Source organism: Lithobates pipiens, unplaced genomic scaffold (assembly GCF_037356315.1).
Source record: "Lithobates pipiens isolate NorthernLeopardFrog02 unplaced genomic scaffold, aLitPip1_a1.2 Scaffold_28, whole genome shotgun sequence".
Lineage (NCBI taxonomy): Eukaryota > Metazoa > Chordata > Amphibia > Anura > Ranidae > Lithobates > Lithobates pipiens.
The window spans coordinates 95,212,521-96,356,252 of record NW_027507789.1 but is presented as its reverse complement, the minus strand read 5'-3'; the positions used below and the strand labels follow the sequence as shown (position 1 = coordinate 96,356,252).

General features: G+C 44.9%; 1 protein-coding gene and 1 pseudogene across 3 annotated transcripts; both read left to right on the top strand.

Moving 5' to 3' along the window:
* Positions 1-343,279: 343,279 nt before the first annotated feature.
* Positions 343,280-1,037,340, top strand: FBXL20 (F-box and leucine rich repeat protein 20). 3 transcript variants are annotated; one of them, XM_077459476.1, is made up of 16 exons: positions 343,280-343,677; positions 500,399-500,482; positions 520,393-520,454; positions 520,738-520,792; positions 537,531-537,605; positions 537,722-537,816; positions 537,898-537,966; positions 549,644-549,739; positions 559,754-559,880; positions 738,664-738,738; positions 752,021-752,154; positions 752,614-752,674; positions 802,482-802,526; positions 855,730-855,786; positions 887,064-887,276; positions 1,036,162-1,037,340. In XM_077459476.1, exons 3-16 carry the CDS (start codon positions 520,393-520,395, stop codon positions 1,036,267-1,036,269), a joined length of 1,272 nt encoding a protein of 423 aa, XP_077315602.1. In that variant the 5' UTR covers positions 343,280-343,677; positions 500,399-500,482; the 3' UTR covers positions 1,036,270-1,037,340. The 3 variants fall into 3 exon arrangements, with proteins under 3 accessions (XP_077315602.1, XP_077315600.1, XP_077315601.1); XM_077459474.1 differs by lacking the exon at positions 500,399-500,482; XM_077459475.1 differs by lacking the exon at positions 500,399-500,482 and having other exon boundaries at positions 343,282-343,677; positions 752,024-752,154.
* LOC143936455 (5S ribosomal RNA) lies at positions 504,658-504,776 on the top strand (annotated as a pseudogene).
* Positions 1,037,341-1,143,732: the final 106,392 nt, after the last annotated feature.

Genomic DNA, 1,143,732 nt, shown 5'->3' with positions numbered 1-1,143,732 from the left:
ATCTGAAGTAAATCAGGCAATAAAAGAAACTACAGGAGGGAAAAGTCCGGGCTCGGGTGGCTACACAATAGAATATCTAAAGAAATTTGGAGAAATACTGTCACCAAGGTTATGTGCGTATTTTAATGGCCTAGGTATAAACTATGGGCTGAGTAAGGAAGCCTCGCTAGTGACTATTACTACAATATAGAAAGAGGGGAAATAGGGCTCAATATGCTCAAATTATAGACCAATCTCATTGTTAAATACTGACATAAAATTGTTCGCAAAAATATTAGCTACTAGAATTAAAAAATGTGTCCCGAACCTGGTCCACCCAGACCAGGAGGGGTTTGTGGGAGGATGGGAGGGAAGGGATAATGGATTGAGGACATTATTGCTTCTCCAGAAAACTCAAGAGTGTAGAATCCCCAGTCTGCTCTTATCGATAGATGCAGAAAAAGCTTTCGATCTAGTAGACTGGGGATTCATGATGGACACACTGGAGGGAATGGGATTTGGTCCCCGAATCTTGAGTTGGATAAAAACACTCTGACCGTCCAATGGCAGCAGTAAGGGTAAACGGTAATATGTCTGCCCCATTTAGGATGTACAATAGGACTAGACAGGGATGTCCACTATCACCCATATTGTTTGTATTGACATTGGAACCACTTTTGGAGACAGTGAGGAAAAACCCTGATATAGAGGTCGGGGAAGAGAAACATAAGGTAGCCGCATTTGCGGACGATGTCCTGTTTTATGTGACGAAACCTCGAATCTCTATGCCAAATTTGGTAAAGACGATCGAGCAGTATGGAGAATTATCAAATTTTAAAATAAATTCAAAGAAAACAGAGGTGTTAAATGTCAATATGAGCAATAAAGAACAGAATATTAAGGGTGAATTTCCCTTCCTGTGGAAGAAGGAAATTAAATATATTGGTATAAAACTGGTAGCCTCATTAGGGAAAATTTATGAGGTAAATTATATCCCCCTTTTGGACGAAGTAAAAAATCATGAAACCTCTGTCCTGGATGGGTCGGGTAAATGCCCTAAAAATGATCATACAACCAAAAATACTATACAAGCTACAGATGCTACCGGTATATATCCCTCCAATCTATTTTAATATCATTAAATCCTTAATAACAAGCTTATCTGGAAAAATAAGAAACCTAGAATAGCCTTAAAGGTATTACAACTGGAAAAAGAGAGGGGAGGTTTAAAAGTACCAGATTTTAAGAAATACTATGAATCTACAGTGTTAACACGGGTGGTGGAATGGACAAAACTAGATAATGAAAAGAGATGGGTGGCAATAGAACACAGTTTAGCAGAGACACGATTAGGAAGGGAAATCTGGATACCGCCAAAATATAGATCACTAGGACCAACAACACTTGCACTTAAAAAAAAACGTATTTAGAATATGGGATGGAATTCATAAACATAATAAATGGAAATACAATTCCCCATTAATGGCTTTAAAAGAAAATAATTTATTTCCACCGGGGAAGAGCACTATGGGAGGGCACTGGATTAAAAGAGAAGACACTCAATTGAGACACATAATGAAAGCGGGAAAAATAAACTCTTTAGAAACACTACAAAAAAGGGAAGGAGTACATGGATATAGATGGATGGCGGTATCTCCAGCTCAGACATTTTGTCTCATCGTTGCTGCAAACCGTTGAGAAGGGGAGAAGACCTAAATGCTCTAGAACGGATTTGCGAAGGGAAAACAATAAGGGTAAACATCTCGCAGATGTATAAGATGCTGAGAGGAATGGATGAGATGGAGGTACCCATCTATATAAAAAAATGGGAAGAAGAATTAGGACCACGAGGGGAGAAACAGAATATAGAAAAAATTCTGCACCTAATACACGGGACGTCCAAAAACCTTAGTACAATAGAAATGAATTATAAAAGTCTAGTTAGGTGGTATAGGACACCAGATACGATGAGGAGATATCAAGATCAATCCGGGAATTGCTGGAGGGAGTGTGGACAACAGGGGAACACGGCACACATTTGGTGGGAATGCCCAAAAATTAGAAAGTTCTGGAGAGAAATATTAGATTTGATAAAAATAATAACAGGAATTCAGATACCAGAAAACCCTTGGACATGTCTCTTCCACGGTACAGATACCCCAATCCAAAAGTATAAAGAGGTTCTCATAGGTTATTTAATAAATGCGGCAAAGAGTTTGATCCCAAAACACTGGAAACGGGTAGAAGCACCAAAATTGAGGGAATGGTTAGAAAGAGTAGAAGATTTTTATAGAATGGAGGGATGGGAAGAAGATGAGGAGAGTGGGAAAAAGAAATCCCGAAGGAAATGGGAAACAATGGAATTGTTTAAATTAAGGAAGAAATATAGAGAGGTAGTAGGGCTGTAGGAGGGGGGGGGGAGGAGAGGGATGAGTGGGGAGGAAGGGAGGGGGGAAATAAAGGAATCAGGTTGGGGAATTGAACAAGGAGAAAGAAGTATTATATTTTTATTAGCCTGGAGGGGATAGGGGAAGACAGGGTGGGGTAAAGGGGATCCCCCCCCCCCCCGATTGCCCGGATACGGGTACCTAAGGCCTTAAGGCTTACGATGTTGCTCCCTGTATACCATGTTCGATTATGTGAATTTTATATTTTGTGTAAAAAAATAAAAATATTAAATAAAGAATATAAAAAAAGAACAATAATATCTACATTCCCATTGTATCCATTTGTTTGAGAAAGTCTGTCTCTGTGACACCAGAATGCTATGAGTCTTATAGAAACATTTTATTTTATATCAAACGCAACACATTCTGCCCTTGATTTTACTCTGACTACACACAGAAAATCACTTCATCACTAAGAAAACTCATTCTAGCCATTAATTTTCCTTGAATGCAACACTTCCCATATTTCTGTCATTAAGAAGGTGTTTCAGTCATTAACTGTTCATTAGAAAGTCCATTCTAAAGTTTTTTAGAAACAAGTCCAGGCTTGTAATACATCAAATGCCTTGCTCTCCACAGCTCTTGCGATCTTCCGTCATTCTTTCCATCCTGTAACCACTTTTCTCTGGTCTTCCTATGGATCATATCGAAGACAGCCTGTGGAGTGGAAAACAAAGCGGATTATCTGTTCCTTCTAATGTTACATAAACAGTAGATCCAGGCCATTCAGCTATTATCTCTCCTCTAAATGGCTTCTCACCTGGATATCTGACTAACACCTGCCTGTACCCACTTCTGACCCTCCCAAAGAACATCAATAGGGAGGAGAGGAAATATACTGATATTTCCCAGAAGATCACTACAGTTTATTTTGGAAGGTTTGATGTTATGTAGCCTCACTTTCCACTCTTGCTGAGAAGTATCCACTAACCAGAGTCCCAGCCACTGCCTTGAAGCTCATCTGCCAATGCAAATATAACTTCAAACCTTCTTGCCAGATTCCCTCTCATTCCTAGATAGGCTTCAGCTTCAGATATGTCATGGGAAGCAGTAACTTGGTATCTGTTTACCCCTGTTCTTTCAGGAACCTTACATAAATACTGAACTCTGCATTCCAGCTGTGGAATCTGTGTTCCATCCCCTACCATCCTCTCATATGGTGTGCTTTTAGTATTGGCCTAGAATTTAACAACATGACTGCCTGTGCGAGGACCCGATCCCACCCCCTTAGTGTATGTGTGAATGTAAGTTTGCGTATCTGGTCCTTCAATAGCCCGTTGTGTCTTTCAATCAATCCAGCTGCCTGTGGATGGTATGGGATGTGACACAACCAGTACACTCCAGAATCTTTGGCCCACGGCTGTACTGTTGATCCGGTGAAGTGTGAGCCTATATCACTTTGGACATGTTTGGGACAACCATAAGCAAGGACAAGTTTCTGGAGCAGTTGAAGCGTTGCGGCTTGATCTGCATGTTTGCAAGGGTAAACAAGCATAAGTCCTGAATAGGTCTCCACTGCAGTACAACAATATCTCAGTCCATTGTTTCCCCAGGGCAGGGGACCGATGAAGTCAATCTGCCAGATCTCTGCAGGCCTCTCGCCCCTCTTAATTGACCCGGTGGAGTACTTTTGCAATGGCCATTGTCGCACTTCTCCACACACTGTACAGTTCCCTATTACAGTCTTTATCATGTCCATGGATATAGGCAATCCTCTCTGCTGTGCCCATTCATATGTTGCTTTCTGTCCCAAATGTCCAGATTGCTTGTGGGCCCACTTGGCCAAGTTCATCAAGACAGGATCTATTGGCACAACTGCCTTCACTTTCATCTGCAACTCTGCAAAGTCTGGGACTAAGGGCACATGTGCATCAACATGCCCCACTTTTATGGTGCGGGAGTGAGCTTCCTTCCAGATGTAGTCCCAGACTTCCTTGCCTCCCCACACCACCTTTCCATGAATCATCCATTCATTGGACTTCCACGTGGGCATCCAAGTTGTCAGTCCTTTAAAAACCGCCCAGCTGTCAGTTTAGATAGTGACATGGGAAGAAGGATCCTCCTGAAGAGTCATTACTACAGCTTTCAACTCTGCATACTGACTCGACCCTCCAATTCCGGTCTCCTGCAGGACTGTGTCTGTACTTGGGTTGTAGGCTGCTGCTGTACATTTACGTCCAGACAAGGCGACTATGGCTGAACCATCAGTAAACCGTGATGACTGCTTCATGTCTTCTGACAGAGACTCAAAGGGTGGAGCCTCTTGAATGGGGGATGACTGCAGCACAGGAATTTCTTCTTCTGGCCGGGTGCTGGTAAAAGTAACCAGCCCTGCCAACTGTTTTGAAATATCTCTAACATCCCCAGCTGCAATACCCCCTCTTTCTTGAAGGTACCACTTAAATTGCATCAGTGTCTGATTCTGGGCTACAGCTGCCCTAGTGGTCAGTCCATTATCTCTCACCCAGCCTGCTATTGGCAATGCAGTATGGATGGTGACTGTGTCCTTTACTGTAATGGTCTCTACATGTTGAAGTGCTGTGTAGGCCCCAAACAGGTACTTCTCTAGGAGCGTATATCTCTTCTGTGCCCCTGTCAGTTGTTTGGACCAAAATCCAATGGGTATTGCTTGCAGTCCTTTTTTTTAATTTGGCTGCCATAGACTCCAAGATATGGTACCATTCTGCTCCATTACATCCAGCTGAAATGGTACTCCTTGTCTCATGGGTCCTAATCCCTGATGCTGCAAAATAGCTTCTTTAGCAGCCAGGAATGCAGTCCCCTGCTCTGAACCCCATGAGAACTCAGTCTTTTTTTTCTGGTGACATTATATATAGGCCTCAGAATCAGTCCAAGATGCGGGAATGAATGATCTCCAGAACCCCACAACTCCAATAAACTTCTGTGCCTCCTTTTTGGTAGTAGGGGGTGACAGTGCCTGGATAGTTTGCATAACTGTCTCTGGAATTTTCCTCTGCAGCCCAGTCCACATCATTCCCAGGAATTTCACTTCTGTGGCAATTCCTTGGACTTTCTCTGTTGATAGCCCACCCTCTGTTCTCCAAGTGCTCTATCAACAAGTGGAGTACTTCAGTTACATCTTCTTTTGTTCCAGAGATCATGATGTCATCAATGTAGTGAAACGCAGCGACTTTCAAATTCAGGGTACTTAAATCTTGGGCAATCAGTCCATGACAAATTGTTGGAGAATGAAGATAGTCTTGCAGAATGACAGTGAATGTGTACTGGCCGCCATCCCACACCATAGCAAATTGGTCTTGACGCTCTGGGTCTATTAAAATCGAAAAGAAAGCATTATTCAGGTCTATCACAGCATGATATTCTCCTGCATCTTTAGCAATTTTCTCAACAATTGAGATCATATCTGGTACAGCTGACTTCAATGGAGGTGCCACTTTGTTTAGACCTCTGTAATCCATAGTCATTCTATATGTTCCATCAGGTTTCTTTACTGGGAACACCAGAGACGAGAAAAGACTTAAAGCAGGTCTAAGGATCCCTTCTTTCAACAGTTCTTGAATAGTCTCGCCAATTTCTTTGTGGCCTCCAGGAAGTCTGTACTGCTTGAGACAGATTGGCTTCTCTGGTGGAGGAATGTAGACAGGGGTCCATTTCGCATTACCTCTGACCACAGCCATGTGAATGTACCTCTTTCAGTCTGAATTGAAGTATATCCATCCCAAGAATATTTTCGGGGTAACTCGGATACCAAAACATTTGTCATAAATCCTGATCCCTTGCCAATAGCCAATTTCACCCGTATCGTAACTGCTGGTGTAGTTTGCCCTCCCAAACCTTCTACATAAATCAATTCTCCTTTATGATGAGAAGGATTGCCTTGCAAAAGTGTAACTGCAGCTCCACTATCAACTAAAGCCATTACATGTGTAGGAGAAGATGACTTCCCCCACCATACAGTGACAGGTGCATATGGGCGTCAGTCTCTTGCTGTCACTGCCCTCAAGGCTATTAAAGGAGACTCAACTTACATTCATAAAGTATAAGGAACCTCCCAATCCCCTTTTCTGATTCTCTCTAACTCCTCCCCAGGATAAAGGGATTTGGGTTTGTGTTCATGTTCAGTTTTGGGAATTGGTTTGGGGCTAACAGGAGGGGTCTATTCTGTTTCCTCTAAGTCTAGGCTGATGTTATCTTCACTAGGAGTAGTGTTTCTAACCCTGACAGTTTTCCCTACTAAATGTTTCCACCTCTTCAGCATTTCTGCAGTAGAAATGCCATCTCATCTTTAGGTACTCCTGCCTTTAATACTGTAATAGGTCCACTCACATTTCTTTCCTAGAAATAACTAGCCTGCTTTTCTCTTCACCTCCTGTCTTCTCTACCCCATTCCCTTTCTTCTCTGTTCTTTTCTGCTTGTATTCTTCCTGTCTGGCCTTGATCTTATCTACTGCCCTGACAGGTTTTGTTTTAGTCTCCTCTAGCTCCCCAACTGGCTTAAAAGTGTAGTGGCTTCATGATTCTTGCTGTTTAATCCCAGGCCTCCCAACAAGGACAATAATGGAGCCCTGAGATTAAATGATGCAGACTTCATCAGCTTAGAGAGCAGAGCAGACGTAAAGGGTTCCATATCTGGACCCATCCATTCTGGAAACATATTTAATCTGGTTATACAAGCCATCTCACATAACCTGGAAATACCCTCTGCTATTGATCCCCAGGTGTAAGTATTTTCCAGGTCAGTAGGACTAGCATATACTCAGACTATTCTATCTCTCACAAGGTCTAACAGTGAAAAATTCACACTAAACTATCTGGCTTTTCGCATTGCCTGACGCAATTGTGGTTTGTATTGTTTTGCCAGCTCATGAAGTTCAGTTTGTGTAAACTCCCGTACTTCTTCAAATTCAACATCTCTGGGATTGCGATAATGCACCCCCCCCCCCCCCCATCTGCCATATCCTCTCTATCATGTTGCCGTTTCCTATGCTTAGTAATGAGAGATCTGGCATATTTTTTCTTTCGCATTAGCAGATCATCATGTGAAATATCAAACTCTATCTCATCATCCTCACTATCATTTGAGGAGAGCACATCCTCAATCCCTATTTTGGGATGTGACAATGACACATACCCTGGCTTTACTAACAGGTTTACTGCCCTTCCTTTTCCTTAAGGCATTAATTGATTTGGTCATGAGGGCTACACACCGCTCTTGCAAATCATCAGCCCGACTAGCAGTTGAACGTACATACTCTGAAGCAACTGCTAGCTGGTCTTTTAATACCTTAACTTCTGCCTCTGCCTTCTCCCTTCTAAATGATTCGGTGTAAATAGCATGAAGAAAATACCAGCCCACTGTGGACACTGTCCTCTTCTCTTTTTTACTTAAATCCAACCCCTTAAGGCTAAAATCTACAAAATGATCTGAGACTTTATCATCCCAAGTCATCTTCAAGGGAGAAGAATACTTCACAAATTCTTTAGCAAGAGGCTCCCACTCATTGTCTCTGGCCTTGATAGGTAAGCTGCACACTTCCTTCTGGTCACCAGAACCCTCTGCAGCCTTGCTTTTCCTAAACAGCTTACGCAGCATTTTACTTAGCACAAGCTACACACTACAGAAAAACAGGTCTGCTTCAATTGAACTATAGCACAGATTGCGGACGAGCCCCCAACTGTTTTTCCTGCGTCTATCTTGCAAGGTTACTCTGTGTTATAACAAGGAAGCTGAGACTTCTGCAGTGTGTAAATGTGCTTTTACTATACAAAGATGCTGTTTATACAAAACTATTACAATCTTAGGAATACAATACAAGACTGACAGAAATCTGTAACAAGCAAAATGCCTAGCAAATGAACAGCTTATGGTCTATAACTACAAATACATTTAAATGTTACTTATCTTTTGTTACTGTATGTTCGTGATCTCCATTGGCAATGTTTCTTCTGGAGGTCAGGCACTTGGTCTTGTATCGTGAGTGGCTTCTGATCTTCAATGCATGATGATGTTTGTCTCAGTCTCTACTCCCCCTTTTATTTGTACAAGTTTGTTGACAAAAGTTAATGGTTACCCACTTGTTTCCATAAGAACCGACTAACAGTCATTCTTTCAGTTTGAGGGACCCTCTCTTACTTGCTTACTGTAGCTATAGAGACAATAGACTGTTCTCAAACTGCTAAAGAAATAAAACCATGATATCTACATTCCCATTGTATCCAACAACATTTGTTTGTATCCAACAACAAAGTCTGTCTCTGTGACACCAGAATGTTACGAGCATTATAGAAAAATTACATTTTATATCAAACGCAACACAGTGGAGTGTTATGTCTATGAGCTCAATGCTCTTTTTATTACCACTTCAGACCAGGGAAGTATCTCCCAGTTCCTGCTTGCAGAGAGTCACGTGGAACTCTGATCTTCTGTACCCTGAGACCTAAATTGCCTAAACCAGTTCACACTTCTTCTAGAATCCATCTCATCTTCAGACTTTTCTTTATTTGTCCTTTCTGCTAATGCATTTACAGTTATGCAAATCACCCGTTTTTCAGCTGACTCTGACCATAAAGGCCACAAGCTCGCTCCTGCAACTTCCCCTGAGGATTCTTTGTCATTGAATGAATGAATGAAATACTTGTATAGCGCACAATGCGAACTGAATCGCCTCTAGGCGCTGTGGCGAGCTTTGATCATCTGCTAAAAGAGTAAGGTCTTGAGTTTTTTCCTAAAAGCCAGGTGATTTTCTTCCAGGCGGATGTTGATTGGTAGAGCATTCCATAGCCGAGGCCCTTGGACAGCGAATCTCCGATCACCCTTGGATTTATACCGGGCTTTGGGCACGAGGAGGAGGTTTTTGTTGGCTGATCGAAGACTGCGGTTTGGTGTGTAATGATTTATTTTCTCCATTAGGTATTGCGGATCTTCTCTATGCACGCATTTGTGGGTGAGGCACAGGGTCTTGAACGTGATCCGATTTTTTACGGTTAGCCAATGTAAGCTCCTCAGTGAAGGAGAGATGGATTTCAAAAAGAACCAAAAACACTGCGCTATTCGAATGTGTAACCAGTATACAAACAGCAGCTAACACAACATCTAGGTGTACAAATGTGACATAATAAATTTTTGTGAAAAACGTGTAGCGCTTATTTGTTTTTACTACATTACAATGTGACCAATGTAATCAATACATGTGTTAGACTGTGCACAAAACACATAAAAAAAATATATAAACATTTAAACACTCAATTGCTGTATATGTAAAGCTAGAATGTCCAAGTAAATATATATGAAAAAAAATATGTCCACAAAAGTGGAAAAACAGCATGAAAACAGATGAAGAGTTCTCCAGATTTTCCAAGGTTACTGTGTGTGACACGATGAAGTGAAAAAACAGTCCTACACCTTCTCCAAAGGATAATCACACAATCACCGCGTGAACCCTCCACCACATAAAATGGGGGCTTACCAGATTTAATGGATCCTACTCAAAATTATATTTGGAGGATCGTATGTGCTTGTAGGTATACATAGGCTATTTTTGGAGTGTTGTCTTTTTCTGGAAGGCTTTCAAGTGTAGCTATTTTCTCTGCGGTATGTCTCCATCCACATAGATCATCATAGGTAATGGGATAGGTAAAAAGGAAGAAAGCAGGGACCACAATAGTGTAACTCCGTTTTTCGTTTCAAATAATTTAATTGAAAATTATCAAACTCACGTGTACAAAGAACATAAGCGCTTTTTCAGTAAAATCTCAGGCTGCAGTGAAGTCCCGACGCGTTTCGTCTTAAGCAGACATCATCTGGGGTACAACTTCAAGGCAGCCCTCCAGTTTATATAGCTAGACCCCCAATCAGGACAAGATTTCCTCCATCAGTGTCACCACACATCACTTCCGGTATCCAACATGGCCGCCGGCGTGCGTTCCACGCCTCTTTTTAGTAATGTGAAGGTTCTAGTCAAATAGCTGTTACATCCCATACTCTTATATATATTAGACGAATGACTTCCGTATGTTTAAACGAACGTCCTAATGCCAATAACGTCCAAATAGAACGCAGGCATAAACATTGAAAAGTTCAGCCGATCTTTTAACCTTAGCGGAAGTAAAAGTAAAATGAACGTGACCCCCCCGCGTATCTCACGAACGGGAGTGGTCAGCCTGGAACGCACCAACTTTATCCACATCCCGGCGCCATAACGTCACTTCCGTGTCCCCGTACTCAAAAAATAGACGTATAAAAGAACGCCATCTCTAGGGTAATGTACAGATCGGTACAAGAACGAATCTTTTATATATATTAAATAAGAAAAGTATAGAATATGTACTCTCAGCTGAGGGATATATCTAGTAGAAAAAGCATTGGTAAAAAATAAGTAAAAAAATAAAAAATATAGACAACATTAAACATTCGGACGCTGCATCAAAATAGGAACGCAGTGCCTATAATCGCATATTAACTTGTGTAGCCACATTTCACAGGAAAAATAAATAGAGAAGGCAAATTTCGAAAAGATATTATTTCCAGAAATTTTACCCAAAAAAGTAGTTAAAATCTACCTAAGGGTATTAACTGAAAAATGAATGGAAAAATGTGACCAGATCCACTCAAATAGGCGATTATTACATCGTAACACTCTTACATGGACGATGGCTTACGCATAAAAAGGGAATTTTTATTCTAATTTTAAAAAGTTGAAAATATAAAAACTTATAAAAATCAAATGTAGTCATGAGTTTTAAGGTATATATATATATATATGCTCAGATGTAGCGCTCTATTAATATAGTGGCCCAATCAAAAGGAGACCGGAAGTAATATGTGTCGACACATTAGGTGGACCAAACCCGAGTCGCCTTTAACCATCTACAAGTACACAAAAAGTACATTTTCCCCACATATTTCTACCATATATACCCAAAAAATGGAGGGGATAAGTTGAATAAAGTAAAAATATAGATAAGAGAGATGGACAGACCTCAGTTATCATCGATAAATGCATCTATATTGCACACCAAGTCCGAACCAAACGGGGAGTGGGACCCAACACCCTACATCAACCATTATCGATGAATGCATTGATGTCCCACTCCACGTTTAGACCAAACGGGGAGTAAGACTTGATAGTGTATATCCAATACGTCTCTAACTTGGATACACCCCTGGTCATGGCACCCCCCCTCCAGGGTGGCGTATACCTATCAATGATCAAAAACTCTGTTCCTGTAGGGTCACTGTTGTGACACTGCTTATAGTGTCTAGGGACAGTGTGTTTTGAATCTTTACTCTTGATAAGGGATATATGTTCGCCTACCCTGATTGCAAATGTCCTGATCGTCCTCCCTACATATTGCTTGCCACATGGGCAGGTGATTAGATATACCACATACTTGGTGTCACAAGTGCAAAAAGGCTTAATACTATGTGTCTTATTAGTGATTGTAGAGGTAAATTCAGTGGCCTTACGTCTCCCTAAGGTATTGTATCTACATACACTGCACTTTTTACAGGGGTAGAAACCCATCATATTGTGGAAAAAGGATGGACGATTGGGTGGATCTAAGATATTGGGGGCTATACTCTTCTGTAGGGATGGAACCCCCCTGAAAAGTATCTTAGCTTGTTCGGGTAGCTTGGGGCCCAACACAGAATCGTTTTTTAGTATACTCCAATGTTTGTTTATAATAGACTTGATCTGTCTATGCTGTGATGAAAACGTTGTTATCATAGACCATCTGTAGGTATCATCAGGTACATTTTGTGTTTTCTCAACAATGAGGTCCTCTCTATTGGTTTCCGCAACCTTGCATATTTCCCTATCCAAAATAGCTCTATCGTACCCCTTATCTTCAAATTTCTGCCTAAGATTTTTGGCTTGTATTTTGAATGTCTCTAGATCTGTACAATTCCTCCGGAGACGTAGAAACTGGCTCCGTGGAACGGAATTAAGCCACGCTCTGTGGTGGCAGCTATCTAGGGGAATGAAGCTGTTCCGATCTGTTTCTTTGAAATGTGTTTTGAACACAAATTTATTATTTAATATTTCAATTTCTAGATCCAAGAAGTTAATCTTAGAGGTGCTCATTTCTAGTGATAATGAAATACCCCTATCATTGTGGTTCAAAGTACCAAAAAATTCTCTTAGCGATTCAGGTGTGCCATTCCATAGGAGGAGGATGTCGTCTATATATCTTGCCCATAAAGCCAACGAAGGGTTATGATGGGCATAGACGACATCCTCCTCCCACTTTGCCATAAATAAATTGGCAAGACGGGGGGCAAATTTGGCCCCCATTGCTACACCTCTCTGCTGTGAATAGTAATTCCCATTAAACCAAAAATAATTATGCTCGGTTGCAAACTCAAGCAGTTCAATGAGATAGTCGCGTTGGAATGGCGCTAGAGAATCTTCTTGATCCAAAAAATAGCGGACAGCTTCTATACCCCTTCTATGTGGAATGCAAGTATATAAAGAAGCCACATCTGCTGTGGCAATAATGCATTCATCCTGGGGAGTTATATTTGCCAGTCTCCTAATTGTCGCTCCTGTATCCTTAAGATACGAGGGAGTTTTTTTCACTAAAGGTTGCAGGTAGAAATCTATATATCGACCTATACGTGAGGTGATAGAATTGATACCACTCACTATAGGCCTGCCGGGAGGGTTAATCGCATCTTTATGAATCTTTGGTAGATAATATATAGTGGGAATTCTTGGAGCAATAGGGATCAAAAACGATTTTTCTTTCTTATTCAGAATTTTCGAGTCGTATCCTTTCTCGACAAGGCTCTTAAGTTGTCTTTTGTAAAGACTTGTGGGATTGTTAGGGAGTAATTTATATGTCCCCGGTTCTTCTAGTATCCTGCACATTTCGGCTTTATACTGTTCCTTGTCCAGGATAACAATCCCACCCCCTTTGTCAGCAGGACGCACGACGACCTCCTTTTGTTCACACAAAGAGTTAAAACCAGCCTGTGAGAGGGTGGACCTATTCACATGCTTAATAGGAAGTTTCTCTAGGTCACCAAGTACAAGATCCTTAAAAAAATTCAATATCTCATTGAACTGCTTGAGTTTGCAACCGAGCATAATTATTTTTGGTTTAATGGGAATTACTATTCACAGCAGAGAGGTGTAGCAATGGGGGCCAAATTTGCCCCCAGTCTTGCCAATTTATTTATGGCAAAGTGGGAGGAGGATGTCGTCTATGCCCATCATAACCCTTCGTTGGCTTTATGGGCAAGATATATAGACGACATCCTCCTCCTATGGAATGGCACACCTGAATCGCTAAGAGAATTTTTTGGTACTTTGAACCACAATGATAGGGGTATTTCATTATCACTAGAAATGAGCACCTCTAAGATTAACTTCTTGGATCTAGAAATTGAAATATTAAATAATAAATTTGTGTTCAAAACACATTTCAAAGAAACAGATCGGAACAGCTTCATTCCCCTAGATAGCTGCCACCACAGAGCGTGGCTTAATTCCGTTCCACGGAGCCAGTTTCTACGTCTCCGGAGGAATTGTACAGATCTAGAGACATTCAAAATACAAGCCAAAAATCTTAGGCAGAAATTTGAAGATAAGGGGTACGATAGAGCTATTTTGGATAGGGAAATATGCAAGGTTGCGGAAACCAATAGAGAGGACCTCATTGTTGAGAAAACACAAAATGTACCTGATGATACCTACAGATGGTCTATGATAACAACGTTTTCATCACAGCATAGACAGATCAAGTCTATTATAAACAAACATTGGAGTATACTAAAAAACGATTCTGTGTTGGGCCCCAAGCTACCCGAACAAGCTAAGATACTTTTCAGGGGGGTTCCATCCCTACAGAAGAGTATAGCCCCCAATATCTTAGATCCACCCAATCGTCCATCCTTTTTCCACAATATGACGGGTTTCTACCCCTGTAAAAAGTGCAGTGTATGTAGATACAATACCTTAGGGAGACGTAAGGCCACTGAATTTACCTCTACAATCACTAATAAGACACATAGTATTAAGCCTTTTTGCACTTGTGACACCAAGTATGTGGTATATCTAATCACCTGCCCATGTGGCAAGCAATATGTAGGGAGGACGATTAGGACATTTGCAATCAGGGTAGGCGAACATATATCCCTTATCAAGAGTAAAGATTCAAAACACACTGTCCCTAGACACTATAAGCAGTGTCACAACAGTGACCCTACAGGAACAGAGTTTTTGATCATTGATAGGTATACGCCACCCTGGAGGGGGGGTGCCATGACCAGGGGTGTATCCAAGTTAGAGACGTATTGGATATACACTATCAAGTCTTACTCCCCGTTTGGTCTAAACGTGGAGTGGGACATCAATGCATTCATCGATAATGGTTGATGTAGGGTGTTGGGTCCCACTCCCCGTTTGGTTCGGACTTGGTGTGCAATATAGATGCATTTATCGATGATAACTGAGGTCTGTCCATCTCTCTTATCTATATTTTTACTTTATTCAACTTATCCCCTCCATTTTTTGGGTATATATGGTAGAAATATGTGGGGAAAATGTACTTTTTGTGTACTTGTAGATGGTTAAAGGCGACTCGGGTTTGGTCCACCTAATGTGTCGACACATATTACTTCCGGTCTCCTTTTGATTGGGCCACTATATTAATAGAGCGCTACATCTGAGCATATATATATATATATATACCTTAAAACTCATGACTACATTTGATTTTTATAAGTTTTTATATTTTCAATTTTTTAAAATTAGAATAAAAATTCCCTTTTTATGCGTAAGCCATCGTCCATGTAAGAGTGTTACGATGTAATAATCGCCTATTTGAGTGGATCTGGTCACATTTTTCCATTCATTTTTCAGTTAATACCCTTAGGTAGATTTTAACTACTTTTTTGGGTAAAATTTCTGGAAATAATATCTTTTCGAAATTTGCCTTCTCTATTTATTTTTCCTGTGAAATGTGGCTACACAAGTTAATATGCGATTATAGGCACTGCGTTCCTATTTTGATGCAGCGTCCGAATGTTTAATGTTGTCTATATTTTTTATTTTTTTACTTATTTTTTACCAATGCTTTTTCTACTAGATATATCCCTCAGCTGAGAGTACATATTCTATACTTTTCTTATTTAATATATATAAAAGATTCGTTCTTGTACCGATCTGTACATTACCCTAGAGATGGCGTTCTTTTATACGTCTATTTTTTGAGTACGGGGACACGGAAGTGACGTTATGGCGCCGGGATGTGGATAAAGTTGGTGCGTTCCAGGCTGACCACTCCCGTTCGTGAGATACGCGGGGGGGTCACGTTCATTTTACTTTTACTTCCGCTAAGGTTAAAAGATCGGCTGAACTTTTCAATGTTTATGCCTGCGTTCTATTTGGACGTTATTGGCATTAAGACGTTCGTTTAAACATACGGAAGTCATTCGTCTAATATATATAAGAGTATGGGATGTAACAGCTATTTGACTAGAACCTTCACATTACTAAAAAGAGGCGTGGAACGCACGCCGGCGGCCATGTTGGATACCGGAAGTGATGTGTGGTGACACTGATGGAGGAAATCTTGTCCTGATTGGGGGTCTAGCTATATAAACTGGAGGGCTGCCTTGAAGTTGTACCCCAGATGATGTCTGCTTAAGACGAAACGCGTCGGTACTTCACTGCAGCCTGAGATTTTACTGAAAAAGCGCTTATGTTCTTTGTACACGTGAGTTTGATAATTTTCAATTAAATTATTTGAAACGAAAAACGGAGTTACACTATTGTGGTCCCTGCTTTCTTCCTTTTTACCTATCCCATTACCTATGATGATCTATGTGGATGGAGACATACGGCAGAGAAAATAGCTACACTTGAAAGCCTTCCAGAAAAAGACAACACTCCAAAAATAGCCTATGTATACCTACAAGCACATACGATCCTCCAAATATAATTTTGAGTAGGATCCATTAAATCTGGTAAGCCCCCATTTTATGTGGTGGAGGGTTCACGCGGTGATTGTGTGATTATCCTTTGGAGAAGGTGTAGGACTGTTTTTTCACTTCATCGTGTCACACACAGTAACCTTGGAAAATCTGGAGAACTCTTCATCTGTTTTCATGCTGTTTTTCCACTTTTGTGGACATATTTTTTTTTCATATATATTTACTTGGACATTCTAGCTTTACATATACAGCAATTGAGTGTTTAAATGTTTATATATTTTTTTTATGTGTTTTGTGCACAGTCTAACACATGTATTGATTACATTGGTCACATTGTAATGTAGTAAAAACAAATAAGCACTACACGTTTTTCACAAAATTTTTTTAAGGAGAGATGGATTCCCAAGGTTTTTTTCCTGTTATCAGCCTTGCCGCCGTGTTTTGGATCAGTTGTAATCGCGCAAGTTGATATTGTGGTAATCCTATGTAAAACGAGTTTGCGTAGTCCAGTCGTGAATTAATGATTGTTCCAACTACCACTGCTTTGTCATTCTTTGGGATAAAAGGGATGAGTCTGCGAAGCATGCGCAGCAGATGGTGAGATCGACTGACTACAGATCCTATTTGCGCATCCATTGACATTTGTGCGTCTAAAATAACCCCGGGACTTTTCGCTTTGGTCTTTGGGGAGATAGTCTGCCCAAAGACGGTTGGTGGAGACCAGGAGGTTTTGGTTGCAGGCTTATGATTTGGGTGTAAGATAAGAATCTCTGTCTTTGATTCGTTCAGCTGGAGGGAGTTGGTGGTCATCCAGTCCTCTATTGATTTGAGGCAGTTTTCAAGTTGTTGTTGGTGATCTTTTTTTCCATTGATCCGGAAATAAAGTTGCGTGTCGTCAGCGTAAGAGTGGAAGCAGAGATCTGAGCATCTGATGATTTGAAGGAGTGGGCGAATGTAAATGTTGAAGAGAACGGGTGACAACGGAGAGCCTTGAGGGACTCCGCAGGTGACTGCCCGAGTTTCGGAGAGGAATTTTCCTAGTTTCACTGTCTGTGACCGATTTCCTAGGAAGGACGCGAACCATTGGAGATCTATGTCTTGGACTCCGGCTACTTCTGTGAGGCGGAAGAGTAGAGTATTGTGATCTACTGTATCAAACGCTGCACTTAGGTCTAGCAGTACGAGGAGACACGGCTCTCCGTCATCTGCTGCTTCGAGGGCGTCATCCCAAATCTTGAGGAGAGCTGTTTCTGTTCCATGACTCGGGCGGAAGCCTGATTGCAGCGGGTCCAAGAGTTTGTGAGTATCCAGGTGAAGTTGTAGCTGATGTACTACAGCTTTCTCCATGATCTTAGAAATGGTGTTGAGGCTTGTAATTGGCCTACAGTTGTTTGGATCCTGAGGGTCCAGGTTTGGTTTCTTGAGTAGAGGTTTGACGATGCCTTGTTTGAGGATGCTGGGAACAATCCCTTCGTGGAATGATCGGTTTATGAGGTGGGTTATGGTTGGAGCCACGATGTCGGAGCATTCTTTCAGTAGTTTTGTGGGGATGATGTCAATAGGTGAGGTACTGTCACGCAGTTTATTAATGATGTTTTTTGCGGTGTCTACGGTAATTGGGGATAGTGAAAATTTCGGTGGTTGCGGTATGTTGGTGCAGACATCCTCTTTATGTATTTGCTGGCTGAGGTTGGATGTTTTCTTCTGACAAATTGTTTCCCTGATGGTTTTGACTTTATCGATGAAAAAATCCGACAGTTTGTCACAGTAATCCTGGGATTCGCTTTCTGGGGGTTCTAGGCACACCGGATTCATTGATTGATTAACCAGTTTAAACAGTTCCCGTGGTTGGTTTGCAGCCGTTGAGATTGTATATGAGAAGTGGTCCTTTTTGGCATTAAAGATTTCTTTCCCATAATTCTCTGTGAGACCTTTGTAGTTAAATAGGTTTTCCTCGGTGGGATTTCTTCTCCATGTTCTTTCCGCTCTTCTGCGTTCTTGGCTGCTGAAACTCTGATTCTGAGATACTCCAGTCTCTACTGGACAACCTTTTATCTGAGGAGGTGCATCTGCCATTATGACCAAATTAAGAGACCATTTTGGCTCTTATTGATGCTCTTATTGATGCAGTGCACACCACTATGAAACATGAAATCAGCCTGTTGCTTCTACCAGTGCTACTTCCTGTTTTGGGTCCCTTAGAACTCCTAAGACTGCAAAGACCTTACCAAGCACATCCTTTGTTCCATGTCATACTCTACGGAGACAAGATGTTTGTTCCCCCAAGCACCAAACCTTCTAGCTATTGAAAAGGACTTTGTTAAAAAGTGATCTTCCCTGCTGGGGTTCGGCATTGTCCCATCTTAACAAAACGATTGCCATACCAGTGGAGGATGCATAACTTTAGCCACGTTTCTACCTAGGTATTTTTTTGTTTTTAATACATGTTAAAATCTGAATTTGTTCCTAGAAATTACATTATGCTTTGAAATAGCGCCACTTCAGCACAATTTCAAGGCCGCAGATCAGTGCAATTTTATTTCGGCTTGCAACTTCATTTACCAGAAGTCAATGCACGTCACAATGAAATTGCAGAAAAGTAGTGCAGGAACCTTTTTTTTCAAAGTTGCTGAGACTTAAGTCGCAACAATTTGAACAGTTCCATTGCCACAAATGGTGTGAGACTTATGTGATTTTGAACTGTCAAATTGCATGACTCACATTGGTGTGTACCAGGGCTAAATCCTAAGCAATTATATATTTTCTGAACGTGGAGGCCCTGTAGAAAAAAAATGTTGCAGTTGCAATTTTTTGTGCAGTACAATATTTACGCAACTGTTTATGAAACACATATTTTCAGGACAAAATACATTAAAATGAATTTTAATGCAACAAACAAAATACCCCTTTTTTTTTGTAAAATATAAAAGATGAGTTATGTCAAGTAAATAGATACTACACATGTCAAATCACAGAAAAACAGTACCCAGAATTGGCAACGGATTTGCATCTACCTCTGCAATTGATTAAGTTCTCTCTTTCTGTCTTTTGGAAGAAACTGACAACTGATGCTAGCCTTTTGAGCCGGGAAGGAGTCTTGAGCACCCTGTTGGTTCTAGGGACTTGGACCTGTTCATCAGAGAAATCAGATTTTTTGATCAACATCCTGGATCTTCAGGCAGTTTGGCTGTCTCTGGCATTGGGTCATCCTGCTGGAGGGTTATCCGATACAGAATCAGTTGGACAGTGCCAGGAAGGATCCAGACGTCTCACCATGGCAAGAGAGGTAGATTCTATCCTGGGCAGAACTTCAGGTTCCAACCTTGTCCATTGTTTTCTTTTCAGGTGTAGACAATTGGCAGGCAGACTTTTTTATTCTTCAATTTCTGAGTCTGCAGAAGTGGTCCCTACCCCTTGAGAGGTTTCTGGATGTTGCAGATGGACATGGGCCTCCAGGTTAAACTACATTGGGGAAGTTTGTCTCCAGGTAAAGGGATCTTCTAGCAAAAGCAGTGGCTGCTCTGGTGGTTACATTAAATTATTTCACCTTGCTTTTCATCTCTTTCCTTTATCAACATATTTCTTTCACTCTCCCAATTGAAGCCACCTATGAAACCATCTTGCAAGCAGTTATCATAAACGACATTAATCGCAGCATAAAGATAAAAGTGGCAATACTCCCTCATCACAGAGTTATTATATGGGTTGCACATAAGCAATTCTGTCATCAATGGTAGTAAATAAAATCTACACTAGGTAAGCCTATAGTAAGACTTACCTGTAGATACTGTAAATATCTCCTAAACGGTGCAAGTTCTTTTCAGGTGTAGACAATTGGCAGGCAGACTTTTTTATTCTTCAATTTCTGAGTCTGCAGAAGTGGTCCCTACCCCTTGAGAGGTTTCTGGATGTTGCAGATGGACATGGGCCTCCAGGTTAAACTACATTGGGGAAGTTTGTCTCCAGGTAAAGGGATCTTCTAGCAAAAGCAGTGGCTGCTCTGGTGGTTACATTAAATTATTTCACCTTGCTTTTCATCTCTTTCCTTTATCAACATATTTCTTTCACTCTCCCAATTGAAGCCACCTATGAAACCATCTTGCAAGCAGTTATCATAAACGACATTAATCGCAGCATAAAGATAAAAGTGGCAATACTCCCTCATCACAGAGTTATTATATGGGTTGCACATAAGCAATTCTGTCATCAATGGTAGTAAATAAAATCTACACTAGGTAAGCCTATAGTAAGACTTACCTGTAGATACTGTAAATATCTCCTAAACTTGCACCGTTTAGGAGATATTTACTATATATGCCATCATGCAGTCAGGGCTGGCTTAGCCCTTCCTTCTCTGGGCTGGCTGCTCAGCTGTCGGCTAATTACCAGCTCTCTTCTCTCTCCACAGTTACCAGCTGTTCCTGATCATGCTCGTCTGACCTGCCTACTTAAAGCTGTCCAGCTCACTTCACTCTGCCTTCGCCTTGGTCACATCACAAGAAACCATCTCCTGTGGTTCTGTTTAAAGACTGGCTTTCTGACATCCTTTCTGGCTCCTTATCCTGCTTGCTGTTGCTCTACTTGGATCCCTGACTCCTGGCTTGGCTGATTACTCGATCTGGTTATTGAACTCTGGCCTGGCTGACTACTCGCTCCGGTTACTGGACTCTGGCTATGCTTTGACTATGCTTTTTCTATTTACCTTTTTATTTTTATTTAATAAACAAGTGTGATTTAATTGTACTTCTGTCTTGGTCTGATTCATGGTTTCTGACAGTAGGCGAAGGCCATGAATTCAGAAGATACAGTCAATCTACTTGTTGGTAATATTTTTTCCAGATTGGATGAGCAAGATCACCGCATGGATCAGTTTGCCATGGCGTTACAAATGCTCCTGAGTCACACGGCTCACCTGGAATCCCCCATGGTGGATGTTCCGGTACAGCCTCGCAGGCCGTCCCCGCTGCTGCGCCAGTCTCTATGCAGGCACCCACCTCGAGTATTACCTCTATAAGAGGTCTGTCTGGTTCCGCTCCTCTTCCCCAGCGATTTGGGGGTGATCCAGTTCAATGCAGAGGGTTTCTCAATCAGGTTGAGATATACTTTGAGATGCTGCCCTAGGCGTTTGCCACGGAAAGAAGCAAAGTAGGTTTTGTGATATCTTTGCTTTCAGAGAGAGCCTTGGCCTGGGCTAACACTCTATGGGAGATGCAAAAACCTGTTGTCTTGAGTTACCCTCAGTTTGTGACCTCCTTTAAAAGGGTTTTTGATGTTCCCGCACGCTCCGCTTCTGCTGCCAAGTGCCTTATGTCCAACAAACAGAGTACGAGAACTGTTGCCGACTACGCCATTGAATTCCGTACTCTGGCAGCAGAGGTTGCTTGGAACAATGAGGCCCTCGTGGCTGCTTTTTCTCATGGTCTCTCGGATTCCATCAAGGATGAGATAGCAGCCTGAGATATACCCACTGAGTTGGAGAGCTTGATCTCGTTTTCATTGACTCCAGACTCGGAGAAAGACTTTCTCTTAAGGAGCGTTTGCGGAAGCTTGTACGTTTGCCTCCGAGCTTTGTAGTCCCACCCATGCCTCCCTCACATCCCATGCCTCCTGGTACCAAGTCGGTCAGTGAAGATGAACCCATGCACCTGGGCTTCACGCGTCTCACTGCAGATGAGAGAGCCTTTAGGAGGAGGGGAGAGATTGTGCCTTTATTGTGGCCAGGCAGGTCACTTTTTGAAGTCTTGTCCTACCCGTCCAGGGAACGCCCGAACCTTGAGGTCCTGTCATGGACAGACTATGGACAGACCTTAGGTGGCGTTGTTTTGTCCCCAGTTCTCCAGAAGGATACGCCCCTGGTTTCGGTCACCCTTTCTTGGGCTGAGTCGTCCATCAAGATACAGGCTGTAATCGACTCTGGGGCTGCAGGCCTGTTTATTGATGCTGCATTTGTTTTGCGGCACTCGATTCCGCTGCAGCTGCGTGACACTCCACTTGCCATTGAGGCTCTTAGCGGGAGACCTTTACAGCCTGCCCATGTGACTCATGAGATGGTTCCATTGTCCATGGCTGTAGGGGCTCTTCACCATGAGATAATCCAATTCCAAGTTATTTCCTCGCCCAGGTTTCCGCTGGTTATTGGTTATCCTTGGTTACAGAGGCACAAGCCCTCTTTTGATTGGCTCCGTGTGCTGAGGTTCTCTCCTGGTCACCACAATGCAGTGAGACATGCTTTAGATAAAGGAGAAAAAGGAGAGAAAGGGGCGCCTCTGGGTGCAGATTTTTTTAAAAGGTTTTATTTTCAGTGTAAAAAACATAAAATTTTGCACTCACATTTAGTAGGCAAAAAGTAAGCATTAAACACCAGGGGTCATCTGGTATATCTGATTTTTGGGACGTCAGCCAGTGGTCCGGTCCACATCTGTCATCTCATCGCGTTGTTCCTGTTCCTCTCACATGCTGTCCACTGCAGGTGTTTTGTATGAAGCAGCCGGCTTGTGGTGGACACGAGATGTGCGGTCTTCAAAACGAGGCTTGGGAGGCAGAGACGACCAGGGCGCGGGGCTGTGACGTCAGCGGGTATGCGACGCGTTTCTTGAGCGTGCGGGTCGAGATTGTCGGACGACCGCGCTCTTTCATCAGGCAGAATCAGAAAAAAATGCAGGGGACTCAGGATATAAATAGGGGCAGGCTAAGGGCAGTGGGCGGGGCTGGAGGCGGACTAGGAGCAAGTGAAGGGGCATGGCTACGATCGAGTATGAGAAGGAAAACAATGAGTAATGAGGGAAGAGGGAAGTGGGATGAGTAATGAGGGGAGAGGGAAGTGGGAGAGAGAGGGAGCTGGAGCGGCTTAGTATAAGGAGGAAGTCAACGTCTATGGTGAAATCTTATGTACATATCGGTAAAGATATCTATGGGATAAAATCCTATTTGGAAAAAATCAAAGAATGGATGGAAGAATGAGTAAACAAAGGGGGATGGAAGGAAGATAAAAATTATATATCAAAAATGGGTAAAAAGGCTTAAAAAACTTAGAAAGGAAGGTAAAAGAGAGGAGCATACATGGAGTGTGTAGATATAATTATATTGGAGATTGGACGTGCAGGACATATGTGTTATAAGGGAATAAAAATAAAAATAGTGTATGTGTATAGACACATATACACATACACGTGTAGATACGTACGCTTATCAGTGTTTTAATGTAATTAATAATGTTATTCTAAGCGTATTGTATACAATAAAATGAGAATTAAAAAACAGAAGTATAATCAGGAAAGCACACATATATGCCTACATGGACACATGTGTGTATGTGTGTGAGCACATACATGAGTGTGGGGCGCGGAGATAGGAAAAAAAGGGGTACGAGGGAGTGGATTACGAGGGGGGGGAGGGGAGGAAATAAAAATGGGGGGGAGGGGGAAAGGGAAAAAAAAGGGAAAGGGAGAGGGAGGGGGGCCTGGGGAGAGGGGGGGGCGGCAAAAAGAGGGGGGGGTGGACGGGGGGGGGAGTATTACACAAATACAAAATCATAATAATTTTCTAAAAGAAATGCATGGGTACATATGCAAGCCAATATCAGTGCATGATTCTTTGCAAGGAGAAGAGAGAGTATAATCGCTTGAGAGATGCAGTAACGGTGGAAACAATATGTATACTAATATATTTTCCATAAATATCGGTAGCTAGAGCAAGCGGATAGATTGAGAGGATATCTATATAGATGGAAGGATATTTTTTGTGGAATCATGTTGTATGATAGAGACCGCACTATGGACAAGGGGTGTCTGGTATGGGGCAGTTTGAGCTCTACAACAGATAACGGGTTGGTTATATCAGAGGATGGTGGCAATTTCGATACACTCGTTGATTCCCCCTGGGGAGAGTGCGTCGAGAGTGTAGATCCAGAAGGTTTCGCGGGAGCATAATTTTTTAAACCTTTCCGCTGAAGGGAGATGGTTGGGGATCTGCTCAATAACCCAGACCTTGAGACCTGATGTGGACCCCTTATGACAGAGGGCGAAGTGTCTGGGCACGCTATGGGGGTCTGTGCCTCCTTCTATTAGTCTACGATGCTCACCGAAACGTTGTCTGAGAGTCCTAATGGTTCTCCCTACATATATGAGACCACAGGGACAACTCAGACCATATATTACGAAATCGGATGAGCAGTTGTAAAATTCTTTTAGTTCATAGGTTTTGCCTTTGGTGGTAAATTCTTTTTGTCCGTGTTTGACAAATTTGCATGTTTTGCAAAGTGCTTTGTGGCATTGATACATCCCAGTTAGAGGTATCAGTTGGAGGGTTTTGGGAAAAATGGATTGAGTTTTTAATTTGCTGGGTGCGATTTTGTTCCTCAAGTTTGGGGCCCTGCGGTAAGTGACAGATGGTCGGGCTGGGAGTTCAGTTTTTAGGTGGGGGTCCTGCTGTAGGATATTCCAGTGTTTTTTTTAAATTCTTTCCATAGTTTTATGTTCATTGTGAAAAGTGGTGATGAATCTACTAGAGAAATTCTGTGGGGAGCGGTCTGTTTTTGTTGCAGTTTGAAAGCGTTTTCTATAAGGGGTGCAGGATAGTTTTTTTTCTTTAAATTTAGTTTTCAAGGTGTTACTGGATTCGATATAGTCGATTTGTTTGGTGCAGTTTTGCCTTAGGCGCCAAAATTGTCCCTTTGGGATGTTTTTAATCCATTTTGGATAGTGACAGCTATTAAAGTGAAGGTAGGAGTTGCCCGCGGTTGGTTTTGTATAATTTTTTGAGATAATAGCATGACCTTCGTGTCCCAGTTCTAGGTCTAAGAATGCTATGGTCTCGCAGTTGGTATTAGACGTGAAGGATAGGCCATAGGGGTTATTGTTACAATGTTGAACAAAGGGGGGGATTAAGTCAGCTGCTCCATCCCAGATGAGGATAAGGTCGTCTATGTATCTACCGAAAAAGATTATGTTTTCTGAAAAAGGATTATTTTTGTAGATGTAGTGGGACTCCCAGAAGCCCATCGCAAGGTTCGCATATGAGGGCGCAAAATTGGCACCCATAGCTGTACCTTGGATCTGTTGGTAAAAGTCACCGTTGAAGGTAAAATAATTATGTGTCAAACAAAAATTAACGGCCTTTAGCACAAAGTCCGCTTGCCTCATATTCATTAGGGGGTCATTGATTAAGGAGTTTTCAATCGCTTTTAGGCCAAAGTCATGTGGGATGGAGGTATATAGTGAACTGACATCCAGGGAGAGCCAGGTATATGACGTTTCCCATCTGTGAGGGGCCAGGAGTTCTAGGAGGTGACGACCATCGCAGATATAGGATTGCAGTTGTGTCACCAAGGGCTGTAGGAATTGATCAATGTATAAACTGAAGCCTGTGGTGACACTATCCATAGCAGCCACAATTGGTCGGCCAGGAGGGTGGTGGAGATTTTTGTGTACTTTGGGTAGATGGTAGAAGTAGGGGATTTGGTAGAAATTTTTTTGTAGGATCCCTTCTTGGAGGGCAAATTTGGTTAAAGCCTCGGCTTCATTTGCAAAAATATTGGTTGGGTCATAGGTCAGTTTTTTGTAGGTAGAATCATCAGCAAGGAGGCGGAGAGACTCCGCCACATAGTCGGATCGGTCTAGGAGGACTATTCCGCCCCCTTTGTCGGCAGGCTTGATTACTAGGTCTTCTTTATGTATTAGCTTGTTTAAGGCTAAAATTTCTGAGCGGGTTAGATTGTTTTTATATTTTTGATTTTTTGGGGATTTTGAAGTGGTGGTACATAGTTTGATTATGTCCGCATAGACTACTCGATAAAAACTTTCAATGTATGGGCCTTTAGAATGAGTGGGAAAAAATATTGATTTAGGTTTCAGTGATGTATGGATAATGGGGGGGGGATGAGATAAGATGTTGGGTGAGTAATTGTGACGTCATTTCATCGTCATTAGAGATTTCTAGAGTGTCGATGTCGATAAAAGATGAGTTGGAGATGGATCCTGTATGGTCATGGAGTGGGGATGTGATCAGTGGGGCGGGTAGTTCTTTAGTCTCTTTTGAGTTTTTTTCTTGTTTTATGTGGAAGTGTCTTTTTAGAGTTAACGTACGTGCGTAATTGTTCAGATCTTTAAAGATGGTGAAAGGGTTGGGTCTATTTATAGGTGCGAAATTTAAGCCCCGACTGAGTAATGAGATATCAGCGGGTGATGGGTTGTATGAGGATAGATTAAAGATTTTTACAGTTTTTGGTGTTTTAATATGTTTGCGTAAGTTGGTCTTTCGTCCTCCTCTACAGCCTCTTCTGTGAGTTTTCTTTTTCTGGGGTTTGGGGTGTAGATTCTACCTACAAAAAACTGACCTATGACCCAACCAATATTTTTGCAAATGAAGCCGAGGCTTTAACCAAATTTGCCCTCCAAGAAGGGATCCTTACAAAAACAGAAGCCGCCTTCCTACAAAAAAATTTCTACCAAATCCCCTACTTCTACCATCTACCCAAAGTACACAAAAATCTCCACCACCCTCCTGGCCGACCAATTGTGGCTGCTATGGATAGTGTCACCACAGGCTTCAGTTTATACATTGATCAATTCCTACAGCCCTTGGTGACACAACTGCAATCCTATATCCGCGATGGTCGTCACCTCCTAGAACTCCTGGCCCCTTACAGATGGGAAACGTCATATACCTGGCTCTCCCTGGATGTCAGTTCACTATATACCTCCATCCCACATGACTTTGGCCTAAAAGCGATTGAAAACTCCTTAATCAATGACCCCCTAATGAATATGAGGCAAGCGGACTTTGTGCTAAAGGCCGTTAATTTTTGTTTGACACATAATTATTTAACCTTCAACGGTGACTTTTACCAACAGATCCAAGGTACAGCTATGGGTGCCAATTTTGCGCCCTCATATGCGAACCTTGCGATGGGCTTCTGGGAGTCCCACTACATCTACAAAAATAATCCTTTTTCAGAAAACATAATCTTTTTCGGTAGATACATAGACGACCTTATCCTCATCTGGGATGGAGCAGCTGACTTAATCCCCCCCTTTGTTCAACATTGTAACAATAACCCCTATGGCCTATCCTTCACGTCTAATACCAACTGCGAGACCATAGCATTCTTAGACCTAGAACTGGGACACAAAGGTCATGCTATTATCTCAAAAAATTATACAAAACCAACCGCGGGCAACTCCTACCTTCACTTTAATAGCTGTCACTATCCAAAATGGATTAAAAACATCCCAAAGGGACAATTTTGGCGCCTAAGGCAAAACTGCACCAAACAAATCGACTATATCGAATCCAGTAACACCTTGAAAACTAAATTTAAAGAAAAAAACTATCCTGCACCCCTTATAGAAAACGCTTTCAAACAGTGTCTTTCAGAAAAAACTGCAACAAAAACAGACCGCTCCCCACAGAATTTCTCTAGTAGATTCATCACCACTTTTCACAATGAACATAAAACTATGGAAAGAATTTTAAAAAAACACTGAAATATCCTACAGCAGGACCCCCACCTAAAAACTGAACTCCTAGCCCGACCATCTGTCACTTACCGCAGGGCCCCAAACTTGAGGAACAAAATCGCACCCAGCTAATTAAAAACTCAATCCATTTTTCCCAAAACCCTCCAACTGATACCTCTAACTGGGATGTATCAATGCCACAAAGCACTTTGCAAAACATGCAAATTTGTCAAACACGGACAAAAAGAATTTACCACCAAAGGCAAAACCTATGAACTAAAAGAATTTTACAACTGCTCATCCGATTTCGTAATATATGGTCTGAGTTGTCCCTGTGGTCTCATATATGTAGGGAGAACCATTAGGACTCTCAGACAACGTTTCGGTGAGCATCGTAGACTAATAGGAGGCACAGACCCCCATAGCGTGCCCAGACACTTCGCCCTCTGTCATAAGGGGTCCACATCAGGTCTCAAGGTCTGGGTTATTGAGCAGATCCCCAACCATCTCCCTTCAGCGGAAAGGTTTAAAAAATTATGCTCCCGCGAAACCTTCTGGATCTACACTCTCGACGCACTCTCCCCAGGGGGAATCAACGAGTGTATCGAAATTGCCACCATCCTCTGATATAACCAACCCGTTATCATCTGTTGTAGAGCTCAAACTGCCCCATACCAGACACCCCTTGTCCATAGTGCGGTCTCTATCATACAACATGATTCCACAAAAAATATCCTTCCATCTATATAGATATCCTCTCAATCTATCCGCTTGCTCTAGCTACCGATATTTATGGAAAATATATTAGTATACATATTGTTTCCACCGTTACTGCATCTCTCAAGCGATTATACTCTCTCTTCTCCTTGCAAAGAATCATGCACTGATATTGGCTTGTATATGTACCCATGCATTTCTTTTAGAAAATTATTGTTATGATTTTGTATTTGTGTAATACTCCCCCCCCCCCCGTCCACCCCCCCCTCTTTTTGCCGCCCCCCCCTCTCCCCAGGCCCTCCCCTCCCTCTCCCTTTCCCTTTTTTTCCCCCCTTTTTTTCCCTTTCCCCCTCCCCCCCCATTTTTATTTCCTCCCCTCCCCCCCCCTCGTAATCCACTCCCTCGTACCCCTTTTTTTCCTATCTCCGCGCCCCACACTCATGTATGTGCTCACACACATACACACATGTGTCCATGTAGGCATATATGTGTGCTTTCCTGATTATACTTCTGTTTTTTAATTCTCATTTTATTGTATACAATACGCTTAGAATAACATTATTAATTACATTAAAACACTGATAAGCGTACGTATCTACACGTGTATGTGTATATGTGTCTATACACATACACTATTTTTATTTTTATTCCCTTATAACACATATGTCCTGCACGTCCAATCTCCAATATAATTATATCTACACACTCCATGTATGCTCCTCTCTTTTACCTTCCTTTCTAAGTTTTTTAAGCCTTTTTACCCATTTTTAATATATAATTTTTATCTTCCTTCCATCCCCCTTTGTTTACTCATTCTTCCATCCATTCTTTGATTTTTTCCAAATAGGATTTTATCCCATAGATATCTTTACCGATATGTACATAAGATTTCACCATAGACGTTGACTTCCTCCTTATACTAAGCCGCTCCAGCTCCCTCTCTCTCCCACTTCCCTCTCCCCTCATTACTCATCCCACTTCCCTCTCCCCTCATTACTCATTGTTTTCCTTCTCATACTCGATCGTAGCCATGCCCCTTCACTTGCTCCTAGTCCGCCTCCAGCCCCGCCCACTGCCCTTAGCCTGCCCCTATTTATATCCTGAGTCCCCTGCATTTTTTTCTGATTCTGCCTTATGAAAGAGCGCGGTCGTCCGACAATCTCGACCCGCACGCTCAAGAAACGCGTTGCATACCCGCTGACGTCACAGCCCCGCGCCCTGGTCGTCTCTGCCTCCCAAGCCTCGCTTTGAAGACCGCACATCTCGTGTCCACCACAAGCCGGCTGCTTCATACAAAACACCTGCAGTGGACAGCATGTGAGAGGAACAGGAACAACGCGATGAGATGACAGATGTGGACCGGACCACTGGCTGACGTCCCAAAAATCAGATATACCAGATGACCCCTGGTGTTTAATGCTTACTTTTTGCCTACTAAATGTGAGTGCAAAATTTTATGTTTTTTACACTGAAAATAAAACCTTTTAAAAAAAATCTGCACCCAGAGGCGCCCCTTTCTCTCCTTTTTCTCCTTTATCTACAGCAATCCAGGAGCTCAAGTTTCAGCTCTTTTAAGGTGGCAGCCCTGCATGCGGATCCATCCCCCCCTCCCCATCCTTTTTCCCCTCCCCCTCTCCATGAACTAAAGAACATTTATTCCCTCCTTTTTTTGGTCTGGACAAAGTAGTGCATTCCCTGCACTCACCATATGTAACCTTATAGACTCCTTTTTTTCAAGTGGGAACCTAATATCTTTGATTTGCGCCAAATACTTGTCTTATGTCAGTGAGACATGCTTCCTGAAGGTATCCAAGGTCCTGTGAACCTCTTCACTCCTTCACAATGGTTTACTGTAGTCACGTTCAAGTTTCTACATGTTTTGCCATATGGCTTCTTCAGGAAATAATGTGAAGATTCTTTGAATATCAAGACCTATGCTTCAACAGCTTTAATTGTGCAATGAAAACACAGAGAAAAATACTCATTAATACATCAAATATCAAAAAGTTTGTTTACATCTTATATACATATATGAGTGCATTGATAAGAAAGGCAAGAAACATTCCCTAAAACAAAAACCAAAGGACCCTACCTAATGTTGTGAGTCTATTGGCCAACACAAAATTGATTTAAGGTGAAAGAATGGAATCCAACAAGCTACCACAAAAACTGCCCAGACACTCAAGAAAAATAATGATGTCTCACAGGGATGGAGACAGCTGATATCCTTATTGCAACACGAGACCACTTGCAGGCTGCATCCTTTTTGTAAACCTGAATGCAGACACAATCAACAGATACACATTGAAATGCCATAAGGAACATATGAATTACATCTCTTTATGACATTTAGAGAAGTGGGATGTGGACAAACCTGGAGCATAGGAGAACTCATCACTTAACATATGTCACTCCTCCCTGTCATGGTTTTGCAATAGTTTGCTTACCTGTTTCCATGTGTTCATCTTTAGAGGCCAGCCGACCCTCACCTGACTGCTTTTGTAATCCATCCTCTGGCATGACTCCACCCTAGCTCCTATCAGAGAGCGCTATATTAACCTGTGCACTGCAGGCCAGCCCTGCTGATCAACCATTGTGTATTCCTTTGTGTGTTAGCTTCCTGTTACCGTGTGCTCTGCTGTTGTTCCGTTACCGACTTTGGCGTGTCCTTGACTATCCCTGTTTGCCTGTGATCCTGACCTTTTGCGTGTCCCTGACTATTCCTGTCTGCTGGTGGCCCCGACCTTGGCTTTTCCCGCACCATCCCTATCCTGTTGCCTACTGTGGGTGTGAGCTGGGGGTCGCGACCTGGATCCAGTTGCAGCCAAGTCCATCCTCACCACTAGAGGCGCTGGTGAACACCTGCTGGCTCTTAGACTCCACGCCCCAGGGAATCTTACGCTCTAACCCCTTTTTTTTTGTTCATGAATAAACCTTAACATCTTGATCAATGTACTGGATCACGCGCCTTCCATCTCTTTCTTACACTTGACTCACGAATGATGCCAGATCACCCGTATGGAGGGGTGAATAGTAGTAGTATATTGTCAACTAGTCTGATATAAATAGCCTGCCAATAAACATGTATATATTTTATATTAATACTTCATAACACATCATAAAATGACACACTTATTCAGACCAGGATATATTAGAGTGAGAACTCACTTGGATAGAGTTATCTGGAAGTTTACTAATGTTTTACTGGAAGCCTCTGGTTCAAAGGGAAACAGGAATTACATTGTAAGAAATTTATTTTGGTTATAGAGGAACTTGACTTCTTCCTTTTTTGCTCTATTCATATACTCACCTGCCCAGCAAATTCAGCATTGTCCTAATGCTCTTGCAGCCTCCTAGGTCATTTGAAGGGGTTATTCCACCCGGGCTGAGGGAGCAGGAATATGTCCTTGTCTCCTAGGTGAAAATGGGGATAGCCATGTTAAAAAAAAAAAAATTGTATCTAAAAATAATTATTGGAATTTTTTAACTTGTGACGGGCAAAAGTTTGCAGGGAAAAAAGGCACATTTTGGAGTATCAGTTTGCTTTAAAGCTAAGGTTAAACTAAATGTTTCTTACCTAAAGCTTGAGTGAACTAATTTACCTGTAATGAAGTATGTCCCATATTGTGCAAGCTGCTGGATCCTTTAGAAATATTCAGTGCAATAATGATGGCACCTCTTCTTGCTGATGAAATTTTAGCAGAGGGAGTTTATAGCTCTGAGTCTTTTGCAAGCTGCAGAGAGAGAGCTTTTGAAGAAGCCCATCCTCTCCTCCCCTTTCATCAATTGAGAAAAGTCTGTGAATTGGTTTCACTGCATGTAACTTGATCTATGAATGGGAAGAGTCTGAATGAGGAGTTTCTCTCCCCCATTCACCAATCGTGTTACATGCAGTGTCATCAATGCAAAGGCTTTCCTCAATGGCAGAAGGAGGGGGTGACTGTCCAGCATGAGCTGCTATTGATTTCAGTCCATGGACCCGAAACTTTTAACTCCCTCAGCAGCGGAAATTCAGTACCAGAAATAAGATCTGTCATCACTGCACAGATTTCTGTACAATCCAGCAGCCAGCACGGGAGAGGACATATTTCATTACAAGGAAGTTTAAGTTAAGCTTTAACAGAAAATTTAATTGTGGTGCAAAAAATTCTAATGCACTATCCACATAAGTTAGCCTCTGCCACCTAGATAAATGTGAAGATATACTTATATAGCATAGGTAGTTTATGAAATGTTCATAAGAAGTTCAAAAAAATCCCGTAGGAAGAGTGTGGGACTTAACCACTAGCAGACATGCCACTGTCATTGTACTGCAGCAGGTTGGCTCTCCTGGGCAAAGCAACATATGTGTATGCCAGCCCCTTAAATTGACTTAGGCACGAGCCGCATGGTGTAGGAGCTGATGCACGTGCCCAGCGGCCGTGATGTCCACTGGGTAACCGCGAAAGCTCCTGAGAGAGACTGGGGGATCTGTCAATGTAAACGGACAGATCCCCCATTTTGTCAGGGATAGTAGAGAGATCTGCTGTTTTTAGCGAATAGATACAGGGATGTCTCACTACACTGCCCCCCCAGTTAGAAACGCCTCCCTAGTACACACTTAACCCCTTGATCGCCCCCAGTGTTAATCCCTTCCCTGCCAGTGACATTTATACAGTAACCAGTGGCTATTTTTAGCTCTGATCACTGTATAAATATCAATGGTCCCAAAATGTGCCAAAAGTGTCCGGTTTGTCCAGAGCAATGTCGCAGATCACCATCATTACTGGTGAAAATAATAATAATAAAAATGCCATAAATCTGTCCCCTATTTTGTAGACACTATAACTTTTGTGCAACCAATCAATATACGCTGCTTGCATTTGTTTTTGTTTTTTTAACCAAAAATATGTAGAAGAATACATAATGGCCTAAAGCAGGGATATGCAATTAGCGAACCTCCAGCTGTTGCAGAAATACAATTCCCATGAGGCATAGCAAGACTCTTAGAGCCACAAGCATGACAGGCAGAGGCATGGTGGTACTTGTAGTTTAGCAACAGCTGGAGGTCCGCTAATTGCATATCCCTGGCCTAAAATGATGTATAAAGCGAAAATTGAATATTCACCTTTCCGTTATTTTTCTTTCCTGGTGCCTACCAATGGTTGGTACCAACCCACAGGACCACGTAACTCTCTAAAAAAGTTACTCTCCCCTTAGGTATTCTTGTAACTAGTCTTCAGAACCTTAAGGATTATTGAAGGGAGGGTGTATGCTGCCATGGATAGGCACCAGGAAAGGAAAATTATGGAAAGGTGAGTATTCAATTTTCCGTTTTGCTGGTGCCTCCATGACAGCATACCAATGGTAAATAACTTGCTTACAGTGAGGGTATTGCAATAATAAAGTTTAATGAGTTTACAGAACTGATTGCTCTAAGGTCCTTTTCCCAATGTCTCGGGACTTGAGGACTGCTGGATCTAGGCTATAGTGCGACATGAACATGACATGTCATGTTCATGTCGCACTATAGACACGACAGGACACGTGACTGGGGACAAAGAGAAGGCTAACTTATTAAATACTTTCTTCAGCTCTGTGTATACAAAGGAGCATGGGGGAGCTCATGTCCATAATGGGGGTGGTACTGACGCAGCCCCAAATCCACAATGGCTCAAAAGTGATATGGTCCAGAAATATTTGAAAAGAATAAAGGTGGATAAAGCACCTGGACCTGATGGCATCCACCCACAGATCCTAAAAGAATTGAGCTCTGTAATTTCAAAGCCATTGTATCTAATTTTTAGGGACTCATTAATGACAGGAATAGTACCACTGGATTGGCGCAGGGCCAATGTGGTGCCTAGATTTAAAAAGGGAACAAAGTCTTTACCAAGTAACTATAGACCCGTTAGTTTAACTTCTATAGTTGTGAAGATACCGGAGGGATTAATAAAAGACCACATAGACGAGTTCTTGCAGGAAAAAAATATTTTAAGCAACCGACAGCATGGATTCATGAAAGACAGAATTGTCAGACAAACCTGATTTCTTTTTATGATTTGGTAAATAAAACCTTGGACAGAGGGGTGGCGGTGGACGTGATATACTTGGATTTTGCAAAAGCGTTCGTTACAGTTCCACACACACGGCTCATGTGTAAGGTAAAGTCTACAGGTTTGGAAATGTCAGTTTGTAAATGGATAGAAAACTGGCTAAAAGACAGAATTCACAAAGTAGTGGTTAATGATTCTTACTCTGAATGGTCTAAGGTTATCAGTGGTGTACCCCGAGGTTCAGTGTTGGGACCCTTACTTTTTAATATCTTTATAAATGATATTGGGTCTGGGATCAAAAGTAACATTTCCGTCTTTGCAGATAACACCAAGCTATGCAGTGGAATAGCGTCCTTACAGGATGTCTCCAATTTACAAGCCGACCTCAATCCTCTGTCTAATTGGGCGACTATGTGGCAGATGAGGTTTAATGTTGAGAAATGTAAAGTTATGCACTTGGGGGCTAAGAATATGCATGCATCATACATGCTAGGGGGAGTACAACTGGGGGAATCCATAGTGGAGAAGGATCTGGGTGTTTTGGTAGATCATAAGCTCAATAATAGCATGCAATGCCAAGCTGCGGTTTCCAAAGCGAGCAAAGTCCTTTCCTGTATTAAGAGAGGTATGTACTCCAGAGAGAGAGATAGATATCATTTTGCCCCTGTTCAAATCATTAGTAAGACCTCATCTGGAATATGCAGTTCAGTTTTGGGCACCGGTTCTCAAAAAGGATATCGGGGAACTGGAGAAAGTGCAGAGAAGGGCAACCAAACTGATAAGAGGCATGGAGGAACTCAGCTATGATAAGAGATTAAGGGGGGATATGATCAACATGTACAAATATATAAGGGGTCCATATAGGGAACTTGGTGTCGAGTTATTCACTTTACAGTCAACAATGGGGGCACTCTTTACGTCTAGCGGAAAAGAGATTTCATCTCCAAATACGGAAAGGTTTCTTCACAGTTAGAGCTGTGAAAATGTGGAATAGACTCCCTGCAGAGGTGGTTATGGCCAGCTCAGTGGATTGCTTTAAGAAAGGCCTGGATTATTTCCTAAGTATACATAATATAACTGGGTACTAACATTTATAGGTAAAGTTGATCCGGGGAAAATCCGATTGCCTCTCGGGGGATCAGGAAGGAATTTTTTCCCCTGCTTTAGCAAATTGGATCATGCTCTGCTGTTTTTTTTTTGCCTTCCTCTGGATCAACTGTGGGTATAGAATTGGGTATATGGGCTGGTATGATATATATTTTATTTTTTTGTGGTTGAACTGGATGGACTTGTGTCTTTTTTCAACCTGACTAACTATGTAACTATGAAGGTGTTGAAGGATGAGCCGCCCTGCAAATTGTCTCAGGGGAGACCCGAGCCAAAGCTGCCCAAGAAGAGGCCATTCCCTGCGTTGAGTGAGCATTCACTGCATTTGGCACTGGGAAACCGCTAGCCCGATACGCCTTCTGGATTAGTCTTACGATCCAGCTGACCAAGGTCGTCTTGGAGGCCGCCATTCCTTTGCACCCTTGGGAATAACAAATAGAACTTGTTCTTGCAGAATTGTTAGCTCCAAATAACGCCTCAGTGACCTGGCCACATCCAATTCGTGTAGCTTTGAGGATGTTGGATCTTCTCCGAAGGCCGGGAGAACCCATTCTTGATTGACATGGTAGACTGAGGGTACCTTAGGGACAAACTGGTGAATAGGCTGCAGGACTACCCTGTCTGGGAAAAAGGTGACGTAGGGTTCCTATGCTCCTAGAGCTTGAATTTCCGACACTCTACTCCCTGATGTGATGGCGATCAGGTAGTTTTCCAGGTAATATCTTCCAATGCACAATCTTAAATGGGTGCAAAGGGGGTGTGGCTAAGGCGTTGAGGACAACTGTCAAATCCCATTTGGGATATAGAGTTTTCCTGGGACTGCTTTCAGGAAATTGTCTACAAGGGTATTTAGTGCCCAGCGTGTGTCCATTAAAGCTGATAAGGCTGAAACCTGAACCTTCAGCGTGTAAAGACCTAAGCCTAAATCCAGGCCCGACTGTAGAAAGAGTAAAATATTATGGACTCCAGGATCCAGTGGATTTAAATGGCTGGATTCTGCCAGCTGAGAGAACTTTCTCCATACCCTGTAGTAGGTGGCATTGGTAGATGATTTCCTTGCTTGTAAAATTTTTTGGATTACTTGATGCAAGCACCCTAAGTCGCCCAGTCTTTTCTGCACAACTTCCAGGCCTTCAAGTCCAGGATCTCTGGATGCGGGTGAAAGAAGTCGCCTTGAGATAGGAGGTTGTCCGTGTGGGGAAGCGGAAGTGGGTTGCACAGAGCCATTTTGACTAAGAGCGGAAACCAAGGTCTCGGCCAGTATAGGATGACTGTCAGGATAGTGACTTTCTGTCAGACGCTGGAAGAATCTCAGTATCTGAGGAATCGGCGGAAATGCATACCCCTTTTAGAAGTTCCAGGACTGTATTAGGGCATCCACTCCTTTCGCATTGAGCGGGAAGTGAAAAGATCTATCTGGGGAGTACTCCACTGTTGGCATGTCCAGCGGAAAACTTGTGGATCTATGTACCGTTCTATGTTGCTGCTGAAAGATCTAGAAAGGCGATCAGCTAGCTGATTCTTGAGGCTGGGATGTAAGCGCCCTGAAGATCGATCAAATTGTTCTCGGCCTAAGATGTAATTGGGGCTACCTCGCTTGCTAGGGACCTGCTGTTTGTCCCCCCTTGGTTTTGAACATGGGCCACTGTCGCTCTGTTGTCCATCTGGAACAGTATGGACTTGCCTCTGAGAAGAGGAGCCAGATGTAGAATTGCCATCCATGCTGCCCTTAGCCCTAGAATGTTGGAAATCATGCCTTCCGCATTGAATCGCCATCTCCCTTGCACTGGTTTTTGTAGTGTGCCCCCCATCCTAGTTCACTTGCGTCCGATGTAAAGACGGACCATGAGATGGGACCCAGGAAATGGTGAACTAGAAGGTTGGATGGTCTTGTCCACCACCAGAGGCTGTATTTCATTGCACAGGTGATAACTATTATTTGACCCAGGTGGTTCATTCTCCATTGTGCCAGAAACCCCGCCTGGAAATCTCGTAGATGCCACCTGGCTTACTTCGCCGTCGGTATGCAAGATGAAAGGGACCCTAGGAGGCTTAGACAGTCTGATGCTGGCATGGAACGGCTCCCTAATGCCTGCTTCACCTTCTGTATCAATATCTGGGTCTTCTCTAGTGGGAGTGACACAGCCTTCTCCGGGGTGTTGAATAAAGCTCCCAGATATGTCATCTTTTGTGTAGGTGTCAATTTACTTTTTGAGTAGTTGATAATCCACCCAAATCGGGTCAAAGTGTTCAGAACTAGCTGCACCTGTGCCTCCAGCGTCCCTCTGTGCTGTGATAGTATTAGTATGCTGTCCAAGTAGTGCAGGACCCTGACCCCCTTCTCCCGGAGGGGGGCCAGGATGGCTACTAAAACCTTGGTAGAGGTTCTGGGGGCTGATGAAATTTCAAAGGGGAGACATTGGAACTGAAGGTGCAGATCACCTACTTTGAACCGGGGAAAAGGCTGGAAATGATGGTGGATGGGGATGTGAAGGTACACATCTTGGAGATCTATAGAGACCATCCAATCCCCTGGCTGTACTGACAGAATTACTGTGTTCAGGGATTCCATTTTGAAGTTCTCTACCTGAATGGTACAGTGCCTTGCGAAAGTATTCGACCCCCTTGAACTTTTCAACCTCTTGCCACATTTCAGGCTTCAAACATAAAGATATAACATTTTTATTTTTTGTGAAGAATCACCAACAAGTGGGACACAATTGTGAAGTGGAACGAAATCTATTGGATTTTTGAAACTTTTTTAACTAATAAAAAAATGAAAAGTGGGGCGTGCAAAATTATTCGGCCCCCTTGCGTTAATACTTTGTAGAGCCACCTTTTGCTGCGATTACAGCTGCAAGTCGCTTGGGGTATGTCTCTATCAGTTTTGCACATCGAGAGACTGAAATTCTTGCCCATTCTTCCTTGCAAAACAGCTCGAGCTCAGTGAGGTTGGATGGAGAGCGTTTGTGAACAGCAGTTTTCAGCTCTTTCCACAGATTCTCGATTGGATTCAGGTCTGGACTTTGACTTGGCCATTCTAACACCTGGATACGTTTATTTGTGAACCATTCCTTTGTAGATTTTGCTGTATGTTTGGGATCATTGTCTTGTTGGAAGATAAATCTCCGTCCCAGTTTCAGGTCTTTTGCAGACTCCAACAGGTTTTCATCCAGAATGGTCCTGTATTTGGCTGCATCCATCTTCCCCCTCAATTTTAACCATCTTCCCTGTCCCTGCTGAAGAAAAGCAGGCCCAAACCATGATGCTGCCACCACCATGTTTAACAGTGGGGATGGTGTGTTGAGGGTGATGAGCTGTGTTGCTTTTACGCCAAACATATCGTTTTGCATTGTGGGCAAAAAGTTCGATTTTGGTTTCATCTGACCAGAGCACCTTCTTCCACATGTTTGGTGTGTCTCCCAGGTGGCTTGTGGCAAACTTTAGACGAGACTTTTTATGGATATCTTTGAGAAATGGCGTTCTTCTTGCCACTCTTCCATAAAGGCCAGATTTGTGCAGTGTACGACTGATTGTTGTCCTATGGACAGACTCTCCCACCTCAGCTGTAGTTCTCTGCAGTTCATCCAGAGTGATCATGTGCCTCTTGGCTGCATCTCTGATCAGTCTTCTCCTTGTCTGAGCTGAAAGTTTAGAGGGACGGCCAGGTCTTGGTAGATTTGCAGTGGTCTGATACTCCCATTTCAAAATGATCGCTTGCACAGTGCTCCTTGGGATGTTTAAAGCTTGGGAAATCTTTTTGTATCCAAATCCGGCTTTAAACTTCTCCACAACAGTATTACTGTCAGACTGGCACTTACCGAACCGGTGAGTCCGCTTGGGCAGAGGGTGGTCTCCCGTACGTGTCCGACTTACAACCCCTGATAGAGCAGACAGGTGGCTGAGAATGCGGAGTGGTAAGAGAGCCTGTGGTATGGCTCCAGGAGCAGGAACTTGCAGCAAACTTACAGCAGCAGGTGCGTAGGTAGGACACAGGCAAACTGGGTACGGAGCAGAGCAGGCAGGTCCGGGTGCAGGCAGGGTATGGCAACAGGCGGGCAGCAGAGGCACAGAAGGAGCAGGCAAAAGAGAGGTCAAACAGGCCAAGGTCAGGTGCAGGCAGAGGTGTCTAAGGAGAGCCGGGTCGTCAGGAGATCTGCAAACAGGAACACAGGATACGGACAACGGGACAGGAACCGAGAAGCTGTTGATCAGGCAGCACCTGAATGATCTCAGCATCAGGCCTAAATAGGCCGATTGGCGCCAAGCACCGCGCACGCGCGCGCGCACCCGGACGCCAGCAGACACACCAGCGGCACCCGAAGTGCCCACAACAGCGCACACCGGCGCGCGCTGACGCGCACCGGTGCCAGCAGGGGCACGCGAGGGCACACACCGACGCGCACCAGCGCCCACAGGAGCGCGCAACACCGCGCGCATAGGAACACGCACCCCAGCACGCACCGCAGGACATCGGCGCACACCAACACGGGCAGCACCGCGACCATCCAGGTAACGACCCTGACAATTACGAACCTGCCTGGTGTGTTCCTTGGTCTTCATGATGCTTTCTCTGCTTTCAACAGAACCCTGAGACTATCACAGAGCAGGTGTATTTATACAGAGACTTGATTACACACAGGTGGATTCTATTTATCACCATCAGTCATTTAGGACAACATTGGATCATTCAGAGATCCTCGCTGAACTTCTGGAATGAGTTTGCTGCACTGAAAGTAAAGGGGCCGAATAATTTTGCACGCACCACTTTTCAGTTTTTTTATTTGCTAAAAAAGTTTAAAATATCCAATAGATTTCGTTCCACTTCACAATTGTGTCCCACTTGTTGGTGATTCTTCACAAAAAATTAAAATTTTTATATCTTTATGTTTGAAGCCTGAAATGTGGCAAAAGGTTGAAAAGTTCAAGGGGGCCGAATACTTTCGCAAGGCACTGTAACTGTTTAGCCTCTTTAGGTCCAATATGGGCCTCCAACCTCCTGATTTCTTGGGGATGAAAAAGATTTTGGAATAGAACCCCAAGTGTTTCTCCGAGTCTGGTACGGGCAGAACTGCCCGTTGGTAAAGAAGTATTTGAATATACTGAATCAAAACTTGCTTCTTCTCCTCGGAGATCGGATTTTTGGTGGGTTGGAAGGAAAAGGGCAGAGGACAGCTTTTGAATTTCCAAAAATGCCCTCAAAGGACCATGGAGATTGCCCATAGATCCACGCAATTTTCCACCCAAACCTGGGCAAAAGACCGGAGTCCTGCTCCTACTGGACCGTTTGGGTGGGTAAGGAGTCAAAAAGACTTCTGGTTCTCAACCGCTGATGTTGAGGCCTTAGGTTTTCCCAGCTTAAGAAAAGTGACTTGTGAGCCCTTCCAGCCTCTTCTGTACTCCTTATGGGGCAATATGTTCTGGCATCCCTTGATCTTTGTTGGTTGACTGGGCGCAAAGCAAATTTCCTTCTCCTATTTCTATCCTGGGGAATCGGACACTCTTACCACCTGTGACTTTGGTAATGGCTGTATCCATTTTTTCGCCAAACAGGGCCTTTCCATTGTATGGGATGCGACACCAGGACTATTTTGAAGATGGGTCAGCTGACCATGGCTTTAGCCATAACACCCTTCTGGCTGTGATGGAGTATAGTATGGCCCTGGAGGAACACCTCAGAATATCGATGGCTGCTTCTGCCATAAAATCAGAGGCTAGCTTCAGCTCATCCAGTGCTTTGATGATTTCATCTGAACCTATTCCTCGCCTGAGAGCTATCTCGATATTATCCGACCATACTCTGGTTGCTCTGGAGACTGAAGACAGAGCCACTGCTGGTTTGCAGGCTCCCCCTGTTGCCTGATAAACTTTAAGATCTGAGTCTATCCTGCAATCCAGGACATCCCTAAAGGAGACTGCGTCTTCTAAAGGCAACATTGTATTCCTGGCTAATCTCATGACTGACGCGTCCACCGTCGGAACGGAATCAAAGAGCTGAGCATCTGCGTCTGCCAGCAGGTAAAGTTTGAGAAATCGATTGTAGCCACTCATCCGTAACTACTTCCTTAATTACGTCCATCAAAGGGAAGTTTGAAACTTTCTTTGTCAGTTGAGGGAAATATTTTTTTTTTTTTTTTGGACGGAGGTTCCGAAGAGTTCTCTTTGGCTGTAATCGATTCGTCCTCGGAATTAGCCTTTGAACTGGGCCACAAAAAAATGCATCCCCACCACTCTCTCCTGCGTAGGCGGAACTGACTGATCTTGGCATAGGGCTAATTCCCGGATGGAATCTTTTATCACATTTTTAATTGAGTCTCTGGATCCCTGCTTGCCCGCCGTGGCTTCAGGAGACATTGACTACATTCCAATTTTCCCGGGAGGGCTTGCTTCCCACAGACCCAACAGGCCTTCTTCCCTGGATGTGTCGACCTGCCCTGGGAGTCCTGCCCGCTTGAGGTATGTTGGGGTGACCTCCGACTGCTGCAGGAAGCATTAACAGAAGATGAATGTGAATAACCAGAACTTCTATGACCTCTTGATCCATCGGCAGAATATCTGTGGGAAGATCTGCGAGATAACTCGGTGCGGGCTGTGGAAATAAATGGAACAAAGGAATATTTCCACATGCCCCAAGAAAGCTCTTTTGAATTTAGAAACGTACCTACTCGTTGCATCCCTTACTTACCTAGTGGTATGTTGAGGATCTTTTTTTTTTTTCTTATGCAGCATTGTAACACCAGAGACAGCTAGGGATTGGGGGGTAAGGCAATAAAATTATTAATTATATATATATATATATATATATATATATATGCACATATAAGTATGTGTGTGTGTGATTGATATATATATATATATAATATAAAATATTTAAAACCTCTACCTTGGCTAGGCTCCATAATAGGGAGGTAGGTAGATGGTGGAGAAGACACCTGGGGATGTCTTCCCTCTGACAGCCTGGTTTGAAATTAACCTATACGCTATTTAAAAAGGTCATCTCGGTCACGGTGTACCAAGATGGCTGCCGCTTAGCCTCAGAAGGCTATTGCACATGCGCCTTGACATTCCTCCGTGACCCGCCCCCGAGGTGATGAAGCTGTGCTCAGAGGCGCACGAGAAGCGTCCGCACACACAGAAGGGGGGGCGGCATGCCGGAGCAGGTAGAGACTGAGTCAGGCTGCTGGCGGTTCCAGGAAGTAATCCATGGAATAGGGGGGCGGCATACCAGCGTGACTGGAAGCGGAATCAGGCATTTCGCCAATGGAGGCTCCAAACAGGTACCCTTGGGATAGTCAGCCAAAGTCACAGAGGAGACTGGAATGCTCCTGGATCTCTCCACGGGCCCCAAAGAGATCCCCAGAAAAATAGGCTACCATACTTTTATGGCACGTTTAGCAGCCCAAATGATGGGACTCCATACTGCAGGAGAGCATGAACCTGCAATGGTCACCCCATATGTCGGTGAGGTAGCGCTGGACTGTGATCTTACAGGGATGAGGACAGGAAAAAGAATACCTGAGGGGGGAGTATATTTTTTTTTACAGCTTTACATGGTCCTGTGGGTTGGTTGAGGGCGGAGCCACCAACCATTGGTATGCTGCCATGGAGGCATCAGGAAATTAGTTAAAAAAACTAAATTGTGGATATTTATTATAGCAAATAGTAAAAAAAAATGTTTTTCAAAATTGTTGCTCTTTTTTTGTTTATAGGGCAAAAAATAAAAACCACAGAGGTAATCAAATAACACCAAAAGAAAGCTCTATTTGTGGGAAAAAAAGTACATAAATTTTGTTTGGGTACAGCATTGTATAACTACTCAATTGTCAGTTAAAGTGATGCAGTGCTGTATAGCAAAAAAATGGGCTGGTCAGTAAGGGGGCAAATCCTTCTGAGGCTGAAGTGGTTAAGTAGGCAGCTCCATCTGAAACTGGAATGGATCCCTAAAATTCCAAAAAGCAACACAATGGGGAGCCAGCTAAGTGCAGCATAGGTTTATTAGGATTAAAAAGTCAAATGCAAACTCACAGAAGTATAAAATCAATGAGCTTATCTGCATCCATGCCACACTGGATGGAAGCTGTCCACCGGAAGAGCCACTTTTTGCCAGCAAACAGCGTGTATTCAGTAAGGAAACCAGATCCATTGTTTGAGGAAGTAAGGAGAACCACTGTGGAACACAGGACAGGATGTGACGTCACACCCACCTAGGTTGGGCTGGTTGCTATGATGATACATTTTAAAACTCCTATTGGATCCTTTCTCAAATCATTGAAAATCGTAGACAGCCAATCACAAAACACTCAGCAATAAAGAGCTAGGGCAAAGATGGAGAGAGAGTAAAGGAAAAGACCAACACAAAACCACATCTGCATATAATGAACTACTAAGCCGAGCAGACTGATGCCACTCATAACAGAAAAAAGGAGACTATACCAAAACTAATGAAGAAGATCTAACGAATACATATAGATACACATGTATATTTAAAAAATTCACTTATAAAAGAAATGCATACATGCATAAAGTATCAAAAGGTGTGTACTAATGCACTAACAAAGCAATCTGTGCTGACTATGAAGTATTTTAAAATAAATAAAAATAGATAAAGTGCTAAATGGAAATAAAAAGAAGCTACATTTCTAAAGTGTTACCAACGCCCATAAATACTGTGTATATAAAGTGAAGTAGCGCTAGTTAAACCAATATAGTAAACGGGTGAATAAATAACTGACCGAATATCAACAGGGGATATACATATCCATAAATAGTGGTAAGTTATATTCAAAAAATTATTAATGATATTTCCACAACACGTAATCTAAATTAATGATGCAATAAACCTAATGTAAAAGAGAAATTTTTTTTTGAATAAAGTGCAATATTGGTCAAATATAATCCAAAGAATATGAGCAATCCAAAAATAATATATATATATATATATATATATATATGTGTGTAATATGAATAATTTAATAAAGCAGCAGTAAAATAGTGAACTAATGCTCTAAAAATACACTATAAAGTGCAGTGCCTTGTGCAAAAATCGGCATATCATCCAAAAACGAGGATCATATGGATCAAATTGATAAAATAGATAGAAACCAGAGTTCTGTCTTCAAATAGCCCTGCAACAATGTCACTCTTTTCCAATAAAAACAAATGGGAATGAGGGGGAAAAGAGCTAATAGTATGAATACATGGATAATATGCACATACAGAGCATCTGAAAAGTATTCACAGCACTTCACTTTGTCCACATTTTGTTATGTTACAGCCTTATTCCAAAATTGATAAAATTCATTATTTTCCTCAAAATTCTACAAACAGTACCCCATAAGGACAATGTGAAAGAAGTTCATTAATAATCTATGCAAATGTATTAAAAATAAAAATCACATGTACATAAGTATTCACAGCCTTTGCCATGACACCCAAAATTGAGCTCAGGCACATCCTGTTTTCACTGATCATCCTTAATTTTTATACAACATGACTGGCATCCACCTGTGGTAAATTAATTTGATTGGACATAATTTGGAAAAGCACACATTTGTTGGATTGAATTGAAGCACAGATCTGGGGAAGTGTACAGAAAAGTTTCTCCTGCATTGATGGTCCCGATAACACAGTGGCCTCCGTCATCTGCAAATGGAAGATGTTTGGAATCACTGGGACTCTTCCTAGAGCAGGCCACCTAGTCAAACTGAGCAATTGGGGGAGAAGGGCCTTAGTCAGGGAGGTTACCAAGAACCGGATGGTCATTCTGACATAGCTCCAGCCTTTCTCTGTGGAGAGAGGAGAACATTCCAGAAGAACAACCATCTCTGCAGCACTCCACTAATCAGCCCTGTATGGTAAAATGGCTAGATGAAAGCTACTCTTCAATAAAAGCTACATAACAGCCCACCTGGAGTTTGCCAAAAGGCATCTGAAGGACTTTCAGACCATGAGAAACAAAATTCTCTCATCTGATGAAACAAAGATTGAATTTTTTGTCCTGAATGGCATGTGTCATGGCAGGCACCACTCATCACCTGGCCAATACCATCCCTACAGTGAAGCATGGAGGTGGCAGGATCATGTTGTGGGGATGTTTTTCAGTGGCAGGAACTGGGGGACTAATCAAGATAGAGGGAAAGATGAATGCAGCAATGTACAGAGACATGCTTGATAAAAACCTGCTCCAGAGCACTCTGGACCTCAGACTGGGGCGTAGGTCCATCTTCCAACAGGACAACGACCCTAAGTACACAGCCAAGATAACAAAGAAGTGGCTATGGGACAACTCTGTGAATGTCCTTGAGTGGCCCAGCCAAAACCCAGACTTGAACCTGATTGAACATCTCTGGAGAGATCTGAAAATGGCTGTGCACTGACGCTCCCTATCCAACCTAATGGAGCTTGAGAGATTCTGTAAAAAATAGGATAAACTTCCCAAAAATAGGTGTTCCACGCTTGTAGCATCATACACAAAAAGATTTGAGGCTGTAATTAGTGCCAAAAGTGCTTCAAGAAAGTATTTAGCAAAGACTGTGAATACTTATGCACATGTGATTTTTTTATAAATTCACAAAGATTTCAAACAAACTTCTTTCACGTCGTCATTATGGGGTGTTTGTATAATTTTGAGGAAAATAAAGAATTTAATCCATTGTGGAATAAGGCTGTAACATAACAAAATGTGGAAAAAGTGAAGCACTATGAATACTTTCCAGATGCACTGTATAAAGAAAATGCATACATAGAAAATATATGGGCTCAATTAGTTCCACAGCAACATTATATGTCTTGGAAACACAGAATAAAATGCTATGCCCCATTAGGTTTGAATGCGGATGTAAATGCATTCATTGATATCTGAAAAACATAAATTAGGAGATACTTTTTTCCTGTGTTTGAATGATTTCCTTAATTATTATTGGTGTGAACTTTTTGTTAGTGATTGGGACACCTCCATTGTGACAGTTATTTTGCCACGTTGGGGCTTAATATTTATACAATCATTCATTTACTATTAGGCATTTGACAATCCACCTATAATTAAACAAAAATTTGGAGTAAAAAAAAAAAATGGGGGTCAGTATGTCGGTAGTTAAATAGCCTTGGGCATCTGTTTTTTGCCCTATTTTTTCCTATACCCACTCCTACAGGTTCATTACCTCAGTTTATTATTTTATTTTATAATACTTTTTCGTTCGTTAGACAGAAGAGAACCTTAGAAGAGAAAAAAAGTGTTGGAAATATTTTCCCACTAGAGGCAGTTTAGTCTATATCTGCCACATATATATACATTATTAGTATATTATTATTTTTTTTTTTCCAAAATAAATTTTATTGAAGAAAAGTTCAACATAGCAGGATTACAGAATCAACATGCAGTCGTTTTGATATCATATAATAAGTGAACAATAAACAATGGTTGTTATGAGGGAATAACGAAAACCCAAGGAATAAAAATAAGACATACAGTATCTGCTAAACATCTAGTCAACACCTAGGTTCTCATGTGCACACAGTATAGGATCCAGATGGTGGGCAGATGTCAGGTATGGTAAAATGCGTGAAATCGAGTCAACCTTATAATAGGTACTACTCGGTACCGTAGCTCATTGATCTATCTTGTTGTTCAGTTATTCAGGGGAGAATCTGAGAGAGAGGACAACAGTACGGGTGTCTGCATGATGATTTGGAGTGTGCATTTGCCACTTGGGTGATCCAATTTGGGCACCCGAGCTGCAACCGGCAACAAAACTAGGTTTGGTATGATGGGGAGAGACAGGGGAATGCAGAGACAGGGTGGAAGGTAGGGGGAGGTTTCGGGGGTGGGAGGCGGGGCTAGGTAGGGCGGGCCAAAGGGGGTTGAGGGGACAGTGGTTTTCTCCTCGGTCTCTGCTAAATGGTGGATGGTTTAAGTGTTCCATTGCTCTATGGTGGTGGGGGTTAGGTAAGTCAAACACCTGGCGACAGGGAAGTCCCACCTTAGAGGGATAGCATTGACATGTGGGCTCCCAAACTCATCCCTTGGGGCGAGGTGGGAGGCCGGAGTCACCCAACAAGCGCACCCTGAGAGGGAGGGTGTAGGGTATTGTACTCAGTTGATTTTTATCATACTAGAATAGAACGTGTGCATAGGTTAGATCATCAATGTTCGATATCTATCAGTTGTTCTAAAGTGCATCCAGCAGGCCCATGTTTTAGAAAATTTTGCTGGGGTATCTCGAGCAATGAAAATAAGTTCTTCCATGTCAGCTATTTGGTTAACTTGTTTAAACCATTCTGGAATGGTTGGTACTTGAGGCGAGCCCCAGTGTCTAGGGATACATAATTTGGTAGCATTGAGTAAAGGTAGGATCAGGGTCTTGCGATACTGGTGAGCTGATATATTTGAGTGATGGAAAAGACATTTTGCTGGGGTGTGGTCTAAAGTGTATATAGATATCGATTCTGTGAGCTCCCGTACTTGGGACCAGAAGGGTTGGATTGCCGGGCATGACCACATAATGTGTAGCAACGTGCCCGGACTGTCATTACACCTCCAACATTTGTTTGGATAGGAGGAGTTATATTTTTTTAGAATTGCTGGGGTTTTGTACCAACGTGTGATTGTTTTGTAGTTATTTTCCTGAATGGAGACGTTTAAGGAGCCTTTGTGAGCAATCGTGAATATACGTTCCCATTGGTCATCTGATAGGTCTATTTGTGTTTCTCGCTCCCATGACTTGGGTGCTTTCCCTTCCTTAGGAGAGATATCTTCAAATAGCATGGTGTATATTTTGGAGATCAAATGTTGTTGGGGGCTGGATTGGGAGCATAGACGTTCAAATGGGGTTAATGGTCGTGTGATGGAGGAGTCGCGGTTGATCCCTTGTAGGAAGTGGCGGATTTGAAAGTAGGTCCATAGTGGGAGGGGATTTTCGGTATGGGAGGGTACCAGCGCAAGGCGATCTAAGAGAGAACCATTTTGGAAAAATTGGTGTGCAAGTACTTCTGGAAGTTGCCAGTGCTGTGATAGGAACTGTGCAGACATACCAGGAGGGAAGGCCGGATTAAGTCTTATAGGAGTTAAGGGTCCTGGAGCAGAGGAGATGTGCAAGTTTTTACAAGTTTCCTTAAAGGAGCAGAGCGTTGGGTCAATGAGAGGATGTTACTTTAGTGTGGGGGGGGATGTGTTCACGCGACAGCCAAGGAGCTGATCGTAGTGGATAGGGGGACAGTGATTTCTCTAATCTGACCCAATCTTTACTACGGCTGTGAAGAGTCCAGTCAACTATTCTAGCGAGATGGCAGGCCCAATAATATTTTTGAGGTCTGGGAGTCCTATGCCCCCTTTTGGTTTCGGCCACGTAAGGATGTCATATGCGATTCTCGGAGGTTTGTGTTTCCACAGAAATCTTGTAGAAAGCCTTTTGAACGATAGAAAAAAGGATGAAGGGAGTTTTATGGGGACAGTTTGAAGGATATATAAGATACGGGGAAGAATATTCATTTTCAGGATAGCTGCACGACCAAACCAGGAGAATTGTGGTTTGTTCCAACGTTTGAGATCCTCAGCTATAGTCTTGAGAATGGGTAGGTAGTTTTTGGCGAAGAGATCTGAAAGGTTTGTTGTAAGGTAGATTCCTAGATATTTGATCGCATCATGTAGCCATTGGAAGGGGAAGTTAGTTTCGCATTGCGTGACCAACTCCTGTGGAATGGTCACATTAAGGGCGTGGGATTTGGAGAGGTTGATTTTGAAGTTAGAGAGATGCTGGAAGAGTTTAAAATCTTTTAGTAAGTTTGGGATTGAGATATGGGGCTCGCTAAGGGAGAGTAAAATGTCATCAGCAAACGCTGTCAACTTATAAGTGTGCTTTGCTATGGGTATTCCTTTGACGTTCTTATTGTTTCTGGGGCAGTTCAAGAGTGGTTCCAGGGTTAGCACAAAAAGGATAGGGGAGAGTGGGCATCCTTGTCTAGTCCCATTGGTTATGGAGAAGGCGTCCGACAGATGGCCATTAACCCGGACCCTAGCCAATGGTGTTGTGTATAGGGACATTATTGAGTTAAACATTCGGTCTTGGATACCTATGCGTTTCAAAACTGCTCCCATGTAGTCCCAGGCCAGTCTGTCGAACGCCTTCTCCGCGTCCAATGACAGGAAGAACCCTTTGTGTTTGTTGGTGGTCATCCAGTGATGTAAATTAATGGCTTTAATAGTATTGTCCCGTGCTTCTCGCCCCGGAATGAAACCTACTTGGTCTTTGCCTATAAGGGATGGTAGGAGGGGAAGCAAGCGGTTGGCAAGGATTTTAGCATAAATTTTTAGGTCTATGCTTAGTAGAGAAATTGGCCTATAGTTAGTCACTAGTGTTGTGTCTTTACCTTCTTTTGGAATGACAGTATTGTAAGCCTCGAGAAGTCTGTGGAAAGGGGGAGTGGAGGAAGCGAGAGAGTTAAAGGCCTTGAGGAAAGGGTCAGTTAGTACCGTTGTGAAGGTTTTAAAGTAGGCGGCTGTGAACCCGTCTGGGCCAGGACTTTTCCCTGTTTTTAGCTGGTTAATGGCCGTTTTTAGTTCGTCTTCCGAGATGGGGTTTTCTAGTTGGCGTGCATCTTCCTCATCTATGGGTTTCGGACAATGATCTTTTAAAAAGTTTTTGATAAGGGAGTGTCGAGTGTGATCTGTATTGTCGACCTCCGACTGCTGAAGGTTATAAAGATTGGAATAATATGTCTCAAATTGGGAAGCTATTTCTGGTGCTGGGACTCTGGGTCTACCTTGGGGGTCGTTGATCGTATGAATATTGGTCTGAGTTTTGCTGGCTTGTATGGCTTTAGCTAGGTATTTACCGCTTTTGTTCCCAAATTCATAGAATAATTTATGTTGTAACACAAACTTACGTTTTGTTTTGTGGGATAGCTCCTCCCGTAGGAGTTCTCTGGCTTGTATAAGATCCTGGTATGTCTGTTGGGCGTGGGTTTGTTTATGCGCCAGTTCTAGGGTTTTAATTTTTTGGATCAAGTCTGCGATCTTGGCTTGATGGGCTTTTTTCCTTGAGGTTTTTAAAGCTATAAATTTGCCTCTCAGAGTGCATTTGTGAGCCTCCCATTGTGTTAGCGGAGCGGTTACTCCATTAGCATTGTCTAGGAAAAAGTCGTGTATGGTTTTCCTAACGTCCTCGATATCCGCTTCTGAGGTCAGAAGGGCGGAGTCTAAGCGCCAGATCTTTGTGAAGGTGTTCTGGTCTGGAAAGGTCAATGTCATAGTGATTGGGTGATGGTCAGAAAGCAACATTGGTTCATTGGTTAAAAATAAGTATCTGCCTTCCTTGTCTATTAGCGAGTCGATATGTTCCCAGTTCAGATTTTTGGAGATCAAAATTGAGACTCCTTTTGTTTTTTCTTGCGAGTTGGTGGAATAGTATGAAGTTGGAAACATATGGTTTGTGAGCTTGGGGATCTTGTCCGTACGGAAATGTGTTTCCTGTAGGAAGATTATGTTGGCTTTTAGTTTTTACATCAGAGAGAGAACCTGGCTACGTTTCTCTGGGATGTTGAGCCCTTTTGCATTCAGGGACGAAACTTTCAGTGTGGTGTGTCTAGAGATAGGCCTTGTATGTGCCATGTCATGTAAGAAATAAAGCTTTGCGAAAGCGGGGGGAGCTGAGGTAGCCGTCTACTCTTTCACTTAACTGTGGTTGTGGATGGGTTGTGGGAGTATGGATAGCCCGAAGGGCTAGGCTGCGGACTGGTTGTTAGGGTGGCAGAGACCGAGGAGACAAGCGAGAGGTTGGGGAGGGGATCTGTGGGGGTGGCAAGGAGGTGAGGACAGATGGGGACAGTAGATGGGAGGGAGGAAAAAAAAAGGGGGGGGGAAGGGTACTGTTGAGAGTGGGGGAAGGAAGTTATCCGGAAATAAGGAAGGGTGTCTGGACCCTCCTTATGAAATTTCACTTGATCCGGTAGGGGTCAACGGGAAGCTTGGGCTCCCGTTGTGTGGAGAAGCAGAAGGCGCCCGTGTGCAATGAACGGATGGGAAAGTGAAGTCCTCTGGCCTTCAAAGGTATGTGTTAGGTGTGTGAGCCCTTAGGATGTGAGACTGTGTGTGCAAGCTATAGTTTGACAATGGGGAGTTTGGTGGCAGGGTGGTAGGAATTAATACAACATAGAATAGCATGTGTTCAACTGGGTACTAGGAAGTATCCGAAGGGGACATCCTCCAAATTGTGAGAGTGAGCGTCCGACATGGAGGGATAACTTGGGTTAGTTCCATCATAGGAACAGAAGTACTTTTTCTATAAGGGTACCTACGTTACTTCGTGTAGACCCTTAGCAACCGAAACTTCTACCAGAATGTAGTATTCAAACTTGGCAAGATGGTATCTCTGACGTGTGCGGCCGAGTCTCCAATGATTAGGGATGTGTATCCAAGAGACGGTTATGAGCATATCCCGTGTTGGCTCACCTGGCTACATGCTTGCTGGAAAATCGGGAAGGTATAAAGCTAATGGTAGGCAGGGTGTAGAGGTCAGCCGCACACAGCAGAGATCCACCTAGATTTTTCTGCGAAGTTTCTAAAGACAAATCAGGAAATCATCAAACAATTATAACAATTAGACAATATTAACTATGCAAACGTTGGTCTTATATGCTAAAGTGTTAAAATGCGTCAATCACTAACATAACTGGATAACCATAAACAGTGTGTGATAACACTACCTCTCAGGATTCCTGGCATGGCTTGAGAATTTGTCTCAGCCACAGGCCGTCGTTGATCCCATTAAGGGCCTTTGTGTTTAATGGGGGGGGGTGACCTCACACAGAAGAAGCTACCATGGGGGCAGGGTATCTTCATGGAGTAACCAAGTCAGCAATATACTTGTCCCGGTTACACCATGTATTGTTGGCTGCTTGCTTCAATTTAAGAAGAGGTTGGGGGTCAAAAGGTGTTTCCAGGGATACCCTTTCAGTAGGGGGGGAGTTGCTTGTGAAGGCATAGCGTAAGGGGGGAATTGAAGCCGAATAGTTTTGTAATTCGTGTGAAGTCACCTCCCCAGAAAGGGGCTTCGATCACTCAGTGTCTAATGCTCATGACAAGTGTTATGGTAGACACCTGTGGAATGATACCAGATGGTTTAGGGGATCAAACAGAGTTCTTAGAGATTGGTTGACATGGTGGACCCGCTAATGCCAGCGTGACAAAGTTCATCTCAGTGGTAAGAAAATTGTCATGTAGAGATTGTCACTCGTTACTTCCATGGTGAGTGCTTAGGTATCTTAGCGGGTGTCTTTGTCTCGGGTGGATGCTGTATGTTGATGAGAGGAGAGGATTAACACTTAGAAGTGAGCAGGTCAGGCGGTTTGCGTGTAAAGTAGTAGTTGAGTACAGCGCGCTGGGGCAACATTGGACTGGTCACTTGGGACATGAGTCAGGTCATTGCAAAATGCCGATATTTGCTTGTAAGCAGCTTCATGGAGATATTTCTGGGAAATGAGTTAACTGGTGGGCTATTCGCAAAATGTCAGATTGGAGGGTCCTGGGTAAGATAAGAGAGAGTAGCAGATCAAACTCTACTCTGATCCTCCGTGGCGGGGTCTTCTGTGCACAGGGGATGCTGTGGGGCTATTTGCAGTATTCCTGGGTCCCGCGGATGTGTTGGTTCTGGGCGAGTTGGATCTGCGTCTGCGGATGTGGAACTCATCTCGGACTGGTATGGCATCTGTTGAGGCTGACCTCCTGAGAGGAGGCGATCGGAGGGGCCTGTACCAGTCAGGTAGTTCAATGAGGGGTATGTGCAATGTCTCGCAGAATGCAGTGAGATCCTCAGGTTGGCCTTGCGCCGAGGCCGAGAGGCAGAAGGGGAACCTCCAGCGGTATTGGATCCCGTTTGTACGTAGTAGGTCAAGGAGGGGGCGTAGGTCCCTTCTGTTTTGAAGAGTGACGGGCGATAAGTCCTGAAAGATTTTTATATCAGTGCCTTGGTATAATAGGTTGCGACGATCCCGGGACCTACGCAAGATTTCCTCTTTCAGCTTAAAATTGACTAGGCAGCACACTACATCTCTGGGAGGGTCAGTGTCTCTTCCCCTGGGTCTGAGAGCCCTGTGGAGACGTTCAAATTCAATAGGGGATTCGGGGGGTCTGCCTAAAAGATAGTTGAACACAGCTATAGTGGCCTGGGCAATTTGGGTGTTGTCGATCGTTTCTGGCATGCCTCTTACCCGTAGATTGTGTGTCGTCGACCACGATTGTCCAGGTCCTCCATGTATCTGTGTAAGTCTCTGATCTGTGTATTGTTCATTTGGGAGGAAGCTTGGAGCTGGTGAATGGCACTTTCATTCCTCCTTGTTGTTTCTTCCATGTCATCCATGCGTGCAGCCATGGACTGGATGTCCCTTCTGAGGTCCGTGATGGCTGATGCTAAGGAGGCTTTAATGTCCTCTGCCACTGACCTTAGGTCCCTCATGTTCAGGGGCTGATCAGGAGCCTCGTTTGGTGTAGGGGAGATCGCCTGGTGTCTCCCTGAGGGGCTGTGGCTGGAGGCTCGTGCTGAGGAGGAGTAGGCCCGAGATGAAGCCGGGGCCTCGCATGGCTGCGTCCGGAACAGTTCCGGAATGCTGCGGTTCGCTTGTGCGTCGGGTCCCCTCGGGGATCGGGACCGGGACGGGGATGTGTTCCCCTTATGTTTGCCCATGTCAGCGGGGGCGGATGGCTCGTTTTAGCTGCTTGTTTTTCCCTCTGAAGGCCGGAGCTCCGGGATCAGGCATCCATTGCAGTCCGGCTCCAAACCACGCCCCCATTAGTATATTATTTTATATTTATAAAAAATTATCCAATACTTTGGCGTTTGCCAGCTTATGGTCCCTATCTCCTCTTTTTGTTTTTTGTACATCTTTGTTTGCACATTATTCGGTGCATTATATAAGTGGGCATTGTGTATTAAATACTGGCCCTTATTGCAATGTAGGTTTGACTTTTAGTTTGGGTTCTAGATTTTAGTCTTGTTTATTCATTGCCATCAATATTATGTATTCCCATCATTTATATTAGATTTCTTCTATATAATGTATATTTGACATTTTTTTGTTCTCATCCTTTAGATACTAACCATAGGGGTTACATTTGTCCTGTTTTTTTAATTTTTTTATCTTATATTTTTAACCAGTTTTCAGCATGGCAGATCTGACTTTGGTCGGTCCTCCATGTAAACAACTAGGTGTTCCCATTCACGATTCAGATTGAGGCTTGGTTCATCTGGTTGTGTATTTAAACACGATGCGTCAATGTGTTGCCTGTGCCCCAAGACAACGTCATATGTGACGAAATGCGCGTCAGGAGGATTTGACTGCTGACATCATCTCGTCTGTGCTTCTGAGCGAATGGGCGTTTGCAAGCCAGCCGGCTACCTTTTGCTATTTTTATCTGCATAAACATTGTAAGTGTGTTTTTTAATTTCTATTAAATGTTACCAATCTGATTCACACTACGGGGAGCCCCCCTTTTTTTCTAATTTTGGGTGACATCTGAGCGTTATCCGTGAACTTTGCACGATCAAGCCAATCCGACAATCCGCTGCATATCTCTCCTCTGCCACATTGACCATCTTGGAGTTGCCGCCACAGAATCCCCCAGATAAAGGCCATGGCTGGGTATATAGCCGCAAGCTCAATTAGCTTGCCTTCTGGTAAGCGTGCAATTAATTTTGTGTTTGTTGGATCACACATTATTTTCAAGATTATAATCATTCACTCATTTATGCACATTTGTGTGATTTATGGACTATATGTAATTCACCTGATTTGCATTGCACTTTATTTTCTTTCATTCGATTTTTGTAATCACATTTACTGGTTATTATACATCAGCACGGCTTTTTTTCTTTTTATTATACGCAGGAGATGTGGTTTTGTGTTATAATCTTTGATCGCCTCTATGGCCTTGAAGGACCAAAGAGACGTCATGATGCCACTTCTGTCCCAGGGTGAAAGTAAACTTTTTTTTTTTCTTTTTTTTTTTCTTTTTTTTAAAAAGAAAAATACCAAAACTTTTTTGGGGGATCTTTTGCTTTAAAGAAGAGATTTCTGGTCTTTTTGGCCCCAGATCTCTCCATAAAGAGGACCTGACATCCTTTTTTCTATAACAAGGGATGTTTACATTCCTTGTAATATGATTAAAAATAATTTAAGGGATGTAAAAATAAGAAAAGAAAAATGAAAGCTCCCCATCCCTCCTTGCTCGCGTGCAGAAGCGAATGCATATGTAAGTCTCACACACACATATGTAAACAGTGTTTGCACCACATATGTGAGGTATCGCTGGGAACATTAGAGCGAGAGCAATAATTCTAGCGCTAGTCCTCCTCTGTAACTCAAAACGGGTAACCTGCAAAGGCATTTAAAGTGTTGCCTTTGAAGATTTTTAAGTACCATAGTTTGTCGTCATTCAACGAGCGTGCACAATTTTAAAGCATGACTTGTTGGGTATGTATTTACTCGATGTAACGTCATCTTTCATATTATGCAAATTGGTGTATATATTGTGTTTTGTTTTTAATTTATTCAAATGTATTTTTGTTTGAAAACTGCTGTGCAAATATTGTGTGACATGCAAAATTACAACGATCGTCATCTTATTCCCTAGGATAAATAATTTTCTAGCAAACAATACTGATTTAAACTTGGAAACAAAAAGTGCCAGAAAAGGCTTGGTCTTCAAGTGATTAAGCTTTATGTATAGATGCTGTAATTGGAATCTAGGCTGCTCAAAGTGCTCTATAGAATATGAACACTAAGGTCTACAGTTCTCATAAACTCCTATCCAATCATGGGTGTCCGTTAGTATATGTGTATATGTCACGTAGGTATATTTGTTCTGTTGAATCCAACCCCCTATCTACATTTTCCCAACAGGGGGCACTTATTGTATTGTCTTACACTGCAATCAATTGCCACACAAGACATAAGTTCCCAGTGTGGATGTAGGCTTGCTGTACGTGCTAGTCATTCTCACTGAACATGCATGATATTGCTTTTCTTTTCTTACATCAGGGGGCACAGAGCCATAGTAATAACTATGTGGGTTATATTGGCTTATCAGGTGCTGGACAGTGGCACGCCCCTTAAGGAGTGAACTTTCCCCATATAACTCCTCCCATTACTGGGAGTCCTCCATTTTTTTTGCCAGTGTCTAAGGTGTTGGGCACGTGTAAGGATGTGTTGTACTGAGCTCCACGTGCAGTAATCCTTTGAAAGCCAGCCACCCTGACCAGATCCGTTCTGATGTCTCCATAATGGACTACACCACAGCACAGTGGTGTAGTGGTTAGCACTCTCACCTAGCAGTAAGAAGGGTCGCTGGTTCAAATCCCAACCAGGACACTACCTGCCTGGAGTTTGCATGTTCTCCCTGTGCCTGCGTGGGTTTCTTCCGGGTACTCCGGTTTCCTCCCACAATCCAAAGACATGCAGGTAGGTTAATTGGCTTCTGTCCAAAATTGGCCCTAGTATATGAATGGGGACCTTGGATTGTGGGCTCCTTGAGGGTAGGGACCAACATGAGTGTGCAGTGTACAGGGATGGGGACGGTTGTGGACACTCACTCAGGTTGAACTGGATGGACTGGTGTCTTTATTCAACCTAACTATGAAACTATGACTAAATGAATGGTACCTGGGCCTCGTCATCCGAAGACACAAGGTTTTGCTTGCAAATTCTTTTAAGGCTGGGCCCTGGGATCCAGTACTTTTTGGTAGTAAAGCCAATACAAGTTTACTGGCAGGGTCTTCTCGCAGGTCCAAGATTGCGGGATTACCTGAGTGTACCCCTGTTCCTGAAGGTTTCCTTTCAAGGTCTCGGAGCCTACCGTGAAGGGCGAGGATTGTTTTTTTTTATCTCTGATAAACCCTGCTGCGAGGAAAGATATTTTCTCAGCAATATCTCCTTCCATGTATTTTGTTGTCAGGCCATGTCTGTGTCACCACTGGAGGCTGTATTGAGCACTCACCATTCTGATGCTGGAAACAGCAGAAGCTCCACTATCCTCTCCGTTCAAGCCAGCTCAGACCCTCAGGTATGAAGGGGGGTTCTGATCACTTCCTGGGCCCCCAGATTGGCGTTTTTTGATCCTTTTAATGCCAGCCAGCTGCCTCTTTTTCTTAATAAAAAAAATTTGGGCAGGTCGCGGCCGTTCGTCAGGTGGAGGATTTACCCTCCAGGCGCTGCCCCTCCATTATGCCGGCGCTCACACTTCCCTGTTGAAAAAGGGGGCGTGGCTAAACTGCGTCAGACACCGGCCACACGTGGAGGAAGTAATTTAAGCTATACAGGAAAAGCTGCAGTCTGGCGTTGGAGGCACAGAGCAGAGTGGTTGCTGATCAGGTTTGGTGACACAGGCACCCCCCTTTTGTTGACAACATTGTACTGTATAGCTAGGACTAATAGAAGCTTTTGAATTGTAATATAGCCTAGCAAGTGTAACATTCTTTTGCTGGTACTGCCTCTGCTTTATACTGTAAGCTATGAGTGACCAGGGGACCAGGAACTCGTCTTAGGGGTTAATGGTATACAACAAACTAAAAATCCTTCCAAAAGAATGTCTTCCTCCCCTGAGAGGTAAAAAGAAAAATACAGCCAGTTAGATGAGCCGTCAAGAGTAGAACACTTCTGTGTATTTCATACAAACAGGTTTTTTCTTCTACAATTTAAAAGATTATTGCTATGATGTCTCTCCATAGTAGGACTAAACATAGCAGATTCCCATCTAGTCCTCAGGGCCCTTTTGTTGAGGTGCAGGAGGCTGGGGATCAGGTAGATCTTCCCAAATATTGGAAGATGCTTATTTTTCCTTTTCGGAGGATCCTCACAGGGAGGGAGTAGCTTCACAAGTCAGGTGTTTGTCTGCTCCCTTACTTACCTCAAGAGCCTGTGCTGCAGGCAAAAGGGTTATCTACCTCTAATAGGGTTCATTTGAACCTCCCCACCTGTGTCAGGTCACCTTGAGGCGAGGTGACAGATGCACACCGTAGGGATCTGGAGTGCACCGCAAGGTTGTGGAACCTATGGCTGACTGCTGCAGACGGGGGACAGATCCCACTGGGGTTAGAGCATAAGATTCCCTGGGGCGCGTAGTCTAAGAGCCAGCAGGTGTTCCCCATCGCCTCTAGTGGTGAGGATGGACTTGGCTGCAACTGGCTCCAGGTCGCAACCCCCAGGGTCCCCCAGCTCACACCCACAGTAGGCAACAGGAGAATAGGGAAAGTGAGGGACAAAGCCAAGGTCGGGGCCACAAGCAGACTTGAATAGTCAGGGACACGCCAAAAGGTCAGGAAAACAGGAATAGTCAAAGACACGCCAAAATCGTTAACGGAAAACAACAGAAGAGCACACGGCAGGTAACAGGAAGCTAACACACAAAGGTTGATCAGCAGGGCTGGCCTACAGTGCACAGGTTAATATAGAGCTCCCTGATAGGAGCTAGGGTGGAGCCATGCCAGAGGATGGATTACAAAAGCAGACAGGTGAGGGTCGGCTGGACTCTAGATGAATACATGGGAACAGGTAAGCAGACAAACTATTGCATAACCATGACAGTACCCTCCCTCTTACGATGCCTCCCCCTCCCCCGCCTGGGTCCAGGCTTAAAGGGAAACTCCAGATGGAACCTCCTCAACAGACTAGGAGCAAAGACCTCAGATGCAGTGATCCAAGACCTCTCCTCAGGGCCAAACCCTTTCCAATGTATGAGGTACTGAAGAATGCCTTTATGGAGCCGGGAATCCAAAACTTGACTAACCTCGTATTTTATATTATCCTCAGAGACTGGAACCGAGGTAGGGAGAGGACTTGAGGACTAAAGGCTTCTTAGGAATGGGTAAGGGCATGAGAAGATCAGGAGCCTCAGCAGGGTCCCCCACACCCTTAAAGATGAGCTGGGTATCCATAACAGGACCACCAGACTGGGCAGAGGTCAGTGGATCCCTGAGGTCAGGTTGGTTAGAAGGTGACATGTCACAAGAGTCAAGCTGGATAGCTGCAACACAAACAGAATGCAGAGAACCCTGAGAAACAGATTGAAAACCCCTCCTGGCCAAATGAGGTATTCTATCCAAAGGATGGATTGAGCCTCTTAAACGAGTTTGAACGGACATAGTAGCAGTAGGGTGAGGCCAGGTCACAGAAGGTCCTGAACAAGAAGCAGGAAGCTCATTGGGCATGGGCTGGACTGGCATAACTGGTGCAGAGGCCGACTGAATAGTATTGTCAGGTGTAGCGACCATCTCAATCACATCACAAGGCATAGCAACTGTGGAATTTGCAGACAAGTTACCCTGGCTGTGCGTCCAAGGGATATTAGGGACAGGCAAAGGTAAATGGTTATGCGAACTGGAGTGAATGATCGACTCAGGTTCATAGGTGGGCCCCTCATCCAGAGTACCACATGAACTAGAGAGTGCATCAGTCCGACTATTGCAGGACGCATCCCAGAGATGGCTATATACAGCGGGAAGAGCAGAAGATACTGGGATGGTGGTAACAGGAAGTTCCTCCTTTGGGGTACCCTTGAGTAGGCAGGAAGAGGATCAGGAGGAACCCCAAGCCAGGATCTGTCCAGCAGACCAGTCAACGTGTGGAGAATGGAGCTGTAACCAAGGAAGACCTAATATGATAGGAGATGAAGCCTTAGGTAAGACAAGGAAGGATATCCACTCCTGGTGGAGTATCCCTACTGACATCTTAACAGGAAGAGTCTGGAAGCGGATAGGGCCCGCTGGGAGAACCGTGCCATCAATCGCCAAGACCACCAATGGCGTTGTAAGGGGCAAAAGGGTAAGTCTCATGGAGGATGCAGTTTCCCAATCCATGAAATTGGCAGCGGCTCCGGAATCCAGATGTGCTGAGACCGAACGAGAGGAAGCACCGACATGAAGCAACACAGAAAGAAGAAGACAAGAAGGTGAAGGTGATATTTCAGGGTCTAATACTCCACCTTCCAGATGTATTAGCCCTGAGCATTTTTCCGGACGAAGAGAACAAGTGTCACGGAAATGACCTTTGGCCCAGAGTTCTGCACCTAGCACGTTCTTCGGGAGATAACTTAGTCCAGCCCGACTGCATAGGTTCCTCGGTAGGCAGGGGGTGCTCCTCGGATCGAAGAGAAGGGACTGGGGGCTCAGGCTGCCTAAAGAACGGGGAGCGCTGGTGTCTTTTTTTTCCAGGGCCCTCTCCTGAAAGCGAATATCGATCTGGTTACACAAGGTGATGACACTGTCCAGATCAGCAGGAAGGGATCTTCCTGCTAATTCATCCTTCACTCTATCAGAGAGGCCATGTAAAAAGGTTTCAACTAGGGCCTCATTATTCCAGCTCAATTCAGCTGTGAGGATACGGAACTGAAGAGCATACTGTCCCACAGACGCGGACTCTTGACCGAGACGTAAAAGAGCGCTAGCCGCTGAGGAGACACGACTCGGTTCCTCGAAGATATTCCGAAAAAGTTTTAAGATATCAGACAGGCTAGAAACCACTGGATCATTCAGTTCCCACAGAGGGGCAGCCCAAGCCAGCGCCTCGCCGGACAGGAGGGATATGATATATGCTACTTTTGCCCGATCAGACAGGAAGTTTTGGGGCTGAAGCTCAAAATGAATTGTGCACTGGCTAAAGAACCCCCTGCAAGCCTTGGAGTCGCCAGAGAAACGGGACAGAGCTGGCAGTAATAATGCATGCGTGGATGCGACTGGTGCGATAGGTGCAGCTGCTGGCTGTACTTGAGGCTGCAGGTTCGGGGTTCCCAAGGAAGCCTGTAGCTGCTCGAAGTGGGAAGCCAGATCTTGAAGGAATCGCATCACCTGGGTCTGATGCGATTCTTGGGTCTCAAGTCTGCAAACTAAGCCCTGCAACAGATCGACTGTAGAAAGCGGCACGTCAGCGGGGTCCATGGCTGATCAAACAGTCAGGTCACCTTGAGGCGAGGTGACAGATGCACACCGTAGGGATCTGGAGTGCACCGCAAGGTTGTGGACCCTATGGCTGACTGCTGCAGACGGGGGACAGATCCCACTGGGGTTAGAGCGTAAGATTCCCTGGGGCGCGGATTCTAAGAGCCAGCAGGTGTTCACCAGTGCCTCTAGTGGTGAGGATAAACTTGGCTGCAACTGGCTCCAGGTCGCGACCCCCAGGGTCCCCCAGCTCACACCCACAGTAGGCAACAGGAGGATAGGGAAAGTGAGGGACAAAGCCAAGGTCGGGGCAACAAGCAGACAGGAATAGTCAGGGACACGCCAAAAGGTCAGGATCACAGGCAAACAGGGATAGTCAAAGCCACGCCAAAGTCAGTAATGGAAAACAACAGAAGAGCACACGGCAGGTAACAGGAAGCTAACACACAAAGGTTGATCAGCAGGGCTGGCCTGCAGTGCACAGGTTAATATAGAGCTCCCTGATAGGAGCTAGGGTGGAGCCAAGCCAGAGGATGGATTACAAAAGCAGACAGGTGAGGGTCTGCTGGTCTCTAGATGAACACATGGGAACAGGTAAGCAGACAAACTATTGCATAACCATGACAACCTGGGGATGTTTTTCCTATTCATGCATAGCTATGTATTCTGAATGGGAAGATTTCTATGAAAGATTTCAGCTATTAATGCTGCAATCACCTCAGTGAGCAGAGTCTCACATGTCCAGTGGATAATGCACTGATGTTAAAGGATCCAGCAAGTTTAGGTTGGATTTTCCTTTTAAAGACAAGATATCTGTCACAGTACTACTTACAGTGAGCCCGCGGGTGACATGGGATCCCCCAGGGCGTGGAATCTAAGAGCCAGCCAGTGTTCTGCCAGGGACCCCATATTAAGGGTTTGGGCTTAGCTGCGTGCTGACCCCAGGTCACGACCCCTGGGTTCACCCTGCTAGCTATGGAAGTACCAGAAGACACTGTTAGACAAGGATGGATGGATGAAGCAAAGGAGAGCCGAATAGTGAGCCAAGGTCAGGGCGGGCTGCAGACATCGTTCACGAGAGGTCAGGTAAAACAGGTTACAGGAAGGGAGCTCAGAAACAAATGTTGCTCAAGCAATCAGTAGCTGGTTTGAAAGGGAATTAAATAGAGAAGCACATGAGGGGCTGGACAGGAATTAGCAGGAAGGAAACATATTAGGCAACAGGTGATGGGCGGCGACACCATAGCTGCAGAGTGCACAGAGCTGAACTCCAGCTAGTGGAACAACAGATGCCAGCCGACCTACAGCAGTAAAGGGGAGACACAGATCAGCTCCGCAGCTGATCTGTGAGGCCGCGTACACACGCGCGGACTGTTCGCCCAACTTTGTCCGTCCAACAGTTTCGGCAAACAGTCCGCTCAAAATTAGCATGGAGGGACATGGCCACACACGACGAACGAACAGTTTGCTGAAACCGTGCGCGATGACGTGAACGGCACGTACGACGGGACGAAAAATACGACGTCCTATACACTGCATTATAACTTTCGGCGTGAAAATCCTTTCTGAGCATGCGCGGAACTTAGTTTGACGAACAAGCCTACACACGGGCGGACTGTTCGCTGAAACAAGGTTTCAGCGGACAGTTTTACGGAATTTCCGAAAAACCTTGTTCGTCAAACTGTCCGCTGAAACTGTCCGCTGAAAGCCCACACACGAGTGGACTGTCCGCCCAAACACTGTTCAGCGGACAAAGTTGGGCGAACAGTCCGCGCGTGTGTACGCGGCCTGACAATGTATTTTGCAGTTCTGGCTGCAGTTGGAGTAGCTCAGTCCATTAACCCTTTAACGTCTGCTCCACTATTTTGGTGGAGCACATTTTGAGTCACGTCAATGCATTGGAAAGTGTGGACTCCAAGGGGTTAGGGAACATGTGTGAGATACCTGAAAATTCTGCCTGATCAGCAGGCCCGGCAAGGGGCTGGTGTATTTGACGCACTGTGTCTCACAGATGCTATGAGGGACTCGATCGTTTAAGCCCTATGGCTTATACTTGGACTAATGCATTTTTTGCAGTATTTTTGAAATATTGATCAGCCGAAGCACCAGGTAAATACCCTTAGCCAGTCTGTGTCCCTTCCTGGGGTACGGCTATTTAGAGTGAATAAATACATCCAAAAGGGGTAAAGCGCTCTTTACCAGTAAAAGGAGGTTCAAATAGTTCTCCTTTAATCGTGCATCCTCTCCTATGCCTTAGTTCCAGGGGCAGCATCAGGATCTTGGGGGCAAAAAGCCCATAAAGCAGAATGCTAAGGCCTTCTCAGGAAGGAGCACTCCCACTCGTTTGGGTGAGGGGAAAGATCCTGCAATTCGGGTCCTGTTGGGGTGCTGCTTGTGGGGTCCTTGGGGCTGCTGCTGTGGCAATCTTTATGTAAGAGTGTCCGTCTCCTCAAAGCATGCTCCTAAGGTTCCAGAGAAGAAGAAAAAAAAAGAAAGAGAAAAGGAAAAAAGAGAAGTCTATCTTTCTGGCCTCTGGATCAGCTGTTATCCCAGTCGGTGATATCAGAGATTCCCTTAGTGGGACAGGGTTTTTTTTTAGAGCAAACCTTTTAAGGTCTCAGAGCCAAACAAAGAGGTAAGACCCATTCTAGATCTTGGAGATCTGAATCGGCAGTTGAACATCCGATCCTTTCATAATTCGATAGGCTGTGTCCATCCTGCAAGTAGAGGCGTTGCATATCTCCATGTTCCAAAGTTTCCCGCTTACCAGAAATTTCTGCGGTTTGAAATATAAGATTATTTTTTCAATCATGTCAGTGCCATCCGGCTTAGCCACAGCACTATGAGTGTTCTGAAAGATTCTGGCACCTCCTTTAGCCAGTTTAAGGGCTCAAGGCATAACGGTCCTAGCCTATTAAAAGGATCTACTTTTAATAGATCATTCAGTCTCAGGTCTAAAAACAGAGTCTGATCTCAGCTGTAGATATCTGAAATCTCTAGGTTGGATTCTCAGCCTAGGAAGATTCTCCTTAAAACCATCAAGGAGGTTACTTGGAGTCTGGTTATAGATACCATACAGAAGAAGGTATTCTTACCCCAGACGTGAATCAGTTCCATTGGAGGACTAATTAAACTTATCAGGATAAAGGAAAATTACTTCATTCGGCTGCAGGAGATTTTTATAGGAAATGGTGACCTCTTTCAGGGCTGTGCCTTACGCGCAGTTTTATTCAAAGACTGCTTCAAAACACCATCCTGCTGGTCTGGAATAAAGAGGATTCAGGCCTTGTTTGTTTCCAATACGCTTGGCTCCCAACATAGTTCAGAGCCTAAATCGGTGGTTGTTATCCAACAGGAGGGAAAATCTTTATCCTGCAAGGTGTTAACAACAGATGCCAGCCTTCTAGGCTGGGGAGCAGCCCTGAAAGAAGATTCTGTCCAGGGGAGATGGTCCCGGTTAGAGGACCTTGCCTATCAACTTTGTTGGAAGTTTCAGGCAGTACATCTGGCCATAGAATCTTGGTGGTCAGATTACGGGACTGTCCTGACAGAATTCAGTCTGACAGAGCCACAGCGGTGGCTTACATTGATCACCAGGGGAAGCATGAGAAGTCATGCAGCCCAAAAAAGAGGTGAATAAATGTGACAGAACCGATCCCACACTCCGATTGAGTGCTTCCGTCAGTATATCCCACTTCCTCCAATCTGGCTATCAGAGAGATATATTCTCATAGCTGCATTGAATACAAGTCTAGCTGAAAATAGCTTGTAGAATCTTGAATCCTTTATTGGACAGAATACAGACTTTTATACACATTTTACACAAGGGGGTAGATAACGAGGTAGGGCTGCTCATGGATACCCCCCCCCCCTCCCCTATAGCAACAACTTAAAATACAATTACACAATTAACATGTTAATTACCCCAGCACTTAAGGCAGCCTAGGTGACCAGACAGTCCATCTCCGGAGGTCAGTGTAATCAGCTCTTTCAAGGATTGTGTATTCAGAATTAACAACCTAAAAATAGTCTATGCATATATCCTGGGAGATACTGTGGATAAATATTACTTACATTTTAAGTAATCCAAGATATATTTTCTCACTCACCCTGTACCAGGATGGCACAGGGTGACTTAGACATAAGAGTTGTGTGGGGAGCTGAAACATGGGTTTCCCAATCTTTTCAAGGGATTCTGGTTTCCATGTGCCCTCCCGTCACAATAATGTTCTAGCTTTGGCAGAACGCAACACTCCTTGCCTATCGGCAATTTTAATGTTTCAGGCGTCCTAATTAAGACGCCAACAATTATTTCCAGGAGAATAATCTCTTCACCCTGACATCTTCCTAGCAATATGTCAGATGGGGTACTCCTTACATGGACCTATTCACGTCCAGATTCATCAATAAGGTCGACAACTTTGTCAAACAAGGGGTCCACTAGCAGGCGGAACAGACGCGTTAGTCTTCCAGGGGATCAGTTTTCACTGATCTATGCATTTCCTCCAGCTCTGCTACTTCCGCGCCTTATCCGCAGGATTAAACAGGAACAGAAGGAGGTGATTCTGGTGGCCCCAGCCGGGTCCCAATAGATCTTAAAGAGGGCAGTAGAAGTCCTTTGGACTCTGCCATTATAGCCAGACCTTCTTGCACAAGGTCCGATATTTCATCCTACTTTACAGACAAGAAGTTTAACAGGTTTGACTGTATAAAAGATCGTGGGTCATCTCCCTCAGTAGTGTCTACTTTGACTAATGCCAGGAAGCCGGCTTCCAGAATCGCTTACTATAGAATCTGGAAAGCATATGTTTCTTGGTATGGATCCAGGGGTTGGCACCCCAGGAAGTATGTCAATAGGCAGGATTCCTGCATATGGGATCTGAAATTAAGTTGGCCTTGACTTTTATCAAGAGCCAGATCCAGGCCGTGTTGATGTCTTTTCCTATGGCCTCTTGCTTCCCACTCTTGGTACATAGCTTATTCAGGGGGTAAAACGGTTTATCCCCCTATCAACAATATGTAGAGGTAAACATACTTATCAATTCCAAGCAATAATACAGAAGTCAATGAGTGTGAAACTCATGGGTGCAGGATAATCCATATGGACAGAATGAACATTCAGAGTCAAAATTATGGAATGCCACTAAAATAAAGAGCCAATAGAGTACAAGATACAAGTACTAGCTCAGTTAATTCAGAAGTCTGAATACAGACCACGGTTTCCACTTAGCTTCAAACACTGGAACAGAGTTGTGTAGAGTGTGATAGATTTTCTCCGTATGCATCATTAGGTCATTTCGTGACAAAATCTGATCAAATGGTAGGGAGGGAGATTTCCAATTGAGTGCTATAGACCATTGCATGGTTAAACAGATTGAATGGATTAGACGTCTCAAGTGCTTGGGGGTATCTGGTGGAGACTCAAATAACAATGAGAGAGATGCCTTCGTATTTATAGTGTAACTGGCCAACTTGTTAATTAGATCAAAAAGTAACTGCCATATAGGTTGGATACGGTCGCACTCCCAGAATGTGTCTGAAAGAGCCTGGGCGGGGGCAACCCCTAAAACAGTTGGGAGATACCTGAGGGAAGAGTTTATGCAACAGTAGGGGTGTATAATACCATCTGGTGATTCGTTTAACGGCTGTTTCTCTAATTGATAAGGCTTTCGAGCATTGGCACATATTACTCCAGGTTTTGTCCCAGTCAATTGTGTCGCAATCCAGTTCCAGCTCATGTTCCCATTTGGATCTATAATTCAGCCCCTCCTTCTCCCCCGCTGATTCCCACGTCTTATAGAGTCCTGAAATCAGTCCTTTTTGTCTGGGAGCGGTGTGGCAAATGTCTTCAAAGTACATTGGAGGGAGGGAGTAAGGGCCAGAAAAATGTTGCAAAAAAAAATGACGGATTTGTAAATGGTGAAAGAATTCGACGTTGGGAATCTGGAATCTAGATTGTAACTCCTGAAAGGTGGCAAATTGTGTGTTAATCAGGAAATCTTTCAGGGCAACTAGACGAAGCTCAATCCAAATGCGGAACACAGCTTGGGGATTATGAGATGATGTGAATCTAGGGTCCCCCAAATATGAGGCGCCCCTGGGTGTCTGAGAAACCAGGCCGTATTTGTTTCCATATATGTGCCAAAGACGCAAGCCATCCGAGACAATAGAATTTTTATGGATTTGAGAACATTTAGTTGGGTTAGGGGACCACATAATACCCGGCAGAAATAGGGGAATATAGATTCCTGTTCAAATTGAACCCATGGTACCCTAGAGCTTCTGATGTTCCATTGAGCTTGTTGTGGGAATCTACTAGCCACATAGTAGAGCCAGATTTGCGGGACACCCAGTCCCCCATTCTTCGAGGAGCGATACAGAACATCCCTGGCAAATCTGGGGGGCTTGTCCTGCCATATAAACCTATTAAGGTACGATTGGACATCATTAAGGTACAATTTGGAAACTTTAATTGGGAGAGACCGGAAGATATACAAGAGGTGAGGAAGAATAACCATTTTAAGAGCTGTTATGCGACCCATGAAGGAGATGTGTAAGTTTGACCATAGTTTCAGGGTTTTCTTTAGTTTTACAATTAGTGGTGGGTAATTGGCTGAGAATAGCTTTTTATAATTATTTGCTAGAACTATTCCTAAGTAGGAGAGATGGGTGTCAGACCAATGGAAGGGGAATGTCTGTTTAAGATGGGAGAGTTCTGCCGAAGGAATGCCTATGGGGAGGGCCGCGGATTTGGATAGGTTGATGGATAGTCCCGAAACTCTAGCAAATTCAGTGTGTTAAATAAATTGGGGAGGGAGATTAGTGGGTTGGTCAGGAACATTAAGACGTCATCAGCATACATGCAGAATTTGTTGGTTAGGGGTTCTTTCGTGTATCCGGAAATATTGGGGTTATTCAAGATAGTTATGGCGAGGGGTTCGAGGGCTAAGGCGAACATAAACGGGGATAAGGGACACCCCTGCCTAGTGCCCCTACCTATATTAAAAAATTCCAAACAGCAGCTTGGGATTTTGATTCTAGTTTTAGGGTTTCTATAGAGAGTATGAAAGGAGTGCAAGAACTCTCCCTGGAACCCCAGTCTTTGTAGGGCATTGGTAAGATAGGTCCATGAGACGCTATCGAATGCCTTCTGAATATCAAGGCTAAGTAAGAGGAGGCTACGTGAATATTCGTTAGCATCTTGAATAATGTTCGTCCCTAACCGAATATTATCTGTGATCAACCTGTGGGGAATGAAGCCGGATTGGAATGGGGAGATAAGGGAAGGAATTAATTTGGCTAGTCTATCTGCAAGAATCCTACTAAAAAATTTAAGTCGTTATTCATGACTGAGATAGGCCTGTAATTCTGTGGGAGGGCATGATTTTTGTCAGGTTTAGGAATTAGGGACATGTTTGCCAATAACATTTCCTCAGGAAAGCTTGCACCTTGCATCACCCAATTAAAAAGATAGGTAAGTCTAGGGGCTAAAGAGGATGCAAATTTTTTGTAATAAATAGCGGCAAACCCATCAGGGCCAGGGGCTGAACCTCGCTTAAGTGTTTTAATTACATTTAGGACTTCAGATGTGGAAACGGGGGAATTAAGTAGTTCTATTTGTGATAAAGATAAGGTGGGCAGTGGAACAGCATCCAGCCAGGAATTAATTTCTGGGACGTTCACGTTTACATTAGGGGCCAATAAGGAAGCATAGAATTTTTCGAAGATGTCTAAGACTTCTTTCGGGTGGGACGTAAGGAGACCCTCTCTAGTGTTCAATTTATATACATGAGTTGGGCGTAAAGTGTGTTTCAGTTTGCGTGCGAACTTGGACGAAGCCGTGCTATCGAACAGTTTATGCTGTGCCTTTGCACATCTAAGAGCTTTTTCTACTTTATTAGTCAATAGGGAGTCTAATTCTAGGCGTCTACGATTAATCTCCAATCTAGTGGATTCTAAATCTAAAGAGGCTGTATTCTTATATAAATAATCTATTTCCTGTGTTAGGACGAGAATCCTCCCATTTATCAATTTGTTACGAATGGTGGATTCTGCTATCAATTTACCCCTAAGAACTGCTTTATGGGCGACCCAAATCGTTGAGGGCAGAACATCTGGCTGGGCGTTAATAGAAAAATACTCCTCTATCGCTTCCTCTATCTTGGAGACCATATCCACATTGGTCAGGAGAGGCTCATTAAGTCTCCAAGAGTGTGATGTGGGGGCTAATTTAATGAAAGTGGTGGTGAATGAGGTGGCGTGATGGTCTGACCAAACGCAAGGATGAATGTTTCCTTGAGTCGAGTTTGCTAATATAGGTGAGACAAAAATGTAATCTAACCTGGCAGAGCTATTATGGGGGTGGGAATAAAAGGTAAATTCTCTAATCCCTATATTGTGGGCACGCCAGGCGTCCGAGAGTTGGTGTTCTAGCAAACCATGGGTAAGGGACCTAGGGGAGGCCCTAGACATGGGAGTGTGGGAGGAGCGATCGAGTGTGGCGTTCGCAACCAAGTTAAAATCCCCACCTACAATTAAGTGAGGGGAATGTGGCCAGTTTATAAAAAAAGATTTAAAAAGGGTAGCTGGGGCATCGTTTGGTGCATATATACTAGCAATTGTCAATTCCCTGTTATGTATCATCCCCTTAATAATGACATACCTACTATCAACATCTCTATAAACACATTTCACCTCCATAGGGAAGGAGGAATGCAGGAAAATGGCGGCACCCCTAGCTTTAGAGTTATAAAGGGAGTAAAATGCCTGAGGGAAGTTTCTATGAAAAAATTTAGAGTGAGAGTTGTGCGTAAAGTGCGTTTCTTGAATAAGAATTTTAGCATCTATTTGTTTATAGAAATCAGTATAGTTAAATCCCTTAACGTTATGGGACACACATGTGATCACCATGAGTGTTAACTAAGTAAGGGATCATCCGAAGTGCCTCACAACTCAAGTAAGGAAAGAGGCATATAATCTGAAAGGGGCAGGGCCTAGGTAAAACAGACGGGGGCCGCCATTAACCCATACGAGGAGACGTACAGACACATCTCAATCCGAAAACAAATTGGCATATTAGGATAACCATAATAGTACTGGAAGCATTGAGGTAGATTGGTAAATGCTAGTCTCCAAAAGGGAGGAAGGGGAGAGAAAATAAAATAAAATTGAAAAGAGAAAAAAACAAGAAATAACTTGTATATTGGGGGGTCAAGTAATCAGGAAAAAGGATAAAAAAAAAGGGAAAACGTCCATTCCCTGAGAACTTGAAGAAAAAAAAGAAAGTTTTTCCGAGACACCTAGGTCTCAATCCCAGCTCTACACTGCAACAATAAATGTCAAAATACCAAGTTATTGTATTCTGCTGGGGGGGGGGCATGTCACGGCACCAAGGGACATAAGCCAAGCGTGGGGTGGCCACGAGGGAACCAAGTTATATGGGGAACATACATACCCACTCCAAGGATCAAAGAGGGAGAAAAGCCAAGGGAGGGTATTATAAAGTAAGTATACTCAGCGAGGGCTTCCTCCGTTGTGCTTGCCGATCCCATAACGAATCCTTCTCTGTGTTCCGTTGCTCCCACTGGGCTCGGTGATGGCTGCACATGTGCCTTCTTAAGGCGGTCATCCCTAGGTGAGTGTTGGGCTTACCGCGACTAATGCGTTGACTGCAAAGATTGCAGATGGCAACGATATTGTCAGCAGCGGACACGTTAAAAAAAGTCCACACTGCGGAGCCATGTGTCGGTGTCCTGGGAGCACCAGATGTGACCGTACATGGTCGATGACTCGCTCCTGATACATTAGCAGTCTGCTTTGTCCCTCCTGTGCAATGTAAGTTATTCCTACTTCTCCTCCCTATATGCTGGTCCATATCTCCCTCTGAACTCCCCTCCTCTTCCTCTCTTGTGGGCACCCACGTTACATCACTATAAGTAGAGATCTCGGAGTAGGCAGCAACACCGGGGACCAACCTCCACCTTGTGCTGATCTGGGTACTGTCGTCAGACTGCCGAGTGGCAGTTGTTGCTGCCTCCTCTTCCTGATCCAATGCCAAGAGTGGCTGCGCATCAGAAATGTCTTGACATGGATCGGAAAATAATTCCTGTGACTCAAGCGGAAGGTATGTGGATGAGGAGGGTGCAGAAGAGTAAGGCTGAGTGAGCCACTCAACCAAGTCTGGTGCGTCCTTTAAAGTAATTGAACGCACCTTCTGCAACTTCCCACTTTGGCTCAAGCCTGTTGCTCCTGCCCTACCCCTACAACCCCTGCGGAAGGGCCTGCCTCTTCCTCTGCCTGTCATTTTTTGAATGACCCTGTGACAAAACTCTCAGTCCCTATACTGATAAAGGACTGCTGCAGTATAGGGCAGCAGTCAGCAGTAGTGCACCTCGACCCTATATATTGTGGACCTATACCAGTCCTTAAGGTATAGCAGACTGTACCTCACTTAACCCTATGTACTGTAGTACCCTATACCTTACCAGTCCTTATAAGGACCTTTGTGGAACTAGTAGGTTGTGAATGATTAGCAGACTGTACCTCAGTCCCTATACTGATAAAGGACTACTGCAGCAGTCAAGTATAATATTCTTTCTATATTTGGAAGAAAGAATATTATACGTGTACAAGCCTATTACCATACCAGTCCTGAAAAGAACCTTTGTGGACCTAATAGTAACAGCTACTGATTAAACTGACTGTCCCTCACTGCCACACACAGCTTCCTGCCTGTCCCTATTTAAACTGACAAAACACAGGCGGCTGGAACAATAACTTGAATAGCACTCAAAACTATATCCTGTATTACTTTACCATACCAGTCCTGAAAAGGACTTTTGTGGACCTAATAGTAACAGCTGATGATTAAACTGACTGTCCCTGCTGCACACAGCGTCCTGTCCCTCTCTCTACACTGACAAAAGACAGGCTGCTGCAACAATCCCTAGCACAGCAGTGCCTCAAACCTATATCCTGAACTACACCTAACACCTATACCAGTCCTGAAAAGAACTTTTGTGGACCTAATAGCTAACGATTTGTGTCACTGCAGTCTCTCCCTGCTCCACACAGCAACCTCTCCCTATAGTGACATACGAAAGAATGTAAAATGGCCGCCGGATCGGGTCTATTTATAAGTTAGGGGGAATGTCCAAGTGTCCATGTGCTGTAATGTCTCAATTGGCTGTCCTGTACCCCATGATGGATGTGTCATCATAGGTCAAAGTTCTTTTACACAGTAAACACGCAAGTCCGCCGGGCGAACGGCGGCAATAGTCCGCCGATCGGACAGACGGCGAGCAGCCGAAATTCGCAGCGAAATGACCGCCGGGCAAACCGTTCGGCCATCCCTAGTTGTGTATCTTCTAGAATGTCCTTGCCACATTCAGTATGTGGGAAGAACAAAAAGAGAACTTTGTAAAAGATTAAGAGAGCATGTTCAAATAATTAACCACTTGAGATCCGCGCTATAGCCAAATGACGGCTACAGCGCGGATCTCCTTTTCCGGGACTACGTCTATTGACGTAGTCCCGTGTACGAGCGGCCTGCGCGCCCCCTGAGTCCATGAGACTCGCCTGATCACCGATCCGTGCAAGGGGTCGATCCCGACCCCTTATCACATGATCAGCTGTCAGCCAATGACAGCTGATCAGGTGACATAACGGAGCCGGTAATCGGCTAGTATTCCTCCTCGCGCTGACAGGAGAAAAAAAAAAGCCGATCACCGGCGGCCGTGATCCGGACATCAGTCCCGATCACGGCCAGCAATGCAAGCGCCCACCTGCCCCCTGCCAGTGCCTATTTGCCCCCTGCAGTGCCACCCTAATAAAAAGTAAGTGCCCCCCGTCAGTGCCACCCAGCAGTGCCCATAGTGCCACCCAGCAGTGCCCACAGTGCCCACAATCTGCCTCAAAGGTGCTGCACCCCAGTGCCGCCCATCAGTGCCCAGCAGTCCCATCTATCAGTGGTACCTATCAGTGCCCATCCATGCCACCCATCCGTGCCATCTTATCTGTACCCATCTTTGCCCATCAGTGCCGCCTTATCTGTGCCCATCGGTGCCGCCTTATCTGTGCCTATTAGTGCCACCTTAACTATGCCTGTCAGTGCCCACCAGTGCAGCCTATCAGTGCCCACCAATGCAGCCTATCAGTGCCCACCAATGCAGCCCATCAGTGCCCACCAATGCAGCCCATCAGTGCCGCCTAATCAGCGCACTTCAATGAAGGAGAAAAATGACCCGTTTGCAAAATTGTATAACAAACTATTAAAACATGATTTATTTATTTTATTTTTTTGCATCTTTTTTTGTTTGTTTAGCAAAAAATAAAACTCCGAGCTGTAACTAAATACCACCAAAAGAAAGCTCTATTTGTGGGAAAAAAATTATAAAAATTTCATTTGGATACAGTGTTGTATGCCCGCGCAATTGTCATTCAAAGTGCATCAGCGCTGAAAGCTGAAAATTGGTCTGGGACTGAGGGGGGTTTAAGTGCCCAGTAAGCAAGTGGTTAAAAAGGGTTTTGATAAACATAGCCTATCGAGACATTATGCGAAGTTCCATAAAAAAGACCCCTCATCTTTACTAATTTGTGGGATTCAAAAATATAAAGCCCCATTGGAGAGGTTATAATAAAGTTATTAAGATTAATCAAGCTGAATCCCGATGGATCCATGAATTATGCACCTTGAAACCTTTTGGACACAACGTTGACTTTGATCTTAACTGTTTTATTTCTAATTATTGATTCATGATTTTTGAGTATTTTATTAATATTAGTTTTTTAAATTTTATATAAAAAAAAAAATGTTTTATATATTTTTCTATAGATAATATTGGGGTTTGATGTCCCCTGGGTTTTCGTCTTCCCGTGATTTATTTGTCCAGTCAAAATCAACGTTATAACCAGCTATGAAATAGCTAAAATATTATTATGGTATTGTCGCATTTGTTCTATACTATTGCTATGGATCTGAATGACTAGATGAATACAGTTAGCGTTGCTTATATAAAATGATGCAGTATGTTTTTCAACCACTAGATGGCAGCGGCGCTGAAATTATGTATTTAGAATGGTGTTTTACATTTATTTATGTGGAGAAAGTTTTAATAATTACTTTGTGTTTTTTTGCAATAGTATAAGTAAATATATAAGTAGTTTTTATATGTTCATACTTTTAAGCTGTATTAGGAACCGATTAGTATAAATGTATGGGGCGGTTGTTGTTCTGAGTTGCTATAGCAGCACCGCCCGCTCTACTTAAACTTCATCAACACCTGACTCCTTGACCCTTTGAAAAAGTCACGTGTCTGTGACGCAACGTGTCAGGGAGGAGCCAGGTGTCACGATCGTCACTTCCGGTCGCGGCCGAGACCGGAAGTTCCATTGTTTACAAGCGCGAGATTTGGATTTTAATGTGAGTGGATATTTTATGTTATTTTAATAAATGGTACATTTCTACACATGAGTCCCCTTTCTTTTCCCCATGATCGTTGGTATTGGAATATTTATGTGAGGCTGAACGAATCACCTAAAAGGAGCCAAATCAGCAATTTCCTCTACAAGTGTGCTTGACCCTGAGGGGTCTTATATTGAGGTGAGAGGCTGGGGGAAACGGGGGGTGCACTGGTGGAGCACTGAAGGTGGACTGTCTCCCTTATATTTTTTGTGAAGCATGTCTGCATCTGTGACAACACTACATGACTATTAGACACATTACCACATTTGGATATTGAGCTACTGAATAGCACTGGGACATTTGTTTGAACACTTGTATTCATATATGGACTCTTTCTTTATATATTTTTTAGTTTTTTTCTTTTTTAGATATTTTTTATTGTGATTCAGTCACACATCGTTTTGTGATATTTGCACATTTTATATTATTTGGATACATCACTCTGGATATATGTTATTTTGCACCTTTTAGATTAGAGGTCGACCGATATGGGTTTTTCTCTGGCCGATGCCGATATTTAGAAATCATGGCAGCCGATGGCCGATATATGATGCCGATTTTTTTGGGCCGATATGTTAGGCCGATTTTTTTTTATTTTTTTCCCCCCCTTCATCTCATAAAACCTAACAGACACCTTTCCCACTGGGGGCGTTTTTTTAGGCGCTTTTGGGCTAAAAATAGCGCCTGTAAAGTGCCTGCAAAACGGCTCCCCTGCAGTCTGTGTGAAAGACAGAGTGCTTTCACACTGAGGCGATGCAAGCAGCACGTTTGGAGTGGTGTATACCGCTTCTCCACCACTCCTGCCCATTGATATTAATGGGCACCACTGCCCAAGCGCATGCAATGCGATTTGGCAGCGGTGCTTCACGGGCGCATTTAACCTCTTCTTCGGACGCTAGCTAGGATTATATGCGCCCCACTAGCAGCCGAATAGCACCGCTAAAATGATGGTAAAGCACTGCTAAAACTAGCAACATTTTACCATCAATGTCTGCCCGCTCCAGTGTGCAAGCAGCCTATAAAATAAAAACAAGTACTCAAAACTTTTGGATGAAAAAAAAATGGACTAACTTTACTGTTTTAGTTTTTTTTTTTTTTTTTAAATCATTTAGTGTATTTTTTTCCCCCCCCAAAAAAATGCATTTGAAAGACCTCTGCGCAAATACTGTGTGACAAAAAATGTTGCAACAACCGCTATTTTATTCCCTAGGATCTCTGCTAAAAAAATATATATAATTTTTGGGGGGTCTAAGTGATTTTCTGGCAGAAAATACAGGACTTTTACTTGTAAGCAACAAGTGTCAGAAAAGATTTAGTCTTTAAATGGTTAAACTGAGAACTCTACACACTGAGATGATTTCATTCATTCAAGTGTAAACATTGTATCTTTCTGTTCTTTTCTTGGCAGACTGCCCAGAGAGGAGGAAAGACGTTTCTATGACGACTCAGGCAACTTGCACTGACTTCTATTATATAAGTCATTTCCAAGTCCCGCTGTTCTAAATCTGGCTTTTTATCAGCTCATCAGCTTTATCGCCGATGCCGATTAATTAAAAAATGGCAAATATCGGCCGATATATTGGCCGGCCGATATATCGGTCGACCTCTATTTTAGATATTATACACAATTGTGTTTTGCATGTGTATGGAAGCACAGTGTTTTTCTATATTTGCACATTTATGTACGTATTGATTATAGCTACTTATCTATGTCACTTAATAGGTGTTTTCTGTTGAAGAGGGGTATACAAAATTCCTCAACCGGTTTTGCGGCGAACTGCTTCTTCAGGAGGATAGTCTATAGAATAAATAATAGGATTTTTATATACAGCTTACCTGTAAAATCCTTTTCTTGAGAGTACATCACGGGACACAGTAGCTTCATTACATAGTGGGTTATATAGGCACCTCTGGTGATTGGACACTGGTTAACCCCCAATTAAGGAGAATTCCTCCCCTATATAACCCCTCCCATATGGGAGGCACCTCAGTTTTGTAGCAAAGCAATAAGAAACCGCGTAAAACCCAGGAAGGGCGGGAGCCTTGTGTCCCGTGATGTACTCTCAAGAAAAAGATTTTACAGGTAAGCTGTATATAAAAATCCTATTTTCTTGATCATACATCATGGGACACAGGAGCTTCATTACATAGTGGGATGTCCCAAAGCAATGCTCAGTTTGAGGGGAGGGAGACACAGATCAGAATCATAGACTGCCATGGACCAGAGGATCTAAACTGCAGCCTGCAGTACACTGCGCCCAAAGGCTATATCCTCTTGCCCTCTGACATCCACCTGATAAAATCTGGTGAATGTGTGGACTGATGACCAAGTTGCAGCCTTACAGGTCTGAGCCAGGGAGGCCTGGTGATGCACTGCCCAAGAAGCACTTACAGTCCTCGTTGAGTGCGCTTTCACTTGAAAAGGAGGACTCTTCCCCTTTACACTATAGGCCTGAAAAATAACCTGTCTAATCCATCTTGAGAGAGTGGATTTTGATGCCGCCTGGCCCTTCCTAGGGCCTTCCAGCAAAATAAATAAGCAATCAGTTTTTCTTATCTGAGCCGTTGCCTGAAGATAGATACTGATTGCCCTTACCACATCCAAAGTGTGCAAAGATTCTTCTGCGGACTGTGGATCCGGAAAAAGGATGGTAGAATTACATCTTGATTCAAATGGAATCCTGAAACCACCTTGGGCAGAAAGGACCTATTAGGACGCATTACTACCCGGTCCTTATGAATAATTAGATAAGGTTCCTTACTGGAGAGAGCTGCTAGTTCTGACACTCTTCTAGCCGAGGATATGGCTATCAAGAAAACCATTTTTTTAGTCAAAAGAACTAATGAAGCCTGGGGTTTGACTGGCGGCGTTAACCGCATAGCCCCTTGGATGAAAGCCCGCACAAGGGAATGTGATGCAAGTGGCTTCTGGAAAAACACTGACAAGGCCGAAATCTGCACCTTAATAGTGCTTACGGCCAAATTCATTTCCAGGCCTGACTGGAGGAAAGCCAAGATCCTGCTAATGACATACTTTCTAGGATGCCATCCCCTTGGTTCACACCAGGAAACATATGCCTTCCAGATTTTGTAGTAAATAAGCCTGGAGGCCGGCTTTCTGGCACCTACCAGAGTAGAAAGGACTGGCTCCGAAAGCCCACGATCTCTAAGAATGTGGGTCTCAGCAGCCAAACCGTTAAACTTAGACCGTGTAAAGCAGGATGGTAAATTGGACCCTGCAAGAGTAGATCTGGCCGGAGAGGAAGGATCCACGACCTGCCTACTGCCAACTTCAAGATCTCTGCGTACCAAGGGTCGCCTGGGCCAAGCCGGGGCTACCAAAAGACCCGACTTTGTTTCCCTGTTGACTCTTCCTAGGAACCGTGACAGAAGCGGGAATGGTGGGAAGGCATAAATAAGCATCTGACCCCTGAGCAAGTACATCTCTTGTCCTTGACACAAATTTGTCCAATTTTCTGTTGAATCTGGATGCAAACAGATCTACGTCTGGAGTGCCCCATTTGTGCATATGATCCGAAATACATCGGGGTGTAGAGCCCATTCTCCTGGGCATAACTGTTGGCGGCTTAGAAAGTCTGCTTGCCAATTTTCCACTCCTGGAATGAAGACTGTAGAAAGGCATAGAACATGCCTTTCTGCCCAAGCAAGTATGCGATTCACCTCTCTTTGTGCAACCAGACTCCTGGTGCCACCCTGGTGATTGATATAGGCCACAGCTGTGGCATTGTCGGACTGAACTCAAACAGGGAGACCCCGTAGTCTGTAAGACCAGTTTATGAGAGCCATATAAACTGCCCGGATCTCCAAAACATTTATGGGCAATAGCTTCTCGATCGCAGACCATTTCCCCTGCGAGCATGACTCCCCCAACACTGCTCCCCAGCCTGTCAGGCTGGCATCTGTAGTTATAATCTTCCATGGAAGTGGAAGAAAAGTTTTGCCTTTCAGCAGATTCTTGGTCTGTAACCACAAAACGAGACTCCTGCGTGTCCCTGGGGATAGACACATGGGAAGGTCCAAGGCCTGGGGCTTCCTGTTCCAAGCCGCAAGGATGCATCTTTGCAAAGGCCTTGAGTGAAACTGGGCGAATGGAACGGCCTCGAAGGAGGCAACCATTTTCCCTAACAGTCTCATACACAACCGAATGGGGGAAGATCTTCTGCCCAGAATTAGGCGCACCAGATCCCCTATAGCCATGGCCTTGGGCCTTGGTAGAAACACCCCGCCCTAAGCGGTGTCGATGACCATGCCCAGATACTCCAACCTGGTAGCAGGCTGTAGGGACGACTTTTCTAGGTTTATAATCCAACCTAGGGGTTCCAGGTGTTCTAACGTTCTGGTAACACTGTGGTTCAAGAGCGCTACTGTTTTCTCTATGAGAAGTAAATCGTCTAGATAAGCCATCACGGTTATACCCTGAGCTCTTAGGTTTGCCAAGAGAGGGTCTAGAATCTTTGTGAAGACCTGAGGAGCCGTAGTGAGACCGAATGGCAAGGCCACAAATTGAAAATGGCGCTGATCTACCGCGAACCTTAGATAATTTTGGTGTGCGGAAAAAATTGGCACATGAAGATATGCATCCTTGATATCTATGGATGCCATAAACTCTCCCCCTTGCAGGGAGGAGACCACAGAACGTATTGACTGCATTCGGAAAGACCGGATGCTCAAAAACTGGTTCAGATCCAGGATAGGTCTGACACCTCCATTTGGCTTTGGAACGGTGAAGAGATTTGAGTAAAAGCCTGAACCCTGTTCTTTTGGGTCCACTTCTACTATCACCCCCTGGGATAGTAAGTGATCTAAGGCCAGAAGTAGCGGTTTTTGCTTTACTGGATCCTTGGGGATCCTTGACCTTAGGAAGCAAGAAGGTGGAATCTCCTGAAACTCTAGCTTGTAGCCCAGAGATACCAAGGAGGTTACCCACTTGTCGCGGATCTCTTCCCGCCAGGCTTCTGCAAACTGCACAAGGAAGCTTTTGGGCTCTGCTTGGCAGGCTTTCGCCCCCCAAGTCGTTTTCTGCCCCTGGGCATGGCCTTGGGCCTTTCCTGTAGAGGGAGATTGGGAAGGCCGTCGCCACTGCTTAGAGCTTGATGCTCTGGGAGAAAGAGAACGCCTAAATGATGGACGTTTGCTCTTTTTGATTGGAAGGAGAGTAGATTTACCCCCTGTAATCTTTTGAACGAATTTATCTAATTCCTTCCCAAATAAGCGTTCCCCCTTAAACGGGAACCCAATCAAATACTTCTTACATGATAGCTCAGCTGCCCAATTTTTTAGCCATAGGGCTCTTCGCATGTGTACCAACAGGAGGGACAAACGAGGTGCTCGTTGGACCGAATCCAAAATCGCATCAATCATAAAACACAGAATTTGAGGAATTTCTGCATAATTCTCCACTTCCTCACTGGGAAGAAGGCCAAGCATCTGCTTAACCTGTTTCTTGAGGAACTGACACAACCCCACAGTTGCGACTGTAGGCTGCACTACAGCGCCAGCCATGGAAAAGGAGGCTTTCAATAACGTTTCCAGCTTCTTATCAGTTGGATCCTTAAATACATGAGCATTATCCAAAGGACAGGTCAGGTTTCTATTCACACAAGAAACAGCCGCATCGACGGATGGGACCCCCATTTCTTGGTGAAACTTTCCTCCAGAGGATAAAGCATAGAAAACCTTTTAGGAGGAGCAAACAGTTTTTCGGGATGTCCCCAATCCTCATACAACAATTTATCCATTAAGGGATGAATTGGAAAGGAAAAGGCAGTCTGTGGGATTTTCCTGACCCCCAGGGAAGAAACAGAGGATGTAGCGGCCTCAGCAGCGGGCATTCTGAATGTGGTACGCACCAACTCAGTATAATATTGAACCTGTTTTCTGAGTGCCTGGGAGGAGGGACTCTCTCCTCTTCCTCTGACTCATCCGACTGCTCTTGACCCCTATCCCATGATAGGGATCTCTCCTCATTGTCAGAGGTGTCATCTGAAAGAGGAATCTCAGTAGAAGGAGGGGGATCTACCCCTTTTTCTGCTATCTTTTAGGGAAGCTGAAATAAAATTCATGATTCTCCCTTCAAAACCCTCCAATGTAGCCTTAAGGGACATACACTGGGGCTGAAACATTAGGAGAGGCTGCAAAACCTGACAGGGGCACTGACTCATCCTGTGAGGCTGGCTTCAGTCTTGCAGGGGGGGTGGTAAACTACAGGCATTTTTAGGACCCCTAGACCTAAGCGGTAATTTACCAGTGCCCTTGTTACCTCTCCCTGAGACCCTCTTACGAGGAGACATAGTCCTAAGCTACAAAGCAGAGGTACTAGTACAAAAGTGCAATCACTGTTGTGCTTAAAGTCTCACAATAAATATATATGCTTAAACTGCACAACCTGATGCTGAGTAGGTGTCTTAGGCTTGCCTGGATCCAATCCCTTAGGATGCTTACTGCCCACAGCTCCTGTGTCTTCCACTTACAGCCCCCTGGCGCTCTGAGCTTTTTAAAATTGCCGCTTTGGCGCCTGCGCAGCAAAGCGCTGTGCACACCGACATGCACGGCCCGCAACCACACCCCCTCCTTCCATTAGTATGGGAGCACGCACGCACGAGGACCACCGGTCGTCCAAGAGGGGAGAGCATCACCCACGGAGCCGCGCGGGACCCCCTAGACTACGTGGGACCCCTCTCTTACCTCTACTGTGGCAGAGTCTGCAGCGGAGACGTGAGCCATCGGAAAAAAACAGGCTTCACTGAGCGTGTGTATCTGAAAGGCATGTAAGTATGCATCAGGCTGCTCTTACTCCCTCTAGTGGTGGAAACTAGGTAAGACATACAACTACTCACATGAAGAAATCCATAATATATGATTTATATAGGATTAACTTCTCTTACCTGTCCTCACCGCAGTTATTGCTGAAAACAGACAGATTCCAGCCTTCACCCATCACGGCGGGCAGAGTTGTGCCAACCTTCAGGATTTTTTGGGTTCCTTCTCAGAGGAACCTCCTACCTGGACCTTGTAAAAGACTCTGCCAGAAACTTTTGTGCCACTAAGTAAATAGTACACCAAGTCTTGTTTTCCCAGAGCCCAGTCTTCCAATAGGAGAGGACTTACAGGCAAAACCTAGTTTCTTCGGATGACGAGGCCCGGGTACCATACCATCTTGGGAGTCAAAATATCGGCCCAAGATATGGATCCGGTTATCATAGCCCTTAGACCCCCGCAGGGACCTGCACAGAGCTTTCTTCATAGCACATGTTTTACGTGACCAACCACCTTAGACACTGGCGAAAAAACTGAGGTGCCTCCCATATGGGAGGGGTTATATAGGGGAGGAATTCTCCTTAATTGGGGGTTAACCAGTGTCCAATCACCAGAGGTGCCTATATAACCCACTATGTAATGAAGCTCCTGTGTCCCGTGATGTATGATCAAGAAAATATCTTTAAGCAAAACATAATCGACAAAGCAGACATATGTGAAAGAAAAAATAACAATTTTTTTTTATATATTCAAAATTAAACTAAGGAGGCAGGCTCACTTACACGGACGGAAGCAGCAGACGAAAGGACCCATCAAATTCCCCCCGTGGCGGATACAGGGGATTGTACCTAATAGTAGGGATGAGCCGAACACCCCCCGGTTCAGTTCGCACCAGAACTTTCGAACGGACTGAAAATTCGTATGAACTTAAGAACCCCAGTGAAGTCTATGGGACTCCACGTTCTAAATAAAAAGTGCTCATTTTAATGGCTAATATGCAAGATATTGTCCTAAAAAGAGTTTGGGGACCCGGCTCCTGCCCCAGGGGACATGGATCAATGCCAAATTTCTTTTTAAAAACTGCGTTTTTTTTCGGGAGCACTGATTCTAATGACGATTAAAGTGAAAAAAATGAAATGTTCCTTTAAATATCGTGCCGGGGGGGGGGGGGGGGGTGTCTATAGTATGCCTGTGAAGTGGCACATGTTTCCCGTGTTTAGAACAGTCCCTGCACAAAATGACATTTAATGGAAAAAAAAGTCATTTAAAACTGCTTGCGGTTTTAATGTAATGTCTGGTTCTGGCAATACGGATGAAAATCATTCAGAAAAAAATGGCATGGGTAGCCCCCCCTGCCCATTACCAGCCCCTTTGGGTCTTGTACGGATATTAAGGGGAACCCCGTACCCAAATTAAAAAAAGGAAAGGCGTGGGGCCCCTAGGCCCTATATACTCAGAACAGGAGTATACAGGTGGTGCAAACAAGACAGGGACTGTGTAGGTTTGTTGTGTTACAAGTAGAATCTGTTTGTAATTTTGAACTGGTACATTTTTAAAGTGTAGCTCCAGTCAAAAAAGCTATTTTTAAGCTTTACATGCTTTACATGTAATTACATGCCATTGTTGAACAGTGGTAGAAAAATTGGGCCTTTGGTGGTTGTGGTGGTGGTGGTAGTGCCACAACACTATAAGTCCTCACAGTTCCTCTCGGTGGGCGCAGGAACGGGCCCTGCTGTGAAATATATCAAGAATTGTAATTAAATGCCCCTGTTAAACAGGGGCTGAAAAATTGGGCCTTAGGCACTGGTGCTGGTGCCACAACACTGCAACCTCTCCCAGATACTCTAGTTGGAGTGCAGGAATGAGCCCTGCTGCAAAGCATTGTATCAAAAATTATAATTGCATGTCCTTGTTAAACAGGGGCTGAAAAATTGGGCCTTAGCCACTGTCACTGTCAGGGCTGGCTTAGCCCTTCCTTCTCTGGGCTGACTGCTCAGCTGTTTTCTAATTGACAGCTCTCATCTCTCTCCACAGTTACCAGCTGTTCCTGATCATGCTCGTCTGACCTGCCTACTTAAAGCTGTCAAGCTCACTTCACCTCTTCCTTTGCCTTGGTCTCATCACAAGAAACCATCTCCTGCGGTTCTGTTTAAAGACTGGCTTGCTGACATCCCTTCTGGCTCCTTATCCTGCTTGATGTTGCTCTACTTGGATCCCTGACTTCTGGCCTGGCTGATTACCCGATCTGGTTATTGAACTCTGGCCTGGCTGACTACTCTATCTGGTTACTGTACTCTGGCTATGCTTTGACTACGGTCTGATTCATGGTTTCTGACAGTCACCCAGAACCAAAAAATGTTCTATCAAGCTATCAGCAGGATCATTGAGGAGGAAGAGGATAGTCAGTCAACATAACAGGACAGTCACTCAGCAGCAGCATAGGCAGTCTTAAAGAGATGTGACATTTAAAAAAAAAAAAAAAAGTTACATCAGCTTCAAGCGCTTGGTAGCTGGTGGTGATCTAAGACTGATTCATCTTTATGAAGGTGCGATGGGTGGGACAGCAGGAACACTGTCTGGATAAAGCAGGCCTTGAGAGGCAAGGAAGTCCTCCTCTTCCTGCCTCTGTTCTTCCTCAAGTGCCCTGTCCATTATTCCACGCAGCTTATACTCCAACAGGTGGACACCATCCTCGTGGCCTCCTCAAATGGTGACAGGACAGTGCATGCATCCCTGAACATGCCCCACTGGCGTGGTGAAAGAAAGCCGAGCTCCCTTGACCCTGTCCTGGTGCCATAGTCGCACAGGTACTTATTGATGGCCCTCTGCTGTGTGTGCAGGCGCTGCAGCATGGCCAACGTTGAGTTTCACCTAGTGGGCATGTCACATATAAGGCGGTTCTTGGGCAGGTTCAACTCCTTTTCGAGGTCAGCCAGCCAAGCACTGGCATTAAATGATCGGCGGAAATGCACACAGACTTTCCTGGCCTGCCTCAGGACATCCTGTAAGCCCAGGTACCTGCCCAAGAACCACTGCACCACCAGGTTAACGATGTGAGCCACACAGGGCACATGAGTCAGTTGAACCTTTCAGAGGGCAGAGAGGAGGTTGGTGACATTGTCGCAATCCACCATTCCTGGCTTAAGCTGGCGTGGCGTCAACCACCTCTCGGCCTGCCCCTGCAGAGCTGCCAAAATAACTGCCCCAGTGTGGCTCCTGTCCCCCAAACAAACCAGCGCAAGCACGGCATGGCATCTTTTTGCCTGCGTACTTGCGTAGCCCCTTGAACGCCTATGGAGCACCGCTGGTTCTAAAAGACAAAGCACTGGAAGAGGCCATGGAGGAAGAAGAAGAGGAGGGGGTGGAGGAGAGAGGTGTGTCACAACCAGTAGTAGCATTTTGGAGACATGGTGGCGGAACAACCTCCAACACTACTGCACCTTGTCCTACATCCTTCCCAGCTGCCAGAAGAGTGACCCAATGGGCCGTGAAGGATAGGTAACGTCCCTGTCCATGCCTGCTGGACCATGAGTCAGCGGTAATATGCACCTTACCGTTGACCGCCCTGTCCAGCGAGACATGGACATTGCCTTCCACATGCCGTTAGAGAGCTGGAATCTCCTTTAGTGAGAAAAAATGGCGTTTGGGGACCTGCCACTGAGGAACCGCACATTGCACAAACTCATGGAAGGGGACCGAGTCTACCAACTGAAAAGGTAGCAGTTGAAGTTCTAGCAATTTAGCCAAGCTAGCATCCAACCACTGGGCATGTGGATGGCTGGGATTGAACTTCTTTCAGTAGTCCAGCAGCTGGGGCAGGGAAATTTGACTGGTACAATCAGATGTCGGTGTACTGCTAGCAGAGTGCCCGCAAGTACTTGGTTGTGACACACCTAATTCTACACCTTCATTCCTCTCAGTGCAGGTTTCAGAGAGGACTGAAGGTCTAGTGGGGTTGGGGATCCCAGCTGATGAGGCACAAGGAGAGGTCAGATTTGTTCTTTGGTGTGGGTCTTTAAGGTACACTTGCCAACGAGCTGCATGGCAGGTCAACATATGTCTGGTCAAGCATGTGGCGCCCAAGCGGTTGATTTTTTTGGCTACGCGAGATACGCTTGAGACATATGTTGCAGATAGCAGCGGTGCGATCTGATGCATTAATCTCAAAAAAGGCCCACACCAAAGAACTTTTGGAATAACGTGCAGAGGGAGCGCCCTGCACAGGCGGAGCTCTGCGGTGTGATTCAGTCAGTGTGCTGCCCCCTAAGCTGGCCTCCGGAGGGCATCCTGCCTCGTTGAAGATGTGCCTCCTCCTCTCTCCTATCAGGCACCCACGTGCAGTCAGTGACCTCATCATCCCCTCCCTCTTCATCACTGGAGCAAACCTGGCAGTATGCTGCAGCTGATGGAAAATGACTGCCAGATTACTGTCCTTCTTGAGCATCCCCTCTCTTTGCGCTCACTCTACTGCCTTCCTGTAGCTGGGTATCATCATCAGAGCCTTCAAAACGCTGGGCATCCTCCTGGAGCATGTACCCAACACTGTGGTCAAACAGTTCGGGGGAACTCCTCAGGAGGACATGGTGGGTCTAGGGAAGGAGTGACTGATGACATTGAGATGAGGGAAGAGGACGCGTTGGCAGCTTCTTTGCTAGTACCCTGAGCCTGGGTGAGAGAGGATGAGGAGGATCAGGAGGGCTTGGTCATCCACTCATCCACCAAGTCTTCGGCATGATGCGGCTCAACACGTCCAGCTGCCGAAAATAAGAACAAGCGTGTCCCATGGCCATGTGCTGATGACGATGCACCACATCCACTACCAGCACTGTTGCCTCTAGACACAGAGCCTGCTTGCCCTCTTTTATTGGCTCGTGACTGTCTGCCTCTCCTTGTTGGCTTCCAGACATAGTAATGGCCTGCAGGGAGATGGGAAAACCAGCAATTGGGTAGCTTTAGGTGCACATTGAGCAGATGACACAGTACACCGAATGTAATTACTGAAGCTGCCTAACTGTGTTACAGAAACAGAACAACACCAGCAATAAGGGGTATCTTCAGGTGTATACTGTGCTGGAGGCAGACAACACCCACTTTAACTGCTGCAGATGCCTGTATTACAGAACACCAGTAATAAAGGGTAGCTTCAGGTGTATATTGTGCTGGAGGCACACAATACCCACTTTAACTGTTGCAGATGCCTGTATTACAGAACACCAGTTATAAAGGGTAGCTTCAGGTGCATACTGTGCTGGAGGCACACAACACCCACTTTAACAGTGCTACGTTTTCAAGCCACAAAGACACTGTCCCTTCCTATCCCACTCTTTCCCTGACCGCCTCAACACACTACACAAGGCCGCCGCGGTGGCAGCCTTATATAGTGTGGGGCATGTACAAAACCCCCCTGAGCTATAATTGGCCACAGGCATCCTGCCTGTGGCCAATTATGGCTCTCCTCAATGCCGGCGCTGTGATTGGCCAAGCATGTGGGGTCACAGTGCATGCTTGGCCAATCATGAGCCAGCAATGCACTGTGATGGCGCAGTGCATTGTGGCCCGTGAGCGCTACACGAATATGCCACAAAAGGCCCACAGAGTTCTGGCTTCACCGAACGGGTGAACAGCCGGTGTTTGAGTCGAACATGCGCTCGACTCGAACACTGAGCTCATCCCTACCTAATAGACTCTAAATAGAAGATAATGATGGAATTAGGGATTGTATTATAAAAAGGTTCAGAACACACACAGGTGTGACCGGGTGTCGAGGAAACCAAATGTTTGATGGTGTAAGGAGAAAAAGTGAAAAAAAGGGGGAAGCAAAAGCTAAGAGAAGAAAAAAGAATACATAAAGGATAAAAAGATGACAGGGATGAGGGAGCTAGGGCAAAAAGAGGGAGTGAGAAAGGGGAGGTGGGAAAAAGGGGGGAATGAGGGGAGGAAGAGAAAGGAGGGAAGAACAGAAGGGGGGAGAAGGGAAGGAAAGAGGGGGGAAAAGAAGAAAAGAGGGGGACGGGTGGACCCCTATGGAAAAAAGGGGGGAGGGGGGGATTAGGGAGGAAAGGAGGGGAGAAGAGGGGAGGGGAAAGGTCGGGGAGTGTAGCAAATAAAACATAGGGGAAAAAGTGAGGAGAGGTGTGATGGAAGGAAGAATGAGGAGAAATGAGAGAAAATGAAGTAAATAAACCCATAATCACCACCTGATCTATACTCCGCTGATAAAACACTCACCAAGCTACTTCAGCTGGCCAACAAATTTGCATGGGATGGGTGTAACAAGGACGGTATGGATAAACCAGGGTATTTTATGAGTAGCTCTCAAACAGTAATAATAGTGCAGGGTCAAAAAAAAGGGGGGGGGGGGGGTTGAGAAAAAGAGGGCGAGCTGGTCTCCCTAAGGCCGCGTACACACGCGGGGACTGTTCGCTCAACTTTGTCCGCTGAACAGTGTTTCAGCGGACAGTCCGCTCGTGTGTGGGCTTCAGCGGACAGTTTCAGCGAACAGTCTGCTGAACAAAGTTTTTCGGAATTTCCGAAAAACTGTCCGCTGAAACTTTGTTTCAGCGAACAGTCCCCTCGTGTGTAGGCTTGTTCGTCAAACTAAGTTCCGCGCATGCTCAGAAAGGATTTACACGCCGAAGGTTGCATTGCAGTGTATAGGACGTCGTTTTCTAGTCCCGTCGTACGTGCCGTTCACGTCATCGCGCACGGTTTCAGCGGACTGTTCGTTCATCGTGTGTGGGCAAGTCCGTCCATGCTAAGTTTGAGCGAACTGTCCGCTGAAACTGTTTGACAAACAAAGTTGAGCGAACAGTCCCCGCGTGTGTACGCGGCCTTACAACAAGATGAAAATAAATAATACAATTAAATACAAACCTAAACACAAAAAGTTGGACTAATCTTTTTACCTGAATAAAGTGACAATTTTTGTTATGGCATTTTTAGGAAAAGAAAGGACAAAAATCACAGAACAACTAAAAATTGTTATATAATGTGTAACAATACAAAGAATACGGGAACCAAGACAAGGGGGTTAAAGAAAAGGGGAGGTGAACAACTCACAATTTAGCAATTTTATCTCATGATTGTACAAGAAGGGTTTGTACGAAATCATTTCATTGAGGCCTGGGGGAAGAGTGGCATTGAGCCGCTCAATCCACAGGGTCTTCCTCTGTAAGATTGTTCAGTCCCAGTCACCCCCCCTAGGGTTCGGATGTACCACCTCCAGAACTAGGAATTGGACAGCAGAGGTATTGTATCGATGGTAGAGTCCTATATGTCGATGTAGTATAGTAGTACGGTAGTGAGTTTTTCACTCCCAGAGTAGCAGATGTGGTCACCAATCCTTTGCCTAAGTTAACGGAGAATGGTCTTCCCAACATAGAAAGCCTTACATCTACATACCATCAGGTAAATGACCCCCCTAGTGCCACAGTCTGCAAAAGTGCATGGGGTGAAGATTTCATCATTAGGCAACGTAAATCGTTTCCCCTCAAGGACCTAAGGGCAGCGGGGACAACCACCGCATCTAAAAGTCCCATTGGGTCCCATTCTTGAGGGGTTTGCAGGTGTATAATGGCTGAAAGTCAATCGATCTCGCAGGGAACATGCCCTACGAAATACAAGTTCAGTGACAGGTCGCACATGTTTGCTCAAAATATGGTGTTCAGTAGGGATGAGTCGAACACCCCCCGGTTCGGTTTGCACCAGAACCTGCGAATGGACTGAAAATTTGTGCGAACTTTAGAACCCCATTAAAGTCTATGGGACTCGAACGTTCGAAATCAAAAGTGCTAATTTTAACCACTTCAATACCGGGCACTTAAACACCTTCCTGCCCAGACCAATTTTGAGCTTTCAGCGCTGTCGCACTTTGAATGACAATTGCGCGGTCATGCTACACTGTACCCAAATGAAATTTTTATCATTTTTTTCCCACAAATAGAGCTTTCTTTTGGTGGTATTTGATCACCTCTGCGGTTTTTATTTTTTGCTAAACAAATAAAAAAATACCGAAAATTTTGAAAAAAAAATGTTTTTTTTGTTTCAGTTTCAAAACGTTGCAAATAAGTAAGTTTTCTCCTTCACTGATGGGCACTGATGGGGTTACACTGATGGGCAATGATAAGGCGGCACTGATGGGCACCGATGAGGTGGCACCAATGAAGTGGCACTGATGAGGTGGCATTAATGGACACCAATATGTGGCACTGATGGGCGACACGGATGGGCACTGATAGGTGGCACAAATTGGCATGGATTGGCATGGATAGGTGGCACAGGTGGGCATGGGTTAGGCGGCACAGGTGGGCATGGGTAGGCGGCACAGGTGGGCATGGGTAGGCGGCACAGGTGGGCATGGGTAGGTGGCACAGGTGGGCATGTGTAGGTGGCACAGGTGGGCATGGGTAGGTGGCACAGGTGGGCATGGGTAGGCACTGATAGGCGGCACAGATGGTAACTGATAGGCGGCATTGTATTATAATATATTGTACTAATGGATGCCAATCAGTGCCAATCAATAATGCATGCCAATCAGTGATGCCCATTGTGGGCACTGATTGGCATCCATTATGGGCACTGATTGGCATCCATTGTGGCACTGGCTGGAATCCCTGGTGGTCTAGGGTGGCATACCTTGTCCTTGGCATCCCTGGTGGTCTGGTGGCGTCCCTGGTGGTCCAGTGTGGGCATCCTCAGGGGGGCTGTGCTGATAATCGATCAGCACAGACCCCCCCTGTCAGAGGAGCAGCCGATCGGCTCTCCTCTACTCGCGTCTGACCACCGATCACCGGCTTTTCCTATTTACACTGTGATCAGCCGTGATTGGACACGGCTGATCACATGGTAAAGAGTCTCCGTCGGAGACTCTTTACCGAGATCGTAGTTGCCGGGTGTCAGACTGACACCCCGCAACAACGATCGCCGCGATGCGCGCCCCCGGGGGCGCGCAGCGGCTCATAATCCTGATCACGTCATATGACGTCCGGTCAGGATTATGAAACCACTTTGCCGCCGTCTATTTGCTATAGGGCGGGCGGCAAGTGGTTAAAGGCTAATATGCAAGTTATTGTACTAAAAAGGGTTTGGGGACCCAGCGCTTTTTTTTTTTTAAAGTGACGTTTTTTCGGGAGCAGTGATTTTAATGATTCTTAAAGTGAAAAAAGTAAAATATTCCTTTAAATGTCGTGCCTGGGGGGTGTCTATAGTATGCCTGTAAAGTGGCACGTGTTTCCTGTGTTTAGAACAGTCCCTGCACAAAATGACATTTCTAACGGAAAAAAAAGTCAAGAAAGAAAAATGGCATGGGTAGCCCCCCTGCCTATTACCAGCCCCTTTGGGTCTTGTACGGATATTAAGGGGAACCCCGTACCCAAATTAAAAAAAGGAAAGGCGTGGGGCCCCCAAGCCCTATATACTCTGAACAGCAGTATACAGGCGGTGCAAACAAGACAGGGACTGTGTAGGTTTGTTGTGTTAAGTAGAATGTGTTTGTAATTTTGAACGGGAAACATTTTTAAAGTGTAGCTCCAGTCAAAAAATCTATTTTTAAGCCCTTTGGAAAACATAGGGAAGGGTTATCACCCCAGTATAATATTTTTTGTCGTCCATCTTTTTTCATCTCACTTCCTGTTGTCTCCTTCCATTTGCAAGTAGGAGACATTTGTAAGTTGGATGTTTGAGGCTGAAAAATTGGGCCTCAGGCACTGGTGCCACAACACTGCAACACCTCAAAGAAACTCTAGTTGGAGAGCAGGAATGAGCCCTGCTGCAAAGTATTGCATCAAAATTTTTAATTACACACCCCTGTTAAACAGGCACTGAAAAATTGGGCCTTAGGCACTGGTGCTGGTGCCACAACACTGCAACCTCTCACAGCTACTCTAGTTGGAGCGCAGGAATGAGCCCTGCTGCAAATTATTGCGTCAAAAAACTGTAATTACACACCCCTGTTAAACAGGGGCTTAAAAATTGGGCCTTAGGCACTGGTGCTTGTTCCACAACACTGCAACGACTCACAAATATTGTAGTTGAGCGCAGCAATGAACCCTTCTGCAAAATATTGCATCAGAAATTGTAATTACACGCCCCTGTTAAACAGGGACTTAGAAATTGGGCCTAAGGCACTGGTGCCACGACACTGCAACCCCTCACAGATACTCTAGTTTGAGTGCAGGAATGAGCCCTGTTGCAAAGTATTGCATCAAAAATTTTAATTACATGCCCCTGTTAAACAGGGGCTGAAAAATTGGGCCTTAACTACTGATGGGGGCGCCCAGAACCAAAAATGTTCTTCCAAGCTATCAGCAGGATCATTGAGGAGGAAGAGGCTAGTCAGTCAGCATAAAAGGATATTCACTCAGCATCAGCATAGGCAGTCTTGAAGGGATGTGACATTTAAAAAAAAATGATTCGGTTATATCAGCTTCAGGTGCTTGGTAGCTGGTGGTGATCCAAGACTGATTCATCTTTATGAAGGTCAGTCAATCAACCGAGTCAGTGGACAGGCGCATTCTGTGATCGGTTACAAAGCCTCCAGCAGCACTGAATGTGCGTTGCGAAAGAACGCTGGATGCAGGACAGGCCAGTAGCTCAATTGCATACTGTGCAAGCTCTGGCCAGTGATCCATCCTCAAGACCCAGTTACCCAGAGTATTTTCAGTGGGAAAAATTGTCTGAACGCATTGATCGGACGGCCACCTTCTCCAACTCTCCTTCTGTGACTGACTGAAGCCTCAGCAACACGTTGTCCAGGACCAGGAACTTGTAACCTCCCAGTCTCTGGGAACGCGTTGCACAGACCTTTCTGCAAGGCCTCCCGGAGAGGTCTCATCCTCTGCTCCTTCTGTGATAGCAAGATAAGGTCTGCAACCTTACCCTTGTACTGCGGATCAAGGAGAGTTGCCAGCAAGTAATGATCCCTCTCCTTGATCCGAAGAATAGGAGGATCCTTCCGCAGGCTTTGCGGGATCAGGGAAGCCATGCAGAGTAGGTTAGCTGAGGCATTCGTTCCAGAGTCCTCTGGGTCACTAAGGACGACATGATCCACAGCCAGCCATGTACAAGTCCACGGGTTTCTTGGGACTGTAAATCATCCCTACTACTACAGTACATCCAACTTACTGCAGCTGCCTGCCTGTTGTATAGGATCTGAAGAACACAAGCAATTGGGGTAGCTTCAGGTGTACACTGTGCAGGGGGCACAATACACCGACTGTAACTGCTGCAGCTGCCTGTGTTATAGGACCAGAACAACACCAGCAATTGGGGTAGCTTGGAGCGCCCACCAAGCGTAACTGTGAGGGCTTACAGTGTTCTAGTACCACCAACACCTGAGGCCAAAATGTCTGCAGAGTATATAGGGCAGGCCCCTACTTTCAAACATCTGACTTACAAACGACTCCTACTTACGAAGGGAGACAACAGGAAGTGAGTGGAAATCTACCCCTAGAAAGGGAAATTCTCTACTGTAAGTGTTAATATGGGAAAAAGGTGTCTCCTCCACTGATGCTTTATCATCAATCCTTGTTTCCCTAAAAAAAAAAAAAATTCAAAATCCAATTGTCATTGGGACAGAAAGTGAGGTGAAATCTTCTAAATAGGGGGCACCGACTGCAAAACAAATGTTACAGGGGTGATGATAACCCTTCCCTATGTTTTATAAAAAGCTTAAAAATAGATTTTATTGGCTGGAGCTACACTTACAAAATTTACCTGTTCCAAATTACAAACAGATTCAATTTAAGAACACACCTACAGTCCCTGTCTTTCTTGGGACCGCCTGTATACTGCTGTTCAGATTATATAGGGCCTGGGGGCCCCGCGCCTTTTCTTTTTTTAATTTGGGTGCGGGGTTCCCCTTATAATCTATACAAGACCCAAAGGACCTGGTAATGGGCTGAGGGGTTACCCATGCCGTTTTTCTTAATAATTTTCATCCATATTGCCGGGACCCGACATGACATTACAGCCGCAAGCAGTTTTAAATTACTTTTATTCCTTTAGAAATGTCATTTTGTGCAGGGACTGCTATAAACACTGGAAACACACATGCCACTTTACAGGCATACTGTAGATACCCCCCAGGTACGATATTTAAAGGAATATTTCACTTTTAATTTTTCACTTTATGGATCATTAAAATCACTGCTCCTGAAAAAACTGCAGTTTTTAAAACTTTTTGTTTGCATTGATACATGTCCCCTGGAGCAGGACCCGGGTCCCCAAACCCTTTTTAGGACAATAACTTGCATCATAGCCTTTAAAATTCGCACTTTTGATTTCTCACGTTCGAATCCCATAGACTTTAACGGTGTTCGAGGGTTTATGCAAACTTTCGGTCTGTTTGCATGTTCTGGATGTGAACCGAGCCGGGGGGTGTTTGGCTCATCCCTATTGATAAGCTAGCACAAATTGATAAAGAAGAGGAGGAATTGGTAGCTTTGATGGCTGAATTTAAGAAGAAAAAACTGATTTGTGCCAAAGTGTACAGCAAAAAGTGACCAGCTCTGAGACCTGAGTTGAAAGTCTTGGAACAAGATGTACGAAAGCAGAAAGAACTGATGAGCTCTCTAAAGGAGAATAGTGGAGTATTTAAGGAGAAATATAGAGAGTGGAGAGTGACCCAATCAGTGATGAGATGCAGGTACTCACAATGTCAGCAGAGAGTGAGAAAATGGGCCCAGAGAATGAGCCCAGCTCTTCAACACCTCAGGCATCTGCTAAACCCTCAGTGGCGGAGGCCTCTGTCTCCCTCTCTCTGCTGCAGCAATATGGAACATCTGACCAGGAGGTTGAGGGAGGTACTGGCCTGCTGGATCTTTTCACTGAGCTGGATTCCCCTCTGGATGTGGATTCCTGGGATGATGATGAGAAGATGGATACTGCTCCTTGACTTGTGGAAGAAAGACCTTTTGAGAGAGCAAGATTCACCATGGAGTTTGGAACAAATGGGGGGAGATCTCATCCCATTGTTAGCCATGACATTGCAGAGGTAACAACACAGCAAGCAGGTACAGTGTGTGTGCAGATGTCAGGACTGGGCCCAGCCCTTCCTTCTCTGAGCTGGCAGCTCAGCTGTCAGCTAATTGCCAGCTCCTATCTCTCCACACTGACTCACCTGTTGATGATCCTGCTCGTCAGTCCTGCCTACTTAAGCCATCCTGTCTCAGATGATCTCTGCCTTCACCTTAGTCACATCTCTAGAGACGCTCTCCAGTGTTCCTGTTAAAGACGTGCTTGGCTGACACCCCTTCTGGCTCCAGATCCTGCTTTGGTTCTACTACGCTCATCTCTGGCTCCCTGACGTTTGGCTTGTTTGACCATCCATTCCAGTTCCTGAACTTTACTCTGTTTACCTTTTTTTTATTATTAAACAAGTGTGATCTAGCTTTACTTCGGTCTCAGTCTGATTCATAAATAAATTGGAAGCTTGGTCCCCAGCCAAGCTTCCCAAAGGGACAGGGGCAATTGGACTATCTTGGTACAATATAGGAAAATAGATTAAAATGTATACACAGGTATAAATGGAGTTCATTGATAAAAAAAAAAGTATTGATACAAAATGAATGACACACACTTCTGCTGCGTACACATGACCGGACTTTCCGGCAGAAAAGGTCCGACAGTCTTCCCTACGGAGTTCTGAAGGACTTCCGACCAAACGGACGTGCCCACACATGAATAGAACAAATTCTGTTCATTTTGAACATGATGACGTACAACAGGACTAGAAAAGAAAGTTCAATATCCAGTAGCCAATAGCTGCCCTTGCGTCGTATTTGGTCCGTCGGACCATCACACAGACGAACAGCTTTCCTGATAGAAATTGATTCCGTCAGACAGATTTGCAACATGTTCTATTTCTAGGGCTGTCTGAATTTAAGAAAAAAGTCAGATGAAGCCCACACACGATCAGAATATCCGACGGAATAATTCCGTCAGACCTTTTCTGATGGAAAGTCTGGTCGTGTGTACGCTGCATAAATGGTTAAATACAAGTTGAAAGCATGATAACAATCCATATATATCGCCAAAATAGTAATCCCCAAACAGGGGAGATCACAGTGGGATCGTTTTTTTTTTTAAACTTTATTTCTTTATTAAGATATTTATTTTGTTTACAAAATACATCAAAATTGAACATCCCCTCAGTCCCCCCCTCCCTTCACCTTATCAGATAAAAAATATAAAAAAGGATGATTCATATCTTGGGTGAGCTAAGAGGGGATTGGTATCATGAGGGCCATCCTAGCTGATGTTCCATGTAATCTAGATTACCACTCTATCAATCTTCCCTCCCATCCCCATTCTCGCACACTTCCACCCTCTTCATTTGCCCTCTTACTTTAATCCTTATTGGGTCACTTTTCATCGTTAAAATATTTATTTTTCACACTATTATTATTCACATATCAATCCCTCTGGCTTCCCACCAAGGTTTCCACATCTTGTCATATTTCTTTAAAGTCCCTTGTTTTATATTTAACAATTACCACATTCATGCTATTTATCCATTCTCTACCGGACAGAGGCGACACCGACAACCATCTTAGGGCAATCAATTTCCATGCCTGAAATAGGCATCTCAGGACCGCCGTCTGGCTGCTTCCCGGGTTTCCAACTCCCTCAACTAATTCCAGGAGACAATACTTCGCCTCCATCCTGGTGGAGGTTCCAAACACCCGATCAATGGTTCCTGTCACCTCCGTCCAGTAGCGGATCAACTACGGGCATCTCCAGAGCATATGAATCATGTCTCCCTCCATGTACCCGCGCCGGGGGCAGCTTGCATCCGGCCGTCGGCCAAATTGAAAAAGTTTATGAGGAGTATAATAGGTTCTATATAATAAGAACAGATGTGACGTCCTCTGAGAGGGAGAGAGTGATACCAACGGAGCCGGTTCAAGAATTCAATTCCATTGTATTTCGGAGACATCTTTTTCCCACTTCCTCTTGTACATAGGGGTCTCTATCCCTCCCATTCTCCCCTTGTTTATATGTGGGTATATTTTCAAAATTAAACCTTTTACTGTTTGTGCATTAATTATTTTTTGAAGAACTGGGATTGCGCTCCATTCTAAGGTCCTCCCTCTAAACTGCTCCTCCAGTGCGTGCCTGACCTGCAAATACTTATAGAAGGATTTATTTGGTAGTGCAAAATAATCTCTCAGTTCCTGAAAGGTTTTCCGGGCACCATCTTGGTATAGCTGAGCGATTAAATTTTATTCCACCTCTCTCCCATTCTCATACTGTCCCCATCTTCTGCAGTTCTCCCAATTTACTATTCTTCCATAAGGGGGGTATACTCATTAAATCCTCTGTATTTTAATATGGCCTTCGCTGTGTCCCACACTCTCGTCATTAAGCTCAAAGTAGGGAGTCCTAATGGGAAGGATCCTGCCTCCAGAGCTTCCACTATTGAATCATGTGGTGTATTTTGTAGGAGCATTTTTCTCCCTGCCTCTCCCCCTTCTAAATTACACCCCCCCATATACTGGAGTTGTGACGCAAGGAAGTAGCTAAAGGGGTGTGGGAGTGAACACCATATCTATCTTTTGAAACCACATTTTATGTAACCAAATTGGGGAGTTATGCAGTACATAGAGAAGCTGCGGCATCCATATAATTTTGAGTAAATTACAGCGACCTGCCACAGATAATGGCAGGCGTTTCCACGCTTTTGTCTTCCTCCTAAATTTATTCAGTAACGGAATTATATTATCTGCAGTGTACTGTTGAGGGTCTCTGGATACATCTATTCCTAGGTATTTAACTTTACTTACTACTTGGATCTCGGTCACCTCCTCAGGCAAGGGGCCTCCCAGAGGATCTACTGGCAGATGGCTAGATTTTTCCCAATTTATCTTAAGTCCGGAAATTTGGCCAAATTTGTTAATAATGTCCATAGCTTTCTGAAGGGAATCCTGTGTATCGCCAAGGCATAACAGTAGGTCATCTGCGTATAATGCCACTTTTTCTTCCAAGTCTCCCCTTCTAAGACCCTTCACCTGAGCAGAAGACCACAGGGCAATGGCCAGAGGTTCAATTGCAATGGCAAAGAGGCTGGGTGACAAGGGACACCCTTGTCTTGTCCCCCTCCCCAGTCTAAATTTATCGGACTTTTCATTATTCACCTTTACTCTGGCTTCTGGTGCCCTATAAAGCATTTTTACCCATTTCATGAAACCCAGTCCAAATTGGGCTGTCTCCATAACTCTCCAGAGATACTGCCACTCAAGACTAAGACAAAGGCCTTGGCGGAATCTAAAGACAAAATAGCCCTCTCTCCATTCTCGTCCGTAGGGACCTGAAGATTCAAGTATACCCTCCTTATATTTGTGCTAGTAGTTCTTCCGGGTATAAAACCTGATTGATCAGGGTGAATGAGTTTCAGTATAACCTTGTTCACCCTAGCCGCCAGGACCTTTGCCAGTATTTTTATGTCAGTGTTTAATAAAGCGATAGGCCTATATGAGGCAGGATCAAGTGGGTCTTTACCTTCCTTGTGTATGGTGATTATGGTAGATTCCATCATAGATGAGGGGAGCTCTCCCCTCATTAATGACCAATTCAATACCCTCAACAGCTCATGAAGCTATACCTTCCCATACTGCCGATATATCTCGGTTGGGAGTCCGTCTGGGCCCGGGGATTTCTGTTGCGCCATCTCAATAGTGACCCTTTGTATTTCCTCTATCGTTATAGGTCTATCTAACTCAGTTCTATCTGTTTCATCAAGACAGGGGAAATTCAGATCCCTGAAAAAGCTGTCCATTTCATCCCCCATTTCCTCCTGTTGTGATCTATACAAGTCCTCATAATATTCTTTACACTTGCTCACTATTTCTGGAGTATATGAGGATACCCTTCCATCTCCTATAGTTATCGTGGATATAACGGATGGGGGGGGAGTTCACCCTGACTAATTGTGCCAGCATACGTCCCGCACTTTCCCCCTCTCCAAAGGCAAATTGTTTCTGGAAGAGATGTTTATTCTCTATTTTTCTAAGAGTCATTAATCGAGAATTTTGTTGTTCCTCTATCCATTTCCTAAGTCTATCCGGTGTTGGGTCATTGATATACTGTTCCTCTGCTGTAGTTACCCTCTCCCCTATTAGTCTCTCCCAGTCCTTAGTCTGTTTTTAAATTTTTGAGATTTGTTGGATCATTATGCCTCTTAGGAAAGCCTTAAGAGTGTCCCACACTATTCCTTCTGAGGCGGTACCTCTATTCAAATCGAGAAACTCCCCCATTGATGCCAATATCTCGTTCGGATCCTCCATCAGTTCAATCCAAAATGGGTTTATCCTCCACTCCCCAGGATGGTTACACTCGCCCAGCTCTAGTGATATTGTCACTGGGGAATGGTCCGACAGACCCCTTGGTCTGTAGTTCACATTCTTTATGATAGACATAATTTCGTCATTTCCCAGCACTAGGTCGATCCTGGAGAGTGTCGAATGTGTCCTGGAGAAGCACGAGTATTGTCGGCCTCCGGGTTCCGTATTCTCCAGATGTCCCACAATCCTGTCTCCCCTAAAAAATCAGGGAGCCGGCTATCCGTGACACCACCCGTTGGGTTCCCCCCGGGGACACTATCTAGTCTCCGGTCCATTACCATATTGAAGTCCCCCGTTACTATCACAGGCACTCTCTGCTTATCCACAACAAACTCAGCAAGCTCACAAAGGATTGAAACGTTAAAGGGTGGAGGGAGGTACACATTTGCCAATACACAGACTCTGTTCTCAATCTTACAAAATTAAAAAATGAATCTCCCATATTCATCCACCTTAGCCTGCATACAAGAGAAAGCCACCCCTGATCTAACAAATATACTCACTCCCCTAGAATAGGAGGTGTGTACTGAATGGAACTGTGTGCTGTAGTTCCTCCATCTCAATTGGGGAATAGAGATTTTAGTAAGATGTGTCTCCTGCAAACAAAGGATAGCCACCTCGTATGTCTTTGCAATCAGGACTGCTGCTTTTTTCTCTGTATCTCCCATTCCCCGGACATTCAATGAGCAAAAAATCAATTTTTTAACCTGGGTGCGCATAACCAAGTTTAATTTTTTAGTGAATCTAACCAGTGCCTTTTCAAATGTATATGGTTTTCTCGTATCATTTTTTGTGACTCCATAGTGTCTCTTCTCATACCTGTGATTTAAATCAAACAAACTTTCGTGCCAGACCCACCACTCATTCCATCCCATACATCCGTACCTCCTCTCATGCCTATAATTGTGTTCACACAGTCTTTTGTACCAAGCAACCCACTTGTTCCATCTCATACACCCATGCACACCATTCACCTGCCCACTGGGCCTATTTTGGGGCTTCCTAATGTGACCTTTACCTTCATCTATCAATTTAAGTGTTATCAACTTTAAACTTGTGTTCTCACACTCTTCCCTCCCTATCCCACCCCCCCTCAGAAAACCATACGACCCACATTTAATAAAATAAACAAACAAGACAAGACAAATGTAACAAAACAGACAACACAAATAGAGAGAACTCTTCGCTCCACCCGTTAGAAACATGGGGTGGTATGCTCGTTGTTCCCTCCCCCTTTCCACCACCAACACCCTCCTCTCTCCCTAAATTATTCAACAGTGTAGTGGTTTGTGTCTTAAACAATATCATATTGCTAATAAAAGTCCAGAGCAATATAGTCAGATTGGTCTACAGTCTCCCACTATAGGTTACTATCCAGTTCTCCACTCCCTCCGGGGTATCGAAAAACACAGCCCCCCCCCCCCCCCCCCCGGGGTGTTTATACGAAGTCTTGCCGGGTATAGCAGTGCATAGTTCAATTTTAATCGTTGCAATTTGCGTTTGACTTTTCCAAACTTAGCCCTTCTTTTTTTGCAGATCAGGTGAGAAATTTGGTTACATAGAGATCCTATTGCCATTGTGAAGAATATTACCCATTTCTCTGGCTTTATTTAATATAGTTACTTTATCTTTATAGTAAAGCAGTTTTACCAATAAGGGTCTAGGAGGGGCTCCTGATTGGGGTGGTCTAGAGGGGGTCCTATGAACTCTTTCCAGCGCAAAAAAGGGTGAGAAGGACTGTTCTCCAAATAAGTCTTTAAACCATTTTTCCAAAAATGTAGTGGGATCTGTACCCTCACTACATTCTGGGAGCCCCACTATCCTCAAGTTCTTCCTTTGCATCCTGTTCTCCATTTCATCGATCTTTATCTGGTAGTTAGCCATTTATTGCCTTATAGTCCTCATCTCCCGTTTAAGAGGGTTCATGTCATCCTCTAATAGGCTGACCCTCCCCTCAAGGGCGGTAGTCCTTTCGCATAATTTTTGCATGTCGTGCCTAACGAGGGACATGTCTTCCTGAATAGTTTAAAGCTGGGTAGACATTTCATTTATGGAAGTTTTACAAGAGTTAATTGCGTTCAGTACTTCCCTCAATGATGGTTCTGCTTCCCCCAAAGCCACCATTTTAATTGGTGACAATGACCACTTTTGAGCATCCTCCATCCTCTCCCCCAAAGGGTTTCCTGCAGGGGGATGCACTGCCTTCAGAGGAGTTACCTGTCCATGTCCCTGACTCTTTCTTGTGATGGGAGCACAGTCTGTGGTTTGGACAACATGCTAAATTCTCGACTGTTGTTTTTAGGGGATCTCTGCTCAGAAAGTTGACCTTGTGCGTGCGTAAATTTCCCCAGTTTAGCTGCTGCTGCCTGGCTTACTTTTGTGGTGTGCTGCGATGGCATAATAGCATATAGTCGGGTGGTTTAATTCCCGAAAAATATTTATCTCAATCCCCCTTTTTCCCCTCCTCCGCTGTCCCCTAAAGCCTGCCACCTAAATAACGTAATACGCTGGACCAGTAGACAAGAAAAAAAAAAGATTTCCAAGGTGGAGAGGGGAGAAAAGCAATCCACCGCAGTTCAAGAGGATTACTCTTCACAGTCCACTGTACACTAAAAGAACAGACTGGATCAGGTTTTGGTGCTATATATTGTTAGCTTATCATCCTTAAAGCTACCAACTGCATCCACTTGTCTTCCACTTTGGCTCAGATCCAATTTGCATGGCTGATAAGCAGGAGATAGTGGTAATGAAAAAAACAAAAACAAAAAACAGGCTTTTGCCTCTCATCCAGTGCTGCAGGGGTTAATCCTCCAAGCCTCTGCTCTCTGCATACATTTAAACTGCAGTTAGATCTGTCCCATCATCCAGCTCCTTATCACACACTGTTTCTTGGGGATATCACACTCAATAATAAAGGTTTGTTCCCTTAATGTGTCAGCAGATCAGCACTGTTAGCATATCAATGATAAACACAGTCCAGGCTGACAGTGTGCAAGAGAAAAAAATGAAAAAAAGTCAAAGAAAGCAGCAGAGTGGGGGAGGGAAAAAAAATAGATTTTTCACCTGCATCCAGCGCACACGGGATGATCCTCAGAGACACGGATCACTGCTCTTGGCCCTTTATCTGGCATACACGCTGTGACTGCTGGAACTAGATTCCTAGTAGTACTCTGACCTGCAAGGGAGGAAGGCATCTCTCATCATCAGCACAGCTTGTCCAGGCTAGTGGGATTGTGTTGGAGAGAGGAGCATTTAGGAGATATTTTTAGCACAGCCTGATGCCTCTTACACATCCCCTGCTGGCTTCCATATCCCCATCAGCCTCTCAGGTGTGTGGGGCAGAGGGAGGAAGAGCCGTCCTCTCACATCCACCTCCGGTCATGCCCCATCATCCAAAACCTCTCCAGCCTGTGAGACCACAGTGGGATAGTGGGATCACGGATTGCATCTCTACTAGTTTTGCAGACGGATGCCGCTTCAGGAGAATATGTGTAATTTGACAATATATTGAACTACAATGATAACATTTGATACCAGGAACTCAATAACAATAAAGCAAATTATTATAGATATGGAGGGGAAACAGAGCAGAGCTGCTTACCTGAGACCTGGTGTGTACAGGACAAGGGGCATCACCAAAAGGGTCCCCCGCGGCGACTAGGGGGGGATTAGTGAAACACTGTACTAGTATCTAAGCAGTTGGAATGAGGCAGGGGCTATAGGTGAATTATATACTTAAAAAAGGCAACTGGGGGTGCAAGATGGTGCATGGAGTGAGTATGCTGAGTAAGGTGAGGCAAGTGTACTAGGGGGTAAAATGAGTGAGGGACTATGATGGGAATGGGGCAAAGGGAGAAAAGGAGTGTGATAGGTGTGCTGGGGGATGAAGCAGGCGAGGGACTGTGATGGGAATGGGGCAGAGGAAGCAGGGAAGGTATGGGAAGAAGAGTTCATATGAAGGACAAAGGGAATTGCCCCTGTCCCTTTGGGAGGCTTGCCTGGGGACCAAGCTTCCAATTTATTTATCTCTAAGTTTCTGGATGATGGTACAACTCTTTACTTATTTTCCATCTCTTTTATTAATATAGAGGGTCCCCATATGTCTCAGTCTGATTCATGGTTTCTGACAGCAGGATGGTGATGTGAGCCTTATTAATGACAATAAGGCTGAGGGTTGTATTACTATGGGCAGTCAGCCAAGACCCATAGACAATGTACAGCATGCAATACGATCTTATTTATCTGCTGAAAACAAGACTTCAGATTTAAATGGCATTGGTGAGAGTGTTGGGAATAACTGTCAGTTTGTCCCAGTCTGTGCTGCCCCAGTCTGTGTGTTTGCCTAGTGTGTCAGTGTCTTCCCAGTCTGTATGTAAGGTAACAGTTGCCGAAAATGTGTCCAATCCTTCTGTGTCTATGTCTGCCAAACATGCAGAGGCAGCACGAGGTGCTGAGGCAAGTGGGTCAAGTGCGGTACCAGTCCCCCTCCCCCCACGCTGCAGGGTTTCTATTGAGGATCATGGGGTGCGGAGAAGTGAGGAAAATGGTGAAGACACTGGCCTAGTGGTATATAAGGAAATGGAGAATGGGGGGTGTGAAGGGGAGGGTAGGAGTGGGGAAGCTGCTGATTCTGGTTTGTCCCAGGATGATATGGAGTGGATGGAGGAAAAAAAGGAGGAGGGGCAAAAGAAAGAAAAAAAGGGGTTCAGTTACCTTAAAATATACATCTGACAAAGGAGGAGTGTAGACATGGTCCCTCCTTTTGGTCTCTTGCGGCCGAGCATTACAGTGGGGTTGCGGTCCTTTTTTTCTGTTATGGTAATGTGACAGCGGGTAATTGAGGTCCCCAGACGAAATGCAACAGGAAATGCCTCTTTACAAAGATAAAGCCTTTTCATTTTACGGCCCAGCAGGTTATCTTTGGAGGTGATTTCAACACCATTACTAGGTCTAAAGACAGGAGAGGTTTCAGAGATAAGCTGGACTATGACAGCTTTTTTCTCAATGTGATTGTTAGGGAAGCAGGTCTTATAGATCTGGACATTAAGCGCTGCCCAGACAGCACGGGGTTCCACTTTTCAGCGAGGTAGTAGTCAGAGTAGGATAGATAGTATTTTTTTAAAGGGAAGCACCTGTGTGTCAGGCAGTGACATTTTCTGATCACTGTAGTCTATCTGTGACTCTTAATGCCTCAGACATGCTACCTGGGGGGCGGGGTTTATCTGGAAATTGAATTAAGCCATCCTAGATGATGAACGAGTGAGTAAGACAATCCTTTGAAGATTTTTTCAAGCTCAGGTAACTATCCTAGACTTTTGCAACAGTAAGTCAGAATGGTGGAAGCTTGTAAAACAGTGGACTGTTAGGCTTTTCAAGGCCATAGGAAGAAAGAAGCAGCAAGATAAGTATATCACCTACCAGCATTTGCGGGGGAAACTTTACCGCCTTGTTTCGAATGGAGGAGATTCTGGGGCTATCTATGAGGTGAAGCTGTTCCTTAGGAGACATCATATAACCAGCATGCCTCTTAGGTTCAGAGAGGGATTATGGGAAATACCATTCGCCTGACCCTTACCAGAACTGTAAACAGAGCGTAGCAGTTAAGACGGTCAATGGCCTGAAGCACAGTACGGGCTCTTTGATGAAGTCTAGGTCAGGGATCCTGGAGGTTGTCAGGTCATACTATGCCAATCTCCTGGGAGGAAGGAACCTTGATTGGGCAAGGATGTTGGGTTTTTTGGACTCTACACCAGGTCTGGAAAGTAATGTTCCTTTGATGAATTTCACAGATGAAATCACTGCAGATGAAGGAATCCAGGCTATTGATAAACTAGCCATCAAGAAAACGCCAGGGCCAGATGGTTTGACAGCCGAATGTTATACATGTTTTAAGACGATCCTGGCTCCCTACCTTGCGGAGGTTTTTAAAGGCTGCTTGTATGAGGGTTCTCACCCTCCCTCCATGAGGCAATCTTCAGTGATCCTTCTGTCAGATGGTAAAGATCCTTCAATCATTGGGAATTGGTGCCCCATTAGTCTTCTTAATGTTGATATAAAGATACTGGCAAAGATTTTTTTCTGGTTTGTTATCCCACCACCAGCACTGCTTGGTCCAGGGTAGAAGCACTTTCTCAGCAGTGTTGGCTGTCCGGGAGGCCTTGGGTCATGTAGGGCTGCTGGTTGGGGTACATTTTTGCTGACATTGGATCAGGCTAAGGCATTGATCGGGTTAATCAAGAGTAATTATGGCTCCTTCTTGGCAAATATGGCCTGGAGGGGGGTTTCATTGATTGGCTCAAGATTTTGTACAAATGAGTTGAAAGCTTAATGGTTTGGTGGGGCAATCCTTTGTGGTCGGCTCGGGTGTGCATCAGGGGTGTCCATTGAGTCTTCTACTATATGTATTTGCAATCGACCCCTTCATTAGAAGTCTAGCGAGTGCACCATTGTGTGGGGTACCTTTGGGCATCGCTGTTGAGCCTCCTGAAGGTTGTGGCCTATGCTGATGATGTTTCTGTTTTTTTCTTTGGGACAGGGGAAGCGCATAAGGTGGTCTCCATGATAAGGCAGTATACAGAAGCATCAGGTTCAAAGGTCAACCATGACAAGTGTGAAGCATTCTGGATGGGCATGGAAGGTGAGAGCTTTGTTCTCCTGGATGACTTCCCGGAGCCCCAACAAAAAATTAGAGTTCTAGGCATTGAATTTGGCCCAGGTGACTATGGTCATGCAAATTGGGTGAACAGGCTGGAGAATGCCGATGCCAAGGTGGCAAGCTGGAAAGGTTGGCGGCTTTCCTTGAGGGAAAAGGTTGGCCTGATCAAGACTTACCTGATTCTGATTTTTCTGTATGTCAGTTTTTTTGCATTTTGCCAGTTTCTCTCTATACCAGGGTCTATAGTTGTTTCTTCCAGCTGTTATCTTTTTATTTTTTTTCAAATATAAGTTTTATTTATGCAAACTGTGCCCAATACGGGCGTGTACAAAACAATAGGCACACAATTTTTAGAAACAAAGGCCAAAGACTTGCAAGTATAAGATCCTCTGTTAGTGAGTAGGGTGAATATTACCAGCCTACATCTCTTCTGTGTTTTGCTTCCCTCTCCCTCTAGCTTTTCATCTCCCTGGGCGAGGTCCCAGCGTCCGGGGCTCAAGGTCAACAAGAATGGTATGGAACAACATATAGGGAAAGAGAAGAAAAAGAAAAAAAAGGGGGGGTGGAGCGGGATGGGGGGAGGGGGGTTCTGGTTGATTCAGGACAGCCCCCAACTTTATCCCCCGTTCTTCAGGTTATTAATTACCCTACAATGTTCTAAGCGATACACCTTCAGAGGTGAGGATGAACTGTTGCCAGAGAGCCCATGTTTTTTTGATTTTTTCTTGTTGTTACCTCCCATGGAGGTGTTTGGTTTTTCCAGTAGAGTGGGACGCAGGCTCTGGCCGCGTTTACTAGATGACACACAATACATTTTTTATACTTTTTGGTGGACATTGTGTTTACATGCAATAGGAAGAAGGCCGGATCATCAGGGACCTTGTAATCCGTAAACTTTTGGGTAATGGTCCTAACTGTTGTCCAGAAGTAGGCTAACTTTCGAACATGACCAAAATACATGCAGCAGTGTGCCCTGTTCCATCCGGCATCTCCAGCAAAGTGCTGAAGTGGTCGGATAGTAAGTCTGTAAGGCTTGAGGGGTTAGATACCACCTTGTCAGGAGTTTGTAGTTGGTTTCTTGTACTTTCGTACAGATGGAGGATATTAGGGCAAACGTGACAATACGTTGAGTCTGGTTTGAAATTCAAGTCCCTCGCCCACTTTTTCAGGAAGGCCAGGTGTGTGTCATCTGCCGGAGTGATTAGGAGGTTATACATTGTGGACAACGGAAGTCAAGGGTTTATCAAACTGCTGTGGGGATGGCAGAGAGTGGAGGAAGTGTCTGAGTTGAACGGCAGTCCAAAAGGACAGCTTAAAGGGGCCCACCTGACTGCTCAGTGTCTCTATTGAAAGCCCAGAGTTATCCACTCAGAAGTGTCGTGCCTGTGTGCGATTTATTTTAGTCATAGTGATTACAACTTGGGGGTCGATCCTGGGGGAAAACCGTGGGTTCCCTATAATGGGGTATAGCGGGGAGTTGGGTGCGGACAGCACCCTTTGGGAATAAGCCTGTCACGTACCTGGTGATGGAGCCTGATATGCAGCGGACGACCTTTCTTACAACTCTGACTTGGAGCCCCTGATGGAGCTGACAGGAAGCACCGAGATGCAGAGTCACACGAATGCCTGGTGGGATCGCTGAACCTGAAGCTGGCTCGGAGCACTCAGCCGGGCTGTAGAGGTGTCTGTAGGAATCCCAGAGCAGTGGTAGGCAGGTAGCTGGAACAAGTAGACAACCGGTCCCCACAGGCATGAGTGCAGATGCAGCAGAAGGGATGGTGGCACCCTCAAGGCTGAAGAGAAGGCAAGTACAGGCAGGCCGGGTCATACACAACGGGCACGTCAGGAACAGGAGCTGAAGCAGAATCAGATTACAGGCCGGGTCGTCAACAGGCTGGCAGCGGAGTGGCAGAAAAAGCAGGCAGGTGTGGAGTGGGGGACAAGCCGGGGTCGGATGCAGGCAGGAAACAGGAATGTCAGGAAGCAAGCCGGGTCACAACAGGAAAAGAAGGCAGGTAAGTAATTGCAGGTTACACAGGGAATGCTGTAGAGCAGACAGCACTGAGTCTGGAAACTGGCTGAGTTTAAATAGCCTGTTTGGGAGGCAAAAGCTGTCACATGGTGCATGCGCACCAATGGCATCCTGACAGGGGCAGAGGTAACAGGTCACCTTCTTCTGCAGCCATCTTGGGTGCTGGCATGCCCTACCTGACATGAAGAGGTAACAGGTCGTCTTCTTCGGCAGCCATCTTGGGTGCTGGCATGCCCTTCCTGACAAAGCCTGTGATCCCACCCGGAGTGTTGTCCCTATCAGAGGGTGCCTCTTCATGGTGGTGGGAAGGTGTGCATAGCATCAGACCGCCCCTTGTAAGGGCACTTGCACTCGGGCTTGTTGTAGCTGAGTCCACCGCTTCTAATCACAGTGTCTACACCAGTCTATAATTCTACCAAGGTGTACAGCTTGGCAATACTTCTTCACATCTGGAACAGCTAAGCCTCCATTAGTTTTAGGTAGGGAAAGCAAGGCTCGGGCTAGTCTCGGTTTTTTATTTACCCAGATAAAGCCAGTGAACTGACCATGCACTTGTTTAACCACTTGCTTACTGGGCACTTAAACCCCCCTCAGTCCCAGACCAATTTTCAGCTTTCAGCGCTGATGCACTTTGAATGACAATTGCGCGGGCATACAACACTGTACCCAAATTAATTTTTTATCATTTTTTTCCCACAAATAGAGCTTTCTTTTGGTGGTATTTAGTTACAGCTCGGAGTTTTATTTTTTGCTAAACAAACAAAAAAAGATGCAAAAAAAAAATCATGTTTTAATAGTTTGTTATAAAATTTTGCAAACAGGTAATTTTTCTCCTTCATTGAAGTGCGCTGATTAGGCGGCACTGATGGGCTGCACTGGTGGGCACTGATGGGCTGCATTGGTGGGCACTGATAGGCTGCACTGGTGGGCACTGATAGGCATAGTTAAGGCGGCACTAATAGGCACAGATAAGGCGGCACCGATGGGCACAGATAAGGCGGCACTGATGGGCAAAGATGGGCACAGATAAGATGGCACGGATGGGTGGCACGGATGGGTGGCACGGATGGGCACTGATAGGTACCACTGATAGATGGGACTGATGGGCACTGATAGGTGGCTCTGATAGGTGAGACTGCTGGGCACTGATGGGCGGCACTGCTGGGCACTGGTCGATGACACTGATAGGCACGGATATGTGGCACTGGGGTGCAGCACTTTTGAGGCAGATTGTGGGCACTGTGGGTGGCACTGCTGGGTGGCACTGTGGGCACTGCTGGGTGGCACTGACAGGGGGCACTTACTTTTAATAAGTGTGGCACTGCAGGGGGCAGGTGGGCACTGGCAGGGGGCAGGTGGGCGCTAGCAGGGCTGGCCGTGATCGGGACTGATGTCCCAATCACGGCCACTGGTGATCGGCTTTTTTTTTCCGCGCGAGGAGGAATAATAGCCGATTACCGGCTCCGTTATATCACATGATCAGCTGTCATTGGCTGACAGCTGATCACGTGATAAGGGGTCGGGATCGGCCCCTTGCACGGATCGTGATCAGGCGAGTCTCATGGACTCGCCGATCACAGAGCGCGCGCGCCCCTCAGGGGGCGCGCAGACCGCTCGTACACGGGACTACGTCTATTGACGTCGTCCCGGAAAAGGAGATCCGCGCTGTAGCCGTCATTTGGCTATAGCGCGGATCTCAAGTGGTTAAAGAACGATGTAGGGATCGGCACTGGGAGTGCTTGCAATAAATATAGAAATTTGGGCAGGATGCACATCTTAATGAGGTTACATCTGCCGAACCAGGAGTGGAGACCTTTATTCCATGACTCCAATAGGGTTCGGGTTCATGCCAGTAAGGGGGGAACGTTAAGTTTAAAAGTCTGGTTTAAGTTTGCCAGAACGGAGGTCCCCAAGTATGTCAGGGCTGTGGTTGACCATTTGAAATTGAAACTGGTTTGGAGTGTCTGCATGACTCTCTGCAGGAGCGCTACACCCATGGCCTCCGACTTAGTATAGTTAATTTTAAGATTAGATATCTGCCTGTATTCCACAAACTCCCGGAGGAGGTTCAGCAGGGACACGGCCGGGTTGACGAGGGAAAACAACATGTCGTCCGCATATGCATAGACCTTGTATTGAGCATCACCAGCTACCAGGCCTCGGATGTCTGTATTGTTCCTAATTTTACATAAGAAAGGCTCTAGGGAAAGGGCAAAGAGTAGGGGGGATAATGGGCAGCCCTGTCTGGTTCCATTTTTAATTAGGAGGGGGTCTGATAGGATCCCATTGACTTTAACTTGCGCCATGGGGTAGTGTATATTTGGGAAATCCACCTGATCATTTTTTCTCCCAATCCTATATGTCTGTGGACAGCAAATAGGTATTCCCAATTAACCCTATCGAAGGCTTTTTCTGCGTCAGTGTTCAAAAAGACCAAGGGTGTGTGGGTTTGATTTGCGATATGAATTAGGTTCAGCACTTTAATCGTGCTATCTCTAGCTTCTTTTTCGTCAGGATGAAGCCCACCTGATCCAGGTGAACCAGGGCCTGCAGGTGACGGGCCAGTAGAGTCGCCAAGATTTTAGTGAACAAATTAAGATCCGTGTTTAACAACGAGATGGGTCTATAGCTACTGCAGGCTAAGGGGTCCTTGCCTTCCTTAAGGATGACCGTAATGTGCACCTGCAAGGAATCCCCAGCGAAAGAGGCCATGTTCCCTATGTCATTAAAGAAGGACACCATGTGAGGGCCAAGGGATGGAAGCAGCGCCTTATAGTAATGAAGGGTAAAGCCATACGGCCCAGGTGCCTTCCCAGGTTTAGCTGAATTGAGCACCAGTGCCAACTCTTCTGGGGTAATCGGGGCCTCTAGTTCAGCTATGCTGTCAGGGGATAGTGTCGGGATCTGACTGGAGGATAGATATATCTCCAACAGGGGCTGGGCACCCTGTGAGTTTGGCAGGTTGTAAAGGGTTGTATAATAATCCTTAAATGCATCCGCTATGTGGCGTGGGAGGCTAACCTTTACATTTGCTCTTGTCTTATAGTCTGCATCTTAAGATCCCTGACTGCCCTTGCCAGGATACGCCCGCATTTATTCCCTGATTCATAGGCTACGAGCTGGCATTTTTGCAACACTTCCTTAGCTCTATAGCCTAGGAGGTCGTTAATCTAGCTTCAGAGGAATGAGAGCTCAGCCTCCCCCAGTGAGTCAGGGGAAGATTTGTGTTGCGACTGAAGCTTGGCCAGGTTTCTCTTTTTATGCGTGAGCCATGTTTTATAAGAATCCCCCTGATAACCACCTTGTGTGCTTCCCACACCACCCCTGGAGAGGAGTCAGCTGTTGTGTTATTCTGAAAGTAAAAGGATAGCTCTCTATTCACTTCCTCCAGTATCTCCGGCCTCTGCAGTAGACTTTCATTAAGACACCAAAAACGTGTCTTCTGGGATGGGTTAGTGAACAGTGCGTAGGTTAAAGTGATAGGAGAGTGGTCCGACCATATCCTCTGGCCTATAGTGGATTATAGTCTTTTTCTATCTGATGTTTGTGAAGTACAATCTTGGTAACATGTTGGCAGGGAGACTGCCTGGGTGGGTTGGTATTTTTCAGTCCTGGTTTAGGCCCTTTCTGCGAGACTGGGGAAATGGTGGGCCAGTGAAAAGCCTGAGGGTCAAGCATGATAAGCTCCCAGCTTGTTGCCCCGTGTTTGAAAATGCTTTGGCAGTGGCAAGTAACAGCAGGAGAAGTCAGATCTCTTCCAAGGAAACTTCTTGAGAAGCAGATCACAAGCTTTGCTTTTTGCGAGCCATGGCTTTAAGGGATTGCCCAAGCTTGGTTTTGGGGGTGAGTTTGCAATTCATTAATTTGGAGAGAATCCAAATGAAGTTTAGGGATCAGGCTTGGCTTGCTTTTCATGGAAAACTATATGTGAAGGGCAACTTGAAATTTCTTTCCATGAGTGATGGGGGCTTCCCGATAGTGTAGTATGGAGGAGTGGTGGAGTCCATGGATCGCTTTATACTTCAGTGCCCATTTAATATAGAGGTGTACAAGAGGGTGGGGAGGGCTCTGAGTATACTCTTTCTCCCCCATATGAGTTATGCAGAGTGGGTGTATAGGGCATTCCAGACTCGTCGGGATAATGATTTGAAAACACTTTTTTTAGTTAGTCTAGTAGCCGTTATTTCACGTAGAGTGCACGGTGTCAGGTGTCCTTACGGAGTAAGATCCTCCCTGTCGAAGTGGTGATGCAGGACATTCTGGGTGAGCTTGGGAAGATTCTGGGTCTTGAGAAAGACAAGTGGCAGCATGAGGCCTGGATAAGGGCGTGGAGGAATATCTGACTCTGTAGCTGCTGCCTGTTGATCTCTGGGTGTGCGGCTTTTCTTTGTATTCTTGTTTCACTCCCCTAGATTTTCAGATCAAATATATTTTTGATAAAAGGCTACATGCATGGTGACGGTCATGTTCCTTAGTCTGGCTCTCTCTTAGGGATAATGTTGTGTGCAATTTGGTTTTCACCATTTATTATGTTCTTGTTTTTTTGTTTTGTATAGTCGTATTCAATTATTTTGTAAATAATGAGCACAGAAGCCAGCAGGTGTAGAGACCTAGGAACTCATCACAGGGATGGTGGGAACACCTCATAATGGACATAGCATGTTTCCAGACCCATAAACTCAGAGCAGGGATGGTGGGAACCCCTCATAATGCGCACAGCAGGTATACAGACCCAGGAACTCAGTGCAGGCACGATGGGGACCCCTCATAATGGGCACAGCAGCCAGCATGTGTACAGACCTGGGAACTCAGCACAGGAATAGGCACAGTGAGGCTGCATTGATGGGCACAATGAGCCTGCATTTGTTGGGCACAGTGAGCCTGTATTTGTTGGGCACAGTGAGGCTTCAATTGATGGGCACAGTGAGGCTGTAATTGACGGGCACAATGAGCCTTCATTTTATGGGCACAATAATGCTGCAATTGATGGGCACAGAGAAACTGCATTTGAAGGGCACAGTGAAGCTGCATTTTATGGGCACATTGAGGCTGCATTAAGATGGGCACAGTGAGGCTGCATTAAGATGGGCACAGTGAGGCTGCATTAGGATGGGCATAGTGAGGCTGCAATTGATGGGCACCGTTAGGCTGTATTTGATGTTTACTGATTTAAAAAAAAAAAAATCACTGATTCATGGTACATTTTATTGTATTGCATAGTTACCTTTAACATAGTATTCTTTATCTTTAACAGTTGACTTTAACATTAACATTTTAAATATATAATCTAGCTGTAATGTACATAATCACCTGATAAATAGCTATTTACAGTCCTACATTACTAAGGGTTGAATTTTTCAGTTTGTTTGTGCCCCCCAAAAAATTTTAAGCAACAGCCGCCACTGTTGCACTCTGTGTTACTTTATATTGACCTCTGTTTGGTACCTTTGCCCTGAACACTGGATGACTTTGTCCCACCATTTGTCTGTAGCTCATCTCTAATAGGATGACGCGAAAACTCACAGCTAAATTCACCCACGAATAGCTAATAACAAAACATTGCACACATAGTTGTTTGTCTCCTTTTTAAATCATAATGATAACAGAAATCACCCAAATGGCCTTTGGAATGTTTGGCTTTGGTACAGACACAAAAGGTGACATACACACGGAAAATGGCAGATAAATGGCAATTTCCCATATCTTGGGTTTTTACAAATTGTAATTAGAAAAAAATTTGAAGAAAATACACACAACCCTCCATAAATACTATCCTATACCCACAGTTGATCCCACAGCTGATCCAACGGAAGACAAAAAAAACCCCAATAAAGCATGATCCAATTTGCTCCAGCGGGGGGAAAAACAAATCTTTTCTGATCCCTAGATCAACTTTACCTATCAATATTAGTACCCAGTTATATTTTGTGCACTGAGGAAAGAATCCAGGCTTTTCTTAGACAATTCACAAGCAGCCACTGCAGTTTTACTGCGGCAAAATGGCACGGCTTAGCGAATCAACATTATGTTACGTCTGGCGCGCGTGCATCCTAGGCGGCTGTGATGATTGGATGCATTGTAGAACCGATTGGTCTCCAGACCCAGGCCAATGGTTTCTGGCCTGGACCTGCTGATCAGTCCTTGAAGTGGAATCAAACGGTATTTCTATATACCTGACAAGACCAGCTAGGTATAATCACGGCAAATACCACACTCACAGGACCCTCTCAGTACTGAGGAGATAGCTTCTTGATGAACACAAAAGAGATGACTGCAAAGTCTAAATGTTCAAAGCTATCTGATTTAATTCTGGGCGGGTATATAATTTATATACTTTATTATCAACCAATCATTGCATAGAACATGAGAGTGATTTAATACAGGGGTGTACATTTCATATCATTACATATCATCAATACTTAAATGCCCAACCCCTTAAACATGGCTGACAATAGCAGCCATAGTAACCATGCCATCTGCTTCCATCACTCATAGTCATGCCTTTGGTGTTGCCCTTTACACAGGATAATATTCCAGATAACTCTTACCACAAAAGCTTTATATAGAAAGATGCTGCTGTAAGCTATATTTTTTTCATATGTGTGCTTTATAGAAAAACCTGCTACACATGCTGAAAAACAGAACTAGAGATTTATATGATTCTGTAGCTGCACAAAATGGAGTCACTTCTGTTCTGTCATATTACTACAGTCCTGACAAATGAAATCCTCCCCTGCCTGTTTAAGTGTAAACACAGACCGGGGAAGGGATGTCAGAGATAACATCTAACTGTGAGTTGCACCAACACTACACTAACACCAGTACACATAGGCACATATTTCACCCAACGGTTGCCCCCCCCCGGTTAACCCTTTCACCCCCTGTCACTGTGTCACCCAGTGCAGTGTTCATATTTTTCTTTGATCACTGTACTGGTGTCATTAGTGACACTAATCAGCATTAGAGTAATTAGTAGTAGGCCCATATAGGTCTAGGGACCCCCCTAATAAAGGTTTAACCCTCTGATCACTCCCTGTCACCAGTGATCACTGTATTAGTGTCATGGGTGATGCTGGTTAGTTAGATTTTTTTATAGCGTCAGAGCACCTGCCGTATATTACTCAATAAAGGTTTAACCCTTTGATCACCCGGTGGGTGACATCAGTTAGGTTTTAGCATCAGTCAGGGTCTGCGCCCCCCAGGCAGCTTCAGATTAGTGCCAGTAGCGCTAGACATGTGCAGAGTAAAATATTTTGTTTTATAATTTCGTTTTCGACCGAAAAATTTATTTATTTAGTTACTCCCTAAATTCGTTTTTAATTATTTAGTTTTTCGTTCAAAAATTGCATTCGTCCAAAAATCCACATGAATTACGATCGAATCTGTCTTTGAAGGCTTATGGTGTCTGTCGAATGTATAAAGAAGATTCGACAGAGCTAGTATATAGCATACTTAGTGTGAACTTTAGAACCCTATTAAAATCTATGGGACTCCAACGTTCAAAATCTAAAGTGCTCATTTTAAAGGCTAATATGCAAGTTACTGTCCTAAAAAGTGTTTGGGGACCCGGGTCCTGCCCCAGGGGACATGTATCAATGCAAAAAAAAGTTTTAAAAACGTCCGTTTTTTTCGGGAGCAGTGATTTTAATAATGATTAAAGTGAAACAATAAAAGTATAATATTCCTTTAAATTTCATACCTGGGGGGTGTCTATAGTATGCCTGTGAAGGGGCGCATGTTTCCCGTGCTTAGTACTGTCCCTGCACAAAGTGTCATTTATGCAGGAAAAAAAGTCCTTTAAAATCACTCGCAGCTATTATGAATTGTCGTCATTGAAAGTCATTGATAAAAATAAATAAATAAATAAAAAAGCGTGGGGGTCCCCCAAATTCAATTACCAGGCCCTTCAGGTCTGGTATGGATATTAAGGGGAACCCTGCGTCAAATTTAAAAAAAAATTGACATAGGGTTCCCCCTAAATATCCATACCAGACCCTTTATCCGAGCACGAAACCTGGCAGGCCGAAGGAAAAGAGGGGGGGGGGGCGAGAGAGCGACCCCCTCCCTCCTGAACCGTACCAGGCCACATGCCCTCAACATTGGGAGGATGCTTTGGGGGTCTGTGACCCCTCAAAGCACCTTGTCCCCATGTTGATGAGGACAAGGGCCTCATCCCCACAACCCTGGCCGGTGGTTGTGGGGGTCTGTGGGCAGGGGGCTTATAAGAATCTGGAAGCCCCCTTTAACAAGGGGAGCCCCAGACCCCCCCCCCCCCCCCTGTTTGAAATGGTAAGGGAGTACAAAAGTACCCCTGCCATTTCACAAAGAAAGTGTAAAAAATAGTTAAATAAGACAAACACACTTTTGTGGTAATCCACTCTTGCTATCCAGCGAAGGATGTCCAGCGGTGGCTGATCTGATCCAGCGCAACGAATCCATCCATCTTCTGTCTCCACGGAGGAGACACTGCGGGGATCCCGGTGGCCTGATGTTTGTTATATGCGGAGGGCGGGGCCATCCGTCACCTGACCCCGCCCCCATCTGACGCAAGGGGAAACCCGGGCTTCCCCAGTGACATATGGGTGACCCCGCCCCCTCTGATGTAACGGAAACCTGCCTGTGTTACATCAGAGGGGGGCGGGGTCACCCATATGTCACGGGGAAGCCTGGGTTTCCCCTTAAGTCAGAGGGGGCGGGGTCAGGTGACGGGTGGCCCCGCCCTCCGCATATAACAAACGCCAGGCCACCAGGATCCCCGCAGTGTCTCCTTCGTGGAGACAGAAGATGGATGGATTCGCTGCGCTGGATCAGATCAGCCACCGCTGGACATCCGTCGCTGGATAGCAAGAGTGGATTACCACCGCTGGAATCTTTTTCTTATTTTATTTTTATTTTTAATAAAGGAATTTTTCAAAAGTGTGTTTGTCTTATTTAACTGTTTTTTACACTTTCTTTGTGAAATGGTAGGGGTACTTTTGTACCCCCTTACCATTTTAAACAGGGGGGGCGGGATCTGGAGGTCCCCTTGTTAAAGGGGGCTTCCAGATTCTGATATGCCCCCCGCCCGCAGACCCCCACAACCACCGGCCAGGGTTGTGTGGATGAGGCCCTTGTCCTCATCAACATGGGGACAAGGTGCTTTGAGGGGTCACAGACCCCCAAAGCATCCTCCCAATGTTGAGGGCATGTGGCCTGGTACGGTTCAGGAGGGAGGGGGGTCGCTCTCTCGTCCCCCCCTCTTTTCCTGCAGCCTGCCAGGTTGCGTGCTCGGAAAAAGGGTCTGGTATGAATATTTAGGGGGAACCCCACGTCAATTTTTTTTTTATTTGACGCAGGGTTCCCCTTAATATCCATACCACACCTGAAGGGCCTGGTAATTTAATTTGGGGGACCCCCACACTTTTTTTTTATTTTTATCATTGACTTTCAATGAGTGTTCTCTGTATTACGAAGCCGACAATTCATAATAGCTGCGAGTGATTTTAAAGGACTTTTTTTCCTGCATAAATGACACTTTGTTCAGGGACAGTTCTAAGCACCAGAAACATGCGCCCCTTCACAGAAATACTATAGACACCCCCCAGGTACGAAATTTAAAGGAATATTACACTTTTATTGTTTCACTTTGATCATTATTAAAATCACTGCTCCCAAAAAAACGGCAGTTTTTAAAACTTTTTTCTTGATCATACATCACGGAACACAGGAGCTTCATTACCTCTGGTGATTGGACACTGGTTAACCCTCAATTAAGGAGAATTCCTCCCCTATATAACCCCTCCCATATGGGAGGCACCTCAGTTTTTTCGCCAGGGTCTGTGGTGTGAATAGAAACCTGACCTGTCCTTTGGATAATGCTCAGGTATTTAAGGATCCAACTGATAAGAAGCTGGAAACCTTATTGAAAGTCTCCTTTTCCATGACTGGCGCAGTAGTGCAACCTACAGTCGCAGCCGTGGGGTTGTGTCAGTTCCTCAAGGAACAAGTTAAGCAGATGCTTGGCCTCCTTCCCAGTGAGGAAGTGGAGAACTATGCAGAAATACCTCAAATTCTGTGTTTCATGATTGATGCGATTTTGGATTCTGTCCAACAAGCATCTCGTTTGTCTCTCCTTTTGGTACACAAATGCGAAGGGCCCTATGGCTAAAAAATTGGGCAGCTGAGCTATTATGCAAGAAGCATTTGATTGGGTTCCAGTTTAATGGGGAACGTTTATTTGGAGAAGAATTAGACAAGTTCGTCCAAAGAATTTCAGGGAGTAAATCTACTCTCCTTCCAATCAAAAGGAGCAAACGTCCATCATTTAGGCGTTCTCTCTCTCCCGGAGCATCAAGCTCTAAGCAGTGGCGACTGCCTTCCCAACCTCCCTCTACAGGAAAGGCTCAAGGCCGGGCCCAGGGGCAGAAAAAGACTTGGGGGCAAAAGCCTGCCAAGCAGAGCCCAAAAGCTTCCTTGTGAAGGGGCGCCCCCGCTCGGCCGAGTGGGGGGAAGGCTCCTGCAGTTTGCAGAAGCCTGGCGGGAAGAGATCCGGGACAAGTGGGTAGTCTCCTCTGTATATCTGGGCTACAAGCTAGAGTTTTAGGAGATTCCACCTTCTCGCTTTCTAAGGTCAAGGATCCCCAGGGATCCAGTAAAGCAAAGACCGCTATTCCTGGCCTTAGATCACTTACTATCCCAGGGGGTGATAGTGGAAGTGGACCCAAAAGAACAGGGTTCAGGCTTTTACTCAAATCTCTTCACCGTCCCAAAGCCAAATGGAGGTGTCAGACCTATCCTGGATCTGAAGGATCTAAACCGTTTTTTTACGCATCCGGTCCTTCCGAATGCAGTCAATAAGCGCTGTGGTCTCCTCCCTGCAAGGGGGAGAGTTTATGGCATCAATAGATATCAAGGATGCATATCTTCATGTGCCAATATTTTCCGCACACCAAAAGTATCTAAGGTTCGCGGTAGAGCGGCGCCATTTTCAATTTGTGGCTTTACCGTTCGGGCTCGCTACGGCTCCTCGAGTCTTCACAAAGATTCTAGACCCTCTCTTGGCAAACCTAAGAGCTCAGGGTATAGCCGTCATGGCTTATCTAGACGATTTGCTTCTCGTAGTGAAAACAGTAGCGCTCCTGAACCACAGTGTTACCAGAACACTAGACTGGAACGCCTAGGTTGGATTATAAACCTAGAAAAATCGTCCCTACAGCCTGCTACCAGGCTGGAGTACCTGGGTATGGTCATCGACACCGCTCAAGGCGGGGTGTTTCTACTTAGGCCAAAAGCCTTGGCTTTTGGGGGTCTGGTGCGCCTAATTTTGGGCAGAAGATCTTCCCCCATTCGGTTGTGCATGAGACTGTTAGGGAAAATGGTCACCTCCTTCGAGGCCGTTTCATTCGCCCAGTTCCACTCAAGGCCTCTGCAAAGATGCATCCTTGCGGCGTGGAACAGGAAGCCCCAGGCCTTGGATCTTCCTATGTGTCTGTCCTCAGGGACACGCAAGAGTCTTGTTTGGTGGTTACAAAATGAGAATTTGCTGAAAGGCAAAACTTTTCTTCCTCTTCCATGGAAGATTATTACGACAGATGCCAGCCTGACAGGCTGGGGAGCAGTGTTGGAGGAGACATGCTCGCAGGGGAAATGGTCTGCGATCGAGAAGCTATTGCCCATAAATGTCTTGGAGATCTGGGCAGTTTATATGGCTCTCATAAAGTGGTCTTACAGACTACGGGGTCTCCCTGTTCGGGTTCAGTCCGACAATGCCACAGCAGTGGCCTATACTTATATGCATACTTGCCTGGGCAGAAAGGCATGTTCCATCCCTTTCTGCAGTCTTCATTCCAGGAGTGGAAAATTGGCAGGCAGATTTTCTGAGCCACCAGCAGTTGTGCCCAGGAGAATGGGCTCTGCACTCCGTCGTGTTTAAGAACATATGTCGCTGGTGTGGTACTCCAGACGTAGATCTGTTTGCGTCCAGATTCAACAGAAAGCTGGACAAATTTGTGTCAAGGACAAGAGATGTTCTTGCTCAGGGGTCGGATGCTCTGACAGTTCCCTGGGATCAGTACAATCTAATTTATGCCTTCCCCCCGAGCCCGCTTCTGTCACGGTTCCTGGGAAGAATCAAGAGGGAAACAAAGTCTGTGTTTTTGGCCCAGGCGACCTTGGTATGCAGAGATCATGAAGTTGGCAGTAGGCAGGCCATGGATCCTTCCTCTCCGGCCAGATCTGCTCTCACAGGGTCCAATTTACCATCCTGCTTTACACAGTCTGAATTTGACGGTTTGGCTGCTGAGACCCACATTCTGAGGGATCGTGGGCTTTCGGGGCCAGTCCTTTCTACTCTGGTCAATGCCAGAAAGCCGGCCTCCAGGCTTATTTACTACAAAATCTGGAAGGCATATGTTTCCTTGTGTGAACTCAGGGAATGGCATCCTAGAAAGTATGTCATTAGCAGGATCTTGGCCTTCCTCCAGTCGGGCCTAGAAATGAATTTGGCCGTAAGCACTATCCAAGGTGCAGATTTCAGCCTTGTCAGTGTTTTTTCAGAAGCCACTTGCATCACATTCCCTGGTGCGGGCTTTCATCCAGGGGGCCATGCAGATAAGACCGCCAGTCAAACCTCTGGTATGCCCATGAGATCTGAATTTTGTTCTCTCAGCTTTGCAGGGGCAACCATTTGAACCTTTTGCATCTGGCTTCATTAGTTCTTTTTGACAAAAAATTGGTTTTCTTGGTAGCCATTTCCTCGGCTAGGAGAGTGTCTGAGCTAGCAGCAAAGAGCCGTATCCAATTATTCATAAGGACCGGATGGTAATGCGTCCCAACAGGTCCTTTCTGCCTAAGGTGGTTTCGGGATTCCATTTGAATCAAGATGTAATCCTACCATCCTTTTTCCGGATCCACAGTCCGCAGAAGAAGAATCTTTGCACACTTTAGATGTGGTAAGGGCAATCAGTATCTATCTTCAGGCAACTGCTCAGATAAGAAAGACTGATTCCTTATTTATTCTGCCGGAAGGCCCTAGGAAGGGCCAAGCGGCATCAAGATCCTCTCTCTCAAGGTGGATTAGACAGGTTATTTCTCAGGCCTATAGTGTAAAGGGGAAGAGTCCTCCTTTTCAAGTAAAAGCGCACTCAACCAGGGCTCTAGGTGCTTCTTGGGCAGTGCATTACCAGGCCTCCCTGGCTCAGATCTGTAAGGTTGCAACTTGATCATCAGTCCACACATTCACCAGATTCTATCGGGTGGATGTCAGAGGGCAAGAGGATATCGCCTTTGGGCGCAGTGTACTGCAGGCTGCAGTTTAGATCCTCCGGTCCATGGCTGTCTATATTTCTGATCTGTGTCTCCCTCCCCTCAAACTGAGCATTGCTTTGGGAGATCCCACTATGTAATGAAGCTCCTGTGTCCCATGATGTATGATCAAGAAAATAGGATTTTTATATACAGCTTACCTGTAAAATCCTTTTCTTGAGAAGTACATCACGGGACACAGGGCTCCCGCCCCTCTTGGGTTTTACGTGGTTTCTTATTGCTTTGTTACAAAACTGAGGTGCCTCCCATATGGGAGGGGTTATATAGGGGAGGAATTCTCCTTAATTGAGGGTTAACCAGTGTCCAATCACCAGAGGTGCCTATATAACCCACTATGTAATGAAGCTCCTGTTTCCCGTGATGTACTTTTCAAGAAAAGGATTTTACAGGTAAGCTGTATATAAAAATCCTATTTTTTGCATTGATACATGTCCCCTGGGGCAGGACACAGGTTCCCAAACACTTTTTAGGACAGTAACTTGCAGAATCTTTTCTCTCTGTCAAATCTTTTTTCTCTGTCGAATATTTTCTCTATATAATCTTGGACTAATAGAGGTAAGGTTAGGCACATTCGACCACAGGTTCTATAGACACAGATTGTTATTCAAAAAGGGGGGGAATTTTGGGACTTTAAATGAAGCAAAACATAATGCTTCCATCCCGATAATCGATAAAAATTGAAGGGGGGTTGGGACTTTAACCACTTCAATACAGGGCACTTAAACACCTTCCTGCCCAGACCAATTTTGAGCTTTCAGCGCTGTCGCACTTTGAATGACAATTGCGCGGTCATGCTACACTGTACCCAAATGAAATTTTTATCATTTTTTTCCCACAAATAGAGCTTTCTTTTGGTGGTATTTGATCACCTCTGCGGTTTTTATTTTTTGTGCTACAAATAAAAAAATACCGAAAATTTTGAAAAAAAAAATGTTTTTTTTTGTTTCAGTTTCAAAACTTTGTAAATAAGTACGTTTTCTCCTTCACGGATGGGCACTGATGGGGCTACACTGATGGGCACTGATAAGGCGGCACTGATGGGCACCAATGAAGTGGCACTGATGAGGTGGCATTGATGGACACTGATAGGCGGCACTGATAGGCGGCACTGATAGGCGACACGGATGGACACTGATAGATGGCACAAATTGGCACTGATAGCTGGCACGGATTGGCATGGATGGGCGACACAGATGGGCATGGGTAGGCGGCACAGATGGGCATTGGTAGGCGGCACAGATGGGCATGGGTGGGCACTGATAGGCGGCACAGGTGGGCACTGATAGGTGGCACAGGTGGGCACTCATTAGCGGCACAGGTGGGCACTCATTAGCAGCACAGGTGGGCACTCATTAGCAACACAGGTGTTATACTGTACTAATGGATGCCAATCAGTGCCAAACAATAATGCATGCCAATCAGTGATGCCCATTGTGGGCACTGATTGCCATCCATTATGGGCACTGATTGGCATCCATTGTGCCTGACTGGCATCCCTGGTGGTCTAGGGAGGATTACCTCTGCTGGGCATCCCTGGTGGTCTGGTGGCGTCCCTGGTGGTCCAGTGTGGGCATCCTCGGGGGGGCTGTGCTGATAATCGATCAGCACAGACCCCCCCCTGTCAGAGGAGCAGCCGATCGGCTCTCCTCTACTCGCGTCTGACAGACGCGAGTGAGGAAAAGCCGATCACCGGCTCTTCCCATTTACACTGTGATCAGCCGTGATTGGACACGGCTGATCACGTGGTAAAGAGTCTCCGTCGGAGACTCTTTACCGAGATCGTAGTTGCCGAGTGTCAGACTGACACCCCGCAACAACGATCGCCGCGATGCGCGCCCCCGGGGGCGCGCAGCGGCTCATAATCCTGATCATGTCATATGACGTCCGGTTAGGATTATGAAACCACTTTGCCGCCGTCTATTTGTAATAGGGCGGGCGGCAAGTGGTTAAATGAAGCAATTGTATAGAAAAAATGAACAATAAATAAGTAATATGTGGGTACACGTGCCAGTCTTGGGTCTGTCGCTGTGGCATTTCAGTGCCATAGCATTTATATCCTTTTTCCCATTTTTTTATTTTTTATTCCCATTATTATTATTTTTATTTATTTCATTTTTTCTTATTAAATCAGTCTCTCCTTTTTATATATTTATTTATTTGACATTGATCATGCGCCATTTTGACTGTATTATTCTACTTATGTCTATGCTTTATGTGCATTATGTATATATATATATATGAAATAAATTTATACTCTTTATGATTGTAGATGAATGTCATCAATTAAATATTTAAATATTACTTATTTATTGTTCATTTTTTCTATACAATTGCTTCATTTAAAGTCCCAACCCCCCTTCAATTTTTACAGATTGTTATTGTCAGAGTCACGTCAAATCTCCTATTCTATATCGAACTGTTGTAAAAACAAAAATGAAAATAAAGCATTTATTTATGTCGGATCTTTCATTTTTCGGATTCTGTGCTTTTGTTATCGTTTGTCAAAACGAAAATACCTGAAATTCGGACGAAAATGCATTCGGACGAAAACGAATGCATATGTCTAAGTAGCGCTAACACCCACCCATGCACCATACACCTCCCTTAGAAGTAAAGTGTCTAAATGGATTAATATCTGATCTGATCAGAACTATATTAGCATCCCCAGCAGTTTAGGGTTCCCAAGAATGCAGCGTTAGCGAGATCAGCCCAGATACCTGCAAGCACCTGCGTTTAGTCCCTCCACCCAGCCCACCCAAGTGCATTATCAATCGATCACTATCACTTACAAAAACACAACACATATAACTGCAGCATTCGCAGAATCAGGCCTGATCCCTGCAAACATTTTTTTGGTAGCGTTTGAAGCAGTCACTGACAGTCAGGAGCTCTTTTTCCTATGAGTCTCACTACTGTAACAGTAAATTTAGAGACCAAAATGTCAGGTCAAAGGTACAGTAGTGAAGAGGCCTACACATTTCTGAGCATGCCAGATAGTGAAGAGGAAGTCACCCATCTGTCAGAATCAGGCTCAGAATACGAACCCTTAGACAGCAGTGGTACCCTGACAGATAGCTCTGATGACAAAGTAGTGGTCCCTGCCAAGGTCAGGCATACCCAACACCTTTCTACTGCTGTCGTTGAGGTGCAAGAACCGCAGGACTCTCGTGTGGAGCAGAGAGCCAGTACTAGTGCCACTCATCCTTCTGGTGAACTGGCAAGCACCAGCAGCCTAGTACATCCTGGTCATACGTCCAGCACTGCAGTGTCATGTGGTGAGGTGGCTAGCACAAGTAGAGTCCCGCAGCCACCAAGAAGACAAAGACAGGCCTGTCGAGCTCATAGTGCCTATCCTGCTGCATTTGCCAATACAATTTGGGAGCCCACCACTTCTGCAGCACCCGTACTTCCCCCATTGACTGGCCAACCCAGAATTCAGGTGAAAAGAGTTTATTTTATGTCACTTGATTTTTATTCGCTGTTTTTCACCGAAGATCTCTATAGATCTATTGTGGACCAAAGCAATTTATATGCTGGTCAATTCATCACCACTAATCCCCAGTTGACCCTTGCCAGAGATTGGAAACCTATCATGGTTTCCGAATTTAAGACCTTTCTGGGCCTATCCCTCCTCATGGGCATCATTAAAAAAAGAGTGAGTTGCGGTTCCTGGATTTCAAAGACAATGAACTCTGTCGTCCTCGGGGTGACCCTGAATACGATTGGCTCTACGAAATAAACCACTTCAACCTGCAGTTTGCAGCCTTGTTTACTACAGATCGAGTTGTCTGCGTTAATGAGTCCCTGATTACGTTTTCTGGCCGCTTGTCATTCAAACAGTATCTTGCCTGCAAGCATGCCAGTTATGGGGTCAAGATGTATAAGCTCCGTGACAGGGCCACAGGCTATACATATAGTTTTATGGTTTACAAGGGATGATATAGTTACGTAGAGCTGGAGAATTGCCAGACTACAAGCCTGCTTGAAGTGTAATAATTTGCTCGCTATGAAGTGGAGGGATAATAAGAATGTTTTCATTCTGTCCTCCCTTCACGCAGACACGACGGTCCAAATTCCTACAGCGACTGGTGTTGTGGAGAAACTCAAATATAACCTTAATATGGGAGGGGTGAACCTCAACGACCAGTTGTTGGCACCGTACCTAATTGCCCATAAGGCCAGACACTGGTATAAAAAAGGGTACTTATTCCAATTGGCTCTGCTGAATGCTTATGTGCTATACAAAGCTTCAGGACGAACTGGATGCTTCATTAAATTCCAGGAAGAATTCATCACAGCCCTCCTGTTTCCAGACGGTGATGTGGCCCAACTTCCCAATCCAAATACAGTGAACCGGCTGCATGGGAGGCATTTCCCGCATGTCCTCCCTGGTAACCCTACCCAAAGAAATCCCCAAAGAAGATGTTGTGTCTGTAGAAAGCACAGATATAGGCGTGACACCCGCTTTTATTGTCCCTCCTTTCCTGACCAACTTGGTCTTTGCATTGATGACTGTTTAGAACGCTAGTGAAGTATTAGCGTAGGGTACAGCATTGCACAGTCCTAGGCACAGAGACCCTAATCTGGAACGTTTACAGTTTATATAAAAGTGCAAAAAATAAAGAACACACAAAAACACAAAAAAAAGCCAAAAATAGTTGTGGGTTTATTTTTCTTCTCTCTCCTGTTCCCTCTCTCTTACGTTCACTCTCTGTTGTCTGCTCTATTGTTCCCCCTGTATTGTTCTATATCTATTGTTCTCTCTCTTTTGTTACTGTATTTTAGAACTGTAATGTTTTTTTTACTATGTTTTATTGTATTTTCTTTGCAGGTATGGTATGTCTTAGCCCTTGAACACATGGTCGGATATTCCGATGGAAAATGTCTGATCGGACCATGTTGTCGGATAATCCTACAGTGTGTGAGCTCCATCGGACTGTTTTCGTCGGAATATCCGACAGACCAAGTTTAAGAGCTTGGCTATAAAACTTTCCGACAACATGATCCGATCACGTCAGTTCCGATCGTGTGTAGCCTAGTCATGCTCACAATAAAATTCTGAGACGGAAGTGCTCGGTCAGGTAAAACTACTGCTCGTAATCGATATAGCACATTCGTCACACTGCAATGTTAAAAATTCTTTAATGCAACGCATTCTCTTTTTCTTTACAATGCTACAAGAATGAAGTAGTTTTGCTGCTCATATTCACACACACTTCTCCCAAACTTATTTAAATATTCTTTTTACTCATTTCATGAATACAATATTTTAATCTGTCACATCTCCCCAATCATTTTTTTATTTATTTTTGTTTTAAAATTTGGTGGTTGGTTTTTTTAATCAACATCTCCTTTTTTGACAGTTTGCTCATCTTTGCAGTTTTTTGTTGTGTTTTGTGTGTCAACTTACCACAACACCATTATTATATTTTTATTTTCTTGTTATCTTTTTTAATCTAAAATTTGTAACAAAACACTGCGCTATTCTTATCAAAAAGTAAATAGAAACCACACAAAAGAGCTGCTAACACATCACCGGGGTATCAAGTGTAAGGTAAACAATATTATAAAAAAGTGTAGCGCTTCTCACAGCTTCAACTAACAAATCTCATTGATCTTACTTATAAGTGTAAAGTTATAGTGAAAGAATCCCACTATAAAGTAGTGCTCATAATATATACATTTTTACATAAATTATATATATAGGTGACTCAAAAAAGGCAGTTTTCTAAAATGTCCAAGTAACAAAGTAAAAGAAGAAAAAACAAAGAAACAACAAAGTCCCAAAAAACAAAGTCCTTTGTGTGTGATGTCTTTGTATAATCCACAAGCGTGTAGGAAATATATTACACCTCCTTTCAAAGATTCATGCATTAATCTTGTGAAGTTCCCATCACCAGGCGAATTGAAGGCTTACTGGAGTTATTGGATCCTCACAAATTTACATTTGGGGGATCATACAAGCTTTTGCAACTATATGCAGATCCTCACAGCAGCAGTTAACCAGGGGGACTTTAACCAGTTGCCGACCGCCGCACGCCGATGTACGTCGGTAGAATGGCACGGGCAGGCATAAGGACATACATGTACGTCCCTTGCCTCCCGCGGGTCGGGGGCCCGATCGGGCCCCCGCCCGGTGCCTGCGGCGGTCGGTTTTCGTCCGGGAGCGATCCGGGACGAGGGGGCGGCCATTCATTCATGGCCACCCCCTCGCGATCGCTCCCGACGAATAGAAATCCCCGGTGACATCACTTCCTCTCCTGTAATGTAAACACAGGAGAGGAAGTGATGTATTCTCTCCTCCGTGTCGGTATTTTTCGTTCCGACACGGAGGAGAGCGGATCAGTGAGTTGCACCAACACTCTACACACACAGTAGAACATGCCAGGCACACTCACACCCCCCCTTTACCCCCGATCACGCCCCCAATTACCCCTGCCCCCCAGTCACAGTGACACCAATGTCATTTTTTTTTTTTTTTTTGCATTGGTGTCATTTGTGACTGTAATAACTGTTAGGGCAGTTAGAGTTAGCCCCCTTTAGTTCTAATGTACCCCCCTAACCCCCCCAATAAAGGTTTAACCCCGTGATCACCCCCCGTCGCCAGTGTCACTAAGGCTGGGTTCACATTGCAGCGGTTTATGAGAACGAATGTGATTCGCACCGCACTGCAGTGCAAATCACATCCGATCTCTGTGCGATTCGAGTTCAGCCATTCGCCGCACCCGCCACACCCGCCGCACCCGCCGCAAATTCGCACGGGACCCTTTTTTTGGCCCGCAGCAGAATCGGATCGCATGGGTGTTCACACCATGCGATCCGAGTTTGCAGATCGCACTGCGATATGCGAACTGATCTGGGGGTGTCAGTAACATTTCACTGACACTCCCAGCAGTTCGCATAGGGCAGTGTGAACTGCCGCCGGGAGGCATGCGATGCGGGAACCCGCCGCGGATTCGCGGCGTTTCCGCATCGCTCCAGTGTGAACCCAGCCTAATAAGCGATCATTTTTCTGATCGCCGTATTAGTGTCACAGGTGACGCTAGTTAGGCAGGTAGGTATTTAGGTTCGCCGCAGCTTTTTATAGTGCCAGGGACCCCCATATACTACCGCATAAAGCCCCCTGATTGCCCCCTAGTTAACCCTTTCACCAGTGATCACCATATAACTGTTACAGGTGACGCTGGTTGGTTAGTTATTTTTTTATAGTTTCAGGGCACCCGCCATTTATTACCTAATAAAGGTTTAACCCCCTGATCACCCGGCGGGTGTCATTTGTGACTAATAACTGTTAGGGCAGTTAGGGTTAGCCCCCTTTAGTTCTAAGGTACCCCCCTAACCCCCCCAATAAAGGTTTAACCCCGTGATCACCCCCCGTCGCCAGTGTCACTAAGGCTGGGTTCACATTGCAGCGGTTTATGAGAACGGATGTGATTCGCACCGCACTGCAGTGCAAATCACATCCGATCTCTGTGCGATTCGAGTTCAGCCATTCGCCGCACCCGCCACACCCGCCGCAAATTCGCACGGGACCCTTTTTTTGGCCCGCAGCAGAATCGGATCGCATGGGTGTTCACACCATGCGATCCGAGTTTGCAGATCGCACTGCGATATGCGAACTGATCTGGGGGTGTCAGTAACATTTCACTGACACTCCCAGCAGTTCGCATAGGGCAGTGTGAACTGCCGCCGGGAGGCATGCGATGCGGGAACCCGCCGCGCATTCGTGGGGTTCCCGCATCGCTCCAGTGTGAACCCAGCCTAATAAGCGATCGTTTTTCTGATCGCTGTATTAGTGTCACAGGTGACGCTAGTTAGGCAGGTAGGTATTTAGGTTCGCTGCAGCTTTTTATAGCGCCAGGGACCCCCATATACTACCGCATAAAGCCCCCTAATTGCCCCCTAGTTAACCCTTTCACCAGTGATCACCATATAACTGTTACAGGTGACGCTGGTTGGTTAGTTATTTTTTTATAGTTTCAGGGCACCCGCCATTTATTACCTAGTCTCACTAGTGTACCCCTAAATTTAGGGGTGTCTACTTTCCAAAATGGGGTCATTTGGGGGGGGTTTGTGCCATCTTGGCATTTTATGGCCTTCAAAACTGTAACGCTCTTAGAAAGCCTGAAGGCGGTGCTTGGTTTTCGGGGCCCCGTACGCGGCTAGGCTCCCAAAAAGTCCCACATATGTGGTATCCCCGTACTCAGGAGAAGCAGCAGAATTTATTTTGGGGTGTCATTTCACATATGCCCATGGCATGCGTGAGCAATATATCATTTAGTGACAACTTTGTGAAAAAAAAAAAAAAAAAGTTTGTCATTTTCCCGCAACTTGTGGCAAAATATAAAATATTCCATGGACTCAACATGCCTCTCAGCAAATAGCTTGGGGTGTCTACTTTCTAAAATGGGGTCATTTGTGGGGGTTTTGTGCCATCTTGGCATTTTATGGCCTTCAAAACTGTAATAGGTAGTGAGAAGTGAACTCAAAAATTTACGCCCTTAGAAAGCCTGAAGGCGGTGCTTGGTTTTCGGGGCCCCGTACGCGGCTAGGCTCCCAAAAAGTCCCACATATGTGGTATCCCCGTACTCAGGAGAAGCAGCAGAATTTATTTTGGGGTGTCATTTCACATATGCCCATGGCATGCATGAGCAATATATCATTTAGTGACAACTTTGTTAAAAAAAAAAAAGAAAAAAAAAAGTTTGTAATTTTCCCGCAACTTGTGGCAAAATATAAAATATTCCATGAACTCAACATGCCTCTCAGCAAATAGCTTGGGGTGTCTACTTTCTAAAATGGGGTCATTTGTGGGGGTTTTGTGCCATCTTGGCATTTTATGGCCTTCAAAACTGTAATAGGTAGTGAGAAGTGAACTCAAAAATTTACGCCCTTAGAAAGCCTGAAGGCGGTGCTTGGTTTTCGGGGCCCCGTACGCGGCTAGGCTCCCAAAAAGTCCCACATATGTGGTATCCCCGTACTCAGGAGAAGCAGCAGAATTTATTTTGGGGTGTCATTTCACATACGCCCATAGCATGTGTGAGCAATATATCATTTAGTGACAACTTTGTGTAAAAAAAAAAAAAAAATTTTTTTTTTTGTCATTATTCAATCGCTTGAGGCAAAAAAATAAAATATTCAATGGGCTCAACATGCCTCTTATCAGTTTCCTTAGGGGGTCTACTTTCCAAAATGGGGTCATTTGGGGGGGGTTTGTACTGCCCTGCCATTTTAGCACCTCAAGAAATGAGATAGGCAGTCGTAAACTAAAAGCTGCGTAAATTCCAGAAAACGTACCTTAGTTTGTAGATGTGACAACTTTTGCGCAAACCAATAAATATACAATTATTGACTTTTTTTTACCAAAGACATGTGGCTGAATACATTTTGGCCTAAATGTATGACTAAAATTGAGTTTATTGGATTTTTCTAATAACAAAAAGTAGAAAATATCATTTTTTTTCAAAATGTGCGGTCTTTTTACGTTTATATCGCAAAAAATAAAAATCGCAGAGGCAATCAAATACCATCAAAAGAAAGCTCTATTTGTGGGAAGAAAAGGACGCAAATTTTGTTTGGGTACAACATTGCATGACCGAGCAATTACCAGTTAAAGCAGCGCAGTGCCAAAGTGTAAAAAGACCTCTGGTCATTTACCAGCAAAATGGTCCGGTCTGAAAGTGGTTAAATGTAGGCGATCTCTTCATATGTTGAAAGGTATTTTAACTCCAACCAGATATACCCATAGGCAGTTTAAGAACATACGGAAAAGAAGCAGGGACCAAACATAGCGTAATTCCGTTTTTATAGAAACAAATAAAAGATAAAAGTACAAAACTCACATGTGTACAGTGCTTTGTGCGCTTAACAGGATAAAACACAATTGCAGAGACTCTGCTGCAATTGTGTTTTATCCTGTTAAGCGCACAAACCACTGTACACATGTGAGTTTTGTACTTTTATCTTTTATTTGTTTCTATAAAAACGGAATTACGCTATGTTTGGTCCCTGCTTCTTTTCCGTATGTTCTTAAACTGCCTATGGGTATATCTGGTTGGAGTTAAAATACCTTTCAACATATGAAGAGATCGCCTACATTTAAAGTCCCCCTGGTTAACTGCTGCTGTGAGGATCTGCATATAGTTGCAAAAGCTTGTATGATCCCCCAAATGTAAATTTGTGAGGATCTAATAACTCCGGTAAGCCTTCAATTCGCCTGGTGATGGGAACTTCACAAGATTAATGCATGAATCTTTGAAAGGAGGTGTAATATATTTCCTACACGCTTGTGGATTATACAAAGACATCACACACAAAGGACTTTGTTTTTTGGGACTTTGTTGTTTCTTTGTTTTTTCTTCTTTTACTTTGTTACTTGGACATTTTAGAAAACTATCTTTTTTAATCTAGAGGAGGTTGTTTGGTGTTGGTGCCCCTTGTTATTCATTTGACTTTGTATTTTTGAAATGTACCTGTCTACTCACAAATAAACTGTCCTTTTTGAAGTAAAACACATACGCAAGTATTTCTTCAACCAAAAAAAACCTTTATTTAGGTGTCGGTAACAAATAAAGAGGGAGGCAGCGCTGGAGAAACTGGGGAGATTACCGAAGCCTTTGGCCCCCCAGGGCACACATCAACTATTTAAATGCAAAAAATGGTGGCCTGAGGAGTACATGTCTGAGGGAGAGCAGTCTGGTCCTGAAGTCCAAAAAACCCGGAACAGCAGCAGATGACATCTATGTTCCCAGGCTGTGGTCCTACAAGAGGCTGCATCTTCTGTCAGACCAGACTGAACCCAGGTTATCACTCTCTGGTCTTACTTCCACACTTCCTTCCAGGCTGTGGCAGCGGTGCTGGAGGTGTGGCAGAAGGAGGAGGATGAGGAGGAGGGGCATGGTCCGAATCACACAAGTGTGTTGCTTGTGAGATTTGGCCCAACAACCCCGTGTTGAGGGTGTGTATGATGAATTCCTCACACAAGATGTGTTGCCCCTCCTCCATTTGCTGGAGTTTGCAGGCAGCCAAGGCTGCAAACGCCTCTTGATAGGTGGGGTGGCTTTGAGGGCCGCTAAAGCCTCCCCGATGAGCTTCAGGGCCAACTCCTCCACATTCCCCCCCTTTTCTGGCCCTTTTGTGTGGAAGGCAGAGGGGAGGGACTTGGGATTCAATCAGGCTCCTACGCCTGCCCACCGCTTGGCTGCGGCTTACCCCTGCCTCCTCCTGGCTGCCACGTTCCACATCCACCTCCTGGCTGCTGCATTCCACACCCTCCTCCTGGCTGATGTCTTCCTGTGTATGAAAAAGGGACATAGTTTTAGTTTTTGGTTCATCAAACACACACACAATTTTCAGCTCAAGACTGTTCGTTAACAAATACAAAAGACTATTATTCTGAGCCCAGCATTTTTCATTCTTGGCCCAAAGGTTTTGGCCACTACTGTCTATTGATATGCAAAACACTTTATAAAATCAGAAATGAGTGAGAAAAAAAATCAAGTTAACATCATTAATTTTTACTCCCAAAATATGTAGAACAATACTATACCTGGCTCAAGCTGGGCTCCTCCAGTTCTTCTTGAGTTGAAGGCCCAGGTTGGACATCGGAAGACTCAGTAGGGGTGGAATGTAGTGTAGAAGGACGTGTGGAAGGAAGAGTAGAGAGGGATTCCCTGACATCAGCCTGGTTTGACAGAAAATGCAGCCTGTCATAATACCACAGTCTGGGGACATAAACATCATCTGCTGCAGCTCCAGTTTGCATGGACTGCAGCACCTTCTTGCGCTCCCTCAGATATGTACTCTTGAGACCACCAATTTTCACTCTTAAATAGTTGATGTCTGCCCTGGGGACCACCGGCTTCACAAACTCAACCAGTTTCTCCATTGCTGCCTGCCTCTTTAATTTGTTACTGTAGTGTGGATGCGTAGCATGCCACAGACAGGGCAGCTCCCTGTACTTATCGATGAACAGAGGGAGGAAACTATGGTCGTTAAACCCATCCATATTCTCTGCAAGACACAACACAAGACAAACCCTAATGTCAGGCTAAACTCGACTAAATCTTGTCCCAATACAGGCCTCAATCTAGAAGCAGTAAAGACTAGTGATGTACAAAGTTAAAAATTGTACCTTCGTTGCACGATCGGCGTGTCAGCTTCTCCCTCTGTTCACAGATCGTATGTACGACACACGCGCATTGCATTTTATATACAGTGTGCATGCGTGAAACTCCTCCCGCCCCTGACGTTCTTTCTAGACTGTTCCCCGCCCCTTCTCTTTCGGCGCAGTGGGGAGAGCACATGGCGGAGACACAGCAGGTGCGCAATAATAATTCCACTTACGAGGAGGAGGGCGAGGAAAGCCTGGAGCCAGAAACGTCCCGATCCTGGGGGAGAAGATTTAAGGCCTCAAATATGTATTTTGGAGAGATGTTGGAGATGGTGGACATAATGAAGAGGAACGACTATGATGGGAAGTATGGACCTTACCCAAACCTAAATATCAGAAAGGCTAAGATCATGACTAAAGGTCTTCAGAAGAATTTTGGGGTACGACGATCCAAGGATCAACTGAGAAAACGCTGGTCAGACCTGAAACTGAGGGAGCACGATCAGTACAGAAGGATCAAGCGAGTTCTTCAAAAAAGTAAGTAGTTGTCGTGTGTTCATATTATTATTATTGCTTGCATACTGCTCTATGTGCTTTGATTTAATGTTGTACAGTTTAAAATGGCCACTTTCATGGTCATGGGTTCAATCGTTCATAATAAACATTGTTCGTTAGCCCATTCCAAAACGATGTTTTGCCAACTTGCACTTGACTACATTTGTTCACACTACAGGTAAGTATCCCAGCTTTAGAAAGTGTCAAATATAATGTTTTCACCTTTGAACTCTGCCAAAAAACACAATTGTACGAAACTTCCAAGCAATGTTTCATATTCCTATTTCTGCCCTCTGTATGCTAAGTATTCCTTTTTTACTTTCTCATAGGGGAGAGAAGACTCGGGACGTCTGAGGACACCAGGGACCCCACAACTGCCAAAGAAGGGGAAATTCCAACACCAGAAGCAGAGGAGGAGGAGGAATAAGAGATTGTTGAAATTGGCAAAATTGTCACCACAACAGGTGAGTGTCGGAGACCACAGCTTCAGGTAAGCTAAGCAATGTATGTCTGCATATTTATAATGGTGTTTTTTTTTGTTTTTTTTAGGTGATGTGCAAGAAGAATCGCATTTTACCAGTGAAAGTCCCCAGATCGCCATTGGGGAGATAATGGGGTGCAATCGCGATTTAGAGAATATACAGAAAAACATCAATGATGTTCAACAAAAAATGAAGACCATCATTGATGTTTTGGGGAGAGTCTGAAACACCCCAAACTAGCTAGCATCGTTTTTAAATGTTCAAAAACACTTTTAAATTTTTCGAAAAGCCAAATTTGGAAGATGCACACAATGTGTCAACATGTACTATCTCCCATCATGGGGGATCAATGTACATGTTTTGTGGGTGCAACCACTCCCTTGCTACTAACGTGGCTGAGATGAAGGGGTTGCACCCCCAAAACACGTACATTGATACCACATGATGGGAGATAGCACATGTTGACATTAGGCATGGGATCAGGAGGAAAATGGCCACTTTATGATTCTCAATTTGTGTGCATCTTCCAAATTTGGCTTTTCCAGGGTTGACACCCCATCCAATGAAGGCAATATCAGCACAGTTTGTACATACTCATGTGTGATATTGTCCTCACTTTTCAAAGTTGAACTTTGTAAGTTCCTGTGTTCTGTATGTTATGCTTTGATGCATGCCTGTTTACACAAAAATGCCAAGTTATAAAAATGTTACCCAAAATAATGTTATATACACCAAATATGTTGGTTTGTTTTAAAACCCTTTTCTAAGCGCACATGTGAATGTGCTTTGAGTAAAAAGTGAAATTATCAACAATGTGTGACTTCCTTTTTGAATGCGCAAAAGCAGTATTTGGAGTAAAGTTGTTGTTTTCTGTGGCAATGGGTGGTATTTACTAGAGGCAACTCCACTTTGCACTCCAAGTGCAGTTTCAGGTGCATTTTTGCAGTGCACTTGTAATGCATAGTGGATTTACCTTTAGTAAATAACACCCACAGTGATGTTTAAAATTCCCCAATCATGCCATTTTCATGACCCCACATATTTCTGCCATGGTGCTGAAAATTTGCAATATTTTTGTCAGTAATGCACTACATACATTATCAACAAAAACAGCAGACCCACAACATAATATAAGATTATCTGAAGAAGAGACTGTCACCTCATCTTGCTCAGAACTTGGGTTTGCACTGTTGTAGAAAAAGGCCCAAAAAAACACAAAAAAACCTAGGAGACACCTAAAACAAAGCCAAGCGGTAAATGAAAACAAAGATTATTGCAGTTTCAAAGAAAAATGTATTTAAGAAATGCCTCTCAGACATTGTCTGGCATATCAGTGGCCCCCCTACCCACAAAGTACTCCATGTATTGGTTTCTGACCTCACGGGCACTTTGGGGGGGAAAGCCAGGACGAGCAGCTTCAAGGGCCGTGAGGTTGACATTTTCCGGCAAGTCTGCATCAGGGCAAACTGAGGCCACATAGTTTGCTGAATGTTTTTTTCAAAAAATTGTGCAGAACGCAGCTGGCAAGCACAATGTGATTTTGTTTATATTCCACCATGTGGATTGGCATTAAAAATAGGCGGAAGTGGCTGGCTGTCAAGAAGGTCAGCCCAGTCATCCGACTGCTCCTGAAGGTTCGGGCTGCAAAGCCCCTGTTGTGAGTATCTGTCGGCGCAGGTGGGTGCGCGCTAACGCAGGTGGACGCACACGGGTGCGCGCTAACGTAGGCGGGCGCACACGGGTGCGCAGATGTCTTGATGGGCGCACGCGGGTGCACGTTAACGCTGATGGGCGCACGCGGGTGCGCGTTGACGCAGATGGGCGCACGCGGGTGCGCGCTGGTGTTGAGCGCACACGGGAGCGCGCTGTAGCACGCCGTGACGGCTCTTGGCGCCAAAGGGGTTACTTAAAGGGACCTGTTACCTTGCCTTCTTGCTGTCCGGTCTACAGCGTTCCTGTCGTGATCCCTTTGCTCCTGCTTGATACTTATTACTCCTGTGACCCGGCTTACCCTGACGACTACTTGTTTTCTGCCTGCCCACGACCCCGGCTTGTCTGACGATTCTTCTGCCTGCTAATTCGGTACCTATCTGCCTGCCTGTTCCTGACCCGGCTTTTCCACGACCTCGTCCAGTCTGCCGTCCCTCCACGGTGCCAGTCTTCCAGTATCCTGCCATACCTGCTTGCGGGTCTGCTGTGAGAAGCCGTACTACAGAACACCTTCCCCACTGCTTCAGCGTGTGCATCTTCCACTGCTCTCACCTCCTGCTGGTCGCTGTTCCTGCTGCATCTGCTCCTCTCCAGTACCCGGAGCTTGACACCTGTGTCCTGCTTGGCACTTGTGCCCCTTCCGCGCTCTTGAACCTCTGTCTCCTCTACCAGGAGTTCCGTGGGCTCAACCACCAGGTACGTGACAGTACCGGACAGCCATGTCCGAGCCCACGTCGGGAGCCTCCCCGATGGATGAACTCTGCCGCCACCTTGCTGGTCTCACTCAGGCTGTGAAGAACCTACAAGAAGGGTACAACCGTCTGGAGGGTCAAGTTCAAGCTCTGTCGGCATCTTCACCTCCTTCATCAGGTCCAGCTCCCACTCCGTCCGTGGTAATGATGCCACCCGAACCAAGGGTCCCCACGCCTGAGAGGTTCTCAGGGGATCGAAGCAAATTCAGGGCTTTCCGTAATGCCTGCAGTTTATTCTTTGCCCTGCAACCTCTGACTTTTTTGCTTGAATCCACTAAGGTGGGGTTCGTCATTTCCCTGTTACTGGGGGAACCACAGTCTTGGGCCCACCGTCTTCTTGAACAGAAGCATGCTTCTCTTGACAACTTGGACTCCTTCTTCCAGGCGATGTCCCAGCTTTATGAGGACCCTCAATTGACAGCTACCGCGGAGGCGGCCTTGCACTCCTTACAGCAGGGCCGCAGACCTGTAGAGGACTATGTAACTGAGTTCAGGCGGTGGAGTTCCGATACCAACTGTAACGACGCCGCCCTGCGCTACCAATTTCGTGCAGGACTCTCTGAAAACTTGAAGGACGAGCTGGCCCGAGTGGGTATCCCAGAGACTTTAGAAGCTCTCATTAACCTCTCCATACAGATCGACAGGAGGTTAAGAGAACGGAGATCAGAACGCTCTGCCGGTCCTTACCGTCCAGTTTGGATGCTTCCACGAGTCTCCAGCTACCCTCAGCCAGCTTCTTCTGCTCCGGTGTCTTCTTCCTCCGATTCTTCCGAACCCATGCAACTTGGTCTCCTGCGGCCCTCTCTCACATCAGAAGAACGTCTGCGTAGGAGGACTAATAATCTGTGCATGTACTGCGGGGAACCCGGACACTATGTAAGGACCTGCCCAGCCAAGCTCCATAAGTGCCAAGCCGCTACTACTGTTCCTGTATCCACCTTACCTGATTACGCTTCTCATCTGGCTGTTTCCGCTCTCTTACAGCTTCCAGGAAGGAGTATCCGGGCCACCGCAATTATTGATTCTAGAGCTTGCAGTGGCTTCATGGACTTGACCTTTGCCATCAGAAATCACGTTCCCCTGCGACCTCGGGCGAAGGGACTCTCAGTGCACTTGGCCGACGGATCTGTTCTTAAGTCCGGGCCAGTTACACAGGAAACAAGACCCCTGTTGACCACCATCTCTGAGAATCATCAAGAACTTTTATGCTTGGACATTATTGATTCTCCCTTATTCCCAATCATCCTTGGCATGCCCTGGCTGAAGGCCCATAACCCTCAGGTGGACTGGCGCACCGGGAAGATTAACTTCTCCTCTTCCTATTGTAACCAGCACTGCTTAATTAAGTCCACCGATACTTCCCCTTCTTTGTTGTGCCTGGAAGCTGACAAGGAGATTCACCAATCTGTCCCTGAGGCCTATCACGAGTTTCTGGTTTTCAACAAGAAAGGTGCCGAAACTCTCCCGCCACATAGGCCTTACGATTGTCCGATCAAGCTCCTTCCTGGAGCCGAAATTCCCTTCGGAAGGATCTTTCCTCTAACTGAGCTGGAGTTGGGCACCTTGAAGACGTATATTGATGAGAACTTGGAAAGGGGGTTTAACCGACCTTCTACCTCCCTTGCGGGAGCCGGAATCTTTTTTGTGGAGAAGAAAGACCACTCGCTGCGCCCCTGTGTTGATTATTGGGAACTGAATAAAATAACTATCAAGAACCGGTACCCTCTACCTCTGGTACCCGAACTGTTCCAGAGACTAGGGACGACGGCGGTATTTACTAAGCTGGATCTTTGCGGGGCCTATAACTTGGTTCGCATCCGAAGCGGCGATGAGTGGAAGACTGCCTTTCGCACCCGGTTCGGGCATTTCGAGTACCTGGTCATGCCCTTTGGACTATGCAATGCACCTGCTACATTCCAGCACTTCGTGAATGACATCTTCAGGGACTATCTTGACCTGTTTGTTATAATTTACCTTGATGACATCTTTATCTTTTCCCCTTCTCTGTCCGTGCACCGTGAGCACGTCAAAAAGGTGTTAACCAGACTACGTTGTCATGGCCTGTATGCAAAACCAGAGAAATGTGTGTTTGAGCAGCAGAGTATTCAGTTTCTGGGCTTGATCATCTCTGTGGAAGGCATTCAAATGGACTCACAGAAAGTTTCCACCATTCTGGACTGGCCTGCTCCCTCCGATAAGAAGGGCGTTCAGCGTTTCGTGGGCTTCGCCAACTTTTACCGGAAATTCATCAGGGGGTTCTCTACCATCATCTCCCCCATTACAAAGCTCACGAAGCAGGGCTGTCGTTTCCACTGGACTTCCGAAGCTCAGGAAGCTTTTGTGGCCCTCAAGAAGCTGTTCACCTCGGCATCAATCCTGAAGCACCTTGACCCGGCTCTGCATTACATCTTAGAGGTCGACGCTTCTGAAATTGTGGTTGGGGCTGTTCTTTCACAGAGGCAAGGTTCCAAGGCCCTTCTGCATCTGGTGGCGTTCTTCTCCCATAAGCTTTCGGAAGCTGAAAGGAACTATGATGTGGGAGATCGGGAACTGTTGGCCATCAAATCGGCACTCGAGGAATGGAGGTACCTTCTGGAGGGAGCAGCACACCCCATCCTCATTTTTACTGATCACAAGAATCTCGAGTATCTGAAGGTTGCTAAGAGGCTAAAACCACGTCAGGCCAGGTGGGCACTCTTTTTTACTCGATTTTCTTTTCACATAACCTACAGACCTGGGTCGAAGAACACCAAGCCGGATGCCCTCTCGAGGATGTTTTGCGGATCTGAGGCCTCTTCTCCCCCGGATACCATCCTATCTTCCGGGAACTTCCTTTTACTTCAGGAAAACCTGCTGGATCAAATCAAACGGGCCTTACTCCATGTCTCTCCTCCTCCTCGTGTCACTCTGCAGGCAAGAGACACTCTTTTGTGGCATCTGGACAAGATCTTTGTACCCCAGGGGGTACGGGTAGCTGTTCTCAGTGCCTGCCATGACCATAAGTTGTCCGGTCATTTCGGGGTGCTCAAATCACTTGAACTCCTTCAGCGGACCTTTTGGTGGCCACAACTGGCGAAGGACTGCAAGAACTATGTGGAATCCTGCACGGTCTGCTCGAGGAACAAGGGCAGCAGATCCAAGGTCTGGGGTCTGCTGAAACCTCTGCCTGTCCCTGAAAGACCATGGAGGATGATTTCCATGGATTTTATTGTTGAGCTGCCTCTTTCTGAAGACCATTCTACCATCTTCGTAGTTGTGGACAGGCTCTCGAAGATGGCGCACTTCCTTCCCATGAAAGGTACCCCCTCCGCTGCTGAGACTGCTAAAGTATTTGTTAGAGAAATTGTGAAGCTTCATGGGATTCCTGTGGACATTGTCTCTGATCGGGGGGTACAGTTTACTTCAATTTCCTGGAGGGCGTTATGTGGTTCCCTGGAGATCAACCTTTCCTTTTCCTCTGCTTATCATCCGCAGACTAATGGCCAGATGGAAAGAACAAATCAAACTCTGGAACAGTACTTACGTTGCTTCTCATCTTTCTCTCAAGATGATTGGGTCTCCCTCTTACCTCTCACTGAGTTTGCCTACAACAATTCTGTCCACTCTGCCACCAAGCAAACCCCTTTCTTTGTGAATTACGGATTTCACCCCCTGTTTCTAACAAATAATCTTCCGGAATGCTCGGTACCTGCCGCTCAGGAAATTTTGACCTTCTTCAGCGCCAACAACAAGCTTCTTCAGGAAACAATGTCCAGAGCTCAGGAGTATTATAAACGGATCTTTGATAGAAAGAGGAGAGGGGAACTTAGCCTGGAGCCTGGGGATCGAGTTTGGCTGTCAACCCTGAATTTAAAACTGGCATGTCCCTCCAGGAAACTGGGTCCAAAGTTCATTGGTCCTTTTCCGGTTAAGAGGAAGATCAACAGTGTGGCATACGAGTTGCAACTACCAGAGTCTTTCCGAATCCACCCGGTCTTCCATGTGGCTCTTCTCAAACCCGCTGTCCCGGATCCCTTCGTTGGCAGAGACGTTGGTCCACCTGAACCTGTCCCGATCGACGGAGAAGTCGAATTTGAAGTAGAGTCGATTCTGGACTGCAGGAGGAGATGGGGACAGGTTCAGTACCTGGTGAAATGGAAGGGATACGGTCCAGAAGATAATTCTTGGGAGCCGGAAAATAACATTCATGCTGAAAGGCTGGTTCTGGCCTTCAAGAGAGCGCACCCAGCTAAGCTGGCCCAGTTGTCCGCTGCTGACAATAGCATTGCCATCTGCAATCTTTGCAGTCAACGCATTAGTCGCGGTAAGCCCAACACTCACCTAGGGACGACCGCCTTAAGAAGGCACATGAGCAGCCATCACCGAGCCCAGTGGGAGCAACGGAACACACAAAGCCACACTCCAGGCTCTCACCATCCAGCCTCGTCTACTACTTCTCCTCTCTCCTCACAATTGTCCTCCACTCCACCTTCCATCATGCCAAGCTCACGTTTTTCTGCAAAAAGGCAGGCTTCCGTGGGCCTAATGTCCGAGCGTAAAAAAATGATGACGCCGGATTACCCTCTTGCCCAACGGTTGACGGCTGGCTTGTCAGAACTGATAGCCCGCCAACTACTGCCATATAAACTGGTGGACTCAGAGGCCTTTCGAAAATTGGTGGCCATTGGAACACCATAATGGAAGGTCCCAGGAAGGAAGTATTTCTCAGAGAAGGGCATCCCAGAGCTATATGGCCATGTTCAGCGGCAAGTGAATGTATCTCTGGCACACAGTGTCGGTGCCAAGATACATCTGACCACAGACACGTGGTCTAACAAACACGGGCAGGGAAGGTTTATCACTTTTACTGCCCACTGAGTGAACCTTTCAGCTTTGCGTTCACAGGCAGATCAGTGGCTAACACCGCTCAATTTTACAATTGGTAAAGTGGTGTGTGACAACGGTGCCAATCTGCTTATCGCATTGAAACAGGGCAAAATGACGCATGTGCCATGTATGGCACACATCTTAAACTTGGTCGTGCAGCGATTCGTTGTCAAATACCCTGGGATCTAGGAAAATCTCGGCCCATTTCAGAAGATCTTACACGGCCATGGCTCGCCTTGCTGACATTCAGCAGCGACACAATCTGCCGGTCAGACGTCTTATTTGCGATTGCCCGACGCGATGGAACTCAACCTTCTATACGCTTGATAGGCTGCTCCAGCAGAAACGAGAAACGTGCAGTTAACGTCTACCTGTATAAACTCTGCGGCAGAACAGGTTCTGGGGAGCTGGGGTTTTTTTCACCGCGCCAGTGGCTGCTCATGCGTGACGCATGCAGACTTCTGCGCCCATTTGAGGAGATCACCAAAATGGTCAGTCGCAGCCATGGCGCCATCAGTGACATGGTACCTTATGCCTTTGTGGTAGTACGGAATCTGCAATCCTGGGACGGGGTTTTGGGAACATCCAGAAGTCTGGCTGGATGATTGCACAGGTGGGTCCTGGGTTTAAAACAGAGCCAAGACCATGGTTCTGGGCTCCACCCTCCCGAGGAGTCCAGGCGAGTAAGGGAGAAGTGTGCATGTCTGCACAGGTCGGTCTGTCAGAGCAGACAGAGGGTCCAAGCTTGTGGGCTGAAAAAGAAGCTAGTAAAGAGTGCTGAGGTAATGGGTGTACAGGAACTCTGTTAAAGAGCCAAGAGGGCTGCAGCAGAAGTCTGAGCAGCATTGCTGCTAAAGAGAGCCAGGTGGCTTGGTATTTTTGGTTCTACGTACATTATTGCTGTGGAAAGCTGAAACCCCTGTGTGGGCAACTATTTTGTTATCGGACTTTTCTTTCTTTAATAAAAGTGGGCCTACAAGCCCTTAAAACAGCATATCTGGCGTGGACTCAGCTCACTGGTAAGCTCTACCTTTAAGCTAAAATAACCCCCAAATATTACAAGTGGTGTTCGAATGCGGGCAAAAGACGGTGGAATCCGGGTCCTTGCTCTACAGTAAGTTCAAGTCAGGAACTATTGGCTGTGTGTGGAAGTGCAGCCAGGCAAAAGGCATTGCGTGTTGCAGGTGGTGTACCTGTGAATGAAAAGTCCGTTTTTTTTTTTCTTGCTATGAACTGTGTTTGTGTGCATGAGACAGCACAATCAGTGTGTGCAATGTGCAGGTGAGGAAAGCTTGCATGAAGAGAAAAGCAACCTGCTTTAAAAGAGACAATTTCATTTTCCTGGACTGTTTAAAGTTGTTCTGGAGTCTCTAAGTATGGGGCGGTCAAAGCTCCTAAAAGAGGCAAGGTTTGCTGAAATGAGAGACAGAGCTCTGTGGTTGGAGGGGTTGTTACCACCCGAACGAGCCCCATACATACCTGATCAGAGTGTATCAAGGAGAAAAAGGGCTGGGGTTGTCCCTAGCAACACTGGTGCAATGAGTGCACAGGTGACTGCTGTTATGGAGAGTCCACCAGCATTTGAATCTGCAGTGGATTGGTGCAAATGGCATTTAGCAGCACTGAACCAAGCTACAGAGGAAAGGAAGCCAACCCTCAGTGCAAGGGGAAAGCCGCTGGATGTCCATAACTGGAAGAGGGCTGTTGTTGCCCCTGGCAAAGCTGATGCAGTTAAAACCGCTATTGTGAAAGATGTGAATGTGTCACAGCATGAGACGGGATCCAGCAGAGAGGAGCCCATGCTATATGCAAGGAGAGAGGCTGATCAAAGGCTGAGGATGAGAGTGGTTGCCCATAGCAACGCAAAGGAAGCCAGTCGGGCTGTCTCTGTACCATGGGCTATGTCTAATAAGGATCGTGGAAAGTGGCTTAAGGAGGAGCCAATTTATCATGTTGGAGAGAGCCAGCAAAGTTCTGCTGGGAGAGTGCGGTCTCCCATGGCAACCGGAGTGAAATTTATGCCTGAAAGGAGCTGCAGTAGAGGTTTGGTTCAGCGTCCCCACAAAGAGGCCTGTGCATTCCGGCCAGCTGGGAATCACCAGGAGAGAATCGCTTTGGGAAAAAATCGTCCAGTACCATGCCTGGAATGTGGCCAGCTGGGGCATGGCATGTTTTCTTGCCCTAGGTTGTGGAATACGGCTGGAGATAATGTTGCTGAGAAAATTTTGTCTGTAGGCCCAGATTCCGGTGAAAATATGTTTGCAGTCACCCCTAGCAACAAGAAGTTTCCTGTTGTGCCTGCAGGGGGTGCTAAACGGTGGGAGATGCCTGCTGTAGTTTCATCCCATGGCCCCCAGGAGGAGTTGGCCAGTAAAAGTGCAGCAGAGGACTGGTGCATAAGACGACGTACTCAAATGAAGATGGTGACCCCAACTACTGCGGTGCGTAAGACTGTCTTTAATGAAATGATGGCTGGAACTGCTGATTTCATGTATAAAAGGACTGGTTACGAGACTGTCCATGATGATGTGAGAGTGACCCCAGTTAGTGGGGCCACTGAATGTGCACTTGAGAATGACTTTTCCCTATATAGTGGGAATGCAAGGGTTAAAATCCAAATAGAACCTGTGTTGATGACTAAAAGTGTTGTGTCTAATGACTATCAGGCTCAAGTTGACCATGGGCTAGGACAGCCTACAAATGCGAAAAATGCTATAAGTGTTACTGTTAATGAAAAGTTTAATGCTGTTGGGAAAACTTTTGCTCTGAAAGAACCTGGGGTTATCAAAAATGGGCCGTTGCCTGTAGCAACTGGTGGTAAGACAGCACAGTTGTCCACAGGAATCTCCAGGGAACTTCATGTGTTGGAGTCAGAGGTTGCCCTGGACAACTGCGATGTCACTCTGGTGGGACAGAATGGAACTGTACTGTGTAATGGTAATGTGTTGGTGCAAGCTGCTAGTACTAAAAATGTGCAGGTAAATGGTGGATTAACACAACCTGTGAAAAATGCAAAGGTGTGTGAGGCTTATGAAATGCAAGCTGAGAAAGGTGGTGAATATGGTGTATTGCAACCTGTGCTACCACCGTCTGACATGATTTACAATGACTGGTGTAATGAGTCTGCAACTAAGCCAGTCTGTTCTTATGTGTCTCCTTGGGCAGATGGATTGGTGCTGAGGAGTACCGCAGAAGGGAGCGCACATACAACAGATTGGGATGGTTGGAGCAAAAATCTTATCTCCCTGATAGATAAGGCTTTTATGCACAAAGATAAGGTGGACACGTTTCTGCTGGGCCAGCAGGAGGGGATGCAGAACAGCTTGTACCTGAGGGCGCGGTGGCTGCTGCAGGAGTTAACCCTTGTGAGCAGGATGAACCAAATAAGGGCACAGCAGAGACATTGTCCGTGACCCACAAAACTGAGGTTGGCATGGAGTGTCAACGTGACGTCACTGGTAATGTTCTGGAGCAGTTCACTGATGCTGAGCCTGAGAAGTTGGGTATGAGTCCAGCAATTGGCAGCGCTCTGGTGGAGCACCAGGCTGTGTTTACCTCCAGCTGCGAGGAGGTTCCGTTAACCATCGCAACTTTTCAAGTCTCAGCAAGTGAGTCTCTCTGCATCCCCAGTGTCATGAAAATCCCCAGGAAGGACTTGGGTCTGAAGTCAAGGGCCTGGTTATTAACCAAAGCATTAAAAGAGATGCTTGAACTTTGGGATGTACAGCCAATCTATACTAGTGTGTCTCCTCCACAGTCTGATGGGCTGGTACTGCGCAGTACCACTAGTTGGAGCACTGTATGGCAGGCTGTACAGAGCAAAGCAAAACAGGACAGGAATGGTTTATTCCTAAATCTGCTACTTTTGTTAAAAGTTGCCGCAAAGTATGCTGCTAGATTAGATCCAGAAGAAATATTTGAGACAGACGTTGGAGAAGTTGAAAATAAGCCTAAATTGCCTGTGGTTACACCTCCTAACAGCCAGATGGGAAGCATTTCTGCTGCTATGGTCCAGTGTGGTGCTGGTCAGTTGTCGGTGAAGGGCGTGTATACTGCACCAGTAGAAAAACCACATGAGGTGGAAGGGCCAGGTGTGGACCTGAAAGCAGCAGAGATCCTGACCAGGGCTCAAACAAAGGTGGTTAAAGAGACTGGGGTCCCCAGTCCAGTGCTTGGTTTAGGTGACAAACCTAATAAGGTCCCCGGGACAGGGGAATGGGCAAGGAGCGTGGTAAAAATTGTAAGTGGATCAGACGAGAGCTGGCCTGTTCCGGTGGATAAAAATACAGATGGCATCAGAACGGGTCAAGTGGTAGGACAGCTGCCTGCAGAGTGGGTGAACCCAGGGGAGGTGGTGTCCTGTGAGGTTCCTGTGGGTGATGGCGGTCCTCTGGTATGTGTGCCCTCTGCAGACTCTGCCCTAGCAAATTTTGAAAAAAAAGGAATTGGTGACATGTGCAACATTGAGAGGTCTAATGTTGGTTTGAATATGTCTGTCAATGATGAACCAAATAATGTGTTAATGATACATGATAATGTGGTGCCCAAAGGTACAGGTAAACCTGGTAATCAATTAGTGACTGCTGAGTCAGGTACCAGAAATAAGAGGTGGGTTTCCGTTCTAAACACTATAGAAATAGGCCCCCTACAGTCTCAGAACAGTACTGCTGAGAGAGTTTTGGGGAAACCTGGGAACCTGAAGCGTGGAGGCAGAAGGGTTGGTAGAAAGACCAACGGGAACCCATTAGGATTTCAGGAGAGGAAGTGCTTATGGAAATTCACTCGGAAGAAAAGTTGGGAAGGTCGCATCAAAGCTCATAGCAGAGTGACAGTAAGGCTTAGAGGGAGACACCAAAGGAGGCATTGGGTGGAGTTCCCCGTTAGGAGAAGCGAGGTTGGACAGGAGGGTACTTCTATCTGGCACAGAGGTGCCAAAAGTAACTTGGGTGTTCCGCCCTCTGGGTCGAAACAAAGGGGGGGGATATGTGGTAGTACGGAATCTCCAATCCTGGGACCGGGTTTTGGGAACAGCCAGAAGTCTGGCTGGATGATTGCACAGGTGGGTCCTGGGTTTAAAACAGAGCCAAGACCATGGTTCTGGGCTCCACCCTCCCGAGGAGTCCAGGCGAGTAAGGGAGAAGTGTGCATGTCTGCACAGGTCGGTCTGTCAGAGCAGACAGAGGGTCCAAGCTTGTGGGCTGAAAAAGAAGCTAGTAAAGAGTGCTGAGGTACTGGGTGTACAGGAACTCTGTTAAAGAGCCAAGAGGGCTGCAGCAGAAGTCTGAGCAGCATTGCTGCTAAAGAGAGCCAGGTGGCTTGGTATTTTTGGTTCTACGTACATTATTGCTGTGGAAAGCTGAAACCCCTGTGTGGGCAACTATTTTGTTATCGGACTTTTCTTTCTTTAATAAAAGTGGGCCTACAAGCCCTTAAAACGGCATATCTGGCGTGGACTCAGCTCACTGGTAAGCTCTACCTTTAAGCTAAAATAACCCCCAAATATTACACCTTCTTTATGGTGCATTGCATCGTGTCATTGATCAAGCTGTGGAGGAGCAGGATCGGGAAGATCAGGAAGTCGCAATGCTGGATGAATTCCCAGGGGGGCTACTCTATCTGAGACAAGTGAACAACAGGAGTCTGAAGAGGAGTCAGAGGAGGATGGTGCCGGGGTGGATGAGGAGGAGCAAGAAGAGCATGCTTTAAACCTTTCTGGGATCCCTGTTGTTGTGCGTGGATGGGGAGAGGAGAATGAAGAGGACGACATTATCCTGGATGATGAGCAGGAGCCAGGCCACCACACCGCTTCCAGTTTAGTGCAAATGGGGGCTTTATGCTCCAGTGTTTTAATAGGGACCCCCGTATAAAAAGCATAAGGGTCAAGGACCAGTACTGGGTGGCAACGTACTTAGACCCCCGGTACAAACACAAAATGGCGGAAATGTTACCGCCGTCACAGAGGGCTGTCAGAATGGAGCACTTCCAGGCCTTGCTTCGAGAAATGCTGCATTCTGCTTTTGCGTGTGCTGGCAGAGGAGCAATTCCCATTTCCAGAGAAGGAGTTGTGGATACCATTCCAACAGTGCCTGCAAGAAGAGGCCGGTTTGAAGATGTGTTGGTGACTTCGGATATGAGGTCATTCTTTCAGCCGACCCATCGACAGGTGTCATCCGGATCCAGCATCAGGGAACGCCTAGAACGTCAGGTGTCCGACTACATTGGGTTAACGGCTGATGTGGACGCTCTGAGGAGTGATGAACCCCTGGACTACTGGGTGGGCAGGCTTGACCTCTGGCCAGAGCTTGCCCAATTTGCAATCAAACTGTTGGCTTGCCCCTCGTCCAGTGTCCTGTCCGAAAGGACGTTCAGCGCAGCAGGGGGGATCGTGACCGATAAGCGCACTCGCCTAGCTCACGACCGTGTTAACTACCTCACATTTCTAAAAATGAATGAGGCATGGATCTCGGAGGAATTCAACACATGTGACCAGTAGACCATGTATATGTCTATAAACAATTTTTTTAATCGAACACACAGACCTTTCTTCATTTGGCTCACTTCCTTGTCCAAAAAAAGCACACCGTACTATATACCCGTACCCTCCTGTTTGAAGAGGTTGAGTGGTGTCATATTTCTACTGGGGCTGCTTATTATGAGGGGCTCCCACCATCCCTGTGCTGTGCTGACTTCCTCCTGGGGCTGTACCTCTGCTGTGCATATTATGAGGGGCTCCCACCATCCCTGTGCTATGCTCATTATGGGGGGCTCCCACCATCCCTGTGCTGTGCTGACTTCCTCCTGGGGCTGTACCTCTGCTGTGCATATTATGAGGGGCTCCCACCATCCCTGTGCTATGCTCATTATGAGGGGCTCCCACCATCCCTGTGCTGTGCTGACTTCCTCCTGGGGCTGTACCTCTGCTGTGCATATTATGAGGGGCTCCCACCATCCCTGTGCTATGCTCATTATGAGGGGCTCCCACCATCCCTGTGCTGTGCTGACTTCCTCCTGGGGCTGCTTATTATGAGGGGCTCCCACCAACCCTGTGCTATGCTGACATCCTCCTGGGGCTGCTTATTATGAGGGGCTCCCACCATCCCTGTGCTGTGCTGACTTCCTCCTGGGGCTGTACCTCTGCTGTGCATATTATGAAGGGCTCCCACCATCCCTGTGCTATGCTCATTATGAGGGGCTCCCACCATCCCTGTGCTGTGCTGACTTCCTCCTGGGGCTGTACCTCTGCTGTGCATATTATGAGGGGCTCCCACCATCCCTGTGCTGTGCTGACTTCCTCCCGGGGCTGTACCTCTGTTGTGCATATTATGAGGGGCTCCCACCATCCCTGTGCTATGCTCATTATGAGGGGCTCCCACCATCCCTGTGCTGTGCTGACTTCCTCCTGGGGCTGCTTATTATGAGGGGCTCCCACCATCCCTGTGCTATGCTGACATCCTCCTGGGGCTGCTTATTATGAGGGGCTCCCACCATCCCTGTGCTGTGCTGACTTCCTCCTGGGGCTGTACCTCTGCTGTGCATATTATGAGGGGCTCCCACCATCCCTGTGCTATGCTCATTATGAGGGGCTCCCACCATCCCTTTGCTGTGCTGACTTCCTCCTGGGGCTGTACCTCTGCTGTGCATATTATGAGGGGCTCCCACCATCCCTGTGCTGTGCTGACTTCCTCCTGGGACTGTACCTCTGCTGTGCATATTATGAGGGGCTCCCACCATCCCTGTGCTATGCTCATTATGAGGGGCTCCCACCATCCCTGTGCTGTGCTGACTTCCTCCTGGGGCTGCTTATTATGAGGGGCTCCCACCATCCCTGTGCTATGCTGACATCCTCCTGGGGCTGCTTATTATGAGGGGCTCCCACCATCCCTGTGCTGCGCTGACTTCCTCCTGGGGCTGTACCTCTGCTGTGCATATTATGAGGGGCTCCCACCATCCCTGTGCTATGCTCATTATGAGGGGCTCCCACCATCCCTGTGCTATGCTCATTATGAGGGGCTCCCACCATCTCTGTGCTATGCTGACTTCCTCCTGGGGCTGCTTACGGTGCTGGTGTCAGTGCTGTATATCACGATGCTGGTGTCAGTGCTTTATGTCACGCTGCTGATGTCAGTGCTCTCTATTACGGTGCTGGTGTCAGATCACTCTATCACGGTGCAGGTGTCATTGCTGTATGTCACGCTGCTGATGTCAGTGCTCTCTATCACGGTGCTGGTGTCAGATCACTCTATCACGGTGCTGGTGTCAGTGCTTTATGTCACGCTGCTGATGTCAGTGCTCTCTATCACGGTGCTGGTGTCAGATGACTCTTTCACGGTGCAGATGTCATTGCTGTATGTCACGCTGCTGGTGATCATCTCCTGCACCCTCTTCTTTGCCTACCCTGACCTTCCCTCTCCTCCATTGCCTTCATGCGCTCCACAGTCCTGAATTGTCACAACAATTTCACATATAAAAAAAGAATGCTTGTAGTTGTCGATCCCAGATTCACCTCATACATGTGTTATGTCATTGGCCATGTGGTGGGACTATGTTTGCACAGCTAGTAATTATTTTGTGGTTGCAAATTTGACCTGTAGGTTTGCAAAGTTCGCCTCCCATTGAAGTCAATGGGGCCCGCCGCGAACGTTACGGTTCACGACCTATCGGCCGCGTTCCCAGTCCGCGTTCGCGAAACGTCATGTCGGAAGTTCGTCCATCACTATTGTTAACCATCATTTGCTTAGCAGGTACGCCATTCAGCTGCAGCACTGATTTATTCATCTTGACAGCACCAGCATTTGATCCCACGATATGAAAATCAGCGACTCCAGCATTATAGGGAGTGATTTCACCACCATATTTAAAAAAAAAAAATGGTGCATGTATGCCCATCATTAGAAGTGGGTGGATGAAGGGGGTATTCCAATGGTGGGCATACCCACCGATCAATCTCTCTTTTTTCGTTCAGCCCACAGGCTGCATGAGAAAAAGAACATTACAATATATGCCAAACAAGGACCAACAACGTACTGGTATGTTGTTAGACTTTGAGTGGTTATACAATAATGATGCCTGCAGATTTGCAGGTTTAGGTATTATCTTGCTATCATTCTTTTCAGCCAGCGGTCAGCTTTCATGTAAAGGCAATCCTAGCAGCTAATTAGCCTCTAGACTGCTTTTACAAGCAATGGGAGGGAACATTCGCCCCCACCATCTTCCATGGATTTCTTGGGCTCTCCTGTCCCAACAGGGAACCCGAGAATGAAGCTGGTGGTTCGGCCAGCTGACCATGGAGCTGATCGGAGACTAGAATAGCCCCAATCATCTCTATGGCCTAAGAAACCAGAAGCTACAAGCATTTCATGATGTAGGTCAGATCGAGGGCAGTCATTTTAGCAGTAGACCTCCTCTGTAAATTTAAAATGGTACCTGTAAAGGTTTTTAAAGGCTTTTAACCACTTCAGCCCCGGACCAATAAACACCTTAAGGACCAGAGGTCTTTTTCCAATTTCGCACTGCACTGCTTTAACTGGTAATTGCGCGGTCATGCAATATTGCACCCAAACGGAATTTGCGTCCTTTTCTTCCCACAAATAGAGCTTTCTTTTGATGGTATTTGATTGCCTCTGCGATTTTTATTTTTTGCGATATAAATGGAAAAAGAGCAAAAATTTGGGAAAAAAAATATATTTTCTTCTTTTTGTTGTAAGAAAAATCGAATAAACTAAATTTTAGTCATACATTGAGGGCAAAATTTATTCAGCCACATGTCTTTAGTAAAAAAAAATGTCAATAAGCGTATATTTTTTGGTTTGCGCAAAAGTTATAGCGTCTACAAACTAGAGTACATTTTCTGGAATTTACACAGCTTTTAATTTATGACTGCCTATCTCATTTCTTGAGGTGCTAAAATGGCAGGGCAGTACAAACCCCCCCCCAAATTACCCCATTTTGGAAAGTAGACACCCCAAGGAAATTGCTGATGGGTATGTTGAGCCCATTGAATATTTATTTTTTTTGTCCTAAGGGATTGAATAATGACAAAAAAAAAAATATTTTACAAAACGTTGTCACTAAATGATATATTGCTCACACATGCCATAGTTATATGTGGAATTGCACCCCAAAATATATTCCGCTACTTCTCCCGAGTACGGGGATACCACATGTGTGGGACTTTTTGGGAGTCTAGTCGCGCACGGCACCCCGAAAACCAATCACCACCTTCAGGATTTCTAAGGGTGCAAATTTTTGATTTCACACTCCTCACATCCTATCACAGTTTTGAAGGCCATAAAATGCCAAAATAGCACAAAACCCTCCAAAATGACCCCATTTTGGAAAGTAGACACCCCAAGCTATTTACTGAGAGGCATGTTGAGTCCATGGAATATTTTATATTTTGCCACAAGTTGCGGGAATATTACAAACTTTTTTTTTTTTGCACAAAGTTGTCACTAAATGATATATTGCTCACACATGCTATGGGCATATGTGAAATGACACCCCAAAATACATTCTGCTGCTTCTCCTGAGTACAGAGATACCACATGTGTGGGACTTTTTGGGAGCCTAGCCGCGTACAGGACCCCGAAATCCAAGCACCGCCTTCAGGATTTCTAAGGGCATACATTTTTTATTTTACTCCTCACTACCTATCAATACCTATCACAGTTTTGAAGGCCATAAAATGCCAAGATGGCACAAAACCCCCCCAAATTACCCCATTTTGGAAAGTAGACACCCCAAGCTATTTGCTGAGGGCCATGTTGAGACCATTGAATATTTTTTTTTTTGTCCCAAGGGATTGAATAATGACAAAAAATAAAAAATAAATTTTTTTTTACAAAAAGTTGTCACTAAATGATATATTGCTCACACATGCCATGGTTATATGTGGAATTGCACCCCAAAATATATTCCGCTACTTCTCCCGAGTATGGGGATACCACATGTGTGGGACTTTTTGGGAGTCTAGTCACGCACAGCACCCCGAAAACCAATCACCACCTTCAGGATTTCTAAGGGTGCAAATTTTTGATTTCACACTCCTCACATCCTATCACAGTTTTGAAGGCCATAAAATGCCAAAATAGCACAAAACCCTCCAAAATGACCCCATTTTGGAAAGTAGACACCCCAAGCTATTTACTGAGAGGCATGTTGAGTCCATGGAATATTTTATATTTTGCCACAAGTTGCGGGAATATTACAAACTTTTTTTTTTTTGCACAAAGTTGTCACTAAATGATATATTGCTCACACATGCTATGGGCAGAAGTCAAATTACACCCCAAAATAAATTCTGCTGCTTCTCCCGAGTACGGGGATACCACATGTGGGGGACTTTTTGGGAGCCTAGCCACGTACGGGACCCCGAAAACCAAGCACTGCCTTCCGGATTTAAATATAAAATGCTAACAAAAAAACTGTTAGCGATGGCAGGGATCAGGCCTGACTCTGTGATCGCTGCAGTTATGTGTTTAGTGTTTTGTAAGTGACAGTGATCGATCGATACTGCACTTGGGTGGGCTGGGCGGAGGGGCAAAACGCAGGTGCTAGCAGGTATCTGGGCTGATCCCGCTAACAATGCGTTTTTTTGGAACCCTAAACTGCTGGGGACGCTAGTATAGATCTGATCAGATCAGATATTGATCTGTTCAGATTCTATACCACTACGGGAGGTTTATGCTTTGCGTGTGGGTGTTAGCGGTACTGGCACTAACCTAGCGCTGCCTGGGGTGACGCAGACCCTGACCCTAAAACCTAATTGATATCACCCGCCGGGTGATCAGGGGGTTAAACCTTTATTGGGTAATAAATGGTGGGTGCCCTGATGCTATAAAAAACAAACTAACCAGAGTCACCCGTAACACTTATACGGTGATCAGTGGTGAAAGGGTTAACTAGGGGCAATCAGGGGGTTCAAATTTTTATTAGGTAGTATATGGGGGTCCCTGGCGCTATATAAAAACCGGACGGGGAACCTAAATAACTAACTGGCTAACCAGCGTCACCAGTGACACTTATACTGTGATCGCTGGTGAAAGGGTTAACTAGGGGGAATCAGGGGGTTAAAACCATTATCAGGTAGTATATGGGGGTACCTAACGCTATAAAAACCTGGCGGTGAACCTAAAAAAATAACTAGCTACCTAACGACACTAGCGACACTAATGCAGCGATCAGAAAAATGATCGCTTAGTGACACTGGCAAAACGGGGTGAAAGGGTTAACTAGCGGCAATCAGGGGGTTAAAACCATTATTGGGTAGAATATCGGGGTACCTAGCGCTATAAAAACCTGGCGGTGAACCTAAAAAAATAACTAGCTACCTAGCGACAGTAGCGACACTAATGCAGCGATCAGAAAAATGATCGCTTAGTGACAGTAGCAAAAGGGGGTGAAAGGGTTAACTAGCGGCAATCAGGGGGTTAAAACCATTATTGGGTAGTATATCGGGGTACCTAGCGCTATAAAAACCTGGCGGTGAACCTAAAAAAATAACTAGCTACCTAGCGACACTAGCGACACTAATGCAGCGATCAGAAAAATTATCGCTTAGTGACACTGGCAAAAGGGGGTGAAAGGGTTAACTAGCGGCAATCAGGGGGTTAAAACCATTATTGAGTAGTATATCGGGGTACCTAGCGCTATAAAAACCTGGCGGTGAACCTAAACAAATAACTAGCTACCTAGCGACACTAGCGACACTGATGCAGCGATCAGAAAAATGATCGCTTAGTGACACTGGCAAAAGGGGGTGAAAGGGTTAACTCTAGGGGCAATCAGGGGGTTAAATCTTTATTGGGGGGTGATAGGGGCTACCCTGGACCTAACACTAACTGCCCTGACAGTTTTTACTGTCACAACTGACACTGAATACAGTGATCTGTAAAGAAATGATCAATGCAATCAGTGACACTGTGACTGGGGGGGGCGGGGGGGGGGTTTGTGTGCCTGTGTGTACCTACATGTCAGTGTAGTGTTGGTGCACACTTACTATTAGTCTTCTCCTCGTAGTCCGGTCAAAAAGACCGCCCCAAGGAGAATGACATCACTTCCTCCTTCCTGTGTAAACAATACACAGTGGGAGGAAGTTCGTCATTGGCCAGGAGCGATCCAGAGGGGGTGGCCAGAAACCAACAGCCATCCCCTCATCACGGATCGCTGCTGGAGGGAAACGGACCGCCGTATCCAGCGGGAGGGGGTCCGATCGGACCCCCCACCCGCTGGAAGGCAGGCACGTACATCTACGTGCTTGTGCCTGCCTGTGCCATTGTGATGATGTATAATGGCAATACGGCGGTCCTTAAAGCGGGAGTCCACCGGGACTCCGCGTTTTTTTTTTTTTTTTTTTAAAAGCCAGCAGCTACAAATACTGCAGCTGCTGACTTTTAAATAGTGACACTTACCTGTCCAGCGCGCCCGCGATGTCGGCACCCGAAGCCGATCGCTCGCTCGGCTGCCGGGTCCCGCCGCCATCTTGGGTATGGGAATCAGGAAATGGAGCCTTTCGGCTTCATTTCCCGGTTCCCTACTGCGCATGCGCGAGCCGCGCGGCGCAATCCGGACGGTCCCCGCTGCCTCTGGGAGCTGTGTGTTTCCCAGCAGGCAGCGGGGCACTTGCTGAAGGGGGCGGGCGCTTGCGGAACGGGGGCGTAACGTACGCCCGTTCCGCAGAGAGCTAGCCCGGAAGTGGGTGCAGTTACCTGGATTATCCAGGTAACTGCACCCCCCTCCCCCCTGAAAGGTGCCGATTGTGGCGCCGGAGGGGGGGGGGATTCCGATGAGTGGAGGTCCATTTTAGGGTGGACCTCCGCTTTAAGTGGTTAAAAAAGTATGCAGTTTGTCACCGCTGCACATTTTTGTGCAATTTTCAAGCATGTTGTGTTTGATATCCATGTACTTGGCATAAGATCATCCTTTTTATTTCATCAAACATTTGGGCAATATAGTGTGTTTTAGTGCATTAAAATTTACAAAAGGGTTTTTTTTTAAATGCGTTTGAAAGATCGCTGCGCAAATACTGTGAGGGAAAAAAAAGTTGCAACACCCACAATTTTAATCTGTAGGGCCTTTGCTATAATAACTTATATAATGTTTGGGGGTTCAAAGTAATTGTCTATCAAAAAAAAAATTTTTTTTCATGTAAACAAAAAGTGACACAAAGGGCTTTGTCTTCAAGTGGTTAGAAGAGTGGGTGATGTGTGTTCTTCTAAATGTATTGCATACAATGCCAGGACAGTTGAACCCCCCCACCCCCAAATGACTCCTTTCTGGAAAGTAGACACCCCAAGCTATTTGCTGATAGGCATGTTGAGTCCATGGAATATTTTATATTTTGCGACACCTTTCCAAAATTGGGTCATGGGGGGGGGGGGGGGGTTTGTGCTATCTTGACATTTTATCGCCTTCGAAACTGTGAAAGGTAGTGAGGAGTGAAAGCAAACATTTACGCCCTTAGAAATCCTGAAGGCAGTGCTTGATTTTCGGGGTACTGTGCGCAGCTAGGCTCACACATGAGGTATCCCCATCCCCATAGAAGAAGCAGCAGAATGTATTTTGGGGTGTAATTCCACATATAACCATGGCACTTGTAAGAAATATATCATTTAGTGACAACTTTGTGTAATTGTTTTTTGATTTTTCAATCACTTGTGACAAAAAAAATAAAAAATTCAATGGGCTCAACACACCTCTCAGCAATTTCTTTGGGTTGTCTACTTTCCAAAATGGGTTCATTTGGGGGGGGGGGGGGGGGTTGTACTGCCCTGCCATTTTAGCACCTCAAGAAATTAGATATGCAGTCATAAATTAAAAGCTGCGTAAATTCCAGAAAATGTACCCTAGTTTGTAGACGCTATAACTTTAGCACAAACCAATAAATATACGCTTATTGACATTTTTTTTTTTTTTTTTTAATTACATTTTGGCCTAAATGCATGACTAAAATTGAGTTTATTGGATTTTTTTTATAACAAAAAGTAGAAAATATAATTTTTTTCGAAATTTTTGGTCTTTTTCCGTTTATATCGCAAGAAATAAAAATCGCAGAGGCAATGAAATACCTTCAAAAGAAAGCTGTATTTGTGGTTGTTTGGTTACAGCATTGCATGACCGCGCAATTACTAGTTAAAGCAGCTCAGTACCAAATTGTAAAAAGTGCTCTGGTGATTGAGCAGCCAAATCCTCTGGGGCCAAAGTGGTTAAAACAAACTACTGAGCTGGCAATAACCAGCTCTTGAGGTAGCCTATTCCACATTTCCACAGCTCTTACTATAAAGAAGCCTTTCTATATTTGGAGATTAAAGCTGAACTCAAGCTTTTCATACAATTTATATAGTTCGCTTGGGACAGCTTGGCCCTAACTAACACGAGGCCGCTGGATTTTCAGTATAAACTATATGAAGCTGAGGTTATATAAAGGGTACACAGCATTATGTTTTGGGTTGGAGCCGAGACTTACTGTCGTATATCTGGAACACAGTAGAGTCTATCTGATTTTACGCTCAATGTCAAGAACGGTGCCATTACTGGTTTCACCTGCTGGTGGCACTGTTACGCTCAGTACCAAAGGGTGTAATTCTGGTGGCCACCAACCGGTGTCTCCCTGCCAAGATTACCAACCAGCTAGCAAGCACACCTGTTAGAGTCTGCTGGACTATATAAGCCCGCCCATAACCAAGGCTCAAATGCTTCAGAATTCCATCTGTTAGCCTTGGCCCTGCTTTTGTCCTGGATTCCTTTTCATGTACCCTGTCATTGAGACCTTGTTCCCTGTACCTACTTCTGTTCCTTTTTTGCTTTTGTCCCTGCCTGGGTTATTTTTTATTATTTTTTCAATTTAAAAGAAGTTATTAAGCCAATAAACAGATACAGTAGGAAACAAGGGTTACATCAAATCACAGTATGCAGCAACATATCCAACAGGTAAACAGTACATCTGAACTTTTCTTCAAAAGGAAGAAGAAATAAATTTGTCACCTGAGCAGCATATCCGTTACAAGAACGTCTTCAAGACGTAATCCAGGCTTATGCACTAACACATTGAAATCGTGCCATTAAAACTAAGTGTACATAAGGTAGGTAAAAAGAGATGAAGAAAAGAATAAAGGGAGAAAAGAAAAAGCGGGTATGAACAAAGGTGGAGAAGAGTAAGAGAGAGCAAGGTGACAACGGAGAGCAGTCCCCTCTCAACGGAGGGGGTCTGTCGGCTCCTCCCCACCGGGGCCCCGGAAGGGAGGGGGAACCGGAGAGCTACATTCCTCCTAATATGAGTGCATCACAATCACCCCTTAGTGAGTCTAGAAAAAGCGTCTGAGTACCTGAAAAGCACCCACGGAGACCAGGTTGTGTGAAATTTGTCAGCCGTTTCAGTGGCAATAGCGAGCGTCTCTTCCATAGTATAAATAAGGTTAACCAGACCTAACCATTCTTTCACTGTCGGTACTAGCTGGGATTTACAATATTTGGGGATCAGTGATTTTGCCGCCATTAGAAGGTGTTTGGTCAGGGACCTTTTATATCGCCCCAGTGAGAGGTCAGAGATGTGAAGTAAGCAACAGGCCGGAGAGAGAATCATCTTGGTTTCTGTCATCTGTCTAACTAGCCCCAACACTTGATCCCAATAGCTAGATATCTTGGGGCAGTTCCACCAGATATGTAGCATATCCCCCTTAGCCTCACCGCATCTTCAACACAAGTCCGAGGACAGTGGGTACCATCTCTTCACTTTATCCGGAGTGGCATACCAATGTGAGAGAATCTTATAGGAATTCTCCTGCATTCTAGTGCTAATAGAGCACTTATGCGCTATTATACAAGCGTTTTGCCATTGCATGTCCGTAAACTGTGTTTGGAGAGCCGACTCCCATTGAACCCTGAATCTAGGTGCTTCCTGGTTCTCGAGTTCGTGTAAAAATGCGTATAAGACGGAGGTGGTTCTCGCCACCGGTTCGCCCTTGTGATATAAGGTTTCGAAGGTGGTGAGATCCCTTAACATAGTCTGCTTCCTTGTAGGCGTCAGTATGTAATGGCAAGCTTGTCTATAGCTCCAGAAAGATAGCGTTCAGAGTGAGATGTCATCCCGTAAGTCGGTGTACGAATGAGCCTGACCTGCCGATATAAAGTGGGAGGCGAGAATGGGTGAGGAATCCGCAAGTTAGAAGGATCCAGACTCTAGACCCGGAGGAAAGTCTGGGTTTTGGGTCAGAGGGGACATAGGGCCTGGTACCGTCGCTATCCGATGTGAGGCAGCAATTTTATGAAAAACTTTCACAGTGGCCCTGATCAGGGGGTGTTGTGAAAAACCTACTGGACATTTGTTCCAAGGTATCCAAGGTGAGAATTTAAGAGGTGTTAGCGAAAAACTTTCCTCCAGGGAGACCCAATCCTTTCTGTTACCGTGACAGTGCCAATCGATATTGCGCGCAAGGTGCGTTGCATAATAGTAGAATTTAAAATTGGGGAACCCCAGTCCTCCCTCTGTCTTAGGGTGCATTAGAATGCGTAAACTGATACGGGGTTTCTTATCGGCCCATAGAAATTTCCGCAGAATAGATTGTAGGTGTTTAAAAAAATTAGCTGGTAGTTCAACGGGCAAAGTGTGAAGAAGATACAATACTCTGGGTAGTGTCACCATTTTAATGATGGCTGCCCTGCCAAACCAGGAAAAGTGCTTGAGGGACCACTTGGTCAAATCCAGTTCTAGCCGGCGTAACAAGGGTACAAAATTTTTGCCGTATATGGCGGGGAGCTGGGGGGTGAGCTGAATCCCCAGGTAAGTCAATGAATCGGTAACCCAAGCTATTCTGTTGGGCCAAATGAAGCGTGGCTGGGGGCAGCGAAAGGTTCATCGCCTCTGATTTGGTGTAATTAATTTTAAGATTTGATATGTAACCGAAGATAGAAAAGGCCTTAAGTAAATTGGGGATTGAGGTGTGGGGCTGCACCAGGAAGAACAATAAATCACCTGCATATGCAGCTACTTTGTGGGTTTTCGGGCCAATCTGGAAGCCTTCAATGGAGGGGGTGTTGTTGATGGTGCGAATAAAGGGCTCTAGAGATAAAATAAATAGGAGAGGGGACAAAGGACACCCTTGTCTCCTGCCGTTGTGAATAATCACCCGTTCCGACAAGGTACCGTTAATTTTGAGTTGGGCGGTAGGATTCCGATAAAGGGAGGAGATCCAGGAGAACATGTGGGGTCTCAGGCCAATGTGGCTACAGGTATGGAACAAATAGTCCCAGGCAACCCTGTCGAAGGCCTTCTCCGCGTCCGTAGACAGGAGAAGGCCCTCGATGCCGGCGGTGCGACAATGGTGTATTAGATTTAAGGCCTTGGTCACATTGTCCCTGGATTCCCTCCCTGGCATGAACCCCACCTGTTCAGCACCTATCAATTGTGGTAAAAAGACCCGCAGACGATTCGCCACTATCTTCGACATAATTTTCAGATCTAAATTTAAAAGAGAAATGGGGTGGTAGCTAGAGCATGCCGTGGGATCTTTCCCCGGCTTAGGGAGTACTGTAATGTGAGCGCCCAAAAAAGTGTCTGGTCGGTTACGTGGTTCCTTGAGAAAATTAAAAACCTTCAAAAGAGGGTCTTCTAGAAGACTAGAAAAGACTTTGTAGTAGTGGGCCGTGAGCCCATCCGGGCCGGGGCTCTTTCCCGTTTTAAGGTCCTTGACCACTGCCGAGAGCTCCTCGGTTGATATAGGGAGTTCTAATGATTCTGCATCTTCTGGAGAAAGCGTCGGCATACCACTCTGTGTATAATAGTCTCTTATAATGTGGCTCCTATCCCCCTGTTGTCCCTCCGGGGTATGTTGGGGAGGAACGCTATAGAGGCGAGAGTAAAACTTGTGGAAGCTCTCTGCTATTTTGTCAGTTCGGTTTGTCAGAGTGCCGTCTGTTGTCTTAATAGCTAAAATGTTATTGGCTAAGGAGGCATCTTTCAAAGCCCTGGCCAGCAGTTTCCCCCCCTTGTCGCCCTTTTCATAGTAAATTCTCTTTTTTAAGAAGAGGGTGCGTTTGCTCTTTGTCTCTAACCGATCTCTGAGCTCCTGGCGTGTTTGTAAGAGTTCCTGTACCTGTAGGGAGTCTAAAGTCGCATTGTGTCTGGATTCAAGGAGCGCTACTTTATCAGTTAGCATTTTAAGCTGTTGGGCGGCTAGCTTTTTACGGGCTGCCCGGCTCAAATGAACTCCCCCCGCATAACACATTTATGGGCTTCCCAAATAGTTAAGGGATAGGTCTTCGGAAGCATTGTCAACGAAATAGTGTCTAAAGGCATCAGTCAATTTGGGAAGTAGTTCTGGGTCCGTCAGCAAAGCCGAATTCAACCTCCACAAGCATGTCTTGGGTCTGTCCCCTGGATGGTCAAGGGAAAGGGAAATGGGTGCATGATCCGAGAGGGTTTGTATGCCTATCCAGGCTGCCTTCAAACTCTGCAGATCTCTTTGAGTGACAAAAATTTAATCAATACGTGAGTATTTGTCATGGGGTGCTGAATAGCAGGTAAAATCTCTGCCAAGGGGGTTTAACGTGCGCCATGAGTCTATTAAGGTTAAGGAGTGCAAGAGATTTTTGATGTATTTCAGAGTGCTATAGGCTATGCTTGATCTGCCGGAGGAGGTATCCTGGGCCGGGTCGAGGGGGAGATTAAAGACACCTCCCAGCAGGATACAGCCTGTGGCAAAACCCTTTAGCTCTTCAATCAGGTGTCTGCAAAAAGATTTGTGTGCACTATTAGGAAAATAGACATTAGCTAACATCAGCGGGATGTTGCCCCATGTCCCCTTGACAAATAAGTATCTGCCTTCCGGGTCTGCTAGTTGGGTCCTACCTTATTCAGTTCCCTGAGAACCGAGGTATGCTTCTCTGGAATATTCAAACCACGGACACTGTGTGAGACCAATGTTGGTCTAAGGCCCAACGATGCGCAAGCCATAAGGTCCCGTGAGCCCGCTCTCCGCGATCACCCACTCTGTAGAAAAGAAAGAGAGAGAAGAATGGAAAAGAGAAAGGGCAGAGCCCCAAAGAAAAGTAAAAAGAAAAGAAGGCTAGAGACAGAAGAGAGAGAAGGAAAACCCCCTGCAGGGGGAATATCACAAAGTAGCAAGATTCGGCCTGCGCACACTGAGGTTGCAGGCAAAAAAATGTGCGGACAATACACAGGGTGTCACAGATAACACCCTGCTGACCGCTTGTGGGGTACGTGGGAGGAACTCCACAGGGGGAATGTATATTCAGAACAAATAGAACAAATAATTCACTGAAGAAAACTGAAATTTGAGGCAACAATATAACAGGTATTTAAGCAACCAATACGGAGACTCGGTGCCCTACGTTGCATTGACCAAGTGTGCGAAGTAAACTTCGGCAAAAAGCAAAAAATAAATAAAAAAGGGGGGGGGGAGGGGTGGCAAGGCAACCAATGTCATGGGCTAATAAAATCCAGCATCGTGTTGGCAGCTTGATCCAAAAAGGGCTCTACTAGGACCAATGTCTTCGAGCCAGGCACATAAGTAACAGGGGGACAACAAGTGTCTTCCCCCCCAGGGCAAGAGTACATAACAGTTGTTCAGCCCCATGAGGAAGCACTATCCAGGGGGGAGGGGGGGGGGTAGGTAGGAAGAAACGGTTTTCAGGGTGGGGACCCCCAAGCCATTGCAGAGATGTACAAAAAGGGTCAACATTTTCCACTATACAGTCAGCTTATCTTTCAGGTGCGGTCGCGGTTCCTGGAATGCCTGGAGGATTGAGGTGCGTGAGATCCCTCCATGGTGGAGCGCTGCCCGACTTTGCTCTTCTTCTGCGGCGGTTTACCCGGTGAGGACAAAGGGGTGCCAGGGGGGCTGAGCTCGGGTTGGGGGAGCTTGAACTCAACATACCATTCCAGTAAGTCCACACAAGGGATGTTAAGACCAGCACAAAAATCCGGAAGATCTTCTGGCAACCGCAGCAAAAACGGTCTCCCATCCAGTGTGGCTTGTAGCGCAAAGGGAAAGCACCATTTATAAACGATGCCTTTCTCTCTAAGTGCTTCCAGTAACGGTCGCAATGCCCTTCTATTTTGTAAGGTTATGGGAGACAAATCTTGAAACAGCGAGATCTCCGCATCGTTAAACATAATCTGGTCGTTTTTCCTGGCCTGGCTTAGGATTTCCTCCTTCAACTGAAAGCTCTGGAGGCAGCAAATAACATCCCGGGGAGGTACTGAGTCCAGTGGCCTAGCTCTCAATGCCCTGTGTGCTCTTACAAAGTCAATGGGAGAGTCTACAGGGTTCTCCAGCAAATTGTTAAAAACTGACCGCAAAGCTGAGGTGATCTGATCAGGGCTCACAGTCTCCGGAATCCCCCTCACCCTGATATTACACCTCCTCCCTCTATTATCGAGGTCTTCCAAGTGCCTATTAATATTGATTAAATGCACCGTGTGTGAGGTAGCTGTGGCCTCCAGTCTGCGTACATTCCTGTCCCTCTTGCTCTATGCCCTCTCTAAGGTGGATATCTTCTCAGTCAGAGATAGTAAGTCAGCCTTAAGGTCAGTGATTGCTAAGAAAAGCGTGTTCTTAATGTCCGATGCAATCAATGTCATATCCCCCAGCGTGAGCTGATGATTGGGGTTCCCCAGCCCGCTTACCGGGTCCTCGGCCGTAGATAGGGAGCCGTCGCTGAGTTCGTCTTCCTCGCCTCGTGACAGCGCCATCTTGGAGGGGGTGCTGCCGCTCGCTTGGGCCTGTGAGGGGAAGATGTCCTGGATGCTACGAGTGTGAGGGGTCCCGGACTGACGGCGTGCTCTCGGCCCGGTGTTGTGGCGGGCTGATTTGTGCATGATGCGCCGTGAAATCAGCTGAAGTGAGAGCTATTGGGCTGCGGGTCTCCTGGAGCTCCTGTCTCAAGCGGCCATTCCCGCCACGCGCCAAGCCACGCCCCCCCCTGCCTGGGTTATTTATGTTTGTTTCATGTGCTTATGAACATATAATTATTAGTTAGTTAGGTGTTTTGGGGTTTTGTGTGTCTTGGACTTATTACTTGTTTATGGTTTGCTGTTTGGCTTGCACGTGTGTCTTTATCTTAAATAAACATTTTTTTCACTTACTCGTTTGTTCCTAATTCCTTAGTGCAGCCCAGCGATCTGATCACCTGTATTGGATGTCTGTGTATGACATCCCTGACAGAATTCTGAAGCCATACACTCAGATTGGTTGCACCTGGGAATTGGGTCTGACCACTTGCTAATTACTAAAGATGCATTTTGAAGATATTGTATATATTTTTTTTTTCAAATAACGGTTTCTTTATTTTCAGTATCGGCATAGGAAAATAAGCAGTACAGAAGCATAGTAGCAGGGGTGGAATTACAAAACATAGCAGGGTCAGGAATAAGCACGCTACCTGTGATGACGGGTCACGGGCGCATACAACAAGGCATAAGTATGTGGTCGGCCGAGCATGGGGAGTCAGGAAACACATACAGTCAACTCCCCGCTCCCAAACCCGAGAGGCCCGGTAAGTTCTGCCATAAGGCCTATGCAACGCACTTAAAGCATAGCAGCAAGAGTCCGCCGCATAAACAATCAAAGTTAGCAGAAAAAGGATAGAAAAGAGATAAGAAAGAAAAAAACAGTGGTCCGTGTCGTCACACCAAACTCGGTACGCCCCTAATCCTCCAGCAGCCGCCATCTCCTCCAAACCAAATCACATTCCTCCAGCCTGTCCCGTATTCTGGCAGTCATTTTCTCCATGAGTTTATTCCTTTATTCTAGAGTAAAGGGCTTCCATAGTCGGGGCCATTTGGCTTTTCCAATTAAGGGCTATCAGGCAACGGGCTGCCGTGAGAATATGTCTTAAAAGCTTCCGGGACGGTTTAGCTATTTTGACTCGGGACAGGCCAAGTAGGAAGAACCTGGGTTCAAACGGGACGGGCACCTCCAGCAAACGGACAAGGAGCTGTTGGGTCAAGGTCCAGAAAGGGGATATCGAAGGGCAGGTCCAGTATATATGGAACAGGGTACCTCTATCTTTTAAGCAGCGCCAACAACGATCAGAGGTGGAAGGATAGATTTTGTGCAGTACCTCTGGGGTCTGATACCAATGAAAGAGTATTTTATAGGCATTTTCCTTGTAAAGAGTGCAAAGAGAGGATTTGGCTGCCTGTCGCCACACCCCCTGCCAATCCTCAAGTGAGAGCTCCTCGCCCAGGTCCCTCTCCCATTTCAACAATTATTTGTGCTTGCCCCTCGTCTGGGAGTGGTGTGAGCTGAGAATGCGGTAGAGGCCCGAAATTAACCCCCTGCGACTCCGTCCGTCCAATATAATCATCTCAAATGGGGAGGGTGGGGAGAATTGAAGTCTCGGGGCTATGGATTGTGCAAAGTGTCTTATTTGGAGGTAACTGTAGAACGTCTGTCGAGGGAGGTCATGTTTGGCCTGGAGCTCCGAGAAAGAAAGCAGTCTCCTCGATCTGGGGTCTACCAGGTGTCCCAGGCGAAACAGGCCTCGAAGTTTGCCCAGGGCCAGGACATCTGGTGGGTCAGGCTGTCTGGGAGCATGGGGTTGCAAAGGAACGAGGTCACCAGGGATGACTCTGAATGTAGCTTGCATTGACGGGACAGCTTCTGCCAAAGCTGACGGAGGTGAGCCATCGAGCCCAACAACCGGCTCGATTCAATCGCTACATTCGCCCCCCCCAGAGCATACTGTTGTACTGGTGCTAACCATATTTTTTCTATCTCCGACCACTTGTTATATGACCGTTGTGGGAACCATGAGACTATTGCCCGGAGCTGTGTCGCCTGGTAGTACCGAACCAAGTCAGGGAACGCCAAACCGCCGTCCGAGCGCAGGGCAGTCAAAACCGTGCCAGGAACCCGATGTTGTTTGAAGTTCCACACAAATTTTAACAAGTCTTTCTGGAGCGTACGAAGGTGTGCGTAGGGGATCGGGACAGGCAGTGTCTGAAATAGATAGAGGAGTTTGGGGAGGATTACCATTTTAATGGATGTGATCCGCCCCGTAAGAGATATATGGTGTGCCTTCCATTTATGGATAAGTCCCCTGATCTCCCTATAAAGGGGGGGGGGGAAGTTGGCCTGGTATAGGGTGTGGAAGAAAGGGGTAAGGTGAACCCCTAGGTATTTAAGAGAGGAGGTCTCCCAAGGGTAAGGGAAGGCCGAACGCAGATAGGCCCCTTCAGCTAGGGGCATATTGAGTGGGAGGGCTGCGGACTTGGATGTGTTGATTTTGTAGCCCGAGATCGCCCCGTATTGATTAAGTTCTGCGTGTAAGTTGGGCAGGGAGGTCCTGGGCTGGGTCAGGGTGAGGATGACGTAGTCTGCGAAAAGCGATATTTTAAATTCCCTGCCCCGAACCGGGATACCCCGAATATCTAAGTTTCTTCTAATGGCCTCCGCCAGGGGCTCAACACAGAGTGCAAACAGCAGAGGAGAAAGCGGACAGCCCTGGCGGGTGCCATTAGTGATAAAGTCGGGGATGTTGCATATGAGGTCTTAACTCGAGAGGTGGGGGTGGTGTAAAGGTGTCGTATAGCGTGTAGGAAGGGACCCCAAAAGCCCATGTGGGTAAGCGTTGCCGTCATGAAGGGCCAGCTCAGGCGATCAAACGCCTTCTCCGCGTCCAGACTCAGAGCCAGTCTTGTTCGCTACGTCAATGAGGTCAATGACTTTCCTGGTGTTGTCACCTGCTTGTCTGAGAGGAACAAAGCCTACCTGGTCCTTATGGACCAGGGCAGGAAGGATTGCGTTGAGGCGGTTTGCCAGGATTTTTGTAAAAATCTTTAGGTCTGAGTTCAATAGGGCGATAGGCCTATAACTGGCGCAGGAGGTCGGGTCCTTGTCCGGTTTTGGAATAAGGGATATGAAGGAAGCCAGCATCTCCATCGGAACAGGGGTCTGTGCGAGGAAGGAATTGAACAGTTTGGTCATGTATGGGCTCAAGATGGGTAGGAAAGTCTTATAGTACTCATACGGGAAGCAATCTGGACCCGGAGATTTGTGGGCTGGGAGCGCCTTTACAGCTGCTACTAGTTTCTCATCGGTGATGGGGGCGTTGAAAACCTGGAGGTCCGCGTCCCTCACTTGGGGCAGTGTCATGTCAGCTAGGTAATCGGCGATGCGGTCAGCTAAGTGAGGGGTTGGTGGGTTATGGGGTATGTCCCGCTTGTTATACAGGTCCGTGAAAGTCTGCAAATGTATCTGCGATATCCTGTGGGTGAGACAGAATGTCTCCCCTACCGTTTTTAATTTGGGAGGGCGTGGAGGCTTGAGTGCGATCGGCCAGCTTCCTGGCCAGTAGGGTCTGCACTTTGTTGCCCTTATCATAGTAGAGCTGTCGTAAGAGAGCCGAACCGAGCGCGAGATCGTGTAGAGTTAATCTCGCCTGCACTATTTTCTTAACCAGTGACAGTGAGGGAGACCCCCGAAGCTTAGCCTCAAGGGTCTTCATCCGCCCCTCAGCCATCCACCTAGCGGCCTGTGTATTTCTCTTCAGAGCCGAAGAGAGAGCAAGGCAGCGACCCCGGATGACCGCCTTATGGGCCGCCCAAAGGGTGGGGCGGGTAATGTCAGGAGTATAATTTTCGGCAAAGTTCAATCGGAGCGTGGATTCCAGCTCCGTGGTGGCTGGGGGGTGCTGCAGGAGATAAGTGTTAAATTGCCAGTTGCATAGCTTGCGAAGGGGGGCTCCAATGTTTAGCATCAGGGTGATCGGGGCGTGGTCGGACCAATAGATGGGTAATATGTGTGCTGCCCGGACGGCCCGTAGTGTGTGGCTGTTCACAAAGAAGTGATCAATACGGGAGTGGGTGCGGTGTGGGGCCGAGTAGAAGGTGTATTGACGGTCCCGTGGGTGTAAAGTGCGCCAGGCGTCAAAGAGAGCGCGTCTTCTGGTGAGCTGGCAGAACAGCTTCGAGTCCCTCAGGACTCTGGTTTGAGATGCCTGAGGGTTCACCACCAGGCGATCGTGTGTAGCAGATGGAAGAAGATTGAAGTCCCCCCCTATCACCAGAAGCTCGGAGGGCGACCTAAAGAGGCGAGAGAGAACGCCAGACAGAAATCGATGCTGGTGGGCATTCGGGGCATAGAGGGCGCATAGAGTCACCGCCTGCGCCTGCCAGATACCGCGAATGATGACATAATAGCCCTTTGGATCTAGGTACGTCGATGTGCACGTAAAGGGGGAGCCCTTTCTAACGAGTATAGCCACCCCCGCCCTCTTGCGCGAGCCAAAGGCTTGGTAAGCTAGGGGGAAATGTCTTGAGGCAAATTTAAAGGAGTCCCCTCGATTAAAATGTGTTTCTTGGACCATCACTATATCCGCCCCGGATCGCCTAAATTCTTGAAGTGCAAGATGACGTTTTTTGTTGGAGTTTAGGCCATGTACATTTAACGATAATATCTTAGCCATGATCAAGGGGATGGTCGGGGTTGGTCATACTTAGCTTCCGCCGCTGGAGGGACATGTGCCCTGGGGGGAGAGACGACCGCCGGGAGAGGACTGACAAACGATCAGACCACTGGCAGAGGCCCGCACAGGGGGCGGGGTAGAGAAGGAGTCTAGAAAAGAAAAAGAGAGTGAAAACATAAGCAAGGTACAAAACCAATATTAACTGCAACATGTGTCAGGTCCAGGTGTCCTATAGGGACACTGAACCTCAGGGGTTCCTGTAGGTCTCCTGATCTGGGCGTCTCCAGACCCCCAAAAAAAACAGGTAGGGGGAGAAGGCCAGGCCAGGTAGACACCAATAGTTTGTAAAGTTCAAAGGAACCAATAAGTGGGGGGGGGGGGTCTGTAACTCGGGAGTCGATCAGTCCTCCGACTCTACCTAAGCCAGCCCTGGGTGAAAAAACTATTCTAGGAAAACAAAAACAAAAAAACAAGAAAAAAAAAGGGAAATCTTGCCATCGGGGGAAGGGGGGGGTGAACAAACCCCAAGTAAAACAAAATGAGTGAGAACTCAAACAAATGGCAGGAAGGTCCGCTGATGGGGCGATCCATGTCACTTGTGTTTAGGTGATTTGCGGTCCGGCTCCGGACCTCTGTGCCGTTTAGCTGAGGGAACTTTCTGCCAGATCACCGGCGGAGGCGGTGGAGAAGCAATCAGATCCCATTCAGGGAGCTTGGGGACCGATAAGCCCAGAGTGTCGCAGAAGGAGGCCAGGTCCTCCGGGTATCGAAGGGAAGCCGACTTCCCTTGGTTTCTAGCCGTAAGGCAGAAGGGGAAACCCCATCAATAGAAAATGTTCTTGGCCTGCAAGGCTTGAAGAAGGGGCAGCAGCAGCCGCCGTTTTTGAAGGGTTATCCAGGAGACATCTGGGTAAACCTGGATCGGAGCGTTGTCAAACATGAGGTTGCGAATGGAGCGGGACTTACGCATGATGTCTTCCTTGAGGGGGGAAAGAATGGATCCTACAGATAACATCTCTCGGTTTGGAGGCAGGACCTTTGGGACGGAGGGCTCGATGGGCTCTGTCCATCTCAATGGGCTTGGCGGGGTCTTCCCCCAGCATTCCGTTAAACAGTACTTGCAAAGAGGTCTGCAGGTCCTCGGGTCCCTCGGTCTCGGGGAGGCCGCGAACGCGGATGTTGTTTCTCCGGCCTCTATTATCGAGATCTTCCACATGGCGCTGCATGTCTCGTAGGAGGAGTCGATGGTCCGAGTTCTCTACCTGAGTGCGGTGTACAGCCAGCTTAGTCTCCTGGATCTCCTCCTCCACCATCTCGACTCGTTCAGCCAGGTGTTTAAGGCCGGCGTGCAGGGACTGGATTTCAGCGCGACAGGTTGCTTTCACGTCCGCTACGAGTTGTTTCAAGTCATCTTTGGTAGGAATGGCAGTCAGATAGGAGTGCCAGGGGGGATATCCACCCTCGTGATGCCCCATGGGAGACTGGGGCGGCGGTGAGTATTGAGGAGAGCCTCCTCGCCGCATCCCCTCCGCCAGAGAAGGGGGTCCGGGCGGCGGGGGGTGCAAGTGGGCCGACCATGAGGTGGCATGGGGGGAGTCCGATGAGGGGTCCGGATGGGCATCCCGTGAGTGCAGGGAGTGGGGACGGACCACCTGGGCATAAGTGAGAAGGCTGGCTGCTTGGTCTCTGGACAGACTGGCATCCCTGGGTCGGTGCTGCCGCTGGGCCTTGGGGGGAGCAGGGGACTGCCTCGTGTAGAGCCCCCCCTCAGCCAGGGGGGACGCTGCATCTGCCGCACAACAGGGGGGGTCCTCCGTAGTTCCCGGTGTGAAGGGGGAGGGAGACCCAGCCACGGCCGGGTCTGAGGCCGTCCGCAGTAGACGGGGGAAGGCCTCAAAGCATGGAGTGAGGGATGGGGGGAGCTGCTGGTCTGCGGCCCCTGCAGAGTGGAGGATGGGGTGGAGGAGGGAGATCTGTCACTCACCCCTGGCGTCGCTCCGGTGCAAGATGACTCTTGCGGGAACCAGCTACCGTCCCGGGGCTCCGTCCAGCTGTGCACGGGTGGTGAAGTAAGGTGCCTGTGCTGTAACTCCACATCCGCCTGCGCCATCGCGGCCTACGCCGGGCCGCAGCCTATCCTCCAGTTCAGCCCGGACGCACCGGGACTTATCAGGGGAGTGCGTGGAGAGGTGCGAACCATCCATGTCCCGGGGGAGGACCGCGGAGTACAGAGGCAATAGCTCCGGGCAGGAGTCATGCTGTTGCTGTGGCGGAGGCGAGGCCAAAGCCCGCCGCAGCGTGGCCGGGTCAGCCGGCGCCATCTTGCGGCCTTCGCCAGACGATCCTCCTGGCGGACGAAGGAAGGACGTCGGAGAGGCAGAGGAGCCCGGGGGCGGTTGAGGACCTGGTGGCCCGTGATCTCCCCATCAAGATAAGTGAAATGCCCCCAATGTAGGCCGATATAGCGCTGGGCTGGAGGAGAGCTCTCACTCGCAGCGTCCTTCCAGCTCGGCTTCCGGTCACGCCCCCCAGAAGATATTGTATATTTATCGCTCCTGATAACAGATGACAGAGATTTTTGTTATCAGACATTAAGTGAACGCACTAAGGAGCAGTTTTTAGAACACATACCTCTAGCTCATGTTTAGGGGCGGCACAGTGGTGTAGTGGTTAGCACTCTCACATAGCAGTAAAAAGGGTCGCTGGTTCAAAACCGAACCATGACGCTACCTGCCTGGAGTTTGCATGTTCTCTCTGTGCCTGCGTGGGTTTCCTCCAGGTACTCCAGTTTCCTCCCACACTCCAAAGACATGTTGGTAGGTTAATTGGCTTCTGTCCAAAATTGGCCCTAGTATATGAACCTTGGATTGTGGGCTCCTTGAGAGTAGGGACCAATGTGAGTGTGCAATGTACAGGGATAGGGACAATTGTAGACTCTCACTCAGGTTGAACTGGATGGACTGGTGTCTTTATTCAACCTTACTATGTATGTTTATATTGATCAAGGCAGTTTTCTGTTTGAGGATGGGTAACCATTGATTCAGATCTGTGCTGAGTTGGTCCTGTCTGATGCCTCTAGGGTAGGTGATGACTATACACTGCCTTTTAGTGCAGCTCAGGTAGAGTCTTTGGTTTGGCTATTGGAAGATGACTCAGCCTTTTTCTTTGAGCAATACTCAGCTTGTACTCAGCAGGTGCTTCCAGAATGTATTCATTCAGTGCAGTCTGTGGACGAGCAGTGTGCAAACCTGATTTTGTGTAATTATTATTACAGGCCTGGTCAAGTTTGTTGTACTCAGCCTCTGTCAGCTCCCAACTACCCATTTCTGTGGCTAGATACCAGCCTGCTGGAGTGTCTTCCTTTCCTTTACCCCCAACAACCGCAGTTGCCGCCCAATACACCCTGTTACCAATGAAGTACCAGTTCCCTGTTTCCTCTTGCTGCACCTACCCTGCCTTTAACCCTTCTGCTTCTTCTTGGCTGCCTGCATCAGCTCCACTAAATCTCCCTTCAAAAATGTCTCCCTCTGTTTTACCATCCTTACGCTCTTTGCTTTTACCAGCTGCATCCACTACCTACAGGCCTGTATCCACATCTTCAGTGGCTAAAACCAAAAAGAAGCAGAAGTTTTTCCCAACCCATTCCATTCTACCAGTATCCAATCCTGCCTCCACACCAGACTCCTTAAGGAGGGGAAACTGTCAGGAACGGTGTCATTACTGGTTTCACCTGCTGGTGGCACTGTTATGCTCAAGACCAGAGGGTGTAATTTTGGTAACCAACAGTGGGTGTCTCCCTGCCATGATTAGCAATAGGGACGAGCTTTCTGTTCGGGTTGAACATGAGTTCGACTCAAACATTGGCTGTTTGCCCGTTCGAAAACCAAACTTTATGGGCCGTTCAAGCCAAATTTGAGTGGCGCGTAGCGGTCCATAATGCACTGCAGAAGCGCAGTGCATTGCTGTATGATGATTGGCCAGAGCATGCACCTGCATGCTTTGGCCAATCACAGCTCCCTCAGCTAAGGGTGCATTTTGCCAATCATGGCTCAGGGAGACTGTTATACCTGTACTGCCACTTTAAGGCTGGCTCCACCCAGGAGTGATGACAAGGGTTAAGGGGCATAGTAGCCATCTTAGAGCACATGTAAGCAGCAGAATAAGATGTACTCTCCTGAGATGCATGTTGCAGTGTACAGTGAGTACTGAAATAAACATCCATTGTTCCAGACCAGAGTCTTGTGTCTCTCACAACTCAGAGGATATAACAGAGACTAACACCATGCCCACACTATATAAGGCTGACTGCACGTCGGCCTCATGTAGTGTGTGATTGGTGGCATGGACGGAGAGAGAGTGTAATTTATATTGAGTAGGCAGGCAGATTATTCAGTTAGCTGCAGTGCATTTCATATACATATACAGTGAGCCTAATATATATATATATATATATATATATATATAATAGAAAGTCTCAGAGATGTGACCAAAGGCGAAGGCAGAGATGAAGTGAAATGGATGGCTTTAAGTAGGCAGGACTGATGAGCAGATCATCAACAGCTGAGTCACTGTGGAGAGAAAGCTGGCAATTAGCCAACAGCTGAGCGGCCAGCTCAGAGAAGGAAGAGCTGAGCCCAGCCCTGACAGTACCCCCTCCTCAATGACCCCTCCCCCTTGCAGGACCACCGGGCTTGAGGGTTAAACATCTATGGAAATCACGGAAGAGGACAGGGGCATGTACATCTGAGGATGAGATCCAAGAGTGTTCCTCCGGACCATACCCCTTCCAATGCACCAGGTACTGTATGTGCCCACAGAACCTACTGGAGTCAATAATGGATTGTACTTCATACTCCTCATGGTTCTCAACCTGTATAGGGTGAGGACGTGGCACTGAGCTGGTAAAGCGGTGGCAGACCCAAGGTTTCAATAAGGAGACATGAAAGACATTAGAAATGCGCATACTAGAAGGAAGGTCCAACACGTAAGCCACTGGGTTAATCCTACGAAGCATACAGAAAGGCCCAATAAAACGAGGTGCGAACTTCAAAGAAGGAACACGAAGTAGGAGGTTTTGAGACGACAGCCAGACTCTGTCCCCAACCTAGTAGGAAGGCACAGACAGGCGCCTGTGGTCAGCATGGAGTCTGTACCTGTCGTTGGCATGTTTCAAAGCCTCTTGGACTTGTGCCCAAGTGGAACAAAGACCACGGAGATGCTCCTCTAACACAGGAATACTCTGTGGAGGCAGGCAACACGGAAGGTTGGAAACCATAGTTCACCATAAAAGGGGACAAACAGGAACCTGAATTCAAGGTACTATTGTGAGCAAACTCCACCCACGGTAAGAGGTCTGACCATTTGTTATGATGGTCAGAAATATAGCAACGTAGGAATTGCTCCAAGAACTGATTGGCCCGTTCTGCAGCCCCATTAGGTCTCCAGAGCAAAAATAGAAGCTAGTTCCTTAGAAGTAGGCAACTTCTTGAGTGGAATACAATGCAACATTTTCGAGAACTGGTCAACCACTATAAGGATATCTGTGTTGCCCCGGGAGTTGGGTACCTCCACAATGAAATCCATAGACAGGTGGGTCCAGGGCCTCTCTCCATTAGGTATGGGTTGTAGGAAGCCCACTGGAAGAAGTCGCGGAGTCTTGCTCTGAGCACACACGGAAAAGGCAGCTACGAAGGTGGTTACATCAGCACGTGTAAAGGAAAAAGGGGTGGAACTTTATATGAGGCATAGGACAGTTATGTCACAATTGCCTCCATCCCTGTCAAAATGAAACAAGAGAAGAAGTTGGGACTTTGCATGAAGCATGCAGATTTGGAAGCAAAAAATTAGCTGTATAGGTCTGATAATGTTTAATTTATTAAATATTACACAGTGAAATACATCAAAAGCAGTGGTATATATTGCATCTTCCATCATGATTAATTGATTCATACATTGGCATATTGCACATTGACGATGATATTCAAGTAAATTAGGTAAAACAGTATATACAGAATATGTTACAAAACTGCATGATTATAGATTTTATGGCATCTGAAGCTCGACGCGTTTCATGGCTAACTTGACACTCATCAGGAGCTTATGTAAATTTGATGTCTATAAAACAAAAGTATTATATCAGACAATGATTAAGTCTTGTATATAAAAAGTAAAAATAAAGATAGATAGATTTGCTTGAATCAACCACCCATACTCACAGGTGAGGCAATGGAAAGGGCTTGGCAGTGGTTGAGTGGGCAGCCGGGGACCCGATCTGGCACGGGAGCTGAGGTGGAAAAGCAGGCAAGCAAGCCCCCTGCTAAAACAGTGAAAAATGATAATCAGTGAAAAATAAGAAAAAATATGAAAAGAAAAAAAAAATTGGAAAAATATATGATGACAAAGTGATAGGAATCTGTGATGGTGAGACTGTGTTGGAAACAATGGGAATGCTCCAACGTAGTGAGCACTAACATTGAAGGTGGGAGAAAAAAGGGGAGAGAAAGAGAAAGAAAAAAAAAATGGAAAAATAAAAGGAAGGGAAAAGAGAAAGATAAAGAAAAGGAAACAGAAAATGTGTGACAGTGAATCCATGTTGGAAGCAATGGGAATGCTCCAACCTAGTGAATCGTTTAGAAGTGAGAGAACTCAAATGTGTAATAGTGAAATTGTGTTGCTAACAATAAGGATGTTCCAACCTAGTGAACACTATCATTGAAAGTAAATAAAACTGTGAAACACAAGGATGTGAAAGAAAAAATGTGGAAATTAATATGTGATAAATGTGTACCTGAATGTGGAAAGTGCACTGCACTTACTGCATGAGGTTTCCAATCTGCAGCCCCTGTGTATGTGTGTTAGTAGCTGTGCTACGAACAAATGCTTGCCTCGCTGCAGCTGCATGTGGCCGCCAATGTCACACTGGCGAATATAAAGGAGGAGGAGGCGACACCCTTCAGGCATCAGGCGAGTGGCGCCACACTACTCTCCCTTGTGTCAAACGCCCGATGAATTCACGGCGCCCACGTGATGACGTCGATGCAAAGTGGGGCGACCCCCCCCCCCCCCCCCCCGAGGTCTGACATTCCGCCAACCAAATCCGTCGGAATTTAGTCCGGAAGTGGTCCGGAAGTGGTGTTGCATACACACGGTCTGACTAAGTTGTCGGAATTTCCAGTTGCCAAGAACGCAGTGACGTAAGCCGCGTACGACGGGACTAGAAAAGGTAAGTTCAGCACCACGTACGGCACCCTTTTGGGCTCCTTCTGCTGATCTTGTGTTTATCGTGTGTTAGTAGAAGTTTGGTGAGAGATGATTCGCGCTTTTCAGATTTGTGCTTCAGTTCGATACTGCTCTTCAGTTTGTGCTTGTCGGTGCGTATCTGCTTATCGGTGCGTGTAGTCAGTAAGCATTTGTTGCTCATTGAGGACTATATCTTGGTATAGTACGCTTTGATTTGCATTGCTTATTGTCTGCTCGTTTCTGCTTTTCAGGTCGTTCTTTCAGGCATTGCTGTTTATCTGTGCTTTCTGTTGTCCGTTCTAACCAGCCGACTGTTTTAAGCTATGTTTTGTGTACATACTCGTTGTGGAATTTGTGCTGTGCAGGGGCTTGGTGTTTGGCTTTTAGCTTTGACACAAGCCCGGTCCATGAACAGGGCGAGGAGGAGTTTGTGGACAAAGAATTGGTTGCGCCAGTGTGACCAGTTCTCGCACATGCCTTTGCTCCATGAGATCCGGGAGAATAATCCTGATAAATTTAGGAATTATCTCCGGATGACGGACCCCGTTTTTCACCGTCTGCTGGCTTTGCTGTCCCCTTATATGAGCAGGCAGGATACCTGCATGCGGCAAACCATCACCCCGGAGCAGAGGCTCATCGCCACGTTGCGCTACTTGGCGACAGGGAGAAGCCTTCAGGACCTGAAGTTCTCGACAGGCATCTCCCCCCAGGCTCTGGGAATCATTATTCCAGAGACCTGTTCTGCTATCATTCAGGTCCTGCAGAAGGACTATATGAAGGTAAGTTTTCTCCGTTAACATCACATTCTATGTATTTAATGTTTGCTAATGTGTTGTATTTCTTTCCTCATTCCCTAATTACCATGATTGCAATATGCTCTAATTGATATGCTGTGCCCCTTTGTCCTCATGCATGCTGGAAGCTTTTCAAGTTCCTTTTTGGTCCTTCATGCATATTTGCCTTCACTAACTTCCCCAGCATGCTCTTCCGGACCCATGAATCTATAGTCTAGTCACTTAGCAATGTATTTTGTCAGCTCCATAGTATTGCTTTCCCCTAAACACCCCCTAAAATGTGTACAAATGTTACGTGTGTGCTTAAATTCATGCAGAGTGCCAGATTATTATTTTTTGGTTGGGCCAAACTCATTAGGAACCCCCCTCCCCCAACTGCTAGGTCAGCTGATAGCAATCCTCTATCTGCTGACTTTGCCAAACCCAATACCCACTATACCTACCTTTTTCCTGGTCAGATTTATGGACGAATTCACCAAAGCATGTAGTGCAATACTTTCAAATGCTACAGTTTCAAGTATTTTTTCTCCTATTATTATCTTGATAGGTAATAGCAGAATGTCAAAATGTGCTTTCATTTGTTCCTTTTTTTGTATTATGACACTTCTTACCTGTCCGGTGGGCTGCCAATAGTATAAATAAGGAGGGGCTGGCCAAAGTATCGCACATTATTTCTGCATTCAGCTCTCAATGAAGTGGAGAGGGTTACCTGTCCAAAACATCCCCCCCCCTAATTTTTTGCAAGGGCCCATCAGATGGGGGGTGATCACTTTGATAAGGGGACCTTATACTTTAGGCTTTAAATACTCATTTCCCAAAATGTTATACTGATATTGTCCAAAAATGTTTGTGTCTAATCTGCTTGCAATGTTGATGTGCAAAATGACAAATTTTTATTTCTTGTTTGACACCACAGTTTCCTTCAACGCCACAGGAATGGCAGACTGTGGTTTCCCACTTTGCCAGCCATTGGGACTTTCCCAATTGTGGAGGTGCAATTGATGGGAAACACATCCGCATCATCTGACCCCCCAACTCGGGGTCGTACTATTATAATTACAAGGGTTTTAATAGTATCGTGATGTTGGTGGTGGTGTCAGAGACCTATGACTTCCTTTATGTGGACGTGGGGCAAAATGGCTGGATGTCAGATAGTGGAGTGTTCGCACGGACGGAATTCTACTGGCGTCTCCAGAGTGGCAGTCTGGGCTTGCCACCCCTAGAGGAGAATGTAGAAGAACTCTCGTTTTCGTCGTGGATGAGGCGTTTGCTCTGGCAAACCACCTGATGCGGCCTTTCCGGATGAGGACCCTCACCCCGGATCAGAGGATTTTTAATTTCCGGCTGGCCAGAGCCAGAAGAGTCATGCAGAACACTTTTGGAATACTGGCCAGCTGGTTCTGCCTATTTTTGATGCCAATCCACATGGCGGAATATAAACTAAATCACATTGTGCTTGCCTGCTGTGTTCTGCACAATTTTTTGAAAAAACATTCCTCAAACTATGTGGTCTCAGTTGGCCCAGATGCAGACTTGCCAGAAAATGACAACCTCATGGCCCTTGAAGCTGCTCGTCCTGGCTTGTCCCCCCCCCCCCCCCCCCCAAGAGCCTGCAAGGTCAGAAACCAATACATGGAGTACTTTGTGGGTAGGGGGGCCATTGATATGCCAGACAATGTCTGAGAGGCATTTTTTAAATACATTTTTATTTGAAACTCCAATAATCATTGATTTCATTTACTGCTTGGCTTTGTTTTAGGTGTCTCATAGGTATCTATGCTGTTTTTTTGTGCCTTTTTTTAACAACAGTGCAAACCCAAGTTCTGAGCAAGATGAGGTGACAGTCTCTTCTTCAGATAATCTTATTATGTTGTGGGTCTGCTACACACACACCTTGTTTTTGTTGACAATGTATGTAGTGCATTACTCACAAAAATATTGCTAATTTTCAGCACCATGGCAGAAATATGTGGGGTCATGAAAATGGTGTGATTGGGGACATTTAAACATCACTGTGGGTGTTATTTACTAAAGGCACCTCCATTATGGACTACAAGTGCACTGTAAAAGTGCACCTGAAACTGCACTTGGAGTGCAAAGTGGATTTGCCTTTAGTAAATACCACAGAAAACAACAACTTTACTCCAAATCCTGCTTTTGCGCATTGAAAAAGGAAGCCACACATTGTTGTTAATTTCACTTTTTACTCAAAGCACATTCACATGTGCGTTTAGAAAAGGGTTTTACAACAAACCAACATATTGGGTGTATAGAAAACATTATTTTGGGTAACATTATTATAACTTGGCGTTTTTGTGTAAACAGGCATGTATCAAAGCATAACATACAGTACACAGGAACTTACAAAGTTCAACTTTGAAAAGTGAAGACAATATGAGACATGAGTATGTACAAACTGTGCTGATATTGCCTTCATCGGATGGGGTGTCACCCCTGGAAAAGCCAAATTTGGAAGATGAACACACATTGAGAATACAAAAGTGGCCATTTTCCTCCTGATCTCATGCCTAATGTCAACATGTGCTATCTCCCATCATGGGGTATCAATGTACATGTTTTGGGGGTGCAACCCCTTCCTCTCAGCCACTTTCATAGCAAGGAAGGGGTTGCACCCACAAAACACGTACATTGATCCCCCATGATGGGAGATAGTACATGTTGACACACTGTGTGCATCTTCCAAATTTCGCTTTTTGAAAAATATAAAAAAATATGCTAGCTAGTTTGGGGTGTTTCAGACTCTCCCCAAAACATCAATGATGTTCTTCATTTTCTGTTGAACATCATTGATGTTTTTCTGTATATTTTCTAAATCGCGATTGCACCTCATTATCTCCCCAATGAGGATCTGGGCACTTTCACTGGTAAAATGTGATCCTTCTTCCACATCACCTAAAAAAATAAAAATAAACACACCATGTATTATAAATATGCAGACATACATTGATTAGCTTACCTGAAGCTGTGGTCTCCGACACTCACCTGTTGTTAGTGACAATTTGTCCAACTTCAACAATCTCTCCTTCATCCTCCTCTGCTTCTGGTGTTGGAATTTCCCCTTCTTTGGGAGGTGTGGGGTCCCTGGTGTCCTCAGACATCCCGAGTCTTCTCTCCCCTATAAGAATGTAAAAAAGGAATACTTAGCACACAGAAGGCAGAAATAGGAATATGAAACATTGCTTGGAAGTGTCGTACAATTGTGTTTTTTGGCCGAGTTCAAAGGTGAGAACATTATTTTAGACACTTTCTAAAGCTGGAATACTTACCTGCAGTGTGAAGAAATGTAGTGAAGTGTAAGGTGGGAGCAGTATGCAAGCAATAATAATAATATAAACACACAACAACTACTTACTTTTTTGAAGAACTCGCTTGATCCTTCTGTACTGATCGTGCTCCCTCAGTTTCAGGTCTGACCAGCGTTTTCTTTTTTTTTTTTCTCCATAAAGATTTTATTATATTTAAAAAAACACATAACAATTATCATTGTTGAACAAATGAAGCTGGTCAATAAGCAGGGTATACAGGCTAATAATACACAGGATACATCCTATGAACAACACATTCAATGCACAAAACCGGCACCACATTCATAAGATCATAAAACATAGCGTGTGGAGGGAGGATCTTTAATCAATATCCCCCCCCTCCCCAGGCAGCAATACCCAGTCCACAAGAGGAGTGACCAGCGTTTTCTTAGTTGATCCTTGGATCGTCGTACCCCAAAATTCTTCTGAAGACTCTTCACAACTTTAGTTATGATCTTGGCCTTTCTGATATTTGGGTTTGGGTAAGGTCCATACTTCCCATCATAGTCGTTCCTCTTCAATATGTCCACCATCTCCAACATCTGTCCAAAAGACATATTTGAGGCCTTAAATCTTCTCCCCCGGGATCGGGACGTTTCAGGCTCCGGGCTTTCCTCGCCATCCTCCTCGTTAGTGGAACTATGATTGCGCAACTGCGTTGTCTCTACCATGTGCTCTCCCCACTGCGCTGAAAGAGAAGGGGCAGGGAATAGTCTAGAAAGAACGTCAGGGGCAGGCAGAGTTTCACGCATGCACACTGTATATAAAACGCAACACGCGTGTGTCGTAGGTACGATCTGTGAACAGAGGGAGAAGCTGATGCGCCGATCGTGCAAACAAAGGTACAATTTTTTACTTGGTACATCACTAGCCTATAATGCTTCTAGATTGAGGCCTGCATTGGGACAAGATTTAGTCGAGTTTAGCCTGACATTAGGGTTTGTCTTGTGTTGTGTCTTGCAGAGATTATGGATGGGTTTAATGACCACAGTTTCCTCCCTCTGTTCATCGATAAGTACAGGGAGCTGCCCTGCCTGTGGCAATCTACGCATCCACATTACAGTAACAAACTAAAGAGGCAGGCAGCGATGGAGAAACAGGTTGAGTTTGTGAAGCCGGTGGTCCCCAGGGCAAACAGCAACTATTTAAGAACAAAAATTGGTGGCCTCAGGAGTAAATATCTGAGGGAGCGGAAGAAGGTGCTGGAGTCCATGCAAACTGGAGCTGCAGCAGATGATGTTTATGTCCCCAGGCTGTGGTATTACGAGAGTATGCAGTTTCTGTCAGACCAGGCTGAGGTCAGGGAATCCCTCTCTACCCTTCCTTCCACGCGTCCTTCTATGCTACATTCCACACCTGCTGAGTCTTCCGACGCCAAACCTGGGCCTTCCAACTCAAGAAGAACTGGAGGAGCCCAGCTTGAGCCAGGTATAGTATTGTTTTACATATTTTGGGAGTAAAAATGAATGATGTTAACTTGATTTTTCCTCTCTAATTGCTGATTTTAGAAAGTGTTTCACATCTCAATAGACAGTAGTGGCCAAAACCTTTGGGCCAAGAATGAAAAATGCTGGGCTCAGAATGATAGTCTTTTGTATTGGTTAACAATTTGCAACAGTCTTGAGCTGAAAATTGTGTGTGTGTTTGATGAACCAAAAACTAAAACTATGTCCTTTTTTCATACACAGGAAGACATGTGCCAGGAGGAGGGTGTGGAATGCAGCAGCCAGGAGGTGGCTGTGGAAAGTGGCAGCCAGGAGGAGGCAGGGGTAAGCCGCAGCCAAGCGGTGGGCGGGCGGAGGAGCCTGACTGAATCACAGGTCCCTCCCGCTTCCTTCCACGCAAAAGGGCCAGAAAGGGGGGGAATGTGGAGGAGTCGGCTCTGAAGCTGATCGGGGAGGCTTCAGCGGCCCTCAAAGCCACCCCCACCTATCAAGAGGCCTTTGCCGCCTTGGCTGCCTGCAAACTCCAGCAAATGGAGGAGGGGCAACAGATCTTGTGTGAGGAACAAGGGGCTGTTGGGCCAAATCACACAAGAAACACAATTGTGTGATTTGGCCCATGCCCCTCCTCCTCCTTCTGCCACACCTCCAGCACCACAGCCACAGCCTGGAAGGAAGCATAGAAGGAAGACCAGAGTGCGATAACCTGGGTTCAGTCTGGTATGACAGAAGATGCAGCCTCTTGCTGTTCCAGGTTTCTTAGACTTCAGGACCAGACTGCTGTCCCTCAGACATGTACTCCTCAGGCCACCAATTTTTGCGTTTAAATAGTTGATGTGTGCCCTGGGGGCCAAAGGCTTCACTAATCTCCCCAGTTTCTCCAGCGCTGCCTCCCTCTTTATTTGTTACTGACACCTAAATAAAGGTTTTTTTTGGTTGAAGAAATTCTTGCGTATGTGTTTTACTTCAAAAAGGACAGTTTATTTGTGAGTAGGCAGGTACATTTCAAAAATACAAAGTCAAATTAATAACAAGGGGCACCAATACCATACAACCTCCTGTAGATTAAAAGAGAAAACAATAAATTAAAAAGATAATAATGGTGTTGTGGTAAGTTGACACACAAAACACACCCAAAAAATGCAAAGTTGAGCAAACTGTCAAAAAAGGAGATGGTGATTAAAAAAAAAACACAAAAAAAAAAAAAATGATTGGGGAGATGTGACCAATTAAAATATTGTATTGCTGAAATGAGTAAAAAGAATAAAGAAATACGTTTTGGAGAAGTGTGTGTGAATATGAGCATCAAAACAACTTCATTCTTGTAGCATTGTAAAGAAAAAGAGAATGCGCTGCATGAAAGAATTTTTAACATTGCAGCGTGACGAATGTGCTATATTGATTGCGAGCGGTAGTTTTACCTGAGCAAGCGCTTCCGTCTCAGAATTTTATTGTGAGCATGCGTGGCACCTTGTCCGTGGGACTAGGCTACACACGATCGTAACTGACATGATCGGATCATGTTGTCGGAAAATTTTATAGCCTAGCTGTAAAACTTGGAAACAGTCCGATGGAGCGCACACACTGTCGGATTATCTGACAACACGGTCCTATCGGACATTGTCCATCGGAATATCCGACCATGTGTACAAGGGCTAAGGGCCAAGATCTTGGTTAAAATTGTCAAGTCCATATTAAGTAAAGCTATAGGCCGGTATGAAGCACATTGCTTTCGTTCCTCTCCAGGTTTCAATAGCTGAACCATGTATGCTTCTAACAGAGTCGGGCAAGGTGTTGTGTTCGTGACAATATTCCAGGAGTAAATTTAATCTAGGTGCCACTATTTCTACATTTGCCTTGTAGAAGTCTGCTGGGAGGCCGTCAGGACCCGGTGCTTTATTTGGGGGGAAAGTAAAGATTGCCTTCTCAATTTCAATTACTCTCGTGATTTTGGCGATTAAAGTGTACATGTCAGTTTCAGAGAGTTTAGGTATAGGTAGGTCATTTAGGAGAGATTCTAGAGCTGATAGGTCATAGGGGGGATGGGGGAGTATTAGGTAGAGTAGTATTGGACGAAAGTGTGCATGATGGGTCCTGGTTCGTCAAGTAAGTTCCCTCCCGTGTCCTTAATGACTGGGATGCATGTGAGTGAATAATAGTCAGTCACCAACATGGCCAAAAGCTTGCCATTCTTGTCTCCTTCGTCAAAGGTTGTGTCAGGGCTGGCTTAGCCCTTCCTCCTCTTAAACCGCCGTCCACAGTGTTCCCGGGAACGGTAGACTATCCAACGATCGTTCAATCAGGTAGGCTGCGTGATTACGCCCTCAAGTGTTTCAGTCATCACTTTCGTCAGGACGTCGGTGTAAGGTTAGACCATACCGATCAGATTATGAGTTTGAATCTTATGCATTATTCAAGATGTTTACTTTGTGAGTGCGCAATTTTACGAGTGTTTTTAATATAAATAAATCTTTGGATATGAACGGAATTACGCTATGTAGTTTCTCCATTCCTTTATATGTGCAAAACACCTTCTGGGAAAGTGACTATTATACAGCCGATGAGATATATCCGATGCCCCGTTATACGTGAGAGTTAATGATACGATCGGTCTTCCGGTGATATTAGATATGCTTGTAACCAGGTTTTTCTGGTAAGTGCATAACCTACAGGGATTTGCACAGGAGGTGTGGTGGTGGACTACTGTGAATTTGAAGGATCTGCTAGCAACATTTGCCACTTTTTTATTTACAGCACTTTATATTAACAGGATTTGTGCTGAATTTGAACTATTATTGAAACATTAATGGACTTTTTTTGTTTCTGGCATATGTGATATTATTTACGTTTTCAGTTTGAAATTGATTATATATTATAAGGTTTCTTACTGGGTGCAGTTTGATATTCTGTATTACATTTTAAATTTAAACTTATAGAGTGAAGCTCAAGTTTTAAAAATAATAAAGCGCTGCTAGGGTCTTAGTGCGGTTCACCATCGGTGACTGTCTTGGGCTCCATTTTATAGGTTTCTTGATTAATATAGCAGCAGCTACAATCTTTGTTTTACTGTGAGCGCTGAGGGAGTTGGATTTTTAGTTCTCTAATATCCTGCTCATACTTCTTTTCAATGAGGCCCTCGTGGCTGCCTTTTCTCATGGTCTCTCGGATTCCATCAAGGATGAGATAGCAGCCCGAGATATACCCACTGAGCTGGAGAGCTTGATCTCGTTTGCCAGCCTCCTGTACGTTTGCCTCCGAGCTTTGTAGTCCCACCCATGCCTCCCTCACCTCCCATGCCTCCTGGTACTGAGTTGGTCAGTGAAGATGAACCCATGCACCTGGGCTTCACACATCTCTCTGCGGATGAGAGAGCCTTTAGGAGGGAGAGATTGTGCCTTTATTGTGGCCAGGCAGGTCACTTTTTGAAGTCTTGTCCTACTCGTCCAGGGAACGCCCCAACATTGAGGTCCTGTCATGGACAGACCTTAGGTGGCGTTGTTTCATCCCCAGTTATCCAGAAGGATAAGCCCCTGGTTTTGGTCACCCTTTCTTGGGCTGAGTCGTCCATTGAGATACAGGCTCTAATCGACTCTGGGGCTGCAGGCCTGTTCATTGATGCTGCATTTGTTTCACAGCACTAGATTCCACTGCAGCTGCGTGACACTCCACTTGCCATTCAGGCTCTTGACGGGAGACCTTTACAGCCTGCCCATGTGACTCATGAGACGGTTCCGTTGTCCATTGGTGTAGGGGCTCTTCACCATGAGATAATCAAATTCCAAGTTATTTCCTCACCCAGATTTCCGCTGGTTATTGGTTATCCTTGGTTACAGAGGCACAACCCCTCTTTTGATTGTCTCCATGCTGAGGTTCTCTCCTGGTCACCACAATACAGTGAGACATGCTTCCTGAAGGTATCAAAGGTCCTGTGCACCGCTTCACTCCCCTCCCTGCCGGAGGAGTACCGTGATTTTGGCGATGTCTTTGATAAAGGTCAAGCCGGTAGTTTGCCTCCACACCGGCCTTATGATTGTGCAATTGACCTTCAACCTGGTGCCATACCTCCTCGTGGCCGGGTTTACCCTTTGTCTGTTTTTGAGGATAAGGCCATGGAGGAGTATGTTGCTGACGCACTTTCTCGAGGTTTCATCCAAAAATCCTCGTCTCCTGCTGGTGCTGGTTTCTTTGTGAAAAAGAAGAGCGGTGAACTGAGACCTTGTATAGATTATAGGGGTCTCAATCGTGTCACGATTAAGAATGCCTACCCGATTTCATTGATTACAGAGTTATTTGACCGCCTCAAGGGAGCAACGGTTTTCACGAAGCTTGACCTGAGAGGGGCATACAATCTTGTGCGCATTAAGGAGGGTGACGAGTGGAAGACTGTGTTTAATACCAGAACAGACCATTATGAATACCTAGTAATGCCTTTTGGCCTTTGTAATGCCCCGGCAGTTTTCCAGGAATTTATTAACGATGTCCTCCAAGATTTGTTGCAATTGTGTGTGGTGGTTTATCTCGATGATATCCTCATATTTTCCAAGTCCCTGGAGAGCCACCACACAGATGTCTGTCATGTACTTCAGAAACTAAGAGAGAACAATCTCTATTGTAAACTGGAGAAGTGCGAGTTCCATCGTGAACAGGTTCCATTCCTGGGCTATGTCATTTCCACTGCTGGTTTTTCAATGGACCCAGAAAAACTTTCGGCAGTCCTACAGTGGCCTCGACCCGTGGATTTACGTCCTCTGCAGCGTTTCCTGGGCTTTGCCAACTACTATCGGTAGTTAATTCGTAACTTCTCGTCTCTGGTCAAGCCTCTGACTGATATGACCAGAAAGGACGGTAACCCACAGAGTTGGTCTCCGGAGTCCATTAAGGCCTTTGAGACTCACAAGGCTGCCTTTTTTTCTGCTCCTGTGTTGGCACATCCTGATCCTACGGTGCCTTTTATCCTAGAAGTTGATGCTTCTGAGACTGGAGTTGGCGCCCTTCTGTCTCAACATCCTAACTCTGAGAGCGCTATGCATCCGTGTGGCTACTTTTCCAAGAAATTGTCACCTGCTGAGTGCAATTATGAGATTGGTGACAGAGAGCTGTTGGCGATCATTTTAGCCCTGAAAGAATGGAGACATCTCCTTGAAGGTACCACTGTGCCCGTTATTATTCTTACTGACCATAAGAATCTTACATTCTTGTCTGAGGCTAAGCGACTCTCTCCCAGAAGGGCGCAATGGGCTCTTTTCTTGTCGAGCTTTAATTCTCATTCTTCGTGAGGATAAAAAGCAGGCACCCACAATACTTCCTGTCTACAAGGGGTCCAAAGAGCCACCTCCACCAGTGAGATCAACAAGGCAAATGTGCAGGCGTTCTGAATGAACCGTCACAGGAACCGCACCAGACTTGTCCTTAATGCGAGCTCCCAAGCATGAAGCGATGATAACGTTGATCATATAAAAAACAGAGAGGCACTCGCATAGTGTAAAAAAAAACTTATTTTAATGAATAACAAAATAAAACTCAGTGCACTCACATGTATATAGAAGAAACAAGACGTATAGTAAAAACGAGCCGGCCGGCTCTCGTTTGCCGCCCGCACTTCCTGGTCTGGCGTAGAATGTGGTGACGTCAGCACTCCGTACCTCCCTATGTGTTTCGTCACAAGGTGGACGTGTTCACGGGAAGCGGGACGGCGTCCTGACACACCGCTTATATAACCAAACAAAAATACCAAGCCTCGATCTGAGCTCCACAGTGCCTGCAAATCCGCCATATTGCATAAGGGAAAAAGGGGAAGAGACTGCGCAACTCCCACAATAAGTAAAACCAGGAGACATTCATATGCCAATGACTGGCTGACAAATCCGCCATACTATATGGGGGAAAGGGAAAGAAAATGCACAACTCCCGCAATAAGCAAGAGCTGGAGATAATGATATCGCAACCAGGGATATATATTATTTACAGTCCCAACTTGTGGTCCTTTGTTGGTAAATATGTATTTTTTCATCGCTGTGATTTGATTGGTGTTACCTGCAAGGGAGAGCTATTATCCTTTCGTGATTATTTTGCTACTATAATATTATGGTATTGCCAGTCATCGGCATATCAATATCTCCAGCTCTTGCTTATTGCGGAAGTTGGGCATTTTCTCTCCCTTTCCCCCATATAGTATGGCGGATTTGTCAGCCATTCAGTCATTGGCATATGAATGTCTCCTGGTTTTACTTATTGTGGGAGTTGTGCAGTCTCTTCCCCTTTTTCCCTCATGCAATATGGCAGATTTGCAAGCACTGTGGAGCTCAGATCGAGGCTTGGTATTTTTGTTTGGTTATATAAGGGGTGTTTAAGGACGCTGTCCCGCATCCCGTGAACATGTCCGCCTTGTGACGAAACGCGTAGGGAGGTACGGCGTGCTGACGTCACCGCGTTCTACGCCAGACCCAGAAGTGTGGGCGGCAAACGAGAGCCGACCGGCTCCTTTTTACTATACGTCTTGTTTGTTCGATATACAGTGGTGTGAAAAAGTGTTTGCACCTCTAAGGATAAAAAGCAGGCACCCACAATACTTCATGTCTACAAGGGGTCCAAAGAGCCACCTCCAACAGTGAAAAAAGCCCCCTTACCAGAGTTTGAGATCTCAGCATCAGTGAGATCAACAAGGCAAATGTGCAGGAGTTCTGGATGAACCGTCACAGGAACCACACCAGACTTGTCCTTAATGCGAGCCCCCAAGCATGAAGCGATGGTAACGTTGATCATATAAAAAACAGAGAGGCACTCGCATAGCGTAAAAAAAAACGTATTTTAATGAATAACAAAATAAAACTCAGTGCACTCACATGTACAGTGGTGTGAAAAAGTGTTTGCCCCCTTCCTCATTTCCTGTTCCTTTGCATGTTTGTCACACTTAAGTGTTTCGGAACATCAAACCAATTTAAACAATAGTCAAGGACAACACAAGTAAACACAAAATGCAATTTGTAAATGAAGGTGTTTATTATTAAAGGTGAAAAAAAATCCAAACCATCATGGCCCTGTGTGAAAAAGTGATTGCCCCCTTGTTAAAACATACTATAACTGTGGTTGTCCACACCTGAGTTCAATTTCTCTAGCCACACCCAGGCCTGATTATTGCCACACCTGTTCACAATCAAGGCATCACTTAAATAGGAGCTGCTTGATACAGTAAGGTCCACCAGAAGATCCTTAAAAGCTACACATCATGCCGAGACCCAAAGAAATTCAGGAACAATTGAGAAAGAAAGTAATTGAGATCTATCAGTCTGGAAAGGGTTATAAAGCCATTTCCAAAGCTTTGGGAATCCAGCGAACCACAGTGAGAGCCATTATCCACAAATGGCGAAGACATGGAACAGTGGTGAACTTTCCCAGGAGTGGCCGGCCGCCCAAAATTACCCCAAGAGCGCAGCGACAACTCATCCAAGAGGTCCCAAAAGACCCCACAACAACGTCTAAGGAACTGCAGGCCTCACTTGCCTCAGTTAAGGTCAGCGTTCATGCCTCCACCATCAGGAAAAGACTGGGCAAAAATGGCCTGCATGGCAGAGTTCCAAGGAGAAAACCACTGCTGAGCAAAAAGAACATCAAAGCTCGTCTTAATTTCTCCACAACACATCTTGATGATCCCCAAGACTTTTGGGACAACATTCTGTGGACCGATGAGACAAAAGTGGAACTCTTTGGAAGGTGTGTGTCCAAGTATATCTGGCGTAGAAGGAACACTGCATTTCATAAAAAGAACATTATACCAACAGTAAAATATGGTGGTGGTAGTGTGATGGTCTGGGGCTGTTTTGCTGCTTCAGGACCTGGAAGACTTGCCGTGATAAAAGGAACTATGAATTCTGCTGTCTACCAAGAGATCCTGAAGGAGAATGTCCGACCATCTGTTCGTGTACTTAAGCTGAAACGAACTTGGGTTCTGCAGCAGGACAATGATCCTAAACACACCAGCAAGTCCACCACCGAATGGCTGAAGAAAAGCAAAATGAAGACTTTTGAGTGGCCTAGCCAAAGTCCTGACCTGAATCCTATTGAGATGTTGTGGTATGACCTTAAAAAGGCCGTTCATGCTCGAAAACCCTCTAATGTAACTGAATTAGGACAATTCTGCAAAGATGAGTGGGCCAAAATTCCTCCAGGACGCTGTAAAAGCCTCATTGCACGTTATCGCAAACGCTTGGTTGTAGTTGTTGCTGCTAAGGGTGGCCCAACCAGTTATTAGGTTTAGGGGGCAATCACTTTTTCACACAGGGCCATGATGGTTTGGATTTTTTTTCACCTTTAATAATAAACCTTAATTTACAAATTGCATTTTGTGTTTACTTGTGTTGTCCTTGACTATTGTTTAAATTGGTTTGATGTTCCGAAACACTTAAGTGTGACAAACATGCAAAGGAACAGGCAATGAGGAAGGGGGCAAACACTTTTTCACACCACTGTACATGTGAGTGCACTGAGTTTTATTTTGTTATTCATTAAAATAAGGTTTTTTTTTACACTATGCGAGTGCCTCTCTGTTTTTTATTTGATCAACGTTACCATCGCTTCATGCTTGGGGGCTCGCATTAAGGACAAGTCTGGTGCGGTTCCTGTGACGGTTCATCCAGAACTCCTGCACATTTGCCTTGTTGATCTCACTGATGCTGAGATCTCAAACTCTGGTAAGGGGGCTTTTTTCACTGGTGGAGGTGGCTCTTTGGACCCCTTGTAGACATGAAGTATTGTGGGTGCCTGCTTTTTATCCTCACTTTGATCGAATTATCACCATCTGCTGACTGTTCTTTTTTTTTGGGACTTTAATTGACTTTATATATATATATATATATATATATATATATATATATATATATATATATATATATATATATATATATATATATATATATTTTCCATTTTCATCGTACACTTATTGGATTTGTTTTGTATTTTTTTCTTTATGTATTCTTACACATGAGGGATATATACACCCTGTGATATTCACCGTTTTTATTATTTGCTTTGGGGGACTCTGGCTAGGGTCCTCAAATGTGATCTGATACTGTTGTTTATTTTTGACCTGATACTGCTGTTTATTTTTGATTTTCACCTATTTATTTAGGACACCATTCACTTAAATATATTTTTAATATTTCAATTTGCATTATTTAGTATTTGTTCACAATTTTCTTGGGGTTGTAGACCCTTCAATATATGTGACATTTGAGCCTTTTTATTAGAGTCGAGGTCATTGGTTTTAGTTTTTTTTGTTTTTTTAGCGCAGCTCACCTATACATTTTAGTTTGCTATATCGGAGTATTACGATTGGAGTTGCTGCTTGTAGGGATAATTATTTTCTTGAAATAGCGCGGTTTACTTCTTGTACATAGTCTCATTCTTACCCGGTACTAAAAATGTAAGGGCTGATGCCTTGTCACGACAATTTTCCTCCACTTCCAAGTTGGAGTCGGTTCTGGTTCCTATGATTCCTCCTGATCGTATCTTAGCTACGGTTCGCACCAGTCTTACTTCTCCTTTGGGTGAAAAAATTCTTGCTGCTCAGGTCCATGCTCCTCCTGATCAACCTTGTGACTGCTGCTTTGTCCCAGAGAGTCTCCATACTGCAGTGCTCCAGACTTATCATTCTCCCAAGGCAGCTGGCCATCCTGGGAAGAATCAACTCATTTGGGCCATCTCCCAACAATTCTGGTAGCCTAGTCTATGGGCTGATGTTACGGCTTTCGTAGCTGCCTGTCCCATGTGTGCTCGGAGTAAGACTCCACGGCACCTTCCAGTGGGCCTCCTACAACCCATACCCAATGGAGAGAGGCCCTGGACTCACCTGTCTATGGATTTCATTGTGGAATTGCCCAACTCCCAAGGCAACACTGTTATCCTTATGGTGGTTGACTGGTTCTCAAAGATGTGTCATTGTATTCCACTTAAGAAGTTGCCCACCTCTAAGGAACTGGCTTCCATTTTTGCTCGGGAGATCTTTCGCTTACATGGGCTACCCAAGGTGATTGTCTCGGACAGGGGCAGTCAGTTTTTCTTCCGGTTCTGGCACCTTCTGTGCACAGTTGGGAATCCAGCTTGCGTTCTCTTCTGCATATCACCCGCAGTCTAATGGGGCCGCAGAACAAGCCAATCAGTCCTTGGAGCAATTCCTACGTTGCTATATTTCTGACCATCATAACAACTGGTCTGACCTATTACCTTGGGCAGAGTTTGCTCACAACAGTGCCTTGAATTCTGCCTCCCGATTGTCTCCATTTATGGCGAATTATGGTTTCCAACCTTCCATGTTGCCTGACTTGTTTGTTCCGCGGAGTATTCCTGCGTTAGAGGAGTATCTCCGTGTTCTTCGTTCCACTTGGGTACAAGTCCAGGAGGCTTTGTGTCATGTTAATGATAGGTACAGACTCCATGCTGACCGCAGACGCCTGCCTGCGCCTTCCTACCAGGTTGGGGACAGGGTCTGGCTGTCATCTTGCAACCTCCGGCTTTGTGTTCCCTCACTGAAGTTTGCACCTCGGTTTATTGGGCCTTTCCGTATCCTTCGCAGGATTAACCCAGTAGCTTACGCGTTGGAACTTCCTCCTAGTATGCGCATCTCAAATGTGTTTCATGTCTCCTTATTTAAACCGTTGGTCTGTAACCAATTTACTACCTCGGTGCCACGTCCTCACCCTATTCAAGTTGAGAACCATGAGGAGTATGAGGTACAATCCATTGTTGACTCCCATACGTTCCGTGGGTGCATACAGTACCTGGTGCATTGGAAGGGGTACGGCCTGGAGGAACGCTCCACGGTTTCTTCCTCTGATGTACATGCCCCTGTCCTCCTCCTGCGAGTTCCATAGATGGTTTCCCCTCAAGCCCGGTGTCCCTCCGAGGTAGAGGGGTCATTGGGGGGGTACTGTCAGGGCTGGCTTAGCCCTTCCTCCTCTGGGCTGGCCGCTCAGCTGCCAGCTCTCTTCTCTCTCCACATTTACCAGCTGTTCCCGATGATGCTTGTCTGACCTGCCTATTTAATGCCTTCCAGCTCATTTGTCCATTGCCTTCACGCTGGTCACATCACAAGGAACCATCTCCTGCTGTTTGTTTCATGACTGGCTTGCTGACATCCCTCCTGGCTTCTTCTCTCCTTGGATCCCTGACTTCTGGACTGGCTGATTACCCGATCTGGTTAATGAACTTTGGACTGGCTGACTACCCGATCTGGCTACTGGACTCTGGCTATGCTTGACTATGCTTTTTTCTATTTACCTTTTTATTTTTATTATTAATAAACAAGTGTGATTTGATTGTACTTCTACCCCGCAAGGTATGAGACATCCCTAACATAGGGTAGTAATACGTTTTTCCTGAATGCCAAATCAATTCTGGCTGAGCATTTGTGCGCCGTCAAGACATGTGAATAACCTCTATCTGCTGGATGCTTCCATCTCCAGAGTTCCGTGAGGTTTGCCACCGATCCCCAACCATTAAGTTCCATAGACCCTCCCCTAGCCGGGTTGGAGGTGTCCAAGGCCACATCCAAGACGGCATTGAAATCCCCCAACAGAACCAGCGGTAAGGGGGCATATGGTGCAAGCTTAACCAATAAGTCAAACAACATCTTAGCCTGAAATGGGGGGCACATAAACATTTACCTTTACTATACTTTTATAACATATATCCATAACTACCACCACATATCTGCCGCCTGGATGAGCGAGTGAAATATTTGTATAGCACACAACACGAACTGAATCGCCTCAAGGCTCAGAAAACACTTGTTGGATCGAGCATGGTATGGACCTACTTATCAAAATAGAGACTCCTCTGGCAAACATGGAGTATGTGGAATGTAAAGCTTTTTGGATCCATGGTTTGCGTAGCGAGAGGACCCTGCTGCCATCCAGGTGTGTTTCTTGTAGGAAAATTAGATGTTTGTGGTTTAGGCTCCTAACATTCCAAGATATAATACTGACATCATCCGCCATCGTTGTTGACATATTCATAAATTATACAACTTTGGATTAATGACGCCCCTTGTGTCTTCCGACCAGAGACTGCATTCCTCCAAAACACAGTTCCTGTATCATGCAGCAAAACCTTGGTCAATATTTGGTGTGGTCAAGGACACCTTTTACAGAATAGCTTACCCGCTGAAAGGACATAGAGCATAATTGCTAGGAAAAAATAAATTGTACATGTATCCCCATGTCGAGATGTGGCTCTTACCAAACCCACCCTCGCCTTTATACCAACATTAACCCCAACAAGTCCGGTATATAGCTTTTTCCCTAAACTGAAAAACAAAAAAACTTTTACGCCGAATTCTTGCCACAGTGATCTGAAGTTCAGCAGTTTTTTGGTCTTAACCTCAGCATCTCCACACGCTCCCAACAAAAGATTGAAATCATATACTATACTGCAGGGGTCAAAAATGTAAAGTAGGACAGGGAGAAAGGTGCCATGGTGCATATGGGTCGAATGACAGCATTCATGTAATTGAAGGGAATAATCTCACGGCCATTGACATCAGAAAAATAACCATCAAAAAAAAAGTGAAAATGGGAAAAAAGAAACCAAAAAAAGAAAAAAAGTGGCTGGACAGCTGTAATACCACCTCCTCGAGCGTACTCAAGGCTCCATGCCAGGTCCCATAAATCAAAGTCCCCGATTAACAAGAAGTTCTGGGGGACAAAAACCTCAAACAGGTAGTTCTGGGGGACAGAAGCCTCGAATAGGAAATTCTGGGGGACAGAAACCTCAACCTTTAGCAGAGGATGTTGGAGCAGGGGTATCCATATCAGTGTTTGAGATCAGGACTCAACATACCAGTTCAGCATCTGCAGTAATGTCATCAACGGGGGCCTCAGAATTCCCTATCCATCCATTCGCTGGATTCCTCTGGGTGCTCAAAGAATTTCACTGCTCCCTTGTATTGAACTCTGAGTTTGCTCGGGTACAACATGCTATATTTGACTTCTTTTTCTTTCAGGCGTCGTCTTACCTCTGTGAAAGATCTTCTTTTCTGCCGCGTGGCTGCAGAAAAATCCGTAAACAGCATGATCCTTGTGTTGTTATGGCGTAGCTCCTGTAGTTTCCTGGTTTGGGCCAGAATTATGTCCCTGTCCCAAAAGTTCAGGAAACGTACTAGAAAAGGACGAGGGAAAGCTCCTGGGGGCCTGTTACCAGTGGGGACCCTGTTGAAAACGCCTGCTTGAAAACGTATGTGGAAGGCATATCTGGCATGGACAGCAATTGCTTAAATAGGCCTTCAACAAATTGAGCAGGCTTGTCACCTTCAGCCCCCTCAGGGAGCCCCACCACCCTGATGTTGTTTCGCCTCTGTCTGTCCTCAGCATCTATGGCTCTAAGTTGCAGGGTCCTCACCTGGTCCCTGAGCTCTGCAAGCTGTGCACCATGGTCATGAGACATGTCCTCTATGTCTGACACCCGTGACTCCACTGTAGCCAGGCGGCCTCGGATCTTGTCTAGATCATGCTGGATCAGATTGCATTCTAAGGAGAGGTGATCTATCTGCCCCATAAGTTCCGCTTTGCTAGCGCTAATGGCCTCCAGGTTCGGCCTTGTTATGGCATCTGTGTCCACAGCTGGAGGCTGCTTGTGGACCTGCCTTTCCTCCTCCATCACTTTAGCCTGCGCCATCTTAGCATTTGTTGCCTGCTTGGCGCGCTGGGGCAGCGGTGGTGAAGAAGCCAAGATGGCGTGGGCAGAGGCTGGCGCCGTGTCTCTAGCAGCGCGAGTTTGCCGCTGGTCCGTATGCACCCTAGCAGCCTTATTGTCGACCGATGAAGGCATCGCTGGCTTCAGCTCACCTTCTCCCGTGCAGTGTTTTTTTCCCCGGAGGGCAAAAATGTTCCAATAGGTACGGATTGTGATCCGGAACTGTGGGCGAGAGCGGCTGCCTCGATCACATCTGGCCGGAAGTCCTAAGAAATATACAAATTTAGGAAGATATATCATCTTTCGCAAGTTCACCTTGCCCACTGGGGCTAGTGGCAGTGTTTTCCACATTTGGCATCTCATACCGAGCTGCACTAAAAGGGGGGAGAGGTTATCACCTATATACACCTGAGGGGAGTTTTTTACAATTACTCCCAAGTATTTAAACTCATCCACCCAATGGAGTGGCGTGAGGGAGATGTCCGCATCGGCCAGATACAGTAGGGTGTCATCTGCATACAGGGAGATTTTCTCCTGTAGTACTCCTACCCGTATTCCCTCAACCCTCTGGTCCTGGTGTATTAAGATTGCCAAAGGTTCAATTGCCAGGTCAAAGAGCCCTGGGGACAAGGGGCATCCCTGCCTGGTACCCCTATGTAGGCTGAAGGGGAGGGGGAACAACAGGCCGTTCACTCTGACCCGGGCAGTAGGATTCTTGTAAAGAAGTTGGGCCGAGGAAATAAACCTGGGTCCAAATCCAAAACGCTCCAGGACCTCCCATAGATAGAGCCACTCGACCAAGTCGAATGCCTTCTTGGCGTCCAGCGTGGCAACTATGCCTGCATTCCCCTCCTCTGCCAGATCAATGTGGGTAAATAGCCTAAGGATATTTATATCCATGCCCCTGTTCCACATGAATTCTGACTGATCCTGGTGGACCAAGGCCGTGATCACCCTGTTCAATCTAGTCGCCAAAATTTTGGCCAGTAATTTGGCATCCACATCAATCAAAGAGATTGGGCTGTAGGACTTGCAATGTTCAGGGTCCTTCCCCGGTTTGGGAATGACCACTATCACTGCCTCTGACATAGAGTTTGGCTGGGCCCCGTCCCTCAGCGATGTCAGGAGCATAGAATGAAACTTGGGGGCTAATTCCTCAGCGTACATCTTATAAAATTCAGTGGGGAAACCATCCAGACCCAGTGTTTTCCCTGCCTGGAGTGAGGATATGGCCTGCTGGATCTCTTTAAGCGTAATGGAAGAGTCAAGTTGGGCTCTGAATGTATCGGTCAAGACAGGGAAGTCAGCGTCTGAGAGGTATATGTGGAGGTCTTCCATTGAGTAGTACACTCGCGTGCAATAAAGTTCAGAGTAGTAGGACGTGAAGCCCTCGCTGATCGCCCTTGAGGAGGTCTGTCTGACCACAGCTCCGTCAACCAGTGAGGGCAAACTCATGGAGCTCGACTGCTCCCTGGCCAGCCATGCCAGTAGCTTGCCTCCTCTCTCGTCTCCTCAAAAATTCTCTGGGACTGCTGAAGAATCTTCATTTTGGTGAGTGAAGTGCGGAGTAGCATAACCTCCCTGGTGCTGTCCTGAAGCCTAGTGTAAAGCTCTGGGTCCCCTGTCTGGACATATTGCTGCTCCAGGGAGACAGCCCTATTCTCTGCCCCAAGTAGATCTGCCTTCAGTTGCCTGCGGACTCCACCTATAAGTGTCTGATAGTGACCCCTGGAGGACGCCTTAAAGGCATCCCAAACCACCACCAGCGGGGCCGACCCAGGGTTAAGTGTCCAATAAGTATTCATTTGTAGGCGAAACCCAGAATCCACACCAGGGTCTGAGATCCAAAATCTCAACAGTCTCCACAGCCTGTCTGCAGGGGATCCCTCTAGGGACAACCTGAGGAGGAGTGGAGCATGATCAGATATTCCCCTTGGGAGAATAGAGATCACTTGTACCCTGGATAATAAAGGCCTCCCCACGTACATCAAATCAATAAGCGAGAGAGCCCCGTGGGTGGCCAAGTGGCAGGTAAAGGATCTATCTGAAGAGTTTCTCCATCTCCGTCAACCCATAGGTTTCCGCCCAGACTGAAAGGTCTGAGGTGGATCCCCCGGCTGAGTTAAGGCTTCAGTGTCAAATTAAAATCGCCCATAAGTAGCCGGTTATATGTACCGTAATTCGCAAGGAGGGGGCCCAACTTATGGAGCAGTCTGACCGAGGCAGGGGGGGAAATATAAACACCAACAATCACTATCTCTAGATTCTCCACCATAGCATGCATTCAGTGGTGTAACTAGAACCTTCAGGGCCCGATGTAAGAAACCATGAAGGGAGGTCGGGGCGTGACCGGATGGAGAAGGAGGAAGGTGCACATCTGTGAGTGAGTGGGTGTCTCGCTTCGCGCTCCCCTCCACGCTGCTAATGTACTGCAACGAGCGGCGTCTCTCCTCGATGACCCGCCGACCCTCCCTGCTGTTAACAGGTCGGACGATGGACACGGAGAGTGGCGCCCAGCTGAGCGGATGAACAGACATCCCCCCCGCTTACCCCCACGTCATGCAGCAGTGAAGGCGCTCCGTAGGAATTTCGATGGAGGCAGGCTCCCTCTCTGATTACCACTGAAACTTTGGATTGGGCTCTGGAGAACGAGACCAATGAGGGGAGGTGGAGACTACACTTCAGCTACGTGCAGCAGGGGAGTGATATAACGGGAGATATCATTCAGGCAAACGCAAGGAACTGGTGAGAGTAAATACTGCCATGTTATGTGATCTCTGATTAAGATACTGTATACAGGAGAAGGAAGACGGATCATTTTTTATTAACCACCACTGTGTGTAAACCTGCCTGTCTGTTGTTTCCTCACTGCCTTAAATCCTGAAAGAACTTTTCTGCTGTTGAGAATACTGAGAACTGTAAAATCTTTTTTTTTTTTTGGAAGAGACTCTTTTAAAGTGCCTGTTTTTACATTTAAATGTTGCGGTTGGAACAGGGGATACCGAGGTCTCGGCATAGCCCAGAATTTGCAGTATAAAGCATAAAACTGTGTAGTATGTGCCTTTTCACCCTGTGGCCCCCCTTCTCTCCCGCTCCCTGGTGAGAGAGCCTGCCATCAATCTCTTTCGCGTAAATCTCCTCTGGAGGAACCTGTTTTTATGCCTTAAACACTCAAATTTAAGAACGCCCTGCTTATAAAAGGATTGGGAAACGAAAATCCCTTCCTCAATAGGAATTTAACCTGCTTTGAACTGGTAGCCTGTATAGGTTATCTTCATTGGCTGGAGCTGGAACTGTTTTTGATTCCTTTGGGAACTTCAGAAGTTATGGTATAACTCGTACAGAGTGCAACTTTGTGTTGTGGGTGCTTTCCTACCCCTAGGACCCTTTTTTTCTTTCCCGCCCTAGGGTGAGAGAGAAATTAAACATACATATATTTTTTGAGGATACTATTTTGGAGTAAAACAAAGTCACCATGCCATCGCACCGAGCGACTAAAGCCAGTCAAGCAGCTGCAGCCGCAAAATTAGAAAAGTATGCCCATAATCCGGGTCAGGGGCCTAACCTGTCTCCCCCAAAGGGTCCGCAACAAGGACAGCAACCCCAAGTTAATAGGTTATCAGGTATCAAAGGCATCAGGAAAAGCCATGGGTCAAGCCAGTCTCAAATGGCTTTGGAGGAAAAGGAGGGAAGAGCTGACTCTGAGGGTCAAGCCAGGGATGTGAGTTTGGAGGGGGCAACTGGCTTACTGGAGGAGGGTCTGCAGGGAGGACTTGAACCAGAACCGGAGCCAACACTAAGGGAGGTTCTGATGGCAGTTAACCTCTGTAGAGAATCCCCGGGAGGAATGAGCACCCAACTCATCTCTATTCAGGAGGAATTATCGCATACTAGACAGGATATTCAAAAGATCCAGGATAGGACTACAGCCCTGGATAAGGGAATTCAGGTTAATGCAAGAACAGCTAATAAAACAGAATAACAAACTAGATGAAATGGAGAACAGGATGAGGAGGAAGAATATTCGGATAATAGGCCTGCCAGAAAATTGTGAAGGTTCAGATTCCATAGCCTTCCTGGAGAAATGGCTCAGGGATACGTTTGGTCAGGACACTTTTTCCTCATTGTTCTCTATTGAAAGGGCACATAGAGTCCCCTCAAGACCCCCACAGATGGGTGCCCCTCCAAGACCATTCCTGGCTAAGTTATTGTTTTTTAAGGATAAAGAGATTATTACCCGCAAAGCTAGGGAGAGGGGTAAGATCATATATAATGGTTCGCGTGTGTCGATCTTCCCGGACTACTCTCCTGACCTTCAAAGAAGGAGGGCTAAATTTGGGGAAGTTAAAAGGAAGCTCCGCCAAATGGACATGGCGTATGCGTTATTATACCCAGCAAGACTACGGATAAATGCCCCTGAAGGGACTATAATTTTTGACAATCCTGGAGGGGTGGAGGAGTGGTTGGAGTCCCACCTCCGGAGACCTTAGTAGTGATTGACTTTTTTTCTTTTTCTTTTTTTTTTTTTGTCTCAGGGATGGGGGGGGAGGAGTGTGGGCTTAAATGTAATCTTCTTTGGGTGTAGGTGGTCTTGTTTGGGAAAAGGGGAGAGGAAAGGGGAGGGAGAGCTGAGGGAGGTGAGGGTCACGCATTTCATCCCTCTGGTTGGAGGGGGTGGCGGGGCACTCACCTCCTTTGTCAGTTGTATGGGGTGATATTCTTGTTCGGAGATTTTTGGGGGGAGGGGAGGGGCGGGGTGGGAGGTTGGGTAGGTAATAAGGTTTAAGTAAAAAAATGTGGAGTGATTCACAGGCAAGGTGTGTATGGGAAGGTCACACAAGAAGGCCCCAGGTGATGCCCAAAGAGGCAATGGGAGAAGTGTGTGAGAAAGGAGAATGGTATGGGTGGAGAGAAAGAAGTTTATGGTGTTTAAAGTTTGACTGGCAGGTGGGAGAAGTGTGGAAGAGGTTTTTCTTTGTGAGAAGAGCACTATAGAGAGCACAATTATTTATAATAAAACAAAGGGTAAAAATGTATTACTTAAAAGAGAATAATAAAGGAGGGTCACGAGGATATGCACTTACAAGGAAACAATGGTTGAAAGCTTATCATATTAAAGGGAATAACAAAGATGAGTTATACACACTAGTCTTTAGGTATTGGCACTATAATTAGTAATGAGTGATCGCACTGTATTAGAGAGGGGAGGTCTTATCTTATACTCTTGGAATGTTAGAGGGATGGGGGACCTGAAGAAGAGGATGGCAGTCAAGCTATCAGCTAGGTCTCACGGAGTAATGCTTCTCTTTCTCCAGGAGACACATTTTACAAAAACCACCACTACACAGTTGGGGTGGGGGGAATACCATATCCAATACCACTCATGCCACACCTCCTTCTCTAGGGGGGTTAGTATTTTTAATAAAAGGGGGGTTTCATTCAACTGCCTCCAGGTGAAGATCGATGAACAAGGAAGGTATATCTTTTTATATGGTCAATGTTTATATACCACCACCATCCACTATGGATATTCTATATGACTTGGTTGAATTTGTGTTGGATAAACCGGAAGTCCCACTGATATTAATGGGTGATTTCAATATGGTCATGGACAAAATATTGGATAGATTCCCTAATGGGAGGGCTCAGCAAAGGGGTATAAGTGAGAGTCGCTTGTCACAGTTCTTGGGAGAAATGGGTTTGAAGGGTCTCTGGAGACTCCAGAATCCAAAATCTCGAACCTTCTTGTGTCTTTCCACCACATATTCAACTCTGTCAAGGATAAATATGATTATGGGGAACGATGAGGCGGTAGATCTAATAAAAAAAATAAGCTATATGCCAAGAAGCCTATCGCACCACTCAGCAATAAAGAGCTTCTTGGATATAGGAGAGAGAAGTCAGCGGACAGGGTGGAGATTCAGCCCTACTTGGCTGGAGCTTATGAGGGAACCAAAGGAAGTAATGAGCTCACTTAAAGAATTCATAAATTTGAACACAGGCTCAGCTCTGACAGGGATGGTATGGGATGCATTAAAGGCCTATCTCCGAGGTCTTTTAATACAACAGATGTCTAAAATCAAAAAACAGTTTGGGGAAAGGGAAGAGAATGCTGCAAGGAATGTGGTAAATCTAGAAATTCAGTATATTAAAAATCCAACACTAGATAACCAGGGAAAATGGATAAAAGCACAGCAGGAATATCGCCACACAATGCTGGAGAAGGCCGAAAATAAATGCTTATTCCAAAAACAACTAGTATTTGGGGAAGGGGAAAGGGTGGGTCGGATGCTAGCACACCTGGTGAAAACAAACTCTGCTCCGTCCATGGTACCAAGGATTAGTATGGCAGAAGGTAGGATATCCACTAATAAATCAGATATTTTAGAGAGATTTAGAGCATATTATGAAGATCTATATCAATCTAACCAGGCCGAGATGAGGGAGGAAATGGATATATTCTTCAGCCCGCTGGCTATTCCCCACCTTTCGAAAGAAGATGGGGATATGCTAGACGGTCCGATAACGATCGAAGAGATTCGGCGTATAGTACAAGAAATGGCAAGCCAGAAAGCCCCAGGCCCAGATGGCCTTCCGGTGGAGGTCTATCGTCACTTTGGTGAGGTATTAATTCCTGAGCTCCTAAAAGTCCTTAATTGGGCAATAGAAGCAGGAGAACTACCTCCCTCAATGAGAGAATCAAATATAATAGTGTTGCCAAAGGAAAACAAGGACCCCCTTTCCCCCTCATCATATAGACCTATCTCCCTGTTGAATCTGGATGTAAAGATCCTAGCTAAGGTCTTGGCAAATAGATTGAACGGAGTGATAGGGAAAATTATCCACCCCGATCAATCAGGATTCATTCCTGGGAGATCCACAAGTACAAATATAAGACGAGTTTTTTTGAACCTCCAGATACCAGTGGATGGAGATGGCCAGAGAGCTGTTTTATCTCTAGACGCCGCTAAAGCCTTTGATTCACTAGAGTGGAGTTATCTGTGGAGAGTTTTGAGAGAATATAAGGTGGGCCCGGTATTCATAAAATGGGTTAAAATGTTGTATAGATGTCCGGAAGCAAGGATTAGAGTTAACAACGAGAGCTCGGCTGGGATCCGATTGAAGAGAGGCACGAGGCAGGGGTGTCCCCTGTCTCCCCTCTTGTTCGCTATGGCGATCGAGCCTTTGGCTATATCCCTGATATCAAATATGAGGATAAAAGGTTTTAGGAGAGGGGAGGAAGAAGAAAAAGTAGTATTATTTGCAGACGATCTCCTTTTGCTTCTTGGAGATGTTCAGCATTCAATAGGGGAAGTGATGTATAGAATTACCAATTTTGGACATCTCGCGGGCCTAAAAATAAACTGGGATAAATCTTGTATATTGCCTATAGATCCATTAGATAGCCCCCTACCATGTGAAGCTGTACATATTCAGATAGTGAGTAAGATGAAATATCTGGGTATCTGCATCTCTAAAGACCCTAAGCAATATGTGATAAACAATTTGGTTCCACTGTTATCCAAATTTAAACAAAAAATCAAGATATGGAAGAAACTACCACTTTCAGTAGCGGGTCGATGTAACCTTATCAAAATGATTCTTTTGCCGCAACTTCTTTATGTATTACACAACTCTCCAGTATGGATATATAAGGACTGGTTTTATAAGATAGACTCCATTTTTAGAGAACTGATGTGGAAGGGGGGACGAGCACGCATTGGGTTAAAGACTCTGCAACTTCCAAGTAATGGGGGGGGGGGGGTTGATCTCCCACACCCGTTTAATTATTTCATAGCAGCTCAGCTACAACACTTGGCAGGAGAGGAAGTGGGGAGAGGGGGGTGGAAAAAGGGATCTCCTCTCGAACAATTCCTCGGAAGGTCACTAGTAGTAGCATTAGAGGCAGGGGCATTCATACGGGATGTCCCTACCCTAGGATTAATGATAAAGGTGTGGGAGACAACTAAAAGAATACTGGGTTATGGGGGGTTTACGGAATACTCCCCCTTATGGGCAAATAATAAGTTGGAAGAGGTTTTAAAAATAGGACAAGTAAGGGAATGGGAAAGAAGGGGTATACACTTTTTTCATCAGATTTATCGGAACGGGAGAATGAAACAATTCCAAGAGTTAAAGAACCAGTTTCTAATTCCGAAAAAGTCCTTTTTTAGATACCTGCAGATCAGGCATGCTCTGAATAAACAGTTCCAGGGGACAGTAATAGTATGGAGTGAGATACCTGTAATAGAGGACATTCTGCGAGCGAAATCAGGGAAAGGTTTAATATCTAAAGTATATGGGGAGCTGTGTAAGAAATCCCAGGAAAGAAAACAGGGTAAAAAAAACAGGAAAAATGGGAGTCCGATGTGGGCGACATCTCGGAAGATCAATGGGAGAGGATCCTTGAGGTAGCACCATGGGTGTCCATTTCTCCATCTCAAAAGTTCTCACATCTACTTTTATTGTACAGAGCGTATTATACCCCTAAAAGGTTGGCTCAATTTGGTAGAAGGAGTGATGCAGCATGTCCTAGATGTGGAGGGACAGAAGGAGACATGATTCACATGTTTTGGAGATGTCCCAAGCTACATCGGTACTGGAGGGAGGTTGTGACGATAGTTAGTAGGGTTTTGGAGATGGCAGTAGAAATGGAACCGATGGGTTGTGTATTGGGATGGATCAGGGGAAGTAGTGACCCTAAGGATAGTAATCTAGCTAAAGTAAGATGTCTCTTTCAGGCTAGAAAACTCATAGCTCAGAAATGGCAATCTGCCACACCCCCCACAAGCAGAGAGTGGGTGCAAAATATGAATAGGGTTATCCTTAAAGAGAGAGTGGCATATACGAGACAAGGGAGTATTAAAAAATTTGATAAGATATGGAAGGAATGGTATGTAAAAATGATGAAGGAAGATACCTCTTAGTAAGAAGGAAGTATGATGAAAGGGAGTGTATGAGTGGGGAGGGTGATGAATGTAGGAAGGGAAGGATGGGGGAGAGATTTGTAAACAGGCATTGTGTTATTATTGTTATTGTTTTTTATTGGAAGGCTGTATGAGTTGTTTTGAATTGAAAAAGAAATTAATAAAGATATAAAGTATAAAAAAAAAGAAACCATGAAGGACCCCCCTGAACCCCAGCCAGGGCCTTTCCCTCCGAGTCCGGCAGTGGAACTCCAGGGCGTGGTCACAGGTATGACCTTTGTGAGCCCTGTAGTTCCACCACTGGTATCAGTAGTTTTTTTTTATTTTTAGGTGCCCCATTGAGGGACTGTCCCTACGCAGGATGGGGAAGTTACTGCCCCCAGGTGAGAAGGGGTCCCTGTCCCTACATGAGAAGGGGCCCTTGTCCCCAGGAGGAGATGGAGGGGGTAAGTAATGGTGTGTGGGGGATGAGGTCCTCTCACTCACCATGACCAAGCTGTAGGCCGCACACTCATCCATGTTTTTTTTTATATATTCTTTATTGTTAATTTTCATCTTTATACATATCAAATTTATAAAAGCATTAATACAATTTATTAAGAGGTCTTCTTTCACCGCCTCTTCCTACACATTACAATCCAATTCAATAACCCTCTCCTTTCCCTCTTACCCCCCTCCCTCAGCCCGGAGGCAAACAAAAACCAAACCAAAACCAAAAAAAAGGAAGGGGCAGGTATGCCCCTCTATCTCCCCCTTCTCATTTGCCTCCCTCTCTGTCCCCTTATCCCTCGACAATCCCCCCTCTCCAAGAATGTCAGCCATTGTTGCCATGTCCCATGATATTTCCCTTCTGTGTCTTGTAGTTTGTGTATCGACTCTTCCATTAACCTAATTTGCTCCACCCTCTTCACCCACTCCAATATTGTTGGAACCTGTGTAGTTTTCCAATAGCATGGGATCAGCGCTTTGGCTGCATTCAACAAGTGCAACAAGTTTATATTGCATTACTCCTTTCTCTGTATCATGGAATAGACACACCCATGGGCATTTTCTAATCCTCTTTCCTGTCACCAAAAATATAATTTCTATTATTTTATCCCAAAAAAGGGGTTATTTTAGGGCAATTCCACCATAGATGTTTTAGGGAACCCTGTTCTGTACATTCCCTTCAACAAGTTGCTTGCTCTTCCCCTCCGAACCTCTGCATTCTTTGGGGCGTCATATACCACCTTGATATTAATTTGTAAGACATTTCAATCGTTCGAGAATCTCTTGGGATTGAGTGCGTCATTTTAAGTATTTTCATCCTGTGCTCTTCATTCCTTAGTGATCCTAATTCCCCTTCCCATTTCCCCAAATATGCCGGTAGCTCCAAATCTGCCTCCCATCTTAATATTTTATACATTTTCACTAGACATTGTACATCCTTAAGCAATTTCTCTAATGGTCGTAACCGTGACATTCCTCGTAAAGGCTGTGGCAGCCCTTGTGTAAAGTGTAATAGTTGAACGTGTCTCCATCTGTCTAACGGTTTGTGCCCCTACTCTTGTGTAATTTCCCTATACGTGTATAACCTATTCCCTTTAATCACCTCCCCTAATGTTATTTCCTCTCTCTTTGCCCATCTACTAAAATATAGCCGCTCCTCCTTCCCTGGCAAAAAATAATTTTTGTCCAACAGGGACATTAATGGGGAATTGTGAGTCCAATTATGTGCCTTATTAATTTTATCCCATATTTTTTGTGTATGTCTTGTTAAAGTGCTCGTGCCTACTCCTAAATTCCGCCAATGAGGTGGTATCCATATCATTTTTGTTAATTCCGTCCCACTCAATCTAATTTCTAACTCCACCCAACTCTTCTCTTTCTGATTATGTGACCAGTCCGCTGCTCTAGATATTACTATTGCTTCATAATATTTTTTTAAATCTGGTAATGCCACTCCTCCCCGTTCTTTTTCCTTCACTAGGACATTGTATGCAATGTGCGGCCTTTTCGGGGCCCATATAAATGACACAACCAGGGATTTTAATTTCCTAAAAAAACTCGCCGGTATCGGAACAGGTATCATTTGAAATGTGTAAATTACGATTGGCAGTATGAACATTTTTATTACATTTATTTTACCCATCCATGATAATGCTTTGTACCTCATACTTTTCATTTGCCCTTTAATTTTGTTTAAGAGGGGTATATAATTTGCTTCATACAGATTAGACCTTTGTGCCGTTAATTTTATCCCCAGGTAACTCAACTCTCCTCTACACCACTTGAAGGGAAGGCTTGCGGAAAGAGCTCTCTGATCTATTTCTGGTCAATTCAAATTTAGAATTTCTGTCTTCGTCAGATTTATTTTAAAATTTGATAATCTTCTGTATTGTTCTAATTCTTTAAGGACTGACGGGATCGATGTTCTGGGGTTTGCTATATATAACAGTACATTATCTGCAAATGCAGATACCTTATATTCTATCCCTCCCACCCGGATTTCCCGAAGATCCTGATTCCTTCGGATCGCTACTAAGAGGGGTTCCAGGATAACCACAAACAGAATCGGCGATAGAGGGCATCCCTGTCTCGTCCCGTTGAACAAGTCAAGGGGACGACACAGGTACCAATTCAATCCTGGTGGTCGGCTGAGTATATAACGCTTTAATCCATCTCATCATTCTCTCACCCAGCCCCATATATTTTAGGGTCTCATTTATAAACTCCCAGTCTACTCTATCAAAGGCCTTCTCGGCGTCTACTGATAAAAGGACTGTGGTGGTCTTCCTTCTAATTGCCTCCTGGATCAGAATGATAGACTTCAAGGAGTTGTCCCTCCCCTCCCGTCCCTGCACAAATCCCACCTGATCGGTGTGTACCCATCCCGGGAGGAGTGTTTTCAATCTATCGGCTATTATTTTTGCATAGATTTTTATGTCCGTATTTAATAGTGATATCGGCCGGTAACTCTCCAGGGCTGCAGGATCTTTACCCTCCAAGATCAAAGCAATGTGGGCAAGAAGCGCCTCTTCACGAAAGCCCTGCCCCTCTCCAACTGCATTGAAATATTCACAGAGTTTTGGTGCTAAAAGACTCTGGAATCTCTTATAATATAGGATGGAGTATCCGTCCGGACCAGGACTTCCACCCAGGCCCTTAATTGCTCTCTCTACTTCCCTTACTGAGATAGGGGTCTCTAAAGCCTCCATCTCCTCACTCGCACCTTTTGGGAAGTCCAGGTTCGTAAGATAGTCCCATATAGCTACCTTCCTTTTCCCCTCTTCACCCCCTCTTACTCCTATATTATACAGAGCACTATAATAAGTATGGAAGTTCTCTGCAATATCTGGAGTGGCGAACTTCATCTCGCCTCTTTTGTCCCTAATTTTTGGTATAAAAGTCCTATTTTTCTGTTCCTTTACTCTTCTCGCCAGCCACTTCCCTGACCTGTTCCCCCACTGGTATCTCTCCTTATTTATTTTATGGAAAGCTGTTCTCCTTTCTTGTTCCAGGAACTCTTCCAACTCCCTTTTTTTTTTTTTGTAATTCCTGACTCTCCTGAAGCCCCCTAGGTCTAGTTTTTGGTCTAACTCCTCGATCTCACTATATAATTGAACTTTCCTTTTCTCCCTTTCCTTCTTTTTCCCTGCTTCAATCCCGATCAAACTCCCTCTAATGACTGCCTTGTGTGTCTCCCATATGGTAGCCCTAGAGATTTCCTCTGTGTCATTGAGCTCAAAGAAGTCCCTCAATTTCTGTTCAATTTTACTACTTACATCCTGTTCTTGAATAAGTGAGTCATTCAACCTCCAGGTTCTTCCTATCCCCTTATAACCCTGAATTTCTAATTGAGTTATTATAGGGGCATGATCTGACAGAATGATAGGTTTAGTTTCCCCTTTTTTCAAGTTAGCCACTAATTGATGTTCTATCAAAATACAGTATAGTCGAGTCTTGCAAAGGTTTTATGGACTGCCGAGAAGTATAGTCCCGTTCTTTTTGATGACTAATCCTCCATGAATCTTGTAACTGGGCGCTGGTCAATGCTTTATTTACTAATCTATATCTCTGTTCCGACACTCGTGCGCCTCCCCCCGAGGTATCCATCTTAGGATCAAGGCACCAATTCAGGTCTCCTGCTATAACCACTTTACCTGCTCTAAACTCCTCCAATTTTTTTAGAACTTTCCTTAAGAATTTATCTGGATTTCTATTTGGTGCATACACGTTTACTATAGTACATTGCATCTCCCCCAATTTCCCTTTTATAAATAAATATCTACCCTCTGGGTCAGCCAGACGTTCCTCAATTTCAAACCTTGATAGTCTGTCGAAACCAATGGCTACTCCTCTTGAGTGAGCAGATGGTGTGTCCCCATAGAACCAAAGTGAAAATTGAGCTGATGTCAATTTTATCCCTGAATTGTTGGTAATATATGTCTCTTGCAGGCATATTACATTTCCCCCATAAATTGAAAAAAAAAAAACACCAGAACCCCCCCTTTCCCTCCCCCCCAAAAGGACCCCAATACTCCCACCCACTCCTCCCCCATCCATCCCCCTCTCCGCAACGTTGCCCCTAAAAAGGTTGTTCAGAGACCCCCCCTTACTTCGTTGTTCATATGGACTGGACACTTATCTCGTTGGTGTCTGTTCATCCCCATATTTACCCCAGGGGCTCACACCGGTAAACCTCCAAAGACCCCCTCCCACTCACCCCCCTCCCCCGCCCCTCCCCCACGCGCCCCTTCACGCCCTCGGCTCCCTCCACTCTCCTCTCACTCTTACTTTCTAATACTATCTTTTAACTACCACCCCTTCGTTAAACTCCACTCCTCTCCCCCTTGTCCATCTTCACTTCCTTTGTATAGGCCTTACTTCCTTTACTTCTTCTTCCCACCCTGGTAATTGGGGGGGGGGGGGGGATATATCTAGCCTTTCACAGAACCCTCTCAAATCCTCAGGAAATTGCAGGACTGCAGAGCGTCCATCTTTTTTTCCTTTCAGGCAGGCTGGGAAGCCCCATTGATAGGATATTCCTGATGCAGCCATCTGTTGAGTTAGGGGTTTTAATAATCTCCTTCTCATTAACGTTTCTGATGTTAGGTCAGAGAACACCTGCAGCTCTGCGCCCTCAAAGGACAGACCTGGTAGTGTCCTCAACTTCCCCATTATTTGCCCTTTCTCTTCTGCATAGTGGAACCTCGCTATTACGTCTCTTGGAGACTCCTCCCCTGCTGTCATCCACCTAGTAATCCTGTGCACTCTGTCTATCTTTAGGGTTTCAGTGGGGTCTCTTTCTAGCAATGGGTTAAAAAGCTGCTGCACTATGCTACCTAGTTCCCCACTACTATATTTCTCTGGAAGCCCTTTGATTCAGACATTCTTCCTTCTGCCCCGGTTCTCTTGGTCCTCTAATCTATACTGGAGATTTCTATTCGTTCTCTGCAGGGTTAAAACTTGTTCTGTTATCTCATCCAACCTTGAATCCTGTTTGTCTAATCTATCCTCTATCTCCTCTACCTTCTCTAGGACCAAACCTATATCTGCCCTTACTACTGCTATCTCAGCTTTTAGGGACTCCTCCATTTTGGCGAACATCTCCGCCGGCATCTCCTTTATTGTAAGGGCTTCTACTTCCTGGGTATATAAATTGCACACTTCCTTCCCTTCTAATGTCCTCTTCTACTTCTTTTTCCTCTTCCCTTTCCTGCTGAGCTCTAGTACTAATCTGCGGGGGATTGCCGCCATCTTTCGGTCCCCCCGCCTTTACCCCATTTACTTTCCCACCTTTACTTTCTTCTAGTGTCCTCTGCTTATTTACCCCTGATCTTCGTACAGTTCCCGACTTAGGGCTACATTGTCCCTCTTCTATTGTGCTGGTATTACTTGCCATATACCGCTGGATACCTCCTGGGCTGGGCACCGGCGATATATTTTTACCTGTTTTTGCTTTCCCTCTAATTTTTCCTGTTTAGTTCCTCCCAATTCTATTCACTCTTATCTACTCCTCTCCCTCTCGCCTCACCCCCCAATTCCTCTTCTCCCTACTTAGGGGAAGTGGGAGCAGAGACGGGACATAGAAGGGAAGTGACAAGTAGGACAGATACCTTAATTATATGTACACAGGGCTAAAATACTATTCACACAATAAATTGTTAAGATTGTCCTGATGTGTCTTTATCTATAACACCAATTCCTTTCAAGTATTTGTCCTTTCTCTTCCTCCTGTGGCTTAAATTCCACGGTTATCCATATGGTGCCCATTTCTCTTCTGTAGTCTCTTTAATTCAGTCCTACTGTCTTATGATTTACAGAGAAATGCTGAGAACCATATTAATGATGTAATTTACTATTATCAAATCCCATCCCTATTCCTTATATGGATTCTCAGTGCGTAACAGCTCCGTCATTGCCACCCTTGGCGATAATACAGTTGGCACTTATAAGCTGAGATGGTCCTTGGAAGGGTATTAAGAGGGTAATCGACGGAGGGCACCAATAAAATCTTTACCCAGCTACTTCTCCGGGGTACAGTCTTTTGCAGACAAACACAAGCATAGGGAGGAGAACTAAGGACTGCGCGGCTCCTTAGTCCTGCTGTCCGGGAGAGTCACCCTACTTGTCCGGTACCGCTCGCATCTTTTTAGCTGGGTGACCTGCGGTACAGCAGTGGTGTTAAGCGAGCGGAGGAGATGCCGAGCTCTCTCCGCAATTCCTTCCGGGTGGCGTGACTGTCAATCCCGCCCTCCGCTCGTCAGTTTCACGGCGGCAGTGGGTCTATCTCACGGAAGCTCCAGACAGCCAGGGCAGCGGGAGGTGAGGTGGCGCGAGGTCGAGCGGGCGGGAGGACGCCCCGAGCATGTCTACCTCATGGTGCTCTGCCCCTCCTCACCTCCCTCTCCTCCACTGAATTAATTCATCCAGCCCTCATCCTTGTTGGCCTGGGCTCCATCCAGTGTGCTGGATGGGCGATCAGCATATCTCCCAGAAAGACCTTTCATCATCTGTGTATGACGGGGGAGGAGGGGAGCTGGCAGACAAGCCTGCAGTGTCCTCCGGGGGGCTCTCATAGGGCTTCACTGCATCTGTGTGCTTAAAGTTTGTTTACAGTATGCAGTGCAGTGTGGGCCAGACTCAGGGGGCCGGGACTCTGGCTGGGGAGAACAGACATTGGACTGAGCGGCAATGCATGGAGCAGGAGAGGGGTACTCTGAGGAGCCGGCCGAGGACACAGGTCATGCGGGAATGCACAACTAAAGAGCAGCCAGTGCGATAGTCGAGCATGGAGCTCTGCTAGTCACCCTCCACCTCCAGCCACCCGTGTGCATGGTGCACTGGTACCCCTAGCTGCCTATGCTGCTGCCAGCCATATGTAGAGGGGGCTGCATGGGCCCCCCTGCATCACAGGGCCCAGTTGCGATCGCGACTGCTGCACCCCCTATAGTTACGCCCCTGCATGCATTATAATGTATTGTCCATCCGGGTCAAGCTCCAGCCCCAGGAGTTTAAACGGCAGGGATTTGCGTATGAGTATAGTGGCCCCCCTGGCAAAGTTGGAATATGTGGAACTTTACTGATGTCCGACCCAGGGTTTTTTATAGGCTAAGGGTCTTCCTCCCCACTGGGGGGGTTTCCTGGAAAATGCAAATATGGGGACTGTGGGATTTCAGGAATTGAAAAACCAGTGACCGCTTCACTGGGGAGTTCAGGCCCCTGGTGTTTCAAGAGATAGTTGTTAGCGATGTCATTCCATCATCAGGTTAATCAATAGTGGAGAGCAATCAGGGCATGAGCCCAACCCGGACGGAGCACAAGCAAAGAACCACATAGCATAAAGAGAGTAGCCCTTAAAGGCCGGTAGCATTATAGGCCCATTTGACTGTGTCAGTGTCAGAAACCATGAAACAGACTGAGACAGACGTACAATCAAATCACACTGGTTTATTAATAAAAATAAAAAGGTAAATAGAAAAAAGCGTAGTCAAGCATAGCCAGGATCCTGTAGCCAGATCGGGTAGTCAGCCAGTCCAAAGTTCATAAACCAGATCGGGTAATCAGCCAGGCCGGAAGTCAGGGATCCTAGGAGAGCAACCGCAAGCAGGATAAGAAGCCAGGTGGGATATCAGCAAGCCAGTCTTGAAACAAACAGCAGGAGATGGTTCCCTGTGATGTGACCAACGCGAAGGCAAATTAAAAAGTGAACAGGAAGGCTTTAAATAGGCAGGTCAGACGAGCATCATTGGGAACAGCTGGTGACTGTGGAAAGAGAAGAGAGCTGGCAATTAGCCGACAACTGAGCGGTGTCACAGATCAGCTGCGGAGCTGATCTGTGTCTCACCTTTACTGCAGTGGGTCGGCTGGCATCTGTTGTTACACTGTCGGGTTTTCAGCTCTGTGCACTCTGCAGCTATGGGTGTCGCCGCCCTTCACCTGTTGCTTAATTATGTAATTCCTTCCTGTTACTTCCTGTCCAGCCCCCCATGTGCTTCTCTATTTAAATTCCTTCCAGACCAGCTTCTGGTTGATTGAGCAACGTTTGTTTCTGAAGCTCCCCCATGTAACCTGTTTTACCTGACCTCTCGTGAACTAATCTTTTGTGTACCGACCCGGCTTGTTCTGATTACGTTGTCTGAAGCCCGCCGTGACCTTGGCTTACTATCCGGCTCTCCTTGATTCATCCATCCATCCTTGTCTACAGTGTCTTCTGGTACTTCCCTAGCGAGCAGGGTGAACCCGGGGGTCGTGACCTGGGGTCAGCACGCAGGTAAGTCCATAGTTTCGTGAGAGGGTCCCTGGCGGTACACCGGCTGGCTCTTAGATTCCACGCCCTGGGGGATCCTTGTCACCTGCTCGCCTGTGGGTTCACTGTAAGTAGTAACATGACAGTTTGCTCAAGCCATGAGCTTCTCTGAGAATCGGCCACTGACCGAGGATCAAATGCAACATCTAATTCAGAGACTTAACTACCAGCAAGCTAATCAAGAGCAAATAATACTGGTTCTCGAGAATCTTTCCTCTCGCCTGGATCGTCTGCAACTCGCTGCAACTTCAGCTCCTCCCGTTCCGGCTCCTGCTTCAGTTGCACCAGTCTTACCTGCTGCACCTGGCAATCCCTGCCTGCATCAGCCGTCGCCACCTCGTTTCTCTGGTGATCCTTAAGGCTTGTCGGGGCTTCATTAATCAGTGTTCCATCCACTTCAAACTTTCCAGCCACCATTTTCCAACTGATCGCACCAAAGTCGCATATATCATCTCTCTCCTCTCCGATGATGCTTTAGCTTGGGCCTCTCCACTCTGGGAATTACACGCTCCTATCACCTCTGACCTCCAGCTCTTTTTGGATGCATTTAGAAAAACATTTGATGAGCCCAGCAGAGTGTCTTTGTCTGCTGGGGCCCTCCTTCGTCATCGTCAGCAAGAAATGACAGTCAGGCCAATACGCAGTTCGATTCCGTATGCTGCCCACTGAACTCAAATGGAATAATGAGGCCCTTACTGCTACCTTCTGGCAAGGCCTATCTGACTGTGTCAAGGATGAACTCGCTGGACGCACCATTCCCACCACATTGGATGACTTAATCGCATTGAGCATTCAAATCGACATTCGCTTCAAGGAGTGGGCTCTAGAGAAATCCAGATCCAGTCATCCCCCTGCTGGCCGTCCAGCACAGGTAGTCCAAAGACCGATGCAATCCTCTTTGTCTTCTACCTCTCACGTGTTGGAAGAACCTATGCAGCTTGGGCGAACCCGCCTCACTCCCGAGGAACGTGCCCGACGCATGGGATTGGGTTTGTGCCTTTACTGTGGTGATAAAGGACATCTTTTGAACTCCTGTCCAGGTCGTCCGGGAAACTCCAGGGTCTAGGTCACTCAGAGGGAGGTGATCTAGACCGATCCGTTAATTTTTCCTCGTTTCCCTCGTTTCACCCTTCCCGTGGCTATCCGCTGGGCTCAGAATGCCTATCAACTCTCTGCATACATGGACTCTGGTGCTGCCGGGAATTTCATTGAACAATCTTTAGCTTCCGAGTTGGGCATCGCCTTTGTTGCCTTGGCTATACCCCTCGCCGTGACCGCAGTAGACGGTTCCTTCTTGCCTATGAGTCCAATCCGGTTTAAAACCTCTCCTATAGAGTTACGCATTGGGGCTCTGCATAGTGAGGAGATCTCTTTCCTAATATTGCCTAAATCCTCCAGTCCCATCATCCTGGGCCTTTCATGGTTGCAGAAACACTCCCCGCATCTTGACTGGAATTCTGGACAAGTACTGGCTTGGGGTCCTCCATGCCAGCAACAATGTATTTCCAAGATGCTACCTCCTCATTCCATTCCTCTTGCTGAGACCTCCACAACTCCCATGTTGCCTGTCCAATATCAGTCCTTCCGAGATGTTTTCTGCAAAAAGTCAGCTGCTTGCCTTCCTCCTCACAGAGACTTTGACTGCTCCATTGAGCTTTTATCTGGGACCTTTCCTCCCCGAGGCCGAGTCTACCCTTTATCTATCCCTGAGACATAAGCCATGTCTGAATACATTCGGAAAAACCTGCAAAAGGGTTTCATCAGGAAATCTAACTCACCTGCCGGAGCCGGCTTCTTCTTTGTAGCGAAAAAAGATGGTTCACTCCGTCCAGGCATCGACTACAGGGGTCTTAACGCCATCACCGCGAAGAACCGATACCCTCTTCCTTTAATTTCTGAACTCTTTGACAGACTGCGAGGTTCTCATGTCTTTACTAAATTGGATCTTAGAGGGGCCTACAATTTAATAAGAATCCGGGAAGGAGACAAATGGATGACCACCTTTAACACCAGGGATGGACATTGAGTATCTTGTGATGCCCTTCGGCTTATGCAATGCCCCAGCGGTCTTCCAAAATGTTGTTAACGAGATCTTTCGCGACCTTCTGTATGTCTGTGTTATTGTATATCTAGATGATATTCTTATTTTTTCGCCAGACTTACCTACACATCGTCTTCATGTAAAAACTGTGCTACAGCTTCTACGGGACAATTGTCTATATGCAAAATTTGAGAAGTGTCTATTTGAACAAACACAAGTTCCATTTCTGGGCTATATAATTTTGTCACAAGGCCTCCTCATGGACCCAGCCAAACTTCGGCCCATCTCCGAGTGGCCCCAGCCCTCTGGTCTTAAAGCCACCCAACACTTTTTGGGCTTCACCAATTACTACCGCCAATTCATTCGTAACTACTCCACCTTGGTGGCTCCTATTACATCTCTCACCCGCAAAGGTGTAAATGCTCAGCTCTGGTCCCCTGAAGCCATTGAAGCTTTCCGCAAACTCAAGGCAGCCTTCCTCTCCGCCCCTGTTCTTCTACGCCCGGACATTACTAAACCCTTTTCTTTGGAGATAGATGCATCTTCTGTAGGAGTCGGTGCTGTCCTACTTCAAGCTCAGCAGGGCAAGTCTCAACCTTGTGGATTCTTTTCCAAGAAGTTTTCTGATGCTGAGAAAAACTATACCATTGGGGACCGTGAGCTACTCGCTATTAAACTAGATCTTCAAGAATGGCAACATCTTCTAGAGGGTTCTCCCCATTGTATTACCATCTATACTGATCATAAAAATCTGCAGTATTTACAATCAGCGAAACGCTTGAAACCACGTCAAGCGCGCTGGCCCTTCTTTTTCGCCCGCTTCAATTTTAACATTACTTTCCATCCAGGTGCCAAGAACCTTCGAGCTGATGCCTTGTCCAGGTTGTTTGATGTCAATAATTCTGAGAATCACCTAGATCCTGGTCCCATCATTCCTCCGCATCGTATTCTAGCCACCACTCAGCTCCAGTCTATGCAGCCTCCTCCTGGTAAAACTTTTGTAGTTCCTGCACTTCGTCCTAAACTCCTTGCTTGGGCACATGACTCCAAGTTCCCTGGACATCCTGGCATACCTCGTACTTGTGATCTTCTTCAGCATCATTATTGGTGGCCTTCTCTTCGTAAGGATGTCCAGGAATAAATTCAAGCTTGTACGGTTTGTGTACTCTCCAAATCTTCTACGTCCACCCCTGCTGGGTTACTTTTGCCCTTACCAGTGCCCGATGTACCTTAGCGTTGTATTGCCATGGATTTTATCTCAGATCTGCCTCCCTCAACAGGTTCTACAGTCATCTGGGTAGTGGTGGATCGGTTCTCCAAAATGTGTCACTTGATTCCTCTCCCAGGCCTACCTTCTGCTCCCAGTCTTGCCACAACTTTCATTAAGGAGATCTTTCGTCTTCATGGGATGCCTTCCCATATCGTCTCTGACAGAGGAGTTCAATTTACTGCTCAGTTTTGGAGAGCCTTGGCCAGCTCCTTTGACATTAAATTGGATTTTTCATCTGCCTTTCATCCCCAGTCCAATGGGCAAATGGAACGTGTCAATCAAAATGTAGAACATTTTCTCCGTGCCTTCATTTCAGCCCACCAAGATGACTGGGGGGACCTTTTGCCCGGGCAAAGTTTGCCTTAAACCATCACACCAATGCCAGTTGTGGAAAATCTCCTTTCTTCATTGTTTATGGGCAGCATCCATCTTTTCCCTTTCCTGTTCCCATTTCTCCTGTTGTACCAGCAGCAGCTGAGACCCAAAGGTCCTTCAACTCAATCTGGAAAGAAGTCTCTGGGAATCTTCATCTAGCTGCTTCCAGGCATAAAACGGCGTCAGATCGTCATCGCCATTCGGCTCCTAAGTTCCTGCCTGGTGATAGTTTGGCTCTCTACCAAGCACATCCGACTCCGGGTACCCTCCACGAAATTTGCCCCTCGCTTCATTGGTCCACTTCCTATTCTCCGCCAGATCAATCCAGTGGCTTTCAAGCTCTGTCTACCCTCTCATCTCAGGATACCCAACACCTTACATGTCTCCCTGCTCAGGCCACTGGTCCTCAATCGCTTCTCTCGCCCTTCTTCTCACCCCGCTCCTGTGGCTGATACCTCGGATCAGTATGAGATTAAAGTAATATTGGACTCCAAGTACTCCCGGGGGAGGCTATTCTATCTCATTGACTGGAAGGGCTATGGTCCGGAGGAGAGGTCTTGGGTCCCTGCCACCGATGTCTCTGCCCCACGTCTGGTGACCAGTTTCCATCAGAAATTTCCCTCCAAGCCAGCCCCCAGACGTGTAGGGAGGCCTCGTAAGAGGGGGGGGGGGGTACTGTCACAGATCAGCTGCGGAGCTGATCTGTCTCTCACCTTTACTGCAGTGGGTCAGATGGCATCTGTTGTTCCACTGTCGGGTGTTCAGCTCTGTGCACTCTGCAGCTATAGGTGTCGCCGCTATTCACCTGTTGCTTAATTATGTCATTCCTTCCTGTTACTTCCTGTCCAGCCCCCCATGTGCTTCTCTATTTAAATTCCTTCCAGACCAGCTTCTGGTTGCTTGAGCAACGTTTGTTTCTGAAGCTCCCCTGTGTAACCTGTTTTACCTGACCTCTTGTGAACTGATCTTTTGTGTACCGACCCGGCTTGTTCTGATTACGTTGTCTGCAGCCCACCCTGACCTTGGCTTACTATCCGGCTCTCCTTGATTCATCCATCCATCCTTGTCTACAGTGTCTTCTGGTACTTCTCTAGCGAGCAGGGTGAACCCGGGGGTCGTGACCTGGGGTCAGCACGCAGGTAAGTCCAAACCTTCGTGAGAGGGCAGAACACCAGCTGACTCTTAGATTCCACGCCCTGGGGGATCCTGTGTCACCTGCTCGCCTGTGGGTTCACTGTAAGTAATACCGTGACAAGCGGCCAGCCCAGAGGAGGAAGGGCTAAGCCAGCCCTGACAGTACCCCCCCATGACCCCTCTCCCTCGGAGGGCCACCAGGCTTGAGAGGAAACCGTCTATGGAACTCGCGGAGGAGAACAGGGGCATGTACGTCAGAGGATGAAACCCAGGAGCGTTCTTCCGGACCGTACCCCCTCCAATACACCAGGTACTGTATGTGCCCATGGAACCTATGGGAGTCAACAATGGATTGTACCTCATACTCCTCATGGTTCTCAACCAGAATAGGGTTAGGACGAGGCACGAGGTGGTAAATCGGTTACAGACCAACTGTTTCAATAAGGAGACATGAAACACATTAGAGATGCGCATACTAGGAGGAAGGTCCAACGCGTAAGCTACTGGGTTAATCCTGTGAAGGATATGGAACGGCCCAATAAACCGAGGTGCAAAATTCAGCGAGGGAACACGAAGCCGGAGGTTGCAAGATGACAGCCAGACCCTGTCCCCAACCTGGTAGGAAGGTGCAGGCAGGCGTCTGTGGTCAGCATGAAGTCTGTGCCTATCATTAGCATGACGCAAAGCCTCCTGGACACTTCCCAAGTGGAACGAAGAACACGGAGATGCTCCTCTAACGCAGGAATACTCTGAGCCAATCGGGAGGCAGAATTCAAGGCACTGTTGTGAGCAAACTCTGCCCAAGGTAGTAGGTCAGATCAGTTGTTATGATGGTCAGAAATGTAGGAATTGCTCCAAGGACTGATTGGCTCGTTCTGCGGCCCCATTAGACTGCAGGTGATACGCAGAAGAGAACGCAAGCTGGATTCCCAACTTTGCACAAAAGGTTCGCCAGAACCGGGAGACAAACTGACTGCCCCTATCCAAGACAATCACCTTGGGTAGCCCATGTAAGCGAAAGATCTCCCGAGCAAAAATGGAAGCCAGTTCCTTAGAGGAGGGCTATTTCTTAAGTGGAATACAATGACACATCTTTGAGAACCGGACGACCACCATAAAGATAACAGTGTTGCCTTGGGAGTTGGGCAATTCCACAATTCCACAATGAAATCCATAGACAGGTGAGTCCAGGGCCTCTCTCCATTGGGTATGGGTTGTAGGAGGCCCACTGGAAGGTGTCGTGGAGTCTTACTCCCAGCACACATGAGACAAGCAGCTACGAAGGCAGTAACATCAGCCCGTAGACTAGGCCACCAGAATTGTTGGGATATGGCCCAAATGAGTTGATTCTTCCCAGGATGGCCAGCTGCCTTGGGAGAATGGTAAATCTGGAGCACTGCAGTACAGAGACTCTCTGGGACAATGCAGCGGTCACAAGGTTTATCAGGAGGAGAATGGGCCTGAGCAGCAAGGATTTTGTCACCCAAAGGAGAAGTAAGACTGGTGCGAACCGTAGCCAAGATACGATCAGGAGGAATCATAGGAACCGACTCCGACTTGGAAGTGGAGGAAAATTGGCGTGACAAGGCATCAGCCCTTACATTCTTAGTACCGGGTAATAATGAGACAATGTAATTAAAGCTCGACAAGAAAAAAGCCCATCGCGCCCTTCTGGGAGAGAGTCGCTTAGCCTCAGACAAGAATGTAAGATTCTTATGGTCAGTAAGAATAAGAATGGGCACAGTGGTACCTTCAAGGAGATGTCTCCATTCTTTCAGGGCTAAAATGATCGCCAACAGCTCTCTATCATCTCATAATTGCACTCAGCAGGTGACAATTTCTTGGAAAAGTAGCCACACAGATGCATAGTGCTCTCAGAGTTAGGACGTTGAGACAGAAGGGCACTAACTCCCATCTCAGAAGCATCAACTTCTAGGATAAAAGGCAACGTAGGATCAAGATGTGCCAACACAGGAGCAGAACAAAGGCAGCCTTGAGGGTCTCAAAGGCCTTAATGGACTCCGGAGACCAACTCTGTGGGTTACCGTCCTTTCTGGTCATATCAGTCAGAGGCTTGACCAGAGACAAGAAGTTACGAATAAACTTCTGATAGTAGTTGGCAAAGCCCAGGAAACACTGCAGAGGATGTAAACCCACGGGTCGAGGCCACTGTAGGACTGCCGACAGTTTCTCTGGGTCCATCGAAAAACCAGCAGTCGAAATGACATAACCCAGGAATGGAACCTGTTCACGATGGAACTTGCACTTCTCCAGTTTACAATAGAGATTGTTCTCTCTTAGTTTCTGAAGTACATGACAGACATCTGTGTGGTGGCTCTCCATGGACTTGGAAAATATGAGGATATCATCAGGATAAACCACCACACATAATTGCAACAAATCTTGGAGGACATCGTTAATAAATTCCTGGAAAACTTCCGGGGCGTTACAAAGGCCAAAAGGCATTACCAGGTATTACCAGGTATTCATAATGGCCTGTTCTGGTATTAAACTCAGTTTTCCACTCGTCGCCCTCCTTAATGCGCACAAGATTTCCCCTCTCAGGTCAAGCTTTGTGAAAACCGTTGCTCCCTTGAGGCAGTCAAATTACTCTGTAATCAATGGAATTGGGTAGGCATTCTTAATCGTGACACGATTGAGACCCCTATAATCTATACAAGGTCTCAGTTCACCGCTCTTCTTAATTCACAAAGAAGAAACCAGTGCCAGCAGGAGACAAGGACTTGCGGATGAAACCTCGAGAAAGTGCGTCAGCAACATACTCCTCCAAGACCGACAAAGGGTAAACCCGGCCACGAGGAGGTATGGCACCAAGTTGAAGGTCAATTGCGCAATCATAAGGCCGGTGTGGAGGCAAACTACCAGCTTGACCTTTATCAAAGACTTCACCAAAATCACGGTACTCCTCCGGCAAGGAGGGGAGTTCAGCAGTGCACAGGACCTTGGATACCTTAAGGAAGCATGTCTCACTGCATTGTGGTGACCAGGAGAGAACCTCAGCATGGAGACAATCAAAAGAGGGGTTATGCCTCTGTAACCAAGGATAACCAATAACCAGCAGAAATCTGGGTGAGGAAATAACTTGGAATTTGATTATCTCATGGTGAAGAGCCCCTACGGCCATGGACAACAGAACCGTCTCATGAGTCACATGGGCAGGCTGTAAAGGTCTCCCATCAAGAGCCTCAATGCCAAGTGGAGTGTCACGCAGCTGCAGCGGAATCGAGTGCTGGGGAACAAATGCAGCATCAATGAACAGGCCTGCAGCCCCAGAGTCGATTAGAGCCTGTATCTCGATGGACAACTCAGTCCAAGAAAGGGTGACCAAAACCAGGGGCTTATCCTTCTGGATAACTGGGGATGAAACAAAGCCACCTAAGGTCTGTCCATGATAGGACCTCAAGGTTCGGGCGTTCCCTGGACGGGTAAGACAAGACTTCAAAAAGTGACCTGCCTGGCCACAATAAAGGCACAATCTCTCCCTCCTCCTAAAGGCTCTCTCATCCGCAGAGAGACACGTGAAGCCCAGGTGCATGGGTTCATCTTCACTGACCAACTCGGTACCAGGAGGCATGGGAGGTGAGGGAGGCATGGGTGGGACTACAAAGCTCGGAGGCAAACGTACAGGAGGCTTCCGCAAGCGTTCCTTAAGAGAAAGTCTTTCTCTGAGTCTGGAGTCAATGAGGATGGCAAACGAGATCAAGCTCTCCAGCTTAGTGGGTATATCTCGGGCTGCTATCTCATCCTTGATGGAATCCGAGAGACCATGAGAAAAAGCAGCCATGAGGGCCTCATTGTTCCAAGCAACCTCTGCTGCCAGAGTACGGAATTCAATGGCGTAGTTGGCAACAGTTCTCGTATCCTGTTTGATGGACATGAGGCACTTGGCAGCAGAAGTGGAGCATGCGGGAACATCAAAAACCCTTTTAAAGGAGGCCACAAACTGAGGGTAACTCAAGACAACAGGTTTTTGTGTCTCCCATAGAGGGTTAGCCCAGGCCAAGGCTCTCTCAGAAAGAAAAGATATCACGAAACCTACTTTGCTTCTGTCCGTGGGAAACGCCTGGGGCAGCATATTGAAGTATATCTCAACCTAATTGAGAAACCCTCTGCATTGAACTGGATCGCCCCCAAATCGCTGGGGAAGCAGAGCAAAACCAGACATACCTCTTATAGAGGTAATACTCAAGGCGGGTGCCTGCACAGAGACTGGCGCAGCAGCAGGGACAACCTGCGACTCAGGTTGTACCGGAGCAGCCATCGTGGGGGATTCCAGGTGAGCCGTGCGATTCAGGAGCGTTTGTAACGCCAAGGCAAATTGATCCATGCAGTGATCTTGCTCATCCAATCTGGAAAAAAATATTACCAACAAGTGGATTGACTGTATCTTCTGAATTCATGGCTTTCGCCATGAAACGGACTGAGACAGAAGTACAATCAAATCACACTTGTTTATTAATAAAAATAAAAAGGTAAATAGAAAAAGCGTAGTCAAGCATAGCCAGAGTCCAGTAGCAAGATCGGGTAGTCAGCCAGTCCAAAGTTCATTAACGAGATTGTGTAATCAGCTAGGCCGGAAGTCAGGGATCCAAGGAGAGCAACCGCAAGCAGGATAAGAACCCAGGTGGGATGTCAGCAAGCCAGTCTTGAAACAAACAGCAGGAGATGGTTCCCTGTGATGTGACCAACGCGAAGGCAAATTAAAAAGTTAGCAGGAAGGCTTTAAACAGGCAGGTCAGACGAGCATCATCGGGAACAGCTGGGAACTGTGGAAAGAGATGAGAGCTGGCAATTAGCCGACAGCTGAGTGGCCAGCCCAGAGGAGGAAGGGCTAAGCCAGCCCTGACAGATAAGGTCCACAACCTTACCCTTGTAACGTGGATCAAGGAGGGTTGCCAGCCAGTAATGATCCCTCTCCTTGATACCATGAAACGAGGATCCTTCCGCAGGCTTTTCAGGATTAGGGAGGCCATACAGCGTAGGTTAGCTGAGGAATTCAGTCCGGAGTCCTCTGGGTCACTAAGGATGATATGATCCGCAGCCACCTCCTCCCAGCCACATACAAGTCCATGGGTTTCTTTGGACTGTAAATGATCTCTAAAAGACTGCTGCTGATGCTGAGTACCAGGCTCCACCTCTATGCTGACACAATCCTGCTCCTCCTCGTCCTCTTCCTGTGTGATTGGTGGGCCAGCAGTAACACTGTCTGGATAAAGCGGGCCTTGAGAGGTAAGGAAGTCCTCTTCTTCCTGCCTCTGTTCTGCCTCAGTTGCCCTGTCCATTATTCCATGCAGCGTGTGCTCCAACAGGTGGACAAGAGGGACAGTGTCACTGATGCATGCCAGTGCTTACCATCCTCGTGGCCTCCTTAAATGGTGACAGGACAGTGCATGCATCCCTGATCACGGCCCACTGCAGTGGGGAAAAAGCTCCCCTGATCCTGTCCTGGTGCCATAGTCGTACAGGTACTCATTGATGGCCCTCTGCTGCGTGTGCAGCCGCTGCAGCGTGGCCAACATTGAGTTTCACCTGGTGGGCATGTCACAGATTAGGCGGTTCTTGGGCAGGTTAAATTCCTTTTGGAGGTCAGCCACCCGAGCACTGGCATTATATGACCGGCGGAAATGCACACAGACTTTCCTGGCCTGCCTCGGGACATCCTCTAAGCCCGGGTACCTGCCCAAGAACCGCTGCACCACCAAGTTAAGGATGTGAGCCAAAACATGGCGCATTGGTCAGTTGTCCCTGTCAGAGGGTGGAGAGGAGGTTAGTGCCAAACCACCATTCCTGGCTTAAGCTGGCATGGCGTCAACCACCTCTGAGCCTGCCCCTGCAGAGCTGACAGTCTCTGCCCCAGTGTGGCATCTGTCCCCTAAGCACACCAGCACAAGCACCACATGGCATCTTTTTGCCTGCATACTTGGGTAGCCCCTTGAATGCCTACGGAGCACCACTGGTTCCGAGGACAAAGCACAGGAAGAGGCCAGGCAGGAAGAAGAAGAGGAGGGGGTGGAGGAGAGAGATGGGTCAGAATCACCAGTAGTAGCATTTTGGAGGCGTGATGGTGGAACAACCTCCAACACTACTGCACCTTGTCCTGCATCCTTCCCAGCTGCTAGCAGAGTCACCCAATGCACCGTGAAAGATAGGTAACGTCCCTGTCCATGCATGCTGGACCGTGAGTCAGCGGTAATATGCACCTTACCGCTGACCGCCCTGTCCAGCGAGGCCAAGACATTGTCTTCCACATGCCGGTAGAGAGCTGGAATCGCCTTCCGTGCAAAAAAGTGGCATTTGGGAACCTGCCACTAAGGAACCACAGATTCCACAAACTCATGGAAGGGGGCAGAGTCTACCAACTGACAAAGGCAGCAGTTGAAGTGCTAGCAATTTAGCCAAGCTAGCATTCAACCGCTGGGCATGTGGATGGTTGGGAGTGAACTTATTTTGGCGGTGCAGCAGCTGAGGCAAGGAAATTTGCCTGGCACAATCGGACATCGGTGTACCGATAGCAAACTGGCTGCAAGTACTTGGATGTGACACACCTAATTCAACACCTTCATTCCTCTTAGTGCAGGTTTCAGAGAGGACTGAAGGTATAGTGGGGTTGGAGATCCCAGCTGATGAGGAGCAAGGAGAGGTCTACTTTGTTCTTTGGTGTGGGTCTTTTAGGTACGCTTGCCAGCGAACTGCATGGCAGGTCAACATATGTCTGGTTAAGCTTGTGGTGCCCAAGCGGCTAATGTTTTGGCCATGCAAGATACGCTTGAGACATATGTTGCAAATAGCAGTGGTGCGATCTGATGCACTCATCTCAAAAAGGCCCACACAAAAGAACTTTTGGAATAACACGCAGAGGCAGTGCCCTGCACATGTGGAGCTCTGCGGTGTGATGCAGTCGGTGTGCTGCCCTTAAGCTGGCCCCTGGAGGGCATCCTGCCTCGTGGAGATGTGCCTCCTCTCTCCTATCAGGCACCCACGTGGAGTCATTGCATCATCCCCTCCCTCTTCAGCACTGGAGCAAACCTGGCAGTATGTTGATGCTGGGCAAACATGACTGCCAGATTGCTTTCCTTCTTGAGCACCCCCTCTTTCTAGGCTCACATTACTGCCTTCCTCTATCTCGGTATCATCATCAGAGCCTTCAAAACACTGGGCATCCTCCTTGACCATGTACCCAGCACTGTGCACAAACAGTTCGGGGGACTTCTTAGGAGGACATGGGGCTAGGGAAGGAGTGACTGATGCCATTGAGCTGAGGGAAGAGGCTGCGTTGGCAGCTTCTTTGCCAGACAAAGTTCTCTGAGCCTGAGTGAGAGAGGATGAGGAGGATGAAGACGGCTTGGTCATCCACTCTACCAAGTCTTGAAGCATGTTGTGGCTCAACATGTCCAGCTGCCGACAAAAAGGACATGCGTGTCCCATGGCCACGTGCTGATGAGGATGCACTGTGTCCAAGACCAGCACTGTTGCCTCAAGACACAGAGCCTGCTTACCCTCTTTTATTGGCTCGTGACTGTCTGCCTCTTGTTGTTGGTCTTACAGGCATACTAATGACCTGCAGGGAGATATAGCTGCACAAAGCTGGGACGTATATACTGATTATACTGCAGCTAGCAGCAATTTGGGTTGCTTTAAGGGCACACTGTGCCGAGTACACAGAACACCAACTGTAATTACTGCAGCTGCCTGCCTGTGGTATAGGATCAGAACAACACCAGCAATTGGGGTAGCTTTAAGTGCACACTGTGCCGATTACACAGTACACCAACTGTAATTACTGCAGCTGCCTGCCTGTAGTATAGGATCAGAAGAACACCAGCAATTGGGGTAGATTTAAGTGCACACTGTGCCGAGTACACAGTACACCAACCGTAATGACTGCAGCTGCCTGCCTGTGGTATAGGATCAGAAGAACACCAGCAACTGGGGTAGCTTTAAGTGCACACTGTACCAAGTACACAGTACACCAACTGTAATTACTGCAGCTGCCTGCGGTATAGGATCAGAAGAATACCAGCAATTGGGGTAGCCTTAAGTGCACATTGTGCCGAGTACACAGTACATCAGCTGTAATTATTGCAGCTGGCTGCGGAATAGGATCAGAAGAACACCAGAAATTGGGGTAGATTTAAGTGCACACTGTAACAAGTACACAGTACACCAACTGTAATTACTGCAGCTGCCAGAAGTATAGGATCAGAAGAACACCAGCAATTGGGGTAGCTTTAATTGCACACTGTGCAGAGTACACAGTACATCAACTGTAATTACTGCAGCTGCCTGCCTGTGGTATAGGATCAGAAGAACACCAGCAACTGGGGTAGCTTTAAGTGCACACTGTACCAAGTACACAGTACACCAACTGTAATTACTGCAGCTGCCTGAAGTATAGGATCAGAAGAACACCAGCAATTGGGGTAGCATTAATTGCACACTGTGCAGAGTACACAGTACACCAACTCTAATTACTGCAGCTGCCTGCCTGTGGTATAGGATCAAAAGAACACCAACAACTGGGGTAGATTTAAGTGCACACTGTGCAGAGTACACAGTACACCAACTTTAATTGCGGCAGCTGCCTGCCTGTGGTATAGGATCAGAAGAACACCAGCGATTGGGGTAGCTTTAAGTGCACACTGTGCAGGGTACACAGTACATCAACTGTAATTACTGCAGCTGCCTGAAGTATAGGATCAGAAGAACACCAGCAATTGGGGTAGCATTAAGTGCACACTGTGCAGAGTGCACAGTACACCAACTGTAATTACTGCAGATGCCTGCCTGTGGTACAGGATCTGAAGAACACCAGCAACTGGGGTAGCTTTAAGTGCACACTGTACCAAGTACACAGTACACCAACTGTATTTACGGCAGCTGCTTGCCTGTGGAATAGGATCAGAAGAACACCAACAACTGGGGTAGATTTAAGTGCACACTGTGCAGAATACACAGTACACCAACTTTAATTACCGCAGCTGCCTGCCTGTGGTATAGGATCAGAAGAACACCAACAATTAGGGTAGCTTTAAGTGCCCACTGTGCAAAATACACATTACACCAACTGTAATTACTGCAGCTGCCTGCCTGTGATATAGGATTAGAAGAACACCAGCAATTGGGGTCGCTTTAATTGCACACTGTGCCGAGTACACAGTACACCAACTGTAATTACTGCAGCTGCCTGCCTGTGGTATAGGATCAGAAGAACACCAGCAACTGGGGTAGCTTTAAGTGCACACTGTACCAAGTACACAGTACACCAACTGTAATTACTGCAGCTACCTGCCTGTAGGATAGGATCAGAAGAACACCAGCAATTGGGGTAGCTTTAAGTGCACATTGTGCTGAGTACACAGTACATCAGCTGTAATTATTGCAGCTGGCTGCGGAATAGGATCAGAAGAACACCAGAAATTGGGGTAGATTTAAGTGCACACTGTAACAAGTACACAGTACACCAACTGTAATTACTGCAGCTGCCAGAAGTATAGGATCAGAAGAACACCAGCAATTGGGGTAGGTTTAATTGCACACCTTGCAGAGTACACAGTACACCAACTGTAATTACTGCAGCTGCCTGCCTGTGGTATAGGATCAGAAGAACACCAGCAACTGGGGTAAAACAGAAGGGGGGTGTGTTGCGCTTCCTTAAATACCAAAAGAAAAATAAACAATAAACTTATGTGATAAAAAGTGACTGTCAATCCCTCACAAAATATCAAAAAACAAGTGCAAAGTTTGTGGTACTGTAAAAGTGCATGGAAATGAACATCTGATATAAAAATATTAATAGTGCATCATACCAGTGTCTATACAGTAAAAAACGGGGGGGGGGGGGGCTCCAGCTATACAGTGCAAAAAGTGAATTGCAATAGCTATATAAAATAAAGTGAATCGTCTAAGATAAAGCACAAAAAGGGAAAGTCAAACATCTAAAATAAAACTACAAACATTATATATCAATAACTTAGTGTAGCAAATAGTCCAAAAAAAATCTATGAATGGTTTAAAAGTGCAAAAAAAAACAACAACAGTATAATCCTTAGTAAAAAGGAAATAAAAATAGCAAAAAAATATAGCAGCGACAAATAGTGAATCTCGATAGTGTCCCATACACAGTCCAATCGTGCAGATCTAAAATGTGATTTCACAACCAAGCATAAAGTGCAAATGTGCCAAAGTAGCTCTCCTCCAAGCGGTATCCCGTGTTAATGTGGATAATCCTAAATAATTACCTCACAGCTGTAAGGCTACAGCAAGAAAGTAAATTTGCAGGGGAAATTCCGGGGGATCAGATGGGCTGTGACTGGGACTTCTGACAGTGCCGCTCTTCCTTGTAGTTTTAGTCGACCAACAATGCTCAAAATAACAAGTAAAAGATATCCTCCATAGTGTAGTAGTTTTAAAATGAACGATTTATTTGTAAAACAAACTCTATCTACTCACAAACAGGAGCGAATAAACAGGCACACACAACTAGACGGATCGATGGATGATACGAACGTCACTTCCGATTTCCTATGCGTTACGTCTCGAATGGACTTCAACTGGGATATTTCTAAAAGGATCGGAAGAGCTTATATGAGAGTACTGGGCGGATCGCGTCCGCCCACTGTTTACGTAGCTAGAGTGTGTAATCACACAAACGGGCAATCGAATCACCCAGCATTAGCATAGCTAAGGCGTGCATTAGTAGGACGGGTAATTCGAATGCCGGAGATATGTCCCGTTCTATATCTCGACTCCCTCCGTACTTCACAATAGATTCGTTAAAATAAAAAATAACGAGTGGGTACGGACAATATAAAAAGAAAGGAAAAAAACAACACAATGACCGAACAAAAATTAATTTAAAATACGAATCCACCGTAAGACTATATGTCTAAGGTAAAGATTTGCATCGTATAACGTACTTATGTCACTCTGACAGAAGTAGCCACGGGTACTCCATATTCTATACGATCAACCCGTCGGCCATTTTTTCAAAGTCCTGAATTGTCATCAAACAAAACGGTCTTTATTTTAGTGACAATGGCCGGATTGGGATCATCGCAAAAACAGCTACTGATTTAATACTAAAAAAATTGTAGTTTTTTTACTAATTAAAAGCACAATCAAACATCCCGGGAATTTAAAACCTTTTTCCTTTAGTTATTACTTTAAAATTAGGAAATGGTTCAAAGCGTTCGTATATATAAATGTATATATTAATACGAATAAAATGCATTATACTAATGTCTATGTGAACAAAGTATTAGATAAAGATAACGATTTAATTAAACAATTATTTCAATAAAAAGAGAGGCGAGACCAATCACATAAAAAAAGGGGGGGTAACAAGTTCAATTCAGAGGCCTAAAATTAAACGTATAGGGGGATTTCGGAAATGATGTATGTATTTACAGTGCAATTAGCGTATAAAAATTCAGTCATTCTCCATAAATTAATCCTCTAAAATACAGTCCAAAATTTAAGACCAAAGATTAAAAAATTATTAAATTATTAAGTTATTAAAATATACATATATATCATAGTGTGTAATCGAGGCAAGAAATATAAGAGAGGAGATAAAAAAAACGTTAAAAATTACTGATAAAACAGTTTAAGTCGAACTCAATATTTAATCCTCTGGGGCTAAAAGTGTCGAGCGTGAATATCCACTTCGATTCTATTTGGCTTAGGGTCCTCACTGTAGCAAAAAGGAAGTTTTTTTGGATCAGGCTAATTCTATGGGACAGAGATTCTGTGAGAAAGGCTACGATAAGGACATAATTCTGGAAAAAATAGCAGAAGTCGAAAATATCGATCGTCGAAATCTTCTTAAAGAGAAAGAAAAGACCTCAGAACTGGACAAAAATAAGAGATGTAAAGAAGGGACATTAATACGTGACTATAATAGCCAATATAAAAGCATAGAAAATATAATAAAAAAAACATTGGCACATTCTATTGAATGATAGGGACCTGCATGAGGTTTTACCACCTAGGCCGCATTTTACTTATAGGCGTGCCCCAACTTTGAGAGATATGCTGGTAAAAAAATATACCAGATCCCCCTGTGATCAACTACACGTTCTTCACAGGTAAGGGGTTTTATCCCTGTAAGAGGTGCTTCGCATGCACAAGAGCAAGCAAACCTGAAAAAAGTTTTTGAATTTTCGTCCACAAGTACTGGTAATTCATATAAAGTCAAAGATTTCATATGCTGTAACACAGAAGGTGCTGTATACGTTTTAGAATGTAGTTGCAGCCTACAATATGTTGGCCGCACAAAGAGACTTTTAAGGATCAGACTCAAGGAGCACATACAGAATATTCTAAAGGGGTATGATAAACATAGTGTTTCTAAGCACTTTGCTACTCACCACAAAAAAGACCCCAGGGATTTGAAATTTTGGGGCATTGTCCCTTATGCCAAACATTGGAGGGGTGGACATAAAGTGAGGATCCTAAGCCAAATAGAATCGAAGTGGATATTCACCCTCGACACTTTTAGCCCCAGAGGTTTAAATATTGAGTTCGACTTAAACTGTTTTATCAGTAATTTTTAACGTTTTTTTATCTCCTCTCTTATATTTCTTGCCTCGATTACACACTATGATATATATGTATATTTTAATAACTTAATCATTTAATAATTTTTTAATCTTTGGTCTTAAATTTTGGACTGTATTTTAGAGGATTAATTTATGGAGAATGACTGAATTTTTATACGCTAATTGCACTGTAAATACATACGTCATTTCCGAAATCCCCCTATACGTTTAATTTTAGGCCTCTGAATTGAACTTGTTACCCCCCCTTTTTTTATGTGATTGGTCTCGCCTCTCTTTTCATTGAAATAATTTTTTAATTAAATCGTTATCTTTATCTAATACTTTGTTTACATAGACATTAGTATAATGCATTTTATTCGTATTAATATATATATTTATATATACGAACGCTTTGAACCATTTCCTAATTTTAAAGTAATAACTAAAGGAAAAAGGTTTTAAATTCTGGGATGTTTAATTGTGCTTTTAATTAGTAAAAAAAACTACTATTTTTTTAGTATTAAATCAGTAGCTGTTTTTGCGATGATCCCAATCCGGCCATTGTCACTAAAATAAAGACCGTTTTGTTTGATGACAATTCAGGACTTCGAAAAAATGGCCGACGGGTTGATCGTATAGAATATGGAGTACCCGTGGCTACTTCTGTCAGAGTGACATAAGTACGTTATACGATGCGAATCTTTACCTTAGACATATAGTCTTACGGTGGATTCGTATTTTAAATTAATTTTTGTTCGGTCATTGTGGTGTTTTTTTCCTTTCTTTTTATATTGTCCGTACCCACTCGTTATTTTTTATTTTAACAAATCTATTGTGAAGTACGGAGGGAGTCGAGATATAGAACGGGACATATCTCCGGCATTCTAATTACCCGTCCTACTAATGCATGCCTTAGCTATGCTAATGCTGGGTGATTCGATTGCCCGTTTGTGTGATTACACACTCTAGCTACGTAAACAGTGGGCGGACGCGATCCGCCCAGTACTCTCATATAAGCTCTTCCGATCCTTTTAGAAATATCCCAGTTGAAGTCCATTCGAGACGTAACGCGTAGGAAATCGGAAGTGACGTTCGTATCATCCATCGATCCGTCTAGTTGTGTGTGCCTGTTTATTCGCTCCTGTTTGTGAGTAGATAGAGTTTGTTTTACAAATAAATCGTTCATTTTAAAACTACTACACTATGGAGGATATCTTTTACTTGTTATTTTGAGCATTGTTGGTCGACTAAAACTACAAGGAAGCGTATAATCCAGGATGCCGCTTATGCGACCATGCTCCAGGCTCTTTCTATCACCTCATATGGTCCTGTCCGGTTATCCAAACATACTGGATGCAGGTAATTCGCTTTCTCCATGACCAGATGGGCTCTCCTGCTAGCCTTGACCCAAAGCTATGCCTGCTTGGTCTATTGCCAGAGTTAGACGCTGACAAATCCCTTCGCACCTTTTTGCATGAAACGCTGTTCCTGGCGAGAAAAGTGATTGCTCGTGGCTGGATGCAGGCCCTCCCCCCCACGATCCAATGCTGGAAGAAAGAGGTTAACGATACCCTCCCGTATAAGAAACTGATCTATACGCTTAGAGGATGTCCACTTAAATACGAGCGGGTCTGGGGTAGATGGTTGGGGGATGGGGAGACATGTACTTGAAATGTTGATATATTGATCCCTTGCCTCCCTCCCCCATCTGCTTTCCCCTTTCTGTGCCTGCTCCACCTCATGGGCCTACTTGCACTATGTCCCCTTCCCCCTTCCCTCTTTTTTATTTATCTATTTATTTATTTTTAATAATTTTTTTTTTTTTTCTCTGCCTGCTCCCCCTCCTCTGGTTGACACAAATTAGCCCTATGCTGACTATACCTAAGATGGGTGTCTGAACTCTATACAGCACAGCTAACCCAAAGCACTCATGTATGCAACGCTGTTTTGGCCAGAACGGCCCTTGTTACTAGATGTACCGTATGTATGCCTACTATGTATGTCATCTTCTCTGTTTCCTTCTTTTATCAATAAAGTTTGTTTTTTCGATAAAAAAAAAAAAAAAACTACAAGGAAGAGCGGCACTGTCAGAAGTCCCAGTCACAGCCCATCTGATCCCCCGGAATTTCCCCTGCAAATTTACTTTCTCGCTGTAGCCTTACAGCTGTGAGGTAATTATTTAGGATTATCCACATTAACACGGGATACCGCTTGGATGAGAGCTACTTTGGCACATTTGCACTTTATGCTTGGTTGTGAAATCACATTTTAGATCTGCACGATTGGACTGTGTATGGGACACTATCGAGATTCACTATTTGTCGCTGCTATATTTTTTTGCTATTTTTATTTCCTTTTTACTAAGGATTATACTGTTGTTTTTTTTTGCACTTTTAATCCATTCATAGATTTTTTTTTTTGGACTATTTGCTACACTAAGTTATTGATATATAATGTTTGTAGTTTTATTTTAGATGTTTGACTTTCCCTTTTTGTGCTTTATCTTAGACGATTCACTTTATTTTATATAGCTATTGCAATTCACTTTTTGCACTGTATACACACTTTGCACTTGTTGTTTGATATTTTGTGAAGGATTGACAGTCACTTTTTATCACATAAGTTTATTGTTTATTTTTCTTTTGGTATTTAAGGAAGCGCAACACACCCCCCTTCTGTTTTATCTATTTTTATTGAGAGTTTACTCATAATAGTGTCTGCTGCTCCAATTAGAACTATTTTTTCACTCTACTTCCAAAATTGTTCTTCTTTGCCATAGAGCGCAGGAGCCTTTTTACATATACAGCAACTGGGGTAGCTTTAAGTGCACACTGTACCAAGTACACAGTAGACCAACTGTAATTACTGCAGCTGCCAGAAGTATAGGATCAGAAGAACACCAGCAATTGGGATAGCTTTAATTGCACACTGTGCCGAGTACATAGTACACCAACTGTAATTACTGCAGCTGCCTGCCTGTGGTATAGGATCAGAAGAACACCAGCAACTGGGGTAGCTTTAAGTGCACACTGTACCAAGTACACAGTACACCAACTGTAATTACGGCAGCTGCCTGCCTGTGGTAAAGGGATCAGAAGAACACCAGCAACTGGGGTAGCTTAAAGTGCACACTGGGCCATGTACACAGTGCACCAACTGTAATTACTGCAGCGGCCTGTTATATAGCACCAACAGTTGGGGTAACTTTAAGTGCATACTGTGCGGATTACACAATTAACCAGCTGTAATTACTGCAGCCGGCTGCAGTATAGGATCAGAAGAACACCAGAAATTGGGGTAGCTTTAATTGCACACTGTGCCAAGTACACAGTACACCAACTGTAATTACTGCAGCTGCCTGCCTGTGGTATAGGATCAGAAAAACGCCAGCAATTGGGGTAGCTTTAAGTGCACACTGTGCAGAGTACACAGTACACCAACTATAATTACTACAGCTGGCTGCCTGAAGTATAGGAACAGAAAAACACCAGCAATTGGGGTAGCTTTAATTGCACACTGTGCAGAGTACATAGTACACCAACTGTAATTACTGCAGCTGCCTGCCTGTGGTATAGGATCAGAAGAACACCAGCAATTGGGGTAGCTTTAAGTGCACACTGTGCAGAGTACACAGTACACCAACTGTAATTACTGCAGCTGACTGCCTGTGGTATAGGATCAGAAGACCACCAGCAATTGGGGTAGATTTAAATGCACACTGTAACAAGTACACAGTACACCAACTGTAATTACTGCAGCTGCCAGAAGTATAGGATCAGAAGAACACCAGCAATTGGGGTAGGTTTAAGTGCACACTGTGCAGAGTACACAGTACACCAACTGTAATTACTGCAGCTGACTGCCTGTGGTATAGGATCAGAAGAACACCAGCAATTGGGGTAGCTTTAATTGCACACTGTGCAGAGTACACAGTACACCAACTGTAATTACCACAGCTGCCTGCCTGTGGTATAGGATCAGAAGAACACCAGCAATTGGGGTAGCTTTAAGTGCACACTGTGCGTAGTACACAGTACACCAACTGTAATTACTGCAGCTGACTGCCTGTGGTATAGGTTCAGAGGAACACCAGCAATTGGGGTAGCATTAATTGCACACTGTGTCAAGTGCACAGTACACCAACTGTAATTACTGCAGCTGCCTACCTGTGGTATAGGATCAGAAGAACACAAGTAATTGGGGTAGCTTTAAGTGCACACTGTGCAGAGTACACTGCACACCAACTGTAATTACTGCAGCTGCCTACCTGGGTATAGGATCAGAAGTACATCAGCAATTGGGGTAGCTTTAAGTGCACACTGTGCAGAGTACACAGTACACCAGCTCTAATTACTGCAGCTGCCTGCGTTATAGGATCAGAGGAACACCAGCAATTGGGGTAGCTTTAAGTGCACACTGTGCAAAGGACACAGTACAGAGGAATGAATCTAGCTAAACTGAATACAGTGTGTGTGTGTGTATATATCGCGCCTAGAGGCGATTCAGTTCGCATTGTGCGCTATACAAGTATTTCATTCATTCATATATATATATATATATATATATATATATATATATATATATATACATACACACAACTCCTAGGATGCACATATATACACAATAGACTCACTGCAGCTAACTGACTCGCCTCCTGCCTGCTCTATCTAACTCAAATGAAATGAAATGACACTGCCTGTCTCTCTCTCAATCAGCATGCTGGAACTCACTACACAAGGCAGCCACATAGGTGGCCTTATATAGTGTGGGGCATGTACTAAACACCCTGAGCCATAAATGGGCAATGCCACCCTGGCTTTGGCCAATTATGGCACGCTCTATAGACGGCGCTGTGATTGGCCAAGCATGTGGGTCATAGTGGATGCTTGGCCAATCATCAGCCAGCAAGTACCGCAGTGAATTATGGGCCGTGACAGGCCACTCGCATTTGGCGCGAATGGCCCATAACGTTCGGAATTCGCCAAACGGGTGAACAGACGATGTTCAAGTCGAACATGGGTTCGACTCGAACAGGAAGCTCATCCCTATCCTCTATATTTTAATAGTGGTCTCAAAATACCCAATATATTTATATTATACTATGATAAAATCAATTTGATTTGTCATCCAAGTGAGTTAAATGACCATTATTTTGTAGGATGAATTCGTGCACAGTGCACATAATTTTTTTCATCTAGTGCAGTTTACATTTCTGTATTTATGTATATGGGTATACACCATATTTTATTTGATGGATTTAAATGTGTCAATAGCTTGAATTTTGATTTCAAGTGTATAAAGGTTTTTATTATTTTGTATATATCGGTTGTCTTTATATATATTTATTTCAATATTGTCACACTGTTGATGTCATCAGCATGTGTATCTTTTGAACCATATCATGATTTATTCAAACGTCAAAGTAACTTAAATCATTTGTTGTACTAGTACATCTGTATTTATGTATGACACAATTAGTTACATTGTTGCATTGGTGAATACTTTTTCATTTGAGTCAAGTGGCTCTAGTAATACAGCAACACACATTCTGCAATATATATAGTAATCAATGTCTCCATACATACGTAGTATATATTTACAGCATTGTTGATGACCACATATCCCATTTCAAATTTCTCTATATGGAATAAAGTAGTGGGACGATGCTAAGCAGTTTGTCTATCAATTAACATAATAGATATATTAGTAACCATGTCAATACTCACCTTTATCTACATTTAGATTTTTGTACATCAAATGGGATTGTGATTTTTACGATTATTATTACTTTTATGCACTATATATGGGTAATGGTTGTACTTATTTCACATAGTACATATATCACTATATAATTAATAATTTTCACAATATAGACCTTTCCTTTATATATTCACACGTGTTTATATGTTTTTTATACATTTTATGCACATATTGCTTTTAACACATTATTTCCACAATTCAAACTTAATAAAAAAAAATGTTTTTATATATTTTTACATTTTTATATTTTTGTGTGTATACAGGTCCTTCTCAAAAAATTAGCATATTGTGATAAAGTTCATTATTTTCTGTAATGTACTGATAAACATTAGACTTTCATATATTTTAGATTCATTACACACAACTGAAGTAGTTCAAGCCTTTTCTTGTTTTAATATTGATGATTTTGGCATACAGCTCATGAAAACCCAAAATTCCTATCTCAAAAAATTAGCATATCATGAAAAGGTTCTCTAAACAAGCTATTAACCTAATCATCTGAATCAACCAATTAACTCTAAACACCTGCAAAAGATTCCTGAGGCTTTTAAAAACTCCCAGCCTGGTTCATTACTCAAAACCGCAATCATGGGTAAGACTGCCGACCTGACTGCTGTCCAGAAGGCCATCATTGACACCCTCAAGCAAGAGGGTAAGACACAGAAAGAAATTTCTGAACGAATAGGCTGTTCCCAGAGTGCTGTATCAAGGCACCTCAGTGGGAAGTCTGTGGGAAGGAAAAAGTGTGGCAGAAAACGCTGCACAACGAAAAGAGGTGACCGGACCCTGAAGAAGATTGTGGAGAAGGACCGATTCCAGACCTTGGAGGACCTGCGGAAGCAGTGGACTGAGTCTCGAGTAGAAACATCCAGAGCCACCGTGAACAGGCGCCGCATTCCCCAGGTCAAGCCACTTTTGAACCAGAAACAGCGGCCGAAGCGCCTGACCTGGGCTACAGAGAAGCAGCACTGGACTGTTGCTCAGTGGTCCAAAGTACTTTTTTCGGATGAAAGCTAATTTTGCATGTCATTCGGAAATCAAGGTGCCAGAGTCTGGAGGAAGACTGGGGAGAGGGAAATGCCAAAACGCCTGAGGTCCAGTGTCAAGTACCCACAGTCAGTGATGGTCTGGGGTGCCATGTCAGCTGCTGGTGTTGGTCCTCTGTGTTTTATCAAGGGCAGGGTCAATGCAGCTAGCTATCAGGAGATTTTGGAGCACTTCATGCTTCCATCTGCTGAAAAGATGAAGATTTAATTTTTCAGCACGACCTGGCACCTGCTCACAGTGCCAAAACCACTGGTAAATGGTTTACTGACCATGGTATTACTGTGCTCAATTGGCCTGCCAACTCTCCTGACCTGAACCCCATAGAGAATCTGTGGGATATTGGGAAGAGAAAGTTGAGAGACGCAAGACCCAACACTCTGGATGAGCTTAAGGCCGCTATCGAAGCATCCTGGGCCTCCATAACACCTCAGCAGTGCCACAGGCTGGTTGCCTCCATGCCACGCCGCATTGAAGCAGTCATTTCTGAAAAAGGATTCCCGACCAAGTATTGAGTGCATAACTGAACATAATTATTTGAAGGTTGACTTTTTTTGTATTAAAAACACTTTTCTTTTATTGGTCGGATGAAATATGCTAATTTTTTGAGATAAGATTTTGGGGTTTTCAGGAGCTGTATGCCAAAATCATCAATATTAAAACAAGAAAAGGCTTGAACTACTTCAGTTGTGTGTAATGAATCTAAAATATATGAAAGTCTAATGTTTATGAGTACATTACAGAAAATAATGAACTTTATCACAATATGCTAATTTTTTGAGAAGGACCTGTATAATGCAATGTATGCACATACTGGTTTATATATATATATATATATATATATATATATATATATATATATATATTACCCCCATCACACTTTTCACATTTCGCTTTTCACTATTAATTGTTCAGTACTAGCCTTATAAAGGCTTAGTAATTTATTACATTTTATTTTACATCACTTTATTTTCCCTTGTCACATATATATGCATTTTAGATTTTCTTTATGGGCACTAGAGATGGCCGAACTGTTCGCCCGGTGGTCGGTTCGCGGCAAATTTCGGCTGTTCGTGGTCCGCCCGATCGGCGGACTATTGCCGCTGTTCGCCCGGGGGACTTACGTGTTTACTGTGTAAAAGAACGTTGACCTATGATGACACATCCATCATGTGGTACAGGACAGCCAATTGAGACATTACAGCACATGGACACTTGGACATTCCCCCTAACTTATAAATAGACCCGATCCGGCGGCCATTTTACATTCTTTCTACTGTCACTATAGAGAGAGGTTGCTGTGTGGAGCAGGGAGAGACTGCAGTGACACAAATTGCTAGCTATTAGGTCCACAAAAGTTCTTTTAAGGACTGGTATGGTATAGGTGTAGTTCAGGATATAGGTTTGAGGCACTGCTATTCAAGTCATTGTTGCAGCAGATTGTCTTTTCTCAGTGCAGATAGGGACAGACAGGATGCTGTGTGTTACAGAGAGGGACAGTCAGTTTAATCATTAGCTGTTACTATTAGGTCCACAAAGGTCCTTTTCAGGACTGGTATGGTAATAGGATTGTACACGTATAATATTCTTTCTTCCAAATATAGAAAGAATATTAAACTTGACTGCTGCCCTTCTGCTGCAGTAGTCCTTTATGAGTATAGGGACTGAGGTACAGTCTGCTAATCACAACCTACTAGTTCCACAAAGGTCCTTCCAAGGACTGGTAAGGTATAGCGTACTAGAGTATATAGGGTTGAGTGAGGTACAGTCTGCTAATCCTTAAGGACTGGTATAGGTCCACGATATATAGGGTTGAGGTGCACTACTGCTGACTGCTGCCCTATTCTGCAGTAGTCCTTTATGAGTATAGGGACTGAGGTACAATCTGCTAATCACAACCTACTAGTTCCACAAAGGTCCTTCTAAGGACTGGTAAGGTATAGCGTACTACAGTATATAGGGTTGAGTGAGGTACAGTCTGATAATCCTTAAGGACTGGTATAGGTCCACAATATATAGGGTTGAGGTGCACTACTGCTGACTGCTGCCCTTCTGCTGCAGTAGTCCTTTATGAGTATAGGGGCTGAGGTACAGTCTGCTAATCACAACATACTAGTTCCACAAAGGTCCTTCTAAGGACTGGTAAGGTATAGTGTACTACAGTATATAGGGTTGAGTGAGGTACAGTCTGCTAATCACAACCTACTAGTTCCACAAAGGTCCTTCTAAGGACTGGTATAGGTGTACTATTTGGTGTGCAGTATATAGTTGTGTAAATATAAAATACTTGCACATATAGAAAGCATAGTATAGTGCGTTTCCACTGTGCAGCATTGTGACTGCTGAGCTGTTCTGCAGTGATACTACAAAGAGTGACAAACGCAATCCAAAAAAAAAAGTATTGTAACTGGTGTGATAGACCAGTGGCCCCCAAAAACAACAGATTGAAGCGGGGTGTTATATACCTTCTTCCACATACATACTGCACTTCTCTAGAGACTTTTGTCACAGGGTCATTTAAAAAATGACAGGCAGAGGAAGAGGCAGGCCCTTCCGCAGGGGTGGTAGGGGTAGGGCAAGAGCAACAGGCTTGAGCCAAAGTGGCAAATTGCAGAAGGTGCTTGCGATTACATCAAAAGAAGCACCAGAATTGGTTGAGTGGCTCACTCAGCCTTACTCTTCTGCACCCTCCTCATCCTCTCGATCTGTACCCTCTTCTTCACTCTTTGCTATGTGCACCCCCAAAGACACTACCACCGCCACCACCACCACATACCTTCCGCTTGAGTCTCATATAAAATTTCACATATAAAAAAAGAATGCTTGTAGTTGTCGATCCCAGATTCACCTCATACATGTGTTATGTCATTGGCCATGTGGTGGGGCTATGTGTGCACAGCTAGTAATTATTTTGTGGCTCCAAATATGACCTGTAGGTTTGTAAAGTTCGCCTCCCATTGAAGTCAATGGGGCCCGCCGCGAACGTTACGGTTCGCGAACTATCGGCCGCGTTCGCGAAACGTTCCATCGGAAGTTCGTCCATCACTAATGGGCACATCAATTATTCACAGTTGTTTTGTGTTACACACACCAATTAAAGTTAATTTTCTAATCACATGGTACACAATGAAAAAGTATTTATACTATGTTCATTTCTGTGAATAGTAGCTATGACTAAGCACTACATTGCAGTGTGAAACCTGTAGACTCTTGTCTGTTCCTGCTGTGGCTTGTATTTTCATTCACAAGAATTTTTGAATAAAAGTCAAAACAAAAACGTTTTTTGACTGCAGCTTTCCAGGTCTTCTTCCTGTTTTTGATCAGAATTGTTTGGAAATGGCCCAAAAGAGTTGATTCTTCTCAGGGTGGCCAGCAGCCTTGGGAGAATGGTAAGTCTGGAGCACGGCAGTACTGAGACTCTCAGGATCAAAGCAGCAGTCACAAGGTTATTCAGGGGGAGCATCGACCTGTAATTAAAAATCGACAAGATAAGAGCCCATCGCGCCCTTTTGGGAGAGAGGCGCTTAGCACTAGACAAGAATGTGAGATTCTTACGGTAAGTAAGAATGAGAACTGGCACAGTTGTACCTTCAAGGAGATGTCTCCATTCTATCAGAGCTAAAATGATCACCAACAGCTTTCTGTCACCAATCTCGTAATTTGACTCTGCCAGTGACAATTTCTTGGAAAAGTAGCCACACGAATGTATAGCGCACTCAGAGTTAGGACGTTGACACAGAGGGGCGCCAACTCCAGTCTCAGAAGCATCAACTTCTAGGATAAAAGATAACGTAGGATCAGGGTGTTGCCAACACAGGAGCAGAAACAAAGGCAACCTTGAGACTCTCAAATGCCTTAATGGACTCTGGAGACCAACTCTGTGAGGATGTAAACCCATGGATCGAGGCCACTGTAGAACCGCTGAAAGTTTCTCTGGGTCCATTGAAAAACCAGCAGTGGAAATGACACCTGTTCACAATGGAATTCTCACTTTTACAATTTACAATAGAGATTGTTCTCTCGTAGTCTCTGAAGCACATGACAGACTGTGTGGTGGCTCTCCAGGGACTTGAAAAATATGATATCGTCGAGATAAACCAGCACTCATTCTTAATCGTGAAACGATTGAGACCCCTATAATCGATACAAGGTCTTAGTTCACCACTCTTCTTCTTCACAAAAAAGAAACCAGCACCAGCAGGAGACAATGATTTGTGGATGAAACCACAAGAAAGTGCATCTGCAACATACTCCTCCATGGCCTTATCCCCCAAGACAGACAAAGGGTAAACCCGGATATGAGGGGGTATAGCACCAGGCTGAAGGTCAATTGTGCAATCATATGACCGGTGTGGAGGCAAAGTACTGGCTTGACCTTTGTGAAAGACATTGCTAAAATCGCGGTACTCCTCCAGCAGTGAGGAGAGTGAAGAGGTGCACAGGACCTTGGCTACCTTCTGGAAACATCTCTCACTGCACTGTGGTGACCAGGACAGAACCTCATCATGGATCCAAAACAAGGGTTGTGCCTCTGTAATCAAGGATATCTCATGGTGAAGGGCCTCTATGGCCATTGACAATGGAACAGTCTCATAAGTCACATGGGCAAGCTGAAGATGTCTCCCGTCAAGACCCTCAATGGCAAGTGGAGTGTCATGCAGCTGCAGCAGAATCAAGTACTTTGATACAAAGGCAGCATCAATGAACAGGCCTGCAGCCCCAGAGTCGATTAGAGCCTGTATCTTGATGGATGACTCAGCCCAAGACAGGGTAACCAAAACCAGGGGCTTATCTTTCTGGAAAACTGGAGACAAAACAACGCCACCTATGGTCTGTCCGTGACAGGACCTCAAGGTTCAGGCGTTCCCAGGACAACACTTCAAAAAGTGTCCAGCCTGGCCACAATAAAGGCACAATCTCTCCCTCCTCCTAAGGGCTCTCTCATACCACAGAGAGACGCATGAAGCCCAAGTGCATGGGTTCATCTTCACAGACCGACTCAGTACTGGGAGGTGAGGGAGGCAAGGGTGGGACTGCAAAGCTCGGAGACAAATGTACAGGAGGCTTGCTCCAGCGCTCCTTAAAACTGAGTCTTGAGTCAATGAGGATGGCAAATGTGATCAACCTCTTCAGCTCAGTGAGTATATCTCAGGCTGCTATCTCATCCTTGATGTTACCCGAGAGACCGTAAGAGAAGGCGGCCACGAGGGCCTCATTGTTCCAAGTAACCTCTGCTGCCAAAGTACGTAATTCAATGGCGTAATTGGCTACAGTTCTCGTACTCTGATGGACATGAGGCCCTTGGCAGCAGAAGCGGAGCGTGCGGGAACATCAAATACCCTTTTGGAGGAAGCCACAAATTCTGGGTAACTCAGGACCACAGGTTTTTGCGTCTCCCATAGAGGGTTTGCCCAGGCCAAGGCTCTCTCAGAAAGAAAAGATATCACGAAACCTACTTTGCTTCTGTCCGTGGGAAACGCCTGGGGCAGCATCTCAAAGTATATCTCAAACTGGTTGAGAAACCCTTGCATTGAACTGCATTGCCCCCAAATCACTGGGGAAGCGGAGCGGAACCAGACATGCCTTTTATAGAGGTAATACTCGAGGCGGGTGCTGCACAGAGACTGGAGCAGCAGCAGGGATGGCCAGCAACAGATGTTGTACCGGAGCAGCCATAGCGGAGGATTCCAGGTGAGCCGTGCGACTCAGGAGCGTTTGTAATGCCAAGGCAAACTGAGTGATCCTGGTCATCCAATCTGGAAAAAATATTACCAACAAGTGGACTGACTGCATCTTCTGAATTCATGGCCTTCGCCTACTGTCAGAAACCATGAATCAGATGGAGAGACAGAAATACAGTTAATCATACTTGTTTAATAATAATAAAAGGGTAAACAGAGTAAGCGTAGTCAATACATAGTCAGAGTTCAGTAACCAGATCAGGTAGTCAGCCAATGCTAATGTCAGAGAGCCAGAGTTCAATGTAGTAGTACAGCAAGCAGGATCAGGAGCCAGAAGGGACATCAACTGAGCAAGCCTTCAACAGGAACGCAGGAGAAAGTCTCAGAAATGTGACCAAAGGCGAAGGCAGAGATGACGTGAACTGGATTTCTTTAAGTAGGCAGGACTGCCAAGCAGATCATCGACAACTGAGTCACTGTGGAGAGAAAGGAGCTGGCAATTAGCTGACAGCTGAACGGCCAGCTCAGAGAAGGAAGGGCTGAGCCCAGCCCTGACAATATACAGTCAGTCTAGTCTATATATATATATCCAATGCATACAGTTAAGCTAGATCTTACTGCAGCCCGTTCCTGGTGGTGTACTTTTTTTACTATACTTCTGGCAGGCAGGTGATTCAGTTAGCTGCAGTGTATTTCATGTGTATATATATATATATATATATATATATATATATATATATACACACACACAATGAGTCTAGTGTCTATATATATATATATATATATATATATATATATATACTGTATTTCCACTGCATAAAGTTTAGCTAGATCTCACTGCAGGTAATTCAGTGATCTGCAGTGCATAGAATATATATACAGTCTCCTGTGTGTATATATATATATATATATATATATATATATATATATAATATACGGTATATATATATATATATATAATTATATATATCCACTGCATTCTAAACTAGCCAAGCCTATATCTGACTGCAGGCTGTTCCTGGTGTACATTTTCAAATACACTTTCAGGCAGGCAGGCAGGTGATTCAGTGATCAATCACACACAATTTTCAGCTCATGACTGTTGCAAATTGAATGTTAACAAATAGAAAAGACTATCATTCTGACCCCAGCATTTTTTATTCTTGTCCCAATTATTTTTGGCTACTATTGTCTATTGATATGTAAAACACTTTATTAAATCAGCAATTAGTGATCAATAATCACATCTAGATAACATAATTCATTTTTACAAAACAAAATGTAGAACAATACTATACCTGGCTCAAGCTGGGCTCTTCCACTTCTTCCTGGCTGGAAGTCCCAGGTTTTACATCAGAAGCCTCAGCTGGGGTGAAACGAAGCACAGACGGAAGTGTGGAAGGAAGGGTTGGGAGGGATTCCTGGATTTCAGTCTGGTCTAACAGAAAATGTAGTCTCTCATAGTACCACAGCCTGGGGACATAAATGTCATCTGCTGCAGCTCCTGACCTCATGGAATCCTGGACCTTCTTGCGCTCCCTCAGATATGTACTCCTCAGGCCACCAATTTTGCCTTTTAAATAGGGGATATTTTCCGTGGGCACCACCGGCTTCACCAACTCCAGCAATTTCTCCAGTGTTGCCTGCCTCTTTAATTTATTATTCTAATGGCAGTATTTCACCTGCCACAGACAGGGCAGCTCCCTGTAGTTGTCTATGAAAATTGGGAGAAAACTGTGGTCTTTGAACCCATCCATTTTCTCTGCAAGACACAAGACAAACCCTAATGGCAAGCTAAACTCTCCTAATCTTGACCCAATATAGGCCTCAATCTATAAGCAGTATAGGACAGTGTAACCTGGGGGACAGGTAGCAGGTATAAAGCTCCCTGGGATGAGCAGTTTCTCAGGCACAGATACCAAGTCCAGAAATGAAGTGACCAACAGTGCTGTGTTTATTTGTGATATATACAAGTGCTGTACAGTGCTCCAAAAGAACAATATAAAGTGCAAAGTAGTAAAACACAAAACCTAGCGGTGTCACGGCTCTAGCTATACAGTCTCCAGGCCCTCACTACCAGGCTGAACAAGTCTACTGCTTGTTACTCTCCACAAAGAACTACTTAACAGGTTTTACCAACCTTACTTCTCTTCACAGCCCAACTGTGTCTGAATGTCCCAGGCAGAGAGCAAAGGCTGTCTGCTCAGGTGAGCCTAAATTAGCCTGGGGAAGAGGACCAAGACCCGAACTGGATCACAGATTCCTGAATGTGTATGAGAGGAGCCTGGGAGAAGTATAAACCCCAAACAGGACTTTCCCAGGCTCTCTCTGGGACACTCTGCTACATATCTTCCCCCCTTGTTTCAACCCCAGGGTTGGAACACCTGTGGCCCAAGAGGAGTGCACACAGGACAGGGCATCTACATTCCCCATCTCAACACCTGGCCTGTGTTTTACGGTGAAGGAGTAATCCTGTAGAGCCAAAAACCACTGGTTCACCCGTCTATTATGCCGCGTACACACGACCGGACTTTTCAACATCAAAGGTCCGACGGAACAATTCCGGCAGACTATTCGATCGTGTGTGGGCTGCAGCGGACTTTTGATTTGCAAAAGTCTGACAGACTTTAGAAATGGAACATGATTCAAATTTTTCCGCCAGAACTCCGCCGGACCCAGTTCCTACCAAGAAATCCGCTCGTGTGTATGCTAGTCCGACGGACAAAAGCTGATGCTAGGGCAGCTATTGGCTACTGGCTATGAACTTCCTTATTCTAGTCCAGTCGTACATCATCACGTTCGAATCCGTCGGACTTTGGTGTGATTGTGTGTGGCCAAGTCCGTTCATTCGGAAAGTCCGTCAGAACTCCGTCAGAACTCAGTCGAAAGTCTGGTGGACCTAAGTCCGGTCGTGTGTACGCGGCATTAGTCTCCTTCTTTTGGGCCATCCACTTCAGGGGAGCATGGTCAGTTACTAACTCAAACTGGCGGCCTAACAAATAGTATCTGAGCACATCCACGGCCCACTTTATGGCTAAACATTCCTTTTCAATGACTGCATACTTTTTCTCATGGTCATTGAGCTTCCTGCTTAGGTATACCACAGGGTGTTCTTCCCCATTGTGTACCTGCGATAGTACTGCCCCGATACCAACATCAGACGCATCCGTCTGAACCAAAAAATCTTTATTTTTTTTGAAAAATATGTTTATTAAAAGTTTCATAACAAACAACATAGAAAAACAACAGTGCTCACAGTATACAAAAGCTGTTTCATGACACAGAGATAGTCAATGCAACATAATACCTCAATAGTCATAGCAAAAAGCAACAAGGGTACTCCACTGGCTGCCCCCATAGTTCCTGTCAGTATATACAGTCCCTCATCGTGTTCCATAAGAGTAAGAAACAAAAGACAGCTCCCCCAAAAAGAGGAGGGGAGCACATATATGGCGGTATAGAACAAACGGAACAATACCCTCCCGCAACCACAACCATCATCCCCAGCTAAGCAGTTTCGGAGTCAGCTACCCAAACATGCCAGACCTTATCGTATTTCTTTGGACATCCCCGATGCAGGTAAGTATCTTTGTAGAGGGGAAGACTGTTATTCACCAGGCGCTTCCATTGCACCACGGACGGGGGGTCTGCCTTTTTCCAGTGCATAGCAATATTTTTACGAGCATAAAAGAGTAGCAGACCAATCATCGTGCGTCTGGCCGTGGACTGCACCACGGGCTCAATGAGTCCCAGCATGCAGACCTCCATGGCCAGAGGCACCGTGGTCTTGGTGACCTTGTTGATCAGATGTAACACTGACTCCCAGTACTGCTGGACCCTAGGGCACAGCCAGAAAATATGTGAAAAGTCCCCAGGGGAGGCACCACATCGCCAACAACTCGGAGAGTGCGCAGGGTTCATCCTATGGAGTCTGTACGGGGTATAGTAGGCCCGGTGTACAATTTTAAATTGCACAAGACGGTCCCTAATAGAGACCAGGGAGTTGAAAGGAAGGTCCCACACATCATCCCAGTCATCCGTGTCAAGTGATGGGATGTCAGTCTGCCACCTGGCCCAAAGTTTATCAAGAGCCGGCAGCGACACAGTTATGAGATGGGAGTATAAAACCGAAGTAGGTTTCCTGTCAGTCAGTCCTAAGCGTGTGTTCTAGTTTCGATTGTGTCAGATTGCAGGAGGAGTTCGGGAACTGTGCTGTGAACGCGTGGACCAATTGAAGGTATCGGAATAGATAGTGTCCAGGTACATTGTACCTGGAAATTAGGCTGGTAAAGGGGAGTAAAGAGCCCTGCTCCACAACATGCGACACAAGCTTAATCCCTAGCTTAGTCCATGCGTATGGGTCAGGGATCTGGTATAGGTGAGACAGGCCAGGATTCAGCCACAGTGGGGCATTTGGGGACACATCAGAACGTTCACGTCTCTCCAGGGCCAGCCCCGCCCGCCATGCTCGCAGAGTAGCGACCATGGAGGGAGTCAAAGAAAAAGGAGCCCGAGGGCCCCGGTATATTAGGAGCCTGAGGGCCTCCAACGAACCCAGAACCGAGGCCTCTAGAGCAATGGAGGAGTTTGTTTGGTCCGGCTGCAGCCACCAGGCAACCGTGACTAGCTGTGCGGACAGATAGTATTTGTAACAGTCTGGGAAGGCCATGCCCCCCTGCGTCCGTGGTCTCATCAGAGTTGTCAAGCGGTACCTGGGTGACGAGGAGCCCCAAATAAAGGAGGAAAAAATCTGGTTCAGTTTTTTGAAAAACGACTTAGGCAACCACTGCGGGGAGTGACGAAACAGGTAAGTCTGGGGATGACCTTCATCTTGAGGAGATTTATACGCCCCCAGAGCGATAATGGCAGGTTACTCCATGATTTAAGCTTGGCCTGAATATCTAAAAAAACCGGGGTAAGATTGAGTGTAAGGTAATCCGACGCCAAGTGAGATACCTGAACCCCCAGGTACTTAAATGAGTCAACCCAGACCAGGGGATTATCCGAGAGCGAAGTGGCCCTTGCCCCCTGATCAATCGGGAACAGAAGGGATTTGGACCAGTTCACCCTGAGACCAGTGACCCTCGCATACGTATCCAGCACATCTAACACCCCCCTCAGTGCAGGACCAGCATCATTAAGAAAGAGCAGCATGTCATCAGCGTACAGGGCCACCCTCTCCTCCAGCAGCCCAATACGCAAACCTGACACCTGGGGCGAAACACGCAGTGCCTCAGCCACAGGCTCAATCGCAAGGGCAAACAAAGCCGGAGAGAGAGGGCATCCCTGCCTGGTCCCCCTAAAAAGCCTGAAGGGGGCTGAGAGGGCTCCCCCCAACTGGACTGACGAAGTCGGGCTTCGATAAATCACCTGAAGCCAATTAATAAACAACAAGGGGAAGCCCATTTTCCTCAGGGTTCCCCACAAAAAAGGCCATTCCACCGCGTCGAAGGCCTTCTCGACATCCAAGGAGGCCACCACTCGGGTTCCCACGTTCAAATGGTGGGCGTGAATGTTAGTAAAGAGTCTCCTGAGGTTAATGTCTGTAGACCTACGGGGCATAAAACCAGTTTGGTCCGAGTCTATCACCGAGGGGAGCATGGGGTAAAGTCTACAGGCCAAAAGCTTGGTCAATATTTTAAAGTCAGAGTTCAGTAAGGCTGTGGGCCTATAAGAAGCACACAAGGTGGGGTCTTTAGGGGCTTTGTGAATCAATGTTAAATGGGCATGGTACATGGAGGCAGGCAATGCACCAGCAGTCAGACAGGCAGTATAGAGCTGAGCCAGTAGGGGCGCTAGAAGAGTCCCGTGGGCCTTGTAGAAGGCCATCGGAAGTCCATCCGGCCCCGGAGCCTTACCTGGGGGAAAAGAGCTAATAGCCCCCAGGACCTCCAGCGCCGTAAAAGGTCGGACCAGGGTCTCCCTTTCCGAGTCCGAGAGCCATCCCAGCGCCAGCTGGTCCAAAAAGGTATGAAGTGACTCGGGTCGAAAATCGGTGGGGAGACCTGAGGAGTATAACTTTTCATAAAAGTCGCTGAAAGTCCGCAGTATGTCCGAGGGGGAGGTCACGGTGTCTCCATCCGGAGTCTGCAAGGCAGATACCAGAGTGAGGGGTCGGTCATGTTGAGCCATCATCGCCAACAGACGTCCATTCCTATCTCCCTGTTCGAACACCCGCTGTTTCCCCTTATACATGTCAAGTCTGGTAATTTCCGTCAAGTGTAGCTGCAAGTCCCTCTGAGCTGCCATTAGTAAGTCAAAATTTACAGGGTCGGGGTTCGCCGTGTAAGTGGCATTACAATTATCAACGGCTTGTTGTAAGGAGAGAGTCATACCCGTCTGTTTTTTCTTTAATATCAGCAATACAGGAAATATATTGGCCCCTGGCATAAGCCTTAAAAGCATCCCAAACAGTTGCAGGGGAAGAGGACCCCACATTCACCTCTCAAAATTCCGCCAGATGTTCCGGCAATTTGTCGGACAGGTCAGGATGCGAAACCCAGTGTGCACCCAGCCGCCAAAGTGTCGCGTTACGGGAGGCCGGGGAGCGAAGCACCACCGCCAGCGGGCAATGGTCAGACAGTCCACTGGGGAGATATGACGCCTCCAACACGTCCGCTAACAGTGCGGGGTTGGAGAAGGCCAAGTCAATCCGGGATGCCGTCTTGTAAGAGGCTGAAAAACAAGAATACGCCCTCTTGTCAGGGTGCCTCCACCTCCAGACCTCCTCCAAACCAACCGCCCGAGCCCATCCGGAGAGCTCCAAACACTGCCTCTTAGCAGGCAAAGGCCTGTCCAGGTCTGGAGACAGGGTGGCATTGAAGTCCCCCATCACCAGCACCCGCCCAGGACAGAAAGGTGAAATTTTGTCTAAAACATCATACAGTAATGTGGATGAGAAGGGGGGGGGGAATGTAGAGATTCACAAAAATGTATCTTTGAGAATACAGGGTAAACACTAAAATCACAAACTTCCCCAGGGGGTCCGTGCGGACCTCTTCAATAACACACGGAAAATTCCTGTGAATAAGGATTGACACCCCCCTGGCGTAAGTGGAGTAAGTGGCATGTACACCCCGCTGTATCCAGGGTTTCTTGAGAGTGAGGACCTTGCTGCCTAAAAGGTGAGTTTCCTGGAGAAGGATAAGCTGGGGGGAATGGGTTTTCAAATATTGGAAGAGCAGGGCTCTCTTAAATTTAGAGTTCAGGCCTCTAACATTCCAGGAGAGGACAGTAAATGAGTCCGAGACCTGGCTAGCCATTTGGTATATAAAGGAAGGGGGAGCAGGAGAATCGGGGGAGGCCCATCCAGGGGCACCCTGTAAGCAGCAAGATCATAATTACATTGCAGATAATACCGTCAGCACTGATACATAACATAAAACACAAACAAACAAATGCAGTTGCACATAGAACTGTGGAGGCCCAAACAGGCTCCAAACTACCCAGGCACAGAGTGCCTTTCCTACTATATCCCATCACTCCCCCTAAAAAGAAAAACGAGGGGGGGTCCGGGAATAGTTTGTCCCCAAACAAAAGAAAGTCCTATCTAACAGGTGCAAGCGTCTCCAACTGGGACCCTGCACCGTCAGTGTTCGCCCTAGTTCCACTGGTCAAAGACATGGCCAGGAAGCAAGTCAAAACGAAGGGGCACGATCCACTGACCAGAAAAGGGAAAAAACAAAAATCAAAAAGTACATAAAGAAAAGAGGGGGGGGGGCGAAAAGACTAGGGAGAGGGGGGGTGTGGGGGGCGGCAGTCACGCCGCAGTGGCAGTACTTGCTTGTAGTAGTGTGCGCGTGTCTTCCGCAGTCTGCTGAGTAGGCCCGCTCCTGCAAAAGTGCCCAGCAGATTAGTAGTGGCATCACAGCCAGGTGTGCAGGAAAAGAAAAATAAAGACTCAGGGGCGTAGGTGCCGAAGCAGGCACATGGTAGGTGGTAGCACTCCGATCCCCTTGTTCAGGCAACGGCCACCTGGCAAGGATCCAGCAGGGGAATCAAAGAAGGAGTAGAGCACCAGGCAGGCATTGTAGAGGTGCAGGTGGCATCCGTAGTGTGGTGCAGCTCATCTGCGGCCATCCAACCAGGACAAGGCAGCCTCTGGGTCCATGAAAAAGTGTGCACGATCATCAGCAATCACCCGAAGTTTACTGGGATACAGGAGGCTATACTTGAGGCCCTCATGGCGCAGGCGCTTCCTGACCTCAGTAAAGGAGTGCCTACGGTGCTGCACTTCAGGGGAATAGTCAGGAAAAAGCATTATCTTGGCCCCATTAAAGAGTAGATCTCGCTTTTCTCTAGCCGCCATCAAGACCCTATCCCGGTCTCTGTAGTTTAACAGCCTAAATAGAAACGGCCGCGGTGGAGCCCCAGGGACAGGGGGAGTAGGGGGGAGTCTGTGCGCCCTCTCCACAATGAATGTAGGAGACAGAACAGGCAAATCCAGAAGCGTCTTGAGGAAGGCCTCAGTGAATTCAGCAGGCCTCGCACCCTCTGCCTTCTCTGGAAGGCCTATGACACGGATATTGTTCCTCCTGAGCCTATTCTCAGTATCTATGGACTTCTCCTGTAAGGTTTTAACTTGCAACTGTAATGCACGGAGGTCCCGGGAGTCAGCTCTGGTGTTGTCATCTAGCTGCGATATGCGGCCTTCAGCCTCTGTAAACCGGGCCCTAAATTTGTCCATGTCATGCCTAATGAGGCTCACATCGGCCACCAGGTGGTCAATTTTCACCATCACCGAATCCCTGCCCTCCTTGATCGCTGCTAGGAGCTCAGCGTGGGAATCTGCCTGGGATGGAGGAGGATCAGCAGCTGCCTGAGAGCCGACAGACATCGTGGCGACGGGGGACCTCGTGGGGAAGATGGCCGTCGCGGACCGGGCCTCACCTGCTGCGGACGAACGGAGCCTTCCCGGGGGCTGCGGAGAGGGCCGCGGGGTACCGGAGGTTTTCTTCCGCCCCAGGGTGTCAGGGGGAGAGGCTGTGCGATGAAAAAATAGCGCTGGAAGTCGACAGGATAAGCGGTGGAGCGGAGCTCAGCAGTCACACGTCCGCTCTTGTTCACATCCCGGCCACGCCCCTACCAAAAAATCTTTAGAGAAATCGGGGGAGTATAGAACTGGCTGTGCACAAAGAGCTTTCTTCAGGACTTGGAAAGACTCCTCTGCTATTGAGGACCACTTCACCATTACAGAGTCTTTACCTTTCGTCAGGTCTGTCATCTAAATAGGCTGCTGCATATCGTCGGTGGGGTCTTAGGGTCCTGTCCATGGCCCTCTGAAATGTCGCAGGGGCATTTTGCAACCCAAAAGGAATTTTTTTATATTGAAATGAACCCTCCGGGGTCACAAATGCAGTCTTCTCTTTGGCGCTATCAGTCAGGGGTATTTGCCAATACCCTTTTGTCAAGTCCAAATTGGTAATATAGCGAACTTTGCCAAGTTGGTCTATAAGTTTATCTACTCTGGGCTTTGGGTATGTGTCAAACTTTGTCACTGCATTAAGCTTCCTGAAGTCATTACAGAACCTCCAAGTGCCATCCAGTTTTGGGACTAACACGATGGGGCTAGACCAATCACTATTGGATTCCTCAATAACATCCAGTTCCAACATTCTTTTAACTTCATTGCTGATGTCTTTTCTCCTTGCTTCAGGGATTCTGTATGGTTTGAGCTTGACACGTACCCCAGGTTCAGTAACAATATTATGCTGAACTGCTGAAGTCATGCCAGGTAACTCTGAAAATTTCTCTCTATTCCTTATCAGGAACTCTCTAGCTTCCTGTTTTTGGGAACATGACAAGGTATCAGGAATTGTGACCTCAGTGATCAGAGGGGACTCAGTGCCCTTAGGTGTTACCAGGAGGGATCTCGCAGTTAACGCCAGTCTATCCTTCCAGGGCTTTAACAGGTTTACATGGTAAACCTGCTCAGGCTTCCTTTTTCCTGGTTGATACACCTTGTAGTTGACTTCCCCAACTCTTTCAATTACTTCAAAGGGACCCTGCCACTTAGCCAGGAACTTGCTCTCAACAGTAGGAACCAACACCAGGACCCTGTCACCAGTTGAGAAAACCCAGAGTTGTGCCCCCCTGTTGTATATTCTCTGTTGGGCTGCCTGGGCCTGAAGTAAGTGTTATTTTACCATTGGCATGATTGCTGCAATCCTCTCTTGCATTTGAGCGATGTGCTGACACTTTTATGGGGTGTCTGCTCCTCCTCCCAAGTTTCTTTGGCTATGTCTAAAAGTCCCCGAGGGTGTCTCCCATAAAGCAACTCAAATGGAGAGTACCCCGTAGAGGACTGGGGAACCTCCCTGATGGCAAACATCAAGTATGGTATCAGAAAGTCCCAGTTTTTCCCATCCTTGTCAACAACCTTTTTTAACATGCTCTTTAACGTCTTATTGAAGCGTTCCACCAAGCCATCCGTTTGAGGATGGTACACTGAGGTTCGCAATTGTGTCACCTTAAACAACTTGCACAGCTCCCTAGTTGTTCGCGACATAAATGGGGTGCCCTGGTCTGTAAGGACTTCTTTAGGGGTGCCCACCCGACTGAATACCATAAACAGCTCCTTAGCGATGTTTTTAACAGAAGCGGTGCGTAAGGGAACCGCTTCAGGGTAACGGGTAGCATAATCCATGATTATTAGGATATGCTGATGACCCCGGGCAGACTTGGGGAGTGGACCCACAAGGTCCATGGCAATCCTCTCAAAGGGCACTTCAATAATAGGTAATGGCACTAAAGGACTTCGGAAGTGGGGTAGTGGGGCTGACATCTGACACACAGGACAGGATTGACAATAATTCTTAATATCTTTCTGTACCCCGGGCCAGTAAAACCTACGCAACACCCTTTCAGTAGTTTTTTTCAACCCCTAAATGGCCTCCTAGCAAGTGCCCATGGGCAAGTTCCAACACCACCCGTCTATATGGCTTAGGGACCACCAACTGTTCAACCACTTCATCATTAATTTTACATACATGATACAGTAAATCCTCACTGCTGCTGAAATAAGGAAAACAGGGCCTGTCCCCTGGTTCGACAGGTACCTCATTAATCACTATTACATTTTCCCAGGCCCGGGCAAGGGTCTGGTCTTTTCTTTGCTTAGTACCAAAATTTTCTTTGTGCACATTAAGGTCAGCAAACTCCAACGCAGGCTCGGATTCAGCAGACGGCTGTCCAGCTCTACTGGTGGTGGGGACTTCCTCAGACTCTAGTTCTCCTGCCATAACCGATAGAGGAAAACACAGGGAGTCCTGAGAGGAATCCCCTGTACGCACCTTGTCCGTAGTGGCCAGGAGTTCTGGCTCTGCCACTGAGTCAGGCACTGCGACCGGGTCGGGACGATCCCACAGTTCCCAAAACTTAGGGAAGTCCCTACCAATGATGGCCCTGTGCACCAAGTTGGGGACAAGTCCAACCTGATGGGTCACCGTACCTAAGCCAGTTTTAAACCGAACAGTGGTTATAGGGTACTCCCGGGTATCCCCATGTATACAGATCACAGCAATTTTTTTAGCATGACAATTCACAGATTCAATCATTTCAGCTGTAACCAAAGTCACTAGACTTCCAGAGTCCAGCAAGGCTGTAATAGGCTTATCATTAACAGTCATTTGGCACATGGGTTTTCCCACATTTGGCGCTGCAGCGCATGAAACAGCTGCAAACATAGACTGTCTCCTAATGGAAAAATCACACTGCATCGGTTCATCTGTCAATGGACAATTTGCTGCAACATGTCCCAGTTCTTGGCAACGAAAACACCTGACGTTTCCCCAGTTTGGTTTGCTGACAGGCAATGGCTTTCCTTGTTTGGGACGCCAAACTTCAGTCCTGGCAACAAAATTCCTCCCCCCTATTTCCTTGCCATCTTTACCCCCCACTTCCCTTGGAACAGTCTTACCAGTTGCCTGGGGAGACCATGGCTTTGGGTGGAAAGTCCGCGCAGTTGTAGGGGTGGTGACCAGGTTTTCTGCAGCAAAGTACCTTTCAACGAGTTCCACTAGGTTGTCCGCCGATTTGGGGTCTCCTTGACTCACCCACCTCTGCAGGGGAATTGGTAGTGACCTCAGGGACCGGTCCATGACCACACGCTCCACTATTTGTGGCCCAGACAGGGACTCCGGCTGTAGCCATTTCCTCACCAGGTGAATCAGGTCGAACATCTGCGATCTTGGGGGCTTCTCCCCTTGAAAGAACCAGCTGTGGACCCGCTGTGCTCGAACTGCCAAAGTGACACCAAGTCGTGCCAGGATTTCCCGTTTGACCTTTTCATAGTCTCCCACTTCTGCTGATTCCAAATCATAGTAGGCCTTCTGCAATTCTCCAGAAAGCAAGGGAGCGACCAGTCCTGCCCACTGGGTTTTAGGCCAACCTTCCCTCTCAGCAGTCCGCTCAAACGTTAGCAGAAAGGCCTCTGGATCATCATTTGTAGTCATCTTAGAAAGAAAGCGACCCACATGGATGGCTGAGGGCTTGTCTCCAACATCAACTTTAGCAGGTGACCACTGTGCTAGCGTCTCCACAACCTCCGTCAAGGTTTTCCTATCTGCTTTGACATCAGTGGCTAGCTGTTCAAACAGCCTCTGCGATTGCTCCTGTGCAATAGCACTAGCTTGCTGTAGTGCAGCATTAGTTTGCTCCTGTACAGCCCTAATCTGTTGGAACAGCACCTTGGTTTGCTCCTGTGCGATTGCATATGTTTTCTGCTGTTCAGTATTTGCTTGTTGTTGTGTAGCGTTGGATATCATCAATTGTTTTAGGATTTCCTCCATGTTTAGTCACTCTAGGCACTGGCCTTTTAAGTAGTAACTTACTACAGCTGCCTGCATTCTCCACCATATGTAACCTGGGGGACAGGTAGCAGGTATAAAGCTCCCTGGGATGAGCAGTTTCTCCGGCATAGATACCAAGTCCAGAAATGAAGTGACCAACAGTGCTGTGTTTATTTGTGATATATACAAGTGCTGTACAGTGCTCCAAAATAAAGTGCAAAGTAGTAAAACACAAAACCTAGCCGTGTCATGGCTCTAGCTATACAGTCTCCAGGCCCTCACTACCAGGCTGAACAAGCCTACTGCTTGTCAGTCTCCACAAAGAACTACTTAACAGGTTTTACCAACCTTCTCTTCACAGCCCAACTGTGTGTGAATGTCTCAGGCAGAGAGCAAAGGCTGTCTGCTCAGGTGAGCCTAAATTAGCCTGGGGAAGAGGACCAAGACCTGAACTGGATCACAGATTCCTGAATGTGTATGAGAGGAGCCTGGGAGAAGTATAAACCCCGAACAGGACTTTCCCAGGCTCTCTCTGGGACGCTCTTCTACAACACTGATGCTCCAAGATTAAATTGTACCTTCGTTCTAACGATTGTCGCTTCTGATACTCCATCCTCTGCTCACAGACACAAAGGTGTTATGTTTTATATACACTGCGCATGCATGAAATTCTGCCCGCCCCTGACGTTCTTTCTAGTCTATTTCCCGCCCCTTCTCTTTTGGCACAGTGGGGAGAGCACATGGCAGAGACACAGCAGGTGCATGCTAATTACAGCAATGAGGAGGACGAGGAAAGCCCAGAGCCAGACATGTCCCAATCCCAGGGGAGAAGATTTAAGGCCTCAGATATGTCCTTTGTGGAGATGGTGGACATCTTGAAGAGGGTCGACTGTGATGGGAAGTATGGACCTTACCCAAACCCAATTGTGAAAAAGGCCAAGATCATGACTAAAGTTGTGAAGAGTCTGCAGAAGAATTTTGGGGTAGGACGATCCAAGGATCACCTGAGGAAATTCTGGTCAGACCTGAAACTGAGGGAGCACGATCAGTACAGAAAGATCAAGCAAGTTCTGCAAAAAAAGTAATAGTTGTCGTGTGTTCATATTATTATTATTACTTGCATACTGCTCCATGTGCTTTTCTTTACTGTTGTACAGTTTAAAATGGACACTTTCATGTTCATGGGTTCAATCGGTCGTAGGAAACATTGTTCGTTCGGCCACTAAAATATGATGTTTTGTGAAGTTGCAGTTAACTACATTTGTACAAAATAGAAAGGAAGTTGGGATTTTGAATGAAGCGGCTGGAGTGTGGAGGTCAAGGTAAAAAAATAATTTAATTGAATTCATAATAATGTATAATACAGAGTAAATTCATATATATACATACATACATGTACAATTATTTGGCACAATATATGTTTTTGAAAACATCAAGGTGTATGTAAAAACACATCAAATCAAGAAGCATATATAAACAATAAGTAGTATGTAGAGCAACAGCATAGCCTAAAAGTGCCTCAGGGCGACATATCCGGTACCTATGTCTATAATGGCATAATATAAACGTAAATGTACTGAATTAATGTAGGTATCAACGTCAGGGCGTAATAGATATCACTGTAGCATCCAATGTAGCTTGACGCGTTTCGTGCATGTATCTCCACTCATCAGGAGCAGATGCGACAGATTCCTGTAAAATGTATAGATATAATAAACCACACTCTGTATAGAGGGGAATAGATACAGTACAAAAGGTGCTTTCAAAGGAAATTAACCAAGCATATCTACCATCCCCGGCAGCAAACGCAGCAAACAGCAACTGGCCCATGGTGAGTCGGAGGCACAGATCACCCCCCGGGAGCTGAGGCGGAATGTTTGGGCAGCAGCGGATATAGTGAAAAAATGCCTGGGTGTGAAGATGAATTCCATGTACTGACAGTGCTGGTATATGGGTCATCAGATGGATGTGTCTAAAAACGGATATATAAGTGAACATTAGGTGAACATGTTATAGGGAAATATTGGTAAACTAAGAGGTAGTTGTAAATTTATAGGGTAAATATAATGAATCTACAAAAATGTAATGATAATGAAAAATATTGTGTGGAAGTGATGTGCGAGAAGGGTGTGGAAAAGATGTAAGTGTGAACTGAAAAGTAGTGAGTAAACGTATGTGTTAGTTGTAGTATGCCTGCAAAGGTATGATACGGATGAGAGGTATGGTGAAAGTGTGGGATGTGTAATAGGTGAACCTGGATAGGAAAAGTGCTGGATAATGTCATAGGAGGATAGAAACATAAGACAAATACGTGTGTAGAGTGATAAAAATAAATATAAAATATATGTAAAAGTGGTGGGCAACAGCAAACAGTGACAACCAAAGTGAACCCAGGACCAAATTGCACCTACCCGATTACTATAAACCATGCAACACCCAGTGAAAAATCGACTGGTGTGCAGGAACCACAGGAGGAGACCGGCTGTATGGACAGCCATCTCCGACTGGGAGAGCCCAAATACAAGCCGCCAGCACCACGTGCGCGAGCCAGGAGGGGGCGCCAACACCGGATCAGATGGAACTGCCCAGCAATTGGCGCCGACCACCACCCCCGTCAGGATCCCGCAGGTGGTACTTACAGCGTTGGCGCGGTAACGCCGTAAGCGGCGTGACGCACATGACGCGCAGACTGTGGCACCGATGCGCGAAGGGACAATCACCCGTACCTCCCGGACATAAAAATATATGTACAGGGAGGAGGGGGAGGAGCCCACAATGTGCATCGCAGCTCCCGTAGGTGATGAAAAAGAAGCCACCAACACCACCAACGTTGCCAGCAGCCAAATGCAAATTACCACCAGAGACATAGATATGCATACTTTAAAGAACATGAGTATTCATGTATAACCATGGGACTTGTACCGGAGATGTCATATATTGTATACTTGATAGAATTGTTGTCAATATACACCGACAAACCAAGTATGTTCTTGGCTGTACTAGATGTGCATGTCCCGGAAGGGGACCTGGACATCTGAAGAGTGACCCTAACACATGGATAGCAAGGGAACACTGCTAGTCCAATTCTCCAACTGCTCCCATCCCTATAATAATTTAAACAGTGAACAATAGACAGTTTGGGACTTTAAATGAGGCACGGGTTAGCGCCTCCATCCCGTTACTTCCACACAATTTTTTTCATTATCATTACATTTTTGTAGATTCATTATATTTACCCTATAAATTTACAACTACCTCTTAGTTTACCAATATTTCCCTATTACATGTTCACCTAATGTTCACTTATATATCCGTTTTTAGACACGTCCATCTGATGACCCATATACCAGCACTGTCAGTACATGGAATTCATCTTCACACCCAGGCATTTTTTCACTATATCTGCTGCTGCCCAAACATGCCGCCTCAGCTCCCGGGGGGGGGGGGGGGGGGTGATATGTGCCTCCGACTCACCATGGGCCAGTTGCTGTTCGCTGCGTTTGTTGCCGGGGATGGTAGATATGCTTGGTTAATTTCCTTTGAAAGCACCTTTTGTACAGTATCTATTCCCCTCTATACAGAGTGTGGCTTATTATATCTATACATTTTACAGGAATCTGTTGCATCTGCTCCTGATGAGTGGAGATACATCCACGAAACGCGTCAAGCTACATTGGATGCTACAGTGATATCTATTACGCCCTGACGTTGATACCTACATTAATTCAGTACATTTATGTTTATATTATGCCATTATAGACATAGGTACCGGATATGTCGCCCTGAGGCTCTTTTAGGCTATGCTGTTGCTCTACATACTACTTATTGTTTATTTATGCTTCTTGATTTGATGTGTTTTTACATACACCTTGATGTTTTCATAAACACATATTGTGCCAAATAATTGTACATGTATGTATGTATATATATGAATTTACTCTGTATTATACATTATTATGAATTCAATTAAATTATTTTTTTACCTTGACCTCCACACTCCAGCCGCTTCATTCAAAGTCCCAACTTCCTTACTATTTTGCCAAATAACGGGATGGGGGGGCTAACCCGTGCCTCATTTAAAGTCCCAAACTGTCTATTGTTCATTGTTTAAATTATTATAAGGATGGGAGCGGTTGGAGAATTGGACTAGCAGTGTTCCCCTGCTATCCATGTGTTAGGGTCACTCTTCAGATGTCCAGGTCCCCTTCCGGGACATGCACATCTAGTACAGCCAAGAACATACTTGGTTTGTCGGTGTATGTTGACAACAATTCTATCAAGTATACAATATATGACATCTCCGGTACAAGTCCCATGGTTATACATGAATACTCATGTTCTTGAAAGTATGCATATCTATGTCTCTGGTGGTAATTTGCATTTGGCTGCTGGCAACGTTGGTGGTGTTGGTGGCTTCTTTTTCATCACCTACGGGAGCTGCGATCCGCATTGTGGGCTCCTCCCCCTCCTCCCTGTACATATATTTTTATGTCCGGGAGGTTCGGGTGGTTGTCCCTTCGCGCATCGGTGCCACGGTCTGCACGACATGTGCGTCATGGCGCTTTAGGCGTTACCGCGCCAACGCTGTAAGTACCACCTGCGGGATCCTAACGGGGGTAGTGGTCGGCGCCAATTGCTGGGCAGTTCCATCTGATCCGGTGTTGGCGCCCTTCCCCCCCCTCCTGGCTCGCGCACGTGGTGCTGGCGGCTTGTATTTGGGCTCTCCCAGTCGGAGATGGCTGTCCATACAGCCGGTCTCCTCCTGTGGTTCCTGCACACCAGTCGATTTTTCACTGGGTGTTGCATGGTTTATAGTAATCGGGTAGGTGCAATTTGGTCCTGGGTTCACTTTGGTTGTCACTGTTTGCTGTTGCCCACCACTTTTACATATATTTTATATTTATTTTTATCACTCTACACACGCATTAGTCTTATGTTTCTATCCTCCTACGACATTATCCAGCACTTTTCCTATCCAGGTTCACCTATTACACATCCCACACTTTCACCATACCTCTCATCTGTATCATACCTTTGCAGGCATACTACAACTAACACATACGTTTACTCACTACTTTTCAGTTCACACTTACATCTTTTCCACACCCTTCTCGCACATCACTTCCACACAATATTTTTCATTATCATTACATTTTTGTAGATTCATTATATTTACCCTATAAATTTACAACTACCTCTTCACCTAATGTTCACTTATATATCCGTTTTTAGACACGTCCATCTGATGACCCATATACCAGCACTGTCAGTACATGGAATTCATCTTCACACCCAGGCATTTTTTCACTATATCCACTGCTGCCCAAACATGCCGCCTCAGCTCCCGGGGGGGGGGGGGTGATCTGTGCCTCTGACTCACCATGGGCCAGTTGCTCTACATACTACTTATTGTTTATATATGCTTCTTGATTTGATGTGTTTTTACATACACCTTGATGTTTTCATAAACATATATTGTGCCAAATAATTGTACATGTTTGTATGTATATATATGAATTAACTCTGTATTATACATTATTATGAATTCAATTAAATAATTTTTTTACCTTGACCTCCACACTCCAGCCGCTTCATTCAAAGTCCCAACTTCCTTTCTATTTTGCCAAATAACGGGATGGAGGCGCTAACCCGTGCCTCATTTAAAGTCCCAAACTGTCTATTGTTCATTGTTTAAACTACATTTGTACAGGCCTATTTCTAGTCTAAAAAGTTTGTTGTCTAGATGGGTTTGTAACTAGAATGAAATGCAAACTTGATTCAGTGTAAAGGAGAGGACACTCAGCAACCGTTTACACATCTGGACTCAGGAGCACTAGTGTGGGACACCAGAACACCCTTTTTATTATGTGCTCCAGTGGATACTATAGGGGTGTCGCCATGTGTGAAACTTGCACAAAACAGGTAAGCATTCCAGCTTTAGAAAGTGTAAAAAATAATGTTTTCAACTTTGAACTCTGACAAAAAATACAATTGTACGACACGTCCAAGCAATGTTTCATATTCCTATTTCTGCCCTCAAATATCGGTGTGCTAAGTATACTTTTTTTACATTCTCATAGGGGAGAGAAGACTCGGGACGTCTGAGGACACCAGGGACCCTACACCTCACAAAGAAGGGGAAATACCAACACCAGAGGCAGAGGAGGAGGAGAAAGGAGAAGTTGTTGAAATTGGTGAAATTGTCACCACAACAGGTGAGTGTCTGAGACCACAGCTTCAGGTAATAGATGTGTAGCGGGGTCTCTTTAAGGACTATAAAACGACTGTTCCCAGAACCCCGCTGGTTCCCAGGATGTTTGGAGTTATGCCCCAGACACTCATGGGGGAGGGCATATAAGGAGGGGGAGAGGCCTAGTTCGCTCTCTTTGGACACCCCCCCTCTCCTAGCAAGAGGAGGTCTGTGCTGAACTGCTGGAGGCACAAGGCCTGAAGCCTGGGCCTTGTGCTCTTTTCCAAAGAGCCCTCTGCCAGCCTAGCTGCACCTGAGAGACATTTTCTCATCCTTGCTGCAGTACACCAGAAGGATTGAAGACTCGGAGGTCGGTGGATTCCTGTTCCTAGACGAATCGGCGGAGGAAACGGACTTGGACTTGTCCGGGTGGTGAGAGCTGTTTAAAGACAGATACTTTATCTTTATTATTCGTTTGGATTACAAAGTTGTTCTTCAAGTGCACCACCGAAAGATTGCTAGCGAATATTGTTTCACTGGACTTCCATCTAGATCAGTCAGGCCTGACTGCATAGGTAGATAGTGCTGGGTGTTAGTTTACCCATGCGGGGAAGTAGCTGAAAAAGGGCAGCGCTAGAGTTGCATAGCAATACTTTATTATGCTGATTACTCTGTTTATCTTTATTACTGGTTACTGCAGGGACCTGCTTATGTGTTGCAAACCAAATGTTCGATTCATGTTATTCCTTTTATAAAAACAACAAGTAAAGTCAGTTATATACTTTCAAAGATTGTCTATGAGCTTGAGTTATCCACCCACGGACACACACATATTTAGAGTATAAGCGATTTAATGTGTATTGCTAGATACTAACTGTGCCAGAGTGGGTAGAGCAGATTGCCGGGGGGGTTGGCGGAGCTGTGCTCAGGGCCCAAACCAAACTTGCAGCCCTCTTAAGTGAGGGTATCGCTATAGATGTATGCCTGCATTTTTATAATACACGGTGTGTTTTTTTGTTTATTTTTAAGTGATGTGGATGTTGTGGAAGAAGAATGTCATTTTACCTGTGAAAGTGCCCAGATCCTCACTGGGGAGATAATGGGGTGCAATCGCGATTTAGAGAATCTCAAGAAAAACATCAATGATGATCAACAAAAAATGAAGAACATTATTGATGTTTTAGGGAGAATCTAAAACACACAAAACTAGCTAGCATCGATTTGCAATTTTAAAATCCAGTTTTATATTTTTGAAAAGCCAAATTTGGAAGATGCACACAGTGTGTCAACATGTGCTATCTGCCATCAAGGGAGATCAATGTACACGTTTTGTGGGTGCAACCCCTTCCTCGTTACTAAAGTGGCTGAGTAGAAGGGGTTGCACCCCCAAAACACATACATTGATCCCCCATGATGGGAGATAGCACATGTTGACATTAGGCATGGGATCAGGAGGAAAATGCCCAGTTTGAATCACAATTTGTGTGCATCTTCCAAATTTGGCAATATTAAAACAGTTTGAATATACTAATGTCTGATATTGCCTTCACTTTTCAAAGTTGAACTTTGTAAGTTCCTGAGTTGTGTATGTATTATGCTTTGAAACATGCCTGTTTTAACAAAAGCGGCTAGTTATATTAATGTTACAAAAAATAATGTTATATACACCAAATATGTTGGTTTGTGGAAAAACCCTTTTATAAACGCACATGTGAATGTGCTTTGAGTAAAAAGTTTTATTATCATCAGTAATGTGTAGCTTCTTCTTTCAATGCTTAAGAGCAGTTTTTGTAGTAAAGCTGGTGTTTTCTGTGACAATGGGGGTTATTTACTAAAGGCCAATCCACTTTGCACTACAAGTGCAATTTCAAGTGCACTTTTGCAGTTCACTTGTAGTGCAAAGTGGATTTGCCTTCAGTAAATAACACCCACAGTGCTTTTTAATTTGCCAAAATCACGCCATTTTCATGACTCCACAAATTTCTGTCATGGTGCTGAAAATGTTGAATATTTTTGTCAGTAATGCACTACATACATTAACAACAAAAACAAGGTGTGTGTGTGTAGCAGACCCACAACATAATAATAATATTATCTGAAGAAGAGACTGTCACCTCATGCCTCAAAGAAATTTGGTTTGCACTGTTGAAAAAAAAAAAGACCAAAAAAAATCAAACAAAAAACCTAGGAGACAGATAAAAGAAACCCAAGCAGTAAATGAAAACAAATATAATTCTAGGTTCAAATATAAATTTATTAAAAAATGTCTCAGACATTGTCTGGCATATCAATGGCCTCCCTACCCGCAAAGTACTCCATGTAGCTGCTTCTGACCTCACGGGCACTTTGGGGGGGGGGGGGGCAAGCCAGGACGGCCAGCTTCAAGTGCCATCAGGTTTAAAGGTTACGGAAAGTCGACCTCAGGCCCAACTGAGGCCACATAGTTTGGTCAATTTTTTCAGAGAAAATTGTGCAGAATGCAGCAGGCAAGCACTATATGGTTCAGTTTATATTCTGCCACGTGGATCGGTATCAAAAATAGGCAGAACCGGCTGGCCATTATCCCAAAAGTGTTCTCCACCACTCTTCTGGCTCTGGCCAGCCGGTAATTAAAAACCCTCTGGTCCAGGGTGAGGGTCCTCATATGGAATGGCCGCATAATATGGTCCCCTAGTGCAAAGGCTTCATCCGCGACGAAGACGAAGGGGAGTCTTCTGGAGGTCGCAAGCCCAAGCTGCCATTCTGGAGATGCCAGTAGAACTCCATCTGGGCGATTACTCCACCATCCAACATCCGGCCATTTTTCCCGACGTCCACATAGAGGAACTCATAAGTAGCTGACACCACCGCCAACATCACTATATTATTATACACCTTGTAATTATAATAGTATGACCCCGAGTTGGGAGGTGGGACGATGGTGATGTGTTTCCCATCAATTGCACCTCCACAATTGGGAAAGTCCCAACGGCTGGCAAAGTGGGAGGCCCCAGTCTGCCATTCCTGTGGCGTTGAAGGAAACTGTGGAGTCAAAAAAGAAAAAAAATGAGTCATTTTGCACATAAACATTGCAAGCAGATTAGACACAAACATTTTCAGCCAACATAAGTATAACATTTATTGAAGTGAGTATTTAAAGACAAAAGTATAAGTTCCACTTATCAGATTCCTCACTCCATCTGATGGCCCATTGCAAAAATTTAGGGGGGGGGGGAGGATGTTTTGTACAGGTAACCCTCTCAATTTCATTGAGTGCTGAATGCATAAATATTTTTTGTTAACTTTGGCCAGCCCCTCCTTACTTACACTATTGGCAACCCACTGGACAGGTAAGAAGTGTCATAATAATAAAAAAAATACACACTGAACAAATGGAAGCACATGTTTACATTCTGTTATTACCTATCAATATAATAATATGAGAAACAAACTTCAAACAGTACCATTTGAAAGTATTCAGGCAGGCCCTTGCACCACATGCTATGGTGAATTCATCCATAAATCTGACCAAAAAAGAGGTAGGTAGAGTGTGTATGGGTTGCCAAAGTCAGCAGATCAGCTGACTTAGCAGTTGGGGGGAGGGAGGGTTCCAAATGAGTTTGGGCCACCAAAAAAAAAGCGTGTGTTTAGGGAAAAGCACGACTATGGAGCTGACAAAATACATTGCTAAGTGACTAGGCTATAGGTGTATATGGGCCCAGTGAAGGCAAATATGCATGGACAAAAAAGATACTTTTAAAGCTTCCAGCATGCATGAGGACAAAGGGGAGAAGCATATTACAGCAATAATGGTAATTAGGTAATGATAAAAGAAATACATTAGCAAACATTCAATACATATAATGTGATGTTAACCAGTTGTCGACCACTGCACGATGATGTATGTCGGCAGAATGGCACAGGCAGGCATATTGGCTTACCTGTACGTCCATGCCTGCTCACGGGTGGGGGGCACGATCACCCCCCGGTGCCTGCGACAGTCGAAATCTGTTCAGGAGCAATCAGTGATGAGGGGGAGGCCATTCATTCATAGCCACCACCTCGCAATCACTACTGACGAATAGAATGCTTCCTCTGCTCCTGTAATGTAAACAGAAGCAGCGGAAGTGATGTAATCTCTCCTCACGTCGTTTTTTTGTTTTGTTCCGGCACTGAGGAGAGAAGACCTATGTGAGTTGCACCAACACAACACATTACAGTAGAACACGCAGGCACTCTATTTACCCCCCAATCACCCCCCTGCACCCCCTGTCACAGTGACACCAATTGCATTTTTTAAATTTTTTTATTATTGCATAGGTGTCATTTGTGACTGCAATAACTGTTAGGGCAGTTAGGGTTAGCCCCCTTTAGGTCTAGGGTACCCCCTAACCCCCCTAATAAAGGTTTAACCCCGTGATCAACCCTGTCACCAGTATCACTAAGCAACCGTTTTTCTGATCGCTGTATTAGTGTCACAGGTGACGCTAGTTAGGCAGGTAGGTATTTAGGTTCGCCGCAGCTTCTTATAGCGTCAGGTACCCCATATATACTACCTAATAAAGGTTTTAACCCCCTGATTGCCCCCTAGTTAACCCTTTCACCAGTGATCACCGTATAATTGTTACGGGTGACGCTAGTTAGTTAGTTTGTTTTTTTATAGTGTCGGGGCACCTGTCGTATACTACCTAATAAAGGTTTAACCCCCTGATCACCCGGTGGGTCATATAAGTTAGGTTTTAGGGTCTGCGTCGCCCCAGACAGCATCAGGTTAGTGCCAGTACCGCTAACACCCACGCACACATCATACACCTCCCTTAGTGGTATACTATCTGAACGGATCGATATCTGATCAGATCTATACTAGCGTCCCCAGCAGTTTAGGGTTCCCAAAAACGCAGTGTTTGCGGGATCAGCCCAGATACCTGCTTGCACCTGTGTTTTGCCCCTCTGCCCAGCCTAGCCCACCCAAGTGCAGTATCGATCGATCGGTCACTTACAAAACACTAAACACATAACTGCAGCGTTCGTAGAGTCAGGCCTGATCCCTGCGATCGCTAACAATTTTTTTGGTAGAGTTTTGTACAGTCGCTAATAGTCAGGAGCTTTTTACCTGTGAGTCTCACTAGTGTACCACTAAATTTAAAGCCCAAAATGGCAAATCGAAGGAAAACTAGTGAAGAGGCCTACACATTTCTGAGCATGACAGATAGTGAAGAGGAAGTCAGAGTTGTGGTCCCTGCCAATGTCAGGCATACCAGACCCCGATCTTCTTCTGTCGTTGAGGTGCAAGAACCGCAGGTCCCTCGTATGGGGCAGAGAAGTACTAGCGCCACTATTCCTTCTGGTGAACTGGCAAGCACCAGCGGCCTAGTACACCCTGGTCGTACATCCAGCACTGCAGTAACTTGGTGATGTGGCAAGTCCCATAAGTGCAGTTCAAGCTGGCGAGGTGGCAAGCACAAGTAGTGTCCTGCTGCCACCAAGAAGACAAAGACAGGCCCATCGTGCCCATAGTGCTCTTCTTGCTGCATTTGCCAATCCTAATTGGGAACCCACCACTTCTGCAGCACCCGTACTTCACCCATTCACTGGCCAACCCGGCATTCAGGTGGAAACAGTTGATTTTATGTCACTTGATTTTTATTCGCTGTTTTTCACCGAAGATCTCTATAGATCTATTGTGGACCAAAGCAATTTGTACGCTGTTCAACACATCCCCACTAATCCCCAGTCCTCCCTTGCCAGAAATTGGAGACCAATTACGGTCTCCGAATTTAAGATCTTTCTGGGCCTTTCCCTCGATATGGGCATAGTTAAAATGAGTATGTTGAGGTCATATTGGTCCACTGACCCAATGAACCATATGCCCGTTTTCTCTGCTTCCATGGCCAGGGCAAGATACAGTACGAGCAGATTTTGCGGTTCATGCACTTCAATGACAATGAACTGTTGTCCTCGTGGAGACCCTGAATACGATCGGCTCTACAAAATTCGGCCCCTCGTAAACCACTTCAACCACGTTTTGCGGACTTGTTAAATCCCCATCATGTTGTCTATGTTGATGAGTCCCTGATTACGTTTTCTGGCCGCTTGTCATTCAAACAGTACCTTCCCAGCAGGTGTGCCAGACACAGGGTCAAGATATATTTAAGCTCTGTGACAGGGCCACGGGCTATACAGTTTTATAGTTGTCAGGGAGTTTAGTTTTATGGTTTAAAAGGGCAAAGATAGTCACATAGACCCGTCAATCTACCCTGACTACATAGGAAGCGCTGGCAAGATTGTGTGGGACTTGGTGTCATCCTTTTTCTGAAAGGGGTACTACTTGTATGTGGACAATTATTACACGAGCGTGCCACTGTTTAATCAATTGTTTGATCAACAGATTGGAGCATGTGGCACCGTGCGACCTAATTGCCGGGGCTTTCCCCAGCAGCTTGTAGATTCCCATCTTAGGCTGGGGGAGAGAGCCTGCTTGCAGTGTAATAACTTGCTCGCTACGAAGTGGAGGGGTAATAAGAATGTTTTCGTTCTTACCTCCCTTCATGCAGACACGACGGTCCAAATTACTACGGTGACTGGTGTTGTGGAGAAACCTTTCTGTGTCCATGAATATAACCAAAATATGGGAGGGGTGGACCTAAACGACCAGTTGTTAGTGCCATACCTAGTTGCCCATAAGGCCAGACGCTGGTACAAAAAAAGTGTCTGTTTATTTATTTCAATTGGCTTTGCTGAACGCTTATGTGCTATACAGAGTGTGACATTGTGGGGGTGTTTAACTCGATGGTAAATGCCTTTTCAGTAAGTTCACAGCAAACAGGAACTTTAGTTTAATGGCATGGTAGCCCACTTTTATTGAAAGGAACAAAATAAAGTTCATACATGCACTTGATTGCCCACACAGGGGTTCTTCTCACAAAAACAATACATGAAAAATGCCAAGCCACCTGGCTCTCTTCAACAGTGCTGCCACCTAGGCTTTACACTTCAGCCCTCTTGGCCATATAACAGGGTTCCCATACAACTGCTGTACCTCTTTCAGCTTCCTTGCTGCTCAGGCCTTCCACTTCAGGCTCTCATCTGTCTCCTTAGATGCACACAGCTTTAACACACACAGCGTCTTTCTAGAAAGCAGCCCCTCGCTGCTCTGATCCTCTGGTTTTCTCTAGTGCATACCTGCACTCTCTGGACTCCTGGAGACCTCCTGTCTCTCTGCGTGAAGCCCAGAACCCTAATCCTAACTCTGCTATAAGCCCAGGACCCACCTGCTCAATCAACCGGCCAGACTCCTGGCTGTTCCGAAAACCCAGTTCCAGGATTGGAGATTCCATCCCACCCATAACGCTATGGAATCTCCGGGCTCCAGGTCCCCAAGTAGATTTTACAAGCTGTGGAGGAAACTGATAAAACAGATTTCTCCACATTAAATACCCCTGGAGCCCCTCAACCTGCCTATTTGAGAACCCTGGGTGACAATTACTAGGACAGGGAACTGTACTATCACAAGAGCTTCAGGACGGACTGGATTCCAGGAAGAGATCATCAGAGCCCTTCTGTTTCCAGATGGTGCTCCACCTCAATATCCCCAACCAAATGAAATAAGCCGGCTGTATGAGAGGCATTTTCCTTATGTCCTCCCGTGTACCCCTACCCAACGAGCCCCCCAAAGAAAATGTTGTGTCTGCAGAAAGCGCAGATATAGGCGGGACACCTATTATTATTGTCCCCTCTGTCATGACAATCCTGGTCTTTGCATTGGTGGATGTTTTGAACGCTACCATACACTAGTTGAGTATTAGCGTAGGGTACAGCATTGCACAGACTAGGCACACTTTCACAGGGTCTCCCAAGATGCCATCACATTTTGAGAGACCCAAACCGCTGGAACCATTACAACAGTTACAACCGCTAGAATCGTTACAGTTACAAAAAAATGTGTGCCCAAATGCTGTTTGGGTTACATGGGGCCCCAGCCACTTTCCAGATAGCCATGGACTTTGTACTAATATCTCATAAGGAATTCTCAGGAGCCTATCTTGATGACATTATCATCTTTAGTCAGGACCGGTCCAGTTGGTCTTGGATGCACTCCGAGGGGCGGGGTTCACAGTGAACCCAGAAAAGAGCAAGGTTGGGTTGGAGGAGGCCCACTACCTGGGGTATGTTGTAGGCAGAGGCGTGATTAATCTCCAACTGAACAAGGTGGAGGCTATTCAGAAATGGCCCCGTCCACTCCAAAAGAAACAGGTGCGTTCTTTGCTTGGCATTGTGGGCTATTATAGGAGGTTTGTCCCCAACTTTGCCAGTCTAGCAGCACCTCTGACTGATCTCACCAAGGGAAAGAACGCAATTGTTGTTCAGTGGAGTGCAGAAGCAGCGTTCTGCCGGTTGAAGCAAGCTTTGTGCCAGGAACCAGTTTTAGTAGCTCCCGACTTCCAAAAAGAGTTCCTGGTACAAACAGATGCCTCGAAGTTGGGTCTGGGTGCAGTACTGTCCCAGATGTGTACTTGAGCCAGAAGCTCATGCCAGCTGAAAGGAATTATTCCATTGTGGAAAGGGAGTGTCTCGCAATAAAATGGGCTTTGGAGACACTCCGCTACTTCTTGTTGGGCCGACCCTTCAAGTTAGTTTCAGATCATGCAACCCTTAAGTGGATGGCCCAAAATAAAGATAAAAACTCCAGAATCACCCCGTGGGCCCTTGCTCTACAGGACTTCAGGTTTGTAGTGGTACATAGACCGGGAAAGGTACATCAGAATGCAGATGCACTTTCCTGGGTCTACTGCCACTGGATTTGTGGTATTTGTGGATTTGGTCTGGAACAGGGGGGGGGGGGGGATATGTAGAGGGTCAGCCTGGGGCAGGGTTAAAAAGGGGTTAATCGAAGAAGGCAGGTACTTCCCCTTCAGACCTGCTTATGGTCAGGTGTGCTGAAAATGTCAGTGTGGAGCCGTTTGAGAAGAAGAAAGAGACACAGTCGCACGCTGTGTGAAAAGGTCCATTACTGGATATTGTACCTGCTGGGTGAGCTTAACCACATAAAGACTGTAGCTCTGATTGGAGCCATGAACTGTTACCTGTAAAGCTGTGTGCTGCTGAACTGTACCTGTCTGCACAACCGTGTGACAAGACTGTCTTATGTTTATTTTGTTGAATAAAGCCACTTTATTTTACTGGACTGTCTTTGAGCCAGATGTTCACCCCTTTGATCCCCTACTATATATATATATATATATATATATATATATATATATATATATATATATATATATATATATATATATATTGTCATGTTCGGGGGACCAGGTAGATCGCAGGACACAGGCTTTTCATACAACAAAGGGTTTATTAACTTAAATAGCTTACAGCAGCCAAAAACAAAAGGAAAAAGGTTTGTAGTCTCACCGACTTGCAAAGTCCAGAATAGCTGTCCTTATCAGAAACAGAGCTTGATCTTGATGGCAGGCAACTTCCCCTGCCAGGAGCCTTCCAAACAGGACACTGCTGTCCACTTCAGTTGCTGCAACCCAAAACAAACACCAAACACCATCCACCATGTGTTCTCCACTCCTCCACACACACCTACCACTTCCTGTCTTGTTTTTTTAAAGGCACTCCCTTAACAGGTGGGTTAATCAATTTTATTCATTTAAAAAGACCACAACCCAAACAGAGGGGAAATATAGCGTCCTTCCAGGACCCAGCCATGGCGTCCTGTACAATATATATATATATATACTGTATATAGTTTAGCTAGATCTCAATGCAGACTGTTCCTGGTGTGTACTGTTGCTAATATACTTCAGGCAGGCAAGACAGTTAGCCACAGTGTATTGCATCCCGGCTTTATATATATATAAAGTTTAAGTTTTATAGAATAAAGTTTAGCTTCATCTTACTGCAGATCGTTCCTGGTGTACTGTTGCTAATATACTTCAGGCAGGTGGACGAGATAGCTGCAGTGTATTTAGTATATATAAACATCCCCTCTTTGTATATATAGTTTCATAGTTAGTAATGTTGAATAAAGACACCAGTCCATCCAGTTTAACCTGAGTAAGTGTCTACAATTGCCACTGCACATTCATATACTAGGGCCAATTTTGGACAGAAGCCAATTAACCTACATGCATGTCTTTGGATTGTGGGAGGAAACAGGAGTACCCAGGGGAAACCCACGCAGGCACAGGGAGAGCATGCAATCTCCGGGCAGGTAGTGTCATGGTTGGGATTCGAACCAGCAACCCTTCTTGCTGCTAGGTGAGAGTGCTAACCACTACACCACTGTGCCACCCAATATATATACACTGTATACAGTTTAGCTTCATTTTACTTCTAATATACTTCAGCCAGGCAGGTGACTCACTGAAAACAAAAAAGGGGAAAAATGTGCTGTGACCTGAAAAAATGAATATAACGATCAAAAATATAAATAAAAAATCACAAGGCTGCTGCTCAACTGTGGGATACACACACAATCAGTAGAAATAGAAAAAAGAGAGCTGTGCCAACAAATAAAAGTAACTGTCACAATTGTCAGTAAACAGCACTACATTCGCCATAAAATCTTTCACTTAATATGTTAATAAAAGTCCATAGTAGAAAAGATTCTTTAAGTTGGAAATAAATCGCTCAGTTTCATAAGGACGCACCACAGTGGTTCCACGCAAATATCAAAAATGTGCCCAGCCACCGACAAAAGATTGCGCTTACCAGATGGTAAAAGCATAAGGAGCGTTATGGTAAGAGCCAATCGCAACCTCTTGCCTGTACAAGATGTCTTGCTATCCCAGGGGCGACACTTCATGTGCTGTAGGTCATAACGGTGCTCCACACTCCCATTCCCAAACAAGGAATATGCTCAGACAAGAATGAGAAGCTTACCATAGCGTAAAACCATTGATAATCTTTAATTATAAAATGAAATGCACTTACATAAAAAAGTCACAGCATGCCCTCCAGATGCGTTTCGTCAGACGTGACGTTTTTCAATGGGGAACGGGCACGCCGCAACACACCACCATTTTATAGAGCCAGATCTCGTTCTGAGACATATGGTCTGGCTGGAACCTCCATCTTAAGTGTGGGCAAAATCACTATTCTATAAGCGTACTGTAAGGGCAAGGGAATGTCTTATAACGGACGGAATCCACCTCATAATGATTAAAAGTTACTAAAAAATTTATAAAAAATATATTAAAGGGACCTAAAGGATAAGAAGCCACATTTTTATCAATGCAATATATATTAACCCCTTATATCATTAGCCATGTGTCAATCCATGCCAATGAATAAATTAACTGAAAAAATCCCATTAGAACTATGGGTAAAATTTTTTATTAAATACTAATATTAAATTCCACGTGAAAATAAATAAATACCATGTGAAAATAAATAAATACCACGTGAAAATAAATAAATTGTGCTCATCCTACTAATTAATATTTATAATGAAACGTGAACCAATATATATTTTTATATTATTATTTCTTAGAAATAAATAAAAAAATAATAAAGAAATAATAAAATTATGTGATATATATACAAATTCATTCATCTAAATTGGTATGTTATTCTAAAAATATTCCCAAAAATATATTTAATGAAAAAAAAAAAAATATGTATATGTATGAGTAATACTGTGATAGTGATATATCATACCACCTCACTAATCTACAAATCCCCCCCCCCCCGAAAAAAAAACACCCCCCCCCCACTGTCCCCCATATTTGTGTGTTCAAAAAATAATATGAAAAATATACAAAAAATTTAATAAAAAAGTGACCTGAAAATTGGTGTGAAAATTAATACACTCCTTCCCTCCCCCCACCCATAAGGATCCCTCCACCTTCGAGCAGCCCATAGAAGATCCTAAAAAAATTGTATCAAAGGATACATACCCCAAAAATTCATATAAACCAATTAAGATAAAAATATTCAAAATAAATATAATGAGGAAAATATAACCACCAGTATCTACCATCATGACCTTAGGGGGGACCTATTTTGCAAAGGCCTACCACCACGTCTCAGACCGAGTTTACAAATAAATCCTAAACAATAAAATATAACCATAAAATCATTATATTTAAGAATTATCTATGAATGATGCATTCACATCTGTATCAATATTGAGTCCATATGGAACATAATGGATCCATGTCATTTCCGACTTGGATATTTCTCTCACTAACGAGCTCCCTCGCCAGTGTGGTTTGAACTTGTCGATACCCAAAAACAAAGTCTTTGAAGGGTCTTTGTTATATTTTAACAAATAATGTTTGGATACCGAATGTTTGGGGAACCCTGTCAATATATTTGTGATGTGTTCATTTAAATGCACCTGTAATGGGCGCTTGGTACCTCCCACATATTGCAGTCCACACGGGCACTGCAACATGTAGACAACACCCATCGTAGAACAGATAATGCATGGTTTAATAATGTGATCTCTCTGTGTGACTGTAGAAGTAAAGGTACTGGTGCGTAGAGATGGACGAACTTCCGATGGGACATTTCGTGAACGCAAAGTTCACGGCGGCCCCATTGACTTCAATGGCAGGTGAACCTTAAAAGCCTACAGGTCATATTTTCAGCCACAAAATACTTACTAGCTGTGCACACATAGTCCCACCACATGGCCACTGACATAACACATGTATGAAGTGAATCTGGGATCGACAACTACAAGCATTCTTTTTTTATCTGTGAAATTTTGACAATTCAGGAGCGCAGGAAGGCATTCATGACACCAGCACCGTGATATAGAGCACTGATACCAGCACCGTGATATAGAGCACTGACACCAGCACCAAGATAGAAAGCACTGACACCGGCACCGTGATAGAGTGCCCTGACACCACCACCGAGATAGAGAGCACTGACACCAGCACCGTGATATAGAGCACTGACACCAGCACCGTGATATAGAGCACTGACACCAGCACCGTGATATAGAGCACTGACACCAGCACCGAGATAGAGAGCACTGAGACCACACCAGCACCGAGATCGAGAGCACTGACACCACACCAGCACCGAGATAGAGAGAGAGCACTGACACCAGCACCGAGAAAGAGAGCACTGACAGCAGCACTGATACCAGCAACTCGCTGCTGGGCCCCAAAAATATGACAACGCTCAACCTCTTCAAACAGGAGGGTACGGGCATATAGTACGGTGTGCTTTTTTTGTACAAGGAAGTGAGCCAAATGTAGAAAAAAAGGTCTGTGTGCTCGATTAAATAAATAGTTTATAGAGATATACATGGTCTACTGGTCACATGTGTTGAATTCCTCCGAGATCCATGCCTCATTCATTTTTATAAATGTGAGGTAGTCAATACTGTCGTGAGCTAGGCGGGTGCGCTTACCGGTCACGATCCCCCCTGCTGCGCTGAATGTCCTTTCGGACAGGACACTGGATGAGGGGCAAGCCAACAGTTCCATTGCAAACTGGGCAAGCTCTGGCCAGAGGTCAAGCCTGCCCACCCAGTAGTCCAGGGGTTCATCACTCCTCAGAGCGTCCACATCGGCCATTAACCCGATGTAGTCGGACACCTGCCGGTCTAGGCGTTCCCTGATGCTGGATCCAGATGAGACCTGTCGATGGGTCGGCTGAAGGAATGACCTCATATTAGAAGTCACCAACACATCTTCAAACCGCCCTCTTCTTGCAGGCGCTGTTGGATTGGTAACCGCAACTCTTTCTCTGGGAGTGGGAATTCCTCCTCTGCCAGCGCACGCAAATGCAGAATGCAGCATTTCTCGAAGCAAGGCCTGGAAGTGCTCCATTGTGACAGCCCTCTGTGATGGTGGTAACATTTCTGCCATTTTGTGTTTGTACTGGGGTCTAAATACGTTGCCACCCAGTACTGGTCCTTGACCTTTATGCTTTTTATACGGGTGTCCCTGTTAAAACACTGGTGCATGAAGGCCCCCATTTGCACTAAACTGGAAGCGGTGTGGTGGCCTGGCTCCTGCTCATCATCCAGGATAATGTCGTCCTCCTCGTTCTCCTCTCCCCATCCACGCACAACAACAGGGATCCCAGAAAGGTTTAAAGCATGCTCTTCTTGGTCCTCCTCATCTGCCCCGGCACCATCCTCCTCTGACTCTTCTTCAGACTCCTGTTGTTGACTTGTCTCAGATAGAGTAGCCGCCCTGGGAATTCATCCAGCATTGCGACTTCCGCATCTTTCTGCTCCTCCACAGCTTGATCAATGACATGACTCAATGCACACTCCATAAAGAAGGCATAAGGTACCATGTCACTGATGGCGCCATGGCTGCGACTGACCAGTTTGCTGATCTCATCAAATAGCCGCAGAAGTCTGCATGCGTCGCACATGAGCAGCCACTGGTACGGTGAAAAAAAACCAAGCTCCCCAGAACCTGTTCTGCCACAGAGTTCGTAGGCGGTCGTCCCTAGGTGAGTGTTGGGCTTACCGCGACTTATGCGTTGACTGCAAAGATTGCAGGTGGCAACACTATTGTCAGCAGCGGACACGTTAAAAAAAGCCCACACTGCGGAGCCATGTGCCGGCGTCCTGGGAACACCAGATGTGACCATACATGGTTGATGCCTCGCTCCTGATACATTAGCAGTCTGCTTTGTCCCTCCTGTGCAATGTAAGTTCTTCCTGCTTCTCCTCTCTATCTGCTGGTCCATATCTCCCTCTGAACTCCCCTCCTCTTCCTCTCTTGTGGGCACCCACGTGACATCACTAGACACGTCATCATCGGCGTCACCTTCCCCACTGCTATAATTATAGATCTCGGAGTAGGCAGCAACAGCGAGGACCAACCTCCTCCTTGGGCTGATCTGGGTACTGTTGTCAGACTGCTGAGTGGCGGTTGTTGCTACCTCCTCTTCCTGATCCAATGCCAAGAGTGGCTGCGCATCGGAAATGTCTTGATATGGATCGGAAAATAATTCCTTTGATTCAAGCGGAGGGTATATGGTGGTGGTGGTGTTGGTGGTAGTGTCTGTGGGGATGCACATAGAGAGTGAAGAAGAGGGTGCAGATCGAGAGGATGAGGAGGGTGCAGAAGAGTAAGGCTGAGTGAGCCACTCAACCAAGTCTGGTGCGTCCTTTGACGTAATCGCACAAACCTTCTGCAATTTGCCACTTTGGCTCAAGCCTGTTGCTCCTGCCCTACTCCTACCACCCCTGTGGAAGGGCCTGCCTCTTCCTCTGCCTGTCATTTTTTAAATGACCCTGTGACAAAAGTCTCTAGAGAAGTGCAGTATGTATGTGGAAGAAGGTATATAACACCCCGCTTCAATCTGTCATTTTTGGGGGCCACTGGTCTATCACACCAGTTATAATACTTTTTTTTTATTGTGTTAGTCACTCTTTGTAGTATCGCTGCAGAACCGCTCAGCAGTCACAATGCTGCACAGTGGAAATGCACGATACTATGCTTTCTATATGTGCAAGTGTATTACACACCTATATACTGCACACCAAATAGTACACCTATACAAGTCCTTAAAAGGACCTTTCTGGACCTAGTAGCTAGTGATTTTCAGACTGTCCCTCAGTCCCTACACTGATAAAAGACTGCTGCAGAATAGGGAAGCAGTCAGCAGCAGTGCACCAGCACCCTATATATTGTACGCCTATACCAGTCCTTAAAAGGACCTTTGTGGACCTAGTAGCTAGTGATTTGTAGACAGTCCCTACACTGATAAAAGACTGCTGCAGAATAGGGTAGCAGTCCGCAGCAGTGCACCAGCACCCTATTTAACTGTACACTTATACCAGTCCTTAAAACGACCTTTGTGGACCTAGTAGTAATAGCTAGCTAGTGATTAAACTGACTGCCCCTGCTCCACACAGCGTCCTGTCCCTACACTGACAAAAGACAGCTGCAATCACCAGCACAGCAGTGCACTGAACCCTATATACTGTACTACACCTATACCAGTCCTTAAAAGGACCTTTGTGGACCTAGTAGCTAGTGATTTGTGTCACTACAGTCTCTCCCTGCTGCACACAGTGTCCTGTCCCTACACTGACAAAAGACAGGCTGCTGCAATCACCAGCACAGCAGTGCACTGAACCCTATATACTGTACTACACCTATACCAGTCCTTAAAATGACTTTTGTGGACCTAATAGCTAGTGATTTGTGTCACTACAGTCTGTCCCTGCTCCACTCAGCGTCCTGTCCCTACACTGACATAAGACAGAATGTAAAATGGCTGCCAGATCAGGTCTATTTATAAGGTAGGGGGTATGTCCAATTGTCCATCTGCTGAAATGTCTTAATTGGCTGTCCTGTACCCCATGATGGATGTGTCATCATGGGTCAAAGTTCTTTCACACTGTAAACACAGATGTCCGCCGGGTGAACAGCGGAAATAGTCCGCCGGTTTGGCGAATCGCGAACACACAAAATTCGCCACGAACCAACCGCAGGGCGAACAGTTCGGCCATCCCTAGTGGTGTGCCTCTGGGTGCATATATTAAGAGAACAAACCCTAAATTTTCCATACCTATAATAACCTGTTAGCTGCCTTTGGCGGATCAATCACATTGGGTGCCAATTGATGTCTTAAGGGACGCCCCTAAATATCACTCTAGGTCTATCAGGTAAAACACTTTTTAACACGGCATCATTATTGACAATATACCAATGTTTGTTAACAAAATGTTTTATACTTTTATGTTGTAGAGAATAGGTGGTCACAAAGGGGACATTTCCCTCAAAAACATTATCCCCCTCGGGCCCCTTACCCTAAACAGATCTGCTCTATCCATATTGGAGATAGTCTCCAGAGTTTCAGCCAAAACGGTATATTCATAACCCTTCTCTAAAAATCTGGAGGTAAGAACGTTGGCTTGAATCTGAAACTCCCCTGGATCAGAGCAGTTCCACCTCAACCTCATATATTGGCTTTTAGGGACTGCTCTGAGCTAGGGGACATGATGACAACTATCAGTGGGAATAAAAGAATTTCTGTCCATCCCCTTGAAAAAGGTAGAAGTGACAAATACCCCATCTTTTATAGAGATATTTAAATCAAGAAAATTAATTCCAACCTGACTCATCTCGTAATTTAATTGAATTCCCCTTTGATTGTTATTAAGGGACTGTAAAAAACTCGAAAGATCACAAACCTGGCCCTCCAATAGGAGGAGGAAGTCATCTATGTATCTTGCCCACAGGACCAGTTGTAGAATGTCTTGGGCATAGATGACATCCTCCTCCCACTTGGCCATAAACAGGTTGGCCAAGCTTGGGGCATACTAAGCCCCCATAGCGACTCCCATAACCTGTCTATAGAATTGATGGTTGAACCAAAAGTAATTATGAGAGGCTGCAAATCTAAGCAATGTCATGAGAAAGGCAACCTGTTCTTTTGGGAGACCAGAGTCTCGATCCAAATACCCTTGGATAGCTTCAAACCCCAAATCATGGCTTCTTATCCTCTAGGTCCCTTTAGTATATTTTTTATTTATTTTTTAGTAACTGTTAATCATTATAATTTGGATTCCGTCCATTATAAGACATTCCCTTGCCCTTACAGTACGCTTATAGAATAGTGATTTTGCCCACATTTAAGATGGAAGTTCCGGCCAGACCTCTACGTCTCAGAACAAGGTCTGGCTCTATAAAATGGTGGTGTGTTGCGGCGTGCCCGTTTCCCATTGAAAACGCCACGTCTGACGAAACACATCTGGGAGGGCACACTGTGACGTCACCACGCTGTACGAGAGGAAGACAGGCTCCCGAATTTGCTGGCCGGCTTGTATTCATATGATTGAATGTACTTTTTTATGTAAGTGCATTTAGTTTTATAATTAAAGATTATCAATGGTTTTACACTATGGGAAGCTTCTCTCTCTTTTCTGAGCATATTCATTGTTTGGTAATGGGAGTTTGGAGCACCATAATGACCTACAGCACATGAAGTGTCATGACATCTGGTACAGGCAAGAGGTTGCGATTGGCTCTTACCATAACGCTCCTTACGCTTTTACCATCTGGTAAGCGCAATCTTTTGTCGGTGGCTGGGCATATTTTTGATATTTGTGTGGAATCACTGTGGTGCGTCCATTTGAAGCTGAGCGATTTATTTCCAACTTAAAGAATCTTTTCTACTATGGACTTTTATTAACATATTAAGTGAAAGACTTTATGGCAAATGTAGTGCTGTTCACTGACAATTGTGACAGGTGACTCACTGAGCTCAGCGCATTTAATATATATATATATATATATATATATATATATATATATATATATATATATAGTCTAGCCAAGCCTATACCTAAATAGGCCATTGTCTGAGTGCGTGTTCAAAGAAACTTTCAGCCAGGCAGGTGACTCACTGAGCTGCCAAGCCTATACCTTACTGTAGGCCATTCCTGGTGTATTGTTTTTAGTATACTTCAGGTGTTGTTTTGCTAATCTAATTGTACAGTATGTCTGGAAGGCCACCAAGGAAAGGCAGATGCTTACAGGCCACTAAAAGAGGGCAAGCAGGCTGTGTCTACAGCAAACCGTACTGGTCCTGGACACGGTGCATCCTCAGCACGAGGCCACGGGGCACGCTTGTCCTTTTTTTCAGGAGTTGGCCATGTTGAGCCGGAACATGCAGAAGAGTTGGTAGAGTGGATGACCAAGCCGTCCTCATCCTCCTCATCCTCTCTCACCCAGGCTCAGGATACTTTTTTCTGACAAAGCAACTGCCAAAGCGGCCTTTTCCCTCGGCTCAATGGCATCAGTCACTCCTTCCCTAGCCTCACCATGTCCTGAGGAGTCCCCTGAACTGTTTGACCACCATGTTGGGTACATGCTGCAGGAGGATGCACAGAGTTTTGAGGGTTCCGATGATGGTACCCAGCTTGAGGAAGGCAGTTACGTGAGCCCAGAGAGAGGGGGTGCCTAAGAAGCAAACTGGCAGTCATGTTCCCCCAGCTGCAGCATACTGCCAGGTTTGCTCCAGTGATGAAGAGGGAGAGGATGATGAGGTCACTGACTCTACATGGGTGCCTGATAGGAGAGCGGAGTCACATCTTCAATGAGGCAAGATGCCCTCCAGGGGCCAGCTTAAGTGCAGCGAACCAACTGTATCACACCGCAGAGCTCCGCATGTGCAGGGCACTGCTGTCTCATTATTCATTATTGCATTATTCCAAAAGTTCTTCTTTGGTGTGGGCCTTTTTTGAGACATGTGCAGCAGATCGCACCATTGCTATTTGCAACATATGTCTGAAGCGTATCTTGTGCGGCCAGAACAGCAGCCGCTTGGGCACCACATGCTTGACCAGACATATGTCGACCTGCCATGCAGTCCCTTGGCAAGCACACATAAAAGACCCACACCAAAGAACAAAGCGGACCTCTCCTTGCTCCTCATCAGCTGGGATCTCCAACTCCACTAGACCTTCAGTCCTCTCAGAAACCTGCACTGAGAGGAATGAAGGTGTAGAGTTAGGTGTGTCACAGCCAAGTACTTGTGGGCAATCTGCTATCGGGAAAACCAATGTCTGATAGTACCAGGCAAATTTTCCTGCCCCAGCTGCTGCACAGCCAAAAGAAGTTCACTCCCATCCATCCACATGCCTAGCGGTTGAATGCTAGCTTGACTAAATTGCTAGCACTTAAACTGCTGCCTTTTCCGGTGGTAGACTCTGCCCCCTTCCGTGAGTTTGTGGAATGTGCGGTTCCTCAGTGGCAGGTTCCCAAACGCTACTTTTTTTCATGGAAGGCGGTTCCGGCTCTCTACCAGCATGTGGAAGGCAATGTCTTGGCCTTGCAGCACAGGGCGGTCAGTGTTAAAGTGGATATTACCGCTGACTCATGGTCCAGCAGGCATGGACATGGACATTACCTATCTTTCACGGTCCTCTGGGTAACTCTGCTGACAGCTGGGAAGGATGCAGGACAGGGTGCAGTAGTGTTGGAGGTTGTTCCGCCACCACGCCTCCAAAATGCTACTAGTGGTGATTCTGACACACCTCTCTCCTCCAAACCCTCTTCTTCCTCCTTGGCCTCTTCCTGTGCTGATTTGTCCTCGGAACCAGAGGTGCTCCGTAGGCGTTCAAGGGGCTATGCAAGTACCTAGGCAAAAAGATGCCATGTGGTGCTTGAGCTGGTGTGCTTGGGGGACAGGAGCCACACTGGGGCAGAGATTCTGTGAGCTCTGCAGGGGCAGGCTCAGAGGGGGTTGACGCCACGCCAGCTTAAGCCAGGAATAGTGGTTTGCGACAATGGCATCAACCTCCTCTCTGCCCTCCGACAGGGACACTCCACCCATGTTCCCTGTTTGGCTCATGTCCTTAACTTGGTGGTGCAGAGGTTCTTGGGCAGGTATCCGGGCTTACAGGATGTCCTGAGGCAGGCCAGGAAAGTCTGTGTGCATTTCTGCCGGTCATATAATGCCAATGCTCAGCTGGCTGACCTCCAAAAGGAATTTAATCTGCCCAAGAACCGCCTAATCTGTGACATGCCCACCAGGTGGAACTCAACGTTGGCCATGCTGCAGTGGCTGCACATGCAGCAGAGGGCCATCAATGAGTACCTGTGAGACTATGTCACCAGGAGAGGGTCAGGGGAGCTTGTTTTTTTTCCCCATGCCAGTGGGCTATGATCAGGGATGTATGCACTGTCCTGTCACCATTTGAGGAGGCTACAAGGATGGTGAGCAGTGACAGTGCATGCATTGGTGACACTGTCCCTCTTGTCCACCTGTTGGAATAATGGACAGGGCACTTGAGGCAGGACAGAGGGAGGAGGAGGAGGACTTCCTTACCTCTCAAGGCCCCCTTTATACAGACAGTGTTCCTGCTGGCCCGCCAATCACACAGGAAGAGGAGGAGGAGGAGGACAAGGAGGAGGAGGAGAATTGTGTCAGCATGGAGGTGGAGCCTAGCACTCAGCATCAGCAGCAGTCTTCAAGGGGTAATTTACAGTCCCAAGAAACCCATGGACTTGTACGTGGCTGGGAGGAGGTGGCTGCGGATCATGTCAAGTGGGGAGACATTGCTAGAAGTGGCAGCAGAGGAGCTTCTTTCTTTTTATATTCTGAACGTATACATTGGGTATTAATGAAAATGTGGAGCATCATATGAATCCTCAATACATAGATCGTTTGTTCCCGATTGGCAAAGCGTTCGGTGGAGGCGAGGAGCTGGCATTAGCTTGAGATCATAAACGCTCCTTATGCTTTACTGTCTGGTAAGCGCGTTTATTTGTCGGTGGCTGGGTACAGTAGTGAAAAGGAAATGTGGAATCACTGTAATGCGATCGACTTTTCTCTTCAATAACACAAAATTCTTTATGGACTTTTGTTTATAGTATTGGTTCATTTATTTGCTTTTTTATTGGTATAGTTTTTTTTTTCTCCTTTTTATACATGATTTTTTGGCGCAGCTCTTTTTCCTATTTGGTTACTTCATCCTTAGTGACCCAGAGGACTCTGGACAGAAAGCCTCAGCTGGCCTCCCTGATCCTGCAAAGCCTGCGGAAGGATCCTCGTATTCTTGGTATCCAGGAGAGGTATCATTATTGGCTGGCAACTCTCCTTGATCCACGTTACAAGGGTAAGGTTGCAAACCTATCTTGCTGTCGCAGAGGGAGCAGAGGATGAAACATCTTCGGAAAGGCCTTGCAGAAAGGTTTGGACAACGCGTTTCCAGAGCCTGGGAGGTTACAAATTCCTGGTCTTCCTGGACAATGTGTTGCTGAGGCTTCAGTCAGTCACAGAAGGAGTGGTGGAGAAGGTGGCCGTCTGATGCATTCAGACAATTTTTTAGTACGCAGCCCCAAGGTATGATCGGTTCCAGCAACCATCGCCAATGTCTGATTTACATGGTGCAGGAATACCTAGGGGCAGACTTGGACACCTTTCCCACCAAAAATCTTCTGGGTTACTGGGTCTTGAGGATGGATCACTGGCCAGAGCTTGCACAGTATGCAATTAAGCTACTGGCCTGTCCTGCATCCAGCGTTCTTTTGGAACGCACATTCAATGCTGCTGGAGGCTATGTAACTGATCACAGGGTGCGCCTGTCCACCGAATGGGTCTTGGATCACCAGCTACCAAGCACCTGATGCTGATGTAAACAAATAATTTTTTTTAATGTGAGATCCCTTCAAGACTGGCAATTCTTATGCTGAGTGACTATCCTGTTATGCTGAGTGACTATCCTCTTCCTCCTCAATTTTCATGCTGATAGCTTGTAAGAAAATTTTTGGTTCTCGGCACCTCCACCAGTGGCTAAGGCGCAAGTTTTCTGCCCCTGTTTAACAGGGACCTGTAATTACAATTTTTGATGCAATACTTTGCAGCAGGGCTCATTCCTGCACTCCAACTAGAGTATTTGTCAGGGAATTGGCCGCAGGAGAACTGGCTATAGTGCCAGTTGTCAGGGAACCAACAGCAGAAGGGCTCTAGGATGCAGAATCTCTGTCAGGAGAAGGACTTTAGGACCCAGTACCTCTACCAACAGGTCACATGGGCCTATATAAGGAAGTCTGCTAGTGTCTGCAGTTGCTGGTTTGTCAGTCTTCCTGTGTTCCTGAACCTCTGTGAAATTACTATTTGGATTCCTGTTGTGACCCGGCTTGTTCCTGACCTGTCTGATCTGCTCTTCTGGTTTGACCCCCTGGCTTGCTTTACCAACTTGCTATCTTCTCCTATACTTGATCCCGGCTAGTATCATGGACTTTGCTACAGTTACCTGTTCCTGCCTGCTTCCTGATACCAGACCTTTGACTTGTCCCCGTTTCTGCAACCTGCCTCCTCCTCCTGCCGGATCTACTGTGTTTGACCCCTGGCCTGGCTTCCACTACTGTTTCTTATGCACACGCCAAGTATTACCGAGGATTCTTATAGACTTTAATTCAGCTGTGCTTCCTGCATTACCAGGTATCCTTCAGGTGCCCACCAGCTCTTATCTCCAGAATCCATCTGGCAACCTGTGCTTCTCTGGGCACTACACCCTCTGTACCCAACTTCAGGGGTGTACTGCACTCAGCCGCAAGGGGAGCCCTCTCGGCATTTCGGCCTCCAACCAGGTACGTGACAGTATCTGTGAGGGGTTGCAGTATTGTGGCACCAGCACCAGTGCCTAAGACCCAATTTTTCTGCCCCTGTTCAACAGGGGCATGTAATTACAATTACTGATCTAATATTTCACAGCAGGGCCCGTTACTGCGCCCACCAAGAGTAACAGAGGCCTTACAGTGTTGTTGTGGCAACACCAACATCTAAGGCCCAAATTTCTGCAGAGTATATAGGGCAGGCCCCTACTTTCAAACATCCAACTTGCAAACAACTCCTACTTTCAACACCTTACCTTTTTTTAATTTGGGTGCGGGGTTCCCCTTAATATCCATACAAGACCCAAAAGGGCTGGTAATGGGCTGGGGGGGGGGCACCCATGCCTTTTTTCTAAATGATTTTCATCAATATTGTCAGGACCAGACATTAAATTAAGGCCGCAAGCAGTTTTAAATTACTTTTATTCCTTTAGAAATGTCATTTTGTGCAGGGACAGTTCTAAACATGGGAAACACACGCCACTTTACAGACATACTATAGACACCCCCAGGTACGATATTTAAAGGAATATTTCACTTTTATTTTTTCACTTTAAACATCATTAAAATCACTGCTCCTGAAAAAACTGCAGTTTTTAAAACTTTTTAATTTGCATTAATACATGCACCCTGGAGGGGGCGTGGCTTGGAGCTGTTCCAAGATGGACGCGTGAACACTGAGCTTCCGTTCCATGAGGCCCAGCTCAGCTAGCTATCAACCAAACAAGCAACCCAGGAATGGTGAGAACTGGCCGCAGTACCTCCGCCACTCGTTCCCGATCTCCGCTAGGTCCGGATTCACAGCACGGCCTCCGCATCCCAGCGATCTTCAGATCACAGCCTAGAGGCACAGCACAGGCCTCACAGACAGCCTCCCCACAGAGCGCACGCGCCTCTAGTAACAGCCCGCTCCGCTCCGGCGCTCGGAGATCACTGGTGGCAGAGATGGAACTGCAGCACCCCCCTGCAGTGAGTCTGGAAGACCTCCGCAGCGTTGGAGCGGACATTAAGAACACCCTGATGGCTGCTATCTCTGATATGAGAACAGACATGTAGGCTATCGCCCTCAGGGTGGAGGAGGTGGAAATGACACAGGCCCGCCATGATACCACGCTGTGTCAGGTACAGCAGCTTACAGAATCCCATGCCATACATCTGAGAGAGATAAATCGCCACATGGAAGACCTTGATAACCGGGGGAAAAGGCGGAATCTCAGAGTACAAGGTATCCCGGAATCTATTGAGCCCAGTCAGCTCTCCCAGGCAACCATTAATATTTTTAACGATCTCCTGAACAGACCTCTGTATACTCCTATCACATTTGAACATATCCACAGGGCCCTGCATCCACGGGGCAGAGAATCGGACCCACCCAGAGACACAGTGTGTTGCCTCCTGGACTTCCCCCTCAAAGAGGAGATACTCCGCAAAGCCAGAAATCGCAATCAACTGACTTTCCAAGGGGCCCCAATAAAAATTTACCAAGATCTCTCCAGCATTACGCTGCAACGCAGGAGAGAGCTGAGACCCCTTTTAGACGTACTACATGCTAGATCCATTGTTTATCACTGGAAGTTTCATTCTAGTGATAAACCAGTGACACATTCCATTCCAGTGACACACCAGGGTCGCACCGCAAACCTTAAGGTCCCGGAAGACCTAGACCACTTCTGCGCAGCCATGGGCATACAACCAGTCGATCTGCCAGATTGGTACAGCGACTTCTGCCTCCCAGTACCCAGAAGAGCTATCTCCATGGACGGAATTGATGAGGGGGGCAACTCCAGCAGCAGTCGCTGACGCTCACACCCACCCCTTCCCCACACGCCACCGAAAGCACTTGGAGCCCCGAAGAATGGCAGCCCTTTTACCTCACCAGCACATCGTAAAGCACGCCTCCATTGATCAGGTATATACTGCCTAACTCTGCTCCCTCTTTTGTTTTGTTTTTTCTTTTTTCTTTTTTGTATTTCACTGTGCCTCTTTTCGCCCTGTTTTTCATCTCTGAGGGGACAAGAAGGGCAAAAAAGGGAAAATAGCATACAAGAATCATTTTACCCGAAATGGCAGAGAATCCAACGCTCCCTACCACTGGTGTCTCAGCGAACCTTATGGAGACCTCTTACAGGGTACGCATTCTCCCCCCCCATGCCGAGACATTAGCCGCCTCAGGACCCCAGGAACACTATCCTATATTTCTCATACAACTCATACTAGAGAAACACGATGACCCTTCCCCATTGCAAGCCTCCACTGAGAGACTATCCAAGGAGTCCAACACACCCTAACCAGTTACAACCCGCATGAATTTTGGAGGGTACAGCTCCTATCCGCAGTTGCCCATCCTTTTCTCCCCATAATAGCTTTTTTGGAGCTAACCCCCTACGGACATAGCTTGAGCCAAAAGGTTTACACAAGCTCTCTATCAACTTTCTGGAACAGTGACAAGACCACACAGAATATTCTCTCCTGAAGCTAAGATTTGCTAACTAGCCCGGGCTTAGGGAGAACTTGAGAGTCTCGACGCCTTCAACCCCATGCTCGGGACTAAGAGGATGCTCTTCCCCACTCACCCTCCATTTCCAATCTAGATCTTATCCCGCCTCCTCTAGCCCTGCCTCGATTCTTCCCAGCCACTACTGTGGTCCTCTTCCTCCTTTCTTCTACTCCTTCCCCCCTTTTTGCACTCTTACTGGCAAACAGACTTCACAGGGTATGCTATGTTTAGAAGGTTAATGTTTTTACCTCTTGCCCCTACGCGACCCATTACGCATAGGGGCACCCGATTTCCTAAGCCCCCTCCTGAGCTTACTACATATCTGGACAGGGGGGAGGAAGGGATACCCCTGGGTCTTGCAATATCCCCATAGACATTTCTGACCGCTCTCCACATAGGGAGCTCCCCCCCACCCTTTCCCCAAAGAGATAATCCCTCTCCTGCCCTTCCCACATGGAAGCGATACGCTTCATATTGTTAGTGGAGCTAGAGCTGGGTTTACCTCCCCTGCAGGTAATTGATTAAGCACTGTTGAAGTTGCAAATGCATTTATGTGTTAGCATGTTATGTTTATGTTATGGTAAATGATTACTCATACGGTTCCTCATGTTATTGCACAGGTTTATTGTACTGTTCATAGTTTGCTCTCCCCCGCCACTAAGAAACGGGATCCACCTTCCCCACATATTTTTATACCCTGGATACGATCGTGCAGAAACCCTCGTATCCAGGCTCCATTTCCACTCACAACCCTGACCTGTATACCAGGCAGTAACACAATATCTATCCCCCACCCCTGAGCTCACTGATCTCACATACTTCGAGATACTCTCACGCAGAATGCCCCGCAAGTATCAGCCTGCAAAAATTGACCTTCCTCAGCCTCTTGGCCAAAAAATAATGAAGTAAAGCCTCCATATAATAACTATTCATATAGGAAGTAGCATCATCCAGTAATAATTCAAGGGGAAAGGAGGTAGATTGAAAATTGTAAAGGTAGGGGAGATGTGATAAAGAGCTCCCTATACCAATTCCAAATTCAATCATACCAAAAGCATGTTGGACTATACCGGTACTTGATTCGATACATAAAACTCAGAAAATATATAATAAAATAGTACAAAATTTTAATACAAGGAAAAAATTTTTCTGGATTGACCGCTAGTTATGGGTCTGCACTCTATATGGTGGATTGAAATTTGCTACTCCTCAGTTTTATTCAGGACATCTGCAAACCAGGTATGTGATCACTTATTGGATCTATTAGGGTTTACCTCACTACCTATCCATATTGTATGTGGCTCCTTGATGTATCCATTTATAATATACTTAATTTTTATACTTATTGCAGGAATATTTTGCCTGCCTTTGAACTGCTGAAACTGAGGAGCATTCATCCCCACTGACTAACCTTGCACAGTTGGGGAATATATTAGTCTCTTTTTTTTTTTTTTTATATATTAATCTTTATTAGTTAAGTTTTTTTTTTTTTTTTCCATATGTTATACAAACATCCTTTTACAACATTTTAACAACAAGAAAAAAAACAATGTTACCAATAAACCCATACAGGTTCCTACCATACCAGAGTCTGGGGTTTTAGAGAGGTGGGGTGGTCATGTTTATGTTTCCATACTCCAAAAGGAGAAATTAAATAACAAAATACAAACCTTTAAACAATACCATAACACCCCCACACCCCCCCTTAACTATATTTCCACTACTTTCCATTTTTCCCATTAACTTAACCCTCCCTCCTTATCCCTCCTTCCCCTCCCCACTTGTGCTATATTTATATTACTACCCTCTCGTGTTTCTCTCTTCGTTCCTTTTCACCATTCTCTTTAAGTCTAATTGTTTTTGATAATACAAACTCCCCTGTTCTTCCCTTCCCTACACCCTCCCACCTCCCCTCCCCCCGCATCTTCTTATGGTTCTTATACTTTATATTGGGGTATGCATCTCCTCTAACCAGTCTTGCCAGTTCTTATTAAACTCCTTTAGATTATTTCGTTTTACGTATACTGCCCTCTCCTTACATAAATACTCATTTACAGCTCTCACCCAATCTTCTACTGTGGGGGCTAAATTTGATTGCCATCTTCTAGTGATCATCCTCCTAGCATGAAACAAACATCTTATAATTACAATGGTAACTCCCCTTTTCTCTGCTCTCTCATTTCTGTACCCTAGAATACACGCCACCGCATTTAGTTCTATTACAGTCTCGAAAATTCTACTTAGTATCTCTACTACTCCTTTCCAATATCGAAATAGTTTAGGACACTTCCAGAACATATGTATTAAATTTCCCAACCCCCCACACCTAGGGCAACTGTCATCTGCTCTTTTACCAAATCTAAATAGCCTCTGGGGAGTATAGTACGCTCTGTTGATCACCATCGGGTGTGATATCTTATGAGGGGGAGAGACCGAAACCTTTGGACACAACTCCAGTATCGTTTTCCATTGTACCTGAGTTATATTACCTACATCTTGCTCCCATCTCTCCTTCTCAACCCTACTCTTCTTCTCACCATTAATCTGTTTATCTAATTGGGAATAGAGTTTTGATATTAGCCCTTTAGTAGGTCCTGCTTGCGCTACCAGTTGTATCAACGGCAGCTCTTCCCACACTAATATCAGATTTCCAACCTGTGCCTTTATAGCGTGCCTCACTTGTATATATGCATATAATGAATTTTGTGATATCTTAAATTCTGTTTGTAATTCCTCAAAGGATTTAATACCCATGCCTCTATATAAATGATTCAACCTTACAATACCACATTTTTCCCATTCTAAAATTTTGCCAACTCGCCATAATTCTTGTAGCTTCTTGTTGTTCCATAGAGGGGTGTATTTAGTTATTTCCCTGTATCCCATTTTTTTTTTTAACCGTATGCCATATCTTTAACATCATTATTACTGTAGGGCATCTATACTGAAATGAATCTGCTTCTAAGGCCTCAATCAGTGTCCTATGTGGCAAACCTGTTAACACCAATCTCCCGTTTGGGCTTCCTCCATTCACCACCTCAATTCCCCCTAACTGTTGAAGTTGTGCTGACAAAAAATAACACTCTGGGTATGGGACTGCAAAGCCCCCCTCCTCTACCGGTAGCTGGAGTACCCGCAGACGCAGTCTGGCCTGTCCCCCCTTCCATATCAATTCCCTGAACAACGTCTCGATCTTACTAAACCAGCTTCTGTTAATCCATAACGGGGAATTATGTAAAATATAAAGAAGTTGGGGCATCCAAATCATTTTTATCAAATTACATCTGCCAGCTACCGATAGAGGAAGCCGCCTCCATATAGCAGTTTTTTGTTTGAACTTAACTAGTAAGGGGACTAAATTATAACTTATAAATTGCTTGGGATCTTTAGTCAAAATAATTCCGAGGTATTTCAATTTATCCACTATCACCATTTGGGGTACTCCTAATGTTGTTTGTTGGTCAGCCGAGTCCATTGGGAGACATTCCGACTTTTCCCAATTAATCTCCAACCCAGTAAAATCACCAAACTCCTGCACTGTACCTATTGCTTTTGTCAAGGAATGTCCCATATCACCCAAAAATAACAAAATGTCATCTGCGTAGAGCGCTATTTTTTCCTCCCCAGATTTTCTTAGAAAACCGACTATCTCCCGGTTTGCCCTAATTGCACAGGCCAAGGGCTCTATAGCAAGGGCGAAGAGTAGGGGTGACAATGGGCACCCCTGCCTCGTTCCTCTCCCTAGCTCTATTTTATCGGAAAGCTCATTATTAATTTTTAATCTAGCACAGGGTTTATCATATAACATCTTAATCCAACCAATAAAGGGTGGGCCTAATCCAAATTTCTCCAATACTTTCCATATGTACCCCCATTCTACACTGTCAAATGCTTTTGTTACGTCTAGTGCCACTACTGCACCCGGGGAGTCGTTATCTGTTGGAATCTGTAAGTTCAAGAAGGCTCTCCTAATATTCATGCTGGTTGACCTATTAGCTATAAATCCTGTTTGATCCACATGCACTAATCTTACTATAACTCGGTTAAGTCTAATTGCCAATACTTTGGCCAGTATCTTTGCATCAGTGCAAAGAAGAGAAATTGGTCTATACGCTGCTACATTTAATGGATCTTTACCTTCCTTATACAGTAAAATTATAATTGCCTCCATCATTAATAGAGGCAATTTACCCTCCCCACTTGCTCCTCTTAATATTTCCAACAATTCAGGGAGCAGTATCTTGCCAAAATTTTTATAAACTTCAATCGGAAGGCCGTCTGGCCCAGGCGATTTTTGATTTGACATACTTGCAACTGCTTCCTGAAGTTCTTTCAAAGTGATTGGGGCTTCCAACCCTTCTCTTTCTTCTTGTTTCAAACAAGGCACCTCTAGATGGCCCAGAAATGACTCCATCTGCTTATCCTTCCCTATTTTCTGTGCAGTGTATAATTTTTTATAATATTCTCTGAATGCTTGACCTATACTCCCAGTTTCCGTTGTAACCACCCCCTCCGTTGTTCTAATCCCCGGAATTGAAGATGGGCCAGAATTACTCTTCACCAGTTGTGCTAATACTTTTCCCATGCTTTCCCCTTCTGCAAAGGAGACTTGGCGATAGAACATGCGTTGAATCTCTGCTTTTCTCAAGGCTATCAACCTGAATTCTTCTTGTTTATCTAGCCACAATTTTTCTTTTTCCGGGGTGGGATCACTGATATAATTCCTTTCAGCCTCCAGCACTTCTCTCCCTATACTCGCCTCCTGCTCTCTTGACTTTCTATTAGATTTTGCAATGGATTGAATCAGGAGTCCCCTCAAGAATGCTTTCAAAGCATCCCATAACATTCCTGGACATACTGTACCTCGGTTGTTTTTTAAGAATTCTTTTAGTTCCATCTGAATTTTCTCTAGACCTTCTCCTGACTCTTTTTTTATTAGTTCTAACCATAGAGGGTTCAATTTCCATACCTTCTGTCCCCTCCGTTCCCTCATTTTTAAGGTTACTAACATTGGGGAGTGATCTGATATACCCCTGGGCTGATATCTGATATATCTTTTCCACCAGCTGTAGGGCCAAGTCATTCCCCAATGTCATGTCTATTCTGGACAACGTGGCATGCGAGGCCAAACGACAGCTATACTGCCGGGCTCCCGGATTCCCCGTTCTCCATAAATCCAGTAGTCCTACTTCTTCCATATATTGACCCAGCCTCCCATGCCCCGCAGATTCCACCAGTATCTTTTCTGGGAATCTATCCAGTTTGGAATCTAAAACTGTGTTAAAGTCCCCTACTATTATAATAGGGATTCCATCTATCCCCAATAAAAATTCATATAGTTCAAACAACACTTCCATTCTAAATGGTGGGGGAATATAAATATTTGCCAGTACACATTCTCTGTTTTCAATTAAACAATGTAAAAATATATATTTACCCTTTTCGTCTTGAATGGCTCGTTTACAAACAAAGTTCACCCCTGTTCTTACCATAACGCTCACCCCTCTACTATATGACGAGTATACGGAGTGGTATTGATATCGATATTTTCTGTTCTGCAGCCGATGCACTGTATCTTTCATCAAGTGCGTCTCCTGCAGACAGACCAGCCCAACTCCGTATCCCTCCATCATAGAGAACACTGCTTTTTGTTTCACCTGTGTCCCCAGGCCCCTCACATTCCAGGAGCCTATCTTAATTTTCCCGTCCTGCATCCGCCGAGTAAAAAAGCAGAGAAGGGGAGAGAGAAAGAATCAAAGAAAAAGAAGGATATAAGAGGGCAGAATATATTTCTGGAGAATGTGGAGATTAAGATCTTCCCATATCCCCACATCTTCCAATTCTTCACTATCTTCTTTATTAAGTTAAACCTGGATTCCAAGACCTTGATTCCCACTAATATGCCATATTTTCTAACCAGCACCATAATTTCATCTATTATATATCTCCTAACGTGAGTTGTGCTATCTACTTGTTTATCACAGTTTTCCCCCGTGTTATCAATCAGTTTTACGTGTTTTTTGCTACTCAGTGTTTTATATTTTTTCTTTGTTTGAGTTATCTCCTGAACCCCATTCAATAGTACACACATATTTCCCCCCCCCCCCCAGCCTTCCCCCCTTTCTCCCCTCCCCCCCTCCCAACAACCCTCCCCCCACCTACCCAGGTGATATTCAGGGGGCTTCTTAGTGACCTTATTCCACTCTTTTCGCAACATATATGCCACATATCCCTTCTCCACTCCTTCCCGCCGTGTATTACCACTCTTCCCCCCAAAAAAAAAAAAAAACCCCATTCAGACTCATCTCCCCCACCCTTCTGCCTTCCAACCAGACTCACACTCCTAACCAGGAACCATGGATGCTAAAATTTTTCTCTATTTTCTTCAATCCACTTTTCTACCTCCATTGGGGAGCTAAAAACCTGCGTGTACCCTAATGCGTTAATCCGTAACTTTGCAGGATACAGAAGAGCGTATGTCAATCTAAGTTTCTGTAACCTACGCTTCACCTGAAAGAACTCTTTTTCTCTGAAGTTCTGGGGAAAAATCGGCATATAATGAGATTCTAACCCCCTTATACAACATATTCCCCATTTCCCTTGCTTTTCGTAACAACACCACTTTATCTTTATAATTTAGTAATTTCATCAATAATGGCCTAGGGCGGCTTCCCTCAGGTGGAACTCTAAAGGGGACTCTGTGCGCCCTTTCTACAGAAAACATTGTTGAAAATGAGTCTCTTCCAAATATATCAATTAATAAATGTTCCATGAACTCAGCGGTATTTACTCCCTTGCTTTTTTCAGGGAGACCCACTACACGCACATTATCCCTCCGGAGTCTATTTTCCATTTCGTCCATTTTTATTGTGTATCCTGTAAACTGTTCCTTCAAAGCTTCTAACTCTTTAGTTAGGAAGGTTGTATCATCTTCTAGCCTGCTGGTCCTTGTCTCAAGTTCTACTGTCCTCTCCACCACTTTCTGTAAATCTTGCTTTACCACCAGCAGGTCTTCCTTCACTCCCTTCATTTGGGTACACAATTCCTTCAATGAGGCGTTACATGCATTTACGGCTATTAACACATCCTTAATAGTAGGCTCTTTTTCCAACGGGAGAGGGTCTGCTGTTATAGTCTCTGAGTTCTCCAAATTCAATTCCCCTGCACCCGGATTCTTATTAGCTAAACCTTTTGCCACTGCGCCAACCCGTATATTGATATTAGTATTTAAATGCCCCTTACTTTTCCTTTCAGGCAGTATCCCTTGTTGACCCTTTGTTTGCCCCTTTTTTGGAGGGGTCTGAGATGTTTGTACTGGATTGTGGGCAAATTGTTCTAGTTTGGCTGCTGTGGCAGATTGTTGCATGCTTTTTCCCCCCCTCTCCTTAGCCGAGCGCAGATGCTGCATCTTTCTTTCTTTCTTTTTCCCTTTTCTCGCCACTTTCCTCCCCCTTCTCTTTAGGTATTTCCCTCTTTATCTGGCTTATTCCCATCCGATCTTCAAATCAGTCCTGAGTATTGTATTTAACACTTTCTTAACATTATAACACATCCATCCTCCACCACCACTCATTCAGAGGTTTAATACAATGTTAGTCCAGCATTCCAGTGAATCGCATTTAACTCTCTACTTTTTTACTTCACAGCCGCTACTTATTTCACAGGCACAAATTCAAAAAAAAAGGTTAGTTTTTTCAGGATTGCCACAAGCCCTTGATAAATCACTTAGTGCACCAGCAGTCTTTGCCTTATAGCCATTCCACAGGTATTCCAATATTCAACTCAAACGTCACAGATTTTCTGGCTTTGCTAGCTGCAAACTACTGCCTTTACAGCAGGTGCTTAGTTGCATACACCGCTTAATACCATACATTTATCTTGATAGGCAATGCATCCTGGTGAGCCATACAGAGCAATGCAATACACCCCAGTGAGGGGAGGGGAAAGACAAATAAGAGACGCTCGAAGACCTCCTCACCCAGCGCTCTCCTGTTGACTTTTTTAAGTGTTTTTGACTGTTTTCAAGCTCCGGAATGTCCACTATGTCCACAGGGTTTTCCTTTTTTTTTTCCACACCTCGCTTCTCTATCTTCGTCCCCCCCCGCACGCCACCGCTTACCTCCCTCCTCCTGTCGCGGCTTACGGGCGGTCGGGGAGAGCCTCTCGTTGCCAGCTGTATGTAAGGTTGGATGCCGAGGTTCAGCGAGACTCAGTGGCTCTGTAGCAGTCGGCTCTGGGGGGTGCTCGTGTATCCTCGTATGTCCTCGGCCGTTTTCGTCAGGGACTCGGAACCCGGAAGTAGACGCAGTTCCCCTACCCTCACTCCTCCACCCCTTCATTCCCCTCTTAACCCCCATCCCCTTCATCCTCGGGTGTCTTATTGTCTCTGGCTCCCCCAGATCCGCTCAATCAAACCAACGGTACTTCTCCGCAACCAAATATGGCTTCACAAAAACCAGTAACCCACGATCACTCTTTGAAAATAATTTCCCTCAACGCCAAAGGGCTAAACACTCTGGAAAAGCGTTCCCAACTTCTCTCCCTTATGCGTAGCAAGAAAGCAGATGTGATTTTCTTGCAGGAGACTCACTTCTGTTCAAAGAAAATACCTAACATTACCAACAGCTCAAATCCGCACGGATACCATGCAACCTCCCCCATATCTAAGTCCAATGGGGTGTCCATTTTCATTTCCAAAAGACTTCCTATCCAAATATCAACCACGCAGATTGATGAACAGGGAAGATATATCTTCCTCAAGGGTACCTTTGGGAATAAAATGATCACATTAGCAAATGTATACACCCCAAACTCAGGGCAAATCCCCTTCATCCGCTCTCTGTCACGAGACAACTGATGGCCTTCCAAGAGGGAATACTGGTCCTGGGAAGTGACCTTAACGTTCCTTTAGACCCCCTTCTCGACACCTCTTCCGGTAAATCGCACTTACCATACAGGGCCCTTAAACAAATAAAAAAATGCCTTTGGAACCTACTACTTCACGACACATGGAGAACTCTCCACCCACCTGACAGAGATTATACCTTCTTCTCCACTCCACACAATAAATACTTGAGAATGGACTACCTATTTATCACGCAACAAGACTTATCGACCCTGTCAAAGGCAACCATAGATCCGATGACTTTCTCAGACCGCCATCCGATCACTATGACGCTTATCTTCCCTGACAAACAGGAACACACACATATCCGCCGATCCTAACTGACCCCTCCTGCGAGCAACAGCTTTGTGAATGCCTTACAAACTATTTTAAAGAAAACGATACTCCTGATACCTCCAAACTTACACAGTGGGAAGCCCACAAATGTGTAATACGCAGTAAAATGATCTCCCTAGCAGCAGCACACAGAAAGGAGAAGAAAGCCAGACTCAAAGCCTTATTCGCAAAATTAGGGAGTCCGGAAACATTACACAAGCCCACCCTAGCTCAACAGACCCACCAAGACCTAATAGAAACCCGTAAACAAATACAGGAAGAAATAGGCCGCTCCCTTAAGAAAAAAAAAATATACCCTTTCCCAAAAACTCTTTTATGAATTTGGGAACAAAAGTAGCCACCTCCTAGCACAGGCTCTGCGCAAAAAAACAGCTAACAATACCGTCCATCACCTCCATTCCCCCAAAGGTAACCAAATCACGAACAACAAAGACATTGCGGGGAGTTGGAAAGATATTACTCCACACTGTATGATCTTAACAAATCCAAGCCCGATAAGACCTCACAGTCAAAAAGACTTCATGACATAACCTCATTCCTAGAGCACTATGCCCCAGGAAAGGTCCCGGCAGACATAGCTATCACCCTGGAATCCCAAATTACAGAAAAGGAATGGAGAGACTCGCTGAAGCAATTAAAAGCGGCCTCCCCGCAACATATTACAAGACGAGATACCCTACAAGCGCCGTTCCTCCACGCCTTCAACTCCCTCTCTCATTCTAACCCCTTAACTCGAGGAATGTTAGAAGCCCATATAGCGGTCATTCCCAAAGAGGGAAAAGACCCAACTCTACCATGCAACTATAGATCAATCTCTCTACTGAATGTAGATATCAAATTATTTTCTAAGATACTGGCCAATAGATTGCTACCCCTCCTCCCCTCTCTGATCTCACAAGAGAGGCCAGGGACAACACCATTAAAGCCATTAATCTTCATCACTGGATCACGCAAACAAAACAAAAAAGCTTTTTCCTGTCCCTCGACCCGGTGAAGGCATTCGACAGGGTAGCCTAGGACTATATGGCTGCAGTTCTCCGAGCAATAGGCTTGGGCCCACACATGTCAGAACTAATACTTTCACTGTACAATAACCCTACGGCCAAGGTTAGGGTCAACCGTACCCTGTCGAATGCCTTCTCCATTAGAGATGGAACACAACAAGGGTGTCCCCTTTCCCCCCTTCTTTTCATACTCACGCTTGAACCTTTCCTCCGAAAGTTAACGGCCAATCCCGATATCAAGGGTATTGAAACGCCCGCAAAGGAGTATAAGTATGCCGCTTTTGCAGACAACGTACTGTTATTCCTGACAAACCCCGTCACATCCCTGCCTATCATATTAAAAGAGTTCCAACACTTCTAAGTCCTATCTAACCTTAAAATTACCTTTTTGAAGTCCTTCGCCCTCAACATATCTGTCAGGAAGATCCTTCTCACAGGCGTCCGAGCGGCGTAAGTCGCAGGAGATCTTTTGCGCAGTTTCAGGAGCGTTACCGCGATCAGCGGTGCGCGCGGCCGTTTGACGCAAATTGGCGCCAATAGCGCTATTTAAACTGGATCCATGCTTCACTGCCTTGCTGCCTGATCAACAGCGTTCCCGTGCTTCCTGGTAACCTGTATCTGAACCTGAACCTGCATCCGTATCCTGATCCGTATTGAACCCGGCTTGTTCCCGACTCTGCTGTTTGCTGCCTGCCCCCCGACTTTGGCTTTGTACCCGACTACTCTTCTGGATTTCGTTTCTGTACCTGATCTGCCCGCCTGTGCCTGACCTGGACTGTTACACCATCCGTCAACTGTAAGTTGCTTGTTCACCGCTGTTGTACTACAGGACACCTCCCAGTCTTCCACCATACCCGGCTGTTACTCCCTCTACGTTTGTAGCCTTCTACCTCTTGCTGCAGACTACTGGACTCTTCCACTTCCGCAGTATTCCGTTTGCACCTGCATCCGCTGTCGGACTACAGTACCCCTCCGTTGTTCGCTGTTCCCTGCGATCACTTGCATCCCTTTGCTGGACTACAGGAATCCTTCTGCTGTCTGCTGAACCCTACCTCACCTTTGCCTGCATTCCGATACTGGACTACAATACACCTCCACCATCAACGGTCTGCTGCTTCTTACACCTACTATCCAGTCAGGCACTTGTGCCCCTCTGTGCTCCTGAGCCCCTGTCATCACTACCAGGGTCTCTCGAGTCAGAGGTCTACGAGAAGCCACTCCCTGCACTCCGGGCTCTGCCTTAAGGTACGTGACAATATCCCTGCCCCAATATCTAGTGGATCAATGTAAGGAAAACTTTCCATTCCAATGGAAACATGATGCAATAACTTACCTGGGAATTCAGCTCCCCTCACAACTCACGGATCTATACGTTAAAAACCACCTTCCACTTCTCTCCAAGATAGAGGCAGATCTAAAATCATGGAACATTTCAACATTTTCCTGGTTTGGCAGGGCAGCAGTCCTCAAAATGAACACCCTACCCAGATTATTGTACATCCTACAAACAATCCCTATACGTGTCCCGCCAACTTTCTTTCGGACATACCAAAGTATATGCTCTAAGTTCATTTGGGGTGGACACAAACCCAGGATAAAATACACACTCCTGCCCGAAACATCTAGGTGGTATCAGCCTTCCTCACCTCTCCAACTACAACACGGCTGTACACCTCACCAGAATAGTGGACTGGAATATCCACTCATCCTGCAAAGAGTGGGTGTCCTTGGAAGCGTCCTTCACGGACCTGCAACTGAATACCCTTCCCTGGATATCCCCGAAGACATTCGCCATCACCCCCTGATTGGTCCAACCCTAGAATGCTTTCACCACACATGTAGTAAAACACAAATCTCCTCCGCAACAGGTCCATTGACCCCACTTAGGTGAAATCCCGACTTCTCCCTGGGAATGCACGCAAGCTACCTATCTGAGAACCTACCAGGCGAACAGATTAGAGCACACCAACTATTTCACCGCAGCAAACTCCTCACAGCACACCAATTATCACTTAGGACGGAAAGGCCACAGATATCCCTGTGGAACTACCTGATCCTAGCCCACTACCTAAAATCTATAGATAAAGGTTTACAATCAGGGGTCAAGTCCTGGGGAAAAAAGTGTGGGAACTCCCATCCAAGATCCACTCCCCCACCAAAAAAAAAAAATGATACGCTCATATGCACAAACACTTCAAAAGTAGTATTCTTCATCCAATTTCCGTAATGTGTGTATGAAGCTTAACTGTTAGTACATAAAAAAACAATTCTCAATAAACATAAATACGGTAATTCTCTGAATAATCAGCATTCATTCAATTGTGCTTCCATGCAAATGTGAACATCGTGTTCTGATCTTTATTGGGGAATTTTATTTTGTATATAGAGTGTTTATGTGGTGAGTTTACACTTTTCATTGAACAGATTTAGTTCGCATTGTGCGCTATACAAGTATTTCATTCATTCATTCAACACAGGGTTAAACGGAAAGGTCATAAATTAACTGCACATTATCTGGACAGAATGCTTGGGGCGATAGTGATGTGTTCTTGCTTAGGAGATGTATGTTAGCTTGGGGGGCTGCAAACTCTGCAGGGCTCCAACACACACTCGCTGCTATTCCAACCTAAGCTATTTCCACATAAACTTCCCTCCTGGCATTCAACTTTGCCAGGTATTGTGCTCAGCTTACCACCCCAAACTGATGTTCCTCCCTCAGCTCACCTCTCTCCCTGCATGTCCTGTGAGCAGAATAGCTGTGCTCTTCCTCTGGGTTCTCTCATCATATGGCACTGAAGATAGAGGAGGGGGAGATTCAGCGGGACACACAGAGCAAGTATGCAAGACAAGGGGGGAGGATGAGGAGACAGAAAATCAGGAGGGGCCGGCGGGGAGGAGCGCATCATGAGAGGTCTGACTAAATACAATCTCTTAGCAGCAGGGACCTGATCTACCCGTCAGCTAGCTGTGATTGACAGGTAGATCGAAGGGAAAGCTGTCATGGGGCCCCCTACTGGCAATGCCTGAATGGTCAGGTGTGCGGCACTTACTATAGCGAGCTGTGTCGGGCGGCTGCTGGTGTAGCACCTGCCATACAGCTTGCATACTTCAAAGTCTTGCAGGACATGGCTGCTAATGGGAACTGAGTTCCTGTTGTGGAAAAAGTACAGGAACTCCGTTCCCGTGAGTTCCCACAGGACTTGAGCCCTGCATCTCCCCAATGTAATATTGGCTGAGCATGGATGGGTATTTCTGGGTATTGGCAGAGTAAGTATTGGCAGGGTATTGCAGAGTATTGCCAGGGTATTGCAGATTATTGCTGGGTATTGCAGATTATTGCTGGGTATTGCAGATTTTTGGCAGGGCATTGCTGGGTATTGCAGGGTAAGTATTGCAGAGTATTGACAGAGTAAGTATTGCAGAGTATTGACAGAGTAAGTATTGCAGAGTATTGTCAGGGTATGTATTGCAGAGTATTGTCAGGGTATGTATTGCAGAGTATTAGCAGAGTAAGTACTGCAGAGTATTGGCAGAGTAAGTACTGCAGAGTATTGGCAGAGTAAGTATTGCAGAGTATTGGCAGGGTAAGAATTGCAGAGTATTAGCAGAGTAAGTATTGCAGAGTATTGGCAGGGTATGTATTGCAGAGTATTGGCAGGGTTAGTACTGCAGAGTATTGGCAGGGTGAGTACTGCAGAGTATTGGCAGGGTATGTATTTCAGAGTATTGGCAGGGTATTGCAGATCATTGGTAGGGTATGTATTGCAGAGTATTGGCAGGGTATTTATTGCAGAGTATTGGCAGGGTATTGCAGAGTATTGGCAGGGTATTGCAGAGTATTGGCAGGGTTTTGCAGAGTATTGGCAGGGTTTTGCAGAGTATTGGCAGGGTATTGCAGAGTACTGGCAGGGTATGTATTGCAGAGGATTGGCAGCGTATTGCAGAGTACTGGCAGGGTATTGCAGAGTACTGGCAGGGTATGTATTGCAGAGGATTGGCAGGATATTGCAGAGGATTGGCAGGGTATTGCAGGGTATGTATTGCAGAGTATTGTCAGGGTATTGCAGAGTACTGACAGGATATGTATTGCAGAGTATTGACAGGGTATGTATTGCAGAGTATTGTCAGGGTATTGCAGAGTATTGGCAGGGTATTCCAAAGTACTGGCAGGGTATGTATTGCAGAGTATTGTCAGGGTATTGCAGAGTATTGTCAGGGTATTGCAGAGTATTGGCAGGGTATTGCAGAGTACTGGTAGGGTATGTATTGCAGAGTATTGGCAGGGTATTGCAGAGTATTGGCAGGGTTTTGCAGAGTACTGGCAGGGTATGTATTGCAGAGTATTGGCAGGGTGTTGCAGAGTATTGGCAGTGTATTGCAAAGTATTGGCAGGGTATGTATTGCAGAATATTGGCAGGGTATTGCAGAGTATTGGCAGGGTATTGCAGAGTACTGATAGGGTATGTATTGCAGAGTATTGGCAGGGTATTGCAGAGTATTGGCAGGGTATTGCAGAGTACTGGCAGGGTATGTATTGCAGAGGATTGGCAGGGTATTGCAGAGTACTGGCAGGGTATGTATTGCAGAGTATTGTCAGGGTATTGCAGAGTACTGGCAGGGTATGTATTGCAGAGTATTGACAGGGTATTTCAGAGTATTGGCAGGGTATGTATTGCAGAGTATTGTCAGGGTATTGCAGAGTATTGGCAGGGTATTGCAAAGTACTGGCAGGGTATGTATTGCAGAGTATTGGCAGTGTATTGCAAAGTATTGGCGGGTATGTATTGCAGAATATTGGCAGGGTATTGCAGAGTATTGGCAGGGTATTGCAGAGTACTGATAGGGTATGCATTGCAGAGTATTGGCAGGGTTTTGCAGAGTACTGGCAGGGTATGTATTGCAGAGTATTGGCAGGGTGTTGCAGAGTATTGCAAAGTATTGGCAGGGTATGTATTGCAGAATATTGACAGGGTATTGCAGAATGTTGGCAGGGTATTGATGAGTATTGGCAGGATATGTATTGCAGAGTATTGGCAGGGTATGTATTGCAGACTGCAACTTAATAACACACTAACCTGGTATTCTCTTCCCTTTTCAGGAGAGAAGTAAACTGGCAGCAGTGCAGCGGCTTTGGCCCCAGGAGGCCAGGACTGTCTGGCACTGGGTAGAGCCGTGTGTCTGTGGCTGACTGCTCTGGAGGAGCTGCTCAGCCATAGCCCGGGCCATATGTGCACTGCCCACTGACTCCTGCCAGTGCGTGCCCACGTGTATGGCTGACGTCATGTGATCGGTTGCTAGACGCAGAGCGGCCCTAGCCTAGCAACCAATCACTTGGTTGGCCGCAGAGTACGCTGAATAGGCTCGGGCGCCTAATGGGAACGGCGTTCCTGTTGTGAAAATAGTACGGGAACGCCGTTCCCATGCGTTCCCGCAGGACTCAAGCCCTGTTTACAATGCTCGAGACAGCTTACGTCTTTTGAAAAACTCTGTATACAACGGACTCCACAATCCCACCTTATCTCCATAATGTACAACCTTATTTTTGCTTACAGGGTAAGTATTGGCAGGGTATTGCAGAATATTGGCAAGATAAGTATTGGCAGGGTATTGCAGAGTATTGGCAGGGTATTGCAGATTATTGCTGGGTATTGCAGATTTTTGGCAGGGCATTGCTGGGTATTGCAGGGTAAGTATTGCAGAGTATTGGCAGAGTAAGTATTGCAGAGTATTGACAGAGTAGTGACAGAGTAAGTATTGCAGAGTATTGACAGAGTAAGAATTGCAGAGTGTTGACAGAGTAAGTTTTGCAGAGTATTGACAGAGTAAGTATTGCAAAGTATTGTCAGGGTATGTATTGCAGAGTATTGGCAGAGTAAGTATTGCAGAGTATTGGCAGAGTAAGTATTGCAGAGTATTGGCAGGGTAAGAATTGTAGAGTATTAGCAGAGTAAGTATTGCAGAGGATTGGCAGGGTATGTATTGCAGAGTATTGGCAGGGTGAGTACTGTAGAGTATTGGCAGGGTATGTATTGCAGAGTATTGGCAGGGTATGTATTGCAAAGTATTGGCAGGGTATGTATTGCAAAGTATTAGCAGAGTAAGTATTGCAGAGTATTGGCAGAGTAAGTATTGCAGAGTATTGGCAGGGTAAGTATTGCAGAGTATTGGCAGAGAAAGTATTGCAGAGTATTGGCAGGGTATGTGTTGCAGAGTATTGGCAGGGTGAGTATTGCAGAGTATTGGCAGGGTGAGTACTGCAGAGTATTGGCAGGGTATGTATATCAGAGTATTGGCAGGGTATTGCAGATCATTGGTAGGGTATGTATTGCAGAGTATTGGCAGGGTATTGCAGAGTATTGGCAGGGTATGTATTGCAGAGTATTGGCAGGGTGTGTATTGCAGAGTATTGGCAGGGTATTGCAGAGTACTGGCAGGGTATGTATTGCAGAGGATTGGCAGGGTATTGCAGAGTACTGACAGGGTATTGCAGAGTACTGGCAGGGTATGTATTGCAGAGTATTGGCAGGGTGTTGCAGAGTATTGCAAAGTATTGGCAGGGTATGTATTGCAGAATATTGGCAGGGTATTGCAGAATGTTGGCAGGGTATTGATGAGTATTGGCAGGGTATGTATTGCAGAGTATTGGCAGGGTATGTATTGCAGACTGCAACTTAATAACACACTAACCTGGTATTCTCTTCCCTTTTCAGGAGAGAAGTAAACTGGCAGCAGTGCAGCGGCTTTGGCCCCAGGAGGCCAGGACTGTCTGGCACTGGGTAGAGCCGTGTGTCTGTGGCTGACTGCTCTGGAGGAGCTGCTCAGCCATAGCCCGGGCCATATGCGCACTGCCCACTGACTCCTGCCAGTGCGTGCCCACGTGTATGGCTGACGTCATGTGATCGGTTGCTAGATGCAGAGCGGCCCTAGCCTAGCAACCAATCACTTGGTTGGCCGCAGAGTATGCTGAATAGGCTCGGGCGCCTAATGGGAACGGCGTTCCTGTTGTGGAAATAGTACGGGAACGCCGTTCCCATGAGTTCCCGCAGGACTCAAGCCCTGTTTACAATGCTCGAGACAGCTTACGCCTTTTGAAAAACTCTGTATACAACGGACTCCACAATCCCACCTTATCTCCATAATGTACAACCTTATTTTTGCTTACAGGGTAAGTATTGGCAGGGTATTGCAGAATATTGGCAAGATAAGTATTGGCAGGGTATTGCAGAGTATTGGCAGGGTATTGCAGATTATTGCTGGGTATTGCAGATTTTTGGCAGGGCATTGCTGGGTATTGCAGGGTAAGTATTGCAGAGTATTGGCAGAGTAAGTATTGCAGAGTATTGACAGAGTAAGTATTGCAGAGTATTGACAGAGTAAGTATTGCAGAGTATTGACAGAGTAAGTATTGCAGAGTATTGACAGAGTAAGAATTGCAGAGTGTTGACAGAGTAAGTATTGCAGAGTATTGACAGAGTAAGTATTGCAAAGTATTGTCAGGGTATGTATTGCAGAGTATTGGCAGAGTAAGTATTGCAGAGTATTGGCAGAGTAAGTATTGCAGAGTATTGGCAGGGTAAGAATTGTAGAGTATTAGCAGAGTAAGTATTGCAGAGGATTGGCAGGGTATGTATTGCAGAGTATTGGCAGGGTGAGTACTGTAGAGTATTGGCAGGGTATGTATTGCAGAGTATTGGCAGGGTATGTATTGCAAAGTATTAGCAGAGTAAGTATTGCAGAGTATTGGCAGAGTAAGTATTGCAGAGTATTGGCAGGGTAAGTATTGCAGAGTATTGGCAGAGAAAGTATTGCAGAGTATTGGCAGGGTATGTATTGCAGAGTATTGGCAGGGTGAGTACTGCAGAGTATTGGCAGGGTGAGTACTGCAGAGTATTGGCAGGGTGAGTACTGCAGAGTATTGGCAGGGTGAGTACTGCAGAGTATTGGCAGGGTGAGTACTGCAGAGTATTGGCAGGGTATGTATATCAGAGTATTGGCAGGGTATTGCAGATCATTGGTAGGGTATGTATTGCAGAGTATTGGCAGGGTGTGTATTGCAGAGTATTGGCAGGGTATTGCAGAGTACTGGCAGGGTATGTATTGCAGAGGATTGGCAGGGTATTGCAGAGTACTGACAGGGTATTGCAGAGTACTGACAGGGTATGTATTGCAGAGTATTGGCAGGGTGTTGCAGAGTATTGCAAAGTATTGGCAGGGTATGTATTGCAGAATATTGGCAGGGTATTGCAGAATGTTGGCAGGGTATTGATGAGTATTGGCAGGGTATGTATTGCAGAGTATTGGCAGGGTATGTATTGCAGACTGCAACTTAATAACACACTAACCTGGTATTCTCTTCCCTTTTCAGGAGAGAAGTAAACTGACAGCAGTGCAGCGGCTTTGGCCCCAGGAGGCCAGGACTGTCTGGCACTGGGTAGAGCCGTGTGTCTGTGGCTGACTGCTCTGGAGGAGCTGCTCAGCCATAGCCCGGGCCATATGCACACTGCCCACTGACTCCTGCCAGTGCGTGCCCACGTGTATGGCTGACGTCATGTGATCGGTTGCTAGACGCAGAGCGGCCCTAGCCTAGCAACCAATCACTTGGTTGGCCGCAGAGTACGCTGAATAGGCTCGGGCGCCTAATGGGAACGGCGTTCCTGTTGTGGAAATAGTACGGGAACGCCGTTCCCATGCGTTCCCGCAGGACTCAAGCCCGGTTTACAATGCTCGAGACAGCTTACGCCTTTTGAAAAACTCTGTATACAACGGACTCCACAATCCCACCTTATCTCCATAATGTACAACCTTATTTTTGCTTACAGGGTAAGTATTGGCAGGGTATTGCAGAATATTGGCAAGATAAGTATTGGCAGGGTATTGCAGAGTATTGGCAGGGTATTGCAGATTATTGCTGGGTATTGCAGATTTTTGGCAGGGCATTGCTGGGTATTGCAGGGTAAGTATTGCAGAGGATTGGCAGAGTAAGTATTGCAGAGTATTGACAGAGTATTGCAGAGTATTGACAGAGTAAGTATTGCAGAGTATTGACAGAGTAAGTATTGCAGAGTATTGACAGAGTAAGTATTGCAGAGTATTGACAGAGTAAGAATTGCAGAGTGTTGACAGAGTAAGTATTGCAGAGTATTGACAGAGTAAGTATTGCAAAGTATTGTCAGGGTATGTATTGCAGAGTATTGGCAGAGTAAGTATTGCAGAGTATTGGCAGAGTAAGTATTGCAGAGTATTGGCAGAGTAAGTATTGCAGAGTATTGGCAGGGTAAGAATTGTAGAGTATTAGCAGAGTAAGTATTGCAGAGGATTGGCAGGGTATGTATTGCAGAGTATTGGCAGGGTGAGTACTGTAGAGTATTGGCAGGGTATGTATTGCAGAGTATTGGCAGGGTATGTATTGCAAAGTATTGGCAGGGTATGTATTGCAAAGTATTAGCAGAGTAAGTATTGCAGAGTATTGGCAGAGTAAGTATTGCAGAGTATTGGCAGGGTAAGTATTGCAGAGTATTGGCAGAGAAAGTATTGCAGAGTATTGGCAGGGTATGTATTGCAGAGTATTGGCAGGGTGAGTACTGCAGAGTATTGGCAGGGTGAGTACTGCAGAGTATTGGCAGGGTGAGTACTGCAGAGTATTGGCAGGGTGAGTACTGCAAAGTATTGGCAGGGTATGTATATCAGAGTATTGGCAGGGTATTGCAGATCATTGGTAGGGTATGTATTGCAGAGTATTGGCAGGGTATTGCAGAGTATTGGCAGGGTATGTATTGCAGAGTATTGGCAGGGTGTGTATTGCAGAGTATTGGCAGGGTATTGCAGAGTATTGGCAGGGTATGTATTGCAGAGTATTGGCAGGGTATGTATTGCAGAGTATTGGCAGGGTATGTATTGCAGACTGCAACTTAATAACACACTAACCTGGTATTCTCTTCCCTTTTCAGGAGAGAAGTAAACTGGCAGCAGTGCAGCGGCTTTGGCCCCAGGAGGCCAGGACTGTCTGGCACTGGGTAGAGCCGTGTGTCTGTGGCTGACTGCTCTGGAGGAGCTGCTCAGCCATAGCCCGGCCATATGCGCACTGCCCACTGACTCCTGCCAGTGCGTGCCCACGTGTATGGCTGACGTCATGTGATCGGTTGCTAGACGCAGAGCGGCCCTAGCCTAGCAACCAATCACTTGGTTGGCCGCAGAGTACGCTTAATAGACTCAAGCCCTGTTTACAATGCTCGAGACAGCTTACGCCTTTTGAAAAACTCTGTATACAACGGACTCCACAATCCCACCTTATCTCCATAATGTACAACCTTATTTTTGCTTACAGGGTAAGTATTGGCAGGGTATTGCAGAATATTGGCAAGATAAGTATTGGCAGGGTATTGCAGAGTATTGGCAGGGTATTGCAGATTATTGCTGGGTATTGCAGATTTTTGGCAGGGCATTGCTGGGTATTGCAGGGTAAGTATTGCAGAGTATTGGCAGAGTAAGTATTGCAGAGTATTGACAGAGTAAGAATTGCAGAGTGTTGACAGAGTAAGTATTGCAGAGTATTGACAGAGTAAGTATTGCAAAGTATTGTCAGGGTATGTATTGCAGAGTATTGGCAGAGTAAGTATTGCAGAGTAAGTATTGCAGAGGATTGGCAGGGTATGTATTGCAGAGTATTGGCAGGGTGAGTACTGTAGAGTATTGGCAGGGTATGTATTGCAGAGTATTGGCAGGGTATGTATTGCAGAGTATTGGCAGGGTATGTATTGCAAAGTATTGGCAGGGTATGTATTGCAAAGTATTAGCAGAGTAAGTATTGCAGAGTATTGGCAGAGTAAGTATTGCAGAGTATTGGCAGGGTAAGTATTGCAGAGTATTGGCAGAGAAAGTATTGCAGAGTATTGGCAGGGTGAGTACTGCAGAGTATTGGCAGGGTGAGTACTGCAGAGTATTGGCAGGGTGAGTACTGCAGAGTATTGGCAGGGTGAGTACTGCAGAGTATTGTCAGGGTATGTATATCAGAGTATTGGCAGGGTATTGCAGATCATTGGTAGGGTATGTATTGCAGAGTATTGGCAGGGTGTGTATTGCAGAGTATTGGCAGGGTGTGTATTGCAGAGTATTGGCAGGGTGTGTATTGCAGAGTATTGGCAGGGTATTGCAGAGTATTGGCAGGGTATTTCAGAGTATTGGCAGGGTATTGCAGAGTACTGGCAGGGTATGTATTGCAGAGGATTGGCAGGGTATTGCAAAGTACTGACAGGGTATTGCAGAGTACTGGCAGGGTATTGCAGAGTACTGGCAGGGTATTGCAGAGGATTGGCAGGGTATTGCAGAGTACTGGCAGGGTATGTATTGCAAAGTATTGGCAGGGTATGTATTGCAAAGTATTAGCAGAGTAAGTATTGCAGAGTATTGGCAGAGTAAGTATTGCAGAGTATTGGCAGGGTAAGTATTGCAGAGTATTGGCAGAGAAAGTATTGCAGAGTATTGGCAGGGTATGTATTGCAGAGTATTGGCAGGGTATGTATTGCAGAGTATTGGCAGGGTGAGTACTGCAGAGTATTGGCAGGGTGAGTACTGCAGAGTATTGGCAGGGTATGTATATCAGAGTATTGGCAGGGTATTGCAGATCATTGGTAGGGTATGTATTGCAGAGTATTGGCAGGGTATTGCAGAGTATTGGCAGGGTATGTATTGCAGAGTATTGGCAGGGTGTGTATTGCAGAGTATTGGCAGGGTATTGCAGAGTATTGGCAGGGTATTTCAGAGTATTGGCAGGGTATTGCAGAGTACTTGCAGGCTATGTATTGCAGAGGATTGGCAGGGTATTGCAGAGTACTGACAGGGTATTGCAGAGTACTGGCAGGGTATTGCAGAGTACTGGCAGGGTATTGCAGAGTACTGGCAGGGTATTGCAGAGTACTGGCAGGGTATTGCAGAGGATTGGCAGGGTATTGCAGAGTACTGGCAGGGTATGTATTGCAGAGTATTGGCAGGGTATTGCAGAGGATTGGCAGGGTATTGCAGAGTACTGGCAGGGTATGTATTGCAGAGTATTGGCAGGGTATTGCAGAGGATTGGCAGGGTATTGCAGAGTACTGGCAGGGTATGTATTGCAGAGTATTGGCAGGGTATTGCAGTGTACTGGCAGGGTATGTATTGCAGAGTATTGGCAGGGTATTTCAGAGTATTGGCAGGGTATGTATTGCAGAGTATTGTCAGGGTATTGCAGAGTATTGGCAGGGTTTTGCAGAGTACTGGCAGGGTATGTATTGCAGAGTATTGACAGGGTGTTGCAGAGTATTGGCAGTGTATTGCAAAGTATTGGCAGGGTATGTATTGCAGAATATTGGCAGGGTATTGCAGAATGTTGGCAGGGTATTTCAGAGTATTGGCAGGGTATTGCAGAGTACTGGCAGGGTATGTATTGCAGAGGATTGGCAGGGTATGGCAGAGTACTGGCAGGGTATTGCAGAGTATTGGCAGGGTATTGCAGAGGATTGGCAGGGTATTGCAGAGGATTGGCAGGGTATGTATTGCAGAGTAATTGCAGGGTATTGCAGAGTACTGACAGGGTATGTATTGCAGAGTATTGGCAGAGTATGTATTGCAGAGTATTGGCAGGGTATTGCAGAGGATTGGCAGGGTATTGCAGAGTACTGGCAGGGTATGTATTGCAGAGTACTGGCAGGGTATTTCAGAGTATTGGCAGGGTATGTATTGCAGAGTATTGGCAGGGTATTGCAGAGTATTGGCAAGGTATTGCAGAGTACTGGTAGGGTATGTATTGCAGAGTATTGGCAGGGTATTGCAGAGTATTGGCAGGGTTTTGCAGAGTACTGGCAGGGTATGTATTGCAGAGTATTGACAGGGTGTTGCGGAGTATTGGCAGTGTATTGCAAAGTATTGGCAGGGTATTATTGCAGAATATTGGTAGGGTATTGCAGAGTATTGGCAGGGTATTGCAGAGTATTGGGAGGGTTTTGCAGAGTACTGGCAGGGTATGTATTGCAGAGTATTGGCAGGGTGTTGCAGAGTATTGGCAGTGTATTGCAAAGTATTGACAGGGTATGTATTGCAGGGTATTGCAGAATGTTGGCAGGGTATTGAGGAGTATTGGCAGGGTATTGCAGAGTACTGGCAGGGTATGTATTGCAGAGTATTGGCAGGGTATGTATTGCAGACTGCAACTTAATAACACACTAACCTGGTATTCTCTTCCCTTTTCAGGAGAGAAGTAAACTGGCAGCAGTGCAGCGGCTTTGGCCCCAGGAGGCCAGGACTGTCTGGCACTGGGTAGAGCCATGTGTCTGTGGCTGACTGCTCTGGAGGAGCTGCTCAGCCATAACCCGGGCCATATGCGCACTGCCCACTGACTCCTGCCAGTGCGTGCCCACGTGTATGGCTGACGTCATGTGATCGGTTGCTAGACGCAGAGCGGCCCTAGCCTAGCAACCAATCACTCGGTTGGCCGCAGAGTATGCTGAATAGGCTCGGGCGCCTAATGGGAACGGCGTTCCTGTTGTGGAAATAGTACAGGAACGCCGTTCCCATGCGTTCCCGCAGGACTCAAGCCCTGTTTACAATGCTCGAGACAGCTTACGCCTTTTGAAAAACTCTGTATACAACGGACTCCACAATCCCACCTTATCTCCATAACGTACAACCTTATTTTTGCTAACGTTAAAGCAGGTGACAGTCTAGCGTGCAAAAAATGGGAGAGGGATCTTTGGATCCCAATCTCGGAAGAGAATTGGGAACTAATATTTTTAAACATACATAAAGGATCGATTAATGTAAACACCCCGAGGAGGGGAGCCGGCGGACACAGGAATGCGGAAGTGAGAGAGGTGAGGGGAGGGGCCGGACTACGGACCTCTCGGGGGAGATGGCGGAGGCCTCGAGGAACAAGCCGGAGGAGAGCACAGTGAGAGGGTGCTCGGCTCTGGGGTAAAGAACGCACAGCCGTCCCGACCCCCTGCCCCGTCCTCCCCCGCTCGAGCTTCGTCTGTGGTGCGCAATAGACCGGCGGCGTTCCGGCCGGCATAACCTCCCGCCTGGGTGAGAGCAGAGCGGGAACGCTGGAAGAGGAAAACATCTCGGAGCCCAGGATCAAGGCAGACGGGAGGTGGGATTCCCTCTAGGAGTCAACGGTGCTTCCTTCGGATATCCCCACGATCTCATAAGGATATAAGGTCAGATCTTTCCTTATCTGGATGCTGTATTTGATGTGATTGCATATGCCAGCATATAAACGGAGAATAAAACAGACAGTGCTATGAGATGAGAGAAGCAGCCCTGTTTTAAATTTGAATGGGACAAGGTAGTAACTCTGGCAATATAGACCCCATCCTTAAGAGACATTAGTGTGAATACAAGAGGGTCCGGATTTTTTCACCCGCCTGATGCCTTGATTTGCTCCTTCCCTATTTGTATTGGGCGATTATTGTACGTCTTTTTTCTCTTTTTATTTTTTTTTTTTGCGCTCCTATGGTACATTGAAGAGAGTGAAAAGGGACAGTACTACATACACCATTCCTAGAGGAGAACTATAATAAATAAGATAAACAAAGCCTGCAAATCTGAAGGATGGCAGAGATGGTGTAGGAGATATCCCCAGTTCTATCTAAGGCAAGAGGGGAAGGAGAAGGAAAAAGAACGAAGCGGAGAGCTGGAGGAGAGAAGGAGATATATGTGGGTAGATTGAAGCCGGGAGCTAGGAATTTGTGCCCAAAGGACATTGGGCCAGTGAGATGGTAACTTTGCCCCTTGATAAGATGGTATAACTACTCCGCATCGGTGGAACAAAAGTAATTAAAGGGGACTGTACCTGTACTTATTTAATATTACCGTAATCAAGACCTCTAAAGTGTAAAAACCCAGAGGGAGTGCGGTAATAGTTAAAGAGAAACCCCCAGTAAGAGGATCCCTGGAAAGGAAATCCCCGGGAAATCCTGGGGAAAAGAAAGGTAAAGGTGAACATGAAGGGGAAAAATACTAGAACGAACGAGCCTAAAAATTCAAGGGAGAGTCTGAACTCCAGCTCTATACAAAAATATTTAAAAGAAACAAGCCAAAAAAGTCCGGGACTCGAGGGAAATCAAAGAGGGACGAGGGAGCGGAGGAAGGAGGTCGGAAAATTAGAAGGTGCAAGGGGCGACCCCTTTGGAGAAGAAGAAGACCAGGAGAGTGGAATGAGGCAGGAAGGGAGTCCCTCTCAGATACCTACAAAGGGGGAAATACAGGAAATGTTCCAGAAATTAGAAAACATAATAAAAGCGGAGATTTTAACTGTAAGGAAGGATATGGGGCACTTACTGAAGAGAGTGGAGGAAATGGAGGACCAAACAGGAAGACAGGCCAGAGAAATACTGGAATTAAAAACACAAGTAAAGAAATCGCAGGAAGCAAATAGAGAGATTCGATATAAGATGGAGGAACAGGAAAACCAAAATCGAAGACAAAATCTGAGAATTAGATCACTGCCAGAACAACAGGGAGAAGAGCTGGGCGTAAAAATCGGAAAAATATTTAATCCCTTATTGGGAAAAGAAGAAGGGACAGAGTTAAAGCTAGAACGCGCGCTGAGAATAAGGAAACCCCAAGGGTTGAGAGAAGAGGTCCCGAGGGATGTAATAATAAAGTTCCAGATATATGAAGAAAAGGCTAAGATCTGGAGTAAGCTCAGAGGTCTACCCCCAATTCAATATGAAGGGTCAACACTATTGGTTTTTCAGGACCTGGCACCGGGAACGCTGGCACGCAGAAGAAGGCTAAAGCCCCTATTGGACCTACTCAGAAGTGCAAATATAAAATATAGTTGGGGCTTCCCAGCGGCGCTGGTGGTGCAAAAGGAGGGGAGGTCGTCCAAACTTAAATCTTTGGACGAAATAGAGGGCTTTTGTAACAAAATAGGAATTCCAATTCCCTCGATCCCATTAGATCCCTGGGAAGTATAGGGACTGAGAAGTAAGGGACGGGGGAATAGTATGCTCTGAGCAGACGGTTAACTGTTTTTTCCTTCTCTCTATCTCATTTTTTGATCCTCCCGATGTTAACTTGATCTTGGGGGGAGGGGGGGGGAGGGATGGTTGGGGGGATAGGAGGGGGATTGGGGCCTAAGGGGAGGTGGGAAGAGAGGAAACGTAGTCAAGGTCATACCCTAGGAGATTGGGCTAGCAGAAGGAGTAAAACTCTCTATGCAAAGCAGAGGCCTGGATTGGGCCGAGAGGGGGGGAGGGGGGGAGGGGGGGGAGGAGGGGGGGAAGGGGGGGAGAGGTTCCTGGCAGGAGAAGAGAAGGGGGTACGCAATGAATAATAAGGAAGGAAAAAAAGGGGGTTATGTGGTGAGGTATAAGGTGCAGAACAATCTTGCCCAGAGAAGGATAGGATGACCGAGATAAAGTTTGTGTCATATAATGTTAAGGGTTTGAACTCGCCAGAAAAGAGATTTAAACTTCTAAAAGAACTCCAACAATATAAAGCTGAAATAATCTTCCTACAAGAGACTCACTTAACACAGGACACAAATGTGAAAATCTACTCCGAAAAATATCCAAATTGGATCTATGGAGACTCACCAATCAGGAGGGCCAAGGGGGTGGCAATTGGGTTTGAGAAGAACATAAAATACGAGGTGTCCGAAAGGTTGACCGATCCAGAGGGGCGATACCTTTTTTTAAATGGGAAAATAGGGGAAAGAAAAATCACCCTAGCCAACATATACAGCCCAAATAAAAACCCAGAGAGATATATGACACAAATATTGGGGAGACTCGCGGAGTTTAAGAAAGGTGATGTAATAGCGGCAGGGGACCTGAATTTTTGTTTGGATCCAGCCTTAGATAGTACGTCAGGTGCAAGGGGGAACAGCGTGAGAAGTAAAAAAAGAGTGAGGCTTCAGCTGAAGCGAAGCCAATTGATAGATGTATGGAGGATACAACATGAAAAAATAAAAGATTACACATTTTTTTCCCCGGTGCATGGGACGTACACTAGGCTGGACTATATCCTGGTTGAACATAGGTTATTGGAGTCAGTAATAGAAACAAAAATAGAAATAGCAACTTTCTCGGATCATTCCCCTGTGGCTATGAAACTGAGGATACCCGGGATACAGAGACGCCCCTTTTCTTGGAAGTTAAACGAGGAGCTCCTCTGGGATAAGAAAACGGCAGGAAAGATACAGAAAGAGATAGAGTTCTATTTCAGGACAAACGATACAGGGGAGGTGTCGGGTGCTGCCCTTTGGGAGGGCCATAAGGCTTATATTAGGGGTGCCCTCATCTCCATAGGGACCAGGAAAAAAAAGGAAAGAAAAGAAGAGAAGGAGAAGTTAATGAGAGAGGTCCTGAAACTGGAACAGGAGCATAAAAAGCAGGGGGGACAACATCAGGAGACCTTCCATCGATTGACTAACAAGAAAGAGGAACTTAAGGATATATATGAGGAGGAAAGGAGAAGGACATATATGGGCAGAGTCAGAGAAAGGTACTATGGGGAAAACAAAATAGGAAAAAATCTAGCGAGACAGGTGAAAGGTAAAAGAGGGGTTAACTTTATTGATAGAATAAAGGATAAAAACGGCAAAATGGTACATACCTCCAAGGAAATAGCAGAAGTATTCAAAAACTATTATGAAGCCTTGTACAATGTGGAAAAAAAAGGGGTACAGGGTAAAGGACAAAAAGAGATGATGAAAGAATTTATGCGAAAAGCCAAAGTACCCCGCCTAAATGAGGGGGAGAGGGAGGACATGGAGAGCCCCATTACGGAGGATGAAATTTATAAAGCTTTAAAAGAGACAGCCTCAGGGAAAAGCCCGGGCCCAGATGGGTTCGTAATCTCGTACTATAAAAAATTTAAGGAGATCTTAGTCCCCTACCTATGTAAATACATAAATGGAATAGGTACCGAATATGACATGGGGATGGAAACTCTGCGGGCTGCGATCTCTTTGATCCCGAAAGAGGAGAAAGATCAAACATTATGTGGTAACTATAGGCCAATCGCATTGCTAAATACAGATGTAAAGCTATACGCTAAGGTAATAGCAGCTAGATTAAAAAGAAACATGACAAAATTGATACATCCGGATCAAGTCGGATTTATTCCGGAGAGAGAAGGCAGGGACAACGGAATAAGGGCACTGCTCCTCATCCAAGCTTTAAAAGACAGTGGGTCCCCAGCTCTATTCCTGTCAATCGATGCTGAAAAAGCCTTTGACAGGGTAGACTGGGGACTCATGATAGAAACATTAGAAGAGATGGGGGTGGGCCCGAGGATGTTATTTTGGATTGGGGCTCTGTATAAGAATCCACAAGCAACGGTTAGGGTCAACGGAGAATCCTCCACCTTGCTACAAATGGGTAATGGCACCAGACAGGGGTGCCCACTGTCTCCCCTGCTGTTCGCGATTTCCCTTGAACCTTTGCTGGCAGTAATCCGTAATAACCCAGACATTACGGGAATTAGAATAGGGGAAGAGGAGCACAAATTAGCCGCATACGCGGACGATGTGCTCTTCTTTATTACAAACCCCAGGATTACGATCCCGAACCTGTTAAAAACACTGGAAGATTTTGGTCAGATCTCCAATCTAAAAATTAACCTAGGAAAATCCGAAGTCCTAAACATAAATATCGGTAAAAAAGAAGAGGAGAGGTTGCGAACACAATTTTTCTTTCCCTGGCGCAAAGAAATAAAATATCTGGGGGTCCTCCTGTCGAACACCTTAAGAAAGATATTCCTGAAAAACTATATCCCTCTATTAGAGGAAATTTAGAGCGAAATAAATAAAATTTCATCTAGCCCACTCTCATGGTTAGGTCGGATAAATGTGGTAAAAATGATCTTAGTACCGAAGATAATTTATAAATTTCAAATGATGCCCCTCGCACTCCCGGCGACCTACTTTACAGTTTTAAGGAAGATAATTTCGAAATTCATATGGCACAATAAAAAACCGAGAATCTCGTATGCGGTTCTAAGTAGAGGGAAAGAACAGGGGGGAGTGGCAGCCCCGGACATAAAAAGATACTACAACGCAGTAGTTTTGTCACGGGTGGTAGAGTGGGCGAAAGAAGTAAACGATAAAAGATGGGTAAGAATAGAAAACACGTTATCCCAAACACAGTTAGGGAGAATTATTTGGAATCCGCCACAATATAGGACATTGGGATTAAATACACACAAGATTACACGACAAGTTTTTAAACTATGGGATCAAATACACAAGCAGAAAAAATGGGGCTACAACTCACCTTTAATTTTTTTGAAAGATAACGCTTATTTTTCACCAGGACAAAGAGAAATAGGGGGAAATTGGATATTAAAAGATAACGCGCAATTAAAAGATGTTTTAGTAGAAGATAAGTTAAACACTTTTCAAGCACTAAGAGAAGACACAGAGTTAATGAGAATTAACGAATGGCGGTACCTCCAGTTACGGACATTTGTCGCAAAGTTGCCCCATCCTTTACGGAGTAAAGAAGAATTAAGACCGCTAGAACAACTATGTCAGGAGGATAAATTAATAAAAATAAAAAAAAGTGTCGGTCTAATTTATAAAATAATCTCTGGGGGGGACGAACAGGAGGAGCCGTCATTCATTAAAAAATGGGAAAAGGAACTGGGGGTACAATGTAACACTCTAATTAAAAAGAAAACACTAATATTAACTCACTATGCGGGGGGAGGGAATAAACTGATAGAAACAAATTATAAATGCATAGCAAGATGGTATGCTACCCCTGACAAATTAGCTAGGTTTAGAAATGACCAATCGCCGGAGTGTTGGCGAGGATGTAAGTCTATCGGGAGTATGGGCCATATCTGGTGGGATTGTCCCATAATCAAAGAATATTGGAAGAGGATAATTGAATTAGTAAAAGTGGTGACGGGAAAGATAATTAGACTGGACCCATGGACGGTGCTATTCCATGGGACAGAGGAGACAATAAACCAATATAAAGCATCTTTAGTCCCAATCTTACTAGATATTGCAAAAAATCTTATCCCGAGAAAATGGCGAGAGAAAGAAGGGCCCAAAATCCAGGAATGGATTTGTAGGGTATCTGAAGTACAACATATGGAAAGCGGGGAGGGAGATGTTGAGGACGTAGCCACAAAGGAGGAGAATGATAGGAAGTGGGTCCCTTGGGAAGAATTCAAAAAATCATGGCGATATGTGGAGGAAATAACACAGGAATAACATCAGGAAAGGAAATGTTGAAGTGAGGTTTAAAGTTACACCCCAAGGGAAAGTAACCAGGAACAGAAGGGGGGGTGGGTAGGGTTAGAGGAGAGTTTAGTGGGATGGGGAGAGGAGGAAGACCAAACGAGTCTGAAACTGGACGTAACGCTGTGGGAACTGGGGGGGGTCTCCCTCCTCTCCTTATACCCACAATAGGACAGAAAGTGAGAGGGCTTGGGGGGTGGGGGGAAAATAGTGTGAAGAAGTAGGGGGAGGGATGGTAAGGATTAAACTTAAGGGGATAGTACTGGTTAACCCGATGGTATTTTCTTTTTTATGTATTTAAATGAATAAAGCATCTGAATGATAAGATTTACCAAAAAGATAAGCTACAATGATGTGAAGTGAAGACGAGGATTATTAAAATGAACGTTAAGTTGATTGGTTCCTCGCAGATAATTTCGCTGAAGTAGCCAAAAAAATAAATAATAATAATGTAAACACCCAAGAGAACGGATACAAAATCCAATCCAGATGGTATCGCACACCGGCTCTCCTGCATAATTTTAACCTGAATGTCTCCGATGAATGCTGGAGATGCCAAGAGGCATCCTGCTCCACACCTGGTGGGAGTGCTCTTTCTTACAACCATTCTGGAGGGATGTTCATCGCATCACCACCAGAGTCACCTCCCTAGACCTGCCATTTTCCCCGGCTCAATTCCTCCCTCACCACTCGCCATTACCACACAAAACATACCATAAATCATTAGCAATGCATATGATTAATGCCGCTAAACAGAGCATTCCAATCCATTGGAAGTCGTCGCTCGCACCCTCAATTACAGAATGGTTCACCAAGATTTGTAAAATTGCTGACATGGAAAAACGTATATATACGGCAAATGACGCACCAACCAAGTTCTTTAAAAAAATGGGCTGGCTGGATGCATTTGCAGACAATGCCTGAATACGGTATGACCATAAATTCCTCCATCTAAACTACCTAGGCAGACGGATAGGGAGTGGGGAGAAAAGAGGATAATTTGTATAAACGATCACAACTATATCCCACCCAAATCACTGAAGAACACTTCTCCTGCCGGCGGGATACTATGCCTTTACTGCAACGTCTTACAATTGCAGCATATGCCTCCCACCAGTCAGTCATACTGGTCGTCAGCCCAAGAGCTGACACAGGGGAGCCAGAGACAATACCCCCCTCCCCCCACCCCTTCCGACCCCTCTCTTCTCCTTTTTTCATCCCTACCCAGGTCCCCCTCATTCCCCAATCCCCCACCCGCATAGAAGTGTGGCCTACTCATCAATATCATTACCTTACCTTACACACGGCTACACACTCATCGCCCTCAATACAGGATACGGACTATGAGACAGTCACTATACAACTCTTAGGCCGCGTACACACGGGCGGACTGTTCGCCCAACTTTGTCCGCTGAACAGTGTTTGGGCGGACAGTCCGCTCGTGTGTGGGCTTTCAGCGGACAGTTTCAGCGGACAGTTTGACGAACAAGGTTTTTCGGAATTTCCGAAAAACTGTCCGCTGAAACCTTGTTTCAGCGAACAGTCCGCTCGTGTGTAGGCTTGTTCGTCAAACTAAGTTCCGCGCATGCTCAGAAAGGATTTACACGCCGAAAGTTATAATGCAGTGTATAGGACGTCGTATTTTTCGTCCCGTCGTACGTGCCGTTCACGTCATCGCGCACGGTTTCAGCAAACTGTTCGTCCGTCGTGTGTGGCCATGTCCGTCCATGCTAATTTTGAGCGGACTGTTTGCAGAAACTGTTTGACGGACAAAGTTGGGCGAACAGTCCCCGCGTGTGTACGCGGCCTTACTGTCAATCTTCCCCAAGTGTCTCTACCTGGTGTCTATAGCTCGATCCCCTAGTATATGCAACCCCCGCTCTCGACTTCAATTTAAACATGTGATTTCCTAGATAGATAGCGGAGATGTTACTATAGAACAGCTAGGGTAGATCAAGTATATATGTATTGTTCAATTGCTGTTCGTGTTTCCTGTACCAGTGTTGGCTTTGTATTCTCCCTTTTTCAAATAAAATAAATTTTGTGAGAGAAAAAAAATACATGCACCCTGGTGCAGGACCCGGGTCCCCCAACCCTTTTTAGGACAATAACTTGCATATTAGCCTTTAAAAGTTGCACTTTTGATTTCTCACGTTCAAATCCCATAGACTTTAATGGGGTTCCAAAGTTCACGCGAACTATCGGTCCGTTCGCAAGTTCTAGTGCAAAATGAATCGGGGTGTGTTTGGCTCATCCCTAGTGCCTAATTTCTTTATTACCTAATTTGAGTTTAAGCCAGGCTGTGGCTCCCCCCCCCCCCCAATTAGCCAATTAGTGAGCAATCAAAGCTTCTATGTTTTGGTTTGTTGGGCATTTAATTTACTTCATTAAATTGTTCCTGCGACAGGATGGTGGTTTGGGATCCCGTGTCAATTAAACCTGAAATAAGGTGATCACCGGCCTCACGTACCCCTACCGTAGTGAAATATCTTCCATCAGATTCAGTCAACTCACACATGAAATTAGTGGGGTTGAGGATCTGTGGTCTTGTTAGGAACCATGAAACAGGCAGAGACAGAAGTACAATTAAATCACACTTGTTTATTAATAAAAATAAAAAGGTAAATAGGAAAAAGCGTAGTCAAGCAAGCCAGAGTCCAGTAGCCAGATCGGGTAGTCAGTCAGTCCAAAGTTCATAAACCAGATCGGGTAATCAGCCAGTCCAGACGTCAGGGATCCAAGGAGAGCAACTACAAGCAGGATGGAAGCCTGGAGGAATGTTAGCAAGCAAGTCTTTAAACAACAGCAGGAGAAGGTTCCTAGTGATGTGACCAAACGCGAAGGCAATGGAGAAATGAGCAGGAAGACTTTAAATAGGCAGGCCAGACAAGCATCATCGGGAACAGCTGGTAACTGTGGAGAGAGAAGAGAGCTGGCAATTAGCCGACAGCTGAGCAGCCAGCCCAGAGGAGGAAGGGCTAAGCCAGCCCTGACAATACCCCCCCTCAATGACCCCTCTCCCTCGGAGGGCCACCGGGCTTGAGGGGAAACCGCCTATGGAACTCGCAGAGGAGGACAGGGTCATGTACGTCAGAGGATGAAACCCAGGAGCGTTCCTCCAGACCGTACCCCTTCCAATGCACCAGGTACTGTATGCGCCCACGGAACCTACGGGAGTCAACAATGGATTGTACCTCATACTCCTCATGGTTCTCAACCTGAATAGGGTGGGGACATGGCACCGAGGTGGTAAATCGGTTACGGACCAACGGTTTTAATAAGGAGACATGAAACACATTTGAGATGCGCATACTAGGAGGAAGTTCCAATGTGTAAGCTACTGGATTAATCCTGCAAAGGATACGAAAAAGGCCCAATAAACCGAGGGGCAAAATTCAGTGAGGGAATACGAAGCCGGAGGTTGCGAGATGACAGCCAGACCCTGTCCCCAACCTGGTAGGAAGGCGCTGGCAGGCGTCTGCGGTCAGCATGGAGTCTGTACCTATCATTAGCATGACGCAAAGCCTCCTGGACTTGTACCCAAGTGGAATGAAGACCACAGAGATGCTCCTTTAACGCAGGAATACTCTGTGAAACAAACGAGTCAGGCAACATGGAAGGTTGGAAACCATAATTCGCCATAAATGGAGACAATCGAGAGGCAGAATTCAAGGCACTGTTGTGAACAAACTCTGCCCAAGGTAATAGGTCAGACCAGTTGTTATGATGGTCAGAAATATAGCAACGTAGGAACAGGATGTGCCAACACAGGAGCAGAAACAAAGGCAGCCTTGAGAGTCTCAAAGGCCTTAATGGATTCCCGAGACCAACTCTGTGGGTTACCGTCCTTTCTGGTCATATCAGTCAGAGGCTTGACCAGAGATGAGAAGTTACAAATAAACTTCCGATAGTAGTTGGCAAAGCCCAGGAAACACTGCAGAGGACGTAAACCCACGGGTCGAGGCCACTGTAGGACTGCCGAAAGTTTCTCTGGGTCCATTGAAAAACCAGCAGTGGAAATGCCTAGGAATGTAACCTGTTCACGATGGAACTCGTACTTCTCCAGTTTACAATAGAGATTGTTCTCTCTTAGTTTCTGAAGTACACGATAGACATCTGTGTGGTGGATCTCCAGGGACATGGAAAATATGAGGATATCATCGAGATAAACCACCATACACAACTGCAACAAATCTCGGGGGACATCGTTAATAGATTCCTGGAAAACTGCCGGGGCGTTACAAAGGCCAAAAGGCATTACCAGGTATTCATAATGGCCTGTCCTGGTATTAAACGCTGTCTTCCACTCGTCGCTCTCCTTAATGTGCATGAGATTGTATGCCCCTCTCAGGTCAAGCTTTGTGAAAACTGTTGCTCCCTTGAGGCGGTCAAATAACTCAGTAATGAATGGAATCGGGTAGGCATTCTTAAAGGGGTTGTAAAGGTTTGTTTTTTATTTTCTAAATCGGTTTCCTTTAAGCTAGTGCTTTGTTGGTTCACTTATCTTTTCCTTTGATTTCCCTTATAAATGTTTTTTTTCTTTGTTTTCTTTGTCTGAATTTCTCACTTCCTGTTCCTCCTCAGTAAGCTGTTCAGTAAGCTGTTCTGGCTGACTAACCACCAGCTCGGATGATGGTGAGAAGTTTACTGAGGAGAAACAGGAAGTGAGATATTCAGACAAAGAAAAAAAACATTTAGAAGGGAAATCGAAGGAAAAGGTAAGTGAACCAACAATGCACTAGCTTAGAGGAACCTATGTAGAAAATAAAAAACAAACCTTTACAACCCCTTTAATCGTGACACGATTGAGACCCCTATAATCTACACAAGGTCTCAGTTCACCGCTCTTCTTTTTCACAAAGAAGAAATCGGCACCAGCAGGAGATGAGGATTTGTGAAACCTCAAGAAAGTGCGTCAGCAACATACTCCTCCATGGCCTTATCCTCCAAGACCGACAAAGGGTAAACCCGGCCACGAGAAGGTATGGCACCAGGTTGAAGGTCAATTGCGCAATCATAAGGGCAGTGTGGAGGCAAACTACCATCTTGACCTTTATCAAAGACATCGCCAATATCACGGTACTCCTCCGGCATGGAGGGGAGTGAAGAGGTGCATAGGACCTTGGATACCTTCAGGAAGCATGTCTTACTGCATTGTGGTGACCAGGAGAGAACCTCAGCATGGAGCCAAGAATAACCAATAACCAGCGGAAATCTGGGTGAGGAAATAACTTGGAATTGGATTATTTCATGGTGAAGAGCCCTTGGACAATGGAACCGTCTCATGAGTCACATGGGCAGGCTGTAAAGGTCTCCCATCAAGAGCCTCAATAGCAAGTGGAGTGTCACGCAGCTGCAGCGGAATTGAGTGCTGCGAAACAAATGCAGCATCAATGAACAGGCCTGCAGCCCCAGAGTCAATTAGAGCCTGTATCTCGATGGACGACTCAGCCCAAGAAAGGGTGACCAAAACCAGGGGCTTATCCTTCTGGATAACTGGGGATGAAACAACGCCACCTAAGGTCTGTCCATGACAGGACCTCAAGACTTCAAAAAGTGACCTGCTTGGCCACAATAAAGGCACAATCTCTCCCTCCTCCTAAAGGCTCTCATGTCCGCAGAGAGACGCATGAAGCCCAGGTGCATGGGTTCATCTTCACTGACCAACTCGGTACCAGGAGGCATGGGAGGTGAGGGAGGCATGGGTGGGACTACAAAGCTCAGAGGCAAACGTACAGGAGGCTTCCGCAAGCGCTCCTTAAGAGAAAGTCTTTCTCTGAGTCTGGAGTCAATGAGGATGGCAAACGAGATCAAGCTCTCCAGCTCAGTGGGTATATCTCGGGCTGCTATCTCATCCTTGATGGAATCCGAGAGACCATGAGAAAAAGCAACCACGAGGGCCTCATTGTTCCAAGCAACCTCTGCTGCCAGAGTACGGAATTCAATGGCGTAGTTGGCAACAGTTCTCGTACTCTGTTTGATGGACATGATGCACTTGGCAGCAGAAGCGGAGCGTGCGGGGACCTCAAAAACCCTTTTAAAGGAGGCCACAAACTGAGGGTAACTCAAGACAACAGGTTTTTGCGTCTCCCATAGAGGGTTAGCCCAGGCCAAGGCTCTCTCAGAAAGCAAAGATATCACGAAACCTACTTTGCTTCTATCTGTGGGAAACGCCTGAGGCAGCATTTCGAAGTATATCCCAACCTGATTAAGAAACCCTCTGCATTGAACTGGATCACCCCCAAATCGCTGGGGAAGCGGAGCAGAACCAGACATACATCTTATAGAGGTAATACTCGAGGCAGATGCCTGCACAGAGACTGGCGCAGCAGCAGGGATGGCCTGCGACTCAGGTTGTACCGGAGTAGCCACCGTGGGGGATTCCAGGTGAGCCGTTCAGGAGCGTTTGTAACGCCAAGGCAAACTGATCCATGCGGTGATCTTGCTCATCCAATCTGGAAAAAATATTACCAACAAGTGGATTGACTGTATCTTCTGAATTCATGGCCTTCACGTACTGTCAGGAACCATGAAACAGACTGAGACAGAAGTACAATCAAATCACACTTGTTTATTAATAAAAATAAAAAGGTAAATAGGAAAAAGCGTAGTCAAGCAAGCCAAAGTCCAGTAGCTAGATTGGGTTGTCAGCCAGCCCAAAGTTCATAAACCAGATCGGGTAATCAGCCAGTCCAGACGTCAGGGATCCAAGGAGAGCAACTGCAAGCAGGATGGAAGCCAGGAGGGATGTTAGCAAGCCAGTCTTGAAACAACAGCAGGAGAAGGTTCCTAGTGATGTGACCAAACGTGAAGGCAATGGAGAAATGAGCTGAAAGACTTTAAATAGGCAGGCCAGACGAGCATCATCAGGAACAGCTGGTAACTGTGGAGAGAGAAGAGAGCTGGCAACTAGCCGACAGCTGAGCGGCCAGCCCAGAGGAGGAAGGGCTAAGCCAGCCCTGACAGGTCTTTCCAATAATTTACAGTTGGTATTTATCTCACCGCATGTCACAGCTTCTTTGCGCTTATGATTCCTGCAGGATGGCCTACTCGAGACGGAAGCCCACAGAGTGGGAGGCATCCTGCCCGATTGGTCATTTACGACTCCTAGCTTCTCAGCTACATTAGCGGGATTAGAAGGATACTGAAAAACAGGAGCAGAATTAACAATCCAACACTGATCCCCCCCTGTTTAGGAGCATGTCAGGGGTATGATGTGTGTATCCTGTCATCGCCCCCAGGATTGTCCCCTGCTGGAGGACTGTCTGGGGTTTTACGCATTCTGTGACCCTGGGTTGGTCACAGGAGCAGCCCCTAAAAAATATGGGTTAGCAGATTGACAGTTAATCAGGTGTGTAATTTGTTCACACATTCAATTAACTTGGGTCTCTACCTGTTCAATTCGCCAGCCCATGGCACTTTGGCGATTTTGCCCTATGTCACCTGTCCCGGTTGCATTCAGAATGGGACTGCAGAGATGCATCAGACTCAACACCACTCCTCTGGTCTTGATGCTACGGCATTTCTCTTGGGGATTCCTGTGGTTCCCTTTGATTTTGGGGAATTAGGGGAGCTACACCAACCCTTGGGTTACTGACGTGTTCCTGATTGGGAGGTGATCTGTGATTATTGGGATTTTCATTAAAATTAGGGTCTCTTATTAAGATGGGGTTTCGGTTAAAGCTGGGGTTTATGTAATAACGGGGCTGCCCATGGAAGTTGGGGTTTCTGTTAAAGTGGGGGTACCCCTGGAAGTAGGTGTCTCTGTTAAAGCATGGGTACCCTCGGAAGTTGGGGTCTCGGTTAATATTAGGGGTTATGTCCAAGTTAGTGTTCAAATTATTATTCAAATTGGGACCTTGATTCAAATTTGAATGTTGGCTGTTCTGGGACCCCTGCGGATATCCCCTTTGGCTGTTTCTGTGCCCGCCCCCCTCACTACTGTAACCTTGCAACCTCTGTTTGTCCTCCATCATTTGCTGTGTCTGGGGTGAAACTCTGGGAGGTCCCATGGGTTTCCCATGTCTTGCAGACCAAGAGGTTGAGGGGTCACAGTGGTGGCTGTTACGGTTTTAGGGTTGGGTCTGGCTTCTCTTTTCACCCCACCTTCACTAGATTGCTGGATTGAGTATAGGTGATCACTCTCTCTGACTAACCAATCCAGGGAACGTCCCTTTTTAAAATCCATTGGCAGCCCCATTTTTATATAAGCAGTCATGAATTCTGGCTGGTTCGGATTGGGGTCCTTTTCAGACAGAAAGTAAGCTCTTCTCAATACGGCCAGAAATTTTATGGAACACTGATTAGGGCCACATTTCAAATTGTAGGCCGCGACTTTGGCAGCGGGCATAGTTTTGTAGGGTCCAAACTCCATTTGACACCTATGCTTAATCTCCCTCCATTACTGACCATACAGGGCTTGTAATGAATCAATGAATTGTCTGTACTTCTCTTCAAATATCCATGGTAGTAACTCAATCCTGCTATGATCATCCTAAATGTCAAAGATTTTCAAGGTATGTTCGTATGTTTCTAGATGGTCAGTGATGGTTGGGGATCCCTTCTTGGAAAAAATGGGAACAGTTTTTTTTAAAGAATTTTATCATTTTGGGGGTGTCATAACTTTTAACTGGGGTCCTAACGGGGGCTTCCTTTTCTGTCCATATGAATCTCTTTCTACTTCCTCCTCTGTACACTGTGGGGAGTATTTTTGAAGCTTAGGGGGTGACCTGTATTCTGACTAGACATGTGCATTCGTTTTCATCCGAATGCATTTTCGTCCGAATTTCAGCTATTTTCCTTTTGACAAACGATAACGAAAGCACAGAATCCGAAAAACGAAAGATCCGACATAAATAAATGCTTTTTTTTTTTTTTTCGTTGTTACAACAGTTCGATATAGAATAGGAGATTCGACGTGACTCTGACAATAACAATCTGTGTCTATAGAACCTGTGGTCGAATGTGCCTAACCTTACCTCTATTAGTCCAAGATTATATAGAGAAAATATTCGACAGAGAAAAAAAGATTTGACAGAGAGAAAATATTCTGCAAGTTACTGTCCTAAAAAGTGTTTGGGGACCCGCGTCCTGCCCCAGGGGACATGTATCAATGCAAAAAAAAGTTTTAAAAACGGCAGTTTTTTCGGGAGCAGTGATTTTAATAATGATTAAAGTGAAACAATAAAAGTGTAATATTCCTTTAAATTTCGTAGGGGGGGGGGGTGTCTATAGTATGCCTGTGAAGGGGCGCATGTTTCTGGTGCTTAGAACTGTCCCTGCACAAAGTGTAATTTATGCAGGAAAAAAAGTCCTTTAAAATCACTCGCAGCTATTATGAATTGTCGGCTCCGTAATACAGAGAACACTTATTGAAAGTCATTGATAAAAATAAATAAATAAATAAAAAAGCGTGGGGGTCCCCCAAATTCAATTACCAGGCCCTTCAGGTCTGGTATGGATATTAAGGGGAACCCTGCGTTTAAAAAAAATTGACATGGGGTTCCCCCTGAATATCCATACCAGACCCTTTATCCGAGCACGCAACCTGGCAGGCCGCAGGAAAAGAGAGGGGGTGGAGACAGAAGATGGATGGATTCGCTGCGCTGATTCAGAGCATCGCTGGACCCCGGAGAGATGATCGTCCGTCGCTGGATAGCAAGAGTGGATTACCACCGCTGGAATCTTTTTTTTTAATTTTTTTAATTTTTAATAAAGTAATTTTTCAAAAGTGTGTTTGTCTTATTTAACAATTTTTTACACTTTCTTTGTGAAATGGTAGGGGTACTTTTGTACCCCCTTACCATTTCAAACAGGGGGGGCGGGATCTGGGGGTCCCCTTGTTAAAGGGGGCTTCCAGATTCTGATAAGCCCCCTGCCCGCAGACCCCCACAACCACCGGCCAGGGTTGTGGGGATGAGGCCCTTCTCCACATCAACATGGGGACAAGGTGCTTTGAGGGGTCACAGACCCCCAAAGCATCCTCCCAATGTTGAGGGCATGTGGCCTGGTACGGTTCAGGAGGGAGGGGGGTGCTCTCTCGTACCCCCCTCTTTTCCTGCGGCCTGCCAGGTTGCGTGCTCGGATAAAGGGTCTGGTATGGATTTTTAGGGGGACTCCCACATCAATGTTTTTTTTTTTAATTTGACGCAGGGTTCCCCTTAATATCCATACCAGACCTGAAGGGCTTGGTAATTAAATTTGAGGGACCCCCCCCGCTTTTTTATTTATTTATTTATTTTATCAATGACTTTCAATGAGTGTCCTCTGTATTACGGAGCCGACAATTCATAATAGCTGCGAGTGATTTTAAAGGACTTTTTTTCCTGCATAAATGACACTTTGTGCAGGGACAGTTCTAAGCACAAGAAACATGCGTCCCTTCACAGGCATACTATAGACACCCCCCCCCCCCCCTATGAAATTTAAAGGAATATTACACTTTTTTTTCACTTTAATCGTTATTAAAATCACTGCTACCGAAAAAACTGCAGTTTTTCAAACTTTTTTTTGCATTGATCCATGTCCCCTGGGGCAGGACCCAGGTCCCCAAACACTTTTTAGGACAGTAACTTGTATGTTAGCCTTTAAAATTAGCACTTTAGATTTTGAACGTTGGAGTCCCATAGACTTTAATAGGGTTCTAAAGTTCACACGAAGTATGCTATATACTAGCTCTGTCGAATCTTCTTTATACATTCGACAGACACCATAAGCCTTCAAAGATAGATTCGACCGTAATTCATGTGGATTTTCGGATGAATGCAATTTTTGAACGAAAAACAAAATAAATAAAAACAAATTTCGGGAGTAACTAAATAAATTATTTTTTCGGACGAAAACGAAATTCCGAAACAAAATATTTTACTCTGCACATGTCTAATTCTGACCCTGACTCATTGTGACTTACCTGTTTCCCCTGGAAACATGAAAATTTCCGTCTTTCCAATTCCTCTAAGCGACTCATGGATTCATAGTCTAACATGGACGTACATTTTTCTATTCATTCCTCCATTGCTCTCTGCTCGGATTCAATTTCTGCCTCACTCTCTTTATCTCCAGCAGCAGAGTTTGCTTTAATGGGGCATTTTTCTCCCTTGTTTGTAATGTTCTATTTCTTGTTTAAATTTTTGATATTTCTCTTGTAGTTTTTTAAATAGGTGATGGTCTTCATATAAGGCCTGAGCATTTTGGATCCAGCCCACTAATGCTGCGTACACAAGGTCGGAATTTTGGCCAGTAAAGACGGATGAGAGCTTTTCATCAGAAAATGCGACCGTGTGTATGCTGTGTATCGGAATTTTGCTGGCCTAATTTCTGCCACCAAAAGATTGAGAGTATGTTCTCAATGTTTCAGACGGAAAAAGTTTCTATCGGAAATTTCAATCGTATGTATTCAATTCTGACGCCCAAAAAAACACGCATGCTCAGAATAAAGTACGAGACGGAACTGCTTGGCCTTGTAAAACTAGCGTTCATAATGGAGATCGCACATTAGTCACACAGATAATTTTTAAATCTTTCAATGCAGTGCATTCTCTTCTTTATTATAATGCTAGAAGAATGAAGTTGTTTTGCTGCTCATATTCACACAGAGTTCTCACAAACTTCTTTCTTTATTATTTCTCGTGGTCTCATGAATAATCTTTATTTTAATTAAAGTCAGATCTCCATAATAATGTTTACCTTTTTTTTAGAGTCATATCTTATTTTTTTTTAACCACTTGACTACTGGACACTTAAATCCCCTTCCTAACCAGACCAATTTTCAGCTTTTGGTGCTCTCATATTTTGAATATTTTAAATGACAATTACCGTATATACTCAAGTATAAGCCGAGATTTTCAGCCCCTTTTTTTAGGCTGAAAGTGCCCCCCTTGGCTTATACTCGAGTCACCGCCGTCTGTCTACCCGATCAGCGTGTCGTGCAGACAGACGGCGGCCATTCCACTATTCAAAAGCCGCGCCTCCCTGTCTGTGATAGGCCGAACACTCAATTTCCCAGCAGTCAGTGGTCCGCCTATCACGGACATCCGCTCATCCTCATACTACGGACGAGGATGAGAGGATGTCCGTGATAGGCGGAACACAGACTGCTGGGAAATTGAGTGTTCCGCCTATCACAGACGGAGGCGCGGCTTTTGAACAGTGGAATGGCCGTCGTCTGTCACAGACGAGAAGAGGTGCGGCGATCCTGGCATGGCCGCCGTATGTGCAGAAGGACACAGGCTCAGGACACAGGTAGGCTGGACACACAGGGCGGCTGGACACACAGGGCGGCTGGACACACAGGGATGGACGGACACACAGGGATGGACGGACACACAGGGATGGACGGACACACAGGGATGGACAGGCATGTCTCACCCTCGGCTTATACACGAGTCAATAAGTTTTCCCATTTGTTTTGTGGTAAATTGGGGGCCTCGGCTTATATTCGGATCGACCTATACTCGAGTATATACGTTACTCATGCAACACTGTACCTATCTGAAATTTTTGTCCCTTTTTTCACACAAAAAGAGCTTTCTTTTGGTGGTATTTAATCACTGCTGGGTTTTAAATTTTTTGCGCTATAAAAGAAAAAAGACCAAGAAAAAAAAAAAAAAATTCGTCGTTTCTGTTATAAAATGTAGCAAATTGGTAATTTTTCTTCATAAATTTTGGCCAAAATGTATACTGCTACATATCTTTGGTAAAAATAAGAATAGAGTCCACAAGCTATGGTGCCAATATCTGAAAATTGATCACACCTGAAGTAATGACGGCCTATCTCATTTATTGAGACCCTAACATGCCAGAAAAGTACAAATACCCCCCCCAAATGACCCTTTTTAGAAAGAAGACATTCCAAGGTATTTAAAAAGATGCATGGTGAGGTTTTTGAAGTTGTCATTTTTTCCCACAATTCTTTGCAAAATCAAGATTTTTTTTATTTTTTCACAAAATTGTCATATTAGCAGGTTATTTCTCACACACAGCATATGCATACCACAAATTACACCCCAAAACACATTCTGCTATTACTCCCGAGTATGGCGATACCACATGTGAGACTTTTACACAGCATGGCCACATACAGAGGCCCAACATGCAGGGAGCACCTTCATGCGTTCTGGAGCACCCAGGACAATTCTGACATTTCTCTCCTACATGTAAAAATCTTAATTTATTTGCTAGAAAATTACATAGAACCCCAAAACATTATATATGTTTTTTTAGCAAGGATACTAGATAATACAATGGCGGTTGTTGCAACTTTTTATCTTGCACGGTATTTGCGCAGCAATTTTTCGAACGCATTTTTTTGGAAAAAAACTGTTTTGTGCTTTAAAAAAAAACAGTAAAGTTAGCCCCATGGTTTCACATAATGTGAAATATGACGTTACGCCGAGTAAATAGATACCTAACATGTCACCCTTCAAAATAGCACACAGTCGTGGAATGGCGCCAAACGTCTCTACTTAAAAATACCTATAGGTGATGCTTTACATTTTTTTACTGGTTATATGTTTTATATTAGGAGGTCTAGGGTCAAAATTATTGCTCTCGCTCTAACGTTCGCGGCGATACCTCACATGTGTGATTTGAACAACGTTTTCATATGCGGGACTTACGTATGCATTCGCTTCTGTGACTAGGGCGATTTAAAAAAAAAATGTATTGTTCATTTTACTTTATTGATTTTAATTTGACACTTTTTCCCCAACAATGTATTTTTTGATCACTTTTATTCCTATTACAAGGAATGCAAACATTCCTTGTAATAGGAATATGGCATGACAGGTCCTCTTTACAGTGAGATATGGGGTCAATAAGACCCCACATCTCACCTCTAGGCTGGGAAGTCTGAAATAAAAAATAAAAAAAACGATCTTGGCTTCGATCGTATTGGCGAATCGGTAGAAGCACTGGAGTGCGGCAGGAGGGAGGGACTTCCCTCTTGCCTCCCGTAAGAACGATCAAAAAGCGGAACAGCTGCTATGATCATTCTTATGGTGTAGGGAATCGCCGGCTGAAAAAGCTGATATCTGAATGATGCCTGTAGCTGCAGGCATCATTCAGATATCCTCGCACAAAGTCAAGGACGTCATATGGAAGTGGTTAAAATGCATTTTTTTTTTTAACACAAAGTTGTCCATTTATACAATATTTCTAACATATAGTATGTACATAGCAAAAATAACATCCCAAAATAGATTCTCCTACTCCTCCTGAGTACAGCGATACCACATGTGTGAGACTTCCACAGCCTGGCCACATACAGAGGCTGAGTACAGCCAAGCATGGCCGAGCATGGCTGGGTATGGCTGAGTATGGCTGGGTACGGCTGGGTATTGCCGAGGGTGGTTGTGTATTACCAAGTATGGCTGGGTATCACCGAGTATTGCAAAGTATGGCTGGGTATCATTGATTATGGCAGAGTATTGCTGGGTATCTCCGAGTTTTGCAGAGTATTGCTGGGTATGGCAGAGAATGGCTGGGTATCACCAAGTATTGCAGAGTATGGCTGGGTATTGCAGAGTATGGCTGGGTATTGCAGAGTATTGGCAGGGTATGGCAGAGTATTGGCAGGGTATGGCAGAGTATTGCAGAGTGTTGGCAGGGTATGGCAGAGTATTGCAAAGTATAGGCAGGGTATAGGCAGGGTATTGGCAGAGTATTGCAGAGTATTGACAGGTTATGGCAGAGCATTGCAGAGTATGGAGGGATGGCTGAGCATGGATGGATGGATCGGTGGATGTGACTGTATTTGTCACAGACCAGCGCTGTGGGCACTACAGATCCATACGCTATCCGATCTCTCCCCTCCCCTGTACAGATCGGTACAGAGAGGGAAGGGAGGAACTGGCGTCATGACATGACGCCGGTTTGTTTACAAGTGATCGCTCCGCCATTTGACGGAGCGATTATGTGGTAAACGCCCGCAATCAGGACCCAGCGGTCATGGACATTCTCGGGTGCGTAAGAGCAGAATTCTGTGTGGACGTAACTGTACGCCCTCCCAGAGTTATCCAACCGCCCTGTAGCTGCCATTTGGCTATGGGCCGGTTGGTAACTGGTTAATCAAGATTTCCTGTTTTGTTTTTTTTGTTTTCTCATGATTTCCTTTTTATTTTTTTATGTCACGTTTCCACAACACCATTATTATCTTGTATTTGTAAACCTCAAGGAGGTTGCTTGGTGTTGGTGTCCCTTGTTAATTTGACATTGTATTTATGAAATGTACCTGCCTACTCACAAACAAAATTTGCTATTTGAAGAAAAACACACAGGCAAGTATTTTCAGAAACAAAAATCTCAAAATCTCTTTATTTTCCCTCATAATAACAAAAGAAAGATGAAGGCAAAGCTGGAGAAACTGCTGGAATTTGCAAATCCTTTGGCCTCCAAGGCAGACATCAACTTTGTGGCTATAGAAGGGAGGTGTCAGGGCTGGTTTAGCCCTTCCTTCTCTGGGCTGGCCACTCAGCTGTCGGCCAATTGCCAGCTCTCTTCTCTCTCCACAGTTACCAGCTGTTCCTGATTATGCTCGTCTGACCTGCCTACTTAAAGCCTTCCAGCTCACTTCACCTCCGCCTGGGTCACATCACTAGAAACCATCTCCTGTGGTTTGTTTAAAGACTGGCTTGCTGACATCTCTTCTGGCTCCTTATCCTGCTTGCTGTTGCTCTACTTGGATCCCTGATTTCTGGCCTGGCTGACTACCCAATCTGGTTACTGGACTCTGGCTATGCTTGACTACGCTTTTCTATTAACCTTTTTATTAATAAACAAGTGTGATTTAATTGTACTTCTGTCTCAGTCTGATTCATGGTTTCTGACAGGAGGTCAATCTGGTCCAGGACTCCCACAGATCAGGAATAGCAGCAGATGACATATCTGTCCCCAGGCTGTGGTACTACAACAGGCTGCGTGTTCTGTCAGACCATAATTAGGGTGAATAAAGACACCAGTCCATCCAGTTCAACCTGAGTGTCTACAATTGTCCCTATCTCTGTACATTGCACACTCACATCGATCCCCACCCTCAAGGAGCCCACAATCCAAGGTCCTCATTCATATACTAGGGCCAATTTTGGACAGAAGCCAATTAACCTACCTGCATGTCTTTGGAGTGTGGGAGGAAACCGGAGTACCCGGAGGAAACCCACGCAGGCACAGGGAGAACATGCAAACTCCAGGCAGGTAGTTTCGTGGTTGGGATTCGAACCAGCGACCCTTTTTACTGCTAGGCGATAGTGCTAACCACTACACCACTGTGCCGCCCAAGACCGGACTGAAGCCAAGCAATCACTTTCGACTCTTCCATGAAACCTTCCCTCCATGCTGGCCTGCAGCCTTCCCTGGAGGCTGTGGCTCTGGAGGTGGACTTGTGGCAGGAGGAGGAGGATGGGGGAGCGCACACAGGTGGACATCATCCATCATTTGGCCCTTCAACCCCTTGTGGATGGCCTCAAAAATATTTTTTTTCACAATTGAGGCGTTGGCCCTCTTCATTTTCTGTAAATTAGAGGCTATGAAGATGCCATAGGCCTCTACGGCATCGAGGGGGGATTTCAGGGCGTCATTATCCTCCTTAATGGGTGTCAGTGCTGCCTCCTCCATTTTACTCCCCTTCCTGGGCCTTTTGGTTGGAAGGTGGAGGGGAGGGACCTGGGATTGGGTGTGACTGGGCCCTGCCACCTCCTGGCTGACACTTATCCCCGCCTCCTCCTGTGTGCCACATTCCAGAGCCTCATCCTGGCTGAGGTCTTCCTGTGTATGAAAAGGGACATAGTTTTAGTATTTGGTTCATTAATCACACACAATTTTCAGCTCATGACTGTTGCAAATTGAATGTTAATAAATAGAAAAGACTATTATTCTGAGCCCAGCATTTTTCATTCTTGTCACAATCTTTTTTGGCCCCTACTGTTTATTGATATGTCAAACATTTTTTATTAAATCATTCATTTGTTATCAATAATAACATCTAGTTAACCAACAATAATTTTCCCACAAAAAAATACAGTCTGCTAATCACAACCTACTAGTTCCACAAAGGTCCTTCTAAGGACTGGTAAGGTATAGCGTACTACAGTACATATGGTTGAGTGAGGTACAGTCTGCTAATCACAACCTACAAGTTCCACAAAGGTCCTTCTAAGGACTGGTAAGGTATAGCGTACTACAGTATATAGGGTTGAGTGAGGTACAGTCTGCTAATCACAACCTGCTAGTTCCACAAAGGTCCTTCTAAGGACTGGTAAGGTATAGCGTACTACAGTATATAGGGTTGAGTGAGGTACAGTCTGCTAATCCTTAAGGACTGGTATAGGTCCAAATTATATAGGGTTGAGGTGCACTACTGCTGCCCTATTCTGCAGCAGTCCTTTATCAGTATAGGGACTGAGGTACAGTCTGCTAATCACAACCTACTAGTTCCACAAAGGTCCTTAAGGACTGGTATAGGTGTACTGTTTGGTGTGCAGTATATAGTTGTGTAATACACATATAAAATACTTGCACATATAGAAAGCATAGTATAGTGCGTTTCCACTGTGCAGCATTGTGACTGCTGAGCAGTTCTGCAGCGATACTACAAAGAGTGACAAACCCAATCCAAAAAAAGTATTGTAACTGGTGTGATAGACCAGTGGCCCCCAAAAACAACAGATTGAAGCAGGGGTGTTGTATACCTTCTTCCACATACATACTGCACTTCTGTAGAGAGTTTTGTCACAGGGTCATTTAAAAAATGACAGGCAGAGGAAGAGGCAGGCCCTTCCGCAGGGGTGGTAGGGGTAGGGCAGGAGCAACAGGCTTGAGCCAAAGTGGGAAATTGCAGAAGGTGCGTGCAATTACGTCAAAGGAAGCACCAGAATTGGTTGAGTGGCTCACTCAGCCTTACTCTTCTGCACTCATCCTCTCAATCTGCACCCTCTTCTTCACTCTCTGCTATGTGCACCCCCAAAGACACTACCACCAACAACAACACCACCACCACCACCACATACCTTCCGCTTGAGTCACAGGAATTATTTTCCGATCCATATCAAGACATTTCTGATGCGCAGCCACTCTTGGCATTGGATCAGGAAGAGGAGGTAGCAAGAACCGCCACTCAGCAGTCTGACGACATCTGGCGCTCCCAGGACGCCGGCACATGGCTCCGCAGTGTGGGCTTTTTTTAACGTGTCCGCTGCTGACAATAGTGTTGCCATCTGCAATCTTTGCAGTCAACGCATTAGTCGCGGTAAGCCCAACACTCACCTAGGGACGACCGCCTTAAGAAGGCACATGAGCTGCCATCACCGAGCCCAGTGGGAGCAATGGAACACACAAAGCCACACTCCAGGCTCTCACCGTCCAGCCTAGTCTTCTACTTCTCCTCTCTCCTCACAATTGTCCTCCACTCCACCTTCCATCACGCCAAGCTCACGTTTTTCTGCAAAAAGGCAGGCTTCCGTGGGCCTAATGTTCGAGCGTAAAAAAATGATGACGCCGGATAACCCTCTTGCCCAACGGTTGACGGCTGGCTTGTCAGAACTGATAGCCCGCCAACTACTGCCATATAAACTGGTGGACTCGGAGGCCTTTCGAAAATTTGTGGCCATTGGAACACCACAATGGAAGGTCCCAGGAAGGAAGTATTTCTCACAGAAGGGCACCCCAGAGCTATATGGCCATGTTCAGCGGCAAGTGAATGTATCCCTGGCACACAGTGTCGGTGCCAAGATACATCTGACCACAGACACGTGGTCTAGCAAACATGGGCAGGGAAGGTATATCACTTTTACTGCCCACTGGGTGAACCTTCTGACGGCCATCAAGCATGTAACCCGTGGCACCCGTGTAGATTTGGTTTTACCGCCACGGATTGCATGCAGGCCTGGCTCTTCTTCTCCTCCTCCTCCTACTCCATCCTCCTCCCTCTTCTCCTCGGCTGACTCCTCCTTTTCTGCTGCTAGCGTCTCTTCCGCTGCGCCGCCCAAGCTCCCCAGAACCTATTCGACATGCCAGGTGAGACGTTGCCATGCCGTGCTGCGTCTGTTGTGCCTGGAAGCCAAGAGCCACACTGGCCTGGCACTCCTTTCAGCTTTGCGTTCACAGGCAGATCAGTGGCTAACACCGCTCAATTTGACAGTTGGTAAAGTGGTGTGTGCCAACGGTGCCAATCTGCTTAGCGCATTGAAACAGGGCAAAATTACGCACGTGCCATGCATGGCACACGTCTTAAACTTGGTCGTGCAGCGATTCGTTGTCAAATACCCTGGGGTCCACGACATCTTGCGGCAGGCAAAGAAAATCTCGGCCCATTTCAGAAGATCTTACTCGGCCATGGCTCGCCTTGCTGACATTCAGCGGCAACACAATCTGCCGGTCAGACGTCTTATTTGCGATTGCCCGATGCGATAGAACTCAACCTTCTATATGCTTGATAGGCTGCTCCAGCAGAAACGTGCAGTTAACGTCTACCTGTATGAACTCTGCGGCAGAACAGGTTCTGGGGAGCTGATTTTTTTTTCACCGCGCCAGTGGCTGCTCATGCGCGACGCATGCAGACTTCTGCGGCCATTTGAGGAGATCACCAAACTGGTCAGTTGCAGCCATGGCGCCATCATTGACATGGTACCTTATACCTTCTTTATGGAGCGTGCATTGCGTCGTGTCATTGATCAAGCTGTGGAGGAGCTAGAGCGGGAAGATGAGGAAGTCGCAATGCTGGATGAATTCCCAGGGGGGCTACTCTGAGACAAGTGAACAACAGGAGTCTGAATAGGAGTCAGAGGAGGATGGTGCCAGGGCGGATGAGGAGGAGCAAGAAGAGCATGCTTTAAACTTTTCTAGGATCCCTGTTGTTGTGCGTGGATTAGGAGAGGAGAATGAAGAGGACGACATTATCCTGCATGATGAGCAGGAGCCAGGCCACCACACTGCTTCCAGTTTAGTGCAAATGGGGGCCTTCATGCTCCAGTGTTTTAACAGGGACCCCCGTATAAAAAGCATAGGGGTCAAGGACCAGTACTGGGTGGCAACGTACTTAGACCCCCGGTACAAACACAAAATGGCGTAAATGTTACCGCCGTCACAGAGGGCTGTCACAATGGAGCACTTCCAGGCCTTGCTTCGAGAAATGCTGCATTCTGCTTTTGCGTACACTGGCAGAGGAGCAATTTCCACTCCCGGAGAAGGAGTTGTGGGTACCAATCCAACAGCGCCTGCAAGAAGAGGCCGGTTTGAAGATGTGTTGTTGACTTCTGATATGAGGTCATTCTTTCAGCTGACCCATCGACAGGTGTCATCCGGATCCAGCATCAGGGAACGCCTAGACCGCCAGATGTCCGACTACATCGGGTTAACGGCCGATGTGGACGCTCTGAGGAGTGATGAACCCCTGGACTACTGGGTGGGCAGGCTTGACCTCTGGCCAGAGCTTGCCCAATTTGCAATCGAACTGTTGGCTTGCCCCTCGTCCAGTGTCCTGTCCGAAAGGACGTTCAGCGCAGCAGGGGGGATCGTGACCGATAAGCGTACTCGCCTAGCTCACAACAGTGTTAACTACCTCACATTTCTAAAAATGAATGAGGCATGGATCTCGGAGGAATTCAACACATGTGACCAGTAGACCATGTATATGTCTATAAACAATTTTTTTAATCGAGCACACAGACCTTCTTTCTTCATTTGGCTCACTTCCTTGTACAAAAAAAGCACACCGTACTATATGCCCGTACCCTCCTGTTTGAAGAGGTTGAGTGGTGTCATATTTTTGGGGCCCAGCAGCAAGTTGCTGGTATCAGTGCTGCTGTTAGTGCTCTCTATCTCGGTGCTGTTGCTGACTTCCTCCTGGGGCTGTACCTCTGCTGTGCATATTATGAGGGGCTCCCACCATCCCTGTGCTGTGCTGACTTCCTCCTGGGGCTGCTTATTATGAGGGGCCACCACCATTCCTGTGCTGTGCTGACTTCCTCCTGGGGCTGCTTATTATGAGGGGCTCCCACCATCACTGTGCTATTCTGACTTCCTCCTGGGGCTGCTTATTATGAGGGGCTCCCACCATCCCTGTGCTGTTCTGACTTCCTCCTGGGGCTGCTTATTATGAGGGGCTCTGTCAGGGCTCTGCACGCGCGGTTGGACAGACCGGGCATCGGCGTGTGTGTGCGCGTCAGTGTGCATCCCGGGCACGGGCGCGTGCACGCGCTAGCGCGGTTTGGCGCCAGTGGGCCTATTTAAAGGTGACAGCCGCACTTGTTCAGTGCTGTTTTGTCTGCAGCTGTACCTGAGACTTCTGTTACTTGCCTATCTGTTTACCGTTATTGACCCGGCTTATGTCTGACTCTGCTGCCTTCTCCTGCTCTGATCTCGGCTTGCCTGACCCTGCTTATGGACTGCTTATCCTTGTTGCTGAACCTCCGCTAGCCTGTGACCTTGTTTCTGCCTGCCGCTCCTGCTTCCTGCCTGCCCGATCTGACCCGGCCTGTTTGACTAATCTTATGCTTGTTCCAAGTGTGCTGCATTCCTTCCAGGATCCACTACCACTGTTCCAGTGTCTGCTGCTATCCGGCCGTGTGATCGTCCTTCTGTTCTACCAGCTTCTGCCAGTTCCTGCAGTTCCAGACGTCCAGAGGACTACTCCCACTGCCTGCATCAACTGCTGCTTCCAGCTCAGACACTCCTACCCCGCTCCGCTCACGGGTCCACTGTCCCACTCCAGTGGACCCTGAACCAGAGTCGTAAGAGAAGTCTTCTCCACCAAGTCAGGCTCACCTCCCAGGTACCTAACAGGCTCCCACCATCCTTGTGCTGTGCTGACTTCCTCCTGGGGCTGCTTATTATGAGGGGCTCCCACCATCCCTGTGCTGACTTCCTCCTGGGGCTGCTTATTATGAGGGGCTCCCACCATCCCTGTGCTGTGCTGACTTCCTCCTGGGGCTGCTTATTATGAGGGGCTCCCACCATCCCTGTGCTGTGCTGACTTCCTCCTGGGGCTGAACCTCTGCTGTGCATATTATGAGGGGCTCCCACCATCCCTGTGCTATGCTGACTTCCTCCTGGGGCTGCTTACGGTGCAGGTGTCAGTGCTGTATATCACAGTGCTGGTGTCAGTGCTTTATGTCACGCTGCTGATGTCAGTGCTCTCTATCACGGTGCTGGTGTCAGATCACTCTATAACGGTGCAGGTGTCAGTGCTCTATATCACGGTGCTGGTGATCATCTCCTGCACCCTCTTCTTTGCCTACCCTGACCTTCCCTCTCCTCCATTGCCTTCATGCGCTCCACAGTCCTGAATTTTCACAATTTCACATATAACAAAAAAAATGCTTGTAGTTGTCGATCCCAGATTCACCTCATACATGTGTTATGTCATTGGCCATGTGGTGGGACTATGTGTGCACAGCTAGTAATTATTTTGTGGCTGCAAATATGACCTGTAGGTTTGTAAAGTTCGCCTCCCATTGAAGTCAATGGGGCCCGCCGCGAACGTTACGGTTCGCAAACTATCGGCCGCGTTAGCGTTTCGCGTTTGCGAAACGTCCCATCGGAAGTTCGTCCATCACTAGTCCTCGGAAGCCTCAGTTGGGGTTGAGAGAAGGGTGGATGGAAGGCTGAATGGAAGGGGGGCCGGAAGGGTCTAAAGCGATTCCTTGGCTTCAATCTGGTCATCCAGAAAATGCATCCTGCTGTAGTACCACAGACTGGGTACTTACACATCATCTGCTTCTGCTCCTGACCTCAGGGATTTCTGGACCTTCAGATACTCCTTCCTATATGTGCTTCTCAGCTACCAATGTTAGTTTCCAGAAACCTCATGTTTGCATTGGGGGCCCTGAGTCTTTAAAAATTCAAGCAGTGTCTCCTGCGATGCCTTCCCACATTCTTTATTGTGATATATTTTTCACCTCCCAGAAATTTCTCATATCTCGATATTTATCCAGGAATTCTTGATCTTTAAATTGATACATTATTTCTGCAAGACCAAACAAAAGACAAAAACACTCATCTCACAGGTTAATCTTATCCCAATATAGGCCTCAATTTAGATTCAGTATAGGCCGCTCATGTCCCAATTTAAAATATTACCTTAGTTTATAATGTTTGCAGCTTCCGTTCCTCCTTCCTCCGCACACAGAACGTAATAACAACACACGCGTGTTAGCTTTATATACACTGTGCATGCATGAAACTCCGTCCACATTGCCTGCCCCTGATGTTCTTTCTAGAATATTCCCCACCACGTCTCTTTCATTGCACTGGGAGACACAGCAGGTGCATAATAGCTGTAACAAAGAGGAGCAAAGCCCGGAGCCAGAAACGCCACGATCCAGGCCTCCAATATGCCCTTTGGTGAGAAGTTGGAGATGGTCCACATCTTGAGGAGGAACAACTGACGGGAATTATGGACCGTACCCAAACCCAAATATGAGAAAAGCCAAGATCATGACTAAAGTTGTGAAGAGTCTGCACAGGAATTTTGGGGATCAATTGAGGAAACACTGGTCAGACCTCAAATTGAGGGAGCAGGATCAATATAGAAGGATCAAGAAAGTTCTTCGAAAAAGTAATTAGTCGTGTGTCAGTATTATTACTTGCATGCCGCGCCATGTGCTTTTCTTTACTGTTGGACATTTAAAATGGCTACTTTCATGTTCGTGGGCGGCACAGTAATCGTTAATAGTAAACATCGTTCATTCGCTAACTAAATATTATGTTTTTGCCAGATACAGGGTTAAATACATTCCCTCCTAATAATTTGTCTAAAAATAAGTTTAGGATATTTTTGTCTAGGTGTGTTTGAAACCAGAAGGAATAGCAAACTAGATTCAATGTAATGTAAGGAGAGGACACTCAGCAGCTGTTTACACATTTGGACTCAGGAGCACTAGTGTGGGACGCCAGAGCACATTTTTTATGGTGTCCCACACAGGTTTCTACATGTGTGAGACTTCCAAAAAAGGTAAGTATTCCAGCTTGGTAAAAAAGGTAATTATGTCTTCAACTTGGAACTCTGCCCAGGCAATAGTACCCCACTTCCCAGCAGTGTTTCATATTCCTATTTCTGGCCTCAAATTTTTGTGTGCTAAGTATACCTTTTGTTTCAAACTCATAGGGGAGCAAAGAACTCTGGGGAAACTGTATCGAGTGGGGACTGTTTGCAGATATCCACCGGCAGAAGAGTTGTGTGACTCTGAGATAGACTCTCTGTTGGACATATCTGGGGACGATGACTTGTTTTAAACCATGTCCCAGGAGATGTTGTGGGCAAACGCTGACGATGTTGCTGCAACATGTAAAGTGTCTGGTTGACTAACTTTAAACTCGGGGAGTACATCGCCTCAGGCGGGAACCCCGGCTACCATTGGTGAGACTTTGTCCAAAGATAATAGTTTGTTTGGGTCAAAGAAATTGCCTGACTATGCCATGGTACAAAAGTCGTCTAGTTCATGTGTGCCTCCCGGGTTAGAAAGTGCCCGATCCCTGCCAAATCTTGCCCGATCACAGCAGCTGCTGAAGAAACAGGTAGCTACGGAGTATGGGTTGGAATTCCCTTACATTCCTAAAGAGGTCATGCAAGAGATTGAACAGAATAGAGAACGTCGGTATGCTAATGATGTTTGGGACTATTTGAAAGTACCAAAACCCTTCAGGAAGCCAGGATGTTCTCCCAGTATGGATGATTGTTTTACCGGGTGTCTTCAACACTGGAGTTATGGGAGACACATTTATGCGGATAAAGTAATCATTTGCCGGCTGGGAAAGGACAACATTGTGTATTTCATCACAACTGTGGATGCTAAGGGGAAAGCCATAAATTTACCAGATCCTCTTTCTATTGGTGATGGATCACAGTGACTGTTCTTTGGTGCCAGTTCTAAAAAAATAAATTTTCTCAAAATACAAGGACTTTGGGGTTTAACTAGGTAGTGTTAGTCTTGACCCGAAGCTTCCTTTCAGGAAACCTATCTACCTGCCACAGTACTTCTATAAAGGACTTGTCTTTCAGTGCTTTCGCCACTAGATGGTGGCGGTTTGCACAACAAGTTGTACTCTTGCACTTAGACACACAGAAAGTGTAATTTCCTTTTGAAATGGGGCTTTGCTTCCTATAGTCGTACATTTTTTCTGCTTCTGTTTTTCTGCTTTTGTGTGTTTTGCTTCAGGAATGCAATGAGATCTCCTCTCAAGCTGCTGGAGAGTGGGTGGTTTAGAGAGTTAGAGGATGGGAGTTATGTAACTTGTCAATATGTTGGCCCGATTGAGAGTAATAGAGGGAGATTTATATATTATAGAGTGACTCCACCGATTTTAGGGTGAATTGATACTGCTGTGTCAATTTTTCAAATTTAGTTGTCTGAAACTGCAGTTGGGCTCAGCCAAGTTTTTCCAAAAAGTTCTGGTGAGAGGGGCCTATCCGATGGTTGCTGGATCGTCTTTGGAGCGGTTTGTCCTCTGGATCTGACTAATACCTCTAACCAGCAATTACTAGGTGCCTGGACTCCCCCTTTATCCTTTGACCCTCTATTGAAGGACTTTGTGCTTATCCTGAATGAATGTTAAAAAAAGGACTAAGTGTCGGATTCAACATCATTTGGGCTACTTTCCAACAGGACCCTTGTGACGGACAGGCGCGCAGGTGAGGTACCTGTAAGCCCAAATAAAACCAGTAACTCCTTCAGGAGTCAGTGCTACATATGGCAGGTCACTATTTCAGAATTAATCGGCATGTATGGTAGGTCACAATTTTTGATCCCCGTATATGGTAGATCACCATAACAGGATTGACCCCAATGTATGATATGTGACCATGTCAGAATTGATCCCCATGTATGTATGTTACCATTTCAGGACTGATCCCCTTGTATGGTAGGCCTCCATAGCAGGATTGATCCCCATGTATAATAGGTCACCATAGTAGCAATGAGCCCCATGTATGATAGGTCAACATAGTAGGATTGATCCCCATGTATGGTGATTGAGAGTAATAGAGGGATATTTATATATTATAGAGAGTGACTCCACCGATTTTAGGGTGAATTGATACTGCTGTGCTCCTTTTGGCAGCCACACGCCCATTTTAGGAGTCATGACGTAGGCAGGACTCTGTCCCTTTAAATCCCTGGCTTGACACTTCCTGATTCCCCCAATAACGAAGTCACGTTTCAATGTTCCGTACACATTCCACACCGCGCTTCCGGGATCCTGGACATACAGACTGGAGGGGCTCAGGCTCGGGGCTCGTGATCACCGGGCGGTCCCTGTCAGTCCTGTAGGCCGGATGCCGGATGCCGGTGCCCAGCCAGTCCCCGCGACTCCGATCAGCTGTCTGCTGTCGAGCTCCGCCCATTCTTCGTAGCGCAGCCTATCGCGGACGCCAATGCTGGCAGGTGCGGGTGTTATTGTTTTGGGCTAAAGTTAAAGGCCTCAGAGACAGGAGAATATCTTGGGGTCCTGTAGCTCGAGTCCGGCTCACCCGGCAGCGAGAGCAGAGCGTCCACACTGTAAGATCGGGACACCGAGGGGGAGAAGAACCGCCGCTTCCATGAGGAGAGAGATGAACGGGGTTAGCAAGAGCCGGTTTGAGGTGGGTGATGGTATAATGGCAGGGTGACAACAAGGCTCCCTAGTGGGTGCCTTTATCGGAGAGCTGTGGGAACTATGGTCTTCTGGTGACTCCATGGGAGTTCTGTGATGACGTGTAGCCCTATATGAAATGGTAACATATAACTGATGATCTGTCCTGTGCTCATTAGAAGTAATGAGGGCACTATTGATGCAGCCTGGTTGCTGTGAGTACAGAGTGTGTCAGCTGAATAGATTTGTGCAAGCGTGGGACAGTAATGTGTCCTGGTAAATTACCCTGGGCTCAACAGTAGAATGGCCTTTGGAAGAACAGGAGTGCCCTGTGCCTGGGATGACAGGTATCTGCTTGGTCAAAGGACTCTGATGAGCTTATTCCAGGTCTGTGAGGGCAGCGCCACCCCGTTCCTGGTCTGTGAGGGCAGGGGGTTGCGCTTGCAAGCAGAGAAGCTGCCTAAACATCAACAGACAGTTTTGGACCCACTTATCTGAGAAGTTGCATGTGATTAAGGCCTCTGACTGGCCTTGAACCCAGTCAGTCTGGCCAGGACTGATTGCTCATAGGCAATTGCTGTATAGTGAATACATGTGAGCGACTGGGATTAGCTGTGGGATCTGGCAGCCTCCTATTGCTTTCAGTAGGCGGTCATCCACAGCTAATTGTCGATAACCATGTTGGTATTTGCTCAAGTAAACGCTGTTGGGCACAATTTCAAGTGTTAAGTCCTAAATCTTATCCTATTTTTTTTTATTCTTGTATACCAACTTACTGCCCACCCTAGTGCACCATGAGCTGTAGCTAACGTAATGTTAGTACTGGTTTCCTTCATGTCAAAAGGTTTGAGAGAATTTGCTTTTATATATAATAGAGGCTCTTTAGAACACTGAAAAAATAACATGATTGAATGAAAAATGCACTGGCTTGATACTTATTGCAAACGGGCAAAATGGGGTAAAAAGTAGTATTACAGAATGAATTAATGTAAGTCATTGGGCTTAAAACAAACTTGTGTAGAACCATCAAATCATATTTTGCTATATAGTAAAATACTTATGGCATAGTGGGATTTTTACTATTCCTTTAGCACCCTAAGGGCTAGTTTACACTTGCTCTTGAGGGGTAGTAAAACTCCACGGTTGAGCCATGTTTTTGCCTCCCTAAAAGGCTCCCCCTTTTGCTGCAGAGGCAGCACCCGGAGGTATACACATGCAGAAGCAGGAATTGTACCCACTGTTGTATTCAGCGGGCGATATCGCACACATAAACATGAACTTTTTAGGCACTGTAGCAAACAATTTTCTTTCACATAAAAATTAAATTTTATTAATGTGTAAAAAAGGTTTTACAAACAATGCTTTAAAATTGTTTTTTCACAACCGATAGTTGTATCCAACTGTAATATACTCCAGATAACCACCCCTGTAACCTAACCAGATTTCATATACAAAATTAAAGACATTTAATAGGTTTAAATACTCCATAGTTGAGTCAGGAGATCCAGCATAGAGGTAGGTCTACAGGATTGATGGAAGAGTCACATTATTCAAACAGAATGGCTCGACATGTTTCGCGTATTGATACGCTTCTTCTGGAGCTTATAATTTTTGACTAGCAGGAAATAGAAAAAAAACAGCAAAATCAAAAGTATACCTGTACATATTAATAAGTGTGTGTGTGTATATGTATGTATGTATGTATGTATGTCAGAATGTCCTGAATAGTACGAGGCCAAGCAAGGGGGGGAAATGTAGGCACTATGGGGGCGTGTATAATATAGTAAGCATAAATAAACAAAGCCAAATTATGTATAGGGTTAAATACACAAAAAAAACTATTGTACTACTTAAGAACAGTTATAGTAAACTTCCTTACTGAATAGGAGTATCAGGTTGTATATTAGACAAGCTAATCACAATGGTACATGCTGAAACTGACGCTGAAGGGTATATGGATATTGAATGTTAATTGGACATCCTGAGGTTCAAAGTTGAACACCTATAAACAGAACATTATATAAGAGTATAGTATTAAGCCAGTATCCATACCATAATTAGAAATAGTTAATAAACAAACCAGAAACAATGAAAGCTGGACCATATTGGTAATAATAAAAAAAAAAAAAATTCACCAGGTAGACCTAAAAGGTAACGTTTAGACTGTAATTGTCCCTTAAACTCGCACAATTAGGGATGATAAAAGATATAACAATTGTCAGCTGGAACAAAGAGGGTCCTCACCGAAAAGAGTAGCCCCCGATAACAGGTTTAAATAGAGGATAATCAAATAATTGCCTAAAAAGAGGGACAAACAATAAGCCAAAAGTGGAAATGAACCACCAGCTAGATCAGTGGAGTACAGCCTAACAGCAAACTTCGTGGTCAGCGTACCTTTCAGCTGTAGCGCGCACACTACACCAGTGCTTTTTATATACATGTCATAGTGAACAATCGGCGTGAGTTCATCCAAGCCGGCTGCCAAGTCACCACACATGCGCCCAATCGTTTCCCACGTCTGCGTACAGAGGCGCTTTGCAGAGAATGAAGGAATACACTGGGCGACAAGCCACGGCACCTGGGGAAGCGAAGAGTAGCTCCCCCTAGAGTGCCGGTGCATGCGTCACAATGGCAGCTGAAACTGCTCAGTGTGATGCTGGGTGGCCGCATAGTGCCAAGCTCCATCCCCCCCCCCCCCCCCCAATTGCCACAATCCGCAAGAAAAACACCACCTGATAACTAGTTCAGTCGCTTTGTCCCGTTTAGTAAATAGCAAAATCCTATCAAAAGTTGTATACTCACAATATGGATATAGGAAATATTCAATCACCATTAAATAACAATGTGTAATTATGAACGTCACCTTAAAGGCACAGTATTTTTAAATAACCAAATCTATTTTCTATCATTACAAGAAAACTAATATAGTTTTGAATATACTTCTTATAATGAACAACAAAGGCACCTAAGGCCTGGAATGAGAATGAAGGGATTAGCCATAGAGCAGTACCGGCAATTTATTTCTAACCAAATTTGATATATTAGTTCTATCTATTTATTAAGGATTATTATGGAATGTAACATCTTTACAGGATTTTAATTCTTAAGACTAGATCAATTGCCAAGAATGTATGCTAACCTAAAGGAAAGATTTGTATGAATGGGCTTCATTAATACCAGGGGCCTGAGTCGCGTTTAGGCATTCTATCCACAGGGTCTCTTTTCTAAAGATTTGTTTATCCCACTCCCTCCCTCGTGGATCGCAGTGAGGGCAATGAACGAGACTACAGATGCATCAAACCTATGGTATAGGTCTAAACGCCTGCTAACTGACGTGACCATTTCACCCCCAGACGAATAATATACATGATCCTTGATTTGGAAATGAAAGTGTCTAATTGTCAAATCAAGGATCATGTATATTATTTGGGGGGGGGGGGGGGGGAGGTGGAGTAAACAAATTCTTAGAAAAGAGACCCTGTGGATAGAATGCCTAAACGTGACTTGGGCTCCTGGTATTAATAAAGCCCATTCATACAAATATTTCCATTAGGTTGGCAATTGATCTAGTCTTAAGAATTAAAATCCTGTAAAGATGTTACATTCCATAAAAATCCTAAATAGAACTAATATATCAAATTTGGTTAGAAATAAATCGCCGGTACTTTTTTTTTTTTTTTGGACTACGACGTGTATATAAAAAGCACTAGTGTAGTGTGCGCTCTACAGCTGACAGTTACGCTGACCACGATGTTTGCTGTTAGGCTGTACACAGGTAGACTGTCCGTTTGTTATACAAAAGGGGTGTATTCCACTGATCTAGCTGGTGGTTCATTTCCACTTTTGGCTTTGTTTGTCCCTCTTTTTAAGCAATTATTTGATTATTCTCCATTTAAACCTGTTATCGGGGCTACCCTTTTCGTTGAGGACCCTCTTGGTTCCGACTAAGGGCCAATTGCAGTCTAAACTTTATCTTTTTGGTCTACCTGGTGAATTTTTTTATTACCAATATGGTCCAGCTTTCATTTTTTCTGGTTTATTAACTATTTCTAATTATGGTATGGATACTATACTTTTATATAATGTTCTGTTTATAGGTGTTCAACTTTGAACCTTAGGATGTCCAATTAAAAACATTCAATATCCATATACCCTTCAGCGTCAGTTTCAGTAGGTACCATTGTGATTAGCTTGTCTAATATACAACCTGATACTCCTATTCAGTAAGTCAGTTTATTATAACTGTTTAGTAGTGTAATAGGTTTTTTGTGTAGTTAACACTATACATAATTTGGCTTTGTTTATGCTCGCTATATTATACACTCCCCCATAGTGCCTACATTTCCCCCTCTTGCTTGAATCCCGCTTGATTGGCCCTGTACTAGTCAGGAGATAATGACACTATTATATTATGCATTTCTAGATATATATTGCTTACTTTATATATAAAAATACATTTATTAAGAACAGGTATACTTTTGATTTTGCTGTTTATTTTTATTTATTTTTTTCCTGCTAGTCCAAAAAATATAAGCTCCAGAAGAAGCGTATCAATATGCGAAACATGTCGAGCCATTCTGCTTGAATATTGTGACTCATCCACCAATCCTGTAGACCTACCTCTATGCTGGATCTCCTGACTCAACTATGGAGTATTTACACCTATTAAATGTCTTTAGTTTTGTATATGAAATCTGGTTAGGTTACAGGGGCGGTTATCCGTATTGTATTACAGTTGGCTATGACTATTGGTTGTGAAAACTTTTTAAAGCATTGTTTGTAAAACCCTTTTTTACACTAATTACATTTTTATATGAGAAAAAATTGTTTGCTACAGTGCCTAAAAAGTTCATAGTCCTATTCATATTTTTATTTCAAAGTAATGTTTCGGATATGGCAGATTTTGACCCTTATTGTATCCACAGTACCACACTGTGAATAGGATACAAAACAAAGATCTTGTTTTTTTTCTGCACACTGAGCATCACCCAACCAATGGGGCTTGCTGCCTTATGCAGCTGCGCTCTGGTTGTTCAGTATTTAAAGCATTAAAACAGGTAGTGAGAAGGTGATATAATACCCCTTGTCAAATGCTTTATAAAGAAAGAGAGCAAAGCGTGTGTAAAGGAGTGCTTACTGTTTTTGGTTTATTTAGGTATTTTTGACTTGCTTGTTAAAGAATGTGTAATATGACTTTCTTTTTAAGCACAACCCTGTCTACTTGTGTTGGGATATATGTGAAGCAGTCATCCTGTAACCAGAACCTTCCAATACCAGGCCAGGCCCTTTTTTTACATGACTGTCATGCCTAGAATACATACTAGACTTGGATATAATTGTAACAGCACCATGATCTGGATGTAGAATCTATGTCCAGCAGGTACAGTATTTTAGTGGCTAATATCTTGCTCGCTATGGATTTCCACAGTTTTTCCTTTTTTTTTTTTTTTTCCTTTTAATGATAGGAGATGATTTATGAAGGATGAATACATGCTTGATTTGTGTGTCTTTTGAGACACATACACACACACACACACATTTTTTAAAGTGTATAGTGGCTTTTTTTAGCTTTCAGCGCCGTCACACTTTGACAATTGCGCGGTCATGCTACACGGTACTCAGACAAGCTTTTTATAATTTTTTTTTTTTTTTTTTTTTTCACACAACTGGAGCTTTCTTTTGGTGGTATTTAATCACCACTTGGTTTAGAGCTGCACGATTAAGCATCAAGAATTGTTATCGCGATCTTGACTAAAGTGTTTCACGATTCTTTCTATGCAAAGAATTCTCTCTGCTCTTCTGAAGCCACAGCTGTCATAAGAAAGGAAGGAAAAAAGGGCAGTCTGCCAAGAATCAAAACCTTCTTTATCAGTTGAACTTGAGTATAAACATTGTAACAATTTGTCAAATGGAGTAGACTTCGTGAGTAAGTGTTTAACAACTTAAACCTTTTTCTGACATTTTTGTTGGTTTTCAAGTTAAAATAATTTTCTCATATCGTCTTCCAGGACAGCCTTTGAGATATAGGGCTCCTCCCTCCGGGACAGGAAACACGTCAACCCAATCAAATAAAAGGTGTGGTCCTCCAGGCCCTCCTCAGTTTTTGTGTTTCCTGCCGGACGGGAAGGAGCACGTTGGAACTTGTAAGGGGAGCTCCTTCTCAGGGGTTGGTCCTGGGGGGAGCACCTGGTGGACCTGACCCTTAGCACCCCTCGGTCCGTTCGGAGGGAGGAGAGGGTAGCTATCAGTCCCCGCTGCCATTTAAACGTTTGGAGAGAATGGGACCCCGATGGGCGGCAATCTCCCCCCTGTGTAGCGCTAACCGCTCGTACCTGGTCGGTCGGATGGCGGGCGAGAGACGTTCGTTTCACCGGCTGGCATTCGGGTACTGTGAGCAGTGCGTTCGTAAGGAACGCGCGGCGTCGGGGGGGAGTCTTTGCGTTCCGGCATCCGGAAGTGGGAGAGACGCACTTCCGCCGGATTCGCGTCATCAGGGGGCGCCGCAGGACCTGTTCCAGTCCTTGGGGCGCGGCGGTGTGACTACAGGGTTGCCTGGAGCGGTGTGAAGGCTCAGAGAGACTGAGTGAGACACAGGAACCATGGAGAGTGCAGTTGTGCAGTTGTGCAGGTGGACTCCGGTTCAACAGGCTCCAGTACCTCTCGGGTAAGCTTGGTGAGGGCAGACCAGGACTTACACTGGGGGGTGGAGGGGTCACTCTGACCTTAGTACCTTCCCGGGGTGGAGAACCTGCTGGTGAAGGTGGGCACTTCCTAGGCAGACCCTAGAAGCACAGTGGTGTGGTCAGGGGTGGTATTGTAATGCAGGGCTCGACAAAACCCGGGCGCCAGGTCGCATTTGCGACTAGAATTAGCGACCTGGCGCCTGGGGCAGCACAGCTGGGGGTATCCTGTCTCTGTGGACCCCCCCCGCTCGATCGCGTCGGGCCGCGCCGCCGGCGGCCGGTAATTGAGCCCCCGGCTTTGAGGCCTTCTGTGATCCTATGGTTCCTTCTGGAATCTGGCGCCCTCTTGTGGTGGCCGTTGGAATTACAACCAGCAATGCTAATAGAGCTATCTCCTTCCCTTTACTTAGAACCCCTAAGCATTATAATATGTGTATATGTATGTATGTATGTATGTATGTATGTATATGTATGTATATATATATATATATATATTATGTGTGTGTATGTGTATGTATATATATGTATATATATATATATATATATATATATATATATGTATATATATATATATATATATATATTATAATATAATATAAAAAAAAAAAATTATATTATATTATATTATATTATAACACCCTAGAGAGTAACATGGTGGTCATTGCAATACTGTCTGTCCCACCATATTTGCACAGCGGACTTACAAGCGCACTTTTTTTGGGGGAATAATAATTTATTTAATAAAAAAAAAAAAAGACAACAGTAAAGTTAGCCCTATTTTTTTTTTATATTGTGAAAGATAATGTTACGCCGAGTAAATCAATACCCAACATGTCATGCTTCAAAATTGTGCTGGCTCATGGAATGGCGACAAACTTTTACCCTTTACAATCTCCATAGGCGACGTTTAAAAAATTCTACAGGTTGCACGTTTTGAGTTACAGAGAAGGTCTAGGGCTAGAATTATTGCTCTCACTCTACCGATCACGGCGATACCTCACATGTATGGTTTGAACATCGCTTTCATATATACGTTCGCTTCTGCACGCAAGCTTGGCGGGACAGGACGCATTTAAATATTTTTTTTCTTTTCTTATTTTAACTTTTTATTTTAATTTTTTTTCACCGTTTAAAAAATAAAAAAAATAAAAATGTGTGTCACTTTTATTCCTATTACAAGGAATGTAAAAATCCCTTGTAATAGAAAAAAGCATGACAGGTCCTCTTATATATGAGATCTGGGGTCAGAGAGACCTCACATCTCATATTTACACTAAAATGCAATTTAAAAAAAAATCGTCATTTGAAAAAAAATAAAACAAATAAAATGTCCCTCTAAGAGCTATGGGCAATGACTTGGAGACAGGTGGGGGGCTGGGGGCTATCTTCCCCTCACTCGTCTCCATGTCAGGCCAGGGACAGGTCCAGATCGCCGTCACGGACCTGGCTCCTAACTTTTTTAGCTGGCTCCTAGATTCCAAGCAAATTTGTCAACCCCTGTTGTAATGGGACCCTGTTTTTTCGTTGTTTTTTAGGTTAAACAGGACAGAGCCCAGATACCTTTGCCCAGAAGGAAATGTGCCGTGTGCGGGGCTAAGTTAGGCACCGGTTGGGAGAAGCCGCTTTGCCCGGATTGTGTCAGTAGCCTGGTGAAAGAGGACTCGGTGGCAGCTTGTCACAATGTTTTGACGTCCGTAAAGGATGAGATAGCATCCACCTTCCAGTCATTTAAAAGCATGATGGATAGGGTGCAGGGTCCTTCTGTCTCTTTACCCAGGGCCGTGAGTATGCCCTCCTTATCCGAACCAAGTCAGGAGGAGGAGGTGGATAGGGAGAGGTTACCTAGGTCATTAGCCTCCTCTAGGACAGAATCTACTTCTGAGTCTGAGGGGGAGGAAGAATTCATTAGATCAGCCAGATACAAGCTGTCTTTGGACGATGTGGGTGACCTCCTCAAGGCTATATATGACACTTTGGAGATAAGGGAAGAACAGGTCCAGCTTTCAAAACACGACATGATGTATCAGGGGTCGAGTGTGCTGAAAGACAGGGTATTCCCCGTCCATAAATCGCTAGTTGAGGCGATTCTGCTGGAGTGGGAACAACCGGAAAAAAGGCCATTTTTTTTTCAGGTAGCCTTAGAAGGAGGTTCCCTTTTGAGACGGATGCGGTGCATCCCTGGAACAAGGTTCCCAAATTGGATGCTCCCTTGGCTAAAGTCTCTAAGAAGACAGATTTGGCCTTTGATGATATGGGTTCACTCAGGGATCCTATGGATAAGAGGGGAGATGTGCTGCTTAAGAGAGCCTGGGATGCCTCTTCCATTGGGCTTAAACCAGCCTTAGCAGCTACCTGTGTGGCCAGAAACTTAGAGTGTTGGCTTACACAGTTACAATCACATATTTCTGCGGGCACTTCTAGGCAACAGCTGTTGAAGTCTTTTCCGCTACTGTTCAAGGCTGTGGGGTTTTTGGCCAATGCCTCTGCAGAATCAGTCAAATTGGCTGCTAGATCTGCAGCACTAGTGAACGCTGCCAGAAGGGCCGTTTGGCTTAAAACCTGGTCAGGGGACGCAGCTTCAAAATTGAAGCTATGTGGATTACCCTTTTCAGGGGACCATTTGTTCGGGCCCGGCCTGCAAGAGGCGCTAGAGCGCACGCAGGTTAGGAAGAAAGCTTTCCCAGAAAGGAAAAAGAGACCTGAGGGGAAACGCCTTTTTCGAGGCCCTAGGCAGCAGAACCTGCAGGAAAGGGAGGTTTGCCCCAAAAAGCATTGGGCGGGTCACAAGGGAAGGGGTAGAGGAGGAATCTTATTCAATCCTCCTCAACCCTCCCCTAAAACCCAGTGACTCCTGCATCCCAGTGGGAGGAAGACTGTGGGAGGAACTTCCCCAATGGGATGCTTCAACCGAAAGTCCGTTCATTCGAGATGTAATAAGGAACGGCTACAGGTTGGAGTTTGGTTCAGTTCCCCTCCCAAATTTTCAAGTAACAAGGTTACCAAGGGACCAAGAGAAGGCAAAGGCTCTGGGTCTTCTTCTGGGGGATCTGGTGGACCAAGAAGTACTGGTGCAGGTGCCTCAGGAGGAGCGAGGCTTGGGGGTTTACTCCCACGTATTCGTGGTAAAGAAACCTTCGGGAAAGTTCAGGCTAATACTGAATCTCCGCCCCCTGAACAGATTCATAAAGTACAAGCGGTTCCGGATGGAGTCAATCTTCTCGGTAACCAAGTTCCTGTTTCAGGGCTGTCACATGGCCACCGTGGGATGCATATTTGCATATCCCGATTCATCTGGAATCTCAAAGATTTCTCAGGTTGGCGGTGAGGTTGAATACGGGTGTGTTACACCTCCAGTTTCGAGCTCTCCCTTTCGGGGTTTCAGCCTCACCAAGGATCTTTACAAAGGTTCTGGCAGAGGCACTGGCCCCATTAAGGCTCAAGGCTATAACAGTGATTCCATATCTGGACGATCTACTGTTCATAGCCCAGTCGGCCCAACAGCTGCAGAAGGATGTACAGGAGGCCTTGGGTTTCCTGCGCTCACTGGGGTGGCTAATAAACCAGGAAAAATCCCAGTTGACCCCCCCCCCCCCTCACAGGAGGTCCTGTATTTGGGATACAGGATTTCTTCGGTGGAGATGAGGGTATTTCTTCCTGCGGAGAAGATCAGCAAGCTAGAACAGGCGGTAGCCCAGCTTCAATCAGGTCGGGAAGCCCAGATCAGGGAGGTTATGAGAGTCCTGGGGTTGATGACCTCATGCTTTCCAGCGGTGGCCTGGGCAAGGCATCATCAGCGTCCTTTACAGAGACTCATGCTCCGTTATTGGGATGGCAGGCAGCAGAGCCTGGAGCAGGTTATGCCCCTATCCTCGGCAGTCAGGAGGTCTCTGTGGTGGTGGCGGGCCCAGGTCAACCTAGACAGGGGTCTTACCTGGTCCCCACAAGCTACGGTAGTGGTCACGACCGATGCCAGTGCGCTGGGTTGGGGTGCCCACCTAGAGGGAATCTTAGCCCAAGGTACCTGGTCGAATCTAGAGACAGGTCGTTCCTCAAACCAGAAGGAGCTTCTGGCGGTTTGGAAGGCTATAGAAACCTTCCAGTCCCAGTTACAGGGCAGGGACCTGCAAGTTCGTTCAGACAATGTGGCAGAAGTAGCCTACCTGAACAAGCAAGGGGGAACCAGAAGCCCCGCGCTGCAGGTAATTGCGGACAGAATCTTCTGCTGGGCAGAGAAGAACTTGTCCTCAATATCAGCCATTCACCTGAAGGGAACTCAGAATTTGGCCGACTTTCTCAGTCGCCAGACGATAGGTCAGGACGAGTGGTCCCTCAACAAGGAGGTGTTCGAGGAGATTGTGTCATGCTGGGGAAGGCCAGAAATAGACCCATTTGCAACAGAAGGCAACAGGAAGGTGACACAATTTTTTTCGGTTCACCCACAGGATCGGGCCAGGGGGATAGACGCCCTTGCCAATCCATGGCTGTTCGGCCTGTGTTATGCCTTTCCTCCGGTAAGGATGGTGGCGGAGGTCCTGCACAAGTTCCGATCGGAAGCTACGGACCTCATTTTAGTGGCTCCTTTTTGGCCAAGGAGACCCTGGTTTGCCAGCATAAAGAGGTTGGCTGTTCATCCTCCGCTGTTTCTACCAGTCAGGATTTACTTTCCCAGGGGCCGATCCTGTATCCTCAGAGAGGCTCAAGCTTGCGGCCTGGTATCTGAGGAACAGATCTTAAGATCACAGGGTTTTTCAGAAAGAGTGGTTAAGACCTTGTTAGAATGCCGTAAACCAGTTACTAGGGCAATTTACGCCAAGATAGGAAAGAGGTTTAATTCCTGGTTGCGAGAACAGGGGATTGCAATTCCTGGGGTCCCGGCAGTCCTAGATTTTCTACAAGCAGGGGTAGAGCTGGGCCTATCTATCAGCACTCTAAAGGTACAGGTGGCGGCCTTAAGTGTTTTTACCTTCAGTCCTCCCTTCAGCAGAATCCCTTTGTCAGGAACTTCTTCAAGGCTTTATCTAGATCCAGGCCTGTGAGAATGAAGACCTGTCCTACTTGGGATTTGGCCTTGGTTCTTAGGGCTTTGACCCAAGATCCATTTGAACCATTAGAGGGAGCATCACTTAAGTGGATGGTACTAAAGACTGTGTTTTTGATCGCGATCACGTCAGCTAGAAGGGTCAGTGATCTGCAGGCGCTCTCGATCAGAGAGCCATTTCTGTTAATTTTAGAGGACAGGGTAGTACTTAAGACTGACCCTAGTTTTCTTCCTAAAGTTGTGTCCACTTTTCATAGGACACAGGATATTATTTTACCAACATTTTTCTCAACCTCAGGAGAGGATGAGGCGAGATCTTTAAGTTTGTTAGACGTCAGGAGAAGTCTATTAAATTTTTTTAGAAGCCACTAGGGTCTTCAGGAAGTCACTCACTTTTTGTAAATTTTTCGGGCGCCCGCAAGGGTTGCAAGGCGTCCAAATCGTCTATCGCCAGGTGGATACGAATGGCGATAGTTAAAGCCTATGAGTTAGAGGGGAAGCAGGCACCCTTAGTTAAGGCACACTCTACAAGGGCGGTTTCCGCATCATGGGCAGAGGGCTGGAGCCTCTCCGGAGGAGATCTGCAAAGCAGCAACGTGGTCCAGCTACTCAACGTTTGCAAGACATTACCGTCTGGATTTATGGTCTGATAAAGAGCAGACTTTTGGACGTAAGGTCCTCCAGGCAGTGGTCCCGCCCTGACAAGGTGAGCTCCTTGCTTATCATCTCAAAGGCTGTCCTGGAAGACGATATGAGAAAACCGGAGTTAGACTTACCGGTAACTCTTTCTAGGAGTCTTCCAGGACAGCCTGGTTTCCCACTCAAAGTTGTTTAAGTTGGACTAAGTGGTGAGGATGTGTACTAACGTGATTGTTAGTGTGTTATGTCTTTCAGAGCCTTCCGGCGGTTTTTGGAGTAAAACTGAGGAGGGCCTGAAGGACCACACCTTTTATTTGATTGGGTTGATGTGTTTCCTGTCCCGGAGGGAGGAGCCCTATATCTCAAATGCTGTCCTGGAAGACTCCTAGAAAAAGAGTTACCGGTAAGTCTAACTCCGGTTTTCTCTTCTATTCACCGACCTACACCTCTCTGTAACAAATTGGTTGTTGGCCTTATCACTAGAAGAATACTAGGCAAAGTTGCAACATAACACTCTGAACTCTTAGTTCCGCCCAGGGGGGCGGTCCCTCAGGCTACAACCCCCTCCCGTCTGCAGACAGACCTCAGTTTGTGACACACGGGCGGTGTGACACGCTATTCATTGCCTCTGAACGAACTGGTAAAAGGGTATTGGAGTGGAGGATTCGCGTCCGGCCGGCGCTACCTACTGTGACATGCCCCATTGTGCTTGACTTTTTGTAAGTGCATTTCTTGTTTTTAATATTTTAATAAAACGTTTTTACACTATTTGGAGCTTTTTCCTCCTCTTTATGGCCTACCGGTTATTGTCAAACATTGGAACCTGACTGTTTAACCATTTGACCTATGGGTGGAGCCTATGGAGGTCTGACTTTTAGAGCATATAATCTTAGAACATCTGGTAAGGAGCCATCTTTATCTATGGTGGTGGTGCACGCTCACAGTTGTTGAACTACTGGAATTTCCGAATAAGTTATAATTATACTTTCGACACGTGGTGGTGTTCTTTTTATGGACTGATTTAACCAATTGGACAATTTATGTGATTATTATTAATTTAACAATACTTAATGTTTCTTTTATATGTATTATTTTGTTCACTATTATCTGTCAGCTAAAACCTATGGGGTATTCATTTACACCTATTAAGTTGTGGTTACAGACGGTACTTTATATATACTTATTAATCCTTTTATCATTAGATTTTATTTTCTGTGCTATTAGTTACGGATACAATTTCACGAATTGAGGTAATAAAATATCTGATTTATTATTTTATTGGGACTATACACGACCTGAGTTCACACTTAGGACAGCGCGGTTCTTTTTTGTAATTCATCTCAGTTTTATTTTGCCTAGTAAAGAAGGACCTAGGAACTTTTTTTTTTTTTTATTTTTTTTTATTTTTTTTGTTTTTTTTTTTTCCTGAAGAAGCTTGTTTTTTTTATGCAAGATGAATGATCCTGTGATCAACTATCAACAGCCTGCTGGGTGACAGGCTGGATACCCTTATCCTTGTAGTCTCCCCAGTTCCGACCATCAAATGTGTGCAGGCCGCAGCTACGCCTCAGCAGGCCACATGGAAACCTCAGCTCTAGAGGTGGCGGTGAGCTTTTATGCTCCGGGACGTACATATGACTGGGCTACTGATGTCTGCGTCACAGTATGCCGAGGCCGGCAGCTACCCTGTACTGATCAGTGAGTAGTTCTGCAATGGAATGTCTTCCAGCTCTTCAGGACTGGTAAGTATGGCTCTTGCTGTCCCAGCGGAGCTGGGCATTCCCTGGGAGGTCGAATTGGGGGTCCCTCACCTCCCTGTCTTCTCTCCCCTGTCCCTATCTTCCCCCCTCCTGGGGGGGATGCTGCATGTGTTGCTGAGCGGTGTATGTGTACAGATCCCTGGGGGCTCTCACCTGGGATAGGGGGCTTGCTGGTGGTGTTCTGGATCCTGTGTGTTAAGCTCCCGGAAGGTGCCTGTGAGGGTCTGCTGTGTTTTGTGGTGCAGTGCTGGGTCTCTGTCACATTCTGTCTTCTGTGCCTCGTGGAAGCTGGCCGGCAGCCATTTTAGGTGTGGGCAAGGGCAGCATGTCTTTCTGGGCTTCAAGCAGCCATTTTCCCTGTGCTCTCCTATTCGGGATGCTGGTGGCCATTTTTTAGAAGTCTGAGCACGTTTTTCAGTGCTTTCGCAGCCATTTTCCCTGTGTTCCCTGTCTGTTTACTGGATGCTGGGCGGCCATTTTATTTAAGCCTGAGTACGTTTTTCAGATCATTTAGCGCTCATTCTGACGACTGCCACTGACACAGCTTTTGTTTCCTCTGCACCTGGGACCACTTGGGGTCTACAGGCACTTCTTGTAAACAGCGCAGAACTCCTCAGGGCGGTGCGTCCGGTGGGTTAGAGCCCCTCAGTCAGCGGCAGCAAGGAGGGTGGGACTGTGACTGTCCTAAGTCCCCTTCGGGTGGCAGACAGGGTAGGTTCAGCATGGCTTCAGAAACTGTTTTCTCCCCCCCCCCAAAAAAAAAATCCAGGCAATTGCAAACGGGTCACCTGCGGACTGCGCAGTACCCATGGACACCCTGATGGCAGTCCTTAATTCGTTCATTGCCAAGAAGTGGGGGTGTGTGGGAAGAAAGGTGCTAAAAAGCGGCCTCTGCCCCCCCCCCTCCTCTGGGGAGAGCTCTGACGCAGACTCGGGTCCTGCTGAGGCTGGTGACACCTGCTCTGTCTTCTCAGATGACGCTGACCAGGACCGTTCGGACAATGAGGATGAGTCCCTCGTCCGGGCGCGACAAAGCGCTTGTTGGAGCACTTATCACAGCTGTGAGTGATACCCTGAAGATTTAGGAGCCAGCGGATTCCTCTGCTGATGTACCAACAAGTTCATTTACAAGGAATGGGGTCGCCCGCAACGGACCTTTTTCGGTCCCCGAATGCATGGAGGTGCATTACCCCTTTTGAGGAAAGCCTTCTCAAAAAATGGTCGGCTCCTCTGGTCGTGGACCCCCCCCCCAGTATCCAGGTTAAATAAAGTAACCGCGATACCGGTTGAGGGGACTCCTGCATTCAAGGATCCCACGGACGGGAAGGCCGAGGCAGTGGCTCGTTCCTTGTTTTACGGTTGTGGGGTCAGCCGTGCGACCTTTACTGGCATCCGCACTTGTGTCGCAGACACTGACTGAGTGGGCAAAACTTTTGCACCGCAAATTGGGAGAGCAACAGGCTTCCCCTGTCTGCGTGGAGCTAGCAGACCAACTAGTGCAAGGCCTTAAGTACTTCTGTGACGTGGCCCTGGATACTCTCCCTCTGCTAGCCAGGGCTTCAGTGTCAGCTGTGGCTCACAAACAGCTTTTTGTCTTTGTCTGCCCGGAGCTTCGATAAAATGCTCCCAGCCTGACAGGACGACCATGGACGGTCAGAAACTTCCCTGGAACCGCAAGCCTGCTAATAAAAGTGCTACCGCGTGAAGGTTTGCCCCCACCCATGTTTTGGGTGGGGGGGGTCGCCTTCGGGAGTTTGCAGCCCGGAAGTCCTTCCGGTCTTCCGACCAATGGGTCTGTGATTGGATTTCCAGGGGCTACAAGATAGTTTCTCTCGTGGCTGCCAAACAGATCCTTCCCCTCCAGCATACCTATATCCCCGGTTCGCCGGGAGCCCCTTTTTTGGGGCGGTAAGGGAGTTGCTGAATCGCGGGTTGATTGTACCGGTTCCGGAATCGCAACGCTTCCAGGGATTCTACTCAAATCCATTTAGACATACCCCTTCTTGGGAACCACCATCTTGGACCTAAAAGCCCTCAATCACTTTGTAAAAGTGCAGAGGTTCAGGATGGAATCGGTTAGCTCAGTAGTCGCTGCACTCCATCAAGGGGTTTCCCTGGTGTCCTTAGACATCTAGGATGCGTACCTGCACATACTTTTGATGCCGGAGGCATATGGGTATCTGTGGTTTGCAGTCGGAAGCCCACTACCAGTTGTTTCTCTTCCTTTTTGGTCTGGCTTCAGCCCCCCAAGTCTTTACCAAGGTATTGACCCCGGTTTCGGCGTTGCTACGGCAACTTGGGTTACCTGGACGATCTCCTCCTCCTCCTGAGGGGTCCTTCCGTCTCAGAATTGGAAGAGGATGTGGTGATCACCATGCAGACCGTGCAAGAATTTGGGTGGCTGTTTAACCTAAAAAAGACTGATCGTACCGACCCAGCGTCTAGTACCTAGGCTTGCTGCTGGACTCCATGGAAGCGAGAGTGTTTCTCCCTTCAGACAAGCTGCAGACTCTCTCTCAGCTGCGGTAAAACTGCTGATGAACCGCAGGTGGTCATCGCTCTGCTTTTGCATGCAAGTACTGGGCCTCGTGGTAGCCTCCTTCGAGGCAGCAAGAGATTTTGACAAAATGGGACAAACCTCAGTTGTCCCTGGATCGACAGATCCAGGTGAGCCCGTCAGTTTCTCTGATCTTGTGGTTGAGGTCCCCGGTGATTCAGTCCGGAAAATCGTTCCTGCCACTGAAATGAACGGTGATCACAAGGGACGGCAATCTATCCGGTTGGGGTGGAGTGATGGAGGGTTCAGTCGGCCTGGGGCCTCTGGTCGATGAAAGAATCCAAGTTGCCGATCAATCTGCTTGAATTGAGAGCTATCAGGCTATGCCTCTCCACATGGTCAATGAGACTGCAAGGGCATCCGATCAGGATCCAGTCAGACAACGCCACAGGTGTGGCATACGTCAATCACCAAGGGGGGGGGGGGGGGTGTAAACGAGAAGCTCAGCTGCTGCGTGGGAGGTTGCTCACATACTTCAGTGGGCAGAGCGACACCTACCGGCCCTATCGGCCATTTACATCCCCGGGAGTGGAGAACTGGCAGGTGGACTACTTGAGTCAACAGATGCTGGACTTAGGAGAATGGGCATTGCATCCTGGAGACATTCAGGTTACTGTGCCTGAGGTGGGGCACACCAGACGTGGATATTCTGGCCTCCCGTATCGGAAGGGGCTAAGATTTGTTTCCAGGACAAGAGATCCGTGGGCCGACGCATCAGATGTGATGGTGGCTCCGTGGGATCAGTACCAGCTGATCTAAGCCTTTCCTCCACTGAAACTGTTACCACCTCTGCTTCGCAGAGTGGAAACCGAGGGGATCCCAGTAATATTGGTTACCCCAGCTTGGCCTCAGCATCCTTGGTATGCAGGCGCACCCTGGCGACTGCTGTTGCGAGAGGACCGTCTGTCTCAAGGTCCGATTCTCCATCCTGCTTTAACGGCATGGCTATTGAGAGCCAGGTGTTGAGGAACCTGGATCTGTTGGACTTGGTGATTCCAACTATGTTGAGAGCACGGAAATCTTCTTCTCAGGAGATATACCATCGTACCTGGAAGGCCTACATCTCCATGTGTGAGGAGAAAGGATGGCATCCGCGCTCCTTTTCCGTATCTAGGATCCTGCTGTTTCTCCAGCAAGGAGTTGACCAGAGATGGCTAAGGCTGAAATTTGCCCTTTGATGGTGCTTAATGCCTGTCTTTTTTTTTTTTTTTTTTTTTTTTTTTTATATCTTATTTTTTATTAAATTTTGCACAAAAAAAATAACAGCAATATAGGACTTACATTTTCGTGTAGATGTAGTCGTTGCTTCCATTTGGGAAGCTTAGTCTAATAAAAGCAAGTACATTGAAAACATAGATGTACATGTTAGTGGTTAAGAACAAATCCTGAGAGGATGAGTCACCCCTGAACACCCCTTCTGGGAACTAACTGTGTCCTGGGGAGAGTGACAGCGCTGCCCAATCCTGAGCTATAGTAAGTATAACAAATTGCAAAAGTTGGGGTGAGCACACAAAAACAAAAAAAAAAAAAAAAGGGGAAAAAGGAGGGAGGGGTAAAGTTAGCAGTCACCGCAGTAAAACCAATATTCTTTAACATCTAATATCATAGTCATTTTATGCTGTCGCTGTTTTGCATCTATACTCCGGTTCTTCGGTGTGAGAAAGATAAGTATCAATTGGAGGGGACAGGACGTGAAAAGTCACGGTGTGACACAGGAGGATGTGGACGTCGTTGGATTGGGGGAACTGATTGACCGCACACATCTGGAGTCCTTAATCCACTGGTTCCAATTCCGAAAGAATTTGCCTGTTTGGAGATGAGCTTTGGCAAAGCTATATTCCATCTTGAAGTTATCGTTGAGTATGGTAATGACGTCTTGGACAGAAGGGGGGTGAGTCTTTTTCCAGTTTCTAGCTAATGCTAGTCTTGCCGCGATGAGAATGTGGGTGGCGACGGTTTGGGATTTTTTGGGCCACGTAGGAATCATCAGGCCCATGAGGAGATCCACCGCAGATAGATTGGTATGCGAGGGGAAGCTTACTTTGAGCAGGTCGGATATTTGATTCCAAAAGACTTTAAGCATGGGGCATTCCCACCAGATATGCATGAAGGATCCTGGAAGGCCACAATTTCTCCAGCAGAGATTAGACGAGGTAGGGTAAATTTTGGCAAGTCTACTAGGGGTATAGTACCATCGGTGAAAAAGTTTTTGTCCGGATTCCCAGTGCGCGGTGCAATGGGAAAATTTGGACGGTAGCGATAGTGCTGCCTGCCATTGCGATAGTGGCAGGGCATGTGGGACGTATAGGTCCCATTTTTCTGACTGAGTACGTATGTGCTTTTCTGCATCCTGGGATAGTAGACCATACAAGTATGAAATGCCTTTGGAAGAGGGTTTCCTTAACCCGAAAATATTGTATGATCGGTAACAGAATAGTATCTCGAGTGGACCATTTAATCTTAGCAAGCAGTGATCTGATCCTGAGGTATATGTAAAAAGTTTTTGAAGATAGCCCGAACCTGGAGCTTAGTTGAGCAAAGGGCATCAAGGCGTTGGAATTGAAGAGATGTCCGACAGTGTGGACGCCTGCCTCAAGCCAGGGTGTCAGAGGAAGGTCCGGTAGTAGCAATGAGACAGCTGAGAGTGGTAAGTATTGCAGTATGGACTGTGGTATTCCTTTTGAAAGTTGAGGGAGAGATGTCCACACCCTGAGAGATGCCGTTATTGAGTCCAATTGGGAGTGCGTGGGTACAGGAGCTAGGAGAGCTGCACAGAGGTATAGCTGGAGGTCCTTGGCTAAAACAGATGATTCTATCTGTGACCAGTTATAGATTGTGTCAGTGTTCCACCATTGATTGAGTTGGTCTAGAATGACAGCTTTATAATATAGACCAATGTTGGGGGACCCCATACCACCCATTTTTTTTGGGCGCCATTAGGTTGTCCTTGTGTAGTCTGGATCTTTTGTGTTGCCATATGAAGGAGTTGATGATAGCTTGAATGGATCTCAGTTGCGAGGAGAGAAATGGCAGTGGCATCGTACGGAATAAATACAAGACATGTGGGAGAAGATACATTTTTGTAAGTGCTATTCGTCCAGCCCATGATACGAAAGGAAGATTTAAATCATCAGACAATTTTTTGAGCCTTTCCATGAGGCCTGCCAGGTTGATGCGCAGGATATTTTTACTGGGAGAGAGCAAGCGAGTCCCTAAATATGTAATGGATGAGTCTTTTGACCATGTGAACGGGGATTGTGTAGAAATCTGTTGTTTGGTGTCTCGGTCTAAACCAATTGCTAACATGACTGATTTACTATGATTCACTTTATATAAGGAAATTGTACTAAAATGGTCGAGAATCGATTGTAGCGTCAATAAAGAATTAGTTGGGTCAGTAATGGAGATGATCACGTCATCCGCATATAGTCCAATTTTATGTTCCGTCTGCCCTATTGTTATTCCTTTTAATTTGCTTTTCTGTTCGAATTTTCTGAGCTAGAGGTTCCATGACCATGGCAAATATAAGGGGTGAAAGCGGGCACCCTTGTCGGGTACCATTCGAGATAGTAAATGGATCAGATGTTACTCCCGAAGTCCACACTCTCGCACTGGGATTCGTGTATAAGCCAAGTATGGCAGTTAATAGAGTGCCTGATATGCCAAATTTGCGCAATACTGCTTCTAGGTATGTCCATTGCACCCGCATCCAGGGATAGGAGCAGAGAAGGCACTCGACGGTTTTCTGCCCATTGAATGAGGTCTATGAATCGACGAGTTCCGTCGGATGTTTGCCTTCGGGGTATGAAACCCACTTGGTCGGGATGTATTAGGTGGTGTAGGACTGAGGAAAGTCGAAGGGCTAATAGTTTGGCATATAATTTGATGTCCGTGTTCAGAAGGGATATGGGCCTGTAATTTTCCGGAATGTCATGGGGTTTGCCGGGTTTGGGGAGGGTAACTATAAGGGCTTCCAAACATTCTTGAGGTATTACACCAGTGGAGGCAAATTGGTTAAGCGTCTTACATAGATGAGGGGTAAGCGTGTGGTGGAAGTGTTTAAAATATTCATTAGCAAAGCCGTCCGGGCCTGGAGCTTTATGTAAGGGGAGGGACTGGATGGCTCTATTAATTTCTTCTGTAGTAAATGGGGTAGAAAGGGTTGTTAGTTGTTCCTGCGTTAGGTTAGGGAGTTGGATGGAATCTAGAAAGGCATTGATGTCACTGATGCGTGGTGGGGTGGCACCCTCTGAAGCATGTAGATTGTATAACCTGTCATAAAAGTTTGCGAAGGTGTTGGCGATGTCTAAAGGATTGGTCATCTTAGCTCCTTTTGTATTAAACAAGAAAGGGATCTTGGCTTTGATTTGCTGTCTTTTAACTTGTCGAGCAAGAAATGCACTAGATTTGTTGTTAAAGGCGTAAGAACGTAGTTTCAATCTTTGAATATAAAATTCAAAGTTTTTATGTAGGTGTTCGCTCAGTTTACGCCTGAGTTCCGATAGTGCTGTTAGTGTTGCCTGAGAAGGTGAGGTTTTGTTGATGATTTCTAATTGTTTAAGTTGGTTAAGTAGGGAGTTTGTCTCTTCCAACCTTTTTTTTTTTTTTTTTTTTTTTTCTCCTGCGCACCAATCTTAATAAGGAGACCCCGTAGAAAGGCTTTGTGGGCTAACCATACCATGGAATGATCAGCAGTAGAACCACAATTAATTTCAAAGAAGCCCTCAATCTCGGACCTGATCTTCTCCTCCTAGTTTGGATTGGTTAAAAGAGAAGTGTTCATTCTCCAGGGAGGACGCATGTGTGAGTTTTGTTGTGGGAACACTTTCAAGGTAATTGGAGCATGGTCAGACCAGGTGATGAGACCAATTCGCGTTTCTGAGATTGATAGTAAAGATTTTTTGTTGGTGAGGAAAAGATCGATCAGAGAGTAAGAGCCACCGGTATGCGAGTAAAAGGTATAGTCGCGTTCAACGTCATGCATACACCTCCAGGGGTCATAGAGATCTTCGTTGGCTATAAAGGCAGAGAGTGCAGAAGCTGTTCTCCTACGTGGATTAGTAGAATCCAGGTAGGGGTCTGGGGTGTCATTAAAGTCACCACAGATGATTAAGGCTGTATCCATATACGGAGCCAATTTGGATGTGAGTTTTTTGTAAAACGATTTTTGGGAGGTATTGGGTACATATACATTAACAAGCGTCATGGGGTGGTTATGAACGGTGGCGGATAGGATAATAAATCTCCCCTCATCATCTGTTTCCAGTCGATGAAGGGTAAAGGGGATGGTAGCATTTACTGCTATCATGACCCCACATTTTTTTTAGCATGGTTTGAGAAAAAATTGTGTGCAAATTTCTTATGCTTACAATTTGGAGGGTTGGTACTGTTAAAATGTGTTTCCTGGATGCATAAAATGTCAGCTTTAGACATAAGTGCTTCCTTCCATAAGAGATTTCTTTTAAAAGGAGAATTGAGCCCCTTTGCATTAAGTGATAGAATGGTGATGGCCATTTGGATAATAAGTGGTTACAAGTAATAATCTAAGATTTACCTTATTCACAGGTGGATATATAAGTTGAACGCGACTGAAGCTTAAAGAACAATGTGTGCAATCGGTCAGAGTGATAGCAATTGCCAGGGAGGGGAAAAAAAAAAAAAAAAACACCCCTCTTATAAGAAAAAAAATAACACAGAAAAAGGTAGAGGTAACAAACAGGTACCTGTAAACTCGTATGCTAGAACTGCATATATTTCCTAAAATGAACACAGTAGCAAAAAATATAGAGTAAGAAAACTTGAAATCGGATGTGCTTGGCACACCTTAATCCTGGGGAGTAAGAGACTGACATAATGCCCGAGCAGGGGAATTCTGTGCTGGGGACATGTAGGTAATCGCAACAGTCAAATATCAGGCTTTATCCGTTTTTGTCCTTACGGTGGCGAGGGTGAGAGGTGGAGGAGGCATTCTGGCCATTATGTCCGCGATGGGTCGAGGTGATAGGCAGTAGGCCCCAATTCGTCAGCTTCTTATAACCATCTTTAGGAGATAGTATCGGAGCAATTTTTTGCTGGTAGGTCACCAGGAGCTTCGTCGGATAACCCCAACGGTAGGTGATTTTGTTCTCTAGAAGAACCGAAGTGACCGGTGCAAACGCCCTGCGCATCTCCATAGTAGCTGGTGAAAGGTCAGCATATAGGGTGATTTTAGAGTAAGGAGAGGGGAGGGGTTTCAGGTTTCTGGCCGAGTAAAGGATCTGTTCTTTTATGTGAAAAAAATGTATCCTGGCCAGGACATCTCTGGGTGTATCTGCTGGTAGGTGGTCAGGTTTAGCGATTCTATGCGCACGATCTATGATCAAGTCGTGAGCAGACAGATTGGGGATCAAAGACGTCATGAGTTGCTGTATGTATTGCTTGAGGTCCGCGGGTGGGACCGCCTCAGGGATCCCCCTGAATTTTATGTTATTCCTTCGGCCCCTGTCTTCGAGGTCGGCCAATTTGAGTTTTAGTTTATGTATTTCAGCTGCATGATGTTCATGAGCATCCAACATCTCATTATGTGCTTTGCTCACATCTGACATGTGTTCCTCAGTTATGTCCACTCTGTCCTCTAAGCAGTCAAGTCTGTCATGAACTTGTGAGAGAGACATCTGCAGTTCTCTGTGCAGGTCTTTTTTGTAAAGTAAGCAGCATTGATTTTAGTGTGCTCTCAGAGACAGGGTTATCTGTGGTAGGTATAGTAGCTAGGGAGGACACAGGGGCCATGTTGTGAGAGGTTAAAGCTGGTGCAGAGCCTTGGTGTTTTTTGGCCTGGTGATTTTTAGTAGGAGAATTGCAGGGAGAAGAGGCAAGTCTCTTACCTCTGTCCTGATGCACCGGTGTGGCTTCCCTGTCAGGGGGTGGAAGATTGTCCATCTCTTCAGGTTCAATGTTATCCCGAATCACCTCATCGTTGTGCTGCTGCGGGAGGTGAAGTTGTGTCCCGCTGTGGCGCATTCCCGCCGGCGGAGGGCGGCCGGCGCCATCTTGGATATTCCTCTGCTCCATGCGGCCGAAATATTCTGTCAGGCGGCGCGGATGTGTTGGAGGATTCCGCCTGCCTGACATGCCCGAGAGTGTCCCGAAGCTCTCTACTCTCTTTCCGAAGAGAGGAGAGCTGTCTGTAGCCTCTGTGTCGCTCGTTTCCCCTTGCTCTGGAGCGGAGCTGAGACACTACACGTCCATCTCGCTCCGCGGCTGGCCACGCCCCCTAATGCCTGTCTTTTGTTAACGATCCCTGGCGTCGCACTCCTTAGTGAGTACCTTCGTTCAGGGAGTGCGACATGTAGTCCCGGTGCGTCCACCGTTACCCCCATGGGATTTGAACCTGGTGGTGTTGGCGTTTCAAAAACCGCTGTTTGAAAACATCAGGGAGATTCCCCTGTTGACTCTTTCCCAGAAAGTGGTCTTCCTAGTGGCCATCACATCTGCCAGAAGGGTTTCAGAACTGATGGCCTTGTCTTTCAAGTCGCCCTATCTCATTATCCAGAAGGATAAGGTGGTGTTTCATCCGCAACCATCTTTTCTACTGAAGGTGGTCTCTGCTTTTCATATCAATGAGGACATTGTATTACCATCTCTGTCCTAAGCCGAAGCACCCTAAGGAGGTGTCCCTTCACGCTCTGAAGGTGTATTTGTCTGCCACGGCTCCCTTTCGGAAAGTCGGACTCCTTTTTTTGTTTTTTTCGGTGGCTGGTCCAAAGAAAGGCATGGTGGTCTCGTCGGCCACCATTTCCAGGTGGATCAGACAGATTGTATTATAAACCTACATCCTTAAAGGGGCAGGTGCCCCCCTTTCCAGTCATGGCCCACTCTACAAGGGCAATCGTAACATCTTGGGCCTTCCAACACCGAACGTTGGTCGCTCAGGTGTTTAAGGCAGCGACCTGGTCGTCTGTCCATACGTCTACCAAGTTCTACAGGGTAGACATCAGTGCATCGGCTGATGCCTGTTTTGGTCGCAAAGTTTTGCAGGCAGCCATGTAGTTGCAATTGAATATGAAAAAAAAAAAAAAAATTATAATATATATATAATATATTTTATATAATTTTTATTTTTTTTTCCTCCTATTGAGGATACCCTGTGGTGTTTTTGTGTGTAGTTTCACTAGTCCCCACTTGCCATGGTGGATGAAGGTTTTTATGCTGGTTTTGGCACTGCTTGGGGGCGTCCCATTTGTTACAGAGAGAAGCTGTGTCGGTTGGTGACTATAAGAGAAAATTAGGAATTTTTTTTTTTTTTTTTTTTGGACTCGCCGTAAAATCCTTTGCTCTATAATTCACCAACCGACACAGCACCTCTTCTTTCTCTCTTCTTCTTCTTTCTCTCCCTCTCCCTTTTTTTTCTTTTTTCTTTTTTCTTTTTTCTTTTTTCTTTTTCTTCTTTCTCTCCTTTCCGTTATACTGCTTGTTGACGTACTGAGGTCTGTGCAGATGGGAGGTGTTTTAGCCTGAGGGACCATGCCCCTGGGTGGAACTAAGAGTTCTGATTGTTGTGTTACAACTTTTGCCTAGTACTCTCCTAGTGATGAGGCTAACAACCCATATGTTAGAGAGGAGCTGTGTCGGTCGGTGAATTACAGAGAAAAAGATTTTACGGTGAGTACAAAAATCCTATTTTTTGCTAGAAGATGACTTGGAAACCCCAAACATTAAAAAAAGGCAAGCAGTGGAAATCCGTAGCGTAAATAAACAATAAAAGGCTGCACAGATAAGACAGCCCTGATGGGCTCTGGTAGGTGGCACTGATGGGCATTAGGTCCACGCTGTAGGACATGGGATGAACCTACCCTCTACTGAAACGCAAGGGGATAGATTAAAGGCTCCTTCGCTCCTCTTATCACACTCATTAGCTTCTGTTTCTTGCCTTCCTGACTGGATGGCCAATAGGTCAGTGGCCTACCTCTGGTTCCAGATTCACTGTGGCATGCATGTGCTAATACAGTGCTTTGAAAAAGTATTCATACCTCCTTGAAATTTTACAAATTTTGTCCTGTTGCAACCAAAAACGTAAATGTATTTTATTGGGATTTTATGTGATGGATCAACACAAAGTGAAACATAATTGTGAAGTGGAAGGAAAATATTAAATGTTTTTCAAAATTATTATACATTTTTTTATTTTTATATATATATATATATATATATATATATATATATATATAATATATTATGAGGTCGACCGATATGGGTTTTTCTCTGGCCGATGCCGATATTTAGAAATCGTGGCAGCCGATATATGATGCCGATTTATTTATTTATTTTTTGGGCCGATATGTTAGGCCGATATTTTTATTTTTATTTAAATTTTTTATCCCCCTTGATCTCATAAAATCTAACACACCTTTCCCACTGGGACATTTTTCAGGCGCTGTTGGGCTAAAAATAGCGCCTGTAAAGTGCCTGCAAAACGGCTCCCCTGCAGTCTGTGTGAAAGACAGAGTGCTTTCACACTGAGTGCCCGTTCACACAGGGGCGACACGACTTGCAGCGCGACTCAGACGCGACCTGCACACGACTTCAGCAGCGACTTGCAAAACGACGACTGTATAGAAGTCAATGCAAGTCGCCTGAAGTCGCCCCAAAAATAGTACAGGAACCTTTTTCTAAGTCGGAGCGACTTGAGTCGCTCCTAATAGAACGGTTCCATAGTACAGAACGTAGCGTGACTTGTCAGGCGACTAAGTGGCCTGACATGTCGCAGTAGTGTGAACGGGCATTAAGGCGATGCACTGGCAGGATCTTAAAAAAAAAAAAAAAAAAAAGTCCTGCAAGCAGCACGTTTGGAGTGGTGTATACCGCTCCTCCACCACTCCTGCCCATTGATATGAATTGGCAGCGGTGCTTCACGGGTGCATTTAACCTCTTCCTCGGCCACTAGCTGGGTTTTATGTGCCCCACTATCAGCCAAATAGCGCCGCTAAAATGATGGTAAAGAGCTGTTAAAACTTGCAGCGTTTTACCATCAACGCCTGCCCGCTCCAGTGTGAAAGCGGCCTTTATAAGTGATACAGAAAATGTCTTACATTTAAACATTTATTAAACAAAACAAACCTCCAATCAGTTTACTTATATGTATGATTTAGATCAAAAAAAAAAAAAAAACTAGTCAAAACTTTGACGAAAAAAAATGGGCTAACTTTACTGTTTTTTTAATATTATTATTATTATTTTTTTTTTTAAATAGTGTATTTCCCCCCCCCCCCCCCCAAAAAAAAATGCATTTGAAAGACCTCTGTGCAAATGCCGTGTGACATAAAATATTGCAACAACCGCTATTTTATTCCCTAGGATCTCTGCTAAAAATATATATATATATATATATATATATATATATATATATATATATATATATTTATTTATTTTTTTTGGTGGGGTCTAAGTGATTTTCTGGCAGAAAATACTGGATTTTTACTTGTAAGCAACAAGTGTCAGAATAGATTTAGGCTGCATTCACACCTGAGCGTAGCGATTCGCTGCGCGTTTTGTTGCGAATTTGTGCAGGGCAAAAGGTCACCAATGTTAAGCATTGAGCAGATACAGCGTCAAAACGCCCATAGAAATGCTCGTTGTCGCGCTAAACGCTCGAATCGAGCGTTTCCATTAGTTTCTATGGGAATGAAAACGCCCAAATCAGCCCGATTCGCGCGACAAAAAAGGGTCCGGAACTTGTTTGAGCTTCAGGCGTAGGGCTTCAGGCAACTTGGAGTGGAGATGTGAACCATCTCCATTGAGAATAATGTATTTTTTCCCCTCCAGCATTTTTGTAGCTTCAGGCGTAGGGCTACAAAACGCTCAGGTGTGAATGGGGTCTTAGTCTTTAAATGGTTAAACTGAGATGATTTCATTCATTCAAGTGTAAACATTGTATCTTTTTGTTCTTTTCTTGGCAGGCTGCCCAGAGAGGAGGAAAGTCATGACTCGGGCAACTTGCACTGACTTCTATTACAGAAGTCTTTCCAAGTCGCGCTGTTCTAAATCCGCCTTTTTATCAGCACAATCGGTACACACACACACACACACACACACACACACACACACACACACACACACACACACACACACACACACACACACACACACACACACACACACACACACACACACACACACACACACACACGACATAAAATGCACGCCACACTTGAGTCATTACTTTGTAGAACCACCTTTTGCTACAATTACAGCTGTAAGTCTCTTTGGGTATGTCTCTACCAGCTTTGCTAATCTAGAAACTTTTTTTATTTTTTGTTTTTGCCTATTCTGTTTTACCAAATCACTCAAGCTCTGTCTGATTGGATGGAGAGCATCTGGGAATAGAAATTTTCAAGTCTTGCCACAGATTCTCAACTGGAGTTAGGTCTGGACTTTGATTAGGCCATTCTAACATAAGACTATGCTTTGATTTAAAACAATCTATTGATGCTCTGGCTGTATGTTTTAGGGTCATTGTCATTCTGGAAGGTGAACCTCCAGCCTAGTCAAGTCTTTTGCATACCCCAAAACATTTTCTTCTAAGATTGCCCTTTATTTGGTTCCCTCCAGCTTCCCTGTCCATGCTGAAGAAAAGCATCCCCACAATATGATGCTGCCACCACCATGGTTCAGGGTGATGTGTAGTGGTTTTTTTTTCGCCACACATAGCGTTTTGCTTTTAGGCCAAAAAGTTCATCTGACCAAAGCACCTTCTTCCACATGTTTGCTTTGTCCTCCACAAGGCGTCTCGTGTGTGTTTTTTCTTTCCAATAGTTGCTTTCCTTTTGCCATGCTTCCATAAAGGCCAAATTTGTGAAGTGCACGACTAAAAGTTTTCATGTGGACAGATTCTCCCACCTACAGCTCATTCCAGAGTTACCATGGGCCTTTTTGACAGTTTCTCCGATTTTTTTTTTTTTCTTTTTTTTTTTTTAAAGGGGAGCTGCACCTTTAAAAAAAAAAAAAAAAAAAAAAAAGATTAAGTCCGCAGCTACAAATACTGCAGCTGTTGACTTGTAATAAATGGACACTTACCTGTACACCCCCCCCCCCCCCCCCCCTGAAAGGTGCCAGTCGTGGCACCGGAGGGGGGGGGGGGATTCCGATGAGCGGACCTTCCACTTTAGGGTGGAGGTCCGCTTTAATGCTCTCCTTGCTCGTCTTGGTAGATTTGGAGTTGTGCCATACTTTTTCCATTTTCGGATGATGGATTGAACCGTACTCCATGAGTTTTTCAAAGCTTTGAATATAATAATTACTATTATATTTATTTTTTGTAATCTAGCCCTGCTTTAACCACTTGCCGACCGCCGCACGACGATATACGTCGACAGAATGACACGGGCAGGCATATGGGCGTACCTGTACGTCCCTGCCTTCCCGCGGGTGGGGGGCCAGCGGCGGTCGGTATCCATGCAGGAGCAATCCGGGATGAGGGGGCGGCCATTCATTCATGGCCACCCCCTCGCGATCGCTCCTGACGAATGGAAGTGAAGCATTGCATCACTTCCTCTCCTGTAATGTAAACACAGGCAGAGGAAGTGATGTAATCTCTCCTCCGTGTCGGTATTTTTCGTTCCGGCACAGAGCAGAGAGGATCGGTGAGTTGCACCAACACGACACTACACAGTAGAACATGCCAAGCACACTCACACCCCCCCTTCACCCCCGATCACCCCCCCAATTACCCCTGCCCCCCCAGTCACAGTGACACCAATTGCATTTTTTTTTTTGCATTGGTGTCATTTGTGACTGTAATAACTGTTAGGGCAGTTAGGGTTAGCCCCCTTTAGTTCTAAGGTACCCCCCTAACCCCCCAATAAAGGTTTAACCCCGTGATCACCCCCCGTCGCCAGTGTCACTAAGGCTGGGTTCACATTGCAGCGGTTTATGAGAACGGATGTGATTCGCACCGCACTGCAAATCACATCCGATCTCTGTGCAATTCGAGTTCAGCCATACAGCCATACAGATAGTATGGCTGAATTCGCGCCGCAAACTCGCACGGGACCCTTTTTTTGGTCCGCAGCAGAATCGGATCCCGTGGGTGTTCACACTATGCGATCCGAGTTTGCAGATCGCACTGCGATATGCGAACTGATCTGGGGGTGTCATTAACATTTCACTGACACTCCCAGCAGTTCGCATAGGGCAGTGAGAACTGCCGCCGGGATGCATGCGATGCGGGAACCCGCCGCGGATTCGTGGCGTTCCCGCATCGCTCCAGTGTGAACCCAGCCTAATAAGCGATCGTTTTTCTGATCGCTGTATTAGTGTCTCAGGTGACGCTAGTTAGGCAGGTAGGTATTTAGGTTCTCCACAGCTTTTTATAGCGCCAGGGACCCCCCATATACTACCGCATAAAGCCCCCTGATTGCCCCCTAGTTAACCCTTTCACCAGTGATCACCATATAACTGTTACAGGTGACGCTGGTTGGTTAGTTTTTTTTTTTTATAGTTTCAGGGCACCCGCCATTTATTACCTAGTCTCACTAGTGTACCCCTAAATTTAGGGGTGTCTACTTTCAAAAATGGGGTCATTGGGGGGGGGGCATCTTGGCATTTTATGGCCTTCAAAACTAGCGCCCTTAGAAAGCCTGAAGGCGGTGCTTGGTTTTCGGGGCCCCGTACGCGGCTAGGCTCCCAAAAAGTCCCACATATGTGGTATCCCCGTACTCAGGAGAAGCAGCAGAACTTATTTTGGGGTGTCATTGCACATATGCCCATAGCATGTGTGAGCAATATATCATTTAGTGACAACTTTGTGAAAAAAAAAATAAAAAAAAATAAGTTTGTAATTTTCCCGCAACTTGTGCCAAATATAAAATATTCCATGGACTCAACATGCCTCTCAGCAAATAGCTTGGGGTGTCTACTTTCTAAAATGGGGTCATTTGTGGGGGTTTTGTGCCATATTGGCATTTTATGGCCTTCAAAACTGTGATGGGTAGTGAGGAGTGAAATTACAAATGTATGCCCTTAGAAATCCTGAAGGCGGTGCTTGGCTTTCGGGGGCCCCGTACGTGGCTAGGCTTCCAAAAAGTCGACCACATGTGGTATCCCCGTACTCAGGAGAAGCAGCAGAATGTATTTTGGGGTACAATTCCACATATAACCATGGCATGTGTGAGCAATATATCATTTAGTGACAACTTTGTGTAAAAAAAAAAAATTATATATATATATATATATTGTCATTATTCAGTCGCTTGAGGCAAAAAAATAAAATATTCAATGGGCTCAACATGCCTCTTATCAATTTCCTTAGGGTATCTACTTTCCAAAATGGGGTCATTTGGGGGGGTTTTGTACTGCCCTGCTATTTTAGCACCTCAAGAAATGAGATAGGCAGTCATAAACTAAAAGCTGCGTAAATTCCAGAAAATTTACCTTAGTTTGTAGATGTGACAACTTTTGCGCAAACCAATAAATATACAGTTAGGCTGCTTTCACACTGCAGCGGGAGCGGCGTCGGCGGTAAAGTGCCGCTATTTTTAGCGGCGGTGTGCGGGCGCTAGCGGGGTGGTTTTAACCCCCGCTAGCGACCGAAAAGGGGTTAAGCCCGCAAAGCGCCGCTGCAGCGGCGCTTTGCCGGCGGTATTGCCGCGGTGTCCCATTGATTTCAATGGGTAGGAGCGGTGAATACACCGCTCCTTCACCGCTGCAAAGATGCGGCTAGCAGGACTTTTTTCATCGTCCTGCCAGCGCATCGCTTCAGTGTGAAAGCCCTCCGGCTTTCACACTGGAGTTAAAGGGGCCGTTTTTTTTCAGGCGTTACACAGGCGCTATTTTTAGCGCTTTAACGCCTGAATACCGCCCCAGTGTGAAAGCAGCCTCATTGACTTTGGTAAAAAAAAAAGACATGTGGCTGAATACATTTTGGCCTAAATGTATGACTAAAATTGAGTTTATTGGATTTTTCTAATAACAAAAAGTAGAAAATATCATTTTTTTTCAAAATTTGCGGTCTTTTTACGTTTATATCGCAAAAAATAAAAATTGCAGAGTCAGTCAAATACCTTTTAAAAGAAAGCTCTATTTGTGGGAAAAAAAGGACGCAAATTTTGTTTGGGTACAACATTGCATGACTGCGCAATTACCAGTTAAAGCAGCGCAGTGCCAAATTGTAAAAAGACCTCTGGTCATTGACCAGCAAAATGGTTCGGTTTGAAAGTGGTTAAACTTCTCCACAACTTTATCCCTGACCTTTCTTGTGCGTTCCTTGGCCTTCTTTATGCTGTTTGTTCACTAAGAATCTCAAACCACTTAGGGCTTCACAGACCAGCTGTATTTACACTGAAATCAAATTGCACACAGGTGGACTCTTTATAAATAAGGTGACTTCTGAAGGCATTTGGTTCCACAAGATTTTAGTTTGGGGGTATCGGAGTAAAGGGGGCTGAATACAAATGCACACCACGCTTTTTTTTTTTTTTTTTTTTTCTTTCCAAAAAAAATGTTGAGAACCATTTTATAACTTTTTCCCTCCACTTCACAATTATTTGCCACTTTGTGTTGGTCCATCGCATAAAATCCCAATAAAATATGTTACAAAAAAAAAAAAGACAAAATTTCAAGGAGTATGAATACTTTTTGAAGGCACTGTAACTGAAGGTGCCCGACCTTAAAGTGGAAGTAAAATTCCATCTCTGAATTTTACCTATAGGTAAGCATATGCTGAGGCTTGCCTATAGGTAGTGTAAATTGCTTCTAATAACATGCACAGTTTAGGGGATCTATACTGTACATGCAGCCAGTGGCATCACTGGCACGTGCTTTCTGAAGGGCCATTCCTTCAGAGCCCTGTGCTGTAAACCGCAGCTCCCATATGCGTGGGAGTGATGTCATTGCGGCTCCAGCCAGTCAGAGCTGGAGTCTGTTAACATGGATGCAAGATGCGTGAAGATGGGAGCACCTGCAGCTCTGTCATCTCGGTGCTGGAAGGGCTTGGTTTTGAGATCTGTTTAACATATTGTGCTAGTATGCGATGCATACTACCGGTAGTACATTATGAGATTACCTTGCAGGTTGAAAAAATTCCAGCAGTTTAGAAGCACTTTTAGGCATGTTTCTAGCTGTTGTGAGCATTATGAAGGGTACATCCTTCAGGGATGTGTAGTGACATTTTCCAAGTTTCTAGCCTATTACACTGGCTGTCGTGGGTAGCAGGAGATTATATTTACAGCAGCTAAGTGCAGCATGGACTGGGGAAATGGGAAGGGCATTGTGAGTTAATTTTACACCTAAAAAAAAAAAAAAAAAAAAAAAAAAAAAAATATATATATATATATATATATATATATATATATATATATATAACACACCTTCTCATTAAGAGTTTTCTTTCTTTTCATGACTATGAAAATTTGTAGATTCACACTGAAGGCATCAAAACTATGAATTAACACATGTGGAATTATATACTGAACAAAAAATATGTCTTATATGCTAGGGTCTTCAAAGTAGCCACCTTTTGCCTTGATTACTACTTCATACACTCTTGGCATTCTGTTGATGAGCTACAAGAGTTAGTCACCTGAAATGGTTTTCACTTCACAGGTGTGCCCTGTCAGGTTTAATAAGTGGGATTTCAAGCCTTATAATTGGGGTTGGGACCATCAGCTGTGTTGTGCAGGAGGTGGATACAGTACACAGCTGATAAATCTACTGAATAGACTGTTAGAATGTGTATTATGGCAAGAAAACGAGTGGCCATCATTACTTTAAGAAATGAAGGTCAGTCAGTCCGAACAATTGGGAAAACTTTGAAAGTGTCCAAGTGCAGTGGCAAAAACCAAGCGCTACAAAGAAACTGGCTCACGTGAGGACCGCCCCAGGAAAGGAAGACCAAGAGTCACCTCTGCTGCGGACGATAAGTTCATCCGAGTCACCAGCCTCAGAAATCGCAGGTTAACAGCAGCTCAGATTAGAAAACAGGTCAGTGCCACAGAGTTCTAGCAGCAGACACATCTCTAGAACAACTGTTAAGAGGAGACTGTGTGTGAATCAGGCCTTCATGATAAAATAGCTGCTAGGAAACCACTGCTGAGGTCAGGCAACAAGCAGAATACTTGTTTGGGCTAAAGAACACAAGGAATGGACATTAGACCAGTGGAAATCTGTGCTTTGGTCTAATGAGTCCAAGTTGAGATCTTTGGTTCCAACCACCGTGTCTTTGTGCGATGCAGAAGAGGTGAACGGATGGACTCTACATGCCTGGTTCCCACCGTGAAGCATAGAGGAGGTGTGATGGTGTGGGGTGCTTTGCTGGTGACACTGTTGGGGATTTATTCAAAATTGAAGGCATACTGAACCAGCATGGTTACCACAGCATCTTGCAGCGGCATGCTATTCCATCTGGTTTGCGTTTAGTTGGACCATCATTTATTTTTCCAACAGGACAATGACCCCAAACACACCTCCAGGCTTTGTAAGGGCTATTTGACCAAGTAGGAGAGTGATGGGGTGCTGCGCCAGATGACCTGGACTCCACAGTCACCGGACCTGAACCCAATCCAGATGGTTTTTGGTGAGCTGGACCGCAGAGTGAAGGCAAAAGGGCCAACAAGTGCTAAGCATCTCTGGGAACTCGTTCAAGATTGTTGGAAAGCCATTTTAGTTGACTACCTCTTGAAGCTCATCAACAGAATGCCAAGAGTATGTGGAGCAGTAATCAAAGCAAAAGGTGGCTACTTTGAAGAACCTAGAATATAAGACATATTTTCAGATGTTTCACACTTTTTTGTTCAGTATATAATTCCACATGTGTTAATTCATAGTTTTGATGCCTTCAGTGTGAATCTACAATTTTCATAGTCATGAAAATAAAGAAAACTCTTTGCATGAGAAGGTGTGTAGTGGATGGAGTAGTGGTGCCCACTACAGAGATTTCCAGCTTCCACAGGCATCTTCCAGTTATGATGCATACATACTTAACATTGGTCCAAGCTGGCCCAATGTAACTATGCAGAAATGTGCATACCTAAACTTTATCTGCAGTTTAAAAAGGGAGTTACAGTTAAAGTGGTTGTAAAATGTTTTTTTTTTTTTTTCCTTCACCCTACTGCATTCTATGCAGTAATGTAAAAAAAATTCTGTATGCAACTCCCCAAAATACCTGAGTCCGATCTTGATCCTGCGATGTGCACAAGAGCCGAGGATGTCTGCTTTCCCTTTCCTCATTGGGTCAGATACAGCAGCAGGAGCCATTGGCTCTCGCTGCTGTCAATCGGAGCCAGTGACAAAGGCGTGGGGGTGGGGCCAAGCCCCACTGTGTGTGTCTTATAGGCACAAACAGTAGGGCTGGAGAGTGAGCCTGCAAGAGTGCCCCCATAAACAGCTTGCCTTGGGGGCAACCAGCGGGTGGTGAAGGACCCAGAAATGCAGGCAGAGGACCTGAAAAGGAGGATTGAGGCTGTTAACAGGTTTTGATATTTTTATAAAGTAAAACACGAACCCATAAACTTGTATTACTTTGTATATCTCAATCTCCTTTCTGAGCAATCTTTTTATAAATGTTGTAATAGGTGCTGTGTTTACTCAGCAACTCCTGGCTGTCATTGACAGCTGTGCATTGCTGGCAAAAGCTGTGAGGGTGGGGGGGGGTAAGACATGGGACGAATGGATACATGCCATGTATAATGCAATAAAAGAGGTGTGTGTTTGTGTGTGTTTGTTTTTTGTTTACATGCCCAATGTGTTACAACAGTTGCCTCTACTCCTGCTTGTATCGTAAGGACGGGGAGGGTATAAAAGTGGGAGGGTTGTGCATGTATGCCAAGAATGATTTGATGGGTGAACATGAGCATGAGGGACAATCTTGCTAATCGGGCAAGGTTGTAGATGGGATCTTTGTGGCTAGTTTTAAAGAAATAAATGGAAAATAGTGGGTGTATGCTACAGGCCCACTAACCTGAAGAATTAGTAGTCTCCTCTCCTGTCAGTTAGGAATGGTGGCAAGGCAGGACAATATTATTATAATGGGGAACTTCAGTTATCCAGATATTGAGTGGCTTGTCATTTCTTAAAAAGGATCTTCACTGCTGAGCACCACAAACCGAAAACATTATAACATTTTTAATATTCAAAGCAAACCCCACATTTCTCTTGAGTAAAGGCAAATGATTAAAGCGGAGGTCCACCCTAAAGTGGACCTTCCGCTCACCGGAACCCTCCCCCCCTCTGGTGCCACAATTGTCACCTTTCAGGGGGGAGGGGGGTGCAGATACCTGTACAGTACAGGTATTCTGCACCCACTTCCGGGATAGCTCTCTGCGGAAAGGGGCGTAGAATACGCCCCTTTCCGCAAGTGCCTGCCCCTTTCTGCAAGTGCCCCGCTGCCTGCTGGGAAACGCACAGATCCCAGAGGCAGCGGGGACCGTCCTTATTGCGCAGCGCAGCTCGCGCATGCTCAGTAGGGAACCTGGAAATTAAGCCGAAAGGCTCCATTTCCTGATTCCCATACCCAAGATGGCGGCGGCAGCACCCCACAGACGATCTAGAGATCGGCTTCGGGTGCCGACATTGCGGGCGCGCTGGACAGGTAAGTGTCACTATTTTAAAAGTCAGCAGCTGCAGTATTTGTAGCTGCTGGCTTTTAAAAAAAAAAAAAAAAAATGCGGAGTCCCGGCGGACTCCCGCTTTAAGGTAGCATTTACTTCCTAGACTCCATCTGCCCTTATCTCAAGCATGCATGTAGGAGAGTGTACTTGGCTGAGAAAACCCCTTCTCTCCTCCCCTCCTGAAAATTCACCAGGAAGTGAAGAAGTGTGAGGGGGAAAAAAAAAAAAAAAAAAAAGTTAAACGTATATAATATACTTTCCTTTCTATTTACTAATGCTAGCACCATGAGCATTAAAAATAATCAATGTTGATTGGGAGAGTTCCACTTTTAAATGTATTGCATGAGAATTTCAAATTTCTAAACTGCGCTCAGTACTACAAGGTATTAAGTGATATACAGTGGGGTGGGGGCATTATTTCACCCCCTGATGATTTTGTATGTTTGCCCACTGACAAATCAGTCTATAATTTTAATTGTAGGTTTATTTTAACAGTGAGACACAGAATAACACAATTATCCAGAAGAATGCATTTCAAAAAAGTTATAAATTTTTTTGAATTTCAAAGCATGAAGTAAGTATTTGATCCCCTATCAATTAGCAAGATTTCTGTCTCTCAGATTTTGTCTATACAGGCAATGAGCTGAGATTAGGAACACTCCCTTAAAGGCAGTGATCCTAATCTCAGCTTGTTACCAGTATAAAATACACTTGTCCACAGAAGCAATCAGTCGGATTCCAATCTTTCCACCATGGCCAAGACCAAAGAGCTGTCCAAGGATGCCAGGGACAAGATTATAGACCTACACAAGGCTGGAATGGGCAACAAGACAATCGCCAAGCAGCTTGGTGAGAGGGTGACAACTGTGGGTGTGATTTATATGCAAATGGTTGAGACACAATAACTCTCACTCGGCCTGGCGCTCCATGCAAGATCTCATCTTGCTGTGTTTTAATGATCATGAGAACGGTGAGGAATCGGCCCAAAACTACACGGGAGAATCTTATCAATGATCTCGAGGCAGCTGGGAACATAGTTGCCAAGAAAACCATTAGTAACGCTCTACGCCTTGAAGGACTGAAATCCTGCAGCACCCTCAAGGTCCCCCTGCTCAATGTCCAGGCCTTTTTTCACATGCTCTTGGGATTAGCACAGTTATTCTTCCAAATTCCACATATACAGGCCTGTCTGAAGCATGCTAATGAGGATCTGAATGATTGAGGAGAACTGGGTGAAATTATTGTGGTCAGATGAGATCAAAATCAAGCTCTTTTGGCCTCAACTCACTGTGTATGTAAAAAAACTGTTGTATCCTAAAAAAGGGGCAGCAGCTGCATTGTGAGATGTACACAAAAGATAAAGCAATTGTCAGAAACCATGAATTAGTCATAGACAGATGTACAGTTAAATCACGCTTGTTTTAACCACTTCCCGCCCACGGTCCGTCATGACGTTCTGGACTTTCAGTGGGAATATCTAAATGGTGCCTGTGGCTGCTAGCATCATTCAGATATCCTTTTTTTCAGCCGGCTATTCTGTGCACCATAAGAAAGATCATATCGGCAGTTCTGCTGATTGATTGATTGTTCTTACAGGCGATGGGAGGGGACATCCTCCTGCCACCATCCGGTGCTTCTCTGGGATCTCCCGTGCCATAGGAGACCCGGAGAAAGAATAGTCCGGCGCCGGATGATGACGATCGAGATTTCTGGTGACAGGATGGTCACGTGCGGGTTCCCGGAAGTAAACCAAGCCGCGATCGCAGCTGTCAGCATGGGATCGGTGAATTTTTTTTTTTTTTTTTTTTTTTTTTTTTTACAATCTCATGCTTTCCAGCCTGGAGGAGAAATGTGGGGTCTTTCTGACCCCATATCTCTCCATAATGAGACCCTGTCACATAGATTTCTATTACAAAGGATGTTTACATTTCTTGCAATACGAATAAAAGGGATCATCTTCTTGGTGGGTCTCCGTGGGTGTCCATCATGGGAGATCTATAACGCAAGAGAGCTGCCTCCGCCGTCTGGTTCAATAGAGCCTCGGGAACATCACAGCTTTAATTTCAATAGCTGTGTGTTCCCCCGTCGCGTCGTCGCATACAGCCCCTCCCCCTTGTCCGGGGAACTGTGATAGCCAGATTGGATGCCCTGGCTGCACGGGGGACAACACGCTGATCTCTTTTATCATGTCGCCAGTCTCTGACCCTCTCCTGTACCATGCCGCCAGTCTCTGATCCTCTCCTGTATAAAAACAGTCGTTTTCGGTTTTCAGCCTAGTGTATTTTTCATTTTCGGTATCGGTTTTGCCACCAAAAACCCATTCGGTACATCCCTAGTGTGTCTCTCCCTCTCCCTCTCCCTCTCCCCAAATATGTAGGGGAAGAGACTCACCGTAACGGCAGATTGGGGTCTGACGCTTACTTAGCCCTGTCATCTCAGGGTAGGATGGAGGACTTATTTCAGTTGACTTTTTAGGCCTGAAAAGGTGGTAAATTCATTCATAATTTTAAGTGCCACTCTTACTGAATTCCCTGGATTATTAAGGAACAGTGAGTCAGTCATCTGCATATAGAGCCAGGCATTCAATAATGTTTCCTACTCTAATACCTTCTACTTCCCTGGATGGTCTGAGTGCGACCGTCAGAGGCTGATGCTGTAGTCTTTATCATTATCTGTAGGCATTACAAAAAGAGAACGTAGGTAAACAGACAAGATAAATTTACTCAACAATTATGGTTTATATAATGGAATAAGAATTAACATCCGTTAAATATCATTATTCTAACCGTGTGAAGTTGTACATCGATTCAAAGAGCATCCAATATATTAAAACTGGGGAAAATGGATGAAGATCCGCCACCCGGAATCCAACCCGTCTGTTAGTGCATGCCGGCTGAGGGGTATCAGAGGTTCGGCCACCGGGAGGTATAAAAAGGGCATATCCGAAACCATGTGTTTTGCACCTGATATACGGAACTCCATATTTTGGTTCTCTTATCTAATGAAGAGCATAGGACCAAAACAATGTTATCACAATCGCCTAAATTGAAGGGATTAATACAGGTTGATTGGTATAGTGTATTAATAGGGGGAACTAGTGCCATAGGGAAACATACCTGTTACTGGACACTATGTAAAAGAGGGGAAGGTGAATTGGCTAACCATTCGCCCCACACTGCCACATTGATCAAATCAGGCCAAAAATATCTATAAGAAAACAAAAGCAAAATAACTGACTACCTGCTGAATATAGATGAAGATTTTAATGGAAAGGATATAACGCAGGGTCCAGTCTTTGGTGAGAGAGAGTCTCCATGGATAGAGTAACCACATACCCACTCAAACTTCCAAAAATAAGAAGTATGTCTGAATTCAAATAACCAATAATGAATACTATCCATATATTCACCTAGATTTCCATATGCAGCAACACTACTAGTCTGATGGCAGAGCAGTATGAGACTGGACGAGTAGAGGCTGCAGTTTATAGCAGTGCAATCAGTGAATCAGCAACAGCTGATCCATAGAAGGTCAGTCGCTACAGTGCCATGGGAGGTACAGTCCCACCAAACTCCACACTCAAATGATAGAGGACTTGCATGCATTCGACATGTTCTTTCCCAGGATGGGTGTCTTAGTCAAGGAAAGGTGAGGTTCCTCATTGATGATCTTGCTTTTATTTTGCATCACAACCATTTTTTTGTTTCATGGGGAGCATTTCCTCCAGGTACAGGGGGTTGTGATGGGGACTTTGTGTGCCCCATTGTATGCCAACCTGTACCTGGGGGAATGGAAGAACATGCTCTTACTATCTGAACACTCTGCCCATACATGGAGAAGATGGTATGTTGGCGTCGATATATAGACAACATTTTCCTGGTATGGGATGGTACACCCGACCTCCTCCAGGAATTTGTCAAAGAACTGAATTTGAATGAGTTAAATTTAACCTTCACATTGACATTCGATGAAAGCCAAATCGCCTTTCTAGATCTAACTATTCACAAACAATTAGACAGATCTTTGACCAGTTCATTATTATGAAAACCTACTTCTGGTAACGCCATCATTCATGCCACAGCCATTGATTTGTTCGATTCCATATAGTCAGTACCTATGTGTCAGGAAGAATTGTACTGACGATGCGGTCTTTCGAGAGGCACATTCGCTGAGGATTGGACTCCTGACATGTAGGTATTCTAAGAAATGCTTGAAGAAGGCATATAGATGGGCAATTTCCAAAACGAGACGTGAACTCATAGTCCAAAATCTGCCTCAAATCAAACCAATCCAATTAGACTTGTAACCAAGTTTTCCAATCAACATAGGTTTGCAAGATATAGGGAAAGAAGACGCCTGGCATCCAGTGGAGATGAATAGGTAGTATCTGAAGGATGGTCTGCATGTTCCTCCGCACACTCCCTTGCTTTGTCTTGTAGCAGCTGTATCTCAGCATTATGAGCCACCCTCTCTGTTTTGATGGCAGAGATGCACTTGCCTCGAACCACTGCCTTGAATGCATCCATTATCATGGGGGGTGGGGGGGGGGGGGTCCACAGACTCCTCATTAGTTGACCATTGAGAGGTGACTGAATCCTGTATGCGGGAGGACACCTGCTGCCAGATTACCTTTCTGAGATGCTGAGAGCGACTCCCCTTGCAGCTGCAGTATACCCATGAAGTTGGCACAGAGGGTATAATGCTCAAAGAAGCACGAGTTGCCAGCAGGATGTGCAGGACTTGAGCATATGACCACTAGCAGGCAATTTTGAGGAGGTGCTGTAAGCAGTCCTTAAGGAGTGTGGCCAGGCTTTAGGTGTAGGGTACCCAGGGAAGTCGGCAAAGGCCTGGCCGAGGATCCAACACCGGTGATCATACACGGGTAGGTAGACTGATGTAGGAAATGGCAAAGTCTCTAAGGCAGGCCAGGGTCACACACAAGTAGCAAAGGTATTCAGATAGAAACAATTCCTTTTAAACAGGCCAAGGTCATACACAGGCAGGTTAGGCAGAAGAGTAGCCCTTAGAAAATCGGGGTAAGTCAAGGAACAATCCAGGTTGCAGTGAGATAACCGGAAACAGGTGCAGGTTCAGGAACTCGTGGAGAGCTGAAGAAAATCCAGGAACTTGGGACAGTCAGAGGCAGCCTTATATAGGCCAGCGGGGGGGATCCATTTGTCACATGATATGCCTATGGCGCCCATTTATTCTACTGGCAAGATTGCCAGTACTTCCACGGCCTATTTCCTGACACCTGCTGATTCTGCAACCAACCTTGAGAAGGCCTCCTGTCGTCTTCCCTGCCGGAAAGTTGAGAGACGGGGGTTATGATCAGATATGCTCCCAGCCAGGTACTTCAATCTCGTATGTGTACAGTAAGGTAACCAGATTTTGGAAATTAAACACAGGAGATTATATTATATATATATATATATATATATATATGTGTATGTATGTATGTGTGTATATATATATATATATATATATATATATATATATATATATATATATATATATATATAATGTGTATTATTATTTTTGACTAGTAATGGTGGCAATCGGCGACACTCTGCCCGCCACTGCCTGCCTCACAGCCTGTGAAGTCTTAGCCCTTGTACACACAGTCGGAGATTCCGACAACTAAATCCGTCGGATTTTGTCCGAAACTGTTGCATACACGCGCTCGGACAAAGTTGTCGGAAAATCCGACGTGATTACGTTATTTCATTATGACGGGGCTATGTTAACGCTAGTAGCCAATAGCTTTGGTGTAGGAATTTGATCTGAGCATGCGTGGCACTTTGTCCGATCGGAATTCTCTACACATGATCGGAGTATGTCCGATCGGAGCATTTTGTCGGAAAATTGTACCAACAAGTTGGAAAACTTGGTCCGTCGGATACTCCGACGGAAACAGTCCAATGTAGACCACACACAAAGTCGGAATCTCCGACCGTGTGTACAAGGGCTAACTCTACGGGCCCCGGCTACTACTGGGTTGGGAGTGGAGGAAGATCACTTCGCCAGGGAAGGCAAGGAGATAAGCAGGTACATATAATTAAATAACACCTCAAATTTATTGGGATTTTTAAGGCAATATAGAAAAAAGAATATATACTAAAATATGTATCAAAAAATATATAAATTTTTATTACAACTATCAAATGATATTACAAAACCACAAGGATCCATAAAATAACAGTATTGTGCTAACATATGTATATGGCATAGAATATTACTACATGCGTAGATTCTATCCAGCAAAACAGGCAGCTCTTTTCCTACGCGTTTCGAAAAATGTGTATTAATAATTTCTTCAGGGAAGCCACTGTCTGTAAGCACACAACAAGCAATGAATATTACAAAAAATACATATATACAAGTGACATGATACATTAAAACCCAATACTTGAATACTCGCATGCTAATTTTTTGTACCAAAAGTAGGCACTTCTCTTCTTTTGGCAACCGTTCCAAAAACGGAAAGACAAGCCAAGAGAGGAGGGGATTAAGCCACAAACGTGGAGATGGTAAGGATGGTATGGATCTGTTACAAATGGCAGCAGACCAATAAAAATAAAATTGGCAATAAAAATGTAACCAAAACACATGAATACAAGGATGATTATAATTCAGATACCCTCCAATGCTTCCTCGTCTTCGGCCTCCTCTCGTATGGAGGGGCCAATGAGAAAAAGAAAGGGTCCTTTTGCAAAAATACAGGATATAGTCCATGAAACCCAACAGGCTACAAAAAAATTTACAACTAAAGTCCAACAAGGCCCACATTTATCTAAAAATGGGGGGCCGTCAAGAAATCTGAGAGATAGGAAAGATAACCTGAAAACCATTCCATCTGAGAAAAATAAAAATACCAAAAGTCCGAAGGAATTAGGGGCGGTTCCAAAAACACAAAAACAATTAGATGATTTTTTTAGACAAAATAGTTCCAACCCAAACCTCAGTCCCAACCCAGTCTTAGAAATAGAAACAGGTACCAATATAGGCGAAGGTGGTTTAAATATCATAAATCTATCGTCACATATACTTACGGCTACTGAAAGCCAGGTGCTTTCACTTGGGCTGTCATTTTGCCCTAATAAATCATTAGATGACTTTGAAGTCATCAAAGACATTAATTTATTTGCACGTAAGGTACTTTTCAAATGTCTATATAGTAAACAACCAAAACAAGAGGTTATTCCATCTAATCTTACAGCAGCTGATTTTAGGGCCCTGCGTGACCTTAATCAGCTGCTGCAGGAAAATGAATTAGTGCTGGGAGATTGGGAAGAGGAAATTGATAGTGAAGATGGTCCAGATGAAGATCTTGGGCAGAGCTCCTTACCTGTGATAAAAAAAGTGTATAAGAAAAAATCCAACAAATTTTCCCCCATTGAGTTCCAATCCAGCCCTAGCATTGTTTGTCAGGTTGACAACTAAAGAAATCAAAAAAATGAAAAAAGATAAGGGTAAGCCAAAAAATCTTAATTTAGAACAGAAACATGCTTTAAAATCACTCCAGGACAATGTAGAAATTACAATAAAACAATCAGACAAAGGGGGTAACATCGTTTTAATGGATAATTCCATGTATGGAGCCATGTGCCTTAAAATCCTTAACGATCGGAAATGCTACTGTAGAATTTCGACGCATTGTTTAGACAAATGCAATCAAAAATTCTATGACCTGGTTGATGGAGCTCTACAACAAAGGTCGACTATCGAATGGAAATTTAATAAGTTTATTTTATCAATGCTTGACTTCATACTCAGACATAATGTTTTTTTATTTAAAGGATCCCACTACCTCCAGGTACAAGGGGTGGCTATGGGCACATGTTGTGCGCCCTCGTACGCCAACTTGTACTTGGGGGAGTGGGAAAAAACCTTTTTGTCTGATGATGCATGGGCTATATACACTAAAAACATCGTACTGTGGTAACAGTATATAGACAATGTATTTATGGTTTGGAATGGCCCGGAGGAAATATTGAAAACTTGTCTTGAAGTGATGAATCAAAATAATTTGAATCTTTTTTTTCACAATGTCCTACAATCGGACCCAAATTGATTTCTTAGACATTACCATCATGAAAAATGCAGTAGGGCAACTTACTACAAAATTATTCAGGAAGGAATCTGCCGGCAACACGCTTTTGCATGCCGGCAGTTTCCATCCGGAATCTTTGAAAAAATCCATTCCATATAGTCAAATGTTGCGAATTAAACGCAACTGTACAACTAATGAAGCTTTTCAAAAAGAGGCGGATGAATTGAGCAAAAGACTATTGCTACGAGGTTATACAAAAACTTGCCTGAAAAAGGCTTTCAACCGTGTTAAAAATCAAGATAGACAAACTTTGCTATTTGGAAAAAGTAAACCCAAGAATAATGAGAATACAACTAGATTAATACTACGGTTTTCGAACGAGCATGACAAAAAAAATAAAAAGTGTTCTTACAAAATATTGGTCAATATTAACAGAGGATCCAATATTATCGACTGTTACCCCCAAAACCTCAAATCACTTTTCGTAAAGCCGGCTCTCTTGGGGATTCATTGGTACAAAGTGAATATAAGGGTAACCAACGCCTAGATCCATGCAAAACTTGGGGAACATACCCATGTGGGTCTTGTTCCTGTTGTGAATATATAAAACAACGGACAATTTTCAAGTTACCTAATGGTGAGAGTTTTCGATTAAAACACTTCGCTAATTGTAAAACCAAAGGCGTTGTTTACCTGTTCCAATGTGAATGTGGGGCTTTCTACATTGGAAAGACCAAACAAGAATTAGGTCAACGTATTAGTAAACATCTGTCTGCCATGAGGATCTGCAACCTATATCTCCCTTTAGGGAGACATATTGCAGAGGCTCACGCATATAGGATGCCGGTTGTAAACTTTACTGTGATAGACCAGGTACATATACCAATTAGAGGGGGGATTGGAACAAGACACTCTTGCAACATGAAATGCGCTGGATTAAATTTTTGGAAGCTACAATTTATCCAGGGCTTAATGAAACAGAGAGCTTTAGGCCATTTCTAGAGGGCTACGTTTCAGGTAAAACTGAATAATGAGCTGGTTGGTGGACAATTGGGCTCCTCACCTAGATGTGATTCTGTTCCCTTTTTTTATTTTATTTTTATTTTTTTCTCAAATCAATAAACAAAAATAAAAATTTATATATCTGTATCTTTATACACAATCTTTTCTATGTGAACAATACTTGATGTCTTTTAAACATGTTATGTTTTTAAGTGATTTATAATAGGTTTGGTGGGATCTGTGGTCACCGCGTTCCCGGCACAGGTAAGCCCATCGGGGTGGTTTTGTTGGGAGGGCGCTGTGGTTGGGGTTATTCTTACCCCTTTCTCTGCTCCCCTTTTCTTTGACACCGTTTTGGGCATTGGTTTTCTTTCCCGATGGCCACTTTATGTGGCGTCTGGATGTTTATCCAGTTCATTTCTGTGTCCGTGGTTTTAGTTTTAGCCTTAGTGGCACATTGCAGGTGACAAATTTAATTGGTGTTTATCTGCAAAGTTATGGTCACTTTTGTGGAGTAATTTCCACATGGCCATCAACTTGAGTCTATTGGGATAAGCCCTGTTGAATGGATTGCAATAGATTTAGCGATTCATTCTGTAGTGTTTGTTTCCTCCCATGTATTCTTGTAATTATTTGTAGTCATTGCCCAGTAAGATGTCATCTCCAGGAAGTACAAAAGAGTGTCATTTCCGGTTCCGGGAAATGACGTCATTTCCGGTGCCGGGTGAAAATGACGTCACTTCCGGTTCCGGCGGAAGTGGTCATACCGGAAGTGATGCAAATGGTGGCAAAAACGCCGCTATTTGACCAATAAGAATTTATATACCTGGAGTAATCACCCGGGTAATCTCCAATGAAAAAAAGTTGCTGCTGAAAAGAGGAGGAGCTCTTCGGAGAACCTCCTATTAGAATTAAGCGGCTAGATAGATGGGAGGAGCCCCTGTATTGATTTGAGGAATCTTTTGGCGCCAATCCACTCAACAAGGGCTATTTAAGGCAGGCGCCAGAAGCTCTAAGCAGGTGGGAATTTCTCTTATGTCCTTTGGATGCTCCAGATTCGGTGATATTCGTATAAAACTAGGAAACGTTGAACCTCGATATGGCGGTAAGCTACATTTTGGGAATCCCTGTCTTATGATAGATGTAAGGCTAGGGAGTAGACTAAAATGTTTCTTGGTTCTTTTTGTTATAGGTCTTCTAGACAAGATTGAGGTTTATACAACATAATATCTTCCTATTTTGGGCTATTGGACATTTGTGCAAAGGAACCTTTTTATTCCCATCTTTTGTTGAGTTCATTTTGACTCCTGGGCTTTGAATGCGGTGACACTGTAACAGATCCATACCATCCTTACCATCTCCACGTTTGTGGCTTAATCCCCTCCTCTCTTGGCTTGTCTTTCCATTTTTGGAACGGTTGCCAAAAGAAAAGTGCCTACTTTTGGTACAAAAAATTAGCATGTGAGTATTCAAGTATTGGGTTTTAATGTATCATGTCACTTGTATATATGTATTTTTTGTAATATTCATTGCTTGTTGTGTGCTTACAGACAGTGGCTTCCCTGAAGAAGAAATTAATACACATTTTTCGAAACGCGTAGGAAAAGAGCTGCCTGTTTTGCTGGATAGAATCTACACATGTAGTAATATTCTATGCCATATACATATGTTAGCACAATACTGTTGTTTTATGGATCATTGTGGTTTTGTAATATCGTTTGATAGTTGTAATAAAAATTTATATATTTTTTGATACATATTTTAGTATATATTCTTTTTTCTATATTGCCTTAAAAATCCCAATAAATTTGAGGTGTTATTTAATTATATGTACCATTTTCGGGATGATGGCAATAACATGCCATAGCTCATGAGTCCAATCATTTTTACTAGGAGATAAGCAGGTAGGCAGCTGGACGGGACTTGAGCCAAGGCAGAAGAACATGGACCTGATACTGAAATTTTTTTTCCCCACAGCTCCGACAAGCACAGGATCATCAGAAAGGGGCACAGATAATGAGGGAAAAAAATGCATCCCCCTCAGCTAGTAGGAGCGGTGGAGCAGGGGTCTGTAATTCAGACTTTTTATTTAATTTTTTTTTTTTTTTTTTGTTGATGGTTTTTGAAATTGCCCCAGTCTCTGTTCAAATCCACTTCGGGGACAGACTTGGTCCGGGGACAGTGTCCTCAATCTGGGAACTGTCCCCGGAACCCGGGTATGTCTGGTCACCCTAATTTACATGGTAACAAGGCAGAATTACCGAAGGCCAGATCTATCCTGGCTGATGAGCGATGGGATGCCGAGACTTGCGGGGTAGGATCTACTTAGTTCCTTGATTGCCGCAGCTCAGCCACAGAAGCCCAGGAGAGGAGATAAGCCGACCCTGCCCTCCTACAATTTGATGAATCCAGTGCATCCAAAATGGCATTGAAATGAACCATCAATGTCAGTGGGAGATGAGGGAAAGGAGCCAGCTTAACAAAAAAGGCCATACAGTAATTGAACATTGCATGGAGGGGGTAAGTATACATTCACCATTAACAATTTTATAGTAACAAATATTCCAAAACCACTGCCATATACCGCACCCCCCCCCCCCCCCCCCCCCGGTCTGAACACCTGGTGTATAATACACGGAATAGCCTTCCTGATAAGAATTGATACTCCTCTAGCAAAAGTGAAAAACGTACCGTAGCATGGAAGGCTTTTTCAATCCAGGGCTTCTGCAGAGCAAGAACCCTGTTGCGATCCCGGTCTCTTGCGACATGTGGCTTGGGTTTCTTGAGATCCCGAAACACAGAGGCTCTCTTCAATTTGTTATTCAACCCTCTAACGTTCCAAGATACAATTTTTACATAACTAGCCATTCAAGTGCATTTCAAACTCTTCATACCGGGAGCCTGAGTGCAATACCTTTTTTTATATAATTTTAAAGTACTTTTAGAGATATGGGAACAATGCCAAACCTAGTCAGCGCTAGATATCCAAGATGAGTGGTGAGTGGAGTTAAATCGATTCCCCTGCCATTATACCAAAACTGGAAAAGAAAACAAGTCCGGTATGTAGCTTGATCCGAACCAAAAATAGTCCTGGAAGTTTTAACCATAGTAGAACCAATAGTTTGACAACTCAAGGTAATTTTTCTTGTGTTTCCACACTGATCCCCATGTAGAAAAGGCTCAAGGAGCATAGTGATGACATAAAGTGAACTGGTAAAAGAGAAATGAGAGCCATTGATCTGCTGGCGCCATCTACTGATGCAAAATAGGAATGACAACTTAACAGTTGTAAGTGGAAAAACAAAATGAATGAGTTCCATGAATATAACAGCAGCGTGGAAGTCCAGGGAAATGCCACTCTGTCAAGCCACTCGCTGGCCTCAAGTGGGTTATCAAAGAATTTAACAGCTCTTTATATTGCACCTGTAGCCTGCTGGGATAAAAGCATACTGTATTGGATTGCTTTATTTCTCAACCTCTTCCTGACATTTAAAGGAGCGCCTCCTTTTTTTGGGTTTCAGCTGAGAAATTAGGGAACAGAATTACTCGAGTGTTCTCATCGCAGCTCCTGGTGTTTCCTCGATTCTGCCAGGATCATATCATGGTCTCGATAATTTAGGAATCTGACCAGAAAGGGCCTTGGGAATGCCCCAGGGGGATGGACACCTGTGGGAACTCCTATTAGCTTGTTCTACCACATAGGTGGGGGCAGGTCACCCAGTGCCAGGATCTAAGTACTGCTCTGCAAACGTGGTGGTCTTGGACTCCTCAGCCCCCTCCGGTAGCCCCACCACCCGCACATTATTCCTCCTCGGCATCATCTGCCCTGTGTTGGAGCAATCTTACTATCTTTTAGTTCAGCTAGCTGCGAGCCCTGCAAGTGGGCTGCATCCTCCACTTCAGAGATTCTGTCCTCCGCTGTAGTAAGCCTGCCATGGATTTTATCCAGGTCATGTCTTGTGAGTGTGCATTCGGTGGTCAGGTGGTCTAAGCCCACCATCACCGTAGCCCTGCTAGCGTCAATAGCCTCCAGGATGGGTCTGGTGGTGGCACCTGGAGCAATCTCCAGCTCTGGAGAAGCAGATTATTAAGCCTCCTGGTCAAGAAGCGTGGCAGCTGCTGCTTTCTCCATCCTCTGTCCCTGCTTTTTCCAAAAATCTCTGGGTCAAAGCTGCTGCCTATACTAAAAATGCATTATGCTCAGTACAATTGCGTCTTGAGTCTCATATATTGGCTCCTTGGGAGTGACCTGAGCCAGGAGGCATGGTGGCAGCTATCCACCTGAAAATATAAGAATTTCTATCAGTGCGAAGCAAGAGAAGAAGTTGGGACTTTGCATGAAGCATGTGGATTTGGAAGCAAAAAATGATGACCTGTATAGGTCTGATAATGTTGAATTTATTAAATATTACACAGTAAAATACATCAAAAGCAGTGGTACATATTGCATCTTCCATCATGATTAATTGATTCATACATTGGCATATTGCACATTGATGATGATATTCAAGTAAATTTAGGTAAAGCAGTATATACAGAATGTTACAAAACTGCATGATTATAGAATTTATGGCATCTGAATCTTGACGTGTTTCATGGCCAACTTACCACTCCTCAGGAGCTGATGTAAATTGGATATGTATAAAACGAAAGTATTATATCGGACAATGAGTAAGCCTTGTATGTAAAAATAGAGATAAACGGAATTTGCTTGAAACAACCACCCATACTCACAGGTGAGGCAATGGCAAGGGCATGGCAGTGGTTGCGTGGGCAGCCGGGGACACGATCTGGCACGGGACCTGAGGTGGAAAAGCAGGGAAGCAAGCCCCGTGCTAAAACAGTGAAAAACAATCTGTGAAAAATTATAAAAATATGAAAAAAATTATAAAAATTAGGAAAAATATGTTATAGGAATCTGTGATAGGGAGACTGTGTTGGAAACGATGAGAATGCTCCAACATGTGAGCACTAACATTGAAAGGTGGGAGAAAAAGGCAAGGGAGGGAGAAAGGGGAAAGAAGGGGGGGGGGAAATGAAAAATGGAAGGGAAGAGAGATAAAGAAAAGGAAAATGTGTGACAGTGAATCTGTGTTGGAAGCAATGGGAATGCTCCAACCTAGTGAACGCTATCATTCAGAGGTGAGAGTACTCAAATGTGTAATAGTGAAATTGTGTTGCTAACAATAAGGATGTTCCAACATAGTGAACCCTATCATTGAAAGTAAAAAAACCTGTGAGGTTTGAAATTCGTAGAGGTGACACATTTTGTCACCCCTGACTAAAGCTGCACAATTAATCGTTAAAAAAAAAAAAAAAACTATCTCGATTCAACCCCTCTGATGATCTCTATTGCAGAGTTTGCCAATTCTTTCATATAACAAGTGGAGACTAAGGGCCGGTTCACACTGCGAGCCGCGGCGAGGCGTCTCCGACTTCCTCGCCGCGACTTGCAGGGGGGGTCAGCGGCGACTTGCAGAGGACTTCTGCATAGAAGTCAATGCAAGTCGCCCCCGAAGTCGCCCCGAAGTAGTACAGGAACCTTTTTTCTGAGTCGGAGCGACTCGAGTCGCTCCTCTCAGAACGGTTCCATTGTACTCAATGGGGACGACTTGCGGGAGCGAGGCGAGGCGAGCCGTGTCGCCTCGCCTCGCGCCGCAGTGTGAACCGGCCCTTACTGCTCACTCAGCTGTCAAAAGAAAACATCCAGGCATTCTGCCAAGGTTTTAAAATGTTACATTCTAACTCTGCCTTCTTGGATCAAAGGGAAACTTCTGTGTGGTAAGAAAAAAATCCAGGCAGTCTGCCAAGTTTTTAAAATGACCTGTAAATACAGGAAGTTTAACTAAATCTTTTGCTGACACTTGTTTCTTAAGTTAAAATCAATACTTTTTGCTAGAAAATCACTTGGAACCCCCCAAACATTTTATATTAATATATATATGTGTATATATATATATATATATGTGTGTGTGTATATATATATATATATATATATATATATATATATATATATATATATATATATATATATATATATATAATTTTTAGCAGAGACCCTAGGGAATAAAATGTCAATTGCTGCAATATTTTTTAATGCCACACTGTATTTGCCCAGTGGTCTTTCAAGCGCAATTTTTTTTGGGAAAAAATACACTTCAAATACACTTCAATGAATTAAAAAAAAAAAAAAAAAAACAGTAAAGTTGTTGTTGTTTGTTGTTTTTTTTTTATGTGAAAAATGATGTTACGCCCCGACAATTGTGACAGAATCGTGATCTATCTTGAATAAATCACCAGAACCAGATGGCTTGCACCCAAGGGTACTTGGGGAACTCAGTCAAGTAATTGCCAGACCATTGTTCCAAATATTTACTGACTGGAATGGTACCAGCTGATTGGAGAAAAGCCGATGTAGCACCAATATTTAAAAAGGGCCCAAAATGCATCCCTGGGAATTACAGACCAGTTAGCATAACGTCAATAGTATGTAAACTCTTGGAGGGGATAAGGGACTATATACAAGATTTTAGTAATGAGAACGGTATCATTAGCAGTATTCAGCATGGATTCATGAAGAATCGTTCTTGCAAAGCAAAGATGTACCGTGGTGTTTTAATTTAAGTATTGGCTAATAATGTTTTGAATGCAGCTTTTTGTTTTGCATATGCTATATGTTTAATAGGTAATTAACAGGTAATTAATATTACCCAATAAACCTAATCCCTGTCTATGAAATTTAGTAAGTCATAAAGTGGTTGTAAACCCTTACAAACCACTTTGACCTACAGGTAAGCATAGATTAAGGCTTACCTGTAGGTCCAAGAAATGTCTCCTAAACCTATACAGTTTAGGAGATATTTACCTGAAGATAGCCACCGCTGTAGACAGTGGCGCGCAGGCGCACTGGGTAAGCCGCAGATCGCGGCGATATGTCGGCTCCCGTGCGCATGCGCTGGAGTGACGTCATCACTGCTCCGGCGATTTGCAGCGCTGGTGTTCTGGCAGATAGTGTCCTGCCATAATATAGCGTCTGCCCCGTACTGCGCATGCACAGTACGGGGCAGAAGAAGCTTCGGAAAATCTCCGAAGCTGAACGGCGCCTGCGCAGTGAGTGGAGGTAGTAGCCCCACCATCCAAGCGGACATAGGGTTGTGAAAATTAGACGGCCCCTTGCGGGCGAGCTTCGCTCGCCACGATTCGGGCTCGGCCTCGCTTCGCTCAGCTCTTTTTTTTATTCCCACTTGGATGGTGGGGCTAGAACCTGGACTCACGGCGCAGGCGCCGTTCATCCTCGGCTATTTTCGGAATCTGTGTTGCTGTGTACTGCGCATGCGCAGTACACAGCGGACACTATCTGATGGGGGACCTTATATGATGGGACACCGGAGCAGCGAGACCCACCAAGAAGATGGACGCTCGGAACTACATGGGACAGCGGTGACTTCGCTGGCTCCTGTGTCAGGTAAGTGACGCATAATGGACTACTATGCGATGCATAGTAGTCCATTCTGCATTACCTTTGCAGGGAATCAAAGAGGAAGTAAACCCATTTTGGTTTACTTCCTCCTTTAACAACTAGTCAAAAGTCATAAAGAGACTAAAACATGGTTGTCTTACTGTATAGCAGAACAATTCTATTTTAATAGTTGGAGCCAAAGGCCCCTATCACACTAATGCGCTTTTCTCTCACTAAACCACAGCTGTAAGCACACCAAAAACCAATTTCAAAACCACTAATAAAAATATTTCCCTTTTAAATCTATGGAACTCTTCCATGCACTGTGGGTGTAGTGCGTTTTGTGGAATCCTGCACGCCGGATCTTTGGTGCCTTGTTTGAAAAAATGCAGGTCTCGCCAGCAATGCATGGTGTGTGTGTGTGTGTGTGTGTGTGTGCGTGTTTGTTTTGTTTGTTTGTTTGTTTGTTTTTTTGAATTATATGTCCAAGTTTCTTCCATGCGAGGAATCAGGAATGCAGAAAATGCACCAAAACCACATTTTTTTAATTAATTTTTTTCAAAATGCATACCCTTTTTCTTTTTAAACGCAGCAGTGTGAAGGGGCCCTAAAGCTGCATTTTTACAACAATAAGCATAAGTGAAGTTGGTGTGGCAATCTCCCCCACCGTGTCTTTGTATTATGACAGAGAGACTCCGCCCTGCCCCCCCCCCCCCCCCCCCCCCCCAACCCAAGGATACACTGATCTGTGCTCATAGTAAGCTGGCTGCAAGTGCTGATCGGTTGCTGATTTTCCAGCCTCGCCCTTCGACAATTTATTTTTGGACAGCTGTACACACTAACTAGACCAGGCAATTTTTGGCCAGTGTGTACCCAGCTTAATCCCTTGGTGCTGGCCACATGCATATATGCAGCCTCTCGGTGCTGGGTTCTAATCGCTGAGGGGCCGCATATTTGCGTGAATTGCTGCAAAAAACACCTGTGCAGAGTGCGTGCGCTTCACGCTCCCAGCACAGATATTGCCTCCCGGCGGTCACGGTTTCTTAAGCCCCGCCTCCCTGCGTCATAAACCTATTAAAGGCCCAGAAGGTGCCAGGGCTAGGAGGTTACAGTGAAACTAGGGGCAATATCAAAAACAACCTATGAAATAGACTTCATAGCATTAACAGCATTTTTTGTTTTTGTGAGTCCCCCCTCTACCTGGTGATCTGGTCATGTTGTAAAGTGCTGCGCAAACTGTTGACACTATATAAATCCTGTATTACTATAATAATAACACAATACTTTATTTTTGCGACGCCTTCTGTCATTCCCTACTGTTTCATAGCTGACTCCCCACTGCACGTGTGAGATCACACTGTGTGCTGACAGACTGGTCCCACAGCCTCCTGGGACATTTGTGGGTGAGGTGTGGGGCAACTTCTGTAATTCTTGTCTAGCCAAGGATTGTGGGAACCTGTTTAACATTATTATTATATTATTATTATTATTATTATTATTATTATTATTTTTTTTTTTTTTTTTTTTGAGGATGGGGGAGGCACATTAGCAGTGCTTTCACTTTTTTAAAGCAGAATTATTTTATGTCCTAGTTGCTAATCTCCTACCTTCACCAACTATGCAATCCATGTTCTTCTAAAGTCTGTAGGAGCCTGATGATTTTGCAGAAAAGCTATTACTGCCCAGTGATTTCCTGTTGTTAGTAAGAGCGCCTGCTGCTATTCCTCCTGTATTCCCAGCCAGCGGTCTTGTCGCTGTCCACCAGTAGTTCTAAGGCTGAGTAGGGATTTCTATTTCTGCCTTCCTGGTCACTGTAGTGTGTGGAGGGGGTTTTGCAGCCCCCGGTCTGTGCCGCCCATAGAATTGATGTCCTCCCGTCCACCATCTGTCTCCCTGAAGAATGGGGAGAGTTACCAGAGATCATCTGTATGACAGACGGGAGATCTCGAGCTGACAGGTCTTGTATGTGAAAACACTAATCGCTGTAATGTCCTGCCCCCCCGTAACAGCATTGGAACAGTGAGCTGTCTATCACAATGCTGGTCCGGGATTCAGTAGGCAGGACATTACTGTGAGTGGTGTTTTCACATACAAGATCTGTGACCGCACTGATTGGCACAGATAAGCTGCACTGGTGTGACCGTACTGATGGACACTGATGAGCTGCACTGGTGAGACCGCACTGATGGGCACAGATAAGCTGCACTGGTGTGCCTGCACTGATGGGACATAAGCTGCACTTGTGGGCACTGGTGTGACCGCACTGATAAGCTGAACTGGTGATACCACACTGATGGGCACTGATGAGCTGCGCTGGTGTGACCTGCACTGACAGGCATAGATGAGAGCGCACTGGTGGGTATAGATGAGATGGCACTAATAGCATAGATGAGACCACACTGGTGGTAAGCTGCACTTAAGGGCACACATGAGTTTTTCTTTTCTCATGCTGACATTTACTTGTGCCACATGCTGATGTAAAGCAGCAAGGCCCTGCTCTCTCTGTGGGGTGGCTAGGGATGTTTTCATACACCATACCAGCACTGATTGCTGTTAGAAATATCTAAAAGCTGCATGAGGAGTAATATTACTAATAATGAATTAAAGCAGAGTACAGTGTGTATAATAGATCATTATGGGCATGTGTGTATAGTTCAGTAATGATTACTACAGATGGCCTTGCGGTTCGCCCGGCGGTCGGTTCGTGGCGAACTTTGCTCGTTTGCGATTTGCCAAATCGGCGGACTTCTGGCGCTGTTCGTGGCAGTCATATTTGTTTACATTGTGAAGAACTTTGACCTATGACACATCCATCATGGGGTACAAGACAGCCAATTGAGACATTTCAGCACATGGACAATTGGAAATACCCTCTACCTTATAAATAGACCTGATCTGGCGGCCATTTTACATTCTGTCCTTTGTCAGTGTAGGGAAAGGACGCTGTGTGGAGCAGGGACAGTCAGTCTAATCACTAGCTAGCTAATTGGCTATTGCTATTAGGTCCACAAAAGTCAGTTTTAAGGACCGGTATAGGTGTACAGTATATAGGGTTGTAATACACTTCTATAATATACTTTCTTTCAAATATAGAAAGTATATTAAGGTGCACTGCTGAGTGCTGACTGATTCTGCAGCTGTCTTTTATCAGTGTAGGGAGGCACAGTTTGGTGTTTGGAGCAGGGACAGTCTGCAATTCACTAGCTACTAGGTCCACAAAGCTCCTTTTATAGGTGTACAGTATATAGGGTTGTGCACCTATAATATACTTTCTTTCAAATATAGAAAGCATATTCTAGTGCACTGCATGCAGTGCTGCTGACCGATTCTGCAGCTGTCGTTTCTCAGTGTCAAGAGGGACAGTTTGGTTTTTGAAGCAGGGACAGTCTGCAATTCACTAGCTACTATTAGGTCCACAAAGGTCCTTTTTAAGGACTGATATAGGTGTACTATTTGGTGTGCAGTATATAGGGGTATAATACGCGTATAAAATACTTGCACATATAGAAAGCATAGTATAGTGCATTTCCACACTGCAGCATTGTGACTGCTGAGCGGTTCTGCAGCGATACTACAAAGAGTGGCAAACGCAATTAAAAAGTATTATAACTGGTGTGATAGACCAGTGGCCCCCAATAACGACAGATTGAAGTGGGGTGTTGTATACCTTCTTCCACATATCCTGCACTTCTCTAGAGACTTTTGTCACAGGGTCATTTAATGACAGGCAGAGGAAGAGGCAGGCCCTTCTGCAGGGGTGGTAGGGGTAGGGCAGAAGCAACAGGCTTGAGCCAAAGTGGCAAATTGCAGAAGGTGCGTTGAATTACGTCAAAGGACGCACCATACTTGGTTGAGCGGCTCACTCAGCCTTACTCTTCTGCACCCTCCTCATCCTCTCGATCTGCACCCTCTTCTTCACTCTCTGCTGTGTGCACCCCCAAATACACTACCACCAACACCCTCACCACCATATACCCTCCGCTTGAGTCACAGGAATTTTCCGATCCATCACAAGACGTTTCTGATGCACAGCCACTCTTGGCATTGGATCAGGAAGAGGAGGTAGCAACAACCGCCACTCAGCAGTCTGACGACAGTACCCAGATCAGCCGAAGGAGGAGGTTAGTCCCCGGTGTTGCTGCCTACTCCGAGATCTCTAATTATAGCGGTGGGGAAGGTGACGTCGATGAAGACGTGTCTAGTGATGTCACGTGGGTGCCCACAAGAGGAAGAGGAGGGGAGTTCAGAGGGACATATGGACCAACAGGCGGAACTTAGATTGCACAGGAGGGACAAACCAGACTGCTAATGTATCAGGAGCGAGGCATCAACAATGTATGGTCACATCTGGCGCTCCCAGGATGCCGGCACATGACTCCGCAGTGTGGGCTTTTTTTTAACATGTCCTCTCCTGACAATAGTGTTGCCATCTGCAGCCTTTGCAGTCAACGCATAAGTCGCAGTAAGCCCAACAGTCACCTAGGGACGACCGCCTTAAGAAGGCACATGAGCTGCCATCACCGAGCCCAGTGGGAGCAACAGAACCCACAAAGCCACACTCCAGGCTCTCACTGTCCAGCCTTGTCTTCTACTTCTCCTTCTCCTCTCTCCTCCGAATTGTCCTCCACTCCACCTTCCATCAAGCCGTCCTGCTGTTTTTCTGGAAAAAGGCAGGCTTCCCTGGGCCAAATGTTTGAGCGTAAAAAAAGATGACACCGGATAACCCTCTTGCCCAACGGTTGACGGCTGGCTTGTCAGAACTGATAGCCTGCCAACTACTGCAATATAAACTGGTGGACTCTGAGGCCTTTGGAAAATTGGTGCCCATTGGAACACCACAATGGAAGGTCCCAGGAAGGAAGTATTTCTCACAGAAGGGCATCCCAGAGCTATATGGCCATGTTCAGCGGCAAGTGAATGTATCTCTGGCACACAGTGTCGGTGCCAAGATACATCTGACCACAGACACGTGGTGTAGCAAACACGGGCAGGGTAAGGTATATAACTTTAACTGCACACTGGGTGAACCTTCTGACGGTCGTCAAGCATGTAACCCGTGGCACCTGTGTAGATTTGGTTTTACCGCCACGGATTGCATGCAGGCCTGCTTATTCTTCTCCTCCTCCTACTCCATCCTCCTCCCTCTCCTCCTCGGCTAACTCCTCCTTTTCCGCTGCTAGCGTCTCTTCCGCTGCACCGCCTTATATCCCCAGAACCTATTCGACATGCCAGGTGAGACATTGCCATGCTATACTGCGTCTGTTGTGCCTGGAAGCCAAGAGCCACACTGGCCCGGCACTCCTTTCAGCTTTGCGTTCACAGGCAGATCATTGGCTAACACCGCTCAATTTGACAGTTGGTAAAGGGGTGTGTGTGACAACGGTGCCAATCTGCTTAGCGCATTGAAACAGGGCAAAATTACACACGTGCCATGCATGGCACACATCTTAAACTTGTTTGTGCAGCAATTTGTTGTCAAATACCCTGGGGTCCAGGACATCTTGCGGCAGGCAAGGAAAATCTCGGCCTATTTCAGATCTTACACGGCCATGGCTCGCTTTGCTGACATTCAGCGGCGACACAATCTGCCGGTCAGGTGTCTCATTTGCGATTGCCCTACGCGATGGAACTCAACCTTCTATATGCTTGATAGGCTGCTCCAGCAGAAACGTGCAGTTAACGACTACCTGTATGAACTCTGCGGCAGAGCTGGCTCCGGGGAGCTTGTGTGTTTTTTTTTTTTTTTTTTTTTTTTTCCCTCACCGCGCCAATGGCTGCTCATGCGCGACGCATGCAGACTTCTGTGGCCATTTGATGAGATCACCAAACTGGTCAGTCGCAGCCATGGCGCCATCAGTGACATCGTACATTATGCCTTCTTTATGGAGCGTGCATTGCGTTGTCATTGATCAAGCCGAGGAGGAGCAGGAAGATGAGGAAGTCGCAATGCTGGATCAATTCCCAGATGGGGCGGATGAGGAGGAGCAAGAAAAGCATGCTTTAAACCTTTCTGGGATCCCTGTTGTTGTCCTTGGATGGGCAAAGGAGAACGTGGAGGACGACATTATTCTGGATGATGAGCAGGAGTCAGGCCACCACACTGCTTCCAGTTAAGTGCAAATGGGGCCTTCATGCTCCTGTGTTTTAATAGGGACCCCCGTATAAAAAGCATAAAGGTCAAGGACCAGTACTGGGTGGCAACGTACTTAGACCCCCGGTACAAACACAAAATGGCAGAAATGTTACCACCATCATAGAGGGCTGTCAGAATGGAGCACTTACTGACCTTGCTTCGAGAAATGCTGCATTCTGCTTTTGTGTGCGCTGGCGGAAGAGGAATTCCCACTCCCAGAGAGAGTTGCGGGTACCAATCCCAACAGCACCTGCAAGAAGAGGGCGGTTTGAAGATGTGTTGGTGACTTCTGATATGAGCTAATTCTTTCAGCCTACCCATCGACAGGTCTCATCCGGATCCAGCATCAGGGAATGCCTAGACCGACAGGTGTCTGACCTACATCGGGTTAACGGTCGTTGTGGACGCTCTGCAAAGTGATGAACCCCTGGACTACTGGGTGGGCAGGCTTGACCTCTGGCCAGAGCTTACCCAATTTGCAATAGAACTGTTGGCTTGCCCCTCGTCCAGTGTCCTTTCCGAAAGGACGTTCAGCGCAGCAGGGGGGATCATGACCGATGAGCGCACTCGCCTAGCTCACGACAGTGTTGACTACCTGACATTTATAAAAATGAATGAGGCATGGATCTTTGAGGAATTCAACACATGTGACCAGTAGACCATGTATATGCTTAACTCTATAAACAATTTATTTAATCGAGCACATGGACCTTTTTTTCTACCTTTTTGGCTCACTTCTTTGTACAAAAAAAGCACACTGTACTGTATGCCCGTACCCTCCTGTTTGAAGAGGTTGAGCGGTGTCATATTTTTGGGTCCCGCATCGAGTTGCTGGTATCAGTGCTGGTGTCGGTGCTCTCTATCTCTGTGCTGGTGTGGTGTCAGTGCTCTCTATCACTGTGCTGGCGTCAGTGCTCTCTCTATCGCGGTGTTGGTGTCAGTGCTCAATCTCTATCGCGGTGCTGGTTTCAGACAGTGAGGGAGATAGCAGCGGAGAAGCCAATCCGCAGGCAGTGCCAGCACCATGGCTGAGGATCAGCACTGGACTGGCACCTCCGGACCATCGCAGTGGAGCCCTGCATAGGTGGGGGTAAGGGCCGGGCAGAGGGAGGGGCTCAAGCACAGGTTGGCACACTGGGACACTGGCACAGGACTGCGCTGCCCTGACTGTGGCACTGATCATCTCCTGCACCCCTTTCATAGCCTGGCCTGACCTCGCCTCTCCTTTTATGGCCTTCATGCGCTCCTGAATTGTCAAAATTTCACAGATAAAAAAAGAATGCTTGTCGTTGTCGATCCCAGATTCACTTAATACTTTTGTTATGTCTGTGTCCATGTTGTGGAACTATGTGTGCAGAGCTAGTAAGTATTTTGTGGCTGAAAATATGACCTGGAGGTTTTTAAGGTTCGCCTGCCATTAAAGTCAATGGGGTCCACCGCAAACCGAACTTTTGGCCGCGTTCACATTTGTGAAACGTCCCGTCGGAAGTTCGTCCATCACTAATGATTACATAAAGCATTAAAGGGCAATATGTTCTTTCCTGTTGTGGCTGGAGGGGAGAGAACACAAATGTTCTGCATTGTAAAGCCTCTAACCTAACTACACTGTTTTATGTCACTGAGTAGTATGGCTTGCTGTCTGCAGCATGATTTATAGTGAAGTGAGCTTGTTCACATTTGCATGTACAGGCCTAGTGTCCCTCCCAAATTCCTTGCAATTTGCAAAGCATGAAGGGAATATAGTTTTATTACAGTGGATAGTGTAGGATATGATGCAATCACTGTTCTAAGAGCTCCTCCTCCTTAGCAGACTACATGATGCATTTTTTAAATTGCAGAGCTGACTTCCTATAAATTCAGTCAGGCTTTTCTCTATTGGTAAGGCATTGGCAAGGCATTTCACAAATGTAATAACTATTTAGTGTTTTGTGTAGGGGGTGTATTGATGGGGGGGATTTATTGCAAATCCCAGAGTTCTGTTTTAAACTAAGGGCCATTTTAATCAGTACTAGCAGAAATTACTATTTTTTTTTTTTTATTATTATTGTACGTTTTTAACTTGTATTTCTCTGTTCTTATCTGTGACCCCCTCAACCAGTTGTCTTCTTACTTCACTGTGTTTTATCAGGTTCTGCCATTGTCCAATTGAAAATATTGAAAGATTATATTGTGCTCATTTGTTAAAAGTTAAATGATTTACTTGAGCCCATGTCACTTTTGTAGAGTAGCAGTAATTTTTTTTAAAGCTGAACTCAAGGGACAAACCTTTTCACTGTACAGAGAGCAAAGATTTGAGATTGACCCAGATAACCCTCCCATTGTAGACCGCCTACAGAAAACTGCAGAAGGGGTGGATACAAGACCTACTACCATGTACAAGGAGAGGTAGCAGCAGGGACCATTCTTTATTACAGCAAGCTTCCGTAAAGAGTAAAAACTGGATTACTGCACAGATCTTAACCACCTTCAGACCGGACCATTTTGCTGGTAAATGACCAGAGGTCTTTTTACACTTTGGCACAGCGCTGCTTTAACTGGTAATTGCGCGGTCATGCAATGTTGTACCCAAACGAAATTTGCGTCCTTTTCTTCCCACAAATAGAGCTTTCTTTTGATGGTATTTGATTGCCTCTGCGATTTTTATTTTTTGCGATTATAAACGTAAAAAGACCGCAAATTTTGAAAAAAAATGATATTTTCTACTTTTTGTTATTAGAAAAATCCAATAAACTCAATTTTAGTCATACATTTAGGCCAAAATGTATTCAGCCACATGTCTTTGGTAAAAAAAAGTCAATAATTGTATATTTATTGGTTTGCGCAAAAGTTGTCACATCTACAAACTAAGGTACATTTTCTAGAATTCACGCAGCTTTTAGTTTATGACTGCCTATCTCATTTCTTGAGGTGGTAAAATGGCAGGGCAGTACAAAACCCCCCCAAATGACCCCATTTTGGAAAGTAGACACCCTAAGGAAATTGATAAGAGGCATGTTGAGCCCATTGAATATTTTATTTTTTTGCCGCAAGCGATTGAATAATGACAAAAAAAAATTATTTTTTTTTTTTTACACAAAGTTGTCACTAAATGATATATTGCTCACACATGCCATGGTTATATGTGGAATTGTACCCCAAAATACATTCTGCTGCTTCTCCTGAGTACGGGGATACCACATGTGGTCGACTTTTTGGAAGCCTAGCCGCGTACGGGGCTCCAAAAGCCAAGCACCGCCTTCAGGATTTCTAAGGGCATACATATGTCATTTTACTCCTCACTACCTATCACAGTTTTGAAGGCCATAAAATGCCAAGATGGCACAAAACCCCCACAAATGACCCCATTTTAGAAAGTAGACACCCCAAGCTATTTGCTGAGAGGCATGTTGAGTCCATGGAATATTTTATATTTTGCCACAAGTTGCGGGAAAATTACAAACTTTATAAATTTTTCACAAAGTTGTCACTAAATGATATATTGCTCACACATGCTATGGGCATATGTGAAATGACACCCCAAAATAAATTCTGCTGCTTCTCCTGAGTACGGGGATACCACATGTGTGGGACTTTTTGGGAGCCTAGTCGCGTACGGGGCCCCGAAAACCAAGAACCGCCTTCAGGATTTCTAAGGGTGTAAATATTTGATTTCACACCTCACTACCTATCACAGTTTTGAAGGCCATAAAATGCCAAAATAGCACAAAACCCCCCAAAATGACCCCATTTTGGAAAGTAGACACCCCAAGCTATTTGCCGAGAGGCATGGTGAGTATTTTGCAGCTCTCATTTGTTTTTGAAAATGAAGAAAAAAAAAATGTGTATTTTTTTTCTTTTTTTCAATTTTCAAAACTTTGTGACAAAAATGAAGGTCTGCAAAATACTAACCATACCTCTCGGCAAATAGCTTGGGGTGTCTCCTTTCCAAAATGGGGTCACTTGGGGGGATTTTGTGCTATCTGGGCATTCCATGGCCTCCGAAACTGTGATAGGCAGTGAGGAATGAAATCAAAAATTTACACCCTTAGAAATCCTGAAGGTGGTGCTTGGATTTTGGGGTACCGTACGCGGTTAGGCTCCCAAAAGGTCTCACACTTGTGGTATCCCCGTACTCAGGAGAAGCAACAGAATCTATTTTGGGGTGTAATTTTACATATAACCATGGCATGTTTGAGCAATATATCATTTAATGACAACTTTGTGCAAAAAATAAAAAATAAAAATAATAATGTGTTTTTTCCACAACTTTTGTCAAAATATAAAATATTCCATGGACTCGACATGCCTCTCAGCAAATAGCTTGGGGTGTCTACTTTCTAAAATGGGGTCATTTGGGGAGGTTTTGAACTGTCCTGGCATTTTATGCACAACATTTAGAAGCTTATTGTAATTTTTTTTTCATGCAGCCTGTGGGCTGAACGAAAAAAAAATATTGATCGGTGGGTATGCCCACCATTAGATGCCTCCCTTCATCCACCCACTTCTAATGGTGGGCATACATGCACCATTTATATATGCCGAAGCATGGGGGCATCCTCCCGCAAAAGGTAGGAGCAGATCGCTCCTCCACCCCTTATGCCCCCATGCTTCGGCATATATGCTCTTTTTTAACTGTGGTGGTGAAATCACCCCTGACAGTGCTGGAGTCGCGGCTTTATGTATCATGGGAGCAAACGCTGTTGCTGTCAAGATAAATAAATCCGCGCTGCAACTGAATGGCGTACCTGCTAAGCAAATGATGGTTAACAATAAAACAAAGTAACATTACAGTATAACAGTAAGACGTACCATACCTGCAAAGCAAATACAAAAAAAATAGCAAAAAATAACACATTTAACACAATCTGTGCCTAAAATATATATATATGCCGAAGCATGGGGGCATCCTCCCGCAAAAAAGTTATGCCACGTACATACATTCAAACTTTTCCACGGGCAAGCCCTCCGTCGGAATTTTGACTGTATGTACGTGGCATTAGGAGCAAAATCGCTCCTCCACCCCTTATGCCCCCATGCTTCGGCATATATGCTCTTTTTTAACTGTGGTGGTGAAATCACCTCCGACAGCGCTGGAGTCGTGGCTTTACGTATCGTGGGAGCAAACGCTGTTGCTGTCAAGATAAATAAATCCACGCTACAGCTGAATGGCGTACCTGAAAACAAAAAATGGTTAACAATAAAACATTGCAGAATAGAATACAGTACAAAGGAGCAGAACAATAGAGCGAGAATAGAGAGAGAGAGAGAGAGAGAGAGAGAGAACAATAAAACGACAACTATTTTTGGTTTTTTTATTTTATATTTTTTTGGGTTTTTTTACTTTTTTTTTTTTTTAACACTTTTTTTATGTAACTTTAACACTTCTGTTGTAACGGTTCCAGCGGTTTGGGTCTCTCAAAATGTGATGGCATCTTGGGAGACCCTGTGAACGTGTGCCTAGCCTGTGCAATGCTGTACCCTACGCTAATACTCAACTAGTTCATGGTAGCGTTCAAAACACTCACCCTAACAAAGACCAGGATTGCCAGGACAGCGTGGACAATAAGAACGGGTGTCACGCCTAAATCCGCGCTTTCTGCAGACACGACATTTTCTTTGGGGGGCTCGTTGGGTAGGGGTACTCGGGAGGACATAACAATAATGCCTCTCATGCAGCCGGCTTACTGCATCTGGTAGGGGAAGGTGAGGTGGAGCACCGCCTGGATACAGAAGGGCTCTGACGATATCCTCCTGGAATTTGAGGAAGGATCCAGTCCGTCCTGAAGCTTTGTGTAGTACATAAGCATTCAGTATAGCCAATTGGAATAAATAAACAGACACTTTTTTGTACCAGCGTCTGGACTTACGGGCAACTAGATACGGCGCCAACAACTGGTCATTGAGGTCCACCCCTCCCATGTTAAGGTTATATTTGTGGACACAGAGGGGTTTCTCCACAATACCAGTCGCCGTAGGAATTTGGACCGTCGTGTCTGCATGAAGGGAGGTAAGAACGAAAACATTCTTATTATCCCTCCACTTCATAGCGAGCAAATTATTACTGCGCAAGCAGGCTCTCTCCCCCAGCCTAAGACGGGACTCTACAAGCCGCTGGGGAAAGCCCCGGCGATTAGGTCGCACGGTGCCACATGCTCCAATCTGCTGATCAAACAAGTGACTAAACAGTGGCACGCTTGTGTAATAATTGTCCACGTACAAGTGGTACCCCTTTCCGAATAAGGGTAACACCATGTCCCACACTATCTTGCCAGCGCTTCCTATGTAGTCAGGGCAGTTCTCCGGCTCTACGTGACTATCTTTACCCTCATAAACCATGAAACTACGCGTATAGCCTGTGGCCCGGTCACAGAGCTTATACATCTTGACCCCGTATCTGGAACGCTTGTTGGGGACGTATTGTTTGAATGACAAGCGACCAGAAAACTTAATCAGGGACTCATCAACGCAGACAACTTGATCGGGAGTAAACAAGTCTGCAAAACGTTGGTTGAAGTGGTTTATGAGGGGCCGAATTTTGTAGAGCCGATCGTATTCAGGGTCTCCACGAGGACGACAGAGTTCATTGTCGCTGAAGTGCATGAACCGCAAAATCTGCTCGTATCGTGCCCTGGACATGGAAGCAGAGAACACGCGCATATGGTGAATTGGGTCAGTGGACCAATATGACCGCAACTCGCTCTTTTTGGTTATGCCCATGTTGAGGGAGAGGCCCAGAAAGATTTTAAATTCGGAAACCGTAACTGGTTTCCATTGTCTGGCAAGGGCCGACTGGGGAATAGTGGCGATGTGTTGAGCAGCGTACAAATTGGTTTGGTCCACAATAGATCTATAGAGATCTTCGGTGAAAAACAGTGAGTAAAAGTCAAGTGTCGTAAAATCAACTGTTTCCACGTTAATGCCAGGTTGGCCAGTGAATGGGGGAAGTACGGGTTCTGCAGAAGTGGTGGGCACCCAAATAGGATTGGCGAATTCTGCAGGAAGGGCACTATGGGTACGACGGGCCTGTCTTTGTCTTCTTCTTGGTGGCAGTGGGACACTACTTGTGCTTGCCACCTCGCCAGCTTGAACTGCACTTATGGGACTCGCCACGTCACCACGTGTTACTGCAGTGCTGGATGTAGGTCCAGGGTGTACTAGGCCGCTGGTGCTTGCCAGTTCACCAGAAGGATGAGCGGCTCTAGTACGTCTCTGCTCCATACGAGTGGCCTGCGGTTTATGCACCTCAACAACAGAATACATTCGGGATCGGGCACACCTGTCCCTAACAGAGGCCTCATCTCCGTCGTCAGAGCTATCTGTCATGGAGCCGCTGTCCTCTACAGGATCGTATTCTGAGCCTGAATCTGACAGATGAGTGACGTCCTCTTCACTATCTGTCATGCTCAGAAACGTGTAGGCCTCTTCACTAGTGTACCTTCGCTTTGCCATTTTGGGCTCTAAATTTAGGGGTACACTAGTGAGACTCACAGGTAAAAAAGCACCTAGCCTGTCAGCGACTGTTTCAAAACGCTACAAAAAAAACTGTTAGCGATCGCAGGGATCAAGCCTGACTCTGCGAACGCTGCAGTTATGTGTGTTGTGTTTTGTAAGTGACAGTGATCGATCGATACTGCACTTGGGTGGGCTGGGCTGGGCTTGGCGGAGGGGCTAAACGCAGGTGCTAGCAGGTATCTGGGCTGATCCCGCTAACAATGCGTTTTGGGAAACCTAAAATGCTGGCAACGCTAATATAGATCTGATCAGATACTATATTACTAAGGGAGGTGTATGCTTTGCGCGTGGGTGTTAGCGGTACTGGCACTAACCTGACGCTGGGGCGACGCAGGCCTTATCTGACCCTCAAACTTATATCACCCGCCGGGTGATCAGGGGGTTAAACCTTTATTAGGTAATAAATGGCGGGTGCCCTGAAACAAAAAAAAAATAACTAACCAACCAGCGTCACCTGTAACAGTTATATGGTGATCACTGGTGAAAGGGTTAACTGGGGGGCAATCAGGGGGCTATGCGGTAGTATATGGGGGTCCCTGACGCTATAAAAAGCTGCAGCGAACCTAAATACCTACCTGCCTAACTAGCGTCACCTGTGACACTAATACAGCGATCAGAAAAACGATCGCTTATTAGTGACACTGGCGACGGGGGGTGATCACGGGGTTAAACCTTTATTGGGGGGTTAGGGGGGCACCCTAGAGCTAAAGGGGGCTAGCCCTAACTGCCCTAACAGTTATTACAGTCACAAATGACACCAATGCAAAAAAAAAAAAAAAAAAAAATGCAATTGGTGTCACTGTGACTGGGGGGGGCAGGGGTGATTGGGGGGTGATCAGGGGGGTGAAAAGTGTGCCTGGCGTGTTCTACTGTAAGTGTAGTGTTGGGTGCAACTCACGATCCTCTCTCCTCGGTGCCGGAACGAAAAAGACCGACACGAGGAGAGAATACTTCACTTCCTCTGCCTGTGTTTACATTACAGGAGAGGAAGTGATGTCACCGAGCATTTTCCTTCGTCGGGAGCGATCGCGAGGGGGTGGCCATGAATGAATGGCCGTCCCCTCGTCCGGGATCGCTCCCGAACGAATACCGACCGCCGCAGGCACCGGGCGGGGGCCCGATCGGGCCCCCGACCCGCGGGCAGGCAAGGACGTACATGTAAGCCCTTATGCCTGCCCATGCCATTCTGTCGACGTACATCGTCGTGCGGCGGTCGGCAAGTGGTTAAAAAAAAAAAAAAAAAAAATCCATAAAGCTCATCAAGCTTTATGTGAGAATGCGCTTGCCTCTTGTTATAAAACAATATTTGCTTATCTGGGAGTTCAGCTTTAACTCCAGCACCTCCATTCTTTACATTACCTTTTTAAGACTTCTGTGAAAGAACCAGCTGTTTTTGTTTACTCCGTAGGCCAAAACTTCTCAGTCATTTGCTGTAGTACTGAGTCTGTTGTTCATTGTTTGCTTGTATTCTAAAACAGCACTTTAAAAGAGAAGAAAGGTGTGTTTTTTTTTTTTTATTTTTTTTTTATTTATTTTTTTTTGCCCATTTATACTTCCCTAGGTGGATGCAGCATCAGTCGGACGCTGCATCTGTCCCCTGCCGCCTCTACACTGAGAACCGAGCAATCGAACATAGCAGATGGCTCAGTTCTCACAGATCCTTGACTGAGCCCATGTCAATTGGCAGCTCTCCTCTCTGCTCCTCCGCTCACTGATGCGCTGAGCTGCAGAGGGGCAGGGTGCGGCAATCTCAGTCAGCGGCTAACTGGGAGGATGAGACTGGCATCCGTCCAGGCACCTGGTGGATCCAGACTTTGTCGTGATGACGCGGTGCCTGCACTGATTCCAGTGACATCAGCAGAGAGCAGACTTCAGACCAATCTCTGCTGAAAATGGGTCACAGGAGTGCAAAATGAATTGCACTCCTGTGACCCATCGGAGAAGCCCAGCCAAACAAGCTAATTCACATCTATGCTTTGCTGAAAAGCTCTTTTTGTAGTTCATTTGTGTGATATACTGCAGTTTTTTTTTTTTTGCATTAGGAGCCCATTCTAAATTAATGTGCTGCTTTAATGCAATACACATTAATGGTGTGTGGCAACGCTGCAACAGACCAGTTCAATGTGGAGGGGTTGTAAAGCAACTGCGGCCCTTCTAGCTGTTGTGGAACTACATGTCCCATGAGGCATTACAAGACTGGCCATTATTAGCATGACTCCCAGAGGCAAAGGCATGATATTATCTGTAGTTCTGCAACAGCCAGAGGGCTATAGTTGCTCACCCTTGTTCTAAAGGGACGCTCTAGTAAACCATCATAATCTGCATTGGAACTGATGGAAGTCCCTCAGGCTACAGCTGGCCATCAACTTTTTTAGAATTTCTTTGGGCTGAATGTGAACAGCTACTGTATTAAAAAGCTGGTGCTACAGTGGCTGTTGAATAGCACTTGCATCTGTGTGGATTCATACACCGTTCAACTGAGAATTTTCGTATGAGCTCCTTTTGACAGGGGTTGAGTTAAAAAAAATCAAGTTAAACTGAGGGGGTTGGGGGTGGATACTGGCAGAGCCACCCACAGACCCAATTTAAGCTGATACAGCAGGGATCGGCCACAATTCAAGCAGTGTATGGTCCACTTTGGTAATGAAAGGCTCAGTGTTTTTATTCTAGCAGCATCATCATCTGCCCTTGGCTGCCTTGCTAATAAATTCCTAGTGTTGACAGTATGCTTATCTTCTAAGTGGCTTAAAGTCTGTATCTGTGAAATTACAGGCCCCCAGGTGTTTTTTTTTTTTTTTTTTTTTTTTTTTTTTTACTTTTTATCTCTAAGCCTTTTGCAGCTTCACCAATGTGCATTAGAGTAAAAGACTGAGATTCTAAAGCACAGAATCATGTAAGAAGTTTAACCACTTGCTTACTGGGCACTTAAACCTCCCTCATGCCCAGACCAATTTTCAGCTTTCAGTGCTCTCACACTTTGAATGACAATTACTCAGTCATGCAATACTGTAACCAAATGATCTTTTTTTTTGTCCTTTTCTTCATACCAATAGAGCTTTCTTTTGGTGGTATTTGATCACCTCTTGTTTTATTTTCTGCTCTATAAATGAAAGATTGAAAATTTTGAAAAACATTTTTGCAAATTAGCAATTTTTCTTCATAAATTTTGGCCACAATTTATACTACTACACATCTTTGGTAAAAATAACCCAAATTATTGCATATTATATGATCTGTGTGAAATTTATATAGTCTACAAGCTATGGTGCAAATCGTAAAGATTTGCAAAAAAAAGATCACATCTGATGTACTAAGGCCTATCTCCATTCTTGAGAGCCTAACAAGCCAGGTAAGTACAAATGCCCCCCAAATGACCCCTTTTTGGAAAGTAGACATTCCAGTGTATTTAGTAAGAGGCATGGTGAGTTATTTGAAGTTGTCATTTTTTTTCCCACAATTCTTTGCGAAATTAAGATTATTTTTATTTTATTTTTTTCACAAAATTGTCATTGTAATAGCTTATTTCTCCCACACGGAATGTGCATACCACAAATAACACCCCAAAATACATACTCCTACTCCTCCTGAGTATAACGATACCACATGTGTGAGACTTTTACACAGCCTGACCACATACAGAGGCCTAATTTTGAAGTAGCACCTTCAGGCATTCTAGGAGCATAAATTGCAGATATCATTTCTCAACCACCTATTACAGTTTTGAAGGCCCTGGAACACCAGAGCAATGGAAACGTCCTGAAAGTGACCCCATTTTGGAAAGCTAACACCCCAACGTATAATCTGAGGCATAATGAGTCTTTTGAATGGTTCATTTTTTTTTCCAGAAGTTTTTGGAAAATGTGGAAAAAAAATAAACGCTATTTTTATTTTTATTTTTTTACACAAAGTTGTCCGTTTATAATATATTTACAACACATAGCATTTACATAGCAAAAATAACACCCCAAAATACATTCTACTACTCCTGAGTATGGCAATACCACATGTGTGAGACGTTTACACAGCCTGGCCACATACAGAGGCGCAACATGCAAGGAACACCGTTGGGCGTTCCAGGGACACAGAGCCTGCACATATCAAGAATTACACCCCCAAATACATTATGCTGAGCAAAAGGTAAAGAAAAGATTACCTGTGGTTTTAGAAGCGCAATTGTCCACAGGAGGATATCACTGGTCCAGGCAGCAGGCAGGAACTTGGTCAGCAACAGCCAACACAATTTTTCAGGCAGCAGGCAGGGATACTGTCCATATACAGTCCAGGGTCAGTGCAGAGATGTTGTCAGCAGTGCCAAAAATATTGGTCCTGGTAGTAGGCAGGTCCATGTGGTGTGGTAAGTGCGGCATGACGGCAGTAAGTCCTACAGGCAGCAGACAAAAGTAGAGCCTCGTTCAGGACAGAATGGGGATAGGGGTAGAGGCTTCTCCCTCCCAAATCTCTTTGAAGCCTCAGAGTCTCCAGACCCTAATCTAGGAATAAGAAAACAAAGAAAATTGTTTTCTTCATCCAGAAAAACTATACTGGAGCCCCTCACATATGTGAGACCCCATGTTGAATCCCACTAGTCCAGTTGCAAAATACAAGATCAGTCCAAGAGGCAGGCAAATATCGTGGTCAAACAGTCCAGGGTCAGTTCCAGATCAGGCAGCGGTATGTACAGAATCGGCAGGCATAAGAGTGGTCGAATAACAAGCCAGGGTCAGTTAGAGAGCAAGCAGAGGCATAAGGGGTGTAAAAGTGTATGACGGCAGGAACTGAAGATTATGTTTACCATACTTCACAAAAAATTTATTGAAGTATGGTAACGGCGAAAACTGTCACCTATGCAGAGGCCTGGTTGGGTAGGACATTGTGCACAATAATATGTGTCTTTTCTGACTCCTGCTCTGGTCCTTACATCTTTTTTGACGTCTTTGGCCTGTTGGTTTGGGAGGGATTTTATTGGGAAAGTGGCGCTTGGAGAGTCGACTAACAACATCTGATCGGGTATTTTTGGTGGGCCGTTCAGGAAAATAAGAGCAGTGAAAACTTCCTCCTGGTAGCCAAAGAAGCGTTTGGGGTTTTGGGTGGAGCTGCGGTAAATGACATAGGAATTGTAAATGGCCAATTGAAAAAAATAAATTGCTACTTTTTTGTACCAATGGTATGTCCGTCTTGTGGCAAGGTATGGTTCCATCATTTGGTCATTGAAGTCGACTCCCCCCATGAACAAATTGTATTCATAAATGCATTTTTTTTTTTTTTTTACGGGGCCATTCCTTCTGGGGATTTCCACAAACGTATCATTGTGGATAGAAGACAACATATATACATCCCGTCTGTCCCTCCACTTCACTGCCAGAATCTCCTTGTTTCGCAGACTTGCGGTTTCTCCTTTTCGCAGCTTCTTATTCACAAGACTTTGAGGAAAAACCCTCTGCCCAGCCCAGCCAAGTGCAGTATCGATCGATCACTGTCACTTACAAAACACTAAACACATAACTGCAGCGTTCGCAGAGTCAGGCCTGATCCCTGCGGTCGCTAACAGTTTTTTTGGTAGCATTTTATATTTAAATCCGGAAGGCAGTGCTTGGTTTTCGGGGTCCCGTACGTGGCTAGGCTCCCAAAAAGTCCCCCACATGTGGTATCCCCATACTCGGGAGAAGTAGCGGAATATATTTTGGGGTGCAATTCCACATATAACCATGGCATGTGTGAGCAATATATCATTTAGTGACAACTTTTTGTAAAAAAAAATTTTTTTTAATTTTTTTGTCATTTATTCAATCCCTTTGGACAAAAAAAAAAATATTCAATGGTCTCAACATGGCCCTCAGCAAATAGCTTGGGGTGTCTACTTTCCAAAATGGGGTCATTTGGGGGGGTTTTGTGCTATCTTGGCATTTTATGGCCTTCAAAACTGTGATAGGTAGTGATAGGTAGTGAGGAGTAAAATAAAAAATGTATGCCCTTAGAAATCCTGAAGGCGGTGCTTGGATTTCGGGGTCCCTTACGCGGCTAGGCTCCCAAAAAGTCCCACACATGTGGTATTCCTGTACTCAGGAGAAGCAGCAGAATGTATTTTGGGGTGTCATTTCACATATGCCCATAGCATGTGTGAGCAATATATCATTTAGTGACAACTTTGTGCAAAAAAAAAAAAAGTTTGTAATATTCCCGCAACTTGTGGCAAAATATAAAATATTCCATGGACTCGTCATGCCTCTCAGTAAATAGCTTGGGGTGTCTACTTTCCAAAATGGGGTCATTTTGGGGGGTTTTGTGCTATTTTGGCATTTTATGGCCTTCGAAACTGTGATAGGTAGTGAGGAGTAAATTCAAAAATTTGCACCCTTAGAAATCCTGAAGGTGGTGATTGGTTTTCGGGGTGCCGTGCGCGACTAGACTCCCAAAAAGTGGTATCCCCCATACTCAGGAGAAGTAGAAAATAAATATTCAATGGGCTCAACATACCCATCAGCAATTTCCTTGGGGTGTCTACTTTCCAAAATGGGGTCATTTGGGGGGGGGGGGGGGGGGGGTTTGTACTGCCCTGCCATTTTAGCACCTCAAGAAATGAGATAGGCAGTCAGAAGTCGTAAATTCCAGAAAATGTACTCTAGTTTGTAGACGCTATAACTTTTTTGCGCAAACCAAAAAATATACACTTATTGACATTTTTTTTACTAAAGACATGTGGCTGAATAAATTTTGCCCTCAATGTATGACTAAAATTTAGTTTATTCGATTTTTCTTATAACAAAAAGAAGAAAATTTCTTTTTTTTTTCAAAATTTTCGCTCTTTTTCCATTTATATCACAAAAATAAAAATCGCAGAGGCAATCAAATACCATCAAAAGAAAGCTCTATTTGTGGGAAGAAAAGGACGCAAATTTCGTTTGGGTGCAATATTGCATGACCGCGCAATTACCAGTTAAAGCAGCGCAGTGCGAAATTGGAAAAAGACCTCTGGTCCTTAAGGTGTTTATTGGTCCAGGGCTGTAGTGGCTAGAAGGCAACTCACCTCCTCCATAGAAGGTTAATAGATTTGCGCAAAAGTTATAGTGTCTACAAACTAGGGTACATTCTCTGGAATTTACACAGCTTTTCGTTTGACTGTCTCATTTCTTGAGGTGCTAAAATGGCAGGGCAGTACAAACCCTCCCCAAATGACCCCATTTTGGAAAGTAGACACCCCAAGGAAATTGCTGAGAGGCATGTTGAGCCCATTGAATATATATTTTTTTTTTTTATTTTTTTTTTTTGGTCCCAAGTGATTGAATAGTGACAAAAAAAAGATTTTGTAAAAAAAAAAAAAAAAAAAAAGTTGTCTCTAAATGATATATTTCCCACACATGCCATGGTTATATGTGGAATTGCACTCCAAAATAATTTTTTGCTGCTTCTCCTGAGTATGGAGATACCACGTGCGGGACTTTTTGGGTGACTAGCCACATACGGGGCCCCAAAACCAAGCTCCGCCTTCAGGATTTTTAAGGGCGTATTTGATGATTCTCTCTCTCTCTGTGTGTGTGTGTGTGTGTGTGTGTGTGTGTATATGTGTATATAATATATAAAATCTCAAAACAACTATTTTTTATTTTTTGTAATTGTTCCAGGTTCGGGTCTCTCAAAACGCGATGGCATCTTGAGAGACCCTGTGAAAGTGGGCCTAGTCTGTGCAGTGCTCTACCCTACGCTAATGCTGAACTAGTGTATGGTAGTGTTCAAAACATTCACCAATGCAAAGACCAGGATTGTCAGGACAGGAAGGACAATATTAGCGGGTGTCACGCCTATATCCACGCTTGCTGCAGAAACCTCATCTTCTTTGGGGTGCTCGTTGGGTACGGATACTAGGGAGGATATATGGAAAATGCCTCTCATGCAGCCGGCTTACTGCATTTGGATTGTGAAGGTGAGGTGGAGCACCATCTGGAAACAGAAGGGCTCTAGCGATCTCTTTCTGGAATTTAAGGAAGGATCCAGTCTGTCTTGAAGCTCTGTATAGCACATGAGCGTTCAGCAAAGCCAATTGAAATAAACAGCACTTTTTTTGTACCAGCGTCTGGCCTTACGGGCAACTAGATACAGTGCCAACAACTGGTCGTTGAGGTCCACCCCTCCCATATTAAGTTTATATTCGTGGCCCCAAAGGGTTTCTCCACAACACCAGTGGCCGTAGGAATTTGGACCATTGTGTCTGCACGAAGGGAGGTAAGAACAAAAATGTTCTTCTTATCCCTTCACTTCACAGCGAGCAAATTATGCTTGAAGCAGGCTCTCCCCCAGCCTAAGACTGGAATATACAAGCCGTTGGGGAAGGCCCCCGGAGATTAGGCCGCACTGTGCCACATGCTCCAATCTGATGATCAAACAAGTGACTAAAAAGTGTCGCGCTCATGTAGTAATTGTCTACGTATAAGTGGTACCCCTTTCCAAATAATGGTGACATCAAGTCCCACACAATCTTGCCAGCACTCCCTGTGCAACCTGGGCAGTTTGGCGGCTCTACGTAGTTCTCTTTTACCTCATAAACCATAAAACTACATGAATAGCCTGTGGCCCTGTTGCAGAGCTTCTACATCTGGCACGCTTGGTGGGAAGATACTGTTTGAAAGACAAGCAGCCAGAAATTTTAATCAGGGACTCGTCAACGCAGATAACTTGATGGGGAGTAAACATATCTGCAAAACATTGGTTGAAGTGGTTTACGAGGGGCTGAATTTTGTGGAACCGATCGTATCCAGGGTCTCCACGAGGACGACAGAGTTCATGGTTTTTGAAATGCATGAACCGCAAGATCTGCTCGTATCGTGCCCTGGTCATGGAGGCAGAGAAAAAGGGCATTTGGTGAATTCAGTCAGTGGACCAATATGACCTCAACTCACTCTTATAATTTAGGCCCAGAAAGATCTTAAATTCGGAAACCCTAATTGGTTTCCAATCTCTGGCAAGGGAGGATTGGGGATTAGTGCCAATGTATTGACCAGCATACAAATTGTTTTGGTCCACAATAGATCTATAGAGATCTTCAATGAAAAACGGCGAATAATCAAGTGACGTAAAAGTTTCCACCTGAATGCCGGGTTGGCCAATGAATGGGGGAAGTACGGGTGCTGCAGAAGTGGTGGGTTCCCAATTAGGATTGGCAGCAGGAGGGTTACTATGGGTTCAACGGGCCTGTTTGTCTTCTTCTTGGTAGCAGCGGGACACTACTTGCCACCTCACCAGCTTGAACTGCACGCGTCACCAAGTGTTACTGCAGTGCTGGTTTGACTACGAGCAGGGTGTACTAGGCCGCTGGTGCTTGCCAGTTGACCAGAAGGAATAGCGGCACTAGTACTTCTCTGCTCCATATGAGAGCCCTGCGGTTCTAGCACCTCAACAGCAGAAGATCAGGGTCTGGAACGCCTGACCTTGGCAGGGACCACAACTCTGTTGTCAGAGCCATCTGCCATGGAGCCGATATCGTCTAAAGGGTCGTATTCTGAGCCTGAATCTGACAGATGAGTGACTTCCTCTTCACTATCTGTCATGCTCAGAAACGTGTAGGCCTCTTCATTAGTGTACCGTCAATTTACCTCCTGACTGTTAGCGACTGATTCAAACGCTACCAAAAAAACTGTTAGCGATCGCAGGGATCAGGCCTGACTCTGCTGCAGTTATGTGTTTAGTGTTTTGTAAGTGACAGTGATCGATACTGCACTTGGGTGGGCTGGTCTGGGTAGAGGGGCAAAACTCAGTTGCTAGCAGATATCTGGGCTGATCCCACGAACACTGCATGGGGACGCTAGTATAGATCTGATCAGATATTGATCCGTTCAGATACTTTACCACTAAGGGAGGTGTATGCTGCGTGCGTGGTTGTTAGAGGTACTAACCTGACGCTGCCTGGGGGAATGCAGACCCTATCTGACCCTAAAACCTAACTGATATCACCCGCTGGGCGATCAGGGGGTTAAACCTTTATTTGGTAATAAACGGCAGGTGCCCTCACACTAAAAAAAACAACAACAAAAAAAAAAAAACGGCGTCACCCATAACAGTTATACGGGGTTCACTGGTGAAAGGGTTAACTTGGGAGCAGTCAGGGGGTTAACACCTTTATTAGGTAGTATATGGGGGTACCTGACGCTATAAAAAGTTGACGTGAACTTAAATACTTACCTGACTACCTGTGACACTAATACGGCAATCAGAAAAAAGATTGCTTAGTGACACTGGTGACGGGTTAACTGGGAGGTGATCAAGGGGATAAACCTTTATTAGGGGGGGTACCCTAGACCTAAAGGGGCCTACCACTAACTGCCCTAACACTTATAACAGTCACAAATGACACCAATGCAGTAATAATCAAAAACTGCTATTGGTGTCACTGTGACAGGGGGTGCAGGGGGGTGATTGGAGGGTGATTTTTGTGCCGGCGTGTTCTACAATTAGTGTAGTGTTGGTGCAGTCTTACTTGGATATCTTCTCTCCTTGGAAGCCGGAACGAAAAGGCTTCATGAGGACCGATGACATCACTTCCTCTGCTTCTGTTTACATTACAGAAGCAGAGGAAGCTTCTCATTTTCCATGAGTGATCGCGAGGGGGTGGCCATGAATTAGTGGCCTCCCCCTCAGCGTGGATCGCTCCTGGAACGATGCCAACCGACTTGGGAATTCTGTCGTAGTATATCTGCGTGAGGCGGTTGGCAAGTCGGTAGTTTAGCAAAGTTGACTCTTTTGAAATTTGGTGTCTTTGTATTCCCCTTATGTTTCCTATTTGTGTGATTTTATACTGAAGCCAATTGACCTGTGATCCCTGTTACCTAAACTGCCCTGTATTTCCACATCCGTGATCAGGTCTGTATTGTTTGTAATCAGTAGATCCAGTAACGCTTTATTTCTAGTTGGTGCGTCTACCATCTGACCCATAAAATTGTACTGCAGGAAATTTGGGAACTGGAACTGGCAAGCCTTAGATGAATGCGTGGTTCCCTCAGCCCATTCTATGTCTGGATAAATAAAATGCCCCATTATGATAACACTTCCCATCCTTGTTGCTAATCCAAATTGTTATGGGAGATCTGTCTCCGCTTCCTCCCTCAGGTAAGGAGGCCTATAGTATACTCCCAGTATTATTTTTCCCTTAGCTTCATCCCTTTTTGGAGCTCTACCCATAAGGATTCCACTATCTCCCAAGGTCCCTTAGTGATGTCATCTCTCACAGTCACTTGTACATTATTCTTGTTATATAAGCATACCTGTCCCCCTTTTTTTACATTCTCTATCCTTTGCGATAAAGGGTATACCCTTGAATGTTTGCAAGCCAATCATGAGAGCTGCTGAACCAGGTCTCTGAAATTCCCACAAAATCCAAACCCTCCTTGTACAATAGTAACTAGTGGCCTTAGATTTTCTAGCCTCCATAGACATCAAAGATGCATACTTGAATGCGCCAGTCTTTTAACCCCATCAGAGGTTTTAAATGTGCATGGTAGAAGTGCCCTTCAGGCTTGCCACAGCACCCATGATATTCACACAGATCCTGGCACCAGCTTTAGGCCTTATAAGATCTCAGGGGATCCCGGTACTAGGTTATCTAGATGACCTCTTGCTCAGGGATCAATCTCTGCAGGGCTTAAAGCGGAGCGTGGCTCTCAAGGTTCAATTTTTCGAATACCTGGGCTGCATCATAAATTAAGAAAATTCTGCCTTGGAACCAGTTTAGTCTCTGGAGTACTTAGGACTGGTTCTGGATATGGTCCAGGCAAAAGTGGTTTTGCTGCAGAGAAAGATCAATGCCTTGAAGATTCAGATTCAGGTTTGGCAAGTAAGAGGCAGCAGGCAGTCTTCAGGGAAGGATGGTGTCATAAATCGAGGCAGTTACATATGCCCAATTTCATTCCCAGTTTTTACAGCAGAACATTCTGTCGGCCTGGAACAAAAAGGTACAAGCTCTAGATTGTCACATGCTTTTTCTCCCCTTGGGTGCGGCATAGTCGCAGCTGGTGGTTGAGGAATCAAAACCTGCAGAAGGGCAGGTCTTTTTTTGGGTGGGTTTGAAGTCTGTGACCATGGATGCCAGTCTCTCTCTGGCTGGGGGGTGGCCCTGCAAGATTCCACAGTTCAGGGGAGGTGGTCCAGGGCAGAGCAAAACTTGCCCATCAATATCCTAGAGTTGCAGGCAGTGTGTTTGGCCCTAAGATTCTGTACAGTGGATCTACAGGGTTGCCTGACAAGGATTCAATCAAACAGTGCCCAGCGGTGGCTTATATCGACCACCAAGGCGGCACCAAGAGCCGGTTAGCCCAGGAGGAAGTGAGGCAAGTGCTATCCTGGGGGGAGAAGCATGTGCCAGTATTATCGGCAGTATATATTCCGGGGGGGGGGTTGGAGAACTGGAAGGCGGATTATCTCAGCTGCCAGAAAATTCACTCGGGAGAATGGTCCCTTCAGCCAGAAGTGTTTCTGGATGCCACATATCGATCTATTGGCATCTAGGTCTGAAAACAAACTGCAGCAGCTTGAGGCCAGGACAAAAGATCCACTGGCAATCAGGGTTGGAGCTCTGATAGTTCCCTAGGGCCAGTTCTCTATCATTTATGCCTTTCCCCTGATTCCACTCCTGCCGTATCTCTTGCGCAGAATTCTGGGACAAGGGATTCGATCACCAGCCTGACCCAGGAACGCCTGGTACCCCAAAATAATAATATTAGTGATAATCTACTGTCTTAAGGACCTATATTCCACCCCAATTTACGGTTGCTAAATTAGACGGCATGGCTATTGAGGCCAGGGTGCTAATGATCTGGGTCTGGAAAGCCTACATGGGTTTGGTGTGAAGAAAGCGGATGGCATCCTGGGAAATATGTGGTCGGGAGAATCCTTTCTTTTCTTCATGGCTGGCGTAGACATGAGGCTGGCCTTAGGAGCGATTAGGGGGCACATTTTGGCCATATCTGTGTTGTTTGAGACCTTTAGCTTCACATTCATTGGTCCAGGCTTTTTTACAGGATGCGACTCGTCTGGTCCCTCCTATCAGGTCACCTCTGTGTCCCTGGGACTTAAACCTGGTTCTGTCAGTACTACATAAAAAAAAAAAAAAGTATACCTCTCGCACCCGGCAAACATGCTTTTTAGTGATGTAACTGATTTCCCTATCTTTCTAATTCTGGAGTCCCCTGCCACCTGTATCTGTGTTTCTTTGCTTTTAACCCTTTCCCCATCCCATAGTAGTATATATAAAATTGGGGCACCATGGATCTTATGGAATAAACACGCCACACACTTTATTTACACAAAGATAAAAACAAAGTCATAATTCGACATAGATGCAGCATAGCGTTAACCTGTATAGATTACTTCTACCACTCCAACAACCCAGCAGCCCATTGATTCTGCTTATGGCTTTCACCACATGTCTCCAGTCACTCCAGAAACTACTCTGGGGATCCCTGGTGGTGGTGATTCCTGTTTGTTTATCGTACATCACCAGACAGTGAGCCATAGTAGTTACTATGTGGGTTGTAGGCCACCTTCAGGTGATCTGGACACTGGCACACCCTCCCACTACTGGGTGTACTTCAGTTTTTTCGCCAGTGTTTTAGGTGTTGGTCACGAGTAAAGATGTTCTATGCTGAGCTCCACTGGAATACTCCTTGCTGGAGCCGGTAATGCAACTGGATCCATTCAAAGTGTCTTTTCAGGCTGAATTGAATGGTACCCAGGCCTCGTGGTGGAAGAAACAAGGTTTAGCCCTTAATGCTTCTCTTTTTTTAGAGAGCTGGAACCTGGCACCTAGTGGTGTTTTTTTTGTTTTGTTTTTTTTAGCCATAAAGTGTCCATGGTGGGGTGCTTTACAGGATCTCCCTATTTATTTATTTATTTTTTTATTTTTTTTTGGTTTTTAAAAGGCCCTGGTTCCTTAAGTTTTAGCGGAGCCCACAGGGGTGAAGTTTTCAGTCTGTTGGTTTTGCCACAGAATCCCTGCGGTGGGAAAGACAAGTGGAGATTTCTAAGGAATTTTAAATTCTCTTATGAATTGTCTCCTAGTAAATGTTGTCATGCCTAAAAGTCACCACTGGGAGGTGTATAGAGCACATACCTTCATGCTTTTCTCAGATCTCTCTGTAATCCGCAGAAGCTGCAGACTTCCTTTCGGCGAGCAATCCCAGGCCCCTGGTAAGGTGTTTGGGCAGGATTTTTTTTTCCTAAAAACGCCCCATACCTGGACAGAGGCTCTCCCCTCTCTCTGGATAGAAGGGGAAGTCAGAAACGATCAGGTGAGGCCGCTCCGTTTTCACCACCTCTCGTCTCATGGCAGCGGTTTTTAACCTCCTCGCCACCCCCCCCCACACGCCGAACCCGTCGGATCGGTGGCCCGTGCCCACGCAGGTAACGCTCTTTTTAAAGAAAAACAGGAGGGGGTGCAGTATATGGGGCGTGGCTTAGCATGCAGCAACATCCAGCGTGGGAGAACTTTTAAAAGCTCCATTAGGCTGGTTGCAAGCTGTCGGGACACGAGCAAAAACGGGGCATGTAAGTGGTGACACAGGCATTCCCTTGGCACATTTACTAAAGCACCAGGCTGAGCGCTAATAGCAGCGGCAGTTGCTGGACTATTTGCTCAAGCAGTGGCAATTTCTTCTGGTAGTACCTCTGCATTTGTGGATTGGGCTATGGTCAGAAGGGGAGGTAGAAACACCCCAAAAAAAGGGCTCAAGAAGGACTCCAAGTTCTAAATGCCTAAATTCATCTCTACAATGGCATCCTCCCCTGAGAGTTCTGAGCTGGCTGGTCAGAGTAGGCCATCAGGGCCGTCAAGTGTTGCAGCTGTTTCCAACACTGCAGCCCCTGTCTATATTACTGAAGGAGTTTTTTTCTGCAGCCATGATAGGTTTGGAAGATAGGTTAGGGGCTTTAATCGCGTCCTAGTGTGGGACAAAACTAGGACCCTCAAACTGGGGATCTCAGGGTGGAGGAAGATGAATTTCCTTCAGAGGACCACTAAGAGGCTGATGACTCCTCTTCTGAGGGGTCAAATGCGGAAGGATCAGCTTCACAATCTGATAGATTGTTGGTGCAATCTCTTACTGAGATGGTCCGTTCCACATTTATGCTACCCTTAACTGAGTTGGTTGATAAGCCCACTTTGGGCTAGTTTTAAAGCCTTCTCAAGCCGTGCTTGCCTTTCCTGTCCATTCATTGCTGGAAAAGCTTATGTATTCTGAGTGGGATCACCCAGATGAGCATTTTTTTTTCCTCCTAAAAAGTTTTCAACACTTTTTTTCCTTTATGGAGGAAAAATTCTCTAAGAAGTGGGAGATACCAACAATTGACACTACTATATCTTCTGTGAATAAGTTTGGCTTGTCCAGTAGACAATGCTCAAATGCTTAGGCATCCAACAGACAAAGTTGGAATTCCTATTAAAAAACACTTCTTTTTTTTTTTTTTTTCTCTGGCAGGTTCAGTGACTCAGCCTGCACTGGCTGCAATTTGGTGTATCTCAATCCTTGAACAGGAGCTCAAGATTATTCCTGATCAGCAGGCCCAGGATTTGGCCAAACTTCCAGTGGCGTTATATTTTGCAATAGACTCCATGAGAGATTCTATTCTTCAGGCATAGAATCTTATGGTTAAAAAATTGGTCCGCCAAGGATCCATGCATAAAGCTCCTGGCTAGTTTTCCTTTTCACATTAAACGGCTGTTTGGGGATGATTTGGATAAATACACCCAAAGAATTTCTGGTGAAAAAAGTACTCTTGCCAGTTAGGAACATGAGTACACGTTTCATTTAAACTAGCTCCTTCTCCAGTGCCAGGGGCATCAGCCTCCAGGCAGTCACGATGGCCTCCCCTGTCAGGCTCAAGGTGAACCCCAGGGACAAAAGAAATCCTGGGGGGAAAAAACCTACAAAACAAAATACAGGCAGGAAGAGTGTTGCGACAAAAGGGTGACTTCTGCAATAGCTCTAGGCTACAAACTAGAGTTCTGAGAGTCCCAGACTTCTCGTTTTCTCAGATCAAATGTTCCCAAGGATCCAGAGAAAAGGAAGGCTTTCAAGCATTGGACCGTCTTTTGTCTCGAAAACGAATCTGGTCCCCATACAAGAGCAGGGATCGGGTTTTATTCAAACCTTTTCATGGTGGAAAAACCAAATGGAGATGTCAGACCCATTCTGGATCTCAAAGATCTAAACCAGTTCCTAAATATCTGCTCTTTCTGCATGCTATCTGTAGTCTCCATCCTACAAGGAGGACTTCTGGCATCAATCGACATCAAGGATGCACACTTCCCATGTGCCGATTTTATTATTATTTTTCCCCCTGCTCACCAGAAATATTGCTTTGATGTAGAAAATCTTCATTTTCAGTTTTTACAAAGGTCCTGGCCACTCCTCTAGCCAGATTAAGGGCCCAAGGTATAACGTACCTAGACAATTTACTCTTGATAGACCAGTCGGTAGCCCACTTAGACTAAAGTATGATCGCCACAGTCCACTACCTGGAATACCTAGGTTGGATTCTCAACCTAGAGAAATCCTCCGTAAAACCACCAAGGAGATTAGGATACTTTGAGTCTGATCATAGATCCAGCCCAGAAAAATGTATTTTTGCCCCAGGCAAAGATCAGTTCCATAAAGGAACTGATTCAGGTGGTCAAAGCAAAGAAGAATCCTTCCATTCGAATTTACATGAGGTTGTTGGGAAAGACGGTGGCTTCATTCGAGGCTTCTGCAGAACAGTATCGTATCGGCTTGGAACAAGAAGTTCCAAGCGCTAGATTTCCCAATGCGTCTACCTCCAAGGGTGTGGTGGAGCCTCAGTTGGTGGTCAATAACCAAGAATCTGCAGAAGGGAAAATCCATCCTTCCTGGAAGGTGGTAACAGATGCCAGCCTTTCAGGTTGGGGAGCAGTCCTGGAAGAGGCGACTGTCTGCGGGAAATGGTCCAGATCAGAAATGACCTTGCCCGTCAACATTCTAGAGACTCGGGCAGCACTCTTGGCCCTGATGGCCTGGACGCTTAGGTTAAGGAACTGTCCTGTCAGGATCCAAAGCGGTGGACTATATCAATCAGCAAGGGGGCACAAGATGTTGTGCAGCCCAGAGAGGTGAATCCTATCTTGGCTTGGGCAGAAAACAATGTACCTTGTCTGTTGGCAGTTTTTCATTCCAGCAATAGAAAATTGGCAGGCGGACTACTTGAGTCGCCAGCAGTTTTTCCCGGGAGAATGGGCCCTTTACTCCGCTGTCTTCCTAGAAATATGCCGGAGATGGGGGATCCTGGACGTAGATCTGTTTGCATCCAGGTTCAACAAAAAGATCTACAACTTTGTGTCAAGAACAAGGAATCCACTAGCATGCGGAACAGATGCCTTGGTGTTCCCGTGGAGTCGGTTCTCGCTGATTTATGCATTCCCTCCTATTTTGCTTCCGTGATTTCTTCACAGGGTCAAGCAGGAAGGGAAGTCTGTGATTCTTGTGGCCTAGAAGATTCCTGGTATGCAGAGATCATAAGGATGGCAGTACCATACATTGAAGAGATGCAGACTAGAATCCTGCAATCACTGAGCAGCAAAAGGAAGTATGTCATGGGTAGAATCCTTGACTTTCTGCAGATGAGGTTAGTGATGAAGCTGGCCTTAAAGCGGGATTCCGCTCCTTTTTTTTTTTTTTTTTTTTTTCTTACCTGTGTCACAGGTGGGCGAGTGCTACCTTCGATTGGCATCCACATCCGGCGTTTTTTTGACCCCCGGCGCGACAAATCTTTTCCTCGGGATGACTTATAAAAACCTGCTCTGGCGTTTTCCATTTTAACTGTGGGCGTCTGAAGCCCACAGGCATTTACTTCCTGGTATATGATGACGTCTGGCTCCCAGCATGCTCCGCTCCATCTTGCACATGCTCAGTGATGTTTCCTTGCTTCCTCGTGTGTAATGGCAGATTCAGCTGCCTGCCCACTTTAAAAATGGGAAATTCGTACACGCCCTCGTCATAGGCACTACAAGTCCCAGCACTCCAGAACCTAACACCGCACGTAGCTCAGCATAGGCACTACAAGTCCCAGCAATCCAGAACCTAACACTGCACGTAGCTCAGCATAGGCACTACAAGTCCCAGCACTCCAGAACCTAACACCGCACGTAGCTCAGCATAGGCACTACAAGTCCCAGCAATCCAGAACCTAACACCACACGTAGCTCAGGATAGGCACTACAAGTCCCAGCAATCCAGAACCTAAGACTGCACGTAGCTCAGCATAGGCACTACAAGTCCCAGCACTCCAGAACCTAAGACTGCACGTAGCTCAGCATAGGCACTACAAGTCCCAGCACTCCATAACCTAACAGCACACGTAGCTCAGCATGGTTATTTACAAACTGATACCAGGTAACAAGGGAAGTATTAGTGTTGTAACGCCCAGTGTTTGTGTTGTCTGCACAGTCACTTCCGTAACATTATGTGATGCTGTATTGCCGAACATATATTGGAACGCACGGCGCTAGCGTTTGGAACGCACGGCGCATGCGCAGTACGCGATTTCTTCACTTCTGTTGCATTCTGTGATAGGCAGCAAAATGTGACACTACAGAAATCTCGCGAAATCTCGCGAGATTTCGCAATTTCATTGTCCCCCCATGGATTCTTGGGAAATTTCCCAGGGACCATTGCGAGGACGATAGCCACGCCTACTCCCACGGGAGGACAACCCGGAAGTCAGCTGAAACATCAGAAATAAAAGGTAAGTAAATAATATTTTTTTTTTTCAGGGTTCGTTTAGGTAAGTATGCGATCTGTTGATTTTAATAACATGAACTTTCATTTTTAGGTACCAAACCACTTTAAGTACTATCAAAAGGCCAGGTCTCGGCCTTATCAGTATTGTTTCAACAACCACTTACTTTGCATTCTTTTGGTTCCTGGTTTTATTCAAGGGGTATACGGCTTAATCCTCCGGTTAGGTCACCCCTGAAACCTTGGGATTTGAATTTTAGTTCTGTCAGCGTTGCAGAAACAGCCTTTTGAGCCAATAAGGCATATTCCCTTTGTCCTTTTGACAAGTATACTAATTTTTATGGTAGCAAGAAGGGTATCAGAGTTGGCTGCTCTTTCTTGTAAAGAGACATATTTAATTATTCGCAAGGATAAGATAGTATTGCATCCTCATCCTAACTTTCTACCGAAGTTTTCATTTAAACCAGGATATTATTCTGCCTTCATTCTTTCCAGAACCCTGTTCTATGGAAGATAAATCGCTACATTCTTTCGATGTAGTGAGAGCAGTCAGTCTACTTGAAGGCGACTGCTCAGATTCGAAAAACGGGCAGGCAGTATCGAAATCTACTATTTCTAAAAGGATTCGGCAAGTAATTGTTCAAGCTTATGGTTTGAAGAGGAAGATTCTACCCGCTCAAATCAGAGCGCACTCCACTAGGACTGTTAGAGCTTCGTGGGCGGTGCATCACCAAGCCTCCATGGTTTAAATCTGCAAGGCCTCAACTTGGTCTTCAGTCCATAAATTCACCAGATTCTATCAGGTGGATGTAAAAAAGCATGAGGATATTGCCTTTGGGTGTAGTGTGCTGCAGGCAGCAGAATAAGTACTCTAGTCTCATGGCGCCCTACTTTTTTTGTGTCTCCTGTAGTGATATTGTTTATGTAGCGTATTGGGTAGATAATTAGTAGTTATTGAGTAATCTTCCACAGCAACCCAATTCTTCCAGGGAGATGCACTTTATTGACTTCCAACACAGAACAAAGTCTTGCAACAGATGACAACATTTTTACAACATCTCCCTCCCCTCAGTTGGCATTGCTCTGGGACATCCCACATATTAACTACTATGTATCTGTGTCCTGTGATGTACGATAAAGAAAATAGGATTTTTATAACCGCTTACCTGTAAAATCCTTTTCTTGGAGTACATCACGGGACTCAGAGGTCCCTCCCCTCTTTTGATACACGTATATTGCTTTGGTACAAAAACTGAGGTACTCCCAGTAGTAGATTTAAAAAAAAATTCTGCATATATGCTGTGGCAGGAAGGCCCAGCTGCTCAAAATCACAAACCTGTATGTGATTTTGTGCACACGTGTAAGGGGGCACACACCGCTCCCGCTGTGATTGGACACAGTAGGAGCCAATCGGCTGGGTCTGGCTGCCATTGCATCCCACTGATCTTTCAGTGCAGAGGTGGAACAGTGGTCTGCCTATGTAAACAAGGCAAACGGCTAATCTGTCAGTTGGTTAACAACCACGGCACAGTGGTGTAGTGGTTAGCACTTTTACCTAGCAGTAAAAAGGGTCACTGGTTCAAATCCCAACCATGACACTACCTGCCTGGAGTTTGCATGTTCTCCCTGTGCCTGCGTGGGTTTCCTCCGGGTACTCCGGTTTCCTCCCACACTCCAAAGACATGCAGGTAGGTTAATTGGCTTCTGTCCAAAATTGGCCCTAGTATATGAATGGGGACCTTAGATTGTGGGCTCCTTGAGGGTAGGGACCAATGTGAGTGTGCAATGTACAGGGATAGGGACAATTGTAGACATTCACTCAGGCTGAACTGGATGGACTGGTGTCTTTATTCACATTTACTAACTATGAAACTATGAAACTATAAGCTTCCCTGCCAGTGTCATTTACACTGTGACAGTATTTTTTATTCTTTTTAGCACGGATCACGGAGCAATGTTGCAGTCCTGCTAAAAATTGCTGATTACTGCCATTAATAGTAAAAACAGTAAAAAAAATAAAAAAAATCCCTAAATCTATCCCATAGTTTGTAGACTCTTTAACTTTTGCGCAAACCAATCAATATGCGCTTATTTGATGTTTTTTTGGTTTTTGTTAAGTGTTTAACTTTTTATTAAAATAACTCATTAACAGAGGGAGAAAAAGGTAAGTGAAGGGGGAAGGCCTACTCCATACTGCAACATACGTAATAATAAAACAAGACAGACATGTATGTGAAAAAAAAAGAAACTGAGGAAAAAGAGAGGTTAGCATGCAGATATAGACTATATGAGGGAATGTTCGGCAACCCGGTGCAGTGCGGTTTGGGGAACATTTTCCTGAATGGCTCTATTCATTCCAGGGAGGAATTATAAGTGGTATGCTCCCGAGAGTGGGACCATTGTTAAATCATGTTGTGGAGGTTCTTAGTTTAAGAATAACTATCGGCTCTGGGGTCCACGAGCCAGTACTGCAATTGGTTCTCAAATTTTGTAAATTTTCAAATGTGTTTTTCGTGCCCGGGTGTTAATTAAGGATGCCAATGACCACATATAGGGTAGGTGGATGCAGTTTTCCATAGTTGGGCAATGGAAAGTCAGGCAGCTATCAATATGTGCATGATTATGGGATTCAATTTTGAGGGCCAACTTGGAAGGTCTAGTCAGAAGAAAGCCATTTGCGGAGTAAGCATATCAGACACATTGGTAACATCTTGTATAAGGGTGGAAACGTTCCTCCAGAATGAAACCATGGAGGGACATTCCCACCAGATGTGAAACAGGTGACCGTCCATAGAATAGTTCCTCTGACATTTCCAGGATTGAGTTAGAAAACATGCGAGCTAGGTTTCCAATATTGCGACCTGGAAGTCGAGCGATTTTGCTGCAATTTTTTGCCAATATTTTGATGCAGGAACTACTTTGAAGTCACGCAGATATGAACGTTGATCATTGGAAATCAGTCGGTATTGCTTGTCATGCGACTTTGCAGTCCCAAGTCGCATGACAAGTGGAAACTGAGCCTTACAGGGGTGTAGTAGCAAGAGTAAAAACATTTTAATTTGTGTTACCTAGTGGGAGATGTTCGTGGAGAACATAGATGAAATACATGTTAAGGGGGAGAACAGAATTGGGACTTTAAATGAAGCACACGTCAGTAAAAGAGTAAGTCAAGTGACTATCATATTTATTTTATAAAGTCCATGATATGTTATACAAATATTTTGGGCATCAACCTCTAAAATGCTCTGGGCATACAGCCTCCACACAATAACTCATGGACTAATATTACACGGTAAATTGCAATCCAATACACATTCACGTAAAACACAAAAAGCAGTAAATGCATGTATAAATGTATCCTACTGTGGTTGAACCCAAAATGGCCAGGATAACCATGGTAAGTGAATAATGGATTAAAAAAATCGATTAACAATGTGTTAGGAATCTTCCCTTGTGTTCAGTCAAAACTCTAGATGTGTTGAGAAGCAGACAATTTATATCTGATGTGGCCCACAAAAGAGAGACATGCTTACAGAACAAAAGCTGAAGAAAAGATGTCTCCCGAAAAGAACGTGTCCCGCCTCCTCATACCCCACAAGAAAAACACCTCTATGCTTCTATTGGCTGAGGGAACATAAATAACGTTGTCATGGCACAGGATGGCACTTTATTTACTATTCATGTTCCCGTACATTCTTAGGCTATCATATTAAGTTAAATCTAATCATCCTACTTACTATGAAGTTAATTAAGACAAAACAATACAACAAGTTAATACAATAATGTGCTCAGAAGTAAGTTTTTTAAAGAGGAAGTAAACCCTTTCAAACCACTTTGACCTACAGGTAAGCCTAGATTAAGGCTTACCTGTAGGTCCAAGCAATATCTCCTAAACCTATATGGTTTAGGAGATATTTGCCCGAAAATGGGCACCGCTGTCTACGGCGCATGCGCCGTAGACAGCGGCGCGCAGGCGCACTAAATGCGGCAACTCCAAGAATGGATTTGCCTAATTTGTCGACTCCCGTGCGCATGCGCGGGTGTGACGTCATCGCGGCTTCGCCGAATGGCAGCGGCGGAGCTGCGAGACGCGACTTCCGTGCGCATGCGCGGGAGTGACGTCATCGCGGCTTCGCCGCTGTCATTCGTCGGAGCTGCGAGACGCCACCAGCAAGATGGATGCGGCGGACTACAGGGGACAGCGGCGACTTCGCTGGCTCCTGTGTCAGGTAAGTGACACATAATGAGCTACTATGCGATGCATAGTAGTCCATTATGCTTTACCTTTGCAGGGAAAAAAAGAGGAAGTAAACCCATTAGGGTTTACTTCCTCTTTAAAAATCAGTCTAAGGAATATTGTTTTTCTAATAGTCACACAATAAACATTTAAAACTTTTCTAACATTCCCTCCTCTTTGTGTGACTATTTTATCTCAACACATTTCGATGAAAGTCCCTGTGTTATACACTTTCGGACTGTATGTCATTAAGTTGAGCTTCAATGTCCACATAGGTCTCCTCAGAGGTAGAGAGGGTTTGATACATTGTTCTTGAGACTGCAGTTTCAATGAGTTTTTGTGAAAGTCCTCGAATACAGGGAATGCAGCAGCATCCGCAAGTAACCAAAACAGCCAAAGCCACAGCGATTGAGATCAAACATGATGTGATAAATCCAGTCCATTTACCGAACCATCCTTCAAGCCAAGTTGTGAATGGATCATTAATACCTGAGTTTTCCGCCAATTCATTCGATAGCGCAGTCAGTCCTTCCAAGGCTCTGGTCACTGTCCCTCCAGGAGCTGTATTGTTAGGGATAAAGGTACAACACATGCTACCAAACATTTTGCATACCCCTCCTCTTTCAGCTAAGACCATATCTAAAGCCATTCGGTTCTGCCAGGCCATTAGAGATGTGGGGGCCAACTATTCTGCTAGGCCCTTCACAGCATCCCTAGTATAGTTTACAAATCGTTGTAGGTTATAATATATATAATTCAGTCAACATTTTTATTTATAGTCGCCCACCAGAGAAGAGACGCACACCCAGCTGTCACCTGATTCCTGGCTTTAAACTCGTCCAGCACCCCGCAAAGAATCCCAATCTCATCTATGTAGATCTAAGAGTCAAATGACCCCAAGGGAGAGGTGTCCCTACGATACTGTCGGTGACTCTTAGTCCACGGGTATTCTGACAGGATTCTCAGTGGCATAGCCAGCTGGACCATAGCGCAATCCCCTTGGGCATTGGCTGGTAGTCTAGCTCGCAGTTTCTTATCCCCACACATCCACCAGACATCAGCTCTCTGAATGTCATGTTCAACCCAGTCACCATTGTCCGTGTTAATCCTCTCCACACAGTAGTCATTAGGTAGTGACCCAAGATCCACCGCGCTACGGTTCCCTGGGAGTGCAAAACAAGTAAAGTTGCCCGGATAAGCGGTAACCGCTGGAGGTATCTGAGGTCTCTGTACTGGGGGAAACAACAAACTCAATGTGTGACAAGTAGAATTTGTTTCAGGTTTATAGCTCTTATTATACAATTGCAACATACATTTTAAACCTTCTGGATCTGTATTGTGATCTAGAGGAAAAGGAACTGTTGCTAAATGTGGTCTGGCTCCTGCACAAACTAAAGTTTTTTCCTTTTTCAGAGTTTTAACCTCAACCATTGTAACCACTCATTTTTTATTCTTGGTCGCCCGTCTCCAAAGCTATGGCATCTTCTATTGTTACGTTAATCAATCTTATAGTTATACTCAGAACTTCTATTTTAGTATGGCCTTCTTCTTTCCCTTCTGAGTCTACCTTTTCCTGTTGTCTAGTTTTATTAGGTGGTAATACCTCAAGGAAAAAATGTTCCTGAGGGGTCAGTTCCTGACACCCATGCTCCCATGGAATACAACCGCTGATCTTCCTTCCTCTGCTCCTTTAATGTTATTAATAGTTGGTTACAGTTCTTACTATTGTGAAGGGGGAGTTGGCCGCTTTTGTGATTATGAGTCTCTCCTTTATTCCACTCTTTTTAGCCCCTGGTTGATTTATACCCCCAATCTTGATGCGCTGTAGTCCACAGGGCCTGATCCCATGCTTGACATCCTGCCTTATTCCAGAGCCAGCAGATATATTTATCTGCCACTGAAGTCCTCTAGCCCCAGTTGTATCCCCACAATCTGCAATCTGACAGAAGTCTACCAGTATAGTGCTAGTTATTCCCTCTATAAAGTTTTAGATTTAATGCTTTTCCTGTTCTTTCCTAATTCAAAGGTTCCTCTACTCTTCCATAATGTATAACCCCCTCTTATGGATGCCTCTCCTAGAGTCACCAGTAACCCAAGGATAATTACTGTCCCTTTCATCCTAACCAGCTACAGAGTTCCAGCGGATAGGATAGGGGAGTTGGAAGGGGAGGGAGACTTCACCGGTTTGAGACAAGTCCCACCTTGTGAGACCTCCCTTTGTAGCTGGATTTTCTGAACCTCTGGTAGCCAACTGGCCTTATTCTGCCTGTAAAACCTTTTTTTAATGGGACTGGTGAATCCAGGTAGATCTCTCTGCAATCCTTATCGCAGTAGGGGTTGTTAAAAGGACTTTGAAAGGACCATCCCACCTTGGGGAGTACCACTGCTTTTTTCTTATTACTTTTTATAGAGACCCAATCTCCCACATGCACCTTTTTCATCTTCTTTTGGGGGTGTGATATACATACTGGTCACAGCTACTAGTAGGCAATGCATCCAATTATTTTTACCTATTTCTTCCATAGCTTTTCTCAGCTGGCTTTTTGGAATGCCATTATGTCTTTCTACCAATCCAGCTGATTGGGGATGATAGGCACAATGGTATTTGCCTTTAATTCTCATCACTTCTGTCAAATGTTGTATATTTTTTAATTACAAAATGGGGTCCATTATCACTGTAAATCCTTTCAGGGATTCCAAATCTAGGAATAATATCTTAGTAATGCTTTGGCTACAGTCTGTGCATCTGCACTTCCTGTCAGGAATATCTCCACCCATTTGGTCAGGGTGCCTGGGTACCAAACAATATTTCTTCCCTTCACCTTTGTCTAATTTAATAAAATCCATGCAAATGTGTTGGAATGGATATTGCGGTGTAGGGAACTTCCCTTTCTGTGGTCTTTTACCTCCCTGAGCATTGTGTCTTGCACATATAAGACATTGAGAGCAAAAAGTTTTTTTGAATAATTTGTGAATCCATAGGCTGTACATACTTTATTTAACATCTCAGTCATCCCCGTTTGACACATGCGTTACTCCATGTGTCAATACTGCTGCATACCTAAATAAAGATTTTGGTAATACCGGTTTCCCTTCAGGTGACGTGTAAATGTCATCAATTATTGTGTAACCCTTTGTTTTCCAATATTGTTTTTTTTCCAGGGGTGGCATTTTGCTGCATATCAGTAAGGACTGTATGATCTATCGCTATGATTTCCTGTTCTGTCCTTATTTTATGTGTTTCTTGTGCCGCTATTTTGGCAGCTTCATCTGCCCTTTTATTTCCCTTTGAGATGGGGTCTGTATATTTTGTGTGTGCTTGACATTTACAGATTGCAAGCTTTTTTTTTTGGTAACTGTATTGCATCTAGGAGTTCTAAAATGAAGTCCGTATGTGAAATTGGTTTACCACTGGAGGTGACCATCCCCCTGTTTTTCCATTGTTGTGCAAAAACATGTACTGTTGAAAAGGCATATTGACTGTCAGTGCTACAGGTTCTGCAACTTGTGCTGAATAATGTTTTGGTAGTGGCCCCATTTCCAAAAGCTCATCCTGTGTCACTACTGCATATCCTGTTGCATTAGTGCCATCTGGATTTTTCTTACTAGAACCATCAACAAAAAGTATCATGTCAGGGTTAGATAACGGTATATCTTGCAGATCACTTTGTGGCAGTACCTTTTCAGTGATGGCAGCAGCGCAGTCATGTTTTATGACCATCAGTAGGAAGTAGTAGTAGTGTGGATGGTTTTAATGTAGTACACCTCTGTATTGTTAAGTGAGGTTGTGTCAAGCGTATTATCATACCAGAAAGGTGTTGTGCTGGGCTCAAATGTGATACTTTTGTTGTAACAGGATAACAGACACTGCATGTGGTACCTTTCATAGTTAGTAAAGTTGAATAAAGACACCAGTCCATCCGGTTCAGCCTGAGTGAGTGTCTAGCCCCTACCCCTGTACACCCACATCATTCTCCACCCCCAAGGATCCAACGTCCCCATTCATATACCAGGGCCAACCCGGGACAGAAGCCAATCAACCCACCTGCATGTCCCCGGAGTGCGGGAGGAAACCAGAGCACCCGGAGGAAATCCACGCAGGCACAGGGAGTACATGCAAACTCCAGGCAGGCAGCGCCATGATTGGGATTCGAACCAGCGACCCCCCCCCTTCACTGCTAGGCGAGAGTGCTAACCACTACACCGCTGCTGCTACCAGTGCTTGTACACAGGGTGGAAGTGCTCTAGTTGTACTGTCTAATTCTGTAGAGTAATCCTTCCTCTAAAACCACCTGTGCCTCTCCCGCTATGAGAGCCCTCTGATTCTGCCTCAGCAGTGTACTCTTCTGTATCCTCCTCTCCTTCATCACCTTGCACAAAAACCTTTACTTTCACATTCTTTTTTGCCTTTGTTTTCAAATACTTCTCAGAATGCTTAGCATATTGTAAAACATCTAAAACTGATGCAGTTTGGTAAGTAACCATGTTTTTAACAATGTAATCCTTATGATCCTGCTTCAATCCAATTAAAAAGCAATCTTTAGCTGTTGTTAATATGCACTATTCACATCCTCAGCTTCGGGGAGCCCGGAGAACACTCTACCTAAATAAATTATGAGAGATTTTTAGTCACTGACACTTTCCTTGTCTTCTTGTACTGTCATATTTATTTTTTGCCAATCAGTCCATTGTACCCATCTAAGCTGGCATCTGTTCAATAAGGCAGTCAACCTGTTCCTTAAGTCTGGGCTTTCTGGAGGCAATGGATCCCCCCCGTCCCTGTGCATTTGCTGGGGCACCCAGTGCATGAGTTATGGCGCCAGTTAATGTTTCAAGGATCGATCTGTTCATCTCCAGGACTGAGAGATTGAGGAAGTGGAGTTGGGGTTTTGTTCAGAGGCGGTTCCTTTGACAGGGGTGGATGTCACAGGGAAGGTGTTACTCTGGGCAGTTACTTGCACCTGAGGGGGAGGACCATTATAAGGAGGTGGTCTCTGGGTATAGCAGATGAGATAATCCTCTTTGTCCACTAGGGACAATTGGGCTTGGCATTTTTCCTTTGTTCTTCCTTCTACCCTAATTCTAGCATGTTGAAGCCAATACTCGCCATTTCCAACCCATACCTTTTTTGAACTTTGGGTCCTGACAATTTAAGCTTATCCACAGGGCCCCAAAATAGAACTTTCTTTCTTTTTAATTTTTTTTTTTAGTATTCTGATTCAGAACTTAGCCTTTTGACTTTATAAATGTACCCAAATATAAACAGCATTGCATCATTAACACTTCACAGTTGAAAGTCTGTGAATTCTAAAAATAACTCCAATCCAATATTAATATTTACTTTAAGACTATTATTCAGACTTTCTTTCCCACCAAAAGTCCTAATATTTTCACAGATGCACAAATTGACCTCTGTCAGGCAATCTGCATTTTCTTGTTTCCGAGAAACAGCTTCTTGACCATCATAGTAATGAAAACATTCTCAGCCTTTTTTTTTCTTTTCTTTTCACATTCATCAAGCCACCTGATAATAATTTCTACAACATTCTATTCACTCCAAAGTGCAATCCACCTTTTCCCAGCTACTCAAACTATAAATAATTTCTGCCACTTGCTTCCTGTAACACCATGGCATGCTAAAATAATAAAGCAACCTGGTGTTATCAGTGTACCTTCTTTTTCTTTTATGCTAAGTTTCAATATTTACAATATAACCCTTCTGTATTGTCATAGCTAATCAAGGGTTAACTTTTACAACTTCTGGCAGGAGCAATCCTTACATGAGGGGAGGGGGAGGGGGAGAGTGAGTTCAGTGCGTTCCTTTTTTTTTTTTTACAGACACACAGATCATGAGAACGTGAAGAATGACTTCTTATCTTCTTCTTAGAAATACTCAGCACAAAACATGTAAATGAACAAAGCAATACAAGAGAAAAAACATCAGCACTCCCCACACTATCGAGAGAATCAAAAAGGGTTAAACATGAACAAAGATAAAGTAAACAAACACAGAAGAAAGTTAGCCTTGCTATCCTTTTAGATCACTTAACTAAACAGCGCTTAAATAAATCTGCTGAACTGTCATTGCTGTAACATATTTGGTAAATGACTTATCCATCTGTACACTCTACCCTACTCTGCTGAACTGTCATTGCTGTAACATATTTGGTAAATGACTTATCCATCTGTACACTCTACCCTACTCTGCTGAACTGTCATTGCTGTAACATATTTGGTAAATGACTTCTACTGTCATATCTTTAAACTTCCATATTTAATGCTAGCTATATAACAACCACACTACAATAGCAACATTACTGGTTACTGGTGACTGATTCTAAACCCCATGTACTTCTCTTGATCAGTGAAGCAATTAGCTTTATGACTCTAGCCTGTGTCTGGTTTTGGACATCTTCTCTCCCATATTCAGGTGTCTTAAATCAGACCCTATGATGACCAATAGAGAAATGCATGCCTTCTCACTCTCCCTATAAATTGAAATCATTCTATGGGGTGGCGCAGACCGGGGCATGGTGCAGACATCATGGCTCTTTCCTGAGTGGCTCTGTCACGAGTGATGCGCAGTTTCAGCGACGCAGTTTAACGAAAGCTGGATAACTAGAACTGGATGAAGACACAACAAGAACTCTGCAAGACAACAAGCAAACCAGCAATTCTCATTTATTTTGTATCAAGTCAGATTCCCACTCTATCTAGTATGATGCTCCTCATTCTCTTCCTTCTCACATCAGTGTCTTCTATCCTCAAATTCTCCTTACTCTATCCCTCCCCTCTACCCTGCAGCATGCACATTTCACCCTCACTCCTGCCCTCTCCCTACTACTGCACCCATCATCTCCTGCATTTGCTGCATCCATATGCTGGCCTAAACTCCAAAGCCACAAGACACATGCACTCATGCTCATCTCACTCCCATCTTGTGTTCCTCACCCTCCTCCTTCTCCTAGTCTCGGGTGACATTTCTCCTAATCCTGGGCCGCCACTCTCAAACTGCAAGCCACATCTTCAAAACCCCTCCCCCTCTGGCAACCACCGCAATCCACTTAATTTAGTTTCTATCCCCCTGCTTCCTCAAAGCAGCCCCCCTATCTCATGCGCCCTTTGGAATGCCCGCTCCATCTGTAACAAGCTAACATCTGTACATGACCTCTTCATCTCTCATAGCTTCAACATACTTGCCATAACTGAAACCTGGCTTCAAAATTTGGACTCAGCTTCTCCTGCTGCCCTCTCCCATGGTGGTCTCCATTGGACTCACTCCCCCAGACCCAATGGACAGAAAGGAGGTGGAGTTGGATTGCTCCTATCCCCACAATACACCTTCCAAGTCCTTCCCATCCCTCCCTCTCTTTCCCTCTCTTCTTTCGAGATGCACTGTATTCGCCTGTTTTCTCCTATTTCTCTGAGAGTTGCAGCAATTTATCGGCCTCCTGGACCGGTGTCACGCTTTCTTGATGACTTTGCTGCCTGGCTACCCTACTTTCTCTCCTCTGAAATACCCACAATCATTCTTGGTGACTTTAACATTCCTATCAACGTTAACAACCCAACTACAGCTAAACTTCTTGACTTAACCTCATCTTTTGACCTAACCCAATGGACACATACTTCCACTCACTCTAATGGTAATACCCTTGACCTTGTATTCTCTCATCTCTGCAACCCTAGCAATCTCACAAACACCCCCTTTCCTCTCTCTGATCACAACCTCATTAGTTTCACTGTATCTTTGTCTCCAACAACCCATCCTTCCAAGCAGCAAACTATCACTTGTAGAAACCTTCGCCACCTTAAGCCTTCTCTTCTCTATTCTGCTACTGACCACCTATATGATATAATCTCTCCCCTGTCCTGTCCTGACCTTGCCATCTCTGTCTACAACAGTTCACTCTCTTCATCACTAGATGCACTTGCTCCTCTAACCACACGCAGAATCAGGCCCCGACCATTACAACCCTGGCAAACTGACAACACTAGAAATCTCAAGAGACGTTGCCGTGCTCTTGAACGGCTGTGGCGTAAAACCAAATGCCTCCAAGACTTCACCATATATAAATCTGCTCTTCTAAAATACAATTCCTGCCTCCATGCTGCCAAACAAGCCTACTTTGTATCTCTTATTAATACTTTGTCATCCAATCCTCGTCGGCTCTTCTCAACTTTTAACTCTCTGCTTCGTCCCCCACCCCCTCTACCCACCAACTCACTCACTGCCCAAGAGATTGCCAATCACTTCAAAGACAAGATTGATGCAATTCGCGAGGACACCTCCGCTGTGCGTACATCTTCCCCACCCAACATACCTGGCCCAATAGCACATTCAACACTCTCCTCTTTTGAATTGACTACTACTGAAGAGGTTGCAAAACTTTTCTCAGATGCTCACCTAACCAATTGTCCCTTGGACCCTGTTCCCTCACAACTATTAAGGTCACCCTCTAATTCTATCCTATGCTCCCTCACTCACATCTACAATCTCTCCCTCTCAAGTGGCACCTTCCCCTCCCGTCTAAAACATGCGCAGATCACCCCCATACTTAAAAAACCCTCTCTGGACCCCACCAACCTGAACAACTTAAGACCTATCTCATTGCTCCCATTCACCTCTAAACTTCTAGAACGCTTAGTCTACAACCGCCTTAGCTCCTACCTCAGTGAAAATAACCTTCTTGACCCATTACAGTCTGGCTTTCGCTCTCAGCACTCCACAGAAACTGCCTTACTAAAACTCACTAACGATCTACTAACTGCTAAAACCAACAACCAGTACTCCATACTCCTACTACTTGGCCTCTCTGCTGCCTTTGATACTGTTGACCACCCGCTCCTCCTCAATAAACTACATTACCTTGGCCTCCGAGATTCTGTGCTTTCCTGGTTCTCTGCCTATCTATCACAGCGCTCCTTTAGTGTCACTTACAACTCTGTATCCTCCTCTCCATTGCCCCTTTCTGTGGGGGTCCCCCAAGGCTCTGTTCTTGGACCCCTTCTCTTCTCTATTTATACCTCCTCCCTTGGTCACCTGATAACCGCCCACGGCTTCCAATACCACTTATACGCCGATGACACCCAAATCTATCTGTCTACTCCTCACCTCACTCCTTCAGTCTCCTCTCGCATTACTAACCTGCTAACTGACATATCAGTGTGGATGTCACACCATTTCCTTAAACTAAACCTCTCTAAAACTGAGCTATTAATAATCCCCCCTGCACATGCCCCCCTCCATGACTTTTCCATCAAAATCAACAATGCAACCATCAGGCCCTCCCCTCACGCCAGGGTACTAGGTGTAACCCTAGACTCTGACTTGTCATTTCAGCCCCAAGTCCAATCGTTGTCAAAAGTTTGTAGATTTCACCTCCGTAACATCTCTAAAATTCGCCCCTTTTTAACAATTAAAACTACCAAGATCCTCATTCACTCCCTTGTTATCTCTCGCCTTGACTATTGCAACTCCCTTCTCATTGGCCTGCCTCTCCATAGGCTATCTCCTCTTCAGTCTATCATGAATGCTGCTGCCAGACTTATCCACCTTACCAACCGCTCAGTGTCTGCCAACCCTCTCCTCCAATCCCTACACTGGCTCCCAATCACCCAGCGAATTAAATTCAAAATACTAACCACCACATACAAAGCCATTCACAACTCTGCCCCGAGCTACATCACCAATCTTGTCTCCAAATATCACCCAAACCATCCCCTCCGTTCTTCTCAAGACCTCCTACTCTCAAGCTCTCTTGTCTCCTCCTCCCACACTCGTCTCCAGGATTTCTCCAGAGCCTCTCCAATCCTCTGGAACTCACTACCTCCACCGGTCCGGCTATCCCCTACTCTTGCTACCTTCAGACGATCCCTGAAAACTCATCTATTCAGGGAAGCCTATCACGTCTCAAACTAATCTCCTACCACTTCCATAAACTCATTCCCAACAATTATAACCTTCTGTACCACCTGCCCCACCCTTTTAGATTGTAAGCTCTTCTGAGCAGGGTCCTCTCAATCCTCTTGTATTTAATTGTATTGTAACTGTATTGTCTCCCTTTTATATTGTAAAGCGCTGCGTAAATTGCTGGCGCTATATAAATCCTGAATAATAATAATAATAATAAATAGTCAGGCATTCAACCTCTGACATTCGGTATACCTCAAATCTTTTTGTTATCTGTCCGGACAGCAGGCGACGTAATTTTTTACCTTAGACAACGTCCCCAAGTGTCTCTACGAGCATTGGACCACCTAGAATATTATAGGATCAATACCAATGTCGGCAATTACAACACATTAAACCAGAAGCAAAGAGAAAGAGAAGAAAAGACTCTTAGAAAGAATTAAGAATATTTTAAATTATCTTACCTCTCAAACACCTGGACTGGATCACACAAGGTTCGGAAACAGACAGTGGAATCCAGATCTTAGGCCCCCGCCCCTTTTTCACCAAATAACATTGAATGGGGGGGACTGTAATTCTTCAGTGAGCTTCAAAGTCCAATACTCGCCGAAGTTTTGTCGGGGCCGTCTGATCTGAAAACCAGCGTGTTGCTTCCGGCTTAAAGGACCAAAAATGTTAGGAATCTTCCCTTGTGATCAGTCAAAACTCTGGATGTGTTGAGAAGCAGACAATTTATTTCTGATGTGGCCCACAAAAGAGAGACATGCTTACAGAACAAAAGCTGAAGAAAAGATGTCTCCCGAAAAGAATGTGTCCCGCCTCCTCATACCCCACAAGAAAAACACCTCTATGCTTCTATTGGCTGAGGGAACATAAATAACGTTGTCATGGCACAGGATGGCACTTTTATTTACTATTCATGTTCCCGTACATTTTTAGGCTATCATATTAACCACTTGCTTACTGGGCACTTAAACACCATTCTGCCCAGACCAATTTTCAGCTTTCGGTGCTCTCACAATTTGAATGACAATTACTCAGTCATGCAACACTGTACCCAAATGAATTTTTTGTCCTTTTTTTTCCCACAAATAGAGCTTTCTTTTGGTGGTATTTGATCACCTCTGGGGTTTTTATTTTTTGCGCTATAAATGAAAAAAGACCGAAAATTTTGAAAAAAAACGCATATTTCTTTGTTTCTGTGACAAAATTATGCAAATTATTAATTTTTCTTCATAAATTTTGGTCACAATTTATACTGCTACATATCTTTGGTAAAAATAACCCAAATTAGTGGATATTATTTGGTCTTTGTGAAAGTTAGAGCGTCTACAAGCTGTGGTGTGAATCGCACAAAATTGATCACATCTGATGTACTGGTGGCCTATCTCGCTTCTTGTGACCCGAACAAGCCAGGAAAGTACAAATACCCCCCAAATGACCCCTTTTTGGAAAGTAGACATTCCAAGGTATTTAGTAAGAGGCATGGTGAGCTTTTTGATGTTGTCATTTTTTCCCCACAATTCTTTGCAAAATTAAGATTTTTCATTATTTATTTTTTTCTCCACAAAATTGTCATTGTAATAGGTTATTTCTCTCACGTGGCATGTGTATACCACAAATGATACCCCCCAAAAAATTCTGCTACTCCTCCTGAGTATTACAATACCACATGTGTGTGACTTTTTCACAGCCTGGCCACATAGAGAGGCCCAACATGCAGGTAGCGCCATCATGTGTTCTAGGAACATAAATTACACATCTAACTTGTTGACTATTTATTACACTTTTGAAGCACCAGGACAATGACACGTGACACTGATGACAGATGGCACTGATACGTGGCAATGATGACACTTATACGTGGCACTGATGACAGATGGCACTAATATGTGGCACTGATGACAGATGGCACTAATATGTGGCACTGATGACGCGTGGCACTTATACGTGGCACTGATGACACGTGGCACTAATACGTGGCACTGAAGACACGTGGCACTGAAACGTGGCACTGATGACAGATGCCACTAATACGTGGCACTAATATGTGCCACCGATGACAGATGGCACTAATACATGGCACCGATGACGCGTGACACTGATGACAGATGGCACTGATAAGTGGCATTGATGACACGTGACACTGACAACAGATGGCACGTGACACTGACAGGTGGCACTGATGACAAATGGCACTGATACATGGCACTGATGACAGATGGCACTATGTGGCACTGACGACACGTGGCACTGGGGGCAGGTGGCACTGGGGGCAGGTGGCACTGGGGGCAGGTAGCACTGGGGTGGATGGCACTGGGGGCAGGTAGCACTGGGGTGGATGGCACTGGGGGCAGGTAGCACTGGGGTGGATGGCACTGGGGCGGATGGCACTGGGGCGGATGGCACTGGGGCGGATGGCACTGCTGGGGGTGGATGGCACTGCTGGGGGTGGATGGCACTGCTGGGGGAGGATGGCACTGCTAGGGGAGGATGGCACTTTATTTTATTTTTTAACTTTTTTTTCTCTCACAGGCAGAACGGCTGCCGCTGCAGCCGTTCATCTCTCCCCTCTCGCACTGTCTGTGCGAGGAAGGAGAGCGGCGCTGAGAGATGATCTCATATGTAAACATATGAGATCATCTCCCATTGGACACGCGGATCACGCTGTAAACGGCCGCTGTGATTGGGCGTTTACAGCGATCTGTGTTTGCCTGTCCCCGGGGGACACGGCGAACACAGAACTTCCGCGATGCGTGCCCGCGGCGGCGCGCATTGCGCAAGTAAACATCACGCCGTCCAGGGACGGCAACCCGGACGAAGGCGCCTGCTCTACGGCCGTCATTCGGCCATAGGGCGGGCGCGAGGAGGTTAAGTTAAATCTAATCATCCTACTTACTATGAAGTTAATTAAGACAAAACAATACAACAGGTTAATACAATAATGTGCTCAGAAGTAAGTTTTTTAAAAATCAGTCTAAGGAATATTGTTTTTCTAATAGTCACACAATAAACATTTAAAACTTTTTTTAACACAATGCCTAAGTAATAAATTATGAAACGGAGAGGATCATATAAATCTTGATATTCCATGGTTGAGATAAAGGATAATGGCTAACGGCTCTACGCGTTTCGCGGTATTCCAACCGCTCATCAGGAGCATGCAACATGGAATAATTCTGCAAATTATAAATAAAAAAAAAAAAATGATGATTTGAATTATTAGATAAAAATTGACAAGGTAATTTGATTTTAAATGAGGGTGTGTATCTATCACAGGGTGGTGTCTGTGGATACACTAAAAGGTCAAAACAACTGATTGCCACGTTCTAGTTATAACTTTAAAAGAGAAGAAAACAAAAAAAAAAAAAAAAAAAAAGTGGAGGAACCTTCACACAAAAGACCTCAGAAAAGATGTAGGTTCAATAGGACTTTTTAGGCAAGAGAAAAAGTTGTAAAAACAACCAATATATTCGAAAATATTATTTATTATTTTAAAAAGAATTAATATTACTCTAATTAAAATTTAAAAAAGAAAAAATTTATAAATATACATCAAGTCCCATTTGATATCCTGTCAAGATTAATACAGTATACACATTCATATTCATTTCTATATATATATATCCAAAGATTAGCAGTTTGTACAACTATAGGATGTAGAGGATATCAAATATATAGCTGAAACTTAAGTATGTTCTGGTGCTCTACATGTTTCGCATTTTTTTTTGAGTAACGCTTCTTCAGGAGCTTTAGCAATATTCTACAATATAAAAAAAGAAAAATGTATACAGTATAAGAATAGAAACAAAACACAAAATATTACATATATATTCATTTATACATTACATATATGTTTATACAGTCTATCAAAATGCTAAAATGTTCTAAAGGGAAAGAAGAAAAAAAAAAAGGAAGGGGGGGAGGGAAGAAAGAAGTTTGTGAGGATTCTCATGAATAGAGAAGCAATATGGGAACGGGTATGATATTTGCATTTCGTGCATGTAATATTAATATTCTAGTGAATTTACTTACATTTCTTCATGGATATGCCCCAAAAAGGAAAGGACCAAAAAGGAACAGGAAGATTAAAAAAGGGGGAATGTTTTCCCACAATAGTTAGAACAGCAAAGGTTAATTAAGTGAAACCACTTCAATCTCTGTTGGACCCTATACTTTTCACATAAGGGTTTCAGATATTTTTTATGGTGTGCTGTGGCCAAGAGATCACATAGTGGTAGAAGTTCTGGTGCCCCATGCACTGTAAAAAGAAATAGATACTTTTAGAATATTTATAGATAGATGTATAGGGGAAATTATATGTCTATATAGAGATGTAACCTAGTTTATTTAACATGTAACCCATTATTTAAAAAGACAATATTTATTGATAAATATCAGAGAGGGTATAGTGAGTGAGTGGCTCTAAGGGGATTATAGGGCATATATAGTAACGATTACAAACAAGGGTAATGGTGCATATAGAGTATTGATGGCAGTGTGGTGAGACGAAAAAGATATTGCAATTTAAGTGGAGAGATAAGTAGATGTAGTATTCTGTTACCTTTAAATGAAGTGGTCACTTCCAGCAATTTCCTAATACAGGTAAGTATATAAACAGGCTTCCCAAAGTTGTCCAAAGTAAAAAAAAAAAAAGGGGGGGGGGGGGAGGAGAACCCTATTCACCCCTATGGTAGTTCGTTTGATGCAGACATGGGACCGCTGTGCATGGACGCCGGCCCCGTGTGTCCATTTATGCATAGCCGTCCCGGTAGTGACGTCATTCCACACTAGGCGGAAATGACGTTCATCCACCCGACCACACCTCCTGTGGTAACCCCGGTCAGCCAAAACATCGCGGACCGGAAGTGCGATGTCCTCGCATTCGGCGCATGTAGTGGATGTGGGCGGATCGATCGTTCCGCCCATTATCCAAACACACACTCCCGAACAAAGAGGAGCACCATGTAGAACACTCCCCGGTCGGCGGGGAGGCTGACCCGGGTACCTCAAGGGGAAACATCACGGGAGACTGGGAAGAACCACAGTCCCCCATGATATGGCGCCAACCTACAGATCCCGAGTAGAGAACAACGGGGCCATTGTGGGCGGCACTTACGTGGTCGCATATTGCGATCTCATCAATGGAAAATACAATACAACACAACACAACAAAAAAAAAGAAAAAGGGGGGAAGGGAAGAAAACATCCTTCCCATAAACAGTAATAGAGCATTTAAACACAGAGATAGCATCATAACAACATTATTCAAAATTAAATCAAAATCAATTATAGATAAAATAATTTTGTTTTTTTTTAAGAAAAACAAAAACCAAGGGAGAGACCCACAGAAAACTTATTAAATAAATATTAAATCCCAATGAAGTGTATAGTTTGATAGGATTTAAGGACATTATCCAAATGTTTATATATCTATATTTGCATCAGGACATTAAGCAAGCGAGGAACAGAAAAAAAAAAGGGGGGGAGGGAGGGGGAATAAGGGGATTTTAAAGAAAAGATTTGTATGATTGGGTCTCGTTAACATTTTTCCATTTGAGGACACATATACGTGATCCTTAATGCGTTGCCACAAACATCTCATAGTCTTTCCGACGTAAAAGGCTCCGCATATTTTACGTCGGAAAGACTATGAGATGTGGCAACGCATTAAAGATCACGTATATGTGTCCTCAAATGGAAAAATGTTAACAACAATTAGTAGACACATTGATCTATGCCATGCGTTTCGATGCAACTTGTGTCATGTTCAGTGTCTTGGAGATCATACCAAGGGACCCACGTGGGGGAAACTGGGACAAACGCATCCTACAACGAGAGACGATTTGGATTGAGAGACTCAATGCCACTCAAGCTCCAGGTCTGAACGAGACCCAATCATACAAATCTTTTCTTTAAAATCCCCTTATTCCCCCTCCCCCCCCCCTTCTTCTTTTTTTTTTTTTTTTCTTTCCCTTTAGAACATTTTAGCATTTTGATAGACTGTATAAATAAACATATATGTAATGTATAAATGAATATATATGTAATATTTTGTTTTGGTTTCTATTGTTATACTGTATACATTTTTCTTTTTTTATATTGTAGAATATTGCTAAAGCTCCTGAAGAAGCGTTACTCAAAAAAACGCGAAACATGTAGAGCACCAGAACATACTTAAGTTTCAGCTATATATTTGATATCCTCTACATCCTATAGTTGTACAAACTGCTAATCTTGGGATATATATAGAAATGAATATGAATTATGTGTAGACTGTATTAATCTTGACAGGATATCAAATGGGACTTGATGTATATTTATACATTTTTTCTTTTTTAAATTTTAATTAGAGTAATATTAATTCTTTTTAAAATAATAAATATTTTCGAATATATCGGTGGTTTTTTACAACTTTTTCTCTTGCCTAAAAAGTCCAATTGAACCTACATCTTTTTTGAGGTCTTTTGTGTGAAGGTTCCTCCAATTTTATTTTTTTTTTTGTTTGTTTTTTTGTTTTCTTCTCTTTTTAAAGTTATAACTAGGACGTGGCAATCGGTTGTTTTGACCTTTTAGTGTATCCACAGACACCACCCTGTGATAGATACACACCCTCATTTTAAAATCAAATTACCTTGTCAATTTTTATCTAATAATTAAATTCATCATTTTTTTAATTTATAATTTGCAGAATTATTCCATGTTGCATGCTCCTGATGAGCGGTTGGAATACCGCGAAACGCGTAGAGCCGTTAGCCATTATCCTTTATCTCAACCATGGAATATCAAGATTTATATGATCCTCTCCGTTTCATAATTTATTACTTAGGCATTGTTAATCGATTTTTTTAATCTATTATTCACTTACCATGGTTATCCTGGCCATTTTGGGTTCAACCACAGTAGGATACGTTTATACATGCATTTACTGCTTTTTGTGTTTTACGTGAATGTGTATTGGATTGTAATTTACCGTGTAATATTAGTCCATGAATTTTTGTGTGGAGGCTGTATGCCCAGAGCATTTTAGAGGTTGATGCCCAAAATGTTTGTATAACATATCATGGACTTTATAAAATAAATATGATAGTCACTTGACTTACTCTTTTACTGATGTGTGCTTCATTTAAAGTCCCATTTCTCTTCTCTCCCTTTAACATATTATTGATAGGGATGGAGGCAGGCATTCCTTCAGTGCCATCCTCATTTAAAGTCCCGAAAACTTTCTTTTTTATTAATAGATGAAATGCAAATTGCTCAATGCTAGAGGAAAGGAGGAATCTGCATTTGTAGGTTTTTTTTTTCCCCATTGAGCCATAGCTGGGGATAGCTCGTCTTGGGGCTTCAGGAGTAAGCCGTTGACATGAGATATTTCACGGACCTTGTTGAAGGTTAAATTGAAAAAGCAACGTATATCTTTACTTGGGGTATTGGAGGTGATCGCTATGTTTGAGAGGCTGTGGCGAATTCTTAGATAAAAAAGTAAATTTTTAGGGGTGCCATAACGGTCTCAAATTTATTGAAAAGAGTGGGGCTGAGGGGTACATGCACGGCTTCCGCCGGATCGGCTGGATGTCGGAGTAGCTCCGTTCTACATTCCCCATCTAGCCTGCTTTCTGGGGCCAGAGAACTTCAGGAATAGCCACAAATATTGCTAAAATCCCCAGGACCAAGCTGTGCATGCCGCCAAAGAAGAAGACAAAGGGGACGCGCAGAGGTCTCTGACTAATTACCTGCTGCATTCACAGGAGAAATTTGGCATGGCTCAAGATGGCGCCAGCAGCCCTCCCTCTCCCTCCTCACAGCGTATACAGGCTGACTCTGCTCCGCTTCAGGAATGTGAGTACTCTTTCCCCCCCCCCTTACTAAAGAGGATCTAGACAAAAGTCTGGAGTCAATATATAGCAAAATTGCCACTAAATTACAGCCGGAACTGCATAAAAGCAAAACACCCTGACTCAGGAGATAGGTGCTTTAGGGGCACGCACTGACTGATTAGAAACTAAACATCTACTTCAGCCTTCTTCTGTTGTACCAGCTGCAGATCTGCGGTGGAAAAATATTCTGCTACATTGGAAAAAGATTTGCTTATTACTACTGAAGTCAGCAGGCAAGTATGTGCTTTTCAAACAAACGAAGACGCCATATACCTCCATATGTGGTGGGGGACAGAGTTTGGCTTTCAACCAAATACGTGAGACTGAAACAACCTTCTACCAAATTGGGCCCTCAATTCATCGGTCCTTACAGAATTATTGCTCAAGTCGGGCCAGTCTTCCATTGGTTGAAATTGCCCTCCTGGATTCACCCCGTGTTTCACGTTTCCCTCCTCAAAAAGGCAATTTTCAATTGCTACTTCAGAACGCAACAGCTAATTTTAATGGCTAATATGCAAGATATTGTCCTAAAAAGGGTTTGGGGACCCGGCTCCTGCCCCAGGGGACATGGATCAATGCTAAAATTTAAAAAAAAAAAACGGTTGATCCTCTTATATTCACCGACCGACACAGCTCCTCTCTGTAACAAAATGGGTTGTTGGCCCTACCACTGGAGATTACTAGGCAAGTTGTAATACAACACTTCAGAACTTTTAGTTCTGCCCAGGGGGCGGTCCCTAGGCTACAATCCCACAGCCTAGTGAGGAGATAAGACCTAGGAATATGTCCGTGTTGTTGTTGTTTTTTTTTTTTTTTCTCGGTCCCTGACTCCCTTCCTTCCCCCCCCCCTCATGGGAGGGCTGTACACGTGCTGAGCAGTGTGTGTGTGTTTGTGTGTGTGTGTGCCTGGGCTCTCACCTAGGGGTTTTAGCTATGCTGGGTGCCTGGGTCCTGCAGCTTATCCCGCTGGATGCCTGTGTAGTCATGCCCCTGTGTGGGTGCAGCGCTGTGCCTGCCACATGTTCTCTCTAGTCCCCCATAGCGCTGTTCGGCGGCAATTTTAAGTATGGGCAAGGGTCAGACTGGCTTCAGGTGGCCATTTTCCTGGTGATTCCCTATTGAGAGCACTGGCAGCCATTTTCTTGTAGCCGGACCATGTTTTTGTGCTCTAGCAGCTGCCCCTGTGCCCTCTGCTTCCTGTTTGGTCATCACAGAGCACTAGGGAGGTTATCCTGTGTTCTGAACACGTGTGTTTGATCTCCCACAGATCATTCACCGATCATACGACCGGCCGGCCACCGACACAGTTTTTTGCTATCTCTGCATTTGGGAGCACTGGGGATCATCAGGCATTGTGGTAATACAGCGCCAAACGGCCCAGGGTGGTGAGTCCAGTGGGTTAGCGCCCCTCAGCCAGCGGCAGCAGGAGGGTGGGACTGTCACTGTCCTAAGTCCCCTTCGGGTGGCAGACAGGGTAGGGTCAGCATGGCTTCAGAAACTGGTGTTTCTTCCCTCAAAATCCAGGCAATTGCAACCGGTTCAACTGCGGACTGCGCGGTCCCTATGGACACCCTTACGGCGGTCCTTCGTTCATTTGTTGCCATGATAGAGGTGGTACGTGGGAAGAAAGGTGCTCAAAAGCGGCCCCTGCCCCCCCGTCGCCTGGGGAGAGCTCTGACACAGACTCGGGTCCTGCTGAGGTCGGTGACCCCTGCTCTGTCTTGTCAGATGACGCTGACCAGGACCGTTTGGACAGTGAGGATGAGTCCCCATCCGGGTCCGTGTGCGACAAAGCGCTAGTTGGAGCACTTATCACAGCTGTGCGTGATACCCTGAAGATTCAGGAGCCAGCGCATCCCTCTGCTGATGTACCGGTCTCTTTTGGGTCCCGCAAGCCAGCACGTTCACCTAAGGTATTCCCGTATCTGACTTATTTTGACAAGTTCATTTACAATTAATGGGGTCGTCCGCAATGGACCTTTTTCGGTCCCCAAATACATGGCGGTGCGTTACCCCTTTCTCAAAAAATGGTCGGCTCCTCCGGTCGTGGACCCCCCAGTATCCAGGTTAAATAAAGTAACCACGATCCCGGTTGAGGGGACTCCTCCATTTAAGGATCCCACGGATAGGAAGGCCGAGGCAGTGGCTCGTTCCTTGTTTACGGTTGTGGGGGTCAGCCGTGCGACCTATACTGGCATCCACACTGGTGGAGTGGGCAAAAGTTTTGCACCGCCGATTGGGAGAGCAACAGGCCTCCCCTGTCTGCATGGAACTAGCAGACCAACTAGTGCAAGGCCTTAAGTACATCCGTGACGTGGCCCTGGATACTCTCCCTCTGTTATCCAGGGCTTCAGTGTCAGCTGTGGTGCTGACGCGCCTGATTTGGTTGAAATGCTGGTCTGCTGACTAGGCATCCAAGAAAGCCCTGACGGATCTTCCCTTCCTTGGTGACCGGCTCTTTGGAGCCTCGTTAGATGACATTATTAAAAATGCCACTGGTGGTAAGAGTACTCTACTCCCACAGGCCTGGAAGGCTAAGGAGCCACGCCCCAGGCAAGGGCCCTCTTTTTCTGCTCAGAAGCGGCTTTTTCGCCTGCCTGGTGCTTCGACAAAACGTCCCCAGCCCGACAGGACGCCCATGGTCGGTCAAAACGTCCCTGGAACCGCAAGCCTAACAAGCCTGTGAACAAAAGTGCTACCGCATGAAGGTTTGCCCCCACCCATGTCTCAGGTGGGGGGGTCGCCTTCGGGAGCTTGCAGCCCGGTGGTCCTCCCGGTTATCCGACCAACGGGTCTGCGGTCTGATTTCCACAGGCTACAAGATAGTTTCTCTCTTGGCCGCCAAACAGATCCTTCCCCTCCAGCATACCCATATCCCAGGTTCGCCGGGAGGCCCTGTTGGGGGGTGGTAAGGGACTTGCTGACGCTTCCAGGGATTCTACTCAAATCTGTTGTTCCCAAGAAGGAAAGTTTACGTCCGATCTTCTTGGACTTAAAAGCCCTCAATCGCTTTGTAAAAGTGCAGAGGTTCAGAATGGAATCAGTTCACTCAGTAGTCGCTGCACTCCATCAAGGTCACTCCCTGGCGTCCTTAGACATCCGGAATGTGTACCTGCACATACCCATATGCCTTAGGCATCAAAAGTTTCTGCGTTTTGCAGTCGGGGAAGCCCATTACCAATTTGTGGCTCTTCCCTTTGGTCTGGCATCAGCCCCCAGAGTCTTTACCGAGGTACTGGCTCCAGTATTGGCATTGCTGAGGCAAAGTGGGATCGCGGTCGTCGGCTACCTTTTACAATCTCCTCCTGAGAGCATCTTCCACCTCAGAATAAGAGGAGGATGTGGCGATCACCATGCAGACCCTGCAAGAATTTGGGTGGCTTTTGAACCTAAAGAAGTCAGTGATTGTGCTGACCCAGCGTCTGGAGTACCTAGGTTTACTGTTGGATTCCAGGGAAGCAAGAGTTTTTTTTCCTCCCTTCAGACAAACTTCAGACTTTCAGGGCCGCTGTAAAACTGCTGATGCACTGCAAGTGGTCGTCGCTCTGGTTTTGCATGCAAGTACTGGGACTCATGGTAGCCTCCTTCGAGGCAGTACCCTTCGCCCAGTTCCACACCAGAGTACTGCAGAAGGAGATCGTGTTGAAATGGGACAAATCTCGGTTGTCCCTGGATCGACAGATCCAGGTGAGCCAGCCAGTCAGGCACTCTCTGATCTGGCGGTTGAGGTCCCTGCTGATTCAGTCCGGAAAATCGTTCCTTCCTCTGAAATGGACGGTGATCACTACAGACGCCAGTTTATCCAGCTGGGGTGGAGTGATGGGGTTTCAGTCGGGTCAGGGCCTCTGGTCGAAGAAAGAATCTGAGTTGCCAATCAATCTGCTCGAATTGAGAGTGATCAGGCTGTGCCTCCCCACATGGTCGATGTGTCTTCAAGGGCGTCCGATCAGGATACAGTCGGACAACGCCACGGCTGTGGTGTACATAAACCACCAAGGGGGAACAAGAAGTTTAGCCGCTGCTCAGGAGGTCGCTCACATACTTCGGCGGGCAGAGCGACACGTACCAACCCTGTCAGCCATTTACATCCCGGGGGTGGAAAATTGGCAGGAGGACTATCTGAGCCGACAGATGCTGGACCCAGGAGAATGGGCATTGCATCCGGAGATATTCAGGATGCTGTGCCTGAAGTGATGAACACCAGATGTGGATCTATTGGCCTCCCGTTTCAATCGGAAGGTGCCAAGATTTGTGTCCAGGACAAGAGATCCGTGGGCAGATGTGTCAGATGCGCTGGTGGCTCCGTGGGATCAATACCATCTGATCTACGCCTTTCCTCCACTGAAACTGTTGCCACGTCTGCTTTGCAGAGTGGAAGCCGAGGGGATTCCAGTAATCCTGATTGCCCCAGATTGGTACGCAGACTTGGTGCATCTGGTGGCAGACGCTCCATGGCGACTGCCTTTGCGAGAGGACCTCCTATCTCAAGGTCCAATCTTTCATCCTGCTTTACCATCGCTGGCTTTAACGGCATGGCTGTTGAGGGCCAGGTGTTGAGGAACCGGGGTCTGTCGGACTCGGTGATTCCAACTATGTTGAGGGCACGGAAATCTTCTCGGAAGATATGCCATCATACCTAGAAGGCCTACATCTCCATTTGTGAGGAGAAAGGGTGGCATCCGCGTTCCTTTTCCATAGCAAGGATCCTGCTGTTTCTCCAGCAAGGAGTAGACCAGAGATTGGCATTGAGCACCATCAAGGGGCAAATCTCAGCCTTGGCTATCTTTTTTTTTTTTTTCAACGACCCCTGGCATCGCACTCCTTAGTGGGTACCTTCATTCAGGGGGTACGACATGTTGTCCCTCCGGTGCGCCCACCGTTGCCCCCATGGGATTTGAACCTGGTGTTGTCGGCACTTCAAAAACAGCTTTGAAACCGTTTGAAAATATCAGGGAGATTCCCCTGTTGACTCTTTCCCAGAAAGTTGTCTTTCTAGTTGACATCACATCGGCCAGGAGGGTTTCGGAATTGGCAGCCTTGTCTTGCAAGTCGCCTTATCTGGTCATCCACAGGGATAAGGTGGTGTTGTGTCCGCAACCGTCCTTTCTACCGAAGGTGGTCTCGGCTTTTCATATCAATGAGGACATTGTATTACCATCATTGTGTCCTAAGCCGAAGCACCCTAAAGAGGTGGCCCGTTACGCTCTCGGCGTGGTTAGGGCTCTGAAGGTGTATTTGTCTGCCACTGCTCCCTTTCGGAAGTCAGACTCACTGTTTGTTTGTTTCGGTGGCTGGTCCAAAGAAAGGTATGGCGGTCTCGTCGGCCACCATTTCCAGGTGGATCAGACAGCTTGTAGTACAAGCCTACGCCTTGAAGGGGCAGGTGCCCCCCCTGTCTGGTCACGGCCCACTCTAGAAGGGCAATCGTAACGTCTTGGGCCTTTCAACACCAGGCGTCGGTCGCTCAGGTGTGTAAGGCGGCGACTTGGTCGTCTGCCCATACGTTTACCAAGTTCTACAAGGTAGACATCCGTGCATCGGCTGATGCCTGTTTTGGCCGCAAAGTTTTGCAGACAGCCATGTAGTTGCAATTTCATATGCAATTAATATTTTTTTTTTTCCTGGTTTTTCGATAAAAAAACGCAGTACTGTTATGTTAACCACTTCAGCCCCGGCTTATAGTCATGACGCCCACAGGTGGGATCTCCCATCCTGGGTGGGCGTCGTATGACGTCCTCTGATTCCCGGCCGCCTAGGAGGCGCGCGCACCCATGGCATCGCTCGGGACCTGGTGCGTGTGCCCGGTGGCCACGATGTCTGCTGGGCACCCACGATTACCCAGGAACACAGCAGGCCCGTGGATCTGTGTAAACACACAAATCCACGTCCTGTCAATGAAGAGGAGACCGATGGTGTGTTCCCAGTACAGAGGAACACCTCGCCTTGTGAGGTCCCCCCCCCCCCCACAGTTAGAATCACTCCCATAGGGAACATATTAACCCCTGCAGTGCCCCCTGGTGCTAACCCCTTCCCTGCCAGTCACATTTACACAGTAATCAGTGTAATTTTATAGCACGGTCGCTGTGTAAATGTGAATGGTCCCAGAAATGTGTCCAAAAGTGTCCGATGTGTTGGCCATAATGTCGCAGCAATGAAAAAATTGCCATAAATCTATCCCCTGTTTTATAGGTGCTATAACTTTTGCGCAAACCAATCAATAATCGCTAATTGCAATTTCTTTTTTGCCAAAAATATGTAGAATACGTATTGGCCTAAACTGAGGAGAAAAAAAAATATATATATATACATTTTTTTTTATTGGATATTTATTATAGCAAAAAGTAAAAAAATGTATTTTTTTTTTTTTAATTGTCGCTCCCTTTTTTTTTTTGTTTTGTTTATAGCGTAAAAAATAAATGCAGAGATGATCAAATACCACCAAAATAAAGCTCTATTTGTGGGGAAAAAAAAGGACGTCAATTTGGTTTGGGTTATTAAAGTAGCCGTTCACGCTAACTTCATTATAACCAACCCGAACCAATAATTGATGTTTGGACTATACCGGTACTTTATGTACAAAAAGAAGAAAAGATAGATGATAAAATTTAACACGTTTAATAAATACAAAAAGGACAAAATACAGAATATCATAAAATCATGATACACCCCAGCGTCTTTAACGTATATAGATACTCATAGAAGAGTTCAGTTCTGGTGGCGTATGATAAAAGGGTCTCCTCTACTAGTTTTGCGGATCATCCGCTTCTTCAGGAGGATATCTATGTAGATAGACATACAATTCATTAACAATCAACAAATTCACATGAATAAAGAAATGGAACATTATTCAGCCAATATTTATATAGAATAAGAAAAAAAGGGATAAGGGGACATTCACTCACCCAGAGGCTCAAAGAAGGTAAGGTAAAAACAGATTTCGGGTAAGTGGGCCCTCCTATATTCCCCTTCCGGTGGACATGGGTGAATAAGGGGCGTGTAGCTCTGGTGGTGATTAAAATAATGACCCAATTAGATAATAAAAGAAACGACCTAGACGAATAAATGCCTCCGTCGGCCAATAATAAAAAAGGCTTACCGATCACAATAGATGAAGATATGTGGTAGCCAAAAAAGTATCACGCAAGAGTTCGATGGCATAAACAATAAATTGAACCTGCAACCAATTTGGTATGTTGGACAAAGATGGAGTATCGTTGTGTTTGTCAAGGAATAATAAATAAAATGACATAGGGAAGGGGTATGTATAGATTACATCCATTGCATATAATAGTAAGACATTGTTTAGAAAGTCTAAGTAAAATCAATATGTTACCTGGCGGATGTACATGAACAGGACAAGAACCACCCGTCCTGCACTGTCGTCTATAGGCAATTCTCTATGTTGGTTAAGGGTAAAACACCCCTATGCCTGCATCAAAGACAAACAGGAGACATGTATGCCCATCTATCCTACGAAATAATCGCAAGTATCTAAAGAGTAATAATAGTCATTGGATGTTACCTAAAAGATGCTGATAAACGGGGCCAAAAACACCAGTTCCACGCCAACGCCTGCCCAAATACAGCGGTCTAAACAGACCGCTGCTTTATGGGATCCCCAACGAACGTCCGTCAGGCGTGCACGCCGGCGAGGATGTCGGTGGCGTCTGATGTCACGCCATCAGCGCCTCCACACTGCGCATGTGCGGCGTGGAATAACGCCGCAACGGAAGTGCGCAAGGAAGAACAAATAGACAGCGGAACCCCGGTGTCACAGTTCTAAACCCTGCAAGTCATGGGGGGGAAAAAAGAAATGATCCCACCCACAGGCCAGGAGGAGCACATGTCCACCAGAGGGGGCAATACCAAAGCAGGAACTCCACAAAAACAAACAACCACCGGGAATGAAAACAAAGGAAAAAAAAGGGGGGGGGGGGAAGGAACTTTTTCTCTGATAAGTCTGGGTGAGAGAAGGTCCCACAAATACAAAAAAGATTTTTATTATTACAAATAGTTATTTGCATGAAGTTAAATACAGACATGCTGTAGCAATAACACATCTGGATAATTTAACCACTTCAGCTCCGGACCAATAAATACCTTAAGGACCAGAGGTCTTTTTGCAATTTCGCACTGCGCTGCTTTAACTGGTAATTGCGCGGTCATGCAATATTGCACCCAAACGAAATTTGCGTCCTTTTCTTCCCACAAATAGAGCTTTCTTTTGATGGTATTTGATTGCCTCTGCGATTTTTTTTTTTTTTGCGATATAAATGGAAAAAGAGCGAAAATTTTGAAAAAAAAAGATATTTTCTTCTTTTTGTTATAAGAAAAATCGAATAAACTAAATTTTAGTCATACATTGAGGGCAAAATTTATTCAGCCACATGTCTTTAGTAAAAAAAATGTCAATAAGCGTATATTTTTTGGTTTGCGCAAAAGTTATAGCGTCTACAAACTAGAGTACATTTTCTGGAATTTACACAGCTTTTAATTTATGACTGCCGATCTCATTTCTTGAGGTGCTAAAATGGCAGGGCAGTACAAATCCCCCCCAAATGACCCCATTTTGGAAAGTAGACACCCCAAGGAAATTGCTGATGGGTATGTTGAGCCCATTGAATATTTATTTTTTTTGTCCTAAGGGATTGAATAATGACAAAAAAAAAGTTGTCACTAAATGATATATTGCTCACACATGCCATGGTTATATGTGGAATTGCACCCCAAAATATATTCTGCTACTTCTCCCGAGTATGGGGATACCACATGTGTGGGACTTTTTGGGAGTCTAGTCGCGCACGGCACCCCGAAATCCAATCACCACCTTCAGGATTTCTAAGGGTGCAAATTTTTGATTTAACTCCTCACTACCTATCACAGTTTCGAAGGCCATAAAATGTCAAAATAGCACAAAACCCCCCAAAATGACCCCATTTTGGAAAGTAGACACCCCAAGCTATTTACTGAGAGGCATGTTGAGTCCATGGAATATTTTATATTTTGCCACAAGTTGCGGGAATATTACAAACTTTTTTTACCAAGTTGTCACTAAATGATATATTGCTCACACATGCTATGGGCATATGTGAAATGACACCCCAAAATACATTCTGCTGCTTCTCCTGAGTACGGGGATACCACATGTGTGGGACTTTTTGGGAGTCTAGTCGCGCACGGCACCCCGAAAACCAATCACCACCTTCAGGATTTCTAAGGGTGCAAATTTTTGATTTAACTCCTCACTACCTATCACAGTTTCGAAGTCCATAAAATGCCAAAATAGCACAAAACCCCCCCAAATGACCCCATTTTGGAAAGTAGACACCCCAAGCTATTTACTGAGAGGCATGTTGAGTCCATGGAATATTTTATATTTTGCCAAAAGTTGCGGGAATATTACAAACTTTTTTTTTTTTTGCACAAAGTTGTCACTAAATGATATATTGCTCACACATGCTATGGGCAGAAGTCAAATTACACCCCAAAATAAATTCTGCTGCTTCTCCCGAGTACGGGGATACCACATGTGGGGGACTTTTTGGGAGCCTAGCCACGTACGGGACCCCGAAAACCAAGCACTGCCTTCCGGATTTGAATATAAAATGCTACCAAAAAACCTGTTAGCGATGGCAGGGATCAGGCCTGACTCTGCGATCGCTGCAGTTATGTGTTTAGTGTTTTGTAAGTGACAGTGATCGATCGATACTGCACTTGGGTGGGCTGGGCAGAGAGGCAAAACGCAGGTGCCAGCAGGTATTTGGGCTGATCCCGCTAACAATGCGTTTTTTTGGAACCCTAAACTGCTGGGGACGCTAGTATAGATCTGATCAGATCAGATATTGATCTGTTCAGATTCTATACCACTACGGGAGGTGTATGCTTTGTGTGTGGGTGTTAGCGGTACTGGCACTAACCTAGCGCTGCCTGGGGCGACGCAGACCCTGACCCTAAAACCTAATTGATATCACCCGCCGGGTGATCAGGGGGTTAAACCTTTATTGGGTAATAAATGGTGGGTGCCCTGATGCTATAAAAAACAAACTAACTAGAGTCACCCGTAACACTTATACGGTGATCAGTGGTGAAAGGGTTAACTAGGAGCAATCAGGGGGTTCAAATTTTTATTAGGTAGTATATGGGGGTCCCTGGCGCTATATAAAAACCTGACGGGGAACCTAAATAACTAACTGGCTAACCAGCGTCACCAGTGACACTTATACTGTGATCGCTGGTGAAAGGGGGTGAAAGGGTTAACTAGCAGCAATCAGGGGGTTAAAACCATTATTGGGTAGTATATCGGGGTACCTAGCGCTATAAAAACCTGGCGGTGAACCTAAAAAAATGACTAGCTACCTAGCGACACTAGCGACACTGATGCAGCGTTCAGAAAAATTATCGCTTAGTGACACTGGCAAAAGGGGGTGAAAGGGTTAACTAGCAGAAATCAGGGGGTTAAAAACATTATTGGGTAGTATATCGGGGTACCTAGCGCTATAAAAACCTGGCGGTGAACCTAAAAAAATAACTAGCTACCTAGCGACTGTAGCGACACTAATGCAGCGATCAGAAAAACGATCGCTTAGTGACACTGGCAAAAGGGGGTGAAAGGGTTAACTAGCGGCAATCAGGGGGTTAAAAACATTATTGGGTAGTATATCGGGGTACCTAGCGATATAAAAACCTGGCGGTGAACCTAAAAAAATAACTAGCTACCTAGCGACACATGCAGCGATCAGAAAAATGATCGCTTAGTGACACTGGCAAAAGGGGGTGAAAGGGTTAACTCTAGGGGCAATCAGGGGGTTAAATCTTTATTGGGGGGTGATAGGGGGCTACCCTGGACCTAACACTAACTGTCCTGACAGTTTTTACTGTCACAACTGACACTGAATGCATTGATCAGTAAAGAAATGATCAATGCAATCAGTGACACTGTGACTGGGGGGCGGGGGGGGATCGGGGGGCGATCGGGGGGGGGGATCGGGGGGGGTTTGTGTGCCTGTGTGTACCTACATGTCAGTGTAGTGTTGGTGCACACTTAGTTTTACTCTTCTCCTCGTAGTCCGGTCAAAAAGACCGCCCCGAGGAGAATGACATCACTTCCTCCTTCCTGTGTAAACAATACACAGGGGAGGAAGCTTCTCATTGGCCAGGAGCGATCCAGAGGGGGTGGCCGAAAACCAACGGCCATCCCCTCATCACGGAGCGCTCCTGGACCGAATCGGACCGCCGTAACCAGCGGGAGGGGGTCCGATCGGACCCCCCACCCGCTGGAAGGCAATCACGTAGATGTACGTGATTGTGCCTGCCTGTGCCATTGTGCTGACGTACATTGGCAATACGGCGGTCCTCAAGTGGTTAAAACAAAATGTATATTATCAAAAAAGAGGTACACAAAGAAGAATATTGAGAACACAGAAATAGAGAAAACAAAAAAGGGGGGGGGGGGGGCTTCTTTTTAGAGAAAGGTGTTTATAAGAAATTGTCTCATTAAGTCCCGGTGGGTGAGTGGCATCGAGTTGTTCGATACAGAGGGTTTCTCTCTGTAGGATTGCTCGGTCCCAATCCCCACCCCTAGGGCTTGTGGGCGATCACCTCCAATACATAGAAATGGATAACAGAAGTATCAAAATGGTGGTGGAGACCAACATGTCTCCCAATTGTTGAGTTTTCCATTTCCTGAGTAGTAGAGGTGATCTCCAATTAGTTGCATAAATTCCCGGATTGTTTTCCCAATATAAAATGCCTTATATTTGCAAACCATCATATATATAATGCCCCTAGTACCACAATCAGAAAGTTTGTGGTTGAAATAATTCACCATTGGGTAACATGAATTTATTTCCTTCCATAATACAGGGGCAACGGGGGCAGTCATTACATTTATATGTACCCCGGATGGTATACGGTATCTGATTTTGTGGTGTATAGTGACTTTTTGTTAGGTGGTCTCGTAAGGCCTGAGCTCTGCAAAATACCAATTCTGGTGTAGGAAATATGTTTAATATATTGTGATCCATAAGGAGATGCCAGTTTTTGCTTAGAATATCCCGGAGGGTTGAATGATGGGCAGAGTAGGTAGTGATGAATCTAACGGAGTCCCTATCCATAGTTTTAGGTCGTTGGTGCAATAACATATTGCGGGAGCGTAAGGTTACTTTGTTAAATGCTTTTTTCAGGCACGTGGAGAGGGAGGAGTATCCCCTCAATAAGAGGCGATTCCGTAACGCATCTGCTTGTATCTTAAAGTCTGTATCTAGGGTGCAGTTTCTACGTAAACGCAGGAATTGTGCTAAAGGAATACTGCGTATTAGGGGTTCTGGGTGGGCGCTGGTAGCGTACAAAAGGGTATTGCTTGCCGTAGGTTTACGGAAGAGATCTGTATAGAGAGTGCCATCAGGGCGTTTTATAATAAGAAAATCTTAAAAAGAAATTCGCTCATAATCAAAATTAAAAGTAAATTTAAGATTGAGGTCGTTATTACCCAATACCTGTATAAACTGTAATAATCTTTCCTTAGTTCCTGTCCAGACCAAGAATAGATCGTCCAGGTAGTGATACCATAACAAAGTGTCTTCCAAAAAGGAAGCCAATTGGTCACAGGAGTGAACGTGTCTCTCCCAACCCCCCAGGTATAAGTTCGCATATGCAGGTGCACATGAAGTGCCCATAGCGACGCCTTGGGCCTGTAGATAGTATTGGCTATTAAATATGAAGAAATTATTTTTAAAAATGAATTCCAACAAAGCTAGAATAAATTTATTAAAAGGCCATGTGGTCATATCCTGTTCATCTAGAAAGGATCCAGCTGTCCGGACGCCCAACTCGTGGGGGATACTCGAGTATAAGGCCTCAATATCTATCGCCACGAGGAGGGCGTCCGGAGGGATCAGGATCCCATCCAGATGTTGTAATAGATCTGTGGTGTCCTTAATATAGGAAAGTAAACTTTGTACGTGGGGCATTAAATAGGCATCAACTAGCTTACTGGCATTATCCGTCAAGGAACCCATTCCCGAAACAATTGGTCTACTTGGGGGAGATTGCAGATTTTTGTGCGTTTTGGGGAGGGTATAGAAGGTGGGGACAATCGGAAATTTGGGGTCCAGGAACTCGAAGGTGTCCTTGTCAAGGAGGCCCAAATTGTGGGCCTCAGTGCAAAGGACACAGAGTTCCTGGTGAAATAACATAGTAACTGATTGGTCAATTGGTTGTTACCATGTGCAATTGTTCAGAATAGCCATGCACATGGTTTGATATTGGTTATGTGTCATAAGGACGATATTTTCACCTTTTTATCAGATGGTTTCACAACCAAATCTGTGTGTCTTTGTAAAGATCTGAGTCCCCGGGACTGTCGGAGGTCTAAGTTAGGGCTAACTTTATGCCATTGTTGCCTTTTGAGATCTTTAATAGTGGCTTGAAAAAAAAGCCCAAATGGCGGGGCATGTCTTAAGATCGGGAAACTTACGGGAACGTAATCAAAACTTTTTAGGGATTGATTCTAATCTATTACTAATGACAGGTTGAGGTAGTTGAGGAGTTTGAGAAAGGGGAGAGTGGGGGTCTTCTGTCTCACCCTCATCATAGAGGAGCATTAGGTCCCGAAGTGCCCTGAATTCGGCCATAGTAAAGTGTTTAGTGCTATCGTGAGTTGACGTTCAAGGTTTAAATTAGTGTGATCCTTGTCAAACCTAAATTTAAAAGTGAGATTTCGTGCAAAAAGATATAAATCCTTAATGGTTTCAGTCGTTTTCAATCTATCCAATGGGCGAAAACCCAAACCTAAGTGAAGCACTGATAACACATCATCCAAAAAGGAGTATGGAGTAAGATGCACAATGTTGTGATCGATGTCGGATTGGGAGTGTGTGGGGGGATTGGTGTAGGTTTGAGGATATAAGAGTCTAGATTCTCTTGTTTCTTGAGATCTAAAAAAAATTAGATCTTAATTTATTTTTGTGTATTTGTTCGTCATGAGTGAGGGATTTAAAACTTTAGGGATAGTGCCATGTAGTGTGGATTGGCCGACAGCTCCCTCTACGCGTAAGAGTGTCGCTAAGTGCTTGTGTAACCAGTGCACGTGTAGTTTTTGGGGGCTGAGAGGACCTTTGTCTTTTTTTTTTTTTTTTTTTTTTTTTATCTTAGCTGGTGGAGTACCTCCAGCATAGCGTAATCTTTTTCGGGACGAGTTGATCATAGAATTAGCTTCAGTTCTTGACTTACTCTGTATAGAGTAAGACTATGATAACGAAGAATCCGATTCGATATCCATAGTTGGATTTTTGGATTTTTTTAATAACCCCTTCACCAAAAAACTCCTTTTCCTTTAAAATTCTGGATGATGGTACATCATATTTTGTTTATAATTATCTGAGGCTATACTCATGATTCTTCTAATTTTGTTTGGGTGCAACGTCGCATGACCGCGCAATTGTCAGTTAAAGCGATGCAGTGCCAAATCACAAAAAGTGCTCTGGTAAGGAAGGGGGTAAAATCCTCCAGGGCTGAAGTGGTTAATGCACTGTTGCATTACTTCCGCAAATGATTGCGGTCTTGGGGATCACTCCTGTTGAGGATACCCGGTTATGTGGTGGTATTTTTCAACACACTGTTTTTTGTGGGTTTAGTTTCACTGGTTCCCACTTGCCATGGTGGATGAAGTTCTTATGCTGTTTTTCCCACCCCTTGTTTGGCACTGCTTGGGGACGTCCAATTTTGTTACAGAGAGGAGCTGCGTCGGTCAGTGAATATAAGAAAATAGGATTTTTGTACTCACCGTAAAATCCTTTACTCTGTAATTCACCGACCGACACAGCACCCGCCCTCCTTTTTTCTCCTTGCGTTATACTGCTTGTTGACGTACTGAGTTCTGCTAGAGCAGGCTGTGGGGTTGTAGCCTAGGGACTGCCCCCTGGGCGGAACTAAAAGTTCTGAAGTGTTGTATTACAACTTGCCTTGTAATCTCCAGTGATGACGATTAAAGTGAAAAAAATCAAGTGAAATATTCCTTTAAATATCATGCCTGGGGGTTGTCTATAGTATGCCTGTGAAGTGGCACGTGTTTCCCGTGTTTAGAACAGTCCCTGCACAAAATTACGTTTAATGGAAAAATAAGTAATGTAAAACTGCTTGCGGTTTTAATGTAATGTCTGGTTCCAACAATACGGATGAAAATCATTGAGAAAAAAATGGCATGGGTAGCCCCCCCCTGCCCATTACCAGCCCCTTTGGGTCTTGTACGGATATTAAGGGGAACCCCATACCCAAATTAAAAAAGGAAAGGCGTGGGGCCCCCAGTCCCTATATACTCAGAACAGCAGTATACAGGCGGTGCAAACAAGACAGGGACTGTGTAGGTTTGTTGTGTTAAGTAGAATCTGTTTGTAATTTTGACCTGTTACATTTCTAAAGTGTAGCTCCAGTAAAACAATCTATTTTTAACCTTTTTGGAAAACATAGGGAAGGGTTATCACCCCTGTATGATTTTTTATTTTTTTTTGATTTTTTTGTCCGTCCATCTTTTTTCATCTCCCTTCCTTTTTGTCTCCTTCCGTTTGCAAGTAGAAGACGTTTATAAGTTGAATGTTTGAAAGTAGGGGCCTGCCCTATATGATCTGCAGAAATGTGGGCCTAAGGTGTTGGTGTTGCCACAACACTGTAAGCCCTCAAAGTGACTCTTGGTGTGTGCTGGAGCGCCCTGCTGTGAACGATTATATCAAGAATTGTAATTACATGCCATTGTTGAACAGTGGTAGAAAAATTGGGCCGTTGTGGTGGTGCTGATGCCACAACACTAGAAGTCCTTACAGTTGCTCTCAGTGGGTGCAGGAATGGGCCCTGTTGTGAAATATATCAAGAATTGTAATTGCATGCCCCTCTTAAACAGGGGCTGAAAAGTTGGGCCTTAGGCACTTGTGCTGGTGCCACAACACTGCAACCTCTCCCAGATACTCTAGTTGGAGTGCAGGAAGGAGCCCTGCTGCAAAGCATTGCATCAAAAATTGTAATTACATGCCCCTGTTATACAGGGGCTGAAAAATTGGGCCTTAGGCACTGGTGTATACTGTGCTGGAGGCACACAACACCCACTTTAATTCCTGCAGATGCCTGTATTACAGAACGCCAGCAATAAAGGGTATCTTTGGGGTGTGGCCAGATGTAAGCTGGAGCGACGTGTGAGAGAATGTGAGGTGCTGTCTCCATGCTCTCCCCCTGTGATGGATAAGCTGGTGCATGCTGATTGAGAAGGCGGTGTGGGCTGAGATGTCTAGAGGTAGCGAGGATTGCCGGAAGTCGCCGGGAACTACCGAGGATTGCCAAGCGGGACCAATCGTTCGCAGCGGGATACCGCGGGAGGACGAACATGCAGAGTGCACAGGGCCAGGTCCCAAGAGCCCGTGAGTAGCTGGGAGAGAGACCCCCCTGGAGTGTGTGGGGGGGGGGGGCTGGGCTGGAAGGCGGAAAACACTCAATGGATGCTCTGCATACTCGGCAACAAGGGAGAGGCAGACCGGCTTGAGAGTATAGGAGAGACAGCTGAGCATGGAAAAGTACTCCTTTTGGAGTGAGTGAATCAAAGAGGTCAGCTCTTTTCTACTTTATCATAGTACCTGTCACGGCCCATCAGAGTACCCGAGTACCTATTTGCAGCCCATGACTCATAGAATATAAACATTGGGGTGTTTGCATTCCAAAATGGGGTCATTTTGTGGGTAATTGCACTGTCCTGGTGCTCCAGGACCTTCAAAAGTGTGATAGGTAGGAATGAAATGAGATGTGTCATTTATGCTCCTAGAACCCCTGAATGTTTGGCCTCTATATGTGACCAGGCTGTGTAAAAGTCCTACACATGTGGTATCGCCATACTTGGGAGGAGTAGCAGAATGTGTTTTGGGGTGTAATCTTTGCTATATACATGCTATGTGTTAGAAATATCTTATAAATTGACAACTTTGTGTTAAAATGAAAAAAGGCTTTTTTTTTTTTTCCCCACATTTTCCAAAAACTTCTGGGAAAAAATTAACCGTTCAAAAGACTCATTATGCCTCACAGATTATACGTTGGGCTGTTTGCTTTCCAAAATGGGGTCATTTTATGGGAAATTCCATTGTCCTGGTACTCCAGGGCCTTCAAAAATGTAATAGGTGGTTGAGAAATGAGATGCGTAATTTTTGCTCGTAGAACGTCTGAAGGTACTACCGTATATACTCGAGTATAGGCCGACCCGAATATAAGCCGAGGCCCCCAATTTACCCCCAAAAAAACTGGCAAACTTATTGACTCGTGTATAAGCCGAGGGTGAGACATGCCTGTCCATCCCTGTGTGTGTGTCCGTCCATCCCTGTGTGTCCGTCCATCCCTGTGTGTCCGTCCATCCCTGTGTGTCCGTCCATCCATCCCTGTGTGTGTGTGTGTCCATCCATCCATCCATCCCTGTGTGTGTGTGTGTCCATCCATCCATCCATCCCTGTGTGTGTGTGTCTCCATCCATCCATCCATCCATCCCTGTGTGTGTGTGTCTCCATCCATCCATCCCTGTGTGTGTGTGTCTCCATCCATCCATCCCTGTGTGTGTGTGTCTCCATCCATCCATCCATCCCTGTGTGTGTGTGTATCCATCCATCCCTGTGTGTGTGTGTGTGTGTCTCCATCCATCCATCCGTGTGTGTGTGTGTGTGTGTGTGTGTCCAGCCTAACCGTGTCCCGAGCCTCCGTCCCGTGCCTTGCCTCCGTCCCGTGCCGTGCCTTGCCTCCGTCCCGTGTCGTGCCTTGCCTTGCCTCCGTCCCGTCCCGTGCCGTGCCTTGCCTTGCCTCCGTCCCGTGCCCTCTTCGTCGGCGCCTCGGCGGCCTTTGTAAAATTCAAAAGCCGCGCCTCCGCCTTCGCCTGTGATAGGCGGAACACTGAATTTCCCAGCAGCCTGTGTTCCGCCTATCACGGACATCGTATCATCCTCGTCCGTAGTACGAGGATGATACGATGTCCGTGATAGGCGGAACACAGGCTGCTGGGAAATTCAGTGTTCCGCCTATCACAGGCGAAGGCGGAGCCGGAGGCGCGGCTTTTGAATTACAGAATGGCCGCTGTCTGTCTGCTCGACACGCTGATCGAGCGGGCAGACAGCGATGACTCGAGTATAAGCCGAGGGGGGCACTTTCAGCCTCAAAAAAGAGGCTGAAAATCTCGGCTTATACTCGAGTATATACGGTACTTCAATGTTGGTGCTCTGTATGTGGCCAGGCTGTGTTAAAGTCTCACACATGTGGTATTGCCATACTCGCGAAGAGTAGCAGAATGTATTTTGGGGTGTAATTTGTTGTATGCATATGCTGTGTGTGAGAAATAACCTGATAATATGACAATTTTGTAAAAAAAAAATAATAAAAAAAATCTTAATTTTACAAAGAATTGTGGGAAACTTAAAAAAAAACTCACCATGCTACTTGCTTAATACCTTGGAATGTCTACTTTCTAAAAGGGGGTCATTTGGGAGGTATTTGTACTTTCCTGACTTGTTAGTGTCTCAAGAAATGAGATATACCTGATGTACTGAAGGCCTGATCACATGTGATCAATTTTCAGTGATTAGCACCATAGTTTGTAGACTCTCTAACTTTCACACGTTGTGGGTTATTTTTACCAAAGATATGTAGCAGTATACATTTTAGCCAAAATTTATGAAGAAAAATTACTAATTAGCAAAAATTTATGACAGAAACAAAGAAAAAGGCATTTTTTTCCCCAAAATTTAAGTTTTCTTATATTCATAATACAAAAAATAAAAAACCCCACTAGTGATTAAATACCACTAAAAGAAAGCTCTATTTGGGGAAAAAGGATGCAAGTTTCATATGGGAACAGTAGAGCTGCAAATAACGATTAGTTTGTCGACTAATCTATCGATTATTTTTTCAATTAGTCATCGACTAGACGATTATTTATTTTTATTTTTTATTAACCCCCCTGGCTCGGGGTGTAACTTTTATACCAAAAGCGGTAACCCCGAGCCAGACTCGGGACCGCATCGCTGTATGCAGGGAGAGGTTTACTTACCTTCTCCCTTGGATCCAGCGATGTCCCCACGCTGTACGAGCGAGCCGTGTCTCGCTCGATCTATCACATCACCGATCTACGTTCCCTGCGAGCGTTGCGACGCACGGGGACAGATCAGCGCCAAATTCAAAAAGTGAAACTCACTATACAAACAGTATAATGTAATATTACAGATTACATTGCTGTATGTAATAATTTCACATCCCCTTTGTCCCTAGTGTTCTGCCCAGTGTCCTGCATGCAGTTTTATATAATAAAAACTGTTCTTTATGCCTGGAAACTGGATTGTCCATAGCAACCAATACTCCCTTTACATCAAAAATGATATTAGACCAGCTAGAAAACAGCGATAATAAATTAGAATCACTCATAGAATTGAGTGATAGCAATTTGTGGTGAGATCCGTCATCAAATATTGAAAAGTAATGACAGTGACAATTCTGCAACTGAGCAAATTTTAGTGTTTTTGATTTGATTACATTATTGAATAATTTTTATTGTTATATTATTATTTGGTATAATTATTTATTATATTATAATTTCTGATTTCATTTTTCAAACTTTATCATACCCGGGATGTCTGCTAGACTCTGGTTTGGACAGATTTAAGTGAGTTATTGCTAAGAATTACAGGACTACAATATAAAACGCCAAAATTTCATGCAAAATAATTGTACTGCTTTTAGCGCCTAAAATCCGAAATAATCGTACCGCCAGGGAGGTTAATCTAGTGTGTGTGTGTGTGTGTGTGTGTGTGTGTGTGTGTTTTATTTTTATTTTTTTTTGATTAGCTAATTAATCCTTTGGATAACTTTAAGTAAGATAAAAGAATATAACTAGTATGTATGTATATGTGTGTGTGTGTGTATGTATGTATGTATGTGTGTGTGTGTGTGTGTGTATGTATATATATATATATATATATATATATATATATATATATATATATATATATATATATATATATATATATATATATATATATATATACATATATATATATATATATATATATATAATATGTATGTATGTGTGTGTGTGTGTATATGTGTGTATATATATATATATATGTGTGTACTTATATTCTTTTATATTCACTTTTTTTTTTTTTTTTTTTTAGGTACTTATTTTTTGCGAAGTTGAGATACATAGTTTTTTTTTTCATTTTTTTATAAGCCCTGTTGGGGGGGGGGGGGGCTATGGTTAGATATCAGGGGTCTTAACAGACCTCTGACATCTCCCATTTGAGACGGGGTAAGGGTCTGGGGACACAGATTCCCCCAGTCCCTTTCTCTGCAGCCTCTGCTGCACTGGTCATGAATGGAGAGAAGGCAGCGGCTTCTCTTCATTCATTAACTGAGACATCGTAATCACAGGAGGTTACAATGTTTCAGTTATGTGAATGGACAGAGTCAGTGGTCACTGACTCTGTCCATTCTGAAAACGAAGGAGCCTGGTTTACTGGCTCCTACCTCTGCTCTCCATCCTGAGATACCGATGGGGGCGGCAGCACAGAGGGGGACACAGAGGGGGAGAAGAGAGGGGGTGGCAGCATAGAGGAGAGCACGACACACGGAGCAGTGTGATGCATCGACGTCCTGCATGCACTTCAACTTATTTTTGTAGTCGACGTAATCGATTAATTGTCATTCAAATTGTGAGAGTGCTGAAAGCTGAAAATTGGTCTGGTCAGCAAGGGGGTGTAAGTGCACTGTATTGAGGTGGTTAAAGTCCTATAAAGTTACTTATGCACTTTTATATCCAACACGGCTACGTATGATGGCACTGGGCAGGTCTCAGATCTTTGATTCCCTGGCCAGAGTGACATCATGGCTGGAAGCTAATAAAGGGATCCTGCAGATGAAACAAGGGGAAAGGGAGGGAACCTAGGGTAAAGGGGGTAGGGATGATAACGGGAGAGAAGGGGATTGAAGGAAAGGGAAGGAAATGGGAAAAGGGTTAATTTTTGAGTAACACAGGGAGAGAGTTGGAGAGGTATAAAAGTGGCGTGAAACTATAATAGTGTTAGTAGAGGGGGTGAAAGTGATTAGTGTGAAATGGTCACGTTAAACCTTCTTAGGGAGCACCTTGATAGGTGGAGAGTGGGGTGGGATAAGTGGGAGGGGAATAGAAGGGGGTATTGGATGGGGGCGGCGGGGAAAAGGGGTAAAGAAATATTGCACGGAATACCTCACAGGATGATTATGGATGAACACTGCATGGTTAATGAAAAGATAGTAGTCCAAATATTAGCACTACGAAATGTACACATTGTAGAGCTGCCCGCGACGCGTCGACGTAATCGACTACGTCGACTAAGAAAATACATTGACGTGCGTGCGGGTCGTCGATGCGTCACAGTGGGGGCAGTGCTTAGTATTTACCGCTGCCCTCTGTGCCGCCGTCCCTAGGGGTGCAACGCATCGTCACCGATCCGTGATCTGAGCGCACATGTCGCGATCCGCGGAGTGCTCCGCGGTCTCGGCCTTAGGAGAGGCCGCGGCTTCGGCCTAGCTCCGAAGCGGCGGCCAGCTTTCTACACCCATTAGCGATCACTTGTAAACAAACCGGCGTCATGACATGACGCCAGTTTCTCTCTCCCCTCTCTGTACTGATCTGTGGCAGTGGAGGGGAGAGGTCGAATGGAAGCCGCCATCCCTCCATACCCAGCCCGATACTCTGCCAGCCAATGCAATACTCTGCCCGCCAATACTCTGCCGTACAATACACTGCCCGCCAATACTCTACAATACAATACTCTACAATACAATACTCTCAAGGTTATCCAAAGGATTAATTAGCTAATCAAAAAAAAACCACTAGATTCATAAAAAAATAAAAATAAAAAAAATAATCGGATAGTCGTTGACGAATCGAAAAAATAATCGATAGATTAGTCGACAGACAAATTAATCGTTAGTTGCAGTTCTAACACATTGGTTTAAGTACTATACACAAGTAGGTATAAATCTTGATACACCCAAAAGTGTGCACCCTTTCTTTTGGTTTATCTGCATATGATCGCTTTGTAAAGCTTTTAGCAGGGTCTTCATACAATATTTTTCTTTTTTTCTTTTCTCTGGATAGATCATGCAGGATAAAACACTTATTATTGGCTCCGGGAATGTAAGGGTTTGGGGTGCCCGATAAAAAAAAAAGGCGACAGTTTTCTCCACATTGGAGAGACATGGTGTTGGACTGGCCTGCCTGCAGGAGACACATTTAACAAAATTAACCGTACCCCAATTTAAGAACAGGAAATATCAAAATCGGTATCACTCAACTCATACCTCCTATTCTAGGGGGGTGAGCGTGATAATAGGAACAGGGGTGAGTTTCTCCTGCTGGCAGGTGAGTATTGATGAATTGGGTCATTATATCTTTTTGTACTGTGTTTTGGAGGGAAGATGATGTGTTCTGACAAATGTATATATACCACCCCCGTTTAATATGGAGGTGGTGTATAGATTTATGGATTTTATCGGGGATAAGGAGGATGTGCCTGTTATAATAATGGGGGTCCTTGATGAAGGGTTTGATAGGTTTCCCCCCAGGAACCATTCTAGGAACTCGGGGGGTAACCAGACTGAGCTTTTCCTGAAGGAAATAGGGTTAATAGGGTTGCTATTCGGGGGGTCTTTCTCCACACTTTCCAGAATAGACATGGTCTTGGGTAATGTGGAAGCGCTACAAAGTGTAAAGGATATAGTATATATGCCCAGAGGGGCCTCGGACCATTCACTGCTGGTGACAACATTAAGTTTAAGTGGGAAGAGGGTACAAGGAGGATGGAAAATTAGTCCATTCTGGTTTGATTTAATTAAAGATACGGAAGAAGTTTCATTAAAGCTAAAAGTTTTATAGAGGTTAATATAGGTACTGCGTCTATTAGTGTAACATGGGATGCCCTCAAGGCCTTTCTTAGAGGCATTTTGATCCAGCAGGTGGCAAGAATTAAACGAAAATCTAGGCGATGGGAGGAGGCTACTAGGAGGGAACTGATAGAAGCAGAAAATAACTATGTAGAAGATCCAACCCCCGGAGAGACAAAAAAATATTGTTAAATAAACAGCAGGAGGATAGCTATTGTAAAAGAGGAAGAGAATAGACGATTATTCCAGAAACAGCGTTACTTTGGGGAAGGGGTAGGTAGAATGTTGGCACAGCTAGTGATGATAACCCCCCCCCCCCCCCCCCCATCTGCTATCCTTATGATTAGGACTAAGAACGGGGCAATGTCTACCTGTGGGCCGGAAATTGTGGAAACCTTTGAGGCTTTCTATAGGGAACTATATCGATCACAAGGGCAGGGTGAGGAAGGAAAAATGGGTATCTTTCTGGAGAACATGGATATGGTAACTCTTACTCAAGAGGAGAAGGAGGAATTGGAGGCCCCCATAACGCTAGCAGAATTACAACAGGCAGTTTATGGGATGGCCAATCAAAAATCTCCAGGGCCAGATGGTCTACCAGTGGAGACATATAAAAAGTACAGAGTGATCTTACTCCCAGAGCTGCTTAGAACATTAAGGGGTGCAGTTGAGGAGGGGAAATTGCCCGTCTCGATGATCGAAGCAAATGTCATTCTAATACCCAAGGAAGAAAAAGACCCACTGGATGTAGCTTCATATAGGCAGATAACTTTGTTGGGCTCAGATGTTAAGATCTTAGCTAAGGTCTTGCCAAATAGGCTGAACAAAATTATTATAAAACTTGTACACCCAGATCAAGCAGGATTTATTGGCGGAAGATCTACCAGCATGAATATCAGAAGGGCATTTCTGAATATCTAGACACCATCGGAGGATATAGGGCCAAGAGTTATTCTGTCCATAGATGTAACTAGGCTTTTGACAGCCTAGAATGGGAGTACTTATGGCATGTTTTGGAGAAATTTGGGTTTGGGCCTTCTTTTATCGGCTGGATTAAGATGATGTATAGAACCCCTAGTGCAAGAGTAAGATTCAATAATGAATATTCTGAAAAGATAGAAATGAGTAGAGGGACAAGGCAAGGATGTCCATTGTCCCCACTGCTCTTTGCACTCGCAATGGAGCCATTTGCGACGGCAGTTAGGTCAAATCCCGAGATAAGGGGGTTTAGAAGGGAGGGAGGAAGAGAGGAAAAAAAAAATTGCATTTTATTATAATTTATGTTATTATTATACAGGTTTTATATCGCACCAACAGTTTGCTCAGCGCCTTACAACATGAGGGCAGACATTACAGTTACATTACAATTTGGTACAAGAAGAATCAGAGGGCCCTGCTCGTTAGAGCTTACAATCTAAAAAGGAAGGGTCAATTGATACAAAAGGTAATAGCTGTGGGGGGATGAGCTGATGGAAGTAAAACAGTGTTAGAAGCAGGATAGGCTTCTTTGAAGAGAAGGGTTTTCGGGGATCGTCTAAAGATGGATAGATTAGGGGACAGTCGGACAGATTAGGGTAGGGAGTTCCAAAGGATGGTAGAAGCTCTGGAGAAATCCTGGAGGCGAGCATTGGAGGTGGTGACAAGGGAGCTAGAGAGCAGGAGGTCTTGGGATGACAGAGAGCGGCTTGGTTGGTATTTTGGGACTAGGTTAGTGATGTAACTAGGGGCAGAGTTATGGATGGCTTTGTAAATTATTGTTAGTACTTTGATTTTTATTCGTTGGGTGAGTGGAAGCCAGTGGAGGGATTGGCATAGAGGGGTGGAGGACACTGAATGGCTGTTAAGGTGGATGAGTCTGGCAGCGACATTCATTATGGACTGAAGAGGGGATAGTCTATATAAAGGTAATCCAATGAGTTGGGAGTTGCAGTAGTCGAGGCGAGAGATGACCAGGGAGTGAATTAGAAGCTTGGTGGTGTCATTAGTTAAAAAGGGGCGTATTCTTGATATGTTGCGGAGGCTAAGGCGGCATGATTTGGACAGGGCTTGTATGTGGGCCTGAAAGGACAGTTTGGAGTCTAAAGTTGCCCCTAGCACACTGGCATGTGGGGACGGACTGATAGATGTGCCATTGATCTTGACTGAGAAGTCAGGCGAAGGGGCACATGGGGGAGGAAATATTAAGAGCTCAATTGTAGATAGATTAAGTTTGAGGAAGTGGTGTGACATCCAGGCTGATACGTCTGTTAGTAGATCAGTAATGCGTGAGGTGATTGATAGGGTGAGCTGAGGGGCAGAGAGATGGATTTGGGTATCAACAGCATATAAATGGTAGTGAAAGCCATGGGAGGCTATCAGCTGACCCAGGGAGGACGTGTAGATCGAGAATAGTAGAGGTCCAAGGACAGAACCTTGGGGGACCCCAACGGAAAGGGGAATTTGAGAAGAGGAAGTGGAGTTGTAAGTGACACTGAAGGTGCGATGACATGGGTAAGATTCAAACCAACGGAGAGTGCAGCCATGGAGACCAAGCAAATTGAGTTTTTTGAGGCGGAGGGGGTGGTCAACTGTATCAAAGGCAGCAGAAAGGTCCAAGAGTAAGAGTATGGAATAATGGCCGTTGGTTTTGGCTGTTAGTAAGTCGTTTGTGAGTTTTAGGAGGGCAGTTTCTGTGGAGTGCTGTGGGCGAAATCCAGACTGACGAGGATGAAGGTTATTTTCAAATGAGGTGATTGCTCAGTCGGTTGTAGACTAAACGTTCAAGGAGTTTGGAGGCAAAAGGGAATAAAGAGATGGGTCTTAAAGTGGAAGTAAACTCCCCTATCGTATTCAGCCAAGGAAGCTGCCATCGTTGCCTCTGTTTAATCTTCAACTGCTATTTTTTTTAATTTTTTTTTTTTTTAATCCATCGGTTCACTTCCACTTTAAGTTGTTTAGATTGGTGGGGTCTGAGGTCTTTTTTGGTATGGGAGTGACTAGTGCATGTTTTAGAGGTTTGGGGAAGATGCCAGTAAAGAGAGGTTGAAGATATGAGTTAAGGAGTGTAAGATTGAGTCAGATGGTAACTGTAGTATTTGAGAAGGAACAGGGTCCAGGGGGCATGAGGTTAGGTGGGCATTAGAAAAAAGTTCAGTGACTTCCTCTATACTAGATGGGTTAAAAGAGGAACGTATTGATTGTGCAGGAGGACAAGGAGTGTAAGGTCTGTCTGTAGAGTGGAGATCTCGAGATGAATCATCTCAATCTTATTTTTGAAGTGATAAGCAATCTCCTGGGCATTGAATAAGCTAGTGGGTGGGGGTAATGGAGGACGAAGTAGAGTGGTAAAGGTAGAAGAGAGTTGACAGGGACTGCGTGAGAGGGTGTTAATGAGAGTGATAAAGTAGGTCTGTTTGGCAGCGTGCAGGCAGGAATTGTATTTTTGGAGGGCAGATTTATATTGGCTGAAATCTTGCTGTGACTTCGTTTTATGCCACAGATGCTCAAGAGCATGGCTACGTTTTTTTGAGGCTTCTGGTATTGTCTGTCTGCCAGGGTTGTAGAGATCGGGGCCTGATTCTGTGCGTAGCAGAAAAAAGAGAAGGGTTAAGATGGCGAAGGTTTCTAAGGGTAATAGTTTGGTAGTTGGAAGGCAAGGAGGAGGCAGACGAAGAGAGAGTGAAACTAATAAGGTGGTGATCAAATAGAGGCAGAGGAATATTGGAGAGGGTGTGCGGAGTGCATAGGTAGGAGAATATGAGGTCAAGGCAGTTGCCAACAGAGTGAGTGGAAGCACTTGTCCATTGTTTTAGATCAAAAGAGGAGGTTAGGCTCAGCAGCTTAGAAGTAGCAGGAGTGTTAAGAGTAACAGGGATGTTGAAGTCACCAAGAATGATTGTTGGAATTTCAGAGGAGAGAAAGTGGGGTAGCCAGGCGTAGAAGTCGTCAAGGAAGTTTGATACCAGTCCAGGGGGGGGGGGGGGGGGGGCGATAGATCACAACAATTCTCAATGAAACTGGAGAAAATTAAATACAGTGAACTTCAAATCAAGAGAGGGACAGAGAGTGGGGTGGATGAAGAACCTAAAAAGTGCTTTGAGGGGATAGGAGGATTCCAACACCACCTTCTTTCTGTCCATTAGGCCTGGGAGAGTGAGTCCACAGGAGGCCACCATAGGAGAGAGAAGCAGGAGAAGGAAGGTCAGATTCTTTAATCCAGTTCTCCGTAATTGCAAGTAGGTTCAGTGAGTTAGTGATAAATTGGTCATGGATGGTGGTGAGTTTGTTACAAACAGAGCGGGCATTCCAAAGGGCACAGGAGAAGGGGAGGCTGGCTCTAGGCTTAAGAGGAATAGAAATGAGATTGTGTGGATTGCGGCTGCTATCAGAGGATATCTGAAGATGGGTTGTGCCGGGTATGTTGGATGATAGTGGTCCAGGATTTAGGGAACTATCTCCAGAAGTTAGGAGAAGGGCGAGAGAGATGATATGGGAGTGTAACTTATGTGGGGGGACACGTCCCAGTGGCCTGCAGACTTTATTGGTATATGGGTTTCAAATTAGTAGGAGCTGATGAGTGCAGTAATAAAGTGAAGACAGGAGTGAGGGATATATATATATATATATATATATATATATATATATATATATATATATATTATGCTGCGGGGGGAGAAGGTGGGTGAAGGAGTGAGAGAGGATGCAACTGTGATTTGGCTGAAATGCTGGTCTGCTCTTTGGATGACATTATTAAGAATGCCACGGGTGGTAAGAGTACTCTACTACCACAAGCCAGGAAGGCTAAGGAGTCACGCCGTAGGCAAGGGCCCTCTTTTTCCGCTCACAAGTGGCTTTTTCGTCCGTCGTTAAGGCAAAACGCCCCCAGCCCGACAGGACGCACAGTTCGTCGGGAGGCCCTGTTAGGGGCGGTGAGGGACTTTGTGAATCAGGGGGTGATTGCACCAGTTCCGGAAGCGGGACGCTTCCGGGGGTTCTACTCAAATCTGTTCGTAGTTCCCAAGAAGGAAGTAGGGCATCCAATCTTGGACTTGAAGGCCCTCAACCACTTTGTGAAAGTGCAGAGGTTCAGAATCCGTTCGCTCAGTAGTCCCTGCACTCCATCAAGGGGACTTCCTGGGGTCCTTAGACATCTAGGATGCGTACCTGCACATACCCATATGCCTTCGGCATCAAAAATGTCTGTTTGGCAGTTGGGGAAGCCCACTACCAGTTTGTGGCTCCTTTTGGCCTAGCATCAGCCTCCTGAGTCTTTACTAAGGCACTGGCTCCAGTTTTGGCGCTGCTGAGACAACGCGGGATCGCAATCGTGGATTATCTAGACCATCTCCTCCTGAGAGCTTCTTCCGCCTCAGAATTGGTGGAGGATGTGGCGATCACCTAGCAGACCCTGCAAGAATTTGGGTGGCTGTTGAACCTAAAGAAGTTGGTGGTGGTGCCGACTTAGCGTCTGGAGTACCTGGGGTTACTGTTGGACTCCAGGGAAGCAAGGGTTTTTCTTCCCTCAGACAAATTGAGGACTCTCAGGTCGGCGGCCAATCTACTGATGAGCCGCAAGTGGTCATTGCTCCACTTTTGCATGCGAGTACTGGGTTGCTCATGATTGCCTCCTTCGAGGCGGTACCTTATGCCCAGTTCCACACAAGGGTCCTGCAGAAGCAGATTCTGACGAAGTGGGACAAATCTCCGTTGTCCCTGGATCGACAGGTTCAGGTGTGTCAACCAGTCAGGGGCTCCCTGATCTGGTGGTTGAGGTCCCTGGCGGTTCAGTCTGGGAAGTCGTTTCTTTCTCTGACATGGACGGTGATCACTACAGACGCCAGTTTATCCAGCTGGGGTGGCGTGCTGGGGATCCAGTCTGCTCAGGGCCTCTGGTCAACGGAGGAATCCAAGTTGCCGATCAATCTGCTCGAATTGAGAGCGATCAGGCTGTGCCTTCACACGTGGTCGATGACCCTCCAAGGGCGTCCGATCAGAATACAGTCAGACAATGCCAGGGCTGTGACGTACATAAATCACCAAGGAGGAACAAGAAGCTCAGCTGCTGCTCGGGAGGTCGCTCACATACTTCGGTGGGCAGAGCGACATGTGCCGGCCCTGTTGGCCATTTACATCCCAGGGGTGGAAAATTGGCAGGCGGACTATCTGAGTTGACAGATGCTGGACCCAGGAGAATGGACTTTACATCAGGAGGTGTTCAGGCTGCTGTGCTCTAGGTGGGGCACACCAGATGTGGATCTACTGGCCTCCAGTTTCAATCTGAAAGGTACTAAGATTCGTGTCCAGGACCAGAGATCTGTGGGCAGACACGTCAGATGCGCTGGTGGCTCCGTGGGATCAGTACCAGCTGGACTACGCCTTTCCTCCGCTGAAACTGTTGCCATGTCTGCTTCGCAGATTGGAAGCCGAGGGGATTCCAGTAATCCTGATAGCCCCAGATTGGCCTCAGCGGGCCTGGTACGCAGACCTGGTGCGCCTGGTGGCAGACGCTCCCTGGCGGCTGCCGTTGCGAGAGGACCTCCTATCACAAGGTCCAATCTTTCACCCTCCTTTACCATCGCTGGTTTTAACGGCCTGGCTGTTGAAAGCCAGGTATTGAGGAACCGGGGTCTGTCGGACTCGGTGATTCTGACTATACTGAGGGCGTGGAAATCTTCTTCCAGGAAAATATACCATCGTACTTGGAAGGCTTATATCTCCATGTGTGAGGAGAAGGGGTGGCATCCGCACTCCTCCTCTATATCCAGGATCCTGCTGTTTCTTCAGCAAGGTGTAGACCTGAGGTTGGCATTGAGCACTATCAAGGGGCAAATTTCAGCTCTGGCTGTCTTTTTATTATTTTCTTTTTTTTTTTTTTTTTTCCAGCGACCCCTGGCGTCTCACTCATTAGTGAGTACCTTTGTTCAGGGGGTACGACATGTAGTCCCTCCGGTGTGTCCTCCGTTACCTCCGTGGGATTTGAACCTGGTGTTGGCGCTTCAGAAGCCGCCATTTGAGAATATTGGGGAGATTCCTCTGTTGACCCTTTCACAGAAGGTGGTCTTTCTAGAGGCCATCACATCGGCCATTATCTGGTCATCCACAGGGATAAGGTGGTGTTGCGTCCGCAAACGTCCTTTTTACCGAAGGTGGTCTCGGCCTTTCATATCAATGAGGACATTGTTTTGCTATCATTGTGTCCTAAGCCGAAGCACCCCAAAGAGGTGGCCCTTCACGCTCTCGGTGTGGTTAGGGCTCTGAAGGTGTACCTGTCTGCCACAGCATCCTTTCGGGAGGCAGACTCAGTTTGTTTCGGTGGCTGGTCCTAGCAAGGGCATTGTGGTCTCGTCGGTCACCATTTCCAGGTGGATCAGACAGATTGTAGTCCAAGCCTACGCCTTGAAGGGGCATGTGCCCCCCTTTCCAGTCACGGCCAACTCTACAAGAGCAGTCGGAACGTCCTGGGTCTTCCGACGCCAGGCGTCTGTAGCTCAGGTGTGTAAGGCGGCGACCTGGTCGTCTGTCCATACGTTTACCAAGTTCTACAAGGTAGACGTCTGCAAAGGCTGATGCTGGTTTCGGCCGCTGAGTTTTGCAGGCGGCCGTGTAGTTGCAATTGAGTTTTTTTTTCCTGTTTTTTCTATAAAAGCGCAGTACTTTTGTTAATGCTCTGTTGCATTACCTCTGCACTGTTGCGGTCTTGGGGTCTGCTTCTGTTGAGTATGCCCGGTTATATGGTGGAGTTTTTCCACATACTGCTGTTTTTTGTGTGGGCTTAGTTTCACTAGTTCCCACTTGCCCTGGTGGTTGAAGTTTTTATGCTGTTTTTTTTCCCACCACTCGTTTGGCACTGCTTGGGGACGTCCCATTTAGTTACAGAGAGGAGCTGTGTTGGTCAGTGAATATAAGAGAAAATAGGATTTTTTTGTACTCGCCGTCAAATCCTTTTCTCTGTAATTCACCGACCGACACAGCACCCATCCCTCCTTTTTTCTACGTTATACTGCTTGTTGACGTACTGAATCTGCTGGGAGCAGGAGGAGGGTTGATAGCATGGGGTCCACCCCCCTGGGGCGGGATTAAAGTTCTGTGTATTGTGTAATAATTTTGCCTAGTTTCTCCTAATGGTAAGCTATACAACCTAATTATATGCGGACGATGTTCTCCTATTTTTAGGAGATACTGACCAATCTCTTAAGGCAATCAATCTGGTAGAAGATTTTGGAAGTTTCCCGGGTTTAGTGATACATTGGGGGAAGTCGGAGCTGCTCCGGGGTCGACCCTCTGGATGCTGCGGCTGAGGTGGTGGTACCACAAGTGGAGATTGTTTAGACAATGAAGTATCTTGGTATATACTTAATAGACTCCAATCAGTATATCAATAAAAATATAATACCTTTTATTGAATAAATTTAAAGTAAAGTGTGATGTCTGGAGCCAGCTCCCCCTGTCTGTGGCAGGCAGATGCAGTTTGATTAAGATGACATGGATGCCACAGCTGCTATACGTTTTACATAATGCTCCAATATGGATATGCAAAAAATGGTTTAAAAAATGTGAAACCCTTTTTCGGGAGTTGATTTGGAAAAGGGGTCAGGCAAGAATCTGACTTCAGACGTTGCAACTTCCAACAGAGAGAGGGGGCCTGGCAGTACCCCACCCCAGGAACTATTACTTGGCGCAGCTGCAGCATTTGGTGGGAGTCGATTTGGGGGATCAGGGAAACCTAGGTTGTAGGATAATGATGATAGGAGCCCCACATGAAACATTGATGGATGTATTAGAGGCAGACTCCTTCCAGTATAAAAATTCCATAATAAATATGGTGGGAAAGGTATGGAAAGCAGTAAAAACACTGATGGGATATACAGGTTTGTTAGAATATATACCCCTTTGGGACAATAACAATCTTCAGGAAGTGATAGTAGGTTATCCTCGCGCTACAATGGTAAAGCAAAGAGAACTGGTATGGTTGCAGCAAACCACCGACAGAGGTGCAGACCCTCCCCTCAGGTAATACTTAGGCCGCGTACACACGGGCGGATTGTCTGCCCAACTAAGTTCGTCAGACAATCCGACAGACAGTCCGTTCAACTTTTGAATGAACGGACTTGACCACACACGATGAACACAGTCCGCTGAAAGCTTGCGCGATGACGTATACAGCACGTACGACGGGACTAGAAATACACTGCAATGCAACCTTCGGCCGTGTAAATCCTTTCTGAGCATGCGCCATACTTAGTCCGTCCAACTTGCCTACACACGAGCGGACTGTCCGCTGAAACCAAGTTTGGACGGACAAAATTACGGAAATTCCGAAAGACTTAGTCCGTCAGACTGTCCGCTGAAAAAGTCCGCTGAAGCCCACACACGAGCGGATTGTCCGCTGAAACACGGTTCAGCGGACTAAGTTGGGCAGACAATCCGCCCGTGTGTACGCGGCCTTAGTGAAAAAAGAATGGTGTTGCGCTCCACACGAAATTAATTAAATCTAGTAGCAATAAATAAATAATCGCATACAAAATCTAAAAGACGCACCTATGCGATTAAAATTAATTTAATTTAAATTATATCTATAACCTATGTGCATAAAGTCCTTCAAAGTGATTAGTGGGGTATTCAGAATATACACATATTCCTAGTGTTATTCATACTACAATCAAATAAAGAAATATAAATAATTTATGCAATCGTAATAAAGTGCAAGTGAAGTAATAAAAGCAAAAACACAGATCCTGATAATATCAATCCAGAAAGTTGTGAAATCAAAAAAAAAATTGTGTCTCAATCCATAAAAGTGCATCCAAGTGCCAGCGTGTATACAGACAATTGTGTAAGGGTAAAATCCAGCAAATAAATAAACGGAGAAGTGTGTATAAAAATATATCAAAAATTATATAAATAAACCTAAAAAAACAGCAATTCAAAAAGTTTCTTAAAGTGTCTCTAATTGACGTAAAAGACTAGCAATCCATATCAGTTCATGCAAAATAAGGTAAAACCACACTGTGCTGTGTAAAGAGTCCCTGATGAAGTCACGTCATCAATGACGATACGCGTAGGATTTGCCTAGGAGGATACCGGAAGCTACGTCCGGGGTACGAACGAGGAGGCCGTTCGTTGTTTTAGCTGTAACGTTTTAATTGTATTACTTAAATGTGAGTACCCAGGACTTGGTCCTTTTTATAATAAAGAATTTGTGTGACATTACTTCACTATTGGAGCCCCTTTTCTCTTTTCCGGGTTTGATCTGTGATCCATTGCGGAGTACCTGGAGGGAATTATCTGGGGTGCCTGGATAAACTGAGGTTATACACCGTAAACCATTGGAGTATACTGCTGAGGATATACACCCAATTTGAGGATATACACATTAAATATTGGAGCATATTGCTGTCTGACAGCAGTGAGGTAAGGTACCCACTGCACTCAGTGTGTGAGCACCCACTTTGAGGAACTGTAAGATCACCGGTGGAACTACCCCGTGTTCATTCACAGAATTAACTCTTTACACAGCACAGTGTGGATTCACCTTATTTTGCATGAACTGATATGGATTGCTAGTCTTTTACGTCAATTAGAGACACTTTAAGAAACTTTTTGAATTGCTGTTTTTTTAGGTTTATTTATATAATTTTTTATATATTTTTATACACACTTCTCCATTTATTTATTTGCTGGATTTTACCCTTACACAATTGTCTGTATACACGCTGGCACTTGGATGTACTTTTATGGATTGAGACACAATTTTTTTTTTTTTTGATTTCACAACTTTCTGGATTGATATTATCAGGATCTGTGTTTTCGCTTTTATTACTTCACTTGCACTTTATTACGATTGCATAAATTATTTATATTTCTTTATTTGATTGTAGTCTGAATAACACTAGGAATATGTGTATATTCTGAATACCCCACTAATCACTTTGAAGGACTTTATGCACATAGGTTATAGATATAATTTAAATTAATTTTAATCGCATAGGTGCGTCTTTTAGATTTTGTATGCGATTATTTATTTATTGCTACTAGATTTAATTAATTTCGTGTGGAGTGCAACACCATTCTTTTTTCACTAAATCTTCAGGAAGTACTACTAATAGGAAAGATCAAAACATGGAAAAGACAGGGCATTACCAGGCTGATCCAATTGTATAACGGAAGAATCCTAAAAACATTTCTAGACCTGGAAAGAGTATGACATATCACAACAATCATTTTATAGATACTTACAGTTGAGACATGCCTTGGCAGCCCAGTTTGGGCCTCAAATACTGGAGTGGGTAAAAACCCCTTTACTTCAGGAGATATTTAAATTTGATAAGGCCAAAGGGTTTATTTCTGCGGTATATGGTCAGTTATCTAATGGCCCCAATGAGGTCCTCGACCCCCCCCCCCCCCCAAATCAAAAAAGGGGGTGGGAAGAGGATATAGGGGAGTTTCCAGATGAACAATGGAGGAGAACAATAGAATTGGGGCCATTGGTATCTGTCTCTTCCTCACAAAAAATATCACATTTGATGTTGGTATATAGGGCTTACTATACCCCCAAGAGATTTTTCCGGTTTGGTAGGCGAGTGGACGCCAATTGCCCCAGATGCCAAGGGTATGGGGACTTGATACATATGGTATGGTGATGCCCAAAGCTGTTTCGTTATTGGGGTGGAGTTATTGAAACTATACATTTTAAAATCTTTGGGACGAAGTTGGTAAGGGATCCTATACTCTGTGCTGGGATATAGGAAGGTATTAGGAGAACAGGAAAGTACCACAATAGCAGTTATACGCTGCCTATTTCAAGCGCAAAAACTTATTGCACAGAAATGGCAGGCAGAGAAAGCCCCATCAGTGAATGAATGGACCCAAGTTGTTAGTGAATTAATATGTAAGGAGAAGACAGTATATATACAAAAGGGAAGCCTTAGAGAATTCGAGAAAATATGGTGACTGTGGTTGATTGAAATGGGGTACCATATTTGACCAGAAAGGAGCAGGAGAAGGGCAGAGTAAAGTTGGTATTTTTAAAACTATAGTGTGAAATAATCTTTTAAAACTAGGACAGTACGAAGGGTATTAAGATTGCAGTAGAATAAAAAGTAAAGAGGAGGGAGAGATTTAGGGAGGGGGATAAAATAGGTGGCCATGTAAGGAAACACGGGATAAGGAGGAGAGAAAGTACTGAAAGATTGTGGTTGAAATATTTATTATGTTTATCCTTGATTTTTCTTATTTGTATGGTTTTTATATTACATAGTTAGGTTTGAAAAAAGACACAAGTCCATCCAGTTCAACCACAAAAAAAAAATAATAATATCATACAATCCCATATACCCAATTCTATACCCACAGTTGATCCAGAGGAAGGCAAAAAACCCCAGCAGAGCATGATCCAATTTGCTAAAGCAGGGGAAAAAAATTCCTTCCCGATCCCCCGAGAGGCAATCGGATTTTCCCTGGATCAACTTTACCTATAAATGTTAGTACCCAGTTATGTTATGTACACTTAGAAAATAATCCAGGCCCTTCTTAAAGCAATCCACCGAGCTGACCAGAACCACCTCTGCAGGGAGTCTATTCCACATTTTCACAGCTCTTACTGTGAAGAAACCTTTCCTTATTTGGAGATGAAATCTCTTTTCCTCTAGACGTAAAGAGTGCCCCCTTGTCCTCTTTGTTGACTGTAAAGTGAATAATTCAACACCAAGTTCACTATATGGACCCCTTATATATTTGTACATGTTGATCATATCCCCCTTAATCTCCTCTTCTCAAGAGGCAATAAATTCATTTCCTCTAATCTTTCCTCATAGCTGAGTTCCTCCAAGCCTCTTATCTGTTTGGTTGCCCTTCTCTGCACTTTCTCCAGTTTCCCGATATCCTTTTTGAGAACTGGTGCCCAAAACTGAACTGCATATTCCAGATGAAGTCTTACTATTGATTTGAACAGGGGCAAAATGATATCTCTCTCTCTGGAGTACATACCTCTCTTAATACAGGAAAGGACTTTGCTCGCTTTGGAAACCGAAGCTTGCCATTGCATGCTATTATTGAGCTTATGATCTACCAAAACCCCCAGATCCTTCTCCACTATGGATTCCCCCAGTTGTACTCCCCCCTAGCATGTATGATGCATGCATATTCTTAGCCCCCAAGTGCATAACTTTACATTTCTTAACATTAAACCTCATCTGTCACATAGTCGCCCAATTAGACAGAGCATTGAGGTTGGCTTGTAAATTGGAGATATCCTGTAAGGACGTTATTCCACTGCATAGCTTGGCGTCATCTGCAAAGACGGAAATGTTACTTTTGATCCCAGACCCAATATCATTTATAAAGATATTAAAAAGTAAGGGTCCCAGCACTGAACCTTGGGGTACACCACTGATAACCTTAGACCAGGGGTCCTCAAACTATGGCCCTCCAGTTCAGGAACTACAATTCCCATCATGCATAGTCATGTCTGTGAATGTCAGAATTTTCCAATGCATCATGGGACTTGCAGTTTGGCAACAGCTGGAGGGCCGTAGTTTGAAGATCCCTGCCTTAGACCATTCAGAGTAAGAATCATTAACCACTACTCTCTGAATTCTGTCTTTTAGCCAGTTTTCTATCCATTTACAAACTGATATTTCCAAACCTGTAGACTTTACCTTACACATGAGCCGTATGTGCGGAACTGTATTGAACGCTTTTGCAAATTCCAAGTATACCAGGTCCACCGCCACCCCTCTGTCCAAGGTTTTACTTACCACCTCATAAAAAGAAATCAGGTTTGTCTGACAACTTCTGTCTTTCATGAATCCATGCTGTCTGTTATTTAAAATATTTTTTCCTGCAAGAACTCGTCTATGTGGTCTTTTATTAATCCCTCCAGTATCTTCCCAACTATAGAAGTTAAACTAACGGGTCTATAGTTACTTGGTAAAGACTTTGTTCCCTTTTTAAATATAGGCACCACATTGGCCTTGCACTAATCCAGTGATACTATTCCTGTCATTTAATGAGTCCCTAATAATTAGATACAATGTCTTTGAAATTACAGAGCTCAATTCTTTTAGGATCCGTGGGTGGATGCCATCAAGTCCAGGTGATTTATCCACCTTTATTCTGTCTAAATATTTCTGGACCATATCACTTTTGAGCCATTGTGGATTTGGGGCTGCGTCACTACCACCCCCATTATGGACATGAGCTCCCCCATGCTCCTTTGTATACACAGAGCTGAAGAAAGTATTTAATAAGTTAGCCTTCTCTTTGTCCCCAGTCAGGGCCTACATGCTCAGACTTGACCTTTTTTACTATTAATGTATTTGAAGAATTTTTTGCGGTTTATCCTACTATCTTTTGCAATCTGTCTTTCATTTTGAATTTTTGCATCCTTGATTTCCTTTTTACATATTCTGTTATATTCTTTGTAACATTTAAATGACACTAGCGTTCCTTAATTTTTATATTTTTTTAAAAGCTCTTTTTTTTAATAGTTTATAGATTTTTTAACTTTGGCCGTGAGCTACATTGGTTTTATTTTTAGTTTTTTTTAAATTTATTGCCCATGGTAATATACTTTGCCGTGAGATCAGTCTTTTTGAAGAATTCCCATTTCTGTTCTGTGCCCATTGATGCCAATATTCTCTCCTAGTCTAGGTCCTGGAGAGCAGCCCTCATCCTGGGAAATGTTGCTCTCTTGAAATTAAGTGTTTTTATCTTTTCTGTATGTGATTTTTGCTTACAGCTAACATCAAATGAAATTGTTATGGTCACTGCTACCCAGGTGTTCCTTTATCTGAACATTAGTAATATGTTCTGCATGGTTTGAGATTACCAGGTCCAACAGAGCATCATTCCTAGTTGGGGCCTCAATAAACTGGACCATAAAATTGTCCTGTAATAGTTTATAAATTTTTGCCCTTTAACTGTCCCAGCAGTGCCATTACCCCAGTCAATTTCCGGGTAGTTAAAATCCCCCATTATCACTGTCCTAGCCCTTGCAGCCCTTTCTATCTGTGCAAGGAGCGGAGTCTCCACCTCCTCATTAACATTGGGTGGTCTATAACAAACTCCAATGATTAACTTTGAACTACGCACATCTGTATACAGTTCCACCCATAATGCTTCAGACTCATCACACTCTCCGTCCACCAGGTCCTCTTTCTCACTCGCTTTGAGATCACGTCTCACATACAGATAGACCCCTCCATCTTTCTTTTTAACCCTGTCTTTCCGAAAGAGTGCATAGCCAGGAATATTAATAGCCCAGTCATGTGACGATTGAAGCCAAGTTTCAGCAATACCGATTACATCATAGCTCTCCTGATGCACCAGAGCTTCCAACTCCCCTATTTTGCTTTTCAGACTTCTGGCATTGGTGAACACACATTTTAATGCATTAATATATTTTGACCGGTCACATGCTATCCTCTTGGGTGTTCCAAGATTACAACTAGGACTTGCTACTATATTTACCTTGGGTTTATGTGCTTTGGTTACCCTACCACTAATGCCCCTAATATTACCCTCTGGAATATGCTCCTCGCTGACTATCTCTATCTCTGCACCCTCCTCCCATTGCCTAGTTTAAAAACCCCTCTAAATTTTTGGCCATCCTTAATCCCAGCTGATCTGCACCCTCCTCATTTAGGTGCAGTCCGTCCATTCTATAGTACTGGTTATCGACTGAGGAGTTGTCCCAGTCCTCCAGGAACCCAAACCCCTCCTTACTACACCAGCTCTTGAGCCACTTGTTTACCACTTGTTTACCACTTGTTTACAGCTCTTGAGCCACTTGTTTACTTCCCTAATCTCCCTCTTCCTTTCTGGTGTGGCTTGATGAGAATACTACCTTGGAGGTCCTTTTCCTCAATTTAGCTCCCAAGTCCCTAAAATCATTATTTAGGACACTCCATCTGCCTCTGACTTTGTCATTGGTGCCAACGTGCACCATGACAGCTTGGTCTTCCCCAGCCCCTCCCAGTAATCTGTCCACCAGATCCGTGATGTGCCGAACTCAAGCGCCCGGCAGACAACGTACAGTTCGGCACTAAAGGTTGTTGTTACAGATTGGCCTCTCTGTCCTCCTAAGAATTGAGTCCCCTACCACCAGAATCTGTCTTTCCTTTACCTTCCCTCCCCCCACTCTCACTGGAGGAGTTCTTCCCCTGGCAGCTAGGAGAATCCCTCAGCTCCAGCAGTACTGGTCCCTGACTGGGATCACCCATGGTCACTCAATGGAGTGTACTTATTGGGATGCTCCAGCCCTGGATTGGCCTCCCTGGCACTTGCCCCTCTACCCTTCCTGACTGTCACCCATCTAGCTAGCTCTCTGCTAGTGCCTGCACCTCTTTGTCTCCACCCACCTCTGTGCTGGCCCCCGCGGGCACCTGCCATGTACATTCCTGGCTCTCATTTAGGGTGGAGGGTCCTCTCAGTGCTGACAATTGCTTCCCCAGATTCAGAACCTGGGCTTCCAGGGAAACAATTCTGCAAGATGTACACCAAGTCACCTCTCCACACCCTCCAGTCATCGTACCTATTAATTTAATGAGGATTAGAGATTATACCCAGTCCAAATTACTTAACTAGCTTCCTAACACTAATAATCAACAAGACACTAGACGGGTACTCACAGACCAGCGTGCACCCACAACACACAAGTACGAACGATACACACACACACACACACACACACACACACACACACACACACCCACACACTACTCAGACAACACTCAGGTACTCACACTACACAGGTACTATGACCCATGTTGTTATAACCTCCCGTTTTCAACTCTGGTTTTTAACTCACCACTTTGTCCAGTTCCACTAACTGGTTTTTAACTCACCACTTTGTCCAGTTCCACTTAGACAGAGTTCCCACAGACTCAAGATGAGCAGGCTCACAATGAGTTGTACGCAAAATGATATAGACCTCAAGCACTTGTGCCTAATTAACCACTTCCCTTAATTAGTAGGCTGAAAGAAGTAAAGGAAAAAAAAATGATTTGTATGGAAGAAGAAAAACGAAATAAAAATTAATAAAGATGAAAAACAAAAAAAAAACAGAATTAGACAAATTATATAGAACGCCAACGGTGAATCTGACATTATCCAACGCACAATTGGTAGTTTAGAAATGGCTTGACTTGGATATCCTCTTGTCCTCAAAAACAGAGAAATCCATACGTTGGTCCAAATCCAAATTTCTTCTGCATAGCAATTCGGCTTCCTCGATTTGCCCAAAAATTAAACCAGACCATACACCCCCCTCACCTGTACAATTCCTCTGGTCAAATGGTCTCGCACCCTAATGATGTCCTAACCGTGTTTGAAAATTTCTATTCTAAATTACTCTCTGACCCTCCCTCTTTCCCATCTCAGGCCTCACATGACTGGCTGTCCTCCCTTCCGCTACCCTCTTTAACATCGGCCCAAGTAGAATCCCTAAATGCACCTTTTACAGAAGAAGAGATACTCAATGTAATCCCTGAAAAAAAAAAAAAACGGTTGCTCCAGGACCTGATGGGTTAACTGCTGGTTACTACAAGCCTTATGTCTCAGTTTTAATCCCACGTTTAACCACCATGTATAATAACTTTCTTAATGGAGAATGTTTCCCAAATGAGATGACCTTGGCCAATGTGTCCCTATTACCAATACCCCTTAAAGACCATGCTCTCCCACAGAACTACAGGCCGATATCGGTCATTAACAATGATCTTAACATTTTTATTCGTGCCCTGGCAGATAGATTAGCCAACATTATTGAAAATCTAACCTCTGCGGATCAATAGCATTTCATCCAAAATTGACTTATCACAGACAATATTTGCCTAACCCTGAACGTTCTTCAAGACGCTAACTTGCACAAAAAACAGGTCCTACTACTAAGCCTAGATATTAATAAAGCCTTTGATGGCGTACTCTGGCCTTACTTATTCTCGGTCCTACAACAGATGGGCTTTAGGGACAAAATCTTGCGAGGAGTACAGGCCCTTTACTATCAGCCCAAAACAAGAATTAAATTACCAGGGCGCAACTCGGATTTCTGCACACTGGGCAGGAGCACCAGGCAGGGATGCCCTTTATCTCCCTTATTATTTGCCCTAGCACTAGAACCCCTTGCAATCGCCATCAAACCCCCAGACATCTCCGGTTTACCCCCTTGATGCCTCCCACTTTAAACTCTGCATGTATGCGGATGATGTCATGTTTTTTTTTACCCAAATCTCCCGTCCCAACCTGTTTACCATATTGACTAAATTTGCCTCTATTTCTGGTCTCATAGTAAACATAAATAAATCCACGGGTTAATCTGCCCCCTGCTCAGTGTGAGGCACTACGAGCATCTTTCCCATTTCAATGGTTGAATGACAAAATCCCTTGGTATTTATATCACACCACAATGTTCATACATTTACGTGGCTAACTGCCCAGCTTGTATATCTCGGTTGCGGAACCTGCTTAAGATTTGGAGCTTGTACCATATATCATTCATAGGGAGGGTCATGGCTGTTAAAATGACAGTGCTACCAAAACTTTTATTTCTTTTCTGATCCCTCTCTCTCTCAATATCCGTAAATCCTGCCTTGATAAGTTTTACAACAAGCTATTAATAGATTTATTTAGCAAAATAAACACCCCAGGTTTTCCAAACACACTCTTTATAAGTCTCAATCCTCCGGAGGTCTGGGTCTTCCTCCCCTTTTGGTTCTACTTCCTGGCTGCATGATTTTCCTAGTTAGCACAGTGGAACATCCCAGAATCTAAATTGCCCTGGGTTAAGTTTGAAGCCAGTTCAGTTAGGCCCTATTGCCTACACATACACATAAGCTTACTTCCCGAAACTCAATCGTTTTCCATTCTCTCACCCTCTGGCACCGTTCTAAAAGCAAGATAGGCCTAATTTCACCAGCCCCTCTGGGTGCATCCTTTCTTGGGGAACCATTATTCACTGCAGAATTTAATCACCCTGAAAGTTTTGTATGGTGGAAATCCAACTCCCTGGTCACCTTAGCGGACCATCAAATACATTCACTATGTTCAATCTCCTCCGTATGCAAAAACAAATCCCACTTCGGGAAGACTTCCATTGGATGCAAATAAGACCTTTTTATACCTCCCATTTTAACCTGACCCCCCCCCCCCCCCCCCACGTCCTTTGAGCAGATCTCCCGTGATGCTCCCAGGGGTAAAGGCCTCATCTCAACTCTCTACAACACAGGGTTGGCTTCATATTTTTCAGGGGAACTTTAATAGAAATAAATGGGAGTCTGATTGTGATGAATGGTTTGCCCCAAAGGACTGGGATACCATGCAGATCCCATATGGGAAGCCTGGAAAACCCATAGGCATATTTGGTTGACATAAGGCTAAAGGCAGCTTATAGTAGTGATGTCTTAACTGCTAGATACTTCTGTAGGTGCCTTTTCCGTATGCTTCTAAATTGTTTTGTACTTCACCTGTTCATGGTATTCTTTGAATGTTAATTTTATGATGTATGCTGTTACATGATTGTATGATTTGGTTTTATTTTACCTTTTTTGAAAAATAAAAAAATGTTTGTAAACAAAAGAAAAGTGTGGAGCTGATGCTGGTCATTTTAGATCACTCAGTTTTTGGAGTCCAGCCAATGTTTTAAAGGAAGGTCTGGAGATGAGAGCTTTAATGCCTAAGTCCCGCAATTTATTTTATTTTTTTTAAGTCAGCAGCTACAAATACTGTAGCTGCTGACTTTTAAAATAAGGGCACTTACCTGTCCCTGGGTCCAGCGATGTCGGCATCCGAAGCCGAACCATCCCTCAGTCCTCGGATGATGCAGTCACCATCTTCAGTAAGGGAATCAGAAAATGAAGCCTTGTGGCTTCACTTCCTGGTTCCCTACTGCGCAAGAGCGAGACGTGCTGCACAATCCGAATGGTCCCTGCTGTCTCAGCAGACAGCAGACACCGTGGGAGGATGGGGAGAGAGGGAGTCTATGCCCGGAAGTGCATCCCTCTCCCCCCCTGAAAACTGCCAAATGTGAAACCGGAGGGCGGGAGGGTTCCGAAAAGTAAAGGTTCCATTTTTGTGGGAACCTTCTCTTTTTAATGCTTGGGGATGCATTTCTGAGATATGTGTCTCTTGGACATAGAGTATGTCTGCTTTCTAAATAGCTTCTCGCCATAGAAGCGAGCAGTTAAAGGAGCTGTTTGAAGGTTTTGATGTTTAATGAGACCATTTTGAGGGACATATTGTGTTGGGTTGTAGGTATTGATACGGCAATGAGAAAAGAATTCCCTCAACTCTGTTGCTAGGAAACGGGGGGGGGGGGGGCGACGACAACGCAAAAGAGTGGCAGAAACAAGGGTGCTAAAATGACACCATGAGTTGCAATATGTATGAGCTGTTTGGAGGTCTCTGGATCACAGAGCTCTCCGCGCACATGTACAAGAACAATGTAAATTCAAATACTTTTTTTAAATCAACAAAATAACCTAGGTGTAGTTAATATACAAGAGAGATAGTGGGTATCAATAGCGAACAAGGTGTACTTGGCACACAACAACACTGGAGTGTGGAGGGAGATCAACAGTGACTCTGTTCCTCCACTGCTATCATTAGGTGCAAGGATCATATCCAGCCTAAAGTAGATGCCTCCTCAATGAGGGGGAAATAGGTGGCAGGGCACACTTAAGTCTAGGGCTTAAACGATTAATCGATATTATCGATAATAATTGATATTGAAAATTGTTGTCAGCAATTTTCATTATCGAATAGTTGGTCCGCACCATGCGATCCGCGGAGCGGTCCATGGCCGCGGCCTTAGGAAAGGCCGTGGCTTCGGCCTAGCTCCGGAGCTGGCGGCCATCTTGGCACACGCGGCGGCGAGCTGCGCGCTGACCTCATCCCTAGCGCAAGTTGTTCAGCCTGTGTCAGCCCAAGTGAATTCTGGAGGAGTCACGCTGGATGCCTTGCCTGCCCTCATTCAAAACTTCTTTTAAGCAGGTACCACTACATATATTAGCTAATCTAACCTAATAACTAACTGCTATCTATTAGATAGGATTAGATAACTATCATCTAAGCCTTTCCACTTGCTCGGCACAGCCACATTGTTTATTTAAATAAAAGGTATAATACTATCTCTCCCCCAATAAAATGCAGCTTATTACAAGCATATCACTGATTATTTGCGCCAATAGGCATCATCCCAGGACTCATCACAGCAGTCTGTTTGGAGGAACTTTGATCGGTGGTGAGCTTGGTGCAAATCGGTGATATGCTGACTATGTTTTTATGCTTGTAATAAGCTGCATTTTATTGGGTGATAGTGTTGTGTTTTTTTTTTTTTTTTTTTTGGCTGATCCGAAAATGTATCTGATCCATGACTCTGATCCGAGGAACGATCCGATCTGTGAGTTTTTTGATCCGTTGCACCCCTAGTCTGCACCTTCTCCCCTGCCGGTCCGTTAGAATCCTGTGTGTCCTCCTGTGTCCTACGCATGCGCCACATCCATGAGCACGCAGCTACGCCTGCTCACATTCTCCACCCAGCTGACATCCCGCCAGCAACGCCCTGTGCTGCTTTCAGCTCCTCCTCTCCCCTCTACCCAGCAGCCTTCCGATAGACCCGCCACAGAGCGCAAGCCCTCGCCCGGGCCGCTTTCCAGCGCTGTCGTGACTGGAGGTTGTGCTCTGCACATGCGTGCATCCATCTCCCGGCTTCGGGGTGCACTTCGCTCCATTCGGAGGAGTTGGCAGAGTCACGTGTGGTGGGTCTGGACTGAGACTCCGCCACCCAGCACACCGAGGAGGAGCCGCTGTCACCATGAAGAGGTGAGAGAGCCCGAGACACTGGAGGGGGGGGGAGCACTGAGAGGAGGTGGGGCAGTGACACCATGTGAGAGGGGAGGAATGTGTCGTGTGTGTGTGTGTGTGTATATGTACAGTGGTGTGAAAAAGTGTTTGCCCCCTTCCTCATTTCCTGTTCCTTTGCATGTTTGTCACACTTAAGTGTTTCGGAACATCAAACCAATTTAAACAATAGTCAAGGACAACACAAGTAAACACAAAATGCAATTTGTAAATTAAGGTGTTTATTATTAAAGGTGAAAAAAAATCCAAACCATCATGGCCCTGTGTGAAAAAGTGATTGCTCCCCTTGTTAAAACATACTATAACTGTGGTTGTCCACACCTGAGTTCAATCTAGCCACACCCAGGCCTGATTATTGCCACACCTGTTCACAATCAAGGCATCACTTAAATAGGAGCTGCTTGACACAGTAAGGTCCACCAGAAGATCCTTAAAAGCTACACATCATGCCGAGACCCAAAGAAATTCAGGAACAATTGAGAAAGAAAGTAATTGAGATCTATCAGTCTGGAAAGGGTTATAAAGCCATTTCCAAAGCTTTGGGAATCCAGCGAACCACAGTGAGAGCCATTATCCACAAATGGCGAAGACATGGAACAGTGGTGAACCTTCCCAGGAGTGGCCGGCCGCCCAAAATTACCCCAAGAGCGCAGCGACGACTCATCCAAGAGGTCACAAAAGACCCCACAACAACGTCCAAGGAGCTGCAGGCCTCACTTGCCTCAGTTAAGGTCAGCGTTCATGCCTCCACCATCAGGAAAAGACTGGGCAAAAATGGCCTGCATGGCAGAGTTCCAAGGAGAAAACCACTGCTGAGCAAAAAACATCAAAGCTCGTCTCAATTTCTCCACAACACATCTTGATGATCCCCTAGACTTTTGGGACAACATTCTGTGGACCGATGAGACAAAAGTGGAACTCTTTGGAAGGTGTGTGTCCAAGTATATCTGGCGTAGAAGGAACACTGCATTTCATAAAAAGAACATTGTACCAACAGTAAAATATGGTGGTGGTAGTGTGATGGTCTGGGGCTGTTTTGCTGCTTCAGGACCTGGAAGACTTGCCGTGATAAAAGAAACTATGAATTCTGCTGTCTACCAAGAGATCCTGAAGGAGAATGTCCGACCATCTGTTCGTGTACTCAAGCTGAAACGAACTTGGGTTCTGCAGCAGGACAATGATCCTAAACACACCAGCAAGTCCACCACCGAATGGCTGAAGAAAAACAAAATGAAGACTTTGGAGTGGCCTAGCCAAAGTCCTGACCTGAATCCTTTTGAGATGTTGTGGTATGACCTTAAAAAGGCCGTTCATGCTCAAACCCTCTAATGTAACTGAATTAGGACAATTCTGCAAAGATGAGTGGGCCAAAATTCCTCCAGGACGCTGTAAAAGCCTCATTGCACGTTATCGCAAACGCTTGGTTGCAGTTGTTGCTGCTAAGGGTGGCCCAACCAGTTATTAGGTTTAGGGGGCAATCACTTTTTCACACAGGGCCATGATGGTTTGGATTTTTTTTCACCTTTAATAATAAACACCTTCATTTACAAATTGCATTTTGTGTTTACTTGTGTTGTCCTTGACTATTGTTTAAATTGGTTTGATGTTCCGAAACACTTAAGTGTGACAAACATGCAAAGGAACAGGAAATGAGGAAGGGGGCAAACACTTTTTCACACCACTGTATGTGTGTGTGTATATATGTGTGTATGTATATGTATATAGATAGATAGATAGAGATATAGATATATATAGATTATATATATATCTATATCTATATATGTGTGTATGTATTGTCCTCAATGTATACTTTCTATGGAAAGGAGAGGGGGGGGGGGAAGTATTTTATGTCTATCATTATTCTCTTTATATATACACATACTTGTATGAATAAAGCAGGGAATCTGACATTCACCACCATACTTTCTTTGTGGCTAATAATACTCCACGATTGGTGTTTTATTCTGCAGTTTGAGTGTAACATTCAGTTTTTTCATTATTCCTTTTAAATAAATGGAAAAATGGCATATTACGTTTTTTTTATTTATTTATTTATTTTTTTAAATATCATTTTAATCGATTAATCGAAAAAATAATCGGCCGATTAATCGATTATGAAAATAATCGTTTTTAGCAGCCCTACTTACGTCAGAGTAGCTTGCAGTTCCTTGTAGGAAGAAGATTTCAGATTCAGTGTTGGTGGGGGCATATGTGAGATGATGCCCCAGTTGTGTTGCTGCTTTATTCCATATTTGGGGGTCCGTATCGGGACCTGTTACTTTTGGTATGTTACCAGCAGCTTAGTGGTGTAACCACAGCTATAGGTAATTTTATTCTCGGTGACTGGTGCAAAAGCTTTGCATGCCTCTGAGGTGGCAGCTGAGATGTTGTGGCATAATGATTTTTTGGTGAAAGGTTCTGGGAGAGAGTGCAGGGATCTTGAAGCTTGCATGATATTTTCCTTGTTGTGACAAAAATGGAGACGTGCTAGGATATCTTGGGGAAGAGAGACAGTCAGAGGAGCCTCTTTTGTTTAATCTTGCAACATCTAAGTGCAATATGTTTAAAACTTTTAAATCCCAAAGGGATTTAAAACACTTACAAGATCAATGTTAAAACGGGCTCCTCATGAGTATGGTAAGGAGGTTTTCAGGCATCAGGTTTTGTCCCAGTACGTATCTCTGGAGTTCCCAGAAACCATGAATCGGACTGAGACAGAGGTACAGTTAAATCGCCTATCACCACCAGGCTTGCGACTGAAACCTCCAGTGCATCTGCAACGTACGCCTCCATGTCCCTATCCTTCAATACCGACAAAGGGTAAACCTGGCCGCAAGGGGGTAAGGCACCAGGTTGAAGGTCAATTGCGCAATCATATGACTGGTGTGGAGGCAAACTACTGGCTTCACCTTTGTCAAAGACATCACTAAAATTGCCAGCTTTGAGACGTAAGGGGTGAGATCAGCCCTGACAGAATCCCAAGGAGGCCAGCAGAGGGAAACCGCTGATATGAGAATGCCAATAGTGCAGCCACACAGCCAAGGACAGCTTGGACCTCGAATCTCAGAAGTGACGTCAACAGGAAGGAGGACCGAAAACCAGCGTGGACTGCAACTGGAAGTGAGGTCTTCAACATTGGATGCCTTTCGGAAACTACTGGTTGGTTCCTTCTTCATCCCAATGACGGGATTAGCAAAGCAAAGATTTTTATGGTCTGTGGGCAGGATATGGGCGGAACTATGGTCAGGAGTAAGAAGGCAAAGAGAACAATAATAATAATAGCCCAGGATTATAATGTAATAACCACTAATGGTGATACAAATAGTTGCGCAGAATTGTACAAGGACGCACATTAAACAAATGAGACCAGACCGAAACATACAGAGAGCAGTCTCCAATTTGTCTATGGCAGTAAGCGTGTGGGTGTAAGATCTACATTAACACCCATATTATATAATCAAACACATACAGTTACAACTGTAGCTATTCAGATGTACAAATACGGTTAATGAGCATGAGAGGTAGTATGTGAAAAAATATAAATGAAATCAAAAATAATAAAAAATAATATAAAATAAAATTGAAAATAATAAAAATTGCATACAGCATGGTTATCCAGTGAAGGACATATATGAAAAGGAAAAGCTCTGGATATAAGCATAGATATTAGTCAAAATTAGATAACTCATGTTTATCAACAATGTTGATCATGTAAGAGGATATGTTAAAGTATGGTACTCATTTTGAAATCCTCGTTCAAGTCTCCAGAGGCCAGCACGTCTAGAGAGAAAATCCGGAACGTTTCTCTCTGGCTTACGATAATGCTCTGCTGAGCGTTTTGGGAGGTGGGGATGGGTTATGGTCTTTAGGCATCGCCTCGATAACTGCTTGCCATTTGAATTTTATCTCCAATTGAGACAATCCTCTGCCCAGTCTGCAACTTCGAGTGTGCTATATACACATTTTATCTAGTCGGATGTTGTGGTTTGTGGATCATGTGTGCACGGTCGATAAGCATGTCGTTGGTAATAATGATGGAATCCACTTGTGAAAAAGACGCTGTAGGTAGGGCCGATTTCAGAGGGAGTGAGGGACTCAGGGACCCCTCTGACTTTGATGTTCCGCCAAGAGCCATCTGCAATTTTTGGACGGAGCATGTGTATCGTGGCTGCTTTAGTAGCATCACAGAGGTGTTGTTCGGTCTGGATGGTGCGTTCTTCTAAGCGTGATTTTATCATGTATGTTGATGTTTTAAAATCACGATGCAGCCCCATAATGCTTTTTAATGGGAGGTTGCTTGGTAGGTGGTCTGGGGATTCAACTATCCTCTTCCCTTACGCTCCTGGAGAAGGGGCCAGCTCACTGAGGAGATCTGCCGTTTTCATCAATTTCAATGGAGGGAGAGTCGGCTGCAGCTTAATCAATTGCCCACTCCGCACCACCTTCGCTTGTATGCTGTGTGGGCCGCATGTAGAAGTCAAATTGGCTTGATCCCTTAGCCTAGGATCTCTTGTGGGACATAGCCCTGGATGTCCCCCCCTGGTCCAGAGGGCGGATGACCGTGCTGGAGAGGCTGGGGAAGCTGTATTACGGTGTGGAGGAGCGGAGCTTTGGCAGTTAAGTGGCCATCTTCTCGTGTGGACATCCTAATGTTTGTTAATTTTTTGGAAAAAAAAAAAAAAAAAAAACATGTAGCAGAATACATATTGGCCTAAACTGATGAAGGAATTAGATTTACTTTTTTTATTGGATGTGTTTTATAGCAGAAAGTTAAAAATATTGTTTTTTAGTCAAAACTGACAGTCTCTTTTTTGTTTATAGTGCAAAAAACCACAGAGGTGATTTGTGGGGGAAAAAGGACATCAATTTTAGTTGGGTACAGCGTCGCACGACCGCAATTGTCAGGTAAAGCAACGCAGTACCGTATTGCAAAAAATAAAAAATGCCATGGTCCGGAAGTGAATAAAAGCTTGAGTTGAAGTGGTTAAATGAATACACAACCACCCACTCCCAACCAGGGAATATTGTGCAAGGAAAAAAATGGGTCAATTTAGTGTGAATATTTACACAAACCTTTTGTTTACTGACCGAAAAATAAGTCGTACAGTAAAGCACCTTTTCCCATCTTGTTTGAAATTTTTGTGAACTTTTATTTGAAACCATTTTGAGTGGGCAAATCTCATTTGAAAATGTGAAATGGTTATAAATGGAGTAAATGTGACAATTGTAATCTTGGCTGAAAAATGGGTGATCCTTGCATGAAAATGGTGCAAATACTTAATGGGAAGGCTTGTGTTTGAGGAAGCCAACTTGGAAAGAAATTGAGCTTCTAGCCAAGAGTAGTAGTTACTATGTGGGTTAAAGGCCACCTTCAGGTGGTGGACACTGGCACGCCCTAAAAAAAACGTGCACTCCCTATATAACCCCTCCCACTGGTGGGTGCACCTCAGTTTTTTCGCCAGTGTCTAAGGTGTTGGTCACAAGTAAAGATGTGCTATGTTGAGTTCCACTGGAGCAATCCTTGCTGGGGCTGGCTATGCAGAGGGATCCATTCAGAGTGTCTAATCTTGGCCATATTGAATGGTACCTGGACCTCGTATCCAAAAAACTTAGATTTTTGCCTGTGAATGTTCTCCTTTGGGAAGGGGACCCTGGGATGCAGTACTTTTTGGTATTAAGGCCATACAGTTTTTACTGCCAGGGTGCTGTTGCAGGCCCAGGTTTGTGGGTTTTCCTTTTAGGATCCCCAGCTCCTGAAGGTTTAACGGAGCCCACCGTGAAGGGGCAAGATTGGGTCTGTTGGTTTACCACAAAAAAACTCTGTGGCGGGAAAAGGTAAGTGGGGTTTTCTAAGAACTTCTAAAAAAATTTCTTATGAAATGTCTCCTTTAAATTTAGTAAGTGTGGTCATGCCTATGTGTCACCACTGGGGGCTGTATTGAGTACTCACATCTCATGCTTCTCAGAGCCATGTTTGTTTTGAAGCAGATGCTTCTCCTTCGGCTGAACGACAGACCTCCGGCAAGTCTGGGGGGGGTTCTCTCTCCCCACAGATGCCTCCTGTGCCAAATTTTCTTCCCCTCTTCTTTGGGGAAGGAAGCGCTGCTTTTTTTTGTGAAAAAATAAAAACTGTCACGAATGGCCTGCCACTTGCGGTTTATGGACCCCCCCCCCCCCCCCTGCCATTTCTCCTTCCTGCTAGGGATCCCACAGGATCAAGAGCCCCTGCCACTTGCTTGCACAGGAAAGAGCCTCTTTTTGAAAGGGAGGGCTGTAGGTGACGCGGGGAGTGGGGGGGGGGGGGGGGGGTTGTGGGAGTTTAGCGTGGCGTTGGCATCCTCCAACATCCAGCGCGGGGGGGTTTGTTTCTAAATATACCTCCCATGTGTATTTTGTAAAACTATGGAGGGACACCAGCAAAAGTGGCATTTAAGATTTGGTGACACAGGCTTTTTCCCTCTGACACATTTACTGCTGCATCAGGCTGAGCCTTAATAGCGATGTTGAAGCTGAACTATTGCTCAAGCAGTGCGTGGGATTTCTTCTGATGGTACCTCTGCTTTTGTGCATTGGGCTAAGGTCAGAAAGGGGGTTAAAACAACCCCAGAAATAGAGCTAAAGGAGTCCCCCTCTAGCTCTGGTAAGCCCACTGATCTGGACAGATGGCATCCTCCCCTGAGAAGGCGAGACTGGTTACAGTGAGCATCAGGGGCATGAAATGTTTACAATTGTTTTCAACACTGCAGACCCTGTGTATTTTTCCAACGGTTCTTTTTTCCCTCAGCCATGATGGGTTTAACCACTAGGCATCCGTGCTATAGCCGAAAGACGGCTGCAGCGTGGATGCCAATTGCCGGGAGGCCGTCCCAGGACATCCTTATGTTTACTTCCGCGTTGCGCGCTCCTGAGAGGGCTCATCAGGGAAGTTCTGTGCTGGCCGTGTCCCCTGGAAACGGCCAATCACAGCGACCGTTTACAGCGTGATCAGCGTGCCCAATGAGAGATTATCTCATAAGTAAACATATGAGATCATCTCTCATCGCTGGCTTTCCCTCCTCACACAGCTGCAGCGGCCGTTAGTAGGTAAAAATAAATAAATAAAGGTCCCACAATGTCATTGCCACCTGTCCTCAGTGCCATCTGTCCCCAGTGCCAGCTGTCAGTGCCACGTATAAGTGCCATCTGTCATCAGTGCCATATCAGTGTCACGTATCATCAGTTCCACATATTAGTGCCTTCTGTCATCAGTGCCACGTATTAGTGCCATCTGTCATCAGTGCCATGTATTAGTGCCACCTGTCAGTGTCACGTGTCATCAGTGCCACGTATTAGTGGCATCTGTCATCAGTTCCACATCAGTGTCGCGTGTCATCAGTGCCATCTGTCATCAGTGCCACGTCAGTGTCACTGTCCTAGTGCTCCAGTGCCTTCAAAAGTGTAATAGTTAGTCAACATGTTAGATGTGTAATTTATGCTCCTAGAACACCTGATGGCACTCCCTGCATGTTGGGCCTCTCTGAGTGGCTAGGCTGTGTAAAAGTCCCACACGTGGTATTTTAATGCTCAGGAGTAGCAGAATTTATTTTGGGGCGTCATTTGTGGTATAGACATGCCAAGTGAGAGAAATAACTTATTACAATGACAATTTTGTGAAAAAAAAATCTTCATTTTGCAAAGAATTGTGGGAAAAAATGACAACATCAAAAACCTCACCATGCCTCTTAATAAATACCTTGGAATGTCTACTTTAAAAAAAGTGGTCATTTGGGGGTTATTTGTACTTTCCTGGCTTGTTCGGGTTGCAAGAAATGAGATAGGCCACCAGTACATCAGATGTGATCAATTTTGTATGATTTGCACCACAGCTTGTGGACTCTAACTTTCACAAAGACCAAATAATATACACTAATTTGGGTTATTTTTACCAATGATATATAGCAGTATAAATTGTGGCCACAATTTATGAAGACAAATTAATCATTTGCAAAATTTTATCACAGAAACAAAGAAAAATGTTTGTTTTCAAAATTTTTGGTCTTTTTTCGTTTATAGCACAAAAAATAAAAAAAACCCAGAGGTGATCAAATACCACCAAAAGAAAGCTCTTTGTGGGGGAAAAAAAAGGACAAAAAAATTAATTTTGGTAAGGTGTTACATGACTGAGTAATTGTCATTCAAAGTGTGAGAGCACTGAAAGCTGAAAATTGATTTGGTCACGAGGGGGGTTTAAGTGCCCAGTTGTCAAGTGGTTAAAAAAAAGTTTAGCGATTTTAATCGCACAGGTTCTCTTTCATTGTCCGGGACCCTCAAACGGGGGAACTAGGGGCAGGAGAAGACGAATCCCCTCAGGGGGCCGTGGATAACTCCTCTTCTAAGGTGTCAAATGCGGGAAAACCAGCTGGTTTCAATGTCCCCACATGTATGCTCCCTTAACTGAGTGTTTGGGTTCGTTAAAGCATCCTCAGACTGTGCATGTTTTTTCCTGTCCATTTATTGTTGGAAAAGCCTTTTTTGTGTCTGTGAAGATCTCCCAGATAAATGTTATTTTAATCCTAAAAGTTTACACTTTATCGAAACGGTATACTGGCGACTTTCTCAATAGCTCCAATCTGGAGTTCCTGTCTCCTCGTTTTTTTTTCTCAGATCAAATGTTCCTAAGGATTCAGAGAAAAGTCTCTCACTGTATGGAATTTATCCGATCAGTAGACTCCTTCCTACAAGGAGGAGAACTGGCATCTAGAGATGTCCTGGATGCTTATCTCCATGTTCTGATCTTCCCTGCTCACCAGAAATTTCTACGCTTCAACGTAGAAAATCTTCTTTTATCCGCCAAAGTGCGTCAGAGCCTTAATTGATCAATATCCAAAAATCTTCTAAAAGGAAGATCTTTTCTACCAGTTACCTGGAAAGTGGTAACAGATGCCAGTCCTTTGGGCTGGGGAGCAGTCCTGGAAGAAGCGTCTGTCCAAGGGAAATGGTCCAAATCAGAGATGACCTTGCCCATCAATATTCTAGAGATTTGGGCAGTACGTCTGGCCCTGGAAGCCTGGACGCTCAGACTATTGTCCTGTCAGGATCCAGCCTACGACCACGTCACCCTGAAAGCGACCAATCTCGTCTGATCTCTGAGGCTAAGCAGGGTCGGCCCTGGTTAGTACCTGGATGGGAGACTGCCTGGGAATACCAGGTGCTGTAGGCTCAATCCTACAATGCCACAGCTGTGGCTTTTCTCTCCCATAAATAATTTATTGAAGTTTTAAACAGTACAATAACAGGCGATACAGAATGTACTAATAAAAAAGGGAAAGACATAGTACAAGTTGAGATCACAGATAACAGTATAAACTTAGAGGTGGTCACGAACCCATCTTGTTTTACATTGCAGTCTAAACCTTAAACAATATTGACTGTAAGTGGAATGATCGCTAAGATTGGCCCGATAAGTTCCCATTGCAGGTGGCCGGAAAGTGTATTGTACACAATCAAAAATTGAAGCTGTCGGGGTTTGTCATTGGTTGCGGGCGTTATCATATCCCTAAGGGATTGTTAAGTTGAGTGAAGGCACGGGAGGAATGGGAAGAATATCGGGTGAGAGTATGGTATGTGGGACAAAACAAGTGGGTAAGCGGCTAACCGGAGCCAGTCAGCCGAGCTGAAATCTAAGTCATCCGTGTCTGGGCCAACTCCCCACAAGAGGGAGGTCAGCAGGGCACTAGGAGATGGAGGGGGTGTGGATGGGACAGGTATTGGGGGGGGTAGGGGATAGGGTAGGGGCATGGGAGAGGAGGGGAGTCGTCTCTCCGGACTCCTCCACCAGATATGCACCGTTGTATAGGTGCATACGGCCATCCGCTCGAGTTCCTTTGAAAGGAGAAAAAATAAAAAAAAATAAAAATAAGACTTGCACCACCTGGGCCAGTACCAGGTTGTATAGCAAAACAGACGGGGGTTTACTAGATGTGTACTTAATTATGGGAGCTACTTGGGGAGAAAAGGCAGCCATAATCTCGGAAATGTGTCCACTTATCCCAGGTCCGCACATACTTCTGTGGGGAGTCTCGGGCAATGTGAATGAGCTCCTCCATTCCCGCTACTTTCGCTACCTTATTTAGCCATTCAGTAATGGAGGGGATATTGGGGGAGCCCCAGTGGATTGGGATGCAAAGCTTGGCGGCGTTAAGGAGATGTAGGGTCAATGATTTCAGGTAGAGGCGTGTGGGGACAGAGGTATGGTGGAGAAGCATACGAACTGGTGTATATTCTATCGTGCTGTTGGTGATAGTGCTAGATATTCTATGAACCCGTGTCCAAAAGGTTTGGATTTTGGGGCAAGTCCACCAGATGTGTAAGAGCGATCCCCCATCATTTAAGCATCTCCAACATTTGTTGGGGGCATCAAGTTTAAATTTATGTAGCAGTTCAGGCGACCGATACCATCTAGATAGAAGTTTGAAGTTGTTCTCCTGGGTGTGAACATTCATTGAGCCTTTGTGTGTGATTATTAAAATTCTTTCCCAATCTTCCTCAGAGAGGTTTATATGTAAGTCTCTCTCCCAAGCCTGACAAGCTTTCCAGTCCTTCGGGAGGCGGACTGAAAGAATAGGGAATAGATTATAGAAATTAAATGTCGTTGAGTGCTTTGGGAGCAGAGATTTTCAAACGATGTTAGCCGTCTGGACAGCTTGCCATCTACGTTTTCCGCTCTGAGGAAGTGGCGAATTTGGAAGTATGTCCACTTAGGGCAGGGGGGGCAGTCATCCTTGGTAGGGAGAGCACTACATTCCAAAAGTCCCTCATTGCTGTAGAAGTGGTGGGCTCGGACTTCCTGGTGTACCCAGCAATCTTTGAGAAAGTTATTAGACATTCCCGGGGGGAAGGCTGGATTAAATCGGATGGGTGTGAGGGGTCCTGGGGTGGAGGAGAGCTTGAATTTACAGCAAGCTTCCTTGAAATTATTCAGAGTAGCGCTTACAAGGGGGTGATCTTTAAGTGTTTTGGGAACATTGGCGGAGTGGATCCACGGGGTGTTTTTGATGGGTATGGCAGAGAGCGAGTTGTCTATGTGGATCCAGTCCTTATCTTCTTTGCGGGTGGACCAGTCCACTATTCTGACCATATGGCAGGACAGGTAATCATTTTTGAGGTCTGGGAAGCCGATTCCACCTGCGTTTTTGGGGAGTGTGAGCTGATTGTAACTAATCCTAGGGCATCTGTGTTTCCACAGAAATTCGGTGGATAAGCGTTTAAAAAGTCGAAAGGAGGGCGGTAGTTGAATGGGAATTGTTTGTAGAAGATAGAGAATTCGTGGGAGAACATTCATTTTGAGAATGGCTGCACGACCAAACCATGAGAAATGGGATTTGTCCCATTTCCGTAAGTCTTCGGCTATGGTACGCGAGAGGGGGAGAAAATTTCTAGAGAATAGATCGCTAAGGCGTGTGGGAAGTTGGATTCCTAGGTACGTTATAGCTTCCCGTTGCCAGGAGAACGGGAATGAGCTTTGGCATTGGGAGACTAACTCTCCAGGCAAGGTGACATTCAGGGCGCTGGATTTTGAGAAATGTATTTTGAGATTAGAGATGCGGCCAAAAGTTTCAAAATCTTTGAGTAGGTTTGGGATCGTTACTAACTGGTCACTGAGAAAAAGCAGAATGTCATCTGCGAATGCTGCTAATTTATGGATACGCCCAGCCACTGGAATTCCTCTAATATTTTCGTTTGTTTGAATACGTCTGAGCAGGGGTTCCAGCATCAGAATAAATAAAATGGGGGATAGCGGGCAGCCCTGTCTCGTTCCGTTTTGGATGGGGGAAGGCATTTGACAGGCGGCCGTTAACCCTTATGCTAGCAGTCGGGACCGAATAAAGGGACATGATGAAATTAAGCATTTTTTCGGGTAACCCCAGGTGGCGGAGCACCGCTTCCAGGTAGTCCCAGGCGAGCCTGTCAAATGCCTTCTCTGCATCCAAGGACAGGAAGAAGCCTTTCTGTTTTCGGGATGTAAGCCAGTGGTGCAGATTGATGGCCTTGGTAGTATTGTCCCTGGCTTCTCTACCAGGGACAAAGCCCACTTGGTAATTACCTATAAGGGAAGGGAGGAACGGGAGTAAGCGATTAGCCAAAATCTTTGCGAAGAGTTTTATGTCCGAATTGAGTAGCGAGATGGGCCTATAACTGGAGACCGAGGAGGCATCTTTACCTTGCTTGGGAATAACCGTTATATGTGCTTCCAAAAGCCTATGGAATGGTGTAGGCATATTATTTAGGGAATTAAAGGCGCTAAGGAAGGGGGTTACTAGGGCATCTGTGAATGTTTTGTAGTATGGGGCGGAGAAGCCATCTGGGCCTGGACTCTTACCCGGCTTCAATTGTTTGATAGCCTGTCTTAATTCCAATTCCGAGATGGATTTGTCAAGTTCAGAGGCCTGGTCTCTGGATAACTTATCGGGACTAAACTGATCAAGAAACTGGGTGATAAGGGTCTCCCTTTGTCGCTGGGTAGAGCTAGAAGCAGTAGGGCAGGGTAAATTATACAGGTCTTTGTAGTAGTTTTCGAACTGGGCAGCTATGTCCTCTGACGAAGTATGCGCTTTACCCGACGGGTCGGTTATAGTGTGTACATTCGTGGAGGCATTTCTTGTGCGTAAGGCATGGGCTAGAAGTCTACCGCACTTATTACTCTGTTCATAGAACAGCTTCTGACTCAAGACTAATTTACGCCGGGTTTTATAGTTCAACGTCTCTAAAAGAAGATTTCTCGTTTCAGTCAGATCTTGAAGGGTATCCTGAGCTAACGAATGTTTGTGGGACCGTTCGAGTCTTTGGATTTCCTGTATCAACTCCAAAGTTTTAGCTTGATTTGCTCTTTTCCTGATTGCAGAAAGTTCTAGAAATTTCCCCCGTATTGTGCACTTGTGGGCTTCCCAGGTTGTTATCGGCGGGATCGAGGGGTCTACATTTTCTCGGAAAAAATGGGTCAGACTAGAATTAATGAGGTTAATGTCAGCCTCCGAGGAGAGTAGAGAGGCGTCTAGACGCCAGATCTTTGTGGCCTGTCTCTGGTGTGGGAGGGTAAGTAGTATTGAAATAGGGTGATGGTCAGCTATAACAAGGGGTTCAATCGTGGCGGCTTTAAGAAGGGGAAGGTCCCCTTGGGAAACAAATAAGTAATCTAAGCGGGAATACCTGTTGTGTGGAGGCGAGAAGAAGGTGTAGTCTTTGGCATTGGGGTGCAAGGTACGCCAGGAGTCGTGCAGGGTGAGGTTTTGTAAGAGGGTTCTAATTTGCCACAAGTTTCAGTAGGGGAGGGATGAAGTACCTGACGAGGAATCTAGAAGGGGTTGTAGCGTTATATTAAAGTCCCCACCAAGGATGATCAGCCCCTTCCCAAAGCTTGTTAGAAGGTCTGTAATTGAGCGAAAAAAGCTTAGTTGAGCTGTGTTGGGGCTATAGATATTTGCCAAGGTGACAGGGAGGTTATGAAGACGCCCTTTCAGGATTACATATCGCCCTTCCGGGTCAATTAGGGAGTCCTCCAATTGCCAAGGGATATGTTTCGCTAGAAGGATAGAGACACCCTTAGTTTTTGCCAAAGGGTTGGTAGAGTGGTAGACCGTGGGATATTTGCGACTTACAAGGTTGGGTATATGTTTAGTGCAAAAGTGGGTTTCTTGAAAAAAGATAATATCTGCCTTTTGCTGTGACATCAGGCTCAAGATTTGGCTGCGCTTTTCAGGCACATTAAGGCCTTTCGCGTTTTGGGAAACTATTTTCAGAGTAGCAGAGCGATTATCTGTGGTCGAGGTGTGCATGGTGTAAAAAGGGATGGTGGGTAACGTAGCGCGAATCGGTCAGAGTTGGGTCCCCAACCTCAGTTATACCGTTACCGTGAGGGAACAAGGTAAATAGCTGACAAGAGAGCGGGGGTATAGGCTTATGAGCCTATGTGTGGTGTGGAGGAGACCGGAGAGAACAAAGTTAAGGAAATGGGAAATATGCAGGAGGTGGGAGAGGCCTATGAGGGAGGGGAGGGGGGAGGTCAAGGAAGGTGGGAAGGCAGGGGAGGAGGGGGTGGGGAAGAAAGGGAACAGTAAATACCGGAGGGCTGGGTAGCCGGCTACCTTACCCTAACTTGAGTCGGGAGTTCCGGATGTGGTCAACGGACGGGGATACCTTCCGTTGTGTGGGGGAGTAGAGGGTAGTCCGGGTCAAGTCCTGACAGGGGTCAGTCCAACGGGAGTCCTCAGATATATCCAAGGAGGCACGAGGGAGCCTTCTAAAATAAATAAGGCAATGGGAATAAAAAGAGTTAGGCACCGGAGGAAAACAGCATATAAAATTAACATGAGGCAAAGGGGATGGACAACCCGAGTGCAAAAACAGAAACCGGTCAAGGCGAATAATCAACATTAGACCTAACATGTGAGATAAAAGTATAGTGGTATATAGCAAACGTTTGTCAGGGGGATTCCCCATAATAATAATCTTGCCTATTTTGTCATTAAGACAATCAGATCCTAAAGCCCACCCTTCTAATAAGACCATACAAAATTTTTCTACTTCGAAAGGATAAATGCAAACATAGCAAACTAAGCTGTCCTAAGAAGAGGGGAAGGCTTCTTCGGCAGAGACAGCAGCTTGAGCCGCTCCCTGCGTTTCACCAGCAAAAACAAGGGCCTGGGCTGGCGTTAGTCAGTAGGGGTCGGCCGTTCAAAACTCAAGAGGCCGAGCAGTGTACAAACATAGAAGGCACACATAAAAAATAAAAAAAAAGGGGGGGGGGGGGAGGGGACGGGAACAGAACAGGTCAGAACTGAAAAGTAAAGATACGACCCCACTCAGCTGATATATGTAGGGCAGCCATATATGAATACAGTCTCATTCAACTGAGCATGGGAGTTTTAGAGTCCAGAAGACCGCTAGGGTGTGCAAAATTGTAAGTTTCTGAACCGTCCTCCACCACAGGCAAATGACTACTTCTGCGTGGGCCAAAGTTCAGAGGTGGGGGAGGGGACAAAAATAGGTGAGGGGGCCAGGAGAGGGAGGAAAAAAAAATTAATAAGGAAGGGGGGGGGGGAGCAGGAGCCGAACAGGTATGGGCTATTGAGAAGAGTTAGTCAAATGAGACTAATTAATTAAGGACAGTCTGGTCTGGCTCGCCTATGGGCAGGGGAGGCAGTGGGACTGGCATACGATCTGTCATCCCGGTTCCTTTGCGGTGGTGGCCTTGGTGATGAAGATCTGCGTCTCCTGATGTGAAATTCCTCCCTTCCAGGAATGGTATCCATTGAGGAAGCTCTCTGAAGCTGGGTAGGACGAAAAGCCTTGTACCAGTCTGGAAGTTCAACAAGAGGAATCTGAAGCGTGTCGCAGAACCTTGCCAGCTCCTCAGGGGCCCTCAGGATTGCGGTGCGACCTGCCACTGTAGCAGATAAGCCAAACGGAAACCTCCATTTATATTGGATACCCTTACGGCGAAGGGTGTCAAGCAGGGGGCGTAGGTCCTTTCTGTTCTGGAGGGTTACAGGTGATAAGTCCTGAAAAATGTTTATTTCAGCACCCTGGTATAGGAGGGTTGCGCCTGTCTCTGGCTTTCTTCAGAATGTCTTCCTTGACTCTGTAATTTACAAGGCAACATACGACATCCCTAGGGGGATCAGTGTCCCTGCCTCTAGGTCTCAAGGCCCTGTGCAGTCTCTCATACTCAAGAGGTGACTGTGAAGGTCTGCCTAGCAGATCATTGAATATTTGTATGGTGACCTGAGCCAGTTGTGCCTGTTCAACGGATTCAGGGAATGCTTCTTACCCTGATGTTGTGGCGGCGTCCTCTGTTGTCCAGGTCCTCCATATATCGGTTGACATCCCTCAACTGTGTGTTGTATGACAGGGAGGATTGCTGGAGCTGCAAGATGGCGGTGTCATGGTGGGCTGTTGTTTCCTCCACTTCCGCCACTCGTGCATGCATGGCATGGATGTCTCTTCTGAGATCCGTGATCACCGCTGTCAGTGAATTTTTAATATCCGCCGCCACATCCCTAAGGTCAGCCATGGTGAGGGTGTTCCTGCCCGGTGGACTATCCGCTGTGTGTGAGCGCGCGGTGGGTGGCGGGCTCCTGCTGGGAGAAGGCTCCTCTGCATAGGCCTGAAGTGAGGCCTCGGCCTCGCGTGAGCGGGGTCGGAAAAGCTCCGGGACACCGCGGCTGATCGGGGCGTCGGATCCTCTCGGGGATCGAGAGCGGGACTGGGAGCCGTGTCCCCTGGATTTCCCCATGTTTAGCGGAAGGTAGGCTCTAAGAGGTAGGGCTTGAGGACTCCCGTGGACGGAGCAGTTTTAGAGTGCGGCCATCTCGTCCCGGCACCAAGCTACGCCCCGCTGTGGCTTTTCTCAATCGCCAAGGCGACATGAAAAGTCGTGCAGCCCAGAAAGAGGTGAATTTTTTTCTGTCTTTGGCAGAAAGCAACATTCCTTGCTTATCAGCAATTTCATTCCAGGCATGGAGAATTGGCAGGTGGAGTACTTAAGTACTATTGTTTCCAGGAGAATGGTTCCTTCTCCCCAGCATCATTCTGTCAATATGCCAAGGGGACAAGGGATCCGATGGCATGCGAAACAGATGCCTTGTTCTTTCCATGGGATCAGACCTTCTTTTGCAAGGTCCGGTATTGCATCCTTCCTTACAAATACTAAATTTAACGGTTTGGCCATTGAGACCCACATTCTAAAATAAGACCGTGGGCTGGCAGCTTCAGTAGTTTCTACTTTAGTTATGCTAGGAAGCCGGCCTCCAGTGTCATACTAATGGGTCTCGAAGGCATATGTCTCCTGGTGTGAATCCAGGGGTTGGCACCCCAGGAAATATGTCATAGGTAGGATCCTTGAATTCCTACAGATGGGATTAGAAATTTAAGCTGGCCCTGAGTACTATCAAAGGCCAGGTATCGGCCTTATCGGTGTTTTTTCAACTACCACTTGCTTCTCACTCTCTGGTTTGTAACTTATTCAGGGGAAATGTGGATTAATCCTCCAGTCAGATCACCCCTGAATCCTTGGGACTTAAGTTTAGTCCTGTAGGCTTTACAAAAACAGTCTTTTTGAGCCAATACAGGATTTTTCCCTTGGTCCTCTTGACGAGGAACATAATTTTTTTTTGTTACCATATCTTCTGCAAGAAGAGTATCGGGGTTGGCTGCTCTTTCTTGTAAAGAGTCATATTGGATTATTAAGGATAAGGTTGGATTGCGGCCTCATCCCAATTTCCTTCTGAAGGTAGTGTCGGGTCTTTTTCATATTAAACCAGGATATTGTTCTGCCTTCATTTTTTTTTTTTTTTTCAGAACTTTGTTCTCTGAAAGAAAGGTCACTGCATTCTCTTGATGTGGTGAGAGCGGTCAAAGTGCATTTAAAGGTGACCGCTCAGATACTTAAAAACGAATGTTTTTTGTTTGTGTTGCCTGACGGTCCTAAAAGAGGCCAGGCAGCATGGGAATCTATGATTTCTAGGTGGATTTGTTAAGTGGTTGATCAGGCTTTTGACTTAAAAGAGTTCCTCCTTCTTTTTTTTTTTTTTTTTTTTTTTAATATAAAGGCACTTCACCATGGCTCAGATCTGCAAGGCCTCAACTTGGTCTTTAACCACTTCAGCTCCGGACCAATAAATACCTTAAGGACCAGAGGTCTTTTTGCAATTTCGCACTGCGCTGCTTTAACTGGTAATTGCGCGGTCATGCAATATTGCACCCAAACGAAATTTGCGTCCTTTTCTTCCCACAAATAGAGCTTTCTTTTGATGGTATTTGATTGCCTCTGCGATTTTTTTTTTTTGCGATATAAATGGAAAAAGAGCGAAAATTTTGAAAAAAAAAGATATTTTCTTCTTTTTGTTATAAGAAAAATCGAATAAACTAAATTTTAGTCATACATTGAGGGCAAAATTTATTCAGCCACATGTAGTAAAAAAAAATGTCAATAAGCGTATATTTTTTGGTTTGCGCAAAAGTTATAGCGTCTACAAACTAGAGTACATTTTCTGGAATTTACACAGCTTTTAATTTATGACTGCCGATCTCATTTCTTGAGGTGCTAAAATGGCAGGGCAGTACAAATCCCCCCCAAATGACCCCATTTTGGAAAGTAGACACCCCAAGGAAATTGCTGATGGGTATGTTGAGCCCATTGAATATTTATTTTTTTTGTCCTAAGGGATTGAATAATGACAAAAAAAAAAAAAAATATTTTTTTTTACAAAAAGTTGTCACTAAATGATATATTGCTCACACATGCCATGGTTATATGTGGAATTGCACCCCAAAATATATTCTGCTACTTCTCCCGAGTATGGGGATACCACATGTGTGGGACTTTTTGGGAGTCTAGTCGCGCACGGCACCCCGAAATCCAATCACCACCTTCAGGATTTCTATGGGTGCAAATTTTTGATTTAACTCCTCACTACCTATCACAGTTTCGAAGGCCATAAAATGCCAAAATAGCACAAAACCCCCCAAAATGACCCCATTTTGGAAAGTAGACACCCCAAGCTATTTACTGAGAGGCATGTTGAGTCCATGGAATATTTTATATTTTGCCACAAGTTGCGGGAATATTACAAACTTTTTTTTTTTTTGCACCAAGTTGTCACTAAATGATATATTGCTCACACATGCTATGGGCATATGTGAAATGACACCCCAAAATACATTCTGCTGCTTCTCCTGAGTACGGGGATACCACATGTGTGGGACTTTTTGGGAGTCTAGTCGCGCACGGCACCCCGAAAACCAATCACCACCTTCAGGATTTCTAAGGGTGCAAATTTTTGATTTAACTCCTCACTACCTATCACAGTTTCGAAGTCCATAAAATGCCAAAATAGCACAAAACCCCCCCAAATGACCCCATTTTGGAAAGTAGACACCCCAAGCTATTTACTGAGAGGCATGTTGAGTCCATGGAATATTTTATATTTTGCCAAAAGTTGCGGGAATATTACAAACTTTTTTTTTTTTTTGCACAAAGTTGTCACTAAATGATATATTGCTCACACATGCTATGGGCAGAAGTCAAATTACACCCCAAAATAAATTCTGCTGCTTCTCCCGAGTACGGGGATACCACATGTGGGGGACTTTTTGGGAGCCTAGCCACGTACGGGACCCCGAAAACCAAGCACTGCCTTCCGGATTTGAATATAAAATGCTACCAAAAAAACCTGTTAGCGATGGCAGGGATCAGGCCTGACTCTGCGATCGCTGCAGTTATGTGTTTAGTGTTTTGTAAGTGACAGTGATCGATCGATACTGCACTTGGGTGGGCTGGGCAGAGAGGCAAAACGCAGGTGCCAGCAGGTATTTGGGCTGATCCCGCTAACAATGCGTTTTTTTGGAACCCTAAACTGCTGGGGACGCTAGTATAGATCTGATCAGATCAGATATTGATCTGTTCAGATTCTATACCACTACGGGAGGTGTATGCTTTGTGTGTGGGTGTTAGCGGTACTGGCACTAACCTAGCGCTGCCTGGGGCGATGCAGACCCTGACCCTAAAACCTAATTGATATCACCCGCCGGGTGATCAGGGGGTTAAACCTTTATTGGGTAATAAATGGTGGGTGCCCTGATGCTATAAAAAACAAACTAACCAGAGTCACCCGTAACACTTATACGGTGATCAGTGGTGAAAGGGTTAACTAGGAGCAATCAGGGGGTTCAAATTTTTATTAGGTAGTATATGGGGGTCCCTGGCGCTATATAAAAACCTGACGGGGAACCTAAATAACTAACTGGCTAACCAGCGTCACCAGTGACACTTATACTGTGATCGCTGGTGAAAGGGGGTGAAAGGGTTAACTAGCAGCAATCAGGGGGTTAAAACCATTATTGGGTAGTATATCGGGGTACCTAGCGCTATAAAAACCTGGCGGTGAACCTAAAAAAATAACTAGCTACCTAGCGACTGTAGCGACACTAATGCAGCGATCAGAAAAACGATCGCTTAGTGACACTGGCAAAAGGGGGTGAAAGGGTTAACTAGCGGCAATCAGGGGGTTAAAAACATTATTGGGTAGTATATCGGGGTACCTAGCGATATAAAAACCTGGCGGTGAACCTAAAAAAATAACTAGCTACCTAGCGACACATGCAGCGATCAGAAAAATGATCGCTTAGTGACACTGGCAAAAGGGGGTGAAAGGGTTAACTCTAGGGGCAATCAGGGGGTTAAATCTTTATTGGGGGGTGATAGGGGGCTACCCTGGACCTAACACTAACTGTCCTGACAGTTTTTACTGTCACAACTGACACTGAATGCATTGATCAGTAAAGAAATGATCAATGCAATCAGTGACACTGTGACTGGGGGGGGAGGGGGGGCGGGGGGGATCGGGGGGCGATCGGGGGGGGATCGGGGGGGGTTTGTGTGCCTGTGTGTACCTACATGTCAGTGTAGTGTTGGTGCACACTTACTTTTACTCTTCTCCTCGTAGTCCGGTCAAAAAGACCGCCCCGAGGAGAATGACATCACTTCCTCCTTCCTGTGTAAACAATACACAGGGGAGGAAGCTTCTCATTGGCCAGGAGCGATCCAGAGGGGGTGGCCGAAAACCAACGGCCATCCCCTCATCACGGAGCGCTCCTGGACCGAATCGGACCCCCCACCCGCTGGAAGGCAATCACGTAGATGTACGTGATTGTGCCTGCCTGTGCCATTGTGCTGACGTACATTGGCAATACGGCGGTCCTCAAGTGGTTAACCACCTTCAGACCGGACCATTTTGCTGGTAAATGACCAGAGGTCTTTTTACAATTTGGCACTGCGCTGCTTTAACTGGTAATTGCGCGGTCATGCAATGTTGTACCCAAACAAAATTTGCGTCCTTTTCTTCCCACAAATAGAGCTTTCTTTTGATGGTATTTGATTGCCTCTGCGATTTTTATTTTTTGCGATATAAACGTAAAAAGACAGCAAATTTTGAAAAAAAATGATATTTTCTACTTTTTGTTATTAGAAAAATCCAATAAACTCAATTTTAGTCATACATTTAGGCCAAAATGTATTCAGCCACATGTCTTTGGTAAAAAAAAAGTCAATAATTGTATATTTATTGGTTTGCGCAAAAGTTGTCACATCTACAAACTAAGGTACGTTTTCTGGAATTTACGCAGCTTTTAGTTTACGACTGCCTATCTCATTTCTTGAGGTGCTAAAATGGCAGGGCAGTACAAAACCCCCCAAATGACCCCATTTTGGAAAGTAGACACCCTAAGGAAATTGATAAGAGGCATGTTGAGCCCATTGAATATTTTATTTTTTTGCCTCAAGTGATTGAATAATGACAAAAAATATATATATATATTTTTTTTTTACACAAAGTTGTCACTAAATGATATATTGCTCACACATGCTATGGGCATATGTGAAATGACACCCCAAAATAAATTCTGCTGCTTCTCCTGAGTACGGGGATACCACATATGTGGGACTTTTTGGGAGCCTAGCCGCGTACGGGGCCCCGAAAACCAAGCACCGCCTTCAGGCTTTCTAAGGGCGTAAATTTTTGATTTCACTTCTCACTACCTATTACAGTTTTGAAGGCCATAAAATGCCAAGATGGCACAAAACCCCCACAAATGACCCCATTTTAGAAAGTAGACACCCCAAGCTATTTGCTGGGAGGCATTTTGAGTCCATGGAATATTTTATATTTTGCCACAAGTTGCGGGAAAATTACAAACTTTAATTTTTTTTTATTTTTTTTTCACAAAGTTGTCACTAAATGATATATTGCTCACACATGCTATGGGCATATGTGAAATGACACCCCAAAATAAATTCTGCTGCTTCTCCTGAGTACGGGGATACCACATATGTGGGACTTTTTGGGAGCCTAGCCACGTACGGGGCCCCGAAAACCAAGAACCGCCTTCAGGCTTTCTAAGGGCGTTACAGTTTTGAAGGCCATAAAATGCCAAGATGGCACAAACCCCCCCCAAATGACCCCATTTTGGAAAGTAGACACCCCTAAATTTAGGGGTACACTAGTGAGACTAGGTAATAAATGGCGGGTGCCCTGAAACTATAAAAAAAATAACTAACCAACCAGCGTCACCTGTAACAGTTATATGGTGATCACTGGTGAAAGGGTTAACTAGGGGGCAATCAGGGGGCTTTATGCGGTAATATATGGGGGTCCCTGGCGCTATAAAAAGCTGCGGCGAACCTAAATACCTACCTGCCTAACTAGCGTCACCTGTGACACTAATACAGTGATCAGAAAAACGATCGCTTATTAGGCTGGGTTCACACTGGAGCGATGTGGGAGCGCCACGAATGCGCGGCGGGTTCCCGCATCACATGCCTCCCGGCGGCAGTTCACACTGCCCTATGCGAACTGCTGGGAGTGTCAGTGAAATGTTAATGACACCCCCAGATCAGTTCGCATATCGCAGTGCGATCTGCAAACTCGGATCGCATGGTGTGAACACCCATGCGATCCGATTCTGCTGCGGACCAAAAAAAGGGTCCCGTGCGAGTTTGCGGCGGGTGCGACACGAATTCAGCCATACTATCTGTATGGCTGAACTCGAATCGCACAGAGATCGGATGTGATTTGCACTGCAGTGCGGTGCGAATCACATCCGTTCTCATAAACCGCTGCAATGTGAACCCAGCCTTAGTGACACTGGCGACGGGGGTGATCACGGGGTTAAACCTTTATTGGGGGGGTTAGGGGGGTACCTTAGAACTAAAGGGGGCTAACCCTAACTGCCCTAACAGTTATTACAGTCACAAATGACACCCGCCGGGTGATCAGGGGGTTAAACCTTTATTAGGTAATAAATGGCGGGTGCCCTGAAACTATAAAAAAATAACTAACCAACCAGCGTCACCTGTAACAGTTATATGGTGATTACTGGTGAAAGGGTTAACTAGGGGGCAATCAGGGGGCTTTATGCGGTAGTATATGGGGGTCCCTGGCGCTATAAAAAGCTGCGGCGAACCTAAATACCTACCTGCCTAACTAGCGTCACCTGTGACACTAATACAGCGATCAGAAAAACGATCGCTTATTAGGCTGGGTTCACACTGGAGCGATTCGGGAACGCCACGAATCCGCGGCGGGTTCCCGCATCACATGCCTCCCGGCGGCAGTTCACACTGCCCTATGCGAACTGCTGGGAGTGTCAGTGAAATGTTAATGACACCCCCAGATCAGTTCGCATATCGCAGTGCGATCTGCAAACTCGGATCGCATGGTGTGAACACCCATGCGATCCGATTCTGCTGCGGGCCAAAAAAAGGGTCCCATGCGAATTTGCGGCGGGTGCGGCGGGTGCGACACGAATTCAGCCATACTATCTGTATGGCTGAACTCGAATCGCACAGAGATCGGATGTGATTTGCACTGCAGTGCGGTGCGAATCACATTCGTTCTCATAAACCGCTGCAATGTGAACCCAGCCTTAGTGACACTGGCGAGGGGGGGTGATCACGGGGTTAAACCTTTATTGGGGGGTTAGGGGGGCACATTAGAACTAAAGGGGGCTAACCCTAACTGCCCTAACAGTTATTACAGTCACAAATGACACCAATGCAAAAAAAAAAAAAAAAAAAAAAGCAATTGGTGTCACTGTGACTGGGGGGGCAGGGGTAATTGGGGGGTGATCGGGGGGTAAAGGGGGGGTGTGAGTGTGCCTGGCATGTTCTACTGTGTAGTGTAGTGCTTGTGCAACTCACCGATGCTCTCTCCTCGGTGCCGGACGAAAAATACCGACACGGAGGAGAGAATACATCACTTCCTCTCCTGTGTTTACATTACAGGAGAGGAAGTGATGTCACCGGACATTTTCATTCGTCGGGAGCGATCGCGAGGGGGTGGCCATGAATGAATGGCCGTCCCCTCGTCCGGGATCGCTCCCGAACGAATACCGACCGCCGCAGGCACCGGGCGGGGGCCCGATCGGGCCCCCGACCTGCGGGCAGGCAAGGACGTACATGTAAGCCCTTATGCCTGCCCGTGCCATTCTGTCGACGTACATCGTCGTGCGGCGGTCGGCAAGTGGTTAATCCATACATTTACCAGATTCTATCAAGTAGATGTAAAAGATCATGAGGATATCGCCTTGTGGCACAGTGTACTGCAGACTGCAGTTTGAGTCCTCTAGTCTCTTGGTGCCCTACTATTGTTGTCTCCCTCCCTTCAGTTGGCATTGCTATGGGACATTCCACATAGTAACTACTATGGCTTATTGTTCCCTTCTGTATGAAAAGAAAACCGGATTTTTTAAAACTGCTTACCTGTAAAATCCTTTTCTTTGAAGTACCTCAGGAGGTCCCTCCCTTCTTTGGTATACACGTGTATTGCTTTGTTACAAAACTGAGGTGCTCCCACCAGTGGAGGAGGGGTTATATAAGGAGTGCCAGTTTACATCACATGAAATTGGCCTGTGGCCTATAACCCACATAGTAACTACTATGGCGCTGTGTCTCCTGATGTTTCTCCTGAAGAAAAGGATTTTACAGGCAAGCAGTTTTAAAAAATCCTGTTATGAGGCAAGGTTTCCTGGAGGAGAACCATATACGCACACACACACATTTTCTCTCATGAGGACTATTAGTTCCACCCATTTATATCCCAACAAACAATGAATTTCTCCTAATCCTATATTTGTCAAAGTGATCCGTGCAGTATGAGGTAGTGGTTTATTATATGGTGGAATTGACTTGTTCTCTGTTTTTCAGCAACTCTCCCGTTTAGCTATGCAAAACTTTCTGTGTGCGCTCTTTCACTTCACTTTCTTGTTTTCTTTTATACCACCAGATGTTCTCAAACAACGATGAAGCTCTTATTAACAAGAAGCTTCCCAAGGAGCTGCTACTTAGGTGAGCAAATTTGAGATTCACAAATTTGTCAGAAATTAAAGTTACATAGATTTTGCACCGGTTAAAAAAAAAAAAAAAAAAAATATATATATATATATATATATATATATATATATATATATATATATATATATATATATATATATATATATATATATATATATATATATATATATATATATATATATATTATTAATAATATTTTGGATGCATAATCTGTGCATCCATTTATTTTACTTCATGCTGACACTTTAAAAGGGGTTTCTTTTTTTTTTTTTCATAGGATTTTCTCCTTCTTAGATGTTGTTACACTTTGTCGATGTGCTCAAGTCTCCAGGGTAAGTAAAGTGGGTTAACGATGGTCTATTCCAAAACGCATTTTTCAAGTTTTTGCAGGTCTACGGTGACTGTCTCCAAAGCTCTTAGGTCTACCAATGGCAGAAAAAAAGTGACTGTAAGAATGTGCTTTTAGCAGCTTTTTGCATTGGCGTTAATACGCATTTAGCTTTTAGCAGAGTTTCTCTGCCTCTATTCAAAACGAATAGTTCCCTGTGAAAGCTTTCTCCTGATCTGACTTTCAGCACATTGATTTGAATAGAAGTCACATCCAAGTCGGCTCATCTTGTGCTCTGAGGGCCTTGAATGGAATCCCCATGCCATAATTGATTTGAGGGGGGACTCCACGCCATTTTTTTTATTTTGATGTGGGGGTCCCCTTGAATATCCTTAAAGCATAAGTAGCACCACAACTTGGATGCGACTTTCGTTCAAATCAATGGGCTGAAAGCTTAGTTAAACGCTGTAACGCTGTTTACACACATTTACAAGCAGTTCCAAGCATTTGACGTTTGAAATGCTGGTAGACTACAGTCCTGAATGCGATTTATCTGCTTTTAAATGTAAAAAAAAAAAAGCCTGCAACCAACTGCCTCTAACCTACTATAAACGACTGAGTGTACATGTACACACAAGATAACATTAGAGCAGCCCCTGAACTCTCATTAGGAGATGCTGCTGAAAAACGCTCAACTTCTTCTAAAAGAGAGTTTAGCAGCTGCAATGTACATAAAGCATAAAGTGTATGTGAACACCATACCATATCAGCCAATCGTAATGTAACATATTGTTTTATTTACATTACAGTGGAGCATTAAAATGATAGACTAGAAAATTTACAAATTTAAAAAGGTAGTGAACAGGTAGGCTTTTTAGCACAGAAGACATATCTTATAGATGTCTCCTCTGCAAGTATTTCAGCATCTTCCATAATAATTGAACTCTTGAGAGTGATGTCATCTCTGTCTAGCCAATCAAAAAGGCAGGAGATCATCAGCCGAAGGTAATTTGGAATTGGCAGGATCACCAGGTATATATGATGCAATGAGGAAGAACCAAATAAGCAGGCAAGATTTAGCCAAGACAAAATGACATACAAGATTCGTATGTGGGATATAATTTATACTATATATTTATACTGCAATGTGGCCATTAAAAAGCCAAGTTAGACATAGTCACTGCTGTCATGTAAAATGTAATGGTCGCAGCAGGTGAAGATATTTCACTGTCAGATGGAGAGACAAAAGAAAGGTAGACCTTTTAACCTCTGTCCTGTGTAACTCATGCAGTATACCATATGCACTGCAGTTGAAAATCAAGTCTATATGCCTTATTAATATATGTATGCTATGTTGCATATAGTTACATAGTAGGTGAGGTTCAAAAAAGACACAAGTCCATCAAGTCCAACCTATGTGTGTGATTATATGCCAGTATTACATTGTATATCCCTGTATGTTGCGGTCGTTCAGGTGCTTATCTTATAGTTTCTTGAAACTATCAATGCCAACCGCTGGGACCACCGCTTGTGGAAGGGTATTCCACATCCTTGCCGCTCTTACAGTGAAGAACCCTCTAGGTAGTTTAAGGTTAAACTTCTTTTCTTCTAATTTTAATGAGTGGCCACGAGTCTTGTTAAACTTCTTTTCTGTGTAAAAGTTTTATCCCTATTGTGGGGATACCAGTATGGTATTTGTATATTGAAATCATATCCCCTCTCAAGCATCTCTTCTCCAGAGAGAATAAGTTCAGTGCTCACAACCTTTCCTCATAACTAATATCCTCCAGACCCTTTATTAGCTTTGTTGCCCTTCTTTGAGCTCACTCCATTTACAGTACATCCTTCCTGAGGACTGGTGCCCAGAACTGGACAGCATACTCTAGGTGCAGCCAGACCAGATACTTGTAGAGCAGGAGAATTATCCCTTTATCTCTGGAATTAATCCCCTTGTTAATGCATGTCAATCTTCTGTTTGCTTTGTTAGCAGCAGCTTGGCATTGCATGCCATTGCTGAGCCTATCATCTACTAGGACCCCCAGGTCCTTTTCCATCCTAGATTCCCCCAGAGGTTCTCCCCCCAGTGTATAGATTGTATTCATATTTTGCCATGCTATTTTTGCATTATTTTACATTTTTCTACATTGAACTTCATTTGCCATGTAGTTGCCCACCCCATTAACTTGTTCAGATCTTTTTGCAAGGTTTCCACATCCTGTGGAGAAGTTATTTCCCTGCTTAGGCTGCATAGTCTGCAAATACAGAGATTGAACTGTTTACCCCATCCTCCAGATCATTTACAGGATTGGTCCCAGTAAAGAACCCTGGGGGGACCCCAGTACTCCTGGCCATTTTGAGTACTCTTTATCACTACCCTCTGAACTCCCCTTGTAGCCAGTTTTCATTCCATATACTCACCCTATGGTCCATGCCAACTGACCTTATTTTGTACAGTCAACATTTATAGGAAACTGTGTCAAATGCTTTTGCAAAATCCAGATACACCATGTCTACGGGTCTTCCTTTATCTAGATGGCAACTCACCTCCTCCATAGAAGGTTAACAGATTGGTTTGGCAAGAACGATTCTTCATGAATCCATGCTGATTACTGTTGATACCGTTCTCATTACTAAAATCTTGTATATAGTCCCTTATCATCCCCTCCAAGAGTTTACATACTATAGATGTTAGGCTAACTGGTCTGTAATTCCCTGGGATGGGCCTTTTTAAATATTGGTGCTGCACTGGCTTTTCTCCAATCAGCTGGTACCATTTCAGTCAGTAGACTGTCAGTAAAAATTAGGAACAATGGTCTGGCAATTACTTGACTGAGTTCCCGAAGTACCCTCAAGTACAAGCCATCTTGTCCAGGTGATTTATTAATGTTAAGTTTTCCAAGGCTGATTTTAATTCTGTCCTCTGTTAACCATGGAGGTGCTTCCTGTGTAACACTGAAGTTTTCGTTACTGAAGCCCCTCAATTCCCTCGTGAAGACTGAGGAGAAGAATAAATTTAATATCTCCCCATCCTTAGTAACCAGATGTCCTTCCTCATTCTTTATGGTCTGTCCTCCATTTTTTTACTGTTTTACATACTTAATGAATTTCTTGGGATTTTTTTTCTCTCCTTCACTCTGTGTCTTTCATGTTCTATCTTAGCCGTCCTTATTGCACCCTTACATTTTCTTGTTGAATTATTTATAAAGTCTGAATGCCGATGACGATCCCTCAACCTTGTATTTTTTGAAGGCCTTCTCCTTTGCTTTTATATGCATCTTTACATTGGAGTTAAGCCATCCAGGACTTTTGTTTGCTCTTTTAAATTTATTACCCAGTGGGATGCATTGGCTAATGCCCTTATTTAATATGCTCTTAAAGCAAACCCATCTCTACTACAATGTTTTTTGTTCCTATGATTATAGACCAATTTATGCGTTCTAGCAAGGTTTGTAGTTTAGGGAAGTTGGCTCTTTTGAAATTCAGTGTTTTTGTATTGTCCTTATGTTCCTATTTGTGTGATTTATACTGAAGCCAATTGACCTGTGATTGCTGTTACCTAAATTGCCCCGTATTTCCACATCCTTGATCAGGACCTGTATTGTTGGTAATTGGTAGATCCAGTAACTTTATTTCTAGTTGGTGCGTCTACCATCTGACCCATAAAATTGTCCTGCAAGACATTTAGGAACTGGCGAGCCTTGGATGAATGCGTGGTTCCCTCCACCCAGTCTGTCTGGAAAATTAAAATCCCCCATTATGATAACACTTCCCATCCTTGCTGCTATTCCGAATTGTGATAGATCTGTCTCCCCTTCCTCCCTCAGGTTATGGGGCCTATGACGTACTCCTAGTATTATTTTCCCCTTGGCTTCATCCCTTTGGAGCTCTACCCATAAGGATTACACCTCCTCCCTAGCTCCCTTAGTGATGTCATCTCTCAGTCACTTGTACATTATTCTTATGATATAGCCATACCCCTCCCCCTTTTTTACTCTCTATCCTTGCGATTAAGGTTATATAATTGAATGGTTGCCAGCCAATCATGAGAGCTGTTGAACCAGGTTTCTGAAATTACCACAAAATCCAAATCCTCCTCGTACAACAGTATCTATAGTTCACCCATCTTGTCCGCCAGGCTCCTGGCATTGGTGAACATGCCACTTAGTTTAGACCAGTCGCATATTATCTTATTGGGTGTTCCGAGATTGCAACTAGGACTTGCTGCTATACTTGCATTGGGTTTATGTGCTTTGGTCAACCTACCACTAATGCCCCCAATGCTACCCTCTGGAATATGTTCCACGCTGACTATCTCTACCGCTGAACCCCCCCCCCCCCCCCATCACCTAGTTTAAAAGCCCCTCTTTTTGGCCATCTTCAATCCCAGCTGACCTGCACCCTCCTCATTTAGGTGCAGTCCATCCCTTCTATAGTACTGGTTATCAACTGAGAAGTCTGCCCAGTCCTCCAGGAACCTAAACTCCTCCTTACTACATAGGCTCTTCAGCCACTGGCTTACTTCCCTAATCTCCCTCTGCCTTTCTGGTGAGGCTTGATGTACCAGTACTATTCCTGAGATTACTACCTTGGAGGTCCTTTTCCTCAATTTTGCTCCCAAGTCCCTAAAATCGTTCTTTAGGACACTCCATCTGCCTTTGTCATTTGGTGCCAACGTGCACTATGACAGCCAGGTCTTCCCCAGCCGAGCTCACGGTAGACAACATACAGTTCGGCTCTTCTGTTCTTTGTTACAGATTGGCCTCTCTCTCCTTCTAAGAATTTAGTCCCTACCACCAGAATCTGTCTTTCCTTTCCTTTCCCTTCACTTCCCCACTCCACTCTCACTGGAGGAGTTCTTTCCCTGGCAGCTAGGAGAATCCCTCAGCTCCAGCAGTGCTGGTCCCTGACTGGGATCACCCAATGTCACTCAAATACTTATTGGGATGCTCCAGCCCTTGATCGGCCTCCCTGGCACTTGCCCCTCTACCCTTCCTGACTGTCACCCATCTACTCTTTGCTAGTGCCTGCACCTCTTTGTCTCCACCCACCTCTGTGCTGGCCCCTGCCAGCACCTGCCGTGTACATTCCTGGCTCACATTTAGGGTGGAGGGTCCTCTCAGTGCTGACAGTTGCTTCCCCAGATTCATAACCCGGGCTTCCCGGGAAACATAGTTACATAGTTAGTAAGGTTGAATAAAGACACCAGTCCATCCAGTTCAACCTGAGTGAGTGTCTACAATTGTCCCTACCCTTGTACATTGCACACTCACATCGGTCCCTACCCTCAAGGAGCCCACAAGCCAAGGTCCCCATTCATATGCTATGGTTAATTTTGGACAGAAGCCAATTAACCTACCTGCATGTCTTTGGATTGTGGGAGGAAACCAGAGTACCCTGAGGAAACCCATGCAGGCACAGGGAGAACGTGCAAACTCCAGGCAGGTAGTGTCTTGGTTGGGATTCGAACCAACGACCCTTCTTACTGCTAGGTGAGAGTGCTAACCACTACACCACTGTGCCGCCTGACAGGAGTGACAGATTGTGTGTTTCTATTAGCTAGGAACCACGATCTGTCACTTCGTGTAGTTGGTCCCTCCCCCTTCAGTTAGAATCACCTCCCAGGGAACACAGTTAACCCCCTTCACCTCCCCTAGTGTTAACCCCTTCGCTGTCAGTGACATTTTAACAGTAACCAATTAATTTTTAATCGCACTGATTGCTGCATGATTGCTGCATGATTGCCAATGATTGCCAATGATTCCAAAAATGTGTTAAAATTGTCCGATTTGTTTGCCATAATGTCAGTCATGATAAAATCGCAGATGGCTGCCAAATTCTAGTAAAAAATAAATAAAAATGCTATAAATCTATCCCCTATTTTGTAGACGCTATAACTTTTGCACAAACCAATCAATATGCGCTTACTGTGTATGTGTGTATGTATGTGTGTGTATGTATGTATATGTGTGTGTGTGTGTATATATATATATATATATATATATATATATATATATATATATATATATATATATATATATAAAATATAGCGCTCTCGCTCTCTCTATACATATATATATTCTACATTTTATTTTTCTTAATATTTAGAATACATCGGCCTAAACTGAGGAAAAATAAATAATTTCAACGAAAAACAAAAATGTGCTTTGTTTTTTTCAAAATTGTTGATCTTTTGTTTACAGCGCAAAAAATAAAAACTGCTGAGGCAATCAGATGGCACCAAAAGAAAGCTCTCTTTGTTGGAAAAAAAAGGACGCCAATTTTGTTTGTGTCCATCGTCACATGATTGTCAATTAAAGAGACTCATTGCTGAATCACAAAAAAAATGCTCTGGTCTGATGTGTGTAAATTCTTCAGGGGCGGAAGTTGTTAACTGACAATTGCGCGGTCGTGCAATAAAATTGTACTCCCCCCCCCCCCCACACACACACACACACAAATAAAGCTTTCTTTTGGTGGTATTTGATCACCTCTGCAGGGTTTTTTTTTTATTTATTTTTTTACGCTATAAACAAAAATAAGAGTGACAATTTTGAAAAAGAAAATCTTTTTTTTTTTTTTCTGCTATAATACATATCCAATAAAAAAATATAAAAAATGTAATTTCTTCATCAATTTAGTCCAATATGTTTTTTGCTACATGTTTTTGGTAAAAAAAATTCCAATAAGTGTATATCGATTGGTTTGTGCAAAAGTTAAATAGGAGATATTTTTATGCCATTTTTATTTATTTTTTTACTTGTAATTGTGGTGCTCAGCGTTTTTTTTTTTTTTTTTTCTTCTTTGCACTATGCACTTTGCACTATGTCTTCCAGACCTACCGTAAAGGTACCTAAGGTGTCACCCCCCCAGGCGCTGGGAATTCCAGTTATGCCTCCATACTGTCTTCCTCTTCGGAGAGATCAGAGAGTCATTGGAAGCTAGCGGTGGTGCAACTGCTTCACACACTTCAGCCCATGTAGGGGTGACTGAAGATGCATTTTCCTCTGCCTTGCAAGGCTTAGAAGGAAGATTAGTGGCTTTATTCACATCCTCCATTCAGTGTATAGGAAGCGCCCTAGATCCCTCTCCCCCACCTTAGACACTTTACAGTCAGTGGAGGGCCCAAGAGAATTATGGGGACAGGATGGGGTATTGCCCTCAGATCGGGAGGAAAGGCATGCGATTATTTCTCTGCGGAGAAAACAATACTTGAAGTTCCCAAGGATCCCTACTTCACAATCTTAAGTACAGAGGCTTGCAAAGATGGTTCGCTCTACTTGCATGCTACCCCTAACAGAGTTGGCTGAAGGGCCGGTCTCTTCCTTGGGTTCTTTGAAGCCTTTACAGCCTTTGCATGCGTTTCCCGTCCGCACATTACTGAAAAAGCTTATTTTATACCGAATGGGATCATCCAGATAAGCATTTTTTCCCTTCCGAAGAGACTCGCAAAGCTCTATCCTATGGAAGAAAGATTCACTAAAAGATGGAAAGTTCCAGCAGTTGACTCTGCGATTTCCAATGTGAAAAAATAAAAAAAATAAATACATTTTAACTTACCCAGTGGACAATGCGCTTATGCTTAAAGATCCAACAGATAAGAAGTTGGAAGGTCTGTTAAAATCCTTTTTTCCTTAGCAGGTACTGTTGCTCAGCCTGCAATTGCAGCTATAGGCATCTGTAAGTCCTTAAAGGACCAGTTCACAGATGCTCTCAGATGAGCTCCCTGCACAACAAGCACAGGAGCTGGCCGAGCTACCTAAAGCATTATGCTTTGCTGTAGACGCCGCTATGAAGGATTCTATTCACCAGGCATCACGCCTTGCGTTTGTACTTGTACATATGTGAAGGACCCTTTGGTTAAAGGGTTGGTCAGCTGAGACGCCTTGTAAGAACCTTCTAACTAGTTTCCTCTTTAAGGGAGAATGATTATTTGATGATAGTTTGGATAAATACATTCAAACTATTTCCAGCGTAAATAGTACTTTTCTGCCAGTCAAAAGAAAATATAAGCGTCTTTCATTTAAACTGTTCGGTCTCTGCCATCAGACCAGGCATAAAGGAAGACCCGGGGCTACAAGTCTGCAAAGCAGAATACAAGACCTCGTTACGAAGAGGCATCTCACCTCACCAAGGGGGGGGGGGGAGAGACTTCTGATGTAGAAGTCTGGCAAAGGGAGATTCAGGACAAATGGACTCTCTCCACAGTGTCTTTAGGATACAAGCTAGAGCTTTGAGAGTTTCCACCATCTCGTTTTCTGAGATCAAACGTTCCCAAGGATCCAGGGAAAAGGCAATCCCTGTTGCAAGCATTAGACCGATTATTGGCTCAAGGGGTGATCAGACAGATTCCCAAACAAGAGCAAGGTTTGAGGTTTTACTCAAACCTAATTACGGTGCCAAAGCCAAATGGGGACATCAGACCAAGTCTAGATTTATGTAATCTAAATCGGTTCCTGAAAATCCGCTCCATTTGCATGGAGTCAATCAAGTCAGTGGTTTCCATCTTGCAAGGAGAAAAACTTCTGGCGTCCATCGACATCAGAGATGCATAGCTGCTTGTCCATAGATTTCCTCCTCACCAGAGGTTTCTGCAGTTCAAAGTAGAACAGAAGCATTTTCAGTTATTAGCCTTGCCCTTCGGGCTTGCTCCAGCACCTCGGGTATTCACTAAGGTATTAGCCCCACCTCTAGTCAGGTTAATGGCACAGGACATAACTGTCTTGGCTTACTTAGACGATCTATTGTTAATAGACCAGTCAGTGACTTGCTTGAAGCAAGGCGTAGCCATCACAAGCAGTTACCTGGAAGGTTTGGGTTGGATTGTTAACCTAAAGAAATCCTCCTTAAAGCCACTAAGAAGGCTGGAGTTTCTGGGCCTGATCATAGACACAGCCCAGGAAAGGGGTGTTCTTGCCTCCCGCAAGGATCAGTTCCATACAGGAGCTGGTGAGGATGATCAGGTCGACGAGAAATCCTTCAAGTTGTCTTTGCATGAGGTTGTTAGGGAAGATGGTAGCAGTTCCCTATGCTCAATTCCATTTGAAACTGAAAGCGGTATTCTGTCTCCTTGGAGCGAAACGATCCAAGCTTTGGACTTGCCAATGTGGCTGTCCCCATGAGTGTCCCAAAGCCTCAGTTGGTGGTTACTATCTTGGAACCTGCTGAAGGGAAAGTCCTTCAGATCAATTATCTGGAAGGTAGTAATGACAGATGCCAGCTTTTAAGACTGGGGAGTAGGACCCTTGCCCATCGACATCCTAGAGATTCCGGCAGTGTATCTGGCTCTAGAAACCTGGACCTCCAGGTTAAAGAATTGTCCTGCCAGCATCAAGTCCGTCAATGCCACGGCTGTGGCATATATCAATCACAAGGGGTCACCAAGAGTCTCTTAGCTCAGAGAGAGGTGAACCAGATTCTAACTTGGACAGAAGAGAATGTCCCATGCCTATCTGCAGTTTTCATTCCGGGAGAAGAGAATTGGCAGGTGGACTATCTAAGTCGCCGGCAGTTATTCTCAGGAGAATGGTCTCTTCACCCCAAAGTGTTTCAGGCTGTTTGCCAAAGATGGGGGACTACGGACGTAGACCTTCTAGCGTCCAGATTCAACACTAAGCTAGTCAACTTTGCATCCAGGACAGGGGACCCACTCGCATACAGAACAGATGCATTGGCGACCCCGTGGGATCAGTTTTTATTGATCTATGCACTTTTCCCCTATTCAGTTGCTACCTCAAGTTCTTTGCAGGATCAAGCTGGAAAGAAAATTGGTAATACTGGTAGCACCAGCATGGCCCAGAAGGTCATGCAGAGATCGTAAGGATGGCAGCGGAGGGTCCAGGGCTCTTCCCACTAAGGCCAGACCTGCTATCTCAGGGGCAGATATTCCATCCTACTTTACGAACGCTAAATTTAACGGCTTGGCTATTGAGACCCACGTTCTGAATAAACGTGGGCTTTCCAGGTCCGTTATCTCTACTTTGATTAATACTAAGAAGCCAGCTTCTAGAGTTATATATTGTAGAGCCTGGAACGCTTATGTTTCCTGGTTGTGAGTCCAAGGGTTGGTACCCTCGGAGATATATCATAGGCAGAATTCTTACCTTTCTACAATTAAGCGTAGAGATGAAGTTGGCCCTGAGTACTATTAAGGGCCAAGTCTCAGCCTTATCCATTTTATTTCAAAGACTGCTTGCTATGCAATCTTTAGTCCAGGGTTTCATGCAAGGAGTGCTGCGGATTAATCCGCCAGTTAAATCACTCTTAAACCCTTGGGACTTCAATTTAGTTTTGTCAGTGTTACAAAAACAGCCATTCAAACCGTTGCAGCATGTTCCCTTAGTCCTTCTGACTAGGAAGCTGATATTTTCGTTTGCTATATCCTCAGCAAGGAGGATTTCAGAATTGGCTGCTCTTTCTTGTAAGAAATGTATTTTCTCCTCATTATTCATGAGGACAGAGTGGCGTTACGCCCTCGTCCAGGTTTTTTGCCAAAAGTGGTTTCAGACTTTCATCTGAATGAAGATATTGTCCTGCCAGGGTTTTTTCCCAAGACCTTGTTCCAGGGAAGAAAGGTCACTAGATTGTGTTGAGTGAGTAGTGAGAGCAGTGAAAATTTATTTAAGAAAACTGCTCCGATTCGTAAGACTGATGTCTTATTTCTTCTGCCAGAGGGTCCTAAGAAGGGACAGACAGCGTCAAAATCCACTGTTGCTAAGTGGATTTGGCAAGTTTGAATTATAACTTATGATTTAAAGGGAAAGATTCCCCCTTTTTCAAGTTAAGGCACACTCTACCAGAGCGGTTGGTGCTTCTTGGACAGTGCGTCACCAGGCCTCCAGGTCTCAAATCTGCAAGGCCGCGACTTGGCCTTCAGTACATAGATTTGCAAAATTGTATCAAGTGCATGTGAGATGGAATGAGGATATCGCCTTCGGGCGCAGTGTGCTGCAGGCAGCAGTATAAGTCCTCAGTTCTGGGGGTTACCCTACGGGTTGTGTCTCCCTCCCCTCAAGTAGCATTGGTATGGGACATCCCACCAAGTAATTACTTGAGACTGTGTCCTATGATGTACTCCAAGAAAAGGATTTTACAGGTAAGCTGTTTTAAAAATCCTATTTTTGCTAGCAACTTCGCTTCAGGGGGAGGAGGTACTTCAATAGAAGCCTGTTTGACTCGGGATAGTAGATCTTCCTGTATTAAAATACATTTTTTCACGTGTAGAGTCATTGAACATGCAAAATGAGGCGTCTGGTTTTATGTTCTTCAAGCTGGGCCGGTAGGTGACATGGAAGGTGAATTTGGAAAATAATGCCCACCTGGCTTGACGTGGTCTTAATCTTTTTGCAGTTCTCAGGTATTCCAGATACTTGTGGTCCTTATAAATCAGAACCAGGTGAGCTGCACCTTCCAACAGATATTGCCACTTCTCCAATGCTGCTTTTATCGCCATCAGTTCTCGGTCCCCCATGTCATAGTTCCTCTCACTGGCAGATAGCTTACAGGAGAAGAAGGCAACGGGGAACACAAGAGCCTTGGACCCTGTCATTGCGAGAGCACTGCAGCGACAGCAACTTCGAAGCATCAACTTCCCGAACAAATGATAAGGTAGAGTCAGGGTGTTTTTTAACACGGAAGAAGAGTAAAGTCTTTTGAGGGCATCAAAGGCAACTTGAGCCTTAGGAGTCCAGTGGAACCAGACTACCTGTTTGGTCAACTGCGTAATATGGGAGATGATGGCTAAGAACCCTTTAATGAACTTCTGGTAAAAGTTTGCAAATCCCACAAACCGTTGAATCACCTTGTCTGTAGGGACTGGCCATTCTAAGAGAACAAAATCTTTTGGGGATCCATCTTTAATGCCCTCGATTGAGATAATCAGTCCCAGAAATTGTATACTTTGCTGTTCATATTTTCATTTTCCGGGTTTGGCGTATAGGCCGTGCTGCCGGAGTCAACCCAACACACACTTGACATGTTTGCGATGACTATCAATGGAGGAAGAGAAGATTAGAATGTCATCCAGGTAGACAATGAAAAACGGGTCTAGGTAGTCTCGGAAAATATCATTGATCAAGTGTTGGAAAGTGGCAGGGGCATTACATATTCCGAATGGCATCACCGGGTATTCAAAATGTATGAATCAGGTGTGAAAAGCTGTCTTCCATTCGATAGCGATTCTTAATGGTGATTTCATTCATTTTGCGACAATCAATACAAGGCCATAGAGTGCCGTCCTTTTCCACGAAGAAGATGCCAGCTCCTGCCGGAGATGTGGACGGGTGGATGAACCCCTTCTTTAGATTGTCATCTATGTACTCTTTGAGTGTACCCAGCTCTAGTTCAGTTAGAGGGAAAATTATTTCAAAAGGCACCTCGGCCCCTGGAAGGAGTTTAATAGGACAGTCAGACTTGGTGGGGAGGAAGAGTCTCTGCACCTTCTTTTTTTTTTTTTTTTTTTCTTTAAGACGTCCAAGAAGTCATGGTACACCACTGGGACTGATTGGCGAACGTCAGAGTCCGCACATATCAAAGAGTAATGCCCTGTACACACGGTCGGACGGAAAATGTACCATCAGATTGTGTTGTCTGAAATTCTGATCGTGTATGGACTCCATCAGACTTTTACCGTCGGAATTTCCGACACAAAGTTTGAGATCTGGGTATAATATTTTCCGACCACAAAATCCGATAGTTTAAATTCCGATCGTGTGTAGACAATTCCGACACACAAAGTGCCACGCGTGCTCAGAATAAATTACGAGACTAAAGCTATTGGCTACTGGCCTCTTAATAGTCCTGCTGTACGTCGCCTCGTTCTGAGCGATTGGATTTTCTGACAACTTTGTGCGACTGTGTGTATGCAAGACAAGTTTGGGCCCAAATCCATCTGAAAAAATCAGACGCATTTTGTTGTCGGAATGTCCGACTATGTGTACAGGGCATAAGAGTTATCGCCAACTTCTTGAAGGCAGTGTTGATGGCAGGAAGGAGAAGGGAAGGTGACTTCTCTGGTGGCCCAATTTGATGTGAGGGTTGTGGACCTGTAGCCAGGGCATGCCAAGAATAACTGGCAATAGTGGTGACATGATATCCAGACAACAATTCTTGGTGGAGATAGGCAATGGTGGCTGATGGAGGGTTCTCCTGTGTGACAGGACCCAACTTCATGGCAGACCCATCGGCTAGATGTACTGAAAATCTTTGTACCTTGGTCAATAAAGGGATCGAATATTTAGCTGCGAAGGTAGAGTCCATGAAGCAGCTACATGCTCCCGAATCAATGATAGCGGCTACCTGGATGTTCCTTCTGGGGAGCGGCAACAGAACTGGGAGAGCAAAGTGGGAAGAAGTGTTGGTTACAGCAAGAGTGCGGTCAGCAGAAATTGAGAGGCACTTACGGAGCTTGGCTGGACAGGATCGCACATAGTGCCCAGTACCCCCACAGTACATGCACAGGTTATTCAGACGACATCGTTGGCATTCCTCTCTCATAAGTGATGGACATGGCACACCAACTTCATAGATTTGGACGTGTCAGGAGCGGGAGCTGACTGCATCGGTGGAGCTGTGTTGATGAAGCTGGGAACTCTTGGCAACATCCAGGTAGGACGAGGTTGACCTGTGGCCTTTTTCAGATCTCTGTTCTAACAGACTTCGGTCAATCTGTATAGCCAGGTTAATGAGTGCATGTAGCGTTTGGGGCACCCCAACTCGGGCTAGGACGTCCTTTAGTGGGTCTGACAGTCCCATACGAAACTGCAGTGCTGACATCAAATGGAATGATGCTGCCCTCTGCTACCAATGTCTAAATTCTGCAACATAGTCCTTTGCTGCCCTGCGACCTTGCTGTAATGTATGAAGTGTGGCTTCCGCAGTCTAAGATGGCTGTGGATCTAAATAAAGTTGAGCCATGGCATTGAAGAACGTAGTCAGGTTAGTCATTTCTGCTGCCTTTTTGTTCAAGAAGTCTGTGTGCCCAAGACTGTAGCAGGGAAATCACAAATTCCACTTTGGTAGCCTCTAAGGAAAAGGTGCGTGGCTGCAGGGCAAAGTAAAGTTCACAGGAGTTATGGCAGGCCCTGAATTTGCTTCATTCTCCCGAGAACCTTTCAGGTGTAGGTACACAAGGTTCAGGGGGTAGCATCACTACTACAGGTGGAGCAGATAGTGCTTGAACACGTCCTTCTAAGCGGGTATAGCTCTCTTGTAGGCTCTTGATAGCCTGTGTCAGGCCTATTAGATGTAAGCAAAGTTCATCTATCGGAGAAGCTCTGTTTGGGCACAGTCATGGCTGTCCGATACTGTCACGTACCTAGTAGAAGAGCCTTATATGCAGAGGGAGGCCTCCCTTACGCCACTAACTCGCTGGCCCTGATAGAGTGAACAGGAGGCGTGGGAAGTACAAGGTAGCACAAGTGGCAGGCAAGATGAACAACTGGAAGGTAGGTCTGGAGTTCCCGATGCTGTAGCTGGGGGTCAACAGACTGGAAACAGCAGACTTGGCTGAAGACTGGAACAGGCTTGTATCAGGAAGACACTCCTGGATACAGAGAGGAGGTTCGAGGGACTGGAACTCAGGAAGGTCGGGCAGGCTAAGTCATACACAGACAGACACTACTAGAACAGATGCAGGAGACAGGAGCAGTCCCTGGACAAGGCGGGTCATTAATAGGCAGGCACGGATGGACCAGAGGATAAGGCAGGTGCAAGGTCGTGGATAGGCCAGGGTTAGATGCAGGATAGCAGAGGTAGTCACAGGGAAAGCCAGGTAATCACAGGAATAGATCAGATAAGCAAGTAAATCACAGGGAATGCTGTAGATCTGACAGCAGAGCTTCAGTTTAAGAGCTGAGTTTAAATAGCCTGCCTGGCGCCGGAGATTGCATGCGCTCGTGCATATGCATAGGCACCTGCAATTGTGCACCAGCTTGTGTAGAACTACTGCTCCCAGCAAGCCTTTCCTAACAGAATGCTTTCAAAAATATATATTAGTTATTTTTTATCAATTTATAAAATGCAAAGTGAGCGAACAGAAGAAAAATATATAAATATTATAAATATATAAATGTATAAATTCTAAATCAAATCAATATTTGGTGTGGCTGCCCTTTTTGGCTTCAAACCAATATATTTTTCTAGGTACACTTGCACACAGTTTTTGGAGGTTGGTTGTTCAAAACATCTTGGAGAACTGACCCCAGATCTTCTGTAGTTGTAGGCTGTCTCAAATTATTCTGTCTCTTCATGTAATCCCAGACACAATGCGTCAATGTTGCCTGCAGACATTTCCAGGATGTTTGGAGTCGTTCTGCTGCAGAATACATTTGGGGCAAGTCGCACATCTCCCTATTGGTATGGCATGATGAATATGTATCTGACTATATTTCGCAGTATTGAGGACACCATTGATCAGGCAACTTTAAGGACCATAGATGCAATGGTCAGCCTTTTGACATTGGAAGATTTCCAGCAGTGCCATCAGCACAGAACTGGCGGAAACCAGTGGGACCCAGATACACCCATCTACTGTCTGGAGAAACCTGGCCAGAAGTGATCCTCATGGAAGATCATTGACATGGAAACCAGGCTAAGCGACTCCACTATGCTCAAAATCATAGGAACTGAGGTGCAGAAAAATGGCAGCAGGTGCGCCGGTCTGATGAGTCAAAGAGCTGTTTGCCGAAGGGCTCCAATGTGGCACATGAAGGGTGTCTGCAGGCAACATTGAAGCATGGTGGAGGTTCCTTGCAAGTTTGGGGCTGTCTGGGATTACATGAAGAGACAGATGAATTTGAGGCAGCCTGCATCCACAGAAGGTCTGTGGTTAGTTCTCCAAGATGTATATAACAACCTACTGCACGCGTTCCTTCAAAAACTGTGTAAGTGTACCTAGAATTGACGCTGTTTTAAAGGCAAAAGGTGGTCTCACCAAATATTGAAGTGATTTGGATTTCTTTTCTGTTCACTTTCTATTTTGTTGCTAATAGTATTAACATTTTGTATTATTGAAAGCAGTCCTAATTTACAGATTTTTTTTTTTTTCACACCTGCCCAACATTTTCTCAGAGTACTGTATTTCATAAAATAAAAGTGCCTTCAAAGCAGCTCCATCTTGCTAAAGTTGTATAACCGCACACATCAGGGCCAGTGATGTCCGGTGGCTGCTGAGCATGACGTTTGAATCTCTCATGAAAGGCTGATCAGCTGAAGGGAGGCAGGTAATTCAGCTCCATACTGGTCTTAGCTGCACAATAGAGACTGCTTGAGACAATACTTGAGAAAGAGGGACATGCCCTTGAAACATGTTGCCACATCCACCCAACAGTAAATGTGATCAGTATGAGCCCAGTAACGGCAGTCTGATGTGCAGCTGAGCCCAGTGTGGAGCTGAATTGCCAGCCTACCTTCAGCCTGCAGTGATGGTTTCAAACTTCACTACAGAGGCAAGTGGAAAGAGCAGTGAATGTTGGTGCTGGTTTAATCAGTAGGGGGAAGGGAATGTTAGATCTAGCTATAGACTGTCATGTCGGTGGATACCCCAACCATTAATTGTAGTGGGTACAGGTGGGGAGATCATATGTTTGAGGGCAGTAGGCAATTGCGTTTATTAACATGTTCTCTTTCTCCTCCAAAGTAGAATAAACTTTTTGATGCAGACAAAATAATCACTTGTTAATAATTTTGTCTTGTTTTGACACCTAGTTGAGCTAAAACTTGATCAGTACATCACTTGGTGTTTTCAGGCTTGGAATGTCCTTGCTCTTGATGGCAGCAATTGGCAGAGAATCGACTTATTTGACTTTCAAAGGGATATTGAGGTAGCTATGTTTTCATTATATCTTAATCTGTTCTTTGGTTAGTTAGCCAGCACTGACTTCCAGATTACTATTGCCTACTCAGTAAGTCCTCCATGTGAAATCTTCTCTTTTTCCAGGGCCGAGTAGTAGAGAATATATCCAAAAGATGTGGCGGGTTTTTACGCAAACTAAGTTTACGTGGATGCCTGGGTGTAGGAGATAATGCTCTCAGGTCTGCCTTTTTTCTTTTTTTGCCATATTTTTTACTGTCCTAGTTTTACTTCCGTTTAACTGTGTTCTGTGTCTTCTGCAGAACCTTTGCTCAAAACTGTAGGAATATTGAAGTTTTAAACCTAAATGGCTGCACCAAAATCACTGACACGTGAGTAGTCTGTCTGGACAATGGTGGATAATGACGTTTCATTATATTGTTTATAGCAAAATGTGCCCTTTCAGATGTTTAGCTGTTTAATGTTCTGTGTCTCTTCCCCCTACCTCAAAATATTGTGGTAATCTATAGATGCAACAGTGGCTGCCCGTATCTACAGTTAGCTATAATTTGTATGCTAAGTTTTGGTTGCACTTTTAGGTTTGATTGGCTGACATTTGCTAATGATTGAAACAGACAATGTGTAGTCCATTTTAGATCGGTTAAAAATCAGCCAGTTTAGCAAAGGCCAGACAAATTTTGTATCATCTATGGCCATTCCCCCTCATAAGAAGTTGATCTAATGATTAGCTTCTCTAATTTTTCATTTAATCAGTGCATAGCCGATCAGCTGCAGCACTGATCAGTGTATTCTGATAGTGGAGACTGCTCCACTTCAATGTACAATAGCACAGTGAGGCAGATTCCTGTGTGGATGATGGAATCAGTTTATCTTTTTTGATCAGCCTGCTATGTCCAGCTTAAGCAGAAATTAAAACAATGGGCCCATTTAAAGGGAATAATCAAAAGAAATGGTAGAAATAGTAATAAATGGAACAACTCTGTATACAGTGGTGAATAAGGTTAAAAACCTAATAGCCTGTGCACCTTGGACCAATTACTATATGATATAATACAAAATGAATGCAAACAGCAGCCCATAGTGAGACCGAAGGTCTAATATGTGAAAAATAAATTTAACTAAATATTTCCATACGGAGCTCATATAGACATGTGCAAATCAATAAATACAATGTAGATTTCATAAACCATCCCCAAAATTCTTCAATCAGGTGAAAGTGAGGTGTTTTGTTTCTGTGAATAATAAAGTGCCCTCTTCCACCGATTAATGGACAAAAATCCTACTTACCAAACCAACATGACACCCATTACAGGTAGTCAAGTAAGCATGGATGACAGAGATTTATCCTCCAATGGAAACGGCCCACGAATGAAAGATCCATCAACGAAGGTGTGATTTATAAAGAAAGGAAAGATCCTGTGCTATGGAAATAAGAATTAAATATATATATATATGTGCTAATATGATAGGGCTGCTGCTAAATTGAAAAGTGAAAGACCCCAATAAACTAAAAAATATTTAATTAAACTCAGCGCTGCTCCTTAAACTCAAACCAATGCAATATTGCGTAAACCTATATCATATTCAGTATCATGATATAACTTAAAGACACAGTATAAAGTGCTCAGTGCCAATATAACGTGCAAAGATATATAAGGTGCAATCATATAAAGTCCATCCAATGTGATATGCTGAACTTGTAAACAGTTGTGGTGATAGTTTTCAAGTGACTGTTCGTGCTCCCCTCCTGGGTCCCCCCACTCACCAGAATAAGGCAGTAATGTGCCTGTTAGTATCTCCAGATCGGCATCTCCAGTCAGTAATAGCTGGATTGTACGGACACCACATAAGAATAACTCCCATCTTCCATCGGTATGATTAAAACATGTGGACCTCCTGGATCCTTCCCATCTTACTCAGTGATCAACCACCCATAAAGATGTATAGCAATGAAGGAAAAGATGTATATAGTGTAATATTGCAAGATTTTTTCATAAAATCCAAAGATATTACACACATGCAAAAACTTTCAAATGTGCAGAAAAAAACGCAGCCTTGGCGTGCGAACAATGGTTACCAGGTCTCTTTAGCTTGGGCATCATCAGAAGCTTCTGGAGCCCGTGAATGGCTGTCTTGTATATATTAAGTCTCTCTCACTACACCCAATGACACCCACTACTCCCCTTTATGGTGCAGTAATAGTTATAACCACTTCCGGTTTCCGCCGGAACAGGAAGTGACGTTTTCTCAGAACCTGAAATTACATTTTACCGGAAGGTGACATTTATGTCAAAACCGGAAGTGAGCTAATCACCATCTTCCAACATATCAGATCAGTATAGAATCACTTCCTGTGTACACAGGAAGCATTCAAAAACCCTATGGATAATTAAATGGGACATTATACATAGGAAGCCAAATACGCCCCAATGTAAAATTAAGCATACTACTACATTATTAGTTCACTCAACATGGTAATGTCTTATTAAATAATCATAAATGTTTCTAATGGGGGGCAGTACTAATCAAATAACTTGTACAGCATACAATTGTCAGAAACCATGAAATCAGACTGAGACAAGTACAGTTAAATCACAATTGTTTAATAATAAGCGTAAAAAGAACAAACGTAGTCAAAACATAGCCAAAGTTCAATAACCGGAACTAAAAAAAAGTGTATAATAATTGGTTTGTGTGATCATGGACATATGTACGCAAATGATCATGTACATATGTGTGCAGGTGATCACGTATATATGTGTGCAGATAATCATTGGAACATGTGATTTTAGTGGGGACATATGTGGGGGACATGTGTTTTTTTTTAATTTATGTGTGGTGACGTGTGTTTAGCGATCTGCTCTCCTCTCCTCAGCGACGACTTCCGTGTGAGGAGAGAAGAGCCGATTGCCTAGCAACCGGCTGTTTGTTTACATCACCTGACGGCTGTGATTGGACACGGGCGTCATGTGATCAGGAGGGCCAATCACAGAGCCCTCCTGCCTATCCGAGATGCGCCGTATCCGGGTGACAAGAGCGCATCGGGATCGAGCCGCTGCGCGGGCACGCGCCCGCGCGATCCCCCTCCTTGTGAAGGACGTTCCTGAACGTCCAGTCAGAAGGAGGCGGCTCCCACCCGGCCGTATATGTACATTGGCCGGGTGGGAGGTGGTTAATCATGTTAGGAATTGCCCGGTAAACAATCAGACGTTTCTAGTAAGTATAGATGTTGATTCGTTCTACATTTATATCAAGCAAAAATATGCCACTTCAGCAATCAAGTGGAATCTGGAAAGTAAAACCACTTTAAAAAATACACAAATAGATTTCATGTTAGATATATTGCAATTAGCAATGTAAAACCATTTCTGGCATGAAAAGCAATACTACAAACAAATAAGGGATGTCGCCATTTGAGCTAAATATGCTCCCACGGTGGCAAATATCGCTGTGGGAGTCAGAAGAAATATATGGTAGAAACATCCCACTATTAATAACATGTATAGAAGGTTTATTGATGACATTTTACTCATCTGGGAGGGCAGTGAGAATACATTTGAAGGAATTCTTACAACACTTCAATATTAATAAATACAATATTTGCTTCACAGCAAGTTACAGTACAGAGACGGTTAATTATTTGGATTTCGAAATATTCAAACAAGATAGGAACAGCTACATCCCCACCTGCAGTGGCCACCATCCAAAATGGATTTCAGGCATACCTAAAGGGCAGTTCTTGAGGGTAAAACTAAATTGTGATCTTCCAGAGGACTATCAAACACAATCCAATATGTTGCTGGACAGGTTAGAACAAAAAGGATACGAACGCACCCAGCTTATTAGCACACACAGAGAAGTAGGGTTGATGGATAGGAAACTATTACTCACTCCAAAACCCCCCAAAAATTAATATCTCACCTTTTCTACTGAATTTAATAGACAACATAAATAAATAGAAAAAAATCTAAAACCTCATTGGCCCATTTTGCTCAGAGATCTGACATTGGCCCAAACAATACTAAGACGCCCCAATTTTCAGGCACCCACCAATATTGAAGGATAGAATTGTCAAAAGTATTCTGGAGCCTCCTAAAAAGATGGTGAGTTTCCTTGACCAAACAGGTTTTTTCAAGTGTGACAAATGTTTAACATGCAGGACATGTAAAGGAGGCAAAAGAAAAATACATTTCAAATCCAAAACTACAGGACACCTATATGGGATCTCTAAATGTATTACTTGTGGCACTACACGTCACACCTATTAGAATGTGAATGTAGTCTCCAATACATGGGTCGTACCACAAGAGAACTTAAAGTGAGACTACAAGAACACATCAATAATATCAAACAGGGCTTCTGAAAATGCAGTTTATCATACCACTTTAGAAGATTTCATGATAGGGACCCAGCTAAATTTATTTTTTTGTGGTATTGATAGTGGAGAGACATTGGAAGGGGTACCAATCTGTAATAGGCCATTTCTTAAAATGAAACTCAATGGATGTATCAATTACAATCTTTATTGCCTTAAAGGGTTAAAACGTGGATTGAGACATTGTTTAATAAAAATGTAACATTTTAATAATGTGTTAATTTTATGTCTTAATGTATTTTTATGTATATTGATGTCATTAATTTTTGTCAATTCACTTTATTATATGCTGTACAAATTATTTGATTAGGAATGCCCCCCATTAGAAACATTTATAATTATTTATTAAGACCACCATGTTGAGTGAACTAATATTGTAGTAGTATGCTTAATTCTGCATTGGGGGCGGATTTGGCTTCCTATGTATAATGTCCCATTTAAGCATCCATAGTTTTTGAATGCTTCCTGTGCACACAGGAAGTGATTCTATACTTATTTGATATGTGGGAAGATGGTGATTGGCTCACTTCTGGTTTTGACATAAACGTCACTTCCGGTTCTGGTGGAAACCGGACATGGTTATAATTATTACTGCGACCATCAAGGGGAGTAGTGGGTGTCATTGGGTGTAGTGGGAGGAACTTAATATATATAAGACAGCCAATCACGGGCTCCAGAAGCTTCTGATGACTCCCAGTGGGAGGGGCAAAGCGCATCAAGCTAAGGAGAACTGGTGACCATTGTTTGCATTGATTTTTTTTGATGAAAGAGTAATATATTTGGATTTTATGAGTAAACCTTGCAGTATTGCACTATGTACATCCTCTTTTCCTTCATTGCTATACATCTTTATGGGTGCCTGATCACTGAATAAGATGGGAAGGATCCAGGATATCGACATGTTTTAATCATAAGATACTGTAGGAGTTCTCTCCAGATCAGCATCTCCCATCAGTGATAGCTGGATTATATGGACACCCCATAGAGATAACAGGCGCATTATTGCCTTTTTCTGGTGAGTGGGGACCCAGGAGGGGAGCATGAATAGTCACTTGAAAATCATCACCGCAACCGTTTACAAGTTCAGCAATACCACATTTGGTGGACTTTATATATCTTTGCACTTTATATATCTTTGCACTTTATATATCTTTTGCACTTTATGTAGGCACTGAGCACTTTATGTAGGCACTGAGCACTTTATGTAGGCACTGAGCACTTTATACTGTGTCGATAAGTTATATTATGATACTGTATATGTGGATATAGGTTTACTCAATATTGTATTGTTTTGAGTTTAAGGAGCAGCACTGAGTTTAATTTCATTTTTTTCTTATATTCACCGACCGACACAGCTCCTCTCTGTAACCAAATGGGTTGTTAGCCCTATCACTGGAGATACTAGGCAAGTTGTAATACAACATTTCAGAACGTTTAGTTCTGCCCATAGGGCGGTCCCTAGACTACAACCCACAGTCTGCTCAGGCAGAACTCAGTTTTTTCTTGCCTAGGGAAGGAGATAGACCTAGGAACCCTGCGGGCCCATAGGTCCGCGTTTTTTAGATGCAGAAGCCTGGCTTTTTGCACAAGATGAATGATCCTGTGATCTTCTATCAACAGCCGGCTGGGTGACAGGCTGGTTCACTTATTCTTCTAGTCTCCCCAGTCCGGCCAGCAAGCGTGTGGAGGTCGCAGCTAAGGTTTGGCAGGCCACGACATACTTCAGCTCCAGAGGTGGTCGGTGAGCTTTATGCTCCGGGGTGTACATATGACCGGGCTACTGATGTCTGCGTCACAGTATGCCGAGGCCAGTAGTCTTCCCTGTACTGATCAGAAGCGGACTACCGTGGAATGTCTCCCAGCTTCTGGACTGGTAAGTACAGCTCTCCCTGCCTGTCAGGGTGGAGCAGCTGGGCATTCCCTGGGAGGTCGATTCGGGAGCCCCCCTCACCCCCCTCTCTTCTCTCCCCGGTCCCTAACTCCCTCCTTTCCCTCACGGGGGGGGGCTGTACATGTGCTGAGCATTGTGTGTGTGTGTGTGTGTGTGTGTGTGTGTGTGTGTGTGTGTGTGTGTCTCTGGGCTCTCACCTGGGGGTTTTAGTTGTGCTGGGTCCTGAAGCTTAGTCCCGCTGGATGCCTGTGTAGTCATGCCCCGTGTTGGTGCAACGCTGTGCTTGCCACATGTTCTCTCTAGTCCCTCATAGCGCTGTTTGGCGGCAATTTTAAGTATGGGCAAGGGTCAGACTGGCTTCTGGCTTCAGTCGGCCGTTTTCCTGGTGATTCCTTATTAAGAACACCGGCGGCCATTTTTACTTGTAGCCGGACCACGTTTTTGTGCTCTAGCAGCTGCCCCTGTGCCCTCTGCTTCCTGTTTGGTCATCACAGGGCGCTGGAAAGGTTTTCCTGTGTTCTGAACATGTGTGTTTGATTGCCCACAGATCGTTCACCGATCGTGCGGCCGGCCACCGACAGTTTTCTGCTGTCTCTGCATCTGGGAGCGATGGGGACCTTCAGGCATTGCGGTAATACAGCGCAGAACGGCCCAGGGTGTTGAGTCCAGCGGGTTAGAGCCCCTCAGCCAGCGGCAGCAGGAGGGTGGGACTGTCACTGTCCTAAGTCCCAACTGGGTCACCTGCGCACTGTGCAGCCCCTATGGACACCCTTATGGCGGTCCTCAATTCGTTGCCAAAATAGAGGCGGTGCGTGGGAGAAACGTGCTAAAAGGCGGCCTGTGCCCCCCCCCCCCCCCCCCATCCTCGGGGAGAGCTCTGACGCAGACTCGGGTCCTGCTGAGGCCGGTGACCCCTGATCTGTCTTGTCAGATGACGCTGACCAGGACCGTTCGGACAGTGAGGATGAGTCCCCGTCTGGATCCGTGCACGATAAAGTGCTAGTTGGAGCACTTATCACAGCTGTGTGATACCCTGAAGATTCAGGAGCCAACGGATCCCTCTGCTGATGTACTGGTCCCTTTTAGGTCCCGCAAGCCACACGTTCACCTAAGGTGTTTCCGTATCTGACTTATTTTGATAAGTTAATTTACAAGGAATGGGGTCGCCCGCAACGGACCTTTTCGGTTCCCAGATACATGGCGGTGCGTTACCCCTTTGAGGAAAGCCTTCTCAATAAATGGTCAGCTCCTCTGGTCCTGGACCCCTCAGTATCCAGGTTAAATAAAGTAACCACAATCCCGGTTGAGGGGACTCCTGCATTCAAGGATCCCACGGAAAGGAAGGCCGAGGCGGTGGCTCGTTCCTTGTTTATGGTTGTGGGGTCAGCCGTGCGACCTGTACTGGCATCCGCACTGGTGTTGCAGACGCTGACTGAGTGGGCAAAAGTTTTGCACCGCGAATTGGGAGAGAAACAGGCCTCCCCTGTCTGCGTGGAACTAGCAGACCAACTAGTGCAAGGCCTTAAGTATGTTTTGTGATGCGGCCCTGCATACTCTCCCTCTGCTATCCAGGGCTTCAGTGTTAGCTGTGGTGCTGAAGCGCCTGATTTGGTTAAAATGCTGGTCTGCTGACCAGGCATCCAAGAAAGCCCTGACGGATCTTCCCTTCCTTGGCGACCGGCTCTATGGAGCCTCGTTGGATGATTATTAAAAATGCCACTGGTGGTAAGAGTACTCTACTCCCACAGGCCAGGAAAGCTAAGGAGCCATGCTGTAGGCAAGGGCCCTCTTTTTCCGCTCACAAGCATCTTTTTCGTCCGCCCGGTGCTTGGACAAAACGTCCCCAGCCCAACAGAATGCCCATGGATGGTCAAAAGCATCCCTGGAACCGCAAGCCGACTAAGCCTGCGAACAAAGGTGCTACCGCATGAAGGTTTGCCACCCATGTCTAGGGTGGGTGGTCACCTTCGGGAGTTTGCAGCCTGGTGGTCCTCCCGGTTATCCGACCAATGGGTCTGCGATCGGATTTCCACAGGCTACAAGATGGGTTTTTCTCTTGGCCGCCAAACGGATCCTTCCCCTCCAGCATACCCATATCCACGGTTCGCCGGGAGGCCCTGTTGGGGGCGGTAAGGGACTTGCTGAATCAGGGGGTGATTGTACCAGTTCTGGAATCGTAATGCTTCCAGGGATTCTACTCAAATCTGTATGTGGTTCCCAAGAAGGAAGGGGTACGTCCGATCTTGGACTTGAAAGCCCTCAATCACTTTGTAAAAGTGCAGAGGTTCAGAATGGAATCAGTTCGCTCAGTAGTCGCTGCACTCCAAGGGTACTCCCTGGCGTCCTTAGACATCCAGGATGCGTACCTGCACATACCCATATGCCTTCGGCATCACAAATTTCTGCGTTTGGCAGTCGGGGAAGCCCATTACCAAATTGTGGCTCTTCCCTTTGGCCTGGCATCAGCCCCCCGAGTCTTTAACAAGGTACTGGCTCCAGTTTTGGCGTTGCTGCGACAACGCGGGCTAACGATCGTGTGCTACCTGGAAGATCTACTCCTGCGAGCATCTCCCACCTCAGAATTAGAGGAGGATGTGGCGATCAGCATGCGGACCCTGCAAGAATTTGGGTGGCTGTTGAACCTAAAAAAGTCGGTGATTGTGCCGTCCCAGCGTCTGAAGTACCTGGGTTTGCTATTGGACTCCAGGGAAGCGAAAGTTTTTCTCTCTTCAGACAAACTGCAGACTAACAGATCTGCGTTCAAACTACTGTTGTACCGCAAGTGGTCGTCACTCCGCTTTTGCATGCTAGTACTGGGACTCATGGTAGCCTCCTTCGAGGCAGTACCTTATGCCCAGTTCCACACCAGAGTCCTGCAGAAGGAGATCTTGTTAAAATAGGACAAATCTCGGTTGTCCCTGGATCGACAGATCCAGGTGTGCCCAACCAGTCAGACTCTCTGATCTGGTGGTTGAGGTCCCCGGTGATTCAGTCCGAAAAATCGTTCCTTCCTCTGAAATGGATGGTGATCACTACGAACGCCAGTCTATCCGGCTGGGGTGGAGTGATGGGGATTAAGTCGGCTCAGGGCCTCTGGTCGACGGGAGAATCCAAGTTACTGATCAATCTGCTCGAATTGGGAGCGATCAGGCTGTGCCTCCCCACTTGGTCGATGTGTCTTCAAGGGCGTCCGATCAGGATACAGTCGGACAACGCCACGGCTGTGGCATACGTAAGTCACCAAGGGGAAACAAGAAGCTCAGCCGCTGCTCGGGAGGTCGCTCACATACTTCGCTCACATACTTCGGTGGGCAGAGCGACACGTACCGGCCTTGTCGGCCATTTACATCCCGGGGGTGGAAAATTGGCAGGCAGACTATCTGAGCCGCCAGATGCTGGACCCAGGAGATATTCAGGCAGCTGTGCCTGAAGTGGGGAACACCAGATGTGGATCTATTGGCCTCCCGTCTCAATCGGAAGGTGCCAAGATTCGTGTCCAGGACAAGAGATCCGTGGACAGACGCGTCAGATGCGCTGGTGGCTGCGTGGGATCAGTACCAGCTGATCTACGCCTTTCCTCCACTGAAACTGTTGCCACATCTGCTTCGCAGAGTGGAAGCCGAGGGGATTCCAGTAATCCTGGTTGCCCCAGATTGGCCTCAGCGGCCTTGGTACGCGGACCTGGTGTGTCTGGTGGTCAGAGACGCTCCCTGGCGACTGCCGTTGCGAGAGGACCTCCTATCTCAAGGTCCAATCTTTCATCCTGCTTTACCATCGCTGGCTTTAACGGCATGGCTATTGAGAGCCAGATGTTGAGGTACCAGGGTCTGTCGGACACGATGATCCCAACTATGTTGAGTGCGAGGCAATCTTCTCGGAAGATATACCATCGTACCTAGAAGGCCTATATCTCCATGTGCGAGGAGAACGGATGGCATCCGTGCTCCTTTTCCATATCCAGGATCCTGCTGTTTCTCCAGCAAGGAGTTGACCAGAGATTGGCATTAAGCACCATCAAAGGGCAAATTTCAGCTTTGGCTGTCTTTTTTTTCAACGACCCCTGGCATCGCACTCCTTAGTGAGTACCTTCGTTCAGGGGGTACGACATGTAGTCCCTCCGATGCATCCACCGTTACCCCCATGAGATTTGAACCTGGTTTTGTCGGTGCTTCAAAAACCGCTGTTTGAAAACATCAGGGAGATTCCTCTGTTGACTCTTTCCCAGAAAGTGGTCTTTCTAGTGGCCATCACATCAGCCAGGAGGGTTTCGGAACTGGTCATCCACAGGGATAAGGTGGTGTTGCGTCCGCAACCGTCCTTTCTACCGAAGGTGGTCTCGGCTTTTCATATCACGGCCCACTCTACAAGAGCAATCAGAACGTCTTGTGCCTTCCAACACCAAGCGTCTGTCGCTCAGGTGTGCAAGGCGGCGACCTGGTCGTCTGTCCATACGTTTACCAAGTTCTACAAGGTAGACGTCAGAGTATCGGCTGATGCCTGTTTTTTTGCAGCAAAGTTTTTCAGGCGGCCATGTAGTTGCAATTCTATATATGCAATTGAGATTTTTTTCCTGTTTTGTCGATAAAAACGCAGTACTGTTTTGTTAATGCACGGTTGCATTTCTTACGCAATGTTTCGGTCTTGGGGATCACTCTGGTTGAGGATACTCGATTATGTGGTGGTGGTTTTTCTACACACTGCTGTTTTTTTGTGGGTTTAGTTTCACTAGTTCCCACATGCCATGGTGGATGAAGTTTTTATGCTGTTTTTCCCACCCCTCGTTTGGCACTGCTTGGGGACGTCCCATTTAGTTACAGAGAGGAGCTGTGTCGTTCTGTGAATATAAGCGAAAATAGGATTTTTGTACTCACCGTAAAATCCTTTTCTCTGTAATTCACAGACCGACACAGCACCCACCCCTCCTTTTCTCTACGTTGTACTGCTTGTTGTCGTACTGAAGCTACTGGGGCAGCAGGGAGGGTTGTTGGCACAGGGTCCGCCCCTGGGCAGTACTGATAATTCTGTGTATTGTGTTACAATTTTGCCTAGTTTCTACTAGTGGCAGTCTAACAAACCCATTTAGTTACAGAGAGGAGCTGTGTCGGTCGGTAAATTACAGAGAAAAGGTTTTTACGGTATTTTTGTACACTTTCCCCTGATCTTTGCCTCAATACAATCCTGTCTCTGAGGTCTACAGACACTTGCATGAACTTCATGGCTTGGTTTGTGTTCAGGCATGCACTGTTAACTGTGGGACCTTATATAGGCAGGTGTGTGCCTTTCCAAATCATGTCCAATCAACTGAATTTACCACAGGTGGACTCCAAGTTTTAGAAACATCTCAAGGATAATCTGTGGAAACAGGATGCACCTGAGCTCAATTTTGAGTTTCATGGCAAAGGCTGTGACTACTTCTGTACATGTGATTTTTTTTTTTTTTTTTTTAATACATTTTCAAAGATTTCAAACTTTTTATGTTGTCATTATGGGGTATCGTTTGTAAAATGTTGAGGAAAATAATATAATCTATTGTGAAATAAGGCTATGACATAACAAAAAGTAAAGTGCTGTGAATTCTTTCTGTATGCACTGTACATGGCTCTCTTCCACTGAGTATAATTAGGAGGCTAAACTTTGTATAGCTGGCTGAAATTTTAGCTTGAAACCATATTTAGTAAATTTAGCATTTAATAAAGCCAATGTGAGTTTGTTTGGCAATATCTGAACCAGTGTCTAATGTGCAACATTGTGAGCCATTACATGTCTGTCCTCCTCCTTACAGAACCTCGTCTAGCCTCAGTAAATTTTGTTGTAAACTCAGACATTTGGACTTGGCATCATGTACCTCCATTACTAACTTATCCCTAAAGGCTCTCAGGTGAGATTTGCGATCATGTTTTTATATCCTCGTTCAGTATCATTGAATTTAAGTACAATTGTATGTTAATATGAGTTGGCTGCTTTTGGTCAGACATCTCAAGTAAAAAAAATTAAAATCTGTTTCCAGAAAATCTGGCTAGACTTAAGTATGATGTTTCAGACTGCACCTATTGTGTTTCATGTTGACAGGATATGGGTGAAATGGTTCCAGTTAAAATTTTTTTTTTTAAATTTACGGATTCAATTAGCAACACACCCTGTTCTAAGTGTATGTCAAGCCAAAAACGAGTTGAAGAGATCTATATGTTTTTTATTTTTCCCAAGCATACTTTGTAACCAGGTACTTAAAGTGTAGCTCCACCCTAAAGTGGAACTTCCGCTCATCGGAACCCTCCCAACCTCTGGCGCCACTACTGGCACCTTTCGGGGGAGGGGGGTGCTGATACCTGTATACAGGTATTTGCACCCACTTCCGGGCATAGATGGCAAAAGAATCTGTGGGTATTTATGCCACTTCCTGTCCCTTCCCCGCTGTCTGCTGGGAAACACACAGGTCCCAGAGACAGCAAGGACTGTCCGTATTGTGCAGCCTGACTCGTGCATTAGCAGTAGGGAACTGGATAGTGAAGCCGCAAGGCAAAGATGGCGGCAGCAGCAGCACCTGTGAGCCGAGCGATAGATCGGCTTCGGGTGCCGACATCGTGGGCGCGCTGGACAGGTGAGTATCGATATCTTAAAAGTTAGCAGCTGCAGAATTTGTAGCTGCTGACTTTTAGAAAAAAAAATAAAATGGCGGAACTCCCGATTTTTAAAGTTTATGGGCAGCCAAAACGTTTTTTTTTTCTTCTCACTTTTTGGATAGCATGTGGAAGTATTCAAACTCCTTCTACGTTTTTATTGCGATCCTGGGTTTCTTTAGAGAAATTTCCCCTCAGCTTCTGACAATGGTTTCACTAGACAGCAAATGAAGAAAAATATGCTTTAGGGACAGAGGCAGAAATAAAAATCTGACAGTGGTTCTTGACTTCCCCCCACTAAAAAGTATTTTTCTCCAGTTGCCTGTCCAGGACAGCGCAGGAGACACAGGCTCCGCCTCTGGAAATGCAGAAATTCCAGGAAGCACTTAGAGAGGCCAGGCGTCACCACTCTAAAGTATTTTGTTTCCTTCACCAGAGGAGGAGATTGTGTTAGAACTTTACTCCTGTCCCCAGAGCGAGGAGCGCTTTTTGGGGGGAGGCGGGAGGCAGATACCTGTGAATGCAGGAGAGGGGTCAACAAGACCCTGGGACACGACGAGAGGCTGCATTCCAGCGCCTTTTTCCTCCGTACAGCCCAAGGTTGGCTTGTATGTCCACCGCAAGTCTCCCTCGGTGGAGCTGAACCAGAAGCTGGAGCTGGGCTGGGGAGAGCAGGTGGTGGGCAGGTGCTGGCTCAGAGTTCCCACCCAAGGAGCGCAGGAGGAGGGGGTGGGGCTTCTATTGTATCACTTCCGGGTCTTGCGGGGAGCGTGAATGATGGCCACAGCTGGAAGAGGCTGCCGGGAGTCAAGATGCTGCAGGAAGAGGAGAAGCATGCTGGCGCAGAACCGTTGGCAGAAACATGTGGCAGTGGTGATGGCCCAGCTCAGGTAGTAAGACAACAGGAGATTGATGTTACCTGGCATGGGGGGGTAGGGGAGTTTTCCTGGGAGTGGATATGCTCAGGCTCCATCCCCTTGTTATTGGTGTTTTGATGATGGTGTGCACCCCTGGTGGAGTGGGTCACACTGACAGGGTTTTTTTTTTTTTTGTGCTTTCCTCTTCTCATTTTTACAGGCTCAGCCCAAAGACCCACGAAAGTCAAGTGTGTGTGTGTGTGTGTATATGGGGGGGGGGGGGGGGGGGGTAGATGCCTAGCCTGTTCTGTTAAGTTTAAAGAGGACTGGAACAAGCTGCTTTGCAGGTTATGTATTGACAAACTGGTATGCAAAAAGTCAGCAGGGGTCTGCAAGAATTTGATTTCAGGCATTAAAAAAGAAATGTCTGCAATTAAGTCTATGCTTTTAGGCCTGATTTATGAATTGCTGAAGATCAAGGAGCAGGTTTCCCTGTCTCTGCATGATCAAATGTACCAGTCCTTGAAGGAAGGTAAGGGCAAGATATTCCCTGTACGTTATCAGAATCCATCAGGAAAGAATAGGTGGATCTTGATAAAAAAATGTCTCCCCAAAAGCCTCAAGAGGAGGTTTCCTTTTTAGTGAGGATCCCGCTTGTTTATGGAATACGGTCCCTGAACTAGATGTGGCTTTCTCGCAAGTCTCTAAATCAATGGACCATGCGTTTGAAGACATGGGGATTTTAAGAGAGCCCATGGGATAAAAGGATGGAGGTGTTGCTTAAACGGTCATGGGACATGATCATGGCCAACCTTAAACTGGTGATTGCAGACGCCTCGGTCGAGTCTGTTAAATTTTTGCCTGAAGTAGCAGCCTTGGTGAACTCTTGCGGCATCCCTTTTGAAGGAGATTTTTTGTTTGGTCCAGATTCAGAAAAAGTTTTGGACCAAACAGCTGGTAAAAAGAAATCCATCCCGATCAAAAATGCTCTTAAAGGGCCTATTGGCAGGCTTCTAAACAGCCAGCTTCAAGGAAACTGTGGGGAAAGGGGAAGTAAAAAGGAGGTTTTTTTTTTTCCTCTTCAAAAAACAATCAAACAATGTTCCAGTGGCAGGAAGACTGGGGCTCTTCCTTCTGAGGTGGAAAAAGATTGCCCCAAATGTTTTCATCCTTGGGATCATCGAGGAGGGTTATCGGTTACAGTTCAGCGGCAGTCTGCCCTAAAGAACCTTTGTAATCTTCCCTCCCAGGGACCTTCAGAAGGCTTCAGCCCTCTTGTCTCAGGCCACTTGATAGACCAGCAGGTGCTTGTCCCTGTCCCACTGCAGGAGATAAATCAAGGGTTCTATTCACACATCTTTGTTGTCCGAATACCCTCAGGCAAGTTCCGCCTGACCCTGAGCTTAAAACCAAGGGGTGGCTTACAAGAAGTTTCGGATGGAAACAATCTTCATAACAAAAACGATTTTTGCCTCCAAACTGCTTTGTCCTCCCTCAGTTCAAGGGACGCATACTTGCATATCCCAATTCACGAGGATTCGCAAAAGTTCTTGAGGGTTGCAATCAGGTGGGGGAAAACTGTTCGCCACCTTCAGTTCTGAGCATTTGGCCTTTCTTCATCCCCCGAGGATTTTTACGAAAGTCCTTGTTACTAGCCCTGCTGAGGTTGAAAGGAATCTTGGTCGTCCCCTACTTGGCTGTCTCATACTTGGATGACCTTTTATTCTTTGCCCCAGTAAGGTTCAGCTGCAAATGGATTTGTGAATGGCAGTCCCTTTTCTAGAAGACCTGGGGTTGCTCACAAAAAGTAAAATCAAATCTGACCCCTTCTGAAGATCTGTGCTACTTAGGATTAAGTGTGAATTCCATAACACAGAAAGTGTACCTCCAGAGATGAGGAAGGCAGTGGAAACGGCTGCTTACCTTCAGAGCAACCTTCCGCTTTATATCGGAACAGGCATGTTGGGGTTAGGCCTCCTGACAGCGACAATCCCGACAAGGGATTGGGCAAGGCCCATTTCAGATGTCTCCAGGCCAACATTCTAAAAAATGGGGACAGAAGTCAACAAGCCTTGGGCAAGACCTTCTGTTTATCCCAAAGGGCAAAGAGGTCCCTAACTTGGGCATGGGGGCCCCCTGGGAGTCTAAAGTGGCCCATGGGGTCCTGGTCCAGGGAGAAATCTCAAAGGTAGGCCAATTGGAGAGAATTAAAGGCTATTTAGGAAGCCCTGAGAGCAAGGAGGTAAGGGGTTACCACATCCAGATCCTTTCTGGCAGTGTGGTGGCGGTCTTCTACATGAACAAACGGGGTGACATGTCCATCCCTAATGCACTTGGCAAGCATGATTTTTGCTTGGGCCGAGATCAACCTGGGGTCAATTTCAGCAGTCCATTCAAAGGGATGGACAACCATCTGACAGATTATCTGAGTCACCATCAGGATCGCGAGTCAGAATGATCTCTGAATCGGGAGGATTTTCAGATAATCACGACGGGGGGGCCTTCCGCAGGTGGAATTTTTTGCCAACAAGTTGAATACCACAGTTCCAACATACTTTGCGTTAGAAAGGGACAAGTTTGCCAAAGAGGTGGATGCTTTGTCTGACTGGGTGTTCCATCTGTGCTATGTCTTTCCCCCATTCAAGCTCATTCCCCTGGTTTTAAGAAAATTTGCTTAGAACACTTCAATGATGTTAGTAGTGCCATATTGGCTCAACAGTGTTTTTGGTTTTCCACTCTGCTTTGCCGAAGGAACCTCCCCTCATGCTTCTGCAGAGGGACGATGCATTATCCCAGGGCCCAGTATGTTTTCTGAAAATTCAAAATGTAAAGCTGGCAGCCTGGTATCTGAGTAAAGTATCCTGAAGTCTTAGGGGCTTTCGGATAGGGTCATGAGCACAATGCTATCTAGTGAATAGAAAGTTACACAGGCCTTTTATTTTAAGTGCTGGAATTTTTTTTTTGTTCTTTGCTAGACACAAGGAAGGTGTCAATGGGTATTCCGGCCATCCTGGAGTTTTTACAGGGTGAAGCGGACCGGGGTTTAGCCATTAGTACGCTAAAAGTACAAGTGGCAACCTTCGTTTTTGTTTTATTTTTTTGGCGCAACCCTTGGCAACAGATCTGCTGGTTAGTAGGTTCTTTAAGGAGTTTTCTAGGGTTAGGCCTGTGCCTTTAAAGGTTTTGCCCAAATGGGACCTCTCGTTCCATTGCAGGGATGGATTAAGCGGTCAGATATGTAATTGAAGTGGCTGAGGCTGGGTTCACAATGTCCTGCGGCCACGGCTCGCAGCAGGGTTTCTGGTGCGTCCACCCCCTTTCACCGTTTCTGGGCCTGAATCGAGTCCAAATTTTTGCTTGAATTGGGACCTGAAATGGAGCCAAAGATGCACAGTGCGCTCCAAAGCCTCCCTGGAGCTGTGTGAATCAGCTCCATTGAGAGCCAGTCACACTCTTCTGTCAATGCGAATTGGATGCGGAGAAACCAACATCCAATTTGCATAAGTGTGAACGCAGCCTTACTCTCAAAGTGGCTTTTCAGGTAGCTATCGCTACAGCCAGGCACATTCGTGATCTGTAAGCTTTCTATTCAAGGAGAAGTCCAGCCTGTTTGGCTGGGCTTCTCCTAAGGGTCACAGGGGTGTAATTCGTTTTGCACTCCTGTGACCCGTTTTCAGCAGAGAACGGTCTGAAGTGCACTCTCTGCTGACGTCACTAAGTTCAGTCCAGGCACCGCGTCATCCCGACTTTGGAAATCTGGATCCGCTGAGACAGCCAATCCCTGCCCCTCCACAGCTCAGCGCTCCAGTGAGTGTGGAGGAGCAGAGCAGGAAAGCTGACAAATTGACAGTCATCAGCTCCCCTCTCGGGAGCCGAGAGAACCAAGCCAATCCTCAGTGTTTGATGCCTTGGTTCTCAGTGCAGAGTCACTGGGGGACGGATGCTGCATCCACCTAGGTAACTATGATTAGGGAAAAAAAAAAAAACCCATACTTCTCCTTAAAAGAGCCCTACCTATAAATCTTTGAGGATAGACTGGGGATGCGCACTGATCTGGGGTTATTGCCGAAGGTGTCTTTGAAGTACCACAGGTCGCAGGAAATCATCCTGCCCCCCTTCTGTGTGCCCCCAGCAAATCCAAAAGAGGAAGAGCTCCACCACCTGGATTTGAGGGCTTGTCTCCTGCAGTATCCAGAGGTAGCCAGTGGCATGAGGAAAACGAATGCCCTATTCATTTTACATTCTGGTAACAGGGTAGGGTTGCAAACCTCAAAGAATACGGTCGCCCACTGGATTAAGCAGGCGATCGTGAAATCTTGCAAAGTCTCAAATAAGGTATGCCCTTTTTTTCCCCCTCATAACTCACTCTAGGCGGGCACTGTCCGCTTCATGGTCACAGTGAGCTGGGGCCACAGCAGAGCAGATCTGTCGAGCAGCAACATGGTCCAGCTACTGGACTTTCATAAAACATTACAGGTTATCCTTCTCTCAGCACAAGATCAGGCGTTTGGGGGGAAAGTGCTTTAGGCAGTTATTCCACACCCCCCCCACCCCAATATGGTAAGTTTTTGCTGATCCTCTCCTGTGCTGTCCTGTACAGATGCCTGGAAAAAAAACTGAGTTAGACTTACCGATAACACTGTTTCTAGGAGTTGTGCAGGACAGCAGGGATTTCCTCCCTAAAAGGCTGTTATAATAGTGGATGACTGTGTTTTGTGTTTCAGAAGTGTTCCGAGGAGATACTTGTATGTTATACTGAAGAGTGGGGATGCCTGTCCTTCCTGGAATTTTTGTGTTTCCTGCCTCAGATGTGCTGTCCTGGATGACTAGAAAGAGAGTTACCGGTAAATCTAAAAAAAAATTTTTTTTTTCTGTCTCTGTTGCCTTTGGAAAGTTCTCTGCACTTCCTATCTGGTAAAACATTGTCAGGAGAGCAGGAAGTGAGCCCCGGATAACAGTAAAAATCTGATAAAGGTCACTAACCCTTCCTACTCTAGCCAAAAATATGCAAAACTGGCTGGACATGCACTTACAGTAATTGCATAAAACCTATATGTATAGGTAAAATAAAAAGAAAACCTATTCAGTACGAATCTCCAATACATGCACATATCCCTGTGTTTTTTCCCTATATAAAAGTAGAAAAAATTTGTTGATTCTTCTAGAAGTGCAGTGAGCAGCTAACTCCCTGTGCTTTCTGCCTGTTCTGCACTGAAATCTCAGCTAGTACGATCAACCTTGCCCAATTCACTTTTGTGGACTACCAAACACCTCCCTCCTACGTTATAGACTCACATAGTGGGGGTGTTCTCTAGTTCTAACCAACTTCTTGTTCTATCTAGGGTCACAATGCTGCTTCACTATAAGTACAGTACAGTGAGTCTTGTCATCTCAGGGCAGGACATGTGCTACTAGCAGGCTCACCAGCTCAAAATAAAGGAGAAAAAATAAGAAAACAAAGCAGCGACCACAGATAAGGAATAATAATCTGCAAGAAATAAAAATTTAGTTTAACACTTTTTAATGCTTTGTTTATGCAGGTGTCAGGGAGAAGGTAAAAAACAGGCACAGTTTTACCACCCCCTCTAAAAAAAATAACCTGCGGCCAGAGGGGCTTTTACACATACCACAATAGTGATATTTTGTAGCCACAGCTAATTTAACATGGCTTGTCGGGTTTGACAGGCTTTCAAACTTGCCCATAGAAGTCAATACATCCATACACCAAGCAAGCGTGCACCAAATGCTTGGCTTGCAGTTGTGGTGTGGTATTTTAAATAAACAAATCCAAATTGAGTTGTAAAAAAAGTGCCAGATGTGCTGCAATACTCATAGTATGCACAAGTAAAGAAAGGGAAGTGCATGGAAGGCAGTGAGCTGGGATTTCGGACCTGTAAACTGTCAGTTTGATATAAGTTTCCCATATTGCTTTTGAATGCTTTTTCACAATTTCACATTCGCTTCTTGTGTAGAACATATTCTAGAAGCTTAGCCCAAGAACCAAATATCTGGGTCCTTCACATATGACCACAAGGATGTACACTCTATTCTATTAAATTTACTCTTTCCATTTTTTTAGTGGCAAGCTGGCAGATAATCTGGTGCTCATAGTTACCTTAAGGGCCCTGTTCACATCGGAATGCGATTCTGCCCATGTTACAGAATGCACTAAAAACTCAGAACACATATTTGGGTGCCATTCTAATAATAATAATGGGTGCCACTAAAGAAACGGGTGATTTGTTGCACAACAAAATGCCCCAAAAGCAAGCAAAATCATGCTATTCAAAAATGTGCCAAAGCACAGCAGCTACTTTTAGGGCTTCTTTTAAGCATAGGGAAGTCCATTCACCTAGATGTCGTGCCAAAAAGTACAAAAAACCCCCCGCAAAAAACTCTATGCCCCTGCATTGCTCAGATGTGAATGCAGCCTAAAGGAAACTTGTAGTGAGAGGTCTATGTACAAGTGACGGGAAAAAAGTATTTGATCCCCTGCTGATTTTGTACATTTGCCAACTGACAAAGAAATGATCAGTCTATAATTTTAATGGTCGGTTTTATTTTAACAGTGAGAGACAGAATAATAACAAAAATATCCAGAAAAATGCATTTAAAAAAAAAGTTAAAAATGTATTTGCATTTTAATGAGTGAAATAAGTATTTGACCCCTTCGCAAAACATGACTCCGTACTTTGTGGCAATCAGAGGTCAGATGTTTCTTGTGCCTGGTCACCAGGTTTGCAAACAACTCTGGAGGGATTTTGTCCTACCCCTCTTTGCAGATCCTCTCCAAGTTAAGGTTTCAAGGCTGACGTTTGGTAACTAGAACCTTCAGCTCCCTCCACATATTTTTATGGGATTAATATCTGGAGACTGGCTAGGCCCTTCCAGGACCTTTAACGTGCTTCTACTTGGGCCACGCCTTTGTTGCCTTGGCTGTGTGTTTTGGGTCATTGTCATGCTGGAATACCCATCTAAAACCCATTTACAATGTCCTTGTTGAGGAAAGGAGTTCTCAACCAAGATTTGATGGTACATGGCCCTATCCATCGTCCCTTTTTGAAGTTGTCCTGGACTTTTAGCAGAAAAACACCCTAAAAGCATGATTTTTCCGTCTCCCTGTTTGATGGTGTTCTTGGGGTTATTCCTCCTCCTCCAAACACAGCCAGTTGAGGTGATGCCAAAGAGCAAGCTTTTGGTCTCATCTGACCACAACACTTTCACCCACTTGTCCTCTAAATCATTCATATGTTCATTAACAAACTTCAGACGGGCCTGTACATGTGCTTTCTTGAGCAGGGGGACCTTGCGGGCGCTGCAGGATTTACGGAGTAGTGTGTTACCAATTGTTGTCTTGGTGACTACGGTCCCAGCTGCTTTGAGATCATTGACAAGATTCTCCCGTGTAGTTCTGGGCTGATTCCCCACTGTTCTCATGATAATTGAAACTCCACGAGGTGAGATCTTGCATAGAGCCCAAGACCGAGGGAGATTGACAGTTATGTGTTTCTTTCATTTACAAATAATCTCACCAACTGTTGTCACCCTCTCGCCAAGCTGCTTGGCGATGGCCTTGTAGTCCATTCCAGCCTTGTGTAGGTCTACAATCTTGTCCCTGACATCCTTGGACAGTTCTTTGGTCTTTGCCATGGTGGAGAGATTGGAATCTGATTGTATTGCTTTTTTGAACAGTTGTCTTTTATACAGTTAACAAGCTGAGAATAGAGCACTCCCTTTTAAGAGAGTGCTCCTAATTTCAGCTCATTGCCTGTATAGAATACATCTGGGAGCCAGAAATCTTGCCGATTGATAGGGGTCAAATACTTATTTCACTCATTCAAATGCAAATGAATTAAAATTTTCTGAAATTTGTTTTTCTGGATATTTTTGTTATTCTGTCTCTCTCTGTTAAAATAAACCTACTATTAAAATTATAGACTGATTATTTGTCAGTTGGCAAACGTACAAAATTGGCAAGGGTTCAAATAGTTTTTTTCCCTTACTGTGGGCTACCATTGAGGGCCTCCTGAGAATGCTACTTACCCAGTTATTCTGCGGATTACTTCACTAGTTTGAGTCACTGAGATAGAACGAGTACACAGATCAGGTGTTCTGAGTTTTATGGCCGCATGTGATTCAAATGTAGTGAAACTAGAGTGATACAGTCAATATGCATTTTCAGATGGAGGTCCAGCTTCTTTATTTCTCTTATTGTGGGTTTTCATAAAAAGAACACATTTGTTAGTATTTGTAGGTTAAATAATTTGAGTCATAATAACTTTGTAAGACCCAGACCTTGTTTTTACCAAATGCCCTACAAACAATAGCCGGAATGTGTGTGTGTGTGTGTGTGTGTGTGTGTGTGATAAATGGAATGGAATGGTTTCTAATCAACATCCCTTTTCTGTTGCATGACAGTGAGGGCTGCCCCCTCCTGGAGCAACTGAACATCTCATGGTGTGATCAGATCAGCAAGGACGGGATCCAGGCTCTGGTAAAGGGCTGCGGGGGGCTGCGGTGTCTGTCCCTCAAGGGCTGCACTCAGGTATGCCAGATTTCTTGTACCCTGCAACTGATTCAAGACTAATAGAAGTGTTATGAGCTGCTTATCTAACCAATGTATAAATGTCTATTATTGTTTCACGTGTTTACTGTTTTATAGATTAAAGCTTAACTGTAACCATATAGATCACAGGGCTTTGTTTGTTCTTAAAAAAATGTCATCCCTGTTCTAAGACTGAACATGGTGCACTTTTGGTAAACTTTTTTATTTAAATCTCAATGGCCACAAATGCTTTAAATTCACTTTCTGCGCACAAAATTCCTATGCGTACATGTAATGGTGACATCCTCGCTATGCTGCACATAGCTCCTGCAAAGAACAGAGTTGTGGGAGGGACTCAGCAGGTCTTCCTCTACAGCAGAGGTGTGCAACCTTTTGACCTTCTTGGGTGACATTGGAAGAAGAGGAATTGTCTTGGGCCACACTCAAAATACATTAACAAAAAGGATAAACAGTGTTGCGCTACTCAATATTGTGAACCAAATCATCTTAAGCACATAAAGTGTGTGTGTGCGCGTATATACACACACGTACACGTACACGTACACACACACACGTACACACACACACGTACACACACACACGTACACACACACACGTACACACACACACGTACACACACACACGTACACACACACACGTACACACACACACGTACACACACACGCGTACACACACACGCGTACATACACACACACACGTACACACACAAACGTACACACACACACGTACACACACACACGTACACGCACACACACGTATACACATACACATACACATACACACATATATATATAATTCTTTATGTACTTAAGATGATTATTTGGTATATTGACAGAAATATAAGCAAATTAATATTAGACGCTACAATCAGTCCCAAAGTGGATATATTCTATAATGTATTAAATCAATAAGAGTCCGTTGTGATTATATATCCATTCATCATGTGAAGATTGGTCTTTAATTACGTGCTCCACCATAAATTATACTGCTCCACCACCAATAGGAATGCCCGCTCACCTGGATCCTGGACCTATGCAAATGAACAGGACATTGATTACTCCATTCATCCACTGGGCTTTTGAGCATCAGCAGATCCCCTTTAAACGAATGGCATTAGACTCGCCACTTATTTTCCAAGAAGTAATGTTACATAGATCCACCCTGCGTGTTACACCACTAACCCACGTGGCTTCAGGGTAGGAATCCGAGTGACAAGCTCTTGGTTTATATAGTAAACAATAGGTAACCATGGCGACCAGACTGGGAGGAAGTAATACATACAATACAAGTAATACAACCCATAACTAGCCAGAGGCAGAGCTAATTGCTTGGAACTGGAATGTAATCAGAGTGAAATCCAAGTGATTGGCTCTGCCCCAGCTAGTTATAGTTAGGTAATTTGGTAGCAGCATTGTATAACTTCCTCCTAGCCCAGGGGGTGCTTGGGAGGCACGCACATGAGGTAACGTCCATGTAAGTCATCCTAGAACTGCAAGCCCATGCTGTAGCCGTTTGTCGGCTACAGCATGGGTGGGAAATGTAAGTTTATGATTTTGTATTGGGCTGCATTCATGGCTGTCTTGGGCTGCAGTTTGGACACCCCTGAATTGTACAGGCTGCCTACAGAAAACTACAGGTGGGTGGATACAAGACCAGTCACCCTGCTTAATGAGAGAGCAGCAGTAACTGGTCGTTATTACAGGAAATTCTTGCACAGGGGCAAAATACAGGAGTTGTCCATGCTGGATTATGGTAGATATTTGGAAGAAATGCACAAATGACAGATTCAAGACAGAATGCACGTGTCTCTTGTATTTAGACAATATTTATTTAGCCTGGTGTTCATCTTTAATTTATTATATTTTACTGATTTTAAATTCTGTTTTAGGCTGGGTTCATGTATATGCAAATTGGATGTGGGTTTTTCCTCCTCCAATTCGAATGACACATGGAGTCGGTTCACACAGGTTTGGGGCCAATTCAGGTGTGAATTCAGGCAAAAATTCGGACCTGATTCACACTGGAACCAGTGAAAATGGGCGCAATGGACCCCAGGCACCAACCCGCGGCCGTATATGTGTGAAACCGGCCTAAGTATTGGCCCCTGCCAAGCTGTTTGGAAGCAAAGTCACACAAGCACTGGTCTAGGGTAGAAGTCTACAAATTGCAGGGTGGATTTGATTTAAATCATGTCCATTTAAATCACGATTTAAATCACTAGTTAAAAGGCTTGATTTAAAACAACTCTATTTTAAATCATCATTTTTAAAGAGCAACTGTCATCTCTGACCTGCTGTTGACTAACCGACAGTCCCATTCACTTTAATGGTACGGCTGGTGATGCAGCAGTGACACAACAAGGTAAGGGACATGGCAGCAACAGGTGAGTAGATGCCCGCTAACAGTTGCTGCCATGATGGATCTGCAATGACAGGTGCTCTAGATGTAAGGACTTATTCTTGCTGATAGTTAAAATCTTTAATATTTGCAAACAAAATTAAGGTTCCCTATTTAGTATAAGCTGTCAGGTTCGTAAAACAGCGATAGAACCGATCCAATCGTACAATTTGCAGTGTACATAGATTTGCAAACCGATGGGATAAAGGAATATTCCTAAACTGTTTTATCTCATGGCTACTGTGAAATTGTGTGAATGCATCAATGCAGTGCATGTTATCTCAGCTTGCAGAGCTTGGATTCATTGATTGAGTTTACCAAAAATGTAAATATTGCAGAATATACAGCCTCATGCTACATAACTAAGCTCCATTTCATGCTGAATAAACTAAATTATTAATGCATCTTAAATAGAAAACTATCTTTTTAGATAGATTTTTACTCCAAAAGCATTTTATTTAACCACTTGCTTACTGGACACTTAAACCCCCCTCCTATCCAGAGCAATTTTCAGCTTTCAGCGCTGTCGTACTTTGAATGACAATTGCGCGGTCATACAGCACTGTATCCAAATTACATTTTTATAATTTGTCCCCCAAATAGAGCTTTCTTTTGGTGGTATTTGATCATCTGTGCGATTTATTTTTTTTTATTTTTTTTTCTTTTTTTTTTCTTTCTTGGTTTTTAAAATAAAATAAAAATAAAAAACGAGTTAAAAAAAAAAGTTTTAAAATTTTATAATGGGTAATTTTCATTGATGTATGCTGATGAGGCGACACTGGGTGGCAGTGATGGGCACTGATCGGTTACACTGATAGGCAGCATGTCTAGGTGGCACTAATTGGCACCACTGGGCATTGATAGGTGGCACTTGTGGGCACTGTTAGATGGCATAAATGACGCATTATTGCCTCTTCCTTTTCGGGACCAATGTCCCTTTTTTTTTTTTTTTCCTCCTCCTCTGCTGTCAGTGTGAGGAGAAAAATATAAAGATCACCAAGCTTTTGTTTTGATCGTGTCATTGGCTGACAGCTGATCACATGGTAAGGGACCAGGACATACGTGATCACCTGAGTCTTCATTGACTCGGTGATCACAGTGCGCCCTACAGGGCTCTCCTGCACGGAGCGTGCACAGAGGAGGCCAGGAATTCAGGTCCGTGCTGTGGCCGTTATTCGGCCATAGCGTGAATGTCAGGTGGTTAAATAAATTTGATAAGAAATTTGATAAGAAATCAGATTTGAATAAAAAAAATACTTTTTTTTTTTTTTTTTTTAATCATTGATTTTTATCCACCCTGACTAATTGTATGGTCTGTGAAGGAGGTATTTTTGTGGCTACAGACTCGCAGGGTCTTCGAACACAGATATTCGCCTGCTACTCTGCATAGGCCAACACTTTTTCTTGGTATTTCAAATACCAAGCCTTAGAATTCAAAGATAATAAACATTCACAACATAATTGCAGATCAGATTTCTAAATATAATTGTATTCATTTGGCTGCAGACCAGCTTTAAAGATGTTTTCTATGCAGTCTTTACCATTAAAAATATCCAGTGACCGAGAGCTGAGGTTAAGACATATAATTCACCTATTAGTGCTCGTTTTTACACTGCTAACCACGCTCCACGGCTGCCAAATTCACAACCTTCTAGCCATAGGAGAGAATGGCTTAGGGTTGAAGGAAGCCATTGCAGTCAGTGGAGAGAAGTGAGTCTTTAAGGGGGAATCCGTAAACTGCTCTGAGACCTGCTGCCAACGTGTTTTTTTTTTTTTTTGTAAGCAGGCTTCACAAATGCGTCAAGGAAACGTGTGCTAAGCAAAACTTAGAGGCTGCCATATTCTGAAAATGCTAGTTTACTGGCTTTCATGCTGATTTTGTACCTTCGGATTTTCCCCTTGCTTTTACTTACTGCAATTGGTGGTTTAGGATATATTAATAACGTTGGATCAACATTACACCAGACAGCTAGCAATTTTATGAGGGTCAACAGTGGCATCTTTTGGATGTGGCAGGTCTACCAGCTTATAAAGTGTATGTCAAGCGTCTCTAGTAGTGAGCCCTTGTAGATCACCAACTCAGGGTCCCCCAGGGCGTGGAGTCTAAGCTCCAGCCTGCTTCTGCACCAAAGCCCCTGATGGTGGGGGTGGACTTGCCGCAAGCTGGAACTAGGTCATTGCCCCCAGGTAAGCCCAGCTGAGGATGCGGAGACCACATACGGGTGCAGAGTACAAGCAGCAGGAGACAACAGAAAGTCTAGCAGACAGGCCAAGGTCAGGGTGGGTAGCAAATAAGCATAGATGGTAATTAAAGCTGGGGTTGGCCCAGTCCTCTCTCCCCCCTCTTTGATAACGCGCACCTGCCCAACTACATCTCTGGAACACATGTTTGGACATACCGAAGTGAGGACTGGCCTACAGCTAATCAATTTGTTCACCCTTCCACGGGACAATTGAGAGCACCATCAACCCCACTGTCCTCGACTAGCTTGGACTGGCTTTGCATGCAATCCCTAAACCAATTTTGTAGGTCGTTACACACATCGGGTCATATCCACAGACCGCTCACCATGTTTGAGGAACTCTGCACCCTCCCGCACACCCATAAACATACCCTTTCTCTTCTCTACAAAGATATTAAAACTTACACCTACACCACTCTTCCGACATACACGCACAAATGGTCTAGTGACATTGGTGTGGAGATTTACCCCAACACAATGGAAAAACAGCCTTCGTACTTACCCACCAATCGTCCAGATCAGGATTCACTCAGGAGAAGAATTACAAATTGATCTCACGGTGGTATAGAGTTCCAATCTCGGTGCACAGGATGTTCCCTGGATCAACAGATATCTGCTGGAGATGCCACGGAGGAAAAGGAACATTTCTCCATATATGGTGGGATTGTACTGAAGTTTGTCCTTTTTGGGATAAGGTTTTTGAGACGTATAATGCTATGTATCAGAATTCCTTGTCCCCTTAGCCCTTGGTTGCTCTCTTGTCCATCATACCAGGCTCAATTAAGTCGCACAAAAATTGCCTCCTCAGATTCCTTCTTTCTGCTGCCTGCCATAATATCACCCTTTACTGGAAAAATTACTATAGTAGGATGGGCTGACATCCTTAACGATATGATGGTCATGGAGGAGCTACAGGCGAAGGTTGACGACAGGTATGACTAATTTGTCGCATTATGGTCCATATGGCGCCACTACTCCGCCTCGGAACGTTTCCTGGGCGGTTTGCTCCCTTGAGGCAAAGAGCGAGGGGTTATAGAGTACAGCACAGAGGGTTAAGCAGACCAGCTGTTGGGCTTCCTCTGCCCCTACATACCAGAAATTTTATCAGGTATTTCCCCCCTGCCCACTGGTTAACCCATATCTGATGTTAGAGCGTTGTTGTGAAGTTGACACTGTGGGAAGATGCGAAATGTTGGTTGCGGGACACATGGCGTCTGATATGTTATATTTACTGATCAGGGGCTATGGGCCCTAGGGCTGCTGTTACTGTCATCACAAGTAGTAATACAGACTACAGGGCCACTAGTTCTCAGTTATTTGCGTCCCTTGGGGTTTCTGTCTACCTCTATTAATCCCCTCCCCACCTCACCCCCCTCATCCCCACCCTCCCAGTCAGCCTACCTCTTCCTATTTCTGGGATAAAAGTAATTATGTAATGTTATACCTAAGGCTTGGACATACTTTTGTATTTTTGTAATTTTGTATTATTGAACTTTAATCGATCTTGCAAATAAAATATATATTCAACCTTAAAGCTGGGGTCGGTGCACAGGATACACATAAGACGAGCATCTGGGAGCTCAAAGAACTGTGACATTGCTCAGGCACTGTGGGTAACGCTAAGCTTGTCTTTTTTATATAGGCCAGCAAAATAGGAGGCTGGCCAGATAGTGATGGAAGGGAAAGTAATAAAAGCCCAAAGGATAGCAGGCAATGCCCATAGGTGATCACAGACAAACCACACATGTGAAAGGAATCTGGGTAGAGAAGCAGCGCAGCAAGGAGGTAAGAATACGCAAGCAGAAAACTTGTGACACTATAAACATGAAATTAAATAAAGACCCTATGTCTTTATCGTACATAACTTGACACAGAGCAACCATAATAATTTTTTCAGTTGATTTAGTCTCTGCCTCATATGTCCTCTACGATTGCTTTGCAAGCATGGTGTTCGGTCTGCTGGTTTTTAACTAAAATAGAGTTTTAAGCGATACATCAATACAGTAAAGTGAAGGAAATCTGCCCAATAACTGGGATCTAGTGATAGTTGAGTCATGAGTGATTTGATTAGTGAACAGTGACTGGATAGGCCCTATATTGATTTACCACACAAAAATAGGATTTTTTGTCATACTTACCTGTAAACTCCTTTTCTTGGAGTACAGCACGGGACACAGAGCAACCATAATAATGGCTATATGAGTTATACGCCACCTACTATATAATAGGTTCTCAATTTTTTATTTTTTTTTGCCAGTGCCTGTAAGGTGAAATGGTCACTGATGTGATAGATGTGCTCTTGGATCATAATTTGAAGTCTGGAAGGTTCTATTTAGTATTGTGATCTTCTTCATTCATATCCATTCGGAAAAGCTGTCAACCAAAATGGATGGTACCCGAGCCTCATTAGAAGGCGAGAAGATTCCTGGAGGTTTTGCCTGTAATGCAGTTATGACACTGGGACCTGTGTATTGGAAACCTGTGCAGTGTTTGTTCTGACCAAGGTGCTTTCCTGCAGGATGCTATACAGGTCCAGGTGAGTGGACCCCACATTGAGGGGGACCCAGTCCCTGAAGGTCTTTTATGACAAAGCTTGCCGTGATGGTTGAAGATTGGACTCCTGTTATGTTCAGAGTCCTGCAGCAGGAATAGTAAGTCAGCATTTGTTTGCATTTTCTTTTTAAAAAGATCTGTCTGGTGTTAGATAAGTAGCTCTAGGGGCAGTGTGCTGTTTAAAATATGCTCTGTGTACTTCTGAGTATGGGCTGACGTTTCTCCTCCAGCCACTAGAGGGCACAGGGGCCTATTTCTATATAAGCAGGAAGTGGAGGGGCAGCCATGTGCTTGGCAGATTCAGCTGGCCTCTTCAGACAACAGCAGCCCATGGATACTAGTGAAGTGTGAGTACTTACTATGGGAGAACTGTGTGGCCAGACAAGTCATGATTATATACTGCATACTTACTGCTTAAACCGGGGGGCCTGTACAACTGTAAGTCAATACACCCCCAGCAGTGAACTTTAACAAATTTCATACCGCGCGCATTCCAGCACTCCTCTCCTTCATGTAGAAATCATATTTTTTTTTTGTTAGACCCAGAACCTCCAAACATATATATTTTTTTAACAGACACCCTAGGGCAGTGATGGCGAACCTTAGCACCCCAGATGTTTTGGAACTACATTTGCGAGGATGCTCAACTACACTGCAGAGTGCATGAGCATCATGCGAAATGTAGTAATAAAACATCTGGGGTGCCAAGGTTTGCCATCACTGCCCTAGGGAATAAAATGGGAGTCGTTGCTAATTTTTATGTCACGCGTTTTGTGCAGTAATTATTTATTCTTTTGTAAATTACTTTTTATTATGTTTCACGAAATACAAACAACAATAACCCACATATAGCGGAAACAACCGCTGGTTACAAAGAAAAAAAAATAGCAGTGTAGAACAACAAAGGCACAGAAAAACAAAAAAACAGCGATGGGGGAGGGGGAAGAAATATATAACACAACCCTAGTATAGCTTGTGCCTAGACAGATATGTATATTGTAGTGCCTTTCTGCAGGAGGTGTGCTTAATAGGAATTTAGTGCAGTGACCCCTTGGCCAATATTACAGGAGAGTGTCTGCTAATGCGGCCCCCCTTCTTCCCCACAAGCATATGAAAAAAAGCCTCCCACCATTAAGACCCTTACATTAACCTTGATCACCTTGATTTGGCCAGTACTTCTCCATCACTCTAGAAACATTTTCTTCCCAGGTCTGTAGTAGGAGGTACCAGGGTCAGTGGCTGTACCTGTTTATGAAGTTAATCCGATACTTTGTCCACAGACGCCTAACCAACCCCCCCATGTAAGCATTTATAGTATATTAAACAATCTCTGGTAGAAACTTTGTGTTAAAATGCAGTCCCCCACATGTCATCCCAGTCATCTCTGTTCAGCCCTGAGTCCACCACCTCCCAAGCCCATCTACAGGGTTCCTTAAATAGGAAGAGGTCCTTATATAAACTAGAGACTAGTTCAGCTAAGGAGTCAATGTCCATCAGTAGTTCTAGGTCACTAGGTTCACGGTCCAAAGGCTCCCTTCCAAATTGAGAATGGAACGCATTTCTCAGTTGCATGTATCTAAAGAAGTGTGAGTTGGGTAGGGTGTAACGTTCCATTAGTTTGTTGAATGACATGAGGATGCCGTTTAGTACAATATGATGTAAAGTTTTAACCTCATAGTCCAAACTACAGGGTCCAGGTATTCATAGAAGTGCATCAAATTGGGATTTCTCCACAGCGGTAGATTGGAACCAGACGGTTCAAACCAGACGGCCTCAATCCCTTAGCGCATAGAGGGAGTCAGGGAATACAGAGACTTCAAACCCCTGTAGACTAAGTGTGAGCGCCTCATATAAGCCCACACAGATGGCCTCCAGGGACACCGAGGCATCATCTGGTGGAGAGGTCAACCAGTGGTGGGGTACTGTTAATTGGCCAGCTAGGAAATATTTGTAGACATTCGGTACCGCAAGGCCCCCTTCCCCCCCCCCATGGCTTCTGAAGTATGACCAGTTTAAGGCGGAGCATTGCCCCCCCCCCCCCCCCCCCCCTGCCACAAAAAGGAGGAGAGCATACCATCTATTGGTTTAAAAAGTGACTTTGGGATCCATACTGGAGAATTTCTGAGGACATATAGTAGTAGGGGCAGGATTTTCATTTTTATCAGGTTTAACTTCCCAATGAGGGACAAGGGAAGGTTTTTCCAGGCGTGAAACTTTTTAAATTGACTCACCTTTGCTTGGTATTCTGTCAGAGTTTGTAATTAAGAGCCCTAGATACTTAATCTGCATCACCCACTGTAGGGGATTATTGGGATCTGCCTGTCCGGGTATTGGATGGGCCCGTAATTAATTGGTCCAATTAAACTTTAGGCCAAAGTCCACCATAATTTCACCCAGGAGTGACATAGTTGCCTGTAGAGAGGGTCCAGTGTCCTTAATAAACAATACTAGGTCTTATGTGTAAAGGACCGTGGTTTGTTAGGGTACCCACAGTGATCCCCTGTATCTGGGAGGAAGAATGCAGTGCAATCGCAAGGGGTTCCATTACCAATGCAAATAGTCTCTGTTTCTAAACAGTCCCCATAGTGTTGCGAAGGTCTGGGGGATAAGAGCTACACATATTGTTTGTACCATTCTGCGGGAATCCCATCAGGGCCTGGAGATTTGGCATTAGGAAAGGAGGCACCAGAAGTCACCAATTCTTTGTCAGTAGAAGGTGCATCCAGGCTGGCCGCCACCTCAGAAGGCAACACCGGAATTCGGAGGGAGTCCTACAGATCCACCAAAGCCTGATGGTCATGCAATGGGACAGGAAAGTATAGGTCCGAGTAGTATGAGACAAATGCCTGTTTGATGCTCTCCCCATCTCTCACAAGAGAGCCCTCTAGTGAATAAACACAAGGGATCGCTGTATGCACCAGAGCATCAGCCGTCAGATAAGCTAGTAGCTTCCCATTTTGTCACCCATTTTCAAATAATTCTTCAGCTCTGGTTTTAAAATTTCATTGGGTAAGACTTTGCAAGTGTACCAGTAGTGCTCTTCTGGCCATCTGCAACTCAGACAGGGAGGGAAGGGGAGGGTGTGTCCGCATGGGTTGCGCATTGTATTTCATGAGCTTGAAGTAATTCAGATGTGGAGTTTTTCTCAGCCCTGGCAGCCTTGATGGCTGATACATACAACCCCGGGTGGACACCTTAAATGCATCCCACACGATAGGCCTGTCTGCCGTACCCTCATTATGATCCCAGTAATCATTTTAAATATGGTGAGACCAAGGCCTCCACTGAGGACACCACCACTCAACCAGGATGCAACCTCTACACTCCACTATGCCTACCCAAGGTAAGATACCGCATAACCTGTAGAGGGGTATGATCGTAACCCCCCCCCCAGCCAAGTAGGACATCTCTGTAACCTGGGGTACCAAAGCTGGGTTGGCAAAGGCCAGGACAGTATGAGAGGAGGAGTGCTGATGTGGGAAAGATAGGAGTAATCTATCTTCCCAGGATGTTTCCACCGCCACACCACCTCCAAAGTCACCAAATTTACCCAGTCTCCAAGATCCAGGTTCTGCACCCGGGTTGGGTTAGAGGTGTCCAGGGCATAGTCCAGAATGTTGTTGAAATCGCCAGCCACAAGCAATTTCAGCTGACTACAAGTGATGACCCTCTCCAGGACTGTATACAGCAGCTCTCTTGAAAGGGGGTGGGACATGTATATTGGCTATTGCCAATAGCTGGGATTCAACATGTATTTCCACTATCACATACCGCCCCTGATGATCTATAACCACACGTTCTATCGAAAAGGTCAGCTTCTTGTGAATTAAAATGGCTACACCCCCTAGCATACAAGGAGTGAGTGTAATGTATTACTCTCTGAATCCAATTTCTGTTTAGAGAGAGTACTCTACTCCCAGTTAAATGCGTAACCTGCAAGAAGATTACATGAGGATTCTGGGGTTTAAGGTACTGAAGAAACAATGATCTCTTAAATTTAGAGTTTAATCCACGGACGTACCATAAGAGGACTTTGAGATCGCTCATAAAGTAACGATCTATAGAGCATGGGGGCAGGATAAATACAGTAGAGAAAGGGGGTCCGAGGGGTAGGACCTGGATGCAGAGAGCCACAAATCACCATAGAGCAGCATAATAGCAGTATACATTGTACCAGGCCAATCCAACCAGTCGACCACATCTGCAGGGAATTCAAAGAATTTTGTGTCGTGAGCACCACCCTATGTGGCGTTTCGTCCAATTAGAACGTCACCAGGGGTTTCCCCTGATGATTTTCCTATTGGACCAAGCGCTGCGTAGGGTGGAGCTCTGACGTCAAAACACTGTAATATGCCTGGAAATATCTGCTATCCATAACGAATTGCAACTTTTGATATGCCTTTTTTTTATTTCTCAAAATGTGAGCGCCCTGGCTTTTTTATAAGAAATACATTTACCTTTGTTTTAAATACTACACCATGAGGAGTTGGTTTCTTGTATCCTATGCATGCACCTATGAATTACCATTGAGTGGGACTACAAGATCCAGCCTTCTATGATCCAATTGAAGTGGTTCCATGGTGCTGTGGATGTATCATGCTTGTTTGACCACCTGTAATTCAGTGGTCCATTTTCTTTTCAAATGTTTTTATTGAGATTTTTAGCAGAGTTAGTTACAACAAGGGTTACAAAAAAAATAAAAATATATAGTAATAAAAGTAACATAACACCGTATAATGTAGTGACAGGGTTTTCTCAGCACAATATAGCATAGTAACAAATAGTCCACAATAAAGAATAAAGTAGTATTCCCAAGTATCTAATATTCATAGTCATAAAGGGACTCGAACAAGAGTAAGTCTCTTAGAACTTGTATAATAAAGTCCGTAATATAATTATTGTAAGATTTATAAATGGCGATATGGATAATGGCCACTTGTGGACCCCAAGACACCCCTCACAGGGATCTATCTGTGTCTTGGAGTACCTAGGCCAACATCCTAAAGGAAATTCAAACACAGTAGTTATCTTTTATGAAGGAAAATAAAGATCTATTCTTACTCCGCAGCTCAATTCAGATAAACAGACATGTGATATATTTGTAACTTTGTTATGAAATTATTTTTAAAGCCATCCAAAAAATATTAAAACGCACAGGAGTTTTCTTCTATATGATTAAAGAATCAGCATTATCTAAATTGTGGAAGTATAATTTTTGTACCATATACTCCAAGGTTCCCATAGTTGTTGTTCCTTAATTTATGGCCGAAGCCCTATGGCCGATACGTATCTGAACAATACTAGTTTATCATAAGATACCCTATATGAAATGGACCTGAAAGTGTGCCCTGGTCTAATGGACGGTATACCAAAATAAGGGGGCATACCCAATAATTAGAAATGAATGAGTTTGAAGAGAAATGTTTTGAGAAATGCCCTAAAAAGGGGATGGGAGAGTGGGTATTGCGCACAGGAAACCGACAAAGACCACAGGCGAGTGGGCTGGTTAAATACCCCCCGGGCTCCTCCCATAAATTCAGGCCACCATACTGGCCTTCTTACTTATGGCCGAAGCCCTATGGCCGATGCGTATCTGAACAATACTAGTTTATCATAAGATACCCTATATGAAATGGACCTGAAAGTGTGCCCTGGTCTAATGGACGGTATACCAAAATAAGGGGGCAAAAACACTTGGGTAGGGGTAAGAGTTTTATTGTTTTCAGCTTTATCTTTATTGAGCCAGTTGGGTGAATGCCCGAGACATTTCTACCTGTGGGTTAGGGATGTATCGAGCGAAGCAGGCTGATTTCCACCTGCCCAATCTTTTGATGACGTGGTCCGGGACCCTGTGCCGGGATGCGGATGAAGCTGCTCCGATGCGGAAGGAATGGCCGGAGTACTCACCGGGATTGAGGAGCAAATTGCGGAGGAGAATCCTTACATGCTTAATGAACTGGCGGTTCGTTAATGGTTTGACCGGGAAGGGCAACGAGTCCTGGAGCTCGGGTAGTAGAGAGAGTAACTGCGTAAGCACAGCGACCGGGCACCAGGCGTTGTTGGTTTTGTAGAGGTGGATATCTACGCCGGTGCCTGCCTGCTGAGTCTTGGTTACCGAGAGGTGGAGAATGAAGTGGTCCTGGTGACGGATCAGATGACGTCTGCGAAGGACTGGACTGTGTGTGCTGTTATGGGTGAACTTGCTGGGCCGTAGAAAGCCATAGTAGGCTAGATAAATGGCCGCCTGTATGACCAGACTGGGGAGAACACCGAAGGGGTAGCTGATAAGCATGGTGGACATGTCCCTGAAGATGGAACTGGTGATGGGGAGCCGCTTGACCTTGTCTGGTGGTTGCTGTTTCTGAATGCCGCGCAGGACGGCTCGGATAGCGTGAGACGAGAAGATGGATGGTTTGGTAGGATCCTGTAATGAGAGGTAGTGCTGTATGCCAGCTAAGTATAACCGGATGGTGTTGAAGGACAAGGCCAGTTGACTATGGCAGTACGAGGTGAAGGCTAGTATATGCCTGGCATCTGTTGGGGTGCCTACTGAGGAGGCAACCAGAAATGTATTGAACGCTTTCCAGGCTACCTGGTAGGCTTTCAGAGTGTTGTCTGCGAGTGATCGGTTGATGAGCCGAGTGGCTCCATGTAGATGTGGCTCTAGTCCAGGGTCAACTGAGACCAATGTGGGATAGGAGCTGACACCGTATCTGCTCCGGGAACCTGCCGGAAGAAGGACAGGAGATTAAAACGAGACAGTGCGTCAGCTGCAAGGTTGTACTTTCCTGGGATAAACGTGCAGTATACATTAAACTGATGTCGCAGAGACAGCTGCACCAGTCTGCGAAGGAAGGACATCACGGAGAGAGACTTAGACCTGCCTTTGTTGACAATTTCGGCTGTGGCCTGGTTATCGGTGGTAAAACCTACAGTTTGTCCTGTCCAGGCATGACCCCAGAGCTGGGCGGCTGCTACAATGGGGTAGAGCTCGAAAAGGGATGAAGACTGACTAATCCCAGGGATAAAGAGTATTTGAGAAGGCCGGCGAACCAATGGTGGCCAAAAATAGCCGCCAATCCTGTGGAGGCTGCGGCATCTGTTACTATCTGTGGCGAGAGAGGTGAGATGGACGGGATGAACAGGGAGATACCGTTCCAGGTGGACAGGAACTCGTCCCACATTGATAAGTCTGCTATGGCTGCGATGTCCAGGCTAAGGACTTGATCCGGGTCTTGTTCCTGAGAAAGGCAGACCAACAGGCGTGAGATAAAGGAGCGACCTTGTGGAATTATGAGCATGCCTAATAGCGCCTGTAGCTGCCTCTTTGTACATCCCCTGGTGCAGGTGAATTCGTGGAGGACTGCCCTGATGCGGGTCAGTTTGTCGAGGGGGCAGGCTGGCCTGCATGGTGCTGGTGTCGAGGTTGACTCCGAGGAAGGTGATAAATTGTGCGGGCTCGTCAACCTTATGTTCGGCAATGGGGACGTTGAGATTCCCAAAGACGGTCCTTAACTTACCAAGGTCCCTTGGAGGTATGCCCGGCTGTTCAATAGAAAGTCATCCAGGTAATGGATAACTTGCTGACAACAGGCCTTGTGCCGAAGGATCCAAGCAAGAGACTGTGCGAACGTGTCGAACAGCCAGGGGCTGCTCTTGGAGCCAAACTGTAATTTAGTGGCGAAATAATATTGGTCTCTCCATTTAATGCCGTGCCAGCACCAGAGGGATGGGTGAATAGGCAACAGCTTAAAGGCATCGGATATGTCAGCTTTGGACAGCCACGCACATGTGCCTACTTCAAGGATGGCCTGAATCGCCATGTCCACAGAGGTTTATTTTAATGAAAATTCTTCTGAAGGAATCAGGGAATTTAGGCTGGGAATGTGGGAAGAATGAGGCGCAGACAGGTCGTACACCAAACGATTTTTATTTGAAAGCTTGCCCTTGACAAGCCCAATAGGGCTAACTCTCCACATATTGAAGGGGGGCTGTGTGAAGGGACCTATGACGAAGCCTCGTTCCACCTCGGTTTGCAGCAACTGGTCAATGGCCTGCTCGTCGGAAGCTGCTGAGCGGAGGTTTCCGCACTCGTAGGTTGTGTGGGGCAGGGAGATGAGGCCGGTGTGGAAGCCTGTTGTGAAGCCAGCAATGAGGAAGGTGGCTAGTGAAGGAGTGGGGTGCATGGTGAGGTAGAAGCCCAAGCATAGGACGTCTATGTGGCTCAGTCATGAGCCCTTGCGAGCTTTAACCTCACACAGGTTCCTGGGGTGCACTCTGTGACATATGACACAGACGTGCAATAGGCGGCACTGGCTAAAATTACATAAGCCATAGTTGTAATTATTGCAAATGGCCGCACCCCCCATGGTTCGGACTGAACTTCCAAACTTGTCCACTTGAGCCTTTGGTGTAGGGCCTGATGAGCCTTGGCCTGTGCTGGAGGTGGAGGGGAACTCTACTGGGTGGCTAGCCGTGACGTTGGCGCACCAGGAGGCGGTATGGGTGGAGGACTGGCAGATGGCACACAGAGGTGAACGAAGGCCGGCAAAATGCCGCCAGAACAATTCAGTGTCCATAAGGCTCCAGTCCGTGGGTGATTGGAACTGTGCCAGTTTAGCGGCTACTTTGGCGGAGAAGGAACGATGGTAATCGTAGAAGGCGAAGCCTCCGTATTTGTAACCTAGGTCCACCACTGTGTGGAGGTACAAGTCCAGCTCTTCCCTTCTGGCGGGGGATGCTGAACAAATTATGTCTCTAAGCATCCCAAAGGCTAGGGCAAACTCTGGGATGGAGAGTTTGCGGTTCAGCCTAGGATCCTTGGCTTTGAGGACTACGGAGACGTCTCCCCATGTGTAGGCCTTGTTTTCTGCAAGGTCGTGGACTGAGATAAGCAGGGAGGCAAGGTTGATATCCTTGCCGTCCAAGATGTCCTTCCTTATGCCGGCCGGCACCAGATGTGCTGGGTGGACAACAGGACATGTCCCTGCGTTACCTGTCAGCAGTGGTAGCGGGACTGAAACTGGAACAGGGGTGGTTGTGGCTGGGTGAGCCTCTAGAAGCGTCACTCTGGTCTGGACGTCCGTGACCGTGTTGTTTAAGGACGACACCATTGAGTGCAGTTGAGAAATAGCCGCTGAGATTGACTGGAGAGAAGCCTGAGGTGGGGTACTGGGCCCGGCTGTAGCTGGCGGGGTAGAGAGGAGCCTGAAAAGCTCTGCCTTCCTAGCGGTAGCGGGGAAGGGAATGCCCTTGCGTCTCAGCTCTGCTGTCAGCCTGGGGATAGTCCAACCCCTGTAGGACTGTATGCAGTCGCTTACTGAAGGCGGGCGAGGAGACAAGGGGGGCGGTAAGGTCTTCGCTGCCGACTTGGGACATGGCTCCAGGTGAATCGTGCCCTAGGAGTGATGTCCTATCTCTCTGGGGACGAAGGATGGACGACCGGAACCTATAGAGGGTGACATAAGTCAAGACTGTTTCTCTATTTTACCAAGCGAATCCACCTGTTGCTGAGTGCCAAGGCGGGAGCGAACGTGTATACATATATATATATATATATATATATATATATATATATATTGTCACGAGCCTTCATATATATATATATATATATATAACGATATGTGTGTGTGTGTATGCCAGCATGGTTGCTGTCGCATTTTTTACGCCTTCCGCTCTTTTTTTTTTTTTACCTGGGAAGATGACGTCCAAGCTGGTGCAGGGTGGACCTACTGAACTTGACTGACCTGGAGAGGGAAATAACAGATGACAAACTGGTGAGGGGCCTAACAAGTAAACTGAAGAGTGATGTAAAGAGTGATGTAAACGGTTGGCTAATACAAGCGAGGTGCACCGGTGAGTAGACAGTTTCGTCATAATTCCTTTCATTATCACCACCATTTGTTCATCATTTTCTTTTTTTTTTTGCTGTCCCAATCCGACGTATCATTTGCGTAAAGGATAACGTGTGGGATGACCTGTGTCCAATGCGGGAGCGTAAATAAGTGCTGTAATTGTGACCGTACAATAAGGCAACCTGTGGAGAAAGTGAAATGTGGCCGTTCCCTCTGGGGCACACCGAACCAAATCGATGCATCACGGATGCTACTGGATTCGAGTCGGAGCGCTGTAAGTGACAGTGAAATGAAGTATGATTGCCATGACAGAGGCACGAAATGGTCGTGTCGCAAGTGCGACTGACAACAAAGCGGACTCTGGAGCATGTACGGAAATGTGGAAAATAACCTGGGGCGAACCGGAACGAATCGGTGCATGTGAAGGTGCGACTGGATTCGAAACCGGAGCGTGACAGTGAAATGAAATGAACAACTTCTGTCATGACAGAGGCCTGGATCGGCCGGCCGCGAACTGAGACTGGAACCGAACCGGTCTCTGGAGCATGCACTGAAATGAGGCTGAAAAAATACCTGGGGCCGTCCGGACGAATCGATGCACAGGGATGCAACCGGATTCGAACTGAACGCACTACGTGACAATGAAATGTTTCCCATGATAGAGCTACGAATCAGAGAGGACGCAGCCTGCGACCATCAACGAGCGGGCTCTAGAGCATGTACTGAAATGAGGCCAACGCAACTGGGACACGTCGATCGAACCTGTGCGTTGAGAATGCGACTGGTTTCGATTCGGAACGTAATAGGTGACAGTGAAATGATTCCCATGACAGAGACCCGGATCGATTAGCAATGAGTGGGCTCTGGAGCATGTACCGAAATGAGGCCGAGCAACTAGGGGCACACCGGAACGAATCGGCGCATTTAGCGGATGCGACTGGATTCGAATCGGAGCGCAGTGTGTGACAGAAATGAGTGAGATGATGAAATGACCTATGTGAGCCAGCTGTGGCAGAGGTACGAATCGTTGTGCCATGTGATGCGACTGGCAACGATTTGTCTGTGGAACACGGTGATGAGGCAGACAACCTAACAAGTTACGAAAATAGTGCAGTTTTTTGTTCAAGCAATTTCTACTGAAATGAGGCCCGTGAAATGAAGGGCGCTGCGAAAATGGTGCGTTTTGAGTGATAACAACCCGGTTTCCTAACGAATGACTCGAGATTTTCAGGGTTTAACGATACTCAAAAAATAGAAATGTTTCTAGTAAAGGAAGGTCAATCGAGACCCTTACCTGCGGCAGTCGAGCCAGAGACGTTGTACAAAACGCGAACGGGAACGAAAACCACGAGACTTCTAGTAGAGAGAAGTTTATCCGAATGGCAACGAAACTCGAGCAGTCGGCCTAGTGACGTAGGATTGCACTCAGGAAACCAGCAAAGACCACAGGTGAGTGGGCTGGTTAAATACCCCCCGGGCTCCTCCCATAAATTCAGGCCACCATACTGGCCTTCTTACATATAGGGATTTGTCATTAGGAAATAACAATTCGTAGGAGTGGTGGAGTTGGGTTAATTCTCTAACTTCTGTCATAGTAGGAAGAGAGTCAGTTTTCCATTTTCTAGTTATGGATAGTCTCGCAGCTATATATGCGTTACTACTTTACGATATTGTTTGGGAATCGTATGTAAATTCATATTCAGAATGGCTAGTTCTGGTGAAAGTTGAAGGACAATACCTGTTACGGAAGTGAGTAAATGGGAGATTGCCTGCCAGTAGTTATGTAAGCTTGGGCAGTCCCACATAATATGAAATAGGGTCCCCAATTGGGTACAATTTCTCCAGCAATTAGGTGACGAGTTCCCCTTGAATTTTGCTAGGATATATGGAGTCAGGTATTGTCTTTGAACAATTTTTTGTGCCAATTCCCATAGTGTAACACATGCAGTGGCCCTTTATATGCTTCGTAGGGAAGCCATCCATTGTTTAATTGTAAAGTCTTGCCCCAAATCTTGTTCCCATTTAAGGAAGGAAGGTATTTTGCTGGGTATGTTTTTTTCCCCTAGAATTGGGTATATTGTAGCTACTCCTTTCTGTGAGGTGGCATGGTTATTGAGGAAAGACCATATTTTAACCGGGATTGAAGCTCTGAGTTGTGGATTGTGTAGCAGACACTTTTCTATTTGAATATATGTAGATCGCTCAGAATTCGGAAGCTGTAATTCATTACTTAACTGAGAAAAAGACTTTAATGAGCCCTGTTGGAAGAAGGAACCAAGTTTGATATCCCGACCCAAATTCCAGTTGTGTATTTGTACGCCAGGAATTAATGTTGGTATGATTGTTAGAGGAGGGTTTAACACCGTGATTGGAGTTTTATCCCATTTGTATGTGTTGATTCTCTGCCAAGAGTGTAGCGTCGCTTTCACCGTTGGTGGGTATTGAGCTGTAATTGTGGACTTAATTTTCCTACTAAGTAACCAGAATTGCATATTAGGCTGTCGTGTGATGTCTTTCTCAATTTGTCCCCATAAAGTTTTAGGAGTAGGCAAGAACCATTATTGCAATTGGGTCAAAAGAGCTGCGTCATAATAATCCTGTAGAAAAGGTACGGTCGCACCACCTATATTTCTATATTTAATTAGTATATGGTATGCGCAACGGGATTTTTTGCCATTCCATAGATATTTTCCCAAACTGCTTTGTAAGGATTTAAAGTAGTATTTAGGGATACATATTGGAAGGGACCTGAGTTGATATAATAATTTTGGTAAGGTCATCATTTTGAAAGCTGCCAGGCGACCAGCCCATGTAAATTCGAATTTACTAAGTGTTGTCAGATCTGTTTCAAAATGTTTCTTAAATGGTAAGTTTGTTTTAAATAACTGTTTTGTTTTGTTAGTGAGAGTGATTCCTAAGTAAGAAATCCCCTCGTCTTTCCAGTGGTAGGGGTATTTATTAGACAATAACTGCCTGGTTGTGTTATCTAATCCTAGGTCTAAAATATGGGACTTGGTTTCATTGATTTTATAATATGATGCTGCTCCAAATGTCGTTAGTATATTTTGGAGATTCGGGAGAGATGAAATAGGATCAGACACTATAAACACTATGTCATCTGCGAACAGACTTATTTTATTCTCTATTTGCCCAATTTTTATACCAGATAGTTTTGTGTCAGATCATATACGTTCTGCTAGAGGTTCGATGGCTAAATTAAATATTAAAGGAGATAAGGGGCAACCTTGTCGTGTTCCATTCGAGATGCCAAAGGGCCTAGACATCATATCATTTGTGTATACTCTCGCTGAGGGGCCCTTATACAGTGCAAAAATTGCAGATAAAATATTTCCATGAAAGCCGAATTTTAAAAGCCCTGACTGTAAATACCCCCAATGGACCCTATCAAACGCCTTCTCTGCATCCAAAGAAAGGAGCAGAGAAGGCGTTTTATGTCTCTCAGTGAAGTGTATAATATCAATCAGACGTCTTGTTGCATCTGAAGATTGTCGACCTTTAGTAAAGCCAGATTGATCTTTGTGAATGAGGTCTGGTATGTAGTTCATCAGTCGATTTGCTATTGCTTTGGCGTATATTTTGATGTCATTGTTCAATAATGAAATCGGTCTGAAATTTTGGGGAGCGTTGGGATCTTTGCCTGGTTTCGGCAGTGTTATGTTCAAGGCCTGAAGCATCTCAGCCGGAAATTCTGATTTGGATGCCGCTTCGTTAAAAAGTGAGCATAAGTGGGGAGCCAGTATATCTCGAAGTAATTTATAGTATTCTCCTATCATTCCGTCTGGGCCCGGAGATTTATTGTTGGGCAGGGAGTCTATAGTTCTAGCAATTTCTTCCACTGAAAATGGGATGTTAAGATCAGAGATTTGATCAGTAGTTAATGATGGGAGACTAATAATATGTAAGAAATCACTTATTATCTTTGGGGTAGGTGTGGGAGTTTGAGAATCATCTTTAAGATTGTAAAGGGAGCTATAATAACCGCTAAATGCATTCGCTATGTCTTGGGGGTCTTGCAATTTTTCTCTAGTAATAGGGTGGTATAGATATGGAATCTTTGATTTGGAATATCTGCCTTTGATCCGAAGTGCCATGTTTTTTCCTGCTTTGTTGCTAGTATGGTAATATTTAGCTTTAAGTTTTCTAGTATGTTTTTCAAATGTATCCAATAAAGTCATTCTGAGTTCCTGTCGTAATATTTGTAGTTTAGTTTTCAGTTGTTGTGATGGGTGAGATTGGTTTTGGGAATCTAATGTTTTACTGTCAGCAGTAAGTTTCTCAATGAGTTTGGTTTTATTTTTCCTGAATTGAGCATTCAGTTGCATTAGGATTCCCCTACTAAATGCTTTATGAGCACCCCATAGGGTGGCGGAGTCTGACACGATCCCACATTATATTTAAATAATTCAGTTATCTGGTTTTGTATAGCTGTAGCATAGGTAGGCATTTTGATAAGATATGCATTTGTTCTCCATAGAAAATGGGTCGTTTGAGAGTGTTTAGGTAGAATAGTCGTACTAATTGGGGCATGATCAGTCCAAGTGATGGGTGCAATGTCAGACTCACTCACCCGCTGCAATAACCACTTATCCGTAAAAATATAATCGATACGAGTATAGGTATTATGTACCAGGGAATGATATGTGTATTCACGATCTCCAGGATGATGGCATCTCCATACATCATAGAGATCGCTTTTATTCAAAAAAAATTTAAGTGCACAGTTGGTTCTGGTTTTGGGATTAGAAGTGTCTAGTTCTTGTTCATGTATTGTGTTGAAGTCTCCACAAATTATTAAGGCACCTTTTCAGGATTTACCTATTTTTCTCATCAGGCCATTCAGAAAATGGGATTGCCTTTTATTAGGCGCATACACATTTACCAATGTAGTAAGTGTATTATCAATGGTACATATTAATATGAGGTATCGTCCACTGGTATCAACAATAGATTCATGTAATTGAAAATGAACTGAATGATGTATGGCAATAAGTACTCCTCTTTTTTTTCTGTTGGCCTGAGGCTGTAAATATGTGAGGAAAGTTCTTATGGGTGCAAGTGGGAATAGCGCCTGTTTTGAAATGGGTTTCTTGTATACACAATATTTGACATCGCTGGGTGTTAGCCATTTGCCACATTGACGCTCTTTTTGCTGGATGGTTAAGACCATTAGTATTTAAAGATATTAACTTTATACTCATAAAAGGATATTAATAAGATGGAAAAAGTAAGTACATACTAGCCTGATAATAGCTTTAAATTCTACTTCCATGTGAACAATCTGTAGTCTGGAATGACTATGAATGTCCAAAAATTTAGTGACTGAAAAGTTTTGATTCAGATTTTGTAGGTTCACAACATACCTGTCCCTTTGAATGCTATGAGTTGTGTATAGGATACTGTGAAGAAAAAAATAAAAGTAAAAGCACAAACAAAAATATAACCAAACATTAAACTTAACTTGTAGTGGTAAACATTTCAATGTATACTGCAACATTAGAATGGGGAATTAGTTCAAAGGTCAGCTGTTCCAAAGATTTAGTATCGCACGGCGGGCAAGCTGATAGATCGGTTTCCTATAGATAGGATTGTATTTTGACCGGATCTAGTCAATGAAAGCTAATGCCATTGTGGCGTAAGTTTCTCCGGATTCTTAGCTCCGATAGGTGGAGTTGGTTCGGGGATAATACCCCATGCGTGAAGTAACCTAATGCCTTGTTCCACAGAAGTGATTGTATGGTAGGTGTCGTTCTTCTGTATAAGTAGTTTAGATGGTTGTTTCCAACGGTATTCAATTTTATGATTACGCAGAGCTTTTGTAATCGTGTAAAGTTGTCTTCTCATATCTAGCCACTTGCCGCCCGCCCTATAGGGAATTGACGGCGGCAAAGTGGTTTCATAATCCTAACCGGACGTCATATGACGTGATTAGGATTATGAGCCGCTGCGCACCCCCGGTTGCGCGCATCGCGGCGATCGTTGTTGCGGGGTGTCAGTCTGACACCCGGCAACTACGATCTCGGTAAAGAGTCTCCGACGGAGACTCTTTACCATGTGATCAGCCGTGTCCAATCACGGTTGATCACAATGTAAATGGGAAGAGCCGGTGATCGGCTTTCCCTCACTCGCGTCTGTCAGACGCGAGTAGAGGAGAGCCGATCGGCTGCTCCTCTGACAGGGGGGGTCTGTGCTGATCGATTATCAGCACAGCCCCCCCGAGGATGCCCACACTGGACCACCAGGGACACCACCAGACCACCAGGGAAAAGGTAATAAAATCCATAATCCTCCCTAGACCACCAGGGATGCCAGTCAGCACAATGGGTGCCAATCAGTGCCCATAATGGATGCCAATCAGTGCCCACAATGGGCATCACTGATTGGCATGCATTATTGTTTGGCACTGATTGGCATCCATTACTATAACACCGATGCCGCCTATGAGTGCCCACCTGTGCCGCCTATGAGTGCCCACCTGTGCCGCCTATGAGTGCCCACCTGTGCCGCCTATGAGTGCCCACCTGTGCCGCCTATGAGTGCCCACCTGTGCCGCCTATGAGTGCCCACCTGTGCCGCCTATGAGTGCCCACCTGTGCCGCCTATGAGTGCCCACCTGTGCCGCCTATCTATGCCCACCTGTGCCGCCTATCCATGCCCACCTGTGCCGCCTATCCATGCCCATCCGTGCCGCCTATCCATGCCCATCCGTGCCGCCCATCCGTGCCAGCTATCAGTGCCAATTTGTGCCACCTATCAGTGTCCGTCCGTGTCGCCCATCCGTGTCGCCCATCCGTGTCGCCCATCCGTGCCGCCTATCAGTGCCACTTCATTGGTGCCACATTGGTGCCCATCAGTGCCACCTTATCAGTGCCCATCAGTGTAGCCCCATCAGTGCCCATCAGTGAAGGAGAAAACGTACTTATTTACAAAGTTTTGAAACTTAAACAAAAAAAAACATTTTTTTTTTCAAAATTTTTTTATTTGTAGCGCAAAAAATAAAAACCGTAGAGGTGATCAAATACCACCAAAAGAAAGCTCTATTTGTGGGAAAAAAATGATAAAAATGTCATTTGGGTACAGTGTAGCATGACCGCGCAATTGTCATTCAAAGTGCGACAGCGCTGAAAGCTCAAAATTGGTCTGGGCAGGAAGGTGTTTAAGTGCCCTGTATTGAAGTGGCTAGAGTATGTTTAGACAAGTCAGCATAAATCTGGATTGTATTATATGGTTGTGGAAGTTGTCCTAGATGTCGAACTTTATATAGGATTTGTTCTTTAACATGGCAGAAGTGTACTCTAAGTGGTACATCACGTGGTATCTGTGGAGGGTGAAATTACGGTTTCGGAATCCGATGGATACGATCAATTGTGAGCTCTAAGGCTGGTATAGCTGGCAGCAAGTTGGAGAATAAGTCAGTGGCATATTTTTTAAGATCAGACTGCTGTATATTTTCAGGGATACCCCTGATTTTGAGATTGTTCTTCCTTGAGCGGTCTTCTAAATCTGAGATTTTAAATTTAAGCCACTCTTTTTCAGCTTTATTTTCTTCATGAGCATCTATTAAGTCATTAATAGTATTGGTCATGTCTCCCATAGAGTTCTCAATAGTGTGTACTCTTTCACCTAAGGAGTTCACTGCTTTGGAGAAGTGATTTGTGAGTTGTAAAATATCCGTATGAAGCAAAGTATGTAAAGTTAATAGCATTTCTTTTAATTGGGTGTCCAGAATAGGCTGGATATTAGTGGGGAATGCGGCTATAGGCGAAGCTATAGGAGTGATGACTGTGTTATCTTGACTAATATGAGGTATTTTATGGCTTACCTCCTGGCCTGTGAAATCTAGTTTGATACGAGTTTTAGCCGGGCTGCGACATGTAGGGCTGAGGCAATCTTCCTCATGAGGAGATTCCAGATGTGTTTTGTGAGTTGATTCTTCTAGAGCAGCATCAGGCATGACAGTGTAGTGCGCTCTCCCTGAGGAGGCCGTTGCTGGTACAGCAGCTGTGAGAGGATCTGCGCCATCTTTTTTTCTCCCTCCCGCTGACTGAGAGGAGTATGTCGTTAGTTTTTTCATTTTCCGTTCGTCTGTCCGCTTTTTCGACATCACCTTCGGATTCAGGAACTCTTCCGTCGTCTGTTCGTATTTTTTTTACCGATATTCGCCGTGAATTGTCACGGAGCTCTCTCACAGAGCTTCCATTCGGCTCATGCGCTGGCTACGCCCCCCCCCCCCCCCCCCAGTGTTTCATTTTCTTTGGTAAGAGCCCAGATGTGTAATCTCATGTTCACCTTATTGTATGTCTGTCTGCACCGTGGGTGGTTGCAGTATTTCCCCTGAACAAACTTTTTTTTATTTTTTTTTTCTTAAACACTATGGACTCTTATTTTATATTTTGATGCTTCTAGCGCTGCATGTACTTAACCTTTTATGATTTTTATTGTCGCCATACAATTTGTCAGCTGCTTTATTATTGTTAGCACAGTGATTAATTTTGAATTTATCATTCAGATATCACCACTGAAACTGAGGATGTCATATGATGACCTGTGGCATGGAAGTGGTTAAAGTGTTGTGTCTACAGAATACTGTACATTTGGCACAAAAATAGTTCACTTCAGAACAATGTGCATTTGGTCTGCAGGAGTTTGCTTTTAGGCTGATCTGAAGCAGAAAAAGGCTGCATGACATGCATATGTGCTAAATCTAGTAAAAACTATTATGGGCCCAAATGCAGTTGGACAGGTGCAATATAGTGTAAATGCTTGCAAGCTTGTTACTTAAACATTTGTTTGAATAAACACATTTTTGCATAGATGTTGCATACATTCATGTGGCATAAGCACATGTTTGGAAGAACATGGACATCAGTGCACTTGAAGGAGTTATGTCTCCAGAATTACATGCATTGGGTCTGCAAGAGCTTAGTTTTGGGCTCCTTTTCACACTTGCCACAACTTTTTTAATGCTATTTTCAGCGACGTGAAGCGGTGCCTGTGTAATCTTGACGTCTATAGACCTCAAGTCGTGTTAAGGTCGGACCAGGGTAATGCAGGGCTGCTTTGAAGTTGATGCGACTTGAAGATGCACAGATGTGAAGGGTACTCATTGGAAATCATAGGGTATGACTTGTCAGGCAACCTTGCAGTCCCAAGTTGCAGGACAGGTCGCACAGTTGTGGAAGAAGCCTTAGGCTGTCGAAGCAGCATAGAGGCTGCATTGGATGCCTATGTACTTGGCTAATCCTGGCTATAACTAGTATGGACCAGGTACAGTTGAGCAGGTGCAGCATAGTATACATGTTTCATAATGCTTGCTTACTTGCATAGGCACATGTTTGCATAGCCAAGTGCTTGCTTGCTTGAATAAACACAAATTTGCATAGGCACATGTTTGCAGAGGGCCCCTGCCCCATGGCCCCCATGCCCGCTTGCCTAGTGGCGCCCATGATGCAGCACCTTAAGATTGACAGCGTGTTGCATAGATGCAGGTATTTAAAAGCATGTGTTTGTATAGACCTGTGGGCAGCATAAGTGTATGCATGTTGCATAGATATACGTGTTTGCGTAGAATGCAGGTTTGCATAGATGTATTTTGCATAGATACGTAATGCATAACATATGTTGCATAAACGCATGCTTGCTTATTCTGTACATGCATGTCTTCATGGCACATATTGCGTAAGTGTGTGTTTGCAAAGACACGCGCTTTCGTGGTTTACCTAAACCCATATTTGCATAAGCACATACCTGCAAGCTTCTGCAAATGCATGTCTTCATAAATGCATATTGCTTAAATGCAGGCTGACATATTTTCATATGAACTGCATACATATTTGCTTTAAACTGCGTATATATATATATATATATATATATATATATATATATATATATATATATATATGATCTTATTACATTAAACTGTGTGTGTGTGTGTATATATATCTATATATTGTACAGGACGCCAAGGTTGGGTCCTGGACGCGTACTATGTGGCGCCTATATTCGGGATGTGGTCCCTTTAAGGGAATCATGGTAGGCCTCAGGGGGTCACCCAAAAATGGGTGATGGATTCCGGGTATAGTTTTCGGGAGAAGACTGATTCGCGGTCCTCTCTATATTTTTAAGAGAGATAGTTGGGACCCGGAATTTGGGAGGCTCTAAAGTGACATTTGGGTGGGAAAGAGCCTCCCTCCCTGACCACAGGGATTTGGCCCACAGGGGGTTAACGGCCTCCAGGAAGACAGACAGCCCATAAGACAGGAAGTGGACAGAGAGGTGGTGGTGAGGAGGAGAAGGAGATGAACACCTGTCTGAGGAGCTGTCTGGCTGTGTTGTTATGTTTGCTATTTGCTGTTTTGGAGGCTGCAAAAAGATCTCTGCAAGGACTCTTTTTGGTGAAGATCTATCTACAGAACTGTAGGGGGTTTTCTTTTTGTATTATTTTGTGCTGAAGATAAGCGGACTTTAATTTACAGTTTTTACATGCTGAAGAAAAGCTTTATTTTTGATATAATTATGAATAAATATATTTTGGTTTCATCTGACAATGGTTTATGAACTTAATCCCGTGGAGCTAGTATCCCCAAACTTCACTATATATATATATATATATATATATATATATATATCTATATATATATATAATATATATATATATAGTGTGTGTGCTTAGGACTACATACATATGTTTGTTTTTTCTTGCCTAGGACTGTATACAGTGGTGTGAAAAAGTGTTTGCCCCCTTCCTCATTTCCTGTTCCTTTGCATGTTTGTCACACTTAAGTGTTTCGGAACATCAAACCAATTTAAACAATAGTCAAGGACAACACAAGTAAACACAAAATGCAATTTGTAAATGAAGGTGTTTATTATTAAAGGTGAAAAAAAATCCAAACCATCATGGCCCTGTGTGAAAAAGTGATTGCCCCCCTTGTTAAAACATACTATAACTGTGGTTGTCCACACCTGAGTTCAATTTCTCTAGCCACACCCAGGCCTGATTATTGCCACACCTGTTCACAATCAAGGCATCACTTAAATAGGAGCTGCTTGACACAGTAAGGTCCACCAGAAGATCCTTAAAAGCTACACATCATGCCGAGACCCAAAGAAATTCAGGAACAATTGAGAAAGAAAGTAATTGAGATCTATCAGTCTGGAAAGGGTTATAAAGCCATTTCCAAAGCTTTGGGAATCCAGCGAACCACAGTGAGAGCCATTATCCACAAATGGCAAAGACATGGAACAGTGGTGAACCTTCCCAGGAGTGGCCGGCCGCCCAAAATTACCCCAAGAGCGCAGCGACGACTCATCCAAGAGGTCACAAAAGACCCCACAACAACGTCCAAGGAACTGCAGGCCTCACTTGCCTCAGTTAAGGTCAGCGTTCATGCCTCCACCATCAGGAAAAGACTGGGCAAAAATGGCCTGCATGGCAGAGTTCCATGGAGAAAACCACTGCTGAGCAAAAAGAACATCAAAGCTCGTCTCAATTTCTCCACAACACATCTTGATGATCCCCAAGACTTTTGGGACAACATTCTGTGGACCGATGAGACAAAAGTGGAACTCTTTGGAAGGTGTGTGTCCAAGTATATCTGGCTTAGAAGGAACACTGCATTTCATAAAAAGAACATTATACCAACAGTAAAATATGGTGGTGGTAGTGTGATGGTCTGGGGCTGTTTTGCTGCTTCAGGACCTGGAAGACTTGCCGTGATAAAAGGAACTATGAATTCTGCTGTCTACCAAGAGATCCTGAAGGAGAATGTCCGACCATCTGTTCGTGTACTCAAGCTGAAACCAACTTGGGTTCTGCAGCAGGACAATGATCCTAAACACACCAGCAAGTCCACCACCGAATGGCTGAAGAAAAACAAAATGAAGACTTTGGAGTGGCCTAGCCAAAGTCCTGACCTGAATCCTATTGAGATGTTGTGGTATGACCTTAAAAAGGCAGTTCATGCTCGAAAACCCTCTAATGTAACTGAATTAGGACAATTCTGCAAAGATGAGTGGGCCAAAATTCCTCCAGGACGCTGTAAAAGCCTCATTGCACGTTATCGCAAACGCTTGGTTGCAGTTGTTGCTGCTAAGGGTGGCCCAACCAGTTATTAGGTTTAGGGGGCAATCACTTTTTCACACAGGGCCATGATGGTTTGGATTTTTTTTCACCTTTAATAATAAACACCTTCATTTACAAATTGCATTTTGTGTTTACTTGTGTTGTCCTTGACTATTGTTTAAATTGGTTTGATGTTCCGAAACACTTAAGTGTGACAAACATGCAAAGGAACAGGAAATGAGGAAGGGGGCAAACACTTTTTCACACCACTGTACATAAGTGCTTATTTTCCTAGGACTACATACATATGTGCTTATTGCTTTGAGCTACATAGATGCATAAATGGCAAGAATACTTGTATACCTGCCTGTTTTGCATAGTTGCGTACTTGCATACCTACGGGGTTGTATTGCGTTGACCAACATTGTCTAGGCCTGCATCCTTGTGGAACTGCATATTAGTTTGTCCAATACAGTCATGTTATTATATATCTGCTATGCCCCATACACACGGTCGGATTTTTAGATGGAAAATGTGCGATCGGATCTTGTCGGAAAATCCGACCATGTGTTGTCTCCATCTGACCTTTTCCGTTGGATTTTCCGACGCACAAAGTTTGAGAGCAGGATCGCAAATCTAAAATTTTCCAACAACAAAATCCGATCGCTTAAATTCTGATCGTGTGTAGACAAGTCCAATGCACAAAGTGCCACGCATGCTCAGAATAAATTACGAGAAGGAAGCGATCCGTCTGGTAAAACTAGCGTTCGTAATGGATATAGCACATTCATCACTCTGCAATGTTAAAAATTGTTTAATGCAGTGCATTCTCTCTTTCTTTATAACTCTAGAAGAATGAAGTTGTTTTGCTGCTCATATTCACACAGACTTCTCACAAACTTCTTTCTTTATTCTTTCTCCTGATTTCATGAATAGACTATTTTTCTTCGTCAGATCTCCCGAATAATTTTTGATTTTTATGTTTTAATATTTTTTTTAAATTTTGTGTTTTTTTTTTTTTTTTTAATCAAGATCTTTTTTTTTTTGGTCGCCTTCGTGATTTTTTTTTTTGTGTGTGTTGTGTGTCAACTTACCACAACACCATTATTATCTTATTTTAGTGTTTTTTATATTTTAAATTCGAGGAGGTTGTTTATTGGTGTCCCTTGTTAATTTGACTTTGTATTTTTGAAATGTACCTGCTCACAAATAAACAATCCTTTTTGAATTAAAACACCTAGACAAGTATTTCTTTAACAAAAAACCTTTTATTAGGTGTCACAACCAAATAAAGAGGAAGGCAGCGATGGAGAAACTGGTGAACTTGGCAAAGCTTTTGACCCCCAGGGCATACATCAACTATTTAAAGGCAAAATTGTTGGCCTGAGGAGTCCATATATAAGGGAATACAGTCTAGTCCAGAAGTCCAAGAGATCAAGAACAGCAGCAGATATCTATGTCCCCAAGCTGTGGTCATACAGGAGCCTGCATCTTTTGTCAGACCAGACTGAACCCAGGCCATCACTTTCTGGTCTTCCTTCCAAGCCTCCTTCCAGGCTGTGGCTGTGGTGTTGGAGGTGTGGCAGAAGGAGGAGTATGGTCCAACTCGCACAGGTGGGATTTTTGGGTTAGTTAGCCTCTCAACCCCTTGTTTAGTGTGAGGTAAATTAGTTCCTCACACATGAGGCATTGTCCCTCCCCCATTTTCTCCAGTTTGCAGGCAGCCAGGGCGGCAAAGGCCTCTTGATGAGTGGGGGTGGTTTTGAGGGCTGCAGAAGCCTCTCATATCAGCCTGAGCCCTGACTCCTCCACATTCTTCCCTTACTGGGCCTTTTGGTTGGAAGGCGGAGGGGAGGGACCTGATATTGTCAGGCTCCTCCTCCTCCTCCTGACTACCACTAACCCCTGCCTCCTCCTCGCTGCCACATTTTACGCCCTCCTCCTGGCTGAGGTCTTACTGTGTATGAAAAAGGGACATACTTTTAGTTTTTGGTTCATCAATCACACACATTTTTCAGCTCATGACTGTTGCAAATTGAATATTTACAACTAGAAAAGACTATCATTCTGAGCCAGCATTTTTCATTCTTGTCCCAATTATTTTTGGGTACTACTGTCTATTGATATGTAAAATACTTTATTAAATCAGCAATTAATGATCAATAATCGCATCTAGTTAACCTCATTCATTTTTTACCATTTTTTTTTTTATTTTTACTATTTTTACTGGCTCAAGCTGGGCTCCTCCACTTCTTCCTGGCTGGAAGGCACAGGGTGGGCATCGGAAGCCTCAACTGGGGTGGAAGGAAGCATGGAAGGAAGGTTTGAGTGGGATTCCCAGATTTCAGTCTGGTCTAACAAAAAAATGCAGTCTCTCATGGTACCACAGCCTGGGGATATAAACGTCATCTGCTGCAGTTCCTGATCTAATGGAATCCTGTATCTTCTTGCTTGCCCTCAGATATGTACTCCTCAGGCCACCAATTTTGGCTTTTAAATAGAGGATGTTTGCCGTGGGGATCACCGGCTTCACCAACTCCAGCAGTTTCTCCAGTGCTGCCTGCCTCTTTAATTTATTGTTAGACAGGGCAGCTCCCTGTACTTGTCTATGAAAATAGGCAGAAAACTGTAGTCTTTGAACCCATCCATTTTCTCTGCAAGACACAAGACAAACCCTTATGTCGGGCTAAGCTCTCCTAATCTTGACCCAATATAGGCCTCAATCTATAAGCAGTATAGGCCAGTGATGTAACAAGTTAAAATTGTACCTTCATTCTAATGATCGTCGCTTCCGATACTCCGTCCTCCGCTGACAGATCGTATGTACGTCACTCGCGTGTTACATTTTACATACACTGCTTAATGCGTGAAACCTGCCCCTGATGTTCTTTCTAGTCTATTCCCCACCCCTTGTCTTTCGGCGCAGTGGGGAGAGCACATGGCGGAGACACAGCAGGTGCGTGCGAAGGAGAAGATTTAAGGCCTCAAATATGTCTTTTGTAGAGATGGTGGACATATTAAAGAGGATCGACTATGCTGGGAAGTATGGACCTTACCCAAACCCAAATATCAGAAAGGCCAAGATCATGACTAAAGTTGTGAAGGGTCTGCAGAAGAATTTTGGGGTTTCACGATCCAAGGATCAACTGAGGAAACGCTGTTCAGACCTGAAACTGAGGGAGCACGATCAGTATAGAAAGATCAAGCGAGTTCTTCTTCAAAAAAGTAAGTAGTTGTCACGTGTTCATATTATTATTATTATTATTATTATTATTATTATTATTGCTTGCATACAGCTCCGTGTGCTTTTCTTTAGTGTTGTACAGTTTAAAAATGCCACTTTCATGTTCATGGGTTCAGTTGTTCGTGGTAAAGATTGTTCGTTCGCCCACTTAAAATACAATGTTTTGGAAAGTTGCAGTTAACTACATTTGTTCATGCCTATTTCTAGTCAAAGGAATTCACAAAATATGAGTATCGCCTCTGGTACACATATAATCACTAAGTACCATCATCCACATCCAAATTGTTTACCTTCCATAACCCATGGACAACGGGAACAATTGTTACATTTAAATGTACCACCAGGGGTCTTATGCACAAGGTCGGTAGATGTATAATGACTGCATGTTAGACGATCTCGAAGAGAACATGCTCTACGGAAAACGAATTCTAGAGTAGAACGTACATGTTTAGCCAGGATATGGTGGTCGGTAAGAAGATGCCAGTTTTTACTTAAAATGTTACGAAATGTTTGATGGGCAGAATAAGTTGTAATAAACCTGACAGAGTCCTTATCTGCAACTTGCGTTGATGTAATGATACACTGCGAGGGCATGACGCAGCCCTATTAAAAGCTTTTTTCAAACTCGTAGGGGAGTACCCTCTTGCCAATAATCGATCACGTAAAGCATCAGCCTGAATCTTAAAATCCGTGTCCAGGCTACGCAAATGTAGAAACTGCGCAAAGGGGATACTGTGTGCTAAAGGTTCCGATTGAGCACTGGTTGCAAACAAGAGTATTGCCCGCAGTGAGTTTGCAGTAGAGATCTGTATATAGGGTACCATCAGTTCGCTTGATAATAAATAGATCCAGGAAAGAAATCTGTTCTAAATCAAAATTGAACGTAAATTTTAAGTTGACATCATTTTTACCTAATTCCTGTATAAATTATAGGAGTCTTTCCTTGGTCCCAGTCAATAGCATAAACAAGTCATCCAGATAGCGATACCATAACGGTATCCTAGTCAAAGGACGTTTTTTTTTTTTTTTTTTTTGTCTAGAGGGGGTTTGTAACTAGAATGAAATGCAAACTTTATTCAATGTAAAGGAGAGGACACTCAGCAGCTGTTTACACATCTGGACTCCAGAGCACTAGTGTGGGGCACCAGAACACCCTGTTTATTAGGGTGTCCCACACACGTGTACCAGTGGATACTATAGGGGTGTCTCCATCTGTGAAACTTGCACAAAACAGGTAAGTATTCCAGCTTTAGAAAGTGTATAAAATGTTTTCAGCTTTGAACTCAATTGTATGACACTTCCAAGCAATGTTTCATATTCCTATTTCTGCCCTCAAATATCCATGTGCTAAGTATTCCTTTTTTTACATTCTCATAGGGGAGAGAAGACTCGGTACGTCTGAGGACACCAGGGATCCCACACCTCCCAAAGAAGGGGAGATCCCAAAACCAGAAGCGGAGGAGGAAGGAGAGGTTGCTGAAATTGGCGAAACAGCTTTAGGTAATGTATGCCTGCATTTTTATAATGCATGGTGTGGGATTTTTTTTTTTGTTTATTTTTAGGTGATATGGATGAAACTCCTTTTACCAGTGAAAGTGCCCAGGTCCTTATCGGGGAGAAAATGGGGTGCAATCATGATTTGGAAAATCTTAAAAACTTCAATGATGTTCAACAAAAAATTAAGAACATCATTAATGTTTTATGGAGAATCTGAAACACACAAAACTAGCTAGCATCAAATTGCGATTTTAAAAGTTTTATATTTTTTAAAATGCCAAATTTGGAAGATGCACACAGTGTGTCAACATGTGCTATCTCCCATAATGGGGGATCAATGTACGCATTTTGTTGGTGCAACCCCTTCCTCGCTACTAAAGTGGCTGAGATTAAGGGGTTGCACCCCCAAAACACATTGATCCCCCATGATGGGAGATGGCACATGTTGACATTAGGCATGATGGGATTAGGAGAAAAATGCCCAGTTTGAATCACAATTTGTGTGCATCTTCCAAATTTGGCTTTTACAGGGGTGACACCCCATCTGATGAGGGCAATATCAATACAGTTTGGAATGCTCATGTCTGATGTTGTCTTCACTTTTCAAAGTTGAACTTTGTAAGTTCCTGAGTTCTGTATGTTATGCTTTGAAACATGTCTGTTTTATAAAAAAAAAAGGCTAGTTATATAAATGTTACCAAAAATAATGTTATATACACCAAACATGTTTTTTTTTTTTTTTTTTTTTTTTTTGTAAAACCTTTTTATAAACGCACATGTGAATGTTCTTTGAGTAAAAAAAATTCTTATCAACAATGTGTGGCTTCTTCTTTCAATTCTCAAAAGCATTTTTTCTTGTAAAGTTGGTGTTTTCTGTGGCAATGGGTGTTATTTACTAAAGGCAAATCCACTTTGCACTCCAAGTGCATTTTCAAGTGCACTTTTTCAGTGCACTTGTACTGCATAGTGGATTTACCTTTAGTAAATAACACCCACAGTGCTTTTTAATTTGCCCCAATCACACCATTTTCTTGACTCCACACATTTCTGTCATGGTGCTGAAAGTCAGGAATATTTCTGTCAGAAATGCACTACATACATTAACAAAAACAAGGTGTGTGTAGCAGACCCACCACATAATAATAATAATATTATCTGAAGAAGACTGTCGCCTCGCGTCTCAAAGAAAATTGGTTTGCACTGTTGAAGGAAAAAAAGGCCCAAAAAAAATTCTAAAGAAAAACCTAGGAGACAGCTCAAACGAACCCAAACAGTAAATGGAAAACCATTACTGCGGTTTCAAAGATACATTTATTTAAAAAATGCCTCTCAGACATTGTCTGGCCCCCCTACCCTCAAAGTACTCTGTATATCTGTTTTGGACCTCGCGGGCTTCAAATGCCGTCAGGTTGGATAGTTCAGCAAAGTCTGCCTCAGGCCCAACTGAGGCCACATAGTTTGGGTTCTTTTTTAGATAATTGTGCAAAATGCAGCAGGAAAGCACTATATGAATCGGTTTATATTCCGCCATGTGGATTGGAGTCAAAAATAGGCGTAACCGGATGGCCATTATCAAAAAGTGTTCTCCACTACTCTTCTGACTCTGGCCAGCCAGTAATTAAAAACCTTCTGGTCCGGGTTGAGGGTCCTCATCGGGAATGGCCGCATAAAATGGCCCCCCCCAGCGCAAACGTTTCATTTGCGATGAAGACTAAGGGGACTTCTTCCACATTCTCCTCTGGAAGTGGCAGGCTCAAACTGCCACTCTGGAGACACCAGTAGAACTCCATCTGGGCGTTCACTTCACCATCCGACATCTGGCCATTTTTCCCCTCGTCCACATACAGGATCTTGTAGGGAGCTGACACCACTGCCAACATCACTATACCATTATACCCCTTGTAATTATAATAGTACGACCCCGAGTTGGGGGGTGGGATGATGTGGACTTGTTTCCCATCAATTGTACCTCCATAATTGGGAAAGTCCCAACGGGTGGCAAAGTGGGAGGCCACAGTCTGCCATGCCTGTGGCGTTGAAGGAAACTGTGGAGTCAAACAAGAAAAAAAAAATGTGTCTAATCTGCTTGCAATGTTGATGTGCAAAATGACAAACATTTTTGGCCAACATGAGTATAACATTTTTTGAAATGAGTATTTAAAGACAAAAGTATAAGGTCCACTCATCAGATTCCTCACCCCATCTGATGGCTCATTGCAAAAATGTTGGGGGGGGGGGGGGGGGGTGTGGAGATGTTTTTGACAGGTAACCCTCTCCACTTCATTGAGAGCTGAATGCATAAATAATGTGTGTTAACTTTTTTGTCCAGCCCCTCCTTACTTACAGTATTAGCAGCCCACTGGACAGGTAAAAAAAAATAAAAATACACACTGAACAAGTGGAAGCACATTTTTACATTCTGCTATTACCTATCAAGATAATAGGAGAACCATACTTTAAAAGGTACCATTTGAAAGTATTCAGGCAGGCCCTTGCACTACATGCTTTGGTGAATTCATCCATAAATCTGACCACAAATAAGGTAGGTATAGTGTGTATGGGTTGGCAAAGTCAGCAGATAGAGGATTGCTATCAGCTGACTTAGCGGTTTGGGGGGAGGGTGGGTTCCAAATGATTTTTGGCCACCAAGAAAAAAGCCTCTGGCACTCTGCATGAATTTTTAAGGACACATAATATGTGTACACCTTTTAGGGGGTGTTTATGGGAAAGCAATACTATGGAGCTGACAAAATACATTGCTAAGTGACTAGGCTATAGGTGTGTATGGGCCCAGGAGAGCATGCTGAGGAGGTTAGTGAAGGCAAATATGCATGAAGGACAAAAATGGAACTTTAAAAGCTTCCAGCATGCATGAGGACAAAGGGGCACAGCATATTACAATCATGGTAATTAGGTAATGATTAAAGAAAATACAATACATTAACACACATTAAATACATAGAATGTGATGTTAAAGGAGAAAACCTACCTTAATATAGTCCTTCTGCAGGACCTGAATAATGGCAGAACAGGTCTCTGGAATAATGATCCCCAGAGCCTGTGGGGAGATGCCTGTCATGAACTTGAGGTCCTGCAGGCTTCTCCCAGTCGCCAAGTACCGCAAAGTGGCAACTAGCCTCTGCTCCGGAGTGATGACATGCCACATGCAGGTATCCTGCCTGCTGATATAAGGAGTCAGCAAAGCCAACAGACAGTGAAAAATGGGATCCGTCATCCTGAAATAATTCCTGAAATCATCAGGATTATTCTCCTGGATCTCACTAAGCAAAGGCGTGTGCGAGAATTGTTCACGCTGGAGCAACCAATTCTTGCTCCACGAACTCCTCCTCGCCCTGTTCATGGACTTGGCTTGTGTCAAAGCTAAAAGTGCAACACCAAGCCCCTGCAAAACACAAACTAAATGACAAGTATGTACATGCAACATGGCTTCAAAGCGGTCGGCTGGTCAAAACGGACTAACAGCACAGAAAAAAAGCAAGGCCTGAAAGAACGAACTGAAAATTGGCAACGTGCGGACAAGAATGCACTGCGTATCAAATACAGTACTACTATAAATGGCACGCACTGTCAAACAAATGCGAACTAACTACAGGCACTGAAAAGCAGATAGGAACCCACAAGCACAAACTGAAGAGTAACAATCTGAAGCACAAGTCTGAAAAGCGCTAACACGATAAACACAAGATCAGCAGAAGGAGCCAAAAGGGTGCCGCACGTGGTGCTCAACTTCCCTTTTATAGTCCCGTCGTACGCATTGTACGTCACCGCATTTTTGACATTTGGAAATTGACTGTGTGTATGCAAGAAAAGTTTGAGCCAACATCCGTTAGAAAAATCTGATGGATTTTGTTGTCTGAATGTCCGATAGTGTGTATGGGACATTAGACTAGCTAACTTAAGAAGCCTGGTTAGTACTTGAATGGGAGACTGCCCAGGTTTCCCTCCTAAGTGAGGGAGGCACCTGAGGTTGCTGTGTTTGAGAGTATCAGACCATAAGATTTTAGAGCAGTCTCTGAGGTGGTTTGCTCCTTCCTTAGTCGGGTCAGTCTTTGCCTTGCATTGGCTCTTGGAGCAAAAGTTATGGGCTCATTATTGTAAAACAATTAAATTGTAGCGGCTTCAAAACTGAATAGGGACATGAGGTCTATCTTTAGCTCTCAATCTGCTGGGCATCCTTCTGTTTCAGATGTGCTCAGTCTGTTCAGTGATGACCTCTCTGCAAGATGTAGATTGCGGGGCCCATAATCATGAAACACACAGCTTCATGTGCTGGGTTTTTCCAGCCTCAAAGATTTCTTGAATTGCAGTGGAAAGTCATCCGTTTTCTTTTTTGTGACCATGCTTTGGGCTGGCCACAGCTTTTGAAGTTCACAAAGCTACTAACTCCGGTGATGGACTTGCTAAAGATGCAGGGGGTGTCAATCTCAGTATACCTCAAACAGCCTTTGCTCAGGAAGCAGTTGGTCCAGATTTTCCTTTGGTTAATTTTGCAGTAGGAAGCTTTATTTAGGTCAAAGCACATTCCTTATGTACAGTCCTACTCCAGGTCTTGGAGAGGATCATTCTCTCTGTCTGGAACTTAAACATCCAGGCATTGGATTGCCGGAGGGCTCTGTTCCCAGGGTATTGCACAGTTAAGGATTGGTGGTTGATGGTTTGGAATCTAGAAAGGTTGAATTCTTTCAGGTATTAGGAGATAACCATTGATACCAAATTATCCATTTTGTTTTGAGGGTGGCTACAGTTCAGTGGAATTGGTCTCACCAGGACAGGATAGTGCACATAAATATCTTGGAGCTTTTGGCTAGTACGCCTTGCTCTGGATTATGGTACAAATGAGTAGTTTCTATCTGGAAAAGCCTCTGCAGGGGCATATATGTCAACCACCAGGGCGGCAGCAAGAGTTATATGGCTCAGGAAGGTGAAACACATTTTGTCTGGGGCAGCACAAGTGCTGTCTCTATCGTCAGTGCATATTTCAGGTATAGAATAGTGGCAGGGGGACCTAAGCAGGTGAATCTACTAGATTCCAAGTTCTACAACAAGTTGGGTCAGATTGTGTCCTGGGTGAGGGATCCACTGGCAATAGGGGTAGATGCACTGTTAATGCCTTGTGGACCAGTTCTCCCTTATTTGACGCTTTCCCTCTGTTTCAACTTCTGCTACATCTTTTGCAAAGAATCCAAAAGGAGGTAACACTGATAATAATGTTAGCTGAATTAACTCAGGAGGGCTTGGTACACTGACATAGCAAGTCTTGTGGGGGTCGCTCTTTGGACACACCTAGTCCAGCAGGACCTAATGGTCTTGAGTCTGGTAGCTCAGCACTGTTGAGCCCCTGGAAGCCAGCTTCAGGAAACTTCAGTTACAGGAATTGGAAATATTTTTTGTCTGGGGTGAAGCCAGGAAGTGGCACCCGCAGAAATATGCGAGTATGAGATTTTATTTTTCTTTCTACAATCGGTAGGAGATTTGCCTTTAGTACTGTTAAGGGTCAGAGTTCGTACCTATACATTTTTTTTTTATTTTTTACAGAGGCTGTTGTTTCCCACTCCTTGATTCATACATCATATAGCGTGTAATGAAGACCGTCCCGCCTGTCAGACCATTCGTGTGTCCTTGGGACTTGAATTTGATCTTGACTGTCCTTGCAGAGGCTACTTTTTGAACCAATCAGGGGATTGGGTCTTCATCTCAGAAAGTGGCTTTCACTAGGTGGAGTGTCAGAGGTGGGGGCTCATTCATGCAAGGAGCCGTTCTTGGTCTCGCATCATAAGGTGATGTTGCGTCTTCCATTTTTTTGCCTAAAATGATGTCTAGTTTTCACTTAAATCAAGACAATGTCTTGCCTTCTTTTCTGATCCTTAGTTGGCAGGAGTTGGATACCTGCATACTCTGGAGGTAGTTTTGGCAGTCAGAATTACTTGATTTGTCAGTACAGGTCAGGAATTCTAGTTTGTGCTGCCACTAGAGCCCAGGATGGGCAGGAGGCATCCAAGTTAACTATTTTCATTGGATTTCCCAGTTAATAATTTGAGCCTATGGCTTTAAAAGGCAAGGTCCCCCACCCCTTTGTTTTTAAAAGCGCTCCCTACCAGGTGAGTGGGGACAACTTAGGTCATCAGGTGTCATTTTAAGGCCATTGCATGATCTTTTGGTCATACATTCACAGAATTTTACCAGATACAGTAGATATCAAAGCCATGGAGGACACTGCTTTGGCCGCAGTATGTTTTGGGCAGCAAATGGAGTCCTTGTCAGGTGGCAGTTTCTGTGATTGTCTCCCTCCCCTCAAGTGCATTGCTTTAGGACATCCCATATAGTCATTATTATGGTTGCTCTGTGTCCCGTGATGCACGATAAAGAGTACATCTAAGAGTACATCATGGAATACAGAGGTCCCTCCCATCTTTTTGGGGATATTCATTGCTTTGCTACAAAACTGATGTCCTTCCTGTGTAGGAGGGGTTATATAGGGGAGGACTTATTTTTCGACAGGCACTGGCAAAAAAAAGAGAACCTCTTATATAGGGGAGGACTTCCTGTTTGACTATCAGCCAGTGTCCATCTACCAGTAGGTGGCGTATAACCCATATAGTCATTATTATGGTTGCTCTGTGTCTCGTGTTGTACTCCAAGAAAAGGATTTTAAGTATGACAAAAAAAAAATCCTATTTTTTTGTGGTAAATCAATACAGGGCCAATCCAGTCACTGTTCACTAATCAAATCACTCATGACTCAACTATCACTAAATCCCAGTTATTGGGCAGATTTCCTACACTTTACTGTATTGATGTATAGCTTAAAACTCTATTTTAGTTAGAAAACAGCAGACTGAACATTTGCAGAGCAATCATGGAGAACATGAGTCAGACTAAATCAACTGAAAAAGTTTCTACAGAAATATAGATGACCTTAAAGTGTCTTTGCCAACAAACTTTGGCTTAATGTTGTAACGTCACTTAGCAAATGTGTGCACGTTTATGAACTGAATAATTTAGGCTGAATTTCTTTATACCTCTTAGGGATTCATAACCTACTAGTATGGATTATTGCCAATCAACAGATTAGCTGAAGATCTTGCTTTTTTTTTATTTTTTTGTCAGATAACTTTCGCAGCTAAAAATATATGAACCTTTTAGAGTAGCTAGTCAGAAGTACTAGGCTAGGTACACGCAGGCTGAAAACTGTACACTTTTCAGCCCTTTTGTACAGCTCCTTGTACAACAAAAGCCAGTCTCACTACCGTCTTCTGTCAAACGAGAATGCTGGAAAACCAGCATCTGATCGGCTGCAAGCACTGATCACTGTTTTCTGACAGTTCCTGTCAGAACACAATAGCTCAGTGGGGATATCAGATGTCTTAGTACGTTGATTTGTAAGTTTTATTTTGTTCCGCTCGCTGGGTTGGACGAAAAATACTTCCTATGTGTATCCAGCATCAGGCAGTGTTTCATAGTTAGTTTCATAGTTAGTAAGGTTGAATAAAGACACCAGTCCATCCAGTTCAACCCGAGTGTCTACAATTGTCCCTATCCCTGTACTTTACACACTCACATTGGTCCCTACCCACAATCCAAGGTCCCCATTCATATACTAGGGCCAATTTTGGACAGAAACCAATTAACCTACCTGCATGTCTTTGGTCTGTAAACTGTGATTTATCTTAAAGCAAAAAACATGTTTAGGGATTTTTTAAAGCACCTGTGAGATTGTTATTGCTATCGGTGCACCTGCTAGAGAGATTCACCTTCTCATTGAGTCAGACATTTCAGACTTTAAACCCAGGCACTGTCTCTGTCTTTAATTTTGCAGATTTGAGTTCAGCCATTCTTCATGGTGGAAACTGCCAGACTTGCACTCCCATGCAAAAAATAAATAAAAAAAGGAGCAATCTACTTTTGCTCCTCCAGTACTTCTTTATCCTGCAGAAGTTTAAAGCAAAGTGCTTTTGTTAGCTAAAAGTCATGCAATTTTTAGCAATTTAATTGTAGATCTAGACCATAACTAGGTCAATAATTGGTGCATACATTGTGGTGCCAGAATTTTGATACATATTTACAACTACTACACCAAGTATGCGCACCCTTTTGGATTATCCCAAAGACGCTAAGATGCATGAGTAATAGCATCACCATTTTAATGGAGATCAGCGCCAGCTTCATCAATATCTGGCCACCATCTTGGAATTCCTCTTCCCATATATTCCCCCCTGCCTCTCTCAGCTGACTTTAGACTGCTAAATTGGGCAAACTTCCAAACATACTGTTGGCAGGCCATGTATGTGCAAGGGCAGAGAATGAGGGATCAAGGGTGAGAGGGTTACCCAAATTCCTTTATCAGGCAGGGAGGAACCTGTATGTGGCCCCCCTTGCATTATATCTCCTGAGGGTTAGTTGGTTCCATGTGGCTTTGATACCCTCCACATATCAGGTCTATGCACCTACCTCCTAGGGCACTTTTCTTCAGTCGAGGCATGAATTTTAATCTGATATCCCCCCTTTTTTTTTTTTGACGATCTTGAACTGCTGGGGGAAGGTTAATCAAATATGGAGGAGGGGAATGCTGAAATATACACTTCTAATGAATCTACTCTTGAAGAATAAGAGTAATTTCAGAGCTCCCCCCCCCCCCCTTTGCACTTTATGCTTTCAAATGTTTCTTTGAATCTACAAGGAAGAACCGTTCTTTTTTTTTTTTTTTTCCCCCAGAATCTCAATCCCCTCTTACCACATGGAGTGATTTCTTGGGGTCTGAAGGACGAAAAGTTTTGCAGCTTTTATGCAAATCTCTTAGAGCCTTTTCACACTGCCAGCTCCCCGGCGTCAGCAGTAAAGTGTTGCTAGTTTTAGCATCACTTTACCGTTGTTTTTGTGACGCTTTGGGGTCTTTTAATCCCCACTAGCGGCTGGATAAAGGGCTAAAAGCGCACGCAAAGCAACGCTGCAGAGGCGCTTTGCAGGTGTTTCGGCGGCGCTGCCTATTGATTTCAATGGGCAGGGGCACTTTAGGAGGAGTGTATACACTGCTTCTAAAGTGCCTCAAAGAAGCTGTTTGCAGGACTTTTTTTGGATGTCCTGCAAGCGCAGCGCCCCATTGTGAAAGCACTCAGGCTTTCACATTGAGATTGCAGATGAGGCTTTTTACAGGCGCTATTTTTAGTGCTAAAATGCCTGAAAAACACCCCCGTGTGGTTATTGTTGTCAATGTCTGTCCCATCCTAGATCTCCAAAAAACTTTCTCAAAGTATGCACTGTATTTAGATATCTTGTTTGGTTTAGTGATAGACTATGCATTTTTATATAAGGGGATAACCTAGCTATATGCACTGAAAAGATTATTTTATGTAGAATATTTTTTATTTAAAATAAAAATGTTATTTTTTTATTTTTATGTATTCATGAATTTGTATACATGTCAAGGTTTTTATTTGCAATTAATAAGTTGTTTATTTGTCAAAATGATATACAGTAAATCCATTATAGATCTGCTGGTGTATTACACTGGCGATCGGGATTGTACTGAGGACCGGGATTGCTTACTCTTAGTTAAAAACGCATGATGAGAGGTGAGCCTGTTATGGTGTTACACATAGGAGACCCGAGAGTCTGTCTTTACTAAACCCTGAGGAAGTCTCAGGATGAAACACGTTGGATGTAGTTGGTACCAATGTACCAACAGCATGCTTTTGTGCATTGGTCAGTGCACCTGACAGACCTTCCTGTAGGGGTCCAGTCAGACAACACCACATCAATGAGGTACATAAATCATCAGGGAGGCATCAGAAGTCAGGCTAGCATGAAAAACTGGCAGGCTGATTTTCCCAGCTGTCAACAGCTAACTTTGGGGAGTGGGCTCTTCACCCAGAGGTGTTCGTGCAGCTTTGTTGGAAGCTGGGGACATTGGATGTGTATCTTCTTGCAACCAGTTCCAATGTGAAGCCAAACAGATTTGTATCCAAAACCAGGAACACTATGGTGTTTGTGGTGACAGTGAGATCAGTTTTAGGGCTGCCACGATGAGTCGACATAATCGATACGTTGACTACGAAAATACATTGACGTGCGTGCAGGGCGTCGATGCGTCACACTGCTCCGTGTCTCCCGCTCTCCTCCGTGCTGCCGTCCCCCTCTCTTCTCCCCCTCCGTGCATCTGTCCCCCTCTCCTCACCCTCCGTGCTGCCGCCCCCTCTGTATCTCAGGATGGAGAGCGGAGGTAGAAGCCGGTAAACCCGGCTCCTTCGTTTTCAGAATGGACAGAGTCAGTGACTCAGAGTCAGTAAGACCCCTGATACCTCACAATAGCCCCCCCAGGGCTGATAAAAAAAAAATTGCAATAAATAATAATAATAAAAAAAAAACACACTGACACTGTCCCCACACACCCTCCCTCCCCCTTAAAAAAAAGAAAGCATTGTAAAAAAAAAATTATAAACATTCATGGACTTCTGAACAGAAAATAAAAAGCGAAGATAAAAAAAAAAAATTGTTTATCTTCGCTTTTTATTTTCTGTTCAGAAGTCCATGAATGTTTATAATTTTTTTTTATATATATATTCTTTTCTTACCTTTTTTTTATTTTTTATGTACTTATCATTTTTTGTGAAGTTATCCAACGGATTCATTACCTAATCAAAAAAAAACCCTCTAGATTAATAAAAAAAAAAATAATAATCGTATAGTGCATGACTAATCGAAAAAATAATCGATGGATTAGTCGACAAACTAATCGTTAGGGAAACTGATTAGAGCTGCAACTATTTCTGCCATGCCTGCTTTGCAGAATGTGGGTAGAATGAATTCTGATGATTCTGATTCCCCCAGCCTGGCCCAGGAAAATGTGGTACTCTTAACATCGTAAATTTGTTGGTGGGTGAATCATGCACTCTTTCAGACCGACCCAACCTCCTATTGCAGAGTCCAGCCTCCTATCCTTCCTCACAGTTGCTGGCTTAAACAGCATGACTGTTCAAGTAAGGGCGTTGAGAGACAGTGTCTCTGACTCTTATTTCTACACTTCTGAAACGCTAGGAAGATGACTTTGCAGAGGATCTACCAACAGACATGGAAATCTTACTTTGGTGTGAGGCTTTGAGGATTCACCCTCATAAGTGTGTCATATACTGCATCCTAGCATATTTCTAATTAGGAATTGACCAGGGCCTGGCTCTCAGTATTATCATCGTTAACATTTCAGCTATGGTGGTGCTTTTTCATCCATTGCTTTTAATTCCTTGGTATGTTCCGTCGTACAGGAGGCTATGCATATTGTCTTCCCCATCAGGACCCTGTTGACTTTGTGGGACCTTAACTTGATACTTTCTGTAAAACTGCTGCCAAATGTGACCAATGTAGGTCTATGGGGCTGTGCTGCAACCACGTGCATAGCTTTTTCTGCACTTATCATCCAGCGAGGGAATGACCTACAAAAAAGAGTGACCTCAGCCGCCAAAGCACTCCATTTTCTTTCCTACTGCTGGGTACGGGCTACAACAAAATAGAGCCGCTAGCCGCTCTCTCAATGCAGCCACTGGCGAACACACTGATCAGGCCAGTGGCTGTATTATGTGCCCAGAATCGGCTCTGCGGGTTCCACCACCTCCTCCTTGGGCTCATCCATCATCCTTTCATGAGAAACCCTGCAAAATCCAGGGAAAGACTGTCCTAACGCAGTGGATCTGTCTCTACCCCTCTATCTACTGAGGTGAATAATGCCTGTGCTTTCACTGGCAACAGCAGCATCCACACTGATCCCACATCTGCCTTCCCAACCACAAACCAACCCAAGCTAGATACCACTATGAAAAACCATTTGATGATTGTGCACAGAGAAGTGAAGGAGAAGTCCATTGGAATTACTTTCTTTTGCCTTATTATTCCATCTCTGAGGTGAGAGTTCTGGGAGCCTGATCTTTTGAAACATTTGGTCCTGTTCTTTCTCCAGTGCTTTTTCACTACACACTTACACTATTGGTGTGTTTATTTTTGAAATATTTACATTGACTCTTGTTTTCTTCACATTTTTATACATTATTTATTTTTTTGTGGCATTATTTGCGCAGGACTCTTTCTTAATTATTCAAGTGATAGTTTGTGTTTACTATTTTGTCCCGCTGCATTTTCTGTTTCATTTAGTAGCACTTGCACTTTTGTTATTCCACAGATTGTTACATTATACTTTGTTATGCACGTAGATTTATTTCACGTCTAGCACATAGTGGCGCGAGGGTCCATTTTACACTATGAAAAACCTGTTGTCATTAAGATAATCCCTGCAATCTGGCATCATGTCTTGCATGACCCAATTTAAAGTAGAAGAACAAAAGCTGGGAGAGAGAATTGGACATGTAGAACATGGCACAGAAGTAAAAGAGGAAATCGCGTGGCTGAAAAAAACAGGCCGCAGCACTGCACTGCAGGAGGTGAACGGCAGGTGAGTGGAGAGGCTGATGTTTGTTTACAGCTGTTCTCTCCACTTCCCGTGAGATCCTCTGTGGCAGCATTCGATTCTGATGGGAGCTGAACAGGGTAAACTGCTCATGTGTGGAATCTAGGTTTCCCACTTCTTGAGAATCGAATGCCGGCTGCCTGCTGTTGTAAGGCAGTAACACTGGGGAGAGGCTGCAACTACAAATAAAGAGATATTTGTCTGCACAGAGAGAACCCTGACAAAGCTGCATCTAGTGGCAGGCTACAGTGGCAAGTGACCAGCTGCATTTGGTGGCAGGCTTTAGACCCCTTTCACACTGAGGTGTTTTTCAGGTGCTTTTGGGATAAAAATAGCATCTGAAACGCCTCCCCTGCAGCCCCATTGTGAGAGTCCAGGTGCTTTCACACTGGGGCGGTACACTTGCAGAACGTTAGAAAAAGTCCTGTAAGCAGCAACTTTTGGGGTGGTGGAGAGCCCCGCTAGCAGCTGAAAAGTGCCACTAAAACAAAGGCTAATGTGGCTGACAGCCAGTGTGAAAGGGCTTTTTGTGCCTTTTTAGAAACGCACTTCTTTTTTTAAAACAATCTATTGAACTGGCCCCAATTATTCTTGAGGGAGTCTTAATAAGGGCCCCTCTATAATGCCCCTAAAGTGAATAACTCCACACCAAGTTCACTGAAATATCATGTTTTTTGTTTGTTTTGTTTTTTGTCTCTTGCTGTTGCTCTCTGGCTTTTTTATTTATTTTTGTCCTGCAAACACTTCCTATCCTCCAGTGATGCACCTCACTGCTACTAATAGAGTAAGCGGTGCTGTTGTTTGCTGTTATTTATGATAACATGCTCTGATCTATGGAGGAGATCTACTAAAATTAGTGCATCCAAAGCAATTGGCTTCCAGGTTTTATTGTCAGCTTAACTGAACAAGCTGAAGTTAGAAGGTGATTAGTTACTATGCACAGCTACGCCAGTTTCTGTGTGCACAGTTTTAGTATATCTCTCTGTATGTGAATTAAAGCTCTCGTAGAGCTGAATGTGTCTGCAGGTAGAGGAGTAGTCCATCTCAGGAATGAGCAGAAAAAGATGGCTATATATGCATACGCAAGGGGGCAGCGAGAACAAACATAATCGCCCTAGAACAGGGTCTGGGAACAGCAAAAATAAAGCTTTCATTTGAGGGATAAAACAAAGGAAATGAGAGAGAGGGAGAGAGAGAGAAGGTGCACTTTAGTTATATTAAGGCTACTTTGACACTGGGGTTGGCAGGTGTGGGCGGTAAATTGGCTGTAGTTTTAGTGCCACTTTACCATTGTTTTATCGGCGCAATTCGGCTGCTAGCGGAGCTATTTTAGCCTCCGCTAGCAGCCGAAAAAGGGTTAAAACCGCCCGCAAAGCACTTGGGCTTTCACACTGGAGAGACAGGAGAGGCTCTTTACAAGGGCTATGCAGGTGCTATTTTTAGCGCTGTAGCGCCTGTAAAGTGCCCCAGTGTGAAAGGAACTTAAAGAGGAAGTAAACCCTGATGAGTTTACTTCCTCTTTCATTCCCTGCAAAGCATAATGGACTACTATGCATTGCATAGTAGTCCATTATGTGTCACTTACCTGACACAGGAGCCAGCGAAGTCGCCACTGTCCCCTGTAGTCCGCCGCATCCATTTTCTTGGTGCTGTCTCGCAGCTCCGCCGCTGTCATTCGGCGAAGCCGCGATGACATCACTCCGTCGTTGAGAATGCCGCGCTCAGTTCGCCTGCGCGCCGCTGTCTACGGCGCATGCGGCGTAGACAGCGTTGCCTGTTTTCGGGTAAATATCTCCTAAACCATATAGGTTTAGGAGGTATTTCTTGGACCTACAGGTAAGCCTTAATCTAGGCTTACCTGTAGGTCAAAGTGGTTTGTAAGGGTTTACAACCACTTTAAGACATATTGCACTTATTTTATTTTTATAAATTTATCTTTAATTTATAATGTGAAACATATGGCTTTAGCATACTAATGAAGGCACCAACAGGAAAACCTTTTGTCTTCCTTTAGAAGCAGAAGACAATCTTGTAAATAACTAACTTTTTAATACATCTATACTATGGCCATATTAATGCCATATTTTCCACACAAAATATATATTTTACTGGGCAGTGTCATTTCTTGCAACGTTGTCTTAATCTGGTGCTGAATGCGCTTTTACTACACAGTTGTGTTGGATTTCCACCTTTATACATTTGGATGATATATGTTAAATCCACATGGCCTCTCCTAACTCTCTCTCTGAATTGCTTATAGTTGCTCTGCTAATTCAGTAGGGCATGCGTGTGTCCCTCCAATATTGCTATAAGTGGTTTGCCGTTTATCATTATTCATCTTTATAATATAGTTTTAACTCCATCTGGAGGACTAAGTGCTGATCTATTTGGCATCATTGTGCCCAATATACTGTATATGTGCATCATAAGGCGTGCGACTGGACTTTGATGTTCATATTTGCATGTCTGTGTAGGGCTCTTTTACTGAATGTCACTGAATATTTTGGAGTGTGCCTCTACGGAAGCATACGATCTACACATCTAGAGATGAGCATAACATCACAGAAGTCCATTCAAATTGGCTTTGTTCTGTTTGATCCAGAGGGCTGGATGCAGAAGTTGAAAGGAACTCTGCCATGTGTAGGCCTGGTTGATCTGTTTGCTGCTGTGGCCCAATCATCCACACTGGACGTATGTGTATGTATATGTATGTATGTATGTATATGTATATATATATATATATATATATGTGTATGTGTGTGTGTGTATATATATATATAATGTAATACACACACAATGCTGTGAAAAGTAATTGCCCTCTAAACCTAATAACTGGTTGCGTCACCCTTGGCAGCAACAACTGCAATTAAGCGTTTGTGATAACAACTGCCATTGAGTCTTTCACATTGCTGTGGAGCAGTATTTGGCCCACTCTTCTTTGCAGAATTGTTTTAATTCAGCCACATTGCAGAGTTTTCCAGGATGGGTGGCCTGTGTAAGGTCATGATACAGCATCTCAATTGAATTTAAGGTTTAACCATTTGGAGGTAGACTTGCTGTTGTGATTCGGATTATTGTCCTGCTGCATAATCCAAGTGTACTTGAGCTTGAGGTCACAAACTGATGGCTGGACATTCTCCTTTAGGATTTTCTGGTAGAGCTCAGAATTCATGGTTAAATCAATTATTGGCAAGTGGTCAAAAAAATGGGGATTCTAGGGATACCCTGGCAGTTTTAAATAAAATCAATCAGCGCTGAACAAAATAAATTAAAATTAAATGCTAAAAATACTGCGGCTAGAATACTATAGGTCAAAATACCAAATCCCACAATAGAAATAAAAAAACACTGATCTGTGCATACACATCTGAATGTACCTGTATTTATGCTCATTACTCGGCATTGGAGGTCAGTGCAAAAGCATGTGAGTGTATCATCTTATTTTGCAATTTTTAATAAATCCTTTATAAACGGAGAGCACTAGATCTTGTCTTTTATGCTTTTATGTGGAATCATGCTCACTTTATAGACTGTCGTCCTGAAGAATCGGTTTGCCGCGAAACCGGTAGAGGAAATCTCCCTACACCCCTCTTTAACAGAGACCTTACAGGGCAACCTGTCGGTAGTTTGTTAAACTGCAGTGTATATGATTTTAGCATTGTGAATGTTTTACTGTATACTTTATCTTTTTGTCTCTATTAAATCATTTGTAATTTTTTATAAAAAAGTATTTTCTGTGTATTTCCTATCGAGTACCGAGATGGTCCATATAACAAACGTTTTTGGGTGTGGATATAATGGGAGCAGCCTCAGCAACTGCCCCGGTATTCCTAGAATCCCCCCCCCCCTTTTTTTTTTTTTACAATTATCAACTGGGATGATGGTACTGTGGCGGCCTGGTACGTCTCGGGGGGGGGGGGGGGGGCGCTCGCTCGTCCCCACCCCCTTTCCTGGCTGGCCGGGTAGTGTGCTCGGATAAGGGTTTGATATGGACCTAGGGGGTACCCTCACGCCGATTCTTTTTGGCGTAGGCATTCCCCTTTAAGTCCATACCAGGTGACGGGGCCAGCGACGCCTCCTTCGCTGGCCCCCGGCTACCTGGAGACGGGCTCAAAATGAGCGGACTTTCCTCCGCGTTTTGTGGGCGAGTCGTTCATTTCGAAAATACGGAGGATAGTCCGGCGTAGTTAGTACGCCATATTAGTCCGCTGAAAAAGTGCAGTGTGTGGGCAAGTAGCTCGTTTGGAAAGTCCGCCAGACTAAGTCCGCCAGATAGTCTGCTACGTGTGTACGTGGCATTAGCATGATTCAATTTGTCAGACAGCTTCTATTTATGTGATTTCTTTGATTCAACAGGTCTGGCAGTAATCAGGCCTGGGTGTGGCAAGTGAAATTTAACTCAGCTTTCCAAAACATTGTGGTTAATCACAGTTCATTCAGCATGGGAGGAAGCAATTACTTTTTCACATAGGGCCAGGCAAGTTTGAACAGCTTTTTCCATTAATAAATTAAATAATAATTTAGAAACTGCATCTTGGATTTACTCAGGTTATCTTTGTTTAATATTAAAATTTGTTGGCTGGTCTGAATCATTTACATGTGAGAAATATGCAAAAAAATAAATCAGGAAGGGGGTAAATTTCTCACAGCACAGTATGTAGTATTATTCAGGGGTGATTATACTCAATTGGTGCATGCGGTTTGAGGAACACGTGTCAGTCCAGATTGCATTTTAATGGCTTAACAGCCCACTTTTATTTAAAGGAAATAAAGTTGAAAGAAAATAAGGGTTCCACCATTACTGTTTAGTTCAAACCTTCAGCCTCCTGGCTTACTCACTTACAGCACAGCTGCTTCAGACCTCATGCCTAGGCCTTTGGGTTGCTCCTCAGAGCGTATGCTCACGTTGCCAGCTGCAGCCTCCCTCTCCTAACACTCCTGACACTCATACACAGATGTTGCATCTGTAGGGCTGAGTCCTCCTGACTCCGGCCAGACTTCATGTCTGCCTGGGTGGAATGGTCTCCAAGTGGGAGCTCTATCCCTGGGATGTTTATGAACCCAGCCACCAGGTGTGTAATTAACATGCTTGCTTTTGCCAAACCAGGCTTATATTGCTAATCCACAGCTTGACACGGGGTCACCTCTCCACTATATATTGTCCTGTAGCAGTAAATGTGCTATGGGGCAGTGGCTAAAATTGGCGCAGCTGTGCAGAGCACCTCCCCCACTACACTAAAACATTAACTAGGCACACAGTTAATCCTTTGATCTTCCCTGATGTTAACCCCTTCCCTGCCAGTGTCATTAGTACAGTAACAATGCATATTTGCACTGATCACTGTAAAAATGTAATGTCACTGGTCCCCAAAAAAGTGTCAGGTGTACAATTTGTCCGCCATAATATCGCAGTTGATCTCCGCCATTACTAGTAAAATAAAAAAATCCAATAGTTTGTAGGCGCTATAACTTTTGTGCAAACCAATCAATATGCACTTATTGGGATTTTCTTTAGCAAAAATATGTAGCAGAATACATATTTGTCTAAATTCATGAAGGCATTTTTTTATTGTATGCATTTTATAGCAGAAAGTAAAAAATATATTGTGGTTTTTCAAAATTGTCAGACGTTTTTTTTTTTTTTTGTTTATTGCGCAAAAAATTTAAAACGCAGAGGTGATAAAATGCCACCAAAAGAAAGCTCTATTTGTGGGAAAAAAAGACATAAATTATATTTAGGTAACTGGGGTCAGTTAAAGTAATGCAGTGCTGTATCACAAAAAATGGCCTCGTCGAGGGGTAAACCTTGGAGGTGCAGTGGTTAAAATGTGACGGGAGTACCGTTTTCATGTTAATTAACCTAATGACTTGTTTATCTTATGACTACATTGTATTGTGTAATCACTCTATTGATAATAAAAAAATGTGAAAAGAAATTGTAACGGGAGGGTGCGGGGAGCAGAACCCTTGCCCGCTGTCACAGTGGGGGATCTGGGAGCTGAGCAGGGGATGATGCCTAATAATGTTGCATGTTAACCCCTAAATACAGGTGTAACCTGTTACTATAGGTGAACTTATCCTTTAACCCCTTGACGATGGCCGTGTTCACATATGCAGCCACTCAACGAATGGACCATAATGCTGAGCGGTTGCATATATGTGACCCTGTAAAAAAAAAAAAAGAGAAAAAATTACCAAGCTAAGAACGCATGCATGCTCCCAGTATAATAGCTGGCGGGTACCGGAAACCTCCCAATGCATGCTTGTTATCGGGAGCTTTCCAATCATGTAGCTGCTGTGACAGCCAATAACAGCAGTCATATGCCTCCGCCTCCTTGCTTTTTAACTCTTAAAGGGCTGGGAGGCAATTGACGCAAAGAGGTTAAGCCATTTGCCTTTAGGACATGTTTGTGTCTGATTAAATTAAGCAGGATTGTAGTATTTTATTACATTGTTTCAGTACAATCTTTTATTGGAGTGTTCTGTGATCTTCTTTGGAGAGTAACTCAGTAGTCCATTTTTGTGTTTTGTAATTTTGCGTTCAGCATAACTTTATGTATTCTGGGGGTTATAATTCTTTTTCTCTTGATAATTTTATAATTTTTTTTTTGTCACAGATCAGCTGCAGAGCTGATTTGTGTCTCACCTTTACTGCTGTAGGTCAGCTGGCACATGTTGTTCCACTAGCTGGTGTTCAGCTCTGTGCACTCTGCGGCTATGGCTGTCGCCGCCCCTCACCTGTTGCGTAATATGTTTCCTTCCTTCCACTTCCTGTCCAGCCCCTCATGTGCTTCTCTATTTAAATCCCTCAAATCAAACCAGCTACTGGTTGCTTGAGCAACATTTGTTTCTGAGCTCCCTTCGTGTAACCTGTTTTACCCAACCTCTCGTGAACTGATCTCTTGTGTACCGACCCAGCTTGTTCTGATTACGTTGTCTGCAGCCCGCCCTGACCTTGGCTCACTATTCGGCTCTCCTTTGCTCCATCCATCCTTGTCTAACAGTGTCTTCTGGTACTTCCTAGCGAGCAGGGTGAACCCGGGGGTCGTGACCTGGGGTCAGCACGCAGCTAAGCCCAAACCCTCATGAGGGGGTCCCTGGAGAATACCGGCTGGCCCTTAGACTCCATGCCCTGGGGGATCCTCTGTCACCTGCTCGTCTGTGGGCTCACTGTAAGTAGTACCACGACATTTTTTTTTATATCAATTCCTGATGTTTACTGCCAAAACGTTACAATGTCTTTAATGCACAATTTTATAAAAAAAAAAAAAAAATGATATTGCACATATTTTTAAGTGGGATGGCTGGCAAGTGGCAGCGAGGCAGACACAGGAGGAGAGCTGGAGTGCCGGGATGACCTCAGGAGAGGCAGGTGTGTGTGGGAGGGGGATGTACAGTATATAGGTGTATGGGGAGGGGGACTACAGTACACAGGTAGGGGGTGGAGGTGCAGTATACAGGTGTGGGGGTGGGGGGTGTACAGTATATAGGTGCGGTGGGGGAGTGTACAGTATACAGGTGGGGAATGGCACAAGGGCTGTACAAATATAACCCCTGGGCAGTCAGGATGCAGACAGCTTTGTAGAGAAGTCGGTGTTCCCCTGGCAGTAGGTCCCCTCTCACACTCGCACACACATACACACGCGCAATGGACGATCAGTATGATGAGTATGGGGCACCGTCCCGGCTCCTCACATCACCGGACACTGACTCTCTCCTCCATTACCAACCATACACTCTTCCCTCTTCCTCAAACGCCCAACCCCACCTCCTTCGTGAGATCATGCAACTCCGCTCTTCAGAGTTCCTCATTCGCCTTCCCTCCTAATCCAGACAGAACAGGACTCCGCCCCCCGCAGATCGCCTTCTGAGGAGATACTGAGCGATCTGAGGGAACGGCTACAGGGGGGGGGGGGCTCTGAAGGGGGACAGGAGGATGCCAGGAGAGGCAGGGCACGGCATCACGATTCAACTAGTCTGCATCGATGCAGAATCGCTCAAAGCTGAATCACAATGCATCGATGCGCTGATTATTTCTCTTTCGTTCATTGACTGATACAGCTCCAGTAATCTTGACCGTAGGGTTATTACGCCACCTTCAGGAGAGGACTAGGCAGAACATATAATACATGTGAAAACAGAACTTTACAGTTCCGCCCAGGGTCCGATCCCTCTGGTAATAACCTCTCAGCCTGCTTCCTGCAGCTCAGTTTTTTTTTTCTGCCTAGTGAAGGAGAAGGACCTAGGCTCCCTGCTGGGATCATCGGTCCTGGGGATTTTTTCGGAACTTTTGCCTTTTGTGCAAGATTTTAAGATCCTGTGATCTGCTATCAAGAGCCGGCGGGGTGACAGGCTGGATAATATAGATCCTTGTAGTCTCCCCAGCCTGGCCATCGAGTGTGTGCAGACCAGAGATCCGTGCTGGGTTTGCCACGACATACCCCCAGGCTCCAGGGACAGCCTGTGGGCGTAATGCCCCAGGGCACACATATGACCGGGCTACTGATGTCTGTGTCGGTGTGCTGGGCCAGCAGCCACCCCGTACTGATCGGAGAGTGGGTCTGTGATGGAATGTTCCCCAGCTCGTCAGGACTGGTAAGTACAGCTCTCCCTGCCTCGGTGGGGCTGAGCAGCTGGGCATTCCCTGGGAGGTTAAGGGGTCCCTCTCCTCCCTCTCTTCTCTCCCTGTCCCTACTTTACTCTCCCCATGGGGGATGTTAGATGACTGGGCTGCTGAGCGGTGTGTGTACCTGAGCCAGGGGTCCTCCGAGGGGACTCTGATCCTGGATTGAGGCCTGCGCTGGCTGTATGTGTCCCTGGGCTGTCTGTGGTCTCTCTGATGGTGTCTGTGGGCTCTGTATGTGCTGCCGCCATAGCGCTGTCTGCTGCTATTATCTCTGTTCATTCTCTGTGTACAATTTTCTGTGAGTCTGTGTGAAATGCATGGTCGGTGGCCATTTTCCCTGTGATTGTCCCTTATACAGGGCACCCGGAGGCCATTTTTTTTGCAGCCTCAACACGGTTTTTCTCCTCAGCGCTGTTTCCTGTACCTCAGAACAGCGCGTTTTTTTGCTCTGGACACAGGTACCTTTAACAGCATGGCGCAGCACTCGGCCCTGGTGGTGAGTCCTGCGGTGGGGCGCCCTCAGTCTGCAGCAGCTAAGAGGTGGGATTGAGCACCTTGTCCTAAGTCTCCAAGGGTGGCAGACGGGGTGGGTCAGCATGGCATCAGAAACTGGTGTTCTTTCCCCAGCGGCTTCATTCCAGTCTCCTGATTGTAAACACGGAAGCGACGTCATGACGTCACTTCCCGATTACTTGGCTGCCAATGGCAGTTTAAAAAAAAAAATACAGTATTCAGAATCGACGGAAACGGCGATTTGAATACTTTGAAGTGCAAAGGAGGGATTGGAGGTCTTTTAGACCCCCGATCCCTCCATAAAGAGTACCTGTCACCACCTATTACTGTCACAAGGGATGTTTACATTCCTTGTGATAGCAATAAAAGTGATACATTTTTAATTTTTAATTTTTTAAAACAATTTAATAATATTAAAATAAATAAGATTTTTTTTTTTTTTTTTTAAAGATTCCCCATCGCCGCAAGCTCATGCAGCAAAGAAAACGTATAAGGAAGTCGCGCCCGCATATGTAAACGGTGTTCAAATGCGCGTGTTGTACTTGGACATTCCACCATGACTGATACAAACCACAAGGCCAAGTCGACCTGCCATTGGCTACAGCAAAATAAAGTGAAGGTTCTGGAGTGGCCATCTTAGTATCCTGACCTCAATATCATTGAGCCACTCCTTTTTTTTGCTTGTCTGTTTTTGCCTTGGTTTGCCATGGCACGCGTGCACTCGCAAGAGCACCGCTGGGCTCAGCAGTTTGGCGGCCATGGCGCTCGTGGCTTCACCGCACATGCGCCGTAGCCTTTATCTGGGCACACGTAGATTTGCGTCATATGCGAATACATCCATGCCCGTTTGCTGGGAATGCGCACGTGCATGCTTACACATGCACAGAACGTTGCGGTGCACAGCCAGCTTATGTAAGCTGTGTATGCCAAGCATGCAGTGCCTCCAGAAGGCAGCTCTGGGGGACACAGCAGGCTCTGAGCCAGGCATTTTTTCAGTGGTTTCTTCTAGCGTGATATTTATACATATATTTATACGTATAAGGTATATATTTTTCCGCAGTGGTTTCTTTCTAGTGTTATTTTTTTTTTATAGAGATATTTTACATAGTGGTGTATTGTTTGGGTATAAGGATATAAAGTATAAAAGTTATCGCAGTCAGCATATAATTTTTTTTGCTTAGCAGGATTGTTGCATAGGGGCTTGGTGAGCTATATTAAAGGGTCTCCCTTTTGAGGTTTTTTAATACTACACCAAGGTACTTCCTTTTTGTGGCTAGTAAATGTCTTCAAAAAAGAGGAGCAGGACTAACACTAAAGGGAAGGGCACACCTATGTCATCCAGTAGTTCCTGATGAACCTAGTCGTATCCCTAGTGTTGGATGCCCTGAAGGACCAGAGACTTCCAGGCAATCTGAGCTGTTGCTCCTATCTGGGATTGTGCCTACAGTCAACGTTGCTGCTTCACCCTTTATCACTAAGGATGAGCTGTCCTCAGCCCTAGCCGGGTTAGAGCATAGGATTGCTGGCATGATTTGCTTCCATCCCACAGGGTGGCAAGAAGTATGACAGATCCCCCTTCCCTGGAGCCTCGTAATCTGGAGCAGGAATGGGTTGAGGATGGGGAAGAGCTTAAAGCTCAGGATTCTGTGGATGGCCTGGCAGATAAGCCTGCTTCTGAGCAATCTGGACAAGAAGATATCCAGTTGGCATCTGTCTCAATCACAGAGGCTTTTGATCCTGACTCTTACCAAAATGGTTTGTTCTGCCTTTAAGTTGCCTCTGGCAGAGGTTCCTGAGCCTCCCTGGTCCTCTTTGGGATCCCTGAAGCCTCTTCAGGCCACACAGGCCCTTACACCCTCTGTTGGAACGGGTGGCGTATGCTGATTGGGAACATCCTGACAGGATTAGACAGGATTGTTCCTCGTATGAGGTTTTCCCTTTTATATCCCATGGATGAAAAATTTAAGTGGAGCATGCCAGCTGTAGATACAGCAGTCTCTTCCTTAAACAAGAACTTGACTTGTCTGGTAGATAACGCACAGGGCTTGAAAGACCATTCACAAGAAATTGGAGTCTTTATTAAAGGCTTCCTTTTCTTTGGCCAGTTCAGCTATTCAACCAGCTGTTGCAGCAATTGGCATCTGCCAGTATGTAAAGGATCAGATCTGCTGGCCCGACAGGCCTAACCAAGAGGATGATCTGCCTGAAAATAAGCCAGATATTAGAGTGCTGTGTTTTGCTGTTGACGCCCTAATGGATTCAATACAGCAAGTTTCTTGTTTGGCGCTTTTGTCTGTATGTATGCGCAGACTGTTGTGGCTTAAGCCAGTAAAAAATTAAAAAAGCCAGGTATATCACTCACAAACATCCGATTGAATGGTTGCATTGACAATTGAAGCCTCCACTGTTCTGCAGCAAGCAGGCGAACAGAGTGCTCAACCATCCATATTGTCAGCTACTGCAGGGAGCTTAAAATCGGGGAAGGAGGCAACAGTGGAGGCTTCAATTGTCAATGCAACCATTCAATCGGATGTTTGTGAGTGATATACCTGGCTTTTTAAATTTTTTACTGAGTTAAATAAACGTTAATGCACTAGGGCTGGTGTTCGTTCTTGTGCTTTTTAGGTTTGTCTGCCACCCAGTGGACCTTAGTAAGAGCAGCAACGCCCAGAGTGGATGTAACAAACAATATATATTGTTTAGAAGTATTCTGGAGGAACTGGATTGTCAGGTTTCCCCTTTCATGGGGAATGTTTGGTGATCACTTGGACAAATATATCCAAAAGATTTCTGGAAGGAAGAGTTCTCTACTTCCTGTGGAGAAAAGCACCAGGCGTCCCTCGTTTAAAACCTCAGGGACTGCATCCTCAAATACTGTATCTCAGCACCAAGGCAGTTCCACCACCAACAGGGGGCCAGAGTCAAGCCGCAAGGCCAGGGCCAGAATAAGCCCTGGGTCCAAAATTCTTCTAAACCCAGTACCAGGCCCTCCTTTTTTGAGGGGACACCCCCACTCCATGGAGTGGGGGGAAGGCTGCTGCACTTTGCAGACATTTGGAGAACAATAGTTCAGGAAGAGTGGGTCACCTCAACTATATCCCACGGTTACAAGCTGGAGTTGCAGGGGGTTCCCCCTTTGAGGTTTTTAAGATCTGGCATTCCCTCGAATCCTCCAAAAAAACTTATTGCTTCAGGCACTGCATCATCTAGTGCATCAAGGAGTGATTATAGAGGTTCCTGTACCTGAAAGGGGCACAGGGTTTTACTTAAACCTATTTGCGATTAAAAAAAACTGTCCGCTCAGTAGTAGCCTCACTCCAGATGGGAGATTTTCTAGCCTCCATCAATATAAAGGACGCGTATTTACACATAGCTATCTTTCTTTTTTTTTTTTTTTTAATTCTTTATTTTTTCATCTTTTCTTTCCATAGATTTCACATTACATTTCGTTATACATCTACAACTTCTTTAACAACTATAACAATCTTATAATATTTCAATCCATACCTCAATTCCACATCATCCTCCCCCCCTCCCTCACCCTTCCCTCCCGGAAAAATCAATAAATAAATATACAAACTAAAAAAAAAAAAAAAATCCCCCCCCCCCTCACTCCCCCCCCCCCCACCACAACCCGCCCGCTCTATCATATTTCAAAATATTTTACATCATACTTTCTCTATAATTTAGATATGGAGCCCAAATCTTGTTGGATTTCTGCAATTCTCTGAAACCACTGTGCTCTAGCTGGAGGGCTGCTTTTTTTTTCCACAGAACCGGAATACATGCACTTGCTGCTATCAATAAATGTCTCAGCAAAGAATTTTTGAATCTTTCTATTGCCATTGGGATGTCCAGCAACAGAAAAGTTGCCGGTTTATCTCCCAGGTCAATTCCTGTAATCCTTACAATAGTATCGGCTACCATCTTCCAGAACACTCTAATTTTTGGACATTCCCAAAATATATGTAATAATGTTCCCTCTGCTCCACGACATCTCCAACATGTCTCTGATATCTGGGGGTAGATTTGATGTAACACTTTTGGTGTTCTATACCACCTAGTAAGGATCTTATATCCCCCTTCTTGATATCTGCTTGCCATCGAGGCCTTTTGATTAAACAACAACATCTTATCCTTTTGTTCTGGGGAAAACGTAGTCCCTAAGTCTCTTTCCCAGGCCTGCAGAAAGGGCAAATCTTGTGAAGTCTCCTGTTCTATTAACATACTATAAAAATAAGACGTCTCAGTTCCTCTCCTTTCAAACAGATCTCTTCAAACTCAGTCAATGCCCTTATTTCTACGTATACTTTTGATTTAGATCTAATAAAGGCTTCTAATTGCCTCATTCTGAAAGGATCTAGCCCTAATGTCATTCCTTTTTCAATATCTTTTTTAGTCATTAACCGATTGCCTACCGAGAAATGACAAATTCTGCTCATGCCTCTGTCTCGTATTGTTTTAAATTTTGGATCTGTCATTCCCGGTAGAAATGCTGGGGTACCAAGGATAGGAAGGAGCGGACTGGGAATTCTTGAAATAGATGTTTTCTTGAATACTCTTTTAGTTATTCGTAATGTCTCCCCAAGTATTGGATGTTTTCTCATTCCTATTGGTATTTCTGTATCTGGAATCCACACTAATCCTTCCAATGGGATATCTATCGCTGCTTGTTCTGTCTGTATCAACGGTTTTTCGTTTTTAAGCCTACACCATTCCACTACTCTAGTTAAATGTAAAGCTTCCTGATATTTTATTGGGTCTGGAAGTCCTATCCCTCCTTTTCCTTTGGGGAGTACTAGAATATCTCGACGTACTCTTGCTGGTTTCCCAGCCCAAATTAACTTCATAAATCTTGATCTAAGATCCTTAAACAAACTTGGAGGGATCTTGATCGGTTTAGTTTGGATTATGTATAACAGTCTGGGCATCACATTCATCTTAATAATATTGGTTCTCCCGAACCATGTAAAAATCTTTGTCCCATTTTTGAAGATCACTTTTGATCTGTCTTACCAATGGGATATAGTTAAGTTCGAACAGCTCATTTAGATTTTTTGACATTTTTGTTCCTAAGTAACTTATATATGAATTCGTCCATCTAAAATCAAATTGCGTGGATATTGCTTGTAGCTGAGACGAATCTATTTCTACCCCCATTGCTTCTGATTTTCCATAATTTATTCTAAAGTTGGATATTTTCCCATATTCTCGTAGCTCCATTAGTAAAGATGGGAGAGATGTAATTGGGGACGTTACAAAAAAGATCAAATCATCTGCATAAGCTGCCAACTTCTGATCTTCATTTTTTATTTTTATCCCCCTGATATCCACATTGGCACGTATTTTCCTTAAAAAAGGTTCTATTGTCAAAATGAATATCAGGGGTGAGAGGGGACATCCCTGGCGTGTTCCATTTAAAATGGAGAATGGCTCTGATAATCTGTCATTCACTTTCACCCTAGCACTTGGTTTTGAATATAAGTTTAGGATCCATCTCAGCATCCCCTCCCCCAGGCCTATATGTTGTAATACTGCTTTTAAGAATATCCAATCCACCCGATCAAACGCTTTTTCTGCATCCGCAGATACTATCACCGTTGACTTATGCAATTTTTGTACCAGGTAAATTGTATTCACCACTCGTTGCGTATTTTCTCTTCCTTCTCTCCCTGGGACGAATCCCACTTGATCAGGGTGTATTAGTTCCGGTATCAAATTTATCAATCTCATAGCTAATATTTTTGTGAACAATTTAAGGTCCACATTCAACAACGAAATAGGTCGGTAGCTGGGACACTGAGAGGGATCCTTTCCTTCTTTTGGTATTACTGTTATATGCGCCAGTAACGTTTCTGTTGGAATTTGCTTCCCTTCCCGTATTGAGTTATAGGCTTCCACGAATCTCGGAGCCAATTTATCCGCAAACATTCTATAATATGACAAAGTAAATCCATCTGGACCTGGTGATTTACCCAGTTTTAATATTTTTAATGCTTTTGCAACTTCCTCTAGAGTGATTGGTACATCTATTTCTCTGGCCATTTCCTCTGTTATTTTTGGCATTTCTGTCCTTTCAATGTATTCTCTAGCGATCTCTCCTTTTTTTAACTCCTCTGCCAGAGTAGATTTCTTTTCCAGCTGATATAGCTTCTCATAGTATTCTTTGAATACCTGAGCGATTTTCTCTGATGTATTAACCATTTCATCTCTCTGTGTCTTAATTTGTGTAATTGAGTTCCTGGTTGTGCTTTCTCTTAGAGCGTTTGCCAGCAGTCTCCCTGGTTTATTCCCAAATTCATAGAATCTCCGTTTCCCTCGAGTTAGCTTTGCTTTCACTTTTTCTATTAATTGGAGATTTAGTTTTTCACGTAAACCGTCTAATTTCTGTTCTACTGCTTGTGCTTGTGATTTTTTTATGTACTGTTTCTAGTTCCCTAATCTCTTTAAGCAAATTATCAATCGTTTCATTCATTCTGCGTTTTCTATGTGCTCCCAGGGATATAAATATTCCTCTCATAACACATTTATGTGCTTCCCATATACAAAAAGGTGTTGTTTCTCCTACTTTATTTGTTGCAAAAAAAACATCCAGTTCTTGTTCTAATTTTACCTTATATCCATTATCCTTTAATGTTTCATTTAACTTCCATTGCCATTCCCTTGGTTCAGCTTCCCCTAATTCTATCACACAACTCGTCGGAGCGTGGTCTGATAGTGTAAATGGGCCAATTGAGGCTTCCACTAGAGATGTAATCACATTCTGGGAGATTAAAATATAGTCAATTCTAGAGTAAGATTTATATTTTGCCGAGAAAAATGTATAATCTCTGCTCTGTGTGTGAACAGCCCTCCAGCTATCGATCAGCTGCAATTCTTGCATCATTCTCTTTACTTTCCTTAATTTGACATAAGATAGATGAGACAAGCCTTTTGATGTGTCTTTTATTGGATCCAAAACCATATTTAGGTCGCCTCCTAACACTAATATTCCCTCTTTATGTTGTTGAATAATCTGAAAATAGATTTCTAGAGAGGTTACTTGGTCTTCATTTGGCAGATATATATTTACCAATGTCACTTTTTGGCAACCCAATGTACCCTTTACTATCAGGAGGCGACCTTCCTCATCCATGTATACCCCTTGTTCCTTCCATGGTGTCTGTCTTGCTATTAAAATAGACACCCCACAGGATTTCGAGTTCTGTGAGGTGCTATGATATACCCAGGGGAAATAGTGACCTTTACTCCAAGGGATCCTATCCTTCCTGTAAGAAAACTATTTGAGATTTAAATCTTTTCGACTCCATTATGAGTCTTGTACGTTTCTCTGGGGTGTTTAGTCCCTTAACATTGTATGATGTAAAATTTATTTTAGTAATTTTTATTGCTGGTCGGGGGGGGGGGAGGAGAAAAAGAGAGGGGATGAAAAATAAATAAATATATAAAAATAACCCAACCCACACCCCAAAACAACCCCTTCTTTCAGATTAATGAGAGACAGATACTATATCCGGAGCTGTCCCCCACAAAATAAATAAATAAAAAAATAAATAAATAAATAAATAAATAAGTAAATAAAAAATAAAAAAAAGAAACCCCAACGCCTCCGACTTTTCCTCCACCTGGAGGAAAGGCGTTTAATATGGGGGTGTTAGTGAGCAAAAGAGGAGCAAGTGAACCGTGCCCACAACCAACGTTCTCCACACTTACAATAATTATTTTTCTACCACATTCATCTTTTTCTTGTTAACATAGACATATTTATCATTATCTTTACTTAATCCTTTACATTTCACATATTATCTCTATTCTTCACCTTTATTTCTTCTTTTCCCTTCCTCTTTCCAATCTTCTCTCCCTTCTCTCCCTCCTCCCCCTCATCATTTCTACTGCTACCCCTCTCTTCCTTTCCTTAAATAAATTACTCTCCCCTCAACCCCCCTCACCCCCCCCCCCCCCCCCCGCTATCAACGGGAAAGGGAGGACAGGAGGGGAAGATGTGCGGGGGGGAAAAAAAAAAACCCCACATTCTCCCCATCCCCTCCCCTTCACCTTCCAAAACCGAATAAGCCTTCACCCCCCTCTCTATTCCCTCTACTTCCCCATCCTACTTCTCCGTTTTAAGGGAGTCCTATTTAATCAATCCTCATTTTATGTAATTTGTGTCATATTTGTGCAAAGAAAAAAAAAAAAATATAAACCATAAGGGTTCTTATAATTTCCTTTCCCATCCCCTCCCCCCTCCCTCTACCACATACCCTAACATAAATCCAAAACCGTGTATATCAAAGTGCACACATTATCTCACACTTCCATTTTACCATCCCACCCTCCTCCCAGTCCCTTTTACCTACCATACCCACTTCTCCATATGTAAGAAATTAGGTCACTCTACTTTTTGTATGTGTATCAAAAAAAAAGAAGAAAAAAAAAATAAAATAAAAAATCAGCCCCTTCTTTCACATCTTTAATACTCCCATTTTTATTTTTATTTTTTTATTATTATTTCTTCCCTTTTTTTTCCTTTCCCCCCCCTTCTCCCCATCCCCTTCCCCCGCCCATATCCCTCTATCAGTTTTCATATTTCATATTGGTGCGAGGAAAAAAAAAAAATAAATAAATAAAAAATAAAAAAATTATATAATATACTCTATTATCACCCTACATCTACATTTCATATCCCTTATTCGTGCACTAAAAACTTTCATCCCCCCCCTTTTTTTTTACCCTTTATCCGTGCTTTTGCGTGTATGCACATCTATATATCCAAAAAAAATAAAAAAAATTAATCCATATTGCCTCTTTCCACCACACAGCAATACATGCCAACATCTACCCCACCAAAACGCAGAGAGGAAAAAAAAAAAAATTAAATAAATAAATAAACCCCCCCAGATCCCAGAGATAATGTTTCTCGGGGAAAAAAAAAAAAAAAGTAAAGGGGGGAGTCCCAAAAGCAGAAAGTTAGTTGGGGAAGGAGGTCCTTTGCCACTTAATACAGGGTCTATCTTTTCTTTTCTTTTCTTCTACTTCAGCTTCACTTTGGTGACCCACAGCTTGGTCCCTCTAATTGATCCCTCCTTTCTACCATTCTGTTCTTCCTTTTATTCGGGAGATCTTTCTCTTCTCCTGTTATCAAGGGATCTTTCCAATTAGGTATCTCAATCATCTCTGATCCCAGAAATTTAAACAAATCGGGTAGCTGCTTATGGTCGTATAGAGAAAACGTTAGTCCTTCTTTTTTAATTATCAACGAAATTGGGTACCCCCATCGATATGTTGCCCCCTTAAGTAACACTTGATCTAATAATGGCTTCAGCACTCGGCGTCTATCTCTCGTCTGTCGGCAAAGATCTGAATAAATTTGTATCTCATGTTTGTCAAACTCGACTGGGCTCTTTCTCCAAGCCGCTCTTACAATCTCCTCTTTCGTTTTATAAAAGTGTACTCTGCAGAGAACGTCCCTGGGAGCTTTCGGGGCTATTTTCGGGGCTATTTTCTGAGACACCGGAATCCTATGCACACGATCAAGCTCAATCTGCGTATCAGGGGGATTACCCAACAGTTCATTAAAAATATTCAGTAATACTCCTCTTAGCTCTGTAGCAGAGACCGTTTCTGTAATACCTTTTATCCGCAGATTGTTCCTTCTACTTTTATTCTCAAATTCCTCCAAATGTAGCTGCATAGTAGTCATTCTCTGCAATTGCTCTATACATTTTTTCTCTAGTTCTTCCATCCGCATTTCTACTTTATTTTGGGATACTTCACAGTTATGCAATTTATAGTCTATTGCCTCTATTTTCTTCCGTACCTCACCCACTTCCTCCTTTAGTGGTCCCAGCAGATTACACATTAATGCCTGTATATCATCCTTTGTGGGTAGGGCTTGAATCAGCTGTCTAAGCCCCTGTTCTCCTCCTCCCATCTCTTTTAAATCTGCACCTGTTACTGGTGCCTGATATATCTGCCGGTTTGTTTCTGACATTTTCTGGACTGAGGCAGGGATATTATCTGAAAGTGGATACAAGACTGACCTTTCACTTTCGTTTTGATCCAGCCGTCCTCCTCTTATGCACCTCTCCGTCTGTGCAGGGATATCTTTAGCCTTCGCTATCTCCTCTGTGTCCCAGCTCTGCGTAGGGTTAGCGCCAGTATACAAAGCAGTCTTTGAAGAGAGGAATGCAATATCACATACCGGGGTTTGCGAGGATTTAATAATCTTAGCTGTATCAGCTGTCACGCCACTCTCCTCTCTTCCCCCGCTCTTCTCCGTCCTAGCCTTTGGCTTTTCCTCCACCTCCTCCGCTGTACCCCCTCCGCTCTTCACCAGATACCTCGTGATATACGAGCGGACGGGAGCCTTCGGCTGCTTTGTCTTCCGCCCACGGCCCGGCATGAACAAGGAATCTCTCCGGTCCGCGCTGTGTGATACACGCTGTCTGTAAGCACGGTCCCTGCTCGCACGAGCCTCCTCACTCCTCCATGCTCAGCACACACCCCCCGGAAACGGAAGTCCTAGACTCTTGGGACCACATAGCTATCTTTCAACCTCATCAGAGGTTCCTTCGATTTGCAGTAGAGGAACGGAATTTTCAGTTTGGGACTCTACCCTTCAGGCTTGCTACAGCTCCCCGGGTGTTCACAAAGGTCCTAGCATCAGTAGGATCTTTTAAGGGCCCAAGGGATACTGGTGCTTGGTTACCTGGACGACCTCCTGCTCAAAGATCACTCATTACAGGCTCTAGAACAGAGAATAACATACACAGTGTGGTATTTGGAAAACTTAGGCTAGATTATAAATACCGAAAAGTCAACCTTGAGACTAGCTCAAACTTTATAGTATTTAGGCCTAATCCTAGATACGGTCCAAGCAAGAGTATTCTTGCCACCCGCAAGGATCTTTGCTCTGAAGGATCAGGTGCGTCAGATAAGGGGCACCAAACAACCCTCTATTTGGCTCTGTATGAGTCTTCTAGGAAGGATGGGATCCTCCTTCTATGCCCAGTTCCATTCCAGACCTCTACAACAAGACCTCTTGTTGGCTTGGAACAGGAGAGGGCAAGCCCTGGATTTATATAATGTTCTTATCTCCTTGGGCACGCTTAAGCTTAAACTGGTGGTTGCAGGATCAGATCCTGCGAAAGGGAAGATCTTTCCTCCTGGTAGCTTGGATAGTACTTACTACAGATGCCAGTCTCTCAGACTGGGGAGCAACACTAGAGGGGCTCACAGCTCAAGGGAAACTGTCAAGGACAGAACAGATCCTGCCCATCAACATCCTGGAAGTTACGGGCAGTACGACTGGCCCTATGGTCTTGGATGGTGGAGCTTCAGGACTGCCTTATCAGGGTTCAGTCCAACAATGCCACTGCAGTGGCCTATATAAACCACCAAGGCGGTACCAGGAGTCATTTAGCTCTGAAGGAGGTGAACCACATTGTAACCTGGGCAGAGGGACACGTGCCGATTCTATCAGCAGTCCATATCCTGGGAGTAGAGAACTGGAAGGCAGATTATCTCAGCCGCTAGCAAATCTGCCGAGGGAATGGTCCCTACACCAAGGAGTGTTCCAGGAAATTTGCCAACGTTGGGGATGGCCAGAGGTCGAGCTACTGGCATCCAGGTTCAACAAGCTTCAGCAGTTTGTGTCTCAAACAAGAGGTCCTCTGGCAATCATGCTTTGGTAGTTCCATGGAGCCAGTACTACCTGGTTTATGCTTTAACTCTGATCCCTCTCCTTTCACATTTGTTGTGCAGGATTTGGAGAGAGGGAGTTCCAGTCATTCTAGTGGCACCAGCCTGGCCCAGAAGGCCCTGGTTCATGGAGATTGTGAGACTAATAATAGACGGACCATGGATGCTTCCACGGCGTCCCGATCTACTGTCTCAAGGTCCTATATTCCACCCCAATTTACATTCCCTAAATTTGATAGCATGGCTATTGATGTTAAAGGACCGTGGCATGTCTTGACCAGTGGTGTCTACCCTAGTGATTGCTAGAAAAGCTATCATCAGTAAGATCAAGCATAAGGACTGGAAGACTTGTATTGCTTGGTGTGAAGCCAAAAAATGGCATCCTCAGAAAAATGTGATTGGGAGAATTCTCTTTTCTACAGTCAGCTGTAGAAATCAGATTGGCTTTGAGTACAGAGGTCAAGTTTCAGCCCTATCAGTATTCTTCCAAAGGCCTTTAGCCTCCCATTCACTGGTCCGAACCTTTATGAAATTGGTGCTGTCTGTGTTTCAGAAACAACCATTTGAACCTATTAAGGAAATTCCATTAGACTTGCTGTCACGCAAGCTAGTCTTTCTGATGGCCATCACCTCAGGTAGAAGGGTTTCAGAGATGGCGGGCCTTTCATGCAGGGAACGGTACTTGATCCTTTACCACGACAGGGTAGTGTAACGACCTGTTCCATGCTTTTTACCAAAAGTCTGGACATTTAAATCGGGGCATCATTTTACCTTCTTTTTTCTCTCAGCCTCATTCGGTGTAAGAGACGTCTGCATTCTTTGGATGTTGTTCGGGCAAGGTTTATTTGTCGAGATCTGAGGATCAGACTCCTTTTTTGTTTTACCAAGGGAACCCAAGAAGGTGTAGGCAACTTCCAAAGCTTCCATTGCCAATTGGTCATTTAGGCCTATGATTTTAAACGTAAGGCTCCTCCCTTTAGGGTGAAAGCTCATTCTACCAGGGGTGTAGGAACCTCCTGGGCTTTTCACCATCAGGTGTCTGTAGCTCAGATTTGTAAGGCTGCCACCAGGTCTTCATTATAACAAGTATAGGCACAATCAACTCATCGGTCATACACATTTAGATACAAATCTGCTAGAAACTGATATTTTTTTTTAGAAACACTGAAATAAAATCTAATCAGTCCATATAGTATATAGAGGCTGAGAGTCTATTAGGAAATTATGACAAATGTGAAAAAGTGTCCAAAAAATGCAAGCAGGGCTGCCATCATGATAGAGTAGAAACCAAATTCCACAGCTGCAACAAAACACAAGTAGAGAGGTGCCTCTGGGTCAGTAGTTTGAAAAAAACGCTATCAAATGGATGTTTGAGCAGCCGAGGATTCAGCTTTCGGCCGCAGTGTACTGCGGTCTGCTGTAAAGGGTCTGATGGCTATTGTTTGGCAGGGTGTCTCCCTCCCCTCAATGATGAATGAAAAAGAAAATTTTATTTTTTTCCTCATACTTGCCTGTAAAATCCGTTTCTTTGAGTACATCGTGGGACACAGAGGTCCCTCCCCTCTTTTTGAGGATTCAGTGCTTGCTACAAAATTGACGTACTAACTGTATGGGAGGGGTTATATAGGGGATCACTTCCTGTCTAAAGACCTTTGGTCTACCAGTGCCCATTCACCTGGAGATGAAATATAACCCAGCAGGTAATGGATATTAGCCTAACTCTGTGTCCCATGATGTACTCAAAGAAAAGGATTTTACCGGTAAGTATGAAGAAAAAATCTTATTTGTGTTATAATTTGTGTTATAATTCATATTCTCTGAAAAATGGCCAAGAAATGATAAATTCTGCCAGGGTATGTAAACTTATGAACACAGCTGTGTGTGTGTATATAATATATATATTGTGTGTTATGTTAATAAAAATGTTTATTTTTTATTTATAGATAGATTTTGCTTTTGAATCGTTTTTCAAGGGACGTGAATTACATTACAATTGCTTTACCTGTTATAGTTTTGGAGGTAGATTTCCTAGTTCCGTGTTTTTCCCTTTTGAGAGGATTTCTTTTGAAATTAGGAATTGGACCTCCTGAAGAGCTGTTTATTGCTCGAATTTCAGCAATAAATACCTGACATTGGTTCTAGGGTCCAGGATGTTATTCATTGCGATTTAATGCAGTGAGAATAGATTTCATATCCACTTGTCCACCCCATAACTAGGAAAATACATTTAATCGGGCTTATTTGGCGGATTGGGAAGCCCAAAAACCAATCCAGCGCTGGCTGGACACAGAGATGAGCGAAGGGAAGCTCTTCTTTGCTCATCTCTATGGCCTAGGAGGACCGGAGCAACATTATGATGCCACTAACAGTTCCTGCCACATGTGAACAAAGTCTTTTCTTTATTTTTTATTTTTTTTTTAAATATTTTTTTATTACTTTTTTGATCTTTTGCTTTTTAGGCTAGAGGAGAAATTTGGGGTCTTTTAGACCCCAGATCTCTCCATAAAGAGGACCTGTCATGCTATATTGTTATCGCAAGGGATTGCCATTCCTTGTGATGGCAATAAAAGTGATCAAAATATCTATATTTTTTTAAAGGGACAATTAAAAAAAAAAATTGTAATAAAAATCTATATTTTTAAAGCGCCCCATCCGTCTGTGCTCGCGCGTAGTGGTGAACGCAAAACACAGATTATGCCCACATATGTAAACGGTGTTCGCACCACACATGTGAGGTGTTGCCGTGAATGTCTGAGCGACAGCAATATTTCTAGCACTAGACCTTCTCTGTAACTCTAAATTGATAACCTGTAGAAATTTATAAAGTGTTGCCCATAGAGATTTTTAAGTACCGTAGTTCCAATGCTATTCCATGAGTACATGAAATTTTAAATAATGACATTGGTTATCTATTTACTCGTAACATCATCTTTCATATTATACAAAAAATTGGGTTTCATTTTTGTTATTTTACCTGATTAAAGTGTATTTTTCCAAAGAAATTGGGTTCAAAAAACCACTCCGGACCTCCAGCTGTTGCAAAACTACAAGTCCCATCATGCTTCTGCCTGGGTGTCATGCTTGTGGCTGTCAGTCTTACTATGCCTCATGGGAGTTCTAGTTCTGCAACAGCTGGAGGTCCACTAATTGCATATCCCTGCTCTAGGGTCTCAGCTAAAAAAAATATATAATGTTTGAGGGTTTGAAGTAATTTTCTAGCAAACAATACAGATTTTTACTTAAACAACAAGTGTCAGAAAAAGGCCTGATCAGCAAGTGGATATTTTCTACCATTTACACTGTTTATCTGTTCTAAAAACATAACTGGGGCGCTAACCCTTCCCACTGTAATCCAGAGCAAATGAAAAATGATCAGACTACTAAAATCTGGTAACTATGAACATTAGGCACATTTAGACACATGCAGCTCTGTAATCATTAATTTATTATTAAATATATTTTTAAATATAAATAGATTAAGTACATGAATTAGGCCTGGCTTTAGCATTTTGCAGTCCCAGTAAAGAAGGGCTGGAATGTGAGGGGACTAAGCAGCACAAGGATCGAGTCTGTTGATAGACTGACAAGAAGCATGCTGGTAGTAGGAGAAAGCAAAGTGGCAGAGAGATGAGCTCATTACTGTGCTACTTCTCCACTTTGTGTCTAGTCACAGTTTGGGGGACGGGTCCAGGACAACCTGGGCTCAAAGGGAATGTGTTAAGATATTGGCTATTAGACTGGGGATCATGAGTGGCAAAAAAAAAGTGCTGAGAGAAATCTCTGCATAACATGTAAATATTGCAGCAGAAGCTGGCTTTGTTTTATCTTCTAACAGGCTATTTTTACCTTGTTTTTTTTTTTTCTCTTTCCCCTGGTGTTCTGATATAAACATTTTAATATTTTTATCATAACCAATGCATGGGTGACATAAATATGTGGTTAGTTTCCCTATCTCTCACTTATTTAAAAGCCAGCTCCAGCCAATCTGTCTTCTTTCTTTTGTTTCTATGTTTTGCATAAGTAGGGAAGGGATGGGACCCCTCAGATTTTAACTGCTGTCCAAGTTTTGGTTTTTCAGTTTATCCTCTCTTCCTGTTCTTTAAAATACCTTCCACCTGGATGATGGAGACCGGAAATAATCCCCATGGGAATATAACGGTAAAAAAGTTTTATAGGTTCTAGGAGACAGGATGGATATTCTTAGACCCTGGGTTATAGGCTGGTACCTTCAGGTGACTGAACACTAGCAAGGCTTTTGCACATGCCACCTTAGGTGTTCCCACTATAATTCTTCCCCACTCTTAGACCTCAGTTTTTGCGTGTCCTGTATGCAGTGGACCTCTTCTCACTTATGGAGAAGTCTATACACGTAGTGTCACTAAACCCACATCATAAAAAATATCAATAAATGATCTATTACATGCTGTTCATACTCTCTCAGTAACTATGGGATTGGTTTATGTATTCTGCAAAAAAATGGTTGATCCTGCTGTTCTCCATCTCCCCCTTCTGTCCAAGTTTCCAGTGTAGCTAGGAATTTTGCAGAGCAGTGTTGGCAGCTCTGCACTCACTCTGTTTTCAGTGATTTTCTATGCCAAGCATTTAATCCCTATTACATCTGGGCAGTCCTTGTGAATGTAGAGTCTTACATGTGGGTGTATACACAGTGGTAAATGAAAGCCCACTCCTCCCCCCCCCCATACCAACTACACACAAGGGGGGCAGGGTATTATATGCAGATTGATGGAGGCTTCACCTCCCTGGTATTCTAAGATACAATATGGAGGGGTGTGACACAGCCTGTGACTGACTGAAATCCGCCAACAGCATCAAAAATAAGATTTGATTTCCTTGTCAAAAGGGTTTGATTGCACAATAAAATGAAAGTACATTGCTTACATGTACAAGGATGTATAAACATAAGCTTTTTGTTAAACAATAAAACAAATTATATATGTAGGTCACATAGTATGTTATTGTTTGCATTAAACTTCATTACATACAATTAACTGTTCTGTTAATTTATCTAATAAGTATGAAAGTTGTAACTATAAATATCTAACCGAAGATATCTTGTATCGGCCTAGTATGTATAAATATAAAGCAGATATGCATGATCAAATATTGAACCATAACATAAAATGAGATAAAAAAAGAAAAGGAAGAGAAAAGGAAGGAGTAGAAATAATAGATAAAGAGTTCACAAGGTCGGTCCAGGTACATGGTTCTGTGGATTTATTCCATGTATGAATAAAAATGTGGTTTACATGGTTTTGTTAAGTAATCAGGTAATCAGTTAAATAATCAGTTACCATGGCTGAAGAACTGAATCATTAAAATTTGGGGGTACTTGAGTCTTTATCCACGGATTCCATATTTTCTTGAATTTGGGAAATTGGTTGCATTCAATAGCAGACATTTTAGCGTGAGACATTGCAGAATTCATTCTGTTCTTGGTTTCAGCCAGTGCCAATTTTCGTGATTTCCATGCTTTTGCCATTGTTTAGCAGCGGTTGAAATTTGAACAAAGAGCTTAAATTGGGAGAATGTTAGATCTGGTTTTATATTAATGCAATGAAAGGGTCTGGTGTTAGCTGCATTTTGGAACATTTTGGAGGCTAGTTCAGATATTTTCCCCCACTAAATTTTTGCTATTGGACATGTTCACCATATATGTAGGTGTGTACCTGGATCTGTACAACCCCTGAAACAGAGGGCTGAATGGTTGGGAGTGTATTTAGCCATTCTGGCAGGTAATACTGTTTCCCCCAAAATAAGACCTTGCGTGATTGTCGGTGATCGCTGCAATATAAGCCCTACCCTGAAAATAAGACCTACAAGGACTTTAACTAGGGCTTATTTGGGGGGTAGGGCTTATATTGCAGCCATCACCAACAATCACGCCAGGTCTTAGTTTTGGGGAAACAGGCTAGGTACCAGGGGGTTAGAACTTTATAATTTGCTTCCATCGCAGTAACATTGGGCGAGGAAGATTTAGTAGTTAAAGATGAGGTCCAACCTAAAGTGGACCTTCCGCTCATTGGAATCCTCCCCCGCTTCGGCGCCACAATTGGCACCTTTCAGGGGGGAGGGGGGTGCAGGTACCTGTACAGTACAGGTATCTGCACCCACTTCCTGGATAGCTCTCTGCGGAAAGGGGCGTAGATTACGCCCCTTTCCGAAAGTACCCCGCTGCCTGCTGGGAAACACACAGATCCCAGATGCAGCGGGTCCATCCTCATTGCGCAGCGCGACTCGCGCATGCGCAGTAGGGAACCGGGAAAGGAAGCCGAATGGCTCCACTTCCTGATTCCCATACCCAAGATGGCGGCGGCAGCACCTGAGAGACGATCGAGAGATCGGCTTCGGGTGCCGACACCGCGGGCGCGCTGGACAGGTAAGTGTCACTATTTTAAGTCAGCAGCTGCAGTATTTGTAGCTGCTGGCTTTTAAAAAAAAAAAAACGCGCACTCCCCGGCGGACTCCCGCTTTAACCATATTTCAAGCCATTCTGCATCATCCAGTTTTCGTCCCAAATCTTCCTCCCACTTTTGGACATAGGTTAATTTATCAGATTTTGATGTAGTCCAAAGTTGTGTGTAAAGAGATGATATCATTCCTTTATCAAGTAGGTAATTTTTGCACATTGATTCAAAAGTGGAAAGGCGAGGTAAGGGTGATTCAGCATTTGTGAGGGGTGCAAATTTTTTTTTGATTTGTAGATACCTGAATAGTTCAGACTGTGGTAAACTATAGCTTTCCCTAAGTTCCGGGAATGATCGGAAGGAATTAGGAGTAATGAATTCATGGTGCATTAAGAGGTTGGCATTTGACCAGGCTTTAAATGATTTTGAATATATCCATGCCGGGTAGAAGGCAGGATTTTTGAAAGGATAATGGGGGTTATGTTTTTATTGTAGTTCATTTTTAGTTTCCAGGCTGTCCCAGAGAGATACAATGTATTTAGTAGGGATGCACCGAATGGTTTTTTTGGTGCCGAAACCGATACCCAAAATCTTCCTTGATCCCGAAAAACCAAAACAGCACCGATACCAAAATTGACTATTTAAAAAAAAATATTTTTATACAGGAGATGGTTAGAGACTGGGGACATGCTACAGGAGATGGTCAGAGACTGGGGACATGCTACAGGAGATGGTCAGAGACTGGGGACATGCTACGGGAGATGGTCAGAGACTGGGGGCATGCTACGGGAGATGGTCAGAGACTGGGGGCATGCTACGGGAGATGGTCAGAGACTGGGGGCATGCTACAGGAGATGGTCAGAGACTGGGGGCATGCTACGGGAGATGGTCAGAGACTGGGGGCATGCTACGGGAGATGGTCAGAGACTGGGGGCATGCTGCGGGAGATGGTCAGAGACTGGGGGCATGCTACGGGAGATGGTCAGAGACTGGGGGCATGCTACGGGAGATGGTCAGAGACTGGGGGCATGCTACGGGAGATGGTCAGAGACTGGGGGCATGCTACGGGAGATGGTCAGAGACTGGGGGCATGCTACGGGAGATGGTCAGAGACTGGGGGCAAGCTACAGGAGATGGTCAGAGACTGGGGGCATGCTACAGGAGATGGTCAGAGACTGGGGGCAAGCTACAGGAGATGGTCAGAGACTGGGGGCAAGCTACAGGAGATGGTCAGAGACTGGGGGCAAGCTACAGGAGATGGTCAGAGACTGGGGGCAAGCTACAGGAGATGGTCAGAGACCGGGGGCATGCTACAGGAGCTGGTCAGAGACCGGGGGCATGCTACAGGAGCTGGTCAGAGACCGCAGGCATGGTACAGGAGATCAATGCAGCCTCACTGTGCCCAGCAGCCTACCAGTGCCCGTGATGTAGCCTGCCTGTGCCTCACCAGTGCATATAAACACACGCGCGCACACACACACACACACACACACACACACGTATAAACATGCACACACACACGTATAAACATGCACACATATAACACACACACACGTATAAACATATAAACATGCACACATATAACACACACACACGTATAAACATATAAACATGCACACATATAACACACACACACGTATAAACATATAAACATGCACACATATAACACACACACACACGTATAAACATGCACACACAGAGGCATACAAACATATATATATATATACACACACACACACACACACACACACACACACACACACACACACACACACACACACACACAGTCTTTTAAAAAATTGGCAGCTGCAGCCATGTACCTTAATCTCCATGCTGGATACTGCACTCTAGGGGGAGGCAGAGAGCCCAGCACACACTGCTAGACGCCTCTCCTTTGCTTTCACTTTCACAGTAAACAGTGTGCCCGAGCTTCTGCACAGCCGATTTACACAGCGGCTGAGGAGCCACATGCAGCCACCACTGTGGAGAGGGGGACTTTACAGCAAGACCCCACAGGCTGACTGCAGCATGGGTGAGGAGGGAGGGGAGGAGGAGAGAGTAAAGAGGGAATGACACCCCCGTGATGGGCTGGGCCAAGCCCAGCAGACCCTGCCCCATTTTCGGCACCAGTATCGGCAAAAATTCTCTTTTGGCTTTCAATGCCAGTATCGTAGGGTTGGTCCTAATAAATTGAGCTAAGGGTTCTAAAATAAGAGCAAATAAGAGAAGGGATAGTAGGTATCCCTGCCTTGTACCTCTTTCGATTTTCAATGAATCGGATTTGTATCCTGCATATTTTATGTATACCATAGGCTTATTATATAATGCCATTATCCATTTTATGAAATGCAGGCCAAATCCTCATTTTTGTAAAGAGTCATTTAAGTAGGGCGATGAAACCGTGTCGAATGCTCTCTTAATGTCCAAGGAAAGCACAGTGGTGTAGTGGTTAGCACTTTCACCTAGCAGTAAGAAGGGTCGCTGGTTCGAATCCCAACCACAACACTACCTGCCTGGAGTTTGCATGTTCCCCCTGTGCCTGCGTGGGTTTCTTCCCACCATCCAAAGACATGCATGTAGGTTAATTGGCTTCTGTCCAAAATTGGCCCTAGTATATGAATGGGGACCTTGGATTGTGGGCTCCTTGAGGGTGGGGACCGATGTGAGTGTGCAATGTACAGGGATAGGGACAATTGTTGACACTCAGGTTGAACTGGATGGACTGGTGTCTTTATTCAACCTTACTAACTATGAAAGAAAGCAAGAAGGTATACAATGTTTTTTTGGAGCTATGTGCCATAAGTGCTGTCCTGCGCACATTATCACCCGCTTGTCTATTCGGCTTGAAACCCACTTTATCTTTATGTATTAAGTTACAAATTATTTGGTTAAGGCGTTATGCTAAAACTTTTTCTAACAGCTTAATATCTAGATTCAGCAGAGAGATGGGGCGATAACCTGCGCAGGAGGCAGCATCGGAAAGGAGTTTTGGGATCATGCATACTATTGCCGTCAATGATCCTTGCTTGAAAGAATGGTCTTTCAACAGTACATTAAATGCATTGGCTAAAATGGGGGATAGAAGTTCTGTGAATGTACGGTAATTTAGAGCCAAATAACCATCCGGGCCCGGTCTTTTATATGTCTTTAGTTCTTTTATAGAGGTGGCCACTTCCTCCGTTGATGTAGGTTTTTCAAAAAGTGCTTTTTGATCATGGGATAATTCTGGTAAAGTGATATTATAAAAGAAGGAATCGGCTTCTGTATCATTAAAAATGTGGATTGATTTGTATAAAGATGCTAGATGAGTTTTGAATTTCTGCACAATTTTGACTGGGTTGCTTGAGTAATTGTCTTTAGACACCTTCAGGCGAATTGGTTCATTTTTTTTTCCAAATAACATTTTATTGAAGATCTCAAACAGCGTCTGAAAATAGCCTGAGCATTGTGACACAAAAACAAGGCTGAGACACAGTTAACTTATACATATGTGGTGTCAATACACAACATTCTAGGTGGAGAATACACAAGCTCAGTGTACTTTGATAGCTATCAATACGCAGTGACATTCCGCCACCTCTGCTCTTCGGGCTACAGAGGAGCCGGGCAGCCAAAGAAAGAGGACAAGACATATAGAGTAAGAAGAAAAAGAAAAGGATGGAAGAATAAGAGGAGGGGAAAGGAGGGGAAGGTAGAGGAAGGGAGGGGAGGTCCATCTCTCGGCGCACAGTGGGTCCTCATGACGATGCCATTCCTCCCAGACCCTGTTATGCACCTCCAACCTATCCTGTAACCTGCCCGACATCTTTTATTCTAGCATATAGGTCGTCTTGGGAGGAGGGGGGGGGGGGGCTGCCTCTTCCAGTGGAGAGCAATCGGGCATCTAGCGGCCGTGAGTATGTGTCTTAACAATTTTTTGGAGGGCTTAGGAATCCGCAGAGGCGACACTCCTAGTAGGAAAATTTTCGGGGACAGAAGGATCGGAACTCCCAGGAGGCAGGACAGCAGGAGCTGGGTTTCTGTCCAAAATGGAACAATCTTAGGGCAGCTCCAATAAACATGGAGCAGAGTGCCCTTGTCTCTCTGACAACGCCAGCATCTGTCTGAGCTTGAGGGGTATATAGCATGGAGCACGCTTGGTGTCAGGTACCAGAAATATAGTATGTTGTACGTGTTTTCTTTGTATAGAGTACAATATGAACTCTTAGCTGCCTGGGACTAAATCAGCTGGCAGGTTGCCACCGGGATCTCCTCTCCCAGCACCCTCTCCCAACGGAGCATATAGGCATGTTTGCCCTGAGTGGCAATAGAGTAGGTATTGAGCAGCCGGTAGATATCAGGCCTCGGCATGCCGATCCTTCTAATACGATGCTCTTGAAGGGGGACAGCACCGAGAACTGAAGATCCGGGGTTATGGATTGGGCATAATGCCTTATTTGCAGATAGCCATAAAAAACCTGGCGAGGTAAGTCATGTTTCGTTTGAAGTTGGGTGAAGGATAGCATTTTACGGGATATGGGGTCAATCAGGTGACTAAAATGAAAGGGATCCCGTGTCACCCAGGGAAGAGACATCTGACGTGCAAGTCCAGCGGGCAGCTCAGGATTATAGAGAAAGGAGATTAGGGGCGATTTTTTTTTGAGCCAAGGTTATGTTTCCGCGACAGCGTGCGCCAGAGTGATTTGAGCAATGTCATTGACCCCAGGAGTCTCTCTGGGTCCACCTCCGCCTTCGCCCCCATAGTAAACTATTTGGGTGTGTGGGCGCTATCCAGATCTTTTTAATTTCTGTCCATTTATTATATGCTCTTTGTGGGAACCAGGAGGTGAGCGCTCGCAGTTGGGTCGCTTGGTAGTATTTCACCAAGTCGGGGAATGCCAGTCCCCTGTCGTGACGAGAGGCCACCAGCACCGAGCGGGGTATCCTCTCTTTCTTGTATTGCCAGACAAAGCACAGCAGGTCGGCCTGCAGTTTCTGCAGGAGCGTGTAAGGCAGTGGTCATCAACCCTGTCCTCAGGGCCCACTAACAGGCCAGGTTTTAAGTATTACCTTGGGGAGATGCAGACTAGAATACTGCAATCACTGAGCAGCAAATTATATCACCTGTCATGTATTTCAGTTATCTTGCAAACCTGGCCTGTTAGTGGGCCCTGAGGACAGGGTTGATGACCACTGGTGTAAGGGACTGAGATTGGTAATGTTTGGAACAGATATAGAAGTTTGGGGAGTATGGTCATCTTTACAGTTGCTATTCTACCCATGAGAGAGAGATGGTGCACCTTTCATCTCTGTAGTAAATCCCTTATATGGCGAAATAGAGGGGGGAAGTTGGCTTGAAACAAGGGGGAATAAGAAAGTGTGATTTGAACTCCTTGATATTTGAGGGCTGTGGCCTGCCAGCGATACGGGAAGCATTGTTGTAGGTGTTGGATTTCCGTAGACGGTATATTAATTGGGAGCGCCTCCGATTTAGACGCATTTATTTTGTAGCCTGAGAGGGCTTTATAATTATCCAATTCAGCATGTAGGTTGGGAAGCGATGTTCTGGGCTGGGTGAGTATAATGTCGTCCGCTAATAACGCCAGTTTAAATTCCCGTCTCCTGACCGATATACATCGTATGTCCGGATTTCTCCGGATGGACGCTGCCAGGGGCTCCACACAGAGCGCAAAGAGTAGAGTTGATAACTGGCATCCCTAGCAGGTCCCGTTCGTTATCGAGAAGGTGGGGGAAAGTGCAAAGGGGTCTTAACCTGGGACGTAGGATTCATGTACAGATGGTGGATCGCTCGCAGAAAGGGTCCCTGGAAACCCATGTGTTTCAGCATGGCGAACAGGAAGGGCCATCTCAGGCGGTCAAAAGCTTTTTCCGCGTCCAGGCCTAATATCAGGGGATGCTTGACCCTCCCTATTCGCCACGTCAATCGGATCTATGACCCGTCTAGTATTGTCGCCAGCCTGGCGGAGGGGGACAAAGCCCACCTGGTCCTTATGGATCAAAGACGGCAATATCCTATTCAATCGCATAGATAAGTTTCGTAAAAAATTTTAGATCCGCGTTCAGTGCTATTGGTCTATAGCTCACGCAGAGAGAGAGGGAATCTGGTTTCGGAATCAAAGAAAGAAAAGATCTCTGCATGTCCGAGGGTAGGGGCGTGTGGAAGAGGAAGGCATTGAAGAGTTTACACAGGTGCGGCAATAGAGTGGGGAGAAAAGTTTTGTAATACTCATAGGGAAGGCCATCCGGGCCTGGAGATTTGTGCGTGGGCAGGGCTTTGATGGTAGAAGTGAGTTCCTCTTCAGAAATGGGTGTGTTGAGGGAGGCGATATCTGAGGATTGAAGGTGGGGTATTCCGCTGCCTTCCAGATATTGGGCTAAGCGATCCGTTAAGTCAGGGGGAGGAGGGCAATGAGGGATCTCAGGCTTGTTAGATAAGGTAGTGTAAAATTCTGCAAATGCTTGTACTATGTCATAGGGGTTGGGAGACTAGGTCTCCGCTCTTGTTCTTGATTTGGTGGGGTGTCGTCAAATGTGATCGTTCAGCCAATTTGCAGGCCAGAAGGGAGTGGGACTTATTGCCTTTGTCGTAGTAAAGCTGTTTTAGCCTCCTCAGCGCTTTTTCCACCCGACCAATGGCAAGGTCCTTAAGTGTGTAATGTCTGCTCTAGTGACCGCAACTCCCTCTCAGTCCTCTGTTTGGTGGCTACAGCGTCTTTCTTCATTGATGAAAGGGCCAGACAGCGGCCTCGGATGACTGCCTTGTGGGCCTCCCAAAGGATCTCGGGGGTGTTATTTTCCAGGAAGTAGTGTTTTAGTGTTGCATCTAATTCTACCTTGGATGGGAGGTGCTGCAGAAGCAAAGTGTTCAGCTGCCAATGGCAGGGCTTACGGGTTGGGATACCCAGTTCCAGGGTGATGGTAACGGGGGCATGGTCTGACCAGGAGATCGGGAGAGTCTGCGCTTAATCAACGGCTCGAAGCGTCGCATTGTTGACAAATAGGTAGTCGATACGGGTGTGGGTGCGATGCGGTGTTGAATAAAATGTGTATCGTCTCTCTCCTGGGTGGAGGGCTCGCCATGAGTCAAACAGAGCATGACGTCTGGTTAATTGCCTAAAAAGTTTGCAGTCTCTGGAGATCCTGGGTTGAGTGCGTTTGGGGTTCCCTGTTTAGCGGTCATGTATGGAGGAGTGGGACAAATTAAAGTCCCCCCAATTATTACAAATTCATTAGGGTCCTGAACAACCTTGCAAAAACCTTGGTTAAAAAGCTGACCTGGTGCGTACAAGGTACATAGAGTGATATTCTGGGTCTGCCAGAGACCCCAAAGGATCACAAAGTGTCCCCTTGGGTCCACATATGACTCCCGGCATTGGAATGACAAACCCCGCCTGAAGAGAATGGCCACTCCTGCCTGTTTACACGGATTAAACGCTTGGTAAACTTGTGGGTACCGTCTGGAGACGAACGCAAAAGAATCTCCCCTATTAAAGTGGGTCTCCTGGACCATAATTATGTCCACTCCAGATTGTTTGAACTCTGTAAGCGCCAGATATCTCTTCCTATTGGAATATAGCCCGTAAACATTTAATGACATTACCTTAGCCATGGTGATGGATATGTGCAAAAAATAGACACTTATCTGGTCCAGTCGCTGGGGAGACAGAGCTCTAACTTGGAGGAGTGGACGATAGCCAGAGGAGGATCGGGCCAGTAACAGGAACCCGCATGAAGAGGGGGTGGAGAAGGGGGAGGTGAGAGTGAGAGAGTGAAAAAAAGAGCAGGTTAGTAGAACACGCAATGAGGTTGGCAGATATATCATGTAAATTTTGCAAAGCCTGCAAAACGCAGGAATACAGAAGTTCCAATAGGTCCATCTGGTCAGAAGTAAGGACGACTGGCCAGAGGAACACAGGAAAATACTTGCTACAAAAACATTTGAAACAGATAACAATGCTTTTTCAACGGAACTCTAGGTGGAGACCTATAGGGGGTCAATGAACGGAAGATCACCCATTCTCTAAAGCTTCACCTAGGAAGCACCCCAATGTGTTTAGCAGGAAAGGTTATGGAGGGCCTAACGGGTACTCTATTAACACAATTTTTCAATTCACAGCAATTTGGAGTGTATACTGTCCCAGGCTGAGAGATATAGGTACAAAGAACCCATCCTCATTAGCCGTTTTTGGGTTTGGTGGCTTTGCAAGGAGTGTCTGGGCTTGGAAGCGTTTGGTTGGGGGGACCTTCTGCCATGTGGCGGGTGGGTGGGGGGGTGGAGTAGCCACCAAATCCCACTCCTGGAGCCTTGGAATAGGAAGTCCCAAAGTGTCGCAGGAGGACTCAAGATCTGCTGGGTAGCGGAGCACTGCCGACTGTCCTTCCTTTCGTGCTGTCAGACTAAACGGAAAACCCCAGCGGTAGATTCTCTTTCCTGTAGTAGGAGGAGGAGGGGTTGGAGAAGCCTTCTTTTCTGCAATGTGATCCACGAAAGGTCCGGGTACACCTGGACATGCGTGTTTTTAAGTCACTTTCCGGGCCACTCAGACCTTCCGCATGATCTCCTCCTTCCGAGGATAGGAGTTGGCTTTGCAAATGTCCTGCGGTTTAGAAGTCAGGCCTTTGGGGCGCAAAGCTCCATGAGCCCTGTCCATTGCTATGGGGGTGTCTGGAGGGACCCCAAGAAGGTCATTAAACAGACATTGCAAGGTGTTATGCAGGTTCTCCAGACCGTCCGATTCCAGGAGGCCGCAAATGCGTATGTTGTTCCTCTGTCCCCTATTGTCCAAGTCCTCAATATGGCCTTGCATCTCCCTTAGGAGCATACGATGGTCTGCGCCCTGTAGTTGGGTGCAGTGCACAGCCATTTTCGTTTCCTGTATCTCTTCCTCAGCCATTTGCTAGGTGCGTAAAATTAGTTTTGAAGTGCTTAAATCTCAGCCCAGCAGGTGGTTTTAACATCCTCAATCAGTTGTTTAAAATCCTCCTTGGTTGGAATAGCTTGGAGATAGGCTTGCCACGATGAGGGTGGTTGGTCTTGGGGGGGGGGGGGGGGCTGCCATCTGAGGAGATGCGGATTGGCCAGCGAAGCGTGGCAGCTGATTTTGAAGGGGTGCTGGGTTGTGGATTTGAGCCACGTGCTGCAGCTGGGGGTGCCATGTCCCGTGCTCTCCCAGTGGGGTCGGTGGCAGCGGCCCCATGGAGCCCCTAGATAGGCTGGTGACCTGGGCATAAGTGTCCGTGCCCCCTCCCGCTGGAAACATGTCAGCAGCCTTGGAGTCCATGCACACTACTAGAAGACAGCTTTGGGTCTGCTCGGCTTGTAGTTCCCCAGGTAATCTGGGGTGCGATCAGTGTCCTGGCAGCAGGGCGGGGCTGGCAAGCGGGGAAGTCCCCTGACTGCTCTGAGGGAGATGGGGAGCTGGGGGCCTCCCCCAAAATCCCTGGGTCAGAGGCTGTTCTCAGCAGCCGCAGGAAAGCGTCCGTGCACTGTGTGCTCCACACTCCGGTGAGGCCTAAAGACATGAGGCCTGGTAGTGTGGGCTGCTGCCTCTGGAGCAGGAAGCTATAGTTGTAATTACTACATTGTGGTCTGACCATGGAAAGCGGAGTATATCAGATGCGAGTATTTCAGGTATCATACCAATAGTTAAGAAAATATGGTCAATGCAAGAGAAGGATTGATGAGGGTGTAAAAAGTAGGTGTATCTTTTTTAATTGGGTTATTTTCTCTCCAGGTATCAACCAAGTTGTACTTGGAGAGGCATTAAGAGAACAATAATTTGGTTGAGGTATTGTGAGGTGTGTAGGGCGATTTGTTAAGAAATGGGAGGATAACCTGATTAGAATCACCACCTATAATCACTGTTCCAATTTTGTGTGTATTTACCACTTGCAAAAGATGTGAGAGGAAAGGGGAGGGACTATTATTAGGAGCATAGTATGAAACAATAGTGACTGCCAAAACGATCGAATGTCCCCAAAGTATTTTGTATTGTATTGCATGGAAAGTGCAAAGTGCTTTGGTCCTTTTTTGTGTTAAGTTTAAACCCTGAACATTCAGGGATAATATGATTATTGGTGCCATGTTAACTGATTATAAAGAGTGGACTTACCAAGCAGTATACAATTCTGTGTTGGTGGAGCAACCTGTGTGAACTTAAAAGGTTTAGGAGAAAAAAGAGGTCTCGTAGTGCCTGAAGTGGAACAGAAAGAAAAGGCAGAAGCAAAAAAGGTTAACATATATGTAGCTTGATTTGAGATAAATAGATATGCAAAAAATTAGAAAAATTCAAAATTGGCCCATGATAGGGTATGTGGATCCCAATCAGGGGAAAAAGCGCCTACATCGGACTCCCACACCATATGTGTGGGTGAACGAAGTAGACTAAGGAGGGCGCACGGGTCAGCTGCATGCAGGAAAAAAGCCCTATATTGGGAGCATCAATAAAGATGCATTTATTTTGGGTAGCAGGTAAATTGATAAAGGTAGCTATTATAGGTATTCCCATGTAGTTGCCTAAAGAAATTAATATCTTAGTTAACTGGATCCATTATCTGAAGGCAATTTAGAATAGTAGTCGAAGGAACTACTAACTGGTTTAAACCTGAAGTAATGGATACAATTTTAATAATTCTGAACTATTTTGTATATATTGCAATGGTATGCCTAAGGCTGTTACTTTCTGTTAATTCTGTTCATATTTAAACGAATATATTGGACAACATCTCGGTTCAAATCGAGTGAGGCTATTTGGGATAATAGGATTGTTAAAGGCTAATGATCAGGTAAAGGGATTATCAGTCTTCTTCTGACCCCTAGTTAGCCTGAATGTTTGCAGTATTTTGCTACTAGTCTTTCCTGACCATTTGTGAAGCTAAATCACAAAAGAATAAAAAATAAATAGTTTATAAGAAAAAGCGAAAAGGCACAAAATTTCCAAATAGCCTCTTAGGACTTAAGTAAATAGGATATATTTTCAAGTCACTTATAGAATTTGAAAAGAAGGCATTGTCGCTGGTTGTGAATATAAGTAAAATTCCTATGGATTCATATGTTCAACCAGGATATATGTATCTCTTATAAGTTATATTGACTGAAATCACTATAAGTTAATGCTATCAATCCATGGAATCTTCTTGATCCAAAGGAGTGGGGGCATATCTTATTCTTTTGTGAGAATGATTGTTCCTGTCATTCTTTGTATTTTGGGGTGTGTTGCATGTTGGTCAAGATGTGGCTGCTCTTCTGCGCTGTGGGGAAGTGCAAATTGTTTCATGCATCAGGTGTAGGTTTATTAGGTTTTGTTGCAATTCTTCAGCTGTTCTAGAGATGTATCTGTTGCCTTGAAAGGTGAATTTGATGGAGACGGGGAATCCCCATTGGTATACAATATTGTGGAGTTGGAGTTCCAGTAATTGGGGTGGGGTTTCATTGCGTGTCTTTTGGCAATAGTAAGCTGGGATAGATCGCAAACGGCTGGTACTTTTATAACCTTGAAAGATTAAATCTTTTTTATCTCTGGCCGCAGACATAATTTGCTCCTTTGAACTGTAATAGTGGAATTTTACAATTATCAGACGTTTTTGCTGAAGTGGCTGGCGGCCATTTTTTAGTAGCCTCAGGTAGTTTTTCCTGTAGAGCTGGGTGATTGTTTCTTTTTAGAACAGTGCACTTTCCACACAGACGCCTCGTGGATGACACAGGGTAGAGCAGACATCAGCAGCACAGCGCAGTACCTGGGTCAGAGCAGTGAGTCCTGCGGAGGGGAGAGGGGGCCTCAGTCTGTGCAGCTAAGAGAGTGGATTTTTGTGTGACTTACCTTAGGTCCCTAAGTGGTGACAGGCGAGTGTGGTTCAGCATGGCATCAGAAGCTGGCACTTCTTCCCCAGACATCCGACTTATTGCAACTGGTTCCCCTGCACCTCTGGGGCTTATGGACGCTCTGTCGTCGGTCCTGGAAGCCTTTATTGCCAGGGCGCAAGTGGCTAGCGGGCGCAAGGGGAGTAAAAAAAACGCCCCCTCCCACCGTCTTCTGGGCAAAGTTCTGATTCAGACCCGGGCCCCGCTGTGACAGGCGGCCCCTGTTCTGATGTATCAAAGGATTCGGGCCAGGACCGTTCGAACAGTTAGGATGACTCACTGTCCGGGTCAGTGCAGGAAAAGGCACTTGTAGGAGCACTTATTACAGCAGTGCAGGATACCCTAAAAATGGTGGATATGGCGGGAACATCTACAGAGGCGTCGGTCCCTTTCGGGTCCCACAAGCTGGCCCGCACGGCTAAGGTGTTCCCTTACCCAACTTATTTTGATAAGTTTAATTGCAAGGAGTGGGGAAAACCAAAGCGGGCCTTTTTAGTCCCAAAACGCATGGTGGTGCATTACCCCTTGGAGGAGAGTCTCCTGAAAAAATAGACTTCTCTGGTTGTTGACCCCCCCCGTGTCCAGGTTAAATAAGGTAACCACGATTCCGGTGGAAGGGACTCCTACTTTCAAGGACCCGACCGACACAAGGGCCGAGGCGGTTGTCTGGTCCACGTTTACCATCGTTTACCAGTGTTAGCCACGGCCCTAGTATCGCAGGCGCTTACTGAATGGTTTATATTGTTGCACTGTGAATTGGAGAAAAGGGCTTCCCCGGTCTTCGTGGAGCTGTCGGACCAGTTGGTGCAGGGCCTTAAGTATGTCTGTGATGCGGCCATAGATACTGCCCCCTTGCTCTCTAGAGCCTCAGTATCAGCAGTAGTGCTATGTCACCTTATTTGGCTGAAATGCTGGTCTGCGGACCAGGCATCTAAGAAAGCACTGGCGGACTTGCCTTTCTAGGGAGAGAGGCTATTTGGAGCCTTGCTGGATGACATTATTAAGAATGTTACAGGGGGTAAGAGTATGTTACTCCCACAGTCCAGAAAAGGGAAGAAGCCACATTGTAGGCAAGGGCCCTCCTTTTCCGCCCAGAAGCAGATTTTTCATCCGCCCGGGTCGGCAGGTAAGTGTTCCCAGTCTGACAAGGCGCCTGCTGAGGGACAAAAGCGTCCCTGGTTTCACAAGCCAAACAAGCCCGTGCACATCTATTACCGCATAAAGGTTTGCCCTCGCCTGACTCTCGGGTGGGGGGGGCGTCTTTGGGAGTTTGCAGCCCGGTGGACCTCCATACTTTCCGACCAGTGGGTCTGCAAACTGGTTTCCGCAGGGTACAAAATAGTTTTTCTTGTCCGCCAAACAAATGTTTTCCCTCCAACCTACATTTTCTTCCCGCTCATTGGGAGGCTCTGTTTGGGGCTGTACAGGACCTGCTGCTGCGTGGGGTGGTAGTACCTGTACCGACACCAGAAAGGTTTCAGGGGTTCTACTCCAATCTGTTTGTAGTCCCAAAGAAGGAAGGGGTTTGTCGGGTCCTGGACCTCAAGGCCCTCAAGTGCTTTGTGAAAGTACAAAGGATAAGAATGGAATCAGTTCGCTCAGTGGTCGCTGCACTTCATCAGGGGGATTTTCTGGCATCCCTGGACATCAAGGACGCTGTTAGGAATCTTCTCTTGTGTTCAGTCAAAACTCCAGATGTATTGAGAAGCAGACAATTTATTTCTGATGTGGCCCACAAAAGGGAGATCCTTACAAACATAAGTTGCAGTAAGAAATCACCCCCCCCCCCCCTCCTCATACCTACTTTGATACCACCTCTATGCTTCTATTGGCTAAGTAAACATAGCGTGCCTGGTACACGATGGTACTTTATTTTGGCTAATCGATGTTTCCTTTACAATCTTATGCTACCATATATAGTTAAACCTAGTCATCCTACAACTAAGGGTCCTTTCACACGGGGCGGATCAGTTCTGATCCGCCCCGTGGATGTCCGTTTGCTCAGCGGGGATCACTCCGCCGATCCCCGCTGAGCAGGGAGATGACAGCTCCGTCTCTGCACACTGCGCAGGGACGGACCTGTCACAGCGCCGCTCTCCCCTATGGGAGATCGGATGACGACGGACCGCAGTGCCCGTCGTCACCCGATCCGATCCGCAGACGGATGGAAAAATAGCTTTTTCCTCCGTTACACTTTTTCGGATCGGAGCGGGTCGGATGTCAGCGGACATGTCACCGCTGACATCCGACGCTCCATAGAGCTCTATGGAGCACCCGTTCAGGTCCGCCTGAAAAACTGACAGGCGGGCCTGAACGGGACGTCAGTGTGAAAGAGGCCTTACTATGGAGTTAGTTAAGACAAAACAATACAACAAGTTAATACAACAATGTGCTCAGAAGTAAGTTTTAAAAATCAGTCTCAGGGTTATTGTTTTTCTAATAGTCAAACAATAAACATTTAAAACTTTTCTAACAGACGCATACTTGCATGTCCCCATATGCCTGGCCTAGGACGTGCACCTCATATTGGTATACAAGCAGCAACGCTGGCGTAGTTACTACTAAGGCGATTTGTTTTTACTGGATATTGTGAGTAACCTGACTTTTAAACAAATAAAGCGTTCAAAAACAGTATTGCACTATGGTTGTACTTCTGTTTCCTCCTATGTGTATTTGCTAAACGGACTATTTGTGGAAGGAAAAGTGCAAAGCATTCCCCCAGCATAGCAGAAGCAGAGCCCAAGGAAAGCTGCACAGTGGCTCATACTGTGACTGCTCGGTTAACCCATTGAGGGTTTTTGGTCTGGTGAGCGCATATATATATATATCTTTTTCCTAACACAGAGTGGCACACCGGAGAGGAATGACTTTAACCCTTCTGCACTAGTCACCTTGCTCTATCCCCCTCACTTGACAAAAATTCCATGCGTTTTTCAGCAACTGAATGATGCGACTTTGAAAAAATTTCCGTTGAACATTGAAAGATTTTTTTGTTATTTTTTCTTGGTACTTTTACAAGTGCTTTGGACTGTCACTTTTGAGGATTCTGAACATAGAGTATAATTTATAGATATTGGTTTATGGTTTGCATATGATTTCTTTACTAAGCACATATGTATTAATTATAATTGTTTATTTTCATGCGATTTATTCACTATTTTTGTGCAACACATGTGCATTTTTGAGTTGCAAGTCAACAGACACACATTTTTTCTTCATTTTTCCTTTTTTTCTTTTTCTTAATTTTATTTTAATATCTACTTGGATATACCAACATGTATTTTGGTAGATATCACGTATATAGTGGATTTTAGGAGATTTCCACATTTGTTCACATCAATTATTTAGATCATCAGCAGAGATAATAGATCACCACACACATATACATAATTTTGGCACTCACAGTGCACGTTAAAAAAGGTTCTAGCGCCAAAGCTTAATTTACACTTCAGATTTCTGGCCTACTCCTATATTTAGGGACAGGTTTCAAGCACAGGCAGCTTCAACCTCTGGAGTTCATCTCACCATTATTAGTTTCATTCACTTCATATACTTGATTTCACTTGATTTTATCGTTTTTCTTGACCCGTGTAGTGAATAGGTAGAATTTGTCCATAGCGCAATCTTATTTATCTTATTGCTATGATCCAGTCGGACAACGCCATGGCGGTGGCGTATGTCAACCATCAAGGAGGAAAAAGGAGCTTGGCTGCAGCACTGGAGGTCATTCACATCCTGCGGTGGGCAGAGCGGTACGTACCGGCTCTGTCGGCCATGTACATTCTGGGTGTAGGAAACTGGCAAGCGGAATACCTAAGTCAGATGCTGGACCAAGGGGAATGGTCGCTACATCCGGACCAATTTCGGCTCCTTTGCCTAAGGTGGGGCATGCCAGATGTGGATCTCCTGGCTTCTCGACTCAATTGGAAGGTACAGAGGTTTCTGGCCAGATCAAAGGATCCATGGGCGGATGCGGCAGACGCGTTGGTGGCTCCATGGGGGCATTATCGGCTGGTTTATGCCTTCCCCTCACTCAAACTTTTATCACGTCTTGATTTGCAGAGTGGAGGCTGAGGGGAGTCCGGTGATTCTTATTGTCCCAGATTGGCCTCGGCATCCGTGGTACACTGAGTAGGAATGGTGGCGGATGTTCCTTGGTGACTGCCGATGCGAGAGGACCTTCTGTCGCAAGGTCCAATACTTCAGCCTGCTTTAGCGTCACTGGCTTTAACAGCATGGCTGTTTAAAGCCAGGTGCTAAGGGACCGAGATCTGACGGATTGCGGTAATATCCACTATGTTGAGGGCACGGAAGTCATCTTCTCGGACGATTTATCATCATACGTGGAATGTCTACATTTCAGTGTGTGAGTAGATGGGGTGACGTCCACGTACATATTTAGTTTTCAGGATCCTGCTGTTTTTGCAGCAAGGAGTGGATCATAAACTTGCCTTAAGCACAATCGGGGCAGATATCAGCTTTGTCTGTCTTTTTTTTCAGTGTCCCTTGGTGACTCATTCATTGGTGAGTACATTTGTTCATGGGGTTGGACATGTGGCCCCTCCGGTTCGACCACCGCTACCTCCCTGGGATTTGAATCTGGTGCTCTCATTGCTTCCGAAACTGCAGTTTGAAAACATTAGGGATAGTCCCTTATTGACACTCTCTCAGAAAGTAGTCTTTCTAGTGGCCATTTCATCTGCCCAGGAGGGTTTCTCAGTTGGCGGCTTTGTCTTGCAAGTCTCTCTACTTGATCCTCCACAAGCATAAGGCAGTGCTGCATCCGCAGCCTTCGTTTCTTCCAAAGGTTGTTTTGGATTTTCATCCAAATGAAGACATTGTGCTTCCGTCCTTATGTCCTCAGGTGTCGCACCCCAAAGATGTGGCTTTGCATTCCTTGGATGTGGTCTGGGCTCTGCTGGAGTATCTGTCTGCTATTCCTTTTCAGAGGTCGGACTTGCTGTTTGTATTGGTGGCTGGTCCGAAGGGACTGGTGGTCTCATTGGCCACCATCTCTAGGTGGATCTGACAGATTGTAGTTCAGGCCTATGCCATAAGGGGAAGGGCACCTCCCTTTCCTGTCATGGCACATTCTACCAGGGCAATTGGTGCCTCTTGGGCTTTCTGACATTAAGCGTCTATTTCTCAGATGTGTAAGGCGGCGACCTGGTCGTCCTTTCACACTTTCACTAAATTTTACAAGGTTGATGTGAGCGCATCTTTGGATGTTTGCTTCGGCCGCAAGGTTTTGCAGGTGGCTGTTTAAGGTTGCAACTCCTCCGTTGAGGATCTCTGGTTGTTATGGGTGGAGCTATTGTTGTTTGCTGTTCCCACCCCTCATTTCTTTGACACTGCTTGTGGAAGTCCCTAAGGTCAAGAAGAGCTGCTGTGTCCATCAATGAACGATGGAGAAAACTGGATTTTTGTACTCACCATAAAATCATTTTCTCTGAAGTTCATTGACGGCCACAGCACCCACCCCTCCTATTTATGTTTGTACTGCTTTTGATGAACTGAGCTGCGGGATGCAGTGTGAGGGGTTATAGCCAGTAGGACTGCCCTCTGGGCGGTACTGTGCAAGTGTTGCTGTTTTTAACACTTTCTGCCTAGTCCTCTCTTAAAGGGTCAATATAACCCTAAGGTCAAGAAGAGCTGCTGTGTCCATCAATGAACTTCAGAGAAAAGGATTTTATGGCGAGTACAAAAATCCTATTTTTTCACTTTGTCGTTATGGGCTACTAAGCATAGATTTTTATTAGAAAAAAAATAAAATAAATTTTTAAACAACTGTATTGTCAGGTTGCAGCATAACAAAATGTTAAAAGTGAAGATGGTCTGAATACCTCATGAATGCTCTGTACTTGTATGTTTTCAGTCATGAGTAGTAATCGCATTGTATGTATGGTATGGTTTTCTTAGGAAACACGGCAATATATATATAATCTAGTGTGGTGCCTAACAGCTGAGGGTGGTGCTTGTCTGGATTGAGGCACTTTCTACTATATTTCACTATTCCAAGTGCCCAAGATAACAACTATTAATCTTGTTCAAATCTTGGTCAGCTGAATTTCTTTGCAGACAACCCGCACCTCACACCTTTGCCCTTTGAAGGAGGAAGTCCTTTTGGTGAGACACTTGGCAAATTTATCAAAGATAAAATAATTACCTGTGCTAGTTCAGAAAATAAAGGCAGCTAGCAATAAGGAATGATATATGTAGATAAAGAAAATAATCTCCCCCCTTTTTAAAATAATCACATTTTGCTGCTTTGCAGCCTGAAATGAAGACTGACAGTTTGTTTTATCTAGCTGTATTTACTCAGTTCACATTTTAACATCCAAGTGAAAGCCAACAGTTAGAAAAAAACAAAAACAGAGTTGCAAAAAGGATCCACCCTTGTGTCAGTATTTTGTTGAACCACCTTTTGCTTTAATTACAGCCTTTAGTCTGTTGGGATATGTCCTCTACTAAATTTGCACATCTAGACTTTGCAATATTTGTGTTGTGGAAGGTTGTCTGGTGGCTCTTGTGACGTCACATAGCTGAGTAGATACAGCACACAACTCAGAGTGACTGTGCCATACTGAAGTTTTTCATCTGCACTGCATTTATAGTGGTGGGTTACATAAGCAATGTAGAGCAATGGCTTTCAAGTCATAAAATCAATGTTTCATAAGACATGCATTGGTCATATCACAATCCTTATGATACATTACAGTCCGTTCATAAATGACGGTCTTCATAGTTATGTAGAGGGGAAGACCTTACGTAAACTATACAATAGTTGGTCTCTTCACAAACTTGTATGATGCTTAACCTGTCTAAACGTTGATGAATTAACCATACAAATGACCTTATGAATAGCCATACAAAATAGGTCACATAGACAAATCACAAGATAGTCATGTTGCTAAAGATATCTTTCAGAAATATCTATGGGTTAAAACTAGATGAACGAGACAGGGTTGCCCTCTCCCCCTGCTCTTCAACTTGGCCATCGAACCCCGATCACGATACCTCAGTAACATATCTACTATTCACGGAATCCCATTCGGACAAGAAGACATGCGAGTAGCCCTATTTGCAGGCGACATGCAGATTTTTCACCACTTCCCCACACTCAGATATTCCCACTATCCAAGTACTGCTTGAATCTTTTTGTAAATGCTCTGGCCTGAAAATAAATTTCGCTAAGAGCGAACTCCTCCTTCTCAGTCCAAAGCCGTCAATGTTATGGCTGCCCCCCTCACCCTTCCTCATAAACGTGAAACATATCACCTACCTGGGCATAAAAATCGTCAGGAAACCTTCCTCTCTGTTCTCTCAACTACCCCCCACTGATCTCAAAAATTGTGGGTGAGCTGGAGGCCTGGTCGGACTTACCACTGTCACTCTTTGGGAAATGCACGCTCTTTAAAATGGTTAGTTTATCCCAACTTTTATACCCTCTCCAAACTTTACCACTACTGTTAAAATATAAAGACATATTGGCCCTAAACAAGGCAATTACAAAGTTTCTTTGGAAAGGAGGCAAACCGAGAATAGCTTTGACCAAACTTTATCTCCTGAAGAGTGAGGGTGGAGCCAACTGCCCAAACATTAGAGCTTATAATATAGCGTGTCTGCTAAGTATTGGTTTGGATTGGATCCTTCAGTCGTCTAAATATTCCAACTATGGACTAGAATCAGCTGTGGCATGTCTGTTTAACCTAGCTGCCCTAGTCCATAGCAAGCTACAGAACATCCCAAGGCATATTAACCACTTCAATACCAGGCACTTAAACAGCTTCCTGCCCAGACCAATTTTGAGCTTTCAGCGCTGTCGCACTTTGAATGACAATTGCGCGGTCATGCTACACTGTACCCAAATAAAATGATCATTTCTTTCCCACAAATAGAGCTTTCTTTTGGTGGTATTTGATCACCTCTACGGTTTTTATTTTTTGCTAAACAAATAAAAAAAATACCGAAAATTATTTTCTTTTTGTTTGTTTCAAAACTTTGTAAATAAGTAAGTTTACTCCTTCACTGATGGGCACTGATGGGGTTACACTGATGGGAAATAAGGCGGCACTGATGAGGTTGCACTGATGGGCGACACAAATTGGCACTGATGGCTGGCACGGATTGGCATTGCTGGGCGGCACAGGTGGGCATGGATGGGCACTGATAGGTAGCATGGATGGGCACTGATAGGCGGCATTGTATTATAATATACTGTACTAATGGATGCCAATCAGTGCCAAACAATAATGCATGCCAATCAGTGATGCTCATTGTGGGCACTGATTGGCATCCATTGTGGCACTGACTGTCATCCCTGGTGGTCCAGTGTGGGCATCCTCGGGGGAGCTGCACTGATAATCGATCAGCACAGACCCCCCCTGTCAGAGGAGCAGCCGATCGGCTCTCCTCCACTCGCGTCTGACAGATGCGTGTGAGGAAAAGCCTATCACCGGCTCTTCCTATTTACACTGTGATCAGCCGTGATTGGACACGGCTGATCACGTGGTAAAGAGTCTCCGTCGGAGACTCTTTACCAAGATCGTAGTTGCGGGGTGTTAGACTGACACCCCGCAAACACAATCGCTGCGATGCGTGCCCCCGGGGGAGCGCAGCGGCTCAAAATCCTGATCGCGTCATATGACGTCCGGTCGGGATTTTGAAACCATTTTACCGCCCTGTATCTGTTATAGGGTGGGCGGAAAGTGGTTAAACAAAATTTACTTCTCAGGGACACGATAGTTGCTTGGAGTGAGGTGAGGAGAAAATCGGGTCTGTCACCCCACATCTCTAAGTTTCTGCCAAGGCAACCCAATGTTCCCGCTGGGTCAAAAATACAAATTCTCCAAATGGAGAGATAAAGGACTAACCACAGCCTTTAACCTTTACCATGGCGTAAACAACATTACCCTCAAAACATTCCCACTCATTGCGGAAGAATTCAAACTACCTCCTCCTCACTTTTTTTCATGTTATGCAATAAGCGGATTTTAGCAATACAATTTGTCTGAACAAACCCTCCATCGATAAGTTGATTGAAGATGAGCTATATTCTATTTCAGACATATATCGCCCTCTAAACGGGAAATTTACTAAACCTCTATACAACACTTCAATGCCATCCTGGCTATCGGATCTACCGGGACAAAAAGACATAACTGACATCCTAACGGGATATCTGATAACCATAAGCATTACCCAGTGCGAGTCCTGGAGGGAAACCCATTTCAAACTGATGCACAGGGCCTATTACCTTTTTTCAACTTCCCACCCCTCCTCCGCAGGACCCACCTGCCCTTGGTGCTCACTCTACAAACCTTCTCTACTCCACCGCCTATGGCTTTGTCCACGGATAGACACCTATTGGTCTACAGTTCTTCAATTTTTACAAAAAGTAACCACCTTCCTACCAAACAAAGACCTCATGCTCTTCTTGTTTGGTTTTAACATTACTCTCTACTGACCTGGATTTCTACTACACGTCTGTCCTTGTCCAAAACAAAAAAATGGTCTCAAAACTGCTATACCAAGAAAAATGGGATGCTTCGACCCGCCGACCATGTTCCAACAGGCTGCTTCATAAGAAGTGGGTGTCTTTCATTGATCAGTGCCTGACGCCCCATGAAAAAAAGTCAGTAGTTAGCAACCAACCCCTCTCTCACTCAGTAAAGGGGGCTAATGATATGGCAAACTTCACTTGTATGCTTGACTACTTTACCTCGCCTTAATCAGCTTTGTAGCTGAGAAATAGTCCCACCTTATGGACATTGTTTGGATACTTCAACGGCATTTCAAACAGTAACCAGCATAGTTTGGTGACTGTAGAAAGTTGGGGGGGGGTCGGCGGTGGGGCACCTGTCCTGTGTGCGCTGTGTCGCCTGCCACCCTCCCACTCTCTTCTCTTGCCTAAGGGTCCCTTTCTCACCTTATCCCCTTTCTTTTTCCACTCCTCTCTCTGTTTCTTTAATCTATGTCCATTAGCACCCCTGAATGTAGCTATACCCCATTACCGATTCCCCTTTCGCCATCATTTAGAAAGTTATGCTTATTCATTGCTGTGTACTACATTAGGCAACTAACTACAGTGCCTTGCGAAAGTATTCGGCCCCCTTGAACTTTTCAACCTTTTGCCACATTTCAGGCTTCAAACATAAAGATATAAAACTTTTATTTTTTGTGAAGAATCACCAACAAGTGGGACACAATTGTGAAGTGGAACGAAATCTGTTGGATAATTTAAACTTTTTTAGCAAATAAAAAACTGAAAAGTGGTGCGTGCAAAATTTGGCCCCTTTACTTTCAGTGCAGCAAACTCACTCCAGAAGTTCAGCGAGGATCTCTGAATGATCCAATGTTGTCCTAAATGACTGATGGTGATAAATAGAATCCACCTGTGTGTAATCGGGTCTCTGTATAAATGCACCTTCTCTGTGATAGTCTCAGGGTTCTGTTGAAAGCGCAGAGAGCATCATGAAGACCAAGGAACACACCAGGCAGGTCCGTAATACTGTTGTGGAGAAGTTTAAAGCCAAATTTGGATACAAGAAGATTTCCCAAGCTTTAAACATCCCAAGGAGCACTGCGCAAGCGATCATTTTGAAATGGAAGGAGTATCAGACCACTGCAAATCTACCAAGACCTGGCCGTCCCTCTAAACTTTCAGCTCAGACAAGGTGAAGACTGATCAGAGATGCAGCCAAGAGGCCCATGATTACTCTGGATGAACTGCAGAGAACTACAGCTGAGGTGGGAGAGTCTGTCCATAGGACAACAATCAGTTGTACACTGCACAAATCTGGCCTTAATGGAAGAGTGGCAAGAAGAAAGCAATTTCTCAAAGATATCCATAAAAAGTCTTGTCTAAAGTTTGCCACAAGCCACCTGGGAGACACACCAAACATGTGGAAGAAGGTGCTCTGGTCAGATGAAACCAAAATCGAACTTTTTGCCCACAATGCAAAATGATATGTTTGGCGTAAAAGCAACACAGCTCATCGCCCTCAACACACCATCCCCACTGTCAAACATGGTGGTGGCAGCATCATGGTTTGGGCCTGCTTTTCTTCAGCAGGGACAGGGAAGATGGTTAAAATTGAAGGGAAGATGGATGCAGCCAAATACAGGACCATTCTGGATGAAAACCTGTTGGAGTCTGCAAAAGACCTGAAACTGGGACGGAGATTTATCTTCCAACAAGAAAATGATCCCAAACATACAGCAAAATCTACAAAGGGATGGTTCACAAATAAACATATCCAGGTGTTAGAATGGCCAAGTCAAAGTCCAGACCGGAATCCAATCGAGAATCTGTGGAAAGAGCTGAAAACTGCTGTTCACAAAAGCTCTCCATCCAACCTCACTGAGCTCGAGCTTTTTTGCAAGGAAGAATGGGCAAGAATTTCAGTCTCTCGATGTGCAAAACTGATAGAGACCTACCCCAAGCGACTTGCAGCTGTAATCGCAGCAAAAGGTGGCTCTACAAAGTATTAACGCAAGGGGGGCGAACAATTTTGCACGCCCTACTTTTCATTTTTTTAATAGTTAAAGTTTCAAAAATCCAATAGATTTCGTTCCACTTCACAATTGTGTCCCACTTGTTGGTGATTCTTCACAAAAAATAAAAATGTTATATCTTTATGTTTGAAGCCTGAAATGTGGCAAAAGGTTGAAAAGTTCAAGGGGGCCGAATACTTTTGCAAGGCACTGTATATATTTGTTTGTCACTGTTGATCTGTGTTTCCTTTGTGATTACGTTGGTAACACAGATCAACAGTGACATCCTTTCTCTCGAGATACAAATCGAGGAATCTCATACCATAAGGTCTCTGGATTAAAAATGCTTGTGCAAATACAATGAACTCTCCTTATGCAGAAGGACTTTGCAGATGTACCCCCCAAAGATTAATGCTATAGCTCACATTATACATCATCTGAATAAAAAGGGGACGCTGTGGTAGGAGACCCAGGAGGACCCCACTGCTGACACAGAAACATAAAAAAGCTAGATTAGAGTTTGCCAAAACATACCTAAGGAAGCCAAAATGTCCTGTGGACAGACAAAACTAAATTTCAGCTATTTGGTAAAGCCCATCATTCTACTGTTTTGAAAAAAAGAAATGAGGCCTTTAAAAAAGAATACAGCTCCTACAGTCAAATATGGTGGAGGTTCACTGATGTTTTGTGGTTGCTTTGCTCTTTCAGGCACTGAATGTCTTGACAGTCTGCATGGTATTATGAAATCTGAAGACTACCAGAATTCTGGGGTGCAATGTAGGGCCCAGTGTCAGGAAGTTGGGTCTCCGTCAGAGGTAGCAAGGCTTACAGCAGGACAATAACCCAAAGCACGTGTTAAAAAGCACCCAGAAATGATTTAAGACAAAGTGCCGGAGAGTACTGAACTGTCCAACATTGAGTCCAGATCTAAATCCAATAGAGCACCTGTGGAGAGCTCTAAAAACAGCATTTGGAAAAATCTGAGAGACCTGGAGCAGTTGGCGAAAGAGTGGTTCAAAATTCCAGTAGAGAGGTGTAAATAACTCATTGATGGATACAGGTGTTTTACTTCCAAAGGGTGTGCTACCAAGTATTAAATTGAGGGTGCCAATAGTTTGGTCCAGTCTATTTTTGGAGTTTTGCGTTGAATGCCTAAACAGTTGTGATTGCAACATTTTTCTGGGTGGAGTGGTGCATTATCTGACCAATGCAAGGGTGCCAATCTTTTTGGCCATGGCTGTAATTCAGACAACACAACATAATTTCCATGGATCTCCAAAACATACACTCTCACAATTCGGTAACTTAAAGACAAACTGTAGTCACTATTGATTGATATTAATATGTTTTCTATAATAACTGAACTTTTCCTTTTTCTTTCTACTTCCATAAAATCTCTTTGGAAGTTTGACATTTTTATGAAAACCCATCTCTTTCCAGTTTTAATTGCTTATTCTTTACCTTGATACATTGGAATGGGGCCCATGATCTAGGCCAGAGATATGCAATTAGTGGACCTCCAGCTGTTGCAGAACTACAAGTCCCATGAGGCATAGCAAGACTCTGACAGCCACAAGCATGACACCCAGTGTCAGAGGCATGATGGGACTTGTAGTTTTGTAACAGCTGGAGGATTGCATATCCCTGATCTAGGCTTTTCATACTTATACCTAGGCCATGTCTCATTGTCCTATTTTGATTTTGTTTCACTAGCTTTGCTTCCATAGGACAAACAAAATCTTGCAATGTGGACAAATACACATGTGTAACGTTTTATCCTCACTAGATTGATGGAGTGTCTCTTAACAAAAGACTGTTTTTTTACTTACAAGAAGAGACCGTTTTTAAAAGTGCTCTGACCGTAAAGTCTGTATACCTACTTGAACAATAGATTGTGGGTATCTTCTTCTTTAGGGCTGTACAAAACTAGGCTGCACCCCCCCAACTCTGTTATATCATATTCCTTTATTCCACATTGTTCCATAATGGACCTTGCCATTGTCTCTCCAACAGCAAGCTTTAAAATAGTAGCACAGTCCTTGGCAGAAGCCTTATATGCTCCATACATAAAACGTACCTTTTTTGCAAAGCCTCATGGGCCTTTCTTAGGGTCTGGCAATCCTTCTAATATCAATCTGATCTCAGTGGGGGAATGGGACATGCCACCTTACGCTTCATCAATAGAAGTCCTATTGCAACGAAACCCGTCAGATAAAGGCATCGTTTCCTGTTTTCATTTTTGGATTGAGCCCGTTGTTTTGGCTTTCTTTCAATGAAATGGCATGTCAGTGCATTACTTGAATAAAACACAATTTTATAGATTTACACTATGTGATGTTGATCTCTTGGTGATACATTCCACTGGATACTACGATCTGAGCCCAGAGGAGTATAATTTTCCATGTGACAGTTGGATGATCCCTCCTGCACTTTGTATGCTAAGAAACAACAGTGGATGGAGCAAATGAGATTTATGAGCCTCTTTTGACCACCCGTAATAGGTGGTCAACACTCTCTGGGAAGAGTTCATCCTAACTTGTGGTGGTGGTCTATTCATGTGGTGGAGGAGCTGAGTGAACTAGAACTGCTGCACACATTCATACTGTGAAGGCATTTCATTGGGGACGTTTTGAAGACACATGGACTGATTTGCATTCTTTTTTAAGCACAATGCATGATTTGTGTGTGTATGTATATGTATGTGTATATATGTGTATGTGTGTATATATATATATATATATATATATATATATATATATATATATATATATATATATATATATATATATATAACTCTATTGGGGTAAGTCTTGGAACTACTCACCTGTTCATTGGTCTCCAGCTGTGGGCAGCCTACATCTTCCATGTCTCGTGCTTGCCATAATCTAGTAATGAACTCCTCCCTTCCTCTTGTGGCATCTATTTTACTTTATATACACACTTTTCTTAAGCCCTTTTTGCTCAACAAAACAGCTCTGCCCTGCTCATAATCATCCCTTTCTAGCAGATCTATCAACAATGGTTTTGTTGCTTGAGGGAGGCACTGTATTTTTCGACGTGCAACCTGACATTGCAAACCCTTCAGATTGGTATTTGTTTTTTTACTGTCTAATTCTGATTCAGCATGTCCTTCCACCTTAGTATACCTTTTAGTGAGGGCAGCTGCAAAAGCTTTTAACATGCCAGGCATAGAAAGTAGTTGCCTTTTTAGGATTAAACATTTCAGGAAATCCTTTTCCTTCTTTTTATCGGACATTCCTTTAGCCATGTCTGAGTTTGTCTCCAACTACCATTACTACACAACTGTGGTCCATAATCTTGTATAAACTGCTCCCACATAATACATCAAAGATTCTTTCTATTCTGATCGGCCAACTACAGTATCTCACAAAAGTTTTTATTATATCTTTATTATATCTTTTCATGTGACAACACTGAAGGAAATTATACTTTTGCTACAATGTAAAGTAGTGAGTGTATAGCTTGTATAACGGTGTAAATTTTCTGTCCCCTCAAAATAACTCCACACGAGACTTCCGGTTCCGGCGCCACATGAGGAGGGGGTGATCGCTGTCAGCTCCCGCTCTGCTCCCCGCAAAACCTGCCACCAACACCGTCTCCGGCCTCGGGGAGATCCCCCGCTACTCCAGCAGACGGGTGAGGCACCATGGATCGCTTTGTAGAGCGATCGTACGCTAAAGCGGCCTCGGCGGGCATCCCTCCCGCGGGAGAGACACACTCGGCCAATATGGCGGCCGTGCCGCCATCACAGGAGCAGGGTCCCCTGCTCACAGGACCTCCAGCTCACCCAGTGCTTGCTCCAGCTGACCCTGCCTCCCCTGAGGGGATAGCACAAGCAGTTGTCCTCTTGTTGGGACCCACACTGGCTGCCACTGTAGATGCTGCAGTACACAGAGGGTTGGAACAGCTCCATCTGGAAGTGCAGGCCCAGGCACAGAGACTGCAGCACGCGGAGGAGCGCATCTCCGCATTGGAAGATGAAGCTGCCGGCACGTCCATATCGCTTGCTAGAGTGCTCGCCACACACAGAGATCTGGGAGAAACTTGGCGATTTGGAAAATCGTTCGAGAAGAAACAATCTGCAAATCATTTGTCTCCCTGAATTGGTCACCTCTGCCCAGCTCACCATGATATGCACCAAAATGATCCCGGAGCAATTAGGCCTCCGCATACCGTGCACGATTGAATGGGCTCATCGTATTGGACAACCGCCCGAGTCCCGTGCCAAGCCTCGCTATGTCATAGTCAAATATTTGAACTATGCAGATAAAACCACCATCATGCAAAAGTTCCGCCGGTCACGCTCTCTGATAATAGATGGGGCTAAACTACTGTTGTTTGCAGATTACTCTGTATAAGTAATGAACAGATGCAAGGCCTTCTCTCCGGTGTGTACAGCTCTGCACAATAATCACATCACATCAAATTCTCTTTGACCTATCCAGCCACGCTCAGAATTCAAACGTATGACGGAGACCAACTTACTTTCACCACACAAGAAGAAGCGGAAAAGTATGTCATCTCCATGGGCACGGACATGGACCACGCTGACACTGCGGACACCTTACCTTCACAGTCCATTAACAAGAATTCTGTGCCCCCTAAACATCAACGTAGCCCCACAAACCCGCCATATAAGCGCATCCGAGTCACTCCAAAAGATGACCGCTCAGGATGCTGCTGACACTCTGCTGCGAACTATCTTTTTGGAACCTAACGGGGAGATGGGTATTATGGTTTTTTTATTCTCCCTCTCTCTTCCCCTTGACTTCCCAGGGTCCACTTATTTAGTGTGAGCCCTGATGGTCGCTGGTGGGTTAGCCCACATTGTTTTGATCTGAGCAGGTACGCCTACCACTTAGTTAAGCTAACTAACTACTGTTGTTTAAGACTGTTAATTGCCAGCATGTTTACTTTATGGTTTATGGTTACTTTATCCTGCAGGTTACGGCCTTCACTTCGGCTCCCCTACCCCCTCCATTTTCCTAATATGTGGTTTACGTGCTAGCCAAAGATCTTCACCAATGCAGAGGGTACAACCCTCCATCCCTCCACTGGCCCAAATGTTATCCCTTCCCTATGAGACTAGATCCCACCCGTTACCATATACACCTTTACCTCCCCCTCTGGCCTTCCTTCAGCCATCAGGGGAGGGGCGGGACAGGGCTGATTGCCGTAATTGAAGGTTGTACCTCATGTGGAAAAAAGAGAAGTCTAGAATAGTTATCTCTTTCTATACGATGCATTTTATATTATTGCTGAGTTTTTTAGCCTATGCGATGATATAACAGTTAATGTCTATATGTTTAGCCGTAGCACCCTCGGGAAGTGGGACTATAGGGGGGGATATTCGTTTACAGAGGCCCTAGCTTATAGAGGACCTATTCCCAAAAAGCCCAGTAATATTATTTCCTATCTGATTTTGACATGGCCTCCTCAGGTAGTGGGAATAACCTAAATATTATCTCTTGGCATGTCAAGGGGCTTAGATCACCGTGTAAGCGTATGGCTATTCTAAGACACTTAAAACGCCTCCGAGCAGATGTGGCATTGCTGCAGGAAACACACCTGACAGCTGATGATCTGCAACGACTGTGAAAATTATGGGTAGGCACGGTATATGGCTCTCCAGCAGTTGGGCGCAAAGCTGGAGTAGCCATACTACTGCACAAAAACTTGCAACATGAGGTAACAGATGTTAGGGCTGACACGGAAGGCCGTAAGGTGACTATTTATGTTTTGGTAGATTCCAATCCCATGGCTATCACCAACATCTATGCCCCCAATCCGCCCGGTATAGCCTTCTTCCAAGAGAGTAGCCCAATGGATACTCGATGCCCCTGAAACTAGACACCTGATGGGGGGGATTTCAACTCCGTTATGTCTACCATAACAGATCGTTCGAAACAACGTTCATACCGCACGACTCATCCAGACTCTACAGCACCCAAACCCACCCAACTGGCTCAGGTCACTTCCTCCCTACATCTTACTGATGTGTGGCATTTGCAACACCTGACCAACCAAGAATATACTTTTTTCTCTCCCCCACATCAATCTTTTTCCCGCATAGATTACTTTTTTGCCTCCCCATCCTTACTGCCCTCCCTGATCGATTCAGAGATATTAGATGCCAGAATATCAGACCACAGCCCCATAGCAATACACTTGTCGCGACCAACATCCCCATCCTTACCGCTGACGTGGAGATTCCCTTCTTAGTGGAAAACCCTGACTTTAAGAGCACACTACAGACTGCTTGGACGGACTACACATCCACCAACAGTGAACATATATCTGATCCTAACTTATTTTGGGAAACCGGTAAAGCCTTTGAGAGGCAGGATTATTTCCTACACCGCACAACTAAAAAAAACACAATGGGCTTCATTACAACGAAACCAGCCAAGCACTTCGTACGGCACACGAGCGTTTGCTCATGAGCCGCACCCCGGAACATATCCAAAGTTGGCTGCAAGCCAAAAGGGCATTTGACCTAAACTAGCTTATACCAAGTTACATTTCCACAGATTTGGAAACCAAGCAGGCAAGTTATTAGCGAAATTATGCACTGGGCCTAGACGACCCACTCGTGTCATTGCCATGAGGGATTCGGATGGATCCTTGACCACCGCCAAAGACGGAATCAATGCTATTCTAACCAAATTCTATACGTACTTGTACAAAGCTGACCCCACGGACCAGGCTAAGGCTGACACTTTACTATTCAGGGTAAGCTTGCCTAAACTCCAAGGAGACCATCTCGCATTACTTAATGCTCCCATTACACTAGAGGACATTAGACGCACAATCTCGACACTATCAACAGCCAAAGCACCAGGGCCGGACGGATATACTGCAGAATTCTATAAATCCACTATAGACTATATACCTGACACTCTCCAACATGTAGATGCAGGCATGTGGAAGGGAGGACCTTATATGCCTACAGGTACCCAGGTCTTTATCAAACTAATCTCCAAGAAAGGGAAGGATCCTATCATGCCAGGATCCTATCGCCCCATCTCTCTGATAAATGTAGACTCAAAAATACTATCTAAAATAATAGCTTCCAGACTAGCCACGATACTCCCCTCCTTACTCCACCCAGCTTTGTCACTGGCCGCTCGGCTACACTAAATATACGCCAAGTTCTTATAGCCCTAAATTATGCCAAGATGCACCCCAACCAAGATGTGGCAATAATATCCTTAGACGCAGAAAAGACCTTTGACAATGTGAGTTTATCTTGGCTATTTAGAGTATTGGCACAATTTGGTTTTCAAGGCCCCTTTTTACAATTCCTCAAACAAATGTACAAATCTCCCACTGCTCGATTGGTCACTCCTGATTTTATGTCTGAATCGATACCCCTGACTAAAGGTACAAGGCAGGGGTGCCCACTATCACCCCTACTGTTCAATCTGGCCATTGAACTCCTCTCTAGGCTACTTAATTCACGAGATGGGATCAGTGGTATACCCATAGGAACACAGATCCTACATTCCGCACTATTTGCGGACGACATATTGCTGTTTACCACTGACCCCATCTCAGACTTTGGTAAATTAAGGGAACTTTTTGGAACCTTTCAAAGCTGCTCGGGCTTCCGAATACATTTTGACAAAAGTGAAATTCTACCTTTAAATCCCAGATTGGCTCTAAAATGGAAACACTTGTCCCCATTTGCAATAGCCCAACGTAACATTACATACCTAGGTGTACATATAGGATGTGAACCGGCCTCATTGTATGGGCTTAACTACCCCCCACTTGTATCTAAGATTGTGCAGGAATTAGAGATGTGGGCAACGCTGCCTATTTCGCTCTTCGGGAGATGCCATTTATTTAAAATGATATCCTTTGCCAGATTGTTATACCCATTGCAGACCATACCTCTCCTGCTGAAACATGCAGATATCCAGAGGATATAGAAGGCACTGTCTACCTTTTTGTGGTCGTGCAGGAGAGCGTGCATTGCACTGCCTAAATTATGCCTCCCGAAGACCGAGGGTGCTGCAGGTGTACCCAATATTAGTTTTTATAATCTTGCATGTCTACTTAGACAGAGTCTAGACTGGCTTTCAGGCAAATCTAGATACTGTAATGTGCACCTGGAGGGGGCCATGGCCTCCCCATACACGTTAGCGGCAATCCTTCACTCCAACCTGAATGCCCTTCCACCCTATCTGAAATCCAATCTACTTATTAGAGACACGAACATTGCATGGAGAGAATTACGCAAATTACTGGGGTTACCAATGACCATCTCTAGCTACTTACCCATCCAAGGAAACCTTATGTTCCTCCCGTCCACCCTACATGACGTATACCTACAATGGAGAGTCAAAGGCCTTACATCTACAAAAGCCATATATCAAGCCGACCACCACAAGTTTAAGTCCTTTGAGGCCCTGTCACAGGATTTCACCCTGCCGCCAGCACACATTTTTTATTACAACCAGTTGACCAATTACCTAGGCTCACAATGCGGCCCCCATTCGGACCCCTTCCAGAAGTCCTTTATAGACACAGTGCTGCAAGCAGGAGAATACTCAATCACCAACTTATACTCATACCTTATCTAGCACCAATCTGAAAAATATCATCTCACACCCATTCAGAAATGGGCGACCCTCTTTGGGGATGAAACTCTCCCTGACAAAATTATAGATTGATACCGACAAGTTTGTAAGCTCACACTTTCCGAAACATGGCGTGAAACACAATTTAAGATAATTCACAGAGCTTATTACCCAATTTACATTGACAAGGGTAATGCAGACCTGAAAAAATGCCCATGGTGCTCTACGCCTCACCCTACTTTGATCCATCGCCTATGGGAATGCTACGCTATTGATAGGTACTGGGACTCGGTAATAACCTATGTTGGCTCTATAACAAAACAGCAGATCCCGAAGGATGTGATGCTTTGTATATTTGGACATATTCCTCAAACACCCTCAACAGGTAGCAGAAATCAGACCTCTGTTTCACAATGGGCACAGCTAGCCCTTCTTGTAGCCCGTAAAACGATTATGCAATCTTGGATCTCCAAGAGTCCGCCTATTCTTTTTTTTTTTTTTTTTTTTTTTTTTTATTTAATTAATCTTTATTGAAAAAATAAGCATTTAGGATATACATACAAGGAACATGCTTTTCCAATTGTAAAAATTTTATGCATACCAGCAGGGAGTAACAACTTATCCTTTAAGAAAAAAAAAAAAGAAACATTGCATAGTGTCAAAGACATTACCGTGGCTAGCGCACCTATTGTCCCTAATGGTCTACAGAGCTAACCCCTACCCCCCCCCCAACCCTATGCTTCGAACACATGCTGTTAGATCCAATCAAATCTAATTAACAAACCAGTGGCGAAACGGCAAGAAGGCTCAGATACAATAGTAAGAATCTTCCGGTAACCTCCCAGACCCCACCAGGCCCAGGCTAGGTAAAATGCAGCCTAGGTCCCGTCCTACGGTATCTCATCTAAAGGGTAGCCGATATCACGCAGCCATGGATTCCAAAGCGACTTAAATTTTTGGAGATTATTTTGTCTGATGTACATTGCCCGTTCACACCAGATCGTGGAGTTTATGGCGTTTGTCCATGCACTCAATACTGGAGGATTTTTTGCTTGCCAGTTCAGCGCAATCAGGCGTCTAGCCTGGTACAAGCACTTAAGTATGGATATTTTTGTCACAGCAGAAATTCTACCCGTATCCATAATCCCTAGTAGGCAGAGCCTAGCTTCGGGTTCCAAAATGGTTTTAAAAATCCTATTAATTCTGCGTACAATATCTATCCAGTAACGGTATAATTTTGGGCACTTCCATACCATGTGGATTAGATCTCCTGGTGCTCCACATCTAGGGCACTCGCCATTAAGCTTTCTATTTATCCTCCCCATTTTTTTAGGGGTGTAGTATGCTCTATATAGGAAAAGCTTATGGGACATGCGCTGCGATGGGGAGATGGACACCAGGTTCCCCTGTGCTAGAATCTCATCCCATTGTTCCTGCTCAATTGGACCCAGGTCATCCTCCCATCTTTTCCTACATTTATCCAGTGCCTCTCCATTCAAAACTTTGTCCTTGAGTCTTGTATATAGGTAAGAGATCTGGCCCTTTGATTGTCCTTGCTCGAGAAGTCTCTGTATTAGGGGATTCTTCTTCCTCTCAATTACAAGTGTGCCATACTGGGAATGTATCCCATGTCTCACTTGTAAATATATATAAAATGTTTTATTGGAGATACCAAATTCGTGGCGAAGGTCTTCGAAAGATTTTATAGTGTTCCCTTGATAGAGATGCACCAATCTTCCAATCCCTCTCTTCTCCCACTCAAGGGAGCGATCTATGCTATTTAGTTCAGCTAGTTCTCTATTGTTCCATAGGGGGGCATACTCTGTTACCCCCCCTTGGTCCAAGAGTCGTTTAGCTAACTGCCATACTTTCCTTGCTAGAGCGTTAGTGGGACACTTATAGGCAAATGAATTAGCCTCCAGGACTTCAACTAAAATTCTATGGTATGCATTATTAATCATCAGTTTATGATTTGGATAGCTACCCTCCTCCAGTCCAGCCCCAGCTAAATGCTGGAGCTGGGCTGATAGGAAGTATGTTTTTAAATGTGGAATCGCCACTCCTCCCTTCTCCACGGGGAGTTGTAGCGTCCGCAGCCGAATCCGAGGCTGTCTCTTTTTTCCATATTAGTTCTCTAATTAATCCCTCCAGTCTGTCAAACCATTTCTGGTTAATCCAGACTGGTGAATTATGGAGGATGTACAGAATCTGTGGCAGCCAAATCATTTTTACAAGGTTACAGCGTCCCGCCACAGACAAGGGGAGGCGACACCAGCTATTAACCTTCTGCTTCAGCTTTGCCAGCAGTGGTACCAGATTCTCCTCAACATATCGATCTACATCTCTGGGAATCCAAACCCCCAAGTATTTCAGCTTGGGTACCACTTCTAATCCCTCAACTCTGGGCGATATTAACTCTTCGGACTCTATTAGTGGCATAAGGGCTGATTTACTCCAGTTAATGACCAAGCCTGATTGCTGCCCAAATTCCTCCATCAGCCGTACTACGTTACTCAGAGTTGACCGCACATCATCAACAAAAAATAAAACATCGTCTGCAAACAAAGCCAGCTTCTCCTCCTCCAGTCCGCGCCGGAATCCCCGGATGTCAGGGCGTGATCTCGCCATCACAGCCAGGGGTTCCATCGCCAGCACGAACAAGAGGGGAGACAACGGGCATCCCTGCCTCGTTCCCCTTTCTAGACAAAACATGTCGGAGAATAGGGTCCCCATTTTGATCTTAGCCCTGGGTCCCCTATATAATAATTTTACCCAGTTGATAAATTGGGAGCCAAAGCCAAAACGTTCCAATACACCCCAGAGATAATCCCCCTCCAGGCTGTCGAAAGCCTTAGTAGCGTCCAAAGCTAATATAGCACCTGGGTTGCCACCGTCTCTAGGTATTTGTAAATTTAAGAATACCCTCCTAATATTGGAATTAGTTGTTCTGCCTGGGATAAACCCGGACTGGTCTGGATGAATTAATTTATGGATGCAACTATTTAGACGGGTTGCTAAGGCCTTGGCTAAGATTTTTATATCTGAACATAGCAGAGATATCGGCCGGTACGACGAGACCTCTTGTTGGTCCTTCCCCTCTTTAAGAATTAAAATAATATTGGCCTCCCGCATTGAAGCGGGGAGTTCCCCCGCCTCCAATGCGTAGTTTAAGGTTTCCAATAACGCTGGAATCAGCTGTTCGCTGTATCGCTTATAGATTTCCACTGGTAACCCATCGGGTCCAGGAGATTTATAGTTGGGCATGCTATTCATTGCAGATTTTAGTTCTTCCAAAGTAAGTGGTAAATCTAAGTTCAGCTTGTCCTGATCTGGAAGCACAGGGATGTCTATTTGATGCAAAAAGTTAGTGGCCAGATCTTCACGACCCTGTACCGTTGATTTATATAAAGTTCTATAATAATCCCCCAGTTCCGTCATAACTTCGGAGGGCCTAAATACAGTGTCACCCTTCTGCGTTTTAATTGCCGGTATTACTGTAGGGGGGCTGTTGACACGGGTCAGTAAGGAGAGGACTCGACCTACCTTCTCTCCTTCGCCAAAATAGTATTGGTGTTGGAAAATACGTTGATTCTCCGCTCTTTTTAAGAGTGCCATTTTGTATATCTGTTGGTTATCCTCCCAGGTTTGTTGTTTCCCCGGCGATGGGTCTTCTACAAACTGTCTCTCAGCCTGAATAGACATTATTACGAATTTTCCCTTCTTGAGTTCGAGATTCCCGTTTTAATATTGCGATTTTCTGAATAAGTAATCCTCTAAGAAAGGCTTTAAGGGAGTCCCAAACCATACCAGGAGCCGCTGTCCCTCTGTTAGCCTGAAGAAATTCCCCTATTTTATCCCCTAAGAGGTTAGATCCATCAATTAGTTCCAACCAAGCGGGGTTTATTCTCCACTCTCTCAATGGGGCGTGCACTCCCGTATTCAAGGTTATAACTAAAGGAGAATGGTCTGAGAATCCCACGTGCCCCATATTCTATATCTGTCACCACTCCTACTGCCTCATTATTCCCCAAGCCCATGTCTATCCTTGATGACGTCCGATGGGTACTGGAGAAACAGGAATACTGCCTGTCCTGGGGGTATCGCATACGCCAGATGTCACATAATCCAACTTCCAGTAGAAATTCATATAGTCGACCTGTTCTATTCCCAGCTGCGCAAGGGAACCTATCTAGGCGCTTATCTATAATTTCATTGAAGTCACCAGCAATTATCCATGGAATGCCCATTTTGCCCAGACTGAACATAAGAAATCTATCCATAACCTCTAATTTAAAGGGAGGGGGTATATAGATATTTGCTAAAATGTACTCTTGCCCAGCCACTAAGCAGTGCAAGAAAACAAATCTCCCCTCCTGATCTATCTGGGACTCTTTGCATAGAAAATCCGTGCCTTTCCATACTAACACGCTCACCCCACGAGAGTACGACGAGTGAAAGGAGTGATAGTATACCTGGAATTTACGGTCATGGAGCAGAGGGGCCGTAATTGGAGTTAGATGGGTTTCCTGAAGAAAAAGCAGGCCAGGTCCCCTTCCTTCCGTCTCTAACATCACAGACCTACGTTTCTTAGGGTCTCCCAGGCCCCTCACGTTCCACGAGGTTATATTCCACCTAGCCATAGGCCCCAGTAATATTCCTCTCACCCATCTGCTCCAATGATTGATATACCCCTAAAGGGGGGAGGGTAGGGGGAGAGGGAACCGCATCCTCTCCCCGTCGCTTCCCCCCTACTCAAACTGTCCCCACCTGCCGCCTCACCACTCTCAGCATGCGTTCGAAGACTCCCCACCCTCCTACCCCCCGCCCAACCCTGCCCATCAGAGCCACCCCTAGGGGTCTCAATTGTAACCGGTATACCCATACCCCATTCAAAGGTGTCCGAGCTCGCCGCCCCCCCACCTGATCATATCTTTCCCCGTCAAAAATGATTGTAAAATGGAAACATAGCCACTCCGTAGTGCCAATCCTACCCTTCCTTTCCCCCCTTCCCCCCCCCCCCAAACCAAAAAAAAAAAAAAAAAAGGGGGGACTACATATAGATTCCCCCCCGCCCCACACTCCCAACTCAACTCTAACACCTTATTGCCCTTATAAATGTAAAATTATGTGAGCTATCTGTCCACCATATGTCTCAGTGTACCATAAGCCAAAGCATTATACCCCAACTTTAACCAATTTAGTTCATCCATCTCACCCAAACGGCAGCCATTTGGCTCCCCATTCCTTCACCAAGATGGATTCACCAATTATTTCTAGTGATATACATACATAACAACATAGAATTATATTTGCCCATGTAGGCGGCCCCCCCAACCCCCACCCTCCCGACTCACCCCTTCTGTGACCGTGCCTATTCCCACAAAACATGTCAGCCTATGGTGTTCACTTACTTATAGTGCATTAACCAATCCCACCCACTCAACTCGTCCATAATACCTCGTTCACAGTTAACGATATAAGATTATATTATCTGTAGATTCATCTTATCATATCACAGTGCTCTATAATCCATAGTGTTTTACCATATTCCTAATTAAATTATTGCGCCCTATTGTTGCCCATCGCACCTAGTCAACGAGCAGTAGCCTAGGACTCCCTAATTCTTCACCAAAATAAGTATATAAAAATTATTTCCACAGATGCTAGTATCAAAGTTTACCGTCCCTCCCCCCTCCTGCGGTTCTTATTGTCCATATCATCAATTTTGGATGCCTGTGCGACAATTTGTTTCTGAAGTGTGGTTATTTTTTCCTGCAAAGGGAATAGTTCATCTTCCACCGTGCTTAATCTTCCCTCTAAAGCGTCTATTCTATCGATAGTATTACTTAGTAATTGGCTCATAGCGTGTACTTCGTTTTGGATATTACTCAATTGGCTGTCTAGCCCAGAGATGGAGTTCTTGCAGTCGTTGATTGCCATCAGTATCTCACGCAGAGTCGGTTCCCCACCCCCCCAGGTTTTTGGGGTACCCTGCTGTCTTCTTGGGGTAGCTCATCTACCCTGCCTCCTGGCAGCGGGGTACCAAAATCTGGTGGAAGGCAACCTGCACTCCTCCTGTCCCCGGCAGATCCCTGCATTTTAGATTGTCCCAGCGGGTGATGTTGGACTTTCCTACCTGGGGAGGATACATGTGCAAAACGCTCAAGCTTCAAAGCTGCAGAGGCTTGGTTCAGCTTTTCTTTAGCGGCACGCGTTTTTTGATTCCCCTCTCCATGAGGTGCGTCTTCTATCGCTCGTTTGCTAAGCATGGTAAGAAGCTCATAAAAGAATCGCTAAGCCGGCAGGGGGTAAAGGCTAGTACTGTAGCATTTAGTGTTGCCAAATCACTACTACCCAGCAAGAGGCTAAATATTTGAGAAAGAACCTGGGGGGGAGGACCGGACAGCTCACCAAGCGCCAGACACACACTGCCAGGTCTCTTATTAATTATATTCGTGAAGTAAGCTCGCTTCAGCGGACAGTCATCAGGAGCAAGACAGGCAAAAAAAAAAAGGCTGACATTCCGAGCAAACAGAGATTGCCAATACAACTCTCCACTTTGTGGTGTCAGGTAAGTCACAAACTCTGCCCAGGTGCTAACATCCCCTTAGATTCAATGGCGTTTCTCACCGCACTGCCGACAGGGTGTTTCTTCAATGGAGCAGGCCTGTATCGCCGAGAGGATTGTTGTCATCCAGGGCCGTCATGAAGCTTACTCGGCATGTCCTCGGCATATCCTCATGTGGGGTTTAGGCTTTCTCCTATCCACAGGTCTCCGAGTGAACAGCGCAGTAGCGGAGCTTTCCGAAAGCTCTTCTCAGGAACACTCGGGGATCCCCGTCAATTTCCGCCAGTGTGAAGCGGTAAGCTTCGGCAAGCGGTGCGCGCCACGCTACGAGGCCGCTCTCATTGCAGAGCTACAATAGAGGAGATCCGGTCAGCGCAGCTATGTCCGTCAGAGAGCGGCATTCCACATAACACAGGGCAGAGGCAGGGAGCTCGGACACACACACGCTCCCACTCACTCGCTCACGCCCAACTCCATCCGGCCACACCCCCCGAGTCTGCCTATTCTACCAGCGGTACAAAAGGCTATTGAGTCGCTCTTCTACATGGAAAGGTTGGATACCATCACAAGAAACCCTTGCCCTACCCACCGTTTCTTTGCAAGATGGTGCAAGTATATGGAGGCCACGCTGACTCAATCTAACATCCAAACAGCCATGCAACCATTTCGCTTCATGGCCTGGTATCTGCAAAGCAACCTTGCTGGATCTCTAGGAAGACTTGCTGTCCTCACACGGCGACCCTTTGGCCTTTCGGCCACCATGACATTCCAGCTAATACGCTTTCCCCTTTTAATTGGGACTATAAGTTACCCCAGCCTTCCCTCACCCCCGAGGACACTTAACCTAGGGCTATTGGCAGTACTCATCTCTTTGGTCCAATCAGATCATTATAGGCTACTGGGACCTTCTTGGGTCCATTTCTCCCCAAACATGCTGCATCTATGCTGTCTAATAATCCTTTTTCATTTCACAGGTTTTTATATCTGAAAGTATCTTTACTGTACAGTTATGTTCTGTTTACTCATACGTGTAAAACCGAATAAAATTAAAAAAAATAACTCCACACAGCCATTAATGTCTAGGGTTGAGCGGACACCTGGATGTTCGGGTTCGGCCGAACTTCGCAAAAAAAGTTCGAGTTCGGGTCCCGAACTTGACTCCAAACCCCATTGAAGTCAATAGGCACCCAAACTTTTGAGGACTAAAATGGCTCTAAAAAAGTAAGGGCTGCAAATGGCAGCAAAATGTTGTTATCCACATTATCCAGCATGGCAAGTGCTCTGAAAACAAATGTGGATAGGGAATTAACGTAAAATAACATAAAATACATTAAAAAAAAAAATATGCTGGAGGCCTCCTTCCCAGAAGAAAAGGTACAGGAAGTCATTAAGAACCTCAAATCAGGTTCTGCTCCAGGCCCCGATGGTCTCCCTAACCCCTATTACAAGACATTTACCACCACCCTGACTCCACATTTGACACAATTTTTTAACGCAGAGAACACAGGGAACTCCACTTGATCCTCACCTAAACACACCTACATTGCAGTAATACTGAAACCGGATAATAACCCAGAAGAAGTCAGTAATTATAGACCCATCTCCCTCATCAATAGTGACTTAAAAATCCTTACCAAACTCCTTGAAAATCGTCTAGCTTTCTTCATTAACCGATATCTTCATAAGGATCAAGTGGGGTTCATCCCAGGCAGACAGGGCCCAGATCAGATCAGAAGAGCCATAGACATCGTCTCCATCCTCCAGACAAGCTGGCTAGGAGGTCCAAAACAATCAGGCATGCTTTTATCACTGGATCTTCAAAAGGCCTTCGATTCGGTCTCCTGGCCATACATCTTTACAATCCTTGAACATTCGGCTTTGGCAACAAGTTTATGGGCCTGATATGAGCTCTTTATTCAAATCCTAAAGCCTATATTAGGCTTCAAGGCCACTACTCCAAACCAATACATATAGCCAAAGGGACCAGACAAGGCTGTCCTTTATCTCCGCTAATATTTGCAATAGCAATTGAAACACTCGCCATCTCCAGCTGGTGGCATTCCCGCTTGACAGAGGGGGCACAGTGGAAGCACAAGGCAAAGGCAGAGGAAGAGGTTGATAACGCAGCCGGGGCACCGCCAGCACCTCAGAAGGCAGCGTTAGCATGGCCGAAATGTGGAAAAGCTTTGTCAGCACGCCACAAGAACCAGCACCACCAGCTGATATGGAACGTCTACCAGCGTGCGCTTGTACTCGCACATCTTACGATCACGCTCCAGTAAGGGAATTAAGGACGGTACGTTGTCCTTGTAACGGGGATCTAGCAGCGTGGCCACCCAGTATTCAGCACCAGTTAGAATGTGGGCAACTTGGCGGTCATTGCGGAGACACTGCAGCAACGAAAAGCTGTCCTCTGTGTTAGGTGTATCGTTTGTGGTCTAGGTGCCACCCTGCTGTGAACATGGTTCCTCCTCCTCCATCTCCTTCTCCTCATCCTCCACCTCGTCATCCTCCAGAACTGTACCCTTGTTGGACAATTGTGTACCTGGCGTTGGTGCAGGAACCCACCCTCGGAGCCACTTGTGAATGACTGCCCTGAAAGCCTTTGAAATGATCCCTCTTCCTCCTGTGCCACATCCTCTTCAATCATTGCCCGAATTGTTTTTTCAAGGAGACCTAGAACTGGGATAGTAACGCTGAGAACGGCGTCATTGGCACTGCCCATGTTGGTGGAGTACTCAATACAGCGCAACAAGGCACACGGGTCTCGCATGGAGGTGGTGAAGTGGTGCTGTTCCGCAGAGCAGCTTGCGCGTGCATGCTGCAGCTGAAGCTCCACTATCGCGTGCTGCTGCTTGCACAGTCTGGCCAGCATGTGGAAGGTGGCGTTCCAGCTTGTGGGCACGTCACACATGAGGCGGTGAGCGGGAAGGCCGAAGTTACGCTGCAGCGCTGACAGGCAAGCAGCAGCAGGGTGAGAATGCCGAAAGTGTGCACAGAGGGCCCGCACTTTCTGCAGCAGCTCTGGCATATGGGGGTAATTTTTAAGGAACCTCTCAACCACCAAGTAAAGCACATGTGCCAAGCAAGGGATGTGCGTCAAACCGTATAGGCCCAGAGCTGCTACAAAATTTTGCCCATTATCGTACACCACCAGGCTGGGCTTGAGGCTCACTGCCACCAACCATTCATCGGTCTGTTGTTCCATATCCTTCCACAACTCCTGCGTGGTGTGGAGTTTTTCTCCCAAACAGGAAAATTTTAAAACTGCCTGCTGTCGTTTACCCCTGGCTATGCTGAAGTTGGTGGTGAAGGTGTTAAGCTGACCTGATGAGGAGGCAGTAGAGGATGAGGAAGCGGAGTAGGAGGAGTTAGCAACAGGAGGCAAACTGAAGTGCCCTGCAATCCTCGGTGGTGGAAGGAAATGCGCCAAACTGCTATCCGCCTCAGGCCAGGCCGCCACTGTATTTACCCAGTGTGCTGTTACGGAGATATAGCGTCCCTGACCATGCTTACTAGTCCACATATTCCTTAGTTAAGTGGACCTTGCCACAGATGGCGTTGCGCAGTTTACACCTGATTTTGTCCCCCACTTGGTTGTGCAGGGAAGGGATGGCTCACCTGGAAAAGTAATTGTGGCTGGGCACTACGTACTGTGGGACAGCCAATGCCATCAGGCTTTTAAAACTCTGCGTCTCCACAGACGGAATGACAGCATTTCAAAGGCCAGGAATTTTGAAATGCTGGCATTCAGGGTCAGGGATTGCAGGTTGGTAAGGGGGGGTACTTCCTCTTCTGCTCCAGTGTTTGGGAGATGGAGAGCTGAACATTGGACATTGTGGAGATGGTTGGTGACCCAGTTGGTAGTGTTGCTGGCAGATCCTCTGTTTGCGGGTTGGCAGGTGCCACTGTCACTACAGAGGTGGTTGAATAGGCCGAGACTGCAGCAGAAGAGGAAGCGGGAGGAGCCAGAGACCTTTCTTGGTTTTTGAGGTGTCTACTCCACTGCAGTTCGTGCTTTGCACTTAGATGCCTGGTCAGGCAGGTTGTGCTCAGGTTGAGAACATTTGTCTCGCTTCAGGCTCTGATTGCACAGCGTGCAAACCACTCGTGTCTTGTCATCAGCACATTGTCTGAAGAACTGCCACTCTAGGGAACTCCTTGGACCTGACTTTGGTGTGCTTGGTCCCTTGCTGCATTGGGCAGTAGCAAGCGTACTGTCTAGGGGACGGACGCTCCGCTTTTGCACCCTGCTCCCTCTTCTGCTGTGCTAATGGCTGTGCGACCACCGCCTCTTCCATGGAACTACACAGGTCACCTGCATGACGTTGATTCCATGTGGGGTCGAGAACCTCATCATCCTCCACATCATCTTCCACCCAGTCTTCACCCCTGTCGTCCTTGTCGGTCTGCACAATTGCGAAAGCAGCAGCAGTTGGCACCTGTGTTTCGTCATTATCCGAGACGTGCTGCGATGGCCCTCCCATGTACTCATCTTCAAACATAAGTGGTTGGTTGGGCATCAGTGCGCTCAATCTCTTCCACTTCTGGGGAAGGGCTAGGTGGATGGCCCTGGGAAACCTTGCTAACAGAGTCATCAAAAAGCAGAAGAGACTGCTGCATGATTTGGGGCTCAGACTGCTTGGCTGATTTGCAAGGGGGGGGAGATGAAAGACTGATGGACATTGGCTACAGGTGCCAACTCTGATCTTTCAGCAGTAGACTGGGTGGGAGACAATGTGAAGGAACTGGAGGCACTGTCAGCAACCCAATCTACTATAGCATGTACTTGTCCTGGCCTCAACATTCGTAGAGCCGCATTAGGCCCAACCAAATACCACTGCAGGCTCTGTCACCTACTCACCTGAGGAAGGTGTTTCACTTGTGCGTGTAGCTGGCACAGATCGACCACGTCCTTTCTCTGCAACAGGAGCTCCACCAGCAGCACCATGACCAGGGTCACGTCCCTTATTTGGCGTTCTCATATTTCTCAAATTTAGGATCTTGCCCTAAATGGGTGTTTTTCGAATAGCAGAATAAAACAGTATCTAAAGTGTGTATCTCACACATACAGATATGCAGGAAACACTGCAAAATATTTTTTTTTGCCCTAAATGGGTGTTTTTAGTATAGCAGAATAGAGCAACAGTATCTAAACTGTGTATCTCATACGTACAGATATGCAGAAAATGCTATTCCAAATTTTTTTTTAAAGGTAACATATGCAGTGCTGGTGCACTGAGCTTGCGTAAAATGCCTGCGGACGCCAACCTAATTAACTGACGGATAAAAGTTATATTTTCTCTGGCACTGGGCTCAGGGCAGTTTAACCACTTGCTTACTGGGCACTTAAACACCCTTCCTGCCCAGACCAATTTTCAGCTTTCGGTGCTCTCACACTTTGAATGACAATTACTCAGTCATGCAACACTGTACCCAAATGAATTTTTTGTCCTTTTTTTCCCACAAATAGAGCTTTCTTTTGGTGGTATTTGATCACCTCTGGGGTTTTTATTTTGTGCGCTATAAATGAAAAAAAGACCGAAAATTTTGAAAAAAAATCGCATATTTCTTTGTTTCTGTGACAGAATTATGCAAATTATTAATTTTTCTTCATAAATTTTGGCCACAATTTATACTGCTACATATCTTTGGTAAAAATAACCCAAATTAGTGGATATTATTTGGTCTTTGTGAAAGTTAGAGAGTCTACAAGCTGTGGTGCGAATCGCACAAAATTGATCACATCTGATGTACTGGTGGCCTATCTCGCTTCTTGTGACCCGAACAAGCCAGGAAAGTACAAATACCCCCCAAATGACCCCTTTTTGGAAAGTAGACATTCTAAGGTATTTAGTAAGAGGCATAGTGAGCTTTTTGATGTTGTCATTTTTTTCCCACAATTCTTTGCAAAATTAAGATTTTTCATTTTTTTTTCTCCACAAAATTGTCATTGTAATAGGTTATTTCTCTCACGTGGCATGTGTATACCACAAATGACACCCCCCAAAAAATTCTGCTACTCCTCCTGAGTATTACAATACCACATGTGTGGGACTTTTTCACAGCCTGGCCACATAGAGAGGCCCAACATGCAGATAGCACCATCATGTGTTCTAGGAACATAAATTGCACATCTAACTTGTTGACTATTAGACTTTTGAAGCACCAGGACAATGACACGTGACACTGATGACAGATGGCACTGATACGTGGCAATGATGACACTAATATGTGGCACTGATGACAGATGGCACTAATATGTGGCACTGATGACAGATGGCAGTAATATGTGGCACTTATACGTGGCACTGATGACACGTGGCACTGATGACACGGGGCACTGATGACACGGGGCACTGATGACACGGGGCACTGATGACAGATGGCACTAATACGTGGCACTAATATGTGCCACCGATGACAGATGGCACTAATACGTGGCACTGATGACACGTGGCACTAATACGTGGCACTGAAGACACGGGGCACTGATGACAGATGGCACTAATACGTGGCACTAATATGTGCCACCGACAGATGGCACTGATAAGTGGCATTGATCACACGTGACACTGATATGTGGCACTGATGACAAATGGCACTGATATGTGGCACTGATGACAGATGACACTAATACGTGGCACTGATGACAGATGGCACTATGTGGCACTGAGGACACGTGGCACTGGGGGCAGGTGGCACTGGGGTGGATGGCACTGCTGGGGGAGGATGGCACTTTTTTTTTTTTTTTTTTTTTTTTTTACTTTTTTTTTTTTTTTTAACTCAAGGCAGAACGGCTGCCGCTGCAGCCGTTCATCTCTCCCCTCTCACACTGTCTGTGTGAGGAGGGAGAGCGGCGCTGAGAGATGATCTCATATGTTTACATATGAGATCATCTCCCATTGGACACGCCGATCACGCTGTAAACGGCCGCTGTGATTGGCCGTTTACAGCGATCTGTGTTTGCCTGTCCCCGGGGGAAACGGCGAACACAGAACTTCCGTGATGCGCACCCGTGGCGGCGCGCATTGCGGAAGTAAACATTAGGACGTCCAGGGACGGCCTCCCGGACGAACGCGCCTGCTCTACGGCCGTCATTTGGCTATAGGGCGGGCGCGAGGTGGTTAAAAAATGTGCACTGCACCCACACAAATAAATCAAGGTAGATCTCTGAGTAATTCTATTTCTGAAGCAGGACTCCTATCTAATTCTGTCCCTCAAAGCAGCAGCAGCAACCTTTCCCTACACTATCTAAAGCAGAGTGACGTGCTGTGCGCCTCTTGCTTATATAGAGGCTGGATCACATGCTGCAATGGCCAATCACAGCCATGCCATTAGTAGGCATGGCTGTGATGGGCTGTAAGGGCACACGAGTTAAATGAATGTTAATTGGCTGCCTGCAGCTGTTAAAAAAGGGCCATTACATTACCGATCACCGAACCCAAACGTACAATAAATTATTCAAGGACGGGTTACGGGACCCAAAAAAACAAAAGTCTGGTACAAACCCGAACTATACAGTTCGGGTTCGCTCAACCCTATTAATGTCTAAACCACTGGCAACAAAAGTGAGTACACCCCTAAGTGAAAATGTCCAAATTGGGCCCAAAGTGTCAATATTTTGTGTGGTTCATTATTTTCCAGCACTGCCTTAACCCTCTTGGGCATGGAGTTTACCAGAACTTCAGGTTGCCGCGGGAGTCCTCCTCCACTCTTCTATGATGACATCACAGAGCTGGTGTAGTTTAGACACCTTGCGCTCCTCCCACCTTCTATTTTAGGATGCCCCACAGATGCTCAATAGGGTTTAGGTATGGAGACATGCTTCGCCAGTCCACCACCTTTACCCTCAGCTTCTTTAGCAAGGCAGTGGTCGTCTTGGAGGTGTGTTTGGGGTTATGTTGGAATACTGCCCTTGTCAGGACCTGGACTTGAACCTGGGACCTCAGCTGTGTCTGGCAATGAATCTTCTCTCTGAGCTATCTGAGATGCTGGACAGTTCCTTGTCAGATCCTTTTGACAACCCTGCCTTGTACCTTGATTTCAGCTGAACCTTGAACTCTTTGCTCCTCCCATGAACTTCCTGATATAAGCCATGTCTCTGCACTTCCTCCTTGCCAGAATATTGTGCCATCTCCAGCCTGTATCTCGCTCCCTCTCTGCTGCCGCTTATATTTACTACTGCTCGTTATCGACCCTTGGCTTGTTCCACGACTACGCTTCTGCCTGATCCCAATCTGCAACAACTCGTTACCGACCTTTTGGCTTGCTTACTGACCACGCTTCTGTTTGATCCTTACCTGCTCATCCGCTACTGAACCACGGCTTGCTCACCTCCTGGTGGGGCGATCCTGGGGACCGCGACCTGGTACTAACACGCAGCTAAATCCATCTCTACCATCTGGAGCTCTAGTGAAAACCGGTTAGTACTTAGACTCCGCACCTCAGGTGAGCCTGTGTCTTCTGCCAGGGTGACGGCCTGTGTTCCTATCCTGCTGGTTAGTGGTAATCCTGCAACTGCTATAGCAATTGGTCTTCGAGCCTGACCCCTGATCGCGACAGCCCTGCAGCCCAGTCTTCGAAGCGAGTGGATCATGCTCTTCTTCAGTTTGTCACAGTACATGTTGGCATGCATGGTTCCCTCAATGAATTGGAGCTCCCCAGTGCCGGCAGCACTCATGCAGCCCCAGACCATGACACTCCCACCACCACGCTTGACTGTACTCCTCACCTGGTTAACGCCACACATGCTTGACACCATCTGAACCAAATAAGTTGATCTTGGTCTCATCAGACCACAGGACATGGTTCCAGTAATCCATGTCCTTAGGCTGCTTGTCTTCAGCAAACTGTGGGCATTCTTGTGCGTCATCTTTAGAAGAGACTCCCTTCTGAGATGAGAGACATGCAGACCAATTTAAAGCAGTTTGTGGCATATGGTCTGAGCACTGACAGGCTGCCCCCCCCACCCCTTCAACCTCTGCAACAATGCTGGCAGCACTCATACATCTATTTCTCAAAGACAACCTCTGGATGTGATGCTGAGCACATGCACTAAACTCCTTTGGTTGACCATGGCGAGGCCTGTTCTCAGTGGAACCTGTCCTGTTAAGTGTATGTATGGTCTTGGCCACCATGCTGCAGCTCAGTTTCAGGGTCTTTGCAACCTTCTTATGGCCTTGGCCATCTTTATGTACAGCAACAATTCTTTTTTCAGATACTCAGAGTTCTTAACCATGATGTGCCATGTTGAACTTCCAGTGACCAGTATGAGTGAGAGCAATAACACCAAATTTAAAACACCTGCTCCCCATTCACACCTGAGACCTTGTAACACGAGTCACATGACATCGGGGAGGGAAAATGGCTAATTGGGCCCAATGTGGATGCTTTGGGGGTATACTCACGTTTGTTGCCAGCGGTTTAGACATTAATGGCTGTGTATTGTTATTTTGAGGGGACAGCAAATTTACACTCTTATACAAGCTATACACTCACTACTTTACATTGTAGCAAAGTGTAATTTCTTCAGTGTTGTCACAGGAAAAGATATAATACAATATTTACAGAAATGAGGGGTGTACTCAATTTTGTGGAATATTGTACATGAAGGGACCCTAGCAAAGGCCCTGAACAATCAGGAAATGCAGCATAAGTTTTAGTTGAGGTAACGTCGGAACATCCAGCAATAACAAAATCAGCATTACTTAAAATAGGAGTTGAGGGATTGCCTCTAAACTGGATCAAACCTTCACCATGAATGCAAATGATATAAGTTTTCACAGTAAAATGGGAGGGAAGGGAAAAGGTAAGAACAGGGCAGAGGGGATACACACGGGGGTGGGGTATATAGTGTCTTAGTGTGCGCAGGATGCAATGACATGCTTGAAAGAATCTGAAAATTTAGGCAAGACGGAAATCTTAATGATTTTGCACCTACTGAACCAGAAGAGGCCCTGATGTCATTTGGAAAGCAAAGTCCATACTTTACTAAGCAAAAGTAAGAGATTCAGCATGTAGGTTTGGTTCAAGCTCCAAAACAATATAGTAGATGCAGCCTCCTTGTAAAGCATTCACATTCACCAGAAACATTATCACTAAAGAAGTCCAATATAGTGATAGATGAATATAATCATTCTCTTCGCTCCTCCCAAGACTTCCTGCTCTCTAACTCTCTTGTCACCTCATTCCATGCTCACCTTCAGGACTTCTTCAGAGCCTCTCCCATCCTCTGAAATGCTCGACCCCAATCTGTCTGACTTTTTCCTACTTTGTCCACTTTAACCACTTTCAGACCGGACCATTTTGCTGGTAAATGACCAGAGGTCTTTTTACAATTTGGCACTGCGCTGCTTTAACTGGTAATTGCGCGGTCATGCAATGTTGTTCCCAAACAAAATTTGCGTCCTTTTCTTCCCACAAATAGAGCTTTCTTTTGATGGTATTTGATTGCCTCTGCGATTTTTATTTTTTGCGATATAAACGTAAAAAGACCGCAAATTTTGAAAAAAAATGATATTTTCTACTTTTTGTTAGAAAAATCTAATAAACTCAATTTTAGTCATACATTTAGGCCAAAATGTATTCAGCCACATGTCTTTGGTAAAAAAAAAGTCAATAACTGTATATTTATTGGTTTGCGCAAAAGTTGTCACATCTACAAACTAAGGTACGTTTTCTGGAATTTACGCAGCTTTTAGTTTACGACTGCCTATCTCATTTCTTGAGGTGCTAAAATGGCAGGGCAGTACAAAACCCCCCCAAATGACCCCATTTTGGAAAGTAGACCCCCTAAGGAAATTGATAAGTGGCATGTTGAGCCCATTGAATATTTAATTTTTTTGCCTCAAGCGATTGAATAATGACAAAAAAAAATATATATATTTTTTTTTTACACAAAGTTGTCACTAAATGATATATTGCTCACACATGCTATGGGCATATGTGAAATGACACCCCAAAATAAATTCTGCTGCTTCTCCTGAGTACGGGGATACCACATGTGTGGGATTTTTTGGGAGCCTAGCCGCGTACGGGGCCCCAAAAGCCAAGAACCGCCTTCAGGTTTTCTAAGGGCGTAAATATTTGACTTCACTCCTCACTACCTATTACAGTTTTGAAGGCCATAAAATGCCAAGATGGCACAAAACCCCCACAAATGACCCCATTTTAGAAAGTAGACACCCCAAGCTATTTGCTGAGAGGCATGTTGAGTCCATGGAATATTTTATATTTTGCCACAAGTTGCGGGAAAATTACAAACTTTTTTTTTTATTTATTTTTTTTCACAAAGTTGTCACTAAATGATATATTGCTCACGCATGTCATGGGCATATGTGAAATGACACCCCAAAATAAATTCTGCTTCTCCTGAGTACGGGGATACCACATATGTGGGACTTTTTGGGAGCCTAGCCGCGTACGGGGCCCCGAAAACCAAGCACCGCCTTCAGGCTTTCTAAGGGCGTTAGTTTTGAAGGCCATAAAATGCCAAGATGGCACAAACGCCCCCCAAATGACCCCATTTTGGAAAGTAGACACCCCTAAATTTAGGGGTACACTAGTGAGACTAGGTAATAAATGGCGGGTGCCCTGAAACTATAAAAAAATAACTAACCAACCAGCGTCACCTGTAACCGTTATATGGTGATCACTGGTGAAAGGGTTAACTAGGGGGCAATCAGGGGGCTTTATGCGGTAGTATATGGGGGTCCCTGGCGCTATAAAAAGTTGCGGCGAACCTAAATACCTACCTGCCTAACTAGCGTCACCTGTGACACTAATACAGCGATCAGAAAAACGATCGCTTATTAGGCTGGGTTCACACTGGAGCGATGCAGGAACGCCACAAATCCGCGGCGGGTTCCCGCATCGCATGCCTCCCGGCGGCAGTTCACACTGCCCTATGCGAACTGCTGGGAGTGTCAGTGAAATGTTAATGACACCCCCAGATCAGTTCGCATATAGCAGTGCGATCTACAAACTCGGATCGCATGGTGTGAACACCCATGCGATCTGATTCTGTTGCGGACCAAAAAAAGGGTCCCGTGCGAGTTTGCGGCGGGTGCGGCGCGAATTCAGCCATACTATCTGTATGGCTGAACTCAAATCGCACAGAGATCGGATGTGATTTGCACTGCAGTGCGGTGCGAATCACATTCGTTCTCATAAACCGCTGCAATGTGAACCCAGCCTTAGTGACACTGGCGACGGGGGGTGATCACGGGGTTAAACCTTTATTGGGGGGGTTAGGGGGGCACATTACTAAAGGGGGCTAACCCTCACTGCCCTAACAGTTATTACAGTCACAAATGACACCAATGCAAAAAAAAAAAAAAAAAAATGCAATTGGTGTCACTGTGACTGGGGGGGGGGGGGGCAGGGGTAATTGGGGGGGTGATCGGGGGGTAAAGGGGGGGGTGTGAGTGTGCCTGGCATGTTCTACTGTACGTGTGGTGTGTTGGTGCAACTCACCGATCCTCTCTCCTTGGTGCCGGTACGAAAAATACCGACACGGAGGAGAGATTACATCACTTCCTCTCCTGTGAGGAGAGGAAGTGATGTCACGGAGCATTTCTATTCGTCCGGAGCGATCGCGAGGGGGTGACCGTGAATGAATGGCCGCCCCCTCATCCCGGATCGCTCCCGAACGAATGCCGACCGCCGCAGGCACCGGGGGGGGGCCCGATCGGGCCCCCCACCCGCGGGAAGGCAGGGACTTATATATACGCCCATATGCCTGCCCGTGCCATTCTGCCGACGTATATCGTCGTGCGGCGGTCGGCAAGTGGTTAATATGATCCCTGAAAACTCATCTCTTCAGAGAAAATGAGGAGGTGCCTCTGGGTGCAGACTGTATGACAACTTTAATTCAAAAGAGAGCAATGATATTAACTCACATTTTTAGCAGTGAAAATGAGGCATAAAATCGTACCAAAGACAACAGGGGTCATCAGTGAGGTCAGTCCTCGGACAGCCGTGGATGTGTGTCCTCTGTGCTCGTTTCTGAGAACGCTGGATGGTATCCAGCTGACAGCGATGTACGGATGTCAGAACGAGGCTTGGGAAGCAAACAGTAATCCAGGCGAGGGGTGATGACGTCACTGATTATGCGACACGTTTCTCCAGCTGGCTGGCCGTTAATAGCGTGACGGCCACACTCCTTTTCCAAGCTAATTGACAGGGACCAGTAGTAAACAATATATGGAGGGAAGTGAGGGGAGTAACCTGGGGGCGGAATTCAACCTGTGTACTGGTGCATCGTTAGGATACCGCAGCACACCAGAAGAATGGGGACAATTACACATCACGACATCATTAAAAGAAAAAAAAACGCAAACTGATAAAATTAAGCTAACATGTAAAACACACAGCGAAATTATGTGAAAATATTAAAACTAGCTGTCTTACAAAATGCTTTTTGTTTTTAAAAAAGGTTATGGATTGAGCCACTTATTCATACATATGGGCAGTCTGTGATGGAAAGGGGTATATGAATGAATGAATGATATACTAAAATGTCATATAATGCAAAGGCACAAAGAGACAAAGGTTAATTATATCAATGAGGAGTGGATGATGTAAATGGATGGAAGCTAAAGATAGGGAATGCAATGAGGTGGGGGGGGGGGGGGGGGATTTAGGGAAAGGGGGGAAAAAAGAGGGGGGCCTAAATTAGTACTGAAATGAACTGAGGAAGGAGAGTGGGGGGGGGGATATATGAAATTAAAGAATATACAAACATAAAGTATAAAGGGAAATGGTAGTGTATATGAATTTTTTAAAATGACCCTATGGCCATACTAAATATAAGGAAATGGATTGGGGAGAGGAAAAGAAGGGGGAGGGGGAAAGGGAAGGAAGAAAACTGGTGAGGGGAATGGGAGGGGGAAGGGGAATAGTGGTTAATAGGGGAAAAGGAAGGAGGGGGTAAATGGGGGGTGAAAAATAATGGTAAGGAAAAGGAAGGGAAAAAGTGTTGGAGCAGCCATACTCGCAAAAGAGCCAGCCTACTCCCATAAGGAGAATGAGGGAATGGATGGGGGGCCCACATATAGATTATATTTGGAAAAATGGTTACATGTCATGAAAATCATGAAAAATGTAAAAATAATAGTATAAAAGCTGAAAACAGATTGGGAAACTATATGATATATCTTAAATTATGATGGAATGGCTATAAATGCAAAGATAAAAACAGAGATAAAAAAAATGAGATATGAATATTAGAGAATAGTAGATATTTCAATACATTCATTAATACCTCCTGGCGAGAGGGCATCAAGGTGATACATCCAATAGGTCTCTCTCACACATAGTTTTTTTTTTTTTTAAATGTTCAGCTGTCGAGAGAGATCTAAGGATCTGTTCAATGACCCAAACTTTCAGCCCCATGGTGGAACCTTGGTGAGCTGCAGCAAAGTGTCTAGGGACACTATGTGGGTCCGTTCCACCCTCAATGTACCTCCTATGCTCTCCAAACCGCTATCTGAGAGTCCGAATAGTGCGGCTGACATACATTAGGCCGCAAGGGCAGGTGAGGCCATATACTACGTGATCAGGCGAGCAATTATAGAAATCTTTCAAAAGATAGGTATTTCCTTTAGTACAAAAATATTTCTGGCCATGTTGTACAAAATGGCATGTTTTACAGGGTTTTTTGCAACGTTGGTACATCCCTACCAGGGGAATGAGAATAGGGAATGGATACTGGAGGAGAGATGGGAGTAGTTTTCAATTTACTAGGGGCAATCCTATTCTTGAGGTTGGGGGCTCTCTACGGTAAGTGACGTGTGGGTGTGTAGGAAGAATGGATTTGAGATGAGGGTCTTGTTGGATGTCCCAATGATTGGACAAAATCCTTTCCATTTTTTTTATGCTTAGAATGGAAGGTGATAATCAATCGAATGGGGCAGTCACTGGAAGGTGGATTCATTTTTTCCAGTTTTCCTTGGAGGTATAGTTCATAAGCTTCCTCCACTAGACACTCTGGATATGCTTTCACTAAAAATTAGTTTTTTAGATGGACACTTAATTTAATATAGACAGCATTTCTTGTGCAATTTTGTCTGAGGTGACAAAATTGGCTCTTTGGGGATGTTTTTAAAGCGGTAGTAAACCCGCAATTTATTATTATTTTTTTTCTTAAACCTGCAAAGCAAAATGCATAGTGAGCTAGTATGCACCGCATACTAGCTCATTATGAAATACTTACCTTAGAACGAGGCCCCGACATCTGGCCCGATCCACGCCGAGGGAGCCGACATGCTCCCTCGGCGTCTCTTCCGGGTATCGCGGCTCCGGCGCTGTGAGTGGCCGGAGCCGCGATATCGTCACTCCCGCGCATGCGCGCGGGAGATTTCAGTCCGGCCGCACGAGCGCTGCCGGATTTTCACGGAGAGAACCCCCTTGTGCGCATGCGCCGCTGCAGTCAGCGGCGCATACCGAGGGGAATATCTCCTAAACCGTACAGGTTTAGGAGATATTATTTTTACCTACAGGTAAGCCTTATTATAGGCTTTCCTGTAGGTAAAAGTTAAAAAATTGACCATACTACCACTTTAACCCATGGTGGGTAGTGACAACTTTTAAAGTGCAAGTATGAGTTGCCAGCTATGGGCTTAGTATGAGTCTTTTTTTTTTTTTTTTTTTCAATCTCCCATAATCTTTATTTTCTTCAGTATTTTACAGAAAAAAAACCTTCTTTATTAAAAATATATCCACTTAATTCACCCTAACAAGTAAAACGTTTCTGCATAACAGGGGAGGCCTTTAACCACTTGCTTACTGGGCACTTAAACCCCCCTCAGTCTCAGACCAATTTTCAGCTTTCAGTGCTCTCACATTTTGAATGACAATTACTCATGCAACACTGTAACCAAATGATTTTTTTGTCCTTTTCTTCATACCAATAGAGCTTTCTTTTGGTGGTATTTGATCACCTCTCGGTTTTTTATTTTCTGCGCTATAAATGAAAAAAGACCGAAAATTTTGAAAAAAAATGAATTTTTCTTCGTTTCTGTGACAAAATTTAGCAAATTAGCAATTTTTCTTCATAAATTTTGGCCACAATTTATACTACTACACATCTTTGGTAAAAATAACCCAAATTTTTGCATATTATATGATCTGTGTGAAATTTATAGAGTCTACAAGCTATGGTGCAAATCATAAAGATTTGCAAAAAAAGATCACATCTGATGTACTAAGGCCTATCTCCATTCTTGAGACCCTAACAAGCCAGGAAAGTACAAATGCCCCCCAAATGACCCCTTTTTGGAAAGTAGACATTCCAATGTATTTAGTAAGAGGCATGGTTGGTTATTTTAAGTTGTCATTTTTTCCCATAATTCTTTGCAAAATTACGATTTTTTTTTTTTTTTTTCACAAAATTTTCATTGTAATAGCTTATTTCTCCCACACGGAATGTGCATACCACAAATAACACCCCAAAATACGTTCTACTACTCCTCCTGAGTATAACGATACCAAATGTGTGAGACTTTTACACAGCCTGACCACATACAGAGGCCTAATTTTGAAGTAGCACCTTCAGGCATTCTAAGAGCATAAATTACACATTTCATTTCTCAATCACCTATTACAGTTTTGAAGGCCCTGGAACACCAGGGCAATGGAAACGTCCAGAAAATGACCCCATTTTGGAAAGCTAACACCCCAACGTATAATCTATGAGGCATAATGAGTCTTTTCAATGGTTCATTTTTTTCCAGAAGTTTTCGGAAAATGTGGAAAAAAATGAAAACGCATTTTTTTTTACACAAAGTTGTCCGTTTATAAGATATTTCCAACGCATAGCATTTACATAGCAAAAATAACACCCCAAAATACGTTCTACTACTCCTCCTGAGTATAACGATACCACATGTGTGAGACTTTTACACAGCCTGACCAAATACAGAGGCGCAACATGCAAGAAACACCGTCGGCGTTCCAGGGACACAGCCTGCACATACCAAGAATTACACCCCCAAATACATTATGCTGAGCAAAGGGTAAAGAAAAGATTACCTGTGGTTTTAGAAGCGCAGTTGTCCACAGGAGGATATCACTGGTCCAGGCAGCAGGCAGGGACTTGGTCAGCAACAGCGAACACAGTTTTTCAGGCAGCAGGCAGGGATACTGTCCATATTACAGTCCAGGGTTAGTGCAGAGATGTCAGCAGTGCCAAAAATATTGGTCCTGGTAGTAGGCAGGTCCTTGTGGTGTGGTCAGTGCGGCATGATGGCAGTAAGTCCTACAGGCAGCAGACAAAAGTAGAGCCTCGTTCAGGACAGAATGGGGATAGGGGTAGAGGCTTCTCCCTCCCAAATCTCTTTGAAGCCTCCGAGTCTCCAGACCCTAATCTAGGAATAAGAAAACAAAGAAAATTGTTTTCTTCTTCCAGAAAAACTATACTGGAGCCCCTCACATATGTGAGACCCCGTGTTGAATCCCACTAGTCCAGTTGCAGAATACAAGATCAGTCCAAGAGGCAGGCAAATATCGTGGTCAAACAGTCCAAGGTCAGTTCCAGATCAGGCAGAGATATATACAGAATCGTTAGACAGAAGCATGGTCGAATAACAGTCCAGGGTCAGTTCCAGATCAGGCAGCGGTATGTACAGAATCGGCAGGCATAAGAGTGGTCAAATAACAAGCCAGGGTCCGTTACAGAGCAGGCAGTGGCATAAGGGGTGTGAAGGTGTATGAAGGCAGGAACTGAGGATTATGTTTACCATACTTCACTAAAAATTTATTGAAGTATGGTAACGCCGAAAACAGTCGCCTATACAGAGGCCTGGTTGGGAAGGACATTGTGCACAATAATAAGATGTGTCTCTTCTGACTCCTGCTCTGGTACACACCTTACATCTTTTTTGGCGTCTTTTGCCTGCTGGTGTCCGGGGAATTTTATCCGGAAAGTGGCGCTCGGAGAGTCGACTTACAAGGTCTGATCTGATATTTTCTGGTGGGCCGTTTGGGAAAATAAGGGCTGTGAAAACTTCCTCCTGGTAGCCAAAGAAACGTTTGGGGTTTTGGGTGGCGTTGCTGTAAATTACATATGAATTGTAAATGGCCAATTGAAAAAAATAAATTACTACTTTTTTGTACCAATGATATGTCCGTCTTGAGACCAGATATGGTTCCATCATTTGGTCGTTGAAGTCGACTCCTCCCATGAACAAATTATACTCTGAAATACATTTGGGTTTCTTTACGGGGCCATTCCTTCTGGGGATTTCTACGAAGGTATCGTTGTGGATAGAAGACAACATATACACATCCCTTCTGTCCCTCCACTTCACTGCCAGAACCTCCTTGTTTCTTAGACTTGCGGTTTCTCCTTTACGCAGCTTCTTGTTCACCAGACTTTGAGGAAAGCCCTTCCGGTTCTTTTTTACAGTGCCACATGCTGGCGTCTTCTTCCGGTGAAGGTTGTGGAACAGGGGCAGAGATGTGTAGAAGTTGTCTACATAGAGGTGGTAGCCTTTATCCAGTAGGGGGTATATGAGGTCCCAAACAATTTTTCCGCTGGATCCCAAATAATCCGGACAATTAGGGGGCTGTAGCTGGGTGTCCTTCCCTTCGTACACCTTGAAGGAATATGTGTACCCTGTGGCTCGGTCACATAATTTGTAGACCTTCACCCCATAGCGGGCCCTTTTGCTGGGCATAAATTGCTTCATCCTAAGCCTGCCACTAAATTTAATAAGGGACTCATCCACACATATGTGTTGGTCCGGGGTAAACAATTTGGGGAATATTTCAGAAAAATAATTTAGTATTGGTCGAATTTTGTAAAGGCGGTCAAAATTTGGATCATTTCGTGGAAGGCATTGGGAATTGTCACTGAAATGTAAGAACCTCAGGATCATCTGATACCTGGTTCTGGGCATTACCGCGGAGAAGAGCGGTGAGTGGTGGAGGGGGTGGGTTGACCAGTAGGTACGTAATTGTTTTTTTTTGTTGAGTCCCATATTAAATGTGAGGCCTAAAAAAAGCTTGAACTCCTCCACCGTTAGGTCTCTCCATTCGTAGGGACGGGCATAATAGGAGGTCGGATTTTGAAAAATAAATTGTTGTGCATACAGGTTGCACTGGGCCACAATTGACGCCAACATGTCCTCCGTAAAAATTAAATTAAAAAAATCGATGGGGCTAAAATTCTCCGTGTCCACCTGGACTCCTGGCTGGGCGGTGAAAGGGGGAACATTGGCCTCTCCTGAATTAGGAGGAAGCCACAAGGGGTTCTGAAGGGCATAGGGAAGGCCAGCATGGCTCCTAAGGCCTCATGCACACGAGACGCAGTTAAACGCGCGTTCAGATGCAGTTGGACAGTTTTTTCAACTGCACCTGAACTCATTCAATGTTATCCTATTTGTCCATGCACACAGTCTCGTTTTTTTCCGTTTATATGCAGTTGCGTTTAATCTCGTTTTTCCAGAAGCAAAAAAATGCGTTCAGAAACAAAAATTTCTGCGTTTCAGACGCAAAACGCGGCAAAACGCGGTAAAACGCGGCAAAACGCTGCTACCGCGTTTAGCCGCGTTTAGCCGCGTTTGCGTTTATATGCGTTTTTAAAGGTGACCTTTTTTTTTACATTAAAAATCTCAAAAATGATTGCAAATGATGAAAAACCATTAGAAAAATATTTTAAACAATTGCAATTGCAAGTGGACAATCCACAACTTGTGGACAATCCACAACTTGTGGCAAGTGACATGGCAGGCGGCAAGTGATGTGGCAAGTGGACAATCCACAACTTGTGGCAAGTGACGTGGCAGGAGAAGTGGCAAGTGACGTGGAAAGTGGACAATAGACAACTTGTGGCAGGTGACGTGGCAAGTTACCTGGCAGGTGACGCGGCAGTGACTTGGCAGGTGACGTGGCAAGTGGAAAATCAACAACTTGTGGCAGGTGACTGGCATGTGACGTGGCAAGTGGACAATCCATAACTTGTGGCAGGTGACGTGGCAAGTGACGTGGCAAGTGGACAATCCACTTGTGGCAGGGGATGTGGCAAGTGACGTGGCAAGTGGACAATCCACTTGTGGCAGGTGATGTGGCAAGTGACGTGGCGAGTGGACAATCCACAACTTGTGTCAGGTGACGTGGCAAGTGGACAATCCACAACTTGTGGCAGGTGATGTGGCAAGTGATGTGGCAAGTGGACAATCCACTTGTGGCAGGTGACGTGGCAGGGGACCTGGCAAGGGACGTGGCAAGTGGACAATCCACAACTTGTGGCAGGTGATGTGGCTGGTGACGTGGCAAGTGGACAATCCACATCTTGTGGCAGGTGACGTGGCAGGTGACGTGGAAAGTGGTGTGGCAAGTGGACAGTCCACAACTTGTGGCAGATGGCATGGCAGGTGACGTGGAAAGTGGACAATCCACATCTTGTGGCAAGTGACGTGGCAGGTGATGTGGCAAGTGACGTGGCAAGTGGACAATCCACAACTTGTGGCAGGTGACGTGGCAGGTGATGTGGCAAGTGATGTGGCAGGTGATGTGACAAGTGGACAATCCACATCTTGTAGCAAGTGACGTGGCAGCTGACGTGGCAAGTGACGTGGCAGGTGACGTGGCAAGTGACATGGCAAGTGGACAATCCACATCTTGTGGCAAGTGACGTGGCAGCTGACGTGGCAAGTGACGTGGCAGGTGACGTGGCAAGTGACATGGCAAGTGGACAATCCACATCTCGTGGCAAGTGACGTGGCAGGTGATGTGGCAAGTGATGTGGCAAGTGACGTGGCAAGTGGACAATCCACAACTTGTGGCAGGTGACGTGGCAGGTGATGTGACAAGTGACGTGGCAGCTGACGTGGCAAGTGACGTGGCAAGTGGACAATCCAAAACTTGTGGCAGGTGACGTGGCAAGTGACGTGGCAGGTGACGTGGCAAGTGATGTGGCAAGTGGACAATCCACAGCTTGTGGCAAGTGACGTGGCAAGTGGACAATCCACAACTTGTGGCAGGTGACGTGGCAGGTGACGTGGCAAGTGAACAATCCACAACTTGTGGCAGGTGATGTGGCAAGTGATGTGGCAAGTGGACAATCCACTTGTGGCAGGTGACGTGGCAGGGGACGTGGCAAGGGACGTGGCAAGTGGACAATCCACAACTTGTGGCAGGTGATGTGACTGGTGACGCGGCAAGTGGACAATCCACAGCTTGTGGCAGGTGGCATGGCAGATGACGTGAAAAGTGGACAATTCACATCTCGTGGCAAGTGACGTGGCAAGTGGACAATCCACAATTTGTGGCAGGTGACGTGGCAGGTGATGTGGCAAGTGGACAATCCCCAACTTGTGGCAAGTGACGTGGCAAGTGGACAATCCACAACTTGTGGCAGGTGCCGTGGCAAGTGACACGGCAAATGCAAGTGTACAACTGCTCTCTATGCTGCTGCTGCTCACTCTGATCAAAATAGCAGAAATAGTTAAAAAAAATGCTTTGAGAGCTTGGGGAGGGTCTACATGATGTTATCTTTATAAACGCGTTTAAACGCAAACGCGTCTAAACGCGTCTAAACGCGGCATGCAAACGCGGCAAAACGCGCGTTTCTAAACGCGCGTTTCAGCTTTTTTTTAACAGAGGTTTTATCTGCGTCTCGTGTGCATGAGGCCTTACCCTTTGGGGCTGAGATGACACCCCACTGGTACTTGGCCTTTCTTGCTGGGGCACTGCGGTGCTGGTGGACGGCATTGCGGTGCTGGTGGACGGCACTGCGGTGCTGGTGGACGGCACTGCCTCACTAGAACGCCTTCGCTTGATGGGCCGGATATCTTCCTCCTCGGATTCATCAGTCAGTGTTTCACTGCTGAGGACTGGCTCATAAGTTACGTCTTCAGAATCCGAATCCGAAAAGGAATCGGAAGAGGAGAGCTCCCCGTTGCTCTCGTCGGCCGCGGAAATAATTTGGTACGCCTCCTCAGCGGAAAAGACGCGTTTAGCCATTGTAGCACTGATGGGCACTGATGAGGTGGCACAGATGGGCGTTTTTGAGGTGGCACAGATGGGCGCTTTTGAGGTGGCACAAATGGACACTGATGGGTCGGCACAGATGTGCACTGATTTATTGCACAGATGTGCAGATTTGTTGCACGGATGTGCACTGATGAGGCGGCAGATGGGCACTGCTGAGGCGGCACAGATGGGCACTGCTGAGGCGGCACAGATGGGCACTGCTGAGGCGGCACAGATGGGCACTGCTGAGGCGGCACAGATGGGCACTGCTGAGGCGGCACAGATGGGCACTGCTGAGGCGGCAGATGGGCACTGATGGGTCGGCACAGATGTGCACTGATTTATTGCACGGATGTGCACTGATTTATTGCACGGATGTGCACTGCTGAGGCGGCAGATGGGCACTGCTGAGGCGGCAGATGGGCACTGCTGAGGCGGCAGATGGGCACTGCTGAGGCGGCAGATGGGCACTGCTGAGGCGGCAGAGATGGGCACTGCTGAATCGGCACAGATGGGCACTGCTGAGTCGGCAGATGGGCACTGATAGGTCGGCACAGATGTGCACTGATTTATTGCACGGATGTGCACTGATAAGGCAGCAGATGGGCACAGATGGGCACTGCTTAGGCGGCACAGATGGGCACTGCTTAGGCGGCACAGATGGGCACTGCTTAGGCGGCACAGATGGGCACTGCTTAGGCGGCACAGATGGGCACTGCTGAGGCACAGATGGGCACCGATTGGTACAGATGGGCACCGATTGGCACTGGCTGGCACTGGCGGGCACTGGCGGTGCACAGATGGAGTACTGGCGGTGCACAGGTGGGCACTGGCGGTGCACAGGTGGCCACAGGTGGCCACAGGTGGGCGCAGGTGGGCACTGGCAGGGTAGATCTGGGCACTGGCAGGGCACTGGCAGGGTAGATCTGGGCACTGGCAGGGTAGATCTGGGCACAGGTGGGTTTTTTATCAGTTTACTGTCACTTTTACACTCACAAACACCTTCGGTCTCCTCACACGCTATCGCTGTGTGAGGAGACACGTTCGGCAATGGGTGATGATCTCATTTGTTTACATTTGAGATCATCACCCATTGGAGGAGGCGATCGCGCTGTAAACGGCCGCTGTGATTGGCCGTTTACAGCGATCTGTGATTGGCTGTGTCCAGCGGACACGGCCAACACAGATTTTCCCCGATGCGCGCTCCCGGGAGCGCGCGGGGAACTCTTAAAAGGGACTACGTCAATAGACGTAGTCCCGGAAATTGAGATCCGCGCTATACACGTCTTTTTACTATAGCGCGGATCTCAAGTGGTTAAAAAACACTTTTATCCATGAAGTATCATTAATTCTTCTACTATCAATCCACTTTTCCTCTCACTGCTCAGATGTTCTTCCTTCTCTCTTCCCTTCTTTACCCTTCCCTTCTTCCAACCTCCCTTCTCCCCCTCCCCTATCTTCCCAATCCCTCATACTGGGCATCTCAGCCTATCCAACCAGGGTTTCCACATCCTTTTAAATTATTTAAAGTTTCCTCTCCTTAGATATATTACCCTTTCCTTCCATATTGTTTGTGATTACCAGCCGCCAGTCTGCTACTGGGGGGGGGGGGTTGCTTGCCATCTCTGCGCTATAAATTTTCTTGCTTGAAACATACACCTCAATACTGCTTTATTTATACATGCTGATCCTCCTATTCCTTCGTCCAGACCCAACACACATACTCTGGGGTCCCCCTCGACTGCCACTCTAAATATTTAATTCAAAATGGTAACAATCTCTGACCAGTAGCGAAACAGATTTGGGCATCGCCAGAACATGTGTGTCAGGTCCCCAGACTCCTGGCATCTAGGGCATTCATCATCCGCTCTACGTCCAAAGCTAAACAATCTCTTTGGTGTATAATATGATCTATGTAGCAGCATCAAATGTGACATCATCTGGGCAGGCGAGACTGAGATTGAGTGCCCACCCTCCAATATCTTCATCCACTGCTCATCCGTAAATGTTCCGAATTCTTCCTCCCATTTCCTTCTACATTTAAACCTTTCTGGACTTACTATACTTCCTTCACATATAAGTGGGTGAACATCTGCTATAAATCCTCTTGCCCTTTCTTGGGAGTTTAATCTGCAATAGATAGGGGAATTGCTCCAAAACTGGTCCCTGCTTATTAAATTCTTTGCCTAACGCGTGTCTAATTTGAAGGTATTTATAAAATGATTGTTTTGGTATATCAAATTCCGATCTTAATGCGTTAAATGTTTTTAGTATATTTCTTGTGTATAACTGGGCCAGCTTGTCTATCCCCTTTATTTCCCAGCCTTTATATTCCCATATCTTTTCCATTTCCTGCAAGTTCCGGTTATTCCACAAAGGGGCGTATTTGGTTAAGCCTCCCAGACCTTTAATCGCCTTTACTGCCTTCCACACTTTTAACGCTAATTTTATTGTAGGTGTTCTTTGGGGGAATGAGTTTGCCTCAAGAGCTTCTACCATAGTCTTATGGGGTGTCCCTATTAGCATTAGAGCCTTGTTTGTTCCACCACCTAGTTCCTTACTCATTCCCAGATGCAGCAATTGGGCAGCTAGGAAGTAGCTCCTTGGGTGTGGTACTGCCATTCCTCCTTTTCTTGTTGGTGATTGCAGGGCTTGTAAGGCAATCCTTGACACTCCCCCTCTCCATAAGAGTTCTCAAAATAGTACCTCAATTTTCCTGAACCATTTTATATCTACCCATATCGGGGAGTTGTGTAGCACATACAATAACTGCGGTATCCATAACATTTTAATCAGATTACATCTCCCTGCAATCGATAATGGGAGTCTCTTCCAGATTTCAATTTTGTTTTTAAATTTAGCTATTAATGGGGCAACATTATCACTTATATATTTATTGGGATCTCTTTGTATATGTATCCCTAAGTATTTTATTCGTTCCACCACTTCCATCTGCGGCACTGCTGCTGGTCTTTGGCTCCTCAATTTATCCACTGGCATAAGGGCTGATTTTTCCCAGTTTATAACCAATCCCGAAAACCTACCAAAATCTATAATGACTTTCATCCCCTGCCCGAGGGACTGCTCTGTGTCCCCCAAGAAGAGAATATCATCCGCATACAACGCGATCCTCTCTTCCCTTATCCTCCTTTGGAAGCCAACCATGTTCGTATTGGATCTAATTGCAATGGCTAGCGGTTCCATCGCCAGGGCGAAGATCAGGGGCGACAAAGGGCACCTGTCTTGTCCCCCTCTCTAAAAAGATCTTATCTGAATACTCATTATTAACCCTGATTCTGGCACTAGGGCCATTATACAGAGTTTTTACCCACGCAATGAGCGTGGGACCAAATCCAAATTCGCCCAGTACACGCCAGATATATCTCCATTCTAAACTGTCGAAGGCTTTGACCACATCCAAAGCCATGATTGCTTTTTTGCCTTCGTTTTCTGTTGGTACATGCAGATTAAGATATAATCTTCTTATGTTCATACTTGTGGACCTACCCGGGATAAATCCCGTTTGATTGGGATGTATCAATCTGGAGAAGATTTTATTCAATCTGACTGCTAGTACTTTAGCTAATATTTTAGCATCCGCACAAAGGAGGGAAATGGGTTGATAAGATTGGGTTTCCAACGGATCCTTCCCTTCTTTATGCAAAACTATTATCATTGCTTCGGTCATTGAGGTGGGCAATCTCCCTTCCTCCTTTGCCCAATTTAATACTTTGAGAAGCTCTGGCAGCAATATTTTACCATAATATTTATAGGTTTCCACAGGGAGACCATCTGGTCCTGGGGATTTCTGATTAGCCTTTTCCGACACTGCAAATTGAATTTCCTCTAACGTTAATGGGGCTTTCATTGTCTCCCTCTCCTCCTTGGTGAGGGACGGTATTTTGATGTCCGCGAAAAATATATCCATGTCCTCGTCGCCCGTTGCCCCCTGTGATCTGTACAGTTTTGCATAATATGCCCTGAAGGTATCTGTAATCACTGAACCCTGTGTTGAGATTTCTCCCTTCTCTGTCCTGATCACGGGGACGGTGGATGGCGAGGAGTTGGTTCTTACTATCTGTGCCAGCATCCTCCCTACTTTTTCCCCCTCCCCATACTCCACTTGTTTCTGAAACAATCTTTTATTCTCTATTTTCCTAATAATCACTGCCTTATATTCCTGTTATTTTTCTAACCATATTTTTTGTTTCTCTGGGGTGGGGTTTTCTACATACGCTCTTTCTACTACCGCTAGCTCCCTTTTAACTCTGTTCTCCCATTCACTGGATGTCTTCTTAATTTTGACTACTTGTTGGATAAGGATACCCCTGAGGTAGGCCTTTAATGCATCCCATATCACTCATCTTTCTGCATACTCATTATTAAACTTTATAAACTCTGCTAGATTAGATAGCACCTTATCAAGATCTCCAATTATCTCCAACCATACTGGATTCATTTTCCATACTCTTGGGGGTCTTGTCCCCTCTAAATTTACCGATACTGTCACTAGTGAGTGGTCTGACACTCTTTATCTATGCTGATCTGCCGACAGGAAAACGCCACCTCTCTCCTTACCAACACAGCCACACCCCTTGAATAGGAGGTGTAAACTGAGTGGAACTGAGCTTGAAATTTCCTGCTTTGACTTTTTAATTTGGTATCTTCAGTTACATGCGTCTCCTGTAGGCAGATCAGCCCTGCATCGCATTTTTCAAGGGCGTCAAACACCGCTGCTCTTTTAACAGGAGCCCCTAGCCCTCGGACATTCCAAGAGCCAATATTCAAAGCTCTAGACTGCATAATTCAAAAAGGATAAAAAAAGAGGGAGGGGAAGAATAGAGAAAAAAACACCAAAGGTTGGAATTAGAGTTCCTTGGCACAGAGCAAAAATGATCCCTGCATCTCCACCGGCAGACCATGGTGGAAAAGGGGGCGGAGGGAGAAAGAAGAGACCCCACTGAATAAAATGACTGATAAGTTTGTACATCCCTTTATACTTCATAATGTCATCCTTTCCTAATCTTCCCTTCTGAGTGCAAAATATAAACTTTACATCTGTACATGCTCTCAACCCTTGTTTACTCATTAATTTTAATTTATCATCTATTACTGTGCAAGCTTCAACATTTTCCTGTGCTTTGTATACCCCAGTGTTCCTTAATCCCTCCCCCTCCTCCCTTTGTACCAATCTAGGTTACCCCTAGGGGCTTTTTCTGTGCCTGCTACACTCCCACCCACACCATCTTACTCCCCCCTCCCCTCTTTCTCATGTGCTTTAATCCCAACCCCCCTCCCCTTACACTCAACAACATCCCGTTTTGACCCTCCCTTCTACTCATTCATAAATTCCTATTCTACTGTGTACCACTCACTACACCCCAACTCGGCATATTATACTAGTTTTTCAAATACAGTGCACCCAATGCACCCCCCTGTGCGTATACTTTTCTCCCCCCCATAAAAAAAAGGAGGGGGTGGGGAGAAGAAAAAAAGGGGGAAAAAAAGAACGAGAAAGAAGGGAAGAGAACCACATATGGGGAAACACATCACTTCCTCAGTAACTGGTCCCCCTTCTCCTGCACCCAGGCCACTACACTTGCCAGGGTGTCAAATAATAAGGTCTCTCCCAGTGCTACTACCCGTAACCAGGCCGGATAGAGCAAAGCGTATGTAACGTCCAGTTTCTGGAGTCTGCGCTTGGTCTCAATAAATTCCGCTCTGCGCTTCTGCAGATCTGGTGAGAAGTCAGAATAAAACGAAATTTTTGCACCCTTGTAAGTAATACTTCCCATCTCCCTGGCCTTACGGAGTAAAACGACTTTATCTCGATAATTCAAAAATTTCAGTAGCACAGATCTAGGCTGGCCCGCCTGGTGCAGAATTCTAAACAGGACTCTATGTGCCCTTTCTATTGCAAATTGTTGGGAAAAAGTCTCTCTACCAAACACTTCAATAAACCATCTTTCCAAAAACTCGATTGGATCAGAGCCTTCACATTTCTCCGGGAGGTCTACCAGTCTTATATTGTCCCTTCAGAGCCTGTTTTCCATTTCGTCCAGTTTCCCTTCAAATGTACCCATCTGTATTTTTAGATCTTTAACCTCTTGGTTCAGTGGGTACACCTCATCTTCAAACCTACAAATTCTCCCTTCTGCTGCTGTTATTCTATCAACTGTCATCTGAAGTTCCTGCCGCATCAGGGCCAGCTCCTCTTTAATACTTTTTGTTTGATCGCATAGCTCTATCAGTGACTGTTTACAAATATTAACTGCCCCCAAGACCTCCTTCAGCGTTGGTTCTCCTTCTCTATCTGTTGAGGACACCTGCATAGGGGTTGTTTCAGATCTTCCAGCAACACTCATACTTTTATTATTTATGTGTTTTGCTCCCATCTGCGTTGACTGCCCTTGGCTCTTTCTATCCATTGAAGATTTTACTTGACTCCCCTGTCCCCCCTTAGTTGGCGTATTATCGGGGGTATGAGCATATTTTTCCAGCTTAGCTGCTGCTGATATCCCAGTTGTAGCAATGGGCTGGGGGCCCTTTTCCTTGTCTTTATCCTTGGCTGATCTCAGTGATTGAATCCCAACGTTTTCCTGTCCGACATGCTCCTCCCCTCTACTCCTTGCAGACATGATTCAGTTCCACAGGTATCCCACAGGAGCTCCCTTTCCCCCTTTATTCCTCTCCCTTCTCACTCCCTTCCAAAAAAAGGGGGGGGGGGTAATTGGGTCATTTCTCCTGGGCCAAGGCTCACCGATGGGGGGGGGCTAATGCCGGGCTTTCATTTAATTTCAACAATTTCCAGCTACTCCACTGCTCAATAGTAATCCCTTTCCTTCCCTCCTCTTCTCCCCCTCTCTCAACAACTATTGGGGGAGTAGCAGCAGGATTTCAAAGTATATGTGCGTTTTCCATATATCCACATATATTGCACACCCAAATGGTACAGCATCCACTTAACACCACCTCACCACATCTTCAGCATCTCCCTTTTTTAAACCCAGAGAGCAGTGGTGGGTAGCTTAACATAAGGAAAGTGTCTCTCCGAAATCTCCACTGGTGCTGTATCTGTATCTTTAATATCATGTGTGTCGTACCTGGCTGTGGCTATGACACTCTCCAGTTTCTAGCACTTGTAGCTCCACTCTGCACAGATCTCGCGAGACCTTGCAGCCACCGACTGAAGATCTCTCGTTCGCCCTCCACACGCTGTCAGCGGGGCTTCCTGGGACCTCACCGCTCTGCTCTGCCGACACACGCCTCCTCTCTCTCGCCAAACACCGGACTCCACAGATACTCCGCAGGTACTCCACCAATGCTCACGGAGACCTGCTTCTCCGCCGGGGAAAATCAAGGGTGCCACGGGTCACACCGCCTTTGGTTTAGCTCCACATCAGCGTGCAGTGAGAGCACTCACCTCTCTCATTCCTCACACATCACCACCGCAGCCATCACCATCCGGCCACGCCCCCTTCCCCTCCAGCAATCTCTAGATAACAGCTGTGAAAACTTTCCTTAGTATGATTCTTGGCATATATTTCATGACCATCATGTTTACGCGCCAGGTCTAGGAAAACTAGGGAAGTCTGGTTACTTTCATGTGTAAATGATAGTCCATAGGTATTGTCATTACAATATGTGATGAACAAATTGATGAGATCTATAGAGCCATCCCAGATAATGATATCATCAATGTATCTTCTGCAAAAGATGATGTTGGCTGAGAAGGGGTTATTGTTGTGGATATATTGATTTTCCCAAAAGCCCATGGCCAAATTGGCACACAAGGGGGCAAAATTGGCCCCCGTCGCTGTTCCTTGTTGCTGTAGATAAAAATCTCCATTGAATGTGAAGTAATTATGCGTTAAACAGAATTTTGTGGCTTCTATGATGAAAGTGGCTTGACGGGGGTTAATGAGGGGGTCCATACCCATTAAGTGTTCTAGAGCCATAATACCAGAAGTGTGGGTAATGGAGGTATATAAAGATCTAATGTCTAGTGATAACTTGACATAAGTGGGTTCCCAGATGTAGGGCAAGAGAAGTTCCAAAAGGCATGTCCCATCTTGGATGTGTGACTGAAGTTTAAGGACTATGGGTTGCAGAAACAGGTCTACATATAAACTGAAGCCTGAGATAACACTGTCCATAGACGCCACAATTGGTCTGCCAGGGGGATGTTGTTGGTTTTTATAAATTTTAGGTAGGTGGTAGAAAGGAATAGAATGGTTTATGGAAGAAGGAACTTTCTGTTTTTGAGATGATGCCATCTGCTAAAGCGGTCTAAATCAGAAAAGCTTTCTATGTATGGACCCTTGGAATGTGTGGGAAAAATATAGATTTGGGTTTTAAACTGGAATGAATGATCGGAGGAGATGTAGCTAGATGTTGTGTGAGCAATCTAGACAAGTCCTCGTTTTTGCAAGGTATGTCAAGATAATCACAATCAAAAATGAGTTCTGATTCATTCAAAAGGATACAGATAGAGAGATGATGGTGGGTTGGTTGATAATATTTTTGGCTTTTTCATTTTTTATATGAAAATGTCTCTTAAGAGTCAAATTTCTTGTATAGCTGTTTAAATCCTTAAACAGTAAAAAGGGATCGAGTCTGTTAATAGGAGCAAAATTAAGGTCACGACTGAGCAATGAAATGTCTGCAGGAGAAAGAATATGATTGGACAAATTAAAGATTTTCATTGTTTTTGTAATTTCTGGACATTTTGATTGTCTAGTTCGTCCTCCCCTACGACCTCTTCTGTGAGTTTTCGTTTGTGATATTGTTGCCGGGGGAGGACTGGGCACTAAAAAAGCAACTGGGCTATTGGTGGTAGAAGATGTGTGGCTGTTGAGGATATTTGATCCTGCGACACTCAGAACTAGAGCATGCTGATGTGGTATTGGCCAAAGTGCTATTAGGGGTGATTATGAATTGGTGATCAATGTTAAATGAGGAAGTGGCCATATTAGTGGTAGATTGATCCAGAAGATCGGGGGTAACAATAGGAAGATGGGCCAATGTAGACAGAATGGGATTGGATGCATTCATATACCCTTTCCATCATAGACTTCCCCATATGTATGAACAATTGGCTCTATCTATAACCTTTTTAACCACTTGCTTACTGGGCACGTAAACACCCTTCCTGCCCAGACCAATTTTCAGCTTTCGGTGCTCTCACACTTTGAATGACAATTACTCAGTCATGCAACGCTGTTCCCAAATGTTTTTTTTTGTCCTTTTTCCCACAAATAGAGCTTTCTTTTGGTGGTATTTGATCACCTCTGGGGTTTTTATTTTTTGCGCTATAAATGAAAAAAGACCGAAAATTTTGAAAAAAAACCCGGCATATTTCTTTGTTTCTGTGACAAAATTATGCAAATTATTAATTTTTCTTCATACATTTTGGCCACAATTTATACTGCTACATATCTTTGGTAAAAATAACCCAAATTAGTGGATATTATTTGGTCTTTGTGAAAGTTAGAGAGTCTACAAGCTGTGGTGCGAATCAGAAAAAATTGATCACATCTGATGTACTGGTGGCCTCTCTTTTCTCATTTCTTGCGACCCGAACAAGCCAAGAAAGTACAAATACCCCCCAAATGACCCCTTTTTGGAAAGTAGACATTCCAAGGTATTTAGTAAGATGCATAGTGAGCTTTTTGATGATGTCATTTTTTTTCCCACAATTCTTTGCAAAATTAAGATTTTTTATTTTTTTTTCCCCACAAAATTGTCATTGTAATAGGTTATTTTTCTCACATGGCATGTTTATACCACAAGTGACACCCCCAAAAAAATTCTTCTACTCCTGAGTATTACAATACCACATGTGTGGGACTTTTTCACAGCCTGGCCACATAGAGAGGCCCAACATGCAGGGAACACCGTCACGTGTTCTAGGAGCATAAATTACACATCTAACTTGTTGACTACCTATTACACTTTTGAAGGCCCTGGAGCACCAGGACAATGACGCGTGACACTGATGACAGATGGCACTGATACGTGGCACTGATGACAGATGGCACTTATACGTGGCACTGGTGACAGATGGCACTTATACGTGGCACTGATGACAGATGGCACTAATACGTGGCACTGACAGATGGCACTAATACCTGGCACCGATGATGCATGACACTGATGACAGATGGCACTGATAAGTGGCATTGATGACACGTGACAAAACAGATGGCACGTGACACTGACAGGTGGCACTGATGACAAATTGCACTGATACGTGGCACTGATGACAGATGGCACTAATATGTGGCACTGATGACAGATGGCACTATGTGGCACTGATGACAGATGGCACTTATACGTGGCACTGATGACAGATGGCACTGGGGACAAATGGCACTGACAACAGGTGGCACTGGGGACAGATGGCACTAACAGGTGGCACTGGGGACAGATGGCACTAACAGGTGGCACTGGGGACAGATAGCACTAACAGGTGGTAACGTCCTGGGGGAGGATGGCACTGGGGCGGTTGGCACTTTTTTTTACTCCTTTTTTTTTTTTCACTTACGGCTGCTGCAGCCGTTCATCTCTCCCTTCTCACACGCTGTCTGTGTGAGGAGGGAGAGCGGCGCTGAGAGATGATCTCATATGTTTACATATGAGATCATCTCTCATTGGATAGGCCGATCTCGCTGTAAACGGCCACTGTGATTGGCCGTTTACAGCGATCTGTGACTGGCTGTGTCCGAGGGACACGGCCAGCACAGAACTTCCCCCATGCGCACTCCCGAGAGCGCGTATTGCCGAAGTAAACAGGAGGACGTCCAGGGACGGCCTCCCGGCAGATAGCGTCCGCTCTGTAGCCGTCTTTCGTCTATAGGGCGGGCGCGAAGCGGTTAATATTGCATTTTGTAAGACAGCTAGTTTTAATAGAGTCACATAATAATTTCGCTGTGTGTTTTTACATGTTTGCCTAATTTTAGCATTGTTTGCTGTTTTTTGTCTTTTAATGATGTTGTGATGTGTAATTGTCCCCTAACTTTCTCCTGGTGTGCTGCGGTATCATAACGATGCACCAGTACACAGGTTGTATTTCGCTCCCTGTCCACTCCCTTCGCTGCCTTCTATATATTGTTTACTACTGGTCCCTGTCAATTAGCTTGAAAAAGGAGCACGGCTGTCATGCTATTCACAGCCAACCAGCTCGAGAAACGCGTTGCATATCCAGTGACGTCATCACCCCTCGCCTGGATTACTGTTTGCTTCCCAAGCCTTGTTCTGATGTCCATACATCGCTATTGGCCAGATACCATCTAGCGTTCTCAGAGACAAGCACAGAGGAAACGCATCCATGGCTGTCCAGGGACTGACCTCACCTATGACCCCTGTTGTCTTTGGGACCATTTTATGCCTCATTTTCACTGATAAAACGTGAGTTTATATCATTGCTCTTTTGAATTAAAGTTGTCATACAGTCTGCACCCAGAGGCGCCTCCTTCTTGTATTTAGTGTCTTGGAAAATGGGCTCTGACCTCACCACATGGCTGCCGTGAGCGTTGACTTCTCTACATACCCATTTCATCCCCCCTTTCTTCCCATCCCCCCCCCCCCCCCCCATCCTGTACTTGCATTGTTATTGAGCATATTGTGTCCACATTTGCTATTGTGCACTATTTATGGACTTCCTCATTTTTATCCATACATATTATACATAACATAACAAGCTTCTCTCTGAGTTAGACCTCGCAAACCTGTGGTTTCAAAGGTGTACAAAATAGCGTTCAAAACTCTACCCCCTTTACTGCTTTCTTCTCTCAAATCAAAATATGCCCAAGGACCATCAGATTTGCAGAATGCCCTGAATCTTTTCTTGTTCCAGAAATTAGTTGTACCACTACCCCCACAGGACATGTTTAAAGTATTCTATTCAACCTTGTTTTATTCTGCACCTAAAATCTCTCAATAAATGCCTTCAAATTCCAAAATGTTGCATGGAATTTCCAAGCTCTTATTCCCTTTTTTCTATCTCATCAGTGCTTTCTTTATTTTTGCAGTAGGAGACCATCACATCTAGTTTGTCTTTTGGCCTATCCTCTACTCCCAGAGTGTTCACAAACATCCTAACACCTCTTCGTGCCCTTATGAGTACTAAGGTCTTCCAGGTCTCAGGTTTGCCTGCCTTCTTCTGAAGGACTCCTCTCATCAAGCTATCTGCAAATATCCACAGGGCTATTGAGATACTCCAGGCTTTCGGTTGGGTGATCAACTTCCTTCAAGGCTGTTCTATTTGCCCAATTTCATTTTAGGCCTCTCCAGTGTTTTTTATTGACCCTACCCATGCTGTTGTCCAGCGAAGCAAGAACTTCCCAAACAAATTGAAAATCTTTTCTCATCACAGGAAAGTGAGAACAGATGTCAGTCTTTTAGTGACATGGTCATGGGTGAAAGCCAAGCTCCCCATCACATCCTGGAGCTCAGAGTTATTGCTGTGCAACATGGCTCTGCGTCATGGATCCTCCTTCTGGAAGATTAACCAATCGGGGTGCAGGCAGACAATGCCATGGCCTACTTTAACATCCAAGGTGCACCAGGAGCATGCAGCCTTGAAGAAAGCAAGCCAAATCATCCCATGGATAGGCTCGCTGTCCAGCAATCTCTGCTGTCTACATTTTGGGATTACCTCAGATGTCACCATATGCATCAAGGGAATGGGCCCTTCAACATCTTCAGCCTGAAATGTCAGGAATGAAAACCCTGGGTATAAATATCCTGGCCTCCAGATTTGACAAGTTACCTCTGTATGGGGCCATGACCAAGAACCCTCTGACACTAGCATTGAATGCCTTGATAATCTCCTGGCCTCACTTAAGGCTAATCTATGCCTTCCCTCCAGTGCAAATTCTACCTTGTGTGCACCACAAAGAACAGCAAAAAAATAAGCCTATGATTCTCATTGCACTAAACTAGCATAGAAGAACCCGATACACAGACATTCTCAGACTATTAGGAGACAACCCATGGCTTCTCCTCAACAAGTCAGGCCCTTCTTATTTTAATCCTGCTCAGTCAATAGCTGTAACTCCTACTTCTTCTGATAAAGTCAATCTAAAAAAAAATGTGGTGGGTGTTTCATCGCCATGCATGTGAGGCCCCCCTTTTCAAAAAATCTCTGGCCTCACTCTGCCTTGGCAAAACCTTTTTTCAAGGTATATCGGATCAGACCCCCCCCCCCTTTTCTTGGAACCTTAATGTGGTTCTTTTTGCATATAGTCCACCCTCTCTTCTATTCATGGTTTGTGAAGTGGGGTTGGATTATAGACGAGGCACCCGGGGGGCATGTCAGTAAAAGATTTGTCAGTGTTTAGTGACTTGAAGGTACCAGCCTGTAAATCAATATCTATAAATATTCAGCTTGTGTCCTGTACTGTACTCCAAGATTTGGAATTTAGAGGCAAGTCAAAGTACCTAATTTTTTCTTCTGTTTTGTTTTAGAGAGGGATTAGAACACGTTTTCAAATTTTTATTGCTGTCTAGGCATCCTTTAGGGAGATTCACCCTCTTTTTGTCCTGATTTTCCGTTATCACCAACAACGAAAGGGAAAGAAAATCCAAATTTTGGGTTGCCACAAGAATGGGAATAGATGTGAATTCTTTCAATGGGGACACAATTTCTGGTAACAAGTATTCCCTCTCTCTCTGTTTTGACTTTGGGACAGGAAGTAAACAGAAATTCCTCTATTTAGAGGGCAAAAAAAGCAAAAACTGTCATTATAACCTTATTTTTTCTCTCTCCAGAATAGGTAAAATGCTTTGCCTTTAGTTATACTTTTAAATACAGTTTATTCAAGTTTTGCTATCAGATGCAACAGCCCTCAGAACACAATACAAGCATACCCTGCTTTGCATACCCTCACTTTACGTACACTCGCAAATAGAGATGCATTGGCGTCTATAGAAAATCTTGCTTAGCTTGACGTGGCACTGCTCCCGGTTTTTACATTGGCGTCTATGGTAAATATTTGTTAGCTTAACATGGCACTGCTCCAAAGTTATCTGATTTTGGGGTCGGCCAGCTTGCCTAGGTAATCAGTTATGCCTGTAAATGACTATTGCAATGCAGTACATTGATTGAGACGTTAAAAAGGGTATTGCTTCACTTTAAGCACGTATTTTTGTTTTACATTCATGCTCTGGTTTCATTGTGTACCTAAAAGTGGGGTATGCCTGTAGCTTCTAGTCTCGCTCTGGTAACAAATTATCCATGATTGGGCATGGCATCATTAGTGTTAAATAAACCACTAACAAAGTAACAAAATGTGGTAAATGTGTAGGAGAGGAAACTATTTAGTGAATGTGTTCATAAATTGCTAAAAGGAAATATAAATGTACAAACAATATATAATTACAATTCCTTCAATGGTAAAATTACGAATAATTGAGAATAGTGTTTATTTGAAGCTCAGCTTATACCAATGTCTACATGAGGAAGTCTGCCTAATTGATCTACGTACAGGGCAGCGATTGAGGATTACCACAAGTAGATTGTAAAGAACAGGAATACTTCGGCAGTGTAACTCACTAATCTGCTTGTTTCTGAAAATAAAATGTACAAGGTTTTAATGATTTTGGAAAGCTGTTGATTCATCAGTATTGTGGAGCAAGTACAGCTCTAAATTGCTTTTATACAAAAACAAGTTGGTAAGGAATAATGAAAGCACACAGCACCACCACTTCATTCCCCCCCCCCCCCCTTTTGAGACTATCAGAAGCTGACTTGCATTAAAAACAGTACCCATAGGTAAATGGTAAAATGTATAATCTGGGGGCAAAACTTCAATGATTGTATGTAAAATTACTAAAATAGTTGTCTGTTGATTGTACCGAGTAGTCACAATCCTGTACCTACAGCTGAGTAAGGCAAAAAAAAAAAAAAAAGCAAAGCATTATCCAATTTGCTCTAGCAGGGGAAAAAATGTCTTCCTGATCCAGCACGAGGCAATCTGATATTCCCTGGATCAATTTTACCTATAAATGTTAGTATCCAGTTAAATTATGTACAGTTAGGAAAGAATTCAGGCCTTTTTTTAACTACTTCCAGACCGCCCAATGTACATTTACTGCGGCAGGGTGGCCCGGCTGCGCGAAACAATGTACCTGTGCGTTGTTTGGGCTCCCTGGTCTAATTTGCTTGTGCTTGCAGCTGGCGACCCACTCTCATTGTGATTGGACACAGCAGGAGCCAATGGACGCGATGGCCACCCGCCACCCATGGTCGTTCAGGGGAATGACAGAACGGCGGTCTATGTAAACCAGGCAGATCATTGTTCTGTCAGACAGAGAGAGATCTGTGATTTCTACTGATCGGGAACATATTTTTCTCTCTCTTTGTCTAATGTCAGCATCCCCCACACAGTTAGCCCACATAGGGAACACAGTTAACCCTTTGCCCCTAATGTTAACCCTTCCCTGCCAGTGTCATTTATACTGTGACAGTGCATTTATTTTTTTTAGCACTGATCACTGTATTGGTGTCCCTGGTCCCCAAAAAGTGTCACTTGGTGTCTACATTTTCCCCTGCAACGTCGCAGTCACGCTAAAATTCGCTGGTCGTCGCCATTACTGTTAAAAAAAACAAAAATAAACAGTCCTTAAAAGAGTTGTAAAGTTATTATTTTTTTTTTTTTTTTTAAATAACAAACATGTTATACTTGCCTCCACTGTGCAGCTAGTTTTGCACAGAGTGGACCTGAACCTGGTCTTCTGGGGTCCCTTGGCAGCTGTCTCGGCTTCCTCCTCCAATTGTAAATGCGATAACGTTTGCATAAACCAATCAACGTATGCTATTTGGGATTTTTTTTTACCAAAAATATGTAGCAGAATACAAATTGGCCTAAATTGATGAAGAAATTCGATTTTTTTTTTTTTTTACATGTACAAATGCATTTTTCTTTGTTTCTTTTGTCTCTGTTTAGCAAATTATGAATTTGTCTTCATAAATCTTGGCCACAATTTATACTGCTAGATATCTTTGGTAAAAATAACCCAAATTAGTAGATATTTGTTCTTTCTGAAAGTTAGGCCGCGTACACACGGGCGGACTGTTCGCCCAACCTTGTCCGCTGAACAGTGTTTGGGCGGACAGTCCGCTCGTGTGTGGGCTTTCAGCGGACAGTTTCAGCGGACAGTTGGACGGACAAAGTCTTTCGGAAATTCCGAAAAACTGTCCGCTGAAACTGTGTTTGATCGAACAGTCCGCCCGTGTGTGGGCCTGTCCGCTGTACTTTCGAAATGAGCGGACTGTTCCCGCTCGGAAAGTCCGCCCATTTCGAGCGCGTGTACAGGTAGGCGGGGCCCGCGAAGGAGACGTCGCGGGCTCCGCCGCCTGGAATGGGCTTAAAGGGGAACCCCAACGCCGAAAAAAATCGGCGTGGGGGTTCCCCCCAAGTCCACACCAGACCCTTGTCCGAGCACGCTACCCGGCCGGCCAGGAAAGGGGGGCGAGCGAGCGCGCCCCCCTCCTGAGCCGTACCAGGCCGCGTGCCCTCAACATGGGGGGTGCCTTGGGGAAGGGGGGGCCGCGCGGCCCCCCCACCCCAAAGCACCTTGTCCCCATGTTGATGAGGACAAGGGCCTCTTCCCGACAACCCTGGCCGTTGGTTGTCGGGGTCTGCGGGCGGGGGGCTTATCGGAATCCGGGAGCCCCCTTTAAGAAGGGGGCCCCCGGACACCGGCCCCCCACCCTATGTGAATGAGTATGGGGTACAATGTACCCCTACCCATTCACCTGTGAAATAAAGTACAATAAAAAACACAACACAGAGAAAAAATATTTTATTGCACAGCTCCGGGGGTCTTCTCGCCGGACTCCTCCGCTATGTGTGTGTAGCTCTTTTGCTAGCGGAGGAGTCCGGCTTTCTTCCTCCCCGCCGCCGGCCTCTTCTCCCGACTTCGGGGGTCTTGTCCCCCTCTTCGGTTCTTCTGCCGGGCCACCGCGCCTGGTCCGGTGGCCCGGTCTTCTGTCGCCGTCTTCCGTTCTTCTGTCGCCGCCTTCGGTTCTTCTGCCGGGCCACCTCGCCTTCTTGTAGCTCTTTTACAGGCGGTGGCCCGGTCTTCTGTCGCCGCTGTCGTCGCCGCCGCCGCCGCCTTCCGTTCTTGTTCTTCTTCTTGTTCTTCTTCTTCTTCTCCTGGAGATGTTGACTCGACGATCTCTCCGGCCGGAATGCCAGGGACACGCTCCGCTGCCACTTATATAGTGACAATGGGGCGGTGTCACATGGTATATGTCACATGGGTTGGTCACATGGTGACCCCGCCCCCTTACGATGTCATAGTCCCCATGTGACATCAACCCATGTGACCAACCCATGTGACATATACCATGTGACACCGCCCCATTGTCACTATATAAGTGGCAGCGGAGCGTGTCCCTGGCATTCCGGCCGGAGAGATCGTCGAGTCAACATCTCCAGGAGAAGAAGAAGAAGAACAAGAAGAAGAACAAGAACGGAAGGCGGCGGCGGCGGCGACGACAGCGGCGACAGAAGACCGGGCCACCGCCTGTAAAAGAGCTACAAGAAGGCGCGGTGGCCCGGCAGAAGAACCGAAGGCGGCGACAGAAGAACGGAAGACGGCGACAGAAGACCGGGCCACCGGACCAGGCGCGGTGGCCCGGCAGAAGAACCGAAGAGGGGGACAAGACCCCCGAAGTCGGGAGAAGAGGCCGGCGGCGGGGAGGAAGAAAGCCGGACTCCTCCGCTAGCAAAAGAGCTACACACACATAGCGGAGGAGTCCGGCGAGAAGACCCCCGGAGCTGTGCAATAAAATATTTTTTCTCTGTGTTGTGTTTTTTATTGTACTTTATTTCACAGGTGAATGGGTAGGGGTACATTGTACCCCATACTCATTCACATAGGGTGGGGGGCCGGTATCCGGGGGCCCCCTTCTTAAAGGGGGCTCCCGGATTCCGATAAGCCCCCCGCCCGCAGACCCCGACAACCAACGGCCAGGGTTGTCGGGAAGAGGCCCTTGTCCTCATCAACATGGGGACAAGGTGCTTTGGGGTGGGGGGGCCGCGCGGCCCCCCCTTCCCCAAGGCACCCCCCATGTTGAGGGCACGCGGCCTGGTACGGCTCAGGAGGGGGGGCGCGCTCGCTCGCCCCCCTTTCCTGGCCGGCCGGGTAGCGTGCTCGGACAAGGGTCTGGTGTGGACTTGGGGGGAACCCCCACGCCGATTTTTTTCGGCGTTGGGGTTCCCCTTTAAGCCCATTCCAGGCGGCGGAGCCCGCGATGTCTCCTTCGCGGGCCCCGCCTACCTGTACACGCGCTCGAAATGGGCGGATTTGCCTCCGCCTTACGTGGGCGAGTCCGTTCATTTCAAAAGTTGAGCGAACTGTTTGCCCAACCTTGTTCGTCAAACAGTCCGCTCGTGTGTGGGCAAGTCCGCTCATGCAAATTTTGAGCGGACTGTTTGATGAAACTGTTTGCCGAACAAGGTTCGGCAAACATTCCAGGCGGCGGAGCCCGCGATGTCTCCTTCGCGGGCCCTGCCTACCTGTACACGCGCTCGAAATGGGCGGATTTGCCTCCGCCTTACGTGGGCGAGTCCGTTCATTTCAAAAGTTGAGCGAACTGTTTGCCCAACCTTGTTCGTCAAACAGTCCGCTCGTGTGTGGGCAAGTCCGCTCATGCAAATTTTGAGCGGACTGTTTGATGAAACTGTTTGCCGAACAAGGTTGGGCGAACAGTCCGCCCGTGTGTACGCGGCCTTAGAGTCCACAAGCCATGGTGCAAATCATACAAAATTGATCACATCTGATGTACTGGTGGCCTATCTCATTTCTTGCGACCTGAACAAGGCCAGGAAAGTACAAATACCCCCCAAATGACCCCTTTTTTGAAAGTAGACATTCCAAGGTATTTAGTAAGAGGCATGGTGAGGTTTTTGATGTTGTCATTTTTTTCCCACAATTCTTTGCAAAATGACGTTTTTTTTTTTTCACAAAATTGTCATTGTAATAGGTTATTTCTCTCACTTGGCATGTGTATACCACAAATGACGCCGCAAAATAAATTTTGCTACTCCTCCTGAGTATTATGATACGATTACATGTGTGGGACTTTTCCACATCCTAGCCACTCAGAGAAGCCCAACATGCAGGGAGCGCCATTACTTGTTCTAGGAGCATAAATTACACATCTAACTTGTTGACTACCTATTACACATTTGAAGGCTAGTGACACTGACGTGGCACTGATGACAGATGGCACTAATACGTGGCACTGATGACAGATGGCACTGATACGTGGCACTGACGTGACACTGATGACAGATGGCATTGATGACTCGTGACACTGATAAGATGGCACGTGACACTGACAGGTGGCACTGATACATGGCACTGATGACAGATGACACTAATGTGGCATTGGTGACACTGATATGGCACTAATGACAGATGGCACTATGTGGCACTGAGGACACGTGGCACTGGGGACAGATGGCACTGACATTGTGAGCACTTAATTTTTTATTTTTTACCTAACAGCCGCTGCAGCCGTTCATCTCTCCCTCCTCACACGCTGTCTGTGTGAGGAGGGAAAGCCGGTGATGAGAGATTAGCTTGTATGTTTACATATTAGATCATCTCTCATTGGGCATGCCGATCGCGCTGTAAATGGCCGCTGTGATTGGCTGTTTAAAGCGATCTGTAACTGGCTGTGTCCATGGGACACGGCCAGCACAGAACTTCCCCGATGCGTCCAGGGATAGCACCCTGAGCACCCTGCTGACATAGATCATAGTACATAATATTGAGCACAAACAAACAAAAATATTAGATTTGCGTTACAGTAGGGAGGTGTGGTTGCTGTATCCCGAAACATATCACGAACTAGGATTCCTCAGGGGATCATGGGTGCAACTGATAAGAGAAAAAACTATAAGCACAATAATCTAAGTTTACATCGTTTTTGTACATACATCAAAAAGATACTATACAATCAATGTCTTATAATACAAAAGTGAGCCATACAAATCAAAAAAGAGAAAAGGGGGAAGGAAAAGGTATGTGCTGTTGAAAATTTGGGAAGAATGGCCCAAGGACAAGGGCGCTCGAGTAGAGGCACAAACCGCTAGGCCTCAGCAACACACACAAAGGTAGCTGTAGGGGAGGTATGAGCAACACCCAAAAGATCCTAAACAGGCAAAAAAATATAGAGGTTTCTAGAAAATGGCATATCCACAATGGGGCTGCCATGAAAAAAAGAAAAACAAAAAACAAACGGAAATCTAAAAATAAAAAAGACATCCCCATAAACAGTATGTAAAAAATAATCCAAACTTTAAAGGATAAATTCACTTTTTTGAAAAAAAATGCAAATTTTTTTTGCAGGTAAAAAAAATGCATTTATTTTTTTGTTGTAGGAACCTGTAAAGCATTGCACCAGTGATCACCAAAGTGAAATGCAGGTCTCCTGCAGATCTGTCAGTGTATTGGCTTTCTCATACATTGCACGATCTGACAGGAAGACTCCATGAACTACCACAGTGCCATGGTAGTTCACTCAAAACTACAAGCCAACAGCCGTAAGGGCTGCCGGACCTTCTAGTTTTTCCATTCAGAGGACTGTTAATGAGTGACACGGCTGGGTGGGCTCATCCACGTTTTTTTAAATTGTGAATATGGGTGTAACATGTTATGAAAGGTGAACTTATCATTTATTTACGCAGTGTTCACTACTGCTCACATATATCATCTATTTTAAGAGCTTACAATCAATAACCAGAAATGCCTAAACCATAAATAAAAAAAAAAAACATGGAATACCATCCAAAATAGTGGGAAGAAAATGCCTATCAAGTCTTCCAGAGAGACCAAGAGTGTACATATTGTATATAAGCTTACCATAATAACAGGAGTTATGTAGTGTCTTCCCAGCAAACAGTGTCCATTGCATCCACAAATCAGGGGATTAAATGTAGTTGTAATTATCAATGTTTTATCAGGACTCGATTTCTTTTTAACTGATCTTTTTTAATAAAAAGCTGTGAATGTTATTGATGGTGTAGTTTTTTTTCTTCCTGAGGGTGGATATGTAGGCACCTTAAAAATCCTGCAAAAATGAATGGTACCCGAGTCTTGTTAGATAGAGAAGAATCTTTGAGGTGTGTCTGTAAAGCCCCATACACACTATCAGATTTTCTGCAGATTTTTTTTCTTCAGATTTACCAAAACCATGTAGTGCAAGGGCCTGCCTGATTGCATACACATTGAAACTCCTAAAGGTTTGACCTCGCATTATATGTTTTTGGTAAATCTGAAGGAAATATTCAGCAGAAAATCTGATAGTGTGTATGGGGCTTTATGCAGCCTTGCAGTGTTTGTTCTGACCCCGGTGCTTTCCAGCAGGGTGCTGTACAGGTCCAGGGGAGTGGACCCCAGCTTAAAGGGGATTTCACTGGGGAAAAAAAATATTAAAAGCCAGCAGCTATAAATACTACAGCTGCTGACTTTTAATAAATGGACACTCACCTGTCCCAGGGTCCAGCGATGTCGGCAGCCGAGGCCGATCGATCTCTCGGCTGCCGCTGCCATTCTAGGCAAGGGAATCAGGAAGTGAAGCGTTGCAACTTCACTTCCCAGTTTCCTACTGCGCATGCGCGAGTCTCGCAGCACAATAGGAATGGTCCGCTCTGTCTCTGGGACCCGTGTGTGTCCCAGCAGACAGCGCGTGGGGACAGGAAGAGGCATAGACTCCTGTGGGAGTCTATGCCTGGAAGTGGGTGCAAATACCTGTCTTAGACCGGTATCTGCGCCCCCCTCCCCCCTGAAAGGTGCCAAATGTGACACCAGAGGGGGGGGAGGGTTCTGATGAGCGGAAGTTCCACTTTAGGTTGGAACCCTGCTTTAAGGGAGAACCGAGTCCTTGAAGGTCTTTTATGACAGAGCTCACCGTGATCGGTAAAGTTTAGACTCCTGTTATGATTCAGAGTCCTGCGGTGAGAATGGTTAATTTTTTTTTTGTGCGAATCAAAAAGTTTACCAAGACTCCATCACAGGATGGTACTGTGGGGGTCTTAAAGGTATAGGAGAGTCGCATCCTACAAAAAAGTTTTAGATCAAAAAAGCACATAAGAAAGAAATGGACTTTGTAGGCACCAATTATAAAAATAACATAATCATTTATTAAACACATAATACAAAAAGGAGTTTTCATTAAAAAATTATTTTGCAAAATACATGCAAAAATATGTTGTTCCTTTCTTTCTAAAACAGCAGAAAAATTATACCAAACATCATAATAATCCTGCAACAATGTATGTTTTGCAGTAAAACGCTTGCTCTACATGTTTTGCAACAGCTTAATAGCTGTTCTACAAAAAAGGGAGAAACATATAAACATATACAATAGTACATTGGTACAGTGTTTCACATTTTTTGACAGAGTTTATCCAAAAGGTAGACACGAAACGGACACTGTGGTTCAGGGTTGAGCGTGGGGGTGTGCCAGTTAGAAAAGGGGAAGGGAGAAAAGGTAGATATAAAGAAAAAGGTATATATACCCATTGTCAAAACGTCCATTGTTCAAAAGCACTAATGGATCAATGAGGGGCTAATAGAAAATAAGGGGGAGCCACTCCCTGCATAGCGACAGAGAAAGAAGAGTATGAATATAGCCAATTAGCATTGTTATCCATATATCCAGATACTAGGTAATGTTGATAATATAGTAAAGAGCATAAACAGACCACAGAGTGACCTAAAGCACAAAAGCATATGTCAACAAAGGGTCAATATGTTATAACCAACAATAGTGATAGGGTAGGCATTAAAATATTTAACAATTGGTTAATCTCACCTGGCAGGTAACACTAAGGCCGCGTACACACGCGCGGACTGTTCGCCCAACCTTGTTCGTCAAACAGTTTCGGCAAACAGTCCGCTCAAAATTTGCATGAGCGGACTTGCCCACACACGAGCGGACTGTTTCAGCGAACTGTTTGCCAACTTTTGAAATGAACGGACTCGCCCACGTAAGGCAGAGGCAAGTCCGCCCATTTCGAGCGCGTGTGCAGGTAGACGGGGCCCGCGACGGAGACGTCGCGGGCTCCGCCGCCTGGAATGGACTTAAAGGGGAACCCCAACGCCGAAAAAAATCGGCGTGGGGGTCCCCCCAAAGTCCACAACAGACCCTTGTCCGAGCACGCTACCCGGCCGGCCAGGAAAGGGGGGCGAGCGAGTCCTGGAGAAGAAGAAGAACAAGAAGAAGAAGAAGAAGAAGAAGAAGAACGGAAGGCGGCGGCGACAGCGGTGACAGAAGACCGGGCCACCGCCTGCAAAAGAGCTATAAGAAGGCGCGGTGGCCCGGCAGAAGAAAGGAAGGCGGCGGCGACAGAAGACCGGGCCACCGCCTGTAAAAGAGCTACAAGAAGGCGCGGTGGCCCGGCAGAAGAACCGAAGAGGGGGACAAGACCCCCGAAGTCGGGAGAAGAGGCCGGCGGCGGGGAGGAAGAAAGCCGGACTCATCCGCTAGTAAAAGAGCTACAAGAAGATAGCGGAGGAGTCCGGCGAGAAGACCCCCGAAGACGGAAGACCCCCGGAGCTGTGCAATAAAATATTTTTTCTCGTGTGTTGTGTTTTTTTTTTTGGGTACTTTTATTTTACAGGTGAATGGGTAGGGGTACATTGTACCCCATACTCATTCACATAGGGTGGGGGGCCGGTATCCGGGGGCCCCCTTCTTAAAGGGGGCTCCCGGATTCCGATAAGCCCCCCGCCCGCAGACCCCGACAACCAACGGCCAGGGTTGTCGGGAAGAGGCCCTTGTCCTCATCAACATGGGGACAAGGTGCTTTGGGGTGGGGGGGCCGCGCGGCCCCCCCTTCCCCAAGGCACCCCCCATGTTGAGGGCACGCGGCCTGGTACGGCTCAGGAGGGGGGGCGCGCTCGCTCGCCCCCCTTTCCTGGCCGGCCGGGTAGCGTGCTCGGACAAGGGTCTGTTGTGGACTTTGGGGGGACCCCCACGCCGATTTTTTTCGGCGTTGGGGTTCCCCTTTAAGTCCATTCCAGGCGGCGGAGCCCGCGACGTCTCCGTCGCGGGCCCCGCCTACCTGCACACGCGCTCGAAATGAGCAGACTTCCCTCCGAGCGGGAACAGTTTGCTCATTTCGAAAGTAGCCTACACACGGGCGGACTGTTCGCTCAAACCAAGTTTCAGCGGACAGTTTTTCGGAATTTCCGAAAGACTTTGTCCGTCAAACTGTCCGCTGAAACTGTCCGCTGAAAGCCCACACACGAGCGGACTGTCCGCCCAAACACTGTTCAGCGGACAAAGTTGGGCGAACAGTCCGCCCGTGTGTACGCGGCCTAAGATGTATGGGTCAGACCCATCCAGTATGTTTGTTAAATCAAGAAGACGACAGATGGTGTATTGGGTGCCTGATGGCAAGCCCAAACACAAAGTATCCTATCTAGAAATGGCACAGCTGAGGGGTAGCATGTATCTAGTCACAGGATCTGAAATTAAAAATGTGCATAAATATTGTAGCAATCTAGGGAGTAATAAGAACAGATCCATGAAGCAACAAAGTAGCTAAGATAATCCTCATAGTCAAAAATAGAGAATGCATACCCTAGTCTGCAATAATTTTGTAGACAATTGAAGACATCATGCTGTCTTTTATGACAGAGCTCATCGTAATGGGTAAAGGTTGGACTCCTGTTATGATTCAGAGTTCTGCGGTGAGAATGGTTACTTTTTCGTCTGGGGTGTGCCTCCACTGCTGCAAGACTTACTTATATAGCAAAATAATTGGAATTCCCCCTCCCAGTGTCACTACAAGTCGCTTCCCGTCTAGGCTCAAAAATGGCCGCCTCGCGTGTGTTTCAAGCCTCGTTCTGGAGAACAGATACAAGTTCCAGGTGTGTAGTGTGCCAATATAATACATTAGGTAGACACAAAACTACTGAATTTAAACCAACGGTTACTAAGAAGTCCTATAACATTAGAACTTTCTGTACATGCAGTACCCGTTATGTGGTATATCTAATAACTTGTCCTTGTGGTAAGCAATATGTGGGATGCACCACAGGGACCTTTACGATCAGAGTGGGGGAACATATTGCTTTAATTAAAGGAAGCGTTTCCAAACACACGGTCCCTAGACACTACAGAGAGTTTCATGACAGCAATCCAAGGGGAACACAGTTTGTCGTTATAGACAAATATGTGCCCCCGTGGAGAGGAGGTGCCATGACAAGGGGGGTGTCCTGTTTAGAGACATATTGGATCTATGAGCTCCAGTCCCACTCCCCATCCGGTTTGAACGTGGAGTGGGACATTAATACTTTTATTAATGAGTCTTGATAACATAGTGGGTAAGGATGAGATCATTGGGGTTTGGATGCGTCCCTATCCCGTATTTTTCTGTTCTATAAATAATTCAGACATGCATATTTTTTAAATATTTTTTTGTTTCTGTATTTTAGAATATACTTTTTTAAAGAGGAAGTAAACCCTTCCAAACAACTTGGACCTACAGGTAAGCCTAGATTAAGGCTTACCTGTAGGTCCAAGCAATATCTCCTAAACCTATATGGTTTAGGAGATATTTGCCCGAAAATGGGCACCGCTGTCTACGGCGCATGCGCCGTAGACAGCGGCGCGCAGGCGCACTAAATGCGGCAAATCCATGAATGGATTTGCCAAATTTGTCGACTCCCGTGCGCATGCGCGGGAGTGACGTCATCGCGGCTTCGCCGAGTGGCAGCAGCGGAGCTGCGAGACGCGACTCCCGTGCGCATGCGCGGGAGTGACGTCATCGCGGCTTCGCCGCTGTGATTCGTCGGAGCTGCGAGACGCCACCAGCAACATGGATGCGGCGGACTACAGGGATCAGCGGCGACTTCGCTGGCTCCTGTGTCAGGTAAGTGACACATAATGAGCTACTATGCGATGCATAGTAGTCCATTATGCTTTACCTTTGCAGGGAAAAAAAGAGGAAGTAAACCCATTAGGGTTTACTTCCTCTTTAAGTTTATTTTTATTTTTTGATTTTGTTCAAAATCTGACAATTTTTTGATAATTATATGTTTATATTATTTATTCATTTGTTACCTTGCTGTTGGTTGGTTCCCAATCCCTGTGTCAAAACAAGTCACATTTTTCATCGAAGGATTCATTTTTATCAAAATGAGGAAAATGTATCATTAATTTGGATACGATTATTTTTAAGTCATTGGAGGCCTACTTTGGATGGGAAGGAGAAAGGCCAGGTATAACAGACAACATTATGGGTTTATATACCAACACGAGGAACACAATTGGGTATGTGACACCTGAGTTGCGTTCGATATATATGCTGATATGTGCATTGATTGCAGTTGGCATGGTATACCCATATATCTGTTATCCTTAACTTTGCATTAATAGATAACACTGCACGATCATGGATCTCGTCATGTCCGGTTCTATGGTTGTATGTTTTGCGTTCCACTCGGGAACCGGTTGTTATGTTGAAGGGGGATTGCGTGGTTTCCGTGAGTGCGAGTGGAAGCGAGTTTAGTGCTTGCGGTCCATGCAAACAGGAAGCGGAGGTGACATCGAATGGGTGTTCACGTCACTTCCGGGTTGCCATATCAATGAAAGAACAACCTCCCCTGGCATCATGTGTTCCACGAGTGACGACGAGCGTCCTGTCGTGTCACTTCCGGGTTATTGTATCGATGAGAAATACATTTTTTGTGTCGTTGGACAATTAAGCTATTGATTGCGTTTATAATTTGAAGATGGATAGCGTACAGGGGGGTATTGCTGAGTATCATTCAACTAGCATTGATCAAGATTGCTTATAAATAAACAAACTTATATAATGAGGTGGAGCTTACATCTGTTCTCCAGAACGAGGCTTGAAACATGCGCGAGGTGGCCATTTTTGGGCCTAGACCGGAAGTGACTTGTAGTGACACCGGGAGGGCGAATTCCAATTATTTTGCTATATAAGTAAGTCTTGCAGCAGTGGAGGCACACCCCAGACGACGTCCAAGGAGACGAAACATGTCGGGAAGACTCCACTGCTGCCATCCTTTATGTGAGAAGCGCTTAATCAACTACATAAATGTAAGTTTGATAACTTTTTAATAAAGTCGTTTGTTTTATGGAATTACGCTATTTGGCCCCATTCTTTTGTCCTGCATGGTTGTTTTTGGGGAGCGTGACCTGTTCTGCGATTACTGGCTTCGTGTTCAACTTGGCTTGAGAAGTGATTTTCAGCGTTGAGTTTCAAGTTTTAATACTTTCCGGCTGGAGCTCCGTTCAGTTGTATGACATCAAAGCACATTTGACCTTTTGGAGCGTATGCTCGCTTGGGTCAATAGGAGTCGGTAAGCCTACATCTGTTTTGGGTGGCGGTGTCGGCACCAGGGTGTTTATACTCAATATTCCTATGGATTGAAGGACATCTTGATTTCTCTATCTTGCACCAAGGGGGATTGCATTTGGCTTTCCACGAAAGGACTTTTTCTTCATATATATGTTCATATTACAACCGTACAAATCACTTTTGTTGCTGTTAATAATTGCCAGAATTTATATTGGGCAAAACACACAGGTCACATTTGTGATATTTTGCACATATTTGTTTTTATTTTAGCGCAACACTTTTTTTCTTATATGCTATTTGAACTAAATATCAGTTTTTAGTGTTAGCTGCTTTTTTGTTTGTTCTGATAGCGTGGTGTTTTGGTTTTGGTTTTGATTTGAAGTATTTCATAATGAGGTAGTATGCGATTCATACTAGCTCATTATGCCTTTTCCCTTACAGGTGTAGGAAAAATAAAAGTCAGCGGGTTTACTACCGCTTTAAATTTGGTGTTATTGCTCTCACTCTCTCATACCGGTCACTAGAAGTTCAACATGGCACCTCATGGCAAAGAACTCTCTGAGGATCTGAAAACAAGAATTGTGGCTTTACATAAAGATGGCCCTAGGCTCTAAGAAGATTACCAAGACCCTGAAACTGAGCTGCAGCATGGTGGCCAAGACCATACATACACTTAACAGGACAGGTTCCACTCAGAACAGGCCTCTTTGTGGTCGACCAAAGAAGTTGAGTGCACATGCTCAGCATCATATTAAGAGGTTGTCTTTGGGATATAGACATATGAGTGCTGCCAGCATTGATGCAGAGGTTGAAGGGGGGGAGGGTCAACCTGTCAGTCCTAAGACCATATGCCACACACTGCATCAAATTGGTCTGCATAGCTGTTGTCCCAGAAGAAGCATCTTCTAAAGGTGATGCACAAGAAAGCCTGCAAACAGTTTGCTAAAGACAAGCAGACGAAGGACATGGATTACTGGAACCATGTCCTATAATCTGATGAGACCAAGATAAACGTATTTGGTTTAGATGGTGTCAAGCGAGTGTGGCGGCAACTAGGTAAGTAGTAAAAAGACGAGTGTGTTTTGCCTACAGTTAAGCATGGTGGGAGTGTCATGGTCTGGGGCTGCATAAGTGCTGCTGACACTGGGGAGCTACAGTTCATTTAGAGAACCATGAATGCTAATATGTACTGTGACATACTGAAGCAGAGCATGATTCCCTCTGTTCAGAAACTGGGCCACAGGTCAGTATTCCAACATAATGACCCCAAACACACCTCCAAGACGACCCCTGCCTTGCTAAAGAAGCTGAGGGTAAAGGTGGTGGACTGACCAAGCATGTCTCCAGACCTAAACCCTATTGAGCATCTGTGGGAGGAGCGCAAGTTCTTTAACATGCACCAGCTCCGTGATGTCAGAGTGGAAGAGGACTCAGTGGCAACCTGTGAAGCTCTGATGAACTCCATACCCAAGAGGGTTAAAGTGGACGTCCACCCTAAAGTGGACCTTCCGCTCATTGGAATCCTCCCCCCCTCTGGCGCCACAATTGGCACCTTTCAGGGGGGAGGGGGGTGTAGGTACCTGTACAGTACAGGTATCTGCACCCACTTCCGGGATAGCTCTCTTTCCGAAAGTCCCCCGCTGCCTGCTGGGAAACACACAGATCCCAGAGGCAGCGGGTACATCCTTATTGTGCAGCGCGACTCGCGCATGCGCAGTAGGGAACCTGATTCCCATACCCAAGATGGTGGCGGCAGCACCCGAGAGACGATCGAGAAATCGGCTTCGGGTGCCGAAATCGCGGGCGCGCTGGGCGGGTAAGTGTCCTTATTTTAAATGTCAGCAGCTGCAGTATTTGTAGCTGCTGGCTTTTAAAAAAAAAAAAAAACGGCGGAACTCCCGGCGGACTCCCGCTTTAAGGCAGTGCTGGAAAATAATGGTGACCACACAAAATATTTACACTTTGGGCCCAATTTGGACATTTTCCCTTAGAGGTGTACTCACTTCTGTTGCCAGTGGTTTAGACATTAATGGCTGTGTGAGTTATTTTGAGGGGACAGCAGATTTACACTGTTACACAAGCTGTACACTAACTACTTTACATTGTAGCAAAGTGTTATTTCTTCAGTGTTATCACATGAAACGATATAATAAAATATTTACAATAATGTGAGGGTTGTACTCACTTTTGTGAGATACTGTACATGCGTATTTGCATTGAACTGCATACATACATACATGTATATTTGTAAGGAACTGCATACATACATGCTTAACCGGTTCCCGGCGATGTCACACAGATATACTGCGGCACAATGGCTCTTCTGGGCAAAATCCTGTACGGGTATGTCTTACCCTTTTCAGCCACCAGAGGGTGCCCGCACGCTGCACGGTGGGGGTCCTGATGCGGGTGGTTGGCCGCCACGAGTGCCAGCACGGGAACTTTTTTTTTATACCAAAAATATGTAGAAGAATATATATTGGCCTAAACTGATGAAGAAATAAGTGTTTTTGTTTTTTGTTTTTTTAAATGGGGATATTTATTATAGCAAAAAATAAAAAAAATATATATATTTTTTTTCAAAATTGTATTTTTTTTTTATTTATAGCTCAAAAAAAAAATCGCAGAGGTGATCAAATACCAGCAAAAGAAAGTTCTATTTGTGGGGGAAAAAAGGACGCAAATTTAATTTGGGTACAGCGTCGAACGACTGCGCAATTGTGATTTAATGCAATGCAATGCCAAATTATAAAAAGTGCCCTGGTCAGGGAAAGGGGTAAAATCTTCTGAGGCTGAAGTGGTTAAATTTGAACTGCATACTTTCATGTGTATTTGCATTGAACTGCATACATGCGTATTTTCATTGTACTGCTAGTAGCGGGTTGGACCCCCTTTTGCCTTCAGAACTGCATTAATTCTTTGTGGCATAGATTCAACAAGATGAGGAAACATTCCTCAGAGATTTTGGTCCATATTGACATGATAGCATCACGCAGTTGCAGATTTGTCGGCTGCACATAAATTATGTGAATCTCCCATTCCGCCACATCGCAAAGGTGCTCTATTGGATTGAGATCTGGTGACTGTTTGGGACGTTGTAGTCCAGTAAACTCATTGTTATGTTCAAGAAACCATTTTGAGATGATTTGAGCTTTGTGACATTATCCTGCTGGAAGTAGCCATTAGAAGATGGGTACCCTGTAGTCCCAAAGAGATGGACATGGTCTGCAACAATACCTTGGTAGGCTGTGGCATTTAAATGATGCTCATTTGGTACTAAGAGACCCAGTGTGCTCCAAGAAAATATCTCCCACACTATTACCACCACCTGCCTGAACCATTGAAAGGCAGAATGGATCCATGCTTTCATGTTTACGTCAAAATTCTGACCCTACCATCTGAATGTCGCAGCTGAAATCGAAACTCGTCAGACCAAGCAACATTTTTCCAATCTATTGTCCAATTTTGATGGCCCTGTGCAAATTGTAGCCTCTGTTTCCTGTTCTTGGCTGACAGGAGTGGCATCCAGTGTAGTCTTCTGCTGCTGTAGCCCATATGCTTCAGGGTTCGATATGTTGTGCGTTCAGAGATGGTATTCTGCATACCTTTGTTGTAACAAGTGATTATTTGCTTTTCTGTTGCCTTTCTATCATCTCAAACCCCATTCTATTATCCTTTGACCTTTTCGTCCACACAACAGCCGCTCACTGGATATTTTCTCTTTTTTGGATCATTCTCTGTAAACCCTAGAGATGGTTGTGCTTAAAAATCCCAGTAGTTTAGCAGGTTTTGAAATACTCGGACCAGACCATCTGGCACCAACAAGCAAGTCACTTAAATCCCCTTTCTTCCCCATTCTGATGCTCATTTTGAACTTCATCTTCACCATGGAGTCATCTTGAAGTCATCTTCACCATGTCTAGATGTCTAAATGCACTGAGTTGCTTTCATGTGATTGGCTGATTATCAATTTGTGTTACCAAGCAATTAAACAGGTGTACCTAATAACATGGCTGGTGAGTGTATATGCTTTCTTGTATTGAACTGCATATTTACATATGTATTTGCATTGATTTCCATACTTGTATTAACTGCATATGTGCATGAACTGCGAAAATACAGTGGTGTGAAAAAGTGTTTGCCCCCTTCCTCATTTCCTGTTCCTTTGCATGTTTGTCACACTTAAGTGTTGCGGAACATCAAACCAATTTAAACAATAGTCAAGGACAACACAAGTAAACACAAAATGCAATTTGTAAATGAAGGTGTTTATTATTAAAGGTGAAAAAAAATCCAAACCATCATGGCCCTGTGTGAAAAAGTTATTGCCCCCCTTGTTAAAACATACTATAACTGTGGTTGTCCACACCTGAGTTCAATTTCTCTAGCCACACCCAGGCCTGATTATTGCCACACCTGTTCACAATCAAGGCATCACTTAAATAGGAGCTGCTCGACACAGTAAGGTCCACCAGAAGATCCTTAAAAGCTACACATCATGCCGAGACCCAAAGAAATTCAGGAACAATTGAGAAAGAAAGTAATTGAGATCTATCAGTCTGGAAAGGGTTATAAAGCCATTTCCAAAGCTTTGGGAATCCAGCGAACCACAGTGAGAGCCATTATCCACAAATGGCGAAGACATGGAACAGTGGTGAACCTTCCCAGGAGTGGCCGGCCGCCCAAAATTACCCCAAGAGCGCAGCGACGACTCATCCAAGAGGTCACAAAAGACCCCACAACAACGTCCAAGGAACTGCAGGCCTCACTTGCCTCAGTTAAGGTCAGCGTTCATGCCTCCACCATCAGGAAAAGACTGGGCAAAAATGGCCTGCATGGCAGAGTTCCAAGGAGAAAACCACTGCTGAGCAAAAAGAACATCAAAGCTCGTCTCAATTTCTCCACAACACATCTTGATGATCCCCAAGACTTTTGGGACAACATTCTGTGGACCGATGAGACAAAAGTGGAACTCTTTGGAAGGTGTGTGTCCAAGTATATCTGGCGTAGAAGGAACACTGCATTTCATAAAAAGAACATTATACCAACAGTAAAATATGGTGATGGTAGTGTGATGGTCTGGGGCTGTTTTGCTGCTTCAGGACCTGGAAGACTTGCCGTGATAAAAGGAACTATGAATTCTGCTGTCTACCAAGAGATCCTGAAGGAGAATTTCCGACCATCTGTTCGTGTACTCAAGCTGAAACGAACTTGGGTTCTGCAGCAGGACAATGATCCTAAACACACCAGCAAGTCCACCACCGAATGGCTGAAGAAAAACAAAATGAAGACTTTGAAGTGGCCTAGCCAAAGTCCTGACCTGAATCGTATTGAGATGTTGTGGTATGACCTTAAAAAGGCCGTTCATGCTCAAACCCTCTAATGTAACTGAATTAGGACAATTCTGCAAAGAGGAGTGGGCCAAAATTCCTCCAGGACGCTGTAAAAGCCTCATTGCACGTTATCGCAAACGCTTGGTTGCAGTTGTTGTTGCTGCTAAGGGTGGCCCAACCAGTTATTAGGTTTAGGGGGCAATCACTTTTTCACACAGGGCCATGATGGTTTGGATTTTTTTTCACCTTTAATAATAAACACCTTCATTTACAAATTGCATTTTGTGTTTACTTGTGTTGTCCTTGACTATTGTTTAAATTGGTTTGATGTTCCGAAACACTTAAGTGTGACAAACATGCAAAGGAACAGGAAATGAGGAAGGGGGCAAACACTTTTTCACACCACTGTACATACTTCTATACCTGCATACCTGAGTATCTACATAACGGCATACCTGGGTACCTGCGTACTTGCATACCTATGTGGTTGCATAGTGGTAGACCAACATGGTTTTGGGCCTGCTTCCTTGGGGGACTGCGTGTTAGGCTACATTATTTAACTGTTACACAAGTTAAATGGCTCCAGAATGAAGAGGCAGGTGCACCACCCTCAGGTCCAGTGATCTGGCAGTGCTCGCATCTCCTGATGGACCATATAGCTGAGCCACTGTGGTGTTTGGTATTGATTGATTCTTGATGCATTAGAATGTCATTAGGAGAATTTTGCAGTGGCATTGACAGTTGCAATAGACTGCTGCAGCATCACCCTTAACACGTCTCATCTTGGTGCCTAAGCAGGATAGAGTCTGGCTAATACTTGGATGGGAGACTGCCCAGGAATACCAGGTGCTTTAAGCTTTTCTCCTCCAGAGTGAGGGAGGCATCCGAGGCTGCTATGTTTTGAGAGTATCTCAGACAGAGGATCTAAGGGCAGTCTCTGAGGTGGTTCGCTCTATCTTTAGCCGGCAGAAACCTGGTAGGTTAAGTATGCCTCCTGATGGCCTCTCTGCAAGAGGTAGATTTCAGGTGTCCATAGACATCAATGATGCTTATCTTCATGTGCCAGTTTTTCCAGGCTCATCAAAGATTTCTGTGATTTTGCAGTAAAAAAAAAAAAATCACCATTTTTGCTTTCTGTCACTGCCCTTCAGACTGGTTACAGCCCCTGAGGGTTCACAAAGCTCCTAGCCCAAGGCTGGACTTGCTGAGGTAGCAGAGGGTATCAACCGCAGGCTACCTCAATGATCTTATGCTCTGGGAGCAGTCTGTTCCAGATTCAAAGACTGTTCCCCACATGCAGTTCTACTCCAGGTCTTTCATAAAGTAAAAATTCTCTCTATCTATAACATCAAGGTCCAAGCATTGGATTGCCAGAGGGCTCTGTTCACGAAGCGTTGCAGAGCTCAAATTGGGAGTTGATTGTTTGGAATCTGGAGAAGAAGTTTTCCCATCCAGTGATATGGAAGATAACCACTGATGCCAGTCTCTCCAGTTGGGGGGGCTGGTTTGGAGGCGGCTACAATTCAGAGTACTTGTTTTCCAACAGGAGAGAATGAATATCTTGGAACTTTGTGCAGTACACCTTGTTCTGGACTATTGGACAAACGCGTTGCACAGGTTTGTGGTCAGTGTTCAGTCTGACAATGCTACTGCAGTGGCATAGATTAACCAACAGGGTGGCACCAGGAATCGTGCGGCTCAGAAAGGTGAACCACATTCGGTCTGCGGCAGAACAGCATGTGCCATCTGTCGCCAGTACATATTCTAGGTATAAAAAACTGGCAGTTGTCAGCGACTAATACTGGGAAAGTGATCCCTGTATCCCAAGTCATTCTCTGCAATCTGCCAGCATGGGGAACTATGCAGGTGGATCTACTGGATTGCTGGTTCTACGACAAGTTTTGTCTGGGATGAGATTCCCACTGGCAATAGGGGTAGATGCACTGGTAACACCTTAGGGAACAGTTCTCCCTAATCATTCCCCTGATTTAACTATTTCTGCTTTTTTTGCGAAGAATCCGGGAGTTGGGATTGGTACACCAACATGGTGAATCTGGTAGTGGATGCTCCTTGGACATTTCCAGTCTGGCCAGAACTATGGTCTTGGGTCCTGTTATCTTCACACTGTTAAGTGCCAGGAAGCCGGCTTCAGGGAGCTTCCATTACAGGACTTGGAAATCTTTTATATGCCGGGTGTGAAGCCAGGATGTGGCACCCACGCAAATATGTGAGGGAGAGATTTTTCCTTTCTCCAATCGAGAGGGGAAATTGGCCTTAAAGTGGTTGTTAACCCACTATATAATATGATCATGCCATCCTCTGTTATTATATAATGCTATGTGCCCCTTGCTGTATAGAAAGAAAATACCCATTATACCATATATCAGAGTGGCTCACGTGACCCCAACTCTCTCCTCTCTTTGACTGACAGCTATAGCGAGCGGCACCGAGTACTGCCGCTGATGTCAGCCGGGGAGGAGAGAGATCCGAGGAGTCACGTGAGTGCCGGGAGCTGCTCTGATATATGGTATAATCTGCATCATCATATTTTTTATTTTATTTATTTTTTTTACTTTCAAAGATTTTTATTAGTTTTGAACAGGAAAATAAACAGCATGTACAATATTTTCATAGTTGGAGTCACATTTATTTATGGCAACAAACAAGCAAGGGTGTTATGGAACAGGATAGTTATCCAGGAGCTGGCACTGTCATTCTAAAGAACCTGACCCCCAACTCAGGCGTTGGTACAGGATCGTAGGGAGAAGTCCTCCGGCAGCCCTATTGGGAACTATCTATGCTTGGAGGATTCCCCCATCCATCCCAAAGAAGGCAAGTGACCTCGTGGGCAGTAGTTAAATGTTGCCAAATATCACAACGTCTCGGTGGGGAAGGCTATATATCAAACTATCGTTCCAGGTTCAGACCTGGCAAAAGGGCCACATTTAGTCAGAAAATACTTAAGATGGGAGGACAAAGGGAGAAGAGGGTGAAAAGAGAGACATAGCAAGGAGTATAAGAGTGAGATCCAATCTTACCGGGGGAGACCCGGGTGGCTGCTGTCGCTAGTTTCTGGTTAGGCCTGGAAACCTGTGCATAGTGGAACCCCCACATACAGGGACCAGGGTTCCCAGATGACTGAACTTCAGGACCGAGTCTGTTAATATGCTGGCAAGTTTCTCCTGTGACATGATCAAGGAGATCTTGCGCTTGGCTGCTGAAAGGGTTACCGTGGGTTGTTTCCACGCTTTAGCAACGGTCATCTTGGCCCCTAGCAGCATGAAGTGTATTCGTTTACAACTTGCTTTGGGAATTCCAGGGAGATTGGCATTCAGGAGAGCTATAGTTGGGGTCCTCGGGTGCTGGTGAGTAGTTACACTCTGGATCAGGGTAAACATCCTGCTCCAGAATGGCCTAATTCTAGGGTATGCCCACCAAATATGGACTATGGAACCTGTGAGCTGGCATCCACAGAAGCATAGGGGACTCGCTGTGGGGGAAAAGAAGCCAACTTTGAGGGGATGAGGTACCATCTAGTTAAGACCTTGACGCCTGATTCAACTAGGGAGATGCTTCTTACCCCCTTGAATGCTTTGGAAAACGAGGACTGCCACCTCTTGAGGTCCCAACCAATTTGGAGGTAATTTCCCCACGCTAGCATGCATGAGGATTTGGAGGCTGGGAGAGAAAGTGATTGGTAAATGGAGATTCCACCCCTCTGATGCCCAGCCTGTCCGCACCACATTTCATATGGTGTAAATTTGGTGGCATTGGTTTCCCTTTCCATAGCCCGTGTAGGAAATGATACTGCATCTGTTGAAACCTGTAGTGCTCCGAGGTTGGCATTTCCAAGTTTTGCACACAGAATTTCTGGGAAAATGGGTCTGAGGGGGTGAAAAAGTGCCTGATGCGATACAGCCCCTTGTCCAGCCATCATTGAAAGGATTTGATATCCTAAACTGGGTTGCAGAATATATGTGCCAGGGGTCTAAATTCTGTGGACAGGGATGCTAGTGGTCACATCTTGTCCCACAGAGACAGGGTTTATGAGAGGATAGGTGATAAGATTGGGGGGCGGCCCTTGGATGGGGTCCATAGAAGGTAGTCTAAAGTACGTGTTGGAACATCCTGTCTCTTTTAACCCAATCAGCTTTTTCAAACTTGGTATAGATCGTAGATAATTGTGCTATTCTTGCTGCTTGGAAGTACCAAAGGATTCAGGGGAGTCCCAACCCACCCAGATTCTTAGTATGGAATATAGTTTTTTGTGGAAGTCTGTAGCCCGATCGCCCCCAGATGAATTTGGTACCCTTGCTTTGGAAAGATTTTAGCTGATCCTTTCTAATGTTTATGGGAAGGGATCAAAATAAATATAGTAGTCTGGGAAGAAGGGTCATTTTTATTGAATGGATCCTCCTCAACCAGGACAAACCCTCCCTGTTCCAATTTGTCAGGTCAGACACAAGTTTCCGGTACATGGGTGAGAAATTAGAAGGGTGCAAGTGCTCAATTTTGTCCGTGAGAGTGATCCCCAGATACTTAATGGAGGAAACGCGCCACTCGAACTTGAATGAGTTTTGTAATGCTGAGACTAGTTCTAGTTTGAGGGAGACATTAAGTGCCTGGGATTTGGTATAATTTACTTTAAGTCCTAAGATGATGGAAAACTCGTTCAAGAGTTTGCAGAGGTTGGGGAAGGTTGTGGTCGGTGAAGTGATAAACAAGAGAATGTCATTGGCGAACAAGCCACATTTGTGAGTATGCAGGCCACAGGTTTCTCCTTGGATATTTGGATTGGAGCATATTGCTATTGCCAAGGACTCGATGGCAATGGTGAAAATTAAAGGGGATAAGGGACATCCCTGTCTAGTACCCCTTGCTCTGTTAAGCGGCTGTGAGTGGAGTCCCTGTAGACATACAGCCTTAGGAGAGGAATAGAGGGCGTGGATCACCCCCATGAAGCGCTGGCCAAATCACCAGTGCTCCATGAGGGCAAAAATGTAGGGCCAGGTCACAGAGTCAGACGCTTTGTGCAAGTCAAGAGAAAGCAACATTCCTTCCTGTTTGAGGCCATGGTCCTAGCCGGACTGTAGGAGGGAAATAATATCTACTTCCCTTCTGACCTGATCGGGCCCTGCCTTCCTGGTATAAACCAAACCTGGTCCTTGTGGATGTACCGACTGATGAAGGATGCCAGGCGGTTCGCCAGGATTCTTGTTAGGATCTTAATACAGGTAAATCTGAGAAGTGCAAGCTCCAAAAAGAGTTTGAATTCCCTTGGCGCAGTGAATTGAAATATCTAGGAATAAAACTGGCGACCCCAGTGGATAAAATGTATAAACTAAATTCCATTCCATTATTAGATAAAGTTAAGAAAGAAAGTAATAGATTGCCAAATAGATCATTGAGGTGGATGGGACACATAAGCGCACTTAAGATGTTCATCCTGCCAAAAATTTTATACAAATTCCAGATGATACCCATAGCTTTACCGAATTTTTATTTTTCAAAGATGAAATCACTGCTAATGGGTTTTGACTGGAACAATAAAAAACCGAGAGTCCCCTTCTCAATATTGAAATGAGATTAAAAAAAGTGGGGGACTAGCTGTACCTGATATTCAAAAATACTACAAAGCGAGCGTGGTGTCGAGAATAGTTGAGTGGGTAAGAGATAACAATAGGGGGAAAAGATGGGTAAAATTTGATAACACCTTTAGTAAGGCACAGCTGAATAAGATTGTGTGGAACCCGCCAAAATATAGGACACTTGACCCGAACACAAATGTTTTGACACGTAATGCACTTAGGGTGTGAGATGGGGTGTATAAGCAATTAAATGGTCAGTATAATTCTCCACTTAAAGCTTTAAAAGAGAATGTATATTTTGCTCCAGGGTTAAAGATTAATGGTGGGAATTGGTTGAAAAAAGAGAAGGCACAAGTGAGAGACATTATAAAAAATGGGAAGATTTTGTCACTGCACGAATTAAAACACAAAGGGGAATTAGGAAGAATAGATGAGGGCGGCACAGTGGTGTAGTGGTTAGCACTCTCACCCAGCAGTAAGAAGGGTCACTGGTTCAAATCCCAACCATGACACTACCTGCCTGGAGTTTGCATGTTCTTCCTGTGCCTGCGTGGGTTTCCTCCAGGTACTCTGGTTTCCTCCCACAATCCAAAGACATGCAGGTAGGTTAATTGGCTTCTGTCCAAAAATTGGCCCTAGTGTATGAATGGGGACCTAGGATTGTGGGCTCCTTGAGGTTAGGGACCAATATGAGTGTGCAATGTACTGGGATAGGGACAATTGTAGACACTCACTCAGGTTGAACTGGATGGACTGGTGTCTTTATTCAACCTTACTAACTATGAAACTATGAAACTATGAATGGCGGTACCTTCAGCTGGCTCACTTTGTTGGGGGCTTACCGCAACCATTAAGAACCGAAGAAGAGATGTTGCCCCTGGAGCAGCTGTGTTTAACAGATAACCCGAATAATCTCCAGGCTGTAAAGGTTCCTGTCTGAGGGAGGGGAGCTGGAGAGCCCGCCTTTCATACAGAAATGGGAAAGGGAGTTAGGCGCACAATGCAATAAAAGCATTCAGGGGAACATTTTTAAATTAATACATAAATCTGCAGCTGATAGTAACACAGTAGAAATGAATTATAAATGTATTTCTAGATGGTATGCCACACCAGACAGTCTGTAAATTTCAACCAAGTAAGTCAGGGGACTGTTGGCGAGGGTGCAAGGTTGCCGGAACAATGACTCACCTGTGGTGGAGTTGTCCAAAAATTTATAAATATTGGAAAAAGATTTTATATTATATAAAAAAAATAACTAATATAATAATCCCAGAAGATCCATGGATAGTATTATTCCATGGTACTAAAGGGGAAGTAAAGAAATATCAAGAGTCACTGGTCCTGCATCTCTTAAACGCCGCAAAAAGATTGATACCTAAGAATTGGCAAGAAGAGGAAAGCCCATCAATCTGGGAATGGATAGACGCAGTAGAAGAAACCTATCATATGGCTAGGCGAAGCGATAGTTATGGCGATAAGAGATCGTTAATAGCAGACAAATGCCAAGAGTGGAGAAATTTAAAAAAAAACTTGGAGCTATGCAGAGCATATAAGAAAGTAACAGGAAAACAAGGAAGACAGAAATTGAATCAATTTTTCGCATAGTGAAATAGATGGGGGGGGGGGGGGGATAAGTAGAGGATGGAGAGAGATAGGTTTGTACGAATAGTTTTGAGAGCCTCTTTTTTTACTGTTGGCTCAAAATAAAGGATTTTAGCAACTTAAAAAAAAAAAAAAAAAAAAAAAGGATTGGATAAGAATAAAGCTACAATGATGTGAAGACGAGGAGAACGTAAATGAACGTAAAGTTTATTGGGGCCTCGTGGAAAAATTTGCTGAAGTAGAAAAAAAAAAGGATTTTAAGGTCATTATTTATGAGGGAGGTGGGTCTATAATTCCCCACTTCCACTAAATTTATGTCAGGTTTGGGTATAACCGTTATAAAGGCTGTAATGAGGTGGGGGTCTAAGGGTACGCCCTGGGTCTTTGCATTGAAACATTTTGCCAAGTGTGGGGCCAGAGTATCGGCGAATGCCTTATAGTAGGGTACTGAGAGGCCATCAGGGCCCGACACCGTTCCCGTCTTGAGATACTTAATGACCTCCAGGACTTCTTCCGACGAGAATGCTCGTTAGATGGTAGAGCAAGGTTATTTAGGAAATCATGAATTTCTTGATCCGTGTCTGCGGGGGGGGGGGGGGGGGGAGGGGGAGTGGGAGTGAACTATAGAGATGGGAGTAGAAATCCTGGAAAGCCTTGATAATTTTGTTTGGATTGGCTGTGGGGGCCTGGACATCGTGTGTGGCTATCCTGACATGAGATCCCAGGGATTGTGTGCTAGGCATGGGGAACGAGAACCGGAATGCTGTCATAAACACCATCACTTACCCCCTGCTGTCTTGTTTGGTTTTGAGTGGATGCTGGGGTATGGTAAGATAACGACCGGAGCTGAATGTGGTCCCGACCCCTCCCCAGCAGATCAGCTGGAAAAAAGTTCAAAAAGTAACTCTATTTAAAAAAAAAAAAAACAGAAAAACTATAAACCACCTACAACCATATGAAACCCAACTAAGGGTTTGCTTGGGCACCAAGGTTCCCAGGGCCTCCCTGGGGGGGATACCCCCCCATATGAGGGTAGGGACTCCCCGGGTTCCCATGACAGCCCCCGGAAGCATGCGCTCTGGCAGCTCGAGTCTGAGACCGTGCTCTCTAAATTTCAGGAACCTGCCACTCAGTGACTTCCCTGGACCCTCCTATGGGAAGATGCAGGAAATCACCAGAGGCATTCTTCAAAGTTTTTGAGGCCTATGAGCGCGGAAGAGGAAAAATATATATATATATATATATATATATATATATATATATATATATATATATATATATATATATATATATATATATATATATATATATATATATATATAAAAAAAAACACCAAAAATGTAACAGTCAAAAATTAGTCAAAACTGCTCAATGTCTAGACTTCTGAACTAGCTGGTAACGTGCAACTGCAGAAGGCTGTTAAAGTAACAAAAAATAGAAACAAGGGGCCACTAGAGCCAGGAGCTTCCAGCTCCATCAGCGGATAAAGCCACCCACAATGGTGAGAGGAATTAACAGGAGGGTGAAAGTAGGACTTGCTAGCCGTCTTATGGGGGTCTGCCCTCCTTCGATTGTTTGTGCATGCCTTTGTTAAAGACCGGAGAAATCGGGCTTGTTGGAGGAGGTTGTTTCGAGGAACTAGCCGCTGCGTTGCAGAAATCCATGGGGGCTTCCTGAGAAATGAGTTTGAGGTTGAGGAAGATGATCTCGCCGTCCGGCAAGCTTGAGAAGGACGTCGCTGCAAACGGGAAGGCCCATCTGTATTTAATGTCCCATTGTGATAGGACCGTCAGGAGTAGTTTAAGTGATCTCCGCTCCTGGTTTGTTGCGGGGTAAAGGTCAGCAAATACTTGTACTTGGTGACCCTGACAGGTTACCTTTGGCAAAGACCGTGATTGTCGCATGACCCCCTCTTTCACTGCGTAAAAGTGAGGCTTCACTACAATGTCCCTGGGGGAGCCGTCTTTCCGGGTTGTCCCAGGGCTCTATGGGCTCTGTCCAGCTCTAGGCGATAAGGGGGGATATTGGGGATTAGAGCCTTGATGAGGTCCTGGACTGCAGAGGTCACATCCGTGACATTTTCAGGTAGACCACCTAGTCTGAAGTTGTATCTTCTGGAACTATTCTCCAAATCGTAAATTCTGGATAGGGCTGTGTCAAGCTGAAGGACCTGTATGTGGTCTGATTTTTGATTGGTTCTGGATACCATGAAGTCCAATTTACTTTCTATGGCCTCCATTCTGGATCCAAGGTCTTGAAAGTCTGATTTGATCTCCCTAGTTATTTGGGTAGCCATGCTGGGGCCAGCCCCCTTTCCAGGAGGTCCGAGAGCCTGAGGAACTGGTCTGGATGTAGTGTGACAGGCTCCCGGTCCAGGTATCCTGGGGATAGGGTAGCCATCTGGTGTGTATGGGTAGGCCCGAGCGTGTATAGGGCAAAATCTTCCATGATGCGGCCCAACAGGAATTCTATGGAGGCTGGTGAGGGGGCCAGGGGGGGCTGGTGAACCCCTTGTGCCACCTGTGAGCAGGTGAGGGTGGCTGGGGCTGATTTGCCTCTGTTCCAGTATCCCCTCCGTGTGGGCCTCGTGCGGCTAAGGTAATGAGGAGACGGCGGCCATCTTGGTACACCCTCCCCTCGCTTCCGACTCAAGCTGCAGCCCGAGGTCCCGTCTCTTGAGTGGGGCGAACATCCAGGGGTGTGAACGGTGATCTCCGGTGCCCTGGAGTATCCGTCATGGCGCTCGTGGCTGGCTGTGGAGGCTGTTATGAGTGCCGGTGGCCCGGGGTGGTGCAGAGCTCCTGGCTTGCATGGCCATCTTGAAACTCTGGCACATGCGCACTTGCATCTTTTATTTTTTTTATACCGCACAGTGGCACATAGCGTTATATAACAGAGGTTTTTTGTTTTTTTTTGGTTAACAAACAATTTTAGTACCATTAAGGGTCAGATTCATCTCTTTCCGTTTTTTTTTTTTTAAATCACAGAATCATCACAAGATAATCTCAAATGCAATGTAAATGTACCTGCAAGAAAGTTGCATTTTACCCATCTATACAAGCCCTAAGGATCAACCTTAAACATTTTGTAAGCATTATATTATGTAGTTGCCCATTTCCCGCCCAAAGCATATGCCAGCCCATGGTTCTCCCTTTCTAATAGACCATTTGTATCACTGATGGTGCAAAATTCACTAGTGATAATGGATGCAGAATTTCGGCAACCCTTTCTCTAGAGAAGTGTTGCCAGCAATAGAAATGCCCATGTGACATGGTCCAAAAAATATGTTTTATTGAAATCTTTAGTTCCCTCGATCCCTCTTATGTGGTACCATGAAGAAGGTTCAAGGGTGTAAGTGAGCAACAGTTCTCGGCTGCATTGCCAACATATATTTTGACGGGCCCATTTGATTACAGGGCTGTTTTGTGAGAAATATATGTCCTTTGGTATGCAAGGGGCCTTGATTAAGTGTGCTCTTGTTAAAGTGAAACAATCACAAATCAAAGCAGTTAAAACTGAGTGATGAGGAAAAAAAATGGAATCATTGAAAAAACTGTTAGACAAAACAGTTTTAAAAATGCTCATTAAGATTTAAAGATAAAAGCAAATGAAGTTATACATAAATCTTGACCTTTCCTCTAAAGTTGAACTATTCCACATACCTCCTAACCATCTTGGTCTTGCTGTTGGTCAGTAGGCTGCTAGTTCCTGAAAGTGGTTTGTAAACCTCACATATGAAATATGAACAAAACATATCCCTCTATATTGTATACTTATTTCAATTTAGAGCATTAATTATCATTTCTGTCTGCTGCTTCATTCCTCTGCTACCAGCATGAATCAATTCCAATAAGTTTTCCTGGCACCAAAAGAAAAAAGGTGACATGAGGAATCTCCAACATACAGCTTATGATTGTAGCCTAAGCTCTGTTATTGAGTGCTGTGTGAAAAGGAAGGGGGTGGGTGTCCCTTACCTCCAATCAGCACAGTGGTGTAGTGGGTAGCACTTTCGCCTAGCAGTAAGAAGGGTCGCTGGTTCGAATCCCAACCACGATACTACCTGCCTGGAGTTTGCATGTTCTCCCTGTGCCTGTGTGGGTTTTCTGTGGGTACTCCGGTTTCCTCCCACACTCCAAAGACATGCTGGTAGGTTAATTGGATCCTCTCTAAATTGTCCCTAGTATGTATGAATGTGAGTTAGGGACCTTAGATTGTAAGCTCCTTGAGGGTGGGGACTGATGTGAATGTACAATGTATATGTAAAGCGCTGCGTAAATTGATGGCACTATATAAGTAACTGAAATAAAATAAAATAAATCAGCTCTCGGAGCTCCCCTCACTGAGTGTAACTTTAGCTTTCCTCTTTTCTGAAAGCTCAGACACTTTATAATTTCTGAAGTTTGAATGGCTGGAGAAGATGCAGATAAACAGGTATAACGTATGTTGTAGGATGATTTGTTTAATCTCTGAATCACCTGAGGCCAGCCACTTCACTGGGTATACTGTATGTGAGGATTTACAGTCACTTTAAAAGGCTAATAGAGGAATGCAGAAAACTTGATATTTACATATAAAGTCAGCTATATAATAATATTTCTGTTAGCTACTGATTAGTGTGTAGTTTTCACTGAAGGTACATTCTCTTTATTATATATTGTTTCCTTGCTAGGAAATTCCTTGAACTTTTTCATTATTAGAAATGTACATGTAACTAATGTAAGGAGATTGACATGCAAATTTCTTACTATCCGTATCTCCTTGCCCTATAGTTGGAAGACGAGGCGCTTAAATATATTGGATCACACTGCCCAGAACTTGTCACGTTAAATCTACAGGCGTGTTCCGTAAGTTTTATATTTTGTTACCTCAAAAATGGGGCATGTTCATTGACTTAGAAATGTAATTGGTAAACTATTTGTTTTCCTTTGCTATCTTGCAGTGAATAGACAAAGCACAGCTGATGATTGTCATGGTTCTAGTTCAGTGCCAAACATTGGTAGGACTACAGTCATTTCTGTCATCAGCTAGAATAGCTAAAATGTATTTTTCATTGATCCATAGACTCCCACTTACTGCCCAACAGGATCTGTCGTTGGCAATTTCATTTCAGAAGTGTTCAGGTGGCAATGGAGTGTTTTTCCTCCAGTGAAATTTAGAAGTTGTATGTCAGTCAGTTTTACCTGACTGCATGTAATCGGGAAACAAAGTCCTACTATAGCTACACACACTTATAGTTGTCACTACTGCAATGTAACCATTGCAACCAAACAGCAGTAAGTTGTTTTCTGTGCAAACTTGCTTTATTAGTCTACCTAACATAAAGTCCACCTTCTATAAATAATAATAAATACATATATATTTCCAGGAAAAATATGCATTTGTTTTTTTGAAAAGCTTTTGATCCAAATCAGTGGTTCAAAGAGAGAAATGCAAGCCCTCCTGCAACTTTCTCCAGCTCTCTGTTCATACCGAGGTGTGGGCTTTCAGTTTCAGAGCTGGAGGAAGCTGGAGGAGCTGGACTTTCAATGGAACATTCCATTGAATGTCCATTTGCTGCGGTGGAAGACATGGCTTGTAGTTCATTAATTTATAAATCTCTGTGAATGAATGATGCAGCTGTATGGGCAGAGCCCTGCACTGCTACAGAAACTTCAAAAGTGCCAGCGGCTGCAGGGGAGAATCAATGCCCATCGTTACAGGGTAAGACCAGTTTGGGGGTGGTCCCTTTTGCATTACGTTACATGTTACACCCTAAATACTGGTGCAAATAGTGGAGTTAGTGGATAACTGTGGATAACTGTGTTCATATAACCAAAACTATCTGTACGATTTAAGGCCTAACTTCAGGTTTAATTCAACTTTAAATAGTTTGTTTGGACCAAATCTTTGGCCTGCTGAACCAGCCTGTAAAAAGCGATTGGAGCTTTTGCAATTTGTTGGTTGACATCTGTTCGGCGAACATCTAGACTCCTATTAAGGAAGTCACTAGTGGAAAGAGCACGCTTTTGCCAAAACGAATCCTTCTCCTCCTGGGTTTAGAAAAAAATCCTTTCATCCCTTCCAGACTTTTTCCTCCAAGTCTAAGCCCAGCACCTCCTTTTGCTGCAGGCTCTGGACTCCCAAGAAAGTTTAGCCTGGCTCCAAGCCCCCCCTTCAGTGACGAGACAAACCAATTTAGATTTGGGGGACATCTGTCGTCATTCACAGTCGCCTGGATTCAAGGCATTCGGAATCTCTCTGTCAGGGATGTGCTCCACAGGTGGTACAGACTGAAGTTTCACTCTCTCCCTCTTCCCTGATTTATTCCTTTTAAATCTGCCTTTTCTGCAGCCACTGAAGCATCTGCATGCTGCTTTTCAGAAATTGTTCACCTCACTGGTAATTATGAAGGTTTTTCTCCAACCTGCTCACAGTTCTGAAAGTCGAGGGCAACATTCTTGCTCTCCTGGATCTGACGTGCCTGAATGTCTTCTTTTGGATCCAAAAGATTTGTATGGAATCAGCCAGGTCACTCATTGCATACCTGCAACAGGGGGATTTGCTGGCATTGTTTTTACGTTTTGTGGTGGGAGACTGTTGTTTTCAGTTTGTGACCCTGCCATTTGGCTTGTCCTCTACTCCTTGGGTCTTCACAGAAGTCTTGGCCCCTGTTCTGCCTCCTCTTTGCTCTCAGGGTGTCCACATTGTGGACTATCTGCGATTCAAGAATCATTCCATCTAGGTTTTGAATACCACCATGCAGCAAATTGCAGAAAGTAGGGCGCTGAGGTTAATACCAAGCAAACACCTTGATTAAAAGCAGCACACTTTCATGTTAAAAATCACCAATCCACCAGTGGATAGTAACACAGCAGGTTGACACACCAAAGCGGATCAGCTGAAGGTAAACCAAGGCAATGAATGGCTGCCAGGCATGCAGCAGCAAGGTCTCCGAAGCTGCTGCATGCAGCAGGTAATTAGGAGAGAAAGAAAAACACACAAACGAGCGCTGCTGGTAGGTCTTCACTAAATAGTACTAAAACGGAGTTAATGAGTTTAGCTGGATAGACTGATATATGTTTCTATATAAATAGTTCATGAAATAGGGCATGTATCCACAGGGTTTATAAAAAGGTTTGAGCACATAATGAAATGGCTCTTTAAAATAAATGATGCTGTGGTAAAAAGCTCACTGTGACATGAAAGATGACAGTAATAGCATACCAGCCTTAGCCACCATGAGAATCGCTGGATAAACAGATGACTCCAAGGAATCAGGTGGAGAGATGATTTTCAGTGTGGTTTTACGGCAGATTCCTACAAGCTGGTGCACAGAAAGGGACCCACGATCAGACAGGAAATTACCTCACAGGAACTGCAAAAGGCTGGGAGGAAGACGCCATGCTCACAGGAAGGAGGCTTGAACCACAAGCAAAACAGTTGCAAAGCCTTGCTGCTTTTTCAAAGTCACATGGCAAGCTGAAAGGAGAATATTTATATGGGTTAACAGGAAATTATGTAAAGAGGGCTTGGAACTACTTAACCACTTCCCACCCACATGCATCATTCAGATAACTTTTTTTTTCAGCAAATGATTCCCTGCAAAGTAAAAGCCCTTATAGCCCCTGTTTAGCCACTTGACTGCTTTTACAGGCGTCGGGAGGAAATCTTTGCCTCCCGCTGCCCTTTGGTGCTTCTTCTGGCTTGCCTGTGAAATCGGGGAACCAGAGAATGAAGCCATCAGCTGCAGTTGTTTACCATAGAGCCGACCACGAACCAGATGCCCCCCAGCCAGCTCTATGACCTTTGGAGGCCAGAAGCGATATCATGACGTCACTTCCGGTGCTGACAGATGTAAACACTGCTGTTTTTTTGCTGGGAAGAATGAGATCGTATAGATTTTAAGAGGAGTACCACGCCAAAATTAAAAGAAAACAATGGCGTGGGTGTCGTTTCCCACCACCCCCCCCCCCCCAATCCATACCAGACCCTTAACCGGGTATGCAGCCTGGCAGCCCAAAAAAGCTGATGAGCCATACCAGACAACATGCCATCAACATGCGTAGGGGGGATGCTTTGGGGCACCTTGTTGATGAGGACAAGGGCCTCTTCCCCACAACCCTGGGCGTTGGTTGTGGGGGTTTGCGGGCAAGTGGCTTATTGGAATCTGGGAGCTCCCTTTAACCACTTCAGCTCCGGAAGAATTTACCCTTCCTGACCAGAGCACTTTTTGTGATTCGGCACTGTGTCGCTTTAACTGACAATTGCACGGTCATGCGACGTGGCTCCCATACAAAATGAGTCCTTTTTCCCCACAAATAGAGCTTTCTTTGGTTGGTATTTGATCACCCCTGCGTTTTTTTTTTTTTTGCGCCATAAACAAAAAAGAGCAACAATTTTGAAAAACATTTTTTTGCTATAATATCCCCCAAAAATATTTAAAAATAAAAAAAAAATGTCCTTAGTTTAGGTTGATACATATTCTTCTACATATTTTTGATAAAGAAATCGCAATAAGCGATTATTGATTGGTTTTACAAAATAAGGGATAGTTTTATGGCATTTTTATTAATCTTTTTTTTTTTTTTTTTAAATGGCGGCAATCAGCTATTTTTATCTTGACTGCGGAATTATGGTGGACACGTCGAACATTTTTGACACATTTTTGGGACCATTGTCATTTATACAGCAATCAGTGCTATACAAATGCAGTGATTCCTGTGTAAATGACACTGGCAGTGAAGGGGTTAACCACTAGGTGGCAGTGTAGGGGTTAAGTATGCCTTAGGGGCGTGTTGCTAACTGTGGGGGTTGTGGCTGTGTTTTACACATCACTGATCTCTGCTCCAATCACAGGGAGCAGAGATCAGCGACACTGTTCCTAGACAGAATGAGGAGATGCTTGTTTACTTTAGCATCTCCCCGTTCTTCCTCTCCGTGAGGCGATCACGGGTATCCCCACGGCAATAGAGTCCACGGACCCATGACCTTACTCATGGAGCTTATAATTAAGCAAAACAAAATAATTGAAAAATAATTATATTCCAAGTTTGTGATGCTCCTGTAATTTGTTAATAAACTCATCTGTATCAATTAACAGATACTGACAATATAGAAATTACACTGGCAACCAGTTAAATTGGTGAAAAATGTACTCAGCCATTCAGTTGTGTCTCTGTGTGCAACACGGAGCATGGAAAAGAGAAAGAGCAGCAAAGAATTGTCTGAGGATTTGAGAACAAAAATTGAGGAAAGGCATGGACAATCTCAAGATTACAAATCCATCTCCAGAGATCTTAAAGTGGATGTAAACCCAATGTCACCCTTTCTAAACTACGGCCATAGGGGTAATCTATAAGAATATACATGCCTCCTGCATGTATCTTTACCTGTCAAATGTCTCCCCTCTGTCTGCTATGAGACCCGAAAAACTGCAGATTCTGTGGGTGGGTCTGTTGTCTGGAGCTCGGTGGGTGGAGTCGTGATATCAGTAGACTCCCGCCCACCTCTACACTCCCCTTGTCAATATGCATATTCTCCTGTGTATTTCTTACGCTGAACTTCTGCTATGATCTCTAACATCCAGTGAAAAAAACAGGAAAGTAACCAGGACTTCAGCATACCAAAACATGCTGAGGTGGGGCACAATCCTTGCAGAGCAGCAGAAGAAAGGAGTGAAAAAATAATGCATATCTCTTAGTCTAGTGCATGAGATATGTAAATCACCTGTCACTCACAGCAAGGGGGAGGATTTGACAAAGTTTTTCTCTGTTTGTCAAGCTTTATCTCACTGAACAATAAGAGGATTGCTCATAGATGGAATAACTCTTAGTGGCAAGAGTGGGCTCAAATGATAGGGAATCTTATACTCTACATTAAAAAAAAAAATTTGGGTTTACATCCAATTTAATGTTCATGTGTCCTCTGTGTGTAACATTGTCCAAGTTTACTGTAGCTAATTGTCACAGAGAAAAAATCAAGTATTGCAACAAAGAATTGTTTGAATGATGGATAAAGAACCTTGATCAACTTCCAGACAATTTCAAGCTGACCTTTAGGCACAGGATACAACTGTGTCAGCTCGCACTATACGTCACCATCTGAATGAAAAGGAACGCTATGGTAGGAGACCCAGGAGGACCCCACCTCTGACACCGAAAGATAAAGCCAGATTGGCGTTTCCCAAAACTTACCTAAGGAAGACTAAATCCTTTTGGGAGAATGTGCTGTAGACAAACTAAACAAAATTACATCTTTTTTTGGTAAAACCCATCATTCTACTTCTACGTCTCTACTGTTTTTAGAAAAAGAAATGAGCCCTTTAAAGAAAAGAATCCAGTCCATACAGTCAAACATTGTGGAGGTTCACTGGTGTTTTGTGATTGTTTTTCTGCATCAGGTACTGGATGTTTTGACCGTGCGCATGGTATTATAAAATTTTAAGACTACTAAAGAATTCCGGGGTGCAATGTGTAGAGCCCAGAAAGTTGAGTCTCGGTCAGAGGTCATGGGTCTTACAGCAGGACAAGTACACCTTTATACTATCTGCTAGAGCTTTGGAGTTCTTGCTGTTGTATGTCTGGCAGCCACCCATTGCTTGTGTGTACTTTCAGTGGGTCTCAGCTGGTTTCAGCTCTGGTGTCTCAACCTGCTGTGTTGCTCTGGTGGATTGGTGATTTTTGACCTGCAAGTGTGCTGTTTTTAATAAAGGTCTGCCTTGCTTGGTATTAAAGCGGGATTCCGCTCTTTTTTTATTTTTTTCTTACCTGTCTCACTGGTGGGCGAGTGCTACCTTCGATTGGCATCCACGTCCGGCGTTTATTTGACCCCCGGTGCGACGAATCTTTTCCTCAGGATGACTTATAAAAACCTGCTCTGGCGTTTTTCATTTTAACTGTGGGCGTCTGAAGCCCACAGGCATTTACTTCCTGGTATATGATGACGTCTGGCTCCCAGCATGCTCCGCTCCATCTTGCACATGCTCAGTGAGAGCAGTGACAAGGAAAGAAAAACTTTCATTGTCCCCCATGGATTCTTGGGAAATTTCCCAGGGACCATTGCGAGGACGATAGCCACGCCTACTCCCACGGGAGGACAACCCGGAAGTCAGCTGAAACATCAGAAATAAAAGGTAAGTAAATAATATTTTTTTTTTCAGGGTTCGTTTAGGTAAGTATGCTATCTGTTGATTTTAATAACATGAACTTTCATTTTTAGGTACCAAACCACTTTAACCTCAGCACCCTGCTTTTTGCGATTTACTGCTTTATTAGGTGATCCTGCCCACATCTTCATTCATCCATCTATTTTTCTCTTTCAATAGTTTTTATTGAATTTAACTCTTTGGTAAATACATCATGTATAATCAAAAAATAGAAATAAAGCAAAAAACATAACATAAAAGACAGAGAATTCAAATAAGGCAGGATGCATCAATCAGAAAAAGACAGGTCACCACTCCACCCCAATGGGCTCACACTGTGGAGTGGGATAGCTCGGGGGACTCCTGCCGAAGAACCCCCCATCTACGTCCCTTTAAACCCCCGGACAGCACCCAGAAATTGTGCTCCCCGGAGGGAAGCGGACTGACAAACTTCAAAATTCCCAATTCAATTCCAAATGAACTCTTTAGAACTAGTAAACTCCAGTTAGAACCACAAAGGTTAACTGAGGAAGAATGTAGTAGAATAAGGCAACATCAAATCCATAACTAAATATGAAAAATCCTGCGTAAAGAAAAGCAAAAAAAAAAGAAAAAAAAAAAAAGAGGGAGAAGTAGAAAATGAATTCAGGAGAAAAGAGGGAGGGTAAGGAAGGGAGAGATGTACAGGATTCAGGGTCCTGGCTCCATCCATGTTAAATTTAAGACAGAAGGTGTCCTGGAAACAATTGTACTTTGATGTGTTGGGCCCATGGATCCCATGTCAATTCAAATTGTTGAATGGTATTCCGTAATTTAGCTACTATTTGTTCTTGAACCATAATCCAGGAGATTTTGTGCCTGGTAGCCACAAGGGAAATCCTAGAAGTTTTCCAAGCTTTTGCTAAAGTGATCTTGGCTCCCAAGCACATAAAAAAGATTAGTTGTTGAGTATGTTTAGGGGTATTGTGTAGCCTGCGGTTCAGAAGGATATAAGAAGGATCTTGTGGGATTGGGGCTTTCGAGACCTTCCTCACTAAATGTATAAAGTTATTCCAAAAATTTTGTATGCGGGGACATGTCCACCATATATGTAACATTGAACCTAAAAGACCACATCCTCTGAAACAAAGCGGTGAAATCTCTGAATACATCTTTGAAAGTCTCACAGGAACATAATACCATTTCGTTAGAATTTTGACATTAGCTTCAATTAAGGAAATATTCAAAATACCTTTGGAAGAACGTCTAAAAATTCGAAACCACATTTCCGTATCTAGTTGGATGTCCAAGTCTTCCTCCCAAGAACGAGCATATGTCGGTTTGTCACTCCTATCTGCCAGGGACGAGTAGATGAGGGAAATGCCTCCTTTGCGGTGACCTTGTTTTAAGCACCATTGCTCGTAAATCGTAGCATTGTAACTATTTGATTTGTCAAGTTCAAGAGAATGTATAAAACGTTTAATCTGTGAAAGTCTCAATTGTTCTGAATCGGGCATCTCTAGTTTGGAGTAGCAGTGTCCCATTGAAATGGGTCCATTTGGTGTAATGAAATGTCCAATTCTGAAAAGGCCCTTGTTCAGCCACCATTGAAAATCTTGGGTATTCAGTCCAGGAGGGAAATCAGGGTTATGGAATAAATGTACTAGAGGTTTCAGTGGGGAAATCAGATGTTTGTTTTTGTATAGTCTGTCACATAGTGCTAGGGATTGAGAAAGTGTGGGGGACAATATGGCAGGTCTTTGTTTTGTTGGTCTCCATAATAGATGATCTAATGTGTAGTCAGGTACTGCCTGGTTCTCAATAGAAACCCAGTCTGGGCTATTAGTTCTAGTATATATTGCTGAAAATTGTGCTAGTTGTGCTGCTTGATAATATAAAAAGAGGTTAGGAAGTCCTAACCCACCTTGGATTGTCCGGCGGAACAGGATGTCACGGGTCAGTCTATGTCCCTGTTTTCCCCAGACAAATCCAACCACTTTTGATTGGAATTTGTTGAGGGTCAACTTTTTAATAGGTATGGGAAGGGCTCTAAATAAGTACAAAATTCGAGGAAATAAGTTCATCTTGACTGCATTGAGCCTGCCCAGCCAAGACAATCCTTCTTTAGACCATTTAGTTAAATCTGCTTCTAAAGATCTGAAGGCGGGTGGGTAATTAGCATTGTATAAATTACTGACACATTTGGTGAGAGAAATAGCCAAATAGGGAATCCTATCTGTGGCCCAGGAGAAAGGAAAGAAGGGCGCAAGTCGGGAGATGGTTAATGAGGGAACTGAAATATTAAGAGCAACTGACTTGGAAGTGTTAACTTGGAGACCTGAGATAGTTCCAAAGTCCCGGAGGAGATGAAGTAAGTTGGGAGTGGAGATTAGGGGTGAGGTCAGAAATATAAGCATATCATCGGCAAAGAGAGCACATTTATGCTCTTCTAAACCACAGCGAACACCTTTAATATTTGTATCTGCTCTAATGGCGATGGCTAGAGTTTCTATAGCTATAATAAAGATTAACGGTGACAGGGGACAACCCTGTCTAGTACCTCGGCAGATATCTAATGGTTGAGAAAGGTGGCCTAATAGACGTACTTGAGCAGAGGGGGTTGAATATAGGGATTTTAGAATGTTCATAAAATTTGCCCCGAAACCCCATTTGGTGAGAATTTCAAAAAGATATGGCCATGAAACAGAATCAAATGCCTTCTGCAAGTCCAAAGACAGCAGAAGGCCTTCTTGTGCCGGGCCTCCGTCCCATTGCGAATTCAATAGTGATATTAAGTCAATTGCCCTTCTCACCTGATCCGTTCCCTGTCTCCCCGGGATGAAGCCCACCTGATCCTTATGAATATAGTTAGATATAAAACTGGACATTCTGTTGGCTAATATCTTAGTCATAATTTTAAGATCATTATTGATCAGCGAGATGGGTCTGTAATTTCCCACTTCACTAGTATCTTTACCAGGTTTCGGGATAACAGAGATAAATGCGGTATTGGAATCATTCGGGAGGGGGGCTCCATTCTGGAGAGAATTAAAGAACCGGGCCATGTAGGGAGCTAATTTTGATCCAAAAGTTTTGTAATATCTGACGGAAATACCGTCGGGGCCCGGTGCTGATTCAGATTTAAGGGTTTTAATGACGTCAAGTATTTCGGCCGGGGTAAAGGATTCATCCATTAGTTCTTTATGAGATTGATGTATGTAAGGTAGATCGAGGTGATCGAGGAACTGATTCCTAGCTTTGGAATGTGTATGAGTTGTCTTAGCGTCAAGGTTTTTATAATAATCATGAAATGATTTCAAAATTTCTACCGGATTTTGTGTGAGGGTACCCGAAGATTGTCTAATTTTAGGGAAGACCGAGGTACGAGTTCGAGGACACAATTTACTCGCGAGTTTGGCACCCATTTTATCCTTTTGGTAATAGAAGCGAGCTCCTGTCCATCGCAGATGTTTTTCTGCTGAGGTAGTGAGTAAAAGATTAAGTGCGATGCGTGCCCTATCAAGATCATCCATCTATTTTTCATCCACCCCTCTAACATTCATCTACTATTGTTATAATTGATGTTATGCCACAGACTGTGTGTGTTTATTCATGGACTAATTGTCATTACATTGAACAGAGGAGTTCTGGATGATTTGTGTCATTCTTGCATGTTTCTTTTGTTTTTGTGAATACCAACATGCAACTGACTGCAGACTCTGCAGAATTTCAGGTGCATCCTAAACACTTGGATGTCTGTACTGGATCAAACTTACACTCTGGAATATTTGTGACTGATTCTGGACATGTCCCGGACCCAGGTCTTTTTTCAGTTGGAAAAAGATTAGGACCCTTCACTCGCGAGCTCATTTGCTCCTATTCAGATGTCACCCCCAAGTACCTGAGGGTCCTAGGTCTAATGGTAGCCTCATTCGAAGCAGTATCTTATGGCCATTTCCAGTCCAGGGCGCTGCAACTTCACATTCTGTTTAAGTAGGACAAGCACTCTGTCAGTTTATGGACAAAACCATGCGTCGTGTCTCCTTCTGCCCGCCTCAGCCTGACGTTTGAGTCAGAAGTAATTTCTCAAAGTGACTTTAAGGCTCCATGCACACTGGGCTTAAAAAAAAAAAAACTCTGTTCTCTTGGGAGTGAAAAGCAATCTAGCCGAGTTTAGAAAAGTTTTATGTTTTTTTTTTTTTTTTCTGCCAGTGAGCTCCAATCAGGAACGCAAACCAGAAGGTTTTGTTTTTTTCTGCCTCTAAGCCAGTGATGGTGAACCTTGTCATCCCAGATGTTTTGGAGCTACATTTCCCATGATCAACTACACTGCAGAGTGCATGAGCATCATGGGAAATGTAGTTCCAAAACATCTGGGGTGCCAAGGTTCGCCATCACTGCTCTAAACATTAAACTCAAAATATGCCTCTTAATGTCCTAATGTGCGTGGACACATGGGATAACATTGAGCTGCTTCTACAGGTAGAACCCAACTCCTGTAGAAGCCACATTTTTTTTAAGCCAGTGTGTATGGAGCCTAAAGATTCTTACCACGGATGCAAGTCTGTCATGATGCGGAGGGAGTCCTTTGAATGTTGGTGGTTCAGGGCAGCATTTCTAAACTATTTTTTATTTTTTTTTGTCTGTTCTGAACATTTTCAAGGCACCCCATTCTAAAAATTTAAATTAAAAACGAAACTAATACTTTTACATGAAACCGCAACAGCCACACACATAGTACACCCAACATTAGAGGGGATTTATTATTCCAAAGCACATCCACCTTTGCACACTGGTACTCCCTCAGGTTTTTCTTCATCTCTCAGCTAATGTAATCCCAGTGCTAAGGAAGAGGGGCAGTGGAGGGGCAAATAAGGATGCTGTGTAGGCACCCAAAGTCCTTATCAACAGATGATGTCATAGGTTGTTAGGACACCGGTGGCTGGAAGGTTGTATTGGTGCACAATGAAAACCTGTGGTTTGTATACAATTTTTGGGCAATTTTTTTAGGTGATTTACCAAGGCAATCCTGGTTGAAAAAGACTGGTTTAGGGGACCTGGTCAGCAGAGGAATCCAAACTTCCAATAATAATTTTGGGGCTCAGAGCTATTTGGCTGTCTCCCCACCACTCGACATCTCCACTTTAGGGACTTCAAATGTGGGTTCATTCAGACAATGCCACAGACGTGGCTTACATCAACCATCACGGAAGCACGAGAGACACAAGAAATCAAGCTGCCTAAAATGAAGTGGAAATGATTCTAATCTGGGCAGAGCACCATGTTCCATCCCTGACCACAGTACACATTCCAGGAATTAAAATTGTTAGGCTAGCTTCCTCAGCCATCAGGATCTGGTTCAATGTAAGTGTTTTACAGGATCTTTGCTGTAGGTTGGATCACTGGAAGTGGATCTATTAGCAATCAGGTTCAGCAACAGACTGAACAGGTTCATAGCCAGGTCTGGAGATCCTCAAGCTTTCCCAGTAGATGCCCTGGTATCTTTGTGGGATCAGTTTTTGCCTTATCAGTGATTTTCTTCACTGAAGCTCCTTCCACAACTTTACCACAGGATCAAGTGGGGCATTCCAGTGATTCTTGTGGCATCAAACTGAACAGTTTGGTACTCAGTCACATTGTGACTTTTGGCAGACTTCCCTTTACCTCTTCCAGGTTGCATAGATTGTCTGTCTTAATGCCTAATTTATCCTGCTTCTCAGTCGCTGGCTTTGCTCATATGACTGTTGAAGCCCAGGTCCTTGGGGACAGAGATTTATCAGATTTGGTTATCCCAATGCAAATGAAAGGCTTACTTTGCATGGTGCGAGTAGTCTTTCATCTTAAGAAGATACTCTGTTGTACATATACTGGCTTTTCTCCACTTGGATCTGTATCACCATCTAGTCTTGAGTACCCTTAGGCTGGGTTCACACTGGAGATTGCAGTGGCTCACAGCAGGAGTCTGGGAAGTCAACATTCACCGCTTCAGGTCTGATTTCAGCCAGAATTTTTGGCTGAATTTAGACCCGAAATGGACCTAAAGACGCACATGGCTCCTGTGCAATTTTCTCAGGAGTCGCTGCCGAGATGTGTGAACCGGCTACATAGAGAGCCGGTCACAATCTGCTGCTATGCGTATTGGATGCGGAGAAACCTGCATCCAATTTGCAGTAGTGCGAACCCAGCCTCAAGGGACCAAGTTTGGCCTTGGCTGTCCTCTTCCAGCATCCCTTCAGCCTCTCAATCCCTGGTTAAGGCCTTTGTGCAGGAAGTTGCTTATTTAGCTCCTCCTAGACATTCTCCGGTGACACCTTGAGATATCAGTCTGGTACTTACCACTCTTCAAAAGCCCCCCCAATTAAACCTGCCTGGGATATTCCCTTAGCTGGGTTTAGTGACTAGGTGCTTTTTCTTGTCGCAGTCACTTCTGCTAGGCGATTATCAGAGTTGGCATCCCTGTCTTGTACGTAACCTTTACTGGTGTTGTACAAGGATAAGGTTGCCCTGAGACCTAAGGCTTCCTTTATGTCCAAGGTGGTCTCCTCCTTTCACCTTAAAGCCTACCTCCACATTTATTATCCCCAAGCTGGGCAAAACATACCATTTCCTGCACTTACGGGGCATGCTGGATTTAGCCACAGCTAAATACAGTATAGTGTGCTCTTTTCCAGCAGTGGGATGGGGACTTCCTGTCCCATTCATGATACAATAGTCATGCTGAGCACTGCTTAGCCATTCACAGGAACCTTTGTATTTTATGAATGAATACAAAGCTTCCTTTGGCTGAGGCGGAGAGGTAGACGCATGATGTCCCCTATTTTTGTCAGTCAGATTTCAGTTGTCACTTTAATTTAGGACAAAAAAAATATCTGATTAGTTAGTTTGGAAAATTCAAACTATGTAAATTGACTTTCAGTGTTTTATCAATGGGGAAAAAATATTTATTTCTTGCTTATATCATGCAACCTTTGTTCATCTTGCAAATATGCAGCTTGCCTTGTTCTTTTATATTGGTTTTGTTCCAGCAGCAGATAACGGATGAGGGCCTCATCACAATTTGCCGTGGATGTCACAAGCTGCAGTCTCTGTGCGCCTCTGGCTGTTCCAACATCACAGACTCTATTCTTAATGCACTGGGACAGAACTGCCCAAGACTCAGGTAACAAATGAAGTTGTATATAAAAGAATGGCTAATTTTACACATATGGGTAGAAGCAATCTCCCTAAAGGTTATTACGCATCTCTCTAAAATGTCTCTCTAGTCCTCTGTGTTCAGTGCAGCATCATAACACAAACTTAACTTGCATATTCTAGAAACTAATGTCTACAGTATATACATTGTAAATACAGGTAGAGGATGACTACTGGATTCACCACATTGATGAGGAAAAAGTAGATCAACAGCCTCTCCAGTGAGTGAGCCAAAGTCTCAAGCCTGCTGAAACCAACTAGCTTGAGCAGAGGGCTCAAACTGTACTGTATACATTTCAAGTTGGCAAAGGCACTGAGGCATTCACTTAAAGGCCTGTCTTGTAAAAGTGTAATTTACCCAAAAGGATATTTTAAAGGTTTTTTATTTTAAAAGTCATAAACGTCCTTTTTTTTTTTTTTGTTGCAGAATTCTTGAAGTAGCTCGATGTTCACAGCTGACAGATCTAGGATTCACCACTCTGGCTAAGGTAAAGCAGGTTGAATTTGTGTTTGCTCCATTTTCCTGTGTGTTTTTATTTTTGTAAATGGCTCCATCTGGGAGGATGAGGCAAGGAGGAACCAAATCTAAAGTATTTGCATTTCTGCATAGATCTACAATGGTAGAAGAAAACATAGAGCTTAAATGTCACAAAAAAAATTCTTATTCATCAAATATAATTCATACACATCTACTGCTTAATGGCCCAGCAGCCTAATTTTCATGAAATTGTTTCTTTCTGCCTCCTTATTAACGCGTTCGTGAGTTTCCAAAACCTCCCCTTTCCCTCTCCCTTTTTTTTGGAACAAGCAGTGTGTGTTAGTTGCAGTCATTTGCACTGCTATTTGCACACTGCAAACCCTATAGTTCACAGTCCATAGTCCTTTATCCACCTTGAGAATACAGTGGGACCATGGAGAAGGAACATGACCTGTTACCCGCTAACAGGTCATCAGATTACAGCAGACAATCCGCTCGTGTGTGGGCTTCAGCGGACTTTTTCAGCGGACTGTCTGACGAACAAAGTCTTAGGGAATTTCCGTAATTTTGTCCGTTCAAACTTGGTTTTGTCCGTCCAAACTTGGTTTCAGCGGACAGTCCGCTCGTGTGTAGGCAAGTTGGACGGACTAAGTATGGCGCATGCTCAGAAAGGATTTACACGGCCGAAGGTTGCATTGCAGTGTATAGGACGTCGTTTTTCTAGTCCCGTCGTACGTGCTGTACACGTCATCACGCACGCTTTCAGCGGGCTGTCTGCTCATCGTGTGTGGTCAAGTCCGTTCACATCAAATTCTGTCGGATTGTCTGACAAACTTAGTTGGGCAGACAATCCGCCCGTGTGTACGCGGCCTAAGTTGCATGATTTAGAGTGCAACATTTTTATTTTATTTTTTTTAAATATCTCTTTATTTTTACATATCCATTATAAATTTCACCATTTACATTCATCGCTCTCTTAGAGTTTAGTGTGAGACTTTTATCCGACTTTACACTCTCTGGATCAAAGACGCTGCAACTTTAAGCCACATAGATTGGAACGGGTGCCATTGAAATCGATGGGCTGTCACTTGTCATGCGACTTTGTGTCCAAAGTCCCATGACTTGTCGCACTAGTGGAAACGGAGCCTGAAAGAAATCTGGCAGCAATAGAAGATATGTTTTTGAGTTAGGAATATAGTTACATACTGTAGTTAGGTTGAAAAAAGTCACAAATCCATTTAGTTCAACCAAAAACAAATAAAAAAAAAAAAATACAATACCATATACACAATCCTCTTCCAGTGTCATTGATTTCAGCGGGGAGGATCGACAATTTCAAAAAACTATTAGGCACCTGAACGACAACATACAATGTAATACTGACCTAAAATCACACATATATAGGTTTGACTTGATGGACTTGCGTCTTTTTTCAGCCTCTCCTACTATGTAACTATACCCACAGTTGATCCAGAGGAAGGCAACAAAACCCCAGCAAAGCATGAGCCATAAAAGAAAGTGCAGCGCTTAAACAATAAATATTACTGTGACCATTAAAAAAAGTGAAAAGAAAGAATGCCAAAAAAAGTGAAAACGAATACACACAAACTATTAAAGATGAATCAAAAAATATAAATTCAAGTGTCCATATATGAATTGATACAAAAAAAATGTCCAGTGTATGTATAGTAATAATTGAAACTTGATTGTTAAATCAAATTGTATTTGACCACGTGGACCCGTCACCTCTAAAACACCACTATTAGATGGAGGCTTACCAGATCCCCAGTGACCCCCCTATTAGGGGAGGTCAAACTGCGCGAATTCGATCCCAGGTCCCATAGACGTCCAGATACCCAGATGCCGGAGATTATCCCGATCTTTCGGATGTCTCGCAACCTTCGGATTCGCATGACTGCTCTCAGCAGGCCTCCAAACGAAGTGTCGCCATAAAAAAACAAAAATGCGCCAAATCGTGTGATATGGTTTCAACAAAAATGTATTAGAGCCGAATGCTCAAGCGCACATAAAACTACTCCACCGAGTCACAGCAAAAATGTACAAGTACCCCTGATGACGTCAGACCTTTGACGAATCGATCGTCGGGTAGCCATGCTCACACCCATTGCGCATATGCGATCGCAATACAAACTCTTGTTGAGGAGTTTTTAAATTTTTGTTTTTTTGCTAGCATTTGTTTGTTTTTAAACGCCACTTGTACATTTTTCCTGTGACTCGGTGGAGTCGTTTTATGTGCGCTTGAGCATTAGGCTCTAATACATTTTTGTTGAAACCATATCACGCGATTTGGCGCCTTTTTCTTTTTTTATGGTGACACTTCGTTTGGAGGCCTGCTGAGAGCAGTCGTGCGAATCCGAAGGTTGCGAGACATCCGAAAGATCGGGATAGTCTCCGGCATCTGAGTATCTGGACGTCTATGGGACCTGAGATCGAATTTGCGCAGTTTTACCTCCCCTAATAGGGGGGTCACTGGGGATCTGGTAAGCCTCCATCTAATAGTGTTTTTTTTTGTATCAATTCATATATGGACACTTGAATTTATATTTTACGGGGGGGGGCGTGGCTTGACTATGGCGCAGTAGAAACGTGTTTCCAGGGAGCTCCGTGCTGGGACCGGGCTGACCACCGCATATAGCCGGCGAATCCACGGACCAGCCTATGTCAGAGGCAGACCCCCTCCCGGGACACCGAACGCACCGCAGACATATAGATATCGCGGCGTATTTCCTCCGCAATCCGGCCGCTTCGCTACAGGCCGCAGCTGCTAACATGGCGCCGCTGCGGGCATCCACGGCGTCCGCAGCTCAAGGAAAGAAGAAGGGGACACAGCAGGCACAGTTGGGACAATGCTCCCCGGAGTCGAGCGCGGACTCTCCGATCCCCTCCCTGGACATCCCGAGCTCCGGCGGACTGTGTATGGTGCCTGGCTCCACCTCACGGGGGCAACCGCCAGCAGAGGCCTAAAAGCTACGGTGACGGCCATTTTAAATACGTTTCGTAACAAACCCCAGACGGAGGAGCTGGAGTTGGACCGGGTCCATTGCGTGCAGGACCCCAGAGGCGGAGACCCTGCAGTTCTGAGGGATGTGCTAGCCAGAGTGCATTTTTATTCCATAAAAGAAGACATCCTGCGCCAGGCCTGGACAAAAGGTCAGATAGACTTTGACGGTGCCACAGTGCAAGTGTTTCCGGACCTGTCCCGTATCACATTGCGGATGCAAGGTGCATTGTGTCCACTTTTGGATGCCATCAGGAGCGCAGGGGCCACATACAAGTGGGGCCATCCCTTCCATCTGATTATCCTTAAGGACAATGCCTCTTACATCTTGCGATGGCCAGAGCAACTCTTTGGCTCTTGGCCTGGGACTCAGGAAGCCGCAAAACAGAGAGCTGTTTATATGAAGTTTGCTTTTTGTGATAGAAAAGGTCTCCGTCCCACCCTGTAACAGTAAAAGGAGAAGCAGCACACTTATAGGTTCATGTCTTGGTCACTCTGCCATTTCCTACTATGAGCATGCCCCCTAGGCCCCTACACAGCAGCTCAACTCACAAGCTCCCCATCTAAGAACCCAGCTGCTCCGGGACTGCAAGAAGATGATACCAGGTGAAATTCAGGCATGTGTAGCCCATTGTCTCCACTGCAGGTGATGTTCATCTGGAACTGAAGGAGAAATCCAGGGAAACTTTGCTTCTCTACAGTTCCCTCGGTCCATGGGAGCAACGTTCCAGTTACTGTACAAAACTTTGTAAATAACAGATGTCCCGGAGGTTGTATTTATAAGAGGTGGAAGATTGCTTACCAACCACCCCTCAAGCGTGATCCGGTCCTTAGGGACCTTGATTAGAGGTGAGAGGCTGGGGGGAAACAAGGGGTGCACTTAAAGCACTGAAGGTTGAAGGAACGGTTTATATTGCACTTATTGCTCACATTGCATGATTACCATCATCTGTTGGACGGATTGCACATTTTTCTGAGTGGATTGTTTACATTTTGCACTGTGCACCGGATATTTATTTCTCAAATCGCCTTTCAGGACAACCCCGGAGAGTGTAGCTCCACCTTGTCATTAGGAAACACATGCCCACTTTAAAAACCTCTTCCTCCATGGCTTCAGTTATTGTGTTTCCTCCTTGGAGGAAGCATGTGCCTGAACCAGGGGAGAGCTACACTCTCTGCAGGGGAGTAAGGCTTACCTTTCGTTACAGGTTGTTTTTTCTTTTGACCCCCAGCAGCATCTCCAGTGGGGGAGGACTCCTGGAGCTCCTGGTCCCGCCGTCTCACGGGAGTAAGGACCCTCGGAGTGCCGGCGTCGGGTGCCCGGTGTCCGCTGATTTAGCACAGGGAGGGCTCTGTCGCTGGCGGAGGTCGCTGCAGGTCAGCGGCATGGCTCCGTTTTCGGCGCCGGGTCCCGGGCGGCGACAGCGTCGTTTACGGTGACGCGCAGGCGCTCTGAGGGGGCGTGGCGCCGTGGTTCAAGCGCCTGGAACGCAGGGATCATGGGGCGGGTCAGGTGACCGTGTGCTTCCGCTTCCGGCCGGCCCTGATGATGCGGCGGCCGGGAAAATTTAAAAAATGATGGAGCTGTTTGTGATAGCTGCCTTACTGAAGCGATGGAGTGTAAGCCAGCTATGGCAGAGACAGGCGCCCCTAGCACCGGTCCAGCCCAGGTACGTAAGGTGCACTGGCACCCTCTGCTTCACTGTTGGGCTATGTCTTTGTCTGTTCCCCCCTCTTGGGGGCCTGTCGCTGCAGGTCAGAGGTGACTTCGCTCGGACCTTTTGCAGCCTGGTTCTGGGGTCTCACTAGTGGTCTGTTTGGTGGTGGGTCTCTGCACTGGCTTGGTGTTAAGCAACTGGTTGTTGAGAGCTTTTAGTGAGTTAAACCTGCATGTCGTTTCAGGAAAAATCACTAGGAAAAGCTAGACCAGGTCAGAGAAAATGTCCTTCTTGCAAGACCCCCCTCAGAGATTCATGGCAGAAGGCAATGTGCAGAAATTGTATCAGAGAATTGGTGGAAGAGGAAACATCCCAGCAATATAAGGATTTGTTTTCTTCGGTTAAAGAGCTGACAAACTCCTTGAGTTCAGTCAGGTCCATCCTGATACAAAACCCTCCCGCACAGACCAAGCCTCAGAACTTACCGCCCAGCCCCAGGGCGTCGTCGTCCAGACAGGTGGATACCGAGGATTCTGGAGACGAAGGGGGTAGTACTCTCATCTCCTTCAGGGATTCTGAGGAGGAAGAAGAGGAAGAAGATAGCAGGGGCTCTAAATTCAAGCTATCACTAGAGGAAGTAGATGACATTCTTAAAGCAATCTACACTACTCTAGAAATTTAAGAAGAAAAAGTACAACTGTCAATTCATGACAAAATGTACCAGGGGTTGGACGAAACAAAACGGAGAGTTTTTTCCAGTCCACAGGGTTCTCTCAGATTCGGTGAGAAAAGAGTGGAAGGACCCAGAAAAAGCCCCTTTCTTCTCTAAAGCTCTCAAAAGAAGGTTTCCCTTCGAAGATAAAGACTCAGAGGTTTGGAACAAAAAACCCAGAGTCGATGCAGCTTTCTCACAGGTATCCAGATGAACGGATCTAGCCTTTGAGGATATGGGGATCCTTAAAGACCCAATGGACAAAAAAGCTGACTCCATCCTTAAAAAGGCTTGGGATGCTGCGTCAGTCAGTCTAAAACCAGCTATGGCAGCTACGGTAGTGGCCAGGAATCTGGAATGTTGGGTAGAGAAGCTGAAGAGCCATATTGAAGCGGGGACACCCCGCAAGGATCTCTTAGAGTCCTTTCCACTGATCCTGAATGCAGTCAAATATATGGCGGATGCATCAGCAGAATCGGTTAAACTGGCCGCTAGGTCTTCGGCTCTTGTAAATTCAGCCAGGAGAGCAGTTTGGCTGAAAACATGGTCTGGGGACACTGCTTCTAAGGTCAAACTGTGTGGTCTGCCCTTCTCGGGTGACTTGCTCTTTGGACCCGATTTAGAGTCTGTGCTGGATAGGACAGCCGATAAAAAGAAGGCTTTTCCAGCTAAGAAAAAGCAGGTTGCCAAAAAGAATTTTCGTGCTTTTCAGCAGTCCCATAAAAAAGACCAGGATCGCAAGAGCAGATGGGGTTCACAGAAGGGCAAAGGCAAGGGTGGAGTCCTCTTTAGATCTCCCCCAGAGCAGTCCCCTGAGAGCAAGTGACAATATCTCCCCAGTGGGGGGGAGACTGTCAGCTTTTCGCGAACAATGGGACAGGCTGTCTTCAAATCTGTTCGTGAAGAGTATTGTCGATCAGGGGTACAGGTTGGAATTTTCAGAACCACCCCCGAGCAGGTTTTATGTGACAACATTGCCAAGGGATCAGGAGAAGGCCTCTGCAATGAAGCTTTTGTTACAGGAGCTGATACAGCAAGAGGTTCTGATTCAAGTCCCAGTAAACCAGCAGGGCAGTGGTTTTTACTCACATATTTTTCTGGTGAGAAAACCCTCAGGGAAGTACCGTTTAATCCTGAATCTGAAAGTTCTGAACAGGTTCATTCGGTACAAACATTTCAGGATGGATACAATTTTCTCCATCACAAAGTTGTTGACCCCAGAATGCTTCATGGCATCCCTGGATCTAAGGGATGCCTACCTTCATATACCCATTCATCAGGCATCGCAGCAGTTCCTGCGCCTGGCATTGAAGGTGGGGAGTTCGGTATGGCACCTCCAATTCAGGGCTCTGCCATTCGGACTCTCGTCCTCTCCCAGGGTCTTTACGAAGATTATGGCAGAGGCTTTGGAGCCCCTGAAGTTGAAGGGGATTCCAGTCGTCCCTTATCTGGACGACCTTTTGTTTTTTGCAGACTCCAGGGAGCAGGTCGTAGTCAATCTCCAGAAGGCCCAGTCTCACCTCGAGGGCCTGGGATGGCTTCTAAATCTAGAGAAGTCAATCCTGACCCCCTCACAGGAAATGAAATTTCTGGGGTATACGTTAAATTCGATTCTCCAGAAAGTTTTCCTGCCGCTGGAAAAACAGGAAAAGTTGCAGCTAGCTGTACAGCGGATACAGAGCAACCAGACAGTCTCAGTCAGGACGGCTATGGCAGTTCTGGGCCTGCTTACGGCAGCAATCCCGGCTGTTCAGTGGGCCAGGTTCCATTCCAGACCCCTTCAGAGGGAGGTTCTGTCAAGCTGGTCCCATCAGAATCCTTTGGAAAAACAGCTAAAAATTTCGTCAAGGACGAAAAGGGCTCTTTGGTGGTGGAGAGACCAGGCAAACCTCTCAAGGGGCCTGGTGTGGACCTTTCCTGTGGACAAGCGCCTTACTACAGACGCAAGTGCCTGGGGCTGGGGAGCCCACCTGGATGGTCAGACATCTCAGGGGGTCTGGTCCAAACAGGAAGCTCAAAGATCATCCAACTGGAGGGAGTTGAAGGCGATCTTTCTGGGATTAGTGGCCTTTCAGCAGAGTTTGAGAGGCCACCATGTCCAGGTGTTGTCAGACAACACAACAGCGGTTACCTACATTATGAAGCAAGGGGGAACCAGAAGCAGGAGCTTGATGGAGCTGGTCAATCTGTTGTTAAATTGCTAGAGGCAGAATGGAGTCTGAATCAGGAAGTGTTCCTGATGATCTCCGAGGCCTGGGGGGTTCCACAGGTGGACCTTTTTGCCAGCCAGCAGAACTCAAAGGTGGACAGATTCTTTTCTCTTCACTGAGGAGATGCAGCAATAGGGTTGGATGCATTTGCTCACCCCTGGCATTACCAGCTGTGCTACGCCTTTCCCCCCTTTCCTCCAATTCCACTAGTACTGAGGAAATTCAGGGAAGAAGGGACAGACTTAATACTAGTCACTCCTTTTTGGCCAAAAAGGCCTTGGTTCGCGGGTCTTCGAAACCTAGCCTCGAAGCCCCCATGGAGGTTACCACTCAGAAAAGATTTGTTATCCCAGGGGACAGTAAATCATCCAGAGGTGGAACTTCTACAGCTAACCGCCTGGTTTCTGAGGAGGACCTATTAAAAGCCAAAGGTCTCTCAGATAAAGTAGTAAAGACCCTGCTGTCTAGCAGGAAGGCAGTTACACAGGCAATTTACATGAAAGTCTGGTGTAGTTCTAGAGAGCTCAAGGTCAAGAGCACGGTGTCCGTATTGGAGTTTCTCCATGAGGGAATGGAGAAGGGTCTCGCAGCCAGTACCCTGAAGACTCAGGTGGCTGCCTTATCAGTTTTCTTTGAAAAGACTTTATCTAAAGAAACTTTAATTTCTAGATTTTTTAGGGCTCTTGCTCGAAGTAGACCAGTAGCCCTTAAAGACTTTCCCAGTTGGGATTTGTCTACAGTTTTACAGGGTCTCTCGGGAGCACCGTTTGAACCCTTACAAGAAGCTTCTTTACAGAAGGTGGTTTTAAAAACAATCTTTTTGGTGGCCATCACCTCGGCCAGGAGAGTCAGCGAGCTCCAAGCTCTAGCTATTACAGAACCCTTCCTTAGAGTTTATCAGGACAGGGTGGTACTGAGGACGGATCCAGCATTCCTACCGAAAGTATCCTCAGCTTTCCATCGATCGCAGGAAATAGTGTTACCTACATTCTCTGCAACCCCAGCGAATGCAGGAGAGGAAGTTTTTCACACATTGGATGTGAGAAGGTGTCTATTACAGTTTCTGAAAATGACTAAAGATTTTAGAAAATCAAACGCCCTTTTTGTGATATTTTCTGGATCACGCAAGGGGGAGAAAGCTTCTAAAAGTACGCTGGGTAGGTGGCTTAGGTTGGCTATAACAGAAGCCTATAAAGCAAAAGGAGAAATACCTCCCTCAGGTATTGCTGCTCACTCTACTAGATCCACGGCAGTTTCCTGGGCTGAAAGGGCCGGTGCAACGCCTGAACAAATCTGCAAGGCTGCCACTTGGTCCAGTTATTCGACATTTCTCCGGCACTACCGGTTAGATCTACTGTCTGCAGCAGATCAGGCCTTCGGCAGGAAGGTACTGCAGGCAGTAGTCCCGCCCTAGGGTAAGTTTCTCGGTTATCCTCTCCGGGGTTGTCCTGAAAGGCGATTTGAGAAAGACTAAGTTAGACTTACCGGTGACGGTATTTCTAAGAACCTTTCAGGACAACCGTTACTTCCCTCCCTAGGTTATGCTTAGTAAATGTATTAAGTTCTACCATGGTGTTGTGCTTTCTGTGCTTTGTTTTCCAGTGTCGGAAGGCCACAATAACTGAAGCCATGGAAGAAGAGGAGGTGTTTTTAAAGTGGGCATGTGTTTCCTAATGACAAGGTGGAGCTACACTCTCCGGGGTTGTCCTGAAAGGCTCTTAGAAATACCGTCACCGGTAAGTCTAACTTAGTCTTTTTACTTACTGGAGTTTTTAAGATTTTTTTTTTGGCATAAATACATTGTGATTTGCACTATTGCATGGACTTATTGATTGATTCATTTTTGCCATATTGTTATTTTTGATGCACCTTACTATTGGTATTATGTCATATTGATACTTTATGCACTTTATTGCTTTGCACTAGTTTTGCTACTTTTTTGCACATTTTCATGCACTGTATGAATCTATATTTATATAATTTTTATTACCATATTCATATTGTTTTGGCGAGTACACATTTAGTAATATTTTAGTTAGCGCCACATAAAACACCCCCCTTATTTGCATTTTGAGTGTAGAGAACACTTTTTTATATGTGAGCAGCTTTCTATAGTTCATACCTAGGTCTTCTAGCGAGCTTGTGCGCAACAGGACTTACCCATTTTTACAACTCCTGGACCTGTTTGCTTTCTTGGGGGTGCCTGAGACTTCCGTCCCGAACTGGTTGGACTGTCTACCCCTGTCGGATAACCCCCTGATGCTGCCGTCCAGACCCCAGAGAATCAGTAGAAGACGCCGTCATTCCAGATCTCGGCAGGAACCCAGGGCTGACTTTGCCTCTCCCGAACCTTGACCCACCCGGTTGGAGGAACGCTACTCGGGATAAGTGAACTTTACTTGCCTCCCATCTAGGGCAGGGGTTCTGTTTTCACATATGAGACTTGTTCCAGTTGCTGGGGGGGAGGTGGGGACTCTTTTGGGTAATGTGTGTTCGGGCTATTTCTGGGGTTTGGGCTGATGGCAGGTAGTCCAGGGTACTCTGCCCGGCCCTTGTCTGAAGGGGGTGAGAGAAGACCTTTCGGCTTGCTATGTGGGAATGGTGCTCCCCGTTCTGTCCCCACTGGTGACACTTTGTGTGTTCAACTTGAACAGATGCGTGCAACAGGTTGCCTGGTCGCCAGGGGGGAAGAAGGAACGGGGACCGCCTACTTGCCCGGGTACCAGCAGAGGATTGGCTAAATAGCGGGTTGCTTTTTGCTGAACCGACCCCCCCCCCCCCCCCCGTTCCCCTGGGTGTAGGGTATGACAGACAGGAGTGGTAATGAGGAGAGATAGCGGGGTTTGGGGAGGTCACGGGGGTGGATAAGGGTGGTTATTCTCCCTGAGCGGAGTTGTTCTGGTTAATGTTGGTTTATGGTTTTATTTAATATGTATTTGTTTAACTTGGTGGGTCGGCCTGGCCCGCACGTCTCCCAACTTCTTGACTGAGCCAGTCTTTCACGTTCCACCACTAGGTTGCGCTAACTTGCGCGTGCACGCTAGTGTTTTAGTAAGGCTCCTGTGCTGTGGCACTTGCCCCTGCACTTCTTTGATGCCAACATCTCACTATTTTCTTTCTCTTTCCTTCTCCTTTACCTGCACTCCGTCTCCCCTCTCTCTCCCCCCCTTCCCCCCCCTTTTTTTTTTCTCCCTGCCTTCTACCGAACTCCCCTTCCCCGTCCTTGACGTAACATCATGTCCTCAGCGACACATTCCACACTGAGCGGACCCCCACGGGGGGTTAAATTCACCTCCTTAAATGTCCGGGGTCTCTCCACCCCCGAGGAGAGGTCCAGGCTCCTCTCCAATCTTAAAAAGTCCAACACCCAGATCGCGTTCATACAAGAGACATACTTTAGGCAGCAGGCGGTCCCCAGGCTTGGTAACCGCGGCTTTCCTACAGTGTACCACGCTCCCTCCCCCATTGCAAAATCCAAAGGGGTCAGCATTTTAATAGCGAAATCAGTGCCGTGGACCTTATTGGAGACGAGAGCAGATCCGCAGGGTCATTACTTGCTGGTCAAGGGCAGGTTCAGGAACAATATTATAACTATATGTTGAACGTATACTTCCCAAACATGGGCCAATTAGATATCATGAGAATCTTGACCCCAATACTCATGGAAGTGGGCGAGGGGGTTCTTTTGATGGTGGGTGACTTCAATTATGCACAGGAACCACTACTGGACGTATTGAGAGGAGCGTCTCACCTCACATACTCTTGCCTTAAAAATCTCAAGGCGGAACTACATGGCCTGAATTTGGTCGAATCCTGGAGGGTCCTGAATCCGGAGGAGAAGGACTTTACGTACTTTTCCCCGGTCCGCCATACTTACTCCAGGATCGACTTCTTTCAACTCCAACACAGGGACCTCCCCAGGGTGACTTCTGCTCAAATTGACCACATCTCTTTTTCTGACCATGCCCCAATCCAACTGATGTTGACGTGGGACTTGGACGCCCGCTCTCCCCCCATGTGCAGGCTTAATGAATCCCTCCTGCAGGACCCTGAGGTCCGAAGGGAGGGGGAGACTTTACTTCGGGGACACTGTAGATCCAGACCTCAGCCCCTCGTGTGTCTGGGAGGCCCATAAGTGTGTGGTGAGAGGGACGTTGATCCGAATTGGGTCGCAGTGGAAGTGAGAGAGGGACAGACGGATTGAATCGTTGGTGCGGGAGGTGCGCTCACTCGAACTCCTTCACAAAATATCCCTTGCGGCGTCTCACCTGGAGTCACTAGTTGGCGCCAGGGGGAGGCTGCAGGACCTGCTATATCAGAAGACGGTCCACCGCCTTGCCTGGGAGTGAAGCGTTCATTCTTTGAATTCTCAAACAAGCCTGGAGCGATGCTAGCGAGGGCCTTGCGGGGTCCGAGACAGCACACCTTCATTCCATTTATCACCACTAGACAGGGCTCCAAAGCCAACACATTGATAGAAATAGCACAGGAATTCCTTTGTTACTATCATCAACTTTACAACCTTCAACCGGGGGCAGACGCGGAGACCATAGCGTCTAGGAAAGCAGCGACGGGGAATACATCAGGGCTTCCGGTATGCCTAATTTGTCCGTTGAGGTCCGCGACGCCTTGGAAGCAGACATTACAGCTGAGGAATTCCAGGTGGCCCTTGCCCAAATGGAACCACGGAAGGCTCTGGAGCCTGATGGCTTCACCTTAACTTACTACCATACCTACACAGAACTACTGACACGGCACTTCCTTAAAGTATTTAATATGGTGAAGGAAGGGGGTGACCTGCAGGCTGACTCGCTACGGGCGTTCATATCCCTAATACCCAAGGAGGGGCAAGACCTCTCACAGTGTGGGAATTTCCGCCCCATTGCACTTTTAAATGTGGATCTGAAACTTTTTGCTAAGATCCTCTCTAACAGATTAGTGCCGCATATCCCAAGCTTGATAAACCTTGATCAAGTAGGGTTTGTGCCCATGCGGGAGGCACGGGATAATACGACCTGAGTTCTTAATCTGCTTCACGCTGCCTGTGGAGAGGGGAGGCCTTTTCTCCTTCTCTCCACGGACGCAGAAAAGGCCTTTGACAGGGTGGCCTGGCCTTTTTTGCAGGCCACCCTGGCACATGTGGGCCTAGGTCCCAGCATGCAGAGTTGGATCTCGGTGTTGTATTCTAAACCTACGGCAGCGGTTTGGGTGAATGACTGTCGCTCGGACTACTTTGCGATCTCTAACGGGACATGGCAGGGGTGCCCCCTGTCCCCTTTAATTTTTATCCTGACGCTGGAACCCTTTGTGTCATGTACGCAAAGGCCTAAACATAACGGGCCTCCGGAAACCCTCAGCTCATCACAAGCTCGCGGCCTATGCGAACGATCTTATCTTTTTCGTCTCCAATCCTGTCGTCTCCCTCCCAAATATCCTAGAGGCGATGCGAGTTTATGGGACTCTCTCAAACTATAAGGTCAATTGCGCCAAGTCCGCGGTTTTGAATGTCTCTGTCCCGGAGGTCGAGGCCCAGGGCCTGCGCTCGGCTTTTGCATTCCGCTGGGCAACCGACTCCATCAGATACCTGGGCATTGATCTCGCCGCGGACCTGGCGCAGTTGTATTTACACAATTATGTCCCTCTGTTGCGGAAACCTAGAGGGGTGGCACTCCCTGTCATTGACTTGGTTTGGGCGATGCAATGCCTTTAAGATGACGGCACTGCTGAGAATTCTATGTCTACCAAGCCTTACCGATCTACGTCCCTCCGAAATTTTTTAGACAATTGAAGTCCCTCCTTAGGAAATTCATATGGGCGCGGGGACCACCTAGGACAAAGCTTCAGACCCTTACCAGACCCAAGGACCGGGGTGGTGTGGGCCTGCCCGATATGCATAGGTACTATAGGGCGACCCTACTGACCGGAGTCGTGGACTGGCATTGCAATGAATTGCACAAACAGTGGGTGGAAATGGAAATTGAGGATGCATCTCTCCCCTTGTTGACATCCCCGTGGCTCCTGACGTCCTTACCAAAAGACATGCAGGATCACCCGCTTATTGGGGCAACATTGTCCGTGACAAGGAGACTATTCCGCACCAACGATCTCTCACCTCTTCCCTCCCCCATGACCCCGATAATTGGGAATCTGGAATGTCCCCCAGGGTTCACCAACGCCAGACTTCGTCGGCTGGTGGGAATGGGCAAGCACAGACTGGGGGAGGTGTGGCCTTCCGGGACATTCCCAAGTCTACAGGGGGGGGGGGGGGGTTGGCGGAACCGCCACTTGACGTTTTCAGCGCTTACCAGCTTTGTCATTTCTTAGTGGCGGTTTGGTGGGCCCCCTATACGCCGAGGGCCTTGACCTCATTTGAGACCATCTGCCATAAGACTGAGCCTGTACGACATGCTCTCTCTCTACTGTATAATCTCTTGTCGTCAATGGACAATGCCCCCCCCCCCCCCCCAGCGTTCATACGTCAGTGGGAAAGGGACCTGGGACTACGCTTTACCCCCCCAACAGGTAGGGAAGATCCTAGCACTGACACACAAGGCCTCACTCGCAAACTATTTCCAAGAATCTGGCTACAAAATAGTATCCCGTTGGTATAGGGTTTCATATCCCCTACATAAGATGAATGACTCCATTTTGGACGAGTGTTGGCGTTGTCAGTCCACGACGGGGTCCATGATCCACATCTTCTGGACATGTCCTATGCTAGACACGTTCTGGAGGGATGTGGTGGAGACGATTAAGCAGCTTACGTCGGTGGATCTTCGGGGAAACCCTGCCGCATGCCTTCTTCATTTGACAGACCGGCCCATCCGGAAGTATAAACAGACTTTGACAATGCAACTACTGAACGCGGCGCGCGTATGCATACCGGCGATGTGGAGGCAACCCCAACCCCCTACGAAGACCTTATGGTATTCTAAAGTTAATTATGTTCTCCAGATGGAGGAACTGACCGCCACTCTTTATAATACTGAGGGAAAGTTTTATGAGAAGTGGAGACCCTGGAGATACTTCACTGGTACCCAGGCATACCTGCGCGAGGTTGCATCTGTGGCTGACCTGGTGCCCGCCTGATGCCTATGTTGGCGCACTTAACTGGGAAGTTGGGCCCTTGGCCATCTTCCATGGATGGAGTTGGAGTCCCCCTGTGGGGTCCCTTCTGATGCCCACTCCCATCCCTCCTCCTCCCCCCCTTTTTTTTTTCTCTCTCTCTCTCTCTCTCTCTCTCTCTCTTTCTCTTCCCCTTTCCTCTTCCACCTCTCTGTATCTATCTCCTCTTTCTTGGCCCACTGGGCCACGTCCATGTGGGCCTGCGGTGTTGGTACGGACCTGCATGGACCGAGTAGCTATGAAACGGCTCATCTATAATATTCCTCTCTGAGGGGTGTCACTAGGACACTGGAGACCTCCTGGTTTCCAGCTCTCTTGCTAAGGACGGCACAGTACGTCCATGCGGATCAGCACTTGTACACATTGTATAGGTGTTTAAACATTTTCAGCATACGATTCCATATCTTTTACTGTTCGTACATTGAAATGAAGTGTATGACCAAACCAAATTTTTGTCTTTTCAGAATGTATTGTTTACTTTGTACATCTTGCACTAAAACTCAATAAAATAATAAAAAAAAATATATATATATATATATTTTACATATTTTTTGTACTCATTTATATATGGACACTTGAATTTATATTTTTTTGTTTCATCTTTAATAGTTTTTTTGTATTCGTTTTCACATTTTTTTTTTTTTTGGCATTCTTTCTTTGCACTTTTTTAATGGTCACAGTAATATTTATTGTTTAAGCGCTGCACTTTTTTCTTTTATATATATTTTTTGTGCCTAGTATCTTGGTTATGGCATTCAGCTGCTGATTCATTTATTGTTTTTTACTAAGCGCAGTTTTTTTCTTATTTTTTTGGTTCCGTTTTTCAAAGTATGATCCAATTGCTATAGCAGCGGAAAAAAATCCTTCCTGATCCCCCGAGAGGCAATCTGATTTTCCCTGGAACTACTTTACTTATAAATGTCAGTACCCAGTTATATTACATACATTTAGGAAAGAATCCAGGCTTTTTTTTTAACACAATTTACTGAGCTTGCCAGAACCACCTCTGGATGGAGCCCATTCCACATTCTTACAGCTCTTACTGTGAAGAAACCTTTCTGTATTTGGAGATGGAATCTTTTTTCCTCTAAATGTAAAGCTTGCCCCCTTGTCCTCTGTGGTGACCTTAAAGTGAATAACTTAACACCAAGTTCACTATATGGACCACTTATGTATTTGTACATATTGATCATATCCCCCCTTAATCTCCTGTTCTCAAGAGGGAATAAATTCAGTTCCTCTAATCTTTCCTCATAGCTGAGTTCTTCCAAGCCTCTTATCAGTTTGGTTGCCCTTCTCTGCACTTTCTCCAGTTCCCCGATATCCTTGTTGAGAACTGGTCCCAAAACTGAACTGCATATTTACTAATGATTTGTTCAGGGGCAAAATGATATCTCTCTCTCTGGAGTCCATGCCTCTCTTAATATAAGAAAGGACTTTGGAAACCACAGCCTGACATTGCATGCTATTATTGAGCTTATATTGTACCAAAACCCCCAGATCCTTCTCAACTATTGATTCTTCCAATTATTCTCCCCCTAGTATGTATGATGCATGCATATTCTTAGCCCACAAAAGCATAACTTTACATTTATCAACATTAAACCTCATTTGCCACTTAGTTGCTCAATTAAACAGAGCATTGAGGTTGGCTTGTAAATTGAAGACATCCTTTAGGCTGGGTTCACACCGCTGCGGGTGGGAGACCCGGATGTGATTCGCACCGCACTGCAGTGCAAATCACATCCGATCTGTCTGTGCGATGCGAGTTCAGCCATACAGATAGTATGGCTGAATTCGCATCGCACCCGCCGCAAACTCGCACAGGACCCTTTTTTTGGTCCGCAGCAGAATCAGATCGCATGGGTGTTCACACCATGCGATCCGATTCCTGTCCGAGTTTGCAGATCGCACTGCGATATGCGGACTGGTCTGGGGGTGTCATTAAGATTTCATTGACACTCCCAGCAGTCTGCATAGGGCAGTGTGAACTGCCGGCGGGAGGCATGCGATGCGGGAAAACGCTGCGGATTCGCGGCGTTCCCGCATCGCTATGGTGTGAACCTAGCCTTAAGGACGTTATTCCACTGCATGGCTTCGTGTCACCTGCAAAGACAGAATTTGTACTTTTAATCCCAGACCCTATATCATTTATATACATATTAAAAAGTAAGTGTCCCAATCACACCACTGATAACCTTAGACCATTAAGACATACATACATTTTACTTTTTAAACCATGCTTTAGTTTCACTGTAAGGTAACTGGTTTTAAAATCAGACAGTAATAATGACTAAAATGTTTAACTGTAGTGCAATAAGAAATTTAGAAAAGTTATTCGGCTTCCCACCTACCCCAGGAACAGTGCGTACATCATTTTGGTATCATAACTAATGAGTAACCCCTTGCCGCTGAACGTAAGTAGATGTGCGTACGCGGCTTTTGGGGGTTATACCGGGATGATGCCCACAGCTGCAGTCATCATCCCAGTGCTGTTTTTAAGAGCCGGCGATCGGCTTTCCAATGATAACAACCGATGCGGCAAAAAGACACTCTGTTGCTATACTGGAGGAGCGGGAGGGGGCGGCCATCCCTCCCGCCGCTCTTACCAGGCTCCCGTTCCATCGGGAGCCCCGATCAACAATCTACCGCTTCTGGCAGCTAGGGACAGACTGGAATGAAGCCATAAGCCGCTTCATACCAGCCTCCTAATTGTAAACACGGAAGCGACGTAATGACATCACTTTCCCTTTACGCAGCTGCCAGTGGTGCCGGTTTTAAAAAAATATACAGTATTCAGAATCGCCGAAAACTGTGTTTTGAATACTTTGAAGTGCAAAGGAGGGATTGGAGGTCTTTTAGACCCCCGGTCCCTCCATAAAGAGTACATGTCACCACCTATTACTGTCACAAGAGATGTTTACATTTCTTGTGACAGCAATAAAAGTGATCAAAAAATATGTATTTTTTTTAAAAACAATTTATTAATTTTAAAATAAAATATATAAGAAATGTGTTTGTTTTTTTTAAAGCGCCCCTATCGCCGCAAGCTCGCGCAGCAAAGAAAACTCATACGGAAGTCACGTCTGCATATGTAAACAGTGTTCAAATCACTCATGTGAAGTATCGCTGCGATCGTCCGAGCGAGAGCAATAATTCTTGCACTAGACCTCCTCTGTAATTCTAACCTATTAACTGGGAAAAAAATGTAAAACGTCGCCTATGGAGCTTTTTAGGTACCGTAGTTTGTCATCATTCCACGAGTGCGTGCAATTATAAAGCGTGACATGTTTGGTATCTATTTACTCATCTAACACTGTTTTTTTTTGTTTTGTTTTTTAATTCATGAAAGTGTTCCTTTTCCCAAAAGTTGCGTTTAAAACACAGCTGCACAAATACCGTGTGACATAAAATATTGCAACAATCTCCATTTTATTGTCTAGATTCTCTGCTAAAAAATATATTATAATGCTTGGGGGTTCTAAGTAATTTTCTAGCAAAAAATATGAATTTTAACTTGTGAACACCAAATGTCAAAAAAAGGCTTAGTCGTGAAAGGGATCAAATGATTTGTAAAGTTAATTTTTTTAATAAATAACAAACGTGTGACATGAGGGATCATTAATTCGGTAATAAATGCATTTTTGTACAATGAGTCCACATCAATCAAGCATCTATAGTTAAGTGCCTTTTAGCCTGAGTTTATTCAACAGAAAAACAGAACAAAAGTCCACTCACCAATCCCACGCAGGAGTTTAACCACTTTCAGACCGGACCAATTTGCTGGTCAAAGACCAGACCACTTTTTGCGATTCGGCACTGCGTCGCTTTAACTGACAATTGCTCGGTCGTGCGACGTGGCTCCCAAACAAAATTGATGTCCTTTTTTTCCCACAAATAAAGCTTTCTTTTGGTGGTATTTGATCACCCCTGCGGTTTTTATTTTTTGCGCTATAAACAAAAATAGAGCGACAATTTTGAAAAAAAAACGCATTATTTTTTACTTTTTGTTATAATAAATATCCTCAAAAATATATAAAAAAACATTTTTTTCCCTCAGTTTAGGCCGATACGTATTCTTCTACATATTTTTGGTAAAAAAAATCGCAATAAGCGATTATTGATTGGTTTGCGCAAAAGTTATAGCGTTTATAAAATAGGGATAGTTTTATAGCATTTTTATTAATAATTTTTTATTATTATTTTTTTTACTAGTAATGGCGGCGATCTGCGATTTTTATTGTGACTGCGACATTGTGGGGGACCCATCGGACATTTTTGACACATTTTTGGGACCATTATCATTTATACAGTAATCACTGCTATATAAATGCAGTGATTCCTGTGTAAATGACACTGGCAGTGAAGGGGTTAACCAGTGGGTGGCAGTGTAGGGGTTAAGTGTTCCTAGGGGTGTGTTACTAACTGTGGGGGGGTTGGGCTTTCATTTAGTGTACACTGATCTCTGCTCCAATCACATGGAGCAGAGATCAGCGTCACTAGTTGCTAGGCAGAATGGAAAAATGTTGTTTACACAGCATTTCCTCCATTCGGCCGCTCCGTGAGACGATCGCGGGGATGCCCGCGGCGATCGAGTCCGCGGGTCCCGCGACCGGACTCACGGGGGTCCCGACCAGCGCGGGAGCGCGCCGCCCGCGGCGCGCTCCCGATGGCAGGGCGGCATCGAATATTGGACGTACCTGTACGCCAATATGCCTGCCCGTGCCATTCTGTTGACGTACATCGTCGTGCGCTGGTCGGGAAGTGGTTAAATGTAATTCAGACATAAGTGAAAATGCTAGTCAACCTGGCTACTCTTCAGCAGCACTGCTGCTATAGATGCTCTTCCCTCAAACCACCAGCTTGTCCAGGCCCACAGTCTTGGATGCACACAGCTTTGGGCTCCTTGGACGCACACAGTGTCTGTCCTCACACAGAGATTTTCTCAATAGCAGCCACTGCTCCAACTCCACCTTCCTCCACCTTCTGCTCTCACCAGCCCCTCGTTATATTGGCTGTGTGTACCTGGGCACACACCCTTCTGGCTATCCTCAAGACCCAAACACAGGGATGGAGAGCCCATCTAATCCAAGACTCTTAGGGATCTCCAAACTACAGAGTCCCATCTGGCAGTAGTAAAATCTGGAGGAAACTGCCAGAGCAGTGTTCTCCATTATGAATCTACCCACTGTAGTCTTGCAATCTGCAGATATGCAAACTCTGTGTCCCTTTTACATCCAATTTCATAGGGATATAGCGTGGCTCTGCCACATACCCCCCTTCTTGTTTCGATCTGGAGAGAGGAACACCTGCACCCACCATTGCAGTTGGGACACCTCTGTGCTGGCTGTCAGCCGTGTAGGCCCAACCCTTTTTCTGTGTGTGCTTCCAGGTATGTCTCACCCTGGATCTTAACAGGGTAAGATAGTACCTTATACTCTGCCTTCCCCCTCTTCTCTTGGGGTCCCTGGGCATGCTCTCTTTTCTTGGGGGAACTCTGCCTTCCCTGATCCTACCTTTCAACCTGCGGACATCAGTTTTATCCTTCACCATAGGTCTTTCAGGTTCAATGTTTCTCTGGTTAACTACGGCAACCCAATCTTTGTTTGCAGTACGTGCCATTGGCAGAGCATATATTTCAATGTCATACTTTCCAACACAATCGATGCTGTCTATCTCAGTGGTTGTTAGAACCAGACCTGAGGAGGGACCACACACAGGCGAGAGTGACTACACCCCATGGAGACATAGCACAGCTCCACCTCACTTGTTGTCCAACACTCCATGGGTGGCTGTCCTAACAAATGACACTGATTCAAGCACAAACCATTCCTTACTGTGATAATGTTATTATTGCAATTATTATTATTTTTTTTTTTAAGGTTGAACTGGATGGACTTGTGTCTTTTTTTCAACCTGACTATGTAACTATGTAATGTCGACTTGTGTACCCATTACACTGCTACAGTAACACATATCAGCACTTTCTCTGTGTCTCTGGGTACCTCAACTTGTACCACTTTGTGAGTGACAAAAAGCATCTCCGCTACTGCCGCATCTATTCAGGGCCCTTCCTTTTTGTGAGGTTTAGCGGGTGAGACAGTATCTGCACCCTCTACTGACCACTGCTCCAGCCGCACCTCAGACCACACCAGCAGAGATTTCGCTAGTCAACACATCAGGCGAAGAGACCTCTAATGTCTTCAACAGTTTTCCTGAGCACCTTCCATACCTATCAATAACTGGAAGCACCCTTGCAGAGAAACTCAAGACTATTTGACACACTGCCAATAATCATGGTACCAATCAGTTTCTCTCATGATAAATATCACCATGCACAGTTAGTACTTGGCTCTGCGCAGTACCACCTGGTCCGACTGTGGTGGAGACACCCATCGTGTTTTCACCAATTCCAGCATTTCCAGTAAGTTTTCTGTCATCTCTAAACATCCCAAGTCTAAATACCAGACCTTTCTAGGGACTTTTCCCCTGTCCGAGACATGGAGAGACTCATCCACGCAGTTTGAGAGGTTGAGACATTTGAAGAGACCTCCACCTCCTTGGAGGTACCCATCAACACAGCCTGTTGATCCCCTGGAGCACTGTCACACGACTCCTCTTCCCCTCCAACTCAATAATGAGCCTCTGCAGGTAAGCATTAGTAACATTGTCACCTTGACACTTGCCATTACTTAGCTGCTGGGCTGTGGACAACACATCTACCATGCCAGCACCCTGAACCAGCGGCTGCTCTGCGATTCCTCTGTCTGGCATAGCAGTTGTTGTGTCCACACCCTTGTTGCACATCATTACTTTGTAATTCATTGCCACTTTTTCTAGTGCCGCAGGTGCTTCCTTGAACCAGTAATCCCAGTCCCTTGTGGTTCCGTCGCCGGAGCTCCACAGCACTTCATCGGCTGCTCTATAAGGCCCCACAGGAACCTGGGATTTACTAGCCAAAACACCACCTGCGTTATTTCCATACATATCCCCTTGGGATGATACATTGTGGGCGGAACAGTGGTGTAGTGGTTAGCACTCTCACCTAACAGTAAGAAAGGTCGCTGGTTCGAATCCCAACCACGACACTACCTGCCTGGAGTTTGCATGTTCTCCCTGTGCCTGCGTGGGTTTCCTCCGGGTACTCCAGTTTCCTCCCCCACTCCAAAGACATGCAGGTAAGTTAATTGGCTTCTGTCCAAAATTGACCCTAGTATATGAATGGGGACCTTTGATTGTGGGCTCCCTGAGGGTAGGGACTGATGTGAGTGTGCAATGTACAGGGATGGGGACAATTGTTGACACTTAGGTTGAACTGGATGGACTGGTGTCTTTATTCAACCTTACTAACTATACTATACTATCATCTGACAAGGCAGGCTGTAATACATGCTTTTTTTCTTTTCATACATCAGGGGACACAGAGCCATAGTAGTTACTATGTGGGTTGTAGGCCACCTTCAGGTGATGGACACTGGCACGCCCTAAATTATAAAGTGCACTCCCTATATAACCCCACCCACTGGTGGGAGCACCTCCGTTTTTTCGCCAGTGTCTAAGGTGTTGGTCACGAGTAAAGATGTGCTGATGGATTCTCCTTTGGCCGAGCGACAGACCTCCGGTAAGTCTGGAAGGGTTCTCTCTCCCACAGATGCCCCCCATGCCGAAATTTCTTCCCCTCTTCTTTGGGGAAGGAAGCGCTGCATTTAAAAGAGAAAAAAAAGTGCTTGAGGATTACGGACCCCACCCCCCGCTATTTCTCCTTCCTTCAGGGATCCCTCAGGATTGAGAGGCTCTTTTTGAAGTGGAAGGCCGTAGGTGATGCGGGGGGGGGGGGGGGGGCAGGGTTTGTTTTTCAAAATACCCCCATGTGTATTCTGTGTAACTATGGAAGGACATGAGCAAAAGGGTAATTTAAGATTGGTGACACGGGTATTTAAAAAAACTCTCTGACACATTTACTGCTGCATCAGGCTGAACCTTAATAGCAGTGTTAAAGCTGAACTATTGTTAAAGCAGTGCATGCGATTTGTTCTGATGGTACCTCTGCTCTGTGCATCGGGCTAAGGTCAGAAGGGGGGGTTAAAACACCCCCAGAAATAGAGCTAAAGGGGTTCCCCTCTAGTTCTGGTAAGCTTACCCATCTCTACAGATAAAACTCCCCCCCTCCCCCCCCCCCCCCCGAGAAGGAGTGACTGGTTAGAGTAAGCATCAGGGGGTATGAAATATTTACAATTGTTTTCAACACTGCCCTATATATTTTACCAAAAGTTTTTTTTTTTCCCTCAGCCATGATGGGTTTTAATAAAAATTTATAATATTTTTTTGCGACTTTAATTGCACAGGTTCTCTATCCTTGCCCAGGACCCTCAAACGGAGGAACTAGGGGCAGGAGAAGACTTAATTGCCTCAGGGGAGCGTGGATGACTCCTCTTCTGAGGTGTCAAATGCGGGAGAACCAGCTGGTTTCAGTGTCCCCACATTTATGCTCCTTAACCGAGTGTTTGGGTTCGTTAAAGCCTCCTCAGACTGTGCATGGTTTTTCCTGTCCATTTATTGCCAGGGAAGCCTTTTTTGTATCTGTGAAGATCTGCCAGATAAATGTTATTTTATCTTTTCTTTTATCTTATTTTTTACCTTTTTAATTTATCCTATGGTGGGGGAAATTTACCAAGTACGGTATACTTGCAATTAACGCAGTGTATCCTGTGAATAAGAGCTGTTATTGGCTGACAATACTCAAATGAATGAAGTTGGAATTCCTGTTTAAAAAACAAAACAAAAAAAACGATTTTTCTATGGCAGATTGAGCAGCCTGCTGACAGCAATTGCTTAATCATTGTGAGGCCAGTTTAACAGGTGTTCTAGGTGTCCTGCTCTGCAGGCCCAGAATTCTGGCAGCTTTATTCTTGCAATAATTGCTTGCGATTTCCTTTTATAGAACTTCCACAAGGTCCTCATGCAGGTGCTGGCTTATAAACTAGCCAAACACACAACTGCTGAGATGCCCACGACAGTTTGTACCTATATAGGCAGCTATACACGGTTCTGTGCACATTGTTGCTAAACACAAGCAGCTAAAACACGAGTGCAGGAACGCACATCAGCGGAGGTTAAACTTCCTTTCACCATGCAGATAATTCTGGCTAGTCTTCCTTCGCGGTGGAACAGCTATTTGAGGATGTTTGGATAATTCATCCAAAGAAATTCTAGTAGGAAAAGTACCCCCTTTTTTTTCCATTTAAAGTGGGGTGCCCCCTAAAAAAAAAAAAAAAAAAAATTAAAAGTCAACAGCTACAAATACTGCAGCTGCTGACTTTTAATAATCGGACACTTACCTGTCCCAGGGTCCAGCGATGCAGGGGAACGAAGCCCTCCTCGTTCCCCGCTCTGCTCACAGCGCTGGCTTTCTTACTGTGGGCACCTGGTTGGGGCTTCACAGCCGGGCACCCACTGCTCATGCGGCACCGGGCGCCGTGATATGCCGCACAGTCATCTGGGACATGTGACAGGTCCCAGATGACTGTGCGGCGCGAGGGGAAGTGATATCACCAACCCAGGCATTGAAGAAGGCAGACTACGAGGGACCCCCTAGCAACAGGCATTTCGAGGTGAGTAAAAAAAAAAAAATTTCCAATAATTTTTTTTTGTGGCAACACCACTTTAAGTAAAGAAGTAAATATATATTTTATTTTTAATGGGGGACTTCCGCAATAGCTCCAATCTGGAGTTCCAAGAGTCCCCGTCTCCTTGTTTTTTCTTGGATCAAACGTTCCTAAGGATCCATAGAAAAAGAAGTCTTTCTTTATCATCCATCACGGGACACAGAGCAGTTATTCATGACTATCCATCTGGGTTATACGCTACATCTAGGTGATTGGACACTGGCAAACAATAGCAAGAAGGTTCGTCCCGTATAACCCCTCCCTTACGGGAATTTCGCCAGTGTCTTCAGGTGATGGTCACGAACGTGAAGCTCTTCAAAATTTCGTCAATTGGGCGTCCCAGTGAGGACGTTGTAATTGGATCCGTTCGAATGGTACCCAAGCCTCGATGCAAGAACTAGGTTTTGCTTGTAATGTCCTTTTTAGGCGCTGGACCCTTGGATAGTGGTATACTGGTCATTAACTTACCCAAGATAAATCCAAAGAGTGCTTTACAGGCCCAAGGGTGTGGACCCCAAGATGGGGGACCTGGTCCTTGAAGGTCCACAGAGGCACTACCCGCTGTGATGGGGAAAATTGGGCCTGGCTTTCAGGTCCTGCAGCGTGGACTGGTGAGTACTCCCTCTGGGATTGCTGTATTCCCCTCTGTTACTGTCTTTTCAAAGCTGTTACAGAATGTCTCCATACTGTGTGTTTTATAACGATGAAACGCTGGCGCATGTGGAGACGGCGGTGCCATACGAACGTGCGCACGTACTGTTGCTGTACGGTTGTACGCGTATGCCGTTGAGGTGATTACGCCTCGTGCGGTCGGCGGTCTTCAGGCACGCATGCGCCGTATTTGGGCTCCACTTGCGGTATACGCTTGGATGCCACGCCTTCCGCGAGGATCAAATGGCGCCATTTGGAACCTTTTAAAAGAGGCAGTTCACCTGGTATGCACATGGAGGCATAGAGTTTGTTGGGCACGTGAGTCTGCAGGTTTTTGGACACGCTTGCATCAGGTTAAAGGTGACAGTGTTAACTGTAATAGCTGCTGTATACTGGATTGTAGTCAGAAGCTCAGAGCGAGTGCTGTCTTCCCATACTTGTTAGCAGTGTCTTCCAGGAAAAGAGGAACAGGGAGCAAGACCAATACAGGGTTAAGAGTACCTCCTTTAAAAACAGGAGATCAAACTCTTGAAGATATTATCCCAGTTTCCTCTGAAGGTCCTGCTGCTTCTGGCTTAGCTGAGCCGTTGCATTTGTCAGGCATTGTGGCCACAACTGGTGTCCCTGCCTCGGGTTATGTTACTAAAGATGATTTGGCATCTGCCTTGTCTGGCCTTGAAGGTAAAATAGCGGGTATGATTGCCTCGGTAACGCAAGCAGGGAGAAAACTTAACAGATCTCCCTCTCCAGAGCCTGATCATGATGGCGAGTCATCTAAGCATCAGGACTCTTAATAACCAGGCAGGGCCAGGGGACCCAGACCCAGAGTGGGAAGAGGATCTGGTTGCAAAGGATCTAGCTTGGACGAGCCATTCTCAGCCTCCCATTCCCAAAAATGATTTGTCCATTCTCTGACAGAGATGGTTCGAGCTGGGTTTAAGTTACCCCCAGTCCAGGAAACTGGACCCTCCTGTTCTACTTTGGGTTCTCTTCTACCTCAGCAGGGTTCCCAGGCATTTCCTGTGCATCCATTGTTAGAACAGGTGATCTATGCAGATTGGGGTCATCCTGACAGAATATATTTGCCTCCAAAAAGGTTTCCCCTCTTGTATCCTATGGAGGAGAAATTCAAGAAGAAGTGGGATACACTTCTGATGGATGCCGCTATTTCTTCAGTAAATAAAAATTTGACCTGCCCGGTGGATAACGCCCAGGTATTTTAGGATCCGGACGATAAAAAACTAGAAACCTTGCTAAAGGCTTTTACAGTAGCTGGTTCAGCTGTTCAGACAGCGATAGGTGCTATTGGCATCTGCCAGTCCTTAAAAGATCATGTTATGAAATTGGTCAGAAACCTTCCTTGTCAAGGAGAAGCTACCGAGGAATTATCGGAGCTCCCTCGCACCTTGTGCTTTGGAGTAGACGCATTAAATGATGTTATCCAACAGATGTCTCGTTGTGCACTTCTGTCTGTGCATACGCGCAGGGTCTTGTAGCTAAAGAACTGGTCGGCCGAGACACCATGCAAAAAGCTTCTTGCAGCTTTTCCTTTTCATGGTGAACGCCTGTTTGGCGAAGATCTGGATAGGTATATCCAAAAGATCTCAGGTGGGAAAAGCGCTTTGCTCCCTGTTAATAGGAAGAATAAGCGACCCTCCTTTAAGATTCCCTATGCTCCAGGACCTAGTTCTTCTTCTCCCAATCGGTATCGACGGCCTCAGCAGTCTGGTTTTAAAAAGCCGCAGGGTCAGAAAAAACCCTGGACTCCAAGGTCAAACAAGCCCAGTTCCAAGTCTACATTATGAAGGGGCGCCCCCGCTCTTACAGGTGGGGGCAAGACTTTGGCTGTTTTTGGATGCTTGGGAAAAACAGGTTCAGGACAAGTGGGTCATTTCCATCATAACGTCAGGTTACAGGATAGTTTTCGGGAGTTCCCTCCAACTTGAGCTCAAGGGGTCAGATGGAACCAGAGAAAAGGAAATGTCTGCTCCTAGCCTTAGGGCATCTGCAAAAGCAGGGAGTAATCATCGAGGTCCCGCACGGGGAAAGGTTCAAAGGGTTTTACTCAAACCTGTTCACCCTACCGAAACCGAATGGGGAGGTAAGGCCCATTTTAGACCTCAAATCTCTCAATCTGTTTCTAAGTGTCCGAAGTTTCCATATGGAATCAACTCGCTCAGTGGTAACATTCCTAAAGAAAGGAGATTACTTAGCATCCATAGATATCAAGGATGCATACCTTCATGTGCCCACCTGCATACCGCATCAACTGTTTCTGCGTTTCACTGTAGAAGGGCGACACTTTCCATTCGTTGCATTGCCGTTCGGTTTAGCCACGGCTCCTCGGGTCTTCACAAAAATTCTGGCCCCTGTATTAGCGGTCCTAAGATCCCAGGGAATTGCTGTGGTAGGATATCTGGATGATCTTCTTTTGAAGGATCAATCTCGTCCCGTCCTGGTCCAAAACATCTTAAAGACCATACAAATTTTGCAACACCTAAGCTGGATTCTGAATATAAACAAGTCAAACCTTCATCCCACTCAAGTATTAATGTACTTGGGCCTAAACCTGGACACTGTCCAAGAAAAGGTGTTTCAACTCCATAGTGGAGCTCGTCCAGAGGGTGAAAAGAGAAGAAAAAACATCTGTTCTCCTTTGTATGAGGCTATTGGGCAAAATGGTTTAGTCTTTCAGCGCAGTCCCTTATGCTCAATTCCACTCCAGGTTGTTCCAGAGAAACATTTTGAGGGCTTGGAACAAAACCACTCTAACTTTGGATCATCCTATGGTCCTGCCCAACAGACTCTACAGAGCCTAACTTGGTGGTCAAAAACCAGCAATTTAAAGGTCGGAAAATCCTTCCCACTAGTGGCTTGGAAAGTTGTGACCAAGGACGCCAGCCGTCTGGGCTGGGGAGCAGTTCTGGGGGAAGCGTCGGTCCAGGGACAGTGGTTTCAAGCATAGAGGGCCTTGCCCATCAATCTCTTGGAGATTGGGGCAGCCCGACTAGCTGTGCATTTCTGGACAACCAAGCTGCAGGGTTTCCCAGTCCAAGTTCAAACCGACAATTCCACAATGGTCGCTTATATCAACCACCAAGGGGGCACCAGGAGCATAGCGGCTCAGAAAGAGGTGGATCACATATTAAGATGGGCAGAGAGGCATGTGCCGTTTCTGTCGGCGGTATTCATACCGGGGGTAGACAACTGGAAGGCAGACTATTTAAGTCGCCAAAAGTTGTTGCCAGGGGAATGGTCCCTTCATCCCGAGGTGTTTCTACAGATTTATCAGCATTGGGAGATCCTGGATGTGGATCTCCTAGCGTTCAGGTTCAATGCCAAACTGGACCAATTTGTGTCCAGAACCAACGATCCTCTTGCAGTCGGGACAGACACATTGGTGACTCCTTGGCACCAGTATTCCCTGCTGTATGCCTTTCCTCCAATCCAAATCCTGCCGCATCTGCTGCGCAGGATACAAGAGGAACTAAGACCAGTGATCCTGGTGACTCCAGCCTGGCCCAGGAGGTCCTGGTACACGGAAATTGTGAAATTGGCAGTAGGGGACCCGTTGCTCCTTATGTTACGCCCAGATCTATTGTCCCATGGACCAATAGTCCATCCTGCTTTACGATCGCTGAATTTGATGGCCTGGCTATTGAGGCCAGGCTATTAAAGGACCTAGGGGTTAGAGGTGCAGCCTTGTCCACTTTGATAAATGCTAGGAAACCGTTTTCCAGGGCCATTTACTACAGGGTTTGGAAATCGTACGTTTCCTGGTGCGAAGGGAAAGGTTGCAATCCTTGTAAGTTTACAATTGGAAAGATTCTTGCTTTCCTTGAGGCAGGAGTACGCTTAAGATTGGCCTTGGGCACAATTAAAGGTCAGATTTCGGCCTGGTCTGTTTTTTTCCAAAGACCAATTGCAGCCCATTCCTTGGTGCGTACTTTAAGGGAGTGATGCACCTAAAACCACTGATTAATCCCCCTTATGCCCCTGGGACTTGAATTTGGTACTATCAGCCCTTCAGGATCTACCCTTTGAGCCTATTAAGCAGATTCCTTTAGACCTATTGACCAGAAAATTAGTCGTCTTGGTGGCCATAACTTCGACCAGAAGAGTGTATGAGTTAACCATCCTTTAATGCAGAGAACCTTACTTGATTCTGCACCAGGACAGGGCAGTCTTGCGCCCTCGTCTGAATTTTTGCCAAAAGTCGTTTCTAATTTTCATTTGATTCAGGATATCATTCTGCCCTCCTTTTTTCCAAATCCCAGGTCTAAGGAAGAAAAGTTACTCCACTCGCTGGATGTAGTATGGGCTATTAAAGTCTACTTAAGGGCGTCAGCCCCTTTCAGGAAAACTGACTTTTTATTCTGCCTGAGGGTCCTAAGAAAGGACAGGCAGCTACGACTTCAACTATCTCAAGGGGGATTCGCCAAACTATCGTTCAGGCATATGAGTTGAGGCATAGGATTCCACCAAGAGACCTGAAAGCACATTCCACTAGAGGGGTCAGTGCTTCGTGGGCAGTGCATTGACGGGTGTCTATGGCTCAGGTCTGCAGGGCAGCCGCTTGGTCTTCAGTTCACACATTCACCAGATTTTATCAGGTGAATGTCAGGTCTCGAGAAGAGACGGTCTTTGGTCATAGCGTGTTGCAGGCGGCCTTATAGGGCCAAAGGACAGTTGGGACTTGTCTAAGCTGTGTATCCCTCCCCTCAGGTGCATTGCTTTAGGACATCCCAGATGGTCATGAATAACTGTTCTGTGTCCCGTGATATATGATAAAGAAAAACTGATTTTTAAATACAGATTACCTGTGAAATCCTTTTCTTTGAATACATCACGGGACACAGAGATCCCTCCCCTCTTTCCTGGGACTCTTCATTGCTTGCTGCAAAACTGAGGTAATTCCCGTCTGGGAGGGGTTATATGGGAGGAACCTTCTTGCTATTAGTTGCCAGTGTCCAATCACCTAGAGGTAGCGTATAACCCAGATAGTCATGAATAACTTGTTTTATATGCTAAAACGGGGTTGTTGGCGCTACCTGGCATATGGGACTATATCTTATTACCATACCCTAAGTCTTTCCAATAAAAAGCAGTGAAATTAGGAATTTTTTATATATATAGAGGGTATTTTACTGACCGTATAGGGGTCCAGGATCTTTTTTATATTGTATATGTACACCTCTATATTTCTTAAGGTGTAACGGAAATATAATTCACAAGAGGTTACACTTGAAATTCCTGTGGGTACCAGATTGTCCACCCTAGCAGGGGACTGCAGATTCTATACCATATATATCTAACTCTATCTATTCCATATTGTATGGTGCCTTTTATATGCACATACTGGGTCATACAACACCAGCTTTGTATCTCCAATAGTGTACGGTGTGATACCGTTTGTATGCATTTGTTGCAAAAGTGTGTGATACCCAGTTATATATAATTATTACACCACAATTAAGTGCAAAAAGTGCTTGAAAAATGATATACCATATACGTACTGATAGTGCAGTAAACAGTAGTTAAAAAAAAATAAAATAACCAAAGGTTAGATATGTATATACCGTGTATATACCGTGTATACAACAATTTTTGTGAAAACCCAAAGGTTATATATGTATATACGACAGTTTTTGTGAAAAATATATATAATAATAAAATAAAAAAAGGAAAAATAAGAGGTTAAAAAACAGAAAAGACCAAAAAAAATAAAAAATTTATGTCCACAAAACGTACTTCTTTTGTTGTGCAAAATCCAGCAAAAATTTAATAAAGTGACTTTCGTGCGCATGTAATCTTTAAGTGACTCAAGTGCTCCCCCACAAGGGTCCCCACTCATCAGATGTTTGCACCCCTGCAGGGATAATGTGCATGTAGATCAACTCCCTTATAAATGTATCGGCTCAGCTCTCTCAGCTTCAGGCATCATGTGATTCCAGGAGTCAGATCAGACCATAAAGAAAATGGAAAAACTTTGGTCCGGTGGCCCCTTTTAAAAGGGATACATGAATTATTCAGACTAATACATTGGAATAGCCCTAAAATACTGCACTGCTGTATTAAGACGGATACACGAGCTGAAGCTTTTCACATTTCTGTTTAAAAAAAAAAAATGTATAAACTTTTTTTTATTTTTTACTTTTTATTAATTTTTTCTTCACGAATAATCAGTGTTAATAAATCTGGATCTTTTATACTTGTTTTGATCAACGTTTTTTAATAAAATGAGAATTTTTTTTTCAAATACTACACTATGGAAGCCATTCTTTGTTTTCTATGAGGAAAAAATTGGAGATACTTGGGTCTGATACTAACAAGAAGGAATATACTTCTTCTGGATCTGACTCTTGGAATTGCATGGTGCCTGAAGCTGAGAGAGCTGAGCCAATACATTTATAAGGGAGTTGATCTACATGCACACTACCCCTGCAGGGGTGCAAACATCTGGGGAGTGGGGACCATTGTGGGGGAGCACTCAAGTCACTTGAAGATTACATGAGCACGAAAGTCACTTTATTACATTTTTGCTGGATTTTGCACAACAAAAGAACTACGTTTTTGTGGACATTAATTTGTGGGGGGTTTTTTTGGTCTTTTCTGTTTTTCCTGCTTTTATTTTCTCAAAAGTTTTTTATTTTGCATCAATACAAATGAACAGAGTATAGCATCCAACATAGTATAAAATACAATGAAGTCCTGCTAAGTAACCAGTACATGCTGGATTTGCAAACAAAATCAGAGAATATAGGAAAAAAATAACTCATACATGACTTGTATCATGATAGTGAACATTTTAGGAGCTGCCATACAAACTATTGTAACAAATCACAGTTTCGCTATGCGAGAGAAAAAAAGGATCCGTATTGTGGGGATCGCTCGGGATCCCACTCCCCTCTCCCGACACCCCAAAAGGGAACTCACTGTGTCCAGTGAGGCGAGCGGTCCCAGACCATCCCTCCCTGCTCCCCTCTAGGGGGGGGGGCGGCTCTCATGTTTCTCGTAAAATAAACCCTGACTCCAGCAGGAATATGTCCTGTATGCATTTTCTACAATAACTGAAGTACTTAACCGAAGGACCTTACGTCAAAGAAGTAGCTCCGTAGCTGTAACTAAGATTAACAATCCAGAGTCACTTAAAGCGGACTCATCTGTATCACTAATGTACTAACTAGAGATGACAGTAGTACCAGTAAGATAAAACAAGAAAAATCAACATAAAAATTTAAGAAAAAGGGACAGAAAGTATTAAGGAGAAAGAGGAGAGAGAGGAAGTTAGATTAAGTGTAGATATAGTCGGTAAGGTGCCTTTTTATCTGTTGTGGCTCTCTGCGATAGGGATTACTGCTTATTGTCAATACCAGGTATCAAGGAGATTCCCAGATAGCGAGCCCAGGGTTCCCATATCGCTGAGAATTGTTCTGTCATATCCAGCAGAGAGTTCACCAGTTTTTCTTGCGCCATCATCCATGAGACTTTCCTCTTCATGGACAATAGCGCAACTGTGGGGGATTTTCAAGCCTATGGTCAATTTTGCCCCTGTTAGTATAAATAGTATTAATTTACGAGTGAGTTTAGGAATGCCCAGTTCTAGACCATTCAGCAATGCTATCGTGGGAGTCTGGATGGCAAGCCTGTAACCTTGCAAATTAGAAAGGCTTTGTTCCAGAAACCCCTGATCCTGGGACATTCCCACCAAATGTGTAGCATGGTACCTAGTCCCTGGCATCCTCTAAAGCACAGAGGAGACGAGGAGGGTAACATTTGGGCCAGTCTGGTGGTGGACTAAGTACCACCTCTTCAAAAGTTTGATGTTAGCCTCTAGGAGAGAGGCATTTTAGATGCCTTTTGTGAGATCTAGAGTAGAAATCGTGCCAGTCCTCCACTTCCCAAGAGATCTGGAGCTCCTTTTCCCAGGAAGACATATATGGCAATTTGTGTGGATTGGTGGCGAGTGACTCATAGATTACCAATATTGCTCCCCTCTGCTCCATGGCTTGACCACACCAGCATTCGTATTTTTGTGAACCCTGAAGGGGTTAGGTTTGTTTGACCAAAGGGAATGAATAAAGTGGGAAATTTGGTGGAACCGAAATTGCTCAGTAGTGGGGAGTTCCAGCTCCTTCACAAAATGCTTAAGAGGTAGGGGACCTGTACTAGAGAAGAAGTGTCTGATGCGTTTTACCCCCTTATCCAGCGACCACTTGAAGGCTCTAATGTCCATACCAGGTTGGAATCGAGGGTTGTGAAATAAGTGCGCTAACGGTTGAAACCTAGAGACCAGGGAGGGAAGCTTCCTGAGTGAGTCCCACAAAGAGAGAGAATGTGATAAAGTCAGTGCTAAAATAGGAGGTCTATTTCTGGAGGGACACCACAACAAAAAATCGAGGGTGAACTCAAGTACCGCTTGTCGTTCAATAGTTATCCAATCAGGCTTTTCAACTTTAAGGTAGATAGTAGACAGTTGTGCTAAGCGTGCTGCTGGTAGTACCATAGAAAATTAGGGACCCCCAGCCCCCCTTGAGAGGTGAGATTAAAAAGAGTACAGTCCGAGAGACGAGGTCCTTTCTTATGCCAAATGAATTTAGTTACTTTGCTCTGGAACACTTTCAGGTGGTTCCTCCTAATCCGAATAGGGAGTGAGCGAAAAAGGTATAACAATCTGGGTCTGAGTCATCTTGACTGAATTAATTTTCCCTGTCCAAGAAATGTCGTGGGATTCCCAATTTCTGAGATCTGCTTCAAATTTTTTATACATTGGAGGGTAAGTTGCTTGTTACAGATTTTCTATTTTCAACGTAATATTAATCAACAAGTATTTAATAGAGCACTCACTCCATTCAAATTGATATGTGTTCTTAAGGAGAGAGACCTGTGGACTAGAGAGGGACACATTGAGAGCCTGTGACTTCGACCAATTAACGTGAAGCCCTGACACAGCTGCACACTCGTTCAGCAACCTGCAGATCACAGGGAGAGGAGGCTGGTGAGGTCACAAAAAGGAGGAGATCATCAGCGAAAAGGGCGCATTTATGAGTTCTGTGACCACACTGGACCCCTTTAATATCCAAATGGCCGCGGATTGCTATTGCCAGTGATTCAATCATCATGCCAAAAATCAGGGGGGATAGCGGGCATAGTATAGTCCCTGAAGTCTGACCTTGGCCTCTGGTTTCGAATAAAGAGCTTCCAAAGCTCCTATGAAGTTTGGTCCGAATCCCCATTGTCTGTACTGCAAAGAGATACGGCAAGGAGACTGAATCGAAGTCCTTCTGAAGGTCCAACGATAAAAGCATGCCCTCTTGCTTTTGTCCCCCCACCCAGTTCGTTTGAAGCTCTGAGATGAGGTCCACCGCCCTTCTAACTTGATCAGGGCCTTGCCTGCCAGGAATGAATCCAACCTGGTCTTTATGTACGTACCGGCCTATAAAAGACACTAGATGATTTGCCATCACTTTAGTGAAAAATTTCAAGTCGTTATTGATCAATGAAATGGGCCTATAGTTCCCTGTTAAATTCGCGTCCTTATCTGGTTTCGGAATTACCGAGATCTAGGCTGTACTAAGTTGATTTCCGATAGCGGTACCTTTAGTCATTGAGTTAGAGTCTAAAGAGGTATGGGGTCAAGGTGTCAGTAAACGTTTTATAGTAGGGGGTGGAAAACCCATCTAGCCCTGGTGTCGTTCTCCCTTTCAGATTCTTAATAACCTCTGTCACTTCCGTGACTGTGACGGGAGCCTCCATCTCTGCCCTGTGATCCACAGAAAGCTTTGGTAGATTCAGGTCTGTTAGGAATTCCTCTAAGCATGTAGTGTTCATGTGTTTATCTGCTTTGTAAAGCTCCCGATAGAAGCTCTGGAAAGCTTTCATAATACTCTGTGGGTTAAGGGAGAGAGAACCGTCTGCCTGTCTGATCTTGGGGCGTGAATTGGAAAAAAATCTCGGGGATAATTTGGATGCAAGCAAAGGTCCTATCTGATCCCGTTTCTGGTAAAATTTAGCCCCCGTCCATCTGATGGATTTCTCAGCCTTCGTGGTGAGGGCCAGGTTCAAGGCCATTCGGGCTGCATCTAAGGTATGGCCGGGGACGCTATTAGGATCTTTATGTTGCTTGCGCAGATCGCAGAATTCTCTCTCCATTTTTTCAATGTCGCCCTTCCTTTTTTCTGTTGGGCTGCGATTTGAATCAGCTTACCCCGGATCATCACCTTGTGCACTGCCCAGAGTATCTGCTGAAACATCACCAACGTCATTTAGTCTGAAATATTCCTGCACTGCTCCCTGTATTTCGATAACCCTAGGCGGGTCATTCAGTATAGATTGGTTCAGAGACCAATGAGAAGATTGGTGTCTGGGAACGTCCCTGCACAGCGCAAGGAGGACCATAGAGTGATCTGACCAAGTCACATCTAAAATTTTGGAATCAGTGGCTAGTGGGATATGCCGGGTGGATAATAAAATATAATCAATACGTGAATAAGATTGATGTGGGTTTGAGAAATGGGTGAAGTCCCGTGTAAATGGGTTTAATTCACTCCAGATGTCTGCTAATTGCGATTGAAAAATCAAATGTGCTATTTAAACGCTAATTTTATTGGGCCTAATCAATTGTGAGCAGTTAGGTTTGGAATTGTCAATACCAGAGCCGAACACCATATTAGTCTTCCCCCCCCCCCATGACTATGATACCTTCTAGCAATGGTCCCAGATTATGGAGCATTTTCTGAAAGAACCTCGTCTGACCTTTATTAGGGGCATAGTAGGAAACAAATGAATATAGAAGATTATCAATAGTACCCTTAACTAGCAGGAATCTTCCCTCCGGGTCTCTATGCTCCATTTGTACCGAAAATTTGCAGTGTTTGGAAAAAAGGATTGCTACCCCTTTCGTCTTATCTTCGGCATTAGCCAAGAAAAACAAAGGGAAATGGGCATGCAGGAAAGAGGGGGTATGCCGCACCGGAAAATGAGTCTCCTGTAATAATAGTACATCTATGTGATGAGAGCGATAGACCTGAAAGGCCTTTCGTCTCTTAATAGGGGAATTAAATCCCTGGGCATTGTGTGAGATTATCCGTAACGGATGTAGGGTGGTATTGTCTAGAGCAGACCTTTATCTTAAATGTGAAAAGCATATAACGGGCCCGGATTGAGGGGAGGAGTAGGTCTTCCTTCCCTCAATCAGAACAAAAAATATTTGTGTAGCCCAAATGAAGGACTAAAAACCCACTACCCAGAAATGGAAGATTCCTGTCTGGGTAGTAGATAGGGGCACAATGCATCACCACCGGCCCTATAAAACGTATAAACAATACTATGAAACCAACAACAAAAAAATGCAGAATCGGTCACCAGTCTCCCCATAGATAATATAGACTAATATGTCCAACTTGAGGGGCCAGACCCAGGGGGAGAAGAGCAAATTACTTGGGGGAATAGTTCACACTGCCAGTGTAAAAGTGGGGCATCCTGGTCCATAATTGTGTATCAGCAAGGAACTGAATATTAGGGACAATGTTCAGTCCAGTTACGGGAAAATTCCTGAGAAAAAAAAACTACCATCTTGAAGTAGTGACGGTTGTAGAAAAAGAGTATTCCTCGCAGAGGTTAGAAAGAGGAAATATCATGGGGGAAGAATGTCTTTGACTCTCTTGTGGTTAGCTTTTCCCCATAAAGGTGATGTAGGGCTCTGAGGTGTAGGTCGTTTGGCAGACCCCTGTTGATAGTGAGTCGTATCCATGTCCGTGTCCAGAATGGTGCGCTTGATAGAAGCAAACGTTCGCCTTCGGAAAAATTATGGAATGCATGCTGTTTGCCCTTGTTAGAGAATTTGAGAGCAAGTGGGAATGCCCAGCGGTATTTAATGTCCTTTTTGGTCAGAACAGCTAGAAGGGGTTTTAAGGACCTCCGTTTCTGAATGGTGAACGGAGAGATGTCAGCAAATATCTTTATTTCTTTTTCTTGAAACTGTATTCGTTACTGTTGACGAGAGCGTTTCATTACCTCCTCCTTGATGGAGTAGTAGTGTGGTTTGACCACAATGTCTCTTGGGGTTCCATCTTTCCTAGGAGGCCCTAGAGATCTGTGGGCTCTGTCCAATTCCAATTTGTGAGGCGGGATAGAGGGGATCAGTTGTTTAATGACTTCCTGCACACCCGACGGGACATCTGCGGCTGTTTCGGGGATCCCTCTTATCCTAAAATTGTCCCTCCTCGAGCGATTCTCAAGATCGTTGATTCGGGCCTGGGCCACTTCCAGCTGCTCTTGCACAAAGTGTAAGTGATCTGTGTTTTGGTTTGCCCTAGAAATAGTTATGTCCAATTTATGCTCAATATGTTCAATTCTGGAGCCTAGGTTCTGAAAATCCGCTCTGATCTCTCCTGTGATCTTGTCTGCACTTTGTGCTAGACCTTTATCAAGCATCTCAGAAATTCTGGTGAAAAGGTCTGAAACATTGAAAGTCACATCGAGAGCCTGCACAGACTGGGTGGTGGTGGGGTCAGACTGATTAGGTGAGGCTTTGTAGGAGGACTTCCCATAGGGCCCTATAGAACACTCTATTAGCAATGCTGTAGAAGCTGGAGAGGGGGTTTCCTCTGCTGGGACAGGACCTGTCATCAGTGGGGTATATGGCAGTGTAGCTGGTTTCAGCACTTGCCTGCCTGTGATGAAGAATTCCTGGTCTCGTGGCTGTGTTGCGGCCGCCATCTTGGAAAACTCCCGGCCAGCTGCCGTGTCAAATCGGGGTTCCAGGGCTCGTCTAGCTTGACCTCCCGGCATGTGCGTGGTCTCTGGAGTTTCCCCTGCCTGCTCCCGTTAATCGTGGGGAGCCTGGAAGCCGGAATCCGCAGCTATCGTCGCTGTGTGGCCGGCGGTGTGCGGAGCTCCAGGCTTACGCCGCCATCTTAGGAGAATCCGCACATGAGCCTACCTGCTTTTATTTTTCATTTTGTATTTTATTTTTATTTTAATATATATTTTTCACAAAAACTGTCGTATACATGGTATATAGATATATAACCTTTTGGGTTTTCACAAAAATTGTTGTATATACGGTATATACATATATAACCTTTGGGTTTGTGGTTTTTTTTAACTACTGTTTACTGCACTATATATCAGCACGTATATGGTATATAATTTTTCCAAGCACTTTGTGCACTTTATTGTGAAGTAATAATTATATATAACTGGGTATTACACACTTTTGCAACAAATACATACAAACAGTATCACACCGTACACTATTGGAGATACAGAGCTGGTGTTGTATGACCTAGTATGTACATATAAAGGTACCATACCATACAATATTTAATAGATAGAGTTAGATATATATGGTGTAGGATCTGTAGTCCCCATGCTTGGGCTGACAATCTGGTACCCACAGAAGGTTCAAGTGTAATCTCTTGTGAATTATATTTCCGTTACACCTTTGGAAATATTGAGGTGTACATATACATTATAAGATAGATCCTGGACCCCTATACTGTAAGTAAAATACTATATATATATATATATTAAAAAAATCCTAATTCCACTGCTTTCTATTGGAAAGGCTTTGGGTATGGTAATAATATATAGACCCATATACCAGGTAGCACCATCAACCCCATTTTAGCATATAAAACAATCTCTTGTAAAGATTCCTGGTGGGAGTTTTTATTTTATGGGGAGGCTGCAACGGACTCTGTGTGACCTAAGCGCGGCTTTGAATAAAATAGAGTCAGGAATAACTGCTCTGTGTCCTGTGATGTATTCAAAGAAAGAGATTTTACAGGTAAGCTGTATTTAAAAATCAGTTTTTCTCTCTGCATGGAATTTTATCCGATCAGTAGTCTCCTTCCTACAAGGGGGAGAACTTCGGGCATCTATCAACATCCTGGATGCTTATCTTCATGTGCCGATCTTCCCCGATCACCAGAAATTTCTACGCTTCAAGGTAGAAAATCTTTATTTCTAGTTTGAAGCTCTACGTTTTCGGGCTAGCCACTGCACCTCAAGTGTGTATAAAGATCCTAGGATTCGTCAAGTTATTGTTCAAGCTTTTGGCTTAAAAGAAGAGAATTCCTCCTTTTTCATTTTAAAGGCACTCCACCAGGGCCATTAGTGCTTCTTGGGCAGTGCATCACCAAGCCTCCATGGCTCAGATCTGCAATGCCGCAACTTGGTTTTCAATCCATACATTTACTAGATTCTATCAAGTAGATGTAAAAGATCATGAGGATATCGCCTTTGGGCGCAGTGTACTGCAGTATGAGTCCTCTAGTCTCTTGGTGCCCTGCTATTGTTGTCTCCCTCCCTTCAGTTGGCATTGCTATGGGACATCCCAAATAGTAACTACTATGGCGCTGTGTCCCCTGATGTATGAAAAGAAAACAGGATTTTTAAAAACGGCTTACCTGTAAAATCCTTTTCTTTGAAGTACATCAGGGGACACAGAGGTCCCTCCCTTTTTTGATATACACGTGTATTGCTTTGCTACAAAACTGAGGTGCTCCCACCAGTGGGTGGGGTTATATAGGGAGTGCACTTTTTAATTTAGGTCGTGCCAGTGTCCATCACCTGAAGGTGGCCTATAACCCACATAGTAACTACTATGGCTCTGTGTCCCCTGATTTACTTCAAAGAAAAGTTACAGTTAAGCCGTTTTTAAAAATCCTGTTTTTGCCCTACTAGCTTGGGTGGCGCTACAGACAGACAGTTCTGCACTTTCAGCTTTTGCAGGCTGAATTAACCCATTGCCAACTCTGTTACACTTAGGTTTAGGGGGCTGCACTCACACACTCTCACTGTGTGACTCGGTCGCCCCTTGTTCCACCAGTGTAGCACCAGAGGGACTGCCTCTGGCTCCAACACATTGAGACCCCATGAGACTTCCATGGACAATCCTGTGCTTCTAGTTGTCATGGGAGATATCCTTCTCCCATCATTGGTAGTGAACACATTACCAACATTTCTCTGTCATTTATTGACGGACACAGCAGCTCTTCTTGACCTTAGGGTTATATTGCCACTTTAGGAGAGGACTAGGCAGAAAGTGTTAAAAACAACAACACTATCACAGTACTGCCCAGGGGGCGGTCCTACTGGCTGTAACCCCTTAAACTTCATCCAGCAGCTCAGTTTTTTTCTGCCTAGTATAGGAGAAGGACCTGGCTCCCGATGGGACCATTGGTCCTGGGAATTTTTTTCATTTCTTCTGCATTTTTGACTCCTGTGATCTTCAATCAACAGCTGAGCTGGTTAACAGGCTGGATAATATAGGTCCTGGTAGTCTCCCCAGCCTGGCCATCGAGCATGAGCAGGCCCTAGCTATGCACGGGATCAGCCACGACATGCCCCATCTATTCCAGGGGCGGCCGATGAGCTATATGCTCTGGGGCACACATACGACTGGGCTACTTCTGTCTGTGTCAAGGTGGGCTGTGGTCGGCAGCCACTACTGCTCGGGTGATGGGTCAGTCTATGGAATGCATCCAGCTATTCCTGCAGCAGGGGTAAGTATGGTTCCACCTGTCTCGGTAGGATGGAGCAGCTGGGCATTCCCTGGGAGGTCAACTAGGGGGTCTCTCACTCTCCCTTTCCCTCCTCCCCATGCTATGGGCCGCTGTTTGACCGGGCACATGGTGCGGTGCACGTACCTGGCCGGCGGTCCTCGGGGGGGCTCTGGGTCCTGGCAGGGGGCTGCACTGGGTGTGGGGGGTCTTCCCTGTTTCTGGGCCACGGTGGGTGTCTGTGCTTTGAGAGCCATGTGGGGAGGCCACTGCATGCTCTGCAGCCATTTTCCTGGGGCTGTGACCGTTTTGTGGTAGCCACAGCTAGCTCATTGTTTTTCAGCCATTTTTTGTAGTTCGGCGGCCATTTTCTTGGTGCTCTCAGATTATATTTACTGATGCGGCCGGTGGCCATTTTCTAGTAGCCTCAAGTGGTTTCTCCTCTAGCACTGGGCACTTGTTTCCTTCTAGAACATCGCACATCTCATGGATGGCACGGTGGAGGGCGGACAGCAGCAGCACAGTGCTGTACCTGGGTCAGGGTGAGTCTGTGCAGCTAGAAGGGTGGACTTTTGTGTGAATTGCTGTAGGTCCCTAAGTGGTGATAGGCTAGTGTGGGTGAGCATGGTATCAGAAGCTGGTGCTTCTTCCCTAGACATCCCTGTGATTGCAACTGGTTCTCCTGTACCTATGGTTCCTATGGATGCTCTGTCAGCAGTCCTGGAGGCCTTTGTTGCCAGGGTGGAAGTGGCGTGCGCGCGCAAGGTTGGTAGAAAACGCCCCCCCCCACCCCCATCATCTTCTGGGAAAAAAAGCTCTGATTCAGACCCTGCTGTGACTGGCGGCCTCTGTTCTGATGTATCAGAGGATGCCGACCAGGACCGTTTGGACAGTGAGGATGACTCAGTGTCCGGGTCAGTACAGGAAAAGGCGCTTGTAGGAGCACTTATTACAGTGGTGCAGGATACCCTAAACTTTCAATGGGCTAAATTGTTTCACCGTGAATTGGAGAAGCAACAGGCTTTCCCGATCTGCGTGGAGCTGGCAGACCAATTGGTGCAGGGCCTTAAATATGTCTGTGATGTGGCCTTGGATATGGCCCCCTTGCTCTCTAGAGCCTCAGTATCAGCAGTAGTGCTATGTCGCCTGATTTGGCTGAAATGCTGGTCTGCGGACCAGACATCTAAGAGAGCACTGGTGGACATGCCCTTCCAGAGAGAGAGGCTATTTGGAGCATCTCTGGATGACATTAAGAATGTTACTGGTGGTAAGAGTATGTTGCTCCCACAGTCCAGGAAAGGTAAGGAGCCATGCCGTAGGAAATGGCCCTCCTTTTCCGCACAGAAGTGGATTTTTCATCCGCCTGGGTCGGCAGGTAAGCGTTCCCAGTCCAACAAGGGGCCTGCTGAGGGACAAAAGTGTCCCTGGTTTCGCAAGCCAAGCGAGCAAAGCTGTTACCGCATGAAGGTCTGCCCCGCCCAACCCTGGGGTGGGGGGTCGCCTTCAGGAGTTTGCAGCTCGGTGGACCTCCCTGTTTTCTGACCAGTGGGTCTGCAAGCTAGTTTCCTCAGGGTACAAGATAGTTTTTCTTGTCCGCCAAACATATTTTTTTTTTCCCTCCAACCTTCATCTTCTTCCGGATTGTTAGCAGGCCCTGTTTGGGGCAGTACAGGACCTGCTGCTGCGGTGTCATTACCTGTACTGACACCGGAAAGGTTTCAGGGGTTCTACTCCAATCTGTTTGTAGTCCCGAAGAAGGAAGGGATCCGTCCGGTCCTGGGCCTCAAGGCCCTCAACAGCTTTGTGAAATTACAAAGGTTAAGGATGGAATCAGTTCGCTCAGTGGTCGCTGCACTCCATCAGGGGGATTTTCTGGCATCCCTGGACATCAAGGACGCATACTTGCATGTCCCCATATGCGTCAAGCATCAAAGGTTTCTGTGATTTGCGGTCGGAGACGAGCACTACCAATTTGTAGCTCTCCCTTTTGGTCTGGCATTGGCACCGAGGGTCTTCACCAAGGTGCTAGCCCCAATTTTGGCTTTGCTGAGGTAGAGAGGGATAGCAATCGTGGGTTACCTGGACGACCTCCTCCTGAGGGAAGCTTCCGCCTCAGAATTAAGGGATGATGTGGCAATCACCATGCAAAATCTTCTGGAGTTTGGGTACTGAACCTACAGAAGTCGGTGTTGGTGCCAACTCAACGCCTGGAGTATCTGGTCTTGCTTCTGGACTCCTCAGAGGCAAAAGTCTTTCTCCCTTCAGACAAGCTGCAGACTCTTCAAGCTGCAGTAAAATTGTTGGTGTCCCGCAGGTGGTCATTGCTGCGTTTTTGCATGCGAGTTCTGGGCCTCATGGTAGCCATTTTCAAGGTGGTACCATTTGCCCAATTCCACACCTGAGTCTTGCAAAAGGAGATACTGTCCAAATGGGACAAATCTCCGTTATCCCTGGATTGTCAAATTCGGGTGAGCCAGCTAGTCAGGGACTCCCTGCTCTGGTGGCTGAGGTCGCTGGCCCTTCGGTCCGGGAAGTCATTCCTTCCTCTTCATTGGACGGTGATCACAATGGACGCCAGCCTGACCGGTTAGGGGGGAGTTTGGGACGTACAGTCAGCCCAGGGTCTGTGGACCCAGGAAGAATCCCACCTGCCGATCAATGTATTGGAACTTCGGGCAATCAGGCGGTGCCTCTCCACATGGCCACAGAGGCTGCAGGGGTGTCCGGTCAGGATCCAATCCGACGGAGGAATAAGGCTCTTGGCTGCAGCACTGGAGGTCACGTGCCGGCTCTGGGCGTAGAAAACTGGCAAGCGGACTACCTAAGTCGTCAGATGCTGGACGCAGATGCGGATGTATTTCGACGACTTTGCCTAAGGTGGTACACGCCAGATGTGGATCTCCTGGCTTCTTGACTCAGTCGGAAGGCACAGAGGTCTGTGGCCAGGTCTAAGGATCCCTGAGCGGACTTGGCAGATGCATTGGTGGCTTCATGTGGGCATTATCGGCTGATTTATGCCCCCCCCCCCACTCAAACTTCTACCACGTCTGCTTCGCAGAGTGGAGGCTGAGGGGATTCCGGTGATTCTGATTGCCCCAGATTGGCCTTGGCGTCTGTGGTACGCCGACTTAGTACAAATGGTGGCGAATGTTCCTTGGTGGCTGCCGATGCGAGAGGACCTTCTGTCACAAGATCCAATACTTCATCCTGCTTTACCGTCACAGGCTTTAATAACGTGGCTATTGAAAGACAGGTGCTAAGGTACCGAGGTCTGTAGGATTCGGTAATATCCACTATGTTGAGGGCACGGAAGTCATCGTTCGGAAGATTTATCATCGTACGTGGAAGGCCTACATCTCCATGTGTGAGGAGATGGGGTGGCGTCCACGCACATATTCACTTTCCCCATTAACAATTCACACAGGGGAGGGGTAGGGATCTGGGGGTCCCCTTGTTTAAGGGGGCTTCCAGATTCTGATAAAGCCCTGCCCACAGACCCCCACAACCACCAGGCAAGGGTTGTGGGGATGAGGCCCTTTTCCCCATCAATATGGGGACAAGATGCTTTGAAGGGCTACTCCAAAGCACCCTGTCAATGTTGAGGGCATGTGGCCTGGTATGGTTCAGGAGGGGGAGTGCTCTCCCCCCCCCCCTTTTCTGCGGCCTGCCAGGTTGTGTGCTCAGATAATGGTCTGGTATGGATTTGTCTTTAATTGTGGCGCTGGGTTACCCTTAATATCCATACCAGACCTGAAGGGCCCCCCCCGATTAACCACTTCAGCCCCGGACCAATTGTCAGCCTAAGGACCAGAGGTCTTTTTACAATTTCGCACTGCACTGCTTTAACTGGTAATTGCGCGGTCATGCAATGTTGTACCCAAACGAAATTTGCGTCCTTTTCTTCCCACAAATGGAGCTTTCTTTTGATGATATTTGATTGCCTCTGCGATTTTTATTTTTTGCGATATAAATGGAAAAAGACTGAAAATTTTGAGAAAAAAATATATTTTCTACTTTTTGTTATAAGAAAAATAAACTCAATTTTAGTCATACATTTAGGGCAAAATGTATTCAGCCACATGTCTTTAGTAAAAAAAAATGTCAATAAGCGTATATTTATTGGTTTGCGCAAATGTTATAGCGTCTACAAACTAGAGTAAATTTTCTGGAATTTACACAGCTTTTAATTTATGACTGCCTATCTCGTTTCTTGAGGCGCTAAAATGGCAGGGCAGTACAACCCCCCCCCCCCCCCCAAATGACCCCATTTTGGAAAGTAGACACCCCAAGGAAATTGCTGAGGGGCATGTTGAGCCAATTGAATATTTTTTTTTTTGTCCCAAGTGATTGAATAAAGACACCAAAAAAAAAAAGTTTACAAAAAGTTGTCACTAAATGATATATTGCTCACACATGCCATATTTATATGTGGAATTGCACCCCAAAATACGGGGATACCACATATGTGGGACTTTTTGGGAGTCTAGCCACGTACGGCACCCCGAAAACCAATCACTGCCTTCAGGGTTTCTAAGGGTGCAAATTTTTGATTTCACTCCTCACTACCTATCAGTTTCGAAGGCCATAAAATGCCAAAATAGCACAAAACCCCCCCAAATGACCCCATTTTGGAAAGTAGACACCCCAAGCTATTTACTGAGAGGCATGTTGAGTCCATGAAATATTTTATATTTTGCCATAAGTTGCAGGAATATTACAATTTTCATTTTTTTTTTTTTTGCACAAAGTTGTCACTAAATGATATATTGCTCACACATGCTATGGGCATAAGTGAAATTACACCCCAAAATAAATTCTGCTGCTTCTCCCGAGTACGGGGATACCACATGTGGGGGACTTTTTGGGAGCCTAGCCATGTACGGGACCCCCCGAAAACCAAGTACTGCCTTCAGGATTTAAATATAAAACGCTACCAAAAAAAACTGTTTGCGATCACAGGGATCAGGCCTGACTCTGCAAACGCTGCAGTTATGTGTTTAGTGTTTTGTAAGTGACAGTGATCGATGGATACTGCACTTGGGTGGGCTGGACGGAGGGGCAAAACGCAGGTGCCAGCAGGTATCTGGGCTGATCCCGCTAACAATGCATTTTTTTGGAACCATAAACTGCTGGGGACGCTAGTATAGATCTGATCAGATATTGATCTGTTCAGATTCTATACCACTACGGGAGGTTTATGCTTTGCGCGTGGGTGTTAGCGGTACTGGAACTAACCTAGCGCTGCCTGGGGCAACGCAGACCCTGACTCTAAAACCTAATTGATATGACCCGCCAGGTGATCAGAGGGTTAAACCTTTATTGGGTAATAAATGGTGGGTGCCCTGATGCTATAAAAATCAAACTAACTAACCAGCGTCACCAGTGGCACTTATACGGTGATCGCTGGTGAAAGGGTTAACTAGGGGCAATCAGGGGGTTAAAACCATTATTGGGTGGTATATGGGGGTACCTAGCGCTATAAAAACCTGGTGGTGAACCTAAAAAAACAACTAGCTACCTAGCGGCACCAGTGACACTATTGCAGTGATCAGAAAAACGATTGCTTAGTGATACTGGCAAAAAGGGGTGAAAGGGTTAACTAGGGGTAATTAGGGGGTTAAAACCATTATTGGGTAGTATATTGGGGTACCTAGCACTATAAAAACCTGGCGGTGAACCTAAAAAAACAACTAGCTACCTAGCGGCACCAGTGACACTAATGCAGCGATCAAAAAAAACGATTGCTTAGTGGCACTGGCAAAAGGGGGTGAAAGGGTTAACTCTAGGGGCAATCAGGGGGTTAAACCTTTATTGGGGGGGTGGGGGCTACCCTGGACCGAACACTAACTGCCCTGACGGTTTTTACTGTCACAACTGACACTAAATGCAGTGATCAGTAAATGATCACTGCAATCAGTGACACTGTGACTGGGAGGGGGGGGGGGGGGGGTCGGGGGGGGATTTGTGTGCCTATGTGTATCTACATGTCAGTGTAGTGTTGGTGCACACTTATTTTCTCTGTTCTCCTCGCAGTCCGGTCAAAAAGACCGCCCCGAGGAGAATTACATCACTTCCTCCTGCCTGTGTTTACAATACACAGTGGGGGAAGCTTCTCATTCGCCAGGAGCAATCGAGAGGGGATGGGCAAAAACCAACGGCCATCCCCTCATACCGGATCGCTCCTGAAATGAAACGGTCTGCCGCATCCAGCGGGAGGGGGTCCGATCGGACCACCCGCTGGAAGGTGAGCACGTACATGTACGTGCTTGTGCCTGTCGGTGCCATTGCACCAACGTACATTGCCATGCGGTGGTCCTTAAGTGGTTAAGGCTTACCTTTAGGTCCGAGAAATATCTCCTTAACCTTAAACTTAAAGTGAAGGCGAACATGCCGCATGCGTTGGAGTGACGTCATCATGGCTCCGGCCAATCACACGGCCCATCAGACCCGGAAGTCACTCCGGGATACATGGCAGCGGCCGAGAGGAAGAACGAGGACCAATTCGCTTTGGGGGCTTCGATCTCAGGTAAGTTATTCATAATGAGCTAGTATGCTATGCATGCTAGCTCATTATGCCTTTACCTTGCAGAGTTTATTTTTATTTTTGATTTTTTTCAGGATTAACTTCCTCTTGAAGGGCCTGGCATGGAATTTCGGGGGGCCCCCACGCATTTTTATTTTATTTTTTTTAAATTTTGGTTAGGGGTTCCCCTGTGGGGCAATTCCATGCTGTTTCTATCAATGAACGTTTGTGTATTGTCGGACCAACAATAACCGCGTGTAGTTTTAATTAAGTTTCTTTCCTTTAGAAATGTTGTTTTGCTGTCAGACTGTTATAAACACTGGAAACATGCGCGCCTTTACAAGCATACTATATAAACCCCCCCCCCCAGGTACGAAATTGAAAGGAATATTACACTTTTATTGTTTCACTTTAAACCTTTAAACATTATTAAAATCACTGCTCCCGAAAAAACTGCAGTTTTTAAAACTTTTTTTTTGCATTGATACATGTCCCCTGGGGCAGGACCCAGGTCCCCAAACATTTTTTATGACAATAACTTGCATTTAAGCCTTTAAAATTAGCACTTTTTATTTCTCCCTTAGACTTTTGAAGGGTGTTCCGCGGCTTTCGAATTTTCTGCAAACACCCCAGATTTTTTCCTTTTCGGCGAACGGCTAATGTTCGAGTCTAACTCATGTTCGACCCGAACAAAAAACCCATCCCTAGTGTAGACAACTGCTACTTTTGTGGGTTGTCTATTACCCACCACAGCCTGTGAGCGACTCCTCACAACACCTTCTGTCTTTAAAGGGGCACTCTTTTTCCTACATCGGCAGCTCCATAGCTGACCAGTTTTGGTCACCCCTAGTTTAACTTCTCCAGCACTCTGCTGGTTTATAGCAGGCACATACATAGTCACCAAGTCTTTTTGAATCCTTAACCTTGCAAGTCCATTTGTACACCACCTGCAGATCCCCCAGCCGGAAACACTCCCACTTCACTGGGATCGGTCCCACAAACTGCAACAGTCTTACCATATCCTGCAGCAGGTAACTTTAGCTTCAATTGAGTGTGCTGACTCTCTCAGTGGCATCCACACAAGCTACTGCCTCTTTGTGGCCACAGGGCAACACTGCCACCTTTCTAGACACATCAGCGGTGTTCCAGAACCTTGGGCAAGTAAAAATCCCTTGCCCCATTTGACCACACTCCAAGCATGGTACTGGACGCTGAACTTTAATTTCATGGCATCTCCTCAATGCCAGGCTCTGTTGCAATGGGATACCACTCTCGGACTCCACTGGTCATGACCATCAGCAGACCGACTCCTTGGATCCCCAACATCCCTGCTGGCCTGGACATTGCTTCCACATTGGACCATACTCCTCTTTTCCACACGCCGTTGTCCACCTGGCTTCCTGTTGCCAGGTACAACCTCTTTAACTGCCCCTTTAACTGGGGGTGACGTTATTAATTTACCCCAGGTTAAAGTGGTTTCACAGTCGGGTGATTTCTCTGGTGTGGCTGGGGCATGGAGTGAAATACCCTCTAGCCATAGAGGCCTTAACAGTTAACAGTGCAAAAAAATTATAATTTTGATTCTCCTTGAACAGGTACACAACCTGCGTGCAACACAGTCCATCAAACAAACTCCTCTACAATGCTGTTTGCCTGGCTGCCACACACAGTTAGCAGCAGTTCCTTATGTGACTCACCACCGGCGCAGAGAATCGGATTTCACAGTCCATATGCCCGCATTCTCCACCACTTGTGACATGGGGGATGGTTAACTCAGTGATGGATGCCTTTTTTTTGCAGTGAGTCCACATCAGACTGGCATCTACAGTTAACCCTGGTAGCCCATGTTTAACAGAAAAACAGAACAAAAATCCACTCAGGAATACCACGCAGGTGATATTACTACCTAAATATTTTTTTACCTTAAAGCGGTATTAAACTCCAAAAGCAAACATTTATTATATTGCAGCTTACCAATCCTTCAGATGTAAAGGCTGCAGTCATTTTCTTTTTTAGGCTTTCCTACTATTTTCACCTCTGGCCAGCAATTCTGCTCAATTACAAGCTGTCCTGGAGACGTAGAGGGTTGAGGCAAGCCATTTGCTACTGACAAGAGGGCTTACAATAATCTGCTTTTATTTATGTACATTTATTTTTCAAAATGTAAAAAAGGGTTTGCTACTGTATAATTGCTTATAAAGTGTGAGCTGGAGTTTGGATTCAATGTGTTACTGTATCTAAATCTACTAGTACATCTAACACTCACTTTCCCCCAAGCTGACAATACTGCTGTCCAAAGGTGCGTCTGTGCTCCTTCATCCAGAGTGGATGCACTCTAATATAGGAGGAATGTTACTGGCCAGATCACCAGGGGAAAACTGAGGGGCAAATGAGCCTTTAAAAAAAACAAAACAAATGCAGTCACCAGATCTAAGGATTGGTAAGCTGCAGTATAATACATGTTTAGTTTTGGGTTTAATACCACTTTAATGCAGGGAATGCACTGAGGTAAAATGGGTATAAGCTTTAGAACCACTTTATAGTATTTGTAAACAAAATGACCATAGTTTTCAAAGCTAATATTCGATTGGTTGAGCACAAGTAATGGTGGGAAATGCCACCACGTTTACTTTTTCCCTATGACTCTGCAAATGATACAGTTTCTGTTTCTATTATGACCTTTGCTGCATTTTGTTAGCTAAATTTGTGTTCATTAACTCTGTCGTCTTATTGTCCACTCTGTAGAATTGCCATGAGCTGGAAAAGATGGATCTGGAGGAATGTGTACAGGTGAGTTCAAATGCCTTACAAGTCACCTTGTAAAAGTGTGGGTCTCCACCAGACCACCTTTTTTCTGAAAATGGCGTATGGAGGCTTTTTATGTATGATGCGTTGGGAACTCTCTTGCACATTGAAACCTTTGCTGACATTAAACCAATTATTATTATTTAGGTTTTATATAGTGCCAACAGTTTGCATAGCATTTTACAAAATGGAGAAAGACAGTACAGTTACAATTTAATACAAGAGGAATTGGAGCGCCCTGCTCATTCGATCTAAAAGGAAAGGTCAAGTGATACAAAAGGTATTAACTGTTGGGCATAACCTGATGGAGAAAGCAAAAAGACAGTTTATTAGTTGGAGGCAGGATAGGCCTCACTGAACAGATGGGTTTTTAGGAATCACATAAAGGAGGATAGAGTAGTAGATAGTCAGATTTGGGTAAGGAGTTCCAGTGGATGGGGGAGACCCTGAAGAAGTCTTGGAAGCGAGTATGGGAGGAAGTGACACGGAAGCTAGAGAGCAGAAGGTTTTGGGAGGAGCGAAAATAGAAATTTAGTTGGTATTTTGAGGTTACTGATATAGCTGGGGACAGAGTTGTGGATGGCTATGTAGGTTGTTAGTATTTTGAATTTATTCATTTGAAATTCAATGACATTTGTCTGGAAATCTAGTCACATCTAACATATTTGCAGTTAGATGAATATACATCGGGAGCCTGCAGCCGTTGGTGAACGGCAATTAAATCTTGCTAACAAATTTGGTGGCAATAGCTCTCCATGGTTCTAAAAATATGTATGTTATACATGTTTATACACTCTGTTTATGCGCTGTTTCTGCACTAGAAGAGTTAACTTTGTCATTTTTGGTTTTTATTTATACAAATGAGTAAAAAAAGAAAACAGTGTGCCCCTCCTACCAGAACACAGCAGGAATATGGTAACTCAAGAGCATGAAAACTCCCCCTTTTACGTTTATACCACCCCATGTGCACTTCAGCTTTGGGGGGGACGGGGGTGCTTAAATAGAAGTTCCCCCAAAAGACAGACTGCTCTTTCAAAAACCCGGATATCGTCGTACCCCTCTTTGAGATCCCACTGCTGGATAACTTTTACTTTTTATGGGGAATGAGAATTTTGTCCATTTTTATTGTTAAGATTTAAAAAACAATGTAACAGTGAAAGTTATCAAACTGTAATAAGGGCTCATTGACATGGGAGCTGTTTACTTTTTGCACTAGTATAGGGCTTACGTGCAGGCAGCCTATATAAAGTGAATGAATGAACATCGGCTGTACAGACTAACACAGCCAAATTTGACACAGATGGGTGCATAAACCCTACACACAGATTCAGCACACTCCACAGACAATCGTTACATCTTAAAGAGGAAGTAAACCCTGATGAGTTTACTTCCTCTTTCATTCCCTGCAAAGGCAAAGCATAATGGACTACTATGCATCGCATAGTAGCCCATTATGTGTCACTTACCTGACACAGGAGCCAGCGAAGTCACCGCTGTCCCCTGTAGTCCGCCGCATCCATCTTCTCAGTGGGTCTTGCAGCTCTGCTGCTGTCATTCGGCGAAGCCGCGATGACGTCACTCCCGCGCATGCGCACGGGTGCTGAGACGCGCAGCATTGCGCGGCACCTTCGTTATCGAGGATGCCACGCTCAGTGCGCCTGCGCACCACGATCTATGTCGCATGTGCCGTAGACAGCGGTGCCCGTCTTCGGGCAAATATCTCCTAAACCGTATAGGTTTGGGAGATATTTCTTGGACCTACAGGTAAGCCTTAATCTAGGGTTACCTGTAGGTCAAAGTGGTTTGTACGGGTTTACAACCACTTTAAAGTGTTACTAAACCCTTGAATTTATGAAGGATGCATCCGCACCCCCACAGCACACACAACCCATATATGTTGTTATTTCTTTAAAATAAATCCACTGTATCGGTATATAACAGTCACGTGTACCTTCTGCTGAACGCAGACGGTTGTTGTGGGAGAAATGTCACTCTCTTCTGACGTGGATAGTGATGGTGCCTGATCCCCGGCCCTCTGTCTAGCCAGCGCTGATTGCCACTGTTGACATATACAGTCACCCCAAAAAAAAAACCTTGCAAACTAAATAATAAATAAAAAGGTACTTCAAACAACACAGCATGATGTAATATCGATATTGAACACAGGGGCGGGCTGGGCTGGGGGGCAGGGGTGCAATTTCCCCCTGGGCTGCTCTGATTCCCTATAAAAAGCCTGATGTGCTGGCAGCTGAGCTGGGAAGTGCACATGTACAGTTCCGCAGTTGGCCACATGTTACTGCTCGGTCCGGAGGGAGGCTGACAGGGCTGAATAACAGCCCAGAAGTGCAGGAACGTTTTTGCTGTGAGCGGACATCTGTCCTGTCACAGTGCTGTCCCCGACTTCTGAGCTGACAGTCTGTGTCCATTGCGAGTAGTGATGTCCAGTTCATGAACGAATCGTTCTTTTGAATCGATTCTTTTCAGTGAACTGGATGAATCGATTCATCTGAGTGAACTGATTTGTTTGAAACAGTTCACTCTGCACTCAGTACATAGCAGAGCATGCCTGGTAATATGATCCTAGAGTGAGAGAGCTCCGCCCCTCCCTGCAACCAATCAGCTGACTCAAAGCACAGTGACACTCAGGAACTGGATACAAACTTAAAACAAGAGTCAGGAGTAAACAGTACACCGAGTTAAAGAATCATACAAGTTACCGAGTTAAAGAATCATATCAGTTTTTAGAACACAGTACACTGAAAGAACCACGAGTCACCACCAGTAAAACAATACACTAAACCAATAAAGTAGCAGCAGTGATAAGGTGTTACCGACAGCCTAAGGCCCTTTCACACTTGTGCGACTTGTCCTGCGACTTGAGACTGCAAAGTCACATGACAAGTCACACCCCATGATTTCCAACGAGTTCAGTTCATATCTGTGTGACTTCAAAGTAGTTTTTGTACTACTTTTGTCCGACTTTGATGCGACTTGTGGCAGAGACCTCAAGATTACACAGACATTGCTTTAAGTCGTGGCAAAAATCATGGCAAAAGCACTTGACTTTCAAGTCGCACAAGTGTGAAAATAGCCTTAACGACTGAATTTTACTACCAGGGATACTTCGTCCATGGTAGTGGTAGTAAAATCTGATCATCATTCCTGCGCATGTGCTGTAAAGGCTACGGGCAAATCTGATGGCTAGCAATGTTAACTGTGAAGTTGGCCCATCAGAATGCAGTTCACATGCACAAAAACCTACTTTTCATTTAGGCTCCATTTCCACTTGTGCAACTTGTCCTGCGACTTTGTACTCTATGATTTCCAATGAGTATTATTCGTATCTGTGCAAATTCAAAGTAGTCCCTGCACTACTTTGGCCCTACTTTGATGCAACTTGAGATCCATAGACCTCCGGAATACACAGGCATTGCTTTAAAGTCTCATCAAAATTGCGGCAGAACTGTGCAACTTTCAGGCTGCGTTAGCCTGAAAAGCCTGGCAGTTGCATGATTCTGCCGCGACTTGAAGCAATGCCTTTGTATTCTGGAGGTTTATGGACCTCAAGTCACATTAAAATGGGTCTAAAGTAGTGCAGGGACTACTTTGAAGTCGCTGTGACTTGAAGTCGCACAGATATGAATGGTATTCATTGGAAATCGGGTACTTCTTGTCATGCAACTTTGCAGTCCCAAGTCGCAGGACAAGTTGCACAAGTGGAAACAGAGCCTAAATGAAAAGCGGGGTTTGTGTGCATGTGAACTGCATTCTGGGGCAACTTCACAGTTAACATTGCCATCCATCAAATTTGCGGAAACCTAGGCTCAGGGCCAGTTCACACTGCTGCATAGTACAAAATCGCATGCGATTTGCACTGCAGTGCAAATCACAGGCGATGTCCGTGCAATGCGATTTCACCCATACAGATAGTATGGCTGACCCTTTTTTTGGTCCGCACCAGAATTGGATCGCATGGCACCCATGGGATCCGATTCATGTCCAAACTGACACTTTGCAGTGCGACATGCGAGCTGAAATGGGGGTGTCATTAACATTGTATGACACTCCCCAGCAGTTCGCATATGTCGTTGTGAACTGTCATGCGAGTCTGGTGCGATGCAGAAACCCGTAGTGGAATCGCAGGGTTCCCGCATCGCACAAGTGTGAACCCAGCCTAACAAAGCTGTTTGTGTATCACCAAAATTCATGACGCTGAGCTAATCTGACATCAATAGGTTTGTGCTCTGTGCCAATGAACTAAATCAAAGTAAACGTCCCCAGGACCTGCCAACCTTCTGTGTGAATCAGTCTTCTGATTCTAATCATTTAATATGGTTGAATCAGAGCTTCGGTTCACTTGCTTGTTAGTAGACTCAGCAAGTGAACCGAAGAATCGATTCATTGAATCGGTTCATTTCAGTGAGCAGTTCCAAATGAACCGATTCACTTTAAAGATCCGGACTTCCCATCACTAATTGCGAGCACAGCCGAATGGAAGAGGGTGGATCTGCTCTGCCTCCTCCAGCCCCCTCTCTCACTGTGCCTGCCCACACTCTGAGCAGCCTGTGTGCTGCGTCTGAATAGGATGTGTGGGCGGGAACATTTAAACAGAGCAGACAGTGCTTTCTATGGGACGCTGTGATGACTGAGCCTGGTGCTGGGTCCTTCCTTCCAAGTAAGTGAGCTGTGGCCAGTCTCTCCCCCCCCCCCCCCTGCACATAAGGAAGTAGCTGGTCCTATGATGTGGGCTCACACTAGTGTGCTGCAGTGTTGCTGATCTCACTGTCTTCCTGCATGTCCCCCCCCCCCCAGTCACATGCAGCCACACGCCGCCACACTGTGCCCATCAAATGCAGCTACCCTGTGCCCATCAAATGCAGCTACCCTGTGCCCATCAAATAGAGCTACCCTGTGCCCACCAAATGCAACTTCACTGTGCCCACCAAATGCAACTTCACTGTGCCCACCAAATGCAACTTCACTGTGCCCACCAAATGCAACTTCACTGTGCCCACCAAATGCAGCCTCACTGTGCCCACCAAATGCAGCCTCACTGTGCCCACCAAATGCAGCCTCACTGTGCCCACCAAATGCAGCCTCACTGTGCCCACCAAATGCCACCGCACTGTGCCCACCAAATGCCACCGCACTGTGCCCACCAAATGCCACCGCACTGTGCCCACCAAATGCCACCGCACTGTGCCCACCAATGTAACCGCACTGTGCCCATCAAATGCAACCTCACTGGGCCACCAAATGTAGCCCATCAAATGCATCCACCCTGTGCCCAAATGCAGCCTCATTCTGCAGCCTCGCTGTGCCCATCAAATGCAGCCTCGCTGTGCCCATCAAATGCAGCCTCGCTGTGCCCATCAAATGCAGCCACATTGTGCCCATCAAATGCAGCCACATTGTGCCCATCAAATGCAGCCTCACTGTGCCCCCTCAAATGCAGCCTCACTGTGCCCCCTCAAATGCAACTTCACTGTGCCCCCTCAAATGCAACTTCACTGTGCCCCCCAAATGCAGCCGCACTGTGCCCACCAAATGCAGCCGCACTGTGCCCACCAAATGCAGCCGCACTGTGCCCATCAAATGCAGCCGGACTGTGCCCACCAAATGCAGCCGGACTGTGCCCACCAAATGCAGCCGCACTGTGCCCACCAAATGCAGCCGCACTGTGCCCACCAAATGCAGCCGCACTGTGCCCACCAAATGCAGCCGCACTGTGCCCACCAAATGCAGCCTCACTGTGCTCACCAAATGCAGCCTCACTGTGCCCACCAAATGCAGCCTCACTGTGCCCACAAAATGCCGCCGCACTGTGCCCACCAATGTAACCGCACTGTGCCCATCAAATGCAACCTCACTGTGCCCACCAAATGTAGCCCATCAAATGCATCCACCCTGTGCCCAAATGCAGCCTCATTCTGCAGCCTCGCTGTGCCCATCAAATGCAGCCTCGCTGTGCCCATCAAATGCAGCCTCGCTGTGCCCATCAAATGCAGCCTCGCTGTGCCCATCAAATGCAGCCTCGCTGTGCCCATCAAATGCAGCCTCGCTGTGCCCCCTCAAATGCAGCCTCACTGTGCCCCCTCAAATGCAGCCTCACTGTGCCCCCTCAAATGCAGCCTCACTGTGCCCCCTCAAATGCAACTTCACTGTGCCCCCCAAATGCAGCCGGACTGTGCCCATCAAATGCAGCCGGACTGTGCCCATCAAATGCAGCCGGACTGTGCCCATCAAATGCAGCCGCACTGTGCCCACCAAATGCAGCCGCACTGTGCCCCCCAAATGCAGCCGGACTGTGCCCATCAAATGCAGCCGGACTGTGCCCATCAAATGCAGCCGGACTGTGCCCATCAAATGCAGCCGGACTGTGCCCATCAAATGCAGCCGGACTGTGCCCATCAAATGCAGCCGGACTGTGCCCACCAAATGCAGCCGCACTGTGCCCACCAAATGCAGCCGCACTGTGCCCACCAAATGCAGCCGCACTGTGCCCACCAAATGCAGCCGCACTGTGCCCACCAAATGCATCCGCACTGTGCCCACCAAATGCAGCCGCACTGTGCCCACCAAATGCAGCCGCACTGTGCCCACCAAATGCATCCACCCTGTGCCCGAATGCAGCCTCGCTGTGCCCACCAAATGCAGCCTCGCTGTGCCCATCAAATGCATACACACTTTGCCCATCAAATGCAGCCACAGCGACCCCCCCCCCCCCCCAGCAGCATTTAACCAGCACACCCCATGCCCGCTCACTGTCTGACTGGCACTTGCCGCACCTTGGTGGCGGGTCAGACAGCAGATGACGGGGGTGAGCTGTGGGATGGGCAGTGGGTCAGGCAGTGGCTCCCGTGTCCTCCATGCTTCCTCCCGCTAGATGTCCAATAGGAGCGCCTGACCTTCCAGCCAATCAGGTAATGGGAATTAGACCTGCGCTATCCAGATTGGTGGAGAGCCGATTCAGTGTTAAAAAAGCAAATATTCATTTGCTTTTCTAATACACCTGGGCGGCCTCCAAGTGCAATGCTTTGCGCTCTGAGTCCACCCTATTTTGAAGCCTTTTAGAGCCTATGGCTCTAATCAGGTGCAGGGAAATGTGGAGCGGTGTGTCTGTGTGGCATAGCTTTACTCACAAAGTGACCCTGCCGGCCAATATGCGTTTGTTCCACTGCTGGCCTCTATCGTCTGCAGTGGTTGCTTGGATTGCCTGGCATCTAGCAACCAGTGATGTCACAGTTCCCAGGAGGAAAGTGAGGCTGAGGCCCCAGCATTCAGGAGGATCTTCCGCCTCCTCCACGCCCATTAGTGTTTTATCCGCCCACCTCCTCCCTCCATCTTCTCCTGTGCGGCGGCATGCGCCTCGGAGCCTGCCTGAGGTTAGGGATTGGTCACTGACTGACAGAAGCACCTCTCCAGAGTCAAACTGTCTGAGGTGAGGTCGGGAGCAGTGAATGATTTAGAACATATGTGTAATGTGGCGCATGTGTGTCATGGGAGAATGAGCTAGCAGCAGAGGAGGAGATCACATCCTTAAATCTCAGCCAGGGTTCATGTTGGGACTTGTAGTCCTTTACTTTTGGGTTTGTGACATCCCAAAAGTGAAGGACTACAGGTCCCAGCATGAACCCCTCAGAGCTCAGGACCTAAGGGGACACATCCTTAGATCTCAGGGGTTCATGCTGGGACTTGTAGTCCTTCACTAGTTGGGGGATCAAATCCTTAAATCTCAGGCGGTAATGCTTGGACTTGTAGTCCCTCACTAGTTGGTCGGGAAGGGGTCAGGTTCTCAGCTCTGAGGGATTCATACAAGGACTTGTTTGCACTTTAGTTCCTGGAGGCCATGGTGGTACAGGTCCTCCATGGGCCCTGGAGGGCCACATTGTCCTCCCCCCCCCCCCCCCCCCACCTTTGTGATCATGGAAAACCTTAGTCTGTTTTCCCGATCCTTCACTTTGCCACCACCGGTTCTATGGGCCACTTGACTGGACTTGCCCCCCTGGCCTAAGGCTGCTAGCCCTCCCCTGATCGAACATGACATGTAAAACGCAAAATGCATTATTAATCAGTAATCTAAGGAGCTACATGTAAGTGACATGCTCATTCGCGTTCACACGGCTTCGATCCAGAAACACTGTGAGTGTATACAGTGTGTTGATAGCCTTTAGTAACATATTGTGGGTTTAATAAATAAAGTTTTAGACTGTGATTAGGTAATAATTTATTAAGTAATTTATTTTTTAATGTTAAGAGTTTAGCAAATATTTATTTTAACAGATAAAAAATTTTTTTGTTTTTATTTTAAAATATATATTATATGTGATTGTGTGTGTGTGTGTGTGTATATGTATGATATATATATATATATATATATATCTATATATCTATCTATATACATACATACACACAGTATCTCACAAAAGTGAGTACACCCCCTCACCCTAAACCCGATTGAGCATCTGTGGGGCATCCTCAAACAGTAGGTGGAGGAGCGCAAGGTCTATAACATCCACCAGCTCTGTGATGTCATCATGGAGGAGTGGAAGAGGACTCCAGTGGCAACCTGTGAACCTGTGGTGAACTCTGTGCCCACAAGGGTTAAGGCAGTGCTGAAAAATAATGGTGGCCACACAAAATATTGACACTTTGGACCCAATTTGAACATTTTCATTTAGGGGTGTCCTCAATCTTGTTGCCAGCGGTTTAGACATTAAATGCTGTGTGTTGAGTTATTTTAAGGGGACAGCAAATTTACACTGTTATACAAGCTGTGCACTCGCTACTTTACATTGTAGCAAAGTGTAATTTCTTCAGTGTTGTCACATGAAAAAATAGAAAACATTTTTTTTACAAATATGTGTGGCGTGTACTCACTTTTGTGACGTACTGTGTGTGTGTATATATATATATATATATATATATATATATAAAATCATTTCAGAACTTTTTCCTTTTAATGTGACCTATAAACTGTAAAACTCAGTTGAACAACAAATTTAAATCTTTTAGGTGGAGGGAAGTAAAGATAATATGATCGGATAAGTGTGCACGCCCTTAAACGAATACTTTGAAGCACCTCTTGATTTTATTACAGCACTCAGGGTATGAGTATCAGCTTGGCAATATTTACCCACCCTTCTTTTCAAAAGCACTCCAAATCTGTCAGATTGTGAGGGCATCTTCTGTGCACAGCCCTCTTCAGATCACCCCACAGACTTTCAACTGGATTCAGGTCTGGGCTTTGGCTGGGCCATTACAAAACTTAAATCTTCTTCTGGTGAAGCCATTCTTTTGTTGATTTGCATGTATGCTTTGGGTCGTTGTCATGCCGAAAGATGAAATTCCTCTTCATGTTCAGCTTTCTAACAGAAGCCTGAACGTTTTGTGCCAATATTGACTGGTATTTGTAACTGTTTATAATTCCCTCTACCTTAACTAAGGCCCCTGTTCCAGCTGAAAAATACTTCCCCAAAGCATGATGCTGCCACCACCATGCTTCACTGTGGGTATGGTGTTCTTTTGGTGATATGCAGTGTTTTTGCACCAAACATAACTTTTTGAATTATAACCAAAAAGTTTAACCTTGGTTTCATCAGACCATAATACATTTCCCACATACTTTTGGGAGACTTCAGATGTGTTTTTGCAAAATTTAATCCGACTTGGATGTTTTACTTTGTAAGAAAAGACTTCCGTCTTGCCACTCTACCCCATAGCCCAGACATTTAAAGAATACGGGAGATTGTTGTCACAGGTACCACACAGCCACTACTTGCCAGATATTCCTGCAGCTCCTTTAATGTTGCTGTAGGCCTCTTGGCAGCCTCCCTGACCATTTTTCTTCTTGTCTTTTCATAAATTTTGGAGGGACGTCCAGTTCTTGGTAATGTCACTGTTGTGCCATATGTTCTTCACTGTGTTTCCATGGTATATCTAATGCCTTGGAGATTCTTTTGTACCCTTCTCCTGACTGATACCTTTTAACAATGAGATCCCCCCTGATGCATTGGAACCCTGAGGGACCATGGCTTTTGCTGTAGGATGCGACTAAGAAGATGTCAGGAAAGACCCACTAGAAGAGCTGAACTTTATTTGGGGTTAACCACTTGCCGACCCCCTCATGCAGATATACTGCGGCAGAATGGCACGGGCAGGCAAAGTAACGTATGGGTACACAATGTGCCCCCCCAACCGGTGCCTGCGGTGCTGAGGGGGAGGCCACTGATTCATGGCCACCCCCTCGCAATCGCTCCCAGTGAATGGAATGCTTCCTCTGCTCCTGTAATTAAACAGGGTCAGAGGGAGTGATGTCGTCATCTCCCCTCGTGTCTGGCTTTTCGTCCGCCACAGATGAGAGAAGACATCAAAATAAGACTGCACCAACACTACACTTACAGTAGAACATGCATGCACACAAATCACCCCCCTCTGCACCCCCTGTCACAGTGACACCAATAGCAGTTTTTTTTTTTTTTTTTTTTTTTTTTTACTGATTGCTGTATTGGTGTCATTTGTGACTGTTATAAGTGGTAGGGCAGATAGTGTTAGGCACCTTTAGGTCTAGGATATCCCCCTAACCCCTCCCCATCCCCCAATAAAGGTTTAACCCCTTGATTACCCCCCATTGCCAGTGTCGCTAAGCAATCGTTTTTATGATTGCTGTATAAGTGTCACAGGTGACGCTAGTTAGGCAGGTAAGTATTTAGGTTTGCCGTCAGGTACCCCCATATACTACCTAATAAAGGTTTTAACCCCCTGATTGCCTCCTAGTTAACCCCTTCACCAGTGATCACCTTATAACTGTTACGGGTGACGCTGGTTCGTTTTTTATAGTGTCAGGGCACCCACCATTTATTAACTAATAAAGGTTTAACCCTCTGATCGCTCGGCGGGTGATATAAGTTAGGTTTTATGGTCAGATAGGGTCTGTGTCGCCCCAGGCAGCGTCAGGTTAGTGCCAGTACCACTAACGCGCACGCACGCAGAATACACCTCCCTTAGTGGTATAGTATCTGAACGAATTAATATCTGATCTGATCACATCTATACTAGTGTCCCCAGAAATTTAGGGTTCCCAAAAACGCAGTGTTATCGGGATCAGCCCAGATGCCTGCTAGCGCCTGCGTTTTGCCCCTCCGCCCAGCCCACCCAAGTGCAGTATCGATCGATCACTGTCACTTACAAAGCACTAAACGCATAACTGCAGCACCTGTACTTCCCCATTCACTGGCCAACCCGGCATTCAGGTGGAAACAGTTGATTGTACGTCACTTGATTTGTATTCGCTGTTTTTCACTGAAGATCTCTATAGATCTGGTGGACCAAAGCAATTTGTATGCTGGTCAACACATCGCCACTATTCCCCAGTCCTCTCTTGCCAGAGATTGGAAACCAATTACGGTTTCTGAATTTAAGCTCTTTCTGGACCTATCCCTCCTCATGGGCATAACCAAAAAGAGTGAGTTGCGGTCATATTGGTCCACTGACCCAATTTACCATATGCCCGTGTTCTTTCTCCACGACCAGGGTACGATACGAGCAGATTTCCCTAATCGTCTTTCAGGACAGCCACTATGAGAGATAGACTCCTCCTCTTCCTCTGGAAACACTGCGCCAGCCCATAAATTCTTACTTCCCCTGCCGGACCTCAGTTATTAGTGTTTCCTCCGGTGGGGAGACACTGTGCAAGGAACCAGGCCGATCAGTCGGGGAGGCTGTGGCCGTTTTGTCGTTAAAAGAACCCGGTTGAAAGAAGCAGGGGCTTCGTTTGGAGAAAGCTGGGTTCAAACCGTTCGAAACCAACGTCCGCGTGTCGGACGGGTCGAACGGTTTACTTACCTCACCAGGTACTGCCACCCCTTCCAAGTCAAACGCGGCTTCAGGTCGTGGGGGACTCCTATCGCGTCTACAGGGACGCAGCTGGCAAGTCGTTCGGAAGATTTCCCTGTACATGGGTACAGTCCGCCCCTTTTTTTCTTTGAACCGAGCGGGCCGAACGACGGGCGACGTCGTATCCGGCAGAAACGAAGGCTTGACCTCGAATACGATCGACTTCCGGTTCCGGGTCGTGGAGCTGATAGGAGGGCCGGGCACAAGCTGGAGATGAGTTCAGAACGTGCACAGGCAGCGTGGAACTCTGTAGTAAGCAGCCACCTGCAGTCATGTCAGAAGCTGAGGCTCAAACGACAGACTCTATCTCCAGCATTCCTAAGGTAAGAGCACCCTGGGGAGGGGTACTCTCTATCTAGGTTCCCCCCTCCCCAATGTATGGTTCTATCATGGGGGGGGGACAGACCCCCTGGGTGGCCAGGGGGGAGGGGAGGCTCAGATCCCTTCGTTTAAAAAATGGTCTAGTGCACTCCCAGGGTTGTATCCCGAGCTTTTGATTGACTTTGTCTTTTTCTGTTTTTTCTTTTTTCCTTTTTTTTTAGAAAGCTACGGAAAAAACTAGGTCTACGCATAGCTCTAAAAAGAAGTGTGCCTCCTGTAGGGACATTTTAGGGGAATCTTGGACCAAAGTGTTGTGCAAGGGGTGTATTGACTCCCTCGTTAGGGAAAGGGAATCTGAGCAGGAGTCAGGACTAGCAGCTTCAGTTAAAGAGCTCTCGTCCACCTTCTCTTCTTTTAGGTCCCTTTTTGAAAAATTTCAGCTTCCCATGGGTCCATCTCCCCAGGATACAACCCCACCTCTAGCACAGAGCTCTGCTCCGGTCCAACCTGCTAGTACAGGGGGGACAGAGGTTGCAGGCCCTTCAGGGACAGGTAGGAAACTTCCAGACAGTTCCTCTTCCGATTCCCAGGAGGGTTCCGAGGGGGAGGACCAGGACGGGTCCAGGAAAGCCTCCAGATATAAATTATCCCTTGATGAGGTAGAGGACCTCTTAAAGGCAATTTATGCAACCCTCGGTATCCAGACGGATAAAAAGCCCCTAACCCTGCATGACCAAATGTATTCAGGTTTGGGGGAGCCAAAAAGAAGGGTGTTTCCAGTGCACAAAGTTTTAATGGAAACAGTTAAAAAGGAGTGGCAGGATCCGGAGAGAAAACCCTTTTTATCTAGATCCCTCAAAAGAAGGTTCCCATTTTCAGAGGACCCGGCATGCCTTTGGAATAAAAGTCCCAAATTGGATGCCGCTTTCTCCCAGGTCTCCAGACACACAGATTTGGCGTTTGAAGACATGGGGGCCTTGGCAGATGTCATGGACAAAAGGATTGACTCTCTGCTTAAAAAAACGTGGGACTCGGCTATCGGCAATCTTAAGCCTGAAATGGCAGTTACAGTTGTGGCTCGCAATTTAGAGCACTGGCTCTCACAGATCCAACAACATATTGAGGCAGGCACAGATAAGGAAACCATTCTGTCATCCTTCCCTACTATGCTGCGAGGGATCACTTACATAGCAGATGCCTCTGCTGAGTCCGTCCGCATGTCGGGCAGAACGGCGGCTCTAGCCAATTCGGCCAGAAGGGCCCTCTGGTTAAAAACATGGTCAGGGGATAATGCCTCCAAGATAAAGCTATGTGGGATACCCCTCACGGGGGACCTCCTTTTTGGCCCAGGGCTAGAGACGGTTCTAGACCGGACAGCGGACAGGAAAAAGTCCTTTCCTCTCAAACGGAAAACCCCCGTACCAACAAAAAAGGGGTTTCGTCCGCAGGGGCGTAGGGAAACCTCTAAACCAGAGGGGAAAAAGAAAACCTGGCCCCAAAAAGGCAGGGGCAGAGGAGGGGCGATTTTTCGCCCTCCTATCCAGCCCCGTAAAACCCAGTGACATTCCAGCTACAGTGGGAGGAAGACTGGGGGCCTTTCTTCCACAGTGGGAGACAATATCCCCCAATCAATTTATTTTAGGGGTAATAAGAAGGGGGTACCTCTTGGAATTCCTAAGACCACCCCCTCAAAGGCTCCTTGTCACGCATCTACCCAGGTGCATGGTAAAGGCCGAGGCCTTGCTAGAAGCTCTGAGGGAATTGGAGAATCAGGATGTTATTCTCAGGGTCCCAAAAGCAGAAGAAGGAAGGGGGTCTTATTCTCACATCTTCATAGTGAAAAAACCCTCAGGGAAGTTCAGGTTGATTCTGAACTTAAAGCCCCTGAACGCTTCAGTGACATACAAAAGATGCTGCATGGAATCGATCTTTTCAGTAAAGGCGCTTCTGCCCCACAACTGTTTCATGGTATCTCTGGACCTAAGGGACACGTATTTACACATCCCTATAGCGGAAGCCTCGCAGAGGTTTCTACGCCTTGCCATAGATCTGGGCGGAGAAACAGTACACTTTCAGTTTCAGGCCCTGCCATTCGGGCTATCCTCTGCACCCCGCATTTTTACCAAAGTCCTGGCAGAAGCCATGGCCTTTCTTCGGCTCCAGGGGATATGTATAATTGCCTACCTGGACGACCTGCTTTTATTTGCAGCATCCCCAACACAGTTGGTCAAGGATCTCGATCTAACCAAAGGGGTCCTTACAGACCTGGGGTGGCTTCTGAACTTGGAAAAGTCCAGCCTGATCCCCTCACAACAGATCTCCTATCTAGGTTTCCTGTTGGACTCAACACTGTTGAGAGTTTTTCTACCAAGAGAAAAGGTACAAAAACTGGACAGTGCGGTGGCCTCTCTTCAGAGCAACCAGCTGGTTTCCATAAGGGTTCTGATGTCAGTACTGGGTCTCCTTACATCCACCCTTCCAGCAGTGCAGTGGGCAGGGCTACACTTTCGTCCTCTACAGACCTTCATCCTAGGGGTGTGGGACCACAGTCAGGAGGCCCTAGACACCCTAGTACATATTCCACACCAGGTAAAGAGATCCCTCTGGTGGTGGAGGAAAGTGACAAATCTGTCGCAAGGTCGTCTGTGGCTCATCCCGATTTCTCGGGTAGTAACCACAGATGCAAGTGGAAAAGGTTGGGGGGCACATTTGGGTTCCCTTCTAGCCCAGGGCACTTGGGAGGACGGCGAGTTGACTCGATCGTCCAACTGGAAAGAATTAAGGGCAGTGGGACTAGCCCTCAAATTCTTCAAAAAAGAGCTCCGGGGTCACCACATTCAGGTGCGGTCGGACAACTCTTCCGTAGTGGCCTATTTGAACAAACAGGGTGGCACGAGAAGCGGAGCCCTGTTATCTTTAGCGACAGAGATCCTGTCCTGGGCCGAAACCTACACCCTTTCGCTCTCAGCAGTTTTTCTGAGGGGAGAGAAAAACGCGGTAGCAGACTTTCTCAGCCGAAAGACGCTGAGGGAGGGCGATTGGGTTCTCAACCAGGAGGTCTTCAATCTCATAATAAAGAGATGGGGGTCTCCGGAGGTGGACCTGTTCGCGTCCAAAAACAATGCAAAAACCCCCTGTTTTTTCTCCCTAAAAAGGGGAGAGGGAGCCTTAGGGGTGGACGCTTTGAGCCAGAATTGGCACTTCAGAACTTGCTATGCCTTCCCACCTCCAGCGTTGTTGCCAGCAGTTCTGAGAAAGTTTCAGATGGAAAGCACATCTCTGATTCTGGTGGCTCCACATTGGCCCAAGGGAGCATGGTTCTCAATGCTAAAGCAGTTGGCGGTAGAACTTCCCTTACTCTTGCCCCCTCGGGACGATCTCCTCTCTCAGGGGCCAGTCCTCTGCCCACAGGTACGCCAGTGGAAGTTAGCAGCCTGGCTACTGAGGAGGGTTTATTAAAATCTAAGGGATTTTCACAGAGACTAGTTTCTACCCTCCTGGACAGTAGGAAAAAGGAAACTCGCCAGATCTATGAAAAGGTCTGGTTGCGTTTCAACAAGTGGTGCGCAGAGAGCTCTTTCCCAGTATGGAGCTCCTCCGCAGTGTTGGAATTTTTACAATGTGGGGCAGATAAGGGCTTATCCATTAGTACCCTTAGGGGTCAAGTGTCAGCCCTCAGTGTTTATTTGGAAGATCATTTGGCTGCCAACCCATGGGTAGTCAGGTTCTTTAGGGCCCTGTCCAGACAGAGACCGGTCCAGGGTCTGTCCTTTCCCAGATGGGATTTATCTTTAGTTTTGCAGAGCTTAACTGGACCCCCCTTTGAGCCTTTAAAGGAGTGTTTTCTGAGAGAGCTTACTCTGAAGACAGTGTTTCTGGTAGCAGTAACAACTGCTAGGAGGGTCAGTGAGATGGAGGCCTTATCAGTCAGGGCTCCCTTTTGCGTTATTTTTCCGGAGCGGATAGTTTTAAAGACCGATCCAGCCTTTTTGCCGAAAGTGGCATCCAGCTTTCATAGAAGCCAGGAAATTGTTTTGCCCTCTTTTTGTCCCAATCCCTCCGGTGAGAAGGAACTAAAATTCCATTATTTGGATGTTAGGAGATGTATCCTACACTATCTGGAACTGACCAAGTCATTTAGAAGGTCAGATTCCTTATTTGTTTTGTTTTCCGGGGCCAGGAAAGGTTGTAAGGCGTCCCGGCGCACTATTGCTAGGTGGCTCAGAGTAGCCATCGAGCAGGCTTATTTAGTTGCAGGGAAAGAAATCCCAGTGGGTATTAAAGCACACTCCACTAGAGCTATGGCAGCCTCCCAGGCAGAAAGAGCGGGAGCAACGCCAGAGCAGATTTGCAGAGCAGCAACATGGTCCAGCTATTCCACTTTTGTAAAACACTACAGAGTGGATCTGGTGTCGGCAGGTGAGCAGACCTTTGGGCGAAAGGTTTTGCAAGCTGTAGTCCCACCCTAACTGGTAAGTGCTCGCTTATCCTCTCATAGTGGCTGTCCTGAAAGACGATTAGGGAAAATTAGAGTTACGCTTACCGGTAACGTCTTTTCCAGTAGTCTTTCAGGACAGCCCTAGTTCCCACCCGAAAATTGGGGGGAGTCTTACAAAAGGCCAGAGCGCAGCAAGATAATGGTATTTGATAAATATGTTATTAATGTGTTCTTGTGTCTCCCCAGCTGGCCGGAGGTATTCTCGATATAAACTGAGGTCCGGCAGGGGAAGTAAGAATTTATGGGCTGGCGCAGTGTTTCCAGAGGAAGAGGAGGAGTCTATCTCTCATAGTGGCTGTCCTGAAAGACTACTGGAAAAGACGTTACCGGTAAGCGTAACTCTAATTTTTGTGGTTCATGCATTTCAACGACAATGAACTGTCGTCGTCATGGAGACCCTGGATACGATCGGCTCTACAAAATTTGGCCCCCTGTAAACCACTTCAGCCAACGTTGTGCAGACTTGTTTACTCCCCATCAAGTTGTCTGCTTTGTGTCCCTGATTAAATTTTCCGGCCGCTTGTCATTCAAGCAGTACCTTCCCAGCAAGCGTGCCAGATACGAGGTTAAGATGTATAAGCTCTGTGACAAGGCCACAGGCTTTACATGTAGCTTTATGGTTTACAAGGGCAAAGATAGTCACATAGAGCCGATAAACTGCCCTGACTACATAGGAAGCGCTGGCAAGATTGTGTGGGACTTGGTGTCACCCTTATTCGGAAAGGGGTACCATTTGTACGTGGACAATTATTACACGAGGGTGCCACTTTTTAGTCACTTGTTTGATCAGCAAATTGGAGCATGTGGCGCTGTGCGACTTAATCGCCGAGGCTTTCCCCAGCGGCTTGTAGATTCCCGTCTTGGGCTGCGGGAGAGAGCCTGCTTGAAGTGTAATAACTTGCTCGCTATAAAGTGGAGGGATAATAAGAATCGGCGACTGGTGTTGTGGAGAAACCCCTGTATCCACAAATATAACCTTAACATGGGAGGGGTAGACCTCAACGACCAGTTGTTGGCGCCGTACCTATCTGCCCTTAAGGCCAGATGCTGGTACAAGAAATTGTCTATTTCAATTGGCTTTGCTGAATGCTCATGTGCTATACAGAGCTTCAGGATGGACTGGATCCTTCCTTAAATTCCAGGAAGAGATCGTCAGAGCCCTTCTGTTTCCAGACGGTGCTCCACCTCACCTTTCCAATTCAAATGCAGTAAGCCGGCTGCATGAGAGGCATTTTCCTTATATCCTCTCGAGTACTCCTATCCAACAGAGCCCCCCAAAGAAGATGTTGTCTGCAGCAAGCGTGGATATAGGTGTGACACCCATTATTATGGTCCCCGCTGTCCTGACAATCCTGGTCTTTTCCTTGATGAATGTTTTGAACGCTACCATACACTAGTTGAGCATTAGCGTAGGGTACAGCTCTACACAGACCAGGCACACTTTCACAGGGTCTCCCAAGATGCCATCGCATTTTGAAAGACCCCAACCTGGAACCATTACAACAGTTACCGTTACAAAAAAAGTGTAAAAAAAAAAAACCACAAGTATAAAATAAAATAAAAAATAGTTGTCATTTTAGTCTCTATCTATACATAATCTCTCTATTTTTCTGCTCTTTTTTACTGTTTTCTATTCTGCAATGTTTTATCATGTTTGCTTTTCAGGTATGCAATTTTTTTTATACTTTACCGTTTACTGTGTGTTTTATTGCTAACCATTTTTTTGCTTAGCAGGTACGCCATTCAGTTACAGCATGGATTTATTTATCTTGACAGCATTATGATTTCAAGATGCATAAAGCTATGACTCCAGCTCTGTCGGAGGTGATTTCACCACCACAGTTAAAAAAAAAAAAGAGCATATATGCTGAAGCATGGGGGCAGCAGGGGTGGAGGCGCGATTTGCTCCTAACTTTTGCGGGCGGATGCCCCCATGCTTCTGGATATATAAATGGGGCATGCATGCCCAGCATTAGAAGTAGGTGGATGAAGGGAGGTATTTTAATGGTGGGCATACCCAACGATCAATCCACAGGCTGCATGAAAAAAAAAGATTACAATATATGCCCAAGAAGGACCAGAAACACACTGCTATGTTGCTGGACTTTGAGTGGTTAAAACCGAATGTTGCCCGCAGGTTTAGATATCATCTTGGTATCATTATTTTCAGACAGCAGTCGCCTTTCATGTAAGCGCAATCCTAGCAGCTAATTAGCCTCTAGACTGCTTTTACAAGCACTGGGAGGGAATGCCCCCCCCCCCACTGTCTTCCATGTTTTTCTCAGGCTCTCCTGTCCCAACAGGGAACCTGAGAATGCAGCCGGTGGTTTCCGCCAGCTGACCATAGAGCTGATCACAGACCAGAATGACTCCAATCATCTCTATGGCCTAAGAAACCGGAAGCTACGAGCATTTCATAACTTAGATTTCGCTGGATGTGAACAGCACCATTGGGAAAGCATTTTATCACACCAATCTTGGTGTGGTCAGATGCTTTGAGGGCAGAGGAGAGATGGACCTAGGCTCCCTGTGGGACCATCGGTCCTGGGATTTTTATTTTTTTGCTGAATGTTTGCCTTTTGCGCAAGATGTTAAGATCCTGTGATCTGATATCAACAGCCGGCTGGGTGACGGGCTGGATAATCTAGATCCTTGTAGTATCTCCAGCCTGTTCATCGAGCATGTGCAGACCCTAGCTACGCACTGGGTTGGCCACGACATGCCCCTCAGGCTCCAGGGGTGGCCGGTGAGCGCAGCGCTCCGGGGCACACATATGACCGGACTACCGATGTCCTTGTCACAGTGTGCCGTGGCCAGCAGCCACCCTGTACTGCTCGGAGAGTGGGTCTGTGATGGAATGTCCCCAGCTCGTCCGAATGGTAAGTACAGCTCTCCCTACCTCAGTGGGAATGAGCAGCTGGGCATTCCCCGGGAGGTCGATTAAGGGGTCCCTCTCCTCCCTCTCTTCTCTCCCTGTCCCTATTCCCCCCCCCCTCGTGGGGGATGCTGAGTGGTGTGTGTACCTGTAGCCAGGGGTCCCCTGGGGGGCTCTCACCTTAGATTGGGGGTTGCGCTGCGTGTTTGTGTCCCTGGGTGTCTATGGTCTCCCCGCTGGGTGTCTGGAGGTCTGCATTTGCTGATCGCCATATCGCTGTTGTCGCAATTTTCTCTGTCCTTTCACTGTGTACAGTTGTTTCTTGGCCGCTTTTGGTGTGCCTCAGTGGAAAGCATGATCAGGGGTTATTTTTCTGTAGCTCAGCGGCCATTTTCTCTGTAATTATGTCCTTTATACAGCATGGTTTTTATGCTCAGCTCTGGTCCCTGCTGCTCAGAACAGCGCATTTTTTCACTCAGGTCACCTGGGAACTGATACTGGACACGAGCACCTGTAACTGAATGGTGCAGCACTCAGTCGGGGTGGTGAGTCCTGCGGTCGGGGCCACCTCAGTCTGCAGCAGCTAGGAAGGTGGGATTGTGCACCTGTCCTAAGTCCCCAAGGGTGGCAGACAGGGTGGGTCAGCATGGCTTCAGAAACTGGTGTTTCTTTCCCAGAACTCCCTGCAATTGCAACCGGCTCCTCGTCTGCAAACAGTGCAGTGCCTTTGGATGCTTTTGTCAGCGGTCCTTGAAACGTTCGTTGCCAGGGTGGAGGTGGTGTGCGGGCGCAAAGGTGGTAAAAAGCGGCCCCAGTCCCCACGTCCTCCGGGGAGAGCTGACACTGAGACTGGTGGCCCCTGCTCTGTTGCTTCAGATGACACTGACCAGGACCGATCGGACAGGGAGGATGAGTCCCCATCCAGGTCCACGCAAGACAACGCGCTAGTTGGAGCACTTATCACAGCTGTGCGTGATACCCTGAAAATTCCGGGTACAGCAGGTTCCTCTGCCTATGGTCCCGCAAGCCAGCCTGTGCACCTAAGGTGTTTCTGTATCTGACGACTTTCGATAAGTTCATATACAAGGAATGGGGAAGCCCGCAATGGACCTTTACCCCTTTGAGGAGAGCCACCTTAAAAAATGGTTGGCTCCTCCGGTTGTGGACCCCCCCAGTTTCCAGGTTAAACAAAGTAACCACTATCCCGGTAGAGGGGACTCCTGCATTTAAGGACCCTACTGACAGGAAGGCCGAGGCAGTGGCTCGTTCCTTGTTTACGGTTGTGGGGTCAGAAATACGACAAATACTGGCCACAGCACTTGTGTCGCAGACACTTACTGAATGGGAAAAACGTTTGCACCGCGAATTGGAGAAGCAGCAGGCTATTCCCATCTGCATGGAACTAGCAGACAAGTTAGTGCACGGTCTTAAGTACGTTTGTGACGCGGCCCTGGATACGCTTCCCTTGCTGTCCAGGACTTCAGTGTCAGCAGTGGTGCTGTGGTGCCTGATTTGGCTAAAATGCTGGTCTGCGGACCAGGCATCTAAAAAAGCCTTGACTGATCTACCCTTCCTTGGTGAGCGGCTCTTTGGAGCCTCGTTGGATGACATTATTAAGAATGTCACAGGTGGGAAGAGTACCTTGCCTTCTACAGGCCAGGAAGACTAAGGAGCCACGCCGCAGGCAAGAGCTCTAATTTTCCACTCAAGAGGCTTTTTGGCCCCTCCAGGACTTCGGCTAAACGCTCCCAGTCTGACAGGATGACCTCTGAGGGACGAAAGCGTCCCTGGAACCGCAAGCCTGCAAGCAAAAGTGCTACTGCATGAAGGTTTGCCCCCACCCATCTCTCAGGTGGGGGGTCGCCTTTGGGAGTTTGCAGCCTGGTGGGCCTCTCGGCTGTCCGACCAACTGATTTCCTCTGGCTACAAGATAGTTTCCTCTCTTGGCCACCAAACAGATCTTCCCCTCCAGCATACCCTTACTCCCGGCCCAACGGGAGGCCCTATTGGGGGGTGGTAAGGGACCTGCTAAGCCGCAGGGTGATAATGCCTTTTCTGGAGTCGGAAAGGTTCCAGGGCTTCTACTTCAATCTGTTTGTAGTCCTCAAAAAGGAAGGGGTATGTCCAATCTTGGACCTGAAAGCCCTCAATTGCTTTGTAAAAATACAGAGGTACAGAATGGAATCAGTTTGCTCAGTAGTCACTGCACTCCATCAAGGGGACTCCCTGGCATCTTTGGACATACAGGATGCATAACTGCACATACCCATATACTTCAGGCATCAGAGGTTTCTGCGATTTTCAGTTGGAGAAGCCCACTACCAGTTTGTGGCTCTTCCTTTTGGCTTGGCATCAGCACCCAGAGTCTTTACCAAGGTATTTGCTCCAATTATTGCATTGTTGCCACAACGCAGGATCGCAATCGTAGGTTATCTAGACAATCTCCTCCTGAGAGCATCTTCCGCCTCAGAATTAAAGGAGGATGAGGCAATCACCATGCAAACCCTGCAGGAATTTGGGTGGCTGTTAAACCTAAAAAAAAGTCAGTGCTCTTACCGACTCAGCACTTGGAGTACCTAGGCATACTGCTGGATTCCATGAAGCGAGAGTTTTTCTCCCTTCAGACAAACTGCAGACTCCCAGAGCCACGGTAAAACTATTGATGAACTGCCGGTGGCCGTCGCTGCACTTCTGCATGTGAGTCCTGGGCTTCATGGTGGCCTCCTTTGAGGCGATACCGTACGCTCAGTTTCACACCAGAGTCTTGCAGAAGGAGATGCTGACAAAATGGGACAAATCTCTGGATCGGCAGATTCGAGTGAGCCAGTCAGTCAGGGACTTTCTGGTTTGGTGGCTGAGGTCCCCGGCACTTCGGTATGGGAAGTCGTTCCTACCTCTACATGACCAGCTGGGGAGGAGTACTGGGAGTACAGTCAACCCAGGGCCTCTGGTCAGGGGAGGAATCAAAGTTGCCGATCAATATGCTCGAGCTCCGAGCGATCAGGCTATGCCTCTTCACATGGTCGATGAGACTACGAGGGCGTCCGATCAGGATCCAGTCAGACAACACTACGGCGAGGGCATATGTCAACCATTAAGGAGGAACAGGAAGCTCGGCTGCAGTGCGGGAGGTCACTCACATCCTTGAGTGGGCAGAGCGACATATACCGGCCTTGTCGGCCATTTGTTGACCGCAAGTTCTGATGCGGTTAGTTAAGATGGTGATCCTCCTGTTAGGGAACACCGTTGGTTGTGGGTGAAGTTTTTTTTGCTGTCCCCACCCCTCGTTATGACACTGCTTGGGGACATCCCTACGATCAAGATTAATGGAGCTGTGTCAGTCATTGAACGAAAGAAAATAGGATTTTTGTACTCATCGTAAAATCCTTTTCTCTGAAGTTCACTGACTGACACAGCACCCTCCCCTCCTATTGGTTTAAGTTATACTGCGTGTTGACGTACTGAGCTGCAGGAAGCAGGCTGAGGGGTATGTCGTGGCCTACTCAGCTTGTAGCTAAGGTAGGCACATGCTCGATGGCCAGGCTGGGGAGACTACAAGGATCTAGATTATCCAGCCTGTCATCCAGCCGGCTGTTGATCACAGGATCTTAACATCTTGCACAAAAGGCAAACATTCAGCTAAAAAAATAAAAATATATATATTTTTTCATGTAAACAAAAGTGTCAGAAAGGGCTTTGTCTTCAAGTGGTTAGAAGAGTGGGTGATGTATGACATAAGCTTCCGAATTTTATGCAGAAAATGCCAGGACAGTTCAGCACCCCCCCCCCCCCCCCCCGAATGACCCCATTTTGGAAAGTAGATAACCCAAGCTATTTGCTGAGAGGCATGTTGAGTCCATGGAATATTTATTTTATGTTGTGACACAAGTTGCGGGGAAAAATATATATATTTTTTTTTAATTTTTTGCACAAAGTTGTCACTAAATCTTACATTGCTCAAACATGCCATGGGCATATGTGAAATTAAACTCCAAAATACATTCTGTTGCTTCTCCTGAGTATGGGGATACCACATGTGTGAGACTTTTTGGAAGCCTAGCCACGTACAGGACCCCGAAAACAAAGCACTGCCTTCAGGCTTTCTAAGGGTGTAAATTTTTGATTTCACTCCTCACTGCCTGTCACAGTTTCGGAGCCCATGGAATGCCCAGATGGCACAAACTTCCCCAAATGACCCCATTTTGGAAAGTAGACACCCCAAGCTATTTGCTGAGAGGCATGGTGAGTATTTTGCAGCTCTCATTTGTTTTTGAAAATTGAAAAAAGAAAAAAAAATACATTTTTTTTCTTTCTTCATTTTCAAAAACAAATGAGAACTGTAAAATACTCACCATGCCTCTCAGCAAATAGCTTGGGGTGTCTACTTTCCAAAATGGGGTAATTTGGGGGGGAGGTTGTGCCATCTTCGCATTTTATGGCCTTCAAACTGTAATAGGTAGTGGGGATAGGTCGTTTTTGGGTTCCCCCGTACGCGGCAAGGCTCCCAGATAGTCCCACACATGTGGTATCTTCATTCTCGGGAGAAGCAGCAAAATGTATTTTAGGGTGCAATTCCACATTTAACCATGTCATTTGTGAGCAGTATATAGTTTAGTGACAACTTTTTGTAATTTTTTTTTTGTCATTATTCAGTCACTTGGGACAAAAAAATTAAATATTCAGTGGGCTCTACAAGCCTCTCAGCAATTTCCTTGGGGTGTCTATTTTCCAAAATGGGGTCATTTGGGGGGGTTTGTACTGCTCTGCCATTTTAGCACCTCAAGAAATTAGATAGGCAGTCATAAAGTAAAAGCTGTGCAAATTCTAGAAAATCTACTCTAGTTTGTAGACGCTATAACTTTTGCACAAACCAATAAATATATACGCTTATTGCCATTTTTTTGCCAACGACATGTGGCTGAATACATTTTGGCCCAAATGTATGACTAAAATTGAGTTTATTTGATTTTTTTTTTTTTTATAACAAAAAGTAGAAAATATCTTTTATCTTTTTTTATTTTTTTTCCCAAATTTTCGATCTTTTTCCATTTATATCACAAAAAATAAAAATCGCAGAGGCAATCGCAGGTCGCAATCAAATGCCATCAAAAGAAAGCTCCATTTGTGGGGAAAAAAGGACGCAAATTTAGTTTGGTTACAGCATTACATGACCGTGCAATTGGCAGTTAAACGATGCAGTGCCAAATTGTTAAAAGTGCTCTGGTCAGGAAGGGAATAAATCCTTCCGGGGCTGAAGTGGTTAATCAGAGGCACTTTAACCACTTCAGCCCCAGACCATTTTGCTGGCCAAAGACCAGACCACTTTTTGCGATTCCACACTGCGTCGCTTTAACTGACAATTGCGCGGTCATGCGACGTGGCTCCCAAACAAGATTGGCGTCCTTTTTTTCCCACAAATATCCCCCAAAAATATATAAAAAACTTTTTTCCCTCAGTTTAGGCCGATACGTATTCTTCTACATATTTTTGGTAATAAAAAATCGCAATAAGCGATTGAGTGGTTGGCGCAAAAGTTATAGCGTTTACAAAATAGGGGATCGTTTTATGAAATTTTTATTAATAATTATATTTTTACTAGTAATGGCAGCGATCAGCGATTTTTTTATTTTTTTACATTTTTTTTATTTTATTTTTTTATTGTGACTGCGACATTATGGCGGACACATTGGACATTTTTGACACATTTTTGGGACCATTGTCATTTATACAGCAATCGCTGTATAAATGCAGTGATTCCTGTGTAAATGACACTGGCAGTGAAGGGGTTAACCAGTGGGTGGCAGTGTAGGGGTTAAGTGTTCCTAGGGGTATGTTAACTGTGGGGGGCTGGGCTTTCTTTTAGTGAACACTGATCTCTGCTCCAATCACATGGAGCAGACATCAGCTCCACTTGTTGCTAGGCAGAACTGGGAGATGCTGTTTACAACGGCATCTCCCAGTTCAGCTGCCCCGTGAGACAATCCCGGGTATGCCCGTGGCAATCGAGCCCGCGGGACCTGCGATCGGACTCATGGGGGTCCTGACTGGCACGCAATGGCAGGGCGGCAGTTAAAATTGGACGTACCTGTACGTACCTGACAAACCCCGGGCGCCAGGTCGCATTTGCGACTAGAATTAGGGACCTGGCACCTGGGGCAGCAAAGCTGGGGGTATCCTGTCTCCGTGCACCCCCCCCCCCGGCGTGATCGCGGCGGGCCGCGCCGCCGCCGGCCGGTAATTGAGGCAGCGGCTTTGAGGCCTTCTGCGGTCCTGTTTCCTTCTGGAATCTGGCGCCCTCAAGTGGTGGCTGTTGGTATGACAGCCAGCAATGCTAATGGAGCTTTCACTGCCCGCCCATCTCTCCTAAATATTATATTTTTTATTCTAACAACCTAGAGAATAAAATGGTGGTCGTTGCAATACTGTCTGTCACACCGTATTTGTGCAGCGGACTTACAAGCGCACTTTTTTGGGGAAAAATTATTTAATTAAAAAAATAAGACAACAGTAAAGTTAGCCCAATTTTTTTTATATTGTGAAAAATAATGTTAAGCCGAGTAAATTGAGTAAATTGATACCCAACATGTCACGCTTCAAAATTGCGTCCGCTCATGGAATGGCGGCAAACTTTTACCCTTTAAAATCTGCATAGGCGACGTTTAAAAAATTCTACAGGTTGCATGTTTTGAGTTACAGAGGAGGTCTAGGGCTAGAATTATTGCTCTCGCTCTACCGATCGCGGCGATACCTCACGTGTGGTTTGAACACCGCTTTCCTATGCGGGCGCTACTCACGTATACGTTCGCTTCTGCACGCAAGCTTGGCGGGACAGGGCGCATTTAAAAAAAAAAATGTTTCTTATTTTAACTTTTTCTTTTTTCACTGTTCTTTTAAAAAATAAAAAATTTTCACTTTTATTCCTATTACAAGGAATGTAAAAATCCCTTGTAATAGAAAAAAGCATGGTCCTCTTAAATATGAGATCTGGGGTCAGAGAGACCTCAGATCTCATATTTACACTAAAATGCAATTAAAAATAAAAAACAATTGTCATTTGAAAAAAATAAAATAAATAAAATGTCCCTCTAAGAGCTATGGGCAATGACCTGGAGACAGGTGGGGGGGCCGCGCTATCTTCCCCTCACTCGTCTCCATGTCAGGCCAGGGACATGTCCGGATTGCCGTTACGGACCTGGCTCCTAACTTTTTTAGCTCGCTCCTAGGTTCCAAGCAAATTTGTCAAGCCCTGCTGTTCGCCAATATGCCTGCCTGTGTCATTCTGCCGACGTACATCGGCGTGCGCTGGTTGGGAAGTGGTTAGATGATGGCAGGTGTGTACTGAGTCATAGTTAATGTGTGTTTGAATGTAATTGCTTAATTCTGAACACGGCTACATCCCCAGTTATAAGAGGGTGTGCACGCTTATGCAACCGCATTGGTTTTCTTTTTTTCATTCGCCCCCACCACCTCCAAACAAAGATTTCAGTTTGTTTTAGTTAGTACAGTTAGTGGGCCCTGTCCTCAGGGCCCACTAACAGGCCAGGTTTACAAGATAACTGAAATACGTCACAGACGATATAATTTCTGCTCGGTGATTGCAGTATTCTTGCCTGCATCTCCCCAAGGTAATACATAAAACCTGGCCTGTTAGTGGGCCCTAAGGACAGGGTTGATGACCACTGGTTTATAGGTCACATTAAAGTGGATGTAAACCCACATTTTTTTTTTTTTTTTGATGTCCTAATGTAGAGTATAAGATTTCCTATCATTTGAGCCCAGTCTCGCCACAAAGAGTTATTTCATCTCTGAGCAATCCTCTTTTATTATTCAGTGATTTAAATCTGGACAGACAGAGAAAAATGTTGTCAAATCCTCCCCCTTGCTGTGAGTGACAGGTGATTTACATATCTCGTGCACTAGCCTAAGAGACCTGCATTATTTTTTTAAATTCCCTCCCACTCCTTTCATCTGCTGCTCTGCCAGATTTGGATGTTCCCCACCTCAGCATGATTTGGCATTCTGAAGTCATGTGGGGACGGACTTTCCTGTCTTTTCATTGGATCATAGCAGAAGTTCAGTGTAAGAAATACACAGGAGAATATGCATATTGACAAGGGGAGTGTAGAGGTGAGCAGGGAGTCTACTGACATCACAACTCTATCCACCGAGCTCCAGACAACAGATCCACCCACAGAATATGCAGTTTTTCGGGTCTCATAGCAGACAGATGGGAGACATTTGACAGGTAAAGATGCATGCAGGAGGCATGCATATACTTATAGATAACCCTTATGGCAGTAGTTTAGAAAGGATGACATTGGGTTTACATCCACTTTAAAGGTGGAAAAAGTACTGAAATTATTTTTTTTTACAGCACAGAAACCTGACATTTTAACTCTGGTGTGTAGACTTTTCTATCTACTGTATATATCTTTTTTTTTCTTTCAATTAAATATTTAATATATGTGTGTTTGTGTGTATATATATTTATATATACAGTGGGGAAAATTTATTATTTGATCCCCTGCAGATTTTGTAAGTTTGTCCACTTACAAAGAGAAATGAAGGGTCTATAATTTTTTTCATAGGTGTATTTTAAATGCTAGAGACAGAATATCAACCAAAAATCCAGAAAAAAACACGATACAAATGTTATAAATTGAGTTGCAGTTCAGTGAGTAAAATAAGTTTTTGATTCCCAAGCAAAACATGACTTGGTACTTGGTGGAGAAACCCTTGTTGGCCAGCACAGAGGTAAGACGTTTCTTGTAGTTAGTGACCAGGTTTGCACACATCTCAGGAGAGATTTTGGTCCACTCTTATTTACAGATCTTTTCTAAATCCTCAAGGTTTCTTGGCTGTCGCTTAGCAATTGGAAGTTTCATCTTCCTGCATACATGTTCTATAGAATTAAGGTCTGGAGACTGGCTAGGCCACTCCATGACCTAAATATGCTTCTTCTTGAGCCACTCCTTTGTTGCCTTGATGGTATGTGTTGGGTCATTGTCATGCTGGAAGACCCCGATCTTCAGTGTTCTGGCAGAGGGAAAAGGGTTCTCGTCAAAGATTTTACAGTACATGGGCCCATCCATTGGCCCCTCAATGCAGCAAAGTCGGCAGAGAAACAGCCCCAAAGCATAATGTTTTCACCTCCGTACTTGCTTCTCTGAATCATGTAGGTGTTCATTGGCTAACTGCAGATGGGCCTGTACATGTCTGCTTGAGGAGGAGGACTTTGCGGGTGCTGCAGAATTTCAGTCCATGGTGGCGTATTGTATTCCTAATGGTTTGTTTGGTGACTGTGGTCCCAGCTGTCTTGAAATCATTCACAAACTCCTCCTGTTTAGTTTTGGGCTGATCCCTCACTTTTCTCATGATCATCCTTACCACTTGAGGCAAAATCTTGCATGGATCTCCAGACAGAAGGTGATTGATCGTTATTTTGTATCTCTTCCATTTGTGAATATTCGCTCCAACAGTTGTCTCCTTCTCGCCAAGCTTCTTGCTGATAGTCTTGTAGCCCATTCCAGCCTTGTGCAGGTCTAAAGTCTTGTCCCTGACATCCTTTGACAGACTTTGGTCTTGCTCATGATTGTGAGGTTTGAATGGAAGACAGAAATTCTTTGGGCATGTGTCTCTTTTATACACATAACAAGTTGTTGTTAGAAACACCTTTTTACATACATGGAGGATCAAATATGTATTTTACTCCCTGAACTGCAACTCAATTTATAAAATTTTTATCATGTTTTTTTTGGATTTTTGGTTGATATTCTGTTATTTAAAATCCACCTATGGTAAAAATTATAGACTCTTAATTTCTTTGTATGAGGCCAAACTTACAAAATTTGTAGGGAATCAAATACTTCTTTTCCCCACTGTATTAACTGATGCCAAGTGTGATGTGCCAGGTGTGATGAGGGCGACAGGTGGTGGGGTGTTAGCAACGTAGCAGTGGGGTGTCAAGTGTGATGAAGATGAGGGTGACTGGAGGTTGGTTGTTTGGTGGCAGTGGGGTGCCACGTGTGATGAGGATGACGGGTAGTAGTGTGTTAGCAAAGTGGCAGTGCGGTGCCTAGTGTGTTGAGGATGGCTGGAGGTAGGGTTGTTAGCAAGGTGGCAGTGGGGTTCCAGGATTGCTGCATGTGTAATATAGAACACTGCAGTAGCATGTACAGTAGTGTTATCTTGTTTATGGGAATCACTGCCTCTTGAAATCCACTAACGCCTGTATCCACATACTTTCATTAGAAGCGGATCATCTATCAGTCAAAATGTGACATCCCACCCACTGTGTTCTTTTTTAGTTACTGGGCATGGAGGAAGAGGGAGGGACTGGACTGTCATTTAGGATCACTAATACATGCCCAAATGTGTGATCTCAATAACATGTGTCCTACCTAAAATTTTGGGGGAAAAAAAAGTTTTTCTTTTGTAAATAAGTACATTTTCTCCTTCACTGATAGGTGCTGAGAAGGCGGCACCGATGAGGTGGCCCCAATGAGGTGGCACTGACGTACACTGCTACCTGGCACTGAGCACTGATAGGCGACGCTGGGCACCGATAGGCTGCACTGATGGGTACTTATGGGTGGCATTGATAGGCGACACTGCTGGGCACTGATGGGTGGCATTGATAGTCATCATTGATGGCATTGGCAGGCATTGGGGATGGGCACTGATTGTCAGCTGCCTGGGCACTGAGTGGCATACCTGGTAGTCCAGTGTGGTGGCAATTCCTGGTGGTCCTGGTGGCATCCTGGTTGTCCATCTGAGGTGGGGCTGCCCTGATAAACAATCAGCACAAACCCCCCCGGTCAGGAGAGCAGCTGATCGGCTCTCTTCTACTCACGTCTGTCAGACGCGAGTGAGGAAAAGCCGATCAAAGGCTCTTCCTGTTTACATCGTGATCAGCCGTGATTGGACGCGGCTGATCAGTTGGTAAAGAGCCTCCGTTAGAGGCTCTTTATCTAGATTGGTGTAGCAGTGTGTCAGACTGACACACCACACCACCGATCGCCGAGATGCATGCCCCCACGAGTGTGCGTGAGAGCGGTCATTCTGGAGGGTCGTCATATGACGTCCACCCAGAACGTGAGCAGTGCCGCCCCAGCCGTCATTTGACGACCAGTGGGCGGGAAGTGGTTTAATGAGTGAAATAAGTATTTGACCCCTTCACAAAACTTGACTTAGTACTTGGTGGTAAAACCCTTGCTGGCAATTAGAGGTAACATGTTTTTTGTAGTTTGCCACCAGGTTTGCACACATCTCAGGAGGGATTTTGTCCCATTCTTCTTTGCAGATCCTCTCCAAGTCATTAAGGTTTTGAGGCTGACATTTGGTAATTTGAACCTTCAGCTCCCTCCACATATTTTCTATGGAATCTGGAGACTGGCTAGGCTACTCCCAGGACCTTAATGTGCTTCTCCGTGAGCCACTCCTTTGTTGCCTTAGCCATATATTCCCTGGCTAAGTGAAGGAAGTTCTCACCCAAGAGTTGATGGTACATGGCCCTGTACATTGTCCCTTTGAAGCAGTGAAGTTTTCCTGTCCCCTTTGCAGAAAAACACCCCCAAAGCATAATGTTTCCACCTCCATGTTTGACGTTGAGGATAGTTTTCTTAGGGTCATAGGCATCATTCCTCCTCCTCCTCCAAACACAGCAAGTTGAGTTGATGCCAAAGAGCTCGATTTTTATTTATTTATTTATTTATTTATTTTTTTTACTTTAATACTTTTTTTTATTAATTTATAAAGTAATATTACATAAGTGGCCTAACAATGACAAAAATTACAATATAAAAAGTAACAGATACCTTTCTACGTATTATAAATATTGCAAGACTTACTCTTACTCTTTCCTCTACCCAAACCCTCTCCACCTACCCTCTCCACCTAACCCTCCCCACCCTCACCCCCAGACCATCTTAATGTACATATATCAACTAATTATATATTACAAAAGCTATCAGATAAGGAAAAAGGCGGGGAAAAAGAAGTGAGAAAAACAAAATAAAAAAACGAAAATAAAACAAAGTACAACTCCATCCCCCCTTAGGGGGAGTACCCCATCTCATCTAACCAGGGTTGCCACATTATGATAAATTTCCTGTAGTTGCCCTGTCGAGTATACATCACTCTCTCATTCCCCACGACTGAGTTAACTGTTTCAACCCAACTCTGCACTATCAGGGAGGTATGAGCCTGCCATTTCTGCATGATAATTTTTCTTGCCTGAAAGAGGCATCTCAGTACTGGCTCTAAAGTATCTTTCAGAACTCTACCCCTCTCCACACTTCCCAATAGGCAGATCTTAGCCGTTGGTTCTATTGTTGCGCTAAAATTTTTATTTATGCCATCTACTATTTCTTTCCAATACTTATATAGCTTCGGGCATTTCCACAACATGTGGATAAAATCACCCAATGCACCGCATCTGGGGCAGTGTTTGTTTTTGTTTCCATCCAAGCCGAAACATTTTTACCAGAGTGTAGTATACCCTATGTAGCAAAAATAAGTGGTACACCTTCTGCGTGGGGGAGATTGAAACCAACATTCCCCTTTCCAGAATTTCTTCCCAGTCATCTATTGCTATTACCCCCAGGTCGCTTTCCCATTTCACTCTGCTCTTAGAGGGTCCTGTTATGCTTATTGTTACGGCTTCCAAGCTGGTATATATTTTAGAAATTAAACCTTTAGATGTATTCGAGTTAATTATGCTGGCCAAGAACGGAAGCTGGGTCCATTCAATTATTTGTGACCTAAACTGTATCTGAGTTGCATGTCTGAGTTGTAAATACTTGTAGAAAGTTTTATTTGATATATAAAATTCTTACTTAAATCTGAAAATGCTTTCATGTTGCTGCCCTCATATAGCTGACCTAAATGTCTGATGCCCTGCCGCTCCCATTCGACTGATTTCTCTATATTGCTTAATTCTGTCAGATTTCTGTTGTTCCATAAGGGCGCATATATTGATACCCCCTTATACCCTAGTAACAACTTCGCTGTCTGCCAGACTTTTTTAATCAATTTAAGTGTCGGGCATCTATAAGAGAATGAATCTGCCTCTAGGACCTCAAGCAAGGAATTATGTACTGACCCTGTTAGCAACAACCCCCCTAAGTGTTGGAGCTGGGCTGCCAGGAAGTATGTCCTTGGATGTGGAACCGCCATACCCCCCTCTTTTAATGGTAGCTGCATAGTTTGTAGGCCTATCCTGGGTTGGCCCCTTTTCCATATCAAGTCTCTAAACAGAGATTCTATTCGTTTAAACCATTTCTGGCCTATCCAAACTGGAGAGTTGTGAAAGAAATATAATATCTGGGGCAGCCATATCATCTTTATTAAATTGCAGCGACCTGCTACTGACAGGGGGAGAGGGCACCAAATGTCCCCCTTTTGCTTTAATTTAAGTAGTAATGGGCTTAAATTATCCATAAGCTATTGGCCCAAGTCCCTATCTATCCAAACGCCCAGATACTTTAATTTCCCCACTATTTTTAATTTGGGGATATCTACACAGGTCTGGTTGCCAAGAGGGTCGACCGGTAACAAGGCGGACTTGTCCCAGTTGAAACCAGACTAGAAATTTGTCCGAACTCTCCGACCATTTGAATCGCAGACTTCAGAGAGGACTGAACATCGCCCAGAAAAAAAAGAACATCATCTGCAAACAGTGATATTCTGTCCTCCTGCGTCTGTCTCCGAAAACCTTGTATCTCTAGCATTGATCTAGTCCTTATTGCTAGCGGTTCAATTGCAAGGGCAAATAATAGTGGAGACAGGGGACACCCCTGCCTTGTTCCGCTCTCAAGCCGAAAGGGGTTTGAGTATTCGTTGTTAATCTTTACCCTTGCACTTGGTTCAGTATAGAGCATTTTCACCCATCTGATAAATAAAGGACCCAAGCCAAATCTCTCAAGTACTCTCCATAAATAGTCCCATTCCAAAGTGTCGAAGGCTTTGGCTGTATCCAGGGCCAACACAGCCTGAGAGCCCTCCTCGTCAGTTGGAATCTGCATATTTAAAAAGACTCTCCTAATGTTAACACTAGTCGATCTGTTAGGGATAAACCCTGACTGATCTGGGTGTATCAGATTCTGTATATATCTATTTAAACGGGTTGCTAAAATTCTGGCTAGAATTTTTACATCGGTACAAAGGAGGGAGATTGGGCGATAGGAAGAGGGTTCTTGTTGGTCTTTCCCCTCCTTTTGAATTACAATAATGTTGGCTTCCAACATCGAAGTGGCCAAACCTCCACTAGATAATGCCCACCCAAAAGTCTTTAGCAATTCCGGGAGCAAGACCTCCCCGTACTTTTTATAAATTTCTACGGGTAACCCATCTGGGCCTGGGGACTTCGAATTTGGCATCCCAGTGTTCTGCCATATAGTGTCCGGCCATGATATAGTGTCCGCCCTGTACTGCGAATGCGCAATACGGAGCAGACGAAGCTTCGGAAAATCTCTGAAGCTGAACGGCGCCTGCGCCGTGAGTGGAGGTGGTAGCCCCACCATCCAAGCGGACATAGGGTTGTGAATATTAGAGGGCCCCTCGTGGGCGAGCTTCGCTCGCCAAGCTTTGGGCTCGGCCTCGCTGTGCTCGGCTCTTTTATATTCCTGCTCTATGTCCACTTGGATAGTGGGGATAGAACCTGGACTCACGGCGCAGGCGCCGTTCATCCTCTGTAATTTTCGGAATCTGTGATGCTGTGTACTGCGCATGCGCAGTACGCAGCGGACACTATCGGATGGAGGACCTTATATGATAGGACACCGGCTACAGCACATTGGATTTCCTGCAAAGATATTGGAGCATCTAGCTCTATTTTACCCTCTGCTGATAAGGTCGGGATTGTTAGTTCCTGAAGAAAATCATCAATTCTCTCTCTCCATGTCTCTCTGATAGATGTATAGAGAGACTTATAGTAGTTACTAAATATTTGAGTTACATCAGTTGTAATCACCCCTTCTGGAGTTCTGGCTGCTAACACAGCAGGGGAGGAAGTGTTGGATCTAATCAGAAGGGATAACATACGACCGACTCTCTCCAAATTGACATTGCTGGAATATACGTCGGTTCTCTGACTTGTGATAGTCATTTTATAAGCCTGTTGTTTTTCTAGCCATTCCCTCTTGCTGACCGGGGTTGGATCCATCACCCAGTGCCTCTCTGCCAGTAGCATCTCTTTTTTAACTTCGTTCTCCCGCTTTCTAGAGTTCCCCTTAACTCTGGCTACCTGTTGGATCAAAAGACCTCTGATATAGGCTTTAAGGGAGTCCTAAACACCCCCGACGACGCCGTACCAGTATTTATTTGAGCAAATTCATGCAGTTTGTCTATTACTTCTCCAGGGGAGCATATCAACTCTAGCCAAGCTTGGTTTATTCTCCATTTATTTCGCTGGGCTTTACCCCCAATATTTACCATCAGCGCAGGTGCGGAGTGGTCGGAGACCCCTCTTGGGCCATACTCTATATTCCGTATCAGCAAAAGTGCTTCACTATTAGCTAGAGCCATATCGATTCTGGATAAGGGGAGATATGAACTTGAAAAGCAGGAATATTGTCGCTCCTGAAGATACCGAGTACGCCATATATTGGATAATCCCATTTCAGATAAGAAACGGGATAGGCGTCCCTCAGCCGCTGGATTATAACTGATTTCTATTGGGAACCTATCTAGACCTCTGTCTAAGACTTCATTGAAGTCCCCCACCACAATAATAGGGATACCCACTTTATTTAACAAAAATGCCACCAATTCTCGTAGTACCTCAAAATTAAATGGGAGGAGTATATAGATATTCGCTAAAACATATATAGTTTATTTTCAATAGAGCAAAACAGAAAGACAAACTGACCCTGTGTATCAATATAACTTTCTCTGCAGGAGAAAATTGGTTCCCTCCCAATCATTACGCTCACCCCCCTTGAATAAGAGGAGTGAACCGAATGATATTGGGAATTATATTTCTGACTCTGCAATTGCCTAGTGGTATCTTTGGTCAAATGTGTCTCCTGCAGACAAAAAATTCCGGGCCTGGACCCCTCTAATACTGAAAAAAACAGTCTTTCTTTTAATTGGGTCCCTCAGGCCTCGGACATTCCAAGAGATTATACGAAAGGTTTTGTCCTGCTAAAAAAAATAAACAATATTTCAGAAACAGAATCAGAAAAAAAAAACGCACAAAGGTCAAATATGCTGATCAAAGGACAATAAACCCCCCACAAAATGATCTGGCCTGTATCCCATTTACGTCCCTTCTCCCTAAACACTTGATCCCTCCACTTCACTAATCGTGTTTTAAGACGTGGCCGTATCTGTGTCTGTGTCGATATTCGTGATACTTGAAATGCTTGTAATAAATGTGGTGCTTCCCCCCAGTAACCCCCCTCCCCCCAACCTCCCATACCCTCCCCCCTCTGCCCAATTGGGCTACCCCTCAAGGGTTTTCCCGTGACCTTACCATACCTATCCCCTCTTACATCCCACCCTGTAATCTCAAACTTGTTAGTGCAAAATGTATCCAAAATAGGAACCTTATACTCTCCTGACCATACATTCCCTTAACTAACAACCATACAAATCGAAATGCACTCCCTTCTTCCACTCCTAATTATCCTTTGTTCATAACATTAATATAGTCTATTGTAGCGTTCAAGAATATTAATAAAAAGAGACAGAGAGAAAAAAAAAAAGGAAAATTCTTTTTAAGCCTAAGAAAAAAAAAAATCGACGCTATCATAAAGCATTGCAATCCTATAAGACATCACAAGTCCTTCTTATTGTCCTCAAGCCAATGATCTGCATCAGCCGGGGTGTTGAAAAAATAAGTTTGACCTAGAGCTGACACTCGCAGGCGTGCTGGGTACAATAATGCATAGGTTATCTTATACTTCATTAAAGTGTGTTTGATTGGTATATATTCAGCTCTACGCCTTTGACGATCCGGAGAGAAATCTGGATAGAAAGAAATCTTAACCCCGTTATACTTGATATCTCCCATCTCGCTGGCATTTCGTAGCAAAGCCACTTTATCGTTCTAATTCAAAAATTTCAAGAGAGTCTTGGATGGCTGCCCACTTGGCATGAGATAAAGGGGACGCGATGCGCTCTTTCTAGACAAAAAAAGGTGTAAAAATCGCAGAGCCTAGTGTGTCCCTAATCCACCTCTCCAGAAACACTATGGGATTAGAGCCCTCACTGTGCTCTGGAAGGCCTAGCACTCTCCCATTATTTCTGTGATTTCTATTTTCTATCGCGTCAAGTTTTTCCGCTTCTATGTCCATTCGTTCCTTCAGACCCTTTATTTCACGCGCCAGTGGAAAAAATCGTCCTCTATAGTGCTTAGTCTTTCCTCTAGAGCTGAGGTCCTTTCTGCAATCTTACACAGTTCTTGACCAGTAGTGTGCAATTCCTCTTTTATACTTTTCAGCTGGCTGTCATTTGAAACTTTACAAGTTTTTACCACCTCAAAGATGTCTTTCAATGAGGGCTTGTCACTCGCTTTTATAGAATCGGCCATTGGGGGGGGGGGGGGGGGGGGGAGGGGTAGGCTTTAAAGACATCGTTCCAGTTTTCACACCTCCTGTCCCCTTTAGTACTCAGTTTTGTTTCAAAACTTTCTTTATTATTTCTTTATAATTATAAAACATACAAAACATCCATCAACATACCTAACATCCATCAACTACTACATATTTCTCAAAACAAAAGAAAAAAAAATATATATATATATATAAATCAGCCCTCATCCCTCCCCCCACCCCATCGCTCCTCACTTACAAATATTCCTTAAGAATCCCCGAGGTGCAAAACTCCTCCCACTTTTTCCAATGCTTTGAAATCGGATTCTCCACATATCCTTCTTCTCTTATTTGCTTCTCCATATAGTGTGTTTCACTCATTTCACATTTCCACTCTATTATTAATGGAGCATTTTCCTTTTTCCATTTTCGCGCTATTACAACTTTTGCAGCTGTAGTCATACAGTGCAAAAACTCTATCTCTTTCTGTGTTAATGATTTAGGTGTGAGAGAGAATAGTACTATCATTATATCTATGTTTATCCTAGTACCTGTCACTCGCTGATATATTTCTGTTATCTTACCCCAAAAATCTCTTAACTTGTAACAGCTATACCATATGTGTTCTAAAGTACCCTTTTCTATTTTGCATCTCCAACAGGTTTCAGGGTTCCTTTTATTTATTCTATTCATTACTACTGGGCTTCTATACCATCTTATTGCAACTTTATAGTTTTTTTTCTTGGTCCTTGATTGCTACCGATAGTTTATGTATTCTTCCATATATCCCTTCCCATTCCTTCTCTGTCAACACATTCCCTATTTCCTCCTCCCATTAGTACTCAGTTTTGTTGGATGTTGGAGTAGATGGATTGGAAGCAGACGACTGTCCTTGGCTCCTTCTGTCTATAGAAACGCTTGTCTGCGTTTTTTACATTTAAAGAATTTATTGGAAAATAGTAACAGTACAAAAGATAAATAAATCACATAGTAGTAAAGGTAGCAAACCATATGCTAGTGAATACATCTAGCTATACAATGAGTAACAATTGTCCTTCGGACCGACCCTGCTCAGGTGCGCAGACTGGATCCAACAGAACAACTTTAATGCTTTACAAATTGTAGCTAACATCGAACTGCGGGCAGGGTCCGTACTTCGTGGAGTGTGGGAAATTCAGAAAAGAAGAGACAGAAAAGAAGGAAAGTGAAAACAGTAGGAGGGAAAGCGAGAAATCCTGTGCATAAATGCTGCTGTGGGCAGCATGTAAGGTGCAGCATGTAGTGATGGGTCTTCCATCCAGTCAACAGTGACTGTTTATTTCCAATTAAATGGTAACTAGATCACATGACCATTGTCTTGTACTCCTGAGAGAGCCGGTACTCGAACCAGGGAGACCAGGTCTTATGATGGCGTTCAATGTTTTCTTCTGATTGTGCCTTAGTGTCCTCCATTTCACAAATGGAAGAGATCTTGTGCAACCATTCTTTCAATGAGGGGGTGTGCGTGGTTTTCCAATAAGCGACAAGCAACCTGGCCGCGTTTATCAGGTGCCTAGATAAGGAGTTTCTGTACTTCTTCAAAGAGAAGTTGGAAATGTGAAGCAGGTAACACGCTGCATCTAAGGTGAGTTTGGTCTCCGTGATTCGACACACCAGCCCCGTCACACCATTCCAGTATGGTCTTATTCGTTCACACATCCATCAAATATGTAACAGAGTACCCCTATCATTGTGACAACGCCAGCATAAGTCACTCGACTGAGGGTACCATTTGTGAGTTTTTGCAGGTGTTGCATACCAGCGAGTAAGTACTTTATATGCTGTCTCCTGCAATCTTGAACTGATGGAGCATTTATGGGCTAGTATACAGGCCCTCTCCTATTGGGCATTTGTGATGTCTATGTTCAGATCATCCGACCATCTCTCTCTAAACCGATCGTTCGTCACTTCTTTTAGGTGTTGCAGCCACTCATATGCTGTAGAGGTAGTTTTCAACACCTTATCCTTTTTGAGGCACACCGACTCCAACTCCGTAAGATCTCTAGTGAAGAGTTCCCTGCGGGGGGGCTTATTAACAAATGAGCGTATATGGAAATATGTCCACATGGGCAAGGTGGGTATTTCGTTGTCAGTCCTTAGTGCTGTGAAGTCTTTCATTGTTCCATTGTTGAAGCAATGAAGTGCTAGGAGCTGGAGGTGTTTGTTTGTAGGTCGTAGTAGTTGGTTCCCCATTCCTGGGACAAAGTCGGGGTTATTTTGTAGTGGTGTGAGTGGGCCCAGGGGTGAGGAAAGCTTGTCCTGTTTAGATAACAGGTGGAAAATTTCCAGGGTTGTCCCTATTAAGGGTTTTTTTTTTAGTAGTGAAGGGTACGTGGATTTCGGGATCCATGGGGAGAAAAGTAGGGGCATTGGAACGGAGTCCCTTTCTAGCATCACCCAATCTTTCAGGTCAGAATGGCAGTGCCAATCCACAATTCTCGCAATATGAGTGGCATGGTAGTAGTTCCTGAAATTTGGTACCCCCAGCCCTCCCAGGTTCTTGGGCCTCATTAATAGGGAAAACCTGATAAATGGCGCTTTATGTGCCCATATAAATCTCAGTAAGATGGCCTGAATGGATCTGAAAAAGCTTTGGGGAATTTTAACGGGTAGGGCATGGATTGAATATAGGACTTTAGGCAGGATATTCATTTTACAAATTGCCACCCTACCAAACCAGGAGATGAGCTTGGCATGCCAGTGCTGTAAGTCTCTCTCTATGGATTGAAGGAGGGGGACAAAATTGCGGGTAAAAATGGAGTCCACCTTGGGTGTCAGCCACACCCCTAAATATTTAATGGCATGTGTGACCCACTTAAAGGTGCTATTTTCCATTGTATCCTTCAATTTTGGGGCTGGCGGCGTGATGTTCATTGCTTCTGACTTGGAATAATTTATCTTAAGGTTAGAGATGTAACCATATGTTGCAAACTCCTTCAAAAGGCATGGCACAGATATGTGTGGATCGGTTACAAAAAACAGGAGGTTATCAGTGTAAGCCGCCACCTTGAACTCCTTCCCCTCAACCCCAAAACCTCTCACCGAACTGTTGACCATGACTCTCCTGATGAAGGGTTCAAGTGAGATAATGAATAGTAGAGGGGACAGGGGACAGCCCTGTCTAGTGCCATTATTTATGCTTACCCTACCGGACAGTGTTCCGTTTATCTTGAGTCTGGCTGAGGGGTTTTGGTACAAAGACGCTATCCAATTTAACATGCCGGGTCCCAGTCCTATATGTCTACAGGTCTCAAACATGTAATTGCAGGCTACTCTATCGAAGGCCTTCTCCGCGTCAGTTGACAGGAGAAGGCCCTCGATTTTTCGCTCATGGGCAGCATGTATCAGATCCAGGGCCTTGGTAACATTGTCCCTGGCCTCTCTGCCAGGCATAAAACCTGCCTGGCTTGGTCCAATCAGCTTATAGAGAAGGGGTGACAGTCTTGTTGCAATTATCTTCGCCATTATCTTGATATCTAAGTTCAGCAACGAGATTGGCCTATAACTAGTGCAGTGTACCAGATCTTTGTCCGATTTTGGGATAACTGCGATGTACGCAGATAAAAAGTCAGGGGGGACCCTCCCTCCCCCTGTCAAGGAGTTCAAAGCATCGCGAAGGTGTGGGGTTAAGGTGTCCATAAATGTCTTGTAATATATGGCTGTGTACCCATCCGGGCCCAGGCTTTTGCCCGTTTTAAGTTAAGTTCCTTAATAGCTAGTCTGATTTCTCCTTGGTCTATCGGGGCCTCAAGAGCAGTAGAGTCCTCGGATGTAAGTGAGGGGAGGTCTGAGTCACTGTCGCTCCCTAGGTCAGGGGGTTTGTGCTGTGGTGGGAGGATATAGAGTTTAGCGTAGAACTCTTGGAAGTGTTGAGCTATTTTATCAGTCGTCCTGTCTATATGACCTTCCTTATTCTGGATACCCAGAATGTTGGTTTTAGTCGCGAGGTCTCTCAGGGCTCTAGCAAGCATGTGTCCAGCTTTGTCCCCATACTCATAGTACACCCTTTTCCGTAAAAATAGGATTCTCTTGGATTTTGATTCTAGTAGCTGTTTAAGGGCCTTCCGGGCCTCTAGAAGCGTTGTAGCTGATTCCTCAGACAAGGACTGCTTATGAAGGGTTTCTAGGCGACGAATTGTTTGGGTTAGCTGTTGGGCTTCTTTTTCCCGTTCCCTCTTCCTTTGGGCACCCAGTGTCATCAGTACCCCCCTAACGGTGAATTTGTGAGCTTCCTAGATCGATAAAGGATCCATACCAGGAGTCACTTTGTGTTTGAAAAATTCTTTCAGGGCTACATCAATTTTTGGAAGCAAGGAAGGGTCTTTTAGTAGTGAGGTGTTCAATCTCCACATGGGACTTGTTTAGGTGTTAGTTTCTAGACTAAGATTGACCGACACCGGGGCGTGGTCGGAGATGGACTGAATCCCTATGTGGGAATCCAGCACTGTGTGCAGGTCCCTTTTGGGAGATAAACAAGTAGTCAATCCTCGAGTAACGATCATGAGGGATCAAGTAAAAGGAGAAATCTTTGTCAGCTGGGTGTAGATATCGCCATGTGTCTACTAGGTCTAGAGTGTGGAGGAGGGTTTTTATTGTCTTTAGGGTCTGGAAGGAGACAAACGTTCTCCCCCCGAGGATGTGTCCAGTAAAGGGTCAAGTGGGATATTGAAGTCTCCCCCCAAAATTAGACAGCCCGCCCCAAAGCTCTCAAGCTTCCTCACCAGCATTCTACAGAATGTTAAATGGGAGGCATTGGGGAAGTATACGTTCGCCAGTGTGGTAGGTACACCTGCGAGGGTCCCTTTAAGAAAGATAAACCTCCCGCCCGGATCTACTATTTTGTCTGTGAGCTCGATGGAGACCCCCTTTGATTTAGAGGAGTCATTCGTTGAGTGGTGTGCTTCTGTGAAGTAGGAGTCGGTGAGCCAAGGGACCTGGTTTGTCTTGAAATGAGTCTCCTGCAGGAAGACAATCTTCGGCTTACCTTTTTTCAGCTCCCTCAAGAGGGTTGATCTCTGGGATGTTCAAACCTTTTACATTGTGTGACACCAGCGTGGGCGCAGTACCCAAGGCTGAGTAAGCCATTGGTCGGAAGTAGAGAGAGATGGTGGACTATGCCTGCAATCCCAACCTGTAAAAGGCAAAAACTGGTATATTAACACACTCCCACCAAATTCACTGTATTAGAGGCCAAGAGAGGCAAGAAAAGACCAAGAGAAAGAAAAAGGGGGTGAGAAAGTCAAAGATAGAGGGAGAGTTAGTGGTAATGACCCACTTTGGCTGTCAAGCCCTCCAGATAGATCAAATTCCAGTGTCCGGTCGGGGACTACTATCACCACCCAGATACCTATCTATTTGTGGGGACAAGGGAGGCTCCCAATCGGAGTGACGGCCGCTATCACTCAAGTAAGAATATTAATAATCTAAACATAACATAAGGAAGCCAAGCCCTGGCCCCATGGGCAAGTATAACATGCTTAAAGTCTTCTCTGCCGTGAGAAGAGACGTATAGGCATAATTGTTAAAACAGGTGAACAATCTAAGCTTGTAACTGGACTAGATAACTAATATGCATAACCGAGTAACATGGAAGTTGGACGCTAGGGAGCGCAGCCGGCAAGGGGCGAGCAGGGTGAACGGGCAAAGCCACCCCCTCCTCCCGCAACATACCCCCCCCCCCCCCCGGACAGTGCCCCCCAGTCAGATACCCTGAGAATCACCTCCTGCCTGTGCACAGACTAATTGAGGCCCTGTAGTGATTTAAACATAAAGTATGCTTCTAGGGCCAAGTGGCATTAATGCAGTAACCAGCCCCGAGTCCTATAGCGACCCAGAGCAGACCTTACCAGCAACCCGATCCCACCTTCCCCAATGCAAGTGGGGTTCCAACCCCCCCTTTCCAAGTCTGTATTGCTGGTAAGCAAGAAAGTCATGTCTCTGGGGGCCATGTGTGAAAACCAAAAACCTGGAGAGTCAAGCCGCCAATCCGTCATCCCAGTTCAGCCTGGTTGTAAAACCAGGGTAACCTCACCAGCCGGTTCGGTAGTTAAACACCGTGTTCCATTGACCACCGAAGGGCACATTATCCCTTCCGAAGCCGAGAAATGATGTTGGTAAGCGTAGGCCGCCTGACTCAAGGACTGCCATAAGACGTCTACAGTGAAGCAAGTGGTGCAAATGGTACAAAAACTTGTTTGCCCAGGAAATATGTGGTGAGGGCGGACCACACATAATAAGGTGATCTCAGGGACTCAAGAGTCGTCAGCTAGTCATCAGTTAGGGACCTGGAGGAGTGTGCCCTGCTGCATGGTGTACCCGTGCCTGGACCCTCCTGCCAGGCCTAGCGTTGTTTTTTGCCGTGGCGCTTGTCAGGTGTTGTCACCGGGGAATGAGGTGGGCTCCTCTTTCTGGGCGGTGACACAAACTCCTGATACCAGTCCGGGAGGTCTACAAGGTCCAGATGTAAGGCATTGCAAAATTCTGGAAGGTCATTCGGTGTGCAAAGCGTGTGTTGCTTGCCTTTGTGTGATACCAAGAGGGCAAAGGGGAAGCACCAGGTATAGCGGAGGTCTCTTACCCTGAGCACATCCAATAAAGGGCGCAGGGCTCTGCGATTCTTTAGTGTTATCTGAGAGAGGTCTTGGAAAAGCTTTATGTTCTCCCCGTTAAACACAATCTGGTCATTTCTGCGTGCTTTGAACATTATTTCCTCCTTCAGGGAAAAATTCTGCAGACAGCAGATTATGTCACGAGGGGGCATAGCATCCGGGCCTCTGGCTCGGAGAGCTCTGTGAGCCCTAACAAATTCAATGGCGGATTCCTCCGGTCTCTCTAACACGCTGTTGAAAACAGACTCCGTTATACCTCGGACTCTGATATTGTTCCTTCTCCCCCTGTTATCAAGGTCCTCCATATGCCTGTTTAACTCAATAAAGTGCTGTGCATGTGTGGAGGTAACATAGTCCAGCCTGAGTATTGCTTTGTCTCTGTGCTTCCCTGCAGTTTCCGCTGTGGCCATCTTTTCAGTGAGCACCAGCAAGTTAGTTTTCAGGTCTGTGATGGCTGCCGAAAATTATGCCTTAATGTCGGCTGCGAAGCCTGACATGTCTGCATGCGTAAGGGGGATGGTCGGCTCATGCAGGTCTCCTACCGTGATCCTCTGTAGCAGATTGAGAGTCCTCACTGAGATCTCCGTCAGTGTGTACCAGCGCCATCTTGTCTCTCTCTGGGGCCCGCTGTGCCACCGCTTGTTTCTGGAATATCTCCGAGATATTCCTACCTGCTGACACCGCGGTGGATCGGCGGCATCGCGTATGCTGTGTGCCGTGGAACTGCTTGTTCATCCTCGGGAAGTGATCGGCAGAGAGGTCCTTAGGGCCTCTGGCTTAACGGAACTCCTCGCTTAGGCTGCCATCTCCGTTGCGCGCCGGGCCACGCCCGCTTGTCTGAGTTTTAGCTTGCGGTGGCCCCGTTGAGACCCCCCTTTGGCCGGCGACACATGAGCGTATTTCTCCAATTTAGCGGCAGCTGCTGCTGCGGTCTGGCTCTGATTCCCCTCGTCTTTTCCGGTTCGCATTGGTAAAGACCACTCCGGAGGTGGCAGATCCTCTGCCGCTCACCTCCTGGATATGTTAAAGCGGTTTTGTACAGAAAATTGCAAGTTCATCTTATTCAAATGGCTTTGGAACATAGATGCAGTTATGACCATTGAAATAAAATAATATGCTGTATTTACCTTATATTTTTAATGTTTATGCCGACTTCCGGGCTCTCCTCCCGTGGGAGTAGGCGTGTTTATCGGCTTCGCAATGGTCCCTGGGAACTTTTTTAGCTATTTCCCAGGAATCCGTGGGGGACACAGTCAAACCGAAATTGCCATTTTGAAAGTGGGCAGGCAGCTCTATCAGCCATTACCACTATAGCACATGAGGCAAAAGGAAGGAAAACAAAGAGGACACTCAATGAGCATATGCGAGATGGAGCGGTGGATGCTGGGAGCTCAGTGTCATCGCATCCAGGAAGTAAATGCCTGTGGGCTTCAAACGCCCACAGTTAAAATGGAAACCGCCAGACTGCTTTTTTAAAAGTTTTCCTTAGCAATGAAATCGTAACGCCGGGGGTTAAAAAGACGCCGATCGTGGCTGCAAAGACACCGTAGGAATCGCCCAACAGTGACACAGGTAAAAAAAAAAAAAAAAAACGGCAGTGGAATCCCACTTTAACTTTGCGTAGATTTTATAATGCCAAAACCCAATTCTAATAAATATTATCTAATATATATTGGCATGCGATTATATACTCTGTTATTTCTTATATATTTGTATAGCACTACTGCGATTAACGCTGCTTTTTTTTTTTTTTTCAGTACCGGTAGGGGAGGGGGGGTGGTAAATACCAAAAGAACCAGAAGTCACTAGGGTATCTCCTGCTGCTGCCCTACCGATGGAAATACATGCCGCTTACAGAATCTGCATTTTTCAAGCGTCTTATACTGCCACTTGCCAACCTGCTCAATGTTCAGAGGCACATGTATAATAACATTAGCGGTGGCGGCAACAGTGACAGAGGTATATGAAGGCAGAGTAATAATGAGAGACAGGCTGGGTTATCAGAATTAGTGGGAATTACCAGAATTAGTGCGCCGTCAGCATCTTCTCGTGGGGTTCAGCAGTCAATAACAGTCCGTTCCGCTCCTCAGCCACCTCTGATCATAGCAGCAGTCAGTGGTTAGTAATCCAGGCTCGGAGAGGGGAGACACCTGCATGCTTCACACACTCATCCTCTCTCTCTCCTTCATTCGGTCACGATTTTATTTTTTAGTCTCGTCTGACCACAACACTTAATCCCAGTTCTCCTCTGAATCGTTCAAATGTTCATTAGAAAACTCACCCTTGCCATAATTTTTGAAACTGAACAAGGTGAGATCTTGCATGGAGCCTCAGACCAAGGGAGAGTAACAATTATTTTGTGTTTCTTTCATTTGCAAATAATCACACCAACTGTTGTCACCCTCTAACCAAGCTGCTTGGCGATGGTCTTGTAGCCCATTCCAGCCTTGTGTAGGTCTACAATCTTGTCCCTGACATCCGTGGACAGCTCTTTGGTCTTGGCCATGGTGGAGAGATTGGAATCTAATTGCTTCTGTGGACTGGTGTCTTTTATAAAGGTAACAAGCTGAGATTAGGAGCAGCCCCTTTGAGAGAGTGCTCCTGATCTCAGCCCATTATCTGTATAGGAGACGCCTGGGAGACAGAAATTTTACTGATTGATAGGGGGTCAAATACTTATTTCACTCATTAAAATAGAAATCAATTTATACTTTTTTTTTTTTTAAAGCATTTTCTCGATATTTTTATTATTGTTGTTATTGTTCTTCTCACTCCAAACCTACCATTAAAATTATAGACTGATCATTTCTTTGTCAGTGGGCAAATGTAAAAAAAAATCAGCAGGAGATCAAATTATTTTTTCCCTCGCTGTGTGTATGTGCCAGCTGCACCATGTACATGTATTATAAATTATCCTGTTCTTTGTATTGTTTCCTTTTTGTGAATTCCCTGGTGATCCTGCTAGTCCCCTTGCTTTCCTGATAATAAAACTGACCACACTAAGCATGAAAACACACCATGGTCAGTTCTCTAGCTATGCTATCCTGCTCTCCCCCAATGATCAGACCTTACCTGACATGATCACTTATAAAAAAAAAAGGAAAAAAAATACTCGCCGTTCCGTAATTTTCCTTTCCTGGTGCATCCCATGGCAACACACACATTGGGTTGGGACTCCGCCTCCACAACCTGATAGGACTGGTTAGCTATAAGATTTGAAGAGGAGTCCACCGTTGCATTCTCAGTAACTATCACCTTAGAGCGGCGGGCTTCTGTGTGCTGCCATGGGATGCATCAGCAAAGGAAAATTACAGAAAGGTGAGTATACAATTTACCATTTTCCTGACACATCATGGCAGCACACACATTGGGAAATAACTCACTACATGGGTAGGTGAAAGTACAAGGTATGGATGAATTTGTTTGGATGACTGATCTCCCGAATTAAACCGTAGTTAATTGAGTCAGGTCTACCCTGTAGTGCGACATGAATGTGGTTTTTGAAGTCCAAGTTGCTGCCTTGCATATAGTCTCCGGGCACACTCTACAGTACGCTGCCCATCTAGCCGCTACCACCCTCATTGAGTGCGCTCTCAGTCCCTCTGGTATTGGGAGGAGCTGGACTAGATATGCTTTCTTGATGGCTCTAATCAGCCAGGAAGTTATTATTCTTGAGGCCGCCTGGCCTTTTTTGGCGACATGTGGGATGACCAGAAGGTTCTCCATCTTTCTGAATGTACTGGTAACATCCAGGTAGGTGGAGATGACCGACTTAACTTCCAAAGGATGAGGACTCCCCTCTGTATTGAGAAAAACAGGGAGATTAATCTCCGGATTGAAGTGGAAGGTAGACGCTACCTTGGGTACAAACTGGGCCGAGGGTCTGAGGATGACTCTGGGTAAAAAACTACATGTGGTTCTTTAATTAGTAGGGCTTGTAGTTCGGAAACTCTTTTGGCTGCCGTGATTGCAATTAAAAGCAATAGCTTGAGCATTAAGTCCCATAAGGATATCGATTCTAGAGGAAAAAAGGGTTCTTTTGCCAGAGCTTCCAAAAAAATTGATAGATCCCAGGTTGGAAAAATTGCTTCCTGGAGGGCCTTATTTTCAGGCATACTCTCTGGAGTTGTACGATGAGGGGATTCACGGCCCATTTAACTCCTGTCATTGTGGACCGGGCAGAGACATGGACTTTTAGGGTGCTTGAACCTAACCCCTTTTCCAGACCCAGTTGTAGAAATTCTAGCACCTGAGAGACTGATGGAGAGAGGGGATCCCAGGACTGTTGTGCTAAAGTGGAGAATTTTTCCCAAATCTTGTTACATGTGTTTGTTGATTTTTTTCTTGCTTGCTGCAGTGTAGATACTACCCTGAGCGAACACCCCTGATCTAACAACCTTTCTCTTTCAATCTCCAAAGCCGTCAGATTTGTTCTGGTGACGGGTGTAGGAACTGTCCTTGCGAGAGTAAGGCCGGGGACAGTGAGAGTGGAAGCGGCTCCTCTGTGTTTAGCTGCAAGATGGTCACAAACCATGGCCTCCTGGGCCAGACTGGCAATACTGCCATGACTGTGGATGTCGAACTCCTCAACCTGGCCAGAAATCTGGCTATTAGGGGCACCGGAGGGAATATGTACCCCAGGCGAAATCTCCAAGGATGGTGAAGACGGTCAATCCCTGCCACTGTTGGGTAGGCAGTTCTCGCTAGGAAGCGGGACATTTGCGGTTCACTTGTGTTGCCACTAAATCTATGTCTGGTGTTCCCCACCTGCGCATGAGAAGGGGAAAAGCCTGGTGACTGAGGGACCATTCGTTGTTTGATATAAATACTTGACTCAAGTCGTCCGCGAGCTGGTTGTGTATGGCTGAGACGTATACTGCCTTTTAAATCTGTCAAGTGGACCTGTGCCCACTCCATTATGGGTCGAACTTCTTCCATTAGTATTTTGCTTCAGGTACCCCCTTGCCTTTGAGCATAGTTTACAGCCACCGTATTGTCCATGCGCAAAAGGATGCTCTTCCCTTTGAGGAGGGGACCGAAGATTAGGAGTGCTTGCCATGTTGCCCTGAGCTCCAGAATGTTTGAGACTACGCCCTGTGGGCGAAAGGACCAATGGCCCTGTGCTCCCTGGTGTTGATGGTGTGCTCCCCACCCATGAAGACTGGCATCCGACGTTACTATTTCTGGTAGTGGGGGTACAATAGGCTGGCGGCGTGTCAAGTTGCTGATTTGAGTCCAGCATCGTGCAGATTTTTTTACTGACCGGGTGATCGATATTTGCTGTGTCATTGAGGACCCATTCCATTGTGTAAGGAACGAATTCTGGAAGACCCTCGAATTCCATTGAGACCACTGAATTATTAGGAAGGTTGAGGACATTGAGTCCAGGATGCTTAAGCACGCTCTTGCGGACAGGTGGTCTGCTGACATGAGCCTCTTTATTTTGTGGATGAGTGGTTGTAGCTTCTCTTGGGGGAGACCGACTGGTACTGGTATTCAATTTGGCTCTTAAGAAAACCATTTTCTGCATTGGGGCCAGGCTTCTCTTCTTCCAATTTATTATCCACCCGAACTGTTGGCGTGTGGAAATTAGTACTGTTCGATGTCGCAAGAGTGTTTCCTGACTGTCGGCTAGTAGAAGAATATCGTCGAGATAGTGTAGGACTCTGTCCTTTCTCTCTCAGGATTGCTATAACCGGAAGTAAGCCTTTTGTAAAGGTCCTGGGTGCCGTTGAAATCCCAAACGGGAGGCTTTTGAATTGAAAATGTTGTTAGCCTGTCGCAAAGTGTAGGTACTTCTGAAAGGTTTAATGCATGGGAATGTGTAAATAAACGTTGGACAAATCGACCGAGCATCCAATCTTTCGCTCCTACTGTTAGTAATATTGATTGAAGGCTTTCCATCTTGAAGGATTCGACTAGAATTGTTTGGTTGAGATTTTTTAAATATAATACCGGCCTCAAGTCTCCTGTCTTCTTTGTAACTAGGAAAAGAGGGGAGTAAAAACCTTTGACTCTCTGCTCCCGTGGAACCTCAACAATTACCTGCTTCTGTAGTAATTCCATGATGTACTTGACTAGAAGCTTCCGCTTCAGGCGCAAGGGTGGTAGTCTGGTGGATCTGTAGTGATTTTTCGGTGGTCTTGAACTTCCATCTGGGACCCTCTTGAATGGTAGATATCGTCCAGGGGTCTTTTATCCGGTCTATCCATACATGGGCAAATAGCCTCAGCCTCGTTCCTACTATTGCGGGCTGGGCATGCGTGGCATCAAAAAGATTTCTGTTGATCTCCTGGGTTGACTGCCTTTGATTTCTGGATTCTCACGAAAGAAAGCTGTGTGTTTTAACCAATTCCATTTGAACTCCTTCCCGGGTCTATAAGATCTTGCGCCCCGATACCTCTTGGGCAAATAACGTCTGAAGGTTGGGATTTTTTTTTTGTTGTTTGGGTCTTCTGTCTGACGGTATAAGACCTCATTTTCCCCCAGTGACCTTTGATATTGCGGAATCTAATTTTGGACTGAAAAGATTGGAACCATCATAGGGTTTCTTGCACCAACTAGATTTAGAGGTTGTGTTGGCGACCCAAGGCTTCAGCCAGAGCGCTCTCCTAGAGGGTACTGAAGCCAGCATTGCTCTTGCGGAAGATATTATTATATCCACCGCCGCCTCTGCCACAAAGTTTCCCACTAGGCTGAGTTCCTGCAGAGCTGATATATTTTTTTCTTGGTCTGCTGCTTCCAGCATTAACTTTTCCACATTGAAAGTCCAACAGGTAATGGCTCTACTGACCGCTGGTCTGCAGGCCCCACCTGCTGCTGAATAGGCTTTTTTAAGATTGAGATGGCTTTTGCGGACCATTAAATCTTTAAATGTCACAGCATCTTCTATTGGCAAAGTTGCGTGTCGCGCTAGTCGCATCAGTGAGGAATCCACCACCAGGGCAGAGATAAGAGGGTTCACTTTTGGCTCTTTTAGTGGATAGAGCTTGGCTAACCTATTATTTAGTCCAGATTTTTTTTTCTGGCTTTTGCCACTCGTCACTTATAAGTTCTTAAAGTTCTTTGATAAAAGGGAAAACTTCAGGCTCTTTTTCAGGTTAGGAAAATACTTCCTTAGTTTAGGCGGGGGCGTTCTTCTCCTCCTCCCAGCAGATCGCCTCTCTTACTGATTTTGCAAAGGGGTCTATCAGTGCAAAATCGAATACGGTAGGGGTCAAAGGTTCGTCTTCCTCTGGGGAATCATCTGGATCTTGAGAGACGTATGAAGTTGAGGCTGAATTAGATGATCTAATTGGTTCATATGCCACCACCTGCATAATTGACTTAATTGATTTAACTGATTCTCCTATTATGTTGGACGCCTCCCTTGCATCTGATTTCTTGTCGTGAGTCGCTTCATCCAAACAGACTTGGCACACGAGTTTACTCGATAGCGCTTGTGCCCCACAAACCCAACAGGTATTAACCGCAGGTCGGGTATGGTGTTCCTCTTGATGCTGGTGAGAGGAAGACGAGTCTCTGTGGTGACAGGTGGATCTTGACCGGCTTCGCTGAGAATGGGAGTGTCTTGAGGGGGAACGCTCCTTTCGTTTAGATTGGGATGACCCAGATGACCTGCCAGAACTACCAGAATGAGAGGTATTAACGGCAGTGCTCTCTTTTCTCCTCTTCACTACTTACCGAATCCATACGCCTCCTTACCTTGTAGTTCTTGGATGGTCTACTGTAGCAGCGGTCTCCATAGGGCAGAATAGAGTATACCTATGATCAGAGGTTTAACAATGAAAGCAAATGCAGAGTATGAGCAACAGGTACTAGCATAGATTAAATAGAGAATCTGGCTCACCAAAGGCTAGGGCGGACTTGTCTTGCAAGGCAGCAGGCTGTGTGAACAAACCAGGATGGAGAGTGGTGTAGAAATCACAAGCAGCAGCTAAATGGGGAAAAAAAGCAGTTTTTAAATAAACCGCATTCGCTGAGGGGATGACGTCACCGCTGTGCATGCGCCCTGGTTGCCTGCTCTGCCCAGCACCATCTTGGATACTGGCAAATGAAGTAAACATAGCCAGTGTCACTTCCTGAGCGCCGAGCGTCCTAATGCGGCCGTCATGATAGAGGGAGCAGCCCGCAGTGGGACTACAGGGCTCAGCATGCTCAGAGAAAGTGAAATAAAGAAAAAAAGAGTGGAAAGGAGGAAAGAAAAGGTATGAGAGCAATCTAAAGTAAAGAAAAAGGCTACAGTGGATTTAGGAAGAGAGGCATAGAGACTAAAATTAGATCGGAGGATGGCCACTGCAAAGTTAACAAAAACCTTTTTTAAGGCTTGTGACAAATGTAAATTTCCTCTGCCCCTAAAACCAACAGAGTGGGGGACCCCTGCGTTATAGCTCATTTAGAGACTGTACGACCAGGGATTCCAGGTAGGAGGGGCTGAACCTAGCTGGGGCGATTCGATAAGGGGTTCCATATTGCCAAGGATACTCCATTCAGGTGAGGAAAAAAAGGAGAATGCAACGGTGGACTCCTCTTCAAATCTTATAGCTAACCAGTCCTATCAGGTTGTGGAGGCAGAGTCGCAACCCAATGTGTGTGCTGCCATGATGCGTAGGAAAGTTATTTAGAATGTTTTTTATAGATATATATATATATCTATATATATATATATATCTATATACAAATGTTTTACCTTTCATTTCTATTTTAAACTGAAGAGGTCGTTTTACAAGGTGATCCTTTACACTTTAGATATAAAATTGGAAGGTGTTTTGCTATAAATACTTGATAAGTGTAAAAATCAGGTGATCTTGCAAGAAATCTTGTCAGCCATTTAACTTCATGTGTTCTCTGCCTGTACTGACATTCTTACAAGTTGTAGTGTTCCCAACTATCTCCGAAGACTACAAACACCTCCCCCCTCCTCCGCCGTGTTTTAGAAGAGGGGTAGGTATTTGGTAGCTCCGTCCTAGGATGACAGCGCTGCTGCTTCATTGATAACTAAAGGTGAGTGAATGTTGTCACCCTAGGACAGGAATCATTTTATTGGCGGGATCACCAGGTAAAAAATAAAGGGAGAACTGCCTGGATGACAAAACTAATGCAGCCAACACATCTAATAATTAATGAACTGCAATGTTACATTTTTATTCTTGGGCTCATGGGCTTAGACTCAAAACAAAAACAAAAAATCACTGTCGTATTTTGACAACATATGTTTAGTATTGTGTGGTCTGGTTTCATAAAAGTTGAAACAGAGTTTACATATACAGTATATTCTTTATGTGAAAAAAACAAAGCTTCAGATATGTATACACAAATTAGTAGAAAAGATATGCTAGTGCTATTTCAGATATCAGGGTTTAGATTTGGCAGATATGTAGCATCATTGCATTATCATTCACCTTTGTTTCTATTGCAGATTACAGATAGCACGCTTATCCAGCTCTCCATACACTGTCCAAGGCTGCAAGTGTTGGTGAGTGTTTCTTTGTGTGGAAGCTGTGAGGTGCAGTTTTTATTTAAATTCTTTGCGGTTATCGGCACAACAGAATCAAAGAAACCAGTGCAGTATATGTATTTGATTATAATGTTAAAAATGAAAATTAGGGCCAACAAAACAGTAATGATTTAGGGTAGAAGTTGGATGACCAAATGTGAAAGAAAAGCAGATGGTGGTTTTTTTTTGGATAGTGTAGATAACTTAGTTGCTATTCCTGTTAGGAAGGTTTTCCCCCACTTTTTGCCCTGAAGCCATAAAGCCCCTGTTCACACCAGTATGACTTGTCATGCGATTTGACAGTTCCAAATCCCATGACAAGTCACACCCCAACAGGTTGGCAATGAAAATAAAATGTTCCATGTTGAAGATATTTTCTTCATGCCCTTACCAGTGGCACCAGCCATCAGTACAGGAAGCGTGACGTTCCTAAAACTGGCAGACGGCAATAAAGATCGGGTACAAATTTACCTTTTCCCATACATTATCCAAAATGACAAAAAAAAAATGTATTGTGGTTCACATTAATTAGGATGGAAAAAATTGATGACCTGATTTTTAGCTGTTTTGTTTACTTTTAAAGCCATGCTGGAAAAAGGTTCATGTTTTCTCTTGACAGTTTTTTTTTCTAGGTAATTATTATAACTCTTGCAGTAGAGAGACCATTTTGTTATGGCATGGAAGAATAGTTTCAGAAGAAATGCAATAGGAAGACTATGAAGGAGGCATTGCCAGGTTGTTTAGGGCAAAGTGACAGCATCTGTGTAAAGCTCACCTCTTCGGTGCTTCTCCATTGCGCCTTGTCACAGCTGCTATCAAAATACCTTGAGGTGCCTGGCATTGGACTGTAAATGTAGTGATATCACCCTATTTGTGCTTGGACCCAGGTACTACATCACTGAAGGAGGTTACGTAGGTTAAAAAAAAGGCACAAGTCCTCTAGGTAAAACAATAGAAAAAAATAAATAAATAGAAAGCCTCCATATACAGAATACTATACCCAAAGTTAAAACTGAAGGAAAAAAAAACTATAACACATGGTCCAATTTACTCCAACGGGATAAATTCCTTCTTGATCCCCTAAAGGATGATTCATGAATCAACAATCTCTTTTGTTATTACTTATAAATCTTAACCACCTGCTGCCCACTAATTGTACATTTACTGCTAGCAGACAGCACGGGCAGGTACCGCGATGTACAGAGTGTACTTCCTGGTATGCGCATGTCCCCTGCTGACCTGTGCTGTGATTGAACACAGCATGAGTTTGTCAGCAGGTTACAGCCAATCATTTGGGCTGTATACCTGCTGATCAGCTGTGAGCAATCAGAGCACAGATTTGTATGTCTGTAAACCTAGGCTCTGGCTGGATTTCTCCCTGCTATTCAGAACTGAAAGTAAGGAGAGAAACCCAGCCAGAACTGCGAGTAATACCAGCACACATACATTTGCATACACTTGTTAGGCACACAGTTAATCCATTGATTGTCCTTATGATCAACCATGTCACCCAGCAAGTGCCATTAGTACAATGTCGGTGTACAGTATTATCACTGCATTAGTGTTACTAGTGATGTCTGTGGCAGTGTCCCTCCCAGCCAGTGCCAGCACCAGATTGCCTGCCACACTATTAGTCACTGATCACCACCATAAACATAGGGGCTGATTTACGAACATGTTGCTGCATTTGCGCATGCAGGAATAGTTATTGCGACATGGTGCATTCTTAAACGAATAGAAACAAGCTGGTGACTTGCGCCGGATGCGCGGAACTGTTGCGTGCATGGGCGCAGACACATTCTTAAATACAGAACAGACATTGGGCACTTGCTAATGAGATTTTCCTTATCACATGGAGAATATTGCTTACAGTTTTATTCCATTCAGTAATTTCTTTTTGAAACAGCTCAATGTTCATTCTAGAGATCTTCCTCAGATCAACAATTGTGCAGATCTTCCCTGGACTTGGATGTGAAATGTCATAATTGTCAAAATGTAATTGTGTGCTTTTTATGGTGATAGTCTATAATCATTGATGGACCCGAAACTTCCATGAAAACATCTTCTTAATACATGTCTGTGTATTATGCATTCTGAGCAATTCTTTCCCCATACACTGTGCAATCTGATTGGCTAACATCTAAATCCACTCATCTGTGTGAGCAATTAGAGCAGAACTAGAGCCATTGGAATACATGGAAAACAGTGTGCATGGATTATTAGTGCAGAAAAAAAGCACACGGAACTGTGTCTCGTGTGAAAGAGCACTAAAAATGCATGCAGTGTTTTCCATGTATTCCAATGGCTCTAGTTCACACCATGCAGTCAGTTCCTGTGTAGAAAAAAAGCACACAGAACTGCATCTGGTGTGAACTGGCCCTCAGAACTTTAGTTCTTAAAGAAACCAAAGGTTTTGAACAAGCGTGAAAAATATATTGCTCACAAAGAAGGGAGTATTTCCAGCATATTATCTGTGTGATCATGTGCGTGTCTATGGGTAGTCATCTTAGTGTTATATCGCCAACTTCAGGACATGACTAGGCAGAACATGTAAAAACAACAAAGCTGCACAGAACCGCCCAGGGGGCACTCCTACTGGGTATAACCCCTCACACTGCATCAAGCAGGTCAGTTTTTATTCTGCCTAGTGTAGAAGGACCTGGCTCCCTGGGTGACAGGCTGGATAATATAGATCCTGGTAGTCTCCCCAGCCTGGCCATCGAGTGTGAGTAGACCTTAGCTATGCGCTGGGTCGGCCACGACATGTCCCATCTGATCCAGGGGCAGCCGGAGAGCTATATGCTCCGGGGCACACATATGACCAGTCTACTGATGTCTGTGTCAGTGTGCATGGCCCACAGCCACCCCGTACTACTCAGGTGATGGGTCTGTCCGTGGAATGCATCCAGCAGTCCCTGCAGGAGGGGTAAGTACAGTTACACCTGTCTCAGCAGGATGGAGCAGCTGGGCATTCCCTGGAAGGTCGACTAGGGGGTCTATCGCTCTCCCTTTCTTCTCTCCCTGTCCCTTTCCCTCCTCCCCATGCTATGGGCCGCTGTGTGACTGGACATATGGAGGAGCGGTGCACATACCTGGCCAGGAGTCCTCCGGGGGGCTTAGAGTCCTGGCAGGGGGCTGTGCTGAGTGTTGGTGGTCCGCTCGTCCTTTTCCCTGTTTTTTGGGCCATGGTGGGGTGTTTTAATGTGTACGCCATATGGGGAGGCCGCCTCTGCCTTTTTCCTGTAGCCACAGCCAGTTTTTTCCCTTTCGAACACTTTCCCGGCACCCTCAGACGTTTTTTTTCTGAGGCGGCCGGCAGCCTCAGCTTGTTTTGCCTCTAGCGCTGGGCGACTGACTGTTTCTTTGTAGAACAGCACGAATTTTACATAGAACACCTCGTTGTTGACACAGGGGAGAGCGGATGGTAGCCGTACAGCGCAGTACCTGGGTCAGGGGGGTGAGTCCTGCGGGGGGCCCCTCAGTCTGTGGCAGCTAGGAGGGTGGGCATTTTGTGTGACTTGCCTTAGGTCCCTAAGTGGTGACAGGCAAGCATGGGTCAGCATGGTGTCAGAAGCTGGCACTTCTCCCCCAGACATCCATGTTATGGCAACCGGTCCCCCTGCCTATGGACGCTCGGTCGGTGGTCCTGGAGTCCTTTGTTGTCAGGGTGGAAGTGGTGTTCAGGTGAAAGGGGGGTAAAAAATGCCCCCTCCCCCCATTGTCTTCTGGGGAAAGCTCTGATTCAGACTCGGGTCCCACTGGGGCAGGCGGCCCCTGTTTTGAAGTTTCAGATGATGCGGACCAGGACTGTTCGGACAGTGAGAATGACTCCGTGTCAGGGTCAGCACAGGAAAAATTGCTTGTAGGAACACTTATCACAGTGGTGTGGGATACCCTAAAAATAGCACCTGCAAAGTGCCCTGAAAGAGCGGCTCCATTCACTCCAATGAGAAAAGCCCCAAGGACTTTCACACTGGAGCGGTGCGCTGTCAGGGCGTTAAATGTCCTGCAAGCAGCATCTTTGGAGAGGTGTGTACACCGCTCCTCCAACTCTCTTGCCTATTAACCACTTTCAGACCGGACCATTTTGCTGGTAAATGACCAGAGGTCTTTTTACACTTTGGCACTGCGCTGCTTTAACTGGTAATTGCACGGTCATGCAATGTTGTACCCAAACGAAATTTGCATCCTTTTCTTCCCACAAATAGAGCTTTCTTTTAAAGGTATTTGACTGACTCTGCGATTTTTATTTTTTGCGATATAAACGTAAAAAGACCGCAAATTTTGAAAAAAAATGATATTTTCTACTTTTTGTTAGAAAAATCCAATAAACTCAATTTTAGTCATACATTTAGGCCAAAATGTATTCAGCCACATGTCTTTGGTAAAAAAAAAGTCAATAACTGTATATTTATTGGTTTGCGCAAAAGTTGTCACATCTACAAACTAAGGTACGTTTTCTGGAATTTACGCAGCTTTTAGTTTACGACTGCCTATCTCATTTCTTGAGGTGCTAAAATGGCAGGGCAGTACAAAACCCCCCCAAATGAACCTATTTTGGAAAGTAGACCCCCTAAGGAAATTGATGAGTGGCATGTTGAGCCCATTGAATATTTTATTTTTTTGCCTCAAGCGATTGAATAATGACAAAAAATTTTTTTTTTTTTTTTTTTTTTTTTACACAAAGTTGTCACTAAATGATATATTGCTCACACATGCTATGGGCATATGTGAAATGACACCGCAAAATAAATTCTGCTGCTTCTCCTGAGTACGGGGATACCACATATGTGGGACTTTTTGGTAGCCTAGCCGCGTACGGGGCCCCGAAAACCAAGCACCGCCTTCAGGCTTTCTAAGGGCGTAAATTTTTGATTTCACTTCTCACTACCTATTACAGTTTTGAAGGCCATAAAATGCCAAGATGGCACAAAATCCCCACAAATGACCCCATTTTAGAAAGTAGACACCCCAAGCTATTTGCTGAGAGGCATGTTGAGTCCATGGAATATTTTATATTTTGCCACAAGTTGCGGGAAAATTACAAACTTTAATTTTTTTTAATTTTTTTTTCACAAAGTTGTCACTAAATGATATATTGCTCACGCATGCCATGGGCATATGTGAAATGACACCCCAAAATAAATTCTGCTGCTTCTCCTGAGTACGGGGATACCACATATGTGGGACTTTTTGGGAGCCAAGCCGCGTACGGGGCCCCGAAAGCCAAGAACCGCCTTCAGGTTTTCTAAGGGCGTAAATATTTGACTTCACTCCTCACTACCTATTACAGTTTTGAAGGCCATAAAATGCCAAGATGGCACAAAACCCCCACAAATGACCCCATTTTAGAAAGTAGACACCCCAAGCTATTTGCTGAGAGGCATGTTGAGTCCATGGAATATTTTATATTTTGCCACAAGTTGCGGGAAAATTACAAACTTTAATTTTTTTTAATTTTTTTTTCACAAAGTTGTCACTAAATGATATATTGCTCACGCATGCCATGGGCATATGTGAAATGACACCTCAAAATAAATTCTGCTGCTTCTCCTGAGTACGGGGATACCACATGTGGGACTTTTTGGGAGCCTAGCCGCGTACGGGGCCCCGAAAACCAAGCACCGCCTTCAGGCTTTCTAAGGGCGTTACAGTTTTGAAGGCCATAAAATGCTAAGATGGCACAAACCCCCCCAAATGACCCCATTTTGGAAAGTAGACACCCCTAAATTTAGGGGTACACTAGTGAGACTAGGTAATAAATGGCGGGTGCCCTGAAACTATAAAAAAATAACTAACCAACCAGCGTCACCTGTAACAGTTATATGGTGATCACTGGTGAAAGGGTTAACTAGGGGGCAATCAGGGGGCTTTATGCGGTAGTATATGGGGGTCCCTGGCGCTATAAAAAGCTGCGGCGAACCTAAATACCTACCTGCCTAACTAGCGTCACCTGTGACACTAATACAGCGATCAGAAAAACGATCGCTTATTAGGCTGGGTTCACACTGGAGCGATGCGGGAACGCCACGAATCCGCGGCGGGTTCCCGCATCGCATGCCTCCCGGCGGCAGTTCACACTGCCCTATGCGAACTGCTGGGAGTGTCAGTGAAATGTTAATGACACCCCCAGATCAGTTCGCATATCGCAGTGCGATCTGCAAACTCGGATCGCATGGTGTGAACACCCATGCGATCCGATTCTGCTGCGGACCAAAAAAAGGGTCCTGTGCGAATTTGCGGCGGGTGCGGCGAATGGCTGAACTCGAATCGCAGAGATCGGATGTGATTTGCACTGCAGTGCGGTGCGAATCACATCCGTTCTCATAAACCGCTGCAATGTGAACCCAGCCTTAGTGACACTGGCGACGGGGGGTGATCACGGGGTTAAACCTTTATTGGGGGGGGTTAGGGGGGTACATTAGAACTAAAGGGGGCTAACCCTAACTGCCCTAACAGTTATTACAGTCACAAATGACACCAATGCAAAAAAATAAAAAATAAAAAAATGCATTGGTGTCACTGTGACTGGGGGGGCAGGGGTAATTGGGGGGGTAAAGGGGGGTAAAGGGGGGGTGTGAGTGTGCCTGGCATGTTCTACTGTGAAGTGTCGTGTTGGTGCAACTCACCGATCCTCTCTCCTCGGTGTCGGAACGAAAAATACCGACACGGAGGAGAGATTACATCACTTCCTCTCCTGTGTTTACATTACAGGAGAGGAATTAATGTCACGAAGGATTTCCATTCGTCGGGAGCGATCGCGAGGGGGTGGCCATGAATGAATGGCCGCCCCCTCATCCCGGATCGCTCCCGAACGAATACCGACCGCCGCAGGCACCGGGGGGGCAGGGACGTACAAGTACGCCCATATGAACAGCAAAAAAATAACTCCACCCATAACAACCAGAGCTCCTCAATGGAGGAGTTGCAACCTTAAACAGCCGCCTGCAAAACCTTGCGGTCGAAGCTAGCATCCAAAGATGCACTCACATCAACCTTGTAAAATTTTGTGAAAGTGTGAATGGACGACCAGGTCGCCGCCTTATACACCTGGGAAACTGAGACTTGATGTCGGAAAGCCCAAGAGGCACCAATTGCCCTGGTAGAATGTGCTGTGACAGGAAAGGGAGGCGTCCGCCCCCTTATTTCATAAGCCTGAACCATAATCTGGCTGATCCATCGAGATATGGTGGGCGACGAGACCACAATCCCTTCTTTGGACCAGCCACCCATACAAACAGTGAGTCCAACCTCCGAAAAGGAGCCATAGCAGACAGATACACCCGCAGAGCACTTTCTGAGAGAGTGTCAATAAGCGGAGCTCCCTAATGTTTTCAAGCGACGGTTACTGAAGCACCGGGAGCACCAAATTCGAATCCCACGGAGGTAACGGTGGTCGAACCGGAGCAGCCACATGTCGAACCCCCTGAACAAACGTACTCGCCAATGAATGAGTTGCCAAGGGTCGCTGAAAAAAAGACAGCCAAAGCTGATATCTGCCCTTTGATGGTGCTTACGACAAGTTTCTGATCCTGGAAATCGAGTATGTGCGTGGATGCCACCCCATCTCCTCGCACATGGAGATGTAGGCCTTCCACGTACGATGATAAATCTTCTGGGAAGAAGACTTCTGTGCCCTCAGCATAGTGGAGAGTACGGAATCCGACTGACCTAGGTCCCTTCCAGCGACACTCTGCTGACTGTACGCCCCAAACCCCCCCCCCCCCCCCCTAACTGGTCAGGCTGGCATCCGTTGTGATCACCGTCCAATTTAGAGGAAGGAACGACTTCCCGGATCGAAGAGCCAGCAACCTCAGCCACCAGAGCAGGGAATCCCTGACTAGCTGGCTCACCCGTATTTGACAATCCAGGGACAATGGAGATTTATGCCATTTGGACAGGACCTCCTTTTGCACGACTCGAGTGTGGAATTGAGCATACGGTACCGCCTCGAAAGTGGCTACTATGAGACCCAGGACTCGCATGCAAAAATGCAGCGACGACCACCTGTGGGACACCAACAACTTCACCGCAGCTTGTCCGAAGGGAGAAAAACTCTTACAGAAGCAGGCCCAGGTACTCCAGGTGTTGAGTCGGCACCAACACAGACTTCTGTAGGTTCAGTACCCAACCAAACTCCCGGAGAGTTTGCATAGTAATTGCCACATCCTCCCTTAATTCTGAAGCGGAAGGTGCTCTCAGAAGGAGATTGTCCACGTAACCCACGATTGCGATCCCTCACTGCCTTAGCAAAGCTAAAATTGGGGCTAGCACCTTGGTGAAGACCCTCTGTGCCGACGCCAGGCCAAAAGGGAGAGCTACAAATTGGTAATGCTCATCCCCGACCTCAAAATGCAGAAACTTCTGATGCTTGATGCATATGGGGACATGCAAGTATGCGTCCTTGATGTCCAGGGATGCCAGAAAATCACACTGATGAAGTGCAGCGACCACTGAGCGAACTGATTCCATCCTGAACCTTTGTACTTTCACAAAGCTGTTGACGGCCTTGAGGTCTAGGACCAGACTGTCAGGGCTGGCTTAGCCCTTCCTTCTCTGGGTGGCTGCTCAGCTGTTGGCTAATTGCCAGCTCTCATCTCTCCAATTACCCAGCTGTTCCCGATCCTGCTAGTCTGACCTGCCTACTTAAAGCTGTCCAGCTCACTTCATCTCTGCCTTCGCCTTGGTCATATCACAAGAAACCATCTCCTGCGTTCCTGTTTGAAGACTGGCTTGCTGACATTCCTTCTGGCTCCTTAACCTGCTTGTTGTTCCTCCACTTGGATCCCTGACTTTTGGCCTGGCTGATTACTCAATCTGGTTATTGAACGCTGGCCTGGCTGACTACTCGATCCAGTTACTGGACTCTGGCTAAGCTTTGACTACACTTACTCTATTTACCTTTTAATTTTTTATTAATAAACAAGTGTAATTTAATTGTACTTCTGTCTCGGTCTGGTTCATGGTTTCTGACAGTAGGCGAAGGCCATGAATTTAGAAGATACAGTCAATCCACTTGTCGGTAATTTTTCCAGATTGGATGAGTAAGATAACTGCATGGATCAGTTTGCCATAGCGTTACAAACGCTCCTGAGCCGCACGGCTCACCTGGAATCCCCCACTGTGGCTGCTCCAGTACAACCTGTATTGCAGGCTGTCCCTGCTGCTGCGCCAATCTCTGTGCAGGCATCCGCCTCGAGTATTACCTCTATAAGAGGTATGTCTGGTTCCGCTCCACTTCCCTAGCGATTTGGGGGCGATCCAGTTCAATGCGGAGGGTTTCTCAACCAGGTTGAGATGCTGCCCCAGGCGTTTCCCACGGACAGAAGCAAAGTAGGTTTTGTGATATCTTTGCTTTCTGAGAGAGCCTTAGCCTGGGCAAACCCTCTATGGGAGATGCAAAAACCTGTTTGCTTGAGTTACCCTGACTTTGTGGCCTCATTTAAAAAGGTATTTGACATTCCCGCATGCTCCGCTTCTGCTACCAAGTGCCTCATGTCCATCAGAGTACGAGAACTAGTGCCGACTACGCCATTGAATTTCATATTCTGGCAGCAGAGGTTGCTTGGACCAATGAGGCCCTCGTGGCTGCTTTTTCTCATGGTCTCTCGGATTCCATCAAGGATAAGATAGCAGCCCGAGATATACCCACTGAGCTGGAGAGCTTGATCTCGTATGCCATCCTCATTGATTCCAGACTCAGAGAAAGACTTTCTTCGAAAGAGTGCTTGCGGAAGCCTCATGTGTGTTTGCCTACGAGCTTTGCAGTCCCACCCTTGCCTCCCTCACCTCCCATGCCTTCTGGTACCGAGTCGGTTAGTGAAGATGAACCCATGCACTTAGGCTTCACACGTCTCTCTGTGGATGAGAGAGCTTTTAGGAGGAGGGAGAGATTGTGTCTTTATTGTGGCCAAGCAGGTCACTTTTTGTCATACCCATCCCGGGAATGCCTGAACCTTGAGGTCCTGTCATGGACCGACCTTAGGTGGCTTAGTTTTGTCTTTATCCAGAAGGATAAGCTCCTGGTTTCGGTCACCCTTTTTTGGGCTGAGTCCTCCATCGCGATACAGGCTCTAATCGACTCTGGGGCTGCAGGCCTGTTCATTGATGCTGCCTTTATATCGCAGCACTTGATTCCGCTACAGCTGCGCAACACTCCACTTGCCATTGAGGCTCTTGATGGGAGACCTCTACAGCCTGCCCATGTGACTCATGAGACTGTTCCATTGGCCATGGCCGTAGGGGTCTTCATTATGAGATAATCCAATTCCAAGTTATTTCCTCACTCAGGTTTCTGCTGGTTATTGGTTATCCTTGATTACAGAGGCACAACCCCTCTTTTGATTGGCTCCATGCTGAGGTTCTCTTCTGGTCACCACAATGCATTGAGACATGCTTCCTGAAGGTATCCAAGGTCCTGTGCACCTCTTCACTCTCCTCCCTGCCGGAGGAGTACCGTGATTTTAGCAATGTCTTTGACAAAGGTCAAGCCGGTAGTTTGCCTCCACACCGGTCTTATGATTGTGCAATTGACCTTCAACCTGTTGCCATACCTCCTCGTGGCCGGGTTTACCTTTTGTTGGTCTTGGAGGATAAGGCCATGGAGTAGTATGCTGCAGACGCACTTTCTTGAGTTTTCACCTGCAAATCCTCATCTCCTGCTGGTGTTGGTTTCTTCTTTGTGAAGAAGAGCAGTGAACTGAGACCTTGTATTGATTATAGGGGTCTCAATCGTGTCACGATTAAGAATGCCTACCCGATTCCATTGATTACACAGTTATTTGACCGCCTCAAGGGAGCAACGGTTTTCACGAAGCTTGACTTGAGAGGGGCATACAATCTCGTGCACATTAAGGAGGGCGCCGAGTGGAAAACTGCGTTTAATACCAGAACAGGCCATTATGAATACCCAGTAATGCCTTTTGGCCTTTGTAACGCCCCGGCAGTTAACCAGGAATTTATTAGCGATGTCCTCTGAGATTTGTTGCAGTTATGTGTGGTGGTTTATCTCAATGATATCCTCATATTTTCCAAGTCCCTGGAGAGCCACCACACAGATGTCTGTCGTGTGCTTCAGAAACTAAGAGAGAACAATCTCTATTGTAAACTGGAGAAGTGCGAGTTCTATCATGAACAGATTACATTCCTGGGCAATGTAATTTCCACTGCTGGTTTTTCGATGGACCCAGAGAAACCTTCGCCAGTCCTACAGTGGCCTCGACCCGTGGGTTTACGTCCTCTGCAGCGTTTCCTGGGCTTTGCCAACTACTATCGGAAGTTTATTCATAACTTCTCGTCTCTGGTCAAGCCCCTGACTGATATGACCAGAAAGGACGGTAACCCACAGAGTTGGTCTCCGGAGTCCATTAAGGCCTTTGAGACTCTCAAGGGTGCCTTTGTTTCTGCTCCTGTGTTGGCACGTCCTGATCCTACGTTGCCTTTTATCCTAGAAGTTGATGCTTCTGAGATGGGAATTGGCGCCCTTCTGTCTCAACGTCCTAACTCTGAGAGCACTATGCATCCGTTTGGCTACTTTTCCAAGAAATTTACACCTGCTGAGTGCAATTACGAGACTGGTGACAGAGACCTGTTGGCAATCATTTTAACCCTGAAAGAATGAAGACATCTCCTTGAAGGTACCACTGTGCCGGTTCTCATTCTTACTGACCATAAGAATCTCACATTGTCTGAGGCTAAGCGCCTAACTCCCAGAAGGGCGTGATGGGCTCTTTTCTTGTCGAGTTTTAATTACATTGTCTCATTTTTCCCAGTACTATGTATTCCCAGTACTAGAATGTAAGGGCTGATTCCTTGTCACGACAATTTTCCTCCACTTCAAGTCGGAGTCGGTTCCCGTTCCTGTGGTTCCTTCTGATCATATCTTTGCTACGGTTCGTACCAGAATTACATCTCCTTTGGGTGGCAAAATTCTTGCTGCTCAGGTCCATGCTCCTCCTGAGAAACCTTGTGACCGCTGCTTTGTCCCAGAGAGTCTCCGTACTGCCGTGCTCCAGACTTGCCATTCTCCCAAGGCTGCTAGCCATCCTGGGAAGAATCAACACATTTGGGCCATTTCCCAACAATTCTGGTGACCTAGTCTTCAGGCTGATGTAACCGTCTTTTGTAGCTGCCTGTTCCGTGTGTGCTCAGAGTAAGACTCCACGACACCTTCCAGTGTGCCTCCTACAACCCATACCTAATGGAGAGAGGCCCTGGACGCACCTGTCTATGGATTTCATTGTGGAGTTGCCGAACTCCCAAGGCAACACTCTTATCCTTATGGTGGTTGACCGGTTCTAAGCCCTTGTACACACGGTCGGAGATTCCGATGGAATGTGTCCGATCGGACTGTTTTGTTGGACATTCTGACTGTGTGTGGTCTACATCGGCCTACAAAATTCTCCGATCGGACATACTCCGATCATGTGTAGAGAATTCCGGTCGGAGAAAGTGCCATGCATGCTCAAATCAAATTCCTACACCAAAGCTATTGGCTACTAGCATGAACGTAGTCCCATCGTAACGAAATAACGTCATCACGTCGGATTTTCCGACAACTTTGTCCGACCGTGTGTATACAACAGTTTCGGACAAAATCCGACGGATTTGGTTGTCAGAATCTCCGACCGTGTGTACAAGGGCTAAAAGATATTGTAGTCCACTTAAGACGTTGCCTACTTCGAAGGAACTGGCTTCCATTTTTGGTCGGGAGATCTTTTGCTTACATGGGCTACCCAAGGTGATTGTCCCGGACAGGGGCAGTCTGTTTGTCTCCCGGTTCTAATGAGCCTTTTGTGCACAGTTGGGAATTCAGCGTGCTTTTTCTTCTGCGTATCACCCGCAGTCTAATGGGGCTGCAGAGCGAGCCAATCAGTCCTTGGAGCAATTCCTACATTGCTATATTTCTGACCACCATAACAACTGGTCAGACCTATTACCATGGGCAGAGTTTGCTCACAACACTGCCTTGAATTCTGCCTCCCAATTGTCTCCATGTATGACGAATTATGGTTTCCAGCCTTCCATGTTCCCTGACTCGTTTGTTCTGCATAGTATTCCTGCTTTAGAGGAGCATCTCTGTGGCCTTCGTTCCACTTGGATACAAGTCCAGGAGGCTTTGCGTCATGCTAATGATAGGTACAGACTCCATGCTGACCGCAGACGGCTGCCTGCGCCTTCCTACCAGGTTGGGGACAGGGTCTGCCTGTCATCTCGCAACCTCCAACTTCGTGTTCCCTAACTGAAGTTTGCACCTCGGTTTATTGGGCTTTTCCGTATCCTTCGCAGGATTAACCCAGTGGCTTACGAGTTTGACATTCCTCCTAGTATGCACATCTCAAATGTGTTTCATGTCTCCTTATTAAAACCGTTGGTCTGCAACCGATTTACCACCTCTGTGACACGTCCTCACCCTATATAGGTTGAGAACCATGAGGAGTATGAGGTAAAATCCATTGTTGACTCCCGTAGGTTCTGTGGGCGCATACAGTACCCGGTGCACTGGAAGGGCTATGGTCCGGAGGAAAGCTCCTGGGTTTCATCCTTGGATGTACATGCCCCTGCCCTCCTCCGCGATTTCTATAGATGTTTTCCCTTCAAGCCCATTGGCCCTCCGAGGGAGAGGGTTCATTGAGGAGGGGGTATTGTCAGGCCTGGCTTCCTTCTCTGGGCTGGCTGCTCAGCTGTCGGCTAATTGCCAGCTCTCATCTCTCTCCACAGTTACCAGCTGTTCCTGATCCTGCTTGTCTGACCTGCCTACTTAAAGCTGTCCAGCTCACTTCATCTCTGCCTTCGCCTTGGTCACATCGCAAGAAACCATCTCCTGCATTCATGTTTAAAGACTGGCTTGCTGACACCCCTTCTGGCTCTTTATCCTGCTTGCTGTTCCTCCACTTGGATCCCTGACTTCTGGCCTGGTTGATTACCCGATCTGGTTATTCAACTCTGGCCTGGCTGACTACTCGATCCGGTTACTGGACTCTGGCTAAGCTTTGACTACGCTTACTCTACCTATTTACTTTTTATTGATAAACAAGTGTGATTTAATTGTACTTCTGTCTCGGTCTGGTTCATGGTTTCTGACACCGACAGACCCCTTCCTTCTTTGGGACTACAGACAGATTGGAGTAGAATCCCTGAATCCTTTCCGGCATCAGTACAGTAACTATCACCCCACGCAACAGCAGGTCCTGTACTGCCCCGAACAGGGCTTCCCATCAAACCGGAAGAAGATGAAGGTTGGAGGGGGAAAATCTGTTTTGCGTTTAAACTCTAACTTGTATCCTGATGAATCCAGTTTGCAGACCCACTGATTGGAAAGTAGGGAGATCCACTGGGCTGCAGTCTCCCGAAGGCGACCCCCCCCCCCCCACCCGAGAGTCAGGCGGGGCAAAACCTTCATGTGGTAACAGATTTGCTCGCAGACTTGTTTGGCTTGCGAAACCAGGGATGTTTTTGTCCCTCAGCAGGTACCTTGTTGGACTGGGAGCGCTTACCTGCCGACTTGGGCAGACGAAAAATCTGCTTCTGAGCGGAAAAGGAGGGCCCTTACCTATGATGTGGCTCCTTACCTTTTCTGGACTGTGGGAGCAACGTACTCTTATCCTCAGTAACATTCTTAGTAATGTTGTCCAGCGGGGCTCCAGATAGCCTCTCTCCCTGGAAGAGCAATTCCGCCAGTACTTTCTTAGATGCCTGGTCCGCAGACCAGCATTTCAGCCAAATCAGGGGATGTATCACTACTGCTGATACTGAGGCTCTAGAGAGAAAGGGGGCCCGTATCTAAGGCCGTATCACAGACATACTTAAGGCCCTGCACCAACTTGTCCGCCAGCTCCATGCAGACCGGGAAAGCCTGTTGCTTTTCCAACTCACAGGGCATCAATTTAGCCCATTCAGTAAGCATCTGGGACACCAGGGTCTGCAGGGTCCTTGAAGGCAAGAGTCCCTTCCACCAGAATCATGGTTACCTTATTTAACCTGGATACTGGGGGTGGTCAACAATCTGGAGAAATGTCCATTTATTCAGGAAAATCTCCTCAAAGGGGTAACGCACCACCATGCGTTTCGGGACTGAAAAGGCCCGCTGCAGTTTTCCCCACTCCTTGTAAATAAACGTATCAAAATAAGTTGGGTAAGGAAACACCTTAGCCGCGTGGACCGGCTTGTGGGACCGACACCTCTGTAGATGCCCCCACTGTATCCTTCATCTTTAGGGTATCCCGCACCACTGTAATAAGTGCTCTTGCAAGCACCTTTTCCTGTGCTGACCTGTCACAGCGGGGCCCAAGTCTGAATCAGAGCTTTACCTAGAAGAGGGTGGGGGAGAGGCCATTTTTTACCCCCCTTGCGCTCCCTCGCCACTTCCACCCTGGCAACAAAGGCCTCCAGGACTGCCGACAGAGCACCCAGAGGCACTCCAGCGGCTGGGGAAGAAGCGCCAGCTTCGACGCCATGCTGACACACACTCGGCTGTTACCACTTAGGGACCTAAGGCGAGTCACACCAAATGTCTAGCTGCCACAGACTGAGGGGCCCCCCTGCAGGACTCACCACCCTGACCCAGGTACTGCACTGTGCTCCTGTGGTCTGCTCTCCCCTGTGTCATCTGCATGGTGTCTGTGTGAAAAGCGTGCTGTTCTAGAAGTAAACAAACACCCAGTGCTAGATGCAAAACTACCTGAGGCTAATAGAAAATGGGTGCCGGCCGCCTCAGCAAAAAACGTCAGAGCGCTGAGAAAATGTCCGAAAGGCAAAAACTGGCTGTGGCTACAGAAAAATGGCCGCAGCGGCCTCCCCACATGTCAAACACGTCACAAACACCCCACCATGGACCAGAAACGTGGAAGAGGATGAGCAAGCCCCCTGCCAGGACTTGGAGCCCCCCGGAGGACTCCTGGACAGGTACGTGCACCGGACCCCCTACTGCCCAGTCACACAGCGGCCCATAGCATGGGGAGGTGGGAAGGGACAGGGAGAGAAGAAAGGTAGAGTGAGAGACCCCCTAGTCGACCTCCCAGGGAATGTCCAGCTGCTCCATCCTGCCGAGACAGGTGGAACCATAATTACCCCTCCTACAGGGACTGCTAGACGCATTCCACAGACAGACCCATCATCCGAGCAGTACGGGGGTGGCTGTTGGCCACGGCACACTGTGACACAGACAGCAGTAGCCCGGTCATATGTGTGCCCCGGAGCATATAGCTCACCGGCCACCCCTGGATCAGACGGGGCATGTCGTGGCCGACCCAGCGCGTAGCTAGGGCCTGTTCACGCTCTATGGACAGGCTGGGGAGACTACCAAGATCTATATTATCCAGTCTGTCACCCAGCCCAGCTGTTGATTGTAGATTACAGGAATCAAAAATGCAGAAATAGAAAAAAATTCCCAGGACCAACGGTCCCACCGGGAGCCAGGTCCTTCTCCTACACTAGGCAGAAAAAAACTGAGCTGCTGGATGCAGTGTGAGGGGTTATAGCCAGTAGGACCGTCCCCCTGGGGGGTGCTGTGCAAGTATTGCTGTTTTTAACACTTTTTGCCTAGTCCTCTCCTAAAGGGACGATATAACCCTATGGTCAAGATGAAGATGCTGTGTCTGTCAATGAACAAAAGAGAAAAGGGGTTCTAACACTCGGTTTCCCTCAAATGCCCAAAATTAGAATAGGATTGTCTTGTGCTAGATTTTAGCTCAGTGCTCTAAATCCGTGTTTATCAACCCAGTCCTCAAGTACCCCCAACAGGCCATGTTTGCAGGTTTTCCTTCAACTTGCACAGGTGCTTTAAATCAGTCAATGGCTTGGTATTTTGGACAGCTATTTTAGCCAAGATAAAATTCACAAAACATGTCCTGTTGGGGATAATTGAGAACTGAGGCTGAGAACCACTACGTTAAAATGGAAAATGGAATACTTACCTCTCTGTAATTTCTATCCGTGGCAGCATACACACAATCCATGCATATACTACCATGAAGGCACCAGGAAAGGAACTCAGACAAATCGCAAATTTTTTGGATTTGCCATGCCAATCAGCCTAGTTAAAGCGGAGGTCCACCCTAAAATGGACCTCCGCTCATCGGAATCCCCCCCCCTCCGGCGCCACAATTGGCACCTTTCAGGGGGGAGGGGGGTGCAGTTACCTGGATAATCCAGGTAACTGCACCCACTTCCGGGATAGCTGTCTGCGGAAAGGGGCGTAGATTACGCCCCTTTCCGCAACTGCCCGCCCCTTTGCGCAAGTGCCCCGCTGCCTGCTGGGAAACACACAGTTCCCAGAGGCAGCGGAGACCGTCCGGATTGCGCCGCGCGGCTCGTGCATGCGCAGTAGGGAACCGGGAAATGAAGCCGAAAGGCTCCATTTCCTGATTCCCATACCCAAGATGGCGGCGGCAGGACCCGACAGACGACCTAGCGATCGGCTTCGGGTGCCGACATCGCGGGCGCGCTGGACAGGTAAGTGTCACTATTTTAAAAGTCAGCAGCTGCAGTATTTGTAGCTGCTGGCTTTTTAAAAAAAAAAAAAAAACGCGGAGTCCCGGTGGACTCCCGCTTTAAGCTGCAGCTGGGAAATGTATTGCGTGAAAAGTAACAAAAAACACAAAACCATAAAAAATTTGCTACAAATTTTATTGGTCAACAAAACAGGACTTGGAAAAGAGTAAGGAAAGCAAAAAAAAAGTATGTTAATTTGAGACACTAACAGAATATGATTAACATGAGTTAAAAGGACTGCACCCACAGATGGATATCTATTAAGGATTTAAACATTTGTCTCATCATCTTGAGAACGTTTTTGCAAAATGCAGCAGACAATTAAATCAAAGTGAACAACCTACAAACGACACACACTGACAACAAATATATTTCAGGGGAAAATATCACCCACCCAAACAAATACAATAAACCAAAGTAAAAAAAAAACTTGCTCGAAAACACATCTGTTTTGCAAAGACATAACAAACAATATAAAAAGAGAAAATACATGTGTTACAAACTCGATAAGGACATCCAAATGTACTCTCTTGTCGGCCACACACAATCTTGCCTCTTTTCAGGGCAAGGTAAAGAATGCTATCTGCAAGCTTTAGGCCAGGTTCACACTATACTACACAACAGTAGTACGACTTTCATCCTACTTTGCTCTGTGACATCAGTCCTACATTGGTCCTACATCCATCTGACTTTCATGAACAGGATACTACTTTGATCTTACTTTTCAGATAGTACGACTTGTCCTTTGACCAATCAAAACTAACACACAATGGGATAGGCTACAGCAGGGGGCTAGAAATAACATAATGTCGGATGCCATAGTTGGATGGTTAGGACAAGGATCTGACTTTGATCCTACTTCAATGAAAGTTAATGGACTGAAGTAGGATCAAATTTGGACCAAAGTAGTACAGGGAGCATTTTCAAAGTCGGACCAACTTGTGTTGGACCAGTTAAGATGGCACCCATAGGGAAACGTTGATTTTTTTTTTGTTTTACACGTCATGCGACATGAGCTCCCAATGTCAGACCGTTTGTCGTACCAGTGTGAACCCTGCCTTATATAACATAGGTTTGTGTGCTAATGAGGTAATTGAAAATACATGCACAGTCCATGAAACACACAAAATGCAAGTTCACCCAATGTAGAGATGGAACTTCGGGTACACCTGTTAAGGATGTCCTTAAATTACTAACCCAAAAATACACTCTGAGCATGCCCAGAAACATCCAAGTACTGTTCACACACAAAAAGCATAGTAAGGGAAACTAAAGACCCTGAGCATGCCCAGACCAACCCAAATGCAGCTAGCTCAAACTAAAACACCCCTCCCCACTGTCCAAACTAAAACACATCATCCAGCATGTCCTTATTTAAGGTTAAGAAAATAGGTTGAAAAAAGTACTGGACTGCATCAAAAACGCACCAAAAACGTATCATAAATGCACTGGATTGCATCAAAAACGCACATGCAGAAAAGCATCTGGAATGCATCTGGACTGCATTTCTGTGGAGTGAACTATCCCTAAAGCTAGTATCTCAGGGGGGTTTACAATGCCTGTAAAGTGGTGCATCTGTAGCATGTATCCAAAATGTTGCTTCAAAGATGTACGGCTTTAGAGAAAACATACAAATTGACATTGCAGCTGCAATATTTTAACACAAAACCAAAAATAGCCCCCCCCCCCAATACATACAAGGCCATTTGGGGCTTTAAAGGCATAAAATGAGAACCCTCACATGAAAAATACCACCCCAAACTAAAAAGCCAAACACACAGCAAGCCAGCCCATGAAAGTGGGAGCTTTTTATTGCTTGGGAGCAGAAGGGGCTCAGGCACCCCAAAAGTCAACCACCTTGTTCCTATATTCAGGGCGACAACGGCCTCTTCCACACAAATCTAGGGAGGGAGTCGGGCGATCGTTCTTCTTGCCCATTTCCTAGATGATCCTCTTTGCTCTGAAAAAGATTTGGTTTGGATTGGTGAAGGCAGCTCACAGCCTTTGGAGATTGGAGAATGGAGTGTGGCATTCCCATTTAAAAGCAAAAGCTAGCCCAAGGAAATTACCGTATATACTCGAGTATAGGCCGACCCGAATATAAGCCGAGGCCCCCAATTTACCCCCAAAAAACTGGAAAAAATTATTGACTCGTGTATAAGCCGAGGGTGAGACATGCCTGTCCATCCCTGTGTGTCCGTCCATCCCTGTGTGTGTGTCCATGCATCCGTGTGTGTGTGTGTGTGTGTCCATGCATCCGTGTGTGTGTGTGTGTGTGTGTGTGTGTGTCCATGCATCCGTGTGTGTGTGTGTGTGTGTGTGTGTGTGTGTGTGTGTCCGTGCAGCCTACCTGTGTCCAGCCTGCCTGTGTCCGTCCAGCCTGCGTCCCGTCCAGCCTGCGTCCCGTCCAGCCTGCGTCCCGTCCCGGCCCGGCCCGTCCCGTCCCGAGCCGAGCCTCCGTCCTTCAGCTCTTCGTCGGCGGCCATTCTAGGATTCAAAAGCCGCGCCTCCGTCGGTGATAGGCGGAACACTCAATTTCCCACTGACTGCTGTTCCGCCTATCGGATGTCCGTGATAGGCGGAACACTCAATTTCCCAGCAGCCTGTGTTCCGCCTATCACGGGCATCGTCTCATCCTCGTCCGTAGTACGAGGATGAGACGATGCCCGTGATAGGCGGAACACAGGCTGCTGGGAAATTCAGTGTTCCGCCTATCACAGGCGGAGCCGGAGGCGCGGCTTTTGAATTCTAGAATGGCCGCTGTCTGTCTGCTCGACACGCTGATCGAGCGGGCAGACAGCGATGACTCGAGTATAAGCCGAGGGGGGCACTTTCAGCCTCAAAAAAGAGGCTGAAAATCTCGGCTTATACTCGAGTATATACGGTATATGCATTAGGGGGGAAGGTTAAATGCCCTTTTAGGAGTAGCGAGAGTCTTTTTACATAATTTTAACAAGGTACATGTCACATGTTGGCAACTTAACATGCTAACATGACCTGTGTGCAAATATCCTTAAAAAAAAAAAAAACACATAAAAGTGAACCAGTATAAAAAAAAAAAAATTCTAAAAAAGTTTAGAGGTGCGCCCGTTCAACCCACGCAAATGCATTTATTACCTTGCTTGACATTTACTAAGATCTTGTTGATGCAGTGAACCAACGCATTTGAACGTGCGTAAACGCTGCTTGCGCATGCGCAGTGCATAAATTAAGCTCACGGAGTTCTAAATGTACTTGCAGGCACAGCAGGCTTGTTCAGAAAGTTACTTTCTCATTCTATTTTGGGCATATTTGTTACTTGGGCAGTTAATACTATACTTCCTCACATCACCCAATAATATTGGCACTTCCAGCTTCTTTTAATTTTGAATTGAAGATGCCCTGCACCATGTCCATAGTGGTGCACTGATCGCCTCCTCCCATCCGCCGAGATTACTATGGGGAATAGCGCTGTGTTACCAGGGCAAACGTTTTGTAAATACCAAAACGTACGTTGTGCCTCGCCGTGCACCACAACTCATGGCTCAAATGTTCGTAAATCAGCCCCTCTGTGTTGTATGTGTGGATCAGCTGAGCAGGGAGAGAGGGAGGTGTAGTGAGCAGGGGGAGAGAATGCCTGTTCACAATGAAATGCATTAGAGAATCAGATGGTTTCCCATAGAAGATAATGGGCCTGAATTTGCACCTGAGCCGGATTGCACTGCCTAGAAAACGCACACTTTTTTTTGGCAATGCAGAGTGCAAATGCACCGCATATATATATGAACCAGCCTCATTCAAATGAAAGTATTTTAAAATGTCATGCACATTGGATGCGGTGTAAGGCACATCCAATTCGCATAGGTGTAAACCCGGCCTCAGACGTTATCCAGTCACATTGCACAGTGTATGGGGAAATGAAATGTCCAGAATGCCTAATACACAGACATGTATTAAGAAGATGTTTTCATGGAAGTTTCGGGTCCACCAATGATTATAGACTATCACCGTAAAATGCACACAATTACATTTTGACAATTATGACATTTCACATCCAAGTCCACTGAAGATCCTCACAGATGTTGATATGAAGAAGATCTCTAGAATTAATATTGAACTGTTTCAAAAAGAAATGAATGAATGAAATAAAACTGGAAGCAATATTCTCCATGTGATAAGGAAAAGCTCATTAACATGATCAGCATTGCAAAGAGCAAGTGGCCGACGTAAAAGCAGTTATGCACACGGGAGAGCGCAGATGCACTCATGCGCAACACACATATTTAACAAGCTAAAGCTTGTGTTGCCTTTCAGGCAACGATGAAATGGTGTGCTTTGTCAATGTGCATGTGCAATTGAGTAAGCTGAAAGAAGGTGTAAAAAGGCTTGAATAGTTGTAAGACAGATCTACATGTTCTGGACAGAATTTGTGCATTTAAACAAGATTATATACATACGTTTTAGCCTGGTAATAGAATATTACCAGTATTCAGACAAAAATGTAGAAGATTACATTGGCTGTGCTGGCTAATGGTAGGCGCAAAAGATTGCGCAAGTGGGCAATGCAGCCGTGGCCAAACATTTTGAGAATGACACAAATCTTAATTTTCACAAAGTCTGTTGCTTTAGTGTTTTTGTCAGATGTTACTATGGCATACTGAAGTATATTTACAAGAATTTCATAGGCAACAAAGGCTTTTATTGACAATTACATTAGGTTTATGTAAAGAGTCAATATTTGCAGTGTTGACCCTTCTTTTTCAAGACCTCTGTAATCCGCTCTGGCATGCTGTCAATCAAGTTCTGGGCCACATCCTGACTGAAGAATTTTAACCACAAGTTCTTAATGGCATTAAAATCTGGGGAGTTTCCTGGCCATGGACCCACAATGTTGATGTTTTGTTCTCCAAGCCACTTAGTTATCACTTTTGCCATATGGCAAGGTGCTCCATCATGCTGGAAAAGGCATTGCTTATCTCCAGACTGTTCTTGGATGGTTGGGAGCAGTTGCTTTCATAGGACGTTTTTGTACCATTCTTTATGCATGGCTGTGTATTTAGGCCAAATTGTGGGTGAGCCCACTCCCTTGGCTGAGAAGCAGCCCCACACATGAATGGTCTCAGGATGCTTTACTGTTGGCATGACACAGGACTGATGGTAGCGCTCACCTTTTGTTCTCCGGACAAGGTTTTTTTTGTGGATGCCCCAAAAATCGGAAAGGGTATTGGAGAAAATGACCCCAGTCCCCAGCAGTTCAATGCATGCACCTTTTACAGAATATCAGTCTGTCCATGATTGTTTTCTCTTTCGTTCACTGACTGACCCAAGAAAGCCAAGCAAGTGTCAGAACTGTCTCCTACAGTTGATTCAGCTGCTGGATTGGGGCACAACCAGTGCAGAGATTGCTCAGGAATAGGAGCAGGCAGGTGTGAATGCATCTGCATGCACAGTGAGGCAAAGACTTCTAGTAGGAAAAAAATAGGATTTTTGTACTCACCGTAAAATCCTTTTCTCTGAAGTTCACCGACTGACACAGCTCCATAAATCTTGACCGTAGGGTTATTATGCCACCTTCAGTAGAGGACTAGGCAGAACATGAAATACATGTGAAAAAACATAACTTTACAGTTCCATCCAGGGGGCGGTCCCTCTGGTAATAACCCCTCAGCCTGCTTCCTGAAGCTCAGTTTTTTTCTACCTAGTGAAGAAGGACCTAGGCTCCCTGCGGGACCATCAGTCCTGGGATTTTTTACTGAATGTTTGCCTTTTGCTTGCGATTTTAAGATCCTGTGGTCTGATATCAACAACCGGCTAGGTGACAGGCTGGATAATCTATATCCTTATAGTCTCCTCAGCCTGGCCATTGAGCGCGTGCAGACCCTAGCTAAGCGCTAGGTGAGCCACGACATGCCCCTGAGGCTCCAGGGGCGGCCGGTGAGCGCAACGCTTCGGGGCACACAGATGACTGGACTACCGATGTCCTTGTCACAGTGTGTCATGGCCAGCAGCCACCCCGTACTGCTCGGAGAGTGGGTCTGTGATGGGATGTCTTGTCTGGAGGGTAAGTACAGCTCTTCCTGCCTCGGTGGGATTGAGCAGCTGGGCATTCCATGGGAGGTCGATTTAGGGGGTCCCTCTCCTCCCTCTCTTCTCTCCCTGCCCTATCTTCCCTCTCCCTCTGTGGGGGATGCTGCATGATGGGCTGCTGACAGTTTTGTGTACCTGTAGCCAGGGGTCCCCTGGGGGGGGGGCTCTCACCTTAGATTGGGGGCTGCGCTGGGTGTCTTTGTCCATGGGTGTCTGTGGTCTCCCCGCTGGGTGTCTGGAGGTCTGCATGGGCTGATCATAGCGCTGTTCTACCGCCATTTTCTCTGTCCTTTCACTGTGTACAGTTGTTTGTTGGCCATTTTTTGTGTGCCTCTTTTTTTTTGCCTCAGCGCTGTTCCCTGCTGCTCAGAACGATTAATTTTTTTGCACAGGACACCTGGGAGCTGATACTGGACGCAGACACCTGTAACTGAACGGCGCAGCACTCGGTCGGGGTGGTGAGTCCTGCGATGGGGGCCTCTCAGTCTGAAGCAGCTAGGAGGGTGATTGTGCACCTGTCCCAAGTCCCCAAGGACTGACAGGGTGGGTCAGCATGGCTTCAGAAACTGCTGTTTCTTCCCCAGTTGCAACCGGCTTGTCTGCAAACAGTGCAGTGCCTTTGGATGCTTTGTCGGCAGTCCTTGAAAACTCGTTGCCAGGGTGGAGGGGGTGTGCGGGCGCAAAGGTGGTAAAAATCGGCCCCTGTCCTCCGGGGAGAGCTCTGACGCAGACTCGGGCCCTGCTCTGTTTCTTCATATGACACTGACCAGGACCAATTGGACAGCGAGGATGAGTCTCTGTCCAGGTCCACGCAAGACAAAGCATTGGTGCACTTATCACTGCTGTACGTGATACCCTGAAAATTCAGGATACAGCAGGTTCCTCTGCTGAAGTAGCGGTCCCCTTTGGGTCCCGTAAGCCAGCCCGTACACCTAAGGTGTTTCCATATCTGACTTATTTCGATAAGTTCATATACAAGGCATGGGGAAGCCCGCAATGGACCTTTTGGGTCCCTAAAAGAATGGCGGTGCGCTACCCCTTTGAAGAGAGCCTTCTTAAGAAATGGTCGGCTCCTCCGCTTGTGGACCCCCAGTATCCAGGTTAAACAAAGTAACCAGAGGGGATGCCTGCATTTAAGGACCCTACCAACAGGAAGGTCGAGGCAGTGGCCTGTTCCTTGTTTACGGTTGTGGGGTCAGCAATACAACCAGACACAGACACTTACTGAATGGGCAAAACTTTTGCACCGCAAATTAGAGAAGCAGCAGGCTACTCCTGTATGCGTGGAACTAGAAGACCAGTTAGTGCACGGCCTTAAGTACGTTTGTGACGCAGCCCTGGATACACTTCCTTTGCTCTCCCAGGGCTTCGACGTCAGCAGTGGTGCCTGATTTGGCTAAAAAAAAGCCTTGACGGATCTACCCCTCTTTGGAGCCTCATTGGATGATGATATTAAAGTGGTGTTGCCACCAAAAAAAAAAAAATTGTTTAAAATTCTTAAAAAAAAAAAAAAAAAATGGAATTTTTTTTTACTCGCCTCTAAATACCTGTTGCTAGGGGGTCCCTTGTAGTCTGCCATCTTCCTTGCCTGGGCTGGTGACATCACTTCCCCTCGCGCCGCACAGTCATCTGGGACCTGTCACATGTCCCAGGTGACTGTGCGGCGTATCACGACGCCCTGCGCCGCTCGCGCATGCGCAGTGGGTGCCCGGCTGTGGCTTCACAGTCGCGCCCACAGTACGAATGACAGCGCCGCAAGCAGAATGGGGAATAAGGGGGGGGGGCTTCGTTCCCCCGCATCGCTGGACCCTGGGACAGGTAAGTGTCCGATTATTAAAAGTCAGCAGCTGCAGTATTTGTAGCTGTTGACTTTTTTAATTTTTTTTTTTTTTTTTTTTTAGGGGCACCCCACTTTAAGTATGTCACAGGTGGTAAGGAATACCTTGCTCCCACAGGCCAGCAAGACTAAGGAGCCACAGGCAAGAGCCCTCATTTTCTGCTCAAAAGAGGATTTTTCGGCCGTCCAGGACTTTGGCTAAAAAAGGCGTCTCTGGAACCGCAAGCCTAACAAGCCTGTGAGCAAAAGTTCTGCCGCATGAAGGTTTGCCCCCGCCCATGTCTCCAGTGGGGTGACCCCTTCAGGAGTTTGCAGCCCGGTGGGCCTCTCGGCTGTCCGACCAATGGGTCTGCAAACTGATTGCCTCTGGCTTCAAGATAGTTTCTCTCCTGCCCACCAAACTGATTCTTCCCTTCCAGCATACCCTTACTCCCGGCTCGCTGGGAGGCCCTATTGGGGGCAGTAAGGGAACTGCTAAGCCGCAGGCTGATAGTGCCTTTTCCGGAGTCGGAAAGGTTCCAGGGGTTCTACTCCAATCTGTTTGTAGTCCCCAAAAATGAAAGTACAGAGGTTCAGAATGGAATCAGTTCACTCAGTGGTCGCTGCACTCCATCAGGGGGACTACCTGGCATCTTTGGACATCCGGGATGCGTATCTGCACATACCCATATGCCTCAGGCATCAGAAGTTTCGGCGATTTGCAGTAGGGGAAGCCCACTACCAGTTTGTGGCACTCCCTTTTGGCTTGGCATCAGCCCCTGGGTCTTTACCAAGGTATTGGCTCCAATTTTGGTGTTGCGACAGCGCGGGATCCCAATCATAGGTCATCTAGACGATCTCCTCCTGAGAGAGCAGCTTCACCTCAGAATTAAAGGAGGATGTGGCGATCACCATGCAAACCCTGCAGGAATTTGGGTGGCTGTTGATCCTCAAGAAGTCCGTGTTTATACCGACTCGGCACCTGGAGTACCTAGGCTTACTGCTGGACTCTGTGGAAGCGAGAGTTTTTCCCCCTTCAGACAAACTGCAGACTCTCAGAGCCACGGTAAAACGATTGATGAACCGCAGATGGTCGTCGCTGCGCTTCTGCATGGGAGTCCTGGGCCTCATGGTGGCTACCTTCGAGGCGGTACTTTACGCCCAATTTCACACCAGAGTCTTGCAGAAGGAGATATTGACAAAATGGGACAAATCTCCGTTATCCCTTGATCGGCAGATTTCGGGTGAGCCAGTCAATCAGGGACTCCCTGCTCTGGTGGCTGAGACCTTCGGCACTTCGGTCCGGGAAATCGTTCCTACCTCTGCATTGGACAGTGATCACAACGGACGCCAATCTGACCAGCTGGGGTGGAGTACTGGGAGTAGTCGACCCAGAGCCTCTGGTCAGGGGAGGAATCCAAGCTGCCAATCAATGTGCTGGAGCTCTGAATGATCAGGCTATGCCTCGCCACATGGTCGACGAGACTAAAGCCATGTACCCACAGTTGGACATTCCGTCCACAAAATCCATCAGATTTTTTTCCAAAATTGTGTTGCCTACACACGGTAGGACAAAGTTGTCGGAAAATCCAGTCGTTTGGAACGAGGTGACATTCGTTGCATACGACGGGACTACGTAGAGGCTAGTAGCCAATAGGTTTGGTCTCGTAATTTAAACTGAGCATGCGTGGCCCTTTGTTCGTTGGAATTCTCTACAAACAATCTGAAAAAGTCCAATCGGATTTTGTTGTCGGAAAATTTTAGATCCAGCTCTCAAACTTTTTCCATCTGGATTTCCGATGGAAAAAAAGTCCGATATAGCCCACACACGATTGGATTTTCCGACAACATAATCTGTTTGGACCTTTTCCATCAGAAAGTCCGACCGTGTGTACAGGGCATAAGAGGGCGTCCGATCGGGATCCAGTCAGACAATGCCACGACAGTGGCGTATGTCAACCAACAAGGAGGAACAATAAGCTCGGCTGCAGCATGGAAGGTCGCTCACATCCTTCAGTGGGCAGAGCGACATGTACCAGCCTTGTCGGCCAATTACATCCCGGGAGTAGAAAACTGGTAGGCGGGCTACCTAAGTCGCCAGATGCTGGACTCAGGAGAATGGACGTTGCATCCAGAGGTGTTCAGGCTGCTGTGCCTGCAATGGGGCTCACCAGACGTGGATCTTCTGGCCTCCCATTTCAATCGGGAGGTCCCAAGATTCATATCCAGGACAAGAGATCCTTGGGCAGACGCTTCAGATGCGCTGGTGGCTCCATGGGGTTAGTACCGACTGATCTATGCCTTTCCTCCACTAAAACTGTTACCACATCAGCTCCGTAGAGTGTAGGCCGAGGGGATTCCAGTGATACTGATTGCCCCAGATTGGCCTTGGCGTCCCTGGTACACTGACCTAGTATGCCTGATTGCGGACGCTCCCTGGTCACTACCGTGGAAGAAGACCTTCTGTGTCAAGGTCCAATTCTCCATCCTACTTTACCATCACTGGTTTTAATGGCATGGCAGCGAGGAGTAGACCAGAAATTGGCTTTATTTACCATTTAAGGGACAAATATCAGCTTTGGCTGTTTTTTTCCAATGACCCCTGGCGTCTCACTCGCTAATCAGCACTTTTATTCAAGGGATCTGATATGTAGTCCCTCCTGTGTGTCCACCCTTGCCCCCGTGGGATCTGAACCTGGTGCTATCGGCACTTCAGAAACCGCTGTTTGAGAACATCAGGGAAATTTCCTTGTTGACTATTTCTCAGAAAGTGGTCTTCCTAGTGGCCATAACATAGGCCAGGAGGGTTTCGGAACTGGCGGCCTTGTCTTGCAAGTCGCCCTATCTGGTTATCCATAAGGATAAGGTGGTGTTGCATCCACAACCTTCTTTTCTGCTGAAGGTGGTTTGGGCGTTTCATGTCAATTAAGACATTGTGTTACCATCTCTGTGTCCTAAACCGACACATCTTAAGGAGGCGGCCCTTCGTTTCCTGGACGTGGTCCGGGCTCTAAGGGTATATTTGTATGCCACGGCTCCCTTTCGGAAGTCGGGCTCTCTGTTCGTTTCGGTAGATGGTCCGAAAAAAGGCATGGCGGTCTTGTCGGCCACCATTTCCAGGTGGATTAGACAGATTGGGCAATTGGAACCTCTTGGGCTTTCCGACATCAAGTGGCAGTCGCTCAAGTGTGTAAGGCGGCGACTTGGTCGCTCACGCTTTTACCAAATTCTACAAAGTGGATGTAAGCCATCGTCTGATGCCTGCTTTGGCCGCAAAGTTTTACAGGCAGCCGTGCAATTCTGCACACTTTCCTCTGTTTTAATAAAACAGTTACTTTTGAGTATTAATGCACTGTTGCATTTGTTGACCGCAAGTTCTGATACGGTTAGTTAAAATGATGACTCCCCTGTTAGGGAATACCATTGGTTGTGGGTGAAGTTTTTTGGCTCTTCCCACCCCTCCTTATGACACTGCTTGGGGACGTCCCTACGGTCAAGATTAATGGAGCTGTGTCGGTCAGTGAACAAAAGAGAAAATAGGATTTTTGTACTTGCCATAAAATCCTTTTCTCTGAAGTTCACTGACTCACACAGCACCCTCACCTCCTATTGGTTTACATTATACTGCTTGTTGACGTACTGAGCTGCAGGAAGCAGGCTGAGCGACCATTACCAGAGGGACCGCCCCCCCCCCCCCCTGGGCGGAACTGTAAAATTCTGTTGTTTTTTCACATGTATTACATGTTCTGCCTAGTCCTCTCCTGAAGGTGGTGTAATAACCCTACGGTCAAGATTACTGGAGCTGTGTCGGTCTGTGAACTTAAGAGAAAAGGATTTTACGGTGAGTACAAAAATCCTATTTTTTTACCTATCAGAAGTCTTTGCCTCACTGTGCGTGCAGATGCATTCACACCTGCCTGCTCCTATTCCTGAGAAATCTCTGCACTGGTTGTGCCCCAATCCAGCAGCTGAATCAACTGTTGGAGACAGTTCTGACACTTGCTGGACTTTCTTGGGTGCCTTGAAGCCTTCTTCACAAATGCAGTGAAGATTTTTTTTTTTTCATGGGATTAAAGTGGAGGGCCACCCTAAAATAAAAAATGGTATTAATATTCTTAAAAAAATAAAAATGTTTTAACATGCCTGAAACCGCTGTTGATAGGCAGTCTTCCTAAATCTGGTTTCTTCCTATTCCACGGCGCTTCCTCCCCTTCGGCGAGTGGCCCGTTACCTTCTGGAACATTTGTGTGTCCCAGAAAACAACAGGGCCATTCATAAAGGGCCGTGCAACTCGCGCATGCGCAGTAGGAACCTGGCAGGGAAGCTGCATGGCTCCACTGCCCATTTTCCTTTAAGATGGAGGCACCGGCAGCCGATCTGCTGGACGGATCAGCCTCGGGCAGCCGATATCGCGAGCTCGCTGGACAGGCAAGTGTCCTTATTAAAAGTCAGCAGCTACAGTGTTTGTAGCTGCTGACTTTAAAAAAAAAAAATGCAGCCGGAACGCCCCTTTAAGTTAATTTTCATGGCAAAGAGGGGCTTTGCAATTAATTGCAAATTATCTGATTATCCTTTATAACATTCTGAAGTATATGCAAATTTCCATCATAAAAACGGAGGCAGCAGACTTTGAAAATGAATGTGTCATTCACAAACCTTTGGCCACGGCTGTATACTGGGTTCTTAAATACTATAGTGTCCCCAAAAACGCAGCATTAGCAGGATCAGTTCCTGATCACTGCCAGTGCTTGCGACATGTAGCAGAATACATTTTTGCCTACATTTATGAATACATTTGACCTTTTTTTGTTTATATAATAAAAATAAACTTTTGTAACCAAACGAAAGCTCTATTTGTGTAAATAAAAAATGTCATTTGTATACAGTGTTGCATGACCGGGCAATTTCCAGTTAAAGTAGCCCGGTGCGGAATAGCAAAAAATGCCGTGGTCATGAAACGGGTAAAACCTATTGGAGACAAGTGGTTAATATCCAGTTATATTGTGTGCATTTAGGAATGCATCTAGCTCAAAACTATTTACTGAATCTAAGTTACTTGCTCCCCTAAGAGATGGCTTGCACCTATTTTATTTGGAGTTCTAAACTCAGAGAATATTGCAGTTCGATTAAAAAAATAATTCATTTTAGCTGCAGTATTCTCAGACTTTAAGTTGAGAAGCCTCTAAAAACATAGTTGCATAGTTGGTAAGGTTGAGAAACGTCCATTCAGTTCAACCTGTGGTGTGTGAGTGTGCTTGTGTTTATGTCAATAGTACATTGTATATCCCTGTATGTTGTGATAGTTAAGGTACCCATCTAAAAGTTTTTTTAAATATCACATCCCAAAATACACCACTCCCACTCTCCAATCCCTAGAAGGGCATGACCCTTTAACCACTTTAGAGGTGTGTTTTTTATTCATTACCTTTATAAAGTTTCTTTTTATATGAAAAAAAAGTTGAGGTACAGCCAAGACAAATTCCTTGTTGAAAAACTTTAAGGTTTGAACATAAGGAAATATACCATCAAATAGATCACACAATGTAACATTTTTGGTGACTACAAAATGTAACGTCTTGTTATAAGGATGCTGATGTCTTACCATATTTGAGAATACTTGTCTGCTTTCAATCTGTTTCTATGAAACAAAAAAAGTATTAAAAAGTGTAAATGTAAACCTGGCCTCTTGTTTTGAAGCTTGAAGTGTTAGCCAAGACACTCCAAGCCTCAAGCATAAATTCTAGTATCAAACCTACAGGAAATACATTTCTGTTGCTCATGGCTCCATTCTGGTCAGCAAAATGGTGGCTGGTGTCAGATCAGTTGTCTCATGTCACCATTATTTATCACCTAAGAGCATAATTTTTCTATTTTCTCTATACAGAGCCTTTCCCATTGCGAGTTGATCACAGATGATGGTATCCGCCACCTGGGCAATGGTGCTTGTGCACATGATCGTCTTGAAGTTATCGAATTAGATAATTGTCCTCTCATCACTGATGCATCATTGGAGCACTTAAAAAGTTGCCAGAGTCTTGAGCGTATTGAATTGTATGACTGCCAACAGATCACACGGGCTGGCATCAAAAGACTCCGGGTAGGGAGCGAGCTCTGCAAATCCTCTGTCATAAAAGTGGTGAATTGAACACACATCTGCAGGCCTGGATCAACCTATGGCTGTTATGTGGGATTTTTTATAATGTTCAATCAGCTTTCAATGAAAAAAAGTTTTTTAAAACATGTAGAGAATAACAAATGGTTGGAATTGGCATATAAATCAATTGAAAACAATGCACTGCAAATCAATTTGCACTGGACTTTTGTTTTGCTCACTTTAAATTGAAAAATATAAAAAAATAAGTGGCCTTGCTGTTAGAGCTCCTTCACATATGCAGCAATACCCTGTATTTAAAGAGGGATTCCGCCCAAAAAAAAAATATTAAAAGCCAGCAGCTATAAATACTACAGCTGCTGACTTTTAATAAATGGACACTCACCTGTCCCGGGTTCCAGCGATGCCGGCAGCCGAGGCCGATCGACCGCTTGGGCCTCGGCTGCTGCCGCCGCCATTCGAGGTGAGGGAATCAGGAAGTAAAGCGAATCGGCTTCACTTCCCGGTTCCCTACTGCGCATGCGTGAGCTGCGCCGAGCAATAGGAAATCTCCGCGCTGTCACTGGGACCCGTGTGTGTCCCAGCAGACAGCGCGGCAGGGCAGGAAATGGCGTAGACTCCCGTGGGAGTCTATGCCCGGAAGTGGGTGAAAATACCTGTCCTTGACAGGTATGTCCACCCCCCTCCCCCCTGAAAGGTGTCAATTGTGACACCGGAGGGGGGGGGGGGGTTCCGATCAGCGGAGGTTCCACTTTAGGGTGGAATCCCGCTTTAAGCTGCATTTATACAGTATTTTTAAAAAGCCCCATAACTGCCCTTCAATGCCTGCTGTGACGAAATGCCTGGCACCCAACCTGGGTGCTTCTGCCAAACAGTGACTCCTGCCCTCCAAATCGTTCCAGCAGACCGAGAGCTAATACCAGCCCTTTTACCCCAAACATCGTACACAGACAACATTTTGAGGTAGTACTAAAGCAATGACTGTTTATTGAACATAAATACAGGCTTGTATACACTTCAATAGAAGGTCAGTCACTAATGAACAATAAAACCAAATATTTACCCAAAACATCACACAATTGTTTAGATAACAAGGTAGAGTTGGCCCAAGGCTAATCCCTTCATAGTCACCTCCAGGAGTTGGCTAAATTAGCCAACAGACAGAAACAATAGGTGATTCAAATAACTCAATTAACAATGGGAATGCACACCTAGGAGGCACATAATGTGAGAGACACATTTAAAAACATAACACCTTAATAAACAGACTATAGCAGGAGAACCCCAGCAACAGGTTGATTATATTAACATCTGCCTCTGGCCAGCCTTTACACTTGTAGTCAGAGTCTTCCAGCAGGAAATGCGATATTCCTAAGAACCATGGCCTGAGGTGTACCTTGGCCTAGCTGGTCATGATGCCCGGATGGCAAAAGTAAGTATCCCATAAGTATCCGATGTGACAAGAGAAACCCACGACTCCTGACTTGGTGATGAGAAGGAACCCCCAATAGAATCTGCAAACTACCCCGAACCCAACTGAACATCCCATGAAATATTGGATTGAGCCTGATGCCTGAGACAACTCGGGCATGAGGATGAACTGCTTGTGAATGAGAGGATACGTTGGGGGGTAGGGAACAAGGCCTGGCAAACCCCTGCAAATAATGGCTGAGAAGATCGAAATACTTCCAACGGCCACCAGTGAAGTAGCTCAGTGACATGCCCCCCCAACCCCTGCCTTACCCATACTTGGGGAAGTGAGAGGGTGAGTGCAAAAAGACCACTGGTAGGAGTGCGAAATGCTGGATACCTGATGGATGTAATGTAAGCGGATAAGGCCCATGTGCCATAACATCGTCAAACGTGGAGAAACTATAACAGACCCAGGACACTGGTCCCACCAGATACCATCAGGTCGTGCTTCAGCCTGAGACCTAACAACCGAGTCTGAATCCTGAACCGAGGAAGGAGGGCCAGACTCCAACCCAGGGAAATAAGTCCCATGGCATGATACAGACGTACCCAAAGTGACTGAAGCCCCTCCCCCCACCTGGAACAGGCTGGGGATCGGAAAAGAACTGGACTGACGTCCCTGAACAGTACTCCAGGCAACATGCTAGACAAGATCAGAGCCGAGAGCAGAATCCAGAATCATGACGATGTTTGCCCAAACCTACCACCTAAGGACCGTCAAGGGGACGCAGCCTAGCACACACCCTGAGAGAGACTATAAATCCCTGGGCATTAACCAGGGCCTCTATGCAACAGGACGTCAACTGGAGAAAATTAACGACTGCTTCTGACCCAAGGGTGAGCCCAGTGGCGAAACGACATCAGCACCAATCAACTAGCCCAACAGGTAGGGCTGATGGAAGTGAGTGCAAGCATGGTTGATACCGGTATGGATGCCAAGACGGCCCAACCTGAGAATACAAACTAGAGAAATGACAGACAACCAGACACGAGAACAACAATGCCCCTCTGTGCGTACCTAAGAATGAGAACATCAGCAGAAATGTCAAGACCACTGCGCGTAAATGAACCTGACACGGGGACCCCCCCCCTCGTGTAAGTGGTAATTGAGCCCGAGTAGCCTGCAGCGCAGAGACAGGCAATTAACTGAAAACTCCAGGGCTAGTGTACCCACAGACCGTGGTGGGTAGTCGTATAGGTGTGGTGAATGAACATGCATCGTATAACGTATGGTATACGGGCGAGAAGATTGTGGACAACAATCAATTAACAAACGAAACCTCAACCCATATGGATCTGTAGACGTAACCGATCCTGACGTGTGAGCCCTAGCTAACTGACCCAAGTACAAACATGAACACAGATACGATGAGACATGACAACCAACGAAGAAGAAAACAGCTACCGGCGTAAGCCATGAGTGAACAACGCTCCTCTGAGAAACTTTGAGGCTGAAACGCTATGACAGTAACGCTATGCCAGCAACTCTATGACAGAAATGTTGAAACTGAATGCTGATGCAGAAATGTAGTGACAGAAATCCAGGGGCAGAAACGCAATGACCGCAACACTAAGACTGAAACGCTGAGGCAGAAATGCAATGACAGAAACCCTGGGTCAGAAACGCTATGACAGAAATGCTGAGACAGCAATGCAACAGCAGAAATCCTGGGGTAGAAACGCTATGACAGAATGCTGAGGCAGAAATGCCATGACAGAAATCCTGGCCAGCAATGCAATGACAGAAACACGCTGAGAGTGATCGCTGAAGCAGAAGTGCAATGAGAGAAATCCTGGTGGAGAAACGCTATGACAGAAATGCGAAGACTGAACGCCGAACCAGAAATACTGAGACTGAACGGCGAGCCAGAAAATGCTGGTGCAGAACACTGACAGAAAATGCTGGAGCAGGAAATGCTATGACAGAAACGCAGAGACTGCGCCGAGACAAAATGCCGGAGCAGAAGGCTATAACAGAAATGCTGTGGCAGAAACGCTGTGGCAGAAACGCTGTGGCAGAAATGCTATAACAGAAATGCTGGGGTAGAATACAATGGCAGAAATGCTGTGGCAGAACCCAATGACAGACATGCTGGGGTAGAAGGCCGAGACAGAAATGCCGGAGCTGAACGCTTACGATGGAAACGCTAAAACAAACCCTGGGGCAGATGCTGGGCACATGCTGGGGTGAAACACTGACAGAAATGCTGGAGCAGAACACTGTGACAGCAATGCTGGGGCAGAAAAATGTTATGACTGCAACCCTGGGGCAGAAATTCTACAACAGACATGCCGGGGCAGAACGCTGTGACATACATGCCGGGGCAGAACGCTGTGACAGACATGCCTGGAGAAGATGCACATTTAAAAAGGAGAAATGCTTACACGTCTTCTTTACTGGTAAAAGAGAACTTTTCCCATTAGAAATCCTTTAGATATAGTTATCTAAATCGTCTCTAAATAACCAATCACCATAAAATGGGAAACTGACCAAGAGCTTCGTATATGGCACTTCGGCTGACCAATTTTTCAACCATAGGACTTGAATAAGCCGTGAGGCTTGAATAATAGAATCCTTAATAGCATCCACCGTAAAACATAGTGCTTCTGATATGCCAGCTCATTGCTGGGCCTGATGATCAGGAATAATCTTAAGTATCTCAACAAACTGGTCCTTTATGGACTGAGGTATCAGCATCACTTCCTGAGAAAGTATATACATATGTACAGCAGTCAGGAAGTGGTTAAGGGCCCATTTACACTTGCGTTGATTAGTAACATGCATTAAAGTGCCTATGGCTTTAAAGAGGAGGTCCACCTAAAAAAAAAAATATTAAAAGCCAGCAGCTACAAATACTGCAACTGCTGAATTGTAATAAATGGATACTTACCTGTCCCAGGGTCCAGCGATGTCGGCAGCTGAAGCCGATCAATCGCTTAGCTCGCGGCGGCAGCTGCCACCGCTATCCTCGGTAAGGGAATCAGGAAGTGAAGCGTTGCGGCTTCACTTCCCGGTTCCCTTTTCGTACTGCACGTCCCGCTATCTCCTGGGACCTGTATGTTTCCCAGGAGATAGCGGGGGTGACTGTGGGAGTCTATTCCCGGAAGTGGGTGCAAATACCTGTATTATTACTGGCATCTGCACCCCCCTCCCCCCTGAAAGGTGCCAAATGTGACACCGAAGGGGGGGGGGGGGTTTCAGAAAAGCGGAGGTTCCATTTTTGTGTGTGCACCGCATACTAGCTCATTATGAAATACTTACCTTAACGAGGCCCCGATATCTCGCCCGATACACGCCGAGGAAGCTGACATGTTCCCTCGGCGTGTCTTCTGGATATCGCAGCTCCGGCATTGAGTGGCCGGAGCGGGGGATTTCTTTCCGGCAGGGTGCGGAGTCTGCCGGGCTTCCAGCCGAAAAATCTGTGCGCAATCAGCGGCTCATTGCCGTGGGAATTTAGGAGATTTTTTTTTACCTGCAGGTAAGCCTTATTATAGGCTTACCTGTAAGTAAAAGTGAAAAAAAAAGTGAAAAATATACTATACAACCGCTTTAATCCTCCTCTGTCAGGGCCAGTGTTGTCGGCATTTCTGGGTTGACGCACGTCACTTCCAGCCACCTTTCTGAGCAGCGGTCGGCCGCAGCAATGGAGTCGGTTCCTCGTCCGTCCCCCCATCATCCCTGTGATCTACCGGCTTTGTGGGAGCCGCCCTGCCCATCCTCCCTTGCAGCCCCATGTTCCAGCATCGTGGGGGGGGGGGGCAGCTGCCCACTTCTCCCGGCGCTCATGCCAGGGGTGTGCAGTCCATCCATCCTTCACCACCCACTTTCTCCATGGCTCTATCTGGCCAGCCTGTCCATCTTCCACCTCACACTCTCCCCTCAGCTCCATCTGGCCAGTGTGCAGCCCGCCCGCTTTTCACGGCACTCATGCTGGGGGGAGAGGGGGTGTCCGTTCATCCATCCTCTCTCTCACTTCCCCAGGGCTCTCCGCCTGTGTTGTGTTGTCTGTCCACCCACCACCTTCGCTGGGATCTATCCCGCATGGTGGGGGGGGCACTACCCACTTCTCTCTTTCATCCCCGTTTCCTGCCAGCGCTGGGGGGTGGCGCCCGCCTGCTTCTCCCGGTGCTCATGCGCGGGGGGCATACGTTTGTCCACCCTCCAACCACCCACTTGCCAATCACCTGCCAGTTCACCTCCCTGGAACCCATGCCATGCATCATGGAGGGGACATCCATACACTTCCCGGTTTCTCATGAGGGGGTGGGGGGTGCTCACCTGCCTGCTCACCTCCCCGTACTCACGTGGGGGGGGGGGGATTCCCGCATGCCTCCTGGGCATCCACCCTTTCAGTCACAAGGGTTTCATCATGGCGTTTTGGCCCCAGGATTTCTGTCATAGCGTTTTCGGCCCCAGGTTTCTGTCATAGCATTTCTGTCTAGGCGTTTAGTCTCAGCGTTTTCTGTCACATCGTTCTGTCTACGCAGTTAGTCTCAGCGTTTTTCACCGTGCGGGATTCTAGGTGAGCCGTGCGACTCAGGAGCGTTTGTAACGCCATGGCAAACTGATCCATGCGATGATCTTGCTCATCCAATCTGAAAAAAATATTACTAACAAGTGGATTGACTGTATCTTCTGAATTCATGGCCTTTGCCTACTATCAGAAACCATGAATCAGACCGAGACAGAAGTACAATTAAATAACACTTGTTTATTAAATAAAAAGGTAAATAGAAAAAGCGTAGTCAAAGCATAGCCAGAGTCCAGTAACCACATCGAGTAGTCAGCCAGGCCAGAGTTCAATAACCAGATCGGGTAATCAGCCACGCCAGAAGTCAAGGATCCAAGTAGAGCAACAACAAGCAGGATAAGGAGCCAGAAGGGATGTCAGCCTGCCAGTCTTTAAACAAAACCACAGGAGATGGTTTCTGTGATGTGACCAAGGCGAAGGCAGAGGTGAAGTGAGCTGGACAGCTTTAAGTAGGCAGGTCAGATGAGCATGATCAGGAACAGCTGGTAACTGGCGAGAGATGAGAGCTGGCAATTAGCCGACAGCTGAGCAGCCAGCCCAGAGAAGGAAGGGCTAAGCCAGCGAGAGAGACGCCGATGCGTGTCGGCATCTCATTGGTCTTCATCAGTACTCGTTTCTACTGATGAAGGCCAGTGAGATGCCGACACGCGTTTAGAGGGGAGGAGCCGAATCTTTGAAGCTTCGCGAGTGTAGAGTTGCGGTGAATGAAGTGATGATTTGAGACATGCTGTTTTAAAGTTTTTATCTTGTAAGTGGATTTGTTTTAGGGCTTTTAATAAACATGCAAACAGAGTACACTATGGCACTTTTGTGTCAAACTGTGTGTTTGTTGTTTCATGTCTATAACCTACAGAAGTAATAGTGTGATTGAGCACTTATGACAAAAGTGAAGGAATGTTCGTCTGACGGCGATACAAACGCTGATTACCCACAGTCTGGAGACTGTAGGATTACCATTGGAGAGTAAAAATTGATGCATTGTGGTGGACACGAGGAGTGATTTGTCTATGCTTTTACATTCATCTTTGAGATGAGCAGGCACTTTAGCTCGTGGAGGTGTGCGCTGGATATTGGTCCGTTTGAGGACGAACACACACAGTGGTGATTGTTTTGGAAGCATTGACACAGATGAACTGTTTTTTTCAAATTTTTTGACATTTTCATTATTTATTTATTTTTGATATCATGAAATGTTTAATATAAATTTTGTATGCACATTATTTAATGAAACACAGCACTGTACTATTGAGAAAACAATATTGAATTTGGTGTGGTGTATTACTGTAAGTGTTCAGCTGTGCAGTCACATATATTGGTGATTTCACACATTTACCCTGTTATAGGAGGAAGTCATTTATTTTGGTGCTGATTGTTTTGTTTTGTTTTCTCAATACATTGAACAATGTTTTATTGAACTTCCGATATTCACATTTTACCAGTTTATCTTTGAGGGACGAGGCCATTTAAAAGTGACAGAAGGGACTGGGGGAACAATGTGCTTTAATTTATCATCTGTAAGGATAGACCAATGTTTTTCAAAAATGTTGTGGTGTTGTGCGAATCGCATAATAATGCGCATAGAATCAGCTACTCAGCTAATTTTCCTACTCTTCATTTGTGGCCTAAACAGCAGAGTTTCAGGGGCTTGTTCAATCATTCGCTTATACGATTTGATAAACAGCGACGACTGAAGCCTCATCCAACAACCGATTCTGGAGATTACCAGCTTCCATTTTAAATAATGTCTCATTGGAACAATTCCTCCGCAAAGGGGAGTTATTGTCCATATAGAATGGAGTTCTTCAAGGGACTTGGGTGTAAACTATCCGCATGTAAAACAGTATTCCCTGCTGTACTTTTCCCGTATAGGGTACCGGTTAGGCTGCCCTGTGTATCACACTCTACCTTTACATCTAGAAAGGTTATGGACTAAACATCATAACTCATAGTAAATTTTAAATTGAGGCTATTTTTGTTTGTGATCAAAAAACGTAATCCGTGTTTCCTCGGAGCCTTCCCAAATGATGAAGACGTCATCGATGTACCTGAGCCATGTGGTAACATGGCTCGGGTACATAACAAGGTCCTCGACACTGAAAAGTGACTGTTCCCACTCCCCCAGGTACGGATTGGCATCGGATGGGGCACAACATGTCCCCATTGCTACGCCCTGCACCTGGAGGTAGTGGGAGCTTTCAAACCAAAAATAGTTGTTGTTAAAGAGGAAATAAACTCAAAAGAAATATTCCCAGTAATCATATAGCTACTAAGTATAGCATTTATAAACTCAGCAGGATAAAAATTAGTGTTCTAGGATATTTTTACTGTTTCTGCAGCTTTGTTTCTTTTTCCTCTGTTTCTGCCTAAGCCGGCGCCATGTTTGTAGCCTCTAGCCTCATCTGTACTTCTGCCCTTTTCTCCCTAATCGAGCCAGAATCTCGGGCATGCTCAGTAAAGCGTAAAAAAGCCTTGTTTTAGTATACCATTACCATGGCAATGGCCCAGCAAGCCAATAAGAGCACACATGCAAATTTCCTCCCAATGTTAAACATGAATATCTTTGTTCACACCCCCTGTGATGTAGCTGGTCCAAAGGGGTGTTTCAAGAACACCAGGATCTCGTGAGATTGTGATGCCGTGGAGCTCTGCTATCAGAGGCATGGCACATAGATCAATAGACTGACATCTTGCTGAGTGTGCCATAAACGAGGGACAAAATGAGCATGCGTGAGTGACGTCACTGAAACAGATATCTGCAATATCTCCTAAACAGCACAGTTTGTGACATTTTTAAAGCCACCTACAAGTAAGTGATTTTAAATAGCTTTACATGCAGTAAAGTTGGGCAGGGGGGTTTACAACCACTTTAAGGACGTGGTTAAGTCCATTCTGGATAGCCAAAAGTCCTTTCACATGTGGGATTTTACAGTATAGGGCTTCCACGTCTATTGTAACCAAGATTGAGATTTAAAAAAGTTTTAATTCATTGATAGTCTGCAGGAAGTGAATAGTGTCTTTAATAAAAGATGGAAATGCCACCACAAAGGTTTGGAGATATGAATCAATCACCCTGCTCAAATTCTCTGCAATCCCGCCATTGCCCGACACTATTGGTTGCCCTATTGGTTGAGTGGGGTTTTTGACAATTTAAGAAGGCTATAACGTAGGCATTCTAGGATGTTCTAATGAAATCCTATAGATCTTTATCGATTGTCCCATTTCTATGGGCATTGTCAATTAGATTATAGAAGGCCTGATTGGATTTCTCTAAGTGTCTAATGTGGATGGTTTTATACCATTCTCTATTGTCAAGTATATTACACATTTTTTTATGCTTTGTGTTTTCCATCAGGACAACATTGCCTCCTTTATCAGATGGCTTCACTACAATTGAATCATTCGTATATAAAGATTGTAGTGCTTTCCTCAGCCGTTAAATTTTTGGGGATACTCGTGCTACAGGATATTTTAGCGATGTCCTTCAATGTCTGTCTGAATGTGGCTACACTCGGATTTACATGCAATGGCAGGAATTTTGTTGAAGGTTTTTTTAAAAAAGGTCACTCTGTTCTGGGTAGGCTTAGTCACGTCTTAAAATAGTTTATCTAGATCCAGTTTATCAGTTGGATCATCTGAATTACTTTCTTGAAATAACAGGGTAAAATCCCTCAAGGCATTGAATTCTCACATGGTATATTTCGACCAGTCTGTGGCAGGGCTCGAGTCCTGCGGGAACGCATGGGAACGGCGTTCCCGTACTATTCCCACAGCGGGAACGCCGTTCCCATTAGCTGCCTGAGGGCTGAGGCTATGCAGCGCGTAGTTCACCGCCGCTCCTCAGCCGCTGAGTGACTGGTTGCTAGGCAGGGGCCGCTCCGCATCTAGCAACCGGTCACATGACTTCGGCCGTGCACGTGGGCACGCACTGGCACGAGTCAGTGGGCAGTGTGACACACGCTGCGCGCCTGCTTGGATACGGAGTTCCGGACTTTCCCCCCCCCTCCCCTCTACCCAGTGCCAGACAGTCCTGGCCTCCTGGGGCCACAGCCGCTGCACTTTTCCAGTTTACTTCTCCCCGGAGAACAGAAGGGAAGAGAATACCAGGTTAGTCACTAGTGTGTAAGTTGCACTCTGCAATACCCTGCCAATACTCATCAATACTCTGCAATACCCTATGAGTATCAATACTCTGCAATACTCTGCGAATACTCTGCAATACCCTATCAATACTCTGCAATACCCTGCCAATACTCTGCGATACCCTATCAATACTCTGAAATACCCTGTCAATACTCTGCAATACCCTATCAGTATCAATACTCTGCAATACCCTATCAATACTCTGCAATACCCTATCAATACTCTGCAATACCCTGCCAATACTCTGCAATACCCTGCCAATACTCTGCAATACCCTGTCAATACTCTGCAATACCCTGTCAATACTCTGCAATACCCTGCCAATACTCTGCACTACCCTATCAATACTCTGCAATACCCCGCCAATGCTCTGCAATACATACCCTGCCAATACTCTGCAATACCCTGCCAATACTCTGCAATACCCTATCAATACTCTGCAATACCCTGCCAATACATACCCTGCCAATACTCTGCAATACCCTGCCAATACTCTGCAATACCCTGCCAATACTCTGCAATACCCTGCCAATTCTCTGCAATACCCTATCAATACTCTGCAATACCCTGCCAATACATACCCTGCCAATACTCTACAATACTCTGCCAATACATACCCTGCCAATACTCTACAATACTCTGCCAATACTCTGCAATAACCTGCCAATACTCTGCAATACCCTATCAATACTCTGCAATACTGTGCCAATACCCTGCCAATGCTCTGCAATACTCTGCCAATACTCTTCAATACATACCCTGCCAATACTCTGCAATACCCTGCCAATGGACTGCAATACCCTATCAATACTCTGCAATACCCTGCCAATACTCTTCAATACTCTGCCAATACTCTGCAATACCCCGCCAATACTCTGCGATACCCCATCAATACTCTGCAATACTCTGCCAATACTCTGCAATACCCTGCCAATACCCTGCCAATACCCTGCCAATACTCTGCCAATATATACCCTGCAATACCCTATCAATACTCTGCAATATCCTGCCAATACTCTGCAATACTCTGCAATACATACCCTGCCAATACTCTGCAATACCCCATCAATACTGTGCCAATACCCTGCCAATAAATACCCTGCCAATACTCTGCAATACCCTGTCAATACTCTGCAATACCCTTCCAATACTCTGCAATACCCTTCCAATACTCTGCAATACCCTTCCAATACTCTGCAATACCCTTCCAATACTCTGCAATACCCTGCTAATACTCTGCAATACCCTGCCAATACTCTGTAATACATACTCTGCAATACCCTGCCAATACTCTGCAATACCCTGCCAATACTCTACAATACTCTGCAATACCCTGCCAATACTCTGCAATACCCTGCCAATGCTCTGCACTACCCTATCAATACTCTGCAATACCCCGCCAATGCTCTGCAATACATACCCTGCCAATACTCTGCAATACCCTGCCAATACTCTGCAATACCCTATCAATACTCTGCAATACACTGCCAATACTCTGCAATACCCTGCCAATACATACCCTGCCAATACTCTGCAATACCCTGCCAATACTCTGCAATACCCTATCAATACTCTGCAATACCCTGCCAATACTCTGCAATACATACCCTGCCAATACTCTGCAATACCCTATCAATACTCTGCAATACCCTGCCAATACATACTCTGCCAATACTCTGCAATAACCTGCCAATACTCTGCAATACCCTAATAATACTGTGCCAATACCCTGCCAATGCTCTGCAATACTCTGCCAATACTCTTCAATACATACCCTGCCAATACTCTGCAATACCCTGCCAATACACTGCAATACCCTATCAATACTCTGCAATACCCTGCCAATACTCTGCAATACCCTGCCAATACTCTTCAATACTCTGCCAATACTCTTCAATACTCTGCCAATACTCTTCAATACTCTGCCAATACTCTGCAATACCCTGCCAATACTCTGCAATACCCCATCAATACTCTGCAATACCCTGCCAATACTCTGCAATACCCTGCCAATACTCTGCAATACCCTGCCAATACTCTGCAATACCCTGCCAATACTCTGCCAATATATACCCTGCAATACCCTATCAATACTCTGCAATATCCTGCCAATACTCTGCAATACATACCCTGCCAATACTCTGCAATACCCTGCCAATAAATACCCTGCCAATACTCTGCAATACTCTGCCAATACTCTGCAATACCCTTCCAATGCTCTGCAATACCCTTCCAATGCTCTGCAATACCCTTCCAATGCTCTGCAATACCCTTCCAATGCTCTGCAATACCCTTCCAATACTCTGCAATACCCTTCCAATACTCTGCAATACCCTTCCAATACTCTGCAATACCCTGCCAATACTCTGCAATACTCTGCAATACCCTGCCAATACTCTGCAATACCCTGCCAATACCCTGTCAATACTCTGCAATACCCTTCCAATGCTCTGCAATACCCTTCCAATGCTCTGCAATACCCTTCCAATACTCTGCAATACCCTGCCAATACTCTGCAATACCCTGCCAATACTCTGCAATACTCTGCCAATACTCTGCAATACCCTGCCAATACTCTGCAATACTCTGCTATACCCTGCCAATACTCTGCAATACCCTGCCAATAAATACCCTGCCAATACTCTGCAATACCCTGTCAATACTCTGTAATACTCTGCCAATACTCTGCAATACATACCCTGCCAATACTCTGCAATATCCTGCCAATACTCTGCAATAACCTGCCAATACTCTGCAATACCCTGCCAATACCCTGCCAATACTCTGTAATACATACTCTGCAATACTCTGCAATACCCTTCCAATACTCTGCAATACCCCACCGTTACTCTGCAATACATACCTGGCCAATACTCTGCAATACCCTGCTAATACCCTGCCAATACTCTGCAATACCCTGCCAATACTCTGCAATACCCTGCCAATAATCTGCAATACCCCACCGCTACTCTGCAATACATACCCGGCCAATACTCTGCAATACATACCCGGCCAATACTCTGCAATACATACCCGGCCAATACTCTGCAATACATACCCGGCCAATACTCTGCAATACATACCCGGCCAATACTCTGCAATACTCTGCTATACCCTGCCAATACTCTGCAATACCCTGCCAATACCCTGCCAATAAATACCCTGCCAATACTCTGCAATACCCTGTCAATACTCTGTAATACTCTGCCAATACTCTGCAATACATACCCTGCCAATACTCTGCAATATCCTGCCAATACTCTGCAATGCAATACCCTGCCAATACTCTGTAATACATACTCTGCAATACTCTGCAATACCCTTCCAATACTCTGCAATACCCCACCGTTACTCTGCAATACATACCTGGCCAATACTCTGCAATACCCTGCTAATACCCTGCCAATACTCTGCAATACCCTGCTAATACTCTGCAATACCCTGCCAATAATCTGCAATACCCCACCGCTACTCTGCAATACATACCCGGCCAATACTCTGCAATACATACCCGGCCAATACTCTGCAATACATACCCGGCCAATACTCTGCAATACCCTGCCAATACTCTGCAATACCCTGCCAATACTCTGCAATACCCCACCGCTACTCTGCAATACATACCCTGCCAATACTCTGCAATACCTACCCTGCCAATATTCTGCAATACCCTGCCAATGCCTACCCTGCCAATACTTACTCTGCCAATACCCAGCCATACCCATCCATGCTCAGCCAATATTACAGTGGGGGAGATGTATATTGCAGTGGGGACTATATGGTGGTGGCATTTTCACAGGTTTTTGCAAATTCAATAATTATTTGCTGATTCGAAAAATGATCCGATCCGTGACTCTGATCCGAGAAATGATCCGATCCGTGAGTTTTTTGATCCGTTGTACCTCTACCAGTTTTCCTCCGTGTCCCCCTCCGTTCTGCTGTCCCCTCCGTTCTGCTAATGCCCCCTCTGTTCTGCTACTGTCCCCCTTCAGTTTTCCTCTCTGCTCCCCTTCATTTTTCCTCTGTGTCCCCCTCCATTCTGCTACTTCCCCCCCCTCCGTGAAAACACCTGCTTCTCTGATGAGGGCACTGTTATGGGGACACTCTGATGGGGGGGCTGTCTGAAGGGAACCCCTGCTCTCTGATGGGGGCACTGACAAGGCTCCATTTGATGGGCACTGATCAGGCTGCATTGATGGGAACAGATGAGTGAGTGGCCTGGGGCCTGAGCCCCACTTTGCAGAAACAATACAGGCAGCCTGAGAAGAGGAGCTCCGGGCCGGCACACTCAGCATGCCCGACCTCCCTCCCCTGCACAGACCAACACATGTGTGGACATCTTGCAGCAGAAATATCGCACATATCGTAGCTTGCATAGAGACATAGTGCAGAAGGGGCCCCCAGTCATTGCAATCCCCTGCGAGGGAACTGTTTTCACACATTTGTGGTGTTTTTTTTTTAGTATAGCATACAGCTTAAATTATTTTGTTACATCTGTTCTAGATTTATTTAAGGCATCTGAATTATGGAGGTGTCCTCGTAAACTGGTACTATAAATGTTGCAGTTTATTTGTTAAAGGAGTATGATTTTATATATATATATATATATATATATATATATATATATATATATATATATATATATATATATACACACACACTTTTTTTGTATTTTTGAAGTGGGGAATCTTGGGTGAGTGCCAGGCCAGCACCCTGAGACCAGCCATGCCAGCGCCCTGAGACCAGCTAGGGAACTACCGAGTACCCTGAGGCCAGCCAGGCCAGCACCCTGAGGCCAGCCAGGCCAGCACCCTGAGACCAGCCAGGCCAGCACCCTGAGACCAGCCAGGCCAGCACCCTGAGACCAGCCAGGCCAGCACCCTGAGACCAGCCAGGCCAGCACCGTGAGACCAGCTAAGCCAGCACCCTGAGGCCAGCCAGGCTGCTTATTTTACACCATTATTTATTGTTTTCATTGTTACAGAAATGAGCAAACGAAAAAGCAGCATTACAGATTTCTTCATGAAGGCATCCAGTAAGAAATCTCATGCTGATTCTGCAAGTTGCTCAACTCAGGCTGAGCCTTTGCTTCAGCAAGTGGTGTCCGCTGCAGAAACTACACCAGTCAGTGAATCGGTTGTTGACTTCATTACCGATGTGGCTGAAGATACCACTGCCAATGCCAGTGATATCATTGTTCTTCCGGAATGTTGGGACCAGAATCAGTGGATAGAATTTAATAAAAAGAACCCTTGGCTGTTTGTAGAAAATGGTCTTTTAGGGTGCAAATTGTGTCGTGAAATTAAACACCTTGGAGTGTCTGTTTCACAGGGTGTATCCATTTCCAAAGAATGGAGCACTGGTACAATTACTCCATATGGCAAAACCAAAAAAGATATGTTGACCTCACTGCGTAAAAAAAATCCACGTACATCAGATTTCAGAAGCACATGTAAAGGCAGGAAATATCCAAGCAGTATCCAGAAAGGAGATACTGCAATCCAATATTGCAGAACAGCAGAAGCATAAGTTTGTGTCCACCACAAGTCTTTCGCACTGCCTACTTTTGTGCGAAAGAAAATCGCCCTTTCACAGACTTCCCAGATCTTATCAGCTTGCAAGTTGCAAATGGAGCTGACTTAGGAAGTATTCTCCATAGTGAGTACACAGCAGCACAAATAATAGATTGCATTGCTAGTGAAATGAGGAAAAAGCTTTGCAAAGCAGTTGTTGAGCAGGCTTCAAAAATTTCTGTTTATATTGATGAGTCTACAACAGTTTCTACACATTCAGTGTTAATCGTTTATATTCGTGCCTCTGTTAACGGAAAGGACCCAGTTACTTTTTTTCTTGATTTGCTTGATTTGCCTAAAGCAGATGCACAGTCTATTGAAGCCACTCTTCTAGCTTGCCTTTCTAAATTTGGATTCAGTGATGACTTTCTTGCCAAAAACTGGATTGGTGCTTGCAGTGATGGTGCAAGTGTAATGCTTGGAAGAAAGTCAGGTGTTTTGTAACGACTCAGTCAAAAATATCCACAGCTTGTGAAATGGCACTGCTTGTGTCATAGGCTTGAATTGTGCATTTCAGATACAATTCATTCTATTCCGGGTCTTCACCATCTCACATCATTTTTTGAGAAGTTGTATGCTGTGTATCATCAGTCACCGAAAAAACTGGCAGAGCTCTCTGAATGTGCAAAAGAATTAGAAGTACAAATTCTTAAAATTGGAAAAGTTTTTTCAGTTCGATGGGTTGCTTCAAGCCAGAGAGCTATACGAGCAGTTTGGGAGTCGTATCCTGCACTACATAGTCATTTCTTGAAAGCAAGTTTGAGCTCAGCTCATAACAGTCAACAGAAATCTCTATTTAGTGGCCTTAACAAGGTCTTGACATCAGAAGATTATTTGTTAAACCTTGCAGGGGTTGCGGATGCTGTTCAGGAAATGGGACTGCTATCTGAAGCTCTACAAAGAGATGACATCACACTTCCACGAGCCTATCAGCTGATTAATCGTTCAATTCGTGCAGTTGAAAAAATTAAAGACATGCCTGGTAAACATCTGAAAGAAGTCATGGAATCGCTGGAGAAAAGGAATTTCAAAGGTGTGACCATGAATACAGAGAGTTCAAAAGGCCAAGTGAAGATAAACCTCCCTCAGTTTTACCAATGTTTGGTGGATAATTTGCGCTCCAGACTCTTTGCTTTAACTGCAAGCAACAGACCTGCCACTTGATCACAGTCAGGTGAATTTGAAAGTCTTGTTTCTGAAATTGACATCCTGAATGCACAACGCTGGCCAATCAATGTTAACAGTCCATGGTTTGAAGGTGAAATGAAGCTGGAGCAGCTGTGCAAAAGATTCCGTCTCAGCTATTATCCATCCATCTGTGAAGGTTTCAGAGACTACATTGATAATGGTGGTGAAGAGATTCCTGAAAAGCTGAAACCAGTGGTGACAGCAGTTAACAGTCTTCCAGTGACATCCGGTGATTGTGAAAGGGGCTTCAGTACAATGAATTTGGTGATGTCACCCATTAGGAGTGGGCTTAGCATTGAACGCCTATCTTCTCTATTGTTTATTAGTCTCATTGGCCCCCCTGTGCATTTATGGGATCCTTTGCCATATGTCACAAAATGGCTGACCACACATCGCAGCGCAGATGATAATAAATCTCGGAAAGTTGATAATCTTAAACGCCAAGGACAACGTTATTCCTGTTTGTGGGATATTTTCTAATGGGCTGTGTAACAGAATTTGGAACAGGGTGTATTTGTGGTAGAAATTCCCTGCGAGGGAAAGATCATCACCCATTGTGTTGATTGTTTTGTTTGACATGTTATTTTGTTTTTGTAAACTGGCACTTTACAATAAATGTTGTACTGTATTTTCTGTGAAGTATATATGCATATGAGCGTACCTTTTCTTTTTTTTTTTTTTTTTTTTTTTTTTTTGGTGGGGGAATGGATCTTGGGTGGGAGTTCCCACACTTTTTTTCCCAGGACTTGACCCCTGGTCTGTGGTATCTGTTTCAATTGATATGGATTCATTTTTGAGCCAAAAGATGTAGATATGTAACTAATTCAAACATATAGAAATGTTGAGGGCAGAAGCTGAAGCCTTTAGATAAAAGGCAAGTCTCTGCTTGTGTGATAGGGAGGACAAATTAATAACATTTAGGAGTTGTGTTGGAGATGAATTACATGCCGGTCCAGCCCTTTCCCGGTTTTGTTGGATTGTGGGCAGCTCACTCCCCGTTTGCAGTTTAACGTCCTCTGAGGTGCTGTACGTTCAAATGAGCTTAATGGCAATTCATAGCGGTGGTGATATCCGATGAAGATGAATCAGATTCACCTGGTGCTGTATAGGAGGATACGCCTCTTCTTAACGACATAGGAAAGCACTCATTCAGATTACTTTGTTGGGTATAATCAGAATTGGTGTCTACAGTGCGTTTTATTCTGGTCCTGTTCCAGAGAATCCCTGTTATTCCTGCTCTTCTTTTGGCGTCCTCGCCCTCTATTGTTATTAGTATACTGGATATGCATGGGCGGTGGGGAGTAAGATTGGGAATGAGCAAATGGTTTATAAAATTGGGGCCGATCTCATGCCTGTCCTCTTGGGTACAGTTTATTACTTAGCCATTTATAGGCTTTGCCCTCCGAGAATGATGTCTTGTCCCCTTCAAAATGTTGTTTTTGTTCTGGAGGATATTTTTACTCAAAAAATATTTTATTTTCGAATACAGCATAAGAAACAAGATAAAGGCCCACACGGCCAACAGACGACTTAATACAGCATTAGAACAATGCATAATAATACAATTAAACAAAACAACCTTATGCCAAATTGAGTCGGATCCACCCACCAGAGGGTACATGAGGACCAGTAATACTACCTTAGCCAGTACTCCATAAAGGGAGAGCACAGACTAAGGAAGGGGCGAAATCCAGTGGTGCCCACTGAAGATCCCTGCCCACGGGGTCGGGGAAGAGCCCCAGCGCCCCCTGGGTCACTCGACACCCCTCGCGGGATCATGCTGTGCCAAGTGAGGGACCTAACCAGAGAGCCTCCGCTCTTGGGAGACCATCCCTCCCGCCCCTACAATCGCCCAACGGATCCCTTCTGTCACTTCTATTTATAAGATTTGAGGTCAACTGTCGGCCATCCGGGCCAAGCATGAAAGTAAAGAGGAGAAAAGAATTTAATTTGGTTTCTTCAGTTAGGTGTGTCTCCTGTAGGCAGATCAATCCTACCTTACATCTTTCCAGGGTGTCAAACACTACTGCTCTTTTTACAGAGGCTCCTAGCCCTCGGACATTCCAAGAGCCGATATTTAAAACTCTAGACTGCATGACTCTAGGAAGTGCGTAAAAAGATAGAAGAAGAGCGTAAAAAGAATAAAACCTGGAGGCTCAAACTTAACATTTAAATTCCCTGAATTCCCTGACGTTGAGCAGAAATAGTCCCTGCATCTCCCCCTATAGTTCATAACGAGGAAGAGAGTGCAAGAGGGGGATGTAAAAAAAAAAAGTGCAATCCCACTCAGTGAATACTTTAATAAAGTTATACAATCGTTTATACTTCATAGTGTCATCCCTTCTCAGTCTCCCCTTGTGAGGGTGAGATCTAAACTTTCTATCTATACAAACTATTCCCCCGTGTTTACTCATTACTTTTAATTTATCATCTATAACTGTGCAAGTATTACGCTTTACCTTTTCCTGAAGATTATGTGCTTCCATTTTCCCTGTTCCCTCCCCCCTACCCTCTCCAAAAAGGCAGCAAAAACAGAGAGAGGAAGATGTCTCAATATTATAGTTAATCTCATGGGTACATTCTCTGCGCCCCATCTAAAAAAAAATGAGAGATGTGAGGGAACAGAAGGAGAGAGAAAAACTTACTCAAAAAAATAAAAATTATAACGTCTTTGTGTCCTCTCAAATATTGTGATAACATTCCAACCTAAACTTCCCATCTGTGAGAAAAATATAAACTTTTTGTATATTCCAAATTTTAATTTATCCTCTATATCTATGAAAACTTCTTCCTTTTCCTGTACATTATTTCCCCTTTTATTCCTTATTCCTCCCCCCCTGTACCCTTCTAGGTTACCCCTAGGGGCTTTTCCTGTGACCAAAACATCCCCACCCATACCTTCATACTCCCCCCTCCCTCCCTTCCACTCCCATACTTTCTCCCCTACCCCCCTCCCCTCCTCCCTACTTTTAAACTCAACCTGTATCTCATTTTTTCCCCTTCTTAATCTCATTCATATATTCCCTTATCCTGTATGTGTCCCACCGCCCACCAATACGTAAACATATACATTGTGCCCAAAATACGAGTGTACTGTACCCACTATATCCCCCTGTCCCTCCTCCCCCTCCCCCCAACAGGGGAGGTCAGGGGAGAAGAGAGAAAGGGAAGGGGCAAAGAGAAAGAAGCAAAAAAAAAAATAATAATAATAAAAAAAAAAGAAAAAAAGAAAAAGCAAAAAAAAAAAAAAAAAAAAGAAGAAAACACACAAAAACAAAAAATAAGAACAAAGAAGAGGAGGGGAAGGGGGGCTGAAGTTATCCTCCTTCCCCTCTAACCCATCATCTCCTTATCAACCGGTCCACTTTTTCCTCCACCCAGGCTAATGCGCCAGCTGGAGAGTCAAAAAATTAGGTCTCTCCCAATGCTACAACACGTAACCGAGCTGGGTACAGCAGAGCATATGTAACGTCCAGTTTCTGAAGTTTATGCTTAGATTCAATAAACTCTGCTCTGCGCCTCTGCAGATCTGGAGAAAAATCTGAATAAAATGAAACTTTAGTCCCTTTATAAGTGATACTTCCCATTTCTCTGGCCTTTCGGAGCACAGCCGCTTTGTCTTTGTAATTCAAGAATTTCAGTAGAATAGATCTAGGCTTGCCCCCTCGGTTCGGGATTCTAATCGGAACTCTATGCGCCCTTTCTATTGCGAACTGTTGGGAAAAAGTTTCTCTTCCAAAAATTTCAACAAACCATCTTTCCAGAAATATAATTAGGTCAGGGCCTTCACATTTTTCAGGGAGACCTACCAGCCTCACATTGTCCCTCCGGAGCCGATTCTCCATTTCATCCAATTTCCCTACGAACTTCCCCATCTGTGTTTTTAGGTCTTTGACCACTTGATTCAATGGGTATACCTCATCTTCGATCTGAGATATCCTCCCTTCTGCTGCTGATATTCTATCAATTGTGTTTTGTAGTTCTTGCCGCATCAAGGCTATCTCCTCCTTAATGCCTCTTGTTTGGTCACACAGCTCTACCAGAGAGAGAAAGTCAGAGTAGGAAATTTCAAGCCCAGTACCATTCAGTCCACACCTCCTATTCGAGGGGAGTGGCCGTGCTGGTTAGGAGAGAGGTGACGTTCTCCTGTCGGCAGATCAATATAGATAAAGAGGGGCGGTTTATCTTTTTACACTGTGTAATTGAAAATCAGGAGTATGTTTTTGCAAATGTTTATATTCCTCCCCCATTTAAAATGGAAGTTCTATACTGTTTGATGGAATTTATAGTGGATAAATCGGGGATCCCTGTTATAGTAATGGGAGATTTTAATGAGGTTATAAATAAAAACCAGGATAGGTTTCCGCCAGGAATATATATGCAAACGGAGGCTGAGACTCTGCTGTCTCGATTTTTGCTGGAGGGGGGCCTGTTTGACATATGGAGAATGCGTAACCCGGACCAGTTGCAATACTCATGTTTCTCAAGCTCATACTCCTCGCTCTCAAGGATAGATTTAGTCCTTGGGAATGAGGAGGCAAGCCGTGTAGTAAGGGAAATAGTTTATCAACCTAGAGGGGTGTCAGATCACTCGTTAGTGACAGTATCGGTAAACTTAGGGGGGATAAAACCCCCAAGACTATGGAATATGAATCCAGTATGGTTTGAGTTAATTGGAGACCCCGATACGGTGCTATTTAAAGTGGCAGAGTTTATGGAGTTTAACAGTGGGTCTGCAGAAGTAGGAGTAATATGGGACGCATTGAAGGCCTATCTTAGGGGTATTCTTATTCAACAGGTAGCGAATGTTAAGAAAACATCTAATGAATTGGAGAACAGGGTTAAAAGGGACCTAGTAATAGCAGAGAGAGCATATATAGAAAACCCCACCCCAGAGAAAAAAAAAATATGGTTAGAGAAACAACAGGAACACAAGGTAGTGATAACCAGGAAAATAGAGAATAAAAGATTGTTCCAGAAACAAGTGGAATATGGGGAAGGGGAAAAAGTAGGAAAGATGCTGGCACAGATTGTAAGAAGTAGCTCCTCGCCATCCACTGTCCCAGTGATAAGGACTGAGAAAGGAGAAATCTCAGCACAGAGCTCAGTGATTACTGATACTTTCAGGGTATTTTATGCCAAACTGTATTCTTCTCGGGGGACAGAGGTTGGCGAGGATATGGATAGGTTCTTTGCGAATATCAAAATGCCGTCCCTAACAAAGGAGGAGAGTGAGATAATGGAAGCCCCATTAACAATTGAGGAAATCCAGTGCGCAGTAGCAGAAATGGCCAATAAGAAATCCCCAGGACCAGATGGTCTTCCTGTGGAAATTTATAAATATTACGGTAAAATATTGCTTCCAGAGCTCCTTAAAGTATTTAACTGGGCAAAAAAGGAGGGGAGATTGCCGACCTCAATGACTGAGGCAACAATAATAGTCTTGCACAAGGAGGGGAAAGATCCATTGGAAACACAGTCCTACCGACCCATTTCCCTTCTCTGTGCGGACGCTAAAATATTAGCCAAAGTATTAGCCATCAGATTGAATAAAATTATTTCCAGGCTGATACATCCCGATCAAACAGGTTTTATCCCGGGCAGATCTACAAGCACGAACATAAGAAGATTATACCTTAATATGCAGGTACCTATAGAGAACGAAGGTAATAAGGCAATAATGGCTTTGGATGTAATCAAAGCCTTCGATAGTTTAGAATGGCCCTATATCTGGCGGGTACTGGGGGAATTTGGGTTTGGCCCTAATTTTATTGCTTGGGTAAAAACCCTGTATAACGGCCCTAGTGCTAGAATTAGGGTGAATAATGAATACTCAGATAGGATTTTCCTAGAGAGGGGGACAAGACAGGGGTGCCCCCTGTCACCCCTGGTCTTTGCCCTGGCAATAGAACCATTAGCTATTGCAATTAGATCTAATAGGGATATGGTCGGTTTTCAAAGGAGGACGAGGGAAGAGAGGATAGCGCTATATGTGGACGATATTCTTCTCTTCCTGGGGGACACAGAGCAGTCCCTCAGACAAGGGATGAAACTTATTACAGATTTTGGGAGGTTCTCAGGCCTGGAGATAAACTGGGAAAAATCAGCTCTTATGCCATTGGATAAAAGTAGGGACCAAAGCCCAGGGATAGATGTGCAGCTGGAAGTAGTGGAGCGTATGAAATACCTGGGGATACACATACAAAGAGATCCTAATAAATATATAAGTGATAACGTGGTCCCATTAATAGCTAAATTTAAAAATAAAATCGAAATCTGGAAAAGACTCCCATTATCGAATGCAGGGAGATGTAATTTGATTAAAATGGTATGGATGCCTCAGTTATTGTATGTGTTACACAATTCCCCGATTTGGGTAGATATAATGTGGTTTAGGAAAATGGAGGTATTATTTCGAGAGCTTATATGGAAAGGGGGAGTATCTAGGATTGCTCTACAAACTTTGCAATCACCTACAAGAAAAGGAGGAATGGCAGTTCCACACCCAAGGAGCTACTTTTTAGCTGCTCAATTACAACACTTGGGAATGAGTGAAGAGATGGGTGGGGGAACTAACAGGGCCCTAATACTAATGGAGACACCCCATAAGAACATGGTAGAAGCCCTGGAGGCAAATTCATTTCCCCCCAAAAAAATACCTACAATAAAATTAGTAGTAAAAGTGTGGAAGGCAGTTAAGGCGATTAAAGGCCTGGGAGGCTTAACTCAGTATACCCCACTGTGGGATAATCGGAACCTGCAGGAAATGGAAGAAATAGGGGTATATAAAGAATGGGAAGTTAAAGGGATAGATAAGCTGGCCCAGTTATACACAGGGAAAATATTAAAAACATTTAGCGCTTTAAGATCAGAGTTTGATATATCAAAACAATCTTTTTATAAATACCTCCAAATTAGACACGCTCTAGGTAAACAATTTAATAGGCAAGGTCCTGTGTGGAATAACTCCCCTATTTTTAGTAGATTAAATGCCCCAGTAAGTTCAAAAGGATTTATAGCGGATGTATATCCAGTCATATGTGAAGGAAGTATAGGAAGCCCAGAAAGGTTTAAATGCAGAAGGAAATGGGAGGAGGAATTGGGAATATTTACGGATGAACAGTGGATGAAAATACTGGAGGATGGTTATTCAATATCAGTCTCGCCTGCCCAGAAGATGTCTCACTTAATGCTGCTACATAGAGCCTATTATACACCAAAAAGACTGTTTAGTTTTGGACGTAGAGCAGATGACAAATGCCCTAGATGCCAAGAGTCTGGAGACCTGGCACACATGTTCTGGCGATGCCCAAAATTGTTTCGCTACTGGTCAGAGATTGTTATCATCCTGAATGAAACATTTGGTGTGGCGATCAAGGGGGATCCCAGGATATGTGTGCTGGGCCTGGGAGAAGCAATAGGAAGATCGCGACACATAAACAAAGCAATACTGAGATGTCTGTTTCAGGCAAGAAAATTGTTAGCTCAAAGGTGGCAAGCAAAAAATGCCCCTTCAGTAGCGGACTGGCAGTTAGTGATCATGGAAACAATATGGAAAGAGAGGGTGATATATTTAAGGAGAGGAAATTTTAAAGAATTTAAAAAGATGTGGAAACCCTGGCTGGATAGAATGAGATATCCAGAATGAGGCATGGGAGAGGAGGAGGACGGGTAGAGAGAGAGGAAGTAGGAGGGGAGGGAGGAATATTTGAGCTATGAGTGAAAAGTGAGGTTAGAATTATTGACACATCATGGATAGGAATGTTTTCTAAAGGTTTTATTCCGTTTTATAGTATTACTGTATCTGTAACGGTGAAACAAGTGTTATACGTGTTATAGAGAATGTTTTTCCTGCTTTTATTATGTAAAAAAATGTTGAAAATGAATAAAGATTATGAAATTAAAAAAAAAAAAAAAGAGGAGAAAAGAAAGAAGAAGGGGTAGAGAGGGATAAAGAGGGAAGCAAGGGGGGCCCAGTAGAGTAAACCAGAGGAAGAACACAGGTCCGTGCTATCTGCCCAAGTGCCAATGTGCTAAACCCAATTGCAAGTGTTCATCGCCCCATTGGGGTGTGAGTCAAGGAGATGCCCATATGAAGAGCCCATGGTTCCAAAACAATGTCAAATTTGGATCGGGAGTCAGAGATTATACTAGCCATTTTTTCTTGGGCCATCATCCAGGAGATTTTTCTGGAGGATATTTTTATTATAAACTGACAAATGCTCTTTCAACTAATCCATAGCCTTTAAATTGGGCCATCTGTATCTCTAAAGTGCCTATTTATAGATCAAGTTGAGCTATTTGTTTAGTGTATTCTTTAATAAGTATTGTCATCATTACTTGTGAGCAATTTTGTAAGTTACTTTCCCATTCTTTTTTACACTCCTCACTTATTAATTTCAGATTATGTATTCCATATGTATTCATTTTTTCTTTTATATATCGATCAAACGATTTGGTATGCCAAAACAGGGCAGATTTTATCTCCCAAATTCTGCAAAATGTTTGGGTTAGGAAAGTAATCTGTGTGTTCTACCTGGTCCCCTTGTCAGTCTCATAGCCAGATATTAGATTAGTCCATTCCTCACTCTGGAAATCGCCCATTTCAAGACAGGAAAAAATACATCAAATAGGAATAATTTTTCAACTATCCATGCGTTGAACCATATAGGAATTGTATAACTAATTAATGTAAACTCAATACATTCTCACAAAGAACACAGTGTACCAAAGCTCATATTTCAGCTCTCATGTGTCAAGGAGGTGGGGAAGGGGTGTTTAACCACCCAAAAAAGAAATAACTATAACATAGAATGACACACACATGGGAGTCTGATAAGGCTGCACACCCCGATACAAGTATTTTGAAGAAAAGGGAGACTTCCCCATGGGTTTTTTTTTTTAGCAGCAAGTATGAGTCAAACGGGTTTATAAAAATCACTTTATTTATTAAAAGAGGATTGGACATCAATGTTACAAAAGTTAAAATATGAGCGTTTAGACTAGAAAGGAAAATCAAACAGTTGATAATACCATGTGGTATGATTTTAACAAACTAACATGCCTAATGAACACCAGACATTAACAGCGCTTAATATGTATAAACAATTACCCATCTATATAGTATTTCATATAGTGCAGCGGTCGGAAGCTTTCATATCCTGCCAACTCAAGTAACAAAAGTTTCCGACAAAGGATGTCTCTTGCAAAAGTCAGAAGCTTAAAAAGTCCTAATATCCGTATAAAACCGTTAATTAAAAAAGAAGCAACTTATATAGGACTGTCCATCAAAGCACTCATGAATTGGATATCCAGTAACAAACTGAATCCTCTCCTGACAGTTCAGTCCTGATTAATCTTCAGAAGCAGAAAAGATGGAAAGACTTCCGATTCACCAAAACCTTGTAATGTGTACACTCTTTATTCCTACACCTTCACTGGTCCACCTCGTGCACACCCCTGTGGTTAGCTGCTTACCAGAGGAGATTTCTTAATAAGGCCCGTAAAATCAGAGTCTGTTTGCTTGAACAGACACTACAGTCTTCCAGGATGGATCTGGTTCACAGGAGTGGATGTTTACATGCATGGATACAAGCAAAGACTGTGCATAGTGTTATGCTCTTTATTTTTAAAAAACACATCCCATAATACAGATTGCACTTACAAGAAAACAATACAGTAACAGCATGTCAGCCTAACACCGCTCAGCATCAAACTCGCCACCGATCAGCGCCCTCAACGTCCTAATCACCGTGATGACGCTGGCTGGGTGAGGCTTAGTACGTCGCGTGAAGCTTCAACCAGCCAGCGTCATCCCAGGACTCATCGTGGTGATTAGAACGTTGAGGTGCAGTTTCATTTACATACATTGAGTGCTGGGTTCAGGAGTACCTAGTATTTTCCGAGTAATATTTGTCATGTAGTATGATTGTTTCTAAAAAATACAACAAAGGAGGGACGTACTAAACTGCATATTGGAATGATGAGATGATTGGATTATTGGCTGCAATACTGAGAACTGCAGTGCAATTAATGCATATATATATATATATATATATATATATATATAGACTAGAGTTGCACGATTCTGGCTAAAATGAGAATCACTATTTTTTTGCTTAGAAGATAGATCACGATTCTCACGGCGTAACATCATCTTTCACATTAAAACAAAAAATTTTTGCTAACTTTACTGTTTTTTTTTTTAATTATTGTAGTGTATTTTTTCCCAAACAATTGCATTTGAAAGACTGCTGGGCAAACACAGTGTGACATAAAATATTGCAGTAATTGTCATTTTATTCCCTAGGGTCTCTGCTAAAATTTATATATATATTGTGAGGGGTTAGCTCGGCAGCGGGTGTGTGTGACCCCCTGGATGGGTTCACAACACAAAATCAGGCACAGCAGACAGCGTTGTAGGTAAAAAAAAACAAAAGATGCGGTTTATTCATGCTACATGCAGTAAAAAATATAACAGCCAAAACAAAAGAAAAACATGAAAATAAATCCTGGTCAGCTTGACCTCTAAATACACACATAGATTCCCTTTCTCACAACTGAGTGCAGCCTTGTGCTGCACCAGTCCCTGTCTCTGTTGTAGAGGTTTGCCACACAGGCGTTAACTCACCGCACAGAACAGGTGTCACACTCCCCAGTCTATACAACACAAAACTGGTTCCAGGATGGAGCATCTCCCTAAGCATGCTGGGGTTTTTTGTAGAGGTCTTAATGAGCCCACTTACTTCAGCTGGGCTCATTAACTCTTCTCCTCTAGTTGTACAAGTCTGCATAAAGCCTGAATCTAGGGCACACATATTTCCCATCCTGGATACAACCAGGTGACTTTACCTGCCTGCTGCCACAATATATATATATATATATATATATATATATATATATATATATATATTATAATTTTTATTTATTAATGTTTGGGTGTTCCAAGTAATTTTCTAGCAAAAAATGTTGATTTTAACTTAAGAAGTGTCAGAAAAAGATTTAGACTTTAAGTGGTTACACTTCCTGCATTTGCACATGGTTGAAAGCTTGGCAGACTGCCCAGATTATTTGTTTACACAAGAAGTTCTATACCTTTGATCTAAGAAGTTAGTTACAATGTTTCATGCAAGTTATAAACTTGGCAGATTGCCTGGGATGCTTTATTTTGACAGCTGAGTGAGCAGATAATCTCTCCACTTGTTTATATGAAAGAATCGCCTATTCTCAGTGGGAGAGATCGTCAGAGGAGAGAATCGAAAACGCGGTTTTATATAACGATTAATCGCGCAGCTCTAGTAATGACCCTTTGTTTCTAAAAATATGTTATTCTTTCCTGCAGTGCTTGATACAATGTTACAAGAAGCAGTTGCTAATGTTTAGCTGTTCACTTGCTGATATATATATATATATATATGGAGATGTACAACAGAATCATTGAAACTGATACAGAAGTAATGGAAAAATTAAATTTGACCTGTTTTTGATGGGAATATAATTTATTTTTCTACATGGGGTTTATGGGTGGAATATTGTAGTTAAACACACATAGGAACATATTAACTACTTCTCTCCTTCTGACTGCACATTCAGGAATGTCCCTCAGAAGGAGGGGGATCGCACGCACGCCCAAGCACGCCCACGCAGCGGCACGATCCTGATGTGCTTGTGTCACCCGGACACAGCGGATCTCGGATCAGCAGGAGGGCTCTGTGATTGGCCCTCCTGATCACATGACAGCCATGTCCAATCACAGCCATCATGTGATGTAAACAAACAGCTGTTTGCTAGGCAATCGGCTCTCCTCATCACAGAGAAGTCATCGCTAAGGAGAGGAGAGCGGATCGCAGCACCTGCTGGTGATCAGTGAGTAAAACTGAGTCGTGAATAAATACCACCAAAATAAAGCTCTATTTGTGAAAACAAAATGATAAAAATTGATTTTGGGTACAGTGTAGCATGACTGTGCAGTTGTCATTGAAAGTGCGAGAGCGCTGAAAGCTGAAAATTGGGCTGGGAAGGAAGGGGGCAAAAGTGCCCTGTATCCCTCCCACATTTACCTTTGAGGTGGTTACGAAGGGGCTGGCATATATGGCTCAGAAACCCTCGGTGCCCGGCGGTGGATGGGGGACTTCAACATGACCATGAACCCGGTGTTGGACAGGCTGGGGGTGGCAACACGTCAAGGTGATGCTCCGCGGCCAACCAGGTTTAGTCGCCTGATGACGGAGTTGTGTTGACAGATGTGTGGCGTAGGCACAACCCGACCAAGAGAGCTTTCACCTGTCATTCCGCTAGCTACGACACAATGTCTAGGATAGACATTATCCTGGTCTCGGACACTCTGCTGCCTAGGGTGATGGGATTTGCCCCTAGAGCGCTGCCCGACCATTCCTCATGCTGGGTAACCATTTCATTGCCGGGGACGGTATCTAAGCATGTTTGGAGACTGAACCCGTTTTGGATTTCTAGTTTGCCAGACCTTGAGACCATAGCAAGGGAACTGCAGTATGTGCTGACTGATACAACGGCCAATTACACTAACCCACTGGAATGGGATGTATTTAAAAACCATGCCCGGTGGTTACTATCGCAGAAAATCAACCGCCTGAAGCGGACGTCTGGCCTTGCCATGCAGCTTTCAACGACTAAATTGCAAGAGCTGGAAACAGCCTACAATACCGACCCCACCACTGACAATTTAAACAAGGTTAAACTACAATCTAGAGTAGTATCCCAGCTGCTTGTAGAGAAAGCTAAGCAGCGAATATTCTTTTTGGAAAACGGGTGTTCGAGCATGGGGAGAGGGCCGGAAAACTATTGGCATACCTCACAAACCTAAATGATAGGCCCCCTGTAGTAGTGTCCCTAAAAACCCCATCGGGAGAGACTGTCACTGACCCTGCGTCCGTAGCAGAGTTATTTAAGGAATTTTACGGTGGGCTGTATAAAACTCACCTCACGCACACCCAACGGGACATACAGGAGGAGCTTCACACTATAGACTTCCTTAGGCTTAATGCTGAGCAAGTAAAAGCGCTGGAGGCCCCCATCACCTCCAATGAGGTAGCAGATGCAATATCGTAACTTGCCAAGTCCAAGGTGCCGGGCTTAGATGGCCTACCCCTGGAATTCTATTCTACCTTCTCCGAATTCCTTACCCCTAAATTGAAACAACTATACCACAATATATTTAAGGAAGGTATTCTTCCCCCCTCCATGCAAGAATAGCAAATTATAGTTCTCCCGAAGCCAGGAAAGGATCCATATTACCCGGAGTCATATAGACCCATTTCCCTTTTACACGTGGATATTAAAATCTTGACCAAAACTTTAGCCTCTAGACTTAGTTATTTTATCCCTAATACACCCTGATCAAACTGGATTCATGTCGGGGAAAAATACAGACTTGAACGTTAGGCGGTTATTTATGAATCTTCAGGCCCATCATGATAATTCAGGATAAAGAGTGATAGTGGCGCTAGACACAGCCAAGGCATTTGATTCGGTGGAATGGCCCTTCCTATGGGAGTGCTTGCGGAGCTTTGGTTTTGGGCCAAAATTTATCAAATGGGTATGAATCCTATACCAATCGCCGAAAGCGAGAGTGTTTGTGAATGGATGGCTGTTGGAACAGTTTGCACTAAAGAGGGGAACCAGGCAAAGGTGCACCCCTGTCCCTGTTGTTATATGCTTTGGCAGCTGAACCCCTGGCAATAGTGATAAGAGCATCCTCGGACATAGAGGGCCTATGTATGGGTAACACCCTAGGTAAAATAGGTCTATACGCGGATGATACATTATTGTATCTGGTGGATCAGGGTCCATCTCTTCAGGCGGCTCTTAAAATTATTGAGAGAATGGGGGCCTACTCGGGTCTGCGCATGAATTGGGACAAGTCCCAAATCCTCCCTGTGGACCAGTTCCCCCCGCCAAATGCTAATCCAGCGCTACCACTGACTAGAGTTGGCCTGATCAAATACCTGGGGGTGCAGGTTACGAGAGACTTGTGGGACTACTGTTCACTCAATATAGAACCCTTATTCGCCATGCTCAAAACCAAAACACTGGACTGGGCTAAGCTACCTATTGGGGTTATGGGCCGAATCAACTTAGTCAAAATGGTTCTCCTGCCCAAAATTCTCTACATGGTGTGGCACGCCCCCCTATATATTCCTCTTAGAATATTTAAAAAAATGGAAACCATAATCAATACATTTGTATGGGGACGTGGACAGAATAAGCTAGCCTGGCTCACCCTTAAAAACCCTACCACCATGGGGGGGAACATCACTTCCCGATCTACAGGAATACTATATTGCAGCACAACTGTCCCACATTTCAATACCACGGAAATGCTCCGGTACCGGGCCCTAGTGGGAGATAACCCGGGAAATCCCATAGTGACTCCAACACAGGCCATATTTAACGGGGGATAAGTACTTATGAGACCTCATAAGTATAACGATGGCATGCTTGTGCACCATAAAAAAAATTGGGATACTACCCTAAAAAAACTAAGCCTAGGTCACATCCACTCGCACACACCCATCTGGGCCAACAGCCATCTGATGGAACTGCAACATCTACCCAACTCAAGTATATGGGCCTCTTATGGGGTAATGTACCTTTCCCAGGTCATGATGGAAATGGGACCCAAGACGTTCCAGTCCCTTCAAGAAGAGTTCTGGCTCCCCCCCCCCGGCTAAGATTTAGGTATCTCCACTTGCGTTATGCATTGAAAACTCAATTTAGGCGCTTGGGGATTTCTCTAGTTCGGCCCCAAATCCTAGGAACGGATTCTAGAAAACTGATCTCCAATCTCTATTCCACACTTAGACTCCCTAAGGCGGTCACTGTAATCCAGAAAGCCAAGGCAGATTGAGAGGTAGATCTGGGTGATATTAGCGACTTTGATTGGGACGAAATATTAGATAATGTTCAAAAGTCATCACCAAAGCTCTCAGATTAACACAGTTATACATTATTCACTGTGCATATCTGACACCCCAGAGACTGGCCAAATTCTGGACGACTCGGCCCTTAAATTGTCCCTTATGTGGTCATGACCCCGGTACATTCTTTCACCTGATATGGGAATGTGCCAGTTTGCAACCATACTGACTACAAGTAGTTAAATTCCTACATGATGTAATGGGTTCCCAAGTGACGCCAGACCCCAAATTATTTATATTAGGCCTGTTACCTGATGCTGATATTACCAAACACCAAGCTACCTTTCTACATGAAACGCTGTTTCTAGCCAGAAAGGCTGTGGCACAAGTCTGGATGCGGAACTCTTCCCCCAACTGTGGCTGATTGGAAAAGAGACGTGAGCAATACCTTACTGTAATAAAAAACTGATATACAGGCATAGGGGGTGCACGCACAAGTTTTTAAAGGTCTGGGAAAGGTGGATGGGAGATGGGCAAACATGTACATAGAACTTGGCAAGTGCTGGCGCTCAGTACTATTATTCCACTTGGTAGATTGGGGATAAAGGGACAATGAAAGACCTACAGGGGGGAAAAGGAAATCGGGGAACAACAGATACGCTGTCACATGTATATGCTAAGCCGGGTGAATGAATGTAAAAATGCGTACATATCATACTGTGAATTGTGTTCTTACTGTTGTACTGCGATTGTACAGATTGTGTAATTGTGTTGTACTGCTGGTATGATGATAATGACTACCTTTGGAAATGATTGTAATTGCCAACACAAGTGCCCAATAAAAATTGGTTTTCCCCCCAAAAAAAAAACATACACAGGAATAGATTTAACCCATTACTGATAATACTATGCATATAATTATTTTTCTGCATGGAGATGATTGTTTAATATTGTAGTTAAACATACATAGGAACATATTCAATTGTATTTAACTACAATATTCCACCATAATCCCCATGTAGAAAAATAATTATATGCATATTCATATCAGAAATGGGTTTAATATATTCCTATATATGTATAACTACAAAATTCCACCCATAATACCAATGTAGAAAAAATAATATGCATATTCTTATCAGCAATGGATTGACTATGTTCCTATGTATGTATAGCTACAATATTCCACCCATAATCCCCATTTAGAAAAATAATTATATGCATATCAGAAATGGGTTAAATATAGTCTTATGTATGTTTAACTACAATATTCCCCACATAATCCCCATGTAGAAAAAAAAGTATGCATATTCATATCAGAAATAGGTTGAATATGTTCCTATATATGTTTAACTACCATATTCCACCCATAATCCCCATGTAGAAAAATAATTATATGCATATTCTTATCAGAAATAGGTTAAATATGTTCCTATGCATGTTGAGCTACAATATGCCACCCATAATCCCCATGCAGAAAAATGATATGCATGCTCAGATCAAAAATAGGTTTAATATATTCCTATGTATGTTTATCTACAATATTCCACCCATCATCCCCATGTAGAAAAATAATTATATGTAAATTCTTAAAAGAAATAAGTGAAATATGTTCCTATGTATGTTTAGCTACAATATTCCACCCATAATCCCCATGTAGAAAAATAATTATATGCATATTCTTATCAGAAACAGGTTGAGTATGTATGTTTTAGCGACAATAGTCCACCCATCATCCACATCTAGAAAAATATTTATATGCATATTCTTATCAGAAATAGGTTTAATTTGTTCCTATTTATGTATAACTACAATATTTCACCCATAATCCCCATGTAGAAAAATAATTATATTGTCACGTACCTGGTTGGAGAGCCCAAGCGTGCAGGGAGCGGCGCCTCGTAAGCCCCGGCTCGAGAGCCCCTGGAGATGGGAACAGGGATTCAGGAGTCCGGAGGGCACAAGTGCCAGACTGGTCAGCTGGTAGAGAAGACCGGAGCAGATGGTGGACCGGAGCAGAGGGTGCGACCAGCGCAGGTTGCTGGACAGGAACCGCTGGACGGCTGGCACCGGTGAGCAGGCAGAAGCTGCGGAAGTAGTAATCAGAGCAGGTCCGTAGGCAGGCTGGCAGGAGTAGTCAGGGACGAGCTGGGTCGGCAACAATCGGGCAGCAGAGGTACAAGGCAGAAGGCAGAAGCGTAGTCAGTCAGGCAAAGGGTCGGAGGCAGGCGGCAAACAGGCAAAGTCCAGGAACAGGCCGGGTACAGAGTCAGGAACACACGAACAGGAACAGATAGCAGGAGTCACGGGAAAGCTGCAGACGGGACAGCACAGAGCAGCAGGAGCAGGTCCCTTAAGTAGGCAACTGGGCGCCAAGAACGGTCGCACGGTACGTCTACGTATCCCCGCGGGTGACCGTGCTCCCGTTCGTGACCCCGCGTACCCGCGTACGCCCGTTCGGCTCGTCGCGCACCCGCGTGCGCCCGCTCGTGTCAGCGCGCACCCGCGTGCGCCTGTTGGGGACTATGTGCACTCGCGTGCGCTCGTTAGCGCCAACCCGCGTCCGAAGGCACCGACGATCCCCTCGTACCGGGAACCTGCGGGTAAGTCTTTCTTGGGTGACCGGGGTGGTGGAACGACCGTGACATTGCCCCCCCCCAAGGGGCAACCTCCGGATGCCCAACTGTGCCATCTTATCCGGGTGAGTTCTTTTGAAGGCCTGGATTAGTCTTTTGGCATGCAGGTTGGACTCTGGTTCCCATGAATTCTCCTCAGGGCCATATCCCCTCCATTTAACCAGAAACTGGGTCTGGTTACGTCTCCTCCTGCAATCCAAGATAGCTTCAACCTCGAATTCCAATTCCCCATCAATCATCACGGGTTCTGGGGGGTTGGTACTCCGGTCGGCAAAGGGGTCCGGAACCGCGGGCTTGAGTAATGAAACGTGAAAAACCGGGTGGATCCGGAATGACCCTGGGAGTTTCAGCTCAAAAGCTACTTCGTTTAATTTCCTCAGAATGGGGAATGGACCCACAAACTTCGGGCCCAGCTTCCTGGAAGGACAGTCCAACTTCAAGTTTAGCGTAGACAGCCAGACCTGGTCCCCGACCTGGAGGTTAAGCTCGCCCCTTCTCTTCCTATCGAAGACTTCCTTATAGTGTTCCTGGGTTTTAACCAGCGTTTCTTGGAGAATCCTGTTATTATTCCTGAAGAAGTTAAGGTCCTCCTGGACCGCCGGTACCGAACACTCGGGAAGATTACTGGGCAGAAAAAGTGGATGGAACCCGAAGTTTGCAAAGAAGGGGGACTGTTTGGTGGCCGAATGGACGGAATTATTATATGCAAACTCCGCTAAAGGTAGAAGCGATACCCAATCGTCCTGGGAGAAGGAAGAGAAGCAACGCAGATACTGCTCCAGCGTTTGGTTGGTTCTCTCGGTCTGGCCGTTAGTTTGAGGGTGGTAGGCCGAAGATAGGCGAAGCTCGATTTTCAGGGCCCCACAGAGAGCCTTCCAAAACCTGGACGTGAATTGAACACCCCTGTCAGAGGTGATGTCAGCAGGAATGCCGTGGAGCCTTACTACTTCTTTAATAAAAGTCCTGGCCATCTCTGTAGCCGATGGAGTCCCCTTCATGGGTAAGAAGTGAGCCATTTTAGTAAATCTGTCCACTACCACCAGGATCGAGGAAAAGTCTTCAGAGGGAGGCAGTTCTACGATAAAATCCATGGATATCATTTTCCACGGCCTATCCGGGATGGGTAATGGTCTCAGCAAGCCCCAAACCTTCGACTTACTCCCCTTATTCCTAATGCAGGTGGTACACGCTTCCACATATTCCCTGCAGTGTTTCTTCATCCGGGGCCACCAAAACGTACGTTGAAGTAAGTCTAAGGTTTTGAATGCTCCAAAGTGACCGGCCAATGGGTGGTCATGGCAGGAGCTGAGGACCGCAGTACGTAACTCCTGGGGGACAAAGATTCTATCCTGGTGCCAGAGAAGATCATCCTTGGGGGTTAAAGAGGTGTCAGAAGATAGAGCCGGATCACTGGAGGCCTGTTTAATTCGGGACAAGAGATCTTCATGGAGCAGGAGAAAGTTTCCTGGGGGAAGAATGGTGTCTGGCGTAGGAGATAACACTGGCTCATTGTACATCCGGGACAGGGCATCAGGCTTCACGTTCTTCGACCCGGGCCTGTACGTGATATGGAACACGAACCTGGAAAAGAAAAGTGCCCACCGGGCCTGTCTTGGCTTCAGTCGTTTGGCAGACTTAAGATACTCCAGGTTCTTGTGGTCCGTATAAACCAGGATCGGGTGGGAAGCACCTTCAAGGAGGTAGCGCCATTCCTCCAACGCCGCCTTGATTGCCAGTAATTCCCGGTCTCCGACGTCATAGTTCCGCTCAGCTTCTGAGAGTTTGCGGGAGAAAAAGGCCACTGGGTACAAAAGAGACTTAGGCCCCTGTCTCTGGGATAATACCGCCCCAACGGCTACTTCCGAGGCATCCACCTCCAGGATATAGGGCAGCGTAGCGTCAGGGTGTCTCAGGATCGAGGCTGAAACAAATAGTTTCTTCAGGGTTTCAAAAGCTTCTTGCGCCTTGGGAGTCCATAGGAATTTTTGACCCTGTTTGGTCAGCTCCGTGATGGGGGAGATAATAGATGAAAATCCTCTGATAAACTTTCTGTAGAAATTGGCAAATCCCACGAACCGTTGGACTCCTTTCCGGTCCGAGGGAGCGGGCCAGTCTAGGATGGCTGAGACTTTCTGGGGATCCATTTCTATTCCATCTACGGAGATGATCAAGCCCAAGAATTGAATGCTCTGTTGCTCGAAGACACACTTCTCCGGTTTGGCGTACAGGCCATGGAGACGGAGACGAGCCAGGACAATCTTCACATGCTCCCGGTGTTCGGCTAAGGAGGAAGAAAAGATTAGTATATCGTCAAGGTATATAACAACAAACAGGTCTAGGTACTCTCTGAAGACATCATTGACGAAATGCTGGAATGTAGCAGGGGCATTACAGAGTCCAAAGGGCATGACGAGATACTCATAATGCCCGAAGCGGGTACGAAAGGCGGTCTTCCACTCATCGCCTTTGCGGATACGGACCAGATTGTAGGCGCCCCGCAGATCCAGTTTGGAGAACACCTTAGCCGACCCCAGTCTCTGGAACAATTCAGGCACCAACGGTAGAGGATAGCGGTTTTTCACAGTAACCTTATTGAGTGCCCGGTAGTCTACGCATGGTCGTAGGGAGTGGTCCTTCTTCTGGACGAAGAAAATCCCTGCACCTGCCGGGGAAGTGGAAGGTTGGATAAAGCCCTTCTTTAAATTATCGTCCAAGTAAGTCTTTAGAGCTCCCAGCTCGGTCTCAGATAGGGGAAAGATTCTCCCGAAGGGAATCTCTGCTCCCGGAAGCAAGTCTATCGGGCAATCATAAAGTCTGTGGGGTGGTAAAGTCTCTGCGCCCTTCTTACTAAAAACATCCAGAAATTGGTGATAGACTTCGGGTACTGCCAGTCGGGTTTCGGTGTCTGTCTCCAAACAGAGCAGAGAAGGAGGGTTCGTCTTGATGGCTGGAAGGCAATTCTGATGACAGTAGGCCGATGGAAACTCGATTTTTCCCGTGAACCAGTTTATCAGGGGATTGTGGGCCTTCAACCAGGGTATGCCAAGGATTATGGGAAAGAGGGGAGACTCGATAATGTCCAGACACAGGTGCTCCTGGTGGTTCCCCGTGATGGTGGCAAGAAGGGGAGATGTTTCCTGGGTTACAGGTCCAGATCTCAGAGAGGAACCGTCGGCCAAATAGATAGGAAGTTCCTTGGCCCTGGGCCGAAGGGGAATGTTGTTCTTCAGGGCGAAGGATAGGTCCATAAAACCGCTACAGGCCCCAGAGTCAATGATCGCGTTGACGCGGATAGTCTTGCCGGAAAGCTGTAAAAGAAGAGGCACAGCCAGGTGAGAGATGGTACTGGTACTAGGCGTAGTAGGAGGAGAGGCGGGAGGAATAAGCAGGCACTTACGCGACTTGGCGGGGCAAGTGCGAACATAATGTCCAGATCCTCCGCAGTAGAGGCACAGGTTACCAGATCTTCGGCGTTGGCGCTCTTCGGGGGTCAGAGGTGAACGTAGTAATCCCAGCTGCATGGGTTCCGATGAATCCGGAGAAGAAGAAGGCTCAGGAAGAACCGGTGGATTGGCGCTTGGAACCCGTGGCATCATCCAGACTGGGCGCGAGGTGGAAGAAGAGCGCTCCAGACGACGCTCTCTTAACCGCCTATCGATCTGGACAGAGAGGTCGATGAGCGCTTCCAGAGTCTCAGGAGTTCCTACACGGGCCAGTTCGTCCTTCAAGGCTTCCGAGAGTCCCATGCGGAACTGGTAACGGAGAGCTGAGCTGTTCCACTCTGTGTCGGCGCTCCAGCGCCTGAACTCAGACACATAGTCCTCTACTGGCCTGCGGCCTTGCTGGAGTGCATGCAAAGCTGCTTCTGCGGTGGCTGCGAGCTGGGGATCCTCGTAAAGACGAGACATGGCTTGAAAGAAGACATCTAAGGAGTCCAGACAGGGGTCCTTTCGTTCAAGGAGGCGATGTGCCCAGGCCTGGGGTTCGTCGGTAAGTAAAGAGATAACGAACCCTACTTTCGTAGCTTCAAGTGAAAAGGTCCGGGGCTGAAGAGCGAAGAAGAGCTCGCAGGAATTCCGGAAGGCCCTAAATTTATTCCGGTTACCGGAAAAACGGTCTGGTGTAGGGACCCTTGGCTCTGGCGGCAACATGACCACTGAAGGGGGACCTGGGGATCCCGAGGCAACTGGAGCTGCAGCAGATAGGGCTTGAACCCGTTCCTCCAAACGACCATAACCCTCTTGCAGGTTCTTCACGGCCTGGGTGAGGCCGGCTAGATGGTGGCACAGTTCATCCATCGGAGACGCTCCCTGCGAGGGCTCGGACATGGCTGTCCCGTACTGTCACGTACCTGGTTGGAGAGCCCAAGCGTGCAGGGAGCGGCGCCTCGTAAGCCCCGGCTCGAGAGCCCCTGGAGATGGGAACAGGGATTCAGGAGTCCGGAGGGCACAAGTGCCAGACTGGTCAGCTGGTAGAGAAGACCGGAGCAGATGGTGGACCGGAGCAGAGGGTGCGACCAGCGCAGGTTGCTGGACAGGAACCGCTGGACGGCTGGCACCGGTGAGCAGGCAGAAGCTGCGGAAGTAGTAATCAGAGCAGGTCCGTAGGCAGGCTGGCAGGAGTAGTCAGGGACGAGCTGGGTCGGCAACAATCGGGCAGCAGAGGTACAAGGCAGAAGGCAGAAGCGTAGTCAGTCAGGCAAAGGGTCGGAGGCAGGCGGCAAACAGGCAAAGTCCAGGAACAGGCCGGGTACAGAGTCAGGAACACACGAACAGGAACAGATAGCAGGAGTCACGGGAAAGCTGCAGACGGGACAGCACAGAGCAGCAGGAGCAGGTCCCTTAAGTAGGCAACTGGGCGCCAAGAACGGTCGCACGGTACGTCTACGTATCCCCGCGGGTGACCGTGCTCCCGTTCGTGACCCCGCGTACCCGCGTACGCCCGTTCGGCTCGTCGCGCACCCGCGTGCGCCCGCTCGTGTCAGCGCGCACCCGCGTGCGCCTGTTGGGGACTATGTGCACTCGCGTGCGCTCGTTAGCGCCAACCCGCGTCCGAAGGCACCGACGATCCCCTCGTACCGGGAACCTGCGGGTAAGTCTTTCTTGGGTGACCGGGGTGGTGGAACGACCGTGACATATATGCATATTCTTATCAAAAATGGGTTGAATATGTTCCTATGTATCGTATAAAAGGTTTTATAAATAAATAATTAATCACATATAGATCTAGCAGCGCTTATTCATTAAGGAAAAAAAACTCTGATCGATATATATAATGATATTTTCCGCCAAGTGTAAATAAAAAAAATCATAAAGTCTACATCAAATGTCAATATTTGTCCAACAAATATATAAAAATAGCAAGTCCTCTCGTATATTGAGATGTATTGCACCACAGCCCGTCACTCCAAATCACTTCCACACGTGCAAAAGAAACACACATAAGGGGATGTGTGATGGATAAAGCTCCCCTTTTGTAGTGCTCTTACCAGAACCCGCTGGTCAAAATAGGCATGTCAGAATTCACGTGGACTCTCAGATCACTCCTCCTTTCCCCATCACATACAACTCATTATCTCAATGTCTCGGAAACAAGTGTATGGAGAGAACAAACAGTGTAATTCCGTAAAAACATAAGCTTTTATTAAAGTTTAAAATCATCTATTCATACACAGCGTAGTGTTCAGGTAGATAAGGATTGTCCTACCGCCCTCTCCCATAGCCGTGGGCTGTATCTCTCTGCTCTCTCGCGGCTAGGACTAGCCTCTCCCTATCACTGCTGCTTCTCTACTAGTCGTATGGTTCCACTCTGACGCTTTTCATCATTCCGACATCTGAGGGTGGAGCCATATGTCATTCACTCCCTTTCATGTCATCTGGAGCCCTAGGTTAACCCTTCCTGGGAGAAACTCTTCTCATTACTCCCCTCGTGCGAACCGGCCATCATGCCATAGATGACTTCATTAAGCGGTCAACGCTGTACATATCCGTGTGCTTTCAGTCTCCGCTTAAAAGTTGCCCATCCCTATCCTTACTCTCGGGATGGCTCTCTAAGCCTGTATGTCTGAGCTCAACCCATCCTTCTCATCCATGGCGTGCAACCCCACCATCCAGTGCATGTGAGCGAATGGGAGTGGTGTCCACACACAACCGAATGTCATAGAATCCCACTCTGTATATATGAGCAAACGGGAGCGGCATCCGCCCTTAACCGAGTGCCGTAAGATCCCCCTGCATACCGCTCACTCCGCAATGGGATCTAAACATTATCGCCACTTCGCATCCCATGCACTGAACGATTCTAATCGCAAGAAAAACGAGAACAGAATGAAAATCCCCAATCTTTAAAGTGCAAAAATAGAAACTCCTAATCTGAGAAAATATCTAAAATTTGAAAAATCTGAAAAAAATATAAATGTGAAAAAAATATATTATCCTAACATGAACTATTAAGTTATAAAAATATCATAAATAAAAATTATTACCGGGTCAAACTAATTGTTAATGCCCTTTCTTAAACATGGTTCGAGTAAGAGGACATCAATAGTCGCTAATAAAACAATTTACGTCTAATTCGACGTTCAACCCACTAGGAACCAATGTGTTCATTAAATATATCCATTGGGATTCTTTTTTTTTATATTTCACGCACCCTATTTGAGCCATGCCAATTTTGATGTACTACATCCACACCCCAAAATTTCAATAAAGAAGGATCTTGGTCATTGTACTTTTTAAAATGCAAAGAAACACTATGATCCTTGAACCCTACTTCTATGTTATTAATGTGTTCCGATACACGTTTCTTTAGGGTTCTTTTTGTTCTTCCTTTGTACATCAAATTGCACGGACCTTGTAGAACATATACCACGTGGGTGGATTTGCACGTAATAAATTCTTTGATCTCAAACCTCTTATTATTCCCTGTTGAGATAAATTCTGTCATGCCTCTAATCGGATGGTTTACCCTTGCACACGTTTGACACTGTGTCTACAAGCAAAGAAACCCCCTTGATCCCAAAAAGTCATGGCTTTTTTGGGGGGATTTAACACCTTTTTTTACCACCTTGTCACCAAAGTTAGGGGCCTTTCTATATATAAATGTAGTGCAACTTGGAAGTGCTTGACTCAATCCTTTGTATATGCATAATATATGACAATGTCGTTTAAATATCCTCTCCACGTCCCTATACTGGGCGTGGAAATCTGAAATAAAACCCCACTCCTGGTTTGATCCACACACTTTTGGTATAGCCTCGAGGCATTTATCTCTCTGAATTTTTCCTATTTCCACCACAACTTTATTTAAGTCATTTTCCTTATACCCTTTTTCAATAAAGCGTTTCTTTATGATCTCAGACTGAGAGAAAAAGTCACTGTCTAATGTACAATTGCATCGAATACGCATCACTTGACCTTTGGGAATATTTTTTAACCACTGTGAGTGATGTCCGCTCATTAAAGTTAGATAGCTATTTCTATCTGTAGGTTTCAAATATACTTTGGTGATCAAAATCATGCCTTGTCTCATTATGTCAACATCCAGAAAGTGTATTGTCTCCTTGCTATACTCATAATCCAAATTGATATTATTCTTATTGGAATTTAAATATATCATAAAATAATGCAAGGAGTCCTCTGTACCCTCCCAGATGAACAAGAGGTCATCAATAAACCTCTTGTAAAACACCAGATATCTTTTCTGTTATGCGAAGACCACCTTGTCCTGCCATGAACAGATTTGCTATACTGGGGGCAAACTTAGCCCCCATGGCAACTCCCCTTTTTTGGGAATAAAATTGTTGGTTATACCAAAAATAATTGAGACAAAAAAACTTTTTGTTCATGGGGAATATCATCTCTTTCGCTTAAAGCCCAGTTTAAAGCTAGCAAAGCATCATTGTGCTGAATTACAGTATACAGTGATGACACGTCCGCTGTAACCAAATATGTTTCCGATCCCTTAATTTAATCTGACCAATCAATTGTAATACATTTTTTGTGTCTTTCAAATATGCTCTTGTTTTTTGAACACTTGCTTGCAAAAACGTATCTAGATATTGTCCCAGTAACTGAGCCAATACAATTAACTATTGGACGAGCTGGAGGGATCATCGGATTCTTATGTACCTTTCGTAGTGTGTAAATCTTAGGCACTTTACAATAACTCGGTACTAGAAATCTAGTTTCCTTTTTGTTTACTTTTCTACTCCCAAAGATATCAATTTCTCAAGATTCCGATGATAAGATAACGTGGGGTCATGGGTTAATTTTACATATGTGTCGTTATCAGACAACATATTTTCTAATTTTGATTCATAAAATATTTTGTCTAAAATCGCCCCCCCCCCCCTTATCTGCAGGTCTAATTATAATGTCCTTTCTGTCCTAGAATAGTTTAATTCCATCTTGTATATAATGTGAGTTTATGTTCTTTTTTGATACCACTGTTTATAAATCCCTTAATACCAAATTTTTTAACACATCTACATGTTGGTTCGCAGCATTTAGTGGATTAAATAACGATCGATTTTTTATAAACCACTATCGACTCCTATTGTGATCACATTTGCAACTGTCCTATTCTCAGTATTTTTGTTGCCATTTAGAAAATACGTTTTCATATTTATTTTCCGGATATATTTATGAATATCCATGTATACATTAAATTTGTTCATGGGTTCTTAGAGGCACACTTTAGGCCTAATTGTTAATGTGATGATACTTAGGTTGTATATTCCGACTGGTCCTGATCCCTGAGCCTGGTGTAGTGGTGCCATTTCCTAGGGTGGCTTCTGGGATGGCTTCCACCCTCCTGGTTGTTGAGTCCAAGATACTATTGGTAGAGCCTGTAGGCCGGGTTGGCCTTGTGGAGGATTCCACCAGCCCTGCTGTTGTGCCGGGGGGAACCAGGGTCTTTGGGGGTGGATGTTGTAGGGGCGGTTCTTCCCCGTTACACAGGGTCTCCACCTCCCTCTCCCTATAAAAGGACGTGGGGAGTTCTGATTATTCCTCCCTGTCTCCTAAAGGTTCGTATCTATTGGTTGTTGGAACCATATTCTGTTGCTCTACATACCCATGTGTATATTTAAAATCCACATTTGATCTACCACCATTGAACTGTCCCCCCCCTAGATACTCTTATACCTCTCCCTCTTCCCCCCTTTCCTTTAAATCATGGCCCCGCATGAGTCCAACCTTGAGAATATTGCCTGGAGGTAGACTGATTCTCTGGAATAAGGGCCCTGTTGGCCAACGTCACTGAAGGGGTAGATGGAGGGTTAACCATTTCCACCCTATTTACAGGGGGTATATTTGTTATTTTACTCTGCCATGTGTAAATATTTTCATTTTTGAAATCATTTAGATCCTTATGAAATTTTTTAACTTTCTTTTTTTGAGTATCTTTATCTATTTTATCGAGCTTCTTAATTATAATATTATTAAAATCGACCCATTGTTGTTGCGTTCCTTTGATGCTCTCTAATTCCCTAGATAATTCTTCGATCTGTTTTAAAAAATTTTAATTTTCCTTTCTTTCCTCCTCAAAACTAATTGCTGCAACTTAAAACCCACTCCGTTAAAAAAAAAATCCAACCATTGCCTCATAGATTCCTCGTCATCTAATGCCGCGTACACATGTAGCCAACTATCCGGTGGACTTAGTCTGACGGACTTCCCGCCGGACTTTCCGAACGAGCTACTTACCCACACACGGCACTTTTTCAGCGGACTAATACGGCGTACTAAGTCCGCCGGACTATCCCCCGTACTTTTAAAATGAATGGACTCGCCCACACACGCGGAGGAAAGTCCACTCATTTTGAGCGCATATCCAGGTAGCCGGGGCCAGCGAAGGAAGCGTCGTTGGCCCCGTCACCTGGTATGGACTTAAAGGGGAAGGTCCACCTAGGTCCACATCAGACCCTTGTCTGAGCACGCAACCCAGCCGGCCAGGAAAGGGGGTGGGGACGAGTGAGCGCCCCCCCCTCCTGAGCCATACCAGGCCGTGTGCCCTCAACATGGGGGGGTCCCCACCCCAAAGCACCTTGTCCCCATGTTGATGAGGAAAAGGGCCACTTCCCGACAACCCTAGCCGTTGGTTGTTGGGGTCTGCGGGCGGGGGGCTTATTGGAATCCGGGACCCCCTTTAATAAGAGAACCCCGGATACCGGCCCCCCACTTTATGTGAATGAGTATGGGGTACAATGTACCCCTACCCATTCACCTGTGAAAAAAAGTAAAAAAAACACAACACACAAGGGTTAAAATAGTTTATTGCACAGCTCCGGGGGTCTTCTGTCCGTCTTCGGGGGTCTTCTCGCGGAGGAGCCCGGCTTTCTTCTTCGCCGCCACCCTCTTCTTCTGACTTCAAGGGCCTTGTCCCCCTCTTCGGTTCTTCTTGCCTGTAAAAGAGCTAGAAGGCGCGGTGGCCCGGTCTTCTGTCGCCGTCTTCTCTTCTTCTCTTCAGATGTTGCCTCGTCGCTCTCTCCGCTCACAATGATGGGGACGCGGCGCGCGACGACTTATATAGGGACATCACCGGATGATGTCCCCGCTCATTATGATGTCACAGTTCCAGCATCCTCTGGGACTGTGACATCATAATAGGCGGGGTACATCATCCGGTGATGTCCCTATATAAGTCGCCGCGTCCCTGCCATTGTGAGCGGAGGATGCGACGAGGCAACATCTGAAGAGAAGAAGAAAAGAACAGAAGATGGCAACAGAAGACCGGGCCACCGCCTGTAAAAGAGCTAGAAGAAGGCGGGGTGGCCCGGCAAGAAAAACCGAAGATGGGCACAAGACCCCCGAAGTCGGAAGAAGAGGGCGGTGAAGAAGAAAGCCGGCTCCTCCGCTAGCTCTTTTGCTAGCGGAGGAGCCCGGCTTTCTTTTTCGCCGCCCTCTTCTTCCGACTTCGGGGGTCTTGTCCCCATCTTCGGTTCTTCTTGCTGGGCCACCACCGATAGCGGAGGAGTCCGGCGAGAAGACCCCCGAAGACGGAAGACCCCCGGAGCTGTGCAATAAACTATTTTAACCCTTGTGTGTTGTGTTTTATTTTTACTTTTTTCCACAGGTGAATGGGTAGGGGTACATTGTACCCCATACTCATTCACATAGGGTGGGGGGCCGGTATCCGGGGGCCCCCTTATTAAAGGGGGCCCCCAGATTCCGATAAGCCCCCCGCCCACAGACCCCGACAACCAATGGCCAGGGTTGTCGGGAAGAGGCCCTTGTCCTCATCAACATGGGGACAAGGTGCTTTGGGGTGGGGGGCCGCTTGGCCCCCCCTTCCCCAAGGCACCCCCCATGTTGAGGGCACGCGGCCTGGTATGGCTCAGGAGGGTGGGGGCGCTCGCTCTCCCCCCCCCCTTTCCTGGCCGGCCGGGTAGCGTGCTCGTACAAGGGTTTGATGTGGACCTGGGGTGAGCCCCCACGCCAATTTTCTTTCGGAGTTGGGGTTCCCCTTTAAGTCCATACTAGGTGGCGGGGCCAGCGACGTCTCCTTCGCGGGCCCCGCCTACCTGGAGACGCGCTCAAAATGAGCGGACTTTCCTCCGCGTGTGTGGGCAAGTCTGTTCATTTCAAAAGTAGGGCGGATAGTACGGCGGACTTAGTACGCCGTATTAGTCCCCTGAAAAAGTGCCGTGTGTGGGCAAGTAGCCCGTTCGGGAAGTTCGACGGACAGTCTGGCCGGAAGTCCACCAGACTAAGTACGCCGGATAGTCGGCTACGTGTGTACACGGCATTAGTATAAGTCCCACCATTATACAGAAAGCAACAAAAAAAACTAAACTAAAAAAAAAAAACTCCTTCGCTGGCCCCGGCTACCTGGAGACGTGCTCAAAATGAGCGGACTTTTTTCCGCGCGGGAAAAGTCCGCACATTTCAAAAGTACGAAAAGCGAGTCCGGCGGACAGATTGGAGTGCAAAAATACGTTCTTAGTCCGCCGTAATTTTGGGTAAAAGTCCGCCGGAGGCTACACACGGGCGGATTGTCCGGCGGACTTGAGTTTGCCGGACTTTTCCACCGGATTGTTTGATCGTGTGTACGCGGCATTACCCATACTGGGGTGTCACTTTCCATCTCAGACTACATACAATAATATTTTCTTTTAAATATTGCTCCATAGTGCATACATCCCACCAGGTACGCACTTGTTTTTCTAGTGCGTTACCTAGGGCTTGCCATTTTTATATATATTTGTTGGACAAATATTGACATTTGATGTGGACTTTTATTTTTATTTTTTTACACTTGACGGAAAATATCATTATATATATCGAACATCAGAGTTTTTTTATTAATGAATAAGCGCTGCTAGATCTATATGTGATTATTTATTTATAGATCTTATACGATCTTAGATTTATAGATTTTATACGATAATTGTGTTTTATTCAGGTTTGAATCAATTTAAAGCGGCTGCTAGACGGTATTGAAATTACACAGCCCCCAGTAAATACACACATTTTTTAGTGTGTGAGCGCTTGTGTTTATGCATTAACCACTTAAGGACCAGGCCTCTTTTTCAGACTTGGTGTTTACATGTTTAAAACAGTTTTTTTTTTGCTATAAAATTACTTAGAACCCCCAAACATTTAATATTTTTTTTCTAACACCTTGGAGAATAAAATGGCGGTCATTGAAATACTTTTTTTCACACCGTATTTGCGCAGCGGTCTTACAAGCACACTTTTTTTGGAAAAAATTCACTTTTTTGAATAAAAAATAAGACAACAGTAAAATTAGCCAAATTTTTTTTTTATATTGTGAAAGATAATGGTACGCCGAGTAAATTGATACCCAACATGTCACGCTTCAAAATTGCGCCCACTCGTGGAATGGCGTCAAACTTTTAGCCTCAAAAATCTCCATAAGCGACATTTAAAAAATTCTATAGGTTGCATTTTTTGCGTTAGAGGAGGTCTAGGGCTTATTGCTCTCGCTCTACCGATCGCGGCGATACCTCACGTGTGGTTTGACCACCGTTTTCATATGCGGGCGCTACTCACGTATGCGCTCGCTTCTGTGCGCAAGCTCGTCGCGACGGGGTGTTTTTAAAAAACTTTTTTTTTCTTATTTATTTTAATTGATTTTATTTATTTTTACACTGTTTTTAAAAAAAAAAAAAAATGGATCACTTTTATTCCTATTACAAGGAATGTAAACATCCCTTGTAATAGAAAAAAGCATGACAGGTCCTCTTAAATATGAGATCTGGGGTCAAAAAGTCCTCAGATCTCATATTTGGGCTAAAATGCAACAAAAAATAAAAAAAACAAATAAGAAAAAATGACATTTAAAAAAAAATATACCTTTTAAGAGGTATGGGCGGAAGTGACGTTTTGACGTCGCTTCCGCCCTCCTATGGTATAGAGACGAGTGGGGGCCATCTTAGCCTCACTTGTCTCTATGCCCAGCTAGGAAGAGGACCCGATCGCCTCCGCCGCTACCGATGGCTCCAGTAAGCGGCGGAAGGTGCGGGAGGGGGGTGGCACCTCTCCCGCCGCCCATAGCGGTGATCTCGCGGCAAATCCGCAGCGGAGACCACCGTTATCGTACAGCCGACCGCCGCCTGAAGAGATGGATATCTCGGTTGTGGCAGCAGCTGCTGCCGTTACCGAGATATCCCTCTTCAAAAATAGGACGTACATCGTCGTGCGGCGGTCGGCAAGTGGTTAAACTGGGCGGTGTTTTTTTGTTATAAACTTTGATATAGTATGTTCCTATGTATGTTTAACTGTAATATTCCACCCATAATCCCTGTGTTAAAAAAATAATGACATGCATATTAAAATCAGAAATAGGTTTAATATATTCTTATGTATGTTTAACTACAACATTCCACCCATCATCCCCTTGTAGAAAAATAATTATATGCATATTTTTATCAGAAATAGGTTGAATATGTTCCTATGTATGTTTAACTGTAATATCCCCCCCATAATCCCCATGTAGAAAAATAATTGCATTCATATTCATATCAGAAATAGGTTTAATATATTCCTGTGTATGTTTAACTACAATATTCCTCCCATCATGCCCATGTAGAAAAATAATTATATGTAAATTCATATTAGAAAAGGGTTTAATATATTCCTATATATAACTACAATATTCCACCCATAATCCCCATGTAGAAAAATAATTGAATGCATATTATTATCAGTAATGGGTTAAATATGTTCATTGTCGGATGTTCCTCCCATATTCCCATCAAAAACAGGTCAAATGTAATTTTTTCCATTAGCAAGTGAACAGTTGTTAGTAACATTAGTAACTGCTTCTTGCAACATTGTATCAAGCGAGAAGAGAATAATAAAGAGAAGATTCCCCCACTGATGGTCCCAGACCCCGCTGGGAAATTGTCCTTGTCTCCAACCCAAAGAGGCAACCCTGACTCGTGGGACTTACAAGCGCACTTTGTCGCACTGTATTTGCGCAGCGGTCTTACAAGCGCATTTTTTTGGGGGGGAAAATGATACCCAACATGTCACACTTCAAAATTGCACCTGCTCGTGGAATGGCGACAAACTTTTACCCTTAAAAAATCTTCATAGACGACATTTAAAAATTTCTACAGGTTACCTGTTTTGAGCTACAGAGGAGGTTTAGTGCTAGAATTATTGTTCTCAGTCTAACGATAGCGGTGATACCTCATGTGTGGTTTGAGCACCGTTTTCATATGCAGGCGCTACTCACGTAAGCATTCTCCACTGCATGCGAGCACAGCGGAACGGGGGCGCTTTAAAAAATATTTTTTTCCTATTTTACTTTTTATTTTGACACTGTTTCTTATTGTACATCATGGGACACAGAGCCATAGTAGTTACTATGTGGGTTATAGGCCACCTTCAGGTGATGGACAATGTGCTGTGCTGAGCTACTCTGGGGCTAGCCATGCAGCTGTATCCATTCAAAGTGTCTCTTAGGCCGAATTGAATGGTACCTCGGGCTTCGTACCCGAAGAAACAAGGTTTTGCCTGTAAGGCTTCTCTTTTTAGAGAGCTGGACCCCGGGATCCAGTACTTTTGGTAATATGGCCATAAAGTTTTACTGGTGGTGGTGCTATTACAGGTCCAGGATTGTGGGTTTCCTCAAGGATCCCCGGCTCCTGTAGGTTTAACCAAACCCACCATGAAGGGTAAAGATTGGGTCTAATTGGTTTTACCACAGAAAACCCTGTGGTGGGAAAGGTAAGTGGACTTTTTCTAAGAAAGCTATTTGCTACCCCTCTTCAAGAGGAAGAAGCACTGGGAAAAAAAGGCGCTAAAAGGATCTCCCTCAAGCTCTGGAAATCCTACTCTTCAAATGACATCCTCTCCTGAGAGGGGGTGGCTAGTCAGAGTGAGCATCAGGCCATGAAATGTTTGCAGCTGTTTTCAATACTGCAGCCCCTGTTCATTTTACTCTTTTTTTTTTTTTTTTTTTTTTTCCTTTTTTAGGTTTTTAAAATAAGTTTAGCCTCCCTGAGTGGTTAATCGCATCCCAGTATGATCAAGATGCGACAGGTTTTCTTCCTTTTTCCTAAGACCCTCAGACTGAGGAACTAGGGGCAGTAGAAGACAATTCCCTCAGGGGACCGTGGTGAGGCTGAGGACTCCTCTTCTAAGGTGTCAATTGCGGGAGAGTCAGCTTTCACAAGCTCTAATGCCGCATACACGCGATCGGACCACGGTATGCTGGACAATTCGTTCGTGTGTGGGCTCCAGCGGACTTTTTCATCGTAAAGTCCGGCGGACTTAGAAAGTAGTTTTGACTCAAAATTTGTCCGCCGGACTTAGCTTTCAGCAAACAATCCATTCGTCAGTGTGCTAGTCCAGCGGACTAAGAATGACGCATGCTCTGAAGCAAGTACGAGAAGGAAGCTATTGGCTACTGGCTATTGAACTTCCTTTTTCTAGTCCCGTCGTAAGTGCTGTACATCATTTTAGCGCCTTAGAAATCGCCGGACTTTCGGAGTGTCCGTGTGTGGCCAAGTCCGTTCGTTATAAAGTCCGGATTGTTTGCCTGACAATAACTATGTAACTATAATCCGCTCAACATTGATGTGCCCTTAACTGAGTGTTTGGGTTCGCTAAAGCTTCTTCAAGCTGTGCATGCTTTTTTCCTGTCCATTCTTGTTGGGAAAATTTTTTTTGTATCTAGAGGATCACCCAGATGAGCACGTTTTCACAATTTATCCTATGGTAGAGAAAATTCACTCAGTCTACCAGCAATTAACGCTACTATATCCTTTGTGAGTAAGTTTGACTTGTCCAACAGACATTACTCAAATACTTAGTGATCCAATGGATAAAAGGTTGGAATTCCTATTTTAAAAAAAAAATGTTTTTTTCTCTGGCAGGTTGAGTGTCTCAGCTTGTGCTGTCAGTAATTGGTTAATCATTGTGAAACCAGTTTTAACAGGTGTTTAAGGTTATCCTGCTCAGCAGTGTCTTCGCTAAACATCATGCAAGAAGCTCCTGGCTAGTCTTCCCTTTTGCGGTAAGACAAGTAGGAAGGCGGGACACAGGCCCGCCTGTATTTGTGGGACGAGCCTCACCGTTATAAAATGGCCTTGGCTCCTCCCTGCCCTGTCGGACATTCCGAAGATTGTTGTGGGCGAATCTCGGTGTTAGGAGGCTGGACTTTGATCGCACATGTAATTTCCGGTGCGACGGCCGGCGGCATTTCCGGTGCCACTCGTGGAGGTGTTTGGCGGTGGTGGGCTCATATTTTCCCTGCTGTTGTGTGGGGTCAGGTAGTTGGGGGGGTTGGTTTTCGTGAGGGGCGTTGGCTGTGGCTTTTTCGTGGGGGGGTGGGATTGTCACAATATGGGTTCATGTTAATCGTTTGTGGGGGAGTGGGGTGGAGGGAGGGGTGGTCACGGCTGGCAGACAACGCTGCCTTATTTTTTACGGGGGGGGGGTGGGTTGGCTTGGGGGGGTCATGGCACTGGTGGCATAGCAGCGGTGCATTCTATAGGGGCATCACTGGCCAAATATAGGCACGTTTCTTGCTGGAATTTTAAAGGAAGGGCACTGTCATGTCCTTGCAGGGAAAGCAGCTGGTATGTTGCAGACAATTTTTTTTTTCTGTTTTCAGGTTTAAATTACGGTCGATTCAGGCCAGTTGGTCAGTGGGGTCAGGCCTGTTAGTGCGGTATCATGTTCGCTTCATGTCCCCAGGCTCTGGCACCTTACTACATTTCACAGTGGAGAGGTTTGGGTTTAATTTTTCAGTTTATACTGCCAAATATCATATTATGCTTATGTTCCCCTCCCCCCCTCTTTTCCCGCAGAAGCTGGTTGGAACTGTATGTGGGTGTGATCAGCCAATACAAGTTGTACTTATTTTTTCCAAGCGTAGTAAGTGCCTGTACTGTCAGATCTGGGTTGGTTATGTTGCTGGGAAGGCTCGGTCCAGTCTTAGACTCCAGACAGGGCGCGGGGCAGGGTTAGGGGCCGTTCAGTGAGGGTAAAAGGGGGGGTGCGTTTGGCCCAGACAGATAGGGGGTGCTTCAGGGGTTTTGGGAGGGGGAAGGAAAAAAAAACCCTCATACTGCTAAGATTGTTGTTGGGTCTTTTTTTTTTTTTTTTTTTTTTTAGGCTCATAAGTCGTCAGGGCCTCTCATTTTCTTTCAGGGTTACCTTTCGGTACACTTTTTTTTTTTTTTTTTTTTTTTGTGGGATCAGTAATATATTGCTCATGTCAGAACTCTGTTTCTGTTCCATCTATGATTCGCATGGTTATTTGGCATGTCTCATTTCCCTTGTCATGAGTTCTACGTACTGTCAAGCTTTCGGCAAGGTTGCAGGACCCCAGGGTTGTTTTCTTCTTTAATTTCGCAGTCTCGGCTATTCAGGTAGGTTGTGGGTTACCTGGGGTTAGGTCATCCTTGGTAGGGCTAGGTGGGATGTCACCGAGTTGGGTTTCACGACATTGCTTCACTACTGAGGTACCTGTAATATTTGTATGCATACAGGTTGGAGAAGCTTGGTCCAGGATATCCAGAATTACTTGTGGCAAGTCGTTTTATTAATTTCACATCATACTTTGTCATTTCACCTTCTTGTTATCTTACCTGACACATTTCAGGTTCATAGGGCCTGATTGTATTTTTTTAATTACCTGCTGAAACCACAGGTGGCTCGGCTCTATCCATTTCATTTCAAACACATTTCCAGTTTTCGCTCCTTATCACAGTCTACGCACGGGAGGGCTGGTCGGTTGGGGCGGGGGGGGGGGCCGGGTCATCATTTCAGTGTCATCACTCACTCATCTTTTTATATTACAATGGTCTCAGTTATAGGCTTGGCGGGATGGTTCCTAACTCACTGTCACTTGTGTCAATTAGATCATGTCTCAGGCGGCAGACATCGAGGATTCTGAGATCACCCCTCCTTCTCAGGCTGGGGATTCAGAACATGACAGCACACCCTCCATGAGGTCTTGGACGGTCCCCAGGTTGATAGCCAAACTTCGTCGTAAAGGTGTCGCTTACCCGGCTTCAGCTCACAAAGCGGAACTTTTCAGACTTTTATTCCCCAGGGCTGCAGGCGCTACCCCTGAACAAGTTACCTTGCGTTCTGTGGGTGCATCGCTCACGTTGATTCACTCCTCCCTTAGCCCACATACACATGGTCGGAGATTTTGCCGACCAAATCCGTCGGATTTGCCCGTCGGATTTAGTCCGATGGATTGTGTCCAGAACTGTTGCATACACGCGGTCGGGCCAAGTTGGCAAAAAATCCGATCTTTCAGAACGTGATGACGTAATTTCGTTACGATGGGACTACATTCAGGCTAGTAGCCAATAGCTTTGATGTAGGAATTTGATCTGAGCATGCGTGGCACTTGGTCCGATGAAAATGCTCTACACATGATCGGATTAGGTCTGTCCGGCCCAGTTGGTCGGGAAATATTTCCAGCATGTTGGAAAATTGGGTCGGACGGAGATTCGGACGGAATCAGTCCGATGCATACCACACACAGTCGGATTATCTGACGACACGGTCCGATAAGACTCGTTCCGACAGATTCTCCGACCGTGTGTACAAGGGCTTAGTGTGTTGGCAACATCTTTTCAGGAGTTACGAGCCAGGTTGGAGTGTGCTCCGTGCCCGGAACCAGTGGCACCTGTGATTTTTGACATAGCAGTCCCGGAGTTACCTCTGGTCATTCCACCAGCAGCAGGTAATAGTGCTAGTTCCTTGTCAGTCACTACAGCCCATTTCATCCCGGTTAATATTAAAAAAATATATTTTGGATGGTAAGATCCCTCTTGATCATGGCCCATGACATTGCGGGCAACAAGTCAAACGCTTGTGGGGACGTGTCAGTGGTAGTCAAGACCAGGGACCACAGGCTCAGTCGCAAACTTTTCATCCCTTATTTCGTTCTAGCGTTCAGCATCTTCAGGGATGTTGTTTGCTCGGTCAGTTCTCGGAGAAGGAAGGAGCTTGACCTGTATTTATACACGGTGGTGGAGTTGGGGAAAAAGTATGGTGGGTCGGCTTTTTATGATTATCATCGGTCCTTTTTCGGCTGAAGCGGCGGCGGTGTTCGCTCAGCACCAGGTCACAACTGACTGGAGCAAGGTGGACACTAAACTCTTTTGTTGTCATTTTGCCGGGCTGAGGTTCCCGTTCTGCGCCACTTGCCAGTCCTCAGCAAATACTACTTACTGGTGCCCTCTCATGGGTCCCCCGTCAGTGCCAGGCACCTCCAGGGGCCTCTCTAGTGTATTACCAACTCTGGGGTTTTCCACTTCATTTGACAAACTGGGCTGCCCTATTCAGTTTTTGGGTAAGTCACAGGTCTGCAATAATTTCAACCAGGGTTCATGTAATTACAGACAGTGTCGTCTCCTACATGTCTGTGCCCGCTGCTTTAGGGCATATCCCAAGTCATCGTGTTCTCTCAAACAGTGGAAGTGTGACTAAGCTGGATCAACGTCTTGGTTTTGCAGGCCTGTTTGGAGTTTCATCCGTCTCCCACTTTATGGCAATTCTTGGTGGAGGGTTTTACGCATGGGTTTCATACGGGGCTCATCGCTTTACCACAAGGCACCTTTGAGTGCAAGAATTTATTATCCGCAGGCACAGACATGGAGGCGGTGGATCGGCTGCTTCCATCAGAGCTGGACAAGGGTTTCATCATCGGGCCCTTTTCCATACCTCCATTTCACCAGTGGAGGGTCAACCCTCTAGGGTTGGTCAGAGGGAAATTCTCTAATAAGCTAAGGTTAATCTATGACTTGTCTGCGCCTCATTGTTCTGTAGTGTCAAGTTTAAATTCCCTGGTTCCCTCTGAGGAATTTTTGCTGAAATATTAATCGGTGGATTTATCTATCCAATGCATCATCTGTGCAGGAAGGAATGCTTGGCTGTCTAAAGCGGATATTTCCGATGCTTTCAAACTCCTTCCTATTCAGCCTGCACTTTGGCAGTGGCATGGGGTCAAGTGGAGGGGAATGTACTATTTTGCCACCAAGCTTACCTTCAGGTCTAAGCCCTTGTACACACGGTCGGAGAATCTGTCGGAATGAGTCTTATCGGACCGTGTCGTCAGATAATCCGACTGTGTGTGGAATGCATCGGACTGATTCCGTCCGAATCTCCGTCCGACCCAATTTTCCAACATGTTGGAAAGATTTCCCGACCAACTGGGCCGGACGGACCTAATCCGATCATGTGTAGAGCATTTTCATCGGACCAAGTGCCACGCATGCTCACATTCAAATTCCGACACGGAAGCGCTCGTTCAGGTAAAACTACTGCTCGTTAGCGATATAGCACATTCGTCACGCTGCAATGTTAAAAAATCATTCATCAAGCGCATTCTCTTGTTCTTTACAATGCTGCAAGAACCAACTTCTTTTGATGCTCATAGTCGCACACACTTCTCCCGAACAGATTTCATTACTCTTTTTTTAACCATTTCAGCAATACAATTTTAGTTTGTCACATCTACACAATGTTTTTTTTATTTTTTTATTTTTTGGATGTTTTTTTTGGGGGGGGGGTTACCCTAGAAATCTCCTTTAAAGACACTGCTCATTTCTCCTTTTTTTTTACTTTTTTTTTTTGGGTGTAAACTTCCAACAACATTATTGTATTTTATAGATTTTCTTTTGCTTTTTAAATCTACAGGAGGTTGTTTAGTGTTGGTACCCCTTGTTATTTAGTTCACTTTGTATTTTGGAAATGTACCTGCCTGCTCACAAATAAACTCTACTTTTTGAAGGAAAACACATTACACAAGTATTTCATCAAACAAAAATAAAATTATTTTTTTTTGCTCGAAAATAAAAAATAGGAACGCAGCACTGGAGAAACTTCTTAACTTTGGTGCAGCCTTTGGCCCCCAGGGCAGACATGACTAAATGACATATAAAAAAATTGTTGGCCTGAGGAGTACATATCTCAGGGAGAGAAGTCTGCTCCTAAAGTCCTAGAGAGCAGGAAATTAAGATGACATTTCTGTCCCCAGGATGGTTATCTTGAAGAGGCTGCATCTTCTGGCACACCAGACTCATCCCAGGCCATCACTCTTTGGTCTTCCCTTGTGACTTCCCACCAGGCATCCTTCCAGGCTGTGGCTGGGCTCCTGTAACTGGGGCAGGAGGAGAAGGAGGGCGTTGGTGGACCTCCTAGCTGCCACTTGCCACAGCCTCCCCCCCGACTGAGGTCTTCCTGTGTATGAAAAGGGGACATAGTTTTAGTTTTTTGATCATCAATCACACCATTTTGTGCTCCTGGCTTTTGCTATTTGAATGTTACCAAATAGAACAGACTATCATTCTGACACCAGCATTTTTCTTTCCCGTACCAATCATTTTTGGTCACTACTGTCTATTGAGATGTAAACCACTTTGAGAAATCACAACTTACTGATCAAAAAGAACATCTAGTTAACATCATTAAATGTAACACAAGAAATATGTTCAACAATGCAATACCTGTCTCAAGCAGGGCCCCACCACATGGTGCTGCCTGGAAGGCCCAGGTTGTACATCAGAAGCCTCAGCTGGGGGTGAAGGATGCCTTTGAGGAAGCCTGGAGAGTGGTGGCCTGAGTGGTGGCCTGGGGTACCCCCTGGTCTACCAGAAAATGCAGCCTGTCAAAGTGCACCGTCCTGGAGTAATAAACAGCATCTGGATCTCCTGCTCTCAAGGACTCCAGGTGCTTCTTTCTCTCCCTGAAATATGTAAGCTTCATGGCCACAATTTTGCGATTCAAATATGTCATGTCTGCCGTGGGGACCCTGATCTGCACCAAAGCAAGCAGTTTCTCCAGTGCTGCTTTCCTCTTTGATCTGTCATAATAAAATTTGTTGTGGAACTGCCACAGGCAGGGCATCTCCATGTAGAGCTCGAGGAATAGCCCCATAAAGTTGGGATTGTTGAATGGGTCCATTTTGTCTGCAAGACACAACACAAGACAAACCCTCAAATACTAATAATGCAATTAAAATCCCTCCTAATCTTGTCCCAACAGCGTCCTAGATACAAGCAGTCTAGTCTAGTGAAGCACAAAGTTAAAAATGTTACCTTCGTTTCGATGTTCGCCGCGTCCGTGACTCACACTCTCCTCCCAGATCGTACGGACGATACACGTGTGGCATTTTATATACAGTGCGCATGCGTGAAACAACGCCCGCCCCTGACGTTCTTTCCAGACTATTCCCCGCCCCTTCGCTTCCCGCGCAGTGGGGAGAGCACATGGCGGAGAGAACGCAGGTGCGCAATAATAGTTCCACTAACGAGGAGGAGGGTGAGGAAAGTCCGGAGCCAGAAACGTCCCGATCCAGGAAGACAAGATTTAAGGCCTCAAATATGTCTTTTGGAGAGATGTTGGAGATGGTCGACATATTGAACAGGACCGACTATGATGGGAAGTATGGACCTTACCCAAACCCAAATATCAGACAGGCCAAGATCATGAATAAAGTTGTGAAGAGTCTTCTGAAGAATTTTGGGGTACGCCGATCCAAGGATCAACTGAGATAACGCTGGTCAGACCTGAAACTGAGGGAGCACGAGCAGTACCTAAGGATCAAGCGTGTTCTTAAAAAAAAAAGTAAGTAGTTGTCGTGTGTTCATATGATTATTCTTGCTTGCATACATGCTCCATGTGCTTTGATTTCATGTTGTGCATTTTAAAATGGCCACTTTCAAGGTCATGGTTTCGTTCGTTCGTATGAAACATCGTTCTGCAGGGAAGTATTTCAGCTTAACAAAGTGGCCCCAATAATGTTCTCACCTTGTAACTCGGCCCAAAAAAACAATTGTACAACACTTCCAAGCAATGTTTCATATTCCTGCCCTCTGTGTGCTAATTAATCTTTGTTTACATTCTCATAGGGGAGAGAAGACTGTAATGTTGTATTTTGTATAATTCCAAATTTGGAAGATGCACAGAGTGTGTAAACATGCGCTATCTCCCATCATGGGGGATCAATGTACATGTTTTGTGGAAAGTGTCTGAGATGAAGGGGTTGCAGCCCCAAAGCATGTACATTGATCCTCCATGATGGGAGATAGCACATGTTGACACACTGTGTGCATCTTCCAAATTAGTATTTTTCAGGGGTCACACCCCATGTGATGAAGGCAATATCAGCCCAGTTTGTACATACTCATGTCTGATATTGTCTTCACTTTTCCAAGTTGAACTTTGTAAGTTCCTGTGTTCTGTATTTTACGGTTTGATACATGCCTGTTTACACAAAAAAACAAGTAAAAAATAAATATGATTAAACTGGGTTTTGGATACCCAAAATATCTTGGTTTGTTGTAAAAACCTTTACTAAACGCACATATGAATGTGCTTGTATTAAAAAGTTGAATTCTCAACAATGTGTGGCTTCCTTTTTCATTGGGATTAAAATGTATTTGTAGTGAAATTTGAGTTTGTGCTGAGAAGGAGTGCGATTTACTAAAGGCAACTCCACTTTGCACTCCAAGTGCAGTTTCAGGTGTACTTTTGCAGTGCACTTGTAGTGCATAGTGGATGTGCCTTTAGTAAAATGCACCCACAGTGATGTGTAAATTTGGACAATCATGCCATTTTCCTGCCAGGGTGCTGAAAATGAGCATGATTTTGATCAGTAATGCACTACACATTAGTTAACAAAAAGAAGGTGTGTGTGTAGCAGGCCCACAACATAATAAGATTATCTGAAGAAGAGACTGTCCCCTCATCTCACTCTGAACTTGGGTTTGCACTGTTGCTGAAAAAGGCACAACTTGATGAAAAATGGCAAAGTGGGAGGCCACAGTCTGCCATTCCTGTGGCGTTGAAGGACACTGTGTAGTGACACAAGAAAAAAAAACTAGTAATTTTACAAATCAACATTGCATGCAGATTAGACACCCACATTTTTGGAGAAAATTAGTATAACATTTTTAAAAATGAGTATTTAAAGCCTAAAGTATAAGATCCCCTTATGAGAGTCCTAACCCCCCCCCCATCCCCCCCATCTGATGGGCCCTTGATAAAAAATGAGGGGGCATGTTTAGGAAAGGTAACCCTCTACACTTGATTGAGAGCTGAATGCCTAAATAATGTGTGATACTTTGGGAAGCCCCTCCTTAGTTACACTATTGGCAGCCCACCGGACAGGTAAGAAGTGTCATAATAACAAAATGGAAGCACATTTTGACATTCTGCTATTACATAGCAAGAAAATTAATGTGTTAAAAAAATCTAAATATCATTTGAAAGTATTGAGGCAGGCCCTTACACTACATGCTTTGGTGAATTGTTCCATAAATGTTATCATGAAAAAGGTATTTAGAGTGTGTATTGGGTTGGGTCAAGTCATCAGATAAAAGATCAGCTGAGGTAACAGTTGGGGAGAGGGGGGTTACTAATGAGTTTGACACAACTCCAAAACAAAAAAAAAGGTCACTTTGCATGAATTGAAGCACACACATCACATTTGTAGAGATTTTAGGGGGTGTTTAGGGGAAAGCAATACTATGGAGCTGCCAAAAGACATTGTCAAGTGACTAGACTATAGTTTTAGGGGCCAAGAAGAGCATGGTGGGGAAGTTAGTGAGGCAAATCCGCATGAGGACAAAGGGGCAGGGCATATGAATTAGAGCATATTGCAATGATGGTAATTAGGGAATGAGGAAAGAATTGCAAGACATTAGCAATCATGAAATACATAGAATGTGATGTTTAAGGTTAAAAATTAGCATAATCTAGTCCTTCAGCAGGAGCTGAATGATGGCAGAACAGGTCTCTGGAATAATGATCCCCAGAGCCTGGGGGGAGATGCCTATAGACAACTTGAGGTCCTGAAGGTTCGTCTACGTACTCATCGTACAGTTTGTGCTGTGCAGGGGTTCTTACTTTGACTTTGACACAAGCCCTTTGGCTTGTGTCAAAGTAAGAACCCCTGCACAGCACAAACTGTACGATGAGTACGTAGACGAAACATGTTTGGAAAACGGTCGGCTGGTCAGAACGGACACCAGAAAGCAACGCTAAACAGCAAGGCCTGAAAGTACGCCCTGAATAGCAGAAGCAAGCAGACAATAAAAAATGCCTTTCAAAGCGTACTATACCAAGATGGAGTCCACAATGAGAAGCAAATACTTAATGACTGCACGCACTGATTATCAGATACGCAAAGAGAAGCACAAACTGAAGAGCAGTAGCGATCTGAATCACTAATCTGAAAAGCGTGAATCGTCTTTCACCAAACTTCTACTAAAACACGAGATCAGCAGAAGGAGCCCAAAGGGTGCCGGACGTGGTGCTGAACTTCCTTTTTCTAGTCTCGCCGTACACGGCTTACGTCACCGCGTTCTTGGCAACCGCGAAATCAGACAACTTGGCCCGACCGTGTGTATGCAACAGTTTCGGACTAAATCCGATGGGCAAAATCCGACGGATTTGGTTGGCAAAATCTCCGACCGTGTGTACGTGGGCTAAGAGTAGTCCTTGGCTTTTTAATGTGTTCCCGGAGGCGATCAATTGGATTCTCAGGCAGAGAGAGCATTGTCAGGAGGTTATTCATTACCTAGATGACTACCTCCTATTCGAGAGTGTGGGTCGGGTACCTTCGGATCTTCAGAAGTTGGTAGCTGTTTTTTCTGCACTGGCAGGGCAACCCAGGGATAGTCCTCTTTTGCCCTTTAATGGGGGCCCCGCTCGCTTAGGCACTTTTTTACTGCGGCACTCTTTTGGGGAATTTAGGTCTCAATCCCAAGTCCTACTTGGGTCACTCGTTTAGGATCTGGGCAGCCTCTGCGGCTTCACGTCAGGGGGTCCCCATGCACATCATTAAGAGGTTAGGCAGGTGGAGGTCTTCATGCTACGTCAGGTACGTCCCGGAGCCAGTGTCGGAGATGTCCCAAGCATCCCCTCCCACCGCCCGTAAGAACAATCAAGTGGCGGAACAGTCACTATGGTCTTTCTTATGGTGCAGGGAATCGCCGGCTGAAAACGCTGATATCTGAATAATGTCTGTGGCCTCAGGCATCATTCAGATATAACCACCGAAAGCCCACAACGTCATATGACGTAGTATGGGCGCCAAGTGGTTAAAACATACTTGGGTCTGATCATAGGTACACCCAAAAAAGGGTATTCATACCCCAGGCTAAGATCAGCGCCATAAAGGACTGATCTAGGTAATCGAAGCAAGATTTTTTTATCCTATTCAGCTTTGCGTGAGGTTGTCTGGAAAGATGGTGGCTTTATTTGAGGCCGTTCTTTATGCTCAATCTCATTCTAGACTGCTGCAAAGCAGTAGCCTATCCAAGCTCTGTATTCCCAATGTGTCTGACTCCAAAGCCTTCGGCCACATCACCCTGATAGCACTCGATCTTGTCTGATCTTGGAGGCCTGGTTAGTACCCAGGGCCTGGTTAGTACCCAGATGAAAAACCACCTGCAAATGCCAGATGCTTTAGGCTGAGTGCACCTGAGCCTCAGTTTATGGATAACCTCAAAAAATCTGCAGAGGGGAAAATCTTTCTTTCAGTTACCTGGGAAATATAGTATCAACATATGCCAACTTTTTTTTGTTTAGGTTGGGGGACAGTCCTCAAAGAGGCAGCTGAGCTGTCCAGTAGCAGTGGCCTAGATAAGAGATGGCCTTGCCCATTAACATTTTAAAAATTCAGGCAGAACATTTGGTTCTGAGGACCTGAACGTTCAGTTTAAGGTATTGTCCTGCTAGAAGTCAATCCGTTTATGCCACAGCAATGGCCTATATTAATTACCAAGGGGGCACAAGAAGTTGTGTGGCCCAGACGAAGGTGAATCTTATCCTATCTTGGGAAGAAAACAATGTACTTTGATTATTTATTAAAGTTTAAACAGAATAAAAAATGAAACCTTTATTTACTGAACACAGTCAGTTAATATCACCATATAAAAAATTAATATATGTTGAAACTTTATATTCACCCAATGTGTTTTATATGGTGATATTAATTAACTGTTCAGTAAATGTTTCATTTTAATTTTTTAATCAATAGTTTTTATTAAAGTTTACACTTTTATCAAGACAAATGACAGAAATTATGACTAAATAACAGATCAGTTACAGTATTTAGATACATAGATAATAGTATCCAAAAATATAATATAAAGAAAACCATATTAATTATCTCAATTATAATTGGGATAATAAAGATAACGATCAGGAGGTTATTAATACATCCATTGTGGAGACAATACACAAAAGTAATATAAATATTATCTTCATATATTTATATACTGCCAATTCAAGTAATTCAAAGATGATGAACCTAAATATATTCCCGAACAACCCCTATGGGTGCTAAACTGTGTTCGGGACAGTAATAGTAACCTGTCATTTAATAGATACATAACAAAGATTAAAATATTAGAGCGGGGTAAGTAATTTTTTAATTCAAGTTATCTAGGAACAAAGAACTCGTGCAATGTTTTGGGGACTAGCCCATTTTAACCATGGCTGCCATATTTTATGATTATGTTCTTTTTTGAGAGGCCGAAGAGCTAGAATTGATTCATAAATGTAATGAGTTTGAGTCGATTCTATCACTTCTTTTATGGAAGGAGGATCAGGATTTTTCCAGTTCCTCGTTATACTGATCCTGGCTGACCGCAAAATATGTGTTAACACATTTCTAAACTGGATAGGATATCGATCAAGATCAATGGATATTAGAGCCAGTGAGGGATTTGGAGGAATGACTGTTTTGGTAATTTCAGACATAACTTGAAAGATTTGTTCCCAATACTTTCCAAGTTTAGGGCATGTCCAAAATGTATGCAAAATATCACCTTTTTTGCCGCACAATCTCCAACATTTGTCGTCAAATGTGCCGTTGAATTTAGATATTTTCTCAGGAGTAAGATACCAGCGTTGAGTCAATTTAATGGATACTTCCCATAATGTAGAGCAGCATGTGGCTTTATATGTGGTGTTACAAGCTTTTTCCCATTGGTCAACTGTATAGGTGTATCCTATGTCGTCTTCCCATCTAATTAAAGGGATAGTCTTTGTAAACACACTTTGTTGTTGAAGAAGATTATAGAAAAGAGAGATCCCTTTTTGTTGATGTATGGGGATCTTAAGGAAGGACCAAGACGATTGGGGAACATTATAGGTCCATGATGGGAGGTTGGAAATGCAATTCTTCGGATGTAGAGGAATAAATCTGAATTTGGCAATTGAAATTTCTTTTGAAGTGTAGGAAATGGTTTGATCACCCCATTATCAAGTAGATCAGATAGATATTTAATTCCCTTCTCTATCCATGGTGTAAATGAGGTTGTCTTCATGAATTTATGTAGCGTATTTAGCGGAATTTGGACTTTGGTAGGAAGAGGGTGTGAGGAAGTTGGATGCAGAAATCGAACCCAGGATTTTAGTGTTGCTAATATTGTTGGGGAGATGCGAGAAGGTATCTTGGCTCCAAGTGCCATGGAAGGAATCCATATTGATAGATTATTTCCTGGGATCTTAGCAGTTTCCATCTTTCCCCAAATTGTAGATGGAGGAGATAGAAACCATTCCTTAGACTGTGTAAGAACCGAGGCTAAATAATAATCTTGAAAATCCACATACCCTGTTCCCCCAGCTTGACGTTTCTTCACTAAGTTTGAATGAGCACATCTAGATTTTTTACCCTGCCGGATGAATCTAGAAAACAGAGTCTGAAGGGATTGGAAATATTTTAACGGAATTGGAATCTGGAGAGTTCTAAAAAAGTATAAAATTTGTGGAAGGTGAAGCATTTTAAATGCTGCCAAACGTCCCATCCATGAAAATTCATGGGATGCTAGTTTAGTGAGATTTTCTTGTAATGCATTACGAAGTGGAATATAATTATATTGAAACAGTGTTTTACATGAATTTGATAATTGAATACCCAAATATTTAATTGTACTTTCAGTCCATGTATGAGGGAATTTTAATTTAAGATGTTTAGTAGTATTTTCATCTATCCCCAAGTTCAATATATAAGATTTATTCGCGTTAAGCCTGTAATAAGAAACTTTGCTGAACATATTTGGTGTTTCCTGAATTTCCGGTAAGGATTTCACAGGATCAGTAATCATAAGAACAACATCATCTGCAAAAAGGTTGATTTTATGTTCTTGTTCAGCAATGGTAACTCCTAGAATTTTTTTGTTGGACCTAATACTCTCAGCTAGGGGTTCAATAACAAGGTTAAAAATTAGGGGGGATAAGGGGCATCCTTGTCGTGTACCATTTGTTATTGGGAATGGAGATGATAAAGAATCCGTAGTATACACTCGAGCCGAGGGGACAGAGTACAGGGCTAATATTGCTTTGTTGATTTGACCTGTTAAGCCAAATTTAGTCAGAACGGATGACCGGTATCCCCAATGAACTCTGTCAAATGCTTTTTCAGCGTCAAGCGACAGAAACGGGGATGGTGATTTGGTGAGTTCTACATGGTGTATTATATTTATCATTCTTCTAGTAGCAGCCAATGCTTGTCTTCCTTTGGTGAAACCTGATTGATCTCTATGGATAAGAGAGGGTAACAAACTATCTAGTCTTTTGGCTATAAGTTTTGCATAAATTTTAACATCCAAATTGAGTAAGGAAATTGGTCTAAAATTTTTAGGTGAAGATGGTTCCTTATCTGGTTTTGGAAGAGTTAAAACAAGAGCATTCAGCATTTCATTGGGAACTTATGAAGAATTGGCTGCTAAATTATAAATTTCACATAGTATAGGTGCTAGAGTACTTTGAATTTTTTTTAAATATTCCCCTGTAAAGCCATCTGGACCAGGTGATTTCAAGTTAGGAAGAATACGGATAGTTTGTAGAATTTCAGGGATAGTAAAGGGAGAATTGAGAAATTCTAATTGTTGTGGGGAAATAGATGGAAGTATGACACTCTCCAAAAAGGTGTCAATCTCCTCCTGAGAAGGTTGATGGGTATCGCCATCGTTTTTAATGTTATATAAATCATTATAATATGAGCTAAATGCTTCAGCTATTGAAGAAGGCTTAAGCAATTTTTTATTAATGTGAGGATGGTAGAGGAATGGAATTTTAGTCTTAGATCGATAACCTTTAATGCGTAATGCCATTGTTTTCCCTGCTTTGTTCCCTGTTGCATAAGTGGTAGCTTTGATTTTTTTTTTTTTTTAGGATTTCTCATGTGTCTCTAGAAGTAGGGTTCTTAATTCATTACGTAACTGGAAAATTTGTGTTTTAATGAAAGGAGAAGAATCATTTTTATTGTGTTCCTCAGCTTTGGCTATCTCCTTAGTAAGTTCATCCATTCTCTGAGTTCTCTTTCTTTTAGCTTTAGAACCTAATTGCATAAACACCCCTCTCATAACAGCTTTATGAGCATTCCATAATATCATTGGGTCAGATATAGACGTCAAATAATTGAAAATAATTCAGTAAGGTGTTGTTGGAGTGTTGTGGAGTAATTTTCATTTTGGAGAATATAGTTATTAGCTCTCCATATATATGAATTTGGTTGGGATGATGTGGTTGTTATAGACATGCTAATGGGAGCGTGATCTGACCACGTGGCCGTATGTATATGGGAGGATGAAATCTTGTCAAGCAGCCATTTATCTGTCAAGAATAAGTCAATTCTGGACTAGGTATTGTGCCATGGTGACAAATATGTGTAATCCCTTTCATTAGCATGTCCACATCTCCACACATCAAATAAGTCGTTCGAAGTTATGAACTTATCAAGGGGAGAAGCATAGTGTTTGGACTTAGCAGAAGACTCCATTTCATTGTTTGGAATCAAATTGAAATCTCCACATATCAGGAGGTGTCCTTTTTGAACTTTCTTCGCCTCCTCTATAGTTTTTTTAATGAAATGCATTTGCCTCATATTCGGAGCATAAATAGATACAAGGGTGTATTGAATATTGTTAATGGTACAAATCAAAAAAAATATAGCGACCTTCAGGGTCAGTGATACAATTATCTAATTGAAATGTAATAGTATCTCTAATAGCTATTAACACTCCTCTTTGTTTTTTGGAGAATTTTGTTTGAAAATATGAGGAAAATGTTTATGTTGACATTTGGGAGATGCATCTTTAGCAAAATGTGTCTCTTGAACACATAATATGTCACAATTAAAGGATAAGGCAGACCTCCACATAGAGGTTCGTTTCGCTGGGTGATTCAGTCCCCTTGCATTTAGGGACAATATTTTGAAAGACATATTAATATATATCAAAATTAGATGTTACTATAATTCTATATATTCCTAAAAGAATATTCTCTAGTTTCTATAACGCTTAAACTAAATATCTAAGTATTTGTTATATGATCAGTTCACAGTTAGTATTAAACCATGTACACAACAATGTAGATTTTTTTTCAAACCTATGAAAAAACGATTTATTACTCTATTAGTAGTTATTTGGCAATATATATTGCTAGAGAAAAAAAAATGTATTAATTAAAAAAAAAAAATTAAAAAAAAGGAGAGAAGAAAAAATAAAAATAAGAGTAAAGAAAAAAATATTTTCCAAGAGTCAGCAGTAATTCACTCAAAGGAATGCTGACCAAGATAGGGGGTGAAGTTCAAGTAGTAAGGTATTGAGCATCAAACCAGACCGTATATGTAAGTAATGCATTTAACAGGCAGGAGTAGTTTATTTGTATTTAATTCTATTTTGTTCACGTTTTTGTCCAAAGTGGAACAAATTATTTTTTTCCTTCAAGGCAGGGGTGTTATGTGGAAGATCAACTATAATACCCCATGTTTTGGAGTAATCACATGCCATCTTCAATGGTAGGTATAGCAAAATGTTTCCCGTTGTAAGTGGTCAAGATAGTGGCTGGATGGTCTCCATTTGTATGTGATCTTATGATTAGATAATGCCTTTGTTACAGTTTTGAGCTGTCTTCTCATTTGTAGTGTAAATTGCGAGAGATCAGCGAATAATTGTTTATCTGAGTATGGTGGTGGCAGAGTAGTTAGCTCCCTCGCTTTGGAGAGAATTTGCTCTTTAGCTTGATAAAAATGAATTTGCAGAATAACATCTCTTGAAATTGATTCTTCTAGATGTTTTGGTTTGGGAATTCTATGAATACGATCGATTGTAAGTTCAATCGGCGATAATTCTGGCAATAATGTAGAAAATAGTGTATTTGCATAGTTACGTAAGTCCATAGATAGAACTGACTCTGGTATTCCTCTCATTTTAATGTTTCAACGTGAGTGGTCCTCGAGATCTGCCAATTTCATCTTGACCCACATGGAATCATCTTTTTGTTCTGTACATGCATGCACTAGCTCATTCACCATTTCAGTTCATTCCTCCATTTTGTTTTCAACGTATTGCAGTCTACCATCCATTTGTTTCATATCAAGAGAGAATTTATGAATCATGGAGGATAGATTAGATATAATAGATGATTGTAATGCCACAAGCATTTCTTTCATTGTGGTATCTAGTACTGGCTGACCTGATGTTGGGAAAGCAGCTATAGATGTCTGTAATGAGGACATAGCATTATCACTATGCAGAGCTGTGTTCACAGTATCAGCTGCCTGACAAGATGAATCCAGCTTCATCCACGATTTTGCGGGTCCCTGAGATGTTGGGGATAGATGAGAGGAGCCATTAGAATATGAGGATGATAATTCCTCATCCATTTCAGGTGGATGGCTAGCAGAAAGGTTTGTGCGAGTTTTATTATTTTTCCTCACAGCTCCGGGGGCGCCATCTTGGATTATAGTCAGCTCACTGCTCTGTTTAAATGTAAATGATGACAGCTTTTTTGGTCTCCTTTCTTGTCCTCTTTTGCGAGACATTATTGCCCCTACTGTCCCAGGAGTACTGCAGAGTATTTGGGTATGTTTTTAGAGGAAAATACCTGCCTGTATTTTGCTGTTAAACGGCCGGCTGTGGAGAGCTCTAGGCTTAAGCAGCCATCTTCAGCGTGCAAGCCATGCCCCCTCATTTAAATTTTTTATTCTGTTTAAACCTTAATAAATAATTTTCTATTACTATATTACTTTGATACTGTTTTATGCAAAGTTTTAGCTGCCTAAAAAGTCAATTTAGGGGAATCCTTTTCTTTTCATTATGAATTTTGTATCCGCCATTAGTTTTTTTTCTTTTCTAAACAAAAAAGATTGACAACTTTGTGTCAAGAAAAAAGGTTTCGCTAGAATGCAGAACGGATGCCTTGCTATTCATATGGAATTGGTTCTCACTAATTTGTGCATTCCCTCCTATTCTGCCTGCATCCACATGTTCTTCACAGGATCAAGCAGGAAGGGAAGTTGTTGATTCTTGTGACCCCCAGTGGTCCAGGAAATCTTGGTATATAGAGATGGTAGAGATTAGGGATGGCCGAACGGTTCGCTCGGCGGTCGGTTTGCGGCGAATTTTGCCTGTTTGCGATTCGCCCGACTATTGCCACTGTTCGCCCGGCGGACTTATGTGTTTACATTGTGAAAGAACTTTGACCCATGATGACACATCCATCATGGGGTAAAGGACAGCCAATTGAGACATTTCAGCACATGGACAATTAGACATTCCCCCTAACTTATAAATCTACCCGATCCGGCGGCCATTTTACATTCTTTCTTCTGTCACTATAGGGAGAGGTTGCTGTGTGGAGCAGGGAGAGACTGCAGTGACACAAATCGCTAGCTATTAGGGCCACAAAAGTCCTTTTAAGGACTGGTATGGTATAGGAGTAGTACAGTATATAGGTTGAGTGAACTGCTGTGCTTGTAAATCCAGCAGCCTGTCTTTGAGTGCAGGGAGGTACAGGACGCTGTGTGTAGCAGGGACAGTCAGTTTAATCCTTAGCTTTTACTATTAGGTCCACAAAGGTCCTTTTAAGGACTGGTATGGTATAGGAGTAGTACAGTATATAGGGTTGTGCATGTATAATATTCTTTCTTCCAAATATAGAAAGAATATTATACTTGACTGCTGCCCTATTCTGCAGCAGTCCTTTATCAGTATAGGGACTGAGGTACAGTCTGCTAATCCCTAGCTACTAGTTCCACAAAGGTCCTTAAGGACTGGTATAGGTGTACTATTTGGTGTGCAGTATATAGTTGTGTAATACACGTATAAAATACTTGCACATATAGAAAGCATAGTATAGTGCATTTCCACTGTGCAGCATTGTGACTGCTGAGCAGTTCTGCAGCGATACTACAAAGAGTGACAAACGCAATCCAAAAAAAAGTATTGTAACTGGTGTGTTAGACCAGTGGCCCCCAAAAACAACAGATTGAAGCGGGGTGTTATATACCTTCTTCCACATACATACTGCACTTCTCTAGAGACTTTTGCCACAGGGTCATTTAAAAAATGACAGGCAGAGGAAGAGGCAGGCCCTTCCGCAGGGGTGGTAGGGGTAGCGCAGGAGCAACAGGCTTGAGCCAAAGTGGGAAATTGCAGAAGGTGCGTGCGATTACGTCAAAGGAAGCGCCAGACTTGGTTGAGTGGCTCACTCAGCCTTACTCTTCTGCACCCTCCTCATCCTCTCGATCTGCACCCTCTTCTTCACTCTCTGCTATGTGCATCCCCAAAGACACTACCACCAACACCACCATATACCCTCCGCTTGAGTCACAGGAATTATTTTCCGATCCATATCAAGACATTTCCGATGCGCAGCCACTCTTGGCATTGGATCAGGAAGAGGAGGTAGCAACAACCACCACTCAGCAGTCTGACGACAGTACCCAGATCAGCCCAAGGAGGAGGTTGGTCCCCGCTGTTGCTGCCTACTTGGAGATCTCTAATTATAACAGTGGGGAAGGTGACATTGATGATGACATGTCTAGTGATGTTACGTGGGTGCCCACAAGAGAGGAAGATGAGGGGAGTTCAGAGGGAGATATGGACCAGCAGATAGGGAGGAGAAGCAGGAAGAACTTACATTGCACAGGAGGGACAAAGCAGACTGCTAATGTATCAGGAGCGAGTCATCGACCATGTACGGTCACATCTGGCGCTCCCAGGACGCCGGCACATGGCTCCGCAGTGTGGGCTTTTTTTAATGTGTCCGCTGCTGACAATAGTGTTGCCATCTGCAATCTTTGCAGTCAACGCATAAGTCGCGGTAAGCCCAACACTCACCTAGGGACGACCGCCTTAAGAAGGCACATGAGCTGCCATCACCGAGCCCAGTGGGAGCAACGGAACACACAAAGCCGCACTCCAGGCTCTCACCGTCCAGCCTCGTCTTCTACTTCTTCTCCTCTCCTCACACTTGTCCTCCACTCCACCTTCCATCACGCCAAGCTCACATTTTTCTGCAAAAAAGGCAGGCTTCCGTGGGCCAAATGTTGGAGCGTAAAAAAATGATGACGCCGGATAACCCTCTTGCCCAACGGTTGACGGCTGGCTTTGCAGAACTGATAGCCCGCCAACTACTGCCATATAAACTGGTGGACTCGGAATGCCTTTCAAAAATTTGTGGCCATTGGAACACCACAATGGAAGGTCCCAGGAAGGAAGTATTTCTCACAGAAGGGCATCCCAGAGCTATATGGCCATGTTCAGCGGCAAGTGAATGTATCTCTGGCACACAGTGTTGGTGCCAAGATACATCTGACCACAGACACGTGGTCTAGCAAACACGGGCAGGGAAGGTATATCACTTTTACTGCCCACTGGGTGAACCTTCTGACGGCCGTCAAGCGTGTAACCCGTGTAGATTTGATTTTACCAGCACGGATTGCATGCAGACCTGGCTCTTCTTCTCCTCCTCCTCCTACTCCATCCTCCTCCCTCTCCTCCTCGGCTGACTCCTCCTTTTCCACTGCTAGCGTCTCTTCCGCTGCGCCGCCCAAGCTCCCCAGAACCTATTCGACATGCCACGTCAGATGTCTTATTTGCGATTGCCCGACGCGATGGAACTCAACCTTCTATATGCTTGATAGGCTGCTCCAGCAGAAATGTGCAGTTAACGTCTACCTGTATGAACTCTGCCGCAGAACAGGTTCTGGGGAGATGTTTTTTTTTTCACTGCGCCAGTGGCTGCGCATGCAGACTTCTGCGGCCATTTGAGGAGATCACCAAACTGGTCAGTCGCAGCCATGGTGCCATCAGTGACATGGTACCTTATGCCTTCTTTATGGAGCGTGCATTGCATCGTGTCATTGATCAAGCTGTGGAGGAGCAGGAGCGTGAAGATGAGGAAGTCGCAATGCTGGATGAATTCCCAGGGGGGGCTACTCTATCTGAGACAAGTGAACAACAGGAGTCAGAGGAGGATGATGCCGGGGCGGATGAGGAGGAGCAAGAAGAGCATGCTTTAAACCTTTCTGGGATCCCTGTGGTGCGTGGATGGGGAGAGGAGAATGAAGAGGACGACATTATCCTGGATGATGAGCATTAGCCAGGCCACCACATCGCTTCCAGTTTAGTGCAAATGGGGGCCTTCATGCTCCAGTGTTTTAACAGGGACCCCCATATAAAAAGCATAAGGGTCAAGGACCAGTACTGGGTGGCAACGTACTTAGACCCCCGGTACAAACACAAAATGGTGGAAATGTTACCGCTGTCGCAGAGGGCTGTCAGAATGGAGCACTTCCAGGCCTTGCTTCGACAAATGCTGCATTCTGCTTTTGCGTGCGCTGGCAGAGGAGCAATTCCCACTCCCAGAGAAGGAGTTGCGGGTACCAATCCAACAGCGCCTGCAAGAAGAGGCCGGTTTGAAGATGTGTTGGTGACTTCTGATATGAGGTCATTCTTTCAGCCGACCCATCGACAGGTGTCATCCGGATCCAGCATCAGGGAACGCCTAGACTGACAGGTGTCCGACTACATCGGGTTAACGGCCGATGTGGACGCTCTGAGGAGTGATGAACCCCTGGACTACTGGGTGGGCAGTCTTGACCTCTGGCCAGAGCTTGCCCAATTTGCAATCGAACTGTTGGCTTGCCCCTCGTCCAGTGTCCTGTCCGAAAGGACGTTCAGCGCAGCAGGGGGGGATCGTGACTGATAAGCATACTCGCCTAGCTCACGACAGTGTTAACTACCTCACATTTATAAAAATTAATGAGGCGAGGATCTCGGAGGAATTCAACACATGTGACCAGTAGACCATGTATATCTCTATAAACGATTTTTTAAATCGAGCACACAGACCTTCTTTCTACATTTTGGCTCACTTCCTTGTACAAAAAAAGCACACCGTACTATATGCACGTACCTTCCTGTTTGAAGAGGTTGAGCGGTGTCATATTTTTGGGGCCCAGCAGCAAGTTACTGGTAGCAGTGCTGCTGTTAGTGCTCTCTATCTCGGTGCTGGTGTCAGTGCTCTCTATCACGGTGCTGGTGTCGGTGCTCTCTATCACGGTGCTGGTGTCGGTGCTCTCTATCACGGTGCTGGTGTCGGTGCTCTCTATCACGGTGCTGGTGTCGGTGCTCTCTATCACGGTGCTGGTGTCGGTGCTCTCTATCACGGTGCTGGTGTCGGTGCTCTCTATCACGGTGCTGGTGTCGGTGCTCTCTATCACGGTGCTGGTGTCGGTGCTCTCTATCACGGTGCTGGTGTCGGTGCTCTCTATCACGGTGCTGGTGTAGGTGCTCTCTATCACGGTGCTGGTGTCGGTGCTCTCTATCACGGTGCTGGTGTCGGTGCTCTCTATCACGGTGCTTGTGTCGGTGCTCTCTATCACGGTGCTGGTGTCGGTGCACTCTATCACGGTGCTGGTGGCAGTGCACTCTATCACGGTGCTGGTGGCAGTGCACTCTATCACGGTGCTGGTGGCAGTGCACTCTATCACGGTGCTGGTGGCAGTGCACTCTATCACGGTGCTGGTGGCAGTGCACTCTATCACGGTGCTGGTGGCAGTGCACTCTATCACGGTGCTGGTGGCAGTGCACTCTATCACGGTGCTGGTGTCAGTGCTCTATATCATGGTGCTGGTGTCAGATCACTCTATCATGGTGCAAGTGTCATTGCTGTATGTCACGCTGCTGGTGATCATCTCCTGCACCCTCTTCTTTGCCTACCCTGACCTTCCCTCTCCTCCATTGCCTTCATGCGCTCCTGAGTCCTGAATTGTCAGAATTTCACATATAAAAAAAGAATGCTTGTAGTTGTCGATCCCAGATTCACTTCATACATGTGTTATGTCAGTGGCCATGTGGTGGGACTGTGGTCACCTTTGTGGTGTTTATTTTATTTTATTTAATGTAGCACTTTGCACTTTTTGATACTATTCAGTAGACATTTATAGATATATATTTTTATATAACACTATTGATTTATGTAACTAGGCATTATACTTATCACCCTCGGAGGGTGATTTAATATAGGGACAGCGCAATACCAACATATCTTTAGTTTCATATTAAGTGGTTACGGCGTGATCCATTCCGGTAGTAGCAGCAGCCCCTGACATTTGATAGATCACCAGTGGTAGCGCAGGAATAAAACACTATCATGTGGTGGGACTGTGTGCACAGCTAGTAATTATTTTGTGGCTGGAAATATGACCTGTAGGTTTTTATTTTATTTTATGCATCAGTATATAGCACGCCATAATCTCTCATCAACAAATTGTGGCAAGCCTTGCGCCCTTATTGCTTTAGTTCCCTTCTGCTTATCGCCACCATTTTGCCTGTTGGCAGTGCTACTTTCACATCACATGCATTCCTTTTCAACATTTTCTTCTATTATATTCTTTATTTGTTTTGTTAAAATTTCAAAAAATTTGTTACAAAATATACTTTCCTATTCCATTTCCTTATATATCCCCTACGCCCCCCCCCCAATCCCTCACCCCCTCCCTCCCCTCTCCCTCCCCTCTCCCTCCCCTCTCCCTCTCCGCCTCTCTCTCCCCCTCTCTCACTTCCCCTCAATTCCACTCAATCTGAGATATTCCCTTGTTTTTTTGAACTCCAGACATTTTCCCCATTTACTATAATAAATTTCCACTTGGTCCTCCCTTCTAGATATTGATTCCTCCATTGATCTTAACCACTCTATTTTGCCTAACCATTCCCTCATAGATGACAGTTCAGATGTGCCCCATCTCTTTGGGATCAGGCTTTTTGCTGCATTCAATAAGTGAGGAATCAATGTGTTTTTGTATTCCCCTAATGTTTTATCAGTATCGTGAAACAGACATGTCCACGGTTCCTTCTTTACCTGTTCCCCTGTTATCCGAAAGATGTTTTCTATTATTTTCTCCCAGTATGGACTGATCTTTCCACAATCCCACCAAATATGTGCAAAGGTTCCCACCTTGTCGCAACCCCTCCAACATAGTGCTGATATATCTGCTCTTCTCTTGTGCGCTCTTTGTGGGACAATATACCATCTTGCCATTAGTTTAAATGACATCTCCACTGACATATTGTCCTTAGATATTATGCCTGCTATTCTTAAGATCTTCTTTCTACGTTCCTTATCCCCCAGAGTACATAGCTCTTCTTCCCATTTTTTTCAGGAATGGTGGTTCCCCTGGTTCCTTTTCCTCCTCTAGAATTTTATACATTTTGGACATACTTTTTTTCTTACAGCCCGGGGCTGAAAGCATTCTCTCCATAGGTCTTAGATCTCCTTCCCCGCAGAGTGGCCGAGGCAGGGTCTGAGCAAAATGTTTAATTTGTGCATATCTCCAACTATCTAAATTCCTACATCCCCATCTTTGTCTTATTTCTCCTAAAGTGCAAAGTCTATCCCCATTCATCACGTCTTTCAGCAAAATATCATCCTTTTTTGCCCATCTAGTAAAATAAACAAATTCCTCCTTCCCTGGTTTAAAAAAACTTGTGTCTAATAAAGAAATTAAAGGTGAATTATACTGCCAGTGGTTTAATTCTCCCAATTTGTCCCATATTTTAAACAAATTAATGGTTAGTGGATTAGTGCAACTCCCTAAATCGCGGTAATCCCGTGGTATCCAAATCCTTTTTCCTAAATTAACTCCACTTTGTGTTTTCTCTATATTTACCCACCCTTTGTCCCCTTTGTCATACACCCAATCCACCACTCGTGAGATTACTGCTGCCTGGTAATATCTCCTGAGGTTCGGGGCTGCTAATCCCCCTCCTTTTTTCCCCCTTTCTAGAGTAGTATAAGAAATCCTAGGGTTCCTACGTCCCCATATATATTTTAAGATTAGAGTTCTGAGTTTCGTGAAGAACTCCTGCGGTACTTTTATTGGGATCATTTGGAACACACATGTCAGTTTTGGTAAAATAAACATTTTTAACGCATTTACTCTCCCTATTAACGACAGGGGTTTATGTCTCATACTTTTTATACATTCTTTAACCCTATTTAGTATATATGTATAATTGGCCACGTATGCAGATGACAATGTGGATGTAATTCTTACCCCCAGGTACCTCAACTCTTCCCTACACCAGATAAAGGGGAAGGACATCTGGAGTTCCTCTTGCTCTTTTTTAGGTACTGTTATGTTCAGAATTTCAGTTTTTGACATATTGATCTTAAAATTTGTCAACTTCCCATATCTGTAGATCTCCTTAATTATATTTGGCAGAGTCACCCTGAGTTCTGAAACATAGAATAATATGTCATCTGCATACGCAGACACCTTATACTCCTCCCCGCCTATTCTCACCCCCCTTATATCTCAATTTTTCCTGATAGAGACCAGCAAGGGTTCCAAGGCCAGTACAAACAGCATTGGGGACAGAGGGCACTCCTGTCTGGTTCCATTATACAACTTCACTACCGGGGAGAGGTTACCGTTAATTTTAATTTTTGCCGTCGGGTGGGAGTAGAATGCTTTTATCCATCGCAATGTTTTTTCTTTTAACCCCAAGTATCTTAAGGTCTCAAACATGAAGCCCCAGTCTACCCTGTCAAATGCTTTTTCAGCATCCACAGATAAGAGGGCGACCGGGGATCCACTGCTTTCCACCCCATGAATCAACATTAGGGTTTTAAGGCAATTATCTCTACCCTCCCTTCCCATAACAAACCCTGTTTGGTCACTATGGACCCACTGGAGTAGTAATGGTTTCAGCCTTTCTGCTATCACTTTTGAGAATATCTTTACGTCTGTATTCAGAAGAGAGATTGGTCTATAACTCCCAGGGGTCGTTGGATCCTTCCCCTCCTTTAATATCAAAGTTATATAAGCCATCAATGCTTCTTCCCTCAGTTCTTCCCCTTCTGCAACTGCATTCATGTACTCGCATAATTTGGGCGCCAATATTTTTTCAAACTTTTTATAATACAGGATTGGAAACCCATCCGGGCCTGGGCTCTTCCCAATTGCCATTCCCCTTATTGCCCTCGCAACCTCGTCTACCATTACAGGAGCATCTAACCTCTCCAACTCATCTTCTGGGACTGTAGGGAGATCTATTCCTTTTAGGTACTCGATAGTATTTTCCTTGTTTCTACTTTCCCCCTCTCCCTGTCCTACCTTATATAACTGGCTATAATAGCCATGGAAAACCGTCACTATTTCAGGAGTGGAATGCTTCATTTCCCCCTTTTCATTTTTTATTTTCGATATGAAGGACGCATTTCTTCTCTCCCGCACTACTTTCGCTAACCATTTCCCAGGTTTGTTCCCCTCCTGGTATCTTATATTCTCTACCCTGTGGTTAACTCGCTCCCTTTCCTTCTCCAAAAGTCCTTCTAATTCGAACTTCTTGCCTTTCAGCTCTTCTCTCTCTGGGATCCCCTTTGGTCTCGTTTGTTGCTCTAATTCCCAAATCTCCTTATTAAAATCTTGTAACCTTTTCCCTATTTCCTTTTTTTCCCTGTCCCGATGTTTATTAAAATTCCTCGTATAAATTCTTTATGGGTCTCCCATATCGTACTCCTCGTAACCTCTGGGGAATCATTTCTTATAAAGAACTCTTCCAGCTCTGTTTCAATCCTGCTTCTAGTCTCTGGGTCCTGTATCAATGCTTCATTTAGTCTCCATGTCTCTCTTGGCCTGATCTGTTACTAGCTCCAGCTGTACCATGACTGGGGCATGGTCTGACAGGGAGATAGATTTTATTACTGTATCTTTAAGTGCAGGTAGCATTTGATGTTCTATCAGTACATAGTCAATTCGGGTAAATGTCCCATGCACCGATGAGTAGAAAGTGTAGTCTCTGCTATTCGGATGTTTTATCCTTCAAGCGTCGACTAACTGAAATTCCGAAAGCAGCGCCTTTATCTTTTTATATCTAAGCCCCGACCACCGAGGGGACCCCGCTGAGGAGTCCACCCGAGGGTCGATGCACATATTCAGATCCCCCGCCACTATCAATTTACCTTTTCTGAACTCTGCCAATAAGTCCAGGGCCTTCCTCAGGAATTTATCCGGGTCCCTGTTTGTGGAATAGATGTTCGCAAAGGTATATACCCCATCAGAGATTCTTCCTCTTATGAACAAAAATCTCCCTTCTAGATCAGCCATTTGTTTCTCAACTTCGAACCTGACACTTCTCTCAAAACCTATTGCTACCCCCCTTGCGTAACATGTAGTAGAGTCGCCGTAAAACCATGTACGGAGCCTCCAAGATTTCAATCTCCCTCCGACCTCGTGTGACATATGTGTTTCCTGCAGACAGATCACATTCGCCCCATAAAATTCTAACTCCTTATTTACTCTGAACTTTTTTTGTGGAGTATTTATACCCCTCACATTGTACGTTATCAATTTCAACATTGTCATATCTCGTTCATCTCCTCCCCCTCCTCTCTCCCCCCCCCCCTCCCGCCGGGGGGAGCAATATGCTCCCTCCCAGTCAGGTCAACATGGAGAGAGAGAGGAGGGGGACACGAGAGAGTGTGAGAGAGAGTGCATACGCCCTGTTTGAGAGATTATCCCCTGTCCCTCCCCCCCACGTCCTCCCCCCCTTCTCCAGCCCCCTCCCGCCTTCCCTCCCCCTCCCACCTCACCCCCCTTCCACCCCCCTCTCCTCCATTCAGAGAAGTGAACAATTTCCATTTCTGTTCCTTGCATAGGTGTCCCGGTGACCCACAGGTCACCTTTTGCCCGCCTAGCATTCTTTGGGAGGGCCGCCTCGTTCACAGTCTGCCAAAGTGCTCGCACTCCCCTCCCCCCGTCCACCCATATCCCACCTCCCTATCGCCCCCCAGTGATGGTAATTACACCTCATCTCTTCCCCCCCTGTCCTTGACCCATGACCACTGCGTAACCCCACTGCTTCCTTCGTTCCCCAGCCCTTCCTCCCATCCTGGTAGTACTGGTGGGGGGATTTCTAGCCTATTACAGAAGTCCGTTAAGTCCTCTGGAAACCTTAATACTGCAGTGCGGCCGTCTCTCCTTCCCCTAAGACATGCTGGGAATCCCCATTGATAGGGAACGTTTAATGAGCTCATCAGGTCTGTCAGGGGTTTAAGGAGCCTTCTTCTCATCAATGTTTCCCCTGCCAGATCTGAGAATATCTGTAACTCTGATTCCTGAAACAAAATCTTGTCCATCCTTCGGATATTCTACAATACTAGCGCCTTTTCTTCATAATAATGAAATCTGATTATTACATCTCTTGGTTTTTCTGTGGCTTGGGACCGATATCCCGCAACTCGATGTACTCTGTCTATTTTTAATATTTCATCCTCAGCTCTTCCTAGAATGGGATTGAACAGGTCCCGGATCACCTTGGTAAGCTCTTCGTTTTAAATTTTTCTTCTAGACCTTTTATCCTTAAATTTTTCCTTCTTGCACTATTTTCTTGGTCCTCGATTTTGTATAGGATCGATCTATTTATTTTTTGAGCTGATTTCACTTGTTCTCTTAGGTCCCTCAGATTCTGTTCATACCGATTCATTCTTTCCTCCATCTCTTCCACCCTACCTAGTACTTGACCAATATCTGCCCTTATCCCAGCTATATCCAATTTAACCACTTCAATACAGAGCACTTTCGCCCCCTTCCTTCCCAGCCCAATTTTCAGCTTTCATTGCTCTAGCGCTTTCAGTGACAATTGCGCGGTCATGCTACACTGTGCCCAAATGAAATTTTTATCATTTTGTTCGCACAAATAGAGCTTTATTTTGGTGGTATTTATTCACGACTCCATTTTTTATTTTTTGCGATATAAGCGCAAAAAAGCGGAAATTTGGAAAAATAAAACAATATTTTCTATTTTAAAAGAAATCCAATAAAATCAAATTTTGTCATAAATTTAAGCCAAAATGTATTCTGCTACAAGTTTTTGGTAAAAAAAATTCCGTTAAGTGTATAATAATTGGTTTGTGTGATCAAGGACATATGTACGCAAATGATCATGTACATATGTGTGCAGGTGATCACGTACATATGTGTGCAGATAATCATTGGGACATGTGATTTTAGTGGGACATATGTGGGGGACATGTTTTTATTATTAGGGACATGTGTTTTTATTATTTGGGGACATGTATGTTTTGGGGACATGTGTGGGGACATTGTGTGGTGTGTTTACTGTGTGGTGATTTGTGTTTACACTAGACTGGTGATCAGTGAGTTAATAGCTGTAAAAAAAAACAGCTCATACTCACTGATCATCAGCCGGCTGCAGCGATCTGCTCTCCTCTCCTCAGCGATGACTTCTGTGTGAGGAGAGGAGGAGCCGATTGCCTAGCAACCGGCTGTTTGTTTACATCACATGACGGCCGTGATTGGACACGGCCGTCATGTGATCAGGAGGGCCAATCACAGAGCCCTCCTGCCGATCTGAGATGCGCCGTGTCCGGGTGACACGGGCGCATCGGGATCGTGCCGCTGCGCGGGCACGCGCGCGCACGATCCCACTCCTTCTGATGGACGTTCCTGAACGTCCTATCAGGAGTAGACGGCTCCCACCCGGCCGTATATGTGCATTGGCCGGGTGGGAAGTGGTTAAGTGATGTTTCAACTTTAGCCAATGCCTCTGTAAATATCTCTCTCACCATACTCAGGCTCACTTGTGGCTCCGCCAGCACTGGGTCTCCTTCTATTTCGGGTTGGGAAGGGGCCTCTCCCTTTCTCCCCAGTTCTTCCCTTCTTTTAACCTTGTCTTCTTCCCGTGAACTTACCCCCCCCATCCTAGTGCGGGTTGAGCATAAGTCCTTAGGCTTTTCCGCTCCCAGCCCTTCTCCATCTCCGTAGTTTTACTGACACCCGCGCCTGATTTTCTTAATGTCTTCTGGCTGGGGGTTTCCTGGCTGCTTTCCATCATACTTGTCTCCCCCACCATATATCGTTGTATCCCCCCGGGGCTAGCAGGCCCTGCTCCCCCCCTTTTTTTCATCTTCCCCCGCATTCTCCTTTTGTGACAAATTAGCTCCAAGTCCCAGGACCTTTTATCAAAGCCAATGTCCTTTTCCTTTCCTTTAACTCTTATGGGGTACGGATTGATTAAGTCACTTTCCGGAAGCGGGATGTTTCCGTCAGGTAGGAAGGAGTGCTGGAGAGGTTATTTTTGCGTGGGAGTGTTTTTTTTTTTTCCCTTCCTCCTCTCCCCTTCCCCTCCCTTCTTTCAAAGAATAAGGCTACGCACAGTGGTATAGTCCTCCCCCCCCCCTTATGCCAATATGCCAACGGACAACAGGAGAACTATTAACGAACAGTGAGTGACCAATCCGACTCTCCACTCAGGGCAATGTGCTGGGTTTTTTTTTTTTTTTTTTTTTTTTTTTAACAGGTACAAGCTGTAAGCTAACACCAGTATTCACCGCCTGTGTCTTCTTACAGAGTTGCTGTCAGAGAGTGATGGACAAACAGTAAGCGAAAGGGTAGGCAATTGAGAGTGAGCACAAATCAACACCACCACTTTATACCCTTATATGAGACATGTATATATAAAAAAAAAAAAAACTCCGTACTCCATTGCTGTTTACATATCCTTCACATATCCTTCCGTTTTTCACCACCTCATGCCACTTCTTACCCTACAGGGTTTATGTCCAACTAATCAGGCAGCATTGATAACAGTCTAGTAGTCTAGTAGTAAGTGTCACGCTAATAGCAGGCTTATGTATACACTTTACAGATTCCAAAGAAAAACCGCTTCAGCAATAGTTTAGTCAGTATCAGTGACAAGTATCCAGCTGTCCATCCCATCTCCTTTCATCCGCACTACTTTCTGCACCCAGCTGCTCCGTTGCTCCACTGCTCTGCCACTGTTCTCTAATCCCAAACCTTACCGTCTCATAGGGGGGTGAGGATGTTCATGCTCGTCCATGCAGCCAGGCCAGCTCAGGAGTGAGGGGGGGCAAGGTGAAGTGCTCCGCACAAAGCCGCCGTCCTACTGCTGTGTCCCTGCTTCACAGGGGGACGCTCTCTGCCCGCTCTCTGTCATACCTTCCTCCGGAGCTTCCGCTCTACCTCGTGCAGGCGAGCAGCTGACGGCGGGTGGGCGGTACGGGTGGCGGGGATGACGAGGGAAGAGGACGCAAGCCGCTCTGGCGGCTGCTACGTATCAGCAGCTCCTCCCATCCCCCCCAGAATACTCCTTGAATGAGAGCAAGCACCTGTAGGTTTTTAAAGTTCACCTGTTATTGAAGTCAATGGGGCCCGCCGCAAACTTTGCGGTTCGCAAACTTTCGGTCGTGTTTGCGGTTCGCGAAAAGTCCCGTCGGAAGTTCGTCCATCACTAGTAGAGATGGCAGTAGGGAACCCATGGACCCTACCTTCACGGCCAGATCTTCTCTTGCAAGGTCCAAAGTTCCATCCTACTTCACAAACGGTACATTTAATGGTTGGGCTATTGAGGCCCACACTCTGAAGAAGTGTGGGCTGTCAGGTTTGGTAGTTTTCTACCTTGGTTTATGCAGAGCCAGCCTCCATGGTTATATATAATGGAGTCTGGGAAACATGTCTCCTGGTATGAGACCAGGAGCTGCACCCCAGAAAATAAGTCCAGGTAGAGTCCTTGATTTTTTTTTCTGCAGATGGGGTGAAAAATAAAGCTGGCCTTGAGTGCTTTCTAAGGACAGGTCTCGCCTTATCGGTATTATTTCAACGACCACTTGCTTTGCATTCTTTGGTCCATAACTTTATTCAGGGGGTAACTCGGCTTAATCTCCGGTTAAGTAATCCCTGGACCCTTGGGACTTGAATTTAGTATTTTCGGCATTACAAAAACTCTTTTTTGGGCTGATACGACATATTCCCTTGGTCTTTTTTTGATGATGCGTTTGCGGAGCTAGGCTGCTCTTTCAGGCTCCGCAAACGCGTCGCCTATTCACTCACTCCCAGAAGTGACCTCATCCTCCTGGTTCTCGGCTTGCGTTCCACCCGCAGGAAGTGTAAGCATACTTTGTTCCAGCCTGCTTTACGGATACTGCTGCCATCCAGTGTATGACACTCATCCACCTCACGGACACCCGGCATTATATGCATACATGCTTATGCTTGTACCTTTTGTAAGTACCATGTTTTTAGCCTGTAAATAAAATATCCAGATTTACTGCACTTAGAGTGGCGCTTTTGTTCTATCCACAGTATTCTCAGAAGATTGCTTCTTATGCTTCCACGTTGTTGTTTACTTTTCATTGTTTTAGCTGCCAGTTGGTGAATTTAGTTTAGCATTTAGGTTGGATTTTAAACACTGTGTGGGTTAGACCCCTTTCACACCAGGGCGTTTTGCAGGCGCTATAGCGTTAGAAATAGCGCCTGCAATCCGCCCTAAAGAAGCTGCACCATTGTGTGCAGTGTGAAAGCCCTGAGGGCTTTCACACTACAGCGGTGCACTGGCAGGACGACAGAAAAAAGTCCTGCCAGCAGCTTCTTTGGAGCGGTGAAGGAGCGGTGTGTTTGCTATTGCGGCGTATTGCCGGCGGTTTTAACCCTTTCGTGGGTGCTAGCGGGGGGTAAAAGCACCCCGCTAGCGTCCGAAATGCGCCGCAAATCCGCCAGTAAAACGCAGCTAAAAATAGCGGCGTTTTACCGCCGACGCTATCAGCGGTGTGGTGTGAAAGGGGTCTAACAGCGCTCGCTACACCTTTCCAAGTAATCGTTCAAACTCATGGTTAATGAGGTGGATTCCACCCTCTCAAATCAAAACACACACCTCTGGGGCTGTTATTGCTTCCTGGGCAGTGCATCACCAGGCCTCTATCGCTCAGATCTGTAGGACCGCAACTTGGTCTTCAGTCTACACATTTACCAGATTCTATCAAATAGATGTAAAAGGTCATGAGGATATTGCCTTTGGGTGCCGGGGACTGCAGGCTGCAGTATTAGTCCTCTAGTCTCTTATTGCCCTATTTTTTGTTGTCTCCCTCCCTTCAGTTGGCATTGCTATGGGACATCCCACATAGTAACTACCATGGCTCTGTGTCCTGTGATGTAGGATAAGAAAATAGGATTTTTAAAACGGCTTACCTGCAAAATCCTTTTCTTTGAAGTACATCATGAGACACAGAGGTCCCGCCCTTCTTTGGTATACACTTGTATTGCTTTGCTACAAAACCGAGATACTCCCAGTAGTGGGAGGGGTTATATAGGGAGTGCACTTTTTATCTTGGGGTTTGCCAGTGTCCATCACCTGAAGGTGGCCTATAACCTACATAGGAACTACTATGGCTCAGTGTCCCCTGATTTACTTCAAAGAAAAGGATTTTACAGGTAAGCTGTTTTAAAAATCCTAATATTTTTTTTCCTATTTTACGTTTTATTTTGCCACTGTCCTTTAAAAAAAAAAATTGCGCCGCTTTTATTCCTATTACAAGGAATGTAAACATCCCTTGTGGAGGGGTGTGACCGGATGTGGATGGGAGTGGAGGTGTGTGGAGAGAGAGCATGGTGCTGCTCTGCCCCGTGCTCCCCTGCCTGCTCTGATGAAACCCCCCAGTACAAAGTGTTTGTATGGCTCCTAGCCTCTTATGCCTTATGCCTTTATGCTGGGATATATATGCTCAATGTCTGATATGTTAAACTGAGCCGTTTTTGGCTTGCTACTTTCAAGTCCGTGCGTTGTTCTTTTTTTTCCTTCCTGGAGTACGGGGCTGTTGCTGCCTGTGCCGGGCTGGCGGAACGGGAGCCGAGAGCCTCGCTGGGGATCTCGCGATCTCGCGGGACTTCGCGCGGCTCCTGGACTCCTGTGACGTTATAGAGCCTCTCCCTTCGCTTTGAATGAGCTTGGTGCGCAGACACGTGCAGCGGGCCCAGTATCCATCCTAGGCTCTCAGCGGTGGGATCCCTGGCGTGTGATGTGTAGGCGAGAGGGGACTCCTGTGTAGAGTCCCCCCCCCTCCCGCCCCCCTTCTTTTTCGCTTGCTGCTCTCTACTAGATTAGTTGTCAAGTGAATTGAAATCCACACTGACAGCGCGGCTTGTTTGAAACCCTGGGGGAGAGAGAGAAAGACCTGGACAACTTGGATGCCCTGCACAGACTGATGGAACGCTGTATGGCTACGGACCAGCAACCAAGATAAGTGGCAATAAATTTGTAACTTCACTGTCTGCTTAGTCCCATGGGGAATTGAGAGGTAGTTCTGGATGTCCTGATGCTTTTTCTATAGATATATGGGGCTATGTATTGGCAACTGAGATAAATGCCTCTCCTCCTTTGATCTTAAAGTATTATTGAAGCAAACCACTGACTGTTTTGCTCTATCTTGGCTATATATGGTGAATATATGCATATATACATAAGTATAAATATATTACTATACGGCGATGAGAGTTTTTGGCTGTGGGGTCGTCTGCTGAGACTGGAGGCCAGGGGTTAATGAACACTGTCCCCTCTGATGAATGAGGGAGGGTTATCTACATCAGGAGTGACGCCATAACATTGTGGTCCCCCCTCCCCCGAAAACTCCTTCTTTTTTTTTTTTTTTTTTTGACTTGTACTTTTACGTGGTCATATAATTTATTTAACTGAATTATGTCAAGAAAAAGATCTCCGGAGGTGCAAACGCCCTCAGAGGGTCAACAAATCACGCGTGCCGCCAAGGACAAAACCAACCAAATGGCCTCGGCGTCGGCGGCGGCAAAACTGGAGCGTTATGCTCATTCTGGCCCAGCCTCTCCGAGCAAGTCAAGCTCTCAGCAGCCAAACTTACACAATAAAGACATTAAAAACTCTTCGGCCGATAGGAGGAGTCAAGGCCAGCCCGTGGCCAACCCCCCCACTCCAATAGCCGCTAAATTAGGGGGCAGCAAGGGAGGGGGGGGAAGCAAACTAGGAATAGTGACAACAAATCCAGAAACAACTAGCTCCCATTTACCAACGACAGGCAACCTGGATGAAGAACCCACATTAAGAGACATTTTTAATGCAATTAAGGAATGCAAAGATTCGATATCCAATTTTGATTTACAGCTAAGATGTATAAAAGAGGAACTATTGACTATGAGGCAGGAATTGAATAGGACTATATTAAGAACTACCGAGCTTGAGGAACGTATGGGTGCAATAGAAGATGAGCTGAGACCGGTGAGGCAGGAAGTTGAATCACTCAAGAAAATAGTCACCACACAAACTGATAAACTCGATGAGTTGGAAAATAGGAATCGAATAAATAATATTAGAGTGCTAGGCCTCCCCGAACACTGCGAGGGGACTAATTTGATTGGTTTTCTTGAGGGGTGGTTCCGAGAACTGTTTGGGGCTGCAACATTTACCCCGATATTTGCAATAGAACGGGCACATCGCACTCCGTGTGGGGGAGCGTCCTAGGCCTATAATGCTCAAGATCCTCAATTACCAGGATAAAGTGTCCCTATTGCGAGAGGCCAGAATGAGGGGAGATATTAGGTTTCAGGGAGCTAGGGTTTCTTTGTATCCTGATTTCTCCCCCGATCTTCAGAAGAGAAGAGCTGAATTCGTTCCAGTCAAGCGAGAAATGGTTAAATATAAGTTGGACTATGCCCTCCTCTATCCAGCTCGTTTAAGGGTGACTGCTTTAGGAAGAACTTTCTTTTTTAATACGCCAAAGGAAGCAGTTCAATGGTTAGATGAAATTAAAAAGGACCTATAAAACTATATTGTAGGGCAGCTAGATGGATCTCAAAGGGATTGGGGGTGTATATATTTTTGGTTTTGGGGGGGTGGGTAGGAATAGGGGGCAAGTTTGCTGTTGTAAATTTTTCTTTTTTATTCTGCACAATTATAGGTGGTAGGTAGGGGTTGAGCAGCAAGGGCGAGTGGAATATAAGTAGGTATTGGTAGTGGGGGACAAGGGGCTCCCATGAGTGGGTGTAGACCCTGGGTGAAAGTACCCAGTAGGATTGGTTTGGGTGAGTGGTGGGAGTATGGTAAGAAGGTCACAAGAGTACCCCTAGGGGGTAGCCCTATGGGGCCGGGGGGTTCGGAGTTTGGTAATGGGGGGGGTGGGAGTGATGGGATGGGAAGAGGGGTAAGAGAATAATAAATAATACAAAGATACACAAATGGGGTGATGCACTATCCAGAAGGAAGTGGGAGAAAATATCATGCACTATAAGGGGAAAGGTCTTTTTTGGTGTTAATATATTTATATTTTTTTTCTTTTTATTATTATTCTCTGAAATCTGCCCTATTTATAGGTCGCTAAGTAGTGATGCAGGCGAAAAGAATTAAGATAGTATCGTGGAATGTGCGGGGTCTGGGAGATTCGACCAAAAGGAAAGTGGTTTTGTCAGCCTTAGAGGGTAAAGGACCCGGATTATTGTGCCTTCAGGAGACGCACTTGATAGGTGATACGACTCGGTGTCTACAAGGTCGGAAATTCCAGACCCAGTTTCATTCTGTATTTTCAACCTATGCAAGAGGGGTTAGTATCCTTGTTGACAAGGCGGTCCGGTTCCTTTGTTATAATAGCTGTATAGATGTGAAGGGTAGGTACATTTTCTTATATTGTCAAATTGAGAATAGCCCCTACGTGATAGCCAACATATATGTTCCTCCTCCATTCAAACTAGAGATTCTATATGAGTTATTATCTTTTGTAATAGATAAACCCGGTATCCCTGTGATTGTAGTAGGGGACTTCAATGAAGTTTTGGATAAATCCTTGGATAGGTTCCCAACTGTAATTACACCAACAGTGAAAGACTCAACGAGGCTAGCACGCTTTTTATACGAGGCTGGTCTATACGACGCATGGCGTACTCGGTATCCGGGGGTGCGACAATATTCCTGCTATTCAGCATCCTTCTCTACACTATCGAGACTTGATATGGCTTTGGTAAATAGTAGTGCGATGTCACGGGTTGACGAGGTAGAATATGGCCCGAGAAGTATCTCGGACCATTCTCCCCTAATACTGACACTTTGTGTAGGCAAGAAACAATACGTTAGCCAATGGAAAATTGACCCTGTATGGTTTGAATTAATGAAAGACGCGGATCGGGTGACAACTGAGCTAAAGGAGTTTATTGACGCTAATGTGGATACAGCCCCAATAGGGGTTGTTTGGGATTCTTTAAAAGCCTTTTTAAGAGGTCTTTTTATTCAATCAATGGCTAGAAACAGGGCTGAGATGAAAAAACAGGAAGAGGAAGTTACTAAGGCGGTGTTAGAGGCAGAAAGACAGTATATTATAAATCCGAATCCCATTACACAGAAGGCTTGGCTCGATAAACAGCAGGAATTCAAGGCAATTACTAGGCGTAAGACGGATAATAGACGTATACTGCAGAAACAAGCAAATTTTGGGGAGGGAGAGAGAGTGGGACGATTGTTGTCTCTGCTGGTTAAAGCAAACACGTCCCCCCCAGTGATATTATCAATTAGGACTCCAGAGGGAGAGATTACGTCGGAATCATCTACTATTAACAATGCATTTTATCATTATTATAGCTCACTATACAAAACACAAGGGGGGGATGAAGGGGGAGCTATAGCTGCTTTTTTGGGGAATTTGAACATGCCAACAGTAGCAGCAGAAGATCTAGCTGTATTGGAGGCCCCAATTACTATTGAGGAACTCCAAAGAGCGGTGGCAGAGATGCCTAATTTAAAAGCACCAGGGCCCGATGGATTACCAATCGAGGTCTACAAGAGATATGGGGAGGTCCTGCTACCACAATTGCTGGAGACATTGAGGCAGTCTTTGGAGTGTGGAGCCTTACCCTCTTCGATGTTGGAAGCCACTATAGTGGTTATCCCTAAAGAGGATAAGGACCCTATGGACCCGGCCTCATATCGCCTGATCTCGTTGCTGGGGTCGGACGTAAAAATCTTAGCAAAAGTCCTTGCAACACGTTTAAAAAGAAGTGTTCATAAGCTCATTCATCCCGATCAGTCGGGTTTTATCCCGAATAGATCTACCAGTGTCAACATACGTAGACTTTTCTTGAATGCTCAGATTCCGGTAGACAATGGGGGCTCCAGAGCAGTTTTGACTCTGGATGCAGCTAAAGCATTCGATAGCCTTGAATGGGTATACTTATTTAAAGTGCTTATTAGATTTGGGTTTGGACCAAAATTTATCAAATGGATAAAATTGCTTTATACAGACCCAAGAGCAAGAATTAAAATTAATAATGAGCTTTCTGAAATATTTCTGTTGGAACGAGGCACGAGGCAGGGGTGCCCCCTCTCCCCCCTATTGTTTGTTTTGGCGGTGGAGCCCTTGGCTATCGCCATTAGGGCCAGTCCTGATATACAGGGATTTAGGAGAGGACAGCTAGAGGAAAAAATTGCATTGTTTGCCGACGATATCTTGCTTTTTCTAGGAGATGCTCAGGCCTCACTGAAAGTAGTAATGAAGATGATTACAGAATTTGGTCTTATATCAGGACTAACCATTAATTGGGATAAATCCGCTATATTACCATTGGAAAGGGGGTTTATTGGCGCTCCCCAGGATATCGTGGATCTGAAACAGGTTGAGAAGTTTAAATATCTGGGGGTGTGGATTACTAGGGATGTAAATTCTTATTTGGATGACAACTTATCCCCTCTCTTAGTAAGGTTAAAACAAAAGGCCGATATCTGGAGTCGCCTCCCCCTTTCGATGGCGGGCCGCTGCAACTTGGTTAAAATGGTATGGCTTCCTCAAATTCTGTATTTTCTTCATAACTCACCATTATGGATCGAGGAAAGGTGGTTTAAAAAAATAGAATCCCTATTTAGATTTTTTATATGGAAAAAGAGTCCACCGAGGATTAGCTTGCGGACCTTGCAGCTGCCGCCGGAAGAAGGGGGGTTAGCGATCCCATACCCCAGACTTTACTATTTAGCGGCTCAGCTGCAACATTTAGCTGGAGCAATAACAATATATGAAACTAATCCCTGCCATAGGCTATTAATGCTAAGATGTCCACAAAACACGCTTATGGAAGCGCTTGAGGCAAATTCGTTTGATATGCGATCCCCAACGCTTACCCAGATTGCTAAACTCTGGAAAACAGCTAAGGCCCTATTGGGATATCAAAAAGTATCTGTCTTTGCTCCCCTATGGGACAATAGGAACCTAGATGAGCTATTTAAAGTTGAAAGATGTAAGGAATGGTTAAATCAAGGGATATGTAAATTAGCGCAAATGCTCCAGGGTCCAGATATTAAGTCATTTGTTGACTTGAGGTCTGAATTCTCTTTATCGAACCGCTCGCTATATAAATATTTTCAGGTTAGACATGCAATTCAGGCCCAATTTAGATCACAGGAGGTGCAGCTGATCGAGATCCCGGTATTATCCCAAATTATGTCCCGGGACACGCTTAAAGGTTTGATCTCATTTCTATACACTAGGCTGGGAGATAAACTATTAGACCGAAGCGGTATGATAAAAAGTAAAAAGAAATGGGAGAGAGACGTGGGTCCAGTGTCCATTCCCGATTGGGATTGGATAATGGAACAGGGAACTAAGGTCTCTATTTCCCCGGCACAGAAAGCTTCTCAACTTTTCTTTTTTCACCGGGTATATTATACACCTAGGAAAATGTTTAAGATGAAATGGAGGGATAACGATCAGTGCCCCAGATGCGGTCGGGTTGGAGATTTCATTCATATGTTCTGGAGGTGCCCGAAACTCTTCAGATACTGGACACAAGTTATAGACCATGTGAATGAAATTTTCGGGTTGACATTAGAGGCAACAGTGAGGACTTGCTTGTTGGCTATACCGGAGGGGTATAAAATTCCCAAAAATATTTTTACACCAGTTACTAGATGCCTTTTTCTGGCAAGGAAGTTAATTGCTCAGAACTGGAAAGCACACTCCAGCCCATTATCAGAAATATGGTTGGCTAATATAAGAAAGATTATTGGTAATGAAAGGGTTTTTTTTATTAACCAGGGTAATGGTAAGGAGTTTAAAAAGATATGGGGCTCTGGATTGGGAAAACTAGGGATCCCCTTATAAGTGATTGTGATAGAACAAGCGTTTTTTTTTTTTTAGCTTGTACATCTCATTCACTTATTGTTATTATATATTTCTTTGCTTAGTGTGTCTTCTTTATGAGCGGGGGATAGGAGGGGGGGGGGGGGTGGAGGAGGGGAGTAGGGAGAGGGAAATTTGCATTAGATATGAGATACCAGGACAATAGATAGCATCACGGGGTGTAACCCACAAATACTAGGGGATTTTTTACTACCTCTGTACTTAAACTAAATATCACAAAATTTTTATGTAACTATGTTAACTCTAAAATTTGTACAACTAAATATGCCACGATGATGTGGAATTGAGATTGAGACACTAGTGAGCGATAACCTGAACTTAGTCTCTGGTATAAAAACACTGATGTGGCAAAAAAAAAAAAAAAAAAAAAAACATCCCTTGTAATAGAAAAAAAGCACGACAGGACCTCTTAAATGTGATATGGGGTCAAAAGACCTCAGATCTCATATTGAGCATTGGGCAGAAGCGATGTTTGATGTCGCTTCCGCCAGTCAGTGCTACGGAGCCAAATGGGGGCCATCTTTGCCTCACTTGGCTCCAGGCTGTTCAAATGAGGGGACGCGATAGTCTCTGCCACTGCCGGCAGTTCCGGTAAGCAGCGGGGGGCGGGGGGGAGAGAGTCCCTCTCCTGCCCACAATAAGTGATCTTGCTGCAAATCCACTACAGAGACAAATTTTTTCTGAAAGCGGACCGCTGAAGAAGAGGATACCAGGGTTATGGCAGGTAACTGTTGCCATAACGATACTCCTCTTCAAAGTAGCGATGTATAACCATGGCAGACGGTCCGTAAGGGATTAATGTCTTAACTGCTGGCAACAAAAGTGAGTACACCCCTAAGTGAAAATGTCCAAGTTGGGGCCAATTGGACCTTTTCCCTCCTCAGTGTCATGTGACTTGTTAGTGATACAAGGTCTCACTCTCATACTGGTCCCTGGAAGTTCAGCATGGCACCTCATGGCAAAGAACTCTCTGAGGATCTGAAAAAAATAATTGTTGCTCTACATAAAGATGGCCTAAGCCATAAGAAGATTGCCAAGACCCTGAAACTGAGCTGCAGAACGGTGGCCAAGACCATAGAACGGTTTAACAGAACAGGTTCCACTCAGAACAGGCCTCACCATGGTCAATCAAAGAAGTTGAGTGCACGTGCTCAGCGTCATATCCAGAGGTTGCCTTTGGGCAATAAACGTATTGGTGCTGCCAGCATTGTTGCAGAGGTTGAAGAGGTGGGGCGTCAGCCTGTCGGTGCTCAGACCCAACGTTGCACACTGCATCAAATTGGTCTGCATGGCTGTTGTCCCAGAAGGAAGATGATGCACAAGAAGGCCCACAAACAGTTTTCTGAAGACAAGCAGACTAAGGACATGGATTACTGGAACCATGTCCTGTGGTCTGATGAGACCAAGATAAACTTATTTGGTTCAGATGGTGTCAAGCATGTGTGGCGGCAGCCAGGTGAGGAGTACAAAGACAATTGTGTCTTCCCTACAGTCAAGCATGGTGGTGGAAGTGTCATGGTCCGGGTGCTGCATGAGTGCTGGCACTGGAGAGCTACAGAACCATGAATGCCAACATGTACTGTGACATATTGAAGCATAACCTGATCCCCTCCCTTTGGAGACTGAGCCGCAGTGCTGTACTCCAACATAAAGACCCCAAACCCACCTCTAAGATGGTCACTGCATTGCTAAAGAAGCTGAGGGTAAAGTTGATGGACTAGCCAAGCATGTCTCCAGACTTAAACCCTATTGAGCATCTGTGGGGGATCCTCAAATGGAAGGTGGAGGAGTGCAAGGTCTCTAACATCCACCAGCTCCTTGATGCCATCATGGAGGAGTGGAAGAGGACTCTAGTGGCAACCTGTGAGGCTCTGGGGAACTCCATGCCCAAGAACCAGTGCTGGAAAATAATTGTGGCCACACAAAATATTGACAATTTGGGCCCAATTTGGACATTTTTATTTAGGGGTGTACTCACTTTTGTTGCCAGCGGTTTAGATATTAATGGCTGTGTGTTGAGTTGTTTTGAGAGGACAGCAAATTTACACTGTTATACAAGCTGTACACTTACTACTTTACATGTAGCAAAGCGTAATTTCTTCAGTGTTGTCACATGAAAAGATATAAAAAAAATAAAAAAAATTAAAAATGTGAGATACTGTATATGTACAGTGGATAAAAAAAGTCTACAGACCCCTGTTAAAATGAGGTTTAATGTTGATAAATGTAAAATTATGCACTTGGAGGCTAAGAATATGCATGCATCATTCATACTAGGGGAAGTACTATTGGGAAAATCTGTGGTGAAGGATCTGGAGGTTTTAGTAGATTATAAGCTCAATAATAGCATGCAATGCCAAGCTGCAGTTTTCAAAGCGAGCAAAGTCCTATCTTGTGTACAGAGAGATATGGACTCCAGAGAGAGATATAGAATTTTTCCCCTGTACAAACCATTAGTAAGACCTCATCTGGAATATGCAGTTCAGTTTTAGGCACCAGTTACCAAAAAGGATATCGGGGAACTGGAGAAAGTGCAGAGAAGTGATAAGAGACATGGAGGAGCTCAGCTATGAGGAAAGATTAGAGGAACTGAATTTCCCTCTTGAAAAGAGGAGATTAAGGGGGGATAAGATCAACATGTACAAATACATAAGTGGTCCATATAGTGAACTTGGTGTTGAGTTAATTCACTTTAAGATCATCTCAGAGGGCAAGGGGGCACTCTTTGTCTAGAGGAAAAAAGATTCCATCTCCAAATATGGAAAGGTTTCTTCACAGTAAGAGCTGTAAAATTGTGGAATGGGTTATACAGGCTGCAGGTTTGATGATATGTCAAAGGTAAAGTGTAAGCGCTCAACTTATATGTATGTGTTTTTTTTTGGTGGTCATATGTATTCCTGTGTTTCAAAGTACATATAAAGTAACCCCAAAACGAGGAATATTGCAATTTGGTGACAAAAAAAAAAAAAAAAAAAATGACTATAAGATTATGTGAAAATCAAAAAGATATAAAGACTGTGTGGATAAAAAATTATCCCAGTGAAAAAGGAGCCAAACAATGACTATAATTATATACAAACATTGCTAGTAATAAATGATAAAGGTCCATAAACAGGCATATAGTCCATATGGAAATGTGCAAGGTATCAATCCAAACGTATTGTGCTGACAACCAAGGTTCTGTGATATTAAACCGAAGGAGATGATATTTCACCCTGTGACGGTCCCACCACCTTATAAGGTACAGGCTTACCGGATCTAGATGACCCTAGCAGACATACGTCTCAGGGGTCAATCAAAGCTTATGGTCCTAGCCAAGGATTGGATGTATCAATCGTGCCGTGTACGAAAGTGAATACTGAGGGGGTATTTGTCCCCAACAGTAGTAATACTGAGATAGGGGGCCTTTTCACAAGGTTGAAAAACATCATGTCCACTGAATTACATCTACAGTGGGACTTGGTGTTCTTACAGCAATACATCACTGAACAAATGGTTCCCCGTAGTCTCCGATGGGATATCTGCCCACAACAAGGAGAATCAGATCCGGATTCTTGGTTCAAATATTTCAACGAGGCAGGAATTAATCTTCTTTCTTTTCTTATTTTAAAGAAAAAGGCTCGTTTAACAAACCTAGATAAGGAAATTAAAGAAATCAAAGATAAATTGAATATTTACAAAGGTTCGCCTGAATACATCTCTCTTTCGTCCAATTTACTCAACTATTTGGAAAAAGAGGATCGCGAACAAAAGAACAAAAAACAGAAAAAATATTCCTGGGATACGAACGACTACAAAACAAATAATGTATTTGGGTGGCAAAAATTATTTTTAGCACCACCCCCTAACCAAACCATTCCTTCTGTGAATATAGAAAATAGCCCGAATCCGGGAACTTCTTCCTCTCAGGACATACCATTCCCTAGATCATATAGTGAGGTTGTCCAGAAGTGGTCCGACAAGGGGACACAAAATATCCAACATTATAGTCCATATATGTCGAGCAACCAAAAAAGGGGTAAGGGTGGCCAAAGAGGTAAAAGAGGAGGACGTGGGTACCAAAGGGGTCATTCCCATCATAGGAACACTCCTGTTCCTGGTGATTATAATAACTCACCATATTACTCTTCCCCACGAACCACATATCCCTCTCACCATCAAAACTACCCCCCCCCCTCGAGAGGTAAATTCCCCTTATTATCACAATCGGGGTATTCAACATTACGAGGACATACCTCCTTCACAGAACAGGTTTGCACCTTTACGTGACATGAGAAATTCTGACAACACTTATACCAGGCACTCTCCTTCCCCCTACCCATACAATCCTCCTAATACTAATTATGAACAACAGGGTTTTCACGAGGACCCGTACCCCAAAAAAAGGGGTCAAGAACGAGGAGAGGTTGTAGAGGGGGAAGGAGATTACAAAGACGGAAAAAGAAGAAGGCTTTGATAGGCCAGGGGGTCTTTAATTTAAGCACCAAGTCTTTTACATCTGAGGAGATGTCAATTTTAGACAAGGGCTTAAAGTTTGCACCCCCCAACAAACTCAATAAATTTTCCACATTTATAGACATACACAAATTCACACGTAAGATGAATATTCAGAGATATCTTACATCTAATCCGTACCGTACAGACTATCATGCCAGTACGTCAGGGACTGTCCATTCAGGGTTGTCTAACCCCTCTCTCTTTTCTCCTCCAGTACCCACTGCTCCTGCAGTAAATTTTTTTTAGAGATTTGGTACTCAGCGATTTAGCTAAATTACCAGTTAAAAAGTACCATTCGACCTCCTTACCAAAAGTCGCAATGAGGTCACTCTGTGATCAGAAACAGGTTATTATACGCCCTGCCGATAAGGGAGGAGGCATAGTTATACTTGATAAGATTCATTATGAGGAGGAAATGGCGAATATTTTGAGTGAGCCAGATACGTATTGCAAGTTACCCAATAATCCCACCAATGTTTACAAAAAACAATTAAAAACCCTTATTGACAAAGGTTTTGAACAAAAAATTTTGAATAAAAAAGAAAGAGCCTTTTTGGTTCCAGTATCCCCTAGAATACCTACCATTTACTATCTGCCCAAAATCCATAAGAGCCTGACGGCCCCTCCCGGTAGACCAATTGTGAGTGGCATCAATTCTGTCACAGCACGTATAGGCAGGTATATAGATTTCTATCTCCAACCACTCGTTAGAAAAATGCCTTCATACATACAGGATACAGGTGATACCATCAGAAAATTGGAAAGTATACATTTCCAAGGACAATGTATTATAGCCACCGCGGATGTGGCATCCCTTTATACCTGTATCCCACAGGACAAGGGGATCCAAGCGGTTTGTTTCTTTTTAGATCAAGAACATACACTAGTTCCTTGCCAACGTGATTATATCATAGAATTATTAGAATTCGCCACTAGCCACAGTTACTTTTGGTTTGATGGTCAGTACTATTCGCAGAAAAGGGGGGTGGCCATGGGGGCTAAATTTGCGCCCAGTCTGGCCAATCTTTTCATGGCCAAATGGGAGGAGGATGTCGTCTATGCTCAGCGGAGCCCATCATTGATTTTGTGGGTCCGTTATATAGACGACATCCTCCTCCTATGGGGGGGCACTCCTGAGGCGCTTCGTGAATTTTTCAGTGGTTTAAACAACAATGATAGGGGAATTTCATTAACCTATCAGACCAGTATTGATAAAATACAATTTTTAGACTTGGAAATTGGAATCACGCCAGGGGGTTTCAACTTTAAAACACATTTCAAGTCCACCGATCGTAATAGCTATATTGCCATCGATAGCTGCCACCATAAAAGTTGGCTCACTTCTGTCCCTCGTAGTCAATTTATTAGACTACGTCGTAACTGTACGGATGATCGCATTTTTCTTGAGCAGGCGAACCGTTTAAAAGAACAGTTTTTAGACAAGGGATATCATGCGCCTACTTTGGAAAAACAACTACAGGAGGTTTCACATATAAATAGGGATACTCTTTTGCAGGTCAAAACCCCTCGGAATGACAATGATAAATTTAGGTGGTCTTTTATAACCACCTTTAATATGCAACATAGGCAAGTGAAAAAGATTTTCAGTAAGCATTGGGACATTTTGAGAAAGGACCCTGTGCTTGGTCCAAGTCTTCCTGAAAAAGCCAATGTTTTGTTTAGAGGGGCCCCGACTCTGCAAAGTAAAATAGCCCCCAATATCATCAATATGGGGGCCTACTTTTTTTCACAACTTGGTAGGTTACTACCCGTGTAAGAAATGTAGCGTATGCCAGCACAATGCATTGACTCAACGAAGAAAAATTTCAGAATTTACATCTACAGTAACAGGTAGAAGATATTCAATTAAGTGTTTCTGTACCTGTAAGACCAAGTATGTGGTCTATTTAATAACCTGCCCTTGTGGGAAACAGTATGTCGGCCGTACCACCAGGCCTTTTTCCACAAGGGTTGGTGAACACATTTCCTTGATTAAAAATAAATTGTCTAAACACACTGTGCCTAGACATTATAGGGAATATCATAACGATTTAAGGGGCACACAATTTGTCACGATAGACAGGTACACCCCACCCTGGAGAGGGGGTCCCCTTACACGCGGGGTCTCCAGGTTGGAGACTTTTTGGATCTATGAGCTCCAATCCCACTCTTGGATGAATGTAGAGTGGGACATTAATGCTTTCATAGATGATTCATAGATACTATGTGCAATGCGTAATCTGGTATCACAAAATTTATTTGCAGGTATATTTTATTTTATTAAGCAGTCTTTATTTTTACTTCTATTTTATTCTATTTTATTTTCCCTTTTTTTAGTTTTGGCCATACTAATTTTATACATGTATATTTTCTGTGTTAAGACAGTTTGTTTAAATCACAGGATTACAAATCTATACTATGTGATACACATCATGTATAATGGGATATATGTTACGTATAGCTTTTTCATTATTGTCAAGTCTCATTTTATTTTTTGGCCACTAGGTGTCATTGCGGTACAGTTACAGCAGCATTAGAGAGGAGATAATGTTGTTTATATATTCAAGCCTCGTTTGTATTTTTCGTTCCGTACCGGAAGTGATGTTTATTTACTTCCGTTTCCGGTGCGATCATAGACGCACACTTCCGGTTTCGTGCTGGGATTCCTAATGAGAGCTTAATATACCCCCAAGCCTCCCTATCTAAGTTGTAATAAACGCACATATATATAAGGGGATGGCTCCACTTTCCTGATAGTGGTCACACTATTTTATTAAGTAAGTACCCTTCCTTTTTCTATCACAGTTCGCCGTGAATGGGTGGAACGCATGCTTGTCGAGGCGTGGAACGCATGCCATACCGCCATTTCCGTTGTAACCGGAAGTTGAGCGACCACCATTTCTACCTATGTCCTCCAGGCCTAAACAGATTGGATATATGGGTGGAACGCATAATAATAGAGGCGTGGAACGCACGCCCGTCCGCCATTTTGAAAACCGGAAGTGGGCTTGATTACGACACTTGGGGTAAATGCATTAGTTCATTGTACAAGTACCTATATAAGGCAGTATGACAGTAGCAGGAGCCCACCCCAGATGATGACCTGTAGGTCGAAACGCGTCGGGAGGACTCCGCTACTGCCACCTTTGTTTCTCTGACATGCTTTACTATCCACTCTGGAAATGTGAGTTTTAGAATATTTTTTATTAAAGGTCCTTTTTTTAAAAAAACGTTATTATGCCATGTTGGCTCTGTTTCTTCATCTTCCATGCCTGAGTTGTTGTCGGATTTGCACATACATATGAAGAACTGTGATTACATCTAGTCGTTGGTGGGGATCGTACACGGCACGATTGATACATCCAATCCTTGGCTAGGACCATAAGCTTTGATTGACCCCTGAGACGTATGTCTGCTAGGGTCATCTAGATCCGGTAAGCCTGTACCTTATAAGGTGGTGGGACCGTCACAGGGTGAAATATCATCTCCTTCGGTTTAATATCACACAACCTTGGTTGTCAGCACAATACGTTTGGATTGATACCTTGCACATTTCCATATGGACTATATGCCTGTTTATGGACTTTTATCATTTATTACTAGCAATGTTTGTATATAATTATAGTCATTGTTTGGCTCCTTTTTCACTGGGATAATTTTTTATCCACACAGTCTTTATATCTTTTTGATTTTCACATAATCTTATAGTCATTTTTTTTTTTTTTTTTTTTTTTGTCACCAAATTGCAATATTCCTCGTTTTGGGGTTACTTTATATGTACTTTGAAACACAGGAATACATATGACCACCAAAAAAAAACACATACATATAAGTTGAGCGCTTACACTTTACCTTTGACATGTTTCCTTAGCTAAAAAATCCCTAATTTTAGCGTGTCAGCAGCTTACAGCTTATTACATTTTTTCTTTGTTTTCAATTGTTCTTTACTTTTTTTTCTCTTGCTCGTTTTGCGCAATATTGTTGGTTGATAGCTTTCTGCAGGTTTGATGATAAAATCCTCTCAAAATGTCATACACAGGGTTATAAACGCATAAATCAGGGGAAAGCTCGTCTCCCTGCCTTATCTCAGGGTTGCCCCATATGACAGAGTGGTGATAGAGTTTGCATGGGGTCATGGTTTTGCTTCCCTCCTTGTCCTCCTTGGGTGGTACTCATACCTTGGACTAAGCATCCCATTTCAACAGATTATTCGTGTTTCCGGTATTCTTTTCACAAACTCAGCAGTGGGGGTATTCACATAGTAGGGTGAATAGCCCATGTTTTATTCCATAAGTGGGTGAAGTACACCCGTGGACTGGGATATTTCCATTGCCCCTATCCCAATCCCTCCTTCACTCTTATTTACACCCTCCCCCCATCTTATCCTCACTCCTTTTTCTGCCATTCTTCTCCCCATCTTGCCTTTGTCCTTCTCAAGCCCTCTCCATTTACCGCTCAAAGGGGTGACGATACACGCCACCCCAGCCACTGAACATGTCTTCTAGAGTACAGGGTGCAGCTCCCCTATCCCTCCAAGTTTACTCTCAGAATACAACGGCGCTCGGTATCCCGGAAAAGCGTAGTAACCTGCTAGCCGAAGCACACAGACAGCCCAAATCATATTTGTACAAGAAACTCACTTTAAAACTAGTTCCATACCCCTGCTGTGCAACTATTGATTCCGGGTGGTAGGTATATCATGCAACTTGTGCTGAATCCAAGACGAAAGGGGTAGCGATACTGATGGCAAAGTTGTTTGCATTCTGCTTAACAGACCAGTTGGTTGACCCAGAGCGCAGGTTCCTCTTCCTGAAGGGCCTTTGGAAGGACAAACCGGTGACTCTGGGGAATGTCTATTGCCCAAGCTCAAAACAAGTGTATTTTTTGAAAGACACCCTATTGAAGCTGACCGCTTTTAAGGCGGGCCTGATTATCTTGGTAGGTGATCTTAACATGGCCCTTAACCTGCTTTTGGACACGTCTACAGGCACTTCATCACTCCCATTCTCCGCTTTGTGACACGCAAAGCTCCAACTAGCCTCACTCACTCTCCACGAAACCTGGCATACCTTGAATCCACGAGGGAAGGACTTTGCGTTTTACTCGTACCCGCACAGCCGATATTCACGGCTAGATTACCTGTTTATAACCCAGAAAGATTTGACCTACCTCCATAATGCGACGATAGAAAACATGGTGATTTAGGACCACCATCCGATCACCATGAACCTGCGATTCCCCTAGAAGGAGACATTCACCAAGATCTGGAGATTGGACTCATCCCTCCTCACGGATCTTGGCGACTTGGCCACCATTAAACAAACTGTTGGCGACCATTTCCGCCACAATGACACACCTGACGTCTCCCCCATGGTACAGTGAAAAGCCCACAAGTGTGTGGTACGGGGACACCTGATGGCTATAGCTGCAAAGAAAAAGAAACAACACCAGAACCTGATTCAGAAGCTGACAGCTAAAATTTCTAAATTGGAAGCGCTACATAAATGTTCATTAGCAGTCAGTGAGGTGACCCAACTGGCAGACACACAGGCACTGTTACTAGAGGAATTATTCAAAAGGGCACGCAAACAGCTGTTACCATCGCATAAATTCTATGAAAACAGTAACAAGCCTGGGAGACTACTGGCCAGATTCACACAAAATCGTACCCTCGCCCATGCGTTCAACCACATAGTAGACAAATCGGGGGTTAGGTACTCGAACGCCAATTCCACAGTTACTACAAGAGTTTGTACAATATCCAGTCGACTGAGTATAACCCTACCTTAGCGAAGGAAAGGTCAAATATGATGAGTAACTTCCTCCGCAAGTACAGCTCTGGCGCTCTAACAGTGGAAGACCAACAGGCTCTTGACGCCCCCTTGTCAGTAGAGGAATGGGAAGAAGCCTTAAAAGCCACAAAACCCAGCAAGAGTCCAGGGCCGGGTGGCTTTAGAGTACAGTACTACAAGAGCTTTGCAGACCTTTTAGGTCCGGGCTTTCTAAAAATTCTCTGGCAGGCACTCCGGGCTCTCCCAGTAGCCTGCTAGAGGCATACATCACGGTGATACCAAAAGAGAAAAAGGATCCAACTAGTGTAGCGAACTATCGACCAATATCGTTTCTAAATGTGGATGTAAAGCTTTTCTCCAAGATCCTAGCGACCCTGGCTCTCCTATCATGTGCCTGCCTAGGTGGGTCTCGACCAGGTTGGTTTTGTGCCTTGCAGAGAAGCTAGGGACAATACCATCAAAGCTTTAAACCTACACCATTGGCTGACCTCCACACACCGCAAGGTTTTTTTTTCTATCCATGGTTGCCGAGAAGGCCTTTGACCGACTGACCTGGGACTATATGGATGCAGTGCTTGAGACACTGGGCTTGGGGAACTGTCTTTGAGCGTTTATTAAAGCACTTTGTTAACCCAAGCACTAGGGTCTGGAGGCTTTCTTCATTCATGATGGGACCAGACAGTGCTGTCCCCTTTCTCCCTTACTATATATTCTAACTCTGGAACCACTCTTACGCTGCCTCAACGCAAACTCGAATATAAAAGGCATTGAAGTCCATGGGCGGGAATATAAAATCGCAGCTTTCGCAGACGATGTCCTGCTGAACATCACCCTAGCTCCTCACATTGTGCAACAATGCCAGACGAATTTCCCCTTTTCCTGGAAGACAGACGCCATCACCTACCTGGGCATTCAACTACCCAGTAGGCTGGCAGACTTATACAATAAAAACTTTGTCAGAACTGAAAAACCTACAACTAGACCTCACTAAGTGGAATTCACCCACCATCTCCTGGTTCAGTTGAGCATCCATCATAAAAATGACGGTACTCCCTCACATTTTATATAAAATGCAGACTATCCCTATCTACTTGCCACCCTCTTTCTTTACAGCCTTCAAAAAAATGTGTAGGCCCTTCCTATGGGGATCTAAGGGGGCGCGAATCAAGAGGGCGAAACTGGCCCTACCAAAATCGGGAGGGGGTATAGGCCTTCCTGTCCTACAAAGATATTACTGGGCTACCCAATTAGCCCGAATAGTGGACTGGAAGGACACTCGGTGTAAGGGATGGGTACTCCTGGAGCAGTTAATTGTGGGAGCTGAGTTGGGTTCAGTTCCGTGGCTGGCTAAAAAAACATATACCACCTGACATGCATTCTCGCCAAACCAAATTCTCATCAAAGGCATACGCTACCCTGTATGCCTTTGATAGGGCCTGCAAGGCCTATATGATTTCAGCTAAAGTGTGTGCCTTTACCCCCATTAAGGGAAATCTGGACTTTATCCCAGGGTTAGCCAAGACCTATATGTCGGTGGAATGGCCTTTTTTTTTCTTTTTTTTTTTTTACCAGGGGTAGGTTCCTCAGTCAGAGCTTACAGACATATCACTGACCAAATCTTTTCCTTTTTGGGCATATCTGCAACTCAAATACTATCTAGATAACCTAAAGTCTAGGGGAAAATTTACAAAAACCTCTACTGTTTTCAAAGTCGCTGTGTTCTGGTCCCTCTCCGCCGCTGCACAGGATTTCTATACTTTATGCTTCCATGTTTTAGGACTCATGTATTACCCTGCAAACAGAACATGATTTTTGGGAGAGACACTTAAACATTGAAATACCGGAAGCCAGCTGGGCGCGCATTCATCTATATATTCATAAAGGGTCACTGAATGTCCATACTCAGGAAAATGGCAATATGGTTAAGACATGGTGGTATAAAACACCAGATTTACTTCATAAGTTCATACCCTCGGTCTCCGACCATTGTTGATGTGGGTAAAAGCGGGATACCTTCCTTCATATATGGTGGGAATGCCCTCGGATTCAGCTATTCTGGCGTAAGGTGCATGATGCAACGGCTGCGGTCTCTTCGCTCCCCCTGGAATTTACACCAGCACAGTACCTTCTTCACCATTCCAAAATATCCAAGCAAAGATTTTATAAATCGGTGGCTATGCATATGATAAATGTGGGTAGGCTATGCCTACTTGTTCACTGGAAATCCACCTCGATTCCATCAATGAAAGAATGGGCGGCATACATCAACTACATTGCAGGGATCTGATATATACCACTCAAGATAGGATCTCCAGATACACAGCGATCTGGGAAACCTGGTTTACATATCGTAATTCTCAGGAATACCAAAATCTAGTGAACAATAATGGCTAATACGCTAACTGTGACTAAGTTATATCACAATTATATTTGGATGATATTAGAGGCGTTAACAAGCTAAAGTAAGCTGAGAGGAGTAGATGGAGAGGACAGCTGGTGGTCATCTCACCCCATCACTTTCCTCCATTTTCCCCCCTCTGTATTTCCCAGTCTCCCTTCCCCTCCCCCCCACCTCTTTTTTTTCTTCACCTACCTTTTCTTTTTTTCCCCTCTCCTAAAAGAACCCTAACACGCGGGGGGGCGGGGGGGGCAGGAAGTAGAGGACCGACAAGATAGCTGGTCCTCCAGTTCACCCATTGCTGAAGCCTAGACATACAGATGGCGGGCTGCACTTAGACTATACCAACGAAAACACCTAAAAATAGGGCATATAGTTAACATTAGAAGAGATTTCCTAACGTCGCTAGCCCAATAGGGGCCTGGGCACTCTGGTTCATTACATAGCATATCTAACAAAAAAGGCCTGATGTGTTCCTATCAAGACTGGCGGGAACCAGAAAAACCAAATGAGTGTCCCAACATACAATGTGAAGATAGCAAATTAGTTTTATTATAAATATATATATGATACTCCTCAGTGGGAGGTACAAATATGTAAACACCTGCAATTAAATAACATCCAGAAATACTGTATCAAACGTATTCTAGATGTAACAACAGAAGGACACATACAGACAACATTAAATACATAGAACACAAATAAGCTTTTTGGTGTTACTGTCACAATAAATGTATCAAAAATGTAGCATATTTATGCAAAAATAGACAGTGACATCCTGTCAGGGCTGGCTTAGCCCTTCCTTCTATGGGCTGGCTGCTCAGCTGTCAGCTAATTGCCAGCTCTCTTCTCTCTCCACAGTTACCAGCTGTTCTTGATGATGCTCATCTGACCTGCCTACTTAAAGCCTTCCAGCTCCCTTTACCTCTGCCTTCGCCTTGGTCACATCACTAAAAACCATCTCCTGCGGTTTGTTTAAAGAATGTCTTGCTGACATCCCTCCTGGCTCCTTATCCTGCTTGCTGTTGCTGTACTTGGATCCTTGACTTCTGGTCTGGCTGATTACCCGATCTGGTTATTGAACTTTGGACTGGCTGACTACCCGATCTGGTTAATGGACCCTGGCTAGGTTTGACTACGCTTTTTCTATTTACCTTTTTATTTTTATTAATAAACAAGTGTGATTTAATTGTGCTTCTGTCTCAGTCTGATTCATGGTTTCTGACAGTAGGCGAAGGCCATGAATTCAGAAGATACAGTCAATCCACTTGTCGGTAATATTTTTTCCAGATTGGATGAGCAAGATCACCGCATGGACTAGTTTGCCATGGCGTTGCAAATGCTCCTGAATCGCACGGTTCACCTGGAATCCCCCACGGTGGCTGCTCCGGTACAACCTGCTGCTGCGCCAGTCTCTGTGCAGGCACCCGCCTCGAGTATTACCTCTATAAGTGGTATGTCTGGTTCTGCTATGCTTCCCCAGCGATTTGGGGGCGATCCAGTTCAATGCAGAGGGTTACTCAATCAGGTTGAGATGCTGCCCCAGGCGTTTTCCACGGACAGAAGCAAAGTAGGTTTCGTGATATCTTTGCTTTCTGAGAGAGCCTTGGCCTGGGCTAACCCTCTATGGGAGATGCAAAAACCTGTTGTCTTGAGTTACCCTCAGTTTGTGGCCTCCTTTAAAAGGGTATTTGACGTTCCCGCACGCTCCACTTCTGCTGCCAGGTGCCTCATGTCCATCAAACAAAGTACGAGGTATCAAGGATGAGATAGCTGCCCGAGATATACCCACTGAGCTGGAGAGCTTGATCTAATTTGCCATCCTCATTGACTCCAGACTCAGAGAAAGACTTTCTGTTAAGGAGTGCTTGCGGAAGCCTCCTGTACGTTTGCCTCCGAGCTTTGTAGTCCCAACCATGCCTCCCTCCCTCACCTCCCATGCCTCCCTCCCTCACCTCCCATGCCTCCCTCCCTCACCTCCCATGCCTCCCTCCCTCACCTCCCATGCCTCCTGGTACCGAGTTGGTCAGTGAAGATGAACCCATGCACCTGGGCTTCACGCGTCTCTCTGCGGATGAGAGAGCCTTTAGGAGCCTTTTTGAAGTCTTCTACCCGTCCAGGGAATGCCCGAACCTTGAGGTCCTGTCATGGACAGACCTTGGGTGGCGTTGTTTCTTCCCCAGTTATCCAGAAGGATAAGCCCCTGGTTTTGCTCACCCTTTCTTGGGCTGAGTCATCCATCGCGATACAGGTTCTAATCGACTCTGGGGCTGCAGGCCTGTTCATTGATGATGCATTTGTTTCGCAGCACTCGATTCCGCTGCAGCTGCGTGACACTCCACTTGCCATTGAGGCTCTTGACGGGAGACCTTTACAGCCTGCCCATGTGACTCATGAGGCGGTTCCATTGTCCATAGCCTTAGGGGCTCGTCACCATGAGATAATCCAATTCCAAGTTATTTCCTTACCCAGGTTTCCGCTGGTTATCGGTTACTCCGTGCTGAGGTTCTCTCCTGGTCACCACAATGCAGTGAGACATGCTTTCTGAAGGTATCCAAGGTCCTGTGCACCTCTTCACTCCCTTCCCTGCTGGAGGAGCAACGTGATTTTAGCAATGTCTTTGATAAAGGTCAAGCCGGTAGTTTGTCTCCACATCGGTCTTATGATTGCGCAATTGACCTTCAACCTGGTGCCATACTTCCTCATGGCCGGGTTTACCCTTTGTCGGTCTTGGAGGTTAAGGCCATGGAGGAATGTTGCTGACGCACTTTCTCAAGGTTTCATTCACAAATCCTCATCTCCTGCTGGTTTCTTCTTTGTGAAAAAGAGCGGTGAACTGAGACCTTGTATAGATTATAGGGGTCTCAATCATGTCACGATTTAGAATGCCTACCCAATTCCATTGATTAGAGTTATTTGACCGCCTCAAGGGAGCAATGGTTTTCACAAAGCTTGACTTGAGAGGGGCATACAATCTTGTGCGCATTAAGGAGGGCGACGAGTGGAAAACTGCGTTTAATACCAGAACAGGCCATTATGAATACCTGGTAATGCCTTTTGGCCTTTTGTAACGCCCTGGCAGTTTTCCAGGAATTTATTAACAATGTCCTCCGAGATTTGTTGCAGTTGTGTATGGTGGTTTATCTCGATGATATCCTCATATTTTCCAAGTCCCTGGAGAGCCACCACACAGATGTATGTCATGTGCTTCAGAAACTAAGAGAGAACAATCTCTATTGTAAACTGGTGAAGTGCGAGTTCCATCATGAACAGGTTACATTCCTGGGCTATGTAATTTCTACTGCTGGTTTTTCGATGGGCCCAGAGAAACTTTCAGCAGTCCTACAGTGGCCTCATCCCATGGGTTTATGTCCTCTCCAGCGTTTCCTGTGCTTTGCCAACTACTATTGGAAGTTTATTCGTAACTTCTCGTCTCTGGTCAAGCCCCTGACTGATATGACCAGAAAGGACGGTAACCCACAGAGTGGGTTTACCCGTGTCCATTAAGGCCTTTGAGACTCTCAAGGCTGTCTTTGTTTCTACTCCTGTGTTGGCACATCCTGATCCTATGTTGCCTTTTATCCTAGAAGTTGATGCTTCTGAGACTGGAGTTGGCGCCCTTCTGTCTCAACGTCCTAACTGAGAGCGCTATGCATCCGTGTGGCTATTTTTCCAAGAAATTGTCACCTGCTGAGTGCAATTATGAGATTGGTGACAGAGAGCTGTTGGCGATCATTTTAGCCCTGAAAGAATGGAGACATCTCCTTGAAGGTACCACTGTGCCCGTTCTTATTCTTACTGACCATAAGAATCTTACATTCTTGTCTGAGGCTAAGCGACTCTCTCCCAGAAGGGCGCGATGGGCTCTTTTCTTGTGGATCTTTAATTACATTGTCTCATTCTTACCCGGTACTAAGAATGTAAGGGCTGATGCCTTGTCACGACAATTTTCCTCCACTTCCAAGTCGGAGTCTATTCCGGTTCCTATGATTCCTCCTGATCGTATCTTGGCTACGGTTCTCACCAGTCTTACTTCTCCTTTGGGTGACAAAATACTTGCTGCTCAGGTCCATGCTCCTCCTGATAAATATTGTGACCGCTGCTTTGTCCGAGAGAGTCTCCTTACTGCTGTGCTCCAGAGTTACCATTCTCTCACGGCAGCTGGCCATCCTGGGAAGAATCAACTCATTTGGGCCATTTCCCAACAATTGTGGTGGCCTAGTCTACGGGCTGATTTTACTGCCTTTGTAGCTGCCTTCCCGTGTGTACTCAGAGTAAGACTCCACGACACCTTCCAGTGGGCCTCCTACAACCCATACCCAATGGAGAGAGGCCCTGGACTCACCTGTCTATGGATTTCATTGTGGAGTTGCCCAACTCCCAAGGCAACACTGTTATCCTTATGGTGGTTGACCGGTTCTCAAAGATGTGTCATTGTATTCCACTTAAGAAGTTGCCCACCTCTAAGGAACTGGCTTCCATTTTTGCTTGGGAGATCTTTCGCTTACATGGGCTACCCAAGGAGATTATCTCGGACAGGGTCAGTCAGTTTGTCTCCTGGTTCTGGCGAGCCTTCTGTGCAGTTGGGAATCCAGCTTGCGTTCTCTTCTGCGTATCACCCGCAGTCTAATGAGGCCGCAGAATGAGACAATCCTTGGAGCAATTCCATCGTTGCTATATTTCTGACCCACATAACAACTGGTCTGACCTATTAACTTGAGCAGAGTTTGCTTTCAACAGTGCCTTGAATTCTGCCTCCCGATTGTCTCCATTTATGGTGAATTATTGTTTCCAACCTTCCATGTTGCCTGACTCGTTTGTTCCACCGAGTATTCCTGCATTAGAGGAGCATCTCCATGGTCTTCGTTCCACTTGGGTACAAGTCCAGGAGGCTTTGCGTCATGCTAATGATAGGTACAGACTCCATGCTGACTGCAGATGCCTGCCTGCGCCGTCCTACCAGATTGGGGACAGGATCTGGCTGTCATCTCGCAACCTCTGGCTTTGTGTTCCCTCACTGAAGTTTGCACCTCGGTTTATTGGGCCTTTCTGTATCCTTCGCAGGATTAACCCAGTGGCTTATGCTTTGGACCTTCCTCCTAGTATGCACATCTCAAATGTGTTTCATGTCTCCTTATTGAAACCATTGGTCCGTAACCGGTTTACCACCTCGGTGCCACGTCCTCATCCTATTTAGTTTGAGAACCATGAGGAGTATGAGGTACAATCCATTTTTGATGCCCGTAGGTTCCGTGGGCGTATACAGTACCTGGTGCATTGGAAGGGGTATGGTCCGGAGGAAGGCTCCTGGGTTTCATCCCTGACGTACACGTACATGCCCATGTCGTCCTCCACGAGTTCCATAGACTGTTTCCCCTCGAGCCCGGTGACCCTCTAAGGCAGAGGGGTCATTGAGGGGATACTGTCAGGGCTGGCTTAGCCCTTCCTTCTCTGGGCTGGCCGCTCAGCTGTCCGCTAATTGCCAGCTCTCTTCTCTCTCCACAGCTGTTCCTGATGATGCTCTTCTCATCTGCCTACTTAAAGCCTTCCAGCTCATTTTACCTCTGCCTTTGATTGGTCACATTACTGGAAACCATCTCCTGCAGTTTGTTTAAAGACTGGCTTGCTGACCTCTTTCCTGGCTCCTTATCCTGCTTGTTGTTGCTCTACTTGGATCCCTGGCTTCTGGCCTGGCTGTCTACCCTAACTGGTTACTGGACTCTGGCTATGCTTGACTACACTTTTTTTCTATTTACCTTTTTTTTTTATTTTTATTAATAAACAAGTGTGATTTAATTGTACTTCTGTCTAAGTCTTATTCATGGTTTCTGACACATCCACACAGTAGTCCCTGGAAGGCACGAGCCTATTGTAAGCAGAGAGAGAGAAAATAAAAGGGAATGGGGGAAGGGGAAAGACTGCGATGTACAAAGGGTCCTGTAATGGAGAAAAATCTTTATACTAATGACCCTCTCCCAAGGGTGCTGATAGGGTTTAATTGTCCTCTTGGGGATAATGTTCATGTACAGGACCATACGGGGGAGGAATGGACTTCAATTATGAAGGAATCCATCATAGACCTACATACAGATGGATCATGTCGTAATGGATAGCGCTATGTATTCACCGTCCAAATGTCAATCTCCAGCACATTGGGTTATAGGTAATGGTATCAAATATATCTAATGCAAAGTCAAAAAAGCACACTGGATTTCAGCAATATGTGCAATAGAAAAGATGCCATACGATACCGTATCCTCAATGTCCAATATGTAACATTTCAAGGATGGTAGGACCCATGTAATGCTGTATATCAGATCCCTTAATGATGATGGAACCATTCAGTAGTGTATATATGCAGTTCTCAACTGTATTCAGGGTTTTCCGCTCCTCCGTGACTATTCCAAAGTGTTTATACTTTGATTCCACGTACTATCCTCTATCATCCATCCATATCCTTGTCTCTCAAATTTGCCGCCGGCTTTCTTCCAGGACACGACTGACAAGTGGCTTCACGTGACGCTGATGACGTTAACGCATTTCGCTAGGGGAATGGTGTAGCTTCGTCTGAACGTATGAGGTAGGGCCTTGCGTCGTTCCTTCTTATGGCTTTTCGCCACACACGGTACCCACCCCTTCTAGTAATCTTTAAAGGAACATTGTGTTTTGTATATCTAATTGTCCACTAATTGGTTTGACTCTGCACATATTTATGTAAATAGGAGGAGAGAGGGGGGAGGGATTTATAGATTTCACCAATTGAACTGACAGTGAGACCAAACGGAGAAAGGAGGAGAAAATGAATACATTCAATTAAACAAAAAAGTGTCAATAGACCGGCAAATAATTGAATAGATCGATATGGAAACAATTAAATAGAGCTCAGAGGGACAAAGAAGAACGAACAATTAAATAGAGCTCAGAGGGACAAAGAAGAACGAAGGCGCTGGGGCCGACTACAGAGAAGGGGACAAAAAAGGTAATAAAAAAGACAAAAGACCAACATCAATCAGAGCCGATATAGAGGCAGACGCAGCACTAAGGTGGATGACTCTCCACTAATGGGCATGGTCAGGTCTCCCACATACATGTACACAAAGTGTGTATAAATGAATAGAGCATATCCCGCTATTAATGGGGGTGCACATGTATATGAGAATCTGCATATATGCCTATGTGCCTACATCTATACAGATATCTATATATCCCCCAAGGTCATGGTGGTATATTTTATGTTAGTCCATACATTTGATTCTAACCACCATGTTTCAAACATATTATATCCTTGGAAAGTCAGTAAACCAAACCCAATATGGCAAGATATCTGTATCAATAGTGTCTATATTGTGTATATGTTGTTAGTAATACGTCCACCACTGTAGGTTATAGTTCACTAGGTTTCCAAGAAGACCTGTAGGTTAATTTCGGTATTCATTTCACCAGGGCTCAATCATTTTAAACGGTAGATCCACCATTTTTCTTTTTGCAATAAGATGCAATTTAAAGTCGCCTCGTCTTGGAGATAATTTTAGCATATAGATGCCGTTTATTGCCATGCCTTCCAATTTCCCATTGTGAAATTGGGCAAAATGTTTGGCCAATGGCTTTTTCAGGTCCTTTGCTTTTATCTCACGCATGTGTACCCCTATTCTAATTCTTAGGGGGCGTTTTGTTTTGCCAATGTACATTTTCCTACAGGGGCATGTAATCATATAGATCACTTTGGAGGAGGCACAATTAATGAGATCTCTGATCTCATAGGTCTTCTCCCCCATGCATCACCAAAACTGTCCGTTCTATCCACATATGGGCATATCTGACATTGTCCACATGAGAACATACCCCTGCATCTTGGAAAATCAGACAGCCACATAGTATCTCCCTCCTTCCTATATTCAGATCTTATCAGGAGATCACCTAAATTCCTGGCTCTCTTCGCTACCATGTTGGGGAAGGGACCTACAATTTTTGCTAATCCCGGGGTACCAGTGAGGATACCCCAGTGCTTTTTCAATATTTCTCAGATTGTATCCCATTGGGCACCATACTGTGTAATCATTCTAATGGAGTCTTGTATCATTTGATTTTTTTGGGGGGTCTTTTTCTTTTTTCCTGTTGTAGTTACCAGGACGTCATCTCTGTTCTGACCGCTACTTTATTTTTTGCCCTTCTAAGATGGCTATGTGTATATCCTCACTCTCTAAATCTATTATAGAGATCTTTGCTTTCTTTCCTATAGTCTGCGGGTTCTGTGCAGTTGCGTTTTGAGTCGGAGGAATTATCCTAACGGTATACTGTCTTTGATCCATTTTGGGTGATATCGGCTTGTAGGAGGTGTGAGGGGTTAGCTCGGCAGCGGGTGTGTGTGACCCCCTGGATGGGTTCACAACACAAAGTCAGGCACAGCGGTGTAGGTTCAAAAAACAAAAGATCCGGTTTATTTATGCTCCATGCAGTGATACATATAACAGCCAAACAAAATAAAACAAGAAAATAAATCCTGGTCAGCTTGACCTCTAACTACACACGTAGACTCCCTGTCTAACAACTGGGTACAGCCTTGTGCTGCCCCAGTCCCTGTCTCTATTGTAGGGGTTTGCCACACAGGCGTTAACTCACCGCACAGAACAGATCTCAGACTCCCCAGTCTATACACACAAAACTGGTTCCAGGATGGAGCATCTCCCTATGCATGCTGGGGTTTTTTGTAGAGGCCTTAATGAGCCCACTTACTTCAGCTGGGCTCATTAACTCTTCCCCTCTAATTGTAAAAGTCTGCATAAAGCCTGAATCTAGGACACACATATTTACCATCCTGGATACAACCAGGTGACTTCACCTGCCTGCTGCCACATACCCCCCCCCCCCTCTTGTTTCAACCTTGGGGTTGTAACACCAGCAGTCAGACACGCATGTATCCGAGACAAAGCATCCACTTTCCCCATTTTAACACCAGGGCGATGCTTAACTGTAAAGTTAAATTCCTGTAGGGCTAGGAACCACCTATTTACTCTTCTATTGGTCTCCTTGTTCTGAGCCATCCACTTTAAAGGAGCGTGATCAGTCACCAGGTCAAAGTGCCTACCTAGCAGATAGTACCGAAGGGAATCTAGAGCCCACTTCACTGCTAAACATTCCTTCTCAATCGTGGAGTAATTTACCTCATGGGACTTTAACTTCCTGCTGAGGTAAATGACTGGGTGCTCTTCCCCGTTCCAGACCTGGGATAACACTGCTCCTAACCCAACATCTGATGCATCAGTTTGTACAACAAAGTCCTTAGAGAAGTCTGGTGAGTACAACACTGGCTGGCTACATAAGGCTGTTTTTAAGGACTGAAATGCTTCCTCAGCCTCTGGGGACCATTTAACCATAACCGACTCTTTCCCTTTTGTCAGGTTGGTGAGGGGCACAGCCTGAGAAGCAAAATGGGGAATGAATCGTCGATAATAGCCAGCGATTCCCAGAAAGGCTCGTACCTGTTTCTTGCTGTTGGGACGTGGCCAACTCTGTATGGCCTCGACTTTGTTGACTTGGGGTTTTATCACCCCCCTCCCAATAGTGTACCCAAGATATTTGGCCTCCTCCTGTCCAATGGTACACTTCTTTGGATTGGCCGTAAACCCAGCTTCCCGGATAGAGTCTAGGACTGCTTGTACTTTTGGCAAATGTGAGACCCAGTCTGTGCTATGGATAATCACATCATCCAGGTAAGCTGCAGCATATTTCTGATGGGGCCTCAGAATCTTATCCATTTTCCGCTGGAATGTTGCCGGTGCATTCTGTAACCCAAACGGCATTCTCTTATATTGGAATGCCCCTTTTGGGGTTACAAACGCAGTTTTCTCCTTGGCCGACTCGGCCAGGGGAATTTGCCAATACCCTTTGGTGAGATCAAGAGTTGTCATATATCGGGCTGTTCCCAGCCGCTCAATCAACTCATCTATACGTGGCATGGGGTAGGTGTCAAATTTTGTAACTTTATTTAATTGTCTAAAATCGTTACAAAACCGCCAGCTCCCATCAGGTTTGGGCACTAGTACGATAGGACTGGACCAGTCACTCTGGGACTCCTCTATCACACCCAATTCCAGCATCCTTTGAACCTCCCCACGTATTGCCTCCTGTCGGGCCTCTGGTATTCTATAAGGTTTTAGTTTTACCCTTTCTCCTGGCGGGGTGATAATGTCATGCTCTACGCCAGATGTTTGTCCCGGAAGCTCAGAGAAAATCTCTTTGTTACGAAGTACAAACTCTTTAACCTCCTGTTGTTGGGGTTTCGATAAGGTGTCTGCTATTCCAACCTCAGGAACTAAGCAATCAGGCTGTACTTGTGACAAAGTCTCTGCGACTAGGGATTCCCTATCCCTCCAGGCTTTCAACAGATTGACGTGATAAATCTGCTCCGGCTTTCGCCTTCCTGGCTGTCTAACCCTGTAGTTCACCTCACTAATTTTTTCAATTACTTCATATGGACCTTGCCATTTGGCCAGAAATTTGCTTTCAACCGTAGGGACTAGCACCAAGACCCTATCCCCCGGGGAAAAAGTACGGGTCTTGGCCCCACGGTTGTACACTCTCTGCTGTGCTAACTGCGCTTGGGTTAAATGTTCCTTTACAATTGGCATTACCTGTGTAATTCTATCTTGCATCAGGGCGACATGCTCAATCACACTCCTGTGAGGAGAACTCTCATTTTCCCAAGTTTCCTTGGCGATATCCAGCAGCCCTCTTGGGTGTCTCCCATAGAGCAACTCGAAGGGTGAGAAACCCGTAGAGGATTGGGGTACCTCCCTAATGGCAAACATCAGATAGGGTATTAGACAATCCCAATTCTTTCCATCTCTATCCACCACCTTCTTTAACATTTGTTTTAGGGTTTTGTTGAATCTTTCAACCAACCCATCTGTTTGGGGGTGATACACAGATGTACGCAATTGCTTCACTTTGTACAACTTGCATAATTCTTTCATAACCCGGGACATAAAGGGTGTACCTTGGTCCGTAAGCAGTTCCTTACAAATACCCACGCGGCTAAAAACAAGAGATAGCTCTTTGGCTATGGATTTGGCCGAGGTATTTCGGAGAGGAATTGCTTCCGGATAACGGGTGGCATAGTCCAAAATAACCAAAATGTACTGATGCCCCCTAGCAGACTTCATTATCGGACCTACCAAATCCATTGCGATCCTCTCAAAGGGGACCTCAATGATAGGAAGAGGTACCAGTGGGTTACGGAAATGTGGCATAGGTGCCGACTTCTGACACACAGGGTAGGAGGAACAATACTTTTCTATTTCCTTCATGACCCCAGGCCAATAGAATCTCTGCAGTACCCTCTCTCTGGTTTTCTCTGTCCCCAGATGACCTCCCAGAATGTGTCCATGAGCCAATTCTAACACCAACTTCCTGTAAGGTTTGGGCACTACAAGTTGCTCAATGGTTTCTTCTGCCCTTTGAGCCACTCGATATAGCAGGTCCCTTTCCATAGTGAAGTAAGGATAAGGGCAAGTCTTATCTGGGTTCACTAACTCGCCATCTATTTTCACCACATTTTCCCGTGCCTTTATTAGGGTGGGGTCTTTTAACGGTTCTGTGGCAAAATTTTCCCTGTGAACCTCAAGATCCGAAAACTCCACAGACGGCATGTTTTCATCTGAGGATGTTGGCTCCTCCCCAGTTTCTCGAGTTTCCCCCGCCAATACCGACAAGGGAAATTCAGGAGAGTCCTCACCACTCCCAGAGGAATTCTGGTCATCTTCCTGGTTTATAGGGGCACCAATGGGGGCCTCAGGACAATCCCAGAGTTCCCAGAATTTTGGAAAATCCCTTCCCACAATAGCATCATGTGGTAAGTGAGCCACTAACCCCACCTGATGAGAGAGGTTACCTTTGGGGGTCTCAAAAAACACTGAAGTTACAGGATACTCTTGGGTGTCCCCATGCACACAAATAACAGCCACCCTGTTCTTCCCAGAGACCTCTGTAGTAACTAATTCAGCTTTTATCAGTTTTTACCAGGCTACCTGAATCTAGCAACACATCAACATGTCTACCATTAATACACATTTTACATAAATGTTTCTCAGGTCCCTGAATGGCAGTGCATGCAACTGTCGCAAACAGCGACTGACGTCTCTCCCTTATAAAGTCACATTGCATAGGCTCATCCACAACTGGGCAATTGGCTGCAATATGTCCCTCTTGCCGGCAGCAGTAGCAAATAATCTTTTTCGCTGCCTCTTGCAGCATGGGCTTCCTGGGCTGCTCCCGCCAGACCTTAGGTAGAACTCCCACCCTCTCACTCTCTCCACCCTCACCCCTTGGAGTCATCTTACCCACCACTGGGGATGATCTGGTCTTAGGGGGGAAAGTCCGTGAGTCCCTGGAAGATGTGGTCAGGTTCTCTGTAGCCAAGTACCTTTCAACCAGATCCACAAGTTTATCTGCATTTTCTGGGTCTCCATGGCTTACCCATTTTTGGATGGCAGTAGGAAGAGCTCTCAGGAAACGATCCATAACAACACGTTCCACAATGTTTGGTGCAGTCAAAGTCTCTGGCTGCAGCCACTTCCTGCTCAGGTGAATGAGATCATACATTTGAGACCTGGGAGGTTTTCCAACCTGAAAAGTCCAGTTATGCACACGCTGAGCCCGGACGGCCAGGGTGACACCCAGCTGTGCCAATATTTCTGCTTTTAGCACCACATAGTCTTTTGCTTGGTCAGGCTCTAGGTCATAATAAGCTTTCTGCGATTCCCCAGTTAACAGAGGGGCCACCAGTCCAGCCCATTGCTCCTTAGGCCACTTTTCCCTTTCAGCAGTCCTTTCAAATGTGGTCAAAAACACCTCCGGATCATCCTCTCCAGTCATTTTTGTCAGTAAACGGCTCACACCAAAGGATGCGGTATTATTGTAACCACTTGCTTCATTGGTCTGCGGACGTTGCTGTATTAATGTCTCTATTTTCTGTTGAAAATTCTGCTCTTGCTTCTGCAACAGGTCTATGAAGCGGGCTTCAGATCGCTGCTGGGCTTGTTGCTGAGCTTCCAAACTCTGCTGGTGAGCCTTCTGCTGATTTTCCAAACTCTGCTGCAAAGTTGCATTTATCTGCTGCTGGGCTGCAAGGCTCTTTTGTAAACCTGCATTTGTTTGCTGCTGATTTGCATTTGCTTGTTGCTGGTTTGCATTTGCTAGAGCCAGCTCTCTCAGTATCTCCTCCATGCTGGCCTTAACAAAAAAAAAAGTGCCAAAATTCTCCACCAACTGTGAGGGGTTAGCTCGGCAGCGGGTGTGTGTGACCCCCCTGGATGGGTTCACAACACAAAGTCAGGCACAGCAGACAGCGGTGTAGGTTCAAAAAACAAAAGATCCGGTTTATTTATGCTCCATGCAGTGATACATATAACAGCCAAACAAAATAAAACAAGAAAATAAATCCTGGTCAGCTTGACCTCGAACTACACACGTAGACTCCCTGTCTAACAACTGGGTACAGCCTTGTGCTGCCCCAGTCCCTGTCTCTATTGTAGGGGTTTGCCACACAGGCGTTAACTCACCGCACAGAACAGATCTCAGACTCCCCAGTCTATACACACAAAACTGGTTCCAGGATGGAGCATCTCCCTATGCATGCTGGGGTTTTTTGTAGAGGCCTTAATGAGCCCACTTACTTCAGCTGGGCTCATTAACTCTTCCCCTCTAATTGTAAAAGTCTGCATAAAGCCTGAATCTAGGACACACATATTTACCATCCTGGATACAACCAGGTGACTTCACCTGCCTGCTGCCACAGAGGGTATTTGCCGATGTCTTCTTCCTGTAGGTACTCGTGGAGATGGTACCCCCAGAAACTGCAATCCACAGATCCAGAAACAAAATCTTTGTTTGATCAAAAGTATAAGTTAAATGAATATTAAATTCATTATTATTCAACTGTTCCATTAATCTGTGTAGTTCCGTGAGGCCACCTCCCCACACTAGAAGGACATCATCAATGTATCTTAGCATGCATGGTCAAGATACATCTGATTGGTGAATACCTTTTCAGGCCTTCCAGGGACCACTACGTGGATGTCACTGCCTATTTTTGCATAAATATGCTACATTTTTGATACATTTATTGTGACAGTGATACCCACACACAGATTCCTGGCGTCCAGATGCTTTGTTATATGTTCTATGTATTTAATGTTGTCTGTATATGTGTCCTGTTGTTACATCTAGAATACATTTGATACGGCATTTCTGGATGTTATTTAATTGCAGGTGTTTACATATTTTTACCTCCCACTGTGGAGTATCTTGTATATGTGTGTGTGTGTGTGTGTGTATATATATATATATATATATATATATATATTAATACATTTGTTTTATTATAAATATACAATATTCACATTGTATGTTGGGACACTCATTTGGTTTTTCTGGTTCCTGCCAGTCTTGATAGGAACACATCAGGTCTTTTTTGTTAGATATGCTATATATAATGAACCAGAGTGCCCCGGCCCCTATTGGGCTAGCGATGTTTAGAAGAGATTTCCTATGTTAACTATATGCCCTATTTTTATGTGTTTTCGTTGTTTATATGACTTTTTTTTCTGATCCTGGTGATCTGCTTTGATATAGGATACAACATTAAAACTACTGCAATTAAATATATTTTGATCTGGCAACAGTGTATATAATTAGTTTAGTTTGGTCTGCACACTTTTTTCTGTAATCTATGGCATTTGTATTGCGGGATGATATTGATAAGAAAATCCAGGGTGCCTTCCAAAAAGATGTACCGTTGATCCTAAATGATGAAGAGGATGTGAGGAGTCGGTTTAAAGAACATAAGAAATTATTTACAAGACATTTTGAATAGTAAAATGGGACGTATCTTTTCTGGAATCCTATGTACAACATAAGATAATCCCATGTGGCCTACACGATAGAGTTGTACCAGCAGAACATTTGCATAATGAACGCTTCTTAGAGAAGTGGAAAATATGTATTGAGCATGGCCTAGCAATAGTGGGATTAATCAGAGGAAGAGAAAACACAACTAATAGAACTTAAAAAATTGATTGATGAGAGTACAGAAGGATTAGACCCATTTAAGGAGTCAGAGGAATTTCAAAAACAAAATGACCTTCTGAAAAAAGAAATAGAAAAGACGCAACACAATTTAAAAATCACCAAACAGTCCAAATTTAGAAGAGACTTGAATGACTGGGAGAAGGGGGAGATTTTTTACCTCACTATACAACGGGGTAGGAGTAGGTCGAGAAGACGAGGACAAAGACCTAGGTCACGTTCAGAGGGACACCAGACTAACGCTGACAGTGAAGGAGGAAACAAAACTGTGGCTTTTTTAGTACCTGGGGTGGAGGGAGAAGACGAACAGGACGGTCAGTCTCAGTCCCATCCTCCCAAAAAGACATCACCAAAAACAGTACAGGGCAAACAAGGCCAAAAAGGGAATATTCAAGGGGGAACAAGAACACAGAGTCAAAAGGATTGGCGTCCGTGCCAATTAGACAGGAAATGAGCAAAGGAAGTGATACGAAGGTTATTAATCTATCGGACTTCCAACTAACAACAAGACATTTACGTCTACTCAATAGAATTTTCCCCTACAGATGACATGGACGAATTCATTGTCTATAAAAATGTCACCCTGTTTCTACGGAAGGTTTATTATCATTCTCTGTATAATAGAGGATGATATGACAGTGGAAAACCAAATTTTAGATGACAATGACAAAGAAGCTTTGGATATTTTAAATGCTTTATTGGAAGAAAGTGAAGAGCACATCAGTGATGAGATTATAACAAAAAGGCAGATTTAGTCATCTAATAAAATGCCCTCCCTTAATAAAAATAAATACCTGAGCATGTTTGAGGACCTGGTTGAAAAGGACCTGAACAAGGTTGATTGGAAATACCAAGGTATAGACAATCTTTCAAAAGCAGACCGCCTAGCCCTTAAGTAGTTACAAGATGCCAAAGGTATAATAGTTAAAAGAAGCGACAAGGGCAGGAATGTAGTTATACTAAACGAAAAACAGTATGAGGGTGAGGTCAAACAGCTATTGGGGGACAGGGATACCTACAAACCCCTAGAGAACAACCCATTCCCAGAAATAGTCTCCCTAAATAGTAGCCCTAAATGAAAAACTTAAATTTGCCAAAGAAGCAGGCCTATTAAGTGAACGGGAATTTGGATATCTCTGGATAGATGAATACAACATACCCATTTTCTACATAGTTCCTAAGGTACATAAGGACTTTAAGAATCCCCTAGGTCGTCATATCATCTGGACCATAAAAGGCCCTTTGGATAGGATTAGAAAATATCTAGAATCCCTACTCAAAGACATGGTTCTACAATTTAGATCATATGCTCAGGACACTGGAGATGTCCTTGTTAAAATCAAGGACCTCAAGATCCCAAAAGACGCATGGTTGGTTGGGGTAGATGTAGAGTCCCTCTACACTTTGATCCCACATACGTGTGGGTTAAGAGTGGTAGAGGGATTCTTGGACTGAAATTTCAATGGATGTGCCCACCAGAATGAGTTCATAATTGAACTCTTAAAACATGCATTCGAGAATAACTGTTTTCAGTTTTTGAATAAATTCTACCAGCAAATTAAGGGGACATCCATGGGAGCCTCTTGGGCTCCTGCATATGCCTGTTTACACTTGGGAAGATGGGAAGAGGAAAAGGTATTCACCAATCAGATGTGTCTTGACCATGCATTTGCATGGCTAAGATACATTGACAATGTCCTTCTAGTGTGGGGATGTGGCCTCACAGAACTACACAGATTCATGGAACCGTTGAATAATAATGAATTTAATATTCATTTAACTTATACTTTTGATCAAAGATTTCGTTTCTGGATCTGTGGATTGCATTTTCTGGGGGTACCATCTCCACGAGTACCTACAGTAAGGAGACATTGTCAAATACGCTCCTGCAACCCGATAGTTACCACCCGAAATGGCTCAAAGACAGCATACCGTTAGGATAATTCCTCCGACTCAAATGCAACTGCACAGAACCCGCAGACTATAGGAAAGAAAGCAAAGATCTCTATAGTAGATTTAGAGAGCGAGGATATACACATAGCCAACTTAGAAGGGCAAAAAATAAAGTAGCGGTCAGAAACAGAGATGACCACCTGGTAACTACAACAGGAAAAAAGGAAAAGACCCCCAAAAAAAAATCAAACGATACAAGGCCCCATTAGAATGATTATACAGTATGGGGCTCAATGGGATACAATCTGAGAGATATTGAAAAAACACTGGGGTATGCTCACTTGTACCCCAGGATTAGCAAAAATTGTAGGTCCTTCCCCCAACATGGTAGCGAGGAGAGCCAGGAATTTAGGTGATCTCCTGATAAGAGCTGAATATAGGAAGGAGGAAGATACTATGTGGCTGTCTGATTTTCCAAGAAGCAGGGGTATGTTCTCATGTGGACACTGTCAGATATGCCCATATGTGGATAGAACGGACAGTTTTGGTGATGCATGGGGGAGAAGACCTATGAGATCAGAGATCTCATTAATTGTGCCTCCTCCAAAGTGATCTATATGATTACATGCCCCTGTAGGGAAATGTACATTGGCAAAACAAAACTCCCCCTAAGAATTAGAATAGGGGTACACATGCGTGAGATAAAAGCAAAGGACCTGAAAAAGCCATTGGCCAAACATTTAGCAAAATTTCACGATGGGAAATTGGAAGGCATGACAATAAAAGGCATCTATAAGCTAAAATTATCTCCGAGGCGGCTTTAATCGCATCTTATTGGAAAAAGAAAAATGGTGGATCTACCATTTAAAATGTTTGAGCCCTGGTGAAATGAATACCGAAATTAACCTACAGGTCTTCTTGGAGACCTAGTGAACTATAACCTACAGTATATGACAATGTTCCCTTTTGGTGGACGTATTACTAAGAACATATACACAATATAGACACTATTGATATAGATATCTTACCATACTTGGTTTGGTTTAGTGACTTTCCAAGGATATAATATGTTTGAAACATGGTGGTTAGAATCAAATGTATGGACTAACATATAAAATATACCACCATGACCTTGGGGGACATCTAGATATCTGTATAGATGTAGGCACATAGGCATATATGCAGATTCTCATATACATGTGCACCCCCATTAATGGGGGGGATATGCTCTATTCATTTATACACTCTTTGTGTACATGTGAGAGACCTGCCCATGAGTGGAGAGTCATCCACCTTAGTGCTGCGTCTGCCTCTATATCGGCTCCGATTGATGTTGGTCTTTTGTCTTTTTGTCTCTGGTCTTTTGTCCCACAGTTTTCTTCTTCCCCCTTTTTTATTACCTTTTTTGTCCCATTTCTTTGTCCCCCCTTTTTTGTCCCCTTCTCTGTAGTCGGCCCCAGCACCTTCATTCTTCTTTGTCCCTCTGAGCTCTATTGTTTCCGTAGCAATCTATTAAATTATTTGCTGGTCTATTGACACGTTTTTGTTTCATTGAATGTATTCATTTTCTCCTCCTTTCTCCGTTTGGTCTCATTGTCAGTTCAATTGGTGAAATCTATAAATCTCTCCCCCCTCTCTCCCCCTATTTACATAAATATGTGCAGAGTCTAACCAATTAGTGGACAATTAGATATACAAAACACAATATTCCTTTAAAGATTACTAGAAGGGGTGGGTACCGTGCGTGACGAATAGCCATAACAAGGAACGACGCAAGGCCCTACCTCATACGCCCAGACAAAGCTATGCAACACCCCTAGCGAAACGCGTTGACGTCAGCGTCACATGATGTCGATTGTCAGTTGTGTCCCGGAAGGAAGCCGGCGACAAATTTGAGAGACGGGGATATGGACGGATGATAGAGGATAGTACGTGGATTTAAAGTATAAACACTTTGGAATAGTCACTAAGGAGCGGAAAACCCTGAATACAACTGAGAACTGCATATATACACTACTGAATGGTTCCATCATCATTCAGGGATCCGATATACAGCATTTACTTGGGTCCTACCATCCTTGAAACGTTACATATTGGACCCAGCGAAAAGATACGGTGTCGTATGGCATCTTTTCTATTGCACATATTGCTGAAATCCAGTGTGCTTTTTTGACTTTACATTAGATATATTTGATACCATTACCTATAACCCAATGTGCTGAGGATTGACATTTGGATGGTGAATACATAGCGCTATCCATTACGACATGATCCATCTGTATGTAGGTCTATGATGGATCCCTTCATATTTGCAGTCCATTCCTCCCCCGTATGGTCCTGTACATGAACATTATCCCCTAAAGTACAATTCAACACTACGGATATATTTCTATCAGCATCCTTGGGAGAAAGTCATTAGTATAAAGATTTTTCTCAGTTACAGGACCCTTTGTACATCACAGCCTTTCCCCTTCCCCCATTCCCTTTTATTTTCTCTCTCTCCGCTTACTATAGGCTTGAGCCTTCCAGGGACCACTGTGTGGATGTCACTGCCTGTTTTTGCATAAATATGCTACCTTTTTGATACATTTATTGTGACAGTGACATCCACACACAGATTCCTGGTGTCTGAACGCCTTGTTATATGTTCTATTTATTTAATGTTGTCTGTATATGTGTGCTTCTGTTGTTACATCTAGAATACGTTCGATACGGTATTTCTGGATGTTATTTAATTGCAGGTGTTTACATATTTTTACCTCCCACTGTGGAGTATCTTGTGTGTGTGTGTGTGTGTATGTATATATATATATATATATATATATATATATGTGTGTGTATATATATATATATATATATATATATATATATATATATATATATATGTATATGTATATATATATATATATGTATATGTATATGTGTATATATATATATATATATATATATATATATAAAACTAATTTACTATCTTCACATTGTATGTTGGGACACTTATTTGGTTTTTCTGGTTCCTGCCAGTCTTGATAGGAACACATCAGGCCTTTTTGTTACAATTTAAGAATGCTTTAAAGTGATCTAGATGCCTGGCCTAATTAAGGTAGACGAATACTTTGTCGCTGAGTTGTGTGATAATAAGTGAATGTATGTCTTGTATTAACAGTCTAGTTTGAGCCTTACTCCTCTGCTTTATTACCTGTCATGTCTTGCATTATCTTTAATAAAATGAAAATCTTTATGGGAAACAAAAACAAAATGTGGAATGGGCTCCCTCCAGAGGTGGTTCTGGTCAGCTCAGTAGATTGGCCTGAATTCTTTCCTAAATGTACATAATATAACTGGGTACTAACATTTATAGGTAAAGTTGATCCAGGGAAAATTTCATTACTTCTCAGGGGATCAGGAAGGAATGTCTTTCCCCTGCTAGAGTAAATTGGATCATGCTTTTCTGGGGATTTTATTGTGTTTTTTTTTGGTCATCTTCTGTATCAACTGTGGGTATAGAATTGTATTTTTTATTTATTTTTTGGATGAATCAGATGGTCTTGTGTCTCTTTTCAACCTACCTATGTAACTGTTAGGTTTCTGTAATGTAAAAAAAAGAGACAAAGATAAATCATTTCACAACGTTTTCCACCTTTAATGTGACCTATAAACTGTGCAACTCGGTTGAACAACAAACTGAAATCTTTTAGGTGGAGAGAAGTAAAAATAGAAAAATAAAATATGGTTGCATAAGTGTGCACACCCTTGAACTAATACTTTGTTGAAGCATCTTACAGCACTCTTTTTGAGTAGGAGTCTATCAGCATGGCACATCTTGAATTGGCAATATTTGCACTCTTCTTTGAAAAAACATTCCAAATCTGTCAGATTGCGAGGGAATCTCCTGTGCATAGCCCTCTTCAGATCACCCCACAGATTTTCTGGTACAATGTTTTTATTGAAATATATGAAAAGAAAAAAATAGCTAAGGTGATCCCACGCAGGGGATATGAGCAGTAAGTGTATCATTGTACAACTTAACAATACACATTAAAAACATGTTTTGTAGAACGAACTGTCGAACAACAATAACCGTCCGGTCGAGACTAGGGTGGCTGAGCTAAATTGCAAAAAAAATGTTGAAAAGCAAAGCTGGGACTGAGTACATGGTGATCCTGTGCAAAAATGTGTATAATAAAAATGTATGTAAAAAAAACAAATAAGGAATAGATATATATAATAATGGGTGATTAAAGGCAAAACAGAGTATGTCACCTAAATAATATAGAAAATATGCACCATCACATTTCAGGTATAAAAAGTCTCTCAAATGGTTAATCAAAAAATATATTAAAAATTATATACTAAAGGCTGGCTCACACACATAGAGAACAAAATAATCAGCGAGATCCAAATCTGGGCTGTTTATCTTATTCTCCACCACCAGGGCATCTTCCACCCCTTCACTTCTATAGCTCAATGATGTGGACACAAATATTAATCCACCAGGGGGCCATCCATCCCTGCAGTGAATTTACTTGATGCCAGGTCACCACCTTCGCAATAATGTGTCACTCGTTCATAAGGAGAAAGAGGGGGAAAGAAGCCTCCAATAGTGTAGTATTTAAAATAGTGGCCGGGAACGAACACAATACCGGAAGTGACGTAAGACTGGCGGAAGACGCCAGAGGGGCATTTTACTTGAGAGCTGTGTTTTTTTTATATATCTAATTTGTTAGTAAATTCAGTTACTTTATTTTAAATACTACACTATTGGAGGCTTCTTTCCCCCTCTTTCTCCTTATGAATGAGTGACACATTATTGCGAAGGTGATGACCTGGCGTCCAGTACAATCACTTCAGTGATGGATGGCCCCCTGGTGGCTTAATATCTCATACATCATTGAGTTATAGAAGTGAAGGAGTGAAAGACCCTGGTGGTGGAGAATAAGATAAACAGGAGAAATTCCTAAGCCTGATGCGATTATAATACAGGAGTGGAGGTGAGAGTTCTGAGAGCCCAGATTTGGATCTCTCTGATTATTTTGTTCTCTTCTATGTGTGGGAACCAGCCTTTAGTATATAATTTTTGATATATTTTTTGATTTACCACTTGAGAGACTTTTTATACCTGCATTGATGAGATGGTGCATATTTTTTATATTACCTTATTTAGGTGACATAGTCCGTTTTGCCTTTAATCACCCATTATTATATATTATCTATTCCTTATTTGTTTTGTTTTTTATATACATTTTTATGATACACATTTTTTGTGCAGGATCACTATGTACTCTATTATATTTAGTATTATGTGAATGCTCCTTGGAGGAAGGCAGCACAGTGGCTTATGCCTTGTACACACGACCCAGGGGGTGTGGCAGGATGGAGGAGGAGGGAGTGAGAGTGTGAGCGTGAGCTAAGGTGCCTCTCCCTTGCTTACCTCTGTTCCCCACGATGGTGGCTTGATCCGGGCCTCTGAAAGCAGAGTCTGTGTGCCTTCCCCGTCTTTGCAATCCAGCTGCGGGAGATGGGCATTTGGTGAGCCGCTCAGAGGTTTCTTTTTGGTCTCGTCTTCTGCTGGTCATGTGACGAGCTCTCTGACTCTGGAGAGTCAGCTGGTGCATCAAGCGGTGCCGGACTTTCCTGAAGCCGGTGGGAGCAGCTGAATGGCGTTCATCCTTCCTGTCCATCATACGCATCGGGACCCATTTGACGGAGAAGCCCGCTCTCGGTTGTGTGGAGGAAGCTGACTGTGGGCTCCTTGAGGGTAGGGACCAATGTGAGTGTGTAATGTACAGGGATAGGGACAATTGTAGACACTCAGGTTGAACTGGATGGACTGGTGTCTTTATTCAACCTTACTAACTATGACTGCTCTACCTCGGCAAGCCATCAGGTTTGATAGTCCCGGCAAGGAACGTCAGGGAGCCAAGGCTCCCCGGTTCCATAGCTGTGAACAGTAAAGGGGTGTGGGGAAGGAGGGGGGAAGAAAGGATTGAAATAAGATGCTGTAAGCGGACAGTGGTAGTGTGCTCCCCCCCCCCCCCCCCGTCCCATTAGCAGCACCCGCAGCATTAGTAGCCACCTGTACTGTGGTTAGAGTTTTGTATTTGGGGAGCACCAGTGCACCAGAAATCAGGACTATAAATTATAATTACAATTACAAAAGGTTTGGGGCTGAAAGCTTGAAGGGAGTTGGCGAGTATTGGGGGTTAGTACAGCTTTGGCCACCCCCTTTTTTAATTTTTATTTTTTAAGAGAAGAAAAATTCTAACGCAAAATTAGCCTTATTAGCCTTATTCCCCTCTTTGTTGGATAAACCCCCTGCTTGGCTTGTATAATATAAAGGGACACTCAACCAGCCAGTCGGTATAAATTCTATGTACATCTGTAATGCTAAGTAAAAGGGCCATTGAGGATATGCCGCACCATGAGGGGAGTCAAAAGATGCGCTCGGCGAAAGAGAAAGAAAAGTTAAGCCAGGGAGCTGCGGCCACAAAGCTTGAACCCTTTGCCGATGCGACATCACCATTGAGCCTAAGTCGCCATCATTCAGCAGGGCAAGTCAAGCAGTCGGTGTAGGATTAGATAGACGTGCCACTCATCTAGCAGCAAATCCTGCCACTGTGCCTACGACAGATAAATTGGATAAATTAGCCGTGGAGGAGGGTAGAGCATCACACATTGCCACAAACTTAGTTAGCCCAGCAGATAGCCTTTTGGCATCAGAAGGCGAACCCACATTACGGGATATCCTGTTCGCAGTGAATAAATGCAAAGACTCTATCTCAGGCCTTGATAGTCAGTTGAATAGCATTAATAAGGAATTACATTCATTGAGCCTAGTGTTGGGCAACACAGTGGAAAGAACATCTGCGCTTGAGGGGAGATTAAGCTTGGTTGAGGATGCGCTTTCTCCATTGCAACAAAAAATTATAGGATTACAGAAACAGCTTGCTATGCAAGCAGCAAAAATTGACGAAATGGACAATAGAAGTCGCAGGAATAATGTACGCCTGATTGGTTTGCCAGAGGGGAGTGAGGGCCCTGATCCAATAGCATTTTTGGAAACTTGGTTTAAAGAGATCTTTGGCGATACTATTTTTACATCATTATTCGCTATAGAAAGGGCCCACAGAGTCCCCATTAGGCCTCGACAGTCTGAGGATTGTATTAGGCCAGTATTATTGAAACTCGTTAACCATAACGATCGGATGATTCTGCTGCGAAAAGCCAGAGAACTGGGTGATATTTTCTATAGGGGGGCTAGAGTGTCATTTTACTCAGATTTTTCACCGAACCTACAGAAGCAGAGGGCAGAATTTATTCCTATTAAACGCACTCTCCAAAAGTATAAAATTGACTATGCATTATTATATCCCGCTCGGCTCCGAATGACTGCTATGGGCTCAACTATGTTCTTCAATTCCCCATCTGAGGTTGAAAAGTGGCTGGAGGATCACAAAAGAGACTTGAAGGAACATTAAGTTGTGGAGTAATCTATATGATGAGGAGGGAATTGGTATAGGGGTTTGTGATTGTGGGGTATAGGTTGGAACACTATTGGAGAGTGAGGACACCGGAAGTGACGTCCGGAGTATGAGCGCGGCGTTCGTTCGTATTTTAAACTGTGCATCCTATGTTTTTTAAATGCGAGTACCCAAGACTTTTGCCTATTGAATAAATAGAAACTTTTCTATACTTACTTCACCATTGGAGTGTTCCCCTTTCTTCCCTTTATGCGAATTACATATGCATGGTGACTGAGTGTCCAGAGTAAACCATTTACTGAACCTACACCCACACCAACGGATAGCAAGTGTTTATTGGAATGCTGTTGACCTTACAGCAGTAAGGTAAAGTAGTTATTGCACCTAGTGTGTGAACACAAGATTCACAGGAGCACCGGTGGAATCTGCCTTCTTTTTTCTGGTCACGCAGCATATTGATTTATTTATCACTGGATGGACTCACTTTTTTGCATGACTATAGTTAATGTGATACTCGAGAGCACATTTTGGACATTTATATTTTAGAGCACATTTTGGATATGCGCTTGGATTTTGATTATTATTTTTAGCACTAGATGCACTTTGATCAAGATACACTGGATGTCATTGCACTGCACTAAGTTGCACTATTAAGTGTTTTACAAGTTTTATCCTGTTGTATATTTTGGGAAACCAGCTTTTTATTTTTATTTTTAATTTAATTTTAATATTTCTATTATTTTATTTATATATTTTTTTAATATTTTTTATTTTACTTTAGTCTTTATTTGAACTCCTTTTTGAATTACTGACTTTGCACATAGCACTTGATTGGATACTGTTAGCACTGGGTTAGGTGCACAGTTTGATGTATTGCACCTGAGTTGATATATACACTGTTTGAGTCTATGAAGACACTTAGCTTATTATTGGTATCTAGGCATTATAATTAGTTTATATAGCTACATTTTTATTTTCTCTGTTTATTTGGAGCGCAACACCAATTACTACTTATTATCACTTAATTTGGGGAGGGTTATCACCCATACCGGTGTTTTGCTGCAACCATAGTTTTTATTTATTTTATTTCACTTTAGGGCACGTAGTTTGGCGCGAGAATACCTTATACTTCTATTCCTTATATATGTGGTAGTACCCCTTTCTTTTCTTTTTTTTTTTTTTTTTTTTTCTTCTGCCCAGGAATATCAAGGCACCAATGGTATGGATTGGGGTGATATTTCTTCTATATATATAATTCTGCGTGGGAACATATGTTTGGGTGTTACATTCTTTTGGGGAGAGAAAAGGAAGAGAAATGGAAAATACATTTTCTTTTCTCTTTTCTCTTCGATAGATTGGGGTATAGAATGGGGCGAGGTTCTCCCTATATATGTAGTAGAATTCTGTGCTGGAATAAATGTTCGGCTGTTACATATTTTTTGGGGTATTTCAAGGTACAACCCCACTATTTGAAGTATAGTAGTTTGCATGAATGGGGAAATTATACATTATGTATTTATATGAGTGTTAGGAGCGGGCGGGATTGGATCCAATGCAGGTCAGGGGAGGAAAAAATTGCCCTGTATGCAGATGATGTCCTGTTTTTTTTATTGGGGACGTAATTTCTACCCTAAACAAAGTAATATCTTTAGTGGGGGAGTTTGGACAACAATCTGGATTTGCAATTAATTGGAACAAATCAGCCTTACTCCCATTGTATAATACAGCGGATCAACCGTTGCCTAGAATTATGAGCCTAGAAGTGGTGACTAAGTTGAAATATCTGGGTGTCTGGATCTCTGGTGATGTTAACCAGTATGTCAGCGATAATTTAATCCCATTATTGGGAAAATTGAGGAAAAAATCTGATATTTGGTGTCATCTCCCTCTCTCTGTGGCGGGACGCTGTAATTTGATTAAGATGATTTGGCTCCCGCATTTGTTATATATTTTGCATAATTACCCAACTTGGATTAACCAAAAATGAGCCTTGAATCTTTATTTTGGACTTTAATCTGGAAGAAGGGTCAAGCGCGGATTGGTTTGCAAACATTGCAGCTTCCCGTCAGGAGAGGTGGGGTAGTAGTCCCACACCCGAGATTATATTTCCTGGCAGCACAACTTCAGCATCTGGCTGGAGGTGGGATCCACAGGAGCGAGAACGTTAGCTTTAAAATGGCGATTGAGAGCGCACCCCATAATCTGCTCGTGGAGGTCCTGGAGGCTGATTCATTCGCCCATAGGTGCCCCACCAGCAACCTGATGTGAAGAGTGTGGCATGTAACAAAGTCGCTGTTGGGATACTTGGGTGTGACCGATTATACTCCTTTGTGGAATAATAAGAACTTGAGATAACAAATATAGAAAGACCCCGGGAATGGGAAATACAGGGGATTAATAGGTTGGCCCAATTATTTGAAGGTAATTATATAAAGCCATTTGAAGCTCTCAGCCGTGAATTTAGCATATCAAGCAGGGCGTTTTATAAGTACCTACAGATCAGACATGGAATTCAGTCTCAATTCAGGTCTCTGACTATAGACAGGGTTAAAACACCCTTACTTAAAGGAATTGTTGAATGTGTGCAAAGGAAAGGTTTGATCTCCAAATTCTATATCAAATTAGGAGAGAAGCTCCTGTGTGGGAAAGGGCCCGATAAGAGCAGGGAGGGTTGGGCCAGGGATATAGGGCCAACAACCCAGGAACAATGGGGAAAATTATAGAACGGGAGCCTGGTCTCAATATCTCCATCATAAAGGGTGTCCCACTTGCTCTTTATGTACAGGGCATACTATACTCCCCAAAAAATGTTTAAATTTGGTAAGCTATCTAGGGATGAATGCCCTAGGTGTAAAGCCCCAGGGGATCTCCTCCATATGGTATAGAAATGTCCAAAACTTTTTAGATACTGGATGGAGATAGTCGAGAGGATAAATAGGACTTTTAAAACTACTCTGAAACCTGAGGCTAAGATATGTCTTTTAGGAATCTTGGAGGAGGGTAGAGCTTTTGTCCGGGTTTAGACTGTAGTATTGAGATGTCTATATCAGGCAAGACGACTGATAGCCATGGATTGGCAGTCTAGGATCCCTCCCTCCCCAGAAGCATGGGCTGAAACCATCAGCTCAATGATCTGGTGTGAGAGGGCGATGTATGTCAGGCAAAATAATTTAAGGAAATTTGAGGACCTGTGGAGACCCTGGCTGAATGAGGTGGGCTGAAACCTTTGTATAGGGTCTGGGGGCAGCTGGAGCGCTTGCCCCGCTGGCCCCTCGCCCAGGGTGGCGCGGGGTCGGCGGGGAGGGTATCCCCACAGCTCCTTTTTTCGGATTGCCTTTCCTGGCTTAAGTAAAGTGGGGATCTGGGGGGCGTCCTTCCTTTCGGGCCCGGCGGCCTCTCAGTTACCTTGTTTAACTGATACTCTTTTTTTTTTTTTTTCTCCAGTGTAGGGTACCAGCAGCGTGCATATGGGAATAGGTTAGGGAAGGGCGTGGGTTTGAAAAAGGGGTAGCGGGATTGGAATCTTGTGAGTTACTTTTTTGTATATTGCCGCTATGAAAAAATGTATAATGTGCTTGTTTTGTGGCTGTGTAATTTGAAGCTTGAAATTTAATATAAAGTCAATAATTAAAAAAAAAAGTATTATGTGAATACTGTTAGACCCTGCTGCATATTTATAGCACTTTAGGTGTATTTTATACGTGTATATTCACCGATTTATATCACTTGGAGCAACTTATTGTTTGGCATTTTATTTATTTTAGTGCACTGTTTACATGTTATCAGCACTGAGAATAATATTTTAGCTATTTTTCACTATTTTCATAATTTTTACTAATACATGTAGGACAATCTCATTGCATTTAGTACCGCGAAGGCTATCTTTATTATTTTCACTATAAAACTTGGACTGAAAGCATACGAACAAACTGAGGGGGGAGGGACTAGACAATACACACAGAGGACGGAAAAAATGGGGGGGGGGGGGGCAGGGGGTAGGCCACGTGGCAGGGGAGGGAAAGAGGAGGAACGATGGGGAAAGGAAAATGAAGTGGGAAAGAGAAAGGTTCCCCCAGGCCAGAGAAGATCAGTTAAGAGAGGCCTAGGCTGGTCGGATGCTAAATGGAAAAGTGTAGAACCACAACGGGCTCCACACCTAGAGGAGATTCAGTTCGCATTCTGCGCTATACAAGTATTTCATTCATTCATTCACACCTTAAGAAATTTGGCGTGGGAGTCATGGAGGAAACTAGGCATCTTCTTATTAATCATGAGAGTCATTAAAGTGCTCCTTGCCTCCGCGAACGAGACAGCCGGCCTCTTCCAGGCCCTTTCTATTGCATGCTTCGCAGCGATAAATAGGTGGCCAATTTCCACCCCACAGTTTTTCAATCGGGTTCAGGTCTGGGCTCTGGCTGGGCCATTCCAAATCTTTGATATTCTTCTGGTGAAGCCATTCATTGATTTTGGATGTATGCTTTGGCTCATTGTCATGCTGAATGATGAAGTTCATCTTCATGTTCAACTTTCTAGCCAAAGTCTGAAGGTTTTGTGCCAATATTGACTGGTATTTGGAACTGCTAATAATTCCCTCTAAGGCCCCTGTTCCAGCTGAAGAAAACAGCCAAAAAGCATGATGCTGCCACCATCATGTTTCACTGTGGGTATGGTGTTCTTCTATGGTGTGCATTGTTTTTGCGACAAATACATTTTGAAATCATAGCCAAAAAGTTCAACCTTGGTTTCATCAGACCGTAACACATTTTCCTGCATGATTTTGGGAGACTTCAAATGTGTTTTTACAAAATCTAGCCAGGCTTGGATGTTATTCTTGGTAAGAAAAGACTTCCGTCTTGCCACTACCCCACAGCCCATTCATATAAAGAATAAAGGAGATTGTTGTCACATGTTCTACACAGCCAGTACTTGCCAGATATTCCTGCAGCTCCTTTAATCACTTCCATACCTGGCCTATTCAGGCACTCCTCTACTACATGTAAAAATCATAATTTCTCTTTTGTTCATTGAGGGACACAGCTCCAGTAATCTTGACCATAGGGTTATTACGCCACCTTCAGGAGAGGACTAGGCAGAACATGTAAAAAATGTGAGACACACAGAACTGTACAGTTCTGCCCAGGGGGCAGTCCCTCTGGCAATAACACCTCAGACTGCTTCCTGCAGCTCAGTTTTTTTCTGCCTAGTGAAGGAGAAGGACCTAGGCTCCCTGCCGGAACCATCAGTCCTGGGTATTTTTTCTGGATTTTTGCCTTTTGCGCAAGATTTTAAGATCTTCTATCAACAGCCGGCTGGATAATATAGATCCTTGTAATCTCACCAGCCTGGCCATCAAGCGTGTGCAGACCCTAGCTACGCACTGGGTCGGCCACGACATGCCCTTCGGGCTCCAGGGGCGGCTGGTGAGTGCAATGCTTGGGTGTGGGTCTGTGATGGGATGTCCCCAGCCGTGTCCGGATGGTAAGTACAGCTTACTCAGGATACAGCAGGATCCCCTGCTGAAGTAGCAGTCCCTTTTGGGTCCCGTAAGCCAGCCCGTACACCTAAGGTGTTTCCATATCTGACTTATTTCGATAAGTTCATATACAAGGAATGGGAAAGCCCGCAACAGACCTTTTCGGTCCCAAAAAGAATGGCAGTGCATTACCCCTTTGAGGAGAACCTTCTTAAGAAATTTTCGGCTCCCCCGGTCGTGGACCCCCCAGTATACAGGTTACATAAAGTAACCACGATCCTGGTAGAAGGGACTCCTGCATTTAAGGACCCCAACGACGGGAAAGCCAAGGCTGTGGCCCGCTCCCTGTTTACGGTAGTGGGGTCAGCGATATGACCAGTACTGGCCACAGCATTAGTGTCGGAGACACATACTGAGTGGGCAAAACTATTGCACCATGAATTGGGGAAGCAGCAGGCCTCTCCTTTCTGCGTGGAACTAGCAGACCAGTTAAGCCTTAAGTAAGTTTGTGACACGGACCTGGATACGCTTCCCTTTCTCTCCAGGGCATCAGTTTCCACAGTGGTGCTGCAGCACCTGATTTGGCTGAAATGCTGGTCTGCGGACCAGGCATCTAAAAAAAAAAAAAAAAATTTGACGGATTCCTTGATGAGCAGCTATTTGGAGCCTTGCTAGATGACATTATTAAGAATGTCACAGGTTGGAAGAGCACCTTGCTCCCACAGTTCAGGAAGAGCAAGGAGCCACGCCGCAGACAAGGGCCCTCGTTTTCCGCTTAAAAGAGGCTTTAGTCCGCCCAGGACTTCAGCAAAACGCTCCCAGTCTGACAGGGCGACTACTGAGGGACAGAAGTATCCCTGGACTAACAAGCCAGCGAGTAAAAGTGCTACCGCATGAAGGTTTGCCCCCGCCCGTCACTCAGGTGAGGGGTCCCCTTCGGGAGTTTGCAGCCCGGTGGGCCTCTCGGCTCTCTGACCAATGGGTCTGCGAACTGATTTCATCCGGCTACAAGATAGAGTTCCTCTCTTGGCCACCAAACAGATTTTTCCCCTCCAGCATACCCTTACTCCCAGCTGGCCGGGAAGGCCCTGTTTGGGGCAGTAAGGGACCTGCTGAGCCGCGGGGCGATAGTGCCTGTTCCAGAAATGGAAAGGTTTTAGGGGTTCTATTCGAATCTGTAGTCCCCAAAAAGGAAGGGATACGTCCAATCTTGGACCTGAAAGGCCTCAATTGCTTTGTGAAAGTACAGAGGTACAGATTGGAATCAGTTTGCTCCGTAGTCGCTGCACTCCATCACAGGGGGGCTCCCTGGCGTCTTTGGACATCCAGGATGCATAGTTGCATTTACCCATATGCCTCAGGCATCAGAGGTTTCTGCCATTTGTAGTAGGGGAAGACCACTACTAGTTTGTGGCTCTTCCCTTTGGCTTGGCATCAGCACCCCGAGTCTTTACCAAGGTATTGACTCCAATTTTGGTGGTGTTGCGACGTGGGATCGCAATCGTGGGTTGCCTAGACAATCTCCTTCTGAGAGCATTAAGGGAGGATGTGGCGATCACCATGCAAACCCTGCAGGAATTTCGGTGGGTGTTGAACCTCCAAAAAGTCTGTTCTTGTGCCGACTCATGCCTGGAGTACCTATGCTTACTGCTGGACTCCGTGGAAGTGAGAGTTTTTCTCCCTTCAGACAAACTGCAGAGCTGCAGTGAAGCTGTTGAAGGGTCTTGCAGAAGGAGATATTGGCAAAATGGGACAAATCTTCGTTATCACTGGATCGACAGATTCAGGTGAGCTTTTAGTCAGGGACCCCCTTGGTGGCTGAGATCTCTGGCCCTTCAGTCCGGGAAGTCGTTCCTACCTCTTCATTAGACAGTGATCACAACGGATGCCAGCCTGACCAGCTGGGGTGGAGTACTGGGAGTACAATCGACCCAGGGCCTCTGGTCGAGGGAGGAATCCCAGCTGCCAATCAATGCGCTCAAACTTCGACAGATCAGGCTATGCTTCTCCACATGGTCGATGAGACTACGAGGACGTCCAATCAGGATCCAGTCAGACAACGCCACGGCGGTGGCATATGTCAACCATCAAGGAGGAACAAGAAGCTTGGGTGCAGTACGGGAGGTCGCTCACATCCTTCGATGGGCAGAGCGGCACATACCGGGCCTGACGGCCATATACATCCCGGGAGTAGAGAACTGGCAGGCGGACTAGGACCCAGGAGAGTAATCATTGCATCCGGAGGTGTTCAGGCTTCTTTGCCTGCGATGGGGCACACCAGATGTGGATCTCCTGGCCTCTCAGCTCAATCGAAAGGTGCAGAGGTTCGTGTCCAGGACAAGAGATCCTTGGGTGGATGTGTTGGTGGCGAACGCTCCTTGGCAGTGCTAAGGAACCGAGGTCTTTCTGACTCATGATTTCCACTATGTTAAGGGCACGGAAATCTTCTTCTCGGAAGATGTACCATCGTACATGGAAGACTTATATCTCCATGTGTGAGGAGATGGGGTGGCGTCCGTGCACCTTTTCCGTTTCCAGAATCCGCCTGTTGCTACAGCGGGGTGTGGACGGGAAACTGGCCTTAGGCACCATCAAGGGACAGATATCAGCCTTGGCTGTCTTTTTCCAACGACCCCCGGCATCTCACTCTCTAGTGAGCACCTTTGTACAAGGGGTCCGGCATGTAGTCTACCCTTACCTCTGTGGGATCTGAACCTGTTGTCGGCGATTCAGAAACCGACATTTTAGAACCTCAGGGAAATCCCTTTAACACTCTCTGAGAAAGTGGTCTTCCTAGTGGCCATTACATTGGCCAGGAGGGTTTCGGGAACTGGCGGCCTTGTCTTGCAAGTCGCCTTATCTCATTATACACAAGGATAAGGTGGTGTTGCGTCCGCAACCTTCCTTTCTACCGAAGGTGGTTTCGGCTTTTCACCTGAATTAAGTCAGTGTGTTACCATCTCTGTGTCCTAAACCGACACATTCTGAGGAGGTGGCCCTCCATTCCCTGGACATGGTCCGGGCTCTAAGGGCATATCTGTCTGCCACGCTCCCTTCCGGAAGTCAGACTCTGTTCATTTCAGTAGCTGGTCCGAAAAAAGGAATGCCGTTCTCGTCGTCCACCATTTCCAAGTGGATCAGACAGATCGTGTTCCAGGCTTACGCCTTGAAGGGCCAGATGCCCCCTTTCCTGTCAGCCCACTCCACCAGGGCAATTGGGACCTCTTGAGCCTTCTAACATAAAGCGTCAGTCGCTCAAGTGTGTAAGGCGGCGACTTGGTCATGCGTTCACACTTTTATAAAAAAATTCTACAAAGTGGATGTAAGTGCATCTTCTTATGCCTGCTTTGGCAGCAAAGTTTTGCAGGCAGATGTGTAATTTTACACTCTTTCTTCTGTTTACTGCTTGGGTACGTCCCTACGGTCAAGATTACTGGAGCTTTGTCCAGCAATGAACGAAAGAGAAAATAGGATTTTTGTACTCGCTTTAAAATCCTTTTCTCTGAAGTTCATTGAGGGACACAGAACCCTCCCCTCTTATTGGTTTACGTTATACTGCTTGTTGACGTACTGAGCTGCAGGAAGCAGGCTGAGGGGTTATTACCAGAGGGACCACCCCCTGGACGGAACTGTACAGTTCTGTGTGTTTTACATGTTCTTCCTAGTCCTCCTAATGAAGGTGGCGTAATAACCTTACAGTCAAGATTACTGGAGCTGTCTCTGCAGCATTGCCTAAGGCTCCACCCCCTATTTTAAAACAAGGGTTTTCCAGCGCGAGCAATCGACTACAGGTCCTCTCAGACCTACAGAGAGAGCATGGCGGGGGGTTAGCTTAGCAGCGTCTGCGTTCTCCGATGTGTGCTAATGCAGGCTGTGTAGGGACACGAGCAAGAGAGATGGCATTATCAGGTTTGGTATGGGAACAGAGGGGTGCCAGACTGAGTGCAGTATAAATCATATATTTAATAAAAACAAGTAGGAACTCGCAGGTTAAATTAGATGAGTTCAGTATGGGGTGAAAATCGCCAGTCCTGGAGTCTCAAAAATGTCTTCCCTTTGCAGCCTGGGGCACTGGTGTGATCCTACAGGGATCCAGAGAATGCTGGGAACCAAGAGGCAGGAAACAAGAAGCAGCTGGTCGTGACTTCACAGGAACAGGAAATGTGATTATTCACAGAGGCAAGGAATGGTAATGCATTTTGAAGCTACAGCTTCTTCATCAGACCATGATTGGCTGGCAAACCTGGCAGTCTTAAATACAGAGGGAATAGAAACAGAGAGATCTGATGGGCTGGCCAGCCCGTCAATCAAATAGACAGATTTAAAGAGGTAGATGGTTGGAGACCGAAGTGAACGTAAATATGAGGAAGAAGCTTGCTGATTAATAGTGGAAGATAAGTTTATGCCGTTTGCAGAAATCGATCAAATCATTAATTGATTAAATACATACATGCTTTCCTTCCTCCATTCTCACCATTTTATTAATTCATTAACCATCTACCTCTTTAAATCTGTCTATTTGATTGACGGGCTGGCCAGCTCATCAGATCTCTCTGTTTCCATTTCCTCTGTATTTAAGACTGCCAGGTTTGCCAGCCAATCATGGTCTGATGAAGAAGCTGTAGTTTCGATATGCATTACCATTCCTTGCCACTGTGAATAATCAAATTTCCTGTTCCTGTGAAGTCACGACCAGCTGCTTCTTGTTTCCTGGTTCCCAGCATTCTCTGGATCCCTGTAAGATCACACCAGTGCCCCAGGCTGCAAAGGGAAGACATTTATGAGACTCCAGGACTGGCGATTTTCACCACATACTGAACTCATCTAATTTAACCTGTGAGTTACTACTTGTTTTTATTAAATATATGATTTCTACTGCACTCAGTCTGACGCCCCTCTGTTCCCATTTCTACACAGAGCTCATCACTTCACTCTAAGGGAGCTGCCTCCAGGTGCTAATCATACAAGATCTCAGATCATTTATGGACATTATGTTTTAAATAAATATTTTAATATGTGTGCTTATTCACACACATTTTATGTATACCTATATTCCAGTTGTTATATAATTTTATGTTCTCACCATAGCTAACGCCGCTGTTAACCCCTATTATCAGGTTTGGTGACAGGCATTTCCTTTTGAAACATTGTTACTTCTGCATCAGGCATGGCATTAATAGCAGCAATTTTGCACGGACGCCACCCCATCTCCTCACACATGGAGATATAAGCCTTCCATGTACGATGGTATATCTTCCGAGAAGAAGATTTCCGTGCCCATAACAGTGGAAATCACAAGTCAGACAGACCTCGGTTCCTTAGCACCTGGCTTTTGCGGTGATTGGAATATCTCAGTCCATAAAGGACCAGTTTGTGGAGATACTCAAGATTATTCCTGATCAGCAGGCCCTGCAATGGGCCGGAATATCAGAAGCGCTATGTTTTACGGTGGATGCTATGAAAGATTCTATTATTCAAGCCTCACGGCTTATGCTAGGACTGGTACATATGCGCAGAATCCTATCTTTTAAAAATTGGGTCAGCTGAAGCACCATGTAAAAAGCTCTTGGCCAGTTTCCCATTTCAGGATGAACGGTTGTTGGGAAACGTTTTAGATAAGTATATCTAAAAGATTTCTAATGGGAAAAGTTCTCTCTTACCAGTAAAGAAGAAGTTTAAATGTTTTTCCTTTTTAAACGTGCATCTTCTCCAGTGCCAGGAGCATCTGCCTCCAGACAGTCTCGACGGCCTCCACCGTCGAGCTGAAGAGGAAGACCTCAGGGGCAGTCCCAGGGCCAAAAGAGGACTTGAGGCAAGAAGCCTGCAAAGCAAAATACTAAAGCCTCCTTAAGGGGTGCTACCACTCGCTCGGGTGGGGGGAAGGATTCTACAATTTTCAAAGATCTGGCAGGAATGTTGTCAAGACAGATGGGTGGCTTCCTCAATTTCTCTAGGTTTCAAACCAAGAATTCCCGTCAACCCGTTTTTTAAAAATCAAATGTTCCCAGAGATCCAGGGAAAAGGAAGTCTCTCTTTCTGGCTCTGGATCATCTCTTGTCTCAGAAGGTGATATCAGAGGTTCCCACAGAAGAGCAGGGTTCAGGGTTTTATTCAAACCTCTGCACGGTAACCCATTCTAGATCTCAAGGATCTGAACCAGCACCTGAATATCCTTTCCTTTCACATGGAGTCAATCCAATTGGTTGTCTCCATTCTACAAGGAGGGGAATTTTTGGCATCAATCGATATCAAAAATGCCTATCTCCACGTGCCAATATTTCCCTCTCATCAGAAGTTTCTATGCTTTGAGGTAGAAAATCTTCATTTTCAGTTTGTGGCTCTGCCGTTTGGTGTAGCCACCACATCACGAGTGTTCACAGAGATCCTGGTGCCTCCTTTAGTCAGGTTAAGGGCTCAGGGTATAACAATTCTAGCCTACCTAGACGATCTGCGTTTAGTAGCTAAATCAGTCACCTGTCTAAACCAGAGTTTAATCTCGGCTGTAAACTATCTAGAATTCCTAGGCTGGATTCTCAACCTAGAAAAATCCTCCTTATAGCCATCAAGGAGATTACAGTACTTGGGGCTGGTCATAGATACAGTTCAAAAGAAGGTATTCCTTACCCCAAGAATCGGCTCCATAAAGGAACTGATTTGACTTGTCAAAACAGAGAAATCCTTCCATTTGGCTGTGCGTGAAATTGTTAGGGAAGATGGTGGCCTCCTTCGAGGCCGTTCCTTATGCGCGGTTTCATTCAAGACTGCTGCAAAACACCATTCTGTCGACATGAAAAACGAAGGTCCAGGCTTTGGACTTTCCAATGCGCTTATCCCCCGAGGTGCGTCAGAGCCTTAATTGGTCATTGATATCCAGCAGGGAAAATCCTTTCTACCAGTGTCCTGGAAAGTGGTAACAACGGAGGCCAGCCTTCTAGGCTGGGCAGCAGTCCTGGAAGAGGCTTCTGTCCAGAGGAAGTGGCCCATGTCAGAAAGGACCTTACCCATCAATATTCTGGAAATTCGGTTGGTACGTTTGGCCCTAAAGGCCTGGACACTCAGCTTACGAAATTGTCCTATCAGGATGAATCCGACAGTTCTGGTCTGACATTGCCACGGTTGTGGCTTACATGAATCACCAAGAGGGCACAAGAAGTTTTGCAGCCCAAAAGGAGGTGAATCATGTTCTATCTTGGGCAGAAAGCAACATTCCTTGCCTATCGACAATTTTTATTCCAGGGATAGAAAGTTGGCAGGCTGACTACTTGAGTCACCAACAATTGTTTCCAGAGAATGGCCCCTTCACCCCAACATCTTTCTGTTGATATGTCAAAAATGGGGTGTTCCGGATGTGAATCTGTTCGTTTTCAGACTCAACAACAAAGTCCGCAACTTTGTGTCAAGGACAAGGGATCCGCTGGCATGCGGAACAGATGCCTTGGTCTTTCCATGGGATCAGTTTTCACTGATCTATGCCTTTCTTCCAGTTCTGCTGCTTCCGCATCTTCTTCGCAGGATAAAGGTGGCAGTAGGGGACCCTTGGACCCTGCCGATGTGGCCAGACCTTCTCATGCATGGTCAGGTATTCCATCCTACCTTACAAACGCTAAATATAACGGCTTGGCTATTAAAACCCACATTTTAAAGGACCATGGGTTCTCTCCTTCAGTAGTGTCTACTTTGGTTAATGCTAGGAAGCGGGCCTCCAGAGTCATTTACTATAGAGTCTGGAAGGCATTTGTCTCCTTGTGTGGATCCAGGGGTTGGCACCCCAGGAAGTATGTCATAGATAGGATCTTTGAATTCCTGCAGATGGGATTGGAAATTAAGCTGGCCTTGAGTACTATCAAGGGCCAGGTCTCAGCCTTATCAGTATTCTTTCAACTGCCTCTTGCTTCTCACTTTTTGGTTCGTAGCTTTATTTAAGGGGTAACTCAGATTAATCCTCCTGTCAGGGCAACCCTGAATCCTTGGGATTTGAATTTAGTCTTATCGGCTTTGCAGAAACATCCTTTTGAGCCTATACGGGATATTCCCTTGGTTCATTTGACAAGAAAGATAATCTTTTTGGTTGCCATATTCTCTGCCAGAAGGTTATCGGAATTGGTGGCTCTGTCTTGTAAAGAGCCATATTTGATTGTTCATAAGGATAAGGTGATATTGCACCCTCATCCTGAATTCCTACCAAAGATTGTAACAGTTTTTCATTTAAACCAGGATATTGTTCTGCCTTCCTTTTTCTACATTCCCAAAAAAACAGATGTTTTGTTTGTACTGCCAGAAGATCCTAAAAGGGGACAGGCAGCATCAAAATCTACTATTTCAAGTGATTGTTCAAGCTTACTATCTAAAGAAGAAAATCCCTCCTTTTCATGTTAAAGCGCATTCCGCTAGGGCTGTTAGTGCCTCTTGAGTGGTGCATCACCAGGCCTCCATCGCTCAGATCTGCAAGGCCGCAAATTGGTCTTCAGTCCATACATTTACCAGATTCTATCAAATTTATATAAAAGGTCATGAGGCTATTGCCTTTGGGCACAGTGTACTGCAGGCTGCAGTATGAGTCCTCTAGTCTCTTAATGTCCTACTTTTTTGATGTCTCACTCCCTTCAGTTGCCATTGCTATGGGACATCCCATATAGTAACTACTATGCCTCTGTGTCCCTTGATGTTTGAAAAGAAAACTGGATTTTTAAAAACAGCTTACCTGTAAAATCCTTTTCTTTGACGTACATCAGGGGACACAAAGGTCCCTCCCTTATTTGGTATACCCGTGTATCGCTTAGCTACAAATCTGAGGTACTCCCAGTAGTGGGAGGGGTTATATAGAGAGTGCACTTTTTGTCTTAGGGCGTGCCAGTGTCCACCACCTGAAGGTGGCCTATAACCCACATAGTAACTACTATGGCACTGTGTCCCGTGATGTACTTAAAAGAAAAGGATTTTACAGGTAAACATGTTTTGGGGTTTTGAGTAATTTTCTAGCAACAAAACTAACTGCTGACATGCTTATAAATCCATGCATCTAGAAATGATTGACTGGTGTTGCAGATCACACATTTTTATTCAAGTGACCCCCTAGGTATTGAATGCTCACCTTGGAGCGTGTGACTTGGCAATTACACTTAGTCAATACACACTTGTGAACCATCCCTGGGTTTTATAATGGTGACGGGATCCTGGGCTTCCCACACAGTATCTTGGGAAAGATACTGCGGGAAAGATGGGAAATAAAAATTCCCCCTTATGAAGATACGATGACCCTGTATCGAGCACGTGTAGGGGAGGGGCCAGGAAAGTACGAAAAGGCAGTCTATCCTCCTAGGAAGAAGCATACACCATTCCAAAACCAGCTGCTTTAAATATTTCAAGTCATACACAGATTGGTGCACTGACGCACCTGGTACATGTGAGTACTCCATTGGGGGTTTGTCAATCGTTTCTAGACGCATGGATTTATAAGCATGTCAGCAGTGCTATTACTGGATACCACACATATGTACTTTTTTTCAACAGGACTGCCACATAATTGTTTATAAAAGACTCGTTTTTTTGCATAATAGCACTTCTTGCTATTTAAAGTGCCACTAGTGTCGTTCCCTGTATACCACCGGACACTTATATCTGTGTTACAAAGCACTTGGATGCACATGAGCACTTTGTTATTAATGTTTTAATTTACATATTTATTGTTTTATTTTTGTCATATATCTATGTCACATATGTCACTTATGTCACAATAACACTACATGTGTTTGTTTTAATTTTTAGCACACATTTATTGTGTAATATTCTAAAGTGCAGCGTATAATTTACTATTATTGCAACATTTTATGTTGCACGGTATTTGCGCAACAATTTTGGGGAAAAAAACGTTTCATGAATTAAACAAAACAGCGACGTTAGCCCAATTTTTTTGTATAATGTGAAAGATGATACGCCGAGTAAATAGATACCCAACATGTCACATTTTAAAATTGTGCACACACACTCATGTAATGGCAGCAAACTTCAGTATTAAAAAATCTTCATAGGTGATGCTTTACATTTTTTAACGGTTACCATTTAAGAGATACAGAGGAGTTGTAGTTCTACAATTGTTGCTCTCGTTCTAACGCATGTGGCAATACCTCACATGTATAATTTGAATGGTGTTTACATATGTGGGTGGAACTTGCGCCCACATACGGGCGTAAGCCCATACACACAGGGGCACTTTAAAAAAAATTGTGTTTTGTTGTTTGTTTTACTTTATTTTATTTTTACATTTTCTCTTTACATTTTTTTTTTTTTTATCACTTTTATTCCTATTACAAGGAATGTAAACATCCCATGCAATAGGACTAGTGCGTGATAGGTCCTCTTTATGGAGAGATGGGGTCTATAAGTCTCCACATCTCTCCTCCAGGCTGGAAAGCATGAGATTAAAAAGAAATTAAGATCCTATGCTTTCCACAACCGCGGCCTGGACTTGATGTCATAATGTTGCGCCCGGGCCTCTGGCGGTCATAGAGATGACCATCTTGTCACCGGAAATCTCTATGCTTGTCATCTGGCAGAGGTGGACTCTTTCTCCAGGTCCACGATGGCACGGGAGAGTGCAGAGAAGCACCAGAGGGTGGCGGAAGGGGGTGTGTCCCCTATCGTTGCCTGTAAGAACGATCAAGCGGCGCAACGTCCGCTATGATCATTCTTGCAGTGCAAAGAATCACTGGCTCTAAAAGATGATACCTGAATGATGCCTGTAGATTCACACATCCTTCAGATATCCCTGCTGAAATTCAAAGACGTCATATGACATCCTTGGGCTGGAAGTGGTTAATGTTGCTGTAGGCCTCTTGGCAGCCTCCCTGACCAGATTTCTTCTCGTCTTTTCATCAATTTTGGAGGGACGTACAGTTGTTGGTAATGTCACTGTTGTGCCATATTGTCTCCATTTGATTATAAATGTCTTCACTGTGTTCTGTGGTTATCTAATGCCTTTTTAAATTCTTCTGTACCATTCTCCTGACTGAAAACTTTTTTTAACAATGAGATCCCTCTGATACTTTGGAAGCTCTCTGCAGACCATGGCTTTCGCTGTAAGATGCGATTAAGAAAATGTCAGTAAAGACCTACTCGAGCAGCTGAACTTTATTTGGGCTTAATGAGAGGCACTTTAAATAATGGCTTTTGTGTACTGACTCCTATTTAACATGAGTTTGAATGTGATTGCTTAATTCCCCAAAAACACAGCTACATCCCAAGTTGTAAGAGGGTGGATTTTTTTTATTTCCCACCCCTAAAAGATTTCAGTTTGTTTTTCAATTGAGTTGTGTAGTTTATAGATCACATTAAAGATGGAAAAAATCCTGAAATTATTTATCTTTGTCTAATTCTTTTACATTACAGAAACCTGACATTTTAACAGGGGTGTGTAGACTTTTTATATCTACTGTGTGTGTGTGTGTGTATGTATATATGTATGTGTATATATATATATATATATATATATAATGTGCCCACTGACAAATGATCAGTCTATATAATTTTATATTTTTGTTAAAAAAAAAACGTAAGCGTATATTGATTGGTTTGCGCAAAAGTTATCTTGTGTACAAAATAGGAAATCCATTTATGCCATTTTTATTTTATTTTTTACTAGTAATGTTGGTGATCAGTGATTTTTAGTGGGAATGCGACATTGAGGCAGACAGTTTGGACACCTAGCTAACATTTTTGAAACTTTTTTGGGAACCAGTGACATTATTATAGTGATCAATGCTAAAAATATGCACTGATATTGTGCTACTGGCAGGGAAGGGATTAACTGTGTTCCCTCAGTGTATTTCTGTGTGAGGAGATGGGCTGCCTGGGGCAACACACAGATCAGTCTTCCTGCATAGAAGAAAGACAAGATCCTGTGTTATCCCCTGTCAGAACGGAGATTGCCTATTTTTACTTTCGGCAGATCACAGTTCTGTCTCTGCAGGAAACGATCGTGGGTGGCCGGCGGACATCGAGTCTGCCAGACCCACCGATCCCCCCCCCCCCCGTTGGCAAATCGTCGCATGTGCCCACTAAACCTCATGCACGAACTGACTTACAGCTACGACAATTCACGCAGCCGAGCCAGCTTGCCGCAGTATAATTGCGGTCACTGGTCAAGAAACGCACCAGAGGATGCAGCGTTGAATGTCCTTTGCATATGTGGGGAGAGTGAGGATGTGAAGAGCTTGGAATATTTGCCTGAGAAGCCATCAGGGTCTGGGGCTTTATTATTAGGGAGAAAGAAAACCATTTTCTCCAATTCGGTGGTTGTGAAAGGTTTGTTAAGGTCCTGCAATTGGGCATCTGACAGTTTAGGTTTGCTTGAGCGCCAGCTTTTACCAAAACCCCCCTGATGTAGGCCTTGTGGGTGTTCAGTGTGGGGAAGGGATCCATGGCGGAGGGCGCATTATGCTCAAAGTATTCTCGTTTTTGGTCATTTATATATTTGGAATTAGCAGGGTTAGACATCAGGAAAACATTGTGCCACATCATGTTTATGCCCCCCATGACACTCCGCCCCCCCCCACACACACAGATCAATATAGGGGCATGGTCCGAGCACGTGATGGTGTGGCTATCAGAAGATGTGAAGTCCTGGAGTAAAAGCTTGTCCGGAAAGAATAAGTCTATCCTTCAGTATGAGCAGTGGGGTTTGGAGAAAAAAGAAAAGTCCAGTTCTGTGGAGTGCTTGCATTTCCAGATGTCAAAGAGGGCAATGGTCCTGAGAAAATTGCCCAGTGTAGAAGGTCGTGTGCGTGTGGAAAGGGGGCCCAATATGTCCAAAGAGCCATCTGGAACTGCATTGAGTAACAAAAAAGAGTAACAAAAAAGTCCCCACAGAGGAACAAATTACCCTTTCTCTTCTTCTTCATAAATGTTTACTATGGTTTAGATGGCGTTGTCTATGTCGCACACAAAAATTATAAATCTGCCCTGATCATCCATGGTGACATTGAGTGGTTTGAAGTGGGCAGTATCTTTTATGGCAATAAAAACCCCTCTCTTATGTATTGCAATAGCAAAGTATACATTGGGGACTCGATTGTGGGCTTAGGATGGAGTGTTGTTCTGAGCAAAATGCATTTCTTGAAGGCATAAGACATCACATTAAAGCTTAGTGACGTCCTTCCATAGAGGGTGCCTTTTGTTCAATGAGATGTCTAATGCAATGTCTGAATAGCAAGAGGTGAATGGGATGGTTCAAGCTGCTCGTATGTTGCCTCAGAAGGTGAAAGCGGCTTGTAGAACCCAGAGCTGATCAATCGGTGTATATTGCGATAGGAGCAATTCAGGATATGATGTAGACTGAGGTTTGTTCCACAAGTAATTGCTTAAACAGAGACCGTTAGAAAGATAGTTAATTTAATCATAGGGATACTCTGTGAAAAGAACCTTCCATAAAAAGAAAACAGAAACGTGCAGTAAACCGCAACTACTAACTGGGGGTAATCATCAGGGCTAGTGTAGATGTTTTGTGGCCAGGCGAGCCATTTCAAGTGATAATCTCTTCCAGGCAGTTGGATCTTTTCCAGCTTGCATCATCCTGTCTGTGATTATGGGTAGGGTGGCTTCTTTGGGGCAGAGGTTCTAGTATGTACCCTTGACATAGCAGGGACAGACCCTCTTCAAGGGATTGGATATTGTTTATTTCCTTCCTTGGTTACCACTAGTTTCACCGGGTGACCCTATTTGTATGCAATGTTATGGCTTTGCAGGGGTTTAGTGATGGTGGCCAAGTTCTTGCATTTATTCATTGTGTACTGTATGAGATCCGCTAAGAAGACTAGCCTGGCGTACTGCTTGGAGAATGTTGTAGGGTTTCTGGTAGCCCAAAGGAATCTATCTTAGATGTGATAGAAGTGGATTTGAACGATCACGTCTCGTTGGACATTGTCTGCCATGTGGGGGGGGGGGGGCTTAGGGAGTCTGTGTATGTGATCAAGAAGTAGCTCGGATGGTGGGGCCTCCGAAAAGAGGTCAGACATGAGCTTTGTGAAGAAATCTTTTAATGCCACAGGTTTAACAGATTGTGGTATGCCTCTTATATTAACTTTATTTCTGTGTGATCGATCTTCCAAATCGGCCAATTTGGCCTTCATCCACTCCATGTCCTTCTCCCGCTCAATGTGCGCATCGACCACCTCATTAAAGTTGTATGTGAATTTCCCCATCTTAGATTCTAAAGCCCTATACATGCTATCAGATGTTCTGCTGATTTTTTTTTTTCCTTCAGATTTCCCAAAACCATAAAATATGAGGTCAAACCTTAGGCGTTTCAATTTGTATGCAATCAGGCAGGCCCCTGCACTACAGGATTTTGGTAAATATGAAGACAAAAATCTGCAGAAAATCTGATGTGTATGGGGCTTAAGTGTGAGGCCCGATCATCCAATAGATGTATGTCTGCCTTAAATTGTTGGCCTAGCTTAAAGGTATCCGCACGAATGGCGCTTTGTAGAAAAAACTGCATTTTTTTTAAAGTACCGTATTTATCAGCGTATAACACACACCCCAAGTTTAGGAGGGAAGAGTAAGGAAAAAAAACGTACATTTAAATGCCCGTCAATGCAGCCTTATCAGTGTCATTTGCAGCCTTGTCCATCGTTGCAGCTTTGTCAGTGTCATATGCAGCTTTGTCATGCAGCCTTGTCCATCGTTGCAGCCTTGTCAGTTTTATTTGCAGCTTTTTTTTTTTTTAAATGACGCCGCTGAGATACAGAGCCGGATGTCCTGTGTATCTCGGTGGTGCTTGGTAGTTCTCGGCCGCCTTCGGCCATTCTCATCAGCTTTCGGCCATTCTCATCAGCTTTCGGCCGTTCTCGTCAGCTTTCGGCCGTTCTTGTCAGCTTTCGCCCGCTCTCAGACGTTCTCGGCGGCTTTCGGCTGCCGAGAACGGGCGAAAGTCGTTGAACGGTCGAAAGCCGACAAGAAGGGCCGAAGGCGGCCGAGAAGAGCTGAAAGCCGCCCAGAGGCTCAAAACTGTGGAGGATCGGCATATAACGCTCACCCGCGATTTTCCCGATTTTAAGGGGGAAAAAAGTGTGTGTTATACGTCGATAAATACGGTAGTTTCTAGCACTGGCTGGTTTGTGGTAGGAACAGCAGCAATGGAGTTCTCTAAGGCTGTGCTCCCAGTGGAAGGTGTGTGTGACAGGCTCACCTCAGTGTGTTGGTTATGCTTGGTGTTTGTCTGGGCCTCGATTTCACCTGGCTGATGGACATGGTTGAGGTTGGAGAGCAAAAATTAGTGGGCTTGCAGGTGTCCTCCGCTGACTCTGGCAGGTTCTCCCTCTCCTCCTGTCTCGCTACTGCAGCTCGTGGGGGGAAGGCTCCTGGCGCCATCTTGTTGCACGCACAGGCCGACATAGGGAAAAAAATCTGTCATTTTCTGGAAGATCCCCCTGTCCTTCCGTTTTAGACATCTCCCCTGACGTCGCTGGACTTATGTGGACCAGATGTCTGCCAGGCAAAATCTGTTCCCACTGATTGCCCTGTGGACTGGAGTTCCATAGAGGTTCACCATGTTGCCATCTAGAACAACATCCGGGCACTTTTTTTTTTTTTTTTTTAGGTTTTTATCTGAGTAATCAAAACAATAATCAGCCAACTAATCGTTTATGAAAATAATCGATCATCACAGTCCTAAATGTCAGATTTGGCGCTGCTTTTGAAGTTGTTAAGGTGTCTACATAAGATTGGATTGGGGAGCATTCTTGAATGTTCCCCAAGAATTCTTGTTGACTTACTCCCATGCCACCTGCTAGAGGAAAAACTGTCTGCATTTTGATTTTATTTAGTTTGATTAATGTGGGGACAACATAAGCTCCCAGGGGGGAACAAAGTTGGAAACTATAGCATATCGTATTGTGAACATATCTAGATATATGAAAAAGCCAGGGATTCTGCCCACCAGTCTCCACCTATAGCTAGAATATACTTTTTTGAGTTGACTGAACCATTAGAATTTGTTACTTTGCTCTTTCCGTTGCTTGTTTACTGCAATTACTTGTTAAATACATTTTGAGTTTTAGCTTTACAGGTCTCCCACTAATTAAATATCTTTTATTCCCTTTGTTTTTCTTTCAGACACATCTCCCTAACATTAAAGTTCATGCCTACTTTGCTCCAGTCACACCACCTCCCTCCGTGGGGGGCAGCAGGCAGCGATTCTGCAGATGCTGTGCCATCCTATGAGAAGAGACTTACATCTGGACTCCCTCACCATTCGTGTGTGAGGTTCCAGCTGGACTCATTTGGAAGAGAATGCGCCAGCTTACTGTGGTCATGGTGGGGAGAGGAGACCTTCCTTCTTAATGTGAGAGCATACACGCCCTTTGCACTTTGGGCGGGATCTACAAAAACAGATTTTTTTCAGTTTTTCCTTGCTGCATTACCCAGGATGGTTGTGGGAGAAAAACAGATATTTGAAGGGGAGCAGAACCAACAACACTCCAGGATTTTGTACCAAAACTTTGGAAGGGAGGAGTTTCAAAATGTAGATTTTTGGAAACAATCTCCTGCATTTTGGCATCTGATTAAGGGTTGATACGGTTATCCTTTGCTGTGGTTCCAGAGGAGAGTTTGTGGACAGAGGAGCAGGGACTTCTATTTCATTTAAGGACCTAAAAAGTATACCAGCTGCACCTCCATTTTCTACTTTAATCCCTGGTACTGCATTAGGGACACAGCAGCAAGGATAGCCCCAGCACCCTTCTCTCCCTTTACCCCTGGCTGGTGATATCTTGGCCTTTCCACAATGACATAATGCATTCCCCACAGATGGAACACGAAGACAGAAATGTTACAAATAATGGATTATATAAAAAAAAAAAATATATATATATATATATATATATATATATATATATATATATATATATAAAAATACACACATACTTTGTACAATATAATTTTAATGATATTACAGGGTGATCCCTCCTCACGTTCGCGTGGGTGTGATAATGATGCCAATTACATGAGTAAAAATGGAAAAAAATTGTCTAGAGTCTGGTTACTAAGATTTAGAAGTTTGTCTTTGTCAAGGAGGTATGCATTTGTGTGTTGAGTTTATAAGAATTTCAAAATTTTTGTATAAGTTAAATCCTGATTAAGTAATTAATATAACAAGCACAGTGGATGAGGCTAGTTTTTGGCAGCTAAATGTAATATGTTCATTTTTTAACACAAAGTTCCAACTTTAAAGGGACCCTGTCACCAACCTAAAAAATACAGGCAATTGCACAGAAAAATATTTTTAATTTTAAATGCTTGCTTGCATTGTTTTTTCCTTCTATATATTTTTTTCCTTTTTATCCACTTGAAATGTGCCTTTGAACTTTCTAGAACATGACTACCCTTGCACGTCATAGCCCTTTCCATTTCTAAGCATGTCTTAACTGCACTCTGTACTGGTTCCTAGCAGTAGACTCGGGGCTTTTGGATGCCTAGACAAGGGAGGCTTTTACAGGTAAATAACCAGGCATAAAATGTTAAATTCACATAAAATGTTCTGTTAAGGTTTGTGTTGAAATTAATGATTTGGCGGCAGGGTCTCTCTAAGACCCCATACACTGTGTAGATTTTTGTCTTTAGATTTACCAAAACCATATGAGGTCAAACCTTAAGAGTTTCAACTTGTATGCAATCAGGCAGGCCCTTGCACTACATGGTTTTGGTAAATCTGAAGACAAAAATCTGCAAAAAATCGAATCGTGTGTATGGGGCTTAAGTGTTTCATAGTTAGTAAGGTTGAATAAAGACACCAGTTCATCCAGTTCAACCTGAGTGAGTGTCGACAATTGTCCCTATCCCTGTACATTGCACACTCACATTGGTCCCTACCCTCAAGAAGCCCACAATCCAACGTCCCCATTCATATACTAGGGCCAATTTTGGACAGAAGCCAATTAACCTACCTGCATGTCTTTGGAGTGTGGGAGGAAACCGGAGTACCCGGAGGAAACCCACGCAGGCACAGGGAGAACATTCAAACTCCAGGCAGGTAGTGTCGTGGTTGGGATACGAACCAGCGACCCTTCTTACTGCTAGGTGAGGGTGCTAACCACTACACCACTGTGCCGCGCAATACATAGTGTGTTTTACATTTTTTTTTTTTTTTTTAAAGGGAACTTTTTTAAAAAGATTTTTGCAAGCAATCCTTACCTGCTTCTGTTAGAGACATATGAATGTAGGCCTTGGCATGACCTGTCTAAATTTAAAGCGGATGTAATAGTTTGCCTTCAGTTTAACATTTAGATTAGTCTCTGTGTTGTAAAAGGAAAAGCAGCAGCCTTTAGCTAAGCATAGACAGATCAAAATCCTGGCTGGTTCACCAGGGTCAGGCTGAACTTTGATCTGTGGGTGACCCTGCCTGTTCAACGGAAGTCTATGTAGGGCACATGGGAAAATGTTTTTTTTTTTGTTTGTTTTTTACGTTGATGATTGGCTGCAGCCACTGATTAGTGTATTTTGACAGCAGGGAGAGCCAGTGATGGGGGGAGGTCCTCTATCCATGTTGCTTGTGGGGATGAAGGAAAGCCTTAGCATCACTTTGTGACCAAGAATCCAGAACCACTGATATAAGTCACCGGCCAAGCCCAAAGTAGAAGTCCCATGTGTATTGATCTTGTGCACAAGCAACATCCTACTGGGTGGTATAATCCAGTTAGGGATTTTCTGACAGCCAATGTTGTTTCCCCCTATGATGAGAGGGAATTGAATCATCTGCCTGTGCTGTTTATGATCACTACACTGCTCTGCCTTCCCTAAACATCAATGTTCGTATTTGAGGATCAATCTGTGGATTTGGTTATAACACCCCATAAATACATAAAATAAAATAAATCAAATGCAAAAAGTGCAAACATTTTTAAAGGATAAGTTGACCTTTGCAAAAAAATTAAAAATGCACATCTTTTTGTAGGTAAAATGTGCATTTATTTTTTTTTTTACTGTGAGGCTGCAAAACATTGCACCAGTGATCAGTAGATTGTGGGTGCAATGCAGGGCTCTTGCAGGCAATTACACACTGATAGGAACACTCAATGAACTACCTAGAACGCTCAACAGCACAGTGGTAGTTCATTGAGAACTACAACCCGACAGCCACAAAGGCTACTTTCACAGAAGTCTGAAAATGAATGACACGGTCGGGTGGGCGGAGCCCTGCGGAGTCACGTAATCTGTAACATGTTACAGTGGGAATAGAAAAGAATCACCCACCTTTTAATATAATCACATTTGTTGCTTTGCAGCCTGAAATTAAGACTGACACCGTTTTTGTTTTATCCGGGTGTATTTACACAGTGTCATTTATAACATCCTAGTGAAAGATATAACACCAACATGTCAGTTATAAAAAAAAAATCAAATACAGACTCACGGAGTTATAAAAAGGACTGTAAACTCAATCAGGTGTAGCTAATTACCTTCTTAGTGGCAGATAAAGGCATTTGACTTTCAGCTGTGATCAGCTTTGGTCATTTTGTTTATCACAGCATAAAAAAGAGCTTTCCTGGACCATTTTAGTCCCTGGTAGTGCAACTGAGACAATCGACATTGGGTTGCAAGGCGCTGTCAAAAAAAATCTCTGGGATAAAGTTGTGGACAGGCACAAAAATGTCAACGGTTTTATCCGTGCCTGGAAGTACAGTGAAGTCTATTTTCCTGACGCATCATGGCAGCACACACACTGGGTTGTGACTCCGCCTCCACAACCTGATAGGACTGGTTGGCTATAAGATCTGAAGATGAGTCCACCGCTGCATTCTCCTTTTTTCCCTCACCTGAATGGGACATCACGTATTCGATCGGTTAGCAATGGAGCCCCTTACCGCACCACCCCAGCTAGGTTCGGCTTCTCCTACCTGGAAGCCCCTGACTGTACAGTCTCTAAATGAGCTATAACGCAGGGGGCCCCACTCTGGTGGTCTCAGGGTCAAAAACAAAATCCAGAAGCCTAATAAAACCTTAAAGAGTTTTTGAAGTTTTGCTGCGGTCTCCCTCTGTTTTTTGTTCCAGCTATTACTCTGCCCTTTTTTACTTCCCCCACATACCTCTCTCATCTTTCGTTTTCGTTTTTTCTTCTTTTGTCTCTTACGTGCATGCTGAGCCCTGTAGTTCCACAGCAGTGTGCCCTTTCCATCATGGCGGCCGCGTTTGGACGCTCGGCGCTCAGGAAGTGACATTTCCCCCTGCCCTCTGCATTTGCCAACATCCAAGATGGCGCAGCGCGGCCGGCCAGTGCGCATGCGCGGCGGTGACGTCACTCCTCCAGCGACGGCGGTTTATTTAAAAAAACTGCCTTTTCCATTCCTAATGCTGCTTGTGTTTTCTACACCACCCTCCATCCTGGTTTCTTCACACAGCCTGCTGCCTTGCAAGACAAGTCCTCCTTAGTCTCTGGTAAGGTTTTTTTCTCTCATCTTTATGTTACTTTTCCGTTTATTCTAAGTCAGCACCTTCTGCATATACTCTGCATTAGCCCTCACACTGAAAACCTCTGGTCACAGGTGTACTCTATTCTGCCCTATGGAGACCGCTGCCATAGTAGACCATCCAAGAACTACAAGGTAAGGGGACGTACGGATTGGTAAGTAGCAAAGAGGAGAAAAGAGAGCACTGCCCATTAATACCTTTAATTTTGGTAGCTCTGGCAGGTCATCGGGGTCATCCCATTCTAAATGGAAGGAACGTTCCCCCCTCAAGACACTCTCTGCGTAGTCGGTCAAGATCTTCCCGTCACCGCAGAGAGTCGTCATCCTTGCACCGAGAGGCGCACCATACCCGTCCTGCGGTTAATACCTGCTGGGTCTGTGGAGCGCAAGCATTACCTAATAAGCTTGTGTGCCAAATCTGTCTGGAGGAAGCAACTCGAGACAAAGAAGCTAACGCAAGAGAAGCATCCAATATAATAAGAGACTCCGTTAAATAAACGATTTTGCAGGTGACAGCATATGATCCAATCAGGTCATCTAACTCAGCCTCAACTTCACACACTCCTCAGGATCCAGACGACGCCCCAGAGGAAGATGAACCCCTGGCCCCTACGGTTTTCGACTTTGCATTGATAAACCCATTTACGAAATCAGTTAAGGAGGCGATCGGTTGGGAAGAAGAGAGAGACACCCCACCTAAGTTGCGAAAATATTTCCCTAACTTAAAAAAAGACCCGGAGGTCTTCCCCTTTATTGAAGAGCTCATAAAAGATGAATGGCAAAAACCAGAAAAAAAATCCGGTTTGAATAATAGATTAGCAAAGCTCTATCCCCTAAAAGAGCCAGCGGTGGACCCTCTTATCTCCGCTCCTGTGATAGACTCGGGCCGCGTACACACGCGGGGACTGTTCGCCCAACTTTGTCCAGTTTCAGCGAACAGTCCGCTGAACAAGGTTTTTCGGAAATTCCGAAAAACTGTCCGCTGAAACTTTGTTTCAGCGAACAGTCCCCTCGTGTGTAGGCTTGTTCGTCAAACTAAGTTCCGCGCATGCTCAGAAAGGATTTACACGCCGAAAGTTATAATGCAGTGTATAGGACGTCGTATTTTTCGTCCCGTCGTACGTGCCGTTCACGTCATCGCGCACGGTTTCAGCAAACTGTTCGTTCGTCGTGTGTGGCCATGTCCGTCCATGCTAATTTTGAGCGGACTGTTTGCTGAAACTGTTTGACGGACAAAGTTGGGCGAACAGTCCCCGCGTGTGTACGCGGCCTCACTGATGCGATTAGAACGCCATGTAACCCTACCAATAGAAGACACCGTAACGTTTAAGGATGTGATGATCGCAAGATCGACCTCGATCTTAAGAAAGCCTATTCAGCAGTGGGTGGGGCTTGTAGGCCAGCAATTACTGTAGCAGCGGTCGGTAGAGCAATCATCTCCTGGACATCCGGCGTGGAAAAATTTATTTTGGAAGCAGCAGACCAAGACAAGATTATTTCAGCGCTGCAGGAACTCAGCCTAGTGGGTGATTTTGTAGCAGAGGCGGCGGTGGACGTTATATGATCTTCAGCAAGAGTGATACTGACGCAACTTCCAAATCCAGTTGGTGCAAGATCCCTTATGACGGTACTAACATTTTTGGTTCAAAATTAGATTCCGCAATATCAAAGGTCACGGGGGGGAAAATCGGGTCTAATACCATCTGACAGAAGATCCAAACAACATAAAAATCCGCCCTTCAGACGACACTTGCCCGAGAGGTACCGGGACGCAAGATCTTATAGACCCAGAAAGAATTCAAACGGAATTGGCGAAGCACACAACCCTCTTTTGTGAGAGTCCAAAAATCAAAGACAACCATTCCAGGAGACCAACAGAAATCTTTTTGATGCCACGCATTCCCAGCCTGCAATAGTAGGTGCGAGGCTGAGGCTATTTGCCCAAGTATGGATAGACAGAATAAAAGATCCCTGGACGATATCCACCATTCAGCAAGGTCACAGGTGGAAGTTCAAGTAAAAAACCACCCAAAAAACACTACAGGCCCACCAAACTACCATCTTCGTGTCTGAAACGGAAGCTTTTAGTCAAATACATCATGGAGTTGCTCCAGAAGCAAGCAATCATAGAAGTTCCACAGGAGCAGAGAGGAGAAGGTTTTTACTTTCCCCTTTTCTTAGTTTTAAAGAAGACAGGAGACCTGAGGCCTGTGTTGGATTTAAAAAAATTTAACCAAATGATTCTAGTCGAATCGTTCAAGATGAAGAGTCTCCAATCAATATTACTAACAGTAGGAGAGAAAGATTGGATGCTCTCGGTCGATTTGTCCGACGCTTATCTACACATTCCAGTGCATCAAACCTTTAAAAAGTACCTGCGCTTTGCGATAGGCAAGCAACACTTTCAATTCAAAAGCCTTCCGTTTGGGATATCAACGGCACCCAGGACCTTCACAAAGGTTTAAGACTAAGAGTCCTGCATCTCGATGATATTCTAGCAATCGAGAAACACTTCTACGACATCGGTCACTTCTGATTTCCACACTCCAGCAATTCGGGTGGATAGTGAATTGGAGGAAGAGCAGCCTGGTCCTAGTACAGAAAATGGTCTTCCTAGGAGCCGAATTAGACACCAGATCCAACACAGTAGGACTTTCCCAGGAAAAACTATATCCACTCGTCCGCAAAGTAAAAAGGCTCCTGTCAGCAAGAGTGCTTAAGCATTCTGGGATCAATGTCATCAACCTTTCTAATGGTTGAGTGGTCCCAATGGAACTCAAAGGTACTCCAGAATTCGTTCCTAAAGCAATGGAACGGGGTCTCAATGTCACAACAAATATCGATCAGCAGGGCAGTCAAAGAATCTGTACGATGGTGGACTCAAACCAGCAACTTAGTATGCCGTCGTCCTATCGTACACCCACTTCCAGAAATATTAACGTCTGACGCCAGTCATCATGGGTGGGGAGCGTATAATCTAGACCGGGGAGCACAGGGCCGCTGGCCCTTCTGTCCACAAGGAATAGTCTCAAACGTTCTGGAGCTCAGGGCCGCATGGCAAGCACTCATAACCTTCGGTCCCTTTCTCTCAGGGAAGAGTGTCCTCCTGCGCATGCACAATACAGTGGCTGTGAATTATGTCCACAGGCAAGGGGGCACCAGAAGCAAAATCCTAATGCAGGAAGTTCGACCTATAATCGAGTGGGCATAGGTCCACCTGACGGATTTGAAGGCAGTATACGTACCCGCGATTCACAACCAACTCGCGGACGACCTGAGTCGAATATTTATATCAAACAACGAGTGGTCTCTCAGTCACAAGGCCTTTACTCTTCTCACACGCAAATGGGGCATTCCCGATATGGATCTGGCAGCAACTGTACCCGCTTCATAGCAAGGACCGCCTATCCATCAGCAACGAGGATCGACTGCCTCCACCATCCTTGGGAATTTCGCCTAGGTTACATATTTCATCCGGTGCCCCTGACTGAGGAGTTCGTCTTCCACAGTAATAGCGGTGTTGTCCTTCTGGCCCAGAAGACCATGGTTTCCGACCATCCTGCAATTAAACACAGAGGAGCCTCTCCCACATCCGCCGTTCCCAGACTTGCTCTCGCAGAGGCAATTCCTACACCCGTCACCAGAGCAATTACACCTGATTGCTTGGAAATTGAAAGGGAAAGGTTGTTAGATCAGGGGTGTTCGTTAAGAGTAGTATCTACCTTACAGCAAGCAAGGAAGAAATCGACAAACTACATATATAATAAGATTTGGGAGAAATTTTCCGCAATAGCCCAACAGCAGTCCTGGAACCCCCTCTCTCCATCAGTCTCTCAGGTGTTAGAATTTCTACAACTAGGCCTAGAGAAAGGGTTAAGGTCAAGTACCTTAAAAGTCTGCAATGACAGGAATCAAATGGGCTTTAAACCCCCTCATCATTCAGTTTCAGAAGGCATGCCTAAAAATAAGGCCTCCCAGAAAACCAATTTTTCCGACCCTGGGACCTGTCAATCGTTCTGGAAGCTTTAGCAAAAGAGCCTTTCTCGCCGGTGGGATCAATATCCCTATGGGACTTGACACTTAAACTATCATTTCTGGTTGCAATCACGTCGGTCAAAAGGGTCTCCGAACTGCAAGCTCTATTAATCAAAGAACCACACCTAGTTTTTTACCCAGACAGGGTCGTACTCAGACCTTCAGACCAGTTTGTGCCGAAGGTAGCATCTAGCTTCCACTTTAATCCAGAGATCAATCTCCCTGTTTTTCTCAACACAGACGGAAATCCTCATCCTCTGGACCTGAAGTCTGCAATCTCTACCTATCTGGAAATTACAGCTCCATTCAGAAAGTCAGCGAACCTGGTCATTCCGCATGGCGCCAAGAGGGGTCAGGCAGCTTTTTCAAGGACAATAGCTTCCTGGTTGATTAAAGTTATCAAGAAAGCATATCTAGTTCAACATCTTCCAATACCGGAAAACCTGAAAGCGCATTCAACGAGGGCGATGGCGGCCTCATGGGCAGCGTACTGTAGAGTATCCCCAGAGACTATATGCAAGGCAGCAACTTGGGCGTCAAAAACCACATTCAAGTCGCACTACAGAATAGACCCAGCTCAATTAACTACGGTTGAGTTCGGGAGATCAATTATTCAATCAAATTCATCCATACCTTGTGCCTGAGTAAATAAAAACTTCAGAATAGCACCCACCCATGTAGCGAGTTATTTCCCAGTGTGTGTGCTGCCATGATGTGTCAGGAAAACTGAAAATTATATACTCACCTTTCCGTAATTTTCCTTTCCTGACGCATCCCATGGCAGCACACAGGATCCCACCCCTCTAAGGTGATAGTTACTGAGAATGCAGCGGTGGACTCCTCTTCAGATCTTATGCTAACCAGTCCTATCAGGTTGTGGAGGCGGAGTCACAACCCAGTGTGTATGCTGCCATGTGATGCATCGGGAAAGGAAAATTACGGAAAGGCGAGTATACAATTTTCCTTTGTTTACAAAGTGGAAGGTATTTGGTACAACACAGAGCTTACCTGGATCGGGACGTCACTTCAAACTGGATGAAGGAGCCAGAAGGAAACTGGTCAAAGAGGCTTCCAAGAGGCCTGAAGCAGGAATTTGTGACAGAGTGGTCATTTTATGCATGTGACAACAATATCACAAACTCGCCATAAATGTGGCTGGTATGGGAGGGTTGCAAGAAAAAAGCCACTCCTCAAAAAAAGGAGACGCTGAAATTTAATTATTTGGCCTCAACACCAAATTACATGTCTGGCAGAAATCCAATACAGCTCACCATCCAAATAACACCATTCTTACAGTAAAGCATGGAGGTGGTAATATTCTGTTATGTGGGTGTTTCTCTTCAGCAGGGCCAGGAGCCACTTGTCAGGATAGAAGGAAAATGGATGGGGCAAAATACTGTCAAATTCTTAAAGGAAATTGGATAAAGTGTGGAGGAGTTGGTTAACCAATTTCAGACCGGACCATTTTGCTGGTCAATGACCAGAGGTCTTTTTACAATTTGGCACTGCGCTGCTTTAACTGGTAATTGCGCGGTCATGCAATGCTGTACCCAAACAAAATTTGCGTCCTTTTTTCCCCACAAATAGAGCTTTCTTTTAAAGGTATTTGACTGACTCTGCGATTTTTATTTTTTGCGATATAAACGTAAAAAGACAGAAAATTTCGAAAAAAATAAAAAATATTTTCTACATTTTGTTATTCGAAAAAATCCAATAAACTCAATTTTAGTCATACATTTAGGCCAAAATGTATTCAGCCACATGTCTTTGGTAAAAAAAAAGTCAATAAGTGTATATTTATCGGTTTGCGCAAAAGTTGTCACGTCTACAAACTAAGGTACATTTTCTGGAATTTACCCAGCTTTTAGTTTGACTGCCTATCTCATTTCTTGAGGTGCTAAAATGGCAGGGCAGTGCAAAATCCCCCCAAATGACCCCATTTTGGAAAGTAGACACCCTAAGGAAATTGATAAGAGGCATGTTGAGCCCATTGAATATTTTATTTTTTTGCCTCAAGCGATTGAATAATGACAAAAAAAAAAAAAAAATATTATTATTTTTTTTACACAAAGTTGTCACTAAATGATATATTGCTCACACATGCCATGGTTATATGTGGAATTGTACCCCAAAATACATTCTGCTGCTTCTGAGTATGGGGATACCACATGTGTGGGATTTTTTGGGAGCCTAGCTGCGTATGGGGCCCCGAAAGCCAAGCACCGCCTTCAGGCTTTCTAAGGGCGTAAATTTTTGATTTCACTCCTCACCACCTATTACAGTTTTGAAGGCCATAAAATGCCAAGATGCACAAACCCCCCCAAATGACCCCATTTTAGAAAGTAGACACCCCACACTATTTGCTGAGAGGCATGTTGAGTCCATGGAATATTTTATATTTTGCCACAAGTTGCGTGAATATGACAAACTTTTTTTATTTTTATTTTTTTTGCCCAAAGTTGTCACTAAATGATAGATTTCTCAAACATGCCATGGGCATATGTGGAATCACACCCCAAAATATATTCTGCTGCTTCTCCTGAGTACAGGGATACCACATGTGTGGGACTTTTTGGGAGCTTAGCCACGTACGGGGCCCCGAAATCCAAGCACCACCTTCAGGATTTCTAAGGGCGTAAATTTTTGATTTCACGCCTCACTACCTATCACAGTTTTGAAGGCCATAAAATGCCAAGATGGCACAAACCCCCCCCAAATGTCCCTATTTTGAAAAGTAGACACCCCAAGCTATTTGCCGAGAGGCATGGTGAGTATTTTGCAGCGCTCATTTGTTTTTGAAAATGAAGAAAAAAAAGAAAAATGTATATATTTTTTCTTTTTTTCAATTTTCAAAACTTTGTGACAAAAATCAAGGTCTGCAAAATACTCACCATACCTGTCAGCAAATAGCTTGGGGTGTCTCCTTTCCAAAATGGGGTTACTTGGGGGGGGGGGGGGGGGTTTGTGCTATCTGGGCATTCCATGGCCTCCGAAACTGTGCCCAACCAGTACGTTGCTGGAACTGGTTGAGCATATATTGTAATTTTTTTTCATGCAGCCTGTGGGCTGAACGAAAAAAAAAATATTGATCGATGGGTATGCCCACCATTAGAATACCTCCCTTCATCCACCCACTTCTAATGGTGGGCATACATGCACCATTTATATATGCCGAAGCATGGGGGCATCCTCCCGCAAAAGTTAGGAGCAAATCGCTCCTCCACCCCTTCTGCCCCCATGCTTAGGCATATATGCTCTTTTTTTAACTGTGGTGGTGAAATCACCTCTGACAGTGCTGGTTTCGCGGCTTTATGTATCGTGGGAGCAAGCGCTGTTGCTGTCAAGATAAATAAATCCACGCTGCAGCTGAATGGCGTACCTGCTAAGCAAATGGTTAACAATAAAACAAAGTAACATTACAGTATAACAGTAGGACTTACCATACCTGCAAAGCAAATACAAAAAAAAATTGCAAAAAATAACACATTTAACGTAACCTGTGCCTAAAAATATATATAATGCCGAAGCATGGGGGCATCCTCCCGCAAAAGGTAGGAGCAAATTGCTCCTCCACCCCTGCTGCCCCCATGCTTTGGCATATATGCTCTTTTTTTTTTTAACTGTTGTGGTGAAATCACCTCCAACAGCGCTGCAGTCAAGGCTTTATGTATCGTGGGAGCAAACGCTGTTGCTGTCAAGATAAATAAATCCACGCTACAGCTGAATGGCATATCTGAAAACAAAAAATGGTTAACAATAAAACATTGCAGAATAGAATACAGTACAAAGGAGCAGAACAATAGAGAGAATAGAGAGAGAGAACAATAAAACGACAACTATTTTTTTTTTATTTTTTTTTATTTTTTATTTAGTTTTTTTATTTTATTTTTTTTACACTTTTTTATGTAACTTTAACAGTTCTGTTGTAACGGTCCCAGCGGTTTGGGTCTCTCAAAATACGATGGCATCTTGGGAGACCCTGTGAACGTGTGCCTAGCCTGTGCAATGCTGTACCCTACTCTAAAACTCAACTAGTTCATGGTAGCGTTCAAAACATTCACCAATGCAAAGACCAGGATTGTCAGGACAGAGGGGACAATGACGGGTGTCACGCCTATATCCGTGCTTTCTGCAGACACGATATTTTCTTTGGGGGGCTCGTTGGGTAGGGGTACGCGGGAGGACATAAGGATAATGCCTCTCATGCAGCCGGCTTACTGCATTTGGTAGGGGAAGGTGAGGTGGAGCACTGTCTGGATACAGAAGGGCTCTAACGATATCCTCCTGGAATTTAAGGAAGGATCCAGTCCGTCCTGAAGCTTTGTGTAGCACATAAGCATTCAGCATAGCCAATTGGAATAAATAAACAGACACTTTTTTGTACCAGCGTCTGGCCTTACGGGCAACTAGGTACGGCGCCAACAACTGGTAATTGAGGTCCACCCCTCCCATATTTTGGTTATATTTGTGGACACACAGGGGTTTCTCCACAACACCAGTCGCCGTATGAATTTGGACCGTCGTGTCTGCATGAAGGGAGGTAAGAACAAAAACATTCTTATTATCCGTCCACTTCATAGCGAGCAAATTATTACACTGCAAGCAGGCTCTCTCCCCCAGCCTAAGACGAGAATCTACAAGCCTCTGGGGAAAGCCCCGGCGACTGGGTCGCACGGTGCCACATGCTCCAATCTGCTGATCAAACAAGTGACTAAACAGTGGCACACTCGTATAATAATTGTCCACATATAAATGATACCCCTTTCCGAATAAGGATGACACCATGTCCCACACTATCTTGCCAGCGCTTCCTATGTAGTCAGGGCAGTTCTCCGGCTCTACATGACTATCTTTACCCTCATAAACCATAAAACTACGGCCCTGACTGGCCCTGTCACAGAGCTTATACACCTGGACCCCGTATCTGGAACGCTTGTTGGGAATGTATTGTTTGAATGACAAGCGACCAGAAAACTTAATCAGGGACTCATCAACGCAGACAACTTGATGGGGAGTAAACAAGTCTGCAAAACGTTGGTTGAAGTAGTTTATAAGGGGCCGAATTTTGTAGAGCCGATCGTATGCAGGGTCTCCACGAGGACGACAGAGTTCATTGTCGCTGAAGTGCATGAACCGCAAAATCTGCTCGTATCGTGCCCTGGACATGGAAGCAGAGAACACGTGCATATGGTGAATTGGGTCAGCGGACCAATATGACCGCAACTCACTCTTTTTGGTTATGCCCATGTTGAGGGAGAGGCCCAGAAAGATCTTAAATTCAGAAACCGTAATTGGTTTCCAACATCTGGCAAGGGCGGACCGGGGAATAGTGGCGATGTGTTGACCAGCGTACAAATTGCTTTGGTCCACAATAGATCTATAGAGATCTTCGGTGAAAAACAGTGAGTAAAAATCAAGTGGCGTAAAATCAACTGTTTCCAAGTTAATGCCAGGTTGGCCAGTGAATGGGGGAAGTACGGGTTCTGCAGAAGTGGTGGGCACCCAATCAGGATTGGCGAATTCTGCAGGAAGGGCACTATGGGTACGACGGGCCTGTCTTTGTCTTCGTCTTGGTGGCAGCGGGACACTACTTGTGCTTGCCACCTCGCCAGCTTGAACTGCACTTATGAGACTTGCCACGTCACCACGTGCTACTGCAGTGCTGGATGTACGTCCAGGGTGTACTAGGCCGCTGGTGCTTGCCAGTTCACCAGAAGGATGAGCGGCTCTAGTACGTCTCTTCTCCATACGAGGGACCTGCGGTTCCTGCACCTCAACAACAGCAGAAGTTCGGGATCGGGTACGCCTGCCCTTAACAGGGACCTCATCTCCGTCGTCAGAGCCATCTGTCATGGAGCCGCTGTCCTCTACAGGATCGTATTCTGAGCCTGACTCTGACAGATGAGTGACTTCCTCTTCACTATCTGTCATGCTCAGAAACGTGTAGGCCTTTTCACTAGTGTACCTTCGCTTTGCCATTTTGGGCTCTAAATTTAGGGGTACACTAGTGAGACTCACAGGTAAAAAAGCACCTAGGCTGTCAGCGACTGTATCAAAACGCTACAAAAAAAAACGTTAGCGATTGCAGGGATCAAGCCAGACTCTGTGAATGCTGCAGTTATGTGTGTTGTGTTTTGTAAGTGACAGTGATCGATCGATACTGCACTTGGGTGGGCTGGGCTGGGCTTGGCGGAGGGGCTAAACGCAGGTGCTAGCAGGTATCTGGGATGATCCCGCTAACAATGCGTTTTTGGGAAACCTAAACTGCTGGCGACGCTAATATAGATCTGATCAGATATTGATCTGTTCAGATACTATATTACTAAGGGAGGTGTATGCTTTGCGCGTGGGTGTTGGCGGTACTGGCACTAACCTGACGCTGCCTGGGGCAACACAGACCCTATCTGACCCTCAAACTTATATCACCCGCCGGGTGATCAGGGGGTTAAACCTTTATTAGGTAATAAATGGCGGGTGCCCTGAAACTATAAAAAAAAACTAACCAACCAGCGTCACCTGTAACAGTTATATGGTGATCACTGTTGAAAGGGTTAACTAGGGGGCAATCAGGGGGCTTTATGCGGTAGTATATGGGGGTCCCTGACGCTATAAATACCTACCTGCCTAACTAACGTCACCTGTGACACTAATACAGCGATCAGAAAAACGATCGCTTATTAGTGACACTGGCGAGGGGGGGTGATCACGGGGTTAAACCTTTATTGGGGGGGTTAGGGGGGGAACCCTAGACCTAAAGGGGGCTAACCCTAACTGCCCTAACAGTTATTGCAGTCACAAATGACACCAATGCAATAATAATTTAAAAAAATGCAATTGGTGTCACTGTGACTGGGGGTGCAGGGGTGATTGGGGGGGTGAAAGTGTGCCTGGCGTGTTCTGCTGTTAGTGTGTTGGTGCAACTCACTGGTCCTCTCTCCTCGGTGCCGGAACGACACGAGGAGAGATTGCATCACTTCCTCTGCCTGTGTTTACAGTACAGGAGAGGAAGTGATGTAGTGCTAGCATTTCATTCGTCAGGAGCGATCGCGAGGGGGTGACCATGAATGAATGGCCGCCCCCTCATCCCGGATCGCTCCTGCACGGAATCCGACAGCCGCTGCCACGGGGGGGGGGGGGCGTGGCGATCGGAAGGCATGGATGTACCTGTACGCCAATATGCCTGCCCGTGCCATTCTGCCGACGTACATCGGTGTGCGGCGGTCGGCAACTGGTTAAACAGTGCCTTGTTGCATAGATGCCTGATTTTGTATTTTGGATGTTTGTTATATCTTTTACCTCAGTGATACGAACAATTTGGGACACTAACATGCACACTAACTGGAAATTATCTTGTCGGTTGCTCCACTTATCAGTGCTACTTTTGTTTTGCTTTTTCTCTGGATACTGTGTGCCCTCTGGTTTTGTGCCATCATAGGTTTCTTTACCTTTCTTAAAGACCTACAATAAACAGAAATGTAGAAAAAAAAAATTCTTGCGAAAAATCTTCTGCCCCCTACCAGAAAGTTGTCAATGGGAAGGTGGTGTACAGTGAGGTAAAAAAGTATTTGATCCCCTGCTGATTTTGTAAATTTGCCAACTGACAAAGAAGTGATCAGTCTATAATTTTAATGGTAGGTTTATTTTAACAGTGAGAGACAGAGTAACAACAAAAACTTCCAGAAAAACGCATTTAAAAAAATGTATAAATTGATTTGCGTTTTAATGAGTGAAATAAATATTTTAACCCTTTACAAAACATGACTTAGTACTTGGTGGCAAAGCCCTTGTTGGCAATCACAGAGGACCAACATTTCTTGTTGGCCACCAGGTTTGCACACCTCAGGAGGGATTTTATCCCACTCCCCTTTGCAGATCCTCTCCAAGTCATTAAGGTTCCGAGATTGACATTTGGTAACTCAAGTCTTAAGCTCCCTCCACATATTTTCTATAGGATTAAGGTCTTAAGACTGGTTAGGCCACTCCAGGACCTTAATGTTCTTCTTGAGCCACTCCTTTGTTGCCTTGGCCGTGTGTTTTGAGTCATTATCATGCTGGAATACCCATCCACGACCCATTTTCAATGCCCTGGCTGAGGGAAGGCGGTGCTTACCCAAGATTTGACAAGACATGGCCCCATCCATTATCCCCTTGATGCGGTGAAGTTGTCCTGTCCCCTTAGCAGAAAAACACTGCCAAAGCATAATTTTTCCACCTCCAAGTTTGACAGTGGGGATGGTGTTCTTGGGGTCATAGGCAGCATTCCTCCTCCTCCAAACACGGTGAGTTGAGTTGATGCCAAAGAACTGTTTTGGTCTCATGTCCACAACACTTTCAGCCAGTTCTCCTCTGAATCATTCAGATCTTCATTAGCAAACTTCAGATGTGCCTATACATGTGCTTTCTTGAGCAGGGGAACCTTGTGGGCATTTCAGGATTTCAGTCCTTCTAAGCGTAGTGTGTTAGCAAATGTTTTCTTGGGGACCATGGTCCCGCCTGCCTTGAGATCATTTTTTTTTTTTTTTTCAAACAGGTAATATTTATTGAACATTGTTGCAAGAGTACAGTCACAAAGGTACATATCAAACATTAAAGAGGTGTTGCATCATAGCCATAACAGTAAAGGAAATACATTTCTCCAAACCAGTAGTCACCATACATCACAGACAAAGAACAAAGGGTCCCAATAGTGTCATGTTATTCATCGTAACAGAACATCCAATTCCCTCATCACACGTGGCAACCTCCTGCAACCATTTATCCCAGATTCTATGGTATTTAGCTGGGCAACCCCTGTTTTTATACAAAATTTTTTTATATGGGAGAGTAAAATTAACTTCCCGCTTCCAGTCCTCAACTCGGGGTGGAAGGGGCCTCATCCACTGTCTAGCTATCACCTTTCGAACAGAAAACAAAGTTTCCTGTAAGAAAGTGCCAGTAATTTTATCTAATACGTCAGGAAATATCCCTAGTAGACAGGGTTTGGGATCGAGGGCCAAAGGGGAGCCCATGACATCATGTAGAAATGACACTACTTGCTTCCAGAGTTCCTGCAGTTTGGGGCAAGCCCAGATAAGATGGAAAAACGTCCCAGTCTCAAGGGAACACATTGAGCAGAGCGTAGATTGATTCGCATTATATTTAGCAGTCCTGAGTGGGGTGAGGTATGCTTTATGTACTATGTAAATCTGAGAGAGCCTGTCCTGGAGCCTAGGGGACACCAATTTGCACGTTTCCAGAGCCTTCTCCCATTCCTCGTCTGTCAGAGCACCCACATCGCCCTCCCAGCGGGACTTGAGAGCATACGCTAGTCTCGCCGAGACGGGGGGCGTAAGCATACCATAGAAGCACAAGATTAGCTTTTTGGGATCAGTATCCTTCACTATGGCGACAATAGGATTGGGAGCAGGCCGAGGCAATGACTGCGAAAATTGTGCTCTAAGTGCATGCTGAACCTGTAGGTATTGAAATAACATAGTGTTTGGAGCATTAAATTCCTCCTGCAGTGCCCGAAATGTTTTAATAACACCCTGGTGAATTAGGTGGTGTAGGTAGTATATTCCCCTCGATACCCATAGCTGTATACCCTGGAGCTTTTGGAGTTCCGGCAAATGTTTGTTATGCCAAAGTGGGGTATAGTCATTCGGCGATGCCACATTCAGTTTAGTGGATGCCAGATCCCAAATCCTTCGGTAATGAAAGAGCATGGAATGTTTACCTGGCTCCATGGCAGAGTTCCCCGCTCCTGTCGAGATAGCCGCAATCGGGTCATCTGCAATTTGTGCCCAAGTGGGGCATAGAAGAGTTAGAAAACGTTGTTTATCAGTCTTGGCTATGTGGAAGAGTTGAGACAGTTGTGAGGCAACATAGTAAAGATTCAGATCTGGAAGAGCCATGCCCCCCATATCAGTCGGGCTTTTCAAAGCCTGCCAAGCAAGCTTGTGTCTAGCAGTTCCCCACACAAAGGGCCTAAGGAGACTTTCAAGGGATTTAAAGTATTTCAATGGCAAATATACCGGGGCATGCCACAGCACATACAATAGTTTAGGTAATAGGACCATTTTAATCAGATTAACTCGTCCCCAAACCCCTAGGGGGAGACGGGACCAGGCCTGAATCTTGGTACGTACCAGGGCAAACAATGGTTCTACATTCAACACAATGTAATCAGCTGGGTTCCTAGAGACATAGACCCCCAAATATTTAATAGTGCCAACTCGCTGAAGAGGCAGACTGGCCTGAGACTCTGACTGTGGAAAACTGTCAATAGGTAAAATTTGGGATTTTTCCCAGTTTATGCGGAGACCGGAAAAGCTACCGAACCATTCTATCATGTGGAGGGCCTTTGCAAGGGAAGGTCCAGAGTCCGCTAGGTATAGCAGCGTATCATCAGCGTATAGACTGATTTTCTCGATAAGTCGACCCATCGCCAGTCCCCTGATCTCAGGGTCGGCCCGAATCGCCACCGCTAAAGGTTCAGCCGCCAAAGCATATAGTAGCGGGGACAGTGGGCACCCCTGTCTGGTACCCCTACCGAGGCCAAACGCCCGGGAAGACCATCCATTCGCCACCACCTTAGCCGTTGGGTGATGGTACAACAGTCTCACCCACCGAATAAAGTTCGGGCCGAAGCCGTACCCCGCTAGACACTTCCATAAATACTCCCATTCTACTGAGTCAAATGCTTTAGCCGTGTCAAGTGACACTACTGCCTTGAGATCATTAACAAGATTCTCCCGTGTAGTTCTGGGCTGATTACTCACCGTTCTCATGATCATTGGAACTCCATGAGGTGAGATCTTGCATGGAGCCCCAGACCGAGGGAGATTGACTGTTATTTTGTGTTTCTTCCATTTGCAAATAATCGCACCAATTGTTGTCACCCTCTCACCAAACTGCTTGGTGATGGTCTTGTAGCCCATTCCAGCCTTGTGTAGGTCTACAAATCTTGTCCCTGACATCCTTGGATAGCTCTTTAGTCTTGGCCATGGTAGAGAGTTTGGAATCTGATTTCTTCTGTGGACGGGTGTCTTTTATACAGTTAACAAGTGGAGATTGGGAACACTTCATTTAAGATACTGCTTCTAATCTCAGATTGTTACCTGTATAGAAGACACCTGTGAGGCAGAAATCTGTCCGATTGATAGCCGATTAAATACTAACTTCACTCATTCAAATGCAACTCAATTTATAACTTTTTTTAAATGCCTTTTTTATGGATATTTTTGTTGTTATTCCGTCTCTCATTGTTAAAATAAACCTACCATTAAAATTATAGAATGGTAATTTCTTTGTCAGTGGGCAAACTTTCAAAATCAGCAGAAGACCAAATACCGTATTTATCGGCGTATAACATGCACTTTTTTGCCCTTAAAATCAGGGGGAAATCGTGGGTGCGTGTTATACGCCGATCCCCGCCGACCACCCCGCTGATTGTGAGCGGAGGAGCGAGAGCCACCAATATAAACACATAGCCGAGTGTGCTTGGCTCCTCTCACAGTCACGCCCAGTCCCGCCCTATGATGGACATAACACAGGGACTGGGTGTGACTGTGAGTGGAGCCGAGAGGAGCATGGTACACTTGCCTATGTGTATATCAGTGGTACTCGGCTCCGCTTACAGTCACGCCCAGTCCCGCCATTGGACCTGTGTTATGTCCATCATTGGGTGGGACTGCGAGAGGAGCTGAGATACACAGGATCGGCTCTGTGTATCTTGGCGGCACCATATTTAAAAAAGAAGTGACCCTGACAAGGCTGCAAATGACACTGGACAAGGCTGCAAATGACACTGGACAAGGCTGCAAATGACACTGGACAAGGCTGCAGATGGACACCGATAAGGCTGCATTGATAGGCATTTAAATGTATGTTTTTTACTTAAGTTTTTTTTCCTTAAAATTCCCTCCTAAACTTGGAGTGCGTGTTATACACCGATAAATATGGTAATTTTTTCCCCATACTGTACCTTCCAACATGACAATGGCCTAAACCACAAAGCATAAATGACCGCACAGTGGTTGAAGGACAAAAAGGTGAATGTCCTTGCATGGCCTAGTCAGAGCCCAGGCTTAACCCCTTATTAAAAATCTGTGGAATGACTTGATGACTGCAGTCCACAAACTGTCACCTTCAAATTTAACTGAATTTGAGCAGTTCTGCAAAGAAGAGTAGGCAAATACTCAAAAAGTTAGTAGAGACATATCCCAACAGACTAAAGGCTGTAATTAAAGCAAAAGGCGGTTCAACAAAATACTGACACAAGGGGATGAACCTTTTTCTAACTCAGTGATTCTCTTTTTGACTTTTTTATGACATGTTGGTGTTATATCTTTCACTTGGATGTTATAAGTTGCACTGAGTAAATACAGCTGGAGAAAACAAAAACTGTTGGTCTTCATTTCAGACTGTGTAGCAACAAAATGTGATTATTTTATACAGAGGTGATTATTTTCTATACCCACTGTACATGTTATGCCCTGTATATCGGTGTAACGTTACCAAAAGTGAACACATTATTTTAAATTGATCAAATACATAAACCATTTAATACTGATATAACAATTATATTGTGAATTATTTAAAGCTTCTCTTTATAAGCAAATAATTCCATGCGCTAATAAGCACAATTGTAGCTTTCTTGTATAATATAAATGCACACTTAAACCTCTCCAAGTAACACAGACACTGATATCACGTTGAGCTTAGCAGACCATCCTCCCTAAGATGAGCAGTTCCTTTTATTTATACTATAAACACGAATAACAAAAGAAGGGGGTGGCTTCAGAATCAGCCAATCAGACACTTGTATTCTTTCAAAAGAAGCAATCGCACACGTTTATATTCAAATAGAATTCCTGTAGTGACGTGGGCAGATGGTCGTGTGCGGAGCCATGCCGCAAGCGTCTTGTGAGACACAAAGTGTCAAACCATGCCTAGACCTGGTCGGGCTTGGTGAACATTTCCCTTCTAGCTGTTCCTAACATTCTTAAGCCTTGTACACACGGTCGGAGAATCTGTCGGAATGCGTCTTATCGGACCGTGTCGTCAGATAATCCGACTGTGTGTGGTATGCATCTGACTGGTTCCGTCCGAATCTCCGTCCGACCCAATTTTCCAACATGTTGGAAATATTTCCCGACCAACTGGGCCGGTCGGACCTAATCCGATCATGTGTAGAGCATTTTCATCGGACCAAGTGCCACGCATGCTCACATTCAAATTCCGACACGGAAGCGCTCGTTCAGGTAAAACTACTGTTCGTAAGCGATATAGCACATTTGTCACGCTGCAATGTTAAAAATTCATTCATCAAGTGCATTCTCTTGTTCTTTACAATGCTGCAAGAACCAACTTCTTTTGATGCTCATAGTCACACACACTTCTCCCGAACGGATTTCATTACTCTTTTTTAACCATTTCAGCAATACAATTTTAGTTTGCGGCACATCTACACAATTTTAGATTAGGTTTTTTCTTTTTTGGATGTGTTTGTGGGGGGATTCCCTAAAAATCTCCTTTAAAGACACTTTGCTCATTTCTCCTTTTATTTGTTATTTTTTTATTTTTGTGTACACTTACAACAACAACATTATTAGATTTTTGAGATTTCTTTTTTTCTTTTTTAATCTACAGGAGGTTGTTTAGTGTTGGCACCCCTTGTTATTTATTTCACTTTGTTTTTTTGGAAATGTACCTGCCTGCTCACAAATAAACTGGCCTTTTGGAAGGAAAACGCATCCAAACAAAAAATACCTTTATTTCGGTGTCAGTAACAAAGAGGGAGGCAGCAATGTTGAAACTGGGGAGATTTGTGAAGCCTTTGGCCCCCAGGGCACACATCAAATATTTCAACGCAAAAATTGGTGGCCTGAGGAGTACATATCTGAGGAAGAGAAGTCTGGTCCTGAAGTCCATGAAACCCGAAACAGCAGCAGATGACATCTATGTTCCCAGGCTGTGGTACTACAACAGGCTGCATCTTCTGGCAGACCAGACTGAACCCAGGTCATTACACTCTGGTCTTCCTTACACGCTTCCTTCCAGGCTGTGGCTGTGGTGCTGGAGGTGTGGCAGAAGGAGGAGCAAGGGGCATGGGCCAAATGACACAAGTGTGATTCTGGTGTCATTTGGCCCAACAGACCCATGTTGAGGGTTTGGAGAATAACCTGCTCACACAAGATCTGTTGCCCCTGCTCCATTTTCTCAAGCTTGCACACAAACAAGGTGGCCAAGGCCTCTTGGTGTGTTGGTTTTGCTTGGAGTGCCACAGAAGCCTCACCAATCAGCCTCAGGGCCGACTCCTTAACATTCCCCCCCTTTCCCGCCCTTCTACGTGGAAGGCGGAGGGGAGGGACCTGGCATTCGGTGAGTCTCCTTTGGCTGCCGCTTACCCCCGCCTCCTCCTGGCTGCCACTTTCCACAGCCACCTCCTGGCTGCCACTTTCCACAGCCACCTCCTGGCTGCTGCATTTCACACCCTCCTGGTCCTGGCTGAGCTCTTCCTGTGTATGAAAAATGGACATAGTTTGAGTTTTTGGTTCATCAAACACACACAATTTTCACATCAACACTGTTGCAAATTGGTAACCAATAGAAAAGACTATCATTCTGAGCCCAGCATTTTTCTTTCTTGTCCCAAAGGTTTTGGCCACTACTGTCTATTGATATGTGAAACACTTTCAAAACTCACCAATTAGGGATCAGAAATCAAGTTAACATCATTCATTTTGACTCCACAAATATGTACAACAATACTATACCTGGCTCAAGCTGGGCTCCTCCAGTTCTTCCTGAGTGGAAGGCCCAGGTTGGGCGTCGGAAGACTCAGCGGGTGTGGAATGGAGCATAGAAGGACGTGTAGAAGGAAGAGTAGAGAGGGATTCTCTGGCCTCAGCCTGGTCTGCCAGAAAATTCATCCTGTCATAATACCACAGGGTGGGAACATAAACCTCAGCTGCTGAAGTTCCAGATTTCATGGACTTCACCCCCTTATTCCTCTCCTTCATATATGTACTCCTGAGGTTCCCAATTTTCTTTTTGATATATTTCTCATCTGCCCTGGGGACCACCGGCTTCACAAACTCAACCAGTTCCAACAGTGCTGCCTTCCTCTTTGGTCTGCTACTATAGAAAGGGTGGGTGTTTTGCCACAGGACTGGCATGTCTCGATATTTATCGATGAATAGAGGGAGGAAGCTGTAGTCATTAAACCCGTCCATGTCTGCAAGACACAACACAAGACAAACCCTAATGTCAGGCTAAACTCCACTAATGCAGGCCTCAATCTAGAAGCAGTGTAGCCTAGTGATGTGCCAAGTTTAAAATTTTACCTTCGTTTGCGCCTTCGTCGCCTCAGCTTCTCCCTCTGTTCACAGATCGTACGGACGACACACGCATTACGTTTTATATACAGTGCGCATGCGTGCAACTCCGCCCGCCCCTGACATTCTTTCCAGACTATTCCCCGCCCCTTCGCTTCCAGCTCAGTGGGGAGAGCACATGGCGGAGAGAACACAGGTGCGCACTAATAATTACACTAAACGAGGAGGAGGGTGAGGAAAGGCCGGAGCCTGAAACGTCCCGATCCAGGAAGACAAGATTTAAGGCCGCAAATATGTCTTTTGGAGAGATGTTGGAGATGGTCGACATATTGAACATGACCGACTATGATGGGAAATATGGACCTTACCCAAACCCAAATATCAGAAAGCCCAAGATCATGAATAAAGTTGTGAAGTGTCTTATGCCTAATTTTGGGGTACACCGATCTATGGATCAACTGAGAAAACGCTGGTCAGACCTGAAACTGAGGGAGCACGAGCAGTACATAAGGATCAAGCGTGTTCTTGACAAAAGTAAATAGTTGTCGTGTGTTCATATGATTATTATTGCTTGCATACTGCTCCATGTGCTTTGAGTTCATGTTGTGCATTTTAAAATGGCCACTTTCAAGTTCATGGTTTCATTCGTTCGTAGGAAACATCGTTCTGCAGATAAGTATTCCAGCTGAACACAGTGTCCCCAATAATGTTATGACCTTGAAGCTCGGCCAAAATAAACAATTGAACAACACTTCCAAACAATGTTTCATATTGTTAATTCTGCCCTCTGTGTGATAATTATTTCATTTTTTCCAATCTCACAGGGGAGAGAAGACTCGGTAAGTATGAGGACACCAGGGACCCCCCCTCACAAAGAAGGACAACTTCCAAAAGCACAAACAGAGGAGCAGGAGGAGGAGGAAGGAGAGATTGTGCAGGTTGTGCAAATTGTCACCACAACAGGGGAGTGTCGGAGAACACAGCTTCCGGTAAGCTCATCAATGTATGGCACCATATTTAAATTACATGGTTTTTTTTTGTTTTGTTTTGTTTTGTAGGTGATGTGGAAGAAGATTTCCGTTTTACCAGTGAAAGTGCCCAGGTAGAGATAATGGGGAGCAATGGGTATTGGGAACATATCCTGAAAAACATCAATTATGTTAATTTAGATTTGAAAAACATCATTGATGTTTTGGGGAGAGTGTGAAACACCCCAAACTAGATAGGGTCTTATTTTTTGAATTTTAATAACAAAATGTTGTAGTTCTCCTAATTCGACATTTGGAAGATGCACAGAGTGTGGAAACATGCATTATCTCCCATCATGGGGGAACAATGTATGTGTTTTGTGTTTAGTGTCTGAGATAAAGGGGTTGCAGCCCCAAAGCATGTACATTGATCCCCCATGATGGGAGCTAGCACATGTTGACACACTGTGTGCATCTTCCAAATTTGGATTTTTCAGGGGTGACACCCCATGTGATGAAGGCAAGATCAGGCCAGTTTGTACATAATCATGTCTGATATTGTCTCCTGTGTTCCTGTGTTCTCTATTTTACAGTTAGATACATGCCTGTTTACACAAAAACAATAATTAAACCAAATTTTGAATAAACTCAGTTTTGGAAAAACACAATTTCTAGGTTGGTTGTACAAACCTTTTCAAAACGCACATGTGAATGTGGTTGGATTAAACAGTTAAATTAGCAACAATGTGTGGCTTTTTTTTGTCATGGCAACAAAAATGTATTTTGGAGTACAATTTAAGTTTGTGCTGAGGAGTGTGATTTAATAAAGGCAACTCCACTTTGCACTCCCAGGGCAGTTTCAGGTGTACTTTTGTAAGGCACTTGTAGTGCATAGTGGATGTGCCTTTACTAAAAAAACACCCACAGTGATGTGTAAATTTGGTCAATCATGCCATTTTCCTGCCATGGTGCTGAAAATGAGCACGATTTGGGTCAGTAATGCACTACATGCATTAGTTACCAAAAAAGAAGGTGTGTGTGTAGCAGACCCACAACATAATAACATTATCGGAAGAAGAGACTGTCCCCTCATCTCGCTCTGAACTTGGGTTTGCACTGTTGGTGAAAAAGGCACAACTTGATCAAACCTAATTATACCTAGGAGACACATAAAACCAAGCAAAGCAGTAAATGAAGGAGTTTCAGATAAAAATTTTATTTTAAAATGCCGCTCAGACATTATCTGGCATATCAATGGCACAAAGTAGTCCATGTATTGTGTTCAAACCTCACGGGCGCTTTGGGGGAGGGCAAGCCAGGATGAGCATGTTGAAGGCCCGTGAGGTTATCTGCATTGTCCACCAAGTCTGCTTCTTGTTGGCCAACTGAGACCGCATAGTTTGCAGAAACTTTTTTCAAAAAATTGTGAAGAACACAGCGCGCCAGCACTATGTGATTCAGTTTGTATTCTGCCATGTGAATAGGCGTAAGAAAAAGGCGTAACCGGCTGGCCAGTATACCAAAAGTGTTCTCCACCACTCTTCGGGCTCTGGACAGGCGGAAATTAAAAATCCTCTGCTCTGGGGCGAGGGTCCTCATGGGGAAAGGCCGCATCAGATGGTTCGCCAGGGAAAACGCCTCAACGGGAGTCCTTCCTGATTCTCCTCTGGGGGTGGCAAGCCCAGACTGCCACTCTGGAGATGCCAGTAGAACTCCGTTCATGAGAACACTCCACCATCCGACATCCGTCCATTTTGCCCCACGTCCACATGCAAAAACTCATATGTCTCAGACACCACCGCCAACATCACGATACTATGAAACCCCTTATAGTTAAAATAGTATGACCCCGAGTTGGGTGGTGGTGGGATGATGCGGACGTGCTTCCCATCTATTGCTCTTCCACAATTGGGAAAGTCCCAACGACTGGCAAAGTGGGAGGCCACGGTCTGCCATTCCTGTGGCGTTGAAGGACACTGTGGAGTGAAACAAGAACAAAAATTATTAATTTGACCAATCAACATTCCAAGCAGATTACACACAAACATTTTGTGACAAAATTAGTTAAACATTTTGGGAACTAAGTATTTAAAGCCTAATGTCCCCTTATGAGAGTCATCACCCCCCCCCCCCCCCCATCTGATGGGCCCTTGCTAAAAAATGAGGGGGGATGGATAGGACAGGTAACCCTCTCCACTTGATTGAGAGCTGAATGGCTAAATAATATGTGATACTTTGGGAAGCCCCTCCCTAGTTACACTATTGGCAGCCCACCGGACAGGTAAGAAGTGTCAGAATACAAAAAATTTATCAAAATGTAAGCACTTTTTGAGATTCTCATATTACATATCCAGATAATTAAAGTAGTTGTAAACCCTTACAAACCACTTTGACCTACAGGTAAGCCTAGATTAAGGCTTACCTGTAGGTCCAAGAAATATCTCCCAAACCTATACGGTTTAGGAGATATTTGCCCGAAGACTGGCACCACTATCTACGGGGCATGCGCCGTAGACAGCGGCGCACAGGCGCACTGAGCGGGGCATTGTCGATGACGGCAATGCCGCGACTCTCGGCTCCCGTGCGCAGCCCCGGAGCAGCGAGACCCACCAAGAAGGTGGACGCTCGGAACTACAGGGGACAGCGGTGACTTCGCTGGCTCCTGTGTCAGGTAAGTGACACATAATGGAATACTATGCGATGCATAGTAGTCCATTATGCTTTGCCTTTACAGGGAATGAAAGAGGAAGTAAACTCATCAGGGTTTACTTCCTCTTTAATGGGTTAAAAGCAAAAAAAAAAAAAAAAAGGTTAAAGTATTGAGGCAGGCCCTTACACTACATGCTTAGGTGAATTCATCCATAAATGTGAGCATCAAAAAGGTAGGTATAGTGTGTATTCTGTTTGGTAAAGTCAACAGATAGAGGATTGCTATCAGCTGAGCTAGCAGTTGGGGGGAGGGGGGTTCCTAATGAGTTTGGCACAACCCCCCCCCCCCCAAAAGAAAAAAAAACACTCTGCATAAATTGAAGCACACACATCACATTTGTAGACATGTTAGGGGGTGTTTAGGGTAAAGCAATACTATAGAGCTGACAAAAGACATTGGTAAGTGACTAGACTATAGTTTTATGGGCCAAGAAGAGCATGGTGGTGAAGTTAGTGAGGCAAATATGCCTGAGGACAAAGGGGCACAGCATATAAATTAGAGCATATTGCAATGATTGTAATTAGGGAATGAGGAAAGAAATTCAAGACATTAGCAATCATGAAATACATAGAATGTGATGTTAAAGGATAAAACTTACCTTCATATAGTCCTTCTGCAGGACCTGAATGATGGCAGAACAGGTCTCTGGAATAATGATCCCCAGAGCCTGGGGGGAGATGCCTGTAGAGAACTTGAGGTCCTGAAGGCTTCTCCCTGTTGCCAAGTAGCGCAACATGGCGATGAGCCTCTGCTCCGGAGTGATGGCTTGCCGCATGCAGGTATCCTGCCTGGTGATATATGGGGTCAGCAAAGCCAGCAGACGGTGAAAAACGGGGTCCGACATCCGGAGATAATTCCTGAAATCATCAGGATTATTCTCCTGGATCTCACGGAGCAAAGGCATGTGCGAGAAGTGGTCACGCTGGCGCAACCAATTCTTGGTCTACAAACGCCTCCCCTCCCTGTTCATGGACCGGGCTTGTGTCAAAGTAGCAACCCCAGCACAAAGCCCCTGCACAGCACAAACTCTACGACGAGTACGTAGAGGAAACATGGTTTGAAAACAGTCGGCTGGTCAGAGCGGACACCAGAAAGCACAGATAAACAGCAAAGCCTGAAAGAACGACCTGAATAGCAGAAGCAAGCAGACAATAAGAATTGCCTTTCAAAGCGTACTATACCAAGATATAGTCCACAATAATCAACAAATACTTACTGACTGCACGCACTGATTATCAGATACGCACCGACAAGCAGAAACTGAAGAGCTGTAGCGATCTGAATCACAAATCTGAAAAGCGCGAATCGTCTCTCACCAACACGCAATACACACGAGATCAGCAGGAGCCCAAAGGGTGCTGGGCGTGGAGCTGAACTTCCTTTTTCTAGTCCCGCCGTACACGGCTTACGTCACCGTGTTCTTGGCAACCGCGAAATCAGACAACTTGGCCCGACCGTGTGTATGCAACAGTTTCGGACACAATCCGTCTGACTAAATCCGAAGGGCAAAATCCGACGGATTTGGTTGCCAAAATCTCCGACCGTGTGTACGTGGGCTTACCTTCTCTCGCACCATCAGATCCACCCGGACCCATGGACCTCTTGCATTAGCAGGAATTACCTTATAAGCTGTAGACCTGCATGAATACCAAACTAAAGTTGAAGCACACTTGTGGGCTACCCAGTTGTCCCGATACCCAAACTGGCAAGAACCAGAGCTATTAAAACTAGAACTAATTTTACCCTCTAGTAATGTATCATTAAGTTCTATGGACAAGTGTCTGGAGTTTTTCTCTATTGTTCATTGACAGACACAGCAGCTCTTCTTGACCTTAGGGTTATATCACCCCTTTAGGAGAGGACTAGGCAGAAAGTGTTAAAAACAGCAACACTTGCACAGTACCGCCTAGGGGGCGGTCCTATTGGCTATAACCCCTCACACTGCATCCAGCAGCTCAGTTTTTTCTTCTTCTGCCTAGTATAGGAGAAGGGCCTGGCTCCTGATGGGACCATTGGTCCTGGGAATTTTTTTCTTTTTTCTGCATTTTTGATTCCTGTGATCTCCAAACAGCCAGGCTGGATAATATAGATCCTTGTAGTCTCCCCAGCCTGGCCATCGAGCGCAAGCAGGCCCTAGCTACGTGCTGGCATGGCTACCACATGCCCCATCTCATCCAGGGGCAGCCAGTGAGCTATATGCTCTGGGGCACATATATGACTGGGCTACTGCTGTCTGTGTCAGTGTCCTGGGGCCGGCAGCCACCCCATACTGCTTGGGTGATGGGTCTGTCTGTGAAATGCATCCAGCAGTTCCTGCAGGAGGGGTAAGTATGGTTCCACCTGTCTCGGCAGGAAGGAGCAGCTGGGCATTCCCTGGGAGGTCGACTAGGGGGTCTCTCTCACTCCCTTTCTTCTCTCCCTGTCCTTTCCCTCCTCCCCATGCTATGGGCCACTGTTTGACTGGGCAAAGAGGGGCGCGGTGCACGTACCTGGCCCATGGGGGCTCTGGGTCCTGGCAGGGGGCTGTGTTGGGGGTCTGCTCATGCCCTATTTTCTGGCCGGGTGTCTGTGCTGTGTGAGCCATGTGGGGTGGTCGCCGCACACTCCGCTGCCATTTTGTGGTAGCCACAGCGATTTTTTTTGCCTTCAGCCATTTTCTAGTAGTTCGGCCATTTTCTTGGTGCTCTCAGAAGTTTTTTTACTGAGGTGGCCATATTCTAGTAGCCTCAGGTGGTTTTGCCTCTAGCACTAGGCTCTTGTTTCCTTCTAGAACAGCGCGCTTCCTCACAGACACCTCGTGGATGGGGTAAGAGTACATTGCTCCCACAGTCCAGGAAAGGTAAGGAGCCCTCCGTAGGCAAGGGCCCTCCTTTTCCACTCGGAAGCAGATTTTTCGTCCGCCTGGGTCGGCAGGTAAGCGCTCCCAGTCCGACAAGGTGCCTGCTGAGCGACAAAGGCGTCCCTGGTTTCGCAAGCCTGCGAGCAAATCTGTTAATGCATGAAGGTTTGCCCCCACCCCACTCTCGGGTGGGGGGTCGCCTTCGGGAGTTTGCAGCTCGGTGGACCTCCGTGCTTTCCAATTAGTGGGTCTGCGAATTGTTTTCCTCAAGGTACAAGATAGTTTCTTGTCCGCCAAACAGATTTTTCCCTCCAACCTTCATCTTCTTCCAGCTCATTGGGAGGCCCTGTTTGGGGCAGTACAGGACCTGCTGCTGCACGGGGTGATAGTACCTGTACCGACACCGGAAAGGTTTCAGGGGTTCTACTCCAATCTGTTTGTAGTCCCAAAGAAGGAAGGGGTCCATCTGGTCCTGGACCTCAAGGCCCTCACCAACTTTGTGAAAGTACAAAGGTTCAGGATGGAATCAGTTTGCTCAGTGGTCGCTGCACTCCATCAGGGGGATTTTCTGGCATCCCTGGTTATCGAGGACGCATACTTGCATGTCCCCATATGCATCAAGCATCAGAGGTTTCTGCAATTTGCGGTCGGAGACAAGAACTACCAATTGGTAGCTCTCCCTTTTGGCCCGGCGTCGGCACTGAGGGTCTTCACCAAGGTGCTAACCCCAATTTTGGCTTTGCTGAGGCAGCAAGGGATCGCAATCGTGGGTTAACTCTGCGGGTGTATCTGTCTGCTACGGCTCATTTTCAGAGGTCGAACTCTGTATAGGTGGCTGGTCCAAATAAGGGACTGGTGGTCTTATCTGCCACCATCTCTTGCTGGATCAGACTGTAGTTCAGGCTTATGCCATAAGGGGATGGGCGCCTCCCTTTCCTGTCACGGCGCATTCTACCAGGGCTTCAGCCGTAAGGTTTTGCAAGTGGCTGTTTAAGGTTGCAACTCCTCCGTTGAGGAGCTCTGGCTGTTTTGGCTAGTTATTGTTTGCTGTTACCATCCCTCGTTTCTTTGACACTGCTTGGGGGTATCCCTAAGTTCAAGAAGAGCTGCTGTGTTTGTCAATAAAAGATAGAGAAAATAGGATTTTTGTACTCGCCATAAAATCCTTTTCTCTGAAGTTCATTGACGGACACAGCACCCACCCCTCCTATTTCTGTTTGTACTGCTTTTGACGAACTGAGCTGCTGGATGCAGTGTGAGGGGTTATAGCCAGTAGGACTGCCCCCTGGGCGATACTGTGCAAGTGTTGCTGTTTTTAACACTTTCTGCCTATTCCTCTCCTAAAGGAACGATATAACCCTAAGGTCAAGAAGAGCTGCTGTGTCCGTCAATGAACTTCAGAGAAAAGGATTTTATGGTGAGTACAAAAATTATATTTATTTTTTATTTTTTTACTAGTTTGTCAAAACTCCTCATACCAATATGAACATCATAAATGGCATGTACTGCTGTCATTGCTGGGGTATTAAAGCTCATGGAGATTTAGAGTAGACCCAGCAATTGGTCCTGTTCGCTTTCTTAGCTAGTTGAAAAATACACCAAGCTAAAAAATATAAACAAAGATACTCCTCATCCTTTGGTGTAGTTGAGCAACTTCTTGCAGTGGCTCTCTTGGATGCAGTTACTCATCCCTCAAGCTTCTTTACAATGACCCAGTCACCTGGTTGGAGAGAATGTAAACTGGTTATTGTGTCAGGGTCCAGGAGGGACTCATGAACCCTGTGGTGGACCTTTTTGAAGTTCACGTTACAGTGACTGCACCTATCCCAGCAGCTGAGAATGTCGGCGACAGCAGCTGAGGAAAATACAACCCTGCTTTCAGCTACCCTCCAAACAAACCTCCTTATGGCGATAACCCAGACATGTGGGAACTCAATGACTGTGGTCACTGTATCTTACCATCTGGGGCATAATACCTGGAACCATTGACAAAAAGGTTCTTCATCTGGCATGGGAGCCTCCTTCACCAGACTGCTGGTTGCTGATTCAAATTCCATTAAAGAAAGACAGTCGAAGAACATGTCATGTCATCCTACTAGGTCACAAACTTGGTTAGAATTAGAGCGGTTAGTATTATTATTTTGAAAACTGTAATTCTCACCATTATCCCCCCGTTTTCTTCCTCATTACAAATCGGTGGAAGAGACGTAGGGTTTAGAATGGTGCAGAAAAAAAACAATGAAACAGCATATTATACTTTTGCCCTCTTTTAGGCATGTGTATTTATGCATGTGTACAGCTATCTACACACACCTTCAGAAACTCACTGGACCTGAAAAGATACTTATAAACAAGTTATTACTCTATCCTTCATCTTTAACCTGCAAAGAAAGGCAACCAATACAATATTCCTGTGCATTTGTAAATTGGCACTGACATCCCCCAAAACTGACAACAACTAAACCCTCTGTAACTCTTAGTTTCACATTCCTACAAGAATACAACGGCCGCGGCGCATAGAAGGGCTGCCGCGGCGGGTTCTAACATATTCCTGTTAATACATACAAATAATGAGAAGACCAAGACATGAGACAAACATTTAGGTACAAATGTGAGGGAGATATTTCATAGTTTTCAGAACAAAAAAAAAAAAAAAACAACCAGATGGAATACTGCCTTCACTCTTTTAGCAATAGAAAAAAACACAAGAGCAGCTTCAAACCTTGCATGAGGCAGCCACACAAATTTCAAAAATGGGCATGAGAATTTTAATCACACAAGCGTGTACTACACATCCATCAACCCACTCCTCATTACAGATTTCTGAAGCCACAGCCGAGCTACTTCCAAGGTATTTTTATTCTGGGGTCTCATACCTCCAGACATCAAAAGTACCTTCCAAAGGAATGCACCTCACTGTCCCCTCTGACCATATATGCCAATCTTTAAGGGGTCTCATGGCCGGAGCCGCAAACCCACACCTCTTGTACTGTGCAGCCTAATTTTTTTCCTCCAATGCATGGACTGCACATTACCCATGATGATTCAAATCGCTTATGACGTGTCCCTGCATCCAGGGCACCCTCGTGCTAACTTTCAGAGCAGTACTGCCTAGTGCCTACTTTTACAGTACTGGCACCCAGCGTTCTCCGATTATTATACACTGCTTTCTGGTATGTTAGAATCTACTCCTCACATTTGCATGCTCTCCAAACGATTATCGGCAGCCCTATTTGTCAGACAAACTACAAAGCACCATAAAATCCTCCACTATTCAAAACAATATTATGGCTTCTCTCTGTACCTAGATGTTACGACAATAACCTGGATGCCTCCATGCAAAACTGTATTAAACTATAACACTATTTTCCATCATCCTTCCAAACACAAGTCCCTTTGTCCACATGATTGTTTAAAAAGACCCCAAGCTCCTCCCACCAACTTCCTGTTGATACATCACATATCAATGGACAGGAAGGGGGAGGGGAAGCCTAGCTTCCCTGAACTTCATATTACACAAAAAAATAGCTATGGCTACCCCCTCTGGACTTTCCCAACATTTCTAAAAAAACAAAAAAAACCTTTTGTCCAGGAAAGGGTTGAATAAACCCCCCATATTGCAAATGGGAGGGAATCCCCCCTCAACTTCCATATCCCCTGGGCAGTCAGACCACTGAAACTCCTGCAAAAAGATGACTCAACCTCACTAAATGCTGTAACCTGGCCCAAAAACAGAGCAATTCCACCCAAAACACAGCAGACAAGAAATGGCAGTTGCAACAAATGGATGCCACAGTGGTGTAGGGCAGCACAGTGGTGTAGTGGTTAGCACTCTCACCTAGCAGTAAAAAGGGTCCCAACCATGACACTACCTGCCTGGAGTTTGCATGTTCTCCCTGTGCCTGCGTGGGTTTCCTCTGGGTACTCCGGTTTCCTCTCACACACTCGAAAGACATGCAGGTAGGTTAATTGACTTCTGTCCCAAATTGGCCCTAGTATATGAATGGGGACCTTGTATTGTTGGATCCTTGAGGGTAGGGACCGATGTGTGTGTGTGCAATGTACAGGGATAGGGACAATTGTAGACACTCACTGAGGTTGAACTGGATGGACTGGTGTCTTTATTCAACCTTACTAACTATGTAACTATGCCGGGCCATGACCACATGGTAGCTGAAATTTTAGACTACAGCAAACTGGCTGACAAAAACCTGGGCCACGACCACATGCTAGATGACATTTTGACTACAGCAAAATGACAGATGAAAGCCATGCCACGACCACATGGTAGATGAAATCTGAACTACAGCAAAATGGCTGATGAAAGCCGGGCCACAACCACATGGTGGCATTAACACATGAAATGTAGTTGCTGATCCCATCAAAACCAGCGCAAACTGAGATTTCTTCACTAGAAAAACAAAATTTCTCCCCACAAAAACAGACTACACAATTGAGGCACCAAATGAACACTTAACCGTAGACAGACAAGAGAAATACAAACAGTGATGATCACATTCTTTTCATCTCAAAACAATAGAGCTCCCCCATGCTATGGTCCAGAAACCTGAGACCATCCACCCGGCGTCGCCCTTTCAACAAACGGCTACTATTGTAAATGATGTCTCAGCAATGCATGGCTGCCCTTCCCTCCCTCAGCCACATGGCCACTTGACTATGCGGCAGCCATTTTCAAAAGCAACTTCAAACACAAAGTTCACTAAATCATTTTTAGGTGAAAAATATTATTACATTTATGGGGACACGTGTCTTGTATCAAATAATATACACAACTGGCTTGGTCCCATACATAGGTAATAATCACAATTCATACATTTCTATTTCTTATATACATCACAATCTTTTTACACAACATACAGTTACTTATCAGCCTGCTCAATGACACACAGCATTCACTTTAGGTATGTATTAAATGGGACTTATAGAGGATTTAAATATAGGTGAACCCCAAATTAATAGACTAACTGTAGAATATATTTTGGTCATTGTAATGCCGCGTACACAGGATCAAACAATCGGGTGGAAAAGTCCGGCAAACTCAAGTCCGCCGGACAATCCCCCCGTGTAGCCTCCGGCAAACTTTTTTGACCCAAAAGTACGGCGGACTTAAAAAGTAGTTTTGCACTCCAATCTGCCCACCGGACTCGCATTTCGGCGGACAATCCGGCCGTGCGTATGCCAGTCCGCCGTACTTTTGAAATGAACTGACTTTTCCCGCCCGGAGAAAAGTCCGCTCATTTCGAGCGGCCCCCCCTTTGTTGAGGGCACGCGGCCTGGTACGGCTCAGGAGGGGGGGGGCGCTCGCCTTGTGTGGGCAAGTAGCCCGTTTGGAAAGTCCGGCGGACAGTCTGGCAGGAAGTCCGGCAGCCAGTCTGGCGAGAAGTCCGCCAGACTAAGTCCGCCGGATAGTCGGCTACGTGTGTACGCGGCATTAGTATAAGTCCCACCATTATACAGAAAGCAACAAAAAAACAAAAGGTTATTTTGCCTAGCAGAACTTACCCCATACAGCGGAGAGAGATATCAAGATCCTGAACACAGAACAGCAAAAATGTTCAAAAAACTTGAAGTATGGTTGTCTTACCATAGGCCGGCCTTTGCTGGTCTGGTTCTAGATCCTCATTCCCCCATGGAGGTCCGCTGGATAAGAAAGTTCTGCTGTCTCCAAAATCTCTGGCTCACCATCTGTTGTGGATTATTTAAAGCTTCTCTTCATAAGCAAATACCTAATACTTGGAGATACTTTACCCAGCAACACAAACACTGATATCATGTTGAGCTTAGCAGACCATCCTCCCTAGGATGAGCAGCTCCTTTTATTTATACTGTAAACATGAATAACGAAGGTGGTGGCTTCAGAATCAGCCAGACACTTGTATTCTTTCAAAAGACCCAATCTCACACATGTATATATGTAAATAGAATTGCAGTAGTGACGTGTGAAAACGGTCGTGTGCAGAGCCATGTGGCAAGCGTCTTGTTACATAGTAAGGTTGAATAAAGACACCAGTCCATCTAGTTCAACCTGAGTGTCTACAATTATCCCCATCACTGTACATTGCACACTCACATCGGTACCTACCCTCAAGGAGCCCACAATCCAAGGTCCCCATTTATATACTAGGGCCAATTTTGGACAGTAGCCAATTAACCTACCTGCATGTCTTTGGAGTGTGGGAGGAAACCGGAGTAAACCCACGCAGGCACAGGGAGAACATGCAAACCCCAGGCAGGTAGTGTCATGGTTGGGATTTGAACCAGTAACCCTTCTTACTGCTAGATGAGTGTTAACCACTACACCACTGTGCCACCCAACAGTGTCTCACAATTTGAACACTACTTGCATAGCTCTGAACATGACCATGTGCACATTTCCACTGCTACCAATGACGCAAGCCGTACTCTATCATAGCTCAAGTGGGCCATAATTTTGCATAGTTATGCTATGGTTCTCATGTACATGGATCCACTTACTAGGAGCGTTAATGCAGTCACCACGAGGTGGCCAGTCTCTTGGTGAGGCATACACAAACATCCTTAAAAGAGCAAACAGATCTGCCGTGTCCACGGGAAGGTTTCCACAGCCAATTGTCTTCCACCAACGTTTGTATGTGCAAACACGCTTGCATGAGCGTATTACAGCAAAACTGACACAGGGGGACATCTGACAACATACATTAATAAAAATTTCCACAACAATATTAAAAAAAAATTTGTGTGTGTAAATACTTTAACCCCTTGAAAATAGTGTTCCTACGAATAGAAAACACTTACATGTATTACCAAAGTCTTATATGCATAAACAAAGTGTCCTTTTAATCCATACTGTGAATAGAGCACCACTGTGTAATGAACATAACAATTTTACTCTGTGATTTGTCACCGATGTCTATAAGGAATAACCTGCCAAATACGTTTGACCATTAACAAATGTGTAAAACACACTGGATAATGTAATCAATAGCGACGTGTCCTTCTTTATCCTCCTCTTTTATTCCATTAATCCTCAGCAAAACCAACGGAGGCAAGAAAACTCACTATAGTGTATTACCACAATAAAAACTTTATTTAAAATAATATCTAATATATATTAAAATCGACTTACAAAAAAGGTGCTCGAATAGCACTTCCGGGAACAGCGTTTACAAATCAGTCGATTGCTTGGCCTTCACCCTGTACAGCAGCAATCTTTAACAGCTTCCCTCCTATGACAGATTCACAACCATGGTAATGACTGCTGGAGGTAGACACAGAACAGATACAGTGTATACTAGACATGTGCAGAGTAAAATATTTCGTTTTCGTCCGAAAAATTTATTTATTTAGTTACTCCCGAAATTCGTTTTTATTTATTTTAGTTTTTCGTTCAAAAATTGCATTCGTCCAAAAATCCACATGAATTACGGTCGAATCTGTCTTTGAAGTCTTATGGTGTCTGTCGAATGTATAAAGAAGATTCGACGGAGCTAGTATATAGCATACTTCGTGTGAACTTTAGAACCCTATTAAAGTCTATGGGACTCCAACGTTCAAAATCTAAAGTACTCATTTTAAAGGCTAATATGCAAGTTACTGTCCTAAAAAGTGTTTGGGGACCTGGGTCCTGCCCCAGGGGACATGTATCAATGCAAAAAAAAGTTTTAAAAATGGCAGTTTTTTCGGGAGCAGTGATTTTAATAATGATTAAAGTGAAACAATAAAAGTGTAATATTCCTTTAAATTTTGTAGCTGGGGGGTGTCTATAGTATGCCTGTGAAGGGGCACATGTTTCTGGTGCTTAGAACTGTCCCTGCACAAATTGTCATTTATGCAGGAAAAAAAGTCCTTTAAAATCACTTGCAGCTATTATGAATTGTTGGCTCCGTAATACAGAGAACACTCATTGAAAGTCATTGATAAAAAAATAAATAAATTAAAAAAAAAGCGTGGGGGTCCCCCAAATTCAATTACCAGACCCTTCAGGTCTGGTATGGATATTAAGGGGAACCCCGCGTCAAATTAAAAAAAAAATTGATGTGGGGTTCCCCCTAAAAATCCATACCAGACCCTTTATCCAAGCACGCCTGGCAGACCGCCACCACCGGCCAGGGTTGTGGGGATGAGGCCCTTCACAGGCATACTATAGACACCCCCAGCTATGAAATTTAAAGGAATATTACACTTTTATTGTTTCACTTTAATCATTATTAAAATCACTGCTCCCGTGAAAAACGGCCATTTTTAAAACTTTTTTTTTGCATTGATACATGTCCCCTGGGGCAGGACTTAGGTCCCCAAACACTTTTTAGAACAGTAACTTGCAGAATCTTTTCTCTCTGTCAAATCTTTTTTCTCTGTCGAAAATTTTCTCTATATAATCTTGGACTAATAGAGGTAAGGTTAGGCACATTCGACCACAGGTTCTATAGACACAGATTGTTATTTTCAGAGTCACGTCGAATCTCCTATTCTATATCAAACTGTTGTAACAAGGAAAACGAAAATAAAGCATTTATTTATGTCGGATCTTTTGTTTTTCGGATTCTGTGCTTTCGTTATCGTTTGTCAAAATGAAAACGAAAATACCTGAAATTCGGACGAAAATGCATTCGGACGAAAACAAATGCACATGTCTAGTGTATACATCTGCAGAGTCTCTCCCCATCTCACAGGGAGATGGCATTATACTGACCACAGGTCCTCCGTGCCGATTGGTCTGAAACAAATGTGCAACAGCTCCTCTCTATATTTTTATTGAAGTTTTTATTTGTGGTAATACACTGTTGTGAGTTTTCTTGTCCACGTCATTCATGCTAGAGATTAATGAAAGAAAATATGAGGCTGAAAGAAAACTTTTGTAAGAGATGTTGCTATTGATTACAATATCCAGTGTATTTTAGATCCTTCATATTAAAGGTCATATACATCTACTGAGTTGTTTACCGATACTAGTGTTGGGTCATGGAGTGAATTGTTATGTTCGTTACATGGTGCTTAATTCAGAGTGTGGAGTAAAAAGGACACTAAAATGGGCACTTTGTTATGCATATATGAGACTTTGGTTTTATATGTAGGAGTTTTCTATTAATATGGACACTTTTCACAAGGGTTAAAATTGTATTATTCTTTATTTTTTATGTAATTGTTATATCAGCATTATTTACAGGTTTATGTAGTTATTATTTAAAACATTTAATATTTTTTTCTCACAATTTATTTATACCAGTGGAAAATATCTTGCCAAAGACAAACTTCTTATTGCAGGTGATTACTATAGTTTTCCTTCCAATTCTATCAATAAGCCACGTACATAAGCAGGAATATGGGAATCCTCAGATGTTACATGCAAATTATAGTATTACTGTGGTTGCAAAGAAGAAACATTTGGATTTCTTGGTAGTTTAAAAAAACACATCATCACCTGCTGCTGATAAACAATCAACATTACATTTTTAAGTACTGTAATTTCTTACATTTTTTTTTTAATGACAGTAGAGTTTTCTTTTAAAGTACTTATTCAATTATTATTGTTTTCAAGATGTCCTCATCACACATACATTTCCCAGCCAGACATTTTTCACAGGCATAGGTTCTGGCATATTCCATAATGTGTAATGTTCCAAATGTTCCAAACTCATGCATGAGTGCTGTCATAATAATAATAATGTGCTGATAATCATTTCTATGGCAGCATCCAGCACATATGAGTGTGAGTTTGAAAATACACACTGTTGAATATGTCAGAACCAAGGCAAAGTAAACGAATTGCTTTAAATTCGATCCCTTACCTTTAACACAGATGTATGTGGAAGAATGAAAATATTAGTTTCTGTTCATGGCTGCTCTTATTAAGTATGCCATAGGCATGTGATATGATGTGCTTTTATGATGCAGTGGAGTTTTTCATTGTTTTGTTCTGTTTAGGCTGTGTTATGATGTTCTAATGGAGTGGACTTGGACCATTATAATGGGACGTTAGACGATAGGTTGCATAGAGTTCAATAAGGGACCTTGCAGACCTGGACACTAGGCTAGAGCAGAAGACATGGTTCCTCCCTGTGGGCCATATCACTTTGGACTCCTAATTGTCCCTGGCCCAAGGATAAGCTTGGGTTTGTTCTGAACCTGGAAGGAAGCGATCAGTGCCCCACCAATAATCTGTGGACGAGGTGATACCCCACCCCCCAACTACACATACACAAAGGGGTGTGGGGATGCTTAGACATCATTGACCTAATATGGCCACAAACATCCCTGCTCTTTTGTGTGCATCAGCTGTGAGGTGGAGAATCCTCTGCCTGCAGCTGAATGATTCATTGCTGATCGTTTACTTTCAGTTTCAGCCTGAACCCAAGTTCATACCTCCCCTGCTCATCTACCTCAGGAAGAGCAAAGGTGTGATGCTGCAGCTGTCCTACGTCGGCTCTAAGCCCGAGAACTGAGGGATCACATGACCACTGATCGCTTGGTTCTCTGTCTGCTTAGAGTGGACCCTCAACCCACAAGAGAAGTATGGGCAAGAAAAGTTTTGGCCATACTACTCTTTTAACCCTATCTTTACTGTGCAGACACATAATCATTATCAGTTGTAATTAGAGTTGAACACTTTTGATTAAAGGTTTAGCAGATTGTCGTCTTGTTCAAAAATTAGCCATGACACCTTCTCCTAAGAAAAAGCTACAGTGGTATAGAAAATAATCACTGCCCTTTAAAATAATCACATTTGGTTGCTTTGCAGCCTGGAATAAAGACCAACACAACTTTGTTTTATCCAGCTGCAACATCTATAACATCCAAGTGAAACATATAACACCAACATGTCAAAAAGCAATAAAAAAATAAAATAAACTGAATCACTGATTTGGAAAAAGAATCACCACCTTGTGTCAGTATTTTGTTGAACCACCTTTTGCTTCAAATACAGCTTTTAGTCTGTTGGGATATATTGCTACTAACTTTTCACATCTAGACTTTGCAATATTTGCCAACTCTTCTTTGCAGAACTGTTCATGTTCATTTAAATTTGATGGTGACAATTTGTGGACTAGAGTCTTTACATCATTCCACAGATTCAGTGGGGGTTAAATTTGGGCTCTGACTAGGCCATGCAAGGACATTCACCTTTTTGTCCTTCAACCACTTTAGAGTTACTGTAGGCCTTTTGGTAACCTCTCTGACCAGTTTCCTCTTGGCTCTTTCATCCAGTTTGAGCGATGTCCTGATCCAGGGAGGGTCTGTGTTGTACCAAATACCTTCCACTTATTATTAATAGACTTCACTGTGCTTATAGGTATTTATATAGCCTGTGACGTTTTTTTGTATCCATCTCCTGACTTGTGCCTGTCCACAACTTTATCCTGGCAATCTTTTCTATGTGCCTTGCCACCCATAGTTGGTTGATTGCTTTAGTTGCACTACCAGGGGCTACTCCAGGAAAGCTCTTTTCATGCTGAGCTAATCAAAATGACCCCAGCTGATCACAGTTGAAAGTTGAAAGGCTTTGTGTGCCACTGAGAATGTGATTAGCTACATCTGATTGAATTTACAAGTCATTTTTAGGAGGGGGTTAATCCTTTTTCTAACTCAGTGATTCTGGTTTTGAATAAATAAAAAAAAATTCGGACATGCTAGTGTTTTATATCTTTCACTTATACGTTGCACTGAGTGAATACAGCTGAGTAAAACAAAAACTGTCTGTTTTTCATTTCAGGCTGCAAAGCAACAAAATGTGATTATTATTTTTTTGGGGGGTGGGGGGATTAATTTCTAGACCCACTCTAAAAGATAAGGGGACACCTAACCTATAACTCTACCCCACACTGTGAGCCCACACAGAAGCAGGGTATGCAGATCAGTGCAACCTTGGTAGAACCATGGAAACTGTATCTGTATTTCATGGGGACAGCTTGTAATGTTGCTTCTGGTACTATATATTTGATGGGGCGCTCACCTTGACACTTGATGCAACAGGTTGAGCTAGCTGCAGGGTCATGGTCCTTCACAATGGATCCCAGTTGCTGAAGACCTTTTCTGGGACATGCCCACGATGATGAGCAAAGCCTGGACTTTATTTCCATTCCAACATCATAGACAGGTAAGATGGTCACCCTGTGTTTCTGATTGATTCTTTGTAAAACAGGGCTTTGTTTGCAATGTATTCCCTTCACAGTGTAAACTTTTCAAATGTGGCGCTAAAATCCAAACACTCCAAGTTTAGTCTTATGTAGATGACCAAGTGTTACATCACACCACTGGTCATACACTTTACTACCACTTCCACCTAAAACCCTTATAAAGTATTTAGGAGACTAGGGAGAATAAACGCATTAAATATGATAATTTTGCCAAAATATATATGTATTTCAAATGATCTCAATAATACTACCTCATAAAATACATATGGGCACATAAACGTCCTAGAATCTCATATGCAACGCTTGTAAAAGAAAAAAAGACGGGGGCTAGCAGTACCTGATTTTAAGAAATATTACTAGTCAAACACTATATCATGGATAACCGATTAGATACACAATAAAGAAGGGAAAAGCTGGGTAGATATTGAGATGTCACAAAGCAAAGTAGATTCAGGGAAGATGGTGTGGATAGCACGGCAATATCGAGAATTAGCCAGCAGCACAAATCCATTGACCTAGAACACTTAGGATATGGGATGGACTGGGTAGATTATATCACTGGGAACATAATGCACCTTTAATTTCTTTAATGGATACTTATTACTTTAAAGTGTTAAGGCATTATTAAAAGTCTATACCAGCCACTTTGTTAGAGGCTGGCATAGCACATTGTGTATGTTGTATTTAAAAACGAGCGCTGTAAATACTGAATATCAACTATCTTCAGGCCAGTCTCATCACTCGCAGCCAATTTCCAGCTCTGATAGATGTCTTCTGTTGGGGGGGGGGGGGCATGATCACCCTCTGATGTCAGAGAGAGATCACGTGGCTGCTAGTCTCCTGCACAGAAGCCACCCATCGTAGCTGGAAATCGGCTACAAGTCACGTGACCGGCCTGAAGACAGTTGATATTCAATATTTACGTGACCGGCCTGAAGACAGTTGATATTCAATATTTACAGTGCTCATTTTTAATACAACATATACAGTGTCTAATAGAGAGGCTGGCAGTGACAAAATGTATATTTTAAAATTAAAATGATAGTGAGTGGGTCCAGAGACAGACAGACAAAGCGGGCACTGACGGGGAGTAAGGAGGGGGTGAGGGGGGAGAGAGGAGAGCAGGCAGCCTATCACAGAGGGAGGCCCTTTCACAGTGATCAGGACGGAGCTGCCCTGGGTATCGTGGTCTGTTTAGAGAGGACATACAGAAAGTGGTAGGTTTAGGGGATTTTTTTCTCTTTCGTTCATTGACGGACACCGCACCTTTAATCTTGAGCTTAGGGTTATATCACCACCTTCAGGAGAGGACTAGGAAGAACATGTAAAAACAGCAAAACTGCACAGTACCGCCTAGAGGGTGGTCCTACTGGCTATAACCCTTCACTCTGCTTCCAGCAGCTCAGTTTATTTCTGCCTAGTGTAGAAGGACCTGGCTCCCTGTGGGGTCCATTGGTCCTGGGGATTTTTTATTTTTTCTGCTTTTTGATTCCTGTGATCTACAATCACCAGCCGGGCTGGGTGACAGGCTGGATAATATAGATTCTGGTAGTCTCCCCAGCCTGGCAATTGAGTGCGAGCAGACTTTAGGTATGTGCTGGGTTGGCCACGTCATGCCCCGCCTGGTCCAGGGGTGGCCAGTGAGCACATATGACTGGGCTACTGCTGCCCGTGTCACAGTGTTTAGCATTTTCCTGTACCCTGTTATTCTTTTGCTGTGGATTTTTGGATTTTGTTTTGATGTGACCGACGTTGTTTTAATTAAAGATGGGATTTCAAGTCTTTTTCCAGTGTGTGGCTATCCAAGGTTTTGTCCTGCTTGTTTGCTCACCGTGTCACAGTGTGCCATGGCCGACAGCCATTTCGTACTGCTGGGGTGATGTGTCTGTCCATGGAATATGTCCAGCGGTCCCTGCAGAAGGGGTAAGTATGGTTCCACTTGTCTCAGCAAGATGGAGCAGCTGGACATTCCCTGGGAGGTCAACTAGGGGTTCTCTCCCTCTCCTTTTCTTCTTTCCCTGTCCTTTTCCCTCCTCCCCATGCTATGGGCCACTGCATGACTGGGCATAGATGGTGCAGTGCACGCACCTGGCCGAGGGTCCTCTGGGGGGGCTCTGAGTCCTGGCAGGGGGATGCACTGGCAGTTGGTGGTCCGCCTGTAATTTTACCTGTTTTTAGGCCATAGGGGGGTATCTGTGTGTATGCCATGTGGGCCGGCCGCTGCACGAACCACGGCCATTTTTCTGTAACCACAGCCAGTTTTTTTCTTAATCTGCCATTTTCTGGAAGTCCGTTTATTGCTCAGATGGCCGTCTGCCATTTTCTAGTACCCTCAGTTTGTTTTACCTCTAGTGCTGGGTGGCTGGTTCATTCTGGAACAGCGCGACACTTACGCAGAACACCTCGTGGCTGGCACAGGGCAGAGCGGACGGTGGCAGCACAGTGCATTACCTGGGTCAGGGTGGTGAGTCCTGCGGGGGGCCCCTCAGTCTGTGGCAGCTAGGAGGGTGGAGATTTGGTGTGACTTGCCTTAGGTCCCTAGTGGTGACAGGCGAGAGTAGGTCAGCATTGCGTCAGAAGCTGGCTCTTCTTCCCCAGACATCTCTGTTGTTGCAACTGGTTCCCCTGGACCTGCGGTGCCTATGGACGCTCTGTCGGCGGTCCTGAAGTCCTTTGTTGCCAGGATGGAAGCGGTGTGCGGGCACAAGGGTGGTAAAAAAATGCCCCCTCCCCTCACCCCACCTCCCCCAGGAAAGCTCTGATTCAGACTCTGTTCTCACTGTGGCAGGCGGCCCCTGTTTCTGACGTTTCAGAGGATGCGCACCAGGACCGTTCGGACAGTGAGGCTCACTCCGTGTCCAGGTCGCACAGGAAAAAGTGCTAGTAGGAGCACTTATCACAGCGGTGCAGGATACTCTAAAGATGGAGGATACGGCGGGAGCATCTACAGAGGTGTCGGTCCCTTTTGGGTCCCACAAGCCGGCCCGTACGGGTAAGATGTTTCCCTACCTTATTTTGCTAAGTTTATTTACAAGGAGTGGGGAAGCCTGCAGTGGGCCTTTTTGGTCCCGAGACGGTTGGTGGTGCGTTTGAGAGTTTCCTGAGAAAATGGAAATCTCCGGTTGTTGACCCCCAGGAACCCTGCCGCCAGAAGAGCCAAGGCGGTTACCCAGTCCATGTTAACGGTGATGGGGTCAGCATTGCGGCCGGTGTTAGCCATGGCCCTGGTGTCAGATGTTTACTGAATGGGCTAAGTTATTGAGCCGTGAGTTGGAAAGGCAACAGGTTTTACCGGTCTGCGTGGAACTGGCAGACCAGTTAGTGCAGGGCCTGAAGTATGTCTGTGATGTGGCCTTAGTTACGGCCTCCTTTCTTTCTAGAGCCTCAGTATCAGCTGTAGTGCTACATCGCCTGATTTGGCTTAAATGCTGGTCTGCGGACCAGGCACTGGCGGATTTGCCCTTCCAGGGGGAGAGGCTATTTGGAGCCTCGCTGGATGACATTATTAGGAAACTTACTGGGGGAAAGAGTACGTTGCTCCCACAATCTTGGAAGGATACGCCGTAGGCAAGGGCCCTCCTTTTTTGCTCAGAAGCAGATTTTTCATCCGCCCTGGTCGGCAGGTAAGCTTCCCAGTCTGACAAGGTACCCGCTGAGGGACAAAAGCGTCCCTGGTTTCGCCAAGCCTGTGAGCAAATCTGTTGTCGCATGAAGGTTTGCCCCCGCCTAGGGAGTTTGCAGCCTGGTGGACCTCCCTACTTTCTGACCAGTGGGTCTGTGAACTGATTTCATCAGTATACAAGACAGTTTCTTTCTTGTCCGCCAAACAGATTTTTTCCCTCCAACCTTCAGCTTCTTCCAGCTCGTCGGAAAGCCCTGTTCAGGGCAGTACAGGACCTGCTGCTGCGCTTGGTGATAGTACCTGTGCCGACGCCGGAAAGGTTTCAGGGATTTTACTCCAATCTGTTTGCCGTCCCAAAGGAGGAAGGTGGTCCGTCCACTCCTGGATCTCAAGGCCCTCAAGGGCTTTGTGAAAGTACAAAGGTTCAGGATGGAATCAGTTCGCTCAGTGGTCACTGCACTCCATTAGGGGGATTTCCTGGCATCCTTGGACATCAAGGATGCATACTTGCATGTCCCCATATGCATCAGGCATCAGAGGTTTCTGCGATTTGCGGTCGGGTTCGAGCACTACCAATTTGTAGCTCTCCCTTTTGGCCTAGCGTTGGCACCAGGAGTCTTCACCAAGGTGCTAGCCCCAATTCTGGCATTGCTAAGGCAATGAAGGATAGCAATTGTGGGTTACCTGGACAACCTCTTTCTGAGAGCAGCTTTTGCCTCAGAATTAAGGGAGGATGTGGTGATCACCATACAGACTCTTCGGGAGTTTGGTTGGGTACTGAACCTCCAGAAGTCTGTGTTGGTGCCGAATCCAAGCCTGGAGTACCTGGGCTTGATTCTACACTCCTCAGAGGCGAGAGTCTTTCTCCCTTCAGACAAGCTGCAGACTATTCAAGCTGCGGTGAAGTTGGTGGTCCCGCAGGTGGTCTTCGCTGCATTTTTGCAAGCGAGTCCTGGGTCTCCTGGTAGCCACTTTCGATGCCGTACCGTATGCTCAATTCCACACTCGAGTCTTGCAGAAAGAGATCATGTCCAAATGGGACAAATCTCCGTCATCCCTGTATTGTCAAATTCGAGTGAGCCAGGGAGTCTCTTCTCTGGTGGCTGAGGTCTCCAGCCCTTCGATCTGGGAAGTCGTTCCTTCCTCTTCATTGGACGGTGATCACAACGGATGCCAGCCTGACTGGCTGGGGGGGAGTTTGGGGCATACAGTCGGCCCAGGGTCACTGGACACAAGAAGTATCCCGCCTACCAATCAATGTGCTGGAGCTTCGGTCGTTCAAGTGGTGCCTCTCCACATGGTCACAGAGGCTGCAGGGGTGTCTGGTCAGGATCCAGTTGGACAACGCCATGGCGGTGGCATATGTCAACCATCAAGGAGGAACAAGGAGCTTGGCTGCAGCACTGGAGGTCTCTCACATCCTGCAGTGGCCAGAGTGACCTGTGCCGGCTCTGTTGGCCATATACATTCTGGGCGTAGAAAACTGGCAGGCTGACTAAGTAAGTCATCAGCTGCAGGACCAGGGGGAATAGTCACTGCATCTGGAGGTATTTTGGCTCCTTTGCATAAGGTAGGCCACACTAGATGTGGATCTCTTGGCTTCTCAACTCAATTGGAAGGTACAGAGGTTTGTGGCCAGGTCAAAAGATCCCTGGGCAGACACGACAGACGTGTTGGTGGCTCCATGGGGGCATTATCTGCTGATTTATGCCTTTCCCCCACTCAAACTTCTACCACGTCTGCTACACAGAGTGGAAGCCGAGGGGATTCCGGTGATTCTGATTGCCCCAGATTGGCCTCGACGTCCTTGGTACGCCGACATAGTACGAATGGTGGTGGATGTTCCTTGGCGGCTGCCGATGCAAGAGGACCTTCTGTCACAAGGTCCAATACTTCATCCTGCTTTACCATCGCTGGTTTTAACGGCATGGCTGTTGAAAGCCAGGTGCTAAGGGACCAAGATCAGTTGGATTCAGTAATCTCCACTATGCTGAGGGCACGGAAGTCATCTTCTCTGAAGATTTATCATCGTACGTGGAAGGCCTACATCTCCTTGTGTGAGGAGATGGGGTGGCGTCAGCGTACATATTCAGTTTCCAGGATCCTGCTGTTTTTGCAGCAAGGAGTGGATCAGGAACTTGCATTAAGCACCAAGGAGCAGGTATCGGCTTTAGCTGTCTTTTTTTTCAGCGACCTTTGGCGACTCATTCATTGGCGAGTACGTTTGTTCTGGGGGTTTGACATGTGGCCCCTCCAGTTCAACCACCGCTGCCTCTGTGGGATTTGAATTTGGTGCTCTCGGTGCTTCAGAAACCTGAGTTTGAAAACATTAGGGAGATCCCCTTATTGACACTCTCTCAGAAAGTAGTCTTTCTAGCGGCTATTACATTGGCCAGGAGGGTTTCGGAGTTGGCGGCTTTGTCATTCAAGTCTCCCTACTTGATCCTCCACAAGGATAAGGTGGTGCTGCATCCACAGCCTTCATTTCTTCCAAAGGTTATTTCGGCCTATCTAAATGGGGAAATTGTGCTTCCATCCCTGTGTCCTTGGCCGTCACATCCCAAAGAGGTTACTTTGCATTCCTTGGATGTGGTCCAGGCTCTGTGGGTGTATCTGTCTGCTACGGCTCCTTTCCAGAGGTCAGACTCGCTGTTTGTATTGGTGGCTGTTCTGAAGAAGGGCCTGGCGGTCTCGTCGGCCACCATTTCTCGGTGGATCAGACATATCGTGGTTCAGGCGTATGCCTTAAGGGGGCGGACGCCCCCCTTTCCTGTCACTGCATTTGACCAGGGCAATCGGTGCCCCCTGGACTTTCCGACATCAAACGTCCATTTCCCAGGTGTGTAAGGCAGCGACCTGGTCGTCCATACACACTTTCACAAAATTTTACAAGGTTGATGTGAGCACATATTCGGATGCTTGCTTCGGCCACAAGGTTTTGCAGGCAGCTGTTTAAGGTTGCAACTCCTCCGTTGAGTTCTGGTTATTATGGGTGGAGTTTATGTTCTTGCTGTTCCCACCCCTCATTTTTTTTTACACTGCTTGGGGATGTCCCTAAGGTCAAGATTAAAGGTGCTGTGTCCGTCAATAAATGAAAGAGAAAATAGGATTTTTGTACTCACCGTAAAATCCTTTTCTCTGAAGTTCATTGACAGGCACAGCACTCACCCCTCCCATCTATGTACTGCTTTTTGACGAACTGAGCTGCGGTACTGTGCAGTTTTGCCATTTTTACATGTTCTGCCTAGTCCTTTCCTGAAGGTGGCGATATAACCCTAAGGTCAAGATTAAAGGTGCTGTGTCTATCAATGAACTTCAGAGAAAAGGATTTTATGGTGAGTACAAAAATCCTATTTTATTTTTTATTTTTTTACAGTTTAGAGGGGGGGGGGGGGGGCAGATTACATAGCACAAGCGCTGTGCTGTGTAATCTGGTTTAACCTCCTTGACGAGTGTCAGGGTGGATTTTCAGCACCAAAAGCGGTAACTGCGAGTCACACTCAGGATCACGTCACAGGATCCAGGTACAGCTCACTTACCTTTTCCCCAGGATCCTGCGATGTCCTCCCCGCTCTGTGTGCGAGCTGTCCTACTCTTGATTCATCACAGAGCCGAGCGCCGTTCCCTGCGAGCGTTGCGATGCAGGGGGCCGAAGAACGGCTCCAAATTCAAAAAGTGAAAAACACAATACATATACAGTACACTGTAATCTTACAGATTACATTACTGTATCAATTTATTTCACATCCCTTTTGTCCCTAGTGGTTTATCCAATGCCCTGCATGCAGTTTTATATTATAAATACTGTTCTTGCTGCCTGGAAACTGGAGATTGTCCATAGCAACCAAAACCAGTCCCTTTACATGAAAAGGTTTTAGACCAGCTAGAAAACAGTGATAATAAATTAGAATCACTTGCAAAATTCAGTGATAGTGATTTGTGGGGAAATCCATCATCAAACACTGAAAGTAATGACAGTGACAATTCTGCAACTGAGCAAATTTCAGTGTTTTTGATTTGATTACATTATTGAATAATTTTTATTATATTATAGTTATTATATTATAATTTACGATTTCTTGTTTCAAACTTTATCATACCCGTGATGTCTACTAGACTCTTGTTTGGACAGATTTAAGTGAGTTATTCCTAAGAATTACAGGCCTACAATATAAAATGCCAAATTTCCATGCAAAATAATTGTACCGCTTTCAACATCAGAATTTTTTTTTTTCGGGTTAACAAACGCTTTAAGCCAGGGAAGGAGGATTGCGTATACTTCACTAGATGGGAAAAAAAAAAGAGGAAATGTTATTGCAGGATGTGTTGAAACGTTTACTGATGTAACACCGGGCTCCTGAAGAGCACGGGCTATGTTTTGTAAATTTAGTTTTTTCCTAAGACCATAGTTGGGTCTTAGGGTTAATTTCAGTAAATTGTGGTCTTGGCATCAGTTTGGCTGGGCTGTACTATGTTCTGCCTGGTCATAGGTGTAGGTATCACCTTTGACAGGCATTGGAACGCAGTCTGGTTGGACGCATTGGGTACCAATCTCGCTGTGTATTCTGGGAGAGGGTACTTAAGGTGCTGAGGTCACATGGTTCTGGGTTCCGGTCCAGAAGTAGGTTCTGACTCCATGGTCCTGGTCCTCCTGACCAGCCCCCAGAGACCCTCATGGCCTGGGGTGCGGATCCATCAGTTTCCAAGTCTCAGGACTGGCTAGTCCGAGGCATAGTAACTGGAAGGAGGATTTCAAGGTGGTCCGGTGCTGTCTCGGGTTTGGAGAGGCCCAGCAACTCAAAATGCAACCAGGGGAGGACTCTTCAGAAGAGGGCCCCGCATGAGGCTGGCTGCTCGGTAAGAGCCTGGAAGCTAAGCTGAAAGGACACCAAGTAAATCCGCATTCTTGTGGTATCGCCGGACCTGCTGCAAGATACTGGTACTGTAAGAAAGGTCCTAATTTCATCCTTCAGTTACACCTAAATTTCTGTGCTAATTTAAAGTTCTACAATCAAGTCTGTGGCAGAGACTTTGCTAAGCTTAAATCGCCTGTCGGGAGCATCACGCAGGTGCTGCTAAGCCCAGGGCCTGAGGAATCCCCTCCCAAGATGTAGCGGTGCAGCAGTGACCTCTCCCCTACCCCTTACCTCCTCATGTGAACGGCTGAACCGGCGGGGGCGGCCGGGATATCACAGCATCCTGCGGAGATCCTAGTGTGAGTCGGCATGCGCCCTGCAGCTCCAGCAGAGTGGCTGTGACCCCGGAGATCAGTGACTAGGATCCATGGAGGCAGAGGCGATCATCCCCTTCCACAGCCCAGGCTCCCCTGCACACAGCTAAGTGAAGGCTGATAGCCTATTGAACTTTTATCTATAGATAATTTATCTACAACATTACTTTATAGATAAAATTAACATTACCACGTTTGGATGAGTAGCTGGACTGTGTATTATGGGTCTCACTGGTTCATCAGGTGTGTGAGATTGCGATAGTATGAACTGAGCTGAGCTGAAGTGGGGAAATATAAACGTAATTGCGGAGAGTCTGTGGTGGGAGATAAGAAGCACTGCAGTTGTTACAGGCACATTGCAAGGGATTGGTGAGCCATCTAGTGGCCTTTTTGGATACGACAGGAGCTAAATAAGGGGAATAATAAGAGGAATTTTGTAATATTTGGCACTGCACCTGTATTGGTACCTTTTTTTTTTTTTTTTTTTTTTTTTTTTTTCCCCTGTAATCCCACAAGTATAGTCACATCCACAGGAAAACCCCGACCGTCGCATCCAAGGAAGATCAAGTCTAGACATGGATAAGACTGTCCTGTGCTTTGTATAGGGCTGTGTATGCCCCCTACCTTTTCCCTTTTCTTTTTTTTTCCTTTCCTTCTCTCTCCTCCCCCCTCCTCCCCTTGATTTGGTCTGAGATCTGGACGGAGATTTGGCAATTGAAGGGATTAGGGTCCTGTGAGACCACGAAAAAATTGCGGAGCTGGGCCCAGTCTGCCCACGGCACCTCCTACTTAAAATAGGGTATGATATATAACCTTTTCTAACCCTCAATTAGCAGTATGGTTACACTGCCTAAAAATAAAAGGTGAACACACAGGAGCATATCAAATTTATTTGTAATCATTCTCCTCAGGTCAAGTAAAGAGGGGGTAGGCAAACCCCAAAAGATGAGGGGGAAGTCTGCTAAAGGTGCAGGAACTGGAGCAAACCCCCCCTAAGGTGAACTCTAGCCCGGGCAAATAACTGATAGACGTGTGGAGACTTCAACATGCAAAAGTAAGGGACTATTCATTCCACTCCGCTGTGCACGGGACATACTCGAGGATAGATTTTTTTTTTTTTTAGTCGAACATAGGATGCTAAATGCAGTGAAGAGTTCAAAGATCGAGACTGGGGTCTTCTCAGATCACGCCCCAGTATCAATAAAACTAAGCAAAGAGGGGGAATGCAAGGAGTATAAAAGATCGAGATTGAACGAAGTACTTTTACAAGACACTGAGGTTGTTGAAAAGATTAAAGCTGAATTGGAATGTTTTTTTTACAACAAACATCGGAAGCCAAGGTGTGGGAAGCACACAAGGCCTACATCAGGGAGATTCTGATCTCAATTGAAACCGCAAAGAAAAAAAGCAAATGCACAGATTAGAGAAGGGTTAGTCAAAGAAATTCAATCGCTTGAACAGAGACTCAAAAACAGGGGGGATAATAGGGCAGAACAGGAAATAATTATTAAAAAATATAGGGTTTAAAAGAAATCATTGAACAAGAAAATAGATCAATTTATTATCGGTTTAAGAAAGAGAGGTGTCAGTGGGGGGACATGTTGAGCAAATACTTCGCTAAAATGTTAAAAAAGAAAAATAAGGCCAATTTCATTGAGAGTATACAAACAAAGGGCAAGGAGATAAGGCTTTCTCTACCCCAGGGATTGCACAGGCCTTTCAGGAATATTACAGGAAATTATACTCAATAAATCAAAAGGAACCCACAGTTAATATTAAAAAAAAAAGCAGAGGATAGTAGAATTTTCCTCGAGTGATGCGGCTTAAAGAAAATACACCCAGATAAAGCGGCCCCACTGGAGGACCCGATAATAGAACAAGAATTATTTATAACGATAAAAGTCGGCATCGGGGAAAAGTCCAGGCCATTATGGGTTTACGTTCGCCTATTACAAAAAATTCAGTGAGATATTGATACCTAGAATGGTATCATATATGAACAGGATAGGTGGAGACTGGGAGATACGACAGGGAAGTGCTAGAGGCTGAGATTACTATTATCACGAAGGAGGGAAAAGATCCCTCTCTGTGTTCAAGTTACCGGCCCATTTCCCTACTAAACAATGTAAAATTGTACGCAACGATCTTAGCCAGTCGATTAAAAACGGTAATGAATGATCTGGTTCATACAGACCAAGTGGGATTCATCCCGGGCAGGGAGAGTAGGGATAATGGTATCAGAACTCTTCTAGTCACACATAAACTGAAAGAAAGTGGACCCCCAGGTCTGCTACTGTCTATAGATGCTCAGAAAGTGTTCGACAGACTAGACTGGGGGTTCATGCAAAAGTCCCTGGAGGTATTTGGAGTTGGCCCGAGGTTGTTAAGCTGGATAAAGGCCCTATACAAACATCCCACAGCAAGGGTTAAAATAAACGGGTCCCGATCACGGTCCTTTGAGATGTTCAATAGGACACAGCAGGGTTGTCCCCTATCTCCTTTACTATTTATTTTATCAATGGAACCATTGCTGTCCAGGATAAGATCGAATCCCGATATTAAGGGAATGCAGATTAACAATGTTGAGCATAAAATAGCTGCCTATGGGGATGATGTTCTGTTCTACGTGACTAGACCCAGGACAACCCTCCCAAGCCTATTGAACATCTTGAAAAGGTATGGGGAAGTCTCAAACTTTAAGATGAATCCCGTAAAATCCGAAATTCTGAATATAAATCTTGCCCCACAAGAGGTCCAAATACTCAAACAAAATTTCCAGTTTACTTGGAGGGAGAAAGAAATCGGGTATCTCGGCATTAAAATAACACCTTCATGTGATATGTTATTCCAATAAAACTATTCCGTTAATGAATGATATTAAAACAGAATTAAATATAATGGCCCCTAGACAGAAATCTTGGATTAATAGGATAAATGGTTTAAAAATGATAATACTCCCTAAAATATTATATAAAATTCAAATGTTACCAATTTTGATTCCTGACTTTTATTTTAATAAGCTAAACCTACTATTTCGCAGGTTTATCTGGTGTCATCTCTAGAAAGTATTCCCATGCTTATCTGTGTTTTTTATAAGACTCAAGGGGGGTTGGGGGTTCCCGATATTAAGTGGTGGAATGGGTTAGGGATAACAAAGAGAAAAGTTGGGTTAGATTAGAGAAAGGGATAAGTAATGTTGCACTAGGAAAAGTGATCTGGATCCCGTCACAGCTAAGAGAATTAGATGCTCACATGCACATAATTACACAGGTTGCATTGGTAATTTGGGATAGGGTTCACAAAAAACTAAAATGGGAATATAATTCCCGTTAATACCCTTATGCGACACCAACTATTTTTCACCAGGGAAAGACAGGATATTTGGGGGGTGGTTTAGAAATAGGGAGGCACAGGTAAAAGATATTACTAATAAAAGGAAAAATTTGTACATTTCAGGATTTAAAGATGAAAAAAGAGGCGTTAGATATTAATTGGTGGAGGTATGCTCAGCTGAAACATTTTGTGGAATCCCTCCCCCACCCGATAAGGTCAGTAGACAACTCCCACTAGAGCAGTTGTGTACAGCGACTGAAGGAAGGAGAGGGATTGCGAGGATATATAAAATATTGAGCGCAGTGAAAATCACGGAACCCCCCCATATATATTAAAAAATGGGATGAAGAGATCTGGATAAGAAGTACGGAGGCTGAGATTAAGAAAATATTAAAAATGCCGCATATAATCTCTCCATCAGACTCAGTATCTAACCCCAGACAGAATATACCAATTTCAGAGCTGGAGTTCTAACTTGTGCTGGAGGGGATGTGCAGAAATAGGCTCAGTGGTACATATATGGTGAACATGCCCTAAAATTAAAACTTTCTGGAAGGCCATTTTGTCAACTATTAAAGAAATAACAGGTTTAGATATCCCAGAGGATCCAAGGGTATGCCTGCTTCACGGGACCACCATGCCCATTAAACAATATAGGTTATCACTGATCCCAAGCCTACTAAATGCGGCAAAGAGCTTAATCCCCTGTCAGTGGAAAAACCCAGACTCCCTCTCTGAAAAGTTGGTTTGGTAAAATCAATAAAATCTACAATTTGGAGTACTTAAAATATAGTGGAGAAGTAGGAGAAACTGGATTTATAAATAGATGGAAAGCCTGGGAAAGATACCAACAAACCCCAAGATATCTTGCTAGGATGGCAGAAGTTTGATAGTATATGAGCAGATCGGGGCAGTTGCCTGAGAGGAGAGACTAGGGGGGGGGGGGGGGGGTAATGGTAGCAGTTGGGAGAAGATGTTGACAAGATGTATAAAAGATATGTTTAAAGAAGGTAGATCAACTTTATCAGAGGGGCATATAATATACTTATATTTAAAAAAAAAAAAAATTAATTGAAGAGAAGAATGCTACAATGATGTAGTAATGAGTCGGTTAACAATGAACATTAGAGTTGATTTGGCAAAAAAAGAAAAAATCACCTGTCGGCTGCTAAATCCACAAACGTGGATTTATCCAGTAGTTGAAACATCCAGTTGCGAATGGCTATTCCCTGGATCATCTAGAGAGACATTTCAAGTGTCAGCAGTTCCAAGAGTACCTGAGCTTTACTACCCATACCCTCTATTCCCAACTGAGAGACTGTTCAACGTTTTATGCCAATAAAAATTCCCAAAGGGATTCAAGTGTAGGTCTGTGCAGTTTATTGGCCCATCAACCTCGGGAACCCCTAGACAAGAACGAGGTGGAGAAGGTAAACAGTAACCCCAGCAAAACCAGTCGCTCCTTCTGGGGTTAGTGCTACACTGAAATTACACAAACGTGGGTAAATATGCCTTTAGATAGATGGAGGTGACATGGACATTCACTGTACTGTTCATTTAAGCACAAGAGACTCCATTTTGTCCTCGCTCCTGAAATGTGTTCTGTAACCTTCACCTAACACACAGACACATCTCCTACTAAACACTCTCTACTCCCCCCTCTCTTCTCGATGTTTTACTTTTGCAATTGTTCTATTCGCTAGCTTTTAATAATATATTTCTATGTGTTAGCTCTTAATAACATATTTCTATTTATTAGTTTTTAATAACATCTCACACCACCCCTTTCTTATCTATGTATAAAATAACATGTAATAATAAATTTTGACACTGAACGGACATTTTAAACAGTGATTGAGTCCTGTGAATCTGTTCCTGCAGCTGCAGTATTAACTTTGTTTTAGAGTCCCAATCAGAAAACATGTCAATACAAACTAAAGCGAACTCGTAGGTGCCTATTCTGGGCATCTGATTTGATCTGTTTTTCAAAATTCCATTAAGTCTCTCAACTTTACCACTACTTTGTGGATGATAAGGTGTATGGAAAGCTTGCTGTATGTGAAGGGCTCCCATTACCTCTTTCATTACTTCCCCAGTAAAATGGGTTCCTCTGTCACTCTCAATAGTTTCAGGAACTCCATATCTACAAACTATTTCATTCTAAATTTTCTTTGCTATTGTTTTTGCATTTGCTTTGGCTACCGGCCAGCACTCTGGCCAGCTTGAAAACATGTCAATACAAACTAAAGCGAACTCATAGGTGCCTATTCTGGGCATCTGAATGTAGTCTATTTGAATTCTTTGGAAAGGGAAATCTGGCCTAGGAAAATGCTTTTGGGGAACATGGACAGGCCTCCCTGCATTGTACAGAACACAAGTGAGACATGAAGCACAAAAGCCGCTCTATGAGTTTTGCATGTCTCACTGGCTTCCCTGCACTAGTCAGGAAATTCTGTGCTTTCCAATAGCAGTCAGTAAGTGCCACCATCGCGCCCTTAGCAAGATGACTGACGCCGTGTGCCAGTTGTGCTAAAACTGGGTACAAACTCCTGGGTAGACACCACCTGTTGTCAGCGCTCCATAGGCCCTGCTGATTTTGGGTAGCATTACATTTGATCCACTTATCCTTCTCTTCATCAGGGGCCTGGTTCTGCAACTGAATTAGAGTTTCTACATCCCACTGCTCTTGATGAGGGGAATCTGACCATGCTACCTGCGCAACCCCTACAGTGGGTGTGACTCCAAATGCCATAAGGGCAGCATCCTTTGCCGCTTGGTCCGCTAAAGCATTTCCTCTGGCTGTCATGTCATTTCCCTTTGCATGCCCTTTTACCTTCAAGATGGCAACTTCTGCTGGTTTCTGAAAGGCCTCAAATAGCCGCTCTATGAGTTTTGCATGTCTCACTGGCTTCCCTGCACTAGTCAGGAAATTCCGTGCTTTCCAATAGCAGTCAGTAAGTGCCACCATCGCGCCCTTAGCAAGATGACTGACGCCATGTGCCAGTTGTGCTAAAACTGGGTACAAACTCCTGGGTAGACACCACCTGTTGTCAGCGCTCCACAGGCCCTGCTGATTTTGGGTAGCATTACATTTGATCCACTTATATGAACCGAAGGTACGGTTCCGCCTATACTGAGCCCCTAGATAAATGGGTAGAATGGACAAAGGGAACAGCTAAACCTTTAAAATCTGAAGGGACTTTTGATTTACAAGTATGGCAAACTTTTCTGCATGATTATGGCCCACTACTGTGCAGTGAAGGAACGTGGAGAATAGCTTGCACATGGGAGACAGAAGCTAAAGTAGCAAATCAAACTGGCTTGAAGGAGATGTTTAATAAAAGTACTGCACAAATTTACTACGTTTGGCCAGAAGACTCTATGGAGGAGGACCCCCCACCTTATGTGGCTGCCAGTTTGGCTTTAAGGGGTCCACGCACAAAAGCAAAAGAATTAGATTACATGGAACACACAAAAGATGAGCTGGGCAATATAGTAGAGAGCAGAGGTTTAACAGCCCCATATCAACCTACAAAGAGGGATTTGGCTCGTATCCTAGAAACAGATGATTGGCATAAATCCAAAGGCACATATGCAAAACTAGATCTCTCTGAACTTAAGGCTTTGGCCAGAGAAAGAGAGATGGTCTGAACTTCCAGAGCAAACCATAATTTCCAAATTGTGGCAGCAAGATGAAGAGAGAAGGGAGATGCCACCCCTTCTGCCCCGGTCATAGATCCATCTGTTGCAGTTTATCCTGTCAGAACCCAATTAGTTTTTGAAGGTAATGCTGTTGACAGTAAGTCTCAAATTAAATGGCATGTACCTTTTAGTCCCCAAGATATGAGATCCATATTAGAGGGATTGGGAGACCCTAGAAAGAATCCAATTGGGTTAGCGCTGCACAGGAAGCATATGAGGCATATGAGGCTTCTGCTACTGACATTCATCAGCTTCTTATTAAAGCAGTGGGAAGCAACATGTCTGGTTATATACTTAAAGAATGTGGTGTAGACATCAAAAATCTAGGTAAGATGGTTAGTGGACGGGAGGTTTGTGAGAAATTGAAGGAAAAATTGCCCCAAATATATGGACAAACCAGACATGCTGAATTTATGAATGCCAAGCAAGGGAAAGAGGAGGCATCAGGGGCTTAATGGAGGAGGTTAAGTGATATGGCTGAGGAAGCAGGCATTAAAATAGAGGAAGAGAAGGCGGGAGAAACTGCAAGTCCATCTACACAACTGGTGAAACAAAGGTTTCTTGATGGTTTAATACCCCAGTTGAAAGAAAAGTTGTTCACAGCAAGGCCTGAGGCAGGCAATATGTCTATTCGAGACGACCTGCCTATCCTCTTATCTATAGAAAACAGGATTAACCAAAAAGACAGCAAACCCAAGGTTATGTATGTGGGGAAGCAGAGAGGTAGAGGAAGAGGCAAAGGCAATGTCAGAAATCGTAGCAATCAGGGACCAATCATATGCTACAATTGTGATGGGGAAGGACACATAGCCAAATTCTGCCATCTTCCTGACCGTAGACTGGAAAAGAGCTTAGAGGCACCTCATGCTGATCCCAGTTCTCTGCCAAAAGCAGTGGATCAGGCATAGGAAAATGGCATGCCAGTATCAATCATGTAAAATAGGGGAGACAATGGTCCCGAGGCCAGAGTAAAAGTATTTTTACGAGAACTCCCCTATCCTGGAGGAGAAACAGAATTAACCTGTTTAATAGATACTGGTGCAAGCCGAAGTGTTTTTAATATAGAGGACTTATCTCCAGGATTATTATCTACAAATGTTATCTCTGGTGTGGGCCTAACCGGGACATCTACTGATTTGGTTGAGTCCAAGCCACTTAAACTCAGGCTGGGACAGCAAACAGAAATTGTCACTAAAGTGTTAGTTTCAGACACAGTTCCTACCAATCTTTTGGGAGCTGACATTTTGAATCAAATTTTAGCAAACATAGACTACACTCCTATAGGAGTCCAAGTGGTCAGTAGTCTGTCAGGAGAAGTTTTAAATACTGCGTGTGGAGTATTTTTAATTCAAGACTCCACTCCGCCATTTCCACCAGAATTGAAAGTGATTCCTGCTGAATTATGGGCCACCAGCAAATATGATGTAGGTCTGCTGGATTGCACCCCAGTCATGATAAAAATTAAACCAGGAGCCCATCTCCCACAGATTAAACAGTACCCACTGAGTATTGCTCAGATTGAGGGGATAAAGGATCAAATCACTCAACTGAAAGCAGCAGGGGTTGTTGTACCAATTAAGTCCCAAGTCAATACACCCCTGTTCCCAATTGCAAAGAAGCCAGACAAGAAAGGTGGGCAGGTGACATACCGCATGGTGCATGATTTGAGAGCCATTAACAAAATAATTGAGGCAGATACCCCGATTGTGCCCAATCCCCACACTTTACTAAGTGGAATACCTGCCTCCAGCACCTGCTTTACAGTGATTGATCTTGCAAATGCTTTCTTTTCGGTGCCCCTGCACCCAGATTGCTGGCATATTTTTTCTTTTACCAATGATGCCCAAAAATTAGCATGAACAAGATTGCCCCAAGGCTGTGTGAGTAGCCCCTCTGAATATAATACTGCGTTAAAGCAGGTATTGGACCAATGGCCCCCCTCACACCCAAACACAGTTTTGCTTCAGTACATAGATGATTTGCTTATTTGTTCTAATACAAAAGACATTTGTAGCAGAGAAACCGTAAGCCTTCTCATGTTTCTCTATAACAGTAACAACAAAGTTGGCAAAGATAAGCTACAATACTGCCAAGAGAAAGTGATTTTCCTGGGTCACTGCATTTCACATGGAATCCGTCACCTAACCCCAGATAGAGTTAAAACTCTACAAAAATTTGAAAAGCAAAGAAATGTACGGCAACTACGTGCCTTCCTGGGGTTAGTGGGATATTGTAGGGACTGGATTCCAAATGCATCAGAACTTATGGCTCCTCTATATGAGGCTACCACTAGAAACCCTTTCGACCTCACATGGGACAATGAATTGCAGATGAAGGAGCTTATTAAAATTTTGTCTGAAGCTCCCGCCATTGGACTTCCTGACTATAATAAGACTTTCTCATTGTTCTGTCATGAAGTCAATGGATTTGCTGCAGGTGTACTCACCCAGCTACATGGAGACAAACAGAGGCCTGTGATGTATGTATCAGCCTCATTAGACCCTGTCATTAAAGGCTCCCCCAGTTGTATGCGAGCCATAGCAGCCTGCATTTTGCTGCTAGACAAAGTAACTGAGCTTGTACTAGATTCTGCTCTGATCCTGTATGTGCCACATGCAGTACAGGAAATCATGAATCAAGTAAATACCAGACATGTGTCTGCCAGTAGATTTGACAAGTACCAGTCTGCTCTTTTTGCTCCATCGAATTTAACAATCAAACGGTGTGTTACTTTAAATCCGGCTACTCTTCTTCCTATAATTTATGAGGAAGATGCAACAAATGGTACTGATGTAGAATCAGTTTTTCTCATGATTGTATGGCTCTGATGGAGGTAGAAAGGGCCTCTGTCACACCAGCAAAAGATGAGCCTTTATCAGATTGTGACACACACTTATTTGTAGATGGTTCCAGATTTTACACCGATGATGGTCGGCCACACACAGGTTTTGCTGTAACCGCTACAGACTCCATTTTACACCAGGAGGCATTGGCACCCCAGATGTCAGCACAGGAAGCGGAGTTGTGTGCTGTAGTCAAAGCATGTAATCTCCTAGGGAATCCAAAGGGGAAACATTTACACTGACAGCAGATATGCGTTTGGAATCGCTTTAGCGGACCAAGCGGCAAAGGATGCTGCCCTTATGGCATTTGGAGTCACACCCACTGTAGGGGTTGCCCAGGTAGCGTGGACAGCTTCCCCTCATCAAGAGCAGTGGGATGTAGAAACTAATTCAGTTGCAGAACCAGGCCCCTGATGAAGAGAAGGATAAGTGGATCAAATGTAATGCTACCCAAAATCAGCAGGGCCTGTGGAGCGCTGACAACAGGTGGTGTCTACCCAGGAGTTTGTACCCAGTTTTAGCACAACTGGCACATGGCGTCAGTCATCTTGCTAAGGGCGCGATGGTGGCACTTACTGACTGCTATTGGATAGCACCTGGATTTAGTGCATTTGCAGCCAGGTTTTGTGCTTCATGTCTCACTTGTGCTCTGTACAATGCAGGGAGGCCTGTCCATGTTCCCCAAAAGCATTCTCCTAGGCCAGATTTCCCTTTCCAAAGAATTCAAATAGACTACATTCAGATGCCCAGAATAGGCACCTATGAGTTCGCTTTAGTTTGTATTGACATGTTTTCAAGCTGGCCAGAGTGCTGGCCGGTAGCCAAAGCAAATGCAAAAACAATAGCAAAGAAAATTTAGAATGAAATAGTTTGTAGATATGGAGTTCCTGAAACTATTGAGCGACAGAGGAACCCATTTTACTGGGGAAGTAATGAAAGAGGTGATGGGAGCCCTTCACATACAGCAAGCTTTCCATACACCTTATCATCCACAAAGTAGTGGTAAAGTTGAGAGACTTAATGGAATTTTGAAAAACAGATGTGCAAAAATTAAAGCAGATACAGGAAAAGGATGGATGGAAGCTTTGCTATTAGCCCTATATTCTGTACGATCTACCCCTAAACAACCACATGGGCTGTCCCCCTATGAGATTTTATTTGGAGGGCCACCCAAAACAGGGCTATATTTTCCCCAACAGTTGCAGGCTTCTCACTCTAGTCTCTTAGAATATGTTCAGATTTTGCAAAGAACTTTGAATAAAATACATAAAGGTGTTTATAAATCTATCCCCGACCCAGATTCTGTTTCAGGTATTCACAGAATCCAACCAGGTGTCTGGGTGGTGGTCAAGCGACACGTCAGAAAGCCGCTAGAACCAAAATTTGACGGACCACATTTGGTGCTTTTGACAACCGGTTCCACAGTCAAGTTGGAAGGAAAGCCCTCCTGGATTCACGCCAGTCACTGCAAGAAAATCCTGAAGTGATGATATCCTTTGAAAAAATTATGATGTTCTTTTTCTTTTTGTTTGTGAGAACTGAGACATGGAAACATAACTCTTTCATACAAATGTTAAAATTGTATGCAACCCATAGCAACGCTAGTGACTGCTGGGTGTGTTCTCACTTACATCCCCAAACAGGAACAATACCCATGATAGCAATGCCTCTCAAATTCACTGATCTAAACAGGACCAGAATAAATGGCTCATACATAGTCTCCACAGCTAATGAGCACAGATCAGTAACTTTGATGGTTTCAAAACAGATAGACACTCCACAGATTTGTTTAAACATTACATGCCCGTTTAACACTAAATGTACACGGTTGGGCAATTCAGATTGCACCAGGGCAAAGATTACAGTTTATGGAGGAAACCATGGTCAATATTATTATATCCCAGATCCAGAACTAAATAGAACCCTTTATAGTACAAATTGTTCACAGTTCCCAATATGTGAAAATATCGGTTACCTGAGATTCCATGTTATTGCTTCCAGTTTCTTAGGCGCAGGTGTACCGTCCATACGTAGAGGGTTATATTATATATGTGGAAATAAAGCTTACGCCTGGCTTCCTACTAATGTTACAGGTACATGTTTTATTGGGAAGTTAGCACCTGCTTTGGCTGTTCGCAAAGATACAGTGCGAGCAGATCAAAGTCCAGAATACCCTTTAGTGTTCAAAAGAGAGCTGTTCACTGAAGGCGACATGGCATGGTCATGGTTCCCTTCCTGGACAGGATGGGGAATTGAAGCAATGAAAAGAATAAATAATTACGCTAGAATTGTAGATGAGATTATTAACCTTACTACCACTGATATAGGTTTATTAAGTGAAGAAATGGCTCAGATTAAAAAAGTAGTATTAGAGCACAGATTAACGCTGAATTTTCTCACTGCAGCTCAAGGTGGGATGTGTAAGTTATTTCGCACCGACTGTTGTATGTACATTTCTGAGAATGAGGACATTATTAAAGGACATCTTGCTAAGATAAGAGAACTACAGAATAAGGCCAGAAATATTGCTAAAGTTGGATGTAACCCCTTTAAGGCTTTAGGAGGTTTTGGTGATTTTTTATATGGTATAGCAACATGGTTACAGAAACTAGGCGCTTACATTGTGATGTTCCTATTTCTCATATTTGTCATTTACTTCCTCATCAGGCTGTGCCTCCGTGTGACTACCCGCTGTACCGACAAATGGTCCACCAGCCCTGATGAACCCATTATTGTGAGAAAGTTAGAAGAGAGCTGAACAGGACGCCGTCTCTCTGCGCCAATGTAACAGGAGTTGCCAGCAATCGGCTGAATGTAACGCGGAAAAGAATGGTGTCAAATAAACAAAAGGAGGGAAATGACATGGACATTCACTGTACTGTTCATTTAAGCACAAGAGACTCCATTTTGTCCTCGCTCCTGAAATGTGTTCTGTAACCTTCACCTAACACACAGACACATCTCCTACTAAACACTCTCTACTCCCCCCTCCCTTCTCGATGTTTTACTTTTGCAATTGTTCTATTCGCTAGCTTTTAATAATATATTTCTATTTGTTAGCTCTTAATAACATATTTCTATTAGTTAGTTTTTAATAACATCTCACACCACCCCTTTCTTATCTATGTATAAAATAACATGTAATAATACATTTTGACACTGAACGGACATTTTAAACACAGTGATTGAGTCCTGTGAATCTGTTCCTGCAGCTGCAGTATTAACTTTGTTTTAGAGTCCCAATCAGAAATCAGTCATAACAGAGGTACACACAACTACAGAGATTTACACAGACTTTACCACAGCCACTATGGGGAAAAGGGAACATAAGGGTAATAGAGAAGCTGTTTTAGTTCCACTTTGTGTTTAAAGCGAAGCATATCCAAAATATATAAAATACCGGTAAAGGAAATAGAACCCAAATATCCACCTTTTTGGGAAATTGGGAGGACCATAAGAGGAAGATTAAGATTTTCTTCAAGCAATGCTAACACAATGGAGATATGCTATAAATTACTAGCAAGATGGTATGTAACCCCGCAGAGGGCGCAGAGGTTTGGAGCGGATGTCCCCCCCAACAATGTTAGAGGGGATGTGAAGCCCCAGGGACCTTCGTGCACCTGTGGTGGGAATGTGCAAAAATCCAGCCTTATTGGGAGAGAATTATTAGGGTGAACGCATTCAGATGGACCATTGCTGAAGTTCAAAAAATCTTTAGAATATACAATCATGGTAGACTCCTAAGGGGGGCAAGTGAAATAAGGGAGGGCAAAGAATAAAAAGAGAGAGGACTGTACAACATGACTTGAAAGAGGAAAGAACTTCCCCAGAGGGACGGAGCGGATGAGGGAGGGAGCAGGGCTCTGTCAGGGCTAGGGAAAGAGAGAGGAAGAGATTGAATTATTATGGGATTGTAATGTTTTTATTTGGGGGGGGGGGGGGGGTATGGGATTTGTTGTAATGAAATGATGCAATGCGTAAGCTGAAGGGCAGATATGTTTATCTGCTTTGTAATTTCTGTGTTTTTTTATGACTTGAATAATAATAAAAAGATAATATACAATAAAGTATTTAGGAGCTTAGTCCCGCCCTTTCGCCACAATGGGTTTGCTGTGGGATGATCTACATCTGGGTTTTTGTGTAAGCCTTCTGGAAACACTTACCCCACCTCCCTTACTCTTCTCCATGAGTAACCCACAGGGGAATTCCCTCACTTACAGCAATGGTAGTGACCAGTAGAAAAGGAGCCAATTCTAAATGGGCAAAGATTTGCTCTGCCAAAGTCCCGCACAACACTGAAGTTTAAAGTGATGATGCATCCAATTCTAGCTCTATTTCAGGCATGCAACAACAAAAGTAAAGTTTTCTGCATCCATGTCACGATCCCTCTGGCAACTTATGGACTTAATTCAGCCATCTCTGTCTAATGCTCAAATGCCCCACCTCTTCTACTCCGGTTCTCAATTGGAGTTTGACCCTAATAGGCTGGTCCTACAGAATGCAAAATCAGAGAGGAATGAAGAATAAAGGGTTACTACACCCAATATATAACACTGTAATGGTACATGTCCATATACCCTTATATATTACTTCTATACTAGCTAAAAGATTATCCCAGATCTGTAACAAGGTAACTGTATCTATCTACCTAGGGGATTTATCCCTTTCTATATTACCTATCTATGTAATCTTTACTAACCTTTGCCGGCATTTGTTTTTATTCCACACGTCCAGACTTTTCAGAGTTCTGGAAGCAACACAGCCACACGAGCATAGTGAATGGTCACTTATTTTAATTCCACTCTTCGGGGTCTTAAATACAGTATACAAAACAGAATATGACCGCCCTATATTTCATTTCTTTATACAATGAATAGACCTATGCATAATGGGAATTAGTCCTCCACGATAATAGTCAACAACAAAACATTATCAATAGGATGTATACATAAAGGAAACAGATGTTTATATAGTATCTCACAAAAGTGAGTACACCCTTCACTTTTTTTGTAAATATTTTATTATATCTTTTCATGTGACAACACTGAAGAAATGACACTTTGCTACAATGTAAAGTAATGAGTGTACAGCTTGTATAGCTGTGTAAATTTGCTGTCCCCTCAAAATAACTCAACACACAGCCATTCCTGTCTAAACTGCTGGCAACAAAATAACTCATGGAGTTCACCAGAGCTTCACAGGTTGCCACTGGAGTCATCTTCCACTCCTCAATGTCGTCTTCCACACCTCCATCAATGAGCTGGTGTATGTTAGAGACTCAAACCTTCCGTTTGAGGATGCCCCACAGCTGCGCAATAGGGTTTAGGTCTTAATGATAAAATCAGCCTGGGTAACACTGATAGCTAAAATTATCATAACATCAGGGTAAGACACGATAACGCAGATTGGAACCATCGCCCGACCAGTTTCGTCACAAAGGGGACTTCTTCTGCAGCATAGGTATCCAATCCTGTCATTGCTGTAAATAGCCTTATGCGTCTATTCAAGCCTCGTTCTGACATCCAAGTCCTGCGGTTCGTCATGCAAGCCAAGCCTCACTCCTGCTGACAGGGAGAGACATGTTAATAACAGTCACAGGTACCGCAGAATTTCTCAGCCAGTCCTAAATAATGGATAAGAGACACCAATAGAGTGAATTCAGCCAAATCTGGTCAGTTAATTTATCACTTCATATTGCCAACCGCCTCACGCGAAGGGCTCGTACAGGCAGAATCGTGTACCTGTACGTTGCCACTGGGCGTGCAGACGGCAGCATGCGCCCGCTGCAAGTTCCATGAGTCAGGTCGCGGGTCCCGCGGACTCGATCGCCATGGGGAAACGGCATCTCCCCGTTCTGCCTAGTGACCGTGTCACTGATCTCTGCTCCGTGTGATCAGAGCAGAGATCAGTGACGTGTCACGCACAGCCACGCTCCAGGACACACTTAACCCCTACACTGCCACCTAGTGGTTAACCCCTTCATTGCCATTTACATTTGTTTAGCACTGATTGCTGTATAAATGAATGTGTCAAAAGTGTCTGCCATAATGTCTTAGTCACGATAAAAATTGCTGATCGCCGCCATTAAAGAAAAAAGTTTATTAATAAAAATTCCATAAAATGATCTATTTTGTAAACGCTATAACTTTTGCACAAACCAATCAATCACTTATTGCGTTTGTTTTTTTTACCAAAAATATGTAGAATATGCATCGGCCTAAACTGAGGAAAAAAAATGTTTTTTTGGGGGGGATATTATAGCAAAATGTAAAAAAAAATTTTTTTTTTCAAAATTGTCGCTCTTTTTTTGTTTATAGCACAAAAAATAAAAACTGCAGGGGTGATCAAATGCCACCAAAAGAAAGCTCTATTTGTGGGGAAAAAAGGAAATCAATTTTGTTTGGGAGCCATGTCGCATGAACGCGCAATTGTCAGTTAAAGCGACGCTGTGCCAAATCGCAAAAAGTGCTCTGGTCAGGAATGGGGTAAATTCTTCCGAAGTGGTTAAGTCACAGGAAATGAGATCTGACTATTACAATATCATAAACTAGATGTGGTTATATATACATAAAAAAAAAAAATATATATATATATATATATATATATATATATATATAGAGATATCTTCAATGAACTATAAATTAGTAAAAATTTATTATAAGGACACAGGTTTAGGAGTTATCTAAAAAACAATTGACAATCCCAATCTACGTTTAGCCCATGAGGAATGTAACTTAAGAAAGTCGTTTCTATTTAGTTAGGCAATTCTCTGACCTTAAAGGCCAACGAATGATCTGCTGTTTTTCGGGTCGTTATTATGGTGCGGTTTTTCATCTGACAAAAGCTGGATGTGCAGACTGTTAAATTTTTGTTGTACGTGAACTCAATGTCCAATTTTTATTTAATTAGTTCGGTTTTTGTCTGAAAAAAAATTGTAAGAGCAAGACTATGTATGCTCAGAAACAAAAGAATACTTACAAAACTAGTGAACACATTACATCACTTCTGAAGTTGTATTCTGTTGTACGATAATTTTCGTATGGTGAGTAATCTCTTCACTTTTTACCTGAAATCTGATTGTGTGTACAAGGCTTTAGGCTCCCCCACCAGTGGTAAACGATAATTATTTCCATAAAGAGGATTCTCTACCATGGACAAGATCATAGTGTCTAGAGCAGAGATCCTCAAACTACGGCTCTCCAACTGCTGCAGAACCATGAGGCATTGTAAAACTTTGACATTCACAGACATGACTAGGCATGATGGGAATTGTAGTTTCTGAACAACTGGAGGGCCATAGTTTGAAGACCCCCTGGTCTAGAGACACTATGATTTTTGCATCCTTTGCAGATATTGCCAATATGTTCATTTAATCTGACAGTTAACGCACAAGTGGTATGGCCCACATATTGCAACCCGCATAGGCACTAGAGTAAATAAACTACGTGCGTAGTACTACAGGTAATGAAAGATTTTACTGTAAAAGTTTTGGAAGTGACATTCAAAGAAAATTATAATATGCTCATTGTTCGACTCTTAAGGTTACAGACCTGACATCTGCCACACTTGTACTAACCTGTAAGATTATGGAAAAAAGACCATCTGGGAGAGGGATCAAAGATGTTTTATGCAACTTTATCTTTCAAAGAGAGAAAATGCCCCTATAGATGACTTGGAGTTTAGGTGGAAGCAAAGGGCCAATAATCCTGTAATTTTGCAAAATGTTCCAATGTTTACCCATTATGGTTTGAATGACCCGGTGTTGTGTGAAAAAGGACATAATGAGGGAAAATAATATTGGATTACTATTTGCATCTCCGGGGTTCTGAACTTCATCACTCAATAGCAACCTTCTATCGGTGTCCCCAATTTGATACGAGAGGTTTTATTCTGTCATATTAAACGTCTAAATATACTATTAATCTTTAGTAAAAATCTGTAAAGCTATCCAGATTCGAGCATTATTTAAAAGGTACAAAAGCTGAGGCCCCATATCATCTTAATTAGATTAATAATAATATGTTATCTACAATATAGTACTTAGGGAATCAGAAATAACTATCCAAGTATTTTATAGAAGACACAACCCTAAGCTGAGAAAGTGAGGATGGTAGTGGGTTCTGGGGAAGATCAAAGGGCATCAACATGGACTTCTCCCAATTTATGCCTAACCCAGAAAACCTACCAAACTCCTTAACATATTTCATTACTGCCGGTAAAGATGTACTGATATTAGTCAGAAAAATAAGATCATCTGCATATGATGCCTTTTCCTCCATATCTCCCCTAATCAGACCAGTAACATCAGATAAGGCACGGTTTGGATAGCCCAGGGTCGGAACCTGCATATTTTTGCATTTTTTTTATGCACGTCTAATTTGTTTTTGTTTTCAAACATTTTATTGGAGAATAATAAACAGAAACAAAACCAACATGTGGTAGAGCATATATATCCATACAGAAAAAGAATATAATATTACATAGTAAACATCATGTACATTCTGTGACGATAAACATATCCATCTGTTTCAACATGCAATACAGAAGTCAATGAATGTGAATTACACATGTACAGGAAAATCCATATGGATAGGGTGAGCATTTACATCTCAAATGTAGGATACCACGAGACTCAGAAATAGTATGGTACAAAGAAAATACAAAATCAGAAAAATAAAGAATTGTTAAACCAGGGGAGGGGAAGAGACCAGCACATTTAGTTCAGGAGCCTGAATACAGCCCATGGTTTCCATTTAGCATCGAACATTGGGATGGAATCATGTAACGTGTGATAGATTTTCTCTATATGCATCATTAGGTCAATTCGTGACAGGAGGGAGATTTCCAGTTAAGTGCTATAGACCAATGCATAGCCAAACAAATTGAATGAACCAGACATCTCAAATGTTTAGAGGTGTCAGGTGGGGCTACAAATAATAAAGCGTGAGATATCTCCATATTTATAGTATAACCTGCTAGTTTATTAATTAGGTCGAAAAGTAAACGCCATACGGGTTGAATCTGATCGCACTCCCAGAATATATGTTTGAAGGAGCCTGGATGGGGGCAACCCCTAAAACAGTTTGGAGAAACCTGAGGGGAAATACTATGTAGCCGATGAGGTGTATAATACCATCTAGTAAGTAGTTTAATTGTGGTTTCTCTAGTCGAAAGAGCTTTCGAGCACTGGCTCATATTGCTCCAGGTTTTGTCCCGATCAATAGTGTTGCAATCCAGTTCCAACTCCCGTTCTCATTTGGATCTGTATTTCAGCCCCTCTGTCTCCACTGCCAGCGCTAGTGTCTTATAAAGTCCTGAAATCGGGCCTTTTTGTCTGGGAGCAGTGTGGCAGATGTCCTCAAAGTACCCCGGTGATAGGGTGTAAGGGCCAGGATAATGTTGCAAAAAAAAATGACGAATTTGTAAGTAATGGAAAAATTCGGTATTCGGAATTTGGAAACTGGACTGCAACTCCTGAAAGGTGGCAAATTGTGCGTTGATAAGAAAGTCCTTCAGGGCGACCAAACCAAGCCCAATCCAAATACGGAATGCAGCTTGGGGATTATGGGATGATGTAAATCTAGGATCTCCCAGATATGAGGCACCCTTGGGCATCTGGGGGACCAGGCTATATTTGTTACCGTACATATGCCAAAGGCGTAGGCCATCTAGGACAATAAGATTTTTAGGAATGTGAGGGCATTTACAGTGGTGTGAAAAAGTGTTTGCCCCCTTCCTCATTTCCTGTTCCTTTGCATGTTTGTCACACTTGTCTCACAAATGTTTCGGAACATCAAACCAATTTAAACAATAGTCAAGGACAACACAAGTAAACACAAAATGCAATTTGTAAATGAAGGTGTTTATTATTAAAGGTGAAAAAAAATCCAAACCATCATGGCCCCGTGTGAAAAAGTGATTGCCCCCCTTGTTAAAACATACTATAACTGTGGTTGTCCACACCTGAGTTCAATTTCTCTAGCCACACCCAGGCCTGATTATTGCCACACCTGTTCACAATCAAGGCATCACTTAAATAGGAGCTGCTTGACACAGTAAGGTCCACCAGAAGATCCTTAAAAGCTACACATCATGCCGAGACCCAAAGAAATTCAGGAACAATTGAGAAAGAAAGTAATTGAGATCTATCAGTCTGGAAAGGGTTATAAAGCCATTTCCAAAGCTTTGGGAATCTAGTGAACCACAGTGAGAGCCATTATCCACAAATGGCGAAGACATGGAACAGTGGTGAACCTTCCCAGGAGTGGCCGGCCGCCCAAAATTACCCCAAGAGCGCAGCGATGACTCATCCAAGAGGTCACAAAAGACCCCACAACAACGTCCAAGGAACTGCAGGCCTCACTTGCCTCAGTTAAGGTCAGCGTTCATGCCTCCACCACCAGGAAAAGACTGGGCAAAAATGGCCTGCATGGCAGAGTTCCAAGGAGAAAACCACTGCTGAGCAAAAAGAACATCAAAGCTTGTCTCAATTTCTCCACAACACATCTTGATGATCCCCAAGACTTTTGGGACAACATTCTGTGGACCGATGAGACAAAAGTGGAACTCTTTGGAAGGTGTGTGTCCAAGTATATCTGGCGTAGAAGGAACACTGCATTTCATAAAAAGAACATTATACCAACAGTAAAATATGGTGGTGGTAGTGTGATGGTCTGGGGCTGTTTTGCTGCTTCAGGACCTGGAAGACTTGCCGTGATAAAAGGAACTATGAATTCTGCTGTCTACCAAGAGATCCTGAAGGAGAATGTCCGACCATCTGTTCGTGTACTCAAGCTGAAACGAACTTGGGTTCTGCAGCAGGACAATGATCCTAAACACACCAGCAAGTCCACCACCGAATGGCTGAAGAAAAACAAAATGAAGACTTTGGAGTGGCCTAGCCAAAGTCCTGACCTGAATCCTATTGAGATGTTGTGGTATGACCTTAAAAAGGCTGTTCATGCTCGAAAACCCTCTAATGTAACTGAATTAGGACAATTCTGCAAAGATGAGTGGGCCAAAATTCCTCCAGGACGCTGTAAAAGCCTCATTGCACGTTATCGCAAACGCTTGGTTGCAGTTGTTGCTGCTAAGGGTGGCCCAACCAGTTATTAGGTTTAGGGGGCAATCACTTTTTTCACACAGGGCCATGATGGTTTGGATTTTTTTTCACCTTTAATAATAAACACCTTCATTTACAAATTGCATTTTGTGTTTACTTGTGTTGTCCTTGACTATTGTTTAAATTGGTTTGATGTTCCGAAACACTTAAGTGTGACAAACATGCAAAGGAACAGGAAATGAGGAAGGGGGCAAACACTTTTTCACACCACTGTAATTGAGTAAGGGGACCACATAATGTTTGGTAGATACTGAGGGAGTATAGACTCCTATTCAAATTGGACCCACGGTACCCTAGAGTTCCTGATGGACCATTGGGCTTGTTGGGAAAATCTACTAGCCAAATAGTAGAGCCAAATCTGTGGGACTCCCAGTCCCCCATTCTTTGCGGAACGATACAGAACATCCCTAGCAAACCTGGGGAGTTTATCTTGCCATATAAATCTATTAAGACACGATTGGATATCAGTAAGGTATGATTTGGAGACTCTAATTGGGAGGGACCGGAAAACGTATAGCAGGCGGGGGAGAATTACCTTCTTAAGAGCTGTTATACGGCCCATAAAGGAAATGTGTAAGTTTAACCATAATTTCAGGGTTTTCTTTAGTTTAGCAATCAATGGAGAGTAATTAGATGAAAAAAAATTTTTATAATTGTTTGGCAGAACTATTCCTAGAAGGAAAGGTGGGTAGAAGACCAATGGAAAGGGAAAGTCTGCTAAAGATGGGAGAGTTCCGCCGAGGGAATGCCTATGGGAAGAGCTTCGGATATGGATAGGCCCAAAACATTAGCAAATTTCGACAATGTGTTGAATAAATTGGGGAGGGAGATTAGTGGTTTGGTCAGAAACATTAAGACATCGTCAGCATACATGCAGAATTTATTTGTTAAGGTTCCTTTTGTGTATCCAGAGATATTGGGATTATTCAGGATGGTTATAGCAAGGGGTTCAAGCACCAAAGCGAACATTAACGGGGATAAAGGGCATCCTTGCCTAGTACCTCTACCTACATTAAAAAATTCTGAGCAGCAGCTGGGGATTTTGATCCTAGTTTTAGGGCTTCTGTATAGGGTATGGAAGGAATGCAGGAATTCACCACGGAATCCTAGTCTTTCTAAAACATTGGTAAGGTAGGCCCATGAGACACTATCGAAAGCCTTCTGAATATCGAGGCTAAGTAACAGGAGACTACGTGAATGTTCATTAGCATCTTAAATAATGTTCGTCACTAACCGGATGTTATCTGTGATCAGCCTGTGAGGAATGAATCCAGATTTGAATGGGGAGATAAGGAAGGGAATATAAGTGGCTAGTCTATCTGCGAGTATTCTGCTGAAAATTTTTAAATCATTATTCATAACTGAGATTGGCCTATAATTTTGGGGGAGTGTATGATTCTTGTCAGGTTTAGGGATCAGGGACATGTTTGCCAATAACATTTCCTCTATAAAGCTGCCACCCTGCATCACCCAATTAAAGAGGTAGGCAAGTCTGGGAGCTAAAGCAGATGCAAATTTATTGTAATAAACTGCAGCAAAGCCATCAGGGCCTGGGGCAGAACCTTGTTTAAGGCATTTAATAACCTTTAGGACTTCGGACGTAGAAATGGAGGAGTTAAGGTGTTCTATTTGCGATACAGATAGGGTTGGCAATGGAACCGTATCCAGCCAAGAGTTGATCTCTGGGACTTTCACAGTCAGGTTGGGGGCCAATAGGGAAGCATGACATTTTTCAAAGATAGCTAAAACTTCTTTTGGGTGAGAAGTGAGAAGACCCTCTCTAGTGTTTAATTTATATACATGCGTTGGTCGTAAGGAGTGTTTTAATTTACGTGCGAACCTGGAGGAGGTTGTGCCATCTGACAGAATGTGTCGCGCCTTCGCGTATCTATGGATTTTCTATTTTATTAGTTAAAAGGGAATCCAGTTCCAAGCGTTTGCAATTGATCTCCAATCTGCTAGATTCTAGATGTAAAGATGCAGTGTTCTTATATAGGTGATCTATCTCTCTCATTAAGGCCAGAATCCTGCCATTTAATAGTTTATTACGGGCGGCAGATATTGCTATCAATTTACCCCTTAGAACCGCCTTATGCGCAACCCAGATCGTAGCGGGCAGGGTATCCGGTTGGGCATTAATGGAAAAGTATTCCTCTATTGTTTGTTCTATTTTGGATACTGTATCCACATCTGTCAAGAGAGATTCATTAAGTCTCCAAGAGTACGTCATGGGGGATAGCTTAATGAAAGTGGTGGTGAAAGCTGTGGCGTGATGGTCTGACCAAACACAAGGGTAAATACTACCGTGCGTCAAATTTGCTAGGATAATGGGAGAGGCAAAGATGTAATCTAACCTGGCAGAGCTGTTATGAGGGTGGGAATAGAAGGTGAATTCTCGAATCCCTATGTTATGGGCTTGCCAGGTGTCCGAAAGTTGATGTTCTATTAGACCGTGTGTAAGCGACCTAGTGATGGAAGTGTGGGAGGAGCGATCAAGTGTGGCATTAGCCACCAAGTTAAAATCCCTGCCTATAATTAAGTGAGGGGAGTGGAATGAGGCCAGTTTATCGAAAAAAGATTTAAAGAAGGTAGCTGGGGCATCATTAGGGGCGTATATGCTCGCAATTGTCAATTCTCTGTTATGTATTATTCCCTTGATAATGACATATCTACTGTCAGCATCTCTATAAACTCGTTTCACCTCCATAGGGAAAGAGGAATGTAGGAAAATGGTGGCACCCCTAGCTTTAGAGTGATATAGAGAGTAAAATGCCTGAGGGAAATTTCTATGGAAAAATTTAGGGTGGAAATGATGTGTAAAATGCGTTTCTTGAATGAGAAGAATTTTAGCGTCCGTTCTTTGTAAAAGTCAAACGCCTTACGCCTTTTCGTGGGGGAATTAAATCCCTTAACATTATGGGACACACATGTGATTGCCATAAGTGGCAGCTAAGGGAGAGATCAGCCAAAATGCCCCAACCTTAAAATAATAAATGGGGCATATGATTTGGGAGGGGTCATAAAAAGGTGAAGCAGATAGGGGGGCCGCCATCAACCCACTTAGGGATACACACATATGTAACATAATCCAAAGCCAGACTAATAGAGTATGGTAACCGCGGTAGCATTGAAGACAGGTTGGTCAAAAAGTGCTAGTCCCCAAAAAAGGGGAAGGGGAGAAAAAAAAGAAAAAACATAGAAAAAAAAAAAAGGAAAAAATCTAGATAAAGCAAAACCCCTGGACAGAACTTTAGTCCAGGACATACGTAGTCCAAGTGGAGTCTTATATTAGGGGGATCAGGCAATCAGGGGGGCTGACAACAAAAACAAAAAGAAAACCGTCAAGTCCCTGAGCACCTGAAAAGGAGCAAAAAAGTATATCCGAGACACCTAGGTTCAGTCCCAGCTTGATATTGTAAAAAAAAAATTGTCACAACAACACGTTAAGGTATTCTGCTGGGGGGGGGGCATGTCACAGCGCCAAAGGACACCAGCGTGGAGCGGCCACGAAAGGACCAGGTTAAATGGGGGACATACCCGCTTCTAGAGACCCAGAGAGGGAGATGTCAAAGAAGAGCGTCATTAAGTAAGGACCTTCAGCGAGGACTTCCTCCATTGGGTTCGCCGATCCCGTAACGAATCCTCCTCCTATCTCTCCTTGATGGTGGTGTCTGCCAAATGGGAGCTGGTCTTGGAGTCAGTGGGGGTCTACGGACTTCCGCAGCATCCAGGAGGCCCAGTTTCACCAACAAATCTTGACCCTCTTGAAGTGTAGTCACCGAGTATGTGCTGCCATTGTGAGGGACTATTAATTTAAATGGAAAGCCCCATCTATAGTGAATGCTAGCCGATTGGAGTGTAGAGGTAATTTCCTTAAGGGACCTTCGCCTTTCAAGGGTGGCAGGTGAGACATCTGGAAAGATCTGGATCTGGGTGTCATCCAGAAAGATGCGTTGTTTATTCCTGGCTGCACGCAGAATCTCCTCTTTCACCAAGAAATCCTTAAGACATAGGATGATGTCTCTCGGGGGTTTGTCTGCTGGTGGTTTTGGACGGAGGGCCCTATGTATGCGGTCGCACTTAAATGCAGCGGATTCGTAGTCAGGAAGCAGGGATTTAAACAGACAGATAACTGTAGGGATAAGGTCCACTTCTGTCTCTGGAATTCCTCGGAGACGTAAATTGTTGCATCTGTTTCTGTTATCGAGGTCCTCGACTTGCATTTGTATCATGTTGAAGGCAGACGCGGGGGCCTCATGTTCTCTGCTTAAGTCATTATGCGCTATTGCTAGCTCATCGTGTCTGCTTTCTAGTCTCTCTGTTCTGGAGCCTAATGCAGCTATTTCCTGTGGTAGGGTATGAGAGGTTTTATGAAGTTCAGTCTGGAACTTAGATGCCAGCTTGTCAAATATAGCTTCAAGGCTTGCATCAAGATCAGCCTTAGAGAGGGTGTTAGACTCACCAGCCCGTGTCTGTCGTGGGGTGAGATCCGAGGAGGTCTGCGGTGTGGTGGCCGGAGCAGCGGCGATACTGCTCTGATCCGCGCCATCTTGAGCCATACCGCTGCTTTCCCTTGTCTGGAGGAGATAGTGGGTTAGCGTATTTTGGCTCGATTTGCGGGAGTTCTTCTTTGCAGGCATGCACCGTGATAAGGGGACCTGGGGGGTGTTAAAGTTGAAGCGATAGAGGAGTTTTGAAGCCCCCAGGGTGCTGAATTAGGTCCCGGTCTGGACGGAGCTCTCACTCTAGGCTGCCATCTCGTTCAGCGCCGTGCATGCGCCCCCATGCACGTCTAATTTTAACTGCTTTTGAAATGTGCATAAATCCTACCTGATCTGAGTGAATAATATGTTTAATAACTTTATTTAATCTGGTAGCGAGTACTTTGGCAAGAATTTTAATATCTGTAGACAGAAGGGAAAATGGTCTATAGAAGTGGTCATCAACCCTGTCCTCAGGGCCCACTAACAGGCCAGGTTTGCAAGATAACTGAAATACATCACAGGTGATATAATTTGCTGCTCAGTGATTGCAGTATTCTAGTCTGCATCTCCCCAAGGTAATACATAAAACCTGGCCTGTTAGTGGGCCCTGAGGACAGGGTTGATGACCACTGGTCTATAGGATTCGGGATGTTTCATAGTTAGTAAGGCTGAATAAAGACACCAGTCCATCCAGTTCAACCTGAGTGAGTGTCTACAATTGTCCCTATCCCTGTACATTGCACACCCACATCTGTCCCTACCCTCAAGGAGCCCACAATCCAAGGTCCCCATTCATATACTAGGGCCAATTTACATGTCTTTGGAGTGTGGGAGGAAACCAGAGTACCCGGAGGAAACCCACACAGGCACAGGGAGAACATGCAAACTCCAGGCAGGTAGTGTCATGGTTGGGATTCGAACCAGCAACCCTTCTTACTGCTAGGTGAGCGTGCTAACCACTACACCACTGTGCCGCCCGATGTAATAGATATTTTTCTTTTTTAGGTATAAATATTATAACTAAGTGACCCATACTATCTGGAAGCTGACCTATATGGAGGGCCTTTAGTGTATTAAGAAGGGCAGGAAGCATCTCCTTCTTATATTTTTTAATAGACCTCTATAGGGAGACCGTCAGTCCCTGGAGCTTTGGAATTAGAAAAACTAGCCACTGCATGCTCCAATTCCAATAGAGTAAGTGGAGCGCTGAGGGTCTCCCTCTCTTCCACTGAAAGGGCCAGGAGAATAATGGTAGCCAGATAAATAGATAACTTGGCTAACGTATAGTCTGCCCTAGACGTATATAGATCCTGATAATAGGACTTAAAGGTGGATACAATAGGACTAGTCTGGTTAATAACCTCCCCCTTTCCATTCATTATAACCGAAACATGGGTGGAGTTGGAATGAAACCCTACTATCTGAGCCAACAGTCTACCATTCGTCTCTCCTTCTGCCCAACTAATGCTGGCCATACACTATATGAAAAAACGGCCGAAAATCGATCATGTAGACACTTCGTTCGTTTTTCGGCAAGTTAATGGGCACAAATCATCAATCATTGGTGATGTTTTTGTGGGGAAAAAACGAACCGCAAGTTTGGAAAACTTCTGTCGAACAAACGATAACTTGCAAGGTTAATGTGTTATTCATCTCTGAAAAAACGATTGGTTGTTACTGCGCATGTGTGAAAAACATTTAACCCAGAAGGTAAATATTCGTGCCAAAGAACGTTCACGTCAAAATGTCATGACAAATCGTCCACACCAACAACTATATAACCTGCAACCTGGTCAATCGTAATATACCTATCTTGTAAAAAATAGTACAACAGACCAAATATGCAATATTAAAACTTTATTGCAAATGTCATTTTTTTTTTATAAAAGTAAAGAAATATTGTTAACTTTTTTTTGTGCATCTTTTTTTTTTTTAATAGCATCCAAAAATGTTATTCTCACATTTTACTATTGAACATTATACATCCATCAACCAATGATTTTTAATTACCGGTATCTCTCAATGTTTGACAAAAAATAACATTTTGGAAAACCATATCAGTGGTCTTGAGATTTTAGCCTGCATAAAAAACATGGTTTGAGTTTCTGTTTGAAGTTTGTGCTGGCAGTCACAAATGCATGTCCATATATGTGATATTTGTGTGCATGAAAACACTACCATATGTGTCCATACATATTTGACTTGTGTCTTAACACAACTATAGTAGCGGTGACGGGCTGCACAAACTTGAAAGACAGCTTTGCTCCAACCATGTTTTTACATTGCAGGCCTGAAGTTTAAATGTGCATGAAGTGCCCATATTACAAATAGAGTAGAAGGAAAGGGGAAGAGGTTTCTAAGAACCCCCCTTTCGTCATGGGATTATGGTAGGAGGCTCCCTCTGTTGAGTGAATGAGTCACACAGGTGCCTTGTTAGGTCAAGTGCACTGAGATGAGGTGTCACATGGCCTGTAGTGGTTAGGCCATGTGATTTAGGTCAGAGGTATACAGGCAGGGAGAGTATTAGGCTAGGATTGGCAAATTTGAGGTACTGTCACATGGCAGAGTAGGATAGGCTGTGTTCATTTTACCTCTGAACCTTCCATAAACCACCTGAGCCTGCCTATAAAAGGGTGTTCCGTGAAGGGGAGCTCAATCGCCTCAGAAGGCATAGCCGTGGTGCTACCCACCCTCCCACACAAAATTGTAAAAATGTTTTATTTTTTTGGCAACCGATATTGTGTGATAAACTCTGTGTCTGGTGTATTCTTTTTGCCAAGTTATCTTCCTGTCTGTTATCCCATGTGTATTTCCACAATAAAGTGCTTGTCCTCAGTAGAACTAGCTGAAGTTTTGGTGCAAATTTTTGCAAACAATGACCACATGAACTTAACTATACAAACATAAAAGAACAAAAAAAACATGTACAAAAGTGACACGTTAAATTTTACATAGTGTGTCGAGGACGCGCCTGGAGTTCCGGGAGGCGTGGCTTAGCGGATGGCGGCGTAGTGTGTGAGTGCTGACTCTCCCCTCCAGCGTCCTGTTAGAAGCAGATGGCAGCCCGCAGCAGCAGCGAGGACCGTTGACCGCTGAATCCTATGTTTCCCTGCCGTGTCCCTGCTGAGCTCTCCTGTCAATATACAAAGTTTGCTGATAACACCACCGGACCCGCTGTACTCCTGAGCACCCGCGCTGAGCCGTGCTGCGTTGTGCTGTACCGCCTCATTTTCCCCTGCTGGGAAACCAATCTGGTCGTGCGGTGAGTGCGGTGAGTGCGGTGAGCGGACGAGCGATGCGGTGAGTGGACGAACGGTGCAGCAGTACATGTGACAGAAGTGGGAGTTGAGGATATGGAGGAGTAGACTTGAGCACATATGAGAGAGAGTGGAGGTAAAGACGGATGTGAGTAATATTGTGAGAAACCAGCCACAGAAGCAACAGCAACAGGGCTGTTAGTGCTGTTGGAGCAGTGGGTATTCCATCTCTCTGCCTCTGTCTAGATCCATCCTATCCATCCCCATTCATTCAAAGCCCATTGTGAAGATAGGAGTCTTGTTACTGTTTGTTACTGGAATCTGCTGGTCTGGAGTTATACAATTGGAGGAAAGCATATAGTACACGGAGAAGTGAGCCTATGTATAAATGTTGGAGAAGTGCTGAATTTACATTATCCCATAGACTGAGTTAAAGACTGTTAAAGACTGTTAAAGAAATCTATAGTGAAGCCTGTGCTAAATAATAGTCGGAGAGTGCTATATCTATACTACCTACATTACCCTATTACAGGGCTGATATTGATACTGATTGAGATATATAGGAAATTGCCTCTTTTCTTCTTCTAAGTCTGGACTTTGTTTCCTTACCGGGGATGCACAATATAAGGAGAAAAAGAGAGGAAAAAACTGCGCAAAAAGAGTTATCCCAACAGGAGATTAGAGGTTTTTTTCCGAATACTCGAGCAGCAATAGCTCGTGCGTCCACATTAGAGACAAGGGAAACAGCTGGAGTTGAGATCCCAATGGCAGCACCCCGGATGAGTCTCCCGTTATCACCAGACGTAGTATTGGACATAAATCAGGCCCGTGTAAGATCTGAAATGGGGTCAGAGGCAGGATGTTGAGGTACAACGGGGGAACCCTCAGGTGGTATGGATCTAAGATCAGTGATGCAAGCCCTTCCAACTCACCAAGAAATAGAGGCCCTGAGAACAATTATGCAGGCTCTTCCAACGCGCCAAGAAATGGAAGCACTGGTGTCCCGTTTGGAGGAGGGACACAGAAGGGAAATGCAGGCAATACGTACAGAGGTTCAGGCTTTAACAGAAAAGGTAAATGTGGAAACATCAGCCTTCAAGAGTATAAAGGAAAGGGTGTCTAAATTAGAAAGAGAGCAGATAGCACAGACATGTATCACACAACTAAAATTTGAAGCGGCTGAAGACCGAAGCAGGAGAAATAATCTCAGATTTAGAGGCATCCCCAAAAGTATTGGGGAGGAACATCTACACAGGACCGTGATCTCTATCTGCCACAACCTGGGGGTTAATATGACCCCAGGTGAAATTGAATTTGACAGACTTCATAGAGCTCTAGGCCCACGCTCTACAGACTTATCCAGACCGAGAGATGTAATCGGATGTCTACATAGATACGCTCACAGGGAGACAATTAGTCGGAAAGCATGGGAAGTAGGCCCGACAGCTTATGAGGGTGCCAAGATCAGTATTCTACCGGACTTATCAAAAGCTACTTTACAGCGGAGGGCTCAACTAAGGCCAATATTGGAGAAAATTAAGTCTTCGGGGGGCACTTATCGATGGGGATACCCAATCTCCTTTACAGTTAAAAGGGGAGGGGCTTCTTTTGTGCTTTCATCTCTACAGGATCTACATTAGTTAATAAAATAAAACGTGGGTGTTTTTTTACACAATAAAATATGGGGAATTGATATCACTGATTTAGAATTCACAGGTTTTTGGCCTAATATAGGGGTAAAAGGGTGGGGATGGGTAGGGTGGGGAGTAAGGAGGGTAAGTGGGTCGATGGGAGGGGGGATATAAAGATTATAATTACAATATACACTAAAAAGTACATACTAAAAATATACACTCATTGTTGGGTTAAGGGGATAAGGATTATGAGAACTTGATAGAAATGAAAATAATTTTTCTCTTTTTTTTTTTTTTGGGGTAGGGGACAGGAAAGGGATTCTGTCCTTAAATAGTTACGATAAGGGTAAGGGAGAATTATATATATGGCGGGTGGTACAGTATTGAGTAAAGGGAGAGGGAATGAGAAAAAACGGGATTAAATTACTGAAGCTGCGGGAATGGATGTGAATATAAAGGGACTATTTGGAGGGGGAGTGGCACTGTATGTGCTCTGTATCTGCTAGCCACCCTCCCATACCTTACACCTACGGGAAACTAAGAACCCATAGGTAGGTGTGGGGGAAACTTGATATTCCCCACGGGGGTTCGGCCTTCTCCTTCCCTTTTTTTTTTTTCTTCTTCCCATCTTAGCCCAGGCACGATGGCGGGATTACGAGTAACATCACTTAATACTAGAGGACTCAATGTTCCCAAAAAACGTAAAATGCTATTAAATGATTTAAAACGCTCCAAAACTGACATTGGCATGGTACAAGAAACACATTTAAAGGAGGGAAAATTTCCCTACCTTCTAAATAGAAACTTCCCAAATGTTTACCATGTCATAAATCATGAAGCTAAAACCAAGGGAGTGGCCATTTTAATTTCTAGTCGAATAACATGGTCCCTGTTGGATAAATGTCAAGAACCAGGGGGAAGATATTTATTTCTCAAAGGACTTATAGGTAAGGTTAAAGTAACTCTTGCTACAGTTTATGTCCCAAACATACATCAAGATCAGTTCTTGAATAAAACCCTATCAAAATTAATGGAATTTAAGGAAGGGATTCTTATTATCGGGGGGGATTTTAACGTCCCTCTAGATTCAAAACTAGATACTTCAAATGGGACATCGTCTGTCTCTGAAAAAATTAGGAAAAATATCCTTCGTAAATTAAATGAATTTCAATTGGTTGATGTATGGAGGCCTTTTCATGCAGACGAAAGGGACTATACATTCTTTTCAAACCCCCACCAACGGTACTCACGCATCGATTTCTTTTTGCTACCTCAACGATCACTATCATTAGTACAGGACATAAGTAATGGAAATATAACATGGTCTGACCATGCGCCAGTTACGATTAATATTTTTCTGAAGGAAGCTAAACATAAGATGGATTGGAACTGGAAACTGAATGAAAGTCTTTTGCAATGTCCTGAAATTAGAGAAGAGGTGGCAAAGGAAATCGATTCGTATTTTGAAACGAACGATAATGGAGAGACTAAAATGGGGATAGTGTGGGAAGCCCACAAAGTAGTAATTAGAGGAATTCTAATAAAACATGGGTCCCAAATAAAGAGAGCCAGAGAAGAGTAAACAGGTAGATTATTGGAGAAGATAAGGGAGATAGAGATACAACATAAGAGGTTAATGGATAGGGACACAGGGATTGAACTAGCACATTTAAGAAGACAGGTATCTGATATCTTACGGTATAAGGCAAGGGCTATTTTACAACAAGAGAGGAGAGTAACATATGAATCAGGAGATAAATGTGGTAAACTATTAGCAAGGAAATTAAAAAAGCAACGACTCCGTTCATATATACCCTATATCAGAACAAAAGGAAAAACTCAAATGCTCACTCCCGAAAGATATTGCAGAGGAATTTAGACAATATTATACCTCACTGTATAACCTCTCAGCTCCCTCCTATCCTTCCTCATCATTAGAAGAATATCTTGAATCCTCAAATTTAGTAAGACTGTCATCTCCAGCGCGAAGAAAGCTTGAGTTACCGATAACAGCAGAAGTAATTTGGGCAATAAAGATGTTAAGGCAAGGAAAGGCTCCCGGTCCGGACGGATTTACTTTGCAATATTTTAAAAGCTTTCAACCACAACTAGTCCCCTATATGGTTAAAACATTTAACATACAAGGAAAAACCGAGCTTCCACCTGTAGAAGCATTAAAGGCACATATTGTACTTATTCCAAAAGAAGGAAAGGATCAATCAATATGCAGTAACTATCGTCCAATATCATTATTAAATACCGATTATAAAATATTCACAAAGATACTCGCATCTCGCCTACAGTCATTTATGACGCAGCTGATCCACTTGGACCAAGTGGGGTTTGTTCCCACACGGGAAGCTAGGGATAGTACAATTAAGGTCCTGAATTTAATCCAATATGCAAATCATAGGAAGCTGCCGAGTATCTTTGTCAATACAGATGCAGAAAAGGCCTTCAATAGGGTCAATTGGCCCTTTATGTTAGGAGTCTTAAAACAAATGGGCTTTGGTGATCGAATGTTGGATTGGATAGTAGGATTATATTCAAAGCCACAAGCACTGGTGAAGGTCAATGGGATAAACTCTGAAAAATTTTCAATATCCAATGGGATGCGTCAGGGATGTCCCCTGTCGCCTCTTTTATTTGCATTGTCATTAGAACCTTTGTTAAATAGAATTAGACAAAATCCTGCTATTAAAGGTATTCCTTTAGGGGACCAGGAATATAAACTTTTAGCATACGCGGATGATTTATTATTTTCACTCTCTAATCCACAAATATCACTACCTAATCTACTGGAGGAAATAGAGCGTTACGGAGCTCTGTCTAGTTTTAAAATAAACTATAGCAAGTCAGAGGCGATGGGGATATCACTGGAGGGTTCCATTCAAAAAAATTTTGAGGATAACTTTAAGTTTAAATGGACAGCTACAGCGCTGAACTATTAAGGGATACAGATTCCACCTAATTTAATAGATGCATATGCATTGAATTTCCCACCCTTATTAAGGGAAATTAGTACAACGTTGACTGAATGGAGTAAATCCTCACATTCCTGGTTTGGGAGAAGTAATATTTTGAAAATGAATATAGTCCCCAAGTTTCTTTATCTGTTTCAGGCGTTACCAATCCAGATTCCACAGGCCTTCTTTAGTAAAATTCGAACAATTTTTACAAAGTTTATATGGGCAAGCAAGCGCCCTAGGATTAATAGGAAGTTACTAACAATGCCTAAAGAGGCGGGCGGAATCGCAGCACCAGATTTATACAAATACTACCAGGCTACTCAGCTTGGTAGAATTTTGGACTGGTGCCGACATAGAGACAGTAAAAGGTGGGTTGCCATGGAACAACAAGTAAGCCCCATTCCCTTAGATAGAGCCATGTGGTGTGGTACAGCTATACCTCCTTTATTAAGAGCCCATCCTTTAATAGGACCTACGCTCCAGATGGGAGCTAAAGCCGTATGTATCCCCAGAATTTCAACAGCAAAATCTCCCTTATTTCCCATTCTTGGGAACCCACATTTTTTACCCGGTCTGGAATCGGGAATATTTGGGAAATTACATTTCTTGAAGTCTAAAAAATGGCTATCAATTGAAATGTTAATGGAATCAGGAGGACAATATGAACTACCCCTATGGCAGGCATTACAGGTTAAGTATTGTTTGGATACTCTGGGCTCATCTGAGGATTTCGATCGACCACTCACTAGGTTTGAGGAGTACTGTGAGAAGAAGGAGCCCCTCTCTCATATTATTTCTAAAATATATGTTTTACTAGTCTCGCCTTTGGAGGATATTGATATAAGGAGTTTGGATAAATGGGAAAGAGATCTTGGACAAACCTTTACCTCGGCCCAACGTAAGAAAATAATACATTTGACTTTTAAATCATCCAGATGTGTTAAGATACAGGAATTAAATTATAAAGTATTAATGCGTTGGTATTATACTCCATCACGAATGCATACTTTTTTCTCAGAGTTATCGGATAGGTGTTGGAGGTGCGGTAAGGAGAGACGCACTATTGTCCATATTTTTTGGCAATGCCCAGTGATTAGACAGTTTTGGGAAGAGGTTCGGAAAATTTCTCAATTGTTTACTGAATATCATCTTGAGGAAGATCCGGCCTTTTTTCTATTACAATGTACACACATCCCATTAGAGAGATACAAGAACTCAATGCTATGTCACTTGGTGAATGCAGCTAAAAGCTGCATCACCATTTGTTGGAAAGAAACGGGTTCTCCACGAATCTCGCAATGGTTAAATAAAGTGAGGAAAATTGGGATCTTGGAGAGTCTGATTCCTATGCCTCCCGAGGAAAGGGAAGCTATAGCGCAAGTCTGGGCCCCATGGGAAATATTTTTACAGTCAGAGGAAGGGAAGAGGCTGATTGGAGAGGAAACTGAGGACTAAATTAAATGGCTGAGTGATGTAAACCCTACCTCTTGGAAAGGCGATGCCAGACTCCTCCTCTTTTCTCCCTCTTCCCAATTCTCTTTCTGCTCTATTCTTCTCCCTCCCCCCCCCCTTTTTTTTTTTTCTTTCTCCCAAGGAGAAGGTTGGGAATCGCTGAGGGGAATTGATACGGTATTGATATCGTACGGATATTGTTTTGTTTGTTTATAAAAATGGCAAGATATGGTTATCAGAAAGTGTTTCTTGGGTATGATTGTTGTCGGCAGCCTACGTGTTGTTTTGTTCTTGCAGAGAAATAAAGAATTATAAAAATTTTTTTTTTACATAGTGTGTCAACTACAACCATAAAACTTTTTTGGACAGAAGTCAAGTGATCTTTGAGTTTCTCTAACTCTGATGAGCACTTCAAAAGATATCAATCTTTGGGCAGTGAGGGAATTTAATCCCTGTTCCTCAGACAGATGATGTGCTGTTGATGTTAAGAAAAAATAAAGAAAAATCAGGAAATGTTTGGGAAATGGAGTTGATGTTAAAGTGTATGTGTAGTGGATTACCTGTGCTGCTTGTGATGGTCTCAGAGGAATGCTGGGGCTGGTCTGCTTCAACATCTGTTATAGTTTGGGATGGTTCCTGTTGTCACAGTTCTGTTCTCAAAGTGTGCCTTCTTGGGTCTTTCTAGGTTTATGAAAGAAAAAAATCATGCATGCTAAAGAATAGAGTTTACATTGATGAAGACATTGCAGAGAGACTACATGGATTGCATGCCTAGCTGAGTGAGCAGAAATGTCAGAAAATAAGCTAAAATACCTTTTTGGATAATTCTATGTATTTTATGCAACTGGGCTTCCTCCCTATGCTTCAAGTCAGACCATCTCTTGCGCAGCTGGTCCTTTGTTCACTCCACACCATACTTCTCCAGAACATGAAAAACCTTCTCCATGATGTTGTCTTTTCTTGTATTAGGCCTGGGGTAGTTTTTGCACCTCCCATCATAATAATTTTTTTCCAGAATCTTCACCACCATAGTTTTCATCTCATCCAGGGACATAGGTGTTGCCTTTTTTAAAAAAACTTTCCAGGCTTAATCGGTCTGGAACGGCATGCCCCTTTTCTTCAGCCATCATTCTGTTGCTAAAGATGTCGCTGGATGAAGAGGGGCGGAGCTTCGAAACTGCCACAATGCACCATGGTACAGTCCGATCCAGCACACAGAACATACTCTCGCTCAATGCCACTGACCAGATGAACGATTACACTGACCAATACACAGAAGATTCATAACAACTGAAGGTAAAGCAGACCAGTACAACAGTTATAGGGCAGGGGTGACTGAGGAAGGAAGGAAGGAAGGAAGGAAGGAAGGAAGGACTTCTGAGGAAGCATGACCCTCTGTGTCAAGTTTAGACAGTATCAGTGTAAATTTTTCAGTAGATGAAGGAACATTTGAGGAAATGGCAGACAGTCAGGTAAGTCATCATATTTTTTGTAATACACTTTTATATGTACAGGTCATAAAATAAAAATTAAAGATAATACATAAAAAAATGCAAAACTCATCAAAATTTAAAGCAGATGTACCTTTTGAAATGACACCTGTGTTTATTACTGAAATAAGATATAAAAGCAGCCACTCGAATATACATATATAATTTAAAGATTATTTTGCCAATTTACTGCTCCACGACCCAGAAAATATTGCATATAATCCAGGCGATTCTGACGAGTGAGTTGACTGGAGAGACGTGGTGGGGCATGGCCTAGGTTTAATATCCCTTCAGTATCATTACGCCACTCACCAGGCATGACATCCCCAGAGTATCTTCCCGGTCCACCAGGAATTGTGACATGTAGGTGGAGCTAGTACGCCTTAAGAAATTATGTAAACACACAGCAGCAATGAACTATAGTGTCAATTTTGTGGGGGGCTACATTTATTGCTGTATGGAAGATACGAAAGCGGTTGGCCATAATACCAAAAGCATTTTCAACAACTCATCTAGCACGAGCTAACCTGTAATTAAAGATTTTTTGATCCGGTGTAAGGTTCTTAAAGGCAAATGGCTTCAACGCATACTCAGATAATGCAAATGCGTCATCTGCAACAAATATGAAGTTTAGTCCTTCCACTGTGTTCTCTTGGGATGGTAGATTTAGTAGTCCATTTTTTAAACAATGAAAAAATTCGGTTTTCTCAATTATTCCCCCATCGGAATTTCATTCATTTTTGCCTATATCCACAAAGATAAACTCATACTTTGCATTCATGATTGCCATTAGGACGATGCTAAAGTAGCCTTTATAATTATAATAGAAGGAGACAGATTTTGCTGGTGATGTTATGCGAACATGTTTTCCGTTAGAGGGGTGAAGAGCTGGCTCAGAAGGTGTCCAGTAAAATAAAAGTGGCTTTTATACAGCAAAACAGAAAAAAAAACATAAGACCAGACAGAGTTGTCTTATATGGATGTGCAGACAGGTACAGCTCAAAGTTCATCAGCACACAGGCTTAGAGGTAACAGTTCATGGCTCGAAACAGAGCTACAGTCTTTTTGTGGTTTAAGCTCACCCAGCAGGTACACCATCCAGCAATGGACATTTCTACACAGCGCGCTGCTGTGTCTCTCTCTCCTACTCAACAGCGCCACACTGACACTTTCAGCACACCTGATAATAAGCAGGTCTGAAGGGGAAGTACCTGCCTTCTTCGATTAACCCCCTCTTAACCCTGGCACAGGCTAAGCCTCTACATATCCCCCCCTCTGTTCCAGGCCAGGGGTCTGGAAACCACGACTCCAGTGGCAGTAGACCCCGGAAAGGGCATCCGCTGCTTCTGCACTCCACCGAACAACAGTTGCGTTCTTTCCCTTCATGAGATCAGTCAGAGGTGCTGCTAGACTGGCAAAGTTGGGAGCAAACCTCCTATAATAGCCCACAATGCCAAGGAAAGAACGCACTTGTTTCTTTGTGAGTGGACGGGGCCATTTCTGAATAGCCTCCACCTTGTTTAGTTGGGGCTTAATCACACCCCTGCCTACAACATACCCCAGGTAGCTGGCCTCCTCCAACCCCACCTTGCTCTTTTCTGGGTTCACTGTGAACCCCGCCCTTCGGAGGGCATCCAAGACCAACTGGACCTTCGGTAAGTGACTCTCCCAGTCCTTACTGAAGATGACAATGTCATCAAGATAGGCTCCTGAGAATTCCTTATGAGGTCTCAGGACGAAGTCCATGGCTCTCTGGAAAGTGGCTGGGGCCCCATGTAACCCGAATGGCATTCGGGCATATTGCCATAAGCCCTCGGGTGTGGCAAATGCCGTTTTTTCTTTAGCCTCTGGGGAAAGCGGGATCTGCCAGTATCCCTTGGTCAAGTCAAGAGTGGTGATGTACCGGGCTGGTCCTAATCTCTCAATTAATTCATCAACCCGGGGCATGGGATATGCGTCGGGCTTGGAGACTTCATTTAACTTGCGAAAGTCATTGCAGAACCGCCAGGTTCCATTCGGCTTGGGTACAAGGGCTATAGGGCTTGACCAGCTACTTGAAGACTCCTCAATGACCCCAAAGTCCAACATGCTCTTAAGCTCGGCCGAGACAATATTCCGGCGAGCTTCGGGTATGAGGTTTACTTGAACGCCAGGGTCTGTAATGACATTATGTTCAGTTACCGAGGTTAGGCCCGGTAGGTTTGAAAAAAGGTCTCGATTCCTCTGCAAAAACTCCCAGGACTTCTGTTTTTGAGAAGGGGAGAGAGCCTCTGCAATCCCTAACTTCTTAATCTGAGCATCAGGGTCTTCTGGGACTTTCAGACTGACTGTCAAAACCGGTCTATCTTTCCATGGTTTGATCAAGTTGACGTGGTAAATCTGGTAGGGTTTACGTTTGGTGGGCTGATGGACTTTATAGTTGACCTTGCCCACCCTCTCAACTATCTCACAGGGTCCTTGCCACTTTGCGAGAAACTTACTCTCAACGGTAGGCACTAAGACCAGCACCCGATCCCCAGGTTTAAACTCTCTAATCTTGGCAGATTGGATGTATACACGACTCTGGGCGTTTTGCGTAGCATGCAAATGTTCCCGTACTATGGGCATAACTTGTTATTCGGTCCTGCATTTGAGACACATGTTCTACCACACCCCGATACGGGGAAGCTTCTTGTTCCCACGTCTCTTTCATTATATCCAGTAGTCCAGGGGCGTGTCTCCCATAAAGCAGCTCAAAGGGGGAGAACCCCCCTCTTATGGCAAACAACAAGGGAGGCAACAAGCAATCCCAATCCCGACCATCCTCCTCAACTGCTTTCTTTAGCATTACCTTTAAGGTTTTGTTGAACCGCTCCACTAACCCATCAGTTTGTGGGTGATACACTAAAGTCTGCAAGTGTTTAATCTTAAACAGGTTACAGAGTTCCTTCATCACTTTTGACATCAACGAGGTACCTTGGTCTGTCAAGATCTCAGATGGGAGCCCTGTTCTCATGAACATCTGAAACAACTCCCGTGCGATGACCTTGGATGAGCAATTTCTTAAAGGGACCACTTCCGGATACCTGGTGGCCTAGTCAAGGACAACTAAAATGTATTGGTGTCCCCTAGCTGACTTAGGTAAGGGGCCCACCAAGTCCATGGCTATGCGATCAAAGGGAACCTTGATAATTGGAAGCGGTACCAGCGGACTGCGAAAATGGGGTATTGGAGCGGTTCTTTGACAGGTAGGGCAGGACTCACAGTAGTCCTTAATTTCTTGATATACACCGGGCCAAAAAAAAAAAAAAAATGCTGTAAAACCCGTTCCTGAGTTTTAGCCGCTCCAAGGTGACCCCCAAGTACATGACTATGAGCCAAATGCAACACCTTAGACCTAAAAGGTTTGGGTACCACCAGTTGTTCCAACACTTCTTGATTGACCTTAGTTACTCGGTACAACAAGTCATGATTCACAGCAAAATGGGGGAACTTCACGTCCGCCCCAGGGTGCTGTGGTTCACTGTTTAAGACCGTGGCCTGTTCCCTGGCGGGGATCAAAGTGGGGTCCCTCATCTGAGCACTAAGGAAATCTACCAGGGAGCCCCCGAGATCTGACATGTCTGGCTCAGAGGAGGTACTTTCCGCTTCCAATCCCGCAAACACCTCCAGGGGACCGGGCTCACTTTCTGCAGGTTTAGCAACCTGGTACTGATCCTTAGTAACAACCTCCTGCAACACAGTATTATTCACCACCTCTGTGGATTTCTTTTTGGGGGAAATCCCAAAACCTTTGAGCTTTTGCTCATACAAGTCCAAAAACATGGGGCAGTCTCGCCCGATTAGTAAATCATGAGGTAGTCCCGGGACCACCCCCACTTTACGTTTAGCCGTTCCTGCTGGTGTACACAGGGTCACACAGGCCACCGGATAGTTTTTAACATCACCATGCACACAGATTACCCCAACCTGTTCCTTTGGTACCAGCTTTCTTGGCAACCCGTCCGATCGGAGCAGGGTAATGACACTCCCAGAGTCAAGGAGTGCTACCACCTCCTGTCCATTGACCCGCACCACACACTCATGCGGATTTAGGTTGGTTGCAGCACATAATGCATGGATATACATGGAGCGTCAGCGACCAATGTCGCACTCCATTGGTTCTTCCCAACTTGGGCACTGGGCTGCCAGATGACCCAGTTGATGGCAGGACCAACAGCAAACCTCACGGGGTTCCCCCTGTCGGTTCCCTGAAAACTTAGGTCCTTGGTATTTGTATTATCCCTCCGAGCAGCCACTATGCGATCACCGGGAGGCACACTGGTGCTGGAACGCACTTCTTTAATATGGGCCAGCTCTCTTGTGACAGAGGGACTCTCCTGGAACTTTTTCGCACAACTGTAGCGCTCAACAGCTGTAGCCATCTCATCTAGTGGCTGAGGCTCGGACTGAGCCACCCATCGGTGGAGCTCCCTGGGTAGTCCATGCAGGAAACGATAGAGTGCGACTCTTTCCACAATCTGAGTGGGTGTCTTTTCCTCAGGTTTCAGCCAATCTTGGAACAAGTGCATCAGGTGGTAAAGCTGCGCACGGCCCGCCTTAGCCTTGACAAAGCGCCAGCCATGGACTCGGTTCACATTTAAAGCGACAGTCACTCCCAGCCTTGCTAGGATTTCTGCTTTCAGGAGCTTATAATCGCGTGCTGATTCAGGGGCCAAGTCACCGTACACTTGTTGGGGGTCTGCGGTCAGGAAAGGAGCCAGTACATCTGTCCAGTCTTTATCAGGCAGACCCTCCCTTGCAACCTGCTCAAACATAGCTAGGTATGCTTCCACGTCGTCTAAGGCTGTCATCTTTTGCAAGGTCCACTGCACTGCCTTCCGGGGGTCACTCTTTACAACGGGGTCACCATCTTTTGTAATCCCGCTATCTGTTTACTCAGTAAGCGATTTGTTTCCTGTTGTACAGGGACTGTCTGCATCAGGATCTGCTCCTGCTGAGCCTGGGCCTCCTGATGGCGGGTCTGCACTTGTGTATTAGCCAGTACCAGCTGCTTAACCACATCCTCTATGGCTTGTTCAGAAGATTTCACTGTCTGTGCAGCTTTAACCCAGGACATGGGATTAGAGTGGACCCCTCAAACTGGCCGATGCATGCTCCACCAATTGTAGCGGATCAGAGGGGTAAAGAGCTGGCTCAGAGGCAGTCCAGAAAAATAAAAAGATGTTTTTTTTCTGTTTTGCTGAATAAAAGCCAAAGACCAGACAGACTTGTCTTATAATACGGATGTGCACACAGGTACAGCTCAAAGTTCATCAGCACACAGGCTTAGAGGTAACAGTTCATGGCTCGAAACAGAGCTACAGTCTTTGTGGTTTAAGCTCACGCAGCAGGTACACCATCCAGCAATTCCCTCTCCCTCTCCCCTTTTCAGCACACCTGATAATAAGCAGGTCTGCAGGGGAAGTACCTGCCTTCTTCGATTAACCCTGCCCCAGGCTGACCCTCTACACTGTCTATGGCACCAACACAGTTGGGGAAATTCCAATAGTCGTTAAATTGTTTAGCTGTTGCGTTCCATTCCTCCACAGATGCCGGTAGCTGTGCAAAGGTAAAAATATATGTTTAAAAAAAATGTAAGGCTTAATTCTAGATACATTTTTTTATTTTGCTTTATTATACAGGATCTATTTGGCAATGAAACACAAACTGGCACATCACCACCAGTAAGCAGGAACAAAAAGAGAAAGACGAGGCAAGATTCTACAGGCAACTCTCTACTACAAGCATCTGCAGCGTTAAATCAGGAGAGGGATGAATATGATGACTTGGGTGCATTTGCTGCCAAGAAAATGCGCAGGATGTCAGAAGACCAAAAACAATTACTGAAACCATTACTCATTCAGCTTCTTAATAAAGGGTTAAGGGGGGAGCTGACCACAAAACCACATACACCCAATCATCACAACTACCTCAACAAATGCATCAGTACCATACACACAGCAGGATCGTCCACAAAGCAACTGGGGACATGATTATCAGTACACATCTTTGTGAATCACATACATTTGGTTTAAAAGATGTTATTTGACATGTTATGAACTAGTTTGAGTTTAGTGTTATGTTTTGAGCTTCTAAATTCAAAGTTTAACAAAGCAAGCTGTACAGTGTTTGATTTTGAAAACTAAAAGCACTGTGTCATTACCTTTTAAGTATTCGTCTTGCATGATTCTTATGATCACAGTATTAAATGCAAAATCAGTCAGCGCAAAACAAAACCTTCTGTTTAAAGTATAAGTAACGGAGCAGCTGAACACTAAAAGGTAATTATAACAAAAACCTCAAAGAAACATCATAAACGTGGTAAGAGTGAGACAATGTAATTAAAGCTCAACAAGAAAAGAGCCCATCACGTCCTTCTGGGAGAGAGTCGCTTAGCCTCAGACAAGAATGTAAGATTCTTATGGTCAGTAAGAATAAGAGCAGGCAGGCAGTGGTATCTTCAAGGAGATATCTCCATTCTTTCAGGGCTAAAATGATCGCCAACAACTCTCTGTCACCAATCTCATAATTGCACTCAGCAGGTGACAATTTCTTGGAAAAGTAGCCACACGGATGCATAGCGCTCTCAGAGTTAGGACGTTGGGACAGAAGGGCGCCAACTCCAGTCTCAGAAGCATCAACTTCTAGGATAAAAGGCAACGTAGGATCAGGATGTGCCAACACAGGAGCAGAAACAAAGGCAGCCTTGAGAGTCTCAAAGGCCTTAATAAACTCCGGAGACCAACTCTGGGTTACCGTCCTTTCTGGTCATATCAATCAGGGGCTTGACCAGAGACGAAAAGTTACGAATAAACTTCCAATAGTATTTGGCATAGCCCAGGAAACGATGCAGAGGACGTAAACCTACGGGTCGAGGCCTCTGTAGAACTGGCGAAAGTTTCTCTGGGTCCATCGAAAAACCAACAGTGGAAATGACATAGCCCAGGAATGTAACCTGTTCACGATGGAACTTGCAATTCTCCAGTTTACAATAGAGATTGTTCTCTCTTAGTTTCTGAAGCACACGACAGACATCTGTGTGGTGGCTCTCCAGGGACTTGGAAAATAAGAGGATATCATCGAGATAAACCACCACACACACAACTGCAACAAATCTCGGAGGACATTGTTAATAAATTCCAGGAAAACAGCCGGGGGGGGGTTTACAAAGGCCAAAAGGCATTACCAGGTATTCATAATGGCCTGTTCTGGTATTAAACGCAGTTTTCCACTCGTCGCCCTACTTAATGCGCACGAGATTGTATGCCCCTCTCAAGTCAAGCTTCGTGAAAACCGTTGCTCCCATGAGGCGGTCAAATAACTCAGTGTGAAGATATGAAGATATATGCAGTACATATCTGTATACTACTCAGAGTTCCCCTTCAATATAAGAATGTATTTCTTTATAAAATGTTTCTGAATTCTTTTGGTATTTCTTAAATCTTGCAACACATGTTGTTTGTGTATCTTGCTCTCTGGATGACATGAGATGTCTTGCCAGTAAGATGATAAAGGATATTATTCCCAGAAATTATGTGAAATGTTTTTATGGAAAGTCCCTGTTTAGAATATAATTTACCCTTGTCATAATTAATCACTATCCTGTCAAACTGACCTTTATCTTGTTATTGTGTTTGCGTCAGTATGACCATATGTAATATGGGACCAATTATTTTGGAATGTATTGCGTATTTTGTAACTTGGGCTTGTGCCCACCATACACTGTCATGTAATAATTTTCTTATAAAAAGCTGTAACAGTTTGTATTCTGTATCACAACCCCTTGGAAGGTGTGATCCTCTGTACGGAGCAGATTTCTAAGTAAACATACATTAAGACGAATGTTACTTCGTAGATGTCCTTTATTTCAAGGCTGTACGTTTCATCAGTAATCAGTGGAATCGGGTAAGCACTCTTAATCGTGACATGATTGAGACCCCTATAATCTATACAAAGTCTCAGTTCACTGCTCTTTTTTCACAAAGAAGAAACCAGCACCAGCAGGAGACAAGGATTTGCGAATGAAACCTTGAGAAAGTACATCAGCAACATACTGCTCCATGGCCTTATCCTCCAAGACCGACAAAGGGTAAACCCAGCCATGAGGAGGTATGGCACCAGGTTGAAGGTCAATTGCGCAATCATAAGACCGTTGTGGAGGCAAACTACCGGCTTGACCTTTATCAAAGACATCGCTAAAATCACGGTTTTCCTCCGGCAGGGAGGGAAGTGAAGAGGTGCACAGGACCTTGGATACCTTCAGGAAGCACGTCTCACTGCATTGTGGTGACCAGGAGAGAACCTAAGCATGGAGCCAAGCAAAAGAGGGGTTGTGCCTCTGTAACCAAGGATAACCAATAACCAGCGGAAACCTGGGTGCGGAAATAACTTGGAATTGGATTATCTCATGGTGAAGAGCCCTACGGCCATGGACAACGGAACCGTCTCATGAGTCACATGGGCAGGCTGTAAAGGTCTCCCATCAAGAGCCTCAATGGCAAGTGGAGTGTCACGCAGCTGCAGCGGAATCGAGTGCTGCGAAACAAATGCAGCATCAATGAACAGGCCTGCAGCCCCAGAGTCGATTAGAGCCTGTATCTCGATGGACGACTCAGCCCAAGAAAGGGTGACCAAAACCAGGGGCTTATCCTTCTGGATAACTGGGGACGAAACAACGGCACCCAAGGACCTCAAGGTTCGGGGTAGGACAAGACTTCAAAAAGTGACCTGCCTGGCCACAATAAAGGCACAATCTCTCCCTCCTCCTAAAAGCTCTCTCATCCGCAGAGAGAAGCGTGAAGCCCAGGTGCATGGGTTCATCTTCACTGACCAAGCCTCCTGTACGAGGCAAACGTACAGGTGACTTCCGCAAGCGCTCCTTAAGAGAAAGTCTTTCTCTGAGTCTGGATGGCAAACGAGATCAAGCTCTCCAGCTCAGTGAGTATATCTCGGGCTGCTATCTCATCCTTGATGGAATCCGAGAGACCATGAGAAAAAGCAGCCACAAGGGCCTCATTGTTCCAAGCAACCTCTGCTGCCAGAGTACGGAATTCAATGGCGTAGTCGGCAACAGTTCTCATACTCTGTTTGATGGACATGAGGCACTTGGCAGCAGAAGCGGAGCATATGGGAAAAGTCAAATACCCTTTTAAAGGAGGCCACAAACTGAGGGTAACTCAAGACAACAGGTTTTTGCATCTCCCATAGAGGGTTAGCCCAGGCCAAGGCTCTCTCAGAAAGCAAAGATATCACGAAACCTACTTTGCTTCTGTCTATGGGAAACGCCTGGGGCAGCATCTCGAAGTATATCTCAACCTGATTGAGAAACCCTCTGCATTGAACTGGATTGCCCCCAAATTGCTGGGGAAAGGGAGCGGAACCAGACATGCCTCTTATAGAGGTAATACTCGAGGCGGGTGCCTGCACAGAGACTGGCGCAGCAGGGACAGCATGCGACTCGTGTTGTACCAGAGCAGCCACCATGGGGGATTCCAGGTGAGCCGTGTGATTCAGGAGCGTTTTTAATGCCATGGCAAACTGATCCATGAGGTGATCTTGCTCATCCAATCTAGAAAAAATATTACCAACAAGTGGATTGACTGTATCTTCTGAATTCATGGCCTTCGCCTACTGTCAGAAACCATGAATCAGACGGAGACAGAAGTACAATTAAATCACACTTGTTTATTAATAAAAATAAAAGGGTAAATAGAAAAATCATAGCCAGAGGCCAGTAACCAGATCGGGTAGTCAGCCAGGCCAGGAGTCAGGGATCCAAGTAGAGCAACAGCAAGCAGGATAAGTAGCCAGAAAGGATGTCAGCAAGCCAGTCTTTAAACAAACCGCAGGAGGTTTCTAGTGATATGACCAAGGCGAAGGCAGAGGTGAAGTGAGCTGGAAGGCTTTAAGTAGGCAGGTCAGACGAGCTGGATAAGGAACAGTCCATAACTGTGGAGAGAGAAGAGAGCTGGCAATTAGCCAACAGCTGAGCGGCCAGCCCAGAGAAGGAAGGGCTATGCCAGCCCTGACAGGTTTATACATTAGAATGCTGTAACTTTTTGTCTCTTTGCAATAGGTTATATGTATAGGCCTATGTTAGTAGACATGATTGCAAGCAGTTTTTTGTCTCTTCTTTTTTAATTTTGTGTGAATAAAAAAATCTTTTTTATATCTTAATTGACTATTATGTGATATTTATACTATTCAGGTACCTTTAAAGTCCCGTATCTCCAAGGTTCTCCAGGTATCTAAAAAATTATATTATTCATTTTTATTTCTATCTTCAGGATTTTATTTGAATTTGTTTATTCCACTCCTACTAGTTTTAATTATGTTGGTTACCTGGTGGGTACTCAGTAAACATGAGGTGTTTTTAATGTGATCTAATACCTACCTGGCTATATATATATTTTTTATTTATATTATCCTATTTGGAATATTGTGAGTTAAACATCAGGTGAATTATTGTAAAAGTGAGAGGTAATTAGACATCGGGTATTTTTATATTAAACATTAGGAAGCGCTATTTGGATAAGATGTTGTTTGATTTTATTTAGTTAGGTACTGTTTTTATGAATTTATATAATTATTTGTTTTTATGCTGATTTATAAAGTAATTATCGATTAATGGACTCTAAATCTATCAAATATCTGTGTACGATTCGGAGGCTTGTAGTGGTGCGTGGTTACCATGGCGTCAGTCTCTGCTCTTTTTAAGTCACCTCCATTCACCTGACTCCATACCCCTTTGAGAAAGTCACGTGTGTTGACGATGCGCGTGAGGGAGGAGAGTCAGGTGACGCTGAGGCTCTGACTGCGGCCGAGGTTGGAGCCATCCTGCACTAAGAGATTGCTGTTTATCGTCTGTATGTAAGTTATTTGATCTATTAAAACGTCTGTTACTGTGATACTACACTATGGAGTGCTTTCATTTCTTCCTATGAACCGTCCACCATTCTTGGGGCTGAGATTGAATGAGTGTGACCTGGAGGTTATTACAGCAGAGGAGATAGGAAGCAGTGTAAAGTTAGCACAGAGGGACGTGAATTGAAGCAGCTGGGAACCAACACTAATAAAGGCTGTTACTTGCCTTACATAAGGTGAGAGTTTGGGGGAAACGCTCTGCATGAACACTACAAACCGGTTCACACAAGAGCACGGAAGATATTTGTGGAATTTCGAATAATATTGGAAAACATCATGATTGAAATTGCATGATTTGAATTGCACTGTGTATGAGACTTTATTGCACAAATTATCAATTTAGCTGTTTGCATGATGGAATGATTTGTTTTTATATTAAATTGGTATTTTGCATTTTTGCACTTTATGCATGGTGTACATTTCTTTGCTTATTTTGCACATTTTGCTGTTACGTTGCACATTTTTGCTGATTTGCACGGTATCCAATTGCTATTTGCACTAATTCTCAATTTGTTTATATTGTATTAATTATTAATTTAAGAACGTTAATAGTGAGCCAGCTATTTGCCGATTGTGCATTTTGCTTTTTTCCTTGAACATGTGGGCTTTTTTGCACATTTTCACTGGATGATTATTGATTTTAGGGATATATATATATTTTTTTTAACTTATGACGGTTTTTCAAATTTTTTATATATCATTTATGGTATATTAATTTTTAGCTGTATGATTATTCTATTATTTTTGCACCTCCATCAATTTGTGAGTTTACATATATTGTTCATTGAGGAATATTTTTTATTGAGCACTAGTGGGTTAATCTAGTGAGTTTTTTTTCACAGTGTGTCGGAGGTCTCTAGCAGTGTGTGTTTTTCCTTGCTTCCCCACAACTGTGTGATTGAAGGGGAATAGGGTGTTTGTTCATTTGATTAGTGGAGGCTGTCATTATCTGATTGCTGTCTCCATTATTTATGAGATATTAAGTCTCAGACGCTCTTAATCCTTGTGGAGTTATTTTCTTCATAGTACCTCCAGAGGACCATTGTATTATTTTTTTTTTAGATATATATTTTGAGATTGGTAAGTGCCACATTCATACCCCGATCGGCAGACTATTGCCGCTGTTCGCCCGGCGGACTTACATGTTTACTGTGTAAAAGAACTTTGACCTATGATGACACATTCATCATGTGGTACAGGACAGCCAATTGAGACATTACAGCACATGGACACTTGGACATTCCCCCTAACTTATAAATAGACCCGATCCGGCGGCCCTTTTACATTCTTTCATATGTCACTATAGGGAGAGGTTGCTGTGTGGAGCAGGGAGAGACTGCAGTGACCCAAATCTGTGGGTAGTGCTAGTGCTAGTGATTGTTGCAGCAGCCTGTCTTTTGTCAGTGTAGAGAGAGGGACAGGACGCTGTGTGCAGCAGGGACAGTCAGTTTAATCATTAGCTGTTACTATTAGGTCCACAAAAGTCCTTTTCAGGACTGGTATGGTAAAGTAGTACAGGATATAGTTTTGAGTGCTATTCAAGTTATTGTTCCAGCAGCCTCTGTTTTGTCAGTTTAAATAGGGACAGGCAGGAAGCTGTGTATGGCAGTGAGGGACAGTCAGTTTAATCAGTAGCTGTTACTATTAGGTCCACAAAGGTTCTTTTCAGGACTGGTATGGTAATAGGCTTGTACACGTATAATATTCTTTCTTCCAAATATAGAAAGATTATTATATTTGACTGCTGCCCTTCTGCTGCAGTAGTCCTTTATGAGTATAGGGACTGAGGTACAGTCTGCTAATCACAACCTACTAGTTCCACAAAGGTGCTTCTAAGGACTGGTAAGGTATAGCGTACTACAGTATATAGGGTTGAGTGAGGTACAGTCTGCTATTCCTTAAGGACTGGTATAGGTCCACAATATATAGGGTTGAGGTGCACTACTGTTGACTGCTGCCCTATTCTGCAGCAGTAGTCCTTTATCAGTATAGGGGCTGAGGTACAGTCTGCTAATCATTCACAACCTACTAGTTCCACAAAGGTCCTTCTAAGGACTGGTAAGATATAGGGTACTACAGTACATAGGGTTGAGTGAGGTACAGTCTGCTATTCCTTAAGGACTGGTATAGGTCCACAATATATAGGGTTGAGGTGCACTGCTGCTGACTGCTGCCCTATTCTGCAGCAGTCCTTTATCAGTATAGGGACTGAGAGTTTCGTCACAGGACAAAGCAGACTGCTAATGTATCAGGAGCGAGGCATCGACCATGTACGGTCACATCTGGCGCTCCCAGGATGCCGGCACATGGCTCTGCAGTGTGGGCTTTTTTTAACATGTCCACTGCTTTCACTCTCTGCTATGTGCACCCCCAAAGACCCTACCACCAACAACAACACCACCACCACCACCACCACCACCACCACCACCACATACCTTCCGCTTGAGTTACAGGAATTATTTTCCGATCCATATCAAGACATTTCTGATGCGCAGCCACTCTTGGCATTGGATCAGGAAGAGGTGGTAGCAAGAACCGCCACTCAGCAGTCTGACGACAGTACCCAGATCAGCCCAAGGAGGAGGTTGGTCCCCGGTGTTGCTGCCTACTCCGAGATCTCTACTTATAGCGGTGGGGACGGTGACGTCGATGATGACGTGTTTAGTGATGTCACGTGGGTGCCCACAAGAGGGGAAGAGGGGAGTTCAGAGGGAGATATGGACCAGCAGATAGGGAGGAGAAGCAGGAATAACTTACATTTCACAGGACAAAGCAGACTGCTAATGTATCAGGAGCGAGGCATCGACCATGTACGGTCACATCTGGCGCTCCCAGGACGCCGTCACATGGCTCTGCAGTGTGGGCTTTTTTTAACATGTCCACTGCTGACAATAGTGTTGCCATCTGCAATCTTTGTAGTCAGCGCATTAGTCGCGGTAAGCCCAACACTCACCTAGGGACGACCGCCTTAAGGCGGCACATGAGCTGCCATCACCGACCCCAGTGGGAGCAACGGAACACACCGTCCAGCCTCGTCTTCTACTTCTCCTTCTCCTCTCTCCTCACAATTGTCCTCCACTCCACCTTCCATCACGCCAAGCTCACGTTTTTCTGCAAAAAGGCAGGCTTCCGTGGGCATAATGTTCGAGCGTAAAAAAATGATGACGCCGGATAACCCTCTTGCCCAACGGTTGACAGCTGGCTTGTCAGAACTGATAGCCTGCCAACTACTGCCATATAAACTGGTGGACTCAGAGGCCTTTCGAAATTTGTGGCCATTGGAACACCACAATGGAAGGTCCCAGGAAGGAAGTATTTCTCACAGAAGGGCATCCCAGAGCTATATGGCCATGTTCAGCAGCAAGTGAATGTATCTCTGGCACACAGTGTCGGTGCCAAGATACATCTGACCACAGACACGTGGTCTAGCAAACACGGGCAGGGAAGGTATATCACTTTTACTGCCCACTGGGTGAACCTTCTGACGGCTGTCAAGCATGTAACCGGTGTAGATTTGGTTTTACCGCCACGGATTGCATGCAGGCCTGGCTCTTCTTCTTCTCCTCCTCCTCCTACTCCATCCTCCTCCCTCTCCTCCTCGGCTGACTCCTCCTTTTCCGCTGCTAGCGTCTCTTCTGCTGCGCCGCCCAAGCTCCCCAGAACCTATTCGACATGCCAGGTGAGACATTGCCATGCTGTGTTGCGTCTGTTGTGCCTGGAAGCCAAGAGCCACACTGGCCCGGCACTCCTTTCAGCTTTGCATTCACAGGCAGATCAGTGGCTAACACCTCTCAATTTGACAGTTGGTAAAGTGGTGTGTGACAACGGTGCCAATCTGCTTAGCGCATTGAAACAGGGCAAAATTACGCACGTGCCATGCATGGCACATGTCTTAAACTTGGTCGTGCAGCGATTCGTTGTCAAATACCCTGGGGTCCAGGACATCTTGCGGCAGGCAAGGAAAATCTCGGCCTATTTCAGAAGATCTTACACGGCCATGGCTCGCCTTGCTGACATTCAGCGGCGACACAATCTGCCGGTCAGACACCTTATTTGCGATTGCCCGATGCGATGGAACTCAACCTTCTATATGCTTCATAGGCTGCTCCAGCAGAAACGTGCAGTTAACGTCTACCTGTATGAACTCTGCGGCAGAACAGGTTCTGGGAGCTGGGGTTTTTTTCACCGCACCAGTGGCTGCTCATGCGCGACGCATGCAGACTTCTGCGGCCATTTGAGGAGATCACCAAACTGGTCAGTCGCAGCCATGGCGCCATCAGTGACATGGTATCTTATGCCTTCTTTATGGAGCGTGCATTGCATTGTGTCATTGATAAAGCTGTGGAGGAGCAGGAGCGGTGCTGGATGAATTCCCAGGGGGGGCTACTCTATCTGAGACAAGTGAACAACAGGAGTCTGAAGAGGAGTCAGAGGAGGATGGTGCCGGGGCGGATGAGGAGGAGCAAGAAGAGCATGCTTTAAACCTTTCTGGGATCCCTGTTGTTGTGCGTGGATGGGGAGAGGAGAATGAAGAGGACGACATTATCCTGGATGATGAGCAGGAGCCAGGCCACCACACCGCTTCCAGTTTAGTGCAAATGGGGGCCTTCATGCTCCAGAGTTTTAATAGGGACCCCCGTATAAAAAGCATAAGGGTCAAGGACCAGTACTGGGTGGCAACGTACTTAGACCCCCGGTACAAACACAAAATGGCGGAAATGTTACCGCCATCACAGAGGGCTGTCAGAATGGAGCACTTCCAGGCCTTGCTTCGAGAAATGCTGCATTCTGCTTTTGCGTGCGCTGGCAGAGGAGCAATTCCCACTCCCAGAGAAGGAGTTGTGGGTACCAATCCAACAGCGCCTGCAAGAAGAGGCCGGTTTGAAGATGTGTTGGTGACTTCTGATATGAGGTCATTCTTTCAGCCGACCCATCAACAGGTGTCATCCGGATCCAGCATCAGAGAATGCCTAGACCGTCAGGTGTCCGACTACATCGGGTTAATGGCCGATGTGGACGCTCTAAGGAGTGATGAACCCCTGGACTACTGGGTGGGCAGGCTTGACCTCTGGCCAGAGCTTGCCCAATTTGCAATCGAACTGTTGGCTTGCCCCTCGTCCAGTGTCCTGTCCGAAAGGATGTTCAGCGCAGCAGGGGGGATTGTGACCGATAAGCGTACTCGCCTAGCTCACGACAGTGTTAACTACCTCACATTTCTAAAAATGAATGAGACATGGATCTCGGAGGAATTCAACACATGTGACCAGTAGACCATGTATATGTCTATAAACGATTTTTCTCAAGTCATCTTCCAGGACGGCACACCTGAGAGATGAGAGGCTCCTCCCTACAGGAAACACAATCAATCAACAGCTGTTTTAAGTCCCCACCCTTCCCCTTGATCCTCAGTTTTTGATTGTGTTTCTCCCTACACAGCGAAACTGTTTGTTTTTTTCCAAATGACCCGAAGCCTGGGGCTGGTGGTCTCCCCCTGGGAGCCGGACCACAAGCCTGGGAAGCCTCTGGGTCTGGTAGGATATTCTTGTCCTTCCTGGGGGGTTCCCCTATCTTTTCCTCAGGGCGGGCAGCAGAAATTGGAAGAGCCCCCCTGAGAGCTGAAGGACCCTGGGTACAGTGGTGTACCCAGAACTTCAGGGGCCATTATCCTGTCTCCCCCTCCTTACCTGTACAGGTGGCTGTTCAGACGGAGGTGCTGGCCATCAGTTCTTTCCAGGGGGATCTTGTCCCCGACTCCTGGGTCCCCGGTAGCTCGCGTGGGCTGCCGGAGAGGGCGTGGCAACAAGCACCCGCGTCATTTTCAAACTTCGGGAAAATGGCAGCGGCGTTCTTACCCAGGAGGGAAGGCTGAGAGTCAGTAGGAGCAGGCGCCCACATCCTCCTTTCTCTAGAGCGAGGAGGCACCAGTTTACTACGGTGTATGTCTGCCTTAACCACCTCAGATATGAAGATGGGAATGAGGAATGGAAGGCATTGCCCCCCCCCCATGTATATAGACTGACTGACTGGTACAGTGCAGGACACAGCCTAACCTAGCACCTCCCTATGGGGACAGCAGTTGGGGGGGGGGGAGCACTTTGGCGGCTATCCTCCTTGCGTTTGGACCATAAGGATGGAAAAGCAAGCCCGCTGGCTGTGGCAAAAAGAGGAAGACTACAACGGTGAGTACTTTACTTTCCTTTTGCCGTGGGAAATTAGCTGCAAAATCCCCAATTCCAGCCAGAGGTTTTCTGGGCATTTGAGATCTCACCTGGGGTCTGGATTCAAATAGCCCTTAAGCTTCTGCTAAAAACACCAGCTGCAGCCCCTCTTACATCAGAGAAGCTGTATGGTGGACAGGTGGTGCAGAGGAACGAGTGTGCCTAAACCACCTCAGATGAGAAAGAGGTAGGTAGGCCATTGCTCCCCCTTCCCCGTGTATATACTGACTGGTGCAGTGCAGAACTTGGGGTCGGGATACAAATAGCGCAGACGCCACTGCTAAAACCACCAGCCACAGCTCCCTCTTACAGCAGAGACACTGTGGTTATCGCAGCAGTAGGTTGCCAGCCTCTCCCTACATGCCCAGTTGTGGTACATTTAGTAGGGATGAATATAGCATACAGAGGGGACCTGGTAGATACAAAGTTACTTACAGGCCAGGTATACCACTGAACAGGTTATTAATTGGGCAGTGGTTGGTGGATTCAGAAGCTCCCCTGGTCAGCAGGTGCACTAGGTTACCGGCCCTATTAGCCCAGCTGCTAGGAATCTGAAGTTGCTTCACAATGTTTAAAAGCTGACCTAACATTCAAGGATGGGCAGAGACCAAGCTACTGTGTGGCACAGTAGGGGTTCCCTTGTTACAGATCCTCCTTTTGGGGGTTGCCTGCTATAGTTAACTTTCATAAGCTCCAACCTCCCACTCCACCTTTACACTGTGTTTATATTATAGTGTAGGAGGTAAGAAGAAACTTTTTTTATTGGTTTGGGCTACAATCCACTCAGTGGCAGATCTAAAGGCGATTCACCATAGATCGCTCCCTACATCCTTTTAATTGAGGATTTTCTGTGCAAACCTATGCAAGAGCTACATAATTGATTGCTTGAAGCCTGCAAATAGCTATTTACCTCCCAGGCTAAACTGGTAACCACCTCTTCTAGAGAGGTCTTAAATTGGTCTCTAGGGCTGGGCTCATTGAGACTTTAGTTGCTAATCAGCACCACCTGGATATGTGCTGGCTAGCGTTTGCTCAGTCTATGGAGGTAAGGTAGGACAACAACTACTACTAATAGTAGGGTGTCCAACCATTTTAGGATCTGTTCCTTCTCTGGTGGTGAAGGTTTAGTATCTACAGCCCAGGCTATGCCTATGAAATAAATTGCCTGTTGGTTATTTCATAAAGGGATAGACCATGACTCCTCATTGGCTGCACACCAGTAGACCTCAGTAGTGAAGGTTTGTCCTTGCTGGGATGTTTTTGTGGCACAGCAGAAATACACATTGAGATTTGTGACATCTCTGCTTAATAAGGACTATATTGCTGTACATCAGAAATGCACTGCACTGAAGCTTGTTTTCTGTCCTTTATATACTAAAGGTACTGCTTTGTTTGGCTACAGATCAGAAGAATACAACAGTGAAGGTGGTCTGTACTTTCTGGTTTTGTGTTGCACAGCAGAAATGCACATCATTGTGTCTGGTGACATCTCTGCTCATAATGGTTATATTGCTGCACATCAGACATACACAAGATTGAGGTCTGTCTGTGGGGCTTTGTGTCCTGTTTTACTGCCTTGTTGGTTACTTATCAGAAAGGCAGCAGTGAAGTCTGATGGTCCTGATTTGCGTGGCGCTGTGCTGATTCAGACAGTGCTATTAACAGCAATGGCTGCCGAGTTTAAACATGCGATTTGACATGTTGAGTCGCATGACAAATCATTTCAATATGGATGTGCTATCTCTATTCATAGTGTTTTATTGTTGCACATCAGATTTATACAGCATTAAGGTCTGTGAGGTTTTGTGTCCTGTATTACTGCCTTATCAGAAAGGCAGCAGTGAAAATTGATGGTTCGAATTTGTTGGGCTACATAGTAGAAATACAAATTGAACCCCTGCCAGGTGTAGTACATATACTGCCTTTGGTAATCCATGTAGCACCACAAAGTGGTGTTGTGCTGATTTTAGCCATGCGATTTGACATGTTGAGTCGCAAGGCCAAATCGCTTCAATATGGATGTGCTATCTCTATTCAGAATTGTTATATTGTTGCACATCAGACATATACAAGATTGAAGGTTGTCTGTCCTTTTATGTCTTGCATATACTGCCTTATTGGCTGCATATCAGAAAGGACACAGCAGTGAAGGTTGCTTGTCTTTTTCTGATTTTGTTTTTGCTGCTCAGCTGAGAGACACATTGAGGATGGTGGCCTCTCTGCTCAGTATTGGTATATTACTACACATCAGACATACACAAAGATTGAATGTTTGTGTCCTGTATGTCCTATATTTACTGCCTTATCGTTTGTATATCAGGCTAAGCAGTGTTTCTCATGGATCTACCTTTCTGCATCTTAGGGATACACAGCAGGGGTTTGTTGGCTGCAATCCTCCAGGGAGTCACAGCATTGGGGACCCCTTACTTGTTCGACCTGAAAATTGCTATTTGTCTTTTTTCCCTGCGACCTGTGTAATCTTGAGGTCTGTGGATCCAGGAATCAGGGACTGCTGGTGTCGCACAGACACAAATGGTACCCATTGGAAGCCATAGTATATGACTTCTCATGCGTCTTGCAGTCCCAAGTCGCAGGTTGGGTCGCACGGGTGTGGGAACCCTAAACTTATCTGTCCCTTCTGATTGAGGTTTTGCTACACAGCAGGAATACTCATCATGACGTTATTGTTTTATTTTGCAGCAGACCAGAAATTTTGCAGCTGTAAAGGCTGTCTGTCTTTTTCCTCAGTGTCTGCTTTTATGTTGTTGCACAGCAGAAATACTCAAGATTGAAGCTTGTTGGTGCTTTCTGTTTCAGAAAAACACAATGCTGCAGGTTGCTTGTGTCCTTTCTCAGTGTTGGTTCTATCTGAACTACACTACAGAAGTGCATGACAGAAAGGAATGTCTTGTGTTC

Coding starts and splice junctions, on each gene's coding strand:
- FBXL20 (XM_077459474.1), top strand. CDS start 343,636: ATGAGGAGAGAGATGAACGGGGTTAGCAAGAGCCGGTTTGAG. Junction 559,881..738,663: donor CCCTCAAGGGCTGCACTCAG/GTATGCCAGATT, acceptor CTTGCCCTATAG/TTGGAAGACGAGGCGCTTAA. Junction 752,675..802,481: donor GATTCACCACTCTGGCTAAG/GTAAAGCAGGTT, acceptor TCCACTCTGTAG/AATTGCCATGAGCTGGAAAA.